Genomic DNA, 1,153,433 nt, shown 5'->3' on the forward strand with positions numbered 1-1,153,433 from the left:
ACTCAGAGTTGCCGCTTGCTGGTTAATTAAAATATTTGACAGGAATTGGGGAATTCAGTACAGTCCCTGCCTTCCAGTAGCCAGCTATCTAGTGGGAGAGGATGCTTTTAAAAGGGTGACTTTAGAGTCAATCAAGATTCAATGACTAGAACTTTCAAATATTGGTTGTGACCCCTTCACCTAACAGATTGCTTTCACTGTCTTGCCACATAGGGACTCTCATTTTGATCAAGAAACTAAGATATAGATATCTTATGTAACCAAAATGGTGATGACTATGAGTTCAGGATTGGAAATAACAAAGCTGCCTCCTTCCCTGTCCTTATGACAGGGCAGAATTGTTTTGGCTAGCAGTATACTCCTGAAGACAGACACTGTTTTACAGCAAAATATTTGCACATAATCTACATCATTGTCTTCTGATTACAATATGGATGGTTTCTGAAGACCTTTCCCATCTCATGGTTTATGTTTGAAAAAACAAACAAACAAGATTTCACGAGTGATTTGAGAAAGTCAAAGATGATTGGTCAAACCCTAACAGACCTTAAAGACATACCTAAAATAATAGTTCTTGCTTATAATAGCGTGCTTATATTTTCATTTAGTGTCTAGAAAGAACCCTGATCTTGAAATTCAAGTCTTAGTTATATGCTCTCCAGAAACCACATAATCTCTCACTGATCCCCAGTTTCTTCATCTGTCAAACAAGGACACTTTTAATCTTCAAGCTTATTGAGAGTCTGTAAAATGAGGGAATTAATTCTTGCCTGCAAGCTTACTGAGTTTTGTGAGGGTCTAATGAGATCATGCACATGTATGTGCTTTGAAAACAGTAAAATATATACAAATATATGCATACAACAAACACACATTCCACCTGAACTGTATGGCAAGCACTGTGCTAGGTGCTAGCCAAACAAAGATGAATAAGACATGGCCCTTTTTCTAGACAGTGCTCAGTACAAGTTGGGAGACAAATAATGAGCAGGCTGTGAGAATATGAGTAAGCTCTGAGCAAAAATGAGAGCAGTAAGTACTCTAAGCACCATGGAAAGGATATACTGGGAGAGAGAGAAGAAGCAACAATTCTGCCTGATTATCATTATTCACATCCCCTAAATTAAACAATAGAAAGAAGTTGAATTGTGGACAATAGCAACAGAGTATGTGGCAGGGCTTTGCACAAAATATCAAACCTCATTCAATCATTTAGGGTGAAAAGAATATACAGATCCTTTGACCACTTGAGTAGTTCTTAAAAACATATGGTATCATGAATATGTATTTGAGTGGCTTGATTCATAATTCTAAAAGCCATTTCAATGCAAATCCCAGACTGTGAAGTCCAAGAAAGTTGGCTTTTTGTCTTTTGGTTTCCTGATGTATTCTCAGCACCAAATATTTAATAGCATGTTTCTGGACTTAGGCTTTGAGCTCCCTAATTGAAAATTTATTCTACCATTCTCCCTCTGTGTTGACTCTGGAGAGTTCTTTTAAGAATTGAAAGAGAAAGTAAGAGGAAGAACAAATCACCATATATCTTTGCAAAGAGTTGGACATTTTAATTATTGTTTCTAGTAGTGGCAAATTCAATGCTTTTAGCTTATGTCTGCACAGGTGTAGAAAATGAATAGTAAATAATTTATTATCTGTTATGAAGGATGAGTAGCTACTGTCTTTCCAATAACATTTGTGAATTTCTATTTGAGATATGTATAAATGTAAAGTGAAAGTCACTCAGTCATGGAAGAAAAGCTATGACCAACCTAGACAACATATTAAAAAGCAGAGACATTACTTTGCCAACAAAGGTCCATCTAGTCAAAGCTGTGGTTTTTCCAGTAGTGAGAGTTGGATTATAAAGAAAGCTGAGCACCGAAGAATTGATGCTTTTGAACTGTGGTGTTGGAGGAGACTCTTGAGAATCCCTTAGACTGCAAGGAGATCCAACCAGTGTATCCTAAAGGAAATCAGTCCTGAATATTCATTGGAACGACTAATGCTGAAGTTGAAACTCCAATACTTTGGCCACCTGATGTGAAGAACTGACTCACTGGAAAAGACCCTGATGCTGGGAAAGATTGAAGGCAGGAGAAGGGGATGACAGAGGATAAAATGTTTTGAAGGCATCACCAACTCAATGGACATGAGTTTGAGCAAGCTCCAGGAGTTGGTGATGGACAGGTAAGCCTGGTATGCTGCAGACCATGGGATTGCAAAGAGTCGGACACGACTGAGCAACTGAACTGAACTGATTTGAGATATGTATAAACATTAAAAAAAAAGTCCTTAATCTCTTTTATTGCTTTGGTAGATAATTACCATTCTTGTGCTGTGTGCTGTGCTGTGCTTAGTCACTCAGTCGTGTCCAACTCTTTGCAAACCCATGGAATGTAGCCAGTCAGGCTCCTCTGTCCATGGGGATTCTCTAGGCAGGACTGCTGGAGTGGTTGCCATGCCCTCCTCCAGGGGATTTTCCCAACCCAGGGGTCAAACCCAGGTCTCCTGCATTGCAGGGGAATTCTTTACCGTCTGAGCCACCAGGGAAGCCATAGGTTCCTGAATAATCAGGTTGCTTGAATAACTGTCTGGATCACTCCTGTAGCAGCCACAGTGTTTCATCAAGGTCAGTACACTTGATCTAGTCAAGTATACTGAATATGCTTTGCTGATTGTGTATTAATTAGGAAATTATCAAAGACACCTGTGATTATACTTTTATCTTAGCTATTTGGTTACACAGTCAATGCACTTTTTCATTAAATTATATGTAGCATTTAATTATAAATAAATTATACATACAAATAAATTATATGTAGCATATATATACTTCTGTGGCATATTTATTTTCAATGAAATTCATTAATTCAGAAATACTTACGGAACACTTTCTGTGTGCCGGGCTTAGGGCTAGGTTGGTTTCTCTTTCCTTATCTTTTCAGCCTAGAGGATTAGGTATTATTATCCCATTTTATAGATAAATAAACTGAGACTCAGAAAGGCTAAGCAACTTGCTTAAAAATAGTGGCACCTGTATTCAAGAGCCCCTGTTTGTTCTACTGAAAAACACACTTCATCTTGCACTATTCAAGATTTAGTGATTTCAGCCTTGTATTTCGGAGTGTGTTCATATGTGTGTGTGTGTGTGTGTGTATCCTTTATCTTTTCATGTTATGCTTGAGATATACTCAAAGAGAGAAATGCATGGAGGAAATTTAGGTCAAACGAAAGAACTACAATACTGGTTCCGTTTTATATAAATACAGGTTAATATTAAAATGACTATCTGCTTTGAATATAAAATCTGTTCTTGTTAAAAAATTCATTCAAAGTTACGTTAAGGTCTGTTTCACTTATTTGAATCTTTGTGAATTATATGACAAAATCAAGAGAAGGTTTGCATAAAGCATTAGCATACTAAGAAAATGTGTTTAGTTAGACTATAAATGTAGTGTAATAAGCACAGTTTCATATGAAGAAAATAGCACCTTCAAACTGGAATTCTTTCAGCCTTGGGTGTTAGAAATTATTTTTGACTGATTCAAGATATCACGTTATCTTCTTTAATTCTCACAGCTTAGTCAAAATAGTGCTAGATTAAGATGAAGTGCCAACCTATACTTTGGAATATAAATGTTTGTGTGTGTTTTTTAAATAATCATTGAGAATCTTATTATATTTATTTTTCCTTAGACTTTTTTAAAACTGAGTGGCAAATATGTTCATGGCAAAATACCTGAATCTTAGACTTGTTTAATAACTATCATCTGTTTGTTCATTCAGTAAATACTCTACTTACTATGTCGCAGATGCTGTTCTAGGCACTGCTATATTGTAGCGAACACGAAAAGGCCCTGTTCTCACATGGCTTATATTCTATAAGGGAAGAAAGACGATAAACAAACTAAGAAACAAACAAGAAAGAGATTAATTAGTGACTATGTGTTGTGCAAAGAATGAATAAAGATTGAATTGAATCTAGAATAATGTCAGGATTACAAAAGACAGAGATAAGGGAAAGGGGCATTCTGAGAAACAGGAGAGAAAAGCCAGGGATGGAAAAGCGGACATGGTGTATGTTTGGGCAAAGCAGCCAGTTCAATTTGGAGCATAAGAAATGAGCCTAGAGAGGGCCATGGAGAGTCAGGTTGTGACAGATAATGTAATTAACAGAAATGTAATGAACCTTTCATGAATTGCTTTGTGCCCATCATACAATGAAACGTACAAAGACCATCTAGGCTAAGAAGGAAAGAATTGTGTTGTAGCATCTAGATTAAAAATTACTAACATCAGAATGAGTTACTAATTCAGTGTTGGATGTTAGAAAACTGAAGATGCAATAAAAATATAAAATGTCAATTTTAATTATTTTTCATTTCCTTCAAAAGAAATTTTTTAAAACTCTGAAAGAAATATGAAATCTGAATAATTAATCTTCACTTGAGAGTCTTATTTGCATTATTTTACATTATCTGTTATGCAAATAATGAATATAATAATGTTTGCTCTAATTCTGCCGTAGGCAATAGCACATATAATAAGTGCAAAGGCTTCCTGGTAATAAAATGTTTTACTTATGCCTGTTTAACTCATAAAATATAAAATGATGTTTTTGTTTCATTTTGAAATGAACATTTTTCTACTTTCACAGTTAGAACTTATGATTGATATTTTATAATGAATTTAAATTCAAAGCTTATCATTTTCTTCATTTTCTTTATGCATTCTATCCTCATATTTCCACCTTTGGGAAAGCCTAATAGACACAGAGAGGCAAGATAAAATGACTTTCAAAGGTGATACTGGACTCATCTCTTTCTCACATCTACTCAGGAGATATTTCTGAACTTTTAGAACCCACAAATTTTAATGGTTTTTTAAAAATATTTTTATTATCAATACATTAAAAAATTTTAGTATATTCAGTTTTGAGTCTATAGTTATGCTTTTATCCAGCAAATGTTTATGATGCACCTGGTAGATAACAGACACTGTTCTATGTTCAGTGGTAAACACAGGGAATGCCTTTCCTTACGGAGCTTAGTTTTTATGAAGGAAGCAGATAAAACATAAGTAAACAATAAATGAGATAATTTTAGGCAATGGTAAGAACCAGAAACAGTGGCATGCCTGTTTACACTGTTATGTGAGGCCCAGTTATTGTGCCTCTTGCCCCAATATCATTTTTTGTGATATCACATTCGTATCTTTAAGCTGGCCAAGGTAGGAGTATTTAGCTTGCTTTCTTTCTTCTGGAAATCTGGTTGTTAAATATTTACCAGCATACCATAAAGTCCACAAAGAAAATAAAATAGAAAGTTGTGATGAAATATGCAGCAGGAAACAGGCAACATTAGAATGATCAGAAAATAAGTCACATTGTGCTTGATAGAAAATTTTCAAAAATAACATATCCATCTAGTATTTGATGGAGTATTGACTAGGATGCTGGACCTGGGATGGAGTTAGAAGAAATAGGAGACATTCAGGTTATTTTTGAGGAATTACAAAATATTTGGAAAGAAAATAGAAGCATCAATGGAAAATCAAAGATTTAATTACACAATGATATATCAACAAGAATAAGTGGTAGTATAAATCTCTATGTGTTAAAGGCATACAGAATCAAAGGAAAGTCTAGATTCTTTGAATGCTTCCTGGAGGCACTTAACAAGCACTTTTAGAGGAAACTTGGAGGTATTTTCTCTCCTGTATGCAGATAATAAAATGTCACATCTTTGAGGAGAAAGCTACACTGTGCAACTTTGAATCAAAAGATTGCTAAACAAGTGGACCAGGATCTTCTACAGGATTTTCTGAGAACTAAAGAAAAGGAGGGACATGATTATTATAATTGAGTGTCTTTGTTGCTAGAGAATCTTACCATGGTGAGGGGAGAACTCTATTGCCTTGACCCTTAAAAGGACACTAAGGGTGGTTAAGGCTTAGTTGTTTCGGACTTTGGCTTTGTTTAAAATATGGTTTCGATGGCTTTTTCTTTCTAACTTAATTCCTGATTTTCGTTTTTTTTCTTAATCCTGCCCAACTTATTCATTTCTCTAATTCTGGTACTATGGAATTAGTTAGAAATAGTAGGAACAGATGAAAAGGGCATCTTCAAGTTCTTCCCAGATTGTGACAGTGTATAGTGATTGAGGCAGTAACAGAATTTACTGTAGGTGTGCTGAGGGCCATACTGCCAGGAATTAGCAAGCTTGAGAGCAAAATGCAACATTAGCATGGACAGCATGTTCAGGAGAGAGTTATAAATTCTTGTTTTTATCCTCCAATGCTCTAAGCAAAAATGACTACAACTTTAATTGGTTTAATATGATCTTTCTGGGGCTCAAACTGAAGCATAAAGATCAATTTCGTAAACTTCTCAGTAGGGTGAGATTATGCTTTTATTAAACTAAATGCCCAATCCTCTGCTTCTCTGTCTTCCCTACTTTCCTGGTCCTCAATTAACTCTCATCCCCTTGCTCGTGCAGGTGAATCTTTCTGTTGCCTGTAGTCTTATTGTGCCATTCCCCGAGTCCATGGTTATGCAAGGTAGATCCACTTACTGAAATGCCATCCCTGAGAAATTTCCTCTTCCAGAGATTTTTTAATTGTACTTCTTGCTCAAAGCATTGACTTGCATCAGTTCAGTTTAGTCACGCAGTTGTGTCAGACTTTGCAGACCCCATGGACTGCAGCACACCAGGCTTACCTGTCCATCACCAACTCCTGGAGCTTACTAAAATTCATGTCCATCAAGAGTCAGTGATGCCATCCAACCATCTTATCCTCTGTCGTCCCCTACTCCTCCCACCTTCAATCCTTCAGAGCATCAGGGTCTTTTCCAGTGAGTGAGTTCTTCGCATGAGGTGGCCAAAGTATTGGAGCTTCAGCTTCAGCATCAGTCCTTCCAATGAATATTCAGAACTGATTTCCTTTAGGATACACTGGTTGGATCTCCCTGCAGTCCAAGGGACTCTCAAGAGTCTTCTCCAACACCACAGTTCAAAAGCATCAATTCTTCGGCGCTCAGCCTTTTTCACGGTCCAACTCTCACATCCATACATGACCACAGGAAAAACCATAGCCTTGACGAGATGAACCTCTGTTGGCAAAGTAATGTCTCTGCTTTTTAATATGCTGCCTAGGTTGGTCATAGCATTCCTTCCAAGGAGCAAGCATCTTTTCATTTCATGGCTTAGTCTTCTGAATGTTGAGATTTAAGCCAACTTTTTCACTCTCCTCTTTCACTTTCATCAAGAGGCTCTTTAGTTCTTCTTCGCTTTCTGCCATAAGGGTGGTGTCATCTGCTTATCTGAGTTTATTGATATTTTCCCGGCAATCTTGATTCCTGCTTGTGCTTCATCCAGACTGGCATTCCACATGATGTACTCTGCATATAAGTCAAATAAACAGGGTGACAATATGCAGCCTTGAGAGGAGAGTGAAAAACTTGGCTTAAAGCTCAACATTCAAAACCCATCACTTCACGGCAAATAGATGGGGAAACAGAGGAAGCAGTGACAGATTTTATTTTGGGGGGCTCCAAAATCACTGCAGATGGTGACCACAGCCATGAAATTAAAAGACATTTGCTCCTTGGAAGGAAAGTTATGAGCAACCTAGACAGCATATTAAAAAGCAGAGACATTACTTTGTCAACAAAGGTCTGTTTAGTCAAGGCTATGGTTTTTCCAGTGGTCATGTATGGATGTGAGGATTGGACTACTGAGAAAACTGAGTGCCAAATAATTGATGCTTTTGAACTGTGGTGTTGGAGAAGACTCTTGAGAGTCCCTTCGACTGCAAGGAGATCCAACCAGTCCATCCTAAAGGAAATCAGTCCTGAATATTCATTGGAAGGACTGATGCTGAAGCTGAAACTCCAGTACTTTGGCCACCTGATGCGAAGATCTGGCTCATTTGAAAAGACCCCGATGCTGGGAAAGATTGAAGGCAGGAGGAGAAGGGGACAACAGAGGATGACACGGTTGGATGGCATCACCGACTCAATGGACATGAGTTTGAGTAAACTCCAGGAGTTGGTGATGGACAGGGAGGCCTGAAGTGCTGCAGTCCATGGGGTCGCAGAGAATCGGACACGACTGAGCAACTGAAATGAACTAACATACTCCTTTCCCGATTTGGAACCAGTCTGTTGTTCCACATCAAGTTCTAACTGTTACGTCTTGACCTGCATACATATCTCTCAGGAGGCACATCAGGTGGTCTGGTATGCCCATCTCTTGAAGAATTTCCCACAGTTAGTTGTGATCCACACAGTCAAAGGCTTTGGCATAGTCAATAAAACATGTTTTTCAAGAACTCTCCTGCCTTTTCAATGATCCAATATATGTTGGCAATTTGATCTTTGGTTCCTCTGCCTTTTCTAAATCCAGCTTGAACATCTGGAAGTTCACGGTTCATGTACTGTTGAAGCCTTGCTTGCAGAGTTTTGAGCATTGCTTTACTAGTGTGTGAGATGAGTGCAATTGTGCAGTAGTTTGAGCATTCTTTGTCATTGCCTTTCTTTGAGATTGGAATGAAAACTGACCTTTTCCAGCCCTGTGGCCACCTCTGAGTTTTCCAAATTTGCTGGCATATTGAGTGTAGCACTTACACAGCATCATCTTTTAGGATTTGAAATAGCTCAACTGGAATTCCATCACCTCCACTAGCTTTGTTCATAGTGATGCTTCCTAAGGCCCACTTGACTTCACATTCCAGAATGTCTGGCTCTAGGTGAGTGATCACACCATCATGGTTATCAGGGTCATGAAGATGTTTTTTGTATAGTTCTTCTGTATATTCTTGCCACCTCTTCTTACTATCTTTTGCTTCTGTTAGGTCCCTACCATTTCTGTCCTTTATTGTGCCCATCTTTGCATGAAATGTTCCCTTGGTATCTCTCATTTTCTTGAAGAGATCACTAGTCTTTCCCATTCTATTGTTTTCCTCTATTTCTTTGCACTGATGACTGAGGAAGGCTTTCTTATTTCTTCTTGCTCTTCTTTGGAACTCTGCATTCAGTTGAGTGTATCTTTCCTTTTCTCCTTTGCTCTTTGCTTCTCTTCTTTTCTCAGCTATTTGTAAGGGCTCCTCAGACAGCCATTTTGCTTTTTTGCATTTCTTTTCCATGGGGATGGTCTTGATCCCTGTCTCCCGTACAGTGTCATGAACCTCTGTCCATAGTTCTTCAGGCAATCTGTCTATCATATATAATCCTTTGAATCTATTTTTCACTTCCACTGTATAATCGTAAGGGATTTGATTTAGGTCATATCTGAATAGACTAGTGGTTTTCCCTACTTTCTTAAATTTAAGTCTGAATTTGGCAATAAGGAATTCATTATCTGAGCCACAGTCAGCTCCTGGTCTTGTTTTTGCTGACTGTATAGAGCTTCTCCATCTTTGGCTGCAAAGAATATAATCAATCTGATTTCGGTATTGACCATCTGGTGATGTCCATGTGTAGAATCTTCTCTTGTGTTATTGGAAGAGGGTGTTTGCTATGACCAGTGTGTTTTCTTGGCAAAACTCTATTATTAGCCTCTGCCCTGCTTCATTCTGTACTCCAAGGCCAAATTGGCCTGTTACTCCAGGTGTTTCTTGACTTCCTACTTCTACATTCCAGTCCCTTATAATGAAAAGGATATCTTTTTTGAGTGTTAGTTATAGAAGGTCTTCCCTGGTGGCTCAGATGGTAAAGCATCTGCCTAGAATGCTGGAGACCCGGGTTTGATCCCTGGGTCGGAAAGATTCCCCTGGAGAAGGAAATGGCAACCCACTCCAGTATTCTTGCCTGGAAAATTCCATGGATGGAGGAGAGTGGTTGGCTACTGTCCATGGGGTCACAAAGAGTTGGACACGACTGAGCGACTTCACTATCACTATAGAAGGTTTTATAGGTCTTCGTAGAACCATTCAGCTTCTTCAGCATTACTAGTCGGAGCATAGACTTTGATTACCATGGTATTGAATGGTTAGCCTTGGAGACGAATAGAGATCATTCTATCATTCTTGAGATTGCATCCAAGTACTGCATTTCAGACTCTTTTGTTGACTATGATGGCTACTCCATTTCTTCTCAGGGATTCTTGCCCACAGTAGTAGATATAATGGTCATCTGAGTTAAATTCACCCATTCCAGTTCATTTTAGTTTGCCGATTCCTAAAATGTTGACGTTCACTCTTGCCATCTCCTGTTTGACCACTTCCAATTTGCCTTGATTCATGGACCTAACATTCCAGGTTCCTATAAATATTGCTCTTTACAGCATCAGACCTTGCTTCTATCACCAGTCACATCCACAACTTGGTGTTGTTTTTGCTTTGGCTCCGTCTGTCCTGAGAAATGTAAGGCTTGATAAATGCCAGAACAGTAAGAGATGAACAAAGGATTTCATGGAACATGGTTGGCATCATGAAAGAGATGGCATTTATCCTGGGTCTTTAAAAACAAAAGGATTTCTTAAAAAATATTTGTGTATTTGGCAGCCTCAGGTCTTGGTTGTATGGGGGATATCTTAGCTGTGGCATGTAGCATCTTATTCCTTCACCACAGATTGAAATCAGGTCCCCTGCATTAGGAGTGCAGAGTCTTAGCCACTGGCCCACCAAGGAAATCCCAACAAAAGCATTTCTTAGGTGGAGGTAGAACTGAATAGACTTTCAGTTGAACTGAACAGAATGTAAAAATGTATGCGTCAGAAAGCAATGGCATGTACATTATTGAAACAGTATGAAGATGTGAAGGAAGTAGCAAAATAGTAAAATCAGGAAGAAGCTGGTAGGGAAAAGGAATGGCAGGTACCCTGGAGGGCTTGTGAAGTCACTCAAAAAAATTCAGAATTTATTCAGAAAGCCATTAAAGCTTTTGAAGCAGGCAGGTGGTATGAGGTTCTTCTTGAAATAGTATATTAAAATTTATTATAGAAAAATGATTATAAACGCTGAATAGTGATAGTGATAGTGAAGTCGCTCAGTTGTGTCCGACTCTTTGTGACCCCATGGACAGTAGCCAACCAAGCTCCTCCGTCCATGGGATTTTCCAGGCAAGAATACTGGAGTAGGTTGCCATTTCCTTCTCCAGGGGATCTTCCTGACCCAGGGATCGAACCCGGGTCTCCTGCATTGTAGGCAGATGCTTTACCGTCTGAGTCACCAGGGAAGGCTGAATAGAGTAGCAGAAAGTCAAAACTATCCATATCAACTGATGATGTTCTAGTCACATATAAAGAGAACAGATCCATTCTGAGGTCACACAGACAGGCCTTCACACAGAACTATAGCTTGGTGGAATGGTTGGAGAGCACTCAGTGCCATCTTTTTCATTGTCATCATTGCAGATCGGCAGCCCACTCTGGTATGCTTGCCTGGATAATCCTGTGGGCAGAGGAGCCTCATGGGCTACAGTCCACGCAGTCTCAAAAGAATTGGACATGACTGAGCAACTAAACAACAACAAAACATAGAAGTAATTCTGGTATACAAAGGAAAAGTGATCAGTGGCTTAAATTTGAAAATTTGAGGACTCAGGATTTCTTAACACTGCACATCTTTCCTAAAACATCACTGTTTATACCCCAAGTAACTCTCTGCTCTTTTGTGAACTTTGACTGTGCCAAAGCCTTTGACTGTGTGGATCACAATAAACTGTGGAAAATTCTGAATGAGATGGGAATACCAGACCACCTGATCTGCCTCTTGAGAAATTTGTATGCAGGTCAGGAAGCAACAGTTAGAACTGGACATAGAACAACAGACTGGTTCCAAATAGGAAAAGGAGTTCGTCAAGGCTGTATATTGTCACCCTGTTTATTTAACTTATATGCAGAGTACATCATGAGAAATGCTGGACTGGAAGAAACACAAGCTGGAATCAAGATTGCCAGGAGAAATCTCAATAACCTCAGATATGCAGATAACACCACCCTTATGGCAGAAAGTGAAGAGGAACTCCAAAGTGAAAGTGAAAGTGGAGAGTGGAAAAGTTGGCTTAAAGCTCAACATTCAGAAAATGAAGATCATGGCATCCAGTCCCATCACTTCATGGGAAATAGATGGGGAAACAGTGGAAACAGTGTCAGACTTTATTTTTCTGGGCTCCAAAATCACTACAGATGGTGACTGCAGCCATGAAATTAAAAGACGCTTACTCCTTGGAAGGAAAGTTCTGACCAACCTAGATAGCATATTGAAAAGCAGAGACCTTACTTTGCCAACAAAGGTTCGTCTAGTCAAGGCTGTGGTTTTTCCTGTGGTCATGTATGGATGTGAGAGTTGGACTGTGAAGAAGGCTGAGTGCCGAAGAATTGATGCTTTTGAACTGTGGTGTTGGAGAAGACTCTTGAGAGTCCCTTGGACTGCAGGGAGATCCAACCAGTCCATTCTGAAGGAGATCAGCCCCGGGATTTCTTTGGAAGGAATGATGCTAAAGCTGAAACTCCAGTACTTAGGCCACCTCATGTGAAGAGTTGACTCATTGGAAAAGACTCTGATGCTGGGAGGGATTGGGGGCAGGAGGAGAAGGGGACGGCAGAGGATGAGATGGCTGGATGGCATCACTGACTTGATGGACGTGAGTTTGAGTGAACTCCAGGAGTTGGTGATGGACAGGGAGGCCTGGTGTGCTGGGATTCATGGGGTCGCAAAGAGTCGGACACGACTGAGCAACTGATCTGATCTGACTAACTGACATAGCTTATCTTCAGGTAGTCTAAAAAGAACAATGAAGTAACAGGAAAAAATATGAGAGATTTTGTTATAGATAGAATGTGATGCAGGTACTGCTATTACATCAATAAGAAGATATTCATTAGGACAGATTTTAGGGACTAATTCAGGAAACTTGTTCATTCCAATATAAGTTTTGAAGTAATAATATGCTCATTCAGTTGAGATGTTTTGAAGAAATGAAGTAGATCAGGACAGGGAGTGGTTATAGAGATTTAAATGGTGGTGTCTATACTGGGTCATTTATGTCCATTGTAATTATTATTAACACCAGTTTTAAAATTAGAGACAAACCCTGAAGAAAAATATGGAATATGTCACTGAGCCTGTAGAAATTATAACATCAGGTGGGAGGTATCTTCCTTTCTTTACCCCAAGTCTTTTTGAACAACATTCCCACCCTTGATTTTCAGCATCATAATGTTAGTGTATAGTGACTGGCATTTTTATCCAGATTAGTTGTCATAGAAAATTAAGATTCATAGGTGTGTAAGACATATTTTAAGCATAGATATGAGATTTTTAATCTTCTATTTTCATATGCTGCTACTGCTGCTAAGTCGCTTCAGTCGTGTCCGACTCTGTGCGACCCCATAGACGGCAGCCCACCAGGCTCCACCGTCCCTGGGATTCTCCAGGCAAGAACATTGGAGTGGGTTGCCATTTCCTTCTCCAATGCATGAAAGTGAAAAGTGAAAGGGAAGTCGCTCAGTTGTGTCCGACTCCTAGCGACCCCATGGACTGCAGCCCACCAGGCCCCTCCATCCATGGGATTTTCCAGGCAAGAGTACTGGAGTGGGTTGCCATTGCCCTCTCCATTTTCATATGAGGTATATATAAATGTTATAACTCTTAAGACTTAAAGTATCTGTATTTTATATCAGTGGAACTTTTACAGTAGGAGATGAGATAAAATATTTAGGGAATAGGGGAGATGGTAAATGAGCAAGTTAACAATTTTGTGTTATGTGCAGCTCATAATTGTAGCTCTGTGACGAGCTCCCACTGAGTCAATGGGAGGTGTGGGTGGGGGTTAGAGCCAGGTTAATTGTTGCATTCAACATCATTCAGGAGAAAAAGTGGAGATAAAATTGCAGCATTTATATTTCTGCCCTTCAATTTTCCTTCATCTCTATACTTGTGTTTTCTTCACTCGTTATTATTTATTTCCCATGTCTGAAGTTTTTCCTCCCTTGACTCCTTTAGGTTATTGAAGAAATACAGTCCATAAAGTTGACTTTCAAGATGTTTTAAAAATAAAATGCCAGTCATCTATTCATTTTCAATACAGTGTTGGAAATATAGTTCCTCAGAAAATATTGCCAAGTAATCTGATTGAAAAGTAGATTTTGGGAGGAAAGAGGTATTTTCCTACATGCCTCTCTGGCAAGCGAGAGACTGCGGTGCGCCATCACTGGTAGGCCCGCAGGTATTTTAATTATAATCCGACAGGTCATTTTTCTTTTTTAGTAGTTTTCTAGTCCTTTGGGATCCACCTTCTCAATGACTATTAGTTTCTTCTATGTCAGGAAAGAACCTCTGACTCCAAATATGCAGCCTCAGGAACTCGGCCTCCGTATTCCCTGACTTCTCATCTTCACAGTGTGATTTAGATCTGGGTTATAGTACAATAATGTGTCAAGGATACTACTGCCTAATTATCACCAGCTCCAGGTAGCAATTCTTTTCACATTTGAGACTTTAAATTGTTATCAGTGTTCTTTCACTACTTTGTTAATGTAGAAAGTTAACATTTGTGTAGATTAAAGAATGCCTGTATTTTGTGTCTTGTCTTCTTGAGTATCATTTTATTCTTCTCACTCTTCAAATTTTCTACTTCTGTGTTTGCTTTTATTTTCACTCAGGTTATTTTACCAATATGAATACTGTCTTTTGAAAATTTTTTGAGATATTCCATTGCTAAATTTGGAAAACATTTATACAAGTCCTGAGAGAACTGAAGGTATCAGAAATATAAAACCTTTTATGGACTGTTAAGTTGTCATGCTTATTAAATGCAAAAAGTCCTCTTAAAGAGGAATAAACAAAACTTTATTTTGTGCCTTCACCTTTCAAAGAGAGCTCTGGAAAACAACTTTCCATCAAGTTACAAATTTTATTGCATAATTTAGTGAAACAATCACACAAACCAAGTTTGTTAGCTTTGAGCATTAAATGCAACATGTGTATAAATTTATCATTACCTTGCTTATCACACAATTTAAGTTTTTGACAGAAAAAGTCTATTTTGATTTTTAAAAAATCAATGAAAATTGTCTTTTAATTTTAACAAACCTGAATGTATTCTATTGTAAAAAGGGTTGTATTTGTGTCACTGGCTTACTGGTGACTTTCATTTTTCTTTTAACTTCATAGAATCCATAAGTCATACATTCGTTTTCCTGGATATACAACATATAAGCTCATTGTAAAATTTAAACAAATTAAATATGTTAAGATGTCTTTCTAAAACTTGGCAACACCTCCATTAAATGAGATCTTCTCAGATGGGCATTACTTTATGGCATTGAAGAACTGTAATTGTGTTTCCTCCAGAATGAGATGTAGGTTGAACTTCTTCATCTTATTGGTCTAGAATCTCCATCTCCTACAGAGTTTATTTAATAATATTCTAATGTTACTCATGTCCTAGAAGTTTTCACTTGTACATGGTAGCATTTGGGCATCAAACTTGTCTGATTTTATTTGTATCATTGGAACAGTTTAGAAGCTAAAATCCAGGAATTTTTATTAAGAAAATTTTAAATGTAGAAATATAAAAACAGAATATAGACAACTGAAACTAATTTCCCCAGCTTGATAAAAGATGGACATTTTTAGGGCTAAACACATTATTTCTACTATCTAGAATTAAAAGAAAATATTGTGATGACAAATACATTTACCAAATTCAAATAAGATTCTTATAATCCTTATCTTGTACCAGAATTTTACCCATTAGAGTTCTAAAATATTAATATGAAAGCATAATTCTATGCATTTAAAATTTTTCTGTGGTTTTTACCCATTAGAGTTCTAAAATATTAATATGAAAGCATAATCCTATGCATTTAAAATTTTTCTGTGGTTTTAGGCAAAAGATCCAGTTCCATTAATGAACACTGGGCATGTTTCTAAGAGTTAAGCCAATACTGAAAAATATGAAAGCTCCTTATTCTTTTAAAAGACATAAGTTGAACATGGACAAGACCACGTTTGAGTTTCATTTTCTTTTGTTTTAATTTGTCCGCATACCTAACATATAGTAGGGAATGAATAATAAATAGATAAAGGAAGGAAAAGAGGAAAGGGACAAATGAATGAACAAACAAATGAAGACTGATCAAAACTTGTCTGAAAAGGCAACACTGCTAATAAAAATATTTCTAAGTATTTATTTTATATCCTAAATATACACTAAGTGCAATACAGCAAGTAGACTGGTGTTACCTAAAAACGTCTGAGCCCCAATGAATAGATAAGTTATCTGTAATTGGCATATCCCAGCACCCTATTAGGGAGGACTGACTTCCACTTATGTTTCATTTTCTTCACAGGCTGGCAGTGATCTTGCAAATTACAGTGAGATTGCTTCTTTCTAGGGTTAAGTTCTAAAGTCAGCTACTAAGGCAAAAAATGCCCTTGAAAAATCCTTTCTATCATCTATAAAACTTGATTTGGGGTCTATATCCTTATATAGTGGGCTTCCCTGGTGGCTCAGAACAGTAAAGAATCTGCCTGCAATACAGGAGACCCGGGCCTGATTGCTGGGTCAGGAAGATCCCCTGAGAAAGGAATGGCTACCCACTCCAGTATTCTTGCCTATATAATTCCATGGACAGAGGAGCCTGGCAGGTTACAGTCCATGGGGTCAGACTCAACTGAGTGACTAACACACTTTCACCCTGATACTGTAATTCTTAAATGCATTAAAATTTTAGGAGTACTGGGCTAAACTCAAGTCAAAACAAAGTTGAAACCCTCAGGAGTGAACGACTTAGTGCTCAGTGAGAGGATGGCTTCAAGATTAAAAGTCTCTGCTTTGATACCAGCCTGCTGTGTGAATCCTAGGTCCAGTGATTAGAACCTGTGTGACCTTGGCTAAATGACAGTATGTCTTGCTCTGTCTCCACATCTGCAAAACTGGATTACCTAATAGGTTGTTATGAACCTAATAGGTTGTTATGAAGGTCAAGTGAGATAATCTGTGTAAACTGAAATAGTCTGGCATGCAGTAAGCGTGTTTGCTATTCTTCCTGACTTTATGACAACTATAAAATTCCTAATAGAGAACAAATGATGGATGAGAATTATAAAATGTTTTTGTTTGCCTGAAGGATTTACTCCATTCTGTTTTAATAAATCAGCCTCTGTAAACTTAATGAATGTAAATAAATGTGTCTTAGGAGGAAGTAACAAGATAAAGTGTCACTGGCACACAGTAGGCAATGCTCACGGGATTTTAACCAAAATTTTGCATGTGAGCGGTTGGACATGCATACCATTTTTGAAAAAGATAGGGCAAAGACCTTGACAGCTTACATCTGCCTTTCCAGACTGTCAGTACCTATTGAGGCCTCACTGAACAGGAATCAGTCTCATGTGCTTAGGCATTAAATGCAAATTAAATGAGGGTTAGGTTCTAAATCCCACTCAAAAGTTGTATTCCTATTAATATAATTCTCCTGCACTAAAAATGCACTTTTTTTTTTTTTTTTGGCTACTTGACCAAAGAGCCTCCTCTACCATTACACCTGGCCAAGTTTCAATCACATATGTAGCCCCAGCTAGAATTACAAAAAATGTTTTCTCTAGGTGTTCTGCCTTTAAAGTCTCTGGTTCCATTATCTACTCTGCACCTCCCTACCTAACACAGACACACACACGCAGACACACACACACACACACACACACACACCCTCTGTAACTGTGGTTCCTTAAGCTTCGGTCGTGTCAGACTGTTTGCAACCCTATGGCTGTGACCCTCCAGGCTGCTCTGTCCAGAAGATTCTCCAGGCAACAATATTGAAGTGGGTTGCCATGTCCTCCTTCAGGAGGTCTTCCCAGTCTGGGAATTGAACCCTCATCTCTTGAGTCTTCTGCACTTGCAGGCAGATTCTTTACCACTAGCGCCACCTGGGAAGCCCAAGCTTCTACCCCTTTGTCATATCACCTCCACTGAGCTTTTCCCTGAGTGCCTGCCTCTGCATGTGTATAAGGACAACCTGTATCTTTTCTTCCTGAAACGAGGTAGCAGATGTGTTCGTTGCATACCTAGTCCGAATATTTCATTCATTCAACCAGTGTTAAGTCAGTATGGCAGCACACCAGGGATGATACAGTACACTTAGGACACTGATAGGTGAAGAAGGTACACTGATCTCATGGCACCTTTGAGCTGGGAAGAAAGAATGAAAATTATATTAGTGACAATTTGCCATAATATATGTCATCAAAGCAAAGCTTTAGCTAACTTTCTTTTGTAGGATAGCAAGACTGGAATACATCCTGCATAATTATGAAATACTTGTGAGTATTCTGATATAGGCACTATTTGTATTTGAGTGGCAAGTGTAGTCATTTGAAAAATCAACATTTTTCTGTGTTCCACTTTTCATCTATGAAGAAGAGAAGGTCCAAAACAGTTTGAGTTTTTTCTCATTCTACCAGTTGTATATGATCTCATTTGGGGTGGCTATAGAACTGTACAAAAAAGATCTTCACGACCCAGATAATCACGATGGTGTGATCCCTGACTTAGAGCCAGACATCCTGGAATGTGAAGTCAAGTGCGCCTTAGAAAGCATCACTACGAACAAAGCTAGTGGAGGTGATGGAATTCCTGTTGAGCTATTCCAAACCCTGAAAGATGATGCTGTGAAAGTGCTGCACTCAATATGCCAGCAAATTTGGAAAACTCAGCAGTGGCCACAGGACTGGAAAAGGGCAGTTTTCATTCCAATCCCAAAGAAAGGCAATGCCAAAGAATGCTCAAACTACCGCACAGTTGCACTCATCTCACATGCTAGTAAAGTAATGCTCAAAATTCTCCAAGCCAGGCTTCAGCAATATGTGAACTGTGAACTTCCTGATGTTCAAGCTGGTTTTAGAAAAGGCAGAGGAACCAGAGATCAAATTGCCAACATCCGCTGGATCATCGAAAAAGCAAGAGAGTTCCAGAAAAACATCTATTTCTGCTTTATTGACTATGCCAAAGCCTTTGACTGTGTGGATCACAATAAACTGTGGAAAATTCTTCAACAGATGCGAATACCAGACCACCTGATCTGCCTCTTGAGAAATTTGTATGCAGGTCAGGAAGAAACAGTTAGAACTGGACATGGAACAGCAGACTGGTTCCAAATAGGAAAAGGAGTTCGTCTAGACTGTATATTGTCACCCTGCTTATTTAACTTACATGCAGAGTGCATCATAAGAAATGCTGGACTGGAAGAAACACAAGCTGGAATCAAGATTGCCGGGAGAAATATCAATAACCTCAGATATGCAGATGACACCACCCTTATGGCAGAAAGTGAAGAGGAACTAAAAAGCCTCTTGATGAAAGTGAAAGAGGAGAGTGAAAAAGTTGGCTTAAAGCTCAACATTCAGAAAACAAAGATAATGGCATCCGGTCCCATCACTTCATGGGAAATAGATGGGGAGACCGTGAAAACAGTATCAGACTTTATTTTTCTGGGCTCCAAAATCACTACAGATGGTGACTGCAGCCATGAAATTAAAAGACGCTTACTCCTTGGAAGGAAAGTTATGACCAACCTAGATAGCATATTCAAAAGCAGAGACATTAGTTTGCCAACAAAGGTTCATCTAGTCAAGGGTATGGTTTTTCCTGTGGTCATGTATGGATGGATGTGAGAGTTGGACTGTGAAGAAGGCTGAGCGCTGAAGAATTTGTGCTTTTGAACTGTGGTGTTGGAGAAGACTCTTGAGAGTCCCTTGAACTGCAGGGAGATCCAACCAGTCCATTCTGAAGGAGATCAGCCCTGGGATTTCTTTGGAAGGAATGATGCTAAAGCTGAAACTCCAGTACTTTGGCCACCTCATGCGAAGAGTTGACTCATTGGAAAAGACTCTGATGCTGGGAGGGATTGGGGGCAGGAGGAGAAGGGGACGACAGAGGATGAGATGGCTGGATGGCATCACTGACTCGATGGACGTGAGTCTGAGTGAACTCTGGGAGTTGGTGATGGACAGGGAGGCCTGGCGTGCTGCGATTCATGGGGTCGCAAAGAGTTGGACACGACTGAGCAACTGATCTGATCTGATCTGATTTCTTTTTTGTTTTGAAGGGGAAAATGAAGAAAACACTGTTTCATGGACACTGTACCTCTGGCATATTTGAATAGAGATATTATTTTTTCCTCACTTTTTCTCATGCAGGTAGGAGCCAAGTTTTTAGGATATGGAACTGTTGGCCAAAGCTGATCATGCTTTTTTATAAATATCTGGACATCTTATAACATCACAAAGTGTTTCTTTTTTAACAGATGCTTTTTAGTTATAAAGTAAGGTTCCAAAATAACAGATATAATGATAGTGATTGTGACTGCGGGCCCATTATGTGGCAGGGACACACAAATAGTAACTATTTTTCATCTAATCTTTGCTGAATCTCTACGAAGAAGATATAATTATTCTTTATTTATGGATAATAAAATCAATACCCAGAAAAGCTAAGGAAGATAACCAGGCTTTATCATGAGCCTAATTTCAAAGCTTACCTTTTCTCATTCTGCATTACCTGTCCCCCCTCCAAAAATGACATTTAAAGACTGGCTATGGACCATATCAACTTTTCACCACTATTCAAAAACTAATTTATCTATTGCCATCCCAGTCTGTTTCATGTTGATAGTTCTGATATTAATATTCAAGGTTGGCAACTGTTTAAATGCCAGCAGGTTGCCTGGCCAAGAGGCTCTGAATTGATATAAACACTTTTTTGAATAAGACTCTAATGTGGACAAAGCAGATAGAGACCCTGTAATTATATAACACAATGTGAATCAGTGAGGAGATTGATTTATTTGATGCTACAGTGTATTACTTGTGGAAAACTAACACTCTCAAAAGTGTTTTTCTTAGCTTTTGTTAAAGATGTACCTGGGCTTCCCTGGTTGGTAAAGAATCTACCTGCAATGCAGGAGACCTGAATTTGATCCCTGGGTCGGGAAGATCCTCTGGAAAGGAAATGACAGTCACTCCAATATTCTTGCCTGGGAAATCCCATGGACAGACGAGCCTGGGCTGCAATCCATGGACTCACAAGAGTTGGACATTACTTAGCGACTAAACAACCACCACCACCACCATCAAAGATGTATATAATTGGTCCTAAGAATTGCCTAGCGGTTTGAATGCACCACATACATGGAGGAAAATCTTGTTTCTTTTACATTTCTATCTCTTTACTCATTTAAACAGTATCCATCTTCTAGCTTCTGTTGCAAAACCTTCAAGAATTCTCAAAATGCAGAACCAATGCCTTAAAAATTATTTGCATTTTACATTCAGCTGTTTCAACTACTGTGAATGACTTCCTTTAGTTTTTGCTCTGTCTTTATGCTTTGTTCTGTTACCCAAATTGCTTTGAAAAGTTTAGCAAAGGACCAGATGCTTTAATTTTCTTAGCTGGCTCCTTCTATCTTAATATTTCTTGTCTGGATTCAAAGTAACTTTTGTCATATTTATGTTCTCTAACGTGATAGCTTTAAACCAGTATAAAGCAGGGACATAGATGTAATATCTCCAAGATGTTCTCTAAAACTATTTCCTCATAGAATCCCTTATTCATATCTCTCCTACCTTATTTTTTTTTTGCATTTAGATCAATTTTATTTGAAATCTTTACTGTCATATTCTTTTAAACACTGTACTCTGTAACTTCATTATTGTATGAATGCACTGAATGAATTCAATTCATGTGTTTAAATCTTAACCCCCAATATGATGGCATTTGGATATGGGGCCTTTGGGAAGTGATTAGGTCACGAGGATGGAGCCCTCATGAATGAGATCCGCACCATTATAAAGGAAATCCTAGAAAGCTCCCTCTTTCCCTCCACCATGTGAGGACACAGAGAGAACATGGCAATCTGAGAACAAGGAAGAGGGCCCTCACCACAGATAGAATCTGCTAGCACCTTGATCTTGGACTTACCAGACTCCAGGACTGTGAGAAATATGTTTCTATATATGTCACCCAGTCTCCGATATTCTATTACCAGTCTGAATGAACTAAGACAATTATGAAATTTTATGTATCAACATATCAAAAATAGTTAACAGAAAACTTTTTAACTTGCAGTCAAATTATCCGTCCTATAAATGCCATTCAAGTTTATAATTTCATCCTTTTTTTTGTATTTTTTTATTTCCTCAATGTGAAATTTTTTATAATAGTTTTATTGAGATATAATTCATATGCCTTAAAATTTACCCATTTAAAGTATTCAATTACACACATTCATAAAGTTGTACAGCCATCTCTACTATATAACTTTGGGCTTCCCTAATGGTTCAGATGGTAAAGAATCTGCCTGCAATGTGAGAGACCTGGGTTTGATCCCTAGGTTGGGAAGATCCCCTGGAGAAGAGAATGGCAACCCACTCCAGTATTCTTGCCTGGAGAATTCTTTGGACAGAGGAGCCTGGTGGGCTACAGTCCAAGGGGTCACAAAGAGTCGGACAGGACTGGGTGACTAGCACTTTCACTTTCACAATATAACTTTATAGAGTATGTTCATCACCACTGCCCATTCCCACCTTTCTAGCCCCTAGCAACCACTAAACTTCTACCTCTTTAAGTATACTAACCTGGACACGTAATATAAATGGAATCACACAATATATGCATTTTTATGTTTGGTTTTATTCACTTAACATGATGTTTCAAGGTTCATCCATGTTATAGCACAAGTACTTAATTCCTTTTTAATGACAAGCACTATCATATTTTTTAAATAAAATATAATATATTTTAATATATATATTATTTATATATATATTGCTGCCTGTGGGCTTTTTCTAGTTGCGGCAGACGGGTGCTACTCTTCATTGCAGTGTATGGCTTCTCACTGTGGTGGCTTCTTTTGCTGCTGAGCCCAGGCTCTAGGGCACCTGGGTTTCAGCAGTTGTGGTACATGGGCTCAGTAGTTGTGGTTCCCGGGTTCTAGAGCACAGGTTCAATACTTGTGGAGCACAGGCTTAGTTGCTCCGCAGCGTGTGGGATCTTCACAGACCAGGGATTGAACCCATGTCTCCTGCATTGGCAGGCAGACTTTACCACTGAGCTACCAGGGATGGCTTAGTCTTTACCTCGTAGCTAGGCAGAGCAACAGTATCAGCCAAAGGTGCAATATTAGGGCATTCCAAGGTCATTCCTGGGGATATGCACAGTCCTGCATATGAACATCACCTACATTTTCAGGAATTTTTGGACTCTTTCAAATCCCTCAATGAATATCTTATTCCCATTTTCTTTTTTGAGATTTCTGGTCAACCTCTTGTTAGCTCCAGATGGTATCACTGCCTCAGCTAGCTATAATATCAATTACTATTAAATATTTTCTACAAATATCCTGGACATAAGAGTCACACAGAGAGAGTTCTGGGTTAAGTCAAATAAAGGCAAGTTCTAAGAATGAAACTTTGCCTAGGAGCTGCTGCTGCTACTGCTAAGTCGCTTCAGTCATGTCCGACTCTGCGACCCCATAGACGGCAGCCCACCAGGCTTCCCCATCCCTGGGATTCTCCAGGCAAGAACACTGGAGTGGGCTGCCATTTCCTTCTCCAATGCGTGAAAGTGAAAAGTGAAAGTGAAGTCACTCAGTTGAGTCCGACTCTTAGCAACCTCGTGGACTGCAGCCTACCAGGCTCCTCCATCCATGGGATTCTCCAGGCAAGAGTACTGGAGTGGGGTGCCATTGCTTTCTCCTAGAAAGGCCAAATAATAACATTTCTCCAGAGATGAGATTTTAGGAAAATCCAAGCTGGATTTTCCTAAATTTTCTATCAAAATCCAGATTTAGGAAAATCTGTCCCTCCAGTGGCTGCTAGACTTCTGGTTGTTCCAGCTGTCTGGTTGTTAGTCTGCAAGTTTTCAGTTCTACAACAGAGCTGAAAAGGGGGTCATGGGAGCCAGACAACGTATAAAATGCCACAATGCTTATTCTTCTTACAGAGATCTAGTCATTTTTATTGAATAATAGCTTCTGTAATTGTTGCAAGCCTTTAGTTAATTTCAGAAGTCTTTAAAAAGTTGCCTTTGAGAATAATTGCTAATGTTCTTATTGTTTTTATAGGGAGCAGATTTTTGGAGATCTTCACTCTGTCATTCTGGAAGTTCTCCTTGGGTTATCCCTTCGTGTGTGTTTCAGTGGTATTTTAAAATAAACATCCTAAAATTGAATCATTAATTACACATCACATTTCCCCATATTTTAATAATCTTCTTTTATAGGTTGTCTTCAATACCCATGAGGCTGTACTAACCAGAAGTCTCTTTTATCTCCCGCCACCATATTCAATCCATCAGCAAGTCCAGTGTATATTATTTCCTAAATGGCTCTCAAATCTATCCATTTTTAGCAGTTCCAGTAGAAACATCATGCCTCCTCTTCTAAAAAACTGACTTCTAAGTGCTATAATAACCCTTTGAGCAATCTACTTGCATCCAGCCCAGCCTCATCTCACCATTTATCCACACATAGACTGCATGACATTTTTTAGATGCAAAAATAATTATGTAACTTTGAGTAAAACTCTTAAACATTTTCCCTGTCCTCTTAAAGACAAACATTTTTATCATGACCTTCAAAGCTTATCCATGGTCCAAATTCTTTCTGATTTTGTTTACAGTTGCATCCTTTGAGTTTTATCACAATAGCTAATGCAAATTTTGCCATCAATAAACATTTGCTAAATAAATGAATGTTAATAAGTGGTCTATTTTAAGGCTATAATGGAATAAGCAAAATTAATTCCTTTAAGCCAAGAAGTTAAACAACATAACTATCAAGAAATCAAAGGAATCAGTCTGTCTGTTTCACCTTTAATGCTTTACTCTTCATTGAAAGAAATATTAGTTGCTTTAAAAAAAAATGTTCAAACTGTGCACATCAAGCCACATGTGGACAAAACAAGCATATGTAGAACTTATATATTCAATTTGGAGTTAATCAGTAAAATTAGATTTTGAAAATTACTTTGATAATTAAGTTCATAATAGCACATTATATTGATTTTCTATGCTTAACTATTAGCATAGAGTACCAATAAACTAATAAATATTTTCTATTTAACAGATATTCTCTGATCTAGCATCACAAAATAGTTAACAGTTAAGTCGCTTGATTTGCTTGAAGGACTATCCATTTAAAAAATCTATTTTCTACACAATGGCAGGGTGGGTCTAGTTTCTTTTTCCTGTTATGTCAGAGGAAACCCTTGAAATCACTCATTGTGGTTAACTACATTCCTAATAATATGTCTTTTGAAAGGACTATCATAGGTCTTCTAAATGATTATATTGCTTATCTTCAGGTAGACTGAAAAGAGAGTTGCACCGTAAAGAAGGCTGAGTGCCAGAGAATTGATGCTTTTGAACTGTAGTGTTGGAGCAGGCTCTTGAGAGTCCTTGGACTGCAAGGAGATCCAACTAGCCAATCCTAAAGGAAATCAGTCCTAATTATTCACTGGAAGCACTGATGTTGAAGCTGAAGCTCCATACTTTGGCCACCTGCTGCAAAGAGCCAACTCATTAGAAAAGACCCTGATGCTGGGAAAGATTGAAGGCAGGAGGAGAAAGGGATGGCAAAGGATGAGATGGTTGGATGACATCACTGACTCAATGGACATGAGTTTGAGCAAGCTCCGGGAGATGGAGAAGGACAGGAAAGCCTGGTGTGCTGCAGTCCATGGGGTCACAAAGAATCAGACACGGCTGATCGACTGAACAAGATTGAAAAAGATATTTGCTGAGGGTTAAGTCAGGGTCTATCACTTTGCTTCTAGCATCAGAAGCCCAGGGTATCCGTGATACCTTATTCCAATTTGATGTGACATAGCCCTTGTGAAGTATCAGTTACTCTTTCAGTAAGATTGCCAGTATCACTTAATTTGGCTTCGAACCATCATTTTATAACTAAGCATGTTGTCACAGATTTAAAATGCTTCAGATGACAGCTTTGGATTTCTTTGCTTAAGTTTTTTAAAGTATTCAAACTTTAGCAATCTCTTCAATGAATTGCGTGTCAATTTTAGATGTATTCTTGACATAGAATTGCCCTTGCATTTCAAGCAGCACATTATAAGCTGCATATTTGCTACCTGGGAGATATTTATTTGGGAAATATGTTCATGATGTAGACTATTTTTTTCCTTTAAATGTGGAAAAACTTGTTTTCTTTCTTATTATGCTGATTTCCCACCCTGCAAATATACAAATGAACCACCATTCTATTGTAGCACTCACTCTGATTTCCCAGATGTTATGCTAACTCTCTTACAGCTTTTGGGTAGTTTCCAAAATACAATACTTGGATTAAATGTGTCCCCGGTAGATTTTACCCTTTAGCTGTGTCCTTCTCTCCTTTTTATACTGCTATTATATAGGACCTTTCAATGACTTTACTATATTTCAGTGTATGACTGCTATTTCCTGTTATTTTTGTCTTTTCTACTTGAGAAAGAATTTCTTATTTCTCTAGGATTTTTAGGATTGGAGACCATTAGTTATATATTCAAAAGGCACACATTTTTCATGTAAAACATGTTAGTATGGTATATGACTGTGAAAGAATAAACATATTTGGAATTCTGTCTTCATTTTATTCTGCTTTGTTTGATCTATATGGTGAAATAATTTCTGTATCAAAATGTATAATTTATGGTCATCAAAATATAATAACTTTTCAAGCATTCTGCCAAATATTAAAACATTTTGTTTTACATTAGTTTTAGATTTACAGAAAAATTACAAAATAGAGCTGAGTTCATGTATACCCCAAACCTAGTTTCCACTATTGTTAATAGCTTATATTAGTATTAAACACTTGTTACAATTAATATGGGAATAAAATCAAAACATTATCATTAACTAAAGTCTATAGCTAAAGATTTCCTTCAGTTCAGTTCAGTCACTCAATTGTGTCTGACTCTTTGTGACCCCATGAATTGCAGCATGCCAGGCCTCCCTGTCCATCACCAACTCCCAGAGTTTACCCAAACTCATGTCCATCAAGTCGATGATGCCATCCAACCATCTCATCCTCTGTCGTCCCCTTCTCCTCCTGCCCCCAATCCCTCCCAGCATCATGGTCTTTTCCAATGAGTCAACTCTTCACATGAGGTGGCCAAAGTATTGGAGTTTCAGCTTTAGCATCAGTCCTTCCAATGAACATCTAGGACTGATCTCCTTTAGGATGGACTAGTTGGATCTCCTTGCAGTCCAAGGGACTCTCAAGAGTCTTCTGCGACAACCACAGTTCAAAAGCATCAATATTCTTTTTCTGTTCCAGAATTCCATCCAGAAAAACACAACACATTTAGTAGTTATACCTTCTTAGCTTACTCGGCTGTGACACTTTCTCAGATTTTCCTTGTTTTTGATTACCTTGACAGTTTTGAGCCATATTAGTCAGATATTTTGCAAAATATCCCTCTAGGGGGATTTGTCTGATGTTTTTCTTATGACTAGACCTGGGTTATATATTTTGTGGAGAAAGACCAGAGAGGCAAAGTATCATTCTCATTATATCATATCAAAAGTACATTCACATCAATCTGACTTATTATTGATGATGCTGACCTTGATCATCTGGCTCAAAGAGTGTTCTTCAAGCTTCTCTAATGTTACTATTTGTTCTTTCCCTGTTCTCTGCTGTAACTCTCTGAAGGAAGTCACCAGGCACAGCCCACTTTGAGAAGTAGACAGTTACGTTTCGCTTCTCAAGAACAGAGTATCTACATAAAGTATTTGGAAGTTTTCCGTACTGTAGATTTTTCTATCACCCCCATTATTTATGTATTGAATCACTTATTGATATCAGTATGGATTCATGGAGATTTATTTTAGACTTTGAGTTATAACTGGATGAAATCTATTTATTTATTTACTCAAGTTGTTAGCTTTGGGAATTGTCTCATGTCTCCTGTGTCCTGTTGACACACTCCTGCTTTTGTCTGTTTAGTTTGTATTTTTTGCATTTATTTAATTTCTGGCACTACAAGATGCTCCAGGCTCATGCTATGTATTTCCTGCCTCAGCTCATAGAATCAGACATTTCTCCAAGGAGCTCTGGATCCTTTTATTAGAAAGCAAGATCTGGGAACTAGATGTTCTGTTGTATTATTTTTCTAGCTAAAAAAATGAGACTAAAATTTCTTGAGCTTCTACTATTATTTAAGCCAGAGATAAGCAAATATGTTCTGTAAAGGACCAGATAGTAAATATTTTAGCCTTTGAAACCTATCATCTCTCACAATGACTTTGTTGTGAAAACTGACTTTAATGAGGAAAAAAAAAGCCTTAGGCCACATGTAAACGGATGTGACTATTTTCTAACAAAGCTGTATTTACAAAAACAGGTGACAGGCTGAATTTGGCCTGTGGATCATAGTCACCTAACTTAAGATATAAGCTGTAGGTGTGGCCTGTGTGGTGTGAGAAGGAGGGGGATAGAGGGGAAAAGAGAAGCAGATAAACAAGATATGAATTCATCCTTAAAGAGTTAGGGACTGAGGTCAAATGGTCTGATTACAAAGAAAGCGTTATTTTTCTTTTGCCATACTGTCTTCTGGGCTCCCCCAGTGCCTGCCAGTGCAGGAGATGTAAGAGATACTGGCTCAATCCCTGGGTCAGGAAGATCCCTTGGAGGAGGACATGGCACTCAAGTAATCTGGCCTGGAGAATCCTATGGACAGAGGAAGCTGGTAGGCTATAGTCCATGGGGTCGCAAAGAGTCAGACATGACCAAAGCGACTTAGAACAGCATACATACTGTCTTCTAATCAATGATTCTTCAAATTATATCCCGGAAGTTCCTTGTATTTTGTTTTTCCAGCTTGCAGAAAGTCTCATGCATAGACTAATCAAGTGTCTCAAGTGGTATAACTATAGTAATGATGCTGGCTTACATGTCATAGCTGGATATCAATCTTATTTACTTTTAGTCACACGTTGTATAGTTACATACTCTAGGTTATTAATAAAGAGGTCAACATAGCCAAGCAAGCTGTTTGCTGAAATAAACTGTTGGAAAAACTTCATTCAAAGTAAAGACATCTTCCAACTGACATGGTTCCTGACCAGCTATATTGGGTAACTGTGTAATGAGGAGTCTCTTGCTTGCCAGCAAAAACCAGAGTAAAGAGATGACAGTAGTCTTCTCCAGAGACTAACAGAGAAAGACAATGAGAAAAGATGAGTATGGCTGTTTCAGAACAGAACTCTGTTTCAGAACAGTTCTGTTTCAGAACAGAACTCAACCCTTAAAGAAAAGGAAGAATTAAAATAAAGGAAAAACGTGAGCCAGATTGATCTCTTTACATTTCAAGGTAACCGTTGAGGTACTTTCCCTTTATATCAATTCTGTCCTTTACAGACCATTTTCCAAATCATTCCCCAGTTTTAAGCTCTCACGTGCACAAATTCTTCTATGAATTTATAATTCTGGATGTTAAATCCATTGATCATAGTTTCTCTTACCAAGGCATTTTCCCTCACTACATTAGCTTTAGCTGTGAAGCAAAGTTAGTTAACGGTATATGTTTCTCCTTCAAACTATTATAAGTCATGGGTAATCAATAAAGAGCTGGAGAAAGATAATGTATTAAAGGTTAATCACATAATATGCCTTATATAGGACATAAGAACTCTCCTGTTATTGATTATACATTTTTTTAATTGTTCATAGTCCATTCTCCAAAATAATATGATCTTTCTTAGACTAGTGTCTAAGAAATAAATCTCCCTACCTACTAGGTTATCGATCAGTGACAGATATACACCTATAGTGATGTATTTAAACAATAAACCAGTTCATATGATGATTGATCATTCACTCTATATGCTTCTGGCTCAAGGATGAAATCTGTAGAAAAAATGACTAGAGTGGTAGATTGGAAAAATTGGGTCAGTTCAGTTCAGTCGTTATATTTTTAGAATTTTGGTTCATAGATATTTCAGAGGATATTAATAATAACATCAATAGTATAATTGACATTAATAATGGAAATAATATAATATATATAATATAATGATGGACACAGTAGTGACTGTGTCCATCAGTCAGAAACACAAAAACCTCTCTAGATATTTCAAGTGTAAAGGGATTTAATGCACAGAATTAGTTACAAAAATATTGGAAAAGCTGGGTGAACCAAAGAGTTTAGTGCTCTATCCATTGATACAGAGCTGGTACCATTCCTGGGCTGAAGCCTCGCCATGCCACTACTCTGACAGAGGCTATGTCCCCATTGTTATTGCAGCTGAGTGGGAACCTGGGAGCCACATTCCCACTGCAGAGCCTGTGTGGCCCTAATGCCACTACTCCTGCTGAAGGCATCTCCAGAAGCAAAGAAAGACAGTATCTCTCTTCCTCTTGCTTTCCAACATTCTGTACCCAACTAAAAAGGGAAATGCATTTTCCAGGCTCCTACTTCTACAGTTCAAAAGTGAATGAAGGAAGGCAAAAATGGAATTATGCCAAGAGATTACCAAAATGCATACAATATGATGGGTACCATTTTAACTATTTTCAGATAGACAAATATTAATTTAGACCTCATAACAACCCTGCGTAGTAGATATGCTTTATACGTATTTCACTGATGAGGAAACTGAGGCATAAAGAAGCTAGATGGTATCATACAACTATTAAGAGGTAGAATTAGGATTTGAACCAGGAAATATAACTCTAGTTATATTTCCTATAATCATGGTACTACAATTTAACAAGCCAGGTGTTCTGGATCCTGTTTCATTTGTCCAAAGTAAAAGCTAATTTTTCCCAGGACCCCCATCCAAGTATTTCTGATATATACCTGCCCAAGTATCTCAGATACATGTCTGCCCAAGTATTTCAGATGACTGATTCGCTGCTGTTAGCCACATTTGATCAACATAGCACCTCTTTTTTGCATGACCAACAATTTCAATGGTGAGTAATTTCTCTTGCTAGTCATCCCCTTTAGCCACTGCTGCTATCACTATTCTGGCATCAACATGAAGAAAACCACTGCCCTTCCCCTTTTACTTCATGCCTTACATGGATACCTCACACAAACAGAAAAGAGACCCTGTCTAGTTCCCACAACACAGCTAAATACAAGGCTGAAATACCACTTGGCTGGATTTTATTGAAGGCTAGAGATAAAGGATTTGGAAATACAGAATGAATGATAATTACAGTATAACAAGGCTGCTCTTGGAGTGTGCCCATCCAGGCGCATCTCTGGAGAGTCCCAGTCCCAGGGACCCTACTGGTATTTTTTCAGTTCAGTCACTCAGTCGTGTCCGACTCTTTGCCACCCCATGAATTGCAGCACACCAGACCTCCCTGTCCATCACCAACTCCCGGAGTTCACTCAAACTCACATCCATCGAGTCAGTGATTCCATCCAGCCATCTCATCCTCTGTTGTCTCCTTTCCCTCCTGTCCCCAATCCCTCCCAGCATCAGAGTCTTTTCCAATGAGTCAACTCTTTGCATGAGGAAGCCAAAGTACTGGAGTTTCAGCTTTAGCATCATTCCCTCCAAAGAACACCCAGAAGGCTGATCTCCTTTAGAATGGACTGGTTGGATCTCCTTGCAGTCCAAAGGACTCTCAAGAGTCTTCTCCAACACCACAGTTCAAAAGCATCAATTCTTCAGTGCTCAGCTTTCTTCACAGTCCAACTCTCACATCCATACATGACCACAGGAAAAACCATAGCCTTGACCAGATGGACCTTTGTTGGCAAAGTAATGTCTCTGCTTTTCAATATGTTGTCTAGGTTGGTCATAACTTTCCTTTCAAGGAGTAAGCGTCTTTCAATTTCATGGCTGCAGTCACCATCTGCAGGGATTTTGGAGCCCCCCAAAATAAACTCTGACACTGTTTCCACTGTTTCCCCATCTATTTCCCATGAAGTGATAGGACCAGATGCATGATCTTCATTTTCTGAATGTTGAGCTTTAAGCCAACTTTTTCACTCTCTTCTTTCACTCTCATCAAGAGGCTTTTTAGTTCCTCTTCACTTTCTGCCATAAAGGTGGCATCATCTGCATATCTGAGGTTATTGATATTTCTCCCAGCAATCTTGATTCCAGCTTGTGTTTCTTCCAGCCCAGTGTTTTTCATGATGTACTCTGCATCTAAGTTAAATAAGCAGGGTGACAATACACAGCCTTGATATACTCCTTTTCCTATTTGGAACCCGTCTGTTGTTCCATGTCCAGTTCTAACTGTTGCTTCCTGACCTGCATATAGGTTTCTCAAGAGGCAGATCAAGTGGTCTGGTATTCCCATCTCTTTCAGAATTTTCCACAGTTTATTGTGATGCACACAGTCAAAGGCTTTGCCATAGTCAAGAAAGCAGAAATAGATGTTTTTCTGGAACTCTCTTGCTTTTTCCATGATCTAGCAGATGCTGGCAATTTGATCTCTCGTTCCTCTGCCTTTTCTAAAACCAGCTTGAACATCTGGAAGTTCACGGTTCACGTATTGCTGAAGCCTGGCTTGGAGAATTTTGAGCATTACTTTACTAGCGTGTGAGATGAATGCAATTGTGCGGTAGTTTGAGCATTCTTTGGCATTGCCTTTCTATGGGATTGGAATGAAAACTGACCTTTTCCAGTCCTGTGGCCACTGCTGAGTTTTCCAAATTTGCTGGCATGTTGAGTGCAACACTTTAACAGCATCATTTTCCAGGATTTGAAATAGCTCAACTGGAATGCCATCACCTCCACTAGCTTTGTTCGTAGTGATGCTTTCTAAAGCCCCCTTGACTTTACATTCCAGGATGTCTGGCTCTAGGTGAGTGATCACAGCATCGTGATTATCTGGGTCGTGAAGATCTTTTTTGTACAGTTCTTCTGTGTATTCTTGCCATCTCTTCTTAATATCTTCTGCTTCTATTAGGTCCATCCCATTTCTGTCCTTAATAGAGCCCATCTTTGCATGAAATGTTCCCTTGGTATCTCTCATTTTCTTGAAGATATCTCTAGTCTTTCCCATTCTGTTGTTTTCCTCTATTTCTTTGCATTGATCACTGAGGAAGGCTTTCTTATCTCTTCTTGCTATTCTTTGGAACTCTGCATTCAGATACTTATATCTTTCCTTTTCTCCTTTTATTTCTTTTTTTTGCTTCTCTTCTTTTCACAGCTATTTGTAAGGCCTCCCCAGACAGCCATTTTGCTCCTTTGCATTTCTTTTCCCTGGGGATGGTTTTGATCCCTGTCTCCTGTACAATGTCACGAACCTCCGTCCATAGTTCACCAGGCACTCTATCTATCTGATCTAGACTCTTAAATCTATTTCTCACTTCCACTGTATAATCATAAGGAATTTCTTTTAATTTTATTTTATTTTTAAACTTTACAATATTGTATTAGTTGTGCCGAATATCGAAATGAATCCACCACAGGTATACCTGTGTTCCCCATCCTGAACCTTCCTCACTCCTCCCTCCCCATACTCTCCCTCTGGGTCGTCCCAGTGCACCAGCCCCAAGCATCCAGTATCGTGCATCAAACCTGGACTGGCAACTCGTTTCATACATGATATTATACATGTTTCAATGCTATTCTCCCAAATCTCCCCACCCTCTCCCTCTCCCACAGAGTCCATAAGACTGATCTATACATCAGTGTCTCTTTTGCTGTCTCGTACACAGGGTTATTGTTACCATCTTTCTAAATTCCATATATATGTGTTAGTATACTGTATTGGTGTTTTTCTTTCTGGCTTACTTCACTCTGTATAATAGGTTCCAGTTTCATCCATCTCATTAGAACTGATTCAAATGTATTCTTTTTAATGGCTGAGTAATACTCCATTGTGTATATGTACCACAGCTTTCTTTATCCATTCATCTGCTGATGGGCATCTAGGTTGCTTCCATGTCCTGGCTATTATAAACAGTGCTGTGATGAACATTGGGGTACACGTGTCTCTTTCCCTTCTGGTTTCCTCAGTGTGTATGCCCAGCAGTGGGGTTGCTGGATCATAAGGCAGTTCTATTTCCAATTTTTTAAGGAATCTCCACACTGTTCTCCATAGTGGCTGTACTAGTTTGCATTCCCACCAACAGCGTAAGAGAGTTCCCTTTTCTCCACACCCTCTCCAGCATTTATTGCTTGTAGACTTTTGGATCGCAGCCATTCTGACTGGCGTGAAATGGTACCTCATAGTGGTTTTGATTTGCATTTCTCTGATAATGAGTGATGTTGAGCATCTTTTCATGTGTTTGTTAGCCATCTGTATGTCTTCTTTGGAGAAATGTCTATTTAGTTCTTTGGCCCATTTTTTGATTGGGTCATTTATTTTTCTGGAGTTGAGGTGTAGGAGTTGCTTGTATATTTTTGAGATTAGTTGTTTGCCCGTTGCTTCATTTGCTATTATTTTCTCCCATTCTGAAGGCTGCCTTTTCACCTTGCTAATAATTTCCTTTGTTGTGCAGAAGCTTTTAAGTTTAATTAGGTCCCATTTGTTTATTTTTGCTTTTATTTCCAATATTCTGGGAGGTGGGTCATAGAGGATCCTGCTGTGATGTATGTCGGAGAGTGTTTTGCCTATGTTCTCCTCTAGGAGTTTTATAGTTTCTGGTCTTACGTTTAGATCTTTAATCCATTTTGAGTTTATTTTTGTGTATGGTGTCAGAAAGTGTTCTAGTTTCATTCTTTTACAAGTGGTTGACCAGTTTTCCCAGCACCACTTGTTAAAGAGATTGTCTTTAATCCATTGTATATTCTTGCCTCCTTTGTCAAAGATAAGGTGTCCATATATGTGTGGATTTATCTCTGGGCTTTCTATTTTGTTCCGTTGATCAATATTTCTGTTTTTGTGCCAGTACCATACTGTCTTGATAACTGTGGCTTTGTAATAGAGCCTGAAGTCAGGTAGGTTGATTCCTCCAGTTCCATTCTTCTTTCTCAAGATAGCTTTGGCCATTCGAGGTTTTTTGTATTTGCATACAAATTGTGAAATTGTTTGTTCTAGCTCTGTGAAGAATACCGTTGGTAGCTTGATAGGGATTGTATTGAATCTATAAATCGCTTTGGGTAGTATACTCATTTTCACTATATTGATTCTTCCAATCCATGAACATGGTATATTTCTCCATCTATTAGTGTCCTCTTTGATTTCTTTCACCAGTGTTTTATAGTTTTCTCTATATAGGTCTTTAGTTTCTTTAGGTAGATATATTCCTAAGTATTTTATTCTTTTCGTTGCAATGGTGAATGAAATTGTTTCCTTAATTTCTCTTTCAGTTTTCTCATTATTAGTATATAGGAATGCAAGGGATTTCTGTGTGTTGATTTTATATCCTGCAACTTTACTATAATCATTGATTAGTTCTAGTGATTTTCTGGTGGAGTCTTTAGGGTTTTCTATGTAGAGGATCATGTCATCTGCAAACAGTGAGAGTTTTACTTCTTCTTTTCCAATTTGGATTCTTTTTATTTCTTTTTCTGCTCTGATTGCTGTGGCCAAAACTTCCAAAACTATGTTGAATAGTAATGGTGAAAGTGGGCACCCTTGTCTTGTTCCTGACTTTAGAGGAAATGCTTTCAATTTTTCACCATTGAGGATAATGTTTGCTGTGGGTTTGTCATATATAGCTTTTATTATGTTGAGGTATGTTCCTTCTATTCCTGCTTTCTGGAGAGTTCTTATCATAAAATGGATGTTGAATTTTGTCAAAGGCTTTCTCTTCCTCTATTGAGATAATCATATGGTTTTTATTTTTCAATTTGTTAATGTGGTGTATTACATTGATTGATTTGCGGATATTGAAGAATCCTTGCATCCCTGGGATACACCCACTTGGTCACTTGGTCATGGTGTATGATCTTTTTAATGTGTTGTTGGATTCTGATTGCTAGAATTTTGTTAAGGATTTTTGCATCTATGTTCATCAGTGACATTGGCCTGTAGTTTTCTTTTTTTGTGGGATCTTTGTCAGGTTTTGGTATTAGGGTGATGGTGGCCTCATAGAATGAGTTTGGAAGTTTACCTTCCTCTGCAATTTTCTGGAAGAGTTTGAGCAGGATAGGTGTTAGCTCTTCTCTAAATTTTTGGTAGAATTCAGCTGTGAAGCCGTCTGGACCTGGGCTTTTGTTTGCTGGAAGATTTTTGATTACAGTTTCAATTTCCGTGCTTGTGATGGGTCTGTTAAGATTTTCTATTTCTTCCTGGTCGAGTTTTGGAAAGTTGTACTTTTCTAAGAATTTGTCCATTTCTTCCTCGTTGTCCATTTTATTGGCATATAATTGTTGATAATAGTCTCTTATGATCCTTTGTATTTCTGTGTTGTCTGTTGTGATCTCTCCATTTTTGTTTCTAATTTTATTGATTTGATTTTTCTCCCTTTGTTTCTTGATGAGTCTGGCTAATGGTTTTTCAATTTTATTTATCCTTTCAAAGAACCAGCTTTTGGCTTTGTTGATTTTTGCTATGGTCTCTTTTGTTTCTTTTGCATTTATTTCTGCCCTAATTTTTAAGATTTCTTTCCTTCTACTAACCCTGGGGTTCTTCATTTCTTCCTTTTCTAGTTGCTTTAGGTGTAGGGTTAGGTTATTTATTTGATTTTTTTCTTGTTTCTTGAGGTATGCCTGTATTGCTATGAACTTCCCCCTTAGGACTGCTTTTAAAGTGTCCCACAGGTTTTGAGTTGTTGTGTTTTCATTTTCATTCGTTTCTATGCAAATTTTGATTTCTTTTTTTATTTCTTCTGTGATTTGTTGGTTATTCAGCAGCGTGTTGTTCATCCTCCATATGTTGGAATTTTTAATAGTTTTTCTCCTGTAATTGAGATCTAATCTTACTGCATTGTGGTCAGAAAAGATGCTTGGAATGATTTCTATTTTTTTGAATTTACCAAGGCTAGATTTATGGCCCAGGATGTGATCTATCCTGGAGAAGGTTCCATGTGCACTTGAGAAAAAGGTGAAATTCATTGTTTTGGGATGAAATGTCCTATAGATATCAATTAGGTCTAACTGGTCTATTCCATCGTTTAACGTTTGTGTTTCCTTGTTAATTTTCTGTTTAGTTGATCTATCCATAGGTGTGAGTGGGGTATTAAAGTCTCCCACTATTATTGTGTTATTGTTAATTTCTCCTTTCATACTTGTTAGCATTTGTCTTACATATTGCGGTGCTCCCATTTTAGGTGCATATATATTTATAATTGTTATATCTGCTTCTTGGATTGATCCTTTGATCATTATGTAGTGACCATCTTTGTCTCTTTTCACAGCCTTTGTTTTAAAGTCTATTTTATCTGATATAAGTATTGCTACTCCTGCTTTCTTTTGGTCCCTATTTGCATGGAAAATCTTTTTCCAGCCCTCCAGGAATTTGATTTAGGTCATACCTGAATGGTCTAGTGATTTGCCCTACTTTCTTCAATTGAAGTCTGAGTTTGGCAATAAGGAGTTCATGATCTGAGCCACAGTCAGCTCCCAGTCTTGTTTTTGCTGACTGTATAGAGCTTCTCCATCTTTGGCTGCAAAGAATATAATCAATCTGATTTTGGTGTTGACCATCTGGTGATGTCCATGTGTAGAGTCTTCTCTTGTGTTGTTGGAAAAGGGTGTTTGCTATGACCAGTATTGTCTCAGACCTGTCTCTAAATGGCTGGGTCCAGCTTCCTCGTACAATGTGGCATGTTTTTGTGTCTATCTCCATTCACAGAGTCCTGGCCCAGTTTCCAAGCTCCAGTTAGAGAAGTCCCTCTCAAGACTGAATTCCCAATGTTTGTTTCTTTTCCCTTACTAAGAAAAAGTATCCAAAACTTGGGATGCAATATCTAACAGGTCTGCCCAAGGCTTATCTAATTCTCTAAGAGGACTCAGATTTGTCTGATTAACTATTTACTATTGATAAAGTTCCACACTCTATGCAGTTAGAAGTTAACCTTTGAAGTTAAAGTGAAAGTGAAGTCACTTAGCCGTGTCCTACTCTTTACGATCCATGGACTGTAGCCCACCAGGCTCTTCCGTCCATGGGATTTTCCAGGCAAGAGTACTGGAGTGGGTTGCCATTGCCTTCTCCAGGGAATCTTCCTGACCCACAGATTGAATCTGGGTCTCCTGCATTGAAGGCAGATGCTTTACTGTCTGAGCCACCAGGGAAGCCCTTGTTAACCCTTAGAAGATTGTTAAATTGTTAATGATTTTTGTTCATTTGAGATACAAATGATTTCTAATTGAAAAAATAACCTAAAAGATTACATTTTATGGTCAGGGAAGCTATTAAACAGTTTTGCATTTCATTCAGCAATGTCATTTCAGCAGTTTGTTTCCTCTGACTGTAGTATATACTTTGTCCTTTCTTGTATTGCGTTGAGTCAGTTTAACATTTGGCTTAATCCCTCACTAATGTTTTTTATTTGAATTTACTTTTTGTTTCTGTGAGTTATATTTTTAACTTTTAGAAAATTATACTTTGATACTTTGATTAGCTTCTTCACAAGATTGGTAAAAATAGAAATGACTACTTCCTTCAGAGCAAATCGTCCTCAGATTTATACCTAATATTTGTGGGACTTGGAAAATATTACGAATGTAGGTCCATATACAGTAAGACTAAATGTTTAAAACATAAATTATGACTAGAGTCTATTAAATGAAATATATTCTTCTCTCCTCCTTTGACAAATGTCACTTCATAATGGGGCTTCCCTCGTGGCTCAGACAGTAAAGAATCTGTCTGCGATGCAAGAGACCTGGATTCAAACCATGGTTTGGGAAGATCCCCTGAAGAAAGGAATGACAACGCACTCTAGTATTCTTGCCTAAAGAATTTCACGGACAGAGGAGCCTAGCAGGCTAAAATCCTTGGGGTCACAAAGAGCCAGACATAACTGGATGAATAACACTTACTTACTTTATAATAAACACATTGAAAAATATCCATTAGGCTCTGGTAATTTTCATTACTGAAGGTCAGCAAAATACCAAAAATGAACAAGTTTAAATATTATGATCCATACTTGGTTAGTCCATTGAAAAGAGGAAGATATTTGGATGAATAATAAAGTAAAGCAAATTGCAAATTATATATTTATTTCATATAATTTAATATTTTAGCCCTCAGCAAAATTACTTATTACATTGTTATAATCAAGGTTTTCATATAATTTGTATTCTATTGACAGTAATGCCAAATTAGATCTTGGCTGAACATTATAGTTCTTAAATATGTTTATTTGCTTTAAAAACTTCAATTTGGAAAATTTTGTCTGAAATTGTTTATAAAGTTATAACGCAATACTTGAAATTAGTCTATAAAGTTTCATGTTTGAATAGTGTAATGGAGGTAACACTTGAAAAATTAATACTCCACAGAAACTATCATCATCTTATGTGACCCTGACTCATCTTTTTATTTCATAAGTAACTTTCCAAAGAAGAATACACCACATCTACAAAGCAAATACTTTGGCATTGCAGGGCATCTTGCTGTAGACATATTCAAACAAAAGAAAGAAAGACATTTGGACAAAAGAAAAATCAAGTAGAGCTTTGATTTAAAAGGTCCAAATAATTGTACCAGTTTCCCTCAAGAACAAAAAATAGGAGGCAGAGTGCTTACTTTATTTGTGTGTAACTGAATAGCCTAATGAGGTGTTTCCCTTCTCCAAGAAAGCCATCAATGTTTTAAAGGACTATTTGAATTCCATCACTTTGTCCAAAGTTCCTTTCCAAGCCTCTTTTTCTACTTTTATCTAATGACAGAATAAAAGAGTAACATTTTTTCCAAATTAAGATCTAAAATTGTCAATGAATGTTTTTATTCATTCATTCAAATATTTTATATTACATTAATTCTATCCCACAACTGCTCTAGTTTCTGGGGGTTAAACTTCACAATCCATGTTTTTAATCTTTTAAAGGATGTATGCCAGTGTCTAACTTATTTATTTGTCCAAGTGAAAATATTTCTGTAGGCAAGGTGCTTGGGGAACACAGAAGAAGGGTCTATTAGACAAGCAGGCATAACATCCATTCCCAGTGCTATTTCTCCAGAGTAATGAGAATTAAATTCAATTCCCTATATTAATCTGCATTCATTTGCTGACTGTTGATGACCTTGAAACCATGAATAGCCACTGGCAAGGGGGTTGAAGAGCACAGATGGGACTCTCCTTCAATAATATACTAAAGACATAGAAAGAAGAAATTCATCCTAGTAACAGCCACATTTTTACAGTCCCCATAATGGTTCCCATTGTACACAACTGCTTATTCTGTGAAAAGGATCAATGGATTATCTGTTGTTTCTGATAACTTACATCATTATTTCTATTTAGGAATAAAATGGTGGATTTAAAATAACACAATTAAGATTGACAATAACACAATGACTTTTAAAAATTAACTTGAAGAATATAATTTGTTAACTCTAGATAGCCACTGTCTTAACTGTTTATAGTTGTAACACAGGGTAGGAGGGTATGGGTGTGTTTCTGAATCTAGGCTCAACAGACCATAAAATGCACTAGTGAATGTTGGCCTGTGAGGACTTCCTAGGAGGATAAGAAACAATAAAGTCAGTAGGAAATTAACAGCATTTATTCTGAATCACCTGAATCAGGGGATGTTTTAAGTCACTGATTCTTTTACTGAAAAATGTTGAATATATTTATGAAATTTTCTTTAAAGTATAAAAATCTTATTAAATGCTCATTCTATAGCTCCTCAACAAAAATTAACATTAGCCACATTGTAATTTATATATTCTTTCAAATTTTCCCAAAAGTATGCTCATTCAAGTGTCCCAAAGCATGCTCACATATATTATTCCAGTTATCTTTATAGTAGCACCTAGGAGATACAGAGGGGTTATTATCATCACTTCCTTGGAAACAGGAAAGTGAGGGAACAATAGGTTAAATTAATAGAGGCAAGCATAAATTGATTCATAGCTTCAAAGCCCTGCAAAATAAAATCATGCTTAGTTTACAATTTATTTTTAGAAATTATAGTTTCCCAGGCATTTTAAAAGCAATATTTGTCACTTAGACTTTATCTGATAATTGTAAAATGTAGTGGCATTTCAATTTCCCTAGAGGCTTTTATTTTATTTCTGGAGACACACTGCACATAAGAAAATAATGCCAGAATGATGTATATCTTAATATTAACAAGATCTTGGTCAATAATTAACATAAGAAGATAATTCAACAATTTTTCCTTATGCATGAATACTTGAGTAATTAATTTATGGATAAATGTTAAAAATGCAATCCACATTTCCCAGTACAACTTTACTATTCTAAACATATCTCACACAATCATTTACTTTCAAAAGTGTCATATTGAGAGATTTCATGAGGATGTAAAATGGCTAATATACAATTCAGATCACTTTTATAACCTTGGTTCAAGTGAAAACATAGGAGAAAAAAAGTCCGTTATGCTATAGTTACAAAAAGAAACAACAAAAACCCAGATGATAAATAAGACAGTCTCTCAACCTTGCGTTAATAGACAGTCTGCTCTTGTGAGGCAACCCTTGGGGGATGGATTAATTCATGTCCTAGCCTAAGGGTGTACGCCTCAGAGGCTGTCAACCTGCGTTCCAGCGTCTGGTTCTTCCCTTCATCTCCTCCCAGTATTGACATTATCTTTTCATTGCTGATCTTACCTTATAAAATGCTTTTTTTAAAAAAATCAGAGGCAAGACAATAGAAACCTTTGCTTACTTTCTTTCTTGTCCTTTGTTTTCTATTTCTTTTATCAGAGATATTATGCATGTATAATTTGGATATGGTTACAACACAGAATTCTCCATCTCTTAAATACAGTCTCTATATTGATTCTGTAAATATGCACTTTTAATCTTTTATGAGTTTGTATTTACTTGTCTTATGGGAATATGCGCACTGCTCTCCTGAACTGATAAACTATAACTACAGCAATGGAGCCCCTGTTTATGTCCCAGTAAATGCTGCAGAATGACCAGAACACAACTGAGGAGTCTAGAAGGGCCAAGGTTGATACCCTGGTAAAATATTCCAATATTGGAAATGGAAGGGCACCTGGGATGAGTAGCCACCAGAAACACTAAATAAAACGTTATCTTTTCCTTCTTTCCTTCAGTCTGTAGGTGTCAGCTAAATGATTGTCCAGCTTTTGGAAAGTCATCCTCTGTATGAGCATGAGTGAGAAATTCAGAGGGGGATTTTTTAGCTTTCCACACACTGAGGCTCAATAACTGCCCTCCTAGATGTTAATGAAAGACTCAAATTGACTGTGAATTAAGTCTTTGTTGACCATGTAATCCACATGCTATTAGCTTTTCTAAAGGACTATTTCATTTACTGTCGACACAGAACAAAATATCTTTGGTATCCCCAAGGCACTTGAACGTTTTTCATTAACTTTTTAAAAAATTTGCTTTTGATTAGCTTAATTTGCCTTTTTATATCTGTCAATAAAAGCTCTGTGATGAAAGTGAGGGTCTTTAGTGAATATAATACTGTTGATATTTTCAGATCTGAAGTGAATTGGCTTTACATGTCTCCAGGCCTGGGGCACCACTCAGAGCCAAATGCAGGGTCAGAAGGCAGTATGCTTCACCACTTTCATAAACCCTGATCTTGTTCTGGTGGAAATTTGTGGCTGGATTTGGTTCAGGCCTGACTGTTGGAAGGGGGGCCTGGCGTGCATAGTAACACAGATTCTCTGGAGTCAATCTGGTCCTAGTTCTTCCTCAATTCACTAATATCTTGGAGGGTCGTTTTCTATCCACTACTATTTTTGTTTTGCTTCCAGGTGTGTACTCACCTGGATGAGCCCACAAATAAAGCAAGGAGTCTTTGCTGACCACCCAATCTAAAGTGACCACCTCCAGGCACTGCCTAGTCCAATAACAGTTCCATTTTATTTGTAACCCATATCACTACCTGACATTTTCTAGTTCCTCTGGTTTCTTGTATATTATTTATCTGTTATCTCCATGAGGGCAAGGCCACCAGGACTTAGAAAACCACCTGAACTACTATCATTACAGAGTAAATATTTATTTTAATAAATAAATAAATGAAGACTGCAAAGGGTTTTAAGGGTTTCCTCCATAGGAAAGTAATTATTGTTGTCAGACCGATGTGTTTAATTTAGTTTAGAACGGTTGGGTAATTACAATAGAAAAAAGGAATCCAAAATGGTGGTGGCTAAAAGACAAAGAAGGGAAAAGCCCATGAATACAGAACAAAGGAAGGTCTGAGGACCTGAGCGAGGACCTCAGGTAAAACAAACAGCCCTACTGGCTAGCCCAATTTACATAGGGCAGGCTCATGGGAAGGAGAAAAAACATATAGAAAGAGGAGCTAAAATTGAGCCAGGGGCTTCTCTTCTCTTCCTGTCTTTTGGGTCGGCCTGCCCTCATGCCTCAAGGATGTATTTTCCTTTGCTTGCCAATAAAACCGAGCTATAACACTGGCCCGTCTGTTGTGTTAAATTTTTGCTCCAGCGAGATAGAACTGAGGAAATTACAAACTCCCCCAACAGAACTATAGACACATCCCTGGGAAACAAGGAAACAGTTCTGCTCCTATTACACCCTTCATTTTCCTGCAGTGAGAAAAAGGAAACCAGAATGACCTAGCCTTCTACATTTCTTAAAATCTCTGAGTAACTACAGCTACTTTAAGTACTATGAAACAGAAACCAAAGGAATGCTGGGCTATATCAGATCATAGGAGCTAGGCTGGAACTGAATATAATTAGGAATGCAAGGAACCCAAAAAAAATGATTGATGGTAATTATTTTGAGAAGGTAGAATTTATTTGTAAGAAGGGTGCTGGATAGGAAAGTATTCTTTTAGTCATAAGGATTTGTCTTTATCAGGGTAAAAGTTAGAATATCAATAGAGAGAAATAGTGGCTATTTAACTTGTGGTAGCTGTCCATTGTAAGCCAAAGATTTTTCTATATTATTACTTTAATGGGGGCATGCAACTTTCCTTTTCACTCACAAATATCAACAAGGTTGATAAAAGAATTTCTGCCAAGACACTGAGAGATGGACCAATAATACTGTGAGGTCAGGCTTAAACTCAGTGTAGCTAATGACTTGTGTAGCCCAAGTGATCAACTTTACAAAAGATACATATGTCTAGGAAGTTTCAATAATGTTTACTCTTTATTTATATTACATATATGAATTTGGGTTAGCCAGAAAGCTGGGCATATCATGGTGACACAAGGATATGCTAGTTTACAAATTGCTCTCTTAACATGATGCTTCCACATTTGCCCTGGCAGGGAAGAGGCAATGAACATTTGCTCTCCATTTGGAAACGCTTCTATCCAAAAGAAGAAAAGAGACACTCATTACTGCTGCTCACACATAACGGACCTAAGTAAGTCACATGGACGTTCCTGATTTTAAGAGGACCTATTTACTTCTTGGGCGCAGGAGGGCTGAGAGGAGCTACTCCATGTTCAAGGTCAGGAGGGGCGGCGGTGAGGAGAACCCTTTGTCCAAGGTAAAGAGCAGACACACTGAAACCATAATCACAGAAAGCTAACCAATCTGATCACATGGACCACAGCCTTGTCTAACTCAATGAAACTAAGCCATGCCATGTGGGGCCACCCAAGACAGGCCGGTAATGGTGGAGAGATCTGACAGAATGTGGTCCACTGGAGAAGGGAATGGCAAACCACTTCAGTATTCTTGCCTTGAGAACCCCATAAACAGTATGAAAAGGCAAAACGATAGGATACTGAAAGAGGAACTCCCCGGGTCTGTTGGTGCCCAATATGCTACTGGAGATCAGTGGAGAAATAACTCCAGAAAGAATGAAGGGATGGAGCCAAAGCAAAAACAATACCCAGTTGTGGATATGACTCGTGATAGAAGCAAGGTCCCATGTTGTAAAGTGCAATATTGCATAGGAACCTGGAATGTTAGGTCCATGAATCAAGGCAAATTGAATGTAGTCAAACAGGAGATGGCAAGTGTGAACGTCGACATTCTAGGAATCAGCGAACTAAAATGGACTGGAATGGGATGACCATTATATCTACTACTGTGGGCAGGAATCCCTCAGAAGAAATGGAGTAGCCATCATGGTCAAAAAAAATAGTCCGAAATGCAGTACTTGGATGCAATCTCAAAAACGACAGAATGGTATCTGTTCATTTCCAAGGCAAACCATTCAGTATCACAGTAATCCAAGTCTATGCCCCAACCAGTAATGCTGAAACCTGAAGTTGAATGGTTCTATGAAGACCTACAAGACCGTTTAGGACTAACACCCAAAAAAGATGTCCTTTTCATTAAGGGGACTGGAATGCAAAAGTAGGAAGTCAAGAAACACCTGGGATAACAGGCAAATTTGGCCTTGGAATATGGAATGAAGCAGGGCAAAGACTAATAGAGTTTTGCCAAGAGAACCCACTGGTCATAGCAAACACCCTCTTCCAACAACACAAGAGAAGACTCTACACATGGACATCACCAGATGGTCAACACCAAAATCAGATTGATTATATTCTTTGCAGCCAAAGATGGAGAAGCTCTATACAGTCAGCAAAAACAAGACCGGGAGCTGACTGTGGCTCAGATCATGAACTCCTTATTGCCAAACTCAGACTTCAGTTGAAGAAAGTAGGGAAAACCACTAGACCATTCAGGTATGACCTAAATCAAATCCCTATGATTATACAGTTGAAGTGAGAAATAGATTTAAGGGACTAGATCTGATAGAATGCCTGATGAACTGTGGACAGAGGTTTGTGACATTGTACAGGAGACAGGGATCAAGATCATCCCCATGGAAAAGAAATGCAAAAAAGCAAAATGGTTGTCTGGGAAGGCCTTACAAATAGCTGTGAAAAGAAGAGGAGTGAAAAGCAAAGGAGAAAAGGAAAGATATAAGCATCTGAATGCAGAGTTCCAAGGAATAGCAAGGAGAGATAAGAAAGCCTTCCTCAGCGATCAATGCAAAGAAATAGAGGAAAACATCAGAATGGGAAAGACTAAAGATCTCTTCAAGAAATGAGAGATACCAAGGGAACATTTCATGTGAAGATGAGCTCAATAAAGGACAGAAATGGTATGGACCTAACAGAAGCAGAAGATATTAAGAAGAGGTGGCAAGAATACACAGAAGAACTATACAAAAAAGATCTTCACAACCAAGATAATCACAGTGATGTGATCACTCACCTAGGGCCAGACATCCTGGAATGTGAAGTCAAGGGGGCCTTAGAAAGCATCACTATGAACAAAGCTAGTGGAGGTGATGGCATTCCAGTTGAGCTATTTCAAATCCTGAAAGATGATGCTGTGAAAGTGTTGCACTCAATATGCCAGCAAATTTGGAAAACTCAGCAGTGGCCACAGGACTGGAGAAGGTCAGTTTTCAATCCAATCCCAAAGAAAGGCAATGCCAAACAATGTTCAAACTAACACACAATTGCACTCATCTCACATGCTAGTAAAGTAATGCTCAAAATTCTCCAAGCCAGGCTTCAGCAATACATGAACCATGAACTTCCAGATGTTCAAGCCGGTTTTAGAAAAAGCAGAGGAACCAGAGATCAAATTGCCAACATCTGCTGGATCATGGAAAAAGCAAGAGAGTTCCAGAAAAACATCTATTTCTGCTTTATTGACTATGCCAAGGCCTTTAACTGTGTGGATCACAATCAGTTCAGTTTAGTTCAGTTGCTCAGTAGTGTCTGACTCTTTGCGATCCCATGAATCGCAGCACTCCAGGCTTCCCTGTCCATCACCAACTCCCGGAGTTCACTCAAACTCACATCCATCGAGTCAGTGATGCCATCCAGCCATCTCATCCTCTGTCATCCCCTTCTTCTCCTGCCCCCAATCCCTCCCAGCATCAGAGTCTTTGCCAGTGAGTCAACTCTTTGCATGAAGTGGCCAATGTATTGGAGTTTCAGCTTTAGCATCATTCCTCCCGAAGAAATCCCAGGGCTGATCTCCTTCAGAATGGACTGGTTGGATCTCCTTGCAGTCCAAGGGACTCTCAAGAGTCTTCTCCAACACCATAGTTCAAAAGCATCAGTTCTTTGGTGCTCAGCTTTCTTCACAGTCCAACCCTCACATCCATACATGACCACACGAAAAACCATAGCCTTGACTAGATGGACCTTTGTTGGCAAAGTAATGTCTTTGCTTTTCAATATGCTATCAGGTTGGTCATTTCCTTCCAAGGATCACAATAAACTGTGGAAAATTCTGAAAGAGATGGGAATACCAGACCACCTGACCTGCCTCTTGAGAAACCTATATGCAGGTCAGGAAGCAACAGTTAGAACTGGACATGGAACAACAGACTGGTTCCAAATAGGAAAAGGAGTACGTCAAGGCTGTATACTGTCACCCTGCTTATTTAACTTAGATGTAGACTACATCATGAGAAACGCTGGGCTGGAAGAAGCACAAGCTGGAATCAAGATTGCTGGGAGAAATATCAATAACCTCAGGTATGCAGATGATACCACCCTTATGGCAGAAAGTGAAGAGGAACTAAAAAGCCTCTTGATGAAAGTGAAAGAGGAGAGTGAAAAAGTTGGCTTAAAGCTCAACATTCAGAAAACGAAGATAATGGCATCTGGTCCCATCACTTCCTGGGAAATAGATGGGGAAACAGTGGAAACAGTGTCAGACTTTATTTTTCTGGGCTCCAAAATCACTGCAGATGGTGATTGCAGCCATGAAATTAAAAGACGCTTACTCCTTGGAAGGAAAGTTATGACCAAATTAGATAGCATATTGAAAAGCAGAGACATTACTTTGCCAACAAAGGTCCATCTAGTCAAGGCTATGGTTTTTCCTGTGGTCATGTATGGATGTGAGAGTTGAACTGTGAAGAAAGCTGAGCGCCAAAGAATTGATGCTTATGAACTGTGGTGTTGGAGAAGACTCTTGAGAATCCCTTGGACTGCAAGGAGATCCAACCAGTCCATTCTGAAGGAGATCAGTCCTAGGTGTTCTTTGGAAGGACTGATGCTAAAGCTGAAACTCCAATACTTTGGCCACCTCATGAGAAGTGTTGACTCATTGGAAAAGACTGTTATGCTGGGAGGGATTAGGGGCAGGAGAAAAAGGGGACGACAGAGGATGAGATGGCTGGATGGCATCACCAACTCAATGGACATGAGTTTGCGTGAACTCCAGGAGTTTGTGATGGACAGGGAGGCTGGCGTACTGTGATTCTTGGGGTCGCAAAGAGTCAGACATGACTGACGACTGAACTGAACTGAACTGAACTGATTTTTTTCTTGTCTATCCAAGAAAGTTTTAGTTATGTCTGCCATAAGAGCTCTGAGTATAAAAGAATAGTTACAGTAGAAACTGGCTGTTGCAGGGTAGCATAATGTAAAAAGATGTGGAGGGGAAAAAAACACTCTTTAGCAAACAATCCAGAGATATAGGCAACAGGAAAGTGAAGATGGGCATGGTGAATTCAGTAAAAGTGAGAAATGTCACCTCCAACCATCTCCTCCTTTCTTTACATTGACTTTCCTTTTTCTTTATTTCCTCCTTCCTTTCCTTACTTTTCTTTCTTCGTTTCTTCCTTCTTTTTCTTTCCATTTCTCCCTCTACCTCTCTCTCTTTCCCCCCCTTTTTTCCTTTTATCTTTCACCCAATGTCTGATGTGGTACAAATATATTGCTAAGAATTATGGTTATAAAGGTTTTTTTTTAAGTGCGTTAGTGATGTCTAAGGATGTTACTCTGGTTATAGACCTGACTCCATGTCTGTGTCAAGTTCTATGCTTTAGTTAAATGATGAAACCTTTATAAGCATGTTGTCATGGCAGCCAACAGAGCAGGCAAGGAGCTTGTGTGGTTCCATTAAGCTGTTCCTGAAAGCAGCCTGGCACCACCACCTTTCAGATAGCTGAGCAATTGAAACTGTGTTTCTCCTCTGCCATGACCAGAGATACTCAGCTGGTTCACTTCAGCTCTTCCCAGTCCATCATGCAATTTAAATCAAAGCGACATGTACATCATCATAACAAACTGTCTTCAATAAGAGCCTAAGAGACTTCCCTGGGGGCCATCTTGCAAATGCAGGGAACATGGGTTCGATCCCTGGTCTGGGAACTAAGATCCCACATGCCGCAGGACAACTAAGCCTGTGCACCACAATAAAAGACCCTGAGTGATGCAACCGAGGTCCCACACGTCACAGCTAAGACTCGACGCTGCCAAATAAATAAACATTACAAAAACAGGGGCCTAAGAACTTTTTCAAAATTTTTCAAGTTGCCAAATTTGTCAACCAACTAGACAGTCTTTGGCAAGAGGTAACTATTAGCCATCAAGCCCTGCCTAGAATATTCCCAGGATTTTCTCTGGTCAGAAACACAAATACTATGTAAAAAGAATTTATAATATAAAAGGTAGAAAAATTAAAAAATGGAAAGCTGTAATAAGAACTAAAAATTTCAATGTGCTAATTTTATATTTTTGGGTAATGCTTAGTAATAAAAACAGAAAAATAATAACAAATATTTTGACGAGCATTTACTGTGTGCTAGGCATTCTGTTGAGTCTTTCACATGGATAATTAATTTCCACAGTGAACTTATGACCAAGGCATACTTTGCTTACACACATATGCAAGAAGCTATGGGAGCAGAGGAAAAGGTCTGTCCAAGTTTCCCTGAAGAAATCAAATCATAAGAACCTTCACAGAGAAGGTGCTCTTTGGAGGCAAGACATGAAGAATGATTAGGAGCTTGCCAGTCGTGTAAGAATTGCAAGACAGAGGGAAAACATGGTAGAATAAGATATAGTTTGGAGGAAGAAAAGGAAGCAAGACAGTAGGTTCTGGGGGTCAAATAACCAAGTGTGGTATGTATAGTATAGAATGAAATTTAAGCCATACTAAAGAGTGTAGGTGGTAGGGAACCTCTGAAAATTTATGAGCAAAGGGGACTATATTAGGTGCTTATGAAAAAAAGCATCCCATGGTAATGGAGGATGGATTGGAATAATATAGAAGGAAGGCATAAACTTCCTTAATAAAGGCATAAATATAGACTCAGTCCTCCCATAAGAAGTCAGAGAAGGTTCTATGTATCATCCATGAGGAAACATCTGATGAAAATGGAAAGAACATTCTAGGGGCTATGGCTTTTCAGGGGATAGGAAGCAAAACCCATTATGCAACAGGGACTAAAACACTGATCTCAGTAAGGCATATGAGTGGAAAAGTTTTGCTCTTTTGTAGATATTCCAGATGAAGCTACAGCAGTTTCAAAGCAAGGGAGATGGCAGCAAGAGAAAGAATCTAATGATAGTTAAGGCTTAAAAAAATCTTAAATGTGTGAGTATAATTTTGACTCATGGTACTTAAAAATATGTATGTGGCATATCTTCCAACATAAATATATCAGTTATACTTGCAAAATAAACACAAAAATTACTTTACATAATCTAAGAGGAAGAGATTTAATATAAAGAACTGGAAGCTTGGAAAACCATTGTCTATGTTAGAAGAGTAAAGGTAAGAAAAAGCTACCATAACTTGTAGATTCACTGCTAGCTTTCTGAGACTCAGGCCATTTAAGGAAATTGTAGGGATCTACTATGTAGGTTTACAGTTGCCTGAAGCTCCAAGGCAGATAATTTGCAGAAAAATTCTTAGAGGTTATTGCAAAATTTCACATCCACTGAAGCTCGAATATATCCCACTGTTGACCGGGAGCAATGCTTTTTGTTTCTCACATGAGAGCCTTTCTTGGTAAATCTAGGCCACAATCTCATTGGCAAGGGAAACAGACAGCGAATAGAATGATTCAGAAATGGTCCTAAGTTTCCAACTAACATAGATGAGGGAAAATGACATTTATACTAATCCAAGTAGGTACATGCTAAGTGAGATAAAGGCATTCACAAAGTTTTTAGCCTGGCCTTTTTAAAAAAAAAAAAAAAGAATGAAATTTACTTTTACTGATACACATATTTTCAGTTTTATTTATTTATACTGTTATGTTAAAAATATATATATATATTTCATAGATGAATAACAATCAAATATAAATGCTAATTGTAGGCATTAGCAATTAGGATAGTCTTTCCATGGAAAAACCCTAGGAAAACTGGATATGCATGCAAAACTACATGCAAAAGAATGAAATTGAACCCCTACCTCACATAATATACAAAAACTAACTCAAAATGGATCGGAAACCTAAATGTAATAGCTAAAACTATAAAGCTTTTAGAAGAAAACATAAGAGTAAATCTTCAATTTTAGATTAGGCAATGGTTTCTTAAACATGACACCAGTAGCATAAGCAGCAGGAGAAAAAAAATGGGTAAGTTCATTTTCATCAAAACAAAAATGCTTAGCTTCAAAAAAACAGCATCAATACAGTAAAAAGACCACCCAAAGAGGAGGAAAAAATATTTGCAGGAGGAAATAAAATTTGCAAATCATATATCTGATAAGGGAATTGTATCAAGAATATACAAAAGACTCTTACAACTCAACAATAAAAAGACAAATGATCTAATTCTTAAAAGGCAAAAAAAACTTTAATATAGATAAACCAATGAGAAAAAAAATACACATGAAGAGGCACAACACCGTCATTCATTCATTGTGTGTATGTGTTAGTCACTCAGTCGTGTCCAAATCTTTGTGATCCCCATGGCTGTAGCCCAACAGGCGCTTCTGTGCATGGAATTCTCCAGGCAAGAATACTAAAGTGGGTAGCCTTTCCCTTCTCCAAGTCTCCTGCACTGTAGACAGATTCTTTACCATCTGAGCCACCAGGGAAATGCCCACTCATTAGCTAAACGTAAATTAAAATTACAGTGAAGTACCACTTCACACACACTGCTACTAAGTCACTTCAGTCATGTCCGACTCTGTGCGAACCCACAGACGGCAGCTCACCAGGCTCCCCCATCCCTGGGATTCTCCAGGCAAGAACACTGGGGTGGGTTGCCATTTCCTTCTCCAATGCATGAAACTGAAAAGTGAAAGTGAAGTTGCTCAGTTGTGTCCGACCCTCAGCGACCCCATGGACTGCAGCGTTCCAGGCACCTCTGTCCATGGGACTTTCCAGGCAAGAGTACTGGAGTGGGGTGCCATTGCACACACACTAGGAGGGCTTAAACAAAACAGATAATACCAAATATCAGAGTGTGGAGGAACAGGAACCCTCATATACTATTGATGGGACTGTAAAATGCTACAACCACTTTGAAAAACTGCTTCACATTTTCTCAAAACGTTAAACATAGAGTTACAATATGATGTAGCATGTCCAGTCCTACCTATATATATACATACTCAAGACAATTGAAAACACAAGTCTACAGAAAAGCTTGCATATAAATACTTATAGCAGCATTATTCATGGTAGTCAAACTAGAAACAACCTAAATGTCAATCAACTGATGAATGGATAAACAAAACGTGGTATAATCCTATAGTCCTATTCATCCTAAAAAGAATAAAGTACTGATACATGCTAGAGCATGGATAAATCTGGAAAATATCATTGTAAGTGAGTGAAACTAGATACATGATTTGAAACCAGTCAATCCTAAAGGAAATCAACCCTGAATATTTATTGGAAGGACTGATGCTGAAGCTGAAGTTCCAATACTTTGGCCACCTGATACAAAGAACTGACTCATTAGAAAAGACCCTGATCCGGGGAGGGATTGGGGGCAGGAGGAGAAGGGGACGACAGAGGATGAGATGTGGATGGCATCACCGACTCGATGGACATGAGTTTGGGGTTAACTCTGGGAGTTGGTGATGGACAGGGAGGTCTGGTGTGGTACAGTCCATAGGGTTGCAAAGAGTCAGACCCGAATGAGTGACAGAACAACAACAACAAATACATGATTTCATTTACATGAAATATATTGAATAGAAAAATCCATGGAGACAAAAAATAGATAGTGATTTCTAGGGACTGAGGTAAAGGAGGAATGAGTAATGATTGCTACCAAGTTTCTTTTGGAAATAATCAAATGTTCTAAAATTAGATAGTGATGAATATGCCAAAAACTACTGAATTATACACTTTAAGTAACTGAATTTCATGGTATGTGAATTATATTTCAATATAATTGTAAGTTTTAAACTGGCAAAGCTGAAATCTGAAAATAAAAACAAAGAACAGAATGCTAGTCATTTAACCTTCTACTCTGACACTTAGAATTGTAAGCTATAAAACACAAAACAAACTATAAACAATGAAATGAGATTCTAAAATTTTATTTACTCATTTTATATAAAATGAGGAGGGATATGGAGTGGCTTATAAATTAGATTACATGCTACCAGATGAAAATGAGCACTTATGCTTTATATTATATTTAACGTGGTGTCAACTCTACAATATGGATGCCTAATACAAAGTTTTAATGATGCTTCTCTCTCAACTTCTTCCAGCACTGCAGTATTAAGAATGTGAACTTCTGAAACTTTTAGACTTAGTGAAATTAAATAATCTAGAAATATATTCTGATTTTTAATAAGTCTGTTATTTGCTCATTAACATAAAATAAAGGTATAAAATGTGAATTTTAAAAGAAACAAAATAATTATTAAATAGCATTAAACTGGAAGAAACTGGGGGGAAATATGCTTTTGTATTTATTATGTTAAAGCTGAACTAAAGAAATCTATTTTTAAAACTAGCAATATCTTTCTGATTTAAAACAGTAGCATGAAGGTGACTAACTTTACTAGGAGAGAATGACATTGAATTATTCAAGAGAAATATTTAAATTTTTTAGAACAATGGCAACTAAGAAAATGAAATAATGCATCAGCATATTTCAGTTTTAAATATCTACATAAAGATGAACACTGGGCACATTTAAATTTCAAATAAAACCTATGATTTTGCTGCATCAGCATTGTAGCAAAATATTATTTTTTTCTATACCAGTCATATTTGCTTTTAGCACCAGGGATATTTTCGCTTTCGTAGATACTAATTTAAAAAAAATAATTATAGTAGACAGAATAATTCATAAGTAGATTATCCCAGCATTCTTTATAATCATTGCTTTTTTCCCCTTGCCTTATCCGCACTTTTGCCTCATATTCATTCAGTTCAGTTCAGTTCAATTCAGTCACTCAGTCGTGTCCAACTCTGCAACCCCATGGACTGTAGCACACCAGGCTTCCCTGTCCATCACCAACTCCCAGAGCTTACTCAAACTCATGTCCTTCGAGTCATTGATGCCATCCAACCATCTTGATCTCTGTCATCTCTTTCTCCTCCTGCCTTCAATCTTTCCCAGCATCAGGGTCTTTTCTAATGAGTCAGCTCTTCACATCAGGTGGCCAAAGTATTGGAGCTTCAGCTTCAGCATCAGTCCTTCCAATGAATATTTAGGGTTGATTTCCTTTAGGATTGACTGGTTTGATCTTGCCTTCCAAGGGACTCTCAAAAGTCTTCTCCAAACTCATATTCATTATCTCTCTAAAATTCTATTTTAATTTCTAACTTCTATCCTATGATCCTATTTGTTAGCTCTTGCCATTTGACATGCTTATTTTTTATTTTTACATAATAGTTTTATCCTATTCTTAGATATCACTTTTATTCACTGGCTTTATTTTATAAATCTGCTTATTAGATATGAAAATATTTTTTCATCCAATTTTGAATCTTTCTAAAACAGTAATTCACATAAATTAAAACCCTGTAGTCTGTCTTTGAAGTTAAACTCATAAAAATTATTGCTGGTAGCAGTTTTTTTTTTTTCACCTACCAGGATTATTTTAATTTTCTACCACACCACAGGAATTCTGTATAGAAATCTTAATCATCTCTTCAACCCATAGTGTTTGGAGTTTACTAACTAATAACATCCTTTGAACATCTAGTTGGTTGATATACCAACAAATATCTCAGATGCCTTGGCATTACAATGTACCAGAAGCTGAGTAATAATTTCCAGGATTATTCCAGGGCTTGCTATCTTGGTGAATTTTCTAAAGTGTCATTGGCCTGTGTTATGGTGACACAGTCCTTCCAGAGTAAAAGACACATTGCTTCATCTTGCATCTCACCCCTTATCATTGAGAAAAAGGCCCCTCTAAACTTCACAGGCAACCTGCATTGCCACAACTCCCTCCACATGCTTTGTGACCTCATGGGAAGGTTCTTACAGCCAGTTGTATGAGAAAAGAAACTCTGAAGGATGGTTTACACAAGAAAACAGAACTCAGCCAGTCGGAATGACACAATATACCATAACAACTCCCCTCAGCTGGGGTCCTAGAAGACACAGCGAGACCTGCCTAGTGGGCAGCAGCTTGAGCTACACTACATTTAGTGTTTCACTTGGCTGGTAATGGAAATAACAAGATAAAATAACAAGATACATGGAAACACATCTTCCTTGACTTATAATGGGGTTGCTGCTGCTGCTAAGTCGCTTCAGTCATGTCCGACTCTGTGCGACCCCACAGACAGCAGCCTACCAGGCTCCCCCGTCCCTGGGATTCTCCAGGCAAGAACACTGGAGTGGGTTGCCATTTCCTTCTCCAATGCATCAAAGTGAAAAGTGAAAGTGAAGTCGCTCATTCGTGTCTGACTCTTTGCAACCCCATGGACTGCAGCATCATAATTTAACCTAGCCTATCTTAAACGTGCTCAGAACACGTATACAAGCCTACAGCTGGAAAAAAAAAATGATCTAACACAAAGTACATTTTATAATAGAGTGTTGGACATCTCAGATAATGTGTTGAATACTGTGGTGAAAGTGAAAAGCAAAATGGTTGTGCAGACAGGATGGCTGTAAAAGTGTCCATCGTTCATCTTCACTTGACTCGCCAGCATCGCTGGAGAGTATCAGATTGCATATCACTAGCCTGGGAAAAGATCAAAATTCAAAATCTGAAGTAGAGTCTTTACTGGATTGTGTATCACTTTTGCACCATCATGAAGCTGAAAAATCATAAGTCAAACCATCATAAGTCTGTATATACCAATTAATAGATGGTCTCAATGAATTTACTGAGTAATAATGAATATGGAAGGAATGTAATTGGAGCATAGGTAATAGGGAAGTCAGAGGAGGAAGAAAATGGGAAATCAACAGAAGAGAACCCTTTTAGGTAATTACTGAGTGAGAAGAAATTTGTATCCCATATATACCCTGTCTCATCAAAAGGCATACAGTGCCAAGATTCTCCATAATCAAGTAGATATGATGACATGACCTATAGATGTTAATCAGTCTCTCTCAACAGCCACCCCAGTGTTTGCTCAATGATTAAAGAACAGTGTCCAAGGCCATTCAGATGGAAGTACCAAAGTTAAGCCACATGGGCATACTTTCTCTAAGGGTTATCTGGCCAGTGAACACTTTGCTGAATATGCAGTCTGTCAAGACTTGAGATGAAAGCTGAGTCCCTAGTATGGCACCATTTCCCAGGACCAGCCACTCACCTGGTAACAAACTGACATGTTGAATTTTTATATCTTATTAAGGGTAGCAATTTGTGCTCTGTGGAACAGACACTTCAGTTTAGTTCAGGTCAGTTGCTCAGTCATGTTTGACTCTTTGTGACCCCATGGACTGCAGCACGCCAGGCATCCCTGCCAACTCCCAGAGTTTACTCAAACTCATGTCCATTAAGTCAGTGATGCCATCCAACCATCTCATCCTCTGTCATCCCTTTCTCCTTGCACCTTCAATCTTTCCCAGCATCAGGGTCTTTTCCAGTGAGTTCATTCTTTGCATCATGTGGCTAAAGTATTGGAGTTTCAGCTTCAGCATCAGTCCTTCCAATGAATATTCAGGACTGATCTCGTTTAGGATGGACTGGTCGGATCTCCTTGCAGTCCAAGGGACTCTCAAGAGTCTTCTCCAACACCACAGTTCAAAAGCATCAATTCTTCAGCACTCTGCTTTCGTCACAGTCCAACTCACATCCATACATGACCACTGGAAAAACCACAGCTTTGACTAGATGGACCTTTGTTGGCAAAATAATGTCTCTGCTTTTTAATATGCTGTCTAGGTTGCTCATTGCTTTTCTTCCAAGAAGCAAGTTTCTTTTAATTTTATGGCTGCAGTCACCATCTGCAGTAATTTTGGAGCCCGCAAAAATAGTCTGTCAGTGTATATGAATATTCCTTAGTTCTGTAATCCTTTCACAAAGTTTTGGGCCCCTGAATGTCTTATTCATTGTCATAGAATCTCAAACATTGTTTCTGACCAAGAAACTCATTTACTGTGCAGTGTGATGCAATAAAATAAACCCCTAGGATTTACTGACCTTACCGCTACTCAAACATCTAAAAGTACAATGAGAACATGTAGGTGTGCAACTAACAGAATAAGTGGGAATGATTCAAATCAGTACTATTGTTTCAATTCCTGTCCTAATAACTTCGGGCTCCCTGATACCTAAGGCAGAAATACTTCTACCCTGGAACAAAACACATTTCTATAAAACTAGAAGTTGAGATTGCCAATGAACCAACAGGCAAAGGAGAGGTTTACTGAATTGTCTTAGATGAAGGGTCCTGATAATTAAGGAAAAATAGGTCTTTGCTACACAGTGGAGTGGCCTGTGATATAGAAGGGATTCTCTGGGAAACTCTTATTGCTTCCATCTAGGGTGGAAGAACCCTGTTTATTTAACTTATGTGCAGAGTACCTCATGAAAAACGCTGGACTGGAAGAAACACAAGCTGGAATCAAGATTGCCGGGAGAAATATCAATAACCTCAGATATGCAAATGACACCACCCTTATGGCAGAAAGTGAAGAGGAACTCAAAAGCCTCTTGATGAAAGTGAACAAGGAGAGTGAAAAAGTTGGCTTAAAGTTCAACATTCAGAAAACGAAGATCATGGCATCCGGTCCCATCACTTCATGGGAAATAGATGGGGAAACAGTGGAAACAGTGTCAGACTTTATTTTGGGGGGCTCCAAAATCACTGCAGATGGTGACTGCAGCCATGAAATTAAAAGACGCTTACTCCTTGGAAGGAAAGTTATGACCAACCTAGATAGCATATTCAAAAGCAGAGACATTACTTTGCCAACAAAGGTCTGTCTAGTCAAGGCTATGGTTTTTCCTGTGGTCATGTATGGATGTGAGAGTTGGACTGTGAAGAAGGCTGAGCGCCGAAGAATTGATGCTTTTGAACTGTGGTGTTGGAGAAGACTCTTGAGAGTCCCTTGGACTGCAGGGAGATCCAACCAGTCCATTCTGAAGGAGATCAGCCCTGGGTGTTGTTCTTTGGAAGGACTGATGCTAAAGCTGAAACTCCAGTACTTTGGCCACCTCATGCGAAGAGTTGACTCATTGGAAAAGACTCTGATGCTGGGAGGGATTGGGGGCAGGAGGAGAAGGGGATGACAGAGGATGAGATGGCTGGATGGCATCACTGACTCGATGGACGTGAGTCTGAGTGAACTCCGGGAGTTGATGATGGATAGGGAGGCCTGGTGTGCTGCGATTCATGGGGTCGCAAAGAGTCGGACACGACTGAGCGACTGATCTCTGATCTCTCTGAGGGTGGAAGAAATGAATGGAGGATTACAGCTGCCAAATGAAGGTGGGGACCACAGAATTCTTTACCTGGCAGTCCACCAGATAAAAGCCAGAAGAGCAGCCAAGGGAGAAGGGGACAAAGAACAGCAATCAGAGAAAGGAAGTAACTAATATCAACTATTGATTCACATCCAGATGCAGAAATCACCATAGTGCCCAGGTATGGTATACTTTCTTGCTTAATTTGCTATGAATATATTTATGTATATTAACCTATGTCATTTTTTTGCTTTCTCCTATTTCAATTATTTTGGTGGGTGATTAATTTTATCACTTATTTTTTAAAGTTTGGGCTATTTATACCAAAAGAACTGTGGCCAAACTAGAAGGATAAGTATATCATCTGATTTGGATAAAGTAACTGATGGAATGTGGGGCCATACCTTTACAGGGAGAGAGCCAGCATATATTTATTTGAAGAAGAAATAATTATATTATGTTAGAGTTAATAATGTTATTTCAAAATTTGAATATAGGTAGAAGGTTCTCTATGAATGCTGAATAGCCAAAGCAATGACTGTGTTGTGTATTATTTTAGGGGAACCAACCAGCCTGAACTCTAATTTCTTTTCCTTGCTGGCCTTATGCCACAGTGGCTGGAAGCCTAGGAAATACATTTCCCAGAATCTCTTATCAGTAGGTTTCTAGTTTAGAGTCCACCAGGCAGAGGCCACAAAGTTTGAAATGCCAAGGGAAACAGAAATCATTGCTCTTCATCCAATCAGGAGACCTCCTGGGCTTCAACAAGAGATGCTTTGCAGCTCCACTGCATCCTCCTGGAAGTTATTCCTCTGGTGTAGCAGTGACCTGAGATCATCACTGGAAGTTGCCTGGGATCCTAGAAGTTCCTAATGCCCTTATGGCTGGGGACGCAATAGTGACTAATAATGAATGCTTTCTATGGTCGCTGCTTCTCCAGCCCTTCCAATGTATTTTTAAGCCACTAGTTCACTGTATTAAATGTCTTAGTATTACTCAGCCATTAAAAAGAATACATTTGAATCAGTTCTAATGAGGTGGATGAAACTGGAGCCTATTATACAGAGTGAAGTAAGCCAGAAAGAAAAACACCAATACAGTATACTAACGCATATATATGGAATTTAGAAAGATGGTAACAATAACCCTGTATACAAGACAGCAAAAGAGACACTGATGTATAGAACAGTCTTATGGACTCTGTGGGAGAGGGAGAGGGTGGGAAGATTTGGGAGAATGGCATTGAAACATGTAGAATATCATGTATGAAACGAGTTGCCAGTCCAGGTTCCATGCACAATACTGGATGCTTGGGGCTGGTGCACTGGGATGACCCAGAGGGATGGTATGAGGAGGGAAGAGGGAGGAGGGTTCAGGATGGGGAACACATGTATACCTGTGGTGGATTCATTACGATATTTGGCAAAACCAATACAATATTGTAAAGTTTAAAAATAAAATAAAATTAATAAGTTGCTCCCTGTGTCTACAGGCAAAAGCAGAACAGATTTCAACAGGAATAATGTAATAAAAGTGGCTTCTGCTTTAAAAAAATAAATAAATAAGTGTCTTCCTGCTTGCAATACCAGACTGGTTTCTTCATTTTTATGACTGAATTCTGACTGATACCACGCAATTGCTGAAATCAATTAAAAAATTTTGAGATTTGGCAATACTTCTTGTTTTGGCCTCAATTTTGAAATGAAAATTTTATAGATCAACTCTTACCACACTAAACAAAATCCTTAAACAGGCTTTGCAGGGTAAGAAATGAGATAACACTATTGATTCTTGGGGAAGAATATAAAAAATTTATGATACTTTATGATTATATTGAGTTAATATTACTGAATGCCTACTTTGTGTTGGACTGTTTTCTGAAAGCTTTACAATCCTCACAACAATCCTATGAGGCAGGCACTATTTTTACTCCTATTTAAGGATATAGTAACAGAGTCTCAGATACGTAATTTGCCTGACATTGTAGAATTTGAAAATGGTAAAGACTACATTTGTATTCAGGTATTGTGACTCCAGAGATATGACTTGTATTAAAATTTTTTACATTTATTATTATTATTATGTTGGTTTTAAAACAGATATTTATTGCTTCACAGTTCTGGAGGCTCGGAGTCTAAAGTCTCAAATTAAGGTGTCAAGAGGTTTGGCTCCTTCTGAGGGCTCTGACAGAAAGATCTGTTCCAAGTCTCTCTCCTTGACATCTTCTCCCTGTGTGTCTTCACATCATCTTCCCTCTCTTGACAGTTTCAGTGTCCAAATTCCCCTTTTTAAAAGACTCCCATCCTGTTGGATTGGGGAGCACCCTAGTGACCTTGTGCATGTGTGCTAAGTGGCTTCAATCATGTCTGACTCTTTGCGACCTCATGGGCTGTGGCCTGCCAGGCTCCTCTGTCCATGGGATTCTCCAGGCAAGAATAATGGAGTTGGTTGCCATGTCCTTCTTCAGAGGATCTTCCTGACCCAGGGATCAAACCCGAGCCTCTTATGTCTCCTGCAATGGCAGATGCATTCCTTACCACTAGTGCCACCTGGGAAACCCCTGTGCATGCTAAGTTGCTACTCTGCGATGCTATGGACTGTAGCTATGGACTGTAGCCAGGCTCCTCTGTCCATAGTTTTCTCCAGGCAAGAATACTGGAGTGGGTTGCTGTGTCCTCCTCCAGGGGATCTCCTGACCTAAGGATTAAACCCATGTCTCTTAACATCTCCTGTACTGGCATGTGGATTCTTTACCACTAGCACCACTTGGGAAACCCCCCAAAAAGGAAGGGGTTTGGGGAATCCCCCTAGTGACCTCATTTTAACTTTACTTCTGTAATGACCTTGTCTTCAAATAAATTCACACTTTGGGGTACTGGGATTAGGACTTCAGCATGTGAATTTGAGGGGCCACAATTCAACCCTTAATATTTCTCAAAGGAAAAGTCTCTAGCACTATAAAAACTCATAAGAAGGTGTTTGAGGTAGTTAGAGTGACTGAGGAAGGCTTCCTAAAAGAAGTAAAGCTCAGTGGAAACCTGAGGATGAATGGGCATTTACTAGCAAAAGCGGAAAGAGAAGGTTGCTAGCCACAGAAATCTTTTGGCGAGCGAGAGCACAGTGACTACAAGCAGCTGAAAGAAGGCTAGAAAAGTTGGAGTAAGGCAAAAGAGTGATGTGATGATTTAAAAATATTTTTTAGAAAATCTTGTTGCTGTGGTTCAGTTAAGTCATGTCTGACTCTGCGACCCCAAGAACTTCAGCACTCCACGTGTCCGTCACTCTCTTCCTGACTTTGCTCAAACTCATATCCATTGAGTTGGTGATGCCATCCAACCATCTCATCCTCTGTTGTCCCCTTCTCCTCCTGTCTTCAATCTTTCCCAGCATCAGGGTCTTTTCTAATGAATCATTCTTCCCATCAGGTGGCCAAAGTGTTGGAGCTTCAGCTTCAGCATAGTCCTTCCAATGAACATTCAGGACTGCCTTTAGGATAGACTGGTTTGATCTCCTTGCAATCCAAAGGACTCTCAAGAGTATTCTCTAGCACCAGTGTTCAAAAGCATCAATTCTTTGGCACTCAGCCTTCTTTATGGTTCAACTCTCACATCTATAGATGATTACTGGAAAAACCATAGCTTTAACTATATGCACCTTTATTGGCGAAGTGATGTCTCTGCTTTTTAATACACTGTCTAGGTTTGTCATAGCTATTCTTCCAAGGAGCAAGTGTCTTTTAATTTTGTGGCTACAGTCACTGTCCACATTGATTTTGGAGCCCAAGAAAATGAAATCTGACACCGTTTCCACTTTTTCCCCAACTATTTGCTATGAAGTGATGGGGCAAGATGCCATGACCTTCGTTTTTTTGAATGTTGAGTTTTAAGCCAGCTTTTCATTCTTCTCTTTCACTTTCATCAAGAGGCTCTTTAGTTCCTCTTCACTTTCTGCCATTAAAGTGGTGTCATCTGCATATGTGAGGTTGTTGATATTTCTCCTGCCAGTCTTGATTCCAGCTTGTGAGTCATCCAGCCCATAATTTTGCATTATTTCAAGTTAAATAAGCGGAGTGACAATATACAGCTTTGATGTACTCCTTTCCCAATTTTGAACCAGTCCCTTGTTCCATGTCCAGTTCTAACTGTTGCTTCTTGACCTGCATATAGGTTTCTCAGGAGGCAGGTAAGGTGGTCTGGGGTTCCCATCTCTTTAAGAATATTCCACAGTTTGTTGTGATCCACGCAGCCAAAGGCTTTAGCATAGTCAATGAAGCAGAAGTAGATTTTTAAAAAAAATTCCCTTCCTTTTTCTATGATCCAGCATATGTTGGCAATTTGATCTCTGGTTACTCTGCCTTTTCCAAATCCAGCTCAAACATCTGGAAGTTCTCAGTTCATGTACTGATAAAGCCTAGCTTGAAGGATTTTGAGCATAATATTGCTAGCATGTGAAATGAGTGCAACTGTGTGGTAATTTGAACATTCTTTGCCATTGTCTTTCTTTAGGATTGGAGTGAAAACTGATCTTTTCCAGTCCTGTGGCCACTGCTGAGGTTTCCAAATTTGCTGGTATAATAAGTGCAGCACTTTAGCAACATTATCTTTTAGGATTTGAAATCGCTCAACTGGAATTCCATCACCTCCACTGGCTTTGTTCATAGTAATACTTCCTAACGCCCATTTGACTTCACACTCCAGGAAGTCTGGCTCTAGGTGAGTGACCACACCATTGTGGTTATATGGGTCATTAAGACCTTTTTTTGTACAGTTCTTCTGTGCATTCTTGCAAAAGTAGTAAGTGAAGAGATATCTGGAATAACAGGCACATTTAGCCTTGGAGTACAAAATGAAGCAGGGCAAAGGCTAACAGTTTTGCCAAGAGTATACACTGGTCATAGCAAACACCCTCTGCCAACAATGCAAGAGATGACCCTACATATGGACATCACCAGATGGTCAGTACCAAAATCAGACTGATAATACTCTTTGTAGCCAAAGATGGAGAATTTCTATACAGTCAGCAAAAACAAGACTTGGAGCTCACTGTGGCTGAGATAATCAGTTTCTTACTGCAAAATTCAGGCTCAAATTGAAGAAAGTAGGGAAAACCACTAGGCCATTAAGGTCAGTTCAGTTCACTTCAGTTCAGTTGCTCAGTCATGTCTAACTCTTTGCGACCCCATGAATCGCAGCACACCATGCCTCCCTGTTCATCACCAACTCACAGAGTTCACTCAAACTCACATCCATTGAGTCAATGATGCCATCCAGCCATCTAATCCTCTGTCGTCCCCTTCTCCTCCTGCCCCCAATCCCTCCCAGCATCAGAGTCTTTTCCAATGAGACAACTCTTCGCATGAGGTGGACAAAGTATTAGAGTTTCAGCTTCAACATCATTCCTTCCAAAGAACAACATCCAGGGCTGATCTTCAAAATGGACTGGTTGGATCTCCTTGCAGTCTAAGGGACTCCCAAGAATTTTCAAAAGCATCAGTTCAAAAAGCATCAATTCTCAAGAGTCTTCAAAAGCACAGTTCAAAAGCATCAATTCTTCGGCGCTCAGCCTTCTTCACAGCCCAACTCTCACATCCATAACCACTGGAAAAACCATAGCCTTGACTAGACAGACCTTTGTTGGCAAAGTAATGTCTCTGCTTTTGCATATGCTATCTAGGTTGGTCATAACTTTTCTTCCAAGGAGTAAGCATCTTTTAATTTCATGGCTGCAGTCACCATCTGCAGTGATTTTGGAGCCCAAAAAAATAAAGTCTGACACCATTTCCACTGTTTCCCCATCTATTTCCCAGGAAGTGATGGGACCAGATGCCATGATCTTCGTTTTCTGAATGTTGAGCTTTAAGCCAACTTTTTCACTCTCCTCTTTCACTTTCATCAAAAGGCATTTTAGTTCCTCTTCCCTTTCTGCCATAAGGGTGGTGTCATCTGCATAGCTGGGGTTATTGATATTTCTCCTGGAAATCTTAATTCCAGCTTGTGCTTCCTCCAGCCCAGCGTTTCTCATGATGTACTCTGCATAGAAATTAAATAAGCAGGGTGACAATATACAGTCTTGACGTACTCCTTTTCCTCTTTGGAACCAGTCTGTTGTTCCATGTCCAGTTCTAACTGTTGCTTCCTGACCTGCATATAGGTTTCTCAAGAGGCAGGTCAGGTGGCCTGGTATTCCCATCTCTTTCAGAATTTTCCGCAGTTTATTGTGATCCACACAGTCAAAGGCTTTGCCATAGTCAAGAAAGCAGAAATAGATGTTTTTCTGGAACTCTCTTGCTTTTTCCATGATCCAGCAGATGTTGGCAATTTGATCTCTGGTTTCTCTGCCTTTTCTAAAACCAGCTTAAACATCTGGAAGTTCATGGTTCACATATTGCTGAAGCCTGGCTTGGAGAATTTTGAGCATTACTTTACTACCACTAAGGTATGACCTAAATCAAATCCCTTATGTTTATACAGTGGAGGTGACGAATAGATTCAAGGGACCATATCTGGTAGACAGCATGCCTGAGGAACCATGGATGGAGGTCTGTAACATTGTACAGGAGATGGTGACCAAAACGATCCCAAAGAAAAAGAAATGCAAGAAGACAAAGTGGTTCTCTGAGGAGGCCTTAAAATAGCTGAGAAAAGAGGAGAAAGGGAAAGATATAGCCAACTGAATGCAGAGTTCCAGAGAATAGCAAGGAGAGATAAGAAAGCCTTCTTAACTGAACAATGCAAAGAAATGTAGGAAAACAATAGAAAGGGAAAGACTAGAGATCTCTAAGAAAATTGGAGATACCAAAGGAAGTGAAGTGAAGTGGCTCAGTTGAATCCAACTCTTTGTGATCCTATGGACTACAGCCTGCCAGGCTCCTATGTCCATGGGATTTTTCAGTCAAGAATACTGGAGTGGGTTGCTATTTCCTTCTACAGGAGACTTCCTGACCCAGGGATCGAACCCTGGTCTCTTGCATTGTAGGCAGATGCTTTACCGTCTAGCCACCAGGGAAGTCAAAATAAACTTCAGATGGTAGCTAACTCTACAGTGAGTTGAGCCACAAGGGAAGCCCAAGAATACGGGAGTGGGTAGCCTATCCCTTTTCCAGGGGATCTTCCCGACGTGGGACTCAAACCAGGGTCTCCTGCATTGCAGGCAGATTCTTTACCAACTGAGCTATCTAGGAAGCCCTACCAAGGGAAAATTTCATGCAAAGATGGGCACAATAAAGGACAAAAACGCAAGGACCTAACAGAAAATCTTACCAAGACCTTACTTTTAAACATTGCAATGTGCTGCTTTTTGATACAAGCAATAAATAAAAAGTTAATCCAAAGAGGTATAGTCAATAAAAGTAGTTAAAATGTATAATGTAGGTGAGCATATTAAGTTAGAATGTTTTCAGAGGCTGTCTCTTGTAACATAATTATGCTCCTTTGCCTGTCTTTCTGCACCCCCCTTCTCTTGACTCCCACCATTTTTCTGGTATTGGCTATTTGTTAAAAGTAATGATGATGGCTATGTTAATAACTAATGTTTATTGAGCAGATATTGGCCAGGTACCATGCCAAGCATTTCAAAAATGTGTGTTATTCAACCTTATTACTGCTCTCATTTCACAGACTGGAAAAGTTGAGGCTTAGGTGATTGAGTGCTTTTTCCGTGTAGATGACAGCATCAATAATAACCCAGCCCACTCTCTCCAGAGCCTGGCACTTAATCAGGCTATCATGTTCAGAAAACTGTCACCATGAAGGAAATCCATACATTTATGTGCCTTAGAGAAAGCCCCAGCATCTTGAAGGCATTGGAGAAATTAAAGTGTAAACTTCTCTCTCTTTTCTTCTTCTCTTTATAAATACCTCTGCGAAAATAAACTCATGCCCAGGGCCTAAATTAAATGAAAGTGGCAAAGCAAATGAGGACAGGAGGCCTAAAAGAAAACCTACTTTCTGCTTTGTGGATAGTGGATTTTTATAGGACACTGCTTCTTAAGGAGAATTTTGGATTTATTTCGTGTAGGTGAGAACTTTTATCTGCTTAGTTTAAAGAAAGTGGAACTAACCAGAGGAGGCTGCAGAGATATAAGGCAGAGTTTTGCAGATATCTTGATGTTTGAAGCAGAAGGCATGCATTTGTCTTTCCATTCCTCTCCTTCTCAAGTGAAATGAACACCTGTTTGGGGCTGATGAGGGGAAGAAACCTGGATCTTAGCTCTTTGAGGTTTCAGGTTCCAGAACTCCAAGAGGAAGTGAGGATTAATACAGCATTTTGATGTCAGCAAACTGGCACACCACACATTACCCTGTGCCTCAGTTTGATCTGCATTTAGCATATCAGCGGGGCTTCCCTGGTGGCTCAGACGGTAAAGCGTCTGCCTGTAATGTGGGAGACCCAGGTTCGATCCCTGGATTGGGAATATCCCCTGGAGAAGGAAATGGCAACTCGCTCCAGTATTCTTGCCTAGAGAATTCCGTGGATTGAGAAGGCTGGTAGGCTACTGTCCACAGGGTCGCAAAGAGTCAGACACGACTGAGCGACTTCACTTCACTTTAACATACTAGCTGGAGAAGCCCTGTACCCGTCAGCTGCCAGCCTTAGAGTGATCCAGATTTCATCTTAGCATTCCCCGGAAACACACAATGCTTCTCGCAGAGGCAGTTATCTGCCTGCCAGGTGTCTGTCTCATTATGTGATCTCACAGCTCCCTGTTAAACTCTGTGGCACTTGCCACAGTTGTTCGATTTGTAAAATTATTCTCTTTGTATTTGTCTCCTCTTTGGCCTGGAGATTATGTTCTACTGTAGACTAAAGAAATTGATCTAGTTGTAACTGTTGTAAATTAACAAAGACAATAATCATATGGTTGAAAATAAACAGGAAAAAAACACTTTTTCAGGGGATAAACTAGTGAACGTAGGTTTATGTTTTAGAACTTTGGTGACTATATCACTGAGCAGGAAAGTGGAAAAAAACAAACAAACAAACAAACAACAACACCCAGATTTCGAGCAGGATTTATCAATAATTCTAATTCTATTGACACATTAGTATTTGGGAGCTGTCAAACCACTGGGTTAAAAATAAAAGCAGTTTGGAGATGCTACATGTAGACTCAGTTATGGTGTAAAGAATCAAGAATTTTAGGCTTGGGAGCAAGCCAAATGATGGTCATATCTTCTCATTTTACAAGTGAAGAAAGTAGGTGCTCAAAGTCACACATTATTTAGTTTCAAAGCTGAAATTAAAAGTAGAGGGGACTTCCCTGGTGGCTCAGTGGCTAAGGCTCTGAGCTCCCAATGCAGGGGGTCCAAGGTTCGATCTCTGGTCAGGGAACTAGGTCCCACATGCTGCGATTAGGAGTTCACATGATGCAGCTGAACATCCCGCACTCCACAGTGAAGATCGAAGATGCTGCCTGCTGCAACCAAGACCTGGTGCGGCCAAACCATTATTTTCTAAAATGATGACTGTATTGAAACAGAATGAAAGGCAGTTAAAAAAAAAAAGTTAAAAAAAAATAAAAGTAGGTGTATTCATATTAACACCAGTCCCTTTTCCAATCAATGAAAGACATGGATAGGTTCCACAGATCTGCATCAGCCAGTGAGTGACCTCTATTGTAAGCAATAGAAATGAACTCCAATTAACTTTAGCAGAAATGAAATTGGCAGAACAGTGTCAGGACCTGTGAAATAAAATCACCATGGACTTGTCTTCAGTTGGGCCAACCAAGAGGCAGACTTTGGCCAGAACTCAACCAACCATCTGACTGCAGTAAACTCTCATTCTCACTCTCTGTAGGGGCAGTCTGGGATACTGGGCATTAACGTGGCTCAGTTCAATTGGGTAACCAGTCATAAGTCATCTTAGGGGAGCAAATAAGTAGACCCATATGAGCAAATTGAGGTAACACACTGAATGAATCAGGACTCTCTGAGAAGCGTGCTCATAGTGAGCCCTTCAGCGCAGTTTCAAATTACATCGCTCCCTCTTTGGTGGAGCACCCTCTGTTTTCACACATTTACACACATAAATATCAAAGTTCTGAAGCTCTCTGAGTCTGTATGAAACATGCCGATACATGGCTCCAGTTGGAAGCCTGGATATCATGAGTATGATTGGGCCATTGGATATGAGGAAATTGATTTAATTGTCTACAGGATACTCTCGTGCAAGGTGATTAGCTGTTAAGCAAATGAAAAGGATTTTTAAAATCTGGTTAATAGGATTGGATAATGAGCGCATGTTTTCAAATCCTAATAATCTCACTTATATAACCATACCCACTGCATCTTTACTCTTTCTGAACCAGTGCCATAAATTTTGAGCCAGAAACGTGAGTTCTGCACCCTAATGTTCACCGCAGCACTATTTATAATAGCCAGGACAGGGAAGCAACCTAAATGTCTATCAACGGATGAATGGATAAAGAAGATGTGGTACATATACACAGTGCAAGATTACTCAGTGATAAAAAAAAAAAAAAAAGAATGAAATAATGTCATTTACAGCAACATGGAGGAACCTAGATTGTCATAGTGAGTGTTGTAAGTCAGACAGAGTGAGACAAATATATGACAGACACAGTGCCTGAAGAGCTATGGATAGGGGTTTGTAACATTTTACAGGTGTCAGTGAACAAAGCCATCCTCAAGAAAAAGAAATGTAAGAAGGTAAAGTGGTTATTTGAGGAGGCTTTACAAATAGCTGAGGAGAGAAGAGAAGCAAAAGGCAAGGGAGAAAGGGAAAGATACACTCAAGCAAATGCAGAGTTCCAGAGTTACAGAATAGTAAGGAGAGATAAGAAGGCCTTCTTAAATAAAAAACGCAATGAAATAAAGGAAAATAATAGAATGAGAAAGACCAGAGATCTCTTCAAGAATATTGGTTATACCAAGGGAATATTTCATGCAAGGATGGGCATGATAAAAAATAGAAACAATAAGGATCTAAAAGAAGCAGAAAAGATTAAGAAGAGGTGGCAAGAATACATGGAAGAACTATACAAAAAGGGTCTTAATGACCTGGATAACCACGATGGTGTGATCACTCATCTAGAGCCAGACATCCTGGAGTGTCAAGTCAAGCGAGTCTTAGGAAGCATTACCACAAACAAAGCTAGTGGAGGTGATGGAATTCTGGCTGAACGAAGTAAAATCCTAAAAGGTGATGCTGTTAAAGTGCAATATGCCAGCAAATTTGGAAAACTCAGCAATGGCCACAGGACCAGGAAATGTCAATTTTCATTCCAGGTCTCAAGAAAGACAATGCCAAAGAATGTTCAAACTACTGTACAGTTTTGCTCATTTCACATGCTATCAAAGTTATGCTCAAAATCCTTCAAGCTAAGCTTCAGCTATACTTGAACCAAGAACTTCCAGATGTATAAGCTAAGCTTCAGCTGTACTTGAACCAAGAACTTCCAGATGGAGATTTAGGAAAGGCAGAAGAACCAGAGATCAAATTGCCAACACTCGATGGATCATGGAGTAAGCAAGGAAATTCCAGAAAAACATCTACTTATGTTTCATTGACTACACTAAAGCCTTTGACTGTGTGGATCATAACAAACTGTGAAAAATCCTTAAAGAAATGGGAATACCAGACCACCTTACCTGTCTCCTGAGAAGCCTGTATGCAGGTCAAGAAGCAACTGTTAGAACCAGACATGGGACAACGTACTGGTTCAAAACTAGGAAAGGAGTACTACAAGGCTGTGTGTTGTTACCCTGCTTATTTAACTTATATGCAGAGTACATCATGAGGAATGCCCAGGGGGATGACTCACAAGGTGGAGTCAAGATTGCAGGGAGAAATATCAACAGCCTCAGATATGCAGATGATACCACTCTAATGGCAGAGAGTGAAGAGGAACTAAAGAGCCTCTTGATGAGGGTGAAAGCGGAGAGTGAAAACACTGGCTTAAAACTCAACATTCAAAAATATAAGATCATGGCATCCAGTCCCACCACTTCATGGTAAATAGAAGTGGAGAAAGTGGAAGTGGTGACATATATTATTTTCTTGGGCTCCAAAACCACTGCAGATGGTGACTGTAGCCATGAAATTAAAAAATATTTGCTCCTTGGAAGGAAAGCTATGACAAACCTAGACCACATATTAAAAAGCAGAGACATCACTTTGCTGACAAATAGTTCCATATAGTGGAAACTATAGTTTTTCCAGCAGACTTGGGTTCTATTCCTGGGTCAGGAAGATCCCCTGGAGTAGAAAATGCCAACCCACTCCAATATTTTTGCCTGGGAAATCCCATGGACATAGGAGCCTGGTGGGCTACAGCCCATGGGGTTGCAAAGAGTCAGACACGACTGAGTGACTAAACAGCAGCAGTAGCATGTTGTTAAATACTTTAAATTAAAAAAAATTATATTTCTGGTTTTAATAAAGTCAAATTTTAAAAAATCAGTCCTTCATAAGGTTGCCAATGTTAATAGTTAGGTAGGATTTTTTTTTTTTTTTTTTTATGTGCCAGGAGTAAAATTTTAGAGGCTCTCTGATTGAATTATTTTGAAGTGATTAAAAAGCCTTCATAAATTCTTTATCTTTGTAATTTTGATGTTTTAAGAATTTTAAAGTTGCTAAGAAAAAGATAATTTAGTTTTGGAAACAGCTTTAAAAAAGCTTTAAAAATCTTTTGTTATGATATAAAGGCAATGGTATTCAACAATTATTTGTAGTGCAAGAGGAAGATAGTCACAGAACTTACCATTTATATTAATTTCAGTGTCACTGTACTAGGATTTAAAATGCATTTTTATTGCCATTTGTCATGTCATCAGTTTCAAAGGTTAGAAAAATGATGTATATTATGCCCCAATCTTTCCCAAGTTTCGTTTTCTCCATGTAATGAAATGTAAAATGGTCAGGACAGTGAGCTCTGTGGGATCATGGGATCCCAATCACAACCTCATCACAACCAACTAACAAGCCTCTTAATCAAGGGAACTGTATGCGGGACATAGCACAGCTGAGGTGTGATTCAGGGGCTGGCAGACATAGCAGTGAAGAATCAGGGACATTTAAAAATGAGTTGTAATCCAGTTTTGATTGACTCTAAATGGAAAATGACACAAGGAAATTTCAGGTGCTGAGTGTTGGAAGTTGTAGCCTGTTCTGTCTCAGTACAGATTTTCGGGTAATCAAAAACATTCATTGATGCCTAACCGAGTTTACCATTAGGACAATACTGCAGAGTCACAATGTAAAGATAAGTCTAGCATTACCAAGAAATCAGTTATGATTTTATTCTATTTTTTTATTAAGTGCTTGCTATGAGTACATACCAAATACATAATGTTAAAACCACATACCGAGGTAGTTAATTCAACTTCCTTACAATGGTTTAAAATGCCAATTTGGTAAATGTGTCCCGGTTGATTACATTGGGAGTAATTTGATGTAATCAGTCAGCTAAGTGACTATTCTCCACCTGGCACATTGCTGCTTTCTTCATTCTGCTTCAGGTACTAGTGGCAAAATGAGCTATGATTTTAGCTGCTTTGGTAGTGATGTGCCTGCCTTCTCAGTTATAGAACAGTTTGCTTCATGAAACACTGAGAAACACCTTAAATAGTAGAGAAACCAACTATATCAAGGGTTTTTTATTCCCCGGAGTACCATCCATGCCAAAGACAGGAAAACAATCAGCCGGATCGGAGCTGTCTTGAATCTTTCAAGCAGAGTATTCTTTACAGTGAGAGTCAGGTCACAGTGAGGATGACTGAATGGGACCCAGCATCTGAAGGGAAACGGAGAAGCAACCTAGCACGAACATAACTGACTCAGTTTTCTGGCTCCTACTACATTCTCACCCCTTCATAACCCATGCTCAGATCATCATTTCACTACTGATTTAACATCTTTATTGTAAACATGAATCCAGATTGCTGAGACTCCATTCTTATTTTCTATCTCAAGATTATGCCAAACATTACTTTCTTTATAACACCCCTGACACTTTCTATGTATCTTTTTCTATAAGGTCCATATTATTCTGTTTTTTTTGTTGTTGTTATTGTTTGTTTGTTTATTCAACAAATATTTATTGAGCACCTACTGCATTCCAGAAACTATTCTGGCAGCAGAGACTGGAACATGGAGAGGGCACATATTATTCCTGACATCAGAAAACATAAATTCTAAAGAGGAAAGGCAGACAACAGATAAGTAAAACAGACAGTATCAGAGGATGATAAATGCTATGGAGCGGGCTTCCCTGGTGGCTCAATTGTAAAGAATCCACCTGCCAGTGCAAGAGACATGGGGGTTTGATCCCTCGTCTGGGAAGACCCCATGTGCCATGGAGCGACGAAGCCTGTGCACCGTAGCTGCTGAGCCTGTGCCCCCGAGCCTGGGAGCCGCAACCACCGAGTCCATGTGCTGCAAGTACTGAAGCCTGCATGCCCTAGAGCCTGAGATCTGCGACAAGAGGAGTCACGGCCGTGAAAAGTCCACACACTGCTATCAAGAGCAGCCCCTACTCCTCACAACTAGAGAAAGTCCTCACAGCAAGGAAGACCCATTAAGCCAAAAAAAAGTAAAGAAATAGAAAAAAATTTTTAAATGCTATGGAGCAAAATATTTCAGGTTAGAGGATACGGGACATTGGAGGTATATTTTTAAATAGGATGGCTAAGAAAGATGTTGCCAAGAAGATAACACTTGAGTTACGGCGTGAAAGAAAAGGATTGAACTTCGTAGATATCACAGTTACGTTATTAGTAAGAAAATGGGTTTGTGTGGTTGGTGTGAAATACATTAAAATGTATTAATGTAGAAATTATTCATGTAATTACCACAATGCTACTATAATACTTTTGACAGAAGGATCCAGTTTACTCTTAGCAGAGTCCATAGAACCTCTGCAAATTATTAATCAAGTTAACCATGGATGTGTATGCGTGTATGCTCAGTCAAGTCTGACTCTTCTGCGACCCCATGGATTATAGACCACCAGGTTCCTTTGTCCATGGGATTTTCCATGCAAGAATATTGGAGCAGGTTGCTATTTCCCACTCCAGGGATCTTCCCAACCCAGGGATTGAACCTTCCTCTCTTGAGTCTCCTGCATTGGCAGGTGGATTCTTTACTGCTCGTGCCACCTGGGAAGCCCCAGGCAAGTAACCATAAAAGGTATGAATTAAAATTGCAAAATAAGTGTAAAACAAAACATAATATGCTGTGTTCAAAACTATAACCAAGGACTTTCCTGCTGGTAGAGTGGATAGAAATCCGCCTGCCAATGCAGGGGACACTGTTAAGATTAACATCCCTGCACTGTTAAGATTCCATGTGCCTGGGGCAACTAAAGCCCTTGTGTCACAATTACTGAAATCTGTGCAGTCCTGTCCCAGGAGCCACAACTACTGAGCCTCTGCTCTGCAACTACTGAAGCTCTCCTGCCTAGAGTCTGGGCTCCACAACAAGAGAGGCTGTAATGAGAAGTCCGTGTATTGCAACCAAGAAGGGCCCCCAGTCATCACAAGTAGAGAAAGCCTGCATGCAGCAACGAAGATCGAGTGCAACCAAAAATAAATAAATTAATTAATTAAAGAAAAACTGAAACCAAAATAGTGTTGGAAATGAGGCAAGCAAAAGGTAGCAACTTTTAAAGGTAATCATATATGATAGTTTGAAATGTGCATGCAATTTAGTATTATGAGACAGGTTAGTGCTCATGAATATAAATCTACCACCAGAATTTTTAAAGACAATTTTGTTAGCTGGAAGAGAGACTATGCTATTGTGATGAATAATAAGCTTATATGTAGCAGGCTCATTTGTACCTTTGGTAAGAGTGGATCTTGTGTATGCTGCTACTGCTGCTAAGTCACTTCAGTCGTGTCCGACTCTGTGCGACCCCATAGATGGCAGCCCAACAGGCTCCCCGTCCCTGGGATTCTCCAGGCAAGAACACTGGAGTGGGTTGCCCTTTCCTTCTCCAATGCATGAAAGTGAAAAGTGAAAGTGAAGTCGCTCAGTTGTGTCCGACTCTTCGAGACCCCATGGATTGCAGCCTACCAGGCTCCTCCGTCCGTGGGATTTTCCAGGCAAGAGTATTGGAGTGGGGTGCCATCTCACTATTTATAGCCTGTAACTTAAAACTTGAAAATCAGGATCTCAATAATATTCTTCTAATGAAAGATATTTTTAAACTTACATTAATAAATATTAATACTTTCCTCTATGTAGAAATCTGAATGGACTTTCATTTTATATTTAAAAGCTCAAAGAGTCTAAAATATATGGTGATTTGATCATATCATACATACAAATTAATCAAATCAAACTCAGAAAAGAAGTCAAACAATAATACTCATTAAGTCATATAAATAACTGAGTCCATGATAAAAAATAGAACAGTCTTATGGACTCTATGGGAGAGGGAGAGGGTGGGAAGATTTGGGAGAATGGCATTGAAACATGTAAAATATCATGTATGAAACGAGATGCCAGTCCAGGTTCGATGCACGATACTGGATGCTTGGGGCTAGTGCACTGGGAGGACCCAGAGGGATGGTATGGGGAGGGAGGAGGGAGGAGGGTTCAGGATGGGGAACACATGTATACCTGTGGCAGATTCATTTTGATATTTGGCAAAACTAATACAATTATGTAAAGTTTAAAAATAAAATAAAATTTAAAAAAATAGATTGTTCTAGCCATTTACTTAGTTTTCTAAGTATTAAAAACATTCGGGCAAAATGCTTTATAATCTAGCTACCACTGTTGGTATAATTCCAATAATAGGTATAAAATCAATTTAGTTTTTAAAATGTTAATCATACATTCTCTGAACAGATACAGGATGCCTGAACATTAATTAAGGTTAGATTAGTTGATGAAAAAGTTTAATTTAAAATTAACTTTAGTAGTAATGAGACAGTATAAAAAGTATATTCATATATTCAATGAGCAGAGACTTTGGTGGAGAGAAAAGACTCTTTTTGCTGTAGCAGATTTATTAAGTTACTATAAATATTTTACAAATTCAGTCTCCAAAATATAGCAGCAACGGCTTAGTTATTTATCTTCTCATTGCTCTTCTAGAAACCATAGAGAGCATCAAGGAGAATGGAGAGGGGAAAAGGAGGAATTTGCAAACTATATTTTCTACAAAACTAGGAAGCATGGAGATTATGGAAACCACATGTACATATAAAGAAAGCATATGAGACCTGTGGAATCTAAAGAAGAAACTGCTGGGTGCAGGATGTCAGGGGAGAAAAGGAAGTTCTGACTGGCAAGTATTAAACATTGATAGGAAATAATCTCTCTCAGGAGAGAGCCCTTCAAAGGGTAAGAATTTAAAATTTTAATTTAAAAATTCCCAAAGCAACTATTTATTCAAATAGATAATAAAATCTGCATTAAAAAAATACTTAGATAAAAAGAAAAATGAGAACTTAGGGGATACAGCCAAATGTATACTCAGAAGTAAAATAACATGCTTCAAAGAGGGCATCATGTTTTAAAAAAGAAAACATTAATAAATTATGCAGATAAAGAATATAGAAGAGATGAAAATAGTTTATAGAAATATGAGAATGAAAATAAATGGGATCAAAGTAGAAAGATGAAAAATTTTTAAATATTAGAAGAGAAACAATTCATAAGTAAATCCAAAATTTGTGATTTCTATTGTACTTATCTTTGTTCTTACATGTTTGTGGGGAGTAGGGATAGAAAGAATGTGTAACACATAGAACATAAACTCTGTAACAAATGTGACAAAAGAAAAAATTAATTTTAAACATATAATAGGAGATAAAATCAGAGATAAGAAATTTGAGACCTTTCATAGACCCACTAATAAATTTGAAAATATTATTGCAAGTGGCAATTTTCTGAAAAATTACCAATATTCACTCCAGAGTAAAAAAAAAATTGAATAATAACCATGGAAAAATAAAAAAATACATTATTAAATTTATTAAAGAATTCTTTCCTTAATGGCTTAATTGTAGATGCAACTGATTCTATACAAACTACCACAGGTTAGAAACATAGAACGTTTCTCTGTCATTTTCGAAGTGAACATCCTCCTGAGCTCAGAATATAGGAAAATTCTCTCTCCCTCACTCACTGTAGGCAAACCTGCTTATGAATATGTAGAATAAAAAAAGCACCTTCGGGATTCACTAAAAAATCACAACACAAACAGATACAGACTCACAGAGAGTTGCCAAGGGGGACGAGAAGAGGGGAGGACCGAATTGGGAGTTTGGAACTAACAGATGCAAGCCATCATACAGAGAATAGAGGAACGACAAGGCCCTATTGCAGAGCACTGGGAATTATATTTAATATACTGTAATAAACTATAATGGAAAAAGAAAATGAATCACTTTGCTATACATCAGAAACTAACTCAACATTCTGCAGTGGCTCAGTGGTAAAGAATCTGCCCACCAAGGGAGACACAGGAGATCGGGATTCAATTCCAGATCAGAAGGCAATGGCACCCCACTCCAGTACTCTTGCCTGGAAAATCCCATGGATGGAGGGGCCTGGTGGGCTGCAGTCCATGGGGTCGCTAGGAGTCGGACACGACTGAGCGACTTCACTTTATTTTTTCACTTTCATGCATTGGAGAAGGAAATGGCAACCCACTGTAGTGTTCTTGCCTGGAGAGTCCCAGGGACAGGGGAGCCTGGTGGGCTGCCGTCTATGAGGTCGCACAGAGTCAGACACGACTGAAGCGACTTAGCAGCAGTAGCAGCAGCAAGTTCCCCTGGAGTAGAAAACGGCAACTTACTCCAGTATTTCCACCTGGATAATTCCATGGACAGAGGAGCCTGGCAGGCTAGAGTCTGTGGTGTTGCAAAGAGTCAGACACAACTGATCAACTGAGCACATGCTTCAGTAAAAAAATCATAACAAGCTAATAACCCTCTACAACCACATAGAGTTATCCATAGGAATTCAAGGATATATTAATATTGGGAAAGATATTGATATTACATCATCAATGTAGTACAGAAAAATCACCATCTCAATAAATTATCAAAACTATATAATAGAATTACACATCTAGAAGTTGATGAACCAGGAGGAAAATTAGGCAAATATGGCATTATAGAAATGTAGAGAAAAATGTTTCAGTAACGGGTTGGGTTTTAGTTCTAAAAGTTGAAATATTATGAAGATAGAAAGAAAGCAATTGCATTAAGATGGCAAGTACTGTGACCAAGATAAACAGAGTTTCAGTGGAATGCAGGGCATAAAAAAAGGGAGAGTAGAGTACAAACACAGAAAGGAAATATAGATAACTCTATGATATTGGCTATGAGGTCAAAAACATGCAAATAATCGGATTGTGTGGCAAACAATACAACTACTTTAATATCAAACTTTGGAATAACTAGAATTTAGAGGATTGTACACCCAACTAGAGATTCTATCATCTGTCATATTCATTCATTCTTTCATTCACCAATAGCTGAGCAGCTGCTAGGGAGAAAACACTGTAGCAAAGGATTCCAGATTATATTCTGTTCATGAGAAGTTTGTATTCCAGTTTTGGGAATTAAGATAATAAAAATACATAATAGAAGGTTCGCTGCTGCTGCTGCTAAGTCACTTCAGTCGTGTCCAACTCTGTGCAACCCCATAGACGGCAGCCCACCAGGCTCCCCCGTCCCTGGGATTCTCCAGGCAAGAACACTGGAGTGGGTTGCCATCGCCTTCTCCAATGCGTGAAAGTGAAGTTGCTCAGTCACGCCTGACTCCCAGCAACCCCATGGACTGCAGCCCACCAGGCTCCTCCGTTCATGGGATTTTCCAGGCTAGAGTACTGGAGTGGGTGCCATTGCCCTCTCCGAATAGGGGTATAATAAATTTTGTCCAGGCCAAACACATACACACACGCACATGCAGCAAAACGCTTTTCATAATTATTTCTCCCAGACCGTAGTTTAAAGCATATTCCAGAAAAATGCACACTAATACTTTTAAAATTATATTTTAGCTCAGAAAATAAAGGTACAGATATTTAAATATATTACACCATGATAAAGTGTAAGTAAACAAAAGGCAATTACTTGGATGCTTCAGGCATAAAGAATGATTAAATGAAGTCATGAATCTTTCAAGGAAAATGGTTGGTTGTTCAGAATTTGTTTGGCTATCACAAATCTCATTTTCTATTTAAACATTGACCTAACTTTAGTAGTTTTTTGAAGAATATAAGTAAATCAAAACCTAAAAATGCCAGGAAAAAAAAACTGGACTAGGAAAACAAAATTGTGGAAGTTGGAGAATGATAGGATCCATAGTGCAGATAACTAATCCGAAACTACTTTTTATTTGTTAATTAACTGCAAACATGGATTCTGAGAAGATTATTATTACCTGTGTCAGGTATTGTAACATGCAATAGGAAGAATCCTCAAAGGAAGAAAACCAGCCTGCCCAGCCACATTTTACAGTCTTCAGCATTTCCACGAGTGTAGATATCTGAAATGAATTCAGTTTCGGCTTATCTGAAAAACAGTGTTTTTTATTCTTACTGTTAAAAGAATAATTTTTATAATATCAAATTCTGATTTCGAAGATGCTATTGCATTTTCTTTGTTTGTTTTTTTTTTTCCTAATGAGAAACAAGTCCACTTAATTCATATAGCTATTCCTCCGATTGTAATGTATGTTTTCCCCCCTCTTGCTACTTAAGACACTTTCTTTGTTTTTGATACTCATTTGTAGTTTGATTAAGATGTCTCTCAGTGTATTTTCTTTGTATTTATCCTGTGTGGAGTTAGCTGAACTTCTTGTTGGTTTCCACGCTTGTGAAAAATTTCTCCAGTTAATCTGCCCTATTCTCCCTCTTATATTTCTAGAACTTCATTTGCATGTATGGCAGACCACGTAGCATTTATCACAGTTCAGTGATACTCTTTATTTATTTATTTTACATTTTTTTCTTCTATCTTCATATTGGAGAATTTCAGTTGACCTAAGTTCAATTTCATTGACATCTTTTTCTGTTGTCTCCAATCTGCTGTTAAGCCCACTGAACATATGTAAAACCCTTATCTGCTATTTTCAATACATCAGCCATCTTAGAGTTTTTTCCTACTGAATACTTAAAATTCTTTTTTCTTGACAATGAATCACTTTTCCCTGATTCTTTGAGGTTGAGTACGTTTTATTAAATGTTAGACATCTAACATCTTTATTACATGTTAGACAGTGTTAGACATTGTAGGGGAAAGATGTAAAAACTGAATTCTGTCATCTTCCTCTGAAAGTGTTTACTTTTGTTCTAACAGTTAAATTATTGTTCATTCACCTTGACTTTCTGGAGGCTTGGTTTAATACATTGCTACTTTGCTTTAAAATCTGAAACTTGTCATTTTAATGACTGATATTTCAGTAAATCTAAGTAAGATGTAGTTGAGAGCAATAACAATAACACTAGTGGATTACTTGACAATCACTTTTAAAAGGTATTCGAATAGAAAGAGAGAAAAGAAGAAAGAAAACAAGTTGGTTGCCTTCCCCTTGCCCCTGGGATAAATGCAATCACCCCAAATTGAGATATATCACTCTTTATAGTCCCATCTCAGAGCACCTTTCCAGTTTTCCAGTCTCTTCTGTCTTCTAACACCCAGCAGTAGAACCTAACTCTGTTCAAGACTTAAATTTTTGCAAATGCTGTGTTCTACATCAAGAATAGGCTTATAGCTAATATCTTTTCAATACTACTCACAAATTACTCAAAAAAACATGTCGTAATTCTATTAGACAAGGTTAGGTCCTGCATCCTGAGACCCTCAACAATACTTTTTTCATGTGTCTATAACAGATTTTATCTCATCATACCAGTTCTCTAGTGGAATTCTTGAACATTATTCATTTATTCAACAACAGCTATTCTGTACATAAGATGTAAGAGGTATTGGTATAGGTGCTCAGGATACCATGATGAAAACAATAGAAATGATTTTTTACCGCAGAATGTATTGGGTGTTGTGTTCAGATTTTGTCTTGAGAAGCAGTACCTAGTCAGTGGTTAAGGGAACAGATTTTGGAACTAGACTGCACTGTTTGAAGCCCATCTCTACTATTTACGAGCTAAATACCCTTAAAAAGTTACTTCTCTGTGCCTCATTTTCACCATTTGATAATTGTCAATAGTATTTCATAGTTTCCATGTGAGCTTAAAATACGTAAACCAGTAGAATGGAGCCTGGCATACAAGAACTCAATAAATATTTGATATTATTTTCCTCTCATGCTTAGATTATGATGTCCAAAATATTGTAGGTGCAGCCAACATATTGTTGAATGAATGAATACCTATGTTTCTGTATTAAAAGATACATATCACTTATTGAAGAAATTTTATATTGCTTCTCTGTTTTTTTCTTAACCAATAAGAAGCTATATAAGAAGTCAGAACTCAGGCTAAGAGATATTAAAAGTGCATTTGTTAATGCAACGATAGCATTTACTTCTTTTCTACTTGCTCATTCAACAAAATTTTTTTTTTGCTCTTCTTTATTAAAAACAAAAAATGTAACTATTCTTTTCTTTGGGAGTTTATAAGTTAGATGGGAAATTGATACATATTTAATTACATATAATAAAGTAAAATGTGGTATACAATGAGGATGTGACGGAATGAAGTAAATCACACATTTGAAAGCATACATGGACTGCTTGGCATATATTAATTTGAATTATATAAAACTACCAATATTTTAATGGTTTGTCTAGTCAAATGGCAATTTGATATGATTCAAAACAATAGCAGATAATAAATACATTCATGTATCAGAATAATATGTTATTCAGAAGAGGGGAAAACTTTCAAGGATTCCACTTTTCAGAATGACAAATAAAGCTTTAGAATAACAGGCAATTGGAAAAGATATGAAGAAAAAGTAGATAAAAGTCAAGTGATTCAGTGATTCTTGAAATGTGGTCCCACAATTTTAGACGAGCACAGGAAGTAGTGACCAAAATACAGCAAACCTGAAAGAACAGTGGTCAGATATTTTTAAAAAATATTTCTTTAATTTCATTTACTTTATTTTTGCCATAGTTTTCCATTTTCTGAAGTTGGAAGGGGAGGGGAAAATTGCTCAAGAAAGAGCCTTTCTAACTAATAAATGTTCTTACAATTAAATTTTGTAGATCTAGAAATTTTATAAATCTAATATTTTTATTTTTATGTTTTGGAAGCTCCACGCAGCTGGCGAGATTTTGGTTCCCCAACCAGATGTTGAACCCAGGCCCTCCAACAGTGTGAAGGAAGTGTGAAGTCCTAACTGCTAGATTGCCAGAAAGCACCCTATAAATCTGACAACTTTACACATCTATGTCTATGTACTTTATGATAATATTTCCTCCCAGTTATTCTTACTTAATATAACTTCTAAAATATAGTGCACTAAAATATTTTAGTGCTAAGTGTGTTAAGTCAGAAGAATTTAAGTTTATTTCTTGATCTACTTAGTCATTCACTTAGTAAAATGTAACAGCATGCATTTCAAGGAGTCAGTTCTTTGTTCAAAATCTTCGTTTAATGAATAGAAGGATACAGAGCTGCAGGACACTCAATACTTAAAGCTGCATAAAATTAAAAGCACCCAGTGAATTTAAACTAAGGATTTTTAGTAAAGTTTCATGCTTTAAAGTGCAAGTAATTTGAACTGTAATTAAAGACAGATGGTTTATTAATATGTCTCACTTGAATACTTGGATTTATGCTTTTTAAAATGGAAATTCCAAATGATATATGTGTTATGTATAAGTCCACTTAGCCAAGGGAGAATTTTGACTAGATTTTATATTAATTTATATGCATTTAATACTAATAATGTCATTTTAGCATCTTCACATGACATGAAAATAAATACTTAGTCTTTGAACAAAATATACACTAAAACATATGACCTTTGATACTAATAGCTAGCCAACACTGCTTTGTCTAAAGCACTTACTCAAAAATTACCCCAATATGCTAACTAATTTGAACATTATTGTCGTACAGATATTAGTTCCATCCCTGAAACAACTATAAATAAAAATAAATATGTAAGGGAGACAATGGCATTTGATGTTGTGGAATCACCTCTGAACTGGGATTTAGGAGATTGTTCGTCACTTGGGAAATGAGGGGTGTAAATTAGATTGTCTTTATCAGCTCTAAAGTTTCATGACGCTGATACTAGAATGCAAAGATTCTGAAACAAGGGCTTAATGGAAAATACAAAGGGTTTGCCAGAAGATAAGTTGTGTGTCTTATCTTTTTCTTTCCCATAGTTTAATCTCAGTCTGTATATATCTACTGTGTTTAGAAAAAAATCTTTTATGCACAAAGAAGAGGTATTTGTTTAACTGAAAATCTTTCAAATATAGCAGACAGGAGAAATAACTCTTCTCTTCATTTAAAATAACCCATATGAAAGGATTGAAAATATAATCTGCAACTTTTATCAAAGTGTCTTTTTCAGTTGATCCCACTTGCAAAATAAATGTATTTTGACAAAATCAACATAGGTAAAGATACGACAAATCTATAGGAAGACAGCTTTCTGCATCCCAAACATTTAATCTTCATGCTGGGCTCCTTCTTCCATTATCAATGTATTTTCTAACCTTGGCAATAAGGTTCTTTTGCCCACGGACTCTAGTTTTCAAATGATTGTTCTCTATAAGGCAAGTGTTCAACAGTGTAAGGTAGAGCCTACCCTGTGAAATATACGTGGATTTTAACAATGAGGACCAAAAGGGGATGGGTACTTAAGTGGTGGAATCTGAATACTATAGTATATTTAAGCAATGTTCTCATTCATCAGACCACCAAATAGATACTCCCAGAGAAAGCTGGTCATACATTTGCACCTCCGTATTAAACAGTTACAGATCTATTTCCTTGGGTTTCAGGCACCAACTCAGGTTTACCTTGGCAGAAGAAAATAAATGGTGTAAACCATTTAAGCATTAAAGATATAGGTAGTGAGGGACTGAGGTCTAGACAGAGGCCATCAAAGGAATGTTTGGCAGCAGGAAAGAGTAGTTAGCATGTCAGCTGAGTATCAGCCGGAAACTACTTAGGCAGTGAGAGGGGATAAAGCATTGAAGTGTACAGAAAGGACAGCCTTCTGTTGGACTTCAGAGCAAACACAGTATATGTAACTGGTGTGTGAAACACTGATCACGCTTATTACACAGCACAGAATATTTAACTCATACATGTCTTTGTCTGAGTATGCATACCCTCCATCTGATCCCTCGCTAACCCCTCCAATAGCTTTCTATATCCTTCCAAGTGTACCTGAAACAAGCAAGAGAGTGCAAACACCAATCAACCAATGAACAAAATCAGGCAATTTTTATTTGCCTGATTTTTGTTTTTTACTTTATACAGAACAGTATAAATTGAAACCTTGTTTCTTTATACTTTGTAAAAATAAGTATCTCTCTATTTGATTAGACAAGAGAATGATATAGTATTCTAAGATTAGTTTCAAACAAGTATAATTTTGGTACAATTATAAGTGTTCGTAATAAGTAAAAACTAAAAGAGATAATAAAGACTTAAAACTCAAAATTCCCAAATGTTTAGTCTAATACTGTCATTTCACAGATTCATGAAGTATTCCCAATCTTTAAAAAATATTAAAATAGTATTTACATAAGCATTAACTGTATGGTAAAAAGTGGCTTCCCTGGTGGCTCAGGCAGTAAAAAAATCTGCCTACAATGTGGAAGACCTGGATGTGATTCCCCAGATAGTAATTCTCTGGAGAAGGAAATGGCAACCCACGCCAGGATTCTTGCCTGGAGAATTCCATGGACAGAGGAGCCTGGAGGACTGCAGTCCTGCTGCTACTACTAAGTCACTTCAGTCATGTCCGACTCTGTGCGACCCCATAGACGGCAGCCCACCAGGCCCCACCGTCCCTGGGATTCTCCAGGCAAGAACACTGGAGTGGGTTGCCATTTTCTCCTCCAATGCATGAAAGTGAAAAGTGAAAGTGAAGTCGTTCAGTTGTGTCCGACTCTTAGCGACACCATGGACTGCAGCCTACCAGGCTCCCCCGTCCATGGGATTTTCCAGGCAAGAGTACTGGAGTGGGGTGCCATTGCTGCAAATAGTTGGACTGAGCAGCTAACACACACACACACACACACACACACGGTAACAAATTTCAGATTTCCCCAAATTCAAATGTGTTTGCTAAGGTGACTCCATGGTAAAGAATCTGACTGAAATGCAAGAGATGCAAAGACGTGAGTTCAATCTCTGGATGAGGAAGATTCCCTGGAACAGGAAACAGCAATTTACTCCAGTAATCTTGCCCATGGACAGAGGAGCCTGGTGTCACAAGGGAGTCAGATAAGACTCGGTGACTAAACAACAACATATGGTAACTAATTCCAGATTTCCCCAATTTTAGGTGTATTTCCTAATATTCTAGTACCCATGTACAAAAGTATCTCTAGAATACTTAAAAATATATATCCATATAATGAATGAACTAGTCAAAACATCATGTATTTTAGGTAGAAGCTATCAATATTCAAATGGTTATTCAGATTTTTCACTTTTTATTAGGATGTTTTGACATTATGAAGACATGAAAAAATTCATTTTTATTATAAGGTATATCCACATTAGGTGACTTATTGAGAGGATATTTATATGACTAATTCATGACAAACTGCAGTGGCTGGAGTAGCATGCAAAGAACAGCTTGAAGTCCTTTCAGACTTTTTAGCAGCTCTCTACTTTAGCTACTGAGATTTCACTTGCTGCTGCTGCTTCTGCATCGCTTCAGTCTTGTCTGACTCTGTGCGACCCCATAGATGGCAGCCCACCAGGCTCCCCGTCCCTGGGATTCTCCAGGCAAGAACACTGGAGTGGGTTGCCATTTCCTTCTCCAATACATGAAAGTGAAAAGTGAAAGTGAAGTCGCTCAGTTGTGTCTGACCCTCAGCAACCCCATGGACTGCAGCCTACCAGGCTCCTCCATCCATGGGATTTTCCAGGCAAGAGTACTGGAGTGGGGTGCCATTGCCTTCTCCAGAGATTTCACTTAGCAAAATTTATAGAAACCAAAATCTCTTTAAAAAAAAAAAAAAAGGATTTAAAAGACACTAAATATAAACATGGAACAACAGACTGGTTCCAAATAGGAAAAGGAGTACGTCAAGGCTGTATATTGTCACCCTGCTTATTTAACTTCTATGCAGAGTACATCATGAGAAACACTGGGCTAGAAGAAGCACAATCTGGAATCAAGATTGCCAGGAGAAATAACAATAACCTCAGATATGCAGATGACACCACCCTTATGGCAGAAAGTGAAGGGAAACTAAAAAGCCTCTTGATGAAAGTGAAAGAAGAGAGTGAAAAAGTTGGCTTAAAGCTCAACATTCAGAAAACAAAGATCATGGCATCCAGTTCCATCACTTCATGGGAAATAGATGGGGAAATAGTGTCAGACTTTATTTTTTGGGGGCTCCAAAATCACTGCAGATGGTGACTGCAGCCATGAAATTAAAAGACGCTTACTTCTTGGAAGGAAAGTTATGACCAACCTAGATACCATATTCAAAAGCAGAGACATTACTTTGCCAACAAAGGTTTGTCTAGTCAAGGCTATGGTGTTTCCAGTGGTCATGTATGGATGTGAAAGTTGGACTGTGAAGAAAGCTGAGCACCAAAGAATTGATGCTTTTGAACTATGGTGTTGGAGAAGACTCTTGAGAGTCCCTTGGACTGCAAGGAGATCCAACCAGTCCATTCTGAAGGAGATCAGCCCTGGGATTTCTTTGGAAGAAATGATGCTAAAGCTGAAACTCCAGTACTTTGGCCACCTCACGCGAAGAGTTGACTCATTGGAAAAGACTCTGATGCTGGGAGGGATTGGGGGCAGGAGGAGAAGGGGACGACAGAGGATGAGATGGCTGGATGGCATCACCGACTCAATGGGCAGGAGTTTGAGTGAACTCCGGGAGTTGGTGTTGGACAGGGAGGCCTGGCTTGCTGCAATTCATGGGGTCGCAAAGAGTCAGACACGACTATGCGACTGAACTGAACTGAAATATAAACAAAATTTACTTGATTATTGTTTATGGTCAATTAGTTATGAGACAGAAATGGAAAATTTTCAAATATATCAACCATTAATAGTAAGCTTACTTAACAGCTTCAAAAGAATTTGTGCCAATAATTAACTTACTCTCTATTGGTAGTTGAGTAGGGGTGGAGATTCTAGAAGCCTGGACTGAGACTAACACAGAAGGACGACAGGAAAAATTCCTTAACAAAGATAATTTACCAAAAATGACAAAATAAAAAACAGTTTCTGAACAGTTCTATATCTATGGAAGATACCGAATCTGTAAATTAACATTCACAAAAATGTAAATACCAGCCATTACTTGTGAGTCCCTCTAAATATACAAAAAACACATAGCAGTAATCAATGCAAAACCTTCCTTGGCATATAGAGAGAGGGACTACTTTCCAGTGTATTTTATGAAGTCAGAATAAATCTGATATGAAAATATAACAAGGACAATGTAACAAAGATATATTACAGGCCAGAATCTCTCATGACATGTAGGCAAAATCCTTAAATAAACATTAGCAAGTCAAATAAAGTAATATATAAAATATATGATGTGTTATCATGATGAATTGTGATTTGTTTCAGGAAAGCATGTTTGCATTAATATTAGAGGAGTTAATATAACTAACCACATTAAGAGAATGAAAAATAATAATTTAACTATATCAATAAATCAATAAATGCAGAAAAGCCATTTGACAATATTCAACATCAATGATGATTTAAAAAAAAAAAAAACTACAAATGGCAATGGAGGAAAACTTCCTAAATTTCATAAAGGATATTTATTTTAAAAATCCACAGCTATGATTACATTTAATGATGAAATATTTAACATTTTTTCTTTAGCTTGGAAAAGGCAAGAATGCCATTATTACCACTTCTATTAAGCTCTGAATTGTAGCCTCTGTCCAGGTCAAAAAGTATTGAAAAGGATAAAGGTGGAGAGGATAAAGGGAAACAGATGACATGATTGTGTATCTTTATAAAATCTAATAATATTTCCAGATAAGCTAGGAGAAATTACTGTATAAATTTATCAAGATTCAAAACTAATAATAATATACAAAGGTAAATTTTATTTCTATATGTTGAAGACAAAAAATAGAAAATAATACTGAAACTATCACAATATTTGTTAATTGGTTATACTGGAATACAAAATAAAAATTTTAATAAAAAAGGAAAATAACAATAAAATATCATTTATAACACCAGAAATCTAACTCCTAGAAATAAGTCTTCCAATGGATGTGCTAAAACTACAAAATATGGTTGAGACATGTTAAAAATAACAAAAATGAATAGAAAGAATGCCACATTCCTGCATTGGAACTCACTACTTTGCACCATGTAGAATTTTTTAAAGAGCCCCAATGATTTACACTACTGCATTACTTCCTCCTCTTGAAACAATGGGTGGGACTTTTAACTTGCTTTTAATCTATAGAAGATGTACGGATGTGAGAGTTAGACTATAAAGAAAGCTGAGCGCCAAAGAATTGATGCTTTTGGACTGCGGTGTTGGAGAAGACTATTGAGAGTCCCTTGGACTGCAACGAGATCCAACCAGTCCATTCTAAAGGAAATCAGTCCTGAATATTCATTGGAAGGACTGATGCTGAAGCTGAAATTCCAATATTTTGGTCACCAGATGCAAAGAAATGACTCATTTGAAAAGACCCTGAGGCTGGGAAAGATTGAAGGCGGGAGAAGACGGGAACGACAGAAGATGAGATGGTTGGATGGTATCACTGACTCAATGGACATGAGTTTGAATAAACTCTGGGAGTTGGTGATGGACAGGGAGGCCTGGCGTGCTGCAGTCCGTGGGGTCATAAACAGTTGGACATGACTGAGTGACTGAACGGAACTGAATTGATGGCAATGGTGAAGGGATTTTAGATATAATCAACATCTCTAATTATTTTTTTTAAAAGGGTCATTGTCCTGAGTGGGTCTGGCTATCACATGAACCATTTAAAAAGAATTTAGACAGCAAAGAAGGAAGAAGTCAAGAAACTCATTCCTCCTGGTCTTGACGAAACAAGCTGTCTTGATTTCTATATGGTGAAAGAACAGATACTGATTCCTGACCTCTGAGTGAGCCTGAGGCAGATCTAATATAGAAAGAGACCAAGGTCTCAAATTAATAAAGAGAAATCACATAACCAGTGAGCTGATAAGGCCCTTCATAACATTTACCATGTTTGATGCAGGGGTCAAGTAAGTATTTTTGCTCCCAATGATTCAGGTCACAATCAACTCCCAGACATACCCTACACTGACAGTCAGGAGATCCTAGAGCTCATTAAGAACTGTTTACTGTGTCCAGTTCCACATGTTGAATGCCTTTGACCCCTATTCATCATTCAATTTGATGACCTAGCTTTGGGCTACCAACTGCTCTATCAGATCATGCAATCCATATTCCTGTAGGTCAGTCTTAGCCCGTAACTACTACTGTAGTGACTACTGTAACACAGATGCTGTTGTTCAGCCACTCAGTCATGTCTGACTCTTTGCGATCCCATGGACTGCAGAATACCAGGCCTCCCTGTCCCTCACCATCTCCTGAAGTTTGCCCAAGTTCATGTTCATTGCATCAGTGATGCCATCCAGCCATCTCATCCTGATGCCCTCCTCTCCTTATGCCCTCAATCTTTCCCAGCATCAGGGATTTTTTTCAATGAGTTGCTATTTGCATCAGGTGATCAAAATACTGGAGCTTCTTCAGCTTCAGCATCAGTCTTTCCAAAGAGTATTCAGGGTTGATTTCCTTTAAGACTAACTGTTTTGATCTCCTTGCAGTCCAGGGACTCTCAGGTGTCTTCTCTAGCACCACAGTTCAAAGGCATCAATTCTTTGTCACTCTGCCTTCTTTACAGCCCAGCTCTCACAACCGTTCATGACCACTGGGAAGACCATAGCCTTGACTACACAAGCCTTTGTCAGAAGAGTAATGTCTCTGCTTTTCAACCCACTGTCTAGATTTGTCATAAATTTCCTGCCAAGCAGCAATCACCTTCTGATTTCATGGCTGCAGTCACTATCCACAGTGATTTTAGAGAGCAAGAAGAGGAAATCTGTCACTTCTTCCACCTTTTCCCCTTCTATTTGTCACAGCCGGATGCCATGATCTTAGTTTTTTTTTAATATTTAGTTTTAAGCCAGCTCTTTCACTCTCTTTCTCCACCCTCATCAAGAGGCTCTTTATTTCCTCTTTGTTTTCTGCCATTAGAGTGCTATCATCCATATATCTGAGGTTGTTGATACTTCTCCCATGTATCTTCCAGCTTGTAACTCATCCAGCCTGGCATTTCTCATGATGTGCTCCACATACGGGTTAAACAAACAGAGTGGCAGGAGGCAGCCCCGTCCTGCTCCTGAACCAATCAGCTCTTCCACACAGGGTTCTAAGTGTTGCTTCTTGACCTGCATAAAGGTTTTTTAGGATACAAATAAGATGGTCTGGTAATCCCATCTCTTTAAGAGCTTTCCACAGTTTGAAAAGTCAGACACGACTTAGCGACTTAACTACTACTACTACTACTACACAGTCAAAGGCTTTAGCATAGTTGATTAAACAGAGGTAGATGTTTTTCTGGAATTCCCTTGCCTTCTCTATGATCCAGTAAGTGTTGGCAATTTGATCTCTGGTTCCTCTGCCTTTTCTAAATCCAGCTTGAATGTCTGGAAGTTCCTGGTTCATGTAATGCTGAAGCTTAGCATGCAACATTTTAAGCATCACCTTACTAGCATGGGAGATGTGTGCAACTGTCCAATGGTTGGAACGTTCTTTAGCCCCACCCTTCTTGGGAATCAGGATGAGGACTGACCTTTTCCAGTTCTGTGGTCACTACTGGGTCTTCCAGATAGCTGACACTTATATGAGCCTCACCACGAGCGAGCATCTACCACTTCAACTTAGTCTACCTTCAGCCTTAGGGCTCCAGGAGTATCCAAGAAATAAACAATAAAATCACAGTCCAAGTCTATGAGACCCATGTGAAATTAATATTTGAGTTGATCCAGAGGATTGACATATGTTTGGGACCACTTTCACACATTCACAAACTGTGAGGTTGAAGAGCCAACTGGATTAGGGGTACCTGGCCTTGGGACAGGACTAACCTGAAAGGGAAAGCTTATGTTGATGAAACTGTTGGTCAAAACCTCATTGTAATACTTTGCCTACCTGCTTACTTCTAAACTCATCCAAGAACAAGATCAGGAGGTTTGGGAGGGCAGCAGGAACCTGTTTCTCCCTCCATCCGACTCCTCCACCCCTCAAGTTAGTAGCTTTCTGCCCTCCCACCCCCATCTTAGAGGGTATCCGGCTTCTTTACTTTATGCTGGTTATTTAACTACTCCACCTGCCATGTATGACTTACCAAATGCAGATTTGAAAAATTTGAACCAGCTTTTACCTGTTGAAAGTGTTTAATTCAGGGCACTCTTGGTGGGTGGCTTTCTCCAGGGCTTATACATTTCCTCTTGCTGCAAATCCCTTTCCTCTTTTGCACTCCTCTCTTCCTGGATTATTTAGTTGTCTCTTCATTTGTCTTTTCCCACTCCCCTTTCCATCCCCTATCTTCCAATTTATTTTACATCCGGAGCGAACTGTGATGCTACCTCAATTGTTACAACAATCAGTCAAATAAAGTGCTCTGTGCAGCAAAAATGGAAAACAAAGGTAGAAGAAATGAATACGTAAAAGAGGACCCTGAATTTAAGATCAGATCCCAGACTCTGCCAGCAATTTGACTGAAACCTTGTGAGCCCTTGCCCTGGGTAGAGCACCCATATAAATCAGGCCTAGACTTTGTACTATGGAACATGAGATAATTAGTGGGTGTCATTTTAATTCCCCAAATTTTTGGTAATTTGTTATGCAGTAATAGAAACCCAAACTAAAATTTCTAAATCACACCCAAATTAATCTATACATTTAACAAAATTCCAATAATAATCCTAGCAGCTTTTTAAAAAATTAAAATTAACAAGCTAATTCTAAAACTTTATTAAGAAAATGCAAAAAAAATGAGTCAAGTAAATCTTGAAAAAGAATAAAGCTGGATTACTTATATTCTTCGACATCAATACATAAATCTACAGAAATATTGGTGCAAGGATAGACATGCAAATTAAAAACACACAACAGAGAGTTCTCAGATTCACATGTGTGTGCTCATTGAAATCCCAGGTGGCTCAGCGGTAAAGGACACACCTACCAATGCAGGAGACTCAAGAGACATGGGTTCCATCCCTAGGTCAGGAAGATCCTCTGGAGAAGAAAATGGCAACCCAGTCCAGTATCTTTGCCTGGAAAATACCATGGAGAGAGGAGCCTGGTGGGTTGCAATGCATGGGGTCACAAAGAGTTGCATACGACTGAGGACTCATGCACGACTCAGTGTTCATGTTTGGTGATAAGAACGTCACTGAATTTTGTTGTACAAAAATAGTCTTTTCAATAAATGGTGCTGGGTCAACTGAATATTCGCAAATAACATGGATAAACCTTTACCCATAAAAATTTAATTTGAGATGGATCATAGATATAATTATAAAATGATCATAATAAACCTTTCAAGACAAAATATAGGCAGTCTTCAAGTGCTTGAGGTACTCAAAGATCCCTGAAACAGTTCACAAAAACCAAATGATGAAAGAAAAAAAAAATGATAAGTTGGTTTTGATGAAATTAAGAATACCTGTTCCACAAAGGACATCGTTTTGAGGGTGGAGAGCTAACCCACTGGTGGAACAAGATAACTGCCTCACATACATCCATCAGAAAACTTGTCTTCAGAATATGTATACCTCTTATTCAGTAGAAATCAATCAATAAGATTAAGAAAATCAATCAATAAGAAAACCACAGATCATGATTTTATAAATGGGGAAAAGGTAAAGGCTTACAAAGAGAGGAGATCCAAGTGACCAAAAACATGAAATCATGTTCAGTATCATTAGTCATCAGCAAAATGCAAATTAAAAATATAGTGAGGTATCACTGCACAGAAATTGGAATTGTTAAAATTAGAAGATTAATAATATCAAATGTTGCCTTCTTTAAAAAAACTTGGATATGAGATGAACTTCAGATTCTTGATTTGAGATTCAGTTTAAATTGCTAATTCAGGCTCTTTTAGGGTCTTATTAAAATTTATTTATTTTTAATTGGAGGATAACTGCTTTATAATATTATGTTGGTTTCTGCCGTACATCAACATCAATCAGCCATAGATATATGTATGTCCTCTCTCTCTTGAAACTTCCTCCCACCTGCCACCTAGGTTGTCACAGAGCACCAGATTTGAGCTCCCTGCATCATACAGTAAATTTCCACTGGGTATCTAATTTTATACATGTTAGAGTGTATATTTCAATGCTACTTTCTCAATTTGTCCCCCCCTCTGCTTCCCCAGCTGTGTTCGTAAGTCTGTTTTCTATGTCTAATGCAGGGTTTTATTCTTTCTTTTACTGCACACGTTAATATTCCCAGGGAACATTACAGTTACTAACTAGTAAGCTTTTTGGAAGAAAGTCTGTGGTTCTTCATGTTAACAAAGAAAACTATGGTATTCTTCAGTACAGTGGGGAGAAAGCACAAACAAGACAAGAAGAGAGGGGTTCATAGAAAGTTGCGAACAGAACTCAGTTATAGCATATATTACTCTCTATGAAATGATGTGAAGAAGCTTCTAGAGACATCATGTCCAGGGAACTGATTATTGCACTTCTGTGTTTTGTTTGCCTTTATAGTCTTTCCTCAATTCTTTTCTTGTAGAAATAACTAAAAAATAATAAGTATAATGGCAGAATACTTGCAGACAGCAATGTATCATTACTGCAGTGTTCTACAAATTTTGCTAATTATGTGATCTGCGCTAGTATAAGAATATTAACTATAATTTCTGATGGAAGTTTCTATTCCAATATAGGTTTATGACAATATTAGGATAGTTTCTTTGACTCAAATTATGAGAAACTGAATGAAAATGATTCAACTCACACTACAGTAATGATAGTAATGATAGGCCAAAGTTTTGGAGCTTCAGCTTCAGCATCAGTCCTTCCAATGAATATTCAGGACTGATTTCCTTTAGGATGGACTGGTTTGACCTCCTTGCTGCCAAGGGATTCTCAACAGTCTTCTCCAACACCACAGTTCAAAAGCATCAATTCTTCATGTGTACGTGAATCCAAAGTTGTAACTTCAGGAACTGCAGAGCTCCTGTGTATGGAGATCGATGCTAGTTAAAGAGCTCGAAACTTGGAATGAAGTAAGTCAGAAAGAGAAACACAAATAACACATATTAAAACATGTAAATGGAATCTAGAACAATGGTACAGACAAATCTATTTGCAGGGCAGGAATAGAGATGCAGACATAGAGAACAGACATTTGGGCACAAATGGGATGAATTGGGAGACTAGGACTGACATTTATACAGTACCATGTGTAAAAGAGATAGCTAGTGGGAACCTGCTGTATATCACAGGGAGCTCTGTGATGGCGTAGATGAGTGGGATGTGGAGGTGTAACGGAGGTCCAAGAGGGAGGGGGTGAATGTATTCATACAGCTTATTTAGTTGTTTGTTGTACAGCAGAAACTAACACAAGATCGTAAAGAAACTACCCCAATAAAAATAAATAAAGAGCTTGAGACTTACTACATAGACTAGATGTGTGCATGTGTGTCTGTGTTTGTGCTAGAGGATGACTATGAAAGCATTCTTTCTCATAGTACGTTATTCAAACTATAAAGATAACTTCGTAAAGCATACACTGTATTAAAAGACAGGCATACTCAAGGATTCACAAATAATGTGTACTACAGCATAAAGGACCATAAAAACCTTTCACAAGAAAGGTCACCATTTTGAGGCTTAAAGGAATTAATGCATATAAAAAAATTCAAACGGTCTGTGAGAAATAATAGGCACTCAATAAATTTTAGCTATTATCATCGTTATGAAAAACTGGATTTGGTGAATCTCTTATAAGCATAAGAAGGAAAGGGAAAGTGAAGAAGAAAAAAATGACATTTTCATCAGAACATGTGACAAATTTGCCCTGCAAGTTCATGACAGTGTGGTGGTCACAGTAGAAAATAAAACCACACAGCGGCTCAGCTCTGGAGTGGATAGCCATATAACTGTGAAATGAGGGTTTTCTTCCCTAAAGTTTTCTAAAGTGTGCTTTAAAAAAAATCCCCCATTTTCTTTTAATCCCTTTAAGTATTCAGCCAAAATTGATGCATTTGAAAGTGTATCATGAATACATGCAGTTTGAGAACCAACGGACTAGTTAATGAAATTACTGTGGTTTTTATTGGCAAAGCAACTGTTGCTGAAAGATTAATTTAATATATAAATATTTTTCATGGAAAAAAATGAAGGAGGATGTGAGAAAGGAATTGGTGAAATCAAGATATATGATTTGGTTCTCTTCTAAGACCAAATTCAACACATAAAGTTACAACAGTCTAATTTGGTTGTATAGAATTTTATCCTCACGGAGAAGGCAATGGCACACCACTCCAGTACTCTTGCCTGGAAAATCCCATGGACGGAGGAGCCTGGTAGGCTGCAGTCCATGGGGTCGCTAGAGTCAGACATGACTGAAAAACTTCACTTTCACTTTTCACTTTCATGCACTGGAGAAGGAAGTGGCAACCCACTCCAGTGTTCTTGCCTGGAGAATCCCAGGGACGGGGAAGCCTGGTGGGCTGCCTTCTATGGGGTCGCACAGAGTCGGACACGACTGAAGCGACTTAGCAGCAGCAGCAGAATTATACCCAGAACAATTATTTTTAAGATACTGTATCTAATCTTTCCTTCAATATTTTCATTTGCCTACTAATAAAATTATCAAATCAAATAAAAATAAAGTAAAAACAGTAGAAGGATATTATCTAACATTTATGTGTCTTTTACTGTGTATCGGAAGCTCTGCTTGGTGCATTACATACGTGATTTCTTTCAGTCTACAACTACCCTAATAAAGAGGCTGCACGGGACGCTGATTTTGGCATCCCCAGCCATCGTTTCTCTCCCGTCACTGTGAAGCTGCTATGTGGTCTGTTTAAGACTGAACGCAGCCCCAGATCAACACATTGCTCTAAACCTGTAAGAGCACTCTTTGCCATTTTTCCTCTGATAGAAATGATTTTAAAGGGTAGGCATGAGCCTCTGGATGATTAAATCCAGATGAAGTCTGAAGGGCTGGTGTTTGACGTTTGTGGGGAGAGTAGGGCTCTCTTACTCTGGAGGGAACACGGTGAAACAAGAGGATCTCAACGGCTAGACATTTGCCTAGTCCACAGCCAGCTAGCACTGGCACACAACCTCATAAAAATGGAGCCAGAGCTGTGAGCAAAGCATCCTTGAAACTTCTGAATTCTCAATTTCCAAGAGCTAATACATTTTGGCTATTCAAATTGGGGGGGGTAGTTTTTCGAAACTTATAATCAAGAATCCAAATTGAGTCAGAGATGTATTATTATCTCCATTACACACATGGGGAAAATTAAATTTGCTATGTCATTGCCTAAGAATGTAAGTTCTAAAAGTAGAATTTGGATTCTGGAAGTCAGAACTCTAGCGTTATAGTGTGCAACCATTACAATAGATGGTCTTCCTAAATGATGTTGGGAAACACAAAAGTTTAAAGAAGTATTTTTTATTATTTCTTCACCTAATTGAAAAAATGGTGATGGTGAGGTTGGTTTTTGTTTGGGGTTTTGAGTTTTTTGGTTTTGCTTTGTTTGGAACAATGTGAACTAAAGGATAGACATAATAATTTGGATGCTTTGGAATCCAAATAGTTGGACCACTCTGTATAAAAAAAGGAATTTTCAAAGTATGAACAGTCATAACACTTCTTCCATTTCTCTAACTTGGAATCATTGTTGGGGTTTTGCAAGTCCTCTCTATCTGATGTATTGAGCAATTGATTTGAAATAGTGGAAAGAGCATGAGTTTAGAGGAGTTTGGAGACCTTAGATTAAATTCTGATAAACCCCTGAAAGGCTCTATGATGTTGATTAGTCTTTGAACTTCAGTTTCTTCTATAAAGAGTGGTTAATAATACTTTTAATACTTTTTTCTTTTCTTCACTGGCGTGTTGAACAGATGAAATGTGATAAAAGGACTATAACTGGCAGAAAATGAGCCTTCAGTAAATGGTATCTAAATCATAAAAGATTTTTGTAAATTCTAGTAGGTTAAAAGTACCACAGTTGCTTTTGTGCCAAACTAATATATCACTCGGAGAAGGCAATGGCACCCCACTCCAGTACTCTTGCCTGGAAAATCCCATGGACGGAGGAGCCTGGTAGGCTGCAGTCCACGGGGTCGCTGAGGGTCGGACACGACTGAACCACTTCACTTTCACTTTTCACTTTCACGCATTGGAGAAGGAAATGGCAACCCACTCCAGGGTTCTTGCCTGGAGAATCCCAGGGAAGGGGGAGCCTGGTGGGCTTCGGTCTATGGGGTCACACAGAGTCGGACACGACTGAAGCGACTTAGCAGCAGCAGCAGCAATATATCACTATGTGAAATTGAAGTCGACTCTTTTGAGATCCCGTAGACTGTAGCCTACGAGGTTCCTCCATCCATAGAATTTTCCAGGCAAGAGTCCTGGAGTGGGTTGCCATTTCCTTCTCCAGGGGGTCTTCGCAGCCCAGGGATCAAACCCAGGTCTCCCGCATTGCAAGCAGAGGTTTTACTGTCTGGGCCACCTGTGTTCCTTATGTAAATGGTGTTGGCATACATTCATTCCTTCTCTACAATATTGAATAGCATTAAGAGCACACTTATGCTCTTAATGAACACATTTGCACATATTATCACCCTTAGTCAAAATTTCCTATTTACTTCTCCTTGTTGCATGGTGTTTTAGATAGGATAGGACACAGACTTTGTACTCATACAGACTAAATAGTTCAAATCTTGATTTTGATCCCAACTCTAATACCAACCATGCAAACAGAGGAATTGCTAACTTGTCTCAGGTCTTTTGTCAAAAAAAGAAGAATGCTTTTTTCTTCTTAATGAAATGAGTGGATTACAAGAGATATTACACAATGATAATATAAATATGTATAAAGTTCTCACCATAAGTTAGTCATTAATGTTCATTTCTATTTGTCTCTCTTGTCTGTCTCCTTCACCATCGTCACCCAAGCACCACATCAGAGTATTTTTTTAATGTGTGGAGGAATCAGCACTTTTCTCCTTTAATGAGTGAAAATTATTTTCTTTGAAATCTAAGGAAATTGGAAAATTTAGAGTTATCCATCTTAAAGGTACCCACTTAAAGTGTTCAAAGTGACCAAAACGAAATCAAGCACTATTTCTCCCTATGTTTAAGACAAATTAATGGATTTCTTCCAAATACCACTGGATAATATTGCTTCCAAAACTATCCTGGGTTTAAGAAATGCAGAGTTCTTTGAAAATCTTTTATTTACTGTAAAATTTAATATCAAATTTATCATGAGTATTAGAATATCAAGATTATAATTCCATATATTTTGCTGTGTATGCCCACACACATACACAAAAAGGAAACTATACATAAAATCATGTGTCTAAATTATAGAGGTCTAAAGTTTTTCTCTTTTTATTTATATGTATATCAGAATTTTTAATCTGAAAAGCATGAGTAATTACCTTAGTTCTCCATTTTTATGCATTTCATAGATCAACTTTAAATTTTACTCTTTGAAATTAACTTTGCTTGCTGTCCCAATAGACTAGTACTACCTAGCATATATTAAATATGTAAAACAGGTGCTTTATAATGCATTATCTTCACCAAAGTAAATTAAGGCTCTCTTCCAATGGAAAAGAATGTCTGTGTAGAATGCTAATAAGTTAAATGTTTGTTTTTATGGCAACCATTTCTATTACAAACAATAGTGGTTCTTTAAAAATAAAAAAGAAGAAGAAGAATGAAAAAAGCAGCAGAACAAAGCAGTAGTCTATAAAATAAAACCTGAGCAGGTGCAGAGAAATACAGTAACCTCTGTCTTTGGCTATTTGTCATCATTTATGTGCTTGGAATTAGTGTGGTGTCTGCAGGAGATTAATTTACATGAAGAAAGCCAGATTGGAAGTAAAGGCCTCTCTAAAGGAAATGTATACTATGTAGGGACTATCTATCATTTTGTGTTCTGAGATTGGTTCTAACAAGGGGCCGTATTAGTATGCAAGCCCTTGTGTTTTATTCCTTTTCTAGTTTTTGTTCCTGGAATGAGGTATTCCCATGAAGCTCATTAAACTTCCATTTCTACAGCTGGCACACCACTCAGGCATGAATAATCTAAGGGGTAAATAGAAAGTTGATATAAATAGGCAAACATTTTTGATAAAATATAAAATAATAGGTAGCTGAAAACTGGAAGTGACTCATTGGCACAAAAAAAGAACATTTTATCACTTTTCTTAAGATTTAAGATGAGAAATTCTGATCTGAGTTTTAAATTCTTGTCCAAATGAATGTTCAATTCAGTTCAGTTCAGTCGCTCAGTCGTGTCCGATTCTGCGACCCCATGAATCGCAGCGCACCAGGCCTCCCTGTCCATCACCAACTCCTGGAGTTCACTCAGACTCATGTCCATTGAGTCAGTGATTCCATCCGGCCATCTCTAGAAGTCTTTAAAATTGTCAAGTGCTGTGGACACAACAGGGGAAGGAGAGGGTGGGACATACTGAGAGAGTAGCATTGAAACATATAGGTTACCATTTGTGAAACAAGTAGTGGGAAGCTGATGTGTATCCCAGGGACTGCATCCCAGTGCTCTGGGACAACCTAGAGGGGTGGGTTGGGGTGGGTGGTGGCATCCAGGCTCAAGAGCGAAGGGCTATATGGATACTTATGACTGATCCACAATGTTGTATGGCAGAAACCTATACAACATTGTAAAGCAATCACCCTCCAATTAAATATTTTTTTGAAAAAATTGTCCAGTGCCCATACAGATATGTTATTAATAGTAGTATGAATATTTAAAGCATGGGCATGAGAAAATTCAAATAAATAATCAAATTCCTTTTCCTTGATCTGTAAAATAGTATCTTACATACAAGGTAACAATGCAGGGGAGGAATGCTTAATACCTTCTTTGGGATATTTGCTTATCACTCTGAAAGAAATAGACTAGGATTCACAAATCATACAACTTCAGAAAACAGACAGCCCACTTTGAATCTGAAGTAATTATATAGTTCAAGGAAACAAATTGAAAGAAAAAATCTTTGTAAAATGACTACTGATAAAGCAATTAGTATTTATCAGATGGGTTCAAATTAATGTCTGATGACACTCATAGGGAAGCAGAATTCACACTTCCTCGGTGATAATGTCAATTCAAAAATTCCATTAGGAGAATAATTTCTTAATAGCAGCTACTGAATTAAAAAAATGTGCATCCTTTTCATCCCAGCCCTCCAATTCTGTTGCTACTGCTGCTGCTGTCGCTTCAGTCGTGTCCGACTCTGTGCGACCCCATAGACGGAAGCCCACCAGGCTCCCCGTCCCTGGGATTCTCCAGGCAAGAACACTGGAGTGGGTTGCCATTTCCTTCTCCAATGCGTGAAAGTGAAAAGTGAAAGTGAAGTCGCTCAGTCGTGTCCGACTCTTAGGGACCCCACGGACTGCAGCCTACCAGGCTCCTCGGTCCATGGGATTTTCCAGGCAAGAGCACTGGAGTAGGGTGCCATTGCCTTCTCCGCCTCCATTTCTAGGTGCTCCCAAAAGGAAGCACAGCGGTACCAGCTGCAGCATTGTTTGTATTAGTGAAAATTGGTTTCAATGTGGTTATTGATCAGATCAGATCAGATCAGTCGCTCAGTCGTGTCTGACTCTTTGCAACCCCATGAATCACAGCACGCCAGGCCTCCCTGTCCATCACCAACTCCTGGAGTTCACTGAGACTCAGGTCCGTCGAGTCAGTGATGCCATCCAGCCATCTCATCCTCTGGCATCCCCTTCTCCTCCTGCCCCCAATCCCTCCCAGCATCAGAGTCTTTTCCAATGAGTCAACTCTTCACATCAGGTGGCCAAAGTACTGGAGTTTCAGCTTTAGCATCATTTCTTCCAAAGAAATCCCAGGGCTAATCTCCTTCAGAATGGACTGGTTGGATCTCCTTGCAGTCCAAGGGACTCTCAAGAGTCTTCTCCAACACCACAGTTCAAAAGCATCAATTCTTCGGCACTCAGCCTTCTTCACAGTCCAACTCTCACATCCATACATGACCACAGGAAAAACCATAGCCTTGACTAGACGAACCTTTGTTGGCAAAGTAATGTCTCTGCTTTTGAATATGCTATCTAGGTTGGGGTTATTGATATGAAAACAGAAATTATTAGAACCATTTCTTACATTATACCTAACATCTATTCCACATGGGTTAAAGACTCTAATGTAAAAGCAAAACTTAATAAAAATGTTCAAGAATTTAGAGGGCATTTATTTTGGTTACTGAGATAGAAGAGAAAAAGAGCACAAAACATTATACCACAAACCATGTATGAAAACTTACTGAAATATACACTATATTAAAATTACCAGGTTTATTTTGAGAAGAGATATTGTAAACTAAAATGACTTATCTTTTTTTTTAATTTTCTAATAAATTTTTTTTTGTTTTTTTTTTCTTTCTTTCTTTCTTTTTTACTTTACAATATCGTATTGGTTTTGCCATACATTGGCATGAATCCACCATGAGAGTACATGGGTTCCCCATGCTGAACCCCCCTCCCTCTTCCCTCCCCATCCCATCCCTCTGGGTCATCCCAGTGCACCAGCTCCGAGCACCCTGTGTGATGCACCGAACCTGGACTGGATAGATCTTTAGCTTAAAAAAATACTTAAAAATCTATATAACAGAATATACTGTTTTTCAGAATAAATAAAAGAATTATTATGAATCAATAAAGAAAACAGAACCAACACGGAAGAAAAATACAGGATGTGAGCAGATGACTCAGAAAAAGCTTGATAAAATTACATTAAAAATGCTCATTGGTAATCACAGAGATAAAACTTTAAATAATATTTTGATACTGTTTCACACCCAATAGATAGAAAAAACCATAACAGGCTGACAAAAGAGGTGGGTAATAAAACAGAACTATTGATTCTCCAAGATACTGATTGAATGTAAACTAGCACAACCATTTTAAATAGTAATTTGGGAATATTTGAAACAAATTTGAAGATGTTCACATACCTTGATAGAGCAATCTCACATCGAGGCACACGCCTCAGTAAAACTCTAGCACATGTGTTCCAAGTTAAAGGAACAAAATATTTATAAGAGCATTTAAAAAGTCAAACTGAGTTGTTTTAGTTCTGTCATATCATTGCTGAGAGTTTCTAATTCTGATTCCATGTTGCATCTTTATTAGTTTATTTATTATGTCTTTTTCTTGATATCTTCTAGCTCGCTCAGCATGGTTTTAATATTTATCTATTGTATGTCTTTTCTGGGGTCTTTGAATTGTGTAGATGTTCTTCCATTTCTTTTTTATTCTTTTTACTTATGAGATTCACGCATTATTTTTCTTACTCATTTTTTTCTGTGAAATTAATTTTCTTGAATTTTTAAAGGAAGCTTTGATTTGATTTGATTGGTTCTCCAATCTCACAGAGCTCACTCTTCTGTCATTTGCTGTAGCAACTTGCTTCCTGACATACCTGGCTCTCTTCTCTCCCCAACTATTACCTGAACACCCCTTTTCCTTCTTCTCTGTTATTTATGTCATGCTAAATTTGGGTTCAACTTCCAGAAGTTACTCCCTGGGGGCCCTGCCCTGGAAGCTAGCCTTGGCGGGTCAATTTCAAGCCTTCTTAGAGATAGAATGTCCCCTCTCCTTCAGACTTCCTTGCTACAAGCTCTTGCACTTACCAACATTTGGAGCATGCCCAAACTCCCCCACAGTGTCAGTTCTGGTTGTGACTATCTTGCAGGGTTTCTCCTTCTCATGCTCTGCCTGTGGCTCCACTGCTTGCTTCTACTTCCCCTCCACCGGCAGCCTCTTCATCCATACACAAACACACCCGTGCATGTGCATTTATTAATGTATTTCTTATTCTGTGTAGCTCCTTGTTTACCTTACATTCTCTCTCTGTCATACAGCCCTTGTTCTAGAAGAAGCAAGCTGCTATGTTATTGGCTTCCCTATAAAGAGGCCAATCTGGCAAAGAAGTAAAGAAAGCCTCTAGCCAGTAATCCATGAGGAACTGAAGCCCTCAGTCTAAAAGTCTTTAGGGAACTGAATCTTGACAACAACTGTGTGAATGAGCTGGAAAGCAGATCCTCCCCAAGCAGGCCTTCAAATGAAGACCCAGAACTGGCAGATCCAAATTTTTACAGTCTTGTGAGACTTACTGAGGCAGAAGACTCTAGATAAACTCTGCCTGTATTCTGGGTCCACAAAAAAATGTGAGATAATCAATGCTTATCAATTTTAAAATGCTAATTTATTATGTAATAATAAATAGCTGATATAACTCATACATGGAAGGCATGGTAACCCACTCCAGTATTCTTGCCTGGAGAATCCCATGGACAGAGGAGCCTGGTGGACTACAGTCCATAGCATCACACAGAGTTGGACATGACTGAAGTGATTTAGCACCCATCCATAACTCATATAGGAAAAATTATATATGTATGTTATATGTTGATGCATTATTTATAATTGCTAAAAAATAGAGTCAATCTAAATGTACATTAATAGAATAATAGTTAAATAAGTGGAGGTTCATTCAAAAATAAAACATGCTGCTACACCAAAAAAGGATAAGAAGGCTCTTAATGCGCTGATATGAAAAGATAATCAATAAGTTATTAAATGGAAGAGCAATGTACAAAATAATACATCACACGCTAACATGTATTTATGCCTATAAAACTGTTCTGGAAAGATACAGAAAAAACTAGTAACCATGGGTACCTATTTTGGGGGACTGAGGTGGGTGGAAACTGAGTGGCTGTAAGTACAGAAGTGGGAGGGAGACTTTCAACTCTATAGTTTTTTATGCTAATTGACTTTGGAATCTATGTGAATGAATTAGCTGCTTCACAAATTAATTAAATGTTTAAAGGCTTAAAGGGAAAAATAAGTAAAATATTTAACAGAAGTTCATTTTCTTTTTCTAAAACACAACATAAAATTGAATAAGAAAAAGAAAATTGCATTCTGTGTGGTGCATGTATATGTTTTTACAATAGGCAAACATTATATAACTTACTGACACTTGTTTATGTAATATATAAGTAACATTACTGGATGTATGTAAGGCTTATTACTCCTGTGCCCCCCTTCTCATTTTCCAATCCTCATTTCAGTCCTTTCTACTTACTGCCCAATCCTTTGATGCCACTCGCCAGCCCATCCTTCTCTGACTTCTCACTGTCCACTCCCGATTCTGCTCTTATTGTGTCCTCTCTCCTTGCCTAGATCAAGATCTAAAACAGAACTTGTTGCATCTTAAATAATAGCAGCAGTAAAATTAATAGTCCAAGCTAAGCTGGAATCAAGATTGCAGGGAGAAATATTAAAACCTTCAGCTATGCAGATGACACTACCCTAAAGGCAGAAAGTGAAGGAGAACTAAAGAGCCTGTTGATGAAGCTGAAAAAAGAGAGTGAAAAAGCTGGCTTATTTTTTTTTTTTAACTCAATATTCAAAACACTAAAATCATGGCATCAGATCCCATCACTTCATGGCAAATAGACGGGGAAAAAATGCAAACAGTGAGAGACTTTATTTTCTTGGGCTCCAAAATCACTGAGGACAGTGAGTGTAGCCATGAAATTAAAAGACGCTTAATCTTTGGAAGTAAAGCGGTGACAAAATTAGACAATGAATTAAAAAGCAGAGGCATCACTTTGTCAACAAAGACCCATATAGTCAAAGCTATGGTTTTTCTAGTAGTCACATATGAATGTGAGAGTTGGACCACAAAGAATTGATGCTTTCAAACTGTGGTGCTCTAGAAGACTCTTGCGAGTCCCTTGGACAGCAAGGAGAAAAAACCAGTAAATCCTAAAGAAAATCAATCCTGAATATCCATTGGACAGACTGATGCTGAAGCTGAAGCTCCAATACTAATGGCCCATCAGATGGGCCATCTGATACGAAGAGCAGACTCATTTGCAAAGACTCTGATCCTGGGAAAGACTGAAGGCAGGAGGAGAAGGGGCTACAGAGGATGCGATGGTTAGATGGCATCACTGACTCAATGGACATGAGTTTGAGGAAACTCAGAGAGATAGTGAAGGACAGGGAAGCCTGGTGTGCTGCAGTCCATGGGGTCACAAGGAGTTAGACAGGACTGAGTGACTGAACAACAACAATATATAACTCAAAATAATATGTAATCAATAATATGCAACTTGATACTTGCTTACATAATAATAATTTTTAATGCACGGGAATGATAAATTCCAAATTTAGGCTAACAGTTATTTCTGGAAAGAGAAAGATATGAATAAAATTGGAGAAGAAGCGAAGTGACTTCAACTGTATCTTTCACATTTTCATTTCAAATTAGGTCATACAGATTGAAAAAGTACAGAGAAGGATAGAAGTGTGGAAATACTTGATGCTTTTGGGTAAAGGAATTATTGTAGGAAAGCCACTTAAACATATTTTATATCTTGATGATGGAATTCTGTACAAATCAGCATGAAATTTAAACATAGCTATACTGTATAGTTATTGGACCTGTTTTGATGGAGTTCACATAAAAAACATAAAAGCTTATGTATCTGTTTTTGATATTAGGAACTATCAAAGTAAAAGCACATCATTCTGACATACTGGGTGAGAAGGTGAGCACTGAGCATCTTATGGGTAATTTTTTCGATAGCCAGTCCTTGAAGTTACAAATCTACACTTGATAGATTGAACTCAATCAAACAGCCATACCTAATTTATTGGGAAATGTAATTTAGTTGTGTGCACAGGGAAAGAAATGAGATTTAGTGAGCACAAAGCACTGTCTCTTCCACAAGAGATGACAGCTGCTCAGCATGTGGGAATGCTGACCTGTGATGCCAGACCTTTCTATTTTTTAAGAGCAGATAGAAATTCAGTTTTCTTTAAAATTTGATATCTCTGATTTTTATATGTTGGCAATTAAATCATTCTTTTAATGACCTTATATGAGTCAAACAAAATATGTGTCCAAGCTGGATCCAGTCTACAGGGTAATAGTCTACAAACTTTGATGGTACTAAATAAAATATCCTATAAATGAACACTGAGGGGGATCAGAGTTAAAGATCTCTTTTCCTGTGGGTTTTGGGTACACAGTTTTCCAAAATTACCACATTAGTTGGCACTTATAAGAAGAGTTGGGCAGTATGCCACAGAAGCCAAGGGGTAAGACAAGATTACACCCAGTAAATTAGGATGTGGACTCAAAGACCATTGGATCGATCCAGAAAATCAAAACCTAGGGCCAGCCACAACCCTGTAATAAAGTTATACTGCCTTGCTTCTTGAAAGTTGCAATGTTGTTGTAGAAAGGCCTCACAGACACAGAACCATCTACAATCCAATACAGCTCCGACTTGGAGGTAGAGACTGAACATCAAAATTAGAGAGCTATATCCTCATTTTGAGATGTGGTTGTTAGGAAAAACTTCGTGAAGTAGGGGAGATGTGAATTACAGTTTGAAGAATGTAACAAAAAAGAACCTTGAGTATATTCACACAGTAAGTGGAAATGTGAGAAAGAAAGAAAAGACAGGCCTTCTAACGAGCTGAATTAAATCTCAAGTTCTGCCTTCACCAGCTACCTGAGTACAGAGGCTTGTAATTATCTCCTGATTACTATTCTTATTTTATTCTCAATTTTTAGCTGGGCACAGAGCTTCCTTGCCTTTAGGTATGATCGTATGTCTAAGTATTAGCAAATGACTCTAAGGATAACAGGGTGTACAACTTCTAGAAAATGCTTTTAAAGAGGATCTTTTTATCCTTCTCTTTTTGCTGGTTAAAATAAGCACCTAAATTCTGAGACTCTAACAGTTATCAGGGACCTTGAGGTGGCCTTGGGAATGGGAGTCCTTTTTAGCATAGTAACAAGACAGGAGCCTAGGCTGGAAACCTCTGGGCTCTCTGGATGTGTGAAAGACTTGAACTTGTCTCATTTATGTTATTTTGCTTTAAAAAATACTCAAACTTGAACATATTATTTTGCCTCCCTGAGCTGGAATTTCCTTACAATGATGGAGGTAACTTTGTTAAGATAGCCCCATTGATATCTTCATACTTAACGTTCTGTATGATTTAGCAGGAAATTTAAAAAAAAATCTATTTGAGCAAGTGCACCGTGTCACACTTTACATCAACACATCTCACATAGAAGTAAAAAGTTCAATTACTCAGGTATTCTCAAATGTAGGGAAGTTTCTCTTTGAGAAAACACGATACCATACAAAATACCTAAATGGAATACAACATACAGGTATCTGCCTCTTTTCAAGTTTGCTTTATACCACTTTGCTTTTACAGAAGACCCACATTAACACTTGTTTTTGCTAACTGAAACAAATCTGAAGAGGGTTTTCCTTTTTAGGAAAAAAGGCGAAAACGGACATAAGTATTCAGTATTTGTTTTCCAGGGATCCAGTTGTAGAGGCAGCGCTTACCCCCCAGCAGCAAAAGGGCACTTCGAAACTCCTTTCCTGGGATTACGCTCAGCATCTCTGTGTCAGGCCGCCATAGCTTTGAACTGTCTGTGGGCATCTGTGCTTTATCTCTATTTATTTTTGTATGCTGTTAACAAGATGTGCCCTAGGGTAATTGCTGTTTTACTTTACTCTATTTCTGCTAACCAAAGTTTTCACAGAAACATTCTACTTTTAAACAGTGAAAGAAAATAGCAATAGAAGTTGGAATAGAAAATTATTTCAAGTGTGCTCATTCATTAACATCACACTGCAAGCAAAAAGATTACATCATAAATGATACTGTAGAAAACTTTTATAATTGATCCCTTAAAACTGATGATTAATATTACCTTCCTCCTGGTCAACTTTTCTCAAAGTATATTCATTTGAATAAAAATCTTGACAAGAAATCAACAAAATACATATACTGGGGTGAAGGAACTGTTTATACTCCTTCAATCCATATTTCCTTTTGAGAAATTCAGCAGACACATTAGAATAGAAGTCCTGAGCCATGGGGTCGCAAAGAGTCAGACACGACTGAGCGACTGAACTGAACCTGAGCCATCTCAAACAAGCAGATAAACAAAAATGTTTATCTGTGTTTAATCAGTTATTTCTACAATATATTTGACCATAATAATGTTTTTCTTTGGAAGAGTGGTTGGGAAACAGTTCTAGATGGTTTACTTTTCCAGGATTCTTTCTTTACATCCTGCTGCTTCTCCATTTAGGAAAGTAAACACAGCCCCACAGTAACAGATAAGTTAAATTCCATTTGCTATTTCACAGCACTTCCTGCAAGAAAACTGTCTGTAAACCACAGCTTGAGATTCTCAGAGGGAAAGAAGAATGATCAGTGAGCTCAGTTTAGACACTGTGCATTTAATTTTGTCTTCTGGGCTCTGTCTCTTGTAGCAAAGCTCAGCTTTAAATTAGAAGTACCATTATCATATTATGGGCTTTAGAAAGATACTTGACATTCACCCTGGACTTAAACGTCCTTGGAGAGAGATTTCAAGAAGAGAATTTTAGTGATTGATTTGAGACCTCTCCTTGTCTATAAACCTTACAGTTTACATAGGCAATAAATGTTTTTTGAAATCAGTACAAATGGAAGCAAGAGACTAACAAGTGAGAAAAGTACAATACAAAACAAGTAGTTAGTACATGGAAATGGCTCCTTTTTAGTATAGCATAATTTTTCTGCTGTTCTTTTAAATGTTTTGTCTACCAAGAGTACAGAAATCTTCTGACTAGAAGATGCCATCTGGTGACTTTATACAATATCAGTACTAAAAAAAACTCTATTTTCCCCAATTGTAATAGGTCTAAAAACTCATTCTTTTGAGATTTCAGTGATAGGGTCCAGAAAAACACATTTTTCTTTAATTCTTTTTTAGCATTAAACAAAATAAGCTAAAAGTTTATTTTCATTATTTAAAATACCTATATGATTCATAATATAAAGTAAGGAATGGAAATAAAAACTCATCAGATCAAGAAACATAAATTCATAAAACTGCTGGGAATCCAAAATAACTTGAGAAGTATAACAAAAATTATATTAATACATTCCCTCTGGAAATCATAGCTATCAAAAAGCTATATAAAAGGCCATGTTACAAATGTGTGGATTTTTAATCCATAGAACAGATGGCAGGTTTTCATTTTATTCAATTGCCTTACCAATGGATGAATCAAACATCCAGTAGAATTTTTATTTTTATTTCATTTGAACTTATAACTATAATTATATATAATGGAGTGCTAAGAACAGTTAGAATGTTTTTATAGGAACATAATAATAACAATGTAGGATTATTAATTCAAAGCTGCCATTTCTGGGAAAAGTCTAGAAATCAGTAGGTGGCAAGTAAAATAGAAACATTTTCTCAGAAACCTGTTGTCAGCTTTACATATCAAAATATATGGATGCTCATGCAGAGTTGTTTTTGTTAATGATTAGTACTGGTGCATGTCGTTAGGTTAAAACAATGGATATATTGTACAGGGAAGAAAGGACATCTATAGAAGATCAGATTGCCAATTTTGATTTTTAGCCAAATTCAATTTCACTGGGTTGTTAATAACTTGATTGGAGGTAACTTTGTTTATTTCGGGAACCTGTGTATTTTATATGGTCACAAAATGGGTTAATGCATATATAGCTCAGACTGAAAAGTACACGATGCTGCAAATCTGAGGGATATATTTTCCATCTTGATTTAAATGTTTGCTTGTACACAGCAGTATTTTATGAAGCCCCTGAACTTATGAACCCACGCCAGTCTACATGGTTGGTTTAACACGTGCCATGTTTGATTGTTCTTCTGAATGACCACTAATATTCTTTTGTGTTCATAATTCCCAATATTCTATTCTGAAATCCAGCATAACATTTCATTTCAATGTGCTGATTTAGTCCTCTAGAAAGGATAGAGACTATTAAATTTTCAAAGCTTCACAATGCTATTCCTGTATCTAATAGAAATAGCCAATTGAAAATAATCACTGTGGTTTCTCTAGGGAACCTAGCTGTGCTTTCTCTCACAGTGTCCATTTTCTGACACATAATTCAATCATCATTAATGTCAAGCTTATTAACTTTCTGTACCAGCCTTTAGGGGTGACTATTTTTATAAGAATACATTCTAAAAGTTCCTAAAGAAGCAGTGAGACACTGCCTCTTACTAACATCATACACCTGCTGCTGTTACGAATTACTTTGCTTCAATAAATGAACTTCAGATAACAAACTGTTTCTTTAAGTATAAAGAATAACCTTTTAAAATAATATGTATTTCAAGTTATGATTCTACTAACCTGAAAATACAATATTATTTTTTACTAAAATAAACACACTTACCTGCTTTTTTTAAGCAGAAAATATCAAGCATAATTTAGGTTTTCTTTTAACAATTAGAGTCATTTTTACAATCATCAGTTTTATGCTTGGCTTTAGTATGGTTGCTAGTTCATTTCTTACTATTATTTAGTTATTAAATAACAATTTAGTACATTTGAATCAGTTCTAATGAGGTGGATGAAACTGGAGCCTATTATACAGAGTGAAGTAAGCCAGAAGGAAAAACACCAATACAGTATACTAACGCATATATATGGAATTTAGAAAGATGGTAAGGATAACCCTGTATACGAGACAGCAAAAGAGACACTGATGTATAGAACAGGCTTATGGACTCTGTGGGAGAGGGAGAGGGTGGGAAGATTTGGGAGAATGGCATTGAAACATGTGAAATGTCATGTATGAAACGAGATGCCAGTCCAGGTTCAATGCACGATGCTGGATGCTTGGGGCTGGTGCACTGGGACGACCCAGAGGGATGGTATGGGGAGGGAGGAGGGAGGAGGGTTCAGGATGGGGAACACATGTTTTAAAATTATTAAATTTAAGAATAAAAAAAAAAAAAAAAAAATAAATAACAATTTAGTTTGTCAGTGAAGTGCTGAGCACATGAGAAGTTTTAAAAAAATATTTATGGAATTAACACACGAATTCTCAGATGAAGCTCTTACTAATGCAATGTGGACAGAGAAGTAAGATACCCAAGTGTTGAAAGTGTACATTCATTATATATCTAAGGTTGACTCAATGGTCTAGCCAGTAGACAAGTCACATGAATCTTTCAATACCAGGTATTTCAGTCGATCAGAACTTTATCCATTCACTGTCAAGTTCTCAGAGTTGTTAGATGTTGAATTTACCAAAGATTGATCACTGAATAAATCAGATGTTATTATCAATGAGAAATGACACGTGGAAATAATACGTAGTGCTCTTGGGGAATACTATTATTAACAAGCATATGAAAAGTGAAAGTGAAAGTCGCTCAGTCATGTTCAACTCTTTCTGACCCCATGGACAGTATAGTGAGTCCATGGAATTCTCCAGGCCAGAATACTGAAGTGGGTAGCCTTTCCCTTCTCCAGGGGATCTTCCCAACCCAGGGATCAAACCCAGGTCTCCCACATTGCAGGTGGATTCTTTACCAGCTGAGCCACAAGGGAAGCCCAAGAATACTGGAGTGGGTAGCCTAACCCTTCTCCAGCCGATCTTCCCGACCCAGGAATTGAACCTGGGTCTCCTGCATTGCAGGTGGATTCTTTACCGACTGAGTTATGCTTTGCCTTAAATGATTTTTATATTTAGTTATTGATTTAGCTATAAAGAAAACTCACACATCAGCTTTACAATTTGCTGTCTTTCTGTATGTGGGGCCAGAATCAGTTGTACTCAATGGTACCCTGAGAGGATAATGTGGTATATAAGTTGAAACCTGTGATTAGTGAGCATCCTTTGGGAACTCTCTGGGTTTCTTTATATATTCCCAAACTTTTTTTCATGTACTTGAAGACTATTCCCAGACGCTAGTGATGTAAACTTGATTAAGTGGGTGATAAATTAGAAAACAGTGACCAAAAACAAGTCAAAAAAAGCAATGTTTTAGATAATTATTTTTAGTAAGTATTTGTGTACTGAAGCAATATTCTTTTCATCTAGATTGTTGGAGTCCCTACAAAAATATAACTTAATTAGAACAATTATAGTTCTATATTTTTATTCATTCTCTTATAGTTTTGGTATATTTATTCTTTAATAAAGTTTTTAAAGAATCAATTGATACTGAAGTACTAAAAATTGTTCTGAATTTTAACCTACAATGTTGATTTTGATAATCTTAATTTTCCTCATGATTTTTCTTGAAATTTCTCAATAAAATGGCAGATTACTTAGAAATGGTCATATCTATTTTGATATTTTTAATGCATCTCCAGTGAAATTCATTTTATGAACAGTAGTATAGACTTATTCTGTGGAGAATGATATAATCTCTAGTTCATGACTGTCTTGGATTCAGATGGCATCAGTCTAAAAATTGGAAAGCATTCTGCTTATAGAACCTGAAGTTGGGATCTTCAGCCCACATGGATCTGAGGATGTATTCTGAGGTTTTTAACAATCATTTCACTGTTCAATTTTAAAAAAATTGAGCTGCATTCTGTGTATGTATGATGAGTAGCAATGTTCTTATTAAGTCCTAAATTCAACAGCAAAAAAATGAAGGTTGAGAAAAAAGCAGACTCAATTTTCTGCATTTTAAAGAATGTTGAAAATAACAGTGGCTTCAAGCTCTCTGATGGCTGGTTCCCACTACTCATCATTCCTGGTCTCTATCCCAACTCTAAACTGTTTTAAGCACAAGCCTGGCAAACAGGGAGAGCTGAAATGTATTTAAGTTGTGAATTATTGACCTAAAGAAGAAACTATGGATTTTCACTTCCTTGCCTTAAGAGTGAAGAAATGGTGTTTACCAAATCCATGAGAGAAGTCTCAAGAAATGCCACCACCAGAAATGAGAAGCCAACACTGGTATCTTCAACAACATTGCTATCTTACTACCCAGGTGAGTTGTTTTCTTATGCAGCATACTTGTTGATTTATGCATATCTGTTCAGAGGTAAGAGAACTAGATTATGGATATAAAGTGAATGTGATTTACTTAAAATTTCCTATAATTGTACACTTAACATGTATTTTTTCTGGAACCAGTTGGTTCAATATGATCTGTAATTCATCAAAACACAATAACTAAAAGTAAAATTTTATTAAAATATATAATAATTTCTTAGAAATGAGTCTCAGTGAGATTAAGTAATTTCAAAATATTAATGTATGCAGAGATGACTATGTCATATTTCTTAGTGTTAGAATATTTTTATATTAGCATTAGAATGCAACAAGTTCACATCAATTGTATTTCAAATTTTTATAGTTGTATGAATCAAAAATGGCTTTTATAAACATTTTGGTTGGAATGACATTATTTTTTAATATAAATATCTCTCAATTATTTGAATTCTTTTTATAAGTAAAAATAACATTATTATCAAAAACTGTTGTTAATAACCTATTTTCTCATAGCTCAATTAGGTCCTCCTTCGATTTTGTCAAAACCTAAACATTTGAAAAACACGGACCAAAAGGACTTATTACCTCATGGTCAAAATCATTTACTTTCTCCATTTCTGGGAAATATATTAGGAATACTAATTATATTCCTAACTATATCAGGAATCATATGAAATTGCTGTAATTATAGGTCAAAAGTGATTGAACACAGAAATTTCATACAATTTAACCTATATCTTAACCTTTCACTCCGCGTCACAGCCTTATGGATAGGTCCTGCTGATATTCCATTTTAAAGACAAAAACTGAAGTAAGGAGATGTTAAGTCATTTGCCTAATTTTTCTTGGATAAAAAGCAATAAATTCAGAATGTGAATTCAGGTCATCTTACTCTGGTTTGTTCTGTTATCAACTGAATTAAAAGTGCTCCTCAGTGTACTCAGAAATATTTGGAAAATAAAAGCATTCTCAATTTCAATACATACTTACCAATATAATATTTTTTGATAAAAGGTTTTTATCTTGCCATATGCTTTAAATAGACTTTAAAAAACTTTGGAGCTGCAGATTTAGCTAAACTTGATTACCAAGCAATTTAATTAGTAAAGTCAGTTCTCATTGTCAAAATAAAAAGCCACTATCGTGGAAAGCCTAACTTTATTTTTCTAGTCAAATAAGTATGTCAATACTTATTTTGAAAAGTATTTCAAAACCACTGAGAAATAGAGTGTAGAACATGTAAGATAGCATCCTCTTAAGATAAGATTAATTCATACAATTTTATAATTCATAAAATAAATTTATAAAGCAATATACTATTTCTTATTACTTATTTTTAATAATGCAATGTATTACATAGCTCAGATCATAAGTAATTTATTTACCTAGAAATATTTCCTTGTTAAATCTATGTATACATGTATCAAACTCTGATGCTTGGTCATTTGAATAAATAAAGAATGTGTAAAACCAGAAGGAACTCTATTAATTTTACTAGCTATCATGATCAAACAAACTTATCCTGTATCTAAATGGAGAAACTTCTCTATAGCCAAAACTAACAAGTCTGGCTAGCATTTACTTTTACTTTTTATTAATAGAAGGTAGAAAATATAGTCATTTCATAAGATGAAATAAGAGGAGAATTAAATAATTAAATATCTCACAATATGACTTGACTTGATAAAGTAGATTTTAACTACTTTGAATAATACATACCTAATCTGAAAGAAAGCATAAAGATTTTGCCCATGAGTTTTATCCAGTGTATCTTGAAAATTTTGGTAATCTCAAAAAATATTCCAATTATGTTAAACATATTCCAATTATGATCTACTTCATTAAGCTAGAGTGCTCCAACTCTTCAAAGTATTTTTTCTTTTTTTAGCTAATGATGTTTCCCAAGGATGAGTCTTAAGAACAGCTGAAAAGAACTGCTTATATTTAAATACATGGGGGGAAAAAGCTATTTTCTTTTTTTAATGTTTCTTAACTATGTTATTTGCTTTGCTCTTCTGGAACTACCTCAAAAATTGATGCTTTCTTTGACAATATGAAAAGTTGGAAGAAATGAAATCTTTAAACAGCAATTATCAATACCGATGCCTTTTATTTTTTTTAATTTTATTTTATTTTTAAACTTTAAAATATTGTATTAGTTTTGCCCAACATCGAAATGAATCCGCCACAGGTATACCCGTGCTCCCCATCCTGAACCCTCCTCCCTCCTCCCTCCCTGTACCATCCCTCTGGGTCGTCCCAGTGCACCAGTCCCAAGCATCCAGCATCGTGCATCGAACCTGGACTGGCGACTCGTCTCATACGTGATATTACACACGTTTCAATGCCATTCTCCCAAATCTCCCCACCCTCTCCCTCTGCCTTTTAAACACCAGTTTTTCACTTGTAACACATTATTGAGCTGAGGCATATTAATGTCGTAGGCATTAGTTTCTGCAAAAATTCCCCTGTCAGTAGTAACGTGTTAACAGAAATATCTGCAAGACCGAAAGAGACACACATCCTGAGGTGGTCTGTATTTCCTTGGCTATCCATTTATACTGATTTGTTCTCTTACACCAATATTTTGAAGTCACTTTCTTGGATGTCCAGAGAGATTTTTGAGAGGTGTGCCTTTCTTTTGTGAAGCAGGATAGAAGAGATAGGGAGAGGAAAGTGGAAGGGAGGAAACCGCCTCAAAGTCTTTTCTACAGTCACCCTCAGCTATATCTGTCTCAGGAAAGAATACATTATTGCTCCATTATTCCTTTTAAAGTCTTGGCATTATAGTGGTTTGCATACTGAGGTTTAAAAACTGCTCCATAGGTTATTGTTAAGCCAGTGATTTAAGAAAACTAAAGCTCTCTATTTGTACGCAATGAAGTCTAGAGTGTTCAATAACTGAAAAAATAGATAGATTTGCATGTATGTATACACACATTTTAGATCATCTGATTATTTTTTTTCATCTGATAGACTATTTTGTCATCATGCAATTGTTTTGTACTTTCCATGTAAATTTGTGTTTCTGGTTTTACTAGACCAAGATATTACCAAATGAGACATATGTGCTGAGTAGAAATTGTAAACATGTGTTTAATATTTAATTATAGTATTTCTCAATCTAGGGTCCACAGACTCTTTGGGATCCACAGAAACATTCTCAACAATCTGCAGGGCCTCAGGTCTGAGAAATTTTGGTTAATGCACTGTCATTAAGAGCTCAGACCATCAGAGTCAATCTCAGATTGCAGCTCTCCCCCTTACCAACTGTGGATCCTTGGGGAAGTTTCCTTTCTTCTCTGAATCTCAGTTTTCTCATCCGTAAAATGACAATGTAAAATGCTCATATCCTCTTAGGTTGAATTAATCAAGATAAATACTTCATTTACCCATAAAATCAATAAGTCAAAAATGCTATTTCAGAACAACAGAGACTTATTATTTGTGTTCTGTGTATAATTAAGTCAAAGTAGTGCACACTGCTTCAGAAATATCTGTACTATTTTTGTTAGCCTTCAGGACCAAATTTTTGGTGTACATTTAAAGAATAAGAAACTTTATATTGCTAAAAATTAATCAGTCTGATAGCTAGCATAAAATTGTGGTTTTCTAATAGAAAATATATTCATTTTATAAGTGCAGATAAGTTGAGGGTTAACTGTAATTGAAATGAGTTTTAACTATCAATACAGCTTTTCATTAAATCAGACTCCCCAGAATTCCAAATTGTGCTTTTTCTACTGATAGGAAATTGTCTTAGCATAAAATATGGAGCTTGTGGGAGAGGAAAACATCAGTAATCACTAACAAAATCATTTCAATGTTTTGTGGGACAAAGGGAATATTTTGGCCCTGTGGTAAGCACTGTATAATTATAATTTAGACTTACATTTCTTATTGCAGAAATGCTGGAAACAAGCAACAAATAGATTTCCTAGCAATATCCAAATCAAAGCTACTCTTATTTAGACCAATTGGTGCATAATTAATGATACTTTAATATGCAGCAAGGTTGAGGATGTTGAGAGGAAAACATGAGACACACTGAATCTTTGGGATTTCCCTCACATCCTCTGTATTATTCAGGTTAGACTACCTACCAAAACAGACTATCCCTAAATCTCAATGTCCTAACACAATAGAGGTTTATTTCTCACTCACGTTCCATCTAACCTAGGAAATGGTAGACTTCTAGGACATAGATTCCTGTCAGGCAGCTTTAGCATTTTCTAAGGTCTTAGAGTCTTCCACAGAACTTTTGCAGGCAGACAGCAGACGTAAGAAAAAATATCGAGAGTATCTCATCCAAGGGTTTGGGACCCACCTCAGATAGTATGCCTGCGTACATGCTAAGTCGCCTCAGTCGTGCCCAACTCTGCGACCCGAGGACTGTAGCCCACCAGGTTCCTCTGTCCATGGGATTCTGCAGGAAAGAATACTGGCGTGGGTTGCCGTGTACTCCTCCAGGGGATCTTCCTGACCCAGGGATCGAACCCCATCTAGTACATCTCCTGTACTGGCAGACAGGCTCTTTACTGCTGGCACTACATGGAAAGCCCTTGGATAGTATCAGTTCAGTTCAGTCGCTCAGTCGTGTCCGACTCTTTGCGACTCCATGAATCGCAGCACGCCAGGCCTCCCTGTCCATCACCAACTCCTGAAGTTCACTGAGACTCAGGTCCGTCGAGTTAGTGATGCCATCCAGTCATCTCATCCTCTGTCATCCCCTTCTCCTCCTGCCCCCAATCCCTCCCAGCATCAGAGTCTTTTCCAATGAGTCAACTCTTCACATGAGGTGGCCAAAGTACTGGAGTTTCAGCTTTAGCATCATTCCTTCCAAAGAAATCCCAGGGCTGATCTCCTTCAGAATGGACTGGTTGGATCTCCTTGCAGTCTATGGGACTTTCAAGAGTCTTCTCCAACACCACAGTTCAAAAGCATCAATTCTTTGGCACTCAGCCTTCTTCACAGTCCAACTCTCACATCCATACATGACCACTGGATAAACCATAGCCTTGACTAGACGGACCTTTGTTGGCAAAGTAATGTCTCTGCTTTTGAATATGCTATCTAGGTTGGTCATAACTTTCCTTCCAAGGAGTAAGCGTCTTTTAATTTCATGGCTGCAGTCACCATCTGCAGTGATTTTGGAGCCCCCCAAAATAAAATCTGACACTGTTTCCACTGTTTCCCCATCTATTTCCCATGAAGTGGTGGGACCGGATGCCATGATCTTCATTTTCTGAATGTTGAGCTTTAAGCCAACTTTTTCACTCTCCTCTTTCACTTTCATCAATGGCACCCCACTCCAGTACTCCTGCCTGGAGAATCCCATGGATGGAGGAGCCTGGTGGGCTGCAGTCCATGGGGTCGCTAGGAGTCGGACACGACTGAGTGACTTCACTTTCACTTTTCACTTTCATGCATTGGAGGAGGAAATGGCAACCCACTCCAGTGTTCTTGCCTGGAGAATCCCAGGGACGGGGGAGCCTGGTGGGTTGCCATCTATGGGGTTGCACAGAGTCGGACACGACTGAAGCGACTTAGCAACAGCAACAGAGGCTTTTGAGTTCCTCTTCACTTTCTGCCATAAGGGTGGTGTCATCTGCATATCTGAGGTTACTGATATTTCTCCCAGCAATCTTGATTCCAGCTTGTGCTTCCTCCAGTCCAGCATTTCTCATGATGTATCCTGCATATAAGTTAGATAAGCAGGGTGACAATATACAGCCTTGACATACTCCTTTTCCTATTTGGAACCAGTCTGCTGTTCCATGTCCAGTTCTAACTGTTGCTTCCTGACCTGCATACAGATTTCTCAAGAGAATAGTATACATCATTCAAAAAAAAGATGAGAACATTGATATTAGTCCCAACTGGATGGGCTCTGCTAATCCTCTATAGAAATTCAGGATTTGGTTTAAATTCAAAAATTCTTATTGATTTTTGTTTCTTTTACAGATGTTTCTGTTACATTCAGAAACTTTTTATTTAATCATAATTGATATTAATTCATTCATTTCTAACTCTGTGAGATTCTAAACAGCCTTGTATACATATGGACTTAATTCTATTGTAAAGAGATTACATCTGTTACAACAAGATCAGTTAAGTAATTGCCAGCTGGTTAAATATGAATGATTTAAAAATCTAATTTCCTAAAAAGAATCCACAAAGATTAAGTACAATTTTCCATAATACTCAAGTAAACAAGCATCAAAGCTCAAGGTTAATAATAAAAATGACAATCATAAAAGTAAAATCTCATAAGAGATCTTCTTGCAAATAAATTACTATATTTATGACAGAAATTTGACATATTATATTTGACATAAATATGACATACTATGTTTAAGACATAAATCTTATGATGACAGGATCTAACAAGAAAGGAACAATACCCAAACCTTGCTAAGTTAAAGGTGTTTGAAGTATAGATATTCTTCATCATCTATTGTACTACTATTTACCAGATGTTAAAGCCTGGCCCATTGATTTGCATTTGCAAAATATTTGTATCAAGAACTTTAAGTTTAACTTTAATTCTCTCAATATTCTAGTCACTCAAGTTTGGAGGTGCCATTTACATTTATTTTAATTAATGTACATTAAAAATGTTAGAGATATAGATTTTTTTAAATCTCCACTCCTAAAAATATGTTTACTCTGAGAAAAACTGGGCAAACGCTGTGGGTTAAAAATGGTGATATTTGTTTATCAGCAGATGTAGATTTGTTGTGGTGGTTCAGTTCCTAAGTCGTGTCAGACCATTTGTGACCCCATGGACTGCAGCACGCCAGGCTTCACTGTCCTTCAGTGTCTCCTGGAGTTCACTCAAACTCATGTCCATTGAGATGGTGATGATATCCAACCATCTAATCCTCTGTCACCCCCTTCTCCTCCTTCCCTCAATCTTTTCCAGCATCAGAGTCTTTGAGTCAGGTGGCCAAAGTATTGGAGCATCAGCTTCAACATCAGTCCATACAATGAATAGTTAGGGTTGATTTCCTTTAGGATTGACTGGTTTGATCTCCTTGAAGTCCAAATGACTCTCAAGAGTCTTTTCCAGCACCACATTTTGAAAGCATCAATTCTTTGGCACTCAGCATTTTTTATGGGCCAGCTTTCACATCCACACATGACTACTGGGAAAACCATAGCTTTGACTTTACAGACCATTGTCAACAAAGTGATGTCTCTGCTTTTTAATATGCTGTCTAGGTTTGTCATAGCTTTCCTTCCAAGGAGCAAGCGTCTTTTAATTTCATGGCTATAGTCACTGTCCAAAGTGATTTTGGAGCCCCCAAAAGTAAAATCTGTAACTGCTTCCACTTTCCCTCCTTCTATTTGGCTTCCCTTGTGGCTCAGTTGGTAAAGAATCAACCTGCAATGTGGGAGACCTGGATTTGATCCCTGGGTTTGGAAGATCCCCGGGAGAAGGGAATGGCTACCAGCTCCAGTATTCTGGTCTGGAGAATTCCATGGACTGTATAGTCCATGGGTCACAAAGAGATAAACATGAATGAGCAACTTTCATTATTTACCATGAAGTGATGGGACTGGATGCCATGATCTTAGTTTTTTTAGTGTTAAGTTTTAAGCTAGTTTCACTCTCCTCTTTCACCCACATCAAGGGGCTCTTTACTTCCTTTTCACTTTCTGCAATTAGAGTGGTATCATTTGCATATCTGAGGTTGTTGATATTTCACCCAGCCATCTTGATTCCAGATGGTAGTTCATCCAGCCTCTCATTTTTCATAATGTAATCTGCATAAAAGTTAAATAAGCAGGGTGACAATATACAGACAGACTCCTTTCCCAATTTTGAACAATCTGTTGTTCCCATGTTCAGTTCTAACTGTTGCTTTTCCAGATTTCTCAGGAGACAGGTAAGGTGGTCTGGTATTCCCATCTCTTTAAGCATTTTCCACAGTTTGTTGTCATCCACGTGGTCAAAGGCTTTAGCATGGTCAATAAAGCAGAAGCAGATTTTTTTTTTTCTGGAATTCCCTTGCTTTCTCTATGATCCAAAAAATGTTGCCAATTTGATCTCTGGGTCCTCTGCCTACACATGGTCCTGCAAGAGTTAGCTTATAGCTTCACTGATTTATGCAAACCCCTTTATCATGACAAAGCTGGGATCCAAGAAGGGGAGATGTAAGATATCTGGGGCTGAATTTCCAACTCTCAGCTTTCCCACAGTGAAATAACTCATGACCACGTGACTCACTGTATGCTTTGGATCGTGTGGTCCATGACCCACTGTTTGTTTGGGTAAAGCATTTACTCATCCAAATACTAGGTGGACTACAATACTTTTACCTACATATTTTCAAACTTTAAAAAATGCAATAATTTTATCATGTCCATAAAACTGTGGAAAACCAAACTTTATACTCACATCAAAGGTGATCATATTTATTTTACTTTAAATATCAATACATGTGAGTCTACTTAGTAATCGAAGTTCTACAGCACTTAACAATATTTTTGTATTTACATTTTACTCTCTAACTCAAAACCTTTTCATTTCTGATTTGATTCTAGTCCAAGCTCTTCATGGCAAATGGATGGGGAAACAATGAAAACAGTGACAGACTTTATTTTCTTGGGCTCCAAAATCACTACAGATGGTTACTGCAGCCATGAAATTAAAAGACACTCCTTGGAAGAAAAGTTATGACCAACCTAGACAGCATATTAAAAAGCAGAAATATTACTTTGCTGACAAAGGCCCGTCTAGTCAAAGCTATGGTTTTTCCAGTAGTCATGTATGGATGTGAGAGTTGGACTATAAAGAAAGCTGAATCCCAAAGAATTGGTGCTTTTGAACTGTGGTGTCAGAGAAGACTCTTGAGAGTCCCTTGCACTTCAAGGAGAACAACCAGTCAATCCTAAAGGAAATCAGTCCTGAATATTCATTGGAAGGACTGATGCTAAAGCTGAAACTCCAATACTTTGGTCACCTGACATGAAGAACTGACTCATTCGAAAAGACCCTGATGCTGGGAAAGATTGAAGGCAGGAGGAGAAAGGGATGACAGAGGTCAAGATGGTTGGATGGCATCACCGACTCAAAGGACATGAGTTTGAGCAAACTCTGGGAGTTGGTGATGGACAGGGAGGCCTGGCATCACAAAGAGTCAGACGTGACTGAGCAACTGAATTGACTGACTGACAAGCTCTTCTAATACTATGAGTTTAGTCTTTAGTAAGGTATTGATTTTTCAGATACCACTCTAATGGGAGAAGTTGAATAGGAAGTAAAGAGCCTTTTGATGAAGGTGAAAAAGCTGGCTTGAATATCAACATTCAAAAAACTAAAATCATGGCATCCAGTCCCATCATTTCATGGCAAATAGAAGTAGGAAAGGTGGAAGCAGTGACAGATTTTATTTTCTTGGGCTCCAAAATCACTTCAGATAGTGACTTCATCAATGAAATTAAAAGACACTTGCTCCTTGGAAGCAAAGCTATGACAAACCTAGACAGCATATTAAAAAGCAGAGACATCACTTTACCAGCAAAGGTCCAGATAGTCAAAGCTATGGTTTCCCCAGTAATTATGTATGGATGTGAGAGTTGGACTATAAAGAAGGCTGAGCACCAAACAATTGATGCTTTTGAATTGTGGTTCTGGAGAAGACTCTTGGGAATCCCTTGGACTTCAAGGAGATCAAGCCAGTCAATCCTAAAAGAAATCAACCCCAAATATTCATTGGATGGACTGATGCTGAAGCTGAAGCTCCAATACTTTGACCACCTGAAGAGCTAACTCGTTGGAAAAGACCCTGATGCTGAGAAAGACTGAAGGCAAAAGGAGAAAGAGGAGGCAAAGGATAAGATGGTTAGATAGCATCATCCACTCAATGGACATGAATTTGAGCAAACTCTGGGAGATAGGGAAAGGCAGAAAAGCCTGGTATGCTGCAGTCCACAGGGTTGCAAAGTGTTGGACTTGACTTAGGAACTGAACAACAACTATTTTTCTGAGGTTTAAATTCCTTGCCTATAAAATAGGGATAAACCTTTCATTTTAACAAGGTTTTGTAAAAAACTTAAATAAGATGAGTGGTAAACTCTTTGTAAACACTATGGGCAAAGCTCAAGAGTGTCTTGCTTTTTCTTTTTTATCCATGGTCTTGAAGTTTTTTTGTCATTTTGATTTTTGACTTTTTATGTGGGTTTTTTTGTTTGTTTGTTTTTTGCCTTATCAATTCACTCACCCATTAACTCAGTTGGCAAATCAGATATGTTCTCCAAAAACACTTACTAAATATCTACTATGTAACAGTACCATGCTACATATCATGGATATCAAGGTAAGCTTGATCCTTACCCTTACAAGATGGAGTTTATTCTGGCAGAGGGTGGAGTGTGATGAGTGCTAAGACAGTGGAAGCAGAGGCATCTCCTGTACTTAGGGCTTCTTGGAAGAGGCAATGTATAAGGAGAGATCTTAAGGCTATGGAGGAATTATCTCAGAAAAAAAAAATGTCAGGCAAAACAAAATACTGTGTATTAGCAGAGAAGTATGAGAACCAGTCTTAAAGAAACTAGAAGTCCAGGGAACCACTTGGAGATGTAGTAAGAGATAAGGAAGGGGACCTAAAGAGAGGCGAGGTCATGGAGGGCCTTGTAAGTTAGGTTGAATAATTTTTAGTCTATTTGGATTGCAATGTTGTTGTTCTTCAGTCACCCAGTCATGTCCAACTCTTTGTGACACTATGGACAGCAGCACGCCAGGCCTCCCTATGCCTCACCATCTCTCGAAGTTTGCCCAAGTTTATGTCCATTGCATCAGTGATGCCAGCCAACAGTCTTATCCTCTGACACCCTCTTTTCCTTCTGCCCTCAATCTTTCCCAGCATCAGGGACTTTTCCAATGAGTTGGCTGTATGCATCAAGTGACCAAAATACTGGAGCTTCAGCTTCAGCATCAGTCCTTACAATGAATATTCAGGGTTGATCTCCCTTAAGATTGACTGGTCTTATCTTCTTGATGTCCATCCAAGGAGTGGAATAGGAAAATCAAAGCATTTTTCCAGTTCCTCTTCTGTCTCTGACCTGCATATCTTGGGTCATAATTTAGCTTTCTCTGGTAGTTCAGACAGTAAAGAACCTGCCTGCAATGCAGGAGACCTAGTTTCGATCTCTGGGTCAGGAAGATCCCTTGGAGAAGGGAATAGCAACCCACTTCAGTATTCTTGCCTAGAGAATCCCACGGACAGAGGAGCCTGTTGGGCTACAGTCCACAGGGTCACAAAGAGTCGGCACACTGAGTGACTAACACTTTTGCTTTTGCTTTAGCATAAAGTCCTCTGTGAGTTTTCTCAGGATACAGTCATGTGTCTGTTGTCACTGCCATAGCATTCAAAAAACTAAGATCATGGCATCCGATCCCATCACATCATGGCAAATAGATGGGGAAACAATGAGAACAGTGACAGACTTTATTTTCTTCGGCTCTAAAAATCACTGCAGATGGTGACTTCAGCCATGAAATTAAAAGACTCTTGGTCCTAGGAAGAAAATCTATGACAAACTTAGACAGCATATTTAAAAGCAGAGACATCACTTTGCTGACAAATGTCCATATAGTCCAAGCTATAAATTTGAGCAAGCTCCAGGAGTTGGTGATGGCCAGGGAAGCCTGGCATGTGGCAGTCCATGGGGTAGCAGATCGGACGCAACTGAGCGACTGAACTGAACCGATTTATTCTGCACACTTAAACATTATATCCTGTTGGGTACAGTTTTCCTTCCTGATTCACGTTATTGGCCTCTTATCACAGCAGATACCATTTTCACATTGACCCTGGGGCTATCTGAAACTTAATGCTTTTACTTGAAGCTTCTGGACCATTCCACCTATCAGTCTCTTTTCTTAGCAGCCCAGGAACATCCATTTCTCCTTTCTTCAAGGTAATTAATAAAGTATAATGGGGAGTATAACCCTTCAGGAAACTACACTACCACACACACAGAGGTACATGCACACATATTTAACAAAATTTCAATTTCCTGTGATTTTATAGATAAATTCCATATAATTTTAAGTGGCTTAAAAGGCACTAATATTAGGTTGCTGCAAAAGTAATTGAAGTTTTTGCATTGTTGAACTTTGCCATTTGATACTAGAATACATGCTTAAGTGAATGTGGTTATGTTATTTTAATGTATATTTCTTGCTTTATTTTTTTTCCAAATCACTTATTTCTTGATGTTTATTTTATGTTTATTTTAAACTAGGGAAATGACGTTAGATAAAAAGCATATTTGAGCGATTTTCTTATTTGAGTTCAAAATGGGTCATAAAGCAGTGGAGGCAACTGGCAACATCAGCAACGCATTTGGCCCAGGAACTGCTAATGAACATACAGTGCAGTGGTCGTTCAAGAAGTTTTGCAAAGGAGATGAGAGCCTTGGAGATGAAGAGCATAGTGGCATGAAAAAGCTGGATAAGTGGGTGCCACATGAGCTGACCACAAATAAAATAACTCATTGTTTTGAAGTGTTGTCTTCTCTTACTCTACACAACAACAATGAGCCATTTCTTTATTGGGTTGTGATTTTGATGAAAAGTGTATTTTATATGACAACCAGTGATGACCAGGGTCAGTGGTTGGACTGAGAAGAAGCTCCAAGGCATTTCCCAGAGCCAAAGTTAGTCACTCAATTGTGTATGACTCTTTGTGTCTCCATGGACGATAGCCCACCAGGATCTTCTGTCCATGGGATTCTCCAGGCAAGAATACTGGAGGGGTTGCCATTTACTCCTCCAAGGCAATCTTCCCAACCCAAGGATCTAACCCAGGTCCCCTGCATTGCAGGCAGATTCTTTATCATCTGAGCCACCAGGAAAGCCCAAACTTGCACCAAATAAAGGTCATGATCACTGTTTGGTGGCCTGCTGCTGGTCTGATCCACTACAGCTTTCTGAATCCTGACAAAATAATTACATTTGAGAAGTATGCTCAGCAAATCAATGAGATGCATAGAAAATTGCAATGCCTGCAGCCGGTACTGGTCAACAGAAAGGGCCAAATTCTTCTCCACAACAACACCCTACAGTAAGTTGCACAACCAAAAGGTGAAGCAATTGGGCTAGGAAATTCCTAGCAACCCATATTCACTCATTCACATGACCTCTCACCAACGGACTACCGCTCCTTCAGGCATTTCAACAACTTTTGGCAGCGAAAAGTCTTCCACAATCAGCAGGATTCAGAAAGTACTTTCCAAGAGTTTGCTGAATCCTGAGGCATGGATTTTTATGCTACAGGAATAAACAGACTTATTTGTTGTTGGCAAAAATGTGTTGCTTTTACAACTCCTATTTGTTTAATAAAGATGCATTTGAGCCTAGTTATATTTTATGTCTTTTTTTTTTTTTTGGAGGCTAATTGCTTTACAATATTGCATTGGTTTTGCCATACATCAACATGAATCCACCACGGGTGTACACGTGTTCCCAATCCTGAACCCCCCTCCCACCTCCCTCCCCAGTTATGATGATTTAAAACTCATGGTCCAAAACTGCAATTACATTTGCACTGACCTAATACGATCTTACAAATCCTGGCCACATCTTCACTCGACAATTAGTAACAACCTCTGTGTTACAGCGAGTACACAGGGGGAAAGTACAACAAGGCTCAAGTGTGTTCCAGACAGAGATTACAACACACGAAAATGGCCAGAGGTGAAGATGAGAAAAGCATAGGCCTATCCGAGTCTCTGAAAAAATTACAGCCATTTTTATAAGCTTTTTCTTCTGTCTGGAACACTCTGGCACCTTATTTCCTGCTCAACCTGTCTGTCCCTGCATTTCTAGCTTAAAAATCATCTCGTTCAAGCAGACTTCTCTGGCTTACCTCCTTCCCCAACTTTTTTCATGAATTATCAAGTGCTTCCATACTCCCACAGCCCTTTTCTTGTAATTGATTATTTTAATTTATTCTTATTAAACTATAAATTCATGACAACAAGAATCTTGCTCCTGTGATATTCCAAGTAGCCAACAGAATGCCTGACATATAGCTGATAACTAAAAAATACATATATTGAATGAATGAATGAAAGAACTATCTGTTTAGTGCCAATTATGAATTAAGCATTTTACCAACTGCTTTATCTACACTCTTACTTAAGCTCCCCAGTATTGTTGCCATTTTACACATGAGGAAACTGAGTCTTAGAATAAGAAAGTGAAAGTTGCTCAATCATGTCCGACTCTCTCCAGGCCAGAATACTGGAATGGATAGCCATTCCGTTCTCCAGGGGATCTTCTCAACCCAGGGATCGAACCCAGGTTTCCCACATTGCAGGTGGATTCTTATTAGAATAAGAGACTTGTTTCAGATCATACAGCTAGTAAGCAACAGAGTAAGGACTGAAAGCAAGGACTATCTTACTCAAGAAACTGAACTTTCATCCACTCAATTATAACAGTTTTCCCCTTATTTCCTGTTATGTGTGCTTTGTGCTTCAGTCGCTTAGTTGTGTCCAACTCTTTGAGACACCATGGACTATAGCCTGCCAGGCTCCTCAATCCATGGAATTTTCAAGGCAAAAATCCTGGAGTGGGTAGCCATTCCCTTCTCCAGCGGATCTTCCGGACCAAGGGATCAAACCTGCATCACTTGCGTCTCCTGCATCAGCAAGCAGATTCTTTACCACTAGTGCTACCTATTAAGCTTCTCGGTTCTTTTTCTTAATAAGAGCACAGGTTACAGCTAAGTTTAGAGTTAAAAGAGTTATGCTCCTTTTCTCTTAATAAATCTGTTTTGACTGCATATCAATGGTATTATTGTTTTTAAATGTTTTTTAACCTATGTTCCATTTCCAAAGAGAAATCTGAAGTGGGTTGCGTTCTTTCCTTGGCATGCTTTTCTGATTGTTATCTTTCTAACTGGAACTGATTAAGCATATTTTTGTGAAACAGAGCAATATTGCCTGCAAATCCCAAATCTCTTAGATCTAGATCTGGCACAAAAATCCTGATCAAATTGCCAAAAGTAAAACTGCAGCAAGTTCAGTTAAATATTCACAGGATTATTTATTTTAAATTGATTTAAAAGTGTACTGCAATAAGTCACTTAAATGTTGCTTTCTAATAATATTTGTGGAGAAACGAGTCAACTTTGGGGTTATCATAACAATCACGAAAGTATTTGGTTACCATTCAGTTATATACACCATAACTAAAATCCCTAGGATAGATTTAATTTAGTTTTTACAGTAACCATCTTTACTCTGCTCTACATAGGTATTTTGATTTTCATAGAAATTTAAGAATTTTGTTACATATGTTAATTACAACTTGATTATAATTGTTTGGTCTATCTAATTACCACAAATGCACTTACAGTGTGAAGGCTCAAATTTGTTTTGCTTCTATAGAGTCTAATAGAGTGCTACTACACGTAGCATTGTTTGACTCAATGGGCACTGCCCATGAAGTAAGTAACAAACAATACAGAGCAAAAGTTAGTCACTTTTCTATTATTGCTTACCTAATTCTGAAAAGAAGAAATGTGTATGTTTAAGAAAACTGTGTTTTTTGAGTTAAACTTTTAATTCAAATATTGATTGTGGTCTAAGTGTCATTCAAAACAGTATTGTTCAATGACAAAATAAAGGTTTAGTTCAGTTCTTAGTGCATCTGATCTCTTAAATTATAAATTACAAAGGAGGCATCTACTTAACTGAGTTTCTGCCTCTTCTGTACTTGTTTATACAGAGTGACTCCTGTTTGTTTTCAGTGTTTTTTCATCACAGAGAACATACGTCAAAAAGCACGGTCTTGATAATGTTGTCTGTGATTGTGGTTTCAGTCTGTCTGCCCTCTGATGCCCTCTCTCAGTGCCTACCATCTTACTTGGGTTTCTCTTACCTTAGACGTGGGGTATCTCTTCTGACTTTATTTTTCTGGGCTCCAAAATCACTGCAGATGGTGATTGCAGCCATGAAATTAAAAGACGTTTACTCCTTGGAAGGAAAGTTATGACCAACCTAGATAGCATATTCAAAAGCAGAGACATTACTTTGCCAACAAAGGTCCATCTAGTCAAGGCTATGGTTTTCTCAGTGGTCATGTATCGATGTGAGAGTTGGACTGTGAAGAAAGCTAAACACCAAAGAATTGATGCTTTTGAACTGTGGTGTTGGAGAAGACTCTTGAGAGTCCCTTGGACTGCAAGGAGATCCAATCAGTCTATTTTAAAGGAGATCAGTCCTGGGTGTCCTTTGGAAGGACTGATGCTAAAGCTGAAATTCCAATACTTTGGCCACCAGATGTGAAGAGATGACTCATTTGAGAAGACCCTGATGCTGGGAAAGATTGAGGGCAGGAGGAGAAGGGGATGACAGAGGATGAGATGGTTGGATGGCATCACCAACTCAATGGACATGAGTTTGGGTGGACTCCAGAAGTTGGTGATGGATAGGGAGGCCAGGCGTGCTGCAATTCATGGGGTTGCAAAGAGTCAGACGCTACTGAGTGACTGAACTGAACTGAACTGATAATGTTGAGGAAAATGTTTTTGAGGAAAGAGGTGAGGAATATCTTTAAAATCACTGATCTTTTGTCTAGGTTAGTAGCCTAAGACTTTTGTTAAGCAGGCTGGATACCCTGGGTCTAGAATAGCCATTAAGTGTACTCCAATTTGGAAAATGACTGTCAGTTATGACAGTGAATGAATAAGGGGTAGGGGGCATTTGGCATTATTTAACACCATTAATATTATATACTTTGGGAGGGCGGTGCTAATGCACTCAACTTTTCTTGAGTCTCAGGAAGTCTAAAATGGAGTTTGAGATGTTGAAGGTTTGGGGGTTTGTTTGTTTAGGTTTTTAAATTTGTTTTTGCAGGTGAGGAGAATAAAATTTCTTTATAGCTCTCTAATATGGACAAGACAAGAGAATCAGCAAAGGTTGAGAATGGTTGAAGAATTAAGTGCCTGTCTATACAACAGGTAAAACTGGAATACAGAGTCTAGGAGAAAGAGCTTCCTAAAATTGAGTCAGGGTGGGACTCAGTATTAAAATTTTATGAAATACAAACATCATAGATAAAAGGAAACAGTATCCCACTAGCAAACCCCAAGCCACCTCTTTGAAGGCCTTTTGTCATAGACGTAAGGACCAGAATGTGTGTGTGTGCTCAGTCGTGTCCAGCTCTTCACGACCCCATGGACTGTAGCCTGAAAGGCTTCTCAGTCCATGGGATTTTCCAGGCAAGAATAGTGGAGTGGTTGCCTTCCCAGCATCTTCATGACCCAGGAATTTAACCCATGTCTCCTTCACTGGCAAGTGGATTCTTCACCACTGAGCCACCTGGGAAGCCCCAAGGACCAGAATAGGAGGCTCCAAATCCCAAAACTTTATAAGCATAAATCAGACACACTTCTATTTTTAAAATCCATCCAGCAGCTCTCAACCACATTCAGATTAAAAATCTAAATTCTTTTCTGTATTCTATAAGGTCCTTTATGATCTAACTCCTCCTGTCTCTAAACAGCATCTCTCCATCCTTTAACATGCTCCAACATCATCTGTTAACTTTCAAACTCCCATATTCATCAGGCTTGTTCCACCCATGGAGACCCTGCAGGAGTTCTTTCTTTTCTTCTATCTTCCCCCAGATAGTCATATTGGCAATTCCTCCCTATAGATCAGGTCTTCATTTAAATATCACCTCCTAAAAGAATTCACTCACTTGCCTTTTCAGTTCAGTTCAGTCTCAGTCGTGTCCGACTTTTTGCAACCCCATGAACCACAGCATGCCTGGCCTCCCTATCCATCACCAACTCCCAGAGTTCACCCAAACTCATGTCCATTGAGTTGGTGATGCCATCCAACCATCTCATCCTTTGTCGTCCCCTTCTCTGCTTGCCCTCAATCTTTCCCAGCATCATGGTGTTTTCAAATTAGTCAGCTCTTTGCATCAGGTGGCCAATGTATTGGAATTTCAGCTTCAACATCAGTCCCTCCAATGAACACCCAGGACTGATTTCTTTTAGGATGGACTGGTTGGATCTCCTTGCAATCCAAGGGACTCTCAAGAGTCTTCTCCAACACCACAGTTCAAAAGCATCAGTTCTTCGGCACTCAGCTTTCTTTATGGTCCAACTCTCATATCCATACATGACTACTGGAAAAACCATAGCCTTGACTAGACAGACCTTAGTTGACAAAGTAATATCTCTGCTTTTTAATATGCTATCTTGATTGGTCATAACTTTCCTTCCAAGGAGTAAGTGTCTTTTAATTTCATGGCTGCAGTCACCATCTGCAGTGATTTTTGAGCCCAAAAAATTAAAGTCTGACACTGTTTCCACTGTTTCCCCATCTATTTCCCATGAAGTGATGGGACCAGATGCCATGATCTTCGTTTTCTGAATGTTGAGCTTTAAGCCAACTTTTTCACTCTCCACTTTCACTTTCATCAAGAGGCTTTTTAGTTCCTCTTCACTTTCTGCCATAAGGGTGGTGTCATCTGCATATCTGAGGTTATTGATATTTCTCCTGGCAGTCTTGATTCCAGCTTGTGCTTCTTCCAGTCCAGCATTTCTCATGATGTACTCTGCATCTAAATTAAATAAGCACGGTGACAATATACAGCCTTGATGTACTCCTTTTCCTATTTGGAACCAGTCTGTTGTTCCATGTCCAGTTCTAGCTGTTGCTTCCTGACCTGCATATAGGTTTCTCAAGAGGCAGGTCAGGTGGTCTGGTATTCCCATCTCTTTCAGAATTTCCCACAGTTTATTGTGATCCACTGAGTCAAAGGCTTTGGCATAGTCAATAAAGCAGAAATAGATGTTTTTCTGGAACTCTCTTGTTTTTTCGATGATCCAGGGGATTTTTAAAAATCACAGCCCAAAAAATAAATAAAATAAAATAAAAAAATAAAAATCACAGTCCACATCTTTATCTCAAATAATATTTATGTATTGTGTTATAGTACATGCTAGGTTATTATTTTCTATATCTGATCACTAGAATGTAAACACTACGAGATCTAACAAAAAGTGTCTGTTTTCCATATACTCCTGACATAAATTCATATTCAATAGCTCTCTGCTAAAAGGACTGAAAGGTTATTGTTGAACCATGAAAGACCCTGGGATTCTTTGCCTCTGGAGGAGAAGAATTCAATCCAGTGCCAGTGATGAGGCTTGATTGCTCAGAGCTTTTGTGTCATAGAGTTTTATTAAAGTATAAAAGAGATAGAGAAAGCATCTGACATAGACATCAGAAGGGGACAGAAAGAGTGCCCCCCTGCTAGTCTTCAGCTGGATGTTGTAGAGCTACTAGCAAACTGTTAATTATGGAAAGGAGATGTCTCAAAACTCAGAGTGGCACCAGGCCCCTCACCCACAACATGCATTTTGAGATAACACTGGCACCAGGTGAGTCATTCCGGGCAATAAAACCATTGGCATGAATCTTGAAGAGAGGCAGGTTTCCAAGTAAATATATAGTTTCATTAACATAGATTAGGAGAACAATGATAGGAGTAAAACATACTGGTTTGTTGAGCCCTTATCAGTTCTAAGTCTTCAGTGGAAACAACCTGAAGAAAGACAGAGTCTAGGGTAAATATAAAGTTCATTAACATGGCTTAAGAAGAAAAATATTTCCATAAGAAAAACACATTGGTTAGCTCAAGGTTTGAGAAAAGTTAAGTTCAGGTGGAGTCAGGTGTCATCCTGGCAACACAGAATTTTAACCAAAACCTCTTTTTAAATTTTTATAGAGAAGGGGAAAAATCTAACACTTGTTTGTTTCCTCCTGCCACTTAAGAGAGAGATAAAAAATGTCTGACACTTGCAGCCTATTTCCTCCTTTTGGAGACCCCTGGCCTTCTTGTCTGTTTCCCTCTCAAGACTACCTGAATAAATGAGTTAGATAGTTAGAATAGGAAAAAGGAGTCCAAAATGGTTCTGGCTAAAAGACAAAGAAGGGAAAAGCCCACAAAAAAATAGAACAAAGGAAGGTCCAAGGACCAGAGTGAGGACCTAAGGACCTAAACAAACAGCCCTCCTGGCTAGCCCAATTTACATAGGGCAGGCCCAGAGGAGAGGAGACAAATGAATAAAAGGAGGAAGCCTAGAAGGATTGGGGGATTCTCTTCTGTTTGTGTCTTTTGGATCTACCTGCCATCATGCCTCTAGGATGTATTTTCCTTTACTTTCTAAATAAAACTGAGATGTAATATGGGGCTGTAACACTTGTCCGTCCGTCGCTTCAAATTTTTGCTGTGACGAGACAGAACTGAGGAAATTACAAACTCCCCTGACATCTATGATGCCATGACTTGGATTTAACTGGCTGAAACAACCTCAGCTTGGCCCCCATGGGGCAGAGGCCAAGCACAGTGGAAGCCCAACACAGTGAAAGCTCCCGCAGTAAAAGCAGAATGCAAAGAAAACCCAGCGCCGGGGAAGTGTCAAGAAGCCCAGCGTGCTGGAAGCCGGACAGCAAAAACAAACTTGGCAGAAAGCTCACATGGCTCAGTCTCAGATTCCAGAAGACCTCTGGTTAAGGTAGGAGGTCCTTGCTCTGATGGCTGGAAGGACATATGGCTAACAAAATCTTAATTCCTTTACAGCCTTGTGTCTCTTGTTTCCTCACAGAACCTGCCCCCCCACCCCCCACCATGAACAGGTGAGCAACAGTAAGTGCAATTGAGGGACTCTGGCAGGGGCTACTCCTCAGTGTGTCCCAAAGGCTCCACTATCTGGTGGGCCCCAGGAGCTGTTGCCCAAGAGGGTAGGGGCCCTTCTGTCCTTACTTTTCTTTATGCCAAGGATCAAGCCAATGAAAACTGTGAGCACAGGTCAGGTATATAGCAGATTTTCTGGCAGGTTATGAAGGGGATTCCTCGGCACGTTTTTCCCACTGTGTTTTTCCTCCCATCCTTCAGCTCCTCTCTCCTGGGACTTGAGCCCAACCAAAACCCACAGTGCCTGGCCTCAGGACTTAATGAAGCTCAGGCTCTGATGTCTCATCGCAAAATTTCAGTGAGAGACACAGCACAGGTAAGAGGTGGATTTGTTTGGATTCAGAGAGAAACACACCCCGCAGGATGTGGGCCATTGCAGGAGGAGAGGGCTTCAGTGTTGGAATGTGGTGTGATTTCCAAGCTGGGTGATCTCATATGCTAATGAGTGGGAGGATCATTCCAACAATAAGGGAACCACCCACTCCTTGGAACTGTCCTGTCACCTCTGGGTGTAGCTTGCAGATTGAGGATCAATGCTTAGTTGAATTTGACTTGTTATCTTGGACCCATTTGATTTTAATCCATTTACATTATGCACTTGTGCTATGTCATTCTTTCAAAAGTTGTGCCCTGCTCCCTTCCCTCCTGTTTCATGCTCTTTTCCTGAGCCGTGTCTGGGCCCACAATATTGCCTCTACAATCTTCTGGAGGAACAAACAGAAAATAGCTGGCCCTTGGGAGGAAAATACTGTATAATATCCAGTCTCTCTAGATATTCAGGCCTTCATCTTCCGTGTTTCCTACAACATATGCAACAACAGCATCTCTCATTGAACCCGCTAGGATGGGTGACAGGTACGCTTGTTAAAAGTCCATCTGTTGGCATCCCTTCAAGGGCAACTGGGCTTCCAGGGATAATGTTTGCCACTTTGGGAGTTAACCCTGCAGGCCATTTGGGCCCACTTACTACACTTCTCCTAAAAGTTACAAAAATACCCCTGGATCAAATCTCCACTCCACTTTTATGGAACATCTGGTCTGTTGCCTCTTATCAGTTTGTTCTTAAGCCACGTACTAACTCCTACAACTAGGACCCTGCCCACTTGTAGGCAACATCACTCCACCCCACTTATTATTATTAAAATACTCTTAATGCCCTTAACAGGACCAGATAGCCCACTCCTTTGTCATTACTTCTGTTATTACCTAGAGTGGGTCTTTGACAATGTTTACCATTGGAGACACCCTAACCTGCTCTTATGGAGGATTAGGGGAGGAAACTGGTGACTTACATTCCCTCAGAGCAATAAGAGGATAAGGCTTATGGCTATTTCTCCAGTTCCCAGTCTCAGGGACAGGCTTGGGTTGCTTTACATCATGGTATCTATTCCTATCCGTGGTGACAAGCCAGCAATAAATTAAGATTACAACCCCTTAATCCTACCCAGTACTAGTCACATTGGAGACTTCGGGGATGCCCAACTCCAGCCTGGGAATCCCAGGAGGTCGACCTGCCTTGACCTGCCTAGGGATCTGGTCCTCAAAAGGTTGTCATACCTCAACCTGCTCAGGGATCTGCCAGTCCAGGGGTCCCAGGAGGTCAACATGCTTCGACCTGCCTGGGGATTCAATCTCCAATAGGCTGTCATGCCTCAGTTTGCCTAGTGATCTGCACCCTGACCTGGGGATGCCTGGTTCTCAGGTTGTAACAGTACTGGGTAGGATAAGCTTCAAAAAGACTTACCCCTAAGGAAGTCGACCATGGAAATTGAAGGAGGCCTATTAGTTTTTTCTTTTCCTCCCTGTCATCACTGTCTTTCAGAGGGGAAATAACCAATCTACTTGTTGACAGATGGCCTTGAGATGCATCCTTAATAACTGGAAGCTGATTGATCCTCTGTCTCTAAGGGTGGTGGTGGTGGTTTACTCACTAAGTTGTGTCGAACTCTTGTGACCCCATGGGTGGTAGCCCATCAGGCTCCTCTGTCCATGGGATTTTCCATGCAAGAATACTGGAGTTGGTTGCCATTTCCTTCTCCAGGGGATCTTCCTGACCCAGGAATAGAACCCAGGTCTCCTGCATTGCAGGCAAATTCTAAGGAGATTCTATCTCTAAGGAGAAGTTCCTTAAAACTCTTTTGTGCCACTGAGTGGCCACGGTATCCTCTGGGGGACAAGGAACACTGGCCTGAGGATGGGAGCTTAAATTACAAAACCATCCTGTAGCTAGACTTATTCTGTAAAAGACAAGGGAAATGCACAGAGATCCCCTATGTCCAAATTTTCTTCCAACTAAGAGACATGGCGGCTTCCCTGGTAGCTCAGAGGGTAAAGTGTCTGCCTGCAATGCAGGAGACCCGGGTTCAATCCCTGGGTCGGGAAGATCCCCTGGAGAAGGAAATGGCAACCCACTCTAGTACTCTTGCTTGGAAAATTACATGGACAGAGGAGCCTTGTAAGCTACAGTCCATGGGGTTGCAAAGAGTCGGACACTACTGAGCAACTTCACTTCACTTCAAGAGACATGAAGGAACTCTGTCTTAACTTATGGGATTGTTGTATGCCCTAAAAGTGAGCATACTAGGCAAATGGTGTTAGACACAGACAACCAAGAGAAGGAGCTTATGCCCCCAAGTTACCTGGTGCTTCTTTCTTGTATCCAAACGTCCCCCCCATATCTGGGAGCACCCCCTCCACAAAAGCCAACTCGAGTATGTCCCTTAGTCGGAACTGGAGCAGAAATCAGACCAACCCGGGTCTGTAAGCCCTTCTCCCTCTTAGAACTAAGACAGATCAAACAAGACCTGGGAAGCTATACACATGACCCAGGCAAATATATAGATACATTCCAACACATTACCTTGGCCTTTGACTTGATGTGGAAGGACATCATGGTCATATTTAGTCAAACTTTATCTGACACTGAGCATGCTAGGATCTTAAAGGAAGCCCAAAGGTATGCTATGGGGCTTCACACATCAAGTGATAAATGCCCAGTAGGGGAATGTGGTCTCCTCCTCAGATGCTAATTGGAATTATAATGGCCCTGAGCACATCTGGGAAAGTGATCATTTTCTGATCTGTATAAAGGTAGGACTGAAAGCAGCCCAGCAAAAAGTAATCAGCTATGCCCAGGTCTCAGCAATAACTCAGGAGCCCAATGAGAACACCATTGCCTTTCTGGAAAGGCTAAAAGAAGCCCTCCAAAAGTTTACCAATCTGGACTTGGACTATTATGAGGAACAAGTGATTTTAAAGGACAAATTCCTGTCCCAATGTGCATCAGACATCAGGATAAAGCTACAACAGCTACAGCAGCAGAACCCTGCTGCCTCTTTAGATGAGATGGTCCAGACAGCCACCAATACCTTTTGTAACAGAGAACAGGAGAGGGAGGCCAAGGCCCAGGAAAGGGAGAAAAGGAAAGAGATAAGGCATGCCCAGACACTGGCTGCCCTCCAGGGAAGCCCTACGGCACAACCCTTGAAGGACAAGGCATGAGGCAAATGCCTAATCTGTAGACAGGCAGGACAATGGGCCAAAGAGTGTCCAAACCAAAACAAGTCTCCTAAAATGATGCTGCAAATGTCATCAGTTGGGACACTGGGCGGCATTGTGCCCTCAGGACCCAACAGCCTCAAGGTCAAGCGCCAAGACTTCCCTTGTGATGGTTCAACAAGACCTTGGCTAAAGCAGCCGCTCCAGCCAGCCTGCCTGGCACAGAGAACCATCATGGGGCTGGAGCCAAGGGTACAATTGCATGTGGCAGGTGGGTCTGAGAATTTCTTGGTTGACACAGGGGCTACCTACTGTGTCCTGACCTCCTACTCCGAAGGCTTCTCTTCCCAAACCTGTACTATTTTGGGTGCTACAGAAAAAAACAAAAAAAAAACAAAAAAAAAACAAAAATATTCACCTGAGCACTTCTTTGTTGCTGGTGTGGACAAATATTTTCCCACCAGTTTCTGGTGGTCCCTATTATTGGGTCCTATTATTGGTCCCTTATTGGGAAGAGATCTTTCCCTGCCTTCAAGTCTTGCAGATATTGCAGTCCTGATAGAAGATGCTTTAAAACTCTCTTTTGGGGGCAAACTGACTATTTTTCCCAGCCAGCAAGTGAAACAACTCCTGAATGGGAGAAGCCATTTATGGATGTCTGATCAAAGGACACTCAGATATGTAGTAGTCTCCAATTTTGAGACCATAGAGGCTAAACCTTTGCCACCAGGTACTTCAGCCCAATTAGCTGAGCTCATAGCCCTGACTCAAGCTTTAGAGCTGGGAAAAGGAAAAAAAACAGCCATTTATAATGACTCCAAGTATCCTTTCTGGTGCTACCTACACATGCCACTATTTAGAAAGAAAGAGGCCACCTGACCACCCGAGGGTCCCCAATCAAATATGGTGATTGAATCTTTAGGCTCTTGGAGGCAGTCCATCTACCCACTGAGGTCTCAGTCTCCCACTGTAAAGGACACCAAAAAGGGAACACAGAAGTGGCATAAGGGAACCAAGAAGCTGATCAGGCAGCTAAGAGAGCAACATTACAGAACAATGACCTAATAGGTGTTGCTACCTTAGTTTCACAGACTAATTTGCCAGAAACTCCTTCATATACTGAAGGTGAAACTCTTAAAGCTAGGAGTGAGGGCTTTCAAGAAGATCATATGGGGTGGTTCCAAAAGGAGGGACGCCGTTTTCTGTCTGGAAACCTCCAGTGGAAGTTGGTTAACTCCTTACATGCCACCACTCATTTAGGGGAAAAGGCCCTCCAAAGATTACTAGAAAGGTCCTTCAGAGGAACAGGCCTCCAAACCACTATAAGGCAAGTGGTCTACCCTTGTCCCACTTGCCAGTCAAACAAATGCCCAAGGAGCTCGAAGACCCCAGCTGGCCCAACCCGTACAACAGTGTGGGACCTACCCAGAAGAGGACTGGCGATGGACTTCACCCAGATGCCAGTTTCTCAAGGGTATAAATACCTATTAGTCATGACAGATACATTCACAGGATGGATTGAAGGCTTTTCCACCCAGACTGAGAAGGCTGAAGAAATGGTAAAAGAAAAAAAAAAAAAAAAAGCTGCTCCATGAAATCATTCTGAGATTTGGTCTGCCCAGGTCATTACAAAGTGACAATGGGACATCATTTATTTCTAAGGTCACCCAAGGGGTCTCTAAAGCACTGGGCATTACTTACTATCTCCATTGTGCCTGGAGGCCTCAGTCTTCAGGAAAAAAGTAGAAAGAGCCAACCAATTCTTAAAATCAGAGATAAAAAAATAACCCAGGAGATCTTGGGATGGAATGAGGCTTTACAAATAGCTCTCTTCCACACCCATATTGCCCCTAAGGAACAGGTTGATCTTAGTCCTTATGAGATGCTATATGGGAGACCTTTTATTTATGTCAATGACCTCTTCCTAGATCAGAGGCTCAGACCCTCCAGTCTTATACTATGACCACTAGGCAATTCCAACAGGATATACGCTTGCGGAATGTCAACCAGGACCCAAAAGATTCTAAAGAGCCAGCACTATACGCTCCATGGATTCAAATCCTAATTAAAGTCTGGAAAGATGGATCCCCAAAGGCTCAACTCCAGCCCCCATGGATGGGCCCATACCCTGTATATCTTTCTACCCCCACAGCAGTCACAGTTCCAGGACACAACTCCTGGATTCACTACTTATGAGTCAAACCATGGAAGAAAACAGAAGAGGACACTCAATCCACCTGTGAGCCCCTGGGAGGTCTCAGATACCTATTCAGAACTACAAATGAGTGTCATTCCAATGAACACCCCCAAAATCAAGTTTCTGGGGATAAGATTTCTCATGATAGAGCTAAAGAGCCAATGCAGCTTGGGAGGGGTTGTACTCCAAAATAGAGAGGAGATAGATCTCCTGATCCCTGAACAAGGAGGGACTTGAGCCATCTTGAATGAGACGTATTGTTTTTGGGTAAATATCTCCAGCTAAGTTAAAGAAAGTCTACAGTTCAGTTCAGTCACTCAATCATGTCTGACTCTGCCACCCCATGGACTGCAGCACGCCAGGCCTCCCTGTCCGTTGCCAACTCCCAGAGCTTACTCAAACTCATGTCCATCGAATCAGTGATGCCATCCAACTGTGTCATCCTCTGTTGTCCCCTTTTCCTCCTGCCTTCAATCTTTCCCAGCATCAAGGTCTTTTCAAATGAGTCAGTTCTTTGCATCAGGTGGCAAAATTGTTGGAGTTTCAGGCCTCAAGAAAAACATTATAGATCCTACAGTACCTCAAAGAATGAGCTGGAGAGTTCTTGGGGTGGCTACCATCTCTCTTTGGGGGATCCTCCTGGTGACGGGAAATTTGGAGTTGGCTAATGCCCATGAGATGGCTGGATGGCATCACTGACTCGATGGACATGAGTCTGAGTGAACTCCGGGAGTTGGTAATGGACAGGGAGGCCTGGCGTGCTGCGATTCATGGGGTTGCAAAGAGTTGGACACGACTGAGCAACCGAACTGAACTGAACTGAACTGAATGCCCCAATAGTCCCTGTCATCATGATATTGATGCTGCTTATGGTTGCTCCATGTATTATCAGTTGTCTAACCTGTTTTGTCTCTGCCCAGGTCAACAAGCTACAACATGCAGTGCCATTTCAAGGATATATAAAACTACACCTGACCACAGGAAATATCACTCACCCTTAGATGAACACCACTATAAGGACTCCGAGCTTTGAGACTAGCAAGAGAGGGAGGCCCAATGCCCCTCGCCATCCCAGTTCAGCAGGAAGTAGCCAGAGAGACCGTCACACCCCTATTCACAAAGAATTGGGCCTCCCATCTTTTGAGGGGGGAATGTTAGGTATTAGAATAGGAAAAAGGAGTCCAAAATGGTGGTGGCTAAAAGACAAAGAAGAGAAAAGCCCACAAAAATAGAACAAAAGAAGGTCTGAGGACCAGAGTGAGGACCTAAGGACCTAAACAAACAGCCCTCCTGGCTAGCCCAATTTACATAGGGCAGGCTCAGAGGGGAGGAAAGAAAGGTATAAAAGGAGGAAGCCTAGAAAGATTGGGGGCTTCTTTTCTCTTCAAGTCTTTTGGGTCGGCCTGCCGTTACGCCTCTAGGATGTATTTTCCTTTACTTTCTAAATAAAACTGAGCTGTAATATGGGGCTGTAACACTGGTCCATTCGTTGCTTGAAATTTTTGTTGTGATGAGACAGAACTGAGGAAATTACAAACTTCCCCAAAATGTTGAACCAGTCATATCTCTAAACTGAATATCGGAGGCATTTTGAAGCAGGTTAAGGTCCAGGAAGTCACTAACATGTGGAAAATTTGGCAGAAGTGTGTCAGGGTACATTCATGACTGGCAGGCTGAATCTTTCATAAAGAGAAATTCATGAAAATGGACAATTCTGGAATCCAGCACCAGGAGCAAAACTCCGAGCCCTAGTAGGATATTAAATTATTCCTAAATAGCACAGATGGCACCCCACTCCAGAACTCTTGCCTGGAAAATCCCATGGACAGAGGGCCTGGTGGGCTGTAGTCCATGGGGTCACTAAGAGTCGGACACGACTGAGCGACTTTGCTTCGCTTTCACTTTAAATAGCATAGATACTTTAGTTAATAAAATAATCCTCAGGTAAATGCATTTGGATATTACATTAGCTCTTTCAGAATAGAAAACTAAGTTTCATAGCTTCAGATTGCTCTTTCCCATAACCTGGCCCATTTGGTGCTTGTCATAACTCTTTTAGGATAATAACCTTTTGATCTATTACTGCAGATTCATTTTAATAAATTCAATTGGCTGTAGCACATTTAGAATTTGTATTAACTCTTTAAGCTTAACATTTAAACATCATTAAATGCACTGAAGCAGAATTATTCTTTCTTGATTTAGAGAGGATCTTAAATTCTTTAACATGAACATTTTCTGAAAAATAAGTATATTAATCAGGTAGTGCCTCCTAAAATTCATAGACATGTCTATGAAAATATAACTTTCAGCTATCCTTTTGGCAAAGATAGAAAACATTTATTTAAAAAATAGATTATGGGATATGAAGGCAAATTTGTATTTTAATAGGAAACAAATGGAACAAAGCAGAGTCTGGATTAAAACAGAGCAGATCGGCTGTTCCCAAGCTTTTGCATTCTGCAATTCTCTCTTAAGTGGCACCATCCTTGTATGCTCACATACACAAACACAGACAACATGCCACTAAGTTGGTTATTCATTTAACTAGCTTGTTGTATTAAGTGTTTTCCATGTGTGGCAACTGTGGAAGGCCTGGGGACACTGAGAGTAAACTTGTAACACACATTACTACAGGGGCTCACAATCTTCTGAAGGAGAAGGTAATAATTACAGCAGTGTAATAGATGATATAACAAATATATGGATAGGGCAGAGAATAGCAAGGGCTCATCTGCTTAATGCCATCAGGGACACATTCGCGAGATGAAGAGATTTGCATATATTAAACCCTAAAGAGGGAGTTGAAAGGGTTGCCAAGGTGAAGAAGGCACTGCAGCTGAAGGAAGATTTGTGGAAGTTGAAGGACTAGGATTTTATAGGGAACTGTAAGAAGCTAGGTACAAATAGAGCCAGGTGTGAATATGTAGGAAAAGATAGTGTACATAAGTGTAGAAGAGCTATTTGGCAACACTGTTGGCAGCTTGCTAGGGGGTCATAATTCCTGTACAAGATTTTACTATCCCTGGTCTTTGCCCGTGTTAATAAGTAAACTCCAGTAATTATGAAAAGCCAAAAGTGCTCTTACTTTTGGCAGCCAGCTGCCAAGATGGTCCCCAATCATTCAAACTCTTCCTACTCACACCCTTGTATAGTTTCCTTCCACACTGTACCAAAGTTTGTCTGTGTGACCTACACCATAAAGCAGAAGTGATAAATTGCCCTTCTGAGATGGGACTGGGAGTACAAGTACAAGACGGTGGAGTAGAAGGATATGCACTCATCTTTTCCTGCGAGAACTCCAAAATTACAACTTGCTGCTGAACAACCATTGACAGGAGAACGTTGGATGCCACCAAAAAAAGATACCCTACATAAAAGGGCAAAGGAGAAGCCCCAGCAAGATGGTAGTAGGGGTGAAATCATGTTTATAATTAAACCCCATACTCGCCATAGACACTTGGAAGGCTCAAACAAAACCTTGTGTGCACCAGGAAACCCCACAGAGACTGAGCCAGACCTCCCTCTGAGTGACTCCTGTGGAGGTACAGGTCAGCAGTGGACTGCTGCAGGGCAGGGGCTCTGGGTGCAGCAGACCTGGGTATGGCATTAGGTCTCTTGGAGGAGGTCACCATTAACCCCACCATAGAGCCACCAGAACTTACACAGGACTGGGGAAACAGACTCTTGGAGGGCACAAACAAAACCTTGTGCTCACCAGGACCCAGGAGAAAGGAGCAGTGACCCCACAAGAGACTGACCCAGACTTGCCCATGAATGTCCAGGAGTCTCCCGCGGAGGCATGGGTTGGCGGCACTGAGGTTGGCAGTGCATGCTGACCTCCTTATGAAAGAGGTCACCATTATCTTCATTACCTCCACAATAATTTGGCCTCAGGACAAACAACAGGGAGGGAACACTGCCCTGCCCATCAACAGAAAACTGGATTAAAGATTTACTGACCATGGCCCTGCACATTAGAACAAGACTCAGTTTCCTCCTGTCTCTACCATTAGGAAGCTTCCATAGCCTCTTACCCTTATCCACCAGAGGGAAGACAGAATGAAAACCACAACTACAGAAAACTAATCAAACTGATCACATGGACCACAGCCGTGTCTAACTCAATGAAACTATGAGGCATGCTGTGCACAGCCACCCAAGATGGACAGGTCATGGTGGAGAATTCAGACAAAATGTGGTCCACTGGAGAAGAAAATGGCAAACCACTTCAGTATTCTTGCCTTGAGAACCCCAACAACAGTATGAAAAGGCAAAAAGACAGTACACTGAGAGATGAACTTGCCAGGTGGGTAGGGGACCAATATGCTACTGGAGAACAGTGGAGAAATAACTCCAGAAAGAATGAACAGATGGAGCCAAAGCAAAAACAACACCCAGTTGTTGATGTGACTGGTGATGGAAGTAAAGTCCAAGGCTGTAAAGAACAATATTGCATAGGAACCTGAAATGTTAGGTCCGTGAATCAAGATAAATTGGAAATGGTCAAACAGGAGATGGCAAGAGTGAATATCAACATTTTAGGAATCAGTGAACTAAAATGGACTGGAATGGGTGAATTTAACTCAGATGACCATTGCATCTACTACTGTGGGCAACAATCACTTAGAAGAAATGGAGTAGCCATCATGGTCAACAAAAGAGTCTGAAATGCAGTAATTGGATGCAATCTCAAAAATGACAGAATGATATCTGTTCGTTTCCAAGGCAAACCATTCAATATCACAGTAATCTAAGGCTATGTCCCAAGAAAAAATGCTGAAGGACCTGAAGTTGAATGATTCTCTGAAGACATATAAGACCTTCTAGAACTAACACCCAAAAGAGATGTCCTTTTCATTATAGGGGACTGGAATGCAAAAGTAGTAAGTCAAGAGATACCTGAAGTAATAGGCAAATTTGGCCTTGGAATACAGAATGAAGCAGGCCAAAGGCTAACAGAGTTTTGCCAAGAGAATGCACTGATCATAGCAAACACTCTCTTCCAACAACACAAGAGAAGACTCTAGACATGGACATTACTAGATGGTCAATATATAATATATAATTAGATTGATTATATTTTTTGCAGCCAAAGATGGAGAAGCTCTATACAGTCAGCAAGAACAAGACTGGGAGCTGACTGTGGCTCAGGTCATGGACTCCTTAATGCAAATTCAGACTTAAATTGAAGAAAGTAGGGAAAACCATTAGACCATGCAGGTATGACCTAAATCAAATGCCTTATAATTATACAGTGGAAGTGACAAACAGACTCAAGGGGTTAGATCTGATAGACAGAATGCCTGAAGAACTATGGACAGAGGTTTGTGACACTGTACAGGAAGCAGTTATCAAGACCATCCCCAAGACAAAGAAACATAAAAAGGCAAAATGGTTGTTTGAAAAGGCCTTACAAATAGCTGTGAAAAGAAGAGAAGTAAAAAGCAAAGGAGAAAAGGAAAGATATACCCATTTGAATGCAGAGTTCCAAAGAATAGCAAGGAGTGATAAGAAAGCCTTCCTCAGTCATCAGTGCAAAGAAATAAAGGAAAACAATAGAATGGAAAAGACTAGATATATCTTCAAGAAAATGAGAGATACCAAGGGAACATTCCATGCAAAGATGGGCACAATAAAAGACAGAAACGGTATGGACCTAACAGAAGCAGAAGAGATTAAGAAGCGGTGGCAAGAATACACAGAAGAACTGTACAAAAAAGATCTTCATGACCCAGATAACCACGATGGTGTGATCACTCACCTAGAGCCAGACACCCTGAATGTGAAGTCAACTGGGCCTTAGGAAGCATCACTATGAACAAAGCTAGTGGAGGTGATGGAATTCCAGTTGAGCCATTTCAAATCCTGAAAGATGATGCTGTGAAAGTGCGGCACTCAATGTGCTAGCAAATTTGGAAAACTCAGCAGTGGCCACAGGACTGTGAAAGGTGAGTTTTCATTCCAATTCCAAAGAAAAGCAATGCCAAAATATGTTCAAACTGCCACACAATTGCACTCATCTCACACACTAGCAAAGTAATGCTCAAAATTCTCCAAGCCAAGCTTCAGCAATATGTGAACTGTGAATTTCCAGATGTCCACGCTGGATTTAGAAAAGTCAGAACCAGACATAAAATTGCCAACATCTGTTGGATCATCGAAAAAGAAAGAGAGCTCCCGAAAAACATCTATTTCTGCTTTATTGACTATGCCAAAGCCTTTGACTATCTGGATCACCACAACTGTGGAAAGTTCTTTAAAAGTTCTGGAAAACCAGACCACCTTACCTGCCTCCTGAGATATCTGTATGCAGGTCAAGAAGCAACAGTTAGAACTGGACATGGAACAGCAGACTGCTTCCAAATTGATAAAGGAGTACCTCAAGGTTGTATATTATTATCCTGCTTATTTAACTTATATACAGAGTTCAGTTCAGTTCAGTTCAATCACTCAGTAATGTCTGACTCTTTGTGACCCCATGAATCACAGCACGCCAGGCTTCCCTGTCCATCACCAACTCCTGGAGTTCACTCAACTCCTGTCCATTGAGTCGGTGATGCCATACAGCCATCCCATCCTCTGTTGTCCCCTTCTCCTCCTGCCCCCAGTCCCTCCCAGCATTAGGGTCTTTTCCAATGAGTCAACTCTTCCCATGAGGTGGCCAAAGTACTGGAGTTTCAGCTTCAGTATCAGTCCTTCCAATGAACACCCAGGACTGATCTCCTTTAGAATGGACTGGTTGGATCTCCTTGCAGTCCAAGGGACTCTCAAGAGCCTTCTCCAACACCACAGTTCAAAAGCATCAATTCTTCGGCACTCAGCTTTCTTCACAGTCCAACTCTCACATCCATACGTGACCACTGGAAACACCATAGCCTTGACTAGACGGACCTTTGTTGGCAAAGTAATGTCTCTGCTTTTTAACATGCTATCTACATTGGTCATAACTTTCCTTCCAAGGATAAGCATCTTTTAATTTCATGGCTGTAATACCCATCTGCAGTGATTTTGGAGCCCCCAAAAATAAAGTTTGACACTGTTTCCACTGTTTCCCCATCTATTTCCCATGAAGTGATGGAACCAGATGCCATGATCTTAGTTTTATGAATGTTGAGCTTTAAGTCAACTTTTTCACTCTCCACTTTCACTTTCATCAAGAGGCTTTTTAGTTCCTCTTCATTTTCTGCCATAAGGGTGGTGTTATCTGCATATCTGAGGTTATTGATATTTCTCCCGGCAATCTTGATTCCAGCTTGTGCTTCTTCCAGCCCAGCGTTTCTCATGATGTACTCTGCATATAAGTTAGATAAGCAGGGTGACAATATACAGCCTTGACGAACTCCTTTTCCTATTTGGAATCAGTCTATTGGTACATGTCCAGTTCTAACTGTTGCTTCCTGACCTGTATATAGGTTTCTCAAGAGGCAGGTCAGGTGGTCTGGTATTCCCATCTCTTTCAGAATTTTCCAGAGTTTATTGTGATCCACACAGTCAAAGGCTTTGGCATAGTCAATAAAGCAGAAATAGATGTTTTTCTGGGACTCTCTTGCTTTTTCCGTGATCCAGTGGATGTTGGCAATTTGATCTCTGGTTCCTCTGCCTTTTCTAAAACGAGCTTGAACATCTGGAAGTTCACGGTTCACATATTGCTGAAGCCTGGCTTGGAGAATTTTGAGCATTACTTTACTAGTGTGTGAGATGAGTGCAATTGTGCGGTAGTTTGAGCATTCTTGGACTTCCCTGGTGGTGCAGAGGGTAAAGCGTCTGTGTACAGTGCGGGAGACCTGGGTTTGATCCCTGGGTCAGGAAGATCCTCTGGAGAAGGAAATGGCAACCCACTCCAGTACTCTTGCCTGGAAAATCCCATGGATGGAGGAGTGTAGTAGGCTACAGTGCATGGGGTCGCAAAGAGTCGGACACGACTGAGCGACTTCACTTCACTTGAGCATTCTTTGGTATTGCCTTTCTTAGGGATTGGAATGAAAACTGACCTTTTCCAGTCCTGTGGACACTGCTGAGTTTTCCAAATTTGCTGGCATATTGAGTGCAGCACTTTCACAGCATCATCTTTCAGGATTTGAAATAGCTCAACTGGAATTCCACCACTTCCACTAACTTTGTTAGTAGTGATGCTTCCTAAGGCCCACTTGACTTCACATTCCAGGATGTGGTTACACCATCGTGAGTATCTTGGTCGTGAAGATCTTTTTTGTACAGTTCTTCTGTGTATTCTTGCCACCTCTTCTTGATATCTTCTGCTTCTGTTAGGTCCATACCATTTCTGTCCTTTATCGAGCCCATCTTTGCATGAAATGTTCCCTTGGTATCTCTAATTTTCTTGAAGAGATCTCTAATCTTTTCCATTCTATTGTTTTCCTCTATTTCTTTGCATTGATCGCTGAAGAAGTCTTTCTTATCTCTCCTTGATATTCTTTAGAACTCTGGATTCAGATGTTTATATCTTTCCTTTACTCCTTAGCTTTTTGCTTCTCTTCTTTTCACAGCTATTTGTAAGGCCTTGCCAGACAGCCATTTTGCATTTTTGCATTTCTTTTCCATGGGGATGATCTTGATCCCTGTCTCCTGTACAATGTCACGAACCTCTGTCTATAGTTCATCAGACACTCTATCTATCAGATCTAGTCTATTAAATCTATTAAATTAATAGATTTAATATTAAATCTATTTCTCACTTCCACTTAAAGGAATTTGATTTAGGTCATACCTGAGTGGTCTAGTGGTTTTCCCTACTGTCTACAATTTAAGTCTGAATTTGGCAATAAGGAGTTCGTGATCTGAGCCACAGTCAGCTCCTGGTCTTGGTTTTGCTGACTGTATAGAGCTTCTCCATCTTTGGCTGCAAAGAATATAATCAATATGATTTTGGTGTTGACCATCTGGTGATGTCCATGTGTAGAGTCTTTTCTTGTGTTGTTGGAAGAGGCCAAATTTGCCTGTTACCCCAGGTGTTTCTTGACTTCCTACTTTTGCATTCCAGTTCTCTATAATGAAAAGGACATCTTTTTTGGGTGTTAGTTCTAAAAGGTCTTATAGGTCTTCATAGAACCGTTCAACTTTAGCTTCTTTAGCATTACTGTTTGGAGCATAGGCTTGGATAATTGTGATATTGAATGGTTTGCCTTGGAAATGAACAGAGATCATTCTGTCATTTTTGAGATTGCATCCAAGTACTGCATTTCAGACTCTTCTATTGACCATCATGGCTACTCCATTTCTTCTAAGGGATTCCTGCTCACAGTAGTAGATATAATGGTCATCTGAGTTAAATTCACCCATTCCAGTCCATTTTAGTTCGCTGATTCCTAGAATGTCGACATTCACTCTTATCATCTCCTGTTTGACCACTTCCAATTTATCTTGATTCATGGACCTGACATTCCAGCTTCCTATGCAATTGCTCTTTACAGCATGGGACCCTGCTTCTATCACCAGTTACATCCACAAATGGGTATTGTTTTTGCTTTGGCTCCATCCCTTCATTCTTTCTGGAATTATTTCTCCACTCATCTCCAGTAGCATATTGGGCACCTACCAACCTGGGGAGTTCCTCTTTCAGTATCCTATCATTTTGCCTTTTCATACTGTTCATGGGGTTCTCAAGGCAAGAATACTGAAGTGGTTTGCCATTCCCCTCTCCAGTGGACCACATTCTGTCAGACCTCTCCACCATGACCCGCCAGTCTTGGGTGGCCCCACACGGCATGACTTAGTTTCATTGAGTTAGACAAGGCTGTGGTCCACGTGATCAGATTGGCTAGTTTTCTGTGATTATGGTTTAGTGTGTCTGCCCTCTGATGTCCTTTTGCAACAACTACCGTCTTACTTGGGTTTCTTTTACCTTGGACATGGGGTATCTCTTCATGCCTGCTACAGCAAAGCGCAGCCGCTGCTCCTTACCTTGGACGAGGGGTATTTCCTCATGGTCGCCCCTTCTGACCTTGAATGTGGAGTAGCTCCTCTCAGTCCTCCTGCACCCATGCAGCTGCTGCTCCTTGGACATGGGGTTGCTCTTCTCAGCTGCCGCCCCTGACCTCGGGCATGGGGTAACTCCTCTTGGCCACTGCCCCTGACCTCAGACCCCATGGACTGTAGCCTGCCAGGAATTCTCCATGGAATTCTCCAAGCAAGAATACTTGAGTGGGTTGACATTCCCTTCTCCAGGGGATCTTCCCAACCCAGCAATCAAACTCACGTCTCCTGTATTGCAGGCAGATTCTTTAGTGTCTGAGGTACCAGCTCATGGAATATATACAGAGTACATCATGAGAAATGCTGGGCTGGATGAAGCACAGCTGGATGTGTGCTGGATGAAGATTGCTGGGAGAAATATCAATAACCTGTTATATGCAGATCACACCACCCTTATGGCAGAAAGCAAGGAATAACTAAAGAGCCTCTTGATGAATGTGAAAGAAGAGAGTGAAAAAGCTGGCTTAAAACTCAGCATTCAGAAAACTAAGATCATGGCATCTGGTCCCATCACTTCATGGCAGATAGATGGGGAAACAGTGGAAACAGTGAGAGATTTTATTTTGGGGGGCTTCAAAATCACTGCAGATGGTGACTGTAGCTGTGAACTTAAAAGACGCTTGCTCCTTGGAAGAAAAGTTGTGACCAACCTAGACAGCATATTAAAAAGCAGAGACATTACTTTGTCAACAAAGGTCCATGTTGTCAAAGCTATGGTTTTTCCAGTACTCATGTATGGATGTGAGAGTCAGACTATAAAGAAAGCTGAGTGCTGAAGAATTGATGCTTTTGAACTGTGGTGTTGGAGAAGGCTCTTGAGAGTCCCTTGGACTGCAAGGAGATCCAACCAGTCCATTCTAAAGGAGATCAGTCCTGGGTGTTCATTGGAAGGATGATGCTGAAGCTGAAACTCCAATATTCTGGTCATCTGATGTGAAGAATTGACTCCTTGGAAAAGACCGTGATGCTGGGAAAGATTGAAGGTGGGAGGAGAAGGGGACGACAGAGGACGAGACGGTTGGATGGCATCACTGACTCAATGGACATGAGTTTGAGTAAGCTCCGGGAATTGGTGATGGACAGGGAAGCCTGGTGTGCTACAGTCCATGGGGTTGCAAAGAGTCGGACATGATTGGGCAATTGAACTGAACTGAACTGATGGGATGGGGGAGCCTGGTGGGCTGCAGTCTATGGGGTCGCACATAGTCGGACACGACTGAAGCGACTTAGCAGCAGCAGCAGCAGAACTAATGGGACTGGGTTATATAAAAGATTGTGGGGTCTGTCTTGCTCTCTCTCTCTCTCTCTCTTTCTCTCACACCCACACATAGCACATCACTCAATCAATCCATCACTCAGTCACTTGTCAGGGGGAAGTCAGTTGTCGTGTCTTCTGAACAGCCCCATGAACTGAAGCTTCCTGGCAGCAGCCATGCTAGTGAGCATGAAGCTGATCCTCCTGCCCATTGAGATGGTCTTAGTCCTGAGCAAGATACCTCCTGGCTATCACTTCATTAGAGCCAGAACCACCCAGCTAACTAACTCATCCTGATTCCTGATCCACAGACGCTCACATGAGAGAATAAATGTCTGTTGTTTTAAGCTGCTCAGTTAGGGAATAATTTATTAAACAGCAATAGATAATAATATACTACTCATTTTCAAATGACTTCTAAGGGGAGCAGAATAGATCCCAAGTGAAAATGACGGATCAATGCTAACAGCTTCAGACTCCTTACTATAGGTGGTGAGAAGCCATTGACAGATTTTAGGCAAGGGAATGATAAAATTGATTCATGTTTTAGGATGATTACTTTTGCCTTAGTCATAGGGTTTTTCCATTCCATTTTGGGGTCCTTCCTCCACTATTGCTTTTTCATCTGCCTCTGAAGAACCTAACAGTATATGACTCTTGCTGTGTTATTTTCCTGACTATACTATAAGCTACTCAGGATCAGAAATGGATCTATTAGTACCTCTTGGTCATTTATAAATAATTCTTGGTGCTCCTAGAACTCTGCTGAGCATTAGTAGGGAGAGGACTCAGTAAACACTTGCGAATTAATTGAGTGATAGGAGATGGTAGAGCCTGCAGAAAGGCAGTTGGGCTAGCAAGTGACTAGATTAGCTTGCTGAAGGAATGATGAAGGAATGGCCTTTAGAGATGTCAAAGGAGAAGAAAGGAGAAATCAGTCATTTCACACACAACACACACACACACTAATAGCTAGCTTTGCAGGTGCGATCACCTATTAAAAAGCTTAAATCTTTGTACTGTCTCTTGGTGTTGTCACAGCAGAGATCAAAGGAAGAGAATTCTGGTGGCTGGAATAGTCTGGCAGAACCCAGCAATATTATTTGTAGTTCGTAGATATAAAACAATGCTACCAAAAAGTGATGAAAAGTAAAAATAGCAACAACAGTTGTCTTACTCTTTCAAAGCTTATGAGTTGGTTTATACTAGGCTAATAAAAGTTTCAATGGGAAGAAGCAGTATAATGTTATAAAGAAATAAACCCTGTATCATATCTACAAAAGTAAACAGATATAAAGAGACAAATTTTATATTCACACCAAGTTATAGGAGTATCTGGATTAAGCAAAAAAGCAAGTGTAATCAAGTAACAAAGAGAAGTCCACTGAAATCCTTGCTATACACAAAATATCTTCATTGGAGATTGTGAACACACCCTAGAACTCTAAATATTCAGTTATTTACTTTTTTAAAAGGTAGGGATTTGAATCAACAGGTAACACATACTAGTATCACAAGAATCAGCTAAACTCTTCTCATTCAGAATAATGGCTGGAAAAAATGTCCAAATACTTTAAAACTGTCTTATGCATATAAATGAGATATCCGTTTTTACGATCTACTAAAAGTAATTTCTTTGTTTTCATATTTTCTTCCATTTTAAAATAGTACTTCATCTGAAATACTTGTGTTGTCTTTAAAACCTCAAAGTCATTACCCACTTCCTTGTTATGTAAGAGCAACTCTTGTTTTGGGCTTGTTTCATTTTCTGGTTTAACTTTGTATCTTCCAAATACACACACACACACACACACACACACGTGCACACACACACACACAAGTGCACACACATGCACACACAAACTGGGAACCTGAAGTAATGTTAGGCAATCAACTACATTTTACAAAAACTTTTATTATAAAGGATATTTCTTTTCCTTTTCATCATTTGTTCCCTGGTAATGAGATCCTTTCTTGTATAAAGTTTTATTATTAATACAAAAATTGAGTAACAAGCAGTGGTTTTAGTTTAAGACAATAAAGTAGAAGCAATACTTTCTAAGGAATTACCTCTGAAAAAGAATTAAAATGATCTTTCAAGGATTTGGGGGATCTGATTAAAATATTAACCATTTTTATTCACAGCTCCACTGATGAGATTTTTCTCCCCCCCAACTGTAAATTGTTATACAGAGAAAAACAAACACAAACAAAGCCCCCAAGAACTTGAAAAAAATGATTAGAAGTATTTGCCTAGGTTGTTCCTTTTCAGTTTTCTTCAAATAAAAGCAACTATATTTTTATTAACTTTTACTAACTAAAAATAAATTTTAAGATGTTTTATTGTTTACTTTAAAAAATCTTTAATTTTGTGTTGGGGTTAGCCGATTAACAAACAATATTGTGATAGTTAGTTTCAGGTGACCAGTGAAGGGACTCAGCCATATATATACATGTATCCATTCTCCCCCAGACTCCCCTCTCATCCAGGCTGCCCCACATAACATTGAACAGAGTTCCAAGTGCTATACAATAGACCCTTTTTGGTTATTTAAAAAGGATAATGTGGCACTAGTGGTAAAGAACCTGCTTGCCAACGCAGGAAACGTAAGAGATGGTGGTTTGGGTCGGAAAGATCCCTTGGAGGAGGACAAGGCAACCCACTTGGGTTTTCTTGCCTGAAGGAAGAATCCCCATGGACAGGAGAGTCTGGCAAGCTACAGTCCATGGGGTCTCAAAGAGTTGGACATGACTGAAGCAACTTAGCACTCATGCAACTGATAAGGAATGTCTTTAAAAAATAAAAATTAAGCTGGTTGATGAATCCCATACCTTATATTTGGTTGCTAGGATGAACTGAAGTTGTAGAGCTCTTCCCATCCACCGAAATATTATTTGTTTTAAAACAATTCTTTCATCTGCCTTTTCCTCCTTGACTTTACTGAAGTTACTGTGTGAGCAAAAAAGAAGAAAGTTTCAAAACAGGAGTCTATAATTACATTACTATTAGCTATTTCACTTCAGAAGTTTAAAAAATATTTACTGAGCTATGAAAACTAGCATATTTTCCAGAAATTCTTTACTAAATCAGAATTAATCTGCAGTGTTTCTGCAGGCTCAAATTTCAGCACAGTCTTTACCTGCTGCAGAAATAATTTATGCAAATACTTCCATGCCAAGTTTTCATAATATCCAGGAAATTTGATATATGAGGACATTCTTACTTTTGTCGGTAGTAAAAATCTTACTAGTTCCAATACACAAAGGTAGACATTTAACTCTAAACAAATTTATGTGAAAATTCTGTAGCCAGCAGAATACATGATCAGGGTAGTCTACACTTATTTTTAAACTGTGTACTTTTTCATTCCTTTTACTCTCTCTGTTAACAAAGGCCTGGATAGCCAAGGCTATTTTTTCCAATAGTCATGTATGAATATGAATATGAGAGTTGAACCATAAGGAAGGCTGAGCACAGAAGAATTGATGCTTTCGAACTGTGGTGCAGCAGGACTCTTGATAGTCCCTTGGACAGCAAGATTAAACCAGACAATCCTAAAGGAAATCAACCCTGAATATTCATTGGAAGGACTGATGCTGAAGCTGAAGCTCCAATACTTTGGCCCCCTAATGTGCAAAGCTGACTCATCAGAAGAGACCCTGATGCTGGGAAAGAGTGAAGGCAAAAGGGGACAGGGGAGGCAGAAAATGAGATGGTTATATAGAATCACAGACTCAATGGACATGGGTTTGAACAAACACCAAGAGATACTAGAGGGGAGGGAAGCCTGGTATGCTACAGTCCATGGGGTTCCAAAGAGTCGGACAAGACTTAGCGACTGAATAACAACTCTAAAAGTTTAGCCTGTACTAAGAATGACTGATCAGAGGCTGTTATAATCCTAGGAAAAAGTTGTAGGATCCTGTATCTTTTTCCTCTTTTAATTCTAATTCTACTCTGTCATCCTAACTTTCAGCATCTTTTTCTTAGGCAGTAAGTGTTCCAACTCCAGTTTCCTTCCTTTCTCTCATTCTTTCTCAAGCAGTCTTTCACACTTCTTTGATTCTCTATGCACTTTCCCTGCATGCCTCTTCATCATATGAAAGTTTCAGATAATCTTGATCTACTAATCTTTGCTCAAGGTGTTTAATATGTCATCTTGAATAGCATATTAAACATACCACTTATTGCCATACAATGAAATATTGTACTTATTACAAAAAGCTAGAATTTTAGAGGGCGTGAAAACCACGTTGCCCCCAAATTAGTTAAAAATATAATTTTGCTTTTTTTGAAGAAGTACAGAATGTACACGCATGCTTCAATTAAAATAATTTCTTACAAAAATTTCTGACTAAAATTTTAAGGGTGTTAGTGAAGTTGGAGATTTGAGGGATTTATTTTTTGGACTGAGTGTTGGTTTGCTAATGCCTAGGTGCTATGCAGTTTATACATATTTAAATTTTATAACAATCCTGTGAGATAAGGATTATCAGCCTCAAATAATGTTTGGTGTTAAAGGTGAAATGGTCTAACCTCAGGCAGATCTGCACACTACTTTCTAGCTTCCTCGGAGAAGGCAACGGCACCCTACTCCAGTACTCTTGCCTGGAAAATCCCATGGACGGAGCAGCCTGGTGGGCTGTAGTCCATGGGGTCGATAAGAGTCGGACACGACTGAGCGACTTCACTTTCGATTTTCACCTTCATGCATTGGAGAAGGAAATGGCAACCCACTCCAGTGTTCTTGCCTGGAGAATCCCAGGGACGGGGGAGCTTGGCTCAAGTTTCTAGTTTTATTGCTCACTCCAGTTCTCATCTCCACTACTCCTCCTGTGGACTGACCTTTACTTATGCTCTTCCCTTTTCTTGAAATGAAACTGGTAACCACAATCTATTTCAAAAAGTACTTAAACCAAAACAGCACAATGCAGGGTCCAGAAAAAACAGTTTAATCCAGCAGTGTGGGAGTCTAACTTTTCTTACACAATCTTTTAATCAGCCCTTTTGTTTTTCAGTCCTTAAACTTCATCCTGAACTTTCAGAGGAAGCCAGGGCCTCCTAATGCTGAAACATTTCAGGTTTCTGATAAGGAAATGCATTTTCTCCTTTCAGCTTCCCCCTGCCACCCTCCTGCCCCCTTAAATCATACACCATGAATTTAATTTCTTTCCATTGTCTCATTTGGCTTGTTGTCCTCTCCTGTTTTCTTCATTCTTACAGATTTTTACCACCACCATCACAGTCACCACCACAACCATCACCACTGTCCTTTCTTTTTTAGAAAGAAAAGGAAGATGAAGAAGAGGAATGGATGTGGGTAGTCACCTTGTTATATTTTGCTGGAAGTCTAAAATCTTTCTTCTTTTGAATCATTAGCCTGGTGTGAAAACTGTGGACTTTGGAGTCAGATTCCCCACCTTTTCCAAGTTGGGGCACAGAGAAAATGTATTTGCGTTGTATGCTGGGGTAAGTGGCAACACTAACACGATAGGTCAGTGCACCTTGAATCACAGGAGTGCCAAGGTATCCACCACACTGCCTCAAGGTGGTCAACATGGGGATTACAGTTCCTGTGTTGTAGCCACGCGTTCCGGGAAACAAGCTCACTCAGAAGGACAATGCAGATAGTGGAGTGCAGTTTATTACACCGGCGGGCCCAAGGCAGAGTCTCCTCTTAGCCAAGGACCCCAACCAGCATTTGTGAAAATCTTTTATACCCCATGTGTACGTATCTGAACCCACCACTCCAAATGCCTTGAGACTTACATAAGCCAAGGAAAATACAGTCCCAATAACCCCATCATTCATGTGCTATGTGCTCATGTGCTCAAACAGTCAAACAGTTAGCCAATAATCAATAAAGCCGAGGTTACACTCCAGTAGATACAGAAAAATTTATGGCCTGTCTGGAGGAAGGGGTGATTAGTGTATGGTTTCTCTTAGGCGATGAGTAAGCTAGATACGATCTTCAAGGTTCCCCTGTCTGGAGGGGGTCTTCTCCTTCTGTTGTTGTTTTCATAGGCACTAAACCCAGAGTTCAGAGTCCATTGGAAAGGTGGCTGAGCATGATCAGCATGAACAGGCCTAACATGGAGTTTCAGGCCCTATGAATTCTTTCTCACCTGCTTCTTAGTACTGGTTGGGAAATGCAGGAGCAAACATATCTGAAAGTGCCAGCACAATGTTGACACACAGTAGGAGCCAGCAGAGATCTCCTTGCTTCCTTTATATCCCCCTGAGTCAGTCTCAACTTACACAATGCAGGGGCCAACGTATTTGTTCATCAGACGACTAAGATGGACAGCACTGTAACACCACAGAGGATGATCTGGGGTCAGAGCATTCTGTAGACCAGAGAGCAGCATCCACAGCTGGGCAGAGGGCAGGAGGAGGCAGGAGGTTATCTGGCTTCCTGCCTCTGCACTGAAGGGCCTTTGCTTTTGGAAATCACTGGCCCTGAGGCCTTAGAAGAGTTGGCTGCAGGTGTTAAGGAAAAGTCTAGTGTCTTGTTTTTTAGATGAAAGGAAAGGGCTGAGGTGATTAAAGATATGTTCTTTGTTTTATTATATTTATCCCTGTTCTGTTTAACCTTTATTTTCACATTATTCTTTTCCTGCACACAAAAAAAATCTGTTTACAGCTTCTCAAGTTTACAATCTTCCTAGGGTCGGGGCATTCTTCATTTGTTATGTCGGATTTGGGCACACACATGTTTACAGTTAAAAGTGCAAATGCTGTCACACCAAACAGCATGTGGCATAATACAAGGCAAACGAGATAGACTCTGAATTTCACTAATGAGTTAGAAAAACAAAACCAAAAAAACCCAAACCCCAAACCAAACAGAATAGTGAGGAGTTTAAAGAATGTTAAGTCCACCAGACAGTAACTTACACCTCCTGCCTTTCTTTTTAAAGTTTCCTCAGCTTCCTCTTTTTTGATTCATCTTGACTTTGCTCTTCCTTTTGACTTAAATTTTTGTTTTGTTGGGTTTTTTTTGACTCATCAAAAAAACAACAAAAAACGGGCCAAAGAAACTCCGAAGAGGCAAATGGGAAGAGAGAGAAAGCAACAAGTCGTCCTGCTTTCTGCCGAGCTCGCGTGGGGGCTCTGAGCCGAAGGTCCCATCCCAAGGTTGGGGGTGGGGGGCTACCTTCCCTGCGGCCTGTCAGTCACCCCCACGAGGCTTTTTCCAATTCGGTTGGGCAACCTCCCTCTACTCCTCCTCTCTCAGCTGTCAGGAAATCCTGGAGCCGCCCTCGCCCCGGAGCCACTTGTTTTCTAAGTGGACAGGGATGGAGCTTTGTTTTCAAAAGAAGTAAATAAAAAAACCTGGGACTTCAGGGGCCCGAGGGCCGCAGAGTTCGGCTCGGCCGACGGCTCCCGCCCCCCCGGGGGGAGGCGGCTCTTCCCGCCGGTTCTCGGAGACCGACCCCGATCAGCTGCACACTACTTGTTTGCTGGAAAACAGGGGGGCCTGGGCCGGCGGTCCTCGCCTTAGGGGCTCTCCAGTGTCGGGGCGGGGGCGCCCCTCCCGGCGGGGTCGCGGGGCTGCGGACGCGCCGGGTTTCTCTCCAGGACGCGGGGACCCCACACCCCTCCCCGACTCCGCGCCCCCTCTCCAGCTTCCCCCCGCCGCTCCAGGTCGGTTTTTCCCGGCGACTCTGGTGGTGCCTTCCAAAGTCCCAGGGCCCTGGGCACACCTCGGGGTTTTCTCCCGCCCCCCGCCTGCTCTCCTTGGGGCCCCAGGAAGTCGCGAGCGCCCCACGGGTGGTGCGTTCAGGGCGGCGCGCGGCGGAGCCTGCAAGGAGTTGGGGAGGAAGGGGCGACCCCGCCGGCAGCTATGAAGCCGTCTTGGCTGCAGTGTCGCAAAGTCACCGGCGCGGGGGGCCTCGGCGGGTCCCTGCCCGCGTCCTCTCCCGCGCGCGGAGCCGGCCCGGCCCGCCGGGCGTACGTGGCCCCCGGCCCGCGGGGCGCTCTCGGGGGCCGGGGCTGCAGGGCGCTGTCCTCGGGCGGCGGCGAGTACAAGACCCACTTCGCGGCCTCGGTGACCGACCCCGAGAGGTTCTGGGGCAAAGCCGCGGAGCAGATCAGCTGGTACAAGCCCTGGACCAAGACGCTGGAGAACAGACATTCGCCTTCCACCAGTTGGTGAGTGACTTTGCGCCCACCCCCATCTCTTTTGGGCGTCCAGGCTCGACGTCCCCTGCATCGGAACCTGGAGTTCTTTTGGGAAAAGAGAGTGAGACTGGAGGTGTGATCACACCTTTTAAATCCGTGTTTAATTTCAACTTCATAAGTCAAGCTCTCTTGCCTTGTCTTGAGGGATTCGGTTACCTAGGGTGAGAGCCCTGGTTCCTGTAGACCAGAAATTTACCTGTATGGCCAGGCTCTGCTTAGCTGAGCAAGAGCCAGCCCCCGAGAGACACACAGTCTGGAAGGGTAAGCAACCACGGAAACAGGTGCAAGCAGAGTGATGAACTAAGGGTTTCTAAGTATCCTCAGGCTGTGGGGAGGAAGAGAGTTGGTGAAAGACTTCAGTAAGATCACACCTAAGTAGAGATTGGAAAAATGGATATATCCTCTCAAAGTTCACAAGGCTTCAGTTATTAAAGTCCAGGAGGTGGAACACAGGTTGAAATTTGACTGTTGATGTGGCTGCGAATAATTGTGTTGGTGGGAAAGGGGACTGGTGAGTCAGGGGTTGGTTTGGGAAAGGATTTATGCATCACGCCAAGTAGCTGGGATCGGGTCCACAGCCCTATCCTGTATATGAAGCTGCTAGAAATCATGGTAGGAATAAAGGTGCTTTTTTCTTTTTCTTTTAGAGTTATGATTGTAAGTAGTTATAAACATTGTTTTTGTGTTACAACAAACAAAAGATACATTTGTCGAATAAATGCCAAACTTGTCAGATTCTTAAGGGTGAATCACACAGGAGGACTCGAGTTATGGCTGCTCTTTGGGCCATGTGCCTAGCCCTTAAGAATGTGGTTGCTTTCCTCAGGCAGCCCCGAGGGAGAGATGTTTTCTCTAAAAAATTCTGCAAAGCACTGCAGTGAGGTTTCCCACTGCCATTTCCAAGTCCCCAGCAGTGAAATGGGAGAATGACATGGTCAGGTTTGCATTTGATAAATGTGTTCTTGTTGGGAGTAGGAATCTGGAAGGGAGAATGACCTCTCGACCAGAGACTGTTCTCTGTCACCAACATGCTGTGTCCCCTCATGATTGTTTGGAGCTATTTACATGGTTTTACCTTTAGAGTCTAGCACGTTTCCCCATCCAGTTCAAGTTTTCCAGTAGTGTTTGATTGATCCTCTCTTATGTACCCATCAGCGAATCAGGCATGTGGCATGCATGTGGCAAGGGGCACGGGGAGGTGTCATGATGGTTAACAGCCTGTTCTCTGGGGCCAGAATTTTGTTTTTGAGTTCTGGCTTTTATAGTTACTGGCTGTGTGTTCATAGGCAAGTTGCTTAATCGCTCTGTTCTTCAGTTTTGTCATATATAAATGTGTAACTAGTAAGATTAATTTAGTAAAGGATTAAGACCAAGTCTTAAAAGAAATAGACCCTATAAATGTTAGAGTAAGAATAGCTATCTTTGCACTCTCATTCCACAATTATTTAAGAGCAGGAAATCTCTAGATCTGAGAAGATCAAAACACCGAGATTATTGTCTCACCTGAGAATGTGTTCTCAAAGTTCTGTGTCCATATATCTGTCAAAAAGTATGGAACTGAAATTATTTATGTGACCACCGTCCCATAAAACTGTGCAGAAAACTCAAGAAATCACTGGGACACTCCAAATCAAAACCAATGAGGGCCAGACCTAAGGTAGTGGCAGTGGCACTACCTCTAGAACAGGTCTTTAGAGGATTAATTGAAGTTGGGGAGGGCTCAAGGGAGTACAGAGAATGTGGAACTCAAAATGTCCATCAAATCGACCTTTAAGATCTGGAGATTTTCCCTCTATGTTTTTCCTCTTCTTAATTTCTAGTTGCTTGCCTGAATTTTTAAAAATTGTAGGCATAAAATGTCTACTTTTAAAGAGGTTTTTGGCCAAAGGGTCTTTGTATGTATTTTATTTATTTTTTTAAATTTTATTTTATTTTTAAACTTTACATAATTGTATTAGTTTTGCCAAATATCAAAATGAATCCGCCACAGGTATACATGTGTTCCCCATCCTGAACCCTCCTCCCTCCTCCCTCCCCATACCATCCCTCTGGGTCGTCCCAGTGCACTAGCCCCAAGCATCCAGTATCAGTACATTGTAGGTCACGGTATTTGATAATATTGTATCCAAATTCTTCATCTTTGTACTCTTGGAATCACGTGGCTGTACCTGTTTTATAGCAGCCCAACAGATCAAAGTGAATAACAGATAAGTCTTTGAGTCTGTATTTGTTTTAGCAGTGTGATTCAATCTTACTGAGGAGTTTGGTTGGCAGAGCAGAGTTGGAGAGGCAGGTAGACATAGGAGACCATCCATCCAATCTGAAACTCCATTCAAAAAATGGTTTCAATCTGAATCCTATTTGGAGTTATTCTTCGTTGGTTAACATTTTTCTGCAAAGGTAAACTCAAGGTCAGGGCAAATGTTCACCCGCCCCCCTTTATACTCCTATATTCTAGGGCAGAACAGACATATGAATTTAAAAAGTGATAGGTAACAGGATACACGGACTTAATGATTTTTGATTCTGCATGTCTTGGGAGGTGGCAAGTGGATACAGGCACAATTTGATATGAAGGTGCTTTACTTACTTTTTGAAGCTGGGATCTGGGGAAGGGAGCTGTTGACCACCAATCCTTAAGTAAAATGAGGAAGGGCTGCGACAGCTAGCTGTTCTCTTCGCGGTGGAGCTGACAGAGGTGTGTAGTCAAGATTGCTGAAGCCCCATGGTTTCCCAGAAGTTGGATGGATTCTTCCTCATTATACGCTTATCTGTTTATTTTTTGTGGAAGCAAACTCCCCTCTGAATCTACAGGCCTACCAAAAGCCCCAACACATAAATAGTAATGCATATTAGGTTTCACAGTGACATAAACTACTCAATAGTAGTTTACACATGCAGTAGTATGAGCATGGAATCGAAGTCTTTGAGGGTGATACATTAGGGACCTTCCATTGTAGTGAATAGCCCTGTAGAATAGATTTCTGTATTCTCTGTAATCTCTGAGATCTTTGAAAAACAAATTCCATGTAGGTGCTTTAGGAACATGTGAAGAATTACCTTTCCTCATAGTTTGTTGGTTCATTCACATTGTTGACACCTAGCTTTGGGGAGAATAGAGTCTCTATTAGACTTCAGTGGAGAACTGACTATATGGTGAAGCAATTAGAACCCCTAGTAATTTCTGTAGTCCTGGGACCACAGAAAGGATGTTTTGGTTGTTTTCTCCTGATGAATTAGACATCCTGCTGCCTTTCCTGAAAGTGAAATCCAGCTACCCCTCTCAGAGGAATTAGGCAATTCACTTTTGCATTATGCATTGTGGTTAATTTTTGCGGTCTGGGTCATTAATTATCCCTTTGTCTGGAAACATTGCAGTCCTATTTTAGTTTGTTTATATTTAAACAACATTCAATAATCAGACTCTCACATACTGTTTGATTTATTTTTTTTGATTATTTAATTTAAATGTATTAACAGTGACCATAAGCTAACAAAGAAAAGTCTAAATGCAGATGATTAGAAAATGATTTCTGCTTGGTTAACATATCTACAATGGAAATCGTGTAGGTACTTTTTTTTAACATGCAGGATCTCAGTTTCTGACTGACTATGAGATAAAGGTTGTTTAAGTCTCCAAGTCTTAAAAGGGCTTATAAGTGTTAAAGATATCAATTATTCACTCATTGTGTGTATAGTATAAAGAAAATGATGAAAGAGATGGGAGACATACAGTAAATTATTACAAAACTATTTCTTTAGAGTTGTAGTAAATGCTATGAAATAATAAGGGGATTTGCCATAATCTTTTCTGGAAGGATTGTGGTAGGAGTCTTGAAGAAATGATGGTTAAACTGAGATCACAATGTGTAGGGATTAGACTCAGATGGAGGAGGGAACATTCCAGACAAAGAGAACAGCAGATGAAAAGGTCGTGAGGTATGAAGTAGCTCAATAAGTTCTAGGAACTGAAAGAAGGCTGACTTGGCAGGTAATAATTAAGAAACAGAAGGAGAAAGCCATATTGTGAATGGTCTGGTGAGTCATATTAAGGATTAAAATTTTTTTTCCTAGCACAAACAGGTCCCATAGTGGATGATCAAAACTTGAACTTCCTACTCTTCTTTCTGCACTGGAACAAGAAATGTTTGGGTTCAACCCTGGCTCTGCCACTTCCTTTGGATAGGCTTCAATATCCGTACTGGTAAAATAAGAGTAACGATAGGATCAATTTCTTAGGATTATAGAGGTGGGTGGGAGCATAAAATGCCTAGGACTGTACCTGGCACACAGACCTCGTTACTGATGTTTTTGAAATATGGAAGCGAGATTCCCAGAAGCTAGTGTGGACCAGAAAGTTTTCAGAGAAATGGTAGCATACGGACTCAATCTTAAAGTAGGATTTAGAGGAAGAAAAACACTTTTTGTGTGCAAAAGAAAAACTTTTGTGTCCAAACCAAACATGACGTAGGCATAGAGGAGAGAAAGAACCAAATATGCTTGTAGGTCAGAATGGATAGGAGATCAGTTGGCTTGTAGTGGTTATTGTGGAGTTACAGTTACTCCATAAGGTGGTTTCAGGATGGTTTTGGAAGGCTTGGAATAGCAAGCTAAGACATTTGCATTTGCTTTTTAGGCTGTACGTCACAACCTGTCTGTAAGTCTGCAGATAGGTTTTGTGTGACCTAGGTGCTGGGTTTTTTGTTTGTCTGTTTTTGAAGTAGTTGTCAGTATTTAAACATTGGAGGATTTCATCTAAAATTTAAATTTCCTTTAATGATTCAGTCTGGGGGGGTCTTCTTTTGAAAAAAAGCAGATTAACTGTCAGCGCTTGGTCAGCATTTTCACATGGCAACGCTTGGCTGGAACTGAGTAGCTGCTGTCCCAGGTGAGATTAGACACACCGATCACCAGGTGGGGTGTAGGGAAGTAAAGGAGCTATGATAAACCTGAGAATTTGACTCAGGTACCCAGGTGGAGGAATTGATTGTGAATTAAAGATACTGATTTGAAGACTTGGCATGAGCTTATAGGATTATAGGTTTGACTGACATTTGTAAAGACCTGAGAGCTAAAGCTTGGTGAATGTTGAGTTGGGGGGGAGAGAGAGCGCAATTTAGAGAGAGAGAGAATGAACAAAATACTAAAAACTGAACTGGGGAGATAAATGGAAGAGGGGGAAAAACCTGTGAGAGTGGATGAGGCTTGTTCAGAGAAGTAGGATAAGGAAGAGCAGAATATTTTGGTGCCATGGAGTAAGAGGGAGAGAAGAGATAAAAATAGGGAAGGTCGACAGTGGTCAAGGGCTCTAGAGAAGTTTTGAGTCTATTGAGGACTGAAAGATAACAGTCTTGACGCAGAAATCTTCAGTGATTTTTAATAATGTGATGTCAGTGGAGAAGTGAAGGCCAAAACCAGGATCCCGAAATACAGAGGGAACTGGTGGTAGGCAAAAACAGTCCAGGAATATATTGGACAATGACAGGAAGGGGAGGCGAGATGACAGCACGTGGAGGTGTCTGGGTTACCTGAAAAGAAGTTTCCTCATTATCTTTCCTTTCCCCACCTCCCCCTTTAAGAGCATCTCTTGTTTAAAGGAAGAAGTGAAGAAATCTGGGAAATAGGAATGAAGGGAATTTTGCTTATTTTGAAACCTGTTCCTCATTAATAGGACTCCTTGTTTTTACAAGTTGAACTTTGTGTGGTTTCTTATCTGTTGTTTTCTTTAGATGCCAGAAGTTCATGGAAAAAACAAAATGGAAAAGTCTAAAAGATGGAATAAAAAGCTACTTAATAGATTTACATGAGGTAGATAGCTAAGCATTTGATGATGAGTTTAACAGGGAAGATAAAGAGACAGTTAAAAAAAAAAGATGAAAGAACTAATATTTGTTGATTTGTTAAATTATTCTGGGGTTTCAGACCTGTCAGTAAGTGGTTCAGAGGGAAAAAAGTTCTTTATCTTTTACTTGCAACTTTTCTGAGTCTGACATTCTTTCAAAGGAAAACAAATAAGGAAAATATAATGTGGATTTTATATAACCAGAAAGTAATTTATTCCTCTATTGAATTTTGATTCTTTGGCAAACAATTAGCCACATTAAGCTGTCTTGGAAATTCAGCCTCCCTCCCTCTCTTTCTTTTCTCTAATAAAATTTCCTTCATATTTATCAGTGTATTTAGTTCTAGTTGAAAGGTGAGAGTTTTATCTTGGGATGAAAAAAATGTATCCCTTTCTGACAAACTCTAAATGAAATGAATTTATTCATAATATTGTGCACAGTACAGATACATTTAAATTTTAAATTATCATTTTTTAGAAATGAAAAAATATTTTATGAGGGTACATGGTGAGCATGAAAAATGGCCTGTTAGCAATACTCTCCCTCAGATAGACTCATCAAGAAAGACCAATTTAAAAAGATGGGCTTTATTTTATATTTTGAAGGTCAACAGCTTGGTGCTGTGCTGTATCTAATTTTCTCAGTCTGTCATGCTGCTGAAGGTTCAGGACAGAACAGAATGAACTACTGGAATGCTGCGATTACATAAGCAGGGATGGATTGCCTGACAAATGCACAGTCAGTGCACAATGGAAATTCAATCAGCTGTGACCAGTCTTCTACCAAGTGTGGGGTAAAGTCCACGCTCTTAGGACCTCCTGGAAGGTGGCTTACTTTTTCTTTTGTTCATGCCACATACTATTAGTTGAGAAAAAAATCCAGTAGTTGAAGTTATTTTTCTCTTCTTGTTCTCCTTTTCCCCCTCCAACTCCTCCTTTTTTTCATTTTCCCCTTCCCCCCACCTTCTTCCCTGCATCCTTCCTTGTTCTTCTCCTTCTTCTTTTTTTCTTAAAAGAATTTCCACTTAAGCAGTGACTCTGTGAAGGTGGCATTTCTTTCTATTGTGTGAAATTTGTGAGAGAAACATGTGGGAGGCTAATGAATATTTGTGATAATGTATCTGAATGTAATAACCTCTTTACAGTTTTAGGAAACACATCTGAAAAACTTATATTCTTTATGTAAACCATGTGGTTAGAGAACTTATAAAAAGTATGAATTATATGTACTTTTGCTGGCATTATGGCCAAATGAGGTAAGGGACAATGCATAGAAAGGAGAAGTATTATTCTTATCTAGGAAAATTGAAGTTTAAGAATTTCCAGTTTGAAATCGTCCAGCTGAAAGTCTTAGAATAGCTGAAAACAGATCAGGTAACTACGTTAGAGGAGAGTTCAATTTATAACTTTTAGGTAAGTAGTGAATTTTACTGATTTAAAATACTAGTTGCTCTAAGTGGGATAAAAGCATCTAAAGTCTGTAGGTCTTGACTTAAGAGATAACTCTAGGCAAGAGGAATACCTTCTCCAGGTTTTGATGTTAGAATAGCAACATTTCCCAAGTATAATTTTTGAGATGTCTCTCCCAAGTGACATTAGTTAAGTAAAAGAAATTTGGGAAGATTAAGGGAAAGGAAAGATTGCTCTGTAGACATGATCAATATAGATATCTGTGCAAAAAAAAAGTAGTACAATAAAATGATAAAAAATTTAAATAGCCCAAGGGATGTAAAATCATTATTATTGACTGTTTCCTAAAATAACCGTAAGTGAAAGCCCTGGAACTTAGAAAAGTCTACTTTTGCACTAATCTCTTTGCTTTCTCTCCACACTTTTTAAAATTTTCAGTTTCACTGATTCTCAGTTGTGAGTTAAGTGCTTTTCTAAGCCACAAATGCCGTGACATTGCCTTGCTCCCAACTCTCCCTGCTTAATCAAGGCTGAATGAAGTTTGCCAGTGTTACCGATGCAAATTTGTACCATATGCTATCATTTTCCCCTTGGGTAAAAATGTGGGTAGGGGAAAAAGTGTTGAGGATTGTTATTAATGGAGAAAAACAAATTGATTTCTGGGTTAAAACTTAGGTCCCCAGTCCTTGAGCAGTTTACTGTACCAAAATGTGGACCGTGGTGAGTACTGCTGTTCAGCAGTGTCTGTTCTCTGCTTTTGAGCCCGCAGGAGGGTCCAGCTTCCCCTCCCAGGGGTGGTTATGTGACTAGCTTTGGCTAAAGCAGCCAGAGAAAGGCGTGTCACTTCCTGTGAAACAATCAGTGGCTAGTGCTTCAATGCTTAGTCCTCCCTGTCAGTCAGAGCCATGGTGGAAGCATGTGTAGCCTGGGGATCCGAGCACATGCAGGGGATGGTTCTCTGGGGAGTCCATTTGAAGCCTCAGTAAGGGTGCATGAGTGAGGAATGAACATTGTTTCAAGTTACTGAGTATTTGCTATTGTTACTGTGTGATGGTTCTTTGGGGAGTCCACTTGAAGTCTCATTAAGGGTGCATGAGTGAGGAATGAACATTGTTTCAAGTTACTGAGTATTCGCTATTGTTACTGTGTGTAATCCAGCCTATTTTATTGATTGTGACATCATTAATGTATATATTAATAACATATAATAATAACATAGAACTTTTTGAATGAAAGTGTCCAGCATAAGGCATTGGCGAACCACTCCAGTACTCTTGCCTGGAAACTCCCATGGACGGAGGAGCCTGGTGGGCTGCAGTCCATGGGGTTGCTAAGAGTGGGACACGACTGAGTGACTTCACTTTCCCTTTTCACTTGCATGCATTGGAGAAGGAAATGGCAACCCACTCCAGTGTTCTTGCCTGGAGAATCCCAGGGACGGCGGAGCCTGGTGGGCTGCCATCTCTGGGGTTGCACAGAGTTGGACACGACTGAAGTGACTTAGCAGCAATTTAGCAGTCCAGCATATAGTGAAAACAGCTAGGCTTACGGTATCTGTGCTATGAGCCAGATAGAATACTAAGTACTTGAATTTATTTAATATTTCTAATAACCCTGTGAGGTAGGGGACCTTATACTCTTGTTTAGTGTGTATGGAAATGAACATACAGAGAGTTTAAGAAAACTTGCCTAAACATATAAAACTAATAAGTAGCAGATCTAGGATTTGAACCCAGGCAGTCTGAATTTGCACTTCCTAGGTGGCTCAGTGGTAAAGAATCTGCCTGCTAATGAAGGAGACTCAGATTCAGTCCCTGGGTTGGGGCAGATCCCTTGGAAAAGAAACTGGCAACCCACTGCAGTATGCTTGCCTGGGAAATCCCATGGACAGAGGAGCCTGACGGGCCATAGTCCATGGGTCTCAAAGAGCTGGATATGACTAAACACAGCAACATAGCACAGCATGGTACAGGTTGAATTTAGCATCTGTGCTCTAAATATACACTACATTATATTGTTTCCGTAATAATTGTCTTATTTAATTTTTGCTTTTTTTTTTTCTTACCCCTTCTCCACTGAAACTACTAAAAGTAACTTTAAAAATCTGGATTTATATCTCAGAAGCATTTGGAAAGTATCTCTATTTTATTTAGAATGATAGACTGATGTTCTTTGAAAAAAATAAACTGTATATTTGATGTAAAATATTTAAAATGTATACAACAGTCCCAAAAGTGGTGGGAGAGGGACTTTATATTAATTGTTACCTACTTTAGAAATGTTTCCTGAACAGTAGAAAGCGATATTAATCCCTTCTCTTAAGAATGCTATGTTGGTTTTCTGTCTTAAGGAAAATCTAATGACCACATTATTACTCATTGCTTGTAGTGTGCTTTAGCATTATTTTTATGAGAACACATGATAAATAGCCTAATTAATTCATCTAATTATGAGTACTTGAAAAATTTCCTTTCCTCCAACTTCTCAGGAAAAAATAATAGGACTTGTTACATGTTTGTAATTATGGAAGTTGTTTGTTTTGATTACTTTTTTTTAATGCATTCAAGTATAGTATTCTTTGCTGTTTTGCTTCCATTGCTTCTCATCTTGATCCTAATGCAGGTGGACAGACCTTGATACATAACATATGTTAAGTGCAGGGATGAGTTTTTTCCCCAAGGAATCATATTGCATCCATCTCTCTTGTTTCTAAGATGAATATCTTATTTTTGAAATCCAGTACAAGAACCATGAACTGTGGGCTCTCTCACTAACCTGTGTTATTCCATAGGTGTTGCCAAACTTTAGGGAACAAATAATCTGAAAATGTTAAACCTTCCTTTGAGTGTCTAAGGGATGAGCCACAGCAATATCTGAAGAGTCTGTAATAGATTGAGAAGAAAACACACGTGACTGTTCTCTAGCACATGACTGAGTTATTCATTCTTTTCTGTAAGACTGAGGAATGCATTTCAGTAATGATAATAACAGTAATAACAATCATGGCGATACAACAGAAATCACTGTGGAGCACTTGTGCTGAGTCAGACTCTATGCTAATACTATATGTGTACTTTGAATCCTTCTGACACCCTATGAGATACATATAATGCATTTTTATGACTGTGTAAACTGAAGGACAGAGTGATTAAATGACTTGTAATATAGTGGTAGACTTAATTTTTCACACCCGTTGGGTCACACTGTAAGAGCCCAATTTCTGTAATGAATTGTGACTACACTCTTTAAGACGTCTTTTGCCTGATTGTCATATGACTGTACCTGGCAAGTACAAAGGAATGAGAGCAATGATTGAATTAAAAAATTTTTTTAATCAGAGATGTAACTTCCCTTCTCTCATTTGTCACCGATGTTTCTATGTGTCTTCCATTTTCTTCTCTCATTTTAGTGGAATTTAAATCTTCACTATTTTCCCAGAGTCAACTTGTACCTGTCTTCTTGGTACATGGTTCTTTCCTAAAAAGCCTATCACCTTGAATCTTATTTCCCTTTAAACTAGTTTGGCAAAGAATGTTCAATTCCCATTTGCATTTGGTCACTTACATAAAGCTCATCCTCCACTGATACTTTTCTTTACCAGTAGCTTAAAAGATCACAGCTAGGTGACAGGGGGCAGGGGTCAGGTCTCAGTCATCTTCGCTGTCTCTACCGTGGAATGCACCTGACCTTGTATATGTCTGTCGAACTATTTCAGGTTTAAGAGTTGTATCCATGTCATTTTACCAGATTGTCATGTTTTAGTCACCTTATTTAGTAAACATATTAGCAGATAAGCAAAAGAAAACTCACTGTTTAAAAGTAGTAAAAGACAAATACCATATGATCTTACTTATGTTGTTTAGTCACTAAATCATGTCTGACTCTTTGAGACCCCATGAACTATAGCCCATCAGGCTCCTCTGCCCATGGGATTTCCCAGGCAAGAATATTTGAACTGGGTAGCCATTTCCTCCTCCAGGGGATCTTCCTGACCCAGGGATCAAACCCATGTCTCCTGCATTGCAGGTAGATTATTGACCACTAAGCCACCAGGGAAGCCCTGATCTTGCTGCTGCTGCTGCTGCTGCTAAGTCACTTTAGTCGTGTCCAACTCTGCGACCCCATAGACGGCAGCCCACCAGGCTCCCCCGTCCCTGGGATTCTCCAGGCAAGAACACTGGAGTGGGTTGCCATTTCCTTCTCCAATGCATGCAAGTGAAAAGGGAAAGTGAAGTCGCTCAGTCGTGTCCCACTCTTAGCGACCCCATGGACTGTAGCCCACCAGGCTCCTCCATTCATGGGATTTTCCAGGCAAGAGTACTGGAGTGGGGTGCCATTGCCTTCTCTGAAGCCCTGATCTTATATGTAAATTCTAAAAACCATAACAAACAACAAAACAAAACAAAAACCAGGCTCACAGATGCTGAGAACAGATTGGTGGTTGTCAGAGATGGAGTTGGGTGCAGGTGAAATGGGTGAGGGGCATCTTAAATACTTAAGTACTTGCTTGAGTGTGTTAAAGCATTACAGAACACAAATATATATTATTACAGTAAGAATAGCACCAGTAATATTCCTTACCATAGTTTTTTGGTGACATGTTTGCTGACCTGTTATAAAAGTGGAGTTTTTTTTGGTGCTGCTGCTGCTGCTAAGTCGCTTCAGTCGTGTCCGACTCTGTGTGACCCCATAGACGGCAGCTCACCAGGCTCCGCCGTCCCTGGGATTCTCCAGGGTGGGTTTCCATTGTCTTCTCCAATGCACAAAAGTGAAAAGTGAAAGTGAAGTCTCTCAGTCGTGTCGGACTCTGCGATCCCGTGGACTGCAGCCTACCAGGCTCCTCCGTCCTTGGGGTTTTCCAGGCAAGAGTACTGGAGTGGGGTGCCATTGCCTTCTCTGTTTTTTTTGGTTCTAGAACTTATTAATTCTTAATCTGTTTGTTCCTTCTTTTATTCTTCCTTTCTTTCTATTGTTCACTCATTAATGTTTACTGAATGGTCATCTAGGCCAGGCACTATTCCAGGTGCTGAATAAGAGTCCAAGTAGAGTATAACGTTGAGGAGTGATTTCATACATCAAAGGAAAAAAGTGTTTTTGCTTGTAATAAGATAGCTTTCATTTTCCTATTTAATAAAAGGAGAGTAATCATGAGTGATATGGACTATGGAGTTATTTTCTGAAAATACGGGTAATAAAATTTGCTTTATTTTGCAATCAAGTCTACTCTGAATTACCTTTGACCATTGAGGTGTGAGTAACTAGAATATACAGGCTCACATCATGATGATCCGTGGCCATTTTCTAACTAAGAAATCCTTTGATACATAAAATAATCAACCAATTTTAATTTTATCCCTTTGTGTAGCTTCTTATTTTCTGCCAGAAGTGCTAACACCCAGGAAAGTGAGGAAAAGACAAGTAACACAAAAAGAATAAAGAGAAATAATGGGCTTTGTTAGCATCAGCTAGATAATGAACTCTTGGATAATTGATCAGGCTGCACTGCATTCAAGTTTCAAATTAACGAAATGTGAATGGAAAATGTTTAATCTATGATATTATATGTAGACAGTGAGGGAATGGGCAAGGATAGAGCAAAGACAGTTTGTGACCTTGTTAGATTATTTTGAGGATAAGACTAGGGGAAAAGACAATAACAATTTTGTCTACTTTTCTTAATGTTTTAATTTACACTCAATGGTATCTGGTTGGTTAAGTTGGCTTTAGTTTCCGGCTGTGTGTTAAGGTTGTTTTGGCAAGAGTGAAGGTGGGAAATTGGAAGAGATTTAGTGGGGTTTAATTAAAAGAGCAGAGATTTTATCATCCAAAAGCCTTGGTTTGAGACATAGATTTTGAATAACTTTTCATTGACATTTCTTATTCAAAAGTAATTCTGACTGAAATTTAGGTTTATGCTTTTTTTTCCCCAGAAAGATGCAGTGTTACTTTAAATTTTAATTGTGTAAACTCAGGAAAGCCAGAATAGATGGAATATCAATTATAGTTCAATATCTAGTCTCATATATATCTTGGTATAGTTGGTATATTTCCCTTCAGTCTTTCATTTTCTTTTTAAGTTTTTATTTTGGAATAATTATAGACTCATAAGAAGTTGCAAAAATAGTACGAGGAGGTCGTTTATACCCACCACTTAGCTTCCTCCAATGGCAACACCTTACATGACTATAGTAAATTATCAAAACAAATTGACATTGGTTCAATACAATTAACTTGACCAACCAACTTACTCAGATTCACCAGGTTTTGTTTTGTGTATGTGTTGTGCTTTTAAAAAATCTAGTATCTATTTCTGTTTGTCAGTTTGTTTGACTCTCTACTGTTTTTCTTACAGAGAAATAGAATTATAAAAACATAGAACTTTAGAGTTATACTGTTATATTGTTTGATAGCTTATTTTCCCAGTTGGAGTAAGTTGTGGTTTTTTTCATACCTCTGTTCTTCTATTCCATGATTTTTATGTATGCAGAATATCTAAACATACTGGGTGAATGTAAAATTATTTTTTTCACAATCCCTTCCTGTTGATTTTGAGGTGGTTTCTCTTTACTTGCAAGAATACTTTCTTCTTTGGAGACAGCATTCTAAAGATCTCTGTGTCTCTGTGTCTGACTGTCTGTCTGTCTCTGTTTCTTTCCTTCCTTCTTGCAGATGAATTCTTAGATTTCTGAGTCAAAGAGGAATTATACGCTTTCTGATATATATTGTCAAAATTTTTCTCCAAAAATATTAGTAAATATTGTAAGGCTCCACAGCCTTTTTCCTTATGAGATATTTAGAGAATAAATAAAGATAATAATTTAGTGGACTGAACATTGGGTGTTTTAAGATCTTAATATTGTGTCACATTTGTTTCAGATCATTTTATTTTAAGAAATAAAATAAAATTGATGCTCCCTGTGTATCTCCCCCAATTATATAGTCTTTATAGAAACAATCTCAGAATAATTTAGAAGTCTCAATGGGAAGAAAAGTTCTTTTTAGACATTCTAAAATGATTGATTGTATTCTTCCTCTTTAATAAGAGCTTGTATAGACCATTTCTCTGTGGACATGAGCTAAGTGTGTAGAATGAGTTAATAAATGTGGTGTCTGCCTTCTGGGAGCCTCAACTGTAGAGGACAATTTCCTCAGAACATTGCAGTGTCATTCTGCCTGAGTTATAGCCTTAACGAGAAAGAAATGGATAGCTACGATGAAGACGTAATGTGAACGTAGAAAAAATACAGCCCTGAAGTCCTCAGGTTTAGAGCACATTAGTTGCAATCCTCTCTTTTCCCTCTCTCTTCTTCCCATTTCTCCCTGCTGCTGCTGCTGCTGCTGCTAAGTCGCTTCGGTTGTGTCCGACTCTATGCGACCCCATAGACTGGGCTGCCCCGTCCCTGGGATTCTCCAGGCAAGAACACTGGAGTGGGTTGCCAGTTCTTTCTCCAATGCATGAAAACCAGAGCAAAATAACACCGTGTCATCAAATTGGCTTTTTCTTCCCTTGGGTGCTGGGGTTGCTCTTTCTTTCTTTCTGTCCTTTCCTTTTTTTTATCACGTCATCACGTTCTTTCTTTATCACGTCATCACTATCATCAGGATTAAATGCTAAAAGGCATCTTCTCTTTCTTCCATCAGATACAGGTTGGCATTGGAGAGTGTGCACCCTCTTCGGCCCCCTCTGATTCTCTGGATGGTTTGGAGATTTCAGGGTTACCTGCTTAAGGTCTCCATGCGCATCCTGGTCTGTAGGTCTGGTTTTCCAGGAACCTGCTCTGATTTGGAGTTCTGTTCCTTATGAGCTCATCGTGATCTGTTTCTGAGTTGGTTGTCTGAGGACCACTGCTCCTGAGTGCCCTAAGTAGTTCTCTTGAAAAGGGCTGACTGATAAAGTTAACTTTCCTTTAGAATGTACTTTTAAATATATATTTATTGAGGATTATATTTAGATTTTAATAAATTTATGCTTTGAAATGTTAATGTCTTGATCTTAACGTTTACATTTGACCTTTAACTTTACTTAATTTTGATTTTAGCTTTTCCTTTTTTGAATTGAGTTGAATCCTACTCCCTTTTGCTTCAATTCTTCATTTTTCCTGCATTTCCTCTAGAATAAAAATAAAACAAGCAAGATAAAATTGTGTCCTCTTCTTCTGCTTTGAATTTAGCTGCCAGGCATGACTCACAACCTAGGGCTCTTTAGGATCACTCATTCATGCCTTTTCTGTCTATTGACAATGGATCCAGTTCAGATAACAGGTATTGATTTCTTGAAGGCCTTTCTTTTTACTCTTTTTCCTGTTGGCTGCATTTCTCACTACTGGCAGTTCTCTCTGTTTTAATCCGAGATGATCTGGCAAGGGTGTAGATCATTATTTCATGTCCTTTCATGCTGAGGTGGGACAGTTTGTGGCGAAAGCTGGTAGACTGGGGCCAGGTTCTGAGTGTATTTACTAGTGTGGACATTATCAATAGGGCTAAAGAGCACCTCTCACTTTATGTTAGGTTTCTCTGTTAAAATATTGTCCTATAGAGAGATGTGCTTTCCAGCTTCTTTTACAAACACAATATCCTTAGTGGTTAAATGAGCATGAGGTTATTATGCTGCCCCAAGTAAGCAATTACCCAATTTGGAGGGTTTCCTGGAACAGTCAGTTGATACTGTCCAAGGCCAAGTACCTGTAACTTAGATGAGATGTCACAGTGCGAGAAAAGCAATATGATGCCCTCTTAAAAATGCTTAAAGCCTTCTCTGTGTCCAATAGTAGTCTTTTGAGCTAGTCGTTGTTTTTGCTGAGCAGTTACCTCATGAAACCCTTATTCTTATTTGTGTTAATGTGTCAGAAGAGTGCTATTTCAATATACATTCATTCACACTTGCAGCATTAATTTAAAAATAATAATTGAGCATTTGCAATATGCCATTAATGTGGCTCAGAGGGTAAAGCATCTGTCTACAATGCGGGAGACCTGGGTTCAATCCATGGTTCGGGAAGATCCCCTGGAGAAGGAAATGGCAACCCACTCCAGTACTCTTGCCTGGAAAATCCCATGGACTGAGAAGCCTGGTAGACTACAGTCTATGGGCTCACAAAGAGTCGGACATGAATGAGTGACTTCACATTAATGAGCTAGCACATGGCCTATGCCCATAGGACGTGGTGTCTAGTGAAGGTATAAGAATTACTCAAATTAGCATACAGACATAGAAAACTGGAAATTCTTCACATTTTCCCTGGTGTCGGAAAGTATTGGGTTCTAATCTGCAATGTGTTAGTTTTATAATTCTGGGAAGCTTTTTGACCTCTTTAAGCCTCATTTCTCATCTGTAAGATAGATATAATATTGTCTTTCTCAAGGGATAGCACATGGATTAAATGCTTTACCAAACTCAGTTTAAATGACCAAACTCAGAACCTATGCTATTCCTTCTCTTACTTCAAAAAGTATTTATTTTTCTTTTTTATTTCAGGTCTCCCTTAAAGAGAACAGAAACCTGATACCCAGAGATGATAAGACCTCAGTTTTCTTTGATACACCCTTCTTCCTACTTTAAGCTCCTTTGATTTGTTTCTACACTTCACCACCTTATTTTCTTTTTTTCTTTACTTCCTGTGATTTTCTAGGCTAGTCAATAGATCCGAACTGATTATCTTTCCTTGTTTGCCTCCCACTGTGACCTGAAATCCCATTCTGAACAGGGCATTCCCTTTAAAAGGCCTCCCCTTCCTTGACAAGGTACTCCAGGCCTTTAAGGTAAGGCTTCCACGGGTCTTTCTTGCCTTAGCTCTTGTTATGCTCCCACCCCAAACACACATCTCTTCTTTCCACAGCACTGATGCACTTATAAAACAGAACCTGAACTTTGCCCTGTTTTTCACTTTCCCACTTGCCAGTGCCATTAAAAAACAAACAGCATTTCCACTGGTGTTCTGTCCTTCTCCCTTCAGCTACCTTCACGTTTTGCCCTTCTCTTTGAATACAATCCAGCTGAAAGATCGGCATAAATAAAGAGAAACTTGTCTTCACATCATAAAGTCTTGCCTTGTGGTCTGTTTTCCAAGTCCTCTTTTCCCTTACACTCCTGCGTCCACTGAAAGGTGGCCTCAGGCCTCGTCACTCGACCCAGATTCCTCTTCCAAATATTCATCAGTATCAATTTGTTGCTTAATTCTACGTATTGACTTCAAGTCCTTACCTTGTTTGATCTCTCTTTAGTATTTGACTCTGAGGACCATCTCTACCTCTGAAATTCCCCATGGCTCTGTTGTCCAGGATGGTAGCCTATAGCCACACGTGGTTACTGAAATTCGTTTAGTTAGAATTAAATAAAATTTAATTTACATAGCTAATATGGCTCTTGAGTATTTGAAAGGTGGTAAGTGTGACTGAGGAACTACATTTTAAATTTGTGTTTTAATTAGTTTAAATTTAGCCAGCCACTTGTGGCTAGTGGCTATTCTGTTGAGCAGTGGAGATATAGTACAGTTGCATCATCACAGAAATTTCTGTTGGACAGGGCTTCTCTGGAGTAAAGATTGGCAGAATTTTTCTTTAAGGGGCAAAATGGTAAATATTTGGCTTTTCACGCTAGATAGGCTTCATTGCAACCACTTAATTCTACTGTTGTCAAACAAAAGCAGCTACGGAAAATATATAAACAACTATGTGTGACTGTGTTTCAATAAAGCTTTATTTATACAAAGAAGTGGTGGGCCAGATCTGGCATGTGGCCAGAATTTGCTGACCCTTCTCGAGCCCTGGTTTCACTTCCTAAAACATTTTCTTTTCATTCTTCTGTATTTCTCAGATCTCTCCTTCCTTTCCATCTTTATCATCCCAGTACTTGATTACTGCAAAAAATCTCATTAGTCCCCTCTCCTGTTCCTGCTGCAGTTCATTGTACCCACTGGCACAGAACTGTTCTTTCATAATTCATCGAAGTCAGATCATCACTTGTCAATGTATGTAGTGATGGTAATCACCTCATAGGGTTATTGAAAGGGGTCAATGAAATGTGTATAAAATGGTACTCATGGTGGATTTAGATTTCTCTCACATTAACTTATCCACATAGAATAGTGTTTGTGACCCAGCGTGTGACATCCTGACATCCAGTTCCAGCTTGTCGGACTTCACTATGGACCAGACATAGGCCACATAAACTCTGTGTACCTCAGTTTCCTCATCTGTAAAATGGGGATATTAGTATACACATAACATTTTTGGGATAATTAAATTAATTTGTATTAAATGCTCATAGTATTATGTTGATATAGAGTAAGGGCGATGTAGTTGGTTTTCATTTTATTTTTCTAGTTTCATAGGTGATTGAAGAAAGACTTAGATATGTTAATATGTCTGCATTCATGCAACTTGTAAATGACATGTCTGAGATTTGAACTCTGGTCTTTTGACCTTAAAGCCCAGGCTTACTACATTCATTTCAACATCCACCACTCCTTACACATGTCCATGGTTGGAATTAATCTCTTTTTGCTGTGCTTTCATCATACTTGGTTTGTACTTCTGTCAGGAAATTTGCCACATTTTGCTTCTTATTATAGTTATTGCAAATTAGTCTGCCTTTCAGCGTAGAGAACATGTACCCAGTTATACTTTTTCCCCTTCCTTCACAGTCTCAGCTAATCAACAACAGATTATTTATTGTTAAAATTTTCGGATAGAAAAATGTTTTAAAAGTATTATTGACAGTTAATAGAGGAGACTGTAATCAGCTGTAGTCGTCTTAAAAAATAATGAATTATTATAAAAATTATATGTTTTTTATTATTTTAGTTTATAGATTCAGTATTTCCGTATACAGATAACTAAATGTATTCACCATCATCAAATTGTTTTCAGTATGTTGCTTCTGGTTTATTTAATTTTTGAAAAAGAGCTTGGAGTTTCTTTTTTTCCCCTGAAACTATGATGAAATGAAGACCCCCATAGGAGATCTTCAAAGAAGGAAATTATAATTTGATCCAAGGAAGAAAGCTCATATCAGAAGGTAAATTATAAGTTAGACTTTCCAGTTATTTAGTAATGAAAATTTACAGAGTAGAGAAATCAGTAGCTGAGTATATAGAGAGGGTTACAACATTGTCACCACTAAATATGGTTTTGCTGGAGGAAGCTTTCAATAGTTATTTCATGGAAACTGAAATATTGTAGTTTGTGAAAGAGTTTCATAGGCCACCCTGTTAAAAGCATTGCTTTATTAAATGTTATTCTTGGCATGGGAGGCAGTGGTAGAATTGAGAGGAACATTTTAGACTTTACTGATTTAACTTTTCATTGCTGGATAATCAGATTCACAGAATAAATTTCTATCAATTTCCCCTTCTGAAACAAGGATTATTATTTTTTTGAGTGTCAGAGTTTCTTTTTCCTTTTGTAATGTTTGAAGATTGACTTAATAAATACATCCTTAAAAAGGAAAGTTAGCCTTTAAACAAAGTGAAGGGTGGTGGTGATGAGAACTGATGGGAACAGAAGAATCATATACACATTTGCCACTAGCTCTTTCTGGCTTCAAGAGATCAAGACCATGAAACTTGTTAGGCTCCCTGCTTCTGAAAAAAATTTCAGACATCCATTCACAGTCAGCACCTTAGCTCACGGTGTGGGCCAAGTACACACTCCAGTCTAACTCATATGATGAAAAAGCTGAAGTCAAATACACCATTGGCTAGAATCAGCTATTAGGAACGACAGGGAAGACTCAGGGTAAGCTGAAGTGAAGAAACAGAAGAAGAATACAACTCAAGGCAGATTTTTTCTGAAGAGCTAAGTCTAAGATTTTATGCCAGATATAAGCTAGCAGGGGTTGATGAGAAAGAGGCAAAGAAAAGTAGTAAATTGTCTTCAGGAAATCTAGAAGGAATTTCAAGATGTTTCTTCTCTCCAGAGCCCCCCTTAGTCCTGCCTTTGTGAGCTCAGACACTGATAATAGCTCATCTCTGACTTCTTTTCAAGGAATCTAACATTACCGCTACAGAATTACACTAGCTGAGATTTCTCCCATTTCGTTTGTCCTAGAATTCATTCCATTGGCTCTTAAATTATAAAATAGGACAATTTTTAAAGCTAGTTTGCATTTGTGAAAGTGTCTAGATCTCAAGATTTGTATCAGGATAGATTAAGTCATCCTGCAGGAATAAACAGCCCTCAAATCTCTGTGTTTTAAAATAGCCCAGGTGTATCTCACTCATATTACAGGTTTATTTTGGGTTACCCAGGAGATTTGCTCCATGTCATCCATCCTAACTCAGGGATATAGGCTGATAGTGCAGTTCCATTTGGAGTATCCTTGTGGCAGGGAGGAGGAGAAGTTGTCAGCTTGCATTTGCTCTTGAAGACTCCGTATATTACCTCTCTTGCCATTTCATGGGCCACAGCAAGCCATGCAGTTATACTTCATTTCAAGTGGATATGAAAGTGCAGTCCTACAAGTGCTTGGAATGAGGACAGCCAAAATCATAGTGGACAGCAGGAATAATGACACAAATTTATGACAGATATCTTTATGTGATTTCAAGGTTCTATCTAGCTATTTATTATTGACTCTTCAGCTGCTTGAGGTTAATTCTGGTGAAAAAAAATAAAAAGAACAAAGTTTTTATGGCCCAAATTTTGGTTTCTTTTTTTTTTTTCATTTAAATATCTTTAAGAAATTTTATTAAACAATAATCAGATAATTTTTATTTTGTACTTGACTCTAAAATATTTAAGTCATTCAAATACAGCTATTAAATTCTTACAATCATTTTCCCAGCTGCTTTGTATTTTTCACTTCCTAAAGTTTAGCTGGAACTGGGGACGGTGAGATGGGAAGAGGAAACACATCTGTAATGGCTATTTAATAAGCTATGCTCTGTGGCTAAATAAATATACATATAGTTATAAAGACTCTCATTCTTTTAAAATTAAATAATATCAAAATTTGGTTTACCTACAGTATCCAGTAAGCACAGAAACATTTTATATTACCTGAATTCAGAAACACATGGCACCAAACAGGGGACCACAAATATTATGGAGGAACAGAATAATAAACTGAGTTTAGATGTTATCATATATGTAAGCAATGCTTCTTTTTTACCAGAAGAATATTTTAAAAAGATGTTTTTGTTATAAAAATTTTTTACTAATGGTAGCTATGCTGATTACAGAGTTGATGATTCAGTCAGATCAGGAGAAAAGCCATCTAGACAAATTATTTAAAGTTATTTAAATATATTTATTTTTTGGGGCTCCAAAATCACTGCAGATGATGACTGCATCCATGAAATTAAAAGGCGCTTACTCCTTAGAAGAAAAGTTATGACCAACCTAGATAGCATATTCAAAAGCAGAGACATTACTTTGCCAACAAAGGTTCGTCTAGTCAAGGCTATGGTTTTTCCTGTGGTCATATATGGATGTGAGAGTTGGACTGTGAAGAAGGCGGAGCGCCGAAGAATTGATGCTTTTGAACTGTGGTGTTGGAGAAGACTCTTGAGAGTCCCTTGGACTGCAAGGAGATCCAACCAGTCCATTCTGAAGGAGATCAGCCCTGGGATTTCTTTGGAAGGAATGATGGTAAAGCTGAAACTCCAGTACTTTGGCTACCTCATGCGAGGAATTGACTCATTGGAAAAGACTCTGATGCTGGGAGGGATTGGGGGCAGGAGGAGAAGGGGACGACAGAGGATGAGATGGCTGGATGGCATCACTGACTCGATGGACGTGAGTCTGAGTGAACTCTGGGAGTTGGCGATGAACAGGGAGGCCTGGCATGCTGCGATTCATGGGGTCACAAAGAGTCAGACACAACTGAGTGACTGAACTGACTGAAATATATTTAAATCATCTATTCAATATATAAATACATGCTCATGAAAATTAAATAACACAGGAAGTATTTATCATATAAAAATATAGACTATCCCTTCTCCATTCTGTCCCTCAACTTTCTCTTACGCAGAGTTTATCACTGTTAATATTTTCCTGTCCATTTTTCTAGACTTCTTGTGCTTTTATGCAACACAGAGATGAACATGTATGCAACTTGCTATGGCTATGTTAAAAGTACATTTTGTATGTGTGTGTGTGTCTGTATGCATATTCCTAAATTGCTGAACTAATTTACTTGGTCACCTACTTTATGTGAGAATGCCAGTTTCTCTTTACTATCACCAACAGTGTGTATACTATATTTTTTATACCAGTTGGCTCAGACGATAAAGCCTCTGCCCACAATGCTGGAGACCTGGGTTCAGTCCCTGGCTCGGGAAGATCCCCGGGAGAAGGAAATGGCACCCCACTCCAGGACTCTTGCCTGGAAAATTCCATGGATGGAGGACACTGGTGGGCTATAGTCCATGGGGTCGCAAAGAGTCGGCGTGACTGAGAGACTTCACTTTCACTTTCAGTGTAGAAAAATGACTTCTCATTATTGTTTTAATGTTCATTTTTCTGATGTTTGTAGGACTGAGTACCATTTTTATGCTTTTTAGCTATTATATTTTTCCTCTGTGGATAGTGTGCTGAAATTCTTTGTCTATTAGATTAAAAATTTTTTTTTTCTTATTGACTCGTAGGAGCACTTTGAATATTACTCAAGTTGCAAATGTACCTTTCCCCTTGTTAGTTAGGGCTTCCTAGGTAACTCAAATGGTAAAGAATCTGCTTGCAGTGCAAGAGACCTGAGTTTGATCCCTGGGTTGGGAAGATCCCCTGGAGAAGGGAATGGTTACCTACTCCAGTATTCTTGCCTGGAGAATTCCATGGAGAGAAGAGCCTGGCGGGTTACAGTCCATCAGGTCCCAAAGAGTTGGACACGACTGAGCAACTAACACATACTTACTTGTTAGTTATGTTGAGAATATGCCCTCCCCACCCTCCCCACACCTCGACTTTATCTTGTCTTCTATTTTATGCACACATAAACACATAATACACACACACACACACACACACACACACACGTACACCCAAACGTGCTCATCTGAGTGTGAGGTATAGCAGGTAGCTGAGTGGAGAACATTTCAAAATCCAAGTAAGGATCCATATTCACTCATCAGTGGATGCAGGTTTTGATTGCTACAGTCCTTCTTTCTATAATTTTTCAGGGAGAAGAGGGAATTGCCAGGTGGCAGTGGTATACAGAGTTTCTGGGCCTCTTGGAAGTTATGTAGAGCGTTGTTCCTATTTTACAGGTCTTAAATCTTCAGGACAATTATGCATGCAGAGATTATACTTGTTTCAGAAAGACTCTAGAAAGGTAAACTTTTGCATGATGCATGTGAGTGAGTGTGTTTGATTATTATTAATTTTCCATCTAAACACCAGTGACCCATTCTTTATTCCTACCTCCCTCTGATCTGGGAGTTATTTCAGAGCTTTATTAAAAGACAGGTTTTCTGATAAGTGTTTGTATTTCCTGCTTAGTATTTATAGGTTCCTTATGAATGTATTCTGTGGTAGGGCTGTATACATTTTTCTGCTCCTCCTTTTTTATTTTTTTATTTTAACTTAGCAGTATATAAAATGTCACAAATTCTATGGGTCTGCCATGTTTCTCATGATTTCTGGATTTACCAGTCATTGATCCTATCTGTTTTATAAATTAAAAATTTTTCCACTTTTCTGATCTAGTGGTAGCACCATTTTCTAGGGGTTCCATATTGATTTCAATTTTATTTTAGTTTTATATTTTCTCTCTTATTCAGGTAGATATGGCAATTTCAGATTGCTTCCAATTTTCTGCAGAAGAAATTCAGGGCAGGGGTTGGGTAGGATAAAGAATATGAAGTTTTTTCCTCTTTGCAGCAGGATTAAATCTGAGTTTAAAAAGAGAGCTATTCAAAGACTGTATTGGCAGAACATTCCAGAGGTTATGTCTAGGGGCTGTATATGCCTGATACAGATGCTGATGTCCATATATATATGTTCATACACACAAATATATGTGTGTTTCTGTGTGATACATGAAATACTAATAAATTTGGGAATATTGGAGCATCACAAATGAATGAAAACAGGATTAGTCAAAAAAAACGATGCTTGGCAATTTGTTGATGAATAAACAAATTTAACTGTACTGCCATATCAAAATATATATATATCTATATATATACACATATAACACATGTATCATAGTGCATGCCAAGTCATTTAAGCTGTGTCTGACTCTTTGTGACTCCATGGACTGGAGCCTGCCAGTCTTCTCTGTCCATGGGATTCTCCAGGCAAGACTACTGGAGTTGGTTGCCTTGCCCTCCTCCAGGGAATCTTCCTGACCCAGGGATCGATCCCAAGTCTATTGTGTCTCCTGTATTGGTAGGCAGGTTCTTTACCACTAGCACCACCTGGGAGGCTTATATATCATAATATAAGCATTAAAATATAATATATAACAGATTTTACACACAGATTATATATGTATATAAATATGTTAATAATACCTTTAAGACATCAGTATAAAAAAATTAAATCAGAAGAGAGTAATATGAATTATCTTAGAGGGGAAATTGTGATGGAAAATTGTGAATTTATTTGATGACATATGAATTTAAAATATTTTTCTGTTCAGATCAGAACAGTCGCTCAGTTGTGTCCGACTCTTTGCGACCCCATCAATCACAGCACGCCAGGTCTCCCTGTCCATCACCAATTCCTGGAGTTCACCCAGGTTCATGTTCATCGAGTCAGTGATGCCATCCAGCCATCTCATCCTCTGTCGTCCCCTTGTCCTCTTGCCCCCAATCCCTCCCAGCATCAGAGTCTTTTCCAATGAGTCAACTCTTCGCATGCGGTGGCCAAAGTACTGGAGTTTCAGCTTTAGCATCATTCCTTCCAAAGAAATCCCAGGGCTGATCTCCTTCAGAATGGACTGGTTGGATCTCCTTGCAGTCCAAGGGACTCTCAAGAGTCTTCTCCAACACCACAGTTCAAAAGCATCAATTCTTCAGTGCTCAGCTTTCTTCACAGTCCAACTCTCACATCCATACATGACCACAGGAAAAACCATAGCCTTGACTAGACGAACCTTTGTTGGCAAAGTAATGTCTCTGCTTTTGAATATGCTATCTAGGTTGGTCATAACTTTCCTTCTAAGGAGTAAGCGTCTTTTAATTTCATGGCTGCAATCACCATCTGCAGTGATTTTGGAGCCCAGAAAAATAAAGTCTGACACTGTTTCCACTGTTTCCCCATCTATTTCCCATGAAGTGATGGGACCGGATGCCATGATCTTCATTTTCTGAATGTTGAGCTTTAAGCCAACTTTTTCACTCTCCTCTTTCACTTTCATCAAGAGGCTTTTTAGTTCCTCTTCATTTTCTGCCGTAAGAGTGGTATCATCTGCATATCTGAGGTTATTGATATTTCTCCCGGCAATCTTGGTTCTAGCTTGTGTTTCTTCCAGTCCAGCATTTCTCATTATGTACTCTGCATATAAGTTAAATAAGCAGGGTGACAATATACAGCCTTGACGAACTCCTTTTCCTATTTGGAACCAGTCTGTTGTTCCATGTCCAGTTCTAACTGTTGCTTCCTGACCTGCATACAAATTTCTCAAGAGGCAGATCAGGTGGTCTGGTATTCCCATGTCTTTCAGAAGGAAATACCATAAATTAAAATTTGTGAATAAATTAAAATAATTTATAAATGTTAGACTTAAATTCAATATCCTATATAAAGAGCATTTAAAAATTGGCAAGGCATTGTGTTTAATACTAGTAGTCACATGAAGCAAAACTAAAACAGTTTTTTACTTCTAAAATTGAAGAAAATTGAGAACAATCTGTGTTTAGAGTAGTGTGATAAAATGAACTTCCAGGTAATGCTGATGGTAATATAAATTGATTCAACATGTCCAGAAAGCAATTTGGTCATTTGGTGTGTGAAAGTGTGTGTGTGTATGTGTGTGTGTGATTGTAGGAATCTTGTTGGCATACATAATAAAAAGCAATGTGACCAATGTTTCTGTAAAAGAAACATCATCCTGGGATCATTTAAAATAATGACAGCATTGTGAAAAGCAATTTGCCACAATGCAAGGGAACTTTGTGCTTAAATAGTGCTGCAGAAGCTATTTTTGAACAGCAATTGAATGGAATATAATGCCTTGATTAAGCATGTTTTGAGAATTTTTCAGGTCATTGGAAAAAACTTATAATGTGTTCTTAAACAGAGGCAAAATATTTACATGTAAAAAAAATAAAAGAAAATACTCCATAGTAGATTTTCTGGAATTTCTACAGTGAGCATTAGTGATTTTAATAATCTGGGCTGACAAACCATTTAAAATCTCATAAATTTTTAGAAGGGGTAGTGAAGAGACAGCACATAGAAGGCATCCAGTTGATCTTTACTGAAATGATTTGATTTGAAATGAAATAAAATCTTGTAATAGTAGAGTAATCAGATCTTTGAGCTGTGAGGCCTTTTGCAGGTCACTTGGTCCCGTTATCCGCAGTAATCCAGCCCTTAAGTTTAGCCAGTTTATAGCAGTATATTCATTACCTGTAACCACCTCTGGAGCCACGCCAACATGTCACTCCATTCAACAGTTCTTGCTTATTATTGCTTGCAGGCCTTTCCTTCTGTTTGAATTTCTTTCCTGTCTGTCCCAAAGGGTGCCTTAAAATTCTTTAAATTTCTCTAAGGGCATACTTAAAAAAGAAAATGCTAGTGTGCAAATAATTTACATTTTAAGCCACCCAAAATTTGAAAATAATTGGAGGAAAAAAAAAAAAACAAAGTTCTTTGAGTATAGGTGAATTTTGGGTGCCTTCTATATCTTGGCTATTGTAAATAATGATGAAGTGAACATAAGGGTGTATATATCTTTTTGAATTAATGCTTTTGTTTTCTTCTGGTAAATACCCAGAAATGGAATTGCTAGATTTTATGGTAGTTGTGTTTTTAATTTTTTGAGGTGCCTCCATACTGTTTTTCATAGTGGCAGAACAAATTTACATTCTGAGTAACAGTGCACAAGGGTCCCTAGGGTTGTTTTTTGATTAGATGACTTAATACACATGAAATATTGGTCTAGAGTAAGCTATTAATAAATATTACTTAGAGACTTTCATGACAAGGTGGACAAAATGTACTTTTTCCTATTCATTCCATTAAATATAGCTAAAAACATAGGACATTATGTATAAAACACACATAAGAAGACTCTGAAAGGAAAAGAGAAGAAACCAGATCAGCTCAGATTTGGGACCGGAGAAATGACATGACACTTGAATTCCCCAAGTTTTCTTTTTTGCTTATATTATCCTAGACTGAGCACTGGAGAAGGTGGCAATTCAGAAATGCCAATGGATGTAGAAAAAAAGTACCAGCAAATTTTCTCTTTGGATCCCTCCCCCCTACACCCAAAATAAAAAAGGGTAGGGAAGGGCAGCCTGCCAAGATGGGACATCTTTGGACAGTCACCACCCTAATCCAGTCAAACAGTACAGCAAACTGGGATCCCCATCCCATCCTCACCAGTGAAAAGATGGTGAGGAATCTAGGCTTCTACTTTGCCAGGGTGTGTCAAGGGTACCCTAAACATTGCCAGCTCCCCTAGCGGTATCAGAAAAGGTTTTATCAGGAATCGGAACTTTCATTACAGCTGAGATAAAGAGGTAAGGAGGCTGTTGGCCCTGGCAGTGTCAGTGGAGTCCATGTGGGGAGTCTTAGTGAGGTACCATTCCCCCTGGATGGCAGGATGATGTAATGGAAGCCTAGTGGGAGCCTGGATGCCATTCCCCCTGGGAGCCAGGATGATGTAATGGAAGCCTAGTGGGAGCCTGGATGCCATTCCCCCTGGGAGCCAGAATGATGTACTGGAAGCCTAGTGGGAGCCTGAACTTTGACCCTAGCTCAGTGGTAAGGAGGTCCTTCTTTGAGGCCTAATGAGGAGCTGGAACTTAAGCCTGAGTAAACGTTTTTTACTTTTCTCTTGATGTGTTAGTTAATTATGGCCATAATTATGCTTCATATCTCCACAAAAATCTGAGTCAGAAGATGCTTGCAAAGTCGCTTCAGTCGTGTCCGACTCTGCACAACCCCAGAGACGGCAGCCCACCAGACTCTGCCATCCCTGGGATTCTCCAGGCAAGAACACTGGAGTGGGTTTCCATTTCCTTCTCCAATGCATGAAAGTGAAAAGTGAAAGGGAAGTCGCTCATTCATCAGTTAATCTGTAGGTTGTCATGGGATCGGTATGACTGGAAATGTTGCTTTCAGATATCTATCTATCTGGCTGAGTTGGGCTCCTTGCTTCTTTCTGGGCTCTGCTTCCACCTGCAAATATTCATTCCGGGCTCCAGGCTGAAGAGGAGGCAGCAGGAATGCCTGGAGGCTCTCCTCCAGGAGAGGGTAGAGGTGCTGGAAAGCGAGCCTAATTATATCTGCTGTGTCAAGTGCTTTCAAGTAAGTGCATGCCTCTTGTCTGCTGATAGCCAAAGCTAGTCACATGGATGGCCCCAAAGTCAGGGGAAGTATTCTCCACTGATGAAAACGGAGGCAAGAGGAAGAGACAAAGTATTTTTAATAGAAGAGGCGAGGAGAAGAGACCGTGTTTTTGAACAAACGTGGAATCTGTTGCACTTGGCAATTCAGAATCATTGTGTTAATTACTCATTGTGCTGTACTGTAAGGTCATCATTTTCACCATCACTGATGCGTGCAGCCTCATTTGATGCTGATTAAATGATCCCTCCTCCTACTGCCTTCTGTATCTGTTATTTCTTATTGCTGCCACTGTATCTATAGGTGTATTACCTGCTTCCTTTCACACAGGGCTATTTGAATGAGTACCTGATGGTGACACTCAGTTTTATAAGGGGACTTTTTCTTGTTGCTTCAATATTTTCCTATTATTTTGCATTTTTATAATATTTGCTAGTCTGATGTTGGAACAAATGAACCATTACTGTACTTGTATTTTTTATCTAACATTCTCTTCCTAAAAAAGTGGAAAAATCAATTCTCAGGGAAATGAGTTATATTTTCTTAAAAATTATCTCCATCTATCTACATTATATCTGTGTTTTCCAAGGGATGCACTCAGCAATTAAGAGATAAGGTAGTGAATTGAGAAGTTTAAAAAATTTATTAACCATATGTACATGTTGATTGCTTATTCAAATTATGAAGCGTCTCAAAATTCTGAAAAGAACTTACCCTATACTTTGTGAAATTGGGGGTATTACATTTAATTGAAACAAATATATATCTTTCAAGGAATATAAATATTTCAAAGAAGAATTGATTTCTTTCCAGTAAGTCTGTCTTTTTATAGCAGAGACCCAGACTTCAGTCATGCGTCTACTATTTGCCCTCTCAACTTTGTGCATCTGTGCTGCGGTTGGTTACAATTCATTTCATGTAAAGTAGATTATTTTGGTGCTGTATACTCTGGTTTCATCCTAAGCAATAATATCCACAAAATTGTCACCTTGAAGTGAAGTGAGTGAAATGAAAGTCACTCAGTCGTGTCCGACTCTTTGTGACCCCATGGACTGTATAGTACATGGGATTCTCCAGGCCAGGATACAGGAGTGGGTAGCCATTCCTTCTCCAGGGGATCTTCCCAACCCAGGGACTGAACCCAGGTCTCCCACCTTGCAGGAGGATTCTTAACCGTCTGAGCCACAAGGGAAGCCCCCCTTGAAGTGCGAGGTATGTTTTCTTCTAGTGCACATGAAAATAAGCACATATTTATTAAAATCAAAATGTCACTTCTGTACCATCTTAAATAGTTTACAGCCATCATTACTTGGTATAACATGCCTGGGAAAACACTGTTTTAAGGGCAGCTCGCCAAACTAGAACTACAGAAACCTAGTTAAGCAACGTTTATGTTTCGAAAAGAGTCATTCACTTTGACTTTCCAATTATTTTTCAGGTTTGTGGAAGGGATGCTGAACATTTGTTACAATGCCATCGATCGTCATATTGAAAATGGTAAAGGAGATAAGATTGCTATCATTTATGACAGTCCTGTTACAAACACTAAAGCCACTATTACCTATCAAGAAGTCCTGGAACAGGTAATATTATTAACTTTCTATACATGTTCTTTGGAAATCATACAGAAATTAATTTAAACAGCATACATTCTCATTGCATAGCCTTAATTCTCTTAATTCATTGACATGTTATTGTACTTTTAGTGCACACTGTAAATAGATGTGTGTTTACTCACTTAAATTGTTTTTATTCTTTATATTTTACAATACTAAAAGATACTCATTTTATTATTTTTAAACATTTTTATTGCATTATAGTTGCTTTACAATGTTGTGTTAGCTTCTACTGCATACAAAATGAATCAGTCATATATATAGAAATATCCCCTCCCTTTTGGATTTCCCTCCCATTTAGCTCACCAGGCTACACTGTATGTTCCCATCAGTTGTTTATTTTATGTATAGTATCAATCATGTAGCATTTCCCAGGTCGCTCAGTGGTAAATGCCTTAGACATGGGTTCAATCCCTAGGTGAGGAGAAGGAAATGGCAACCCACTCCAGTATTCTTGCCTGGGAAATCCCATGGACAGAGGAGCCTGGCTGGCTGTAGTCCATGGAGTTGCAAAAGAGTTGGTTGGACTTGACTTAGCAACTCAATGACAGCAAACATCAAAAGGCTATATGTATCAGTTCCAAACTCCCTGTTCTTCTCACCCCACCCCTTTCCCTCTTGATATCCATATGTTTGTTCTCTACGTGTATGTCTCTGTTTCTGCTTTGCAAATGAGATTATCTATACCATTTTTCTAGATTCTACATATATGCATTAACATATGATATTTTTTTCTCTTTCTGACTTCCCTCACTGTGTATGACACTGTCTAGATCCATGGAATTGGACAGAAATCCCAGAGATAAACCCACGCACATGTGGTCACTTAATCTATGACAAAGAGGGCAAGAATATACAATGGAAAAAAGACAGCCTCTTCAATAAGTGGTGCTGGGAAAACTGGAAAACCATATGTAAAAGAATGAAAATAGAACACTCCCTAACATCATACACAGAAATAAACTGGAAATGGGACCTTATTTTAAAGGAAGAGGTCAACGAATCTCTAATAGTGTGCTTTTACTGTCTCTGGCCTTCATTTTCCGTCCATGCTGGCATCACCTGGCCACTCTCTCCAACTCTTGTGCTGTTGGAGCGGTCCCCTCGCCTTCTGACTCACACATTGCCACCAAGATGACACTAAGATTTTCTTCCTAAGAAACGACTTATTACTCTACCCCCATGTACAAACCTCTTCTTTAAAAACTACTGTTATTTAGAGAGCAGAATCTGGATTCCTGTGATGTATAAGACACTTTGGAATCTGATCCCAGCCTCCCTCCAAGCTTCATTCCCCAATGCTCTTGGCCATGAATACAACTCTTTTTCACCCTAGATATCCTTACACTCCCTCAGGCACTCCTGGCCCTTTAAAGGTCTTTGTACATGCTCATTCATTTCCCTTATTCGCTCTTTTTTAGGTTTTTTTTCCCCCCATCTGGGTGGTTCTCAGGTGAATCATGATATTGGCAGATAAGTTATGAGATTCTTTTCTTCCAATATTAGGGTAGAAATGAGATGTCCTAAGTAATTATAAAAGTATTTGGGTTGTTTCCATGTCCTGGATATTATAAACGGTGCCGCAGTGAACATTGGGGTACACATGTCTTTTTCAATTCTGGTTTCCTCAGTGTATATGCCCAGCAGTGGGATTGCTGGATCATAAGGCAGTTCTATTTCCAGTTTTTTAAGGAATCGCCACACTGTTCTCCATAGTGGCTGTACTAGTTTGCATTCCCATGGGAGAGGGAGAGGGTGGGATGATTTGGGAGAATGGCATTGACACATGTATAATATCATATATGAAACGAGTCGCCAGTCCAGGTTCGATGCACGATACTGGATGCTTGGGGCTGGTGCAGTGGGACGACTCAGAGGGATGGTATGGGTAGGGAGGAGGGAGGAGGGTTCAGGATGGGGAGCATGTGTATACCTGTGGTGGATTCATTTTGATATATGGCAAAACCAATACAATATTGTAAAGTTAAAAAATAAAATAAAAAAAAAAGTATTTGGGTATTGTGGACTGAAGGAGACTTATTCTTGCTCTGGGGGAGGGCTTTTATTTGTTAGTGATTTGAAGGGAGGTAGACTGGAGGGCAAGGTTTCCCGGCCTTGACACTGTTGACGTTTTAGGTCAGGTAGTTCTGTTGTGGGGAGCTGTCATGGACACTGTAGGGTTCTTAGCGGCATTTCTGCTCTCATTCATTACTTGCACCCCTTTCCCAGTCGTGATGACCAAAAATGTCTGCAGGTATTGCTGAAATCTCCCATGTAAATGCCTTTACTTTTATATGGAGGGTTTTTGAATCACATTCTTTTATTTTGCTTTTTTTTTTTCTAAACTCATGTAGAATTTCCATGCAAGTTTTAGAGTATTTGGTCAACTCCCCCTGGCTCTCTGAAATAATATCCTTTGGCACCATCTTTGTTTCTGTTTAGCCTTCTAAGGGATTTCAAACAAAGCAACTGAGAGAAAACTATTACTGCCCCAGTCCCGAGTTGCTGCAAGCAATAAAGGGAGGAAACAAGGAGGCTTTGCAGCCTGGCTACAGCAACAAATTCTACCTCCAGCTCACTGGAACATAAGAGGAATTTATGAAAAGTGAAGACCCCAAGGGAGAAGGGGTAGCAGTGAAGAGTTAAGGAGAAGCCACAAATTGCCTAAGAAGTAGAGCTGCTGACTTGACTTCTAGACTGCCAGAGAAAGCGCACTGGTTGGCTAACTAGGTTACACGCCTCCAGTCCCGGGCAGCTGGGAGGAACTGTCTTGTCTTTTCATTTCATAGCAGGAATAGGGCCTTGCCTCTTTCTGGGACTCATACTAGGGAAATTCCAGTCTAACAAGAGAGTTCAAATACTGGGCAGCTGACTACAGAAAAAAAAGAAAATAATGTTGCAAATACAGTGTTGGATACTTTTCGTGAGTCTGTAACGTGGGAACTGTGTATTTTCAGAATGAAGTATCTAGAGACAGAGTTTACAGTGGTATGAGGAGGAAAGGCAGTCTGTTATCAAACAATTTTGGTTTTCATCTGAGGCTGTGTTTTGTTTTAAAAGATAACATAAATCTGATAACCTGTTATATTCTGTGTTTTATTTTATGTTTGTGTTTTCAGCTTTTAGATAAGGTTTATAGCCTGTGTTCAAAACCTTAATCCTATGATTTGGGTATATGGTCATAGTCTCATTCATAATTAAGACGGGTTGATATTAAGATGGGCTTCTTAGGTGGCTCAGTGGTAAAGAATCCACCTATAATGCATGAGACATGGGTTCAATCCCTGGGTCAGGAAGATCCCCTGGGGAAGGTAGTGTCAACCCACTCCAGTCTTCTTGCCTGGAGAATCCCATGTACAGAGGAGCCTGGTGGGCTCTGAAAAGAGTCAGACACGACTTAGTGACTAAACAGTAACAACAACAATATTAAGATCCTGGTTAATCTTAATTGCTAACCTGATGAGGAAACTTACTTATGTATTTAACATATATGATCTATATCAGTATGTTGAATTTGATACATGACCAAACATCAGAGTCAGAGAACACACTTTGGAAACATACACTAGGAAGTGTTAAATACATTGTTCTTACTCTCATTTTCTGCTGTTTTGTTTTTAATTAGTAAGTGTATCTGATAAGTACACACACACAGTTTGCTTAGAGGCCATTCTGCTAACTCCTCTTGGTTTTCTCATATGGAGTCTGGACTCTTAGACCCTTTTGAGGTTTGTACTGGTTCATTGGTTTCAGATTGGCCTGACATCAAAGTACTTAAAAGGCCTGTTTCTCTCATCTGCTGACAGCTTCTGATTCCCCAGGGTTTTCTTCTCTAAAGTACTAAAGGAAGGACTGTTAGGAAAGAGGGGGGCATTGTGCTGTATTTTGATTACCTGCTCCTGGTTCCCTGTGGCTTTTACTTTATTAAGTAGAGAAGACAGACAAAGAAAGGTTTAATGGGTAAGGCCATTGAGAACAAACAAAAAGAAGAGCCTTTGTACTTTACTTGTTTTTATCTCTGCTGCCTCATTTCTTGGGAGTTTCTGTCTAGGTAAAACTAAAGTCCATACTTGTTAATTAGTGAACCAGAACATTTTAGGGTAAAGTGTTTCAGTGACATGAAGGATCTGAAGATTTTACAGAATGATTCAGAAGTAGAGCTTTTCTCAAACTGTCATCTCTTGGGGGGAGCTGATAATGAAAACGCTTGTTTAAGATATTTGTTAGAGATGGTTTGGTTCAAGATCCCTTGTTCATTCAACACATACTTAGTTTGCATGCCACACCTTCCTTGGAATAAGGAATAAAGGTAAATGAACTTATTCTCTATATTTAAAGAGCTAAAAAAAATCATGGAAACATAAGACTGGTTGTGTAGGGTAGTATAGTATTTTGTCAGAGAAGGCAATGGCACCCCACTCCAGTACTCTTGCCTGGAAAATCCCAGGGACTGAAGAGCCTGGTGGGCTGCAGTCCATGGGGTCGCTAAGAGTCAGACACGACTGAGCGACTTCACTTTCACTTTTCACTTTCATGCACTGGAGAAGGAAATGGGAACCCACTCCAGTGTTCTTGCCTGGAGAATCCCAAGGATGGCAGAGCCTGGTGGGCTGCTGTCTATGGGGTCGCACAGAGTCGGACACGACTGAAGCGACTTAGCAGCATAGTATTTTGTGGTAAGGCACCCAACTCAGCCAGAGGCAAATAGGGTTTAGGAAAGCTTTTGCAAGAGTCAGTGTCTTATATGAGTCCTGGGACTTCCTCCCCAACACCCCCTTGCACTACACTACACACCCCAGCAAGCACCCACTGCCCCCCACCTACTGCAGTCAACTCCCCAGGCTTGCTGCACACCCACCTTTGAGCCTTTCTACTTGCCTGCCTTCTGCTTCAGATGGTGTTTCTTCCAGATATCTTATGATTCATGGTACCTGAATATTACTCTCTCGGTGAGACTTTCCTTGGCCGTGTTAAATACAGAGGTTCCCATGCACCCTACTTCATGAGTCTTTTTACTGCTTTCCTTTTTTCCTTTTAAAATTTACCTATTTATTACTAAGTACCACTCTTGATATTTTATTTTATAAATAAAATAGGATGTCAGTTCCATGGAGGAAGGCATTTTTGTTTTGCTCACAGAATAGTGCCTGGCACATGGTAAACATTTTTTGACCGGTGAAGCAATGAAAGCTGAGCGCTGAAGAATTGATGGTTTTGAACTGTGGTGTTGGAGAAGACTCTTGAGAGTCCCTTGGACTGCAAGGAGATCCATCCAGTCCATTCTAAAGGAGATAAGTCCTGGGTGTTCTTTGGAAGGACTGATGCTAAAGCTGAAACTCCAATACTTTGGCCACCTCATGCGAAGAGTTGACTCATTGGAAAAAACATTGGAGGGATTGGGGGCAGGAGGAGAAGGGGACGACAGAGGATGAGATGGCTGGATGGCATCACCAACTCGATGGACAAGAGTTTGGGTGAACTCGGGGTGTTGGTGATGAACAGGGAGGCCTGGCGTGCTGCAATTCATGGAGTCGCAAAGAGTTGGACACGACTGAGCGACTGAACTGAACTGAAGCAATGAATGAATGAATGGGCTTCCCAGGTGGGCACTAGTGATTAAGAACCTTCCTGCAATGCAGCAGACATAAAAGATGCAGGTTCGATCCCGGAGTCAGGAAGACCTCCTGGAGGAGGGCGTGGCAACCCACCCTAGTACTCTTACCTAGAGAATCCCAGGGACAGAGGAGCTTGGCAGGCTCCAGTCTATAGGATCGTCACTTCAGGACATGACTGAAGTGACTTAGCATGAACGTGCAAAAAAAATTAATGAATGAACTACCATTTGGAATTTCTAAGTGACTGTAGCTTCCTTTATTGTGGGGATTTTTTATCTTTGAATTGTTCAGTTCAGTTCAGTCGCTCAGTCGTGTCCGACTCTTTGCAGCCCCATGAATTGCAGCACGCCAGGCCTCCCTGTCCATCACCAACTCCCGGAGTTCACCCAAACTCTTGTCCATCGAGTTGGTGATGCCATCCAGCCATCTCATCCTCTGTCGTCCCCTTTTCCTCCTGCCCCCAATCCCTCCCAGCATCAGAGTCTTTTCCAATGAGTCAACTCTTTGCATGAGGTGGCCAAAGTATTGGAGTTTCAGCTTTAGCATCAGTCCTTCCAAAGAACACCCAGGACTGATCTCCTTTAGAATGGACTGGTTTCCAGGTTCGATGCACGATACTGGATGCTTGGGGCTGGTGCACTGGGACGACCCAGAGGGATGGTATGGGGAGGGAGGAGGGAGGAGGGTTCAGGATGGGGAACACATGTATACCTGTGGCAGATTAACTTTGATATATGGCAAAACCAATACAATACTGTAAAGTTAAATAAAATAAAATTAAAAAAAAAAAGATAGAATGGACTGGTTGGATCTCCTTGCAGTCCAAGGGACTCTCAAGAGTCTTCTCCAACACCGCACTTCAAAAGCATCAATTCTTCGGCTCTCAGCTTTCTTCACAGTCCAACTCTCACATCCATACATGACCACTGGAAAAACCATAGCCTTGACTAGATGGACCTTTGTTGGCAAAGTAATGTCTCTGCTTTTGAATATGCTATCTAGGTTGGTCATAACGTTCCTTCCAAGGAGTAAGCGTCTTTTAATTTCATGGCTGCAGTCACCATCTGCAGTGACTTTGGAGCCCCCAAAATAAAGTCAGCCACTGTTTCCCCATCTATTTGCCACAAAGTGATGGGACCAGGTGCCATGATCTTAGTTTTCTGAATGTTCAGCTTTAAGCCAACTTTTTCACTCTCCTCTTTCACTTTCATCAAGAGGCTTTTTAGTTCCTCTTCACTTTCTGCCATAAGGGTGGTGTCATCTGCATATCTGAGGTGACTGATATTTCTCCCGGCAATCTTGATTCCAGCTTGTGCTTCCTCTAGCCCAGCGTTTCTCCTTCTCTTCGTTTTTTTCAAATTACTAGTTATAGCAAAGCTCATTGAAATAAAAGTGTGTGTGAGTTTATGTTGCATGTGTATGTGTATATTATATGTAGTTATTATTTTTAGAAATTCCTACTATGAGTTTATCTTCTCTGCATCTAATTACATTTTAAATTTACTTCTACATGTGTTAAGTTTGTGTTTTTTTGGTATTCATACAGTTGTAAATTTTTATGTGTGTATTCACTAAACAAAAATATGACCCCCTAAAGGGCATTTGAGAAATTTTCATAAATATATGTATGCAGGGAAAATGAAGCCCAGTGTGTACTACATTTTCCTGATTTAATTCAAACTGAAAGTGTCTATTATCTTTACTAAAGGTAGCTTTTGAAATATAATTACGGCAGGAGCTGTAGTTATAAAGGCTGAATAATTTAGAGGAGAAAATTACTCTGAAATCAAGGGCTATATCCCATGAGAAGGCCTCCTTCCAACCTCTGCCCCCTTTAGGAAGCTCTCTTCAAAATGTGAGTTTTGTCTTCTCAGAAACATGTCACGGTAAGATCATCTCATATTTCTTTGCTTGCCACATCATCAGTATTTCCAGAAGCAAACCCCTAAATCACCAAAACCGGAACACGCAGAAGTCCAGCCCTGCCAGAAGAGGTTGCCTTATTGAGGAGAAGATATACAGCAGTGGGTATACTTAGTTTTCTTTTCTTAAACTTCCTAAATAAACAATAAATACTTCAGTTGTGTTACAGTCTGCACCACTAAAAATTATATCTCTGTAAGACAGCTTATGTTTTCCATGGTTGGTAAATTGTGAACGAGGCTATTATGAGATTGAATTTAAAGCGGTTCATGTATTTTTCTAGCATGCAGGTTTTTAAACTTCTATTGAAATGTGATATACATTTAGAATAGTGTACAGGTCATAAGTATAAACTTGTTAGGTTTTTCACAAACAGAACACACTCATGTCACCAGATCAGAAAACAGAGTATTCCCAGCTCCCAGAAGCACTTATTATGCTTCCTTTTAGTCATTTCTCTCTCAACACGCATGTGATTGTTATCCAGACGTCTAAACACCATCTATGATGAGGTTGCCTTGCTTTCTCCAACTTTGTGGAAATGGAATAAATCAATATACTTTTTTTTTTTCCAACTTTTTGTTTATGAGACTCTTTCATTTAATTGTAAGAGGCTGTAGTTGGGTCACTTGATTAATGACTAGTTTGGGGCTGTTACAAATAATGCTGATATGAATATATTTGTGAGCAAAATTTGGTGACAATATGTGTGCATTAATTGGAGGGACAAGCTTAGGAGTAAGATGGCAGATTATGGAGCAGGCACATGCTTGGCTTGCATGCTGCTACTGCTAAGTCGCTTCAGTTGTGTCCGACTCTGTGCGATCCCATAGATGGCAGCCCACCAGGCTTGCCCGTCCCTGGGATTCTCCAGGCAAGAACACTGGAGTGGGTTGCCATTTCCTTCTCCAATGCATGAAAGTGAAGAGTGAAAGTGAAGTCGCTCAGTCCTGTCTGACTCTTAGTGACCCCGTGGACTGCAGCCTACCAGGCTCCTCCGTCCATGGGATTTTCCAGGCAAGAGTACTGGAGTGGGGTGCCATTGCCTTCTCCGCTTGGCTTGCATAGATAAGGTCAAACAATTTGCAGAGTGGTTGTACCAACTTAACATTTTGAATGTTGGTGGTAGGAGAATGCTAGTTGCCAAAACTTGATGTTGCCCATGCCAAGTCTTTTTAGTCTGGGCCTTTTGAGTAGCTGTGCACTGATACTGCCTTCTGGCAATAAATACATTTTAAATATTTATGATTTATTTGGCTGTGTCGGGTCTTAGTTGTGGTCTGAGTGAACTTCATTGCATCACGCGGGATCTTTGTTATGCTGCCCACACTCAGTGGTTGCAGCACGTGGGCTCAGCAGTTGTGGTGCACGGGCCTAGTTGCTCCACGGCATGTGGGATCTTAGTTCCCCCACCGGGGTTTGAACCCGCGTCCCCTGCATTGCAAGGCGGATTCTTAACACCGGACCCCTGGAGAAGTCTGGATTTAATTTCATCATCCCTAATGGCTAATGCAGTTAACTCCTTGTCCTGTGCTTTGGGGCCATTTATTGTTCTACTTTTCTGAAGAGCCCAGTCAGGTCTTTTGTGCATTTACTTCTCTTTTGGATCGTTTCCACGTCAGGAAGTTTTGGTGAGAGATTTTCTCACAATTGAAGAGAATAGCTTATCAATATCTGAAAACCTTAAGAATAAAAGATGAAGGTCCTTTAGTAAAAATGATGATTAAATAGTTTTAGAAATCTAAAGATGAGGACATTGTCGCCTGTTTTAAAAATAATTAATGTGAAAGTCTATGCTTTACTAATCTTGACTAACCTTTTTTTTTTTTTTGAAGAAAGTTTGGAAGCAAATTCCTTACAGTAGAAGCAGGAAGCATGAGCCCCAGTGTTAAGGCTGTAAATGATCTACTGAAGATGATGCTGTGTTAGTACTTTCATGGATGTTAAAAGGCTCTACTTACATTGATTTTTGAGTGGTCTGGCTTCATCTAATTTTCCCAGAAACCTTGTTATTTTTGTGAGCTAATTTGTGCAGTGCAAAGTTGTATAATGTGGTTTAGCAGAAACACTTATATTTCATTTGAAATTGAAGATGTTTACATATGAACTACTGATTTAAGTTTTTATCTAAATTATAGCTGGAACTTTATTTGAGTAACTTTTCAGCTTAATGAAATTTAAGTTAGATTCTGAGAGTACTCCACAGAAAGAAAATAGGTATTAGATCAATCTAATAGATAATATAGAAGGGAATAAATTAAATCAGAAAACAACATTTTGGTATTTCCTGGCTTCTTTTTTCCCTATTGTTAGAGCCATGCATTCAACACTAGAAATGTCTAAAGATAATTTTTACATCAACACAGAATAGCAACAATATGGGCAACCCTTTTGAATTGTCTCAGCCAGGTTTTTAAAGAAATTATATTTCTCTAATTTTCTGAAATCAATTTTCTGTCTGCAGTATAAACTCACTTCTTTTCCACTCCCCCTATGCCAGAAATCCTCACCATGCTTCGAAGTCCAGACCACTTTACTTGTACCTTTCTCTAAGCACTGGTTTCTTTTTGCTTTTTATTTTACTTAGCAGTGTACCTACACTATTGGTATACCTACGTATTTATTAATGTACCTCGTGACCATAGTAAAAGCTTCTTGAGAATAAGGGTTATATTTTATTTATCAATTTATTTTATTTATACAATGCTTTATCATTTATATTATATATAGATATTATATATAAGTATATATATATTATTATATATAAGTATATATATAATATATATATAATAGAATATATATTAATATATACTTTATATATACTCATATATATAATATATATATTCCAATATATATATCATTGGAAGGACTGATGATGAAGCTGAAACTCCAATACTTTGGCCACTTGATGCAAAGAACTGACTCACTGGAAAAGACCCTGATGCTGGGAAAGATTGAAGGCTGGAGGAGAAGGGGATGACAGACGATGAGATGCTTGGATGGCATCACTGACTCGATGGACATGAGTTTGAGCAAGCTCCAGAAGTTGGTGATAGACAGAGAAGCTTGGAGTGCTACAGTCCATGGGGTCGCAAAGAGTCGGACATGACTGAGTGACTGAACTGAATTGATTCAATGTTTAATATAGGCCTCATAGCATAAGCTCAAATTACATACTGAATGAATTCATGAATAGAATATTCAGTAACTTTCATTAAAAAGTAAAGAAAAATTGAACTATTGTCTAAGAGAAATAATCATTTCCAAAAATATCACTTGTCTCTTCCACATTGTAATTTTTTTTATATATTGGGAAATTTAAATTTTTTAATAGGGCAAAAATCTTCTTTATTTTAATATTTTGCTTGACTAAAAGTTTCTATCTGCATCTCAAAGCTCTGCTTAAAACATTTACCTAATTTGGTCATTTTGGAAATGTAGAAGTCTGGTCTCTAGTAGTTTTTATTCCTGCATTTGCTTAATGAATTTATTTTTATCATTCGTTGGTAGGTTCTTGTTAGATGATTTGTCTTATCTACAAGGTGGTTAAACTCTGACCTCTTTGAAAGTTAACTCGGTAAGGTCAGTGGATGATCTGCTTTCCATTTATTTTCTTGGACTGGAATGATGATGGAGCCAAGTTTATTTGTTCAAAATATACTTTTATAATACCTAATGTGTATTTGGCGCTTCTGTGGACACCATGCATTACAGTAGTGAATGATACAGTCTTTGCCTACAGGAAAATTGCATTCTAGTTGGGGAGATAGGTTATGAATAAAAAGATAATACAAGTGAAAAGATAACATGACATAAGGGAAGAAAAGCATAAGGCTAGAGTGACCTGGCCTCTCTTTTATATAGATTTGTCTGAGAAAACTGCTCATCACTGAAGAGATAACCCAGTGACATGGACTCAGATAAAGGCTGGAAGAAACCATGTCAACATTTGGAGGAAATGATATCGGGCAAAAGGCTTCCCAGGTGGCAGTAGTGGTAAAGAACCTGCCTGCCAGGTCGGGAGATGCAGGAGACACGGATTTGATCCCTGAGTCGGCAAAATCCCCTGGAGGAGGGCATGGCAGCCCACTCCAGTATTCTTGCCTGGAGAATCTCATGGACAGAGGAGCCTGGTGGGCTGCAGTCCATGGGGTCGCTAAGAGTCAGACACGACTGAGCGACTTCACTTTCACTTTTCACTTTCATGCATTGGAGAAGGAAATGGCAACCCACTCCAGTGTTCTTGCCTGGAGAATCCCAGGGACGGGGGAGCCTGGTGGGCTGCCCTCTATGAGGTTGCACAGAGTCGGACACGACTGAAGCGACTTAGCAGCAGCAGCAGCAGAGTAACTTAGCACGTGCACAACAAATCCCAGATTTTGATATATAAATATTTTAACCTGTTAATGTTATAATAGACATTTTGTTTGAACAGTAAATAATTCTTCAGGGAGACAAATAATAGCTGAAAACCAAGTCCCATAGGTGGCATACGAGAGATGGAGAAGGAAGACGTCTTCCGAGAAATGCATATTCAACCAGATATTGAATGCTTATTGTATGAGGCAGAGGGCTCAGAAAAAGGAATGTTTCCTACTCTCAAGGAACTCCTAGTTTGCCTGGTGAGAAGAACACAAAAGCAACTGTGTGTAATGTAACATTTATAGCACAGAGGAAGAAGGGACTAATCTGGCTCCAGTAGTTGAGAGAAGGCTTTGCTGTGAAAGTGAAGCATTAGTTGGATCATAAAAGAAAGAAAGAAATATGTGCCACCTGTCTTGGCTGTTGTAAATAGTGCTACAGTGAACATTGGGGTATATGTGTCTTTTTGAATTTTGATTTTCTCAGGGTGTAGGCCCAGTAGTGGGATTGCTGGATCATATGGTAGTTTTATTTTTAGATTTTTAAGGAGCCTTCATCCTGTTCTCCATAGTGGCTGTATCGATGTACATTCCCTGCAACGGTGCAAGAAGGTTCTCTTTTCTCCACATCCTCTCCAACATAGAAAAATACCATATATTAATGCATATATATAAAATCTAGAAAAATGGTTCTGATGAACCTGTTTTCAGGGCAGGAATGGAGATACAGATGGAGAGGAATCTGTGCCCCATACACAGATGGCCTCCCTACAGGTGTCCCTGGTCTGCAGCAGATTTGTGCCAGAGTTGGACCTGACATGGTTAATGATGGCGTGCACTGTGAAGGCAAGAATGGCTGTGTTTGCTGACCTAGGGGAGGCCAACAAGATGAATTACATGGGATCCCAAGTAGAAAGATGGCTGAAGAACACGAGAGAGACAGTTACTAAAGTCAAGAAGGTACTGAGTAGAAAGAGAAACTGTGCTCCTCCACGTGGAAGTGCGAGGAACTGGTAACAGTTATTCTTCTGTTGACCACTACCTGCACTCGCTGTACTGTCAGCGACTTTAGGACAGCTGAGCGTGTCATCAGCTTTCAGCTTCTGACCTTTAATAATAAATGTTTGAAGCTAAAAAATTATTTGACTTGATAGAATTTTCAAAGCAAGTTGAGGATAAAGCTAATTAATATAATGGAAGACATTGATTGGCTTAAGTGATGCAAATAGAGATATGAGGATAGAATCATATTTCAAGTGTGTGAAATATTTTGTTAGGCTTTTTGAAATCAGTAAAGATCTACACATGGGAAATGATGCTATTAACTTTAGTTTAATTCATTTGACAGTTTTATACTCATAGTTTTGACATTTGTACTAGTTAAGTAAAATAAATGTTAATAAATCAATGCATGTTGCATTCAGTAGAGTTATTGTGAAGACTGGAGATCGTGGGGGAATTGATTGTTCATTTTTTCATGCTATACTTGATTGAAGATAATTTTGTTTTCATTATAAAGCTGAATTATGTTAACTTTAGGTGATGGATAGGGAGGCCTGGCGTGCTACGATTCATGGGGTCTCAAAGAGTCGGACACAACTGAGCAACTGATCTGATCTGATCTGATATCATATATAGTTTTTATGGGAAATTTTATCTATGGGTATTTATGATATATTCTTGGCATTTGTGATGATCTACATTGCTTTATTAGCTACTCTGCATGCATGCTTGCTCAGTTGCATCTGACTCTTTGTGACCCCCTGAATTGTAGCCCACCTAGCTCCTCTGTCCGTAGAATTTTCCAGGTAAGAATACTGGAGTGGGTTGCTATTTCCTTCTTCAGGGGAACTTCCTGACTCAGGGGTTAAACCTGTGCCCTTGTGTCTCCTGCATTGGCAGGCAGATTCTTTAACACTGAGCCACTGGGAAGCCCTTATTACCTACTAGTGTGTGCATTATCTTTGTGAATTTTTCATTTTTTAAAAATAATGTGTGCCTCTTTTTGGTGAGTGATATTAATGCTATTGGGAACAGACCCAACTATTGCAATGATCTTGTGTCCTTGTACAACTCCTGGGATATTTAGCAACTTCTCTGTGAGCCATTTGTATATATTCATTGACTTCTAGATTGTACTGACCAATGAAATCATAAAGGTTAACAGGAACACAGGCAAATTCTGGAAAGTATGATTGGTGTACCCGGAGTAGTTGTCATGTTTATGTACTGTCTATAAAAATGCTGAGGGTGTTTGTTTAATTAAAGCTTTGATTAAATAATCAGTGTAGAATCGATCTAAATGATGCAAGGTTCCTGTTGACATCTCTTGCCATCTCTTGCTGCTTTTATATTTGTCTTTCTTTATGAGAAAAAAGATCAATGAAGCAATTTTTTTCCTCTTAAAAATGGAGACATATGAATACTTCATAAAGGAAAAGCATTCTTACATACTTTTTGTATTGACACAAATTGTTTTTTAATGTGCAATTAAAACTAGGTTTTAATGTCTTTTCTTTATAGCTCAATAGATACATAAAGCCATCTATGATTTATAAGCCAGGATAAAAACAAATCTACAAGTTCAACCAAGCTCAGATGGACAAAATTAATTTCATATAGTGAGTAATGTTGAGGTAGACCTGAACATCTAACTGCAAGGTGCTTATGGTTTGAGTGCTGCAGCCCTGGGTCCTTTGAGTTTTGGCAACCCGTTCTCTGTGATGCCTCAATTCTTCTGTCACGTGTGTGTGTGTGTGTGTGTGTGTGTGTGTGTGTGTGTTAGTTGCTTAGTCGTGTCTGACTCTTTGCAACCCCACAGACTGCAGCCCACCAGGCCCCCCTGTCCATGGGACTCTCCAGGCAAGAACACTGGAGTGGGCTGCCATTTCCTTCTCCAAAAGGAACTATAGAAAGAAAGAAAGTGAAGTCGCATAGTAGTGCTTAAACTTTCATAAAGCCTTTTATTTTACAGTTTTGTTATAAAAAATCATTACATCACCTGGCTTTTATTTAATATGCATTAATTATAAAAAAAATTACAAATAAATACAGTGAAACTGCATGAGTGCTCATAAATCCAGAATATGCTTTACATGATTAATTTTTAAAAAATTGTCATCAAAATCAAAACACCAGGTTTAAAAATTCTCATAGAGAATTCATGGATGACCATGAGAATGTCTCCACAGACCCCAGGTTGAGAAACACAACAGTAAACAATTTATTAGACTGAGAAAAAGGAATATAGTTTTAATTCACTTAGTGCTACTTAAAATATTTTCCATTGGTCTTTTAACATGGTGTTTATAGCAGTCACACTGTAATTTCTTTGTAAATATTGATTTCATTTTACATTTTGCTTGTTTACTACTATATACACAAATATGTAAGGCAGTGATTTTTTATCATGGTCTTTATGTTCATTGAAGAATATAGCCATATCCAGATGACTTATATGAGTTTATATTTAATTGAATGTTCTTTATTAATAGAGCATAGTAGATTCTGTACCTTTTAAACATATAATACATTTGGAAAAATGTGTACATTAACTACATTATACTGTAGTTTTTCTAGAATATCTTTGTAAAGCTATGAGAGTGCAAAATTATGAAGAATGACTTCTCCAATAGTTGAATTCTGTTTCATTGTAGTCCAGGTGGGTTATATTGTAAAAAAATGTAATAAAACTTGCTTTAGGACTTGGAATATTTCCCTTAGAAACGCTCTAGAAAGCATACAGAAAGTAATCAACTTTGACTTGAGCTATGGTTTAAAAATTCATTTGAGAAGTCTTTAATTGGAATCTGTATAATATTTCTCCATGTGTCTCTGAATGGTGCTTGGGTTCCAGGCTGGCTACCAAACTGTTTAACACATAATTTAGCTGGACATAATTTAGTGCATAATTTAGTACATTAGCAGTGACAAATAATACAGTCAATATGCTTGCAATACTTGTAATTCAGGGATTAAGGGAGGAAAATAAAATGAATGAGAATTTATTGGAAATATTGGTGCTAGAGAAAAAACACGTGCAATTAGAGAAGAGTGTAGAGATAGAGAACAATGAGTTAGTTCTGAGAAGTCTTTCTGGGCAGTTTAAAGAGTTACAGAGGTGGATGTTACTGTGAAGAAGACAAGTGGAGGTGGTCTGTAAGAAGGACGTTTGCCTAAGGTGGGATAAACTGAGAGGGTAAACAGTGGCAGGAAAGGGGACATGGTATGATGTCCCAGGGACAAAAGGAGGATGTTGTGAGGATCAGCTGGAAATGGATCCAGGAGGGGACCCTGGAGTTTGGCTTTTTGGTAGATGGAAGGTGGGGAAAGGGTCAAGATCACATGTAAATTGGGGTTTATAACTTTCATAGTGTCTGTTTTAAACCTCTGGTAGATAATGCAGCAAAACCACGTTTACACACAGTCTGCATTTTAGACAGAGTATCATTTTTTTCTTGTTGTTGGACAAAGAATATGACTTTATTTAAAAAGCTGGCTGACCGAGAAGATGGCAGACAAATGTCTCAAAGTTTTAATATCATAGTTTTAAATGGTTCTGTGTGTAGTCACCACCTAAGGGTTCTTCTGTTTTTCTTTCTCAGCTACCCTGCTTAGACTCTTTAACAACGCAGCCCTCTCGCTAATGTCCTCACCTGTCTACCCTGTTGTTGTTCCATCTCACCTCCATGATGGAACTGCAGACCTTGATTAGCCTAGTTTTTTGCCATCTCCATTTCTGTATCTTAATGTGTTGAATGCATGCTGTTGTGCTAAGTCACTTCAGTCGTGTCTGACTCTGTGCAACCCCATGGACTGTAGCCCGCCAGGCTCCTCTGTCCATGGGATTCTCCAGGCAGAATACTGGAGTGGGTAGCCATTCCCTTCTGCAGAGAATCTTCCTGACCCAGAGATTGAACCCACATCTCTTATGTCTCCTGCATTGGCAGGCAGGTTCTTTCCCACTGGCGCCACCTGGGAAGCCCACCTCACTTGAAAAATTGAAGAAAAATGTCCTAACTGCAAATAGGGGTTTACTACAAATCCATCATCCCCAGTATCCATTGGGATTTCAGTCCTGTATCTTTTTTCCTTTAGCATTTCTTTGATAAGTTTTGTCTTCTGCCCTCCAAAGCCTATTTTAAACCTTTGACTGTCCCATTTCTATGCCTCAAGCTTAACAGGGAACTTTGATTCAAGCCTGGCAACTGATTTTTGTGGATGAAAGCATTTGCCAACCAGTTCTTGGAACCCAAACCTGAACCCGTTCTTTCTTTCCTACCATTACTTCTTGCATCCTTCAACCATCATTTCCTATATGGTCTACACAAAGTATTTCTCAAATCATGTCATTTACTTTTATCACCGCTGTCACAGCCCTACATCTTGCAAAAATAATTGCATTGTAAGGATAAGGAAAGTGCCTACTTCTACAGAGATCTTAACCTGAATATAAATCTAACTTAACAAAGCTTAGCAAGGTTCTAAAAGATACATGGTACTGAATCTCTATATCTTTCCAAGTCATCTCACAACATTCTTCACCCTGAATTCTTGCTTGTCTATTCTGAACTGCTTTACTTTCTCAGACAAATGCCTAATCAAAATAGCAAATTTCCTGAGGATTAGGAATTTTGGCAGAAATTATCAAGTGAGTAAAAGCAGGAGGAAGTCATTATTACTCAACCATTAATGCCCTGAGTGAAAAGATGTTAAGATGGTAAAAAGTGGAAGCAATCCTTAATTATTCTTTTCTATATAGTTTCTTTCCTTTTAATTATACATACAGTAGTCATGTCATGAGTAAATGATAGGCGTCAATTACATTTTCTATTCTTTTAGACCTTGGACTTCTCCTTTATGGAGGATTATTTTCTCTGTCAACAATGGCCTGACTTAAATAGGAGTACTATTTTAAAATGAACAAGATGTCCTTTTTAAGATGTGATAAATTTTGATGATCTGCTTGTAAATCACAGCATATCAACATTAAAGAAATGGAGAACATATTCCTTATCAAGTCTCTGAGCAACATGCATAGAAAAGGGTAGGATTGAACTAATTTTCTGTGAAATACAGTCTGAAAATCACATTAGTCTTGAAAGTACACAGATTATTGAAATTGTGGTTATTTTGAGCCTGAACTAAATAGATTAAACAATTCTCCATTTCATTCTGCTTGCAAATACACAGCCTTAAAATGACCAAATAATGATTGAAACCCACTTGTGAAGAAAGTTGGGAATGAGAAAAATGATTACTCTCAGGAATGATATTAATTCCTTCATTTGGGGAAAACTATTTGGGAAGAAATGTGTTAGTATATATTTTCTAGTTCATTATCAGATAACTGTTTTGAACATAAGATACTACTTTATATTCTTTTCTAAAACTCAATAGAATTCCATTTTAAAATATGAACACATATTATTTGTTTTAGATAGTAATAATACATTTTACTCTTGAATATAAATGGTATAGTTTTATCTTTTGAGGAAAGGTTGATTTCTCTTTTAATTAACATCACATCACCTCTACCTTCTTTCTATTGAAAAGCATAGCTTACAATTGAATGGACTTAATATAGCATCATATTTAACAGAAAATTATCTCAATGTCATATCCAATAAGTAGTCACTGTCTTAAAAAGTTACATTTGTAGAAACTTCTTATGTTAGATGAAAATATTTGCATTCCTGAAAGGTTCTTTTCAAATAATTTTAGTATTATGTCACATCTTAAGCAGTTTTGATATAATTTATTCTTTTCACAGATACTTATTTACCTGGATGCATGGTTGGTGCATGACCAAAAGAAGAAACAATTCATTAGAGATAAATTTTTACCTTCTTGGTGGCTCTCTATGTATGTACAAGTAAAGAAAAAGCAAAACCATGTCTGTATGATGTGTGGGTACAAAATATGTGATTAATTTATATGTTTAAAAGTAAAATATAGGTACTTTAGGTACTTAACTCTTTCTATGGGAAATTAAGTATAGTCTGAAGAGCAGGTCATTCATATCCAACTTTAGTAAACTGTTTCCTCAGATATTATAATTAATTTTTTTTTGGTAAAGAGATGCTTTTTAAATAATACTTGTATGTATTCATTTGGTTGTGCGTGGTCTTTGTTGGTGCGTGGGCTTTTCTCTAGCTGAGACTTCTCCTGAGCTGTGGTCCACAGGCTTCCCTTGCAGTGGCTTCCCTTGCAGAGCACAGGCTCGGGGCACGCCGGCTTCGGTGGTTGCGGTCCCCGGGCTCTAGAGCACAGAATCAGTAGTTGGGGTGCACGGGCTTAGTTGCTCTGCAGCATGTTGGATCTTCCCAGATCAGGGTCGAACCCATGTCTCCTGTATTGGCAGGCAGATTCACCACTGAGCCACCAGGGAAGCCCCTATAATTTATTTTTAAGCTACTTCCATTTTCTGATATTGATTCAAGCAGGGTTTGCAGAGTAACATCATTGCTATTTAGAAATATGCTTTCTCTTGTCTTCTCTTTCATATAATTTTCTTTGACATGGCCCTAAGGTTGCCTCTGATTGTTATCTTTTTACTATAATTTGGACAACAATGCTCTCATTGTCTTACAAACAGTGATTTTCCTTAGATGGACACACTGGTGGTTTGCGAAGCAAGTGCTGTTTACTCTGTGGAACATAATCTTTGATCAGTTTTGACTAATGTTCATATTTGTGTTGAGGGAATATTTTTTAATGAAACATTCACAAATGCTTTCATATTAATAAATCCCATTTTTTATGAGCTAATATTTTATTTTTCATGAGTGTATTTATTAAAAGTCTTGAAACCTATTTCCCCATTCATTTTCAAATTTATAAAAAATATTAATTATATTTATTTTATAATTTACAAGTAACGGTGGGAAATTTTGCTGGAGTAACATTTAGTCCCAAAAAGTACTAAAAAAGGTATTTTCCCTATTGATCATATAAAACGTGGGTCTTCCTAGCGACTCAAGCGTGATTAGTATAGCATCTAAACAGAGGAGTAGCTGCCTGGAGGGAGGGTAACAAGGCCAAATGTGCACCATCTAGTGGTGACACAGACACAGTGCAGCTTAATTTGACGAGAGTCTTCCAGGGCCGTGGTTAACAACTCAGATGCCTGCAGAAGCCCGGCAGGTAGTATGGATGGGAGAAATGGATGGGAGAAAAATCAGTTATCCATCAGTTATCACATCTCTGTGGGCTTCTGTGGTGACCCAATGGTAAAGAATCTGCTTGCCACTGCAGGATACATGGGTACAATTCCTAGGTTGGGGAAGATCCCCTGGAGAAGGAAGTGACAACCCACTCCAGTATTCTTGCCTGGGAAATCCCATGGACGGAGGAGCCTGGCAGACTACAGTGCCCGGGGGTTGCAAAGCATCAGACATGCCTTAGTGACTAAGCAACAACAAAACTCACATCTCTTTAATTATGGAACTGTGGTGTAAGCACATGACAAAATAAACAGGATGCAGAAGAATATATTTTAAACTGAGAAGGAAAGAACAATGCAAGCTCTGTTATGAATAGCCCTAGGGAATGGCAAGTTCATGGCAAACCCAGCAGCTGATCTTTGGGTTCAGTTGATTGTTGTCATTCAAGAACACAAAGCCACTGTGACTAGACCTTCCAGTTTTTTAAGAGAACCTAGAAATCTGAATTTGCATATGAAATCTTCTGATTTTAATATGTTGGCTCTTTGTCTTTTTTAGGTGTGACATGACCTCACCTTAAATACATCTTGGGGCTACATTTAGCCATTGTGAGATCTTTTCTTCTTTTTTTTTTAAAGAGCTGAATTTAGTGATTTTCATTTCTTTAAGAGGACAGACAAATTTTAGACATCTTCCAGCAACATTGTGAAGTGAGACTGGATTTTAAAGTTACTGAATCACTGCTGGATTGGGTTTTGGTTGAAAATTCTTTTTATTCAACACTATTTAAGATGCCAAGACTATAGCTGTGAATAGGACAAACTCTTCTCGTTGGTCTCTCCCAGTGCTCCACCTTAAATGGAACACCCAGTAATGCAACCCCAGAGCGTGGCTACTTTCTGCAGAGTTTACAGTGAGATGTTTGGATATAACTTTTGGTGTTATCTTGGTTCTTAAACTCCATTAGGAATTTAAGTTCATGGTTGATGTTACTTTGATTTATTTTTCTTATAACTTCCTACTGGGCAACTTGGGGTTCTTAAAAAAATAGCACAAAATTAGAGTTTGCAATACAGGGCAGGATGAAACACTGAGATAGTTGTTGTTACTTTCTGTATTTCCCCAGAGCCCTTGACCTTGACCACATCTTTTGCCATCTGCACAGAGGAAGTGAATAGAGAGAAAAAGGAAGAATGATCAGGATTCTGAATCCTTTGAACTTGTTCAAAAAGTAGGAGAGGCAGAGTGAAATGAAAGGAACCACTAATAGCGGTGTGGCCTAATTCCTTCTCCCAGGCCTCCTCTGTTCACTCTTTTAAACATCACATTTAAAGGCAAGCATAGTCCTTCCATTTGCCCAGCGGATCCCTTCCACCCCTTAAGTGCTCTGACCTGATACGTGACTACTTTCTCATTTGATCTTTCTGTTCCACAGTCACATCACATATGATCCCATTTACACCACCGTACTGGTGTCCTGTCTGCCTGAAATAGTATACTCACAGACAGCTACTTATTCTTGACCTCCTGCGTGTTGTTGCTCAAGGGTTGCTTTCTTAGGTCTGTCCTGATGGTCCCGTTGAGAATTATATCCCCTGTATCCCAGTCCCCTCTGGTTTGCTCTACTCCCCCCATCAAATGGCACTCAGTACCTTTTAACGTAATATATGATTATTATGTTCATTTCATACCCTCTGTTAAAACAAGCATGAGTACTCTGGGGGTAGAGATCTCTGTCTTGTTTGTTTACTGATGTGTCAGAAAACAATGTGTGTGATGTATGGAAACTCAATATATATTTTTTAGATGAAAGAATGTTGAAGTTCTTGTTCACTTAAATCTGTGCATACTTCCTGCAGTCTGATGCAGTGGAAAGGTTTCTTGCAACAAACTATGTCATGTGTAGGCTTATGATCTATTTTATCTTTGAACTTGGACTTGCGTGTGTGCTCCGTCGTGTCCAACTCTTTGCGACCTCATGAACTTTAGCCTGCCAGCCACCTCTGTCCATGGAATTTTCCAGGCAAGAATTCAGGAGTGGGTTGCCATTTTCTTCTCCAGGGGATCTTCCCTACCCGGGGATCGAACCTGTGTCTCTTTGTGTTTCCTGCATTGGCTGATGGGCTCTTTACCAGCTGAGCCACCAGGAAAAACCCATTTTTGTCTTTATTACTAGAAATACATGTTAAGATGAAAAATATTTGTTTGATTCCTAAATGCATGTTAGAAGTAAAAAAAAAAGTTTGAATGTATGCTCTTAATATAGAGGGCAGTCACTTTATATAGATAATTAGTATTAAAAACAGCAAAGAAAAAATACTTGGTTTTAGGGCAACAGAAAGAACCAAGAATATGAGGTCAAAAGGCCTGTAATGGATCCTGGTTACACCTAAGGTTAGCTATTTATTATTTCTGAGTGTCAGTTGCCTTTTCTTTAAAATAGGAATGATAATAATAATAGAATCTGTCTTATTTACTTTGTAAATGTTTGATGATATGTTTTCCCTGTTAATCCATGCTTGTTTCCTTCAACAATTAGCCCAACATATATCTGAATTTGAGACTCGTTTATTTATCTGTTCACTTGACAGATTACCCTTTAACATACAAGCTCCACAGGGAAAAGCCTGTGTCTTTGTTTTTTTTGGTGTTGTTTTCCCAACCTTAAACACAATGGCATATGATAGTTTTTCAGTAAAAATATTGTTGAGTGAATAATTAAGCAAATTTAAGCCATGAAATTCACGTGGCATAATAATAGTAAATCGGCTTGTAGTCAAGTGAAGTAAAGTGAAAGTCGCTCAGCCGTGTCCGACTCTCTGACCCCATTGACTATACAGTCCATGGAATTCTCCAGGCCAGAATACTGGGGTGGGTAGTCATTGCCTTCTCCAGGGGATCGTCCCAACCCAGGGATCGAACCCAGGTACCCTGCATTGCAGGCAGATTCTTTACCAGCTGAGCCACAAGGGAAGCCCAAGAATACTGGAGTGGGTGGGATCTTCCTGACCCAGGAATCGAACTGGAGTCTCCTGCATGGCAGGCAGATTCTTTACCAACTGAACTATCAGGAAAGCCCTGTAGTCTATTACAATAGTCCAAATGTCTGTTATTGTCACCATCTAAACACTTATCATCATCATCAATATGTATTACTCAGGCTTCTATAATCCACTGCCAATGGGGTGAGGTAGGGTTACTCCTATACCTTACAAGTTTAGTGAATTAATACAGAGAACACTTTGCTGATCTGGTGATGCTGTTACAGGTCTCTAAGCTGGCTGGTGTTTTGGTCAAGCATGGTGTCAGGAAGGGTGACACCGTGGTTATCTACATGCCCATGATCCCACAGGCGATGTACGCCATGCTGGCGTGTGCCAGGATAGGAGCCATCCACAGTCTCATATTTGGGGGATTTGCATCCAAAGAACTAAGCACTCGCATTGATCATGCAAAGGTAAGTGCTTTGTTTGGAGAAATCAAGCAATAACCACATATAGTACAGCTGTGTTCATCTGCAAATGAACCATGCAAGAGTGATTGTGTTTACTAGATCCTCTTATCAAATGAGATAAAGTTGACTTTTTACTTGGCATACACTATTAACCAAAATTTTATTTGTGAGTAGGTCCTATGTGAAAGATATCACTCTAAATACTGTGAAGAGTATGACATGTAAGGTGCAAGTCTTTCAAATTAACTTGCCATTTACATTTGGATGTATAAGAACTTTAAGAAAGATAATAACTAATATACTCATTCAGCATGTATTTATTAAGCTTCCACTCTATGTCTGGTACTCTCCTTGGAACTGGTTAATAAATGATGCTTATCGCATGGATGGGGCACATGACTAGTTTTATAACCTGTATATTTCCACGAATGGTGGTATATAGCATAGTGGTTAAGAGGGAGTGTCAGGGACGGGTGAAGTTATACATTTAGATGGGGTACTGACATCACAAACTTGAAAGGCTGTTGTGAAATATCATTGAGATATTGAATTTAAAACACTTAACATAGTGTCTGGGATATAGTACCCATTAAAAAAAGATTAGCTGTTATTATTCTATGAATTTAGAGCAGGGATTAGCAAACTTTTTTCTGTAAGTTACCGGGTAGTAAGTATTTTAGGCATTGTGGGTCACATGTGAGCTTCTGTTGAAACTACGGAGCTGTGTTGTAGCACTTAAGCACTACAGAAGCGAAGGGCATGCAGTGTCCCAACAACACTTTACAGAATGTAATTTGGGCAGGATTGGGCTCTGAATCATAGTTTTCAGACCCCTGATTTAGAGACAGGAATGATATCTCTTGGTTGGGGTGGCTGAAGAAGGCTTCCTGAAAGAGGTGAGATTTGAGTTATATAATATCTTGGTTATGATTCAGCTAGTTGAAAAGAATGATGTAGTCGGATCCAAAAGGTGAGAAAAAGAATTAGAGGCTAGCACTAGAGGCAGGAAAGGGTAAAACCCTTTTGAAGGACAGCAAATAGATCAATGTGATTGAAGAGGAAGAGAAGGTGAGCTTGCAAAGGCAGTTTTTGTCTGAGTTGCATCCTGTAGATGCCGACCAGTCAAGTTTTTGAGCAGGTGACCCTCACGTTTTGAGCAATGTTAAGAGGAGGCAAGTCTGGCAATATGGTGTGAATGGGAGAAAGGCGGGAGTGAGAACCTTCGGTCGCTGGTCTCTTTGTGAATCAGTGGCCAGTGAGCGATGTGCAAGAGAGGAATAGCAGTGGGAAGGTTAAAGAAGGACTGTCATTATGGGAGTAGGAGATGATTGATCCAGAGAGTTTTGCAAGCCCAGGATGAGACATTCTTAACAAAAAGGGAACTAGTATATACTGAGGGTCCCCTGAGTGCTAGGCAGGGAGTGAGGTTTTACATATGTGACTTCATCTTGTAATAAATAGATTAGTTATTAGAACTAGGAAGCTGGTTTGCACACAAATTGGCTGGTTCTTTTTTTTCCCTCTCTCCTTTTAAAAACATGTTGAGTTAGTCCTTTGACTTCCCTGGTGGTGCAGATGGTAAGGCATCTGCCTACAATGTGGGAGACCCAGGTTCAATCCCTGGGTTGGGAAGATCCCCTGGAGAAGGAAATGGGAACCCACTCTAGTACTCTTGCCTGGGAAATCCCATGGATGGAGGATCTTGGTAGGCTACAGTCCATGGGGTCACAAAGAGTTGGACACAACTGAGCAAATTAACTTTCACTTCCTTTAGTCCTTTGAAGGGAAGTCTAGGGGGAAATGTGTCACTGATCTGCAAATCAGTGGGCAGTTGGAGACTTCTCTAGTTTTTTAGCTACAGAAATTCTTAAACAGCATTTGGGCATTTGGGTTGGAAAGATCTCCTGGAGAATGGAATGGCTACCCTTTCCAATATTCTTGCCTGGAGAATTCCATGGACAGAGGAGGCTGGCAGGTTACAGATCATGGGATCAAAAGAGTCAGACACAGCTGTGCAACTAACACATGAGACACATTGTTTTTTATAAAAAGCTTTTATATGACATGGGGAAAAAAACATATATACACACACACACATAATAAGAATTTGTAAAACTTATGCTGCATCACTGGCATTTTTCATTCATAACAACACACACACACATACGTACCCTAATCTTGTTAAGGAGTTTAGGCAATAAGTGTGTGTTCTTACGGGCAAGACTTTTGAGCAGGTCAAATTGATGATGAGAAGATGGAGACAGCAATACATACCTGAGATATTTGAAAATAGTTAATATTTGAAACCAGGAATGATTTTGATGTCATGATTTTCAACTAAATAGCTTGAGAAGAGTTTTATTTTAATAGATGAAGATGGGAAAAATGTATTCTGATTGAGATGGAATAAAACCTGCAATAAAAGGCTGTTAATAGAAATGCAAAAGAATGATTTTCTAGAGGAAGAATCTAATTTTGACTTTATTAACTTATTCAACTTTTGATATATTCTATACATGTTTTTAATTTGATGTGTAACTTTCATTTATTCAGAATTCTAATTGTAGGGAGTGTTATCTAGAGTTATTTTTGTACATATTACAGACGTTAATATGTGAATTATATTCAAACGTCTGACCTTTAAAAATATAATAAAAGGATACATGATTTACTTTTTAATTTTTTCTTTTTTTGCTTTTAAAAGGCAGCTTAAAATAGTGGAAAGAGAAATGTTTTGAAATCTGTCAGAACTGGCCCTCTTTCTGATTCCACCACTTAGAAGCTGGGGCTCACTATGCCGCGGGCACTGGGCCTCAGTTCCGCGAATATTGAATGATACTGAAAACTGGAAAGTGCTATATATGCATATATTTGGCACAATATAAACCTTCCCTAGAGGAAGCATATTGTAACCAGAAATCAAAATTCAGGAATGGATGCACCTTCTGGGATTGATTTTTCTGTCTCCTGAATAATTTATCTGTCTCCTTTGCTTTGGATTTCTCTGTGAAGAAGCAGTGTACTTAAAAGAACAAAGGCATGTTTGTTTTGTAAATTACTGAGAATTTTGGTTCCATGCCACAAGTATTTTGTTGAGAGCTTATGTTACGACAAGCGTTGTACCAGGCATAGGAGACAGGGAGGTACTGGGGCCCAGACTTGTCCGTGGAGAGCTCCCTGTGCAGAGATGGGAACGAAGGAGCACCTTGACTCTACATGGATATCTGAGGCCTGCTCAGAATCTACCAAGGAGGGAAGACTCACCTTGACTCTTTCGGCTACACCTGCACATATCTTGAAGAATGACTGGCCAATTGTCGGGCAAAGAAAGTGCCAAGTGTGTCTTAATGACAAAAGCAGACTCAGACTCTGTGGGACTTGAAACTTAAATCATTTGAAGGCCCTTTTAAGAAACACAGGACAAATTTGCAATATAATATTTTGTGAAAATGAGTATGCATTTGAAATGAGAAAGAATCATAAAAAAGTATTAGAGATTCCAGTCTCTTCCTTCTGAGGTCACTTTAGGTGTTTAAACAAAGACGCTTACATGAAAAACCTTAGAAATGCTTATTGATAGCAGTCAGGGTGGGTCTCTCCCCTCTAAGAAATGCTACAACTTCAGTAACAACCAGCTGTTATGTGGGCGTATGCAAGTGAGGGGACTCTAAGCTTCCATTTCACTGGTTCATGGCAAATTTACATCTACCTGGCTTAATGAATTCTTTGGGAAGTATTTTTTTAACAGCTCCTGTTTGTTGGCCAAAAGCATCATTGAATGTGGAATTCTGAACAGGTAAGGGAGATTTATGTGGAAGTGGTTAGGGCTATACCATTTAAAACTAGTTTCTTGGTTTTCAGGCCATTTATTCAAGAGAGAACAGAATCGTTCAAACATTTCTTTAGAAATGTTAAATTGTCAGCCTACATCTGAAATATTGTGATTACCTTAACTAGGATGGTTCAGCTTTGTCGTTTGTTTTTCATTGTAGCCCAAGCTGGTTATTACAGCATCATTTGGCATTGAACCTGGAAGGAAGGTAGAGTACGTACCACTCGTAGAAGAGGCACTGAGAATAGGACAACACAAGCCAGATAAAGTTCTCATCTATAATCGTCCACATACGGTAATCTGAGTACTGAATTTGGTTCTTACTTATGCTGGTGTGCTAAGGATGATTGTTGTTGACGATTTGACAGGAGCACTTGATTTATAAACTCTTAAGTATCCTTTATGAATGTCACTATTTGGGGCAAAAGACAATGATGTTTTCTGTCTTTATAAAAAACTAACTTAAAAAGATTGAAACATAGAAATATCTGTAATATTAATGAATTGGATCCAGTGAATAGTCTATTGTGGTGTCCTTTATTAATTTATACTATAACTTTAATAATAATACAGTTGACCCAATGCAGGGTTTAAGGACATCAGCCCCCAGACAGTTGAAAATTTGCTTATAACTTTTGGCTCTCCCATGAATTTAACTAATAGCCTGTTGTTGAAAGTAGGCTAGAGAAAGAACTGTATTTACCTGAATTACATTTATCCATATTGTAAGTTTATGTCTGTTTATAAGATGAATTGTCTATCAGTACCTGCATCAATATTGTCTTATATGATACAAAATACTGCAGATGTACTACATATTACAACACTAGACATCAAAAATGAAAAGATAATGTGAAAAAGAAATTCATATTTAGTTACAGATGTAATGATTCACACATTCATAGCAAAGAAGCAACAATACAATTGCTTCATGATAGCCTGGGCTATACACTAATGAATGAAATATACAGTTTTTATGGCATATGGCATGGCCTTATAGTCATATTCATACTATAATATTGGAAACATTGCTAACTTAAAAAAAAAATCACTTCCCTGTGATGATAGGCTGATACCCAGTTTCTCTAAGTACCAGAGAAAGAGGTATACTGTAAAGTAATGTAATTCTAAGTTAGGAAACAGTAGGGAAACTACCACATTATTAATTTTATATTAAATATCACTTACTTTATGCCTATATAAAGACAAACTAGTATCTCCACATATGTATTCATGACATCACTTTTTCTTAACTTTTTTGATATTTCTAAGTAGTATGGTTCATCTGCGAGTTTTTCAAATTGCTATAAATCTTCAAAAAATTTTCCAACATATTTACTGAAAAAAATCTACATGTAAGTGGACCCTTGTTGTTCAAACCTGTATTGTTCAAGGTTCAACTGTACCAGAAACATTTACTGACAGCTTACCGTATAATTTTTAAGACACTCCATTCATGGATAATTTTTTTAAAACTTCCTGATAACTTTATGAGCTTGGCATTACTCCTGTTTTAAAGAAGAGGAGTCCAGGAAAAAGAGAGATAAAGTAACTTGTCCAGCTAGCATCAGGGTCATGATCTGAATGCGTGCATTCTGACAGTATGCTTAATCTCTCAGCTACCTAGTCCTGTGGTGAGGTGTGATTAATTTCTTTTTAAAATGTCTTTTAAAAATGTTAGAAAAAGTAATCGGTCTGGAAATAAAAACTATGTTCAGGAAAACAAAATATGAATATTTTAAACAGATAAATTACTGTGATCCATGAAGGAAGAAAAAGCAGTATAATACATAAATGACTGTATTTTACAATGCTTTTTCCTAGTAAATTGGCCCAAATAATCAGCTTATTTCTACATCCCAAGCTAGGTCTCCAGCTATTTATAGTTAGACTGACTTGGGTTTCTAGCAGATTAAAATTTTTTGCAGAAGGAAAATTGCAAGTGTGCAAAGAATCATGCATAATTTGTAGAACTCTTGAGAGGTTATCTGTGGAAAATGCTTAAATGACAAGATGTAAGAACAGAGAGCATTAGAGCTCTCTCAGTTTGATTACCACCTAGGAAGTCCCATCACCACATTATGTTCCAGTGTAGTCTGAGTAGTCTGTGGTTCCTCAGGAAAGGCTGCACTCAGTGATTTTAATATTTTCAATGTCTTGAAGGAGAATTTTAAATTTCTTTCAGATGACCTCCAGCATGTTTTTAAAAAAGGCTTGTTGCTGTTGGGTCAGGGAGTGTAAAGTCAGTAATCCAGAAGGCTTTGAGTAAGAAAAGGCTAGGGGAAGGGTAGGAACACAATAACACAAGTGTTCAGTGTGTGTGTATGCTATTCACACATGTATGAATTCATGTAGAATTTCCAAAGAACTTAAGGCTAGACCCAAAGGATTTTCAGATATTCTTTATTCAATTCTTACATTCTTATAAACCAGTAAAGTAGATGTTATTACTGGCCCAATTTTACAGATGAAAATACAGTCATGGACAGGTCACACCACAGAGTCACAGCCACGAAGTGGTAGAGCCAGCATTTAAACTCAGTTTAATGACTTTTAACCAATGAGATATATGCTGTTTTCTTTTGCTTTATAAATGCTGTGGATATGGATATGTTTCCAATCAGATTTTTCTCAAGCAAATATAATCTTTTACCTTTTTTATTATTAATATTTGCATACATCTCTAACATTCACATCTTAATGCAATATTATGCATATTGTAGGCACTCAGAAGATTATTATTATTTTAATTTTTGAGATAATTTATTACATTAGGCTTCCCTGCTGCCTCAGATGGTAAAGCGTCTGCCTGCAATGAGGGAGACCCAGGTTCAATTCCTGTGTTGGGAAGATCCCCTGGAGAAGGAAATGGCAATCCATTCCAGCACTCTTGCCTGGAAAATCCCATGGACGGAGGAGCCTGATAGGCTACAGTCCATGGGGTCACAAAGAGTCAGACACGACTGAGCGACTTCACTTTCACTTTAATACATTAAGATAGATCATAAGAGTATATTTTGATGCATTTTCAAAATTGCATGCACCTGCATAACTCCATCCGAATCAAGATAGAGAATTTTTCCATATTTGTTCCTTTTTCCAGTCAACAATTCCCCATTCCTAGAGGCACATGCTTTCTGATTTGTACTGTCATAGATTTTTTGTTGTTGCTGCTTCATTCCCAAGCTTCAAATAGATGGAATCATACCATGCATAGACTTTTATGTCTCCCTTCTTTTGTTCAATATAATGTTCTGAAGATACACTTTTTGTGTGTCATGTATCAATAGTTCATTGTTTTTTACTTTTGAGTAGTATTTCCTAGCATGAATATATAAAAAATTGGTTTTCTATCCTTCTATTTATGGAAATTTGGGTTATTTCCACTTTGGAGCTATTATGACTAGAGCTGCTATGAACATTCTTAATCAGGGCTGTGTGTGGATCATGTGTTTCCATTTCTCTTAAGTAAATATATGGAGGTAGTATTGCTGATTCATATAGTAGATGTATATTTGACTTTACTAAGAACTTTGACACAATTTTACATAGTGGACATAATCATTTTATTATTCCAGCAGAAAATTATGAGTTCTAGTTGCTCATTTTCTTTATCGTTTGGTATTTTATAAAAATCTACTTTGATATATAACTATTTAATCTTGTACTTTCTGTTGCACGATGTAACGTTTTCCCATGTCTTTCTTTTTAACAGTAATGTGTTTGTATTTTTAAAAAAAACTCTCATAGATAATATTTTGGGATCTTAATTTTTTCATCCAGTCTGACCGTCTCTGCCTTTTAAATAAAGTATTAATATTAAATCCATGTACATTTGATTAAAAAGGATGATAGCCTTCTCTTTCCTCTTAATAGGTAGAGATCCACTGTCACTTTCCCCCCTCCCATAACTAGCTCCCTTTCTCCCTCTCCTTATTTTTCCTGAGACCTTTCCTCTGTTTTGACTCTCCTTTATTTCAGCTGGATGTCTCTTGTCCTTCATATCTGACCTTCTGTTGAGGCAGTAATTAAACCCAGTGGATTGGCTTTGCTTTGAGTTTAGAAAAGATACAAATTATGAGGCTCGCTGATGCATCTCCTAACTAGGATTGCTTTTTAGCCAGAGAAGATAAAAACCTGGCTGCCACTCCTAAGCCTCAGGGAGGCTGTGATGGCTCCATTGGCAGGTCACATCACTCATCTGTTGTGCTCCCCCAGGACTGCCTTTTAAGAGTGATAACAACTAGGAGGGATATGTCTATAGAAGTAAATGCATGTATGGAAAGGCTAACGTTGATTTTCCCCTGTCTTCCTTTCATTAGATCTTCTTTAAACATGCCTGCATTTCTTAGCCTGAAGAATAACCCTTCATTCAAATCCTCATTTTGTTTGAACTGCAGTTATTTTTGTGATTACTCAATTGACATTTTTTTTTTTGTTACACAGTGTGATGATTTTTTTATAGGTCTGTAACTGTGATGCCCTAGGCTTGATAGTTTGAATTGAGTTGTGTTTATCTGATGCATAAAAACAAATGGAAATGGAAAGTTTGATCACAGTTAATTATATTTATTTATCTAAATGGTGCCTCCAGGACACATCCACAGTAGGGCTGGAAAAATCAGTTGGGGCTAAAACTTCCCCTTCTTGAAGGTCAATTCAGATTATTGTCTATCATGTGCTTATTCATATAGGTATTATATTTGTGATACTATTAATATATTGAAGTAGCAGTTTGTAATTGTATCCATTTAAATATATGACCATTTTTTTTACAACCCCAATCAATAAATTAAGAAACCACAGAAGCGGAAATGACCTGGCTTTTAAAAATCTGTCAGTGTCTCTGAATTTAGTTGAGGGATTACCTGAATGAAGTGTGATAGTTACATACGCTCTCTAGGTGGTGAACTTATTTTCAGTGAGGACTGTGTAGTCTTGCCTTGTGCCTTTACTAACAGGTTCAGCAACTGTAAATTTGCTGTTTTGTCATCTTGTGATTAGTCAACATTTCAGAAAATAACTAGACATGTACTGGATCATAACTCTAAATAGCTATAACTCTCCACTATAATAATTTTTCCGTAAGCCACTTTTTTCTTCTTCACTGGCTTGTTTCATTGGCACCTTTTAAAGACACCTGTCTAACTTAAGACGTGTCTGTCCAATTCATGGCTCTATTATCATAAGTTTGCAACACAGAGCTTGGTTCTAGGAACACAAAAGAAAACACGCATTTCTACCATATTAGTATCGTTGGTGGAGAAAAACTTGGGTAGCTTTGTATCCATGTCTCATACTCGCATTAATTTCAGAACTGATTTTTGTCCTTAAAAAAGTGAAAGTAGATTAACCCTCCTCTCCTGAAAGTGATTTAATATTCTCCTGTTTGGAAAAATGACCACAGTATTACCCTTAAATGGCAGTATTACCCTTGTGTAAAGAGAAACTTTAGTAGGTTAGTTGAGGTTTCATTGTGAAGACAGTAGTTCTAAAGTAAAAAGAAATAGATTATGATAAATAGAAGTTAGTTTTTAAAGTCGATAGTCTACATACAGTTGTAGAATCATGAACCTCTGTTAGTTAAGCTCTTACTGTTGATGAAATCATGCCTGCATCACATTTAATTTCTTCAATATATCTCTAGGTTTAAATAAAACATTTTCTGCGATAAGTTCAGTTGAAGTCAACATCAAACTGTTGAATTTCTTATGAACATTTATCCAAACTCATGACCCGGAGATATTGACTTATTGGTCTGACATTTAGCTGTATAGGCCTAGATTTCAGTCAGACACTCAGACTAATGTAGATTTCGTTACTCTCCAGTGTTTTCCTGATGTAATCTCCTTTGTTCAGTGCATATTCCTGGGTTTTTGTTTTGTAGGACATGGTTCCCTTGGCTCCAGGTTGTTATCTTGATTGGGATGAAGAGCTCTCAAAAGCACAGTCACATGATTGTGTTCCCGTTCTTTCTGAACATCCGCTGTATATCCTTTACACATCTGGAACGACGGGGTTGCCAAAGGTATGCTCTCTCTTGTTGCGTTCTTCAGTCACTCAGTCGTGTCTGACCCTTTGTGACCCCATGGACTACAGCACGCCAGGTTTCTCTGTCCTTCACCATCTCCCGGAGTTTGCTCAAACTCATGTCCATTGAGTTGATGATGCCATCCAACCATCTCATCCTCTGTCGCCCCCTCCTCATCCTGCCCTCAGTCTTTCCCAGCATCAAGGTCTTTTCCAATGGGTCAGCTCTTCCCATCAGGTGGCCAAAATAGGCACTCTCTTAGGGACAGTTGTAGTGACAGATTTTTTTGCACGTAGAATATTTGATTACTGATTGAAAATGTTTGCAGACTTTATCTTGAGGTTTAGGCTTAAGTAGTTTATATCTTAAATCCTGTGTCTAAATATATAGAACTATTCATTATATTTAATGCCAAATGCTTTGTCTGTATTTCATTAAAAATCTTTACAATATCAGCAATATTCAATTGCTTTAGTAAGGTATTAACATATATTTGATTGAATATCAGTTGGCTTAATAAAATTTTATAAAATATATTTTAAGTGAAATATTTTTATTTTTTAAACTGAAGTATAACTTTCATACAGAAGTTGATTTTTTATTTAGAGGAATTTGATTTATCATTATAAATGCAGCTTGGAGAACTGGCCTAGACAGTTTGATCAACAGGTAATTTATCCAGAGTGTTGAGCTATTTGATTTGCAGCGCTGAAGATACTCAAGGATTTTTAAGTCTTTTTACCCTGAAAGGTGTTTTCACAAAGCAAAGTTAACAATGTCAATATTCTTGAACGTGTCAGATACCAAACCATTACCACTTTTGCCTGGTATCTCCAAATAACACTGTTTCTTTATACAACTTCATAAAGATTTATGCAATCATCTTTCATCTTTATTAGGGAGTTCAGTATTCATTGAATCACAGAATGTTAGTAGGCAAAGGGACTTTTCACAGTCACTCAAATCCTATATGACATTGGCCCACTATTAATATTGGAACTCTATAGCATCAGAATTCTGAACCATAACCTGTTAATATTCTCAAAATAGTGATTCTATTAGTTTAGATTTAAATAAAGGAAGGTCACGGAGAAGGCAATGGCACCCCACTCCAGTACTCTTGCCTGGAAAATCCCATGGATGGAGGAGCCTGGTAGGCTGCAGTTCATGGGGTCACTAGGAGTCAGACATGACTGAGCGACTTCCGTTTCGCTTTTCACTTTCATGCACTGGAGAAGGAAATGGCAACCCACTCCAGTGTTCTTGCCTGGAGAATCCCAGGGACGGTGGAGCCTGGTGGGCTGCCGTCTACGGGGTCGCACAGAGTTGGACACGACTGAAGCGACTTAGCAGCAGCAGCAGCAAAGGAAGATCAAGACTTAAAACATTTTATATGAAATTCACTTGCTTGTGAAAAAGAAAACATTTGGTAGAAGGGTATATTCTCTCTGACTACAGACACAATGTTTTGTTACATTTTGGTCTACCATCGTGTTCTGTATGTAGTTGGTACCCACACTTTTGTTGTGTGAATAAATAAATTAATGCATATACATAAAAATATTTGTGTCATTGTAGAATCAAAGCCCTGTGCTTTTTTAAGAACTCTGGTCATCTGAAAAATAAAATTTTCTTATATTGCAGATTTGTCTGTTTAAGCAGTCCAAATGATTACTGGATGCAGTCTGTCCCTTCCACTTTTTGCAGTTAAGCATTATGTACCAGCCACAATGAATCCAAATGAACATTTGGCTGCGAAATGAAAGGGACTCAGCAAGTTATAATCTAATATAAAAGTATCAACATGAGAGCCAACCACTGACCCTGAAAACATAGTAGAGCCTAACCAAAAAATAAAAATCACTTTAGCTCCTTAAAAGCCTGAAGGAATCTTACTAAAACTTTTGGTGCTACCTTGAGACTTTTAATCACTGAAATTCACTGTTGCCTGGATGGGGATCAATATGAGAGGGCAGAAGAATAGTTTGCCATCAGTTTAAAATTGACTCAGCTAGTGTAGTGGAAATAAAATAAAACTAATATATAGGGCATTCAGTCTGAAAAGTGATGATTCCAAATAAAGAAGAAACCTAGATGTCCCATATTTTCTTTGCATCAAGAACTACTTTCTGGAATTCTTAGATGCCCAAACTGAAGATTGTTTGATGTTTTTATCATCCTCATTTTTTTTTTGTTACATTAACAGTACCATCCCAAAGATTAATCTATTTCTATAGATTGGAGAAAGCTTTAATTGTTTGAAGATTTCTATTCACGCTGAATTTAGTTAATGGATGTTCATTAGGTGCTAAAAGAGATAAAAAATTAGTAAACCACAGTCCCTTCAGCATAGTGGGGTTGCAATATATATCAACACAGATAATGTAAGATAGACTGTGATCTTTCCCTAAGAGGAAAAAACCCTACTTTGGTCTCTTGAAGAAAAGATGAGTTTGAATGGCATCTGAAGGATTAAATTCCATTAGTTCAACAAATATTACTGAGCACCCAAATACATATCTGACCATCTTTTTAGAGTTCTGTGGCTGGATACAGGCACTGAACAAAGAGCTATGTAATAGGTGATGTGTTATGAGGAAAAATAAAACAGAGGAAGGGTGATGGGAGAGTGAGAGTGCTGTTCTATCAGGGAGATGTCAGGGAAAGCACTCGATGGTATGACATTTGAAGGACGAGTACAAATTTTACATCAGGTGACCTCATGGGGAGGAGGGCATTCCAGGTTGATTGGGTCAATATAAGTAAAGACAGGAGCGTGTAAGGCTCAAGGATGGCTACTGCAGTTGGTGCAAAAAAAGTAGAGAAATGGCCAGATTTATAGGCAGGGGCCAATTGTTTAAAATTTACCCAAGAAGTTTAGGTTATATACTGCCTGTAAGGAATGGAGAGCACTGATGTTTCTTAAGAAGGAGACAAAAATATGAAGGAAGGTAGCCCTTGCACCATTACACAATGGAAGCAAGGAGATTGGATTTCAAGCTGTGCTTAGTTTTGGACCATTTATTAGGGAGCAATCGGAGAAGGCAATGGCACCCCACTCCAGTACTCTTGCCTGGAAAATCCCATGGACGGAGGAGCCTGGTAGGCTGCAGTCCATGGGGTCGCTGAGGGTCGGACACGACTGGGCGACTTCACTTTCACTTTTCACTTTCCTGCATTGGAGAAGGAAATGGCAACCCACTCCAGCGTTCTTGCCTGGAGAATCCCAGGGACGGGGGAGCCTGGTGGGCTGCCGTCTATGGGGTCGCACAGAGTCGGACACGACTGAAGCGACTTAGCAGCAGCAGCAGCAGCAGCAGCAATCAAGGATAAGAGTAAAACAGAGGAAGAGTACAAGGCTTTGAACCTGAGAACATAGGAAAGTGGTTTTGTTTATTTACTAAACTAGAAACAAGAGAATGGTTTGGGGCTGGGAAAACTGGGAGGTTTTGTATATGCTGAGTATGATGTCTCTTTGGGACATTAACATGGAAATGCCCAGCCGGTAGTTGGAAATGAAGTTCTGGGTTCAAGAGTACATCTCGATTTGGAGCTAGACCCTTGGAATATCATCAGCTAGATGATGTAGAGGACTAGTGTTTAATTCATGGGATTGAGTAGGTTTTACAGAGCAGGGCATGCAGAATGGCAACACAAAGTAGTCAATTTTAAAGGTCTTTCAGAAATATTTCTCTTATCCCTTCAGTGCACTTTAGAATTTCAATTGCATTGAAAGCATATGTTGCCAACAAATACTTTTGCCACTTATTTTATTCTACTTTTGAAATATATTACTTTTCATTTACTTATCTTCATAACATTGCATGTTCTCTAAAAGTGTAGAATATATTTCATACACCTTTGAATATACTATGGCACTAACCTTAGAACTGGGCCATAGCAGATCCAAAATATTTAATAATCTACTTTTCCAGTTAGCTCCAGATTCCTCTAATTTTTTAAATTGAAATATAGTTGATTTATAATATTGTGTTAATTTCAGGTATACAGCAAAGTGATTCAATCATATATAAATATATATATGTTAAAATCAATTCATAATTTAATAATAACTACATGAACCAAAAATCCCATACATATATATAAATATATATTCTTTTTAAATATTATTTTCCATTATAGACTATCACAAAATACTGAGTATCCCGATGCCTCTTTATTCATAAGATTCTCAGTTCATTTTTGGCAGGTATAATCAGGATTAATAGGATCTGAATTTTTAATATTGAGATTCCAGGAATAGAAATACAGGAAAGATGAGCATACATGAATTTATGACATATTTAAATATAAATTTCATGTCATAATTTAGTTTGTTTTCTTGATCTTCATGAAGAAAAATAGTGTTGTGAACCCATAAAAATACTCTACTTAAAACTGCTCGTTTCCCATAGGTGCATATAAGACACATAATTCTTTCTCTTCTTTGGCTGTAATTTGCAGATATATTTAGGGCATATTTGCATTTCTGCATCTGCCAATTCTGGATTTGTCAGATTGTTGTATGACAGATTGATCTGCTAGCTGCTGCACATATTCTAGCATATTCTACAACTGAGCTGCTTTGCATACATTTCTGTATTGTCATGCGTGTTTATTCTGTTTGGTTTGGTTGACTGTATTCAAGGTACTTCAAGGAACTATACAGTAGAAGAATACCTCCTCTGGATTGGGTGTCATTCTGGGAATGGGAGATTTAGTGATGGTCATATTTACCTTCTTTCAGCTTGCTGTCATGGAGGTATGGTGATAACCAAAAAAATAAAAAGTGCCACAGGAGCACAGGGGAAATAATTAGGAAGAAGGCCATAATAGGAAGGTGGTAGGCAAGGCCTTTGTTCTGATGTGAGTTTTCTATAACTTACATCAACTTTTATTCCTATGTGTTAGGTGACTTATTTATATTCTAGACCATAGAGAAAGATAAGAGAAAGTTAAATAAAAAAACCTGTGAAAAAAATTTTTTAATCTGTAGTACAATTTTTGTGGCTTCCCTTGTGGCTCAGCTTGTCAAGAATCTGCCTACAATGCGGGAGACCTGGGTTTGATCCCTGGGTTGGGAAGATCCCCCTGGAGAAGGGTAAGACTACCCACTCCAGTATTCTGACCAGAGAATTCCATGAACTATATAGTCCATGGGGTTGCAAAGAGCTGGACACGACTGAGCGACTTTCACTTTCACAATTCTTGCAGCTAAAGGCTGAACTCACTATACCTTTGTCCCTGATCTCACAGTTGCTCAGATCCATAAAAAATTATACTGCTGCTGAAGTATCATCCATAGAGGTGGCTCCAGAGTCATCAGGAAGCCTGCAGCAAGAGATTTTATGTTTGAAGAAGTAAACCAAATGGAATCATTCCATTTCTACTAATATGGCATTAAGTTCTGTAAATTTCAAGGATTTCTCTTGAACAAAGAATAATATTTTTTTAATTATAGTTTTCATATATTGCTTATTCATTAAATTGTTCACTGTTTAAATCAGTTGACATATGTATTAATTGTCTATTCTATGCTGAAGATACAAAGGCGTTCTTATGGCGCTGAGAGTGGAGGAGGAGACTGAGCAGTGGGTGGATGTTGTTAGTGCCCAGAGGCTCAGCAAAGTGTGCAGGACTTGTGGCCATGAAAAAGCGGGGAGAGGCTTTTAACACAAGCAGTGGGTTTGGATGGCTTCCAGAAGAGGCAGCACTTTCACAATGCTGTTAGGTACTCCTGTGATGAAGCAGGAGGTTACCAGATGCAGAAAAGGGGTGAGGGTTCATTTTAGGAAGAGGGGATATCATCCGTAAAACTCTTATAAGAACAAGAATATTGTTGGTTGGTGGATTTTTTAAGTAAGCAGAGCAATACCTCATACTTTTCAACTCATTGACTCCAATGGTCCCATGGTGGTGGATTTCTTTTTTTCAGGTAATATTTTTGTTTCCCCTTTCTTCTTCTTTTGTTTCTACTTAATTTGCCAGACTGAATTGAAATGTATATATAAGCATGCATACATACAAAGCATATGCATGTGTGTGTACATGTAGACATATATGCATATGTATTTACATATGTATGTGTGAATGGATATATATTATATGTATGTATATTTGTGTGTTTGTCTTGTACAAGTCTTTATGACTTCCCTGATGGCTCAGCAGGTAAAGAATCTGCCTGCAATGCAGGAGACACAGGACATGTGGGTTCAATCCCTGGGTCGGGAATATCCTCTAAAGGAGGGCATGGAAACCCACTCCAGTATTCCTGCCTGGAAAATCTCATGGACGGAGGAGCCTGGCGGGCTACAGTCCACAGGGTCGCAAAGAGTCAGACACGACTGAGTGACTAAACTCATAGCACAGGTTAATAGCGGGGCTTAACTTGGGAAGAATGTTTTGTTGGTTACTCTATGTAGACTTCTCCTCCCTGAATATTTTGAGATTTTCCATTCAAATTTTAGATCTATTATAAAACATTTTTCAGATAAGACTCCCAAAGTCTTAATCTTACCACATATCTCAGTCTTCCTTACTTTTTGTACTACAACTGATGTTATTCCAGCTGCATTCTTCATAAATTGTAGTACCCAAACAGTGCACACTTGATATAAACAAGTTTTCTGTTTTACAGTAATTGACCCATTTATGATATTTTGTGGCTGTCTTTGTTCAAAGGCAGCTCATTAAACTGGAAACCGTAAAGAACCATCTGTGACTAACTGTTATTCCTGGGGGATAAATAATTAGCCTTTAGTTTCACTTGTGTGGATTGAATTTTTTTGAATATCTATATACATTAAAAGTGTTTTGTGTTGTTTAAAGAACACTTTCACATTGTCTACTTTTGTACTGAGATAGAATTCACTTCTGTGTCTTTATTTGGGGCACAGAGTTTTATTCCCACCTAAACGTCTTTAAGTTTTCCAGAAGAATTTAAGTATTATGCTAATCCTACAAAAACCAAAGCAGTGTATTGGGAGGCTATAGGGCTTTTCTGAAAATATATTAGGTCATCTAATGTCTTTACTTTTAAGGAAGGTAGGATATAAGTGCATAAAGTAACAGATTCAAAAGAATGAAATGCAGCATGCTTGTGTTGTAGGGGTAAGCACTGATGGTCACCAGTATTTTTACCTCATACTCAAATAGACTTCAGAATGCCAGTTTTTGTTTCTGGTTAATTATGCATACTGGAATATAATGATTTGTGGGGTTTTTTTTTTTGAGCACGGTTTATGTATTTTCAGAGGTTGAACAGAGTTTATCTGTTGCATTTTAATTATCATTACCTGGAAAAAATGACTAGAAACAAAAATGCTTTATCATATTAATTTTAACCACATGTTAATATTGAGTGAACTCTGGGAGTTGGTGATGGACAGGGAGGCCTGGCGTGCTGCATTCATAGAGTCGCAAAGAGTTGAACATGACTGAGCGACTGAACTGAACTGAATATTATAAGAAAGAAACTATCTTTTTAAAACTAATCTTTCAGTGTTTTTACTCTTGAACTTCTTATGAAAGATCTACATGGATATATACATATATATGGAATTTAGAAAGATGGTAACAATAACCCTGTGTACGAGACAGCAAAAGAGACACTGATGTATAGAACAGTCTTATGGACTCTGTGGGAGAGGGAGAGGGTGGGAGGATTTGGGAGAATGGCATTGAAACATGTAAAATATCATGTATGAAACGAGATGCCAGTCCAGGTTCGATGCACGATACTGGATGCTTGGGGCTAGTGCACTGGGACGACCCAGAGGGATGGTATGGGGAGGGAGGAGGGAGGAGGGTTCAGGATGGGGAACACATGTATACCTGTGGCGGATTCATTTTGATATTTGGCAAAACTAATACAATTATGTAAAGTTTAAAAATAAAAAAAAAAAGATCTACATGGAGAGTATGATATTATGCACTTTTTCCCTACACTGTACTAAATAACCAGAAAATTGAAAGCTGTCATCTGAATATGTTAGCGGCAAGACCAAATTTCATATTGAGAATATAGATCAATGAATAGAGAAATGATGCCAGATGAAAATTTTATACTCATTGTTAAAAAATTAAAAGTAAGTGGATGTTAATATCAGTGAAAAACAGACATGGCTTTTCTGTCTCTGTTAACTCTGTTTTCATTGTTTTTAATGAGAATCTCTGATAACAACCTCTAATTTTTTGACATTTCTGTCTTTTGTGTGGGGAAACATAAAAAAACAGTAATTGCTAGAATTAAGAAAATAATTTTGCTAGTAAGACATTAAATTATTGACTGTATAATTCTTAGTTTTTTCATGCAAATTTTCATTTTTAAGTCTAACTTTCTTGGGGTTAAATGAATTTAAGTAGCCACCATTATATAGACAAAGTAACACTGGTAAATAACCTTTAAAGAAGGGTTCACTTGAGAGGTAAGCGGAAATTTGACAACCTGTCCTTTAAATTATCTTCTAAGTTTTACAAATGAATTACTACTCATTCATGTTCTCCTTAGCCTTTTATTCCTTTCTATCACTTCCAGTTGATTACTCTTACTCTCTATCATTTAATATAAAAAATTTACCCTTTTGTAATGGTATTTAGAATTATTAATTAAACATGACCTCTAAATGCAGGGACAACAGACAGGTGAAGAGAAATTCTAAAACATCTTAAGTGAAATCATGCCTGACATTAAATTTCACAGAATATTGATAGCATATTGTCTATGAAAAAAACCTCCAATTTTATCCTTTACCAAATGAATAAAACTTTTTAGAAAAGAGTGTTTGCAAGTGGATTCGTTTCAAATTCATCAAGATTTTGAACTGTAGGAAAAGATCTTCTCAATAAGACAAAAAATTAGCAAAGTACATGGAAGACATGTATAGTATATAGCAATTGAAGATCTGCTCAGTTTACATGGGAAAATGCATGTGTGAAAATTATTGGTAGGAGCTTAGGATTTCTAACTCTCCCAAGATGATCAAAAGAGCCAGCTGCATGCTACCCATGTCATACAAGCTAGAAAGCATACCTGTCAAATGCCAGCAAAGCTTCCTGTGACATTTGCCAAGAGACCAGGTGTTGCTGCTGGTAGATAAAATGTATTCCACAGCTTGATACCTATGTTTTATTAGTGGTACCTGAGGAAAGTAGCAATTTTAGTAACAAACAGGAAGTCAGCTTCTTTTTCATTCTCCTGATGCATGCATGTGTGTTATAGTTACAGAGCTGTGCCAAAATAGTTCAACCAGTAGCACGTACATTAATTACAGCCATGTGTGGCCTTTCAGGTAAAATAATTATTTTCTTCACTGAGTGATTATAGTTGCTCTACTAAGAGATGTTTGAAAATACTTGTGAGTGAACTATAACATATTTCTTAGCAAGCATTCACTTTCTCGTTCTGAATATTCACATCATTAAGTCATTGTGAGCCAATAATGACTAATGTTTATAATGAAGCAATAAATGAAATTAGTTATTAAATTTGCTGTCAGTTCTTATCTGTGATGACTCTTGCACTTAGTTTTCAAATATTAATCTTGTATTAACATTGAATACATTCACTCTCAAGAATATCTGCTCACAAACTGATTCATGAACGCTATGGTGCTATGCTGTAACCATCAAATCTGTCAGCCTTAGATCTAACTCATCAGAAGTTAGATCTAAAGAACTGCTCAGCTCTACTACTATGATAGCATGGTCCTTCAGGTTAGCATTTTAATAAGACTCTAGTTAGAATATGACTGTTTCCTCTAGGCATCCTATTATTATTTAATACTATTAAGGAATAAATATCCTTATGGTGGTCTGTGTCTTAGGCACACAGCTATCTTTGATCTTTCTGTGGACTTAATTTTGAAGGTTTTCATTTTTGTTCTGGAAATATGTGTTAAAATGCAGTGTTGATAGTTGATGTTACCCCTGGAAATTTTTCTTTTTATTGCATGTGATTCTGTGAAATCATATTTTCTTTAGAAAGTCCAGAATGGTCTGTGAGAATGAATTCTACAAATGGACTGGTATGAACAAATTATTCTGTGTTTGTTATTGGAGGTGTCAAAGAAATGGTGATTCAGATACAATTATTAATACATGAAAGCCCAAGTTATTTATAGCTTTAGAATATGAAATACTTTAAACAGGTGCTTTTCTTAAGTGGATAGTATGAAGAAAGAGGATCTTTTAACACATTGTCTATTGATTTTAACTTCATCTCTTCTTTCCTTTAGGGTGTGGTGAGGCCCACTGGAGGATACGCTGTAATGCTTAACTGGTCGATGTCTTCCATATATGGACTTAAACCTGGAGAGGTAATCATGGTTTTAAGTTCATATTATATGACATTTATCTGATTACGATATATGCATTTTATTTTCTTCTTATTGTTTAGGTGTGGTGGGCAGCTTCTGACTTAGGCTGGGTTGTCGGACATTCCTATATCTGTTACGGACCTCTTCTACATGGAAATACTACAGTTTTATATGAGGTAATAAAATTCATACCACATATACATAGTGTTAATTTCACTGAAAGTTTCTGAGAAGTAGTCTAAGTAGGAACAAAAAAAATTGAATGGGGACAGGGAACATTTTTATGTCTTCTTCCAGTTTAAAAATATGATTTCATAAGACAGAGAAATACACAGAAAAAAATACACAGCTATTTAAATTGTGTTGAACAAAGCCATAAAATTATATTCTGAAAAATATACACTAAAAAACTTTATGTCTGTCCCTTTCTAGAAAATATCATTGGACTGATCCTGATTTAGAACCTTAGAAAACAGTCATCACAAAACAGAGATTCACCTTTTTGTGTTTTTAGAGAATTAATGGATTTCAACTGTATGGTTTCTTGATTTTAGCAGATATTTTTGGTAGTTTCTGATGATTGTTGTATGTATAATAGATGATGTATGCATAATTTCTGAATGTATAATAGATGATGTATGTATAATTTCTGATGATGTTGTATGTATATATGCTTCTAGACTGATCAGATTGAATCTTCATAGCTTTAAGATTCAGTTGCATGGATTAATGTTAACCAGGAATAATATTTTTGTGTGTATACTAGAAAATTCTGCTCTTATGCCTATTCTATTTAATTTTAGTAAGTGCCTTGTATAAATACTTAAAACACATGTCCATCAGATTTGTAGGATCTCGGAAGTTGAGAGGAACAGTAAAATGGTAGTTTGGTAAATCAGTACACAAAGTAATCTTGGACTTTTGGGATAAAATGTACAAGATGGGAGAATATGGAAATCCTTTTATAATTATATTAAAATATAATTGCAAAAATGAAGTCAGGGAAATTTGAGTTGGTTACAATTTATGTGGTTAAATCCCTGTGATTATAATTGTCTGTAGTTCAAACATCAGTGGTTGATATAATGACTTTAAAAAATAGTCACCATATGCAATAGTATAATCTTATTTTCCCTTCTTACGTTTGGAAATTTATGTTCAGTTTAATGAGGAGAAGAAAAAAATCATTAACTTATTAGAAAGCATTTGGATGAAAGGAAATAGAGTGAAAATGTCATACAAGAAAGCAATGAAGGAATTGTGAATGGTTTAGTCTGATAATAGTAATATATTTAGTGTGCATATTTGTTAAGAATCTTTTGACATTTAAAGAGTGGCCACATAGTAATGTAGTAATGTGGAATTCCAGAGACCTATCTTTTGGGCGTAATCAGAGAAAATTTAACTGTTCATTGGTAGAATAGGCAGCTTCTGAAATAGAAGGCTCTCTTTCACTTAAAGTCTTTCAACATCAAGAGAGGAATCTGAAGATTCCTCTCTTCAGATTATGTGAGGTGTGGATAATAGTATTAGATTATGTCAAAGTTCTTTAAAATCTTAGCATTCTGCAAGTCAATGATTCTGAAATAATCAAAGACTGTTCTTAATCTTTGTGGCAATCTCCTAGTCCCAGTCAACATTTAAAAGCATGATTATTCCTGCATTTTCAGCTGGCTGGTTTTCTGTATTGAAATGCTCAGAGATATTAAGGCAAACTTTGACACAAATATTACGCCATCTTGTACTACTCCTTGTCTTTTATACTATCCCTCTGTCCTTTGTAGACTTAATATGCCCTGTGGTATTTGTAATAATTAAAACATAAAATAATCTTGATAATTGTGTCCATACTGAAGTCCTTGCAATAGAATAAGTGTTTTTATTAAAATAATAATTCCCTCGGAAGTAAACAAAATAAGCCTTAACACTAATACTTATAATGAATTGTGGAATTGCTAATATAAAGTGACAAAGCCAAAGATGCCATTATATTGATAAGTATTTATTAAGTATTAGTTTGCCTTTAGGATTATAGTACATGTAATTTTTGTGCGTTTACCATTGGCCTTTTTTTATTTTTTAAGCTTATTTAAAACATAATTGTCACACCATTAAAAGGGCTGTGTTTGTCTTTATCTTGAAATGATGAGCTCAAGAACAGTCTAGATGCTGTATTAGTATTTGTTGTACAAAAGGGTGATTTTCTTTTTTTAACCTTTTAAATCTTATCTATGAACTCGGGTTTCTTTCCTACAACTTATAAACATCCTCGATTCTCTCTTATCATAAAACAAAGCCTTTTAGACTTCTGCACATTTCTAGCTATCCCATTTTTATATTCTTCTCCACTGAGTCCTTGGAAAAAATACCCTTCCTGTATTGTCTGAACTTTATATTCTTCCACTTATTCTCCAACCCAGTGAAGTCCAGTTTTTCTCCACATTGTTTCATAAAGCTACTATATCAGAGGTCAGTGGTGGCTTAGTAAGGAACAAAATCAAGGATTTTCTTCAGTTTGATTTTATTTTTTCTCTCAATGGCATCAACCCTGGTGCCTGTGTTTGGTGATGGTAATTCTCTCTGCCCTCTTGAGTCCCCTATATCCTTTTGCTATTGTTTAGGCTGTTTCTTTTGCCTTGCATGACTTTCCCTCTGTCCTTCCTTGTCTGGTTCATTCCATCTATTTTGTAGACTCTGATTAGATGTAATCATCGCTTGGAAAATTTCCTCAAAGTCTTTGACTGCTCAGTTCCCCTTTCTGTGGCTCCATTGCCCTTTGAACATATGTCTGTTAGTTAGCTGACCACACTATTCTGGAATTATATCTAGTCAAGTGTGAGGGCGTCACAAGCCAGTCTCAGCGTAGTAGACAATACACACTAAACATGTAGCAAGTGCTTATGGAACTAAATTGGATGCTACTTCTCTGTTCTCATTCTGCCTCTCTGACATCCTGTCTTCTGTTTCCTCTCTTGGTTTCTTTTACTTTGATCCTCAACATTGGGTGATAGTAGAGTCTTGTTCTTAGCCCTCTTTTCTCATTCTGTTTATATTTCCTGGATAATCTCCATGCAATTGGATTTGAGTATTATTATTTAAACCCAGGCTCCTAACTCCTCCTATCTATATCTAACCTTCCTGCTAAGCACCAGCTTATTATTAGGGATTTTCAGATGGCCCAGACATCCCTTATGGTCAAGGTGCTGTGAAATGAACTCACAGTCTCCACTTTTCCCTCCAAAGACATTTCTTTCTGTGTACTCTGCCCTGTTGTTAACGTTACAGTCAGCTAAACTAAGAATCAAGAAGTGATTCTAACTTCATTCTCCTTATGTATCATATTCTATTGCTCACTACAGCTTGTTGATTTACATTTTTTTTTTGTTCTCGTTGTTCATTTGCTCAGTCATGTCTGACTCTTTGCAACCCCATGGACTGCAGCACTCCAGGCTTCCCTGTCCTTCACTGTCTCCCGGAGTTTGCTCAGACTCATGTCCATTGAATCCATGGTGTCATCCAACCGTCTCATTTTCTGTCACCTCCTTCTCCCTCTTCCCTCAATCTTTCCTAGAATCAGTGTCTTTTCCAATGAGTCAGCTCTTCTCATCAGGTAGCCGAAGTATTGGAGTTTCAGTTTCAGTCCTTCCAATGAACATTCAGTTTATTTCCTTTAGGATTGACTGGTTTTATCTCCTTGCTGTCAGATGTGAAATGACAGGGTTAAACATATTTGAGGAACTTTCAATGAATCCTTGTGTTGGTCACAATAGCAAATAAGATGCTATTTGAGAGGAGTCCAGCTGCCTATAAGAAGTCTGGCCAGATTTTGGAGCCCAAGAAAATAAAGTCTGTTACTATTTCCATTTTTCCTCATCTTTTTTGCCATGAAGTAATGGGGCTGGATGCGATGATCTTCATTTTTTAAATGCTGAGCTTTAAGCCACCTTTTTCACTCTCCTCTTTCACTTTCATCAAGATTTCCTCTTTGCTTTCTGCCATTAGGATGGTGTCATCTGCATATCTGAGGTTATTGATATTTCTGCCGGCAGTCTTGATTCCAGCTTGTGATTCATCTAGCCAGGCATTTCACATGATGTATCCTTATGTAGTTAAGTAAGGGTGACAATATACAGCCCTGATGTACTCCTTTCCCAATTTTGAACCAGTCGGTTGTTCCATGAACAGTTCTAACTGTTGCTTCTTGACCTGCAAATTGATTTCTCAGGAGGCAGGTAAGGTGGTCTTATTCCCATATTTTAAGCTGGTCTGGTATTCCCATATTTTAGCACATGTCAAAAGTGTCCTCTTGTTTCCATGCCTCCTGCCGCATAGTCGAGGCTGTGACAATTTAGTAAGTGTGTTGTTGACTGGTGTGCATTCTGTGTTTGGCCTCTGATCTCACTTGTGCCTGTGCTTTCCAGTCGTATATTTCAGACAGCCAGTCTAAACCATGTTCTAATAAATACTGCCTTCAGATGTCTTTCCAGGCCATCTCTGCCAAAACTCTAATTTCTGAGCTCTCCTCACTGTCCATCTAAAATGCAGAGATGAAAGCAGAACTTCGCTGCTTAAATTTTTTCAAAGGGTTGAGTTCTGCCTCCAGGAAGTTAGAGATGGCATACTTTTCTCTATTCCTCCCACTAAGTAGAACTGAACATTTTAGGCATTATGTCTAAAACAAATGTAAGACTAAAAGATGGAGATAAAAAAAAAACCAAAAACAACAACAAAAAAAGATGGAGATAAGAAGGAAAACTGACTTTAGGGACCTTGAAATTTGAGAAATAACATAGTGAGGACACCTTGGCTTTATTTTTCCCTCTTAGATTTGTGTCTAAAGAAGCTGACAACCTATAAGTGCCAACAACTGCAGACAAAGCAAATCACAACAAAACTAAACCCTCTGAAAAGGAAAACAACAATAACAAAAACAACAAGCCTGACCTCTCAAGCCAAAGGTTTAGGAAGGAGCAGTCTAAGACATGAAACTTTTAGATGGCTGCACTCCAGACAGATGACACACACAGATCCATGGTCCCAACCCCACTGCCAACAGCAAAGGCTGAGTGGGAAGTTTAGACTTCCACAACTGTTAGGCTTTAAGGAGGAGCTTAATTCTAACCCTCTTCCCACAGGGTGGTGTCAGAGGAGTTTGAATAGGAAGCCAAGATTTTCCTTCCTGTTAGATTATAATGAGGACCCGTTGAACAAGCAATAACAGTAGAGACCAAATAAGGAGCCTGGGCTTATCCCCCTAACCTACCAGTAATGAGATACCCCTTCCATTCTCCATTGGGATAGAGTCAGTGGAAGCCTAGTAGAGAGTCAGGATTTTGGGGATTTTCAATAACAAGACCACCTGTCTCTTCCCTGTGATATCAGTGGAGGCCTTGTTGGGAGCAGTAACAGGGAGCTCTTACTTTATCCAGGCAGGGAGGTGCCTTTAGAAGCCTACAATTAGAACGGGAACCAACCCAGAGTCATGAAGAGCATTCTCCCAAGCTATTCTCTTCTCCAGGGGATCTTTCCCACCCAGGAATCAAACCCAGATTTCCTGCATTGCAGACAGATTCTTTACCATTTGAGCCACCAAGGTACCCAGTTGGGTATCAGTGGAGGTCAAATGAGGAACCTGGATTTTTACCCCTATGTCTTCCTTCTTTGCTGGAGTGAAATCTAAATAAGCCACCTGAAACAAGATTTAAATACGAGTCTGTCTCATAATGTAATACCAAGAAACTATCCAGGATTTGATGACCTCATACCAAGAACTAAAAACATCTCAAGCTGAATGAGAAAAGACAGTTGATAGGTACCAGAACTGAGATGACAGAGATGTTAGAATTATCTGACAAAGATTTTAAAGCAACTGTGGTAAAAATGCTTCAACAAGTGATGATGAACATTCTTTAAACATTCTATTTTTTTAAGGTCAACAAAATAGTTACAGTTAAGAAATAAAAAGTTCCAGCAAAGATGGAGAGGGTGTGGAGAAAAGGGAACCCTCTTACACTGTTGGTGGGAATGCAAACTAGTACAGCCACTATGGAGAACAGTGTGGAGATTCCTTAAAAAACTGGAAATAGAACTGCCTTATGATCCAGCAATCCCACTGCTGGGCATACACACTGAGGAAACCAGAATGGAAAGAGACACGTGTACCCCAGTGTTCATCACAGCACTGTTTACAATAGCCAGGACATGGAAGCAACCTAGATGTCCATCAGCAGATGAATGGATAAGAAAGCTGTGGTACATATACACAATGGAGTATTACTCAGCCATTAAAAAGAATACATTTGAATCAGTTCTAACGAGGTGGATGAAACTGAAGCCTATTATACAGAGTGAAGTAAGCCAGAAAGAAAAACACCAATACAGTATACTAATGCATATATATGGAATTTAGAAAGATGGTAACAATAACCCTGTATGCAAGACAGCAAAAGAGACACATATAGAACAGTCTTTTGGACTCTGTGGGAGAGGGAGAGGGAGAGGGAGGGATGATATGGGAGAATGGCATTGAAACATGCATAATATCATATGTGAAATGGATCTCCAGTCCAGGTTCGATGAATGAGACAGGGTGCTCAGGGCTGGTACACTGGGATGGCCTAGAGGGACAGTATGGGGAGGGAGGTGGGAGGGGGGTTCAGGATGGGGAACACAAGTACACCCGTGGCGGATTTATGTCGATGTATGGCAAAACCAGTACAATATTGTAAAGTAATTAGCCTCTGCTTTAAATAAATCTATGTTAAAAAATAATAAATAAATAAAAATACCTTAAAAAATAAGTTCTAGCAAAGATATAGATGCTATAAAGAATAATCATAGGGAAATTTTAGAGTTGAAAAACGTAATAGCAAAGGTAAAAACTCAATGGATGGGCTCAATACCAGAATGGAGGGGACAGAGGAAACAATTAATGAACTGGAAGAAGAAGCAATAGAAATTAAGCAATCTAAACAACAGAAAGAAAACAGACTGAAAACAAACAACTAACAGAGCCTCAGGGATATATGGAATGATAACAAAAAATATAGCATTTGTGATTTCAGTCGTGAAAGGCGAGGAGAAAGACAGCGGGCTTGAAAAAAATAATGGAAAACTTCTGAAAACTTCTCATCTTCTCAGACTTGGCCAATGATATATATATCTATTGGTTCAAGACCGAGTAAACCCTTAAACAACGTTACTATAAAGAAATCCACATACACCAAAAAACCTTAATCAAACTTCTGAAAATTGAAGGCAAAAAAAATTATCTTGAAAGTAGTGAGAGAGAAAAGATTTCTCATCTGTATGGGTAAATCCCTTTGAAAGATAGGATTTTTTAGAAACTAGGGAGGTCAAAGGAAAGTGACAGAATGTTTTTCAAGTGTGAGAAGAAAGGAACTGTCCATCAGAATTCTGTATTCATGCAAATATATTTTGAAGATAAAGGAGAAATAAAGACATTCTCAAGGGAAAGAAAAATTTGGAAAATGTGTTACCACTTTCTTATTGTTTAGTCATTAAATCGTGTCTGACCCTTTCACAACACTATGGAGTGTGAAGCCTGCCAGGCTCCTCTGTCCATGGGATTTCCCAGGCAAGAAGAGTGGTGTGGGGTGCAATTTCCTATGCCCGGGGATCTTCCTGACCCAGGGATCGAACCCGCGTCTCCTGCACTTTAGGTGGATTCTTTACTGCTGAGCCACTGGAGGAGCCATAAGCCTCTCTAAAAGGGACAGCTAATGGCCAGTAGTTAATAATGAAAGACGAAGTATTTCTTAGGTTTGAGAACAAAGCAAGGATGTCCACTCTCACCTCTTCATTCAATAAAGGTCCTAGTTAATTTGATAAGGCAATATATGAAAACAAAAAGAGAAACATATCAGAAAGGAAGAAATAAAATTGTCTCTATTTGCAAATGGCATGATTGTCTAGGAAATTATAAAACATATTTAAAAACCTGTAATTAATAAGTGAGTTCAGCCAGATCTCAGGATACAAGATAAACATGCAAACATCAGTGGTTTTCCTACATACTGCAGTAAACACCTTTGGCTACAAAAAGGCAACAACATCTCCTTGTAGAGAGGGAACTGTTCTTTATCTTGATTATATCGTGTCCTAACTGTGATAGTAAGCTATAGTTTTGCAAGATGTTACTGATTGGGAAAGCTGTTAAGGGTACATGACATATTTCTGTATTATTTCTTACAGTTCCCTGTAAATCTAAAATTATCTCATATAAAAAACTTAATTCAGTCAGTTCAGTTCAGTCGCTCAGTCGTGTCCGACTCTTTGCGACCCCATGAATTGCATGCCAGGCCTCCCTGTCCATCTCTAACTCCCAGCGTTCAGTCAAACTTATGTCCATCGAGTCAGTGATGCCATCCAGCCATCTCATCCTCTGTCGTCCCCTTCTCCTCCTGCCCCCAATCCCTCCCAGCATCAGAGTCTTTTCCAACGAGTCAACTCTTCGCATGAGGTGGCCGAAGTACTGGAGTTTCAGCTTTAGCATCTTTCCTTCCAGAGAACACCCAGGACTGATCTCCTTTAGAAAAGTTACTAAAAGAGATGTCAAAGAACAAAATTCAAACTTATTTGCATGATATGAATGATCTGTAGTCATCTGCTCTTTGCCCATCTTTAACATCTGTCTCTTGTTCTGACCCCTAATTCAGCTTCCTACTCAGCAATCCAGTCATTATTAGCACTTACATGAACAGAAAAAAGTGAAAGTGAAAGTCACTCAGTCATGTCCGACTCTTTGCCATCCATGGACTATACAGTCCATGAAATTCTGCAGGCCGGAATACTGGAGTGGGTAGTCTTTCCCTTCTCCAGGGGCTCTTCCCAACCCAGGATCGAACTGCCAGTGATTAAGTTGTCTCCTCTACTGAAATTCCACTTTTGTTCTGATCATGTAGCAGAGTGGTTCTTTTTCTTAAGGGATCAACTTGGATTTCATCTTCTCTCTGATGTTTCTGTGCTTTCCTCTGGCTGATCGAAGTTCTTTATAATTGCGTTCTACCGTCTAGATTCCTTTGGTCTTGTGAATACAGGCCTGTGATACTGTCAACTGAGGACAGGGATGTTTGTCATTTCTGTACGTTCAGTGTCCAGCACAGTGCCTTTCAGGAAACACAGAAAATTCATTGTGTAAATGAATTTCTAAGAGGATTAATTGACAACTGGAGCATGCAGAACACAGGGCGAAAACTTGCTTGATTAATTAAAGCAAAACTAAAGTATAACGGAGTCCTGACTCGTCACTAGGCCAGGAAATGAAAAAAGTCTTTATTAACTTCCACAAAATAATTGTCCCACTTGTGCCCCAATTTTAGTTGGATTGCTAACTTGGCATTGTTTTATTTTAGTGTTATTATTATTTTTAATTTAGGAAACAAAAATCTTCCATTACATAATATAAATGCCTTCTTTGAATAGTGAACAGAATAATTTAGTAGATCATTCATGTCTTCATAGGATTATCTTTTCTGAATAAAAATGAACTTGTAAATTTCATTGATCAAAGATTTATTTTTATTCTTAATGAATTATAGCATATTAAAACTATAGTATGAGGTAGACAGTGAATTGGTATCTGTGATGATATCTTTCCCTAGTGATGCATTTTAATTTAACAAAAATTGATGTTCTGAAGTATTAGGAGATTTGCAGCTTACTCTGTGCCAAATCATCTAGAGTACAAAAATCAGCTCATGAAACATTTCTCTTTTATTGAGTACAAATGGTTTATGATATTATGAATTAATAATTACATTAGCTGAAAAAAAATTAAAAATGGTTATAATTAAGTTGGATATTCAGTGAAACCTCCAAGTACAGAATAGTTACCCACTTGAAGCAATCTGTTTCACCATAAAACTTACAATGGATATTTAAATAAGATTTTCTTTTTTGCCACAGAGCATCAGTCCCCAACCTTTTTGACACGAGGTACCAGTTTCATGGAAGACAGTTTTTCCTCGGACTGGAGTTGGAGGATGGTTTAAAGTGATTCAAGCACATTATCCTTATTGTGCACTTTATTTTTTAGTATTATTATTATTATATCAGCTTCATCTCAGATGATCAGGCATTAGATCCTGGAAGCTGGGAACTCCTGCCATACAGGCCATGTAGGCCTACATGTTCCTGGTTGTCTGCTTTGATATTTAGCTTCCTGACAATTGCCAAATTTTCAACACATTCCTGTTTCTTTCAGTAAAACAAACAAACAGCAGCAAAAAAAAAAAAACCCCATAAATTGTTGATTCCCTGTCCCCATGCAGTTACAGCTTTCTTCATCTTGGAAGGCTCTTGCCTATACCCAATAGCTCCACTTTCTAACCTAGAACTTAACGCCACAATCCTCTCAAACTGACATCTGTCATCTTCATTTCATAATAACAGCTTTTGATAATTTCTTTAGTGACTGGAAAAGTCAGTTTTCATTCCAATCCCAAAGAAAGGCAGTACCAAAGAATGTTCAGATTACCATACAGTTGCACTCATTTCACATGCTAACAAGGTAATGCTCAAAATTCTCCAAGCCAGGCTTCAGCAGTACGTGAACCAACAACTTCAGATGTATAAACTGGATTTAGAAAAGGCAGAGGAACCAAAGATAAAATTGCCAACATCCTCTAGATCATAGAAAAAGCAAGGGAATTTCAGAAAGACATCTACTTCTGCTTCACTGACTGTGCCAAAGCTTTTGACTGTGTGGATCACAACAAACTGTAAAATTCTTAAAGAGGTGAGAATACCAGACCACCTTACCTGTCTCCTGAGAAACCTGAATGGAAGACAAGAAGCATCAGTTAGAACTGGACATGGAATGATGGACTGGTTCCAAATTGAGAAAGGAGTACATCAAGGCTCTGTATTGTCACCCTGCTTATTTAACTTATATGCAGAGTATATTATATGAAATGCTGGGCTGGATGACTCACAAGCTGGAATCAAGATTGCCAGGAGAAATATCAACAACCTCAAATATGCAGATGATACCATTTTAATGGCAGAAAGCAAAAAGGAACTAAAGAGCCTCTTGATAAAGGTGAAAGAGGAGAGGGGGAAAAGCTGGCTTAAAACTCAACATTCAAAAAACAAAGATGGTAGTATCTGGCCCCATCACTTTATGGCAAATAGATTGGGAAAAAGTGGAAACAGTGACAGATTTTATTTTCCTGGTCAAAATCACTGTGTATGGTGACTGCAGCCATGAAATTAATAGACGCTTTCTCCTTGGAAGAAAAGCTATGACAAACCTAGATAGTGTATTGAAAAGCAGAGCCATCACTGCCAACAAAGTTCTGTATAGTTAAAGCTATGATTTTTTCCAGTAGTCATGTACGGATGTGAGAGTTGGACCATAAAGAAGGCTGAGCGCTGAGGAATTGGTGCTTTCAAACTATGAGGCTGGAGAAGACTCTTGAGAGTTTCCTGGACTGCAAGGAGATCAAACCAGTCAATCCTAAAGGAAATCAGTCCTGAATATTCATTGGAAGGACTGATGCTGAAGCTGAAGCTCCAGTGCTTTGACCACCTGATGCAAAGAGCCAACTGTTCGGAAAAGACACTGATACTGGGAAAGATTAAGGGCAGGAGGAGAAGGGGAGACAGGATGAGATGGTTGGATGGATCACTGATGCAATGGACATGAGTCTGAGGAAACTCAGGGAGATAGTGAAGGACAGGGAAGCCTGGCATGCTGCAGTTCATGGGTCACAAGGAGTTAGACAGGACTTAGCGTCTAAACAACAACAGCAACTAGTAATTATATTTTGCATATGCCAGTGCACATTTTCAGTCCTCTTCATATTTGACTCTTCAATGTTTGGAAGTTTTGACTTTCGTCTATCTTAGTTACTTTCTTCCCTTCTGAGGAAAACATGCTTCTATTTTTCTGATGTTACTGTTATGCTCATATCTGCTACAGGAATCTTCTGACTCGTTGCCTGAAATATATACCTCTTATCCTTTACAGCGCAGCCAAGTGTCACCTCCCGAGAGAAGCCTTCCTTGACCTCTCTGACTAGGGCAAATCTACGTAGTTTTTCTTAAGTACCTGGGTTTTTTTCCTTCTTGGTTTATGTCACCATTGCCATTTCACTTTAATTTTTATGCTCCTCTGATTTATCTACCTCTCTCTGCTCCATACTCTGTGAGGGAAGGAATCATGTTAGTGTTTGCTCACCATCGAGTCTCAGCTTCTTGTCTTGTTCTGGACAGATTTTCAGTTCTCAATAAATATTTGTTAATAAATGCCTGAATGAAGATATCAGGAAAAAACAAACTTGATTTGTAAGTAAAGACTTTTTTCCCCCAAGAAAGGAAAAAGTAATTCTGATTTTCTCTTTAGTAGAGAACTTCATGAACAAATTAAGTAATCCATTGTATCTTTTTCAAGAAACAAAGATTTATTTTTGTTCACTGATGTGTACATATTTAATATATGCAATTCTGGAAGCCACATTGGCCTGCCCAATTAAAATATACAAACCAATTCTGAATAATTCAGCCCTTTATTTCTCATCTATAAATATTACTATTAATAGTACCTTTCTTACATGACATAAATTGGTTAATCCATTGAAATACCTTAGGATAGTTGCCAGAATATAATTGTGCCATAAATGCTAGATATTATAAGCTACTTTTATTCAAAGCTATGAATATTTTCTTTCCCAGAATAAAATTCTACAATATAAACACCAGGCATTCATTCCCATGCAGTCCAGCCATTGTAATGCTTGAATTTTCACATATTCCGCATTTCTTCTTTCAAAGTGTTTGTCCTCCCAACTCTGACGTGGTCATCAGCACATTAGAGTCCGCTCCTTTTGGACCCCATTCATTCTCTTCTGAGCACCAGTCAAAGGAATCAGCACACGGGCATGTGTTGATCCTGCTCCTACCATCTTTGAAGAATGGGCAGCAGATGTGGAAAATAACCCTGTGGTCTGTCCCCTCAAGAATCTGTCCTTTCAGAGTAGAACTTGTAATTGAAATGAGAGTGGCCTGGAAGTCTTTCATCTGCAAATAGTACAGAACATTTCATGGTTCATTATTATCCAAACATATATAACCTTTCACTTCTACTTTTTGATGGGCTTTATCAGTACAAGCTTTTAAACTGCCTGTATATCTTTGAAAACTTCAGGTCATTCAGCTTGATAGTCTCTTTTTGAATGTTCTTTTCCTGATTTCATGGGAGGAAGGAAAAGTTTAGATAGCCCTATTTTTTTTTTCTTTACAGTATGCTTAGTGTAGAAATGAACTCTGCACTCGCCTTTATTTGTGTAAAAGTTTAGTAAAATAATGTACGTGAAGTCAGTGTGAAAGCTTCAAAGAAATATTATGATATGGATATGTATCTATAAAATATATACAAAATATAGCATGTATAATATCAATTTATATGAAATAGTGACATTATCATCACCATATATACCTGGATCAAAACGTTAAAACATTTTGCAGTATGAAAGTCTCATGTTGCAGAATATTGAGGATACTTCTTTGAACTACTTTCAAGTTATTTTAGTATTGAACACTCTTGTTAGGTCATCCCCAGTGTTTCCTCCATGGCTGTCGTCTGCTCTGTTCGGCTTTGTGTTTGTAATCTCTGTGAAGACATCCTATGATGTATTTTCCACATGTGGATGTTCTGAATTCTCAGTGCCTCCCAGGCTTCATTTTAACAGTGTAATCGTTACTTGCATGTATAGAGTTATAATCCTTTTGCAAGACATTTGCACTTCCATCTATGTTAACCTGTTTTCTTTATTGATTATCCCCTTTTCAAGGACAGAGATTTGCTTCTTTCAAGTATGAAATCTGTTCCTTTTTTTTTTTTAACCACGAATTGCCATAATATTGTTAACTAATATACTCCATAGGCATACACCAAAGACTTTCTCTCTTTTTCCTCGTATAATGGAAATTTCTTTCTTTCTTTTAAGTATAGTATAACAACAATGTATTTTTTGTGTTTGTATGAAATAAGAAAAATGATGACTCAGTTATTACTTTGATTCAGGCTGTATAATTTTAGTATCTCAATTGGAACCGATTGTAAACCTGATGCTAGCATCTTTAAGGTTTCTTACAAGACTAGTTGTTGAAAGATTCCTTTTTTTGAGTATTTTTCTCTGTGTGTGCCTGTGTTTCATGATAGAACAGGCAAGTGCAACTATTGTCATAGCTCCAACAACAATATTTATTGGGTACCTGTTGTGAGCGTAGCATCTTGCTAGGATTGATAGAGAAACAGAGAAAGTATCAGATGCCCTCCTTGCAATAAAAGCACTGACAATATAGTCAAAGAATTAAGAGTAGTGTAAAGGATAGAAAGCAAAATTGAAGACACCACCTAAGAAATGTATTACAGTGTGTAGAAAATGTGAAAAAATTTCCAGAAGCTACATTGAACCATTAATACTCTACATTAGATACTTGCACCTGGTTTGGTGCAATTTTCTGATGACAGAACTAAATGAAGATCAAAGAAATTAAATAAGTTGCCTTAGGTCACATACCTTGTAAATGGATTATATCCTGGCTCAAAAATCTTTCTATTAGTCCCTTAAGAGAAGTTTAGGACTAGAGTAGACAGTAAAGGTTTGTGGATGATATAGTCCAAGTAATAACAGCAGCTTCTATGGATGAGTGTTGGGTGATAGGAACTCCTCTAAGCAGTTTATATGGTTTTAATTAATTCTATCTCCAAACTCATGGGATAAATATTTTGCCTACCTATTTACAGTTGTAGAAACTTAGTTTCGGAGACATTAAATAACTTTGCCAATAGCATAAGAGTGATGGAGCTGGGATTCGAAGCAAGGTTTTCTGGCTGCAAAGTCTCTGTCCTTGGGTTCATAATTTTGAGATGAACAGTTGGGAAACTTGAGTAGTGCAGACTAGTTTGCTCTACTATATGCCAGAACCAGAGTATCCGTGATCTGAACATAAAGGAGAAGGCAGGATGTTAGAGTGTCAGGTGGATATTGTAGGACAAAGGTAAAAAGGAAATTGAAAATAGTTGAGATGTCTTCAGCTAGGACAGCTGCTGTAGTGGCAGTTGTCAACTGAAATACTGTAGTAGGAGTGACGGCTATTGTGGAGGAGAGAACGGTACTTTTAGTTTTGGGAATGTTGAGTTTAAAGGAGCTACTCAGACATTTGTGTGGTGTTGGGAAGTGAGGTTTGAAACTCAGAAGAACTTTCAGAATTAGAAATGTGAAAGAGTTAATAATTCAGGTACCTAAAGTGATCAGGTTATGCAGCGAGGTGAAGTCTGAGAAAGGAAAGCAATATAAATTGAGGGTGAGAAAGTGAAAAGTGAAAAAGGAATCAGAAAGCCATTTCCTAAAAACCAGTGGAGGGGAGGTCTTCCAGAAGATGAGGAATCGGTGAGCTAAGTGCTATGGAGAGAGGGCTGGCAGAACAAGACTGAAGAGAGCTTTGGCAATTTGGGTGTATGAGGGCAGTCTCCTAGGAAAGTTTGTGTGTTCATTTTATTTTTAACATGGAGAAACAAGAGCATGCTGAAGTTTGTATTTGGTAAATTATGGAACGGTGTGGAAGAGTTAGACTTTGTACAGCCTCAGGTTGAATTGCAGTATACATATTGAATACACTTTATTTTGAATACACTTTGAATTGCAGTATACATACGGAATACACTTTATTTTCTGGGCGGGAACCTGTTGGTGTAATAATGCAAGAGGCCATTTAGTTTCTCTAACAGTGAATTCTCACTCCTTGCTATGAGTAAAGAGAGCCTGAATTTGTTCCTTCATTACAGGATATAGCAGAGTGATTGCTCATCCGCATGGAGGAATTCAGAGAGGAAAGCAGTCCTGCTTTTATCTAGCCTTGAACTACCAGCTATCCTAGTGATAAATATTCTCTGATTGCTGAGAACGGTACATATGTCAGAGTCCCTAATTAGCTCAGCACTGGGTCTGTGGAATTACCGATTACTGTGCTCTGCTTCATTTACTTGGCATTAATAACTTTTGAAAGTAAGCATCTTTTTAATAACGTTTATTACCTAGGTGAAAGAAATGGTTTATCCCATTGAGGGTAAGATCGTCAAAAGTGTCAGTATGGTCAACTCTCAGAGTTGGGAAAAGGCAGGGGAAGAAAACAAACCAAAACGGACAGACCTATTTTTGATTGTTTAAAACTCTATTGAGGTATAATTGGCGAATAAAATTTAGGCTGTCTGATACATGTGTGCATCATAAGGGCTTCCCAGGCGGCTCAGTGGTAGACTCCACCTGCCAGTGCAGGAGATGCAAGAGACGCAGGTTCCATCCCTGGGTCAGAAAGATTCCCCAGAGGAGGAAATGCTAACCCACTCCGGTATTCTTTCCTGGAGAATCCCATGCACAGAGAAGCCTAGCAGGTTACAGTCCATGGGGTCGCAGACAGTCAGACATGACAGCTGAGCGTGCATGCCTGCATGTACCTTATGAAGGGATTTCTCCCATTGGCTTAACTAAAATGTCTCACATATTAATCATTCTTTTCCTGTTGAGAATATTTAAATTCTACTCTTAACAAATTTCAGTGATATGGTATTGTCAACTGTTAGTCACTATATTATATATTAGATCCCCAGGTGCTATTCACCTTATGGCTGAAAGTTTGTACAAAAGGGACAGATCTAGATGAGGTTATAGATCAACATATGCAGCCTGAATGTAGGCATGGAGAAGTCTTACCTTTTCAGGCTGGAAGCTAGAGCCTATCCTTCCTAACCGAAGAAAGGCAAGGACTCAAACCTGAGGAACTGCAACTCTGTGGTGTCTACCACAGGAGATAGTGAAGAGGGATTGTCAAAATAGCAAATGTATTCAAAGCATTAATTTGAACCATATGAAACTTCTGATATTTGACTGGCTTTGATTTACAAAAATGGCAAATTCTTGTAATCAAAATAATAGGGGGATAAAGAAGACAGTGTGGTTGGGGACCTCAGACAGGACACTAAGTTTGGATTTTTGAGACTATTTGCAGCCCTTTGTAAAAGTGGATTAAGAGGGTAGCAATAGGGAGGCTTATCCACCCTGTTGGGGGGAAAATGAACTGAGTTATGATCATCTGCCCTCTAGCTTCATCAAGCTGTTTCTCAGAGTGAAACAAAATCTTAAAGAGATTTTACCTAGAAACCTAGGGATATATGTAGAAATCTTTTGGTTATGAAGGATTTCAGAAACTGATAAAAGCAATTGACTTCCTTCCCTAGGAAAAAGAGCATATACACATTAAAAAAAATCAGAATGAACCCCTCTGAAATTCAGATCAGAAACCCTTCATTTAAAGATAAAGGTATATTGCTTTCAAGCAGTAATAAAACCAAAGTAAAACCCCAAACTAAAACTTAATTTTCAGTGGTCTCTGGACAACACATTAACCTCTGCTGAGCAGGGGTTAATCGTTTCATCTTTGTGGATAAGGCAGTTTTACACAGGGTGCTAAGTCTACAAATCATGAAATATAGATATAGATATCGGTATCTCCAGTCTGGAATCTGATTTAGGGATCAAGGCATAAGTAATTGGGGGAATAAGGCATTTCTCTTCGATTGTTTTCTCAGTAAATGGCCTCCTATTATCAGATTTCACTTATATCAATATATTCTTTTTATCAATACTTAGATTGGCTCATTTACTGATAACAAATGGAAAAAAGCAGCAAAATTTAGTGTTAAATTCTAGGCTCATCTACTGGGATAACCAGGCATGTAGATAGCGAAAAAATAGCCTAGCCTTAGGTAATGTGTTCAATTGTTTCAGTCATGTCTGACTCTTTTGCAACCCCATGGACTGTACCCTGCCAGGCTCCTCTCTTCATGGGATTTTCCAGGCAAAAATACTGGAGTGGATTGCCATGTCCTCCTCCAGGGGATCTTCCTGACCCAGGGATCAAACCTGGGTCTCCTGCAACTCCTGTATTGGCAGGCGAATTCTTTACCACTGGGCCACCAGAGAAGCCTTAGGTAATGCTTAGTATAAGGACTAGGCATTGGTTTCTCAATCCTGGCTGTGGATTATATTAATAATTACTTTGAGGACACATAAAACATAACAATATCCAACCCCATATCAAGGCTGATTAGATCAGACTCTCAAGGAGTGGGGACCAGGCATTGGTACCTTTCAAAGGAATTCTGAGAAGTTCTAATGTATATTTAGTTGTGGCAATCACTGGTTTAGAATTGATTTAGATGGTGGTATGGATATAATGGGGGCTTCCCTGGTGGCTCAGCGGTAAAGAATCTTCCTGCAGTGCAGGAGACCCGGGTTCAGTCCCTTGGTCGGGAAGATCCCCTGAAGGAGGGCATGGCAACGCACTCTAACACTCTTAGAGAATCCCATGGACAGAGGAGCCTGGCAAGCTGCAGTCCTTAGGGTCACACAGAGTCGGACATGACTGGAGTGACTAAGAAGCAGCAGCAACATGGATACAATGAAGGAAAGCAAGATAAAAGCATATCCTCACAGGTGAAGCCCATGGACTGGTGAAAAATCTCTAGCAAATAGAGTCAGTCGATATAATTTTTTAGTTAGTAAATTGTCTTTATAGGTATATTTACTCCCTGGGTCAGGAAGATCCTCTGGAGAAGGAAATGGCAACCCACTCCAGTACTCCTGCTTGGAAAATCTCATGGACGGAGGAGCATAGTAGGCTACAGTCCATGGGGTCACAGAAATTGGACATGACTCAGCAACTAAACAAAAACAAAGCATATAGTCACTTGGCACATATTTCAGAGCTCACAAAAGGGTAAAGAGCATGCATCTCCCTGTTCTCTGTGCTCAGCTATCCAATTTCTCTTACTTGGAAGCAGTCAATCTCTTGTTTACAGTAGTTCATTCATGTATAAACCGCATCTTTTCTTTTTGTCTACAAACAGCCTTGTGCAAATGGTATGCACACTATTCTATGTTTGGCTTTTTCACTAAATAATATACCCTGGAGAATTGCTTATGTGTTGACAAGTCTCCAGTTTAGATGTTGCATGCCCAAATTCGTATCCCTTGATAAAGGCACCAGGCATGTCGTAGGAACTCAACAAATGCTATTACCAATTTCATCATTCTCCCAAAATAAATCAGCCTGCTGTGCTGCACCTGTCTCCTGAAATGAAATTCAGGAGTAGTCCATAAGGGGTTTTTGCTGTCTTCACTTTCAAACTGCAGTAAAAACATGCCTTCGATGACGTTCTCAGAAGTAGTGTTCAAAAAGAGACCAAGTGTATTTCAAATCTTGCCACAAAAAGAGGCAAAAACTGTAGTTGACTCAAAAATGTTATGTCAGAGTCTAAGAAATCATACATACTCTTGACCCCCAAGCCTTGAATAAAATGAAATCATAGGATTAGTAATTAAGTCAATTAAATTTTTTTTTGCTCAAAAATTTAATATTTAAGTATACCTTTGTTTTAAGTTGTTGTATTCCACAGTCTTCTGTGTTGAAAAATTAAGCTATTGGAAACTGTGTGAGAAGTCTAGATACTACCTTTTTCTGACTCTGAACTTACACTTGTGGTGCATTAATATTAACACCTGGAAGCAGTAAGGCCTAGATGGTTTGTAAGTGAAGCTTAATTTTATGATATTTGGTGTCTAAGAAAACTGTCACATTCTCCATGCTTTGTACCATTGCTAACCACAATGTGTAAATATAAGCAGTTGACATTTGATAAATCTCCGATGTTAAAAATTCATGATTTGTAACAGCTGAAAGCTCATAATCTCTGCTTTGCCATTTAGCGATTGCTTCCTGCCTTTGTTTTCTGGGTAGCAACCAAAACACTGTAGACTTCAGAGGAAGGAAATCAAAGCAAATGGTAATGACATTGACTGAATTTTAAAGAGATTTTCAGTTATTGCTACCTTTTAGCTGTATTACTGCTTTGGATGTGTGTGTTTGTTGAAAATTCCTATAATCTTAGACTCTTCTTGTTTTAAAATTGAATGGGTTTGGGACTATTGCCCCTTATTGAATATGCAAGTTCTGGAGTCAGTGTCTCCAAGCAACTAAGCATGCTTAGTGTATTAATGGTTAATTTTTAAAAGCATTGTAAAGGAGTTGTATTACTTATGTGTGCATGGATGTGTATATGTGCACGTGAGCCAATGATGTACAGGAGGGGAGGAGCGGAGAGTATTCCATCAAATCAATAAGCTGTTTGATTATTATTAAGTCATTTTCATTTAGAGTTTGTGGTTCAGGAGGCTTACTAGCTTTGCTTCAGTTTTCTGAAGCTACTAGTGTTGAAGATATACGGATCCTATGTTTGTCATGATGGTCTTTTCCATTTATTAGACACAAAATAGCTTACAGCACCTACTATGTAATTTTTAATAGGATTACTACATGAAATTGAAGATGTTAGTCACTCAGTCATGTCTGACTCTTTGCAGCCTCATGGACTGAAGCTTGCCAGCCTGTCCAGGCTCCTCTGTCTACTGAAGTGGGTAGCCATCCTCTTCTCCAGGGGATCTTCCCAACCCAGGGATTAAACCCATATGTCTTGCATGGCAGGTGGATTCCTTACCATCTGAGCCACCATGTCCTCCGTAACCCTCCATAATTACTAGAGTATAAGTTCCTTTAGAGCAGGACCTTTCCTGGCTTGTTCAAAAAATTATTCCTAGGACTTTTAAGAGTATCTAGCACATAGTAGATGACCAATAAATATTTATTAAATGAATGAATATGTTAGCACGGTCTAATGTATTATTATTGTATGCAACAATGGTTTCTGATGACAGATCTTATTTTGTGCTGTGTTGTATTTGCTGAGCTGTTATATCATCCAGAACTTAATGTTTATGTTAATCAGCAGGCTGTTTTGGGAAACAATAATTTCTTTGATATAACATATTTATATCAAGATTTGAGATTGAATAGAAGTTTTAAGAAAGTAAATAAATTCATAAATATTAAAGTAATTCTGAAATAAGGAATTCACGATCATGAACTCCTTATTGCAAAATTCAGACTTAAATTGAAGAAAGTAGGGAAAACCACTAGACCATTCAGGTACAATGGAATTGACAAATAGATTTAAGGGATTAGATCTGATAGACAGAGTGCCTAAAGAACTATGGACGGAGGTTCATGACATTGTACAGGAGGCAGGGATCAAGACCATCCCCAAGAGAAAGAAATGCAAAAAGGCAAAATGATTATCTGAGGAGTATAACCTTACAAATAGCTGAGAAAAAAGAGAAGCTAAAGGCAAAGCTGACTGCAGCCATGAAATAAAAAGACGCTTACTCCTTGGAAGAAAAGTTATGACCCACCTAGACAGCATATTACAAAGCAGAGACAATACTTTGCCAACAAGGTCCGTCTAATCAAGGCTATGGTTTTTCCAGTCATGTATGGATGTGAGAGTTGGACTATAAAGAAAGCTGAGTGCCGAAGAGCTGATGCTTTTGAACTGTGGTGTTGGAGAAGACTCTTGAGAGTTCCTTGGACTGCAAGGAGATCCAACCAGTCTATCCTAAAGGAAATCAGTCCTGGGTGTTCATTGGAAGGACTGATTTTGAAGCTGAGACTCCAATTATTGGCCACCTGATGTGAAGAGCTGATGCATTTGAAAAGACCCTGTTGCTGGGAAAGATTGAAGGTGGGAGGAGAAGGGGCTGACAGAGGATGAGAGGGTTAGATAGCATCACAGACTCAATGGACATGAGTTTGAGTAAACTCTGGGAGCTGGTGATGGACAGGGAAGCCTGGCGTGCTGCAGTCCATGGGGTCGCAGAGTCAGACACGACTGAGTGACTGAAGTGCTGTTGATACTGAAAGGCAAAGGAGAAAAGGAAAAGTACACCCATCTGAATGCAGAGTTCAAAAGAAGAGCAAGGAGAGAGATGAAAGCCTTCCTCAGTGATCAATGCAAAGAAACAAAGGAAAACAATAGAATGGGAAGGAGATCTCTAGATCTCTTCAAGAAAATGAGAGACACCAAGACACCATTTCATGCAAAGATGGGCACAGTAAAGGACAGAAATGGTATGGACCTAACAGAAGCAGAAGATAGTAAGGAGAGGTGGCAAGAATACACAGAAGAACTATACAAAAAACATCTTCATGACCCAGATAAACACAATGGTGTGATCACTCATCTAGTCTCTGGCATCCTGGAGTGTGAAGCCAAGGGGGCCTTAGGAAGCATCACTACGAACAAAGCTAGTGGAGGTGATAGAATTCCAGTTGAGCTATTTCAAATCCTGAAAGATGATGCTGTGAAAGTGCTGCACTCAATATTCCAGCAAATTTGGAAAACTCAACAGTGGCCACAGGACTGGAAAAGGTCAGTTTTCATTCCATTCCAATCCCAAAGAAAGGCAATGCCAAAGAATGCTCAAACTACTGAACAATTGCACTCATCTCACATGCTAGCAAAGTAATGCTCAAAATTCTCCAAGTCAGGCTTCAATAGTATATGAACCGTGAACTTTCAGATGTTCAAGCTGGTTTTAGAAAATGCAGAGGAACCAAAGATCAAGTTGCCAACATCCGCTGGATCTTCAAAAAAGCAAGAGAGTTCCAGAAAAACATCAACTTTATTGACTGCGCCAAAGCCTTTGACTGTGTGGATCACAACAAACTATGCAAAATTCTTAAAGAGATGGGAATACTAGACCACCTTGCCTGCCTCCTGAGAAATCTGTATGCAGATCAAGAAGCAACAGTTAGAACTGTACATGCAACAACAGACTGGTTTCAAATCTGGAAAGGAGTACATCAAGGCTGAATATTGTCACCCTGCTTATTTAGTTTATATGTAGAGTACATCATGCAAAATGCCGGGCTGGAAGAAGTACAAGCCGGAATCAAGATTGCTGGGAGAAATAGAAATAACATCAGATATGCAGATGACACCACCCTTATGGCAGAAAGCGAAGAAGAACTAAAGAGCCTCTTGATGAAAGTGAAAGAGAAGAGTGAAGAGGCTGGCTTAAAACTCAACATTCAGAAAACTAAGATCATGGCATCCAGTCCCATCTCTTCATGGCATATAGATGGGGAAACAATGGAAACAATAAGAGACTTTTTTCGGGGACAGTCTCCAAAATCACTGCAGATGTTGACTGCAGCTATGAAGTTAAAAGATGCTTGCTCCTTGGAAGAAAATCTATGACCAACCTCTACAGCATACTAAAAATCAGAGGCATTACTTTGCCAACAAAGGTCCATCTAGTCAAAGCTATGGTTTTTCCAGGAGTCATGTGTGGATGTGAGAGTTGGACTATAAAGAAAGCTGATTGCTAAAGAATTGATGCTTTTGAACTGTGGTGTTGGAGAAGACTCTTGAGAGTCCCTTGGACTGCAAGGAGATCCAACCAATCCATCGTAAAGGAAATCAGTCCTGAATATTCATTGAAAGGACTGATAATGAAGTTGAAACTCCAATACTTTGGCCACCTGATACAAAGAACTGACTCATTTTAAAAGACCCTGATGCTGGGAAAGATTGAAGGCGGGAGGAGAAGGGAATGACAGAGGATGAGATGGCTGGATGGCATCACCAACTCAGTGGACATGAGTTTGAGAAAGCTCCGGGAGTGAGTGATGAACAGGGAAACCTGACGTGTTGCAGTCCATGGGGTTGCAAAGAGTTGGACACAACTGAGCGGCTGAAAGAACTTGAATTCCATAATAAAAAAATATCACTCATTGCCTCATGTTCTTCTGAGGAATAGACAATCTAATGCAAGATAACTGAACCTTTCGTAGTTCAACTAACTTACAAAAAAGTGTGAGCTTTTATTCATCACTTCCATTAGTATCCTAATTGTAATGACATGTTATCATCATTTTTTATGCTTAATAAATATATTAATGGAATTTTGTTTGATGCAGGGTCAGAATTTATTATCTATAAAAATATGGTAGAGTTTTAACTATTATTTCTAATAAACTATTGTTTCATTATCCTTGGATATAATTAATTTGAAGGTGCTGTAAAATACAATAAATAGTGTCCCGTGTGTAGGTCGTCACTGTGGGGTAGCATTTTCTTGGTGACTAATGTCACTCTTCAGTGAGTATATTATCATTGTCTTGTGACACTGGCGCTGTACTAGAATTCAACTCAAATTGGCTATAAAATAACCTTCTTCAGTAGAGGTCAAACCACTTTAAAATATTATCTCAGTGCTTTTAGCTTATCAAAGACTTATTGGAAAAGCGATTTATTCTTATTTGGCAGACAAGAAAATGGCAGCATTGACAGGGCAAGCCAATTGTGTAAGGTCAGTTGAAAAATCATTTATATGGGGGTGAGGTGAAGTTTCCAAGGTTACAGTCTACCTCCCCCGGTGATCAGTGCCTAAGACAGACTGAAGAAGTAGAAGTCAAATCTTTACCTGCCTTGGTTAGAAATAATAAAGTTGGTGCTGATATGCTCATGCCTTCAAAATGTATAAGTCAAATTACATACATGAGTTGCCAGAATGTATTTGGCAGCTTTTTCTGCTACATCAATGTGTTGACCTGCGATGGTAATGAAATCCTACGATGGTAGTGAAATAAATTAAAATCAGGTTTTCAGGGTAGTTGTGATAATAAAAATGAATTTCTAATTGCAAGAAGTATCTTTGGTATTTAAAGAGCAAAAGGAGAAGTAACAATAAAATAAAGAGGTAATTAAAAAAAGGAAAGTATAACTATGTTAAAGAATATTGAGAATAACTTTAAAAAATATGTGAAAACTAAATAGTACCCTAGGAGAGATCCAATTAGAAGTGGATAGTGAATCAAAATTATTAAATGGCTATCATATCATACTTATGATAAATGTCATATCATTATCCACTTTTATTAGTTGTTTGGGGAGACCTCTAAGTTGGCTTCTAGCAAATTCTTCCCTTTCACTTTTCACTTTCATGCATTGGAGAAGGAAATGGCAACCCACTCCAGTGTTCTTGCCTGGAGAATCACAGGGACGGGGGAGCCTGGTGGGTTGCCGTCTGTGGGTCACACAGAGTCGAACACAACTGGGGTGACTTAGCAGCAGCAGCAAATTCTTTCCCTCCTCCCTCCCTCCCTCCTTCATTCTTTTTCTCTTCTTTTCTTTGCTTACCATAGCTCAGTGTTTCCCAAGTGTGTTTTCCAGGATATAAGGTCCAAAGGATGCTCATATGCTCTTCAGTCTTCAAGAAATGGCCCAAAATAGGAAACCTATTTATCTCAACCACTTCCAAAAGGATTTGATTGTGAAATATACATTATATACATATAAACATTCCAGGACCTGACTTCAGAAACAAAGGAAGAAGTACCAGTGATGAGAATGGATTGAGGAATGAAGGAATATAGTTGAACCAACGTAGATTTTATGGGATACTTTGATTTTTTACAGAATTACTGATTTATTTATGCCATGCTCATTTTCAGTTAAAAATGTTTTGTGTCCTTTTGAATTGCATAGTCCACAAAGATTGTTAAGTTTTTGTGAGTGGATTATTTGTTGAACATGCATAATGTCATTTTGAGGCTGTGGAAAACCTACATTTTGAGATATCTTATTAGATTTTTTTTAATTCTTAGAAATTGGTTTTCTTGAAGTGAGACATTTAATTGAAAAGGTCAGTGCTGAGAAATCACTGTAATTCCAGGTTTTTCTGTCTTCTCATATATTTTGAGACTTGCTATTGTCATTTTTAATGGAGATCATGAAAAATGTGTAATGTTAGAAATTCATAGCAACCACATTTCTCATTTAGTCTGCCAGACAAAACAATATATTTAATTGCTTGGAAAATAGAAGACTGTTTTATTGATTTAATTATATATATATATATATATATATATATATATATATATATATATTTCTAGTCCTTTATGTTTCAAAACTTAAGAAAGGAGAAGTTGCTATTTGAAAAGCTTTTAGGATACAGTATTGGAGCAAATCGCTTGTCTGATACCTGGGCATTTTGTTTATTTATGACAGAACATGGAAACATATTAAAACTAAGATACGGTGAGAACCCCATTTTATTAATATTGCTATGTTAAATGTGTAAGTATTGAACAGTCAATGAAGTAGGAGACATTTTATCTGGTGACGCTTTGAATGAATCTCGTTGTAGGGGAAGCCTGTGGGGACACCAGATGCTGGCGCCTATTTCCGTGTGCTCGCGGAGCATGGAGTGGCTGCCTTGTTTACAGCGCCGACTGCAATTAGAGCGATCCGTCAACAGGACCCTGGGGCAGCCTTGGGGAAGCAGTACTCGCTGACAAGGTGAACTTGGGATACACAGGGCAAATTACATTAAGAACTGCAATCACAGTGAATAACTGAACACTGTACATTTTTTCTAGCATGGCAGTACTGTTACGGAAAAAGTCAGAGGTTCTGAATGTTAAGAATGGCTGTTCTAAATGTATTTTTGAAAGAGTTGGAAATTTAGCTATACTGTGAATATTTTTAAATACCATGTCCTGTTTATTTCTGTTCAGATTTTCTCAAATTAGTTCTCTTTTTAAAACTGCTCTGCTTATATTTTCCTTAAAGCAGAAGGCTAACTGTGATTTATACATATATATACATGTATGTGTGTTTGTAATCTAGTTCTTTACCACTAGCGCCACCTGGGAAGCCCCACTCTCTCTGGTAGTAAAGAACCCACCTGTCAATGCAGGAAACATAAGAGACACAGGTTTGATCCCGGGGTCAGGAAGATCCCCTGGAGGAGGTCTTGGCAACCCACTCCAGTACTCTTGCCTGGAGAATCCCATGCACAGAGGAGCCTGGCAGGCTACAGTCGAAAAGGTCAGACAGACCGAAGCGACTTAGCCTGCACATGTACATATATATAAATGCATATATATAATATCTACCTTTTGAAAATAGACTAATAGTCTAAATAGAGGGAAAATACTTGATTTTACTTATAAAGATAAAATGTGCAAATTATAGTCCATATTACCTATGTTGAAAGAGTGAAGGAAATTATTTTCCTGTTGTTTTGTAATAATGTGCTCAGAATAGATACTTTTGTGCTGGTTTATTGCCATTCATTTTAGCTTAATGATATGTACATTCAGAGATAATTATAGCAATTTGTATCTTCAAGGCAGTTTCCAGCATCAGTTCTCATTGAACCTTTCTGAAATAGGTCACTGCTATCATAAACTAAAAGGATTTTGTAGTTTCTTCAAGTCAAAATTGGTTTTAAATTAAGTCAGTTTGAAATTTTTAAATTAAATTCCAGATGTTATGAATTTTATGCTGCTATGACCCAAAGAAGGGGTTAAAACAGATACCGTACAGCAATTGCAGATGTAAGCAAGAAGATTTCAATTTGGGCAGGGTCAGTGATTTGGTTCATTTGTTTCTTTTTTGGGAAAAAAAAAAGGGATCTGGATTTACATAAAATGTTCATAAAATGAGCATACAGTGTGTTCATGAAATACTCTTATATTTCTATTCACTTTATTTACTACATTGTGATTTAGTTTACTCCATTTCAGTAAAAGAAGAGAACATAGGTTTTGGTAAACACATCTGAGGCTGTGTATAGTCTCCATGTCTTAACACAAGACCAGGGATTTTGAAGAAATAGTGCCCTTATTCTTGCAGTGTCCCTTTCTGACAAATGCATTCTGATGACAGGGCATGGGGGTGTGACGACCAAGCTACGGTCTGTTGTGTGCTACGTCATCGTTTCCCATTTGGTACATGGGTTTCAGATGGTATCCTTTACTGGAAAGGCAAGAAACCATTTCTAATTTGCCTGAAGTATAAAGGGTCTGCTGCTAAGTCGCTTCAGTTGTGTCCGACTCTGTGTGACCCCATAGACGGCAGCCCACCAGGCTCCCCCATCCCTGGGATTCTCCAGGCAAGAACACTGGAGTGGGTTGCGGTTTCCTTCTCTAAGGCATGAAAGTGAAAAGTGAAAGGGAAGTCGCTCAGTCGTGTCCGACTCTTAGCAACCCCATGGACTGCAGCCCACCAGGCTCCTCCATCCGTGGGATTTTCCAGGCAAGAGTACTGGAGTGGGGTGCCATTGCCTTCTCAGTATAAAGGGTCAAATAATACCAAATGAATACCTATTAAATCACCAATAAATGAACACCTATTAAATATCAGATTTAATAGGTATTCATTTGGTATTGAATGAATTTCAATACCAAAATACCAACTCTTTCAAACTAATAGGTATAGACACAGAGTATGAAATTTTAGTCCATGAGATGTTAATGTAAGAGAAATTGCAATTAACTCCCCTGATCAAGCCCCTTTGTCTTTAGGCATTTAAGTTATTCATGATGATGTGAACCTATGTTTTAAGTATCTATTTAGGACTGCAGACTCTAAAACAGCCTCAATTATTCAAATGACTACTATTAATAAGTGCAAACACTTGTTGATCACCTACTATGTGCTAGGCATAAGCAGTCATAGTTTGTTGTCTCACTGGTTATCACAATAAGTAGGAATTATGATTACTCTCATCTTACAGGTAAGGGAGGTTAGGGCCAGAAGTTAAGTGACTTCTTAGCAAGAAACTAACTCAGGCGATCTAACTAGAGCCTACACTCCTAACTAAATACCATGAACATAACACTTTCTATATAAAGTAAGTTAGCAGACTAACTTGACCTAGGGATTTTTGTCACTCATGGGATAAATGCAGCTTTTCCTTTTCATATATTTATAGTCTATATGAATAGTACCTTCACTGATCTACTTTGATAGGTTCTGACTTGTAGACTAACAGAATGTTAGAAGAGACCTCCAAAATCCAATTATCTTACTGTAGGCAACCGGAGTTCAAAAAAAGTTAAGTTTGGATTAGAGACAGAATGAAAACCAGAACCCAAGTCTTCTCATACAACTATACCTTTAATTTTATATTTATGTTCAAGACAATTTCATGATGACTTACTGAATGGATGTTTCTTAGATATTATAATCGCAGCCTTGAGATTGATTTGCAGTTTGCTTCTCTCTCCTTTTGTAGAATGTTTTGTGATGGTATTTTCTTTTTAAATGTTACATAGCTCATCAAAGGTTATTTTAAAATAAATTTAAAGATTTCCCCTAAATTTAAGAGGGTACTCTGAAATAGGTAACTAACCAGAACTATGTTATTTTATCAGACAACTAGAGTTTGGAAAAATAGGTAAGACATCGTCTAGTGAAATCATTTCATTTCACAGTAGAGAAAACTTTGCCGCAAAGAGGTAAAATAACATTCCCAGGATTTCAAAGCTACTATAGGGCAAGAGCTGGGCTAGGCAGTACTGTATGGTAATTTGGATTCTGACTGTGGAGTTAGACTCCCTGGGTTCAAATCTACCATTTACTGACTGTGTGACCTTCAGAAAGTTATGTAGTCTCTCTGTTCTTTTTTGTGTGTGTGTGTGAGCTAGTGCAAGAATATAATGAAAATAGAAGGTACGTAATTCATGCGGAGCACTTGGAACTGTTCTTAACATAGACTGTCTTAGCTATTATTATCATCTGCTTTCTAATTCACCGCTCTTTTTCATACATCATAGTGATTTTTTTTTTCCCCATGATCTTCTAGTTCAATTTCAGTAAAGTTAGAAAAATAATCTCTGCTGGGATTTCCATTCAAGATAGCGCAGTACCTCATACTTTGATGTAGCCTTTCTTTTCCAATTACATAGCAATGAGAGTTAATATGAAAAAGAAGAAGCAGAGCGTCAGCACTGAGCTGAAAAATAAACTCTTCTGTGGACTAGAAATGGATTAGAGTGGCAAAATGGCAAGGGTGGCCGAAGCCAGAGGCTTGCTAGGTGTGCAGGCAGGTGTTGGCAGAGGTAATAGGGACCCAGTGTTGCCTTGTACTCCCTATGGAGTCAGAGTTTGCTCACTGATTGAGGGTGAGCTGGGGTGTTAACACACCACTCAGAAAAGGCGGCTGATAATAATGACTGTCAATTGTTTTCTGGGACTGTGACTTATAGCAGATGTTGGTCCAGGGGTCTGAATCAGACAAAGGACCATCCAGCAATCAGAGACTGAACAAAACTGCCCATCGTCATCCTGGAATAGGATCTGTGATATCCCAAGTATCACTGTGGATTAATAATTCTGAACCATCATTATGGCATTAGATGTCACAAACCTATTGAACAGAGAAGGTGAGCATAGGAGAGAGAGAGAAAGAGATACAAATGACAACAGAGAACTTCTATTTTGAAAAGATTGTGGGAAATAAAATTCTAAATACATGAAGAACTCTAATGCTATTTAAATCAACAGAACATGGATTCATTCCAATTGACCTTATTTTTGTAATATAGTCAAATCAAACTTGAAAATAAGTATTTTGAGGATAATCAGTCGTAAACTAACAACTTTTATGTAAAATTATTAAACTTGGATATGAAACAATAAAAAAGTACAGTGGATAGTGTAAACTAAATAAGTATATGGATACAATGAAAGGCTCTGTTAAAATGATAGCATATTACTGACGAAATTACTCAGAATGCAAAACAGACAAAATAAAAAGTCTGAAAGGACAGTTAAGAGACTTGGAGGGAAGAATCGGTTCTGTTTGAACAGAAGCCAAAATAACAGTAATAAAATGGTGGAGAGTTTTTTTCAAAAGGTTATTTGAATTTTCTAGTGGGGAGAAAACAGAATGAAGGAAAAAGATGGAGTTAACCACTGGGACATTGATGTAAAAAATGATGATGTTCTATTGTGTGAACTAGAAGTTGATAAGGCATTACTGAAATGATATGTTTTATTTAACCTATGTTGGCACAAGTAAAGAGTAGTTTTCTATTGTTTGGTAGTTTATGGACCTTCAAAGAAAATATTCATTTTAGTTTTCTTCTGCTTATACTTTATTACCAAAAATTCTTCACCATATTTTGGCTTTGGCTTTTTATCCATTACTATGCAGCTTCCTATGTATTTAGGAATAAAATTAATTTAACAACAATGCCATTTTACTGTTTCCCTTATTGCTTAATTTTCAACTTCATTTGAGTGTTGAATTGTGCTTGATTTTATATAAAAATGAGGAAAGATGTATAGGTCTCATTCCCATTCATCTCTCTCTCCATTTTTTCTGCTCTAGATACTGTATATTGTCATTTTGTTTATCCTTTTAGTGTTACACATTTGGAAGTAGGTTCATCTTTCCATGTGTTGCCATCATCTGAGTATCTCTCATATACTGAGTTACTCTACAATCTAGGGCAGTGCTATCCGGTAAAATTGATATCTACAGAACAGTAACTACTAGCAACATGTCACTACTGAACTCTTGACAAAGGGTTACTACTGTGAAGAAACTTATATTTTTAATTTTTTTCAATTTTAACTACATTTTAAATAGCCAGAGATAGTTAGTAGCTACCATATTGTACAGTGCAGAGACAGGATGTATATAATGAATATGAGTAAATTTTCTCTCCAGAGAGTCCAAATAACTGTGAAAAGATGGCTAATTTTCACTTTTATAAATTTTTAAATAAAAATACATTTTTGAATTTTTAAAATGGGGCATTCATCTGTTTGTGAAATTAATAAAATAGTGGCAATGTCATTAATGAGAAATTTCACTGTTGGAAAATGTTTCAACGCAAGGCCTCCCTGTCCATCACCAACTCCCGGAGTTCACTCAGACTCACGTCCATCGAGTCAGTGATGCCATCCAGCCATCTCATCCTCTGTCATCCCCTTCTCCTCCTGCCCCTAATCCCTTGCAGCATCAGAGTCTTTTCCAATGAGTCAACTCTTCGCATGAGGTGGCCAGAGTACTGGAGTTTCAGCTTTAGCATCATTCCCTCCAAAGAAATCCCAGGGCTGATCTCCTTCAGAATGGACTGGTTGGATCTCCTTGCAGTCCAAGGGACTTTCAAGAGTCTTTTCCAACAACACAGTTCAAAAGCATCAATTCTTCGGCGCTCAGCCTTCTTCACAGTCCAACTCTCACATCCATACATGACCACAGGAAAAACCATAGCCTTGACTAGACGAACCTTTGTTGGCAAACTAATGTCTCTACTTTTGAATATGCTATCTAGTTTGGTCATAACTTTCCTTCCAAGGAGTAAGCATCTTTAATTTCATGGCTGCAGTCACCATCTGTAGTGATTTTGGAGCCCAGAAAAATAAAGTCTGACACTGTTTCCACTGTTTCCCTATCTATTTGCCATGAAGTGATGGGACCAGATGCCATGATCTTTGTTTTCTGAATGCTGAATTTTAAGCCAACTTTTTCACTCTCCTCTTTCACTTTCATCAAGAGGCTTTTGAGTTCCTCTTCACTTTCTGCCATAAGAGTGGTGTCATCTGCATATCTGAGGTTATTGATATTTCTCCTGGCAATTTTGATTCCAGCTTGTGCTTCTTCCAGTCCAGCATTTCTCATGATGTACTCTGCATAGAAGTTAAATAAACAGGGTGACAATATACAGCCTTGACGTACTCCTTTTCCTATTTGGAACCAGTCTGTTGTTCCATGTCCAGTTCTAACTGTTGCTTCCTGACCTGCATATAGGTTTCTCAAGAGGCAGGTCAGGTGGTCTGGTATTCCCATCTCTTTCAGAATTTTCCACAGTTTATTGTGATCCACATAGTCAAAGGCTTTGACATAGTCATGATCAGGTATTTTAAAGTTTGGGTTTGGTGTTGTTTATGTATTGGTTTTTCTTCTTCCAACAACATACAAATATTTCTAAAAGGCTTTTCAAGGAAACAGGAGTTGTCAGTGGTGATAAGTCCTGTTGCTCAGACTTCTCAGATAATCCACCCACCTCTATCTTTTCCCCCTAGGGCTGCCTGGGTTTAGGTCTCACCACTTCTCTGTGATGGTAATAGCCTCCCAAACCCAGGGCCCTGGGATCCTGCCCTGACTATCTTCCATCCTCCCCACTCCTGCCAGTAGCGTCTTCCTAAACCTAAAATCTTACTGTGCCACTCTCCTGCTGAAAATCTTTCAGTTCAGTTCAGTCACTCAGTTGCGTCTGACTCTTTGCGACCTCATGAATCGCAGCACGCAAGGCCTCCCTGTCCATCACTAACTCCCGGAGTCCACTCAGACTCACGTCCATCGAGTCAGTGATGCCATCCAGCCATCTCATCCTCTGTCATCCCCTTCTCCTCCTGCCCCAAAACCCTCGCAGCATCAGAGTCTTTTCCAATGAGTCAACTCTTCGCATGAGGTGGCCAGAGTACTGGAGTTTCAGCTTTAGCATCATTCCCTCCAAAGAAATCCCAGGGCTGATCTCCTTCAGAATGGACTGGTTGGATCTCCTTGCAGTCCAAGGGACTTTCAAGAGTCTTTTCCAACAACACAGTTCAAAAGCATCAATTCTTCGGCGCTCAGCCTTCTTCACAGTCCAACTCTCACATCCATACATGACCACAGGAAAAACCATAGCCTTGACTAGACGAACCTTTGTTGGCAAACTAATGTCTCTGCTTTTGAATATGCTATCTAGTTTGGTCATAACTTTCCTTCCAAGGAGTAAGCATCTTTAATTTCATGGCTGCAGTCACCATCTGTAGTGATTTTGGAGCCCAGAAAAATAAAGTCTGACACTGTTTCCACTGTTTCCCTATCTATTTGCCATGAAGTGATGGGACCAGATGCCATGATCTTTGTTTTCTGAATGCTGAATTTTAAGCCAACTTTTTCACTCTCCTCTTTCACTTTCATCAAGAGGCTTTTGAGTTCCTCTTCACTTTCTGCCATAAGAGTGGTGTCATCTGCATATCTGAGGTTATTGATATTTCTCCTGGCAATTTTGATTCCAGCTTGTGCTTCTTCCAGTCCAGCATTTCTCATGATGTACTCTGCATAGAAGTTAAATAAACAGGGTGACAATATACAGCCTTGACGTACTCCTTTTCCTATTTGGAACCAGTCTGTTGTTCCATGTCCAGTTCTAACTGTTGCTTCCTGACCTGCATATAGGTTTCTCAAGAGGCAGGTCAGGTGGTCTGGTATTCCCATCTCTTTCAGAATTTTCCACAGTTTATTGTGATCCACATAGTCAAAGGCTTTGACATAGTCATGATCAGGTATTTTAAAGTTTGGGTTTGGTGTTGTTTATGTATTGGTTTTTCTTCTTCCAACAACATACAAATATTTCTAAAAGGCTTTTCAAGGAAACAGGAGTTGTCAGTGGTGATAAGTCCTGTTGCTCAGACTTCTCAGATAATCCACCCACCTCTATCTTTTCCCCCTAGGGCTGCCTGGGTTTAGGTCTCACCACTTCTCTGTGATGGTAATAGCCTCCCAAACCCAGGGCCCTGGGATCCTGCCCTGACTATCTTCCATCCTCCCCACTCCTGCCAGTAGCGTCTTCCTAAACCTAAAATCTTACTGTGCCACTCTCCTGCTGAAAATCTTTCAGTTCAGTTCAGTCACTCAGTTGCATCTGACTCTTTGCGACCTCATGAATCGCAGCACGCCAGGCCTCCCTGTCCATCCCTAACTCCCGGTGTCCACTCAAACTTATGTCCATCGATTCGATGATGCCATCCAGCCATCTCATCCTCTGTCGTCCCCTTCTCCTCCTGCCCCAAAACCCTCCCAGCAACAGGGTCTTTTCCAATGAGTCAACTCTTCGCATGAGGTGGCCAAAGTATTGGAGTTTCAGCTTTAGCATCATTCCTTCCAATGAACACCCAGGACTGGTCTCCTTTAGGATGGACTGGTTAGATCTCCTTGCAGTCCAAGGGACTTTCAAGAGTCTTCTCCAACACCACACTTCAAAAGCATCAATTCTTCAGCACTCAGCTTTCTTCACAGTCCAACTCTCACATCCATACATGACCACTGGAAAAACCATAGTCTTGACTAGACGAACCTTTGTTGGCAAACTAATGTCTCTGTTTTTGAATATGCTATCTAGGTTGGTCATAACTTTCCTTCCAAGGAGTAAGCGTCTTTAATTTCATGGCTGCAGTCACCATCTGTAGTGATTTGGGAGCCCCCAAAAATAAAATCTGACACTGTTTCCACTGTTTCCCCATCTATTTGCCATGAAGTGATGGGACCAGATGCCATGATCTTCGTTTTCTGAATGTTGAGCTTTAAGCCAACTTTTTCACTCACCTCTTTCACTTTCATCAAGAGGCTTTTGAGTTCCTCTTCACTTTCTGCCATAAGAGTGGTGTCATCTGCATATCTGAGGTTATTGATATTTCTCCTGGCAATTTTGATTCCAGCTTGTGCTTCTTCCAGTCCAGCATTTCTCATGATGTACTCTGCATAGAAGTTAAATAAACAGGGTGACAATATACAGCCTTGACGTACTCCTTTTCCTATTTGGAACCAGTCTGTTGTTCCATGTCCAGTTCTAACTGTTGCTTCCTGACCTGCATATAGGTTTCTCAAGAGGCAGGTCAGGTGGTCTGGTATTCCCATCTCTTTCAGAATTTTCCACAGTTTATTGTGATCCACAGAGTCAAAGGCTTTGACATAGTCATGATCAGGTATTTTAAAGTTTGGGTTTGGTGTTGTTTATGTATTGGTTTTTCTTCTTCCAACAACATACAAATATTTCTAAAAGGCTTTTCAAGGAAACAGGAGTTGTCAGTGGTGATAAGTCCTGTTGCTCAGACTTCTCAGATAATCCACCCACCTCTATCTTTTCCCCCTAGGGCTGCCTGGGTTTAGGTCTCACCACTTCTCTGTGATGGTAATAGCCTCCCAAACCCAGGGCCCTGGGATCCTGCCCTGACTATCTTCCATCCTCCCCACTCCTGCCAGTAGCGTCTTCCTAAACCTAAAATCTTACTGTGCCACTCTCCTGCTGAAAATCTTTCAGTTCAGTTCAGTCACTCAGTTGCATCTGACTCTTTGCGACCTCATGAATCGCAGCACGCCAGGCCTCCCTGTCCATCCCTAACTCCCGGTGTCCACTCAAACTTATGTCCATCGATTCGATGATGCCATCCAGCCATCTCATCCTCTGTCGTCCCCTTCTCCTCCTGCCCCAAAACCCTCCCAGCAACAGGGTCTTTTCCAATGAGTCAACTCTTCGCATGAGGTGGCCAAAGTATTGGAGTTTCAGCTTTAGCATCATTCCTTCCAATGAACACCCAGGACTGGTCTCCTTTAGGATGGACTGGTTAGATCTCCTTGCAGTCCAAGGGACTTTCAAGAGTCTTCTCCAACACCACACTTCAAAAGCATCAATTCTTCAGCACTCAGCTTTCTTCACAGTCCAACTCTCACATCCATACATGACCACTGGAAAAACCATAGTCTTGACTAGACGAACCTTTGTTGGCAAACTAATGTCTCTGTTTTTGAATATGCTATCTAGGTTGGTCATAACTTTCCTTCCAAGGAGTAAGCGTCTTTAATTTCATGGCTGCAGTCACCATCTGTAGTGATTTGGGAGCCCCCAAAAAGTAAAATCTGACACTGTTTCCACTGTTTCCCCATCTATTTGCCATGAAGTGATGGGACCAGATGCCATGATCTTCGTTTTCTGAATGTTGAGCTTTAAGCCAACTTTTTCACTCACCTCTTTCACTTTCATCAAGAGGCTTTTGAGTTCCTCTTCACTTTCTGCTATAAGGGTGGTGTCATCTGCATATCTGAGGTTATTGATATTTCTCCTGGCAATTTTGATTCCAGCTTGTGCTTCTTCCAGTCCAGCATTTCTCATGATGTACTCTGCATAGAAGTTAAATAAACAGGGTGACAATATACAGCCTTGACGTACTCCTTTTCCTATTTGGAACCAGTCTGTTGTTCCATGTCCAGTTCTAACTGTTGCTTCCTGACCTGCATATAGGTTTCTCAAGAGGCAGGTCAGGTGGTCTGGTATTCCCATCTCTTTCAGAATTTTCCACAGTTTATTGTGATCCACAGAGTCAAAGGCTTTGACATAGTCAATAAAGCAGAAATAGATGTTTTTCTGGAACTCTCTTGCTTTTTCTATGGTCCAGCGGATGTTGGCAATTTGATCTGTGGTTCCTCTGCCTTTTCTAAAACCAGCTTGACCATCTGGAAGTTCACGGTTCACATACTGCTGAAGCCTGGCTTGGAGAATTTTGAACATTACTTTACTAGCATGTGAGATGAGTGCAATTGTGCAGTAGTTTGAGCATTCTTTGGCATTGCCTTTCTTTGGGATTGGAATGAAAATTGACCTTTTCCAGTCCTGTGGCCACTGCTGAGTTTTCCAAATTTGCTGGCGTATTGAGTGCTGCAGTTTCACAACATCATCTCTCAGGATTTGAAACAGCTCAACTGGAATTCCATCACCTCCACTAGCCTTGTTTGTAGTGATGCTTTCTAAGGCCCACTTGTCTTCACATTCCAGGATGTCTGGCTCTAGGTGAGTCATCACACCTCTTACCACCTTCAGGATGAAATCCAAATTCTTTAGAAAGTTCTATAAGCTCCTTTGTGACAAGGCCCAGGACTGGCTCTCCAGATGGCTTCACTTGCTCCTCATTTACCCTAGAAATGTATAATATACTTAATCACGGAAGTTTAAAAAAGTAGTTTTGATAGTTTGAATAAGACACAATTAAAATATGTTCATGTTTTTCAGTCATAAGATTATCAACAGTGTGGCATTTATATCCTTATTTTGTCTTGTTTTTATATAGTATCTAAAATCATAGATATATCAACCTTATTTTAAACTTTACAACTTTAGTCTTTGTTATATTTTCGCCTACTTTAATAGCTTAATGTGTTACTATCTGTTTCACCCTGCTATAACATGTCTGCCTGATGAGGTCATAATTGATAATCCAGATTTTAATTTCAAGCAAGTTGTAAGTGAATACATATTTGATTACCTAAATTTTAGGTAATATTAGGTAATATATTTGCTTGAATTACAAATATATATGTAGTTTGCATAAAGTTTAAGTATCTAAAATTCTCAGATATTTTGATTGGTATTGATGTCATAAAGATGAATGATCCTAAGGAGCTGTGAGAAATAAGCAAGAAGCAAGTAATTATAGGATGAGATATATGTTTGTAACGGAGGCAGCATAGAGGCTCCATGGTTGTGGAGCATAGTGTGGGAATATTTGAATCTTCATGAGATTTTTATGAAATAAGTTAAGGGAATGAGAAATCTTCTGTGGCTGTACTACATTGTACAGGATGGGTAGGCAGGTTTTTACATTTGATTTGTATTTATTATGTTTTTATTTTAATGATAGTGAATTAGGTTTTCATACACACCTTCTTTTTTTTGACAGACAGGCCATTGAGAATGGAAGAAAAAAAATAGTTTTTCTCTCAATGAACCACCAATGGTGTCAAGCCAATTCTGTTTTTTTCTGTTTCATCCTTTATACACTGTGGCATAGTGTTCCCTGCAAAGGATTGTTCATCTCTTAGTAATCATTTATTCCTTTTGATAAGAGCCTTTTTATCCTGGAAGGCCACAATGCCATTTCTTTTTAAATCACCTACCTTTCCTATATGTCCTTGAAATAGGAGAAATATATGTTGAAATCAGAGTAATGTTTATTGAAGGAACTCATGAGAAGGAGCAAGTGTATCATATGTATGAGCACATTTGTTGCCTTAGCTGATACTCTAGAGTATATTTTTGTGCATGGACTTAAATAGCATACAGCAATCAAATTTGGAGCTAAAATTAGCTGAGGTAATGTCAAGGAGGAAAAGATTTTTCATTTTTTGATTATTAGATGAATATGACAGATATATTATGAAGATCAACTCAGTGGCTTTTCTCAAAACTGGAAAGCTATAGCTGTGAATTATGCTTCTGAAGCATTTCTCTCCAGTGCTGTGATATGTATTTAGTTATACTGGGGCCTTCCTGGCTGGCGCTAGTGATAAAGAGCCCACCTGCCAATGCAGGAGTCTTAAGAGACATGGGTTCAAGCCCTGGGTCGTAAAGATCCCCTGGAAGGAGTGCATGGCAACTCACTCCAGTATTCTTGCCTGGAGAATCCCGTGGACAGAGGAACCTGGCGGGCTACTGTCCATAGAGTTGCAAAGAGGCAGACACGACTGAAGTGAATTAGCCCTGCGTAGCGTGCTGGGTCCAAACAAGTGATGCCTGCTGTCTACAACCATTCTACAGTGTTTTCCTCCGAGAATTAATGTGATTAGATTCTACAGTGTTTAAAAGAAGGCAAAAACTGAAATTGTTTCAGTTTAGTTTCAATGAATAATTTCAATTCACTCTCCCTTTAACACTCAGGTTCAAAACACTGTTTGTGGCTGGAGAACGATGTGATGTGGAGACGCTGGAATGGTCCAAAAAGGTCTTCAGAGTGCCTGTGCTAGACCACTGGTGGCAAACTGGTGAGAGTTTCCCAAACATGTCCAAAAATATTGCAGAAATGCTGAGAGACACGTGGGGATGGGAGGGAATTCTGAACTGTGACCATCAGGCACAAACTCAGCCATCAGGCGGTTCTGGCTTCAGTAGAAGGAAGCAATTATTTGATTATCCTTTTGTTAAAAAATCTTCTTAAATTATATTGATACTATCGTTCTCTTGACCTTGGATATAAAGCCCTGAGACCTCGTTTGCTTTCTCATCCTCCTTGTTTCATATATCTGGTGAGTCACTAAATCTCAGGTTTTCCTTTGGATTCATCCCACCTTCAGTGCTCTGATTGCCTTTGAGCTGCAGCAGCCGCGCTGTCATCTACCCTTACTGAAATTATCGTCATCACTCATCTCTGTTCTCTCTGCTTTCCTGTAACCTAGCTTTCCTATAACTGCTCCAAGAGTACTTTTTAAAAGCTCTGTTTCTTTTATAGAATTTCCTGTGCTTCTCTAGTCCTTTCTTAGGATCAGATCTCTTCTGCTTAGCACTCGACAGACAAATGTATTTTTCTCCAACACACTTATCATTATATGTGTAATTTATTTATTTACTTATTTATTCTCTATTTTCCTCCCACCGAGTGATCCTTGGGAAACAACTTGTCATATTAAGTGGATAGAATAAAACTTTGGTAACTTCTTTTGAGGGATGATTATGTACATATGTGCAAGTAAGTAGTTCATCTGGAATTTCTTTTCCTTGTCACCGAAGGTAGTGATTTTGCTGGCTTTGCCATTTGGCTCACTGAAAATAGCTATGAGTTATGAGAGCCTTGTAGCCTTCATATGGATATATTTCAGTTCAATCCTACTTAGTTCAACTAATTAGATCAACAGTTGTATATGAGTGTTTTCAGAATTTACATCTTCTGAACATTTTAGGCAGGGCATCAAATTTGAATTAAAATAATAAAATTTCTTAGTAAAAGTTAGGTCTCATTTTAAAATGACTCAGTCTAGAAGATTGAGAGACTAAAACTGAAGTTTGGTGTTTAATATTTTGGAACTCTTTGATTCTGATAAATTATACTTTTTGTATTATCTTCTTGGATGTTGCTCTTTTGGAAAAAATGTGTTTTCTATATTCTTTGTAACTTGAAATATAAAATGAATGATCAGAGAAGAATACACGTTCTTTAAATAAGATGAAAATTAGAAAGAAAAGTTCTATTCTGTCTAATTTGATTTGCTAAGGAAGAAATTTCTTATCTAAATTCAAATTTGTAACTATTTGGGAAATAAAAAAGATAAGATTGAATGTGGAGAAAGCAATGCTCTGTGTAAAATACATATAGAAAACAAGTGAGGAATTACTGCTCTGTATGGAAGAGTGTCTATAGACTTGATACATCGCCTATTCATCAGGAGAATTCCAACAGTTATTTTCCTGGGCATAAAGAGGAAAATATTTGATTACCGTTAAGATTGCTTTCCATGATGGTTTTCCTTTCCTGGTCAACATACAGTTTGTTTCCAATATACAAGTGACCTTACACAAATACTTGCACAAGAGTTCTGTCCCCCACCCCTGGCTCCATTAAAGGTGACTATGCTGAAGATTGTTGAAGGAAATCAGTGCATTAATAAATAAAATTATGATTCCTTTACTTTTTCTTATTGATATTTGCACATAATAGCCTGTGCAGATGTGTGCAGTTAGTGAATCCAGGCTTACAGAAAAGCTCACTGAAGCCTGAGAAACAAGCATAAGAGGTCTCTGGTGAGTACTGAGTTCCATGTGAGTTTGCAGTTTTTCTTTAATGTATCGTTCAGAGGGAATTAATCACCACATTATGTCAGTGTGCAGTCACCTTAATCAGCTTTTAATGGCTGCTCATTACTGTGGAAAACAGTGAATTTCTACTAACAATAACTGATTCTTTCCATCCACCACATTTATTTTTACAGCATTTGATACTGTATCCATTTGAGTATGCAAATACATACATAGGGATAGGTATGTAGATGGGTAAGTATCTAGCTGCGCTTCCCTGGTGGTTTAGATGGTAGGTAAAGAATCTGCCTGCATTAGCCTCCAATTAAAATAAATAATTTTTTTAAAAAAAGACCAAGTTGGAAATGGTCCTAGAATAAAGTCTTATATATTTTGATTTTGAAAAAAAAAAAAAAAGAGAGAGAATCTGCCTGCAATGCAGAAGATCTGGGTTTAATCCCTTGGTCGGGAAGGTCCTCTGAAGAAGGGAATGGCAGCCCACTCCAATATTCTTGCCTGGAGAATTCCATGGACAGAGGAGCCTGGCGGGCTACAGTCCATGGGGTTGCAAAGAGTCAGACATGACTGAGCAACCTACACTTTCACTTTCTGCCTTCAGAGAACTAGCTATTTTAGTGGTTTTAATCATTATAAAGAAAAATTCATCCTACGTGGTGCAGGTGTCTGCAACTAACAGAAAATTTAGTTAGAATCTTTATTCATTGGCATAAAAGAAATTAATTCACTATTTTCAATGATATATGTTGTGGTAAATAATTGAAAAATGAAGTTTAATGTTTGCAACTGTTCACTTTTCTTAAGATATCAGATTACTAGGGGAAAAGGTAAACACTTTATGGGTTATTATTAACTCAGAAAGAAGAGAAGATTTGATATTTCTAGCTCGTTTATGAGTTTCCTAATATTTTGCATGTCAAATAGATGGTGTATGCCTCACCAAGAGGTATGTCAGTATAAACCTGATAACATTTCGAGGAAGGTTAATCTTTCACCAAAGGAATATTTTTCTTTATTTAAAATTTCAAATTTTCTACAAGGTTGTTCTTGTTATTGACTTAGAAATTGATATTATTTTATATAATCATACACTTTTATGAGCCTCAGATACAATGCATAATTTATGAATTTGCTCTCTGATTACATTAATATATGTATACAAATGAGCTGTTAAGAAACCGTGATGTATAATTTGGAATTAGTAAGGGATATGGTAAGTAACTAAAGCATATGAGTGAAAATTGATTAGTTCCTGTGACTTGGGTTCTAAGAAGGCATTCTGCAGTCAATCCATTTATGTTACGACATTGTTTTTGTTGGGCTTCTCAGGTGGCGCTAGTGGTAAAAAATCTGCCTGCCAGTGCAGGAGATGTAAGGGATGCAGGTTCGATCACTGGGTTGGGAAGTTCCCGTAGAGTAGGAAATAGCAACCCACTCCAGTATTGTTGCCTGGAAAAGTCCATGGACAGAGGAGCCTAGTGGGGTGCAGTCTGTGGAGTCAGAAAGAGTTGGACATGACTGAGCATCTCAGCAGCAGCAGCATTTTTTTTTTGTTACTCAAGTGATATTTTTATTAGCAACAACATTCTAGTGACTTTTTTGATCTGTTAATATCAACACTCTCTGATGTCTGATTTAAATAGCACCTAAGATTCTAAATTGCAAACTAATCTGTAAAAAAATCCAGGAACAGATCAACTCCTTGTAGGGGCATTTAATAAAGAATTGTCACCGTTCAACACCACTGAAGCATTAAACGCTTGTTTTGGATTGTAATAATGTAAACATGAAATGCTTTCATGAAGGAAATTGGTCTTGCTAGTTTATATAGGAGAGTTGTATCTACATGATTCATAATTCTGGGTAATAGATGAATGTCATTTACCCAGGTGCTTTATCTTCACAGTAATTTATCCATAAAATGATTGAAAGCATTTGGATTATTGACTGAACTTTTCTTTCTTTTTTTTTTTTTAACCTGGAGTTTGAGAAACAGAGGTGTCACAGTTGTAATCTGAGAAGGGTAAATTAAGAGAATTGATGATTCTTCCCTTAAGATATGATAATTTGTGCACAAAAATATAAACAGCCAGAACTTCATTATCCTCAGTTGTACAATCACTAATAAAACACTGTACTGTTGCAGATCATTTTTAGTCCTAACATGAGCTTTTCCAGTAATCAAACTGCACAAAGAAAGAACTCTCAGTGCAGTGCATTGTGTCTCTGGCAAGAATTTTTTTTTTTCCCTGACTTAAGATGACTGTGAAGGAAATGTTTTCCTTATGAGTGAATCGTCTAGTGTAAGCAAGTAACTGCTGCTGCTGCTGCTGCTAAGTCACTTCAGTCATGTCCAACTCTGTGCGACCCCAGAGATGGCAGCCCACAGGCTTCCCCGTCCCTGGGATTCTCCAGGCAAGAACACTGGAGTGGGTTGCCATTTCCTTCTCCAATGCATGAAAGTGAAAAGTGAAAGGGAAGTCGCTCAGTCGTGTCCGACTCCTAGCGACCCCATGGACTGCAGCCTTCCAGGCTCCTCCGTCCATGGGATTTTCCAGGCAAGAGGACTGGAGCAAGTAACTACTAAAACCCAAAACATAGTAGACCTTACTCCTTTTTGAAGTTTCCTCCTTCCTTTTCCCCTTGTTTCCTTCCTGCCTCCTCTTCTTGTCCCTCTTTCTTTCCTTCTTTCTCTCCTTCCTCCCTATTTACTGTAAGATGTGGCACAGTCATTTCCAGACCTGGCCATGCATGCTCAGTCACTTCGGTCATGGCAAAGATTTGGACATGACTGAGGTGCCTGAGCATGTGTGGCACTGGTTTGGAAATGATTGTAACAAAAAAGTTGGGCATCCTGCTTTGTTATGTTATTTAATTTTAAGTAGAAATACTGTATTCTTTCATTTGCTATCAGTCTGTTAAAGGTATTGACTGCAAAGGTAGAATACTTGAGTTCCACAGTTGCTTTTATAAGAGGCAACTTGGTGAAGGGCTTAGATCAAAAGAATCCATGATTCTTTCCACCTGCTAGCAGAACAGATCTCTGTGGTTTGCATCAGAAGATACAAAGCTTCTGTTGAAAGTGTTTTAAGTGATGCCCCAGTAGTGATGAAGTAATTGAAATGAGGTAATGACCACCAACTTGAGTAGCACTGGGTGATTTTGTTGTTTGTTTTGTTTCCATCACTTTAATGGAGGAGTAAATTTCTTCCTAGAATTTTTAAAGCCTCTAGGAGGGATTTCAATGAGAAAATGGTAGTCTCCTAATGGATTGAGACATTGGTGGCGATTGAAGTTATTGATCTTACTTTAGCTGCCTTGAGCCATCTTTGCTGAGTTCTTATATTTTAAAGTAATCACAGTGTTTCTCTCCCTGTTTGAACTGCTGCAGTTTTAATTGCAATTGCTACTTCTGAAGTAAATATATTCTATATATAGCCTAAATCCTCCTCCTTTGAGGAGGAATCTGATAATTCTAGATTTTATTAAAGTAGACCCACAGGCTCCAGCAAACTTTAATCAAGCTGGCTCTTAAATCAAAATCATTGATCCTAAAGGCACATACATCCTAATACCATATTATTAAAATATGTCAAGGCTGCCTGATCCAGTAATCCTTATTTATGTAGTATTCAGTAGGATATACTTCCTGAGGGCCACAAAGATTGGTTAGGTTGACCAGATTCAGTCGATATCATTAGGTGTATCTGGAGAATATCCATCAGCCTAGGATTTTTTAAAGGCTGCAATCCCTTTTATTTGCAAGAATCAAAACCACAAAATGGAATAGTTCGTTGTAGTTTAACAACAGTTATCCTAAACAGAGAGCTCTATGAGAAATGATAGACTCAAATGTAGTTCTGTCTCCTTCCTCCCGGGTAGACGCATTGTGACTTGATACTGGAGGCAGAATGTCAGTTTGTCGTGCTTTTTTTTTTTTCTTCTGACTCATCCTCTTCCTTTGTCACCTTTGTGTTTCACACATTCCACCTTCAGGCATCTGGATTGATGGACTTGTTGCAGAGGAATTTCTACCTGTCAGTGTGTAGTCCTGAGTTTAGTCCGTGATAGGGGATTTTGTTCATCCCTGGACGTCTCCATTGGGAATTTTATGAGTCTGGTTATTGTGCCTTTGAAAAAGCCATGTTACAACTACGTGCTGGATGTGTGACTTTCTTCCATCTTAATATACCTAGCTTGGCCCCATGCAAAATCCTGTATATTTTCCTGAAAAATGGCTTCCTAGGGCTAAGAGATAAAAAGCTCTGTATGGCTAACAGTACAGCGAGGAAAAGTATCTTCCTGGTAATTTGATCTTGATGACACTATCTTTAATTATTCAAAAATCTGTTTTCTGTGGTTTGGGTGCCTATAGTCTCTAGCAAACATTCCTTTTGTTGCAGATCTTGAAGTAAAAAATTTCTATATACAACCAAATGCTGCCTTCCTAGATTTTAATACTTGTAAACTGTCATCCCCTGCTTTCTGGGTTTTCCTTAATATTTTCTGAGCCCATCAAATTTGGGCTGTGGTTGTAGGGTTTGGTTAAAGTATAGGCCTACATTTTTAAAGACAATAGATTGCACTAGACTTTTGAAATATACATTATGGAACTCAGAGAGCTGGGTCAGACTGAACAGACAAGGCCACTGCCCCATGAACTGGTTTGTCCAGAATGTACCTTATGATTTAGAGTGTGAAGAGTCTTTAGTAATATGAATGAATCAGTACTGTCTGATGCATTTTTGTTTTTCTCAACATAACCATGGAAAATAAATTCATCTCTTTTTTTATTCATTCATGGGAAAGAAATTGTAGATAGTTTGGCATGAGAAGTTGTGATTGGGAAGAACCATCATATAGACACAGAGTCATCTCAGCAACATTCAGCTGGTGATGCTGTGATAGTGTTCATCTGGTGAGAGGGGAAAAATTTGTCTTGATGGTGTCTTTGTTGCCTGGCAACCGGATTTTTTTCTCATTTAGAGCAAGACTTCATTAGTCTAAAGTAGATAATGTTTACTGATAATTTGAGAACACGAGCTTAAAGGTAAGCTACATGAATTTGGTTTGTGGAAGGAATAATCTTTTGTCAAATGTTAGACAGGCATGATGAGGCTTTCTCTTTTTGAAATGAGTTAACTGTTTACAGATTGTTAATCCACCTGCTAATGAATATCCCAAGTCAAATAGCAGCCACTGAATCAGACATTTTCATCTCAATAGCATTATAATGTGGGAAGAACTCCATGTTGTTATTTTTTCAGGTATGATTACTATACATGAAGCTGTTCAGATATGTATACTTGCTTTTTAGAATCTCTATTTATGCCCATTATTATATCAGTGATAATCTTTTTGCATCATTTTTAAAGTCTTTGGTGAATTTGTTACAATATTGCTTCTGTGTTTTTTTGTTTGTTTGTTTGTTTTTTAATTTTGGCCATGAAGCATGTGGGGTATTAACTCCCTACAGGGAATCAAACCCATACTCCCCTTATTCAAAGTCTTAGCCACTAGACTGCCAGGGAAGTCCCTTAGTGACTAAACACTGAGAAATTAAGAATGTAAAATTGATTTGGTCTTAGAAATATCATCTATTTTAATTGTCCTACCCTTGGCAAGAATCACATTTAATCCATTCTAGAAGGGTGAAAATATGTAATGATTTTGTAGATCTTTATAAGGAAAAGAGTTCCAAAACCCTCCTTTGATAAACCTTATTGTCTGGAAATTTGATTTTCCCCTCCTGCATGTAATTCTCTGCACTGTGGGCCCATTGGCCCCATGAAGTAGTAGTTCCCGATTCCTCTTTTGTTGTCAGTTCTAATTAGGAAACAAAAAGTGGCTATTCTCTTTAACAAGCAACACGGGTAGTAAAAAGTGACACTGAATCCCAGTAAGACTTTAAATCCTGGTTTAGCCACTTATTGTGTAGCCACTGGCAAGTCCTTAATCTCTAGGGCACGTCTGTTTGCTCAAAGGTTTGTAGAAATCCTGAAATGAAGTGAAATATGTATGAACAATGCAGCGAGTTCTGGCTTTTACTAACACTCAATGAATGTTTTTCTTTTCCTTTCATTTCTATGAATAATAACCTTTCATGAATATAAAGGCCATCTTTTAGCATTCTGGTCTGTAGGTAGTTCAGACCCAAGAAAACTTAGAACATAAGAGCTTAATTCATAAAAGAAAATATTAATCATAGAGAATTTAATTTCTTAGAGTCAACTAGTTAAGATTAGGACCAGAGCCTCATTGTTCTGTGTTGATTAGAGCCCTTTCTTTGTATGTTTTATCTTATGCCTTCATTAATTCAGCATTTCTTATCTAATTCAGCTGCAGGTTATTTATGAAAGTCTCTAAGGTGAGAGGCAGCTTGCTGGTAAGAGAATAGGATAAGACCAGTGTCTCACAGCTTGAATTAATGATCTACTCCCAGTACCAAAAGTTAGACTGCTTTGAATTAAGTATTTTAAACTGTGATCGTCCTATCTCATGAACACAAAAGATTAAATTGATTTTCTTTCACTGCGGTACATCTCACTGTTTCTGCTTTCTTTCTGCTACCACCATTCAAGTTATTTATAGCTCACAGTATAGATTTAGAGGTGTAGAGAATGGTTTCTTTACAGATTGCTTCTGTGCCCATCATGATGCTGTGATTAATATGACTCAAGGGCCCTGGGCCACTGAATTGATTTATTTCCAGGACTTTAACTCTCTGCATGGGCCACCAACTTCTAAAATCCATATTGTTTTAATGTGTGTTTCTAGAGCCTCAGTGGGAGCACAGTGGCAACTTCCAGATATAGCAGGAGCTCTTATTTATAGATCTAAACCTGCATAACGTTCTTCCTCTTAGCCCTCACTCACATCTGCTCTTCTTTCTATGTTGTCTTTCATCTGTAAACCAAAACCCTGGAGCTTGTCCTAAATTTCTCCCTCTTTTCCTGTCTCTGTATCCAGACCATCAGCAAGGCCTTTTAATGCTGAGTGTCACTCCAAGTTGGTCTCGTCTTCTACTACCGCTGCCTCAGACCACCACCGTCTGATTGATTTCTTGCTCTGGGTTGGGATTCTCATTTTAATGCTCCAGTTTGCAATTGAAGAGATTTTTCTAAAATGCAGTTCTGAACAAATCCCTGAGTCCCCCAGTGTTCCCAGAATAATAGCCAAACTTCTTAACATGGCACAGAAGGCACTTAGTGGTCCTCCTTTTCCCCGTCTCATTTTGGTCCTTATTATCTCTCTTACTTTACCTCTTCTTCTCACACTCAACCCCCCACCCCTAACTCCCGCAAAGTTTGCTCTGCTAAACAGCTTGAAGTCAGTCCCTTGGTGGTTGATCTAACTTCTCAACTTTGCACATCCTTCTATTTCTGTTAGGCATGTATTTCCGCCTTTAACACTCCTTTTTCCCCAAAAGAAATGCGTTAAGTAACTCTCATATATTTAATAAATATTTATTGAAGGACTGACCTTTGAATATCATTCTTAGAATAAGAAAAAGATTGTAACAGAATCATAACAGTAATAAACAGCTTTTTTTTTTTTTTTCCTCGCTTACCTGAGTCTTCTCTTTGTCTTGCTCCCTTATCCATTTTGGGATTGCATTGTGTGATTTGCTGCTTATTTTTTTAAGAACCCTGATCTTAATATTGGGAGCCCGAGCCTAAATTATGTAAGTATGTATTTACAAGTCAGAAAACATTTCCCAAGCACAAAATGTCAGGGATTACACTTTGGTCCTCCTGATACAAATGATTCTTAAAGCATCCAATAAGCATCTGATTTCAGCTGCAGGCTAGGAGAGTGTTTTCATATAATTACGTGCACAATTCTTTTCTGAAAGATTTTGTCACATTTATAATGGCAAGTGTTCCAAGTATCTATTGTTGTGCAAAAAATACTTAAAACCTAATGGCTTATTACAGCCACCCTAATTCATGGTGTTTTGGAGCAAAGATATGAGTTGAGCTCAATTAGGGATTTTGTACGATTGATTGAGACAACCCAGAGAAAATTGTGTGATGAATGAGCTGGTCCAGAGGGTCCTAGATGGCATCCCACTCATGCCTGGGATAGGCTGGAAGGCTGGACTCAGATAGGACTGTTGTCTGGAAAGCTTGCAAGTGGCATTTTTAGCTTGGAGGTGTTGGAGTAGCGGACCGTCTTACATGGCATTTCACTCTTGAGACAGTATTCTGAATTTCTTAAGGTCTGTGCTTAGAAACTGACAAAGCATCACTTTCACTCTTTTCTGTTACTCAAAGCCATCAAAAGCCCAAAGTAAATTGCATCCACCTTTAATTCACCACCATGGAGAGATTTCAGAGTTGTAGATGTAGCCTCAGGACTCTTCAGTGTAATTTCCCCTTTGCTCATAATTCATAAGTGGTGTTCAGAGATTCTGTTAATACTTGAATGTGTACCTTGCCAAAATATATATTTTTCCCCAATGTATAATATTTATAAAAAACTTAAATCATAGTATTCATTGTTTTACAACTTTTATCTAAATAGTGGTTGGTAAGAATTATTTCCTATCACTAGACAATTTTCTATGGTATTTGAATGACTTTGCATTACTCCTTAATATGGAAAAATTCCTATTTTTTGGATAATCTTTTAAACTCTAATATAAACATTTACATGTGATAAACATCCTTGGTGCTTAATGTTTGTGAGCTCTTTCAAATATTTCCTTGTGTATATCCCATAAAGTGGAACAGCTGCGTGAAAGGCTATGATCAGTCTTTAAGAGTTTTTATAAGAATTGCCATTTTTAAGGCTTTTTATGAGAATTGCCATGTTGCCTTTCAGAAGTGCTGCATGGGCAGAGGAGCCTGGTGGGCTACAGTCCATGGGGTCGCAAAGAGTCAGACATGACTGAAGCGGCCTACCACGCACGCACCTATTGGTGACAGTGGGAGAGAATGTGCCTGCCAGTGAAGAAGATGCAGGAAATGTGGGCTCGATCTCCAGTCAGGAAGATTCCCTGGAGGAGGAAATGGCAACCCACTCCAGTATTCTTGCCTGGAAAATCCTGTGGCCAAGGAGTCTGGCAGGCTGCAGTCCATGAGGTCGCAGAGTTGGACATGACTGAGCATGCACACACGCACAACTCTTACATAACAAAAATGACCGTCTTTGGCTTGTCTGGGCAGTCTGTGTCCTGTCTGCCACCTAACCGGGCTCTAGTCTTTTTGTCAGTCTTTTGAATTGGTTCTTGATGTTCAGGAAGCCACAGGAATCTCTATCATTAACCAACCATCCTAAAACAGCTCCCATCTGTCCATTTTGTCCCATATATCCCTCTCAAAACCCCAGATAGAATAAACCTGATCATAGAACCCGTATGATGCTCAAATATTTACGTAAATTCTATTTGCATTGTTGTTGTTGTTCAGTTACTAAATCATGTCTGACTTTTTGCAACACATGGACTGTAGCCTGCCAGGCTCCTCTGTCCTCTACTATCTCCCAGAGTTTGCTTAAATTCATGTCCCTTGATTCGGTGATGCTATCTAACCATTTCATCCTCTGCCATCCTCTTCTCCTTTTGCCTTCAATCTTTCCCAGCTTGCATTGTTGTGATTCATTAACTTCTTTGTTTGAAAGTCTTCATTAGCTTGCAACATTGAGTTCAGTTCAGTCACATAGTCATGTCTGATTCTTTGTGACCCCATTGACTGGAGCTTGTCAGGCTTCCCTGTCCATCACCAACTCCCTGAGCTTACTCAAACACACGTCCATTGAGTAGGTGATGCCATCTAACCATCTCATCTTTTGTCATCCCCATCTCTTCTTGCCTTCAATCTTTCCCAGCATCAGGGTCCTTTCTAATGAGTTAGCTCTTCAATCAGGTGACCAAAGTCTTGGAGCTTCAGCTTCAGTATCAGTCCTTCTAATGAATATTCAGGACTGATTTCCTTTAGGATACACTGGTTGGATCTCCTTACAGTCCAAGGGACTCTCAAGAGTCTTCTCCAACACCACAGTTCAAAAGCATCATTTCTTCAGCGCTCAGCTTTCTTAATGGCCCAACTCTCACATCCATACATGACTGGAAAAACCATAGCTTTGGCTATATGGACATTTGTTGAAAAGTAATATCTCTGCTTTTTCATATGCTCTCTAGGTTGGTCATAGCTTTTCTTCCAAGGAGCAAATGTCTTTTAATTTCATGGCTGCAGCCACCATCTGCAGAGATTTTGGAGCCAAGAAAATAAAGTCTGTCACTGTTTCCATTGCTTTCCCATCTATTTGCTATAAAGTGATGGGACCAGATGCCATTATCTTAGTTTCTTGAATGTTGAGTTTTTAAGCCAGAGTTTTCACTCTCCTCTTTGACCTTCATCAAGAGTCTCTATACTTCCTCTTCACTTTTTGCCATAAGGGTGGTATCATCTGCATATCTGAGATGGCAACATTACTCAGACTAAAAATTTAAGGTCTCATGTTAGTTTTCTGTGATTGTGGTTTTCATTCTGTCTACCCTCTGATGGAGAAGGATAAAAGGCTTATGGAAGCTTCCTGATGGGAGAGACTGACTGAGGGGGAAGCTGGGTCTTGTTCTGATGGGCAGGGCCATGCTCACACTGCTGCCCTCAGTGCCCCTGACCCTGCCGGGGCCACCGTTGACCCACGCCTCCACTGGAGACTCCTGGACACTCAGGACAAGTCTGGGTCAGTCTCTTGTGGGGTCACTGCTCCTTTCTCCTGGGTCCTGGTGCACACAAGGTTCTATTTGTGCCCTCCAAGAGCCTGTTTCCCCAGTCCTGTGTAAGTTCTGGCAGTTCTATGGTGGGGTTAATGGCGACCTCCTCCAAGAGGGCTTATGCCATACCCAGGTCTGCTGCACCCAGAGCCCCTGCCCTGCAGCAGTCCACTGGTGACCCGTACCTCCTCAGGGGACACCCAAACACAGTTCTGGCTCAGTCTCTTGGGTCCCTGGGTCCTGGTATGCACAAGGTTTGTTTGAACCCTCTGAGCGTCTCTGGCGGGTAGGGGGTTTGATTCTAAATGCGATTTCACCCCTCCTACCATCTTGCTGGGGCTTCTCCTTTGCCCTTGGATGTGGGGTATCTCTTTTTGGTGAGATCCAACATTTTCCAGTTGACGGTTGATCAGCAGCAAGTTGTAGCTTTGGAGTTCTCATAGGAGATGAGTGCATGTCCTTCTACTCTGCCATCTTAACGCCACAAATTTTCCCTTGGTATCTCTAATTTTCTTGAAGAGATCTTTAGTCTTTCCCATTCTATTGTTTTCCTCTATTTCTTTGCATTGATCACTGAGGAAGGCTTTCTTATCTCTCCTTGCTATTCTTTGGAACTCTGCATTCAAATGGGTATATCTTTCCTTTTCTCCTTTGCCTTTAGCTTCTCTTCTTTTCTCAGCTGTTTGAACTGTGGTGTTGGAGAGGACTCTAGAGAGTCCCTTGGACTGCAAGGAGATACAACCAGTCAATCCTAAAGGAAATCAACTGTGAATATTCATTGGAAGGAATGATGTTGAAGGTGAAACTCCAATACTTTGGCTACCTGATGTGAAGAACTGACTCTTGAAAAGACCCTGATGCTGGGAAAGATTGAAGGCAGGAGCAGAAGGGGACAACAGAGGATGAGATGGTTAGATGGCATCACTGACTCAATGGACATGAGTTTGAGTAAGCTCTGGGAGTTGGTGATGAACAGGGAAGCCTGGAGTGCTGCAGTCCATGGGGTCACAAAGAGTCCAACATGACTGAGTGACTGAACTGAACTGATGAGAACTTTGAAGTAGTTTTGCTGCCTCTTCACTATCTCTCTTACCTTATTTCCTGTTAATACTTTCCTCATTTGTTCTGCTTCAGTCAAACTGGCTGCCTCACTGTTCCTCACATACTCTAGGAATACATCTACCTCTGGGACCTTTGCACTTGCAATTCCTTCTTCCTAACTCTTTGTCCCTGCTGCTGCTGCTAAGTCGCTTCAGTCGTGTCCAACTCTGTGCGACCCCAGAGACGGCAGCCCACCAGGCTCCCCGTCCCTGGGACTCTCCAGATAAGAACACTGGAGTGGGTTGCCATTTCCTTCTCCAATGCATGAGAGTGAAAGTGAAGTCGCTCAGTCGTGTCCCAACTCCCAGCGACCCCATGGACTGCAGCCCACCAGGCTCCTCTGTCCCTAGATCCAAGGCACATGTCCTCTCTTCTTTCAGGTCTTCACTCAAAGGTCACTTCTCTAGGAGTTTATTTTCTGGCTACCCGGTTTAAAATTGCAGTCTTTTCCCTTCACATCTCATCTCATATCCTGTCTATACTGTCTTTATTTTCTTAGTAATTATCTCTTTTTAACATGCTATATATTATACTTTTATCTGTTATTATTGTTTGTTTCCCCAAATAAACTATGAACTCCATAAAGATAGAGATTTTGATCACTTTTGTGTATTGCTCTATCCCCGGTTCTAATGACAGCACCTAGCTCATAATAGCTGCTCAATAAATATTTGCTAGTAAGTGATATGTACCCCCGTTACTTCCATTTGCAAATATGAGAGACTGGACTCACTCCCTGTCAGAAAGGTTTTTCTTCCTCTGCTGTTATGTAGTCTGGATGAGCTCTCTTTTCTTCTCATCATCTGCGTTCTACGTGAGAGCTTTCCAAGTAGTACACTTGTCTGTTCCATTCTGCTCTTTGAAAAGAACTATGTGGACTAGGGTAATGGTTTAAATTTTCTATGTTAGGCTTCAATACTTTAAATCTGTTAAAATGATATTTCCTTTTCTATCTGCTTATAGTTGAATTCAGTGCAATAATACAGGCAAAAAGCACTTACACATGGTACACAGCATAATTCATATTTGAGAAAATTATGTTTACTTGTTTTCTTTCCTCTTCCTACTTTAGAGGTTTTAAGGAAACTTCATGGGGATAATAGCTCACTGATGCAATAAGGTAGAGTGAGGCAGTAAAAATGCTGAAATAATAGTGAAGTGTCTGTATTAGCTTCTAAGACAGTATGGATATAAACACACTCAGGTGACTTATTCTTCACAACTTTCTATTTCCACTGATCTTCTTCCTGGTTGTCTCTTATCTAAAGAAATTGTGCTGGTGAGTTGCTGAGCATTGTACCTTTCTAAGGTTGGATGTCTTTGGAAAGTTCTCCAAATGAAATGTCCAATTGTTTACTTCAAAGAGAATGTTGTGGTTTCTTCATTGTAGCTATTTCCCAGTCCACATGTTACATCTGGATTTCCTGTCAGCTTAGATTACTGTGAGCCAGTTAATTACAGCCTGCGCAATATGAAGCAGATGTGTTTAGCACATCTTTGAAATGGGGCTTTGGGAGTCCTTTGGGGTTTAAGGACTGCAGCATTCCTGGGGGCTTTCCCCAGCTGGAAGCCTATTCTGTATACGGACCCACTGGGCAGCCAGGGTGGTTATACAATCAGTGGGTGTGCAGGAATGTGTGAGCACGCACCTGTGTGCCTCCAGTAATGATGGATCAGTTCTTGGGTCTCAGGACACTCAGAGGTATAAAGAGAAAAAGCAAAGTCTCTAACAACCAGTCTTGGGTCTTTCGCATCCCATTTTTGTCCTGACTGTGGCTCCTTATTAGACTTTGATTCCTAGGATCTGTCATTTTGTCTGTGCCCTTTGTATGTCACTACGAACAGTTCTTTTTAATCCCCAAAGTGAATATCCAAATAAAGTCAATGAGTGCTCTCTCTGGTAGCACATACACTAATATTATACAGAGTGAAGTAAGCCAGAAAGAAAAACACCAATACAGTATACTAACGCATATATATGGAAGTTAGAAAGATGGTAACAATAACCCTGTGTACGAGACAGCAAAAGAGACACTGATGTATAGATCAGTCTTATGGACTCTGTGGGAGAGGGAGAGGGTGGGCAGATTTGGGAGAATGGCATTGAAACATGTATAATGTCATGTATGAAATGAGTCGCCAGTCCAGGTTTGATGCAAGATACTGGATGCTTGGGGCTGGTGCACTGGGACGACCCAGAAGGAGGGTATGGGGAGGAGGAGGGGGGAGGGTTCAGGATGGGGAACACAGGTATACCTGTGGCGGATTCATTTCGATATTTGGCAAAACTAATATAATATTGTAAAGTTTAAAAATAAAATAAAATTTAAAATGTTTTATCATTTAAAAAAAAAAAAGAAAATCTAGAGAAGATGAGTGTGGCCCCTGCACAAAATAAAATCAACAAGGTAATGAAATTACTAATTTTCAACGTATAAACTTATATTATCTACTTGAAGTAACTGAATGCATAATCCTTTCCATTGCTCTTAAAAGTCAGTCAAAATGATCGTACAGAAGAAAAGAATATACTTTTAAAATTTTTATTTATTTTTTAATTGAAGGATAATTGCTTTACAGAATTTTGTTGTTTTCTGTCAAACCTCAACATGAGTCAGCCATAGGTATGCATGTGTCTCCTCCCTCTTGAACCTCCCTCCCACTTCTCTCCACATCCCACCCCTCTAGATTGTTATAGAGTCCCTATTTGAGTTCCCTGAGTCATACAGCACATGCCTATTGGCTATCTATTTTACATATGGTATTATTTTAAGTTTCTACTTTTCATAGTTGTTTTATACTCATAAACAAGACAGTTGAAGGTTGAAGATTATGAATACGTAATCACTATGAGAAGATGGTTAAGAATCTTGGGAAGGATGTATAATGTCAGCTTTGTTGCTGTTTAGTTGCTAAGTCCTGTCCGACTCTTTGTGACCCCATGGACTGTTGCCCCCAGGCTCCTCTGTCCATGGGATTTCCCAGGCAAGAATACTGGAATGGGTTGCCATTTCCTTCTGCAAGGAGTCTTCCCTACTCAGAGATCAAACCCGCATCTCCTGCTTGGCAGGCAGACTCTTTACCACTGAGCCACTTGGAAAGCCCCAGAGTGTCAGCTTCTGACAGTGCTCCGGTTTCTCAAGTCTTTGTTTCAGAGTAGGTTTCTTCTCACCTCCCCTTCCCATCCTCCCTACTCCCAGTATTATCAGAAGAACAGAGAGCCCGCGTCCTTTATAAAAATCCAAACTGAGATGAGATGAAGCAGGGTGCAGCTCAGAGTTTGGTTGTGGTAGTTTGTTTGCTTTTCTTGTAGGCAGCCGGTTCTAGAAGTGTCGATAGGCATTAGAGCCCCTGGAAGGTCCGTTTGTAGGTTCCGGAGCTGTCCACTGATAAGTTGCTGAGAGGCCTCATGGTGTTGAGAAGTGTGGAGAATTTGAACTTCAGATGACTGGAGTGGCCCTACTCATCAACTCAACTTGACAAGATATGCTTCAGAAATAGCAGATTGATTTCAGCAGCTGCTTCTCTCCAGGGTGAGAGGGAGCAGCAGCATCTCGAAGGGGACATCTTCTTTCCTACTGTGTCTTAGTAGCTTCTGTACCTCTTGTCACTTTGTTCGGAGTACCTTCCTTTAACCACCTCATTCTGCAGGGCTGCTTCCTGTCATCACCACGGCTCTTGTCTCACTGCTCTTCAAGGGCAGCTGAGATGAGATGAGTACTCAGATATTTTCCAAAAGGCAAAGGGAAAATGCTGCTAAATTTCCAAACCTGTGGATTTCCTCCCATGCTTTGATTGTGCTGCGGGGAGAATGCTCATAGCTGATAGAATGCCATGTCATAAAATACCTCCTGATTTTTTGTCATCATATGAAACTATTTGAGAATTCTTTGTTAAACATCAGCAATGTCTGCTCTGGGTACTCACTGCTTCTGCTCAGTGGTGACCATCTGGCTTAGCATCTTAAGCACTGGACTGTGACTCAGGAACTGGGTTTTGATGTTTCAGAGGTCTTCCTCTGTTACTGATGCCAGCTAAGCTGCCATCAGAATGTGAATAATAAACTGAACTACTCTAGAAGGTAAAGAACAGTAATAGATGTATTCTAAAGTGACACAAATATGTGACAAATCATGGTGAAAGAAACACATTCTGGGTCCTTAGGAAGATAGATGTTATTAATATTTTGGATTACTTTGTATCTCATTATTTTGACAGTCAATACCTTGCGTGTATGTAGATGTACATTTACGTATGTAAAGTAGTTCTGAAACTTTTTAGTATCAATACCCACTTGCCCCTCACAGAGACAAATCTCATATTCAGAATATTCTGGTAACTTCAAACTTGCATTTGCCAATAATAACAAATGCATTGCTTTATAAAAAATTATAAAAGTTTCAGAACTTAAGATTATCATGTATTAATAATAGCTGCTATTATTCTATTATAACTTGAGACAGAGAAGACAAATTTAAAAGTTTTCGATAATCAATGCAGGCTAATTGTAAGTCTCTGGTCTTGAGGAAATAATCAGCATAACATAAATATCTTCCTCCCTAGGTTTTGGGCCTTCAGAAGTCCAGGAGCAGCAGATTAAGAGGAATTTGATAAAACATTGATGAATTTCGTTTTCGAAGCAAGGTTTCTAGGCAAAAGTAGTTCTTAAAACATTAGAATATGATACTGCTCATATATATTTTTAAAAATCTTAGTGTTACCTATTCCAGAGACTAAGTTATAAATTACAGAAATATTTTTCCTATTGCTGTTACTTACCCTGATAAAATAACTTTAGGTGAATTAAAAGAAAGCATCTTTATTAGAGATTTTTCAGTTTTTACTGTGTTTTGTAAAACTGTTACAGTCACATAATTCTCCATTCTTCATGCCTGCTGATTCACAACTGAGAACACTAAAGAAGCCTTTCTTTAAAAGGAGCACTACTATGTATGTGATTCTAAATTTGTATGCTTAAGTTTTAAAAATGTCAATATGATATAAATTACTGGATTTGTTTCATTTTTAAAAATAGGCTTGCCCTATTTATTCCTCATGCAATGAAATTCTGTGGAGGGAGAAGTGTGGTGCAAGCACCGAAGAAACATTATGATCTCAAGTTGAAATATTAAATCATAAATATTACTTGTTTCTCCAGAGACTGGATCCCCAATTACAGCATCTTGCATTGGATTAGGTAATTCTAAAACACCTCCTCCAGGGCAAGCAGGAAAAAGTGTTCCAGGATACAATGGTGAGAAATTACCTTGATTACTTGAAATATTTAATGTTAATAAATTTGGTATTTTTCTGTATTTAGCATGAATCATATTGATTGAAACGTAGTAGGTGCTTAATAAGTATTTGATTGAGTTAATGCCTTGTATTAAAAACGTCTTCTTGTGATAACTTTTGTTATTAGCCAATCTTGTCAGAAGTGATATTGTAGACTTCTAAGGGCATGTTGTAAATGACTATCAAAATATAAGGCAAGTTAAGGACCTATGGGCTTCCCTGGTGGCACTTAAGAACCCCCTGCCAGTGCAGGAGACATAAGAGACACGGGTCCAATCCCTGGGTTGGGGAGATTCCCTGGAGGAGGGCATGGCAACGCACTCCAGTGTTCTTGCCTAGAGACTCCCTTGAACAGAAGCGCCTGGTGGGCTATAGTCCACCTGGTCGCAAAGAGTCGGACATGACTGAAGCGACTTAGCATGCGTACAAGAACCTATGTGAGAGATTAATTCCTATGGAATATATGCTAGGTGCTGAGTACTTTGCATACATTATTTCAATTAATCATGAGTTTATTTAATTTAGTGATATTCCCATTTTAGCAATAAGTTAGCTGGTGCCCAGAGAGACTAAATAACTTCACTAAAGTAATTCAGCTGGTTAGGTCCTGAAGACAGTGCAAACCATTGTGTTTTATTTTGTTTGTTTGTTTCTGGATTAAAAGCTGCAGTTGTTCCCATTATATATATTATCTTTATTTTAGGGGTGATAATAAAGTTTTTAAAACTTGTTGGCTAGAAGATGAATATGAAGAGTAAAGATTCTAAAAAGAAAATGGTTTCATCCTTGTTGGCAGTATGTGACAATGAGATACACTGTCTTTTCCATCTAAGTTTTTTAAAGTTATCAGTAGTGATTATAATAGTTCAATAATTTCCTCTGGATTTCACCTCTTAGTTGTATGTGTTACAAGTCAAACATTCCATTTCCTTATTTCTAAACAGGAATAATAATTCTGTATGCTTCGTAGGGTTGTTTTTTGTGATGGAACACAGTGAAGCACTGGCATAATGCCTGCTGGTAGGAAAACCGAACGAAGTCTTAGCTAGTAGGATCATTAGTATTTCAGAGAAGCCAGAGGGACTGACTTGTTTTAGATGTACACATTCATTTTACAGACAAGAAAAATGAGATACAGAAGTTACGCTATTTGCATAAGGTCACACATTTAGCTTAAACCCAGCATCTGGAAAGAGGATAATTCCTGCATGCAGTTTGTATTTGCATGAAAATTACAAAGTTTCGAGATTTGTCTTTTACTTCTCTAATATAAAAACATTATATTTTCTTTCTAGGACAATGACTGGTTAAGGATTATTTGGTTTAGCCTAGCAGATATATTTATAAAAAAGACAAAAGTGTATTTTTTTTTAAGTGTAAGAATAGATACTTTGTGAAGTCAGTGACTTCTCCAGGCATGGAAGGGTGAACCCAACTTCAGTGAAATCCTCCCTTTGAACAGTTCTGTCATCTCTACTCCTTTTATCAGAAAAAATGCTTTTGTGTTGGGCCATTTTTAGGGGCTGATGACTGTGGGAGATGTTGACTCCATTTCCCTTTCAGCATTTCAGTACCATTTTTATATCCAGTTATAAGAAAGAGTTAAAGCTTTGAGGCTTCATGGAATTTCAGTACAGACATTTCTCATTGTCTGAAAGTCATTGGCTTACAGACAGCACAGCTTAAGCACTAGAACTAAAGTATAACCAAGGAAATAAAGACTTTATGACTCATGATTTTTATGTTTTGTGGTTATTCAGAGATTCAAAAGTATAATGTAACATTTAATATTATAATGAAAAAAGCCATATCCTTTTGGGAAAGGAAAGAACACCATTTTGTGTAAAAAATATTCAATGTAATATAATACTTAATCTCTCATTCAATTAGTACGTTATGCAAGATTGTCACTGAGTTTTCTTTTCAAGTGATTACTGTACAACACTATGAGAAGGGAATTATTCCAGTTTTTAGATAGAGAAATTGGAGGGGTAATAGAATGAGAATATGTTCTGGGGCACATAGTAAATTGGCCACTGTGCTGAGATTTGGGGAAACAAAGATGAATTATCATGCATCATGGCCTCACCTTTAATGAGCTCACATTAGGGAGAGACAGATACTGACCCCGCTAATAACTGCCAGAATAGAATAGTGATCTGGGAACACAGAGATGGGAGCGACTAACTTTTTCTATAAGTAATGCTCTTCTTTTCTGATCGCTTTTTTGAGTAGCATAACTTGGATGGATGAAGCCACAAAAAGGATCTATTAAAGCTTAGAACATAATGATATGTCCTTATTTCTAGTTTGTACTAGGTTACTGCTATGGGTGCAAGCTTTGGTTTCCTAAAACCAAATGGGTATAAACATAGATTTTAATATTACCAGCATGTTTAAAATACTGTGTCCTTATTTAAGGAAGGCTCCGAAGAAAATGAATTATCTAATTAAAAATCAAAGACATGTACACTTTAAATTTTCTGTGAGACATTTTAGCTTATTTATATATGTTCATGACCTCACAGGAGTTAAAGGATGCCTTTTTTAAGCTAGAGTTGGGAGATTAAATATGAAAACTTTCATGCTTTAAGGTTATTTGTTTTTATTTATCTATATTTTACTTTGCAGTTATGATTTTGGATGACAACATGCAAAAACTGAAGGCTCGGTGTTTAGGAAACATCGTGGTAAAGTAAGCAACATTTGCCATCTATTATTTAAAAGAGCAAGAATTGATATATAAGATTAAGAAAAAGTAGAGTGGTTGCAGTGGTATTACTAGTGAAGAGGTTGCAGAAGAAGCTTGTGTATTGTTTGAGAATACTCATTGCCTGGTCTTGTAATTTAAACATGGAAGCCCCATGAAGTGGAACCAATTTAGATACGATTTTTAAAAAGATAAATCTTGCATCTTTTAAAAAATGTTTCTGATTATATGAGTAATGCACAGATGATAAAATTAATATGAATACCAAAAATATAAAGAAGTATATAGTTTTTATACTGTAGCCCTTCAGTAATACAGTGTTGATTTTGTAATATATAAATATACATGACATTTTTTTGACAAGGATTTTAGATTATTGAAATTAGTTTATTCTCATGTATTCCTGTTTTTACTTAATGCTATCTCACAGCATTTTAAATTTTATCTACCTCTTAAAAATGTTTATCCCTTTCTAGGCCTCTTAGTCTTTTTTGAATATTATGATTATCAATAATGCTGTATTGAATATCCTTTCTGTGTTGTCTTTTCTGATCATTACAATGGTACTGAATAAATTTCTAAATGTGTAATTAGTAGCGTGGGTCAAATAGTAGCATGACATGTAATTCCTGACTCTTCAGGTACCACAGTTCCTTGCTAACAGTTTTCATCATTGTTCATTTGACAGATAAAGTGTTAGAATTTATCATAAAAATATTCAAATTTACTTTGGTTGAATCAATACTTTGAAGTTATTAAGCTTGGAGCAGCTGAAATGGAAGTTAAGTTAGAGACACACAGTATGTGACATTTTAATAACTGATACAGGTAGCTTTAGTGCCTCTGATTAGCACAATGTTGGCATCTTTACTGACATGTGTTAAATAGTAGAATTTGCCAGAATGAGCTGTTGTAAGTAAAGAACATTGCATGTGTGTTTTAAAGTTTTATTTTCTATTTATTTAAAAGAACTCTTATTACTTGGCATTCTCAAATTGGTCTAAAATTTTTCTCAGGTTAATGAACATTTTAAATTCTTTAAAGACTAAATGATAGGTAGTAATTTTTAAAAGCATGTGTTTTTTCTCAAGGAGAGATGCTGTAACCTTACAAAAATCGATAGAGGAGATGCACCTTATGATACAGTTCTTCTCAGATTCCTGTTGTAATCAGTAAACACGAAAACACTTTATCATTATTTTAATTTAAATGTTAAGACGTGTCGGCAAATGGAAAATTAATTCTGAATATGCCATTTGCATTCATATTTTTTCTGAATAGGAATCCATATTAACATAGAATTGATTGAAATCTTTCTGTTGGTTGAAATAAGGGGAGGGCTTGCTAAATAATAAATCTGAACAAAATTGTGGGTGAATGTCTAGCTCGCTTAGGGAAGTACATGGTTTGTGAGAATTTTTAAAAGCACTCCAGCAGCTTACATTTTTATATCACCCTAACTCTAAGTGAGTCATCTGTTTCATAAAGCAGTGCTTGCAAGATCCCAGAGGTAGCGTTTTATGCCAGCGCAGTTTTAATCCCTCATGCATCCTGTGACTCTAATCACTGGTGGCTTCACCCCACAACCATTCCAAAATAATAAAGCAAATAAACTATAATTTTTTTTTCTCATACCCATTAGTGTTACTTCAAGTACTTGAAAATGACACAACTATTGTCTTAAAATATTCAGTGCTTTAGATTGTCTCCAATTCAGAATGATTTTTTTCCCCCTCTCTGTTCATAAACAGGGAATTTTATTGTACAGATTCAGGATTCTGAGATTTCATTATAAATTAGTTGATGATACAGAATATTATGACATGCAGTGGACTTGGATTCCTCCCTTAGGTTAATAGTGAAACTAGGTGTTTGTAAATATTTATATATATATATATATGTAGATAGATAGATAGTTATAGTTATAGTTATTTTCAAAAAGTAAGGTAGAAATAATGAAAAAAACAAAAAAAAAACCCAAAACAGTTACCACCAAGATCTCTCCTTTTTTTTAAAATCTCAGACTCTTGAAACCTTATTTCAGGAACTCATTTTTACCTGTGATAGTAAGGATTTCATTTTGAAACTCTCATCTGCAGTAGCCATTCCATTCTGACTCATTGACCTGAAAATTATTCACGTATCCCAATAGTTGCTTGCAGTATGCATAGGGTATTTCATATTTAATGTCTATCAAGGCTTGTGTGTATTCATCTAGAGCTATTCTGTGTGCCTTGAGGGGACGTATCATTCATCCAGAATGGAAAATGGCCAATGAATGCTTTTTAAGAGCACACAATAGATATATGTTTAAGTGAATTAAGGGAAAAGCACACCTTCTTTACTTAAAAACATTACCGTGGCTTAAAAAAACTGTGTAGTCTGAGAAGAGAATAATTTTCTAGGTAAACCGTATTCTAAAGTAGCTACCTGGGTCCCCAGAACCGCTTGGTGGCTGTGGGCTTCCCTGGTGGCTCAGATGGTAAAGAATCTGCCTGCAATACAGGATACCTGGGTTCAGTCCCTGGGTCGGGAAGATCCCCTGGGGAAGGGAATGGCAACCCACTCCAGTATTGTTGCCCAGAGGATTCTGTGGACAGAGGAACCTAGTGGGCTACAGCCAATGGGGCTGCAAAGACAGGACTGAAGTGACTCACACTTTCACTTTCAAAAGGTTTTTGGTTAAGGATTGTATATGATATTTAAGGTTCACAAAATATCTGAGCTTCTAATCTTTAAGAAATGTATTGACTCAATACATTGTATTTCTCAACTGTATTGAGAAATTAAAAATTTATAACACTTAACATCATAACAACTTCATTGTCAATATAGTCTTCATAAATGTTTCATTTTATTTGCAAACATGCAGGTTGTATTTTCTTCCCCTCATTGCTAAATCTGTACAGTGATCGTTAAGAAATAATAATGAATGGTAAACTATAGGTGTGTCTACTTGCTGTATGATTTCAAAAGCAAAAATATAACCTTTTCTTTTTCAGAAAATGTTCTAGTTTGTATGGTGTATTGCTATGTTTTATTATCTTTGCATGGATATAAAGTAAGGCCACCAATAATAAGAATGACTCAGTCCATGAGGGACTTAAAACTGATCTGGTTTTAAAAGCCATTGTGGGGGGTGACTGCCAGTCAGAGTTAGGTGTCATTCTTCTCTATTATTCCTACTTACACTTTTTGTTAGTACTTATATAATAATTAAGAGGAATATTCTTTAAAAGAACAAGATTCTGTAATGCTATTCATGTTCACTAATTATACTTGTAGTGATTAGAAAGAATAGAAAGAAAAATCTACATGGAATATTTGAGATGTATGGGGCTCAAACTACATTAAAGTAATTCAGTAAAAAAATATATATTATGTCTCACTGTTTTAATCCCAAATTTGTTTGCTTTTTGTAAATACAGCTGTAGCTTCTTGTTGCACTATAAAATCTGTTATGACTAGTGTAAATGATATTTGAAATTATCTTTCTCTGGCAGTTTCTTTAAAATCTGAAGCTATAATCATATGTCCAAGTTTTACAAGGTGCTAAGCTATGCTTAGCACCATTATATGATTCATTTTATCATGTTACGATGACTCATCCCCAAATCAGAAATAATAATATGTGGTAATTTTGAAAAAAAAACCCTCTTGATCCACTTTTGCTCTTTTAACTTCCTTTGTTAAGGCTTTCTGAAAATCTCTGCTTTTCTCTTGAGGATCCCTAACGAGAAGGTAGACATTTTACTGATTCCTAAACTCCTGTAGATCCTATGATGTAATAAACATGAATCTTACAGTTCTTGTAGATTTCTTGCTTTCAAAGAATTTATCTTTCTACAAGAAGAGAAAATGACATGCCTGCATGGAGGTAGAGAATTCTTTTGATTTTGAAACTTACTCCAGGCAGTTATTTTTGTGGGTAAGTTATGATATCTGAATTGCTATGAATACAGAATGTTCATGAATTTTAGAAGGTTTTTCTGTAATTGCATCCAGAGCTCCAAAGTATAGAAATAAAACTGTGAGTCAGTAATTTCCAGGCAACACCAAGCAGGGCATGAAAGAAAAGTTGAACTGCAGTTGCTTTCCTCGGTGCCACAGCGCTGACTGTTATTAAAGCCATAGGTCTCTGCCTCTTCCTGACTCGTGGACACGCATTTTTCTTTGACCAGACACAGTTGTTGCTCTTGGAAGCGCAGCTTGTCTGCCTCCTGCTGGGTGTCCCGCTGGCCTGTGCCCTGCAGGCAGTAATGGGGTGCCAGGAAGTTAGATGGCCTTGTCTGGGGGGCTTTTACTCTGATGCCTGCTGGTTTCTCAGCCTCCAGATATTGAACACGGTCCTTAATGACATCTGTTTGCATCTTTACAGTTTGGCAAGAGTGACTTGGTCACTCCCTGGGCTGCCGTCTCGGGAGAAGATCAGGATAGCTTTTGTTCACCAGTGTATCCTGTGACTAAACCAGGGGTGGCATGGGGTTGTTATCCCATTCCTTCCTCCATCTCCTATGCAGATTTTAGTATGATCTTTTTATTAACCTTAAAACAACACTGTGAGTTTGGCAGTGGGACATATATTATCTAATTTTTTATCTAAAACATCATTAAAATCTAAGCATCATTAGTAGTCATGCAGCCAGAACTCACATTTCTTACCCAGTTGTTTGTCAACCCAGAGAGAAAGAAATTGTGGCCTACTAATGTCAATAAAGACCTGAAAAAAAACTGACCTGAAAAGGTCAGTTTTCATTCCAATCCCAAAGAAAGGCAATGCCAAAGAATGCTCAAACTACCGCACAATTGCACTCATCTCACACGCTAGTAAAGTAATGCTCAAAATTCTCCAAGCCAGGCTTCAGCAATATGTGAACCATGAACTTCTAGGTGTTCAAGCTGGTTTTAGAAAAGGCAGAGGAGCCAGAGATCAAATTGCCAACATCCACTGGATCATCATGAAAGCAAGAGAGTTCCAGAAAAACATCTATTTCTGTTTTATTGACTATGCCAAAGCCTTTGACTGTGTGGATCACAAGAAACTGTGGAAAATTCTGAAAGAGATGGGAATACCAGACCACCTAACCTGCCTCTTGAGAAACCTATATGCAGGTCAGGAAGCAACAGTGAGAACTGGACATGGAACAACAGACTGGTTCCAAATAGGAAAAGGAGTTCATCAAGGCTGTATATTGTCACCCTGCTTATCTAACTTATATGCAGAGTACATCATGAGAAACACTGGGCTGGAAGAAGTACAAGCTGGAATCAAGATTGCCGGGAGAAATATCAATAACCTCAGATATGCAGATGACACCACCCTTATGGCAGAAAGTGAAGAGGAACTAAAAAGGCTCTTAATGAAAGTGAAAGAAGAGAGTGAAAAAGTTGGCTTAAAGCTCAACGTTCAGAAAACAAAGATCATGGCCTCCGGTCCCATCACTTCATGGCAAATAGATGGGGAAACAGTGGAAACAGTGTCAGACTTTATTTTTCTGGGCTCCCAAATCACTGCAGATCATAACTGCAGCCATGAAATTAAAAGATGCTTACTCCTTGGAAGAAAAGTTATAACCAACCTAGATAGCATATTGAAAAGCAGAGACATTACTTTGCCAACAAAGGTCCGTCTAGTCAAGGCTATGGTTTTTCCTGTGGTCATGTATGGATGTGAGAGTTGGACTGTGAAGAAAGCTGAGTACTAAAGAATTGATGCTTTTGAACTGTGGTGTTGGAGAAGACTCTTGAGAGTCCCTCGAACTGCAAGGATATCCAACCAGTCCATTCTAAAGGAGATTAGTTCTGGGTGTTCTTTGGAAGGAATGGTGCTAAAGCTGAAGCTCCAATACTTTGGCCACCTCATGCGAAGAGTTGACTCATTGGAAAAGACCCTGTTGCTGGGAGGGATTGGGGACAGGAGGAGAATTGGACGACAGAGGATGAGATGGCTGGATGGCATCACCGACTCGATGGACGTAAGTCTGGGTGAACTCTGGGAGTTGGTTATGGATAGGGAGGCCTGGCGTGCTGCGATTCATGGGGTCGCAAAGAGTCAGACACAACTGAGCAACTGAACTGACTGAAGTCACTTCTTGGGAGATGAAAAATAGCTTCATAGGAAAATCTCCGGTATAGCCTAAAGACCTCACAGGAAATTCTGAGAGTGCAAAGTTGGGATATGACTCTAGAATTCTCTAGGTAACAGGAGTTTTGTCTTCAATTTATTTCTGATACAAACGGGCATTCCTGACAGAGTATTGAATATAGACCATCCTTTGTGTGGGATTGGAAGGACCTAGGAATTTTATTTTTCAGATTGGTCAGGGATGTTTACCTTCTACAGTGATGGATCTTCTCTTCCTTTATTAGCTATTTAAGGATTTCCTTGAGAAGAATGGGCTTCCCTGGTGGCTCAGATGGTAAAGAATTTGCCTGCAATGCAGGGGCCCCGGGTTTGATTCCTGGGTCAGAAAGATCCCCTGGAGAAGGGAATGGCAACCCACTCCAGTATTCTTGCCTGGAGAATTCCATGGACAGAGGAACCTGGCAGGTTGAGCAACTAACACTTGGAAAAAATATTCTTTAAGAGGAACTCCACATTCTCAATTGGATGGGTTGTAATAGAACTCTCCTTTTCACTCTGGGAAGACTTAGGGAAGATATCACAGGCTGGTAGCATTTGACCTTATATTTGAAGGATGATAATCAACACCTTAGATCTGGTAGACAGAGTGCCTGAAACAGTATGGATGGAGATTTATAACATTGTGCAGAAGACTGTGACCAAAAACATCCCAAAGAAAAAGAAATGCAAGAAGGCAAAGTGGTTGTATGAAGAGGCCTTACAAATAGCTGAGAAAAGAGAAATAAAAGGCAAAGGAAAAGGGGAAAGATATACCCAACTGAATGCAGAGTTGCAGAGAATAGTAGGAAGAGAAAAAAAGCCTTCTTAAGTGAACAATGCAAAAAATAGAGGAAAGCAATAGAATGGGAAAGACTAGAGAGCTCTTTGAGAAAATTAGAGATCGCATGGGAACATTTCATGCAAAGATGGGCACATCAAGGACAGAAGAGGCAAAGAACCTAACAGAAACAGAAGATATTAAGAAGAGGTGGCAAGAATGCAAAGAACTGTACAAAAAATGTCTTAATGACCCAGATAAACACGATGGTGTGATCACTCACCCAGAGTCAGACATTCTGGAGTGTAAAATCAAGTGGGCCTTAGGAAGCATTACTATGAACAAAGTAGAGATGATGGAATTCCAGCTGAGCTATTTCAAATTCTAAAAGATGATGCTGTTAAAGTGCTGCCATAAATATGCCAACAAATTTGGAACACTCAGCAGTGGCCACAGGACTGGAAATGGTCAGTTTTCATTCTAATCCCAAAGAAGGGCAATGCCAAAGAATGTTTAAACTACCATACACTTGTGCTCATTTCTTATGCTAGCAAGGTAATGCTCAAAATCCTTCAAGCTATGTCAACAGTATGTGAACTGAGAGCTTCCTGATATAACAACTGGATTTAGAAAAGGCAGAGGAACCAGAGATCAAAGTGCCAACATCTGCTGGATCATAGAAAAAACAAGAGAACTCCAGAAAAATATCTACTTTTGCTTCGTTGACTAAAGCGTTTGTGGATCATAACAAACTGTGGAAAATTCCACCTTAAAGAGGTGGGAATTCCAGACCACCTTATGTGCCTGGTATGTATGTGGTCAAGAAGCAACAGTTAGAACTGGACATGGAACAACAGACTTGTTCCAAATTGGAAAAGGAATACATAAAGGCTGTATATTGTCACCCTGCTTATTTAACTTATATGTAGAGTACATCATGTGAAATATTGGCCTGGATGAATCACAACCTGGAATCAATATTTCCAAGAGAAACAGCAACAACCTCAGATATGCAGATGATACTAATGACACCACTCTAAGGAACTAAGAGCCTCTTGATGAGGGTTAAAGAGGACAATGAAAAAGCTGGCTTAAAACTCAACATTCAAAAAACAAAGATCATGGCATTCAGTCCCATCACTTCATGGCAAATAGAACAGGAAAAGAGGAAACAGTGACAGATTTTATTTCTTGGGCTCCAAAATCACTGAGGATGGTGATTGCATCCAGGAAAAGAAAAGAATCTTCCTCCTTAGAAGAAAAGCTGTGGCAAACCTAGGCAGTGTTTTAAGAAACAGAGTGATCACTTTGCTGACAAGGGTCTATACAGTCCCAGCTGTGGTTTTTCCAGTAGTTATGTGCAGATGTGAGAGTTGGACCATAAAGAAGGCTGAACACCAAAGAATTGATGCTTTTGAATTGTGGTGCTGGAGAAGACTCTTGAGAGTCCCTTGGATAGCAAGGAGATCAAACCAGTCAATCCTGAAGGAAAGTGAATTTTGCTTAGTCAAGTCTGACTCTTTGCAACCCCATGGACTATACAGTCCATGAAATTCTCCAGGCCAGAATACTGGAAGGGATAGCCTTTCCCTTCTCCGGAGGATCTTCCCAACCCAGGGAACTTCCCAACCCAATTGAAATCGAATCCAATTGCAGGTGGATTCTTTACCGGCTGAGTCACAAGCAAAGCCCATCTTGAAGGAAATCAACCCTAAATATTTATTGAATGGACTGATGATGAAGCTGAAGCTCCAATACTTGGCCGCCTGATGTGAAGAGCCAACTCATTGGAAAAGACTCTGATGCTGGGAAAGATTGAGGGCAGAAAGAGAAGGGGACGACAGAGGTTGAAATGGTTGAATGGACATGAGTTTGAGCAAACTCTGAGAGATAGTGAAGGACAGAGAGGCTGGGGTCCTGCAGTCCATGGGGTCACAAAGAGTCAGGACTTAGTGACTGAACTTGCAGACAACAAAGCATTAACCAGCATGTTTCTTAGTATTTTCAGAAAATTTCCTTCCGTCTACCTTTCCAATGAATTTTTATGTTATTGTAACTACAGAAAAAAAAAATATTCTTTTTCTAAGTAAAACCTGCATTTAATATAGAATAAGCATTAGGTTAGCAACAAGAAAAGTGTTACTTTTGAATACTGCAGAAAACAATTCTGCTCTAGTTCATATACACCTAACTTTTTTTCTGGAGACTATTGCTTCTCTTATAACATATTTTATACATATTCATGTACAAAATCACTGATACTTCCAATTCTGGAACTCCCTCTTCTTTCTTGCTTTGCATTAGGACCGTTAAGTGTTACCTTCCAAGGTTCCTTCTTTAGAGTCTCTTTTCAATATTCGATTAACATTTGAATTTTTCAATTCACCAGACTTTATTAGTGAAGAATCGGTAGCATTCTCTTACTTTATCCTACTAATTATCAACTGCAACTTCATATCTTGCTTTCCTGCCTGTTCCTCAGTTAGATTTGGGGATAATAAAGAAGTTTCCTAGGGGCATCTCAAAAATGACTCAGGACCAGACACATATGCCATTTGCCACAGATCCATACCTTGGCTGGTGATGAAAAAACTTCCCTTCCAAGAGTTCCTGATAGTATAGAGTTTAACCATCTGCTGTAAAACTTGCCTGACAAATTTTCTTGAATATAAAAATTCAAGATGTTTTGATGTTATGTCATTAATTTAATGGATTAGACATCATTCTTTACAGTCTTTCTCCCTACATGTATTCTGCTGCTAAGTCGCTTCAGTCATGTCCGACTCTGTGCGACCCCATAGATGGCAGCCCGCCGGGCTCCCCCATCCCTGGGATTCTCCAGGCAAGAACACTGGAGTGGGTTGCCATTTCCTTCTCCAACGCATGAAAGTGAAAAGTGAAAGTGAAGTCGCTCAGTTGTGTCCGACTCTTCACGACCCCATGGATTGTAGCCTACCAGGCTTCTTCGTCCATGGGATTTTCCAGGCAAGAGTACTGGAGTGGGTGCCATTGCCTTCTAAAAAAGTACTAAATTTCCTGTAATATACAATATGCCAGAATCTCTGTTCATCTTGGAAAATGGTTTATATATATTTACCATTCATGTCTAACACAGTGACTGAGGAATGCCAGACACTCCACAAATACGCGATTGAGTGCAGAAAACAAATGCATGAGTTAATGTGTGCATGAATGAATAAATTAATTAAATGGTCAAAGAATTCTTCTGGTGTTTTCTTCTTTAACTGTCAAATCTCCACCCTCTCTCCACTGGCTACTTCTGCTTAAGTATTTCACGTCTTAAATCTGCCTGTCTCTTCATTAAACCCCGATTTTCTTCTCTCCTTCTGGTCACCCACAAACTTTTAAAAAGTATAGTCTAACCTTACCGTCTGCACTTTCCTGATTACTCTCTGATCACTGCAGTCATTTCAGCTCCACTCTGCAGAAATGGCTGTCCTGAGGGAAATTCACAATATCTTGGTCACTGAGTTGCATGACCTCTGTTGAATCCACTTGGAAAATAATTTGCCCTTCACTTGACCTTGTTGAACACTCAGTATTACTAAAACTCTGCTTGGGAGGCTCTTCACATACGAGTGTCTCCTGGTTCTCATACAACTCTGATTTTCTTCTTTTTCTTCATGGTCTTTTTTTTTTTCTTTTTCTTGGTCCCTCTCTAAGACTCATATTTGACCTTGTATTTCTCCTTAATATTCTGTACTCCTCTCCATGGATCATACTCTTGCTGTGTTATACTTAATTCCCAGGGTCTATAGGTGTATCCAAACTTAGGCAAACCTTTCTCACAGATGATATAAAAATTCCTGCTGTCCCTATTCTTCAGAAAATTTGTGAAGATATTTAAAGTTTTGTGCAGTGGCTGAGAAAGCAAGTATCCTTAAAGCTTAATTTTTCTGAAGGAATTGCTATCTGTACTTGTAACCCTCTAGACTTTAATTAATTATAAGAATATAATCTATCTGTTAGGCTTCTCTGGTGGCTCACATGGTAAAGAATCTGCCTGCTATGCAGGAGACCCAGGTTGGATCTCTAGGTCAGGAAGATACCCTGGAGCAGGGAATGGCAACCCACTCCAGTATTCTTGCCTGGAGAATTCCATGGACAGAGTACCCTGGCAGGCCACAGTCCATGGAGATGCAGAGTCAGACATATCTGAGTGACTAACACATACAATCTATATGTTACTAATCGCTAGTATCAAACTTTTTCAGGAAGTAAGAGAAAACAGATCATCAGGATGTCTTCTTTTATGAATAGAGACTGCAAACTTAATCAACTTCTGGGAAGTGTAAGATTTCCTTTTCTCTCCAGGAACACTCTTACCAGAAAATGCTAAACTCCTGGTCCAATGTGCACACACTGAACTAGGTATATTGTAGGCCACTAGGAAACGCAGCCCATCCTAGAGGAAATCAGTCCAGAATATTCACTGGAAGGACTGATGCTGAAGCTGAAACTCCAATACTTTGGCCACCTGATGCCAAGAACTGACTCGTTGGAAAAGACCCTGATGCTGGGAAAGATTGAAGGTGGGAGGAGAAGGAGATGACAGAGGATGAGATGGTTGGATGGCGTCCCCGACTTGATGGACGAGAGTTTGAGTAAGCTCCAAGAGTTGGTGGACAGAGAAGCCTGGCATGCTGCAGTCCATGGGGTCGCAAAGAATCGGACATGACTGAGCTACTGAACTGGACTGAGGAAACGCAGCTCACGTTCTGTACATGAAGTACTAACTCATTTGGATTATTATTGCAGATCCTCAGAAGTCTCTGTTTACTGGGAAGAGGCCGTGCATGGATGTTGGAAATCTTACATTTGGGGTAGATACAATGGATGAAACACTTGAACAGCATGTCCTTCTGTACTCATTGCTCTTCGTATGGGCAATGTTACGTGTTTAAGAATTTGGATCAGCAGTTCTGTGTATCTCTGTATCAGGTGGAACTAAGTAAAAACTGCTCCCCCCTCTACCCAACGTGTACATTCAAATGTACCTCAGACCCCACCCAGCTCTGCTGTCTCCAGTACAGCCTAACAGAGAAAAGTCAGTTAAAGGACCTGAAGGGACTGTGTGCTTCAGCTTGCTGCCTTCCTGCAAATTAGCAATGAACAGTAATAGTAACAGCAGTAACGATACAGCAGCATCTCTGTGGTTTTTAATTTCTCAGGTTATAAAATGCTTTCCCGTGTGTTTTATGAAACGATACGAGGTCCAGAAACACTGGGGTCACAGTTTTCCTCCGTCTTAAAAAAGTACAAAAAGGAGACAGCAAGGAAGAGCTGTGGGCAGGCTAACATGGGGGAAAAGGATGGTCCTAGCTGGTGGCTGACCCCAACGGGAACAGCATTTTCTCCTGACAGAATGTGAGAATACAATTCAGTGTCTCGGAAGTCTAGGACTGGGGTTGGAAGCGGCTGATGTTGCCTCATGTTGGCAGTCTCCGCGTCTGCCTCCCTTTCCATTTCCCACCTCAGCACTGGGAAATCACTGCTTCACTTGGTGTCTTTTGTGAGTACCAGAGGGTAGGGTTTTGAAAATCTTTAAATTGACAGTATCTGAATTTACAAACTATAAAGCATCTCAAAAGTTTCTGTGTCCAGAAAGTACACTGAGCGGTTATTTTTGATAGGTGGTACTTCCTGCAGGGAACTGGTATGAGAATTTACGTATTTATTCATGTAAAGATAGGTAGCTAGGTATGGGCTTCGCAGGTAGTACAGTAGTAAAAAATCCGCCTGCCAATGCACGAGGCACAAGAGACGCAGTTTTGATCCCTGGATCTGGAACATCCTGTAGAGTGGGAAATGGCAGCCCACTCCAGTATTCTTGCCTGGAAAACTCCATGGACAGAGGAGCCCGGCGGGCTAAGCCCACAGGGTCACAAAGAATCGGACATGACTGAGCACACATGCGTGCAGATAGAGGTGAGCCCTTGTCATATGTGTGTGCTTAATTGCTCAGTCGTGTCTGGCTCTTTGGGACCCCATGGACTGGCTTCTCTGTCCATGGGGATTCTCCAGGCAAGAATATTGGAGTGGGTTGCCATGCCTTCCTGCAGGGCATCTTCCCAACCCAGGGATCGAACCCAGGTCTCCCACGTTGCAGGCAGATTCTTTACCATCTGAGCCATAAGGGATCTTCCCAACCCAGGAATCAAACTGGGGTCTCCCACATTGCAGGCGGATTCTTATGTATAATCCCTGTTTAATATTATGGGAAAAAAGAAGGAAATTGAAGAGGAAATTGATTACAAAGAACAGATATATGCTATCTTCTATTTTATATGCTCACATGTCTTCATGGGTTCATAGGGGTGAGAAATAACATAGGTCTGGATTGTCATGAAAAGGAAGAACAGGAGATGGAAGAGTGGGGAGACACATTGATTGTGAAGATAAGACTATGCATGGGATGTTTCATTGGATCATCTCACTGCACAACGAGACTGGCAAACGTGGCAGTTGGTACCTTGATACGTCAAAAATTTTTTTGATTTATTTGCCTATGGTGGAAGGAAATTTCCCTTAAAAAGTAATATAATGATGCATTTCTGGTTCCTTTTTGCAGATGTTATCCTTCTTACCAAAAGAGTGATTGATGCTAATCACTATCTGAATGCCAAGATGCCTTTGGTGCCCCTCTCAGAAACTACAGTTACCCTTCCGTGAATTTGCTATGTCTTGGTCAGCTGCTTCACCCTCAGTTAGACATGATCTATCTATCAGGTTTAGGGGTTACAATTCAATGTGGGACTTGAATTGTTCTTACTCATCATGGCGGAAAATGAGTACTTCTAATCAATCTGTCTTTACTACCACTTTCGTCCTAATTCCCATGCTCTGTTTTTATACAAGGTTGCCATTACCACCTGGAGCTTTTTCAGGACTCTGGAAGAATCAAGAGGCATTCAAGCATTTATACTTTGAAAAATTTCCTGTAAGAATTTTATTATTCTTTTTTTAAACTCACCTTACATACTTCTCTGTAGTTCTCGCCTATTACATTAGGGAGCTTACTCTTAGAATCATGGATCGCAAAACTACCCTTAAAGGTTATCTGGACCAGTTTCCATACCTCAGAGGGAAAGAATGCCCAAAGCTCAAATGTCTAAATAAGTCATTTTAATATTTTTTAAATCAGTTTCTGGACATAGAAATATCTCAGTTTCTCTTATTTTTTTTCTGAAAGTTAACAGCCTTTGATGGCACCCCACTCCAGTACTCTTGCCTGGAAAATCCCATGGACGGAGGAGCCTGGTAGGCTGCAGTCCATGGGGTCGCTGAGTCGGACACGACTGAGCGACTTCCCTTTGCTAAACTAAAACTTTTGGAGACTTTCTATATGATTTCTTGCATTGGATTTCTCCTCACAGACTGAGAACACTTGATCAGAACTGGACAGTTGTCATTAGAACCTCATTAATGGTAAAGAACCCACCTGCCAGTACAGGAGACATAAGAGACATGGGTTCGATCTGTGGCTTGGGGAAATCCCTTGGAAGACGAATGGCAACCCACTCCAGGATTCTTGCCTGGAGAATCTCATGGACAGAGGGGCCTGGCGGGCCACAGTCCCTAGGGTTGCAAAGAGTCGAACACGACTGAAGCAACTTAGCATGCATGCACAACTCCTCTGTATGAGCAAAATTTGAGGAACATTTGTTCTGCTTGCCAGAAATTGTATTTTTTTAATCCCTTTGCCTATTATTGGCATTCATTCCTGAGTGCCCTCTGAGTTCTTTATTTTGAAATACAAATACAGGATAAAGACAGTATACTCAACATCCAACTGTAGTGCTTTGGATAAGAAAAAGTATCTTTTGGCATTCTGTTTTATCATTTTCCTGTTACTCTGTGGTTTATGTTTATAATAGTATGTAATTGATAATACGCAAAAGGGCCCCACTCTCATCTTGCTGCTGTCTTTTCACCTCTATTTCTTTCCCTTAGAGAAATACCTGGTCCTCATTATGCACCGGGTAAAAAAAGAGTGAATGATTAGAATTGCATTAAAAAACAAAGGTGAGTCTAAGTACTTAGCATTCTATCCTTATTATTTGTGAGTGAAGGAAACCTAATCTAATCAACTAGACAAATGACAAGAATTAAAATAGCTTCCTTGAGAAAGACATCTCAGGGTTAAATGACCTCAGTAGCCAAGGTTAAACATGCCCCAAAGGACTGTGGCTGAGAAGATTTGTCTAGAATTGACGCCAATAAGCCCCATCTATCTGCCCGATGGGCCCCAGTCAAATCATCAGAGGACTGATGTGATTAATTACAGCCTGACAGTGACACAGGATATGCGCATGTGGTTTTCAACATGAGCACCTTTAACAAAATGGAAAGCTCCTTCAAAGCCCCATGGACCGTAGTTTATGATTAAACTAGATATAGTGAACCTATACTCTGTCTTGTTACCTCAGCCCTGTCAGCTGAACAGCTCAGAAGGGTTGAGTAACTTGCTCACTGTTTAGAGGAACAGAGCTGACTTTTGGACCTGTAATTTCTGGCTCCAGGGCCCACGTTCTTAACTGTATTCTAGACGGCCTTTCTTGTAGTAATTGCTGTAAGAGTTGCCAATTATTGAGGATTTATGATGTGCGTCAGTCTGCCCTCTTCATATGCTTCGTTCGTCTCATTTATGCTACTCATAGCCTTATAAGGCACGGTCCATTATCCTATTTAATAGATGAGCATACTGAGTTTTAGGAAGATTAAGAAGCACAAATAGTGACTTGCCTGGATTTATCTGGAAGCCCAAGCTCATAATACAGGTATTAACGCAATTCTGAAGCATTAGGGGGAGGAATATTTCTTTCTTTCTAATTTTATTCTTCTTGATTTTTCATTCTGTTGTAACATCTGGACCAGTGAAACTGTACTGCTACTCTGAGTTGACAGAAAATTAAGTTTTATACTTACTATTTAACTATAATTTCAGTGAAGCTCGAGTCCAATCCAAATCTATGTTAATAAATTAGTGGTCTATTTTGTAATTATTAATAGAGAGCTTTAACACCTTTAGAAATTAACACAAGAAATCTATCAAAGAACTACTTTTGCAATACCAAAGCCTACTGGAAATATTGAGCTATTACTTCTCCATTAAAAGAAGAAATTGGGTTCGTAAACTTTGGAACTTTCAGTCCAAATGCTTAGCTTCAACATATATAAGAACACTTTAATTTATTCCTGGATGTCAAGGGAGCAAACAGATTCTATTAATAGTAAGCTTTCAAAACCAGAAGTAATGGAATTCAATAGGCTAGTTGTGAGAAAGCCAAATGCAAACCTATTTTTATCCTATTTTATATTTTACCAAGATTAAAAATAATTACATTACCTAATACTAGATGCTAATCAGACATTCTTTATTCTTTATTTTCAGGGATACTATGACACCATGGATGCTGGGTACATGGATGAAGAAGGCTACGTTTATGTTATGTCTCGAGTTGATGACGTGATAAATGTTGCAGGTCACAGGATTTCTGCAGGTGCCCTTGAGGAGGTATTGATGAATATTGGTCTTTTATTCTAGATAGTATTTAGGGACAAATCTAAGTTAAAGTCAATACTGAGGTTGTCATTCGACCTGAAAATGATCAGGCCCTTCCTCTGAAGCATAGGCTTGGTGGTCACTCAGGTATTTCCCTCACCTTCCTTTCTCTCCTGTAGATTTTCCTCTTCTCCATATTCCTCTGATTTCTGCCTGCATAACAGAGAGGAATTTTAAGCACTTACATGTATTTGTAATTTATGGGAGACTCTGTATACATTTGCACCTCGATCTTTGCTACTTGATTGCTTCTAGCATCTTGATTTGCTCTTGTTTGATAACCAGGTTTGTATATAGTCTTTACTTGGTGTGATATTTAAACATTTTATTGTATTCTTAAATCCTGAGAATTTTCTTCCAATGTAAATTATACCAAGTCTCCAGAAGAGTGTTTTAAAATATTCTTTTTTTTTTGTTTGTTTACTCTAAAATGCTCCTTTTTATTGTGTAATGCTTGTGCTAAGTTGCTCAGTCCTGTCTGACCCTTTACAACCCCATGGACTGTAGCCCACCAGGCTCATCTGTCCATGGGATTCTCTAGGCAAGAATACTGGAGTGGATTGCTGTTCTTTTCTCCAGGGGATCTTCCTGACCCAGGGATCAGACCCATGACTCCTGTGTCTCTCCTGCATTGAAAGTGGATTCTTTACTGTGGAGCTACCTGGGAAGCCCTTATTGTGTAATACTATGAGCCACCATCCCTGGTGCTCAGATGGTAAAGCATCTGTCTACAATGTGAGAGACCTGGGTTCCATCCCTGGGTTGGGAGGATTCCCTCTAGAAGGAAATGGCAACCCACTCCAGTACTCTTTCCCTGAAAATCCCATGGATGGAGGAGCTTGGCGCAGGCTACTACCCAGATCAGATCAGATCAGATCAGTTTCTCAGTCGTGTCCGACTCTGCGACCCCGTGAATCGCAGCATGCCAGGCCTCGCTGTCCATCACCAACTCCCAGAGTTCACTCAGACTCACGTCCATCGAGTCAGAGATGCCATCCAGCCATCTCATCCTCTGTCATCTCCTTCTCCTCCTGCCCCCAATCCCTCACAACATCAGAGTCTTTTCCAATGAGTCAACTCTTCCCATGAGGTGGCCAAAGTACTGGAGTTTCAGCTTTAGCATCATTCCCTCCAAAGAAATCCCAGGGCTGATCTCCTTCAGAATGGACTGGTTGGATCTCCTTGCAGTCCAAGGGACTCTCAAGAGTCTTCTCCAACACCACAGTTCAAAAGCATCAATTCTTCGGCGCTCAGCCTTCTTCACAGTCCAACTCTCACATCCATACATGACCACAGGAAAAACCATAGCCTTGACTAGACGAACCTTTGTTGGCAAAGTAATGTCTCTGCTTTTGAATATGCTATCTAGGTTGGTCATAACTTTCCTTCCAAGGAGTAAGCGTCTTTTAATTTCATGGCTGCAGTCACCATCTGTAGTGATTTTGGAGCCTAGAAAAATGAAGTCTGACACTGTTTCCATTGTTTCCCCATCTATTTCCCATGAAGTGATGGGACCGGAGGCCATGATCTTAGTTTTCTGAATGTTGAGCTTTAAGCCAACTTTTTCACTCTCCACTTTCACTTGCATCAAGAGGCTTTTGAGTTCCTCTTCACTTTCTGCCATAAGGGTGGTGTCATCTGCATGTCTGAGGTTATTGATATTTCTCCTGGCAGTCTTGATTCCGGCTTGTGTTTCTTCCAGTCCAGCATTTCTCATGATGTACTCTGCATCTAAGTTAAATAAACAGGGTGACAATATACAGCCTTGACGAACTCCTTTTCCTATTTGGAACCAGTCTGTTGTTCCATGTCCACTTCTAACTGTTGCTTCCTGACCTGCATACAAATTTCTCAAGAGGCAGATCAGGTGGTCTGGTATTCCCATCTCTTTCAGAATTTTCCACAGTTTATTGTGATCTACACAGTCAAAGACTTTGGCATAGTCAATAAAGCAGAAATAGATGTTTTTCTGGAACTCTCTTGCTTTTTCCATGATCCAGCGGCTGTTGGCAATTTGATCTGTGGTTCCTCTGCCTTTTCTAAAACCAGCTTGAACATCAGGAAGTTCACGGTTCACATATTGCTAAAGCCTGGCTTGGAGAATTTTGAGCATTACTTTACTAGAGTGTGAGATGAGTGCAATTGTGCGGTAGTTTGAGCATTCTTTGGCATTGCCTTTCTTTGGGATTGGAATGAAAACTGACCTTTTCCAGTCCTGTGGCCACTGCTGAATTCTCCAAATTTGCTGGCATATTGAGTGCAGCACTTTCACAGCATCATCTTTCAGAATTTGGAATAGCTCAACTGGAATTCCATCACCTCCACTAGCTTTGTTTGTAGTGATGCTTTCTAAGGGCCACCTGACTTCACATTCCAGGATGTCTGGCTCTAGGTCAGTGATCACACCATCGTGATTATCTGGGTGGTGAAGATCTTTTTGTACAGTTCTTCTGTGTATTCTTGCCATCTCTTCTTAATATCTTCTGCTTCTGTTAGGTCCATACTATTTCTGTCCTTTATCGAGCTCATCTTTGCATGAAATGTTCCTTTGGTATCTCTGATTTTCTTGAAGAGATCCCTAGTCTTTCCCATTCTGTTGTTTTCCTCTATTTCTTTGCATTGATTGCAGAAGAAGGCTTTCTTATCTCTTCTTGCTATTCTTTGGAACTCTGCATTCAGATCCTTATATCTTTCCTTTTCTCCTTTGCTTTTCGCTTCTCTTCTTTTCACAGCTATTTGTAAGGCCTCCCCAGACAGCCATTTTGCTTTTTTGCATTTCTTTTCTATGGGAATGGTCTTGATCCCTGTCTCCTGTACAATGTCACGAACCTCATTCCATAGTTCATCAGGCACTCTGTCTATCAGATCTAGGCCCTTAAATCTATTTCTCACTTCCACTGTATAATCATAAGGGATTTGTTTAGGTCATACCTGAATGGTCTAGTGGTTTTCCCTACTTTCTTCAATTTAAGTCTGAATTTGGCAATAAGGAGTTCATGGTCTGAGCCACAGTCAGCTCCTGGTCTTGTTTTTGTTGACTGTATAGAGCTTCTCCATCTTTGGCTGCAAAGAATATAATCAATCTGATTTCGGTGTTGACCATCTGGTGATGTCCATGTATAGAGTCTTCTCTTGTGTTGTTGGAAGAGGATGTTTATTATGACCAGTGCATTTTCTTGGCAAAACTCTATTAGTCTTTGCCCTGCTTCATTCTGTATTCCAAGGCCAAATTTGCCTGTTACTCCAGGTGTTTCTTGACTTCCTACTTTACTACCCATGGAGTTGCAAAGATTCGGGTACGACTGAGCAACTTCACTTATGAGCTTTTTACTTGTATAGATTCTTGTAACTATCACAAACAAACAGGATAAAGAAAAATTTCAGTGCTGCCAAAGAGTTATTGTGACCCTTCCCATGCCTAACCCCTGGGAACCACTAATTTTTTTCTGTTCCTATGTTGTTTTTGCCTCCTCTAGAATGTTGTATAAATGGAATAATGCAGTATGTAACCTTTGGAGACTGGGTTATTTTACTTGAGATCCATTCAAGTTGTTGTGTGTATCGATAATTAGTCCTTTTATGTTTCTGTGCAGTATTTCATTGTGTAGATGTACTAACCCATTTGTGTGTCCTTCACCATTAAAGGGTTTTTTTTTTTTTTTAATGTTTCTCGGAGAAGGCAATGGCACCCCACTCCAGTACTCTTGCCTGGAAAATCCCATGGATGGAGGAACCTGGTAGGCTGCAGTCCATGAGGTTGCTAAGAGTCGGACACGACTGAGCGACAACTTCACTTTCCCTAAATGCTTCTAGTCTGAGGCAGTTGTAAATAATGCTGTTGTATACATTCAAGTTTTTGTGCAAAAATTAATTTTCATTTCTCTAGGTTAAATACTAATAGTGAGTTTGCTAGGTTACACTGGTAAGTGTATGTTTAAGCTTCTAAGAAATTGCCAGTTGGTTTTCTAGAGTGGTTGTGCCATTTTATATTCCCATACGTAGAGTCTGAGTGCTCCTGTTTCATCTCATCTTTATTAGTACTTGGAATTGTCATTATTCCTAATTTTAATCATTCTAATAGATATGTAAAGGTATCTCATTGTGCTTTAAATTTGCTTGCCTGTAATGACTAATGGGGCTTGCCTGGTAGCTCAGTGGTAAAGAATCCGCCTGCCAACACAGGAGATGTGGATTTTTATCCCTGGGTTGGGAAGATCCCTGGAGAAAAAAAGGCAACCCATTCCAGTATTCTTGCCTGGGAAATCCCATGGACAGAGGAGCCTGGTCCTGGATCACAAAGGAGTGAGACATGACTTAGTGACTAAATAACAGCAACAATGACTAGTGATGCTAGAAACCTTTTCCTGTGTTTATTTGCCATTCATATATCTTTGGTGAAATATCTGTTAAAATCTTCTGCCTATTTTTAAAAAATATATGAACTCCTGGGGATTATATGTATATGTGTATATGATGATGATCTAGTTGCTAAGTTGTATCCAACTCTTGCAACCCCATGGACTGTAGCCTGTCAGGCTCCTATATATATATAAACTCTCAAAACTGAGCAATAAGAAAAAAAAACAATTTTTAAAAAATAGGCAAAAGATTTTAACAGATATTTCACCAAAGAAGACACATATATGTGTGTGTGTGTATATATATATATATATGTATATATATATATATATATAATGTTCTGGATACAAGTCCTATATTTTCTAATCTGTGACTTGTGTCTTTATTCTCTTAAAAGTACTCTTAATAGTGCTTGCTCACTCAGTCATGTCCAACTCTTTTGCAATCCCATGGAATGTAGCCTGCCTGGTTTCTCTGTCCATGGAATTTTCTAGGCGAGAATACTGGAGTAGGTTGCCATTTCCTACTCCAGGGGATGTTCCTGACCCAAGGATCAAATGAACCTGCATCTACTTCATCTGCTGTATTGGCAGGTGAATTCTTTACTGCTTAATGAAGTGAAGTGAAAGTCGCTCAGTCGGGTCCTACTCTTTGTGACCCCATGGACTGTATAGTCCATGGAATTGCCCAGGCCAGAATACTGGAGTGGATAGCCTTTCCCTTCTCCAAGGGGTCTTCCCAACCCAGGGATCCAACCCAGGTCTCCTGCATTGCAGGTGGATTCTTTACCAGCTGAGCCACAAGGGAATCCCAAGAATACTGGAGTGGGCAGCCTATCCCTTCTCCAGCGGATCGTCCCGATCCAGGATTAAGCCATCTTAATAGAGAAAAGTCTAATTCACCATTTTTTTTTTCTTTTATGGATCATGGTGTTTATCTAAGAACTCTTTCCTAAACCAAGGTCATATTTTCTTTTTTGTTTTCACCTAAACATTTTGTAATTTTGTCGTTTACCCTTAGTTTTATTGTTTTACATTTTACATCAATTTACATTTACATTTTGAGCATTTTTTTTTAATATGGTGCAAGGTACAGGCTGAGGATTTTTTAAAATATGGATGTTAATTATTCCTTGTGTCATTTGTTGCAAAGGCTGGACTTTCTCCATTGAATTGCCTTTGCACCTTTGTAGAAAACTAGCTGACAGTATTTGAGTGGATCTTTTTCCAGAGTATCTTCTGTTGTTTTAATCTCTGTGTTTATCTTGTCACCAATACTTTTCTGTCTTGATACTATTGCATTGTATAATGTCTAAGAATTGAATAGTGTCCACAGTTTTCAAAATTGCCCCACTTTTTCAAAATTGTTGTGAATATTCTGTTCCTTTTCCATATATATTTTAGACTGAGCTTTTCTATAGTTAAAATTAATCCTGCATGGATGTTTAATTGCGATTATGTTAAATCTGTAGACAGATTTGAGAAAAATTGATATCTGGATTATAGTGAATTGTCTAATCCATGAATTTCGTACATCTCTCCATTTAGTCTATTTTTTTGATGTTTCATTAACATTTTATTTTTAAGTATGTAGAATATTTTCCTAATATATACCTTCAGTTCAGTTCAGTTGCTCAGTTGTGTCCGACTCTTTGTGACCCCATGGACTGCAGCACGCCAGGCCTCCTTGTCCATCACCAACTCCTGGAGTTCACTCAGACTCACGTCCATCAAGTCAGTGATGCCATCCAGCCATCTCATCCTCTGTCGTTCCCTTCTCCTCCTGCCCCCAACCCCTCCCAGCATCAGAGTCTTTTCCAATGAGTCAGCTCTTTGCATGAGGTGGCCAAAATACTGGCGTTTCAGCTTCAGCAGCATTCCCTCCAAAGAAATCCCAGGGCTGATCACTTTCAGAATGGACTGGTTGGATCTCCTTGCAGTCCAAGGGACTCTCAAGAGTCTTCTCCAACACCACAGTTCAAAAGCATCAATTCTTCAGCGCTCAGCCTTCTTCACGGTCCAACTCTCACATCCAGAGGAAAAACCATAGCCTTGACCAGACGGACCTTTGTTGGCAAAGTAATGTCTCTGCTTTTGAATATGCTGTCTAAATTAGTCATAACTTTCCTTCCAAGGAGTAAGCGTCTTTTAATTTCATGGCTGCAGTCACCATTTAGCTACTGTAAATAGAAGTTAAAAAAAAAAATTGGTTTCCAAATTTTCTTGGGCTTCCCTGGTAGCTCAGCTGGTAAAGAATCTGCCTTCAATGAAGGAGACCTAGGTTCATTCCCTAGGTTGGAAAGATCCCCTGGAGGAGGGGGTGGCAAGCCACTCCAGTATTCTTGCCTGGAGAATCCCCATAGACAGAGGAGCCTGGTGGGCTACAGTCCACAGGGTCACGAAACACAACTGAGGACTAAGGACAGCACAGCACAGTGGATATAAAAATACTGTTGACTTTTATGAACTGATATGTATCTTATGATCTTGTTAAATTTGCTTATTAATTCTAAAAATTGTGTGTGTGTGTATAGATTCCTTGGGATTTTTCTGTGTAGACAATCACGTTGTCTCTCATTAGAGACAGTATTATTGCTTTCTTTCCAACCTGAATGTGTTTTCTTTCTTTCTCTTGCTTTCTTGAACTGGCTCGAATCTCCAGTATACTATTGAGTAAGAGTGATGGTGGCAGTTACCCTTATCTTTTTGCTGATTTTAAACTGAAAGGGTTCAATCTCTTAGCATTACGAGTGATGTCATCTGTAGATGTTTCTAAAGATGAACTTTATCAAATCAGATTTCCTACTATTCCTGATTTGCTAGGTTTTTTCTTATTTGAATGAATGTTAAATCTTGTCAAATGCTTTTTCTACCTCTATTGCTTTGATTGTATGGGTTTTCTTTTTAAGCCTATTAATATGGTGAATCACATTGATTAATTTTTAACTGTTGAACAATCTTGCACTACTTGGGATAAGCTTTATTTGCAGTATATTATTGTTTTAATATATTGATGTTTTAAAAATTAGAGTAATTTTTCTTGATCTGAAGTCAACTACTGATAGTAAGCATTTTTTTAATAGTGTTAGTATTGTTTATCTTTTCCATTTTAATATATATGGATCATTATATTATATTTATCTTTTCCATTTTGATATATATGGATCATTATATTTCCCTTCTTGTAGATAACATATAGTTGGGCCTAGTTTTTATTTTAATCCAATTTTACAATTTATATCTCTTGACTAATGTTTTTTAAGACCATTTACATTTAAATCAAGTGTTGATATATTTATGTCTCCAGGTTTATTATTAGCTTCCTTTTTTCCTTTTCTCTTTTTATTTCCTTCATATTATATTTTCTCCCCCCTTTTTTTTTTTTGGTTAGTTATTTTTGGCTGCGCTGAGTCGTCATTGCAGCACGAGGGCATCCTCTAATCGTGGCAAGCAGGGGCCACTCCTTGTTGGGGTGCGTGGGCTTCTCATTGTGGTGGCTTCTCCTGTTGCAGAGCACAGGCTCTCGGCACACGGACTTAGGAGTCGTGGCACACACACGGCCTTGGTTACTCTGCAGCACGTGGAATCTTCCCCAGACCAGGGATCGAGCCCATGTGCCCTGCATCCCAGGCAGATTCTTAGCCACTGTACCACCAGGGAAATCCCTCTCCCTTCCTTTAAGTCGTTTGGTTGTTTTTTTGTAACTTCCATTTCTTTGCTGAGAACCTCTCCATTCATTCCAAGGGTGCTTGCCCATACCTTTGGGTCATGCTGCTGTGGGGTTTTTAATATTTATCTTTGTTAATTTTACCCTTAATGTGTAAATGTGATGTTCTGGGTCAAAAACAGATTTCTTAAGGCTAAGTGCTCTCTTACTCCAGGGCTTATCCCTATACCCAACAAGAGCCTATGGGAAATTTCCCTACATAAACACACCATAGATGAGAGACAAGGAAAATAACTTTTCTCTGCTTATAATCCCAGGGACAGGGGAGCCTGGTGGGCTGCTGTCTATGGGGCTGCACAGAGTCAGACACGACTGAATCGACTTAGCAGCAGCTGCTGATAAAGAGGCAGGAGGCACCTATGCTTCACTCTTCCTAAAGAGGTCTCCTTGGTAACAAAGAGCTGGAATCTAAACTCCAGCTCTTTGATATGTACATAACGTCTCTCCAGGAGGCAGATAGCCCTGTGTGTCTCTACCTTTATAACCTAGAAATGTTTCCAACTTCTAAAACCCTCTTTTTTGACATGTAAATACCGAGGAAGATAGTGAGCCAGTCTCCTCGGCACCTTCTGAGTTTAACCTAGGGATCTAGTTTGTGCTTGCATGCTAACTTGCTTCAGTCTTGTCCGACTCCTTGCGACCTTATGGACTATTTCCCACGAGGCTCCTCTGTCTGTGGGATTCTCCTGTCAAAAAAATATTGGAGTGAGTTGGCATTTCCTCCTCCAGGGGATCTTCCTGACCCAGGGATAAACCAGCATCTCTTAAGTCTCCTGCACTGGCAGATAGGTTCTTTACCACTAGTGCCACCTCAGAAGCCCCAGGGATCTCGTCAAGGCTGTAAGCATTTTGTAGCCCAGGAAAATTAGAAAATTTTATTATCCTGCCGTATCAGAGCAATTAACTAACCAACAGGTGTTGATCAAATTCTCAAGGTATTTGAAGAGTCTCAGAAGGCTAGGTTTTTTATAGGAGCAATGAGAAATCTGGAAAAGTTTTATTTCCCTGCACTGGAGGGGTCCCCAGCCTCCAGGATCTAATGCCTGATGATCTGAGGTGGAGCTGATATAATAATAATAGAAATAAAGTACACAATAAATTCAATGTGCTTGAATCATCCTGAAACCATCCCCCCTTTCCCCCCAACCCCTGTACCAATGAAAAATTGTCTTCCATGACACCGGTAACTGGTGCCAAATGGTTGGGGAATATTGCCCTACAGATATAATAGCTACATTAAAATTTTTATCTGGTATTTCTAATGGGTCATCTTGGGTTTGGCGTTTGTTGAGCATCTTTTTTAAAGAGGTGTTTCAGTTCAGTCGCTGAGTTGTGTCTGAGTCTTTGTGACCCCATGGACTGCAGAATGTCAGGCCACCCTGTCCATTATCAACTCCCGGAGTTTACTTAAACTTATGTCTATTGAGTTGGTGATGCCATCCAACCATCTCACCCTCTGTTGGCCCCATCTCCTCCTACCTTCAATCTTTCTCAGCATCAGGGTCTTTCCAAATGAGTCAGTTCTTTGCATCAGGTGGCCAAAGTAATGGAGTTTCAGCTTCAGCATCAGTCCTTCCAATGAATATTCAGGAACGATTTCCTTTTGGATGGACTGGTTGGATCTCCTTGCAGTCCAAGGGACTCTCAAGAGTCTTTTCTGACAACACAGTTCAAAAGCATTAATTCTTCAGTGCTCAGCTTTCTTTATAGTCCAGCTCTCACATCCATACATGACTACTGGAAAAACCATAGCCTTGACTAGATGGACCTTTTTTTGCAAAGTAACGTCTCTGCTTTTTAATACGCTGTCTAGGTTGGTCATGGCTTTTCTTCCAAGGAGCAAGTGTCTTTTAAGTTCATGGCTGCAGTCACCATCTGCAGTGATTTTGGAGCCCCCAAAAATAAAGTCTGATACTGTTTCCCCTGTTTTCCCATCTATTTGCCATGAAGTGATGGGACTGGATGCCATGATCTTAGTTTTCTGAATGCTGAGCTTTAAGCCAACTTTTTCACTCTCCTCTTTCACTTTCATCAAGAGGCTCTTTAGTTCTTCTTCACTTTCTGCCATAAGGGTGGTGTCATCTGCATATCTGAGGTTATTGCTATTTCTCCTGGCAGTCTTGATTTCAGCTTGTGCTTCCTCCAGCCCAGCGTTTCTCATGATGTACTCTGCATAGAAGTTAAATAAGCAGGGTGACAATATACAGCCTTGAAATGCTCCTTTCCCGAGGTGTTTAGGTTTTCTGAATTCTTTTACATTATGATTATACTTTTACATTATGATATTCTGGATCCTTTTAAAGTCATCTGGATTTACGTTCTTGTGATTGTTTCTTTTAGCAGATGGTCAGCCCAGTTAAGATCAGACCACATGTCCTTACTCACTTTCTGTGGATTGTGGTTCCAGTGTCAGTCTTGTTTTCAAAGCCTTTACAGTGCTATTCTGGTCCATCTCTCTGTGTCTTTCTCCCAGAGGCCAATCTGAAACTCAATGCTCAGAATTTTTGTGGTGCTGATTCTGGTGGGATTCATGCATGCACAATTTTGGGGGTAGGCTCAGGACATCATACTCGGATTTAAAGTATCCCTTTTTTAGCTCCTTTCTCTCTGCGATCTTCTCCTTTTGGTTCTCAGGGCTCTCCCTTACTGTTCTACTCAGTGTAAAGTCAGGGCTTCAGCCTCCTGGCAGCCCTCCCAGGGTTCCGTCCTGCACAGTCTCCCTGCACAGTGTCCCTGAGGGGAGGAAGGAACTCGTCTCTTTGCTAGCACTCGCCTCCCATAGGACAAAGGGAGTCAGTAGGGATTCACGCTCAGGGACTGGATGTTCACTAGTGGGCAGGGCAAGTGGCCCGGAATCTTCCCAGGCTCTATTGGTTTGGGATAGGGGAGTGGGCAGGGCTCCATCCCCAGGATCTGCTGCATAGTGATGGTGGAGAAGGGAAAGGACACAGCTTTGTGGCTGTGTTCACCTGGTGAAAGGTGTGGAGAGTCAACAAGGTCACTACATCTCTATAGGAAGGAAGAGGGGCACCGCTTCTTGGGTTGGAGTAGGGAGGATGAAACCAAAGGCTTCTGTTCCCCGGCTCCTTTGCTTCTTTTCCTGGGCCTCTGGGTAGACCCTGCGAGCATCTCTAGGGCTTTTTCTGTCCATATTTTGGACTGCAGTAGAACCCAAGCCAGAATACATAGGAGGCAAAACCAACAAACCATAACCACAACAAAACCCAGAAGCTTCTGAGCAAACAGAAAACAGGGGCCTCAACCACCGGGTTGCCTCTCAAGTTCTGATGGAGTCTTCTTATACAAATTATGGCCCAGAGTACTCCATCGCAAGTAGTGGAAGTGATAGGGTGGAATGTATCTACTCTGGTTTTTTGGAGCCAAACCCATAATAGTTTTTGGATGAAATGGGGAACACTGCCATATAGATAAAAGAAAATGCTTAAAATAGTATGATTGATAATGCAGTATGATCAGAGTATGCAGAAACATAGTTTAGTTCTCTCTACTTAGATGATGGTCACTTTCTCTAAAGGTTATACTTCAGCTCAGACTTACTGACTTAACACTACTTGTCATGAAGGCCTTCTTTTCCCTTAGTGATAGTCAGTGTGATATTATTTGAGTAAAAGGAAAGAATTTTATAAAATATTTTGGAACATGTGACTTTTACCTGCTATTATAATATTGCCTTGTTTTTAACCAACTGTGAATTTTGTGATAACCTGAAATTGAAATTTACGCTTCATGTATTTTGGCGCATTGACAAAAGGTGGTTGCAGGTGCATGAACTTTTAATTTCTTACTCATAGATTACCTCCAGCATTCACCTGCATTTCTGCCAGACTCGGCTGATCCAAATACAGAGCTTACATATGCATAACTCTTATCAGTTGAAATTCTTGGTTCTCTCTTTTATTTTTTAGAAGGAAATGCCAACTTATTCAAATATATATTGTGCTTTAATATGTTTCTACTGACATGCTTCTCACTGTATGTAACAGAAGAGTGGGGCAAGCAGAAGATAGGCAGTTAAAAATGGCAAAATTAAAAAAATAAAAGGACAGGACCTGTGGCATCTAATAAGAATTTTGCCATTGGGTCTTAAGAGTTCTTATAGCACGCAGCAGGACACCTCTCAGGGTTAAGCCTTCTTGAAGTGAATGTCTCCCTTCATATGAATGACAAGATTCTCTTTACTGCATATTTATGTCTAATAAGGAAATTATTAATCATATCTTAATTCATATCAAGTTTGTCTTCTCCATATTAGAATCTGTTAGGGGCTTGTGAACCAATATTTTTACTGGCTTTTTCCTGGCACCTAGAAAAATTGCTTAACAAATTGATAATATGTGTATGAGATGTTTATATTGATGACATTACCAGCTTTTACTACAGTGCCCCAAATTTTATCCTTAAATGCTTTTTCAGGATTCTCAGCAATGAATACTGGATTCTACTCTGATTTTTTTTGAAATAGGACTTGAGTGTCTTAATCCACTGGGAGTATTATTTGTGGAAATAAAAATACTGTTGTTTTTATATACAGTGAAAACATCTAACCTTTTAAAATTTCATTTGACAGTTTATTACCTTATATAAGACTAAATCAAAGAGAAATTCTACTAAAATGACATCAAAAATATATCAGGGAACTATTAATGTGAGGTTTTCTCTTCTCAACATTGTTGTCTAGTCGCTAAGTCGTGTCCTACTCTCCTGCGACTCCATGCACTGTAAGCCTGCCAGGCTCCTCGGTCCATGGGATCTCCTAGACAGGAATACTGGAGCGGGGTGCCATTTCCTCCAGGGGATCGTCCACACAGGGATCGAACCTGCGTCTCCCGTATTACAGGCGAACTTTTTACCACTGAGCCACCAGGGAAGCCCCACCGTAAGAAAACAGAATTCTAGGATGGCTTTTAGAAATTTAAGAGGGCATTATTCTTGCAGATCTTAACACATGCCTTCTATAAATATTAGGTAATAAGCAAATCTGCTTTGAACAGTTGATCTTTGAAAGCCTAGCATCTAGCTAGTTCAAGGTATTCTTAAAAAAGTTTTGTCCTGAATCTCCTAGTTCAGGTCTTGTGAGCCCAGATTACTAGGAGTCAGTGTGGTCCTTCTGCTTAGCTCTCTTTTACTTTTGATAACAGATCTTTTCATGCAAAGACATCTGCAGGGAGCAAATTGGGCTCCCTGATTTCATTTGTTTGTTTGTAACTTAAGTTTTAGTTTGCTAAAGAATCCTAGGAGTATCCTTGGGAACTTGGAAATCTGGTATTAAAATACTGTATTTAAAGCCTAGGGCTTCCCTAGTGGCTCAGATGGTAAAGAATCTGCCTGCCATTCAGGAGACCCAGGTTTGATCCTTGGGTCCAGAGGATCCCCTGTAGAAGGGAATACCTACCGACTCCAGTATTCTTGCCTGGAGAATCCCATGGGCAGAGGAGCCTGGTGGGCTATAGACCATGGAATCACAGAGTTGGACACAACCCAGCGACTAACACTCACTTTCAAAGCCTAGGGGAGCGTTCACATAAAATTTGCCCTTTTTTCTGACCAAACTGTCACTGTTTGTTTTTCCAAGTTAGCTATTTTGTTCGCTATTTTAGGAATGATTTCTTCTGGATTGGATACATTTCTATAAAGGATGCATTCAACAAAGATGCCATGCAATTTCATTTCTACCCAATATTAAACGAATATTGATTTAAATAGTTGTGAAATTGCTGAATATTTTTCTAGGCACTGATATGAATATTGATGAAGATGTGGAAGCTGACGGTTTTCTAGATCACTCCAGTATCAGAGCAAAGAAAACAATATTCCTCCTCTTCCTACTGCAGAGACAATCTTCCACGGCACAGTGGCTCCTTGCATCTTACCAGGGTGTTTGATTTAAATTAATTCTTCTAAAATTAAAATATTTAAAGCATAATTGAGAAACCTGTATAATTTAGCAAACTAAAACCCTAAAATTCATTAAAATTTACACAAAACTGGCAGTACCCCAGAAACAAAGGCAATTTGTTGCCATAGCATTTATGTGCTCGCTTTGGGTGAAACAATCACCTTTTAAGTTGTATCACATTTTGGGTACTTGAGTGCCAGTTCACTACAGATGCTTCATGGATTTTATATGGAGGGAATATATGAATGTGGCTTTTGATTCCCACCCTCCCCCACCCCGTAGGACATTTGGTTGGCTTCTGTCTCTTAAATGTTGCCAGGACATATTTTGATGCTTTTCTTTTTAACGAGTCAGTTGTTGAAATCATTATTTGGCATGTAAATACCATTTGTGGAGCCAACATAGAAAGCTGCCTCCTGCCTGTATGGCATCTTTTTAGCACTGATAGATTAATATAATGTTTTATCCACTATAATGAACTGTATTTACAGATGACGTGGAATTCTGGAAAACGACATGTTTTCCACAGATTTTTAAGACTTTGTCTTCAGTCTGCAAAAATGGGACGCTTTGATACTACAATTGTGTTATATATTACTTCTGATTTTAAAATGCTGTCTGCCCTTATGGAAAAACCAGTTAGCATTTTCCCATCCTATTCTAAAAACACTGCAACTGAGGATGGAAATTAAAATAACCAGGTGAAATAATAGCACATTAGAAGTTTTTGTTGTTCAATTCAATGAGAATCATAGTCATAGTGGTTAGATGACAAAATATCTGGATGTATGAATTTTTAAACAGTGATTTAAACTAAAACTTTAAAAACTCAGGTATAGAAGCAGCAGTGAACACTTCAGTATGTGTAAAACTCTGGCTAGCTAGGTTAAATTATTTTTCTCTATCCACAAAGGGAGTGTTAAATTGGGATGAAAGGATTGAATCTAGCAAGTCTGTGTCCTCCCTGCTGTCAAGAGGGTATTGTTTTCCATGATGGGCGACTGTCCATACCAACTGCCCGAACAAAACTCTCGCAGTAAAATGTGTCTCTACTCTTAGCATATGGACTGAAAAGTAAATAAGACCTTAACAAATGGCAAAGCTGTAGGAAACATTTTGAGAGTTCATGCTCAAGCAGTGAGAGAAAGTGGTATTTTGTCATCTGCATAGTGTGCTTGCAGAAGTTTTTGAGTCTGTACCAACTGAAGGAGAGGGTGTGGACACCTTTACCTCAGCAATGAAGTTAAGAAAACAATAGTATAAAAATCGTTTATTTAACTCATATTGTCCAAGAGCATTGTAGGAATCAAAAACTATATGGATGGCAAGCCTCACAAATGAACATCTCACGACTAATGCTGATGATAGGATATGGGAAATGCTGACTTGCATGCTTAATTAGGGGCAGTGTGTCCACTGCGTTTGTACCAAACATTCTAGCAGTTCATTGAGGCTTCTAGGAGTTTGGAGAAGAGAAAGCTCGTTTTCGGCTTGGACCCATTTTTAACTTTTTTCTGTGGAAAGTTAGGGACTTTTAGTGGCGTGTCAAATTTTGTTGGTTCTTCTCTTCCCTCTCTGAATGTAACTTTTTTTGTTGAGTTTTTCAGGTTTTCCTTCTTCATATGGTCATTAGATATCAGGATTCTTTAAGGCTTTTGCCCTTTCCTGCCCCCCACCCTACTGCTTTGTCCCCAAATAATTTCATCCATGTCCATAGCTTTCATGATCATTGCTGCTAAGTCACTTCAGTTGTGTCTGACTCTGTGCTACCCCATAGATGGCAGCCCACCAGGCTCCCCTGTCCCTGGGATTCTCCAGGCAAGAACACTGGAGTGGGTTGCTATTTCCTTCATGATCATTAATTGCATTCAAATACACATTTTAAGGTAAAGACTCTCTTCAGATCCAACTGCCTCAACTTGGATATCTTTAAAAGTACTTCAAATGGAATATTTCCAAGACTTAATACATGATTTTTCCTCCCAAGCTTAGCCCTCCACTAGCATTTTCTGGCTTAGAAAATGACACCAAGGAAAGAAATCTTAAAAATTAGGGCAGAAATAAATGCAAAAGAAACAAAAGAGATCATAGCAAAAATCAACAAAGCCAAAAGCTGGTTCTTTGAAAGGATAAATAAAATTGACAAACCATTAGCCAGACTCATCAAGAAACAAAGGGAGAAAAATCTAATCAATAAAATTAGAAATGAAAACAGAGAGATCACAACAGACAACACAGAAATACAAAGGATCATAAGAGACTACTATCAGCAATTATATGCCAATAAAATGGACAACGTGGAAGAAATGGACAAATTCTTAGAAAAGTACAACTTTCCAAAACTGAACCAGGAAGAAGTAGAAAATCTTAACAGACCCATCACAAGCACAGAAATTGAAACTGTAATCAAAAATCTTCCAGCAAACAAAAGCCCAGGTCCAGACGGCTTCACAGCTGAATTCTACCAAAAATTTAGAGAAGAGCTAACACCTATCCTGCTCAAACTCTTCCAGAAAATTGCAGAGGAAGGTAAACTTCCAAACTCATTCTATGAGGCCACCATCACCCTAATACCAAAACCTGACAAAGATCCCACAAAAAAAGAAAACTACAGGCCAATATCACTGATGAACATAGATGCAAAAATCCTTAACAAAATTCTAGCAATCAGAATCCAACAACACATTAAAAAGATCATACACCATGACCAAGTGGGCTTTATCCCAGGGATGCAAGGATTCTTCAATATCCACAAATCAATCAATGTAATACACCACATTAACAAACTGAAAAATAAAAACCATATGATTATCTCAATAGATGCAGAGAAAGCCTTTGACAAAATTCAACATCCATTTATGATAAAAACTCTCCAGAAAGCAGGAATAGAAGGAACATACCTCAACATAATAAAAGCTATATATGACAAACCCACAGCAAACATTATCCTCAATGGTGAAAAATTGAAAGCATTTCCTCTAAAGTCAGGAACAAGACAAGGGTGCCCACTTTCACCATTACTATTCAACATAGTTTTGGAAGTTTTGGCCATAGCAATCAGAGCAAAAAAAGAAATAAAAGGAATCCAAATTGGAAAAGAAGAAGTAAAACTCTCACTATTTGCAGTTGACATGATCCTCTACATAGAAAACCCTAAAGACTCCACCAGAAAATTACTAGAACTAATCAATGATTATAGTAAAGTTGCAGGATATAAAATCAACACACAGAAATCCCTTGCATTCCTATACACTAATAATGAGAAAACAGAGAAATTAAGGAAACAATTCCATTCACCATTGCAATGAAAAGAATAAAATACTTAGGAATATATCTACCTAAAGAAACTAAAGACCTATATATAGAAAACTATAAAACACTGGTGAAAGAAATCAAAGAGGACACTAATAGATGGAGAAATATACCATGTTCATGGATTGGAAGAATCAATATAGTGAAGATGAGTATACTACCCAAAGCAATTTATAGATTCAACGCAATCCCTATCAAGCTACCAACAGTATTCTTCACAGAGCTAGAACAAATAATTTCACAATTTGTATGGAAATACAAAAAACCTCGAATAGCCAAAGCGATCTTGAGAAAGAAGAATGGAACTGGAGGAATCAACTTACCTGACTTCAGGCTCTACTACAAAGCCACAGTTATCAAGACAGTATGGTACTGGCACAAAGACAGAAATATTGATCAATGGAATAAAATAGAAAGCCCAGAGATAAATCCACGCACATATGGACACCTTATCTTCGACAAAGGAGGCAAGAATATACAATGGATTAAAGACAATCTCTTTAACAAGTGGTGCTGGGAAATCTGGTCAACCACTTGTAAAAGAATGAAACTGGACCACTTTCTAACACCATACACAAAAATAAACTCAAAATGGATTAAAGATCTAAACGTAAGACCAGAAACTATAAAACTCCTAGAGGAGAACATAGGCAAAACACTCTCCGACATACATCACAGCAGGATCCTCTATGACCCACCTCCCAGAATATTGGAAATAAAAGCAAAAATAAACAAATGGGACCTAATTAACCTTAAAAGCTTCTGCACATCAAAGGAAACTATTAGCAAGGTGAAAAGACAGCCTTCAGAATGGGAGAAAATAATAGCAAATGAAGCAACCGACAAACAACTAATCTCAAAATATACAAGCAACTCCTACAGCTCAACTCCAGAAAAATAAACGACCCAATCAAAAAATGGGCCAAAGAACTAAATAGACATTTCTCCAAAAAAGACATACAGATGGCTAACAAACACATGAAAAGATGCTCAACATCACTCATTATCAGAGAAATGCAAATCAAAACCACTATGAGGTACCATTTCACACCAGTCAGAATGGCTGCGATCAAAAGTCTACAAATAATAAATGCTGGAGAGGGTGTGCAGAAAAGGGAACCCTCTTACACTGTTGGTGGGAATGCAAACTAGTACAGCCACTATGGAGAACAGTGTGGAGATTCCTTAAAAAACTGGAAATAGAACTGCCTTATGACCCAGCAATCCCACTGCTGGGCATACACACTGAGAAACCAGAAGGGAAAGAGACACGTGTACTCCAATGTTCATCGCAGCACTGTTTATAATAGCCAAGACGTGGAAGCAACCTAGATGTCCATCAGCAGATGAATGGATAAGAAAGTATGGTACATATACACAATGGAGTATTACTCAGCCATTAAAAAGAATACATTTGAATCAGTTCTAATGAGGTGGATGAAACTGGAGCCTATTATACAGAGTGAAGTAAGCCAGAAGGAAAACATAAATACAGTATACTAACGCATATATGGAATTTAGAAAGATGGTAACAATAACCCGTGTACGAGACAGCAAAAGAGACACTGATGTATAGAACAGTCTTATGGACTCTGTGGGAGAGGGAGAGGGTGGGAAGATGTGGGAGAATGGCAATGAAACATGTAAAATATCATGTAGGAAACGAGTTGCCAGTCCAGGTTCGATGCATGATGCTGGATGCTTGGGGCTGGTGCACTGGGACGGCCCAGAGGGATGGTATGGGGAGGGAGGAGGGAGGAGGGTTCGGGATGGGGAACACATGTATACCTGTGGCGGATTCATTTTGATATTTGGCAAAACTAATACAATTATGTAAAGTTTAAAAATAAAATAAAATTGGAAGAATAAAAAAAAATAAATAAATAAAATAATTTTAACTCACCTTTAAAAAAAAAAAAAAAAGATCTAAACGTAAGACCAGAAACTATAAAACTCCTAGAGAAGAACATAGGCAAAACACTCTCTGACATACATCACAGCAGAATCCTCTATGACCCACCTCCCGGAATATTGGAAATAAAAGCAAAAATAAACAAATTGGACCTAATTAACCTTAAAAGCTTCTGCACAACAAAGGAAACTATAAGCAAGGTGAAAAGACAGCCTTCAGAATGGGAGAAAATAATAGCAAATGAAGCAACTGACAAACAACTAATCTCAAAAATATACAAGCAACTCCTACAGCTCAATTCCAGAAAAATAAATGACCCAATCAAAAAATTGGCCAAAGAACTAAATAGACATTTCTCCAAAGAAGACATACAGATGGCTAACAAACACATAAAAAGATGCTCAACATCACTCATTATCAGAGAAATGCAAATCAAAACCACTATGAGGTACCATTTCACGCCAGTCAGAATGGCTTCGATCCAAAAGTCTACAAGCAATAAATGCTGGAGAGGATGTGGAGGAAAGGGAACCCTCTTACACTGTTGGTGGGAATGCAAACTAGTACAGCCACTATGGAGAACAGTGTGGAGATTCCTTAAAAAACTGGAAATAGAACTGCCTTATGATCCAGCAATCCCACTGCTGGGCATACACATGGAGGAAACCAGAATTGAAAGAGACACGTGTACCCCAATATTCATTGCAGCACTGTTTATAATAGCCAGAACATGGAAGCAACCTAGACGTCCATCAGCAGATGAATGGATAATAAAGCTGTGGTACATATACACAATGGAGTATTATTCAGCCATTAAAAAGAATACATTTGAATCAGTTCTAATGAGGTGGATGAAACTGGAGCCTATTATACAGAGTGAAGTAAGCCAGAAAGACAAACACCAATACAGTATACTAACGCATATATATGGAATTTAGAAAAATGGTAACAATAACCCTGTATACGAGACAGCAAAAGAGACACTGATGTATAGAACAGTCTTTTGGACTCTGTGGGAGAGGGAGAGGGTGAGATGATTTGGGAGAATGGCATTGAAATATGTATAATATCATATATGAAACGAATCGCCAGTCCAGGTTCGATGCACGATACTGGATGCTTGGGGCTGGTGCACTGGGACGACCCAGAGGGATGGTATGGGGAGGGAGGAGGGAGGAGGGTTCAGGATGGGGAACACGTGTATGCCTGTGGCAGATTCATTTCAATATATGGCAGGACCAATACAATATTGTAAAGTTTAAAAATAAAATAAAATTGAAAAACTGTAAAAAAAAAAAAAAGAAAAGAAAAATGACACCAGCTGTTCAGGCCAAAACCACAGAATCATTTTTAACCCCTTTGACTTCTTACTTCATATCCCATTTATCATCAAATTTTGTCCATTTTACCTCTAAAAACCTCTGGATCTTTGTATACCCCCTCCTATGACTTCAGTCTACTCTTATAGCCTCTCTAGGGTTTTCTCTGTGTAAATCATTGCACCCACATTCAACAACCCTTTGTTTATTCTTCACAATGAAACCAAAGTAAGTCTGTGTTTCTCAGAATCCACACTGAAGGGAAAGAAACCAATTGGTAACAGCTACATATTGTACAGTTCCAGGTGTATTAATGTTCTGGATAAGAACTTTGGAGACAGTCAAAAAGATCAGTGGTTGCCAGGAGTTATTGAGAAGTGAGGGATGAAGAGGCGGAACACAGAGGATTTTAGGGCAGTGAATGTACTCAGTAGAATACTGTAATCATGGCTATGTGGCATAAAACCCATAAAGTGTACACCAAGTCTGATGTCAGCTCTGGAGTGGGGTGATAGTGGTGTTCGTGGTGGCTCCCCCGCTGTAACGACTGCACTGCTCTGGTGAGGGATTTTGATGATGTGGAGGTTGTGTGTAAATGGGACAGGAGATACATGGGAACTCAGGACTTTCTGCTCAGTTTTGCTATGAATCTAAAACTATTCTGAAAAAAATAAAGTCTTAAAAAATCCATTCTGATCTTTCATAGCCTCCTTACCTCCTGAAAGTGCTTTACCATCTTCCAGTGCTACTAAAGGGAAACCCCAGTGGCTCAGGAAAGAATCCGGCTGCAGTGCAGGAGACTCAGGAGACAGGGGTTTGATCCCTAGGTCAGGAAGGTCCCCTGGAAGAGGGCATGGCAACCCACTCAGTATTCTTGCCTGGGCAATCCCATGGACAGAGGAGCTTGGAGGGCTACCGTCCCAGGGGTTGTAAAGAGAGGTGAATGAACACAGACAATGCTACTACAATAAGAAAATCCTTCACAGGCACAGCCCTTTTTCTGCCTCTGTAGCTTCATTTCCTCTTGCACCATTCTCACTTTTGCTCTAGGCTTTCCAGAGATCAAATTGTCAACATCTGTTGGATCATCAAAAAAGCTAGAGAATTCCAGAAAAACATCTGCTTTATTGACAATGCCAAAGCCTTTGACTGTGTGGATCACAACAAACTGTGGAAAATTCTTAAAAAGATGGGAATACCAGACCTCCTGACCTGCCTCTTGAGAAATCTGGATAAAGGTCAGGAAGCAACAGTTAGAACTGGACATGGAACAACAGACTGGTTCCAAAAAGGGAAAGGAATACGTCAAGGCTGTATATTGTCACCCTGCTTATTTAACTTAAATGCAGAGTACATCATGAGAAACGCTGGGCTGGATGAAGCACAAGCTGGAATCAAGATTGCTGGGAGAAATATCAATAACCTCAGATATGCAGATGACACCACCCTATGGCAGAAAGTGAAGAGGAACTAAAAAGTTTCTTGATGAAAGTGAAAGAGGAGAGTGAAAAAGTTGGCTTAAAGCTCAACATTCAGAAAACTAAGATCATGACATCTGGTCCCATTCACTTCATGGCAAATAGATGGGGAAAAAAATGGAAAGAGTGACAGACTTTATTTTTTTGGGCTCCAAAATCACTGCCGATGGTGACAGCAGCCATGAACTTGAAAGATATTTGCTCCTTGGAAGAAAAACTGTGACCAACCTAGACAGCATATTAAAAAGTAGAGACATTACTTTACCAGCAAAGGTCTAGTCAAAGCCTTGGTTTTTCCAGTAGTCATGTATGGATGTGAGAGCTGGACTATAAAGAAAGCTGAGCACTGAAGAATTAATGCTTTTGAACTGTGTTGTCAGAAAAGACTCTTGAGAGTCCCTTGGACTGCAAGGAGATCCAACCAGTCCAACCTAAAGGAAATCAGTCCTGAATATTCACTGGAAGGATTGATGCTGAAGCTGAAACTCCATTACTTTGGCTACCTGATGCAAAGAACTGACTCATTGGAAAAGACCCTGATGCTGGGAAAGATTGAGGGCAGGAGGAGAAGGGGACAACAGAGGATGAGATGGTTGGATGGCATCACCGACTCAGTGGACATTAGTTTGAGTAAACTCCGGGAGTTGGTGATGGACAGGGAGGCCTGGCATGCTGCAGTCTATGGGGTCACGAAGAGTCAGACACGACTGAGTAGCTGAACTGAACTTCCAGCCACACTGGTCTCCTTTTTATTTGAATGGAACATGCCCAGCCCTTTCCTTTGGCTTTGGCCCCGTCTTCCTCTTGGTCTAATCACTTCTCTGCCTGCTCAGTTGCTTGGTCTTGTCCAACTCTTTGTGATCCCATGGGCTGTAGCCCCAGGCTCCTCTGTCTATGGGATTCTCCACAAGAATACTGGAGTGGGTTGCCATTCCCTTCTCTAGGGGATCTTCCTGACCCAGGGATTGAACCCAGCTCCTCTCCTTCTTCTGCATTGGCATGGGGGGTTCTTTACCACTAGCGCCACCTGGGAAGCCTTTCTTTCTAAACTGCAAGTACCATTAAGACAGTACCCAGCCTATTTTTGTTCACCACTGAGCCTTCTGCAATATAGGGGGTTGGAGGTTAGGAGGTATTTGTAAATGTTTGCTGAAGAAAGAATGGGGACTGCCACACTAGCCCTTGGTTACAAGTTTGCTTACTGTTTTCTCCAGCCATTAAGGGTTTGGAGTCACTGAAATGTGTATCACACAAATGTATATCTCATCTAGGAGAGAAGCCCTCTAAATGTAGTGAGTGTGGGAAATCCTTCCTTGAAAACTCAGCCTTTGATAGGCACCAGCTTCCCACAGGGGAGAAGTCATAAGAAATGTATATTAATCTCATGGAAAAGAAATTTTTGAACATTCATTTTTAAAAGTCCCATCATAGCAGAATGTTTTGTTTTGTTTTGTTTTTTAATCCTAAGCTTCTCTATTTCATGTGATTACTCTGTGGGTTCTCATGATTCAGGATAGAAATTGCTTTGCTCTTTAAGGTATTTAGAGCCTGTGTTGTGCTGTGTTTTGTCGCTCAGTTGAGTCCGACTCTTTGCAACCCTATGGACTATAGCCCGCCAGGCTCCTCTTTACCACTGCATGGATTGTAGCCCACCAGGCTCTTATGTCCATGGGGATTCTTCAGGCAAGAATACTGGAGTGGGTTGCCATGCCCTCCTCCAGTGGATCTTCGCAACCCGGGGATCTAAGCCAGGTCTTCCCCACTGCAGGCAGATTCTTTACAGTCTGAGCCACCAGGGAAGCCCATTTTCTAGAGCTTAGGGTGAACAATATGAAAATGGGTGCTCAACAATGGTGATTGTCTGATGTCAGGGCTTTACTTTCTGTCCAACTTCTTTCTCTACTTCTTGGAAAATCCTCTCTGGATAGGTGGGCACTCAAGAAGAGAAATAAAATCACTGTTTATTCATGATTTGGGGTTCTTCTGGTAGCCAGCACTGAAGTCAAATCACCATGAGGCCATCTGTTTTCCAAGGCCCATTGCAATTTGTTCCCAAGTGGTATCCATTGCATAGTTTCCCTGACTTCATTAATAAACAACTGAGATGAAGAAGTCATTCCCTTACTTTCCAGGTAAGCTAAGCAATCTGTCTTAATTACTGCCAGTCTTTAGTGACTTTGGGATCTTAACCATTCACCTCAGTCATAAAGATATGAATAGTGAATTGATAGTCATTTTCACAGAGGCAGCTCTGGGTTTTTAAGTTCTCTGTCACGTACTGTTTTTCCGAGTTGAAATTATATATACTGCATATATATGTGTATAAACATCTAAATGAACGCTTTCTTAAATTACAGTCTATCCTTTCCCTTGGCATTGTGGCCGACTGTGCTGTTGTTGGGAAGGAAGATTCTTTGAAAGGTCATATCCCATTAGCCCTCTGCGTGTTGAAAAAAGGTAAGCTGTCTTTGTCTTCCCTGTTTGGGCCCTGAATGATTAAGGTTAATGCAGAGCTTACCATCTGAACTTTCTCCCTAGATATAAATACAACAGAGGAACAAGTTTTAGAAGAAATTGTGAAACACGTTAGACAGACCATTGGCCCTGTGGCTGCTTTTCGGAAAGCGGTGTTTGTCAAACAGTTACCCAAAACCAGATCTGGCAAAATTCCCCGCTCAACTCTGTCTGCCCTTGTCAATGGCAAGCCATATAAGGTAAATTATCAAGGCCGTTTAGTGCTTGGTTCTGAAATGTTCTCCCCCATTTCTTTGGTGTCAACAAAACTCTTTAAATGGTTCTCAATCATGAATTATATTCCTAAAAAATACATAATAGTACTTCTCTTTTTTTTAATGTTAAGGAGCAGATTGCATAGCCATTCTCTCTATAGGAATGAGGGTTTTGGAGGAAACATTAAGATCATATTCTTTGATTATAAGAACCAGTATGTGAAATATTTTATTTTTTAATTTAAAATTTTTTTATTTTTTAAATAAAAATATTTTAAATATCTTTATTATTTAATAAAGTATTAGTGAATATGTCAGTTAATTTCAAACAAATTGTGGAAACTCAGTCTTATTAAGGATAGATTTTGCTTCATTGCAGTCAATAGCGACTGTTAGTGAGAAAGTAAACACTTGAGACTGGCTATAAGATATTTTAACAGTTCTAATTTGATATATATGCTCATTATCTTTCCTGCTTTGAGTGAAAATTATTTTAGGGTATTTAAGTTGATTCAAACATATGCATTCTTTTAATTTGTGTGCATATTATATATGCATAGTTATACATTTTAATCATAAAAGTCTTGCAAAAAGTGATACAGCAATAAAGAGTGGTTGTGTGGGCAAAGCAAAACAAACAAAAATCTTTCTATGGAGGTTCATTCAAAGACCGATAAAAAAAGTACCATTTAGGACTGACAGGGCTGAGTGACTAAATGCTGCGCGTCTAGGACTGATCGTTTTGCTAACTGAACCATTTATTTTACTGTTAAAATGTTAATCGCTCAGTCATGTCGACTCTTTACCACTGCATGGATTGTAGCCCACCAGGCTCTTATGTCCATGGGATTCTCCAGGCAAGAATACTGGAGTGGGTTACCATTCCCTCCTTCAGGGGATCTTCCTGACCCAGGGATCGAACCCAGGTCTCCTGCTTTGCAGGCAGATTCTTTACTGTCTAAGCCACCAGGGAAGCCATATTAAAATATTAAGTTCAAGTTTGCTATTTTTGAACCTTTCCATATATATATGATAGTAGGGAATACAAAATTGCATTGAACTGCTAATACAGAGAGTGGAAGGGGTTCATGAAAGCACCTTCATCAGACTCTAATCTTCTTTCCAGGTGTCTCCTACAATTGAAGATCCTGGAATTTTTGAGCACATAGAAGACATGTTGAAGCAGGCATCATGACTTTTTTTCTTCTTTTTTGAGTCACTTTTCTAATTGGAGTAAGTTTTTAGAATTACTTCCCAGAAATAAATATCGAAATAATATGCAAACTGAAATGTAAATTGTAGGGCTTAGTCTAAAAGACTGTACTTGAAGACTAATAAGACCTGTGCCTTCTGTTTGATTAGCCCAATTAGCACTGTCACCAGTTGTCTGTATCATGCTCATTATTATATAGATTTTCCAGAACTTGCATTTAAGAAAAATATATCTAATGTGTGATTTTTATAAATTGTAACTCCTACCCCCACCAAAAAAATGACACTACTATCGAGCCACTTCCTTAAATTAGGACTCTGCAGCTTTGATCCAAGACCTAAAACTCAAGTTGAAGTCAGAAAACAGTTATTATTTTCTTATAGAAGTTCTGAATATCTTTGAATATTCTTGAGATGCTCACAGGGTTGGTTATTTTAAATGAAATGGGTGAAATGGGAAGTTTTAGATAATCACTGAGACATAATTTTCTAGGTAGGAGAATTTGTCTCCTCACACATCCTCAGGGAACACTGGGTACAAAGGTACAGCTCTCTCCAGTCCTGTGTCACTTGGTCAAGGGAGGTCACAGGCCAGGTAGAGAGCACAGAGGTCCATTCATCCAATCTCTTAGTCATGCAGATGAGGCCTCTTTGCAGCCCCTCTTACTGCTTCAGGTTCAGAGTTGACTAGATACTTTGTAATGATCTCAACTTCTTTTGGAAAAAAGGAAATGACATAGAAATGGGTAAACTGTCAAGGAAAGCTCTTAAGGAAGAAATGTAAAATTTTTTACATTTTACATATGCTAAAGACCAGGAGAAGTTTTAAGAGAAACCAAAATTCCAGATTTTATGTGAAATCTCTAATTTTAAAATAACTCACTGAAAAAAAGTTGTCACATCCAAAGCACATCTTTCTATTTAAACTTTTGTAAAATTATTGAGCATTAACAAAGAACTAGAAATGAGTCTTTGTGCCAGTTAACCAGAGTATATACAGATAATTAAACATTTGGTTTACTTAGGGTTCTACATGGTATCAGTTATTAAAGAATACATTCAAACTAAAAAAAAAAAAATGCCATACCTATTGAGTCTTTGATGGTTCTCAAAGTATTCCTCAATCTTTCAGTCCATCAGTAACGTTATTTTAAGAGCAATTGTCCTAACATAAAAGTCCGGTAACACGTGAAGAAGTATATATGAGAAATAATAGATGAGCTTTTTTACTTGTTTGTTCCATAAAAATTGCTTACAAATTGTATGAAGACATTCTGAAAATGTTAGGATTCTTTGGATCGTAGACTGTAAAACAAATGGCTTCTCAGAGTAAATTGTTATTTGCTAAAATTGACTTTTTGATTGTTACACCTGAAAAAATACATTCATCTAATTGTTCCCTTTATTTTAGAAGCCTGAGTTACACTGATTAGATAGATATTCAATTTATAATTTGAAGCTGTTAGGTTCCTTAAACTGTCTCTTCTCTTCCGTACATTTTATCTATTATCACAACTGTAATCTTAACAAATAATACACTTTTTAATGTCTTCGCGTTAGGATGTATTGCCGTGTTTTTCATATAAAATTCAGTTGATTTGAAACGGCACATTCGTTAGCTGTTCATTTGTGAGGTGTAAGCTCAGGCAGATCCAACAATTGCATACAGATTGTCTTTGATCCTCTTGCACATTTTTCCTGGAGAAGACACTTCAGCAAGCAGGCTTGAGCTATTTTCCAGTTGAGTGGGATTGGGAAACAGTGCACAAGACCAGGCAAGTAATGTTTTCTTGTATCTGGTTGAGGAAATTGATCTCCTTTGCAGGGTCAGAGAAAGTACTGTTATTCTCACAAGACTGAATGTGGGACCAGAAAAATACAGTCAAGCCAACAGATTGCTTAAATTTTGAAGGAAAAAAAGGAATTTTCTATCTTAATACTGACTATAAGGTACTTTCACTCGAAAGTATTTAAAATATTTTGAATTAAACATGTCTTTAAAAATAACACTAATAATGTTACTAAAAAATGTAATTTGCTGAAATAAATTCTGTATGATCTTCATTTGTCATTTCATAGAATTTTTTTACTGTAAGGTATTAGAAAAATTAAAATGTAAATATTTTAAAATCTATAGAAAAGTGTTTGCCAATTAATGAAGCTAGTTTGCTTTTTAAAATGTACTAAGTGTATATAAGTGAGAACTGTTTTACAAGAAGCAGTTTTATTTATAGGGAATTATACGTGTAAATTTCTGATTATTAAAAATATAAAAATTCATGATGATGGTGGTTAAAAGCAAGAAAACCAAGGTTCTAAGCTTAATCAGTTAATTGGGTTTTAGAATCTGACACAAATGATCTTATACACTGAAGAATATTTTATGGGTTTTGAGGTAAGTAACTGTATATCTCTGTATGTTTGAGTCTATTCTAAATGATTAATATGTCTTGCTAGGTGATCTCTAAAGGGGAAAAACTATTACACAATTAAGTCATGCATAACAGTAGATACAAATCTACTTTGTTATTATGATACCATAATTTCTATGTTATACTTCATTTCTGTAAGTCAAGATCCCCATATTCAGATGAACCTAAAAAGCTCTTTACCATTGTTTCCAATCAAGCAGCATTTTTAGAAAATTTAAAATCACTTTCACAAGCAAGTTTAGTGCACCCTCTTGTGGCAGCCTCACCTTTGTAGATAAATATTAGATTGAGAATCACTAAAAAGAATGATTTTCATTATAGTTTGAGTAAAATCTTTATATGTGACTAGAAAATAAAGCTTAAACAGAGAACTGGGAAGTATTTTTTTTTATTGACAATGGAGAGGTTTTCTGTTACCATTACCTTTTGACTGAGTCTGTTAAACAAAAAATCGACATCCAAACAATTGTAATGTACGTGCAAACACAGCAAATTAAATACAAAAAAAAAGAATTACTAATGACAGGTCTTGCTCTTAATAAGATCAAGCAGCAGAAAATCAGCAGTTAGATAAATGATATTATTAAATAGATTTTACTTTGAAATCTCCCATATAAACAAAGAATAAACAACAGTTAACACCACCAAATAAAGCCACAGGGAAGAGATTACTCTTCGATACTTTTATACACTATATATGTTCATCATTCTGTCTTTCAGTTATTTCCTCTGATAAGACTGACTTCAGGGAAGTCCCAACAAGGCCTTCTGGGCTAAAAGCTTAAAACATTAGACATGAGTCTGGCTAATGCCCTGTTACATTGACAGAAAGGAAGGGTTTCTGGGGATTTCTGTTTTTCCAGTGGAGATGACCTCAGACTCTGCAGTGGTTGAGTCACTGAACAGTGCTGCTGACGGCTGGCCGTGCAGGGTATTTGGATGAACATGGGGTTCTTAGTAAAGAGGTTTTTTGTTCCTTGGTCCACAGGTAACAAGAGAAGATAATGTTTTTTCTTTATAAATATTTTCTTTTTTTTAAATAATTGCTTTGACTCTTGTAAACAGTTTGGCTTTGTTTTGTATTGAAAAGGAGATCGAGCCATCACAGTGCTATTTCTAAAGATATAGGACATCCCTGATTGCCTTTAAAGGTCTGTTTTTGGCTCCAGTTCCAGGTTAAATCACTCTTTTTTACATGATCAGAGGCAGGTTTTCAGCTTTAAGGATTGACAGACTTGAAGGAGAACCATGTGGAAGCATGAAGCATGCTTCCAGGAAACATACCGATTTGACTGTTACAATTCAAAAACTGTAAAAATGGTGGAATGGTAAAATACAAACAGTACTTGGAATTGTCAAATGTTTGCACTCAGGACTCCATGAACCATATATTTTATTTTTAAAAAAATCATATTTATATCCATTTACATAAGACTTACACATTTAAAAAGAAATACATACACAGTAATACATAAAGGCCTAGTATATTACAATAAAACATGAAAAAACAAGTGGCTCCATTTCATAAAAGCATCTGTTGTACAGAATTTATGATGTGGATGATGCTTAGTATTCAAATGACTTGAGCATTTTCTTACAAGTGTAGTAAACTAATCAAACTTAATATCTGACTCCCCCAGAATCACATTTTCAGTCAGTGAAGCATTACTTGTGGTTATTTCCTTGGAATCCAGTCTTCACAAAGGTTTTCACTGCTTGTCTTCTTGGATGGTAGTGCACTTTAGGTAGAGTAGACTGAAAAGACGACATCTAAAATGTGTAATGGACAGCATTAGTTTACAGAAAGACACCAGACTGGAAACTCTCCCTCTGCTATTTTTGGTGCAGTTCCATGCATCTTGCCCACTTTTGTCCTAAGAGATAATGAGTAGGGGATTATCTTGGGGCCAACTAATAGCTGTATGTAATTAATATTTGCTCCTCTCTAATTTTGTGCAGGCAAGCTTCAAAAATAAGATTTGTTCAACTTCATGGAAAGTATGGCCGTAATACAAACAAAGGTATTCAGAGAAAATGTCAGCAGTCCTTTTTGAAAAATGTATGGCTTGCTCATTAATACACTGAGCTGACTTTTTCCATGGAATAGATCTGTATTCTAACTTCTATGTGCTCTTCAAAAGATACCGTTGTTTAATAGTGACAAAAACAGTGATAATCAGTAACATAAAGAATCTGGGTCATCACAGATTCTTTCCAGTCATAATAAGGAAAAGATCACAATTACTATCCCAACACAAGAAAAATATTAACATTGGATTGGCCAAAAAGTTCATTCAGGTTTTTCCATCCATAAGGTTTTATGGGGGCTTCTTGGGTGGCGCTAGTGATAAGGAACACTCCTGCCAATGCAGGAGACAGAGGAGATGTGGGCTTGATCCCTGGGTCACTAAAATTCCCCTGGAGGAGGGGAAAATGACAGCCTGCTCAGTATCCTTGCCTGGAAAATTCCATGGACAGACGAGCCTGGAAGGTTACAGTCTATGGGACCACAAAGAGTTGGACGTGACGGAGTGTGCGCAGACGTACATATATATACATAAGATCTTATGGAAAAAGCAGAATGAACTTTCTGGCCAGCCCAATATGTTCTGAATTACGTTAATGACAAACGTGCTAATAGTTCCTCAAAATAGAAATTGGTCGTCCCAGGTTAATTTACTGGAAATAAATACATTTATCCCATTTAATGGTAAAAGCTAGGAAGTATGAACTAGAATGCCATGCACAAAATACAGACTGCAAATAGTTAAAGAGTAGTTCTACCCATCAGTTAAGAGCTAAGAAGCAAGCAGTACTCAATATATTAAATAGTCATTTGTGAATTAGTGATGTATTCTGCTCCTGGTAAATTGTTATATTATGTGTAGAAACTATTAAAAATGGTATTTTGGAAAACCTCTCATTTAGCCAAATTATTAATTGGATACTGTCATTAAATTTTTAATGTTAGGGTTTTACATTCTGAAATTACATCTCTTATCTGAAAGCTTTTGTTTTATCATCAGCAGTTTCAAAATAGTGACCCAAATAAGGCAGCATACCAGCTCCTATATTAGGCCCCGAAGACCATCAGTAAACTGCGTGGAGCTTTTAGTTCAAGGCAATGAATAAACAGCACAAGATGAGCTGTTCCTCTCCCCATCCCTGTGCACACATTTGTTTCTAAATATTGCCCTAAAAAACATTTTTCCAAAATATCGATCCATTGTCCATGGTGGACTATTTTAGTAAAGTAGAGTTGTAGATTAAAAAAATGTCCTTGACATTTATACTCTAGGAAAACTTAGTTTTGCTAAAGACTGTTCTTTAATAAAACTTTGGAAGTAGGTTCCATCAACTAGTATTTCTCCAAGTACAAATACCTTATACCTTAATGATTATACAGCATGGTTTTCTATTCTGTCCACCATTGTTATAAAGTTATTTCACTTTGTTCCTATGCTGTACATCTGAGATACTTAAAATTACTATGTATTTCAACAGATATAAATCATATTGATGAAAAACAACATACCAGACGTTCAGTTTTTCTCAGTTATATTTTTGTTTTTTTTTTTAATATGAAATCACCTCCAAGTCATTTGCCTGTCTCTACTACTATTTTGACTCTGGACACCTACAAGAATAACTGTTTGCCTACTTCCGCTTCCCCTATATAAAGTACTCACTTAATAGTGTCTTATTCTATAAATGCCAGACTCTCATCATCAAATGCTATGTGCATCAATATAAAATGCTCCTAAAAAGTAGAAGCCAGGGTGGTAGCAATGCATTGATGTGAAATAAGAGAGTGACAGGCCTCCAACAGACAGGCCTTAAACCATAGCAGACAGACAGTGATAGAAAATCCTAGATGAAGAGTTACATTATGAAGAGGCCTTTTACTCTCTAGAAATTCAAAGGGGTTATTATTTTCACTTCTGTACTGCTAGGCCATACCAAAGAGTATCATGTATATATTTCCTAGTCTATGTAGGTTCCGTTTTTCTTTTTTTGGTGGTTTGTTTTTTGTCAGCCAACGAAAACTACTCACAGCAAGTCAGTGCTGCCTCCTTTGAGTGGCTTGTCAACATGAGTATGTACGAACAGTGGAGTTGTCTAACCTCTGCAGTCTTGATGAAGCAACTGCAAACGGAGAAAAGGGCTTTAGAGGGACTCAGGTGATGGAGTACAAAATTTCCGATGAGAAAGGTTTACTTTCCCTGCATAAAGGGATCTGGACATATTAATAGATCTTCTTTCTCTCAGACAGAAGCCACTCATATTCCTTTCCTTGAGACCAAGCTACTAATGAAAATGTATTCCAGTGTGAGTCAACTGAGCTTTCAAGTTGTATTCCTCCTAAGATGAAGTCTGTTAATAGCAACAGTTCCCTTGGGTGCTCCTGTTTTTGAAGCAAAGATTGCTCTTGGAGAATTCAGTACGATGGATTTTCTTCCCCTCCGACAGTGAAAAGCTTCTACACTCATTTTGATCATCTTAACTTCCTCATGAATTTTGATACTGTATCCATAATAGGAACACGTTAGAAGAAATGTAGACCAAACTCACGGCTTACACTAGAACTAATGTTAAGGGCCATGATAGCTCCCACCTTAAAAAGAAATAGTGATTTATAGGTGGTTTTCTCAGTAAAAGAGTGTGGGACTTTTTTGTTCAGTGCCTACCCAACAGACAAAACTTGGTAACTACAATTTCAGGGCTGTCTCTCTCCTCCAGAATGGCTGTTTTCCTTTGTGAAATATACAACACAAGTCTAATGTCCACAGAAGGAAATACTAATTGGGAAATTACTGTTGGTTTTGTGTTTGTTTAATTCTCTTCTCATGGTTGTGCTTGTTTATTTAAGGCCTTCTGCCTTGGTCAGAGATGAAAATATCTGATGAGTCCAAGTTTTTAAGATGAAATATAAAACTTTGCAATATTCAAGCATGTAGGGCAACAGTGGAGTTAATTTCCATTTATTAAGGACAGTTAGTCCAAATCCAAACTCTAAACAAATTATTTACTTGGTGAATAGAAGAGTAAAGAAACACAAATCATGCAGATGTTTTTCTTCCTAGATGTGGACATTAGCCAAAATTGTCCTTTTCAGGATTTAATTTTAAATTATTTTTTAAATGTGAATAAAGTGCTGTGAGTTCATGCATTAGCAATTTACAAAAGAGAATAGTCTGATGAAAGCAAAGCAAACTTCAAGCAAAGCAAACCAACTTAAGGAAAGAGTCAGTTTCAGAAAGCTGTGCAAGATCAGAGAATGATAGCATTTGCTAAACAAGCGTTTTACTTTGTAAGCACAAATGCAAAACTACTGTACCATCCGTTGTCATTTTCCTTGACTGCCCAGACGTTGTAGTTAACCTGAATCCAGCTGGCAGTGTTTCTGAGGACCCGGGCATCATGCTGATTCCATGTACTTCACGGGGAGGAAACTGCCTTCTCCAGGTTGACCCACGCCTGAAATTCTTGTCCTCACTCTGCCAGCACAGAGTTATAATTTGATGTAATGAAAACAAGTAAACTAGTCTAAGTGCTTAAAACTGTGTTCTTAGAAACATGTAACAAAGTTAATGAGAACGATAAGCAACAACATCACAGGAAAAGGTTTCCATGAGAGGATATTAAAGGATATGCTCTCTAATCTCAATTGAGGATATGCTCTCAGTGGCGTCTATAGAAGCCCATGAGATTATTTCACTGGGATATGAATAATCAGCTTCTCTCAGAAACAAGTCTGTTCTGGCTCTAGCTAAGTTGTTTAGATATTTTTGTTCACATTCAAAGAACAGAACCGAAATCAAGCACAGCAACAAACAAAACACTAAAACAAGAGACTAGAGGGTTTCAGTGATAAAGTCATGTGCTGCTCTTAAGAAAAAGAGGCAGCATATTTTAAAGGCAGATAGTTGTGTTCCATTTAGGCTTTTCAGCTTGTCCATTATTTTCAAGAAGCAACACTAGAACCCACAGAGACATGTACCTCAGCCTAGACCTCTGCTTCAGGTCAGTCTGTGTTTTAGAATCTAACACTATGACAGATCTTTAACAATTTTTATTAAAATTCCTTTTCTACCTTTTAAGTAAGGATAGTTGTATTTAAAAGTGTGTATGGGTTTATGTAGACTATCTTTCTGTTTCAACAATTAAGAATAAAGATTAAAAGCAGATGAAAACTATTTTGTACAAAATATATAAACAACAAGGTCCTAGCACAGGAAACTGTATAATAATAACATATCCTATAATAAACCATAATGGAAAATAATATGAAAAGAATAGATATAGAACTGAATCACTTTATTGTACACCAGAAACCACAACATTGTAGATTAGCTATACTTAAATAAATTTTTTAAAAAGGAATAAGGATTGAAATGATTAACAAATTATAAAATTAAGGTCAGTTAAATAACTGGTGGTTTTTTGTTTTTTTTTTTTGTATTTACAAGCATTTTTTTAATTTAAATTTATTTATTTTAATTGGAGGCTAATTACTTTACAATATTATATTGGTTTTTAAAAATAGTAAATATTATCCTAATCGCACAGGAGTAAGAATTTTAGGAAGCTAGTTGAGGTTCAGACCGTAGAACTTGTCTACCTCTAACCTCCTCCACAAAGGACAAGGTTGAGTTTTATAAAACCAAGATCATGTTCCCTGCCCATTTGAATGTGGTATTACTGTGCCATTTTAAGAATTGCTGGGTTCACTCACAAAGCTATTGTAATCAGCTTTTCTTGACAGCTTAGAAACACCTGGATTTTGCAACGCATAATTATGCATCTCTGTATTTTCCACCTCATACTCAGATTTTCCTCCCCATTTCTTCCAGAAAGATCTTTGAAAACCTCAAAAGGACTATTAAAATCCACAGTTCATCAGTGCACAGAGTGTGATAAAGTCCCTTGTATTCCTTCATTTCAGGAGGCTACTTACCTGTTTACTATTTTCAAATCATTTAAACATGCATATACGATGCATAGAATTTCTCATACTCAATATAGCTTTCAATTCCTATGACTGTTAAAATGTTACACATATGTTTTTAAGGAAAACACAATAACAATATCTAAAATAAAGCTTCCCATTTATTGAAAGCAAGTTTTCTGTTTCTTTAAATATCCTAAAATTTCCTGTGAAGATAAACTGGTATTTAGAAATAAGCACATGCCTTACTGAAAAGCTGAATTTACCAGGACTAGTGTTACCATTACTTATAATTTAAAAAATGTTGCTCAACAGTATTTTGCTTTAACAACTCATGAAAAATGGCTGATTCTGAATTATTTCTTACTGTATCTAACTGCTGATATGATAATACTTAGGAATTCATAAAGTTCTTTTCCAAATCAAATGAATAACAAATATCTAAGTGGAGGAAATTCTAGATTCCATCTATACAAGCATCTGGAACACTTGAGCAGTGGTCCTTGAAAGCCATTTTGCTTGCACTAAGGCCCCTTTTGAGTGACAGACAAGGACTTACTTCATCCAGGCGCCGTTCGGTTCCCAGAGCCAGGAGGTTATTGTACTCCCTTTCGAGAATCTGCCTTGCCTGTTGACATCCAATTACAGTTACCATCACGGAAGTCACAGTTTATTTGAAAAAAATCATAGCGATTATATTTACCTCCGAAAATATCCTAATACCCTGTTTTATTTATAAGGGTCTTATTTTTTTGTCCTCCATATATAAGCCATTGTAAATTTTAACTATAAACACAAGGAAGGACAATTTTCTTTAGTGTGGACAGCAGACATATAGCCTCGCCTAAATATCTGAGGTAAAGGGGTTTGACCTCACTTATTACTTTTTCTAATTGAGTCCTTGATGTAAACTTTGAAATATGTAAAAATGAATTGGAAAGTAAAGTTAGACTGCCATACTTTTATCAAATCTATGCAGACAGTTCTCAAATCTGACCAAGGATCAACATTCAGGGAAACTAGATAATTAGGATTTCTGTGTCCTCTCTCTTGATATCTGATTTCTTAGGCCTGTGATGTAGATTGCAAATTTTCTTTTAAATTTTTAAGGAGCTCCCGTGATTCAAATAATTACCCAGGCTTGGTAATCAATGGCAAAAAGCAAAGCTGCTTGTCTGTCTAATTCAGACATGTGAATAGAAATGACTGGCCCACAGAGAGGCAGAGACTAAAGGCCATCTGTCAGGGACATTGCTTGGGGGAATCTGGCATTCAGGTGGGAGGGTGGACCACATAACTTCTAAATCCTGTGCTGCTTCATTTTATGATTTTGTTTTGGCTAGAAATCCAGTAGCTTAAAATTAAAGCCCCAGTGACATATTTCAAAGGTTGAGCTAACGCCCATTAAGAATCATGAATACACAACTTTTTTTTTTTTTTCCCGAAAAGTTTACTTTGTCCTTATATACAGCTTCCGTGGTGGCTCAGCTGGTTAAGAATCCACCTGCAATGTCGGAGACTTGGGTTAGATCCCTGGGTTGGGAAGATCCCCTGGAGAAGGGAACAGCTACCCACTCCAGTATTCTGGCCTGGAGAGTTCCATGGACTGTACAGTCCATGGGGTCGGAAAGAGCTGGATATGGTGGAGTGACATTCACTCTCACTTATATAAGCTAGGACACAGCACAACCACAGCACAGAGGGGCTTGCCTGGGTGTTCTGTGTTGGAATCTGTAGTAATAAAGCTAAGCTGCTGTAGTCAAAGTTCTCATCCAGGGCTATCAGTGAGCCATGCACACCACTTTCAAGAATATTATTTGCATATTCTCGAAGTCCAATTGCTTGTATCCAGCGAATAACACGATCATTGCTCCACACCAACACATCTAGGAAAAGAGGTGCAATATTTTAGGCTTCGGTATTTTGCATAATAAATAAAAAACTGCTAACTAAAATAAGCCAAGAGTGTCTGGCCAGATCATCATTTATGCTGACTTCTTTATCTACTTCCTGAGGCACCTGGCACCCTTGTGTTACACATATTTACTGTCTGAAAAACTATACTTTTAGCCTAGAAAAATTCTGTCATTTTAAGAGTGCTTATTATCACTGAAATGAGAGCATTTCCATCACATGGAACATAATGTCTCAAAGCATTTCTTGTTTTCATTCTCTAGGGGTCTGTATGAAGTTCAGTGCTTTTACCACCAGATGGAGACATTTCTTGATCATCTGAGTTAAATTCGCCCATTCCAGTCCATTTTAGTTCTGCTGCTGCTACTGCTGCTGCTAAGTCGCTTCAGTCGTGTCCGACTCTGTGCGACCCCATAGACGGCAGCCCACCAGGCTCCCCTGTCCCTGGGATTCTCCAGGCAAGAACACTGGAGTGGGTTGCCATTTCCTTCTCCAAGGCATGAAAGTGAAAAGTGAAAGGGAAGTCGCTCAGTCGTGTCCAACTCTTAGCGACCCCATGGACTGCAGCCTACCAGGCTCCTCCGTCCATGGGATTTTCCAGGCAAAAGTACTAGAGTGGGGTGCCATTGCCATTTTAGTTCACTGATTCCTAAAATGTCGATGTTCACTCTTGCCATCTCCTGTTTGACAACTTCCAATTTACCTTGATTAATGGACATAACATTCCAAGTTCCTAGGCAATAGCAGTTACATCCACAACTGGGTGTTGTTTTTGCTTGGGCTCTGTCTCTTCATTCTTTCTGGATTTATTTCTCCACTGATCTCCAGTAGCATACTGGGCACCGACCGACCTGGAGAGTTCCTCTTTCAGTGTCCTATCTTTTTGTCTTTTCATGCTGTTCATGGGGTTCTCAAGGCAAGAATACTGAAGTGGTTTCCATTCCCTTCTCCAGTGGACCACGTTTTGTCAGAACTCTCCACCATGACCCATCTGTCTTGGGTGGCCCTACACGGCATGGCTCATAGTTTCATTGAGTTAGACAAGGCTGTGGTCCATGTGATCAGATTGGTTAGTTTTCTGTGATTGTGGTTTTCAGTATCTCTGCTCTCTGATGGAGAAGAATAAGAGGCTTATGGAAGCTTCCTGATGGGAGAGACTGACTGAGGGGGAAACTGGCTCTTATTCTGATGGGCATGGCCATGCTCAGTAAATCTTTAATCCAATTTTCTGTTGATGGGTGGAGCTGTGTTTCCTCCCTGTTGTTTGACCTGAGGCCAAACTATGATGGAGGTAGTGAAGATAATGGCCACCTCCTTCCAAAGGTCCCATACACACACTGCTACACTCATTATTAAGAAGAGGTGGCAAAAATACACAGAACTATACAAAAAAGACCTTCATGACCCAGATAACCATAACGGTGTGATCACTCACCTAGAGCCAAACATCCTGGATTGCAAAGTCAAGTGGGCCTTAGGAAACATCACTATGAACATAGCTAGTGGAGGTGATAGAATTCCAGTTGAGCTATTTCAAATCCTAAAAGATGAGTCTGTGAAAGTACTGCACTCAATATGCCAGCAAATTTGGAAAACTGAGCATTGACCACAAGACTGGGAAAGGTCAATTTTCATTCTAATCCCAAAGAAAGGCAATGCCAAAGAATGCTCAAACTACTGCACAATTGCACTCATCTCATACCCTAGCGAAGTAATGCTCAAAATTCTCCAAGTCAGACTTCAACAGCACGTGAACTGTGAACTTCCAGATGTTCAAGCTGGATTTAGAGAAGGCAGAGGAACCAGAAATCAAATTGCCAACATCCACTGGATCATCGAAAAAGCAAGAGAATTCCAGAAAAACATCTACTTCTGCTTTATTGACTATGCGAAAGACTTTGATTGTGTGGATCACAACAAACTGTGGACAATTCTTCAAGAGATTCTTCTTGAGAAATTTGTATGCAGGTCAGGAAGCAACAGTTAGAACTGGACATGGAACAACAGACTGGTTCCAAATGGGGAAAGAAGTACATCAAGGCTGCATATTGTCACTCTACTTATTTAACTTTTATGCAGAGTACATCATGAGAAATGCCAGGCTGGATGAACCACAAGCTGGGATCAAGATTGCCAGGAGAAATATCAATAACCTCAGATATGCAGATGACACCACCCTTATGGCAGAAAGTGAAATAGAACTAAAGAGCCTCTTGATGAAAGTGAAAGAGGAGAATGAAAAAGTTGGATTAAAACTCAACATTCAGAAAACAGATCATGGCATCTGGTCCCATCACTTCATGGCAAATAGATGGGAAACAATGGAAACAGTGACAGACTTTATTTTGGGGGGCTCCAAAATCACTGCAGATGGTGACTGCAGCCATGAACTTAAAAGACCCTTGCTCCTTGGAGGAAAAACTGTGACTGACCTAGACAGCATATTCAAAAGCAGAGACATTACTTTGCCAACAAAGGTCAAAAAAGTCAAAGCTATGGTTTTTCAAATAGTCATCTATAGATGTGAGAGTTGGACTATAAAGAAAGCTGAGCACCAAAAATTGATGCTTTTGAATTGTGGTGTTGGAGAAGACTCTTGAGAGTCCCTTGGACTGCAAGGAGATCCAGTCTATCCTAAAGGAAATCAGTCCTGAATATTCATTGGAAGGATTGATGCTAAAGCTGAAACTCCAATACTTTGGCCACCTGATGTGAAAACTGACTCACTAGAAAAGACCTTGATGCTGGGAAAGATTGAAGGCAGGAGGAGAAGTGGATGACAGAGGATGAGATGGTTGGATGGCATCACTGATTTGATGGACAAGAGTTTGAGTGAACTCCGGGAGTTGGTGATGGACAGGGAAGCCTGGCGTGCTGCAGTCTAGCGGTTCACAAAGAATCGGACACGACTGAATGACTGAATTTACTGAACTGGGGACATTTCTTATTTGTGTCGATATACAGCTCTTCTGTCAAGAGAGCAAGATGAGAGTTTAGTATGGTTCTTCATCAGAGTGGTTTTCAAACTACTACCTAATTATTACTTATGTACTAGAAGAAACTTTTTTCATCTGAAGCAATAAGTCAGAATAAGATAGAACAGACATTGAATAGTTTAATACTTACCCTACTATTTTGTCAACCCACTATTTCTCAATTACATATTAATCCAAAAATCAATGACTCTCAAGTCATAATTTTTTTTTTCCTTTCAGGTTGAAAAGCAGTATTTTACTGAGGTACAAATACTTTGAATTTTATTTTCTAAAACTAAAACCTTTAGAGAAAAATATTAGGTACACCTTTATTTGGACCAAAACACATCAAAGTATCAAAAATATCAAAACATATCAAAAGTTTTATCACTTTTTCCTCATTTTCTTTCATTATGAGTGACAGAAATACATCAAAATAGAAGTACCAGATTGTTTCATATTTTAAGAACTTAGGGGAAATGAGGGGGAAAAAAAAGTTTTTCTCAATCCTGTAGAAAGGGAAATGTAGTCCATAGTTTACTAGTACAGTAAAAATAAGTTTTCCTTACTTATATATTTTTTTCTTTCTGAGTGAAATTTATACCTTATCCACAAAAAGTATAAAGAATACATTGAGAAACATTCTTCAACTGCTTATTTCCCAAATTATCTGCAAAAATCTTAATATTATTTTCTTCTTAATGTGTGTGTGTAGTATTTATACATTAATTTCAAAAACATTATACTAATTGTATAATACATTAATTAATCACCAATTTAGGATTTCTTGTATAATATTGAAGCAGTTAAGTGATACCTCAGCACCAGGCCTTCATGTCCTTTCTAAGTCACGAGCCTCACTCCAACGGTAACCAATATTCTGACTATTCTCCCCACAGGTTAGATTTGTCTGATTTCTTAGCATTTTATAAATGAAATCATGCAACATGTATTTTTGTGTCTGTGTCTTTCACTCAATAGTCCTCCCATGCTATGGTTATTTTCATTGCTATTTAATATTCCATTGTATGATTATGCCACGATGGATCCACTCTACTGTGGATGGAAATGTGGATTCTACTGTGGGTTAAGAATAGTGCTGCCTTGAACACTCTTATTTGTGTATTTTGGTGTATATTGTGAATATATATACAGCTATTGAGTAGCCAATGATAGAATTGATGTCATGTTATATACATACAGTTAATGTTAGCAGATATTGCTAAATAAATACCCACTCTCACAATTTAAAACACCCAGTGCTACAGGCTTACCTCTCAACACATTTCTATTTTTCTCAAGATCATGGCCTCTCAAGGCTTGGGTGTTTCTTAGTTGCTTTCTGCTGCCTTCAAACAGCTATTTATTGATTGATCTAGTTTTTCTACTTGTTCTTGGTTGAAGATTGATCTGATTGAATGTATTCCATTTATAGTCAGAAGTAGAAATTCCTCAGATTAGTTTGTATTCTTTTTGTCTCTGCCAATCCACAGTGATGGTAAAGTATTTGCATATGAATCTGGAAGGCATATCTACTTCACATACCTCTACTTAACTTCAATTGTGGCTTGAACAATCTTCAAGCAAACAATCTTCAAAGCAAAGCCCCTAAGAGTCTCTTGGATTTGGTTTAATGAGAAACATCTGAGGAAAGACTCAAAATGCCCACTTTTCAGAATCACTTTACTATATCCTGCTCCAGCCTAGGCAGAATGAATTTCTTCAGGAAGTAGGATGTTTATTGTCTCAGAATTCTAGCTCTTTCTTTCCCCATGTCTTCAGCAAAGCAAAGGACTTCAGTAATAATCTTTACTATCTAAGGACATTTTATATTATGTATGTTCACTGGGTCTCCCTGGGTCAGTCCTAAAGTATATGTGTTCCTCTGTGTTCATTAACTTTTTCCATTGAGGTGTTAGACCTCAGAAAACAGGATGTAAGTTGGTGGTATTATATTTTGGTTACATTGGGTTCGATCCCTGGGTCGGGAAGATCCCCTGGAGAAGGCAATGGCACCCCACTCCAGTACTCTTGCCTGGAGAATCCCATGGAGGGAGGAGCCTGATAGGCTACAGTCCATGGAGTTGCAAAGAATCAGACATGACTGAGTGACTTCACTTTCACTAATCAGTTACTATAGTTCTATCTACTGATTATACCACACTGTATGTCAAAAGTTGGGTAGGTATGTATGGTTGGCAGTAACAGTTCTGTAATTATTTTTACTAATGGCACAACAGTTCAACAAAAATGTCGAGTTCTCTTTATGCTAAACAAATTTGTAAATAGAAAGCGTTCTTTTCTAGAGCTGGGTTTATGTTTTGTTACTCTATGACATATATAGTTACCATATTTCTATAAATATATGTCTATCAAAAATTCTATTAACATACTTGTAGCTGTTTATGAAATAATATAAAATAATTTATTTACAGGCTGAAGGTAAATAAGATACTAATCCCAACTGCTCTTCCTCAGAACATCATAGGTTTTTTTTTTTTTTTTTTTTTTTTTCATATTGTAAATTAGATCCCATTCTATAAATCTGTTTTGAAGCAAAACTTATGCTCTGACTTTAAAACTTTGTAAGGATCCTCTTGACCTAAACAATAAATGGCTAAAGATCAGTGTTGACAGTTTCCTAGCAACAAATTAAATGCTTGTAGATCCTTGATATGCACATGGTCTCTTCACTTCAGAAAGCTGTTTATTAAGGTCAAGGTTAATTAATACTTCAGATAATAACAGAGACCCCCTAGTCACAGTCAAGAGTTATTCCTGTAAATGGTATCAGATCAGTCATAGGAAATGGGCTATTTTTATGATCTCACTCAGAGCTATATCACAAATGGAGCTGCCTGTGTATAATCATGGTGAATCATGGCAGTTTTTCTCAGAGTTATGCTTACAGTTGCCAAGTACTAATATAATATTTGATGTAGTGCCAAAAACATCTATATCTGAAGCATTCTGTGGTGAAACCAAGCATAATAAAATCTAATTGGAAAACAGTACTTCAAAAAGAAAACCAGAAAGGCATGTCCCATGGTAAAGTCTATTTGTGTGCTAAAGCATCTTTTGTTAGGTTAAACACAGACTTCCTTCTGGGGTCTTTCTTGGCCAATTAATCCCCAAATTTCAATTCACCTGAACAGCAGTGGTCTAAAGATAGCTTGCAATTTCCTGGGTCCCCAAAACAAAGTGAAATCAAACAACTCAATTTTGATAATGGAAAAACACTTTCTTGCTCCTAAGCAGTGAGTCAAATGAAGTGTTACAAGAAATCCATTGTGTCTGTCTAGTCTCCAATGAACCATTTATCGAAACATATTTTTAATCAATCACCTTCACAGGCATTCAGACCCATTCTACTATAACTAATGTACTGTCCAAGAAATGCCAAAGGTAAAAGTAATTTCTGACAATGCTTATCACAAATGAAAACTATAGAAGTCTAACATCTTAAAGAATAAAACAGTGCTAAACTTTAATATGGGGAAGGTAGATAACATGTAATACATACTGTTTTCATATCTAAAGTAAGCCCTAAAGGCAGTGAAAATAACAACAAAGTCACGCCTAACTTTGAACAATTAATTACAAACACTTACTGAATTCAATGAAATGCTTCTAAACATAAACTCCCAGGAAATAGCAAACAAATAATAACTTATACGGAGTTCATTTTGAGCTTATACTCAAAATTTTTTTCAAAAACTTTGAGCCTTTTTTCCATTAAAAATAGACATAAAAGGACATGATTCCCCCCACAAAAGTCCTATAGATAACTTATGCTGCTGCTGCTGCTAAGTTGCTTCACTCGTGTCCGACTCTGTGCAACCCCATAGACGGCAGCCCACCAGGCTCCCCCGTCCCTGGGATTCTCCAGGCAAGAACACTGGAGTGGGTTGCCATTTCCTTCTCCAATGCATGAAAGTGGAAAGGGAAAGTGAAGTCGCTTAGTCGTGTCTGACTCTTAGCGACCCCATGGACTGCAGCCTACCAGGCTCCTCCGTCCATGGGATTTTTCAGGCAAGAGTACTGGAGTGGGGTGCCATTGCCTTCTCCATGATAACTTATATCTTACATCAAATCATTAAATTTTCCTTCAACAATAACAATAATAAAAATAAAGTGGTCTCTAACAAGTATAAGACCTAACATGTTGTTCTTTTTAAACAGTTCTTTCCTCTGTATACTAAGGTATATCTCAATGTTTAAAGGTCAATTACTAAATACAGTACTTTTCTAAAAAGTCTGTTACAGGGAATGTCTTTTCTTATAATTCAAATCAAATATTTTCATACAAATATTAGTTGCAGCAGCCAGTAATCTTTCTAAAATCATTTCTAGTTAAAATTATTAGTGAACTAGTCTCATAGGGGAAAAATTCCTCTCTAACTTCTATATAAAAATTCCTATATAATTTATATGTCTTACAGAAATAAAATCTCTGGGCACTGAAATAAAATCAAATGATACAAGTCAAAGATGAACTGCTATAAATAAATTATATACCATGTTTCTCTGAATCATAATGAGAAGGTTCTATTAAAAGTTTGACAAAAATAGCTATGTGGAGGCATCTGTAGGATAAACAGAATGTATAATTAATAGGTTCAGAGGAATAGACCTTAATTCAGAAAATCAACAATATGACCCCAATGGGATATCTATCTTATATAGTGATGATATCCTTTTCTGAGTTTTAATCAGAAAAGTTATGAAAAAGAAATAATGATGATACTTCTAGTCAAATATTTATGTTATTTAATGACAACAGTAATGCATACAACACTTTACGTTCATAAAAATGAAAACTAAAAATCCCCCCCCTCCAAAGAAAGACTTATGATTTGGTATGAAAGAAAGACATAGTACCTTTTATTTCATGTTGGCTTGCTTCTCGTCTTCTTTCTAGTTCTTTTCTGTCATAATTCAACCTTTTTAAGCACATAATTCCATATTGTAAACTTGTTCTGTTATTTTTTTAAAAAAGGAGAAAACACCGTGAGTTTACTCGGTAGATGATTAAGCATAGTCAACACTATGTCTTACTTCTTCGCCAATACGTTAATGTTTTATCTGTAATTAAATTACTTAGGATTATAGGGAAATAAAACTATAGTTATTTTAAGCACTCAGTGTTTCTAAAGAGTAAAGAAAGTATTTTTGAAATAAATTAAGCATAGTCTTAAAACAATCTTGGATTTTGTTGTTCATCTACATTTTTGTTTTCCATTAAGCTATTTTAGCATTGTTTGAAGACAAATGAACATCTTACTCATTTGAAAATAACTTAAAGAGAGTCACTATTATGGAGTCAAGAAGGAATTTATAGGAAATGGTTACCCTCCTTTTCATGATGAGAAAAATAATATAAAAATATGAGTAAGTAAAATATTAACATACAGAAGCAAATAAAATAAATAGCCACCAACTCTAAGTGACAGAGAAGTATGTGAAAGGAAAAAGTCAATAAACAACGGAACTCCCTATGGAAAAGATATTGTGGATGAACGAAAAACTGATCCTTAAAGATCAAGCAGAGAAAGATTACAGGGCACCATGACATAGAATTGCTGATGAAATGTTAAATATGTGGTGGTACTGAGACCCACTGTCCAGAGTTGAGAATCCATGTCAGGAAATAAGGAGGAATGTGACTTCACATGGAGAATGGGGTTACATTAAGAAAAGTGTGCATTCACAATAATGTGGGACATATCAAGATGACAGAAAATTACTGGACGATTTTCAAAGGAGAAAAGCATGAAAGGTTTTGATTTAAGAAAGAATGAATCTGATAGCAAAAGAGGAGTTGGGAGAAATAGGTAATTCTAGGTAACAGGGAAATGAGGAATCAGTGCTGTCAAAATAATGCTCACGATAAAGACAATGAAAAGCATGAAAAGAAAATCCAAAACCCAGGGATCTTTGAAGAGAAGAAAGAAGAATTAGTGATACTATATATAAAAGTTATGAAAGAGTATAATAGGTAGAAAGAATCTCTAGGCCTCAGGAATGAAGAACACTGATTATTAGTGATTTCTTAAATGTTTAGAATTACAGACAAAGACATACACTGGAAAAGGAAACGGCAACCCACTCTAGAATTCTTGCCTGGGAAATCCCATGGACAGCAGAGCCTGGTGGGCTGTAGTCCATGGGGTCACAAACAGTTGGACATGACTTAGTGACTTTCACCTGACTTCACTTAGACACAACACGCTGGCCAGGCTACTCTTACGTGCTGGATGCACTTCTAAGCCCTGCATTTTTCGTAAAACAATGCTGAGTTCAAATAGTTCAGAATCAGAGGAAAATGAAAAAAAAAAAAATCTACATTAATTGCTACTATTGGATGAATTGTATTCCCCTAAATTGTTGTGTTGAAGCCCTAACGCACCCTACTTCAGAATGTGACTGTAATTAGAGATCGGATCTTAAGAGAGGTAATTAAGATAAAATAAGGACATCAGGGTAGGCCTTGATCCAGTATGTCCAGTGTCCTTACAGAAGAGAAAATGTGGAACATGGAGAAAACTGGGAAGTATTCTGGCACGGGGAAGACCATGTGTGCGCACACTGAGAAAGCAGCCATCTGCAAGTCAAGCTGAAGAAACCTGCAATGCTGACACTTTGTTTTATAGATTCCAGAACTTTAAGAAAGTAAATTTCTGTTGTTTAAGCCACCCATCTGTGGTATTTGGTTATGTTAGCCCAATTAAACTAATTCAGTGGATGCCAGATAATACTGATGTGAAAACCTTCATAGACATTAGCCAGCTTGAGATTAAACCAGTGGCTCTTTGCCTAATTTCTGCCAAACTTTTATATGTAGTGTAAAATTGTGCTGTAAAGGGGATATATATATTGTTATAACAATGTCTGACAGGTGGCAAACTGAGCTATAAAGACAGTGGGCTGTCATATGCAGTCAAGTCCTACCTGCTTTAAGTCAGAGCTCAGGACAAACAAGAACTCTGCTATTTGAGGAATTTTGATTTCTTTGAAATATTTTTTAACACCCCAAACATTTTTGATTGGGCTATGGCTAATTAACAATGTTTATTTTTTTTTTTTAAACCTGATCACTGGATTAACCATATCTATTATAATAACTAAATTCGATCTACTGAAGAATACAAAACAGGCGTAAGTGTGTCATCAAAAATTCTAGTATTCAAAAGCCTATTGCAACTACACAAAATTTGAGGGCCTAAACATTCAATGACAGAGAACTCACTACCTCACAATGTACGCTATACAGCAATAGTGATACAAAGGTTTTTCTATTGGACATAAATCACTCACTCTATAATCTACACCTGTTTGAAATAGGAAAGTGTATGTTCAAGACAGCAAATATTATTCTTCTATCACATATGTTAAAACATAAGTAAATTTATCTGAACTCTTCCCTATCCAAGCTAAATTTGATTCCTTCTTTTCCCCTAGACTTCTACCACTCTATCGCAGTTTAATATCCATCAATGAACACAGTTTCTTATCGTCATCTCACCACGTTGTAGGACTCTTATTGCGCCTGCCAATAAACACAGTCTCAGTGCTGCTTAATGGCTTGACAGGTGTCACAGAAGTCAACTATAAATAACATATTTTTCACTTGAACTGCTTTTAAATAATGAATTCCCAATCCGGCATTTTAATGGTTTTTAAAAATGGTATTATATTTGTTTCTACTAAATTTAATCCAATAGTGTCAACAACTGTTAAGATTCAAAAGATTTTGATAAATTTGACTGAAGAATCTCAATTATTATCTCTTTCTCCTAACTGTATGTCATTAACATAAATGATTTTTATACGATTTTAATTTCAGTCATTAATTAAATGTTGGACAGGATGTGAGCAAATAGTTTGCCAAATTGTCTAGATTTATATTTAATAATTTACTATAATTAACTATACCTAAAATGATCATAATAGAACTGACAGTTTTGCAGATAACTTACAAGGAGATCAGGCTATAACATAACATCTATGACATGGTATTATAAGAAGTGTTTTTCTACCCCCTGGATAATAAACAACTTGAAAAAAGAATTTTCATATTTTTAATCACAGCAATTTACTGCTCTGTTTTCCTCCCACTGTCTCATGTCCTACTCAGTGGTTTTTTCCCTGAAAATTAATGCACGAATAAGCAAAAGCACTGAAAGATTTATATAAAAACAAAAATGTTTTTCAGCGGAGAATTCCTTCTCAAAATTTTTTTCTAGCATATCCCTAAGTTATTTAATTTATAACTACATATATCTATAGTTGAAACTGATGAATTTACTCTTAATAAATATTTTTCTACAATGAACACATAGATTCAAATTGCAAACATGAAATTTCCTAAATATACAGGGGGGAGAAAAGATCCACACTGTATGGAATTTAGTACTGTCTAATTCTGTAAATTTGGGGCATGTAATGTGCACCCAGCTCTACATTAGACACTCCCTGCAATTAATTGCATGAAGATATTTTTGCCAACTAGATGTACACAGATGTTTCAAAGAGCACATACTCTATATTTCTTAAATATCTCTTTATGTTCTAGTAATATATACATTAATTACTTTTTCACTTAAATTATTTCAGAAAAAACCTAAAACCTACCGATGGAAACTATCCACCATTTTTAAATGGACGCGGAGATCTTTTTTTGTTAGGTGATCTAGCATTCTTGCATCTACCAAGCATTCCATAAAATAACTTCTGTACTGAGGTAACCCCAGGCTGGGAAGCCATTCGTTTCCAATCCACTCATGGTTCATATCTCCATATGCCAGGGTCTGTAGAAAAACCGGACACTAGAATTGTTTTATAGCAGTCAAGTTTCTTAACCAATAAAATGAGATGGTAATTGGAGGATATGGGCTATCATTTTAATTGATATTTAACTCTTTTATATATTGAAATGAAGCAGAAATAATAGTTAGCCTCTAAATTTGATGTATTTTGTACAAAGTGGAAGTCTGTGTCCTTGCCTACAGGGTCCTTGCTTACAGCGAATGATTATGTTCACTTTGTTTTCTCAAAAGGAATTACATTTTATACAAAATACATTTTAAATTCAAAAGTTAAAATGAATGATATAAACAAATGCTGAGCTGAAAGATCCTTACTTTGTACAGATGGATTTATTTAATTCAACTTATTTTATCTTTATCTGTCAGCCAGTATGCCACCATTTCCCTCTCTTCAATGCTACTATTATATTGCTGTGGTGTAATGGCAAATCTTGTGAAAACAGAAGCCTCAGTAAATGAAGAGAGAAAGGAGCCACAAGGCTAGAAGGCAGAATGCTGACGCTTTATGTGGCCTTTGCCGTTACCTAGTGAAGCATGCAACCAGTACTCTATAAAAACTGATGCAATCTTTTATAGATATCAGTCCATACAGACTTTGTATTTAAAGAATCAGAGCAGGACCAAAATGGTAAAATATAATCTAATTATTTAGTATAACAATATAAACTGATCTTACCAAACACTGTTCGTAAAAGTCTAAAACCCAGATCAACCATCGCCACTAAAGCAATTTTTAAAAAGAATTATTACTCTCTATTAATTTGACAGTATTTTCCATTCAGGTCCTTATCAAAGTCACAGTTAGAACATGTATTTCTCATTAAAACTGAGGTGTTCCTCTTATTTTGTGTGTTCCTAAAAAATGGAATGCTTACCAAAATAAAAACCTAATGCAACCCTAATTTACGAAATGTAGGTCCTAGTAGTATCTGGGCTTCCCTGGTGGCTCAGAGGTGAAGAATGGGCCTGCGGTACAAGAGACACAGGAGACGCGGGTTCAATCCCTGGGTCAGGCAGATGCCCTAGAGAAGGAAATGGCAACCCGTTCCAATATTCTTGCCTGGGAAATGCCATGAACAGAGGAGCCTGGCCAGCTGCAGTCCATGAGGGTACAAAATGTTGGACATGACTGAGCAACTAAACAGCAACAGCAGCAAGGGCCTAGTAATAACTACCGGAATTTTACATACAGTCAAAGTTTGAATCGCATTACCTAAAACACATTAATTCTTTTACTTTAGTAGTATAGTGCGGAAATGTTGAAAAAGGAATAACTTCTCTACAAACATATATGTATGTTCACATTACAGATGTTTGGCTCATAACGCCATCTCAATAAATGGGAGTGACTTCTGATGTGCAGTTGCAAAGCTAACCCATGCCCCTCCAACTCCATTTCTCACACACTTTTCATTATAGTATAAAGCTTGTATGTGCTCAGTCATTCAGTCATGTCCTACTGTGTGTGACCCCATGGACCATAGCCTTCCAGGCTCCTCTTCCATGGGGTTTCTCAAGAATACTGGGGTGGGTTGCCATTTCCTCCTCGAAGGGATCTTCCTGACCCAGGGATTGAACCCATGTCTGTTGCGTCTCCTGCATTGGCAGGAGGATTCTTTACTACCAGTGCCACCTAAAGAATAGGTGATTCCAAACAATTTTTTTGAAATCTCTCCTCTTCCCCTTACATCCAACATAAATGATTCCTGATTAAATATATTCAGAGGGCGATTTCCAAGAAGTTTAATTTGTAGTTCTTTTAAAGGAGAAAGGAAATTTTCCTTTCAAAAGAGGCCAGGTGTAAAATGACAATCAGCTTCTTGATTGCAAAATATGGTGATTAAAAAGACTTATATAGTATTAAACATAATAAAGTTGAATACACGATTAAGCTAATCTTAAGCTAAGTGAAGATTTATAATATTATGACATACAGTTTTCTTACTTTATATATTCATAGCCTACTAAATGATACTGTTTTAAAGCATATGAATTTCCTACCTGGGCCCAGCTTCCTTCCTCAGATTCTTTCTGTGTTAGCAGCAGGAAATGATTAATAAAGCAGATAAATATAAATTAATCTCAAAATTGATACAGTAAGTTTTTTTCTAGTAGAAGTAAAATTGTTTTGCTAATAAAATGTTAATTAGGACACAGGCAAATAAATACACAATCCTTATTGAGATCACAGCAATCAACTGAGGAGTTCAAGGGTGACTACGAGGGCACCTATGTAATTTCTAATTTAGGCTAATTAAATACACACATGTGACATATGGAATTTTCATGATACATTTGATCTGGTCATTCTAAACCTTTTTGATTCTTAAAACTGTGGGATTTTTCATAATAAGTTATAATAAAAAATTTTGATTATATACATACAAATATACAATGCACAAATGCGTATATATACATATGATGGAGAAATCCGGTGCAAAGTAAATTAATGGAGTGGACAAAAGAACTGCATCCTTCCAACTAAGCTTTGTGGTAATGAAATGGGTCTCAACAACAAGCAGCAACAAACAAAACTCAATAAGAAAAGACCAAGTACAACAAGCTAAAGTAAAAATGTAATTAGTAAACAACATTGGCATTTTTATTCATCATAGGCTAAATAAATTCAAATGAATAAAATGAAAAGGACATTAAATTAAAAATAAGTTGCTCATAATAAAATGCATGGCATGCCCAACTTTGCAACTTTAAATGAGAAATGACTATACATAATATTGTATTTTTAAAAGCTGACAATTATGAGTCACCATGAATTTCTTTAAGCATGTACTTTTAATAATTTTAAAAACTGAACACTTTTCATGGGGATGATGGGGGGTGAAGCTCTGTATCTGAGATTGGAAAAGTACAAGAAGCTAAATCATTGCATTTAAAAAGGATATTCAGAGACAGCAAAAGAGACACTGATGTATAGAGCAGTCTTATGGACTCTGTGGGAGAGGGAGAGGGTGGGAAGATTTGGGAGAATGACATTGAAACATGTAAAATATCATGTAAGAAACGAGTTGCCAGTCCAGGTTCGATGCACAATACTGGATGCTTGGGGCTAGTGCACTGGGACGACCCAGAGGGATGGTATGGGGAGGGAGGAGGGAAGAGGGTTCAGGATGGGGAACACATGTATACCTGTGGCGGATTCATTTTGATATTTGGCAAAACTAATACAATTATGTAAAGTTTAAAAATAAAATAAAACTTAAAAAAAAAAAGAAAAAAAAATAAATCATAGATTTACAAAAAAAAATAAAAAGGATATTCAATCTATACATTCTATTACAAATTTAATTGGGTTTCGTAACATGCATTACCTGGGAATATGCTAAGTTTTAAGTGATATTTGCTATAAAACATTTCCAGTGTTGTGAAATAGATAAATATTATTAAATTCTTGATTACTTGTTTGCATGTTACAAACTCTTATATTAACCACATTATGACAATCTAGTACGGCTTTATTTAAAAATGTCTAAGTGCAGTGAAATTAGACCATAATCATTGCATATCACTGTGTAAACATACCCATTACTCTGATCCTATGGTATAAACCAAATAGCTTGTCCATCCAAATAGCAGCAAAATAATGGTTTTGCATGTTCAACAAAGCTGTAAAGACTAACCGTTTTTGCTGGAGCCGCAAGATTTTCCATTTCTTCATGGGTCACCCAGACGTTGCCTGAAGGCTGGTGAGGAGGCCCAGAGGGAAGCAGTGGGATCCACGGGAGGAAGCAGTGGTAAAGAAGAAAGGCAGCGCCATTGTGAGTTAACGGAACCACAGTAACGCACCGTGCTCTCGCTTCTACAGCATGTGCAAGAGACGGCATTGCTGGCTGCTCACAGCTCCCTTTTGCTTCTACTTCAAAAGATTAAATAGAAAGAGGCATGCTGTGAAGCTCACGTGGGATAGGTTTAAAATGATACTTGTGTAATTATTAATCAGGAAAAAGGCTTAATCAAAATTTGCATTTCAAAGGTACGAGGCTATTGGATCCATCTTTTTGTAATCATGGAGAACCGAATAAATTTGATCTGTAGAAGAATATTTTTTCTTCAGTAAACAAAGACACATGTGTTTTGTCATGTTATTGCCAATATTTCCTTCACAGAGTTTTGATTCTTCAATGTCCTTGGAAAGAGAAAATTGATTGTCAATACAAAGCTGAAAGTACTATCATAACCTGTCTGGAAATCGATATCAGTTTTTCCCAAATGACCTCTTCTTTTCATAGTTCAGTAAATATGTTGTTTTCCTATATTATTAAAAAAAAAGAAAGAAATGCTATTTTGGATGTAATAAAAGTTATTTTTTTCCAGTAAATATGGTCAGAAGTCACAAAACTTGGGTTATCTGGTTTTTCAGCAGTATCCTACACCATTATAGAGAAACGGAAAGTTTCCCTCTAGCAGGCACTATTCTATTATGAAGTCTCATTTTTCTTTTAATAAAAACAACCCATGATATTTCTTTTATATACCGAGTTACATACAATTTCTAAACCAAAGTCCATTTAGTAACACACAGATCACTGGGAACCACTTCCCATCAAATTCCACCATTTAACTGGGATATCATTATGAACATTTCAACGTTGTCTAAGTACAGCAATTCTATAGTTACAGTGGCATTTACATCCTATGTATTACTTGTTACTTATTTTGGAAGGGGTCTCATTTTAAAGAACTGGAGGTAGCAAAACTGACACCCCAATATGTCATTACCATAATTTTCTCTGGCCTTTTCTACCGATACAGTGCCATGTTAACTTAGCTTCTATTATAGATGATGGAATTTAATATTTTAAAAAATAACTGCATATAAACTAAACCGATGAGTATAATTCAACATATGGTAAATCTCCTGTATAAGAGAATTACTCATGGTTGAGCAAGGAAACAGTAAATATTCATTATTATAAGTAAATCATATAGGCATAAAGATCTCAAAGGATAAGTATCATTTATACATATAGAATTCTCATTTTCCTACCATTTTGGAATTCTGAGTATAAATGAACTTTTTTCTTAAAAGATAAAACTGCACAACTGTAATATATACTTGGAATACAGCAGCCATCCATGTCATTAAAAGCCCCTCCCTCTAGCCCCAGCTTCTAAAAATGGTGCTCATTATAAACAGAAAGTTGCATATGAATATATGATTATTAAATCACTTGGCAGAAACTGCTTTCACTGCCTTTTTGAGGAGTGTACTATGCTCAAAAAGTGTTTTTACACTTATCTGTCACATTCCCTTTACACTCAGTGATGACACTGCTTTGCCTGAACGGCTGTACTGTCTCTTCATCACAAGCTTCAGTGATGGTTACTTGAGAGGAAATTCATTTAAGCCAGACTGTTTTATAATGATGTCTATAGATTCCACCTTGTTTGTGAATCCAAGAAATGAAGATCGCCCTCCTTCTGTAAGAAATTTGACCAGTATTATTTCATACTGAAATGCAGACATGTATAATCTCTTTCCTTGTGGCTTGGTTAGTAAAGAATCTACCTGCAATGTGGGAGACCTGGGTTCAATCCCTTGGTGGGGAAGATCCTCTGGATCTTCTGGGAATGGCTACTCACTCCAGATTCTGGCCTGGAGAATTCCATGGACTGTACAGTCCATGGGGTCACAGAGTTGGACACGACTGAGTGATTTCACTTCACTTCACATAATCTCTTTCACAGGTTATTTAAAGTCTGTATCTGCCAGTCTATCACCATATTCTGGTGTAGGATTCAAGGAGCTATGACTTAATCTGTATTTTTGCATGCAAAATGAGTATATATCCAGGACAATTTATATACAAAATGAGTATATATCCAGGATAATTTCCTAAAGTATGGTTGGCAAACTTCCCGAAGTTGTAAGTTGGTTGTTCACTTGTGCTCTGCAGTTTTACTTGTGAGGAGCACTGCCTGCTCTAGAGTCTTGAAAAGTAACTCATAAAATGACTCCTATATGACCCAACCACTTGGGCATTAGTTGAGGTTTTCAACAAGTTTATTTTATAAGCACGCCTATGGGTAGTAAGTCAATTATTTAGATTTGTTTCTTTTTATCACCAGTTTCAAGGATGGAACTTTCATCTGGGTAAGTCATAAAAAGGGTGCTTTAGAGCATGAGCGTTTCAGCAAAGAGCACATTTTAGATTATAGCTAGAGTTGGGACGCTTCGAGAAGGAAAGGACACAGGACACTGGTGCCTTGAGTCCAGGGATAAAAACTGCAAAAAGTGGCCTGGAAAAGCATAAAGGACAAGCATCATATCATTTGGCTGTGGCTTTCTGAGAGCCACTGAAAATCATTTACTTACTGCCCTTGGTGTCAATGCTGCAAACCCTGATAAATGAACTGGAGAATGCAAACCAGTAAATGATTTTTTGTGTGTGTATGGCAAATACCATTTGAGCCCAGAAAATGACTTCTAAAATTTTAGTTATCTAGAAATTTACTAAATCAGAATCAAGAGGTTTGAGTTCTAGCAGCGCCACTTCTCAGTAACTAGGTCATTTCCCAAGCTTCTCTAGATTCTACATCTGTTAAGTAGGCTAAAACTACATACTCATACTGTAAAAGACCCTAATAATTTTAAATTATGATGCAATATATTCTGATCCAGGGCTGGGACTAGGATGAGGTAGGTGAGGTGTCAAGGGGGCTCTGTTTAAGGAAGCACTCACTCTCAGGGTCGTGGAAGTGCAAGGTCGGCACTGACAGTGAGACCGTCATTCAGTTTCGTTGGAGGTGCTTTGCTAGCCTGACCTTAGCCCAGATGCAGTAGAATATGCAGCTACTATTATCAATTGAAATCTAGAAGGAAAGTTGCTAAAGGAGGTTAAGAATTAAAGCACTTACCTAATTAAATCATTCAGGAGAGATTTATGATATAAAAATAAATATTAAAATGAGTTTAAGGGATAACTTATGAAAACTAATTGGGGGAAAATAATTCTCTTGCTGTCAGAAATACAAAATAAATAAAGCAGCCAGACCTCAGAACAACCCTGAACCTTATCTAGCTGTCACTGCTGTAATGACTTTCATCATTTTGAAGCACTTTTTACTTTATAACTGAATGTCAAAGTAAATTAATTTGAAATCTACCTTCCACATGGCTGTCTGGGGAAGCCTTACAAATAGCTGTGAAAAGAAGAGAAGCGAAAAGCAAAGGAGAAAAGGAAAGATGTAAACATCTGAATGCAGAGTTCCAAAGAATAGCAAGAAGAGATAAGAAAGCCTTCTTCAGCGATTAATGCAAAGAAATAGAGGAAAACAACAGAATGGGAAAGACTAGGGATCTCGTCAAGAAAATCAGAGATACCAAAGGAACATTTCATGCAAAGATGGGCTCGATAAAGGACAGAAATGGTATGGACTTAAAAGAAGCAGAAGGTATTAAGAAGAGGTGGCAAGAATACACAGAAGAACTGTACAAAAAAGATCTTCACGACCCAGATAATCACGATGGTGTGATCACTGACCTAGAGCCAGACATCCTGGAATGTGAAGTGAAGTGGCCCTTAGAAAGCATCACTATGAACAAAGCTAGTGGAGGTGATGGAATTCCAGTTGAGCTATTTCAAATCCTGAAAGATGATGTTGTGAAGTGCAGCACTCAATATGCCAGCAAATTTGGAAAACTCAACAGTGGCCACAGGACTGGAAACGGTCAGTTTTCATTGCAATCTCAAAGAGAGGCAATGCCAAAGAATGCTCAAACAACCGTACAATTGCACTCATCTCACACGCTAGTAAAGTAATGCTCAAAATTCTCCAAGCCAGGCTTCAGCAATACATGAACCATGAAATTCCTGATGTTCATGCTGGTTTTAGAAAAGGCAGAGGAACCAGAGATCAAATTGCCAACATCCACTGGATCATGGAAAAAGCAAGAGAGTTCCAGAAAAGCATCTGTTTCTGCTTTATTGACTATGCCAAAGCCTTTGACTGTGTGGATCACAGTAAACTGTGGAAAATTCTGAAAGAGATGGGAATACCAGACCACCTGATCTGCCTCTTGAGAAATCTGTATGCAGGTCAGGAAACAACAGTTAGAACTGGACATGGAACAACAGACTGGTTCCAAATAGGAAAAGGAGTTCGTCAAGGCTGTATACTGTCACCCTGTTTATTTAACTTATATGCAGAGTACATCATGAGAAATGCTGGACTGGAGGAAACACAAGCTGGAATCAAGATTGCCGGGAGAAATATCAATAACCTCAGATATGCAGATGACACCACCCTTATGGCAGAAAGTGAAGAGGAACTCAAAAGCCTCTTGATGAAGGTGAAAGTCGAGAGTGAAAAAGTTGGCTTAAAGCTCAACATTCAAAAAACGAAGATCATGGCATCCGGTCCCACCACTTCATGGGAAATAGATGGGGAAACAGTGTCAGACTTTATTTTTCTGGGCTCCAAAATCACTGCAAATGGTGACTGCAGCCATGAAATTAAAAGACGCTTACTCCTTGCAAGGAAAGTTATGACCAACCTAGATAGCATATTGAAAAGCAGAGACATTACTTTGCCAACAAAGGTTCGTCTAGTCAAGGCTATGGTTTTTCCTGTGGTCATGTATGGATGTGAGAGTTGGACTGTGAAGAAGGCTGAGCACTGAAGAATTGATGCTTTTGAACTGTGGTGTTGGAGAAGACTCTTGAGAGTCCCTTGGACTGCAAGGAGATCCAACCAGTCCATTCTGAAGGAGATCAGCCCTGGGATTTCTTTGGAAGGAATGATGTTAAAGCTGAAACTCCAGTACTTTGGCCACCTCATGTGAAGAGTTGACTCATTGGAAAAGACTCTGATGCTGAGAGGGATTGAGGGCAGGAGGAGAAGGGGACGACAGAGGATGAGATGACTGGATGGCATCACTGACTCGATGGACGTGAGTCTGAGTGAACTCTGGGAGTTGGTGATGGACAGGGAGGCCTGGCGTGCTGCGATTCATGGGGTCGCGAAGAGTCGGACACAACTGAGCGACTGATCTGATCTGATCTTCCACATTTAAAATGGCCTGTATCCACATTTCTCCCTAATCTGACTTGATGTTTCTCTACCATAAGGAAAAATATTTCTCATTATAGTAAGACTAGTTTAACACAACTGTATGTCACCTTATTTACTTAAAGGTTGACGTTTAGGAGGTTAATAATTATGTAAAGGGGAACCAAAGTAGACTGAAAGAATATTGTGAAAAAGAAGGAAAACTGGTAGAGTGCAGGAAGCAGGAAACTACACTTGTTACGAGCACAGACTACGGGCAAAACCACCTTAGGACAAGTCACTTAACCTCTCTGTTCATCAATTCCTCCCATTTGTGAAATAGGTATCATGAAAGTACCCATCTCATATCGTCCTCAGACTCAAATCAGTTACTGCATGTAGAACACCTAGACCAGGGCCTGACCTTAGTTCTCCTTTGATGTTGGCTGTTACTACAATTTTACTAGAATTCTCATAAACAATCTCTACCCAAGTAAAGCTTTAGTTTAATAAATGCTCTTTATTTCCCCTGTACATTTTGTTGAAACTTATCTTATGCCTTCCATGTCTGCTCAAAATTGCTAAATTATATGTTTACCAAAGATCACTTGTTTTTGTTTCCAAACCTTTTTACTTTCACAGCACTTAAAAAAAAAAATCAGGCAATTTAAGTAAATATTATATAGAGCCAAAAATTAAATGAACTTGGCTCATGTCTGAACATTAAGCTGAATTATTTGGAAAGACTAGATAAGGGTAAATATTAAAACACATTATCAATCAGAAATACAACTTCAGCAAAGTCTAGGGAAGAATCTGTAAATTTCCAAAAGGATTCTACATTCACATAGCTTTTCGAGTATCTTAGTTATCACTTTAAAAAGAAATTCAAACTAAAAAAGTTGAAAATGTTTAAAGGATGAAGGTATCAAATAAACATAATGTGAAACTCCAGGCACTGGAATTAGCTAAAAGAAAAGTCCTTAGGGTTTCATCTAAATTTGCAAGTGCCTGAATATTTACATATTTTTACTTAAGATGAAATATTTAAAGAATTTATGTATTCTTTATGATATACCTCTTAAACCAAATATTTCAATTATATGATATCTACATCTCTATTCTATTATATAGGAGGCCTTCTATAGTAACTATAGTAACAGCTTAGGAAAAAGAAACAGAAAGCTGGAAGATTAGGGCTGGCCCAGGGAAATAGTAAATGTAAATAATAATAATGAATTAAAACACTAGATTTTTCTATTCATCCATTTCATCTAAACACAAAAGGAGGCAGAGTTCTGTTCAGTTTTGTTTTTTTTTTTTTTAATCTAAGTATCTTGTTTTTTTCTCTTAAGAACTTGAGTGAATGAATAAGGTACATCTTTCTCAGGAACCCAAACCTAAACACACGGAATATCTTTTATGATCAGAACTGTTGGCAGTGTTCCAGAAGACATGATAACATTTCTTAAAAAAAAAAGTCAACTCCTTTTAAAATTTCAAAGAGTGAATCCTAGTATATAATTTTAGGTGATGAATTTAAAATGTTTTCATCTTCACTTTATGTAGTAGATTACTTACTAAAAATTCACATGTAATTTTTTTGCAAAGCAAATCATATTTGAAATATATTAAAAATAAGTAAATACTTTCATGTAGATAGAGTTAAAGAAGTATTTACAAAAAGCACTCAGTAGATTATTTTTAAAGCAAATAGAGACAACTTCTCTCTTGTGTAACCTGTATCAATATTTAGCTAAGGGCATATGTGTTCTGTGAATAAAGAGCTTTTACACATTAGCAAAAAGAAAAAAAAAAGAATATTCCTATAATCTGACAGAAAAATGAAAAAAGCTATGAATAGGAAATTCATTTAAATACTAAAATAAATAAGAATATGAAAACATTTTAACTTTACTAGTAACTTTTAAAATGTAAACTTAAGCAATGTAGTCATTAACTTTGACAAAGGGGGAGAAAAGACTACACAATACTATCTGGCAGTTAAGGTTCAAAAGTAATAAAAATATAAATGCCCTATATACAAATATTGGTATGGAAATAACCACAGTTAATGTAATAACATAACTACATTCATACTATTGTATTGTAAATACAATGAAAATTGCTAAATAAGCAAAATGTCCAATATTAGGGGGTTGGTTAAATAAATTAAAGGAGGTATGCAGCAATTAACAATGATACTACAATTACATATTTAATATTAATAAAATGGGGGAAACATTCATGTCATATTACTGAGTTTTAAAAGTACAAAATAATGTATTATGTGAAAATATTTTTATAAAATGAGAAAGAAAGTAGAATGAAAAGGTCTCTATCAAAGAGTTAATAGTGAAAATATGAATTATTTTAATAATTAGCAATATATTAGCTGTCTTTCAAATGTTAACTTCTCTTTGAGCCTTAATCAAAAGTGACTTTTCCCTCATTGGAATGCCAGAGCACTCTGCTTCCATGTCTTCCTTTTCTTAGCATGGTTGCCCTCTCTGTAATCAGGGCATACATATTTCATATCCTGTGTAGTGGTGGGTAGTACAACTTATAAAATCATCATTTTAAGGTGCATATTTATTGACTATTTACAATTTGCCAGGCACTGAGTTAAGGCCCAGGGACTATGGAAAACCTCATAATACACTTGCTCTAGTGTGGGATGAATCAAGGATAGAAAATTATGTAGTCCTTTCTTCTAAGTATACAGAGCGATGACTCGGGAAGGGAAGCAAGCCCAGACTTTGGAGTTTGGTGAAAACTTTTTAGAGGAAGGACATTCAGGGGTCATCACTGGAGGACAGTGACCCTGGAGTGGAAAGAATGTTCCAGGCAGAGAGAAGAATGACTGAAAAAGCTAATGATCAACCCAAATCATAAAAGTTTAGGAAACTGAAATCAGGTCTGTGTTCCTGGGATCCTGATCTGAGGAAATAAAGCCTTTGAGGGGAATTGAGAATAGATGATGAAGGGTCTCATAAGCTGTCTTTACATTTGACTGTTCTTTGAACAACCGAGTATGCTCTTACCTTTAACAGCTTGTGATTTAAGTTCCTTCAGTTTGCTTAGAGATTTTTAGGAAAACAGTGCTTAATTATTCAATTTTCCTTTAAGAAATAGGATGCTAAATATATAGAAATTATACTCTACTTTTCATATTTAAGTTGGGACTTCTATTGCTTTTATTTTTGCAAGATTAGAAATTTTAAACATTTTTGTTCAAATTTGCTCTTGGGAGGAGAATGTTAACATAAACCAGTCATGATACTTCTCTCTCAGTTGGAAGTTACGCAGGAAACTCATCATCAGATCTGAATTCTGTAGTAACTATTTTAATGGCCTTCTCAGCTTTTATTTTAAATATATTCTGAATTACTTTTTTAGCTTCAGTAATACTTCAGCTATAGTATATAACATTTATATACATTTTAATATGCTATCAGTTCAGTTCTGTTGCTCCATTGTGTCTGACTCTGTGCGGCCCCATGGACTGCAGCACACCAGGCCTCCCTGTCCATCACCAACTCCCGGAGTTTACTCAAGCTCGTGACCATTGAGTCAGTGATGCCGTCCAACCATCTCACCCTCTGTCGCCCCCTTCTCCTCCTGCCCCCAATCTTTCCCAGCATCAGGGTCTTTTCAGATAAGTCAGTTCTATACATCAGGTGGCCAAAGTATTGGAGTTTCAGCTTCAGTATCAATCCTTCCAATGAATATTCAGGACTGATTTCCTTTAGGATAGACTAGTTGGATATCCCTGCACTCCAAGGGAATCTCAAGTGTCTTCTCCAACACCACAATTCAAAAGCATCAATTCTTCAGCAATGCTGTAAAGAGTTGGACTATAAAGAGTTGTAAAGTCCAACTCTCACATCCATACATGACTACTGGAAAAACCATAGCATTGACTAGGCGGACCTTTGTTGGCAAAGTAATGTCTCTGCTTTTCAGTATGCTGTCTAGGTTGGTCATAACTTTTCTTCCAAGGAGCAAGCATCTTTTAATTTCATGGCTGCAGTCACCATCTGCAGTGATTTTGGAGCCCCAAAAATAAAGTCTGTCACTGTTTCCACTCTTTCTCCATCTATTTGCCATGAAGTGATGGGACCAGATGCCATGATCTTAGTTTTCTGAATGTTGAGTTTTTACTCAATGTTTACTCTCCTCTTTCACTTTCAACAAGTCATATATAAGAATTTGTTAAAGTATATATTTTCTCCTAAATATATCTTAGGAAAAAGTTAAAATGGAATTATATAAGAAAAATAAACAATTAAATTTTGACTTTGTGTTTCTAGCACTGGAATCTAATACACTGGGAAGGAATATAAGAAAATATATAATAAAATGAAGCCAATTCTCCAATTTACGGTGATGTTTAAGACCCATATGAAAAAAAGTTATACTCAAGTTAGCTGTGTGCCTGAAAACTGAAATAATTTTGCTTTCCTATCTTTTGCCCACTATTTGAACTTACCTCATTTTTCCTTTTTTTTTTTTTTGTATAAGACATGGGATCAGAAAAATCCAATTAACATCAGAAATCACATCCTTTGTCAGAAAATGATATAATTTGGAGAAGGACTAAGGAAGGAATGAATGTTATTTGCAAGTTTCTCTCAATGTTTGAATTTGTCATCTGGCATTCCTTTTTAAAATATTTTGTTCTTTTCTAATATTAAGACAGGGACAAAATTATGAGAGAAATAGGGATTTATAAATAAAAAGCAAAACAGGTTTTGAGGGCAGGTAATTCACATGGTATTTATAAAACATTAAATATCAGGTACTTTCATTTATGAAAACTGCTTAAGAGGTAGTGAGTTTAGCATTACATCTTCAAAAAGTACTTCTGCCCAGAGCTCATCTCTTGAGATGCTGGATTACATTAAAAAGGAAAAATCTCATGAAAGAATAAACTCTTGGTCTTGCTTGGGAGAAAAATCTAAACTTTAGAGGCTAGCTCAAAAGTCTATTTTGGTTGCAGCCTTCAAGTCTGATAGGAATCACAGCTCTTCAATTGAAAGCCTATTAAAAGTAGCAGCAAGGTTAATGAAGAGCAAGCTAGATCTCCTGAGAATAATGCATGCTGACATTGACATCCTTGCTGCCACAGTTCTGCTCTGTGGGCCTGGGGAGGCTGCTGTCCGCCCAGCCCTGGGAGAGGGAAGGAGCACAAAGGGACTCACAGTTCTGGATGTCGGAGGAGCTGAAGGACTGGTTAGGGAAACCATCTCCTGGATTGCTAATCGGAGCTTTAAGCGATGCAGAGGGTTGCTGATTCCAATCTCTCTCTGGATCTCAGTGTCCGATAAAGCAGACATAATGGCACCGCTCTTCACATTGGCTCTGCAGGCTGCCACATACCAAGCAGGCATTCCCAACCAGAGCTGTTGGATTGGGGGGAAAACGTACCCAGATTATAATCATAGTTAACCATTAACGCTATGTGCTAGATCGTATTCTAATTACCTGACCTGTATGAACTCATTTATTACCACAACCCCATGAAAGAGATGCAATTCTTATTTCCCCCAGGAGAGAGAGAGGCATAAAGACATTAAATAATTTATTCAAAGAACCAGTTAGGCAGTAATGGAAATAAAGATTGGAAAGGTAGCCTTCAGGGTGTGCAATTTAACAACGAATTTATGAGGGATAAATATAATAGCTGCACCTCACCAAACCTCCTCTAGAGTTTAAGGACAAGAATGGCTACAAGCTGCATTTGGTAAAGGCTCAATTAACACATTTGTTTAATAAATGACTTCAATTTAGAATTCTCCTTTGGAATTCTGAGTGCTTTTAATCAAAGGCTTTAATGTGGCTAAGCGACATTTCCAACCTACCTACCTATGCTATGTGCTAATTTGTATGTGCTCAATTAGATGCTAAATAGGAAAATACTTTTTGGAGAATGAAATGATGGGCTAATGGAAGAGGCTAACAGTATAAGCACCTGTAAAACATTAATTAAAGAGAGTTATGAAACGAATAATGCTCTAGAAATTACGGATTCTGATTTTTCAACTTTGCTGTGAGACTCTGGAAAGAGTTGAATTGGCAGTGCAATGAACACAACATAATGCCCAGCACGCATCTGAAGCCCAGGGTGGATGCGCTGAGTTGTAGCAGCAGAATTACACACACTATTTTAATAAGGAATATTCTTGCCATTCCTCTCCCCGCTCCCTTGTCGTTAGCTATGAAGAAGAAGCGGGGCACGTGCTGGTGAGTTTAAATTTTTAAAAAGCTAAAGTACTATTTTGGGGGGAGGGGTATTTTATTTGTTGGTATGAACAGACTGAGCAAAAGGAGAGTGAGAGCAAGTGAAGGAACAAGTGAAGAACAACCATAAATCAGCAATATATAGTGTCAAGAGCTCTAGACTAAGAATCAGAAGGCTCGGGCCTTCCCTGTCATCGGTGAGTTGTACAAGGCCTCTGTACCTCAGCCCTATTTCCCTCCTTTGTAAAATGGAAGGGATTTGGCTTTATTATTTCTAAGGCTTTGTTTTAGGCAGCTTCTAAGATGGTTCCAAATAATCTCACTTCCTGATATTCCTGCACGTGTATCACCCTCTTCCTCCAAGTTGCAGCTGGACCTGAAGACTTACTGTAATGAAAAGACTGTGTGATGAAAGTGACTGGTGCTGGTGGTGAAGAACCCACCTGCCAATGCAAGGGGTGCCAGAGATCCAGGTTTGATCCCTGGGAAGATCCCTTAAAGGAGGGCATGGTACCCCACTCCAGTATTCTTGCCTGGAGAATCCCACGGACAGAGGAGCCTGGCAGGCTACAGTCCATAGGATCGCACAGAGTCAGACACGACTGAAGTGACTTAGCACACATGCAAAATGATGGGATGTGACTTTCCAGGTTAGGTTACGAACAGACAGGCTTCATTCCAGCTGGTCCTCTCTGCCTCTATTCTCTGAGCTCTTGCTCTGGGGGAAGCCAGCTGTCGAGCTGCGAGCAGTCCTGTGAGATGCTCATGTGGAAAGGAACAGATGTCTCTGGCCAACAGCTAGCAAGGAATGGAGTCAGCTCAGAACTGTATTTTCCCCCAAGTCAAGTCTTGACACGACTGGGGCCCTGGGCTGACACTCTGCCTGCAGTCTTGTGAGAGACTCTGGAAAGAGGCCGTAGTAAACCATGTCTAGATTCCTGACCCACAGAAGTCATGAGGAAAAGAAATGCTACGTGTTGGGATAATTTGCTACATGATAGTAAATAACTAATACTGATTTTTTTTTAATTTTAAAAATTCTTTTATGTTAAGGGGTTGCTTGCTTCTGTAGAGGAATTAAAAAGTCAAATCATTCACACAACGTGGCCTGGACTGTGACGGAGAGAGAAAGGAGACAGGTGCAATGCATGACTGACGATAGCATCTCCTACATGTTAGGCACGGGAATTGACCTTGCCTTGACAGATAATGATTATATACGAGTAAAGACGGGATTTGAATTCATAGTTTGTAACCTGAAGTTCAAAATAACTAAACATCTAAATATACCTTCACTGGACCTGAATGATTTTCACTTCTTTTCACCTCCTCTATACTAAGATATTTGGACTTTCATACCAGTTAACATTACCAATACATGGTTGCCAATACCTAGTTACCAAGGTCATTCCTGATTGTTCTGTGTGCGAAGTCGTTTCAGTCATGTCCGACTCTGTGCGACCCTATGGACTATAGCCTGCCGTGCTCCTCCGTTCATGATATTCTCCAGGCAAGAACACTGGAGTGGGTCACCATGCCCTTCTCCAGGGGATCTTCCAGACCCAGAGATGGAACCCATGACTCTTAACATCTCCTGCACTGGCAGGCAGGTTCTTTACCACTAGTGCTACCCGGAAAGCCCCCATTCCTGATTAGACTTTCACAAAGTTCTTGGTGTCTATAAATGGTGTATGAAGCATCAGACTTATTTGTACCCATCACTCAGTGGGCTGTGCAATCAAGGAGGTACTAAAGGAGGTGAAAGTTAAGAGCTCTCATTCACTGGATCACACACCTCATTCATCATGTTTATTCCATTTTATAATTTCAGTCACTTTAGGGAACACACAAGGAGCAATTTCTGTGTGCTCAGGATAGTTTTAATTAGCAGAAACGTCACTGCCTGTCATTCCCTAGGCCCTTAATGTCAGTAAATCTTTTTTTTAATAAAGGATCTGTTCATCACTTGCCAAAATAGCAGCTAACTCTGTGAAACTGTAGCTCATTTCGCTGGAGAGGAACTGCACAATGAGTTGCTCTCAGTTTTGCAGTGGGTTTTCTTAAACATTTTGTCTTATAAATTGATTTTTTAAATATAGTAATTTTAAAGACATATTCGGAAGAACAGCTGTGATCACTAATAAGCTAAAAAATTTCCTGACTGATATGAAAGAATAAAGCAAGACACAGGCTTCTTTCACTCAGTCCAAGAAAAAAATGCAAAGCATGTTTTTATATTTATCTGTGTAAGATAATTTTTTAAAATTAAATGTTTTGTTGTCCCTCATTGATTAATTCGTTAGCTCTGGATTTGATATAATAATGAAGGTGAACAATTTTAGAATCCTGAACCTTTTAAAACAATGGTTTCTAATTGCCTCTGCCAAGCAACAAAAGTTCATACAGTCAGTCCCTTGGTGTTCTTGGGCTATTGGCTCCAGGACATCGCAGACCAAAATCTGCAGATGCTGGAGTCCCTGTTGGGCCTGACTATCCAGGGCTTATCATCCATGGATTTGTTTCAGATTGAACATGTTTGGTTGAATCCACGGGCGGGGAACCCATGGATACGGTGGACTGACTATACTCCCCTTCATCTTGACATCAGCATCTCCTAGCAGCTGCCAACAGCCCACATTAGAGAACTGAATGGAAGGGGTGGTGAAACTATTGATAAGTGGCATGAAAGGGCCCTTGTGGTCAAATATGTATTTCCTTCCCCATTCTCGTCTGCTTCTGCTGATCAGGTATTGATTCATTTATCCAGGCCTTTGTATTGTGCAGGATATGCTAAATGTAGTTCTCATTTCATTAAAAACATTCAGTCTAGACCCAGAAGGGAACAAGGGTTTGTGTATTCTGCAAAATTCCAAATGTCTAAATCTAGCTGGCTCCTTCATGTTCAGGAATTATACTACAAGCAAAGGAATGGCTGCAAATGTCTTGAATCACACAGAAGTGTTAAAAATATGGAGATGGCTCTTTTCTGTTAACCTGCTGATGAGGAAGGGCTCTGGACTAATGTACTGGACAGATGCTTCCTAGCAACAACACAGCGCAAGTGTTAGTCACTCAGTTGTGTCTGACTCTTTGTGATCCCATGGGCTGTAGCCCCCCAGGCTCCTCTGTCCATGGGAATCTCCAGGCAAGAGTACTGGAATAAGTTGCCATTCTCTTCTCCAGGGGATCTTCCTGACCCAGGGATCAAATCCGGGTCTCCTACATTGCAGGCAGATTCTTTACTGTCCGAGGAGTGTCACTCAAGAATTGCTTCTTGATTTACTCTAGATATAAAGAACACGGAATTTACTAAGAGTTTCTTTCATCTCACTGCCTGCTGCTTCTGCCACAGTCACAAGAAAGCATCAGAGTAAAATCACAGCTATGACTGTGGGTCCCTAGATAAAGCAAACATTCTCTTTATAAGCTATTCCAGACTATGGGAAAAATGAAGACGTCAGGAACCCAGCTTTACTTGTCTCTAAACATTGGATTGGATGAGAGTCTTCTGATTTAATTCTCTTACCTCTAGCCATGCGACTACAGTGGGCCCATCCCACTGGGCAAAAGGTAATCCCTTTCTCCGAGCTTCTTCTAGAAGTTCGTGCCTGAAGTATACAGCAAGGATTATTAGTCAGGTAATATGGGAAAAGATGGCTGTGATTATTTTTAATGACAATATTTTTTAAAAGCCCAATAATCTTTATAAGCTTTTAATGAGTTAATACAGAATAACAGAATTCTTTCTTTCTTTGAATAATACATGCAAATCATCCATTGATTTTATTAGAAATGAAACATTGATATCTAAACATAATCTAAACACTGATTCTCTGAAATTCAAACATTAAATGTTAATGGACTAAGAAACTGAATTATATTATCAGCAAATATCTTTATCCCTTAAACAAGAAAGTGGCCCACATATACATATTCCTGCATGCATTACAGGGTCTAAATGAAGTTTCTTCCATCTGTCTTGTCTGCTTCTCTTTATTATTTCAATAGTAAAAAAAAATGCCTGTTTATAGAGGCAGAAGATCAAGTCCATAATTTTAGCCCCATTTAAATGATACACTTGATTTTAGTATGCTTTCTGGGTCCAGGTGGCTATCTTAGGAGTTAGTTTTTTGTATAGACTACAACATTACTTCTCATTTGAAGGGAACTCTGAGGTACATTGACTTCCATCTTTAAAAACAATGTAAGGTATAAAATTCAATAGTACACTTATTTTCATTTACAATCACTACTGGTTTTAATAAAAGCAAAGCATCTCAATGACAACAAATGGTTGTTTCTGAAAACAAAAATATGTGAAGAGCCTAGACAAATGCATCTTTAATCACTATCCCTACTACTGACCCTTGACATCCATTTACAAAACCAATTTCAGCTTGTTAATGATTGAAATAACAAGTTTGTGTTTCTTTGGAACTCAAATTGATATATCCCTGGCCAGGACTATACTGGAAAATATATTCTCTATTCCTTAGATACATTGATCTTACACACACATTTTATACATATTGTTTTATTTTGAATGTGTGTCTTTCATGCTTAGGAACTCCAAAATGAAGCATTTGATTATTTCCTGCTATCAACTGATTAACTGCTTATTGAGGTGGACTATAACATGTTAGAATATATAATAAAGATGTCTTCTAACACAAAAGCTTTCCATGTCTGCGATAGATGCTACCACAAAATGCAGCGCAACAAAGAAATGAGGAGGCAAAACAAAGATTGAAGTTAATTGTAGCTGAAGAGACACATAAATCAACTGCTTTTTCACTTCACAGGGTAATAAAGAAAGCGTGCGTAAGCTATTCAGCACCTGGGAAGGGGGACAGCGACACTGGCGCCCTGACTCCAGAGTGAAACTAGAGCAGTTCTCGAACCTGACTTGCTCTCCTCTTACCCATCCCCTCAGGCTTTCCAATGACATTCCTGCACTGAGAACTGGGCTTTTTGAATAGCCTAGTCTCACTGTTATAGAATATATCAATATATTCAATATATTGAATATAAATGAGTTGAAGGGTTAAACGACAAACCATCAGGTAATTATCGAGCACCTATTGTGAGCTGAGACCTGAGACTCACACAGACAAGCACCCAGTTTTACAGGAGATCCCTGGTTAAACAGAAAAAGCAAATACAAGAAACTGTTTAACAATATAGTACAATTCACAAATAGATGCTAACCTCAATGAAGCACATTCTGAGTGGGATGTTTTGGAGAAGGGGTTAATATTCGTAGCAATGGAAATGAGCAGTGGAGACTTTAGAGCAACTGAACTGACTTTGAAGGGCTGGTGGAAAGGAGTTAGGGATGACATTCCAAGCATGACGAGCAGTAAGGGTGGAGGGGCAGAGGCAGGACTGAACACAAGACACATGCAAGAAAATTCAGAGTAGGTTTCCACAGAGCCCAGGAGCATTATCAAGAGTTGCAACGTTATATCCATTAGGGGGGGGAAAACACTTCAGTTATGTGACAGGTGAGTAGCATTAAAGGGGAAGAAACAAATACACATTTACAACTGGTTTTTGCTACATTTAGCAAAAAAAAAAAAAAAGGCAAGTCAATATGCACTCACCACCTAGAAAGCACATAACATTTTCACAAGGAAATGACATAAATCATACATAAGCCATTTTTGGAAAGTAGAACATTTCAATTGTGAAACTTCTAATGAGTTCCCTAATTTAAAAAGCACACCACAGGAACTGGAGTGATCCTGTTAAAAGCTGAGTCAGATAATGTAACTTCTCTGCTCATAACTTTCCAATTACTATTTGCCTCACTGAGAATAAAAGCTAAAGCAGCTGTTAGGATCCACTCTACCCTCTGTTCTCGGACTCAACTCCCATCTCAGCAAGCAACACTGGTTTCCTTGTTGTTCCGTGGACACAGTCCAGACTTTTTTCTGCCGCAGGACCTTTGCATATGCTGTTGCCTCATTTTGAATGCTTGTCTCCTCTATCTTCACATGCCTTACTCTTTGTATACTTTTAAATCTTTACTCAAATGTCACTTTCTCTCTGAATGTCTCTTCCCCTCTTTCCCATAATACCAAGCAGACATTCCTTATCCCCATTCCTTGCCTTACTTTTTCCCACATCACTTATCTTCTAACATAACGTATCATTTATGTCTCGACCTGTCATCTCATGAAAGAAAGTAAGCTCAAGGGGGACCAATGCTTCAAGTACATACTCTGTTCAGAGGTGCATCTGAAGCATCCAGAACAAAGCCAGGCACCAAAGAGGTGTTCGGTAAACAGTAGTGAATGTTGAACATGTCAGCCAGTATTTGTTTACATTTAGTTGCTTCTTGTTTCAATAAATTACATCTCATAACATATTTTTAGTATATTTTTTCCAGTCACTTTATGAGAACAGCACCCATGACAGATGATTCTAAGAGTTCAATCTGGTTTGAGACTCCTGGTAGGAATCTGATTAAGAGGCAATCCAATGAGCTCAAATAATCCTATTCTCCTTTTGAACAGAAATTTATCATACAGTTGTCTGAGAAATCATCGGACATTATATCCCATGGAAAATATTTCTTTGTGCTTTGTTATGTTTAAATCACAAACACTCATAGCACAGCAGCTTTAGTAAGAGTATGCAAATGTCATGGGGAGCGTGTAATTTCCTTCGTTCTGTCTCACCGTAAACATTTGAAACAGCAGACCAGTGTCACAGCTCGATTACAGCTCAGAATTTTATTTGGCAAGCAAAGGAACATACACCCTCAAGGCATGAAGGCAGGCTGACCTTAAAGGAAAAGTGAAGAGAAGAGAGGCCAGAGGCCCATTTTTGGCTCTTTTCAAATGTTTTTTCTCTTCCCCCTGAGCCTGCCCTATGTAAACTGGGTGAGCCAGGAGGGCTGTTTGTTTCACCTGAGGGTTTCACTCCAGTCCCCGGACCTACCTTTGTTCTATTTTCGAGGGCTTTTCCCTACTTTGTCTTTTAGCCACTGCCATTCTGGACTCCTTTTTCCTACTCTAACTACCTAACACAAAGATAATGAGGTAAGGGTCCAGGGGATTCTGCCTTTGGCCCTTGGCTGGCAGGGCTAAATCCCAAATAGAGGCCTCTGAACTGATACATTTGAAACTGTGAGAAACAGGCCAGACTGGAGTGGATGACTGTATGTTGCATGATATTAATCCAGATCTGCTTTTCCTTAACCCAAGGGCGGTATTAATTATGTAAAGCAATGCACTGAAATTCTCAAAGCAATATTTCATTTAATTTTTCTCTATTAAAAAAAATCTGCATCATATGGAAATTATTTAAGTGACATATATCTGGACACACTGGCTTGGGAGAGAGGCATGGTTAGGAAAATGAAGCAATATGGTTACTGCTGAAGTTCTTGGAAATCACTGAGTTTAATACATGGTGATCTCACGAGAGATTATTAAGAATGAGTATAGCATTAATTGCATGAAGGCATGTTTGTGGTCATCAGATATTTTGAAGATACTTTCAGAGAAATAGTGACCTGCAGTATTAGGAAATACTAAATTAAAAAAAAGTGACGGGATAAATAGGCATTTTGGATACACTGGTGTTCTCTGCTTTTGTCTTCCTTCCTTCCTTCCTTCTTCTCTTGCTCCCTCCCTTCCTTCTCTTTCTCTCTCTCTGTTCCTTTGTTTCTTGCTTTCTCCCTTCCTTCTTCCTTTCTCTCTTTTAGATAATCTAATATCTAGCCATCCTTTCCCCTCAAATCACCTACATCTACCCATCACTATACACATGGGCACTCATGAAGTGAAGTGAAGTGGCTCAGTCGTGCCCGACTCTTTGTGACCCCCATGGACTGTAGCCCACCAGGCTCCTCCGTCCATGGGATTCTCCAGGCAAGAGTACTGGAGTGGGTTGCTATTTCCTTCTCCAGGAGATATTTCCCACCCAGGGATCGAACCTGGGTCTTCTGCATTGTAGGCAGATGCTTTGCCGTCTGAGCCACCAGGGAATATTGGGCACCCACATTTGTTTTAAATTTTAGAACAGATTTTAGAGGACAGTCAGTAGCACTTCCTTGTACAGGAAGTTTCAGGTACAAGACTGTCATTTCCTGTGTGGAAACAAAGTACTGGTTGTAAAGGAAGGTCAGTTTTGAATCAGAAAAACTTCTGAGTTGCCGAGTCTTTTCAGCAAACACATTCTTGTCTGCAGGAAAGAATGCCATTGCTGCTGTTGCTGCTAAGTTGCTTCAGTCGTGTCCGACTCTGTGTGACCCCATAGATGGCAGCCCACCAGGCTCCCCCGTCCCTGGGATACTCCAGGCAAGAACACTGGAGTGGGTTGCCATTTCCTCCTCCAATGCATGAAAGTGAAAAGTGAAAGTGAAGTCGCTCAGTCATGTCCGACTCTTAGCGACCCCATGGACTGCAGCCTACCAGGCTCCTCCATCCATGGGATTTTCCAGGCAAGAGTACTGGAGTGGGGTGCCATTGCCTTCTCCAAGAATGCCATTAGATTTCCCCAAAGGCCTCAGACTCTCTTGAGAAGGGTGTCAGTGAGTTACTGTCAATGGAATGCGGTGCGTCGAGAAGCACATGGGGAACACTCAGGGGTGTGAATAATTGGCAAGTTCACAGGGAAACGTGCTGAGGGCAGCCTGCACTTGCTGCACCTGATCCGAAGACAGGAGCAAAGCGTGGGCACCCTTGTGATATCTACCACCAAGGACATCTAGATAAAGGGCTGGAAATGTCTAAAAAATGTAAATCCATCAAGGGCATTTTCTGGGCTTGTAGTTCCTAAATCCTAATCCAGACTAATTTAAGCAAGTATGGCTTTGCTTGAATGATTCCATCCAAATAGAAATGTCTGGTTCCTCCTTTCTAGGTTTTATATCTTCAACTGTTTCAGTTTTGACCTCACAAGTAGAGTATGTTTGCGTTTCTTAGCTTTGTGTCTTTCATACTGAATGATATCCATATGCTTTCCTGTCTTGTCTTCCCACTGTGTCTTGTTTTTCAAGACACAACAAAAACGCTTTCTCTCTGAAACCAGCCTACCCTGCACCTGGAGGCAATACTTAGTACTTATTTTTTTAGGCCCCTCAGTACCAAGCAATTTTCCCTAGAATATCTTTAACATTTTGCTGAGTCAGAAATTTTGTTAGTTTTATTTTGTTTTGAGGTCAAAAATTCAATGCATAGTAGGTCTATAAGAATCTACTGACTGCCTGCTGACCCTAGTCCCAGGGCGTCCACAGTCCCTGATCTCATGCTCTTATAGTTTGGGAGAACAACTTGTAAATCAACAAATTCACTAAGATGTTAAACGCTGAGAAATGAAATTCATTATTCAAAAATTCACAACCCTGGGGGCAGTGAAGTCTCCTTCTCCATATTTTTCCCAATGTGGATGGTTCGTTGGTGTCAGTGAAAAGAGAGTCACAAAGAGTCAGCTTCCTCATGTGTAAGATGAAGTTGATAACAGTACCTATCTCAGAGGGTTGGTATGAGAGTTAAATAAGAAAATATATTTAATGTGATGACAACTATAATGTGTACAAAAGAAACAGCCAATAAATATGAGCTATTTATTATTGAACTGTCCTCTGAAAATCATTCAATAGTTACTCAAATGCCTACAACACAATCATCAACTTGGATTACAAAGACTAAACCTTCCTTTCTAATAATCTTCCCTGACCTCTAATTAGACCTAGAAATTTACTTTGCCAAATAATTTGAACATGAATAATTCCATCTTTGCAAGTACCATTTTCTAGCAATAGTAAGTTGTTTCTTGTCTTTGATGATCAAAATCTCGAGTGCTAACTAAGTTGCTTCACTCATGTCTGACTCTTTGTGACTGTAGCCCGCCAGGCTCCTCTGTCCATGGGATTCTCCAGGCAAGAATATTGGAGTGGGTTGCCATTTCCTTCTCCAGGGGATCTTCCCGACCCAGGGATCGAACCCAGGTCTCATGCCTCAGAGGCAGATTCTCTACCATCTGAGCTATCAGAGAAGCTCTGGGACACCTAAATCATAAAACATCCTCTTATTTTTGATCATCCCAGATCCCACAATGACTCTTTTATCTTTCAAAATCTGGAAATTCATAGTGTGAGCGTCATTCATAAAGACTGTTTCCTTCTTGCCTGCGTGTGTGTTCAGTCATGTCCAACTCTTTGTGACCCCATGGACTCTAGCCTGGCAGGCCACTCTGTCCATGGAACTTCCCAGGCAAGAATACTGGAATGGGTTGCCATTTCCTACTCCAAGGGATCTTCCTGACACGGGGATTGAACTGCGTTTCTTGCGTCTCCTTCATCGACAGGCAGATTTTTTTTACCACTGTGCCACTTAGGAAGCCCATTAACGGCACCAAATGCATGAGGTTCATCTTCCTCCCAAGACTAACATTCAGAAGTAAGTATAGTCTACTGCACCATGCATCTTTGCTTGATCTAGCCAAGAACATCTTTTGAGAGATTGCTGTCTCGTAATCCATGAAATTCTCAGTGTTGACAACCATCCAGGATCCTTGGTCGAAGGTTGACTTTTAAGTATTCTATGTTTTTGTTAAGATCCAACTACTTATTACATCTTAATAAGAAGTAAGAATTTTGCTTATCAGTTACACAGATTGGCTGCAGAAAGAGATTAAAATGTCCTCTCTAAAATTAAATATGATATTTTGTAAATTGATTGGCTACTACCAAAGCTTTTGTTCAAACTCATTTGTAGATCATGGCAGTGAACTTACAGTCTGCCTCTCCGGTGGTATTCCCTACTTCTCATCCTTGTTCCACCTTCCAGAAAGACCTTTCTAAACACAAATATTTTTGGAAGCATTGCCTGCTTTAAAAACTTCAAAGGGGGAGGGAAGATTTTAAAGCAGGCAACTAAAAATAAACTTCCCAGGTGGCACAGTGGTAACGAATCCACCTGCCAATGCAGGAGATATGAGATGCAGGCTCGATCCCTGCATCAGGAAGATCCCCTGGAAGAGGAAATGACAACCCATGCCAGTATTCTTGCCAGGAGAATCCTATGGATAGAGGAGTCTGGTGGGCTACAGCCCATGGGGTCACTAAGAGCTGGGCATGACTGAGCACACACAGAGAACTGAAAATAAAGGTCATATATCTTGGCACAACTAAAAAGACCCTTGGTGAAATGGCCCTTGGATTTCTCCTAGCTTCTTTTGCTCAACCAATACTGCAGTGCTTGCTATGTCCCAAATACCTCATTCTATTTTTTTACCCTCCATGACTTTGTATATGCCTTTATCTTCTGCCTGGGACATCCTTCTTTGCATCATAATTGTGGAAAACTCACACTTATCTTTCTGACTCAGTTTAAACTTTATCCTTCCTGTCAAGATTCCAAGACCTGTCCCAGGCAGAATTCATTTTCTCTTCTACGAGAGAAAGAGACATTTGAATACATATTCTGTACATATAATACAAATACATATATTTGAAGAGAATACATATTCTCTTCAAATATTATAACTTGTATACATTCTAGTTATTGCACTTGCTGTATTTCTCATTTATGATTTAATATTGTATTTAAATGTAATTGAAATGTATTACAATTGACTACAGTGAGTAATTGAATCTATTGTACTTTCTTGTTTATATGAACCACTTCATATTCTGAGATAAAATATCATGGTTTGAAAAATTTATGTTTCTGTATGCAGACGAATTAGGCTTTGGATCTTGGATAATAATTGCTGATATGCATTTACCACTTACTCTGTGATACTGAGTGACAGTGTGAAGCACGATCCTTAGTGCCTTATACGTATAAGTCATGAACCTTCACAGCCATCCAACAAGATACATGCTGATACACATTTGCAGATGAGGACACTGAAGATGAGACCACTTGGAACACACAGTCAGTGAGCCAGAGCCAGAATCTGAGCACCACAACCTGGTTAGAGTCAGCCTCTTACCCCCCACATTATCCTTTAGCTAACTAAACTCTCTGAACTTTTCACAATCATGAAAGGAGGATGGGAGTAACCACATCTTTGTTAAAATGAAAGGCAATGATGCTCTCCCACCTTTATTTCTCCTCTCATTGTTCATTCACATGTAGACTCACATTAATTTGATTTCTGGTAATATAGATAGTCTTTACCACCTTCACCATCACACATCAGTTCCCAACACTATAAGATAAAAAAGGAACCTTCCTTTTCTTGCTGTTTCCTATTAAAAACAGGTTCTGAATCTTGGCCAGAGGAAGGAAGTTAGCCCCATTTATATAATCAGGATGGAAAAGCTGAATTTGTAATTTGTTTCAGTTTAATTTTGCATTATTGTAATACAAAGTAATTATCTGGTTGAAAAATTTATCTTTAGGGTTTATTTATTTACTGTGGCACACAGCAAGTACTTACTTATTAATATAACCAGGAGAAATAAATGACTTGATAAGAACCAAGAATGAAATGTAAGTCAAAATAATTTGACAGTTGAATCTACTTCTTAACAGTATAGTACAGAGAATAAATCTATACATAGTTCTAAAAGCAAATTTACATAACTTTGCACTATTATTAATTATAAAATGTATCCTATTCCTATAAACTTCAACAGTGAAGAGGGTAAATAAAACATGATCTCTTCGAATTTCAACCAGACAATGGGTTATAATGCCATTTTTCAGAAATCTATATCTATTGACCAATTCTGTGAGAATCAAAAGTACAAAAAACTGTTTCAAATTCTGGTCAGTAAATATGAAGGAAATATAGCAGCATATCAATTTTTTTAAACATATGTAAGTTGAAAATATATATATATTAATTAACATAATTATTCTGAACAGAAATATATTCCAAATCCCAATCAACTGCTTCAGACATTGATTACCTAAATATACACATTTAGCTCCATAAAATTAAGAGTTTCAAATCCAACATTAACAAGGTTGACTTGATCTGAAAGCGCAGCATGCTGTGATTCTGTATGTGGGTAAGTGCAAGTGTATGTGTAGGTATATCCTATTTGGCACATTTTCACATGTAGCACATATAAAAGTCCATTGCACATTTAAGTGGTGCTTTATTTAGATCCTCAGATGCATGCTACATTGCTTGAAACTGAAATTATTTGAATACATAAATCCTAAGTTCATTCATGTTGAAACCTTTTTTTTTTTTTCCTGCAAAAATGGAGGGCAGAGCCTCAGGAAAGAAATATATTTGTGAATTTGAGTTGGGATTTACATAATTTCACTCCTCATTTTATTTTGAATTTAATTACTTTCAAAACTGTTAAAAAGGTGTAAACACACACATGCATGCACAAATGTGATGGAGCAATGCAGTTACTCATGCTGTTGTTGACAGCTAGTGGGGCTTGTATTTCTTCCCGGTAAACAATTTCCCTTTTGCAGTACACTGTGGTCTGTCCTCCCCAGTCCCTTCCTGATTGTTAAATAGGAACTTACTGGAGAGACACTGGGAAGTTTGCAGGTTTATTTGGAGGCCATTTAGACTAGACTGCTTTGGTGCTTCATTAATTTTGAGTCCTCTTTAAATCAGATTTGAAGTTTATAGTTCTAAGCTTCTGAGATTATTTTTTTCCCATACTCTTGTGAGTATTAGGAAGTTGGCAGAAAGTACAGATAATATAAGTCATTCACTCAAAGGTATGCAGAAAACACATGGAGCTTAAAGTCTTGTCTTCTGTTCCTAATTCAATATTCTTTCCACCCAAATCTTCCCACGTCTATGCTATTTTCGTACTGTCTTCTCCTGACATTTAACTTCCCGAGCTTCCTTTAGTAATTGGACCAAGGAAATGATTTTGGGGTCTTAAAATGTTTAAATTCTAGGAGCATGTGCAAGATAAGAAATTAAATTTTAGAATTAAGGTAATTATATCAGTTTCTTAAAGTCCACAGACATTGATGTATTATGAATTTATTATTTTTCAATATTGCATTCAAAAAGAAAAGGGAGAATAAAGTTTTATTTCTTGGCATTATTTTTCTCATGAAACTTAAAATCATTAGAAAACAGAAGGCCACTATTACATGATGACATGTAAACAATTCTTTAAAATCCAGGGTCAGAGTATTGAATATTTTAAGAAAGTAAGGTCTTACAATTTGCATTTGGCCAATGTAGTTGAATAGTACTCCAATCACAGTTTGCCTTGCATTTTCAAGAACACTTCCTAGAGCTTTCCTTAATATAAATTATCCTAACTTAAGAAAATACTGCATTGTTAAATAATTAGTAGTAGTAATTATATCTTAGAGTAGGAAAAATGTAACAAATGTAAACCAAACTAATAAACAAAGCACATGACCTGTATTGGTGTATAAAATATCCATATTGCCCATTAGTGACACTTTCCATAGCTTCCTGAAAAATTGCATCTCACTAGAGCCGTTTTATTTGCTCCCTCAAAATGTTTTGCTTAAAGTGTAAAAATCAATACCTCTCTCCATCTAAAGTGTTTTATAGCTCATCATGTTGTCCATGTGGGCATTTATAGAAACGTAATACTTTATATTATGCATAAACTGAAGCCTACTTGGTTTTAGAAATACATAACATATTCTAAATTTAGTTCAAAAAGCAGGATTTGAAATTTGGAACAGTAATCTTAGTAATACACCTTTCAAAGCTTTAAGAATTAACTTGTAGTATAGGAAACAGGAGAAACAACACACGAGACCAAAGGGTTCAGCCAAAACCAAGGATTACATATAAGTTCTACTGGGGGAGATTCAACATTTAACCCTCTTCATCAAAGGGCAGTTCTGGTAACTGACAAATAAATTTATCTCTTGAATATAATGCTAGTGGAGAACCATGAAGCACTTTGAAACACACAGGCAGAGTCAGCCATGCAGCATAGTCAAAAATACCCAAGTGACCTGCAGCTATTACTTAAGCCTCACTGAATGTCATACTCACCCCTAGAGAGTGACTTAAGAACTAGGGAAAATGTCATCTGGATTGTATTTTGATGTGTGTCTAGTAGAACCGAAGAAATTGAAGTGCCTGAAAGGCCAACATGATTCATTTAAATGTGAACATTTCTCTGAACCAATGATTCCTTTTATGGTAAGAAAATGAATACACTTCACAATTTTCATTTTAGGTCAGAGGCCGTGCAGCTTGTGTTACAACTGAAAGGAGAAATACTAAAGACAAAAGAAAAAGAGGATGGTGCTGAAAATAAACATGTTCAGCAGCCATTGTGATTCAACTTACCCTGATGTGCTTTTCATGAGATGGAGGAGGACAGATGAAAAAGAAAAGCACACAAATGTTAATGGATACATTTCAATCCAAAGAAAGCCATGGAATAAAACAAGAGCATCATTTCAGATGTGCTAAAGCTCAGATACGAGAAAGACATGGTGTTCTGTTTTTGTTTTTTTTTTTTTTAATTTCACCATGACACAGATACTCACTGCATCCAAAAGCATAATCAGGCTGAAGGCAGTTCTAATAGTTGACCAGTAGTCTGTCTCTTGAAAATGAGCCACTCTGAAACATGCATGACCACATTTTCCCAGCCTATAGTAAACCCCGGGAGGAAGTCAGGCAGCTTGTTAAAGAAGAGTCTTCACCTCAGGCCACTCAGGTTATTTTACAAATAGAAGCAGTAACCTATTAAGTGATGCTTGGGATCTCAAACAGATTTATAAGCTTAGAGCTTAAGAAAAATACAGCAGACTTCTGGAAAGAAAGTGACTCGAAGAAAGCACTGGTTTGAGGGTGGGTCTATCTGGATTCTGGTTCACATACATGGTTTGATCAAAATCACTGGTAAGGTTCTGATGTTCAATCTCCCGAACTTAATTTGAGGCAAGAAGAAATTTTCACATCCTAGTTCCATAATTTTATTGTGACATTACACATGTGGTATAACAATAGTAATAATTATGTGCCAGTAATCAGGTCATGAAAAAGTCCTAAAAAATTCTATCAGTCTTCTCCCCTCTAGAAGAGTAATTCCTCCTCCTCTATTTAAGCTGGCAACTGGGTGTCTTTAAGTAGACACATTTATTTATTTCGACAGATGTTGGTAAACATTGCTCTGAGGGGGAAAATGAACTAGATTAGTTCACCAATGTTACCAGATGTCATCACAGAAAGGTTGATTTTGTTGTGGTGTTTGAAGTAGCCCACTTGTTCCCTGGGGAGAGTAGAGGCACTGGGAAAATATGGAATTTAAATAACCCAATAAAAAGCCATGAGAATATTATTTTAAATTTTTTTATAAAAGCATACTAGACCAATTCTTAGAAAAATAAAATTTTACTACATAAAATATAGTCAATGTAACAAAATATGAAGCAGAGATTCCTATCTAAGAAATGAAGCAAGTTAGAGAGCTCCCTTTTTTAATTACACAATCATTATAAAGAAAAGCTGGAAGTGCGATGAACACCCTGCACGTGCCTCCTCCAAATGCATTCATTCAGAGAAACTGTGTATTCTTTCACTAAATGTGCATTTTGGAGAAATGCAGTTCTTTGACCTTAGCTTCAGAACAGCTGGGACTAGTTTTTAAATTTTTCACATAAACAAAAACACAGCAGCCCATACACATTGGCATCTCAATGTCCTAAGAAACTTAAGGCATCTTTCTTGCATCATATATGCAACAGAAAGGAAATTAAGACCCAAAGAAATACATTCTAGGTGGTTAGAATGATTTTCCTGTCAACATACCTGTGAATTCTTTGATGAGTTATCAGAAAAAAGCAATTTCTGAGCTCTCCATGAAAACTATTTTTCATGAAGCATTTGGGGCCAGTTATTACCATGGACAAAATAATCTTCCTCAGCCTACAAGTTACCTAGGCATTGCTCTCTAATAAAGTTGAATAAATATGCACACAGTGGAATATTAATTTTTTTCACATATTTATCATTTTTAAAATAGGAAATCTGTACCTATAGAAATACCCTAAATATAAAACATGAGAAATTGTGAAAATAAACAGGAAATACAAACATATGACTCAAAAAGTATTGCTTAAAGTTCTAATATATTTATCAGTATGCATAAGTTATCTGACTTCTCATAGTTTTTACTAACTTTCTTCTCCTCCACAGGCAATTAATTTAAGAGAAATCTTGACTAGCTATTTCATTTTAGAATTAAGTATTTCAGCTCACAACTTTCAAAAAGACATGTTCTGCAACGGACAAAAAGCTGTAATTATAAATGACTCTTAAGAGAGTTTGTGATAATATATTATAAATTCATATCAGAGATAATACATATTTGTAGTGCTTTTGGTCTAGATAAAGACAGTTTTCTTCTTATAAAAATTGATATTCTTTTCTACATGCAATTATTTATAGGAACATATAACTTATTTTTTTCTTTCCACTCCAGATTGTCAAAATTATGAGAATACCAAGAGAGATTCTGTCAAAAATTAATCTTCTTCATTTAAAGACCACTGTAGTATATAATAGACAAATAATTTTTCACTGACCTAGAAAAAATAGGTTTTAAGTTACCCTCTAACCAATAAGAACAAGTCAGTTATTGGCACAATATTTTCCTTGGGAACATCAGCATACATCCAGGCAAAAACAAGAAGATATTATCAACTAACATATATCTTATATTTAAAAACAGGATTCTTAAATGTTTAATTGCCTCACTTTAATCTTCTAGATCTTCCACTGAATGAATGAGCTGTCTATTTATAAACTAGTTAACTTTGAAAGCAAAATTTCACATTAGAAATATTTATTAAATGAACTTCATATGTGGAATGTAGTTGCCTTTTGCTTCTTAAAGTTCAAGTTAATGACTCAGAAATTTAAAAAATCAATTGTTAACAATTGAGATTGAGGAGTGAACAGATAGTGACTGAAGTGAAAAAGTAGAATGAAGAAATGATTTCCTTTAATAGGTGAAACTTGAGCATGTTTAAATGCTGATGACCACAATCCAGAAGAGAGGAGAATTTGAAGAGAATTTGAAGTACAAGTGGGAAACTGGCACAACCAGACAGACAAAATAAGCAGGGATGGTCTTAAATGAGAAGAAATTAACCTAGTTTGCTGTGTTAAAGCAGGATGGGGGCAAGAGTTAGTGTGAATTCAGCAGCAAATAATTCAGAGGACTGAGGTGGTCTCTTTCTCTCTCCCTCTAGAGTAGAATGTGAATGCACCTGCAGAAGACACAGGTTTGAGGACAGTGGAGGTCTCTGACAAAAGCTGCAGAGAATAGAAAGAAGACCGGTGACAGAAAAATATTGGGAATACCTGGCAGTGTTGAATTCCCACATGAAGCTGATTCAAATTCCCTTGCATTAATTTTCTCTTGTAGCACTCAGGTAACCCAAACATAGCCATGGAGAAAGAAAAATTCATTGGTGACTCTAGTTATGATATGGACATAACCAAATGAAAAAAAATCATGGGTTTGGAATTTCTGAGCATGGTGAAATTATGGTCATAGAATCCAAGCGAAATAGGGAGATAGAAGAGGACCGAATGCAGCTGATACACTAAAAAGTGATAGAAGTTTTTAAAAAGATAATAGTAGAAGAAGTTGATAAAACCAAGCTGAAGGAAGGAGATAGGAAGGAATGATATGCATGAATTAGTAACTTCTGAGTAGGGGTGATCTGGGAGCAACGACAGGATTCAGAATATAACATAGGATGTGTCTGACTTGGAAGAGAGAATGACATTGGAAGTAATGAAGCCATGAACTTAAAGGTTAAGTTGCAAACAGCTGATTTATGTGGATATAAGAGCACCCAGGGATGATAGCAGAAATTGCTTTATATACAGTGATGGGATACAGATAAAAATAAATAGCCAAGCACATTTATAGTGATCCTTATAAATTAAAGAAAATGATTCAGAAGTGTTAAGTATGGTTTATTATACTTCTACAGAAATAATTTTTCTGGCTGAGAAATCTTTACTTTTTCAAGAATTTTGTTATTCTTTTGCCCGTGATTATATTCCAGTCAAGCCCCAATTAAAAAATTTAAGTATGTAGAATCTGAAATAAATACATTTAACTGTATGCTGTATATATATGTAATATATATATATATATATATATATATATATATATGTATCAATCAGTTCAGCCGCTCAGCCATGTCTGACTCTTTTTGGCCCCATAGACTGCAGCACGCCAGGCTTCCCTGCCCATCACCAGCTCCCAGAGCTTACTCAAACTCATGTCCATTCTGTTGGTGATGCCATCCAACCATCTGACCCTCTGTTGTTCCCTTCTCCTCCCACCTTCAATCTTTCCCAGCATCAGGGTCTTTTCCAAGGAGTCAGTTCTTCACATCAGGTGGCCAAAGTATTAGAGCTTCAGCTTCAGTCCTTCCAGTGAATATTCAGGACTGATTTTCTTTAGGATTGACTAGTTTGATCTCCTTGCAGTCCAAGGGACTCTCGAGTCTTCTCCAACACCACAGTTCAAAAGCATCAATTCTTCAGCACTCAGCTTTCTTTATAGTCCAATTCTCACACCCATACGTGACTACTGGAAAAACCATAGCCTTGACTAAATGGACCTTTGTTGGTAAAGTAATGTCTCTGCTTTTTTAATATGCTGCCTAGATATATATATCTGTGTGTGTGTTCAGTCGCTAAGTCATGTTCAACTCTTTGTGACCCCATCGACTGCAGCATGCCAGGCTTCCGCGTCCTTCACTATCTCCTGGAGTTTGCTCAAATTCATGTCCATTGAGTCAGTGATGCCATCCAATCATCTCATCCTCTGCCGGCCCCTTCTTCTGCCTTCAGCCCTTCCCGGCATCAGTTATATATATGTATACATGCATACATATATTTTTTGAATGAAAAGTCTCTTGTTATCTATTTTTTTTATAAAACCCTGTCAATAGGATATAGATAATCACTGACCTTAGAAATGTGGGAACAAGGTAGAGAAGCTTGCTTCTGAAAGGCTAACTTTAAATAACTATGGGCAAGAAGCACATCTTCAAAGACCTTATAAAAATACCATATAGAGCTAATATAAGCTTCTATATTATGGAAACAAATATAGAGAATACCTTTTAGATCAAGATGTCAGTCAGCATTATATTTGAATGTATCCTAATTAGTCACTTTTTTCTTTTCTTTTAATGAAAGAACTTAATCATCCTTACTGTTAGACACCGACTTTGAAAATTTTATTGGGACAAATAATGTTAGATTGATTCAAGCAGACATTTACATTTCTTACATAACTTATTAGTAATCATTACTATACTTATATCAAACTTTGGTGATAGTATGTGTGGCTAATTACATCAGAAAAAAATCAACTTTATAAAGTAACTACACTACTTTGAAATTACCTCCATTTTTCATTCTTAAATAAGTGTCTGATTTGAATACATTTGTTGCTAATTTGGAAGGATGGGATGGGGTCAGATAAGAAACTAATTATTCCCTATGGAAAAAACTATGCTTCTCTTTTCAGAGTATAAAGAGAGAGATTCTTTTTTGACTCCCCATGGAGACTATTTAAAATTAGATAGGAGACTTAAGATCCAGCTGAAAGTTTGGACTACATAATCTTTAAATTGCGGCCTTATCCTGAGATTCTAAATAGTTCAGAGAAAATAGGGCTCCAGAGGTCTGCACCTCTGTATACCACAGTGCTTGGAAAGCTGTGTTTTTTCATTGTGGAAGCAACAGCATTTCTACCTCAAAGGCTTTGTGAAAACTACAAGACAAAAATACGTGTAAATGTATAGAACAGTGCCTGGCATATTGCAACTACTCAATGTGGTTATTAAATACTTCTTACATATAAAGAAGATCATTATTATCATTACCGCAAAAAGGATGAGGAGGAACACAGAACAGGATATACACACACAAGGAGACAAGAGTAGTCATAAAAAAGACATAGATATTAAGTATATTAAGAACAGAATGTGCAGGATGGGAAGCAGAGACAAAGGAATAGATAGGAACCAGATCATGTGGGGATTTAGGGACTATATGAAGGCATTTGAGATTTATCCTAGGGATGCTAGGAAATGATTGAGGGATTTTAGGCAAGTTTAGACATAATGATTTAGATAGATTTCTTTAGCTGAAGTGTGAAGAATGAATTTGAGGAAGGCAAGACTAGAAGACACTGTTTTAGTATGATGGCCTGAGCAAGAAAGAAGAAAATCAGCAAGCTTGAGAGATTTTAAAGAGCTATTATCTAGATCACCTTGTGTGGAGGCGCACAGAGGGAAGAGCAAGGACGAGGCAGGATGAGGGCAGAGACGAAGCATTGGTTTCCAGTTCGGTTAGTTTGTGGAAGTCACTGCCCCAGTTCCTGTTCCATATTCTTGGGTTTTTGTTCTTCTTTTCCACCCAGATGCTATTTATGTATTCAGTTATGCAAAATGCATGTCTTGAGTATCTACACTGTGCCAGGCACTGCACTTGTTTAAAAAAGCAGAGGTTCTCTGAGTCCAGCTTTTTGAATTATGTAGAAAAACACAGAATCCGGGGCAGGGGCAATTTGAAGAGCATGTAATTCAATTTCTCAACTGAAATCTGAATCCCTCATATAATAATCTAGCCACATTCATACACTTGGTAGGTCTATGTTGGACTTAATCACGAGAAATAGCTCTCTTTCTAGGGGGTCAATTCTTTCTTCTCAGATCTGTGATTGTTAGCAGTCCTCACTTACACGCAGCTCACATTTATCTGTTAACAGCCTTTCACTTTGGGCCCAAGATCTTCTCATGCAGCCAAAAGAACACATTTGATTGCTCTTTTTTCTTCGAAGCATCTGGATCTTTGTTATCCGTACCCCACATATTCCTAATTGTTTGCAACACTCCTTGAAGGCGTTCAGTGTCATCTTGCTATGCTGATCATGTTCTTCCGAATATATGCTTGTTTGAATATATCTGCTTCAAGCATATTTCCCAGAAATTAATACAATATCCAGGTATGTTCTGGTCAGTACATAGAATTTTGGCCTTATCAACTGCTTTTTGGGTACTGAAAATCATTAATATCTTTATCAGGCATTGGCAATTTATCTTTTTTTGTAGAAACATTTTTCTCAGGAGTTGCAGTTAAATTATACATATCCCCCTATACATAAGCATTCAGCATATATGAAGTTGGATGCAGATTTATTAACGTATGAATGACCCTGTTAAACTTCATCTTCTTAGATTTGCATCTCTCTTCAAAGGTTTCCCTTAAACAAAATTCTTTATCTAAACTTAACTACGTCTTCTAGCTTCGTGCTTTCACAAATATCATATTCATATTTAAGTCAAATACTAAAGTGGTGAGTTTGCCAACTTCCATTTCACTCAGTCATCAGGAATTCACTTGTCCAGCCCCTGTGATTACAAGGACTCCACCAGTTATATTTTCATGGTTTTAGTCTCATTCCAATCTTATGTTCATTTAGAAAGTAATCAAAACACTTTGCTGAACTCAATGTGTGGTGTTTCTACAGCCTTTTTCTCATCTACATGTATAGAAAATGTCTGAAATGTTTAAGGACACAATTCATTCTTAAGGGATTCCATTTATTCTTGGTGATTGAAAATCCCTTTCTTACTGTTCAAAAATCACCTATTGGATGTTTTGTTTATTTTGAAAAGCTAACCAGTCTAAGCAGGGTGTCAACATACAGCCTTAACTTGGAGAACATCCTTTAAATAAGAACATTATGTGGTTTTAGTCATATGGCACTCTTCTCGTTCTGCTCAAAGGCCAGAAACTTAGAGAAAGGATCATGGGCACTGAAATACTAAAGTGCAATAATTTGTTTTCATGACTGTCTCTCTACAAGCTCTTTGAAAAGTAGGGCTGTATAATTCAAATATCAGTCGTTTCTCACACAGTTCCTGGAAAAAAATGGGCACTAAGTAAATGACTGAAAAGTTATCATTTGCATGTTTCATTAATCCAGGATTTACTTCAGTCAAGACAAACAATATGGATCTTTTTATAGAAGGAGGTCATTTTTCTGGTACATGTAACTATCTGAGTTTTCACTTATTATTATTCTTGTTGTTGTCGTTGTTTTGTTATTTATTTATTTATTACTTTACAATATTGTATTGGTTTTGCCATACATCAACATGAATCTGCCATGGGTGTATTCTTTTTATTTTTCATGGGCAGAAAATACAGAGGCTATACAGGGATTCTGATTCTATTGATACTTACTCTGTAATCTACTAACATTGCACCATAGGTTCATAACAATATCCCTATTTCTTCCATGTTTTTTTCCTTCCTCCAAGAGGGCACATTGGTTTTCCTTAGATTCATTTTTTTCCTAACAAATTTCAGTAGATTTTGGCCTTTAGCCTTTGTCTATTATTATTTTTTAGGTTCAGGGAAGTCTTAGAATTGTTCGCGGCAGGAGCTTGGCAGGACATGCATGATCAGATGGTAAGGCAATGATAGCTCTAACTCAGTGCAGGCAGAGAGGGCAAATTTCCGAAGTTCAAAGCTGGAAACGGAGATATATTTTCCCAGATAAATACTGAGAACACTGGGTTTAGATTCTGAAATATTCTACTTTATTAGATCTTTTTGAGTTGATTACCCACGAGTGTTCCCTTTAACCATGTCTGTACTAAAGGAACACTTGACTATAACTAATTGATTCAAGTACAAATATCTCTTCCATATTAGGCCAACCAGATTCTTTCACCCAGGAGCTTAAAAATGTGAAATGGAAAAGATAAGTTATTGACAATACTCTAGAGAAACATTTCATAATCTGTCATGGTTGAAGTTTTAGAGTGGTCCTGGCTCTGTTGTTTCTGCAATTTCTGAGACATTCTAATATCCTACAAGTGAATTCCTTTTTTTTCTTTTTTTGGCTTTGTTCAGCCAAATTTAGTTTCTATAACATTCTTCAAAACATATTTTTGTGGAGGGAAGCAAAGACATTTACCTTCCATGTATATGACCTTACTTGGATGGAAAAATGTATTCAAAGCTTATAATACATGTCTTACAGATTAACTTCTGGAATACAACTCTTTTACAAGTTTAACTTGGCACCCAGGTACTTAATAAATATTTGTTGAATGAAAGAATGTTGTGGAGATTCTGTGATACCTTTAGGTATGAATATTTTCAGTGACATTTATTTTGCTTAGAGATATGCAAGCTCTGAAACTTCCAAATGCTAAAGATTAAAAATGCCAAGTCTCAAAACACATTAATGTTTATGCACTGAAGGAGACCCTTAGGATTGCAATAGAAATAAATTAACTAAATCTATAGAGCTTCACTTTTATGTCTTTGATGTTCTAACATAAAGATTCATTGGTAGTGATTAACTGTGAGTGTTATGCTCCAAGGATAAAACTGCTTCTCTGGAGGATGCTGCTGATTGCCAAGTTGGAATGTTAATTTCATTTTAATGATGCTGAAAAATTGATTTCAAATACAGAATCCATATTCACTTCATAGTGGTATCCATTCAGGAGAGCATAACAAATCTAACATATAATAATATATTACCTATACTATAACTAAATATTAAAAATGATAAATTAGTATATTAATATTCATATAGTATCTTCCAATTTAGTCTCAAAATACCGATTTCAACATGTATATATGTTTTAATAAAAAATTACACCGTGTTAAAAATGCAGAAATAAAACATAAAAAAGCAGATAAAAAACATACAAAAATTTAGGATTTATATTTCTGGAGCTATTCACTGGGTAACTGTAGATTTTAATATGCTTACTGACTATCATGAACTGTCATGAGTGTTAGACAAGTGTATTACTACTGAAACAGACAACTGCTCTTTAATCTCATCAGTCTCTGTAAAAATAAGCTTCTTAGAATTGAAGTTAAGCTTAGAAATAAAAATCTTTTAAGTCAATATATGAAAGGCAGTCTAATCTAACAAGTCTTTAGGTTGAAAGTATAAAGTAGAAAAATGAAACATAGAAATTATTTGAATATAAATGTATTATGACATTTCTGAACCTCAGGATTAAGTGAGAAATCAAGCTTTCAGTGAAAGAGAAAGGAATGTTATACCAGGAAACAATGACAATCAACTGACATCAGACATAAGTGGCAGCCAAAAGAGTAGTATGTTTAAAGCTTTGAGGGGAAATTATTTTAAACTAATACTTTTATAATTTTCCATTAATTTAGGTATAAAATATATTTACAGATCTCTAAGCATATAAGAAGTTTGTCATAAACCTTACCAACACATTTATGGAGATGGTAATATGGGAAATTAGCAGCTAAATATGTTCCAGGAGGGAAAAAAAAAAAAGGGTAAGAAATCTGAAGAGGTATTAATACATATAATGGATACTTCTAAAGCTCTTTTTTAGGCAAAGATGCTAAGGACAAAATTTCTTTTCTTTTTTTGTGAGTTCATATTATTGATTCTAGAGTAACATATTTATGGAATCATAATGATGCAAATGCTATTTTTTAAGAAGAAAATCCCATGGACGGAGGTCCAAGGGGTCACAAAGAGTTGGACACGACTGAGCAACTTCACTGCACTACACATACCTTACACTTGTACATCCTGGAAACGTGTGACTAGCGTTTCTTTCTATGCCAAGTGACTTTAACTTGGCGGTTCAGTTTTAGGAACCTCCTTTTATTTCCATATACCTAAGCTGTGTTGTAACAGCTGCATCAGTAACAAAGCTGACATTTTTATCTCTTATTGTCTGACTCCTCTGTTTGGCAGCAAATAAATTCTAAACTTTGGCAAAGAACAGAGTTTCTATTCACTGGGTACTAAAATATTAATACCAACATCCAGATTCTAAGAGAAGTTCAGGGAGTTAGGGAGTCAAAGGATATTTACAAACTGAGGTTTTGGGTGAGCTAGGCCATGTACATTTTGGATCTTGCAGTAGCTTTTTAATAAGGTGCAGTTCTTTTATAGAGTTGTGTGGTTGACTAACTGGCCATCCTGAGAAAGAAGGTTTAGGGTTTAGTCTAAAACATTTGCTGGAGAGTTAAGATAGGGAAATAGGTTCTTGAAGATCAGGATGGAAGGTATAAAAGGGAAGAGGTGAAGTTCTCAGGTCTAGTCTTAGGAATAGCAAAGATAGCCAATTGATATTAATTAGAAAAGATGCTTGCCATCCGATGAAATCAAACAAAGGACGGTGGAAAAGACCTCACATAGTAGTGACACGTTAAGAGAACTCTGGAGAATCACAATTTTAATATGGAGACATATTGAAAATAATAAATGATGCAATCCTTTAGGATTTGGAGAACTATACCACAAGGCTACAGAAACACTGGCCCAATTTTAAAGAGGAAGACTAGACAAATTAATGTGAAGTACCCTGGCGGCTCAGAGGTTAAAGCATCTGCCTGCAATGCGGGATATCTGAGTTTGATCCCTGGGTGGCGAAGATCCCCTGGAGAAGGAAATGGCAACCCACTCCAGTATTCTTGCCTGGAGAATCCCACAGATGGAGGAGCCTGCTGGGCTACAGTCCATGGGGTCGCAAAGAGTCGGACACAACTGAGTGACTTCACTCACTTTTCACTTACCCTGAGTATTAACTGGAACGACTGATGCCGAAGCTAAGTTTCAATACTTTGGCCACCTGATGCAAAGAGCTGACTCATTGGAAAAGACCCTGATGCTAGGGAAGATTGAGGGCAGGAGGAAAAGGGGGCGACAAAGGATGAGATGGTTGGATGGCATCATGGATTCAACAGACATGAGTTTGAGCAAACTCTGGGAGATAGTGAAGGACAGGGAAGCCTGGCGTGCTGCAGTCCATGGGGTTGCAAAGAGTCAGACACATCTTAGCTACTAAACAACTACAGCTCAAAGAATTTCAAGATGAGTTTCAGTTTGACATAATTATCATAGGTATTAACTGTATTCCATATAAGCCTGCTGAAGAAATTTATGGAACTGCAGCTTTTAAGGAAAGTATAACAAAGATAAGATGTAATAAAAATGAACCAGGCAGAACAACAATAGGTTGACTTTAGACCTTCAGGTTAGATGCTGTTCTCAGGGAAGAATAGCACCTGTGTGATAATACACAACTCAGGAAGATAGTACTCAGCTTAAGAATTTTTAAAACAGTGGATGCTTTAACAGATCTGGTATTCTTAATTTCCTGTTTCTCATCATAGGACAGTAGCTAGAAATAGAAGAAAAACAAATGTCTGCACCGGGAAGCAAAGCAAAAGCAGAACAAAGTAGGAACACAGACCTAGTAAGATGTTTTCATCTATCTGTCTTTAGTTGCTGGATGGTAAGTGTACCTCAAATTAGACCTTTGTCTGGGACTGCCAACGTTGTAAATTTCTGAACTTTGCAAGCATTTGGAATATCTTGAATGTTGCTCTCTGATTTCTCTCCCATATGGTTTTTCAAAATGTGTCATAAGTAACTTATTTAAAGATTTCAATCAATTAAATTTAAACTCACAGATTGTCAATCAGAGATACCTGATATCTTAGTAAAGTTAAAAATAAGATTTTCCAGCTATGCTATTTCCACAGGGAGACTAATGAAATGAATCTCTGATATGAACTTTGGTACAGTGATCATAAGTATAAGTACTGGGTCCTGGACACATCACTTGGCTTAGTCATTGGATAGAATGTAGAAGAACTGGTGGGAAGCCATAGTCATTGTAACCACGTATGCACAAACTATAGTGTTTAAAGATTTGAAATTGTTTTCTCCATTTTTTTGTGTATTTTTTAAAAAAAATGTACTTGAATTTATTTTTCATCTTGAAAGTAGATATATGAAACTTGAACACAGAAAAGAGTATGATTCATTGAAGCACATTTAAAGAGGATATAGTGTCTTTTAAACATAGAACATGAGAATTGTTTAAATAAAAATTTAAATGCTTCAGAAAATTTGAGAACATGACCAATGTTTAATCATGTAATAAGAAATTTGATAGCAGTAAAGTTTGAAACTATATCATTTAACAATGATTTACCTTGCTTATCTGGTAAAACCCATTACATGAGTACACGTGACTTTTTAGTAACCCAGAAACCCAGACATGGTGCCATAGAAGGCACGGATGAGCATTAGCACTTCCTTATATGTCTTACAAATATAGGTTGAATATCTATGCTTATTGGTCTTTTGCTATGAGATGGTCAATAATAAGAGAGATGCTTCGGTCTTTTCACTAATTAGCAACAATTTGCCTTGTTGTATCCATTTTAACTCAGATAATATTATTCTATAGGAAATAGTTGTGCTAAGGAATGTTAGCCTTTGCTGTATTATGGCTTGTTCTTAATATTCTTCTTGATATTCAAGACAAGGACTCTATGTACTACATTTTAAAATTATATTTTGCCCAAATGTATTTCAAAATGAAGTAATCAAGTTAAGCACAGGAAGATCTTTAAACCAAGTCCAGAACTTAAAATCATTTTCTTACTGTGAGAATACTTAGGATTTAAGGAATAATTCCTTAAGATTAATATCAAATCAATCGAACAGTGTATAAAGTTAACAATTCCTAAACTTTAATTCTAAATTTATGATTTTGTTAAGTCATGGTATAATTGGAATTTTTAACTTCAGTAGCTGTTGAAATTGACATTTAACTTGGTCTTAAACAACAAACGAATTATGTGAGGCATTGCCTCCATACTGCCTTATATGTAAGATGAAAACTGGACAGATTGCCATTATTTTTAAATATTTCATTATGGGGAAAATGAGAATTAACTTTTAAGGGAAATAAACTAAGTGGATTAGCCAGGCTAGGGTTTGATTATTATTACTACTTTAGACTTAAAGCAATCTCAAATAAATACACTGAAAATCCTTTAGACTTCAAGTAAATTTAATATTTATATATATACTTTGAGTGACCAGTAAATAAAAAGGTAATATTTATTAGTATGGAATGTGATCGAGCATTTAATTGTATTCAAGAGAGAACGCTCCCAAGGTCACTTCTTTTTTCTGTATAGCATTTCCACTAAATTTGGATATATAATTAATTTTAGTAAGTAGAAAGTTAATGCAACAGTTATACCAGTGGATTCTTCTACAACTTTTCAATACATATTTTTTTCATTATTAGCAAACATCTGCAAAGCAAGTGAGAAGGGAAAATATGAAGTAAATTAATTAGCATAGTATAGCCACTTGCATGTCAATAATAATGATGACTAGAGCGATGAACATACTTTCATAGGAATGAAGATAAATAGGAAAACTACAAGCCTAACATAATAAATATTTGAGAGGGAAGAAAAGGAATAACCAACCAATAGATCCTGGAATAAAGAGAAATTCTTTGGATTTTAAAGAACATGGTCTAAAGGTGCTATTTCATCATTGAAAATGTTACTATGCATTTAAAAAATATGTTACATATAGACCCACTTGTGTCTAACAGCTGCTGAGACTCCAAAATTGCCAATTTTGCAAGTTCATTTAAATGTTCCATCTTATATGTGAATGAAAAAATATACTATCAGTTTCCTGACAGATGCAAAACAATCTGCTGTGATTCTAAAATAAGTTAACATTCAATCAGAGAAATGGTCTCCTTTTAAATACTCCATTTTAAGAGGAGGTTCTTTAATTGTCAAGAGAGGAAATACAAAGTTGGATGGTATAATCTCCATTTTATCATGCCAGTTCAGTACTGAATTCAACTTCAAATGGAATATTATATTATTTGTAAGGCTACATTTAAATATTTTAAATATTTTTGAGTTTTGAAATAAAAGCTTTGATCTCTTTAAAAAAAAAAAAACTGTTTCTTTATACTAGGGACTAAAATCTTTTAATAGTTGGATGATTATAACCGTTAACATTGAAGCACCAAATAGTTTCAGGGAATACCCGGATAACACTGGCCTCGGGCTATTGTTTTCTTTCCAATTACTCTGTTTTTAATTCCCCACAAACAATGATACAAAGTAAGTAAAGTTAGAAAGAGAAGGGAAAAAAAAAAATCTCCAAACCTACTTTTTCTTCAGTCTTCTGTCCTTCTCAGCTTGAGTTCCCAATTTACCTAACCCCAGGGACTCCTGAGCTGCAGCCTCGGTCTCCATAAAGCCTCCTGTGAAGAAGTAACCGTTCATGTTAGGTTGGATACATTGTGTCAATTCTGGAATTACATTTTTTAAAGTTTATTTGAGCAACTGTTTAGTATCACTTTTTCTTTTTTTTTCTTTTTTGGCTGGTCTTTGTATTTCCAACTCAATATGCATTCAATGGCATGGGTATACACACGGAGAGAATGGGGGTGGGTATACACATAAACACACACCGAGAGAATGGGGGAAAAAAGAACCTATAAAAAAAAGGTAGGCCATTCAATCACACCTAGTAGCAACTAACACATGTGACCTACACACTGAAAAACACTTAACTATATAGTCTGCAAGCTTTGAGGTTTGTTTTTCTACTTTTCTTACGAAAAATGAAAAAAATTTGTGCTGTGTGTGAGGTTTTTTCCACTGTTTGAAATATTTGAAATTTTTCATGTATGATGGAATAAATGATAGCCCAATGCACAGAAACTCAAGTGTATGTCTTCTCTTCCAAATTGAGAGAATGGAGAGATATTTGCTGAGTTAAAACTTTTTGCTCTAGAACCCTCCTCTGCTCACCTGGCTGACTCCTATATCCTTCAGTACAAACCTGACTTTCAGAGCTTACTACGTTCTGGAAGGCTTTGCTTTGTTTCGTAATTTTAATGAAATACCTGAAAAAAATTCTAAATCTTTTTTCAAAAGACCCTGGTAAGAATTGTTTTTACCAAGCAGTTCATAAACTATTTGATGTAGAGTCAGTTTCATTTGGCTTTGGGATATATATGATATATTTATATAACCTTGGAGTAAGAGGAGAATGTAAGTGTGTTGGGCGTTGAACAATTTTACAGAGCAATTATTTAGCATCTCTAACATATCATTGTTCATAAATTATCAGTTGTAATTGAAAAATGAAAACTTAAACCTGGGCTCTGTTTTCTCTCTGCTATTTACTGTGTGGAAAACATTAAGTCAATTTATCTTTAAGTACATTATGGTATACATATGCTTTTAATTAAAAGAGATTTAAATTCCATTTAAGCTCAAGATTAGGTAGAGAGATTTAAGCTAATCCTCTTACAAAGACTACACAAAAACATTCACCAATATATCAGTAGGTATGTACTATTAAAGATAATTTTGTTGTAATTGTTTTTCATAATTTATTTTAGAGAATAATTTAACTACTCAATACTATTAGTTCGGGAACACTGTCATAAATAAGTTAATCTCATAGCCCAGTTATTCTGTTACTGAACTGAATAATTACAAGAAAGTCATCTTCAACTGAAAACATATTGATTGCTATCTAGATCTTACTCAGGGATTCAGAGTTTGAGGAATGAAATTTACTTTATTCAATTATACACATAAGCAATTAAAACTTAAAGAATTTTATATTGTGAATGATTTTCATTATGGGTATTATCAGGGAAGTCACCTACTAGTTGACTAAAGTACTCAGGGAATATTTTTAAATGTGGAAATTTCCACTATGCAGAATGAGTGAATATTTTCATTTTATTTTTCTCATTGGTATCCCTGCCCTACTGTACATCTATAAATTACTATTCACCATATGCAATAACAATAAAATTGCTCTCTGGAAATATAAATGGAAATGAATAGCGATTCACTTAAAAGTCACAAAATTCTTCATCAGTCCAGATGGGGACACAGAGATTGATGAGTAGACCTATTTCATAAACAATGAGATATTCTCAACCACTATGTGGTTGGATAAACCAGGCTTTTTATTCTTCTGAGGAAAGAACATGTAAATTATGATTTAAATTTTTTACATTTTAATTAGAGAAAAGAACATTTTAAAAAGGTTAGTGCTCTGGAAGAGAAACAAAGAGAGCTCTAGAGGAATTTTGTGAGTCCAAACTAGATCCAGAAAAAAATAGTAGACTTTTCTTCTCACAAATACAGTTCTAAAAGTAGAAGGCATGAGGGGCTTGGAAATACTCTGATCACTTCAAAATCTAATATTCTTTAAAGAAATCTGATAAAGAATTGTTGCTACATCGTGTTTGAAAATGCCAATAGAAAATGACACATAAGCCACAGTAGGCAAAATTAGTTTCAAGTGGCATGGGCTGTACCCTTAAGCAGGAAAAAAATCTAATTATGTGCACTTTTAAGTCCAAATAAAACATTTATAGATGAGAAAAACATTCTTTCATAGCACTGATCCAGGAGTGAACTCCGGGAGTTGGTGATGGACAGGGAGGCCTGGCGTGTTGCAGTTCATGGGGTCGCAAAGAGTCGGACATGACTGAGCGACTGAACTGAACATGTTGAAATGATAATTTTTCTATATTGGTTTAAATAAAAACATTATTAAACTTAATCTCACCTGTCTGTTTTTACTAACCCTCTTAATATAGCTACTAGAAAATTGAAAATTACCTATGCGACTCATATTTGCGGCTTGCATTATATCTCCATTGTATTGGTTCTATACAGGAGACAATACCAGTTTTCAGAGGGAGTGTAAATATTTGCATATGTTGGTGGGGGAAAGGAGGCAAATTTTTATATGTCACAACGATTGCGAAGTGCAACAGATATACATTAGATAGGAGTCAAGAATTATAAACACCCTTCAGTAAGTAGAAAATCCTTTAGTTTACCCATTTTGAAATTGCAAGAGTTTGCCCAGTGAGAAACATTCATTCTCCAGGAGACCTCTTAGTAATACGGAGTGTGTACATACTAAGTCGCTTCAGTTGTGTCTGACTCTCTGTAATGCTATGGACTGTAGACGGCCAGGATCCTCTGTCCACGAGTTTTTCCAGGAAAGAATACCGGAGTGGGTTGCCATACCCTCCTCCAGGGGGATCTTCCTGGCCCAGGGATCAAATTCACACCTCTTATGTCTCCTACATGGCAGGTGGGTTCTCTACCACTAGCGCCACCAGGAGTGAATGTCGCTCAGTTGTTCCGACTCTGTGACCCCTCTGTACAGTCTATGGAATTCTCCAAGGCAGAATACTGGAGTGGGTAGCCTTTCCCTTCTCCAGAGGATCTTCCCAACCCAGGGACTGAACCCAGGTCTCCTGCATTGCAGGCAGATTCTTTACCATCTGAGCCACAGGGAAGCCCAGTGCCATCTGGGAAGCGCCTAGTGATACGGCGAGAGCATCATTACTATACCCCATCTCACAGCATAAGGTGTTTAGGCACGGAAGGCTTGAGTCCCATGATTCAGTGGATACTCAGGTAATATATTGCTTATCACCTTGTCAGTGGCCCCCTAGAGGTGGCACATGCAAAAGCCCAAGGCAAAAATCCATACCCTCTATGAAGTTCTCTGGGCCATCAGGCACTCCGCAGACTCTTTTGTGAGGTTTTCAAGGACTTCGAAGTGTTTGAGACAGGATCGCTTTTAGGGTGTGAGGGGCCTAGTCAAATATTTCTTCCAGACCCCTTTCTATACAAATATTTTGAGTAATCCAAAATTAGTGGAACAACAATCTATTGTGATCCAATCTCATATGACACCATTCTGTCAGCAGGAGTGATTCAATTATTAGGCCATCCTTCTGGAACCAAGGTCAGGCAACAAGGCCAGGTTGTTCTGGCCCAGAGCAACCCTACAGGTAAAGTCTCTAGGCTCCCCCAGGAATCCAGAGAATACCAGATACAGTTCAGAGAATTAGGGAGAAACAGGGACCCGGTGCACATGGTTTGGTTGTATTAGGCATCGTGCCCAGATGGCACTGCCTTCCTATCTGGTTCCATCTGAAAGGTAACAAAAAAATTGAATGCTTCTAGAGACTTGACCTGGGGCTTCCCTGGTGGCTCAGTGGTAAAGAATCTGCCTGGAATGCAGGAGACTCAGGTTCATCCCCTGGGTTGGGAAGATCCCCTGGAGGAGGGCATGGCAACCCACTCTAGTACCCTTGCCTAGAGAATCCCATGGACAGAGGAGCCTGGTGGGCTGTGGTTCATAGGGTCACGCAGAGTCGGACACAACTGAAGTGACTCGGCAGCAGCAGAGACTCGACCCACACAGTTACAGGTCTGGGAAAAGGGTGTGCTGCCAGGATAGCATTGCCAGTCCCAAGCTCTCCCAGGCACCAGAGGAAGGTCTTGGAGAAATTTCAGGAGAGGTGCTACAGCATAAGATCTCCTAAGATCCAGGCTGAGAAATTTACCAAAGGATGTGCAAAGGCCTAGATCTATGGATGGCTTTGTTACTGTTCAGTCGGTAAACTGTATCTGACTCTTTGCCACCCCATGAACTGTAGCCTGCCAGGCTCCTCTGTCCATGGGGTATTCCAGGCAAGAACACTGGAGAGGATTGACATTTTCTTCTCCAAGGGTACTAGATAGAGATATCTGTTCATTGGGATTGTGAAGGCAAATATCTCTATGTTGCCTGGCCTTAGACTCTACTGAGTATAATTTATTTCCTGTTGGCACTTGAGGTAAGAATCTGTAGGAAATTCAGGCCAAGACCCACATGGCAAGGGCTCTATATCTCCATTTGTCCAGCAGAGTTCCTTGCTATTGTATTCAAAAGAAAATCTAATCCCAGAGAGATTAAATCTATAATCTGCAGCTGATCAGTATTTCCATCTTTCATCTACTTGACCTCTCTTTGGAATGAATCCATACTACTCATTTTGATTTTAAACACACTTGAATTTATAAATGATGGCTTGTTTCATGATTCAGTCTATTAGTTCTCTGGAGGAGGCACCTAGGTACCATGCCTGGCTCCTAAATGGCATGTAATAAATGCATTCATAACTGAACCTAAACACTGCTTCCTTCAGAAGAAGACATTTTCATTATGTAGAGCATGACTCATCTCTAATTGATGCTTTGAGAATTTATATTGTATTTACTACTCCCATAACATCTAGGAACAATCTGAATTTTGAGGTAAAGGCTAGCACAGCAACCCAAATTTTATGTGTAGAAACATGCTTGCTAAACAATGTTGCTCTGATGTTGCTGTTGCTTCTGCCCATTATTTTCTTATGCTGATTATAATAAATAATGGAAATCAGACCATTATAATACAATCTGACAGACGACCATGAAGACAATTGCAATTTAGCAGGCATAAACGTGTCTTTGAAATGTATTGCTTCTCATATGCATTTAAGGGAAACTTGCAAGAGTAGTTTTTATTAATTTTTTTACTCAATAATATACACATTTTATGTATCTTTAATTAGGGATACTGCCTGTATGATTTATACGTATTTTCTGCTTTTAGCATTTTCCCACCTGCTTGGGTAATCACCTGTGCTCTGTTCATTTTTGTTTACGGTCATTATTATTAGGACTCTGAAGTCCTGGGTGGGTCTTCTACCTGGGTATTTCCCAGGTAGTAGATCTGTTAAAATCATGTGGAACAGATGACCCACCAGAGGTAATAAATGCATTTAGCATCACTACGTCTTGACCCTCTGTTGCCATCTTCCTCACTGGTTAACTGCCTCTGAAGCACAGCATGGTGTGCGATCGCTCCGACTCCTCACTCTCGCTTGTGCTCAGATACTTGATCCCGGGACCCAGACCATTTCCTTGGCGTGCTGTGCCTCCTTCAGGGGGCTGCCTCCTAGGCTATGCATTTCCAGTCTCTCCACAGCTGGGCAACTTGATCCTCAATCCTTATCACTTCTTTGGCTTGATAATTTGGTTTCACACTTCACACCCCAGCCTGGCATCCACTTCCTAACTAACCCTATAAAGACCCAGGTTCCTTTCCATCACATCTCCCATGGAGTTTACCTTTTCATGTGGCTTCAGTACTTTTTTTTGGAGAGATAAGCCTTATTTGAAACTCAAGGTTTATACCTTTTCAATTCTAAAGGAAAACTACACTTTGTTCCGAGTAGAGTCAAACATATCCAGGGAGGGAAAAAATTAATAATTTGAACACTTTACTGACCTTATGTCTATATATTCTATAAGAAAGTTTATAATATATTCTGTGATGCTTTTACTATTGCCTTGAATTGTTCTTTACTTTTTATGCATTTATGTGTAATACCCTCAAGAAGTTATAAACTTTTTGAAAAAAAAAAAGTTTAATTTCATTAAGTTTCCAAACATGTTCCATGAGACTATGAGCTCACTGAAGTTCTTTCTGATGGAAACAGTCCCAAGAGTATATTGTCCAGAGCATTCGCCGAGCAATGAGAGCTGGGAACCACTGCCAACCCTCCTACCAGAGGCTGCTTTGCCTGGATGATTGTTAAAATCATCTGTTTCTGTACAGTATAGAGCATGGGTCATTACATGGCCTTTAGATATCTTCTAACTTTAAAAGTCTGTAATTTGAAAAATCAAATGCATTTTCATAGTACAAAACTCATGTTACGTATTTTATAGAAAGGAGAGCTGCTGGGTCTAAGGCTTAAATGTTAGAGCTTCATAGATTCAGGACTACTAGGTTTGAAATAGGTCTTAAAGATCATCCTGTCCAACTGCCTTTCCAATTCTTGGACTCCTTTCTACAACAGTTCTTCCAACTATTTACCTAGCTTCTGCTTGATGATATCCAGTGACTAATAACTCGTTATTTCACAAGCCAGTTTGTTTGTATATAACTGACTCTGCAGTGTTCTCTTTCTTATTGAGATGAAGTTAGTCTTTTAACACTTTGGCTAGAGTTTTGTAGCCTTACTAAACAATGAAAAGGCCAAAGATTCTGCATATAACAAGCTTTTCAAATATTCATAATCAGCCATCCAGACAGGTCAGCAAAGGGAACAGCATGCCCTTCTACTTAGTTACTCCTCACATAATTTCAATTCTCCTTATTAGCTTAATATTTCCCTCCAAACTTACTTCAAAGTTATGATATGCCTCTGAAAGTGTAGTTATCAGAGATGGATTCTATTCCCTGGCTCATGTTTTACAATAGAAGAACAGGATGAAAAGGTCTTCTTTTATCTCAATACTGTATGTCTATTAATGTGTCCTAAATTCATTGACTTATTAACTTTAAAGTTACATGAATAACCAAATTTGTCTTGCAAAAAATGCTCCCAAGAGTTACACTTTTAAAAATAGGATATTTTGGGCCTTTCATGTCTCAGGTTTTCAAGGTAATCCTAAAGGAAGAACACTTATTTTTCTTCCATTTGTGATTTCTTTCCATATCACCAATCCATAAATCAGATCACTGTGCTATTGAAATATTCATGTTCAAGTGATTGGGGGATGTGTTGATCACAAACAGTGAATCCTCATCAAGCCATTAGAAACCTGGATTCAGGATGTCATCACTCTACTCATCATCACTATTAAAGGAGGATTATTCACCTGGTTGCAAATTCCACCTAATTTTTCCATCACTCAGGCTCCATTTTGTCATCTTGTGTACAGGGCTGCCCTGAATCCCAGCTCACCCAAATGCCTTTCCTGTTCTATTACTGAGTAACTTTGTCAGAGAAACAAACAGGCTTCATCTGACATGGCTGTTTTGAACACAATTTAATTTGCTTTGCTTCGAAACAGGTTGATGCCTTTGGATAAAATTACAAGTCAAGCCAGTCAACATTCTGATTACTGATGCATAATCGTGGATCTTGAGATTTAGAACCTCTGTTCCTGATTGTCTTGAGTTCAGACAATGTAGCAGGTAAAGCTCTTTTGGGCCAGAAACAGTACATTTCAGTATGAAGTGTTTGTTTTTTAAATGAAAGGTTGTCTATGCTTATATGCCATCCCCGTTGCTAAATTCAGTGTTCTTTGACGTCAGTGCCATGCTTTCACCATTTTCCTAAAGTCCACGGTCAGTACTCAGTACTTCACGGTGGCTCATCATATGCTATTTGTTCGAAATAGGAGTAGATAAATGACTTTGGATGATCAACATTCTACCTGTCCCCACCCATCAAAATATCAATTCTCTTGGGCTTCCATGTCCTCTTGTTAATGCCTCTTTTCTGGTTGAAGTTTTGCTTTTCAAGTAAGGAGATAGAGGCAAAAGTGTTTTGGAATAGTTGCACTTATTTGCATATTTTGTTCAAATACATTAAATCTTTGTTTTATTCATTTTCTTTAAACTTTCAAAAATAATAAACAAAAATAATAAAAAATAAGAATTTTATAATTCCCCTTTTGACCTGGGCAGTTTTTTCAATTATCACTTTATTTTGGTTGGTGCCTTTTTGGATACTGTTCTTACTTATCTATGACATTCAACTATATCTGTCATTCACATAGATACAACTTATGTAAAAAATATTTTAGAATTTGTTTTTAGGAAGAGGTCACCTATTTTAGATATACTGCTTAAGTTTACATCATCATAAATATAATTGTGAGTTTATTTCTTTGATAATATCTAGCTTTGATGTCCTAACCAGTCTTCCAGGTTGGTTAAGATTGAACTTGTGTCTAGAATTTTATGTGTGGAAGTCAGCATATGGTAGGTTGTAATGTGACTGACAGATGAGGAAGAAAAAACTCACTTAAGCTTGGATGATACGGGTAGGGAAAAATAAGTCAATATTTAGGGAAGATGGCAGGATCAAGTAATGACTTTTAAAATGAAGGTTAGATATGAGCATGTTTAAACATTTATGGAAACAACAGAGATGCATTGCATCTGGATGCATAAATCAGGGGGGCGAAACCATGGTCACTGGGCTGTTAAGTCTTTTACGACCTGCTATATAGCCCAGCAAACTCTACTCAATACTCTGTATTGATCTATATGGGAGAAGAATCTAAAACTGAGTGGATCTATGTATACATTTAACTGATTCTCTTTGCTGTAGAGCAGAAACTAACACAACATTATAAATCAACTATACCTCTAATAAAAGCTAATCTAAAAAAATGCATGTTATTACAGCCTGAATCTATTCTATATTCTAGGAAGTAAGCAGAGATATTTATTGGCCTGCTTTTTCCATGTCTCTCAATGAGATTATTAAACCTTTTTTTTTTTTTTCATCTTTTTTAGGGGTTTGTAATGTAGAAAGAAAGTGAGAGAAAATCAAAGAAGAAAAAAGAGAGAGAGAAACTAAAACCAGACCCCCAAGTCTGCTAAAACAATATTCCCTCTGTCAGGACACTCTCCCCAAATTCAACTGTGACCTTCAAGGAGACAAGGCTCATAAATATGGTTTATCGTTTTAAATCCTTTATCTGTAAAGTATTTTTAGCTTTATTCAAATGCTTTTCAATGTGTTGCTTCCTTTGAGTTTTGGAGTTTCCACATTTATACTGCCTCTGATAGCAACATATTCGTAAAAAATAGATGTGCTGCTGCTGCTGCCAAGTCGCTTCAGTCATGTCCGACTCTGTGCGACCCCATAGACAGCAGCCCACCAGGCTCTGCCGTCCCTGGGATTCTCCAGGCAAGAACACTGGAGTGGGTTGCCATTTCCTTCTTCAATAAAAAATAGATCTACGTATATTGAATTTGATGCTCCATGGTTAGCAGTTATCAATGCAGTCACATTGACTGATCCATCACATCTGATGTTCACTTTATTACCTTAGCTTTTCAGACTGTATATAACAATCTATAAGGTGAATAACATCCCCTTTACAAATACTCTATTCTGTGAATTACTATGAATTTCTCCTTTGTTGTTTGTCAAACTTGACAGAATTGAGTGAAGATTTTCATAGTTTTATTTAGAAAGTTTCCTTCCTCTGCACCACATTTCATTTAAATGTATCTAGCATAGCTATTGTCCAGAGAAGGCAATGGCGCCCCACTCCAGGACTCTTGCCTGGAAAACCCCATGGACTGAGGAGCCTGGTGGGCGGTAGTCCATGGGGTCGTGAAGAGTCAGGCATGACTGAGAGACTTCACTTTCATGCATCGGAGAAGGAAATGGCAACCCACTCCAGAGTTCTTGCCTGGAGAATCCCAGGGACGGGGGAGCCTGGTGGGCTGCCGTCTATGGGGTTGCACAGAATCGGACATGACTGACATGACATAGCAGCAGCAGCAGCAGCGTAGCTATTGTCAAGTTAACTTAGGTTTCTTTGCCTCTATGAGCTAAACTCTTCAACAGTTCTAAGACCTGGGACACAGTCCCAAATCTCAATTTTGATTCTTTGACACCATCAGCCCTCTACCATGTTACTTTCCATGGCATCATCTTCTATCTCCTATTTCTCTTTTCATTGATGAAAGAAAGAATATTGGCACAGTGCTCCCATGTCTGAATTTTCTAGATCAAGTTATTAAAATCATGATCCTTAGAGATGTTTCCCTAATTCCTTCTAATGTGTGCATCAGCAGCACCAGGTGGCAAGCCCTGGACTTGGTTACGCTTCCACGGTCTTCCCCTCACAACGCGGAAGCCCATTTTTCAGGACAGACGTGAACATGAGTCTGTATTCCTCAGCCAAAGCACTAGTGGTACCAGGTACCATTTCTTCAGGAAAAGAAAACAAAACACATCAAAACATGATGTACTGAAGCTTACGTGTGCCTGTGTTTCCTTATTTTCTCAAGTACTATATCCAACAAAGACCTTTATTTTTGGTTTCTGCAGGAACTTTGTTCCACCCACCATGTAGCTTTTCTACAGCTCCGGAAGTACAGATTTTTGTCTTTGTCTTCCTCATCAGCATTGTAGCTCTTACTCTGCTATTGTCACTAGCTTTGTTTATACTCTATTGTTCTACAGAGCAAAACAAAATTGCTCAGAACTCAGAAATCTTCTCAGGTCTACAATGTGATCTTGAAAAACTATTGCTATTTTCTGATTTGGATGGAGTTGATAAGAACATAATTGTAATTAATTCTCTTCTCATCTGTTCTAACATAGAGACACATGGTCACTGAAAATGAGTCAAAAGGCTAAGTTTCTAGAAGCTTTTATATTTTTGCAGGCTTGAAATTATATCCTTGATATCTTGATTCTGACAATAAATAGTTGTCAAGTGAAACAGATTTTAAAATAATGTCTTGGTGTGTTTTATATCCCCCAAATAACCACCTTCTTTTAGCATAAAAGGGTCCTTTCCTGAGAAAGAGAAGCCCAAGGAACATGTTCTTCTGTTGAGTAACAGTCACAGAGTTGACTGCCCATGTGTTACAGAGATGGGTTTCCTATGGCTTCTTACGTTTTTTATGGGTTTCACACTGTGGAACTTGGGGAAGGTATTTTTGAATAATACTACAGTTGTAAATCTGAAAATATGAACACTATTCTCAGAAATTCATGTAGTGCCAGGGCAGTAAACTAATTCTGGGGGATGGGACATTATTTGTGAATAATCATTCCTTTATTTGAGAACTCAGAATGAGTATTAAGGGAGTGCCGCATTCTGTTCATCACTTACCATCAGAAGCAGGAGCTAAATTTTTTCCTAAATCTTTTTCTCTGTAATTTGACTCTAGTTCTGAACTCAGCAGAATGAGAAGAGCAGGGAAAAATTAAAGGTAAGCATAAATAAGCAAGATGACGAAAAGGATTTCAGGATAAAAATTCAATACGTAAAATGACATCAAAGGAAAAAAAAAGCCAAGAGTATATATCATCATTTAGAAAATACAATTCACATATTCTTTTTGTTTCAGACTATATCTATTTATTTATCTACCTATCTATCCATCCATCTATCTGTTTATCAACCTATCTATATATGTATATATTTACCTAGGGTCATTTCAGATGTATTGATCCATATTTTGTTAATTAGTCACTGACAATAATTCTAATGAAACTCCTATTGCCCTTTCCTCTGTCTCCCCATTTATAGGCTATAGAGTTTGTTAATACAAAGTTGTAATACTTTAAAACAAATAAACCTTACCCTTTACATCTAGGTCCTTTAAATGCTTTATTTTGACCTAAAAAGAGTTACTTTGGATTTTTTTTGTAGGTTTCTTAATTTTTTCAACAGAAAAACTTTTAAAATACACACAGCTAGTTTTTATATACATCTATGTAGTATGCTCAATGGTTTCAAGCTGGTTTTGAAACGTGGCCTTGGACGAATATTTCAGTTTGGCTAATTATTAATACATTGCTTACTCATCAATAAACAAGGATGACACTAGTAACACCTGTCTTGAGAGTCCTTGTGTCTATCACAATGTTAAAATTACCTATATTCTAGTTCTTATTATTAACAGAGGAATCACAAGGATTGGAAATTTTATATCTTCCTTTGAAACTTTTACCAAGCATTATTCAGCTAAATCGGTTACAAGATGATTCAACTAGAAAGTTTATCAGGTAGGGGAAATAAGATGAAAGATAGATGGGTATTAAAAAGTAAGGAAAATGAGTGGCAGTGGAAAGTCAAACATGCATACTTACGGAGTTGCCCAAGACGAGCTTTTTCTTTTTTACCAAACAAACGTCCTATTGAAGACTTGATTCCTTTCTTCTTGGGGGCTTTGTGAAGAGAGTCTTGGCTGCTGTTGGCACTGCCAAGCCCAAGGCTTTCGGGCTCGAGGGAGGCAGATAAACTACTGCAAACATAAAAGAGGGAAAACTGCTTGCTTTGGTGCAACATTCAGCAGGCACACAAGACTGTACCTGTCACAAGACAATTCTGCAACATCCACAAGGGGCGTGCGTGCTAAGTCATTCAGTCGTGTCTGACTCTTTGCGAGCCCATGGACTGCAGCCCGCCAGGCTCCTCTGTCCATAGGCTTCTCCAGGCAAGAATACTGGAGTGGGGTGCCATGCCCTCCAGGGGATCTTCCACAGGGTACATAAGACCTAATTCCTTGATAAAGGCACCAAAGGAGGAACAAGTACACTTGAATGCTACTTTCTCCTTTGCCTCCCATGTTTCTTCTTAAGCACATTAAAGTATGATTTCCTCAGCCTTAGGACCCTCAGCCTCCAAATTTTCTCTAGAAAATATTTTTCCTAGTATTTTTCCTTATTTTTCATACAATATCAAACCAATCAATGAACATAGATTGGTTTATTAAGTTCATGTGAAGTGACCTTCTATAATTTAGTCCAGGACCCTTTACATATTTCTTTCTTGCAGTTTATTTTTTTAGATCTTTAACATAATGACCTATGACAAGAAATTTAAATATAACTAATGAAGTTTATGCTCATATTCTAGCCCATGGTTTAACTGGATTTTCCTCTTGGTATCTTTCTCAGTTTTTGTGCTTAATTTGTTGAATTTTAAATCATCTGGGTGAGATTTTGAAGTAACAAATCATATACCCTAGTGATCACTGTATATTTTCCTTATAGTTCTCAGGTCTTGTAGGTACATGATAAGCTGAAATGATTTCCAAGCAAGCTGATCTAGGTTCCATCCCTGGTCAATGTATTTAACACTTTTAATAGGATAGGTTCGATGATACTGTTATCATTTTTATAGCTGCTAATTTGACAGTATCATGATGAATTATTTAACTGTACTTATTCATCTTAATTAATCTGAGTTCAGTAAGACAGTAAGGAATCTGCCTGCAATGCAGGAGACCTCGGTTTAATCCCTGGGTCAGGAAGATCTACTGGAGAAGGGAACAGTAACCCATTCCAGTATTCTTTCCTGGAGAGTTCCATGGACAAAGGATCCTGGCAGGCTACTGTCCCTGGGATTGCAAAGAGTCAGACACGACCGAGTGCCTAACACACACAACACACTAAGTATAAATTTTGAACCTGGAATAACTTTCACATTAGGAAATAAAAATAAAACAAAGAAAAAATGCTTGATATCACAAAAAAGTCTTTTCAAAAATGTTTATTGTAAAACACATTAGTTAGACGATAGATTCTTACTTAAATCATTATATTCAGTTACATGTTCAGAGATGCTATAAATGATGACAGTGAAAGAACATACATTTAAGATGTAAATTGTATGCTTAGATGTATTTATTTATGGCATTAGTTATTATAGAAATCTGCTTCAATTTTTAGGCAGATGGAAAGGACAGTATGATGAGTTGCTATGACAAATAGGGTATTTTCCCATGTAAACTTATCTCTTCTTTTAATATTTCAGTTTTTTTTTTCCTTCTCTAAGGAGGAGCTTTAGAGCTGGCAGTAGCAGCACCCATAGGGTGATTTACATACCTGTCTGTTAAAAGTAGCTGGGGTTCCATCATGGACTTGAAGATCTTCATTATCTTTACACTAGAAGCCAAGCTTATAGTCTTGCCTTGGAATCTCTTTAGTTTTTGGTAACTAGTCCTGACCAGTACTTCCTATACTTTGACTCCATTTAGTAACAAGATTAAAAATATACAGTTAATTCTAAAAATGAAAATTTGATCTCAGAATGAAAATTCGGCTTTTTCACAAGTGATATTGTGAAGAGGGAGAAGGAGAATTACAGCTCAAATAAAAAACTTTATATACATTTTAAGCAGTCTGATAACACTAAAAGGAATACTTGGGGGAGGAGGACATACAGTGGCAGTGCGCTGGGAAGGTCATACCTTCGGGCATCATTATGGTAGGAAGAAGGGAGGGTGTGAGTCATCCTGATGGCTCTAGGGGTAGGGGGAGGAGAAGTTTCACATTTAATGGTTGCTTTATCCTCCCGACCATCTTCTTCTACCACTGCAATCTGGAAGCAAAAAAAAAATACACCAGATTCACTTTTTCTAAATTTTAACTGAAACTGATGAAAATAGAGACTCATTAAAGCAAGGCTATTTGAGTAATTATAATATAAAAGCAAAACAAGAAATTTAGGGCATATAAGTCTTACACATAAAAACTCACATTATTAAAGAGCAGGAATTTCATAACTATTTAAAAGTTAAGACACTCCAGTTAAAAGAGACATACACACACATAAATGGACTTACTACATAAAAATATTAGTTAACTGTAAATAAACACCATACATCAATATCTAGGGACTATGGAAAAGCTATCTTGGAATCCATTAAATATATCAGAATGTAAAAGCTTTACAAAGTTATTGAACACATATTTGAACTAATTCACTAAAAATATGCATAGTCATATTTTAAGTGGGAGACTTTTGAAGTGAGAATTTGACAAAATAAAATGTTATCAGATAGGGTGTTTTAAATCAGGCTAATTAAATGTGTTCCCAGATATTAAAAAAAAAAAGCTGCAGTTTATAAGAAAAAAACTTTCTTTTTAAAGTGAGAATAATAAAGGTAAGAATGGAATTTTCGCAAACTGTTTAATTTCACTACTTCTTATGGGAAAATTGAGAAAGACATACAGTTCACCATAAGCAGATGCGATGAAAGGGATTTCTTTAAAGAATTTAGTTCCAAGTCCAGAACAATTCATGATACCATAAATTTTGCCAGAGATGGATATACAGAACTGTATTAAAATAAGACTTTTCAACAACCAACTGAATTGTATGATAAAAATTTTTAAAAACAATGCTGCATTTTTCATAGTACCACTGTGCATTATATATATATATATAGAGAGAGAGAGAGAGATTGAAAGATTGTGGAAACCGTAGCTGAAAGATGTATGGTTCTAGAAGTTCTGATGAAGAAATGTCTCAATAGGGCTATAACAAAAGGTTTAAAACTATGTTCTCGTCTTCTGTCTATAAATGTCTCGCTAGTTTCTTTACATTAAGCTATTATACTTAAGTGTGTTTATATGTGATACTTCATGTATTGGAGAAACAATACAAGTGTCTGTCTGGGCTCTTGTCATTCAAACCTAGGTTACTTTTACCAGCACAGTGCATGTGTTCTCAGTCGCTTCAGTCTTTGCAACACCATGGGCTGTAGCCTGCCAGGCTCTTCCGTTCATGGTATTCTCCAGGCAAAAATACTGGAGTGGGTTGTCATCTGTTGTTCCAGGGGCTCTTCCTGACCTGGGATCAAACACTCATCTCCTTCTCCTGCACTGCAGGTGGATTCTTTACCACTGAGCCACCTGAGAAGCCCTTAACAGGATAGGACATCTTAATAAGATCTCTTTTCTCCATTTCAATGAATATAGTGCTATTAGAAGAATCTTTTTCAAGAACTGCTTTCAGCATAATGTTGATACTATGGAAAACCCTTTCTAAACTCACATCTCATCTAAACTTGTAAAGCGTATTTCAAAACTCTTCCTAATACATATTTATGTTTTCACAGTTCCATTATTTTACCAAGATTGTTTTCCACAATTGTTTCTGGGAAGCCTGATTATTTCTGTTTTCAGACTTTTCCTCTGAAACACCCTCTTATAAAACACCTTCTTCTCTCCAGATGGCAGGTCAAACTAGGCCAACTTTCAAAATATCAGCTCTTAAAAACATTAAACACAAACCCTTTCGCTGAATAATACTTAAATCTCATGCTATATGAGTAAAGTGGAAGAGAAAGACTTCAGATTCAGAGATGGATTTGAATCTTGACTTCTCTTCTTTATTGAGTGACATGTACTAATAACTTATCTACTCTAAGATTAAATTTTCTTATCAATAAAATAGAAGTGAATATACTCAGTTTAATTTCTTTTGAAGTGCAAATTAAATCACGCATATAACTCCTTACCCTGATATACAATAAATGTTAGTTTGTGGTTTTCTTTCTGTAACCTTTCTTTTTTCTTTCTTTCTTTTTTACAATTCCACAACTTGAATGACATGACATATGGAAGATGGCAAAAAAAAAAAAAAAAAATCACCTTGCCTTTTCAGCTCTTTGGAGAGATCTGGGGCAAAGGAATCAGAATTCAACAGTAGGATTTTCTCAGCTGAACTAAGGATAGAGAATAGACGGTAGGGAGTCAACTCCCTGGCTGACTGGTCTTTGGGGCAAATAAAGAAAATGCCTTCACAGCCAAAGGGAAAGGAGAACCTTCTTAGGTGGATGGACTTCAGGCTCTGCACTGATATTAACTTCATTTGGGATGTGGACATCTCCTCCAGGTCTCTGCTCTCGGACACTAAGTTGATTATGCTTCTTAAATACTGGATGAATTCCATCCTGATCTCTTCCGGGTAGTCCTCAAGATTCGAGTGCACCAGCTTCAGCTTGTTCAAGGGTGGTGCCAGAGCTGGGTTTTCTTTGTCACTTCTGGAGCCTGGTGTGTGGTGTGCAATTAACAGACACGGAGTATTCTGTAAGAACTGCTGCTGAACGAAATAGGAATACCACATCTCAATTTCCTTCAGGTGACTTAGGATGCTGGCATTGAAGACGATCACCACCCCATGAGAGTCCTTCATTAGGGCTGGCCAGTAAGACTCGAACTCTGGATCACCACCACAATCCCAGAGCTCAAATTCACACCCGCGCCTTCGTTGTTTGCTGGTAACACGTGGATTCTCAAATTCCAGGATCCTCACTCCTTGGGTTGGGTTGTATTCAGTGATATCAGAAGCTTGTGTCAGAAAGTAGGCCAAAATGGTTTTTCCACTCTCGCAGGGGCCCCCAAGGAGGACTCTGGCCTTCAGCAACTCAGTCCCGGGCCCACGCAGGCGCCGCTTGAGTCCGCGCTGCAGTCTGCGCGGAGCGGAAGTCATCGCACTATAACCTTCCTTTCTTACCAATCATCTTTCTATATTCCCTAAATTCCCTGAGGCTTTATTTCTGCACAAGATCTTCCTTTACATTTTTTCCCCCTCTTATGCACACTGAAATTATTTCACATATCATATACTCAGATTTCTTCCTGTATTTCCAGTATAATCCTTTTAAGTGGTGAAGGAAGTCAAAGACAAGTGGTAATAACATTATGCGTGATAAATTTGGCAGTTGAGAACTAACGGATAGCGTCAAGGAGAAGATACTAAAAGAAGATAGATGATGGACAATAAAAAGAAAATGCAATCAATTTAGGTCATGTAAGCATACTATGATTCCCTTAATTAAAAAAAAAAAAAGTTCCCTAGTTGCAGAAGTATTTGGGCATAAGCTGATTATCACATCTTGAAGATGCTGAAAAATAGATTTATTTATGTATTGGATAGTAGGTTGAATCTTTAAAATTTGTCCCATCTGATTTCCTGAATCTGAGCTCTTCCACTCTCAATTATCTAACACAATGTTATTTTGTGAATCTGAACTTTATTCCATTTTGTTTCTAACCCAGGGATCAAACCCAGGTCTCCTGCATTGTGGGCAGATTATTTACCAGCTGAGCCACAAGGGAAGCTTGTTTCCTATACCCAAGATTTATTCTCTTGACTTCATTCTAAACAGGAAAGTAGTATCTGGAGCCATGCTGAGAATGCCCCTCCCTGGGCTAGCTAATTCCTAGAGATAGCAAACTATGTTCCTGGAGTGTGCCTTCCATATGCACACCAAACACTCTAGATCAGTATCCCAAATCATCTTTTCTATCTGGCTCTTGCACTCTGATTGTGGTTCAGTCACTAAATTGTGTCTGACTCTTGCAAACCCCTGGACTGTAGCCCGCCAGGCTCCTCTGTCCATGGGATTTCTCAGGCAAGAATACTGGAGTGGGTTGCCATTCCCTTCTCCAGGGGATCTTCCTGACCCAGGGATAGAGCCTGGGTCTCCTGAACTGCAGGCAGATTCTTTACCAGCTGAGCTATTAGGGAAGTCCTTACCCTCTAGGAGGCACTATTCTTCTGCCTTAATCATCACAGGCTAGGTGTCAGACAACTAGAGATAGACCCGAGACCCTATGACCCACTGAAATGACTCAAACTAGTCAGTCCTAAGCCTGCTTACCTTCAGTTCAGTTCAGTTGCTCAGTCGTATCCGACTCTTTGCGACCCTATTTACCTTCACAATAAACATTCCTGCCCATGATTTCTCCTCACACTTTCTGAGTCTTGACCTGGTGCTTCCCCTTGGCCAGACATATCATGGCATGCCCGGGCTCTTGGGAAGTATGAGTAAGAAGCTATCTTTTATCTTTTATTTAAAAATAAAAGCTATCTTTTATTTACTAAAGATAGTAAAAGCTATCTTTTATCTTTTATTGGTAATTGTTTCTTGATTTGCTTGTCTTATGTAACTAAGTAAACTCTGGGAGACAGTGAAGGACAGCGAAGCCTGGTGTGCTGCAGTTCATGAGGTCACAAAGAATCAGACATAACTTAGTGACTGAACAACAACAATGTTAAAACCTACATTTTAAAACAAGCATCACTATTCTAGTATCAACAGTAAACTGTCTAATTATTCCAAAAGAGGTCTATAAATTCTGTGGAAAATCAGGATAATTTAGTCCCCACAGTCTAAACATTACCCTAGAAAGTATAAACAATTTTATCTTTAGACATTTGCTCTTATGATTGCATTTAAGCAATTCAAAAGCACTTAAATATTTTTAATATTTTTATGTTAATAAAATGCTTCAATTATCAGAAAGATAATTTTAAATCTTTCATAGAAAAAATAACATTCAATTAATAATCATATCAAAGAAATGTACAGTACCTTTCTCCGATGTTTCCTTAGATCACTTGGCTATGATTGGCAGTAATAAAAACAAGACAAAACAGAACCAGTTAATGATTATCATTTGGCCAGGTCACAAATTTAAATAGTAGTTATAATTTAACTTTCTTTTTTTAAACTTTCATTCCATTCTTTTCAAAATAAATGTATTTTAATCACTATAAAAGCATTCCTCCAGGGAGCTATTTTCAAGAGGAAACTTCCTAGATGGCAAGGTAGAGGGGCAGGTCTTCATGAAGGGATCATGTGTACGTGCCTGAAACATGAGCTGTGAGACACAGACCTTAGGGAATATGAAACATACATGAAGTGACTAGCCAGAAGTAAATATGGGACTATATCCTCCCAAGGAAATATAGATGGGAGTGAAGAAGACTATGTGTAAAGGGAGAGCCAATGCACACACAAGTAGTTTATAAACATTCCCTTTTATCTTGCCTATGCGGGCCTTGGACCTCCTTTGGGCAGTTATGCTATTCCTACGTGATCTCAAACTTTCTGACATCTGAAATACTGAAAGCTTCTGCTTTCTCAGATGCTATTACCCAAATACCGAAAACTCTGGCTTCAGTAAGTACAGCATATATCTGCGGCTTCTGTTTTCTTCATAGTGCTCTCTTACAGAATTAAACAAAATGAAAAAGTTATTTCTTTATGACCTCATAAAATTTATTCACTTAATATTTGTTAATTTTTCTTATGTAAGGAAAACACTTGTTAAACTATTTCAATACACTTTACATTTCTGTTGCCATGGAAAATTGGGTTGATTTACCTCATTCAATATTCTAAATAACTAGATATCACTAACGTTATTTATGCCTCTGGATTTGTGGTGAGGTAAAGGTAGATATCAATAGGTTTTACCACCAGGACAAATACCTATGTTTGCTAAATATGTAAATATAAACAATATGAGTGAATACAATGTCTTTTAAATCTCTGCTTGTCTGTCCCTAAAATTTCAAATTTTGCTTTGATTTCAAATTTATATTCAAACATGAATTACATCCAACAAAATTTTTTTTTTCTCCAGTATTTTCTACAGGTAAAGGAAAACCTGTCTTTCACCGTAACAAAATGAATTTGATGACAGAGTTCTACTAGGTGATAAGGACCTCCTGGATTTTATTTTTTGTTTTATTGAGTCAGATATTAAACATTTTAAATGTTTAATTTTTGTTTACTTTTTTCCTTTTTACCCTCAGGAAATTCTCTAAATAGCTTTTAAGTACTCTAATTATAGTATAGTAATGTTCATTTACCATTGTTTTATTTATAACTGCTCAAGAAAATGCATGAGAGCAGTGGCATCCTATTCATACACAACCAAACATTATGTCTAAATGGATACAAATATATTATTTTGTTATTATAAAAATAACAACACTGTCAAGGGTTATAATGCTAATATATAATGAAAATACTTAAAAGGTCAAAATAATAGGCTGAAAAAGTGTAGAAAATAATAGCAGTACAGAAATAATCAAAGTTCTCTTGGCTTGAATGCTAAGTAAATTATACCCTTGTGGGCCAATATTCTTACTACAGCTTTGATGACAAGTAGATCATCAATATACATAGCATAAATTGCACATGCAGAAACTAAGCCAAATACAATATCGTTTTTAATGACTCTAATCAGATGGATGGTTCCCAGATTTTAGAGGGGAGGGCATACCCCACGGCCTGTGGGATTTCAGTTCCCTGACTAAGGATCAAAACTGTGTTCCCTTTAGTGGACGTGTGGAGTCTTAACCACTGGACCACCAAGGAAGTTCAGTTCCTAGATTTCTAAAATAAGGAGATCATAATTTGGTCATAGATCAAAATGTAGCTCAGTATATTGGGTTAGTTTATCTTAGTACACTGGCTAAAAGGTTGTGCTGTATCTAGCTGGGATCCGCTTTGATTAGTTGGTCTTTATTTGGATTTTCCATCTGGAAATAAGCAAGGAATAGGACACGACTGAAGCGACTTAGCAGCAGCAGCAGCAGCAGGATACTCAATGGTTGAAGGAAGTATTTCCTTTTTAATTTTTTTTCATCATTTCTCTTTTATATAGATTTTATTGCCTGGAAGTTTCATAATTGTAAAGACTTTGGATATAGGAAATACTGCCTCATAAATAGCCTTCTGTTCCAATTTTCAGTGCAAAATTAAAGAAAAACATACCTAAACTGATATACATAGGAGAAATTTTATGAAGATAAAATCTAAAAATCATTTATTTACAAGGTAGTTTTCCCCTTGGGGTGAGAATATTATATATATATATATACACACACACACACACACACACAGACATACATATATGCACACATGTGTGCATTTATATATATTAATTCTAATGCCATTTTTTACCACAATACACATTATTGCAACATATTTTTTTAAAGATTTATTTAACGATCATTTAGAAATTGAATTAAACTTCATTGTTCATATATTATACACACGTACACAGATGCAGGCATTGTGACACTTTTTACAGAGGCTTCACAGCCTTCTGACCAGAAATACTATATACACTTATATTCATATTCTTCTGTCCTATTATTAATTTCTCCTCCATTTGTTATACTTGTACAAGATTTTTGCAGAATATCATCTATTATTTGATCTATTTATGTTTTAATTAATCTCCATCTCCAAACTTTTATTTTTAATTTAAATTTTATTGTTTTAATATAGTTCTAATATTCATGACAAAACATAGACTTTTCCCTCATAAAGAGTTCAGAATATTTACATCTTCACTATTGTTGTCCTTTCAACATATTTCCCAGGTAATCACAGAAAATATATTGAAATATGTTTCCCTCCTAATCACTGAAAACAACAAAGATAAAATAGTATATGCTTTTGACTTAGCAAATTTGAAGAAAAATTCAGCTCCTCTTTACTAGCTGTGTTGAACAAGGACACTTATCCATACCCTCAACATTTCAATTACTTATGGTCAAGATAATGCCCTTAGATTTTCAAATGTTATCATGAGAATAAAGTGACTAAACATCATGACAGTCAGCAGTCACTCTGCCTATATTATTTTTGGCAAGGGGTATTTTAATTTTTCTTTCATATGTTAAGAGTACTTCGTAATTTAGATTTCTGACTTTTAATCTCAAAGGAAGATACATGAAATAAAAGATTAAAGGATAAAGAAGGGTGAAACTTTTGACATGGAATTATAAGGCTCAGGAAATTGCTGCTATTGTTTTAGAATTTAAGCTCTTCTTTTAGAATTATAATTTTACATTATAAAATTATAACATTCTATGTTGGTGTATTGAAGCAATTATAATAAATATTTTTGAAACTGTGTTAAAAAAAAAACACCCAGTCTCAATGTACTTCATCAAGATGTCATCAGTAAAAATGAACTTAACGGTTTAAATTATTCAGATTTCTGATGTGATATTTAGATTTCTGCTCTTCCTTCCATTTACTAATTATGTGGCCTTGGGAAATTATAGCTGTGTAGGCTTCATTTCCTTATTTTACAGTTGGATTAATATTTGTACTTATCACATAGGTTTTTATTAGGCTTTGTTTCCTCATTTATGAAATGAGGAAATATTAATGTGAAATATTAATTTCATATTTATTAATATTTCATATTAATATGAAATAGTTGGATTAATATTTGTACTTATCACATAGGTTTGTTAAGAAAAAGAGAAAAATGATAAAACACACAGAAAGCTTTTAGATGAGAAGAAATATCCAATAAATTTTAGCTAATGCATCAGTAATTCTAATGGAAGCAAAGGTTCTCTGGACACATCATACCAGTGTCATGACTCCCATCCGATCCATTTCCCTGGCAGGACTTCGAGGTGTGAGCTTTGGTGTTGAGTGTCCACTAGGGGGAGACGAGCTGGCCAGCGAAGAAGCTGTGACCGAGGCAGTGATGGAGGTACCTGGGTGGACCCTTGCTAAATTCAGGCCTTCCAGACTCACACTAGCCACTCTGTTCTCAATTTCTTCAGCACGTAACTCTGTGGATTCTTTTTCTTCTTGAATTAGTCTGAAAGATATTAGTTTAATTTTGATACATTACATGTCGTTATAAAGTTATTAATATTTGGAATTCATCAAATAAATAAATGAATAAATAACTGAATATTTTTATATCAAATCTAACATTTTTATTTTTTCCCTAGACAATATAACTTTCAATAAATTCCAGAGACTTCTTGGCTGAGAACTAGAAAATCTTTTTTTTCAAATGACATATAATCCCTTGGGTTTACAGTTTGATACCCTTTCTATACTGCTGCTGCTGCTGCTGCTAAGTTGCTTCAGTCGTGTCCGATTCTGTGAGACCCCATAGACGGCAGCCCACCAGGCTCCCCGTCCCTGGGATTCTCCAGGCAAGAACACTGGAGTGGGTTGCCATTTCCTTCTCCAATGCATGAAAGTGAAAAGTGAAAGTGAAGTTGCTCAGTCATGTCCTACTCTTCACACGACCCCATGGACTGCAGCCTACCAGGCTCCTCCGTCCATGGGATTTTCCAGGCAAGAGTACTGGAGTGGGGTGCCATTGCCTTCTCCGTTTTCTATACTGCTACCTGTTAAAACTCTTTTAAAACTTTGAGTGTCTAGTTAATTACTGCCTCCAATCTTAATCTTACATTTGTACTTAGGAACTAATATGTGAGACTTTTAAGAACTCAAGTCTCAACAAGGTCATTGACTCTTACCTCCTATCCAGTGAAAAAGTATGATTGATAGACTCCTCAAAAAATGGTCATTCATAATTATAATTTGACCAAATAAAACCCTGACTTAGCCAACTTGCTTTTACATAAGCACTAAGCAATTTAAATAATGTATATATGCTAGATAGTTAAATGTTTTAAGAAAAACTATTGCTGTAAATGCTTTTGAGAAGACAAATCACTATTACTATTTTTCTTTATCAGGGAGAAATTTCAAGAATATACACAAATTATTTATTACAAAGACAAAGAATAAAGAACATTAGCGGGGTTGCTGCAAAGATCCTATTTAAGCTGAATCTATACACAATTTGCATATTGTTATAATAAAACTGTGTACCCATATAATTTATTTGAAAAATGGGGGTTAGAAACATCTCTCCTGAGATCAGTTTAGTTCAGTTCAGTCGCTCAGTCATTTTTGACTCTTTGCGACCCCATGATTCATAGCATGCCAGGCCTCCCTGTCCATCACCAACTGCCGGAGTGCACACAAACTCATGTGCATCGAGTTGGTGATGTCATCCAGCCATCTCATCCTCTGCCATCCCTTCTCCTCCTGCCCCCAATCCCTCCCAGCATCAGGGTCTTTTCCAATGAGTCAACTCTTTGCATGAGGTGGCCAAAGTACTGGAGTTTCAGCTTCAACATCAGTGCTTCCAATGAACACCCAGAACTGGTCTCTTAGGATGGACTGGTTAGATCTCCTTGCAGTCCAAGGGACTCTCAAGAGTCTTCTCCAACACCACAGTTCAAAAGCATCAATTATTTGGCACTCAGCTTTCTTCGCAGTCCAACTCTCACACCCATACATGACCACTGGAAAATCCATAGTCTTGACTAGACGTACCTTTTTTGGCAAAGTAATCTCTCTGCTTTTTAATATGCTGTCTAGGTTGGTCATAACTTTCCTTCCAAGGAGTAAGCATCTTTTAATTTCATGGCTGCAATCACCACCTGAAGTGATTTTGGAGCCCCCAAAATAGTCTGACACTATTTTCACTGTTTCCCCATCTATTTCCCATGAAGTGATGGGACCGGATGCCATGATCTTTGTTTTCTGAATGTTGAGCTTTAAGCCAACTTTTTCACTCTCCTCTTTCACTTTCATCAAGAGGTTCTTTAGTTCCTCTTCACTTTCTGCCATAAGGGTGGTGTCATCTGCATATCTGAGGTTATTGATATTTCTCCCAGCAATCTTGATTCCAGCTTGTGCTTCTTCCAGTCCAGCATTTCTCATGATGTACTCTGCATATAAGTTAAATCAGCAGGGGGACAATATACAGCCTTGACATACTCCTTTTCCTATTTGGAACTAGTCTGCTGTTCCATGTCCAGTTCTAACTGTTGCTTCCTGACCTGCATACAGATTTCTCAAGAGGCAGGTCAGGCGGTCTGGTATTCCCATCTCTTTCAGAATTTTCCATAGTTTCTTGTGATCCACACAGTCAAAGGCTTTGGCATAGTCAATAAAGCAGAAATAGATGTTTTTCTGGAACTCTCTTGCTTTTTCCATGATCCAGCAGATGTTGGCAATTTGATCCATCCTGAGATATCTTCCTCTTAAGTATAAATGGATTACTGTGATTTCCAATGATATATAATCTTTAATTTGAAGGTAATGATCACCACAAAGTTTTCTTTTTACATATTTACTTTGGAAAAGTTTGGCAATTTCTTACAAAACTAAACATACTCTTAATATATAATTCAATAATTGTGTTCCTTGATATTTACCCAAAGAATATGAGAGCTGAGGTCCACACAAAAACCTGCACATAGACGTTTAGAACAATTTTATCCATGATTGTCCAAACTTAGAAACAACTAAGATATCCTTCAGTAGGTGAATGGATACATAAATTGGTACATTTATACAATGGAATAACATTCAGTGCTAAAATGAAATGAGCTATCAAGCCATGAAGAGACATGGGGGAACAATAAATGCATATGATTAAACAAAATAAACCAATCTGAAGAGGCTACATATTGTATGAGTCCAAATATATGACACTCTGGAAAAGGCAACCATGGATACAAAAAAAAGATGAGGGATTTCCAGGGGTTGGGATGGGGAAAGGGATGAATAGAGAGAGCACAGTGAGTTTTTCGGTCAGTAAAAATATTCTGTCTGTATGATATCATGATATTGGGTATACATCATCATAAATTTTCCAGACAACCAACAGTGAACCAAAATGTGCAAATACTGTTTGATTCCTCTGATATGAGGTATTTAGAATAGTCAGGTTCATAGCATCAGAAAGTACATTGGTAGATGCCAGGAACCAGGACATGGGGTAGGGTGGGGAGGGTGAATGGGGAGTTAGTGTTTAATGGGGACAGAGTTTCAGTCCAGGAAGGTTAAAATTCAGAAGATGGGTGACGTTAAGAGTTGCAGAACAATGTGAATGTACTTCATGTTACTGAACTCTACAGATAAACATGGTTAAAATGTTGTTGTTCAATTGCTCAGTCATGCCTGACTCTTTGAGACCCCATGGCCTGAAACAAGCCTGGCTTCACTGTCCTTCTCCATCTCCTGGAGTTTGCTCAAACTCATGTTCACTGAGTCAGTGATGCCATCCAACCATCTCAGCCTCTGTCATCCTCTTCTCCTCCTGCCTTCAATCTTTTTCAGTATGAGTCTTTTCTAATGAGTTGGTTCTTCATATCAGCTGGCCAAAGTATGGGAGCTTCAGCTCCAGCATCTGTCCCTCCAATGAATATTCAGGACTGATTTTCTTTAGGATTGACTAGTTTGATCTGCTTGCAGTCCAAGGGACTCTCAACAGTCTTCTCCAACACCACAGTTCAAAAGTATCAATTCTTAGGTGCTCAGCCTTCTTTATGGTCCAACTCTCACACCCATACATGACTACTGGAAAAACCATAGCTTTGATTATATAGACCTTTGTGAGCAAAGTAATGTCTCTGCTTTTTAATATGCTATCTAGGTTGGTCATAACTTTTCTTCCAAGGAGCAAGTGTCCTTTAATTTAATGGCTGCAGTCACCATCCTCAGTGATTTTGGAACCCAAGAAAATAAAGTTACTGTTTCCACTGTTTCCCCATCTACTTCCCATGAAGTGATGGGACCAGATGCCATGATCTTTGTTTTTTGAATATTGAGTTTTAAGTCAGCTTTTTCACTCTCCTCTTTCACCTTCATCAAGAGACTCTTTAATTTCTCTTTGCTTTCTGACATAAGGATGGTGTCATCTGCATATCTGAGATTATTGATATTTCTCCTGGAAATCTTGATTCCAGCTTGTGCTTCATCCAGCCCAGCATTTCACACAATGTACTCCTCATATAAGTTAAATAAGCAGGGTGACAATATACAGCCTTGGCATACTCCTTTTCCAATTTGGAACAAATCCATTGTTTCATGTCTGATTCTACCTGCTGCTTATTGACCTACATACAGATTTCTCAGGAGGCAGGTTAGGTGATCTGGTATTCCCATCTCTTTCAGAAGTTTCCATACCACACAGTCAAAAGCTTTGGCATACTTCTTCAATAAAGAAGAAGTAGATGTTTTTCTGGAACTCTTTCTTTTTCGATGATCCAATGGATTTGGCAATTTGACCTCTGGTTCCTCTGCCTTTTCTAAATCCAGTTTGAACATCTGGAAGTTCTCAGTTCACATGCTGTTTTAGCCCAGCTTGAAGAATTTCAAGCATTACCTTGCTAGCATGTGAAATGAGTGCAATTGTGTGGTGGTTTGAACAGTCTTTGGCATTGCCTCCTTTGGGATTAGAATGAAAACTGACCTTTTCCAGTCCTGTGGCCACTGTTGAGTTTTCTGAGTTTGCTGGTATATTGAGTGCAGCACTTTAAAGCATCATCTCTTAGGATTTGAAATAGGTCAGATGGAATTCCATCACCTTCACTAGCTTTGTTCATAGTGACGTTTCCTAAGGCCCACTTGATTTCATAGTTCAGGATGTTTGGCTCTAGGTGAGTGATACACTATCACGGTTATCTGGGTCATTAAGATCTTTTTTGTATAGATCTTCTGTGTATTCTTGCCACCTCTTCTTAACATCTCCTGTTTCTCTTAGATCCATTCCATTTCTGTCCTTTATTGTGCCAGTTTTTGCATGAAATGGTTAAAATAGTATGTTCTATATTATGTGACTTTTACTACAATAGTGTTAGTCACTCAGTCATGTCCAACTCTTTGTGACCCCATGGACTATAGCCTCCCAGGCTCCTCTGTCTATGGAATTTCTCAGGCAAGAATACTAGAGTAGGTAGCCATTCTCTTCTTCAAGGGATCTTCCCAATTTACAGATCAAATCCAGGTCTCCTGGATTGCAGGAAGATCCTTTACTGTCTGAGCCACCAGGGAAGCCTCTTTACCACAATAAAATGACATTAAAAAAAAAAAGGTGAACCATAATGTAAATTATGGATTTGAAAAATATGCTGCATCAATGTAAGTTCATCAGTTGTAACAAAAACTACTCTTATTAAGGATGTTGACAATGGGGGAGGATATGCATGTTTGAGGCCAGGAGGTATATGGGAACTCACTCCACTTTTCTCTCAATTTTGCTCTGAATCTTAGACTTCTCTAAGAAATGACATTATTAAAAATTCTAATATAACTACTCTTAATTATAATATTTCACTTACACAAAGAATATGAATTCTGTTAGTCTGAAGTTTATTATCATGGTGCCTTTTAAATTCACCCAAAGCAAGGTCCGATGCTGTAAAGGGCAATATTGCATAGGAACCTGGAATGTCAGGTCCATGAATCAAGGCAAATTGGAAGTGGTCAAACAAGAGATGGCAAGAGTGAATGTCGACATTCTAGGAATCAGCGAACTGAAATGGACTGGAATGGGTGAATTTAACTCAGATGACCATTATATCTACTACTGCAGGCAGGAATCCCTCAGAAGAAATGGAGTGGCCATCATGGTCAACAAAAGAGTCCAAAATGCAGTACTTGGATGTAATCTCAAAAATGACAGAATGATCTCTGTTTTTTTCCAAGGCAAACCATTCAATATTACAGTAATCCAAGTCTATGCCCCAACCAGTAACGCTGAAGAAGCTGAAGTTGAACGGTTCTATGAAGACCTACAAGACCTTTTAGAACTAACACCCAAAAAAAGATGTGCTTTTCATTATAGGGGACTTGAATGCAAAAGTAGGAAGTCAAGAAACACCTGGAGTAACAGGCAAATTTGGCCTTGGAATATGGAATGAAGCAGGGCAAAGACTAATAGAGTTTTGCCAAGAAAATGCACTGGTCATAACAAACACCATCTTCCAACAACACAAGAGAAGACTCTACACATGGACATCACCAGATGGTCAACGTTGAAATCAGATTGATTATATTCTTTGCAGCCAAAGATGGAGAAGCTCTATACAGTCAGCAAAAACAAGACCAGGAGCTGACTGTGGCTCAGACCATGAACTCCTTATTGCCAAATTCAGACTTAAATTGAAGAAAGTAGGGAAAACCACTAGACCATTCAGATATGACCTAAATCAAATCCCTTCTGATTATACAGTGGAAGTGAGAAATAGATTTAAGGGCCTAGATCTGATAGATAGAGTGCCTGATGAACTATGGAATGAGGTTCTTGACACTGTACAGGAGACAGGGATCAAGACCATTCTCATAGAAAAGAAATGCAAAAAATCAAAATGGCTGTCTGGGGAGGCCTTACAAATAGCTGTGAAAAGAAGAGAAGTGAAAAGCAAAGGAGAAAAGGAAAGATATAAACATCTGAATGCAGAGTTCCAGAGAATAGCAAGAAGAGATAAGAAAGCCTTCTTCAGCGATCGATGCAAAGAAATAGAGGAAAACAACAGAATGGGAAAGACTAGGGATCTCTTCAAGAAAATCAGAGATACCAAAGGAACATTTCATGCAAAGATGGGCTCGATAAAGGACAGAAATGGTATGGACGTAACAGAAGCAGAAGACATTAAGAAGAGATGGCAAGAATACACAGAAGAACTGTACAAAAAAGATCTTCATGACCCAGATAATCACAATGGTGTGATCACTGACCTAGAGCCAGACATCCTGGAATGTGAAGTGAAGTGGCCCTTAGAAAGCATCACTAGGAACAAAGCTAGTGGAGGTGATGGAATTCCAGTGGAGCTATTTCAAATCCTGAAAGATGATGCTGTGAAAGTGCTGTACTCAATACGCCAGCAAATTTGGAGAACTCACCGTGGCCACAGGACTGGAAAAGGTCAGTTTTCATTCCAATCCCAAAGAAAGGCAATGCCAAAGAATGCTTAAACTACCGCACAATTGCACTCATCTCACACGCTAGAAAAGTAATGCTCAAAATAATCCAAGCCAGGCTTCAGCTATATGTGAACCATGAACTTCCTGATGTTCAAGCTGGTTTTAGAAAAGGCAGAGGAACCAGAGATCAAATTGCCAACAGCCGCTGGATCATAGAAAAAGCAAGAGAGTTCCAGAAAAACATCTATTTCTGCTTTATTGACTATGCCAAAGTCTTTGACTGTGTAGATCACAAGAAACTGTGGAAAATTCTGAAAGAGATGGGAATACCAGACCACCTGATCTGCCTCTTGAGAAATGTGTATGCAGGTCAGGAAGCAACAGTTAGAACTGGACATGGAACAACAGACTGGTTCCAAATAGGAAAAGGAGTTCGTCAAGGCTGTATATTGTCACCTTGTTTATTTAACTTATATGCAGAGAACATCATGAGAAATGCTGGACTGGAAGAAACACAAGCTGGAATCAAGATTGCTGGGAGAAATATCAATAATCTCAGATATGCAGATGACACCACCCTTATGGCAGAAAGTGAAGAGGAACTCAAAAGCCTCTTGATGCAAGTGAAAGTGGAGAGTGAAAAAGTTGGCTTAAAGCTCAACATTCAGAAAATGAAGATCATGGCATCTGGTCCCACCACTTCATGGGAAATAGATGGGGAAACAGTGGAAACAGTGTCAGACTTTATTTTTCTGGGCTTCAAAATCACTACAGATGGTGACTGCAGCCATGAAATTAAAAGACGCTTACTCCTTGGAAGGAAAGTTATGACCAACCTAGATAGCATATTCAAAAGCAGAGACATTACTTTGCCAACAAAGGTTTGTCTAGTCAAGGCTCTGGTTTTTCCTGTGGTCATGTATGGATATGAGAGTTGGACTGTGAAGAAAGCTGAGCGCCGAAGAATTGATGCTTTTGAACTGTGGTGTTGGAGAAGAGTCTTGAGAGTCCCGTGGACTGCAAGGAGATCCAACCAGTCCATTCTGAAGGAGATCAGCCCTGGGATTTCTTTGGAAGGAATGATGCTAAAGCTGAAACTCCAGTACTTTGGCCACCTCATGCAAAGAGTTGACTCATTGGAAAAGACTCTGATGCTGGGAGGAATTGGGGGCAGGAGGAGAAGGGGATGACAGAGGATGAGATGGCTGGATGGCATCACTGACTCGATGGACGTGAGTCTGAGTGAACTCCGGGAGTTGGTGATGGACAGGGAGGCCTGGCGTGCTGCGATTCATGGGGTCGCAAAGAGTCGGACACGACTGAGTGACTGATCTGATCTGATCTGAAAGATCAGAATCCCAGAGCAAGTTTTAATAATGTAACATAGTACAACATTCATAATGTTTAAACACATTCTAATGGAAAAACTGCCTCCTCTTCAAAAAAAAGAAATTTTGTACTTTAAAATGATTGGCCATACACGACTCCAGAAAAACCTGGTGAGAGGTGACATGGTTTTGCTAAATAAAAGAATACAGTTTTAAACTCTAGGCATTCTATTAATTGTAAAGGAAAATCAAATTAGAAGAAATAGTTGAGTAAGAGATAGGTTGAAGTTTAATCAAACTAAAGATCCAGTTCTACTCAGATATTCAATTCATTTGGAAAACTGATCCAAGATTTCACCTTTACCTCATTCATTTATATTGCTCTAATATTGACTGCAAGGAGATCCAACCAGTCCATTCTAAAGGAGATAAGTCCTGGGTGTTCTTTGGAAAGAATGCTGCTAAAGCTGAAACTCCAGTACTTTGGCAACCTCATGCGAAGAGTTGACTCATTGGAAAAGACTCTGATGCTGGGAGGGATTGGGGGCAGGAGGAGAAGGGGATGACAGAGGATGAGATGGCTGGATGGCATCACTGACTCGATGGATGTGAGTCTGAGTGAACTCCGGGAGTTGGTGATGGACAGGGAGGCCTGGCGTGCTGCAGTTCATGGGGTCGCAAAGAGTCGGACACGACTGAGTGACTGAACTGAACTGAACTGAACATCATTAATCTGCATTTTTCACATATGTTTCTTATAAAAGCTGTCCTAAGTTTATCCTGGGAAACTGTGAAACTGTACATTATGATTCCGTAGGCGCAGGGTGAGGTCTGAGTATCTGGATGCCAGTGCTCCTGATTTGATGAACACAATTTTAGAATCAAGGTCTACCAATCCCTTGAGACCATCAGAAATCATTGAACTCACCTGATTTCCTTGTTGATTGCATCCAGTTGTTCCTGAAGCATCATGGCCAGTGTCTGGGCATCAGAATGACCACTTGGAGAGAGAAGATCCATTGAGCTGAAAATTGTTTCTCTATCGTCATCATCAATGTCAGACATCTCTGTGTCACTTTCAAAAGGGTGGCTGCTTAGCACTCCAATTTGTTGAGTTCTATTCCACTCATGATCTCCAAGAGATTTCACCTGGAAGGTAAAGGAAAAATTACAGTATATTTCATCTTGCTCATTTTCAAAGCACTATTTTGAAAATAAAAACCAAAAACACACACGCTTTTATAGCTTCCTTGGCAAAAGCAGAATTGATTATTAACATTTTATTTATCATGTCAATAAGATAGTTCCTTGATACTTAAGTAATGGAAGGTACTAATTTCAGCATAAATATCAATATTTTAATAGGAATAAAAATGTTAAACTTCTGCATGATTTTTAGTTCAACCTCAATTCAAGGTAGTACTTATTTTAAAGCATCTATGTTTCCAATGTTTTCATGTTTTGTAAATGTAACAATCTCTATTTACTTGTACTTAAGCACTTCCATTTCTTATACTATTAATAATTAGCCTGAGGGAACACATATTATCACACAATAAATTACACAGGAATTCTTTCTCCTGTATTCTAACAAAGTAGCAAAAACATTGCAAAGATTTAATTTAATCTCCACTGCTCTGGTTGCTTAAATGCCTCATTGATTTTTTTAAGCCCAAGGCACATCAATTTACATGACTATGTTTTTAAAATTAATACAATAAATCCTCCATATGAGTAACAGTCTTAAGTAACCAAGAGACCAGTGCTTGAAATTTCAGGCTATGACCTGAAGGCAGGAGATGGCTGAACGAAAGAGAGCAGTCCTAGATTTCCTGCTATTTGCAAGTGGGTTTTCATTTTTGTGATGATGTAAAATGATTTTGGGGGGGACCACAAAAGTGATATTGCCCAAAAAGCCATTTTTGGCCACATGGCATAATTTGAAATCACTCAAATATAGATACAATTATCTTATCACTTGGCTGACTATGCAAGGTAGGACACATAAAATTCCTGGGCTTCAATTTTTTTCATATATGAAATTAGTATAAAATAGTACTCAATTTATAAGGTTACATGAATAAATACTTGACACATGCTTAGTTCAACTTTTGGTACCTAGAAGGTGTTTTATGTTGGACTTCCCAGATGGTGCTAGTGGTAAAGAACCTGCCTGTCAAAGCAGGAGATATAAGAGATGCACGTTCGATCCCTGGGTCGAGAAGATCCCCCAGAGAAGGGAATTCTTGCCTGGAGAGTCCCACGAACAGAAGAGCCTGGTGGGCTATAGTCCATAGGGTCATAAAGAGTCACATATGACTAAAATAACTTAGCACGTGCACAGGGGTTTTATGTTAGCTATAGTTAAAAAAAAAAATCTGTCATATATCACACTTGAAACTAACACAAATGAATGCTTTCAGTATAAAAATACTATCCAAAATGGAAGACTGTATTTACTTAAACCATCAAAGACTTGAAATCAAAAGCTTAACCTTTGTCTCGTCTCTCCGCACACCCATGCGGCCTCTCCTTGGTCTTCTTATCACTTTGGTTGTTCTGTAATCAGACTGGCTGTCCACTAGGGATCCAACAGAGTACCGCAGCTCGGCGGAGGTGTCTAGATGAGTTCTGGAAATGAGGAAAACTTATCAGCAAATCACCATCCACCACTTAATTCGCAACAAAACTCAAACGCTCAAGGGGGGAGAAAATATGTTATGAATCTTAGCGGTCTCTTCAGAGGCTTACGTCATACATTCCAGTCTCAGGTTCATTCTGAAGATCAGGTTCCTTTTAGAATATTAAAAAGCCTTTCTGTTTATTCATTATCATTTTCAAACTCCCTAGTCAATTGAAACATGTTAAGATTGACAACCAAAATCCACTGGCTTACATTCTGACAACTCTGTTTTATTTTGAGCTATTCAGTGGATAGTCCAATACATTTTATTTATCACTGTGTTTGTTTTAAATATTCTTCATTAACCTAAGAGAAAAATGAGTAAACTTTTTGAGTCACTGCATTATCTATTTTCTACTGTTTTATTTTTCAATTTAGGAAATTAACAAAATACTTAAAATCAGATTGACCTAAGGTTAATAATTTTTTTTTTTTTTTTTGGAAAATAAAATAGGATAGTCCATCAGAACAGTTTTTCAGGTTTGGATAAGACATTGTTTCAAAAATATTAAGGAAGAATCTTTTAATAAGCACATTCAATTCTGAAATCTGCTTAGAGATAAAACACTTTGAAAATTCTAATTGGAAAATATCATCAGACTAGTTTTCAATAAACATGAAAATAAAGTACATTGTAATTGAAGTGCACTAAAGGTTTCTCCAAGTATATTATTTATATATGGATTTATATAAAATTAAGTTTGCAGCTATAGTAATGATGATAATAACAAATGCAACATGCTGTCATATAAATGATCCATCATCAATAGGAAATACTCTTAAAGCTGTTTTCTCTTGAACCTGGGGCTTCTGTTGATCTACTCTGCTCTTACTCTCAGTTCTCTTTGCGGACAAAAACAAACATCTCCAAATACTTGGCAAGACTATAAAAGGTTAGGTGAGTTCTGGGTTTTTGAAGAAGTAGAAGACACTGACTTAATTGATGCAGGTTCTTGTTTAGCCCAATTGGATGTTAAAACAGACGAACTAAGGAATCATCCTCCAAACAGATGACAGCTATTGTTTTTATAGCAGCGAACTTGAGGCTTAATCAGGCAAAATGGCTTTATTGTGAATTAGTTATATATTACAAACTAGCCAATCAGGCCATAGCCATTAAATGGCACAACTGTCAGTCTTTATTTATAGCAGAGGATATAAATTTCATCAAGACAAAGATCAGATTTTAGTCACCACTGTGTGTTCAAGGAGATATTCCTAGAATATAATAAGAACTTGATAAATATCTGGTAAGACAAGAAATGAATGCAATTGATTATATTAATAATATAGTCCAGACTGTCCAGGTCAGCATATTCCCTGTTTAAGGACCTTTATTAGTCTGTGGCTGCTTAGGGTAATGTCTCTTTGGGCACTAGAGTTTCTAAAATTATAACTCATCATGCTAGGAGTATTGTTTTCATGTTGTTTTATCTCTCAATTCCAGGTCATCAATAAAAACACTAAACAAACACAGATCTGGTCCCATTGATGCCCTCCTCAAAACTCTTCATTGTTCTTACAAAGCCCTCTACCTGGGCTTCTACTTCCCAGTTTCATTTCCATTTACTCTCAAAGTCAAACTTTCTTTTGCTTCAAGCCTTTGAACATGCTATTCTTTCTGTCTCTTCACACATTTATATGATTACTATTTCTTGTTTCTATTTAAGCTGAGGCTTAAAAGTCTCAACGTCATATACTACTCTAGCTCCTGGTGAATGTATTCACATTCCCTGTATGAATGTGAATTCCCTGTGTGAATGTGAATGTGTTAGTCGCTCAGTTGCGTCCAACTCACAGAGAGTCCATGGACTGTAGCCTGCCAGGTTCCTCTGTTCATGACATTTTCCAGGTAAGAATACTGGAGTGGGTAGCCATTCCCTTCTCCAAGGGATCTTCCTGACCAGGTCTCCTGCATTGCAGGCAGACTCTTTATTGTCTGAGCCAACAGGGAAGCCCTGACTTCCTGAGGATTACAGGAAGCCCTGTAATCCTCAAATTCGTATTTGTGCATTTTCCATCTGGAACATGTATTCTTCACTACCATCACTTATCTCCAATGTTACAACATCTCACAAGTAGAAAGCACTTAAGTTATCTTGAAAGAACAAAAGACCTGAAGCAACACTAATTGTAGGAAAGCATTGCTATTATTTTATTGGAAGCAGTTACTCCTCACCTCTCTCCTTTTATTCAACTCTGATCTGTCAGAGGCAGTATTTCCCTATATTTCAATTTTTAAATTATTTTTGGTGTACAATATTTTGAGAGGCATTGGCAGATAGATGGAAGTTACAACACAGTCCCTGGTTCCCTTAAACAAGGAACCATGAGGTTTCCCCTCCAGGATCTCCTGGGACTCTTGAATACAATCTCATAAAGGAACTTGCACGGATAAGTAGATATGAATTTTCTTGGAGAAAACCTGTTGCTCATTTCTCTGCTTCCTGGGATGTCCTTTCTTGTCCTCTGCAATTATCCAGATCCTAACCTTTCTCCAGAGATGAGCCAAATGAGGCCTTTTTCCAGTCACTTTGGAACTCATTTTTCTTTCTTATCATCATTGTCACCATATATATCACTGAATTAATAACTTCAGTTCAGATATATAAATCATAATAAAACATTAGAAAAATGAACATTATTTTCAAAACACTATATTAGTAGAGGATATTGGTCACTGTCTTACTCACTCCAGCTCATCTCTTCCTACTTTCCCACCTGTAAGATCAAAAACTAGATGAAGTTCTCGTGTACTTTGTTTTCTTTATTTCTTTTTCAATTGTGTGCACTCAGAATATGATTGTTCAAGAAATAATTTGTTTAATAAAGTTTCAGTTGTCTCTTAACTTTTTATAAATTAGCTGTCTTAATAATTCCTATAATACTGTATATTTGTGAGTTGATTTACTGTTTACAAAACACCCTTTTCTCACTTGTCTCATCTTATCTGCAAAGTAAACTTGTCATAAAATGTTATTTTATATGTAATTAATGTAAATATATATATATATTTAATTTGAATTTATTAAGGAAAAAAGGGTTTTCCAAAATCAAACAGTTATTTTGTTATTATATGCCTAAGACCTAGGAATGTCGACTTAGTTGTTTTTAGTCTAGTGTTTCCTCTACAACCTGTTGTACCAAAGAATAGTTGTTCCCTATGTAGTTCCCAGGAGAAGGCGATGATGGCATCCCAGTCCAGCACTCTTGCCTGGAAAATCCCACGGACGGAGGAGCCTGGAGGGCTGCAGTCCATGGGGTCGCTAAGAGTCGGACACGACTGAGCGACTTCACTTTCACTTTCATGCACTGGAGAAGGAAATGGCAACCCACTCCAGTGTTCTTGCCTGGAGAATCCCAGGGACGGCGGAGCCTGGTGGGCTGCCGTCTATGGGGTCGCACAGAGTCCGACACGACTGAAGCGACTTAGCAGCAGCAGCAGCAGCATGTAGTTCCCAGGCTTCCCTGATGATTCTTCACTGTCAATAAATGTCACATTGTTCAGCTGCCATGATGACTCACTACAGTGATAAACTTTTAGATAGCACTTTTACAACTCTGTATTTCTGAGACTGAAGGTAAAAAAGACAATGAAATGGCCATTTGGTCCTAATAAAAATACATTTGTTGATTGAATAATGCTAGTTCTGTGTATTTACTCTGTTGGCGTTTTCTTTCATCTTTACCATTATCAGCATCATCATCACCATGTATATCACTGAATCAATAACAAGTTCAGATACACAAATCATAATAAAACATTAGAAAACTAAACATTATTTTCAAAATCAAAGATCTACATATCTAAAAGTTCCTTGGGTGTATTTACATCTGTAGAACTGATTCTTATATTAAACTGAATTCAAAATTCTGAAGAGAATATAAGTACTTTTAGGATTTTTTTTAATTTGGATTTTTCACTTGAATGCTTTTTACTGGATATGCATTTCTTCAACAATATCTATTGAGAGTCATATATATATATATACATATATATATATATTTGTGGGGTGCTGAAATTATAGTACTCAAAACAGGCAAAGAACTCCAACCCTTGTGGAGCTAACATTCTTAGGATAAGCTTAAGACCAAAAAAATGCACTTTTATAATAGAAGTCTGTGGTGGTCAAAAGTTTCAAATAGCTGATACTGTGTTGTTTAACAAATAAATGCTTGTTATTAACTTAGATATATATCTATCTACATAGTAAATAAGCATCTCTTTGCTTTTTTTTTTAAAGATGAGGTATTGACTCAAAGCAGCTGAGTACAAATAAATTTACTTGAAAAATTTTTAACATATTTCTCCTTTCCTCTTTTGCCTCGACAAAAACAGATCTTTACCAATGATGAGTAAATATAAGTCTTCATAACCAATGATGCTTCTTCAGTAACAGGAAACACTGAAAACATTTCTGCATATAGAGAAAATGACCGATGCCTCTTACTAGAAAAACATGTAATCTCTGTATCTATAGCTCCATGTCTTAATGTATGGTTTATAATATATAAGAAGACATATATTTCTATATATATTAAATGAAGAATACAAAAGATAATGATTTATATTTTATTGCATGTGTGAGGAAAGAATTACTAAATTAGAGAATTATTTTGGAGCATAGAAACTATAAATCAGTAAGGAATCAAAATAGGGCAATGCCTGCTGACCAAAAGAAGGCATTTAGTTATTGTATTTGAGGAGATACAAAACCCATAAGAAAATTCACATTGATTTTTGGTGAACTATAGATAAGCTTTTAATTTAATATTACCTTGGTATTGTGGGTTCAATTAAAGAGCCAGTTCTCATTTTCAACTGGTCAAGTTCGGATCTCAGCTTTTCAATTTCTTCTGCTAACCTTTCCTAAAAATCAAAGAGATGTTACTCGGATGATAGGCATATACCAATAATACCAACATTCAATTATGATAAACCAACTACTAAGCTTAATAACTTTCTAAAAATGGAAAAAGAATTAATATATTTTTATTAAGTATTGTTAGATATGACAGCAAAAAATGCTTGACTTTCCCCTTGAGATGAAAATGTGACAGAAGAAATTAATACAATTTTACCCACATTCTCTAGTACTCACTAATCCTAAATCTTTCTAAACATATGGGAAAACTAAGATCATGACTAGCTATATATACATCACTTCAAAATCAGAGTAGAAAGCATAGCTGTTTAAAAAATCAAGAAAAGGTTAAGAAAAGGATGATAAAAAGTCATCACCTGATACGAGCTAAAATTATTAGCTTGGTATTGGTACAATAACTTGTGCATCTGAGAATTTTCTAAGATTGGCATTATCAGTTTCAGTCTGTAAATTTATGAAGACAAGAGTGATCTTATAGCCCTTAATTAAATGCTCATGTAAGCACTCAATTTTGTTTTTGTGATTATAAATTTTATAGCCTTATAAATATTTAAATGTGTCCTTCTGTATTTTCCATGGCTGTTATTTTTCCCCCTCGCAGGGGCCAATGATGGCCATTTTATTGGACCCATACTTCTTTTCTCACCATGACCTTTTTTCAGTGTGGCCTTTGCAATGTTTATCGTATCTGTTCTTTTTATTCTTTCTACTGCCATCCTTTATTACACATGTTTTTACCTTTTTCCTGAATTATTTTACCAACTTCCACAGAGGCATCATTCCCTTCCATCTCTTGCCCACACATTCCTCTGCTAGCTGTATCATCTTTAAAGACATATATGATCAAATAAAACTCTTGCTTATAGTTATCTGATACATTCTTATTATATTTATTAATTCATTGATTCATTATTTCCACAAATATACAATGAGCACCTCTTGTGTGGTAGGCTTTAAGATACAGCATGCATGCTACAGCAATGAACTGTCAAATTTCCTGCCCTCATGTAATTTACAATCTAGCAGAAAAGACAGTAAACAATTTGGGTTTATAGGATGTTGGTAGGAAGTAGAAAATAGGAGAGTAAAGGAAGGCTCTGAATTAAGTGATACTTGATCAAAGATGGAGAGAAAGGGAGGGAGATAAAAAAAATACCTTCAGGAAAGGAATGGCAAGTAGGAGGAATGGTAGGTGCAAAGGCCTCTTTGGGGGACCACATTTGGTGAGGGAGAGGGCAAGGAGGCTTTTGTGTCTGGACTGGAAAAGTTAAGGAGAAAGGCAAGTGGTAATCGGTTTAGGAAATCATGCTAACAGGATTTGGTAAGGGTAGGCCTGAAAGCTCTGTAAACCATCTTAAAGTGTCTGGCTTTTACTCTGAGTGAGATAGGGAATGACTTGGGGATTTTTGAGTAGAGAAGTGACCTGATGATTTTGATGGCTGTGAGGTGAACTGATGAATGGGACTGGAAGGCAGGGAAGAAATGAAATTATTACTGCTCTTCCAAAAACAGGCCAAGAGGATTATGGCTTGGACAACCGTGGTGTCAGAAGAGAATGGCAAGGATATTGGTTGCATTCTGAAGATAGAACTGAGAGAATTTGCTATTGAACTGGCTAAGGGGTGTGGATCAAGAAAGAGGTCAAGAATAGCTCTAAGATTTTTAACCTGAATAATTAAGGGGAAGAAGTTGTGACCTATTGATATGACTGCTGGGTGTTGATTAGGTTAATTGGTAGTGGTGTTTTGGGAGTTGAGGGGATTACTTGTTAAGATGGAGATGCCCGTGAGTCCAAATAGAGATACTGAATTGGCTCTTGAATAAATGAACTCCTTCAGGAGCGAGGACCCAGTAGGTGATCTAAATTTGTAAGTACTCAATTTACAAATGGTATTTAAAATCTATGAGCTCACCAAGGACTGAACATACAGAATATATCCAAGGATGGTCCTAGGAACTTTAGAGATCAAGATAATGAAGAGAAACATGAAGAAAATAAGTTGAGTATATGAAGGATTTTACTCATAATGGACTTTGCTGCTGCTGCTAAGTCGCGTCAGTCGTGTCTGACTGTGTGCGACCCCATAGACGGCAGCCCACCAGGCTCCGTCGTCCCTGGGATTCTCCAGGCAAGAAAACTGGAGTGGGTTGCCATTTCCTCCTCCAATGCATGAAAGTGAAAAGTGAAAGTGAAGACGTTCAGTCGTGTCCAACTCTCAGTGACCCCATGGACTGCAGCCCACCAGGCTCCTCCGTCCATGGGATTTTCCAGGCAAAAGAGTAGTGGAGTGGGGTGCCATTGCTTTCTCCATAATGGACTTTGAGTTATAGATAATTGAGTGGAAATTTGAGAAGTTATAGATGTGGTTAGATTAGGAAATGTGTTCAGCTGTATGGAATGGCATTCAGAAATGATGTATGACCTGGGATTTGCTTCCTCTAGATACTGACATGAACAGGGATGTAAAGCATGGAATGATTTGTACTGCTGATTGCCTGGGCAGATTGTTGGAGTTATAAGGTTCAGGTAGGTGGTTGGGGAGTGGGTTCTGGGGATCTTGCCAGAAGCACACAGAGCTTTGAATAACATAACATTCCAGAATAGGATCGAGTCCAAAATTCACAATCTGGTAACACTCTAGTCCTTTAAACACATACCAGTCACAGCAAACTTCTGGTGATTCAGCAAATCAACCATCTTTGTTTTTTCTCCACACTACTGCATAGGTATGTCCTCTTCCCTACCCTTCTCTGTTGGTTAAGATCATATGTGCCTTCAAGAGCTGGATGAAACGTCATCTTCTTCATGGAGACATTCTGAACTACTCCAGAAAGAATTAGATGCTATCTTCTAGGCACCATACTGAATTGTTCTAATACATCTATCTTTCAGGGGATAAGAGTATGTGCATCCTGACTGTGGGACAAAATAGCTATTTTTAAATTAATATCATAATATGTAGCATTCAATACGGTTAGATGTACAATTGTTCCTTCTTCTCTTTATTCTCTCATCTTTTCCAATACCTTCCAAATGTCATATGTTGTCAGATCTTCCATCCCTTCCTTCTCCCTCTCCTTTTCTGCCTCTCTCCCTTCATTCCTTTCTTCCTTCCATCTGTTTCTTCCTTCCCTCTATTACTCCCTCTTTCCCTCCCTCCTGCCCATCTCTGTTTCCATTCCTTTCATCTTTTGTTGAGCACACTTATTAAGACAGTGATTAGGTATTATTTCATTTACCTATGCTGAACAAAATAAGACAAAATTGCTAACAAGAATTTTACACGCTAAGGAAGGAGGAAAAGACATTATCAATGACAGCTTTTAATGTTTCATAATCTGGTCCTTATCTGTCTAGTCTCTCATGTATTCTACAATAAGAATAACTGATTCCAGTAAAACTGCTAAGCCCATTATTATTTAAGATCTCAAACCTAACTACTCATCCTCTCCTCACTCTAAGCACCTGCAATCAGGGCACAGGTACTGTATTTGAAAGACCTGCACCACAGTCCTATCTTTCCTTAAAGTTTTCTGAAACCTTCTTCAGAGCATCAGTATATGGTGATCTCTCTTACCTGTAGTTCTTATCGTCTATTTCCCTCATTTGGCACTTGGCATCTGCTACTCTACAATTCATTGCCTTGTGCTTTTTCCCCTGAGACTTTTTCAGATACTTTAGAACTAAGATTTTGTTCGCAAAGATGTAACTTATCACAACTGTTATGCACAGTAGTTATTTAATACATTGCAGCTAAAATAATCTCAGACTAGACACAAATCAGTGCATACAATTTTATATAAAGTTCAAAAAAGTAAAAATAATTTTTATTTTTCTGTTAGCAGTCAAGATAGTGATTATCCTTTAGCATAAAAGTTGCAATTATAGGCTAACAATGGGGGGCTTCCAGGCTGTTGATTTTTAGTGTGTTGGCTTGTAAAAGTTTATCAGGCTCTCTTTCTATATGTACACTTTTCTGTATGTATTACATAAAATTTAAACTATTTTAAAAGATAATATCCTAAAATTATTATCAAATTTATTTTACAAAAAAACATTCACCATGGTGAAATAGAAAAGTGGACAAAATGTAAGGTTCCATAATACCTTATCATGTAAAGATTCTTCCAGATTCTTTCTGAAAGTTTCTGATTCTTGAATTAAAACATTCTACAGAAAAGGAAAGAAGAACAGATAAATAATTAATAAAGTAAAGAGAAAATCACTCAATGTGTAGATTAATTTTCTATGACTCAAGAATTTTCTTTGATTCCTTCCTTGGCACCATTTATTTTTTGGTTTCCATGGAAACTAAGTTTCAATGGAATCTTTAAACAAGACACTTGAACATTTTTAGAAATACATAATTAAAATGGGAAGTGTCATTTTGTAACAGTTGGATTGACATATAAGATAACTATTAACTTTTAAACTATTTTTGTCAACCTCTTCTTAGTCTTTTTAAAAAAAAATAAAATAAAATTTGAAATAATCAGTTTACTCTTTAAATGAGAAAAAGTGAATAAAAAGCAAAATATTAGCTAAAGCTGTCACAGAGAAGAATTCAGATGAACTCATTTTTATTACCTGAAGAAAGAAAAATTTAAGATCATATATTTTAAAGATTCAATTTCTGAACCTTTATTTCATATACAGAATGAACAATTTCTAATAATGATTAAATTATTAAATAAAAAGAAAATTTAGCTATTTAAAAATTAATGTTACATGACATGATATATAAATAACTTGCATGACAGATTAAAAAAAAATCCTTGCCATAAAAGTATTACTATTTTTAGAATCTTTATATTTTTCTTGTAGTATTACAAAGCATGATTTATAATAATGCATTCTTTTTAAATTCATAGAGTAAAAAAGTAAGAGTTTGGGAACTGGCATGCACTTGGAACTGAATAGGAAGAAGGTATGCCTTATGACTTGATGGGTAAACTGATCAAATTTCTTTAACATTTTCTTGAAACATTTTTCCTGTTTTGGTTTACTGTATGGAGCAGGGGGAAATGTCTAGTTTAAGTAGTGACTGGCATTCAGTCTAAATTTCCAAAATGATTTCTCCACCTGGGTTTTAATTCCTACCTTTTTTATACCATGGAACTGGCAATCAGCTGACAAAACTTTTGTTGATCTGGTAGTTGACAACTATTAATGAGACATATAAATTGTGAGTGAAATTGCAGATGGTACAAAAGCCTGTTTTTGGAAACAATATGGCTGAAAGTATTGCATTTCTAAATTCTGTGGTGAGATTGACACTGGTTTTATGGTGATATAAACTCACTCACATTTTGGCTTTTAGATTAGTAGCAGATTCAGATACTTGAAACATTTGAATGGTTCATATCCAAAATACTATTTTTTGTCTTAATCTTTTTTGCACACCAGGTGAGAAATAAATGAAACACTTTCATCACAAAACCATACCACATTTCAATACATTTGTCTATATGATCATGCTACATATATTATATAACATGTAACTTTTTTTATTCACTTAAAAATTGATCTTACATATTTTTATAGAAGCCATTTGTTCACTTTTAAGATGTATCAGGCTCCTTTCAAATTAAAGAAAGTAAATGGATCCTCTGACCAATACTATGATTGCAGCAGAGCAGAAAGCAAGCATGATCATAAGAATATAGCTAATAATCATGTGATTGGTCATTTTACCTTCTCTTCTAGAGCGGCCATCCGTTCCTTTAAATGTAGCTGTAAGCGTTCATTGGATTCTGTCAGAAGTCTGTCCACAGTATCAGATAATCTTTTGTTGTGCTCCTCATTCATTTTCTCTCTTTGCCTAGCCTTATATCCAAATAAATAAATTTAACATAAGAATCGTTTAAAAATTATTTGGGTTTGTTTTTATATTTTTTCTAGTTTAAATATTGGATTTAATTTTATGTCTGTTTTGATTAAATTGGCAGAAGCTCTGGCATATCCATATGATTTTTAAATATAACCCATAATCAAGAAAGGCATTCATTTCTTATGTAGAGTATAAATCCATAAACTGAGGCTTGAGAGGGATGGCTGTTAAAATACATACTCTTTGAAGTTCTTGATTTTTCTCTTCCAGTTGACCTTCAAGATGCCTCATCCGTTCTTCAATGTTTCCATGTCTTTCTTCAGCCTGTTAAGAAATATGAAGAATGCATCTGACACGTAAGATGTGGTTAAGACTTTTCCTCTAAATAAACTGAAATAAAATGTAAAGCAAGCTACTACCAACTGCAAATGTAGTTTTCAAAAAATAAACTTTCTTTCAACAGGCAGCTGAACAGCATTGCTTGAAATGTGTCAGCTACAAAGGCCTGTCACATCCAAGCATCAGCAAAACATTGGAGTTATTTATGAGCAATGAGATCAGCCAAATGTAACATGCAGACTGTGCATGGTTTGAACACAAACCTGCCATTGTCCAATCTTAAGCTCCTGAAGCACTCAACTGCACAGATGGTCGATTATCAATAAACAAAAAGTAACAAAATTTTTAGAAATGAAAAGAAAAAATTAGATGGATTCTATTTAGCGATAGAAAGTAAAGTCCAGTAGGACTACCTTCCTACGTATGGAGATCATTTCTTGTAGTTTAGCTTCCATAACATATTGATAATCATCAGATGAGGTAGAAGAGGTTGGATCAGACTAACAAGTCAAGGAAAAGGAGAGGGACAAAATTGAAAAATCAGAACTAAAGACACTGACACTGAACAGAACATAGCACAGAATGCTTAAAAGAAAAGTGTGACAGCAAATTTAATACTTTAATAGACAGAATTTTATGTGGAAAGAACTACACTGATATTTGGTGAACATGATGCAGTTGATGGTTGTAAGTGAAAAACAATGATATGCTCAAATAAAAAGCTACCAACCTAAGGTATGAAAGGTTAGTGATGGCTGGCGATGAACGATTACTACAGAACGAATTAAAGCAACTCTGAGAGTCATGTAATCGTTGGAATTATGGGAAACCAAACACTAGAATATGTTTCTGATACACTGTCATAAGTTTTGTGTTTTGGTTTGTTATATTACTTAAAAATCATGGAAACAGTGTACCTCAATGTTGAGGAGTAGGCCAAGGCAATGATCTCAGGTGAAATAAATTTGGAACAGTATTTATTATAAACCCAACTCTGTAGAAATCAGAGAAGAAGCTAAGCTATGGGGTTAATTAATAATTGGAGTATTCTCCAATTCAAGCAGGATTGAGTTTCCTCAGCAACAGTGGCAAACTTACAAAATGACTTCTGGTCTCTGAATACACACTATGGTTGTAGGTGTAAAACCTTAGCATCTACTCTTAGACATAGCCTTAATTTGACATTTTAAATGAAAACGATTAAAAGTCCTCAAATTACCAAAGGGATAGTAGTGCCGTGAGGACAAGAATACTTATGGTGAACTTTCCTGAAAGACACAAGGGGCCATTCCAAAACCGATTCTGCGTTGATTTGTTGCTATGGAAACTAAAGAGTGCCCTAAAGTGAAAAGGCGGGACAGTGCCTTTGTGAGGCACTTAATGTTTGCCCCGTCACAAGGTTAGTTACATGTCTTGGAGGTGAATGTCAGGTAACCACAGATGCAGAGTGTTCAACACATGACATTGCTGATAGCTGAATTGTATTAGTATGTTATGCACAGATTACATGTAAAGTTACATCAACATTTTAATCATAATTACAAGTTAAATGATCACAACAGCCAAAGTACCTTATATCAGTATAAACAATATTTAACTCCAGAGCATATTCTATTACATTTTATAAGTTCATTCTAAAACAGAGAAACTTACTTTATGCAAATATGAGACTATATATAAATATGTCATGCAGTACCTGAAAAGAAATAGTAACCTATTCATGTATTGGTTCATATGCATATGTACTATTTTATCCAACAAATTCCAACTTAATCTATAAAATGAACATTTAACATTTAACTAATTGGCTTATGTGAATTATAATTCAACATTTATATTTTATAAGATTTTCCTTCTGATATTTTTATTTCATAAATTGGCAAAGTAATGAAGAAAAAAGAAATAAACAATTTCTCTCCCCAAATCTCCAACCAGAAGCAATAAAGAATGCTACCATAGTCTTCAAATGCTACAAGACAATTTTATAATATTATTTAAAATTTATAATTCAATTATTAATACTGTATATAGGTCAAAATATTACTGAAATGATATACTTTAAATTCTTAAACAGATCTGTAATCTCTCAAAATTAAATTTTAACAAGTAATGTTATGACAATTAGTCAGGTGATTGATTCAAGGTAGTCAAAGCATGAACATTTCTATTTGCAAAACTGTTCACTCCAATATACAAGTAGAGTTAGTATATCTTTCCAAGGTCCTTAAAACTGCTACTGTTTACATCTTAACGACTGAAAACACACCAAACACTGTGAAACTCCACTTCAGAGATTAAACAAGAATTCTGTCACTATTTTGTTGATATTTTTAAGTCATTATTTTGTTCATATTTTTTATTGGTACTAAAAACGGATGAAATACCTTATGAAATTCAAGATGAATTATGTCCTTGCTGAGGGAATATGCATTTTAATTAAAAAAGTAAACATCATAAATCAAAAGATTGGGAGCCCAAAATGTTTATTAGTTGTGTATTCACTCACCGAAGCCAAATTTTTCATTTTATCCCTAGCCACCAGCATTCAAATCTTTTGACTTTCTGAAAGCCTTAACTGAGCTTTAGCTACCTATTTTTACACATAAGCCCACATACATACATACACACCACCAGCAGAAGAAAAGATTGTCTTATCAACCAAAAGGTAAATTCAGACATCATCTCTAAACAAGCACTGGATAAATGTGCAAGCACTACTGATTTATGTTCATCTGAACCCGAGGAAGACTGCAATTTAAGGAAATGATGTAAATGCTAGAGTCACGCAAAAACAGTCTGCAATTTTATGACTCCTTGATGGGATATAGGGCGTATAGTGGTTTCACTCTCTAATGTGACAAGACAATTTTCAAATAAGCTAAAGTTTTAGAAAAAATTACAGGAAAAAATGGTTTTGAGAAGAAGGGGAATATATTTGGAAATGGAGAAGGAATTAAAATTAAAGAGAGGAGGGCCAAAGAGAATAAAAAATACATAGCAGATAATAAAAGAAAAAATACATATAGACCAAATAAAATACATGAAAGGTTGTTAATAAAATCATTCAAAACATAGGATAGGGAGTCCAGATTTAAATTAAGCATACATCATAAATTAGTGAGAAGTCAAAAATATTATGAAGTAGAAAAAGACTACGGAGGTCAATAACAGTAAGGTTTTGAAAACAAACGGGTATGGAAACAATGAACTAAAGCTGGTTTTAGAGACAGTCCCTTTAGGTCTTGAGAACAGAAGATAAGAAAATGCTTAAAAATTATTTTAGCCATCAAACTTGGGAGAGCAAATGAAAGACTGAAAGACTGATCTTCAAATGTTATAAAAGGGTTACAAGCAGAGGGAGTAAATTGAAAACAAAATCTCAGGACCGGAGGAGCGTGAATAATGAATTAAATATGGCCATCTGAAAACTATATATCTGACATAATCTGTTGATACACAGCCAGTCAGTAGAGAAAACAGCAAAAAGGACAAGCAGAGTGAATTCTAGCAGCTTCACACATTTTAAGAGAGATAAAACTGCTCAAAAGGGAGGAAACCAAAAGGTCTAGATGAAGTAGAATTTTAGTAATGTATTATTGGAGAGGTTCTGGGTGAGGTCGCTCAGTCGTGTCTGACTCTTTGCAACCCCGTGGACTGTAGCCCACCAGGCTCCTCTATCCATGGGATTCTCCAGGCAAGAATACTGGAGTGGGTTGCCATTTCTTTCTCCAGGGGATCTTCCTGACTCAGGGATCGAACCCAGGTCTCCCGCATTGCAGGCAGATGCTTTAACCTCTGAGCCATCTGGGAAGCCCAAAGTATTATTAGGTAGGAGTAAACGGAGGAAATTTCCAGGCAATAGTACTGGAGTGGGTTGCCATTTCCTTCTTCAGCGGATCTTTCCGACCCAGGGATGGAACCCAGGTCTCCCGCATTGTAGACAGATGCTTTACCATCTGAGCCACCAGGGAAGTCCAATAAACTGAGGAAGTACTTTGGGTGCATAAATGAATACAGGTATCAAATAGGATCCCAATACAATTAAATGGAGGGCGAGACAGATGAGATACCTACTTTATTTTTAAATTCTAAATTAAGGATTCTTAGGGATATTTAATTAAAGCCTCATTTGTCAAGTATTATGTTTTAAATTATGCTTTATTCTCAATCAATCAGAGGTTAATTTGGGGCAAATTTGCTGAATTTTAAATTGTGATTTGGGGAGAGAGATTCCAGACGTTCTTATATTTTACTCACACAGTATTGATGACTATTTTATACTAAAATATCACAAAAGTTACTTTTATTATTTAACCACTTGCCTAACTCCTTCTAAAATATTTCAATTCAATAAGATAACTATAAAAATCCTTTATATTCCTCAGATGAAAAGCCTAAGTATGCATATCTTAATCCATATTACAGTAATTTAAAATGTGCTTCCAAAAAAATAGAATACTACTAATCTGTTGGTACTTTTTATATAATTTCAAGAATATTTCTCAAATTAAATAAGTTTATATTTATTTTATATGGCAAAACCAATACAATATTGTAAAGTTAAAAAATAAAATTAAATTAAATTAAAAAAATAAAATAAAAATAAACCATCAAAAAATAAATAAAATAAAATGTTAATTAAAAAAATAAAATAACAACAAGATAAAAAAAAAAAAAAGAAAGCATACATTTCTGAAACTGCCATAATGGTTTATGGTACTCTGATCTGTGACTATAGAAGGATCCACATTTTATCACCCTAATCAGACAAAAGTTCTATTCAGCTAGTTAGTCCAGTAACTCTACCGACACCCAACTCTTCCAATACTTTCTACTCTGTCAACTGTTTTCCTTTCTCTATCTGATTAACTACCCTATTTGAATGAACAGGCATCAGTTTACTGTTTCTTTCTAACCATGTGCTTCTTCTGAAAGCAACAATGTGTGCCTACTTTTACTTTGCTGCATCAGTTGTTTGGGATAACCCCTAACATCAGAGTTTATCATTTGCAGTTCATATATCTATCTGAGCCATTTATTACAATGGCGCGAAAAAAAGCTTCCATGACCTAGGAGCCTGGCAGGCTACAGTCCATGGGGTTGCAGAGTCAAGACATGACTGAGTGACTAACACTTTCACTTTTCACCAACAATGTTTAAACATCTAAAACGTGTGTACCTTTTTGAATTGATATTAATATTCAAACATGCTTTTAGTGACAAAATCTGGACCTTTATTCTAGTGACATGCATATACACTTTGAAGCAATTGCCATTTCCATTTAACCGTGAAAGGTAAGAGCAGTCATTTGGGCTTCCCTGGTGGCTCAGCTGGTAAAGAATCCACCTGCAATGCAGGAGACCTGGGTTCAATCCCAGGGTTGGGAAGATCCCCTGGAGAAGGGAAAGGCTACCCACTCCAGTATTCTGGCCTGGAGAATTCCATGGACTATTCCATGGGGTTGCAAAGAGTCAGACATGACAGAGCAACTTTCACTTTCACTTTACAACATTATAATGGTTGCTAAGTTCTAAAGTAAGCAAATTGCAGAATTTTATGTCCATAATGGAGCAGTTAATTCTGAACATTCTTCAGAATATTATCGATTTTATTGGTTCAGAAGAAATTTCAACTATTAAAATCACTTTCTCTATTTAATACCTTTAGATTTTATGGCTCTACAAATCTAATTTTCAACTTCTAACAAATTTTTTTCATACTGTAATCAGAAAGAAATCAACTGCTTATGATACTTCCTGCATTTTTAAAACTATACAATTTATATTAAGCTTACTAAATTATTATGTCTCATGTATATCCATGTTAAAATCATTATGTTTTTATATTTGTTGATTATTCTTATGTACAAATATTACCATGGAAAATTAGCTATAAGAACATGAAACTTTGTTTTTGCTAATGTTTAAATAGGCAAAGAAATAATCATATTCATTTATCAATCATTCATTTCAACATAAATAAGATATATGTAATATAAAAAGTCATCTCAACAACAGACCAATATAATATAAACTCCATAAAGCCTAAAGAACATCTTTATAGATTCCATCTCGATTACTAGTCATTTCTAAAAGTATTAATATATCTAGATTGACCAATTGTTTTATTGTAGTACCTTTGTCAGGGCTGCAATTCTCTGAGCCAATTCAGCCTCTACTTCAGGTAAGGTCTCAGCTTTTCTCATAGTTTGCTGCAACTTTTGCTCAGCCAGCTCAAGACGCTCTTGTAACTGTCTATTCTTCTCTTCCATCTGAACCAGGGATGAAGAAAGAGACACTTGAATTGTCACAGTTAGGACAGCAAACACCAGTCACTAGGGGCTGTGGGCTTCAGCCTTTATCCTAGAGTTAAAATCAGCTACTACTACCACTTGTTTTCATATATTGCTTATCAATATGCCTTAATAAATTTAGCACATAAAAAATGAAAACCTTTTACCAACAACAGCAAAAAGGAATGAAGTTAATAGTGAGAATTAACTTGGACAAATGAGACACAACTTAGTACTCAAACCTCAAATGCACCATAATATCAATTGACTGAAAATCTTAACAATAGCTAGAGTAGGAGAGGGAACGGATCACAGTGACTGCGAGTTCAGGCTCTAGAGATGAAGTTGGCTAACTTTTTCTGCTAAAGACCAGATAGTAAATACTCCAGGCTCTGTGTATCACAAAGTCTCTAATTCAACTATTCAATTCTACTATTGTAGCACAAAAGCAGTCAGAGATGATGATTAAATGAATGGGTATGGTCATGTTTTGATAAAACTATACTTGTAAAACAGAGCCATAGTTTTGGCATGTGGGCTATAGTTTGCCCATTCCTTCTCCAGAGCCGGATAGACCTAGGCTTCCATTATTGACTCTGCAATTACTGTACTTGTGACCCTGGGAAGGCAGTCATGTTCTCTGAACCTGAGTTTCCTCTGTATAATAAATGTACTTATTTTACTCTCAGTAAAATAATTGTATAATAATTATTATCCTTTACACTATAATAATTGTACTTACAGGTGGTGGTTGGATTTAAGTGAGGTTTTATATATATATATATACACACATATATATATATAGGTTACCACAGTTTCTGGTTCATGTCCAGATCCAAAGTAAATATTAATCATAATTTTTAAGACAAATTTCTAGATTATATACTGAAAATCACATCTATTTAGTTAGTTTGATTCTAAATTGCAGAGAATAATTTACTGCTAAGGAATACCATAGTTTACGTACTCCATGCTTTGTGAGCATGGTGAGAACACATACAGACCAGAACGAAACCAAGGTGGAGATACTGAACCTGCCGTAGGATGGCCTCTTTATTTGCTAATTCATTCTCTAGTTTGTCATTCATGTCATGTATGGAGGTAGATTCTCTCTGAGCACTGAGGTAACGCTTCTCAAGGGTCGTGATTCTTTCTTCCATGTCTTCCTTCTGAGCCATAGCCTAAAATGAAAATAATTTAAAAATCAAATCAGATTCTCAGTTTGTGTATTATCTTATTATCATTTAAATAAAATAGTAAGATATTAAAAAAAAAAAACTATTGCTTCCTTGAGGTAAATTTCATTCTTTTCTTTTCATAAAAGGGATGCAGGATCTCATATGTATTTTCTCAGCATATCTGTCAGAATTCTTGCATCTTGGGTTAGCAAAAAGCATTGTCTCTTTGAGAATGCAACAAAGTACATTTTAAATCTACCTACTGCACAACTGGTATTCTTAGAAAAGAAGCGGCAGAAAAATTAGCTCGTTATACAGTAGAGATAAGTACAAATATGGATAGAGTTACAAACCATAAAATTGGCACAATGGTACCTGCAGTTCCAAATTGCATAGGAATTTTCAAATGATGATAATAAATATCATCAGTATCCTTATCTTCATGTATAAGTAAGAATAACTCAGTGGTTAAAACAGGGCAAAAATGAAATAAAAAGTAAACTTGAGTCACACAAATGAATTGACAAATTTACTTTGGAACTTAACCATTTCCCTTGTTTAATTGGAATATGTTATTTTTCAATTGAAAAAGAATTTAGAGACTTCAACAAACACAGATCTCTAGGGGAAAAATCAACTATTGGTGCAAAAGGAGCAATAATTCTAAATATTTTATTATAAATATAATATTAAATATTACATTAAGCAATACTTTTAAACCATATAATTCACAGATAACACGGACATAATTTTATCTTCCAAAGAGCCTAGATGAGAATTTATTAATAGGCAGATAACCTACTTCTTTGAGCTATTGGGGAAAATCGGCTCCAGAAGTGAACACCTTGGGCTTGGTGTGGTTTTCTGATAATTCGGAAAACGCTTTTACATGTTGGTGGTTTAGCCTCTAAGTTGTGTCTGACCCTTGCGACCCTATGGACTGTAGCCTGTCAGGCTCCTCTGTCTATGGAATTCTCTAGGCAAGAAAGCTGGAGTGGGTTGCCATTTCCTTCTCCATTTTTGTATAAAAAGCCTAAACTGAGGAGATGGCGGTAGGTTCCATATATTACTATCAAGGTCTCTTTAATCACTTGTTCCTAACCAGTCTCTTTTACTCTCCTACAGGCAGAATCAATCCTGCCACACCACAGAAGAGATAAATTCTATTCCTATTTTCCAAGAGAAATAGAAGCCCTTAAATGGACAGCCTTTTAGCATCCTGAACTTCCCTCACCAGCATCTGGAAATTTAACCACATCCACACATCCTTAACTTCTACCTTTCACTTTAGAACAGCTGTTGTGCCTTCCCTCAAAGTTTACTCATTATATGTATTCTGGCTTTATGCTTTTTCTACTGTAGAGATCTTGATCACTTTTTTCTCTTGAATTTTCAAGCTGATAGTAGAGGTAAATCTCAAAACAATAGCTGAAAGAATGAGACAGGCTTATAAAAGTTTTGTATGTATAAAAGTTTTATACATTAAAGGTGGAGGGCAGAGGAAAAAGAGATGATTCAAAGAAAATAAAAATAAAAAAGATAAATCATTTGCTTTACCACTGTCCATAACTGAATTGAAACTATGAAACTGAACTGTTGGAGAGGATGGGAAGATTCACCATAGCTTTAAAATTAAGTAAGCAAATTAATTTATCAGGTAATTAATAAAATCCTAGAGAAACAGAAAGCTGTTCAAAAGAAAATATTATTGAAAACCACTCCTCGGATCATTTGTGGAAACTGTTTATATAGTCATAATAATGATGAACATAATAAAGAGTCACACATGACTGAGCACACACACACACATTCACACAATAACAACACTGAATGTAATTTTGAGATGAGTATAGTGGAAGGATGGATGGAAGAGAAAGGAAGTGAAAGAACAAAACAGATAAAATCCTCATATGATAGCAAGATATAGTCAAAGTGAAAGTTGGTCAGTCGTGCCGACTCTTTGTGACCCCATGAACTACAGAGTTCATGGAATTCTCCAGAGCAGAATACTGGAATGGATAGCCTTTCCCTTCCCCAGGGATCTTCCCAACTCAGGGTTCGAACCCAGGTCTTCCACATTGCAGGTGGATTCTTTACCAGCTGAGCCACAAGGGAAGCCCAAGAATACTGGAGTGGGTACTCTATCTCTTCTCCAGCGGATCTTCCCAACCCAGGAATCAAACCGGGGTCTCCTGCATTGCAGGCGGATTCTTTACCAACTGAGCTATGAGGGAAGCTCATACACATTTCTTAAATCATATCAATTTATACACAGAAAGGTTTTATTTTATTAACTAACAGTTTTAGTTTTATAATTAAAGTTGTTGAAAGGAATTGTTTTATTGTTACATATGCCAAACTGTTGGCATTTTTTTAAAAATAAATTAACACAAATGTAACCATGTGAATAATACTTCAACATCAGTTGCTATTTCTAAGTAACAAACATATTTTTAGAGAAATAAATTCATTGATATGGTGCTTCTTTTACAAGCATGCTTTCATGATATATAAAAACATGTTTTTTAATTTCATTTTCAATAAAATGTCTGTTCTTTTGGGAATTCTTTTAGTAATAGAAAAATCCTCAACCCTATCACCCACTAGTCCAAATAATTTTTAAGCTTATCAAAAAGCAATACAATTCTTTGCTAAAACTACCTATGTTAAAAATACCCTTAATATCCAAAGTCAAATTTATTTAAGCCAGCATCTCATATTGGAAAATTACACTTTATCACACTAAACTGGTATAAAGGAAGTTATAACTGACATAGGGCTTTTTAAGCTCACCAAAAAAAAAAAAAAAAGAAGTCAGTGAAAGTTTCCTTTCAGAAAGTTGGTTCTTTTTAAAGTAAAGAACTTTTAAATTGTAAGAACTGGTTTTATGATCATATTAAAACTGTTTTCTATACATGTTTTAAATTAATAGGATTTTCACCCACTCTAGTTTAGAAATTACATGCCTCAAATATAAAATATAGCTCTTTAGTACTGTCTTTAATAAATATCACTTAACGCAAGCAGTTATATAAGACTAGAAGCAGTTCTGGAGAAGGCAATGGCACCCCACTCCAGTACTCTTGCCTGGAGAATCCCATGGACAGAGGAGCCTGGTGGGCTGCAGTCCATGGGGTCGCTAAGAGTCGGACACAACTGAGCGACTTCACTTTCACTTTTCACTTTCATGCATTGGAGAAGGAAATGGCAACCCACTCCAGTGTTCTTGCCTGGAGTATCCCAGGGATGGTGGAGCCTGATGGGCTGCCGTCTGTGGGGTCACACAGAGTCGGACACGACTGAAGTGACTTAGCATAGCATAGAAGCAGTTCTAGAGGACAGTGGCACTCCTCTGAAAACTTGTCTGCCTGTGGAAGCTATAAAGCTGCAATAGAATCTCAGACCCCAACTTCACTCCTAGGGAATGTCCACACCCAGAACGGAGGAACTAAAGGTAAGCGATCACAACCATATCCAAAGCAGAAGCGCAACAGCATGTTTTCCTTCCTGTAGAATACGGCAAAATGATTTTTTCTTTTGTTTTCAAATCAAAAGGCACTTAAAGGTTTCTGTTAGATCTCCTTTCTTTCATTGCTGCTACTACTAGTAGTAATACTTCTTTTTTAAATGCAGCCTTTGAAGGGCATGAACCAGGTCTCAAAGTACTTTAAATACCTCTCACAGAAGCCTTTAAGACTTTACGACTTGTCAAACAACAATTAATATAAAGGTAACATTTTTTTGGCTCAGAAAGTCTCAGAGCATTTCAGTCTTTAAAACCACAGCTGATAATTTTCTTAGACATCTAGGTTGAGTTTAAATAAGAGAGAAATACCGAAAGTAATGGCTAAAAGGATTGAAATTAGGCTTTGTTGCCTTCTTTGACTACCTTAATCCTACTGAACTTCAAGACCAAATTAACACCTCTTTGGTTATTTATATTTATACTAATGTTCAAAAGTGTGAAAATTAATCCATCAATTTGTCAAAAATTATCCAAATTATTTTTTTCAACAGTATATACACTTCCCTAGATCATAGCCATCCAAACAGAAGCTACAATTTAAAAAACTTTTCCTTAAAATTTAGACTTACTCTATTTTCTATATTTTTTAGTCCAAAGATGGTAGGGTTTTCAGAGTATTCCTTCAGAGTGGCTACAATTATTAATCGTATTGTTATATATCATAGTGTTAATTTTGTTTTCATTCAGAACTCTGGGAATATTATGTCAATTTTGTAGCCCAAGAAAAAATTCTAAACCTAGTTTACATATATAAATGTCTTACAAAATTCAGTTAAAGGCATACATGTGCTTCTTCAGAATGTGACTATGAAGTAGCATATACTTGCTTTTAATCCTAGTTTTTGATACTTATTAGCTCTGCTTTAGGTACGCATTGCTTAATTTTTCTATGTGTCATCTTCTTTTTCTTAAAATTTGGACTTTGGTTGGGATATTAATACCTACTATGTAACACTGTCATGATATAATATTGTAAGTGCTTTGCATGATGTCCTGTATATAATACACACTCAGTAAATGCTAGCTTCTTTTTTATTATCATGTACAATACCAACTCAATAAATAATAGCTTTTTGTTATTATTTATGTATTATTTTTATTACTATTATACCTACAATTATTAATAGCTGATCTGACTATGACATATGTTATGTGTAAGAGTCATTGGATGGGACTTCGGTATTTCACTTTTAATTCAATGATTCATATAGGAGATTCAATTTATAACTACAGGCTGTGTTGCCAAAAATAAATTTTGAATTTACAAGTTGGAGAAATATCTTTTCCCTGTGAATTACTAAGAAATTCTAAGCGAGAAAGTTTTTCCTAGTTCCTAAAAGCTTCAGCCTAAAAAAGGGAGAAAACTGCATAATTAATTTTCTCTTGACTTGAAGGTTATAGACTATATTTTATTATAACAAATAAATGTAATTCTGCAATAACTTAGAGTTACTAAAGTGAAAAATAACTCCATGTTTCAGATAACAGAAAAGATTAAATTATATGTACTCATTCATACAATCACTTAGGGAACATTCAAAGAGCTCTTAAGAAGTTAGAGTGATGAGCTGTTTTTATTCACAAAATAAAATATAACTGAAATACTTCACAGAAAAATTTAACTCTTTACTTAGCAATATATTTAATGAGGTATTACTATTACTCATTACTACTAACTAGTAGCCTTTTTTAAAGAGTGGAGAGGTAATTCAGTCTCTGTCATGAGACTGACTATATTTTCTAGTGTGAGTCCTGTGCAAAGCTTCAACCAAGCCCCTACTCTAACAGGCCACAGTCAATTTAAGGAGCACTTAAGATGAAATTTAAAAATTAATTTTGAATAGATTTATTTCTTGACAAAGAATATTTGCTAAAATATAGTCGGAAACCATTAATGAAAGATAAGCACACAATTTGTTTCAGATATATTCGACTATGCATATGCACAGCAACTGCATTAAAGTTTTTAATTTTATGGTCAATTTTTCCTATTCTCTATTTTTTTTCTTAATTAGACAAATATTTATTGCATATATCATATATAAATGATACTGTGCTGGCAGCATTATAGAGATAGCAAGGAGGATCACCTTATTTTGTTTTCTACTTAGAAATCTTGCAAGCTAGTAGTCTTTGTAGCTTGCAAGCTAGTAGACAAGGATACAAAGCAAAGTCTGAAATTTTTAATGTTTATATGATACCTTTTGAAAGTACATGATTTTCATATTTTCTTGCTTATACAAAAGGTAAAAGGCTTGATAATATAGGAATTAGTTATAGTGAGCTGCATTCTTTTTGATGGCTGCTATCTCTGAGTAAATGATTGCATCTTGCTGATTTCAAAGCTACCCCTAATGGAAGAAGCACGGATTCTGAAGATGGAATAGTCTTGCATCCTTTATGGTGCTGGGAAGTGGGGAAGTGGTGTGTTGGGAGAACAGTGGGTAGGCCTTGGCCAAGTTATTTACATAACCTGAGAAAAATGGCACAATTAGAAGTATCTTCCGTATAGGACAGGAGAAATGAAAGAAATTAAACATAATCCATCTGGAATAGATTCCAAGGTCGCTTCTCAAGTGATTTCTAGCAGCAAACCAGAGCCCCAGGGCCTGTGACCTGGATGTTATGGGACATAATTTATTTGGCCTTCACAGTGTCCTTAATACACACACACACACACACACACACACACACACACACGACGCATCCAAAAGACAGGCAGAATATAGGTTCCTCGTCCAGATCTCATTAACCCTATCACTTCCTACTGTATGCATCTCCTCTTTACACAGTTATATTGTTTGCCTGAGCTCTGGAAGCATTTGTGTTTGCACCACTCTCCCTCAAATGTGAATGATGAGAAATATTCCTTTCTCATGAAACCTTTCTATATTATAACTACATAGAAATTATGAGCTGATAAGAATAGTTCTATTTTAAAAGAATTCCTTCTGAAAGCAGAACACACCTTAGCTATTGAAAGGAATTCCTAATTTGAACAAAAATATCCGGCATCAAATATGTGACTGATATTTTAAATCTGACTCAACTTTTTGTCACCTACATCCAAACTATTTAGAATCAAAGTTTTATTTTTACATAGATCATAAGAAACGGGTAGCTGGGGATACTGGGCTCTATCTGCGAGTGACACTGGATTCAGTTCAGTTCAGTCGCTCAGTCGTGTCTGACTCTTGACTGCAGCACGCCAAGCCTCCCTATCCATCACCAACTCCCGTAGTTCACCCAAACTCATGTCCATTGAGTCAGTGATGCCATCCAACCATCTCATCCTCTGTCGTCCCCTTCTCCTCCTGCCTTCAATCTTTCCCAGGATCAGGGTCTTTTCAAATAAATCAGCTCTTCGCATCAGGTGGCCAAGGCATTGGAGTTTCTGCTTCAACATCATTCCTTCCAATGAACACTCAGGACTGATTTCCTTTAGGATGGACTGGTTAGATCTCCTTGCAGTCCAAGGGACTCTCAAGGGTCTTCTCCAACACCGCAGTTCAAAAGCATCAATTCTTCAGCACTCAGCTTTCTTTATAGCCCAGCTCTCACATCCATGCATGACTACTGGAAAAACCATAGCCTTGACTAGACAGACCTCTGTTGACAAAGTAATGTCTCTGCCTTTTAATATGCTGTCTAAGTTGACACTGGATTAAACAAGTGTAAATAGAACAGGTGAGTGTTAAGTGAAAACAAAATAAAACAAAACACTGCTAATTCTGTGAGACTAAGAGATGAAGAAGTAGAAAATGATTAAAAGTTCAAGAATGGCCCTGGTGGTTTACTGCTCAAAAATTGTAGCATTTCATAACAGTAATACAGAAGAGAGGTTACACTTCACCTACTTTATAAATTATCTGAGTTTGAGTGCTGGAAGGAGTGAAGATGAGAGATGCATTTGTGAACTGTTAATTCATACAAAGGCGGGCATTCATGCTAAGTTGCTTCAGTCATGTCTTACTGTATGTGACCCCATGGACCATAGCCTGCCAGGCTCCTCTGTCCATGGGATTCTCCAGGCAAGAACACTGGAGTGGGTTGCCATTTCCTTCTCCAATATAAAGGCATAGAGAGCATTATCTAAGCAGTGGCAGATTGGTCTCTCACTTCATGGATCATCTATCTTACTCTGAGATAGTAGGCATTGTTTGCAGACATATCCTGGTTTCATCCATGCCTTTTGATGTTTACACCAAACACTCATAAATATCCATTCTTTCAACAAAGAGCTTTTGAGTGCCTATTATATACTCAATAGTTGTATATGTGATTAAAATAGAGCAATGAACAAAACTAGGCAAAACACAAAATCCCAGCTCTTATGAATATTTATGTACACTGGAGAGGGAGGCATATGACAAACAAGTAAATCAGTAAAGTATATGCTGCTGTCAGATGGCAGCAATTCTGTGAGATTTTTAAAAAATGAAAGGAGAGTGTCTATTTATAAACACTAGGTTTAGAGAGTGCTCCACTGAGAAGACATTTGAGTAAAAAGCAGAAGGAAAAGAAAATGCAACAGAATAGATCTGGCTTGTTTAAGAGGCCACAGTAACTGAATTGAATGGATTAAAGGGAAAGAGTAGAGTTCCAAGAGGTCAGAGGGTGGCAGTGAGATAGTATGATTGTAGACCCCCGCAAGGACCTTGCTTTTACTATAAGTAGAATAGGTAGTCATTGAAGAGCTTCAAGGAGAAAGTGACTTGAGCTGACTTACACGGTAACAGGTTACTCAGGCTGCAGTGCTGAGTATACACTATCATGATGCTCTAATGGCAGAAGATTGCTGTGTGGAGTAAGCAAGAGCCACAAAGACTGTGGCAAGAGGTCATGTGACAAACTCATTTTGAAGTTGGAAGTAATACGCTTTGTGGATGTATCAAATACAGTGTGAGTGAAAGAGAGGTACCAAGGACAGTTCCAAGGTTTTTGGTCTGAACACCAATAAGTAGTATTGCCATCAGCTGCGATAAGTAAGGCTGCAAATAAATCTGACTTCTTAGGGGGAATAGCAATAAACCGGTCTTGAGGATGTTAATTTTGAGACCCCCATTAGAGATCTAGATTCAGGCATCTGGAAATCAGGAGAGACAGATAAGCTGCAGATATAAATTGGGAATCATAAGGCCATGGGTGGTCTTTGGAGCTATGAAACAGCATGGGTTTACCAGGGGTGTTAAGGCTGACTGAAGAGGGAAGGCTTTCCACAGTTAGGGATGAGAAGCAGAGAACGTAAAGCAGCCTGAGACAGGGGTAGCAAGCAAAAATGAAGGAAAATCAGGAAGAGTGTAGTGTGCTAGTAGCAGGATGAAAAAGTACATCAGGAATCAGATCAAGTGCTTCAAAGGACTGAGAAGTGGCTCCTGGATTTAGCAACATGGAAGTTAAACTAAATAAGAACTGTTTTGACGGGACTGTGGAAGCAAAAGTATGACAGATAAAAGGGGCTCAAAGGAGAATGGGAAGAAAAGAATTGGATACACAGAATCAACTCCAATAATAGCTAATTAATGAAACACAAAAGATAAAAAAATTAAAAATGTGATTTAAAAGAACATGTAAAATGGAAAATGTGAAAATCATAAAAAGTTCATGAATGTAGATAATTTTTCTTTTTAATTAAATGGAGTGATAAAATGAAGATTCTAAACTTTGCACTTTAGTTGGTAAGATGATCCTGCAATGTCACAAATAAGACATCTCCTTGTAACTTTTGTCATAAAGTACTCTTTTTCAAATAGATGAAGTGATGTTACATTTAGGAAGAACTGAATATATAGAAAAAGAAAGGTTCCCACTGTCACACATGTACATTCACATTCATAGATACAAAACCAAAATAAGAGAGACATTTTTAAAGTAATGTCTGTGGGTATTCCCATCTGCTAAGAGTATAGCAATTCATTATTCATACCCAAATCTAGGGTTATTTAAAATTAACAGCTTAAACTTTTAAAAATTCATTAAAAAACTATAGCTTTCATTAATTCTGAGACTTGCTACCAACATTTTCTTTCTGTACATATTTAGAGAAGTGATGAAATAAACTATTTTTGCCTTAGTGAATAAGTTTCATAACTAACATAATGTATTCCAATTTATGATCTTTTGGGAAAATATATGAGCACATGCCATCAGTGGAAATTATGGAAAAATATCTCAGAGGCAGCATTTAGGAAGCAGAGACTGAAAGTGTTATGAATCACTTACCTCCCTAATGTCCCTCTGATACTTAGTGTTCATTTCTTCTGTTTTAATGAGATCCTTTCTTGCTGTCTCAGCTTCCTGTTCCACCTCTCCCACTCGGGAAGAAAGGGCTGCTAAACGTTCTTTCATTTGGGCCATTTCATAGTTTTGTTTTTCAAGCAATTCTTGTAGTTCGACTATTTGACTTGTTTCATCAGTTGAGTCTATAGAACCATTGGACAATCGCTGTGGGAAAAAAGAAAGAAATGACACTGAGAATTATCTACCTCTTTAATTTGAAATCCATGACCTTAAAGATCTAAGACTGATAAACATTTCGTACTGAACAGTAAGAACTCTAATAGAACTAACTTTGGAGGAAAACTAAGCTTCTGAGAAAACTCTTAATTGACATTAAAATATAAAAGTAGACCAGTAATTTTCAAGTAGGTTAAAAGGCGCATTTGAACTGGAAGCTACTATATACACATTATACACAGTTTAGCACAAAACACAGGTAAACCCTAAGCATTCAGTAAGTGGCAGCTATTTTTAATCAATTACATATGAAATTTATTATAAAATAATATTATATTTATGTAATACAGCCTATCATTAGTAAGAAACTATGTAATATTTTCTACTTTTATTCAAGATCCTTTATGAATTTGCAATTAATTTTCAATGACACTCAGTAAATGAGCTTACACAACATTTTTCTTTTAAATAAGATTATTCCTATTGTGAATCTGACCTTGTTGGAACAAAGGTATGGCATAGAAAAGTCTTGCTTTCTATGTTGCTATCAACATAAAAGTTATGAGTGTGCACAATCCACAGGAAAGAGGCTGAAAGAGTTTAAATAATTTGAGACTGATTTGTCCTCTTTTTGAAGGGGCTGCCTGGAAACCAGGGTGATCCATGTCTTCAGACTGATACCCTACAGCCAAGCTGCACTGGAGTTTTGTGGTGAAGACAGTGCAGGAACTGGGGAGAAATAAGTTCTAAAACAAAAGGATTACAATCAAGCAGAAATAGGAAAGAATGGAGAGAGAGCAAAGAAAGTATTATCAATTCTGCTAGAATGCCTGTTTGAGAAACGTGAATTTATTCTAGCATGATAAATACATTAAGGAACAAATTGAACATAATGTAATTTGTGTTTTCTCACGTGCAATCTCATTCTTGAGAATCACTGGCCAAACGCAGAAAAACAGACCTTGCTGAATCAATCAGTGTAGGAATATATTAATCAAAATGCCACACATGCTCATTTCTCAAGCATCAAACACCGAACTCACACTTCAGGGAGCAGTTCGGGTTAAACCATCCATATCTGTACGCCTGTCCGATTTTACTTACCCGCTCCTTCCACCACTTCACAACAGCTCACAGTTATACCCCTTCCGACACCCACTTTAATAAGCAAACTTCACATCTTTTTCAAGGTAAAGAGTTAAATTTATCATAGCTATGCAATTCTTAACCAAAATTTAACATGGGTAAAACTGTGCTACCAGTTTTACTAGTATTCTTTTTCTTTTCGAAGTCACTAAGCTGTGCTGCAAACCCCTTTCCCCCATGAGCTCTGTGTTTTTTATTTTGTGATTTTGCGTAACTCATGACACTTGGGAATGCAAATGTCACATTAGACAAAAGGTGGTACTAGTGGTAAAGAACCTGCCTGCAATGCAGGAGACAAAAGGGACTCAGCTTCAGTCCCTGGGTTGAGAAGATTCCCTGCATGAAGGCATGGCAATCCACTCCAGTATTCTTGCCTGGAGAATCCCATGACAGAGGAGCCTGGTGGGCTACAGTCCAAAGGGTGGCAAAGAGTCAGACACAACTGAAATGATTTAGCACATGTGTCCATAGGAGAAAAGGAGGGCTATCAACTGCATCACAGAAGATAAGTGAGAAAGATAAAACAGAGAGAATGGGAAAGCAAACAAATGGCAAGGCATGTTGATAAGTCCAGTTACCTAACATGTGGAGAAACAGCTGGACACATCAAAATTAAAAGGCCAGAGAAAGACAGTCTTAGACAGCATCTTAAGATACCAGCTGGATCTGCAGTTAGTACTTCAAAAATATTACTGAATGTCTGTAATGCAGGTGCCAAACTTCTAATTACTTAGTAAAATGGGTAAGAGGTGTTACAATTAGGTAGGGATTTTGAAGAGGAACCACAGATCAGTCGACCAGATGCTCCTTCAGTTTTGATTCCCTTAGCTGCTGGGACTGATGCTCACTGAGGGATCAGAGCTGAGAACATGCCCAGGAATTGCTGTTGGTGGAAGGGAACTGCCTTTCCAGAGTTAAAAGTCCTTCCTGGGGTATGCAGTACCACATACAACACAGACCAGTATTGTGTTTGTGCTCAGTCATTCAGTTGTGTCCAACTCTGTTTGCGATACTATGGACTGTAGCCCGCCAGGCTCCTCTGTCCATGAAATTTTTTTCCAGGCAAGAACACTAGACACGGATGTCATTTCCTACTCCAGGGGATCTTCTTGGCCCAGGTTGATCTTCTTCAACTTGCATCTGTTGTGTCTCCTGTACTGGCAGGTGAATTCTTGACCACATAGACCAGTAATATTGTGAAACTAATAAAAATCCAACATTCTAGACAGTTTTTAAGAACACAAAATGGAAAAACATTGATTGTGACCTTTATATATGACATTCATGGGCAAGTCTGGATCAGTCTCTTTTGGGGTCACTGCATGAGTGTCCAGGAGTCTTCGGCAGAGGTGTGGGTCAGCGGTGGTCTGCTGCAGGGTTGGGGGCACTCAGTGCAGCATGTTAAACAGCAGAAACATTACTTTGCCAACAAAAGTCTGTTTAGTCAAAGCTATGGTTTTTCCAGTGGTCATGTATAGATGTGAGAGTTGGACTGTAAAGAAACCTGAGTGCCGAAGAACTGATACTTTCGAACTGTGGTGCTGGAGAAGACTCTTGAGAGTCCCTTGGACTGCAAGGAGATCCAGTTAGTCCATCCTAAAGGAAATCAGTCCTGAATATTCACTGGAAGGACTGATGCTGAAGCTGAAACTCCATTACTTTGGTTACCTGATGCGAAGAACTGACCCTGATGCTGGGAAAGATTGAAGGTGGGAGGAGAAGGGGATGACAGAGGATGAGATGGTTGGATGGCATCACCAACTCAATGGACATGAGTTTGAGTAATCTCTGGGAGTTGGTGATGGATGGGGAAGCCCTGCATGCTGCAGTTCATGGGGTCACAAAGAGTCAGACACAACTGAGTGACTGAACTGGTCTAAAATATGACATAATTATCTATACGTTGAACTGGGAAGAGCCAATTTACATTCATTAGACAGCAACTGAGAACTGATTTAGGAAGAAAGGCTAGAGCCAATTGCCAGTCAGTTATGTCCAAATTTGGGATCACTGGGGTATTATATTACTGAATTTCTATAATAACAGCAAATTTTTTTTATCTCTATATACAACCTATAAGTAAGGAGGAAACCTTGAGCTTTAATAGAATTTCTACATCTTCACATTGAGAATTTTCTCTAGCCAACTAGAAAAAAGGAAAGTTTTAGAAACTATGAAAATTAGAAAATAAATTTTTTTATTTGAAAAATGTTTTATGTTATTGAAATATTACATTCAAGATTGAAGTCCTTAAGAACTTTGGAGAAACTGAGACTTAGGTAATTACACAAAGCTGACTTGAATTAAAATGCAAAACTTTGAATTCACAGTTCATTTCATCTATACTTTATTATTTTTAATTAGGACATATAATCTAAAGGATAAACAACACATGTTGGATGGTATTGACAAGTACCAAGAATACGGCTGTGTGTGTGTATATAGCTATATGAACATACATAAAACAGCACACACACACGTACACAACCACACACATATGTATATAAATTCTGCAAATATTTGTTCACTGCAACTGATTGATCTTAATTTTCTAATTAGAAAAACGATTATTCCAATTTTGTGCATCTGAAGTCCATTAAAATCTTATCTAAAAATTGCATCGTTTTAATGGGCTCAAGGCAAGAGAAATTTAAGTAAATATAAACAGTAATCAGACAACGAAAAAACACTTTCATAATGTTAACCTCCTCAATTCCTTTAAGTCCATTAAGTAACAGATGTGTCTTACAAAGTCTTTATGCTACTTTGGAATTTTGGACTATCCATGGAAATTTTTTGAACTCTCATTTTTATCTTCTGAAGTACATGAAAGTGAAAGTTGCTCAGTTATGTCTGACTCTTTGTGACACATGGACTGTAATTTTTGCCAGGCTCCTCTGTCCATGGAATTCTCCAGGCAAGAATACTATGGCATTATCTGTTTAAAAAAATATATATTTCATCTATTCAAATCATCTTAAATATATTCTGTGCTGAGTTTAATATATGCTTTCATAATTTCAGAGTAGAAAGGTCATTTTAAACCTGTGATTTATGTCTTGAAAAAAGAATATATAGCTTTTTTTCCAAATCATTATTCTCTTGATCTGATACCCTTGCAAGTATTTCCTTTTATTCCAAGAGATCATTGTACTCCTCATTTTACTTTAAATTTTCAAATTTGGATTTGCCTCCAAATCCAAACTAAGACTGCATTTTCATTAGAATGATGAAAATTATAGCTTCCAGGTATACATATATCCCCCTCCCTCCTGGCCTTCCATTCCAGCCGCACCTCCCCTCCCATCCCAACCATCTGGGTCACCACAGAACACAGTGCTGAGCTCCCAGTGCTCTACTGGAGGCCCCCCCTAGCTATCTGACTTACATATGGCAGTGCATATACATCAATCTCAATCTCCTAGTTTATCCCATACCTTATCCCTACCCCACTGTCCACAAATCCATTCTCTATGTCAACATCTCTATTCATGCCCTGAAGATATGTACATCTGTACCATTTTTCCAGATTCTACACACATGTTAATATACTTGTTTTTCTCTTTTTGACTGACTTTACTCTATAAGACAAACTCTAGGTCCATAACAACCTATTGGATACAGTAAAGGAAATCGAAGCACAGAGTGTAAATATTTTAGGGCCAAATTACTGAAACGTCGTAAGACTAAGATTTGAATGAAGGCATTCAAGTTTCTGATTCCTAGGAATCTACTCCTGTTACTCTTATTTCTTTTGTTGATTTTCTCTCTCTTTCTATGTCTTTGTTCATTCTCTTTTGTTCATTTATTATATCATTTAACCATTCATTAAACCTACTTGTTGTTTCATTTACTCATTCGTTCAATCACCAAGACTTTATTTCCTTTGCTTTGCTTCTACCATATGCCAGATACCAGGTTGGATGTGCTGTGAAACAGGAATATGAAGATTCCTGCCTAAATACAACATAATGTGGGGAAAAAGAATAAATCAAATAAAGCAACCAATTAAGAAATGACACCACCCTAATGACAGAAAGCAGAGAACTAAAGAGCCTCTTGATGAAGGTGAAAGAGGAGAGTGAAAAAGGTGGCTTAAAACTCAACATTTAAAAAATGAAGATCATAGCATCCAGTCCCATCACTTCATGGCAAACAGATGGGTAAAAATGGAAACAGTGATGGATTTTATTTTCTTGGCCTCCAAAATCACTGCGGATAGTGACTGCAACCAGGAAATTAAAAGACACTTGACTCTTGGAAGAAAGGCTATGATGCCCCTAGACAGTGTATTAAAAAGCAAAGATACCACTTTGCCGACAAAGGTCCATATATCCAAAGTTATGATTTTTCCAGCAGTTATATACGGATGTGAGAGTTGGACCATAAAGGAAGCTGAGAACCAAAGAATTGATTGATGCTTCTGAACTGTGGTGCTGGAGAAGACTCTTGAGTCCCCTGGACTGCAAGGGGATCAGTCAATCCTAAAAGAAATCAGTCCTGAATATTCATTGGAAGGACTGATGCTGAAACTAATGCTGAAGCTTCAATACCTTGGCGACCTGATGTAAAGAGCCAGCTAATTGGAAAAGTCACCTGATGCTGGGAAAGGTTGAGGGCAGGAGGAGAAGTGGGTGACAGATGATGAGGTGGCTGGATAGCATCATCGACTCAATGGACATGAGTTTGAGCAAACTGTAGGAGATAGTGAAGGACAGGGAAGCCTGGCAGGCTGCAATCCATGGGGTAGCAAACAGTCAGACACAACTGATTGACAACAAAATAAAATTCATAAGGACCAGATAGCATTTAAACAATGTGGATTCCTAATGCTTCAGGGTTATTGCTTTTGGGCATCTTAGCATGCCTAAACTGTTTTTTTTTTTTTTTTAAATCTCCAGCACACATATTGCTTTTTAGCCCTCAAAAAATCAGACTTGACCTCAGATTTCAAGTATTGTTCAACAAATAACATTTTGTCTTTGATTTGAAATTCTCCAGTACAGATTTCACAGCTGTTATTTTCAATTCCACAGTGACTCTTTAAACCTGTTTTACTATATATAAATCATCTATTTACAATCCCTTCAAACCTAGAGCCTAGAACAAAGCACTAATATTTGTACTACATATCAGTTATTCTCAACTATGACCACACATTAGAATCCTTGGAAGAACTGAATAAAAATATAGAATGGAAATCACTCTATATTCCATCCAATTGTGGGGTCCGGACATATAATTGTTTTTAAATCTTCCCAAGTAATTGCAATGTTTAGTTGAGGTTAAGAACCACAGACCTCTATTATGCAGGTACTTTACTAATAACTATATCCAATTTATTTATTAAACCTAAACAAACTCTCTGGCCCAAAGAGGAAAGCTTCAAAGTAATAAAATAAAAGGATAAGGATTGATGAAATGAATTTTAATAAAAGATCTGATAATAGACCCAAGAAATTAGTATTTTTTATCCTAATATAAACTAATTATTTTTAATGTACTATTTCAGATGGAATGACCTGACTTTATCTCTTATTCATGAAAGATGAGAAGAAAAACACCTCTATAATAGAGTTGGCTAAATGTTGCTCTTCTTGGAAGGTTTCTAGACCAGATGATTTCTTATATTAATAGTTAGTTCTCCATTAATAATTTTTTTGTTCAAAACTGAGATTTGCAAATTCATTATGATATATTTAATTCCTGATAATTTTATTCAATCCAAATGCCCAGCAAGAGGCCTTTGTCAGTTCTTAGTTTAATGTGAACAACAGTGTTTATTAATAAGTATAAAATAGATTCATTATTTTTACAGAAATTCTAAGCCATTTAAATTGCCACAAAATTTAAAAGAAGGATCGTTTCATCAGAGGAACCTCAGTTATTCTGAAGTTCCAGTGCTCTCATTATGTTTAAATTAGAATACAAATCACTCACTCTCTGATGTATGCGGCTTAATAGAAATACATTTCTTTTTTATACTCTTAAGTCTAAATAAAATATCAAGAAATTTCTAGTCAATGTTCCTATGATCAAGATTAACAACACTCATAAATGGGAAAAGTAGCTGTTTCCCATATTACAACATAAAATACAAATCTTAAAATATTAATATGGAAAAACATTCCTCTGTAAAATTCTTAAATAATCTATATAACTAGAAGATATAAGGAGATGAAGAGTACATAAAGATTTTTTGGTCTGATTTTGTTTTTTATTTTTGTTTTCAATTAAAAGTCTTCTTGTGTTTCTTTGTTCAGCTATAGAACAAACAAGTAAGAGTGACGAGGATCTTTCCAGCTACAAGAATTACTTAGCAGTCCGTTTAGATATATAAATATAAAAAGTATACACCCTGTGCTAGAGGAATAATATTTAGTAGAGCCTTTAGATATATAAATATAAAAAGTATACACCCTGTGCTAGAGGAATAATATTTAGTAGAGCCTCGATAAACTATTTCTTCCACTATATCTTGATGAGAGGAGGGGCATTTGCATAATTACAATGAAATCTCCAAAGGGAGAAGGCAAACCAGAGTTTCAATTACTCACCTTTTAATTGTGAAGTTTAATGTTATTCCAAATTCTCTTACAGACTAAGTCCATTGACTGGATGAGAAAAGTCTCTAAGGGTTAACAAGGAGACCCTGTCATGAGGGAAGTAAGAGTATAACCTTCCTGGCTCAGTCATCTCAATGCATTTGGGAACTTAAGTGTGAAACTAAGCCTCAATCTAGCATAACTTGTAAAGAGCAAAAGTTCTCTGAAGAACCACTCTGTTAGGGAATGATACTGCTGCTGGCAAAACTTTAAAACCAGGGCAGTAATTAGGATGGAATGGTTTCATTTAGCTTGTATGTCAGTGGGTTATTGCAATAGTACATGGATGGCATTTGATTTTGAGGGGCCACTGATTTTCAAAAGTGAAACTCTAAAGACTATAAAATTAAGCATGACACTCTGACCCATGCTATTCACACTGTATTGGACCAGTATATAAGAAGTAAAATGAAAATTGAGAAGGAAGAGAGTAAAACTCCTTATTTAATTAACTACTTAAAAGTTCAAAAGCACAGCCCTTAGAACTACTAACAGGTTAGCAAGTTTGCTGGATGTCATACTACTGTTTAGAAATCAACTGCACCTTTATATGCCTTTATTAATTTATTGGAAAAATTAAAAGGAACTAACAATCACAATAGCAACAAAACTGTAAGTTCAGTTCAGTTCACTCGCTCAGTTGTGTCTGATTCTTCAACCCCACGAATCGCAGCATGCCAGGCCTCCCTGTCCATCACCAACTCCTGGAGTTTACCCAAACCCATGACCATTGAGTAGGTGATGTGATCCAGCCATCTCATCCTCTGTCATCTCCTTCTCCTCCTGCCCCCAATCCCTCCAGCACCAGAGTCTTTTCCAATGAGTCAACTCTTTGCATGAGGTGGCCAAAGTATTGGAGTTTCAGTTTCAGCATCAGTCCTTACAATGAACACCCAGGACTGATCTCCTTTAGAATGGACTGGTTGGATCTCCTTGCAGTCCAAGGGACTCTCAAGAGTCTTCTCCAACACCACAGTTCAAAAGCATCAATTCTTCAGCGCATAGCTTTCTTCACAGTCCAACTCTCACATCCATACATGACCACTGGAAAAACCATAGCCTTGACTAGATGGACCTTTGTTGACAAAGTAATGTCTCTGCTTTTGAATATGCTACCTAGGTTGGTCATAACTTTCCTTCCAAGGAGTAAGTGTCTTTTAATTTCATGGCTTCAATCACCATCTGCAGTGATTTTTGAGCCCCCCAAAATAAAGTCTGACACACTTTCCACTGTTTCCCCATCTATATCCCATGAAGTGATGGGACAAGATGCCATGATCTTCATTTTCTGAATGTTGAGCTTTAAGCCAACTTTTTCACTCTCCTCTTCCACTTTCATTAAGAGGGTTTTTAGTTCCTCTTCACTTTCTGCCATAAGAGTGGTGTCATCTGCATATCTGAGGTTATTAATATTTCTCCTGGCAATCTTGATTCCAGCTTGTGCTTCATCCAGTCCAGTGTTTCTCATGATGTACTCTGCATAGAAGTTAAATAAGCAGGGGGACAATATACAGCCTTGACGTACTCCTTTTCCTATTTGGAACCAGTCTGTGGTTCCATGTCCAGTTCTAACTGCTGCTTCCTGACCTGCATACGGGTTTCTCAAGAGGCAGGTCAGGTGGTCTGGTATTCCCATCTCCTTCAGAATTTTCACAGTTTATGGTGATCCACACAGTCAAAGGCTTTGGCATAGTCAATAAAGCAGAAATAGATGCTTTTCTGGAACTCTCTTGCTTTTTCCATGATCCAGCGGATGTTGGCAATTTGATCTCTGGTTCCTCTGCCTTTTCTAAAACCAGCTTGAACATCTGGAAGTTCATGGTTCACGTATTGCTGAAGCCTGGCTTGGAGGATTTTGAGCATTACTTTACTAGTGCATGAGATGAGTGCAATTGTGCGGTAGTTTGAGCATTCTTTGGCATTGCCTTTCTTTGGGATTGGAATGAAAACTGACCTTTTCCATTGCTGAGTTTTCCAAATTTGCTGGCATATTGAGTGCAGCACTTTCACAGCATCATCTTTCAGGATTTGAAATAGCTCCACTGGAATTCCATCACCTCCACTAGCTTTGTTCATAGTGATGCTTTCTAAGGCCCACTTGACTTCACATTCCAGGATGTCTGGCTCTAGGTGAGTGATCATACCATCATGATTATCTGGGTGGTGAAGATCTTTTTTGTATAGTTCTTCTTTGTATTCTTAATATTCAAGAATATTAAGAAGATATTCTTAATATTCAAGAATATTAAGAAGATATTCTTAATATCTTCTGCTTCTGTTAGGTCCATACCATTTCTATCCTTTATTGAACCCATCTTTGCATGATATGTTCCCTTGGTATCTCTAATTTTCTTGAAGAGATCTCTAGTCTTTCCCATTCTGTTGTTTCCCTCTATTTCTTTGCATTGATTGCTGAGGAAGGCTTTCTTATCTCCTCTTGCTATTCTTTGGAACTCTGCATTCAGATGCTTATATCTTTCCTTTTCTCCTTTGCTTTTCACTTCTCTTCTTTTCATAGGTATTTGTAATTTGGAAGTGGTCAAACAGGAGATGGCAAGAGTGAACGTTGATATTCTAGGAATTCGCGAACTAAAATGGACGGAATGGGTGAATTTAACTCAGATGACCATTATATCTACTACTGTGGGCAGGAATCCCTTAGAAGAAATGGAGTAGCCATCATGATCAACAAAAGAGTTCAAAATGCAGTACTTGGATGCAATCTAAAAAATGACAGAATGATCTCTGTTTGTTTCCAAGGCAAACCATTCAATATCACAGTAATCCAAGTCAATGCCCCAACCAGTAACGCTGAAGAAGCTGAAGTTGAACAGTTCTATGAAGACCTACAAGACCTTTTAGAACTAACATCCCAAAACGATGTCCTTTTCATTACAGGGGACTGGAATGCAGAAGTAGGAAGTCAAGAAACACCTGGAGTAACAGGCAAATTTGGCCTTGGAATACGGAATGAAGCAGGGCAAAGACTAACAGAGTTTTGCCAAGAGAATGCACTGGTCATAGCAAACACCCTCTTCCAACAACACAAGAGAAGACTCTACACGTGGACATCACCAGATGGTCAACACCGAAATCAGATTGATTATATTCTTTGCAGCCAAAGATGGAAAAGCTCTATACAGTCAACAAAAACAAGACTTGGAGCTGACTGTAGCTCAGATCATGAACTCCTTATTGCCAAATTCAGACTTAAATTGAAGAAAGTAGGGAAAACCACTAGACCATTCAGGTATGACCTAAATCAAATCCCTTATGATTATACAGTGGAAGTGAGAAATAGATTTAAGGGACTAGATCTGATAGATAGAGTGCCTGATGAACTATGGACTGAGGTTCATGACATTGTACAGGAGACAGGGATCAAGACCATCCCCATGGTAAAAAAAAAAAAAAAAAATCAATGTATCATAGAGGTGACTATTCTCCCAAAATTCATTTATTTACTTAAGCAATTCCAATGGAAATATGATAGGGTTTTAAAATGGGACTTCAAAAACTGTTATTATAATTAAGCTCTAATAATCAGGATTTAGGTAATACTAGTTAAAATAGTGTGGCATTTAATTACCTAACATATTTTTATTGGTCTTCCTTGGTGGCTCAGATGGTAAAGAATCTGCCTGCAATGTAAGAGACCCAGGTTCCATCCCTAGGTCATGAAGACTCCCTGGAGAAGGGAATGGCTACCCACTCCAGCATTCTTGCCTGGAGAAGTCCATGGACAGAGGAATCTTGTGAGCTACAGTCTATGGGGTTGCAAAGAGTTGGACACAACTTAGGGACTAACACTTTCACACTTTCACTTTCAGAGCTTACCACGTGCCAGGAGCTGTTCTAGGTACTTAAGCCTGATCAGAAATAAAACAGAAACTTTAAACATCATGGAGTTTATTCTTAGCTAGAGCGACAGACTATAAATTATAGGTATTTAAATAAATGAATTATACTCTATATTAGAATACATTAATGGCACTTGAACAAAGGCTTGATGAAAGAGAGGGAAATAGCTACACAGATATCTGGGAGAAGGGCATTCTAGACAGAGGGGAGATCAAGTCATAAGTCAACAGGAAAATGGTACTGGTGAACCTATTTGTAGGGCAAGAATAGAGACTCACACATAGAGAACAGATCTGTGGACACAGTGGAGGAAGGAGAGGATGGGACGAATTGAGAGAGTAGCACTGAAACATACATTATCATATGTAAATGTCCATTGGAAGGACTGATGCTGAAGCTGAAACTCCAATACTTTGACCACCTGATGTGAAGAGCTGACTCATTTGAAAAGACCCTCATGCTGGGAATGATTGAAGGCAGGAGGAGACGGGGATGACAAGGATGAGAGGGCTGGATGGCATCACCGACTCGATGGACATGAGTTTGGGTAAACTCCGGGAGTTGGTGATGGACAGGGAGGCCTGGCGTGCTACAGTTCATGGGGTCACAAAGAATCAGATACGACTGAGTGACTGAACTGAACTGAACTGAACTGAAAATAGATAGCCAGTGGGAAACTGCTGTATAACAGAGGAAGCTCAACCTAGAGGGGTAGGATGTGGTGGGGGGATGGGAAGGAGGATCAGGAGAGAAGACATATGTATACTTAGGGATGATTCACAATGTGGTATGGCAGATATCAACTGCCATAAAGAAGTCAACAGGAGGCCAGTGTAGCTGGGGTGAGGGAAGAGATGAAGTCAGAAGATAAGGGAAGTCACATCATGTAGTGGGCATGCTTCGTTGCTCAGTCCATTTCTACTCTTTGCCATCCCATGGAGTGTAGCCTGCCAGGCTCCTCTGTCCATGGAATTCTCCAGGCAAGAATACTGGGGTGGGTTGCCATTTCCTACCCCAGGGATCTCCCCAAACCAGGGATTGAACCCACATCTCCCACAGCTCCTGTTACCACCGCACCACCTGGGAATCCCCATAAATCATGTAGAGTCTTGTGGTAAATAGGAAACATTTGCAGAGTTTTAAGCATATGATTGACATGTTCAGATTTAGGTTTTAAAAATCACTGATTCATGCTATGTTAAAAAATTGACAGTAAGAGCCCATGAGAGAAGCAGAGAGCCTTGGAAGGAGTCTGACTACAATAATCCAGCTGAGAGATGATAGTGGTTTAGAGCTGAGTGCTAACTGGAGGTGGTGAGAAGTGGCAGATTTTAGACATATTTTGAAAGTAGAACAAACAGAATTTCTTTACAGTTTGATGTGCGGTATGAGATATAGATGGCTCAGCTGGTAAAGAATCCGCCTGCAACGTGGGAGACCTGGGTTCGATCCCTGGGTTGGGAAGATCCCCTGGAGAAGGGAACGGCTACCCACTCCAGCATTCTGGCCTGGAGAATTCCACGGAAGTCCATGGAGTCACAAAGAGTCAGATACGACTGGGTGACTTTCACTTTCATGAGACATAGGGAAGACCTGAGAATAATTCCAAATTCTTTTGATTGAGCAACTGGAAAGCTGAGATTTGCACTATCTGAGATAGAGCAGATGCAGGGAATTTTGGAGGGGAATTTCAAAAGATAAGTTTTTTGACATTTTAAGGTTCAGTGTCTTTTAGATATATTAGTGGAGATAGATGTTCAATAGGCAGGTGAATATATATGCTTGGTTGTAGGGTCTGAACTAGAAGTAAAGATTTATAAGTTATTCACACACAGATAGCATTTATGATCAAAATCACTGAGAGAAAAGATGGAAGACTAAACCCTGGATTATCCCAACATTAAGAATTCAATAAGAAAACAGGAAGTAACTCTATTTAAATAGAGTATAATCTATTAAAAAACACTGAACTACTATGTTGTACATCTGAAACTAATATTAGTATAATATTTGCATCAACTATACTTCAATAAATAAATAAATATTAGAGCAAGTTCTGACCATGAGAATGTAATCTTTCTGGAAACTGAAGAAATCTTGGAAAGTATATAGGAGTTTTCATTTTATGGGAATAGGAGTTTAAAGCAAGTTTAATGCAACTCTCAGAATAAAATACTCTCATTGAACATGAATATCTAGATGCTTTAAAAAAAAATCAAGAAGAATATGATCCAGGAAAGGAGACTGAGACAGAATAACTGGTGGGGTAACAGAAAAACAGAGAGTATACTTTCCTATACTGCAAATGAAAAATAAAAATGAACCTAGAAGGAAAGAGTAAATTAAACAGCTCTGCATGCACGCATGTACGCTCAGTCGCTCAGTCATGTCCGACTCTTTGTGACTCCATGGACTGTAGCCCACCAGGGTGCTCTGTCCATGGGATAGTCCAGGTAAGAACACAGGAGTAGGTTGCCATTTCCTCCTCCAGGGGATCTACCCAAGGATCAAACCCTCATCTCCTATGTCTCCTGCATCACACAGGCATATTTTTTACCACTCAGCTACCTAGAAAGCCCTGAACAACTATGACGTTAACTCAAAAAGGGCTGAGCATTGGTCACTGTATTTAGTAATATAAAATCAGTGATGATGGTAACAGGAGATGTTCCTGTGCAGTGATGGAGCAAAGACCTTCCTGGGGTAGGTTCATAAAGAAAGCAATTGTGCACGGTGAGTAGACCACTATTTTGAAGAACTTTGCTACACAGGGGAGTAAAAAATGAAGCAATAGCTGATTGTATAAGTAGGACCAAAAAAGAATTTAAGCTGAAGAACTTAGTGTGTTACAATGGGATATATGAAGAAAAAAAAACTGAAGACAAAGGAAAGCACAGTAAGAATTGCTGGAGAAGGACATGTGACTAAGGGGACTTTGCTGATGGCTCAACAATAAAGAATCCACTTGCAGAGGAGGAGACACAAGAGAGGTGGGTTCAATCCCTTGTGGAAAGGAGCCGTTGGAGGAGAAAATGGCAACCCACTCCAGTACTCTTGTCTAAAAAAACCCCGTGGACAGAGGAGCCTGTCACATTGCAGGCCAAAGGGTCGCAAAGAGTTGGACACAGCTGAACATGAGCACGCACACCTGACCAGATGACTGGGAAACATTGACATGGTGTCACAAAGTTTCCTTTTTATGAGGTCTTTTTTTAAAAGTTCTTAAAGGCTTATGCTTCTGTCTAAAAAGCTCTTGCATGCTTCTAGGTACCCAGCCAGATTTCAGACTTCAGAAATGGTCATATATTTCAAAATTCATTAAATCATGTAGTTTTCAGTGATATCTTTTTCACCCATGTTCACTTTTACATTTATATACTTGTTACACTATTTATCTTGGCTCCTCCCTCTCACAAGCTATGTGACTTCAGAGCCAATAATCCTTGCTCTATAAATCTTACAGGGTTAGTACAGAGATCAAGTAAAACAACTATATAATAGCACTTTTGGAAACTGTAAAGGGCTTTACAGAAGTTATTTATCTTGTTCTCATTGGCATGTAGCCCTTTTGTTAATGAGGTTTACAGACAACTTTGAAGAACAGTCTGCCTGTCTTTATAAGTCTAGAGCCACCATTAGGGAATATTTTTCAGAATACTCATCTTGGCATGTGCAATTCTCCTGAGGATTAATAAGATTTTTGGTCACACAAATTTAGGAAACACTGAATAGTATTAACATGTAGTACTGGGGAATTTGAATAAATACTACAGTAAAGATAACAGTTCGAAATTGTATAGCATAATATATCTTAATATTCTCATCCCCAAGAAATCTTTTTTTGGGGAAATGGGTTCTATAAAACACCCATTAAATTTCTTGAGACTATTGCTTTATGAGACATATTAAGATGGATAAACCCTACCAAAATGAAAAATAAAATTAGGTCAATTGCAGAACATCTGAATGATAGACTTAAAAATTCTCCTGAATTGGCTTAAAGATGAGACAAAACAATGCCGAGGGAAGGAAAAGTACTTGTTCTTCTTTATATCCCTATATGAAAGCAGAGTCCTTGGCACAAAATAGACACTCAAATTATACCAATAGGACAGAGGTAGATGAACAAATTTTCTGTCAAACTCTTGTGAATCAGTCAGCCTTTTAAAGTCTGAAATTATCCTGCTTCAGCAAAGATGTGTTTATCCTGCTTCCTCTGGATCTGGGCTAATGATACAAATGATACTAAATTTGTTATTAAAGATAGAGGAGTCAATTTCACTTCCCATCTATTAAAAGTATAGTGAAATATAAAAACCCAGTCACTGGATTCAAAGGATTTATTTTGAACTTTTTAAGTTCTCATACAACATTAGAGGTCTTCCCTCATAGCTCAGTTGGTCAAGAATCCACCTGCGATGGAGGAGACCCTGGTTGGATTCCTGGGTTAGGAAGATCCAGGAGAAGGGACAGGCTCCCCACTCCAGTATTCTTGGGCTTCCCTTGTGGCTCAGCTGGTAAAGAATCCACCTGCAATGTGGGAGACCTGGATTCAATCCCTGGGTTGGGAAGATCCCCTGGAGAAGGGAAAGGCTACCCACTCCAGTATTCTGGCCTGGAGAATTCCATGGACTATGCTTCCCTTGTAGCTCAGTCAGTAAATAATCTGCCTGCAGGGCAGCAGACCTGGGTTGGATCCCTGGGTTGGGAAGATCCTCTGGAGAAGGAAGTGGCAACCCACTCCAGTATCCTTGCCTGGAAAACCTCATGGACACAGGAGCCTGGTGGGCTGCAGTCCATGGGATCGCAAAGAGTCCGCACGATTGAGCAACTAACACTTACTTACTTATGCAGTCCATAGAGTCTCAAAGAGTCGGACACAACTGAGTGATTTTCACTCACAACATTAGAAGATTTTTGCTTCTTATTTTTGCCATTGTTTATAAAAGATGGCTTTTGGTTATAATCTTCCTCTCCAACTCAGCTCCTATAAAGTTGATACGGGATAACTTCCTGTGCATATGGATGAACCATGAAACAGCCTAACCTTGTCTCTTCTGTGCCCTTTTCTAGCCAATCATAGACTTCTAGGCCACTCAAGCCTTATATATGTAAGGCCATACTTGGACCCTCTATTTCCTGGGAGGTGCACCAATCCCAAAATGGCAAATTCATAAATCTCATCCTTTTGTTTGGCTCCAATGCTTAAAAATTCAATTGATGGATAAAAGGGAACTGTATACTTTATTATAATGTTATTATGAGGAATTACATCACTGCATAGGGGATCAACACACGGAAGAAACTATTCTGTTAGGGCTGCACCTTTTCTGGCTCAGTCATGTCTGACTCTTTGTGACCCCATGGACTGTAGTCCACCAGGCTCCTCTGTCCATGGGATTTCCCAGCAAGAATACTGGAGTGGGTTGCCATTTCCTCCTCCAGGGAATCTTTCCTACCTAGGGATCAAATCCAGGTCTGGAGTCTCCTGCATCGGCAGCTGAATTCTTTACCACCGAGCCACCTGGGAAGCCTGATTAAGAGGTAAAAAAAAAATCCCAAGGATAATTACCTTTGAAACAGAGAAGAAACTTAACAATGAATAAAATAAGCCATAATTAAGAAAGAACTGAATTTTTTGATGAACAGTTACTGAAAGTAGTTGACACGGGGTGAGGAAAGCATATAAAAATTGGCAAAATACAATTAATTACTGGAGATATCCCTATGGATGAAGGATTTCGGCTGTAACATAGTAGTGATCTTTAAAAGAATGGCATTTGTGTTAATGGTCTTTTATAGTATTTTTAAAATAGATATGTAGTATATTCATAAGCCAAACTAGCTAATAGGTTTGTGTGAGACTATGTAGAATCTGCGTATTACAGTATTTTATAATCCAGTGCCATGGTATGAGGAAATAAAGCCCTTTTGTCACCAGTGAGGAGCACATTGCTCATGAAGCTATATTAACTTTTTCTAAGTGCCCATTTTTGTTATTGGTGGTTCAGTCTAAAACAGTCTTGCATCACTAAAAATCTATAAAACCCTTAATTTTGGTAAAGGCACATTCCATATTTCATCTTTTATAAAACTTCAGTGTCCTTTATGCACAGAATGCAACCATTAGACACTTAATTGCTAGATTTTTTGATCTGAGTATTATTCTTGTCACCGATCCTTCATTTCATTTTACATGTGTTTGGCCAAAGCTCTTCCGCCTTCCTGGCAGGAATTAAAAAACTGAAAAAAATGCAAACAAAAATCTGTTTCTGATTTTATATTGACTCAGCATGCACATTTACATTGACTGTTACCCAATTATTTTGTTGCATTGTATTAAAGAACAGTCACGAATTAATGTCAAATTCTAAGAGGAATGAATAATGAGAGCAGCGCTGTTGGAAAGGGAAGCACCAGCTTGGTTCACTAAGAGTACCTAAGTGCAAAGTGGGGTGACAAGCAGAGAAGCTTGAAAGGTGAGAAGAGGTCAGCCAGTTGGGAAAGGATCTCCTATGACGTGCCAAGGATGTGTTGTGTGATCACTTGAAAGATCGGCCACCCACTTCACCCTGAGCTCTGAGAAGAACCACAGTAATCTCTTAGTCACTAATGAACAACAAACATCAAAATGTATTGTGTCAAGTGTAACTACTGGTTTGTGAGACTTCAGTTTCATACACACACACACACACACACACACACACACACAGATATATATATACATACATACATACATACATACATACAAACATAAAAGTGCGTAGTAAAATGTTGCAACTGAATTACATTTTTTACAGTGGGGAGCAGACAGGTGGGTCCTTAGTGTTTGTGGATCCCAAGGCAAAAGAACAGAGAGGCTTACATGCCATAAATCCAAATATGACAGTCAAATAAAAAAATCATCCTACTATCTTCCTTGAAATACCTTTCACACTGACTTTTAGGCTAGATTTAATGAATAATTCTAATGAAGCTCCACAGCAGAGCTTAGTTACCCAGATATGCCCTAGACTGTAGCCTGCTTCTCTTCCCAGCCTCAGCTCCTTCCAGAATCCTGGTCTGCTTTATCTGCATAAACAGTGCTTCTAAAAATACGTGTCCCTTAGCTTCTTCTGAGGTCCACTGGAGTGTGGGCAGAGACAGACGTTGTTCCTAAGAAGAAACTCACAAAGGCTCTGGAGGGTAAGGTCTGTTTGATCTGAAAGTTTGGGCTGCTAGGAACTTGGCAGGTTGTCAAGAAGAGGTGCTGCTGTGACTCACACCTCTGCAACTTCTCCCTGTGCCCATCCTCAGAGAGGGGCACGAGGGGCCAGAGAAAGACCCCACTCAACTGTGGACCCCTCTTGCCTAGGTTTAAAAACCATATTCATAGCAATCAACATTTGTAAATGCCACTGTCTTCAAGCACCTGTTCAGAGTAAAAAGGAATATAACTGGGAGATTTGGGGGAAGAAAAAATGGAAGAAATTTTTTAAAAGCATACTCTTAAATAGACTAAAATAATTCTAGAAAAAAAAGGACATATGTATAATTATGAAAGACTAAAAGTTCAGAAAAAAATAATATTGGATTAGAATGACTTTCCAGAAACCAATATAACACCTAGAGAAAGCATCCTGGCATGAAGGAACATGAGAGCACAGAGGAGGTGAGAAGACCAAAGTTCTGGTCCTACTCTGGACAAATAAGTCACTCAATCTAAGCAGACCTCAATTTCATTGGCTATAAAATTAAGAAAAGGGAAAAAAATCTCTAACAGGTTCAGAAGTCTGATATGAGAAAAAATGATAAATGGATATAAAGATGTAGTACAAATGATTTGTTAAAAAATATCTAATCAAGATGCTTCCACGTTTAAAATCCTTCCCATTTCTCTGAAAATAAAACTGGACTTCTTATTACAGCCAACAAGACTGATCGTTAATGGTCTGGCACACACCCTGCCCCTGTGTGCCTTGTCCCCTGCTTCTCCCTCTCCTGACAACTAGGCTCCTTTTTTCCCAAGAATATGCCCAAGAAGTTCTTTCCCACTGTTGGAGCATGTGCACTTAGCGTTGCCTTTGTTTCAAGAACTCTTGACGCTTTTCCACAGACTCCCTGTGCTCTTTCAGGTTCCAGTTCAAACACCACCCCTTGAGAAACCATTCAGTGCCCTGCCTACTTAGCAACCTTCACATCGACCTTGCACCTGCCCCGTGATCACATTCATTTCCCTTTATGTGTACGTACTTATTTTACTTACCTCTGCCCTATTCATTAGCATTCCAACCACCCAGAACAGAACCTATTTCTGAGCACTTCAGTAAGTTCACCACTAAAAATTTACTGAAAAATCAATGACCATGAGAACCCGGTATTAATAAATATCATGACCGTAGTGCTTATCCATTGCTTGTTTTCCTAACAACGAAGTTACAAGCAAGGCATGACTGTTGCTGCTGCTGCGAAGTCGCTTCAGTCGTGTCCGACTCTGTGTGACCCCATAGACGGCAGCCCACCAGGCTCCCCCGTCCCTGGGATTCTCCAGGCAAGAACACTGGAGTCGGCTGCCATTTCCTTCTCCAATGCATGAAAGTGAAAAGTGAAAGTAAAGTCGATGAGTCGTGTCCGACTTTTAGTGACCCCATGGACTGCAGCCTACCAGGCTCCTCCATCCATGGGATTTTCCAGGCAAGAGTACTGGAGTGGGGTGCCATTGCCTTCTCCGAAGGCATGACTAGTTACTTATAACTGATGCTCAGGGAGGTTGTAGCATTAAGGACACCCAGCTACTATTTAAATGGCACAGACGGGATTTGAATCCGGGTTTATTGACTTCAACCAAATTACTATTCCATGCTGCCTCACTGACACCTCCTATCACAACTGATGCATCTCTCCTTTAAAATCTATTATCATTTTTGACATCACTTTATTCATCACGTTTTGCAACATTAATTTGGGCAGATTATTTTCACTCCTGCAAAATTTAGTGACTATGTCCTCTGAATCTCAATCACTGTCTAACATTCTACTTAGCAAACATTTTCAGCTGAAAAAAATAATTGCAAGTAGAGTTATAAGTCAGGAGCATTATTACCTCTTTTACCAGAGCAGTGTGTTTACTAAGTTTTTTCCACACATTAACTCCCCTGTAGAAAGCAACAGGAAGAAACTTATTGGTCCTAGTCTGAACTTTTAATGAGGCAAAATTTAGTGTTCTGAAAAATTGTTATTATCCTGTGGATATTTATGTTCTTCTAGAACAACCGATTAAATGTGTGGCATAAAGAAACAGACTTGTTTCAGTTAAACTTATTTTTTCTTTTCATTTTTATTTTTTACATGTTGGTAATAATTACACAACTTTTCTATGAGTCATAGGCCTGTTTCAGAGTGTGCTTTGTAAGACTATTTTTATCAACTATTTTGTCAACAGAGTGTTCAAGCCACTGACGTAAAACATCTCCTCTTGGCTAATAACCCACTCTGACCATGTAATTTAAATAACTTTACTGCCCTAAACAAAGAGTAATCCTTGTGACTAGGATTTACCAGCCACTTTCTGACAGTTCCACAGCATCTAGTAATAGTTTTGTGTTTTCCTTCCCAACAACCACTTTGCAATTTATACACGAATACTCCAGTCATCCTACACTGATAACCTTCATTACACAGACACCCCCCCAAATAATCTCTTTTCCTTTGCTTTAACATACTTTCTAAATACTCCTTATAGAAAAATTAAGTGTAAGGAATTAAATTACAACCTTATAACACTTGTTATTCAATGGTATTAACACACTTTAAATAATCCTGTTAGAAGGGATACTTTTGAAAAGATTTATAATGTTCATCTATATAATTTAAGTGTTTATATAAGGATGATAAAATAATACTTATTTTAGGATTATGTTTCAGGATAGGTACATGATATTTGGAAATACCCTAGTATATCACTACTCTGAGCATTTGGCAATCACTCTTCCTACAATTCAGGGAAATTGAAAAACAGAATACTGTTAATTACAATATTTAAAAATCTTTAATCCATTTACATCCATTCTTTACACCCTTTTAAAAAGAGTGAGTTAGCAATGGCACAGAGTTTCTCTTCTGCACTGGCTGAAAAGCCTTCACCCAGAACTAGAAGGCAAAGATCGTTAAAAACAAGTTCTTTGGGTTTTAAAATACTCAGAATCCTCCACATATACACCACTATCTTTTGAGTCCAACAGAGACAAACATCATTTATTTGTAGGTTCTCATTCTAATTCTGTAATTAGGTAATTAATCTGACATCAATTGTCTTACATTCTATAATGCCTGAATATTTAGGGTTTATATTTCAAAGAAATAAATTTGAAAACAAAATACATGTATGAGTACTGCTCACTCCCCAGAAGTATTAAAGAAATGCTTTAAGCACAAAATGGTTTGTTAGCAAATAGATACGGTCTTAAACTTTTTATACCTTTGAAAGCATATTTTTTTAATTTGACTTTGGATTAGCATAATGTGGCATCGTTATATTTTGAAGATTTCTAAGAAAAAGACTAAATGACCATAAAGTTCATTTTCACATTCAAAACAGTGTGATTATGTAATTCTCTGAGAAAAGATATATCACTGTATCACTGATGACATAATTAAACTGAAACAGTAATAGAAAAATGACATGCTAGTTTCCTAAACTGAATATTTCATGTAGATGCCTTATTCTTGAGAGCTTGGTGGTTTATTTACTGAGTTAATGTCAGTTAAGTTATCTAAAGAAAAGAGAAATAAGTTTTACTCAAATTTGAAATATAGTTCATGAAATCTGGCTGTCAGATTGTAGCTTATTTTTAATACCTAGCTTAAGATTTCTATAAAATACATGGATAAAGGCTAAAATACTAAGGCCTTTAATGAAGAGTTGTTTGCGTCTCAGCCATCAGAATTGATGGCCTTCCTGGGAAACTAGTTTGATTTACTTGACTTCTTTTGCTTTAACACTTAAAGGAGGAAACATAAGAAGCCCCTTCACTTGTTTCAACTGGACAAATGAGGAAATGTGCAATTTATTTTATGGTAAGAAGTCTAGGGCTTCCCTGGTGGCTCAGCAGTAAAGAATCCACCTGCAATGTAGGAGATGCAGAGATGCAAGCTTGATCCCTGGGTTGGGAAGATCCCTTGGAAAAGGATATGGCAACTCACTCCAGTATTCTTGCCTGGAAAATACCATGGACAGGAGCCTGGCGGGCTACAGTCCGTGAAGTCTCAATGAGTTGGACACGACCTAGTGACTGAACAACAAAGGTCTAGGACTATTTGTATTGTGGTCCAGTCACTTACTTCTTAATCTCTATGTTTCAAAACCTCTTGATATTCACAATGATACCAGTTTAGATACCTGCTTCATGAGCTCTTGATGATTAAGGAGCTCAGCCATCCAAAGCTATAACTTGCAAACACCCAGGAGATGGTCCAAGCCTCACGTGCAGGATGTACAAATACCCATATTTAATATTCATGTGATTCCAGATCTACCAGCATCTGACCTTCTTTCTCTTGGGCTGGGAACAAGTGGTTCAGCACAGAAGAGTGCAGAAAGGCGCCAGAAGAGACTGTTGGTTTCCTCGACCTTGGTCTATGCCCCACCCACAAGGAAAATCAATTCCTTCTAAAAAAATAGCAAAAGTTGGATGACTTCATATATCCTTTCATGTAATTTCTCATTAACAGAGGTACTGCTAGAGTACCTCTAGCATCAAACACATGGAAAATGAAAAGTCAAATAAGATATTATCAACATTTTTTGCAGTGATAGGCCACAGATAAGTCACCAATTATACATAGAACCAGTTATAAATCAAACTTATTTTACTTTAAACAGTCCTGTATATATATTACTAATATATATATATATACACAGACATATTTATTCAATTATAGATCTGTTCAGTCAGATATATAATTAAATTCTTCTTAAGAGAATCAAGTTAATAACAAGTATATTTGATTTATATTTATGCGCATAAATATATATATGTGCAAATCCACACACATAATATGTTTGAGAAAATCAGACTATGAGCAATTAATAAGGGAAATCATAAGGCACTTTTGACCAAGTCAAAACATAGTGTTTATTACAAGAATTACACAGATATTTCATATTCCTGTCAAACGGTATAGCAAGTACACATTTGCATGTAAGAGCATGTCATATGCGTGATACCTTTTCATGGACTTTCTGGCCAGGTTCCATCCCTTCAAGATGTTCAGATTCTGTGGACCCCTCACTTGATACCATTTTTCTTTGTATATGAACATTTTGTTCACGCAAGGCCACAATCTGCAAAATAAAACCATCGTGCCTTTAAAATCTAAAATACCAACATGAAGTATACAAAAATTGAGCTTACTTGAATGTGGTTAAGAACTAGTGAACACAAACAAATAACCATAAAATAACCGTTAAATTGTACTCATTATTTCATAAATATTTCTAAAATTTAGATTAGCATTTTTAAAAATATTTATAATATTTATGCATTGTAAAATTTACTTAAAATATTTTCTAGTTGGAAAATGTATCTATCAAGTTTGAAATGTTTCTAAAGTGATAGGATCCATGAGTTTTTAACTCTGAAATTACTTCTTAGTTTATGAAATGCAATAAAATTTGTTTTAGTCTGAATCCTTAAAGTATAAAAAAAAATAAGACTGAATACTGAAGACCAATTATGAGCACATTCATCTTCCCTAAGAGACAGTACATCTGCAGCTTTAAAACAAGCAAATAAGTAAGCTGGACTTAATTTTGTACCACTACCATAAGCACTTAGAGTTAAATTGGTCTCACTGTCATTATTTTAACAGTCATTATCTTAGTAGATCTAGTCCAAATATAGTTAATTTACAAAAAGAATTCTCAGAAGGCAATTAATTCTTGTAAAACCTTAGCTCAGTTTGATAACCATGATACTTTGAACTAAGAAACAGATTCTCAGATAGTTGCAGTTTAAGTGATCTTAATGTACAGAGTGGAAGATCATGTTCTAGCATTTTAAAATGGTGTTTTAAAATATATTTGCTATTTATGCATATTATTTCAAAAGTACTTTACATTATATCAATACCACAAATTAGTCATTTCTTAGCAAGTTTTATTATAATGTCAACTCAGATATTGAGTCAGTATTGGTTCTAGGGGAAATTAATGTCCATAGTATTCAGTACACGATAAATATGGAATCATATTAAACTTATATGTTGAAATTATAAGATGAACATGTCACATAGACAAATAATTATCCAATAAACAAAATACATCAAGAGACTGGTCATTTGTCCTACTGTCTGCCTCTGCTGCTTATATGCCAGCAGCGTATTCTTGAGAAAAAGTGATTGTGCATATGACCTCCAGCAGTTCAACACATTTCTTAAGGGCATATCAACATAATGAAGAACAACTCTGAAAAGGTGCATCTCTCTTGCAGTACTGTGATCACCAAATAATTGGTTCCCTAAAAATACCATTCTTGCCCACCTACAACCTATCCTCCACAAAGCAGCCAGAGTCATCTTCTAAATTTAAGCTATATTGTGTCTCTCTTTAGCTTTCCAAACAACCTCTCTATTTTTCCCTATTTAGTATAATTTTAAACTTCTTGACCTTCAGGATCCTTTTGACTACAATGGCTTCCTTTCAGTCCCTCAAATAGACTGGACTCTTTCTCACTCAGAACTGAGGGACTTGCTCATCTTCCCATCTGAAGCATTCTTCCCCAGCTCAGAGTACACCTGACACAATCATATTTCAAAACTCAGCAGAAAAACATGCTCCTCCAGGAAAGTGTACCTAACCATTATATGTTTTATAATATATCTGTGTTTATTTCAGTGTGCCTCTTACTCATTAAAATCTAATATTTTATTCCTTTATTTACTTACTCACTTTGCTTGTTTATTTAGCTAGCAGAAGTCCTAATGACATCTCATGGGAAAATACTTTTCAAAGGAATACCTTATTGAAAACAACATTTTCAAATGAAGGAGCACATCACATTAGTATGTGCAGGGATTCAATATAAATGTTGAATTAAAAAATGAATGGGTATGGAAAACCAAAGAATATAGATCTAACTTATTCAGAAATAACCATAGATAAAGATTTAGAGTGCTTGAGAATCTTCAGGGACATTCCTCTCATGTTGGCATAGAAATGAATTACATCAAAGGAAAAACAGGAGTGAAATAGTCTCTGAATATACCATTTTTATATTACATTCTTAACATCTTGTCTCTTGCAGAAAGCAATAATACTATAGTACTATCAGTACATAATAAAACTTTATTATGAATTTTAAAAATTAAAGAATTGTATATTGAAATCTCACTAAGACAACATCCAGCACCAGTGTTAGTTGCTCAGTCATGTCCAACTCTTTGCAACTCCATGGACTATAGACCACCAAGTTCCTCTGTCCATGGAATTCTCCAAGAAAGAATACTGGAGTGGGTAGCATTCCCTTGTCCAGGAATCGAACTAGAGTCTCCTGCATTGCAGGCAGATTATTTATCATCTAAGCTACCAGGGAATCCCAGATAACATTCATGACTTAACAAATAATGTTAAGGCAAAGGTAACAACTAATTTAAAAATTCTTTGCATTTTCTTCCATTATTTAATTTACTCAGAAGTGAAGAGAGACCTTTTAAATAAATTTCTCACTTTACAGAATAACTTACATTTGTATAGTAATTCAGATAAATATCAAATATACCCTAGTGCCTAAAATAAAGTGGTCATCTGTAAAGACTTACTGAAATGACTCAGTGAAAGGATTAATTAATGACCTTAACTAAAAAAGTCAAAATGTCAAATTCATATAGAAAACTTACGCCAATATGGTTGTGCCACTATGTTAAAAATTGCAAACTTCCAGTTTTTCATAACATATACCCATGATAATTCCAAGAAAGACAAACTTTTCAGCCATTAATGTGCAAACCCTGCTTTTTCTAAAATCATTCTCACAAATTAGATTTCTGAAACTGGAGAACTGATGCAAAATCCTCTATATTCTCTATCATTCTAATATGGTTATATTCTGTTCTATTTTTGCCCAACAACAAATTATCCTAAGTAGTTCTGAAAGCAAAGCTCCAGCCTCTGATTTAATTGTAGGTGTTAATAAGCTTGATTCTTCCTTTCACACTGGGGAAAGTGAGAGGTTCTCTCCTGTGAATACTGCTTTGGGGGTAGGGCTCGCTCTTCTGTGTGTGTTCAAAGGAGCAGAGAAGGTCACCTAGAAATCTGTAGCTGAAGGTAGCACAGGCCTCTTTAGGAAATTCTCCCGGCTGACTTCACAAACGAATGCAGAAGGTGGCTTGGGAAGTAGTTCACAAATAGCAAGTGGAATGAAAGCGACTGATTCTCTGGCTGTACTGACAGTGGATGCTCTTAAAGGGAGGGTGCAAGTGACTTGCCTGGAATACCAAAGAGGGACTGAATCCCTCATTGCTAAACTGCTAACCCTACTGCAAATAGGGTGGTGTGGTGGGCAAGAGGAGTCATTTCTGGGGAGTCTCTGTAGCTTACACAGTTGCTATGTAACTGCAAGAATGTACTGGGAACCCACCATGTTAAACTATTTTCATCTGCAAGTTAGGTCTTAAGACCCACATTTAGCAAGTGATTAAACTGAGACAAAGAGAACTTAATGAGAACTAAGGAATCAAATAAAAGTCCTTATCTTTAGGTTTTCTACTCTATCACATTGTCTTGCATGGCTTTGCATTTGGGCTCTGATAAGTCAGGGGAAGTTAACAGTGGGTGAGGGTGGGTAGGAAGCATTTCTTTTCCAAGTACTGTTGTCTGCCCACCCTGGGCTTCCCTGTACTTCATTGAAGTTATGGACCCCTCCCTGAAGAGAGGCACCTGTAGGCAGAACTCTGCACGCATTTTTATGCATATCAATCCACTGAAGGCCCACGACACTCTGGTCAAGAGTCTTTCCACAATCCTTTTAACTGATAAACCATGATTTGTCAAGTGTTTGTTGACATTTGTTTTTAAATGCCCGGAATTCATTCATATTTCTCTTGGTGAAGACATCTTACATTTTCCCTGGGGAATTTTCCTTCTCAGCTCTCATCCTGGACTTCCCAGGTGGTGCTAGAGGTAAAGAACCTGCCTATTGATACAGGAGATGTAAGAGATGCTGGTTTGATGCCTGGGTTGAGAAGATCCCCTGAAGGAGGGCCTGGCAACCCACTCCAGTATTCTTGCCTGGAGAATACCATGGACAGAGGTGTCTGGTAGGCTACAGTTCATAGGGCCACAAAGAGTTGGACTTGACTGAAGCAACTTAGCATGCACTTTAATCCTAGAGACACTAGGCAGCCAGAGCCCATGGAAGATGGGTGAGCACATGGTCTAAGTCAGCAGCTTCCTTGAGAGAAGCTTCTCACAGAACTATAGGGTAAGAGCCTCTTTCTAGTATGGAAAGTAGGCTAGTGGGATATAATCAGAGTACTGTTTACCATCAGTTTCTCCTCATAGAGAAGCAGGTAGAAATGATGGAGCCCTGATGAATGACTTCTACTGCTGGTTTTAGCCATTCTTATATCAACTCTATCCCTGACATCTCCATAAAATGAGCCCCAAATTTTGTCTTTGTGCTTAAACTTTGTATTGATTTTCTCTCAATTGCAACTAAAAGTGTCCTTGGAAATATAACAGGGAACATGGAAAGCAACACAACACACTCAATATCTACATGGGGATTTGGAAAAATGACTAAGAGTTTATGAGAGAGACAGTAGGAGACAACTTTTCAGTAGTCAGGAGAGCATGAGCTCTTTGTGTTCCGAGTACTGCAGGCTGTTTAATATTCCGGTGGGAAACATATCTGGAAGAAGATAAAAGAATGACAGGTGACTCAGGAAGCTAAAGTATTTCAACTAAAACTCAGGCATCTGTGTGATTGTTTCTCTTCAGCTTATTGGTTTGCCTTGACCCTTCTTTGGGTTTCTTGATAGCTTATTAAGCTTCTGACAGCCTGACTCTGCTTCTAGGCACTCCCAAACCCATTATATTTCCAAGGCAACTTTCCAAGTTTGTTTTTTTTTTTTTTCTTTTAACCTTTGCCTCTGTCAGGTTGCTTCTGGCCCTTATCAATCTCTGATAAGCTCTGATCTCACACAGTGGATTATGGCTGGTCTTGGTGGCCTGTCTTCCAGTCAGGAAAATTCCCCATTCCCCATTCCTTTATTTCTATCAGACTATTTCAAGGATCCTAGCATGCTTTACAACAGATTCTCTTCTATCTTCTTTCTTTGAAAAACAGTTTTCCTTGATGGTCTGGAGACATTCATGCACTTCACAAATATTCGTTGATATTTCACTGATGATGTATCAGGTGTTAGGGAAATTATTAGGGGGAAAAGGCAGAAACACTTTTAATTCATTCTTGTTGGCTGAGAGAAACTGTAAAAAAAATAAGTGGAATACATTTTTAAATGGTGATAATTGTAAAGGGAAAATTAAAGCAAGTGAAGTGAAGTCGCTCAGTCGTGTCTGAGTCTTTGTGACCCCATGGATTGTAGCCCATCAGGCTCCTCGGTCCATGGGATTCTCCAGGCATGAATACTAGAGTGGGTTGCCGTTTCCTTCTCCAGAGGCTCTTCCTGACCCAGGGATCAAACCTGGGTCTCCCGCATTGTAGGCAGACATTTTACTGTCTGAGCCACCAGGGAAGCCCAGTTAAAGCAAGGGAGGGATACAATTAGGAACTAGGTGCTTTCTGAGTATAAATCTGAATGAGACAGAGGAAGCAATGTGGATACCTGGGAGAAAACTTTTCAGGCAGAGGGTTCAGAAAATGAAAATCATTATTGAAAACAAAAGTCTGAGATTCATAAAAATGTTTTAGTGAGTTCTTCATATGATGTAAGATGTCTTCAAAAGATAGCTGAAAGTCGACATCTTGAAAACTGATTCCTTCAAAAGACCACTGAAAATTGATGTCTTGGAAACTTCAGGTGTCAAGAAGTGCACAGAAACATGTGATTCTTAAGAGAAAGGTGATTTGGAAGAAAATAATACAGTGTAGTTTGTATCTCTATATTCTCACATTTTGGGATTTCTCAAGTGTTGGAACTATATTAATTCATCCATTGAACAAATGTTCATTGATCATTGTTCTAAGCATGAGACACCACTGGGAGAAAAGCCCTTCCCTCAAGAAGCTTACATTCTAGCAAAGGAAAGGAACAGTAGGACAGCAGCAACAAACACCAACAATCTAATGAACTCTTAAAATGTGCCAAAATCTGGGCTTAACACATTATATAAATGTACTTCTTTACATCATCTTTTCATCTAGACTATCTTTTCTTTCCAAGTTCAAGATTTCTTGAAAGCAGACCCTCCCTAAGATGAATAATTGCACACAAGTAGTTTATTTAGGAGGTGATTCCCAGAAGCATAGCATTCTTAAATATTCCTAAAAGGCCTAGGAGGAATCCTGGCCCTTCTAGTTGTTACTGGTTTCTGACTCTATTTTTTTTTTTTCATTTTTAATTTACTTTTAATTGGGGGAAAAGGTTGTCTGACTTTGTAAAAGTTTCTTAACCTTAAGGTCATGTTCCTCTGCTATAAAATGAGGGATAATAATACCTATGTTTTAGTGTGTTTGTAAAGTTCTTAGTCAAATATGATGTACATTAAGTGTTTATTATGTCAATATTCATAATGTAATAATGAGGATCACCTTTATCTTCTTATTCATACTTCATGTTCTAGCTGATGAAGGATTTGCAGTCACACATACTCAAAATGCCACCTTGGCCGTATGCTTTTATATTCATTTGGAATGCTCACACATAGAGATCCTAAAACTCTTGTAAATTCCTCAGTGATAACAGTACTCATTCAGAGCATCTTTTCTTCTAATGGGGGATTCTGGGTGGGCTCCTGGATGGAGGCTCATCACCAGAAGGATCAAGTCATTATTACAAGCTTGGAACTTTTAGCTCCACCCACCATTCTCCAGTCAGGGAACAGGGAAATGAATCAGTGATTAATTACTCATTCAATAAATGATTGATCATACCTATGTAATGGAGCTTTCATAAAATTCCCAAAAGTACATGGATTGGGGAACTTCCAGGTTGGTGCACATATCCACATACTGGAAAGTGATACATCCCAACCCCACAGGGACAGAAGGTCCTGAACTCAGGACCCTCCCAGACCTTATTCATTATGTATCCTTCCATCTGGTTGTTAATCTGTATCCTTTATTACTATGTTGTTCAGTTGCTAAGTCGTGTCTGACTCTTTGCACCTCCATGGACTGCAGCACTCCAGGCTCTCCCATACTTGATTAACTCCCAGAGTTTGCTCAAATTCATGTCCACCGAATCAGTGATGCTATCTAACCATCTCATCCTCTGCTGCCCACTTCTCCTTTTACTTTCAATCTTTCCCAGCATTTAGGTCTTTTCCAATGAGCTGGTTCTTTGCATCAGGTGGCCATAAATGTAGGTAAATGTTTCCCTGAGTTCCATGAACTGCTCCAACAAATTAATCGAACCCAAGGAGGGGTTAGTGGGAGTCTCTGATTTGTACCCAATTAGCCAGAAGCACAAATGACAAATTGGACTTGCAAGTGGCATCTGAAGGAGGCTGGGCGTGCTCTAGTGGAACTGAGCCCTTGACCTGTAGGATCTGATGCTACCTCCAGTGTCAGAACTGTTGGCAGTGTCAGAACTGAGTTAAACTCTAGGACATCCTGCTGGTGTTGCAGTGAATTGCTTGGTAGGGGAAGTGTTGCTGTCAGAAGTGTTGGTAAGTATGAAAGTAGTGTGAGAGTAAAGGAGAATCATAGGAGGAAGAAGAGAGTTTTTCTTACATACCTTTTCTCCTTAACTGCCTCTCATCATCTTTTATGACTTAGCTATTATAGTCAACAAGAGAGTATAAAATGCAGTACTTGGATGCAATCTCAAAAATGACAGAATGATCTGTTTCCAAGGAAAACCATTCAATATCACGGTAATCCAAGCCTATGCCCTGACCAGTAATGCTGAAGAAGCTGAAGTTGAATGGTTCTGTGAAGACCTACAAGACCTTCTAGAACTAACACCCAAAAAAGATGTCCTTTTCATTATAGGGGACTGGAATGTAAAGGTAGGAAGTCAAGAAACACCTGGAGTAACAGGAAAATTTGGCCTTGGAGTACAGAATGAAGCAGGGCAAAGGCTACTAGAGTTTTGCCAAGAGAACGCACTGGTCATAGCAAACACCCTCTTCCAACAACACAAGAGAAGACTCTACACATGGACATCACCGGATGGTCAACACCGGAATCAGACTGATTATATTCTTTGCAGCCAAAGACGGAGAAGCTCTATACAGTCATCAAAAATAAGACCGGTAGCTGATTGTGGCTCAAATCATGAACCTCCTTACTGCCAAATTTAGACTTAAATTGAAGACAGTAGGGAAAACCCCTAGATCATTAGGCATGACCTAAATCAAATCCCTTATGATTATACAGTGGAAGTGAGAAATAGATTTAAGGGATTAGATCAGATAGACAGAGTGCCTGAAGAACTATGGATGGAGGTTCATGACACTGTACAGGAGACAGGGATCAAGACCATCCCCAAGAAAAAGAAATGCAAAAAAGCAAAATGGCTGTCTAAGGAGGCCTTACAAATAGCTGTGAAAAGAAGACAAGCTAAAGGCAAAGGAGAAAAGGAAAGATATACCCATTTGAATGAAGATTTCCAAAGAATACCAAGGAGAGATAGGAAAGCCTTCCTCACTAATCAATGCAAAAAATAAAGGAAAACAATAGAATGGGAAAGACTAGAGATCTCTTCAAGAAAATTAGAGATAACAAGGGAACTTTTCTAAGATGGGCACAATAAAGGACAGAAATGGTATGAACCTAACAGAAGCATAAGATATTAAGAAGAGGTGGCAAGAATACATAGAAGAACTGTACAAAACAGAACTTCACGACTCAGATAATCACAATGGTGTGATCACTCACCTAAAGCCAGACATTCTGGAATGTGAAGTCCAGTGGGCCTTAGGAAGCTTCACTACGAACAAAGCTACTGGAGGTGATGGAATTGCAGTCGAGCAATTTTAAATCCTGAAAGGTGATGCTGTGAAAGTGCTGCACTCCATATGCCAGCAAATTTGGAAAACTCAGCAGTGGCCATAGGACTAGAAAAGGTCAGTTTTCATTCAAATACCAAAGAAAGACATTCTGAAAGGCAAAGAATGCTCAAACTACTGAACAACTGCACTCATCTCAAATGCTAGCAAAGTAATGCTCAAAATTCTCCATGCCAGGCTTCAACAGTACTAGAACCATGAACTTCCAGGTGTTCAAGCTGGAGTTAGAAAAGGCAGAGTAACCAGAGATCAAATTGCCAACATCTGTTGGATCATTGAAAAAGCAAGAGAGTTCCAGAAAAATATTACTTCTGCTTTATTGACTATGCCAAAGCCTTTGACTATGTGGATCACAAAAAACTGTGGAAAATTCTTCAAGAGATGAGAATATCAGACCACGTGACCTGCCTTCTGAGAAATCTGCAGGTCAGGAAGCAACAGTTAGAATTGCATATGGAACAACAGACTGGTTCCAAATCAGGATAGGAGTACGTCAAGGCTGTACAATGTCACCCTTCTTATTTAACTTCTATGCAGAGTACATCATGCAAAATGCTGGGCTGGATAAAGCACAAGCTGGAATCAAGATTGCTGGGAGAAACATCAATAACTTCAGATATTCAAGGAACCTCAGTTCAAAGGGAGAGTGTCTTATGAGTCCTAGGTTTAAGGCAGATGACACCACCCTTATGGCAGAAAGCAAAGAAGAACTAAAGAGCCTCTTAATGAAAGTGAAAGAGGAGAGTGAAAAAGTTGGCTTAAAGTTCAACATTCAGAAAACTAAGAGCATGGCATTTGGTTCCATCACTTCATGGCAAACAGATGGGGAAACAATGGAAATAGTGACAGACTTTATTTTTGGGGCTCCAAAATCACTGCAGATGATGACTGCAGCCATGAAATTAAAAGACCCTTGCTTCTTGGAAGAAAAGTTATGACACACCTAGACAGCATATTAAAAAGCAGAGATATTACTTTGCCAACAAAAGCCCATCTAATCAAGGCTATGGTTTTTCCAGTAGTCATGTATGGATATGAGAGTTGGACTATAAAGTAAACTGAGCACCAAAGAATTGATCCTTTTGAACTGTGGTGTTGAAGAAGACTCTTGAGAGTCCTTTTGATTGCTAGGAGATCCAACCAGTCTATTCTAAAGGAAATCAGTCCTGAATATTCATTGGAAGGACTGATGCTGAAGCTGAAACCCCAATACTTTGGCTACTTGCTGTGAAGAGCTGAGTCATTTGAAAAGGCCCTGATGCTGGGAAAGATTGAAGGTGAGAGAAGAAAGGGATGACAGAGGATGAGATGGTTGGATGGCATCACCAACTCTATGGACATGAGTTTGGGTAAATTCTGGGAGTTGTTTAATGGATAGGGAGGCCTGGCATGCTGCAGTCCATGGGGTCGCAAAGAGTCAGACACAACTGAACTGAGCTGACTGAACTATTATGTCACTCACTTTGGGATGGGTGGCACCCCAGTGATTTAAGTTACAAAATTCCTTAGCATTCTCCAGTAACTCATATCATACAAATTATCACTCTTCAGCATGACTGACTGGCTGTTTTTTCTGTGACTGCCCATTTTGACACTGAGTTTCTTGAAATCAGAAACTATATCTGATTGATTATTCCCAGTTCTTAGTAACTTGTTGACAAGTAGAGAGCACTCTAGAAATATTTATGGAGTGTTGAATGACAGCAGACTGTATGAATGGAAAAGACCTATGGGGAGTTGGAAAAATACTCAAGAATGTATATATGGAGAAGAAAATTAGTTATCCACATTAAAGACCACATGAACTTGAAGTCTTTCCTAATGTTCATATTACATGATTCAAGGTTAAAAAAGGCACCCCGGGTGTGGAATAGCTCACTGGGTAAATAAAGAAAGAAAAGAACAAGAAATATTGCCATAGTCTTGTAGAGTATTCACAAGTCTCGGTGTGAGGAGGCAGACAAAGCAGACAGCACAGGCAACTGCACAGGAAGGTCAGAATAGGATCTCGGAAGGGCAGCTTAAGGAACGTCTATAAGAAATAGTACATAAATACAAAGTAATAGGAAATGTCGTTGTGTCTTAAAACATTAAAAAACATTCACAATTGTAACCTAGGTAATGTGATTCAGGTGCACTGAAGCAGCACTGTGCTTAAATGCTTTAGATTTAGAAGAGATTTACATTAGATGCAATGTGTAATTCCAAGGGTATCTAGGAATTTATTCATGCCAAAGAATTCTTAAACTGGACACAGAAAAGCAATGTAAATTAACTGTCACTTTCCCCCTTTTCCCTCATATTTTTGAAAATGTTAATGCACAGGATGTTTCTCTGAGGTTGAATGAGGAAGGAAGACAATAAGAAATAGGAGTTTAGAAATTAAATTTCTAATTAAGAAGAGCTAACAATAATACAGTTGCTGAATGTTGAAAATTAATCATATGCCACATATCCCTGGTGGCTCAGAAGGTAAAGCATCTGCCTGCAGTGCGGGAGACCTGAGTTTGATCCCTGGGTTGGGAAGATCCCCTGGAGAAGGAAATGGCAACCCACTCCAGTACTCTTGCCTGGAAAATCCCATGGATGGAGGAGCCTGGTAGGTTATAGTCATGGGGTTGCAAAGAGTTGGACACGACTGAGCAACTTCACTTTCACTTTTCATATGCAAAGCCATTCATATACTCTTACATTATTTCATTTAATCTTCCCAGTAACCTTATATATTTGGTATTATTTTTATTTTACAAATTAGGAAATTAACATAAGGGGAATAAGTAATATATTCAAAGTCTGTAGAAAAGGATATGATAGAGACAGGTTTTCAATCCAGGTTTGATACCTTTCAAAGGGATGGTTTTTAAGTATTATGTTATAATGCCTTTTGAAAAGTAATGAAGTCATTCACTGTATACACAATCCAAATATTTATCTAGGTCATGACTACAGTTCTGTGGTCTGATGGTAGGGGAATTTACCTGCCCTGATTTGGCAAACAATTTAGACACAAAATATGTCTTCAATTATTTTTTTGGAATAAAAATCATGCTGTTTACATTATTTATCACTTTTATTTATAACTCTTCTGTGGCACAGGTATGTCATTTTATGTTGAAAACTTTCCAAACTTTTAAAATAAATCATGTCTACCATCCTCATGCTAATTCTCTAGAGATTTTCATTCTGATGCTTTTAAATTCATATTCGCCTTTACCTATTCAACAACAACTTCCAGACAGTGCCCACATCTAATTAGCAAGATTCTTTTCATCTATTTTTACTCCAAACTCAATTAACAATTCCAAGAGTGAGACTTAGAGAAGTCTCACTACACCAACACATAATTTGGCTTCTGCACAAATAACTTATTCTAATTTAGTTGAATTCTCTGCTTAGATTATACTGATGTTGCAACAACAAAAAACAAAGACAGGAAACTAGTAGAGCATAGGGATTCATAATTTACATTTAAGCAACTCTCCAGACACAACAGTTTGGATTTGTGTTGGTATCTATTAATTGGGAAACCAAAAAGATTGAGACACTTATTCCAAAGAGAACTAAGGACACTAAGCCAATAGCAATTTCACTTTCCAACTCTGGCTTTTGGACATGAGACTTAAAAGCATCACTGAAGCATATTAAAGCCAGTGTAAAGTAACTTTATGTAGTTCAATGCAGTTTGATCAGTTCATATGCAATATTCATTTTCAATGTTTGTCCATAAGAATGGATGGACTAAAAACCTATATAGCAGAACTGGTCCATTGAATGATCAAATTGCTTTGAGATGAGACTCAGAGGTTTACATTGTGAGGATTCATCTCTTGTCAAGTTCAAAAAAATAGTTACTTAATAACTTAATGAGTGAATCCATTTTTTCTAATGAATGACTGAATAGCTTGGAAGGGGGAAGTATAGTTTAAGTTGGTGGTTGCTTAGAATTTTTACCACTGCTCTATCTCTGTTCAGTCAACAAATGTTTATTGAATGAATGAGAACACACTGCACATTTTTTTTTTAATTCCTCCATTTTGACTGACGAACCTCCCCAATTCCCATTAGATGAATTGACTAGGAACTATAATTTCGGTCAGTTGTGTCCGACTCTTCATTACCTCATGGACTATACAGTCCATGGAATTCTCTAGGCCAGAATACTGGACTGGGTAGCCTTTCCCTTCTCCATTAATTTATATGCACATCACCTTAAATTTCTGGTGATCTTTTGATGAAAAATATAGTATACGAACAGTACATGAATTTTGACTGCTTCCAAATTTTATATCTGAACTGATTTGGCTTATCTCTAAAAACAAGGATACTCTCTCTGACCGTGGAATCTAAGCTTATTTAGTTCTTAATGATGAAAAAAGTCTTTTAAAAATAATATTAAACATTTTAAGACTGATTCTTAAAATAACAGGCCTGGAAAACTATTATTTTTAGCTTTAAGTTTAAGACAACAGTAGCAATAGCAATAGAACTTCAGATGTTTGCTTAGATAGATTTGCTTTTATGGTGGATGATTATAATCTCTATCTCCAACATTAACTATAGCATTCAAAAAAGCTATGTTTTTAATATAGTGATTGATATATAATTCTAATATAAATCAACTCCCTATCAAATGAATCTCTATTCTGTTCATCTAATCGGTATTTGAGTCATTACATTTTTTGGATACTTGGTTACTCTTTATTTTTATTTATTTCCACTACTCAAATTGTTGTCTGATATTTAAAATGACAATAAAATCAAATGCCAGCATTTTCATTAGAAGCATATAAATGGCTTCAGAAAATATAAACCACTTAAATTGGACAGAATTAGTGGATATTGTTAAGGCACTATAAAGCTATTGTAGTAGATTAGCAGCTAAGAATGGGAAAAGATAAAAGAATAGGAATAAAAATGACTGAGGAAACTGCTAGTGTGATAAAGTACAAGAATTAGTCCAGAGAACAAAAGCAAAAATTAAGTCCTAAAAGAGTTTTCTAAAAGTATCAGTAAATAGGAAAACACACATTGGAAAAAAATATTTTTCACTGAAAGCAGGCAAGCCTCCTTTGAAAATATAAATAAGCAAATAAATAAATGAGGACAGGTGGAAAATATTCACTGAAGTACATGAAAGACACTGAGAAGTGCACCACCACACGTAAGAGGCAAAATTTGGTGTTGAGTGCTGAGAATGTTGGCAGCCACTTAGCTGAAGGTTTTGAATGTCATGGAAAAAATATATTACAATCTCTATCACCCAGGAAGATGCCATTGCTTACAACTTTCCCTGCCCAAAGAGGACAGCAGAATTCTATTTAAAAATAAACTGGTGTCTGTTTAATTAGAAAAGGAGACCAGTAAGTTGAGGTGGCTTTAATGCCAGGGTAACCTATAGAAGTAAACCAAAATTTAAGCCTGTAATGCCTCAAGGTTGCGAAATTGAAACGCGTAGGATAACCAACCATGGACAGCCAACCAGGCTTTATTTTTTAAGCTGTCATCAATTGAATACTGTAATTTCTCTTCTTTGTTTCTGCACTGTATCTGAGGTTCTCCCTTGGCTCCTGTGGTGGAGCACTCCTGATTATGCATTCCTGGTTTGACATTGCTTGATTTGAGTTGATTTGTTTTCAAATAAACTCTTACAAAATTTTGATTTGCCTCAGTTTATCTTTCAACTCTTGGGTCACAATGAAAAAAAGCAAATAGGACTTACTAAACGTGTTGATTATGATAAAGTATTAATACTTCTTGACAGAGAACAAGGCTTCCTTCTTCATACTCGCCACAATCACTTCCCCTAAGGACCATTATTCTGTAATGTCAGAAGTATCAAAAATGCTAATTTGGTTTGGGCTTCAGCCAAAAGCAGAGGAATGACTGAAGTAATTATCCTTCCTCCTCCAAAGAAATAAAAAAGAGGGCAAAGTAAGGAGACCAAGTTATGCTGAGAATAAGAAGGTCACAGGAACCTGAATAGTCCAATGATTCCCTGCTGCTGCTGCTGCTGCGTCGCTTCAGTCGTGTCCAACTCTGTGCAACCCCATAGACGGCAGCCCACCAGGCTCCCCGTCCCTGGGATTCTCCAGGCAAGAACACTGGAGTGAGTCCAGTGACTCCCTACATGATGTATTTATGCAGTGGCAAGTATACTCTGAGACTTATGAATCTCTGTCTTCAAAATCCTCAATATATTTTATGAATTATGCTGACATGAATAAAAGCTTCTTTAGTTATTTCATGTATATTAAGCAGTATTAAAATTCATCAAGCAAATACTGATTATTAAATTAATCAAGGTAAGTCTACATAATATTAATCACATCTCTGTCATCTGTTTATTCAAGTGCAGCCCATCCGCTGTTAGGAAATTTGGGGTGTTTTAGAATGAACATTATGTTTTAGTAATCCAAACATGCTGTATTTCCATCAACAAATATTTGAAAAGACTGCATTAAAATTCATCCCTGCCATCTGAGTACTAACCAGGCTTGGAATCTGCTTCAGAGATCAGACAAAATATTAGGACCTTCTGGCGTTTGGGGGTAGAGGGGAATGGGAGGTTGTTGCTTGATAGGTCTGAAGTTTCAGTTATGCAAGATGAATCCTTTCTAGAGATGCACTGCACTACATGGGGCTAGAGTCAACGCTATGATACTGTGCACTTTAAAATATGTTAGGTGTTGGAATAACTTCCTAGGTCCAACATGAAGCCACATCAGCACACCAGAACTTGGTAACTTTTGTGTCCTTGTAAATGCTTTGCTCGACCAGAAAAGCAGCATGTCTGGTCAGCCAATGCCAAATGCCAAGCCAACCCTGGGCCTTTTCACTCCTATCAAGGTGACAAATGCCGCCCCAGCCAATCAGATGTTTTCTATTATTTGTTCTTTACTCTTTATCTTATAAAACCTTCTTGCCTTCCATCTCATTTTGCAGTTCTCTGAAAAGAGACTATTTCATGGGGTGTTATATAAAGCTGGTCTGTATCAGCTTAATTGTTTCCTTCAAAATTTTTTTAATGGAGGATAGATCTCATCTAAGTGTCCTTATGACAAAAGCAAAAATAAAAACAAAACCAAACCAAAAAAAGAACCAAGGGGAATTTTTGGAGGTTGATATATAAGTTGAGTACCTTGATTGTGGTGATGCTATCATGAGTGTATGCGTATGTCCAAACTCATCAAGATGCATACTTTAAAGTGTACTTTTTATATATCAGCTATACCTCAATAATGCTTAAAAAATCAAAATGGCCAACAGGCATATGAAAAAAATAAAATAAATCTCTTTGGAGATGGACTATACTATCCTTTCAGTACCATGAGAAATGACCTTTTCACTTTTTTCAGCCAGGCAGGGCTAACACTGTAAGAACACAGTTGATTTTTTTCCCTTCAATCAGGGCAGAAGTGACAAAATTATAGGCTATGTCTTGCAACAATTGCTTTTAGCTCTGTTATGCTAAGGGAAAGAGTCTTGAGGCAAATAAAAGTATTTCAAGGTGCTTGAAAGTACTTGAAAAACTGTAGAAGGCAGAAACCATATCCATTAGTATTTCTTGCGTATAAAAAAGCAAGCCAGGGTAATAAAAAGGATTCATCCATTTAGTTCCTTCCTTGGACATCACAAAGGAAGTATACTAAACCCACTATTCTTAACAATCCCTTTTAAAACAATCCATTTAATTGGGTTCTAACAGTAATAATCTTGTGTTATATTCATTTGCATGCATTCTAATATTGTATTTATATGACTTTAAATTGTGTACATATTATAAAATGTCAAAATGGGAATTGTCCAGAACTTATGTAGTCTTTATACCTTTTGTTAATGGATGAAGAAAGTGATATTTACAGAGAGTAAACCATAAACCACGTCCCACACTCGATAACTGCCAGCTGGTCAGTCCTAGTGTGGACACACTCCACCTCTACAGATCTCCATTCAATCGTCTTATTAAACAGAGGTCCAACAGTATCATGGCTGAAAAGATCAATGTCAACATCAATAGCAATAAGATTTACTGAAAAATACTATGTGCCCAGCACAGTTTTAAGCACTCTATGTGTCACCCACAAATTGGCGCTTGCCATTGGCACTTGCAGTCTGCAAGCTATGAGCTCCAGAAGGTGTTGGCTTCAATATCTCCTGAAAAGAGTTCAGGGTGGGGATCAGGATTGAGGCACTCTGAAAAAAAACTGGCAGAACTGGTCTTCAGATGGTTAGATATTTTCCGGAGAAGATTTTATGAGCCCAATTCTCACATTTCCTCATATCTAGAAAAGCACTAAAATCCTTCATGACTAGCAATAACCTTCTGCAAAACATAAGTGCTGGATTGCATGGACTCCCCCTTCACAAAAATCACCTGTTTTCTGACTTTCCCCTTGACTCTTTGGAGCTGTTTCTCAGAGCTACCTGAAATGCTGTCTCCCAAACTATAGACTTCATTTTGCCCCAAATAAAACTTAACTCACAACTCTCACATTCTGTATTAATTTTCATTCCAAAATGTATTAACTCATTTAAACCTCTTGACAACCTGATGAGGGATATTCTATTAGAATTGAGGTACTGGGCTTCCCAGGCAGTGCTAGTGGTAAAGAATCCTCCTGCTAATGCAGGAGATATAAGAGATGCAGGTGGGCATGGCGACATACTCCACTATTCTTGCCTGGAGAATCCTATGGACAGAGGAGCCTGGCCAGCTATAGTCTGTATGGTCGCAAAGAGTTGGACACGACTGAAACGATTTAGCATGCATGCAATTGAGGGAAACAGGTTATAAGGAAATTGCCTGTAGTCAAGAGCTAGCAAAGAACAGAACTATTCAGGGGGAAAGTGAATTCCCCCGGGTGGAGATTACAGCTCCTGTTTAGAGTGTGCTCATTCTTGTCATTGACCAGGGCAGAATATATGCACAGCACTCAGCTGAATAATCTATATAGAAGGACGGTTGTGTACACCACTTGCTACTTTCTCTCCATTTGCCAATACTAACTTCTAACGGCTCTTTACTACTCACTTTTCATAGAACAGTTCATATTTTTGTCTCTTCTTTATTGTTATATATATCTCACTGTGTTGCAATCTGCAGTTTATAGGTTTTATGTCCTATATTTATGTTATGTTTAGATCAGGATTCTTAGCAGTTCAACATCATCGTCATGCTTCTTTAACCATTTTTCTAGATTCTACATATACAGCTTAGTATATGATATCTGAACTCTACTTAATGCACTGTGGTATCCTAAATGGGAGGGAAATGCAAAACGAAGGGGATGTATGTATATGTATGGCTGATTCATTTTGCCGTCCAGTAGAAGCTAACACAACGTTGTGAATAAAAATGAATTAATAAAAAATAAATAACTCACTGCAAAACAAATAAATGAATTAAATGCAGATCCCATTTTAATGAATCTGCATTTTTTAATATTCTTTCAGTGGGTTTTATTATTTTAATATTAATATAAAATTAACAAAATTAATATTTTAATATTCTAACAGGGGTGACTGTTATACACCCCTTTGTTTGAGGACCAATGCATATGAGGTCTTCGGGTACAGAGGGTTTCTTTCCTGTCTATTACTGTATGGCGGGCAGAGGCAGCAGCCCAGTGAAAGATCTCTGAAGGCTGTGACAGTAAGCCTCAGGACATGACCTGAGGGATCATGTATTGTGGGGGGGCCAACTACAGCCTTCAGGCTGCCTATTTTTGTCAGGCCCACAAGCTAAAAATGGTTTTCACATATTTGAATGGCTAAAAAGTATCAAAAGAAGGATAATACTTTGTGATACATGAAAATAAAAAGAAATTAAATTTCTACTATCCATAAATACATTTTTATTGGAACAGGGCCAAGCTTATTTATTTACATAATTGTCTGATTGCTTTTTCTCTGTAATGATAAAGAAGTTGTGATAAAGAGCTTCCAGCCCATAAAACCTAAAATATTTACAACCTGGTCCTTAAAGAGAAGTCTGCTAATCCTTGGTGTAGCAGCTCATGTCCATCTCTTTCTTTAAAAACTATTTAAGTGGACTTAGGGAAGATCAGAATTATAACTCTACTTCCTGATTTTTAGACTTACGCTTTCTATTCACTTTCACACATTATTTCTAATTTCATTTAAATCAGTAGAAACACAGAATAAATTATCCCTGAAAAGGAATTATTTGATGAAGTAGATTTTTTTCCCACATACTCTTTGCTAACTTGTGTCTAAATAGGAATATTTTAGATGACATTGGTTAACATTACAAATGTAAGAACTGAGAGAATGTATAAAAAAACTAAAAATAAGTGTAGATTATATTTGCAGTGCTTTCTATTCACAGCTCTGTGTAATTTGCTTTACAGAATCTTTCTCTACCTAAACTTAATTTTAGGTTTATACATTTCTAACATAAGCTCTTTGAGAGCAGGCAGTTAGTTACTTCTTACTTAGTCAGTGGTATGTCCTCAAGACACAAAACAGTACTTGATAGCTGTCCAGTAGATTCTGCAGAGCACTTATTAAGATCATGAACTGTGAAGCAGAATTCTGGTTCTACCACTTTCTCACAGTATGACCTTATTTACCTTCTCTGTGACTTTCTCCTTTTCTATTAAGTGATAATATTTGTAAAAGCCACATAGTTTTTTAATTGGCAGACTGAGTCAATTAGACAGACCTATGTCTGTCTGCTATAGTTTTTCTCTACTATGTCCCTACTCTAGTTCTTAAATTAGAATTAAACTATATAATTTTTAAATGCAGATAGTCAGGCTTCATGCTAACCGTGAATCAGAATTTCTAGATGTGGTTGTATTTTTCAAAAGCTCTACAGGTGAAGCTGGTGTTCAGTCAAGATTGAGAACTAGTGCCCCAGGGTGGACAAACTTTCTATTCTTCCTCTGTATGAGAGGCTTCTCTGTGTTAGAAAGAATATTTTTAAAAAGATATCAGTAGCTTTCTCTTTTTCTAATATTGAAATAGTAACTTATTTTCCTCACCTAGTCACTTTTGTTCTTGATACAACAAAAATATCAGCAAGGGTGCAAACCCATCCAATTCCTTGGATAGAAAATAGCTATTCCTTTGGGAATCAGTGGGAATTAATCACTACCTTACAAAACGTTTTAAAAGGCAGAGATGTGAAGAAATGAATAGACTCAAAGAAAGAACAGATGCTCAACTGTTTACTAGCTTTGTATTTCAGGTGAGTTACTTTATGCTTTAGAACCATGTCTTCTGCATCTTTAAAACTGTGACACCACATTTTGCCTTATACAGTGATGAGGCATTAGCAGGATCTCAATAACTTCTCACTGTTAATAGCAGCAATTATCTCATAATCTGGAGTTCCATAAAGGTGAGGAGGGCAAATCAGTGAAATTTCCTGGAAGTGTGTTAAAACGCAGCACTGAAGTGCTTGACCCCGTCCACTGCCCCAAATAGTAGACTCCCCTAAAATATTTCTGACACTATAACTGTATTGAAATTTCATCTTAAGAAAATTATATTTTCTTTCTCCTACTCCTTTCCAGGCTTTTCTCCCTCCCTCTCTCTCTTTTTCTCTCTCTGTCCCTCTCAGTTTCTTGTTAATTGGTTTTATAAAACTTTCTCAACACCTATTCTGATTCTACTTACAGAGTTTTTTCTCCCTCCTTATCTCCCAATCTCAGTATTTTCTGAGTAGAAAATAACATATTGGCTTTATGAGCATGTTATTAAATAAGGAGATATTATCAACACTAATCATTCATTTTAAAAATCTTCAGTTAGGATAGAGACAGTTAAGATGATCTCTAGCTGTGTAGTGAAGAATTTGGCTCTGCCTGAAGAGAGGTCAGGCCTCTGCCTATAGCTTTTGGAGGTAATCTGCATCAAATTTGATAGGAATGTCTTCATTTAGAATGAGGTCTAATTATCTAATTACAGAGGATCATAGGATGTGGTTGGTCACACTTAATAGTTTTATTTCAGGACTGATAATGTCAGAAAGACCAACCATATGGTTTAGGAGGGCTTGTGTCTTGACCTAAAGGCTGAGATCAACCACATGGACAATCAAACTATCAGTTATGTTTACATAATAAGTAAAATAAAACTCAATAAAAACTCTGGAGAGTCAAAGCTTGAGTGAATTTCCCAGCTTGGAGAATTATCTCACGTCAGTTCCAGGAGGGTAATATATCCTGGGGACAATGGAAATTCAGCATTTGAAACCCTCCCAGACTCTGCCCTATAGATTTCTTTCCTTGGTTAATTTTGAGCTGTATCATTTCCCTGTAATAAGCCATAATGGTAAATGTAATAGCATCCAGTGAGTTCTGTGAGTCTTTCTAGTGAATCCCGTAAACTTGGAGTTGGTGTCAAAAGTGAGGCCAGTCTTATGAATGACTGTGTCCCTGGAATTTGAAGTTTGGCTAAATGCTTGTAATGGTGTTAACGGATTGAAGACTTATGCGCCCTCCCTCCTCCCAAATCCATATCTTGAATCCAAACTCCCAATGTGATGGTTGTAGGAGGTGTAGCCTCTGGGAGATGATTAAACCATGAGGGTGGAGTCCACATTAGTGGGATTTAGTGCCCTTATGAAGGAGACTCTAGAGGTCTCTCTCATTCATTCTGCACACCATTGACTAACCAGGAAGCAAATTCTTATCAGACACCACATTTACCAGGTCTTGATCTTTGATGAGGTAGCGTGGAGAACTGTGAGAAGTAAACACTTGTTTAAGCCACCCAGCCTACAGTGGTTTGTTTCAGCAGCCCTAAAGGCCAAGAGTCGGTCATGACTAAAGCACCCCCACCAAAGGCTAAGACAAACAAATAGTATACGGCAAATGTAAGTTGATCACACTTGTGATGTTTTCTGCTACCAAGGTTTTAAAAAGTAAAATTATGAGCAGTCAAATTAATAGTTACACACACATTGACATACACACACAAAGCAGATTAAAGAAATCCATGCAAACTTTCTGTTCCATATATTTCTTTTTAGTATCACCGTAGCTCACCTTTTTGGAACTTCCAAATTTCTCAACATTTGAGATCCATTGCCCTTCCCTGCCAAAGTGAAATGGGAATAGAGAAGTGCTACAGAAATCCTCTGATTTTGTTTATTAAAAGTGAGGTTTCAGATTTTCTACACTGAAAATTTAGGGACCAATACAACACTCTCAAATTCAAATTCAAAGTAATGCTCAAAATTCTCCAAGCTAGGCTTCAGTAGTACAAGAACCAAGGACTTCCAGATGTTCAAGCTGGATTTAGAAAAGGCAGAGGAACCAGAGATCAAATTGCCAACATCTGTTGGATCATCGAAAAAGCAAGAGAGTTCCAGAAAAACATCTGCTTGATTGACTATGCTAAATTCTTTGACTTTGTGGATCACAACAAATTGTGGGAAATTCTTAAAGAGATGGAATACCAGACCACCTTACCTGCCTCCTGAGAAATCAAGAAGCAACAGTTAGAACTGGACATGGAACAATGGACTGGTTCCAAACTGGGAAATGAGTACGTCAAGGTGCATATTGTCAATTTATTTAACTTATATGCACAATACATCATGCGAAATGCTGGGCTGGATGAAGCACAAGCTGGAGTAAAGATTGCTGGGAGAAGTAACAATAACCTCAGATATGCAGATAACACCATCATTATGGCAGAAAGCCAAGAGGAATAAAGAAGCCTCTAGATGAAGGTGAAAGAGGAAAGTGAAAAACCTGGCTTAAAACTCAACATTCAAAAAATGAAGATCATGGCATCTGGTCCCATCACTTCATGGCAAATAGATGGGGAAAGAATGGAAACAATGACAGACTTTATTTTCTTGGGCTCCAAAATCACTGCCAATGCTGACTGCAGCCATGAAATTAGAAGACACTTGCTCCTTGGAAGAAAAGCTATGACCAACCCAGACAGTGCAGTAAAAAGCAGAGACACTACTTTGGCAACAAAAGTCCATCTAGTCGAAGACATGGTTTTTCCAGTAGTCATGTATGGATGTAAGAGATGGACCAGAAAGAAGGCTGAGTGCTGAAGAATTGATGGTTTTGGACTGTGGTGTTGGGGAAGACTCTTGAGAGTCCCTTGGACTGCAAGGAGATCAAACCAATCCATCCTAAAGGATATCAGTCCTGAATATTCATTGGAGGGACTGAGGCTAAGGCTGAAGCTCCAATACTTTGGCCACCTGATATGAAGAGCCAACTTACTGGAAAAAGACCCTGATGCTGGGAAAGATTGAAGGCAGGAGAAGAAGGGAAAGACAGAGGATGAGAGGTTGGATGGCATCACTGACTCAATGGAGTTTGAGCAAGCGCTGGGAAATGGTCAAGGACAGGGAAGCCTGGCATGCTTCAGTCCAGTTCAGCTCAGTTCAGTCGCTCAGTCACGTCTGACTCTTTGCGACCCTATGAAGCACAGCACATCAGGCCTCCCTGTCCATCACCAACTCCCGGAGTTCACCTAGACAGCTGCAGTCCAAGGGGTCACAAAGAATCGGACACAACTGAGTGACTGAAAACAACCATGATGCTCTCATGCTGTTTCCTTCAGGATTCCAGGCAGAGTTATACTGTAGTTTACACCAAGGGAAAACATTTAGATGCAAGGTTCAAAATCTAGTAATTAAATTTATCCAAATAATTACAAAAGCATCTAGATGTTTTAATGTGCTTTTTTTTCTATACAGTGAAATGTTTAATTTCAACACAATATAAGGCAGTTCAAATGCACGTTAATTTAACTAATTGATTTGTTTGTGTATGTGTGTTCAGTTGCTGAACATTAAACACTGTGTCTGACTCTTTGTGATCCCATGGACTACAGTCCTCTGAGCTCCTCTGTGCTTGGTATTTTCCAGGCAAGAATACTTGAATGGGTTGCCAATTCCTAGTTCTGGCAATCTTCTGGACCCATTGATCAAACCCGCATCTCTTGCACCTCCTGCATTGGCAGGTAGATTCTTTACCACTGTGCCACCCAGGAAAGCCCAATTGATTTAATGCATGTCATTAATTAATGCCTGTTGCATCTTTCTGTCAATATAATGAAGCCACGATCCTTGAAGTAATCCATAGAAACACAACAAATATAAAGATGTCATGATGAATTTAAATAACTACTACTAAGTAAACTGTTGATTTAGAAACAGTTTCCATATTTAAAGAAATTTTGTTATTAAGAGAAAGGCCAGGTAGTCTTGTGGCTACTGTTAAACACTAAAATCTGAAGTCTTCTGACATCCTGGCTTTGGATCCCTGCTGAGTAGTGACAACATGCTAAACAATTCACTTATTTCCTTGAAGTTTCAGTTTCAAAATGCAAGTAATAACTACACTTTCTCATAGGTTGTAATGACTAACTGAAAAATATGTCTGTGTGTGTGCATGTCTAATGGGGGGTAGCAACAGTGCCTAGCATAATGCCAGGCACAGAATAATCTCCCTCAGATTCGCAGGTGCTATTATTTTTACAAACTGCATAAATGAGTGAATTGAAAAGTCATATATAACATTTGTGTAGTGCTACAGAATCATCCTATGAATGAATATATTTTTTGTTTCTTTAATAAAAGGGGATTTTGTTCTGAGTTTAAATAAAGCACTGCTATTATATCATCAAGTTTGCACTGTCAACAGAAGAGAGTTTTCATCTATTTAACTAATTAGCTGATATTCACTTTTTAAACCTAATAAAAGTAATACAACTTAAGTACTTCAAGTTTACAAAGTGTTTCCTTGTATACTATTTTATCTAAAATCATGACTCCCTTGAAAGATAGGCTAGCCCAGATTTTATTTATTTATTTATTTTCCAAAATTTATTAATATTCCATTTCACAGATGAAAAAGCTGAGGTGCAGAGGTTAAATAAATTACCATGGGTTATAGAATCAATAAGTGATAGATATAGGAGTCAACTGAAACTGAAATCTTTTGACTTGAATTTAACATACTTTTTTAATTTTTATTTTGTACCTTGTCTCTTACTAAATTCAGTACTACACTTAAAAAGGATAAATAATCTTGCTCAACTTTTTAGTTTTAGAGTTAAAAATAATATGCTAATAAACACATGGGTAAAGTATGGGGAACACATGTATACCTGTGGCGGATTCATTTTGATATTTGGCAAAACTAATACAATTATGTAAAGTTTAAAAATAAAATTAAATTGTAAAGTAATACCCATCAATTATGATGTTTATGACCAAAGTATTAATACTAATATCAAGCATGATTTTGCTAATAGAAAAAAAAAAATTCATGATCTCCATATGCAAATATAAAACAACCAAGTCTGCTATTACAAGAAAAACAAACTTTATACTTTCATCAAAGACAAGATTCTAACCAAAACAGAGACTTTTAAAAGACTTGAAGACAGACTTCAAACGTCTCATAAACAACAGGAGACAATTTTAAACTATATTTTAAACAATTGCTTCACACCGGTCTTGAAAATAGTAAAAATAATGGAAGTAGCAAATAGCAGTTTCTTTAGCTCTCTTTTCACTGCTGAGATTTAACATACATTGTTGTAAGATGTCTTGATTCCTTTCTATTTGGGAAATATTCTTTGTACTAGAACAATACAATGATCAGCAACAAAGAAGACATTTTCTATTGATGATAATAATTTGGGTAATTTACAGTTTCTATACTTATGTTCAAAGTGGAGTACCATCACAAAGGAACATCTAGAGGTGTCATAGGGAAGTGTAAGCCTTTGTGAACAACTATAGGTTTGACAATGCTGAAACTTTGAGTTGATCAATATCAACCAAAAAAGGACATCCTTCACGATGATTAAACGCTACCATTAAATAAAATCAATTAACAATTACACAATTTTCTAACTCCAAATGATACAACTCCAATAGGAAGAGTAGGTTCCCAGTAAGTGGCTTTGTGGAAACTCATAACAGTTTGCAGGCAATCTAAAAAGACCATGTCAGAGGATTTTTTATTACCTTCAAGGGATCTAAGTTTGCAGCTGCAAGGATGGCATTATCTTATGCAAACACTGTTGTCATTTAAAAAGTTTTGCTGATGAACCTATTTGCAGAGAAGCAATGGAGACACAGACATGGAGAACAGACTTATGGACACGGCTGGCGGGGGTGGGCAAGGAGAGGGTGGGATGTATGGAGAGAGTAACATGGAAACATACATTAGCATATGTAAAATAGACAGCCAATGGGAATCTGCTGTATGACTCGGGGAACTCAAACCAGGGCTCCTAACAACCTAGGGGGGTGGGATGGGGAGGGAGGTGGGAGGAGGGTTCAAGTGGGAGGGAACATGGGAAAACCTATGGCTGATTCATGTTGATGGTAGACAAACACAATACTGTAATGCAATTATCCTTCAATTAAAAATAAATAAAAAAATAAAATCCAAATAAACATCTAGAAAAAAAAAAAAAAAAACTGAGCCATGATGACCCAAATGCTAATAAAACTGAGACATGATGACTCAAATGCTAATAAGACAAGAAACTTACATTAGACTTTCTGTTGGAATGAGAATTCAAGTTGATCAAGGAACTTACTGATAATGAAAAGTTTCACTTACTAATGATGAAAATAAACCAACCAGTTGAATTAGGATATGTTGTGTACATAAACATGTAGGAAATCAGAAAGCTGTTTTAAGATTAATCATTTTAATAAAGGCAGTGAGAGACATAAAATATTAAATCTGCTTTTATCTCATAGAACTGGGAAAGAGATAGAATGAAATGAACCCCAAAAATGAGTAATTGGCAAAAGGCCTATCAACATAAATAATTACCAATTTTAGGATTATGAAATAATTTAACTCAAGAACTTTTTCAGTGGTGTCCTTTTCTATATCTGGAGTTTTCCACTAACAGAAATGGCAGGTTTAATTTAAAGAGAAAAATTACTTGGTCATTTCATTAATTCTGCAAATAAGTGATCCTACAAATTTCTATAAGTTTTGCTATCAGCTCCCCCAAGGCAAATTTTTCTAATAAGCACTGCTCAACCACTTTTCCACTTTCCCCCTGGTTCTTCTGGTTTATCTTTAACAAATTTCTTTCTAATTATTTAAATATTGAGTTGCTCATGAATTTCAGAAGCTTCCTGAATTTTACTTCTATCAGGTTTTAGGGCAACATTTTACCTCTGAAGCAAAGTCACCTGAGACAACTTTAGTTTCATATTTGTATCTCATTCTTTCAAATTATGATGAATAACAGAACAGAACTTCATAGATTTAGATAAGGAAATACCATGACGAATCTATATTGTTTCAGTTCATAAGTGCTGCTGCTGCTGCTAAGTTGCTTCAGTCGTGTCCAACTCTGTGTGACCCCATAGACGGCAGCCCACCAGGCTCTGCCCTCCCTGGGATTCTCCAGGCAAGAACACTGGAGTGGGTTGCCATTTCCTTCTCCAATGCGTGAAAGTGAAAAGTGAAAGTGAAGTCGATCAGTCGTGCCGGACGAGTAGTGACCCCATGGGCTGCAGCCTACCAAGCTCCTCAGTTCATGAGATTTTCTAGGCAAGAGTACTGGAGTGGCTTGCCATTGCCTTCTCCGAAGTGCTGTGGAAACTGGCTTTATTTAATTTGCCAGGGTAACTTAATGAGAGCTTCCTCTGAGTCTACCACACCACCCCAAATTGTTCTTGCTTAGTCTTAATTGACTCTTTGCCATATTCTACATTATGGTATTCTCAAGCTTTTTAAACTCACAAAAGTAACTCTGTTTCCACCTCCCTTAGCAGATAATCCATTTCCTTGGGATGACCCTCTGATAAAATTCCTATGTCTTCTTTCCTCTCCAGATCAAAATCTTCATTCACGTCTCTACTACACATTCCATTTTCCTTCCCACAATTCTCAAAGGTAGGAGTGCTACTACTTTCCATTGATCTCCAAATCACTCTTATCCTCTTCCCTGTTGTCCATCAATAACCCCTTCTATCTCCTTTTTTGTAGTGGCTGTAAGCATCTTCAACAGGCTGTCCCTGAATACTGCCTACTTATTTAACTTTCACCCTCCTCTCTCCATTGCCAAACTTCTCAGATGAGTATTCCTCACTGTCTCCCATTTTTAGACTTCTAATTTACTCAAATTCTTTTCATCACAGCTATTCCATTATAGTGCCATTATAGTTTCCTTCCATTATAGTTTACTATAATGTCTTTGCAAACATTTTCAGAGACTTTCTAATTGCAAATCAAATAACCTCATATTAGACATGATCTCACAGTTTTCTATGAAACATTTGATGCTGCTGACACATCCAATCTCCATTTAAAACTCTTGTCTCTCTCTCCCTCTTTCTATCATTTTTTTAAATTTGATTTTATTTTTAAACTTTACAATATTGTATTAGTTTTGCCAAATATCAAAATGAATCTGCCCCAGGTATACCCGTGTTCCCCATCCTGAACCCTCCTCCCTCCTCCCTCCCCTACCCTCCCTCTGGGTCGTCCCAGTGCACCAGCCCCAAGCATCCAGTACCGTGCATCGAACCTGGACTGGCAACTCGTTTCATACATGATATTATACATGTTTCAATGCTATTCTCCCAAATCTCCCCATCCACTCCCTCTCGTACAGAGTCCATAAGACTGATCTATACATCGGTGTCTCTTTTGCTGTCTCTTACACAGGGTTATTGTTACCATCTTTCTAAATTCCATATATATGCATTAGTATACTGTATTGGTGCTTTTCTTTCTGGCTTACTTCACTCTGTATAATAGGTTCCAGTTTCATCCATCTCATTAGAACTGATTCAAATGTATTCTTTTTAATGGCTGAGTAATACTCCATTGTGTATATGTACCACAGCTTTCTTATCCATTCATCTGCTGATGGACATCTAGGTTGCTTCCATGTCCTGGCTATTATAAACAGTGCTGCGAGGAACATTGGGGTACACGTGTCTCTTTCCCTTCTGGTTTCCTCAGTGTGTATGCCCAGCAGTGGGATTGCTGGATCATAAGGCAGTTCTATTTCCAGTTTTTTAAGGAATCTCCACACTGTTCTCCATAGTGGCTGTACTAGTTTGCATTCCTACCAACAGTGTAAGAGGGTTCCCTTTTCTCCACACTCTCTCCAGCATTTATTGCTTGTAAACTTATGGATTGCAGCCATTCTGACTGGCGTGAAATGGTACCTCATAGTGGTTTTGATTTGCATTTCTCTGATAATGAGTGATGTTGAGCATCTTTTCATGTGTTTGTTAGCCATCTGTATGTCTTCTTTGGAGAAATGTCTATTTAGTTCTTTGGTCCATTTTTTGATTGGGTCATTTATTTTTCTGGAGTTGAGGTGTAGGAGTTGCTTGTATATTTTTGAGATTAGTTGTTTGTCCGTTGCTTCATTTGTTATTATTTTCTCCCATTCTGAAGGCTGTCTTTTCACCTTGCTAATAGTTTCCTTTGTTGTGCAGAAGCTTTTAAGTTTAATTAGGTCCCATTTGTTTATTTTTGCTTTTATTTCCAATATTCTGGGAGGTGGGTCATAGAGGATCCTGCTGTGATGTATGTCAGAGGGTGTTTTGCTTATGTTCTCCTCTAGGAGTTTTATAGTTTCTGGTCTTACATTGAGATCTTTAATCCATTTTGAGTTTATTTTTGTGTATGGTGTTAGAAAGTGTTCTAGTTTCATTCTTTTACAAGTGGTTGACCAGCTTTCCCAGCACCACTTGTTAAAGAGATTGTCTTTAATCCATTGTATATTTTTGCCTCCTTTGTCAAAGATAAGGTGTCCATATGTGCGTGGATTTACCTCTGGGCTTTCTATTTTGTTCCATTGATCAATATCATTTTTTTTTTTTTTTGCTTCGAGGACTCTTGACTACTTTTTGGTGTAGGTTTCACCTTTGCCTGTACCTATTTACCTTTTCCACATCCATGGATTCAATACAGTACTGGTTCTTAACTCAAAAGACTGTAGTGATGATTAAAAGTGCAATGTACTTAAAACAATGGCCATATTCCAAGGTTCCATAAACTCCTCAAATGTGAATTTGTTGTCTCTAGCCCCTCTCATGATCTTGATCCAGTATTCTGAATGTGAATGATACCTGGTTTGCCCATAAAGTTATTTAATTTTTCCTTAGGAAATAAGACTTTAGGAATAAGGCTGGTTGTAGATGAAGTAACATGAAATGCTAATTTCCTTAAGATAATTCTTATTGAAAGTTGAAAGATTCAGTGGCTGGAATAAAATGAAAACATAGAATAAAAGTAACATAAAAATACAGTCTACAACTAAATGTGCCAGTTCATTTTAGATATAATACAATCACATAGAAAAGCTTTTAAAATAAGTACAGCTGTGTACTCAGTGAAATTAGTCTGTCAATTGAACTTTTACTGTAGCTTCTGAATAATCCATTTTGTCTGGCTTAATTAAATAATTAAAAAAGCATATGGGCTTCTGCTAAAAGAGAACACATTGTTAGAATGTAATCTATTTATTCCTCTGTACTTCCCTTTATTGTACTTTTTTTTTTTTTTTGTAGTTTTCCAGTTTTAAGCAATAACAAAAGTACTCTTCAAGAAATAAAGACTTGATTGCATTTTCTCTGTCTAAAGAATCTGGACTCACTTTTTTAGGACAATGGCCTGGAAGATGTATTCAATGTTAACAATACAGTCTGCCCTTGTGGGGCTATTCAAAGAGGCATAAAATAACAGCAAATTTTCATTATGTATATGTATTTATTTACAATGTTGTTTTGATTCTTTCATTTATTAGTATTTTCCATTAGTAAAAGAACTTAAGAAATGCCAGATTGTTCAAGTTCTCTGTTTAACCTCTGTATTTTGCATCAGGAGTCCTCTTTCTTTCAAGAAGTAGTAGTGATTTTTATCTGAACTATAAACATAGAATATTGACTCAGACATATATTTTTTTAGTTGTAACTCTTGTACGCTAGTCTGCAACATTAAAAATCTGATTATATTTCTTCCCTTTAAAAAAGCTTGTTGCTGATTCACCATTGTCTACAGGATGAAGCCAGGCTCTAGGCATCCCAGACTCAGATTTGCCTTTCTCTGCAGCCTCATCCCCATCTATAATACTGCCTGCTTCTCTTTTCTTCCTCCAGCTTCATCTGACAAGCTCTTTGTAGTCACCCTCAAAATTCTAGGTAAATATTTTTCCCTAGGAATATTTAAATTTTTTTTCCAGCTTTATGGATATATAACTGATGAAAAACATTTATAAGTTTAAGGTATACAATGTGAATATTTGATATATGTATATATTATGAAAGATTACCACAATAAGGTTAACTAACTGGAGTGGGTAGCCCTTCCCCTCTTCAGGAGATCTTCCCAAACCAGGGACTGAAATCAGGTCTCCCACATTGCAGGCAGATTCTTTACCAGCTGAGCCACAAGGGAATTCCAAGAATACTAGAGTGGGTAGCCTATCCCTTCTCCTGTGGATCTTCTGGATCCAGGAATTGAACCAGGGTCTCCTGCATTGCAGGCAGATTCTTTATCAACTAAGCTATCAGGGAAGCCCTAACTAACATATCTAATACTTCACGTGTGTGTGTGTGTGTGTGTGTGTGTGTGTGTGTTGAGAACATTTATGACCTGCTCTTATTAAATTTCAGGTATACTACATAAAGATGTGGACATGACTAAGTGACTGAACTGAACTGATAAGTGTTGTGAACTATAGTCACCATTCTGTATATCAGATCTCCTAATCTTAATCATTGTATAAGAGAAAGTTTATATTCTTTGACAAACATCTCCCCTTTTTACCCAAACTCTAGCCTTTAGCAACACCAATCTAGTCTTTCTGTGTGTTTGACATTTTTAGAATCTGTATATAAATGAGATCACATAGTATTTGTCTTTCTTTGTCTAACTTCTTTCACTTAGCATAATGCCCTCAAAGTTCATCATTATCCATGTTGTTGTAAATGGCAGGATATCTCTAGGAAGTTTTTTGTAATACCATCTGCTTTTCCTTATTCATGTCCATACAATTAATTACTACTAAAGCTTGTGGTTTCATTTTCACTTTAGTATTATTGCATTATAATTACTTTTTATTGTGGTAAATAGTATATAGAATCTGCCATTTAAAACATTTTAGGTGTACAGCTAAGTGGCAATACATAGATTTACATTGTTATATAACCATCAACACCATTCAACTTCAAAAATTTTCTTATCTTCCCAAACTGAGATTCTGGACCCTTAAATAGTAACTCCTCATTATAGTTACTTTTTACTGTGTCTATTTTCCCTAACAGATTTGAAAAAAAAAACTGTTGCTTTATTAATATCTGAGTTTATCAATATATTTATACCCAGTACTTAATATAATGGCTGGTAAACAGAAAATGCTCAATAAATGTCTGTTGAATTGATGTATCATGCTCAAAATCACATTTTATTATGTCAGCTAGCCATATCAGATTGTCAACTTTCCAGCTCTACTGCACCCTAACCCCACAGTTTATAAAAGAGAAAAAGAGGACACATTTTCAGTGGATTTCACTTTACCAACACAAAAACAAAAACCAAAAATAAAACACTACAAAACAAATACAAAACTACACCTCAGTGCTTTTTAATTTCATAAAGAGTAAATGCCACATTCTGAGCATGACTTCAGGGTTTTCTAGAATCTGAGTCCTATTATCCTCTCTTCCCTCCTCTTCCACACTTTTTCATACTTAGATTCTTACCAATACAATATCATCCATTATTTCTGAAACAGGCAAATTCAGGTTTCCTTAATCATACTGTTTGCTCAGCTTAAAATGTTTCCCTACAGTTTTGAATCCAAATCATAATTTTCCTTCATGGGTGAAACTTTCTCTGATAATTTGATTCAAAACTCTTCATCTCTCTGCTCTTTTGTACTTTATTTGAGTCTCTGTTTTATTTTTATTTAGTTTTGTACTAAATTACATTTTACTTATGTTTATATGTTTGTCTTCATCACTGGAGGACAAATTATATAAACATTTTGTTGTTGCTTAGTCACTAAGTCATGTCCAACTCTTTGAGACCCCATGGACTGTAGCCTGCCAGGCTCCTCTGTCCATGGAATTTCCCAGGCAACAATCCTGGAGTGGGTTGCCATTTCCTTCTCCAGGAGATCTTTCCAATCCAGAGATTAAACCTGAGTCTCCTGCACTGGCAGGCTGATTCTTTACCTCTGAGCCACCAGGGAAGTCCATATAAACATCTGCATAATGCTTATTTATCCTTTCATTTTTTTCTATTTCTACCATCAGAGACTCACAGAATTTTCTGTACATAGTAGTTACTCAATAATTATATTTTGAAAAGACAAATACCCTTATTTTATAGACATGATCAATGTAGTGCTGTTTATTGAGCATGATGAAGGTTGTTCCAACTACTTAATTAAGGAAATACCCAAGGAACAATGTGAAAACACCAAATAGAAGGAACTCTATACAATGCAAGCTGACAAATATATATTGATCACAAAGTTGATATCACTGTACTGAGTGAAATAAGCACAAATAAGCAAGACGTAGCTCACTTTCTCAGGGAACTAACAACCTAGACTTAGGTATATAATAAACTCTAATACTTGTTTAACAGTCAAAACAAATGCTGAAGCAATGAGAGTAAGCAATTTAAACAAAGAAGCAATGATTATCGGATAGAAATCATAAAAGATTTCATTAGAAAGGTGATGTCTGAACTTGAGTTTAAATGGGGAAGTACGATTTCAATGGGTGAATAGGGGTTGTGGACACATTCCAAGAGAGACATTAACGTAAGTAAGATTTAGAGTCAGGAAAAATGCTGGCTGCTTTCAAAAACAATGAATACTATGATTTAACAAGATGTTAGAATAACTCAGAAAATTGGGCTAATGAGAGTTATTAGCCCTAGTAGTAGAGATCATTATGTTATTAACATTCATAAATATGTAAATTTTTGGAAAAGCAAGAGAGATCCAGAAAAAACATCTATTTCTGCATTATTGACTTTGCCAAAGCCTTTGACTGTGTGGATCACCACAAACTCTGGAAAATTCTGAAAGAGATGGTAATACCAGACCACCTGACCTGCCTCTTAAGAAATCTGTATGCACGTCAGGAAGTAACAGTTAGAACTGGACATGGAACAACAGACTGGTTCCAAATAGGGAAAGGAGTACATCAAGGCTGTATATTGTTACCCTGCTTTTTTAATTTATATGCAGAGTACTTCATGAGAAACGCTGGGCTGGAAGAAGCACAAGCTGGAATCAAGATTGCTGGGAGAAATATCAATAACCTCAGATATGCAAATGACACCACCCTTATGGCAGAAAGTGAAGAAAAACTAAAGAGCCTCTTGATAAAAGTGAAAGAGAAGAGTAAAAAAGTTGGCTTAAAGCTCCACATTCAGAAAACTAAGATCATGGCATCTGGTCCCATCACGTCATGGGAAATAGATGGGGAAACAGTGGAAACAGTGTCAGACTTTATTTTTGGGGGCTCCAAAATCACTGCAGATGGTGATTGCAGCCATGAAACTAAAAGACACTTACTCCTTGGAAGGAAAGTTATGACCAACCTAGACAGTATATTAAAAAGCAGAGACATTACTTTGCCAACAAAGGTCCATCCAGTAAAAGCTATGGTTTTTCTAGTAGTCATGTATGGATGTGAGAGTTGGACTATAAAGAAAGCTGAGTGCCGAAGAATTGACGCTTTTGAACTGTGGTGTTGAAGAAGACTCTTGAGAGTCCCTTGGACTGCAAGGAGATCCAACTGGTCCATCCTAAAGGAAATCAGTCCTGAATATTCATTGGAAGGACTGGTATTGAAGGTGAAACTCCAATACTTTGGCCACCTGATGTGAAGAACTGACTCATTTGAAGAGACCCTGATGCTGGGAAAGATTGAGGGCGGGAGGAGAAGGGGATGACAGAGGATGAGATGGTTGGTTGGCATCACTGACTCAATGGACTTGAGTTTGAGTAAACTCCAGGAGTTGGTGATGGACAGGGAGGCCTGGCATCCTGCAGTCCATGGGGTCACAAAGAGTCGGACACAACTTAGCAACTGAACTGAACTGAATATGTAAATTATATCATTATGTTAGTAACATATTAATATGGCATAGATTACATTATATATCAGAAAATATGATAATAATCAGTATGAATGGAGCTTTGCTTAGTGTATTTAACCTTGAAGAATTATACAGCAGAAACCCTACTGTAATATCCCAGTTGAGAATAAGGAAGATCTGAACTATGGTGGTTTTGATGTATATGGAAAAATGAGAACAAATTAGTGCAGGATAGAGTGTGGATAAGGTTAAATGTATGCATCGAAACTCCGTGAATGCATAGAGCTAAGATGAATTCAAAGACAATCACACTTTCAAGAGAGAATAGTGGTACATTAGGAGAAATAATCTCTCTGGGTTCACTTGTAAAATAATACTAGTAAGCCTGGCATGCTGCAGTCTATGGAGTCGCAAAGAGTCAGACACGACTAAGTGACTGAACTGAACTGAACTTCCAGTATTATTCTGCTGATATATGTGTACCTAGCGTAAAGCCTAGAGATTTAAAGCACTCAATAATATTAGCTATTGCTATTATTAACATACCAATAGAATAATCTAATATGGAAAATGGCATCTGACTCTAAAATGTTTATTTCATTTATTTATAAGTATAATGAAAAGTTATTTAAAAAATCAAAAACTATAGAAATATATAGTACATGTTTGCAAACACCAAAGACAACTAATGGTAACAATTTGGCTAGTTTTTTTTCTAGTCCTATAGTAATACATTATTTTCTTAATTAATTAATTTTTAAAAATTGCATTACTATTATTTGTAGTTGTGCAAAATTGGGAGCACTCTGTACAACCTCTTCCTTTTTCCATAGTAGAATGCTTTGGAGCTTTCAGAACAGAACATACAGTTATCTCATATTCTTTTTAATAAGACTGCTTATTTCACTTCATTAACATGCCACAGAGAATCTAAGGGGCACGAGGGAACCTAGGGAGGCCCATCAGCACACATGGTAACTTTTTGTTAACTAGAACAATGGGTGCCTATCAATGTTTACAGTCCCTTTAGTGCATGTCTTCATTATTAAATCCTAAAATGGTTTAATCCTTGATTCATGCTTGCTGGACACCTGTGGCAGAGAACAATCTATACAAACATTAGCAGAGCCCTTGAAGATTCCAAACCAATTTTTAAAACCTTTAGTGGAGCTCAGAAAAGAGCATGAACGCTGAGTTACAGATTTGGTTTCTTTTTTCACAGGAGTCATGGTTGAAATCTTGGATGAAGGAGATATGGATGAAGTCTCCGAAGAATAGATTACATAAAGAAAAGTGTTAAAGGGTGCTAACTCTAAAATCATCTGTGAGAATGGGAAATGCATTATTTCTGAAGTTTAAATTGTTAAACCTAGAACAAACAAAAGCCTATAGAAGCTTATTTCATTAGCCTAGCTAATTTTAAAAAAACAAGGGAGTTCGTACCAGACAAGAATTTTAGCATGGTTGTAAATATATACTTGTTTGTATGTGAAGTGTAAATGTATTATTTTGTTAAGAATCTCTTGGCAAACCTATAATTAGGGACACTGATCTCCCACTTGCTTAAGTATTTAAAAGTACGAAGATTTTGCTAAATTGTTTAGTAATAATAATACCTGTATTTACATTCCTGGAACAGACTTCTGAAAAAAGGTAGCCTTGTAAATAATTATCAGAGAAAAGGAGAGAGACAGAGCGAGATGGGGCTATTTTAGTGGCCTGAATACATTTAATTTGAGATCCATCTATCTATCTATCACTCATCTATATCTTATCCAATGACCCAAGTTCACTGGTAGACAAACAAGAAAATAAAATATTCTAAAGGAAAAACAACTCTGTAAATCTCATGGATGATTATGATTATAAAATACTTTCTTAACGTCATGAATGAGAGCAAAAGAGTGGATTCAATGATGCCACTAAACATGGGCACAATGCTTCATTTGTAACAATTTCCTAATTTAAGAGATATTTGACATGTGTTCCAGTTTTGGAGCTGTGTTTTACTTCTTAAAAGGACTGGCATTCTGACTGCAGTCTTTCTAAATCCCCATCTCAGTAGCTCTCATATCACTAGCTCTTGATAATTTTCCTTTCCTCTCTTAGTGACAGATCTGAATCACCAGAAATCAGAAAACATAATTCTGGCAGCTAGTTTGAACAGGCCTTGTTCAGTGGCATATACAGAATGTAATTTATTTTTTGTGACAGTTTTAATAAATGTGACGTGAAACACAAGGGATATAATGTTATCGATATTGCACCTCGAAAGAGGAGAAAGTTTGGTATGTTACCTCCTGATTAGCAGCAGCTAGTTCTTCTTCCAGTGCAGAGACTCTTTCTAAAGAAACCCTCAGTCGCTCCCTTACCTAGAAGAAAAACCAAAATATGTGCAGTAATGTACATCCCATACATATTGAACTGTGCTGAATCCATTAATATTACCAGAGACAGTCACATTTGGCAAACTATTACACTATTTATATCCCTAAGTGCTCAGGAATACTATGACTATGTTGTCACTTTACAATATGACTGTAACAAGGGATTTTTCTTGCAAACAAGTCCTTCTAGTGTTTCAGTTAAGATCAACTCCTCTTGTACTGAATTCTGATACAAAGTGGAGGCAAAGTTCAAAAGTTTATTATGAATTCATCTGAAAAACAGTCACTGATTAAGCATAAGATAAAGGCAAAAAATTTACTGCTTTAAAAAATAAGTTTTTTCCTTTGATGTTTAGTACAAAATAATTTGTCTAAAAGCAAAGGATTCTTAGAACCTGAAAATTGTTGCCCATTGCTCACAAAATTAATTTTGTATTAGTTAGAGGTCTACATCATAACTGAGGGATTGGAAAGTATGTAATTACTCTGGAATTCCTAACTACTTTTCAGATACCAAAGGTTAAACCATTATATTTTACAGAACCAAAGAATGCACATTCAGTTTGAAAGTAATGATTTCCAAATGTTTCATATACAAATGAAACTCAGAGAAAAGTTTCTTTGATCTTTGTTTTCTTAGAACTTCTAAAATTGTTTTAGTTATCTTATGTTCAGATTTATAGATATGCTTCATATTAAATGCATCAAAAGTAGAAAAGCTCAGAGAAAGAAGTTTGGCTAAACTAAAATAAATGACTACAGCAGTTTAATTTTCCTTAAAAACATCAAGAAAATTTATAAATTTAATTTAAAATAGAATGCATGGTGAGTTTTAGATTATTTATAATTAACATTGATTTTCCATGGGAATATAACAGTAAGCATTTTAATATGTAATTATATAAATAAATTACATAATAAAATTCAATTTTATTAATTTATTAATGGTATAGTTTAATTAATACTTTTTCTTTTTTAAAGTAAGATTTAACTGGGGATATAAGTTAAATACACAGAATATCTAGAAACCTATATACATAATAAATTTAAAATTGAAGTACATTTTCTAGTTAGCAGACATAAAAAACAAGTGATAGCTTATGAATCTAGACTCTAATCAGATTTTTTAAAAAATCTCAATTATTTTAATACAGCATAATGAAACTGAAATTATTCAGGTCACTGGGTGTACTTAACTCTTGAAATACATCTTAAATAAGAAAGAATTAATGCCTGAGTGGAGTTTTAATATTAATTTCATTGATATTTTCATTATATTTCATTATGTTTAACATCTGAAAATTAATAATACATGCATAAATGGATATGTGATATCAAATGTAATTACACAAGATCCTTCACGATATTTAAGTATGCCAGATTGGCTGCCAGGTACCAATGCTGTTAGACAAATATCCAACTGTTCATAAAAATGCATGAAACTTATGTTGATTAATAACCAAACAAGAGTGACTTAGAAGGAAATCTTTGATGATTTGACTTGGGAAATACTTTTTTCTGTGAGTGCTTGGAAAGATGCAAACAAAACAAGTATTCCATAGGCATGAAAATGAGGAGGACTGCTGATCCACTGAATGCAGATATCAACAGAAACCTTAGTAGAAGTTCTTGATATTTAACAGAGATGATTGTAAAGTTTTATGCACCATTTCCTAAAATACTAGATATAAAATATGGGTATTCTGATAAAAATCTAAGAATCTTGGTTGATGAGAAGAGCAATATGAAAGTCAAAATGTAAATTAATCTCAACATATGCAACACTAATCAGATCACATTTAGACTGAAATAAAGAGGTTAGAGTACTATGTTTAAAAGACATACATTTTTCATTTCCTCTAGCCCACAAAATTGGTACACATATTGGAGAACTATGTCAAAATCACTGCTGGTCTTAGCTAATTGGTGTGTATTCTACCCTACAGCTCAGTGAATATATAAATGAGGACATTAATAATGAAGACTGCCAGTCATTGCAATTGTCCAGAGCTATGCTGTCTTTGTATTTTATTTAGCTCTTGTGTTCTAAACCTTCTGTGGCAAAGTTTTTCATTACATCTTCTTCTGATCTTTCATATATGTTTTATGTTAATAACCATAGCACTTAAAATAGAATATTGTAAGTACTTGTTTATATGGGTCTCTCCTCACCTCTCCTGATCACCACAAGAAGCTGTTAGCTATTCTTAGTTAGGAAAATTGTTTATGAAGATGCTTAGGCACACGTCAACCCCTCAATAATTAAATGAAATGCTAATTTAAATAAGCATGTGAATCAACAGTGATACTAATATCTTTACGTAGTTTGTAATTTTTGTCAAGTGCTGAAATTTATCATTAACAATAACATTCATTAACATTTACTGAGCATTTGTCATTTACTAAGTACTGGCTAGGAGCTTTATATGTCAGACAACTCTACTGGGTAGGGTAGAGTTCTCTTCATTCAAAAGAAGAGAAAACAGCTTAGAGAACTTAAGACACTTGTCTAATTCAGTCTAACTCCAAAGTTCAAGCTCATAATACTTTTCCTTTAGGCTATTTGTTATTACTTAGTTGACAATCAGTTCAGTTGCCCCTGAACTTAGCAACATCCAGGGTACTTCTGGTGAGTTACTAAACCCTATTACAGTTCCTATGGTCACAGTATGAAATAGCTTATGCTAAGCTCACTGAACTTTAATATGTACTAAATTACTTTTAGATCCTAAGTTGTACAACAACCATTTCTTCTTAAATGTACTCATATTTGTATGAAGTGCTGTTTTATTTATTGCCTTCTATTCATTTTTTTCATAACAGCATCCCTCATTTAAGTGATGTGGGACATCTGGGGAACAGCCAAAACTATTCACTCTCTAGACCCTCACTCAAGTCACTCAAAACTGCTAGATTTTCTCTGAATAGGCCATGCTCTTTTCAACACTCTTGGTTAGTTCACAAATTGAGCATACTGCTTAGAGTATCTTTACTTCTCTGCCTAACAACCCTTACACATTTTAATACCCAGATCAAATGTCACCCCCCCCTGTGAAGACATTCTTGATGTTCTTATTACTTCTTCAAGCACAATTAGTTGCAACTCTTCCTGTGACTCCATATCACATTGTATATATCTTTGCGTCACATAGCCTGTTATTGACATGTGAACTCCAGCGCTATGAACTCCTTACTTGTAAAGAAAGTGTGCCAAATATATGCCAAGGAGTCTAACACATAAGAGCTATTGTATAAATGTACAGTCTTGCTAATTCTTATTAATGCAGTTTTATACTAAGAAAAGAAATAAAATAAGAAAGTAAACATTAAAGATATTAAATTACTATTTTATATTAGTTGATATTATATAGATAGGGATTTTTATATAATATCCATTTGTGTTTTATTCAAAATTATTTATAAACTAATTGCCTCTTATACTAAAATTAAAAATAAGATACAGTTCCTTATTAATAATCTTGAAGACAGAATTGTAGTTATCCTTATACATGCACAAAATCCCCTGCTCTAAGAACATCTGAAAGACTGATGTTAAAAATATGTATGGATATAAATATTAAATAGAGCAAAAGTATCTATATGCTCAAAATCTATATATAACTGAGTAATAATCCCTAGTTTGGATTTTAGTGCTCAGAACTTGTCAGATAATTTACAATGAAGTGCCCCAATTCCCACTGTAGAAAATCCTAAAGCCTTATTAATTTAAAAATTTTAATCTTTGAAATTTAACAAAATTGAAATCATGTCATAAGCCTTACTAATCTCCAAAGAATATTATCATCATATTGGCTTATTAATGTCCATAGAACTTATTTGAGTAACAGTTAAGAGAACTTACAGTTACTTTAAAAAAGACCTAAAGCAGATTTTGCTACTAATGCCTTATGCTGCCCCATGTGGAGACTCTTTAAAATGTGTGTTCAGTACTAAGCTATTAGAAATTCCCCAAATAAAACCCTAAACTTCTAATATGAATCTCTAAAGGTTAAAGTACATCCAATTTACATCTCAAGATGTTTTACTGTCAGCTAGGAGTCTTCTATATGGCGACACACTTCAGAGAGGCAGGGAGGAGAGAGACTGCGGGGTGGGGAGAGAATAAGAGAGAAAGGGAGAAAGAAAGAAAGGCTAAATGACAGTATTAAATTTCAAATGGCCATCTAGACTAGGACTATAGTGTGCCATAATAGGAGTCTTAATAAGCCATAGATTCAGTGGGATTAAACAAAAGAATGTGGTTATGAATATTAATAATATACATGAAATAGTCCAGTTGCATTTTTTGAGTGATTTTTTCCTGTAACTCAAATATGTTCCTCTGAACTACCTGACTACAGCAATCAACTGAGTCGTGGATGAAGACGAGGAGCTTGACGATGATGACAAAAGCAGAGTTAAGCTTGAAATCTTTTGGTAATACTATACCTTTTTTCCAGTAGTTTGATTTTTAATTTCAGCTTTATTGAAGTTATAATTGACATATCAAACTGTAATAATCCTTTCCCAGTACTATACCTTTTCATCCAAGGCCTTGTGGTGCTCAAATAAAGATTTCAGCGCCTTGAGAACCTCAACTTCGCTGGACACTCCCGAGGGTGACTGGGCTTGTCGCTTCACCACCGTCATTCTCAGTGACCTCTCGTGTCGTGACACAAGGCACTCCAAATGCTCCAGTAATAGCTATTGGGTTTAACAGAAAATGTAATTGCCTTATGAATACAGGTCACTAATGCACAGAGAGGACTTCTATTTTAGCAGACTGAAGATTTATATATTATCTAATGATAACATCAGATTATCCTACAGGTAGCATCAGTGAAACACAAACCTGAGTTCATAAACCAGGGTTCAAAAATATACTAAAAGTAAATTGCATTTCTATCACATAACAATTTATTAAATTTAAAATATAATGTGAATCATATGCATTCTTTTATAAGATTTAATAACTTCAGTTTAAGTTGAGGAGAACTAGAAAACACCATATGTGAAAATGAAAGTTGCTTAGTCGAGTCCGACTCTTTGCAAACCCACGGACTATACAGTCCATGGAATTCTCCAGGCCAGAATACTGGAATGGGTAGCCTTTCCCTTCTCCAGGGGATCTTCCCCACCTAGGGATTGAACCCAGATCTCCTGCTTTGAAGGTGGATTCTTTACCAGCTCAGCCACAGGGGAAGATCCAATAAATAGGATAACTATTGAAAAATGTTATACAATGATGACTTTATTAGAAAATAGAATTCAAAGTCAAAATTAATTTCACTTATATCTGATAATTTAAATTTTTTAAGTTGAAGGAAATGAGCATAAACTTCATGTTGCTTTAAACTTGATTATAATGACAATCACATGTTGCTATAGTAATTAATGTGGTAACACTAATGATTTTATTCACAATTAAATTCTTGGATTACATAACAGAAAAATATATGCAGCCAACTGGAATATAGTAATTGAGACCAGCAGTAGTCATTTTGGGGAAAGAGATTAAGGACATAATTATTAAACTGTCTGCTCTGGAATGTACATTCACCCAGAGAAGTCTTTGGTGCCACGACAGAGATTAGGGGCAAGTCCAGTGAACAATGTTTCATTCTGTCACAGACTTTATGCTCTGACTTTTCCCAAATAAATTTTGCTTTTAAATGTTTTGTGAATTGGAGTTTCACCTTTATTTTATAACGCAGTTCTGCAACTAAAAGCAAAGATATATGAAAAAAAGAAAAAGCTGTTATCAGTTATTAAAATTTTGCTAGTGAAGAATTGTGGTGTTGGAGAAGACTCAAGAGTCCCTTGAACTGTAAGGAGATCCAACAAGTCCATTCTAAAGGAAATCAGCCCTGAATATTCATAGGAAGGACTGATGCTGAAGCTGAAACTCCAATACTTTGTCCACCTGATGGGAAAAACAGACTCATTGGAAAAGACCCTGATGCTGGGAAAGATTGAAGGCAGGAGGAGAAGGGGACGACAGAGGATGAGATGGTTGGATGGCATCGCTGACTCAATGGGCATGATTTTGAGTAAACTCCGGGGGTTGGTGATGGAGAGGGAGGCCTGGCGTGCTACAGTCCATGGGGTCACTAAAAGTCAGACACAACTGAGCGACTGAACTGAACTGAACAACAAATGACTAGTAAGGAGAAAAGATTTTCAGAAGGCTAGTGAAAGCATAGGCTAACAAATGGTGTCTAGGCAAAACAAGCAGGATTACTGAAACAATATAGGAAAGATGTAAAGAAAAACTATTATCTTTCAAGAGTTTTCCTAAAGCTCATACTATAGTGAGAAATTTAGTTTTCCCACAAAACTACTATTAATTTCAGTGTCACATATTAGTGTCATGTTTCTCAGTTCTTAATATGTTATTTTTTCTGTATTCACTGTCATTAATTATGGTTCAGTATGTCAGAAAACTTTGCCTATTATTAACACAAAAAAACACAAATATCTGAGATACTAAATGTATATAGATAAGTCAGTAGGAATCATATTTAAGCATCAAAATAATATTTAAAGTTCTTCAGTATAAAGATGATATAATCATTATTTTCAAAGAGCTTTTATTTACCAACCTCTTATTATAATCATGGTATTCTACTCCCCTGAATTATATAGATTCTATAGACACATCTATAGATGTGTGCATTGCTTAAATCCAAGCTGTTTCACATAAGTTATAGAGCTCTGCCTATTTCTCCAACTTTATCTAATATTAGTTTTCCCTTCTCGGCATTTGTCTATATCTAATTCACCATTTATTGTACACATTCACCTTGTTTAAGTCTGTCTCTCAAAAAACAATGTAAGGTCCATGAGGAAAGAAAGTACTTTTATTTATTAATATTTTCCCTATTTTGTCCATTGCCATATCTCTTAGTGCCTAGAAGATTGGCACATAATAGACGTGTACAAATTTTTGTTAAATGAATAAATGAACCCTGATTAAAACAGGAGTTTGTAAGAGCTCTGTCTATAAGTAAGAACTCCTCAGACAAATGGGAATCTGGGATATCTGACCCAGATAGATTTGAAAAATCAATAATTAAATTAACATCAAAAGAAGGAACAGTATCTTCTATGATTCATGGATAGTTAAATGACCACCTGAGTTATTCTAAAATGAGGTGTCTCTGAAAGTAAGGCTTTGATGGACTGAGTCATAGGGACAATAGACCATTTTGAAGGGCAGGAGGAATATAAGGACAATGAGGTGAGCTGGCTGCTTTGAACTGCATTGAAGAGTTAAAAGAAATAAAATGACTAGCATAAGGTTTTAAGATTTAGGTCAAAGCTCAGAGAACCCAGAAGCTGCTGCGGCTGCTCAGAAGAGCCTCTTATTGAGGTCCCAAGACAAAACAGAAAAAAAGAGAAAGAGCCTGATCTAGGAGAGGTCATTGAATTACAATGTATGATGAATTCAGAGCCTTACCAGATATCTTATTCGGAAAACTTGGAACTACTTTGAAAATAAAAAGGCACCCCCAAGAATTAGAAAAAGTAAATTTAGAAAATACTCTTATCCCCCAAACTCCAATGAGCTGCCACACTTTACTGATAAGTTACATCTCATTTGTCTTGGTGACCACGCATGACTTCACTTAGAGCAGTTACCTTGCAAAACAAAGCCTATGTTCCCTCCTCTTGAATCTGTGGAGGCCTCTGACTGTTCTGACCAACCTGCGTTGTACAGTGAAGTTACAATTTGTGACTTTTGAGTCTAGGTCCTAAGAGGCAATGCGGTTTCCAGCTAATTCACTGGCACACTTGCTCTTAGGTCCTGGAGCCACTGCATAAAAACTCACTACTCTGAGACCACTGTGCCATAGAGCTCATATGGAGGTTCTTACATGTAAAGTCCCAATGAAACCTGTCTGTCTTTCAGTCATTCCAGCCTAGGTGCCAGACACAAGAGCAAAGAAGTCATCTCACAAGTAGACCTTTCAATCCCCAGATATTTGAGTCACCACCTGAAGACCATAGGCTAAAGTTGGCCCATACCATCTTATGGTAAAGGATAATTTTCAGAAATCTTGTGAGCTTGTGGTTAAACACAGTTAGGTAAAGCTTAAATTATGTAAGCTTATGACTCAATGGACATGAGTCTGAGCAAACTCCAGGAGATAGTGAAGGACAGGAAGGCCTAGCATGCTGCAGTTCATGGGGTCGTAAAGAATCAGGCATGACTTAGAGCCTGAACAACAACAAATAATTAAATATTTTTAAAAAATAGTAACCATTCAAAATATATCACTTCCTAATTATCTTACTATATTTTACTATTACCAATGTCCACGGCATTGTTTACTTTAATTTATTTGAATAATAGAAATACTATATAATGGTTCACTACTGTGCATTTTTTCCCAACTCTGCATTCGGTGACAGCATGTTGGTAGTTTGAAATCAGCAACAATGGGAGTATTTTCACCATGGAAAATGAGTAACACTATATATTTTTTTCTTTTTCAGATTAAAAGAAATAAATTGTTTACCAGTCACTGCATGTGCGCTCAATCGTGTCCAACTCCTAACAATCCCATGGGCTGTAGCCTGCCAGGCTTCTCTATCCATGGGGTTTCCTAGGTATGAATACCGGAGTGGGTTGTCATTTCCTTCTCCAGGGCATCTTTCAGATTCAGGGACTGAAACTGTGTCTCCTGCATCTCTCGCATCAGCTGGCAGATTCTCCACCACTGAGCCACCTGGGAAGCCCACTAGACCTCAAGTCATCCCAGCTGAGAGCCCAAAACTTACGGAGCAGAAAAGGGCTGTTGTACCCGTGCCCTTTCTGAATCTCTGACCCATAGAACTGTGATTGTAGTAAAATATTGCTTGTGTCATTACATTTTGGGATGGTCTGTTTTGAAGCAATAGATAATCAGGAAATCTTCCCTAAGGAAAAGAGAATGCAAACATTTCTTTGGATATTAGCTCTAAGCTAAAACTACATTTTTGGTGCTCACTGGTGTACAGATTTTCAATAATCTGGTAGACATAATGATTCATCCTGTGGATAAACTGGCCTATTTATTTGACCACCACAGCATTTTCTCAGTGGGCATAAAATAGTGACCATGGTTTCAGGGATAGGACTTATTCACTGGCCTGACAAAATGGGGTTCTCATCATCAAGGTTGATAGGATACTACTCAAGACCAATAGCCAAGTTATTTGCTGTAGCCATCAACCTTGAACTTCTGAATACAATATAATTGGAAACCAACTATTTATCTTGAAGCAAGCAGATTAAGTCAAATCCTCCCATCAAAAAAGCAGCTGTTTTTTGTTACTGTAATAAACCCTTTTTCTGAATATAGATTTGCCTTCTCTAATGGCTATGCTTCTACCAGTAACACCATCTTATTAGATTTTTGCTAACAATCCTGTTATCATACACAACACTACTTTAACACCACCTCCTTAAAAAAAAACAAAAACAAAAACAAAACAGTGAAAGAGCTAATGCAATGGCCTGATGCTCTCAGCCCTGGTTTTACCATGCCATCACATCTTCAGAAGCTGCTAATCCTAAAGAATGGTTAAGTCATCCAAGGAAGAAACTATGTTGATTTAAGCTGAGAGACAACACGTTGCTAGGCTGGGATGCTCCCTTTCTGTAAGTATACACTCAGAATTAGTGATGAAAGCAAGGTTCAATTTTTCTCAGGATATGTATGGGTCTATATACATAGGTCCAGGAATCAAGGTTTAGAATTGGAATTTATATTTGCTAATAGGGCTTTGTGACCAGTTGGAGAAAACAAGATCTTTCTACTTTATGGTATCATATACGTAGCATATATTAAATTATTTTCCCATTTTCTTGTTATGTTTTTACTTTTTATTCTATTTTACATTCATCAAAAAAGCAGGAGAGTTCCAGAAAAACATCTATTTCTGCTTTATTGACTATGCCAAAGCCTTTGACTGTGTGGATCATAATAAACTGTGGAAAATTCTGAAAGAGATGGGAATACCAGACCACCTGACCCACCTCTTGAGAAATCTGTATGCAGGTCAGGAAGCAACAGTTAGACTGGACATGGAACAGCAGACGGGTTCCAAATAGGCAAAGGAGTACGTCAAGGCTGTTTATTGTTACCCTGCTTATTTAACTTATATGCAGAGTACATCATGAGAAATGCTGGGCTGGATGAAGCATAAGCTGGAATCAAGATTGCCGGGAGAAATATCAATAACCTCAGATATGCAGATGACACCACCCTTACGGCAGAAAGCAAAGAAGAACTAAAGGGCCTCTTGATGAAAGTGAAAGAGAAAAGTGAAAAAGTTGGCTTAAAACTCAACATTCAGAAAACGAAGATCATGGCATCCGGTCCCATCACTTCATGGGAAATAGATGGGGAAACAGTGGAAACAGTGTCAGACTTTATTTTTTGGGCTCCAAAATCACTGCAGATGGTGACTGCAGCCATGAAATTAAAAGACGCTTACTCCTCGGAAGGAAAGTTATGACCAACCTAGACAGCATATTAAAAAGCAGAGACATTACTTTGCCAACAAAGGCCCATCTAGTCAAAGCTATCGTTTTTCCAATGGTCATGTATGGATGTGAGAGTTGGACTATAAAGAAAGCTGAGTGCAGAAGAATTGATGCTTTTGAACTGTGGTGTCAGAGAAGACTCTTGAGAGTCTCTTGGACTGCAAGGAGATCCAATCAGTCCATCCTAAAGGAAATTAGTCCTGAATATTCATTAGAAGGACTGATTTTGAAGCTGAAACTCTAATACTTTGGCCACCTGATGCAAAGAACTGACTCATTAGAAAAGACCCTGATGCTGGGAATGATTGACGGTGAGAGGAGAAGGGGACGACAGAGGATGAGATGGTTGGAGGGCATCATCGACTCAATGGATATGAGTTTGAGTAAACTCCAGGAGTTGGTGATGGACAGGGAAGCCTGGTGTGCTGCAGTCCATGGGGTCACAAAGAGTTGGACATAACTGAGCGACTGAACTGAACTGATGTTGATTCTGATGAATACCTATGTAGTCCATAGGTTACAAAATATTAGGATAATATTGATATTTAATGAGCATAACTGTGCACTGAAGAACCATATGCACGTGGCTGAATACAGTATCGAGATATTATGAATCTTTTTTTGTGAATAGGAGATTTTATTTTTGTCTAAGAAGTCTATTTGTATTGTTGGGTAGATACATATCAGTATTGCTGCTTTTTGGAATTTTAATACGAAAACAAGTATGATAAAATCTGGGTGGTAATGCAGACTAACATCTCAGGTTGCCCCCAATCTTTTGAATGTATCTTCCATGTTTGATAGGCCCCCACATTCTGAATGCCATCATTCCAATGGACAAGCCAAGAAACACTTCTCAGGCATGTTCACCACCAGGTGGCAGACGTGTGACTTAATAGCCGGCCCCCTGCACAGGAGAGATTTTGAGGGGAGTCAGGTGAGGACAGGAGCTGGGCAGGGGGCATCCCTCTTGCTGGTACAGGTATTAGCAGAGGCTGCGTGTCTCTGGGACATCGGATGGAAGAAAAACACAAAGCTAAGAAATGCTGTCCTAGAAATCATGCACGTAAGCTCAGTTTAGACATTTCTCATAGGCTTTAATTAAAGCCTTCTTGATTAAAACGGCAGACTGTACTGTTTTGTGCAATTGGGAACTCTCGTCCATGTAATAACAAAAACAGTTGTGTTTTTAGTGATATAAACCAGACTCTTTAAAGAGTTTGACAATTTAAATATTCTGAACACTCTTTGATGCCTAGAAAAATATTCTCTATAATAGAGGCTTAATAGTTGTTGAACTGAAGTAATAATGCTTGTAAATTATCTATCTTGGAGAATGTGGCCAGAAAATGTTCTAATCTAGAAGGTATCTATGGCTTTTAAGCTTTAAATGAAAACCTATTACAAATAAAAAGGAACTTACCTAAGATGCCACTAACAGTCTACTAATTTGTACACCTTTGCTAGAAACAAAACTTTGATGTTTAATGAATCTTGCAGAAGGCACCCTTTGGTATACACTCAAAGGACTGGAGGGACGATGTGAGTGGCCATTAATTTATGTTGGAATTCACTTTAAATGACCACAGCCTGGATATTTATACACATAAACGTATCAAATCCTATATCCATAGACACATATTGCCTCACTGAGAATTTTTAAACTAAATTTCTAAAACTATAAGTCTTTCTACAACATCACCTTGTGTGCAATTATCTTCAATCACATACAATATTCAAGTAGAAATGTATTCTGCCCTGTAAACTAATTTGGCCTCTGTAATACGGTCAAATAACACAATAGCAGCATCGGAAAATGAAAACAGTCAAATTGATTGCTTTCTTAATCAGTCCACTTAGTATCCTTTACTCTCAAACATGGCTTAGATACCCTACAGGATCTTGTTTTCTTTTCACATTAAGAAAAGAGTTCCTTGGAGAAGGAAATGGCAACCCACTCCAGTATTCTTGCCTGGGAAATCCCATGAACAGAGGAGTCCGGTGGGCTATGATCCATAAGGTTGCAAAAGGGCTGGACATGACCCATCGTTTGACAATGGGTTTTATGCACGTTTGAGTCCCACACTGAATAGCTGTAGGGAGAACATGTGTTGTACCTTACTCACTCTTGTGTTTGTCATAACCTATTGTAGCACTTCATAAAAAATATACATGAACCCAAACACACACATATTTTATCTGCTTTTAACTACCAGGGTCTTCCTTTTCTCAACTGGATTGTACTTTCTACTCCTCAAGGAAACAACTTTAGAGGGATTTTAACTTGTACAGACAGGCTGATCAAGAATGGGAAGCTTTTCTTTAGTGTCTGATTTTATTTGAACATTCATTTAATATAATTCTTTTGGCTCAAAACAAAAGTAAGGGCATAGTAAGGAATGTTTCAAACTCAGTCTTTAAACTAAGGATCATTGTTAATAAGTCATCTCTGAGCTCTTCAGGTACCAGAGCAGTTGAAACAACAAACAGCAAGAATGAAACAACAACAAAACTTTTCTACTCTTATATTAAGAAATAGTAACTATATAAATATTTATATTTTCCCCTCACCTTTTAATTCGAATAATTCTGGAAAAATATGGTAATTTTCAGTAGTTGATTTTAGTATGTTGAAAAATGGCAGGAATGCTGTTTTCTACAAATACAACTTGCATGGGTGTGGTTAGAGAAGTTTTAGGAATAACAAATTTTGTTTCATTATTTTTTTCTACATTCTTTTTAGTGTGGAAATATTAAACAATAAAGATTTTTGAATGTTTCTGTAAATATGCACTACAATTTTTGAAGTTTTTATTTTTGTACAATCATGAATAAGATTAACATGACTTTATTTGGATTTTCTCAATTTAATTACTTGAGGCAGTTGGGTTTAGGAGCAACTCTAGTGATTACTTTGATTTTTTTGTGTGTGTGTGTACACTTTTATTTTGGGGCCAAGGATCAGGTTTATCTGTAGTGACAAAATGATAAATGGCCACAGCTTTACCTGTGACATCAGAATAAATACCTAGCACATTACTTTCCACACAGCTGATAGAAAATAGATTACTAAACAGATTGGGGCTGAATTACAAGAAGTTGAACAAACTCTGCTCCTTCCTAGAGATAATCCCTTAGGTCACACATTACTTGTGAGTAACAGGAATATGCTTTTTAAAATATACAGCCATTGATGAAGCCACAGAGTGCACTCTCTGGGTGTGTCACTTACAAGCTGTGTGTCTTGGGGCAAGTTGCTGTGTTAGTTTTCTCATCAGTTAAATGGGGACAATAGGGTTGCTGTGAGGATAATGTGAGTGAAACACGTAAAACAGAGAGAGAGACATTTCACCTTTAATCAATATGTCACTATATTATTACCATTATTATTGTGCGATACACAAGATAAAATTTATTCATTCATCTTCCTCTGAAAATTCTATTTTCTATTTGAGAACAGATATAATTCACTCAAATATCCTACCTTTTGATCTATTGTTTTTGCTGATACTCAAAATGAACAACAAAACCTCCATCCACTTATGAGTTCTCTTTATGAACTGTGTTTTCTGTGTTATCTATTTTAGTTTGTAAGCATATGTTAACCTCTCAATGTTAAAAGAGAGAGTCACAAGCTTATCATGACCCTAGAAGTTGAGACACTCAATTCTACTCAAACTTTCCCACAATCTAATAAAAAATTCTTTTTGGGTGTGAGATCACATTACTTTGTTGCTTTCTCTCCATGACCAGTAAGTGGGTGTTTATAGCAAGAAGAAAAATACACCACACAGAAGGAGAAACTATTATGTAAATCCATTTAAAAATCTTATATTTAGTAACATTTAATAGGGTATTGAAACTCCAGTACTTTGGCCACCTGATGCGAAGAGCTGACTCATTGGAAAAGACTCTGATGCTGGGAGGGATTGGGGGCAGGAGGAGAAGGGGACGACAGAGGATGAGATGGCTGGATGGCATCACTGACTCGATGGATGTGAGTTTGAGTGAACTCCAGGAGCTGGTGATGGACAGGGAGGCCTGGCGTGCTGCGATTCATGGGGTCGCAAAGAGTCGGACATGACTGAGTGACTGAACTGAACTGAACAGAATAGGGCATTATAGGGGAAGAGTAAAGATTTTCTGATTTTCAGACCTGGATATTTCTGAGGTGGTGGGGGAGGTGATTATGTAACTAAGTTGTTACATATAAATCAATGGTTTGCACAAGGAAGGCTTCATAAATCTATTTCCCTTGATGTAATCAACAACAAAAATCCTCCACATCATTTAGAAAGGTAGAAAAAATGTTTTCTAGCTTTATTCATGTTTTGTCTTACAATATTCAGCTGTCATTTTTATGTTACTAAGACCAAGCATACAATGAGTACATAATTAACATACCTTACTCTCTCAGTATTAATCTGCCAGAACTCTTAACACTTCAAATATTTTCACTTACTTCATATTGAAATTGAACTACAGTCACACCAAAGTGGTTTTACTTTACATTATTTTACTAGAAAAACTTCTCTCATTGATAAGTAATATGACAGTTTACACAGTCTGAAATTTAGTAAATTTTTCTTCTGAACTAGAAAATAAGGTACCTCTGATGATAGCAAGTCATGTGATTAAACAAATACATGGGTTTTCAAGAGCAGACTACTGTAATTTCCATCAGGTTCATGAAATAAAAATATCATAACTGGAAGTCTCCTTCATGAGCTTCTAAAATAGAAAAGGTATGCCTCTTTTAATTAGGAGAGTCCTCTTTCAGTGATTTACATTTTTAACATCTTTTTTAAAAATTATTGTTTTTCTGAGGGTGAGGTGAGGATGAACGTCAGGCCATTCCCTCATAGTACCCAGAAGGCAAAATCATGCTCCCCTTTCAAACCTGTGACCCTACCATCTTACCCACTCCCAGTGTCTGAAGCATGACCCACCTACTCCATTGCAAAACAGTCTGGAACTCACAATGGAAATGCCAGTTTTCCTTTTAAAGTAAAAAAAACAAAGGTCAGAAGAAACACTAACAATTTTTAAGGCAACACCATGATTCAGTAGGCAAGGCTATAATTTAGGTTTCTGGTCTTCCTGTTCTGAGTTTTGTAGTATATTCTCTTTTACTCTAAGTAACAGACAATAAGTTGGTGTCTGCTTGAAGTCTTCCTGAAGTTTTTAAAGGCTTCTATTTTTATGAATGTATTAGAGATAAGACACTGAACTATGGAATTACTTCCAAGCAGAGGCAGTTTTATACTTACTCTTGTGTTGTTTCTTTCAGCTTTAAGTTCAGAAATTTCTTCTTCCTTTTCCAAAAGTTGTTCCCTGCAAGCATTTAATTCTTTTGTCAGAGCAGCAAATTCCTGAAAGGGGAATAAAAAAATTTTTTGAAGACATATACCAGATTTTTAAAAAATGTATTCTAGCAGGAAGGAAAAAAAAAACATCAAAATATAAACTTTTGAGTGTAAAGAATAGAAAGAAATGGCCTACTTGACTATACCTTGCTGTTATGTATACATACATTGCTGTCATTAAATCAACCTCATTCCAACCTTCAACAAATGCTAGTCCATGATACTTAACATACACATAATATTATAATACACTGTTCAGATGAGAGTATAAAATATATTTCAGAATGTATCAGATATAGCATATTGAATTTAACATTAGTATGATAACATATTGATAATATGGAATAATTTAAACTTTGCTAATTTTGTGAACAACTCTGAAGATCTTACACTCTCACTCCGTATCACAAAGTTTAGACTGGGTGTACTACATCATAAGGAAAAAACAGCTACCATCAACACCAAGCTAAAATTCTTAAATACACTATTTAGAGATTAAGAAGTGTACTTATTAAATAGGATGAAGAAAGAGAATACACCTGTGTCCTACAAAATAATAAATATAATATATTTATAATATATAATTATATATATAATATAATATAATATAATAATAAATGCATCTAATACTTGATATCATTATCTGAGAGTCTCCTATTAATTTATGTATTGCTCAGTTTTTCATTCTGAAAGGTAAGCTCCATGTGAACTGGGACTTTACTGACTTCACTGACTTCACTGCTAAAGTCCTAGTGTCTAAGACATAGTGGGTGCTCAACTAGTATTTATTTTCAATAAAAGAACACAGGTAATATATTCTGGAGGACTTCCCAGGTGACTGACTCAGTGGTAAAGAATCTGCCTGCCAAGCAGGAGATGGGGTTTCAGTCCCTGGATCAGGAACATGCCGGGGAGAAGGAAATGGCAACCCAAGCCAGTATTCTTGCCTGGGGAATCCCTAGACAGAGGAGTCTGGCAGGGTACAGTCCACAGGGTCACAAAAGAGTTGGACACGCCTTAGCAAGTAAACAACAACATATTCTGGAGTAATCCTTTCTCCATTACGAATGACACTTTGGAGTAATTGTCAATGGCTTCCTTCCCCAAAATGGGATCAGAGATTAAATAATGTGAGTATTTCTACCATTAGGTAGTGTGTTTAGACACAATAAAGAATGCTTAAAAAGAAGGCAGAAACACCTATTGAACTATTCTGTTACTCCAATTTACAAATAAATATTTTTAAGTAATTTTAACATATCCATATTATTATAAAATTCTTCACAGTGGTTCTTTAATAAAATTGATGGCTGTCAAATGTGTTAAGTATTTGGGAAAATTTGGGACTAGACTGGGAAAGAACTGTCAGAATATCAAAAAGAAAAAGCAAAAATGGAGAGATAGGTTTGGTTGACCTAACCCTCACAAAGGCAAATTTAGTAAAAAGTAAATGAATATGATGATTATGCAAAGCTGGGAAAGGTTTAGGGTTTATATTTTTGCCTGCTTCAACCACTTATTTTGCTGGTTCTCTGAGTGGCTTCAAACCAACTGGATACTTCAAAAACCTCGGAGCAGACATTTAGAGTTTAGAATCAAGATGAAAGAGTTCATTGTTTCATTTGGCTGGCATTACAGATAAATGATTTCTCCTCTGATTGCTGCCTGCTTAAATGTTCATATTCTGAGTATATTATTCAAGTGGAGAATGGAAATAAGCAACAAGTAGAAAAAAAAAACAACACTTGTATAGAAAACAAAATTTTCTTCATATAAACTGCATAGTTTTGATGGAGAAAAGAAGAGAGTAAGAAAGAACCTGCACTGCTTTTTAAAATTAATCCTATATTCACGAATAGGGCTTCCCAGATGGCACTAATGGTAAAGAACTCGCTGGCCAATACAGGAGAGAGAAGAGACGTGAGTTCAATCCCTGGGTCAGGAAGATTCCCTTGAGGAGGGCAAGGCAACCCACTCCAGTATTCTTGTCTGGAGAATCCCATGGACAGAGAAGCCTGGAGGGCTGTAGTCCACAGGGTTGCAAAGAGTCAGACATGACTGAAGGGACTTAGCATGAATACATGCAAACTTACACGAATATCATAAGACAAAATATTAATCAAATCTGTAGATTTAGTATCATATCATTTTTTTAAGTGAAACATATATCTGGATTATCTTTTTAGAGGTTTAACTTACTATCTTCAGAAAGAAAAAAGGTCAGAAGAAAATAATTTATAATTTTAACATTTCTTATCTCCAGATGGTAAAATTATAAGTGAATTTTGTTTTTTTGGCTTTATGCTATGTATTTTGCTATCAAAACTCTCTAGAATAAATATGCTTTTATGCCTAGTGAATAAAAGAAAATGCGAATCTATAAATTCACGGAAACAGTCATGTGTTCATAACCAATGACAGATATTAGTCAAGATGTTACTAGTGACAGACGACTTTGCATTTTTAATTTACTATCATGGCGCTGACTCTGAACAAGCTATTTAGTGACTCCATGTATTAAGATTAGTCTTACATTTATTAACTTTCTCTCAAACTCCGGGCACTATTTTCACATTCATTATCCTATTTTACTCTCTCAGTAACTAGTGGGGGAGTCTCATTTCCATTTCATGGCTGAGGAAACTGAATTACCAAGATAAAAGTTCAAGTTCACAAAGCTCATAACCCATAGTGAGGAGTATTGTGAATACAGCTCTCCAGACTGGACTTCCAGGGCTTTTCCACTACACCATTTTGACCTGGCATGTATGTATGGATCAGAGTTGGAGGACATTCAGCAATCTTCTTCTTTATCTGGAGATTTACATAACCATTACTTATAATTACCTGATATGATCCTTCTTAATTAGTCCAAAGGGAGTGTGGGGATCTAGGAAGTGGCGTATTTCTTCCATGCAGGGTTACAAGTGTGAGACAAGGACATCCTGAAAATCTAGGACTGAAGTAGATGCACCTGTCTTGTATGGAGTTAATCATCAAATGTTTTTACACTTTTTCTCTGACACTTCTCTATTCTGTACCAACTTCTCCATCCATACTGTCACACGAACTGAGTTTTTTAAATCAACTTTTCCTAGATAACATTAATAATAATAATAGAAGAGGTAATTAACATTGAGTGAGCCCTTACCATATGCCAGGTACTCTGCCAAGCAATTTATATTGATTATCTCATTAATCCTAATGAAATTCTGTAAGGTGATACTAAAATCTCGCTAAACAAAGCTAAATGCTTACCATACAATTCAGCAAATCTCACTCCATGGTATCTCATGCCAAAGAAATCACACTCCAATGAAGTTGAAAACTATGTCCACACAAAACCCTGCATACACCATTTATAGCAGTTCCATGCATAATCGCTAAGACCTGGAAGCAATCAAGATGCCTTTCAGTAGGTGAAGGGATAAATAAACAGTAGCACCCTTAGACAAGGGAGTGCTGCTGCTGCTGCTGCTAAGTCGCTTCAGTCGTGTCCGACTCTGTGCGACCCCGTAGACGGCAGCCACCAGGCTCCCCCGTCCCTGGGATTCTCCAGGCAAGAACACTGGAGTGGGGTGCCATTTCCTTCTCCAATGCATGAAAGTGAAAAGTGAAAGTGAAGTCACTCAGTCGTGTCCAACTCTTAGCAACCCCATGGACTGCGGCCCACCAGGCTCCTCCGTCCATGGGATTTTCCAGGCAAGAGTACTGGAGTGGGGTGCCATTGCCTTCTCCAAAGGGAGTATTATCTAGTGCTAAAAAGAAATGAGCTATCAAACCAGGAAAAAACATGGAGAGACCTTCAATGTATATTAGTAAATCAAAGAAGCCAATCTGAAATTGCTACTATTGTATGATTCCAACCATATAACATTCTTAAAAAAATAAAATTTGGGGACTGGTAAAAAGATGAATGGTTGCCACAGGGGTTGCAGGTGTGGAAGGGATGAACAGACAGAGGACAGAGGATTTTTAGGGAAATGAAAAAGCTTTGTGTGGTATTTGATGACTTATACATGTAATTAACAGAGAAGGCAGTGGCACCCCACTCCAGTACTCTTGCCTGGAAAATCCCATGGATGAAGGAGCCTGGTGGGCCACAGTCCATGGGGTCGCTAAGAGTCGGACACGACTGAGCGACTTTACTTTGACTTTTCACTTTCATGCATTGGAGAAGGAAATGGCAACCCACTCCAGTGTTCTTGCCTGGAGAATCCCAGGGACGGGGGAGCCTGGTGGGCTGCCGTCTACGGGGCCACACAGAGTCGGACACGACTGAAGCAACTTAGCAGCAGCGACATGTAATTAAACATTTGTCCAAACCTCTAAACATACAACATCCAAACTATGGACCAGTGGTAATAAAGATGTGTCAATGTCGTTTCATCAATTGTAGCAGATGTACCACTCTGATGTGTGATGTAATTAATGGTGGAGATCACTCATATGTGGGGGTAGAGGGTACATGGGAAACCTCTGCACCTTCCTTTAAATTGTGCTATGATCCTAAACTACTCTATGAATATAAAATCTTAAAAAAAAGACAACAACACTGAGGCCTAGATAAGTGAATAAAATTTGCAAAGTTGGACACTTAGTCATGGTATAGCTGGGTTCTGAAATCAGACAAGCTGGTTCACACTGGATGACTACAGTAGACTGTTTTTCTATTTTCCCCTCTCCTGACCACATTCTTTCCCCTTCTAATTTGCCCATTCTTAGTCTTTGAAAAGTTATACTTTCCTCAAGCTCACAAAAATTTTCAGAGCTTTCTACTTTTAAGCACATCAAATTTAAATATATTTTTAACTTTTAAAATCCAAACCATCCAAAACACGACCTTTCTCAATTAATTAGCTTCTTTTTCATCAAAAAACAGAAACTACCATTTTGAGCAAGAGCCACTTCATGCTGAACCTAGTATTTTATATGAATTACTTCATTTCTTTCCTATTTTTCAGATGAGAATATTGAAGCTTAGCATGGATGAATAATTTGCTCAAGGTCACACAGCTAAAAATAATTCACCTTGATTACAAAATTCTAATTTCTGCAACACTGCTTCTTCCTCACTGAAAATGGAAAATCATCAAATTTTTCAATAGTAACAATTGATATAAACATATCATCCCTCTAACTCTCCATCCACACATATAGCATTGTGCACCTAGACAAGAGAGTTCCAGAAAAGCATCTATTTCTGCTTTATTGACTATGCCAAAGCCTTTGACTGTGTGGATCACAAGAAACTGTGGAAAATTCTTCAAGAGATGGGCATACCAGACCACCTGACCTGCCTCTTGAGAAACCTGTATGCAGGTCAGGAAGCAACAGTTAGAACTGGACATGGAACAACAGACTGGTTCCAAATAGAAAAAGGAGTACGTCAAGCCTGTATATTGTCACCCTGCTTATTTAACTTCTATGCAGAGTACTTCATGAGAAACGCTGGGCTGGAAGAAGCACAAGCTGGAATCAAGATTGCCGGGAGAAATATCAATAACCTCAGATATACAGATGACACCACCCTTATGGCAGAAAGTGAAGAGGAACTAAAAAGCCTCTTGATGAAAGTGAAAGTGGAGAGTGAAAAAGTTGGCTTAAAGCTCAACATTCAGAAAATTAAGATCATGGTGTCTGGTCCCATGACTTCGTGGGAAATAGATGGGGAAACAGTGGAAACAGTGTCATACTTTATTTTGGGGGGGCTCCAGAATCACTGCAGATGGTGACTGCAGCCATGAAATTAAAAGACGCTTACTCCTTGGAAGGAAAGTTATGACCAACCTAGATAGCATATTGAAAAGCAGAGACATTACTTTGCCAACAAAGGTCTGTCTAGTCAAGGCTATGGTTTTTCCAGTGGTCATGTATGGATGTGAGAGTGGACTGTGAAGAAAACTGAGAGCTGAAGAATTGATGCTTTTGAACTGTGGTGTTGGAGAAGACTCTTGAGAGTTCCTTGGACTGCAAGGAGAGCCAACCTGTCAATCCTAAAGGAAATCAGTCTTGAATATTCATTGGAAGGACTGATACTGAAGCTGAAACTCTAATACTTTGGCCACCTGATGTGAAAAGCTGACTCATTTGAAAAGACCCTGATGCTGGGAAAGAATGAAGGCAGGAGAAGAAGGAGAGGACAGAGGATGAGATGGTTGGATGGGATCACTGAGTCAATGGACATGAGTTTGAGCAAGCTGCGGGAGTTGCTGATGGACAGTGAAGCCTGTCCCATGCTGCAGTCCATGGGGTCGCAAAGAGTTGGACATGACTGAGCGACTGAACTGAACTACACATACCAGGCCCTGTGTTAGGGGCTGAAGATGTGGAAATAACTTAGGCATAGTTGTTGCACTTGCCCTCATAGATCTTTTGGAATTCACATTTCATTCATATCAGGAGCTTTCATCACTGATAAGCACTGAAAACCCATCTCCAAAGTGCCACACAGAAGGTAATACTGGTTTATGTGCTTAGAGGCATTGTTGACTAACAGGTTAACTCTTGCTCTAGTACCTTCCTCTTAGCAGGTTTATCTTCTGCCTCTACCAAAGATTTATTCCTGTTTCTATCTCCATTTTTAGGTTTTCTCATCTCTCTTATTTTCTACTTCTTTCACATACTATTTCCTTTACCAAGAATGCTTTTCCCTATCCTTTCTGACTAACTGACATATGTGTAAAGTACCTGCTTGACTTGTTAATGATCTATTATAACTTGTTCAAGATCTAGCAATGCAGTTACTGTATTTTTCATAATAATTGAATTATTTGTTCATCTCCTCCAAATCAACAGCATGATCCTTTAAAACAGTGTTGTTACCTTGTTTATTTTTATAGCTTTAGAACTTAGCAGAGTTTTGGACAAATTGCAGATATTCTGTAAATCCTTGTAAGTGAATAGTTCATTTCCTAAATGCTTGCTTTTAATACTAAAAACACTTTTTTTAAAAGTGTAAATAATTAAGAGTCATTTCTTTTTTCTGAGATTGTTAGAACTTGATCATTTATAACATGCCACCTGATGTGAAGAACTGACTCATTTGAAAAGACCCTGATTCTGGGAAAGATTGGAGGCAGGAGGAAAAGGAGATGACAGAGGATGAGATGGTTGGATGGCATCACTGACTCAATGGACATGAGTTTGAGTAGGCTGCAGGAGTCGGTGATGGACAGGGAGGTCTGGCGTGCTGCAGTCCATGGGGTCGCAGAGAGTTGGACATGACTGAGAGACTGAACTGAACTGAACATGCCCAATATTCTTTTTGCTTCATTTCTGTTGTTTTCTCCAATATCTGAAACTTTATTGTTCTGCTGTTCTATATTCTACATAGCAATGGTTTTACTGTCTGCTATATTTTATTGCATGTATATGAAGTAATACTATTGTTCCTATCAAATCACACATTCATATTTATCATTTGTTCATTGGACATGCTATTTCAGTCTTATTCCTTCTAAAAATAAAAATGCATATTTAACTCATATGTTACTTCTCTAATCTAGAGTTTCTTAAACTATATTCCATAGAACAGTATTTCCACAAGTTTCCTAGCCAAAAGAAAAGGCCAAATAGATTTGAGAAATGATTTATGGTATATATTTTGCTCTTGAAAATGTACTATAGACATCAGCACATAAGAGATTATGACGAAAGCTGGTTTTGTGGCCAAGAAATGGAAACCATCTAGATTTCTATCTATAGGAAAATGGATGAATCAAATATAGTAAATGTACATGTGTAAAAGGCAGAACAAGTTGGCTAGAGCTTTATATAATATCACGTGAAGGTTTCAAAAATACAATCTTGCATGAAAAGAGGTAAGTTATACAGAACATAATGTGTAACACAGAGCACTGTCAGAAGCTAAAGGCAGCGAAGGATAAATTTTAGATGAAAACTTCATTTCTGCCTCCCCATCTAAAGTCAAAGGAGATTGCTTTGAATCACTGAGACAGAATTAGTAGGTCAGTTGCCAATCAGAAACCATATTCAACAACTTTTCAGACTAGTCATTTTGTTCCCCAAACATAGCCTGCCAAAATTCTTACTTTTCCCAAGAACCAAAATGACTTCCCCCAGTCTGCACTTTTTTCTTGGAATTATTTTAAGAGCGGTCAGGACACAGAGTGCCACAGAAATGCCCCTAGACAGAAGGGAGTGTCCTGTTTTTTTTTTAGCATGTATTCATGCACACCACACACATATATGTATGTGTGTACACACACACACACACACACACACACACACTTCACATGACCACTCCCTCTATGCCAGGGAGATGACAGTGAAAGAAGCAAGTTAAAGTCCCTACTCTCAAAATGTTTATACACTTTCAGGTACTTAGCACTCAAAATAATTTTATTCAGAGCAAATCATTTCTAGTTATGTCAATCCCCTCTTAATACGAATTCAACTCATGATATAGAGCATTAGTTCCTTTAGAGAGAGAGCAAAATAAAACACATTTCTTAAAAAAATTGAAGGTATAATTTCTTTTTGCCTTTTTTCCTTACTTTCCTTTTTTTAAATCAGATTATAGCTGATTTACAATATTGTGTTAGTTTCAGTTGTACAACAGAAGAAGGCATCGCTTCTTAGAAATCAGCACAAGTTATCTAATTTCTGCACCCTCCTAATTCTAAGTTACAAGTTTCAGAAATTGCATGAAATTTAGTTTCTTTATTGTCGATTTTTAACACTAACTTCTTGGTATTACTTCTTTTCTCTCCTGCCCACCTCATCCTTTTTTTAAGCTATTGTTTCTTGAGCACTTATTAAAGGTTAGAGATAGTGTTAGGATCCTTACATTTGTTACATCATTTATTCATGATGACAGCTTTATTCTTTCTGGATGAGAAAACCTGAATGAAAGAGACTAAATAGCTCTAGCAAGGCTCATGCTGATACACAACAATATCCATGCTGGTATCAACATCCCTCAAGCTTGTCAGCTCCCCAGAGAGAGCTAGCCTGCCTTTGTATCTTAACAGTGGTTTTGCTGGTGCGTGCTGGCAAGTGAGCCAAGGAGGGTCATCAGGATATCATGCCTGAGCTGCTAATACTTCAATTAATATCCCTTAGGTTCGTGGGGTGTTCTCAGTTTAGTGCAGAGAAACTTCTCCTGTTCTGGTCCCTCCATGTATATTTTCAAAGGAAAAGATACATCAGCAAAGTGTAGATTGACTCAGATCCTGTGCCTACTTACCCTCTATAGAGGGAATCTGGTCAGGTGAAAAGTGTATAGATTCAGAGCTTCCTCAGGCCATCCTTCCTCTTCTCTTCTCCTTATGTCTCTTTCTACCTTGTGAATCACCACAGATTACAGGCTGCCAGCTTCACACAGATACAGAACAGTATACATGTTCATCTTCAAATGCATTTTTTGATAGCTAATATTAAAGATGGAAGGATGGAAAGAGACTACTGACTTCTTTGCCTCAGTTCAGGATGGTGTGCTTAGTTGAGGAGATTTATTTGAAGAAAAAATGATATATTTTCTCACTAACTAAATGTCCAAAAGGTCTTGACTTAATAGATGAGTCCTCACCTCCTAAAAGCAGGTCAGGAGAAGCTTCATGACAGGAGGGGAATTCAGCCTTTTAATTTCATGTCATTGACACCTGGCAGCAGTCTCCAGAGTAATCTATGACAATCCGTTCATCATAATTACAATTTTAACACTCTTTATCTTTCAATTAAACCTGCATTCTGTGGGCCACTTAATTAATGAACTGACAATGGCCTTATTTCTGCAACCATATATGAGTAAGCACTGGCTGAAAAACCAGACAGAGAAGAAAAAACATAAAGGATGAGCTAAAATGCAGCTTTCCTACATACCACCAACACCCTCCCTAACCACAGAAAGCATTTTTAAAATTTATTCTCCAAGCATCTAACATTTATGCAATTCAAAAATAGCTCTGAGGAAAGCATATGGCATGAAAGCATGCTGACTTGACCATCTAGCATTTAAATTAGACAAATTAACTACTTCAACATGTTTTTATAATGACTTCCTTAGGCTGTGCCCCCAACTTAGTATATTTTGGTTTCTCCTCTTTTGAAAATTGAAAATTCTTCAAGCAATTCTATTTGTAATACTTGGTGGAAAGCTCTGGATTTTAACCCTACATTTAGCTGGATATAACTTGTCATAAGTTTACAGGTATAAAGATATACATCTTCTCCACACCACACATCCTGGAATTAATAACGGAAGTATTACACTAGAGAGGTGAAAACAAATCAGCTAAAATAATTGATATAGTCCCTAAATGTTATATGTGTACAAATCTCAGAATATTAGTTGCTATAAATTCACAAGAGTCTTTATAAATTTAGTTTGGAAACAAACAAACAAAAAAACACATTTATTTCCTAGGAATCCCCTCTCTTCTTCTCTACATATATTGTTTTCTATTTTATTATGTTATGTAATCAAATGTGGTGTTAATGACCTCTGGTCTTATAATTGCCTCCTAGACTTGCATGAGCCCAGGGAAAGCTGTCATCCAAAATTACTGTGAGAAACAGCCGCGTCTCACAGGCAGCCCTGGGCTAGACAGCTCGAAGGCAGAGTTGCCCGCGTAACTAATACAATTAGACAGGCACAACTGGACTTCCAGAGTCTTCACAGAAATTGTTGAGTAAGCCTGCTTAATTTAAAAGGAAAATTAGATTCAAACTTTATGCAAATACTATTTTGTATCCCTTTGATTTTTATGTATGCCTGTTTCTATAAGACACTGTTTTGTCTTTTTGCTAAAACTGCATTATAGAAGATTATGTTAATGTAAGAAGATTCTGTTAATAATGACCTGAGAGATGCAGGTGTCTTTAAAATCAAACATGCTTACAAATGACACTTCATAGTAGATGTGGACGTGGGTACTGGGTGATTTTATTTTCAAAAATCTTCCAATCAAGGTAATTGTCATTATCCAAAAGTGGATGTTTGTTGAGTCAGATACAGTGCTGTCAGGCTGCTTCAGGCTCTCTGACCATCAAGTCATGTTCCTATCATGCCTCACTTACTCACTCCCACTGAAATGTGCCTATCTTATATATTACCCCTGCTGGTTTTGCAGACTTTAACTTGTCAGTATGTGTATAGAGCTGCCCCGGGTATTGGGTGCTCTTTAACAGCATCATTTGACATGATTCAGCTTTGTTGTTGAATTCTCAAGAGCAGGCAATGTATTTATTGGAAACAACCAAAAATGTCCTTCAATAGGTACAAAGATAAACCAACTTTTAAAAAGAGAAATGGCACATCCATACAATGGAATATTATTCAGTACTAAAGAGAAATGAACTACCAAACTATAAAAGGACATAGAGAAACCTGAAATGCACTTTACAAGTGAAATAAGCCATCTAAAAAGACTACATACTGTATTAGTTCAACTATGTGACATTCTGAAAAAATTAAAACTGTGGAGACAGACACTTTTATCACCAGTGGTTACCAGGGTTTGAACTGGAGTGGGCTGTGATGAATAGACAAAGCACGGAGGATTTTTAGGGCAGTGAAAATCTCTGTTACGATACTGTGATGACTAATACATGTCTTTATACATTTTCAAAACCCCAGAATGTACAATATCAAAAGTAAACTATAAGGTAAGCTATAGACTTCTAAATGATAATGAGTCAAAGTATCAGCTGGTGGTGGCTATATGAATAATAGGGAGGCTATCCACATCGGGGGACAGGAGTATAAGGCAAGTCTATGTACTTTCCTCTCAATTTTGTTATGAATTTAATATCGCTCTAAAAAATAAAGTCTTAAGAATAAAAAAAATGAGACATTAGTGGAAATGTGAATAGCATAGGTCCTCGTTATAATAGATGTTCATAAGTGATATATACTAGTAGTTTTTGAGCTAAATGTAGTTATTTGACAGTTAATATTTTTCTTCCAAGAAAAAATTTTCCATGTTAGGATGGGACATTTCATTAGGTGCTTCAGGAAATTAAAGAAAATGCATGTTTTTTTTTTTTTTTTCTTTGTGGTAACTGAAATTACATGAATCTCGTTAATTATCTATCTCCTCTTTTTGAGGAAGATCCTGATATCACTCCTAATAATAAATCAGGGAGAGAAAGATTGTTCTCAAGAGTAACTATAAAGAAGAGAGGGTTCCACTCTATCATTAGTGGACTAGAATGATAAAAAATTATCCAAAGCAATGTGACACAGTAAACTCAGCACATTTTTGAAAGAGAAAGTGCTTATTTTACCCCTCTGTTCCTTTGCAATTGGTAAACTATTGCTGATCAATTAATGAGGTTATTATTATGCAACACACTGAGCAACACAGTATGTCCTCTTATTAAACTAAGCCGTAATGTTAACAGCTGTAAAGACAGAAACTACGAGGAAAGTCACTGAACATCACAAAATTGTTCTTTAAAGTTTCTTAGAAAATACGTCTCTGACCTTATCTGCTATTATTCTGTCCGCGTTTTTTTTTTTTTTGATTGTATCTATTACCATTACCCTGGGGTTTACACAACTCTCAAGATATTGTCTGGTGTAAGATGTGAAATGACAGAGTAAAACATATTTGAGGAGCTTTCAATGAATCCTTGTGTTGGCTTTGATAAGATCCTATTTCAGAGGAATGTGGCTGCCTATAAGTCTGGCCAGAATCCAGGGCTATAATGTAAAACCTTTTATAGATTTCCTGACCCAAGAGATGAGGACGAACGATGTTTAATGAAGAGCTCTCCTCCTTGGGCTCGGTCTCTAAGCTTGAGTAGCTTCTCTGACTTCCACATCCTGCCCTCTGCCTAGTATTACAAATTAGAACGAGAAAGACAAACCCAAAGGCCTAGAATCAAGATTAAAGTTACCCATTTCACAAATCCTTTCCCTTTAACCTCCTCCAGCTCCCAGTGTACTTTTTAGTCAAACAGAGAAAGCCCTTGGGCCTGATATTATTGCATCAGATGTATGGAAGTAGAGAGAGGGAGATCACCAGAGAGAAATCCTCACAGAGGAACCAAGGCTTCTAGTTCTATAACCCAGTTAATGATCTTGTCTTTGATTTAGACTCATCTTTATGGAAAGGGGGAAATAATATTTTATCTCCACCAATGTCCAAAATATATCTGCTTATTTGTGCTTGAAAAATCTGGACACTTATTAAAACTCAACATTCTGGATATATTAGTAAAATCACCTGGCCCAGCAAGCACTGTAGCTAAAGCATGTCAGGCTTAGTCACTGCCAGCCAAAAACCCTGTTGGCAGGAAAAGCCAATTTTCAACAGCTCTGACAGTGTAAAGCAGGAGGCATGTTTGACAAGATGCTGTGTATTAATTTAAAAGGCTTTAGCATCTGGTTAGGTAACACCTGCTGTGGCGAGCACCCCCAGGCACATAAAATAGCATTCAAGCTGAATATTTAAATCTCCCAACATAGCCCAACAAAGCTCTAACTCTAAATAAAACAAAACTAAATCATGTCTCTCTAGAAATCAACAAGAGTTATAATTATATAGCCAAAAATATTTGCTCTATGACATTGTTTGCATAGTGGTAAAGAATCTGCCTGCCATTGCAAGAGACGCAAGAGAGGTGGGTTTGATTCCTGGGTCGGGAAGATCCCTTGGAGTAGGAAATGGCAATCTACTCCAGTATTCTTGCCTGGAAAATTCCACGGACAGAGAAGCCTGGCAGGCCTCTGCCAGGACACATAAGAAGGACACATAAGAAGGACACAGACGAACGACTGAGCACGTGCACACACAAATTAAAATGCTGCAGGAGGTGTTATAGAAGTTATAAAATATATTAAAATGCACTGTTCTGTGTTGGAGACTTCTACTGTGTGCAGTGTTTATAAGAGGATCAAGGCCCAGAGAAAAACACTGTGTTCTATTATGTTGTATTAATATATAACTAAAGCAGAAATTGTCACTGAAATGGGGGAGATGATGGCATCAAATAGCAAAGAAACACAGGCCATAGGAGAGGAAGAGCTGGCAGGGCCCTTCTAGGTACTCTGTCTTTGAAAGGGAGTCAAATCTCAAGGATTAGAGTCATCAGGGAGAGGGGAGAGAGATGTGGAGTTCCATCTAGAAGTCTAGAACTGGCAGGACACACTACACAACTTAGTACCATTAAAATTTCAGTAACACACATATGCAGAGTACATCATGAGAAACGCTGGGCTGGAAGAAGCACAAGGTGGAATCGAGATTGCCGGGAGAAATATCAATAACCTCAGGTATGCAGATGACACCACCCTTATGGCAGAAAGTGAAGAGGAACTAAAAAGCCTCTTGATGAAAGTGAAAGAGGAGAGTGAAAAAGTTGGCTTAAAGCTCAACATTCAGAAAACCAAGATCATGGCATCCGGTCCCATCACTTCATGGCAAATAGATGGGGAAACAATGGAAACTGTGAGATACTTTATTTTTGGGGGCTCCAAAATCACTGCAGATGGTGACTGCAGCCATGAAATTAAAAGACGCTTGCTCCTTGGAAGGAAAGTTATGACCAACCTAGATCGCATATTAAAAAACAGAGACGTTACTTTGCCAACAAAGGTCCATCTAGTCAAAGCTAGGGTTTTTCCAGTAGTCACGTATGGATGTGAGAATTGGACTATAAAGAAAGCTGAGTGCCAAAGAATTGATGCTTTTGAACTGTGGTGTTGGAGAAGACTCTTGAGAGTCCCTTGAATTGCAATGAGATCCAACCAATCCATCCTAAAGGAAATCAGTCCTGAATATTCATTGGAAGGACTGATGCTGAAGCTGAAACTCTAATACTTTGGCCACCTGATGCAAAGAACAGATTCATTTGAAAAGACCCTGATGCTAGGAAAGATTGAAGGCAGGAGGAGAAGGGGATGACAGAGGATGAGATGGTTGGATGGCATCACTGAGTCAATGGACACGAGTCTGAGTAAACTCCAGGAGTTGATGATGGACAGGGAGGCCTGGCATGCTGCAGTTCATGGGGTTGCAAAGAGTCAGACATAACCAAGTGACTGAACTGAACTGAACATGTTCTGAGTCCATGGATACCAAGAAATATTCTTAGAATAATTGAATTTTTTGTGTAGTTTCCTACAGTGAAGAGATCTGTCAGCCCAGTTTGGATACCAGGTTATTTGACAATTCTTTCTCACTGTAAATGAATAAACTGATATTTTGAAAATTCTTTTATTAACTCCACAAAATATTATTGACTGCCCAATATGTAGGGGATTCTGCAATTTTTTTCAGATGTTGCAATGTGAACAAGGGTGAAAAAGACACAATAAACCAAGGTAAGTGAAGCAATTACAATATAATATGAGAAACACTACGGTGGAGCTATAACCAGGGTATTCAGCATGCACAGGCATGTTTCAACTAACCCCTGGAGTGGGTATGGGTATGGAGGGAGCATGTAACACAACGTGTGAAAAATAAGTAAGAGTTAGCCAGCTAAAGTATCTGTTGAGTAAAAATTTTTCCAGATCAAAGAAGCAGCACAAACAACACCCCCCATGCCAAAAAAACCCTTAAAACATTCAAATTATAACACTTTTTAAAAAGCCACAAGGGTAAATTAGAATCTTGGATTAGGCGATGGCTTCTTTGAGATGACACTGAAAGCTCAAGCAACACATGAAAAAATAGATAAATTGTACACCATCTGCTATGGCCTGAAATGTGTTCACCCAATTCACATGTTTAAGCCCCAACCCCCAGTGTGATGGTATTTGGAGATGGGGCCTTTGGGAGATGATTCAATTTAGATGAGGTCATGGCCGTGGGATTATTGGCCTTTGTAAGAAAGCAAAGAGGCAGTAAATCGAGATTTCTCTCTCTGCCATTTGAGGGAAAGTCAGAAAACAGCCATATGTAAGCCAGGAAGAAGACGTGGCCATGCTGTATCATGAACTCAGATTTTCAGTCCCTGGAACTGTGAAGAAATAAATGTTTAAGCCACCACGTCTATGGTATTTGGTTATGGCAGTCCAAATTGACTAATACACTATCAAAACTAATAAATTTTGCATTTCAAATGAAATCATCCGGAAAAGGCAACCCATACAATGAAAGATCATTTTTGAAAATCATGTACCTTATTATAAGTACTTGTTTCTAGAATGTATGAATAACTGTTACAATTCAAGAATAAACACACAAATAGCCCAATTTAAAAATGAGCAAAGAATCTGAATAGACAGTTCTCCAAAGATGTACAAATGGCCAATAAGCAAAAGAAAAGATGTTTAACATCTCAGAGAAACGCAAATCAAAACCATAATGAGATACCACTTCACATGTTCTAGAATGGATATAATCACAAAGATAAGTGATAAATGTTAGCAAAGATGTTAGCAAAGAGAAACTTCATACACTGCTGATGGAAGTGTAAAATGGCACAGCTGCTTTGAAAATCAGTCAGGTCATATCTCAAATGGTAAAAGAGATATCATACGATCCAACAATTCCACTACTAGGAATATACCCAAGAAAATGGCAAACACACATCCACACAGAAACTTGAACATGAATGTTCACAGTAGCATTATTCATGATAGCTAAAAAATGGAAACAAACTAAGTGTTCAACAATTAAAGGACTGATGAAAAGGGTAGTATATACATAAAATGGAAATTATGCAGAAATAAAAGAAACAAAAGTCCTAATATTTACTATATCATTCATGAACCTTAAAAATCTTGTGCTAAGCTAATGAAGCCAGTCACAAAGGATGGTATATTTTATAATTCGATTCATATTAAATGTCCAGAAGAGACAAATATATAGAAACAGGAAATTGGTGCTTGCTAATACTAGGGGAGAAGGGGAAGTTGGAAGAGGTGATATTTGGGAGTAATAAACTGTTCTAAAATTGACTGTGGTGATGAATGCACAGCACCATGATTCTACTGAAAGCCAATGGACTGCATTTTAAGTGGGTGAATTAGATGGCACGTGAATGATGTTTCAATAAAACTGTTTGAAAAAGACAGTTCAGTGTGGATTCAGTGTAGTGGGGATGTGTGCTCAGTTGTGTCTGACTCTTTGCGACTCCATGGACTATAGCCCCCAGGCTCCTCTGTCTTTGGAATTTTCCAGGCAAGAATACTGGAGTGGGTTGCCATTTCCTTCTCCAGGGGATCTTCCCAACCCAGGGTTCGAACTTGTGTCTCCTGCATCTCCTGAATTGGCAAGCGGATTCTTTACCACTGAGCCACCTGGGAAGCCCTTCAGTGTGATGTATGATATGCTAAATATTTCGAACTTTGGTAAAGGGCAATGGCAGCTATAGGAGAGATTTAAGCAGGAGAATGACATTATTAATTTTGTCTTCCTTCTTACGAGTTCAGCAACTACTCAGAGATACTAAAACAACGAAATTCTGGACTTGCCAAGCTAAAGGAAGGATTCTGGGTCTTATTAAAAGTATAAGGTAACAATATTCTGGCATATTCCTTTTAATAACCATTCAATCTTCTTACAGACATCCAATTCTTTTAATTTCAATAACATCCATTGATTGTTGTCATTAGAAATTTTTCCATTCCTGTTTTTTGGACCATCTTGATATCCTCTCTCCAGGAACAAAAGATGTTAGAACAACACTTTACATAAGAAATATACCACTTTAACTTCTCCTTCAAGGAAACATCCCCTAACATCTGAGTATCTTTCTTGTCAGTAGATGCAGGAAGAAACTCAGGAGGCTACTTTCTCGGGAAGTACTCTTCAAGACAAATTTTTCAAGAAGAAGATATGTGGAAAATATCTCACATATATTCTTAACCTCTTCAATTGCTCATAAGAAATCTACAAAGACTTAGCCAAAGCTAGGAAAAACTTTTGAGTTCCCTCTACCCTATAGATATTTATTTATAAGACAAATCTTATCAATACTGAATTGCCACACAAACATACATATGCATAAAATTACATATAGGGTATAATGTATAATGCTGTATATAATACATAGATTTTTTTACTATCTTATAAGGCCTTTCTACAACTTCATGAAATAAATCACATGTGCGTTGGCACCATATCTTCCCTTGCTTGAGACAACATGAAATAATCACTTATTTATTGAAGCAGTCTTGTAATAGTCCTTGATGTTGAAATTTAAGTAGCAACTACTTAGTTACCCAAACTGACAGAGGAGATGAACCCTATTTGCCATCCTGTTTTCTTACCTGGAGAATTCTATGGACAGAACGAGCCTGGCAGGCGGCGGTCCATGGGGTTGCAAAGAGTTGGACACAACTCAATGACTTTCATTTTACTTTTCATTTTTGAAAAGTGGACCAAAAAACTGTACATTTTTTTCATGTCTTCTTAAAAAAATAAAGTATTGCAAATAGTCCAAACCATTAACTTCTATAGACAATTTTTTCAACTGCGGAATCATATCTTAGATTATCTTTTGTGTGTAGACAAAAGATATTAGAATGATTCAAAAGAATTAGAATGATTGACTCTTGTCCACATTATGCAGATAAAGCAACGCTGGAAAGTCTCTTTATTTGACTGAAAGTCCATAGCACTCCTTATTTGTTTTTAATTTACTTAAGCTAATGTTTCTTGGGAGAATGGAAAATAGCTATGAGTCAAAGTAAATATTCAGATGTTCCTTTTTCCCAATTTTATTTCTCAATGTGGAAATGGTTTAATATTAGTTTGCTTAATTTGTTTAATATTAGCTTTCAGTGTGGAAATAGTTTAATATTCCTCAAAAAGAAGATTATATTTTATGAGTAAGAATTTTATACAGCGAAAAGTAAAAGGATATTATTTTTTTCAGGGAAGAAAACATTTTCCACACTTCCTTCATGCTGAGTTTTTACATTTTCATTTAACAGCACCACACTTGTGAATACATACTAGCACCCAGACTCACTATAATAGCATTAATTACTCTGAAATATATTACTGCCTTAGGCTTTACTGTGTTTTTAAAAAATCTTGTATTTATACTTCACAAGTAAGCAAAAATCAAATTAGCTGTTCTATTTATCTGCTTTTAATGCATTAAAGAAAATTTAGTCTTATTCGGCTTCTCCAATGCATGAAAGTGAAAAGTGAAAGTGAAGTCGCTCAGTCTTGTCTGACTCTTAGCGACCCCATGGACTATAGCCCACCAGGCTCCTCCATCCATGGGATTTTCCAGACAAGAGTACTGGAGTGGGGTGCCATTGCCTTCTCCACTTATTCAGCCACGAGTTTGCTCATTTTGAGAAAAATTACTCTTAGAATTATTTAAGTGGTGAAGTCAATGTTACAGGCAAAAGGAGGACCCAGATTGGTTGAAGACTCCTCAGAGATGTTAAATATAAATTGTTTAGAGCACAATGATACATATAACTTTAAAATGAAATGTTCTTTTAAAGTTAATGAGATTTTCTGTACGTGGCTTATCTCATTTAAATTAGTCATGCCACTCCTGCTTGAATTTTTGTTACTCAAGGGTAGTAAGTCTTCAGATCCCAGTAAGACAGCAGACTAGAAGTTTTCATTCTAATCCAATATAACAAATAACTCTGCATCTAGGTGGTAAATTCTGTGAGGGCCAGATCTAAGGCTTTCTTTCCTCTGTTATAGTGCCAATTCCTCACTCTGGATTTGTCAAAGAGATTATATTTGTTAAATAAAGACAGTGTTAAACTGTTCACATTTAGTAATGAAAACTTTAATGCAGATGAATTAGCAACAGAAAAAAACACAACTAAAATATTATTCTGATAAAGCTACTGCGGTATGAATTTTAAAACATACCACGTTCATTCTTTTAAAAGTGCTATTCCTTAAACATTTTGAATACATATTACATTTTTTATAATGCTAATATTTGACATCCTTGAGAATAGAAACTGTTTTATCTGATTTTTGCATAAGGCAACTTAGTTCTTGGGATTTAAAATAGTGATTGCAAGCTCATGTTTGGTTATTTTAATATGTGGGAATTCTGTGAGGTCTGGCTGAAAGAACTTCTTTCAGAGAGAATATATTTTTCCTTCTGGTAGGTACTGTGAAGCAGGGGCTAGTAACTTAAAATTCTAAGTTCAAAGAGAGCACTATGGAATCACTGTTTTTTCCTAGGCCTTAACTTAGGTTCATAGTGACAGTCTGAACATCTTTTTGCTGATGGTAGTCTTCTTCTAGGCTATCCTGACTTTGATAGCCCTTCAGTGGTTCTGGATTTATACAGGGGTTTTAATTATTTTTCTTCCTAGATTCAAGGCCCTGCTCCCAGCGTACTGCACTGACAATAAGCCCCAAATTTTTAGCTCCTGGGATCAGGAAAGGTCATCAGGATGCTTACGTCTTCAGAAAACACTGCATTAGTTTTTCAACAGCCTATCTGTTATTTTTTATCCAGGCTTTTGTACTATAAAGGTCCTTGAGGCTTTCCTATTTGCTACACTAGCAGAAAGTGGAAGTTGAACATGATAAAATATTCATAGATGCTTATTTTCCATACTGAATTAACATTAAACATAATTCAAGCCATCAGGGAATTATCATTGGGAATTTTTTTTTTTCTTTGCTGGTTACCTAGTTTGTGAGACATATGATCAAATGTGACATAAAGAATTAATGAGTTCATAAAAGAAAACACAAGGAATCTAGGTTTATATAACATAAAATATGATCTGTATTTAAAATAATTCAGTCAACTAAAATATTCATATTTCCTCACTGAAAGTGCTTTCTGTTAAGACGTTTGGTCTGAAGAAGAAAAACAAAACCTCAGGACTGAGAGAAGAGGGGATGGGAGCTACCTTCAATTATTTGAAAAAAATCAAAATGGAAAATGACTTTCATAGAAGACAGTTTCCCCAATTTTTGAAATCTATTATTTTCAATTCTATAGAATATAGTGAAAGTAGTGTTAGTCACTCAGTCATGTCACACTCTGTGACCCCATGGACTGAGGCCATGGGGCCTTTGAAGGGCCTTTGGGGTAGGGATCACTTTCAAAATGCCGTACTCCTTCATCTGCAGTCATATATTCTTAAAAGACACTGAAAAAAATTAAATGTTGGATTGCCTGGGCAAAGGCCATTTCCTTATTAAAAATCTCCATTATATTCTAATAATTTTAGTTTCATTTTACTACCCTATTAAGATCAAATAAATGGCTGAAAATGCCACCAGGGTAAGAATCAAATACTCTTTGAGGTAGGTATAAAGCACACATTAAAAAAAATTAGTCCACATTGTTTTATGCCTGACTCTCTGCTAGACATTTTTGAATAAGATGTAGTTTCAACCACATTGATTCTGATTATCTACTGGGAAAAACAAAGCAGATAGCTATATACTTGGGATAGGGCCTTCTGGTTAAATCTGTCATTGAGTCTATCATAAGTTCATTTACATGAGAGAGAAAGGTGACTTCTGGGAAGGTAAATTAGGAAATTGATTAAAATCTCCAACTCTGGAGGCAATCTTTTGTTAGAATCCCAGCCCCATCCCTTTAGCAGCTGCTTGGAAATTTACCTTTTATATTTCATACTGTATCATCTGTAAAATAGAGATGAATCACAGAACTAATCTCACATCTCTTTGGGTTGCTGTGAGAAATTACTACTTTATTCATGTAAAGTGCTTAGAAGTATAAGTACTTGCTGATTAACACTATTATTATTATTAATTGTTTTTATTATTACTAGAACAAACTCAGAGCCTGTATCTTTAAGGAGAGAAGCTCATGTCACAGGTGATTATAGGAGTAAACTTTATATTCCTAAGCCCCACCTATCAATAGGGTCTGATATTGTCACATTAATCACCAGCTTGCACGGACGATATTTCACATCCATGCTCTCAAGTCCCTCCTCAGAATTCTAGATAGTCAATTTCAATTAATTCTGTTATAGAGAGAAAAACGGTTGCACTTGGGTCAAATATCATAAAAATATGATGTTCGATGGTCAACCTGATGTTTAAAGGATCTGAACAGAACTGGACAAAAAAAAAATTAATATAAATGACCACAGATATAAAAGGTAAAAAATATATCATACTAACAAACAAGTTAGAATGCATGTGAGGATAATGAGTCTCATAATCTATTTTGATTAGCATTAGCATTTCCATTTAAACTTTTATTTATTTTCATATTTAAATTAGTGATTTAAAATATATTAACATTGTTAAATGCTTTATGAATACATTATTGCTGAGAATTCTAGCACTTATCCAAAGAAAAGTTCTTTTATGTAATAATACTACACAAAATAAATTACAGAGTTGATAGTTTCTCTTTTAAGCTTGTCTTTCAGTCTTTTCCTGTTATTTTATTATTCCAAGTTTTTTAAATATTTGCATTTGGAGAATAGGATGGGACAAATGTGAAACATTTGTCACATACAGAGGGTATGGCCATATTGAACCAGAATCCACTCCAATTTTCATGAGCAAATTAGTAAAAGGCACTACTTTGTCATCTGTTTCCTCCCACCAGCACTACTGATAATTTGCATCACCTGCCGTTATGACATTTCAGGATTTTTAAATTAAGGTATAATTAACAAATAACATTATATTAATTTCAGGTATACAACAAGATTCAATATTTGTATATATTGTGAAATAATCACCACAAGAAGTCTAGTCTGGTGTAACGTCTCAGCAACTCTCAAATATATGCAACAGAGTATTGCAAACTATTGTTACCATGCTGTACATGACACCCCCATGCATTTCTTTTATAACTGCAAGTTTGTACCTTTTCATCACCTGCATCCACTCGCCTATCCCTCACCCTGACTCCGGCCACCACCAATCTGTTCTCTGAATCTATAAGAGCCTTTCTTTTTTTTTCGGAGTCCCTCTAAAATTGAGATCTTACACTATTTGTCTTTCTCTGTCTGATATATTTTACTTAGCATAGTGAAAATCAGTTTCAAGTTCCATCTATGTTGTTACAAATGGCAAGATTTCCTTCTTTCTTTTGGCTGAATAATAGTCCATTGTGTATATATATATATATGTATCAGATCAGTCGCTCAGTCATGTCCGACTCTTTGCGACCCCATGAATCGCAGCACGCCAGGCCTATACATATATATGAAAGTGAAAAGTGTTAGTGGTTCAGTCATGCCTGAGTCTTTGCGACCCCATGGACTGTAGCCCTCCAGCTCCTCTGTCCATGGAATTCTCCAGGCAGGAATACTGAAATGGGTAGTCACTCCCTTCTCTAGGGGATCTTCCAGACCCAGGGATGGAGTCCAGGTCTGCTGCATCGCAGGCAGTTTCTTTAGTGTCTGAATCATTTGCTAGTTCAATTTTTAGCTTTTGGAGGCCCCTCTATAATCCTTTCCATACATAGTAACTGCACTAATTTACAATCCCACCAGCAATGTACAATAGTTCCCTTTTCTCCACATCCTCACTAACTTTTGTTCCTTTTAAACGTTTTTCATAACCATTTTGATAGGTATGATGTGGTATCTCATTGTGGGTTTTGCATTGCTCTGATGATGAGAGATGTTATACTTAGGTCTTTAATCCATGTTGAGTTTGTCTTAGTTTACAGGGTGAGGAAATCTTCTAACATCATTGTTCTCTATTTAGATGTTCAGTTTTCCTGGCACCACTTTTTTTTTTTTGGCTGTACCATGGGGTTTGTGGGATATTAGCTCCCCAGTAAGGGACTGAACCCAGGCTCAAGGCAACAAAGGTTCCGAGTCTGAACCACTGGACCACCAGGGAGCTTCCTAGCATCACTTACTGAAGAGACTGTCTTTCCTCAAAAATATATACTATTTCCTGCTTGGTTGTAGGTTAATCAATCATAAATAAGAACATGGGTTTATTTATGCATAATTTCCTTTTGATATAGTACCCATCTTTCAAGGCTTATTTTGTATTCTACCACTACAGAGAGGCCTACTCAAATATCCTCCTAGTTAGAAATAAGTGGTACTTATATTTCTCTTTCATTATTGCAGTCTTTCTTTTGTATATATGTCCAGTTTCCCCATACAAGATCTTTCCTGTTATAAGACTTAACATTCATTTTGGTATTACGATAAACAAACATTAGCAGTGTTGAGCATATGGTAGATGACTAAAAAATTCATATGGTAATTAAACTGATTAATTAGTTTGGAAATACAAATCTCAAACTTATGACATCTGCTGATTTATAGTTGCGTCTACCCAGGGAATTTTAGGAGCTGTAAGGTCACATTTCGGAAAATTCTGATTTTTTGTCTATGTTGTTAATTTTACCCTGGGCATATAGCTTTGTAGCGTATTTCTATCATAGAAAGGCAACCCACTGAAAATTGCAAATGCAAATATTAGAAACTCAGCATAAACATAAACACCTGCCTCAATGGAAGCTCATAATTGTCAAAGAGAGAAAAGTGTATCTGGGTATCAACATCTTTCTTTTCCATTGTTCTATCACCATTTTGCAACCAATAATGTTTCTAAATAAGCAACATACTCTTTCTTCTAAATTGGATGCTTATGTTTAAGAAAATGCAAAAACAAGAGAACTAAATACAATTAGAGGTTAAATTAAATTTGTGTATTTAGATACTATAGGAATTGTGTGTGTCATATTCATATCAGATAAAAGTAATTTTTGCTACATAGCTCTATGCAAGGGAAAAAGCAACAAAAATTTCTTCAGACTTCTTAGACTTCCAAACCCTCAGATTCTTTATCACAGAACTCTCCCTTACTTTTCAAATATGCATTTTCCTTCAGTCTCACTAGATTTTTCCTGCTTTCTTCTTTTGAAACTTAGGCATTTGCTTAAACATGTTCCATTGACTTCACTCACGTTCACCCTCAATTCATCCTTTCTTTGACATAAAGTCCTCTGCTAAGAATCTTTCAATGCAAGGAAACGACAGCCTAACTTGTCAACTGTAAGTGATTATTTGACTTCATTTTTTCAAGGCCTCTGACAATTTCTGGCCTCATCTGCTGCCATTTCTCACTCGGGCATAATGCTACTTTTACCCATTCCTCTGTTACATCAGACTCTTGCCTAAAGGTGGGCTTCCCATTTGCTTTTCTTTAAGCCTGAAATGCTCTTCTGTCTTCAATGCGATCTTCTGAGAGAGGGCTTCTTTTTCACCCACTCTAAGTTAAGTTTCTGCAACCTCTCCATAAGAGTTTCTCTCTATTCTTTCATGCTTTTGGAAAATTACCTTCTGATATTTTCTTTGAACTTAGCTTTTTTTTTTTTTTTTTGCTTTAGTCTCACTCTACTAAAATAATTGCCAATCTGGATTTTCTGCCTTCAATCTTTCTTATGTTTAATTCATCTTACAGTTAGAATGCACTGATCCCAACACTTGTTTAACCATCTCATTCCTCCACTCTCCTACTAAAATATAATAAATATTTGATACATACCCCATGCCTAGAGGATAAAAGTAAAAGTCCTTAGCCCTTTGTTCAAAGTCACCACGTGGAGCCTCTATCTATAGCCCTAAAGCATAACTTGCTGTTTAGTTGCTAAGTTATGTCCAACTCTTTTGCAACCCCATAAACTGTATCCTTCCCCAGGCTTCCCTTCCCATGAGATTTCCCAGGCAAGAATACTGGAGTGGGTTGCCCTTTTCTTCTCTAGGGAATCTTCCCAACCCAGGATTGAACCCAAGTCTCCTGCATTGGAGGCAGATTCTTTACCACTGAGCCACCAGGAAAACCTCAAACTACAACTTCTATTAGTCCTTTAAAAGGAATGCTCTGCCTCAGGGAATAAAAAATCATGTTAACATACATTCTTGCCTGTTCAGTTCAGTTTCACATCATTTCTATTGCCTCATTCACTCATCTACATATATAAATCTTTTTCTTTGTTTTACTAACACTTCAATGAACACTTCTCCAATTGTTCCAGAATTTAACGATCATTCCCTTTTTATTCATACCTACTCAGATCTAAGCAGAAAGATTTTTGTGTTCCTAAATATTAAGACAATTTAAAATAGTCATGAATTGTTGTATGAAAGGATCATTATGCTGTTTGTATTTGATAAAGTTGTAAAATAAAAAAAAAAAAACCTTTCAATTATCATTTTTTTAAAAAATTCATCACATTCACCCCAAAACACTGATAGGCTTCCTAGTTGAGGATCAAGCACTCTGTCAGAAAATGGAAATAGAGTCATATTCAGTCAAAACAGACAAAAATTGTTGCCCTTAGGGAGCTTCATTCTTGAAGAGATGGTGGTAGGGGCTAAGAGGACAGAGAGTAAAGAAGACAAATAGGCAAATATAGAGAACAGTAGACGGTGGTGAGTGCTAAGTGAAAGTCGCTCAGTCGTCTCTGACTCTTTGCAACCCCATGGATTATACAGTCCACAGAATTTTCCAAGCCAGAATACTGCAGTGGGTGGCCATGCCCTTCTCAAGGGGATCTTTGCCACCCGGTGATCAAACCCAGGTCTCCCACATTGCAGGCAGATTCTTTACCCTCTGAGTCACCAGGGAAGCCCTGGTGAGTGCTAAGGAGTATAACAAAACAGGGAGGGAGGGGGTTGCAACATAGATAAAAAGTGCAGAAAGCACTCAGGGAGAGTGTGACATTTGAGGAAAGGCCAGAGATGATGAGGGAGTTAGACATGAATATCTAAGGGGTGGGTGAAGTGCTTCTGGTATGATGGAAGGGCAAATATAAAGGATGGAGTATTCTGAGCAATACTGGTGGCTCAGCAGTAAAGAATCTGCCTGCAAGGCAGGAGCCAGAGGAGATGTGGGTTCTATCCCTGGTTTGGGAGATCCCTTGGAGGAGGGCATGACAACCCACTCCAGTATTGTTGCCTGGTCTCAGGTACAGAGGAGCCTGGCAGGCTACAGACTAATAGGGTTGCCAAGAGTTGAACAAAACTGAAGTAACTTAGCATGCATGCATATTTTGAGCAAAGGGAGCAAGGAAGAGAAGACAACCAAGTCCCAGAGCTAACCTGGGGCTCAAGCATGTAGAATTTTGTAGGCCAGTGTGAGGACTTGGCTTTAGGGAAGCATTTGGAAGTGACATGATGGGATTTCTGTGTTAATGGAATCCTTTGAGTAGCTGCTTGAGAGAGAGAGCAATTTAAGAGCAGCAAGAAAAGAAGTAGGGAGACCCGTGAAAGGGCTCTTGCAAAAATCCAGAGAAAGACAATGGTGACTTGGACCAGACTGAGGCAGCCAGTTTCAGGAACCAGGGTATAATATAAATATACTTTAAAGATAAAGCTAATAGGATATGTTGTAAAATTATATCTGGGTGTGAGATAAAGAGGAAAGTCAAGGATGATGGGTGACGGTTTGGGGAATTTGGGCCAAAGCATCTGAAAAACAGAATAGAGATCTGGAAAATTATGAGAAGTGCAGGTTTGGAGCAAGGGCAGGGAGTTAGGAGGTAAGTTTTTGATGTCTTAAATGCAGATGTCATTTAGAAAACTAAGGTGGATTTTTTTGAAGTCTGAAGTTTAGCAGAGGAATACACGTTGGCAACACTAATGTGAGAATCATTATATATAAAATGGTACTTAAATCTGTAATTTAGCCAAGATTATCAAACAGATGAGATAAAATGAATAAAATGTGAAGAGGTTCACAGACTGAGTCTGGGGCACGTCTCAGTGTTTGGATGGGGGAGATGAGAAAGGAGTCAATAAAAGAAACTAATAGAGTCTAAGAGGCAGCAGAAGGAAAAAAAAGAAATGTTATTACTAGAAGGCTGGAAGATGTTCCGAGGTGAGAGTAATCAAGTCTGCTGAATACCCCTGAAGACTAGAAACTCTAATCACTGGATTTGGCAACACTGAGATCACTAATGTTCTTAATATTATCAGTTTCACTGGAGAGCTGGTGACAAGAGCCTGAGAGAATTAAAAGAAATTGGAAACAATGAGCATTCACAATTTTCTGAGTCACTTTGCTGTACAGGAAATGAGAGAGACTGGGGTGGGGAGTAAGTAAAGCCACAATGGAGTCAAGAGAACTTGTACAAATGTGATTATTAATAATGGAAAGTAACAGAGTTTTGAACATTGATGGAAAAGAAAAGGAGAGAGAGAGAGGAAGAATACAGAAATTGTCTCTGAGTAGGCAAGAGGGGATTGGAGAAGGCAATAGCAGCCCACTCCAGTGCTCTTGCCTGGAAAATCCCATGGATGGAGGAGACTGGTGGGCTGCAGTCCATAGGGTTGGGAAGAGTCAGACACGACTAAGCGACGTCACTTTCACTTTTCACTTTCATGCATTGGAGAAGGAAATGGAAACCCACTCCAGTGTTCTTGCCTGGAGAATCCCAGGGACAGGGCAGCCTGGTGGGCTGCCGTCTATGGGGTCACACAGAGTCAGACATGACTGAAGTGACTTAGCAGCAGCAGGCAAGAGGGGATGGTGATTGCAACCATGAAATTAAAAGACGCTTACTCCTTGGGAGGAAAGTTATGACCAACCTAGATAGCATATTAAAAAGCAGTGACATTCCTTTGCCAACAAAGGTCCGTCTAGTCAAGGCTATGGTTTTTTCAGTAGTCATGTATGGATGTGACAGTTGACTATAAAGAAAGCTGAATGCCAAAGAATTGATGCTTTTGAATTGTGGTGTTGAAGAAGATTCTTGTGAGTCCCTTGGACTGCAAGGAGATCCAATCAGTCCATCCTAAAGGAAATCAGTCCTGAATATTCATTGGAAGGACTGATGTTGGAGGTGAAACTTCAATACTTTGGCCACCTCATGCGAACAGTTGATTCATTGGAAAAGACCCTGATGCTGGGAGGGATTGGGGGCAGGAGGAGAAGGGGACAACAGAGGATGAGATAGTTGGATGGCATCACCGACTCGATGGACATGAGTTTGAGTGAACTCTGGGAGTTGGTGATGGACAGGGAGGCCTGGCGTGCTGTGATTCATGGGATTGCAAAGAGTTGGACATGACTGAACTACTGAACTGAACTAAACTGATGCTAAGGTTTTTAGGGTTGGGTTGAGGCACAATGTAATTTGCCACTTAATTTATAATGTTTCAGATAAAAAGTCAGAGAAAGAAACAAGTGAAGCAAATGTGCAAAATATCATAAATGTAGGTGAAGGGAAAACTTGATAAGAATAAACTTTTGACTGTATGTTTTGTCAGCTTTAATACACATGGTCAGAGTTCAGTGTTTCTATTAACAGCACCCAACCTGCTGTATGCTGCTGCTGCTGCTAAGTCGCTTCAGTCGTGTCTGACTCTGTGCGACCCCATGGACTGCAGCCTACGAGGCTCCTCCATCCATGGGATTTTCCAGGCAAGAGTACTGGAGTGGGGTGCCATTGCCTTCTCCCAACCTGCTGTATAGTACGGGATAATTCAACACCCAGCAATGATACAGAAGGGATATGCCAAGTATTAATATATATGTATCATAGGATCTTGATGATGTTATGTTTATATGAGTAAGACTAGATGGATGGTTTAGTACAATAGAAAAGGAGATAGATTTGAGGCATAAAAATAAACTTGAGAAGCTAGTATATTATGCAAGGTACCACAACTTGCTCTTCTTGACTATAGCATGCCTCAGAGCAAATGGAGCTGCCTTAATATTAAAATGGCTTTAGTCCTACTGGCCCACTGTCTCCCTGGAGAGTAAGGGTACAGATTGTTTTCTAAAATGCAACAGTCAGTACTGAAAATCTGCCATAATGAATACTCCAAAATCATAAAGGTCAAAATATACGTTCTAACCCATGCTTAGTTTCTCATGCATATGAGCTGTTTGGCAGCAGCCCCACTTCCCTAGAGACAACCAAATGCTTTATTCACCAATGACAGTTGTGACTACAGAAATAATCCTCTTACAGATTGTTCTTTGTGATTAATAGCAATGAAAACAGAAACCATTGTGCTGAGGCCACATTTTCAGGTCATTTCATGATTATATTTGGTTCAACAATATTGAAAATTAAGGATTAAAAAAATGAGATGTCTTTGAATTCCTAAGATGAGACTGGTGACTTGAGATCTTTTCTTACTGAGATTATTTGTAAATCAATCTTTTTACTAGAACACAGGTTTCCCTATGTGTTTCTGGCATATGGGTTACGTAAGAAAATGTAATAGGGATGAATTATAAAAGGCCTCCTCTCTGCCCTCATAGCAGTCATGATGATCTTGTGTCTCAATAAGGCCCCATAACTCACAGTTAGGGTCCTTTTTGATCCTCTTAAGCACAAGCTTAAGTTCTAGATTTAAAGCGTTTCTTTCACATTTCATGGGTCATGCTCAATTTCTTTTTTCCATAATTTTGCTTTTCCCAGGCTCTTCAATAAAACTGATTTGGAGGAAGGGGACACAGTATTACAAATACTTATAAACAGAAAACCCTAATAGATGTTTCTCTCACAAATTTACATAAAGTTGGCTTGGCTGGTGAGGGCATACTGTGGTATACGCCATAGAGGACTTTTTTTTTTTTCTTCAAATGTTCAGTTCAGTTTAGTCGCTCAGTCGGGTCCAACTGTTTGTGACCCCATGAATTGCAGCACGCCAGGTCTCCCTGTCTATCACCAACTCCCAGAGTTCGCTCAGACTCATGTCCATCGAGTCAGTGATGCCATCCAGCCATCTCATCCTCTGTTGTCCCCTTCTCCTCCTGCCCCCAATCCCTCCCAGCACAGTCTTTTCCAATGAGTCAGCTCTTAGCATGAGGTGGCCAAAGTACTGGTGTTTCAGCCTCATCATCATTCCTTCCAATGAACACCCAGGACTGATCTCCTTTAGAATGGACTGATTGGATCTCCTTGCAGTCCAAGGGACTCTCAAGAGTCTTCTCCAACACCACAAATGGAGTGTGAGCTAATTCTAAATTTATAGAAGAGTTATAAATATGGCACAGAGAATTCCCATATATCCTGTACCCAAGCTCACCTACTGTTAACATCTTATATAAGCATGGAATATTTACCAAAGCTAAGAAATTAACGCTGGTACAAAATTGTCAACTAAACTCTTCATGTTTCCCACGTTTCTCCACTAATAATGTTAGTCTATTCCAGATCCAATCCTGAGACACCATGCTGTATTTAGTCATCGGGTCTTCTTAGCCTCCTCTAATCTGTGACAATTTCTCAGTCTTTCTGTGTCTTCCATGATCTTGACATTTATGAAAAGGACTGGCCACATATATTGTAGAATGACCTTCGACTTGGGTTTATCTGATATTTCCTCATGATTACATGGAGATGATGAATTTTTATGCCCCTCTTATTGCATCCTCAGGGCATGCAGTTATAGAGATTTAGAAATGCATGTTTCCCCTTGGGAAAGAAAAGCATAATGCATGAAGCAATGGAAGAAAAAAAGTTACTATGATACTCTTTCCCTGCTGGCATTTTTGGCCTGCTCCCATAAGGCAACACTAGAAGTCAGCATGCAGGGTGCTGAAAGGACTCGGGTACCTCTACCACATTCATCTTTGCAGGCCCTACTGCCCCTGCAGCGAATGCATGGAATGTTCTCTCTGCCAGGGCACACATCCTGAGTGGGCACCATGGCTCTGCAATGCCCCTTCAAAGGGTGCGCCATTACACAGCTGCTCTCCACCTTCTATTGTCAACAGTTATAACCATAAAGGGAGTCCCTGACTGTTATTTGTTGTGGTTGTTGTTGTTCAAGCTAAGAAAATTGCTGATAACTTCAAAAAATGGCTATTAACTTTTATTCTCTCTTTCATTTTCTCAATCGTCTCTTTTAATCTACATCAGAGCAGAGAGACACAGTCAAAAGCTGTGCCCCAGGGGAGTCCACACTCTTCCCTAAGTTAATTCTCACCTTGGAGATATTGGCTCAGCTAATACTAATTATATTGCTGAAGAACAACAAAAGGGGAGGAAGGGAAGATGAGTTATGATGGATGTACCATGCTCAGCACTTTCCATCAGATCCTATTTAAATCTGAGAACCTATGGGGTGAATATTATTTTGCCTGTTTTACAGATGAGGAGAGAAGAGTTCAGTAGGATTAAAAAAATTCTTCAAAGACAGTCAGGTAGTAAGGGGTAAAGCCAAAGGTTCCTCCTTTTCTCACCGGAGATATAGATCGTGCACACTGTCTGAGTTCAAGGTTAAAAGGCATACATTTTCATGCTTTCACCAATCAAATCCAATCCTGATACCATTCCCCTAGAGGGTGAGTACCCAGATAATCACCCTGAAATAATTGGCAAAGGCTATTTCTATGACTCTGATCCCTTTTAAAAGGAAGAGATGGATGTAAACAATAATATCCAAAGCACAAAGGGTTCCACAAAGTTCTTATTCAATTCTGTTTGATTGTATGTGGACTGGACCCTGTTAGAGGTCTGAGGGTTTTGTTCATCTCCCTAAGAGTTCAGTGCCTCTCCTTTCACATGGCTCGTCCTACTCTAATACAAAAAAGCACAAACAAAAATGGTTTTTCCCTGTTTCTGATGGCTCCCTGTGTCATATACAACTATAACTAAGAATTCCTTGTAGGAATGTGGCAAAATAAGAGACTAAAGACAAAGATTCTGACCTTAACTCTTGGCTTTACTTATCTGTAAAGATCTTAAATTTAAAGAACAAATTTCTTCATGCTCAAGGCCTTAAAGTGATAAAGTGAAAGTGTGAGTCACTCAGTCCTGTCCAACTCTTTGCGCCCCCAAGGACTGTAGCCTGCCAGGCTCTTCTGTCCAAGGAATTCTCCAGGCAAGAATACTGGAGTGGTTTGCCATTTCCTTCTCCAGGGGATCTTCCCTATCCAGGGATCAAATCTGGATCTCCTGCATAGCAGACAGATTCTTTACTACTCAAGGTTGTAGGGCTCCCTATTTCTCATGGCAGCATGGGCTGTCCAGCACTTTCAGAAAACTTAATTTCTTAAGAGATTCCATGTCTGGGTCTCTGATTATTCTTACGCCTAAATGCCTACGTTACAATCTCTCCATAACACTACCCTTGCAATATTATGCACTGCGATTTTGAGCCCTTACCAGGAAACTTCACTTACTGGACTTCACTAGTGGGTGGCTCAGCATAAAGAATCTGCCTGCAATCAATGCAGGAGATGCAGGCCAATCACTGGGCCAGGAAAATTCCCTGGAAAATAAATGAGATGGCAACCCAATCCAACATTCTTGCCTGGGAAATCCCATGGACAGAGGAGCCTGGAGGGCTGTAGTCCACGAGTCACAAGAGTTGGACACAACTTAGCGACTAAATCACCATCCCCAGGAAACCTTACATCTAAGGACATGATCCTCCTGATCTGACTTACTTCAGCCGGTGCAACTCTGATCAGCCCCTCAAGGAAGCCATCTGTGGATGTCTTTAGGGATGCTTACAAATGTCCCAGGTCTTGTTTTCTTTTCGGCACATAGCAACACACACTTCCCTTCCCTCTTTGAAGTTAGCTGTGGTTACCTTCAAATCCTAATTCTTCCCTTTGCTAGTAACCTGGACAGATAGTTAACATCCCCAAACCTTAGTTTCATCTGTGACATGAGGAACACATACTTGATTCATAGGTTTGTTGTAAGGGTTAAGAGAGTATGTAAAGCATCAAGAATGGATATTGCAGGATTTTCTTTTCATTTTCTTTTTCTCATTATTGCAAACAGATTCAAAGGTTACCTTATTGCCACTCCACTCTCAGGGCATATAACTTACAGGCAGATTTAGGAAACACATATTCACATAGTTTAACAGTTGATATTTTACAAGTTCTTTTTCTCATCATAGTGGAAAAGGGTGGAAAAAGATCATTTCTTATCAAGGTTTGCATTTTCAGTTCCAGTACAGTTTTAGGATATAGCATACACATGCTAGTGAGTTAGTTAAGTCGCTCAGTCGTGTCCGACTCCCTGCGACCCCATGAACTGTAGCCCATCAGGCTCATCCATCCATGGGATTCTCCAGGCAAGAATACTAGAGTGGGTTGCCATCTCCTTGCATGTTAATTAAATGACTGACAATGAATGAATGATGACCTCCACCTGGAAACTCAAATGCATTCTTCAAAATTCAGCTTATTGGCTCCCTCCTGACATCTTTCTTGATTCCGCCAGACACCTTTAAATAAACTTTCTTGCAATTACATTGAGCCATCTATCTCTATATACTACCCAATCTATTTTGTAACACATAACATTGTGAATTGCAGAGTTTGCTATCATAAAACTGGTAAACTCTTAAACTTAGACAAAAAGCAGCAACAGAGCAATTAGCACCATTAACTGAGTCGCTGTGATGTGCTGAACTCTTCAAGTACTTTATATAGTTATGTAATCTTCCATCAGCCCTATAAGACAAAGCCCCATTTACACTTGAGGAAACTGAGGTTTAGAAAGATTAAATTATTTACTCAGTGTGATAAAACCACCCAGTAGGCGTGCTGAAGTTCTAGTCTCTTTGGCTGAAAACCTGACTTCTGAACCAAAGACACTCTACCCTGTGCATGCTTGCAACACCCAGCCCTGCCCAGCCCCTTCTTGTAAGATCCTTTGAACACAATGAGCATTCCACCACTTTGAGAATTGCCATAAGCTTTCATTTTGAGTTCATTTTTTGGGTTCATTTTTCATTTCGAGTTCATTTATAATTTTACCCCAAATTTTAGTCACTTCAGGTTGGAAAGCTTCCAGATCAAAGAACACATTCCGTGTACAACACTACTTTTGGCAAACAGCATCCAACATCTTGTCATGATAAAAACCTGCTGCCCCTGATACACAGTAGAAGCTGCTCACTTTCTAGTTTCAAACAATACAGTAAATTATTTGTTTTAAAAATCTAACTTAACATAATTCACATATTTGTCTTACTTGGGTATCATGCTACATTAAATAGCATTAAAGACGCTATTTACTGAAAGTAGCATTTAGGGTGTCACATGGTCACTCATTCATTTGTGCTAATAATGTTCAAATCCTGACCTGCTATATGACCCATATCTTTGAACTGTGGGCTTTTCTGAATTTTATCTGTTAATCTGAGCCTGATTTCTCAAGTGCTGTTTCAGTTTGTCCATGGACTTAACTCTTGTACTCCTGATTTCTGCTACTCATAATCAGATTAATTCAGATAAAGCTGCATCAGGGAAGAGGTCAAAACCATTGCCAATAATAGTAGTTGCCCTACTTCAGTCTATTTTCAACACTAGCTGGGAGAGTCTGTTCACACCAAAGTGAGCTCAGCACCTCCACCCACTGCTCACCATCCTTGAGGGGCCTCTTTCTTCACTCACAGTAGAAGAAAGACAAAGTCACTGCTATTGCCTACAATGTCCTACATGATCTGCACACCTCTTCTCTGATTTTATCACTGATTACTTTTCCCCCTAATCTATTCTTTTATAGCAGAATTGTCCTTTTTTGCTCAAGCATTCCAGGAATGCTTTCACCACAAAGACTTTCCACTTGCTATTTCCGTTGCCTTTCCCAGAGAGTTTCTCCCTCACGTCATCAAGGCATTCTGTCACCTTACTAAAATTTCTAATATCTCTTCTTTGCTTTATTTGCAATAAGGATATTTATCACTATCCAACATACTGTATATTTGCTTAGATTGTTGTGTTCATTGTCTAGTCCCCCTGAACACTGTAAACTCCATGATAAAGGCACGTTTCTGTATTTTGACCACTGTTATATTATGGAGCCTAGAGAAATACCTGGCACCTAACAGATGCTTGAAACATATTTATCAAGTGACTGAATAAATGAATGGACATGTCATTATCAACTTTTGCAAATGTTTGTGGCTTGGATTATTTTTACTAAATAATATGAGCTAGTTCTTAGAAGCTGATATGTGGTCTTACTGTACTAAATCTTTATACTTAAAAATTAGTATTTTTATTTTTTAATGAAAATTTTAAAATAATATGCTAAAGGCAGTATTATTTCCAAGATGAAGATGGTCTCTTAAGTATATTTAGTGCTTCTAATACTCCTATTGTCAATTCACTGCTAAGGTAGATCAAAGAAGAACTGAAAGCCAAGGGTGCCCAGAGCTAGAGACATTAGTGTGGCTTTGAAGAGAGAGAGATCTGAGCACTGGCATGGAGAGGAAGTTAAATAATAAGGAACATTTTTCTCTCAGAAAAAGGGATGTGCATTTGGGGGGCACTTCTTTGTTTCCCAGTGGAATACCGTATTTTCGTGGAATCCATGCCTTGACCTGATTTATAATTTTAAGAAAATAGATAAAATTACCTTTTCTTATTATAAGCAAACCTTTCAGTCTTTCTTAGTTTCAGCCTTAGATAATTGGAACTCAAGCTAATCTACAGTTATTTTTCATCATTAATCTAAATAAGATCTAAGATTCATAAACGTAGGCCACTGTCTCTTATCTAATAACACTTACACTTTTCCTTTACTTGGTAAGTCCTCTCGGAAAAAGCCCAGCCTCCATCAGAAGCTACCTGCCATCAGAAACTTCAAAAGAGTAGAGACAGAGACAGGGAGAGGGAGACAGACAGACAGACAGAGAACATTTACTTTAAGAACAAACAAGAACACTTCAATCATTTTGAAACCCTGTGTGCGACTTTTATTCTCAGACTGAATGTCTCCATCTCCTATAACCACTTCTCTCTATTGCATCCTTTTCTCTCATTTTCTCCTCACTGCCACAGCCCTGGTCCAGATTGGTTCCTCTGGCAAGGGTTATGGTAACAGCCTTCTAACGAGTTTCCTTTCTAAAATCTTTGCATTCCAGATAACACTTCACATCTCCAAAAGATATCCCTGAAACTCAGATCTTTTCATCACACTGTTAAAAAAAAAAGAAGTCCAACAAATTCCCATTGTTCACATGATAAAGTTCAAAGATTAAGAGGTTTGGCATGATGTATAAAGTTTTCCATAACTTTGATCAAATTTTCTGGTGCAACTCTAGCTAGCCAAGTCTAGATATACAGAATTATTCACTCCTTTGTTGTTTTGTAAAAAGAAAACTTTTACTAACTGAAAAAACAAAACAAAAAGATGCAGATGTTTTCAATGCATTTTTGATAGCCTTTTGGTAAAATATGAACTGAAATCTCAATCTTTGTATAGAAATTTATTTTCCTGGGTCCCTGGTAAAGTTGAGAAGATTGTTCATTATTTCTTATGCGTCTTACATTTAAAAATTGACCTCAAAGACCAAGTAGTCATGCCAAAGCTCATGAATAAACATACAAAAAAGTTATTTTAATCTGAATCTACAATGTATAGAAAACTGAGTCAGACTTCTAAGTAATACTTGGTATAAAACTTGTTAAAAAGCAATAAAAACTCCATTTTTTTTTTGTTATAGCATGCCAAAGAACTGAAGAGATCCCATATATTTTTATAACTTTCATATACTTTGCTCCTGGGTGGCCTTCTCTTAGAATAATTTTTCTTTCTTGTCTTCCTAGCAAATTCCAAGGTGTTTTCTTTTGTTGCTATTGTTGTTGTTTTTTAACAGCTCAGGTCAAATGCCTACTCTGTATAGAACTTTCCCATTTCACCACCAGAACTAACTAACATTCGGATACCACTTAGCTTATAACTCTCCCTTAATATTGCCACATAGCATTATATTTTTATGTATATTTTCTCTATTTAGATATTAGTTGATTGACATTGACAACATGGACTGCAGCTCATTCTTTACTCCAAACAAAATACAGTACTGTTATATACTAAAGATACTATTTGTTGATAAATTGATATTAGGTTTACTATGCCTATACTGTTCTGTTCATTTTTATCTCAAAACTAATGTTTACTGATGTCTTTTGTGATAAATATGACATAATATTTAGATATTATATAACCATAAAGGTCTACAGTCGGTCTATTATTTTCATTGATCCAGACTATCAGTTGGATAGTAAAGGGCGAGATAGAAAATATTTTCAGATTTGCAGACCATACACTCTCTTTCCCACCACTTAACTCTACTATTGCAACACAAAAGCAGCATGGATATTATGTAAATGAATGGGTGTGGTTGTTCCAATAAACATTTATTTACAAAAACAGGGGACCAGACAGATGTGGCTCTCCTCTAGAGCAGTCTTCCTCAATCATATTACACACAAAATAAGGCATTTTAAAGAACAGAAACAAGACCACCTCACAGGGGTCTGAACGAAAGCAGAGCTATCTGTCCATTAATTTCCGGTGAAGTATGGATGTATAGATGGTGGAAATCTGGGTGGTGCCCCTCCACAGTGGTTCTCAGACTTCAGATATTACACAGAAATTGGAAAATAGTAAGGGAAAAAAAGATTTTTAACATTAGCCCTCCTGCTCATGAGAGAAGTCCTTCAAATTATATTACTAGTGCACCTGTTCCATCATCCTCTTCTCCTACCTTTGGTCTGAGATCGTACATCAAGGCCAAATCCAAAATACACTGCCAAGGTGAACAAGCTTTTACTTACAGTGATTTATATAAAGTCCTCTCTGTCCCAGGGATCTTGGGACTCTTGATGTGCCCCTGAACCATGTCCTCTTGCTTCAGGGAGCACTTCCAGGCCTTGCTGTCTAAACCTGCTTACTCTACCTAACCCCACATAAGGACCCTTCACTTCAAGTTTAGTTCTTGATTTTTTAAAAAATTTAAACATAATCTTGAACTTTTAATTTTGTATTCGGGTAAAGATGATTAACAATATTGTGATGACTTCAGGTGAACAGCAAAGGGACTCAGCCATACGTAGACATGGATCCATTTTTCTCTTTAAACCTGAAATTGTATAATGCCTTCTTGTGTGAAATTCAGTCTTTGGTTTCTCTCTGCCCTAAGTTCAAAGCTCTAGGTCACCTCTGCTCATTCCCCTATCAAATGTGGCTCCTTTCAATCCAGGACAGGTCAGGTTCTGAAAACGGAGCTTGAACAAAAGAGAAAGCCAGACACCACCTTGAAAGAAAATATTCTCCCTTTTTCTCTAACAACAAAGAACTCAAGATCTTTTCTGTGAGAACTCAACTTTGTGTTTCTTCATCAGAAGTAATGTGAACATTTTTAAAAGTTCAGAACCATTATTCTCTATCTATTAGATGTTAAGGAAGACTAGAAGAGGAAAAAAGAAAGGTACATATTCCACAAACATACAGCAACCTAACTATTCTAACTACCTGATTGCCTATGCCTTATAATTTGATTTCTTCACTTGGCACATTGCAAATTATCTTAACACATATTCTAAATCTCAGCTAAACCCCCTGAAGTTGAATATTTTTCAAACAGCTATTTTATATATATTCCCATAATAATATATATACAAATAGACACATAAGAGATGCATTTGTGTGTACGTGTACATATTATAAGCATAATAACTTTCCTCAGAAATATACCATTCTCAGGTAATTTGAACCTCAAATGTCTATATGTTAATTTTTCCAATTTTTACATATAAATTCACATTTGTCTTTAAGTTTGAATTTGATCCTTATGTAACTTTATCAGTACAGCCATAATAAAATCATTGACTACTAAAAAGAATTTTAAAAGAAAAATATAGAATCCTATATCTAACATGATTTACCACCTGTTAGATACAAAGTAGTATTCAAAGCTCTTTACAAATTTTAATGTGTTTAATTCTGAAAACAATGCTATAAGTTTCATTACACCAATTTTACACCAATTTCAGTGAAAACAAGGGAGGTACAGAAAGTTACAAATACGTATGGCAAGGCAGGGATTTAAACACAGGCTATGACCCAGAGTTTTCATTCGAAATTACTTCTGCTTTTATTTTTTTCCAAATCAATGTTATGGTACACTAATTTTGTACAGTTATCATAAAAGGAGAGTCTTCAAAGAAATTGCTATTGCAAACGAAATATTCATGACAAGGAAAAATAAAAAGAGCCAAGTCTGAACACATACCCACCCATGCAAAACTAACTGAGCTTCAGCTAGTGAAGTTTATGCACTTTTTAAAGTACTCTAATTAGATGTCTTCTGTTTTCCCTTTGTTTTCCATCTTTATTTCTTCCATAGTCTTCAGAAGGAAGCGGGATGGATGTATAGTTGTTAAATTCACAATAATAATTTACTAGTAAAAGGAAAAGCCACATACTGTAAGATTTTCATTGCAGAATATATGACAGATTTTCTGAAAGTAATAGCAATAGAAAATTCTGAAAAAAATTCAAATAAAAAGCAGAAAACTCTGGCATACAAAGAAGATTCTGTAAAATTCTAGTTCAGTTGTGTGACCACTTCTGACCCATCTTTGAATATTTCCCAACAATATGTCAAGAGAAAATATTCACATTTGAAAAACCATTTTACAAAAAACCCTCTAATCATTGCTACTGAACACTTTGTGGGAGGTGTTAACTGGTAACTACTGTTGCTGCTAAGTCGCTTCAATCGTGTACGACTCTGTGCGACCCCATAGACATCCTCCTACCAGGCTCCCCCGTCCCTGGGATTCTCCAGGCAAGAACACTGGAGTGGGTTGCCATTTCCTTCTCTAATGCATGAAAGTAAAAAGTGAAAGTGAAGTCACTCAGTCATGTCCATCTCTTACTGACCTCGTGGACTGCAGCCCACCAGGCTCCTCCATCCATGGGATTTTCCAGGCAAGAGTACTGGAGTGGGGTGCCATTGCCTTCTCCAGTTAACTGGTATAGCCTTCTGCAAAGTTAATTTTTTAAACAAATAATATACCCTAAAGGGAATCACCATAAGAATAATCAGAAATGCAAATCAAATTTTATGTATGAAGATATCTGTAAATAAAATTGACTAAAATACAACTTATAATCATTCAAATTTAAATGGTTTAGAAAAATATTCCTAAACAGTATTGTTTATAAAGCACTGGACAATAATATGTATATGTATATATAAAATTTTATTTCAAATACATAAAAATACACTGAAAGCTGCATAAAGCTCCCCTCTATACTGGAGAATCTTTGGGGAAAAAATTGTGCTGTTCACTTTCATGTCTCAGGCATGTAATTTACATAAGTAATGCTCAATGCAGAGTACATCATGAGAAATGCTGGCCTGGAGGAAGCAAAAGCCGGAATCAAGATTGCTGGGAGAAATATCAATAACCTTAGATATGCAGATAACAGCATCCTTATGGCAGAAAGCAAAGAAGAACTAAAGAGCCTCTTGATGAAAGTGAAAGAGGAGAGTGAAAAAGTTGGCTTAAAGCTCAACATTCAGAAAACTAAGATCATGGCATCCGGGTCATCACTTCATGGCAAACAGATGGGGAAACAGTGGCTGATTTTATTTTGGGGGGCTCCAAAATCACTGCAGATGGTGACTGCAACCATGAAATTTAAAGATGCTTACTCCTTGGAAGGAAAGTTATGACCAACCTAGACAGTGTATTAAAAAGCAGAGACATTATTTTGCCAACAAAGGTCAGTCTAGTCAAGGCTATGGTTTTTTCAGTAGTCATGTATGGATGTGAGAGTTGGACTATAAAGAAAGCTGAGCCCTGAAGAATTGATGCTTTTGAACTGTGGTGTTGGAGAAGACTCTTGAGAGTCCCTTGGACTGCAAGGAGATCCAACCAGTCCATCCTGAAGGAGATCAGTCTTGGGTGTTCATTGGAAGGACTGATGTTGCAGCTGAAGCTCCAATACTTTGGCCACCTCATGCGAAGAGCTGACTCATTTGAAAAGACCCTGATGCTGGGAAAGATTGAGGGCAGGAGGAGCAGAGGACGACAGACGATGAGATGGTTGGATGGGATCACTGACTCAATGGACAGGTTTGGGTAAACTCCGGCAGTTGATGATGGACAGGGAGGCCTGGCATGCTGCAGTTCATGGGGTTGCAAAGAGTCGGACACAACTGAGTGACTGAACTGAATGCTCAATGCAAAAAAATAAAATTAACAACCAAATGAATGTTTATAGTTGGATATCTGTAAGGGGGTTTCCCTCATAGCTCAGTTGGTAAGGATCTGCCTACAATTCAGGAGACCTGGGTTGGGTTCGATTCCTGGGTTGGGAAGATCCACTGCAGAAGGGATAGGCTACCCACTCTAGTATTCTTGGGCTTCCCTTGTGGCTCAGCTGATAAAGAATCTGCCTGCAATGTGGGAGACCAGGGAGACCTGGCTTCAATCCCTGGGTTGGGAAGATCCCCTGGAGAAGGGAAACGCTACCCACTCCAATATTCTGGCCTGGAGAATTCCATGGACTTTACAGTCCATTGGGTTGCAAAGAGTCAGATATGACTGAGCAACTTTCATTTCACTTCACTTCATTTCATCTGGTAAGAAGATCCTTTAAAGATCTTACCATTTCCAACTCCTGAACTGATTGTTTATCTCAAAAGACCAAGCACATCTACTCAAGCAGATATTCTTGCATTCTCTTTCAGCATTGCAAAATTAAGTTCCTGTTGTTTAGCTGCTAAATCCTGTCTCACTCTTTTGCAAAGTCAAGTAGTAAAGTGTTTTTATTTGCTCATGAAAAATAAAAGATAACAGCCTAGTTACAATCTATAGAATTTTTGTGCAGTTTAGACGACATAGGGCACGGAAAGCATTTTACACATAAAGATATAGCATGAAAGAAATAAGTGCTGCAGTTACTGTAGTACAGTTGTCTCTTGACATCTGAGGGGAATCCATTCCAGCACCCCACAGATATCAAAATCTGAGGATACTCAAGTCCCTCATATAAAACGGCATAGTATTTGAATATAACCTAGGCACATCCTCCCATACACTTAAAGCATTTCTAGATGATTTATAATACCTAACAACAAATAAATATTATGTAAATACAGTGTAAATCATTTCCAGCCTGTGGCAAATTCAAGTTTTACTTTACAGAACTTTCCTGATTTTTTTTTTTTTTAGTATTTTTGACCTGCCCTAAGTTGAATCCTGGGAGGCAGAACCTGGGGATACGAAGTGCTAACTGCAAATTGAAGCCCTTAGGGCCTACTGAGATGCAATGTTTTCTGCCTACTTTCAGCTGTATTTTCTATAGTGTCCATAAATGTCAGCATGTTAACTCACAGTGTGTTCAATACTTAGTTGACTTATCATCCTTCATTTAATATCACACAATATCTCCCCATTGTTTGTGTGACAAAGTCTCAACTCCTCGTGCTGACACAAGACACCCTGGACAGCCTGGCACCTCCCAACCAGTCCTATCCTATCTCCCAAAAGTAGGTGCCCTCAGCCAAACCACATTACTTATACTCCCTGGCTCTCTTCTGTGGACTTTGCCATGCTGTACCCCAGCTTAGAATACACTTTTCCCTTGGCCTGATTTCCAATCTTTCTTTAAAATTTAAAACTTGCCATCTTTTCTTTCAGCTGGACTTGTCTTTGTCGTCTTTCTTCCATATTTGCATGTTTACATGCTAAGTCACTTCAGTCTTGTCCGACTCTTTGTGACCCTATGGACCATAGACCGCTAGGCTCCTCTGTCCATGGGATTTTCCAAGCAAGAATACTGGATTGGCTTGTCACGCCCTTCTCCACGGGATCTTCCCAACCCAGGGATCAAACCAGTGTCTCTTAAATTTCCTGCACTGGCAGGTGGGTTCTTTACCACTAGCAAACCTGGGAAGCCCCTACGTGCCTCCAACATCACTGCAGCTTTCCTCGACTGTCCTCCCCCTAAACTGGCACACACTCAAAGTCAAGTACTGTGTTATACTCTCTTTTCCAGTGCCCAAAACAAAGCTTAGCCCCAGATAGAGATTTATGAAGTCATTTCATTGATGTGCTGCTACACTAAATTAGTTTAAAAATTACAGTATTTTCAGAACCAAAAAAGGCTTAAATTTTCAGAGAAATTTTAATTCTTTAAGGCAGGTTTACCAAAGAGACAAGTTAAACCTAACAGCACTCTCAACATGGATCTAGCTTTCCAAGGTACTTTGCAAATTAGAAACGAAATACTTATGTTCATGAGCATCTCATTGGCATGCCTCTTTTCCTAACACAGTACTTTATTGTTACAGGCTTTGATCATCTGCCTTTTTTCCATCATAAATATATGTGTAACCTTGTGTGTGATAAAGTCATTTATCATATTTCAAATACGATTAAGACTTCTTTCCTAAAATAGTCTAACAGCTAATGGGAAGGCCTTAATAGTTTCTAATAAAACTAAAAAAATTATATTTGAGAGTACATGTAACTTACTCCCTAATGTCTTCAAAGAGGAGACTTGGGAAAATATAAAATAAGGAAACCAAAAAGTTAATACTCTCGTTCATTTTTTTTATTGGGATGTATGAATAGTGTTAATATTTAGATAGATACATAAAACCCATCATAGAGTTATTGGCAAACAGTGTCAGTGGCTATCAGTGAAAAACAAGGGCTTGGTAAGATTAACAAAACAATAAAAATTTAGAGATGAATTTAAAAACATGAATACCTTGCATTTTTAAAAACGAAACCAAACTTGTTTTGTAAAATTGGGTAAAAGGCAGAAAAAGGCTTTGTCAAATAACACAACAGGTCAGTAAACAGAAAAAATAAATATCCATATGACTATATATACATTTTCCTCATTTATAAAAGGAAGCTAATGTTTCCTCATAGTATAGTTGTCACATATAAGATCATAAAAGTCACAAATATCATTGATCAGGTGATTTAGGCAGAAGAGGCACGCATTCAACTAGTGAAGCGTAAGTCACACATTTCTTTGGAAAAGAACTCAGTAATATTTAGCAAAGTTGAAAATGCAGGTACTCTTTGATTCTGCTTCTAAAAACTTATTGTACCATATAATTCTAAAAAAGAGGGCATGGCAACCCAATCCATTGTTCTTGCCAGGAAAATGGAAAGAGGAGACTGGCAGGCTATTGTCCATGGGTCTTAAAGAGTCAGACATGACTGAAGCGACTGAGCATGCACGCATATACTATTAAAAGTATTTAAAAGTATGTAAATGGAAGCTTACTGCACTACTTTTTCTGTCAGCAAAAAACTGGAAAGAACTCAACAGCCATCATTCATGTATGATTACATGCAGTACTATATATCCACACAATGGAATACTATACAGCCATTAAAAGAAGTAGATTGTGTGTTTTAGTTTTTACTGAGTTTTCTTTTATAACTTTAGTTTTTTTTTTTAAACAACATTTACTTTCTTAACAGTTTATTACAAAATACTTTTAGATTTATAGGAGACCTCTTTCCATCAACATGAAATATTCCTCCATTGATTTAGTTATTTGATTTCATTCATCAGTTTTGTATTTTGTGCTATATTGATCTTGTATATATTTTATTTCATTAATACCTAAGCATCTCATTTGCTGGGAGCTAATGTGAATGTTGTATTTTTAATCTCAATTTCACTTGTTCATCATTGGTATATAGGAAAGCAATTGACTTTAGTGTGTTAGCCTATCACCTTGTTTATTAGGCCCGAAGTTTTTGTCAGGATTCTTTTTGATTTTATCCAGAGACTATTATGTCATCTTTGAACAAAGACAGTTTATATTCTTTTCAAAGAGCTCTAAATATATAGTTCCCATATACTCTGTATCCTAATGTTCTTAATATCAACGTCTTACATAATGCTGATATATTTATCAAACTAAGAAATTAACACTTTAAAAAATTATTTATGTATTTTTAAAAAGCTACATCATTTGAAGTAGATCAATAACACATAATAAATGTAGACTAACCAAGCATAGATAGGTAGACTGGTCTCAAAATCAGTTTTCTAATAGCAATTGATCAGACAAATCTAGATTTACTTCTCATTTGTGACATTTAAATAGCAAGAAATTAGCAGCCCATCTTATATATGATTTTCCCTTCTGTGCCACAATTAAACCACACTGCTCTATAAAAATAAACAAATGAAACAATAAAAATAAAATAAGTGTGATATGCAAGAAATTGTGTTTCATCTTCTCATTTATTTATATGATTATTTCTTGAAGACCAGTACTGAACCAGTACTAAACCAGTACAAGACCTGAACCAGTACTACATGAGCAGACTGAGTTGGAATTGTGAGGATACACAGAAAATTTTTTTAAGTTCTGTTTCAACAGAATTCTTAGAAGGATCTAAGTAAAAACTATATTTGTTAATTGGTCTTGCCCTTTTTTGTCCCAGCCCAGATTCCTCCCCTGAACCCTTGGACACAAACTAAATACACAGAGTCAGTCTAATAAGCTGATCTGCTCAGAAAATTTCTTCTTTTCTTTAAGCCCTCCCACAGGTACAATCTTATTGATGCCATCATTCAGCACACATCACCTTCTTTTTACCCTGGGGGCAGACTAATTTACAAGCAAAACGAAGGCCTTGACTTTTACATCCTATGACAGTAATTACATACGGAATTGCTAAATAATAAAGGCCTGTAACCTATCTTTTGCAATCATCTGAGAAAATGAATTAATTGTAAGTCAGGATACTTTATTTTAACTCTTTTAGAAGTATCTTTTTAAATGAGCATTTTCACCCACACAAAGTTAGGATCTGTATGGAGACAGGTACTGTCTCATAGGGCTTTCCAGGTGGCACTTAGTGGTAAAGAACTCAACTGCCAATGCAGGAGAGGCAAGAGACCTCTGGGTTCAACCCCTAGGTTTGGAAGATCCCCTGGGAAATGGCAACTCACGGCAGTCTTCTTGCCTGGAGAATCCTCATGGACAGAAGAGCCTGGTGGGCTACAGTCCATGGAGTTGCAAAGAGTTGGACATGACTGAAGTGACTTAGGACGCACTCAGGCACTTTCTCATAATTTATTCACATATCAATAAACACTTTATTGAGGCCAGGAAATTAGGTGGAAAAACATCTTTAAGGAGGTATCATAGTATTCTGAAGCAACTAAACAATACATTATTGACAAAGTTGGAAATTCAAAATAATCACTTTTATACAATAACAATAAATTTGATTTCTATTGCTTATAGTAAACATACTAAACTATGCTGCATGGTTTATTTTTTTCCTTTCTGCAATCCTTTTCCTTTCCTTGATAACAGATTGTGGAAATAAATTAACTCATTTGTTATTCTATGTCATTCTAGTATTTAAGCTGTCACCAATGCTTTTATTATAAAGAAGAATCACTTGTGGACTCTGTGTTTTCCTTCTTACGTATTTTTTTGGCATTCCTTCAGTGTTCTTTCCTGCATTAACTTTAATCTGTGAGATGATACACATGGAAACTAAAAGGGATTCAATGAGAGAACAAGTATAATATGTTCCTATTATTGACATCTCCATGAATTTTATAACACTCATTTACTTTTAAGTATTTTTAAATCACTATAAAAGTGGACTGACAATTAATGCTATACTTTATGTGTAATGAGCAGTATCTGACACTTGGAAAATAACAGATAATGCTAACTCAACAGTAATGTAATCTACAACAAGGCTACTTGCCTCTTTCCTACCCCATTGATGTGCTGGATCATCAGCAAAGGGTAAATCAAAAGGCAACTTACATGGAGGACAAAACCTGTTGTTTCTTAGAAATCTGGAGTATCAACTTATGTGCATAAATACGCTTTAATGACTATAAATCATACACAAATCCAAAAGGATATTATTTATGTTGATCAACATACTTTGCTTACTTAATAAAAAAGGAAATGGCAAAACATTCTCAACACTGTGCCACTATTAGGTCAGCTTCATCATCTATTTTTCCGATTTCTGACTCATATATGGAATTGGCTGCTTTTCAACATTTACTCTGATGTTCAGTCCAGGCCTCCAAAGACTATCACCAGCTTCTTCCATCAGCTCAGATTCTCATATCTGAACTTAGTGCACATTGCCTGAATGTTTCAGTCCCCTCAAACTCAATGTCCTCAAAACTTACTTTCTCTGCATCTTCTCTTTTTGAATACAGTTTTATATATACATGAATGCTTTTATAACTGAGACAGAAAAGAAAGAAGGTGAAGTCATTCAGTCATGTCCAACTCTTTGCGACCCCCTGGACTGTAGCCTATCAAGCTCCTCCATCCATGGAATTTTCCAGGCAAGAGTACTGGAGTAGGTTGCCATTTCCTTCTCCAGGGGATCTCCCCGACCCATGGATGGAACGTGGGTCTCCCACATTGCAGGCAGATGCTTTACCATCTGGGCCACCAGAGAAGTTTGTGACTGAACTTTTTTCAAATCAGAAACTTGGGAGTCATTCAAAACCTTTTTTTTCTCATTGTTATACATCCAATAACTCATAAGACTTATAAACTTTACACCAGATACATCTATAGGATCTTATTCGTCTCTCCCTCCCCACAATCATCACCTCTTACAAAAACTATTACCAGAGTTTCCACACAGTAGCATCACATACCTGGAAGGACCTTAAATTCTCAGCATATCAAATTTTCTGTTCCTCATTCTTGAAACTTCCCTGCATGGACTTCCCTGGTGGCTCGGACAGTAAAGTGTCTGCCTACAATGTGGGAGACCCAGGTTCAGTTCCTGGGCTGGGAAGATCCTTTGGAGAAGGAAATGGCAACCCACTCCAGTACTCTTGCCTGGAAAATCTCATGGACGGAGGAGCCTGATAGTCTACAATCCATGGGGTCGCAAAGAGTCGGACACGACTGAGCAACTAAACTTAAATTCATGCTTGAAATAGTTCTCACAACATTATTTTTTCCCCGAATACTGTGAAAATCAAGGAAATATGCTTTCTACAATAGATTTATAATTCTTGTGTAGATTTATATTTGGGGAGAACAGTATAGAAGAGTAGAAAAGTGAACTGGAATTGTTTCAAATAGACTAATTTTAGAACTTTAGAGTTCAAATAGTTTTTTTTTTTTCTTGTTTAAATTTAGCTAAATAGTGCAAATACCCAGAATGTCAACATCCTATATAATCTTGGTACATTTATCAAATTAAGAAAGAATATCCTGACCGTCTAGTCATTAATAAAATAAGGATGATATTTTCTGACAGAGTTCTTATGGAGATTAGTGAATTAGATATACAATCTTGTCTCTTTATCAACTCTACTATACATTTCCTTTTCAGTTGTCAGACATTTACATTTTTACTAGGTTTTTGTTATGGGATGAATTGTGTTCCCCCGAAAGATACTAAAGTACTAAGACCTAGTACCTATAAATGTGGCCTTATTTGGAAATAAGATCTTTGCAGATGATCACACTAAGATAAGGTCATTTGGTTGGATCCTAATCCAATATGCTTGTGTCCTTATAAGTAGAGGGGAAATTTGGGTAGACGGACACTTACAGAGGAATGACAAGGTGAAGACACAGGGAAAACGTTATCTAAAGCCATGGAATCCCGGAGGCAATAAGAAGCATGGATCAGATTCTCCCATATAACTCTCAGAAGAAATTAATTCTGCCAATAGCTTGATTTCAGACTTTGAGCATCTAAAACTATTAGACAATAAATGTATACTGTCTAAGCCACCTGGTTTGTAATACCTTGTAAAAGAAAATCCAGCAAAGTAAAGCAGCAGTTTTGTTTCATGTAAATGTGTCCATTCTTGTGTTAACCATTTTAGAAGGTTAGGTAAGAAAAAAGACACACTTGAATATGTAGATCATGTGTCACTTAGTACACAGGTAACTAGATAATTCAAGACATTTATAATGCCACACATGAAATTCTATAAATCTCAGAGGGAAACATGTCAAAATAATTACATTTACATTCTACCAAGCCAAAGGGAAGCCCTCATGATCAAGAGAAGCTGAACAAAGTCATTCGTGTAACATTTTCCTTAACTCCTCTCTGTATGACTACCATTGAAATTCTGTGTAATTTCTCTAACTGCTGGATTATTGTACTATTAAAGAGGCTTCTATTTAATAGCTGGAGAAGGCAATGGCACACCACTCCAATACTCTTGCCTGGAAAATCCCATGTACGGAGGAGCCTGGTAGGCTGCAGTCCATGGGGTCGCTAGAGTTGGACACGACTGAGCGACTTCACTTTCACTTTTTACTCTCATGCATTGGAGAAGGAAATGGCAACCCACTCCAGTGTTCTTGCCTGGAGAATCCCAGGGATGGGGGAGCCTGGTGGGCTGCCATCTACGGGGTTGCACAGAGTTGGACATGACTAAAGCAACTTAGCAGCAAAGAGGCTTCTATTAGAAAGACCATAGTTTAAGTGAATCACTGAGAGGGCTAAATAAACAAACTTTAGATTAAACATTTAGTAACTAACCCTAAAGTAAACCCAGAGAACAGGGACCCAGGGGACCTGCTCTCTTTTCCCAATCAGGAAGTCTCCAGCTTTCAGACAACACACAGTGATCAGGAAAACAGCAGCGGCAGAAGCTCCAGAAGCCCAGTCTCCCTGCTAGAGCCGGCACCAGTGAGATCTGTGCCACATATCCTGCCTCTCAGCATCCACAAAGTGCCCAAAAGGATGCTGAGACCTTTGCTAACTCCGCCAGAGAAGTCCTACATTCCTCTCTGCTGTGCATTTCAGCTGACAGGACAGAAGCCAGAGAGATATGACATTGACAGCTGCTGCTGCTAAGTCGCTTCAGTCGTGTCCGACCCTGTGCGACCCCGTAGATGGCAGCCCACCAGGCTCCCCTGTTCCTGGGATTTTCCAGGCAAGAACACTGGAGTGGGTTGCCATTTCCTTCTCCAATGCACAAAAGTGAGAAGTGAAAGGGAAGTTGCTCAGTTGTGTTGGACTCTTAGCGACCCCATGGACTGCAGCCTACCAGGCTCCTCCATCCATGGGATTCTCCAGGCAAGAGTACTGGCATGGGGTGCCACTGCCTTCTCCGGACATTGACAGAACCTGAATAAAATCACTTTAGGAGCTCTGACTGCAAGAGAATCTTGAAAATGTAGGTTGTAGCTGTCTGCCTTCTGCTAGTCATGACGCCCCATTAGAAGTAGGATGGTGTTGAGCACCAACCTACCATACCACCAGATAAACTAGCAATGTTGATTTGATATGGATGCAACTTAGGCGCACGATGAAATCTCTTGTATAGCAGTTCTTACTCTTCATTGCTGCTTGCAGACTGTTTCCTTCCTAAAAGCCTCCAGTTTTGAAACTCAACTCTTATGCTGCACTGCCAGCCACACTTCTTTCTGTAGTAATTTAAAGATGTGATTTAATTACTTTCTTTCATATATTAAATATTTTAACACCTGGCTCAAAATCATTTTTTTTCCAATCAGAATTTTTGATGCATAGAAAAGAATCTTGACCTATTTTTTGATCCTCAATTGTACCTTAGTCACCCATTTTTGATCATAGAAAAAGTAATGGAATTCCAAAAAACATCTACTTCTGCTTCATTGACTACACCAACGCCTTTGACTGTGTGGATCACAACAAACTGTGGAATATACTTAAAGAGATGGGAACACCAGACCACCTTACCTGTCCTAAGAAACTTGTATGCAGGACAAGAAGCAACATTTAGAGCTGGACACAAAACAAATGACTGGTTCCAAATTGGGAGAGTAGTACGTCTAGGCTGTATATTGTCACCTTGCTTATTTAATTTATATGCAGAGTATATCATGCAAAATGCTGGGCTGCATGAAACACAAGCTGGAATCAGAATTGCCAGGCGAAATATCAATAACCTCAGATATGTAGAAGAACAACTTTAATGGCAGAAAGTGAAGAGGAATTAAAGAGCCTCCTGATGAAGGTGAAAGAGGAGAGTGAAAAAGTTGGCTTAAAGCTCAACATTCAGAAAACTAAGATCAGGGCATCTGGTCCCATCACTTCATGTCAAATAATAGATGAGGAAAAAATAGAAATAGTGACAGATTTCATTTTCTTGATCTCCAAATCATTGTAGACAGTGACTACAGCCATGAAATTGAAAGACATTTGCTCCCTAGAAGAAAACCTATGACAAACCTAGACAGCATATTAAAAAGCAGAGACATTATTTTGCAAGTGAAGGTCCATGTAGTCAAAGCTATGTTTTTTCCAGTAATCATGTATGGATGTGAGACTTGGACCATAAAGAAGGCTGAGCACCAAAGAACTGATGCTTTCAAACTGTGGTGCTGGAAAAGTCCCTTGGACTGCAAGCAGTTCAAACCAGTCCATCCTAAAGGAAATCAACCCTGAATATTCATTGTCAGGTCTGGTGATGAAACTGAAGCTTCAATACTTTGGCTACATGATGCGAAGAACTGAATCATTGGGAAAAAACCCTAATGCTAGGAAAGACTTAGGGCAAGAGGAGAAGGGGGCAACAGAGGATGAGATGGTTGAATGGCATCACTGACTCAATGGACATGAGTTTGAACAAACTCAGGGAGATAGTGAAGGACATGGAAGCCTGGTGTGCTGCAGTTCATGGGGTTGCAGAGTCGGACACGACTTAGCAACTAAACAACACTACCACCAGCTTTCAAGGTCATGCTTTGTCTTGCTAACATCAATAAGTGAGTGAAAGTCACTCAGGCATGTCCGACTCTTTGTGACCCCATGGACTGTCCTTGGAATTCTCCAAGCCAGAATACTGGAGTGGGTAGCCTTTCCCTTCTCCAGGGGATCTTCCCACCCAGAGATTGAAACTAGGTCTCCCACATTGCAGGCATATTCTTTAACAACTGAGCTATCAGGGAAGCCCACTGCTAACATCAATAGCTATACCCTAATATCATAATCTAAATTACAAATACCTCATTTCTATATACCATCCTCTAGATTTCTAACTATTCCCTTAAATACCGAAGAATCAGTAATTCTCCAAAGTGAGAAGGGCCTGAATCTACTACATATCATCTCTTCATTCTATCTCAAGTCCTTACATCCCTAACATCCATCTTAGATACTGTAATTCATAATTAAAATTGTGCAGACATCTACACCTTTCCAAGCATCTCCTTGTCTTCTCAAGTACTTTCTAAACCACTTTTCCTGATGTATAATTTCCCCTAACACCTGTGTAGCCATCTATCTTTTTTTTCTTTTTTCACTTGACTGCAATTGCCATGAGGCCAAAGACTGTTTTATTCACTGCTGCTGCTCCAGATTGTACAGTAATGTCTGGGATGTAATAAGAACTCAAATAATATTTTCTGAGTAAATAAATGACATAGTTATCTTATAATGATTCTTTAATTTAACTAGAACAGTGGCTGTCAGATAGTAGGTGCTCAAATACTTTTTTGAATAAATAAGTCATAAAGAACCGCAATTCTAAGATGAAGTAAGCCCTTACAATTGTATTTGGTATATCCATTAAAGGTAAGTGGAAAAGGCCATTTTGTAAAGTCAATAATACTTAAGAAATACAAAGTTATCTTGATGTTTTATTTATATTTTATGAAATTTAAAATTTCATATAAAACTAAAATTTTCAAAATATAAAATTTAAAAATTTTCCTCTTTTATTTTCCCTTATAAAATTTGCCACCTTTTTGATGATAATTACTTCAAATCAAGTAACAATGGGCTTGCCTGGTAGCTCAGCTGGTAAAGAATACACCTGTAATACAGAAGACCCTGGTTTGATTTCTGGGTTGGGAAGATCCACTGGAAAAGGGATAGGCTACCCATTCCAGTATTCATGGGCTTCCCTGGTGGCTCAGATGGTAAAGAATCTGCCTGCAATGCAGGAGACCTGGATTCAATCCCTGGATTGGGAAGATCCCCTGGAGGAAGGCATAGCAACCCACTTCAGTATTCTTGCCTGGAGAATCCCTATGGACTGAGAAGCCTGGTGGGCTACAGTCCATGGGGTCACAAAGAGTTGGGCACAACTGAGTGACTAAGCACACAAAGTAACAATATAATGTCTAAAGATTAAAAATATGTGAGATAACTAAATGAATGAATTCTCAGATTGGTCAATTAAAATAACTATAGATATATTAATGTTGTACTGAAACTCTTATTCTTTTCAAATTGATTCTACTCTCTTCAATTTGTCTTTAAGAAAGGAAATTAAATAGCTTGAAAATATTTAAAGATTCATTTTAATGATGCCTTTCAGCAGTCATAATGTAGTTCCCAAGCTATTAATTACATCAGGTAAGTCAACCATGACAATCTGTTAATAGGAAATGAAGAAGAAAATTAAATTAGAGGAAACTACTTAAACTGATTACCTAATTATAGAGGCTCATATTACATAAGCATGCAAAAGGAGAGCCTATATTTGTACACTTACATGCACCTAACTTTGATTGCTGACAGTGATGTTGCTTTCATTACTCTAGTGAACCTTCCAGAGATCTATAGTATGTCAAATTGCATGAGGTAGTCTATTAAGAAAAAAAAGTTTCAAGTCTTTTTGTAATTAACATGTTCCTAAAAGCTACACAGTCTTTAGCTGTAGAAGCATATCACAACAAAATGCTATTTAGAGATTATCATAATAACATTTATGATGGGTTATTTAAAGAATGGAATTATCTGATTTTGTGTATTTTGTAACCTCTCACAGTACAAAAGGCAACTGCTGCTTTCTTCCCCTTTTCCTTTCTGATTTCTTTCTTTCCTTCCTTCCACGAATATTTTTTGGTTACCTGCTACGTGCCAGGTACTTTGACAAGTTTGGCAGGATAACACATAGCAAGACAGAAAAAAGTGTCTGATTTCTGAAAGATAAGAAGCAGTCAATTAAGAGAATAGCTGTAAGAAAGGGGGTCAGCATGCTTTCCTGTTTCTTTGGTGGGAAAAGCAAAGCATATTCTAAGAGTTAGTGTGTTGGGACAGAAGGGATGACAGTGAGTGTATGAAAGGATGGGGATAGTAGGTGGTCAGCATTCACACCATGCAGTGTCTGGTGGCCCAGAGCAGGAATCTGCATTCTGTTGTGTGCACAATGAGAAGCCGGTATAGTGCTTTTGGGTCTTCCCCCTGTAGCAGTGGCTGAGTGGTAAAAGAATCCCCTGCAGTGTAGGAGACAGATGCAGGAGCTGCGAGTTCAATCCCTGGGTCAGGAAGATCCCTTGGAGGAGGACATGGCAACCCACTCCAGGATTCTTGCCTGGAAAATCCCATGAACAGAAAAACCTGGCAGGCTACCATTCATGGGGCCACAGAGAGTCAGGCAGGACTAAGGCGACCGAGCAGGGCTCACAGTGCCTTTCAGGAGGGAGCCCAGATGGGTTAGTGTCAAATTACCTAAGCATCATATAAAAGATAATAGCAGAAACTTCTTTTTATTATATAATGCCCTACTTTGTGTTTAATGTTAGAGAATGACATAAATCCAAAATCTACAGTATATATATTTTTTAAATAAGGACGGTGCTAAATATTCATAGATGGATTGCTAGAGTATAACTAAATGATTAGTTAATGGAAAACAATGTATTGTTGACCCTTACAAATTTAAGGAGTCACATGAAGGAAAATGTGGCTTAATGATCATTAACAAAAGATCAAAGTGAGTTTTGAGACTTCTGCACACCCTAGATAACAGTCCTTATTAAATACTGCTTAATGCAGTAACTCTGGTGAGTGGTAATTTGAGATATTAATCATCTAATTGAGTGAATGGAGGTTTATTTTAATCTTTACTAATCATGAATTCTTGGAAAAGAAGCAATATATTGCAAGCTTCTGCAAGAGCAATATATGTATCAGTAAGCACTCAATATGGCTAATTTATTAACTGAAGTATTTTAAGTAGTGATGAGACACCCAAATGAAAAAAATTTTAATGTTAATAGATGTTGTTAAAACTTCACATTTTATATATTTATCAATTTTTTATCTTCTGAAGAAGATAAATTATATCCAGGACTGCTTGACTTTGTAACATAAAATTTACACTATAGGTTGTTATCAATATGTAAAGAAAACAGCAAGAATTGATTTTTTCAGTGGTTCTCATTCCAACCAAACATAATCAGAGAATACACTTCCCTAAGCAAATAATTGTCATGCATTAAGGAAAACACCAAAAATATAGCTTCTTTCAGATATTTGATCCATCATGACTTTTGGAAAATATTAAATCTGTAGACTTGAATATATAAGCAATGTGAACTGGGCTGCAAGCATCCATTATTCAAGATATTTAAAGCTAGCTATTTCACTGACTCAAAATAATCTATTGCAGGTTATATTTTTCCTTTGATTCCACTGCCTACACCTCCCTCCAAAATGGACATGTATTCTCCTAGGTATACATTTAACTTCATCCAAGAAATATGCATTGACTCTCTACTGTGGATCCTATACATAAAACACAATATAGGCAACATTTGATGTAACTCTATGTGTCTTTATGTTCAGAAGGTATGATACATTAAAATTGACTTATCTCATGCCTGTTAAGTCGCTTTTTGTGTGTGTGTCTGACTCTTTGCGATGCTATGGACTGTGACTGCCAGGTTCCTCTGCCCATGGGATTCTCCAGGCAAGAATAGCCCAGTGAGTTGCTATTTCCTCCTGCAGGGGAGCTTCCCGACCCAGGAACTGAAACCACGTCTTTACCACTGAGCCACCTGGGAAGCCATCTGAAGATTAGCTCTCTCACATGTATACCTGTGGCGGATTCATTTTGATATTTGGCAAAACTAATACAATTATGTAAAGTTTAAAAATAAAATAAAATTAAAAAAAATTTTAAAAAAATGTTTTAACAATTCTCATACAGAAAACCTTAGATATAAAAACTTGAGTCAATCATTCTACATCTGTCTCAGCAGATGTAGAAATACATCTGTATTTCTATTTGTACAATGTCAGAAATACATAGAAATACATCTGTATTTCTATTTGTACAATGTCAGAAATACACAGAAGTATTTCTAACTCGGAAATCACACAAGCTTTCTTCCTCCAAGCTCCTGCTACTTCAGTAGTACAGTCTATCCTACATATTACTGTAAAAGCTACATTAGTTCTTTATTTCACCGCACTTTATTTCCCTCCCAACCAAATTTTTCCTTAGAAACCCTTTTCCACAATAATAACTCTCTTCTTTGCTTACCTTACAAAATACTTTTCCAATTGCCTGCCCTTACTGAAAGCAAGCTTTCTTTAGAAGGCATCACTCTCCTGTTCCCTTACTTGTGGGGATAGTATTCCTTATCAGTTAAGGGAATGGTAGCTTCTATAACAGTCAGTCAGTTCAGTCACTCAGTCGTGTCCGACTCTTTGTGACCCCATGGATGGCAGCACGCCAGACTTCCCTGTCCCTCACCAATTCCTGGAGCAGAGAAAGTCTTAAATCTCAATAGAAGCATTTTCTAATTAGTAGGCTGGGAACTTCGCTCCACGTCCTCTATCAAGGACCCAGGGTGATGGAGGTTCTGCAGTTTTTAATATGTTGCTTCTAGTACACTTGTGGAATCAACATCCACGGGTCAGAAGATGACATGGGATTTTATAGGCCAGAAATTGGTGTTTGCTTTTGTGGCCACTCATTCATGGGCCACAAATCTGTCAGTTGGATGCTCTTAAGAAGAAGGGAAGAAGGGACATATCCTATAGCCAAGTGCATGGAAGGAAAGGAAACCGGTTTCGCTAAATAACTAAGCAGTCTCTCAGTATTCTATGCTTCACGTACAACAGGCGCATGTTGCTGGCATTTTCTATTTATAAAACAGTTCTTTATTCATTGAGACTTGCATAGGAATCACATCTTAGAATTGACTACCTTCTATATTTTCATCAATGTGAGAAGTTTTAGTCTTTATGTGGTCGACCCATTCCAAAACCTAGCTTCCAGATTTTTTAAAAAATTTATTTCAACATAAGTAATTGTTCTTTACCTTTCATCTCTTCTGCCACCCATATTCACGTACACTAGTGTGAACTGCTTTACGCATTCTTGTCATTTGGACATTTGAATTATTGTAGTTCTTGAATTCTGCATCCTTTTTCTCATCGGCATCCCTCTTGCAACTGTTATTAAGCTCTATTTACAAGGGATTCTTTCCTGGCCTTTCCTTCTACTGTCTGAAGATGGATCTGTACTCTGTGTTATCTAAGAAACTAGAACTTAACTCTGTAATGTGAAGGATTTTGAAAAATAAAAAATTTATACTAACTTCAGCAAATTAGTCTGAATTTTCCCACCTAAATCTCTTGTCTTGCTAAACCCATATTAACCCATCAATAGCTGTTAAACCATGGCCCCAGTGATGCTCTCTCTATATCCAGTTTTAAGTTGCTATGCTTGTGGTAATGTATTATTCAACACCGAGGAACACTTAACATACTGTAAGTATGCCACATTCATGCCTTTCTTCATGGTGAGACTCTAAGTTCCTTGAAGGTGGGAAGCACATTTCATCTATAAAACTTAATAAATCAGTAAATATTTTCTTGCAGAATTAAATAACATACTTACATGTCTAAGAAATCTAGTCATTAGTAAATGAGATAAAATTTAAAAATCAAGACATTCTAATAAAATCTAGGTCTCAGTAGTGGACACTGCTGTGTCCTTTTCTTCTTTCTAAATATCTAGATTTTAGAACAGTTATTTCTCCCTCCTACATGCATCCCAGGTAGCCTGGGAAAAGCTAATTAATCTCCTAATTTCAGAGTACGTTTTTGACTTGAGAGAACCAGAATTTTCTTTTCTCTGTTCTCGGACACTAGCCTAGGGATGTACCCTTGATTGAATCTCTTACTTGGAATCCTGGAAACAGAATGTGTTTTGTCTTCTACTAGATGTGAATAAATATTCATGTGGTCCTACTCTCTAATGGAAGATAACTTTTGGCTCTGAGTTTTGCCTGTTTGGGGATGGTGATGACATTTCTGGAGGGCTGAGCAGAGAAACATGAAACTGTGTTCTTGATGACATAGTTGAAGCACTGTTCACCCAGTGCTGAATCCTACCTTATTTTTGGATGAGTTACTGGTAAATCTCTTCATGGTTTAAAATTAGTCTTAGATGAGATTTCGTTGCTTTAACATATTTACAGTTTCTTCAATGATATTCTTAGGACTTGATATAAACATTTAGTCATTTGACTAGTTGTTTATGGAATGTCAAATAAATGAACTGATAATTTTGACATGTTAATACAGTCCTTATATGATAATGTAAACAGAAAATAATGCATTTCTTACCTTCATGTTGCTATATAACTAGAATAATCAATATCAGATACTTTAAAACATTTAATATGCTTAATTTCTTGATAGTGTTTATCTCTAGCTCCTCATACTCAAGTGGTTCTGCATAAGTTTAGGCTACATATGATTTATATCTGTTTTAAATGATATAGTTATTCATATTTTTGAATTCCAATAATAAAATTATGCTTCTAGATGAGAGTATGACTTAATGGTTAAACTAAAGAATTTCCACGAGAATTTAAATTAGCCTTTGATTAAAACCAAGGCATTGATCTAACAGAAAAACTGATGGGAAATTCTGCTAGTTTTATAAGAAAATGCATGCAAATTATATAGTCAAAGTATTTGAGTCTTGATCTATTTTTTAACCATAATATAGGAACTGGGATAATCAATATTTAAACTTAATAGGTGTCAGTACTAGATGAAAACAGACTAATTACCCAGGATTATGCATCTAACGCATCATTACTTTCCTCTTTTCACTGGATAATTTCCATCCTGAAAGACACTTTATTTATCCTTCTGTCTCCTCCTACCTACTCCTACCATTTTTCTACTTTCCTTTAGAATAAAATTCTTTTAAAAAAGTGTCTCTACATATGGTATTTACCTACACTCGTGCTATTCCCTCTTAAATCCTCTTGACCAAAGCTTATTTTTGATAAGGTACACAGTGACACCACACACACACTCACTCTCAAATATCTGCACAGTCCCCTCCTCACCTCATTTGAGTTCACGTCCAAATGTAACATTCTTAGATTAGCCTTCCCTAGACCTCCAGAAGGAGAAGGAAATGGCAACCCACTCCAGTGTTCTTGCCTGGAGAATCCCATGGACGGAGAAGCCTGATAGGCTGCAGTCCATGGGGTCGCACAGAGTTGGACACGACTGAAGCGACTTAGCAGCAGCAAACCTCCAGCACCCTGCTTTACCATTCTCTTTAGTGCCTAATGATCATCTGATATTCTCTATATTTTATTTATATATTTGTCATCATCACCAGTCACTCTCACTAGAATGTAGGCTCCACAAAGGAGGCTTCTAGTGTTTTTTCATTGCAGTATCACAGGTCCTAGAACAATGCCTGGCCATTTGTAGACACACAATAATTTTTGTTGAATAAATGAGAGAGAACCATTGATCAAGTAAGCAAGAATTAAGGAAGCCACTATTGGTAGACAGAGGATGTCAGGATACAGTCTAAAACACACAGGCTGATTTAAAAGGATTAATAAGTCAAAAAATAGTATAGGTAACAGGAATTCAGATTCTACAAAAGACTAGGTAAAATGAAAGGACAGAACTAGATAAAACATCAGCTTTTATGTAATTTTCATACATACTTCATATATTCTAAAGCCAGAACTTATTTTAAACAGAGCTTTTTTTATAAGTGGAAGCAGGCAAATATAACTTCTGTGGGGTGAAATAAAAATGAGTTCCTGACAATGAGAGGGAATCTACATTCCATTCAAATTACTGGGTACTTATGTGTTCAGCCCTAAGCAGTAGTGACTTATAACTGTCTATGCCCACAAAATACAATTTAAGTTCACAAATTTGCAAATAAGTAAGCAGAAATATTATACAGCAACACAGCTACCAAAAGCATGATTAAAAGTACTTCCAGAGCAACATCAGAATAATTATCCTATAATCAGCAGCAGAGGAAATGCACTAAAGCCAAGTTTTATTTTTCTCAGATTCATGGGACTGTGGAGCTTACCCACACAACAGAATCAGTAGCATGAAATTATATTTTACACATAAATCAGCCATTGTGCACTCTAAAATCATATAGAAACCAGTGAGTGTAAAAAACATACTTTATAACAATAGCTTTGAAAAGAAACAATAGTGGTATTTTCAACATCAGGAAAATGGATCATATTCCAATTTTGTATTATTTCTAAAATTAAAGCATTGCATCAAGAGTTTCAGTTTTAAAAGAAGACATGCAAGAAATCATTTTCATTTATAACTCATTCGGGAAACTATTTTCTTCTCAGCACAAAGAACAACTCATCTGAAAATAAGAAAGGCACAGACTAGTAGAGTCAATGTGTCAGAGAAATTAAAAAAAAAAAACAACTGACCACCAAAATGAGAATTATTTTCATTTTAATGAACATCATTAACAAAGAAAACATTCCTGTATATTAAATAAAGATTTAAGAAACAAAATGTAAAAATGAGGTTGTTATAGATTTCTCCAGCTAGTCAAAGAAGACTTTTGAGCCTAATGCTAATATCTTATTTTCCTTTCCAGGATCAAGTGATGAGCTAACATCTTAATTTCTTCAAAATTATATTTTCCTATTTTCAATATAATATTCTTAATGTTTTATTTTACAATTCTAAAATAATGAGTAAGGCATTAAAAAACAAAATACAAAGGCGGGGGGGAAGGAGAGAAAAAAAAAGGAAGGTCAAATGAGAGTGCTGCTGCTGCTGCTGCTGCTGAGTCGCATCAGTCGTGTCCCACTCTGTGCGACCCCATAGACTGCGGCCCACCAGGCTCCCCCGTCCCTGGGATTCTCCAGGCAAGAACACTGGAGTGGGTTGCCATTCCCTTCTCCAATGCAGGAAAGTGAAAGTGAAAGTGAAGTCGCTCAGTCGTGTCCGACTCCTAGCGACCCCATGGACTGCAGCCCACCAGGCTCCTCTGTCCATGGGAGTTTCCAGGCAAGAGTACTGGAGTGGGGTGCAAATGAGAGTACTAAATCCCAATCCAACAGTCCACCAAGAAGGACTAACCTCTAGGAAGAATATAATCTGTATATTTACTCCAGTTATAGGTGTATAGATGGAGATGAGAGAGGAAGAGGGAGATAGAAATAGAAACAGAGAGACAGAGACAAATTATCTATGTAACAAGATTGTTCTAGTTACAATGGTGACCAAGGTTATTTCCAATTCTATGTCAGTTATAATTGTTATTTCAAGTAACATATTTGCTAAGTTTGCAATATTAAAATACTTAAGGAAATTTAGACTTCCATATATTATACTTCTAAAGTGTAATTTAAGCAATTTATAATATTATCTTTCAAGCAATTTAAACCATTAAAGGGAAATTAAGGTATGCACTGTACAAATGCAAACTGAAATATAAAAAGGTACTAAGTTTGTAAATGACAACATATAAATTTAACAAAGCTCTGCAAATGTTAAAATTTGCTAGTTATGAGCAGAAAAATATGACTGCCAATTAAAATTTAAGGTTTAAAAATGAGAGATATAACTTTAAACCAATGAATACTAATTCTTAATCATTTAATAAATATTTTCTACATGTCTCTCTAGATATTGTTGAAGGGTGGGAATGAAACAAAAAAAAAACAATAATCTTAATGCATATTATTTTACATAGCAATGTATATTAAAAGAAAGTGGATCACAGTATGATGAGAGAAACATGAATTGAACTCTTGACTAGGGAACCCAGTGGTAAGGAGGTGCCATTTAAGAGGAAGTCAAAAATCTGGGGGCAGAGCACTCCTACCATGCATGAGAATAGGAGGGGAGGACTATGTAGGCAAGAGTCAGGATGTGAAGAATTCTTTTTACCAGGTACACTGGAAAACCTTAGAGGGTTTAAGTATGGAAGACAGGAGACTTGATATGTATTTTAAGAGACCACCTTGGTTGCTATGGTGGGGAGATGAAATGGAAGCATGGAAGGCCTGCTGAATGGCTAGTCTATTTCATTGAAGAGGTGACACTGTCTTACACTGGAGGGAATTAGAGTATTTGGATGTATGACATCAGGGAAAGTTGACAGAATGTGCTGATTTTCACTGAGAATTGGCAGATGAGGTATACAAAAGCAAAAGGGTGAGATCAAGAATGAATCCTAAAAAGGAAAAAATGAATCCTAGAGTTTCGGGAGAATCTGAAAGAGACTATGTTATTTACTGAAATGGAGATGGCTAGAGGTACACAAGGCTTGAGGGAGGAAAATCCTCCTTTGAGGATGTCTGAGGTATGTATTTAGACATCTCAGTAGAGATGTGAAGTATGTGGCTGGATATACACGTTATGTACGGCTAGGAAGTCAGGGCAGCAGAGAAATATACTTGAGACTTATACCTGTTTATTTGGTTCTTTGTTTTAATATGCTTCAAATTCATTTGTATCAGTTTGGTCATAAGCCTAGAGTATAATTCTCAAACATAACTTTGATTTCAGTTCAGTTTAGTTCAGTCACTCAGTCGTGTCTGACCCTTTGTGACCCCATGGACTGCAACACGCCAGGCCTCCCCGTCCAGCACCAACTCCCGGAGTTTACTCAAACTCATGTCCATTGAGTCAGTGTTGCCATCCAACCATCTCATCCTCTGTCATCCCTTTTTCCTCCCACCTTCAATCTTTCCTAGCATCAGAGTCTTTTCAAATAAGTCAGTTCTTGGCATTAGGTGGCCAAAGTATTGGAGTTTCAGCTTCAACATCAGTCCTTCCAATGAATATTCAGGACTGATTTCCGTTAGGATGGACTGGTTGGGTCTCCTTGCAGTCCAGGGACTCTCAAGAGTCTTTTCCAGCACCAAACCTCAAAGGCATCAATTCTTTGGCGCTCAGCTTTCTTTATAGTCCAACCCTCACATCCATACATGACTACTGGAAAAACCATAGCTTGACTAGATGGACCTTTGTTGACAAAGTAATGTCTCTGCTTTTTAATATGCTGTCTAGGTTGGTCATAACTTTTCTTCCAAGGAGGAAGCGTCTTTTAATTTCATGGCTGCAATCACCATCTGCAGTAATTTTGGACCCCCTAAAAATAAAGCCTGTCACTGTTTTCACTGTTTCCCCATCTATTTGCCATAAGTGATGGGACCAGATGCCATGATCTTAGTTCTCTGAATGTTGAGTTTTAAGCCAACTTTTTCACTCTCCTCTTTCACTTTCATCAAGAGGCTTTATAGTTCTTCTTTGCTTTCTGCCATAAGGGTGGTGTCATCTGCATAACTGAGGTTTTTGATATTTCTCCCAGCAATCTTGATTCCAGCTTGTGCTTTATACAGCCCAGTGTTTCCCATGATGTACTCTGCATATAAGTTAAATACGCTTAAAAAAGTTATATATAAGTTACATAAGTTAGAAGAAATGAAGTAGCCATCAAGGTCAACAAAAGATTCCAAAATGCAGTACTTGGATGCAATCTCAAAAATGACAGAATGGTCTCTGTTCATTTCCAAGACAAACCATTCAATATTATGGTAATCCAAGTCTATGCCCCAACCAGTAATGCTGAGGAAGCTGAATGGCTCTATGAAGACCTACAAGACCTTCTAGAACTAACACCCCAAAAAGATGTCCTTTGCATTATAGGGGACTGGAATGCAAAAGTAGGAAGTCAAGAAATACCTGGAGTAACAGGAAAAATTTGGCCTTGGAGTACAGAATGAAGCGGGGTAAAGGCTAATAGTTTTTGCCAAGAGAACACACTGGTCATAGTAAACACTCTCTTCCAACAACACAAGAAAAGACTTTACACATGAACATCACCAGATGGTCAATATTGAAATCAGATTGATTATATTCTTTGCAGCCAAAGATGGAGAAGTTCTATACATTCAGAAAAAACAAGACCACGAGCTGACTGTGGCTCAGATCATGAACTCCTTACTGCCAAATTCAGACTTAAATTGAAGAAAGCAGGGAAAACCACTAGACCATTCAGGTATGACCTAAATCAAATCCCTTATGATTATACAGTGGAAATGAGAAATAGATTGAGGGGTTCAGATCTGATAGGCAGAGTGCCTGAAGAACTATGGACAGAGGTTTGTGACATTGTACAGGAGGCAGGGATCAAGACCATCCCCAAGAAAAAGAAATGCAAAATGGTTGCCTGAAGAGGTCTTACAAATAGCTGTGAAAAGAAGAGAAGCAAAAGGCAAAGGAAAAAAGGAAAGATATACCCATTTGAATGCAGAGTTCCAAAAAAAGCAAGGAGAGCTAAGAAAGCCTTCCTCAGTGATCAATGCAAAAAAATAGAGGAAAACAACAGAATGGGAAAGACTAGGAATCTCTTCAAGAAAATTAGAGATACCAAGGGAACTTTGATTTACCATAGCCATTATTGTGATTTAAAAAAAAAAAAAAAACACTGATGTTAGTACTAAACCCTAAAAAAGTAGTATTTTTCTATAATGGCAGTGTTTTAGTGTTGAAAACTTACTAGATATCATTGATTCCTTGTTCTTTATTTTATTGGTGAGAATTCTAAGGTGCAAAAAGTTATAATTCTTTGGAAATAAAAATATAAAATAGAATGTTATTATTCTACTCTATCATTCACCTTTCTCAAGAGAAAATTTTTATTTTTCTAATATCTAGGAAAAGGAAACCATGCCAGCAAATCACACTGGCATAAATAGTATTACAGCATTTATTCATTAAAAAATGCCCGTTGAGTAATTAAGTAATTATTTAATATGTGCCTGGGATGCAACAAGGCTCTCAGTTCGGTTCAGTTGCTCAGTTATGTCCAGCTCTTTGTGACCCCCATGGACTGCAGCAGGCCAGACTTCCCTGTCATCACTAACTCCCAGAACCTACTCAAACTCATGTCCATTGCATTGGTGATGCCATCCAACCATCTCATCCTCTATCATCCCCTTCTCCTCCTGTCTTCGATCTTTCCCAGCATCCAGGTCTTTTCCAATGAGTTAATTCTTTGCATCAGGTGGCCAAAGTATTGGAGTTTCAGCTTCAGCATCAGTCCTTCTAATGAATATCCGGGACTGATTTCCTTTAGGATGGACTGGTTGGATGTCCTTGCAGTCCAAGAGACTCTCAAGAGTCTTCTCCAATACCACAGTTCAAAAGCACCAATTCTTCAGCACTCAACATTCTTTATAGTCCAGCTCTCACAAAGATAAAAGATAATAAAACTAGAGAAAAAAATATGATGAAAGAGTAAGTAGAATATACCATGACATCACAGAAAAGGGGAAAAAATGCAACATCAAAGAATCAGAGACTTTCACAATGAGTTAATGTTTGGATGGAATTCTGAATAACGAGTTACGTAGGTTATGACTCGATCAGTCAAACTGCAAAAAAACAAAAACCAAAGAAATGATGAAGAAGATAATAATTGGCAACCAGCAAGTGATCAGATGATTGATATACTGGAATATGAGGATATGGGAAGATATGAGATAGGAAGGAAGAAGTTCTTCATTCCCACATATCTTTTAGGATGTGAAAGGGAAGATTTCTTCCCAAGGGTGCTGGGGAGTTTTGAAGGGCTTTTTTTTTTTTGGTTTTTGTTTTTTTTAAAGAGAATGACACAGGAGGAGTAAGACTGAAATGGACCAAGACTGGAGGCAAGGAGGTGATTTTAAGGGCTATGATAATAACTAATTTGGTAAGAAATAATGAGAACAACAAAATTGAAAATTAGAAACTCAGAGATCAACTCTCAGGTTTACGATATCACTTCTGGGAATAACAGATTTATGGATGTTAATTAAGAAAATAAACGTAATAGACATATTTCCTAGGAACTGTGTTTGCTCGGTTTTCGAAATGGTCAGCATTATCTTTAATGTCTCCCCAACCACAACCTTTGGTCACAGTTAATTGGATGAAAATAGTCTTCTGAAATAAATGCAGCCAGGACATTGGCTGGACAGACTTTATGACTTGGGTGGTCTGGCTTTAACAGATGAGTTAATCCAATCACATTAGAGTTGAGAGATTGTTACTAGTGAGCTGTAGACTTTATAGCTGGAAGAGTTTGTATCCTTAGGTTCTGGGGTGGATATATTCAGACTTGTGCAAACTGATGACTAAGCCAACTTGTAGAGAAAGGAGGATAGAGCAGACATAAAAAAGAAAGTGAAATAATATTCATGCAGTCCCAGAGAGACTGTTCATGCAGCTCAGCTCCCAGCCTGAACTGGCTCATTCTGCTGGTTCTGAGTCAGCTAATCCTTTCACTCCTATCCTTGGGTTTTGTGAGGTCCTTTAACACTTTATAATTAATATTCTCTGTTATTTGATCTAGTTCACATGCATTTGTTGCTTGCAACTAAAAGAACACTGGGTGGAAAATGTAAGAAATCAATAATCAAACACACTAGATGCTTTGCAGTTAGGATTTCCTTTTATTTTATGTACAAAAGAAAATCCAGCTTCTCTGTGAATATCTAGTTAATAGAAGTATATCTTTTTTGGATACACTATTTTATTTTTAGAATTTTTGGTATCAATTATTAGCAGTTTCTTGATATTATGATGAAATTATCAAAGCATGAACTATGCCTATTGCTTGCTTTTTTCCTCATCCCCAAACCTTCTATCTTTAGCAGTATGTCTTAGAAAGGTTTTAAGTTTGTTATCTGCATCTTCCTCTCTTTCAACATATTAATAGAAGTAGCTTCTCACTAAGAGGAGCAAAAGCCCCTTTATCTCTTTTAAGTTGTCTCCATTTATCAAATATCACTTAAGAATTTTCTATTAATAGTGTATGTCTCATGTATCTGATTTTGGCCAAAATGTAGCTGACATTTCAACTTTGTATCATAACATTGGTATGAAATGCTGTGAAGGGGCACTTAGCTTTCTGAGCAAAGTAGGGTTCAGTTTCATATTCAATGTCACCGATGCCTCAGCTGAAGAAAGGGATGAATGAAATGCAGTGGGTAACCAGATGGAAGGGTCACTGGTCAAAACGTTCAAAATGTTTATATGTATTCAATATGGTACTGTTATAAATAATGCTGCAACATTTGATGTAAAAGGATATTCTATAAAGGTACTAATCTCCTCCAAAGTTCATATATAAATCTAGGGTCTATCAAATGTATACATATACTCTTTAAATGGTGTGTGTCCCTTTTTATCCTATCCTTTAGGTACAGTTTATTTAAAAACACAAAATACAACTGAGCAGACCTCAAAATCCACAGCAATAAGGGCTTATAGATTATACTCAGTTACAGACTTTCCACAGTGATTTTCACTACTTTAAAATTTTTACTACTTTCACTACTTTTTAATTTTAAAATCTGTAAAAATTTTGAGTGGGAATGAAATTGGGTGTGAAAATTTTGACTTAGAATAGTACTATAGTGACAAATGTGTGAAATATAAACTACAACTTATCAATATTACAACAAAGATCCTCTTCAATTACAATGGTTCCTAAACTCACATTTCCTTGCTTCAAATCATTGTTCTATCCTACTGTCTTATCCTGGTTCTCAATGACCTTGAAAAATGTTATATTTATCTTTCAATCATCACTTCCTAGCTGGATATTTCACCAAATAAGAGTGCAACTAAGAAGGCCCAAAGTTTTGAAATATTTTCAATGCATTTTCCCTTCTTGGAAATTAAATTACTTTCTTGTTGCTTTTCATTCTTTAAGAATTATTTTAGGGAACAATGAGGGAACCTCTAGGACTAAACGTTCATTGCTGAACTTTGAACTTCAAACTGAACTACAAAAATCATAGCTAAGCAGACTTTCAAAAGATTAAACATTTTCTCTTCAAGCAATCAAAGGAGAATTTATATCTATCAAGAAACAAAGTTTAGATGATAGACCATGATGTCAGAACAAAGAGCAGATAAAGTAACTGACATACAAATAGATTTAGGTATATTGAATCAACTCAGGTTGATTAGAGAAACTGATCATCTTGGGGAAATTCCCTGCTTTCTCCTGTATAGTCTTGGCAAGCCACAATGCCCTCAGAGAAACCCCAGTGTTACGAGGTGCTTTGGTCCCCACAATACAACACCATAATTAATGACTGGAGAGGCTGTCTAGATGAATAAACATGAGAGCATCCTTAGCAGATCTGGCACAGTCCAGTCTGAAATACGACATATGTACTCAAAATTGGTGTCCAGGACAATGGACACCAATGGCTACATACACACACACACACACATTATTTGACATGGAACAACAGACTGGTTCCAAACAGAAAAAGGAATACGTCAAGGCTGTATATTGTCACCCTGCTTATTTAACTTAAGTGCAGAGTACATCATGAGAAACGCTGGGCTGGATGAAGCACAAGCTGGAATCAAGATTGCCAGGAGAAATATCAGTAACCTCAGATATGCAGATGACACCACCGTTATGGCAGAAAGTGAAGAGGAACTAAAAAGCCTCTTGATAAAAGTGAAAGAGGAGAGTGAAAAAGTTGGCTTAAAGCTCAACTTTCAGAAAATGAAGATCATGGCATCTAGTCCCATCACTTCATGGGAAATATATGGGGAAACAGTGGAAACAGTGTCAGACTTTATTTTTCTGGGCTCCAAAATCATTGCAGATGGTGACTGCAGCCATAAAATTAAAAGACGCTTACTCCTTGGAAGGAAAGTTATGACCAACCTAGATAGCATATTAAAAAGCACAGATATTACTTTGCCAACAAAGGTCCGTCTAGTCAAGGCTATGGTTTTTCCTGTGGTCATGTATGGATGTGAGAGTTGGACTGTGAAGAACGCTGAGCGCTGAAGAATTGATGCTTTTGAACTGTGATGTTGGAGAAGACTCCTGAGAGTCCCTTGGACTGCAAGGAGATCCAACCAGTCCATTCTGAAGGAGATCAGCCCTGGGATTTCTTTGGAAGGAATGATGCTAAAGCTGAAACTCTAGTACTTTGGCCACCTCATGCGAAGAGTTGACTCATTGGAAAAGACTCTGATGCTGGGAGGGATTGGGGGCAGGAGGAGAAGGGGACGACAGAGGATGAGATGGCTGGATGGCATCACCAACTCAGTGGACATGAGTTTGGGTGAACTCTGGGAGTTGGTGATGGACAGAGAGGTCTGGCGTCCTGTGATTCATGGGGTCGCAAAGAGTCGGACAAGACTGAGTGACTGAACTGAACTGAACTGAACTGAAGTTCTATTATAAGACTCATAACTTGAAAAACTCACTCACGTGTTCTTTGTTGTAACTCAGTACAAGTCTCTCTTTTATATATGAAACCAAAATAAAAATATAAGGTAAGAACTAGGAAAAAAAACATTAGCAAACTGTGCTGTTTAGTCACATCACTAAATTAGGCAAGTCATAAAAGACAAGCAAAGTCAGATTTTCAGATCTGTTCTCAAATTCATTTTCATACATCATTAAAGCTAACTCTTCAGTGAAAATATGAGTATTATAAATATAGTAGGCATTTTAGCATGTGTAGAATACACTATAAGAATCAAATGTCAAAGCACTTAAAATTCATCAATTATCATGACAAAGCTAACAGCTATTACTTATTTCCACATGAGATTAGCTGAAGAAAAACATGAAACAAGATAAATGTATCATCCATTCTGAATTATCTATCCAGCAATCCTCACTGACTCAGCATAACTTCTACATTTTAATCTAACATAGTCAGATATTTAATATTACACATAAACTATACTTTTAAAGCTCAGATTCTTATTGTACTTTACAAATAGAGTTCAATTGTATATTCCAAACTCTTCAAGTACCATATTAAAAATTACTTTTAGATATCAGCTAAAGACTTCTTGTATTCCCCTGAGTGACTTCATTAGAGAAAATTAAAAATAAATATTTTTAAAAGTCATGTATGGTTCCCTGCCAATGCCTGATAATTTTGTTTTTTTGTATCAGTAAATACTAATTTATCAATCATGCAGTATTTGTAAAATACAGGCCCTAAAACCTAGGTGGAAAGTAGAAGGATAAAGAATTAAAAATAAGGATCTTCCAATAAAGCACTTAAATATGTACATATGTACTTTATAGATGAAATACAAAGTTTAATCTGAAACAGTCATAGAGAAATCAGAGACAGAGAATAATTATTTGATGTGATATAAGGTTTAAAAAAAATCTCTGCTGGGACAATTAAGTCCTAGATGAGATTCAGCATCTAGACATTTGACTGATTTTTACCATTTTTTTCACAAATCCTTCCCACTGGCCATCCAGACACTATCTCTAAATCCTTTACTCCCTAACTTACAAGAAAAAAGATAAGTTAAAGAAGTAAAGGAGGAGAGGGAGGGAGAGAGAACAGTACAGAATGGCCCCAGCTAGAACTGAGGACATCTAAGAATATATCAGCTTTTCTCAGTCTGTCTCTTTGACCATGCAGAGCCCTGTAGCTAGATTCCCTCTCCTGCTTTCAACCAACATTTTCTGGATAATTTACTCACCTAACCCAGATCCCTGAGGTGGCTTCCTGTACCTCCTGGTAAATGTAGATGCCCTTGGTAGAAAATTTATTCTACTGTCAACACTCCTCTACTAGAGTGCAGATCACAAAGTATTTTAAGAATCCCATCTTCTTCTTAGTGAGTAAACTCTTTGTTTCACTAATGTTTTCCAAGGTCTGACACAGTGCATATATTAATGCTTTTACTTACTTTCATATTCCTTTTTCTCTCATTTTCCATTTCTATTAGGCATAATTGCTTGGAGCTAGTTTTATCTTCCCAAAGTTTTATTAACTTCAATGTCTTTCTATTTAATCTGATTAAAGCAACTGAAGTTAACTAAAGCTTTATTTAACCAGGGATAAGTAACATTCCAAAATAGGACCTCATTTACCCAAATGAATTCCCATAGTGGGAGGGAAGACAGAGGGCCAGAGAGGGGATGAGTGAACCAGTAGAGGTTTGGGTAAATGGCCGATTTTACACAGATTTTACACTTCTTGTCAGCTACCACTCCTGCCTTACCAAAGCAAACAAACCAAATAAAGTGGCAAATAGCAAGAGAATAAACACACAAATCAGGGAATAAATACCTGACAGACCTTTTGAAGTTCTCTCTAATGTTTAAGGAAGGTAGGATGATTTATTGTAAGAGTTAGCAAGTAAGGATGAAAAGAACTGTGTTGGATTCTAACTCAACGACTAATCTGTGGAAAGTGATTTATCGTCTCAGAACCTCCTCACGTTCAACAACAAATATGTATACAACTAGAAAGCCTTTCCTTCAAACCCACCATGAAGGCTGAGATGAATCTCTCATGTGACAAAACCTTTTTCAAGCTAGGAACTCAGTAAAGGTTGCTGCTGCTGCTGCTGCAAAGTCACGTCAGTCATGTCTGACTCTGTGCAAACCCATAGACAGCAGCCCACCAGGCTCCCCCATCCCTGGGATTCTCCAGGTAAGAACACTGGAGTGGGTTATTTCCTTCTCCAATGCATGAAAGTGAAAAGTTAGAGTGAAGTCGCTCAGTCGTGTCCGACTCTTAGCGACCTCATGGATTGCAGCCTACCAGGCTCCTCCGTCCATGGGATTTTCCAGGCAAGAGTACTGGAGTGGGGTGCCATTGCCTTCTCTGCAGTAAAGGTTAAGTTGCTATCAAAATAGATGGGAGAAATTATCTCTCATAAAAAAAGGAAACTTTGACATGGGGAATTTATCAATCATTTAATATTAAATAAATATAGCTCTTTACAGCTTTAAAAATATTTTTAAGAGTATAAAGCATATGTCTATGTATTTATTTGTGCTATTATTGACAAAAACAGGGAGTGTTCAAAACAAAAAGTTACACACTCAAATAAATATCCATATTTTAAAAATATTACATTTTAGAATTCTAAGACATTTTGTTCCATTTCAATGGAAGTAACAGACAGAAAAGCACAGAAATAATATGACAGACAACCCATACATATCAAGACTTTAGAAATGCTTCATATTTCCATATTAACTATAGATCTCTCCTTAGGAAAAAGATTACATGTCAGACATACAATTAAAGCCTGTACCCCCTCAGCTCAACCGCCTTTATCTCTTTTTCCAGGGATATCCACTATCCTGAAGATGGAGCATATTATTCCCACAATGATTCTTGCATATTATACAATTATACATGTATATATAAGTATTGTGTCCAAAATTTGCATAAATAACTTAGTTTTTTTACTTAACATTACATTTTTGAAATTTATCACTATGGATACATGTAGCTGTCGTCCATTTATTTTCATTGAGAAACAGTCTTCTACTACAAGAAAAAAACAGTTTATTCTTTCATAAAGAAATCAGGTCATTTCTTACTGTTTTTTCTTCTCGAATTGCAAACAGCTCATTGGCAAGTGTTTTCTCTTTTTAATGAGTGCAATTCAAATGGACTCAGCTGTAGGAAACTTTCCATGGCACAGTCAAATCTGACAATCCTGACCATAAGCCCCACCTCAACAGCTGTCCATACGAATGTAAGATAATTTTATGTATAAATTAATGTTTCTGTAAGAAGTTTCCATGAAAAAAGTTGTCTTCTGTGGTGGGAAATCAAGGGCCAAAGGAAAAACCATAATCTTTAAGAAGGAATATACAACACAGTGAATTTGTTTTGGTGGTTCTCCACATGATGTTTACAGTATCAATGACAATTTGAAAAAAGGCTTTATTTTGTGGAAAATGAAACAGACTTATGAAAAAAATGTTATTGCTCAACAAAATAGCTCCTTTTTTTAAAAATATTAATCAGATTGATTATGTCTTTAAAGTGATCAGTAAACGAAAGGATGGTATTTTCTTGAATATTTAGGATAACTATGATCAGGCTTCTGACAAAAAAGCACTTTTTCTTGAGTTGACTTGCTCCGGAATTGACATGTCCAGGCTCTAAACTTAACAGTTTTGAAACCACTGTAGACACATAATGGAATTGAACAATTAAGTAATGTTTGGCCAATGGGGGCAGCTAGGTTTCTCTCTTGGATTGATAGGTTATAGAGAAGCAAGGGAAGAAGACCAGAATGATCAATATGAAACTGAATTAGGGTTAGAGACATTAGTATGAATTCACGCTTAGTTTAATAGAGATAAAGAGGAACATTGTAGTGGAATACTTGCGTGTGTCCTAAGTCACTTCAGTCGTGTCTGACACTTTGAGACCCCAATGACTGCAGCCCACCAGGCTCCTCTGTCCATGGGATTCTCTAGGCAAGAATATTGGAGTGGGTAGCCATTTCCTTCTCCAGGGGACCCAGGGATTGAACCCGAGGCTCCTGCCACGTCTCCTGCATTGGCAGGCAGATTCTTTACTGCTGAGCCCCTGGGGAAGCCCTGAGTGGGATACTTAATGAACCCTAAAAGGATACATTTGTCCTAATCCTTGGAACCTATTAATATTATCTTAGTTGGCAAAAGATGTAATTAAGTTAAGAATCTAGTTGTGGTGTTTAGTGACTAAATTGTGTCCAACTCTTTTGCAATCCATGGACATAACCCACCAGGCTCCTCTGTTCATGGGATTTTCCAGGCAAGAATACTGGAGTGGAAAGCCATTTCCTTCTCAAGGAAAACTTCATGACCCAGGGATCCATCTCAAGGCTCCTTCCACGTCTCCTGCATTAGTAGGTGGATTCTTTACCACTGAGCCACCTGGCAAGCCCCTAGCTTATTCTAGTTTATCCTGGTGGCCCTAAAGGCAGTCACATGTATCTTTACAAGAGAAAGCAGAAGAAGTTTTGAGACAAAAGATGAGGAGGCAATGATTATGACAGAAGCAAAGACTGGAGTGATGTGGCCAAAAGTCAAGGAATACCTGAACCCACAAAAACTGGAAGAGGCAAGGAATGAATTCTCCTCTAGAGTCCTGGAATAGAGCATGGCTCTGCCTCAGGTTTGGGCTTCTAGCTTCCAGACTGTGAGAGAATATATTTCTGTTTTTTTTTTTTTTTTGCTATTCAGTTTATGACAATTTATTATAGCAGTCTCTGGAAATGAATATAGATCTATATATCTATATTATATATCTATCTAATTTATCTAGACAGATATCTAGATACACTTCTTTGTAGATAGACAGACATTAATAGATAGATTAGCATGCATGTATTTAATTACTCTTTCAATTGAAAGGGCCTAGAGGTAATGATACCCCGATAGCAAACGGAATACTGACCAGATCCTATTTTAAATGAAAACATTTTGGAAAGCCTAACTACCAGTGACTCAAGTCACCAATATAACATATTTCATCAGTCATATGCACAGAGATTCTATACATAACTAAACACACCTTAAACATTCATTAGGTCTGGACGTGCCTGAACATTTACATATTAAAATATGTGCTATATATTACTGCATTTATTTTCTTTTACATTTCTGGAGAAAGAAATGGCAACTCACTCCAGTATTCTTGCCTGGAAAATCCAATGGACAGAGGAACCTGGTGGGCTACAGTCCAAGGGATCGCAAGAGTTGGACATGACTTAGCAAATAAACCACTACATTTCTTTTATACTTCAATTAGAGTGTTACATTGACTTTTTAAAAATTTAGATGAATTATATTTTGTAAGAGTTTCACTTAAGGAGATAAAAAAGAGCATCACAATGGAAAACACTGGATTTATTATAAGTCAGGATTGTAGGGTCTAGGAAGTCTGAACACCACTGGTTCAGGAGCTTCTGGTCTTCTTTTTTCCTGCAGTATAGAGACAGCAGGCTGTGACTCCTCAGTGTCTCATCATGCCCTAAGCCTGGCAGTGATAAGTGTGGCAGATGCTGGGGGTGGGTGTTCTGGAAGGGAAAAGAAAATAATATTTTCCAGTATCTAGATTTTGGTGTTGGCAGTAAAATTATTTGTCCATGACAATCTGCATTTATCTTCTGTGGAAACTGTGTTCAATTTATGGAACTATGCTCACTTTAACTACAAACCTAAGTTATATTGTATAAGTTTCACTGGCATTTCATTTTATTACCAAAAAATGTATTGATCAATAATATATTTTGAATGATTTAAAATCCAGGTATCAAAAGTCTACTTCTGAGTCTCAGTCTAAAACAAAGTTACACACTCTTCACTTTATGGTAACTGTTAACTGGCTGACTATGAAATGGATGTGATGTATTTAATGAAAGAGACAACAAAATTATAGAAAGTATGAAGAGAATAGCAAATTTGAGCTATATTTCACCATAATTTGTTCTGGAACAAATTTAAAATTCTTTGACAAATGATGTAAATTCCATGTGACTAATATTTTAATATGGAAAACAGGGATAATAAGTGATCTTTAATTAAAAGTATCTAAGAACAATAAAAGTATCTAGGAAAATGTAATAAGGAAATGAAGTGGAACTCTGTTGTGTTTTACCAGCTAAGGATTATTATAACTTTTTAAAAAGTGAGAGAGAATTAGAATATTTACTTTCCTTTAAATAATAACAATATTACTTCATGACTCCTATAGCCTTAGTTAGGAATTATGAGGTCGGTCATTAAACTAATGTTACAATAGGTACTATGATTTATACACAAGAGACTGCAGGTGCTTTTCATACAACCATAACACATTTGCAAAGAAGATATTTCTGCCATTCCCAAGACTTAGTTGGTAAGCTTTTAATTAGCAAAAAATATAAGGAAGCTTAGTTTCTCACAAGAGAAATAAATAGCAAAATTCAATGTCTTTGAGCCATAGCTTGCCTCCACACAAGTAGTGAATCATGCTCTCCCATCTGTCCCAACCCGATTGCATCCTTTAGAAACACATGCCTCTTTGGAAAGAGCATTGTCACATATATTTATTATTCCTCTCATTTATATATAGTTCTAGCTTTGCCACTATATTCTGAGAGCCTTCTGTCCTTTAATGATGTTGAGTAAGCTTTGTTGGAAAGATGCCAGTCACTACCATTCATAAATGGAGATAATATTTGAATTGACAAGTGAAATATTAATATATTCTAAGAAAAAAAAACAACTTTTAAGATATCTGATGATATATGTTAGATGCTAGAGAAACAAGAGATTTTAGCTTCTACAAAAATATGACCTAGATGTCAACTGAGGCCTTTTAGATTTTGAGATTTAAGTAATATTGATGGTTACTCCCATATCATGTCCAGTGGGAAGTACAACACATTCCTTGATTTTTTTAAAAATATGGGCATGCTCATTCTCATAATAGCCTATTTCAAAATTCTTGTCTCACTGAATTCTTGAATTTGGCCCTTTCCCCCAAAGGGTCTCAAAGCATTATTTATATGACTCATTTGCATGTTTAATAATAGTAATAGGATAAATAATAGTTACACATAGTAACAACAGAAAAAATAGTAGTAATCTATGAGTATGAGGGAGTCTTATTTTGAAATGCTATTTTAGCCACTTCTTCCCACATCACTATGAATTTGTTGCTGCCAAGCTGACTGGTTTTCGGTTGGGAGGTCTATTATTTTCTCTCCGTATCCACAGATCCCAATTAACTTATTATGCAAAGCAATTAACTTGTCTCTGCCTATCCCAAATCAGCCTCAGATCATTTTATCTTAATTTAAGAAAATAAGTCATTAACATACATTCTGAAGCAGACAGTAGCTTTCTTTCTGAGATGAGTTTGTGAACTTCTTGGTAAAACAGATAATTTAGTACAAAAACATTTACAATTTTTAATACCAAATAAATGGACCATTATACAATTAGCACTAGACACAGGAGATATAAATTTTGCTTTTTCAGAATTCACAGTCTAGGGTTTCCCTGGTGGTCAAGAAAAAGCTTTACAATGGAGGGGACACCAGTTTGATCCCTAGTTCAGGAGGATAAACCCCCACATGCCTTGAGGCGACTAAGCCCACTGGCCACAGTAGCTGAAGCCCACACACCTAGAGTCAGTGCTCTGCAGAAACAGAAGCTCATGGACCACAGCTACAGAGTAGCCCCCTCTTGCTGCAACTAGAGAAAGACCATGAGCAGCAACGAAGACCCAGCACAGCCAAAAAGAAATAAAGTTTAAGTCCAGGTTCGATGAACGATACTGGATATTTGGGGCTGGTGCACTGGGATGACTCAGAGGGATGGTACGGGGAGGGAGGAGGGAGGAGGGTTCAGGATGGGGAACACGTGTAAACCTGTGGTGGATTCATGTTGATATATGGCAAAACCAATACAATATTGTAAAGTTAAAAAAAAATAAAATAAAAAAATTTTAAAAAAGAAATAAAGTTAAAAAAAAAAATCACAGTCTAGCCAGGTAGAGGGAAAAGTGAAAAGGGTTATATATAATTAATTAAATGCTGTAAGAGGGTTCTACGGGGTGTTTAAGAAGCTGGGAAAATCCAGAGATTATCAAGCTCATGGCCGAAGGGGAGGATTCATGTACAGAAAACATCTGATCTAAGTCTTCAGAGATGGATAAGAATGTGCTAGGCATTTGGGAAGTTAAGGCATTCCAGATCTAGGGAAAAGCATTTGTAAAATCATGAAAGTAATTTATCTGGAAAAAATAATAATGGAATATTTTTGATAGGGTATATATAAAATGATATGATGCAATTAGCCAGAAGGTAGTAGGTTAATATTTAGATGATCTCGGTAAGGCAGAGAGTGGAAATAACTAGTACTTACAGGATTTGGACATAAACAAACTTCCTATTCAGAATCTGGGTTCAGTGGACTAAGAGGATTCTGGCTGAGGTCTCCACAGAGCAGTGTAAAAGTAATGTTTAATGGTGTTTTGTATTTGCCATTTAAGTTGAACTAATATGCACACAGGATGATTCTTTAGTAGAAATAAACGTTAAAATAAACTCAAGATGCCTTTGCTATGTCATTAGAACATAAGGAGTGAAGGTAAATATGTGAGTAAAAATGTGAAGAAAGAAAATTTAAGTGAAAAGACTAGTAGATTAAGAAGTGAACTCTGGTGGAAATTGATAGTTAATGGCCAAAGAGATGAAGACTCAGAGATAGGAAGAAATTTGAGAAGGAAATCTCTTTAAGTATGATAACTATAACTAAAGAACACTGACACTAATTCTTTTTGTATCTTTCCCGAAAGGGATTGCACGTGTGCTAAGTCACTTCTGTTGTGTCGGACTCTTGGCCAACCCCATGGACTGTAGCCCACCAGGCTCCTCTGTCCATGAGGATTCCCCAGGCAAGAATACTGGAGTCAGTCGCCATGCCCTTCTCCAGGGGATCTACCTGACTCAGGGATCCAACCAGTGTCTCTTAAGTCTCCCACTTTGGCAGGAGGGATCTTTATCACCTGGGAAGCCCAAAAAGGGATTATGCCTCACTAATCTGAGATTCTTTGAATTGATAATGTAAATCTTAATAGGCATAATTTTCAAACAGTTACAGAATTAATGAAAGGATAAAACAGTCTTTAGTCATGGGTTTCTGTTATTTAATCTTTTTGCTGATACTTAGGCAAAACACAAATCATTATAATTAATTCCATAAAAGGGCAAAAATAATATTTAAGTGCAAATCAGCAAATCAGTAACTTGATAGAGTTGAGATAGTTTTCAAAATAAACAATAGAACTTTAATTGCAAATGAGAAACAAAAATATATCCAGAATCTCAATCCATGTCTGAAGAACACAAAACTTAAGGTTCAGGGATACTACAGTTACACTTCTGGGTGTTTAAATTTGACACTGATAAATATTGTAACAGAACACAGTCAAATTCAGTAGCTCCTATACATTGCTGCCTGTCAGGATACTTCAAATAATGTTTAGAAATAGAGACTTCCAGGGCTTAACCCTAAATTAAATAAACTGAATAACAAGTTGTTGGCATGGAACTAATAAACTCTTATATACACCACTCGTCTATGACTAGCCATGACATGAGGAATCACTAGATTGGAGATACCTAGTTCACTTTCCAATAGTTTCCAAATACTTTAAATAATATACATTATATTGGTATACTTTCTAGTTATCACGGCTTATTCATCATATTTAAAACTTTTGATTAGGCAAAATACTTTGAGGTGAAGATTGTCCAATAGAGAGCTGTCATAGCTCAGTCAGTAAAGAATCTGCCTGCAATGCAGGAGACCTGGGTTTAATCTCTGGGTGGGGAAGATCCCCTGGAGAAGGAAATGGCAATGCACTCGAGGATTTTTGCCTGGAAAATTCCATGGACAGAGGAGCCTGGTGGGCTACAGTCCATGGGGTCCCAAGAGTTGGACATGACTTTGTGACTAAAAAACCACCATAGTCCAATAATTATTCATTTATAAATGTGTCATGGTTATTTTACCAAAATTAACCCAAGGAATAAACAAAAATCTATGGCTATCAGATGAATAATGTATCTTACTATGCATAACAGAGTGGGTTTATTGACATTCTAACATTTTAAACAGGCTTCTTGTTGAACCTCATTCACTTTGGTTTTGTGATTATAGAATATTTTCACAAAAAAATAAATAGGATATATTTATTTTTTTTTAATTTTATTTTATTTTTAAACTTTACAATATTGTATTAGTTTTGCCAAATATCAAAATGAATCCACCACAGGTATACCTGTGTTCCCCATCCTGAACCCTCCTCCCTCCTCCCTCCCCATACCCTCCCTCTGGGTCATCCCAGTGCACCAACCCCAAGCATCCAGTATCGTGCATCGAACCTGGACTGGCGACTCGTTTCATACATGATATACATGTTTCAATTCCATTCTCCCAAATCTCCCCTCCCTCTCCCTCTCCCACAGAGTCCATAAGACTGATCTATACATCAGTGTCTCTTTTGCTGTCTCGTACACAGGGTTATTTTTATAACTTCATGCATTTTAAAAGATGCAAAATTCTGTACTGTTTTAAACAACTAAATGTAAAATATGTTGATTGGGTGTAATAGGTCATTCTATGAGTGAAAGCTTTTTACTTAAGGTGAGATTTGGTAGGCAGTGAAATGGAAATGGGGAAATTTGAGCAAGCTTTTCATGAATGTTAGGCTGTTTTGGGAGAAGGCGATGGCACCCCACTCCAGTACTCTTGCCTGGGAAATCCCATGGACGGAGGAGCCTGGTGGGCTGCAGTCCATGGGGTCACGAAGAGTTGGACACGACTGAGCGACTTCACTTTCACTTTTCACTGTCATGCACTGGAGAAGGAAATGGCAACCCACTCCAGTATTCTTGCCTGGAGAATCCCAGGGACGGGAGCCTGATGAGTTGCCGTCTATGGGGTCACACAGAGTTGGACACAACTGATGTGACTTAGCAGCAGCAGCAGCAGGCTGTTTTGATTCAGTTTATCTACCCCCTCCACTAACTTTTGAATCAAAAGGAATATAATTATGTTTACCTATGGAACCTTATCGTGTTCCCTCTACAAATGAAAGGAAGGACATTCTGACATATTTTTATAGAACTGAACTTTCTTCTGTGATCTACAGTTATATATTATTGTATTTAGACTGATTACTGTCTGCCAGCAGGACTGAAAGAAAGCTGCACAAATGAAGAGATCAGGCCTACTACCTTCATTCATCAGGATATTCCCAGATCAAGACAGTTTCTTGCATAGGAGAGACTCTCAAAACACCTAAATACCAAAACCTTAAAGGAATATTTAAAATATTTTCTGCTGCAGATATATAAAATCCCTTTGGTTAGAACTTTTGCATTTTTTTTTTCTGCTTACCTGAGCAGAGAAGGATCTTTAAAACTTATCAACTTTTAAAAGTTATATATTTGAGTTATGCTTTCTTATTCAAAGTTCTTATCACAAATGCTATCAATTATTCTGGGAAGCAGCATTATTTCAGCAATTTCTATTAGCTATCATTAAAGTTAGTCTTTGAATAGGTGAATGGCTACAATAATTTCCTTTCTCTATTATTAGAGCTAATTCCTGAAAATACAGAAAGTCTAGGCTATTACTCAGTTAAATAATTTCAGATCATAACTGAGCCTTCTCAAATTAAACAACATTCAGTTCACTAAGTGGGTAATTTACTTAAAAGTATTAATGGTTTGAGAAAATTAATACTTATGGTAAAATGCACTTATAAAGTTTCTGGCCATAAATTATGCCTCAAATATCATCAGAAGTTCAGGAAAGGAGTTCTAGAAAAGCCATGGTCTAATATGTATGAATATTTATATGAATAATTAATAAATGTACTAAGCCTCACACACTCATATGTGACTAACATGTTTCTCAAGAGCCAAATGAATTATCATAGAAAAAGTGATCAACAAAGTCCTTCAAGTATGGTGGGTTTCCAGCTATAAGTATGTGCTGGGAGTCAGTGGCCATGGTTCATAATTTTACAATTACACAACAATCCTTTTCTAATTGCATTTATTTGGTTCATATAATAAGTTTGGGCATAAAATATGGTGTTTTACTTCATCGGATAAGAAACATGTTAGTGATACTATTTAAAAATATGTTCAAATGATTCATTTATTTTAAGAATTTTGCATAACTAATACAAACAAAATGTAATGTTCATTGTGCTTTTCTATCTTATTAAGTAAAAAGTGGCAAAGAAATTTTCTGCCTTTACTTTCTAAAATCTGAAAGGTAGAAATATGGAATTGTACTGGGTCAAATTTTATGATAGCTGTTAACATAACTCCAAAGAATTTGTTACATTAATATATTCATATTGAATAATTCTTCTGGGCTCCAAAATCACTGCAGATGGTGACTGCAGCCATGAAATTAAAAGACGCTTACTCCTTGGAAGGAAAGTTATGACCAACCTAGATAGCATATTCAAAAGCAGAGACATTACTTTGCCAACACAGGTTCATCTAGTCAAGGCTATGGTTTTTCCTGTGGTCATGTATGGATGTGAGAGTTGGACTGTGAAAAAGGCTGAGCACCGAAGAATTGATGCTTTTGAACTGTGGTGTTGGAGAAGACTCTTGAGAGTCCCTTGGACTGCAAGGAGATCCAACCAGTCCATTCTGAAGGAGATCAGCCCTGGGATCTCTTTGGAAGGAATGATGCTAAAGCTGAAACTCCAGTACTTTGGCCACCCCATGTGAAGAGTTGACTCATTGGAAAAGACTCTGATGCTGGGAGGGATTGGGGGCAAGAGGAGAAGGGGACGACAGAGGATGAGATGGCTGGATGGCATCACTGACTCGATGGACGTGAGTCTGAGTGAACTCCGGGAGTTGGTGATGGACAGGGAGGCCTGGTGTGCTGCGATTCATGGGGTTGCAAAGAGTTGGACACGACTGAGCAACTGATCTGATCTGATTGAATAATTCAATTTTGTTACAGTGTTAACATGCAGAAGTATAATACCACACATTTCATTTATTTTGAATAACAATTAAATGATTTTTACTGGAGTAAGAAAATATACCAAATTTATCTAGATTTGCAAGTATTGGTATTATAATAAAAATTATATTGCACATTTTATTGACACTATCCAATACAGAATGCAAATAAGTAATATTTTAATATGAATCTATAATTCATTTTGAAAATAGTAGAGAATAAGATATACATTTTTAAAGATATATATTGCAGAATGCAGAGAAAAAGCTATAATTGGGGAAAAAATAGTTGTAAAAGCTAACTCACTCTCACTGACAAGAAATGTATATATTTTATTAAACTCAAGAATTTCTTAAATAAAAGTCATAGGATGGCACAACTATAGGGTTTCTCCTGGAACCAAGTGGTCTGGCTGAAATTTGCCAGTATCAGAGGAATAATAATAATAATGTTTAAAACATTTTTGAGTCATTATATTGTTATTCTTTTCATACTGTTCATGGGGCTTAGGAGATGGAATTCCAGTTGAGCTATTTCAAATCTTAAAAGATGATGCTATGAAAGTGCTACACTCAATATGGCAGCAAATTTGGAAAACTCAGCAGTGGCCACAGGACTGGAAAAGGTCAGTTTGTATTCCAGTCACAAAGAAAGGAAATGCCAAAGAATGCTCAAACACCCACAGAGTTGCACTTATCTCACAAACTAGCAAAGTAATACCCAAAATTCTCCAAGCCAGACTTCAACAGTAAATGAAGAGTGAAAATCCAGATGTTCAAGATGGATTTAGAAACGGCACAGGAACCAGAGGTCCAACTGCCAACATGCATTGGATCATCAGAAAAGCAAGAGAGTTCCAGAAAAACATCTACTTTTTTTGCTTTATTGACTATGCCAAAGCTTTTGATTGTGTGGATCATAACAAACTGGAAAGTTCTTAAGAGATGGGAATACCAGACCACCTTATCTGTCTCCTGAGAAAACTGTATGCAGGTCAAGAAACAACAGTTAGAACCGGACATGGAACAATGGACTGGTTCCAGATTGGGAAAGGAGTACATGAAGGCTGTATACTGTCACTCTGCTTATTTAACTTATATGCAGAATGTTAAATGTAAAATGCTGGGCTAGATGAAGTACAAGGTGGAATCAAGATTGCTGGGAGAAATACCAATAATGTCAGATATGCAGATGACACCACCCTTATGGCAGAAAGTGAAAAGAAACTAAAGAGCCTCTTGATGAAGGTGAAAGAGAAGAGTGAAAAAGCTGACTTAAAACTCAACATTTGAAAAACAAAGATCATGGCGTACAGTCCCATCAATTCATGACAAATAGCTGGGGAAACAATGCAAACAGTGACAGACTTTATTTTCATGGGTTCCAAAATCACTGCAGATGGTGACTGCAGCCATGAAATTAGAAGATGCTTGCTCCTTGGAAGAAAAGCTCTGATCAACCTAGACAGCATATTAAAAAGCAGAGACGTTACTTTGCCAACAAAGGTTCACACAGTCAAATCTATGGTTTTTCCAGTAGTCACCTAAGGATGTGAGTTGGACCATAAAGAAAGCTGAGCACCGAAGAATTGATGCTTTTGAACTGTGGTGTTGGAGAAGACTCTTGAATCACTTGGGCTGCAAGGAGATCAAACCAGTCAGTCCTAAAGGATATCAACCCTGAATATTCATTGGAAGGACTGATGCTGAAGTTTCAATACTTTGGCCACGTGATGTGAAGAACTGACTCATTGGTAAAGACCCTGATGCTGGGAAAGATTGAAGGTGGGAGGAGAAGGGGATGACAGAGGGTGAGATAGTTAGATGGCATCACAAACTCAATGGACATGAGTTAGAGCAAGCTCTGGGAGTTGGTGATGGACAGGGAAGTCTGGTGTGCTGCAGTCCATGGGGTTGCAAAGAGTCAGACACAACTGAGTGACTAGACTGATTGTTATTTAAAGATATCCTTTTGAACAAAATCACCCTAAAAGATAATATTCTACTGTGTTTATCAATAGGTTCTTGAGATCCCAGATGTTGGCTCATTCCTCAAAGGAAATATAGATGATTCACTCTATAATAAGTAAGAAATACTATTGTATCATGCCCGATTATTCACACAACTAAATTGAAATGTATAGAAAATTAAATTCATGATTTTCCAAATGTTCTCTATAATTCTCAATTTCTGGAGTTTGGATTTCAACCAGTATTTAGAACAAATGGAGGACTGATACATAGTTAATATGATCTATATTTCTTTACCCAAATGTGAGTATATTTTCTTATCATTTATAACATGAGATAAGCTCACTGAAAAAAGTCAGGAAAACTAGGCAAGTGAAATACATGAGAATGCTCTCTCTGGACCACCCAGAGAAAGCATCCCCATGTTTCTGCACAGAACATAGCATAGTCCTGGAATATTGGTGATAGTGGAGACAAGACCATCTGAGTATGATCACAGAGCTATCGAGCAATGCACATTATAGAAGCCAGGACAGCCAATGAAGGTAACAGTAGCTCATCGAATTTATTTAGAACTCCTGAGATGTCTCAGGAGACCTTTAAAATACTTAAAGATGTGGTTGGCCCTATGCTAAATATTTAAAGTCCTGCAATGGCATAGGAGAGCATAGCTAGTGAAATACATGTGTTAGTTGCTCAGTTGTGTCTGACTGATTGTGACCCCATGGACTGTATCCCCTCAGGCTCCTCTGTCCATGGGATTTCCCAGGCAAGAATATGGAGTGGGTTGCCATTTCCTTCTCCAGGGGATCTTCCCCGACCCAGGGATCAAACCCAGGTCTCCTGCATTGCAGGTAGATTCTTTACTGTTTGAGCCACTAGGGAAATATGGGTTACTACTTGCTAATTGGGGTTCCCATATGGCACTAGTGGTAAAGAACCCACCTGCCAATGCAGGAGATGTAAGAGATGCAAGTTTGATCCCTAGGTCAGGAAGATCCCCTGGAGGAGGGCATGGCAACGTACTGCAGTATTCTTGCCTGGAGAATCCCATGGACAGAGAAGCCTGGTAGGCTAGAGTCATGCACACACTTGTCAGTTTAAACTCTGGCTGGAGTTGCCCGGGGAAGCATGCACTGCAATGCCTGTTATGAACCATAAGCATGTTTCCATTCTATCTCACATCTATCTCAGGCATGTTTTCCATACTATCTCACATTCTATCTACCAGTCTATCTCTCACAATGGATTTAGCACCATTTCTAGATGAGAAGCTATGTATTAAAAAAAAGCTGAAATTTAGTCCTTTTTGCATTAGAAACAGCATAAAACTTGCTTTATAAGTTCTTGAATTTCAACAAAGGGCTATTTGGCTAGCTAAATCTCTTTTTAAAAACTTATCTCAGAATTAACACCCCTGAAAATTAAGAAATTTTGAACCTTTAAAAAATGCTACGTTTCATGAAACAGTTGAAAAACTTTTAAAACACAGGGAGAAAAGGTCATTTCCATTTCACTAAAGGAATCAAGAATTGCTTTATGATACTCTAAGTGGTACAAAACTCAGTAACAGCTCTATTTCAAAAATAAGTGTTAAAGAGCCTTGTTTTTCTTTTTTTAAAAATGGAAGGTGAGTGAGATGACAGCAGTGTGTGTATATATATGCGTGTGTCCATGCATGTGTGTGTGTGCACACATTTTAGGTAGTAGGACAATTAAAGGCCAAGAAAAGATGATCCAAGATTGGAATTTCACGTAGTTGAGTGGTATGGGATTCCATAGTTTTATTCATTTGAAAGGAAAATAATATTTATCCCAAAGTTAAACTATGGTTTTCCTGTTGCATGACCAAACATATGATTTCAAGCTAAAAAAATGTTATAAATATATGGAAAATTATACCCAAGATGCCATTAAAAGACTCTTTGTTTGGGGCTCAGTAATTCTAGACTTAAGAATAAATTCATGCGTTACTATATCAAAGAGTTCACAAGAACATCAAAAGAAAAGATTTTCTTATTTAAATAGGATGTTCTCTTTAAAATTGCCAAGTAAAAATATTTATTAAATGATTTTACATTTTTCTCTTATCCAATACTTTTTCCATAATGCTAAGTTCTTTTGTAGTCTTTTGGCTCATTTATTTCCCCAGAGTGATGTTGACATACATCTGCTCAAATTAATAAACAGTGTATCTCAGTAGACTCATTTAGCCTGAATAAAAAGTTCAAATGCTAATTTGTGGGCCAGTGTAGCTTCCTTCAACCAAAGTATAACACCTTATATGCTTACACCAACAGAGGCAGAAGACTTGTATACCTTCTTTCTTGTTTTCGTCTTTTTAAATGACATTTTGGCTTGGACCGTAAAGAATCTGCCCGCAATACAGGAAACCCAGGCTCAATCCCTGGGTTGGGAAGATCCTCTGGAGAAGGGAATGGCTACCCACTCCAGTATTCTTGCCTGGAAAACTCCACGGACAGAAGAGCTTGGCAGGCTACAGTCCATGAGCTGCAAAGAGTCAGACACGACTGAGGTGCCTATCACTTTCACTTATTGGACTATACTTGTAATCATGAGAAATACAGGTACCAGAGCCTGAAAAAGTACCGGCATCTCTCTCTTTTTTTAAGAAACATAACTGTGCATGTGTGAGAGACACAAACAGAGAGAGGAGAGAGAATTCTTTAGTATTGTATTAAGAATTATATGTGAAAAGCAATGTGTACTTATATATTAGTTACAAGTATTGCCATGACCTCAAAATTTGCTTGTTCTTATAAAATATGAGCAGAGAATCTTATGTATTTTGAAAAGAACTGGAGTTATTTATGCCTTAAATAAAAACTGAGCTGACTTATTTTTGTCAGGCAGAAAACTGGGCTGTCTCTCACAGAAGACTTTTCAGATCTTAAATGTATAGCTCTAAATATTTTAACTTGACTTAAAAGTGTCAACAATTTGCCTTTACTATTCCAAAACATCATATAACCTTATATTTGTAAGCAACAGAAAGCGTAGGATCGGCGAAGGCAGTCATATTTGGAATCACAGAGACCTAAGTTCAGTTTCATCTGAAACCTGTACTAGACAGGCGCCTCGGATTCTGTCATTATAAAAATGATTTTGTGGTGACTGTAGAGATCAAAGTTTATAAAAGCTAACACAATATTTCTGTCTAAAAACAGCTGATAAATTTAATTAATTGAGATTTCTGATCATGAAGAATATACATCCACAAATCATCTTTTATGCCAAAGACATTCTGCGCAAATTATAAAAAATGAGTTTTGATTCTAAAACTGAAAAGCTAATTGCTGATTTCTATTCACATTTTACAAACATACAACTAAACTCATAATTTATTAAAACTTTCATATGAGGCTTACGTCAGGTATGAGACTGTGTATAGGAAAGATACGGCTTTATAAAGTGTGGGTCAGGTGAAAATCAGTGTGTAGAGACATTGCTTCAGGCACTTCAGGGGTTCCTAAACCTATGTAGATAAAAGGTTTGGCTTCTATTGTTGATTAATTTTTGTATTCTCTGGAGAATTTACTGACATAGTTTCAAAAACCACTTTGTCCTAATTACAACAGAGTTCTGAGGGAATTAGCATCAGATGCAAGCCATTAATTTTTTCTAGGCTGTGTGTGTGTATATGTGTGTGTGTATGTGTTTCCTAGGCTGTGTGTGTATATATACACACACACATATATACATACATATACACACACATATATATATGAAACAGCACCTATTTTTGCATGGTTCGGTTAAAGTCGAAATGTCTGTCTTTAAATACTTATTTACTTCATCAAAGGGAGAGTTTGTATATACTGAGCACCGAATTATTATCTCAAAAGTTAACACAAACATGAAATTAGATGACATCTGTACAAGGATTGATATATTCTAGGTGCTTTGTCATTGTACAGATGTCATTTAATTTCATGTTTTCGTTAACTTTTGAGATGGTTATTAGGAGATAACACATGGAGTTCAAGGAAAAGAGAATAGTGTGGGAAGAAAATCAAGGATGATTCATGGAGGAAGTAAGACAAAACATATGTAGAGTTCATCTTACAGACGATGTAAGAGGGAACCAGGGGCTTCCTGATACGGAGAAGCAACCCACAGAGTTTGGAATAGGCACTCATTGTGTTGAAAAGCATCACATCATCGGTCTGAAAAAGTTCCAGGTGGGTACTTTAAAATAACTAAAAAGAATAAATACAGTCATACATTAAAGTTTAAAGAAAACCAATTGTAAAATATCTACTTTTCTTCCAATTGCATGCTTATAAGTTAAAAAGCAAGAACTTTGATAAAAATAATTGTAATAATAATTCAGGAATTGTGAGTATAGCTTAGCATCTTTTATAAAAAAAAAGATGTTATACATCTAGTGATAATAATTCAGGAATTTTGAGTTCAGTTCAACATCTTCTATAAAAAAACTAGCTGTTATATATCTACAATCAAGAGGATATGAAAAGCATGAATGCATTTTAACATTAACAATTATCCAATTTAAAACTCTGCTCTCAGTATTACTCTAAAATACATAGTTAAAAGTTCAGATAAATGTTTTGAAAAGCTTTTCAAGAAAAGGCCCCTAAAATCCAGAGAGTATTATAGTGTGAAGATTAATTGAAAAGTTTAATATACCACACCGATATATAAACAGTGGTTAATTTCAGATATTTTCTGATCATAAAATTATAACTTAAGAGATGATTGTCAGCATATAAAATGAAAATAATTCAAGAATTATGCACTTTTTAATGTCCATGGATAATTTTATTCTACAGATAATTGTAGAAACAATACTATTAGAGAAAAAAATTAAAACTCTTCCATAGTTAGGACTAAAAGTGATAGCTGAAAATAATTCATTGAGGAATATTTCAAAGTGAATAGCCATTTTAGGGGCTTCCCTGGTGGTTCAGTTGGTAAAGAATCTGCCTGCAATGCAGGAGACCTGGGTTCGATCCCTGGGTCAGGGAAGATCCCCTGGAGAAAGAAATGGCTGCCCACTCCAGCAGTCTTGCCTGGAGAATTCCATGGATAGAGGAGCCTGGTGGGCTACAGTCTGTGACTCCCGTGTCTGCAAAGAGTCGGACATGACTGAGCAACTAACACTTCACTTCATACTTTATAACCACTTCATAAGAGAGTTTGTGTTGACTGAACAAGAGCCACTTACTCTGGAGAATTCCAACATGCTAATATAAATTCAGAGTATCAGACAAGGAGAGAAATTTTTATAAGTCATTGTTCATTGCAATGGACAATGAATATTGTCTACACAGAGAAGTCATGGTCTCCATTTTTAGTCTTTTTTAGGTGTGAATATCTTTATCTTATCCTCTTTTCTATGCATGTATTCATTTTACTTTTAAAATTTCTTTAACAAAGAACCCAGTCATCTATTCCTTTCCACACATATCAATTGGCTTATGAGTTACTTTTATCTTCCTCTACCTCCTCTGAGGTGTCATACCTTGGGTACCTTCTTCTCCCAGGGTCTACACTGGATCCTTCTGCATGATGACCTTCAAATATTATATATCACTAAAAACGTCTTTAATATATTTACAACCTCTACTGCCTTAGATTTTTCCTTTTCATCTCTATGCTTAAGTAGTCTAACTTCACTGCTTCCACTTAGTTTAATTTGTTCATTGCAATCTGGCTTCATTTCTAATGAATTAAATCCAATTATCCTTTTAGTCTACTTCTAATAATCTGTTGTTGATACAGTTGATTACTCCTTTCTTTAAAACTGTCTCCACTCTTGCCTTTTATAATAACACATTCCTCAGTCACTATTCATTAATTCTTTCCACTTAACAGATATTAAACCATTATCATTCGGCAGACATTATTGCAGATGCCAAAGTATAAACTTCAGTAAGGTGTGGTCCTTGTAACTTTGAGGGAAAAAAGCACACAAATAATTGTCATAAAATGTGATAAATGCTGTAGTAGAGATATTTACATTACAATACAGTATCAGGGAAGAGGAATCATTTTTTAAAATTTTAATATAAATCACTGCTTCAATTCCACTGTATAAAATCAACAAAAGTTACTCAATACAAAGGTCATCCTTTAAATAGAAATAATGGCTTATAAAGAGTTCTGTGTGAATGACATAAAATTACTCATTCATTTTGTAAAATAGACTAGAGTATGAAAAATGATTATTTTGAATGATATTAGTTTTGATTAACATTGTAAACAGAAAAGATTCATCTTCATTGAAAACTTATGAAATTAATCATTATTCAAATGGCACTTTAGAGGTGGTATATTTGAACTGAAAAAAAAAACACACACACACACAAAAATATAGTCTTTTAAAGCTGAAGGGATCTTAGAGACCATTTAGCCCCAGCCTACTATTTTATAGGATTTCTCTGGTGACTCAGCGTTAATCTACCTGCAATGTGTTGCAGGTTTGATCCCTGGGTCAGAGAATATCCTGGGAAAGAGAAATGACAACTCACTTCAGTAGTCTTGCCTGGGAAATCCCATGGACAGAGGAGCCTAGTGGGGTCACAAAGAGTTAGACACAGCTTAGTGACTAATACACCACCATTATTTTATAAAGAAAGAACTGATCTCTGGAAGGTTCTTGCTCTACATTACAGATTTTAGGGGCATAATTGAATTAGAACTCAGGATGCTCTTTTCTAAATGATCTTTCTAAAATAGGAAAATTGAGCACAATAGTAACTCTACATCATGAAATGCACGCATCCCTTTTTGAAAGTATTTACAATAGTCTAAAGTAAAGATGATGCTGTGGAAGTGCTGCACTCAATATGCCAGCAAATTTGGAAAACTGGACTGGAAAAGGTCAGTTTTCATTCCAACCCCAAAGAAAGGCAATGCCAAAAAATGCTCAAACTACCGCACAATGGCACTCATCTCAGTTCAGTTCAGTCGCTGAGTCGTGTCTGACTCTTTGCAACCCCATGAATCTTAGCACGCCAGGCCTCCCTGTCCATCACCAACTCCCGGAGTTCACTCAAACTCACATCCATCGAGTCAGTGATGCCATCCAGCCATCTCATCCTCTGTCGTCCCCTTCTCCTCCTGCCCCCAATCCCTCCCAGCATCAGAGTCTTTTCCAATGAGTCAACTCTTCGCATCAGGTGGCCAAAGTACTGGAGTTTCAGCTTTAGCATCATTCCTTCCAAAGAAATCCCAGGGCTGATCTCCTTCAGAATGGACTGGTTGGATCTCCTTGCAGTCCAAGGGACTGTCAAGAGTCTTCTCCAGCACCACAGTTCAAAAGCATCAATTCTTTGGTGCTCAGCCTTCTTCACAGTCCAACTCTCACATCCATACATGACCATAGGAAAAACTATAGCCTTGACTAGATGGACCTTTGTTGGCAAAATAATGTCTCTGCTTTTGAATATGCTATCTAGGTTGGTCATAACTTTCCTTCCAAGGAGTAAGCGTCTTTTCATTTCATGGCACTCATCTCACACACTAGTAAAGTAATGCTCGAAATTCTCCAAACCAGGCTTCAGCAATACGTGAACTGCGAACTTGCAGATGTTCAAGCTGGTTTTAGAAAAAGCAGAGGACCACAGATCAAATTGCCAACATCCGCTGGATCATCGAAAAAGCAAGAGAGTTCCAGAAAAACATCTATTTCTGCTTTACTGTCTATGCCAAAGCCTTTGACTGTGTGGATCACAATAAACTCTGGAAAATTCTGAAAGAGATAGGAATACCAGACCACCTGACCTGCCTCTTGAGAAACCTGTATGCAGGTCAGGAAGCAACAGTTAGAACTGGACATGGAACAATAGACTGGTTCCAAATAGGAAAAGGAGTATGTCAAGGCTGTATATTGTCACCCTGCTTATTTAACTCATATGCAGAGTACATCATGAGAAACGCTGGGTTGGAGGAAGCACAAGCTGGAATCAAGACTGCAGGAAGAAATATCAATAATCTCAGATATGCAGATCACACCACTCTTATGGCATAAAGTGAAGAGGAACTAAAAAGCCTCTTGATGAAAGTGAAAGAGGAGAGTGAAAAAGTTGGCTTAAAGCTCAACATTCAGAAAACGAAGATCATGGCATCTGGTCCCATCACTTCATGGAAATAGATGGGGAAACAGTGGACACAGTGTCAGACTTTATTTTGGGGGGCTCCAAAATCACTGCAGATGGTGACTCCAGCCATGAAATTAAAAGACCGCTTACTCCTTGGAAGGAAAGTTATGAGCAACCTAGATAGCATATTCAAAAGCAGAGACATTACTTTGCCAACAAAGGTCCGTCTAGTCAAGGCTATGGTTTTTCCTGTGGTCATGTATGGATGTGAGAGTTGAACTGTGGTGTTGGAGAAGACTCTTGAGAGTGCCTTGGACTGCAAGGAGATCCAACCAGCCCATTCTAAAGGAGATCAGTCCTAGGTGTTCATTGGAAGGACTGATGGTGAAGCTGAAACTCCAATACTTTGGCCACCTCATGCGAAGAGTTGACTCATTGGAAAAGACTCTGATGCTGGGAGGGATTGGGGGCAGGAGGAGAAGGGGATGACAGAGGATGAGATGGCTGGATGGCATCACCGACTCCATGGATGTGAGTCTCAGTGAACTCCGCAAGATGGTGATGGACAGGGAGGCCTGGCGTGCTACGATTCATGGGGTCACAAAGAATCGGGTACAACTGAGCAACTGAACTGAACTGAACTGAAAGTAAAATATTTTAATTAGTATCACATGTGTTTTGAACCCCCTACCCCCACAATTATAAAATGATAAACCAACTCCTAAACACAGTGTTAAACTCCCAGGAATGATCAAATTGATGTTACTTAACATAACTGAAACTGTGTTGCCCTAAGAAACGAGAATGAGAAAATTAGATTCCTAAAAATGTCTTTCATATAAAAAATTATGACCTGTGTCTCAAAAACTGTCACAGGCAATGCAACAAATATTTATGTTACCTGTCATCTGGTCACTTTATTTTAGGACAAATCTGAAACTATTCCCTCTTTTTTTTTTTTTTAATTAGTTGCCTAAGGCTGACTTGTACATGGTGTCCTCAATCCTGTCATATATATATGTTTACAGGGAAATCATATCTTCTCTGGGGAGAGGGTTAGGATTTAGTGCACTGGGACGACCCAGAGGGATGGTATGGGGAGGGAGGAGGGAGGAGGGTTCAGGATGGGGAACACATGTATACCTGTGATGGATTCATTTTGATATTTGGCAAAACTAATACAATTATGTAAAGTTTAAAAATAAAATAAAATGAAAAAAAATGAAGAAAAAATAAAGTCAGTTCATAAGCAAAACTGAAGTGACTTAGCAGCAGCAGCAGCACAAGGCAAAAACCAATTTATTCAAAACCACTCTAGACAGTACCTCAGGGAAGCTTCACTCTGGAGATCAGCATGTACAATCCACTGAGTCCACCCCAGGCTGTTCCCCTCCCAACTTAGAACATATGACTCCCACTGGGGAAGAGCACCGGATGGATGAGCTGCCCTGCCTCGGGGTTTTGTGGAATGAAAAGTACAATGTGTACTTTTTGATGGATGAGAATTATCTTTTAAAACAGGGATTACATTCAGCTTCACAAGGTGCTCACACTATAAGAAGCACAGGAGCTACTATAGAAATTGTTTAGGTTCCCCATATCACAGTCACTTGGGGATATGCTCATTGCATAGCATCTTCTATAATATTTCCATCTTTATTTGTCTCCCTTTCGGCTGTTGCAGTACATGAATAGTTGAACTTACCTAAGGTACATGTCCAAATGGTGCCATCTCGCTTAATATACACTTTGTTCATATATATATGTGTACATACTCTGATATATATATTATACTGTGTATACCAGCTATGTATTACGTATATATATATACTATGTATATGCATGCCATTACTCAACTATACACATGTATATAGTAGAAAAAAATGTTTTAATGATTTGTTTCAGAAAGATGCTGAGTTTTGTTAAAATTCTAATAATAAAATTTCTAAAATATGTAACTATTACTTAATAACAAATTTGGTCTTTAGTCCCATCCTCCTAAGAGGAAGCTTCTAAAATTTTGGAATGTGCCCAGTGATGAGTCTCTTTATTATTCATGGTGGGTCCCAGGGAGCACCCCTGAGTTTATGCTAATGAGATGACTCAAGAGAGGCCCTCAGGTAGTTTCAGGGTCAGAGCAATCCAGAAAGATCAATCATGTGATTGATTAGAAGATTGGGGCTTTGAAGCAGGTGCTGTTAACCTGACCTCCAATGAGCAGATGAGACTGTAGATCAAGTTCACTCTGCCAATGATTCAATTAATCATACCTGTATTATAAAACCCCAATAAAAATTCTGGACGTCTGAAGCCTTAAGAACTTCCTGATTGGTGATACACATCAGTATGTTGAAAGGATCATGTATCCTCAGAACACAGAAGATTTACAGCTGGGAACCTCCCAGTTTCACCCTAGTGTCTCTACTTTTGGCTGGTCCTGATTTGTATCCTTTTCAGTGAAACTTAAATAGAAGTATAGTAGCTTCCTGAGTTCTTTGATGTGTTCTAGCAGATGGTGACTGCAGCCATGAAATTAAAAGATGCTTACTCCTTGGAAGGAAAGTTATGACGAACCTAGATAGCATATTCAAAAGCAGAGACATTACTTTGCCAACAAAGGTCCATCTAGTCAAGGCTATGGTTTTTCCTGTGGTCATGTATGGGAGAGTTGGACTGTGAAGAAAGCTGAGTGCCGAAGAATTTATGCTTTTGAACTGTGATGTTGGAGAAGACTCTTGACAGTCCCTTGGACTGCAAGGAGATCCAACCAGTCCATTCTGAAGGAGATCAGCCCTGGGATTTCTTTGGAAAGAATGATGCTAAAGCTGAAACTCCAGTACTTTGGCCACCTCATGTGAAGAGTTGACTCATTGGAAAAGACTCTGATGCTGGGAGGGATTGGGGGCAGGAAGAGAAGGGGATGACAGAGGATGAGATGGCTGGACGGCATCACCGACTCGATGGACGTGAGTCTGAGTGATCTCCGGGAGTTGGTGATGGACAGGGAGGCCTGGTGTGCTGTGATTCATGGGGTCGCAAAGAGCCGGACACGACTGAACTGAACTGAACTGAACTAAGTGAATTATTGAAACTGAGAGGGTAGAGGGGACCCTCAAATTTAGAGACAGTTGGTCTGATGTGTGGGAGGATTGGGAACCCCAGAGCTCGTCACTGGTGTCTGCAGTATGAGATTCTTATAGAGGTTTATGCCCTCAAATATGAGGTCTGCACTAATGCTGGGTATTTGGTGTCAGAATTGCACTACAGTAACTTTGCCATAAATGTGACCAGCACCATGTCTGAAGGTAGAGTGAGTTGTCTGTTTATTATGTAATTCATCTAATTTTCCTCAAGGAGCTACACATATTAGGTGATAGATAAGAAGTGAACTTAATGCTGTCTGATAATTTAAACTGTCTCTAGTTGAGGGAATTTCATCTCAGAGTAACTAATAAGAAGTCCATTATAGTCAAAACATCCCTCTGCCTTATAGGCCACTCTTTTACCTACCATATGTGGACTGCTCAATTCTTGTCTATCCTTCCTTTTATTTTCCCTCTTGTTAGACATGGTCAGGCTTTATCTCATTCTCTACATCATTACTCAGTGTCAGAGGTCAGAAGCTACCAACGAAACCATGGTTTGATGGGAAAATAACTTTTTTCAAAACATTATTTTCATTAAATAAGGATATAGATTTTTAATTATTTAAAATAATAAAATATGTGAAGCCAAAAATAGAGAACCACTGTTTATAGTAAAACTGAATTAGGTATTTTTATACTTTTCTTAATAATATATTCAAATAGAATTGTTTAAAACAAACCAATATTTGAAGTATTTACTTCGGTCACCAATACTCATTTATGTTGAATCATGCCTTTTCATTAATACTAGTGAAAATTAAAAAAAAAAAAAAGAAAATTTACTTACATGGTATCACAATTTGCATAAATGATGTCATCTTTCTATGCTTCAGTTCTTCAGGTTTATTCAGGTCAGAGCGAAACAATAAACAAGCTCACAGTAACATTATATAGACTAAAAGTAGGCACTGGTGACTATAGAGTTGTTATGTTCTTCTATCTTTAATAACCAAAACACATGATAAATACCTAGAAGGCTTCCTTGATTTGAAAGAACTTTGGACCTTATTTATTAACTATGTTGTTCAAGTGAAGAATTACAAGGATGTTTTAAGATTAGTACTGTATGCAAATTTTATCTCTCCTAGCAAAAAAGTGAACTACATTTACTCTGAAACAAATTAAAAGTATAAATAAGCAAAAATAAAATAAAAATTATCTAAAATTTTTTCAAATCTTACCAAAAAATTCTTTAGTATTTTGTGACATGTAAAATCACTGAAAACCTTAGTGATCTGGAAAGAAAGAAAACTGGTTGCAATATCTTTCAGGGCATACTTGCAGGATTTTTTAAATACAGTCACTCATAAAATTTAGAACAATAGGATTGCACTGTACATGGAACACTGTGCCCTACATGTTTAATTTAATATCAAATAATAAACATAAAATTACAATATTAAATAAGTTCAGAACACTTTCAAGAGTAATTAAATAACACCAAGCAGTAGCTTTCACTAGCCCTTAATGAAAATGACAATTGCACAAAAACTCTATATTTTATTTTACTTAATATGTAAACACTATATGAGCACTCTCATTGTTTCTTTTATTGATTTTTTTTAATAGGTTAGATGTGGTAAGTCAATTACTCAAGGTTACAGAATTGAAGTCAAGTCTACCTGCAGTCTAAACTGCAATTTTAAGTACAGTTCAGTTCAATCGCTCAGTTGTATCTGACTCTTTGGGACCCCATGGACTGCAGCACGCCAGGCCTCCCTGTCCATCAGCAACTCCCAGAGTTGACTCAACTCATGTCCACTGAGTCAGTGATGCCATCCAACCACCTTATTCTTTGTCGTCCCCTTCTTTCGCCTTCAGTCTTTTCCAGCATCAGGGTCTTTTCAAATGAGTCAGTTCTTTACTTCAGGTGGTCAAAGTATTGGAGTTTCAGTTTCAGAATCAGTCCTTTCAAAGAATATTCAGGACTGATTTCCTTTAGGATGGACTGGACAGATCTCCTTGCAGTCCAAGGGACTCTTAAGGGTCTTCTCCAACACTACAGTTCAAAAGCATCAATTCTTCTGCACTCAGCTTTCTATATAGTCTAATTCTCACATCCATACATGACTACTGGATAAACCATAGCCTTGACTAGATGGACCTTTGTTGGCAAAGTAATGTCTCTGCTTTTTAATATGCTGTCTAGGCTGGTCATAACTTTTATTCCAAGGAGCAAGCATCTTGGCTGCAGTCACCATCTGTGGTGATTTTAGAGCCCAAGAAAATAGGCTCTCTCACTGTTGCCATTATTTCCTCAACTATTTGCCATGAAGTGATGGGACCAGATGCCATGATCTTAGTTTTCTGAATGTTGAGTTTTAAGCCAACTTTTTCATTCTCCTCTTTCACTTTCATTAAGAAGCTCTTTAGTTCTTCACTTTCTGCCATAAGGGTGATGTCATCTGCATATCTGACATTATTGATACTTCTTCCAGAAATCTTGATTCCAGCTTGTGCTTCATCCAGCCTGGCATTTTACATGATATTCTCTGCATATAAGTTAAATAAGCAGGGTGACAGTATACAGCCTTGATGTACTCCTTTCTCAATTTGGAACCAGTCTGTTGTTCCATGTCATGTTCTAACTGTTGCTTCTTGACCTGCATACAGATTTCTCAGGAGGCAGATTAGGTGGTCTGGTATTCCCATCTCTTTCAGAATTTTCTACAGTTTGTTGTGATCCACACAGTCAAAGGTTTTGCCATTGTCAATAAAGGAGAAGTAGATGTTTTTCTGAAACTCTCTTGCTTCTTTGATGATCCAACAGATGTTGGCAATTTGATCTCTGGTTCCTCTGCTTTTTCTAAATCCAGCTTGAAAATCTGGAAGTTCACAGTTCATGTACTGTTGAAGCCTGGCTTGGAGAATTTTCAGCATTACTTTGCTAAGACCAATGCAACCAAATAAATAAATATTTTTAAAAACTCTATTGCATTTATATATTTTAATGACAAATTGTCAGAAAGACAAATTAAGAAAATAGTCCCATTTACAATTGCCTCAAAAAATAATAAAATATCTACTAATAAAATCAATGAAGGATCTGAAAGACTTGTACACTAAAAACTATAAGACATTGATAAAAGAAATTAAGGAAGGCAAAAATAAAGGAAACATATTCCTTGTTCATTAATTAGGAGAATTAATGTTACTAAAAGGCTTCCCAGGTGGCACTAGTGGTAAAGAATCCATCAGCCAATGCAGGAGACATAAGAAATGCGAGTTCCATCTCAGGGTTGGGAAGATTCCCTAGAGGAGGAAACGGCAACCTACTCCAGTATTCTTACTGGGAGAATACCATGGACAGAGGAGCCTGGCGGGCCACAGTCCATAGGGTTGCAAAGAGTCCTACACAATAAGGGTCTGAGCACACATGTACAATATTGCTAAAACTCAAGCAATCTATAGATTCAATGCAATAAAAATTCCAATAGCATACTTCACAAAACAAATTTCTAAAACTTTAATTTGAGACCACAAGAGATCTGAATTGCCAAAACAATTCTGTGAAAGAAGGACATAGCTAGAGGTATCACACTCTTTGATTAGCTTCATAAGTGACAAATAGATTCAAGGGATTAGATCTGATAGACAGTGTCTGAAGAACAAGAGACGGAGGTTCATGACACTTCACAGGAGGCAGTGATCCAAACCATCCCCACGAAAAAGAATTGCAAAATGGCAAAATGGCTGTGTAGAGATCCTATAAGTAGATGAGAAAAGAAAAGTGAAAGGCAAAGGAGAAAAAAAAAAAGATACATCCATCTGAATGCAGAGTTCCAAAGAATAGCAAGGAGATAGAAGAAAGCCTTGCTAAGTGAAAAATGCAAAGAAATAGAGGAAAACAATAGAATGGGAAACACTAGAGATCTCTTCAAGAAAATTAGAGATACCAAGGGAACATTTATGTATAGATGGGCACAATAAAAGGCAGAAATGGTATGAAGCAAACAGAAGCAGAAGATATTAAGCAGAGGTGGCTAGAATACACAGAGGAACCATAAAAAGGAAAATCATTATGACCCAGATACCACAGTGGTGTGATCACTCACCTAGAGCCAGACATCTTGGAGTGTGAAGTTAAGTGGGCCTTAGGAAGGATCACTATGAATTAAAGCTAGTTAAGGTGATGGAATTCCAGTTAAGCTATTTCAAATCCTGAAAGATGACGCTGTGAAAGTGCTGCACTCAATATGCCAGCAAATGTGGAAAACCCAGAAATGGCCACAGGACTGGAAAAGGTCAGTTTTCACTCCAATCCCAAAGAAAGGCAGTGCCAAAGAATGTTTGAAATACTGCACAGTTGCATTCATCTCACATGTTAGCAAACTTATGCACAAAATTCTCCAAGCTAGGCTTTAACAGTACATGAACCAAGAGCTTCTAGATGTTCAAGCTAGATTTAGAAAAGGCAGAGGAACCAGAGATCAAATTGCCAACATCCACCGGATCATACAAAAAGCAAGACAATTTCAGAAAAACATCTGTTTCTGCTTCATTGACTATGCTAAAGCCTTTGACTGTGTGGATTGCAACAAACTCTGGAAAATTATTAAAGAAATGGGAATATCAGACTTACCTGCCTCCTGAGAAACCTGTATGCAGGTCAAGAAGTAACAGTTAGAACCAGACATGGAACAATGGACTGGTTCCAAATTGGGAAAGCAATATATCGAGACTGTATATTGTCACCCTGCTTATTTAACTAATATGCAAAGTACATCATGCAAAAAGCTGGGCTGGATGAAGCACAAGCTGGAATCAAGATTTCTGGGAGAAATATCAATAACCTCAGATATACAGATGATACCGCCTTTATGGCAGAAAGTGAAGAGGAACTAGAAAACCTCTTGAAAGAGGAAATTGAAGAAGTGGGCTTAAAACTCAACATTTAAAAAATGACAATCATGGCATTCAGTCCTATCACTTCATGTCAAACAGGTGAGGAAATAATGGAAACAGTGACAGACTTTAATTTTCTTGGGCTCCAAAATCACTGCAGATGGTGACTGAAGTCATGAAAGTAAAAGACATTTACTCCTTGGAAGAAAAGCTATGACAAACCTAGATAGCACATTAAAAAGCAGAAATATTTCTTTGCTGACAAAGGTCCACACAATCAAAGCTATGGTTTTTCCAGCAGCCATGTATGGATGTGAGAACTGGACCATAAAGAAGGCTGAACTCCAAAGAATTGATGCTTTTGAACTGTGGTGTTGGAGAGAGTCCCGTGATATTCATTAGAAAGACTGTTGCTGAAGCTGAAGCTCCAACACTTTGATGCACAAAACTGACTCATTAGAAAAGGCCCTGATGCTGGGAAAGATTGAAGGCAGGAGGAGAAGGGGATGATAGAGGACGAGATGGTTGGCTGACATCACTGACTCAATGGACATGAGTTTAAGCAAGCTCTGGGAGATGTGGAAGGACAGGGAAGCCTGGCATGCTGCAATCCATGGGGTTGCAAAGAGTCAGACCCACTGAGCAACTAAACAATAATAACAATTACAAAGCTACAGTAGTCAAAACAATACGGTACTGGCACAAAAACAGACACACAGGAAAATGGAACAGAACTGAAGGTCCCCAAATAAATGCATACATATATGAACAAAAATTTATGACAAAGGATCAAAGAACATATAATGGAGAAAAGACAGTCTCTTCAATAAATGGTGTTGGGAAAACTGGACAACCACATGCAAAAGAACGAAACTAGACCGCTATGTTACACAATACACAAAAATTAACTCAAAATTAATTGAAGACCTGAATATAAACCTAAGCCATAAATTTCTTAGCATAAAATGTAGATACTGCTCACATTGACATTGGATTTAGTGATGTTTTGTGGATCTGATTCCAAATGAAAACAAATGAAAAAATAAACAAAGGGGACTACATCAGACTTAAAAGCTGCATACCTAGAAAACCATCATCAAAATGAAAAGGCAACTTACTGAATGGAAAAGATATTTTAAAATCATATATCCAAATTTTGTGAGGCAACTGAGTTGTCAACCTGCAATGCGGGATATCTGGGATTGATCCCTGGGTTGGGAAGATCCCTTGGAGAAGGGCAGGGCAACCTACTCCAGTATTCTTGCCTGGAGAATTCCCATGGACAGAGGAGCCACAGTTCATGGGGTTGCAAAGAGTTGTATAGCATTGAGCAACACAGCACAGGTGTAACTCCAGCTATATTGATTGTACTATGTCTAACATGATTCCTGTGCTATTTTACATGTGAGAAATTTCACCTATAAAATCTCTATCCATGTACACGTACAAAATAAGACAATTTCTATAGCATGGGTTCTTTAGTCTATTGGTAATTCAGACGAACTCTGTTATTAGGTGGAACTGTAGTTCATCCACAGTTCATAAGAGAAAGCCCTTCTTTACAGTGGTTTCCCAGCTAATAAATAGAAGAGAAAATACAAAGTTACTGTTTCATAACTGTCAAAGGAAAACAAGACACTTAAGGACCATGGATCCTTAATGCTAAAAAAGTTGGGTAACTGTTCTAGAGTAAAAGAGACTAAAAAGACAAAAATACAATGTGTCATACTTGATTCTTCTTCAAAAGACAAAGTCATAAAGGATATTTCTGGAACAGCTGGAAAAATGTGAAATATGAACTGTGTATCAGGCGATAGTGTTAATATTCTTACATGTGATGTGATGGTGGTTATAGAGGAGAATATTTACTCTTAGGAGCTCATGCTGAATTGCAATGAATGTATACAACTTACTTTGAGATTGTTCAGAAAAAGGAAAAATAGACATAATATGACCAAATATTGCATAAAGAAACAATATTGAATCAAGATATGGTAATTCAAATCTTCATTATACTATTCTTTCAATTTCACTGTATTTTGAAATTTTTCATAACAAAAAGTTGAAATATAAGCGCCAAAACTTGAATGGCCTAAAATGGGCATAATGACAATACATAACATAATATTTGGATTCAATTTTAAAATGTTAATGAAAACGAATTGCTTACCTTTGTGGAATACAACACCCCATTTGAGATTTCTCTATCTAGGCTCTAGTGGCGTTTTGGATAGCTTTGTTGTGAGCAATAGTCCTGTGCATTGTAGAACGTTTAAAAATATTGCAGCTTGTGTCCACTACATGCTTGGATACTGTCCTTTTACCCTTCACCCCCCAAAAAATCCCTCAAAATGTCTATAAAAATTGTCATATGTTCCCTGGGGGAGCAAAATTTTCTCTGGTTGGGAAGCACTGCTTTACATGTTGATTTTTTTTTAAAAAAATTTTGGCCATTCCTCCAAATTGCTACTTTTCAGATATTTAAAAAATAAAAATTAATTCATTTTTAGTATAAACTTTGTTAAAATCTAACTCTTCCCATTAAACACACTCAAAGTATATGTCTCTACTCTGATACTTGTGGATAAAAATGGTTGAATGGATTGCTAAAAAAGAGTATTTTTAAACATCCAGTTTTAAAATGCTTTTATGATAAAGCCTCTGGCAAATTTTTTAAAATAAAATCTTGCCTTTTTCCACACCATTATTCTGAATAAAGATCAAACAAAAATTTTTTGGCCTGGTAGCTTAAAGCTTGCTGCTTCTAGTAAGAGATATTACAATTATAATTTGATCCATGGCATATTTACTAGGAAAAAGATACAGGCATTTGGAACAAAAATTACCACCAGAACAGTGTATAAGAAGCTTTTAAAAGCTTGCATATCATTAATACATACAACTACTTGGATGAATCTCTATAGGTATTAGGTTGAATGAAAGCAGGTATTCTCACAAGGTTAAATTATGTATGCTTCCATTTATATGACATTCCTGAAGGATGAAAGTGAAACTATAATGATGGAGAGCAGAGCAAATTGCCAGGGGACAGAGACAGAGGGAGAGTAGGATGACTTAGTGAGAGCAAGAGGGGTGTCTTCCCGGTGATGGAACAGTTCTGTAGATGAACTGCAGCGGTGGTTACATGAATCTATATACATGTTAAAATTCACAGAACTGTGTACAAAAAGTCAGCTTTGCTGTTGTTAGTTTATAAAAATAATAAGATTTTTTTATAATCCTAATTATAAAATAAGAATTTGCTTATAATCCTAATTATAATCACATTAAAAATTCAATGCTTAATAAAGCATTTTCTTTTTCTAGAAAAGCCTTTTAGTTGCTTGATAATAAGGGTGAGTTATTAACACATTATATGTAAAGAAAGTACTTGAGGAAAATTAACAAAAATTCATAACCTAAATTCAAAAATACTTGTAAAATATATAATAGAAACTAATATAGCCTGGTTGATATCATAAGAAGGCATTGATAAGCTTGATTAACTAATTTATTAATTAAATTAATGATAAGTTTAATTGAATATCATACTCCAAATATCAAATATGAGTATCTTTAGATTATCAGATTGGGTTGCATATTGATGGAAAGAAACAACACAGATGTTCTAGTGTTCTAGTGCTAGTGTTAAGTTGCTTTCAGTCGTGTCTAACTCTCTGTGACCCCATGGACTGTACCCACCAGGCCCCTCTGTCCATGGAGTTCTCCAGGCAAGAATACTGGAGTGGGTTGCCATTGCCTTCTCCAGGGGATCTTCCTGACTCAGGGATCAAACCCGTATCTCATGTCTCCTGCAGGTTCTTTACCACTACTGCCATCTGGGAGGCCCATGCCTGGTCTGTAAGTTCCCAATTATATAAATGGTGAAAGTCACAGATCTTATGAAAAGAAGGGGTACCAGTCAAAGCAGTAGCATTATTTTGGTTTGTTTTTTCCTTATCAGTTGACTCCCTAAGGGATGGATACACAACTGCTATCACATTCTCTGTAATTGTGAGGAAATGGCAAATTTCTTTCTAATAAAAGGCAGAGGAACCAGAGATCAAATTGCCAACATCCGCTGGATCATGGAAAAAGCAAGAGAGTTCCAGAAAAACATCTATTTCCGCTTTATTGACTATGCCAAAGCCTTTGATTGTATGGATCACAATAAACTGTGGAAAATTCTGAAAGAAATGGGCATATCAGACCACCTGATCTGCCTCTTGAGAAATCTATATGCAGGTCAGGAAGCAACAGTTAGAACTGGACATGGAACAACAGACTGGTTCCAAATAGAAAAAGGAGTACGTCAGGCTGTATATTGTCACCCTGCTTATTTAACTTATATGCAGAGTACATCATGAGAAACGCTGGACTGGAAGAAACACAAGCTGGAATTAAGATTGCCAGGAGAAATATCAATAACCTCAGATATGCAGATGACACCACCCTTATGGCAGAAAGTGAAGAGGAACTAAAAAGCCTCTTGATGAAAGTGAAAGTGGAGAGTGAAAAAGCTGGCTTAAAGCTCAACATTCAGAAAATGAAGATCATGGCATCTGGTCCTGTCACTTCATGGGAAATAGATGAGGAAACAGTGGAAACAGTGTCTGGCTTTATTTTGGGGGGCTCCAAAATCACTGCAGATGGTGACTGCAGCCATGAAATGAAAAGACGCTTACTCCTTGGAAGGAAAGTTATGACCAACCTAGATAGCATATTGAAAAGCAGAGACATTACTTTGCCAACAAAGGTTCGTATAGTCAAGGCTATGGTTTCTCCTGTGGTCACGTATGGGTGTGAGAGTTGGACTGTGAAGAAAGCTGAGTGCAGAAGAATTGATGCTTTTGAACTGTGGTGTTGGAGAAGACTCTTGAGAGTCCCTTGGACTGCAAGGAGATCCAACCAGTCCATTCTGAAGGAGATCAGCCCTGGGATTTCTTTGGAAGGAATGATGCTAAAGCTGAAACTCCAGTACTTTGGCCACCTCATGTGAAGAGTTGACTCATTGGAAAAGACTCTGATGCTGGGAGGGATTGGGGGCAGGAGGAGAAAGGGACGACAGAGGATGAGATGGCTGGATGGCATCACTGATTCGATGGACATGAGTCTGGTTGAACTCCGGGAGTTGGTGATGGACAGGGAGGCCTGGCGTGCTGTGATTCATGGGGTCACAAAGAGTTGGACAGGACTGAGCGACTGAACTGAACTGAACAGTATAACAGTGTTCTATACTTAGACCTTATGTCATGGTTCTGGAATGCCAACAATTATGTGTGTGCGTTTAAAAGATGTTTACAGACTCCGATTCTTCTGATTTTTGACCCCCACTTGGCTTTAGCAAGACTATATCCTCAAAGGGGAAATAACACCGTTAATACTTAGATTTCACAAGTTGTGTCTACTTCTAGGCTCTTTTTGGTAAACTTGAATCCCCACATTCCATTCTGTCTCTAACATCAGAGCCTTAACCTGATGATTTTGATCCTGGGTTTCATCTGACAATCACAAACATTTTCTTCACTTTCCCAAGAATTTATAAGCCCCTTATGGAAGACAGAGAAAGAGTAGCATGCTTTCAATCACTGATGCTAGAAGGTTCTGAACTGTTCATTACAACGCTCCTATGGAATAGCAATTCATTATAGTCCTTAAATGTATTAAATTATTTTTAAAATGTATGGCTGTTAAAGAAGTTTTAGTTGACCCCAAGATCCTAGAATGGTCAATATTTCTTTCTAACTTAAAATACTCTAATATCTTAACTGAAAGAAAAACTAAATCCAATCTGTATACTGTTCTAGGCTGGAAGCATTCTCAGCAGGAATTGTACCTCTGACTTTCACCCTATCATTAGAGCTTTACTTAATTTGCCTGATCTGTGATCATGATTTTGGCTTGCAATTAGACAGATGGCATTCAATTGCACATTTAATGTTACATCTTCTAATACTGCAATACAAAAATAGTTATCATGGGCTGCATATCCATTTTCTGTAGACACCCAGGAAAAATAACTTTCACATTTCCTCTTTTATCATCTACTTCTGTGCAGCCAGAAGGTTGCATGTCACGCCTTACCATCTGTTGATGTATTGCTTATTAATATATTTTTGTTTTAAATCAGGGAAGTAATGGAAAATTCTAGACAATAAGATTCTATTTAATAGCAATTTATTATCTTTTTTAAGAAATTAAAATATATCTAAGACTAAAACTTCACGAAGTATTATTGACTCTTTTTTTTTGATGTTTCAGAAGGACCATCAGTATTTTAAGATTACTTGTATTAAAAAAATCTTAGAGAAATCCCACTAAGTAGAAAATGGTAAGAATTAGAGGAGGATGATTCTTATTTTTATGCCACTGTGTTCAGCTTCCCAGACATAAATGTTTACATCCTTCTATTGAATGCAATGATAATAATTTGCAATTATCAACCTACCAATTACCTTTTTAGTAATATGAGCCTTAGAATAGCCTTCAACTTTCCAGTTCCCATGAACAAAATACAGATTCATTTCTACCTGTGTAGTTACCATGACACCTCCATAGACTTTGTTGTTCTTGGGGGAAAAAACCTCTATTCCCCTGAGAAGGCTTACATTCATGTCCAATTACAGAAACAAAGTCCTAATTTAATTTATTCTTTTGTGCTTCACACTGCTCTTACATTTGCAAAGCTTAAATTGCTTTGGTAAGGCTTTGTGTTCCTGAGGTTAGATGACAGGAAACCCAGTTTCTTTTGATATTTTCTCCTGTTTTCACGGAACTGTATCAAAACTAATTTGAATGCTAAACAAACTAAAACCAAACTGTGGGGTCTTGGTTCTGAAAACTGACAGAATTCTCTTGAAGCAATGTGTGTATATATTTAAATTATCTTCAAAATATGTAGGAGGTTGAAGGATATCCTCTAGATTTAAGTATGCAATGTTTGTGAGATCACTGATTTTAAAATCTCCTTAAGATTGTTAAATTTCTCTCTTACTGTAGATTTGTGAACTTCCACTTAATAATTACTTTTTCTTTTTTTTATTTTTTTTTTTTTAAATTTTATTTTATTTTTAAACTTTACAATATTGTATTAGTTTTGCCAAATATCGAAATGAATCCGCCACAGGTATACCCGCGTTCCCCATCCTGAACCCTCCTCCCTCCTCCCTCCCCTACCCTCCCTCTGGGTCGTCCCAGTGCATCAGCCCCAAGCATCCAGTACCGTGCATTGAACCTGGACTGGTGACTCGTTTCATATATGATATTATACATGTTTCAATGCTATTCTCCCAAATCTCCCCACCCTCTCCCTCTCCCACAGAGTCCATAAGACTGATCTATACATTGGTGTCTCTTTTGCAGTCTCATACACAGGTTATTGTTACCATCTTTCTAAATTCCATATATATGTGTTAGTATACTGTATTGGTGTTTTTCTTTCTGGCTTACTTCACTCTGTATAATAGACTCCTAGAGGAGAACATAGGCAAAACACTCTCTGACATACATCACAGCAGGATCCTCTATGACCCACCTCCCAGAATATTGGAAATAAAAGCAAAAATAAACAAATGGGACCTAATTAAACTTAAAAGCTTCTGCACAACAAAGGAAACTATTAGCAAGGTGAAAAGGCAGCCTTCAGAATGGGAGAAAATAATAGCAAATGAAGCAACGGACAAACAACTAATCTCAAAAATATACAAGCAACTCCTACAGCTCAACTCCAGAAAAATAAATGACCCAATCAAAAAATGGGCCAAAGAATTAAATAGACATTTCTCCAAAGAAGACATACAGATGGCTAACAAACACATGAAAAGATGCTCAACATCACTCATTATCAGAGAAATGCAAATCAAAACCACAATGAGGTACCATTTCACACCAGTCAGAATGGCTGCGATCCAAAAGTCTACAAGCAATAAATGCTGGAGAGGGTGTGGAGAAAAGGGAACTCTCTTACACTGTTGGTGGGAATGCAAACTAGTACAGCCACGATGGAGAACAGTGTGGAGATTCCTTAAAAAACTGGAAATAGAACTGCCTTATGATCCAGCAATCCCACTGCTGGGCATACACACTGAGGAAACCAGAAGGGAAAGAGACACGTGTACCCCAATGTTCATCGCAGCACTGTTTATAATAGCCAGGACATGGAAGCAACCTAGATGCCCATCAGCAGATGAATGGATAAGAAAGCTGTGGTACATATACACAATGGAGTATTACTCAGCCATTAAAAAGAATACATTTGAATCAGTTCTAATGAGATGGATGAAACTGGAACCTATTATAGAAATTAAGGAAACAATTCCATTCACCATTGCAACAGAAAGAATAAAATACTTAGGAATATATCTACCTAAAGAAACTAAAGACCTATATATAGAAAACTATAAAACACTGGTGAAAGAAATCAAAGAGGACACTAATAGATGGAGAAATATACCATGTTCATGGATTGGAAGAATAAATATAGTGAAAATGAGTATACTACCCAAAGCAATTTATAGATTCAATGCAATCCCTATCAAGCTACCAATGGTATTCTTCATAGAGCTAGAACAAATAATTTCACAATTTGTATGGAAATACAAAAAACCTTGAATAGCCAAAGCTATCTTGAGAAAGAAGAATGGAACTGGAGGAATCAACCTGCCTGACTTCAGGCTCTATTACAAAGCCACAGTTATCAAGACAGTATGGTACTGGCACAAAGACAGAAATATTGATCAATGGAACAAAATAGAAAGCCCAGAGATAAATCCACGCACCTATGGACACCTTATCTTTGACAAAGGAGGCAAGAATATACAATGGATTAAAGACAATCTCTTTAACAAGTGGTGCTGGGAAAACTGGTCAACCACTTGTAAAAGAATGAAACTAGAACACTTTCTAACACCTTATACAAAAATAAACTCAAAATGGATTAAAGATCTAAACGTAAGATCAGAAACAATAATTACTTTTTCAATATTCCCATTTCCAAATGGAAATAGTTCATGAAACTAAAGATAAATGTAATTAAAAAAAGTGGAAACTGAGAACTTCATCAAAGTGATGAGGACACCAAAACAGAGAATATTTCACACTACTTTTCTCATTAACTAGGTCTTATGACAAAGCAGATAGTTATAAATCCACCACTACTGCTGGACAGGCAACCGGTACAAACATGAGAATCTATGAGAAATTTAAATTTCCACTTAAGCTTGTCAATCTCAGATCATACATACTAACCGTCCTTATAGAATAGATATTTATGAAATATTGAGTTTGTGGTCAGCATCAAGATAGGCTTCAGTTAAGAAAAGTGAGCAAAAACACACACTGGCTCTGTTCTCTGGATTTCAATTTAAAAAACCTAATACACATATGTGTATAATTATGTACTGAGAAAACTAGCATCAAAGAGTGTGGCACTTATAAAGCTGTAAAACAGAGGAACTTGACATTATCTAATGAGTTAGCAATAGCTGTTTTCCTAGTTAGGATCAGGTCCAGTTGACATAAAAATTACGAAAAAGGGACAGAAGCAAGAAAGAAGTTCACTGCTGTGTCATAAAAAAGACTGATTGATGTATGCGGTCCAAGGCTAATTGTGGAAGTTCCAATAAGATGGAGGCCCATATTCCTTCTCTTTTTTTTCTCTCAATCTGAGCATGGGCTTTTACCTCATCATCAAATATGGCTGCGTGAGCTCCAACAGTCAGCTTTGCATTCCAACTATCAATAAGGAGTAAAGTCGGGAATGGTGCCTTTCAACTCTTTAAAAGAGCTTCCTAGAAGTATTGCACAACTAGTCCTATTACATTAGTGGGTAAGAACTTGGTCATATAGTCATACCTAGCTTTGAGGAAGGATGATATAGTCACATAAGATATCACTAATTAAAAATTGAGCTACTTAAATAGAGAAGATAAAAATACATATTTGGAGGCAAGTAGCTGGAGAAGGAAATGGCAACCCCACTTATTGCCTGGAGAGTCCCAGGGACGGTGGAGCCTAGTGGGCTGCTGTCTATGGGGTCGCACAGAGTCAGACACGACTGAAGCAACTTAGCAGTAGCAGCAGCAGTATTTACCATAACTTGCTTGGGAAAATGACTTTGAAAATGAGGTTTGCAGAATGCATAAATGTTAAACAAGTGGTGGGAGGAAGGGGACAGTGAAGCGTATTCCCAGCTGATGCACAATCCACATGACTACATAGCCTCCAACGTGGCTGGACATAGACTACTTGTATTTAGTATCCTTTTAAGTAGGAGAGAAAAGAACTTCTCTCTTGTAGGCAATGCTATTTTGAGAATTTAGAGATATGCAATTCGGCTGAATCCTAACTGTATCTAAAATAACAGCCCTTGCTAACCCTTTAGACAAGTTCCAGGTTCTCTATTTTACTATTTTGAGCCCAGCACATCATTAGTGTTTTTTGCTTTTTCACTAATTACATTAGGTTTATTCTTATGAGTTTATATAAGCTTCGAACATTATTACAGATACATAAGGAAATAAATCTAGTCAAGATCACATAAATGTCATAAGAATGAGTACATATATATATATATATATATATATACACACACACACACACATATATATACATACACACACATACATAAACATTCTATAAGGGGATCTGCTTGAAATACTTTTTGTTGAGCTACAGCAAAAATTTTGAAAATGTTTATATAATAAAATCTCATATTTTAGGAAATATTTATCCAAAAACATATGCTAAAATAAGTCAGTTTAAGTGCATATGTTTTCTTCTGATATATACATTCTCCAAAAATATCCCCGCCAATATATTTTTTGAGGAGAGGGGATTAGAAATTTATCGAAAACAATTTCAAATACTTTTAAGCTAATCATTTGTTTGCTGACAAACCCAGAGTCGACAGTTATAGTTTTAAAGTACCACTGCCGATACTAAAATTTCACATAAACACTATCAAACCTCAAATATGAGAATTCATGCTATTCCAAATGTTGTTAGGATAATAAAACGCGTTACTAACCAGGCTATTTTAATCTGTATATTTACTTAATAGAGGTTCAATTTTTTCCAAGCAAAATGCTATTTTATTCAAGGAAAATAAACATAGTATATCTTATCCTTCATAAAATAATTAACTATCCAGATTACAAAAATAAACATGCCTCCGTTTAGGAAAAAAAAAAAAACCTATAAATTAATCAAAATATTCCACTGGGGGGAAAAAAATCCTATAGAAGGTTGCTTCTTTTTTCTTCCAAATTTCGTTTTTGGACTGGTTATCCACGGCCTGAAAAGCTTCTGTCCTATATGCATAATCTTAGCAAGCAAACATGATCTTCAATTGCATGACTTTTTTACTAAGAAAAGTCATTGGTAAGTACCAGAGAGCATATATATATTTATTTAACTTCCATAAAATGAGATTACACCAGATGAGCTGCCAGAAGAGTACAAAAAAGAGAAGTTAAGGTACTTGCTGATAAGCAGTGTATACATGTATTTTGTAAACATCTTAGAAAAGACTTTCTGAAAGAAAGGCCAATGAAATAGTTTTCATGTGAAAGATATTGACGCTGTAAGACTGAAGTATTTATGAAGTAAAACAGGGAGGTAAGTGAAAAGCAAAGATAAATTAAGTGGAGAAAGAGCAAGTTGGTTTGGGTAGGAAAGCTCTGTGAGGGGTGATGAGATATATATAGACAAAATTGCTTACTACGAACTTGCTTAGAGATGACAAGGTTGCCTTGGGGGTTGTGCTAATCATCTAGTACTAAATTGAATCCTAAAATTTAGCGTCTTAAAACAATAGTGATTATTTATTATTCATTATTTTGTGAGTCAGGAATTTGGGGATGGCTCAATTGGGAAGTTCTACGTTGGGGCATCTCAGAAGGTTGCAGTCAGAGACTGATTTGGGCAGCAGCCGTTTAAAGGCTTGACTGCAGTACCAGAGGGTCCACTGCCAAAGTATTTCAATTGCATGGCTGGCAAGTTAGTGCTAGCTCTTGGCTAGGGGCCTCAGTTCTGTGGGCATCGCTTCAGGGCTTCTGGAGCACCCTCACAGCATGGCAGCTGGCTTGTGAACAATTCCAAGAGAACAAGGTAGAAGCTGCAATGACTTCATAACCTCATTTCAGAAGGCATATACTTTTACTTAGGCCACATTTTATTCACATAAGGGCAGTTTTAATTTAATGAAGGAGAGGTCTACACAAAAGGCATGCATTTTAGGAGGTGAGAATCACTGGTGGTTATCCTCACAGTCAAAAACCAAATCAGGGATCAAAACATCGACCTCTGCTTTATTGATTATGCCAAAGCCTTTGACTGTGTAATCACAACAAACCGTGGAAAATTCTTCGAGAGATGGGAATACCAGACCACCTGACCTGCCTCCTGAGAAATCTGTATGAAGGTCAAGAAGCAACACTGACAGCATGACATGGAACAGCAGACTGGTTCCAAATTGGGAAAGGAGTACATTAAGGCTGTATACTGTCACCCTGCTTATGTAACTTATATGCTGAGTACATGATGAGAAATGCCTTCACTGGATGAAGCACAAGCTGGAATCAAGAGTGCTGGGAATAATATCAATAGCCTCAGATATGCAGATGACACCACCCTTATGGCAGAAAGTGAAGAGGAACTAAAAAGCCTCTTGATCAAAGTGAAAGAGGAGAGTGAAAAAGCTGGTTTAAAACTCAACACTCAAAAAATGAAGATCGTGGCATCTAGTCCCATCACTTCATGGGAAATAGATGGGGAAACAATGGAAACAGTAAGAGACTTTATTTTCTTGGAATCCAAAATCACTGCAGATGGTGACTGCAGCCAGGAAATTAAAAGACGCTTACTCCTTGGAAGAAAAGCTATGACCAACCTAGTAGAGACATTACTTTGCCAACAAAGGTCCATATAGTCCATATAGTCAAAGCTATGGTTTCCCAGCAGTTACGTATAGATGTGAGAGTTGGACTATAAAGAAACCTGAGTGCTGAAGAATTGATGTTTTTGAACTGTGGTGTTGGAGAAGACTCTTGAGAGTTCCTTGGACTGCAAGGAGATCCAACCAGTCCTTCCTAAAGGAGATCAGCCCTGGGTATTCATTGGAAGGACTGATGCTGAAGCTGAAACTCCAATATTTTGGCTACTTGATGCGAAGAGCTGACTCGTTGGAAAAGACCCTGATGCTGGGAAAGATTGAAGGCAGGAGGAGAAGGGGATGACGGAGGATGAGATGGTTGGATGGCATCACCGACTCGATGGATATGAGTTTGAGAAAGCTTTGGGAGTTGGTGATGGACAGGGAGGCCTGGCGTGCTACAGTCCATGGGGTCACAAAGAGTTGGACACGACTGAGCTACTGAACTGAACTGAACTCCATGCTTGGTAGTTTACCCATTTTTAATCTGCATAAAATCCCTGAGAGATAGCTTTTACTGTGTTCATTTTATAGTGAGAGGACTAAAATTGAGTAGTTGAATAACTTGCCCAAAATCACACAGGTAGTTAGTGGCAGGATATATGTTGATCTGATTTCTAATCTTACACTCCTTTATCCATGCCATGAAGTCTCAGAAAATATTGTCCATTCTAGGATGATTCTGCTGGATGAAAAAATGTCTGCATGGTGACTGCTGCACCTCTTAAATGCAGCGTAAAGTGCATGAGACAGAGACATTAATCACCACAAATAATTCAGGTATTTTTAAGGTATTTTGACTTGATGATGATACTTATTTTATAATATTAGAATAAGATTGCTATCTCTTCATTGAAGCTAAATTCAATATAATCTTGAGACAGCTATTAATAAACTTTAAGAACCAAAGATCAAATTGCCATCATTCACTGGATCATCGAAAAAGCAAGAGAGTTCCAGAAAAACATCTATTTCTGCTTTATTGACTATGTCAAAGCCTTTGATTGTGTGGATCACAATAAACTGGAAAATTCTGAAAGAGATGGGAATGCCACACCACCTTACCTGCCTCTTGAGAAAGCTCTATGCAGGTCAGAAAGCAACAGTTAGAACTGGACATGGAACAACAGACTGGTTCCAACTAGGAGAAGGAGTACATCAAGGCTGTATATTGTTGCCCTACTTATTTAACTTATATGCAGAGTACATCATGAAAAATGCTGGGCTGGAGGAAGCACAAGCTAGAATCAAGACTGCAGGAAGAAATATCAATAACCTCAGATATGCAGATGACTCATCTCACATGCTAGTAAAGTAATGCTCAAAATTCTTCAAGCCAGGCTTCAGCAATATGTGAACCGTGAACCTTCTGATGTTCAAGCTGGTTTTAGAAAAGGCAGAGGAACCAGAGATCAAATTGACAACATCCGCTGGATCATTAAAAAAGCAAGAGAGTTCCAGAAAAACATCTATTTCTGCTTTATTGACTATGCTAAAGCCTTTGACTGTGTGGATCACAATAAACTGTGGAAAATTCTTCAAGAGATGGGAATACCAGACCACCTGACCTGCCTCTTGAGAAATCTATATGCAGGTCAGGAGGCAACAGTTAGAACTGGACATGGAACAACAGACTGGTTTCAAATAGGAAAAGGAGTACGTCAAGGCTGTATATTGTCACCCTGCTTATTTAACTTATATGCAGAGTACATCATGAGAAACGCTGGACTGGAAGAAACACAAGCTGGAATCAAGATTTCCAGGAGAAATATCAATAACCTCAGATATTCAGATGACACCACCCTTATGGCAGAAAGTGAAGAAGAACAAAAGAGCCTCTTGATGAAAGTGAAAGAAGAGGGTGAAAAAGTTGGCTTAGCTCAACATTCAGAAAACTAAGATCATGGCATCTGGTCCCATCATTTCATGGCAAATAGCTGGGGAAACAGTGGAAATAGTGGCTGACTTTATTTTTCTGGCCTGCAAAATCACTGTTGATGGTGATTGCAGCCATTAAATTAAAAGATGCTTACTCCTTGGAAGGAAAGTTATGACCAACCTGGACAGCATATTAAAAAGCAGAGACATTACTTTGCCCACAAAGGTCTGTCTAGTCAAGGCTATGGTTTTTCCAGTGGTCATGTATGGATGTGAGAGTTGGACTGTGAAAAAAGCTGAGTGCCAAAGAATTGATGCTTTTGAACTGTGGTTTTGGAGAAGACTCTTGAGAGTCCCTTGGACTGCAAGGAGATCCAACCAGTCCGTCCTAAAGGAGATCAGTCCTGGGTGTTCATTGGAAGGACTGATGGTGAAGCTGAAACTCCAATACTTTGGCTGCCTGATGTAAAGAGCTGAGTCATTGGAAAAGACCCTGATGCTGGGAAAGATTGAGGGCAGGAGGAGAAGTGGATGACAGAGGATGAGATGGTTAGATGGCATCACTGACTCAATGGACATGGGTTTGGGTGGACTCCAGGAGTTGGTGATGGCCAGGGAGGCCTGAGGTTCATGGGGTCACAAAGAGTCGGGTACGACTGAGCGACTGAATTGAACTGAACTGAACTGAAACCAAACACAAAATAGGACTTTCTTCATGACAGTTTAACATAATTTCCCTACGAACTTGTAACTTTGAACTTGCAAATATATCTTAACATAAGGGCAGATATTTTATGAAAGCAAAGTGATACTTCATAGGCCTTATTACTGAAATTCCGCTGAGGGCATAATCATCAAACACACAAGGGCTGTGTTCTTGGTATTCAAGATTAGTTAGTCAATGAATAGCAATCATGTAATACCACCTTTCTAATGAACATTTATTACTTTAATCAAATTTGATTAAAAAAATTTTTAATAGAACTGATCACTTTTACTATGGTAGATAATTTAAAGGTTTTATTTCATTTTACACAGTTTCTGGGTTATAGATAAATCATTAACTACTAACAGATGAGTATCATTCTTGACACATCAATATATTAAGTCTGAGTTTGAAAAATTCCTTGACAAACACATGCCCTAAAGGAGAAGTAAGGTAAAGGTCATCATTACGGAGGGCCAGTCCTTGATATAATTAGTTTATTTTAATGAAAAAAAAAAAATGGTTTGGAATCTTCACAATTAGTACCTCAACTGAACTTATAAATTGGTCCAAGAAGAAATAACTAAATGGCTTTATCACAACCAATCAAAATCATGCCTTTATAAAACAGAAGAATAATTATTTATAACTAGAAAAAGGCCTTGTGGATATTTAACCTTCTACCCAGCAGTTGTCTTTCAAATAGAAAGTACCATTTATAGCGCTGAAAGAACTCTATCTCCTCCTGTCCACTGTTTCTCAATGTGTGACATTTCTGTACTGACATCAGCTGGAATTTTGTTTAAAAATTAAGATTCCTTGGCCCTTACCAGATTTTCTGAATCATCTCTGGGGGCGGATATATGGTAGCTTGAATTTCTGGATAATTACGTATTCTAAAGTTTGACAACCCATATAACAGCTCTAAGTATTTTTATTATGATCCACAACAGAAGAAGAATAAAATAAGCTGTTGTCAATAACATAAAATCTGAAAGCCCAGTTTCCATTCCCAGAGAGAATGTGCATTGACAGTATGAAGTAGCATAGCCTTGGAAAACAAAGTATTTCATTCAACTCTTTGATACTTTAATAAGAATAATACTAAAAATTATGCTATAAGTACTACTGTGTTGTATCTGTACTTGTTGAACCCCATGGTAAACAATTCACTTGACCTTAATGACAACCTTTGAGGACAATGTTCCAATTTCATTTACAGATGAAACAACTGAAGTTAGACTATGTCACCTGTTTAGTAGGTGGCAGAGAATGATTAATACTTAGGTCTATCTGACTTCAAACTGCTATAATATAGCACTATAACTGGAGTGGCTTGCCATTTCCAACAGTCAGTAAAGAATCTGCCTGCAGTGCAGGAGACCCAGGTTTGATTCCTGGGTCAGGAAGATCCCTTGGAGAAGGAAATGGCAACCCACTCCAGTATTCTTGCCTGGAGAATCCCATGGACAGAGGAGCCTGGCAGGCTACAGTCCATGGGGTTGCAAAAGTCAGACACGACTTAGCAACTAAACCACCACCACTACTACTCAAGCCTGATAACTTTAGGAAGATATTAGATATTCAAAGAAAATTGAAGCTGATGTACAGCATGGTAATATAGAATATCAAACAGATTGAAATGGAACATCTAAGTGTTACATGCAGTTCACATGAAGTGCATTGATCCTGACATCATTTAGTAGACATTAAATAAGAAAGAATATATTTATGTAAAATTTTGGAATGTTAAAAATTCTTTTTCCAAAATTTTTACAAAACTTATTTTGTTAATTATATCTTCTCTCCACCAAAAAAAGAAAACAACATCAAAAATAATATAAACATGTGCTCACATGCACATGTGCATACACAGACACTTAGGCAACATAATGGGGTTAATCACCTCTCTTCTCTTGGATAATTCATATTTTATAGTGACAATGTCAAGTTTAATTGACATAGTCTCAACAGAAAGCTTGGTATAAAAGGTAACTTGTAACTTCTGAGATAACGACATGTATCCTTTATATAGTCAGATACCTATTGCTACTGCTGCTAAGTCGCTTCAGTTGTGTCCAACTCTGTGTGACCCCATAGACGGCAGCCCACCAGGCTCCCTCGTCCCTGGGATTCTCCAGGCAAGAACACTGGAGTGGCTTGCCATTTCCTTCTCCAATGCATGAGAGTAAAAAGTGAAAGTGAAGTTGCTCAATCGTGTCCGACTCTTTGAGACCCCATGGACTGCAGCCCACCAGGCTCCTCCGTCCATGGGATTTTCCAGGCAAGAGTACTGGAGTGGGGTGCCATTGCTTTCTCCACTGATACCTGTTAAGCAGTCACAATTTGTTCACCTAACGAATATATATGGTGTCCTTAAGGAACTCATAGTATAATGGGGAAACTCTACACCTACTTAAATTTTGTGTGTGTATGTGCTCATTCTCTAAGTTGTGTCCAGCTCTTTGCAACTCCATGGACTGTACCCAACCAGGCTCCTATGTCCATCATATTTCCCAGGCAAGAATACTGGAGTGAGTTGCCATTTCCACCTCAGGGAATCTTCTCGACCCAAGGATCGAATTCGTGTCTCCTCATTTTCTATATTAGAAGTGGATTCTTTACCACTGAGCCACCTGGGAAGCCCCTACTTAAATTAGATTGGTGTTAAATAAGGAAGTGCAGCATTTTACAGGATCTCACCAAGGATGGTGGTGAACCTAACTGGGAATTGTGACATATTCATGAAAGACACATACTGTACTTGGTTTGAAAGAATGAGTGAGTTTGGAACAAAAAAGTAGAAAAGGGGGAAAGAAAGTTTTAGGACCTCTGAGGAATATAGAGATGCAATTGCTAATTTTTTTGACTTAAAGGAAGCCTAAAATCTGTTTGAGCATCACAGTCTTTCGAAAGTATACCTCATTATAAGTGAAGTCGCTCAGTCATGTCCGACTCTTTGCGACCCATGGACTGTAGCCTGCCAGGCCCCTCCATCCATGGGATTTGCCAGGCAAGAATACTGGAATGGGTTGCCATTTCCATCTCCAGGGGATCTTCCTGACCCAGGGATTGAACCCGGGTCTCCCTCACTGCAGGCAGACTCTTTACCATCTGAGCCATCAGGAAAGCCCATACCTCATTACAGTAAATAGAAAATTGCTGGGACCTAGGTTGAACAAGCCAGATAGAAGGTTAATACATACAGATGATGGCATGTTTATGATTAAGTGAGATCCAGGTTGGATAAAACAGACTTTATCTCTCTTGAATTAAAATCTTGGGAATGGAGAGAATACATGCAGAGTTAACCTATTTAGTGACAGCACTGTGAACAGAATACTCTTCAATTTATTCCAGTACAAAGATGCAAAGCTGTTCTGATTCATATGTTCTCTTCTTCAGAATGTCTTCTTTGTGCACTTGGATGCTTCCTATCTGCTTCCTATATTCTATATTTCTCCTTAACATTTATCAACATCTAACATATGATACAGGAGAAGGAAATGGCAACCCACTCCAGTACTCTTGCCTGGAAAATCCCATGGACGAAGGAGCCTGGTGGGCTGCAGTCCATGGGGTCGATAGGAGTCAGACACGACTGAGCGACTTCACTTTCACTTTTCACTTTCATACATTGGAGAAGGAAATGGCAACCCACTCCAGTGTTCTTGCCTGGAGAATCCCAGGGACGGGGGAGCCTGGTGGGCTGCCGTCTATGGGGTCGCACAGAGTCGGACACGACTGAAGCGACTTAGCAGCAGCAGCAACAGACTATACATTATCCTATTTATTTTACTGTTTCATCCAACTAGAATATAAACTTCATGTTTCACTTACTCACTGCTACTCATTATCCTATTTATAATCCATTTCCCCACCCCCCCCCCCACTGACTATAAGGTGGTTTTTCACTTGCTCACTAATTTATCCAATGCATAGAATAGAACCAAGCATTTAGTTGACTGCATGAGTCAATAAAAGTGTTTCCCATATCATTCAAATATTTCTCTTTTGAATAACATACTGCAGTTTTTGTTGCTTGAAAAGAGCCTTAGCTGAACTTTGTTTTTAAATGTACAAAATGCTTTCAAGTACATTTGCTCATATCAACCCTGCAAAATATATTTATTATTCTCATTACTTAAAGGTAAAGAAGTTGAATCTCAGTGAAGTTTAATAATTTTTGTATATGTACACATTTCAAGTTGCAGATATGAGACTACAAGAGTCTCACTTGCACCCTGCTTTTTGTACTCTGCCTCATCTTGAAAATCTCCAATACAAATGTTCCATTGAGATGTCAGTGACAACTGCCCACTTCTGTGTTTTATCACTCGAGCAGACTCATTTTCTATATTCAATTGAAACCTTTTCTGTTTTTATTCAGACTCACGTATTCCTGAAGTTTTCTTACCACATATGCTGAACAACTTCACTGTATTCAAACAGAAACAACATCTCTTTTGAGTGGCAATGAAAGTGAAAGTGAAGTCGCTCAGTGGTGTCCAACTCTTTGTGACCCTATGACTGTAGCCTGCCAGGCTCCTCCATCCAAGGGATTTCCCAGGCAAGAATGCTAGAGTGGGGGCCAGTTCCTTCTCCAGGGGATCTTCCTGACCTAGGCATTGAACTCAGGTCTCCCACATTGCAGGCGGACTCTTTACCATCTGAGCCACCAGGGAATCCTAGCAGCAGAGATGATGTCTTTTTTCCACATTTCTTTCCCTGACTACATAACATCCACAATTTTTTCCACCTTTTCTTCAAAGATCTGTTTTTCAATAATAAATTATGCTGGCAGCATTCTGTATTAAAGATTTATCTCTGTATTTAATTTAAAGTATTGTACCCTAACAGGCTATATATAATGAAATTACATTAATGTAATGTGAAAAGTAAGAGTAATTTTCTGGATAATCTAGTTTGGGGCATTCCATGTATATGATTGTAATGCTGATCTTTCCCCACAGAGGCACAAAGTCTCCTACATTTTCTTTAGCTTATAATAAGTTACTATTGTATCCTTATTACTTACAATGTTTTATTTGCTCCATTTAATCTTTAATATTACATACAGGCAAAATATTTAAATAAATATGAGAATTACCTAATAGTGCTAACTACACTAACTTTATTTCAGTTGTAATATTTCATGAGGTAAAAACCCCTTTAAATTTATACTATTAAAGAACATCTATTCATTCTACTTATATTTTTGGAGAGCTTACTAAGTACCAGGCATGATAGAATGCTCTGGGAATCACTGTTAAATAAAATATAATTTCTCAGAATTTATGTTTCTAACAGTATATTATAGAAACATTGAGTAAAGTGTAATTTTTCAGTGAGTTTTTTCTTTAAAAAATGAAATTTCAATCAATTACTTCCTATGTTCATTAAGACTGAAGACTGACCCACACTCAGTTCAACCTTAATCTCATTAGCACTCTGATTGCTTGATTTTTTTGCCACATTTGCCAGTATTTATTCCCATTCCAATTTCCATTTAGGGAGATTAACAAGAAACTCATTTATTAAGACTGATCCAAAACTAGCTTCCAATCCTGGCTCAATTCTCGTTCTACTTGATGTCTGTTATCTCGGGCTCAGCCATCTTCCTCTCTCTTGATCCATTTTCACTTTCTTCACCTTATTTCTCAGAAGATGAAGCTTTCTTCTTTCCAAGGCCAATGTTGCAGTTCTTCCTTTACCCTCACCCTTCTTGATTTCTCTAGTCTTCTCTACCCTCTGTGGATACATATGTACATGGTCAAAGGAAATACATAGTTTCTTTCTTGTTTTGCAAAATAGTTTTTGCTTTAAAAAAGAGTAAAAGTTGAATGTTTAGGATATAGTAAAACAACAGTCATTGCTCTTTTCAGAATACCATGCTAGCTCAGGAATGAGACTATTTGTGAAAGTCTCTTAGAGGAAGTATTTTTTTCTTCATGATCACCATCTTCATAAGGTTGTACTGAATAAGCATGAAATTACCTAAATTATAATAGTAATATCTATATAAACAACCTCAGATATGTAGGTAATACCACTATAATGGCAGAAAGTTAAGAGGAACTAGTCTCTTGAGGAAGGTGAAAGCGGAGAATAAAAAAGCTGACTTAAAACTTAACATTCAAAAAATGAAGATCATGGCATCCAGTCCTATCACGTCTGGCAAATAGATGGGGGAAAAGTGGAAACAGTAATAGATTTCATTTTCTTGGGCTCCAAAATCACTGCAGATGGTGACTTCAACCACTAAATTAAAAGACACTTGCTCCTTGGAAGAAAAGCTATGACAAACCTAGACAGTTTATTACAAAGCAGAGACATCACTTTCCTGACAAAGATCTGTATAGTCAAAGCTATGGTTTTTCCAGTAGTCATGTATGGATGTTCTTGAAAGTGAAAGTCACTCAGTTGTGTCTGACTCTTTGTGACACCAGTGAGAGTTGGACCATAAAGAAGTCTGAGTGCTGAAGAATTGATGCTTTTGAACTGTGGTACTCGAGAAGACTCTTGAGAGTTCCTTGGACTGCAAGGAGATCAAACCAGTCAATCCTAAAGGATATCAACCCTGAATGTTATTTGAAGGACTGGTGCTGAAGCTGAAGCTCCAATACTTTGGCTACCTGATGTGAAGAGCTAATTCACTGGAAAAGACCTTGAAGCTGGGAAAGATTGAGGGCAAGAGGAGAAGTGGGCAACAGAGGATGAGTGGTTCCATGGCATCTCCTACTCAATGGACATGGGTTTGAGTAAACTCTGGGAAACACTGAAGGTCAGGGAAGCCTGGTGTGCTGCAGTTCATGGGGTTGCAGTCGGACACAACTTAGTGACTGAACAACAACATATAAACCCTTAACGTCAAAGTATTTTCAGAGAAACAAACAATGTGCTATTATTTTTGGATAATTTTCCACAAGGCAACTCTAAGAGTTTTGAGCATAGAAATCTGGTGTTTTGCTCATTATCACTAAAGTCTGGCATAATGGGGATGTAGAACAAGGTGTATCAAATGATTTTACAAACTAATATAAGAGAATTAATTTTAGATACTCTTCAATTTACACACAAATTCATTCATTCAGAAAACACATACCATCTATACGACAAGCCTCAGGCTAGGTGTCAATAAACAAATATAAGTAGTTAAGTAAAATAAATTTTATGCTTTTCTGGAGTTTAGCAAAGACACACACAAAAAGGCAGGAGCCTCTAAATTAGATTCCGACGTGATATTCAAGGAGAGGTAATTAGGAAAAAGCTTTCAAACTGTATTTGCAAAATAAACCAAGCACACACACTCCAAATGACAGTAATTCTGGGAAGTCAGTAGGTTCAAGGATTTCATGCCCAGCCCCATCGTTCTACCCAATTCTCCTCATTCTTGGCCAAAGTCTTTTCATCCACTTCCAGTTTCCCCTAACCCTGTAAACAGACGACTCCCACATTTACGTCAACTCTTCAGACAGACCTCTCTCCTGAGAGCCAAACCCATATTTCCAACTGTCTACTCAGTCTGCCCACAACCAAACTCAATATATTGGTTTTCAAAACTACTCTTCCTCTATATTTCTCTCTCCCTCAATAGAAACTTCGGAGGTAATCTTGCCTTTTGTGGTCTTGTCTCCTATATTCAGTATGTTAATGAATTTTTAAAATCTCTCTCTTAATGACTTTTCCCTCACCCTTAACATCTCTTAGTTCATACCCTTGCCACCTCTAGTGTGTTTTGCAGACCCCCCTTTGGCTCCTGCTTCTGTTGTGACTGCAGCTTATTGACCTCTTACTAACTAGCAGGTACTATGCTCCCTGAATTAAATACTTTATCTTAGTGAAAGTGAAGTCGCTCAGTCGTGTCCAACTCTTAGCGACCCCATGGACTGCAGCCTACCAGGCTCCTCCATCCATGGAATTTTCCAGGCAAGAATACTAGAGTGGGTTGCCATTGCCTTCTCCCTCAGTAGAGTACATGTACACAAATAGAAACAGAGAAAATGAACCTAAATACATGTCTACCAAATAAAGAAGTCAAAAAGTGGAAAATGTGCTCCCAGCTAATTCTGTACTTTTCATGACCCACTAGTCGCCTTGATTTGGGCAATTCTGTCCTCCTATAAGTCAGGCATAGGAAACATGGTACCTTGGCATCAGTTCAGTCGCTCAGTTGAGTCCGATCTTTGCAACCCCATGAATTGCAGCATGCCAGGCCTCCCTGTCCATCACCAGCTCCTGGAAATCACCCAAACTCATGTCCATGGAGTCGGTGATGCCATCCAGCCATCTCATCCTCTGTTGTCCCCTTCTCCTCCTGCCCCCAATCCCTCCTAGTATCAGAGTCTTTTCCAATGAGTCAACTCTTCTTAGAAAGTAAAGTGAAGTCGCTCAGTTGTGTCCGACTCTTTGCTACCCCGTGGAGTATAGCCCACCAGGCTCCTCTGTCCATGGGATTTTCCAGGCAAGAATACTGGAGTGGGTTGCCATTTCCTGACTGAAGGGAAAGGAAATTGACAGTAGGGACATTAATTAGGGTGCTCAACTCTTAAGAGCACCCTAATTAAATGTCCCTACTGCCAATTTCCTTCTCCTTCAGTCAATACTTGAAAACTTAAGTTATTGTAGCTAAGTATATAAGTGAAATACATTTGTGGACCTCATGCTGGGAATTTTACCACCATTTATATATTCCTATGGGGAAGTCATTCTAGATGAGGATACATTCTTTTCAGTCTATAATTCAATTCAACACCTATTTACTAATTACAGTTTTGTGCTGCACAATCTCTTAGTGTTCGTGATTTAACAACGAAAGAAAAAAAAAAAAAGAGGACAGAAGGGCCTGTCCTCACAGAACAGATAGCGTAGCCAACATCTATTAAACAGAAACCTCTACAGATGGAAGAGATATGATCTCCTATGGGGAGCCCAGGAGCCACTCATTGTTTTCTATGGTTGGTCTCACTAATGTAAAGAGCATTCTTGTGTAAATAAAGGTGTGTATTAAGCAAACACTTCCCCCCTTGGTTTCCCTTTTTACCTTTCAGCACAATTTGATTGGCAATTTGATTACTATAAAAACATATTTCTAACTAAAAGAAAAGTGTCAATAAGGATTAAATGAGATGTAACTAAACAAGAATCTCAAGTTTAAAAACTCAGTGAGTCTGAAATACAATGTTTTGAAGAAGTAGAGCTAAATTTCTATAAGTTTTTGAATTAATAGATCAACAGAGGATTAGAAATTATATACCTCGAAATAATTTTGCTGATGTATTTAATCATCAACAATTTCAGCAGAAGAACATAGGGGAAAGAGTATGGAATTTTGGGTTCAGTAACTCTGGATTCAGACATATATCTTATATTATTAACAACTACTTTAAGTACATTTTTGAGCATCAGTTTTTTCTATCTCTAAAGCAGGGAAATCATAATTTCATAATTCCTCTAGGTTTTTTTTTTTTTTTTTTTACTTTGGAAAGCCACTGAATAGTTTTTGCTGTCCCATCAACCAGCCAAGGCATAATCCAGTATTCCAGCTAAATGGTAAATTGAAGCCTATCATTTCTCATTGAAAATCCTTGAATCCTAAGTTCAAGTTCCTGAGGATCTGGACTTGACATTCAAACCTACCTTTATGTTCTGGACTTTGGACACTGACTTTTAGCCATTTCCTGTCTCCAGTTTATGTTTTAGTTATATTAAAGTCTGCCTTTCCCACACACCAAGAAGTTGTCAGTCTACTTGCTTGAAAGACTTATTGCGTTGTCTCTACCATTTATAATCATAATCATGACTGCATATAACTGGGTGACAGAGAAAAAGCTTGGTTCTCTCACTGAGCTGGGGAAGTCTGCCAATGTTCCTCTATAACCCTAGAGCCAAAGGGTCTGTCTTATTTCTATTGGGCTACTTTGCTTTCATTTTCTATTAGATACAGAACATGTTCCAAGCATACTGATAAATATGTTCAGTGCATTTTTTAAAAATATCAACAGTAGGAAGTTAATATAATGTGCTTCAAATAATATGAGTAACAGTGGATTCCCAGGTATTAAAAAAAATGATAGAATATGAAAAAATCTGTTTTTTTCCTCTGAAAAGCCAGAATTACCTCAACCTCATATAATCACAAAGATATGGTACCCCACGCTAATTATCAGTAATATCTTTTGAGTGAAATTGTTCATGCAATTGAGATTTTCAATTTGCCTATTACTCTTCTACATATTTCAAGTAATAGTATCTGCTAAATTAAAAATTATACATTAAACAATTTTAAAGTTCTTTTGATAAAGTATAAAAAGCCTCAATTACTAAGGAATTATACATAGGTATAAAGAAAAAAATTTCAAAAATGTTTTGTCTAGCTGTAAAAGAAATCTATTACAAAAACAATGAAATTAAAACGTTTCTGAGAACCATAATGTAACTGTTATTTATTTTGAAGAACCCAATGATGGTACTCAAAGGCTTAGTTTTAAATACATTTACCTTTAAATATCTTTAGCTACTTCTCTAATAATATATATATATATCAACAAATGCTTATATAGTTTAAACAAAAAATTATAGTTTTTGTGTTGAATTTTCTAATTTTAATCATTTACTTTCCAACAAGCCCCACTTTTTATACAGGGATAATAACTATATCCATTTGCTAGGGATGTAGATGAATAAAATGTTCTCAGTGATTAAAACAAAGCATATTAAGTACTCCTGTAGTGATATAAACAAGCAAATGATCAAAGAAAATGTACTTAATACATCATGAATAAATCAGGTGAATGAGTGAAGGCTTCATGGGGAGGTAGCATTTAAAACAAGTCTTTAAATAAAAACAACTTTTCAATAGACAGGTTCAGTGAAGAGGCAAAGAACAGAAACATACAGACAATTTTCTGGGAAAGCAAGTCAAGAAAGCAGTATGTTGCATGAGCTCCAGATCAGGAAAAGCTTCTTTATAACAAACTAAAGAAATGAATTTTACTCTCTAAGGACAGGGGACACAAACTATTCTAAACATGGAAATGGCACATTAATATGTTTCCCTGCTTTGTGGCAAAGTGTCTTTCTCTTGTTTTCAGTGGGTGCCAGCGGGCAACAGAGTCAAACACTTTCACACATTCTTGGCAGTACATGTTATTAATGCCAGGATTAAATGGCAAAGAAATATATCCTAAGCAGAAATAATTGCTCTGTGGGTTCAATAAATCAAAACTGGTCCATCAGAAATTAACTCCTTTGGTTTGAGGAAGTGGTTTGCACACCACTTTTGCCTTGTTTTTGAAAGGAATATGCCATTTGTTACTTGCTGTGCCTGAAGGCTTGCATAGAGTTCCAATGAATAAAACAGGTAAGTGTAGAATGAGGAAGCATTAATAAGCTCAGAAGAATGTATTCCTCCTCCCTACTGTCTCTAGCAACTACTGACAAGCACCCCTCGAATCTTAGGATTCTGCAGACAGTATGAAACCTCTAGATGAAGATACTTAATTTCTAGGAAATGACGGGGTAGCTTGGTGGTCATCAATACTTCTGGGAGAATTTACACATTATGTCTTGGTTAGCTTATCTACAGGTTTAGTAAAATATAGTAAATAGTTTTACTTGCAGAAATAGAACTAAATATGAAATGATGTTAGGACATCATCTTTTATGGACATAAAATTAAAAATAATTTATTGCATTCATATATATACTTTAATTTTGTTTTAAAGTAGGTTTCCCATTTGTACATATTTGAAGACCATAGACTGACAGCTTTAATCCATTCAAATATTATAATTAATTTTAATTTTTGTCAATCAAAAATTATTCTAGACAACTATACTCTAGAACTTGAATTTTTGGAGGCAAGTTACTCACTAAATATATAGTGCAAATTGGGTGTTGGCATCATTCAGGGTACAGGGACCTCTGAATGAAAAATGCAGATTCAAGTATTTTCATAGTATATAGAACTGAGATCTCACTTATAAGGAAATTAATTTAAATTAAGTGTTAGTCTATACAAGATAGTATTTGCACATGTGAATAGAAGTGTAAATGTATGTGACTAAATTAAAATGCAATGAAAAATATAGGCTTGTAATTAGAATATCCTTCAGCTTCTTATTTGTCATCTTTTTACCTTTAAACAGTTCAGGTCAAATATGTTCTAAATCTTACTTTTAAAATTTGATATTATACAATTTCAGCAAAAAATGACAGGATAGTTTAAACATCTGATGAGAAGATGGAACTGAAACTCAATATTATTCATGCTAAGCTATCTTAAATATTTTTGCATATGTTAACTCTTGTGCTAGAATTAATTTAAGAAGGTAAGCATTAAAATCTCAGTTCCTTGATGCAGAATCATTTCAGAAATGCATTTATGCCATTTCATAATGAGAACCACTTTCAAAAATTTAACTAATCATTTCCACAAGATATACTTCTGACAAATGGTCTGTTATTTTACAGCATCTCATTTCTCATGACAGTACTACAATCAAAACTACGTCACCTTAAAATAGGCTAATGTATATATAAATAAGAAAGATAATCATGCATAATTCAGTCCCTTGAAGACAAAAGCAAAGAGTTAACTTTTATAAGCCAGTTTTCATGCTTTAAAAACCATCCTTCTCTTCCACCAAAAGCAAAAACAAACAATAGCAACAAAAAGTTAAACACACAACGCCTGTTACCACAAATGTCAGGATCAAATACCTTTTTGTGATTTTAAAAATGTAGCAAAATAGATCTCATATTTGTCAACATTTCTATTTTATCTGAAATCTTACTGCTTTTAACATGAATTGTTATAACATCAGCAAAAAAAAAAAGAGTGGTTAAAAATCATTCCAGTGTGTTTTCAAAGAAAATCACCTGTCAGGAAATGTGTCAGCAAGACCTGCTGAAAGAATTGTAAAACGCCTGTCATGACTGAACATATGGAATTTACTGACCCTTAAACTTTAAGAGACTGAAGCAGAATACCCAATGTCAAAAACTGCCCCTAAGAGGCAGCTACAGGATATTGTAAGGAGTGTTTATATCTCAGTGTACGGAGAAGAAAAAAGTAATAATTCTGTACAAGAGCCCCAGGGCAGTTGCATTTTGAATCACTTCCACAATAAGCTGATCGCCACTGGGAAGCAAAAATATTCTGTAACAGCACAGACTTGCACTATCAGTAGACATCAGTGTAAAGCAGGAGAGGCAACAGGATTAAAAATAGAAGTATAAGAAGGAGGAGAGAGAGAGAGTAATTATATCTACTGCTAGAGTGTGCAAAGGCAGGAGATTTTAATAAATCATATGTGCATTTATTCAGAGCTTCTTTTTACAAGAAATATTACCTCTACTACATTAATTCTCTAGGTTTTTGCACTTATTTTTTAGTACATTATAACTTTATAGCTAAAATAATTAAATGCTAGGCTGTTCATATTCCCAGAGTGTAAAATATACAGAGAAGAGTTTCATTCCCCCTTTTAATCTAATGATGATATGACTGAACTACAAAGTAAACCTTAGCACTGAAAAATGCAATTTGAGGATAAAAATGAGGTAGAATATGATTTACTTTAGACGTAACCATTTTCTAGACTGATGACTGATTTATTCAAAGGCAACTGAAAGTCAGTAACAGCTTTGTAACACACATTTACATTTATATTGTAAATCATTTTGACTTTTTGATAACACAGGAAATCTTCCATCTTAATGAGTTTCTACTTTACCTCAAATAGAAAGAACATACTAAACATGACACTTAAGCTACTGTATTATTGATTAATTTTATATTGCACTCATAAAAGTAAATAACAAGAGTCATGTTAAGCTATGTATAAGAAATACAAAATTTTTCTAAGCCTACAGAACATAGTTTGCAAAGTTCCATAAAATGTCTTTTAATTTTATCTTCTCTGTAATATATCAGGGAAGGAACTTAATAATTTTCACCATATTATATCCATAAAGAACAATTTCAGGAGACTATCTCATAAACCTTGTAAATATGATAATACAGCAGATTTAAAAATCCTTGTGAAAATTAGTTCACTATTATTTGGCTTGAATTCACAGAGAATCATAATGCTATCTAATTTCCATATCAAAAAACCTGGATTAACAGGACATGCACATTTTCTACATCTTACATCCTCTTTAATACTTTCCATTTTGCAGTTTTCCTTCCCTTATTTTTCTCTTTATTAAAAGTTGGACTATGGATTAACTCCCTAGGTAGTGAAGCCATTTAAAGCACACTTACTTGAAAAGTATAAAACCGGGTCCCATTAGGAGGATGCACTTTAGGGGAGCCAGAAACGGTGTTCATATCCGAGAAGATCATTTCTGATCAGAGAGACAATATAATCCACAAGGAGCTACAGATGCAGAGCAGAGAGCTTAGCACACAGATAAATCCGTGCATGCATTGAGGGAGGCTAGAGTGTAAAATGAAACCTGCTCCATCCTTCTTAGATACACAGTGATAGCATTTTGAATCTTTCTTCTACGTTTGAAATCTAAGCTGAAAGGTCATCAGCTACTGACCTTTTGTGCAGCTAGTTCTTTAGAACATACAGTGTTTAAAAAAAAAAAAAATTAAAACACCGAAGGAAAAAAGCAAGAACCAACAATAAATGGAGCTTGTGCAGAATCTGGCAGTGCTGTGGACCTGCCCATCTGTTCTCAGTGATAATCACCTCCCTCCACCACAGTCTAGCAGAGTGATTATGCTAAATATCCTGGTTAACCAATAACATACAGTTTCAATTCAGGGAAACATGCACGGTGTAATTCTGAGGACCTCTCCTGACTAACCTGAAGCGTGTTTCCTACACCATTTAAAGATATATCTAGTAACAAAACATAATTTCATCACGATTATTTCTGTACCTTTCTAAATCTCTTTGTTACTCATGTATTTTCAACATGATTTTAAATTTTAAAGCCTTTAAAAAAAAACAGTTCTTAAGAGACACTGATGTATAGAGCAGTCTTATGGACTCTGTGGGAGAGGGAGAGGGTGGGAAGATGTGGGAGAATGGCAATGAAACATGTAAAATATCATGTAGGAAACGAGTTGCCAGTCCAGGTTCGATGCATGATGCTGGATGCTTGGGGCTGGTGCACTGGGACGGCCCAGAGGGATGGTATGGGGAGGGAGGAGGGAGGAGGGTTCGGGATGGGGAACACATGTATACCTGTGGCGGATTCATTTTGATATTTGGCAAAACTAATACAATTATGTAAAGTTTAAAAATAAAATAAAATTGGAAGAATAAAAAAAAAAAAAAATAAAGAAAAAGAACAAATAGAAATGAAAAAAAAAAATAAATAAATTGTATAAATTGTATAGATCAAATCATATTGCAGCTGGCTAAAACTTTCTGGGGCAAGGCATATAATTCAGTAATGCTATATAACCTAGGCATATTATCAAATAAAATATATCAATTATTTTTAATTTCTGCTTTTAAATAACATCATGAATATGAATGTATCATTGCTTTCTTATTTCCCTCACCTTAATTAAAAAAATGATATCATAATAAATGCTTTACAAAGTACCATACATTTATTCTAAATAATTACAACTTTATCTCAAACATGTAGAAAATAATTAATAAAACATACTTTAGATACATGAAAATTTTGACCCAAACTCTCAAAATATTGATTATAAATATTTAGACTGTGTTGTGATGCATGTCCATTTTTCTATGTCTTTTTACACAAATTGTTCAGTCTGTCTAAAGGATCATATTCAGATGACTCTACACTTTTCAGAGGTAAAAATAAATGTTCCATTTACACATGGTTCAAAAGTGGAGACTTCAGGAGGACAGAGATTAAAAGGAACCAAAAAATGTGTCTTTGGGAATGTATCTAAGATGACATAGTTATTCACAACCAACCACCAGGAACTAACTGTTCTGAACTTGAAGACTATAAAAGTAATATGCTGGTGATGAGCTCTCAAAACTTAAATTACTATTCCTTTTTACTTTTGAATTTCTAGTTATGATTCTAATTCATAATATCAAATAGTAGAAAATAGAAAGAAATTCTTAATTCCTAGAATTCCTATATTCTGGCAAGTTATGTAAGTAGGTAACTGTTTACTTACCAAGCTACTAAACAAAGCAGAAGATAATGTGTTAAATTAATGCTTAATTGGGAGATAATTTTAGATTTATAGAAAAGTTGCAAATGTGTCCTTCACCCAATTTCTCTAATTGTTAACATCTTACATTACTATGGTACATTTTTTAAAACTAAGTAACCAATACAGAACATTACTATTAATGAAACTTCAGACTTCACTTGGATTTCACTAGTCTTTCCAATAGTGTCCCTTTTCTGATCTAGGTGCCAGTGGCGGGTACCACAGTTATTTTGTTTTTTGTTTTTTTCCATAGTTTCCTCTGGTCTGTGACAGCTTCTAAGCTTTTCCATATTTTTCAGGATCTTGAAGACTAGAAAGAATTTCTGGTCAAGTATCGTGTAGGGTATCTCCCAATGCTTGGTCTGATGTTTTCCTCAAGATTAGACTAGGTTGAAATGGCAACCCACTCCAGTGTTCTTGCCTGGAGAATCCCAGGGACGGGGGAGCCTGGTGGGCTGCCGGCTGTGGGGTCACACAGAGTCGGACACGACTGAAGCGACTTAGCATGGGTTTTGGAGAATACTAGAGGGGTGAAGTGTCTGTCTCATCACATCATATTAATATTAGTGAAGTGACCTCACCACATCATATTAGGCATGAATGATATCTACATTTTACTAGCGATGTTAACTTTAGTCATTTGGTTAAAGAAGTATTTGTCAGGTTTTTCAACTATAAAATTACTCTCTTTCTGTTTCCATACCCTATTCTTTGGAAGTTGTTCACTCTATTCTTTGGAAGTTGCACACTCTCAAAGAAGAAATATGGAGAGGTGAAATTAAGCTTTACCTCCCTGAGGGGAGACTATGTATGTATATTATATGGAATTCTTCTATACAGAAGCCTTGCATCTCTCCTTCGATTATTTTTTCAATTATTTATTTATGTAGGCATGAACTTAGGCATGTTTATTTCATACTTTGGATTATAATACAATTTATTTGATGCTTAAATTGTCCTAGCATTGGTCACTGGGAAATCCTTCAGGTTGGATCCTGTTTCCCTTCGATATGTTCCCATCTTTTTTTTTTTTTTTAGCCCAAATGATTATTTAAAAAAAATTTTTTTCTGGTATAAATATTATTTGCTAAGATTACTTTTAGTCTCCTTAACTATAACTCTAATTACTACTGCAAGTTTACTTGAAAAGTCATGTTTTCCTTTTCCATTTCTATGTTAAGTAGCCATATTATTTCATTCCTCAAATTAACTGCTTTTCCCCTTCTGATTTCTTAGCCCACGTGGGATTTGTTCCATTGATGCTCAAATAACTATACACACATACTAGTTGTGGTAATCAGTGGTGTATGTATATATATATATATATATATATATATATATATATTTTTTTTTTTTTTTTTTGGTTCTTCCCTTTTAAAGATAAATGTTGGGATCATATTTACTGTTAAGCATGGGGTCATGTAACTCCTGCTCCCCAAGAGTTCTGAGTGGGAAAATGTCTCAAAAGAGATGAAGAGAAGAATATATATGTGAAAAGGCACAAGATGGCATAGAAGTAGAGTGACTGGGAAAGCATGGCTGAAAATATTGCGGGGCATAAGAAGTGACCCTGCTAGGTGGTTTTTTTTTTTTTTTTTCATATAGAAACATTTGCTCATGTGAAATTAGTAAAGAGACTTAGTCAACACCCTTTTCCTATGAAATCCAGTGAAATTAGAACATACTTGCCTTTTAAAAATATAAGAAGTGTAGAGACATATTCTCTTACTTATAGTTAATTACTTTTCCAAATAGCTTTCCAGGATGATTGTGGCTTGTCAATAAATTCCATACTTAGCTTGACTGTTTTTGAATTAAATTAAGACTATGTTAAGTATTAACTCAAAAGTTTAAAGAGTACATTATTGTTCTGTAATATAAAATTTAACACACTGATGGTAGCAATCATCAGTTTCCAGGCAATATTAACCACAGGATGGGTAAATATGTCTGTTTCAATTACTACACACAGATCACTCCCTTAAATCTCTCGAGATCTATCTTCCACAAAGAGAAGTAAATTAACAATATTAACTCCAGACGGCTTAATGCCAGCAATCTCAAGCGCTTGAATTTTTACAGAAAAAAACAAACTGAAAATAAAAAAGGATAAATAAATTACATTTTTTTAAATGAGTAAAATAAAATTCTTCAAGCCAGACACTTGCTTTTAATAGACTTACGGAGATGATTCCCAGAAATCATATAATACATCTTTCTGCCTCTGGGAATAATTACCCTTAAGTCTTCTGAAATATAGGTTATCAGTTTGGTTTTATAAAAAGTTCGAGAATAGTTTAAAGCTACCATTTCATATCCTGTCAGGAAGTTTAAGCACAAACATTTTTACATCCCTCAACACATTTTTTTCCAACAAATAACATATCCTGCTTCAAGACAAGCAATTCAATATAACTTGTCTTTCATTCACTTATAGGCATTGGATAACACACTCAAACATTTGCTAAAATAAGAATTTGCAGAGTTAAAGGAGTACAATGAAAAGGGCTGTTCATTTGCTGTTAGTTTCCAATAAATGCCATACTGGATGAAGAATAGGAGAGAGAGAGCAGAAGAAGGAAGAGGAGTAAGATGAGGAGGAGGTGGAGGAGGAAAGGAGAGAGGAGAGATATCAATACAGTTTTCATCATAGCATTATAAGGTAACAAAGAATTTTGTAGCCAAGCATTCAGTTAGAAGTCATGCCAGATGGAGTGAAATTTACAGCCCAGATGGGAAATACATCCTAGTGAATCCATATGGATGGCATATGGAAGACAGTTAAGCATATATTGCTATCTATCTATCAAACATGTATTTATTTATCTAAATATATATTCATAATTATGCATCACTATCCATATCTGTATTGTCTTTATATCATGAGCTTTTCAGGATGCAGCAAAGATGACCCTATACATATAGCCAAAACTCTTAGATTACTTCACATCCTGCTTCTGAGTTTTCTATTTTCTGACACTCACAGTACATTGTTCATTCATTCACTTATTCATTAATTCAACAAATCTTTATTGAAGAGAGATGATGTGTCAGATACCCATTATAGTTATGACAGAAATGAAAGACAGGTGAACTGAGAGGAAATACTCATTTAGTAGCATGTCAAAGACATGATTGATCCAACAGGTGTCATCAAGTCTAGCAATGAGAACTTGATTAAAGTATTTCAATTAAAAAAAAAGTTTCTAATGTCTCAGAGACGTTTTGACAAGTTTAAGACTGTTTTTTAGCTAATTAATCATTCATTCATTGAAGTTGTCCCAAATAAATCAAGACAATCCTTGGTATCCTTCAAGATTTGTGACCATGTAGACCAAGAAAAAAAAATGGGCATATTGAAATAAAATTTTACAACCTTCCATTTATAACAAAACAAAAATATTAAATTTGGCTTTAATCCATATCTTGATAATAGTATGTTGCATTTTCTTACATTATCTCATAAAGTTTTATATATGTCTGTACATATATGTGCATGTATATGCATATATGTGAATTATATACATACACACATGTTCATGCACACATGTCATTGCATATATGCATATAGACACACATATATGCAAGTATATTGTCTTCAAAATTCAAATTAGAAAATTTTTAAATATTATCTTTTTATATTTTTTGTTCTTTCACTTTAGTTTCTCTTTAACTGAACCACATCTTCCACAAATGTTTACCTGTATTATGATGATAGACTATGAATACTTTAATTCTAAAATTACAAATATTAATTGTCTGAAATTCAGGATTCAATTTTGTTTTGTCTTAGAGAAAAATATTAGCTGATTAGAATTCTAAATTTTACAAGTCCGTAATTTCGTTACAATACGTTGCTTATATTCTGAAATATATATCATCAATTTGATTTTATAAAAATCACATAAAGTTTTATAACAGGATGTTATTTCCTAATCTACCACTCTGGATATCAGATGCTCAAATAGCTCAAGTTTTTATTATAGTACTTTAAAAGATTTCAGAGCTCTGACTTTATACACATAAAAACAGTTAGCTGAGAAGCTGTGGGTCCATTCTATGGCATGATAACCCATATATAGTATTATATGCTGAACCTGAAATTGGATATGCCCCACATGCTGTACTATATAGTACAGTTTTTGCACTAAATTTCACTTTTTCTTAAAAAATTGGTAAAATTCTTATCTACTCATGATCAGACAAATACTTTCACTCTGGACAAATTTGTGTTCTCTTCTTCACTGCCCAGTTTCCATATATGTTCTCAGATACTATACACTGAAGTTATTGCATCAAGATTCAGAGAATTCTCAGTTGCTCATAAAGGATCTGAATTTTAGTCTTTTTTAATCAGGAAATATAATGCCTTGTTAAAGTCTGAGATAAAAGAATCTTCCTTAGTGTGCAAAAGTTGTGACCTTTATGGAACTCATCTTCTAGTCTGTCCCTAACAAGAGCCAGCGCCATGCAGGCATAGAGTTGTTTAGCCACCAAGTCGTGTCCGACTCTGTGACCCCATGGACTGTAGCCCGCCAGGCTCCTCTGTTCACAGGATTTCCCTGGCAAGAATATTGGAGTGGGTTCTCATTTCCTTCTCCAGGGGACCTTCACAACCCAGAGATCAAACTCAGATCTCCTGCATTGACAGGTGGATTCTTTACACCACTGAGCCACCTGGGAAGCCCATGCCACAGAACAGGTATGCAATAAATACTTGGGTAATGACTGAAACATTCTCCTTTGATTGGTTTGCTTCTCTCTTTTCAAAGACTACATTTTAATATTATCTCATTTTGACTTGTTGACTAGTCTGGACCATTTAGAAATCTGTTTCCTCATTCTCAGATTCTTACAGCTAGTATGTGGTATGTTTAATGTTCCAACTTTGGGCTGAGTGCACTGTTTGGTATATAATAGGGAAGTCTTTGCTGAATGAATGAACAGAAATAAAAATGGACAAATATAGATATTCTATCAACTTATATTGTTTTTATTAAATAATGCTGTATAGTGGTTTAGAAAATATATTTAAAAATATATGTTGAGACACCTCACTTTATACACTTATATGAATGCACTCACCCAAATGTACACATAAATTCATCTCCATCCACATATTCACAGAGCTTTGAGAGAAATATCATATTAAAGAAAATAAACATATACTCCAAGCAAACAAGACAGATATTCTAATGCTTTTTTATGCAGTTCACTTTACATTTCAGTTCAGTTCAGTCATTCAGTCATGTCTGACTTTTTGGTTGTCTCTGGTGGACAACTCCCAGAGTCCACCCAAACCCATGTCCATCGAGTCGGTGATGCCATCCAACCATCTCATCCTCTGTCATCCCCTTCTCCTCCTTCCCTCAATCTTTCCCAGCATCAGGGTCTTTTCAATGAGTCAGTTCTTCACATCAGGTGGCCAAAGTATTGGAGTTTCAGCTTCAACATCAGTTCTTCCAATGAACACCCAGGACTGATCTCCTTTAGGATGGACTGGTTGGATCTCCTTGCAGTCCAAGGGACTCTCAAGAGTCTTCTCCAACACCACAGTTGAAAAGCATCAATTCTTCTGCACTCACCTTTGTTTATAGTCCAACTTTCACGTCCATATATGACCACTGGAAAAACCATAGCCTTGACTAGATGGACCTTTGTTGGCAAAATAATGTCTCTGCTTTTCAATATGCTATCTAGGTTGGTCATAACTTTCCTTCCAAGGAGTAAGCGTCTTTTAATTTCATGGCTGCAATCACCATCTGCAGTGATTTTGGAGCCCAGAAAAATAAAGTCAGCTACTGTTTCCACTCTTTCTCCATCTATTTGCCATGAAGTGATGGGACCAGATGCCACAATCTTAGTTTTCTGAATGTTGAGCTTTAAGCCAACTTTTTCACTCTCCTCTTTCACTTTCATCAAGAGGCTCTTTAGTTTCTTTTCACTTTCTGCCATAAGGGTGGTGTCATCTGCATATCTGAGGTTATTGATATTTCTCCCGGCAATCTTGATTCCAGCTTGTGCTTCACCCAGCCCAGCATTTCTCATGATGTACTCTGCATATAAGTTTACCTTATACTAAACATCTTGATTATATCATCCCAGGAGAAACAGATTTAACTGATAGGATTAGAGAAATCATGATGGTAACCAATTCTATACAAAGACCTTCATGATAGCATTATTACCATGGTTTGCTTGGAATAATGAGATGATTTAATTATTAATTTATATGGATGTACATGACATTCATAATCCCATGTTAAATTAGAAAGACTGCAAGATTACAGGAACAAGGGCATTATTATGCAAAACTCTGGAGTAGATTTCCAAAGTTTAGAATATCTTATTTCTAACTCTTTAAATTCTCTACTGCCACAGTTGCCAAGGTAGCAAGTACATTATTTTCTTCTTAATTTTATTTTTTCCAAGAATTTTCCTTGAAAGCTAAAGCCAATCACTGCATGGTTTTATTTTCTTTTAAGAGCAAGAACAATGGCTCAGTAGTTTCCATTTATTGAATGATATTATATGTCAGTCATAGTGTTGCCTTTTTCAAAACCTGTTAAAGGAAGTATTTTATTTCTCACTTATATATAAGGAATCTGAATCTTAGAAAAATTATAACTTGTCTAAGGTCACCCAGCAGGTATGTGAGAGAGTCACTTACTTTCAGGTTTATCTAATGGCAAAACCACACTACAACTCAAAATTATATGTTGGCATTGCTTATCCACCACTGATTTTAATTTATTACAGAAATATAAAAAAAGAAAAAAAAAACAAACCCTGATTGATTGAATGATTGATTTCATACATCTAAGAATCTCTAGATGATGGGCTATCTGATGAACTATTTATTTTAATATTATTAAAGTGCTCAGATTTTCCTAATGGATCAGTTGTGGGTTGTGAAAGAAAAGAATCCACAACTTCAAGTCTTTTGACCTGAGCAATTTCTCAAGTGTTTGGTCTGATCCATGGAAGGGCCTTCCCTGATGGTTCAGATGGTAATGAATCTGCCTGAAACACACGAGACACAGGTTCGATTCCTTGGTTGGGAAGATATTTGGAGAAAGGAATGGCTACCCACTCAAGTATTCTTGCCTAGAGAATTCCATGGACAGAGAAGCCTGGCAGGCTACAGTCCACGTGGTTGGAAAGAGTTGGACAACTGAGCAACTAACATTTTCTTTGTGTGTGCTTGGTTTTTTTTTTTTTTTTTTTGGTCTTATCCATGGAAGAATGAAATAGCTACCAACTGAGATGAAGAAGACTGCCAGAGAAGCAGGTTTGGGGACAATTCAGTTGTTCAGTTTTGCACATGGTGAGCTTGAGGTTTCTGCTAGGTATCTAAATAGGGATTTACAAGGCAGTTGAATATACAAATCTGGATACCAAATAAGCATACAGATGAAAACCAAAAGACTGGAATGAATGCAAATAGAAAAGAAAAGAGGTCAGAGCCAAAGCCCTAGTGCACTCTATTTATAAGCATCTTGGTAGACCAGCAAAGGAGAATGAGCAGAATTAATCAGCAAAGCAGAGGGAAGACCAAAACAATGATGTGTTTGAAAGACCACTGATCAACCTGAATCCAAGAAGTGAGAGTGGTCATCTGTATCAGATGCTGAGACCAAGTAAGGTGAAGATTGGCTCTTGGAGTTATTAATAACAAAGCAGAGGTTGGCTTCAGTGGAGGGTTGCAAGAAAAGCTGATTAAAGGAAGCTTAAGATAAAATGGGAGGAGAGAAATTGGAAACTGTGCAGCAAAACATATTGCTGCAAAGGGAATTAAAGAAATGGCACACTGGCTGGCAAAAAGAGAGAAAGGAGAGAAATAAGAACACATTTTGCGGAGGGAAAGGCTCTAGGCAGATGATAAAAAACTGATGATGTAGAATGAAAAGAGGCAAATTTCTGCAGTAGATGAGAGGAGACAGAATCTATTAGAAAAAAGACTAGCTTTAGAGAGGAAGAGGATCCCATCTTTGATAACACATGGAAGGCAGAGTACTGAATACCTATTTTGGTAACTGTGGTGGTGGGAGGTGGTGCAAGTTTCCAGGGACTTAAGAAGAAAGGTTATCAGCTGAGAGTAAATTGAGGAAGGGTGCTTTGAATGTTGGAGATGTAACAGAATGGTATAAATTAATCATGTAGGAGAGAGAGAATATTAAAATACATCCATATTAAAGAACACAGATTAGATATGTGAGCAAATTAGTTGACTTTACTTCTTTAAATTAAAGGCTTTGGCAATAGATGATTGGGCTGAGAGAAGCTACAAAGTTTTCAGCTTGGCAAAAGGCAGTTTAGAATGGAGCCTCACTGGAGGCAGGCGGTTCCAGAGACTAATGAAGGGAGGGAAGAATAAAACAAGACATGATTCTTGTTAATTCTCTCAGACTGCTTACCCAGGAAATCAGTTCGGCTTTGAAGAATACCAGTTAGGCCAGAAGTGAGAAGGGAAAGGCTACCCACTCCAGTATTTTGGCCTAGAGAATTCCATGGACTGTATAGTCCATGGGGTTGCAAAGAGTCAGACATGACTGAGCAACTTTCATTATCATTTCATTATTACAGTGGTGTCCCTGCCGCACAGGGGGCTTCCCTAGGGCTCAGCAGGAAAGAATCTGTGTGCAATGCAGGAGGCAGGGGTTAATCACTGGGTTGGGAAGATCCCCTGGAGAAGGAAATGACAATCCATGCTAGTATTCTTGCCTGGAGAGTCCCATGGACAGAGGAGCCTGGCTGGAGTCCAGGCTTTGTGACTCTCTGGGTCAAAAAGAGTCAGACACAACTTCGCAACAGAGCACACATGCACACGGGGACGCACAATGCCTCATAAACTAGAAGGGATTTCCCAGAACAAACATCCCTCATTTTCATTCTCATAATCTAACTTGTTGGTGTTCAGTCCCCAAGTCGTGTCCAACGCTTTGTGACCTGCATGAACTGCAGCACGCCAGGCTTCCCCGTCCTTCACTATCTCCCTGAGTTTGCTCAAACTCATGTCCATTGACTGCAAAGCCATCCAACCGTCTTGTCCTCTGTTGCTACTTTCTCCTCTTGCCCTCAATCCTTCCCAGCCTCACGGTCTTTTCCAATGAGTTGGCTCTTCGCATCAGGTGGCCAGAGCAGTGGAGCTTCAGCTTCAGGACCAGTCCTTTCAACGAATATTCAGGGTTCATTTCCTTTAGGATGGACTGGTTTGATCTCCTTGCTGTCCAAAGGGATCTCAAGAGTCTGCTCCAACACCACACAGTTCAAAAGCATCAATTCTTTGGCACTCAGCCTTCTTTATGGTCCAACTCTTACATCCATAGATGACTATTGGAAAAGCCATAGCTTGACTATATGGACTTTTGTTGGCAAAGTCAAGTCTCTACTTTTCTAATACACTGTCTAGGTTTGTCATAGCTTTTCTTCCAAGGAGCAGGCATCTTTTAATTTTCATGGCTGCAGTCACCATCTTCAGTGATTTCAGAGAACAAGAAAATGGAATATGTCACTATTTCCACTTTTCCCCCTTCTATTTGCCAAGAAGTGATGGAACCAGATGCCATGATCTTTGTTTTTGGAATGTTGAGTTTTAAGCCAGCTTTTTCACTCTCCTCTTTCACCTTCATCATGAGGCTCTTTAGCTCCTCTTCTGCCATTACAGTGGTATCATCAGCATATCTGAAGTTACTGATATTTCTCCCAGCAATCTTGATTCCAGCTTGTGCTTCATCCAGCCCAGATAATTCACATGATGTACTCTGCATATAAGTTAAATAAGCAGGGTGACAATATACAGCCTTGACATACTCCTTTCCCCATTTTGAACCAGTCTGTTGTTCCATGTCTGGTTCTAACTGTTCTTCTTGACCTGCATATAGGTTTCTAAGGAGGCAGGTAAGATGATATGGTATTCCCAACTCTTTAACAATATTCCACAGTTTGTTATGATTCACTGTATTTTTTCCTGGACATATTAAAAATAGGAATCATCTGGCCCAGTTTTTTCCTACTTTATAAGTTAACTTTTATTTCCATTCTGCCCATACCTAATCAGGAATCCATGATCTATTATATCTTCCATTCTCTTGCTATTCTCATCCTATTTTCCTAATACATTTTTATTTGATTCATTCAGTAAATATTTTTTAATCCAATTGTCCATTTTGTCTCCTACAGCCTGAGTGGATATGTACTGTTGGAGTACATCACACAACTGATGCATTTTCAAGCGGGCCATTCTCCACCTCAGCAGTGCTCCCTGTGCTGCCTGCCCCTCCTCATCTCCCACTTGTCTCCTTTCACAGCACTTCCACAAACTTTCCTCTAATCTGTTTAAGGTCTTTCTCCACTGCTTGCTCACTCACTCACAGAAGCTTTATACTGAAATCCCTTTCTTTGTACTCTTACCTACATTTGCACCCACGCTTATCTTTGTGTCTCACCTTATCTCAAAGTCTGAGACTGATCCTTCCACTCGATTTTGTCACAAGGAGAAAGGGAAGTTTCCTGGCCATTTCAAGTCTACAAGGGGATCTTCCTAAGTATCATTCTTCTATGGTATCTTTTATCCATATCTCTTTCCTTGATTGTCCCTTTAAAGCATCCATTATTCATTGGCCTCCAAACTTAGCTTCCTATAGACTATCTCCAAACAAAGTTTCAGATGGTTAGAGACACAAAGGGCCCTAGCAATCATCCAGCAGAGTAGAATCTTCCAACATTAGAATTCTCTAGGGTGCTTTAAAAAATACTAATATTTAGGCCTTACTTCTAGCCCTCTTGGTTTAATTAGTTTAAGGATGCCAAATTAGTATTTTTCTAAAGCTCCCCTGGTGTTTTTCAAAGTGCAGTCAACACTAAGGGATCATTGACATAGTACAATTCTTTTATTTTGCAATCAAGCTGAACATAAGAGAGATAAAAATGTCCTGCTCTTCTTGGTCATACCATGAATCATTCTGAGCTAACTAGGGCAGAGCATATCAACTAGTGTGCTGCAAATAGGTTACAAGCACGCTGCAACACCAGTCTCTCAGCTTCAGGGTGACTCCTCAAAGTCGCGACTTCCTAGGCTCCTGAGGTTGCTCAGTTCCAGGCTTGAGCATCCTCCCCTGCCTGCATTAGTGTGACAGAGAAATACCATGATTTTCTCCTTGTGTCATTATGTGAACAAGTTTGAGAAACTCTGATCTAGTACACCCTTATCCTCAAAATTTGCCGACTAATATTTCTTCTCTGAGAAGATTATCTTTCACCTTGTTCTCTATTAAATTCCATTTTTTTAATGTTGATCATTTTTAAATCCAGGTCATGTGACCAGTTTTGTGTTATTAGTACATTCTTCAGTCCAATAATTAAATAAGGAATGAATGGTTGACCACCACTAAGACAGGGAATGACCTCAGTAAAACTTTATTCTGAACATACTGACAGTGAATTATTATTCCAGAATACAATTTCTTAGCTGGAAATGTAGACAGATAACTGAATGACTGTGATCAAGTCACAGTTTGGTAGCTTGTTGATTAGGAAGCTGTATAAACACAGAATTAAGACTTTATTATTCCATGATAAATTGTGGGCATTTATTAATTCCTTCAATTTATCTGCTTTGTACTTGACATCCACCACACATAAATAAATGAAAGGAACATAAATATTAACACTTCATAACAGAGGCAGAAAATGGCACTCCACTCCAGTACTCTTGCCTGGAAAATTCCATGGATGGAGAGGCCTGCTAGGCTGCAGTCCATGGGGTCGCTAAGAGTCGGGCACGACTGAGCAACTTCACTTTCACTTTTCACTTTCATGCATTGGAGGAGGAAATGGCAACCCACTCCAGTGTTCTTGCCTGGAGAATCCCAGGGACGGGGAAGCCTGGTGGGCTGCTGTCCATGGGGTCGCACAGAGTCAGACATGACTGAAGTGACTTAGCAGCAGCAGCAGCAGCAGTTTGCTTTAATTATCAAAAGGGCACATAATCAGCAAAATAATTTTAGTGTCTTAGGCAGCACTGGCAACTCCAGTCATACAAAAAATGTTAATTTGACTGAACTGATTAAATTCAAGGAACTGGATATTTCTTGGAATTATATTATCATTAAATGATTGACTCAGTACAAGGGCTCTCGGTCAAACAGAGTGAGAGCAAGCTAAGTCGCTTCAGACATCTCTGACTCTTTCAGACCCTATGGACTGTAGCCCGCCAGGCTGCTCTGTCCATGGGGATTCTCCAGACAAGTATACTGGAGTGGGTTGCCATGCCTTCCTCCAGGGGATCTTCCCAACCCAGGAATGAAATCCATATCACTTATGTCTCCTGCATTGGCAGGCAAGTTTTTACCACTAGTGCCACCTGGGAAGACTGGTATCAAACAGACCCAATTTCAAATCCCCATGCTTCTATTTTCTTGACTGATAAAACTTTGAGTTAGCCTCTCTGAGCCTCAGTTTTCTTTCTCTCCGAAGTGAGGACTAAAACAGGTTTGAACAATCGGTGGTGTTGTAAAAATCAAGTAAGATTATGTAGGTAAAGTTCTAAGTATCATCACCACTCTCAATCAGAATCAAATCTACATTCTAAATTTCCTTTTTTAAACCAATAGATTGTATTGCACTTCTGCCTTTCTTGATTGCCTGCTATCACCCAGAATTCTCTTTTCACTGAAATTCAGGGGCCAACTCCAGTGTCCATTGCCTATGAAGTCTCACCAGTCCAGAAACTTTACTTCCACACCACTAGTCTGTACTTCAGTTGTAGCCCTTACCAAGGCCTGCTACGGGTGAGCAATTAGCATACTGGTGCACCTGTCCACTCCACTAGCTCCTAGAAAATATGACTTGCTTTCTTCATACAGAAGTCTATAATATCTGTAAATATGTGAATCAGACCATGCTGTTCTCTTACTCTCATCTCTTTAGTACGTTTCTATCACACTTCAGAGGAAATCCAAAGTCCTTTCCAAGCCTACAAAGCCATCAATATTTGATCCTGGCCCTGCCTGTCCACTGCACTCCACCATGCCCTTGCACACTATCCAGAGGCCCCACAGTCTCCTTCTCTGCCCCAGAATATAATATCAATGATACAGTGGAGATCTACTGATCAGAAGCTATGAGTCAGATGCCATTCTAGGCATCTGGGGAACATTGGTGAATACAATAAACAAATACCCATCTTTGTAGAGCTTTCACCTCAGTGGGAAGAAGCGTGGAGATCAGCAATATAAGTAAATTATATTGTCTTTCAAAAGGGATAAGTACAATAGAAAGAGGTGGAGCAGGGTAGAGGAAAAGGAGAAGAGCCAGGGAAGAAGGGATTAGTTGTGATTTCAAATCCATGCTAAGCATGTTCTCCCCCAGCACTGGCAACTGCTAATCCTTTTGCCTGGCTCTCCCCTTGCCAGCCCACCCAATATTCACATAGTTCCTTATATCAATTATTTAAGTGTCTCCCTAAATGTCAACATTTCTGAAAATCATTATCTGAAGAGGGTAAAATGTATGCTCCCGCTCCCACACTGCAGCTCTCTACTCCCCTAATTAGCTTTATTTTCTTCACTACATTATATATTTATTCATTTTACAATGAATATATATATATATATATATATATAAACTGTTTTATTTCTAGTGCTTAGGACAGTATTTGCCATAGTTATAATAGATATCTATTAAATAAATAAATGCAGGTAATAATTAGCTTCAGCTCATGGTTATTAAATGAAAAAGGTAAAGCCAAGAAAACTGAAATTTATTCAATAATATATTATTCCTTAATAATTGGGAAAATAATTTCTATTTTAAAATTCTGCCTTTTTTGTGCCCATGGTACTTTTTATAGAAAACAAGGACCTGCCAAACTTCTTTAAATGAGATCCCTCTTCATTAATTCAATAGTTGTTGAGTGCTCATAACATTCTAAACTTTGTACTAAGCACAGAATATACACACATTCAGAAGATGGATATAATTATTTTTAAAATGGCATCTTTAATTATTAACAGCCTTATGTATATATATATATATATATATATAACTATTTATATATATAATTATAAAAATCAAAACACAAAGATTGTGAACATCATCACACTACTTCTTTGGAGTTAAGTCCCCATTCAAAAATGATGGGTTGAGAACAAAAGCATGGAGGGAGGTAGTCAGAGTGGAACAAGGAAAACAGGCTAGAAGGCTGTTCAGGTGAACACTGATGGTGGCTCAGACCAAGGTGGTAGAGGGAAGCTGGTGAGACTTATCTACGCTCTAAAATATTCTGAAGGTAGGTTTGGATATGAGGAAAACAGGAGTACAAAAAAAAAAAAAACAAAACTGAAGAATTTTACCTACATAAAAGGGTAGAATAACCATAAACGGAGATGGGAAGACTATGGTTGGATCAGGTTTGGAAGGATGATCCAGAGTGCAGCTTTCAACAAGCTGTGTTTTAGATAACTATGAGACATTCACGGGGAGATGTCAAGTAGACAGTTAGATGTATGAACTTGGATTTCAGTAGAGTACTAGCAAGAACTATACATTTGGAAGGCTTCAGTGTATAGGAGTAAATTTAAGGCGAGAAGAGGAGAGTTCAACAACAGAATCTTCCACCCCGACATCACAGAATCCAGTGAAATGAGGAAGGGCTGAAAAAGTAGCTAAAGGGGCCTAAAAGGGGGTGTCAGCAATCACAGTGCTGGGATTAGGGTTCCATGGGCAGAGCAGTCTTCTCCTGAAGAAAGAGCCTCCTGTGTAGAGCAGACAGCCTTTTTGTCCAAGCTAAGAATTTGGACAAATAGCTAGGTGGACTGAAAAAGGAGGTTGCCTCTTTCCAGCCAACCAGGTCTGCCAAATCCACAGTAGTGACCAATGAAGTGACAAATTATCACGTGATTATTATCCTATTCTGACTTTAATGGCAGGCAGGATGGAAATACATCAGTAAACAATATGTGCTTGCAATCTGATATACAGAGTATGAATGCTAAGTAGCTTCAGTCGTGTTCAACTCCTTGCGACCCTATGAACCGTAGCCCAGCAGGTTCATCTGTCCAAGGGATTCCCCAGGCAAGAATACTGGAGTGGGTTGCCATGTCCCCTATCAGGGGATCTTCCCACCCCAGGGATCAAACCTGCATCTCTTATATTTCCTGCATCGGGAGATAGGTTCTTTCCCACTTGCACCTCCTGGGAAGCCCACAGAACTAAATACCAACACCAAAATAATCTGGAGGGCCAGATGTCAGTGCTGTGGGGTACATTACAGATTCTTTGATAAAATGTTGATATAGTCCAGTAACTAGTAATTTAGACTCTTTCCTAAACAGAATGTATGTTAAATAAAATTAAACGTGGAAACCCATGATATAGACATATAAAAGTGAGATGTCTTTGTTTGAAGCAGAGGTAGCAGAATCAGAGACATGCTTGTTCAGAGGTCCTACTGGACTGTTCTTGGGCATCTTGACATAGTCCTAGAGCCCTGGTAAACGTGGCTTAGGAACACTGGCAGAGACTTAAACATAAAGCAGGTTAGACATGAAAAAAATTGGCATTTGAAGCTCTCAGGAAAGGTCTGGGAAAACAGGACCAGATAGACAGATTGAGCCCAGGTTGTCAATGTTTTGGATTTTCCTGCCTCCAGAATTGTGATATCTCAGTTGTAAAACTTCCAAACTAAAGAAAACATCTTGGAGATGACCAGAATCATCTAGCAATAGTGTTAAATAAACCATAATTTTAAGGAAGAGATAAAATGTATAGTCCAGAATAAAACTAAACTTGATGTGAATAAGAATATACATGTTCAGTGAGTTTCATCCATTTCACAAATACATTGATTCTAAGGTAAAGGGGTTTAAAAAAATGCATTTAAAAGTTTTTAAAAGAGAAAGGAAAACAAGATAGTGAAAATGCTCTTCCACAACCACCTTGGGAAAGACAGAAGTTGTGATGGAGCACACTCGATAATGAACCTACAATTGCATCCAATATTGATCTATTTTAATCAAATGGGGAATTAGCCTTCCTGCCAGTACTAAGTGGAAGTGTGAATAAGAATGCAATCTTGCAGAGTCCCTCAAGAGGAATATTCCAACTTATTTAGAGATGTGAGACTGTTAGGAGGTATTCAAAATAGGGAAAATAGAGACAATCAGAAAGGCATGGACTATTTTAAAAGAGCAGATAAGATAAAATAAGAGTCATGAGACATACAAACCAGTATTTATAAATGCTCACTTAAGTGATGAGGAACTTTGGCAACTTAGCCTAAATGATACAACATTAACTTCGTCCATCTACTACATCGAATTGGGACATTATTTCTTCTAAGGCTGAAAGATGTATCACTAGTTTACAAAGGTGAGCAGTGAAATGACCTGCCAAAGATGTCATAGACTTTAGCCCACCAGGCTCCTCTGTTCATGGCATTCTCTGGGCAAGAATACTGGAGTGTGTAGTCATTCGCTTCTCTAGGGGATCTTCCCGACCCAGGGCTTGAAACTGGCCTTGCAGACAGATTCTTTACCATCCGAGTCACCAGGGAAGCCCTAAAGATGTCAGAGTAACTTACATTAACAATACAAGATATCAGAATAAATAGCCTGTGTTATTGCGATACATATAAGTTTAGAAAGCTTATACAAGAAATCTTAAACAAGTAGAATTCAAGTTAGATGAATCAGGATGCCAAGAAATTTGTGTGTGAAAATGGAAATTATTATGTGCTAGCTAAAGATATCATGTTTTGAGTTTGGAGTCTATTTTGAATAGAGAAGTGTTATCCACATCATTTTCCACCTAAGATGTGATGAAAGTAAGACTGTGATATTGGGGTTAAAAAAGGTAAATTTTACCTAGTACTCTTTTATCTCCTGTAAACAAGTCAGCTAAATTTTGGGCACTACTTAAATAACTACATAAAAAGGAAAAAGAACAGACACACAACCAAAAACAATATTCCCTATTTCCTTGATCAGAACATTATGCTAGTAATCCTTTATATAATCACATGTCATATTATTTTGTACTAATTGGTTATTGTGATCAATGTCTTCCTTTTGCCAAAGGAAAAGATTCCATGTGAAGCGGTACAGAGGAAGGAACAGGTTCAATGAAGACAGGCTGAAAAGAGGATCTTCATTTCCACAAGCACTAACGGTCAAAATACACTCTTCTTAGAGTAGTTGATAATCATATGTCAACTTGCAAATCCAAAAAATACACAGTAGATATGTGGCTGTTACTACTCTCTGTATACCCCAATTTTTAATTATTAATTTTCTTAAGTTCAGAACCAGGCCAATCCTATAATTCATACATTGCTTAGCACTTACCTCAGAACACACTTTTATACATAATATCTAATCATGATAAGGATAATGATGAGATATCTTAAAGGTTTACCCCTCAAAATCTACCATCAGTTCAGTTCAGTCACTCAGTCGTGTCCGACTCTTAGCAACCCCATGAATCACAGCACACCAGGCCTCCCTGTCCATCACCAACTCCCAGAGTTCACTCAAACTCACGTTCATCGAGTCGGTGATGCCATCCAGCCATCTCATCCTCTGTCGTCCCCTTCTCTTCCTGCCCCCAATCCCTCCCAGCATCAGGGTCTCTTCCAATGAGTCAACTCTTCGCATGAAGTGGGTAAAGTATTGGAGTTTCAGCTTTAGCATCATTCCTTCCAATGAATACCCAGGGCTGATCTCCTTCAGAATGGACTCGTTGGATCTCCTTGCAGTCCAAGGGACTCTCAAGAGTCTTCTCCAACACCACAGTTCAAAAGCATCAATTCTTCGGTGCTCAGCTTTCTTCACAGTCCAACTCTCACATCCATACATGACCACTGGAAAAACCATAGCCTTGACTAGACGAACCTTTGTTGGCAAAGGAATGTCTCTGCTTTTAAATATGCTATCTAGGTTGGTCATAACTTTCCTTCCAAGGAGTAAGCGTCTTTTAATTTCATGGCTGCAGTCACCATCTGCAATGATTTTGGAGCCCAAATCTACCATAGACAACAAGAATTAAGATAATGACATACACTTTACTGGTTTTGGCCTTACACAAAATTTTGATAGAAGTAATTACTTCCAAGTTACAGGTTGTATACATTTTTAAATCTTTCCATATGTTAAATATGATATCAACTTGCAAAAGTCAAGGAGGTTAGGCTATCTTGCAATGAACTACATTATTAGCAAAACACTGCAAAGTAACTTAATTAATTAGTCAGTTAAATGTGAATAACTGAGCAAATTTCATGTAGAATGACATCAACTCAGTTTGTTAAAGCATAGAGGTTAACGATGGAATGATGCTGCTCACATAAATTAATCACTCTCTGCAGTGGTACTGTCACTCCACGCTCACACTGTCTTATAAGCAGTTGTCCTGCGCCATAGAGAAACTTGGCTGAAAACTACCAAGTTCATTTAAATAAAAATTCATGACAGAATGGAACATGTCACTGTCATGTACTTACACACTTTAGGGTAACGGTTGGGGTCTAACCTTATCAATCTCTGTGACTGATATGTCAAGGTTGCCTGTGATATGTCTGATTTGTGTGGACATGCCCTAAGTAGTTGTTAGAGATGTGAATAAGGATTCAAAGCCTATGTTTACATCCTGAAACAAGAAATTTAACAAGAGAAATCATGCTTGTGCTCAGATTCATTACTGAAATGTGAACTCTCTTTGGAGGGCTCACCAACAAGGCAGGAAAACTCAGTGTGAAGGAAAGAGAGGAAGGCTGTGTATTAAAATCCACAGCTGGTATCACTGATATAGTAATGTCACGGCACGATCTTCTTTGGTTCCTTGGTCAGACTTAACAAAAATCTCTCAGCTTTAAAAAAAAAAAAAAAAAGAGCCTGAGCCAAAGGCCCAAAGAGCTTTCAAAATTCAGCCAAAGTTGACTGACATAGCTGTAATATCTGAGAGGAAGCCTTATCACGTTTGGGAGAGACATATGCACAGACCAGAAGGGATGACGGCACGAGCATAGAGCAGGGGTCAAGATGGACGGAACACAGGTGAGCAAGAGCATCTGTGTGGAGAAGGGCCACACAGATCCATTAGGCCCTGGGGCCTCTCAGATACAGAGCCCCAAATTCTCCATTTCCCGTTCTGGCAAACTTTTCCTCTTCTTTGCTCTTACTCCGTTTTTCCTCCTTTTATGTTCTTCCTCAATCTTTTCTATCAGGCCAGGAAACTTGCTGATCTCCAGTGTTCAGGTAATCTAGTGACTGTCATTAGAAACTTTCACAAGATGGAAAAAAAAAAAAGATCACCCAGCCTGGACTCAGACGGCATGAATCTTGGCTCTGCTACTTTGTATAGCAGCTATTTTGTGTCCCTGGGCAAGATTCGTGACTTGCTTTGTTTTGATTCTTGACTTTGAAAGTCATGGTTTCTAAGGCTGTAAACTGGCTACAATAACACATATCTGACAGAGTTCTTGAGCAGATTGTATTCGAACATCTTATTTGAAAATAATTATCATGATAAGTAGTAAACTCATTTCTGCTATTTCTATTATTCTCCTGTATTTTCTAAGTATTATTGCCATTTCCTGACTTTTTCTCTCTTGTTTTTACTCCCCATAATTATCTTGTGTGCTATGACTTAGCTGTTCGTGATAGAGAGAAATATGATTTGTAAGCCATAGAAAGAGGAGAGATCGATTCTCAACAGCAATCACTCTCAGATTTCATTAAAATCACTCTCTGAAGAGGCACTGTCACTCCACACTCACACTGTCTTACAGTTGTCCTGCGCCGTAGAGAAACTTGGCTCAAAACTACATTCATTTAAATAAATAGAGCCTTAATTGACAGATATCTCTAGATCCCATAGCAGAATATTTAAAGCTAGTTTTTGTTACTCCTTTTCTAAATTAGATTAGCAACCCATGCAGATAGCATTTACAGCAAGTTTGTAAATGTAATTTATATATCCTACCTATTTTAGGAATATTAAAGCCAGTGGAGAGGACTTATTCTAGGTCAAAAAAGACTCTAAAGTTGAAAGAATTCTTCTCTGTAAACTGAAAAGGAAGCTATTTTCAAGCTTTCTCCATTGCACATCAAAGGGATGTTTTTCTACTAATATAGCCTATTTCAACTTACAAAATCTTAAATCTAAGGCTATATATTATATGGTGTGAGGGACCATCAAAAATATAAATCCATAAACTATTTAATCTAGTATATTATTACATCCTCATTAAATTAAAAAATCATATCATCTTCAAAACTAAGGCATGTGATCAAATAGACACAACGTTGGACACAACTCGAGCTATTTGAATCACCCTGCAGTATGTCTGGTAGAATGGGCAGAGTACTACAAACAATAATGAAATTAATACAACAGGAATTGTGTTCTGAACATTATGTTCTTGGCAAGAATTAAGGTGATGCTATCATAAAGGACACCTGCTTCCAGAAATTCAATTGGGAAACGATTGCATTATTTCCCTGGGAACAAGGCAAACGCACATTTTGAATGATGTGCATTATTTTGGGGATTTGAGGTTAGCATGGACAGAGATTTTTGAAGTACTCAGTATATTAAATCTTTCTTTATCCTCTAAATACTTTTTCTTCTTTGCCCTAGAAAAAGCAATTATTTATGCTACATTACCTTAAGTTATGGGGATACAGACAATATTACGAATCAATCTCCTTTTAACTCTCAAAATAGATCTTAATTCATACAGGATCCTTTTTTTCATCTTGGTCTTAGATGATGTGCTTGAAAGCAGATAACTACATACATCAGCAGCGATCAGGCAAGGTCATCAATATCCATGACAGTCTTTAAAAATTAGAGTGATTTTGATCACTGAAAGACTTCCAGTCTCCTGGGAGAGTACTGGCTGTTCATTACAACTGTTTTTCCATGACATTGTTACAAAGAAGGATGTATTCTTATTCTCATATCATACATGGGATGATGTATCAATTGCATAATTGTGAATATCACAACCTAAAGGAAAAGATTGAGCTTAATTTGTCTTCATTTCCAAGATGAGTACTATGGAGCTTTATATTGTCAGAACTGACAATAATGTTAAATTCATGATCAAAGATAACTTATAACATCCTCACATTATATGCAGCTGAAATAATCCTTGGAATTTCAATTATTTTCTTCGATCGCCCTCTTGTGGCCATATATATGCTGCTACTAACAACAAAATGAAAATGCTATATATTTAGTTTTGTTCTAGCTAAAAGCCTTGAGGTTTTATTAACATCTGAAAATTCAATTTATAGTTAATGATAAATAACCATGCATATTCTTCAATTTAAATTATAAGCAAAATCTTGATTTCTAAAAATTCAGTATTGGCAGCAATAAAATTTTTCAAGAAATATAATCAGTAAAAGGTTTGCTTTGGTTATTTATTAGTTTCGAACCATGAACATGCATTGATCCATAAAACTAATATAATGATTTAATATCATAAAATAAGGCTTTAGTGCTATATATGATATAATTTTCAGGAAAAGGAAATTTTAGAATAGAATAGTAATATCTAAGATTAGTACTAAGTACTGATATTGGTGTTAGAATTTCTTCTTGGTTCTCTAACATATTTACTAAAGCATGTTTATTCTCAAAGACACCATAAAAATAATAACAATATACAATCAGGTACACCAGGCACATAAGCTGTTGAAATGTATTGATCCTGGGCTACTATTTAAGCTTTCTAGGCCTCGGTTTCCTCAGTGGTAAAATAAGAAATTTGAGCCAGGTGATCTTGATTAACACCTATTTTAGATTCATCTATTAATATATCCCATTCACAAGAACTAACTAGCAATCAACAGCTCTGTTCTCATTTCTCCTCTCTCCACCTGATTTCTAGAATGCAAGTCAAAACATCTACCAAGTTCTCATTTTTTTTTGAGGCTGCTGCCTCCGGTTCACGTGTGCAGGCTTCAGAGATGGTTCTTTGCAGAACAAAGGAACTCAGTGACACACCATGTTTACAGTCTCCTGTTGTTTTCAGTGCTGGTTGGCAAGATGTGGCTCACAGCCAAAAGAGTGAAGGAAAAGGACCACAGGCAGAGGGAGGCTGAGCAGGCCCCCGTGGGTAAATGAAGCTAGCTGACCTTTCTACCTCTTCCAGAAGGGATATATGCCAAGAAGAAAGGTAAAATAAGCTCTGTGCTAACACTGGAATAAAAAATGGACATAGATTAGATCACCTAAGCTTTGCAAATATTTATATAACAGATCTGAGAACAGGTACCTATCTATAATATATATGTTGATGTTACAATGTATTGATTATACCAATAAAATTTATATTGCATTGAATGAGCTTTGATAGTATGATTTAAGTAGACAGGAACACAAAACTTATGCATCATTAAAAAAACAATTTTTAGATGTAAAGACTTAAAAAAATCTAATTAATCTCTAACACTCCTGGAAGAGAACATAGGCAGAACACTCTTTGATGTAAATCATAGCAATAATTTTTTGTATCTATCTCCTAAGACAAAAGAAACAGTCAAAATAAACAAATGGGTCCTAATTAAACAAAAGGTTTTGCACAGAAAAGGAAACCATGGACAATACAAAAAGACAACCTATTGAATGGGAGAAAAATGTGCAAATATTATGACCCATAAGGGGTTAACATCCAAAATATATAAACAGCTCATACAATTCAACTGATATGGAAGCAACCGAGGTGTCCACCAACAGATGAACGGACTGGATAAAGAAGATGCAGTGTGTGCGGAATAATCCTCTACCTCACCTAACCCAAAGGTCTGACAGTGTGTTAAAGTGAAGGGAAAACAAAATGATAATGATAATGCTGCATGAAATTACAGAACTGTCATATAAAAATACAAACACAAAAGGCAAAACTCAGAATGGTCTTTCATTCTTTTTTAATATTTTCTGGTGATAAATATATAACACCTAACTCATGAATTGCTGAATTTTAATTTGGAAGATAATCATCTCAGTCAAGTTACAACATAATTACCACAATGTCTACTACTCAGTATTTATGTTTCCATAACACTGTCACGGAGGATGAGATGGTTGGATGGCATCACCAACTCAATGGACATGGGTGTGGGTGGACTCCGGGAGTTGGTGATGGACAGGGAGGCCTGGCATGCTGCGGTTCATGGGGTCACAAAGAGTCGGACACGACTGAGCGACTGAACTGAACACTGTCATCCCAATACTGCGTTACAATGGCTTCTAAACATTTAGGAAGTATAGAACTGTGTTCTACAGCAAAGACTGCATTCCTGACAGACCTGATACCCAGTTTTGGCTCTCACCTAGTTCCAACCGCCCGACAACCCTCTTCACCCGTAAAATGGTAGTCATCACAGTACTCACCTCATAAGTTAGAAACATGACTTAGTGACGTAAGGCCTTAGTGATTTGGTGCATTATCTAGTAGAGGATAACTACTCAGTACGTGTTAGTTATAAATACAGTAATGTTAAGCCAGGGATGAGTCAAATCTATATTGAGTGAATAACAGTTGTGTCCATTATTAGGGACATATACTATGTTTATTTAGTCCATATGTTTCTACTGTAGTAAACCATTAAAATAAAAAAGTAATAAGTGTTTTGTAATACATTGCATTTTTCTCTTAGAAATACTTTTAATATATGTTCCTTTACATAATACACTGCATGAACCACAATCTGGTGCGCACATTTTTCTTCAATGAAATAAGCAGGAAAACAATTCTAATACAATGTGATGCATGGTCACCTAGGAACTCAGCTAAGACATGGTTGTAGTCATGGTTAGGTTAGGATGGTTTTTCTTCTTCTTCATTTTTTTCTTTTTCTTGTAGGACAGCAAGAAAATACTTGCAAAGATTTCCCATAGGAAGTGACTTTTAAATTTGTTCTTGAAAGCTAAAACAGAATTGGTGAATAGAGAAGAATAGGCTTCCCTGGTGACTCAGTAAAGAATCTACCTGCAATGCGGGAGACCTGGGTTCAGTCCCTGGGTGGGGAAGAGCCCCTGGAGGAGGGCATGACAACCCATTCCAGTATTCTTGCCTGGAGAACCCCCATGGACAGAGGAGCCTGGTGGGTCACAGTCCATGGGGTCGCAAAAAGTCGGACATAATCGAGCGCTGAGCGACTAAGTGCAACATGGTAGATACAGTAATAAAGTATTCCAGGCAGGAGGAATTTTATGATCAAAGGAAAGAAGTCTAAATAAACTAAAGATCACAGATTTATACAAATAAAAACTGTATAAATAGAAGAAGATAATAAGACTAAATGAAAACTATTAAACAAGATGAAAAGAAAATGAAAGAAAGTCACTCAGTTGTGTCCAACTCTTTGGTACCCCATGGACTGTAGCCTACCAGGCTCTTCTGTCCATGGGATTTTTCAGGTAAGAATACTGGAGTGGGTTGCCATTTCCTTCTCCAGGGGATCTTCCCAACCCAGGGATTGAACCCCGGTCTCCCACATTGTAGGCAGATGCTTTACCATCTGAGCCACCAGGGAAGTCCATTAAACAAGATAGGAGAGTATAAAATGAGCCATAATCCCTTATTATGATGATATCTAAGGTGATTTTACTTTTATTTTGTGTGTGAGTGTTTGCGGGGGGTTATAGAGAGATTGTTTCTATTTTTATTAGGATCTCAGGAAAATTCATGCCAAAAATGAGAGAGAGTGAAAGTTGCTCAGTCATGTCTGACTCTTTGCGACCCCATGGACTGTATAGGCCAGAGTACTGGAGTAGGTTAGCCTTTCCTTTCTCCAGGGGATCTTCCCAACCCATGACTGAACCCAGGTCTCCTGTATTGCAGGCAGATGTTTTGACAGCTAAGCCACAAGGGAAGCCCCAAAATGAGAGAATCAAGTACTCAAAACTCTGCTGGACTCTTTGGCAAAGTTTGAAAGTCTACTTACAGGTACTCACTGTGGTAAGCTGGTATTCACTTTGGAATGACTTGGAATATACATAAAATATTACCATTTTTTGGTCAGTAAAGCAGTTTTTGTGCCCTTCCACACCAGGTATGAATGCAAATAGAAGTTGGAGCTTCTTTCACTTCTAGAAATGTCTGTAATCTTTTTAATAGGTTTTGATCTCATGAACTGCTGTACATAAATTGTTAGTTTGAAGGTTGGCATCTTTCTGTGGCTTGAAATATGAACTCTATAACTAAGGGTTAAAATTATGGATAAGGCAAGAAGTCTCCCTTCTTTTTTTGAATGTTCTTGCTGCAATTAACTAACCTTAATTTTCATAGCCAGAATGAATTTCTGTAAGCTTATTTTGTGGAAAACATTTAAGCTTTTATTTTGTATTCCTCATGGCAAAGGCAATATTTCTGCTCTTTAGGTGACGTGATGAAGTGATCCAATTCAACTGTAACTTTCCTGTTCCTCAAAGCAGGGAAGGCTGTTAATAACTTTCTGAAACTGAGTCATTTTATTGTCTTACACATTAATTCTCCACAGTTAAAACAAGTTCCTTTCCCCCAAGGCTCTTGCATTGCCCTCTTGTGGATAAAAGTGAAATATTTTTCCTTTAAGGAACATGCTGCACATTATGATACAATTTTCATAGATATTACCTGTCATCATAATTAGTTTTGAGAACCACATCAGAGTAATAATTTTTATTCCACATATCAAACATAATTTTGAATACTCAAGAGGAAAAGGAAAGTCTATATTTATGCCCCTTCCATGTTTTTAATTTTTTTTTCCTTATGTTCCAAGTTTTCTTCTTTTATTATTTCCTTTCTGTTTAAAGAATTTTCTTCAGACATTGTTTTTTAGAGGAAGCCTGTTGGTGCCAAATTTTCTTACTTTGCTCTCATCTGAGAATTTCTTGATTATCCCATGTTTTTAAAGGGCATTTTTATTGGATATAAGATTTTCTGTTGACAGATCTTTTATTTTCAGCATTTAAAAACATACCGCAGTACATTCTTAGACAGCTAAGGTTTTTGATGAAATTCCACTGTGATTTGAATTGGCTTTCCCCTATCTATAACATGTAATTTTTCTCTGGTTGCTTTCAAGATATCTTCTTTGTCTTGTTTTCAGAAATTTAGGTAGAAAGGGAAAATCGGAAAATGTCAGCTATTGTTTCTTAGAAGCCTTTTCCAGCCCACCCTCTTCTTCCTTTCTTTTTTGGATTGCATGGACATGAATGATAGAGATTTTGTTTCAGTTGCATATGTTCATGAGACTATTTATGTTGCTTTTCAGTTGATTTAGACTTTTCTTTTCAGATTAGGTGATATCTATTTCTTTTTTAATCTCCAGATTCAGTAATGCTTTCCTCTGCCTTCTCCATTCTGCTATTGAATCCAGCCACTCGAGTTTTTATTTTTGTTATTGTACTACTCAGTTCTAAAATTTCCATTTGGTTCCGTTTATATTCTCTATTGGAGAAGGAAATGGCAACCCACTCCAGTACTATTGCCTGGAAAATCCCATGGACGGAGGAGCCTGGTAGGCTACGGTCCTTGGGGTCACTACTGAGCGACTTCAATTTCACTTTTCACTTTCATGCATTGGAGAAGGAACTGGCAACCCACTCCAGTGCTCTTGCCTAGAGAATCCCAGGGATGGGGGAGCCTGGTGGGCTACCGTCTATGGGGTCGCACAGAGTTGGACACGACTGAAGCGACTTAGCAGCAGCAGCAGCATATTCTCTATTAGGGTTTCTCAGGTGGCTCAGTGGTAAAGAATCTGTCAAGCAGGAGATGTGGGTTAGACCCTGTGTGGGGGCAGATCCCCGGAGAAGGAAATGGCAACCCACTCCAGTATTTCTACATGGGCAATCCCATGGACAGAGGAGCATGGCAGGCTATAGTCCAAGGTGTTGCAGGAGAGTCGGACAAGACTTAGCGACTAAATAACAATATATTCTCTATTACTTTGCTGAAACTTCATTATTTCTTTGAGACACTTTACTTTTTGTTTCAAACATGTTTATAGTTGCTCACTGAAGCATTTTAGTGATGGCTGCTTTAAAAAGCTTTACAAATAATTCTAACAATTGTGATATCTCAAGATTGATGTCTGTTGATTGTTAATTTTCATCCAGTTTGAACTCTACCTGGTTCTTGCTATGCTAATAATTCCCTATTGAAACTTGGACATTTTGGGTATCATGGTATGAATTCCAAACATTATTTTAAAAATTTATATTTAGCAAACCTCCATGGTCTGCTCTCCAGTGGTGAAAAGGTTGCTGTCTCATTAATTCCAGGTAGGAGTAGAAGTCCAGGTTCTCCATCTATTCCTACCGCCATCTTTAATAGCTTAAAAAATGAAAGGAAAGTCATTCAAAAGCCTCCTTTTTTAGTTTAGTTTTCTCAGTCTCTTCGCCTCCATTAGTTTGCCAGACACCCATACTCATATGGCAATACTTGATCTTTCATCACCAGTGACGTCCTGACCTTCTAAAGCCCAGCTTGAGGAATCTATTTGACGACCATCTCCTGTGCTCTGACTCACTGCTTCCAGTATTCCATTGCAACTGTGCTGTGATCAGATTTACATTTCACGCAGCAACTTAGTATAGAAGTTTGAGAAAATTTCAGGGAATGAAGCTGTGTGTAGGGAGCCTAATGAGAAGGCTATTGCAGAGGTCCAGTTAGGAGACAGCAATGATTGAGGCTAGGTTTGTAACAGTGGAAGGGATGTTTGGGTTTGAGATTTAGTTTAAAGATTTAATTGATGAAGCTTGGAGAATACATTGATGCAAGTTGTGATGAAAGAGTAGTTCAGGAAAAAAAGATTCAAGAATATTTAAGTGCTTCAGTGAAACCACCCGACTTGGTGGTGGAACCATTTACTGAAATATAAAATCTAGGATCTTCCCCATGCATTAATCGAACCCCAGTCTCCTGCATCGCAGGCAGATTCTTTACTGTCTGAGCCACCAGAGAAGCCTAAGTAATAAATATTAAGTAATAACTAGCATATGTTGGGAGAAGGCAATGGCACCCCACTCAAGTACTTTTGCCTAGAAAATCCCATGGACGGAGGAGCCTGGTAGGCTGAAGTCCATGGGGTCGCTAAGAGTCCGACACGACTGAGTGACTTCACTTTCACTTTCCACCTTCATGCACTGGAGAAGAAAATGGCAACCCACTCCAGTGTTCTTGCCTGGAGAATCCCAGGGGATGGGGGAGCCTGGTGGGCTGCCATCTATGGGGTCACACAGAGTCGGACACGACTGAAGTGACTTAGCAGCAGCAGCAGCATATGTTGAGATAAATTTATCTTTATAATGATACATAATTTTAAAAACTATATTTGCAGTTACCGGTTTAGATGATTTATGGAGAGATGATAAGCAGAGATCTGAGGAAGGATCTTTGAGCAATATTTGTCTAATTGATTTCATCCACATGTGTTCTATCTAGGATGATTATCATTTATGAATGTGTGGAGTCTCTATTCAAAGATTTCTTAGAGCTCCAAATATGGCATGGTAAGATTAAAACTGCAATTTCAATTTTTTCTTTACTTGCCTTAAATTTTCTTCCTCACTCTGAAGTCTCCTTCCCACATTTTTTCTCTAGTTTCCTGTGGCTTTTCCCTTCTGTCCTTTGAAGGAAGTAATTGTTAGCAAGGGAACTGTCAAAGCCCTTCTTATGTCAAATAGGAAAGCCAACAATCTTGTTCATCACTATCCATCTCCTGAGGAACAAAATTACAGAAGCAGTCACAACTACCAGATGAGTAGTGTGGGAGGATGTTTGACTGGTATCAATTTTCCCCCTCTTTTTCTCTGAAAACATGTTCCTCTGGATCACATTTCCAAATACCACTTGCAACAAAAACAACATTCAGCAGATCTCTGACAAAAGAAAACAGGAACTACAATAGAACATTCACTCCCAAGCCTTGAAATATCCCCCAATATATCAACACACCACCTACAGCCTAGAAAAATAAAATACAACCACCCACAACACCCTCCCACAGCCAACATGACTCAGACACACACTTTTCTTTTAACCTCACTTACAGAGAATGTCTACTCAGTTGAATAATTAAATTTTCCTAAAGTCAGCAATAAAATATCATACATTATTCAGCCACAATAGGTTTTACCAATGCTGAAATATATTTTTGGATTTAAACTAAGAAAGTTAAAGTACACGTGTTTCACACAAAGGTTATAAATGTTTTCTTAATTGATGAGAACATCCTTCAAAGAATATAAGCTCAGTAAATGTCTATTAAATAGAACCAAAACTGTCATATTTCACTAAAGAGTTCACACTTGTAATAACCTATAATGGAAAAGAATATGAAAGAATATAAAAATAATATATATAATAGAAAAGAATCTGAAAATAATATATACATATAATACACATATGATTCAGTTTAAAATAACCGAATCACTTTGATGTAAAGACTTCAATTAAAAAAGAGCTCACACTAAGGTTGTGATAATTATATAGGAGTCCAAAACTGTTGACAAACTAGATATTGTCTAGTTCATTCAAAATGAATTAATGAATTCATTTTATTCATTAATAAAATGAATGTAAGGTTGTTTTTGAAAGAACCAGATGATTCCATGGTTTTCTATATCAATTCAGTTAGTTACTACCATTTGTATATGGTACTGTTAATTTTATACTCAATTATGGGAATTACTATTTGTTGTTTTTTTTAAATAAGTATTTGAGTTTTGAGTTTAGGGGAAGCTTAGCTATCTATGATTGATGTTCCTCAAATGTGAACATGATTATGTAAAAACATACACGGTTAGATATGTTTAGATTGAATGTTTATGCAATATGAAGGACAATCGTAACATTTTTGGAACTTTATTTATATTATGAACCTTGCATCTTCGCTTTTAAAATTAATTAAAATATTTCCTGAGCTATTGTTACTCACCTACACTATACTTCAGGCTGAGATCATTAAGCATGGAAAGTTGGGGATGTACGAAATGTCACCTGAAGGGAAAGGATTCTAGCAGTTGACAATTCCAATAACTAGAAACACGATGAGCAAAAATATAGTGCCAGAAAAGCAAACAACACAATACCATCTTATTCTATGTATTTCATCAAGCTTGCCAAATTAATCATGATCTAGTCTTCCAAAATCCGAAATATTTATTTTTGATTGTCTGCTCTTTTTCTTGTACAGATATTTGCTTTAAATTTACCTCACTGCCAAGGATTTTATGTTCATCTCCACATGGACACTTCTATCTGTGATTTCCATCTAAAATCCCAGTTTTAAACTTTCAATGCCCCAGCAATTATTTCCACTGACAATCCAATCAAGTCTTGTCCAACACAGATTACTTTCAACAGAGTTTTCTTTCTGACATGTGTTTTTGTTGTAATCAGAACACTATTCAGAATACTAAGGAAATTATTAATTCTATAAATAATATACTAATCGTATGTTCTGAGCACTTACTATATTAAGCATACAGTCATGCACTTGCATGATTTCTTTTAATCCAACCAATTACCTGATAAGGTAGCTATTATCATTTCCAGTTTTTTGCAAATAAACAAATTTGAACTTACAGAAAATAAATGACATGTCTAAGGTCAGTTTTTAGGAAAGGGAAGTCAGTGCTAAAATGAACAGACTTTTAATCCAGGGCAGTCTTACTGTAAATCTTTAAACACAAAAATTATTTTGCTTCTCATTAACAAAGCCACTTAGGTCAAATGATTTAACCTGACTTTTCTCACTTCTTCAATGTTTTCCTTGATATCAGGTACCATTGATTATTATCTCACAGGGTATATAATAATATTGTGAAATATATATATATATATATATATATATATATATATATATACATACATAGATACACAGACACATACATAGTCATTCAGATGACCAAAATATATTACCCACATACATTTGGTCTTTGTGTGGCTCTTGGCTCACATCTTCCAAAGTCCTTGTAATTTCCTAAGTGTGGAGAGTGATAAAGTTGTCTTTTGGTTAGCTCCTATGAAAGTGGAGCCAACCAAACAATTAGAGGATTTGAATTTTCAGTCCCACTCACTGACCTCTGTGGAGGGTGATGGACTGGACATTGAGTTCAGTCACCAATGGCCAAAAAGCTAAACAATCAAAGGACACAGTTTCAAGAGTTTCTGGATTGGTGAACAAGTGGAGATTCGGGGAAAGTGGTGCACCTGTGAAACCACACCTTTGCTTTATGTTTTGCCATATGCATCTCTTCTGTGTGGCTGTTCTTGAGTTAAAGCCTTTTATAAGAAATGGTTCAGTTCAGTCACTCTGTCGTGTCCAACTCTTTGTGACACCATGCACGCCAGGCCTCCCTGTCCATCACCAACTTCCAGAGCTTGCTCAAACTCATGTCCATCGAATAGGTGATGCACCTAACCAGCTCATCCTCTGTTGTCCCCTTCTCCTCTGGCCTTCAATCTTTCTCAGCATCAAGGTCCTTTCTAATGAGTCAGTTCTTTGCACCAGGTTGCCAAAGTATTGGAGTTTCAGCTTTGGCATCAGTCCTTCCAATGAATATTCTGGACTGATTTCCTTTAGGACTGACTGGTTTGATCTCCTTGCAGTCCAAGGGACTACCAAGAGTCTTTTCCAATATCATGGTTCAAAAGCATCTTCAGTGCTCAGCTTTCTTTAAGGTCCAACTCTCACATCCACAAGTGAATACTGGAAAAACCACAGCTTTGACTAGGCGGACCTTTTTTGGCAAAGTAATATCTCTGCTTTTTAATATACTGTCTAGACTTGTCATAAGAAATGGTAATCCAGTGAGTAAACAGGTTTGCTGAGCCACACTGGCAAATTTATCAAAATAAAGGAGTGGGCCATTGGAACCTCCAATTTGTAGCTTATTGGTCAAAGCCCAGGCAATGCTTAGGTTTACAACTGGCTGGTATCTGAGTGTGTGTGTATGGGGTGGAGGTTGGGGGAATCTTAAGAAAATGAACCCTCAACCTATGGAGTCTGATTTATCTCTGGATAGACAGTGTCAGATTTGAGCTAAATTATCAGACTGCCCCCAATCCCTCTTCCCACACACACACTGGAATTTGGTCCAGGAATACAAAAAAAGTACCAGTTCCATTTCCACTGCTACAAACCTGGTTGCAGTAGGTTACAAAAGCGGTCACAATTTTTTGCAGATATACCCACTAACAAGTGAAGTACAGTTTGCTGCTGCTGTTTTAGTTGCTAAGTTGTCTTCAACTCTTTTGAACCCCATGGACTGTAGCCTACCAGGTTCCTTTCTCCATGGGATTGCCAGGCAAGAATACTGGAGTGGGTTGCCATTTCCTTGTCCAGGGGATCCTCCCAAACCTGGGACCAAACGCACAGCTCCTGCATTGGCAGGTAGATTTTTTACCCACTGAGACACCAGGGAAGCTGGAGTACAGTTATCTACACCTTGAATCTGGGCTGGCATGTGATTTACTGAGGACCATAGAATGGTCCAGAAATGAGGTTGTATGAGTCCTGAATCAAAGTTTCAAGAGACTTCTCAAGCTCTGCTCTCCATCTTCAAACCTCTGCCACTGCTGGCTACTGAACACACCTGCCCTATCTAAAAACTAAAAGAAAAACATCAAAGACCTCTCAGCTACTAAAACGCCTTCACAGATTCCTGTCCTAAAGCTACCATGAATTACCCTATATAATGATGTCTGAAATCATGCAAAATCCAATAAATCTGTGACTAGTTCTTCAGACGGAGAAGGCAATGGCACGCCACTCCAGTACTCTTGCCTGGAAAATCCCATGAGTGGAGGAGCCTGGTGGGTCACAGTCCATGGGGTCACTAAGAGTCGGACACGACTGAGCAACTTCACTTTCACTTTTCACTTTCATGCATTGGAGAAGGAAATTGCAACCCACTCCAGTGTTCTTGCCTGGAGAATCCCAGGGACGGGGGAGCCTGGTGGGCTGCCATCTATGGGGTGGCACAGAGTCGGGCATGACTGAAGCGACTTAGCAGCAGCAGCAGCAGTTCTTCAGAATCATACTTTAATTAGACATAATGAATTATTAATGCAAGAAAAATGTTTATTTGAATTACAATTTGTTATAAGAAAAGAAAGATAAATATTGCTATAGTGCAATAATCCTGGTGGGTATGATTATCTGAATTGAGGTTTTTGGATAAAAGATAAGGCATGAATATGTGGCCTACAAGTCACCTGAATGTTGGTTCCCAGAATAAGACTCAAGTTTTTTTAACTGACCCATTAATAGTTTGCCATTGCTGTATATGAAGACAGAGAGGCACCTTTACAATTTATGTTTATCACTCAAAGTTATAGAAATAAGGAGCAAAGAACAGAAGCAAGACATATAAAGATTCTAACAAACTAGAAGGATGAAAGTCACATTGCTTAGACTCATTAGAAAAGTTGCCCAAGTCAAACATGTTAGAATAGTGGTGAGGAAAACCTGGCTTAAGAAAATTAGATGTTTAGGGGCTTTCCTGATAGCTCAGTCGGCAAAGAATCTGCCTTCAGTGCAGGAGATCCAGGTTTGATTCCTGGGTCAGGAAGATCCCCTGGAGAAGGAAATGGCAACCCACTCCAGTATTCTTGTCTGGAGAATCCCATGAACAGTGGAACCTGGCAGGCTTATAGTCCATAGGATTGCAAGAGTCAGACACGACTTAGCAACTAAACCACCAAACAATAAACCATTAAAATACAAAAACCAGAATGGATTTTATTCTTCTATAGTTTCAACACAGAGGAGTAATATGACTTATAAAACACTGTAAGGTAATTTGGAATCCCAAAACATGAGTACAATGTTTGAGTTTGCAAGATGATGAAACCCATGTTATTTTTATATTCATGAGGAGGAAATACTTTTCAGCTGTGGGCTCTCCATTGCAAGAGGAATAGCTTAAAACTTTAGTTCAACCTTCAAAGTATATTGAGATGAAATAATGTCATACATGGAACCTTAAAAGAATCAGCATCAATATAATACATAAAAATAGTAAAGCTTTTTCAAGTTAAATTCCAAGAAATACTAGATAAACTACTTGTTCTTAGAAAAACTGGGATAATGCACCAGAATCTAGAAAGACGCTAGAAAAGTAAGTATTATCTTCAAGTACACAATAGTATATGTGAGCATTGCTTTATTATTAAGATAACAAAATTCATTTTTGTTAAATAATCTAGTTCCCAGTAAAGGTCAATGAAGGATTCCCTAGTGCTGGTCAATGAACAATTCCCCAGTGCTGGTCAATGAACTATTACTATATTCTAATATCTGACAATTGATCAAAAGACGAGTCAGGCAGACAGGACTGATGTTTTCATGGCCATATTTAGCCCTCCATTGGTTATATGTAACTTGGTGAACACAATAAATTCACTCCCTCAATTTTGGTTTCCTTATTTTTAAAGTAAGGCTTTTTTTTGGATCAGGTCTTAATAGTTTTGTATAATTTATTATCTTATGCTAAATATTAGTTCTAAAATAATGTTCATATAAAAGGAATCATTAGTATTATAATTTTACAGATGATTTTCATTGATTCACTAAATGGAAAAAGTTGATGTACAATAAAATTATTTTATATGGTTAAAATAAAATTTTTCTAATTTTATCTTTCCATTTTTAAATTTTCCTTAGGAAAAAGCATGAGGTTTTATTTCTATGTTAATAACTTAGTATAGTACAAATTACAAGCACTGTTTTTTAAATGAACCATTATTAATATTCCTGTCTTCCAGTACATATAAGCATATATTCCCACAAGGTGGTGCTCTTTATTTAAAAATTCCAATGGGAAGCAGTTTTTCTGTATTTGCATAGTGCTCAGAGACATAATGCAGGCTTCACAGCATATTGTAAATGATCAAATGAGCAATCAAGTTGTGGTAGCAATTCAGTTATTGAAAGTTTAGAGGTTTTAAGAGTTAAGATCTGAATGGCAAAATGCATTCTATTCATAAGCAAAAACATGGCAGGAAAACACAGTAAGAATATAAGTTTGTATGCAACAAGTTCTTCTCTGGAAATAGAAGGAAGCTGGAGTACAACATGGAAACTGTCTAGAAAATCTCCATTATTAAGTACAAAGAAGTCATACAGTAAGCATATTTTATTAACTAGACTTCAGCTATTGGGGAAGAAGGGAGGAAAGCAAAGAGATTAGGAGAAAAAAAATAGAAAAAGTGAGAAAGAAGGAAAGAAAGAAGAAGTTGAATAATGACAGTGATTATTTTTATCCATCCATCTTGAATATGAGCTAAGAAGAGTGAATTTGCTATTTCTTCAGCGCAACTTAGTTCCCTCAAGCCTCTCAGAATATTGTTACATTTCACCTTTCTGAGGCTCAAAATAATATTCAAAATTGTATATTATTTGTTCACATCACTCATCAGTACAAGCCAGAGTTTATCCAGTAACCTCTACTTGATTCTTCCTCTCAAGGCCAGCTTCCAAGGTGATGATTCAAAATTGTGTTACTTTAATAGTGCTATTGAAGGCTACAAGAGGCTCAGAATCTTAATTAGTTACTAAAGGAACATGAAAAATCCTCACATAACAGTGAAATGTGGGTTTAATTTTACAGATGAGAAAACCGGTGCTCTGTGAGAATAAGTAGCTGGTCTAAAATCCAAACACTTATTAAAGTGATAAAATTTGGGATTAAACCCTAGGGTCATTTCTTAAGACTTTATTTCTATCTTATATAATCATGGTATTTAATAAATATTCCCTCTCCAAAAGAGAGAATATTTAGCTTCCCTCAATGAAACTAAAATCTAATACGGCATTTTAAAGGAAGCATCCCCTTGAGATTAATTTCAAAGAAGAGTTTCCAGTTACAGTTTTGATCAGACAAAAGAAAACCAGTGATCTTAGTTCCACTTCTGCCACTAACAAGACATGACCCCCATGGAAAGGTTGTCTTTCTGAATCCTGACACCCTTAATTGTAAAGTAAAGGTATACAGTCATACAGTCTGTGAGGTCAATTCTAGTTCTACAGTATATAAACATAAAAATTGACTGTAAAAGACCAGTTCTACCATATAGATGATCCAAAGTTTGGATTGGGTATAAGTTTATACCCACCTTTTTTTCATTTGGATTTCATATGTAAACATTTTAAAGTTTACTATTTGAACTGGTTATGAAATTAAGAATAGGATACTACTGAAATTTATTGCTCATAGAAGCTATCAAAAGCAATGTGAATTAGATTTGTGGATTTACAAAAATGTCATTGGCAGTTTGTTTCAGAATTCCTTATCCCATCTTAAATAGTAAAAAGTAGCATAAGGACTAAAAACACAGAAGTGGCAGAGACTACTCTGACTGTGTTACTGAGGAAAATTCTTGAGATGATAGGCAAACAGTCCTAAACGTTGAATCATTTGACTCATGAATCCCTTATTTATACACAAATAAATCTGCTATAGTCACTATAGCAGTGGGTAGAACTTAGTTCCCTACTTACCTCTATTTCTATAACATTCACAAACATTCATAAATTTTCCAGCAGGAAGCTTCTTATTTAAGGTCCTGTATTGCATATTTTGGGGTTTTCATGGTGACTTAGAGGGTAAAGAACTGGCTTGCAGTGCAGGAGACCTGGATTCCATCCCTGGGTCAGGAAGATCCCCTGGAGAAGGGAATGGCTACCCATTCCAGTATTCTTGCCTGGAGAATCCCATGGAGAGAAGAGCCTGGTGGGTTACAGTCCATTGGGTCCCAGAGAGTTGGACACAACTGAGCAACTAACACACACACACACAAATTGCATATTTTCCTCTAATTTTCTTCAGTTTTGGCTTGGATAAAACTTTCTACACTTTTGTGTTTTGGACAAAACTCTTTTTTGGACAAAACTTTTGACAAAAAGTTTTTGGACAAAACTCTCTCTACACTTTCTCCCTAAATGACCTTAGCTATTCACATGCCTTTCAATATTATTTACATACTGGAGTCCCTGAAATTTAAATCTCAATCCATACAAAAAAAAAAAAAAAACTCACCTATGTCAAGCTAAAAATCATCCTTCTTTCTCACTCCTCCCCAATTTATCTCCCTCATGCTCTCTGTTTTGGTAAATTTCATGAACATGTATCCATTAGCTCAGCTCAAATCTTAGGAAGACATTTCTAATTTTTACTCAACATGTACTTACAATCCATCAGTAAGTCATCAGTTCTAACTTCAAAATATATCTCAGCCTGCTTTACTTCTCAGTTGCCATGACTCCACACCAAACTCCCACCATCTCTAACCTGGACTTCCATGGTATCCTATCCCCTTACTAGGTTCTTCTTGCTTTAATTCTTATCCTGTTCTACTCAGTTTTAAAGAGCATCCACCATGTTATTTTAGCACATAAGTTTTAAGTAATTTTCTCTCTAAGAGTTGGACCATAAAGAAGACTGAGTGCCAAAGAACTAATGCTTTTGAACTGTGGTGTTGGAGAAGACTCTTGAGAGTCCATTGGGCTGCACCTTGACCTTTGGTCAATCCTAAAGGAAACCAGTCCTGAATATTCATTGGAAGGACTGATGCTGAAGCTGAAGCTCCAATACTTCGGTCACCGGATGTGAAAAGCTAACTCATTGGAAAAGAAGCCTGATGCTGGCAAAGACTGAAGCTAAGAGGAGAAGGGGATGACAGAGGATGAGATGGTTGGATGGCATCACCGACTCAATGGACCTGAGTTTGAGCAAACTCCAGGAGAAGATAAAGGACGGGGAAGCCTGGCATGCTGCAGTGCACTGGGTCACAAAGAGTAGGATACGACTGAGTGACTGACCAACACCGACTTCCTGTAGCACTTGAAATAAACTCCTGTTAAGACCCAACGTGACCATGCTATTGCCTCTTATTCCAATCAAATGCAACAACTCCAAGCAAATGTACTTTGTTGTTAACTTACTAAGCTTTTGTCACTCTTGATCCCTGTCTTAATTTCCCAAGGGTGCTATAATAAATGACCAAAAGCTTGGTAGCTTCAAATGACAGAAATGTATAGTTCTGGGTGCCGGAAGGCTGAAATCAAATTACTGGAAATTCTGAAGGAGAATCTATTCTAACTAGACTCTCTCCTAGTTGCTGGTGATTGTCAGCAATCCTTAGCAGTCTTTGATTTATAGGTGCCAAATTCCAAACCCTGTCCCCATTTTTACAAGGCATTTTCCTTTGTGTCTTTCTATGTGCTCTCCTCTTCTCATACAGACACTAACGACTGGATTTAGAGCCCACTTTATATCCAGGATGTTTTCATCTCAAAATTCTAAGCTCTATCTATAAAGACTATACTTCCAAATAAGGTCACATTCCAAGATGTTGCGTAAACATGAATTAGAAGGGGACATTATTTAACCCACTACACTCCTCAGGTTATTACATCTGCCCAAATATTCATCTACTACTCTTCTTTATTGAAGTCACTTCCTCAGAGAAAACATCCTTGTCTTGTCTTCCATTCTGTTGTTTCCTTCACAACACCAGCCAAACATCTATAATTTCAATACTATATTTAAATGTATCATATGAAATACATACGTATATATGGACATACATATATATATACACACACACACTAAATGTATAAATATAAGAGAAGACATAGAGTAACATGTATACATAAATGTGTACATAAATATTTAAAATTTGTCTTCCTGATATACCATGATGTCATACCTTATGCATTGCTTCATTTAACTAGCCAACATTTTAAGTTAATATATCATGTTTTGCTTCAAGTTTTTTTGGCCTTATATCACAGACAGATCCAAAGCTGCCTTCCATGTTCATTCCTTCCATAAAACCCTCTTTTTGAGCAACTGCAGGGGATTGACAAAAGGGATGAATATGAGGGCCACTGTTGAGCATTACAGGGCCTACAGTTTGCTTCTAGTTAAATAAAATACATATATATATGCATGTCTATATATGTGTATGCATATATACATACATGTACATATAATAATATCACTTAGCCCACAACTTGATTGCAACCAGTTAGAACCCTCAACAGAGGAGTCACCTAAGCTATTCTCAGACTCCTGACCCACAAACTGAGATAAGATGTGTGTTGTTTTGAGTCTATTGTGTGTGTTTAGTTGCTAAGTCGTGTCCAGCTCTTTTGCTACCCCATGGACTGTAGCTTGCCAGGCTCCTCTGTCCATAGAATTCTACAGGCCAGAACTCTGGAGGGGGCTGCCCTTTCTTCTCCAGGGGATCTTCCTGACAAGAGGGATAAAACCCACACTTCCTGCATTGCCAGGTGGATTCTTTACCACTGAGCCACCAGGGAAGCTCCTTTAATTCTATTAGATTGTATTAATCCGTTATATAGCAATAGGAAACTGATATACCTCATAAAACAACTTGAGAAGTGCTTCTTCTCTTAGAACTTTAATAGTACAATTCCTTTCTTAAATGGTCACATAATTCACAGGCGAAGCCAACTTGTCCTGGATTTCTCTTTGTGAGATTTTTTTTTTAAATTGAAGATTCCATTACTTTCATACAAAGTATTTGTACTATTTTATTTTGGGGGTTAACATTGTTAAGATGTGCTTGCTTAGGAATTTTCTCATTTCATCTACAGTTTTAAATGAACCAACATAAACTGTGTTCAAACTTCCATTATTTTAAATTTTACTAACCCACCAGGGAATAATCAGTTAATTCTTTAAAAAAAAAGTTTTGCTTTGCTTATAGTCTATATTAAATATTTCTACTTTATTAATTTTTGTTGCTAGCTTCATTTTTACCCCACTCCAGTACTCTTGCCTGGAAAATCCCATGGACGGAGGAGCCTGGTGGGCTGCAGTCCATGGGGTCGCTAAGAGTCAGACACGACTGAGCGACTTCCCTTTCACTTTTCACTTTCATGCATTGGAGAAGGAAATGGCAACCCACTCCAGTGTTCTTGCCTGAAGAATCCCAGGGACAGGGGAGCCTGGTGGGCTGCCGTGTATGGGATCGCACAGAGTCGGACACGACTGAAGCGACTTAGCAGCAGCAGCTTCATTTTTGCCTTCTTTCTCTAAACCCTAGGTTTTACTTGCTGTTTTACTTCTAGTTTCTTGAGATAATGCTTGGATCATTGATTTGGGGCCTTAATCTTTTCTAATCTATATTAATGATATAAATATGTCTTTAAGTGGCACTGCTGCTGCTAAGTCGCTTCAGTCCTATCCGACTCTGTGCGACCCCATAGACGGCAGCCCACCGGGCTCCCCGTCCCTGGGATTCTCCAGGCAAGAACACTGGAGTGGGTTGCCATTTCCTTCTCCAATGCACGAAAGTGAAAAGTGAAAGTGAAGTCGCTCAGTCCTGTCCGACTCTTATCGACCCCATGGACTGCAGCCTTCCAGACTCCTCCATCCATGGGATTTTCCAGGCAAGAGTACTGGAGTGGGGTGACACTAACTTCATCCTAAGATTTTTCAGTATGTAGTAGTCCAATATCACTGAATTCAACATTTTTTTCTTATTTTTACTTTGAATTTTCTGACCATGAGTTAATTAGAAATATAAAGCATACTTTCCAAAAACTTATGTACTTCCTATTTATCACTTTTAACTTCATTTTTATATTTCTAGTGTAATTCTGATAGTATAAAAGAACATACTTTGTATGATTTCATGTCTTCAAAATTTTTTGAACTTTCTGTAAGACCCATATTTGTTCAGTTTGGGGAAATAAAATGCAAAATTCTTTATACATTACTGAGGAAAAGTTTATCACATTGATCAAATTATCATTATCTTTACAGTTTTTATCTTCTTGTTCAGTCAGGTATTGAAAGAATTATTGAAATGTTCCACCATGACAGAGGACATTTTTATTCTCCTTTTATTTCTGCTAATTTTTGTTTTCTATATATTTTAAGTGTTTGTTATCATGTACATAAACATTTAAAATTTCTATCTTCCTGGTATACCATTTTTTATATTTAAGTTTCTCTTTTTATATTTAGTATTTCTTTATAAAAGACTACACTTTCTGGTATTCATGTAGTTATACCTGCTTTATTTTGTCACCTCATTTTCTATGGTATGCCTTTTCTATCATTTTGGTTTCAACCTTCATTTCTATATTTTAGAATTCTTTTACAAACTACATATACTTTAAAAACTTTTTTCTGACAATCTTTATTTCACATTGACTATTTTTCACTTATATTTAATGTAATTACTTACATACATTTACTTAAAAGTTAGAATAATGATCTTGTTTGCAATGTCAAAGTTTAATGAATTATCTGGGCTTTTAGAGAATGGTCATACGAATTTAATGAAACTTAGTGTTTCTAGATATGAATACTAAGATTTTAAATTCTCTTTTTTTTTTTTTTGCAAAAAGTGTTGTTCCTAGAAGAAAAAATAGTCAGTTGTGGATTACTCATTTTAATCTATGATGAAGAAAAGGAAAAACAGAAGAAAAATTAGCATTACCACAAAACTTTCCACCATACTCCAATAAGAATATAAAATATTCCTATGAGTAAAACAAAAGAATATCTGGAGAATGTATTATGTAGACAAAAGATAATTTTGCAAATTTCAGGGAAGCTTGATGAATGTTTTTGGACAAATATTAAATTTTTAATATTATAACTCTTCTATTTTTCCTATGAAGTGAAAGTGAAAGTTGCTTAGTTGTGTCCAACTCCTTGTGAATCCAAGGACTATAAAGTCCATGAAATTCTTCAGGCCAGAATACTGGAGTGGGTAGCCTTTCCCTTCCCCAGGGGATCTTCCCAACCCAGGGATGGAACCCAGGTCTCCCAAATTGTGGGCAGATTCTTTACCAGGTGAGCCACAAGGGAAGCCCAGAAATAGTGGAGTGGGTAACCTATCCCTTCTCCAGTGGACCTTCCTGACCCAGGAATCAAACTGGGGTCTCCTGCATTGCAGGAGGATTCTTTACCAGCTGAGCTATCAGGGAAGTCCATTTCCCCCCCATAATACTTATACCTTTATAATCATATACCAATAACTTCATATATCTTTACAAAAACAATTTAATAGCCTATCATACATCTCTGAGGCAGATTCCTATTATGTGGTGTTCTTAACACAACACAGATTTTATTTGAAAAGTAAGAATTCTGTATAATATTAACTTTATTATGAACATATAATCAGATTCCTTTTTAAAGTGCCTTTGGTGGTTGCAACTAATGTTAAGTGAAAAATAAGCATATGCATGTAATTTCAGCATTTACATTTTGCTTATTCATGTTTCCGTGAGTGTTCATTTGAAAAAGATAATCTTTACTGGGAAGTAGCTAGAGTAAGTTGCTTTCCTTCCGGATGAGTATTCTTTCACATAGAGGCACAAGTTCCTACACAGGACCAGAAGACAAGGAAGCTTTATGCTGCCTCCTCTGGAAGCCCAATAAGGAAAAAGGGGAGCCACGAGTTTGCAGTTTCTAACCCTGCTAAGTTTTGATGAATACTAATGGTAGAAATATTGTCACCCTGATTATTTAACTTATGTACAGAGTACATCATGAGAAAAGCTGGGCTGGAAGAAGCACAAGCTGGAATCAAGATTGCTGGGAGAAATATCAATAACCTCAGATATGCAGATGACACCACCCTTGTGGCAGAAAGTGAAGAGGAACCAAAGAGCTTCTTGATGAAAGTGAAAGAGGAGAGTGAAAAAGTTGGCTTAAAGCTCAACATTCAGAAAACGAAGATCATGGCATCTGGTCCCATCACTTCATGGGAAATAGATGGGGAAACAGTGGAAACAGTGGCAGACTTAATTTTTTTGGGGCTCCAAAATCACTGCAGATGGTGACTGCAGCCATGAAATTAAAAGATGCTTACTCCTTGGAAGGAAAGTTATGACCAACCTAGACACCATATTCAAAAGCAGAGACATTACTTTGCCAACAAAGGTCTGTCTAGTCAAGGCTATGGTTTTCCCGTGGTCATGTATAGATGTGAGACTTGGACTGTGAAGAAAGCTGAGCGCCAAAGAATTGATCCTTTTGAACTGTGGTGTTGGAGAAGACTCTTGAGAGTCCCTTGGACTGCAAGGAGATCCAACCAGTCCATTCTAAAGGAGACCAGTCCTGGGTGTTCTTTGGAAGGACTGATGCTAAAGCTGAAACTCCAATACTTTGCCCACCTAATGTGAAGGGTTGACTCATTGGAAAAGACTCTGATGCTGGGAGGGATTGGGGGCAGGAGGAGAAGGGGACGACAGAGGGTGAGATGGCTGGATGGCATCACCGACTCAATGGACATGAGTTTCAGTAAACTCTGGGAGTTGGAGATGGACAGGGAGGCCTGGCGTGCTGCGATTCATGGGGTCGCAAAGAGTTGGACACGACTGAGTGACTGTACTGAACTGAACTGAATGGTAGAAAAGGGAAAATCCTCAGAAAATGAGCTCATTTCTCATTTTCCCACAGGAGGTGGAGTATCACCTCATTGGGATCCCTGGGAGAGCAGCAGCAGCAGCCCTAAATCTGTGCAAATCCTATTGTCTCAGGTTATATGAAATGGCCCACCAGACCTCCTTTTAAGAAAGCCAGCTGTGTGCAGTCATGGGCTTCCCTGATAGCTCAGTTGGTAAAGAATCCACCTGTAATGCAGGAGACCCCAATTTGATTCCTGGGTTGGAAAGATCCCCTGGAGAAGGGAAAGGCTACCCTCTCAGTATTCTGGCCTGGAGAATTCCATGGACTACAGTCCATGAGGTCACAAAGAGTCAGACACGACCTAGTGACTTTCACTTTCACTGTTTGCAGTTATGACTCTTCTATTAGAGAAGAGCCAAACAACCCTTGGCCTGAAGCCTAATCTCATTGAGGCCGAACAGGTGTTTAGCCATTAAGCTGCACAGGCACATGGAGGGTGTCTGGGGTTTCCTAAAAAATAAAAACATATATAGTTAAAAAATACCCCAGACCCCTTAAATCTTATATTCTAAGCTTCAGTAATTACATTTAAACTGATATACTGTATATAGTCAGTTTTATGAGTTGCCGAAGTCTACAGAATTGAACTATTTTTGGATACAAGAGAAAGACAGACCCTTAATTCCTTCCATCCAAAATAAAGATTTTAATTAAATGCAAATTAGATCTTCAAGATTTGGTTCAACATTCACCTCTCAAAATAAGTCTTACAAAAAGTAAAAATAAAATCCCCCAAACACACTTACCATGGTTCTTTCCATTTAAAAGAAAAGCAATTATTTATCTATGTACCATTTTTACACTTATCAATCATGTTTTAAAAAGAAACAACTGCTAACCAGTTAAAGTACAAAAATCTATAGAGCTTAATTAGTATCTTTCATTTCTTCTCAAGTGCTGAGAATAGTATTGCACACACAATAGGCATTACAAATATGTTTCCTAAATAAAACTTTATTTTTATTTTATATGTTTCACATTTTAATGAGCAGTTACATGCATAAAGCTGTATTCATCCATCTGTCTTTTCAGATAAACATCCTAAATTATAAGCATCTTTGATCAAGAATAAAAATAGTTCCACTTTATTATGTTGGATAAGAACAGTCTAATTAGAAACCAGCCCCTTGTTTAGTCAAGAAACTAAAAAAAGATCCCATTTTTTGTAGGGTGAAATATATATTAAAATGTATATATATATAAATATGTATGTATATACACAGTTAAATGTGTGTATATATATATATAAATATACACATATATAAATAAATTCCTGTATAATAAAAATAAAGAGAAAGAGAAAAGCAACTAGGGAAATAACATAATACATGTACAATATCTATAATTGAAATTATATTACTATTTTTGACAGAATTATTATATAGCTTTTAAGGAACAAAGATAAGTAAATGAAAATGATTCATATTAAGCTTTATATGATCAGAAAACTGAGTATATATTAATATATAGTTCAATGTTTTATTATTAACAAAAATAATATATTTTGCAATAATGCAAGTTCCTAATTTATTTTACTATGTCCTTTTTCATTAACATGTTGCTTTTGCCTCATATATCACATTGCTCCCTTTTGCCTAAATTTCAAGTACTATATCTTTATTTTTATAGATTGATAAGAAATTAATAGTAAGTTACATGACCCTTATTTCTAATAAGTTGTTTTATTACTCTCAGCTTCTCATATAACTTCACCTGTAATAGAAAAACCATTTCTAAAATGTCTCTTATCCTATTAAAACACCAGTGAAGCAATATTCTGAGAGATCTCAAAAAAAAAAATGCCTCCACATTCAGTGTTATTCTAATGCAACCTTTGGATGTTAGTCTATAATTCATATCTTTTTTGCTCCCTTTCATATTTAAGATGATTCAAATCTTTGAATACAGGAAACCATGTTCAAAGGTACCCTCTAATTAATTAGTGTTGAAATACATATATTTAAATTGGTCTAATCAATAAAGCATTAATAAACAGGAAAATACCTAACATGTAAATCTTCTGGTATTATTTACACTGAGCATTACATTTCTCTCATGATAAAATCCCTGTATATGAACTTTCATTATTGTTGCTACATATTTATGACACTAATAGTTTAAGTACCTATTCTGACTAGCTAAAATATTAATAAATTAAATAGTTAAAATGAAGTTATTGACTTCTTCCTTTCCTATCCCTTATCCATATTTGCATAGAGGAAGCAAACATCTGATTCAGTTGTTATGTGTATCTCCAAACTCTAAGGGATACACATTAATTTTTTTCCCCCTTGCCTTATATCCCACGGAATTGCCTGCTGATGTAGCTGCTGAATAAATATCCAAAGAGAGATAGCACTGCTTTCTTCCACGAGTCATTGCTCTGGGTCCATTCTCATTTGGCTTAGGAGAAGCACACCCTTCTCTTTATCATGAGAGTTAAAACTCTGCACCAATTCTTACCAGCTGAAATTCTGCTAATAAGTCCTGTCTGGTCACCACTTAGAGAGGCTAAAGGTGGTGATTCACAGTGGCAGTACTGACACTACTGTAATTATTAATTAACAAGTCTATGGTGAGTATGGTCTTCCTTGGTGGCTCAGTGGTAAAGAAACTGCCTACAGTGCAGGAGGCCCAGGTTACATCCTTGGGTCAGGAAGATGTGGAGAAAGAAATGGCAACCTACTCCAGCATTCTTGCCTGGGAAATCCTATGGACAGAGGAGCCTGGTGGGCTACAGTCTATGGGGTCACGACTTAGTGACTGAGCACACACGCATGCTGAGTATGTCTAGCACTACTCCATACAATGTGGAGATACTTACCACCAATGATACTATGCTCTGAGGCCCTAAGTATAACTTTAAACCACCAATGAAAGTTCCATTTCTTTCCTTTTACTCTCTTATTTATTGAAAATTTTCAATACCTGATTCACATTAATTCTGTCTGAAGACCTACTAGATTCTTCTTCATTCATTTGTTCACTGAAGTGTATAGTTATAAACCAGACAGAATTTTCTGCTTTCAAAGGGATTATATTTAGTGATATTAAATGAGACAAATAAGATATTCAATATCCAAATATATCCTTATGTTTTGGCATTGCCATTATGTTTCCCAATGGTCAATATTCGAAGTTACCCTTGAGTCCTTAATCTTTTCCCACTGGAAGATTCTACTAATACTGCCTTTGTAAGGTTTTTATTCTCTACTATTTTAATTCCTGCTACCACTAACATATTGTGAAGTACACTCCTGTAATCTGATTCCAGAATTATTATAACAGGCTCAATCCCTTTCACCATGCAGTATTCTGCTAGAGTTATTACATTAAGCACACAAATATGATCATATATATCATGTGTCTGAGTTGTGTTCTTATTCATTCAGCAAATATACATTGATGGAGTCATATGACCGGTATTCTTCCAGATCTTTGCAATATAATAGTGAACAAATGAGACAGTCTCTAACTACACGGAGCTTTTATTATAATTCAGTTCAGTTCAACTCAGTTCAGTTGCTTGGTCGTGTCCGACTCTTTGCAACCCCATGAATCACAGCACGCCAGGCCTCCCTGTCCATCACCAACCCCCAGAGTTCACTGAGACTCACGTCCATGGAGTCGGTGATGCCATCCAGCCATCTCATCCTCTGTCGTCCCCTTCTCCTCCTGCCCCCAATCCTTCCCAGCATCAGAGTCTTTTCCAATGAGTCAACTCTTCGCATGAGGTGGCCAAAGTACTGGAGTTTCAGCTTTAGCATCATTCCTTCCAAAGAACACCCAGGACTGATCTCCTTTAGAATGGACTGGTTGGATCTCCTTGCAGTCCAAGGGACTCTCAAGAGTCTTCTCCAACACCACAGTTCAAAAGCATCAATTCTTCGGCGCTCAGCTTTCTTCACAGTCCAACTCTCGCATCCACACATGACCACAGGAAAAACCATAGCCTTGACTAGATGGACCTTTGTTGGCAAAGTAATGTCTCTGCTTTTCAATATGACATCTAGGTTGGTCATAACTTTCCTTCCAAGGAGTAAGCATCTTTTAATTTCATGGCTGCAGTCACCATCTTCAGTGATTTTGGAGCCCCCCAAAATAAAGTCTGATACTGTTTCCACTGTTTCCCCATCTATTTCCCATGAAGTGATGGGACCAGATGCCATGATCTTCGTTTTCTGAATGTTGAGCTTTAAGCCAACTTTTTCACTCTCCTCTTTCACTCTCATCAAGAGGCCCTTTAGTTCCTCTTCACTTTCTGCCATAAGGGTGGTGTCATCTGCGTATCTGAGGTTATTGATATTTCTCCCAGCAAGAAAACAAACAATAAGCACATAGGAGCAGAGAAAAGAATATTAGATGATCTCTCTGATAAAGTAGCTTTTGAACAGAGACCTAAAGAAAGTGAGGGAGTAGGCCTAGCAGGTATCTTTGGAAACATCACGGTAAGCAGAAGGAATAATGGCAACAGCATGCCCTTGTAAAGGGCTAGAAACTCGTTGGTGCCATCAGAGTGGAATGAACTATGGAAAGGAAGCTACGACTTGAGTTCCTAGAGACTTTGTAAGGAGAGAAGTCATGAAGGGTCTTAGAAACTACCCCACGGGCTTTGGGAATTTTATTCTGATGGGAAGCCAACAATGATTTAAGCCCTGATGTAACACGGGTGGACATATTCTAAGAAATTTATCTTGCTTCGTTCGCTGAGAAAGGATATATGAGAAAGTATGGTGATTCATACCAGGGCAGTAATTTTGTAGGGGTGGTGAAAATTGGTTAAATTATGAATAAATTATGAAGACAAAACCTACAGGATGACTCTAAGGTTTTGACTTTTGGAAACAGTGGTATGAAATAGACATTCATTTTTAGGGGTAAAATGCAGATTTGTGGAAACTGACAGAGAAGACCAGAAGCTCCAGTTTTTAATCCATTATGCTTTAAATTTCTATTGGATATAAAAATAGGTATGTCAAATATTTAGTTGGATTATACAAGTCTGAAGTTCAGGGAAGTGATCAGTCTAGAGCTGTAAATTATTCAATTATCAGTGTCTAGATGGCACTTAAACTGTAAAATAGGTTAGGATTATCAAGGGAGTAAATATGGGTAAAAAAGATTGCAGGGTCCACATAAATAATCCATCAAACTGGCTTCTCAGTTCCGTGATGTCATCAGTTCCAATGAACTTCATGCCCTCTATACTTCATCTATTTCCATGACCACAATCTGGATCTTACCAGCACCTGGGAATGTTTTGGTCTTATAGCGCTTAAATCAAGCATCCTACTCTCTTGTAACACCTTACCCTCACTGTACTGGTTTCTCAACTTATTGAGATCCTTTCCTATATTCACTGCAATTCTTACTCAGCTTAGACTTTATGATATTCTTGCTAATGCTTTCAATTACCTTGCTTCATTGGTCTTCCACAGTAATTGCCTGTCAGAACAACAATCTGAAATCAAAATGACTGCAGGCATTCCCCTGTCCCATACTTGAGCTACAGAGCACTGTTGAAGCAAAAGCAAACACAGCTTTACATATTTGTAACCAGTACAAATTCACTACCTACAACAAGCAGACCCTAACACTTTCCACTAATCCATCTATGGTTTGCATAGTTCTTCTGCAATCCACAAAGGCTAAATATATCTTCTCTATGTTCTTGAACTATCTTAACTCATCATCTCCCCACCACTGTCAGCTAATTAGCTCTTTTTTACAATGTGGGGAAAATAGAAGCCATTCAATGGAAACTATCTCAGCTTTATAAGAGCCACCCCCCCCCCGCCTCCCCCCCGCCAAAAAAAAATGTTTGCATCAGTTTCCATAATTTTTTCTACCCTTATTTCACATCTGAACTGATATTGCTCTTTCTATATAACATGCCCTGGAGTCCATCTTATTCTGCTTCATCCAGTGACCTATTAATTTCTCTTGTCTCAAAAACTCTTTTCCCTCTCTATGAGCTTTCTATGGGCTTCAACACACTCAAATTTTCTCTCCTTAAAACAATTTCTCAAGCTCATCTCTAATGTTGGCTATTATTTCTTTTCACTTCCTTCATAATTAAACTCTTTGCAATTATTTCCTTAACAGCAGAATCCAATTCTTATCTTCCTATTGTTCAATTCAGTTCACTCGATCAGTCGTGTCCAACTCGTTGGACCTCAAGAACTGCAGCACGCCAGGCCTCTGTCCATCACCAACTCCTGGAGTTCACCAAACTCATGTGCATTGAATCAGTGATGCCATCCAGCCATCCCCTGTCCTCCCCTTCTCCTCCTGCCCTCAATCTTTCCCAGCATCAGGGTCTTTTCAAATGAGTCAGCTCTTTGCATCAGAAGGCCAAAGTACTGGAGTTTAAGTTTCAACATCAGTCCTTCCAAAGAACACCCAGGGCTGATCTTCTTTAGAATGGACTGGTTGGATCCCCTAGCAGTCCAAGGGACTCTCAAGAGTCTTCTCCAACACCACAGTTTAAAAGCATCGATACTTTGGTGCTCAGCTTTCTTTATAGTCCAACTCTCACATTCATACATGACTACTGGAAAAACCATAGACTTGACTAGATGGACTTTTGTTGACAAAGTAATATCTCTGCTTTTTAATATGCTGTCTAGATTGGTCATAACTTTCAATCCAAGGGGTAAGCGTCTTTTAATTTCATGGCTGCAATCACCATCTGCAGTGACTCTGGAGCCCCCAAAATAAAGTCAGCCACTGTTTCCCCATCTATTTGCCATGAAGTGATGGGACTGGATGCCATAATCTTAGTTTTCTGAATGTTGAGCTTTAAGCCAACTTTTTCACTCTCCTCTTTCACTTTCATCAAGAGTCTCTTTAGTTCTTCTTCACTTTCTGCCATAAGGGTGGTGTCATCTGCATATATGAGGTTATTGATATTTCTCCCAGCAATCTTGATTCCAGCTTGTGCTTCTTCCAGCCCAGCATTTCTCATGATGTATTCTGCGTATAAGTTAAATAAGCAGGGTGACAATATACAGCCTTGATGTACTCCTTTTCCTATTTGGAACCAATCTGTTGTTCCATCGGAGAAGGCAATGGCACCCCACTTCAGTACTCTTGCCTGTTAAATCCCATGGATGGAGGAGCCTGGTAGGCTGCAGTCCATGAGGTCGCTAAGAGTCGGACACGACTGAGTGACTTCACTTTCACTTTTCACTTTCATGCATTGGAGAAGGAAATGGCAACCCACTCCAGTGTTCTTGCCTGGAGAATCCCAGGGACAGGGGAGCCTGGTAGGAGGCCATCTATGGGGTCGCACAGAGTTGGACACTACTGAGGCGACTTAGCAGCAGCAGCAGCAGCAGCAGCTATTGTTCCATGTCCAGTTCTTCTTCTTTTCTTTTTTTACTTTGCAATATTTTATTTGTTTTGCCATACATTAACATGAATCTGCCATGGTGTACATGTGTTCCCCATCCTGAACCCCCTTCCCACCTCCCTCCCGAAATCATCCCTCAGGGTCATCCCAGTGCGCCAGCCCCAAGCATCCTATATCATGCACCAAACCTGGCCATGTCCAGTTCTAACTGTTGCTTCCTGACCTGCATATAGGCTTCTTAAGAGGCAGGTCAGGTGGTCTGGTATTCCCATCTCTTTCAGAATTTTCCAGTTTATTGTGATCCACACAGTCAAAGGCTTTGGCATAGTCAATAAAGCAGAAATAGTTATTTTTCTGGAACTCTCTTGCTTTTTCAATTATCCAGCAGATGTTGCAATTTGATCTCTGGTTTCTCTGTCTTTTCTAAATCCAGCTTGAACATCTGGAAGTTCACAGTTCAGGTACTGTTGAAGCCTGGTTTGGAGAATTTTGAGCATTACTTTCTAGCGTGTGAGATGAGTGCAGTTGTTTGGTAGTTTGAGCATTCCTTGGCATTGCCTTTCTTTGGGATTGGAATGAAAACTGACCTTTTCCAGTCCTGTGGCAACTGCTGACTTACTGTCAGCCAAATTTGCTGGCATATTGAGTGTAGCATTTTCATAGCATCATCTTTTAGGATTTGAAACAGTCCAACTGGAATGCCATAACCTCCACTAGCTTTGTTCGTAGTGATGCTTTCTAAGGCCCACTTGACTTCACATCACAGGACGTCTGGCTCTAGGTGAGTGATCACACCATTGTGATTATCTGGGTCATGAAGATCTTTTTTGTACAGTTCTTCTGAGTATTCTTGCCACCTCTTCTTAATATCTTCTGCTTCTGTTAGGTCTGTACCATTTCTGTCCTTTATTGAGCCCATCTTTACATGAAATGTTCCTTTGGTATCTCTAATTTTCTTGAAAAGATCTCTAGTCTTTCCCAGTCTATTGTTTTCCTCTATTTCTTTGCACTGATCACTGAGGAAGGCTTTCTTATCTCTCTTTGCTATTCTTTGGAACTCTGCATTGAGATACTTATATCTTTCCTTTTCTCCTTTGCTTTCCAGTTCTGTTCTTTTCACAGCTATTTGTAAGGCCTCCTCAGACACCCATATTGCCTTTTTGCATTTCTTTTTCTTGGGGATGGTCTTGATCCCTGTCTCCCGTACAATGTCAGGAACCTCCATCCATAGTTCATCAGGCACTCTATCAGATCTAGTCCCTTAAAATCTATTTCTCACTTCCACTGTATAATCATAAGGGATTAGATTTAGGTCATACCTGAATGGTCTAGTGGTTTTCCCTACTTTCCTCAATTTAGGTCTGAATTTGGCAATAAGGAGTTCACGATCTGAGCCACAGTCAGCTCCCGGTCTTGTTTTTGCTGACTGTATAGAGCTTCTCTATCTTTGGCTGCAAAGAATATAATCAATCTGATTTTGGTGTTGACCATCTGGTGATGTCCATGTGTAGAGTCTTCTCTTGTGTTGTTGGAAGAGGGTATTTGCTATGACCAGTGCATTCTCTTGGCAAAACTCTATTAGCCTTTGCCCTGCTTCATTCTGTACTCCAAAGCCAAGTTTGCCTGTTCCTCCAGGTGTTTCTTGACTTCCTACTTTTGCATTCCAGTCCTCTATAATGCAAAGGACATCTTTTCTTGACTTCCTACTTTTGCATTCCAGTCCTCTATAATGCAAAGGACATCTTTTTTGTGTGTTAGTTCTATAAGGTCTTATAGGTCTTCATAGAACCATTCAACTTCAGCTTCTTCAGCGTTACTGGTCAGGGCATAGACTGGATTACCGTGATATTGAATGGTTTGCCTTGGAAATGAACTAGATCCTACTTGAGTTACTCCACTATAATTACTCTCACCTAGAACACTTTTTCGGAGAAGGCATTGGCAACCCACTCCAGTATTCTTGCCTGGAAAATCTTATAGATGGAGGAGCCTGGTAGGCTGCAGTCCATGGGGTTGTGAAGAGTTGGACACGACTGAGTGACTTCAGTTTCACTTTTCACTTTCATGCATTGGAGAAGGAAATGGCAACCCACTCCAGTGTTCTTGCCTGAAGAATCCCAGGGGCAGTGGAGCCTGGTGGGCTGCTGTCTATGGGGTCACACAGAGTCGGACACGAATGAAGCGACTTAGCAGTAGCAGCAGCAGCAGCAGCAGAACACCTTTCGGGCTCCCCTGGTGTCTCAGTAGTAAAGAATCCACCCACCGATGCAGGAGAAAGAGATTTGATTCCTGGGTCAGAAAGATCCCCTAGAAAAGGACATGGCAACCCAGTTTAGTATTCTTGCTTGGGAAATCCTATGGACAGGGGGGCCTAGTGGCTACAGTCTATGGGGTTAGACAAGAAGAGAAGAATAGTTGGACAAGATTTAGCAGCTAAATAGCAGACCACCCTTTATCCTCTTATTGCTAATTTTTAATGGGGCACTCTGTTTTTGAACTCTTTTTTTTTTTTTTTTCCAGAGAGGTTCTTTTATTTATTTATTTTTTAATTTTTAAATTTTATTTTTTAACTTTACAATATTGTATTGGTTTTGCCATATATCAACATGACTCCGCCACAGGTATACACGTGTTCCCCATCCTGTACCCTCTCAACATCATGAATCTGCTAAAAAGCCTTTTCGCCAGCCTCTTGTGACCTTGGCATGCATAACTGCACATTTTTCTGGTATTCTTTCCTTGTAATCATCTCTGTTTTTTCTTTTTTTCTTCCTCTTACCTTTACTTTTCCTCTGACCTCTAAATACTTTTCTTACTCAGGGCTTTATTCTGAATTCTCTTATCTTCTCTTTAAGAATACATTTTTTAAGTACTGATGAACCTATCTGCAAGGAAGCAATGATGATATAGATGTAGAGAACATACTTGTGGACACAGTAGGGGAAGGAGACGATTGGACTTGAGAAAGAAGTACACATATACACTACCATGTGGAAAACGGACAACTCTTGAGAAGGGGCTGGGCTACATAACACAGGGAGCCCAGCCTGATACTCTGTGATGACCTAGAGGAGTGGGTCAGGGGGAGGGGAGGGAGGCTCGAGATGGAGGGGATAAATATATTATTATGACTGATTTGAATTGCTGTATGCTAGAAACCAAAACACCATTGTAAAGCAATTTTCCTCCAATTAAAAATAAATTTTAAAAAGATGAATTTTGGTTATTAGTTCAAAAAAAAAAGAATACATTTTTTGGAGAGATTTCATCAGCTCCAATATTTTGTCAACTATTTCACATGTTCTATTCTATTCAACTATTCTAACTATTCTACATGTTCAAATCAGTGACTATAAATAATATCTGACCTTTAAATTCCAAAATCATTTATATATTCCCAACTCCGATACCTCAATTTAATGTATGAAAAACTGAACTCAGAATCCCCTCTCCAGAAATGCTCCACCCAGTAGGATTCTTGTCTCTATGTATGGTACCTTTATTCACTAAATTGCCAAATTAGAAAGTTCAAAATCTGCCTGAATGTTTCATTCTCATTCAGCCTGAAGTTTTATTCTCCTCCCTCCAACCAACCACCTATCCCTGTGTTCATCAAGTCCTTAATAGCTCATGAATCAGTTTATTCCTCTCCATTCTCACTGTCACTTGATAGACTCAAACTAAAAATTTAATGTTTTAACAAAATAAAATGTTGACTTTCCCCTGAGATAGTGCTTCAATTAGTTTTATAATGTACTGGGACAAGACCAAAAAAAAGTCACCATGATGATTTGTATCATCTGTCCTTGGGATGACAGTAAGAGCCTCTTTCAATGGCTTTCTTGCTTCAGCTTTTCTCTAAATCTCTCTTCAGTAGAGCCAGAAAATTGTTTCTAAAGGACAGAGCTGATTAAGTGACTCTCCTATTTAAAGACTTTCACGGGTCCTCATGTTCTTTAGTGCAGAGCTCAATGTTTTTCCATGGAATTGCTTCCTCTTGCCCTGAGTTATCTTTTACCTTCTATCTCATCACCACCTACCATCCTCCAGCTTATTTCATACGCTGCTGCTGCTGCTGCTAAGTCACTTCAGTCATGTCCGACTCTGTGCGACCCCATAGATGGCAGCCCACCAGGCTCCCCCGTCCCTGGGATTCTCCAGGCAAGAACACTGGAGTGGGTTGCCATTTCCTTCTCCAATGCATGAAAGTGAAAAGTTAAAGTGAAGTCGCTCAGTCGTGTCCCACTCTTCACGACCCCATGGACTGCAGCCTACCAGGCTCCTCCGTCCATGGGATTTGCCAGGAAAGAGTACTGGAGTGGGGTTCCATTGCCCTAGCCACTCTATTTTTTAATTTTTCACTTACACATATAGTATTTCCTTATTTAAAATTCCATGCTTGACTTTTTTCAGTTGGAAAACTTCAACTCATTCTACAATTAGACTTTGTTTTCTTTTATTTGCCTTCTTTGATCCTCCAGCCACCTCTTACTCTCAACTTGGATTACATGATCGTCTTACTTACTTTCATTTCAACCTGTGCTTACATTACATTGTAATTATTCTACCAAACTGTCTCTTTAACTATATTATAAGATGCTGAAAAAAGAAACTGTGAATTGCTTACCACAGTATTTCCAAAATCTAAGTAAACGTCTAGCACACAGCGTACACTCAAATATACACTGAACCGCTTCCAGTGGAAGGGTCTGGGGAAGGGGCGGCAGGCACCATGTCAGGCCGTGAAGGTGGCAAGAAGAAGCCCCTGAAGCAGCCCAAGAAGGAAGCCAAGGAGATGGACGAGGAAGATAAGGCATTCAAGCAGAAGCAGAAAGAGGAGCAGAAGAAACTTGAGGAGCTAAAAGCAAAGGCCGCGGGGAAAGGCCCCCTGGCCACCGGTGGAATTAAGAAATCTGGCAAAAAGTAAGCTGTTCCTTGTGCCTGAGGCAATGATGACCCTTAGTTCCATTTCTATTTAAACACCTGGATTCCCTGCCGTAATATCTGTTGCCACCTATAGCTAGAATGAAGTGTTGTCTTGGAACCTATTGTACATTTAAGAATAAACTTTTGTAAGAAAAAAAAAATATACACTGAAATCTGACTAAACAAATAGGACATGAAAGTAAGTAATAAAGCAATAGAATGTTCAAGGTGAAAGAAATTAAATTAGATCACAATTCAAACTCACATTTTGCATTGCCTTATCTTTTGAAGCAAGTGATTAGAACATTGGTATTTTTTGAATAATCAAAATAAAATCAGTTTGGAAACTTTAAAATTTTAATGCTATTTACAATCTGAAAAATATATAACCTGATCTAAACAGCACCCTCAGGAAAATGAATTGGTTTTAAGTCCTGTGGCGTGTTTACTCAAATTGCTAAGATCCATCAGGAAGACCATTAAAAAGAGAACAGAAAGTACAAAAATATGGAATGTACAATTCTGCTTCCACAGTGGGAAAAAAATTAATACAGATGGAGAATGTTCAGGACAGTGTGCATATCAAGCTAAGGATACAGATTAGATGGATAGTCACTTATTCACCATACTCTAGAAATAAAGAGAAGCAGTAGCATTTGAATAAAGGAAGCTTAGAAAAATTAAAACACTAAGTTGTGTAGGAAGCAAATGTATAGATCTTATTCCGCCAAGGTAACAAATAGAAAGAAACTAAGGGAGGAGCTGACTAGCCCCAGCAGCACTGCTGTTTAAGTCCTGGGTTAGGCAATGGCGTGGACTTAATTCAAACACTGATCATAGCACTCTGAACTATCAGGACACTTTGACATTTGACCAGTGTGCTCAGAAATTTGTTTCACATAGTCTGTCTAGGGTTTCTCTCACATTATTCTTTATTAGATTTTGTCCATATTAACTCTTAAAAATAATCAGAAACAATAAGAAAGTGAATAGCTGGTTTATATCAGCATATAAATAGTAAGAACATTTCTTAAACCAAACGACAAAGAGAAACTCCTCTCATTGTGTACACTAGTCTGCTTAGCTCTGTATCACTAAACTTAACTTTTGTGGCCAAAGCTTAGCTACTAAATCTCCCCTGCAGACTTAGACGTACCGAGCTTTTGGGCCAAGGGGTAGCCAAAACCTCTGCCTCGTTGGCTCATGGGCTCAAAACAAGACAGAGATCTGTCATACTGCTGATTCTACATGGCCCTGCATAGCCTCAGCTCTCCAGATACAAGGTTCAGCTGGTGTAGCAGGTGAACCGTTTATGCTTTGTACCTGATTTTCAGCATCAAAATCCCCTTGGCCATCAGAAACCGAGTTGTTTAGATCTTACCCTGACCTTCCTATCGGCTGGCTTGAGGGCCTGACAATTTGATAATGTGAGACATTCCTGACATCTAACATTTCACAAGTTTTTCGTTTTTAATATTTAAAATTTAAAACAATATGGTGAAATGGTGTATTTAAAAAGCACTATTTAATTTAATAATGACATTTTAATGATCTATTTGTCTTCCCTTTATTTTATATGGGTGTGTCACTCAGTCATGTCTGACTGGGAGGAGGAAATGGCAACCCACTCCAGTATTCTTGCCTGGAGAATCCCAGGGATGGAGGAGCCTGGTGGGCTGCTGTCCACGGGGTCGCACAGAGTCGGACACGACTGAAACAACTCAGCAGCAGCAGCAGCAGCAGCAGCACATCTGACTCTCTGCAACCCCATGTACTGTAGCCTGCCAGGCTCCTCTATCCATGGAAATCTCCAGGCAAGAATACTGGAGTGGGTTGCCATTCCCTTCTCCAGGGGATCTTCCTGACCGAGGGATTGAATTTGGGTCTCTTGCATTGCAGGCAGATTCTTTACCATCTGAGCTATAACAGAAGCCCCAAGAATCCAGGAGTGGGTAGTCATTCCCTTCTTCAGGGGATCTTCCCAACCCAGGGATCAAACCTGGCTCTCCCATGTTGCAGGCAGATTTTTTACTGTTAAGAAGTTTACTTATGTCTATATGTGAATATATGCAATGTGCTTACACTAGAGGTTAATCTGTGGTCTAATTTTTGTGAATGAAAAATATATGCAGAATATAAAATATCTGATACAATTTTTCAAAGATAATTTTAAGTTAACATAATAGGCAATATTTTTCTCAATGATAGAAGACATTTTGTCTAAGATAATTGTGTTGTTTAGAAAAATCTGTAAGTTCTATATGAAGCAACAATGGTTGTCCAGTTTATTTAAAAACATACTTCCCAAAATTCTTTTCAGAAGAAAACCATTATAAAACATCTTGACTTGTTCCCTGAAAATAATGAATGAGCCAGTTTCCCTTTCATTATTAGAATTACAACTGAGACTACTGAATTTTCAGAATACCTCCTTAACATTTGGAGTTAAAAATATCAATGCAAACTAAATTCCTAGAGTTACACAAATTTATTCTTACCAGATATGCAAATGTATAAACACATTTGCAAATTTGACAAAAATTTTTATATATGCTTTCTATATGAAAAAATGTAACATTCTCTTTTTTAATGCTTCAGAAATAATATTTATATCCATTCACAGAAAATTTTTCAAGCTTTAAATACACTCATACTTAAAGATGTATCTGGTATTTCTATTACACTGGTAAAGCTATTACTCCACAGCTATGCATTCCTGTGAGAGATCATTCATTCAACATTTTATATTACTCTGTTCAATGAGCAAAAATTATAAGACCTTGAATTTCTTACCAATGAAAATTTCAACACAGAATGGCTTTAGTAATACACGGTAAACATTTATTAAAAATACATAATTTTAGAAATGGATAATGAATAATAGTATTTAGAAAATCTATTATAAAGACCCTTTTTAAAGAAAGAAAAAAGTAATATGAAACTTCAAATGCACTTAGGTTATGTATGATTTAATCTGACTTTCGGTTTTCTACTCTGGGTGCAAAAACGGTATCTCAATTCAAGTCTTAAATGACTGAAGCAACTGTAGACATTATTATCATTTCACCTTCATATCTGGACTACTTTCATAAGCTATATAGAATATTAAAAAGTGATTTTATTACATAGCTCTTGGTAATATGCTTTGGATATCTCTTTAACAGTGGGAAACAGTAAATATATGTACACTGTTAACACCCTAGATTGTCTAAGCTCTTAAATACAATGACATTTGTGTGATGAATTTCCACTCTACAAAATGTTATAAAATAAACACATTTTCATGGTAGGAGATGCCAAGGAGACCCTCTATCCTCATGATTTTATAAATTATGTCCAAAGAAAAGACAAACACGTAGTATAAAACATAGACACATATTCACTTCACTTTAGCGCTTAGAAATGAAGTTGGTTAAGTTTGCCTTCAGGTCATCAACTTTCCTTTCTGTGACCTTTTGGCTACAGTGGCTTCTTTTAATAACGAGGCTTTAATGCTGGCTCAATCTTCCATGTTTTGTAATTTGCCGTCTTGAAAGGATGTGATTAACTTATTTTAACATGAAAATAGCAGGTAAGAGTTTTATGGCCACATGTAGAAGAGAGGTCTTTTGTTTATTTTTGAACAGGAGACAAATCCTCTTAAAACCAACTTATCTCTAATTGCAGAATTCTTTCAGGAATCAGTGAACAGTGAGGGGAGGTATTTTAAAGGGAATGGACTTATTCTTCTAATAAAAGGGGAATGCTATACACAAACATAATGCAAAGCAGCAGGGGGGAATTGCATCACAGAAGCAGGGACCTCCACTACTTGCTATGCTGCTGCTGCTGCTGCTAAGTTGCTTCAGTCGTGTCCAGACTCTGTGCGACCCCATAGACGGCAGCCCACCAGGCTCCCCTGTCCCTGGGATTCTCCAGGCAAGAACACTGGAGTGGGTTGCCATTTCCTTCTCCAATGCATGAAACTGAAAAGTGAAAGTGAAGTTGCTCAATCGTGTCCGACTCTTTGAGACCCCATGGACTGCAGCCCACCAGGCTCCTCCGTCCATGGGATTTTCCAGGCAAGAGTACTGGAGTGGGATGCCATTGCCTTCTCCAGAAAATGAGCAGCGAAGTAAACAATCAAATTGGAGGTGGATAGGACTGGCCAAAAATCCTGTCATAATATACTTGCTGGGCTGACTTACATTTCATCTTTTCTTATGCTTCAGTATAATAGGTTCAGGGACTAAATTTAAGCAGCTATCTGAAGAAAATACATTTTTCTTTCTGCATAAATTCAGACAATGAAACTAAAAGGACAGGAATGGACTAAAATACGTTGTGTAGCCTACTTTAGGAGGAATCTGATAAAGATTAGACAGCATCAGGAGATACATGAGAGTAAGACAGGAGAGAAAAAGCTACAATTAGCTTTCTTTAACACTTCAGTCATGTCTTAATTTAATTATGGACTTCAGGTAGATGCCTAGATGAAGTATAGCTGAAAATTGATAACACAGGATTGTGTTTCACATTAAACCTCACAGAGCTAAGAGAAAAGGAAGCAGTGATAAGAAAAAAAAAAAAATTATACATTGGCTATCTGTTGAAATACACTGAATTTTATCACTTGAGATAGTGCCATGAACTTGTTTGTGCCTGAAGCGTGAAATCACAGGAATGTTACTTTACTGAATGTTTTCTGAGATCAGACATCACAGAAAAGACTACAGTGTTCCAATACCAGACTATTAATCTCTTGTTATTGTCTAAAAATAATACTCTTCTAAAAATTTCATGCATTTCCTGGGTAAAGTAGGAAAGAAATGATATCAAGAATCAACACTGTGAAAAAAATGGCCTGAAAAAAATTGTGTTTTTTTCCATCAGTAACAAGAAAGTATATTGCAACCAAAATCATACACTTATTTGAAACAATAAACTCTCAAGTTCCAAAATGTTGTAACTGATGTTGTAGTGCATTAGTAGGATGCAAAGTGTTTATACGTTCTGATGAAGCTTTCATTCTTATTTTTAGAGTCAATATAGGGATGAATTTTATGAATTATTAAAACTTTTTAAAAGACCATATGACACCTCGAAGCAAGTTCACATTTTTATATTAGTTATTGCAATAGCTATAAAGTTTGTAAAGAACCTATTCGAAAAAGTTACCTGTACAACCACTTGTATACAAGTAATCCTGATGATCTGGTATGTACATAATTCAATTTGTCAATAGTTAAATTTAATGAAGAATCTAACTTACCGGTGGATCAGCCCCCTTAGAACCAGTCAGCCCTCCTGTTAGGGATTCGATATCCTGAAAAGGGGAGAGGTGTTGATTGTAAAATGCTACTGAACAGCAAGGAGAATTTCCCAGTCCCACAGTGCACTATATTTTTTAGCTACAAAATGAGGGCACTCAACTACATTTTTGTTTTGTCTTGAGATAATTTTGCTTATGGTAAAGCTATGCCAATTGTTGTTATCTAAAGATCTAGATATTTTCTGTACAATCTGTAAATAGAAAAAAAAAAATACAAACATTAATTATTCTTTAAATATGCAAAGAAAATGGCCCTAGGTTAGAAAGCAGATGTTTCATCCTCTAAGAAGCTGAAGTGAGGGTGGAACTGAATAATGAAAATTGAATGAAATCGCAATTTATCACATTATTTGCAAGAATATTGAACCTATGGAAAAATGCTCAAACTACAAAAAAATCGAATTATCTACAGTTCACTCAATTACTATACATGTTCAGTCACTAAGTTGTGCCTGACTCTTTGTGACCCCAAGGACTACAGCTCACCAGGCTCCTCTGTCCATGTGATTTTTCCAGGCAAGAATACTGGAGTGGGTGGCCATTTCCTTCTCCAATTACTACATATAGAAGATGAACATTTAAACAGATCTGGATAGATTAGCTATTCTTTCACAAGGACTGATTTCGAATCTTAAATTGGTAGACACAGTAGATCATGCCTAAGTAAAATTTACAATTGACAAAGATACCACAAATGAAGAAATGGGTGATGCTGTGACGGACTAGAAAGCAAGTGCCCTGTTTTAGGGACAACTGCAGCTCTTTCTTATCAGTTGTATGGCTTTGGTTCCAGGGTTACTAATCATGATCTTTTCAAAAGAAGCTAGAATTGTAGATTTTTAAGTAAAATCTCTCGGGATGTTAACGTTTGCAGCTTTTAATTTTTAAACCAGCCCCCTCTCCTCCCAAATAAAAAAAGAAAAAAGAAAACAAACAGTCTGCTCAGAGGTAGCAGAAAGAAGTTTAGGGTTACATAAGCAAATCGCACTTTTTGCTAAAATGTTTCTTTCTTGAGACCCTGGTCACTTCTTATCTGTTTGCCTCTAGTTGAATGCATAGGTTTGAGGAATCTGGGGAAGTAGTTGCAGCCAGAAATCGGAGATGAAAGAAAGGCAACTGAGTAAAGACAGAAGGCAAAGAAATTTAAATATCTATGATCAGAGAATCAGCCAAACACCTGGATGTCATTAAGAATGCTTCTAATTCTCACTGTCTTGAGAAAAATTAATCAACAAGAGAATTCTGAAGATGCATGGAAAAGGCATTGTTATTCAAGATTTTTAACATGCTGAATGAAAGCAAATTATGAATTCATGGCTCTAAAGAGAATACAGATGTATTCTTTTACTCTTCTAATTAAAAAACAATTTTTGAGCTTATATTCTACTTTGAGTGAAGTTGAGACAGTTTCCTACTTGCACAGAAACCCAAGTTAAACACAACTTACCCATCACTTGATGCCAAGAAAATTTTCAGTTGTGAACAAGAGAAGCATGTGTGAATGCATTTATCTTGTAAAATTAATAGATGAAATAAGCAAATCCCTTGAGAAACTCTGAAAATAGTTGAAAGGGAGTCAGTCTTTTAGATGGTTGTTGAATATTTCATCTGCCAAATATAACTTAAATCTTTTATAAATGTGTCTATTTTGTTTTTACATGTCTTCATAAACACATAACAAAAAGGGAGACACTAGAAAGTAAAAACATTAATTTTATAGATAATTTTAAAATTTGCTATTGCAATAATGCTATTTGATTAAAACATTCAAATCAAACTTTGATTTTTTTTAGGTTATGGAATTTAGATTTAATAGCTAATAAAATAATTACTACTTACTGAACATTTACTACATGCAGATACTCTTTAAATGCTTTGTATACATTATAAACAGTCTTTAAAATATCTCTCACCCTACTCTTGGCCTTTCTAGGGGTGTGGAAAGCTGACACAATGGTGACTGTTCATGCTGTATATGTAATGTACTCTTTCAGTCCCTTTGGACTCATTGTCTCCTCAGTCAAATCTACAGAAATGTGGAAAGCTAACCTGGCACCTGCCATGTGCTGCTCAGGGATGGCTTGCTGCTTAACATCAGCATGACATAGCCTCTTTTATATGGATTGTTATCTGCTATTGCTGCTGCTGCTAAGTCACTTCAGTCATATCTGATTCTGTGCAACCCCATAGACAGCAGCCCACCAGGCTCCTCTGTCCCTGGGATTCTCCAGGCAAGAACACTGGAGTGGGTTGCCATTTCCTTCTCCAATGCATGAAAGTGAAAAGTGAAATTGAAGTCGCTCAGTCGTGTCCGACCCTTAGAGACCCCATGGACTGCAGCCCACCAGGCTCCTCTGTCCATGGGATTTTCCAGGCAAGAGTACTGGAGTGCGGTGCCATCACCTTCTCTGGTTATCATCTACACAGAACCAAATAAACTAGGATTAATGAACTGCATGAATTATGTAATCAACTTTCTTAAAAGAAAATCCAGGTGATGAAAGTTTCACTTCCTTCTCCAAGGTGTCAAACACCTGAGTGAGGTTATTAGCCAGTATTTGACGCAAGCTATGTAGAGTCAGTCTCTTTTATATGGGAAAACCCTGCTCCTGAGATGGAAGGTTAGTAATTCAAGGCTGATCCATGAATCAGAAATTTTGGGAAGGCTGAACTGCAAGTGGGATGGAGCAATCAGTGTCAGAGCTCTGAACACAGTGAGACTTGAGGGCAGCCCTTTGAGGGCAGGTTTAAAATAAATTCCACTTTGTGCTACACTGATGCTCTTGGGTGCCTATCTGCACCCCCTTCCCATGATCAAAAAATTGATATATTTTTTTCCCTTTGACACATAATTTGGTTTTTCATGCAAATCATTAAGATCAGATGTTGAAAATACTGCTTCTTCTGTGTGGAGATGGGAAAAAGGAATACTTTAGGACTAGAGATTTTCCTCAGGGCAATTGATGGATCCTTATTTTTATCCCTGAAGAGTAAAATCAGCCAATTACGTTTAATGAGAAGATGATAAGGTAATCTGGGTATTAAATATGCTAAAATGAAGAAAATAAAGTTTTAAACAGTCAACTGAATCTAACATTGCACATATCATCAGATTCAGAACATCTTAGAACCTAATAGCTACATTTAAAGTTAATATCAAGTATTCAAGTATTATTCTTCTAGTTACTTTATATAATATGAAAATACCTAAAGCAATACAGTATTGTTACCAGCTATGGGTATGTTAAAATTTGATGTATGCATATTTTTAACTTGTAATTATTTTAGAAATTCTTTAGAGGAAAGTGACCATATTTCAATATAAAGTACATTTTTATGCACAAAATAATCTATGAAAAATGTATTAGTACAGTGAAATAAATATAAAATAGTAAAACATTAACTTATTTATTGAATGATTACATATAAAATTTGTTTCAAGGTCTTCAAAAATATGATGAGGTATCTTATGTTTGTAGAGAAGTTTACATGATTCATATACTAAAAAATATCAAAGTTCAGCATTTCTCTCATCTCTTTTATGGAAAACCCCCCAAATGTCCCTCATGTTCTATTTCCTCTCAATGCAGGCTTCTGTCCCCACTACATCATTGCTACCCCTCTTATCAAGGTTACTGCTGCTGCTGCTAAGTCGTTTCAGTAGTGTCTGACTCTGTGTGACCCCATAGACGCCAGCCAACCAGGCTCCCCCATCCCTGGGATTCTCCAGGCAAGAACACTGGAGTGGGTTGCCATTTCCTTCTCCAATGCATGAAAGTGAAAAGTCAAAGTAATGACATCTAATTGGGTGAATCAATGGTCAGTGTTCCATCATCATTTTTCTTGATCTGTAAGCCACATTTGACACAGCTAACCACTTTGAAATACTTTTTTTCCCCTTAGTTTATTCAGTACCATGGCTTTTATTCTCATAGATTTACACTACCTACTCCAATTTCTACTTGGGTATATTACAGTCATCTAACACTTAACACTGCAAAATCAAACTTGATTTTCACCTCAACGCCTCCCTCAAAGTAGGTTTCTGTTCCAGTACTGTCCATCTTGACATCACCATTTATCAAATTTGTCAGGTCCAAATCCATCAGCAAATCCTGCCAATTCTATGTTTAAAATATGGCTGCTGCTGCTGCTACTGCTAAGTCACTTCAGTTGTGTCCAACTCTGTGTGACCCCATAGATGGTAGCCCCCCAGGCTCCCTGATCCCTGGGATTCTCCAGGCAAGAACACTGGAGTGGGTTGCCATTTCCTTCTCCAATGCATGAAAGTGAAATGTGAAAGGGAAGTCGCTCAGTCGTGTCCAACTCTTAGCAACACCGTGGACTGTAGCCCACCAGACTTCTCCATCCATGGTATTTTCCAGGCAAGAGTACTGGAGTGGGGTGCCATTGCCTTCTCTGAAAATATGGCCGCTGCTGCTGCTAAATGGCTTCAGTCGTATCCGACTCTGTGCGACCCCAGAGACAGCGCCCCACCAGGCTCCCCCGTCCCTGGGATTCTCCAGGCAAGAACACTGGAGTGGGTTGCCATTTCCTTCTCCAATGCATGAAAGTGAAAAGAGAAAGTGAAGTCGCTCAGTCGTGTCCGACTCTTCGCGACCCCATGGACTGCAGCCAACCAGGCTCCTCTGTCCATGGGATTTTCCAGGCAAGAGTACTGGAGTGGGGTGTCTAGGAGTAGACTGTTTCTTATTACCTCCATTGCTGTTGTTGTTAAATCTCTAAGTCATGTCTGACTCTTTGCAACCCCATGGACTGTAGCCTGCCAGGCTCCTCTCTCCATGGAATTCTCCAGGCAAGAATACTGGAGTGAGTTACCATTTCCTTCTCCGGGGGATCTCTCCGAACAAGGTATTGAGCCCACATCTTCTGCATTGCAGGCAGATTCTAAAGAATCACTGAGCCACCGAGGAAGCCCCGCCATCTATGTTGCTACCATCCTAACCCCTTGGACCGTATCAACAATATCCTCCCTTGGGCTAAAGAATTATTTTCCTAACTGTTGTCCATTCATGGGTCCTTCTTTCTGCATATATTCTCCACACACAGTCAGAACTATCCATATAAAATGAAGGTTAGGTCAGATTACTCCCATGATCCAAACCCCTCCATGGTTTCCCATTAATCTTACAATAAAATTCAAACTTAGTACTATGGCATGCAAGCCCCTGATGATCTGGTTTTGGCTGTCCCACTGATCTTGTCTTTTGCCATCATCCCTGTCTCTCATGCCACCCAGCCACACTGGCTTCACTGCTGCTTGAAAAACAATCCAAATACAATTGACTGTCTGAATCAGTGAAGGTGCCACCCAAAAGCAACAGGCAAACTCAAAAGCAAGATGCTTAATCCGAGGGTATTTTACAGAGATATGGATGGTTTAATGGATCCAGTGCGATGGTGAAGCATGGAGACTGGCAGGAAGCTGTAACCACTCTAAGCCCAAAGGAGTTCGGTCAAAGAACAGAGTTGTCTGGAGTTCAGCAAGGGAGGATCACCACTTACCAGCCTCTAGAGCAGTTTGCCATACAGTGGGAGCTCAAGAAGTACTTTGTAGATGAATGACTGAACGGATAAATCAGGTAATATAATTTATACTTAAAAAAGGCAAGTCTCAGAGGATGTAATTGAAGTATTTCTCATTGTTGTATAAATGTATCACTTTGAAAGCATGGCTCAAGGCGATAGTGTCTGCATACCAAGTATTTTTAGTATGCCTGAATGAACAAATTAATGAATGACTTGTGCAAGAGCACACATCTGGTAAATGCTCCAAAGAACCTTTGAAATCCTGGGTGTTATAACTTCAAGCACAGTATACATTTTTTTTTCCATTATACATCACTAAAGAGATATCCTCCTTCAAAAAAGACACTCAACTCTATATTATCTTATCTTGAGGCAACACATTTCTCTATACCCATGGTTTCTAGTTCAAAGAAGGAAAATATACAAAATGATTTAATAGAAAATAAGAGTCGGACACAACTAAGCGACTCAACTGAACTGAAACATTAAATTCATCTTCTGATGAAATACTGCCAATACTTCAAATTAAAGACCTGATACCCTAATTATTGTACAATAAATAAATCAATGGTTGAAAACTTTATATAACATATGCACTGAACATTAATAAACAGTTTGAATACATTAAAGTAAAAATAAAAAATTCTCATTTTTATGTAACATTTCAGAGTGTAGGTACATAGTACTGGGTATGAGTAGAAGTCAGAAAACAAAATTTCCTTAAAAAAATCATTCATTTTTTTACATAAGACTTAATGGAAACAATCTTTCATCACAGAACACCAGCTCCTTGAGGCAAGCATCCAAATAATGAATCTGAGTTTATTAATGAGGCATCTTTCCTCTTTTACCAGACTTAAGCTGTTAGTCTTTCCTTGGCAACTTTACAGGGTAAATTTCCTGGGAGGCAGAGAAGCAACAAACACACAACCAATTTCATAAATCGTCTTCCTTAAGAAGGTCAGAGAGAGTTCTATTTAGTACTTCTTTAAAATTTTTAATAGAGGAAAATAGCTACAGTTTTGCTTTGAACATAGTCTGGCCCAAATATGAATTTTCTCTGAGCCACAGAATTAATTCCTTAAAATGAGAATGACTGAACACCTGTTATGACTGAGGCACTGGGCTGGATACAGAGAGCATGATGTTGAATAAGTCAAAGTCACAGCTCTCAAAGCGTCCAGAGTCTAGCTGGCCATCAGAAGGACAATGACAACTTAGTCAAAAACATATCACACACAAAATAAGCATAAGGCACCACACTGAATCTGATGGATGGAATCCAGAGGCTACGGCATCCTCTCTGACTTGAAGGATCTTTCAGTATATCGATCTGAAGAACAACATGAGGAAGAATTCAGAGAAATAAGGTGCTAAACTCACAACACATCGGGGTTATGGGGTAAATGTCACAGAAAGACAGTAAGTCTGAGTATTTCATGTTGCTGGAATTGTATTTATTTTTGAATGCCTACCAGGTAAGTCTGCCCTAAGATCTTGGTTGGGTGACACAATAATTAACATTTATTAAGCACCTATTGTACCAGATGCCATGCTGAGAGCTCTACTGTCTCATTTAACATCCCAGCTCATTTAGCTGTTAATATTTTCATCATTTTTCAGATGATGAAACAATCTTCAAGACTTTAAACGATTTGACAATGGTTACATAACTAATAAGTGTTCAAATCTAGACAGGCTAACTTTAGAGGCAATGATTTTTAACAACAAGGCTCTCTTGACTAACTGGAGGTGTGGAAAAACTATGGAGGATATCTTGGCACACCACACAGAGACTTAGGATAAAACATATTTGTTTAATATTTGTATAAGGAATGAATAAAATTTCAAGCAGAATTCTGCTGAAGTGAGGTGGATATTTTCTGATGGGACAAAAAACACCCTTGTTTGATCTACAGATAGGAGCGTTGACACCACTGGATTTAGCAAAAAAGTAAAATTCCAAAGATTTTTGCTCTATATTTCTAAATTCAAAGTATCCTCCTCAAATAATTTAAACCAGGACAGGAACTCTACATAATTTAAAAACCTAATTGTGTCAGCGTTGCATGGAATAGGGTTTTCTGAAGAAAGCACTGAAGAGATTTAAGGTTCTGCCTTTTCTATGGAGGGCCCTCTTGGAAGCACTTTCCACTATCGTGTGTGTGCGTGTATGTGTGTGTGTGTGTGTGTGTGTTACTTTTTTCCCTGTCTGCTCCCTTGCATATGGCTGAGGTGATAAAGGGAAACGTGCTAAATCTTGACTCAGACTCAGCTCTGGTTTTGCCAACGTTTGTTTACACACTGATGGGTCCTTGTTGTCTCACATTCAGTATAGCCAAATCAGACCTCCTCTCCTCTCCTCCTCTGTCATTACTCCGGCCAACTGCTTCCACCCAGTCTCTTCCCTCAGCATTTATCTCTGTTGGCATTTCCCAAAAAACAGCCTATCAAGATTTCTGGAGGTCAGTAGAGTATTCCCTCACTCTGGTATTCAAATAACAATGTCAGTCAATTTTTTCCTTCTGGGTTTCCGCTTAGTTCATTCTACTACCTCCTTTCATTATCCACTCCAGTCATTACCTTAGTTCAAAGCCTCAACTAATTTTCCCCATACTCCTAGCTTTCTCCAAAATAGTGTCTTTCTTGAGTTCTTTTTTATCTACTCTAATCCTTATATCAATATGGTCTTTTCTCCAGAGAAGTGCTTCTTGCAATGTGACCTGGAAACTAGGAGCATCAGTATCACCTGGAAACTTTAGAAATGCATTTTCTTGAGCTTTACTCTAGTCCTGCTGAATCAGAAACTCTGTGTTTAATGCTTGTTGAGCCCTCCGCTGAGTTTTGATGCAGGGTAAAGTTTAAGAATCTCTACTTCAGAATGATGTGTTTCAAATGCAAACATGTATATGTTAACTCCTATACTCTATCCTCGGAGAAGGCAATGGCAACTCACTCCAGTACGCTTGCCTGTTAAATCCCATGGATGGAGGAGCCTGGTAGGCTACAGTCCATGGGGTCACGAAGAGTTGGACACGACTGAATGACTTCACTTTCACTTTTCAATCTCAGGCATTGGAGAAGGAAATGGCGACCCACTCCAGTGTCCTTGCCTGGAGAATCCTAGGGATGGGGGAGCCTGGTGGGCTGCCGTCTATGGGGTCGCACAGAGTCAGACACGACTGAAGCGACTTAGCAGCAGCAGCAGCAGCATGCTCTATCCTTAATAATAAGATCTTATTCTTCTTAGAAACATATCAAGTATCTTTATGCATGGTTTTTCATTATATGGTTCTAGACTTCTTTTCCTATTTCACTTTTTACCGCCTCCTCAAAAGAAACCATATACTCCCTTCATAATGAATCCTGTACTTCCTTTTGTGACAAGTGTTTCTTACTTTTGTGCTTCTGTACCACAGATCCTTCTGCCTAGAAAGCCATCCTTCCCTCCTCTGGATAAATCTTACCCTTTGAAACTCCACCCAGGCACAACCTTTTCTCAGGAGACTTTCCTGAGTCCCAAGAGCTGGGGTAATGGTTCTGCTGCTACTTCCACAGCATCTTCCACTTAACTCACTCACAACTCTACCAAATCATTTTATAATTGTCATTCTCCTCATCTGTCTTTGCCATTCGAGGGATAAATTAGCTCAGTGAGGGACTTGCCTTCTGTGTATCTTCAATAGTTATTATGATGCATGACCAATAAATGTTAAAGGAATAAATCTATGTTGAATTTAGCCTCCCGTGAAGTCCTATAAGGAGAGGGAGAGCTAAATGGCTGACAGTAGTATTTGGGACCACTCTGAAATGTGCATTATCCTATATTAGAACGTTTTCATTATGGATATATATCTACCGGTTTCGTTAGTGTATACCAGCCATTGAGAAGCTGGTTATCTTTGAGTTTACTGCAAAATTTAAACTTCTAGATGACAAAACTGATGATCAGATATCTTTGTTAACACAACAGAGGACCATCCCAAGAGAACCTGGCTGAGTAGCCAGCAGCCCTTTATTTCTACCTCACGCCTACAAAATGCAATAGACATGCAAGTAGAAATATCTTAGTGATCAAGAGAACAGGTTCAAGCCTAGTTTTACTACTTACTAGCTATGTTACCGTGGCCAAATTGCTTTATATGTCTCATATAAGTCAACTTATGTCTTACTACTTTATCCTAGAAGGACCTTGGGTTATTAATTATAATAGTTCATAGAAAGTTATATTGATAAACTATATAGTAAATTATCAATTAAAAGTAGCTTTATTATGCATGCACAGGTATAGATTAGATTACACATGTATAAAATAAAGATGGGCTACGGGTACATTACATATTGATATACATTGAAACATAAGCATTAGCAGGCATGTAGATGAGATCCAGATCCAGATTAATTCTAGGTATGAATAAATTTATAGAATGTATTTTCCCTGAAAGGCAAGAGATGCTAAGTGTCATATTCTACCTCCTCACCTATCCCTATAATTTTACGCATTTCTACGGCTTCAGTTCTTACACATTTTTCACCAGTATCTTTTTTTAAAGGCATAATTTTTATTCTGTCTAAGTTTGAGCAATCTTTTTGCAGCAGAGTAACAATGATTTTTTTTTATAAAATTCATGAATGTATACACAATTTATTCCTCTTTCAGTGTTGAGTCATATGACATTATCACATATTTATATACCATAGTAAATAGCTTTAAGTCTGTTTGAAATGCACTATAGCAAGTGAGAGGAAGAATCCAACATTCAAAAGAGGGCATCAATGTTATGATCCTAGGTACACAAAATTCATGAAAATGTATCTTATTATCCTTCATTGGTTGAGACTCAATTTCTATGATCTTAATTTACAATTAAACCTCCAATTATATGATGCATCAGCTTTTCCTGTCGGATACAAACACAAGTAAATAACTAGAAAAAAATACAATACCCTACCTATCCTTTTTTAGATCAGGTTTTATTTTTAACTCAGTAAATAACTGCTTAAAACTTTTACTGGGTTAAAAAAAATCTGAATATTATCCTGAGGTGACTTTTTTAGAGAAAAGAGTAAAATATAACTCTTATCCAACTATTATCTGACTTAGTATCTCAAAGACATGTATCCTTTTGATTTACATCAGATATTTCTAACAAATATCTAACAATCTCTCTCTGAATTTTATGTATTAGGCCAACTAACAACTAGAGTTTTTAAGCTAATCTTGAGAAACTGGTGAGAATGCAGATAAAACATTTTAAATTCATTAAGTTCATGCTTCCAGAAGAGTCTGACACAGGATTTTCAGCTAACTATTAAGTATGTATAGATAATACCTTAATTTTGGAAATAATAATCATGAAAGAATCAGAGAGATGAAAAATAGATAAAATAGTAATAAGTAGCATTCAGTCAGTTCAGTTCAGTCACTCAGTCGTGTCTGACTCTTTGCGACCCCATGAATCGCAGCACACCAGGCCTCCCTGTCTATCACCAACTTCCGGAGTTCACTGAGACTCAGGTCCATCGAGACAGTGATGCCATCCAGCCATCTCATCCTCTGTCGTCCCCTTCTCCTCTTGCCCCCAACCCCTCCCAGCATCAGAGTCTTTTCCAATGAGTCAACTCTTCGCATGAGGTGGCCAAAGTACTGGAGTTTCAGCTTTAGCATCATTCCTTCCAAAGAAATCCCAGGGCTGATCTCCTTCAGAATGGACTGGTTGGATCTCCTTGCAGTCCAAGGGACTCTCAGGAGTCTTCTCCAACACCACAGTTCAAAAGCATCAATTCTTCAGCGCTCAGCTTTCTTCACAGTCCAACTCTCACATCCATAGATGACCACTGGAAAAACCATAGCCTTGACTAGACAGACCTTTGTTGGCAAAGTAATGTCTCTGCTTTTTCTTTTTTTTTTTTAAACTTTACAATATTGTATTGGTTCTGCCATATATTGAAATGAATCCACCACAGGCATACACGTGTTTTTGAATATGCTATCTAGGTTGGTCATAACTTTCCTTCCAAGGAGTAAGCGTCTTTTAATTTCATGGCTGAAGTCACCATCTGCAGTGATTTTGGAGCCCAAAAAAGTAAAGTCTGACACTGTTTCCACTGATTCCCCATCTATTTCCCATGAAGTGATGGGACCAGATGCCATGATCTTCGTTTTCTGAATGTTGAGCTTTAAGCCAACTTTTTCACTCTCCTCTTTCACATTCATCAAGAGGCTTTTCAGTTCCTCTTCACTTTGTGCCATAAGGGTGGTGTCATCTGCATATCTGAGGTTATTGATATTTCTCCCAGCAATCTTGATTCCAGCTTGTGCTTCTTCCAGCTCAGTGTTTCTCATGATGTACTCTGCATATGTTAAATAAGCAGGGTGACAATATACAGCCTTGACATACTCGTTTTCCTATTTGGAACAAGTCTGTTGTTCCATGTCCAGTTCTAACTGTTGCTTCCTGATCTGCATATAGGTTTCTCAAGAGGCAGGTCAGGTGGTCTGGTATTCCATCTCTTTCAGAATTTTCCACAGTTTATTGTGATCCACACAGTTAAAGACTTTGGCATAGTCAATAGAACAGAAACAGATGTTTTTCTGGAACTCTCTTGCTTTTATAATGATCCAACAGATGCTGCAATTTGATCTCGGGTTCCTCTGCCTTTTCTAAAACCAGCTTTAACATCTGGAAGTTCACAGTTCACATATTGCTGAAGCCTGGCTTGGAGAATTTTGAGCATTACTTTACTAGCATGTGAGATGAGTGCAATTGTGCGGTAGTTTGAGCATTCTTTGGCATTGCCTTTCCTTGGGATTGGAATGAAAACTGACCTTTTGCAGTCCTGTGGCCACTGCTGAGTTTTCCAAATTTGTTGGCATATTGAGTGCAGCACTTTCACAGCATCATCTTTCAGGATTTGAAATAGCTCAACTGGAATTCCATCACCTCTACTAGCTTTGTTCGTAGGGATACTTCCTAAGGCCCACTTGACTTCACATTCCAGGATGTCTGGCTCTAGGTTAGTGATCACACCATCGTGATTATCTGCATTGTGAAGATCTTTTTTGTACAGTTCTTCTGAGTATTCTTGCTACCTCTTCTTAATATCTTCTGCTTCTGTTAGGTCCATACCATTTCTGTCCTTTATTGAGCCCATCTTTGCATGAAATATTCCCTTGGTATCTCTAATTTCCTTGAAGAGATCTCTAGTCATTGCCATTCTGTTGTTTTCCTCTATTTCTTTTCATTAATCACTGAGGAAGGCTTTCTTATCTCTCCTTGCTATTCTTTGGAATTCTGCATTCAAATGGGAATATCTTTCCTTTTCTCCTTTGCTTTTAGCTTCTCTTCTTTTCACAGCTATTTTTAAGGCCTCCTCAGACAGCCATTTTGCTTTTTTGCATTTCTTTTCCATGGGGATGGTCTTGATCCCTGTCTCCTGTACAGTGTTACGAACCTCCATCCATTTTAGGTTGGCCCGAAGGCCAAGAACAGTGCTACGGTAACAGGCATCCCCACATCCTCAAGCAAGTAGCTGCATCAGGTCTTGATAAACTACTGTAAAGAAAAGTTCTGCCAGAATAAAAAAGCATCTTCTCTTAATGGGGGCATTATTCACATTATTGAAAGGAAAAAAAATAAATATATATATATATACATTTTACATACCTTAAGCACATTTAAAATGGGTTCTATCCTCTTACAATTTCAAGTGCACAGTGCAGCACTAGTAACTGTGGGCACGATGTTGCACAGATCTCGAGAACTTACTCATTTTGTATAATGGACATTTTATACTTGTTGGTTGGCAACTCCTCATTTCCTCATCTCCATAGCCCCTGGAAACCACTAATCTCTCCTTCTATGACTTGAACTATTTTAGGTATTTCGTATACATGGAATTATGCAGAGTTTGTTCTTCTAGGACTGGCTTATTTTACTGAGCATATCCTCAAGGTTTATTCATGTTCTTGCATTTAGCAGGATTTCCTTCTAAGTCTGGATAATATTCCATGTGCATGTATATGTGTAAGTCTCTGTGTATAAACACCACATTTTCTTTATCCATTCATCCATGTGGATCTTTTGCACATCTCAGCTGCTCTGAATAGTGTCACAGTGAAAAATATTTTTGAGATTATGATTTAAATACTTGTGTGTAAAGATCCAGAAATAAGATTTCTGGATCACATGGTACCTCATTTTTAATTTTTTGAGGAATCTCTACTGTTTTTCATAGTGGCTACACTATTTTGCATTCCCACCAACAGTGTACGAGGGTTCCAATTTCTCTATATCTTCACCAAAATTTGTTGCCTTTTTGTGTGTACAGTATGGTATCTTTGTTTTTCAGGACGTTTGACATCTTTAGACACGAGCACCAAAGCCTGTCTTTCTTTCTCACTCCCTAACCTCTAAGCACGCATGCACACACACGCACACATGTGTACACACACACTCATTCCGAAGACTAGCTGTTGGCTGCATAGGAAAGGTGCATCCTGAAATGTAGTAGACCCAAGAGGACTACCCAGAAGGACAGAGCAAACTAGCCCGGAGGTGGATAAAAAGAATGCCCAGGGGGAAGACGTTTATTAATTTTTCTATTGCTGCTTTAACAGATTACTACAAATTTGGTGACTTAAAACCAAACAAGTTTTTTTTCTTACAGTTTTGGAGACCAGAAACCTGAAAATCAAGGTGGTGGCAGGGCTGTGTTCCTTCTGGAGACCTCAGTGGAGAACCTACTTTCTTGTTTTATCCAGCTTATAAAGGACACCTACATTTCTTGATTCATAGTCCCATTCTCCAACTTCAAAGAACATCAGTTTGATTTCTGTTGCACCTTCACATCCCCTTTGTCCGACTCTAACCCTCTGGCCTCCCTCTGAGAAGGACTCTTAAGATAACACTGAACCACCCAAGTAACTTAGAACAATCTCCCCATCTCAAGATCCTTAGACATAATCTACAAAGTCCCATTTACCATGTTAGGTAACATATTTTCAAGTTCTGGGAATTATGATGTGGATGTCTTGGGATCCATTATTCAATCTACCAAAGGGGATATTAAAAATGCAAGCCAGAGTAGGCTTGGCCTGAATCACAGGATGTATGAGGACACTACAGATTCAGAACAAACAACATTTTCTTGACCAGCCCAGCCAGGAGTTTGTTAGGTTGTTTTTGTACCCTAAAATAAAAATGCCAAATACACTTTTCAAAAACTGCATCCACTGAATTTCTATTATATTTATGTATATATATATATGCCCTATATTATCATTCTATGTGCTTTCTTTCCATAGAAACTCGAACTCTCTTAGCAGAGATTTATCTACCTCTCTATGTTGTGTGGATTCTCAAAAATATATTGATTCAAAAAACCCCAAAGTCATGGAAGGAGGCTTGGAGTTAACAGCTGACTGTAGGGTTGTAGCAAAGCTTTCTTAAGGCCTCTGCCAAAAAGTAATCTCCTTCAGGCCCCAGCAACTTTATATTCTCCTATTATAAATTATTTTTCTATTCTAGGGCATTGAAAGATTACACATTATTGGAATTAGTCACTAACACTAAGTGAATCATTTCCACAGATTCTATCCAATCTCAAACATCTCAAGTGCAAACTCAATGGGAAGAAGTTGATCCTTTTTCACTGTCCACAATGCATTTGCCAAATGTCTTGCATATGAAACATTACTTCAACAAGTACCTACCGATGGATAATAGCTCAAAGCAAATTTTCATCAGTCATGGAAAGGAGATGCATCATTTCAGACCAGAGGTAACACTCAGGGAGAGAATTCCATAAAGGAGAAAATTATCAAAAAGGGAAAGGGGAGAAAGGATATATCTCACTTATTTTACAATATTGTTTAATATATCTTTAGAAATTGGGGTAGAGAGACTCTAAAACAAATCTCAATGATCCCATCTCCTAAATTCCATAGGTTTGTGTACTCGTCTCCCCTTGAATATGAATCGGATCTGTTGAAAACATAGTAAAAGTGACGAGATGTAAGTGACGAGATTCTAAGATTAGGCTGCAAAAATTGTGATCTCTCTCTGTGTCTCTGTCTTTCTCTCTCAACCCTTAGGGGAAGCTGCCCCTTACAAGTATCATTATGGGGACGTCCACATGGTAAGAAACTAATGTCTCATGTCAACAAGCAGCCAGGACATAAAGCTTGTGAGCTCATGTAAATGAACTCAGAAGCCACTGCTTCCCTGTGTGAGACTGAGATGGCTGCAGCCCTGGCGGATGCTTTGATTGCAGACTTATGAGAGACCTTGAGTCTGGGGAACCTGCTAAACCACCCCAAATCCCTACCAACAGGGGCCATAAGGTAACAAATATTGTTGTTTTAAGTCAGCTGGTTTTGAGTTTTATAAAACTGCGTAATTGTTTATGCAGGGATGGATAGCAGCTAAATAGGAATGGATAACTAATACAGCAACTAAACTCAATATACATTTGTAATACTTTCTGCCACATAAGGGCTCAATATAACATAGAAGTATTTCACAGAATTAAAATTTTTATACCAATGAGTCAATAAAAGAAATAACATTTTTCTTGTTCTGGTTTTTATGCATTTATACAACTCTATCTAAAAACAGTCTTTCCAAAAACATTCTAAAAGGAATGTTGGGGGTATAAACAGTAAGTGATCAACCAATTGCTTACATGGTTATTAACAACTCTCAGTATGAATCATAAAAGTATGCAAAACTCACAACACATCTTCTTCCATACACATTTCTGTTGTCTTAGCCATTTCTAAATATTTAAGAATTCTTAAATTTCTAAGAAAAACAATTTTTGCTGTGATTACTACTAGGTTGAATTTTGATACCTCAAAGCCACTTGTAACTATCAGCTATGACATGGAATTCTATTAAAAAAAAAAAAGCAATTTCTTTTCAACTGAGTATGAATGACTCAGTCACACTGACACAAAAGAATATTTAAATAGCATCGTGATTTTTAGATGCTGAATATACCATCATGGCTGATGACTCATATGTTATTTTTAACCAGAGATATTTTATAACATAGATTAAAAATATTCCTCATTCAGTATCTGATCACGAATTAAAAATATGAACATACGCATCCAATGTATTCCTATCTAGTGCTTGAGTCGGAGAAGGCAATAGCACCCCACTCCAGTACTCTTGCCTGGCAAATCCCATGGACAGAGGAGCCTGGTAGGCTGCAGTCCATGAGTTCGCTAAGAGTTGGACACGACTGAGCGACTTCACTTTGACTTCTCACTTTCATGCATTGGAGAAGGAAATGGCAACCCACTCCGGTGTTCTTGCCTGGAGAATCCCAGGGACAGGGAAGCCTGGTGGGCTGCCGTCTATGGGGTCACACAGAGTCGGACAAGACTGAAGTGACTTAGCAGCAGCAGCAGTGCTTGAGTAAAACGTAAGGTAATTAAAAAGCATCCTTTCAAGAAGGCACAAGGAAGTATATGACAATCTTAAAACTCCATGTATAGAATTCCCCCCTCCTCCATAGGAGCTTTTACAAATGGTCTAGCCTCACTCTGAACATACACATGCTAGTCAAAAAAAAAAAAAATGTTTCCCTTAGAAAAATATGTTATCCTCCAATGACCACCTCTACACTTCGACTGATTTCTGCTTCTTTTAAATGGTTTTGCATTTATATTCCTCAACTCTAATTTCCTTAGGCAGCTCCCTGACCTCATTCCTAATTCCTAGTGTTGTAACAGAATTGTCTGAACAAGCAGGACCCCCCAAAATGACAAAATTTATCCAGAATTTTGCAAGCAGAAATTCAACAAAGGTGATAATTTAATTTCAATATATTATGGTTTTGTCATGTAGTTCATGTTAGTGTTTTATTAATACATGGGTCTACACAGCTTTAGAGCCAGGATGAGTGAGTAAGTGAGTGAAGTCGCTCAGTCGTGTCTGACTCTTTGTGACCCCACGGACTGTAGCCTACCAGGCTCCTCCATCCATGGGATTCTTCAGGAAAGAATATTGAAGTGGGTTGCCATTTCCTTCTCCAGGGGATCTTCCCAACCCAGGGATCAAACCCGGGTCTCCCGCATTGGAGGCAGATTCTTTAACCTCTGAGCCACCAGGGAAGCCAGGATAGCTAGGTTCAAATCTTGACTTTGACACTGATTAGATATATAATCTTGGCTAGCTACTTTACCGGAGAAGGCAATGGCACCCCACTCCAGTACTCTTGCCTGGAAAATCCCATGGACAGAGGAGCCTGGTAGGTTGCAGTCCATGAGTTCGCTAAGAGTTGGACACGACTGAGCGATTTCACTTTCACTTTTCACTTTCATGCATTGGAGAAGGAAATGGCAACCCACTCTAGTGTTCTTGCCTGGAGAATCCCAGGGACGGGGGAGCCTGGTGGGCTGCCATCTATGGGATCGCACAGAGTCGGACACAACTGAAGCGACTTAGCAGCTACTTTACATTTCTGTGCTTTAGTGTCTCATATATGAAATTTATCTAATAAGAGTAACTGTCTCACATGATTGAAAGGGGAGTAAATGATTGCACATAGCAAGTACAAATAAGGTTTAGCTGGTAGTAGCATAAGTAGCCATTGTAGAAACAACAGTGGTCATTGATGTGCTTTTTTTTTGAATCACATATTGATTCTGTGCTGTGCTTAGTTGCTCAATTGTGTAGGACTCTTTGCGAACCCATGGACTGTAGCCTGCCAGGCTCCTCTGTCCATAGGGATTCTCCAGGCAGGAATACTGGAGGGGGTTTCCACGCCCTCCTCCAAGGGATCTTCCCAATCCAGGGATCAAATCCAGGTCTCCCCCATTGCAGGCAGGTTCTTTACCATCTGAGCCACCAGGGAAGCCCATGAATACTAGAGTGGGTAGCCTATCCCTCTCCAGGAGATTGTCCCAAAACAGGAAGGGTTCTTTACCAGCTGAGCTACCAGGGAAGCCCCTACATACCAGTAGGAGAGAAAAATCTGGTTTTTCCATTCTTCTACAGGTATATAGCCTATAGGTTCCCCATTCTCATAATCCAGTCATAAAGAATGTGGTATCATAATTTCATGGCATCTGGTCCCATCACTTCATGGGAAATAGATGGGGGAAACAGTGGAAACAGTGTCAGACTTTATTTTTCTGGGCTCCAAAATCACTACAGATGGTGACTGCAGCCATAAAATTAAAAGACGTTTACTCCTTAGAAGGAAAGTTATGACCAACCTAGATAGCATATTCAAAAGCAGAGACATTACTTTGCCAACAAAGGTTCGTTTAGTCAAGGCTATGGTTTTTCCTGTGGTCATGTATGGATGTGAGAGTTGGACTGTGGAGAAGGCTGAGCACCGAAGAATTGATGCTTTTGAACTGTGGTGTTGGAGAAGACTCTTGAGAGTCCCTTGGACTGTAAGGAGAGCCAACCAGTCCATTCTGAAAGAGATCAGCCCTGGGATTTCTTTGGAAGGAATGATGCTAAAGCTGAAACTCCAGTACTTTGGCCACCTCATGCAAAGTGTTGACTCATTGGAAAAGACTCTGGTGCTGGGAGGGGTTGGGGGCAGGAGGAGAAGGGGACGGCAGAGGATGAGATGGCTGGATGGCATCACTGACTTGATGGACGTGAGTCTGAGTGAACTCTGGGAGTTGGTGATGGACAGGGAGGCCTGGTGTGCTGTGATTCATGGGGTCGCAAAGAGTCAGACACGACTGAGCGACTGATCTGATCTGATTATAATTTCATCAGGATACATTGTGACTGAGTCAAGTTTAAGGAAAAAGACACAAAATGCATGTTTTTACATTTAAACCTTTTATATTTGACTTACAAAACTATGAAGAAACCAGGTTTATCTAAAGAAGCACAGACAAAAACCAAGGTGAGCAGATCTCATGATATTTTTGCAGATTTAATTGGGACTTATAATTAAGTATGGTCTCTTAAAGTCTTCTTGATATGTAATGGCTTCAGCAAAACTTTTTATCTATAATACATGTTACTGTATTTTCATTTCTTTGGAATTCATTATTGATCAAGAAATTTTTAAAGCCATATCATGAATTCTTCTCTCAGGAAAGGAATTAAAGATTTTTTTGGGCAGTTTTTTGAAAATACGCAATAAAAAAATTAACCTATTAAAATGGGATCCAATTAGTCCTGACCTATTTGATCCCCTGCTGTTTTTCTCCACTAGATGAAAAGACAGTCTTTCATCCTTAAACCTCATACACTTAAAAGTTCTGACTTTCGACCTTCATTTTTTCGCTTAAGAAATCAAAGACTTTTTTGCATGTGAAAGTAAATGCTTTTAATCTCAAATCTCGGTTTATTATGAATGTAGAATCATTTTTATTATTGAAATAAATCATAGATAGACATTACCTAATGGGAGAAGTGTCAGGCTTCCATACGAAATGTAGATTTTCCTCTGATTTCTAAATGTTATTTAATGAACATGTTTCTAATTGTGTAATGAATTAAACATAAAAAGGAAGATATCTTTCCTCCTCCCTCTCAATTGGGAGGTCTTACTGGAAAGTATATATTCCAAATGAGATAATTTATCAGTAAACAATTTTTAAGACCTTAAGGCTATGTTTGTTCACTAAATGCTGTAGTATATAATAATCTATTTAAAACCAACTTACAAAATATTATTATTTACTGTAGTTACAATTTTATTCCCTTACAACAACTCTCAGCTCAGACTTAGGGAGATATATCCAATTAGTTTGGGGAAGAAAAGGAAAAGAAAAACAGAGAAATTAAATGTTATATTTGTAATTATGAAGAGTTTTATAGGCCACTTCAGCTGAAAAATCTATATATAATTATATCACACTATTGGATTTAGATTTACATTATTCAGAAGAGGGCACTTTACACTTTCTAGCAATAACATTGACCTAGAAACTGCAAGAGAACATGGGTTTTCTTTAGTAAAATTAAAATCGATCAATAAAAACTTCTAAAATGTTACAAATGCTCTCAAGTTGTCTCTCCCCTTCACTATTCAGCATGTTTCCTCAAGGCAAAGACTTTGTTTTATTCACTGCTCAATTTCCAGAATCTGGATCAACGTGTACATAAGACAGGCCCTCAATGAATATGGCTGAGTGACTGGATGAATATACCATTTCAATTCAAGTCAGGCTAGAATAATCAATCAAGGAAATAACTGACATTAATTTTTTAAACAAATCTATATATAGTGTTTAAAAGTCTTCAATACAAGCAACTATAACCAATGTGATAAGAATAGCTCTATTCAGATAAGTTTACTGAGGGACATTCTAAAATAAGTCACAAAAAATATATATAAATTTCATCATGTATATTACTATTCCAGAAGAGAAACATGAAGATGACAAAAATACTGATGTCATGTCTTATTCAGAGACTTTCTGATTTAGTAGAGCAAGAGTTGAAAATATTTGTTTCTAAGAAAAGAGATTTGTTTATGTAGGACTGCTGTGGGTAAAGAGTCAGAAGAAGGAGCATGAAGATATAGGCCCCTGAGGATAAAACATACTTTTTATCTAATTTGAGGCAAATCCTTTAATTTGTGTAACTTTTGACCATTTCCTGCACCTATGGAGGAGTGGTGCTCAGAAAGTGTGGCTTAGAGTGGCTATTAATTTAACCTACCTTATCCTTTTCATATATATGCACACACTTACACACAGACAGACACACACAAACACCGTTATGGAAACAGATTGATTCCTTTTCTTCTTTAAAGCAGTGGTTTCAAGTAACCTGAATGCAAGTTATCTGTTTCATGTTCCATGATAATTACCATGTACTGTAATAAAATACATTGGCGCACAGGAGATTTTATAACAAATATTGTCAGAGCTAAGATATTTGTTGCTGCTGCTGTGTTGCTTCAGTCGTGTCTGACTCTGTGCGACCCCATAGACGGCAGCCCACCAGGCTCCCCTGTCCCTGGGATTCTCCAGGCAACAACACTGGAGTGGGTTGCCATTTCCTCCTCCAATGCATGAAAGTGAAAAGTGAAAGTGAAGTAGCTCAGTTGTGTCTGACTCTTAGCGACCGCATGGACTGCCCCACCAGGCTCCTCTGTCCATGGGATTTTCCAGGCAAGAGTACTGGAGTGGGGTGCCATTGCCTTCTCTGAAGATATTTGCTAGCTTTTAGTAACTGTGGAAAGAAAGTGAAGTCGCTCAGTCGTGTCTGACTCTTTGCGACCCCATGGACTGAAGCCTACCAGGTTCCACCGTCCATGGGATTTTCCAGGCAAGAATACTGGAGTGGGTTGCCATTTCCTTCTCCAAACTATGGAAAGCAGAGTTATTTTTTTCTAACTCAGAAAAGCCTTTAGATCAGATATTCTACCATCAAAGGATATGCAAAATCAAAACCTCAGAAATAAAACATTATAGGATTCAAGAAATTATAAAGTTACTAAAGGTGGTACATAGTGTTTAAACCTTTTTTAATGGGAAGATTTATCCTCAAAGATAAAACCAGATCAACTGACTACTGATTTGAATTTGATTTGTTTTCAACAGCAGTTTAAAAATGTGATATGGTTGCACTGACCCTATTCTGCTATATATTGCAAGCTTTTTAAAGAATAAATTTAATAATATTGTGTTGGCCAAAAAATTCGTTTGGGTTTTGCTGTATGATGTTATAGAAAAACACAAATGAATCTTTTGGTCAACTCAATACATAAAATTATTGAAAATTTTTTATGATGTTATAATTGGGTAAGTATGACTTTTTGCAGAGATATTTTCTTCTTGATTTAATTTTTTTCAGTTTATTGTGAATATTTGATGTAAAAAATTGTGTAGTGGTAAAATCACTTTATTCATATTAGCAATATAAGCTTTTGTTGAGAATATAGAAATTAAAAATTATGAAACATACTCTAAAACAAAAGTGAGTTTCTCCCTTGATTATTAATAGTTTAGGATAACTCTTACAGATTATAAGAGGTTAATTAAGTACAGTCATAATGAAAGGAAAGTAAATGATTGGATTCTGGATAGTTCTATAAATACAAAAGTTTGCTTTCAGTGGATTTTATCACCATGATAATTCTCCATCTTATAATATTGGAATAATATTAATTATTGTCTCTGAACATATGAATCGTCCCCAGGTATCTCCCTATCTCTCTTTCCAGTTCATCCTCTAGATGTAGTATAAATTTATATCTCTCCATATCTTAACTAATCATTCAATCCCAAACCTATTTCTGCCTCCACAATTGTACAGAATCTTATCTTGTCAAAGGCACAATGATCTCAAATGCTGCTAAATAAAATTCTTACTGGATGCCAGTACTACTATAACATGGGTGAATCTTTGCTCCTTAAAATTTTAATCCATGAAACTTTTCTTCCATAAAATATTTGACATCTACTCTTAACCCCATGATTACTTCTTTACCTGAGTGCCCCTGAAACTGGTATCCCACAGAATTCTATCCTTGACCGGTCTTTCTTGCACTGTGATTCCCTGGGATGATCTCATTCATTCATAGAGTCATAACCACTAGTAGTAATATATACTGATGGTTTCTAAAGTGTTACCTGTCCTGGTGCTTAATGTCATCAAGAAATCTCAAATACACTGTATCCAAACTGAAGTCTTCATCCTTTCAACTGTCCTTCATACCTCAGTTAATATCACCACTCATTACCTACAGCAAACTTTGAAGAACCCCTGGATTTAAGCAGCTCTATTGTATTTAATTTTGCTTTTTTGCATTTCTTTTGGAAAATTCAGCAGTGGCCACAGGACTGGAAAAGGTCAGTTTTCATTCCAATCCCAAAGAAAGGCAATCCCAAAGAATGCTCAAACTACCACACAATTGCACTCATCTCACACGCTAGTAAAGTAATGCTTAATTCTCCAAGTCAGGCTTCAGCGATATGTGAACCGTGAACTTCCTGATGTTCAAGCTGGTTTTAGAAAAGGCAGAGGAACCAGAGATCAAATTGCCAACATCCTCTGGATCATGGAAAAAGCAAGAGAGTTCCAGAAAAAATCTATTTCTGCTTTATTGACTATGCCAAAGCCTTTGACTGTGTAGATCACAATAAACTGTGGAAAATTCTGAAAGAGATGGGAATACCAGACCACCTGACCTGCCTCTTGAGAAATCTGTATGCAGGTCAGGAAGCAACAGTTAGAACTGGACATGGAACAACAGACTGGTTCCAAATAGGAAAAGGAGTAAGTCTAGGCTGTACATTGTCACCCTGCTTATTTAACTTATATGCAGAGTACATCATGAGAAATGCTGGACTGGAAGAAACACAAGCTGGAATCAAGATTGCTGGGAGAAATATCAATAACCTCAGATATGCAGATGACACCACCCTTATGGCAGAAAGTGAAGAGGAACTAAAATGGCTGTTGATGAAAGTGAAAGTGGAGAGTGAAAAACTTGGCTTAAAGCTCAACATTCAGAAAATGAAGATCATGGCATCCGGTCCCATCACTTCATGGGAAATAGATGGGGAAACAGTGGAAACAGTGTCAGACTTTATTTTTTTGGGCTCCAAAATCACTGCAGATGGTGACTGCAGCCATAAAATTAAAAGACGCTTACTCCTTGGAAGGAAAGTTATGACCAACCTAGATAGCATATTGAAAAGCAGAGACATTACTTTGCCAACAAAGGTTCGTCTAGTCAAGGCTATGGTTTTTCCTGTGGTCATGTATGGATGTGAGAGTTGGACTGTGAAGAAAGCTAAGTGCCGAAGAATCGATGCTTTTGAACTGTGGTGTTGGAGAAGACTCTTGAGAGTCCCTTGGACTGCAAGGAGATCCAACCAGTCCATTCTGAAGGAGATCAGCCCTGGGATTTCTTTGGAAGGAATGATGCTAAAGCTGAAACACCAGTACTTTGGCCACCTCATTCGAAGAGTTGACTCATTGGAAAAGACTCTGATGCTGGGAGGGATTGGGGGCAAGAGGAGAAGGGGACGACAGAGGATGAGATGGCTGGATGGCATCACTGACTCGATGGACATGAGTCTGAGTGAACTCTGGGAGTTGGTGATGGACAGGGAGGCCTGGCCTGCTGCAATTCATGGGGTCGCAAAGAGTCGGAAAGGACTGAGTGACTGATCTGATCTGATCATATTTAATTATTCAGTCCTGCTACTTTTATCTTGTAAGTGTCAAATTTCAGTGCACAGAGAGTAAGCTGATAAAAAGACATATCCCACACTTTCACCCAAAAGTTTGTGATCCAGAGGTTCTGGGGATGAAAATCTACATTTCTAGTACAGGAATTTTGTTTTTAGGATGGGCAAGATCTGAACAGGCTTACAGGCTGAAGATTGGCTGTGGATAAGGAGACACCAAAGAACAGAAGGAACTAATAATGTTGTTAGGCATGTAGGCACCCCTCTGTTGTGAAATCAGTCCTGTAACATTTGGTAATGCACAACACTTGGAAAGGAGTGAAGGTGTGGGGGATGTATTAAGGTACCTTGTCTTTTCTTAGCCGTATAAGCCAGTAAGATACCTTTTTCTGCTTCTTTTTCGAGTTTTATTCTTCTATTTTGTACTGTATTAGAAAAGACTATTCTTTATTTAAAACAAGAAGCCCAAAATGGAGTGGTTTATGCTAAGCACATCACCAAACAGCGCTTGGCTCTCCCAGAAACAGCATCAGAAACACCAGTCAGCAATCAGTCGCCAGATCAGAGCCAGTTAAATAATGTGCGTGACGACCCCTGCCATCCGTTAAAAGAAAATAACTGCTATAACCAACGCGCTTTTGGGCCTATTTTCCTTCTTCCTGCTCCCTTCTGCATTTTCAACTTGGATCCCCTTTCTATTTGTTAAGGTGGATGCTGCCCGACTGAATTGACTTTTGCTCCTATAAACTTTTAAATTTTTTAACACGCCTCAGTTTATCTTTTGAAAGCTCTTAGTGTGAGAACCGAAGCAGACGCCCAGGGCCCCAGGAGCCACTAGCGAGCAGCCGCGGTACCTGCAGAGTGCTGAGCGCGCATCCTTCCCGCCCCCTCGCCTCCGGAGGTGCTGGGTCCTTCCCTCTCAATGTCTCCCGGGCTTCAGACTGCGCGGAAATCTTCGGAAGTCGGACTGGGTCCAACATAGAAACAGGACCAAACTAGGGGTCTGACTGCGGTCCGACTCAGAAACGGACCGGGTTTGGGGCTGGACCTCGGACAAGTTAGAGACTGGGCTGGTTCCAGGTCAGTGTGGGTCCGCCTGAAGCTGGACTGGGCCCGGCGTGAAGCATCAGCTGAATCCTATTGTGTTTTGAGGCCGAAAAAGCAGGTTAACCTTATCCAGGATAATCCTGAGTTACAGCGGCCAACGCGAGAACTTTTAACCTGGATAAACTTTTCCATTTACGACGTGCCTTAGTGGAAAAAAAAAAAAAGGGCGAGGGGGGAGGGCTAAAACTCAATAACAAGAGTAGACTCAAAACTATTTTTCCGCCTCCTCATGAGCTCCTGGCGACCAGGAGAAAGCCAGCTGGGATATCCCACTCGCTCCAGAGTCTGCGGAATCCTGGGGCAAACTGGCAGAAGACAGCCAAGGGTAAGAATGCTTATCAAAGTCAGCTTTACTAGATTTCTATCAGCGGTGCTTGGTGGAGAGAGGAAAGTAAAATTTCAGGTGGTCCTTTCCTTCCCAAATTCATAGTGGCAGGCAGAAAACCCTAGTAAGATCTTTGAACTGACTTGTGAATTTGCCTTTGGAGGTCGATTGGTTGCTGATTCTTTTCCAGGAAAGCTATTGCCTTCTTGATTGTCTTGTTGGCTTCCTAACAGTCAGGCTGGCGCGGAGGGTGGGGGGGGGGTCCCCAAAACATGGCTGGACAGAAATGTGGGTTGCACTCTCCAGCTAATGTTCCTACTGACTGTTGGGAATTGTCTGAATCCTTTCTTGTTGTCTTTAGGAGTGGCACTGGATTTGGGAGGGTAGTATTTTTTGATTCTCTTTGGGGACACCTCTTGGATCCACAGGGTTGTTCCCTACTGTGAGCGATGTCCCTGAGTAAGGGCCAAAATGACACACACAAAAAAAGAAAAGTAGAATGTTCTATCTTTGCCATCTAGTTATTTCTGGGCTTGCTTGTTTATAACATTATCTGGCTCTCTGAGGCTACACTCGGCAGACCAAAACAGCCTTTGAAAAGCAAAGATAAACCTATGTAACTGTAAGAGTGATAACAAAGATCATTGTACTTGATGTGTGAATGAAAATGTTTTGAAACATTACAGTTGTTCATCAAAGGCAAAGTTTTACTATGTCTATAGCTTTCAAATTAAAAAAAAAAAAAAGGTTATAATTCCTGTTCTTAGGCTTTTTAAAGCTGTTTTCTTCTGCCGAGTATAAAACTTGTCATAGCTTATGAAAAAAACGATGAGCTTATTCTTATAAGGAATAAAGATTCTTATTCTTTATAGGAATAAAACATGGAACCTGAAAATTTCTCTGTCTAAAGTTTTGTTTTGTTTTATTCACATTCCAAAGCATATGGTTCTAGAACATGTGTTTCAAAACAGTTTTATATCACTATATAAAAGATTACTAGTTCCACTTCTGGCATTATGCATTATGTTTGAATTTACATTTCAAATGTATACAGTGTTGAGAATGATATAAAAAGTAAAGTGATGGCTAAAAATTACTACAGAAATATTTCACAGGACAATTACCAGTAAAGGCAGCAGGGAAGAAGAAAACAAAAAAACACAAAGTCCAAATAGTTGACTATTAAATTTGAGTAAAAGGAAGCATTTTGAATGGAAATAAGCTTCACTGAGAATGCTCAAAATATGGACTTTCTATATTTTGCTTTCATTAAAAATAAACAAAATGTCACCTGCAGATGGCTCCCAAATTGAGATTAAAAGGTTTAGAAAATAGAAATGGACTATGGAGAAATGGCTATACTCAGTAAGAATTTTGAACAAGTGAAAAGTATCCAAGGTTTTGAGACTGACAACCTAAACTGCAGAGGAATATTTAGTCCTCCTACACTTCGTGGCTAGGTTGTGCATTACTCAGCCGCTGTGAATCCCATTTCCCTCGTCTGTGAGATGAATATCAGCATGAGCCCTCTGCACAGCATTGTTGGGAAGATGAAATGAAAATGCCACAAGTAAAGTGGTTGGGATGTGCCTGACAGGCACCATTCAGAGGATAACTCTTAATTAAAAGCAGCTGCTGTAGCTGCTGCTATTACTACTGCTTATAAGTTTTAGACAGAGACATGGTTCTCTCCATTTGGCGCTTGGATCAAACTGATCCTTTCAGAGAGCACCATCTCTGAGGAACCACATGATTCTGAACTTTGCTTGGACCTGCATCCGTACCATGTAATGGTTCCTCATGTAGTAGAATTTAAGGGTTAAAGCTTAGGCTTTGTGTCAGATTACTTGAATGAACTCCTGGCTCCAAGACTTGCAAATGCATGATCTTAATTCATGTAACCTCTTTATCTATACAATGAGGATGAAAATAATGGCTGACCGAGTTATTGTGAAATTTAAATAACATTTCACATAAAGCACTTATACCAGCATATGAAATATAGTGCTCAATAGATAAATATCAATCACTGCCTAATCTACCATTTTCTCCTTCAAGTGTGTTGTAAAAATATTAATGAGGTTATCCATTAAAACTATTAAATAGAGGCTTATTACTTATGCATCATTACATCACAAAACTGTTCTGGTAAAGCCTGAACTGAACTTTTTCTGCTTTCAATTAACCTCATAAAAGTAAGCTGTATATATTCTGGGAAGGTAAAAAGAATGAAAAAGAAAGTGGCTGAAAGCTGAGATGTGTAAGAGTTGGATAAGTAAGGAATGAGAAAGAAACAGCAGACTGGTAACCAAAGAAAGTGAGAGAAAACATGTGATGTCAGCAGGAATTTCCTATCAGTTGCTCCTAGCAGCTGCCTGCTGGATAGGAACGAGAAATATAGTGCAGGTGGCAAATACCCGACTGCAGCTTCTCTTTCTGAGTCCCACTCCCACCACAAAGGCACTGCAGCTACTCTTCTCCAGGGACACACTGGAGCCCAGATTTTGCAAGCTGATGTTGCTCTGCATACACCCCACTTCCATATGGAAATTGCAAGAGCATGTCCCTGCTAAATGTATCTTTTCTCTGTCCATGTTCTTTCCCAGTAACTATGTTGCTCTCTTGCCTCTGACAGCCACAATTATAACCTTGTCTCCACTAGCTCCCTCCTCTGTAAGTATCACCCTTTCAGGCCAGTCTGGCTTCAAATACCTTCACTCTAGGGAAGCCAGTCTTATTGACATCACCAAATTATTTAAGTCCATTTTGCTACATTTCAGCAGCATTTCCTGGAGTTGTTCACATCGTTTTTCAAAACACTGGGATTTATACATCACAATAAGCCTTTTGATGTTTTATCCAAAGTGCATTACAAAACCACAGAAAGATTTTTGGGGCAGGAAGACTCCAATGACACTATTCTGTCTGGGCTTTATGCCTCCTTCTACAGTGCAGCCTCCTCAAACAAAACTCTAAACGCCAGTTGTTATCAACTAAATGTTTTCATCTCCCCAAAATTTACATGTTGAAGCCTAATCCCCAGAGCAATGGTATTAGGAGAGAGAGCTTTGGGGATGTGATTAGCTTAAGATGAGGTCTGGAGAGTGAAGGTCTCATGATGGGATTGCTATGCTATGCTAAGTCGCTTCAGTCGTGTTCGACTCTGTGCGACCCCAGAGACGGAAGCCCACCAGGCTCCCTGGTCCCTGGGAGTCTCCAGGCAAGAACACTGGAATGGGTTGCCATTTCCTTCTCCAATGCATGAAAGTGAAAAGTGAAAGTGAAGTCGCTCAGTCATGTCTGACTCCTAGCAACCCCATGGACTGCAGCCTACCAGGCTCCTCCGTCCATGGGATTTTCCAGGCAAGAGTACTGGAGTAGGGTGCCATTGCCTTCTCCCATGATGGGATTAGTGCCCTTATAAATAGAGGAGGAACACCAAAGCTCTCAGTCTCTCTTCCATTTGAGAACATAAAGAAAAGGCAGATGTCTGCAAGCCAGAGAGAAGGCACTCACCAAGAACCAAATCTGCTGGCAGCTTGATCTTGGACTTGCCAACTTCCAGAACTAAATGATGTTAAGTCACCCAGTCTATAGTATTTAATATGGCAGCCTGAACTCATATACAGATGTTCCCCAGGGTTCAGTCTGGAGACCCCCTCCTTCCTTCTCTAAACTTTTTCTCCAGAGGTTTTCATCCAGGTCCATGAGTTTTAAAGACTATCTACCTGTGTCAATGAATTCCAGATTTGTACTTTTGTCCTCCTAAATTTCCTCGAGCCCCAGATTTTTATAATAATGTGTTTATCCTGCATTTTATTGGGTCTCAAACAGATAACTCAAACTTAAGTTTCAAGTCTGTTTGTCTTACAGCCTCCTAAATTGTGTTTCTCTCTTAGTCTTGCCCATTAAAAAAAAAAAAAAGTTTTAACACACCCACAAGTTGCAAAGCAGAAGCGTGTTAGTCATTCTTGATTCTTTACTTGCCTTTAATCCTCCCGTACTATCCCTTAAGTCTTCTCCAAATCAATCCAAAATACGTTGTCTTCTTCTCTCTTTTCACCACTGCTGTGACTCTGCCCAAGTAACCGTCTTCTATCCTAGGAATTCCCAGAGTGTGCCCCTTACTCTTATTCTGTTTCCTCTCCTGCCCTCCTCCACTTGCTTCTGCAGATTTTTCTGTTAAATATTAATGACACCCTCATTACAAAATCTTTTAAGTAACAACCTATTGTTGCCTACAGATCTCAGCTTAATCCTGTGCATTGCCCAACCTTCTACCTTCATTTCAAGCAACTGAGTCTTAGCTGCAGTGGCCATCTCTGAAATCCCAGCAGGCACCATGCTCTGTCTTACTCATGCTGTTGGCTCTCCTGGGAATGCTGTCTCTCCTGATCTTCATATAGCAATTCTGTGTTAGTCCTTCAGATCCAGGTTCAGTTCAGTTCAGTCGCTCAGTCGTGTCCGACTCTTAGCAACCCCATGAATCGCAGCACGCCAGGCCTCCCTGTCCATCACCAGCTCCCGGAGTTCACCCAAACTCATGTCCATCAAGTCGGTGATGCCATCCAGCATCTCATCCTCTGTGGTCCCCTTCTCCTGCCCCCAATCCAGTTTAAATGTCCTTTACTCATGGAGGCCCTGCCCACTTCATCTATGTGGATTCCCCTTGGTATTCTTTCTCAATCATGTGTTCCTCATGAATTAAGAAAATTATCTGTATACATTTGTTACTTATTTGCTATCTGTATTTCTCACTACACTATAAAATGTAAAAGGGCAGGATCTTATTCCTTGTATTCATTAATGCACACTCAGTCTCCAGCACATTTGCTAGACCTGAAGCACTCAATGTGCTAAATGAATGAACTCAAGTATCAAATAGGCATACCACATGCACTTGAATAACCAAGTAGGGTTTATTATAAACTAGACAATATAAACATTTAACTATATTGCCAATTTCAGAGCAGATCAGATCAGTCGCTCAGTCGTGCCCAACTCTTTGGGACCCCATGAATCGCAGCACGCCAGGCCTCCCTGTCCATCACCAACTCCCGGAGTTCACTCAGACTCACGTCCATCAAGTCAGTGATGCCATCCAGCCATCTCATCCTCTGCTGTCCCCTTCTCCTCCTGCCCCCAATCCCTCCTGGCATCAGAGTCTTTTCCAATGAGTCAACTCTTCGCATGAGGTGGCCAAAGTACTGGAGTTTCAGCTTTAGCATCATTCCTTCCAGAGGATCAAATTGCCAACATCCGCTGGATCATGGAAAAAGCAAGAGAGTTCCAGAAAAACATCTATTTCTGCTTTATTGACTATGCCCTGACTATGGACTGGTTGGATCTCCTTGCAGTCCAAGGGACTCTCAAGAGTCTTCTCCAACACCACAGTTCAAAAGCATCAATTCTTCGGTGCTCAGCCTCCTTCGCAGTCCAACTCTCACGTCCATACATGACCACTGGAAAAACCATAGCCTTGACTAGACGAAACTTTGTTGGCAAAGTAATGTCTCTGCTTTTGAGTATGCTATATAGGTTGGTCATAACTTTCCTACCATGGAGTAAGCGTCTTTTAATTTCATGGCTGCAGTCACCATCTGCACTTGATTTTGGAGCCCCCCAAATAAAGTCTGACACTGTTTTCACTGTTTCCCCATCTATTTCCCATGAAGTGATGGGACCAGATGCCATGATCTTTGTTTTCTGAATGTTGAGCTTTAAGCCAACTTTTTCACTCTCCATTTTCACTTTCATCAAGAGCCGTTTTAGTTCCTCTTCACTTTCTGCCATAAAGGTGGTGTCATCTGCATATCTGAGGTTATTGATATTTCTCCCAGCAATCATGATTCCAGCTTGTGTTTCTTCCAGGCCAGCGTTTCTCATGATGTACTCTGCATATAAGTTAAATAAACAGGGTGACAATATACAGCCTTGACTTACTCCTTTTCCTATTTGGAACCAGTCTGTTGTTCCATGTCCAGTTCTAACTGTTGCTTCCTGACCTGCATACAGATTTCTCAAGAGGCAGATCAGGTGGTCTGGTATTCCCATCTCTTTCAGAATTTTCCAGAGTGTATTGTGATCCACACAGTCAAAGGCTTTGGCATAGTCAATAAAGCAGAAATAGATGTTTTTCTGGAACTCTCTTGCTTTTTCCATGATCCAGCGGATGTTGGCAATTTGATCTCTGGTTCCTCTGCCTTTTCTAAAACCAGCTTGAACATCAGGAAGTTCGTGGTTCACATATTGCTGAAGCCTGGCTTCGATAATTTTGAGCATTACTTTACTAGCGTGTGAGATGAGTGCAATTGTGTGGTAGTTTGAGCATTCTTTGGGATTGCCTTTCTTGGGATTGGAATGAAAACTGACCTTTTCCAGTCCTGTGGCCATTGCTGAGTTTTCCAAATTTGCTGGCATATTGAATGCAGCACTTTAACAGCATCATCTTTCAGGATTTGGAATAGCTCAACTGGAATTCCATCATCTCCACTAGCTTCGTTCGTAGTGATGCTTTCTAAGGCCCACTTCACTTCACATTCCAGGATGTCTGGCTCTAGGTCAGTGATCACACCGTCGTGATTATCTGGGTCATGAAGATCTTTTTTGTACAGTTCTTCTGTGTATTCTTGCCATCTCTTCTTAATATCTTCTGCTTCTGTTAGGTCCATACCATTTCTGTCCTTTATCGAGCCAATCTTTGCATAAAGTGTTCCTTTGGTATCTCTGATTTTCTTGAAGAGATCCCTAGTCTTTCCCATTCTGTTGTTTTCCTCTTATTTCTTTGCATTGATCGCTGAAGAAGGCTTTCTTATCTCTTCTTGCTATTCTTTGGAACTCTGCATTCAGATGTTTATATCTTTCCTTTTCTCCTTGGCTTTTCACTTCTCTTCTCTTCACAGCTATTTGTAAGGCCTCCCCAGACAGCCATTTGGTTTTTTGCCTTTCTTTTCCATGGGGATGGTCTTGATCCCTGATTCCTGTACAGTGTCACGAACTTCATTCCATAGTTCATCAGGCACTCTATCTATCAGATCTAGGCCCTTAAATCTATTTCTCACTTCCACTGTATAATCATAAGGGATTTGATTTAGGTCATATCTGAATGGTTTAGTGGTTTTCCCTACTTTCTACAGTTGAAGTCTGAATTTGGCAATAAGGAGTTCATGGTCTGAGCCACGGTCAGCTCCTGGTCTTGTTTGCTTTGGCTCCATCCCTTCATTCTTTCTGGAGTTATTTCTCCACTGATCTCCAGTAGCATATTGGGCACCTACTGACCTGTGGAGTTTCTCTTTCAGTATCCTATCATTTTGCCTTTTCATACTGTTCATGGGGTTCTCAAGGCAAGAATACTGAAGTGGTTTGCCATTTCCTTCTCCAGTGGACCACATTCTGTCAGATCTCTCCACCATGACCCGCCCATCTTGGGTTGCCCCACGGGCATGGCTTAGTTTAGTAATGTTTAAATATTATACATAAGTGTTATGGAGAAATATTTTGAGTTCACCAATACGTTTTTATTGAAACCAGTATCTACCTTATGCTTGTTTTTTGGTGTTACAGGGAGAGTTGAATAAAAATAAAGATAATCATTGCTCTTGAAAAGGGTTCCAATCTAGAGGAGCTAATATTTAAATACACAACATGGAAAAGATGCAGAAAATGATTTCCTACTGTGAAAAATAGCTGTAGAATATTTAAGGAAACTTAATGATAATGAATGGTCTTTTTGTTGAATAGTCATGGCCCTTCAAAAAGTGACCACCTATGAGAGGTCCCACTGAAGTTACAGAATCACATCACATATGTGTGTACACATGCAAAGTTAATGTGCCTTGGGAATTTTTAATACCTGCAGAAAAAAATTCAGAATTGTAGTTATCTGAAGAAGTCAAATAACATAATACTTCGGGGTGGCAAAATATAATATATAAACAATAGTAACCTATCTTGCATTATATTCTGACTGATGTCAGGCTGGCAAAAATGAATAACGTATACTACCTACTCACAGTGTCTCCATAGTGCAGTTGAGGGAAAGGGAAGTAAAATAATCATATAAATACCGAATCAACAGGTGGTATAGAAGGAAATGCACACACAGATCCTATGCAAGTGCCACAATGGAAGAGTCAACTAATTTGCTTGTGGGGTCTACAGTGAATTTACACAGAGTAAATGGCACCAATAGCCTTGCCTGAGGGTATGTCATTTGAACCAAGCCTTGAATATAAGTAGAGTTTTGACTGCGTGAAAAATGTGTGTGTATGTTAGTCTCTCAGTCATGTCCAACTCTTTGCAACCCCATGGACTGTAGCCCACCAGACTCCTCCGTCCATGGGGATTCTCCAGGCAAGAATACTGGAGTGGATTGCCATGCCGTCCTCCAGGGGATCTTCCCAAGCCAGGGATCAGATCCAGGTCTCCCACATTGCAGGCAGACTGTTTAGCATCTGAGCCACCAAGGAAGCCCTGGTGTTTTGACTGCTGGAAAAATGAGAGAAGCTTATTCCAGGTAGAAGGAATGACTCATTCAAAGTCAGTGACTCAGACGGCAAAGAATCTTCCTGCAACGTGGGAGACCTGGGTTTGATCCCTGGCTTGGGAAGATCCCCTGGAGGAGAGAATGGCTACAGTACTGAGAGAACTCCAGTATTCTGGCCTGGAGAATTCCATGGACAGAGGAGCCTGGCAGGCTACAGTCCAGGGTCACAAAGAGTCAGATACAACTGAGCAACTTTCACTTCACTTATTCCAGGTAGAAGAAATGGCTTGTTTAAAGTCATAGGCCGGAGAGGAAATGAGGTATCTGTGGAAAATGGAATGCAAAGAAGTCTTGGTGAATTAATACAGTAGGTTCTTGGAGCATACAAGACTTTGCCTACCCAAGCTAAAACATCCTAGTTAAAGGAAAAATGCAAAAACTCAAACCAAATACTGTGATACCGCTGGTTGTTTCACCACAATGTAAAACTGCCTAGTCAGTCATTTAATTTCTTTCTGCCTTGTTAACTATCTTTGTTAAATGAAAAATAGTTTACCTTTTGGAGAAACTATAGGAACTCTTTTAAAACATAGATCAGTGCATGTTCTAAAGCTTCACTGCCCAATTAGGAGCTGCAAGCCACAGGTGGCCACAGAGCACTGGAAACGTGGCTATTACCACACACTGAAATGAGAACATTTTGGATATATTGGTTTAAATAAAACATTATTAATATGATTTCCCTACAGGCATGCCTCAGTGATATTCCTAGTTTTGTTCCAGACCACAGCAATAAAGCAAATATCACAATAAAGTGAGTCACACAAATATTTTGGTTTCCCAATGCATATAAAAGTTATGCTTAGACTGAACTGTTCTTTTAAGTGTGCAATAGCATTATGTCTAAAAAACAAATAAACAATATACATACCATAATTCAAAAATACTGTGTTGCTAAAAAATGCTAACCATCATCTGAGCCTTCAGGGAGTCTTAGTCTTCTTGCTATATTAATAACAAAGATCACTGATCACAGATCACCACAATATAATAATAATGAAAAAGTTTGAAATATCAAAATGTGACAGAGTCACAGAGTGAGCAGAGCCTGTAGAAAATGGCACCCATAGGCTTGCTTGAGGTAGTGGTGGTTGCTCAGCCATGTCTGACTCTTTAGGCTGTAGCCCGCCAAGGTCCTCTATCCATTAAATTCTCCAGGCAAGAATACTGGAGTTGGCTGACATTTCCTCCTCCAGGGGATCTTCTCAATCAGGGATTGAACCCGGGTCTCCTGCATTGCAGGCATGTTCTTTACCTTCTGAGCCACCAGGGAAGCCCTGCTCAAGATAGGGTTTCCACAAACCTTCAATTTGTTTTTTTTTTTTTTAAATGATCCACAACATCTGCAAAGCACAAAAAGCAACGTGCAATAAAATGAGGTATGCCTGTATTTAATTTTCCTGTTTTAAATGACTTCTAGAAAATTTTAAACTACACGTGCAGCTATTTCTATTAAAGAGTACTGTTCTAAAAAAGGTTTATAAAACAAAATTAATAGTATTTCCTAGGAATGGACAACACCAATTTAGAAGATTAGGGATTGTTCAACACTGAGCACATAAAATCCTTTCTAAAATTTATGTGATTAGAATGAAAGCCGTAAAAGTTCAGTATTTTATGACACACAAGTATTCTCTTACACACGTGGGAAAACATTGAGCATTTTTTTAAAAGTGGTTTCACCTAGAGAAGCTGTATTTTGTAATTTTAATTAAACTTAGAAAGCGGAGAATTTCACGACCCCTTTAGTTTTTAAATTTCGGACACGACTGAGCGACCTCACTTCACTTTTAGTTTTTAAATGAGGCTATTTATTATGTTACTTTTGTTATTTCCACAACCATACAAAATTAACATACAAAAATGCTTTTCTGATCCATGTATGAAACCCTTCCTTTGACTCTGTTTATTTTTAAAAGCACTTCGTATATGTGAAAGGTAAAATTAAAAATAAGGTAGAAATGTAGTGCAATTATTTTTAGTGTGACTAGTTTTTTCTTTTAATTTTGAGAAATATAAAAGTAAAGAGGATAACATAATTTGGAATCAAATTGAAAATGGCTTAAAATGGTCAATATTTTTTGGTTAAAACTAGAGATTTGGGGGACCGTCTACCAATTATTATAAAATTAAGAAAATATACCTAGAAATTACTTGTCATAAACCTAAAATAAAAAAGGTTTCTGAGTTTGACAAAATTATTACTTATACAAAAATTACAACTAATATTTATTTAGCAGAGTTAGCATGAAGCAATAGTGGCATTCAGTAACATTTAACTAATTACATAGATCCACTAATTTCTGTGAAGTGCCTTAAAATAAAATGGATTGTTAGTATTTACTGTTTAGGGAATCTCTGCTAATATAAGAGACTCAGTCAGCTTCTTCAAATGATCAGGAATAACACAGCTTTTAAAATGCATGAGATTACACTGTAATGGCATCTTTTACCTAGTAACATTCAGGCCAGAAAAACCAGTACACATAATCACTGGGCCCTTAATGGAAGATTTCTGCTAATTTTGAAAGCTTTACAATTAGCTGCGATTCAGTGAACCTGATCCCCTGTTAAACTGTTGGGGAACACAAAACAGTGTTGTCTTAAGAGGGCAATGCTGAAGATTCTATGTGAATTTTTACTTGCCAAGGCAAGGGAATTTTAAAAATAAAATTGTTTCATTGTTTTTGTAACTATAAAAAATTCATAGACTGCACTAAGATTAAAGTACACTTTTTCTTTTAAATACTCGGGACCCAGTAGGGCCATTATACTGCCAGGATCTCAGACTTTCTCTCACACACTTCTCGGGGTGCAGGGACCCCTATTATGGAGGCCTTTTTTCTGCTGCAGCCCTCCCTGCAAGCTTATTCCAGTCTGAGAATCCTCGTCCTAGCTGTTCCTTCTTCCAAGAAGGCAGTGTTCCTCAGATCTCTCATAATTAGCTCTTTCTTTTCATTTAAATCTCCATTCAAACATTACTACCTGGAAGGCCTCTTTTCAGAGTTCCCTTATTAAAGTGCCATCATTTTCCCTAATGCAGGAATTATTCCTTTCTTTGCCTCAGAATAATCATCAAGTTAGAATTTATTTTGTTAATTTGTATGCAGCGTTTGTTGTTAGCCTTTCCTTTGCAGAACACACACTCCATGAAAGCAGAAACATTATTTGGGTTGTCCACCTCTGCTAACAAACTGATTATTAAAATGATGATATACATACATACAGGCTACACACATATATATTTATAAATATATGTATTGTCATATTGCTCCTGATATTTGGTAGCATATTTTTCTCTATTAAAAGTCTATTAGCTTTTCAAAGTTCGTAAGCGTATCTCTGCAGAATGTGTTTTAATGGTTACAGGGTGTTCCACCATTTCAATATACTAGAGTTTGTTCTCACATCTTCTATTGTTCGATATTTAGGTTCCTATCATTTTTTCACTGTTATAAACAATATTTTGAATCACAATGTTGTAGGTAGATATTTCAACACTTGCCTGATTACTTCCTCCAGATAAGTTCTCCTAAGATAAACTAAGTAAAAAAAAAAAACACACACACAAATTTTGACTCATATTACCATACTTTTCTACAAAAATATTTTACCCATTTCTACTTATATCAACATTGTATATAAATGACTATCTCTCCATAGTCTTGCCAATATGGAAATTATCAATACTTGTCAATTCAAAAGGGGAGGATATATCATTTCTCTTTGAATAAATTGTTCATGGCCTTTGGACCATTGGAAAGTTTATCTTTCTCAGTGGTTTCTAAGATCTATTTACATATTAAGATTATTTAACATATAGTCAAATAACTGTCAGTTACATATAAATTTTTCCAATTTTTAATATGTAGTCTATCTTTTTTATGTGTGTTTAGCAACCCCATGGACTGTAGTCCACCATCCTAACCCACAGATCAAACCCAGGTCTCCCACATTTCAGGAGGATTTGTTACTGTCTGAGACACCAGGGAAGCCCAGGAATGCTGGAGTGGGTGGCCTATCCCTTCTCCAGGGGATCTTCCCGACCCAGGAAGCAAACCAGGGTCTCCTGCAATGCAGGCAGATTCTTTGCCAGCTGAGCTACCAGAGAAGCCCATTCATGTATTAAGATTATTTAATATATAGTCAAATAACTCTCAGTTACATATAGTTTTTTCCAGCTGTTTTATAGTAAAATCTGTTTCCTTCAGGTTTTTTATTTTTACTATCAAGTTTTAAAAAGTGCCACTTTATCCCAAGATGATGAAAATCACACACACATATATAAAATGTGTATATATTGTAATGTGTCACACATATATATATACTATATATTTTCTTACTTGCATCTTTATTCAAAAAAATCTATAAGTATCAGAGAAATTACTTTGCAAGTTTGAAATATTAAGGCTTATATCAATGTATCATTCTAATAGTCTGATACAAAATGGTAAATATTTTCTATTGCTCTCAAAGAGAACCTCACAAATAATACTGTTTCTCTATAGGACAAAAATGCTAAAATCTCTTAATTGCAAATGTGTCTTTCCCAAATGACTTTAATTTTGGTTTATAGGGATATGCCTTAAAAGGGGCTGTCTAGACTTCAAAACTGGAGAAGGCAATGGCAGCCCACTCCAGCACTCTTGCCTGGAAAATCCCATGGATGGAGGAGCCTGGTGGGCTGCAGTCCATGGGGTCGCTAGGAGCCGGACACGACTGAGCGTCTTCACTTTCACTTTTCACTTTCATGCATTGGAGAAGGAAATGGCAACCCACTCCAGTGTTCTTGCCTGGAGAATCCCAGGGACGGGGGAGCCTGGTGGGCTGCCGTCTATGGGGTCGCACAGAGCCGGACATGACTAAAGTGACTTAGAAGCAGCAGACTTCAAAACAGACTTAGAGACTTACAGTAAGAGTTTAGTTATGAGTACCAGTTGTGGAGGTTGCACTCTGTACCACCTAATGTTTTCAGTTGTGACTAAGGAACAGCCCACTCTTAAATATATTCTGAAGGTAGATACAGTTTGAAACATCATGATTTAACAGGTGACTTAGTGAGTGACTCAGCTCCTTCACTCTGGCTGTAACAATAACATAAAGGGATTTTTAGAGGACATGATTGTTCTTTTTTTTGACACCAGCCACACGCAGAAATGACTGAGTTATACTTCCAATTATGCTGACTGTCTTTAACTTGGATAATGAAGCTACCATCCTGTCAGTGCCTAAGACTTCCTTAAACGTTGTGTTATTTTCAACCACATCTCCAAGAGAAGTGATAATGTGGCTGGAGTCCCACTGTGTAAGTAAAGTTTGCGTTTATCATAAACTCATTATTCAAGACAGAGGCTGGAGCCCAGCTTTGGAAGCTTGAAATACTGCATTTTTCATTTTCATAGTTAACATTTTTAATTTTCTTGCTCTTTTTAGGCATAATAGAAATTAATCATAAGACAAATTTTCACCTGTGTGATTCATAGCCATGATTAATATTTCTATGGTCCCCTTTAATATTTCAGTACAGATTTGCTAGAAAATACCATAAATAATAATAACAAAGTTGTTGTGAGGACTGACTATATACTAAGAGTTTTAAGTATATTAATTCATTTAATCATCATAGCAAATTTATAAGGTATAGTACTATTTTTGTTTCTATTTGACATGCAAGAAAACTGAACCACCAGAAAAGTAAAATACTTACCAAAGGTCACATAGCTAGGAGTTCCAGAGCTAAAACACTAAGGCAGGCAGACTGCTTCTACAGCACCTCCAAAGAGTACACTCCCCAACTGCTTCATACAGCTTACACTTTTCTCCAGCTTCCATACTCTGAAGTTATGATGGGGTTATAATGAAAGTGATCGACATTTCACTGATTGAGCAAGACTCTCAAGTTCTGCAGCAACCTAATTGCAGTTATTCCTAAGAAGCTCTGGAAATCCTAATGCATTAGAGTTGTAATATGGGCTCACCAATGTATTTAGTCTAAGGCATATTTCTCATGTCATTGCCATGAAGTTTTCTGCTATGTATACTAACTCCTGGGTCAGCCTGGTTCTATTCACCAGAATTTATTCAATACTTACTATGTATATGTTACTGTTCTAGCCGCTGGGAAAATAGGAAAGAATAAAATAAAATCCTTGTTCTTGTGAAGCTTATATTCTAGGTAACAGTGCTAAGTGATAAATAATTTGTGAGCAATAAGTGCTGTGGATGAAAAAAATCAAAGATGGGAGAAGTCATTTTATATGAGATGGTAAGGGTAGGCCTTAACAATAAGATGATATTTGATTAAAGACCTAAATGAAATAAAGGCATGATCCAGGTAGATTTCTGAGAGAAGACCTCTTCAGAAAGAATTCTGAAGAATATCCAATGTGATTGGAGGGAAAAAAAAATAGAGGAGAGTGGTATGATCAAAGGGGCTTCCCAGGTGGCGATAGAGGTAAAGAACCTTCCTGCCAATGCAGTAGACATAAAGAGATTCCGATTCGATCCCCAGGTCAGGAAGATCCCCTGGAGGAGGACCTCCAACTCACTCCAGTATTCTTGCCTGGAGAATCCCATGGACAGAGGAGCCTGGTAGGCTGCAGTCCATAGGGTCGTGTAGAGTTGGACACGATTGAAGCAACTCAGCATACACATAATATGGTCAAAGAGATAGAGGGGCATATGAAATGGGAAATGTGTGTGTGTGTACATACATATATGCAGACATGCACATATTTTTATGTATTTAAAGATTTAAAGTAGAGCTAGAAATATTAAATGCTGGTTAGCATTTAACCAAAGATGTTGAGGGCAAATAGGTGAGCAATTTAGGGTCAGGGTTTGGGGTGGAAGTTAGATGGCTGAGCGCCGAAGAATTGATGCTTTTGAACTGTGGTGTTGGAGAAGACTCTTGAGAGTCCCTTGGACTGCAAGGAGATCCAACCAGTCCATTCTGAAAGAGATCAGCCCTGGGATTTCTTTGGAAGGAATGATGTTAAAGCTGAAACTCCAGTACTTTGGCCACCTCATGCGAAGAGTTGACTCATTGGAAAAGACTCTGATGCTGGGAGGGATTGGGGGCAGGAGGAGAAGGGGACGACAGAGGATGAGGTGGCTGGATGGCATCACTGACTCAATGGACGTGAGTCTGGGTGAACTCCAGGAGTTGGTGATGGACAGGGAGGCCTGGTGTGCTGCGATTCATGGGGTCGCAAAGAGTCGGACACGACTGAGCGACTGATCTGATCTGATCTGATGGACATGTTAAATTTGAGATTCCTATTCAGTGTCAAAACAGAGCTATTGAATAACCAGTTGCAGTTGTAAATTCTTCTTGAGGAAGCAGTACTAGCTGGAGATGTAATCTGGGAGGTGTAACATTATGAACTGTATTCAATGCCATGAGACTGACTGAGCTTACCCTCAGAATCTGCGTAAAAGGAAAAGACAAAGGACCAACTTTGATGTCAGCTGACATTTAGAGGCTAGGAATATGATAGAGAAATTACATTGTTTAAATAAAGAGGAAGAATTAGAATATAAATTCTGGAAGAATAGGATCTGAATATCCTTCAGACAATATTCTATGACAATATGTGTATTATGTTTTGCAACTACACTTTCATAAAAGATTCATGGTAGAGTTCATGGAGATAATGAATTTGAATAAAGGAAAAGCCTTTGGCATTTCCAGTGAACTAAGAATATGAAGTTGATGTTATTTTATGAAAATAAAGGCAATAAACAGGGATACTTATGTTAATTCTTGGCATAGTATTGGACCAAGAGCATATGTCAACACTGAACATTTCCAAGAGGTAAAGATGGAGAATTTGTTATAAAAATCTTTAAATGGTCAACTGATATTAATGGAAAGGAAAGTCTGTTTACAAATTCCTCTGAGTCATTTTTCTCATTATTAATCTGGCAGGCAGTAGGAGGTAAAGTTGTGGAGAAATGAAAGTGCTCCTTGGCCCTGATCTCCCAAAATGGCACAAGAACCCTGGTACAGAATATTTCCTAATATACACAACAGACCATAGAGATAACACAATTTTTACATAGAGTTCTAGTTCTAAGAACACTTTCTGTACATTGATAAGACAGAATTTTTTTAATCTTCATTCACCTGTTTCTCTCTTTTACTTATATTAAGAGAATGTGCTACATTCATAGCTACATATTAATAGCAGAATCTGGTACATGTTCTTAAATTCATGCTTGTGCTGTAAGTTTTATATAAGAAACATTTTAAATTTTTAAAATAGGGGATAATAATTAAGGGTACATTTTTATCAGATGATTTTATGTTGAATGTTCAGGTGAAAAAAAGCTACTGGGGATAGGCAGATTAGATAATAATCAAATGTTATGTGCTTTTTTCTGTTTGGTTTTTTTTTTTTCCATAACATTAAGGCCATAACATTAATGAGAGGAATGCAGCATTTACTCTCAGATTTTATGAACATAAACTTCACTGCTAGGGTGAATAATGAAGACTCATTTGTAATTTAAATAGTGCTTTGCAAGCTGGATGTACAAAACTTAGGCAAAGACATCTAAATTATATAAATCAAATAAACAACTACTGGCAAAAGTATATGATTCACATGCATTTAAGAGAAGCTAGTAACTTATACATCCTTAATCTCATTTTACCTTGTATATTTTACCATTTAAAAATAAAGGGTAAAATTTTAGTTATAAACAAGTCATGGGGATATAATGCACAGCATGGGGACTATAATTAATAATATTGTATTGTATATTTGAAAGTTGCTAACAGAGTAGATTTTAAAAGTTCATCAAAAGAAAAAAAATTGTAACTATGGTGATGGATAGTAACTAGATTTATTGTGGTGATCATTTCACAATGTAATACATGAATATCAAATTGCTGTGTGGTAAACCCAAAATGAATGCAAAGTTATGTATGTCTATTATATCTCTATAAAAATAATTTAAAACAAAGTTAAGCATATCATTATCAACATAACTATATATCAATACTTAGGATTGACCTTATACATAATTTTTCCAGCCTTACTGAGATATAATTGACACATGACATTGTATAAGTTAAAGGTATACAAGGTGATGAGTTGATAATCATATATATTGTAAAATGATTACCTCAATAAGGTTAGATTAGTTAATACATTCATCTCCCCACATAATTACTTTTTATTGTTGTAGAAATTTTAAAATGTAATACAGTATTGGTAACTACAGTCACTATTTTGTATATTAGATCCCCAGAACTTATTCATGTTATGTGAATAAAGTTATAATAAAACACTAAAGACCATCAGAAACCTTTAGAACTAATAAATGAATTCAGTGAGTCTAAGGATAGCATCATCAACTCAAAGGACATGAGTTTGAGCAAACTCTGGGAGATAGTGAAGGACAAGGAAGGCTGGTGTGCTGCAGTCCATGGGGTCACAAAGAATTGGACACGACTGAGTGAATGAACAACACAAGTCTAAGGATACGAAGTCAACATATAGTAATCAATGGCATTTCTATACACTAATAGTGAACTATCTGAAAATAAACAATCCTGCTTACAATAGCATTGACAGCAATAAAATACATAGGAATAAATTTAACCAGGGTGGGGAAAGATCTCTACACTAAAAACTGTAGGACATTAATGAAATAAATTGAAAAGAACACAGAGAAATGGAAAGATAGACTTTGTCCGTGGATCAGAAAAGTTAGTATGGATAAAATGTCCATGTTACCTAAAATGATCTGCAGATACAATGAAATCTCTATCAAAATTCCAATAGTATTCACAGAAATAGAAAACATATCCTAAAATTTGCATGGAACCATAAGTTTTAAATTTCAACTCATAGTTCAGTTAAAAACTTTAGATATAACCAACGTAAATTTCTTTAATAAATTTTCTTTAATAAAGCATTATTGAGTAAATAAAATAATAACATTTAACACTGATATAGTTCTAAAAACATTTGGTTTAGTACTGCTTGTCATAGCCTTAATAATAAAGACTAATTGTTCACTTTTACCTTTGATTTTGTATTTATCAACATGTCATCTAGAATAACTTCATAAATATTAAATTAATCTTAAATATTAAATGTAATCTAAATTTCTTATATAAAATAAGATTTCTTCTAGAATATGATTACAAGATATGTAATTAGACTCTACCAATTTCATCCACTCTGTTGCCTTATTCTCATAAACAAAACGAACAAAGAGTACCACTCATCATCCCCCTCTACACAGGGTTAAGTCACAGCCCACTTCAGCCACCCAGTGCCAGTACTCCCTGAGGGGACTTTAGAATGAAAAAAGATAGGATGCATTCTGTGTTTTTGGATAAAGGGACCCATAGAGAAGATGCATATCTAGGGGCGAATTTCAGTGACCCCAGATTCTTGCATCTTCTAATTCATGGAAAAACACTAAAATCATTAACTTGAGATATCTTGCTTTATGGTTGACTATATGTACTTCCCAGATCCTCCCCGCCCAAAAAATCATATATATATACTTGCTGCTCCCCCACCTCTTCAGAACAGTTCCTTATATCTATCTGACAGTGTCTCCTCGGTTATAGTTCTCAGTAACACTGAAACTCACTGATCTTACATTGTGCTTTTTTCCTTCAATTGATATTTTCTATCTCATTAAAGAAATAGACCAGCAAAACATTTCACTCAATTCAAGTTATGTGACCAAAGAACAGAGAGCTAATTAGCTTAGAGAAAATTAGCTCATCCTTTTCAACTCATTAGAATCATGGTCTAACTACTGAGATAGTTAAAGCATAAAGCAGTTCCTAAAGTTGCCAAGACATTTAATTTTAATATAAAATGTAATCCATGGCTATTGTTTGAGATTCTATTTCTCACCCAACTGTTCTTCAACTAGATAATAAACTGCGTCTTAGAAAGCCAACACACACACACACGTGCACTTTTTCTTCTCTATACACTGTGTAGGAAGGAAAATACAGGTGATCTAAGAAATGCAAGTTAGAGGAGATGGAGATAAAATTAGTTTGGAATGAAGTATTATTTTGGAATGAAGTATTGTGGGACACACGCATGACAAGAATAAAGACTTCTTAGAAGAAAACTGCCACAGATGGAAATCCTCTGTCTTCTGTTCGTGTTCTATTTTTTTCTTGTTTCTGCTAGCAAGACTTGTGCTGGGGATGTTTTCCTGGGTGAGACACCAAATATATTTAGTTGTGAATGCTTTGGATAACTAGGAAGGAATTCTAGCTGAACAAGTAGCAGCTGCTAACAAGGAATAGAATGAAGCTTCTTCAAGGAAGAGCAGTTTGGCTTAAAGAAGTCAGAAAATGATGATATGACAAAATATGTCATAGGTCTTATTGAACTAAAGACATTTCATGATCCAAAATAATGCTTAGAAGACTCCAAGAGATAGTGAGACATCATGAGAGTCTAGGTCTGAAGAAGAAAACAATCAGCAAATGTTTTCTACAGTGAGACAGATAGTGAAATTTTAGGCTTTGTGGGCCATGTAACCTCTGCTACAATTACTAAAAACTCTGCCTTTGTATCATGAAAGTAGCAATAGACTATACATAAATAAATGGTTCTGGTTGTGTTTTGATGCAACTATGGGCACTGAAAATTGAATGTCATGCAATATCCATGTGTCACAAAATAGTATTCTCCTTCAATCTTTTTGAATCATTTAAAATGTAAAAAGCATTTTTTATCTTGTGGACAAAACAGGGCTGTATTTGACTCACAGGCTTAAGTTTGGCTTAAATTATCATAGAACTTCAGAAAATGCAATGTTAGTTGAAAATATTAGTAAAGATTTATGTTAATAAACTGTAATTGAATTGTAAGATGCTTGCAAGGTGGTAGGTGGACGTTTTGTTTGTTATTTAATTGTCTTCATTGTCTTAATTGTCTTCATCCAATGCAGAGTGCATGTTCTAACCACCTAGGGTGTTGCTCTACATAAAATAATGGGGGCCTTCAAGTCCAAAACAGTCATTCAAAATCACTTAAGCATTTATAGTGCCAGCCTGGGTGCTGAGGGTATGGCAGTGAATATAAGATACAAACTGTGTAACCTCTGAGAGCTTACATTCCAGAGGGATGCCTTGGATCAAGTTCTCCAGAAGCAAGAGCCTGAGGAAGAGGGTAATGGAGGAAGCAAGGCTTTGTAGGAAAGTAAAAACTAAGCAAGAATTACAGTTTTACCTAGATACTGGTTTCAGATCAATCCCATGGAAAAGATTTGAAGTAGGAATGCACAGTTGGCTGCACCTTGAGGGGAGGGAACTGGACTTCATTATTCCTGTCTGGGGGTGAGCATGGCTCACTGGATGGACAGCTCCTATTTAACCTGGGGGCAGTTCTCCTAAGATAAGGAGATAGGCACGTCAGCGAGAGGTCAGTAGAGGGATCCAGCCAGGGAACTACCCCCTTCCACTAAAAGGGAGAGAGGAACACTAAACACATAAATATTTAATATATCAGGTCATACATGGTTGTGTGGGTGAAGGAGGACAGATACTGAAGTTGGTGAAATGATTGCTTTCAGCTAGGGTGGTCAAGGAAGGCCTCTACAATAAGGTGAAATTTGAGAAGAAATATGAGGACATTAGAAATCATGGACATGTAGCTATCTGAAAGAAGGAAGACAATAAATGAAAATAGAACTAGCCTTGGAATGTTCTAGGAAGAGTGAGAAGGTGGATGTGGCCGAAGTAGTTAAGAATGGGTAGAGAGACAGGAGCTGAGGCTAGAGAGGAAAGAGGTGGTGACGGATTGTACAGAGCCTTGAAGATCACAGTAGGATATTAATCTCCTGCACTAAGAGAACAAATGCACCAAGTTCTATAACATACCTGCCTCATGGCTAAAAACAGAAGGGCCCTCAAAGCCATCTGGTCTGCCTCCTAAATTTTAGAGAGTTTCTACAGTGGAAAAATCTCATTGAAGCTAAAAGGCAAAAGCAGAAGTCTGAAGTGTATGAAAAGCAACTTCCCGTCTAATATATTTGAAGGAAATTCTGCTATAAATGTTGGAACAGTTTCTATATATAGGTTCCATTTGTTTAAGTCTTAAATCGTAATGTCATCTTATCCATGGCAAAACTGTTGATGATGAGAGCTAGCTGGCTGATATACAGAGAATGTATGTTCACAGTCTGACATTAGCTTGGCATTTATTCTAGCTGTAATTCCATCACTTTGGGGAAGAAAAATAGTGATAATGGTTTTAAGCAAGCAGGCCATATTTTCCGTATATGCAATGGTCAGCTACTGCCAGGATGATTATAGCTCCATAAATTGCAAGTTCCAGCAAGTCCAAAGTATTTTTTTATGTTCAAGTTGATGAATGGAGAACAGCAGACTACCCTTGAAGGATAATCAGTAACTAAAGTAATTTGAAAATAACACTGCATATGAATACCCAATAACACTAATGTATCCTGTCGCTTCTATTAGTTTGAGAGAAGTATTCCATTTCATTAGTATTAGCCTTCATAGAAATATTTCTTAACGGCTTCAGCTCTCTGATGTTGTTTTTGCTTAATAAAGAGTTACTATATCCAGTGCCTCTATTAAATCAAAACACGTTTATATGCTCCAGTGCAAAACCATACTTTGTTTTCTTGAAACACAATGTCTTTAAGTTTCTACACATTTATTATTTACTTTAAGTAGCCCACATCTTACTCTGATGTTAATTCTCTCCTAATACAAATTTCTGATCCTAATAGTGCTTCCTGATTATTTGCCATTAAAAACTTCTCAATGTGGTGATTAAGCCTTACTGAGGAGGTGTCCTTGGAAAAGAAGCCTAATTTTCATCTCTGTGTCACACTTCTTCTGCTTCTTTTTTTATAAACATGTTGAGATTCCAATGATATCAGAGAGAAACTTGGCACACTGATGCATTTGGAGGAGTTAAATTTTTTACCTGAATACCTGTGTCTATCTTAGTTTAATTAAGTCAATATTAAATCAACATTCAACCATACATCTTACAAGAGATATTGAATAAAAAATTCAGTACTTTCCTGCAACTGTATATATTTTAATATCTTGGTGGAACAAAGTCATTTCAAAATAGTGTGTGTGTCCACTGACTTCTAAAATAGGGTGTTTCTGATAACATCACGACATACTTAGCTTAATTTATTTAAATACCCTGTTTTAAATATAAAGAGTATTTAAGTGTGAAAGAGCATTATTTCCTTTCCTTACAGTTAAAGTATTTTTGTTTTATTAACAAATTGCAACCATTCTAATGTATTTAAAGTTAGTAAACCTCAAGAAAACTTAATGCAATTTAAACATAGTCTGGCATTCTCTTTTTAAGAAGTTAAATATGATTCCTGTGAACCAATCTGTGATTTAATTGGTGAGAAAGCATAGCCTACATATGCCCACATCTTAAATTTCAAATAGAATAAAATCCTAATTGTTACTCTCTTCTGTGAAGACAGTTGCTCTCAACAGGATTCTTTAATTAGGAAGAGAAATGGTTCTGGAAAAAGCTCTAACTGATTTTAAAATGTTTTTTGGAAGAAAAATGAGTTGAAATTACTGGCATTAAATACATTTGGGTCTGCATGTCAAATGCATATACACAATAAATTCTTTGGCTAAGAGCTATATACATATAAATGGAACTAAAATGAATAAATTTAAGACTACAACAGAAGTGTTATCTATGGATTTTCTAGCACAGCATTAATTCCCCTTGTCTGTTAATGAGACTTCAAATTCTTTGGAACACTACCCCCTCCAGTACAGACACTTGGACCTTGAATTAACCTACTGATCCCTTGTGGCCAGGATGTAAGCACGTGATTCAACTTGGCCTGCTTCAGTTCTTTCACTTGGGTGTGTGAATTTTGAACAGAATTTGCCAAATTCTTTTTGTATGAAAAGAATTGAAGGTGATAGAACTCATATGCAAACACCCCATTAACTGTTCTTTTGTTCCTGCTCACATCCATGGATTTTCCTTGGTTCCTATTCTTTCTGAGAACTATTGGGTTTCCTTTCTGAGACCTTGCATACATTGTATACATTGCCTTGCATACTTTCAATAAATTCTTTTTTGGCTCTAGTTAGCCAGAATCAACTTTTGTTACTTATAAGCAAAAATCTCTGGCCAATGAAAGCTCACAAAAATGATAAAATATTATATGTTAAGAAAAAAAATGTTACTGTATGGAAATAAAAATTGCCACATAAAATGTGCCATAGACCTTAAGTTGGAAAGAGAAACAGGAAGTTGATTAATGAATAAATGTTGACACCCTATCAAGAAAAACAAATTGACAGTTTTTATTGCTCAGCTGCTACTATTAGAAATTATCAGCAATAAAGAAAAAAGTGAAATAGGGATACAGGTGTAGATGAAGCCAAGTTTGGATATTCTTTCACATTGATCCCAGAGATTTCCTAGGAAAATTCCACTGATCCATTTTGCTGTCCCCTCAGCAGGGGGGACATGTTTTCCATGTGTTCTAAGCTCTTTTGCATTCTTTAATGCATTTTAAAGCTGAAATTGGACAGAGCTTTTGGTTACTAGGTTTTCTCTATCTAGTAGAGTGACTCTTGGAGAATTTTTATTCTATTAACACATGTTGACTTCATTCCTGTTAATAAGTACACACACACATATACACATTTAGTGACAGTTTGATTGCTAAGAGTGCCCTGAATGATTGGGTAACTGTGGTTGAGACACAATTTCAGAAGAATTGCGGGGTCTCACAAAGCATATTTTGCACCATTTTACCATTAGAAAAATATTATTTTACTACAAGTCTTTTCTAAAAGCAACTGTACCACTTTATTCATAATCTCATATGTAGCACTGGTACTGTACCATCCACAGAATTTTTTAGTTACATAAACTTCATATACTTAAGGATAGCACGGTGGAACTATAGAAGCTCTAATACTCTTCAATGCCAATCTATTTAAATTATTTATGACAAAATTTATGTCTGTTTAAATCCCAAGGCTTTTATACAATTACAGAAGAGATTCAGCACAGTAGTCAAAACATCCTATGAAGCTTTGACAGGCCTAAAAATAAATGCACACAAAAATTTAGTGAGCTATGAAGATTAAAATTCAATACCAGAGGGGGAAAATTACTAGTCACAAACATCATTCTGAATATCCTGGTGACCGAAACAAAGAGGAGAACATGATCGCTTTTACTGTTTAGAATCTCAGCCCCTGTGAGCGTAAGCAGTTGTGACAGCACTGCCAAAACGGGTCTAAAGGGCCATTTGGTGCTCCTCTCACATTTACTGGTTCCATGAAGAAATGCAGACTCTAGTCACCAGATTGCCCAATTTTTTAGAGACTTTTAATTTCAGACTTTATGTGAAATCTCCCAGATTTGAAGCTTGGAAATTAACCTATAATTAGCAGTTTAAAGTAAAAAAATTAGCTCTGGGATCAGACTGCTGGAGCTCATGACTGCTGGAGCTCATGACTGCTGGAGCTCATGCCTTGACTTCATCATTTACTATTGTTTTTCCGTGGGCAGGACAATCATTCTCTCTACACCTCATATGGAAGAACAATAATATCAGCTTCATAGAGGTTTTTAAAGGATTTCAGTGAGATAATAGGATATATGATATAAGAATTTAATAGATATTAGTTATTTTTACTATTTAAAATAATGTGTAGTAAAACAGAATATATCTGTAGTGTTAGATATAGGTCACTAGTTTAGATCTCTGCTTTGTAATTGTTCCTATTGTCCAGAAGGGGAAATACCCATTTTTCAGAGAAAGCTCTTTCTTACAGCATTTGTCTCTAAAATAATGTTTTTCTGCAGAACTTCATAGAGATAATGTAATGTATAGAGCAGGTATAACCCAGACAGAGTTCAGTGATGTGACACACCCTCACTCTTCTTCCCCAGCTCCTACTTCCCAGCAAAGTTTGATCTTAACCAAAAATCAAGTGGTATCTTGAACCTTGCATTCGAATTGAATTAGAATTCACTATACAATAATCAACAATAAGAACTTGATGTCATATATATCAACCCATTTCTAATATAGACTTTTCTCTAAACAGGATTCACTGTCCATCAACTCACATGGGAATTTTCACAGTGTACATATATCTTATTCCCAAATCTAAACTGGCTAGATCTGAGACTAAACTTTCTAGAATATTTTAAGATAAAAAGTAACAATGCTTCTGTAGTTTGCTTCAAAAAACATTTCTTTTAATTCCTTATTTATCAACAAAGGATTGTCTAACATCACAGAACCACATGAGAGAAAGACCACCCATTTCACTTTTTATGAAACTTCTGCTTCCCACAGCAAAATCTCTTAAGAAATAGTTACTATATTTTCTTCTCCTTGTCTCCCCAAAGACAAATCAGGATACCATCTCAGCAAGCTCTGGTTCTATGGAGGAATTTTTTAGTATTCAAAATGTTGGTCTTGATACAGATTTTCTAGATTGCTTCATTCCAACCCACATAAGGAAGATCTCTGTTCTAAAAACCTTGCCTACTTGATGCTTATCAAAATTGTTGCTGCTTTGCCATGACATGATTTATTTCCAGATTTCTCTTCTGATAGTTCACAGAGTGCTTCGTGTCAAACATAAAGGATACTAATTACCTCTTCAACTTGTCCAGTCTCCGAAACACATGAATCACATGTCTGTTGGCATTATGTAACACCGAACAACAGAATCTAGCCTGAGCACATAACCTTCTATCATCTGTGCCTAGCCTCAGTTAAAACCTTAGTTGCACATGTGTACAGGTTAAAGCATATAGGCAAACAGGTTCAGGAACACACAGGTTAGAAATATGCTGTGCCTTTCCTTGCCTGCCTCATATTTCACTGCACCACTAACTCCATGCAACCTCTTTGAAACCTATAATTAACACTTTGAAATACTAATTCACTGCACCCTTTCTGCCTACAGTTGAAAACACAAGGACATGCATTGTCAGTCCACAGAAAATACACAGGCAAGATTGCACATGCTGCCTCAGTTTATGGTGATGATTAATTGTAATAATATATGGCACACCTACAGTTCAGTTCAGTCACTCAGTCTTGTCTGACTCTCTGTGACCCAATGAACTGCAGCATGCCAGGCCTCCCTGTCCATCACCAACTCCTGGAGTTCACTCAAACTCACGTCCATCCAGTCGATGATGCCATCCAACCATCTCATCCTCTATCTCCCCTTCTCCTCCTGCTCCCAATCCCTCCCAGCATCAGAGTCTTTTCCAATGAGTCAGCTCTTCACATCCAGTGGCCAGGGTATTGGAGTTTCAGCTTCAACATCAGTCCTTCCAATGAACACCCAGGACTGATCTTCTTTAGAATGGACTGGTTGGATCTCCTTGCAGTCCAAGGGACTCTCAAGAGTCTTCTTCAACACCACAGTTCAAAAGCATCAATTCTTTGGTGCTCAGCTTTCTTCATAGTCCAACTCTCACATCCATACATGACCACTGGAAAAACCATAGCCTTGACTAGATGGACCTTTGTTGGCAAAGTAATGTCTCTGCTTTTCAATATATAAAGTTAAAGCGATGTTAATAAAATGTTAATAATTTGCTTTTTAGTTTCATGAAAACAGTGACCAAAGACTATCACTCTGTTGAAAGCTGTCCATATTGATGTACTTAGGAGAATCAATGAGACCCAGTCTTATCTATCAATACAATCACCTATTCTGTTGTTGGTATTTTAATTCTAACACAGTCTCCAGGTGTCCAAGAAAATAATTACTCTTCTTCATAAAAAAGATCATGTCATAGCTTAATAGAATACAGTTCTCTGTACACATTAAAGAGCTGCCAGTTGAGTGCATTGTTTTGCAAAAAACATCTATTATAATGCAAATTATGAAATATAAACACTCTCTAGAATTTCTGTCTATAAAGCAGCTCACTGAGAAAATTTTTCATAATACAATGGGATAATTCCTGCCACTTAAGGTGCTTTATATCTGAAAGCACAAATTAGAGGATAAAATTAAAGACATTTCTCAATGAGATGCATTATATACAATATTTTATGTTAATTTTATCTAAATTGTCAACTAAAATGTCTAAGATTGAAGCACATTTTAAGGAATTTCATATTATTATTGCTTTGCTTATTTTAAATAATGGGGTTATCTGCAAATATTAGAAAGAAAGAAAACTATAACTTATTTCATATGAGAGTATTTCCAATTATATTTTGGTTTGGCCACAACTGGTTATCTCTAAATTTGAATAATCTTAAAAATAATACTAAAGATTTGTACAGTATCTTCTTTTAAAAGATTGTGTTGGACATCGTTAATAGTGATTGTCAATCGTTGTACTTATTATGTTTCAAAATGACAGTTGGCTGATATACATGGCTGATAACTTGAAAGCTCTGTAGTTATTAAAAATGTCAAAATGTTATTAATTTTCTTTTATAATTAATTCAGCCTTTTTTCAATTCATATGAGGTCAACTGTACCAAAATTAAATAACAGTTTAGAAGAATTGCATAAAAAGGTAGGTCTACATAATATATACATTAATTTTACCTTGAAAATAACAGCATGAAGTTTTTTTTCACCCAAGTTGCTTTAGAAAGGTCACAAGTTTTACCATATAAGAATATTAAAAAGCCAATAATTTGAAAGTTGGCACTAGTAGAGACCACATTTTCTGATCAGAATATATTAAAAATAAAAATAGCAATAAAACTAGATAAAGTAGCCAAAACTATTTCATCTGAAAAGTTCAAAACTACTTACTCTATTATTTAATGTTTAAAAACTGCAGCATACTAATATTTTGGACACTACATATCAGAATCTATTGATGAGACACCATCCAATTCTCAGGGGAAAAAAATCCTTAGTTCTCAAAATAATGATGAGAAAAACTGAAAATAATTGACTTAAACATCCAACATATAAGTTAGAAAAAGAACAGATAATAAAGCTACAGGTGAGAGAATAAAGTATTTGAAAGTGATAAAAAATAAATTGATGAATAGGGAAACATAAATATTATAGAGCTAATAAGCCAAATAATGGAGAAGAAAGTCAAAACCCACTCCAATTATTCTTGCCTGGGAAATCCCGTGGACTGAGGAGCCGGGCAAGCTTCAGTCCATGTGGCCCAAAGACCGGGATATTACTGAGCGACAGAGTACAACACACAAGCCAAATAAACGTCAGCGAGGTGAAGAGAAAAAGCAACAACAACACAAAAAGATAACCTTTGGAGTACTCTAATCAGGAACAAAGGAAGGAGGAGAATGCATGAACAAAGAGAACAGCAGCAAAATAACAACAGGTACTATAATAAACTTTAAGAGGATCTTTAAATGCTTTTTTAGCAACCATACTCTACATTCAAATTCATTTTTCTTTTGTTCTCTTAGAAATGTATTTCACATCTATTCTTCTATCCTCAACTTATCACCCATGCTGCTGCTGCTGCTGCTAAGTCACTTCAGTCGTGTCCAACTCTGTGCGACCCCATAGACGGCAGCCCACCAGGCTCTGCCGTCCCTGGGATTCTCCAGGCAAGAACACTGGAGTGGGTTGCCATTTCCTTCTCCAATCATGAAGTGAAAAGTGAAAGGGAAGTCGCTCAGTCGTATCTGACTCTTAGCGACCCCATGGACTGCAGCCGACCAGGCTCCTCCATCCGTAGGATTTTCCAGGCAAGAGTACTGGAGTGGGGTGCCATTGCCTTCTCCCATATTCAGTCTTAATTGATTGCCTTGCTCTCTACTGGACTAAGAATACTGAAGCAATCAGCAGAGAACTTTTACAGGCTCTCTAGCATCTCTGCTGACATACTTTAACTTTTCATTTACTATCACAGGAAAACAAACAAACAAAAAACAACAACAACCATGTATTCATCTATGTAAAATGCTATATATTCTCCCATTCCCACAACTTTCTGAAAGATGTAACTCCAGGAAGGCCCCCCATCTTCACACATCACAAATTTTTGGAGGTTATTTCCATCATTACCAACAGTATAAAAAATCCTGTTATTCTATCTGTAAGAAAAGAAAATATTTATTTCTTTTGATTCCACTTTACCTATCAACTACCACCTGTTTGTATCTTCCTATTTATAGCAAAGTTTCTTGAAACATATCTTTGTACTTGAAATCTCTAATTCTATTAATTTTCTCTGAAACTCGGAGAAAGTGCCCTTTGCCCATGCTGCTTCACCAAAAATTTGCATGAAAATTATTAATACAATATGCTAGATACCCAAAGTTTAATTAGATACAGGCTTTGCTTCTGAGAAATTTCTAGTGTAAAACAGTTGTTACTTTCCCTGGGATTATAAATAATTAAGGTAAAAAAAAGATACCATTAACTAAAGCAAAATTTTTACAAGGCACAGTGAAATTGTTATACACGCAAACGGTATTCTTTAATGATAGCAAAAAAGAGCCAACAATCTCTGTAGCTCCAGACCTCCTGGATCTGCTAACTCTGACTGAAAGAACCACCATTTCCATTGACGAACATCACTGCCACCACTGCTACAAAGCTCAGCTAAATTCAGTTTTTGTCTTCAGAAGTCTTGCTTTGGATGCTAATCCAGTGGACTGGTGCTGACTGCTGCCTTCTCTTTCATTCCCCTTTCTGTTTTTCTTCTTTGAATTCAGCAGTTAAAAGAAAACTATCTCTGGTCTGTCTGGGAGAACTAAGAACTATGACAAAGTGAAATACTTGAATTTGGAGGCTCAGTCCTTTTTGCTGATTTTTCTTGGCTATGGAGGTGAACCTTAGTAACTATTAAAAAGTGAAAAATCTGCAGCACAGAGAGTTTCACTAGATTGATGTAACTAGAAATCTAAACTTCAAATTTCATAGGGAATGTTTTTTTTGTATATCACGGTCTAGAGTCTGTAGACCTCAGTGTCTCGGGTTTGCTAAAGGGCTTTATTTTGCTAATATCTTAACAGGAAAAACCTTAAACTTTCCTTTTCGGATAAGTTTGAATGTAGACTGATTGTCAGTGTGAGAGCTCAGAAATTAGACTTTGTTAGAAATGGAACCCTGACTTATACTACCTTTGCAACCTGAAAAAGGTGAATGAAACCTCCATGCCAATTTCCTCACCTGTAAAAGAGGAAGAATAATAGTACCTTTGGTCCATAGGGTAGTGGTTCCTATTGAATGTTGTATATGCAAAGTCCTTAGAACTGTCTCTGGAACGTAAGTTCTTAAACAATAACTATCATTTCTGTTTCTGATCCTAGTCACCACTCTGAAGAGTTGGTGGTCCAAGGCTGCATGAAGAGCAGTTATAAAAGATTTCAGAAAACATGATCAATAATGAAAATCAAATATTAAAACCTATGTCATAACATGATATGATGAATATATATGGAATTTTACCATATAAAAAGTCAAAAGAAACTGTTGAATATGTAAGGACTGAGAAAATATACCACCACTCAAATATCTTTTCACAGAAAAAGTTACTTAAGATTACATTCCATCTGGCCAAGAAATGAAAGGTAAAATTATAAAAAAATATATAAATGATGTATTCAGGAATGATACAAATATTCAAACATATTAAACATAAGTGGTATTTAATTAGCTGCTAAACACTTAATTGCAGCCGTGAATACAATTATACACAATATGTGTTGTTTTTCAGTCCCTAAACTGTGTCCAACTGTTTGCAACCCCTTGGGCTACAGCACACCAGATGCCTCTGTCCTCCACCATCTCTCAGAGTTTGCTCAGATTCATGTCCATTGAGTAAGTGATGCTATCTAACCACCTCATCCTCTGCTGACCCCTTCTGCTTGTGCCTTCACTCTTTCACAGAGTCAGGGCCTTTTCCAGTAAGTTGGTTCTTCACATCAGGTGGCCAGAGTATTGGATATTTAGCATCAGCAACCAATGAATATTCAGGGTTGGTTTCCTTTAGGATTGACTACTTTGATCTCCAAGGGACTCTCAAGGGTCTTCTCCAGCACCACAATTCAAAAGCATCAGTTCTTCAGCGCTCAGCCTTTTTTATGGTAGAACTCTCAAATAGATAAATGACTACCAGAAAATTCATAACTTCGATGATACAGACCTTTTCAGCAAAGTGATTCTCTGCTTGTTGTCTAGATTGTTCCTTCCAGGGAGCAAGCATCTTTTAATTTCATGGCTGCAGTCACCATCTAGAGTGGTTTTGGAGCCCAAGAATAGAAAATCTGTCACTGCTTCCACTCCCCCCTGCTTCTATTTACCATGAAGTCCTGCAGAGTTGGGGGCACTGAATGTAGCAGTGCATGTATGGGGCCCATTTGAAGGAGGTCACCATTATCTTCATTACCTCCACCACAGTTTGGCCTCAGGTCAAATAACAGGGAGGAAAGACAGCACTGCCCATCAACAGAAAATTGAATTAAGATTTACTGAGCATGGCCCTGCCCATAAGAACAAGACCCAGTTTCCCCCTCAGTCAGTGTTTCCCATTAGGAAGCTTCCATAAGCCTCTTATCCTTCTCCATCAGAGGACAGACAGAATGAAAACCACAATTATAGAAAACTAATCAATCTGATCACATGGACCACACCCTTGTCTAACTCAATGAAACTATGAGCCATGTCATGTAGGGCCACCCAAGATGGATGGGTCATGGTGGAGAGTTCTGACAAATTGTGGTCCACTGGAGAAGGGAATGGCAAACCACTTCAGTATTCTTGCTTTGAGAACCCCATGAACAGCATGAAAAGGCAAAGAGATAGGACACTGAAAGATGAACTCTGCAGGTTGGTAGGTGCCCAATGTGCTACTGGAGATCAGTGGAGAAATAACTCCAAAAGAATGAAGAGACGAAACCAAAGCAAAAACACCACCCAGTTGTGGATGTGACTGGTGATAGAAGCAAGGTCCGATGCTGTAAAGAGCAATATTGCATAGGAACCTGGAATGTTAGGTCCATGAATCAGGGCAACTTGGAAGTGGTCAAACAGGAGATGACAAGAGTGAATGTTGACATCTTTTAGGAATCAGAGAAATAAAATGGACTGGAATGGGCGAATTTAACTCAGATGACCATGATATCTACTACTGTAGGCAAGAATCCCTTAGAAGAAACGTCCATAGTCAACAAGAATCTGAAATGCAGTATTGGGTGCAAACTCAAAAACGACAGAATGACCTCTGTTCGTTTCCAAGGCAAGCCATTCAATATCACAGTAATCCAAGTCTATGCCCCAACCAGTAATGCTGGAGAAGCTGAAGTTGAACGGTTCTGCGAAGACCTACAAAACCTTCTAGAACTAACAACCAAAAAAGACGTCCTTTTCATTATAGGGGATTGGAATGCAAAAGTAGGAAGTCAAGAGATATCTGGAGTAACAGGCAAATTTGGCCTTGGAGTACAGAATGAAGCAGGGCAAAGGCTAACAGTCTTGCCAAGAGAACACACTAGTCATAGCAAACATCCTCTTCCAACAACACGAGAGAAGACTCTACATGTAGACATCACTATATGGTCAATACCGAAAAAGATGTCCTTTTCATTATAGGGGATTGGGATGTAAAATAGGAAGTCAAGAGATATCTGGAGTAACAGGCAAGTTTGGCTTTGGGTGAGCAGAATGAGCAGGGCAAAGGGTAACAGTTTTGTCAAGAGAATGCACTGGTCATAGCAAACACCCTCTTCTAACAACACAAGAGAAGACTCTACACGTGGACATCACTATATGGTCAATACCGAATTCAGATTGATTATATTATTTGCAACCAAAGATGGAGGAGCTCTATACAGTCAGAAAACACAAGACTGGGAGCTGGCTGTGGCTCAGATCATGAACTCCTTATTGGCAAATTCAGACTGAAATTTTAGAAAGTGGGGAAAACTACTAGACCATTCAGGTATGACCTAAATCAAGTCTGTTACTATTAAGCAGTGGAAGTAACAAATAGATTCAAGGAATTAGATCTGAGAGACAGTGTGCCTGAAGATCTATGAATGGATGTTTGTGACACTATGAATGGATGTTTGTACAGGAGGAAGGGATCAAGACCATCCTCAACAAAGTGAAATGCAAATGGGCAAAATGGTTTTCTGAGGAAGCCTGTGAAAAGAGAAGTGAAAGGCAAAGGAGAAAAGGAAAGATATAACCATTTGAATGCAGAGTTCCAAAGAATAGCAGATAGTCATGACCCAGATAGTCACAATGGTGTGATCACTCACCTAGAGCCAGACATCCTGGAATGTGAAGTCAAGTGGGCCTTAGGAAGCATCACTACGAACAAAGTTAGTGGAGGTGATGGAATTCCAGTTGAGCTATTTCAAACCCTAAAAGATGATGCTGTGAAAGTGCTGCACTCAATATGACAGCAAATTTGGAAAAGTCAGCAGTAGCCACAGGAATGGAAAAGGTCAGTTTTCATTCCAATCCCAAAGAAAGGCAATCCCAAAGAATGCTCAAACTACCGCACAATTGTACTCATCTCACATGCTAGTAAAGGAATGCTCAAAATTCTCCAAACCAGGCTTCAGCAATACGTGAACCATGAACTTTCAGATATTCAAACTGGTTTTAGAAAAGGCAGAGGAACCAGAGATCAAACTGCCAACATCCACTGGATCATTGCAAAAGCAAGAGAGTTCCAGAAAAACATCTATTTCTGCTTTATTGACTATGCCAAAGGCTTTGACTGTGTGGATCACAATAAACTGAAAAATTCTGAAAGAGATGGGCATACGAGACCACTTGACCTGCCTCTTGAGAAAACTGTATGCAGGTCAGGAAGCAACAGTTAGAACTGGACATGGAACAACAGACTGGTTCCAAATAGGAAAAGGAGTACATCAAGGCTGTACATTGTCACCCTGCTTATTTAACTTATATGCAGAGTATATCATGAGAAACACTGGGCTGGATGAAGCACAAGTTGGAATCAAGATTTCTGGGAGAAATATCAATAACCTCAGATATGCAGATGACACCACCCTTATGGCAGAAAGCGAAGAGGAACTAAAGAGCCTCTTGATGAAAGTGAAAGAGAGTTAAAACTGTTGGTTTAAAGCTCAGTATTCAGAAAACAAAGATCATGGCATCTGGTCCCAACACTTCATGGGAAATAGATGGGGAAACAGTGGAAACGGTGGCAGACTTTATTTTTTGGGGCTCCAAAATCACTGCAGATGGTGACTGCAGCCATGAAATTAAAAGATGGTTGCTCCTTGGAAGAAAAGTTATGACCAACCTAGACAGCATATTCAAAAGCAGAGACATTACTTTGCCAAAACTGTGCATCTAGTCAAACCTATGGTTATTCTAGTAGTCGTGTATGGATGTACGAGTTAGACTATAAACATAGCTGAGTGCTGAAGAATTGACGCTTTTGAACTGTGTTGTTGGAGAAGACTCTTGAGCATCCCTTGAACAGCAAGGACATCCAACCAGTCCCTCTGAAAAGAAATCAGTCCTGAATATTCATTGGAAAGACTGAGGCTGAAACTGAAACTCCAATACTCTGGCCACCTGATGCAAAGAGCTGATTCATTGGAAAAGACCCTGATGCTGGGAAGGATTGAAGGCAGGAGGAGAATGGGATGACAGAAGATGAGATGGTTGGATGGCATCACCAACTCAATGGACATGAGTTTGAGTAAACTCTGGGAGTTGGTGATGGCCAGGGAAGCCTGCTGTGCTTTAGTCCATGGGGTTGCATAGAGTCCGACATGATTGAGCGACTGAACTGAACAGAACTAATGGGAACAGATGCCATGATCTTAGTTTTTTGATCTTTGAGTTTCAAGCCAGCTTTTTCACTGTCTTCTTTCGCCCTCATCAAGAGGCTGGTTAGTTCCTCTTCACTTTCTTCCATAAGGGTGGTATCATCTGCATCTGGAGACTTCCCTGGTGGCTCAGACCTTAAAGTGTCCACCTATAATGTGGGAGACCCAGGTTCAATCCCTGGGTAAGGAAGATCTCCTGGAGAAGGAAATGGCAATCCACTGCAGTATTCTTGCCTGGAAAATCCCTTGGACGGAGGAACCTGGTAGGCTACAGTCCATGGGGTTGCAAAGAGTTGGACACACCTGATTGACTTCATTTTCCTTTCCTATCTGCATATTTGATATTGTTGTTGTTGTTCCCGGGAATCTTGATTCCAGCTTGTGCTTTATGCAGCCTGGCATTTCTCATGATATACTCTGCATATAGGTTAAATAAGCAAGGTGACAATATACAGTCTTGATGTACTCCTTACTCAATTTTTATTCAGCCCATTGTTCCATGTCTGATTCTAACTCTTGCTTCTTGATCCGCATACAGGCTTTTCAGAAGACGAGTAAAGTGATCTGGTACTCCCATCTCTTTAAGAAGTTTCCACAGTTTGTTCTGATCCACACAGTCAAAGATTTTAGCATAGTCAGTGAAGCAGAAAAAGATTTTTTTCTGAAACTCTCTTGCTTTCTCTGTGGTCCCATGAATGTTGGCAATTTCCCATGAACACTGGTTCCTCTGTCTCTTTGAAACACAGCTTGAACATCTGGAAGTTCTCAGTTCACATACTACTGTAGTCCACCTTTAAGGATTTTGAGCATAACTTTGCTAGCATGTGAAATGAGCAAAATTTTATGATAGTTGGAACATTCTTTGGCATTGATTTTCTTTGGAATTGGAATGAAAACAAATCTTGTCCTGTCCTGTGGCCACTGCTGAGTTTTCCAACTTTGTTGATGTGTTGAATGCAGCACTTTCACAGCATCATCTTTTAGGATTTAAAATAGCTCAGCTGAAATCCCATCACTTCCACTAGCTCCACTAGCTTTGTTCATAATAATGCTTCCTAAGGCAAGCTTGACTTGACAATCCAGGATGTCTGGCTCTAGATGTGTGACCACAGCATCATAGTTATCCAGGTCATTAAGACCTTTTTTGGATAGTTCTTCTGTGTATTCTTGCCACCGCTTCTTACTCTCTTCTGCTTCTGTTAGGTTTTTACCATTTCTGTACTTTATCATGCCCATCCTTGCATGAAATATTCCCTTGATGAATCTCCAGTTTCCTTGTAGAAATCTTTTGAAGAGTCATTCCTATTCTATTGTTTTCTTCTATTTCTTTGCATTATCCACTTAAGAAGGCCTTATTATCTCTCCTTGCTATTCTCTGGAACTCTTCATTCAGTTGGGTATATCTTTCCCTTTCTCCTTTGCCTTTCGCTACTCTTCTTTCCTCAGCTATTTCTAAAGCCTCCTCAGACAACCACTTTGCCTTCTTGTGTTTCTTTTTCTTTGGAATGGTTTTCATCACTGCTTCCTGTACACTTTTACAAATGTCCATGCATAGCTCTTCAGGCACTCTGTCTACCAGATCCAGTCCCTTGAATCTATTCATCACCTGCACTATATAATCATAAGGGATTTTATTTAGGTCATACCTGAATGGCCTATTGGTTTTCCACACTTTCTTCAATTTAAGTCTGAATTTCACAACAAGGAACTCATGATCTGAGACACATAGTCAGCTCCAGGTCTTGTTTTTACTGATTGTATAGTACTTCTCCATCTTTGACTACAAAGAACGTAGTCAGTCAAATTTCGGTATTGACTATCCAGAGATGTCCATGTGTGGAGTCTCTTGGATTGTTGGAAAAGGCATTCACTATGACCAGCAAGTTTTCTTGACAACACTCTGTCAGTCTTGGCCCTGCTTCATTTTGTACTCCAATGCCAAACGTGCCCGTTATTCTGGGTATCTCTTCACTTCCAGCTTTTACATTCCAATCCCCTGTTATGAAAAGGACATCTGTTTTAGGTATTAATTCTAGAAGGTGTCATTGGTATTCATAGAACTGGGCAACTTCAGCTTCTTTGGCATTTGTGGTTGGGGCAGAGACTTGGATTACTGTAATATTGAATAGTTTGCCTTGGAAACAAACTGAGACCATTTTGTCTTTTTTGAGGTTGCACTCAAGTACTGCATTTTGGACTCTGGTTGACTGTGAGGGTTATTCCATTTCCTCTAAGGAATTCTTTCCCACAGTAGTAGATATAATGGTCACTTGAATTAAATTTGCTCATTTCTGTCCACTTTAGATCACTGATTCCTAAGATGTTGGTGTTCAATCTTGCCATCTCCTGCTTGACTACATCCAGTTTACCTTGATTCATGGACCTAACATTCCCAGTTTTTATGTAATATTGTTCTTTATAGAATTGGATTTTACTTTTGCCACCAGATAAATGCACAGCTGAGCATCATTTCTGCCCGCCTGCTTCATTCTTACAGGAGCTACTAGTAATTGCCATCTACTCTTCCCCACTGGCATACTGAACACCTTCCAACCTGGGGGGCTCTTATTCAGGAATCCTATCTTTGTGCCTTTTCATACTCTCCATGGGGTTCTCCAGGGAAGGATACTGGAGTAGGTTGTTATTTCCTTCTCCAGTCGATCAGGATTTAGCAGAACTTTGCACTATGACCTATGCATTTTGGGTGGCCCCGCATGGCATGGCTCATAGATTCATTGAGTTATGGAAGCCCCTTCACCACAATAAGGCTGTGACCCAATAGACAATATACATTGAAGTATTGTATAAAAGTTTCTAATAATATGAATTTATGTTAACACAGATGGAGAAGTTTAGTACAGGAGAAGAGCAAGAATACAGAAACATTCAATTCTTCCACTTTATAAGTTGTGCAAAAATGATACAATTACAATAAAGAAATATAGGTGATTTTTTTCAGGAAAAACAGGATCCACTAGTTTGATTACAAATAATTTGTATTTGTCATGTATTGAAGAGTATAAACCAAAGAAACCCAGTTCAACAGCCAAAGCAAAAAAAAAAAAAAAAAAGGAAACATGAAAGAAAAAGGAAAGAAATTTTGAAGACAAGAAAAATTGCTCATAATAGTTTAATGAGAAAAGCAGCATATAAAATTACACATAGTATGATTCTGACTTTGAGAAAAGCGTCTCAACTGTGTGCTCATGCTTATGCTTCATTGCTGGGTCTTGCCTGACTGTGACGCCATGGACCATAGCCTGCCAGACTCCTCCATCTGTTGGATTTTCCAAGCAATAATACTAGAGTGGGTTGCCATTTCCTTCTCCAGGGCATCTTCCCAACCCAGGGATCAAACCCGGCTTTGATCTTCTGCATTGGCAGGAGGATTCTTTACCACTGAACCACCAGGAAAGCCCTTTAAACTAGTTTGAGAGATGACAAAGATCTATTTAAACTGAACTTTAAATAATTGTGGGTGTAGATAAGTGAACATTTTCAGCAAAGCATAAAAAAAGCAATATATAAGAAAGTAATTTCCAAGAACAGACCAAAATTGAACAAGGTTAGTATGTGACTCAAAATGGAAAAATCAGCAAAACATGTATCATAAACTGTGTTGATATTCAGCTCAGTTCAGTTCAGTTCAGTTGCTCAGTCGTGTCCGACTCTTTGCAACCCCATGAATCACAGCACGCCAGGCCTCCCTGTCCATCACCAACTCCCGGAGTTCACCCAGACTCACGTCCATCGAGTCAGTGATGCCATCCAGCCATCTCATCCTCTGTAGTCCCCTTCTCCTCCTGCCCCCAATCCCTCCCAGCATCAGAGTCTTTTCCAATGAGTCAACTCTTCACATGAGGTGGCCACAGTACTGGAGTTATCAGCTTTAGCATCATTCCTTCCAAAGAAATCCCAGGGCTGATCTCCTTCAGAATGGACTGGTTGGATCTCCTTGCAGTCCAAGGGACTCTCAAGAGTCTTCTCCAACACCACAGTTCAAAAGCATCAATTTTTCGGCGCTCAGCTTTCTTCACCGTCCAACTCTCACATCCATACATGACCACAGGAAAAACCATAGCCTTGACTAGACAGACCTTTGTTGGCAAAGTAATGTCTCTGCTTTTCAATATGCTATCTAGGTTGGTCATAACTTTCCTTCCAAGGAGTAAGCGTCTTTTAATTTCATTGCTGCAGTCACCATCTGCAGTGATTTTGGAGCCCCCCAAAATAAAGTCTGACACTGTTTCCACTGTTTCCCCATCTATTTCCCATGAAGTGATGGGACCAGATGCCATGATCCTAGTTTTCTGAATGTTGAGCTTTAAGCCAACTTTTTCACCCTCCACTTTCACTTTCATCAAGAGGCTTTTGAGTTCCTCTTCACTTTCTGCCATAAGGGTGGTGTCATCTGCATATTTGAGGTTATTGATATTCCTCCCGGCAATCTTGATTCCAGCTTGTGTTTCTTCCAGTCCAGCACTTCTCATGATGTACTCTGCATAGAAGTTAAATAAGCACGGTGACAATATACAGCCTTGATGTACACCTTTTCCTATTTGGAACCAGTCTGTTGTTCCACGTCCAGTTCTAACTGTTGCTTCCTGACCTACATACAGATTTCTCAAGAGGCAGATCAGGTGGTCTGGTATTCCCATCTCTTTCAGAATTTAACCACAGTTGATTGTGATCCACACAGTCAAAGGCTTTGGCATAGTCAATAAAGCAGAAATAGATGTTTTTCTGGAACACTCTTGCTTTTTCGCAATTTGATCTCTGGTTCCTTTGCCTTTTCGAAAACCAGCTTGAACATCTGGAAGTTCACGGATCACGTATTGCTGAAGCCTGGCTTGGAGAATTTTGAGCATTACCTTACTAGCATGTGAGATGAGTGCAATTGCGTGGTAGTTTGAGCATTCTTTGGCATTGCCTTTCTTAGGGATTGGAATGAAAACCGACCTTTTCCAGTCCTGTGGCCACTGCTGAGTTTTCCAAATTTGCTGGCATATTGAGTGCAGCACTTTCACAGCATCATCTTTCAGGATTTGGAATAGCTCAACTGGAATTCCATCACCTCCACTAGCTTTGTTCGTAGTGATGCTTTCTAAGGCCCACTTGACTTCACATTGCAGGATGTCTGGCTCTAGGTCAGTGACCACACCATCATGATATCAGGGTCAGGAAGATCTTTTTTGTACAGTTCTTCTGTGTATTGTTTCCACCTCTTCTTAATATCTTAATATCTTCTTGATATCTTAATATCTTCTGCTTTGTTATCTTCAGCTCAGAACATCCAAAAAAATTTCTCATAGTTATAGCTGATCTTGTATTTTTGACAAATCTCTTACTGAAGAGATGTTATAAATTAAGATAGCAATCCCTTTGAGGTCTCTATATAGTAGGATTATATAGAATATATTAAATTTATGATGATGATACAGATAAAATTATGGTTCTAAAGTATGTCAGCATTCTTAAGAATTTTTTTACTTAAAGTTTCCAGTTAAATAATTTTTCAAGAAAACTACTAGTAAGTACCAACTGTTCAGTATTGCTCTTGAGTATTTGCTGTGCTTAGTCGCTCAGTCATGTCCAACTCTTTGCGACCCCATGGACTGTAGCCCACCAGATTTCTCTGTCCATGGGGATTCTCCTGGAGTCGGTTGCTATGCCCTCCTGCAGGTATCTTCCCAACCCAGGGGTTGAACTAAGGTCTCCCGCATTACAGGCTCTCTACTATCTTTGACTCTAAATCTTAAGTGCTTTCAGAGAGATTGCATTTCAAAGATAAAATTGTAGAAAGTTTCAGTTGTGCAAAATGAATAAGTTCTAGAGATTTGCTCTACAACATTGTCCCTATAGTTAACAGTCCTGTATTGTGCACTTAAAAAAATTAACATCTTATACTGTGTCCTTAACATAATAAATAAAATTTTGTAATGAATAAATAAAATGATAAAACAATTAGGGAAACCTGTATTTAAACCCTGCTTCTAATATTTACCTGTAGTGTGAGAGAGAAAACATGTTTCTGAGATTTTATCTTACTATATATAAAATAAAAATAAAGTGATTACTTTCAGAACTCTCTTCTTTTTATGGGATTGTTTTAATCCAGATGTTTCTTTTATATTTCTTCCTGTCATATTATTTTTTATTTAAAAAATTTTTATTTTATATTAAACTCTTTGATAACAAAATAAAACATTTAAAGGAGTCAGCTAATATAATACATGATCAACATGCTTCCCTCCCACTATTCCACTACTCTGAGATTTTTGCCCTTGTTCATTATCTGCATACTTCCATCATTGTCAAACATCTATCATACATCATCATAAATATAGGTTTGATCACCAGTCACCTTAAATCAACTAGGCATTCCTTGAAGGGACAGATACTTTTCATTTACCTTTTTCATTTCTATAAAGGAAAGTACCCATAACTCCCCAGTATAACCTAAATATCTACCCTTTGTGCTCCATTACTACTAGTCACATGACTCTCTGTAACATGTACCTTTTATTATAATGTTCTGATTAGGAATCTGTATCTTCTGAAGATATGTAATATCATTAAGGGTAGGAATACAGTGTCTCCCAGCTTAAAAACAATCAGTACTGTCCTAGATAAAACCATGGTCTCATGTTATCACTGTTTTCTATTTAAGGTACATGTAGCACTCAGGGTTGGATGTCATCACCGACTTGACGAACATGAGTTTGAGCAAGCTCCGGGAGTTGGTGATAGATAGGGAGGCCTGGAATACTGCAGTCCATGCATAGCAATGAGTTGGACATGACTGAGTGACTGAACTGAACTGATAGCACTCAAATCTGAGAACCGTGTTGTAAAAATGACAGGTGCTCTCCCTGTGCTTGTGGTATTCACAGTTTGATTTTCTCTCTAACCCACGTGAACCTCTTCAAATATCTAACGATTATTAGATAAGGCAAGGCTTAGCACTGTGTTAGGAATTTGGGGAGATATGGAGATATAAGATAAAATCTCTATATTCTCAAGAGATTACACTGTATTTGGAGAAGAAAATAAATGAAATGACACTGAGCAAGACAGCATTAATAAGAAATTTAGACTTGTATTTTAAGTTATGAGGCAGTCAATAGAATATGAGGAGGAAGAAAGGCAGATTTGAGATCAGATTTTGAGATATAGTAAGAAGATTAATAATTTATTTTACCAGATTAGTGTTTTCAAATCTAATTATATGAGTTATCTAAGGTGATTATTAAAAATATGAACTCGAAATATCCAGAGATGAAGATGTCATTGGCAACAAGCATTGTGATTCTTATTTTCAATAAAGTTTCTAAGGACTGAGAGCCACACAAAGATATTTCTAGCACCTTCATTGAGGAATAATTTAAATACAACAAAATTAATCTGATTTAAGTATACACTGCCATGATTTTAATGGATAGAGTTATATAGTTATCAGTCAGTTCAGTCAGTTCAGTCGCTCAGTCGTGTCCAACTCTTCACAACCCCAAGAATAACAGCATGCCAGGCCTCCCTGTCCATCGCCAACGCAGACTCACGTCCATCGAGTCAGTGATGCCATCCAGCCATCTCATCCTCTGTCGTCCCCTTCTCCTCCTGCCCCCAATCCCTCCCAGCATCAGAGTCTTTTCCGAGTCAACTCTTCACATGAGGTGGCCAAACTACTGGAGTTTCAGCTTTAGCATCATTCCTTGCAAAGAAATCCCAGGGCTGATCTCCTTCAGAATGGACTGGTTGGATCTCCTTGCAGTCCAAGGGACTCTCAAGAGTCTTCTCCAACACCACAGTTCAAAAGCATCGATTCTTCAGCGCTCAGCCTTCTTCACAGTCCAACTCTCACATCCATACATGACCACAGGAAAAACCATAGCCTTGACTAGACGGACCTTTGTTGGCAAAGTAATGTCTCTGCTTTTCAATATGCTATCTAGGTTGGTCATAACTTTCCTTCCAAGGAGTAAGCGTCTTTTAATTTCATCGCTGCAATCACCATCTGCAGTGATTTTGGAGCCCAAAAAGATAAAGTCTGACACTGTTTCCACATCTATTTCCCATGAAGTAATGGGACCAGAAATCAACATAATACAATTTTAGAATATTCCCATTATCCTAAAAAAGACCCCTAGTGTTCACTTGGAGTCACTTCATTTTCTTACCTCTGTTCAATTCAGTCATCAGTCATGTCCAACTCTTTGTGACCTCATGCCCTGCAGCACGCCAGGCCTTCCAGTCCATGACCAACTCCCAGAGTTTACTCAAACTCGCGTCTATTGATTTGGTGATGCCATCCAACCATCTCATCCTCTGTTGTCCCCTTCTCCTCCCACCTTCAGTCTTTCCCAGCATCAGGGTTGTTTCAAGTGAGTCAGTTCTTCACATCAAGTGGCCAAAGTATTGGAGTTTCAGCTTCAACATCAGTCCTTCCAATTAATATTCAGGACTGATTTCCCCTAGGATGGGCTGATTTGATCTCCTTGCAGCCCAATGAATTCTCAAGACTCTTCTCCAACACCATAGTTCAAAAGCATCAATTCTTTGGCACTCAGCTTTCCTTATAGTACAACTCTCACATCCATACGTGACTACTGGAAAAATCATAGCTTTGACTATATGGACCTTTGTTGGCAAAGTAATGTCTCTGCTTTTTAATAAGCTGTTTAGGTTGGTCATAACTTTTCTTCCAAGGAGCAAGCATCTTTTAATTTCATGGATACAGTCACCATCGGTAGTGTTTTTGGAGCCCCCTAAAATAAAATCTGCCACTGTTTCCACTGTTTCCCCATCTATTTCCCATGATGTGATGGAGTCAGATGCCATGATCTTAGTTTTCTGAATGTTGAGTTTTAAGTCAGCTCTTTCACTTTCATCAAGAGGCTCTTTAGTTCTTTGCTTCCTGCCATAAGGGTGGTGTCATCTGCATATCTGAGATTATTGATATTTCTCCCAGCAATCTTGATTCCAGCTTGTGCTTCATCCAGCCCAGCATTTCTCATGATGTACTCTGCATATAAGTTAAATAAGCAGGGTGACAATATACACCCTTGACATACTCCTTTCTGATATGGAATCAGTCTGTTGTTCTTTGTCAAGTTCTATAACTGTTGCTTCTTGACCTGCATAGAGATTTCTCAGGAGGCAGGTCAGGTGTTGTGTTATTCCCATCTCTTGAAGAATTTTCCACAGTTTACTGTGATCCACACAGTCAAAGGCTTTGGCATAGTCAGTAAAGCAGAAGTAGATGTTTTTCTGGAACTCTTTTGCTTTTTCTAAGATGCAGTCGATGCTGGCAATTTGTTCTCTGGTTCCTCTGTCTTTTCTAAAGCCAGCTTGAACATCTGAAAGTTCACAGTTCACATTCTGTTGAAGCCTGGCTTGCAGAATTTTGAGCATTACTTTAATAGCGTGTGAGATGAATGCAATTGTGTGGTAGTTTGAGCATTCTTTGGCATTGCCTTTCTTTGGGATTGGAATGAAAACTGACCTTTTCCAGTCCTGTAGCCACTGCTGAGTTTTCCAAATTTGCTGGCATATTAAGCGCAGTACTTTCACAGCATCATCTTCCAGGATTTGAAATAGCTTAACTGGAATTCCATCACCTCCACTAGCTTTGTTCACAGTGATGCTTCCTAAGGCCCACCTGACTTTGGAGTACAGAATGAAACTCTGTAAGGCTAACAGAGTTTTGCCAAGCAAATGCACTGGTCATAGCAACCACCGTCTTCCAATCTCTGTCTCTAGGAAGCTATTAGTGTACTCTCCATCTCTATAGCTTTGCCTTTTCTAGATATTTCATATACATGGAATCATACAGTTTGCAATCTTTTGTGATTGGCTCCTTTCCCTTATCATGATCTTTTTAGTTTCATTTATACTGTAGTATCAGTAGTTCGCTATTGGTATTTCTGAGTAGCATTTCATTACATAGATATACAGTGTTTTGTCCATACATTTGCCAGTTGAGGGATATTTATGCCACTTCCATTTTTGGCTATTACGAATAATGCCTTTACCAACATATGTAAATAGGTTATATGTGGACATATGAGTTCATTTCTCCTGGTAGATTTCTAAATTGAACTTATGTTTATTTTTTTTAGGAAACTGCCAAAATGTTTTTGATAGTGGCTGTATTATATTAGATGCCAATCAGCAATTCATGGAAGTTTTAGGTTTTCTACAATATCATCAGCGCTTAGTATTGGCTCTGTTTTTGATTATAGGATTCTCTGGATGTGAACTGTAATCTCATTTTGGTTTAAATTTGGATTTCCAAATGACTAAAGGTACTGAGTATATTTACATGTGTTCATTGATAGCCACTTATCATTATTAGTGAAACATCTATTCAAATTGCCCACTTTTTTTAATGTTCCACTATCTTAATTTTTTCCAGATTTATTGAGATATAATTAGCATATAACATTGTGTCAGTTTAAAGTGTACAGCATGATGATTTGATACACTTATACATCATAAAATGATTACCACACTAGGATTAGTTAACACGTCCATCACCTCAAATAATTACTATTTCTTCCTTGTGCTGAGAGCAATTTTCAGTAATGTAATACACTGTTATTAACTATAGTCACCATGCTGTACCCTAGACCCTGAGAAATTATTCATCTTATAACTTGAACTTTGTACCCTGTGATCAACATCTCCCTAGTCTCTCTTCACATACTGCCCTCAATCTCTGGCAACCATCATTCTATTCATACAATCTATGATCATCTATTTCCTATGATTTCAACTCTTTTAGATTCCTCATATAAGTAAGATCACTTAGTGTTTTTCTGTCTCTATGTGACTCATTTCATTTAGCATAATGCCCTCAAAGTCCATCTGTGTTTTTACAGGACTGGATTTCCTTCTATCTCATGACAAACATAAGTCAATTGCTGGATTATATGATAGGTATATTTTCACTTTTTTGAGGGACCTCCATACTCTTTTCCATAGTGAAAGTACCAATTTTGTTGGTGCTGCAGCCTGTCTACTGGAATTTTGGATTTCCGCAAAGCCTCTCCTGATTATTGGTGATTGTCTAAGACAGTGTTCTCTAATGCCTTACGTACCACAGTCAAGAGGCATGAGTGCTTAGGCACTCAGTCATGTCTGACTCTTTGCGATCCTTTGGACTTTAGCCTGTAGGTTCCTCTGAGGATGGGATTTTTCAGGCAAGAAAGAATACTGGAGTGGGTTGTCATTTCCTCCTCCAGGGGATCTTCCCAACCCAGGGATTGAAAAGGTGTCACCTGTGTCTCCTACACTGCAGGCAGATTCTTTACCTGTTGAGCCATCGGGGAAGCCCACAGCCGAGAGGGGCTGGAGACGGTTCACGGACCACTGCATGATCTGCAGTTGGACGCAGGATCTATATGTCTATCACTCAATACACAATGGGAGAGACCCCTTTCAGGTCTCTTGGCATGTAGTGCTGAATCCCACAGCTTCCACAAAGGCATTTTAATGCATGAATTGGTGCCAAATTGTTGTTGTTGAGGGGGCAATATGAGTGACTACGTTTTTGATATCACTTTCTATTTGGGAATAATTTAAATATCTCATTATTGAATTGTGAGAGTTTTTATTATATTCTGAATACAAGTCCTTTATCAGGTAAACACTTTGGGAATATTTTCTCCTAGTTGTCTCTGTCTTTTCATTTTTCTTTATGGTCCTTTTAAAGTATGCATTTTAAAATTCTGTTGAAGTCCAATATATCAGTATTTTGTGAATTGTTTTTAGTACTATGTATCTGTGCCTAATCCAAGGCCTCAAACATTTTCTCCTAAAATGTGTACTGTTTTGCTCTAACGTTTACATCTTTGGGCCATTTGAGTTAATTTTTGTGTATGGTATGAGATAAAGGTCTAAAATAATGCTTTTATGTGGATATCCATTAACCCAGCATCATTTATTGAAAAGACTGTATTCTCCACATTAAACTGTCTCATTATTTGTTAAAAATCAATTGACTGTAAATTGAAGAATTTGTTTTGGATTCTCTCATCTTCCATGTTCTATCCTTATGTCTGTGCTTATTATATCTTAAGGACATGTTTATTCTTAAGCTAGCTTGATTATAGCACTTTTAGGATAAGTTGTGAAATTAGAAAGTCCTTCAGTTTGTCATGTTTCAGGACTGTTTGGCTATTTGAGGTTTTTCACCTTTCCATATAAATTTTAGAATCACTTTCTCCCTACCTGCAAAATGTCTGCAGACATTTTGATAGGAATTGTGCTCAATATGGAGCTTCCCTGGTGGCTCAGCAGTAAAGAGTCCACCTGCAATGCAGGAGACATGGGTTGGCAGGCAACCCACTCCAGTATTCTTGCCTAGAGAATCACATGGACCGAGGAGCCTGGAGGGCTATTGTCCATAGGGCTGCAGAGTTGGACATGACTGAAGCAACTAAGCATACACATGTGCTCAGTATATAGATCAATGTGTGCATATGTGTTTTCTTAATTTTGAGTCTTTGAAATATGGACATGGAATGTCTCTGTTTAAATCTTCTTTAATTTTTATTAGCAATATTTTATAACTTTTAATGTGTTTTTTCAGTGTTCATTTTCAGTACATACAAGCTATGTATTTTGCTAAATTTATTCTCAGTTATTTTATTTTGTTGTTATTGTGGATAGAATTGTTTTCTTTTATTACTTTTTCATACTAGGTAGGAACATAATCAATGTTTGTATATTCTTCTTTTATTCGGTAACCTTGCTGAACTAGTTTATTGGGTCTGATAGTTTGGGAGGTTTCTCACTGTCTTCTTTTGCACATGAAAGAATTTTAAGAAAGGGAGTAGTATAATCATATTTGAATTTTAAATAGATAAGTTTGCAGCTGTGAGGAGTATGTATTTGCAGGAGGAAATGCTGGAGCAAAAGAGATTATTTTTTCAACACTGTTGGAATAGTTACTGACAACCAGAATCCAGCAGGAACATGTAACAAGACTAGAAATACATCAGAAATGAATTAAGAAAGATAATTGCTTACTTTTTTTTCACAGAACCAGTTATGTTTATTTTAAGAAAATTGTCTTAAGCTGTCTTTTCAATTAATTACATTTTGAGCTCATTAAAGCTCGTAGACTTCTGCTTCCAATAATGGCAGACTGCAAATAAAATCAGCTTTGTTGATAAGGAAAACTACCAATGTTTCACATTAAAAAAAAAAAAAAGTTCACCTATAATCTAATATGACACAAAAGATAGTAAAGAATAGAGAGTATGGGATCAGGAGAAGGTTAGGTTTCTGACTTTTAGTTGCTTTTTCCCCTAATTTTAGAGGGACTGGATCAGCACATTTTGCAGCTTCATGAGGCTAGAGAGACAGATATTAGAGTCAATTCCTGACAAGGTAGAAAGGCCCTGGTGAGTCCTCCTCATTTGGAGTTGAGATTCTGAAGGCCTGTAATCTAGAAGGATCTTCCCAGAAATTATTTGAATGGAGGTAATTAAGGATTATGGAGAAGGCAATGGCACCCCACTCCAGTACTCTTGCCTGGAAAATCCCACAGACAGAGGAGCCTGGTAGGCTGCAGTCCATGGGGTCGCTAAGAGTCGGACACTACTGAGCGACTTCACTTTCACTTTTCACTTTTATGCATTGGAGAAGGAAATGGCAACCCACTCCAGTATTCTTGCCTGGAGAATCCCAGGGACAGAGGAGCCTAGTGGGCTTCCGTCTATGGGGTCACACAGAGTCGGACATGACTGAAGCGACTTAGCAGCAGCAATTAAGGATTGCTGTGTTTCCTAGGCACCTTGCCAAAATAAATCAATATTTCCTGTAGAGGAAGATAATATAATCCTAGAACTAAAATGACTTCCACTAACAATTTTAAAATAAATGACTGCCAGAGTCAAAAATAACCATGCACATGAAATGACAAGACAGTAGGAATGAGCAATAAGAAAAAATAGAAAATAACAGAAATAGGCATAGGAGGTACAGACATTGAAGACAAAATAACTATGCTTCCAGCACTCAGTGATAAAAGACAAGATGGTAAATTTTTATAGGAAACCGAAAATTTAAAAAGCAAAACAAATGGAAATTGTAGAACTAAAAGGAAAGTAAACACAATAAAGAACCAAATAAATGAACTCAACAACAGATTAGACACAGCAGAGAAAATTAGTGAATCAAAAGTTAGGTACAAATAAGATTTTTGACAAATCATAGACAAAGATGTAGATAATACAGACAGGCTATATGAGGCATAGAATACAAAATGAGAAGAATAAGCATATGGGAAGTAGAACTCAAGAATGAAAGGAAAAAAAGAAAAAAACTTTTCCCAAAATAATAAAAGGCACTAAGTTACAATGTCAATAATCCCTACGAACACAAAACAGGAAAAAAAAAAATACATTTCATTGTAAGGATCATCATTTTAAAACTCATTTAAGAAATCCCTTAAAGCAGCCAAAAAGAAAAACAAAAAGTACTATTTATCCTAGTGAAAGTCACTCAGTCTTGTCCAATTATTTGTGACCCCTGGGCTGTAGACTGCTAGGCTCCTCTGTCCATAGAATTCAAATCAGAATACTGGAGTGGGTAGCAGTTCCCATATCCAGGGGATCTTCCCAATCCAAGGACTGAACCCAGGTCTCCCACATTGCAGGCAGATTCTTTACCATCTGAGCCACCAGGGAAGCCCAAGAATACTGGAATGAGTAGCTTATCCCTTCTCTAGGGATCTTCCCAACCCAGGAATCAAACTGGGGTCTCCTGCATGGCAAGTGGATTCTTTACCAGTTGAACTACCAGGGAAGCCCATTTATCCTTAAGGGGGCCACAATTAAATTGGCAACTACCTTCTCGATAGCAATGATGAAGTTCAGAATGAAATGATATGTTGAGTCATCAAAAAAAAAAAAAAATACTGCTAATCTAAAAGTCTATATCCAGTGAAAAAGGTGAAATAGAGGCATTTTCAGAAAGTCCTAAGCTGAGAAATGAGTTATCTTTAGATCAACACTACAGGAAATATGGAAGGACTGCTCATCAAGTAGAATAAAAATGACCTCAAATGGAAGATCTAAGATTCAGAAAGAGTGATTAGTAACACAAATGGCAAATGTATAAAAAAAAAAATAAAGGAATAAAAATTGCCTATAGACAACTACAAAATAATATCTTCATATCATACACATGGAAATATAAAGCAGGAAAAGTACACGTTAACATTACATTTTGGTACACTGAAATAGATGTTGCAATCTATACATTAACTTTTAGAAGAATAGCAAAACAGTGTAAAACTGCCAGAGTAGTACAAGGTGAAAACTGAATGATTAAAAAAGCATTGTTAATCAATTCAAAAGGAGACATGAAATGTTAGTAACAGAAATGCAAAACATACAGAGAAAATGAAAAGCCTGTAGTAAGACAATAGATGAAGTACAAATATCCAGGTAAACACAGTAAATATAAAAAGACCAAATAATTTTAAAAGGAAAATTGACAAACTACATAAAAACAAAATCCAGAAATTAAATGCTGCTTGTGAGTGATACATGTGTAGATGCAGACACATTGAAAGTAAAAGGATAGAAAAAGATGTACAGTGCAAAAGCTAACCAAAAAGAAATCTGCTACAATACTATTACTCAGAGACAACAGAATTGATGAGAAAATTCCTGTCTAAGAAACTTCATGATGACATAAGATTAAATTGACCATGAAGAGAACAAGGACGCAGCTGAATACAACTAATAAAAACCTCAAAACATATGCAAAAAATTATAGAATTGTGAAGAGAAATGGGAACTTTAGACATAGTGGGGGGGCATTAAAGTTTGGATTTATACCAACATAGAACTTTAAACTTGGAATTGTAAAGTGAAGTTGAATTTTTAGAAGAAAAATTAAATTTACTTAACAATGTTCTGAAAAATAGGATTTTAGAGATCAAATATTTTCTAAGAAAAAGACATCAGTAGGTAAAATTTTTCTGCCTCTGGCGATGGAAACTGCAATGGAATATTTTGTATGGAATATATTGTATAGTTCATAAGACCATATTCTGATAACAGAATATATCAGGCAATAAAATGTTTAAATGGCATTTTTAATAGAACTGTTAAATAATGTTTCCCATATATAAAAATAACAATAGTCTTGTTATTCAGTTCAGTTCAGTCCCTCAGTCTTGTCCAACTCTTTGCGACCTCAGGGACTGCAGCACGCCAGGCCTTCCTGTCCATCACCAACTCTGGAGCTTGCCCAAACTCATGTCTATGGAGTCGATGATGCCATCCAACCATTCATCCTCTGTCATCCCCTTCTCCTCCCACCTTCAATCTTTCCCAGCATCAGGGTGTTTTCTAATGAGTCAGCCCTTCTCATCAGGTGGCCAAAGTACTGGAACTTCCCCTTCAGCATCAGTCCTTCAAATGAGTACTCCAAATTGATTTCCTTTAGGATTGACTGGTTTAATCTTCTAGCTGTCCAAGGGATTCTCAAGAGTCTTCCCCAACACTACAGGTAAAAAGCATTAATTCTTCAGTACTTAGCTTTCTTTATGGTCCAACTCTAACACCCATACATGACTACTGGAAGAACATAGCTATGACTATATGGACCTTTGTCAGCAAAATAATGTCTCTGCTTTTTAATATGCTGTCTAGGTTGGTCATAGCTTTTCATCCAAGGAGCAAGCATCTTGTAATTTCATGGCTGCAGTCACCATCTGCAGTGATTTTGGAACCCAAGAAAATAAAGTATCTCACTGTTTCCATTGCTTCCCCATCTGTATGCCATGAAGTGATGGCACCAGATGTCATGATCTTAGTTTTTTCAATGTTGAGTTTTAAACCCAACTGTTTTAACTCTCCTCTTTCACTTTCATCAAGAGGCTCTTTAGATCGTCTTTGTTTTCTGCCATAAGGGTAGTGTCGTCTGCATATCTGAGGTTATTGATATTTCTCCCAGCAATCTTGATTCCAGCTTGTGTTTCATTCAGCCTGGCATTTCTCATGATGTACTCTGCATATACGTTAAATAAGCAGGGTGATAATACACAGCCTTGACGTACTCCTCTTCCTATTTGGAACCAGTCTGTTGTTCCATGTCCAGTTCTAACTGTTGCTTCCTGACCTGCATACAAATTTCTCAAGGGGCAGGTCAGGTGGTCTGATATTCCCATCTCTTTCAGAATTTTCCACAGTTTATTGTGATCCACACAGTCAAAGGCTTTGGCATAGTCAGTAAAGCAGAAATAGATGGCAAATAGCAAAATTAACATGGGCTTACAGGCAAAGGAACACTTCAAAGCAGAAGTCTTCTGCCAAATACTCTAGGAATAACTGTCAGTCCTTATACCTGCTTTTGAAAGCAACCTGAAATCTCTTCAGCACCTTCTGAAAGAAGAGGGAGGAGGATATAAGAGCCAAGAGAGATGAGATTGACTTTGCTCCCATGGCACCCATTCCAAGTTCCAGGATAAGGGATCTCAGTACGGGAGGCAAAAATATTTAAAAATTTAATTTTGGGAGAAATCTATCCTAATTCATGGACCAAGAAAGAAATTAGCTATTATTCAGAATCTTAAGAGACACTTGGAGTAACAGGCAAATTTGGCCTTGGACTACAGGATGAAGCAGGGCAAAGGCTAATAGAGTTTTGCCAAGAGAATGCACTGGTCATAGCAAACACCCTCTTCCAACAACACAAGAGAAGGTTCTACACATGGACATCACCAGATGGTCAACACCTAAATCAGACTGATTATATTCTTTGCAGCCAAAGATGGAGAAGCTCTATACAGTCAGCAGAAACAAGACCGGGCTCAGATCTGACTGTGGCTCAGATCATGAACTCCTTATTGCCAAATTCAGACTTAAATTGAAGAAAGTGGGGAAAACCTCTAGACCATTCAGGTATGACCTAAATCAAATCCCTTATGATTTTACAATGGAAGTGAGAAATAGATTTAAGGGACTAGATCTGGTAGACAGAGTGCCTGATGAACTATGGGTAGAGGTTCGTGACATTGTACAGGACACAGAGATCAAGACCATCCCCAAGGAAAAAAAAATGCAAAAAAGCAAAGTGGCTGTCTGAGGAGGCCTTAAAAGTAGCTGTAAAAAGAAGAGAAGTGAAAAGCAAAAGAGAAAAGGAAAGATATACCCAATTGAATGCAGAGTTCCAAAGAATAGCAAGGAGAGATAAGAAAGCCTTCTTCAGCGATCAAGGCAAAGAAATAGAGGAAAATAATAGAATGGGAAAGACTAGAGATCTCTGCAAGAAAATTAGAGATGCCAAGGGAATATTTCATGCAACAATGGGCTCAATAAAGGCAGAAATGGTACGGACCTAACAGAAGCAGAAGATATTAAGAAGAGGTGGCAAGAACACAAAGAAGAACTGTACAAAAAAGATCTTTATGACCCAGATAATCATGATGGTGTGGTCATTCACCTAGAGCCAGACATCCTGGAATGTGAAGTCAAGTGGGCCTTAGAAAGCATCACTATGAACAAAGCAAGTGGAAGTGATGGAATTCCAGTTGAGCTACTTCAGATCCTAAAAGATGACATTGTGCAAGTGCTCCACTCAATATGCCAGCAAATTTGGAAAACTCAGCATTGGCCACAGGACTGGAAAAGGTCAGTTTTCATTCCAATCCCTAAGAAAGGCAATGCCAAAGAATGCTCAAACTACTACACAATTGCACTCATCTCACACACTAGTAAAGTAATGGTCAAAATTCTCCAAGCTAGGCTTCAGCAATACGTGATCCGTGAAATTCCAGATGTTCAAGCTGGATTTAGAAAAGGCAGAGGAACCAGAGATCAAATTGCCCACATCCACTGGATCATCGAAAAAGCAAGAGAGTTCCAGAAAAACATCTACTTCTGCTTTATTGCCTATGCCAAAGGCTTTGACTATGTGGATCACAATAAACTGTGGAAAATTCTGAAAGAGATGGGAATACCAGACCACCTGATCTGCCTCTTGAGAAAACTGTATGCAGGTCAGGAAGCAACAGTTAGAACTGGACATGGAACAACAGACTGGTTCCAAATAGGAAAATGAGTATGTCAAGGCTGTATATTGTCACCCTGCTTTTTAACTTATATGCAGAGTAGATAATGAGAAATGCTAGGCTGGCAGAAGCACAAGCTGAATCAAGATTGCTGGGAGAAATATCAATCACCTCAGATATGCAGATGACACCACCCTTATGGCAGAAAGTGAAGAAGAACAAAAGAGCCTCTTGATGCAAGTGAAAGTGGAGAGTGAAAAAGTTGGCTAAAGGCTCAACATTCAGAAAACGAAGATCATGGCATCTGGTCCTGTCATTTGATGGCAAATAGATGGGGGAACATTGGAAACAGTGGCTGATTTTTTTGGGGGGCTCCAAAATCACTGCAGATGGTGATTGCGGCCATGAAATTAAAAGACTTTCTCCTTGGAAAGAAAGTTATGACCAACCTAGATAGCATATTAAAAAGCAGAGACATTACTTTGTCAACAAAGGTCTGTTTGTCAAGGCTATGGTTTGTCCAGTAGTTGTGTATGGATGTGAGCGTTGGACTGTGAAGAAAGCTGAGCACAGAAGAATTGATGCTTTTGAACTGTGGTGTTGGAGAAGACTCTTGAGAGTCCCTTGAACTGCAAGGAGATCCAACCAGTCCATTCTAAAGGAGATCAGTCCTGGGTGTTCATTGTAAGTTCTGAGGCTGAAGCTGAAACTCCAGTACTTTGGCTACCTAATGCGAAGAGCTGACTCATTTGAAAAGACCTTGATTCTGGGAAAGATTGAGGGCAGGAGGAGAAGGGGACGACAGAGGATGAGATAGTTGGATGGCATTACCGACTCAATGGTCATGAGTTTGGGTGGACTTCGGGAGTTGGTGATAGACAGGGAGGCCTGGCATGCTGCGGTTCATGGGGTCGCAAAGAGTCGGACACGACTGAGCAACTGAACTGAACAGAATCTCATTTAATAAATTCTGTCATGTTTGGGAGAAATTAGTAGACTTTAATGTAAAAAAAAAATCACTAGGATCACAAATAAAACTTGGATTAGAATACAATGAGTAATTTAAAATTTGAGTCCTATGTACCTTTGACATGCTAATCTTCAATAAGATTAAATTGCATAATCTTTATGACTGTTAAATTGTTGGACAAGAAATAGTAAGGTTTTACTAAGGACCATACAGAATAAGTGAACAGAGCTGCTGCTGCTGCTAAGTCACTTCAGTCGTGTCCAACTCTGTGTCACCCCATAGAGGGCAGCCCACCAGGCTCCGCCATCCCTGGGATTCTCCAGGCAAGAACACTGGAGTGGGTTGCCATTTCCTTCTCCAATGCATGAAAGTGAAAAGTGAAACTGAAGTCGCTCAGTCGTGTCCGACTCTTCGCGACCCCATGGACTGCAGCCCACCAGGCTCCTCCATCCGTGGGATTTTCCAGGCAAGAGTACTGGAGTGGGGTGCCATCGCCTTCTGTGTAAATTAAATTTTAGAGATCAATACAAAGATGGATGATATAATTACTCAGGGTGTGATAGTTATGTTTTAGAAGAATTTCACTATAGTCTAAACTCTCTTTTCCCAAACTACAGCATTTTTGTTGTTGCTACCTAGCTTTGAGCCATAAGGCTCTGAAAATAAATATCCAGGACAAGTAAAATAGTGTGAATTTCAATATCTTTGTTATTGAATCTAGATTTTCTCTTCAAAGATGAACAAGAAACAAATGAATCACATGGATGCTAACATCAAGTATACTAAAGTAGACTATAAGATTTATTGGAAAATTCAGGTTAGAAATTCATCTTGAGAATATTAATGGCCTTTTTCTCTTAATATTTTCTTTTTTGAGAGAATGAGAGCGAGTGGAACAATAAACTGCTAAAAAAAAAAAAAAAACTAACCCAAACATTCTACTTTTCTTATTGTTTTCTCATAATGAAAGTCAGATATAGATACCAAACAGTGGTAGTAGTTTTATAACATCAAAAGCTATTTTTACCATTTCTTTTATGAAAGCTGACTTGATTTAGGAGCTAAACTCCTTAGTAAAAGAGTATTAAAATGCAAAAACAAATTTGAAGTCAGAAGAATTTATTCATATCTTCAAAGAAAGTTATTTACATTCTGATCTTCCATGCTCTGATTTGTAAAATATTCAAAATGCCACCACCTCTTGATATAAAACTCATTTCATTATGTGAGGGGGTTTGAGGTATAGTATTAACCCCAGCCTCATATATACTATAACTTTAGTGTTATAAACACTCTAGCCATAAGGCTTTATAAATTATATTTGTTCTTCTGTTTTATGAAGATACTTAATATATGCTATCTAACATGTTTATGACTATATGACTTGCCAAATAAGCATAGGATACAGAAAATGTGTTCAAAAAAGCAAAGAACTGGTTTTTGTGTTCATTTTATTATTTACTATTTTTGAACAACTAAATGCCAGATACTGCTGTAGGCAGAAAACACAGCTGTGAACCATTAAAAAAGAATCTCCTGGCTTCATAGAATAGAATATAGTGAGGGAGAATGAGATAATAAACAAGACAAAGAAATAAAATATGCACTATGATGGATGCTTATAATTGCTATAGAGTAAAACTAGAGAAGGACTGGGAGTATTAAGCAGGGGCTATTCCCAGGTGGTGGTGGTGGTAAAGAACTTACCTGCCAAGGCAGGAGACGTAAGAAACCTACAGCTTTGATCCCTTGGTTGGGAAATGCCCCAGAGCAGAGCATTACAACCCGCTCCAGTAATCTTGCCTGGAGAATTCCATGGATAGGGGAGCCTGGCGACCTACGGTCCATAGGGTCATAAAGAGTCAGACACAACTTAGCAGAAAGAGAGATTATAATTTTAAATAGGGTGATCAGGCAGGGTCTCACTGAGAATGTGATATCTGAGTAAAGCCCAGAATGAGCTGAGAGAGCATGTGTTTATGGAAAGGCAACTTTCCCAGGCTTTGGGAAGAGTCATGGCAAAGTCCGTAAGTCAGTTGAATGCCTGACATGTTGAAAAGAAAGAACATCACGATGGTAGGAGTACAGCTGAGTGAACTAGATAATAGCAGGAGATGATATCAGACAGATAAAGAGCAGGGGGCAGATGTTAGACCTTTGAACCAGGTTAAAGACCTGGCCTTTTACATTGAGATGGAAAAGCATTTCAGAGACTTGAACAGATGTGAAACAAAATCTGACCTACCTTTTATCAGAGTCCAGATCTCTCTTGCTGTTCTTTTTACAATAAACTGATACAGTACAGGGATATAAGCATGAAGACCAATTAGGAAAATCCAAGCATACTTGCATTAAGATGCAGCTGTAGAGGTGATTATAGTGGTCCAGTTCTACATATGCTTTGAAGCTAAAACTGAAATGTTTAACTGCTAAATTGAATACAAATGTGAAAGAAGAAAGACACCAATATTTTGGCCTAAGCCCACATAAGATTGGGCTTCCCAGGTGGCTTAGTGGTAAGGAACTTGCCTGCAATGCAGGAGACCTGGGTTTGATCCCTGGGTCAGGAAGATCCCTTGGAGGGAAATGACAACCCACTCCAGTATTCTTGCCTGGAAAATCTCATGGACAGAGGAGACTAGTGGGCTATAGTCCATAGGGTTGCAAAGAATTGGACACAACTGAGTGACTAAGCACACATACACACACACACACACACACAAGATTAGCATTGCTATTAATTGAGATACATGAGATTAATTGAAGATGACAAACTCAGTTTTGGACATTTTAAATTGCTACATTTTGACTATGAATCTGAAGGTCAGAGGAAATGTCTGGATTAGAAATGTAAATTCCAGTGTTATCAATATTTAGATGTTGTCTAAAACCAGGAGATGGAAGAAATAACCAGTGGTGTCAATAGAGATAAAAAGAGAAAAGGTACAGGTATTGAGCCCAGGGAGTAAAAAGTATTAATGAGTCAGGGGGATGAGAAGCAACTAACAGCAAAGACTGGGGAATAACCAATGAGGGTAGAAGGAAAACCAGGCAAGTGGGCTGACCTAGAGCCAAATGAAGAAAGTACAAGGAAAGTGTCTAATGATAAAAAAAAAAAAAAGAAAACTGAAAAGTTATCACTATATTTAGCAATACGGAAGTTATAAATAATATTTGCAAGAGTAGTTTAGATGAAGTTGTTGAGATGAACACCTGAGTGGTGTAGATTCAAGAGAAATAAGGAGAGAGAAATTAGAACAAGTATAGGGGAAAAAAAATGAACTTTTCCAGCAAATGGAAAGATAAATGTGGTGACAGCTTGGTATGGCAGGGTTGTTAATATATTTTTTAAATGGGAGAAATATAGGAATATTTAATGCTGTTGGTTATAATTCATTAGAGATGGACACATTATTGTTGATGTAGAAAAAAAGAGGGAAAATGTTTTGTCCTAGAATTGCAAGAGGGGAGGAGATTTAGAACACAAAAGAGGGAACTAGCCTATTATAGAAACATGGACAGTTCATCACAGTTGAGAATAAAAGGCAATAAAATAACTAGAAATGATAGTTTCAAAGAATTTACAAATAAATATAATATTCAGTGGATTATAGACATTAGATTCTTATTACCATAACAGATTCCTAGAAACCATAATTGGGTAAAGTCTTAAAGAAAAAAAAAAGTACGTATCAGCCACTCTATACTGTAAACACAGAACCTGACTCAGAGTAGGCCCTAAAATATTGTTGAATAAACCATAATTGGGTATTAAGTGGCTGTGAATAAATTAGTAAAGCTGAGGTGCATACTCTTTATAATCATTTGAAATTGGCAAATGTATACAACATATTAAATGGTATTAGAATTCCTTCTTTTATATGTAAGTAAACAGAAGCCTCAGAAGTTCAATGGTTTTCTATTGTCACAGGGTTTGGAAAAATTGAAACTAGAATCCAGGTATTGTAATTTCTAATTAAATACTTTTCCATAAAGCCTATACTGTCCTACTCATTAGATGGACCTGCTGCTGCTAAGTCGCTTCAGTAGCGTCCGACTCTGTGCGACCCCATAGACGGCAGCCCACCAGGCTCCCCGTCCCTGGGATTCTCCAGGCAAGAACACTGGAGTGGGTTGCCATTTCCTTCTCCAGTGCATGAAAATAAAAAGTGAAAGTGAAGTCACTTGGGCTATAAAAGTATGCTGAGTACATAAAAAGCAAATTCATGGTAACATAAATATGAAGATTTGGAGTCCTTGAATACTTATATTCAGTCTAATTATACCAGCTCTAATAATCATTTCACATTTCTTTAATGGCAACCCACTCCAATACTCTTGCCTGGAAAATACCATGGACAGAGGAGCCTGGTGGGCTACTGTTCATGGGGTTGCAAAGAGTCGGACAGGACTGAGCGACTTTACTTCCTTCCTTCCTTCCTTCCTTGTTAGAACTTAAGAGTATTTCTGATGAGTGCTTTCTGTGGCCCATGTCTCTTAAAGGTTTCTGTCCATGGGATTCTCCAGGCAAGATTACTAGAGGGTTGCCATTTCCTTCTCCAGGGTATTTGCCCAACCCAGGAATCAAACCCAGGTCTCCTGCCTTGCAGGCAGATTATTTACTGACTGAGCTAGGCTAAGGGAAGCCCTAAAGGTTTCTAGAGAAGTTAAATACTTCTTTATGAATATAATGAAATAAAGATGACTTAGAGTAAAACAAAATTAAGCCATGAATAGAACCCTGGTTGAACAGGTTACTTAACCTGTCTATGCTTCAGTTTTATCATCTGTAAAATGGGAATGATAACACCCTCATTGGAATGTTTTAAGGATTGATTCTGAAATTAATATTATCATATCTCTTCCTATTCCCTCAGGTAAAGAAATTAGCCCCAAATGAAATTTCACCAAATGTCTTAAGTTTTTTTGCTCATGCTTAGAAAACAAACTATCTTTCCTTTTGTTCTGAAATTGTGCAGTCTCACAATTCCATAGTGCTAGTTCAATAACATACTAGTTCTGAGCTCCGATCCCAATCTAAAGATGTGCTCTGTCCTTCCCTGCCCCTGCCATCCTTCCCATCCACCCACCACACATAGTTCAGGCTTGTTTCAAGCCTTGAAGCAGGTCTGCATTGGAGGATGAGGGTATGGTCTCTCTTTACCCTGACATCCCCTACTCATAGCAGTAGTTTCTGACCATTCTAAGAATCAGGGCCGTGGAAGGGGAAACTGGGGAGAAAGATCACAGTGGTATGGGCTGACCTACATGTCATCCAGGATCAGGGCTTTCTGAATGGCAAATAGATAATCAGTGGTCCTTCTTCCGAGGTGCATTTGTGGCTTCCTCAAAAAACCCCTCTGTAGATTCTTCTTTGGTTTTCATTGACTTGCTCTCAGTATCTTCTCTGAAGTCAGTATCCCAATTTGTCTCTCATTGCTTACCATTTAGAAACTCGGGGTTTTAACATTCTACTTTGTGGGTTTACACAGAAATTACCCTAAGTAATATCCCCTTTCGAGGGAACTTCTTGCTGTTCAAAAAACTAACCTTTGTGTTGATATTGGAGGAGTTGCAGTTTATCTGACAGGTGACTCTTCAACCTGCTGTAGAGAAAGGGGCATTTCCGGCCACACCTGTGGCTTCTAGACTTCAGCCTCTATATTCTTCAACTTGTGGAGGAAGCACATCAAGCTCTCTGAACATTGCTCTTGAAGCCCTTCTCACTTGACTAAGTTGAACAGAAATCACCCCATGCTTCATACGTGGTGTGGTAGATTATGCACAGCAGACCAGCTGCCATGCAAAACAGCTCTGTCTCTCTTCTAGCTTTACCAGCTTCTGTAGAGTCTTAAAATGGAGTTTAAGCTAATATTGGATTAATTAGTTGGATTATATCTTAGCACCTCCTGCGAATAAAGTCTTGCACCTCACTTATTTAGCCTCCCCTCAAACAGAAAGACAGCCTCCCATTTTAATATCTGGATGCTTAAATGAAACATTACCTGGCATAGATGGAGTGTTCAGAAATGTTAGATATTACTGTCAGTCATCTTCTATTTATTATTTAGTATTTTAAAAGTGGCTAAGTGAGGAATTGCTCACAGAAAAAAGTATTAGGAGAAAAAAGTTTGAAAGATTTAGGAATGAAGACAATGTGGTATCATGAAAGTTAAGAGTGAAATTTTTTTTGTTGTTCGTTTATTTTGGGAGGTATTTTTTGAGAAGGGAGTTAATCACAATGTTACATTTTGCAGTGAATTTTAATAAAACAAACCTCCTACATTCATCAGTTGGTAACTGGTAACATAATTTTTAGTAAGGTTTTAGAAGAAAAGCCCAACTGCAGATGCTCAGAAAGTGAATAGAAGATGAAGACACTGAGACAGTGAAAATAGACAAGTTGGGGAATAAAGGAAAAAAGAGATTTGTAGCTAAATGGAGACACGGTGTTAAGGAACCCTTTTGTTGTTATTGTACTTACCATCACTGTACTTGTAAGGAATAGACTTGAATATGTTACCAAAAAGCCAATTGAGAAGGAGAGGGAGAAATTGAAGATACAGGAGACAAAAAAAAAGTCAAAGGAAGAGATACAAAGGAGGGGATCGGGGATTTGGAGGGAAGGATTAAACAAGAAGGGTAGTGCTTAAGGTTGGAGAACATAGGTAAATAAAGATGAGTATGGATATAAATAAGTATATGAGAATATGTAGGAAAAGAGTGAGTACTAAAGAACACCACACCTTGTAGCCTCTGAGGAGAATGGTTATGAAGAATTAAGGACATGAGAATTTCAAGATGAGATAATTAATAGCACATTTTGGCACAAAGAGGCCATGAACATGAAGAATGAAAGAGGATCACTGGATTTGCAAAATGTGCACACATCGGTGGCACACAGGAGTGTGTTTTCAGGAGAATGGTGATGATAGAAGCCTGATTATAAGCACTAAAAAGGAAAAGAGAGGGACTTCCCTGGCAGTCTGATGGTTAGGACTCCACCTTTCGACTGCAGTGGGCATGGGTTCAGTCCCTGGTCAGGGAACTAAGATCCTGCATGCCTCACAGCACAGTCACACAAAAAAAGTTATAAATAAAGACAAATAAAAGGCCATAAATAACAGGCAATAAAGGCTGAGGGTAAATACCATTTCATTTGGCTGGGGGAAAAATAACTGGAAGAAAGAGAAACACATTTAAGATAGAATAACCATAATCAGAGATAGCAAAAGATAATAGTATCTTTATTTTTGACAGGAGTGAGGGGTAAAACCCTTTTGTATGTGGTGTGGTGGCATTAAGTCTCACTGAAAAGGAAGGAGCTCTCAATCCAGATGTGATCTTCTTAGCACAACAGGAAGGCTGTTGTTTGACTTAATCAAGAGACATGAGACTGGCCATCAAGGAAGTGAAGAAATTGGGAAAACAATTAAAGAAAATGCAGTTAAGATTTTTTTAAAATAAGATCAATCAAAAACTTACAAAATTTGATAATGATTGTGGAGAGTAGGGTTTTTAGTGCGTTCAATTTGTGCTGGTGTTCATTATTACCTAGGAAAATTGTGCCATTAAGATTGGCTAAGGATAATGATGGTAATGTCTATGGTAATAATAACATCAATAGCTACCTTTAACATTTATTGAGCATGTACTATCTGTGAGGTACGGAACTGATCATTTGACATGTTCCAGTTCATTTATGTCTCATAATGACCTTATGAGGCAGGTTCTATCATTATTTGAGCTAATTACTTTGACCAAGGTTATTAAGCTAGTAAGTAGCAAGCCAAAAATATACCTAGGTACAGTGTCTCTGGAATAAGAGTGACTTCTGTCACTTCCTGTAAGTTTCACTTAAATTTTTTTTTTTTTTTAATGTTAAAGTATAAATGTTTCCCACTTCTCCACAAGTAGCCTCTTTTAACTTAATTCCTCATCAGAGTAGATACTGGCACATCACAATTTATGAAAAATACCAGGTGACATTTAATAATGTTTAAGGTTTCTGAAGCACATACACACACCTCCTTTTAACCACTCATATGGTAGATATCATCCTCTCCTTCCAATTAAAAAAATAGAGTTTCAGAGAAGTCAGTCACTTACCCTTGACAGCTCAGCTAATAAGTGGAAGAATTCCAATTCAAATTCAGATCTTCTAACAAGTCCCAAATCACAGCTATTTAGTTCATATTCTGGCTATGTCCATTCTCTCTCCTCAGTATTCTCTACATTGACATGTCTTTCTTAGTTTCAAGGTTCACAGTCCTATTTCAAATTCCCACACCTCATCAGAATGATTACATTATCACAATAAGTTCTTCTAACATAATAATGACCCAGATGACTCTTTTAACACCTATTTATGGTAGATTAGTTACACTGATGGTAACTGTGTTGCATCCATCCTTGGAATTTTGCCATGTAATATTGCTTTCCACTCTGTCTCTTGGCTTGGCCAAGGAGTATTACCAAAAAAAAAAAAAATGACCCAAGCAGAAGCGTAAGAAGTATTTGCTTTTTTTTGCTTTGCCCTTACTCTTTTGCCATCACCATGAAAACATGCAAAGACTATCTTATTGAAGGATCAGATACAAACTTAGAGTTGAGGGGCCCAAGTAGGTCCAGCTAAGGCCATCCTAGATCAAACAATAGCCAGTTAACATACAGTTAACTGAGTCAACTTTCAGACAACAAGTGGCCTAGTAAGCCCAGCCAAGATTAACCAATCCAAGTCAAGGTCAGGCTCAGGCACTCAGTCTTGTCCGACTCTTTGCAACTCCATGGACTGTAGCCCACCAGGCTTCTCTGTAGATGGGATGCTCCTGGCCAAAATATTGAAGTAGGGTGTCATCCTCCTCCAGGGGATCTTCCCAACCTATGAGTCTAACCCATGTCTCTTACATCTTCTGCATTGGCAGGCAGATTCTTTACCATTAGCAGCACCTGGGAAGCCCAGTAAAGGTCAGCTGAATTCCTTAAACCTATTATATTGCATGATAATTAGGTTTTATGTTGTTTGTTACATAGCATTATTTTAGCCATAGATAACTGATACACAAGTATTATATAACCTATTCTGCATCAAAATGGCAGAACAATATCCCTTCATTATTGCCTTATCATGTCACTAGTTCACTCAAGCTCCTACTGATTACTCTGTATACAAATGTCCATCCTTCCCTTTCACCACACATATGAACAGGCTAGAATCCTCCACTGTCACTATACAAAAGATGCATTCCTACCCTACAGCCCTTCAACAACAAACTTCTCAGTCACTCTCCTTGCTGCTGCTGCTGCTGCTAAGTCACTTCAGTCGTGTCCGACTCTGTGCAACCCCATCGACGGCAGCCCACCAGGCTCCCCCGTCCCTGGGATTCTCCAGGCAAGAACACTGGAGTGGTTGCCATTTCCTTCTCCAATGCATGAAAGTGAAAAAATAAAGTGAAGTTGCTCAGTCGTGTCCAACTCCTAGCGACCCCATGGAAAATCCATGGGATTTTCCAGGCAAGAGTACTGGAGTGGGGTGCCATTGCCTTCTCCGAGTCACTCTCCTTATTTAATCCCTATTTATTCTTCTCTTTTTAATCAGGGATACTGCTAGCCCAGCTGGTTCCTTTATGGGAATTAGGAACACCTCACCTAGCCTGGAGCAGAGCACGGGCTGAATTTCAGTCCCCACATATCCTTCAGCAGGATCATCCCTGCATAACTGTACTGTCTGATACAAAATATCCTCTAGTCCCTTCTAACCTTCTCTTAAAAATATCTCTAATATCATCTTCCACATGAAACTTTATGTAGTTTATTACATATCAGTGTTGTGGTACAAATACTTTTAGTACCTCTGTAATCTTCTGGTACTATATTAATTTTGATCTTTTAATGTTATACCTATTTCCTAAGTTCTCTGGGGAAAAAAAAAACTATGTTTCTTTTTTTTTTTTTCTATCCCCTTTACAAACATATGTAATCATTCAGTAATACACAGAAGACCCTCAGTATATGCTAAATACGATGCTGGAAAAGGGCTTCCCTGATACCTCAGTTGGTAAAGAATCCACCTGCCATGCAGGAGACCCTGGTCTGACTTCTAGATCAGGAAGATCCACTGGAGAAGGGATAGACTACCCAGTCCAGTATTCTTGGGCTATTCTTGGGCAGTCAGCTATGAGGACTATCAAGTGTCTGGGTGAAGAGTTAGAGAATTTGGTTGAGTGAAAGGCAGATGATAGGAGAAGGCAATGGCACCCCACTCCATTACTGTTGCCCGGAAAATCCCATGGATGGAGGAGCCTGGTAGGCTGCAGTCCATGGGGTCGCTAAGAGTCAGATACGACTGAGCGACTTCACTTTCACTTTCCACTTTCATGCACTGGAGAAGGAAATGGAAACCCACTCCAGTATTCTTGCCTGGAGAATCCCAGGGACGGGGAGCCTGGTAGGCTGCAGTCCATGGGTGGCACAGAGTCGGACACGACTGAAGCGACTTAGCAGCAGCAGATGATAACTGAGTTTGAGCATCTTGAATCTCAGATTCTATGGCTCATTAAAATGGATCTGTGTATTAGACATTAGTGTATTGCTTAGAAACATCAGGCCTAAAATGTGGAATGATGTGGAATTATCAATTCTTGTTAAACACGGTTATCTTTAATTACATAATGAAAAAGAAAACAATATGACTACAAAATATTTTCATGGTTAGGAGTGTAAAAATCACCACTGCATTTGTTCCTAAAAAATGATAGGAGAGAAAATGACTAATTCAAAGCATGAAATCATCAACTAAAAAATATTGTATAGGCGATTGAAAACATAATATGTCATGAAATTTGACTCAGCTTTGAAATTCTATCCATTTCCTAAAACAAATTTCACTTTTACGTTATTGTAGTTTTTATTTTACATACTTTATTTCTGCCTAAAAACTCACAATACCAAGAGAACATTTCATGCAAAGATGGGCACAATAAAGGACAGAAATGCTATGGACCTAACAGAAGCTGAAGAGATTAGGAAGAGGTGGCAAGAACACACAGAACTGCACAAAAAAGAAATTCACGACCCAGATAATCATGATGGTGTGATCACTCACCTAGAGCCAGACCTCCTGGAATGTGAAGTCAAGCGGACCTTAGAAAGCATCACGATGAACAAAGCTAGTGGAGGTGATGGAATTCCAGTTGAGCTATTTCAAATCCTAAAAGATGAAGCTGTGAAAGTGCTCCACTCAATATGTCAGCAAATTTGGAAAACTCAGCAGTGGCCACAGGACTGGAAAAGGTCAGCTTTCATTCCAATTCCAAAGAAAGGCAATGCCAAAGAATGCTCAAACTACCACACAATTGCACTCATCTCACATACTAGCATGGAGAAGGCAATGGCAACCCACTCCAGTAATCTTGCCTGGAAAATCCCATGGATGGAGGAGTCTGGTAGGCTGCAGTCCATGAGGTCTCAAAGAGTCGGACACGACTGAGCGACTTCACTTTCACTTTTCACTTTCATGCATTGGAGGAGGAAATGGCAACCCACTCCAGTGTTCTTGCCTGGAGAATCCCAGGGACGGCAGAGCCTGGTGGACTGCTATCTATGGGGTCGCACAGAGTTGGACACGACTGAAGCGACTTAGCAGCAGCAGCACACACTAACAAAGTAATGCTGAAAATTCTCCAAGCCAGGCTTCAACAGTATGTGAACTATGAACTTCCATATATTCAAGCTGGATTTAGAAAAGGCAGAGGTAACCAGAGATCAAATTGCCAACGTTCATTGGATCATCAAAAAAGTGAGAGTTCCAGAAAAACATCTATTTCTGCTTTGTTGACTATGGCAAAGCCTTTGACTGTGTGGATCATAATAAACTTTGGAAAATTCTTAAACAGATGGGAATACCAGACCACCTGACCTGCCTCCTGAGAAATCTTTATGCAGGTTAGGAAGTAACAGTTAGAACTGGACATGGAACAACAGACTGGTTCCAGATCGGGAAAGGAGTATGTCAAGGCTGTTTATTGTCACCCTAATTATTTAATTTATATGCAGAGTACATCATGAGAAATGCTGACTGGATGAAGCACAAGCTGGAATCAAGATTGCTAGGAGAAATGTCAATAACTTCAGCTATGCAGATGACATCACCCTTATGGCAGAAAGCGAAGAAGAACTAAAGAGCCTCTTGATGAAAGCAAAAGAGGAGAGTGAAAAGGGTGGCTTAAAACTCAACATTTAGAAAACTAAGATTATGACATCTGGTCTCATCACTTTGTGGCAAAAAAATATGGAAACAGTGTCAGACTTTTATTTTTGGGGGCTCCAAAATCACTGCAGATGGTGACTGCAGCCATGAAATTAAAAGATGCGAAGAAAAGTTATGACCATCCTAGAGAGCATATTCAAAAGCAGAGACACTTTTTCAACAAAGGTCTGTCTAGTCAAAGCTATGGTTCTTCCAGTAGTCATGTATGGGTGTGAGAGTTGGACTATAAAGAAAGCTGAGTGCCAAAGAATTGATGCTTTTGAATTGTGGTGTTGGAGAAAACTCTTGAGAGTCCCTTGGACTGCAAGGAGATCCAACCAGTCCATTCTAAAGGAGTCAGTCCTGGGTGTTCATTGGAAGGACTGATGTTGAAGCTGAAACTCCAGTACTTTGGCCACCTGATGTGAAGAGCTGACTCATTTGAAAAGACCCTGATGCTGGGAAAGATTGAGGGCAGGAGGGGAAGGGGACGACAGAGGATGAGATGATTGGATGGCATCACTGACTTAACGGACAGGAGTTTGAGTAAACTCTGGGAGTTGGTGGTGGACAGGGAGGCCTGGCGTGCTGCAGTCCATGCGGTCGCAAAGAGTCAGACATGACTGAGTGACTGAACTGAACTGAAAAACTCACATTTGTGGGAGTCATTTTCTTCTCCCAAGCGAATGTCAAATGTAGTGCCACCAAACAGTTCAGGTACATTGCTTACAAAATAGTTTAAAAGGTTCAAGGATGCAAATTGAAGAATTTTGTATTCCTCTGTTACTTGCAGAAAACTTAAATCCCTGAAGTTGTAGATTAGGTTATTAAATATTTGCTTTAACAAATGACAGGACCATCACTATCTTTAATGACCTGTGGATTGCTAAGGGTACTAAATATTTCTAATAGTAAAATACAAATAAATATTGAAAACTGTGTCAAAGTGTTTATAAAAGAGACTAGAACTATACCGATTAAATGTATAGGCTCCTAATCCCTAATCTATAATTCCAAAACTCAAACACTCTGAAAACTGACATTTATTTGTAAGTATGAGGCCATTTATAGTCTTAATATTTTTCACACAGTAGGAATTTCTCATATTTCTTCAGAAATATGAAGTGTATAATTATATAGTGTTTCCTAGAATCTGGCTAGAGGAGATCATAGTTTAAGTTGTACAATACATGCATAATAAGGAAAATTCTGAACTTTCAAACACAATGGGTTTGAATAAGAGATTGTGTACCAGTATAATTAAAAGTCAAAAATTTTATTTTTATTTATTTATTTATTTATTATTTTTTTTTAAAGCAAAAATTTTAAATTTAGGTGTGGCTCAGACAGTAAAGAATCCACCTGTAATGTGGGAGACCTGGGTCCGATCCCTGGATTGGGAAGATCCCCTGGAGAAGGAAATGGCTACCCACTCCAGTATTCTGGCCTGGAGAATCCCATTAGCAAAAAGTCAGACACAACTGAGTGACTTTCACTTTCAAATTTTGATGATATTATACAGATTTTCAACATAACTGAATGCTATAATTAAAATATTTTCATTCCTATACCATTCAAAAGAGGTTTATCTACACAATATAGTTATGTACGAAACATTTTCAGTTTTCTCCTTTCCCTCCTGAATACCTTGTTCTAGCATTAATATTTTATTTTTACAACATCTTTATAAAAGATTCACCCATGTCTCTATCATATCACCATGATAGAGAAAAAAAAATGTAAGACCCAAATTATTCTTAGAATCATCTTAATAGTGTTAGGATCACAAATTGATAGCATCAAGCTTAAATAAAATATAAAATGATAACTTTAGGAGGGGTACCTGTATAGTCCTACACTTACAACCAAAGAGTCAACTTCTAAGAAGAGTGTGGGAAAAACACATGGCATTTTTGCAACTCAGTTATAAACTTCAGTTTTTTGCCATTCTAATACATAATAAAATTATGTTGAACTTGCCCCCCAAATAATAATATAATACAATTCTAGGATTCTTAATGAAACACTCTATCCAGAAAGAGAAATGATTGCCCTATTCTATGCTCATCACAGAAGGTAATGAATAGTGTGATTGGTTATAAGACCATATTTTAACAACAGCATTAACCAACTCAGATAATTTTAGAGGTGAGTAAGCATGATGATAATCATTCTAGAAATGACTGTATGAAGAACAGTTGTAAGCACTGAAATGTCTAGTTTGAAAAATATAATTTTTGGTGAAGGTGTGACAGTTGTCCTTTGAAATGAACCAATACAATGCATTCTGTGCAAACAAGTTAGTGTAAGTCAACAGGTTAGAGTTATTGGAAGTATTATTGCATTTCAACACAAAGCAGACTGAAAATGAAAAGAACTGGGACAGGAATTATGGAATTACCTAATGGGAATGTGACAGAGCAATCTAGGTGATCCTTTTTATTCTGAAAGTCATAAATATCTCAACATCATACTACACGTTTATTGTACGGCTGGTTTAGAATTTTATCAACATTGATTATGTAATTTTCAGTATTTATGAAAAGATATTACCTACAAGATATAAATTTATGGAGAAAGATCAACTCTTCAGCATTTGCTGTACTGTCTTTTAAGTGAAGGGCGAATCAAACTTGTTTTAAAAGAAAAATATCATTTATTGAGGGGTGATTATTAAAAACTTAGTTCATATTCTATGATGCTTCTCATACCTAAAATATGCAATTCTTAAGTAAGAGAACTGACTAATTATTAAATTTGTACATAAATTAGCTGAAAATCCTTAACATATCTTTTTCTGTAAAATAAGTATATGACAATAATATAGTAAAAATAAGTTATTTTATATTATTACATATAATAATATTATAATACATATAAATAATGCATATAACATGTTATTACATAAAATAATTATTTTCTAAATATTTACTTATAAATAAAATTGTTAAAATCTAACAGTTTTAAGTTTGTGAGAATAAAGCTGAACTTTTGCCTATTCTCCTATTTCCAAAATACTTTTCTTTTTTAAAGAAACTGGTTGAAATGTTTTTTCGAAGGGAGGGTAATACATCAATAAATTCAATACTTTTAAGCAGTATTAACCTTCTCTAAAGAAAGACAAAAACTATTGGAAAACAGACTTCCAAGCACTATCATATCCAAAGACAGACCACGAAACTGAAAATGTAAAATACATCTTTCCAAATGTCATCTGTGCTAAGTCGCTCAGTTGTGTCCAACTCTTTGTGACCCCATGGACTGTAGCCCCCAGGCTCCTCTGTCCATGGGGCTTCTCCAGGCAAGAATACTAGAGTGGGTTGCCATGACCACCTCCAAGGGAATCTTCCCAACCAGGGATCAAACCCAGGTCTCCCACGATCAGAGCCACCAGGGAAGCCCAAGAATATTGGAGTGGATAGCCTATCCCTTCTTCAGGGATCTTCCCAACCCAGGAATCAAACCAGGGTCTCCTGAATTGCAGGTGGATTTTTTTTTTTTTTTTTACCAGCTGAGCTAGGGAAGCCCAAATATCATAAAAGTATTTAAAAAGCAAGAAAGAGAAAACTATCTATTCTCACACTCTGGTAATTAAAAGCTGATCAACAGGTGATCTTCTACCTCCACCAAAAAACAGATAAAATTTCAAGAGAAACACCAGATGGGGACTCATGCTTCAAATCTCCCACCACCAAAGTGCCACTGTTTTGTTTGAGGCAAAGTTGCATGTGAACTAATGATCTATTCTTAAATTTTTCTCGCCAAAATTTGCATATCATCTCTACTAAGGGAAACAATAATTATCAGAATGGAAATAAAGCAAAGCATATTATATCTTATCACATTTTCAGCTGCAGTACGAAGGACAGAAGCTCCCAGGAGGCATACCTGTGGCAGGGCTGAATTGAGCTGTCTCTGGAGCGAATCTCTGTCATAGATGACATCCTGCAGTCTTTGCTGGGCAAGTGAGAGGCTTTCTTGGGTTTCCCGAAGGGTGTCTAGAAGACGATCCCTTTCATCCAGCATATTCACCATCAGCTGCTCAAAATGGGAGTCTGAGTCCGAGCCACTGCTTTGGGAACCCCTTTGGCTCATTGGGGTGTCCTCATTAATCGTGGGCATCACTTCACACATCATTGCTTAAAGAAATTAAAGGGGAGAGAAATCTTAGTAAAACAAGATTTCCAATAAACCCACTTGACTCTCAGCTCACCCAACTCTTTGCAGCTCATCAGCCTTTCTCCTCTCCTCAATGCCCCAAATCCTACCATACTAAAAATCTGACATCAGTGAAATATGATTCACTGACTTCCTCAAACATGCTCTCTCTTTGCATGACAATCTACATATCTCCTACCTACAAAAACACAGCTTGATTTCATTTACTTCTCAAAATTTGTTTTTTTTTTTTAAATGATTTACCCCACCTCATTCAATTTATAATAAGACGTCACACAACACTTATTAATTGATCACCTTTCTTCCCATTCAAATTTACAAATCACTTATAGCTAATACCTCCATCTTACCCTTATTTGTTATTACATTGTTAAAAGCAAGCATAGTGGCTGACATTTAACAGGTAGGAAGCAAATGATGTTTGTGTTACTTAAATAAATGAATGAATTGATGTTCATTCTTTCATTTAGAAGATCTGAAAATAATTGGGTATTCATTTATGTAAAAATCAGCTTTTACTTTTTAATTTTATCAAGTTTTTTTCATACAACTATTTTAAAGCTTCTTGACTTTACAACTCCCATTTTATTATTACAAGTTCTCTTCCTGAATTCCTACAATATTCTACACAGAGTAGATAAGTAATGCCGACTGAATTAGACACATGCTTTAGGATATAGACTGAAATGCATAAATTTGTTTAGATTATTATGCTACTAATTATTCTTATTCTTTTGTTTCCTGCAAATTACTTTGTCTGCTTTCCATCCAAACCATACAAACTAACACTCTTTCAAATATTCCACAAAACAGATGCCATAAATTACATTAGCTAATGTAGAAAGTTTACATCCTAACTGCTAATCAGTAGCAGCTAGTCATAAAATAATTGAACTCTTCAGAATATTTTTAAATTAATTTACTTAAAATTGAAAACACAGACATTAAGATGTAACATTGACCTGTTGTGTAGCATTTTAAAAATCAGAAATTATCTCATTTACTCTTTTCTTTTCTTTCTTATGTTTAAGAAAACATCAAATCCATCTCAGTTTCAGTTGCACTGAAGCCAGAAGCTATTAATTAGAGGGCTTGGTTTTGCAAAAGTCTGATGTGGAGAAAGGCTGGTTTGGCTGTTGATCCTGCAGCATTCTTTGGTTTTATAATACAAGGTCAATTTATTTTTCTGTCTACATATTCCTGTCCTTGGGGAAAATATTTCTGGTTATATTTTCAAATAAAATGTCAAGATTTAACAGTTCAATAGTTAATTACTTTTTATGTAATTCTTCATATAAATTGAGTTATTAAATAGAGAAATTCAATTATCTGTGCATTATTTGGTCAAGGCCCACTGAAAACTAGGAGATACTTTTAAAAAGATAAAAGGAAGTATTCTGTGACTGTCAGCCTATACAGAAGGATTAAGGCAGGGGTAAATTTTAGAACAATTCAAAGTAATGCTTTGAATTACTGCTCATCATTCAAAACACTGGGCTCCCTGAAGGCAAGAACTTGACTTGTTCAATTTCTTTTTCACCCTAAAGTAAGTGATTCAAATAGGACGTATGAATATTTAAAAACACACATGTACACACTCAATCACACTCATGCATTTGCTAATATTGTTAACCACTTAATGGTTGCAAATAAATTATTTTTTATTTTTCTCAACCTGAATTTCATTCAAACAATAGCACAAAGGTGGGAAAAATGAGACTCTTTTCTGTTATAAATTTCTTTACATTAATTAAAACGAAATTGGAAAACAAACCAAAAAAAGCTCTAATATATTTGAATATTTAAAGCAGTTGGTTCACATGCCATGCATAAAATCCACAACACTGAACAGCTGTGTCATTCTGAGGACTCATTATAAAGAGCCAATGTGTTTCTACTGACATTTAATGTTAAAACAAAATCCTGGGCGAGGAAATGGTTGTACAGTGACAATCAGTGCCGAAACACTTACAGGGTTTCAGTTTAAGGTTGGTTGGACATTTTCAAAGTTGTGTTCTAAATGTGTCCTTCCTGAAAGAAAGCTCTGAGCCAACCTCTACTCTAAGTCACTCACAATAACTTTAAATTATGAGGAAAAACTTAACTGCAGCAATCACCTCAGCTACAGCTTTCTTCTGAATACGCTACTCTAGTTCTGACAACCATCGTCATCAGGAGACATTAGACACTCAGAAACTTTAGGCTCTTTGATCAATAAATATAAAAGTTGGTCTTTGACATAGTTGGAAGATGCTATGATGAGAAGCAGCTAAGGGATTTAGAAAGTCCATTAAATTTACACTCAAAAGAACTTGATTCAATTCAATTCCCAAGGCATGTGAGCCAGAGCAGTTCACTCCATGTCTCCAAACTTCAGTTTTCTTTTCTGTAAAGTAGGAATAATAATGTAGGCATTTTTAAAAAACAAGCCCATAGTTCCAATAGGATACCTGACTGAAAACACATAGTAAAATTATAAAGAACTATTTATTCCTATTATAAAATGGCCAACATTAACCGTTGCAAAAAGAACATTTTACTTTTATGATTTATTCTGCTTCTATGCCTAAAGGTTTAATTCCAGTGGGTGCTCTAGACTTTTCAAATCCAATTCAAAAGTTACTTAGAAAATAAGATGAACACATGGTAGATGCTTTTTTTTCCCTCACAGTCAACCCGCATGAGTAAATCTAAAGTCTTTTCATCAAAATTAGAAGGAAAACATTTGTCTACAAAAAACAAGGCAACTTTCATGAGCTAGTTTGGCTTCTTGCAATAAAACTGATATTACGTCTAATATAAATTACAAAACAGTTGTATATTTTTTGAAATATACTATAACTTATTAAGTGTACATTTTAGGTGTTAAAAGCAATTAAAAATCTGTATTCAGTGTAACTTGCATAGTACAGAAGGCTATGATCATTCAACTTATCTTCTATTTCATCCTCGTATTGCCACTTTTAACTTTTAGAATCATTTTCAATATTGAAAACTTCATTGTATGACATAATTCCTAATAAACTAGAGAGAGCATACTAACAATTTGCTTTGATATTTGCCTTTTCATCATTCCCTTCCCAAAATCAACTGGTACATGAATTATGTTATACTCTTCCTAGGTGTTGATGCCCTGGTCATTTAATTACTGAAGGTTTCAAGGGCTAGTTAGAGACATTGTTTATTTTTTGTTGTTGTTGTTAAAAAAAAAAGAAAAATAGCTGTTTTAATTATCTCAGTGCTGAAATTTAGCTTGAAGAATTTTATACCAGGAAAACCAACTCCCTTATTCTTAGCACATAACCTTGACTGTCTTCTAAATCTCTGATTTCAAAATAAAACTTTTGAATGCCCACTGGAGTCATTACCCAAGGGCTTTCAAGATCCAGAGTGTTTCTTAGCAATATATGCTATTCCAACAGTATGTATCCAGATATGACAGTACTACAAAAGCTTTTTTTTTTTCTGTCAATGACTCACTTTATTCAAACAGATAATTAGGATTTAGAGCCTACTGGAGACAAAAATCTAATTATTCTCTGTAGTCAGTTTCTTCTGCAAAGATTTAGTCTTTAGAACCTACCTATCTCTGCCTCACTTAATCCACAAGGAATAATTCGGTGAAAGAAATCTTAGCCATTGTCTGATTACACTACATGAATATTCCTCCTCCTATTTAACTCTTTGAAGTCCCCTGTCCTCAGGAAATATTATTATATTTTTAATGCCAGCATTTTGCACTATCTTCACCCTAGTGCATTTACAGCTGGCCAAAGAGCCAGCTCACCCCCATAAGGCTGGCTGGACAGTTCTCTCTCAGCCACACCCCCCCACCACCCTGAAGAAGTTGACTTCATAATCTGCACACCAAAATTGTCCATCCTGCCCCACAAGAGACAGCCAAGGTAGAGGAAATAGGAGAAGGGAGAGGGTGGGGGTGGAAAGCAAAAGGTAAGGAACACTAATTGACAAGGAGGGAATTTGCATCTCATCTTCCCTGGGGGCGGGGTGGGGCCAGGGCTGGGGAGGGGGAAGGGGTAAAAAAATAAAGCAGATGGGAAACCAGGTAACTCAAACACAGTCTCTGTACCTAATGTCTTGTAATTTCGGGTCCCGCTTCTTCAATTGAGCAATGACAACCGCAGTCTCAGGCTTGACGAGAGGGGAGGCTCACAGCCGGCACTCCTGGACCATTTCCCTAGCAACGGGAGGAGAAAAGCAGCTTAGACACTCGGGTGCCCCGGCGTTCTCCCGGAACGTGCCCCGGCAGGCTGGCGTGGCAGCAGCTCGGCATCTTCCCGCGGCTCCGTCAGCAGCCAAAAGGAGAAGCGTCCATCGGAAAAATGGCATATTACAAATTTTGCTTTGGGAAGCAGAGCTCGGTTCAGACCATTGTCAAAGGGAGGAGAGGGGGAGGCGGCTCTTAAAGCAGCAGCGACCCGTTTGCCAGAGCAGCCGCAGCTCCTCGCGTGCAGCTGGAGACCCGGGGCGGGGAGTCGGCAAGTGGGGACTGGGTTTGACTTGTAGAAACTTAACCAAGCGGCGCTACTCCGCCACCGGGCCACCTGGAGGGTGTCACCCCCAAACGTGAGCTTTGGGAAGAGGTGTGAGGAGAACCTGGAAGGGAATTTCTCCAACCAGCCCCCGACCCGGAGCCCCTCTGGAGTTTATGTCTACCTCCAGGAGTTGAAAAGCTAAAGGGAAGCGAGTCCGCAGGGATGCGAGAAGCAGGGCAGATCCCCTCCTGGCCCTCTGCCTATTTCCAAGCTAAAGGTGTCTTGTTTCACTTAAAAGAGCTGCTGCTTCTCCAGAAGGGCAAGCAGTCAGAACCCCCACACCCAGCTTCGCCTCCCAGCCTCTTTGCTGGCATCGGTTGGCCGGGAGAACCAACCTGCTGGGCGCCGGTGCGGATGCTACAGCATCTTCTTACTTGCCTGTGCGGTTGCTGCTGCCGCTCCTCCTCCTCCGTCTGTCTCCCCCACCTCCACCCCCTTCCTCCTCCTTGGCAGCCGCCACCTCCTCTTCCTCTGAAACAAGGGCTTCCCCTGGAAGCTGGTGCAGTGGTTTCCACCGGCCCTTAAATAAATTCTGAAGTAATCACGTCTTTGCTCTCCTCCTCACGTACACGCACTCGCGGATACACACGACTCCCTCAAAGCTGCTGAGGCGTGCGCTGGTCCCAGTGCCCCCGGCAGAGGCAAGGGCTGGGGCTGGGCAGGTGTGACAAGGCGGGTGCGTTCCTCCTTGCCCTGGCTTCACGCACAATGGTCTCTACAAGAAGACGTGTGTTGCCCGTACTGGTAGGGACAGAACAGGCTTTAGCACCTTCTGGCTCTCTGGCCTTCCGTGCTTGTCATTTCTTTAACCGGCTTCCTTCTCTCAAGACCAAGGGCATGGTAGTTGCGGTAGTAGAGACCTGAGTCAATCTAGGGTGTGGCGGCATCTGTCACTTCTCATTACCTCTCCAGCTCTTTTCCATTCATAGCTTTGGAGATGAGAATTGTGTGTTAAGTACTCCCTGCCAGAGTAAATTTTAGCTTTGAGCGGTCTGCTCCCTGGATCTTTTCCAGTTCTCTCATACCTGAACAACCCGTAACATATTTTCCTTTCTTTCTGCCTCTTCTGTCCATTCATACAGACCCATCAGGGATAGAGAGGATGCAGAAGACAAAACTGGTACCTGCTCTAAACAAAAAGGAAAGGTTTCAGTAAGGGAAATTAAGATATCCTAGTTTTAGTATAAAGAAGAGGACATGCAAAAGAGAATTGGGAGAAGGGTTCAACATTGTGTATAATTTGGAAGTTAGTACAAATACTTTTATGATGTAGTGCAATAAATCCAAAAGATATGTTTCACTTTTGTGTTAGGCAAATAGTCCAAAGCTAACTATAGAAATACTATTCAAATAACTGCTCACTTACATTAAGTACAGTATTCAAGAAACATACCATTTTATGTTAGGCTGCTGCTGCTAAGTTGCTTCAGTCGTGGCCGACTCTGTGCGACCCCATAGACGGCAGCTCACCAGGATCCCCCATCCCTGGGATTCTCCAGGCAAGAACACTGGAGTGGGTTGCCCTTTAATTAAGTTGATGACCTCATAGTAGAATGTGAGCTCAAGCTCACATATTTACCCCCTTCTCTTCTAGACTGTTACTCAAATTCTGTATCACAACACAATCTTATTAGAATTAAGTATAAGAGAATTAAGTATTAGAATTAAGTATAAGTATTAGAATTAAGTATAATCTTAATGTAAGGATTCATTAGATGTCAACTGGAGCACTGTTTCTCAAACACAGCATATTTATTGCTGTTGTTTAGGTCACCAAGTCATGTCCAGCTCTTTTGGGACCCCATGGACTATAGCATACCATGCTCCTCTGTGCATGGGATTTCCCAGGCAAGTATAATGGTTGTCATTTCCTCCCCCAGGGGGTCTTCTCCAACCCAGGGATTGAACCCATTTCTCCTGCATTGGTATGCGGATTCTTTAGCACTGAACCATCGGGGAAGCCCCATAGATCACCCATAGATCTTGTTCTATTGTAGATTCTGACTCACTTGGACTGGGGTGGACCCTGAGATTCTGCATCTGTAACAACTCCTGGATGAAACTACACTTTGGGTAGCAAGGATCTAGATCACCCAGTCAACCTACTATGTGATGTTGACTTAAATATTCTTAATCACAGGAAAACTCACTAAGTCACAAAGCACCCCAGCCCATTTTCAGATAGATCTAATTTAATAACAGATTTTTCATACTGATCATATATCAGTACTCATAATTTTCATTCTCTGGAATTCCCCTGGAAGATATAAAATGTTCTTTATACCTCAGAAACGTTCTTATTTTTAGAGACAGTTGACATGTCTCTTTGTACAAGAATTTCTTCCTTCCTTCCTTACAATTTCCTTGGTAATCAACATTTGCCAAGTATAGCCACAAAGTTGTTATTAATAGTATTTCCAAGAAAAGTCTTGATTTGTCTGATTCCTATTCATATAAGAAGTACAGATATTAATTCTAAATATAATGCCCACATATAGTTGACACAACTGAGTTGAAGGCCAACTCAGAATTGATAGCACAAAAGAGAACATTTTGATAATGGATGGCAGGAAGCATATAGTAAAGACTATTTTACAGAGAATAAATTGTCTTTATGGTCATCCTCAGCTTAGAAACTATATGTTCTCACATTCTCACCCTTAAAACCACTGCAAAGGGCGTAAATAACATTTAGGTGATATAGTCAACCCTACACTAGTTGTACACTAGTTCTAATCTAGTGGCTCTCAAGTTTAGCATGCAAGAGAATCTCTAGAGGAATGGTTACAGAACAGATTTGGGGGCCCCATCCCTAAAGGTTCAGATGTGCCCAAAATGCTACTGGGGAAGAACACAGAAGTAGTTCCAGAAAGAATGAAGAGGCTAAGCCAAAGTGGAAACAGCCCCAGTTGTGGATGTGTCTGGTGGTGTAAGAACAATACTGCATGAGAACCTGGAATGTTAGGTTCATGAACCAAAGTGCACTGGAAGTGGTCAAACAGGAGATGGCAAGAGTGAACATCAACATTTTAGGAATCAAATGAACCAAAATGGACAGGAATGGGCAAATTTAATTCAGATGACCCCTGTATCTACTACTCTGAGGAAGACTCCCTTAGAAGAAATGGAGTAGCCCTCATAGTCAACAAAAGAGTCTGAAATGCAGTACTTGGCTGAAATCTCAAAAATGACAAAATGATCTCAGTTCATTTCCAAGGCAAGCCATTCAGCATCACAGTAATCCAAGTCTATGGATAAATAGGCAAATGAAACTGAATTTGACTGGTTCTATGAAGACTTATAAGACCTTCTAGAACTAACACCAAAAAAGATGTCCTTTTCATCATAGAGAATTGGAGTGCAAAAGTAGAACATGAAGAGATACTTGTATTAACAGGCAAGGTTGGTCTTGAAGTACAAAATGAAGCAGGGCAAAGGCTAACAGAGTTTTGCCAAGAGAATGTACTGGTCATAGCAAAAACCCTCTTTCAACAACTCAAGAGAGAACTCTACATATGGATATCATCAGATGGGCAATATCAAAATCAGATTGATTATATTCTTTGTAGCCAAAGATGGAGAAGCTCCACAGAGTCAGCAAAAACAAGACCTGGAGCTGACTGTGGCTCAGATCATGATGAGCTCCTTATTGTGAAATTCAGACATAAAGAAACTAGGGAAAACCACTAGGCCATTCAGGTATGACCTAAATCAAATCCCTTATGATTATACAGTGGAAGTGACAAATAGATTCACGAGGTTAGATCTGATAGACAGAGTGCCTGAAGAACTGTGGACAGAGGTTCATACCATTGTATAGGAGGCAGTAGCCAAAACCATCCCCAAGGGGGGGGAAATGCAAGAAGGCAAAGTGATTGTCTGAGGAGGCCTTACAAATAGCTGAGAAAAGAAATGAAAGGCAAAGAAGAAAGGGAAAGTTATAGCCAACTAAATGCAGAGTTCCAGAGAATTGCAAGGCAAGATAAGAAAGCCTTCCTCAGTGATCAATGCAAAGAAACAGAAAACAATAGAATGGGAAAGACTACAGATCTCATCAAGAAAATTAGATATACCAAGGAAATATTTCATGCAAAGATGGGCATAATAAAAGACAGAAACAGTAAGGACTTAACAGAAGCAAAAGAGATTTTAAAAAAAGTAGAATATACAGAAGAACTATACAAAAAAGATCTTAATGACCCAGATAACCACGATGGTGTGATCATTCACCTAGAACCAGACATCCTGGAGTGTGAAGTCAAGTGGGCCTTAGGAAGCATTACTACAAACAAAGCTAGTGGAGGTGATGGAATTCCAGCTGTTATTTCAGGTCCTAAAAGATGATGCTGTTAAAGTGCTGCATTCATTATGCCAGCAAACATGGAAAATTCAGCAATAGCCACAGGACTGGAAAAGGTCAGTTTTCAGTCTAGTCCCAAAGAAGGGTGATGCCAAAGAACATTTTAACTACTGTACAATTGAGCTCATTTCACATGCTAGGAAGCTAATGCTCAAAATCTTTTAAGCTAGGCTTCAACAGTATGTGAACCAAGAACTTCCAGATGTACATGCTAGATTTAGAAAAGGCAAAGGAATGAGAAATCAAAGTGCCAACATCTGTTGGATCATAGAAAAAGCAAATGAGTTCCAGAAAAACATCTACTTCTGCCTCATTGACTACACTAAAGCCTTTGACTGTGTGGATCACAGCAAACTGTGGAAAATTCTTCAAGAGATGGGAATATCAGACCATCTTACCTGCCTCCTGAGAAATCTGTATTCAGGTCAAGAAGCAACAGTTAGAACTGGACATGGAACAACTGACTTGTTCCCAATTGGGAAACGAATATGTCAAGGCTGTATATTGTCACCCTTACTTATTTAACTTATATGCAGGGTATATCATGGGAAATACCAGACTAGATGAATCACAAGCTGGAATCAAGATTGCTTGGAGAAATATCAATAACCTCAGAAATGCAGATCATACCACCCTAATGGCAGATAGTGAAGAGGAACTAAAAAGCATTTTGATGAAGATGAAAGAGGAGAGCGAAAAAGCTGGCTTAAAATTCAACACTCAAAAATGAAGATCATGGCATCCGGTCCCATCACTTCATGGCAAATAGATGGGGAAAGAGTGGAAACAGTGACAGACTTTATTTTCTTGGGATCCAAAATCACTGGGGACTGTGACTTCACTCACAAAATTAAAAGCCACTTAATCCTTAGAAGAAAAGCTCTGACAAACCTAGACAGCATATTTTAAAGCAGAGATATCACTTTGCCAACAAAGGTTCCTATAGTCAAAGCTATGGTTTTTCCAGTAGTCATGTATAGATATGAGAGTTGGACCATAAAGAAGGCTGAGCACCAAAGAATTAATGCTTTTGAACTGTGGTGTTGGAGTCCCTTAGACAGCAAGCATATCAAACCAGTCAATCCTAAAGGAAATCAACCCTGAATATTCACTGGAAGCACTGATACTAAAGCTGAAGCTCCAAAACTTTGGCCACCGGATCAGAAAAGCCAACTCACTGGAAAAGACCCTGATGCTGGGAAAGATTGAGAACAGGAGAAGAAGAGGGCAACAGAGGATGTGAGAGCTGGATAGTATCATTGACTCCATGGACGTGACTTTGAGCAAACTCTAGGAGGTGATGAAAGATGGAATCCTGGCTTGCTGTAAGTCCATTGGATCGCAAAGAATCTGACACAACTGAACTGCACAACAACCACAAATCTGTGGTTTGGCTAGAGAATTTGCATTTCTAGTAAGTTCCCAGGTAATAGAATACTGCTCGGTCAGGAATCCCACTCTGAGAACACTAAATAAATCTGAAGAAATTTGGGAACAGTATGATTACAGAACAAGAAAACAACTGATATATTTAAGGCAAAAAGTCTCCCACACAAATATAAAACTAATTATTATGCTGAGGTTATCTTCTACTCCTACTGGTGTTTGGAAGCCAAGGAACAATGGTTAAGATAAAATATGCTTATCTTCTAAGAAGTTAATTACATTTAGGCAGAAGTAGTGTAACCCACCTCTTTCATTAATTTTAGTGCCTACCTTCAATGAAAAAAAGTAATTCATAGAGGCATTCAGTGTCACTAACCACACTTATTAATTCTTATTCTGCATATTTTATTTCAAATACCATTTTTTTGTCTATATGTTCTTTCAAGGGGAGCATGTCATACAGCTACTCTCATATTTACTGTGGTGGCCAGCCCTTCCATCTCTTTGGATATTCCAAATATCACATGGTATATTAGTAACATAATAGCATAATAATAATAATGAGCACTTTGGTTTTGTATGTCAAGATAAAGTGTGCTAAGATCAGGCACCAAAGAAAATGAGTAATTAAGTACGGCTATGACAGTAGCAAAGATTGAGGAAGTTGCAGTAAGTTGTCTTTTAAATTCAAATATAATTTTGATGCAAAGTAAAGCAAATATTTACAGTTGTAATAGACATTTTAATTTCAGTGTCACATCATTTCAGCTATAGAGTTTACCATTTATGAAAATAGTTTGCCTATGTTCACAACACTTTATTAACTATTATGAATATTATTCATATTGTTATATATATTAATGCTAGCATTATTGAAAGAATTAAATTGCATTTTCTTATTATGCTTACTGTTGAATTTAAAATTTAACATGGCTTAGATTGATAATATAAATAACTTCCACCATACACTTTACCTACCTATAGTTTTGTGAGAACATGAATTTATTTCCATTAAACAATAAGACCACATAACATTATTATGCTGTATAATTTAGAGCGAGCAATAAAACAATCCCAAATAAATAATGGGTCACAAACTCAAGTGAACTTTATTTTTTACTCTTTCAATATTCCAAGGTAAGAATTGGTCAGTGGGCTACTCTCGTCCATACAATAATTTAGGGTCCTTGTCTGATATCTACCATTTCTTTGGGTTTTGAACCTACATGGTCCAAAAAATGGGAGAAATAAGCATACCACTTCTAAAACCCTTGGTCCAGAAGTGATACGTACTTTTTTCATTTGCCACTGGTGAGAATAACTCACATGGCAGCATTCAATTACAAAAGAGCCTGGGAAGACAGTCTATCCTTAAGGCTGGAAAAAGAATAAAGAGCCTTTTGGTAAAAACTTAGCCAGTTTCTCTCACATACTGTTTGTGAAAGTGACAGTGGAAATAAAAAGTATGTAACAATATGTTATGTTTAAACTTTCTGTTATGTATACATTAAAAAAATGCAATTAATTGGAATCAATGGTCATAACAGTCAGTACCCAATTCTCTCACAGTTAGCATTGTTTATTATAGAGGTTTCATGTATCTTGTGTTTATCCTACACATTTTTCTTTTAACCTGTCTAAAAGAGCAAACTGAAGAATATGAAAGTTATTTAAACACATAGTTGCTGACTCTTGTCCTTCCACACAAATATATGAGTATCAATTCTACCGAGATAAATTTTTTGTGAGGCTACATTAATCAGCCTTTATCTATGCATTTATATGAGATTATTACAATATATAGCAATTTGACAAATAGTCACAGGGATTTAAATTTATAACTAAGGAATCTTAGTGTTGTAGCAGAGCAAAAATTGTTATTTTTTGAAGTCAAAATATGATAAGAGAAGACAGGTTTCAGATAATTTTATTTTGCATCATTCAGTACTATGTAACATCAAATCGAAGAGCAACATAAGGGCACTGAAAACATAAATTAGAATAGTGATGCCTTATGAAGTAACATTTTCTCCTTTTTAAGGAAAAAATAACATTTCATGGGGAAAAATTATCTTACATTACTCTTTAGACTACTGTGAGGGAAAATATTAAAAGAAACATTCTAAATGCATTCAGTAGTTGTTTTATTATCTAGAAAGAAAAGATTTTAATTTTTGCTGCTACTCCAATTCAGGGAGCCTTGCTTTAGAATTGTAGAATCATGGAATTTTATGCTGAGAGTTCTGATATAACTCCATTCTTACAGATGCATATAGTAACACTAATTCCTGGGTTTTCTGGCTCAAGTACCTAAAGAAACTAAGCAGGCACTGGTTCAATTTTGATATCTACTTTTTGATGCCTCCTATTAAATATAAATCTTCCAGAACTTGACTCAGACTTATTCATGATTACCTACCTACTTGGATCATTGGTATCACTGATACTAATCCAGTTATTTCTTTGAATCAATTGGCAGCACAGATAAACTGCATGAAGTTGAGATCAGTGATCACTGCTATTCTTTGGATGAGAAATCATTGGAAAATAATAATCACCAATGTGAAAATGAGCTTTACCTTAATGCTCACTACTTCAGGACATGTGCAAGATTAAATGATGAAAATAACTGATATGGGTAATCCTCATTTTTGATGTAGTTTAAAGATTCACAAAATGAATACAAATGTAGGCTTGAGAAAGATATAGATACACAAGATACACATGAGAATTATCTTTCATGAAGTCTTTATTTGGCCACCCATTAGTGACTTCAGTTGTGACCCTTTATGTCATCTGCTCAAGTAACCATATAAAATCCCTAGCTATTCGTTAGGCTAATTGGAGAGCTAGAGCTATTGGCCAGGTGTATTCGTCCCTCCATCTCTCTAGTAGAACAAGTGTGTGTCATTTACCCAGAGCATCTTTTGGCATTTTGGCACCAGCTCAGACTTTATCTCTGGCCTTTATAACCACATCACCAGTCAGTGTAGTTGATACGGCAGAAGAAGGAAGAGGACATCTGAACATAGATAACCCAGCATTCCGGAGAAGGCAATGGCACCCCACTCCAGTACTCTTGCCTGGAAAATCCCATGGATGGAGGAGCCTGGTGGGCTGCCGTCTATGAGGTTGCACAGAGTCAGACATGACTGAAGCGACATAGCAGCAGCAGCAGCAGCAACCCAGCATTCAAATAGTGTGATCTTTCCCACTGCACCTTATCGTATGTGTGTTAACATATCTTATCTCTTTTTCCTTGCTTTGGTGTGTTTTTAATAGACTTGATAAAATGAATGATTTTGACTATTTTGTTTTGTGAGCTTTTCTATCCCGTGACCTCTGACATCATTTGCTGGTAATGTACTTGGAGGCTACCATTCCCTCAGGGTGATGTCTCATATGACACTTTGTCTTGGGAAGTGGGAAGGGAAATTTGGGGATCTTTATATTTTTCCAGTGTTAACTCTCTCGATTAGGCTCACAACAACAACAACAAACTAACTAAAAGCAGCAATAACAGCAGCAACAAAAATCCCTGATATTAACCAAGGGCCATCCTCCTGGATGCTCTCTGAAATCTCCTTCAGTCACAGAATGCAAAATCATCTCACAGAAACATATGTTGTGAAAGACAAGTATCATCAAACAGTGCCAAGCTGTAACTGGGCCCAACTTAGATTTACATAGGGAAACCATAAAGTGGACTCCAGCAAGCTGGGGTTACAGTGTTGCTAAGATCCCTTTGAGTAATCTTGAAATTATGCAAACTGGCATATTGTGTAACTCAATTTATTTCAGTAATCATTTCACCATGGTTAGTAAATAACTGTTGCTGCATACCTCAGTGTTTTATTTGCATTTGCTTTCCCAATGAATTTTAGAGTTTTGAAGTTGTAAAATGGGTCTTTGGTACTGAAACTTATGTTATAATATTATACATTTGTAAATGAAGGTTTCACTCATAATTTTAGGTGTCCATACATCATCTTGGAAGTGGCTGTGTAGGGAGTCAGGGGTCACACAATATGAAGAGATATAATGGAAGTGATGTAGGAGCATAGCAAGTAACCATCTAATCTACTTGTGGAAGACGAGAATGAGAAGTATTTTCTAAATAAATCTGTGAATGAATAGTGTGCAGATGTAACAGCAAGGGCAAGTAAGCAGAGGCAGATAATCTATAGATTGCATAGGAAACAGGGGAAAGTGCCAGTTTGGCTGCTGTATAGAGATAAGACAGGCTTAGACTGACAGAAGTGAATGGAAATCTAAGCAGGGACCATGTGTGAAAGAACATGTAAATCTTATTAAAGAGCTTAAAATGTATTGAGGGGAATGCAAAGTCTAGTAAAGTTTTAAATCAAGAAAAGTTAGAGCACATTTTGGAAGGAAAAGGGTAAAAATTGGCAACAAAACAAGCTATGGTTAAGATATGAAGTTGGAACCATCCTTCAAGGGGGTATGAAAGAGGCAGGAGTATTTTCAGTGAAAACAGAGTGAATTCACTTTTGATCATGTTGAATTTTGTTATCTGACTGTGAGCCGTCCAATTAGAGATACTAAAAAAGAGCTGAAAAAGATAATCTATCAAATGAGAAACCCGGGCCAATGATAAATGTTTGAGAATCATTGGTGACATTTGTGACAATGAAGAGTGTATAGAATTAGACAAGATGAGGGTCGAATCATAGAACCTCAATAAATACAAATATTTAAGAAATAATCCTAACAAGTTAGGCAGAGACAAGGGAGGAAATTAGGTGAGTATATGTTACAGATGGTGCTTCCCTTATGGCTCAGTGGTAAAGAATCTGCCTGCAATTCAGGAGACCCAGGTTAAATCCTTGGGTCAGGAAGATCCCTGGAGAAGGGAATAACAATCCACTCCAGTATTCTTGCCTAGAGAATACCATGAACAAAGGAGCCTGGCGGGCTGCATTCCCTGGGGTCGCAAAGAGTTGAACATGCCTGAATATAAGCGTGTGCACATACACACACACATGTCATGCATACCAGGGAAAGAGAGCAAACATTTGAAGGAAGGGCTGAGTGGTGACCAATGTCAGATATGACTGAGAAATCAAGTAAGGTAAAAACTTGAAAATGTTCTGTAGATTTAGCAACAGACATTACTAGAATATTTAACAAGGGGAGTTTTACTGAAGTGGAATTGCAGGGAAAAAATCACTATGGCTTAAGAAGATTACAGGTTGAAATAGTGGCCATCCAAGAAATGTAGCTACTAATGGTATGAAAGATTTGGAAGGAAGCTGAAAAGATATTATAAAAGTTCCTTTCTTTGGAGTCAATAGAGCTCTAGGTGGTGATTAATTGGGCATTAGAAAATTCCAGAATCTCAAAATTGTATCCAAAATTTGCATGTATATGAATCAAAGTGAAAGTCACTCAGTCATGTCTGACTCTTTGTGACCCCAGGGACGACAGCCTACCAGGCTCCTCTGTCCATGGAATTCTCCAGGCACGAATACTGAAGTGGGTAGCCATTCCCTTCTCCAGGGAATCTTCCCAACTTACGGATAAAACCCAGGTCTCCTGCAATGTAGCAGATTCTTTACCCTCTGAGCCACTAGGGTATATGCATAAGTGCATTTATTTGAGGTGAGTATTTATAATATGAGATTCTTGAGGCAATCAGAGATCAAAATATTAATTCAGTTCAGTTCAGTCATGTCTGACTCTTTGCGACCCCACGTACTGCAGCACGCCAGGCTTCTCTGTCCATCACCAACTCTCTGAGCTTGCTCAAACTATGTCCATTGAGTCCGTCATGCCATCCAATCATCTCATCCTCTGTTATCCCCTTCTCCTCCCACCTTCAGTCTTTTCCAGCATCAGGGTCTTTTCCAATGAGTCAGTTCTTCGTATAAAGTGGCCAAAGTATTGGAGTTTCAGCTTCTGCATCAGTCCTTCCAGTGAATATTTAGGACTGATTTCCTCTAGGGTGGACTGGTTGGATCTCCTTGCAGTCCAAGGGACTCTCAAAAGAGTCTCTTCTCCAGCACCACAGTTCAAAAGCATCAATTCTTTGGCACTCAGCTTTCTTTATAGTCCAACTCTCATTTTAATATTAGCATTAATACTAATATTAAAATATTAATAATCAGAGCTATATTTGTGTGTGTGCATGCTGTCACTTCAGTAGACTCTTTGTGACCTTATGGACCATAGCCCATCAGGCTCCTCTGTCCATGGGTTTCTCCAAGCAAGAATACTGGAGTGGCTTGCCAGGCCCTCCACCAGGGAATCTTTCCAACCCAGAATGGAACCCGCATCTCTTGTGTTTCCTGCATTGGCAGGTGGGTTCTTTATTACTAGCACCACTTGGGAAGCCCAATCAGAGTTGTGTATAGTATATTATTTAAATAAATAGCCATTAGTTTTATACACTATTTGTATAATCTTTATAACTTGAAGAGACTTGAGTTTATATATGATGACAATATTATTGAGACTTTTTTTTTTTTGGTTTGGGACAGGAAAACAAATCTTGTTACTTTACTATAAAACATATCATGGTATATTTTATTACTGTTTGCCATTATTCACAATATTCCCTGAAGAAGATTATAAATCAGTACCTGTTGCAATGCTCATTTTACTGCCCTTTGTGGAAGGAGTATGTATCCCTTCCATACTGACACGGACCTTTTCATGTTACTTCTTTCTGTTCATGGAATATGAGCAGAAGTGGCCATGTCAAGACCTAATAGAAATGTGAAAGATCATCACAACTTCCTATGCCTTTTTTCCCTCTGTCATATATCTGAAATAGTTGCTATTCTTTCAGCCCAACAAGAGAAGGAAATGGCAACCCACTCCAGTGTTCTTGCCTGGAGAATCCCATGGACGGAGAAGCCTGGTAGGCTGCAGTCCATGGGGCTGCACAGAGTTGGACACGACTGAAGCGACTTAGCAGCAGCAGCAGCCCAACTAGTACATAAACATACTCTTCAAAACTATACCTTTTCTAATGTGTTCACATCACTATTATTTGGATATTGTTGCCATTTTCAGGTGCTTTCCCCTTCCCCATTCTATATAAGTAATGAAAAGGAAGGACTACATCAAGAAATTTTTCACAGAACAAGTATATATTGAATGATGACATTATATTACTTAATATGAACAATGCAAAGAGAAAACTGGGGTGCCTCAGTCCTTGGCCCCTTAAGGGATAAATAAGACAAAATCACAAGGGATTTAAGCATGAAAAAGCAAAATTATAAGCCAATAAAAATTTATGCAGATCAAACTAGTAATGTCTCAAGTAAATATGAATTTGGTTTTAACTGTTCCTTATGAGTTACAGTAGAAACTCTAAGGGAAAGTATGAGTACATAACTTGAACAAATATACAGAATTTATTTGGGGCATGAGAGAAGCAGAGAAAAGGGTAAAATAATGAGAAAGATCATCTGACTGAGAGAATGACCTGGGCACAGAGGAGTGAGACATCTAAATGATCAGACATGAAACTATTAACTTATTCAAACATCACTAAAGCTTTAGTGATGAAAAAAAACCAAAAGACATTTGGTGTAAAGATCTTTTGACATTATATTAATTTTATATGAAAATAAATACAGGAGAGGAAGAACAAGAAATTAAGTTAGAAATCCAAAGTGTGACTTGATACTTGGTTGAGAATTAAGAAGATAGGGATTGGAGGACAGTGTTAATCCAAGTAGTCTGAAATATATTTTTGTGCTCAGATAATTTTCCCTGTTATTACCTTTTATTTATAAATTTAATTTCTTTCATCCCGTGTATGCTTTATTAAGCATCTATGATATTCCAGACAATGTTGTAGATGCTAAGAATGTAGCAATGAATAAGCAAAACAAGACAAAACAAGCTTGTGCTCATGGAGTTTACATTCTAATATTCATTCATCCCAAAATATTTATTACATATCTTTCATCAGATGATTCATCAGTAGTATGGGACTCAGTTACAAATATCATTATAAATATCAGTTTATAACTATAAATATTAACTATTATATGGTACTTTTCAAACCATAGACCCACAGTCTGTGTGTGTTTGTAGAGAGAGAGAGAAAAAAAAAAAATTGTTTTGACCCTAGAAACATATAACAAGTATCTTACTTTTAAAATGCAGAAGGCCTGAATAGGCATTTTTCTAAAGAAGACAGATGGCCAGTAGGCACATGGAATGATGTTCAACATCACTAATCACCAGGGAAATGAAAATCAAAGCCACAAGATGTCCCTTCGCATCTGTTTGAATGGCTATCATCAAAAATGCAACAAATAACAAGTGTTGGAAAGGATATGGAGAAAAGTGCAGTGTTGATGGGAATGTAAATTGTTGCAGCCATAACGAAAAGCATCATGGAACTTCCTCAAAGAATTAAAAATAGAGCTACCAGATAATCCAGCAACTCTTCTCTTGGGTTTACATCTGAGAAAACCAAAACACTAATTCAAAAAGATATATGAATCCCAGTGCTTATTGCAGCATTATTTATAATAACCAAGATACAGAAGCAACTGAAATGTCCCTCAGTTGACACTGAGAGTACCCCTCAAAGATGAATGGATAAGGAAGAAGCAAGATATATGCGTACACACACACACACACACACACACACATACTGAAACACTACTCAGTCATAAAAAGGAATGAAGTTTTGCCATTTGCAGCAACATGGATGGGCCTGGAGAGTATTATGATTAGTGAAATAAGTCAGACAAAGAAAGACAAATAATATATGTTTTCACTTATGTGTGGAATGTGAAAATAAAAATAAATAGAATATAACAAAATAGAAACAGACTCAGATACAGAGAACAAAAAGTGGTTAGCTTTGGAGGGAGCAAAGCAGCGAGGGGCAAGATAAGGGTAGGGGATTAAGAGATGTAAACTACTGTGAATAAAATAAATAAGAAACAATAATGTAATGTGAAGCACAAGGAATATAGTCAATATTTTATAACTTTACATGAAGTAGAATATATATTGAATTACTATGTTATTCAAGTGAAACTATTATAATATTGTAAGTCAACTACATTTAAAAAAAGCATTTCACTTCTATATTCCTATGAAGTTACAGAAAAGCTTAAATGCAAAATGAACTTCTTTTCAAAACTGTTATTTCTTTATTGCATTTGTTTATTTTCATATGTGATTTTAGGACTATTATGATATTTCCAGGTTATAGTAAAATTGACAAATTTGGAATAATATTTGAAAACTTTAAAAAGCACAAAATTATCCTAGTGTCTTTTAGACCCCTTCAGAATCTGAGGGCATTCAGTTTTAAAGCTATAGCAAAGAATATAATTCTCCTTTAATTAATTTCTGTTGAATTGGATTTCACTGTTTGAATTAAATAATTCAAAGAGAGAATGAGAAAAAGTCAAAGAAAACAAAAATTTTTTGCTCTATAAATATTAATGCATTAATTACCAGGAATAAATCTTAAAATACCTTCCTTCAAACCTCTCTTTCTTTATAATATAGAATTCTATATTAAGATATTTGCTATAACATCTAAGATACTTACTATGACATCTAAAAATTACCTGCAGTTAAGACCTAAGATCATTAGTCAGGAACTTTTAGACTGATTATTTATTCCACTTTAAAGTTATTAAAGTCACAAATAAAAATTATTAACAGTATTCTTAAATTTGACACTGAAAGTTTTTGAGATGAATTGAATATATCTGTAAAGCAGATTCTGCCTTAATGAGAGTATTTGATGTGTTTTTTAAAATTCATTATCAATTGAGTGTAGTAAAATGACGAGTAGATATCATCTATGCCTTTGTCTAATAATTACAATTAAATTTACAATGAAATTTCTGAATATTGTGTAGATTTTAGTGCAACTTACGAAGCTCCTACTTGATCTCTCTATGAAATATTTTAAAAAGTAAAAGAAAAAATCATGATATCTTGCAGAGTTATTGATAAACTTGTGAACATGGTCGTGTCAAGATACTCTGCACATATTTCTCCTTTTCCTCAAACTGAATGTAGCCAAAACCAAATTTCTTTCTTTCCTTTTTTTATTCCTAACTCCTCATGGTGTCCATTTTCTGAGTATGACACCTCCATCCTCCCAATAAGTAAGAATCATAATTTTGGAATCTCCATTTATTTCTAAATTTCGATCCAGTATCTAATGTAATACTTAGATTTGTTTGGCTTTAACTACAAAATATTTCTCAATTTTTCTTTCTGTTTTTACCATCATGACTCAATATTCACTCCACATTAGCTGCCGTCTGTGGGGTCGCACAGAGTCGGACACGACTGAAGCGACTTAGCAGCAGCAGCACCATGTAACTGAGTTGTTTTTAATAATCTTGAAGGAGTTCAGCAAGTGTAGGAGGAAGTCAGGATATAGAGAGAGTCTTGGGACTAAAATCAGACAGAGAGATATACCACTGAGGTGCAGTGATAAACTATACACAAATAATTCAGCAAGCAGAGCATCTGAGTCATCATGTCCATACATAATAGGTCACAATCCAGTATCAAGCAGGGCAAGTAGAATGCCTGGCAGCATGTGGGCTTTACTCCAAAATAGAAGCAGAATTTCAGTCCTTCAGAGGTTGAAAGAGCAAGGGAGAGCATCTGCCTGAGTAAGGAAATAAAATATAGTACTAAAAGCATCACCTAAACAGGGTGCCTGGTCTCACGTCTTCTCATAGGCCAGCTTACCTTAGGCAAATGATTTTCTGTATTTCCCATTATATTATGTGTAAAATTGGGATAAAAGAGTATCTGCATCATAGGATAAAGGAGATCATTTATATACACAGCTAAATAAATGCCAGCTATTCTTAGCACCAGTAATTCCAGATCTGAGAAATCAGGCAAAACCTAGTATTTGCAGCTGAGATAAAAAGTAGAGGTCACACACAATAGAGCAAATTTGTGTAAACAGATAAATGTCAGGGATGGTCTTGATAGATAAACATACTTTGCTTTACCCTCTCAGTTCTGAGATTTCATCTAGAAAATACCTAGCTAAATTACGTAGAATTTATGTTAGCATGTATGCCACCAACATACCATTTAGTTTATTAATGAATTTATAAAATGCTTTTTAATATAGTTGTCATTTCCATTTTATCAGAATGTAAGTACTTGAGCAGTATGAAGGTTCTTTAAAAGACTAAAAATAGGAGTACCATGTGATCCAGTAATGCCACTCCTGGATATAGATCCAGAAAGGATGAAAAATCTAACTTGAAAAGATACATGTGCCCCAGTGTTCAGAGCAGTGCTCTATACGTAGCCAAGACATGGATGTAAACTAAATGTCTATCAACAGATGAATGGATGAAGAAAACGTGGTATATACACTAAGTCCCCTACATATAGACATTCAAGTCGCAAGCATGCGTCTGGTTCCAGCAAGGAGCCCGAACCTGTGCCATCTTTGTGAGTCAGTGAGTAAAACTGCAGATTGCCCTCCATCTCCTCCAAAATGTAGGCTTCACAGTGTGTGAACTAGGAACTTTCAGAGGTACAAGCAGGATTTAGCAAAGGCAAAGGAACCAGAGATCTAATTGCCAACATTTATTGGATCATGGAGAAAGCAAAAGAATGCCAGAAAAGCATCTATTTCTGCTTTCAGGGACTATGCTAAAGCCTTTGACTGTGGATTACAACAAACTGTGGAAAATCCTTACAGTGATGGGAATAACAGACCATCTTACCTGCCTCCTGAGAAACCTATATGCAGGTCGAAAAGCAACAGTTACAACCGGACTTGGAACAACTGACTGGTTTAAAATTGGAGAAGGAGTACCTCAAGGCTGTGTAGTGTCACCTTGCTTATTTAACTTATATGCAGAGTGTATCATGCAAAATGCTGGGCTCGATGACTCACAAGCTGGAATCAAGAAATATCAACAACCTCAGATATGCAAGATGATACCACTCTAATGGCAGAAAGCAAAGAAGAAGTAAAGAGCCTCCTGATAAAGGTGAAAGAGGAGAGTGAAAAAACAGTTTAAAATGCAACATTCAAAAAACTAAGATCATGGTATTCAGTGCAATTACTTCATGGCTAATAGATGGGGGAGAAGTGGAAACAGTGACAGATTTTATTTTTGGGGGCTCCAAAATCACTGCAGATGGTGACTGCAGCAATGAAATTAAAAGATTCATGCTCCTTGGAAGAAAAGCTGTGACAAACCTAGACAGTGTATTAAAAAGCAGCGATATCACGTCTGTATAGTCAAAGCTATGGTTTTTCCATTAGTCATGTAGGGATGTGAGAGTTGGAACATTAAGAAGGCTGAGTGCCAAAGAATCGATGCTTTTGAACTGTGGTGCTGGAGAAGACTCTTGAGGGTCCCTTGGACTGCAAGGAGATCAAACCAGTCAATCCTAAAGGAAATCAATCCTGAATATTCATTGGAGGGCTGAGGCTGAGGCTGAAGGTCCAATACTTTGGCCACCTGATGCGAAGAGCCGACTCTTTGGAAAAGATCTTGACACTGGGAAAGTTTGAGGACAGGAGGAGAATGGGGTGACAGAGGGTGAGATGATTTGATGGCATCACAGATTCAGTGGACATGAATTTGCGCAAACTCCAGGAGATAATGCAGGATGGGGAAGCCTGGCGTGCTGCAGTCCATGGGGTTGCAAAGAGTCAGACACGACTGAGTGACTGAACAACAACAACTCCATCTCCTCTTGCTGACAGTCCTTCAGTTCTGCCATCTCCCATCTCCTCTCCCTCCTCCAATCAGTAGCTCTTTTTGCCTATTGACCCAATGCCAGCCTCTATATGCCAGATATTGTACTGTACTTCAGTACTTTTCAAGGTACTGTATTGTATGATTAAAAGTATTTTTTTGTGTGTGTTTTTATGTATTATTTCTGTGAAAAGTATTATAAACCTGTTACTGTAGAGTACCATATAGTTGACTGTGTTAGTTGGGTACCTAGGCTAACTTTTTTGGGCTTAGGAACAAATTGGACTTACGTGCTCTTGGAATGGAAGTCTTTCACATGTAGAGGAGTTACTGTATATGCAGTGGAATACCATGCTGTACTGTGTTTACGGTATGTAGCCCGCCAGGCCCCTCTGTTTTGCCTGGGGATTCTCCACGCAAGAATACTGGAGTGGGTAGCTGTTCCTTTCTCCAGGGGATCTTCCCAACCCAGGGATCAAACCCAGGTCTCCCATATTGCAGGCAGATCCTTTACCATCTGAGCCACGAGGGAAGCCCAAGAATACTGGAGTGGGTCTCCTATCCCTTTTCTAGGGGATCTTCATGACCCAGGAATCAAACCAGGGTCTCCTGCATTGCAGGTGGATTCTTTACCAGCTGAGCTACCAGGGAATCCCAGTGGAATGCTACTCAGCCATTCAAAAGAATGAAATAATGCTATTTGCACATCCTAGATGAACCTAGAGATTGTACTAAATGAAATGTTAGAGGAAAACAAATAGCATACTATATCTCTTATAAGTGAGATCTGAAAAAATGATACAAAGGAGCTTATTTACAAAACAGAAATAGACCAACAGACATAGAAAACACTGATGGTATCCAAAGGGGAAAGGGTGGAGAAGGAATAAATTAGGAGTTTGGAAATAGCAGATACATACTACTGTATATAAAATAGAGGAACAAGGACCTACTATATAGCACAGGAAGCTATATTGAATATCTTGTAATAAACTATAATGGAAAAGAATCTGAAAAAAATATGTGTATATAACATATGTAACTAAATCATATTGCTATATACCTGAAACTAATACTTCAATTTTTAAAAAGCAAACAGTATCTAATCAAATTATTATAAGGTATTATTTTTGCTTTAAAAAGGTATAAAGTTGTATGTGCTTAAATATCACTCTACTAATGCATAAAGTGGCTGACGAACTGAACTTACTCATGAAAAGAAAAAGTAATTACATTTTAGAATTGTAAATTGAAATATGCAAAGACAGTTTACTTGAATAACTTCAAAACTGCTTCACTGTCAGTCAGACTTGGTTGTATTTGTTAAAACTCAGTTTTATTTATTTGTTTACTCCTTCTTCTTCACCAAAATGTCACTTATTTGATGGAGCATGATAACAGTCTCAGGTTAATTTCTGATACCATCAAGGATAGCATTTATGAGAAAATATTTTCATCTCCAAATCTTGGGATTTTGCATTTTCTTAGAAGGAAACATTTTCAAAATTTTAAATAAAATATGGGCTACTAAAAGTAATTACTACACAGAAGCTACTGTTTCAAACAGAAGACAATTATAGGAAAATCTCTTAAGACTCTGAGATAATTTAAATATTTTGGTTTGTATTATCGAAAACTGAATATTAAAATTATATTGGGATTAAAACTGGGAGTTTGTTTTTCTAATATGGGAAAATGTAATTTAATTTAATTTCTCCATTAACTGTAAGAAAAGACTCTATTCCTATCAGTGTTAAAGAATATTATTATATCCTGTTATGTTTATTGCCATAAACATTATATTAAAAGAATTTAAATGTGTTGTTTATGTTTGGTTCATTTTAGAAAAGACATTACATTATACTTATATCCGGAGAAGGCAATGGCACCCCACTCCAGTACTCTTGCCTGGAAAATCCCATGGACAGAGGAGCCCGGTGGGCTGCAAACCATGGGATTGCTGGGAGTTGGACATGACTGAGCGACTTCACTTTCACTTTTCACTTTCATGCATTGGAGAAGGAAATGGCAACCCACTCCAGTGTTCTTGCCTGGGGAGTCCCAGGGACGGTAGAGCCTGGTGGGCCGCCGTTTCTGGGGTTGCACAGAGTCGGACACGACTGAAGCGACTTAGCAGCAGCAGCAGCAGCAGCATACTTATATCAAAAACTCTAATTTTAATGAATAGATTATAATATTCCATTTGAATATAATTTAAATAGAAATGAATAGAAATTAAATTAATTAGAATTAATTAGAATAGAATAGAATTAAATAGAAATAAATAGAGAATCCCAGGGATGGTGGAGCCTGGTGGGCTGCCGTCTATGGGGTCGCACAGAGTCGGACACGACTGAAGTGACTTAGCAGCAGCAGCAGCAGCATGCTCAGTCACTTCAGTCGTGTCTGACTCTGCGACTCCACGGACTGTAGCCCGCCAGGCTCTTTTGTCCATGGGATTCTCCAGGCAAGAATACTAGAGTGGGTCACCATGCCCTCCTCCACGGGATCTTCCTGACGCAGGGGTGGAACCTGTGGCTCTTATGTCTCTGGCATTGACAGGCGGGTTCTTTAGCACCACCTGGGAAGCCCATTTACGTTTATATCTTCCTTTATATTATCTTATAAACCCATGTTATACATTACATGAAGATTTTCTGAAATAATAGTTGTACTTATTTTCTTGTCTTTTACTGGAATGATGTATTTACCATGTAAATTGAAGGCTGCGTTTCAAGATATGCTTAAACTTATTCAAGTGGGAAAACTATTCAAGACTCCAGGGTTGCAATGATGTCATTTTCTTGAAAAACTTCAGAAAAATCTATACTTGATGAAGGAAGAACATCTTTTAGAAAGGAGCAACCACACTGGCCAATCTGGCCAAGATTAATAAAACACCAAAGGGCTTAATAGGCTGCATATGTTTATGGGGCAGGCACCAGGTGGACATCAACAAGAGTAATCCAATATTCCCTTCCTTTGTCATTTACCTATTATGGGACAAAGGAAATCTACAGATGGACAAGGTGATTTAGTTTAGACTAATTTACAATGATTGTTTTCTGATCAGTTAGACAATGGGTGTTAGATGAAGTAGTTTGTCCTTTAGAAATTAGATCAAGATATTGAGGATAACCTTCGGATGGTGACCTTTGTTCCTTTCAACTTTGGCTAATTATAGATCTTGGTTTCAAGGTTAATGATGTTATATCCATTACACTGTCAGTTTTCTAAGATAAATCAATTCCTAAGTGATATCACTGTAGTGCAAACTGTTCACATCAGGAGCTAATCTGGCCATGCACTTTACAATTTAATTATTGTAAAAGGAAAATGCATTAAAATGTAGTCATTATATGACAGCTTTAAACAGAGGGCTACAACTACACTTTCATTTAGATCTTTGAAAATGAGTAAAGGTACTTTAAAAAACTTTAACTTAAAAATGCGCAGAACACACAGAAGAAAAGCATTTGCTTATCTTTGTATCATACATTAAAAACATGTATTTAGATTTTCTATGTATGCACACACACATATGGGCTTCCCTGGTGGCTAAGCGGTAAAGAATTCTCCTGCAGTGCAGGAGACATGGGTTCAATCCCTGTGTGTGAAAGATCCCCTGGTGAAGGAAATGGCAACCCACTCTAGTATTCTTGCCTCGGAAATCCCATAAACAGAGGAGACTGGTGGGCTATAGTCCATGGAGTTGCAACGATTGGGACACAGCTTAGCGATTAAACATGCTTGTGTGCATGTGAAGTCCAACAACACACGTACATGTATATACACACAAATATAATAAAGCTAATTATACTGCATGTCTTCAAAGAATTTCAAGTATGATCAGATAAAATGTTAAGTAGTAGATATAGTATGGGAGGGCTTGAAATGCATTTGTAAATTTCTAACTCCTTCATGTGCAAATAATTTATTCACATGTAAGGAACTTGAGAAAAATATGATTTCCATAGTAAGACCAATTCTTGCCTACCACGACACATGACACCATTTCATTATCTTATTGTGAACTAAAAAAAAAAAAAATCCACTAGTCATTGATTAGTAATACTGACACAAATAATAATAAAACCTTCTGTTTAAGGTAGTCAGGCCATAAGTATTAAATTACTCTTTTCATTTTGCGCAGTGCTTTAGGATTAAAGCTAGAACTCAAATACAACGTTTACTCCTGTAATCTGCATCTCTGATTAGTTAAGAAATGTTTTCCAATACTAAACAATTTAAGAAATATATATGTAAAGCCTGTAGTAACTTTACAATATTGTATTGGTTTTGCCAAATATCGAAATGAATCCGCCACAGGTATACATGTGTTCCCCATCCCAAACCCTCCTCCCTCCTCCCTCCCCATACCATCCCTCTGGGTCATCCCAGTGCACCAGCCCCAAGCATCCAGTATCGTGCATCGAACCTGGACTGGCGACTCGTTTCATACATGATATTATACATGTTTCAATGCTATTCTCCCAAATCTTCCCACCCTCTCCCTCTCCCACAGTCCATAAGACTGTTCTACACATCAGTGTCTCTTTTGCTGTCTTGTATACAGGGTTATTGTTACCATCTTTCTAAATTCCATAAAAAAAAATGTCATGGGCATTTTAAAATGCCACACTGAGATATTTTTCAAGAAATTATTTAACCGAGTCGGTCATTAGATCATCATTATTATATCTCAGTTTAAAGAATTTTTTAAAAACTTGCCAAAACCTAACTAGGAACTCTGATACAGCATTCTAAAGGATAAGTTTGGAGGGTTTTGTTTATTTGGATACAATTTGATGAGGGTAAGAGCAACATTATCGAAAAAGAAGTATCCTTTTCTGTGTCCATCAATGTTTGATATGTCAAAGGGAACTTAATTTACTATCTTTGAAGGTTTTGCTCTGGGAGCTTTTAAATTTAAACTTCACATTATAGCTATTAATTCAATCAGCATGTCACAAATCTGTCCATCAATATAAATGATGTGTAATTTAACTTCATCATCACATAGTATTGTTCAATATTATTTACCAAAGAAGCTTGTGCTTTTTATTTTACATATTTTTAGAAGATTTACTCTCTTCCAATTAATGTGTGAAGCTGGTGTATGCCTAAAATTTCCCTGCCACTGAGTGAATGAAAAGCATAATCTGTAATTTGCATCTTCAATATTTTTCCCACAGGTTTGCCCTCTTTATTTTTTTATACAAAATAAACTAACAATGAAAATACCTACAACAGATACATAAATCACAAGTCTATTGATTGTTGCTATTTGTTGTATACCACATTTTAGGGACCGTATTATTTGAACAGTAAATTTGCCAGCAAATAATTCAAGCAAAATGGTCTCTACCCTCAAATAGAAACTATAATCACAACATTTAAGCATTAGTACTGACAGTTTGCCTTAATGTTTCATCATGAATTTCATTCTTCACAACAGATTGTAGTTCAAATTAGAGGCACTGCTTTGGCATAGGAATCCATATCACCTTTTAGAAATTAAGATGTATACTTAAATCCATACTCACATAAAGCTCAGCTACCTTCCTTTTGTATTTTATTCTGTCATTTTATATGCAAATTATCCTGGTATCAAAAAGTCCTGCAGTTTTGCCTTTCTCCATTAGAACAGAGAACTAACAATAGAAATTATGAAACCATGGTTACATTAGAAGAAGTTCTGCATTAGTCAGAGATTCTATTAATTTGTGTTATGTCCATCATTTGAGACATATTCCAGTATTTTTAAAGCAACTTCTATTCATGAGGGAGATACAATAAGAGATAGGGTTTTAAAAGATCAACTAACTATATTAAACAATATCAGAGGCTTCTAAATAAAACAGAAATGAACAAGGTATACTCTTTCATTTAATGTGTAAAATAGCATTCTGCAGATAAAAATTATAATCACATAAGTTTAGTGCTAGCACAAAACCAAAATGCCTCTCAGGTAGCTAGAAATATTCTTCATATCCATAGAAAACAACTTTATTTTCTCTGTTATATATTGTTAACACATATATTTAATTATTTTATTCAATGAAACGAGTTTTAAACTTTTGACTATTATTCATTGGCTACAAGAAAATATATATATGTTCTTTACATTAGGAACTGCAAGCAAAATAACCAAATGCATATGCTAATTTTTGTACATGTATAAAGAAATTGTCACATTTTAGTGTATATATGTATACATTTATAGATAGATACTAACATCCACATGTATAAAGGTAAAGAGTATACAGATATACACAGAGATACCTACATAATTTACTTTGAATTCATACAATTGTATTTTTATTTTTTTTATTTTTTAAATTTTATTTTATTTTTAAACTTTACAATATTGTATTGGTTTTGCCAAATATCGAAATGAATCCACCACAGGTATACATGTGTTCCCCATCCTGAACCCTCCTCCCTCCCCATACCATCCCTCTGGGTCGTCCCAGTGCACCAGTCCCAAGCATCCAGTATGGTGCATCGAACATGGACTGGTGACTCGTTTCATATATGATATTATACGTATTTCAATGCCATTCTCCCAAATCATCCCACCCTCTCCCTCTCCCACAGAGTCCAAAAGACTGTTCCATACATCAGTGTCTCTTTGGCTGTCTCGTATACAGGGTTATTGTTACCATCTTTCTAAATTCCATATATATGCGTTAGTATACTGTATTGGTGTTTTTCTTTCTGGCTTACTTCACTCTGTATAATAGGCTCCAGTTTCATCCACCTCATTAGAACTGATTCAAGTGTATTCATTTTAATGGCTGAGTAATACTCCATTGTGTATATGTACCACTGCTTTCTTATCCATTCATCTGCTGATGGACATCTAGGTTGCTTCCATGTCCTGGCTATTATAAACAGTGCTGCGATGAACATTGGGGTACACGTGTCTCTTTCAATTCTGGTTTCCTCAGTGTGTATGCCCAGCAGTAGGATTGCTGGGTCGTATGGCAGTTCTATTTCCAGTTTTTTAAGGAATCTCCACACTGTTCTCCATAGTGGCTGTACTAGTTTGCATTCCCACCAACAGTGTAAGAGAGTTCCCTTTTCTCCACACCCTCTCCAGCATTTATTGCTTGTAGACTTTTGGATCACAGCCATTCTGACTGGCATAAAATGGTACCTCATAGTGGTTTTGATTTGCATTTCTCTGATAATGAGTGATGTTGAGCATCTTTTCATGTGTTTGTTAGTCATCTGTATGTCTTCTTTGGAGAAATGTCTATTTAGTTCTTTGGCCCATTTTTTGATTGGGTCATTTATTTTTCTGGAGTTGAGCTGTAGGAGTTGCTTGTATATTTTTGAGATTAGTTGTTTGTCAGTTGCTTCATTTGCTATTATTTTCTCCCATTCTGAAGGCTGCCTTTTCAACTTGCTAATAGTTTCCTTTGTTGTGCAGAAGCTTTTAATTTGAATTAGGTCCCATTTGTTTATTTTTGCTTTTATTTCCAATATTCTGGGAGGTAGGTTATAGAGGATCCTGCTGTGATGTATGTCAGAGAGTGTTTTGCCTATGTTCTCCTCTAGGAGTTTTATAGTTTCTGGTCTTACGTTTAGATCTTTAATCCATTTTGAGTTTATTTTTGTGTATGGTGTTAGAAAGTGGTCTAGTTTCATTCTTTTACAAGTGGTTGACCAGTTTTCCCAGCACCACTTGTTAAAGAGATTGTCTTTAATCCATTGTATATTCTTTCCACCTTTGTCAAAGATGAGGTGTCCATAGGTGCATGGATTTATCTCTGGGCTTTCTATTTTATTCCATTGATCTATATTTCTGTCTTTGTGCCAGTACCATACTGTCTTGATGACTGTGGCTTTGTAGTAGAGCCTGAAGTCAGGTAGGTTGATTCCTCCAGTTCCATTCTTCTTTCTCAAGATAGCTTTGGCTATTTGAGCTTTTTTATATTTCCATACAAATTGTGAAATTATTTGTTCTAGCTCTGTGAAGAATACCATTGGTAGCTTGATAAGGATTGCATTGAATCTATAAATTGCTTTGGGTAGTATACTCATTTTCACTATATTGATTCTTCCAATCCATATGAATTCATACAATTGTATTTTTAAAATAATGGCTTGATGAATGGTCTTCCTTGACATAGTCTCTGAACATACACATTCACTTATACAGAAATCAAATACTTTAACAGTAACAATCATAGGTATTACTTAGTAAGTGCACATAAAATAAAGATTGTGTTCTAAAGTCCCACTTTCTAAATTCACAGTAAAGGTAAATTTCTTGCTGGATAAACTAACCTTCAGTATTTAAACTCTCAGTTCCCTCATCTTTAAGTTTAGGAAATTAAGATGACAGTGACAATAATATAAAACATCTATATAATATTGTCTACAATCTGAGCACTATATAGGATATAAATATATACATATCACCATATGTAGTGGTCTCCATTCATAAAGCTATTGAAGACTAAACAGTTAATACAGAGTTTCTAGAATATGTGGTACAGGTGAGCAATCGGTGAAGATTGCCTTTCATTACTAACAACCCAAGTCTTTCTGACTGGTATGTTACATTCATCCTCTCATTTAATTCTCATGATAACCCAGTGGAGCAGACAACACCTTCTTTATTTAGAGATGTGGAATTAAGACTGAAAGAAGTTAAGCCATTTTCCTGTAGCCCCTCTTTGTTAGTTGTACAGCTGGAACTCAAGTCAGACTCCAGAATCTCTTAAGTTCAACCATTATGATTTATTGCCTCCCATACTCAGCTTCCCAGGTGGAGTTAGTAGTAAAGAACTCATCTGCCAATGCAAGAGATGTAAGAGATGGGGGTTCCACCCCTTGGTTGGGAAGATCCCTTGGAGGAGGGCATGGCACCCCCTCCAGTATTCTTGCCTGGAGAATCCCATGGACCGAGGAGCCTGGTGGGCTGCAGTCCATGGGGTTGCTGGGAGTTGGACACGACTGAGTGACTTCACTTTCAATTTTCACTTTCATGCATTGGAGAAGGAAATGGCAACCCACTCCAGTGTTCTTGCCTAGAGAATCCCAGGGACAGGGGAGCCTGGTGGGCTGCCGTCTATGGGGTCGCACAGAGTCGGACAAGACTGAAGCGACTTAGCAGCAGCAGCAACTGCAAACCAAAATCAAAGTAGTCTATTGGTGACATTTTTACACAACCAGGGAGCACAAACTTAGTGGAGAGATGGAGAGTTGATCTGGAAGGGCAAAAATTCTTATATACCATATTCTTTTAAAATATTTCAGAATGTTACTTCTATTTTAAAGCCTTAATTTATTAATGCAGTCCCTTAAAAATAGTCATTAAGTTTTGCCTATTATAAAGAGTGACTATACATATATTATTCCAAACTTTTGCAAGTGGAATTTCTAGTTTTTTAAAAGAGTAATTTCAACATTCATTGTCTTATTAACAAAAGTGTTCAATCCAGTTATATTAACACCACCTGTTTGATAAATCTGTTTTACACAGCAGATGTAAACACTGCTGTTTATCAACTGTATATTTTTACAAATCAGTTTTTTATTAATACATCCATATAATCATATATGATGGCGTTTGGTATGTGATTTTCTTATATTTATTCATTATTGGTATATAATTTTATAAACTTCCATCTTCTTTTTATATTATAACCACATATTTTACAAATGTAGGATTATACTATATTGATATTCTTCAGTTTGTTATTTTCAAAATAATCTGTCCTATTTGTCTCCTCATATCTGGATATAGATGTTTTTCTTGTTCTTTCTCTGTGCTAAGTAATATTTCAGTTTGTGGGTGTACCAAAATATATTCAACCACATTTTTCTTGATCAGATCAGATCAGATCAGTCGCTCAGTCGTGTCCGACTCTTTGCGACCCCATGAATTGCAGCACACCAGGCCTCCCTGTCCATCACCAACTCCCAGAGTTCACTGAGACTCACGTTGATAGAATATAGAAAAATGTTTTTTAAAATTAGAAATGATCCCTTAATAATCACACTTCCACATACTTTGCAACTTTCCCAGGTTCTTCATCTTCCACTGGGCTGTTATCTTTCTCTTAACTAATTATGGATTGTTTTGCATATTCAGGAGACTGGCCCTCATCTGTTTAATGTATTGCTTACATTTTTATCTCTCATTATTTGTCTTCTGTCTTTTTTGATGTATTCTCAGCTATTTTGTAAAGAAATCCATTAACCTATTGCTTTTAGGGTTACTGTGTGTCATGTCATGCTTATAAACAACATCCCCATCCTTTAGGGCATTTCTTTCCCCAGTCTAGGTAGTCTTCTCATAGCCATGCACTGATCAGTATTGTCTTCAGTACTCAGGGAATCCACTGCAGAGCTCTGTGCAGGTTCCCCGCCCCGCCACCGCCCCCCCCCCCCCCCCCCGCAGGTGTTCTGATTTGCAGAATTCTTTCCACCTTTGTGGAAAGACCTCAGCTTTCCTGACCTCAGCTCCGACTACTTAACTCAGGGAGATGGTGGTCTCTACCTAGGTCCCCCCTCCCTGTGTACACAGCATGAGAACTCTCTTACGGCAAAAAGCTGGGAGAAGTCTCATCTCATTTTTGTCATATCTCTTAGGGATCACTGTCCTTCCTTGCTTTATGTCCAATGTTTTGAATATCTTTGATTTACAGATTTTGTCCATTTATTTTTTTCATTGTTTTTGGGTTAAATTGAATTTCTGTCACATCATCTTGGCCAGAAGCAGAAGTCCACACTTAGGTTTTTTATTATTATTCACTAGAGACCCGGGACTTCCCCAGTGGCTCAGTGGTAAAGAATCTGCCTGCGATGCAGGTGACATGGGTTCTATCCCTGACTGGGCAAGATCCTCTGGAGGAGGACATGGCAACCCACTCCAGTATTCTTGCCTGGAGAATCCCATGGATAAAAGAGTCTGGCTGGCTACAGTCCATGGGGTCACAAAGAGTCAGACAGGAGTGAGTAACTGCATGCCCTAGAGACTCAGCAATATTTTATTTTATCTTTTATTGAAGTATCATTGACTTACAGTGTTATGCCAGTCTCTGTTGTACAACAGAGTGACTCAGTTATATACATATACACATTCTTTTTTTAAAAATATCCTTTTCCACTATGGTTTATCACAGGATATTGAATATAGTTCCCTGTGCTATACGTAGGACCTTGTTGCTTATCCATCCTATACTTAATAGCGTACATAGTTTACAGCTGCCAAGTCCATACTCCCAGTCCTTTCCTCGTCTACCCTTCTCCCCTCTGGCAACCGCAGGTCTGAAGATCTACTGTAATTCCTCGGACAGCTCCAGTCCCCTCACAGGGTTGGAGTTCTCCCCTGAACCTCCGTGCATATAGCTCTCGGCGATACCCTGCCTAGTGCTCCTGATTCCCACCTCCTGCAAGTGGCTCTGCTGCCCAACTCCAGCTTCTCTTCATATGCTCCAGGAAGCTAGATGACCACTAGGACCTGGAAAACGACTCTTGCCTAGCATGAAACATTGCTATGGGCTAGGAATTCCCCTTGACAAGCTCTGGCCTTTGGCTACTATCACCATTCCCAATTACTTCTTACTCACAAGCACCCTTCATCCCTCATCCCCACTTTAGGATAAATGCCCTCCTCTACACAAATTAATTTCCCTGCATTTCTGGCTTCCAAATTCATTTGAAATAGAAATTTCCCCTAATGTGGTATAGTGTTGGAGAATTATTCCACTTTACATGCCATACTGAATTATCTTTCAAGTTATTTTTTCCCTTTACTTTTATATTATATGATTAAGTTCACAGTGAAGAACAAAAAGATGCTTTAAGGAAAGCTATTTTAGTAATATGGGAAAAATTTTAGTCAACTCTATGAAGCCACTGAAAGAATTATTTTGTAATTAGAGTTTTTCAAAACCTAATTAAATGCATGTAGCTTAAGAAATGATGAGCTACAGTTAATATATACTTTTATAGCATCTGTTAGTTGTTCAGTTGTGTCTAATTCTTTGTAACTCCATGGACTGTAGCCCACCGGGCTCCTCTGTCCATGGAATTTTCCAGGTAAGAATACTGGAGTGAGCTGTCATTCCCTTCTCCAGGGGGTCTTCCCAACCCAGGTATCAAACCTGGGTCTCCTGCACTGCAGGGAAATTCTTTAGCATCTTAGCAACCAGTGACCCCTCTGGTTTTATAGTACCTAGTCCATCACAAAAACAATAAAAACATCAAATTAGTTAATTAATAATGTATGAGTTAAATAATGAATACATAGAATATGCTACTTCAAAAGAGCTTGGAGTCAGGATATGTGGGTATGTAATTATCAAACTTTATGGCAAATTAAAATAAAATTTCACAGTTTCATAAAATCCATCCTAAATGTTTACTTTCCTGATATCACAAGTTTTGATAAAATTAATTTATTAATAACTGCCAGAATGCAAATATACTAAGAAAATCTTTGTATACAGCTTTACAGTTTATGAATAATCACTAAATCACATATGGATAATCACTAAAATAGAGTAAAACTAGTCAAAATGTATGTTTCTTTAGTTTATGTTGCTCTGCCTTTTCTTGGAATAATCTTAATAATCAGACTGAAGTCACACGTTAAAACATGTTTTATTTCAATTAAAAGACATTTAATTTTGAAATCTGTTATTCTCAAAGTGTCTGCAGATGTGGCATCTCTTATGTGTAGTCTTTCACTGCATTAAGAATGAGTTTCTTACCCACATTGTAACTTTTTCACCACTATAAATAAAAATCATTTAAATTATGTTGTCTCACTTTGACAGCAAGTGAAAACTATTTCATTAAAATTTTGAACACATTGGGTAAAATAACTTAGTAACACACTATATCATTGATAGTAATAGTATTGATAAAATGCCTTAGAGGATAGGATGGCTGTACCTTTGTAGAAAAGAAAACTCATTCAGTTTCACTTGCAGCAGTGAAATATCAAAAAGATAGACTGATTTTTGTACTGTTACTCAATGAGAAAGTCACATTCTTATATGATATAGGATTTCTCATTATTAGGTTTTTTACTAGAGTCACCATATCATGTACCTTAATAATGAAGAAACCTACTTTTTATCAGTGATAGCAGATAAACAGGTACTGATTTCTTTCTAGTACTGGCATAAATAATAAAAGAATGGAATGTCACAGCCTAATGTAGGCAATAAACTCAACCTTTATTGAGTTACACGGTTATGTGAGAAGTTGAAATAATGACTAAATTGAATCAAAGTTTTAAACAAATGAATTTTTCAATTATATCTCATTTGAACAGCAGTTTCACTGGTTTTCAACTCTTTAAAAGCATTTTTTTTTCAATTCTAGAAGTTTTAGAAGTTCTCATCCAGAAACTGTAAAAAACATAAAACAGATTTTAGTTTCTAGAAAAACATTTAGAGGTAAATTTTATTGGGATTTATTAGGATCCTAAAATTTATTAGGATGATAAATGAAAACTCATTATTTTGAGCCAGAATTATATTTATTTGAGTACTTTAATGATATTCTTGTTATAAGTTCCAGGGATATTTTGCATCTCTAAGGATGATCACTCATTTTCCACTTGAAAATTCTATCCTAATTATCACAGCATTTCATAAAACTTAAAACCCATTACTGCCAAGATCAATCTTCTTAATATTTTCTCATTTATTTAATGTATTTTATAAGGAAATTCATTTCAAACTGCTGAAGGCTTGTCTTCATAACTTATTATTTTATCCCTTCTTAATAAGAGTAATAAGAGTAATTTTTTCTGTTATTTCTGTTGGTTCTGATTCACTTTAGATTTGTTTCACACAAGTACAAATGAACTTTTTATAGAACGTTGAAAATTCATTTAAATAGGTTGAAAATATATTCCTGTGTTTTGGAGCTCTCTCTCTGTTTTGTTCTATTGATCTTCTTTCTCTCTTTCATTATCAACCTCTTACTTTCTTTTGACTCCTTATTATTTGAAATAAATAAACCTGCTCAAATCTCATCTATCTTTTAAATTCCCTTCAAGGACCCATCTCTTCTCCCAATTACTACTCTAGGTCTCTTCCTATTTACAACCAATCTCCTGACATATTCATCTATGATCTCTCCATTTTATTAGCTTCCATTCATTCTACAACCCACAGTGATATTCTCTACCTAAGATTAACTTTGAGCTTCATATTGCTAAATCAAATGGGCATTTGCAGTCTTTATATAATCAGAATGATGCGATTGCTTGGTTTGCTCTGGAGAGACTTGAATTATGGTTGCTGTTATGGTGTCATATTCTATGACTTAGTGACCAAACAACAACAATTGTGTCAAATGCAGTTCTATTTTTGCCTCAGACTTTTCATCTTTTGGTAAAATCTAACTATTAACTTTTGCATTAAGTATGGCAAGTTGTATTTGGTAAACTGCTCTTGCGAAATGTCCAGCTTCTGTGATCATCTCACCTAGCAGGTGAAAAACATGGGCAATGCACAGACTTCTCATGTTAATAATACTTAAACATTATTATTATGGTATTGTCATATTAATATATCCCTGGACAAGGTCTCATATAGGCTGTAGATTAAATTTATATTCACAACATATTTGAACAGACCAAAAGATAGAGAATACAGCACTTTCACAACATCATCTTTTAGGTTGTTTTTTTTTTTTAATATAAATTTATTTATTTTAATTGGAGGCTAATTACTTTACAATATTGTATTGGTTTTGCCATACATCATCATGAATCTGCCACGGGTGTACACGTGTTCCCCATCCTGAACCCTCCTCCCACCTCCCTCACCATACCATCCCTCTGGGTCATCCCAGTATACCAGCCCCAAGCATCCTGTATCCTGCATCGAACCTGGACTGGCAATTTGTTTCACATATGATATTACACATGTTTCAGTGCCATTCTGCCAAATCATCCCACCCTTGTCCTCTCCCACAGAGTCCAAAAGACTGTTCTATACATCTGTGTCTCTTTTGCTGTCTCACATACAGGGTTATCATTACCATCTTTCTAAATTCCATATATATGCGTTAGTGTTTTTCTTTCTGGCTTACTTCACTCTGTATAATAGGCTCCAGTTTCATCCACCTCATTAGAACTGATTCAAATGTATTCTTTTTAATGGATGAGATGGCTGGATGGCATCACTGACTCGATGGACGTGAGTCTTAGTGAACTCCGGGAGTTGGTGATGGACAGGGAGGCCTGGCATGCTGCGATTCATGGGGTCACAAAGAGTCGGACACGACTGAGCGACTGATCTGATCTGATCTGAATACTCCATTGTGTATACATATCACAGCTTTCTTATCCATTCATCTGCTGATGGACATCTAGGTTGCTTCCATGTCCTGGCTATTATAAACAGTACTGCGATGAACATTGGGGTACACGTGTCTCTTTCAATTCTGGTTTCCTCAGTGTGTATGCCCAGCAGTGGGATTGCTGGGTCGTATGGCAGTTCTATTTCCAGTTTTTTAAGGAATCTCCACACTGTTCTCCATAGTTGCTGTACTAGTTTGCATTCCCACCAACAGTGTAAGAGGGTTCCCTTTTCTCCACACCTTCTCCAGCATTTATTGCTTGTAGACTTTTGGATCGCAGCCATTCTGACTAGTGTGAAATGGTACCTCATTGTGGTTTTGATTTGCATTTCTCTGATAATGAGTGATGTTGAGCATCTTTTCATGTGTTTGTTAGCCACCTGTATGTCTTCTTTGGAAAAACGTCTGTTTAGTTCTTTGGCCCACTTTTTGATTGGGTCGTTTATTTTTCTGGAATTGAGCTGCAGGAATTGCTTTTTTTTTTTTTTTTTGAGATTAGTTGTTTGTCAGTTGCTTCATTTGCTATTATTTTCTCCCATTCTGAAGGCTGTCTTTTCACCTTGCTTATAGTTTCCTTTGTTGTGCAGAAGCTTTTAAGTTTAATTAGGTCCTATTTGTTTATTTTTGCTTTTATTTCCAATATTCTGGGAGGTGGGTCATAGAGGATCCTGCTGTGATTTGTGTCAGAGAGTGTTTTGCCTGTGTTCTTCTCTAGGAGTTTTATAGTTTCTGGTCTTACATTTAGATCTTTAATCCATTTTGAGTTTATTTTTGTGTATGGTGTTAGAAAGTGTTCTAGTTTCATTCTTCGACAAGTGGTTGACCAGCACCACTTGTTAAAGAGATTGTCTTTTCTCCATTGTATATTCTTGCCTACTTTGTCAAAGATAAGGTGTCCATAGGTGCGTGGATTTATTTCTGGCCTTTCTATTTTATTCCATTGATCTATATTTCTGTCTTTGTGCCAGTACCATACTGTCTTGATGACTGTGGCTTTGTAGTAGAGCCTGAAGTTAGGTTGATTCCTCCAGTTCCATTCTTCTTTCTCAAGATTGCTTTGTCTATTCGAGGTTTTTTTGTATTTCCATACAAATTGTGAAATTATTTGTTCTAGCTCTGTGAAAAATACTTTTGGTAGCTTGATAGGGATGGCATTGAATCTATAGGTTGCTTTGGGTAGTATACCCATTTTCACTATATTGATTCTTCCAATCCATGAACATGGTATATTTCTCCATCTATTAGTGTCCTCTTTGATTTCTTTCACCAGTGTTTTATAGTTTTCTATATATAGCTCTTTTGTTTCTTTAGGTAGATATATTCCTAAGTATTTTATTCTTTTCTTTGCAATGGTTCACAATTTTGCTAACAAAAGGCCCATCTAGTCAAGGCTATGGCTTTTCCAGTAGTCATGTGTGGATGTGAGAGTTAGACTATAAAGAAAGCTGTGTGCTGAAGAATTGATGCTTTTGAACTGTGGTGTTAAAGAAGACTCTTGAGAGTCCCTTGGACTGCAAGGAAATCCAACCAGTCCATCCTACAGAAAATCAGTCCTGAATATTCATTGAAAGGACTGATGTTGAAGCTGAAACTCCAAACTTTGGCCACCTGATGCGAAGAACTGACTCATTTGAAACGACCCTGAAGCTGGGAAAGATTGAAGGCTGGAGGAGAAGGGGACAACAGAGGATGAGGTGGTTGGATGGCATCACCAACTCAATGGTTATGACTTTGAGTATACTCCGGGAGTTGGTGATGGACAGGGAGGCCTGGCGTGCTGCGGTCCATGGGTTCAGAAATGGTCAGACACGATTGAGTAACTGAACTGAACTGACTGAAAAAATAGAGATAACATGATTAAGTCTTAATTATTTCTATACCTTCCCCAAATATGATTTTTAAACTCTTAGGAAATGTAGTATTAATGAAAATCTTGGACTCTTTGCTTTGAAAGTCACAATGCTTTACAGCACTTATGAAAGTCATTTTCAATTTTTTTTAACCTCAATTGTTCATCTGTACTAAGTGTCCCCCCTCCCCCGCCTTATACACAGAGAGAGAGCAAGAGAGGGTAAAAGACTCTCTATTTCACTTGTTCTTGGCTTCTTATGCTTTACCAGTGATATCCTGTAGTTGAAGAGCTGAATCTCCACTCATCCACTCAAGGCAATACTTCTTAAAAATACTCAATTTCTTGTTAGAAACGCTGGTAACTACATTGTGACTTGCATAGCTCATCTTTATTAGAGTTGATGATAAACAAGACATACTTGTTAACTTTGGCATTTGTCCTTGAGGATGCTGTATTTGAAACAGTTTTATTACTCAGAGAATATTTATTCTTCCCAGTGTTGGAGTTTACAGTCCTAGAAACTCCAATCTCTTTCTGTAAAGACTTATGAAACCAGAATAATGTTACACTGATGCACTAAGGAAGCTGAATTGAGATATAGGGGGAAATGTTACCATTTTCTCTCTTGCCCAGAATCTTTAAGGCCCCATTTCAAACACTTCAGTTTGATTTCTTAAACAAAATTCAGATCCTTCACACTTCTGTTGTCTTTCCTACCAAGAAACATAATTATTCTGACTTAACTTCTAAGTCTGACTTAACTTCATCTAATATCTCTAAAGTGATTTGAAAATAGTGACATCTTAAATGACCTTTTAAATTTAATTCTCAGAAAAAGCCTCCAATAATATGTGAATATTATATAGCCTTTGAAAAAATAAAATATTTTTGAAAAATATCCATAGGAACTTAGGAAAGAGACGATAACAACTCCTGAAATTGTATGTGACTGCACTTTGACAACGGCAAAGTACTAAGCAAATGGAGAATAATACAGTTACTGTATTACTCTACCAGACACTAGAATTAGTATTATCTTTTCAGCATCTGTATGTGGAAGGCCGAGAGTAAAGGGAGGACTAAGAATTTGTAGGAGAGCAAAAATGAGGCACATTCTGTGGATATTACATATCCTGGGGAAATGGTCTTGATAGAGCCCTGCATGGCCTCCCTCAGCTCTGCAGCTAAGCTTCATGCTTCAGTTGCTACAGTTTCTTTGGCCCCATTTTATTAAATTCAACACTAGCACCAGGGTGTGAAGTTGCTAGGGAAAAATTTTGGAAAGATACTTATTCATAGCCCCAGTTGGTTTTCTATGGATTAATAAGTAGCGCAATGCAATTTAATTCATTTTAAATCAATGATGCAACCCATCTCTCTGTGGAAGAAAATTACACTTATCTCTGTGTAACATTTGGTGAGCGAATTACCTATTTGTGCTGCTTGCCACCCTCAGTACTTAAATGTTAATTTTAACGTAAACAGAATTATCTTTCTGTACAATTCCGGCCTTTAACACCTTGTTAGATTTTTGCAGTAGCTTTCTGACTTTCCACAGCTGCAGCTGCTGTCTTGGGGCAACTGTTGTCAAGACAGCCTGCCTAAGACAAGAATTTCACTGTGGTGTTTTTGGCTCAGAAAAGGTCACTAGATTAAGAATGTCATTGAATCTTTTTCTTGGGCTTCTAAAATTCCCTAGTCACCATCCCTATCGATCATTTGGTGAAATTATGTACTGTATTCTAAAACTGATTGTGTGTATGCGTGGCGTATTTCCAGTTATATTCTAAGCTGCTTAAGGACAGAGAAATTAAATTTTACTTTTAACTCCTAGCTTTTTAACTTCTGGCATCATTTAAATCATGCCTGTAGTATTCTAAGAACATTGTATATCTCATATATCTAATTACACAGCACCTCCTGCTAGGTGTTGTTATCACCATTTTATATTAGGGAAACCAAGTCACAGAAAATATGTGACTTGACTAAGTCCATACTCCCAAGTAGATGATAAAGCCACTTTTAAACTGAAGACTCTTGGCCTCAAAACCCTCCCTCTTCATTCCACAACATACTGCATTTAGTAATTTGTTTTTGTTTTTAATGATATTTGGCCTCAAGAGAACAAAATTATCATCCGGATGATACATACTGGATGAAAGAAAAACCACTGAGACTGCTGATACCTTTCTGTTTGCTTATTGCTGCTGCTGCTGCTGCTGCTAAGTCGCTTCAGTCGTGTCCAACTCTGTGTGACCCCAGAGATGGCAGCCCACCAGGCTCCCCGCCCTGGGATTCTCCAGGCAAGAACACTGGAGTGGGTTGCCATTTCCTTCTCCAATAGCTAGCTAGCTAGCTAAGTCGCTTCAGTCGTGTCTGACTCTGTGCAACCCCATAGATGGCAGCCCACCAGGCTCCTGCATCCATGGGATTCTCCAGGCAAGAGTACTGGAGTGGGTTGCCATTGCCTTCTCCAGCCTTCTCCAATGCAGGAAAGTAAAAAGTGAAAGTGAAGTCGCTCAGTCGTGTCCAACTCTTACTGACCCCATGGAACACAGCCTACGAGGCTCCTCCATCCATGGGGTTTTCCAGGCAAGAGTACTGGAGTGGGGTGCCATTGCCTTCTCTGTTGTTTGCTTATTGGAGTCAGATAAAAGAAGCAAAGTGAAAAATCATGAAACAGATGGCTGAGCAAACATTCAGCAGGACTGGGGACACTCTACATTGATCTTGTATGACACAGTTCCCCTGAGTCAGTAAAATATACAGAAATAGTAATGTCTGCCTTATTTAAACACCAGTTTGTAAGGCAAACTGAAGAGAAAAAAAAAAAAAAGTATGGTGAGAATTGGCACCTGTTCATTAACATTCTTTCTAGACTAATGAAAAAAATAAAAGAATCTTTAGGCCACCTTCCTTGGGTGTTGAAATTCATGCAAAGTAACTTTTCCCACTGGTTGCTGGGAATTTTTGGTAGTCATGGTCTATAGACGTGTAGAAGGCAGTATATACAGCAACAGTAATTTCCTGAGACATATGTCCATACTCTAAACAGGAGGAGGCACTTCAGCAAATTCCCTTTGTGTCTATTGAATGTTTTCCATGATTTCACGTGCACTCCATTAAGAAAAAAAAAATTCTCTTCATCCCAGTGGCATAACAGTAGACATCTTTTTCATTCTGGAAAGTTGTGGATATGAATTCCTTAATTTAAAAAAGGAATTTTTTTTAGTACTCAGATTCTGTGCTATCTAATCAGCTCTTGACAGCAAGACAAAGACCAAAAATTAACTTATTTTGGTAGAAGATAACATAAAATGAGTTATCTGTCATTTTTTAAAATGTTGGAATTAACAGCATTTAAAGTTCATGACTTTGAAAATCTCCGCTGAAAACCTAAGCAATGTGTTCCATCAAGACTCTTGCTTTGACACCCAGGTTCTCAATGAAAATCATCTTCTGCTTTTTCACTTGGCAGCGTGTTGACATTCCCTCCCATTAACTCAGTTCTCCCCAACAATAATTTTAGCAGTAAGTGTATGTTCCTTTTGACTGTACATTACAAGGATTTTACGTGCATAGAAACCGGTAAACATCTTGAAATTCTTTTGGTAGTAATTTTAGGTGAAAGTCTTTCTTTGGTGAAAAGGAGGGCAGGAGTTATCTATGAGGGACAGTAGTTCAGTAAATTTTATCAGTTTCTAGACCTGTAGAAAAGAAAACATTAGAGAATCAAGGGAAGATTAGTGATACACCATGATGAAATACAATTTTAAAACATAAAAGTGTTGATAGTACCCTTCGAAGGTGCAGCATTCATTTTTCAAAAAGAAATGTCAATATAAAAGATAGGCAATTATTACTATTACTATTTAGTCCTATCAGTATTCTTTGCAGGACACAGTAAAACACACTGCCTCTGAAGTTAAATTATGTAAATTGAGAGGAAAAAACAAGGAGGTCAAATAAGACAAATTCTACTTGTAAATATTGATACAAAATAGCAAGTGACCTTCTATTTAAATGTGATTTAATAACAATATGAAAAGGATGTAGCAAAAAAGACTAATTATCGAAGGTAAGCCCAAATCAAATGTAATCTAGTATAATTCTCCCATGTCTACATTTTAGAGAAGTATAATAGACTGGAAATATGACATAATTTTATTTTTGTAATAAATACATTGCTGTAGAGCTATAAATCATTTTTTATTGTTTACTGAAAATGCAACTGAAAAATATTAATAGCGTATTTAACTGTGCAGATATTGTTAGAACTGCAAGTGCAATGTCGTTCCTGTGGTCGTCATCTCATTTATTTTTCCCATCCTGAGTAAGAACGTTTTGCATACCCTTCCCCAAAGTAGATACAATTCTAGAAAGCAATAATTGCAGTGTACATTTTACTGAAAATGGTAATTTATCACAACCACATAGCAGAACTCCAGAAAAATCTTTCTAAGCACCTTCTATTCCTTGTTCCCCTCGAACTTTCCGCACAGGCCTCTCCAGCCTCAGGACTAGGGCTTTTCAACCTCTGGAATCTGCCCTCGGAGTTTCCTTATTTCACAGCTCTTCTTCAGCAGAATGCAGTTACCCCTCAGCGTCTCAAGTCTTGCAATTTCCTCATTCTTATCACCCAGCTCAGCAAGCAACACATGTTCTTTATAAAGCTTTGGGGTCTTGAAATATTTTAATATTTTCCTGCCATGAATGTGTTTTTATTCACAAGTGAAATAGATATCTGAAAATAAAATATATTTAGGGATTGGAATAGGAGAATAAAAGGAATTTACAGCACAGATTTACAGGAACTTGTGGGCACAAATTGGTTAAACAGGCCATCAGAAAAGGAAAGGGGAGGAGAAAATACTGATGAATGAGACAAGAACAGTCCTATAGAAATTTTTATTAAGTTCTGCTGCATGGAAGCAATATCCCTCCAGTTGCAATACATTTTTTAAAAAACTTATTCATCAAAAGGAACTATATAAAGCCAATCTTCCTAGAGATGATGTTTGTAATACTTGTAACTAAAGAGACCTTTCATTCAGAATATTTCAAATTCAAAAATCCACCAATAAAGAAATAGATGACCCTTTCAGAATCAAAACAAAACAAAAAAATGATAGACAAATGATTTGATTAGGCTCTTCACAAAAGGGGAAACCCAAATTGCCTTTAAGTGTATAAAGGAGTGTTTCACATCCATAATCATCAGGGAAAAGTAAAATGAAAACCAATAATGAGATATGACCCTACACCCAAAAGATGACCTTAAAAAATAGTAGGTATAGCTGTCAGTGCTGTGTCCTTGAGGATAAGGAAAAATTTGAACTCTTATATACTGCTACTGGGGAATAAATTGGTACAATCTCCTTGGGAAACTGGTTTCTGGTTTCTAAAAAAACAGACTCTAATCATCTATTCAATTCCATCCCCAGGTAGATATAATACATGGCAGATACACAGTAGAATTGTAAACAGAACTACATAATATGAATACAGTGCTGTATATTCATAATAGCACCCTTCATAGTAACACTCAGCTGGAAAAAAAAAAAACAAACAACCATCAGCAATCAGATCAGATCAGATCAGATCAGTTGCTCAGTCATGTCCGACTCTTTGCGACCCCATGAATGGCAGCACGCCAGGCCTCCCTGTCCATCACCAACTCCCGGAGTTCACTCAGACTCACGTCCATCGAGTCAGTGATGCCATCCAGCCATCTCATCCTCTGTCGTCCCCTTCTCCTCCTGCACCCAATCCCTCCCAGCATCAGAGTCTTTTCCAATGAGTCAACTCTTCGCATGAGGTGGCCAAAGTACTGGAATTTCAGCTTTAGCATCATTCCCTCCAAAGAAATCCCAGGGCTGATCACCATCAGCAATAGAATAAGCAAATAGTGTTACATTCTTAAAGTGGATTATTACAGAGTAATTGAAAAAAAATCACTGTTACACACAACAGCATGGGTCATGTCAGATGTATTGTGTTGAACAAAATTAACCAAGCAAAAAACATAGACTTTATGATTCTACTCCTCCCGTAAAACACAAGTTCAGTTCAGTTCAGTCACTTAGAATGGAGTCACATTCTAAGTGTTTGACTCTTTGTGACTCCATGAACCACAACACGCCAGGCCTCCCTGTCCATTACCAATTCCCGGGGTTCACCCAAACTCATGTCCAGTAAGTCAGTGATGCCATCCAACCATCTCGTCCTCTGTCATCCCCTTTTCCTCCTGCCCTCAATCTTTCCCAGGATCAGGGTTCTTTCAAATGAGTCAGCTCTTCACATCAGGTGGCCAAAGTATTGGAGTTTTAGCTTCAACATCAGTCCTTCCAATGAACATCCGAGACTGATTTCCTTTACGATGGACTGGTTGAATCTCCTTGCAGTCCAAGGGACTCTCAAGAGTCTTCTCCAACACCACAGTTCAAAAGCATCAATTCTTTGGCACTCAGCTTTCTTCACAGTCCAACTCTCACATCCATACATGACCACTGGAAAAACCATCCCCTTGACTATATGGACCTTTGTTAACAAAATAATGTCTCTGCTTTTTAATATTCTGTCTAGATTGGTCATAACTTTCTTTCCAAGGAGTAAGCATCTTTTAATTTCATGGCTGAAGTTTTGGAGCCCCCCAAAATAAAGTCAGCCACTGTTTCCACTGTTTCCCCATCTATTTCCCATGAAGTGATGGGACTGGATGCCATGATCTTAGTTTTCTGAATGTTGAGCTTTAAGCCAACTTTTTCACTCTCCTCTTTCACTTTCATCAAGAGGCTCTTTAGTTCTTCACTTTCTGCATGAGGGTGGTATCATCTGCATATCTGTGTTTATTTATATTTCTCCAAGCAATCTTGATTCCTGCTTGTGCTTCTTCCAGTCCAGCATTTCTCATGATGTACTCTGCATATAAGTTAAATAAGCAGGGTGACAATATACAGCCTGACGTACTCCTTTTCCTATTTGGAACCAGTCTGTTGTTCCATGTCCAGTTCTAACTGTTGCTTCCTGACCTGCATACAGGTTTCTCAAGAGGCAGGTGAGGTGGTCTGATATTCCCATCTCTTTCAGAATTTTCCACAGTTTATTGTGATCCACACAGTCAAAGCCTTTGGCATAGGCAATAAAGCAGAAGTACATGTTTTTTTGGAACTCTCTTGCTTTTTTGATGATCCAGTGAATTTTGGCAATTTGATCTCTGGTTCCTCTGCCTTTTCTAAATCCAGCTTGAACATCTGGAAGTTCATGGTTCACGTATTGCTGAATCCTGGTTTGGAGAATTTTGAGCATTACTTTACTATCGTGTGAGATGAGTGTAATTGTGTGGTACTTTGAGCATTCTTTGTCATTGCCCTTCTTTGGGATTGGAATGAAAACTGACCTTTTCCAGTCCTGTGGCTACTGCTGTTTTCCAAATTTGCTGACATATTGAGTACAGCACTTCCACAGCATCATCTTTTAGGATTTGAAATAGCTCAACTGGAATTCTATCACCTCCACTAGCTTTGTTCGTAGTGATGCTTCCTAAGGCCTACTTGACTTCACATCGCAGGATGTCTAGCTTTAGGTGAGTGATCACACCATCATGATTATTTGGGTCATGAAGATCTTTTTTGTATAGTTCTTCTGTGTATCCTTGCCTCCTCTTCTTAAACACTAGAGATCTCTTCAAGAAAATTAGAGATACCAAGGGAATATTTCATGCAAAGATGGGCTTAATAAAGGACAGAAATAGTAAAATGCAAAAAAAGCAACAATGATAGTTTTTGGTGACTCAAGTCAGAATAGTGGTGATCTGTGGAGTGAACATTGGAGGGTGATGTGGAAGAATCTTTTCAAAGTGCAGGGTCTCTATTGTATTCTGGTATAGATGGTGGTTACCTAGGTGTGTTTATTTTACCACTTAGGCAATACAGTTTGATTTGTGTACTTTTATGTATGTACCATTTTATTCACTTCAATAGCATATTGCAAAGCAGAGATATTACTTTGCCAACAAAGGTCTGTCTAGTCAAGGCTATGGTTTTTCCAGTGGTCATGTATGGATGTGAGAGTTGGACTGTGAAGAAAGCTGAGCACCAAAGAATTGATGCTTTTGAACTGTGGGGTTGGAGAAGACTCTTGAGAGTCCCTTGGACTGCAAGGAGATCCAACCAGTCCATTCTGAAGGAGATCAGCCCTGGGTGTTCATTGGAAGTACTGATGCTGAAACTGAAACTCTAGTACTTTGGCCACTTCATGCGAAGAGTTGACTCATTGGAAAAGACCCTTCTGATGGGAGTGATTGTGGGCAGGAGCAGAAGGGGACGACAGAGGATGAGATGGTTGGATGGTATCATTGACTCGATGGACGTGAGTCTGAGTGAACTCCAGGAGTTGGTGATGGACAGGGAGGCCTGGCGTGCTGTGATTCATGAGGTCACAAAGAGTCAGACACAACTGAGTGACTGAACTGAACTGATGTATGTACCATATAGTTTGGTTGTAAAAGTTAAAAAAAATTAGTGAATTCAGTGACCTTTTGAATTTTTGTCCAATCTTGTCATTCCAACAAAAGCAAAGGTAAAATGTCTACTGCTTCAGTTTCTGTGTATTTGAGACATAAATGCTTAAATTTATTCACTTCTTGCTATTTGCTGTGTTGTACATATCCTAGGATCCATGTGAAATTCTAATTGTAAGGGAGAGATTACTTATATTGGTGCTTTCTTTTCCTAGAAGTATACGGAGCAGAGTAATTTGTAGAGGTTTGTCCAAGCAACAGAATAAAATGCTGCATCTTGAGGAACATTAAACATGAAATATTTTAAATCATGACTTAAACAGTGTACCCACAGAGACAATATGAAGGGTCATTTCTTTTTTTAGTCTTTGTGACTAATATGAAACTTTCATGATGAAGTCATCAAGAAATGATGATGTATCAAAACCCATTTTTTAACTGTAAATATTAGAATGTGTGAAGGGGAAGTCAGGAAAATCATGGACAGTTGATCCCCTGTTGGTCTCTTATTCTACAAAGTCATAGCTCTTCCCAACTAAGACTTGCCTTCATTGGGCCCACCATGTGGTACATTAAGCCTGTGTCCATGCTGGTGAAGGGAACAACATTATCAAAATTCTGAGAGGGAACAAATAGCATTGTCAAGGAAGTATGAGTTATTAAGTTTATTCAAAGTAGAGGCTTAAGGAAAGACATTGTGAGTCAACTGGGCTCAGATCCTGGAAGATCTGAATGTAATGGCCATGAAAGAAATTGGGCTTCCCAAGTGGTGCTAGTGGCAAAGAATCCACCTGCCAGTGCAGGAAACATAAGAGACATGGGTTTGATCCCTGTATTGGGAAGATCTCCTGGAGGAGAAAATGGCACCTCACTCCAGTATTCTTGCCTGGGAAGTTCCATGGACAGAGGAGTCTGGCGGGCCACAGTCTGTGAGGTAACAGAGAGTCAGACACAACTCTGTGACTACTGAACACTACTAAAGCAGCTTAGCATGCATGCGTGAAAGAAACTATACTTTTAAAATAGTTACCGTGATTGGAATAAAAAGGCAAGCCATTCCTATATTGCTTATTTTGCCAGAAAGGAGAAAAGGTTTCATTCTCTACCCACCTCTCTATACATACAAATGTTGTTTGAAAAGATATATTATAGGACTTTCAAAACAAATGTGCTAATAAATGCATAGTCACAACCTGAGAGTAATCATTCGATGGTAGAAGAATTAAATTGATGGTTTCTCTCTATATTATTTGGAAATCCAAAGTCTAATTTTAAGAAGATGGTATATAAATTTTAAAGAGCCTCTTAAGGGAGATGATTATTATCACAAATGTACTTAATTGTGGTTGAGGCTTATCTGAAGGACTCCATAAAGCTTTGGTCCCCACACAACCCCAAACAACCAAGATACTTTCAACTCTCATCATGGTGGAGAGCTCATTGTTTCATTACACCTTGAAGACTTACCAGCTTTTTACACTCCCCTATGAAAATCAAAAGGAAGTACTATATGTGTATATATATATGTGTGTGTGTGTATGTATATATTATTAACTAATATATAGTTAACATATTACATACACACATTCCTATGTATATGTATGTATATTTAGTATGGATGTATATATAATTAATTAAATATAATTATGCTATATTTAATTAGCTAAAATCTCCCTAACAGCAGAAGAGGAACAAGGATCCCAAAGTTTGTAGAGGTATATACTGAAGTGGTCATGCCAAAGACATTTCTTTGTATTATCAAGCTCTAACAAACCATATTTTTACTTTCTACCAGTCAGTACATCATATTTATGTTTATTTTAATGTGTACTATGGTTTTCTATATTGCTTAAAATTTGCTTCCCCAAAATTTAAAGCAAATATTTAAAATTGTGTAAAATTGATGCCATAAAAGAGGTATCCATGAGTTTTGGACTCGGATGTTGCCTACTCACTTGATTCTTCTGTCTTACATCACAACTCTGATGTTGTTTTTAATAGCAATATTTCAATAGAAACATTCACCACCCTAGAGCTTCTCCCAGTCAGAGGAGGCCGTGTGACCTATTTCAGTTTCATGTGCTATAAAGAGGTTCTGGAAAAGCTATTATTTTTCTGGAAAAAAAAAAATGAGGATAGAATCAGCTGTAATCAGCTTTTTGGCTCTTCCTCTTTCCTTTTTTCCTGCTTGCAGCGTTGACATGAGGCCTGAAGGTGAGGCGGTCACTTTGAACTGTGGAATCACGGATAGGTGACAATGAACCACCAGTCAGAATCTAGTAGGGGTCTGAGTGTCACCCGTGCTGTGACTGCCATTGATGTCCATTGGAAACTTCTGCTTTGTTAGGTGCTGTCCAGTACATTAGCCATTGTCCTCACGGAGTTACAGAGCATTTGAAATGCACCTAGTAAGACTGAGAAGGCGATGGCACCCCACTCCAGTACTCTAGCCTGGAAAATCCCGTGGATGGAGGAGCCTGGTGGGCAGCAGTCCATGGGGTCGCTGGGAGTCGGACACGACTGAGCGACTTCACTTTCACTTTTCAATGTCATGCATTGGAGAAGGAAATGGCAGCCCACTCCGATGCTCTTGCCTGGAGAATCCCAGGGATGGGGGAGCCTGGTGGGCTGCCGTCTATGGGGTTGCACAGAGTCGGACACGACTGAAGCGACTTAGCAGCAGCAGCAGCAAGACTGAAGAGTCAATTTTTAATCTAATGCATTTTAAAATTTAAATAAGAGCCACATATATCCAGTGGCCACTATATTAGATAGCACAACTAGACTATATCTCTATTTAGTTGAGTAGATAGGCAGGTTCTTTAACATGAAATTAACTTTCCTCCTAACTATGTTTATTCTGGAGCTTCAAAGTCTCTCTTTTACCTCTTGGTGCACACACATACATACATACATGTAGTCTGAAAATCTTTCACTTAAATTACTCTCGGATCAGCACCTTAGTGGGATTGACCTACAAATAACTGAGATTTTCTTTATAGTGAAGAAAAAAAAAATTGGAGATGTGGAATACTGAAAAGAGAGTGATCTACCACAAGCAAACTCCAATTCCTGAAGGAAACGTCCCTGATTCCAAATGTAATCAAGCTTCTTCATCTGTATTACTCAATGAAGACAACTAAATAACACAGAAGGATATGTGTTCCTTGCAGGTTAAGCCTTTCCTTCTCAAAGAAAATGGGCTCTGCCTCTCCTCAAGGGATGTCACCCCCTACATGTTATGTTGCTCTAGTTCATCTCACTTCATATTCAGACACGATACCTCTTCTGACGTGGGCTTGTTTCATATTAGGGCAGAAAAGGAAAATGAATAGACAGAATGCCCTGCCTGACGGCTAGCAGTACACATATGTTCCATTTCTTGTGTCTGAGTCATTCACACAGACCCAAGAATGAGTAGAGGTCAGCATGACACCCACCAGAAGGGACAGAAAGCCAGCTGTGGACAATTGAAAGGATTAGCCACTGCTGCCAGCCAGCAGGCAGGAAACAGTATATGAAAGGTCTTGTCTTTGAAGACTGTGAAAAACAGAAAGATCTGAGTCTTGGAATCCCAATCATAACCATAAATAAGACTTTCTGTGAACAGAAAGTATTAAGAGCATTGCTGTGGTTGTCATTTTCACCCTAGGTTACTAATGGAAATACAGCCTGATAGCGTTTCATACACAGAAATTGTTAGGCACCCTCTGTAAAAAATGTTTTTGGGAAATGAATTATTATACACTTTCATTTTAAACATTTGAAGATTTAGAAATTACCCTTACCCAGCTATGGCCTTAATGTGTATCTGGTACTAACTGAAGCCATGTTATCACACAGCAATTGCTTATTTTCAATCACAGAGCTTCATTTGATATACAAAGTATGTAAGAAATATTAGGGCATAAAAGCATTTTAAACATTTTTTTTTTCAAACAGAAACTATGACAAATGTTATAACTGGACTTGTGAGACTGTATTTCTTTCCATCAAACACAGTTCTGTTCCTGGCTGGTTCATTGCAGCATACAACTAAAGGAACTTAAATAAATGAAAAAAAAAAAAACACACCAAAAACCAGACTACTCTGACACATAAATTCTAAATCATTTGATAATATACCATTATTTCAATTATACTGGAAATGATAGTGGGTAAATATAATAAACCTAAGGCAAATATCAAAGCCCCAAAGTAAATCCAGAACAATTAAGTAATTTGCTTTAAAGGCTTCCTTAGCTATAGAGTGAATGCTTACTTGGCATCTGTTAGCCACTTAATAGATAATAATAGCACAGACTAATTGAGTACTTACTATGTGCCAGACCCTGTGCTAACCACTTATATTTATTGTCTCATTTACTCCCTTTAATCAGCTGTTATAAAATGTAATATAATCAAGGTGGTTATTTTATTAGCTTTATGAAGGATTCACATTATGTCATAGTTTATCAAAATATATTTCATATTAATTTGTGATCATTATCTTTAATATGAATGATAACCTCCAATGAGGTAATGACTATATTGGCAAGAATTTTAAACTGCAGATTCACAAGATTCACATCCTTACATCCACTTTGAGCTCTACTACTTATATATCAGTTATATGACTATGGGAAAGCCACTGAAAACACTGCTAACAATTGGCCTTATATTTTGAAAATTGTTTCAAAATAATAACTGAATGAGGAGGAGGAAACAAAATAGAAGATATTCTTAAATCACAAACTGTTGATCCAAGAGAATAGGTACAGGACTTCATCATGTGTGCCTTTTAAAGATAAGTGAAGTAGAAGGAATAGAAAATGATTTGGATGTTTTTTTAGGGCCCGTGTAACTTTTATCTCGGAGAAGGCAATGGCAGCCCACTCCAGTACTCTTGCCTGGAAAATCCCATGGATGGAGGAGCCTGGTAGGCTGAAGTCCAAGGGGTCGATGAGTCGGACACGACTGAGCGACTTCACTTTCACTTTTCACTTTCATGCACTGGAGAAGGAAATGGCAACCCACTCCAGTGTTCTTGCCTGGAGAATCCCAGGGATGGTGGAGCCTGGTGGGCTGCCGTCTATGGGGTTGCACAGAGTTGGACACGACTGACGTGACTTAGCAGCAGCAACTTTTATCTGCATTTATCTTCATAAATGAAGAAAAGCATAGTAACTAATTAGGAGTGCTTGGAAACTATAGAGCAAAATGGTAAGAGAGGGAAACTTGACTCTAACAAGTCAACCTACAACCACTGATTATGTCTCACAAAGACATGATAGTGCTGGGTTTCATGAAGAGAACTAGACAGGAAAAAGTACAAAGCCTGGGCAAGAAGTAGGCAGAACTTTTGCATTAGCTTGCCTGAAGTCATGAACTACAACAACAGTTCTCAGGGAAATGGATTGAATGGATGTGTCACAAGTTTGTAGCTCTTTGTAGTTTGTGTAATATTAGAACTCTTATACAAGTATGGCTTTTCTCTTGCGTTGGTGACTAACACTTCTCAATGATTGACTCATCCGCCTCCTCTACTTTCCCTTCAGATTACCCATGAAATCGCAAGTGTCCGAGTCACGATGCCTCTAGAAGGGAGAGTACTGATTCTGATTTGCCATATTCTGGGAGGCATTCCCTCTGCCACACAGCAGATATACGAGACTCTGCAAAGACTCAGAGCTGCTCTATATTTTGGTGGATGGAACAAACACCACCACACAGGGAAGTCATTAATTTGAAATTCAGGCCCAATCACATGAATGGTGGTGCCCTTGGAGCAACAGGATCTGCACCAAAGCTGAATCTGTTTTCTTTAGTGTTAGGTCATTACTAGACCTGTCTCTAAGCATTTGCCCTGGAGACTAAGTATCCATGATGTGGCTTGGCCAACTGAGAAATTTTCCTGACAGGGATTCGGTCCTGGGACCTGAATGGCATTGTATGTTGGGGCAGCCGTTCTGGGGCTAGCAAAACAAAGATCATTTATCTCAAAAATATCCAGGAGGGGAAATGCCATCATTCAGAGTTCGAAGAACAGGGAAAATGAGAAGAACAAGCCCATTCCTTAATCTTATAGGCCCACACTGGCTAAAGGCTGCCAAATATGGGAAATGCCTACATTGAACTGTCCTTGAGCTGAAGATCTGAGAGGAGTGTTCTAGCAGCATCCAGGTGGACCTGAAGAGCCCAAGGGGAAAATCCACATCTTGTCTGTGCTGAACAGCAAACTACTAAGACATAGCTTCATTATTCATGAAAAAGGAAACTGTAGGAAGTGTTGAGGGAAGGAAATTGCCTTAGGGTAATTAAAAGACTATTGCAGGGCATATTGGGGACATTGCCTTAAAAATGTAGAAGACAGTTGACTCTAAAAATGTAGTACCTCAATAAATGTGAGAAAATGTTAGACTGCACTTACTATGTGCTGTCACTAAAATATATGAACAATGCATGCTATCTGAAATAAGAAGGAAAGTAAAGGAAGGAAAATAAATGGAGACAGACAGGCATGATGATAGCTCCATGGCATTAGAGCTTGAAAATTTGCATTCAAATCCAGGTTTGGCCACATCAGTTATCAACTCTATGATTTTAGTTGATTATTTAGCTTTATTGAATTATAAGCATCCTTGCAGATAATAAAGGAAAATTAAAATGATACAAAAATTTAGAAAAATAGTACAAAAATATAAAACGAAAAGTAGAGGATAATGTCTGTAATATAGGTGTGATTAAAAGCTTTACTAAGAACTACTGAGAAGAAATCAATACATGACATATCTACAAAAATGTGAGAAAAAACTTGTATTCTAACCTCATACCATATAATAATGCCAAGCGGTTTGAAGAATATGTGTGAAACATACAACTGATCTTTGCAAGGCAACAGCGAGTGGACTTTACAGCTTCTACTGTGAAACCAGATCTGAATTCTCTGCCCAAGAACTGAACCTGGGTAGCCTGGATGAGAATCAGTAATCCCAGCCACCAGATCAGCAAGGGCTAGAGGCTAGAAGCTGTGTTTTCCTGGATCTTAGCGGCCAGTGAGAAATGCATTTATCACGGAGGCAGAAACTGCAAATGCAGGTACAGAGTTTAATTATTAGAGGCATCGCACAGCAACGAGTGCACGTAGAGAAATGGTTCGTTTAGTTAAGACAGAAGCAAGACAGAGATGCACAGCTGGAGAGAAAAGATGTGGGCATCCCCGCCTCGTGAATAAGAGCAAAATAAGAGCGATTAAATCATTTTAGTCAGTTCTTTCGGGTCTTCGTCTTCCTTCAGGCAAATTATCTGATTTCTTTTTCCACACCTGACCTACCCTGGGAACCTCCTGAGTGGGCATGCACCTCTCAGCCAAGATGGATCTCAAACTGAAGGTTTTTGGGAGGCACACAACTCTATGATCTGGTGTTATCCCTTGACTTTTGACCAACAGGGAGCCTTTCTGCACATGTGTAGTGCCTCCAGTGTCCTGAAAGTGGGGGGAGGAGAGATCCCTTAACCCTTTAGTCAAACAGGATTTTACCCCTCTTTGTCCTTGGCATGACTATTACCTTGACTCTCACCATGACTGTTACCTTAAAGTGTTTACAAGTGACAAACACTTGCTATTACCCTGTTTCTGCATCCATTTTGAAGGGCAGACAGGAGGCTGATTGTAAATGTCTTAACTAGAGCACAACTATCTCTTGTCCCAGAAAATGCTAACAGGTGTAAGTATCCAGCCTGAAACCCTCTTCTTCATGCCCCATGAAATGTAAACTAGAGGCCAGTTATAAATATCTAAGCTGAAGCCCATCTATTTCCTACACCACAACTACAAAGGAACAAATGAAATTATAGAGGAACATGTGTGTGTGTGATCTAGGGGAGAGAGACAATAAAGCTTCCTAAGCACAAAATCATGAAATAAATCATAAAGGAAAAAATTAATGTGAAAATATTATTAAATATAATTACCTTTTAAAACAAGAAGACCATCATAAAATTTAAGCAGATACAAGCTACCATATATAAACTAGATAAGCAACAAAGATTTACTGTATAGCATAGGGAATTTTAAATTGTGGTGCTAGAGAAGACTCTTGACAGTCCCTTGGACAGCAAAGAGATCAAACCAGTCAATCCTAAAGGAAATCAACCCTTAATATTCATTGGAAGGATTGTTGCTGAAGCTCTAATACTTTTGGCCACCTGATATGGAGAGCTGACTCACTGGGAAAAAAACCCTGATGCCAGGAAAGATTGAGGGCAAAAGGAGAAGTGGGTGGCAGAGGATAAGATGGTTAGATAGCATCACTGACTCAGTGAAGAAGAATTTGAGCAATCTCTGCTAGATAGTGGAGGATGGAGAAGTCTGGCATGCTTTACAGTCCATGGGGTCACAGAGTAGGACATGGCTTAGTGAATAAACAACAACAGTGAAGATATATATACATACATATATGATATATACATGATACACATATATATATTCACATATATATTCACTGCTAAGTCGCTTCAGCTGTGTCCGACCCTGTGTGACCCCATAGACGGCAGCCCACTAGGCTCCCCCGTCCTTGGGATTCTCCAGGCAAGAATACTGGAGTGGGTTGCCATTTCCTTCTCCAATGCATGAAAGTGAAAAGTGAAAGTGAAGTCGCTCAGTCGTGTCCGACTCTTAGTGACCTCATGGAGTGCAGCCTACCAGGTTCCTCCATTCATCGATTTTCCAGGCAAGAGTACCGGAGTGGGTTGCCATTGCCTTCTCCAGATATGTGTGTGTGTGTGTGTGTGTGTGTGTGTGTTATATATATATGTTATGTAGTTAGAATAAGGAAAAGGAGTCCAGAATGATGGTGGCTAAAAGACAATGCAGAAAAAAGCCCATGAAAATAGAACAAAGGAAGGTCTGAGTTATTGACATTTCTCCTGGCAATCTTGATTCCAGCTTGTGTTTCATCCAGCCCAGTGTTTCTCATGATGTATTCTGCATATGAGTTAAATAAACACGGTGACAGTATACAGCCTTGATGTATTCTTTTCCTGATTTGGAACCAGTCTGTTGTTCCATGTCCAGTTCTAACTGTTGCTTCCTGACCTGCATACAGATTTCTCAGGAGACAGGTATTTCCATTTCTTTCAGAATTTTCCACAGTTTGTTGTGATCCACACAGTCAAAGGCTTTGGCATAGTCAATAAAGCAGAAGTACATGTTTTTCTGGAACTCTCTTGCTTTTTTGATGATCCAGTGGATGTTGGCAGTTTGATCTCTGGTTCCTCTGGCTTTTCTAAATCCAGCTTGAACATCTGGAAGTTCACACTTCACATACTGTTGAAGCCTGGTTTGGAGAATTTTGAGCATTTCTTTGGTAGCATGTGAGATAAGTGCAATATGTAGTAGTTTGAACATTCTTTAGCATTGCTTTTATATATGTGTGTGTGTGTATAAAAGATATGAGTAGACAATTCATAGATGATATATGAAGGGCTAATAAACATACAAAAATTTTCATCCTCATCATGAATTGCTTAAATTAATGTTCTAAATTGCTTAAATTAATATTCTATTACCTGTCAAATTCACAAAGAGAAAAGAATAGTAGTGTAGGTGAAAGTTAAGTCGCTCAGTTGTGTCCGACTCTTTGCAACCCCGTGGACTGTAGCCCACCAGGCTCCTCTGTCCATGGGATTCTCCAGGCAAGAGTACTGGAGTGGATTGCCATTTCCTTCTGCAGGGGATCTTCCCAACTCAGGGATCAAACCCAGGTCTCCCGCATTAGAGGCAGATGCTTTAACCTCTGAGCCACCAGGGAAGCCCAGTGTGGGTGAAAGTGCACAAAATAAACACTCTAACACCTACTGCGAGTATGGCCCAGAACAACTTTTCTGAGAAACAATCTCATCTCATATATTTAAAAAAAAATCTTTAAAAATACTGCATACACTTTGACCTAGTGTGTTACTTTGTACTATTCTAACGAGAGGCAATAAAAATTCTGACAAAGATTAATATCCATGTGTATCATTGTGGCATTACTTTTAACTCTTAGCAAGATATTGGAAACAACCTACATGTTCAATGTTTGGAAAATGATTAAAAGCACATTGGCACAGCCTTCTGCTATTGGGAGATTAGGTAGGCATAGATTTAAATCCCGATTCTCTCCTTTATCTGTGCCTTTTTCTGAGTTACCTAGCTTATCTTCATCTTTGTTTCTTCAAATGCAAAATGGGGTTAATAATATCTATTCCAGGGTATCTTTTAGAGTAAATATGATGATGCATTCTAAGTGTTCTACACATATGCATATGTGACAGTGGAATGTCACACTTAAGAAAAGTAATCCAAATAGTGTTTATGAAATCAAATTATATGGACTGCTGTGAACATTGTTGAAAAAAAAAATCATCCATAAAATTCAGAATATTTGTTTGTTTCTTTCCAGCCATGACTCTGATATGCTCGTGTAGGGTGCTTTTTTCCCTCCCCATGCCGGACTGAATTAGGAGTCTGGATTCCATGTGAGCTGAGCTCCATTAGATATTTGCCTGAGAGTTATCATGGCAGATGGCATGATAACTTGGAGAAGGAAAACGGCAACTTCCTTGGAGCTGGAAGTTCCTTCCTTGGGAAAGGAAATGGCAACCCACTCCAATATTCTTGCCTGGACAATTCCATGGACAGAGGAGCTTGGCAGGCTGTATAATCCATGGGATTGCAAAGAGTTGGACAGGACTGAGTGACTGTCTCTCTATCAGGGCAAACAAGGTTCCTTTCCCAAAAGTAGAAACAAATTTACGCACAAGTGGCAGGCCTGAGGATGTTGCCCCCAGGGAAGCTTTCAGAATTGCAAAAACCTCTTTATTACCAAGCACTGTGTAGGTGGGTTGAGTAAAGGGGCCACCTATTAGGGGATTTTCCCCAGTGGTTTATGGGATCCAGGCAACACTGTTTGGAACACACAGTGTTGTGACAAAAATGATGTGACAGGCTGAAAGACACAGTAACATCACATCATTACTCAGGTTTTAGCCACTGCTAACTGAAACGGACGGCATCACTGACTCAACGGACATGAGTTTAAGTCAACTCCGGGAGCTGGTGATGGACAGGGAGGCCTGGTGTGCTGCAGCCCATGGGGTCGCAAGGAGTTGGACAGGACTGAGTGACTGAACTGAAAGGGAAATGTGCAACCTAATAGCTGCAATTTAAGTTGTATTCAGGGACCTAACTTAGAAGTATAGCCAGGAAACAGCTTCTCAGATAGCTCTGAGGCTACTCCAAAGAGGTAAAGGAGGAACCAAAATGTATATGAATTTTTTTTGCTGAAGAAAATAATGTAGTCCAACGTTATATGATTACTGCTAATCACAAAGAACAGACAAACTCAAGATAATGATTTTAGTGCTTTATTGTGTGTGGGAAGATGCAAGAATCTGGGTTCACTGAAATTGTTTTCTTTAGATATGCATCTTAACTATCTGGGCTTCCTTGGTGGCTCAGACAGAAAAGAATCTGCCTTGTAATACAGGAGACCTAGGTTTGATCTCTGAGTCAGGAAGATCTCCTGGAGAAAGAATTGGCTACCTGCTCCAGTGTTCTTGCCTGGAGAATACCACAGACACCATGGGTCTCAAAGAGTTGTAAACGATTGAGCAACTAACCCTTTTACTTTTTTTCAGTTCAGTTCAGTTGCTCAGTCGTGTCCAACTCTTTGCGATCCCACTCTTTGCACACCAGGCCTCCCTGTCCATCATCAGCTCCCGGAGTTTACTCAAACTCATGTACATCTCATCCTCTGTCGTCCCCTTCTCCTCCCACCTTCAGTCTTTCCCAGCATCAGGGTATTTTCGCATCAGTTGGCCAAACTATTGGAGTTTCAGCTTCAGCATCAGTACTTCCAATGAATATTTAGGGCTTTTTTACTTCACTTAATTATGTAGGGCCAGACTCCACAGCATAGAAGGCTTCCTGTTTTTCCTCCATCCTAAACTCCAGTACTTTGGCCACCTCATGCGAAGAGTTGACTCATTGGAAAAGACTCTGATGCTGAGAGAGATTGGGGGCAGGAGGAGAAGGGGACGACAGAGGATGAGATGGCTGGATGGCACCACTGACTCGATGGACGTGAGTTTGAGTGAACTCTGGGAGTTGGTGATGGACAGGGAGGCCTGCTGTGCTGCAATTCATGAGGTCGCAAAGAGTTGGACACGACTGAGCGACTGAACTGAACTGAAACTCCCCTCGGGGCACTGTCAGTGGATAATATTATCACTGCTAATAGGTTCAGGATTTCTTTTGGGGGCGGATAAAAACTGATTGTTGTGATGGTTACCTGACTCTGTAAATCTACTGAAAAAGACTGAACTGTAAACAAGTAACATGTAAATGGCCAATACCTTTTGATCCATGTAGAACTAGAACGGCAGCCATGTGGGTTTGTTTACAGTGTCCACATATACACAAAACTCTCCAGACAGAAAAGGTGAGAGGCTCAGATGTGGTAAGGTAGAAAATTTAAAGCAATTCTTCAATAAATAATATGGAGTATTAAAATTTACAAAGCCTCTAGGTGCTTTGCATGACTCTTTTTTTCAGTATCCCGTATTTTTAAATTAATTTTTATTGTAGTATAGTTACTTGACAATGTTGTGTTAGTTTCTACTTACAGCAAAATTAATCAGACATACATATTTGTAGACCCCCTCCCTTTGGACTTCCTTCCCATTCAGATCACCACAGTGCATTAAGTAGAACTCCCTGTACTATAGAGTATGTTCTCCTTAGTTGTCTGTTTTATACATAGATACCAAGGAGGAAAGGGAGGGAATGAGAGGAGTTAGGATATTGGGATTAATACATATACACTGTTGGTACTATTTTAAAATGTTCATGTCGAAAACTGGAACACTTGTACACTACTTGTAGAATATAATATGTTATATCAACTTTGGAAAATAGTCTGTTATTTCCTCAAAAGTTTAAACATATAGTATCATATGACCCAGTGATTCTGTTGCAGGAAGGGAGACCCCTTCCAGCGCCTGAAACTGGGCTCTTGTCTAACACTCAGAAATGAATTGTCCGAGGAGACACATGTGCTGACAAAGCAAGAGATTTTATTGGGAAAGGGCACCTGGGTGGAGAGCAGTAGGGTAAGGGAACCCAGGAGAACTGCTCTGCCGCGTGGCTCACCTCAGTCTCGGGTTTTATGGTGATGGGATTAGTTTCTGGGTGGTCTTTGGCCAATCATTCTAATTCAGAGTCTTTCCTGGTGGCGCACTGCATCGCTCAGCCAAGATGGATGCTAGTGAGTGGGATTCTGGGAAGTGGACGGACACGCGGTGTCTCCTTTCGACCTCTCCCAAACTCTTCCGGTTGGTGGTGGCTTATTAGTTCCGTATTCCTTATCAGGATCTCCTGTCATAAAACAACTCATGCAAATGGTTACTATGGTGCCTGGCCAGGGTGGGCGGTTTCAATCAGTGTGCTTCCCCTAACAACTCCCCCCTGAGAGACTTCATACTCAAGTTACTTCTTGGGAATTGGGGCAGAGGTCTCTTTCTTCTGTAACTTCTTCCTGCTGTGCATGGGCGTAGGCCTGCCTAGCAGAGCAGAAGTCTCTTTCTACCTGATCTAAGTTGGGGTGTTCCACATCTGAAACCAGCTTCCACCCTTGTAGTAACAGCAATTTAGTTTGAAACTGTTGGCTCCTCTCAGAGATGAAATAGACAGGGGCCAAACAGGTGACCTAACAGTGATGACCACATCACTGGTCCCCAGAAAGAGGAGGCAACATTTGGGGTGAGGGCTGCAGGGTTTGTGACTTTTTTTTTTTTTTTTTTTTTGATGGTTGGTGGTGAAGCAACAGAGCTATGCTCCAGGAATCTTGTGTTCAGTCTAAAGTTACCATCCTCCACCTGGATGGGGGCTCCAGTTCTATAGAAGAACTCAAAGACATTGTTTTATGCATATTTCTTTGAGTAGGAACCAGGACCCTATCTCAAGGCTGTACCACCATTTGGTTGTTTCTCCTCTGTTTCTGGATCCCCTCCCTTTCCTGATTAGCAACTGTTTGAATCCACCCTTTGGAACTCAGGGAAGGTCAAGGAGCCTGAACAAAGCATATATCCTACAGACAAGAAAGGGGAATATAGGACAGATCTCTACTCCACAGCCCCACAGAGTCCTGCTCAGTTTTAATTTAGGGAACTAGGCAACTATGACTGTGATAACTTCCTGTCAAAATGGAGCATCGGACTGCCTCAGCTTGGAGAACAGACACTGAATTGGAAGTATTCCTGAGTTCCAAGTCCTAGATCTGAGCCTTGTATGATTAAAATCTCAATCCCTTGGTCTGCCATTTTGGTGTAACAGACCCAATTAGAAGTAGCTGGAGGAGGGATAACTGGAATTTTAATAGACAAAATAAATCTCATTTCTTTTTAGAAGAATAGGTCGGAAACCCAGTCTGGACCTGCCACTTCGGGGAGACTTGTAGCCAGGTAGCCAGTTACCTAGCTTTATAAAAAGTAAGGTTGTGGTTACTAGCTTCTAGCAGACATTGTTTTGAGAATGGTGGCATCCAAGCCTGACACGACTCAGAAAACTCAAGTGTTAGCAACACAAGGTCTAATCTGAAAGTACACCCATAGCATCACCTAGTTATTTCCCAGGATGTCTGAACCATAGTTACTCTATTTTGACTTTTAATTGTAAACTTTTCCTTAATTGCCAAAGCAGATGTCACCATTAATGACGTCAGTGTTTTTCAAGGTATGAGAAGATGCAAGCATTGAAACTCGTAAAATCTTCTCCTGAAAAGATCTAACTATCTGAAGGCCTGTTCTGCCAGTTTTTCCCAGAGCACAGAATGCTTCATTCCTGATTTTCACCCTGAACTCCTTTCAGGGGTGTTGAAAGTCAGCAGTTGCAGTGGCCATGATTTAATCTTTGTAGATGTAGATGGCAAGTGTCAGTTTTCAGTTGGAAGAGCCCCTTTTTGCTCATAAACTTGACCATGATTTTGAGGGGGGCATTTCATGACCATTTTATCCCCTGGTGCTGAGAATGTCCATTCTCAGGTTTGGCAAAGATTTTGTTGACAGGCCACTCAGTGTGCTGTTACTGGACTAGGCCGTAAAACAGTATCCAAAGTTGTCTGGACCACCTGTCTTACTAGCCTCTTGGTCCAGGAAAATATTCCCTCTTGTTGCTTCTTCCCATATCTAGAGTTACACTGTTACCATTATCAATCTCATATGGGACTATATATTATTCTATTAGAGGCCTCAGACACACATTTGACAGTGTAAGAAACAGCAATTTTGTAAAACAAGTGAAATACAAATAACATAGCCAGCAGTACTAGTAAAGTCACAAGTAAGACTTAAGTTAAGAGCTTCCATTAGATGTAGCCCAGTATATCTCAGGTCATCTGACTTAGTCTGCTCTGTAGAATCTTTATCTTCCAGGGAAATTATATATTGGCACTACCGTCTATAAGGCACATAGCCCAGTTTTCTAGTGTTACTAGACTGATTATCCTTCAGTTCAGTTCAGTTCAATTGCTCAGTCGTGTCCAACTGTTTCTGACCCCATGAATCGCAGCATGCCAGGCCTCCCTGTCCATCACCAACTCCCGGAGTTCACTCAGACTCATGGCCATTGAGTCAGTGATGTCATCCAGCCATCTCATCCTCTGTCGTCCCCTTCTCCTCCTGCATGATTTAATTGTTTCCAACACAGAGGAGACCTTAAACCTAAATTACCATAGTCTGGTGTTATATATATAGATCCATCCCATAATTGTGGGAGATTTTTTTCCTCCTTTGCTGAAACTTTTCTTGTTGCTTTGATTGAGCTTGAGTAATAAAAAAACAGCTCAAATTTATGGCCAGAGTCTGAGCAGGCATTATTAATTGGCCCAGTGAGGGGATCCCATCTAGTAATATCACAGTGACCTGAATATGACTATAATTTTTTTTTAAGTAAATTTTCTCAGGGCCAACCAGTTAGAGCCTTGTAGTAATTTACCAAGGTAATCCAGAACTAGATACAGGTAATTGGCCACACATCCAACAATTGGATTGATTTCTAAAACTAGCATAGAATCAGGTCTATGATAGAAAAGCATTTGATTTATATGCAAAGGTCTAAGAAGTCAAGAAAACATAAATGATCATACGAATCAGGTCCAGCATCTTGGGCAAGCTGTCTACCTCTGATATCGTCATCTTCTCATCCTGGTGCAGTGTAGTTTCTCTTGCTTGAGTATCATTTTAAGGTGAGATGAGGTCAGCTGTCTTCTCTATAGACCAATCCAGTGTAGGGGACTTTGGAAGTAGGAATTAATCTAAGAGTTAATTTCCCTTCAGTTTCATTGTGCATGAGCCAGTTAAGAGTACCTGATAAAAAAAGTCCTTCCATCCAGGTTGGAGACAGTCCCTTAAATTATGTCTTTTTCCAGTCCTGGTTGCAGGTCATGAGGCATCTGATCTTCATCCAAAGATAGATTACTGAGATAAGCTTCAGAAACAAACTTAGGGTGTTCTTTAAGAATTCAATTAAATTTTACATTAATATCACACAACAGCAAAGAGCTATCCAAGAAATGAGTCTTATTATCTCCATTGGTAGACCTCCATTAACAAACTGGGATTTAACATTTATTAAAACATATTTTTCTCCCTAAAATTACCCGTATTTTTATCAAATATAACCAAATAAAGGCTAGCTTGTTTGTAAAATAGGTGTGTTCTCACTAATTTTGATCTGATGATTTATATAACCATAATTGATCATAGACTTTTTATTTTGCTGAAACATGTATAGAATCTCAGACTGAACTTTTAAAATAAAACAGGGCTGAGAAACACACACCAAAGGCTTATCACAGATTTTGCCTAACAAATCTAGGTGAATTCTTCCCTTTTTAAGGTCTCAAAAATTCCTTGAGATTTTTGTACCTGTTAGGGAGATAAACTTCCTAGCTCATTTGATAAACTTACTGGAAACCTAAGAGTTTCAAATTTCTGGAGGAGTCAGATAGAGAGAAAATATAATTGTTTTGTTTATAATGTATAATTTTACCAAATTACTTTCATAATTAGTTTGAGAGGAAGGTTTACCCTACTCCTGGAAAACACAAGATTCAAACCTGTAATTTTTCAGATAGAAACCATAAAAGTTATAAGCATATTCACTGTTTCATTCTGTCCTTTGTTAACTTTTGTGAAGTCATCAGGTTTTCCATTAGAATACCGGGACATATCAGAATGTTAAAACTCCATATAATTTCTAGGATATCTGTATTAGTAATTTTACCATACATTATAACATGAGTGGATTTATTACTCATTTGATAATCTTTTTCATGTAGTTTAACCAACCAAATAAACACAGTTTAATATCTCTCTTTGGGGCCCTCTGAAGCACCCCAAAGTTAGCTAGAGGTCAAAAGAACTTCAAAAGAATTCGACTTAGGAAGTTTTATGGAAAAGATCAATTAAAAGGGTTTAGAACATTTGGTCAGATTTAGTCAATGTTAATAAGTGTATCATTTAGCTTGTTGATAGGTCACAATAGGCCTAAATACCAAGGCTCAAGGTCTAGTGAAAGTCAGCCCTGCCATCTTGGTCCTGGTTGACTCTAACCAGTTTTCTTATGGCTGTGCCATTTCTAACAAAATCCATTAATCTAACTAATTGTAATCCAATTTTAGAAAATCCTGATCATGCATAATTCTTTTTAATACTTTTTCATACTTTTTTTTTTTTTAACTGAAAACACACTTCCTACTTTCCTTTAGCAACCAAGAACTAACTTTTATATTAGCATTTTGTAGATTGGTGAGCATAAGTACCAGTGATAATTTCTAAAACCCTTGGTTTCTTAAAACATTTTAGTATGGCACCAAACATTATCCATTTATAGTCCCAAACCTCTTTAGTTTCTCTGTAAAAGGAAATTAGTGTTTAGTAGTAAATGTTTCAAAATCTTGTTTTATTTGGAAATGACCTAACTTACTCAATAGACTTCCAACACTTAGCACAACCCTTAGAAATTCAAGTTATGCCAATCTGGAGAGACTATTTTAGACAGATTATTCCTAAAGAATAATTATTCTTAATAGAGTTTATATAAAACTCATATCAAAAAAAAAAGCTCATATCTCATTTACATTTTTTTAGAAGTTTCTTCACTCAAGGTAATTTCCTTGTCGACAAACTTGTAACAGATATAATATTTAACTTATATTAAACCTAGGTATAATATAAATATTCTATTTAATGTTAAGTACTCTAAGACATGTCTATATTACATAGATCAACAAACAAACATTAATATCAGGTATTTAATACTGAATATTTACCAGTTCACATGAACCTGGAATTTATTATTTAATTTAGAATTATTTGATTTGTAAGTGCTTACCTTTCTTTAAGCCAATTAAATAGAGCTCATTTACAAATTAACCTCAAAAATATTATCCAGAGATAAAGACATACTGAGACATATTTAGACAGACACAATGCAAGATCTAGCTTCATTTACTAAGTTTAGTCATGAATTAGACATTACAATATAAAATTTACTAGTTTATAAAAAAAACATTGGAATAAATAAAACTTTTAAAGGCACTTTCCCATTTTTCCTCAGTGTCAGGAGTTAGAGATGGTCTAGATAAGTATTCCTGAGAGCCCTGGTCTCAAGGCACAGGGAAAGAAAATCAAGTTCTAACAAAATGGCGGCAGGTCTAAACCAAATGGTGGCCAGACAAAGCAAAATGGCCATCAAAAACCACAACACAGAACACAGAGTTAAAACACACACATATAAACCTGGCAGTCCTCATCAGACACTCCCTTAAATACAAGAATACAGTCTCTCAGAAAACCTCCTATACAGACACAGAACTTCAGATCCAAGTGCGAACAGAGTAAAGGAAAATATCTCAGGTCTTCAAAGATTTCAAAGGGAGGAAAGGAAGCCAGGTTGAAAGATAAAGGGGGAGGAGACGGGAGAGGGGGGCAAAAGGGGTGGCCTTACAGACGTTTCCTGCCACCTGCAGGTACCCAGGCGTTATGGGACTTTACCCTGGGCCTCCAGAAAAGGGAGGACTGGAACTCAGCCCTACCAGAAATCAGACCAGACCACAACCAGAATTCGAGTTCTCTGCCAAGGGATGGTGATCAGTCTCCAATCCTCAGCTCAGGCTGAGGCCTTTCGACCAGATTCCTGCATTCAGGACTGGGGGACTAGAAAAATGGGGAAGGATAGGAAGGGTTAAGGAGAGGAGAGAGGGAAGGGGAGAGAGGTCAATAAAGTCTCTTGTTCCTTACCCGGTTGGGGCACTCTGGCCAGTTGTCTGCGTCAGAGGGGACTAGGGACAAAAGGGTCCCAGTTGCGGCCGCTGGATCTGGTCCATTGGCAGGCAAGCTGGCCCCTGAGTACCCCGAGTGGTCAGGATGTCAGTCTCAGTGAAGAAGAGTTCCACCAGAGTCACCATTTGTTGCAGGAAGGGGGACCCCTTCCAGGGCCCGAAACTGGACTCTTGTCTAACACTTGGAAATGAATTGTCCAAGGAGACACATGTGCTGACAAGGTAAGAGATTTTATTGGAAAAGGGCACGCAGGTGGAGAGCAGTAGGGTAAGGGAACCCAGGAGAACTGCTCTGCCGCATGGCTCGCAGTCTTGGGTTTTATGGTGATGAGATTAGTTTCCAGGTGGTCTTTGGCCAATCATTCTAATTCAGAGTCTTTCCTGGTGGCTCACACATCGCTTAGCCAAGATGGATGCTATCGAGAGGGATTCTGGGAAGTGGACGGACATGCGGTGTCTCCTTTCGACCTTTCCCGAGTTCTTCCGGTTGGTGGTAGCTTATTAGTTCTGTATTCCTTATCAGGATCTCCTGTCATAAAACAACTCATGCAAATGGTTACTATGGTGCCTGGCCAGAGTGGGCAGTTTCAATCAGTGTGCTTCCCCTAACAATTCCACTCCTAGATATATGCCCAAGAGAAATTAAAACACAATCCACACAAAAATGCTTATAGCAAGCAAGAGTAAGAACAAGTAAAATGTAAATCGACTGATGAATGGATAAATAAAATGTGGTATATCCATACAGTAGAATATTATTATATGACAATGAAGGAAATGAGGTAGTGATAAATGTTATTACATGGATGAACCTTGAAAGCGGTATGCTAAGTGAAAGAAGCCAATCACAAAGGACCACATATTGTATGATGATGCCATTTATGATGCCATTTTAGATACTCAAGAGTATGCAAATCCATAGAGATAGAACCTTGATTAATGATTGCCTAGGGCTAGAAAGAATGGTTTGAGGAAAGTGGTGAAAGACTGCTAATAGGTTCAGGGTCTTTTTGGGGGGGTTGTGGATAAAAATTGATTGTTGTGATGGTTGCATGACTCTGTAAATCTACTGAAAGTGATTGAATTGTATGCCCATGAATTGTAAATTATATGAATTATAGAAAAATGAAGCTCTTATAAAAATGTACTTGCCTAGACTTTCACTTATATCAAAGTCTACAATGGCAGTTAGTCCTTGACTATTTAGAATAAGAACCACTTAAATTTTAGGATAGAAAGAGACATTAAATATTTTATATTCCAGTCTCAGTTTATGTATCATAAAGTACAGTGTAGTCACTGTCTCTCTCCACATGTCAAAGCTAGATGTCCAAACTGTTTTTTTAAACTGAGGATTATTTTCTCCCACCTACTATTTATTTTATATGGTTAGCAGGCAGTTCCAACAACCTTGGTTTATGTACATTTTAGGAAGAAGAGCTCCCAAATCCTGTTGATACCTGGAAAAAAAAAAAATCTCATATAATTAAAAAAAAATGCTTCAGTTCCTTTCCTTCAGATCTTGGCTCAACCATCACTCACTCAAAGGCATTCTATGAATACTCAATAAAGTAGTTTAGTATAGACTATTACCAAACTCAGGTCCAGCTGCTTGCCACTCAGAAGCCAATACTCAAGAGAAACATGCTGTAGAAAGGAAAAGTTGCTTTATTCAGGAAGTCTGCAACCTGGGGGGAAAGCCAAGGTCCCCTGTCAATCAAGGGGAAGGAGTTTTTAAAAGGGAGTTTCGGGTTTATATCTGCAGACAGAGGAATCTACATGTATAACAGTGTAGTCAGCTCTGACAGTTATCTTGAAATTAGGTGGTGGTCTGATCAGCACTATCTTGATTTTTCTAAGTGCATTTAACCTTCACCACCAAGGATTGATTTTTGCCCCATTTCTTTGAGGCCAATTCTCAGAATTGTGGCAGTGTGTGTCATGGCTACAGTCTAGTCATTATGTAATTAATTTCTTCCACGTGGTGAGGGTTCCAGTCTCTACAATATACCTCCAAGGATATGGCTCAGAATATTATCTATAGCCCTTGAAGAGAAACTAAAGGTCCTTGAATTTTCTTTAATGACTAAACTATTATTTTGACCTGTTTTGATTGTTTTTCTTTTGATTCTGCATCTCCTCACTTCTATGACTAAATTTACTTTTTGCCTAAAGTTTTCCTAAAGACAAAATGTCAGCTGAGGATGTGCGGTGGGGCAAGGATCTGTCCTGGGAAGCTTCCATAAGTCTTGCACTGTTTCACTATATTTTGTCTATATCATTCATTTCTCTTAGAATGTAAGGTCCATAGGGTAAGGTATTTTTTGTTGTCATCCGACCTAAGTAGACTTGGTCATGCACAGTGTTTAAGTTTTTATTCTTTTAGTTTCACATTTGTAGATTACAGTACCTGGCAAAGAGGTCTTTGAAGTAGGTTAGCCTTCCTCCACAGTCTTCCTTTCCTTCTCTCAGCTCTCTGTCCTTTTAGGGACGGCAGCTACACATTGGACAAAGGGCTGATAAAAGAATGTTCTATCATAGTTATGGTCATCTTCAGGCAGCAAGCCAGCACCCTGCCTGAGGTTGATTGTAGGACACAAGATTCATGATTTGCTAGCCTTTAATGCTCCATTGTACAAAGGAGGGGAGTAGTTCTAAGACATTTTAACCTGTGGCTATTTCTTGAATATTGTTAGGTTTTCCGCTAATCCCCAAATGTAGTATTCACATAATAGCCAAGAGCCACACTTGTCACTAAAATAAATCCACTTCTGAGGTTCAGTATGTCAACTAGAAAAGCATTAGTTTTTCAACACACTGATATCTAGACCTTTTATTGTAGCCACTGCTAAAGTGCTGTTCCTCTACCACAGTGGAGATCCACCACCCTAGACTGTGATTCTTGATTACCCTAATAGCCCCTAAACTCAGGACGCATAGTAATATCATGTTCTGGAGGCTGAGCTCAAAGCATGGCTCAAAGATCTTGACATCGCTCTCCTTTGCTACTGTATTCTCGTCACTAGGTGTCTGTCACTGTACGGTCAGTTATTTCAGACAAATTTAAGATGCCATCTGACCCTTATCCTCAAACTTATCCTGTCACAGTTATCGTGCATAGTCCAGTATAATTCCTTTAACTGTAGCTGTAATAAAAATTTTACCTGTAGGAAATAAAGGAGCTACATATGACATTCTCCTGAGTAAGTTCATCCTCATTCATGACTTTTGCCTTTTCCTTTTTTAATTTTTGTGTTCCTTTGAATATGCTGACCAAAAGATTTTTTCACTGAGGCTCAGGTAGAATTTCAGCTGAAAATCAATTGCTTTTGTTTCCTGGGAAAAAATTAATATTGAGCACCTTAACTTTTTATTGTAACTGAAAATATTGTCAGCTTACTATGTTCTTGACTGAGAATTTTTGTCTCAGTCATGAAGAAAGTTTTGCCATGATAGGTCAGAATTATTTTTAATTGTACTAGATGATACATAGCATGTAAAATGGTACAGTCACTAGTTAATGTACTCTTTACCCCAAATCATGAACATTTGCTATAAATAAATCTTTATCATAGAAATGTAATTTGTAATTTCAAAGATCCTTTAAGTTTGAACTCATGCCAAAAAGACAGCCTTATACTAGTGTGGGCTACTGGCAGCTGGCTTACACTCATAGCTTACTGAAAACCTTTCTTCATCCCTTTACTGTGGACTAGGAAGCAAAACACTAATTACTCCAGTCTCTTTACAACTTCCTTACAGAGTTGGTCAGGATATAGAGTTTTGACCAGTAGAATGTAGAAGGATACCCCAGGATTTACCTCATGAATGAAATGTCAGAATCCCTTGAAAATAAGGCCTTTGCTTTTGACCCTCTTTTATCACCTTCCTCATCTCTAGAACTTGAAAATGATGACCAGAAGTTCAGCACTTTTCTTAAGGTCAGGGAAGAAAAGGTATGTGTTAGGGGCAGAAGAGAAGGATAGATGCATGGTTCCCTGAAGATATTCTTGAGTAGCTCTGCTGGACTTGGGCCCTGTAACCTCCAGATTTTTGATCTTGAAGAAAATTAACAAGTTCATTATCCCAATAGAGCAAATATCTAATATAAATAGTTGCAGTGATAGGAAAAAATAATTTTAAAAGTGATTTTCAAGACAGAATTCTTCCCTTTCTTCCTATCACAGAAAATATGACAAAAGCTAAGGGATGTTTTTATTATATTACTTTTAGGCATCAGAATAACAGAATTTTCTGTGGGATAAGTTGAGACTCTGTGTTACCATTTGATACTTTAACCTATACAGTTTATTTTTATTAAATATGTATTTAAAAGAAAATAAATCAGAGATGTGATTTGAGAGTTATGCTATAAGTTATGACGGAGTACTGATAATATTATTTTTATTCATATGCATAAAAGTTTCAATACTCTTATATAGGCATTGTTTCCTGGACTTTGCTCATGAAAGTTCTTTTATCCCAGGAAAATAAAATTCATAGTTTCAAAGGGTACTGACAATGGCTGGAGCAGAGATTTTCTTTTTTTAAAAACTATCAGTTTTATATTATATACTCTTAAAAAGTATCTCAGGATTTATTTTATCATTTTTCTGTTTCCATTCTGAAAAGGAGGGTTGGGTTATGAACAAGATAAATGAAAAAGAAAATCTGCTTAAAGACACAAGCTGTGTACCATGATTAATATTTTGCAAATGATGACCCACATGCATTTTAATTTCCCCCTTAAATCATGTTTGAGTTTTCCACCTCCCACCTCCAGAACTAAGTCAGGAAGTGTATAGAGAGGGTAGAATCTCCCTGTTTTTAGTAAGACATTGAACATGAAGAATGGGCTCTATGAAGAGGGAAAAAAAAAAAAAATGACCAGTCTGTTTCAGCTCCCATTTAACATTTTGAGGGCTTCCCAGGGGGCATGGTTGCTAAAGAATCCACCTGCCAATGCAGGAGATTCAAGACATGTGGCTTCGATTCCTGGGTCAGGAAGATCCCCTGGAGTAGGAAATGGCAACCCACTCCAGTATTCTTGCCTGGAAAATCCCACGGGCAGGGGAGCCTAGCAAGCCACAGTCCATGGGGTTGCAAAGAGTCAGACTCATCTGAACATGCAATAAAGTATATAGCCATAGCAAATAGAAGATGCCTCTTCCTCCTGTGACAACTAGGCTTGAAGGTTCTTTGTTCTTACTAGAAAGGAGTTAAGATATAGAGAATGGGAATAAGCCAGTCCTTCTCTGTCCCATGCAATTGTGGAAGCAGGGAGACAGAAGAAAGCAAAATTGCTAAAACTCCTCTTCTGATTTTTCTTTCTAGTCTTTGACATGGAATGTAGAGTCAGATAATGAAATAGAGAGCATGCCCTAATCCATTTCCTTTCAGATTAGTGTATAAAACTATCTCCCAGGTGTTTTCTCCCACATCAACCTTGGGTCCCAATATTGGAGTAGATGGTCATATCATATAAGGGAAGTGAAGTCGCTCAGTCGTGTCCGACTCTTTGCGACCCCGTGGACTATAGCCCACCAGGCTCCTCCGTCCATGGGGTTCTCCAGGCAAGAATACTGGAGTGGGTTGCCATTTCCTTCTCCAGGGGATCTTCCCGACCCAGGGATTGAACCCAGGTCTCCCACATTGCAGGCAGACGCTTTAACCTCTGAGTCAGACAATAATGGTAAGGTTTGATTTTTCAAAATTCTTGCATGAATTGAGGTGGGACCTGGAAGGTTGTGAGAGTGCTGACTGCTAGGTTTTGAGGATGGTATTGAGGTCACTGAGGCAGGTGAGTCACCCAAGTAGGAAGTCATAGAAAGTACTGAGATGAAACTAAGTCTATAAGGAAGGACCATCATGCTTTAACCAAACTGAAAGGAAATGGATTTTGTGTATTACTGGTCTCTGATTTCAGACCTAACTCTTGGTAGTATTGCTGCAGGTTTGTGCCCTACAAAACTGGAGTCCGATCAATTCTATGTCAATCATAGAATTGTTTGACATAGAATCTCATATATATTGAGAGAGAGACAGACAGACAAAGGCAGGCACAGAGAGTGGAGGGTGGACAAAGAGAGACAGAGAGAGGCTCCCTGGGCAATTTTATAATTTGATAATTGGAAGACATTTTTTAACAGATTAATTTCTGGCTCTGAACATTTAATACATTATAGATTTTTTCTCTTCCATCAATATCCACACACTTCTAATCTCTGCTGCCATCAGACATGTTCATATGATATTAAATCCTCTTGCCCTGCCATCTTCATGTCATGAAGTAGGCTGAGCTATCACAGTGGAGAGTAGTAGGAGTAATTCTGGGAAGCCATTGCTGCACTGATATAGCTAGCATAACAGAACTCTATATGATGTAAGGGTGATCTTCAAAAACATATCACTCTTAACCTAAAGCAAGGGAATTCCAAAGATACATCTACTTCTGCTTCATTGACTATGATAAAACCTTTGACTGTGTGGAAAGGCTTTCCACACCTAACTGGAAAATTCTTAAAGAGATTGGAATACCAGACTGTCTTCTTAGAAATTACCTAAGAAATCTGTGTGCAGAATAAGAAATGACAGTTAGAACCAGGCATGAAACAATGAACTGGTTCAAAATTGGGAAAGGAGTATGTCAAGGTTGCATATTGTCATCCTGCTTATCTAACTTATATGCAGAGTACATCATGTGAAATGCTGGGCTGAATGACTCACAAGCTGGAATCAAGATTGCTGGGAGAAATATCAATAACCTCAGATACGCAGATGATACCATGTTAAGGACAGAAAATGAAGAGGAACTAAAGAGCCTCTTAATGAAGGTGAAAGAGGAGAGTGAAAAAGCTGACTTAAAATTCAACATTCCAAAGATGAAGATCATGGCATCTGGTTCCATTGCTTCATGGCAAATAGAAGGGGAAACAATGGAAACAGTGACAGACTTTATTTTCTTGGGTTCCAAAATCACTGTGAATGGTGACTGCAGCCACAAAATTAAAAACAACAACAACAACAACAAACACTTGTTCCTTGAAAGAAAAGCTATGACAAATCTAGATAGTAAATTAAAAAGCAGAGACATCACTTTGCCAACAAAGGTCAATATAATGAAAGCTATGGTTTTTCCACTAGTCGTGTATGAATGTGAGAGTTGGACCATAAAGAAGGCTGAGTGTTTTCTTTTTTTTTTTTTTTTCTTTTAATGCTTTTGAACTGTGGTGTTGGAGAAGATCTTGAGAGTCCCTTGGACAGCAAGGAGATCAAATCAGTCAATCCCAAAGGAAATAAACCCTGAATATTCACTGGAAGGACTGATGCTGAAGCTGAAGCTCCAATACTTTGGCCCTCTGATGCAAAGAACCAACTCATTGGAAAAGACCCTGATGCTGGAAAACACTGAGGCCAAGAGAAGGGAGTGACAGAGGATGGTATGGTTGGATGGCATCACTGACTCAATAGACATGAGTTTGAACAAACTCAGGAAGATGGTGACGTACAGGGTAGCCTGGCATGCTGTAGTTCATGGGGTCACAAAGAGCTGACATGACTTAGCAACCAATCAATAACAACAACAGCATTTTCAGCGGAACCCCTAAATACCAGCAGCCACTCTCCTTTCACTCAAGATGAGGAAACTGTGATGGAAATATTGTTGGAGTGAAAAAATATAGCAGTCTTAACTAATTAGAATTGACTGAACAACAACACTGGAGAAGGCAATGGCACCCCACTGCAGTATTCTTGCCTGGAAAATCCCCTGGCCAGAGGAGCCTGGTCGGCTGCAGTCCATGGGGTCACTAAGAGTCGGACACGACTGAATGACTTCACTTTCACTTTTCATTTTCATGCATTGGAGAAGGAAATGGCAACCCACTCCAGTATTCTTGCCTGGAGAATCCCAGGAACGGCGGAGCCTGGTGGGCTTCTGTCTATGGGGTCACACAGAGTTGGACACGACTGAAGCGACTTAGCAGCAGCAGCAGCAGAACAACAACACCAATAGTACTACTCTTAAAATTCTAACAAAAAATCAACCATGTTAAAACATTGCAAATAGTTCACAGTAAATATTCTTCTGAATGAAAAAGTAAAAAATGTGAGAGACTGAGCATTGTGTTTTATTGTCTGTCTCTTGATTAAATTATCTTCATGGGAGAGGGTTGAAACTGAATAAAACTAAAATCTAAAATTTCTTCCACTGAATAGTGGCTTCAAGGTCAGTAATAAAGAGAAACAAATTTGTTATTTTAAAAAATCCATATTTAACATACATTCAAACTTTAATGTGATTTTCCCATATTCAGTATAAACACATTTTAAATTCCATACATCTTATCTTTCCCATATTCAGTATAAACACATTTTAAATTCCATACATCTTATCTCTATTGAAATCTTCCTCTTTCTTTAAGATCTGACATAACTGCCACCTCTGCTTTGAAGCCTTCCCTGGTCTCCAGGGAGAATAGAACTCACCCAAATAGGAATTGCAGTGGTACTTGGTTTGTGCTTATATCCTAATAGTTATTACTTACCACTTTATATTTTAGTTATTGGGTATGCATTATCTCTGGGGTGACCATATGATTTTTTGACATGGCAACACCACCTTTGAAAATAAATGCAGCATCTTGTTAATTAAGCCAGGAGCACAGGTAGAAATTCAGGCTGCCTTGAGGAAACAGGGAAGGATGATTATTCTTTATCTCTCTTATTTGAATGAAATTTTCTGAACACATAGATTGGAACTTTGATTTTTTTCCCTTTAGGGTTCTTAGTAATTTCATTAAAATCACTAGAGAGGAGTTTAATATAATTTGTTAGATGATTACTTTAGTTGATAATTTTAAAAACTTCCCTTTATTTACTTATAAACATTTACCTTTCTGGTTTATGGACAATCAAGTCATGACATAGACACAGTTCATATAAGCAAGAATGTCATAGGCAGTTTAAGTTAATAAAAATTACTCAATAGCTGGTTCAATAAATATACATTCTCATATATAAAGTGGGTAGACATACATCATTATATACAGAGATTACTCTGAATTATAGAACAGATATTCTGCTTTTTAATCTGATGGGTCACAATGCAAATTTGAAAGATGTGGATTTCCAAAATGGACTAAATCAACAAAGTTTATTGGACTACAAAGAGGAAGATCCAAGTTGTTCATTCCCCATTCTAGAAAATTGTGATTATTAATTTAAATGTCTGGGTCATGCATCATTTTAATTGATAGAGTTGACTAGAATAATCTCATGTTTTTGTTATTGATAATGATTACTTTTTTATCTTTTATATCTCTAAAAGATTATATAAACAAAATTTGAAAATTGTCAACAATTTTACATTATATTCATTTTCCTATTATTTTGAATTTAGCTTAGATGCTTAGATTTTACATAAGGTGTTTGGATCCTTTATGTATTATCTTTTGTAGTTTTTTTTTTTTTAAACTAGGCTTTGTTCATTCAATAAATATTGATTGTTTATTATAATTCATGAAAGTAGGTCATTCACTGTGCTATACCCTGGGGGAAGAAACAGTGAAGATGATACATTTAATCAGAAAATTCCCTGATAGCTCCATTGGTAAAGAATCTGCCTGCAATGCAGGAGACACTAGTTCAATTCCTGGGCCAGGAAGATCCCCTGGAGAAGCGCTCGGCTACCACGCCAGTATTCTGGCCTGGAGGATTCCATGAACTATAATCCATGGGGTCGAAAAGAGTTGGACATGACTGAGCAACGTTCACTTTCCTTTTCCTAAGAAAATAATCTTAATTATATTTTAAAAATATTTTAATTGACCTCTAGTTTTATATTTGGGGTTGTAAAATTTATAAATAGAATTGTTAGTTTTTATTTTTTTTTAGTTTTATTTTTAAACTTTACAATATTGTATTGGTTTTGCCAAATATTGAAATGAATCCGCCACAGGTATACATGTGTTCCCCATCCTGAACCCTCCTGCCTCCTCCCTCCCCATACCATCTCTCTGGGTCATCCCAGTGCACCAGCCCCAAGAATCCAGTATCGTGCATCGAACCTGGACTGGCGACTCGTTTCATACATGATATTATACATGTTTCAATGTCATTCTCCCAAATCTTCCCACCCTCTCCCTCTCCCACAGAGTCCATAAGATTGTTCGATACATCAGTGTCTCTTTTGCTGTCTCGTATACAGGGTTATAGTCACATACTGCTTCCCTGATAGCTCAGCTGGTAAAGAATCCGCCTGCAATGCAGGAGACCTGGGTTCGATCCCTGGGTTGGGAATATCCTCTGGAGAAGGGAAAGGCTACCCACTCCAGTATTCTGGCCTGGAGAATTCCATGGACTGTATAGTCTATGGTGTCAGAAAGAGTCGGACATGACTCTCACTCACTCACTTCAAGTCAAATACATTATACATTAAGACTCATTAAGCATGCAATGATTTATACCTGCATGTGAGTGGAAAAAATGCAAATATAGAGAATAGTTCAATTAAGATTATTGTCCATGAGTTGAATAGTATGTAAATTACCATGCAGTCTTCTGAAAACAAACTCGGTTTTCATATGTCTTACCCTGTTATTATTCAACTTATCATGTCAGATTGTGTTCTGTTTTTTACACACTACCAATTAATTTTATAGCTTTCAAGATTAAGATTACTTTCTTTGTCTCCTCCAGTTTAGCTTTAAATACCATGTTATCGGTGATATAACTAATATAAATATATTATCTTGCAATTAGGCTCATATAAACAGAAATATCAGTATATCAGAGTTAATGTATAAGTCAAGGTCTCAGCAGGATAAAGATGGTATATTCATTTGGGATAAATTGAAGAGGCTTATTAATGAGATTGTTTTAAGAGTTAGCAGTGTGAAAACCTTTGAAGACTTCCATAGGGGAGGAACTGGTACACTAAATACCCAGCATGTCTGTCTTCCTTCTCTCTGATCATCTGCCTGGGATTCTTTATTGGCAAAACTCAACTGGAAGAGGACAAGAGAGCCTTCAGAGATGGTCAATAACAGGTGTACTTTCCAGGAAGGAGAGTAGAGTGAAGAGCGAATCTAATAAGACAAGCAAGATATATGGCACCATTCATTCTTTTGTTTCTCAGTATACACTGTAGTCTTTGGCCTGAATGTGTTGCAAATACAAGAGACACTTAGAGACCCACAGCATGTTCAGTCAGTCAAACTCCTATCTGACATCTAAAATATTAACTGCAACCAGTTTTCATATAAGAAAGTAGGAGAAAAAGAGAGAGAAAAAAAGAGTTAAATAATATTAAATATGGCTAAGTCACCACTTCTTTAACTGATTAAAAGATCTAGGTTGATTATAAATGTCTTAATTCACAATATATTCCACATTCTCCTTACCCTCTGCTAGTAACTTTCTGGACAAAGTTCCTTAGAATGTTAATCCAAATCATTTTTCCTATAGAATCTGACACCTTGCATTGCCACAGTATTTCACTGATTAGGGCTACAGCATATTAAAAAGCAGAGACATTACTTTGCCAACAATGGCCCATCTAATCAAAGCTATGGTTTTTCTAGTAGTCATGTATGGATGTGAGAGTTGGACTATAAAGAAAGCTGAGTGCTGAAGAATTGATGCTTTTGAAATGTGGTGTTGGAAAAGACTCTTGAGAGTCCCTTGGACAGCAAGGAGTTTCAACCAGTCCATCCTAATGAAAAAGAGTCCTGAATATTCATTGGAAGGACTGATGTTAAAGCTGAAACTCCAATACTTTGGCCACCTGATGCAGAGAAATGACTCATTAGAAAAGACCCTGATGCTGGGAAAGATTGAAGGTGGGAGGAGAAAGGGATGACAGAGAATGATATGGTTGGATGGCATCACCGACTCAATGGACATGAGTTTGAGTAAACTCCGGGAGTTGGTGATGGACAGGAAGGCCTGGCATGCTGCAGTCCATGGGGTCGCAAAGAGTCAGAGACAACTGAGCCACCGAACTGAATTGAACTGAACTAATTCATGATATATTCCATATTCTCCTTACCCTGTGCCAGTAACTTTCTGGACAGAGTTCCTTAGCATGGTAATCCAAATCATCTTTCCTATAGAATCTGACGCCTTGTGTTGCCACAGTATTTCACTGGTCAGGGTTATGAACAAGCACATAGAAGTGTAAAGAGACACCCAGTGAACCCCTGGATTCCAATAACAGTCTTCTTTTTGTCCAGTACATCCCAACTAAAGGGATCAATGACCCCAGTTAGTTCTCTTCTATTGATTTAGGGACATGAGAACCCTCCCCCAATGGCCAGGAGAAAATTTAGCCTCCAATTTGTTGGAATCATGACTGTATTTTTTTTGAACTAACATTCCTTCTTTGAGCACTAGAGCCCCCACACCTACCAAGTTCAATGTTGCATTGCCAAAAATAAAAATTTCTCCAAATGTTACCATATGTAATATTGAGAGAGGCCACCTTCACTGTCATCTCTTTGTTCCCATATCTATGCATTCTGGGTATACATGAGCTGAGGTTTAAGGCATATATCACATATCCTGTAAGCCTACTATATCCTGTTCCCTCCCCCAAATTGAGGTCCTTGATGAAATGAATATAAGACCCTTAAACCCCATTAGGCTACTTATTCTTTTATCGCTTTTCCATTCATTCTCAATAGGGGTATCCCTAAGTGGGGGATGTTGAGTTTTGAGTGTAAAAAAAATCTGAAATATCAAAATAGCATTTGATGGAAGAAGGGCAGGATGTGGGGGTGGCACAATTAGAAAAAGCAATGTCTAAAAAAATTCTGTAGGAGAGAGATAATGAAGAAACATTGAGAGACATTGAGTTACTATATTTTGTTGTTGCTAAGTCGTGTCCAACTCTTTGTGACCTTGTGAACTGTAGCACGCCAGGATTCCCTATCCTTCACTATCTCCATGAGTTTGCTTGAGTTTATGTCCATTAAGTTAGTGATGCCATCCAACCATCTCATCCTCTGTTGCCCCTTTTCCCTCTTGCCCTCAATTTTTCCCAGCATCAGGGTATTTTCCAGAGTCAACTGTTCTTTTCAGGTGGACAAAATATTGGCGCTTCAGCTTTAGCACCAGTTTTTCCAGTGAATTTTCAGAGTTGGTTTCTTTTAGGATTGACTGGTTTGATCTCCTTGCTGTCCAAGGGACTCTCAAGAATCTTCTCCAGTACCACAATTGGAAAGCATCAATTCTTAAGCACTCAGCCTTTCTTATAGTTCAGCTCTCACATTCATACATGACTACTGGAAAAACCATCAGATCAGATCAGATCAGATCAGTCACTCAGTCGTGTCCAACTCTTTGCGACCCCATGAATCGCAGCACGCCAGGCCTCCCTGTCCATCATCAACTCCCGGAGTTCACTTAGACTCATGTCCATCGAGTCAGTGATGCCATCCAGCTATCTCATCCTCTGTTGTCCCCTTCTCCTCTTGCCCCCAGTCCCTCCCAGCATCCGAGTCTTTTCCAATGAGTCAACGCTTCGAATGAGGTGGCCAAAGTACTGGAGTTTCAGCTTTAGCATCATTCCTTCCAAAGAAATCCCAGGGCTGATCTCCTTCAAAATGGACTGGTTGGATCTCCTTGCAGTCCAAGGGACTCTCAAGAGTCTTCTCCAACACCACAGTTCAAAAGCATCAATTCTTCGGTGCTCAGCCTTCTTCACAGTCCAACTCTCACATCCATACATGACCACAGGAAAAACCATAGCCTTGACTAGACGAACTTTTGTTGGCAAAGTAATGTCTCTGCTTTTGAATATGCTCTCTAGGTTGGTCATAACTTTCCTTCCAAGGAGTAAGCATCTTTTAATTTCATGGCTGCAGTCACCATCTGCAGTGATTTTGGAGCCCCCCAAAATAAAGTCTGACACTGTTTCCACTGTTTCCCCATCTATTTCCCATGAAGTGATGGGACAGGATGCCATGATCCTAGCTTTCTGAATGTTGAGTTTTAAGCCAACTTTTTCACTCTCCACTTTCACTTTCATCAAGAGGCTTTTGAGTTCCTCTTCACTTTCTGCCATAAGGGTGGTGTCATCTGCATATCTGAGGTTACTGGTATTTCTCCCGGCAATCTTGATTCCAGCTTGTGTTTCTTCCAGTACAACATTTCTCACGATGTACTCTGCATATAAGTTAAATAAACAGGGTGACAATATGGACCTTTGTCAGCAAAGTGATGCCTCTCCTACACTGTCTAGGTTTAATACACTGTCTAGGTTTGTCATAGCTTTTCTTCCAATGAGGAAGCATCTTTTAATTTCATGGCTGTAGTTATACCACCCACTGCAATACTTTTATTTAAAATATTATTTACAACAGAAGCAGAAGGATATTGGAAAACCATAAAGGTTAATGTAATAACCTGAGGGTGAAAAGTGAAAGTGAATTTCGACCCCATGGACTGTAGCCTACCAGGCTCCTCCCTCCATGGGATTCTCCAGGCAAGAGTACTGGAGTGGGTTGCCATTTTCTTCTCCAGGGGATCTTCCTGACCCAGGGATCAAACCCAGGTCTCCTGAATTCCAGGCAGGCACTTTAACCTCAAAGGAGACAGAAAGGAGAAATAGTTTAAAGAACTTGTAAGCACATAATCATATTTAAAAGGCTGACAAGAAGAAATACAACTTTTGTTGAGAAAAACAGCCAGTTTAAAGAACCTCTTCAGGAAAGATTTCATGGCAACAAGTTTTCCAACATTATTTTCATATTTTGTTCTTATCTTTTGCCACAGTTCCCAATTTTTTGTCCCGCAAGCTATACAGAAATGGAACCCATTGATATAGGATATGCAGGTCAGTCTCTTAGGTCAGAAAACAGAGTGTAAAAAGGTGGATGGGGTAAACAGATGCTATTCAACACAATAGTGTTTAAGGGTAACCAACAAAGGGAAGATAGTTTCTAAAATTCGTTACTTTCTTGAAAGTGAAAATATATGGATGAATCATTATCTTTGAAATATGTTTCTAAGTAAAATCTTGTATTAATCTTAATCTAAATTAATATGGGAAGCGACTGATGAAAATATGGTGAGACAGTGGTATGATACTAGATAAAACTGTGAGAATTTGTAACAAGGTATTACAGAGCTAATACCCCCTGAGTTCAAGGTAATCTGCATTATCACTTTTATATAGTGCATATAGAAGTCTATGGATAAAGTCTATAGAGAAAACAAATTTTTTTCTAAAAATAAGCAATTAGTTTGTTTTTTAGCCTAATGGCAACCCACTCCAGTGTTATTGCCTGAAGAATCCCAGGGACGGGGGAACTTGGTGGGCTGCCGTCTATGGGGTTGCACAGAGTCGGACATGACTGAAGTGACTTAGCAGTATAAGGCATCAACATTGAGTAAATTAATCAATACTAAGTTAAAAAAAAAATCCTTATAAAACGCTCCCTCTGATGGTCTGAACACTTGATAGTCATACCCTTCTCAGTGTACTGCATGCCTGTCCAGTTACAAGGAACCAGGGACTATCAGGAGGAATCCCAAGTGGATCACCAGGGTTTCACATGTATTACTCCCTGCTCTCATATGTAGAACTGTCTTAAAGACTTCTGCTGATGAGGGTCATAGCCGGATGGTTCTTAAGGAGTAGCCTCATGTGGAGGGCTCAGCACTAGCTTCTGTTTTTTAACATTACACATTCAGAAGCAACTGTAGCTAGATATTCATTGGTGAAATACTTTGTAAAATTGGGCCCATAAATAGCCTCCATGTCTGCCATTTTGGCCACTTTTTTATTGTGCTTAACATCCCATTTTGGGGGTGGTTGCTGAAGAAAACTGGCTAAATCATTTTGTCTACTTCATTATTCAGTGCCTCTTCCATCATGGATGTTTTCTTGTGTAAGGTAAATACAAAATTTTACTTTACTTTGTGCCCTGCACCATATGTCCATTTGCACACCTCTGCTGGAGATTTTGTCTCTGACCTTTCAGGCTTTTTTCACCTAAGCTGCTGACCAGTTGACCAAGTCAATGATCAATAATACGGATCTATATAAATTCTTAACTCAGGTCACTTTTTGCTCACTGTGTCACATTGGCATTGTGTCCATCAATGTAGTTTGGTATCGTTTATATGGAATTTATCTATAGCCCAAATCTTTTTGACTTAAGTATGATACAAGGCAGTAGAGTTGACATAGTCCTGTGGAAAAAACTCTAAATTTTGTCCATCCCACATGAATGCAAACAGTTTCTGATTTATTTTATAATTGAAATATTAAAAAATGCACTTGTGAACTAAATAACCACATACCATGTGCCTGAAGTATTATTAATCTGCTCCAGCAGTGACACAACAGCTGCTATTGGAACTGCTAGTTGGTAGAGCCTGAAATAGTCTACGGGTAATTCTCTTAATTCTGCAATGACCACAACAGCAAATTAAATGCTAACCTTCATCATACTCCTCAGGAAAAACATATTGTTTTCTTGGATCGAGGTTAAGGGGGGTAGCTTCCAAGTATTCCATCTGACTTTCCAAATTTCATTAGCTCTTATGCCGTAGACTAGGGGGGGCTTCCCCAGTGGCTCAGTGGTAAAGAATCCACCTGCAATGCAGGAGATGCAGCAGATGCAGATTCAATACCTGGATCAGAAAGATCACCTGGAGAAGAGCGTGGCAACCCACTCTAGTATTCTTGCTGGGAAAATCCCATGGACAGAGGAACCTGGTAGATTACGGCCTGTAGGGTTGCAAAGAGTCGGACGACTGAAGCGACTGAGCATGCACATACGCATAGACCAGGGACTCAATGTGGAGTCACTCCTACAGCCAAGTACAGTAATTCCACTTAATGGTTAGGAATTGAGAAAATGAGTACTGACTGGGTGTGCAGACCCAGTAGACTCACTGCGGGGCAGACTTTCACCAAAACTCCACTTATTACCTGGCTCCCATAGGTCCCCATTTACTCAAGAGAGAAAGAAGGAGAGTAAGACAATACTTTGGGTCTCTGGGTATTGATGCCAACTCATATTCTGTTTGCCATAGTCCTTGAAATGTTTGTGTATAAAGAAATAGAGGGAACTATGGAAGGATGGAAAAGCTGTCAGACTGCGTTGAAAATGAGTGAAAGAGATGGAGAAGTTTGGATGGAGACAAGGCCATTTGTGACCTTGAACCAAAAGTGGTCAATAGAGTCCTGTATTTATTTCCTAGAAGCGACTGACCTTGGCATTCGTACACCCTTAGTCACTTAACAATCCTCACATCTTTTGTTTAGAGATTCAGTTTCTCTCCTCTATTACAATAGCCTTGAATAAAGTCTTCCTTGTTTCTTTAACTTGTGCAATTTTCTTTACATATAGGAAGCAACCATTAATTTATGTTTTATCTCTATTTATTGGCTATTCTGGACATTTCATATAAGTGGAATCATACAATACTGAAGTCACTGACTCACTTCTTTCCTTTGACTTAATGCTTTCAAGTTTGATGATGTTGTAGTATGTATCAATACTTAATTCCTTTTTGTGTGTACTTAGCCATTCAGCCTTGGGCGACATTTTGTGCCCACATAGACTGTAGCCTGCCAGGCTCCTCTGTCCATGGGGATTCTCCAGGCAAGAATACTAGAATGGGTTGCTAGAATGGTTGCAAGAATACTAGAATAGATCCTCCTTCAGGGGATCTTCCCGACCCAGGGATTGAACCCAGGTCCCACACTGCAGGTGCATTCTTTACTGTTTGAGCCACTAGGGAACCCCTAATTCTTTTTACTGCCAAATAGTATTTCATTTTTATGTCTATAGCATGTTTGTTTATCCATTCATCAGGTGATAGACATTTGAGTTCTTTCTGTTTTCTGTCTTTTATGAATGCCTGCTATAAGCATTCATGTTCAAGTTTTATGTGGATATATTTTCATTTACCTGGGATGTATACCAAAGAGTGAAGTTGCTGTATAGCTTCCTGTGTAATATTTGGAGTAACTGACAAACTGTTTCCCAAAGTGGCTGCACCATTCTGTCTTCTGAGCAAGAATGTATGAGGATTCAAATTTTACCTTAGCATTGCCACCACTTTTTATTATCTATTTTTTTTCCACAGCAAGTCTAGTGATTATAAAATGATATTTCATTGTGGTTTTTATTTGTATTTCCTAATAACTAATGAAATTGAGCATCTTTTAATGTGCTTATCATCTTTGGAGTAATATCTGTTCAAATCCTTCACATAGATCGAAATTTAAAATGGCCTTGTCTTAATATTTCAAGTTTAAAACGATTTTCAAAAGGACATTTCAGTTGTCCTATTTTTTGCTGTTATATATGATGTAAACAGCCAACTCATTGGGAAAGACCCTGATGCTGGGAAAGATTGAAGGCAGAAGGAGAAGAGGGAAACAGAGGATGAGATGGTTGGATGGCATCATTGATTCAATGGACATGAACTTGGGTAAACTCTGGGAGACGGTGAGGGACAGGGAGGCCTGGCATGCTGCAGTCCATGGAGTCACAAAGAGTCAGACACAACTTTGCAACTGGACAACAGCAACAAGTATTTACCAAAAAGCAACAAAAATTTTCATGTGGGTCATGAGGTAATAGAAGCTTTTATTTTCCTTTTTGGTCATGCTGTTTACTTTTTGAATCTCAACTAGTATAGACATTAAACCATGAAGTGTGTCTTCAAAGCTTGTGCTTGTTCCCTAAAATATACAGAGTTAAAAAGCAGGTATTCAAATTCTTGGTTATTGAATGTTATTTAATATTCCTTTTTATAAATCCAAGTATGCCCCTTCTAAAAAGTACTGGAATGAAAAAAGAGTCTACATTTATAAAACTAATAAATTAAGGTAAAATTACATATACACTATAAAATGTTATTTTGCTAAGACAAGTAAGAAAGAAATGATTAAAGGATCCTTTTAGAACATTTATCCATTGTTTAATCATCATCTGACTAATTATAGTGAGTTTATACAATATATTTATGAAATACTAAAGGATAAAAGCAAGTATATGAATAGTAATGTTCAAATAACAGCAGATGTGGGAATATATACAAGCCAATCTTCCTAGTATAATTAAATCAATTTAGGTAAATGTGTATTACTATTCCTCCTATAGCATAGTGGAAACAACACTGGAATTCGATTCAGAAGAATTGCATTTGTGGTGTAGATCTATAGCATAAGGGTTGCATGAACTTAGGCAAGAGAAGAGAAAATATTTCATAAACTTTAAAGTTTTATGCACACATAAGGCATTAATAGTTCTAAACTTGACAATTAAAAGTAATATATATGTACCACATCTTCTTTATCCATTCCCCTGTTGACGGACATTTAGGTACAGCAGGGACTAACACAACCTTGTAGAGCAACTATACTCCAATAAAAATCCAAAAACCAGGATATAAAGAAGATAGCAGGGAAGCTCATCTGACTAGAGGGGAGCACCTATGTATATCTGCATCTATATCTACCTATGTAGATATATAATTCTAACTCTAATTTGGTGATAAAAAGCTGCAATGACTTTAAAATACTTTTAAGTAGCTGATAATCAGTCATACAAGTAATGGTTCACAGTTATTTTCCTTCTTTACCACAGACAGAACAAGAGGTTTTATAATCTAGGAACATTAAAATAAAGACTTTTCTTAAAACTTCCAAGTATAACAACATTCTGTATCAAAGACTGTTTGCCTATAAAGTCAGAATACCTAGACTTGTATTGAAATAAACTTCTGTGAGATAACATTTTGAAAAGACTTTTAAAAACGCAATAACTTATGGTGACATAAGAGGACAATTTTACACTTACTTCTGGAAGGAATTCTATAGTAAGCAAATGTATAATAACAAAACTAACAGTAACCTTGAATCCCACCCAACAACTGATCTACAAAGTTTCTCTGGTCAAATTGCTTTCTTACTCTGTAGATTATTTGCAAACTTCTCCACTCTGTGCATCCTGTCCTCTGGGCCTTCCCTGTCATCAAGTGATCTCCCTTGCTATTTCACAGAAGAAAAGAAAGAAAAAGTCATTTAAGTTTCTTCCACCAATCTTGCAAACCATCTGTCCACATTGTCCTATCTATCCTTCCCATTTCAATGGAGCTGTCCCTCATCACATCCCAACCCAATTCTTCTATCTGTACTCTATCCTGCACCTTTCTGCCTTCTCAGGAACCTCAACTCACACCACAGGTTATCATTTCTCTTTCCTTTACATTCAAGTTTTCCCTTTTAAGTCTTTGCATTAAAGCATGATCAAGCCTATAATCCAGCAAATAAGAGCAAAACCTTCCTAAATCAAACACTTTTCTAGCTAACAAATTGTTTCCTTTTTTCTTTTGCTAAGAATATATGGAGGAATTTTAAAATTAAAAAAAAAGTTTTTGAATCTTAAATCTGCATAAAGATCTTTTCAAATTGCATTAAAACAAAATCACAACCCTCTTATAGTATTTTTCTAAAAGCTTCAACTGATGAACTAAAAATTTCCTAGATAATTCTTTGGAATTTTAACTCAATGATCTTTGTTTCAAAATGAGGTCAGATACACTGTGAATTTCTTATTCTTTCATATCTTTTGATGAGTCTAGATATTCTGGAAAATTTCAGTGGTACGTTAAAAAATTTATAATTGCCCATAATAAAAACTACATCTCACTGCTAATTTCTCCAGTTTTTCTATGGAAGAATTTCAGCTAATGGAAGAGCAAAAAAGTAATATTATAGGAAAATAACAAAGTCTTGCTTACTGTAATAAAGATGTACAGGCTGAAAGATGAACTGGTCTTTCTCTAACCTAATTAGAGTTCCCAAAGTTTATTGAAAAACCAAAGAAGTTTCAATATTGAAGACAATTTTTAGAAAGTAATTTTATAGAATTTACACCATCAGATTATAAGGATTACTATAAAGCTATAACAGTTCAGACAATGTGATGTTACCATAAGGCTAGTCAAATAAACCAATGACTAGAATAGACAGTCAAGAAGTAGACCTATACATACTGAGTCATTTTATTTATAAATAAATATGCCAGTGTCAGACAGTGGAGAATGAGTGGTCTTTTCAATAAATGGCACTAGAAAATATAAATAACAAAGAAAGATCTGCTCCTATGTTTACCATAATAAAGAAGAAATTCAATTACAACTATTGATACAAAAGAGAAGGGTAAAACAATAATACGGATAGAAGGAAACCAAGGAGTATATCTTTATGATCTTAGAGTAGGCAAACACTTCTTTAGTAGGCAAACACTTCTTTAGTAAGACACACGAAAAATTGACTAAAAATTTCTAACCTTACAACATTAAATTAAACTTATTGTTGGGGCCACCCAAGATGGACTGGTCATGGTGGAGAGGTCTGACAGAATGTGGTCCACTGGAGAAGGGAATGGCAAACCACTTCAGTATTCTTGCCTTGAGAACCCCATGAACAGTATGAAAAGGCAAAAAGATAGGACACTGAAAGATGAACTCCCCAGGTCAGTAGGTACCCAATATGCTACTGGAGATCAGTGGAGAAATAACTCCAGAAAGAATGAAGGGATGGAGCCAAAGCAAAAACAACACCCAGTTGTGAATGGGACTGGTGATAGAAGCAAGATTCGATGCTATAAAGCGCAATATTGCATAGGAACCTGAAATCTTAGGTACATGAATCAAGGCAAATTGGAAGTGGTCAAACAGAAGATGACAAGAGTGAACATTGACATTCAAGGAAATCAGTGAACTAAGATGGACTGGAATGGATGAATTTAACTCACATATCTACTACTGTGGGTAGGAATCCCTTAGAAGAAATGGAGTAGCCATCATGGTCAACAAGAGTCCGAAATGCAGTACTTCGATGCAATCTCAAAAACGACAGAATGATCTCTGTTCATTTCCAAGGCAAACCATTCAATACCATGGTAATTCAGGTCTATGCTCCGACCAGTAACGCCGAAGAAGCTGAAGTTGAACAGTTCTATGAAGACCTACAAGACCTTCTAGAATTAACACACCAAAAGATGTCCTTTTCATTATAGGGGACTGGAATGTAAAAGTAGGAAGTCAAGAAACACCTGGAAAACAGGCAAATTTGGCGTTGGAGTACAGAATGAAGCAGTGCAAAGTCTAACAGAGTTCTGCTAAGAGAACGCACTGGCCATAGCAAATACCCTCTTCCAACAACACAAGAGAAGATCCTACACATCTGCTAAGTCACTTCATACGTGTCTGACTCTGTGCGACCCCATAGACGGCAGCCCACCAGGCTCCCCCATCCCTGGGATTCTCCAGGCAAGAACACTGGAGTGGGTTGCCATTTCCTTCTCCAATGCAGGAAAGTGAAAGTGAAGTCACTCAGTCATGTCAGACTCTTAGCGACCCCATGGACTGCAGCCTACCAGGCTCCTCCATCCATGGATTTTCCAGGCAAGATTATTGGAGTGGGGTGCCATTGCCTTCTCCGGACTCTACACATGGACATCACCAGATGGTCAACACCGAAATCAGATTGATTATATTCTTTGCAGCCAAAGATGGAGAAGCTCTATACAGTCAACAAAAACAAGACCAGGAGCTGACTGTGGCTCGGATCATGAACTCCTTATTGCCAAATTCAGACTGAAATTGAAGAAAGTGGAAAAAAAACACTAGACAATTCAGGTATGACCTAAATCAAATCCCTTATGATTATACAGTGGAAGTGAGAAATAGATTTAATGGACTAGATTTGATAGAGTGCCTGATGAACTATGGATGGAGATTCATGACATTGTACAGGAGACAGGAATCAAGATAATTCCCAAGAAAAAGAAATGTGAAAAAGCAAAATGGCTGTCTGAGGAGGCCTTACAAATAGCTGTGAAAAGGTAGGAAGCAAAGGAGAAAAGGAAAGATATACCTATTTGAATGCAGAGTTCCAAACAATAGAAAGGAGAGATAAGAAACCCTTCCTCAGTGATCAATGCAAAGAAATAGAGGAAAACAATAGAATGGGAAAGCCTAGAGATCTCTTCAAGAAAATTAGAGATACCAAGGGAATATTTCATGCAAAGATGGGCTCAATAAAGGACAGAAATGGTAGGGACCTAATAGAAGCAGAAGATATTAATAGGTGGCAAGAATACACAGAAGAACTGTACAAAAAAGATCTTCACAACCCAGATTAATCATGATGGTGTGATCACTCAACTAGAGCTACACATCCTGGAATGTGAAGTCAAGTGGGCCTTAGGAATCATCATTACAAACAAAGCTAGTGGAGGTGATGGAATTCCAGCTGAGCTATTTCAAATCCTGAAAGATGATGCTGTCAAAGTGCTGCACTCAATATGCCAGAAAATCTGGAAAACTCAGCAGTGGCCACAGGACTGGAAAAGGTCAGTTTTCATTCCAATCCCTAAGAAAGACAATGCCAAAAATGCTCAAACTACCACACAATTGCACTCATCTCACACGCTAGGAAAGTAATGCTTAAAATTCTCCAAGCCAGGATTCAGCAATACATGAACCATGAACTTCCAAATGTTCAAGCTGGTTTTAGGAAAGGCAGAGGAACCAGAGGTCATATTGCCAAAATCTACTGGATCATGGAAAAAGCAAGAGAGTTCCAGAAAAACATTTATTTCTTCTTGATCAACTATGCCAAAGCCTTTGTGGATCACAATAAACTGTGGAAATTTCTGAAAGAGATGGGAATACCAGACCACCTGACCTGCCTCTTGAGAAACCTGTATGCAGGTCAGGAAGCAACAGTTAGAACTGGACATGGAACAACACAGTGGTTCCAAATAGGAAAAGGAGTATGTCAGGCTGTATATTGTCACAGTGCTTATTTAACTTCTACGCAGAGTACATCATGAGAAACACTGGGCTGAATGAAGCACAAGCTGGAATCAAGATTGCCGTGAGAAATATCAATAACCTCAGATATGCAGATGACACCACCCTTATGGCAGAAAGGGAAGAAGAACTAAAGAGCCTCTTGATGAAAGTGAAAGAGGAGAGTGAAAAAGTTGGCTTAAAGCTCAACATTCAGAAAACTAAGATCATGGCATCCGTTCACATCACTTCATGGCAGATAGATGGGGAACCAGTGGAAACAGTGAGATATTTTATTTTTCTGGGCTCCAAAATCACTGCAGATGGTGACTGCAGCCATGAAATTAAAAGATTCTTACTCCTTGGAAGAAGAGTTGGACCAACCTAGACAGCATATTAAAAAGCAGAGACATTACTATGTCAACAAATGTCCGTCTAGTCAAGGCTATCGTTTTTCCAGTGGTCATGTATGTTTGTGAGAGTTGGACTGTAAAGAAAGCTGAGTGCTGAAGAATTGATGCTTTTGAACTGTGGTGCTGGAGAAGACTCTTGAGAGTCCCTTGGACTGCAAGGAGATCCAACCAGTCCATCCTAAGGGTGATCAGTCCTGGGTGTTCATTGGGAGGATTGATGTTGAAGCTGAAACTCCAGTACTTTGGCCACCTGATGCGAAGAACTGACTCATTGGAAAAGACCCTGATGCTGGGAAAGATTGAGGGCAGGAGGAGAAGGGAACGAGAGAGGATGAGATGGCTTGATGGCATCATCGACTTGATGGACATAGGTTTGGGTGGACTCCGGGAGTTGGTGATGGACCGGGAGGCCTGGCATGCTGCGGTTCATGGGCTCGCAGAGTCAGACACGACTGAGCGACTGAACTGAACTGAACTGAATTGTTCATCAAAAATTATTTTGTTAATAAATAAGATATATTTAAGAAATTGTTCACTGTAAATATATTATACAAAGGACTCATACTGAGAATATAAAAAATTTACTAAGCAAATATTTTTAAAATCTCATTTTGAAAAAAAAGTTTCTATTTAATTGAAAGTGGCCAAAAGACTGACAAACATCTAACAAAAGAATATGTTCAAATTGTCAATAAGCATATGAGAAGTTTCAAATTATTAATCAAAGAAATGCAAGTTAAAACCATAGATCAACCAGCAGAGTGGCAAAAATTAAAATGAGAGTGTATCCCAAGTGTTAGGACAGAGGAGTAAGGAAAACCCACATATGTTGCTGAATATAGTGTAAATCAGTACACCTAGGTTGGCAAACTTTTAGGTAGTATTTAGGAAAATTAAACCTATATTTATCTTAGACCCATTACTTTTAAATATTTTGGTTTTCCCAAGACTGTGTATGTCTTATAAATGATTTATTTGTAGCAGCTTTATTTACAGTACCCAAGTATTTGAAAAAACTTAAATGGCTCTAAATAATAGAATGGGTATACAGATTGTGTATTATACATACATAGAGGAATAGTACACAGCAATAAAAAAGAACAAATTAGTGACAACCACACATCAATAGATCTCACAAACTGTTGATTAAAAGAACTCATGCACAGTGGACAACTCAATGTATATTAGCTTCAAGGATAGGTGAAACCAATGGTGATAGATATCAGAATATTGGTTAATTCTAGTAGAAGGACAGTGGGGTGAAACACAGAATGAGGGAACTTCTAGAATTTAATATCTTGATCTGGGTAGTTGTTAAATGAGTGCATTAATGTTAAAAATCATAGGGCAAAATTCATCCATCCATGCACTTAAAATAAGAACAATAAGCTGTATGGATGGAGACTTCAGTTTTAAAATAAACACACACACACACACACTCATGCTCACACAAGTATGATCAAATGCTCTGGAAATGTAGAGGAGAAAGTCATTACTTTTTCCTGTGACACATTCAACTGAAGAGATACCTAATCATCCTGTCACATGCCTCAAGCCCTAGTCTGGTTAAATTCTTTTATGCTGATACATAATGACTCCCTTCTATTTTCTTCATGCTTTGTGAGATTTGCTGACAACATCCAGAATCTTTTACAATGAATATCCTGACATGATGAATCATAAGAAAGCCTAGTCATTGATCAGTCATAAGAAATAGAGGAAAAAAATAGGATGGGAAAGACTAGAGATTTCTTCAAGAAAATTAGAGATACCAAGGGAACACTTCATGCAAAGATGGGCTCAATAAAGGACAGAAATGGTAGGGACCTAACAGAAGCAGAAGATATTAAGAAGAGGTGGCAAGAATACACAGAAGAACCGTACAAAAATGATCTTCATGACCCAGATAATCATGATAGTGTGATCACTCACCTAGAGCCAGACATCCTGGAATGTGAACTCAAGTGGGCCTTAGGAAGCATCACTATGAACGAAGCTAGTGGAGGTGATGGATTTCTAGTTGAGCTATTTCAAATCCTGAAAGATGATGCTGTGAAAGTGCTGCACTCAATATGCCAACAAATTTGGAAAGCTCAGCAGTGGCCACAGGACTGGAGAAGGTCAGTTTTCATTCCAATCCCAAAGAAAGGCAATGCCAAAGAATGCTCAAACTACTGCACAATTGCACTCATCTCACACGCTGGCAAAATAATGCTCAAAATTCTCCAAGCAAGGCTTCAACAGTACGTGAACCATTAACTTCCAAATGTTCAAGTTGGTTTTAGAAACGGCAGAGGAACCTGAGATCAAATTACCAACATCCATTGGATCATCAAAAGAGCAAGAGAGCTCCAGAAAAACATCTACTTTTGCATTATTGACTATGCCAAAGGCTTTGCCTGGGTGGATTACAACAAACTGCAAAACTCTTAAACAGATGGGAATACCAGAGCACCTGACCTGTCTCCTGAGACATCTGTATGCAGGTCAGGAAGCAACAGTTAGAACAGAAGATGGAACAACAGACTGCTTCCAAATCAGGAAAGGAGTATGTCAAAGCTGTATATTGTCACCCTGCTTATTTAACTTATATGCAGAGTACATCATGAGAAACACTGGGCTTGATGAAGGACAAGCTGGAATCAAGATTGCTGGGATAAATATCAATACATCGGATAAGCAGATGACACCACCCTTATTGCAGAAAGCGAAGAAGAGCTAAAGAGCCTCTTGATGAAAGTAAAAGAGAAGAGTGAAAAAAGTTGGCTTAAAACTAAACATTCAGAAAACTAAGATCATGACATCTGGTTTCATCACTTCATGGGAAATAGATGGGGAAGCAATGGAAACAGTGATAGACTTAATTTTGGGGGGCTCCAAAATCACTGCAGATGGTGACTTCAGCCATGAAATTAAAAGACGCTTGCTTCTTGGAAGAAAATTTATGACCAACCAAGACGGCATGTTAAAATGCAGAGACATTACTTTGCCAACGAAGGTCCATCTAGTCAAAGCCTTGGTTTTTCCAGTAGTCATGTATGGATATGAGAGTTGGACTATAAAGAAAGCTGAGCGCTGAATAATTGATGCTTTTGAACTGCTGGAGAAGACTCTTGAGAGTGCCTTGGACTGCAAGGAGATCCAAACAGTCCATCTTAAAGGAAATCAGTCCTGAATATTAATTGGAAGGACTGATGCTGAAGCCAAAACTCCAATACTTTGCCCACCTGATGTGAAGAGCTGACTCATTTGAAGAGACCCTGAACTCAGAAGGATTGAAGGCGGGAGGAGAAGGGGATGACAGAGAATGAGATGGTTTGATGGCATCACCGACTCAATGGACATGAGTTTGAGTAAACTCCAGGAATTGGTGATGGACAGGGAGGCCTGGCGTGCTGCAGTTCATGGGGTCACAAAGAGCTGGACACGTCTGAGTGACTGAATTGAACAGATGATGAATCAATTTTGAAGATGGAAGGATTTTTCAAAAAATATTTCTTTCTTTATAATGATTAGCAATTTTACCCCATAATAATAATATCCTTAAGTTGTTACTTCCTTTTTCCTTCAAAATATGAGACCCATAGTTAATCTGGGTATGCTTTTCAAATAGAATGTAGTGTAGAGCTTGCCTCTAGCAATTTGTAGTTTTCAGGATGCCTACCATTCTCCCATCTACTCTCATATTTTGATATCTCTTTAAAAATGCTTACATTAAGTTATTTTGTTGCATACTTAATTTTTTAGTACTGATAGGCTACTATTTATGTGATAAAAGTGAATTAATTGAACATATTTCATGTAATATGTATTAGTTGCTCAGTCATGTCCAACTCTATGCGACCCCTTGGCCTGTAGCCCACCAGGCTTCTCTGTCCTTGGGATTCCCCAGGTAAGAATACTTGAGTGGATTGCCATGCCCTCCTCTAGGGGATCTTCCTGACCCTGGGATCCCTGCATTGCAGGCTGACTGTTTACCATCTGAGCCACAAGGCACCAGTGTATTATTTCATGCAATACTTGATGTTAACCTCATGCGAAGAGTTGACTCATTGGAAAAGACCCTGATGCTCGGAGGGATTGGGGGCAGGAGGTGAAGGGGACAACAGAGGATGAAATGGCTGGATGGCATCACCGACTTGATGGACATGAGTTTCGGTAAACTCCAGGAGTTTGTGATGGACAGGGAGGCCTGGCGTGCTGCGGTTCATGGGGTAGCAAAGAGTCAGACACGACTGAGCAACTGAAATGAACTGAACTGAAAATTTGAATTGATGTACAAAATAGAAATAAAAGATAAAAGATAGTTTATTAACCTGATTACATTTTATTTATTTTTCTGAGTTGCACAAGAAAACCTTTTAAAATCATGAGTGTCAATTATCAAATAAAATATGTTGAATTTCTTAGACATGTAAAGCTATATGTTCTATCTCACATAAAATATTTGACTTAATAAAGCTTTTTCTTTGATACAATCAAAGCAAAAGGCTTTGCAGAATAAAACAATTTAAGGAAAATTATTAAAACTATAAACATAATTTAAAAGATAATTATTCTTTTCTTTTAAGATATAACTTCTATTTGGCCATAATATACATGAGGTGAGTTGAAAGTAAGCAATACCTTTTTAAATTGCAAGTTACTTCAAAAGTGATAAATTCTACTTGAAAACTAAATATGATCTGAATTTAGCAAAAATAATTAATCAACTTGAATATGATTTATTTTCAGATTTGTGAGTCAACATAAAAATTCACACATCTAAAATATCATTCAAGATTAAGTATTATCATTTTAAAATAATTTTCCTTACTATTTGTCCTACTTATCTCCTTACCTCTACAAACTGTTTTCTCTTCAGGATCTTGCCAAGAGATAGAAATTAGGTGAAATTGATTTGAGCAGCGACTTTTAAGGCTCTGGGTTTTGAAACATTGCCTACCACTATTGCATTCATACTCCATGGGTCCCTTTGGTTATGCCCCTGCATATAAGTAATTCCACCTCCCCTATACTGAGAATCCATTTCTTGATTCTTTCTCCTTTGATGTTCTTCTATATCTTGTTTTGATGAGTGTAAGTTTCATAATGGAGATTCAGGATTTTTTGCTTAAACTGGGAGAACAGGCAAAGAAGGAGATCTAAAATCAAAAGGTAGGTAAAATAGTAGACTGAACTTTTATACTGACCTTTAGCTCACTGTTTTTTCCTTAATTCAGTCTGTTCCCCTCAAATCATGTTTAATTGGAAATATGATTATGGTACTTGAAAGATCTTCAGTCTTTCTTTTGATCCAAGGATTGAATTAAAAATCTTAAACATGGCCTACATCATTTGGTACCTGCCTAACAAAGTCAGTGTTCTACAGGCTAAGTAGTTTTTTCCAGAAACATATACTCAGCTAATCACTTGAATGAAGCAAACTAATTGGAGTAAAATTCCCAATGCCTTCCATATTCCAAAAAATACTAAATAAAGTGCTTTAAAATAAGATATGATCCTGACCAACTCCTCCCTCTTTTTATGCAAATTTTATACCTAATCCTGCTGGGCTTATGGAATTAAAATGCATTTAGCATAGCAAGGGTGTTATGGCTATGGAAATCTCTTCAAAAACGGATGCAAAACAAATAAGGAAAATTTTTAAACCTGTTTTACAACAATATATATTTAAATAAATTAATAGCTCCATGATATTCTAAGATATTCCATTTCAACTAATAATTTATTTGAATGAAACACTAAGTAAATAAATATCAATATATGCATATATTTATTTAGTATATAATACTTATTACATATAATGTTTAAATAATTGTTTCTCAGGTATCCTTTCCTTGCAGGTGTTCATAGGTATATTCAGGACATAAGAGCTAAATATAGAACTAAATAATACTTGTTCATGTCAACCATCAGTAAATATCAATGACTTAAGTCCTTCAGAATTCAATAGAGACTTAGCAATCTGGTTTTTTTTTCCATTCCAGATATAGTCTAAAGTGTACCTTTAGCTATTCTCCTGTGACTAAAATTTTCAAATCTCTTTTTAGTGTTTGGTGATATAGACATATTTTCCAATAAGCCTCAAAATGCATTTCATGCATCAAAAACTTACTAAGGTTTTAATAAATGCTTATGAAATATATATGTGAAATATTAAATACCATACTAGGAAAGTTTGGGGTTAAATAAAATTAAATAGGTTTATGTACTGCAGGACTTTTTAGACACTTTAATAGTGTAACAGCTTGTGTGTGTCCTACACAATAGCTCAGCTGAGTCCTACTCACTCCTCTGTCCAGGGAATTTTCCAGCAAGAATACTGGAATGGGTTGCCATTTCCTACTCCAGGGGATCTTCTTGACCTAAGGATCAAACCTATGTTTCCTGAATTGGCAAGCAGATTCTTTACCACTCTGAGATTTAGTAATAGTAAAATAAAGTATGCTACAATTTCCAAAGTGATTTAATAAAAAAAATCTACTGAGAAAAAAAGAGCACTACTTCATGGAACTTTGAAAGGGCTGGCAGAAATGCACATTGATAGGTAATTTGCTTATTGTACACTTTGATAACTAAAATATTGTTTCTTCTTACCGATGATTTATTTAGTATATGAATAGAATTATCTTGTTAACATCTGTTCTCATTGAAATAACTTGGAAAATTGAAATCATCTTTCACTTGGAAGTTCTCATCTTAAACGTTATTTCATATGTAAGATGTATTACTCTCACCATACAGTAAGTACATAGTCTTCTCTCACAACACCATTTTAATTTCCTCATAACATATATTAAAATATTCTCCCATCTGTTTCCTCTCACTAGAGTTGTTATCTAACGTCGTTACTATAGTCCAGATACCTAGTCAGTGGTGGACACGAAGTAAGTTCTCAATTAATATTTATTAAATAAATGAAAGAATTTACTAGGGCTTTATGGCTTGTAGAAATTCAAACCAAATAGTTGTATACTTTGTGTTTAGCTGCTCAGTCATGTCTGAATCTTTTGTGACCCATGAACTGTAGCCCACCAGGCTCCACGCTCCTTGGGATTTGCCTGGAAAGAAACCTTAAGTGGGTTGCCATTGCTTTCTCCCAGAAATCTTCCTCTATCAGGGACTGAACCCACGTGTCTTACCTCTCCTGCATTTGCAGACAGGTTCTTTACCGCTGAGCCACCAGGGAAGCCCAGTTAAATACATAAAAGCAGTCTAAATCAGGATTAATGATCACACACCCTACTAAAGGATAGTATCATTTGATTTAGTTACACTTTTACCAATGGGCACGATATCAAAAGATGTGTTTCTGTGGAAAAAGTCAAGAATCTGTAGCAACCATAACAGGTTGTTGGATGGGAGCCTAAAGATGTGTTTCTGTGGAAAAAGTCAAGAATCTGTAGCAACCATAACAGGTTGTTGGACGGGAGCCTAATGCCTTCAGTGTCATAGTTCATCTTCCTTTGACAGTTCACCATTTCTTTTAAAGCCAATCAGCACTGTTTATAATAGCCAGGACATGGAAGCAACCTAGATGTCCATCAGCAGATGAATGGATAAGAAAGCTGTGGTACATATACACAATGGAGTATTACTCAGCCATTAAAAAGAATACATTTGAATCAGTTCTAATGAGGTGGATGAAACTGGAGCCTATTATACAGAGTGAAGTAAGCCAGAAGGAAAAACATAAATACAGTATACTAACGCATATATATGGAATTTAGAAAGATGGTAATGATAACCCTGTATACGAGACAGCAAAAGAGACACTGATGTATAGAACAGTCTTATGGACTCTGTGGGAGAGGGAGAGGGTGGGAAGATTTGGGAGAATGGCATTGAAACATGTGAAATGTCATGTATGAAACGAGATGCCAGTCCAGGTTCAGTGCACGATGCTGGATGCTTGGGGCTGGTGCGCTGGGACGGCCCAGGGGGATGGTATGGGGAGGAGGGAGGGAGGAGGGTTCAGGATGGGGAGCACGTGTATACCTGAAATTAAAAAAAAAAAAAATTAAAAAAAAAAAACTCTTATAACCAAAAAAAAAAATAAATAAAACATGACTTAAGCACTGGAAAAAAAAAATAAATAAAAAAATAAAGCCAATCAGTACTGAAAGCTATGAAGTAACTGGAGAATGCTGTATTTGCTATTTTTGGAACCCTTTGACAATAAACATTTAAAATACACATTTAAAATTTACAAACCCAGAGCACTTCACTTCATAGGAAGAAGCTTAAAACTTGGTTATTTATAATATATTTAGCTATATAATATTATCTCAAAAGATGTGTTTATTTACTAATAGGAAAGAAGGCTTTTAAATATAAAAAAAAGTAATTACAAAGGTTCTTAAGAATAGTTAGCCAAAAACCTCAAATAGGATTCTTTCATTCTATAATACTTCTATGTAAAGCATTTTTGAATGCTATGCAAAAGCAATAGCACTGTGTTAAATTATACTTGCACAGTAATATTTTAAGTATTAGTTTCAAGTATTAGTTTTAAGTAATTAAAGTAGTATTCAAGTAATTATTTCAAGTATTAGTTTTAAGTAATAGTTTCAAATATGGAAAGTTTTGGTATTCAAAATATTGAATTATGTTACTATTTCTTTTTCAATATTATTTGCCCATTAAATAAAAGAGATTTTAAAAAATGAATCATTTTAGTTTTTAAATCATTTTTTCTGCTTCTGATTACTCACATGAAATTGGATTTGGTTGCTATTTGAAAAAAAATTTTAGTAATGGCAAGGAACATTTTATGTTCTGTTAATGCTCCATTTTGAACTGTGTTCAACTTGAGTTACACTCAAAGAAAATTTTAAATTGCTGATATATTTTATTCACAGTAAATAATTGTTTCCTTTTACTTGGGGAACAAAAAGCACACCCAACAAAATAATCGTTTCTTGTTTGCAGGCTGATAAAGTAGAAAATGTTATTATTAGTGTGGTCATTTATTTTATTGTTGAACTGGGACAGTTTTGAGAAGATAAGAAGACCTAAAATTAAATCAGTATATAAATATTGACTTGCAAAATTCTTTATTATTTGTGGTGGATATATAAAATGATTAAACCATAACTACAATCATATGACCTTATGACTTCTACTTATATACTCAACACTAAGCCATTAATATATTTTCAAAAACATACATTAAAATATTCATAAAGTACTTTTATCCACTAGCCCAAATGAAAATTACCAAGATGTCCATCAAAATGAGAATGTATAAGTAAATTTAGTATATTCACATAATGGAAATCTACAGAGCAATAAGAATGAAATACCCACAAGTATAACTATTAGGGAATATGAAAAGATTATTATCAATATTTTTAGATAAGAAGCCAAATGAAGGCTACGTAGTATATGACTCCATTTATGTAAAATTTGAAAACTAACAAAACAAATGTATAGCTTAATAATAAGTAGTGAAGTCACTCAGTCGTGTCCGACTCTGCGACCCTGTGGACTGTAGCCTACCAGGCTCCTATGTCCATGGGATTCTCCAGGCAAGAGTACTGGAGTGGGTTGCCATTTCCTTCTCCAGGGGATCTTCCCAACCCAGGGATCGAACCCAGGTCTGCCGCACTGCAGGCAGATGCTTTACCCTCTGAGCCACCAGGGAAGCCCAATAACAAGTAGAGCAGGGCATAAATAGCGCTCATGTCTTTTGGTAGTGTTTTGTTTCTTGATTACATTATTGGGTTCAATTAGTGAAACTCTTTAGAGATGTACACATATTTGTAAACTTGTACACATATGCTTCAAATAACAGTTTCTTTAAAATCACTGGTATACTCCATAAGCAAAGTTATTCTTGCTGAGCGTGCATAATCTTTAATGTGATCCATAAATGTGTCTTATTCTGATGTCATGTCTGCTATTTTTCTGAAGAATAAGGGGTCTCTTTTAAAATTTTTCATAAAGTTGTCCTTTGGAATTATCTTCAAAATTGCATTTATGGTTAATACATTTGCTATGGTTGACATATTTAACTGAAGCTCTTCTAGAGACCATAATCTTCTTTGAGAAAATAATCTCCATATAGGCACTGAGGTAAAGGAAGCTCAGAGAAGATTCTAGTAAATGGAGGCTCTCCCTACTTTTTTTTTATATACCGAAATAGATAGTCATTTCAACCCACACATTTTCAAATGCCTCCACTCACAAAAATCTTTTCTTACAGTTTACAGCAAACAATAAATGGGCTTCCCTGGCGGCTCAGTGGTAACAAATCCACCTGCCGTGTAGCTCAGTCGGTAAAGAATCTGCCTGTAATACAGGAGACCTGCGTTCCATTCCTGGGTTGGGAAGATCCACCGGGGAAGGAAATGGCAACCCACTCCAGTATTCTTGCCTCGAGAATTCCATGGACAGAGGAGCCTAGCAGGCTACAGTCCATGGAGTCACAAGAGTTGGACACGACTTAGTGACTAAGCCACCACCAAAGCAGGAGACGTGGGTTCAGTTCCTCAGTCAGGAAGATCCCCTGCAGAAGGAAATGGCAACCCGCTCCAGGATTCTTGCCTGGAGAATCCTATGGACAGAGGAGCCTGGTGGGTTATAGCCCATGGGGTTGCAAAAGAGTCGGACATGACTTAGTGACTTAACAACAAACAATAAATAAATTCTATATTTACTTCTTTAAACATGTCACAAAATTTAGATGCTACAAAATCATTAGGCTTCTCCAGTTCATTCAGTTTTGGCATAGAATATAAGTGTATTCAGTTAAGTATACCAATTCCTTCAAAGAGCTTTAAGACAAATCAATATATAATAATAATGGCCCTATTTCAAAACTACATCTCATATACTCCTCATGTTGCTGCTGCTGTTAAGTTGCTTGAGTTGTGTCTGACTCTGTGCAACCCCATGGATGGCAGCCCACCAGGCTTCCCCGTCCCTGGGATTCTCCAGGCAAGAACACTGGAGTGGGTTGCCATTTGCTTCTCCAGGGCATGAAAGTGAAAAGTGAAAGTGAAGTGGCTCAGTTGTGTCCAACTTCCTTGCAACCCCATGGACCGCAGCCCACCGGGCTCCTCCATCCATGGATTGTCCAGGCAAGAGCACTGGAGTGGGGTGCCATTGCCTTCTCCTACCCCTTATGTTTCCATCATCTAATTTGTTCACTGCCTCCCTTGCTTTGATAGGAAACATCCATTCCTGTTTGCAGGTGTCAGTTTCAGTAACTGAAACTTATTAAAATCTCCAAAAGCTGTAGATTGTTATTGCATCATTTATTGGTTTTAGGCTTCTAAATAATTTTGGCCAAATTCAACCGATTTAAAACACAAATTCATAAAATAAGCTCATTATTATTCTAAGGCACTTAATTTACAAGGTAGTTTCATCAAAGGCTCAACATTTAAAAAATCCAGCTGGTGATGGGCAGCAAAGAAAGCAAGCACGTAATGCTGTGCTGAAGTATCAGTATTTAGCATCAGCTTCTGGCTCAGATGGTAGAGAATCTGTCTGCAATGCAGGAGACCTGGGTTTGATCCCTGGGTCACAAAGATCCCCTGGAGAAGGAAATAGCTACCCACTCCAATATTCTTGCCTGGAGAATTCCATGGACAGGGGAGGCTGGTGAGCTATAGTACATTGGGCCACAAAGAGTTGGACACGACTGAGCAATTAACACTTTCACTTGTCATTGTAAAATAGTTTAGGTAGTATAAATAGTGTATAAAAAATACTTGTGAATGTTGACAATTTTATTTCGATTAGTAGAATATCACAGCTTATTTCTATGCAATCATAAATTGGGGTGTTCCGTAATCAAAATCAAACCATATTACTCCTCGAAAGGGTTCTGAGTTTGATAAGAAAACAAGTTTTCCATGATTGTGCTCCATCAAAATTTAACTTCACTACAAAACCACTCATTTTATGTTTAATGTTGAATTTTAAACTGAAATATAGTAGTATTAATAACTATGTCAGGTATTTCACTTCGTACAAAATGAACTTCTAATATTTTACTTTGATTTCATGAAAACTGTAGATTAACTCAACAACTGATTTTCTCTCTGAAGCATCAGATAACACTGACAAAAAATTAATTGTTGGTATGAAACAATTATCCATCCTTTACCAGCTTCCAAAGTTCTGCTAATGAACAACACATTAACGGTTAGTGTTTCACTTCTGCATGTAAAAGAAATTTGGGGCAAAATAGGAAATTAATTTAGAAGAATACTTACTTGCTTTAAATAAAAAGTCATGGTTCAGAGTGAAATCTCATCTTGTGGAACACCATCTTCTTAAAATGAATACTTATATTTGATGTAGATGCTGATGCCTCTTAAGCAGATTTTATGACTTTTAATTTTCATGGGCCATTGATATCATCATGAGGCCCATGGCAGATGTTAAATGTAAGCAAACAAAATTTCAAAATGTTAACAAACATGAAATAAATTCATATTTTATACTATGCATTTATATCCAATAATAAATGGCAAAACTATAGAAGCAGGAACATTCATTATCTCTATGCTCTCTAAACCACAGGGCTGAGACTCTTTTTCTTGCTCATATTTCATATAGCTAACCTGTAATTTCCAATGGATAATGCTGTTTTCATAAAGCTTCACACATCTGACAGACTGCGAATGGGCCATGACAGAACTGATGGTCACTTCAGTGCCCAGCAGAGGCCCAGAATATCTTCATGTGTTGTTGTTTAATCACTGAGTCATGTCAGACTTTTCTGTGACTCCATAGACTATAGTCCGCCAGCATCCTCTGTCCATGGGGTTTCCCAAGTAAGAATACTGGCATGGGTTGCATTCTTTCTCTTAGGGATATTCCTGACCCAAGGGTGGAACCCATGTTTCCTTCATTGCACAAGGATTCTTTGCCACTGAACCACCTGGGAAGTGTTGTTCTTCATACTGCCCGTGAAGAGAGGGTTTATTCTCTTGTGCCTGGAAAAAGACAGTGGGAAAGAGGTAGATTGATACTGGTTGTTTTTCTATTTTGTGTGCACTTTAAAGTGAAAGCTCTGTGCTCTACACATGTATTTCAGACACTGCTAAAAAATATGATGGGAAAAAATGGGCAGGGTAGGGTCAACCAATTGCATGTCAGTTTATTTTAATGTACTGTTGGTAATAACTAAACAGCGAAAACTCTGGAACATATATTAAATCAGTTGAGATTCCAGGTCAACAGTCATAAACTGAGAAGAAATGTTTTGCTGACTGTGATCATGAAAGAATTCTTAGAAGAGGTAGCACTAAGTTTGGGATTTAAAAGGTGAAGAAGTGTTTAACAGGCAGAAATGGCAGTGAAGATACTACAGGCAGAGAGAATGGCTGTAGCAAAAATTCCTGACCTATTTTACTGTCTTTAAGTAAACCATTTTTTTCATTCTCTGTAGCAGTAACTCAAAAACTCAAGATGTAGTCAAATTCCCTTAGAAACACTGATGCTTTCCATACCAATACAATTTACAGTACATTTTTCTTGATACATCCCAACTGTGGATCATACCACTGGTGGTAAAAGATGATTTCATTTATGTGAACACTATGTTAAAAAATTAAATCAAATACTAAGACAAATATTCTCTTCAATATTTATAATTATTTCAAAAGGAAAATCTCACTTTACTGCTTGTCTTTAACACCTTTCTAGACTTGATATATATGTTTTTTAAGTAATAATTATCTGGAAAAAATTTGAATGTTTGTTAAATTTTTAATAAATTTTATTTTTATTGATTAAACTTTTTATTTACATTTATATTTTTTTCAAAAAATAATGCTTTTTTCTTTAAAGCATGATATAAAGTTTTCCTTTAAGTCTAAGTGAAAAAAAAAGTCAATTTAAATATATTTAGTAGACAATAGTTAATAGAGTTTGCAAAATGGTAAAAATTTCAAAAGTCATATGTAAGTGCCTCAATTTGGGGAAATAGCATATTCAAGATTTGAAAGCAATCTATAAAGAAACTTCTAAATTCAACCAGCACAGCGACCAGGCATTTCAATGTGTCAAAATAAGGACTGCTTAATTTGTCTTTTGCAAAGACATTACTTTTCCAGATGTCCTATGTAAAACTCAACATTTGTTTAATTCCAAGCTTTATCTCTATCTTTTCAACATGTAGTCAACCTATAAAGTTTTAGAATGGTTCATATAATTTTTTAATATTTCCATCAATTCTACAATTACAATATGATCATATTTTAATCTGACCTCTCTCTTCCAAAAGAACATACTCAACACATTTGCCCATTTAAGTCTAGATTTAAAGTATTCTACAGAAATTGAAAGGGAAACATTGTATTAATATAAAATATTTTAGAGACTATTCAGTAAGTTAACAATGTACTTACTGTGGCATATTTTTATTACTACCTGCATAATAAATTTTGTTCCTTTATTGGAAAAATGCTTCTGTTGTTTCTGAAAAAAATTACAAGTGTATAGTTATTATTCATTTAGTCAGAGCTTGATGCATTTTAAAAATAAGCTTAAGCATTCTATAGCAATCATTCCTTTATTTATCATACAGCATGAACAGCTTATTTAGAAAGAATCTTTCCAAATGATACCAAAAGAAAAAATTTTAGTTGTATTTTATGTCACATGCATCATATCTTTGGTAAATCAGAAATTGTGCTAATAATTCAACTTGGTACATTGTAATTTATTTCTGAAAATTTGCCAAGACACTTAACTCAGTGATTACTACCCTTCCTTTCTTATGTCAATTTCTACATCATACCCTATGTTTCTAAATTAGATTCAACATTAACCTGTAGTCAGATCTTCAGATAAAATTTATTGAACATTAATTATGAGTTGATCTCAGAACCACAAAGATATTAGAATGTTACAAAAATGGGAAGAAGCAAAGTCTCTGTTGTTAAATATAAATGCTAGCTAGGGAAATGCAAAATATAAACGTGAGAAAACTAAAGAAATTTAAAAAGCAACTTGCAATTAACTATAAATTAATTAAAATAGTAATTGAGAATTAAAGATATAGGAAACAAAAAGGCAACACGTTCTCAACAAAATCACTTATTAGCCATGTAATCTTGAGCAAGTTTCTTAACAATTGTATAACTCACTTTCCTCATCAGTAAAATGAGGATCACATTAACACATGCTAGGCAAGCAGGTTGGCTATTCAACTCTCTCTAATTCCATGTTAGTCAGGTTTTGCTGGGCAAGATTTGCCCAACTATAGACTCCATTTCTCAGTTACTGTTATAGCCAGCTGTGGCCATGTTATTAGTGTAGGTTTTACTGAAGCAATCTGGACAGAAGTAATCTTTGTCTCTTCTGAACCAAGATTATTAAAAAGAGAGTGTTTTTCTTGAATGCTTTCTCTCTGATTTCACTGGCTGTTGTCAGGTCAGTGTGTGGAGTATTGCTTTCCACCTACCATAATAATCTCCTTTGACTACTTAGCTAAGCCATTGGGATGAGCTATCTGTTAAAGTAGATTTTTTCTACTTTGTGTGTGTGTGCTTGATTGTGTCTGACTCTTTGCATCCCCATGAACTGTATGTAGCCTGCCAGGCTCCTCTGTCCGTGGGATTCTCCAGGCAAGAATACTGGAGTGAGTTGCTGTGTTTCCTACACCATGGGATCTTCCCAACCCAGGGATCAAAATTGTGTCTCCTGCATCTCCTGTATTGGCAGGCAGATTACCACTGAGCCACCTGGGAAGCCCCTAAAGTAGATTAGTGACAGTGATCTTGGTAGTGAAGTCGCTCAGTCATGTCCGACTCTGCGACCCCACGGATAGTAGCCAACCAAGCTCCTCTGTCCGTGGGATTTTCCAGGCAAGAATACTGGAGTGGGTTGCCATTTCCTTCTCCAGGGGATCTTCCCGACCCAGGGATGGAACCTGGGTCTCCCACATTGTAGGCAGACGCTTTACTGTCTGAGCCACTAGGGAAAGCCTGAAGTAGATTACCTACTCTAATACAAATGACGTAAGGTTGTTCTGAGGAACGATTTAACATATAGCCTCATCTGTAATAAAAGCACAATAAATGTTATAAATAGTGCTTTTACTGTGAAATATTTCTGAAATTTGCTTAGTTGTCTTATCAATCAGTTCTTTCTATAAGACAGCTGAAAAAATGTCAATCAACTCTAACTTGAGAGAATTAAATAATAAATCCAATTTTTTAGGTCCATGTTACCTGTATGCCATTTGACCCAAAAAGTATTTTGTGTTAGTCAAAGAAAACAAGCTATTCTGACAAAGGGGGATCTCCAGGGTTTTGCACAATGCTTTTTTATGTGGTTATTGTCATTATTTTATAAATGAACAAATGCATGATCCAGATTGATAATCATCTCCAAAGCTAGCATGTAGCAACTCTACTGATTAATTTCAGATAATGCGCTAAAAATGACTGGTTAGGGGGTTCAGCAATTGTTTTGCCAGCTTCATGTTTGTAGAAGAAAGTCAGTATCTAAAATAACCAACTGGTTACTTTGACAAAGTGGTAGCACTACATTTTTCTGGTTGCCCTTTCAATGGAGTCTAATCACATCTTCAGTAATTCATTTCATAATCAACAATCTATCAGTTTTGTTGGATGTATAAATCCTACCTAACACAGAAGTTGTTACCTGACAGCTTATATCAGACATGTTATTTCTTAGGAGTTCTCTTTGCCTGGGCTGTAACTTTCTTTGTCACTTCTGGAGTATCTGTCATCAGTTTCTTGTTTTCACAGTAGTACCCTTTTATGACAAACCATTATTCTCTAGCTCCTTACAATCATATAGGATTCCTGTCATCCACAAACCAGATATTTTCCACTGGCTCAGAGTATTTCACAACCAATTTATTAGCAAATGATCGTTACTTTTTTGTTTTAGTCTATAGGAAGGATTATAAATCCAAGCGAATGATACTGATTTTAAGTTCAAATTAAGCATCTGCTTTTGCACTGTAATGAACAACTTAAATGCACCATATTTGTCACTTTGATACTTTTTATAAATTAAAAAAAATCAAAACATTTCCCACAGATATACTCCTAGAAGACAATAGTCTGAAGAAGTATGGACTAAAAATATAAGCATTGAAAATTCTTTGTTCTGACTCAAAATTGGGAGTTGAAGAACTAACTGTTCTCTATCAATAATCAGGATGATTTCATCTATAGATTTCTCAGAAGTATCTGCTGATAGATGAATGTTTAGAATGGGATAACAATGATAAAAATACAAATATGTCAGCAGTTTCTCCAAAATCCTCCCATAATTGATTTATAAATGAAGAAATAATTATAAATACCTTGGTAACTTGTCATCCTGAAATAAATAATGAACTTTTACACAGACATATTCAAGAGTGATTATCTCCTGACCAATTATGTTTCTGCTACTGATGATGTTTCCTGAGAAATTTAAGTAAACTGTTTCATATTTATTATGATTGAATTCTCCATGCATAAATTAAACAACAAACTTGTGTTTCCCATAAAGAAAACAAGTGTTTTATTTCTTAAATTTTGCTTAATATCTTGAACATTAAAAAAAAGGAATCCCCAAATCCTATTTTATTATAAAATATAAGACATGAATACACGAAGTAGTGCAGCCCTCTGGTGTTCACCGTGAATGTAATACATATAATTTCATTTCAATTGTGAGTCTATTGAATCTGACGGTGATTTACCTAAGATAAATGAGTGAATGCTATTCTAAAACAAGAGGCCTAGAACACCTATATTAACTAAAGCACTATACTTCTAATCAGATTACCTCAGTCTTGCAGTTCTCACATGATTCAAAATCTAATTCCTTCCTCACATGAAAAAAAAAATGTATTACTCTATTCTTGACCAGATAATGTCTGAATGTTGTATTTTTTGAAAGTCTTTTGTTCAACATAACCTATTCCTACTGAAATCAAATGCCAGGAAAATCCACCAACAAAGTAAGCTTCATTTCAAAGGACTCCAGGTGGTCTGGGTGATTATTTGGCTTCCCATTTACACAGAAAAATCTGGTGAAAATTTGAACACAGCTAGATAGAAGAAGGTATCTGTGATAGGCCAGTGCTTCTGGATCCGCTGAATGCTGTCATTTTGCCTAGTTGAGCAGCTTTTGCTCGTCCATCCTTTCCTTTGGAACTAGAGAGTAAAGGCTAACATTTATTCACATGCATCAAATGCAGGTCCCCTTCTACGCACATGACATACAGCAAATGCTTTAAAAAAGCAACCTATAAAAGTAGATACTATGATTATCCTTTCTTACCATTTGACAAGGAATGCTGCCAAAGTTAAATATTGTCTGTAGTTATAGTTAGTATATAATTTGCTGTCTTTTTTCAGACACTTTGAGAATTAAAGCATAAATAATAAAGGTAAGACAGCAGACATAACCTAGGACAAGCCCAGATACATGAAAATATATGGTCATCCCCCTTATATTTCATAACGAATTTTAAAAAGTAGAAGTTATGCTACATGTTAGTCATTGTTTTTCCAGCATTTAAATATCTATAATTCTAATTTTTTTTTTATTTCACTAATTCCAAATCCTTGGGACTGACTGTATTGAGCCTACTTAGTAGCAACACTGAGAAACAGTTTTCAGCAATGTCTGTTTTATACTTCAAATAAGCAAGAAAATAACTTGGCAGAGGAGCGAGAGAGGAAACATATAGAGAGTTTTATGTTCCCTTTATATATACAGAAATGTCAAACTTTTAAGCAACATTGCTTGTCATTTCTTTAACAATGGTAATTGAAAAACAAAGCACTGCATGTACACCTAAATCCATTTGCAGAGGTTAATTGTTCATCTCAGAAATGTCAACATGAAACAATACTAAAAGATATTATCCTTTCCTTTCTACATCTGTTCAGGACACACATGGAAGCTAATATTTTAGACTTAGTCTAAATACTGCACTGTACATAATCTCAGTTATTTAGAGAATTTGATTTAACTGATATTTATGGACTACTTACTGTTTGCCAAGCAGATAGGGATGGTAGGAACTAAACAGTCAAATTCTATTCAGAGGTGTTTGGGGGAAAGAGAGAAAAAGACTAATAATTATAAATAATCACAGCATACCAGGTATTAATAGTCACTATAAAATACATTATTAATATAGTGATGGGAGGGTACTTTTGTTTGGGTTATTAAGGCATTCCTTTCTCAATAATAAACATTTGAGGTGAGTTTTTTTATGCTAGGAAGGAATCAATCACGAGAAGGCTGGGAGAAGTGTATAATACAGAGGAAAGAGCAGATTCACAGACCTGAGATCGGAAACAAGTTGGCAGGGGAAGAGGATGAAGAAAGCAGTGCTAGAGCTTAGGCACAGCAGGAAAGCAGAGTATCAGGTGAGTCTAGGGACGTCAACCCTGGCCAGAGCACCAATCTCGTGGGCCCTGGTACTTGCTGTGGGTTTAATCAGAGTGCAGTAAAATGCCTTTAGGGTTTTAATCAATGGCAACCATGAATTGGTATGGCTTTTAGACAGATCACTCTGGCTGCAAGGCAGAGAATAGATTTTAGGAAGGCAGAATGGAGACAGTGATATAAACTAAAAGGTCTTGTAGGTAGCCAAACAGTGGTTTAGGTCTGGGAGCGGGCTTTGGAAGGGAAAAAAGCGGATTGATTTGGAATTTATTTCAGAATTAGAACAAGTGAGATTTACTGGTAGACCTTCTGGTAAAGAAATTACAGCTTCTTTTTTTCTGCAGTAATTTTTACTTAATTAATGAGATTAGTTTTTGCTGCTTTGTTTTGCTTTTCACTTGTCACAGGATTTGGTGAGTCAATTATTAGATTTCAGGTTCTTAGTGAGCTGTCGAAAATTGTGCACAAAATAATCAAGTACATTTCTTAATATATACAGTTTTGAAGGGAAGTCAGTTAATTTGTTTTGTTGGGTGATAAGAGGCCCATGACCCAGAGCAAGAGAGGAAATATTGAGCTTATTTCCCTAAGTATTGTATGCATGCTCTTCCATGACCTGAATATCTATCTCCCTGCCTTCATCTCTTACTACCGCTGCCTGGTAGATTACATTATAATAATACCAAACTGCCTCTTCCATGACATTTTTTTCCTATAATATCTCTTCTCATGCTGTATTCTCTGACTCTGCGCATTTCTCATCCATCAAGATTTGGCTGAGATATAAGTCCCTCCAGAATATATTTTCTAAACTCTTAAACTCCAGTAACTTTTTTCCTGTATGTGCCCCAAATATATATATTTGTTCTTATTATCAGGATTATTTCATTACATAAGATCCACAGCACAGATATTATTAGATCAAAGGTTATTCACATGAAGATTTCTTTTAATAATTGCCTAATATATTTCTAATACAATTGTGTGATTACAGTGTCACCGTCAGTGAAGGATAAAACTATTTTGTATCCTATTCTCCTGAACGTTGTTGTTCTTATTCAGTCACTAAGTTGTATCCAACTCTGCGATCCCACGGACGGCACCACACCAGGCTACGCTGTCTTCCATTATCTTCCAGAGTTTGCTCAATTCATGCCCATCGTGTCAGTGATGCTATCTAACTATTTCATCCTCCACTGCCCGCTTCTCCTTTGCCTTCAATCTTTCCCAGCATCAGGATCTTTTCCAATATAGGCTCTTCACATCAGGTGGCCAAAGTATTGCAGCTTAATTTTACTTAAAGAGTATATAAGAATTGCTTTTTTATTTTGCATTCGTTTGATAATGACTGAGGCTGAATTTTTAAAAATAAACATTTAGTTGCTACTTATATTTCCTCTTTTGTTTGCCTACTTATATTATAATTATAATTTATTTTATCTTTTCTAATTAATTTGTAAGAATTATTTATAAAACAAGCAATTATTTCTGCCATATTTGCAACTTTGTTTTAAAACTAGTTAACACTTATTGAACACTAATTGAACTAGTTTATGTTATAACCACCATGCCTAGGGGTTTATATACGCTACCTTATTAAATTCTCAAAGTTAATTATGAGAAAGATGCTATTGTAGCTCTCATTTTAGAGATAGGAAACTTATGTATAAAATAGTTTAGTAGTAAATTCTAGTAAGGAAAACCAGAAATCAGATTAAAACAGACTCCAGAACTCTTACTACTTCCCTAGAAAAATCTAACCTATTCCAGTTGACATATTGCTTTTGGTCTGTCTTTGAACATATTTAAAGCCCTGACTATGTAAGCTTCCCTGGTGGCTCAGACAGTTAAGAATCTGCCTGCAATGCGGGAGACCTGGATTTGATCCCTGGGTTGGGAAGATCCCCTGGAGGAGGACATAGCAAAGCATTCCAGTATTCTTGCCTGGAGAATCCCCATGGACAGAGGAGTCTGGTGGGCTACAGTCCATGGGGTCACAAAGAGTCAGACATGACTGAATGACTAAGCACACATGTAAGATTCTATTATTTCTTAATTTGTATTTTAGTTCCTTGATTAGGAGAGGGTAAATACTAATCCCTGGTTATTTTCTGCTTAGTGAGATACATAGAAAAGGTATGGGTTACAGTGGTAGCTCTTTGAATCAAAAGTCTAAAATGTGCTGGAAGTACAAATACAGAAGTTGGATATTTATTTAATAGTGCTTCATCTCAGTTACACAGTCTGCAACATGAATAACGCCCACCAGATCTGTGTGTGTACGGCACCACAACTGTACATTGTTAACCCTGAGTTGCTCTAGTTAGATATACAACTACCAGCTTATAAGATCAGGTAAAAAAAATATTTAAACTTATCTGCTAGATATTTTTAGTTCTGTCTTTTGGAATATTGAACCTTTTACATATTCATGCTTCTAGATTGTGGGTCCAATGCTGTATGCCCATATAAACAGTTGTTATGTTTCTCTTGAAAATATTCCTTAAACCAAATAAGTGATGTACATATGAATTCCTCATCGTAAATAGTGCTTTAATAATGAGCATACAGGAAGTCAGCATCACAGGGGTGAAAAATCTCAGGCTCTGAATTAGAAAGACTGTAGAAATTCATGTTCTGTCATTTACTGTGGGACCTTGGGCAAGTGAATAAGCCTCACTTGCCTTACATTTAAAATAGGCATCATAATAGCATCAACCTCTGTCAGGTATATTTTGGTGATTAAATGTGATATTTAATGTACCAGAAAAACAAGTTAAAGTGATAATGTTAGCTATTGATATAAAATAAGATAAAAAATAAGTATTAATCTCAAAACAGTGCTATTAAATAGTATCTAGCAACTGTTAATATAGAGCTTTGTGAGTTTCATTCTTAGGGCTCTGCTTTCAGGCCCACTGAAGTCTCCTTCACTTCAGTGGATGTGCATAACAATAAATTAGGCCATTGTGAAAAATACACACTTGACCTGGTTGTCATTGAACTACAGCTTTTTTCAACTGGGAGAATGCTTGCTCCTTTCCCATTAACTGTTTTTCAGTTAAATCAAAATTGAAACATAATTATTTCAGTTTATTTTCCAGATTGTTGAAAGTGATGACTTCATTTATTATTAAGTGCAACATCTGGTAACATCTCAGAGCATGCAAATCAGTTAACCCCCTTTGATTTGGTTTTCTTCTCTCTTTTCAAGAGGGCTATAGCTTTGTTATTGGTTAAAATGGAATTATATTTAATACAAAGGAAATAATCAGCAGGTTGTTTATCAATATCAAACAGATTATGCTCTGTGAGTATATAGACAACTACTCACATATTAAAAGAACTCTAATGTACTTAATTTTATCATTAGAAAATACTTATTTAATGTGAAAATAATTTTAATGCTGCTTTGCTTATCATTGTCACCTGAATTAGTTATATTATAATAATGGTCAAGGCTAATTTTGGCTAACATCTCTAGGAAAACACAACAAATGAACCTGATTTATTTTGGGGCATTGCATGTGAAATATTATTATTTTTAAAAATTTTAAAATATAAACTGGCTTTAACTAGTGTTTTAAAATCAAGATGGAAAATTTTACATAAAGGTATCATACTTAATAAAATCACAAACCATTTCTTCATTAAAAATTTTTACTAAGTCTTTAGTGATGGCATTTATATTTTTATCACTAGAGACAGTTTTTCATGTTAATTTTATCTAGTCTTTTTGCAGTGTAAAGAACCAGGAAAGTGATAAACGTTATAACTTCTTATAGAAAGAATAAAATATTTCCTACTCAAAAAACTTGGCTTCCCTATTTGTCATCTACTCTTTGATTCCAAACACCAATACAGTATACTAACGCATATTTATGGAATTTAGAAAGATGGTAACAATAACCCTGTATACAAGACAGTAAAAGAGACACTGATGTATAGAACAGTCTTTTGTTCTATACGTGGGAGAGGGAGAGGGTGGGATGATTTGGGAGAATGGCATTGAAACATGTATAATATCACATATGAAATGAGTTGCCAGTCCAGGTTTGATGCACGATACTGGATGCTTGGGGCTGGTGCACTGGGACGACCCAGAGGGATGGTACAGGGAGGGAGGAGGAAGGAGGGTTCAGGATGGGGAGCACGGGTATACCTGTGGCGGATTCATGTTGATATATGGCAAAACCAATACAATATTGTAAAGTTAAAAAATAAAATTAAAAAAGGAAGAAAAAAAACAAAATAATTTTAATTGTTTCTACAGAATTTGCAGCATATTATTCATGTATTGCTAAGCATGTTTGGAAATACAAAACTCCTATCATTCTCTTGGAACTATTATAAATATTAGATATATATTTCATAAGACTGTTCCAGTAAGAAAAATATGACTAATTATAATGGCTAAAACTCTAGCTCTTTCCTAAATTATGTCAATTACTTGATCCAGATTTTATTTTTCATTTGATTTATATTGCAAGCACTCATGACATATTTTTAATTATTATTTTCAGAAAGTATCATGGATAAATAGTATATTATCTTCACCATCATCATCACATTTGCTATCTTATGTCTATTGGGTAAAATAAAATTCATAACCTAAGATATTGCTGAATTTTAAAATACACAGAAATATTTTAAAAGCAATAAAATGATTATCTGTATTGGGAGAGCCAAATGAGAGTTCTTAGTGGCCAAAACATCCTGAATTAAATTTGACAGTATTTCAAAGAAATTGGTTTTTAAATATTATTTCATCATATTTGTAGCTGTTTTCATTTTAATTCATCCATGTAGTTAATTACTCACATTTCTACTTTTTTTCATAAATTAGTTCAAAAACCAGAGAATCTGGTGTTATTAAAATTAAGCTACTTTTGCTTTTGACCAGTTTTAAAGAGAATATATTGTCAAACCAAATTCTCTTATCTACATGCTGAGAATACTTTTCTATTTTTGAAACCACATGAGTGGGGAGATGTTTTGAACTTCTGGTATTCTGGATCACGGAACTTCCCTGGTAGCTCAGCTGGTAAAGAATCCGCCTACAATGCAGGAGACCCCAGTCTGTTTCATGGGTTGGGAAGATTCCCTGGAGAAGGGATAAGCTACCCACTCTGGTATTCTTGAGCTTCCCTGGGGGCTTAGACGGTAAAGAAAATGCCTACAATGCGGGAGACCTTGGTTGGATCCCTGGGTTGGGAAGATCCCCTGGAGGAGGGCATAGCAACCCACTCCAGTATTCTTGCCTGGAGAATCCCCATGGCAGAGGACCCTGGCGGACCACAGTCCATGGGGTCACAGATACAGGTTTATTCAAATAGCTTATTGAGCATGCCTATATAAGAACTGAGACATTCACGACTTCCCTGGTGGTCCAGTAGTTAAGAAAGAATCTGCCTGCCAATGCAGGGGAGACACAGGTTGGCTTCCTGGTCTGGGAAGATTCCACATGCCTCAAGTGGAGCAACTAAGCCCCTGCACCAAAACTGCAGAGCCCCTGTGCTCTTCAGCCTGCAAGCTGCAACTGCTGAGCCCAAATGCTGTGACTACAGAAACCCGAGTGCCTAGAGCCTGTACTTCACACCAAGAGAAGCCCCCGCAAGGAGAAGCCCGTACACCACAACAAAGAGTAGCCTCTGCTCATCACAGATAGAGAAAGGCCGCGTGCAGCAATGAAGACCCAGTGCAACAAAATAAATAAATAAATAAAAATAAATAAGAAAAAAAAAAAGAAGAAGAAGAAGATCTGAGACATCCAGGGCAAGGAAGCAATAATTGCCCTGGAGAGTTGGAGGCCTTCTAATGAAAAGAGATTGAAAATTCAGTTGATGTACAACCAAGAGAAATATAAACAATTTTTCCCCACATTCCAAATAATATTATTCTTTTTCTCTGTTTGGAACTTAAGTGCAGAGAATTAGTTAAATAGCTTATTGTAAAATATTATGAAGCTCATGTTATAGTCTTCTGAGTTGTTTTCCTTCTTTATAAAAACAAATAGTACCAAAATGTAATACCAACTAAAAGCTATAGTTCAGTTCACTCAGTCGTGTCTGACTCTTTGTGACCCCATGAACCACAGCACACCAGGTCTCCCTGTCCACCAACTCCTGGAGTCCACCCAAACCCATGTCCATTGAGTCGGTGATGCCATCCAATCATCTCATCCTCTGTGGTTCCCTTCTCTTCCTGCCTCTGATCTTTCCCAGCATCAGGGTCTTTTCAAATGAGTCAGCTCTTCCCATCCTGTGACCAAAGATTTGCAGTTTCAGCTTCAACATCAGTCCTTCCAATGAACATCCAGGACTGATCTCCTTTAGGATGGACTGGTTGGATCTCCTTGCAGTCCAAGGGACTCTCAAGAGTCTTCTTCAACACCACAGTTCAAAAGCATCAATTTTTTGGCACTTAGCTTTCTTTATAGTCCAACTCTCACATCCATACATGACCACTGGAAAAACCATAGCCTTGGCTAGATGGACCTTTCTTGACAAAGTAATGTCTCTGTTTTTTAATATGCTATCTAGGTTGGTCATAACTTTCCTTCCAAGGAGTGTCTTTTAATTTCATGGCTGCAGTGATTTTGGAGCCCAGAAAAATAAAGTCAGCCACTGTTTCCACTATTCCCCATCTATTTGCCATGAAGTGATGGGACCAGATGCCATGATCTTTGTTTTCTGAATGTTGAGCTTTAAGCCAACTTTTTCACTCTCCTCTTTCACTTTCATCAAGAGGCTCTTTAGTTCCTCTTCACTTTCTGCCATAAGGGTGGTGTCATCTGCATATCTGAGGTTATTGATATTTCTCCCAATAATCTTGATTCTAGCTTGTGCTTCCTCCAGCCCAGCATTTCTGATGATGTATTCTGCATATAAGTTAAATAAGCAGGGTGACAATATACAGCCTTGACGTACTCCCTTTCCTATTTGGAACCAGTCTGTTGTTCCATGTCCAGTTCTAACTGTTGCTTCCTGACCTGCACACAGGTTTCTCAAGAGGCAGGTCAGGTGGTCTGGTATTTCCATCTCTTTCAGAATTTTCCAGAGTTTATTGTGATCTACACAGTCAAAGGCTTTAGCATAGTCAATGAAGCAGAAATAGCTATAACATTAATCTAATTTATATTTACTATTTATTCCTTTCCTAATCAAATTTGTATTCTGGGTTTTATATTTATTATCACCATACGTAGTCTATTTGAACCTGCATTTTTTGCTCAATATTGTTACTAAGATTCATTGCATATTTTCCTATACTTGACTATTTCTTACTATTACTATTTCTTGACTTTTTAAGATACCTTACATGCAATATTTTTCCTTCTGTGACTGGATTATTTCACTTAGCATAATGTCCTCCAAGTTAATCCATCTTGTTGCAGATCGCTTGTTTTCCTTCTTTTTATGGCTGAATAATATTACATTCATGCATGTACCATATTTTCTTTATCCAGTCATCTGTTAATAGATATTTGAGTTGTTTCCATATCTTGGCTACTGTAAATAGTAATGCAACGAACATGGGAGGGCAAATACGTCTTTGAGATCTTGAATCCAATTTTTCGGATATATACCCAGAGTGCTTCTACTGAGTTGTATGGTCATTCTGTTTTTAATTTTTTGAGGCGCCTCCATTTCGTTTTTCATAGTGGCTGTAGTATTGAACAGCCCCACCAATAATGTACAAAAGTTTCATTTCTCTACAATCTTGCCAACACTTGTAATATTTGTTTTTTGTTTTTTGGATAATAGCCTTCTTAAAAGATATGAGGTGATAACTCACTGTAGTTAGATTTGCATATGCTTGATAATTAATGATGTTGAACATCTTTTTATAATATTGGTCATTTGGATGACTTCTTTAGAGAAACAACTATTCACGTTCTTTGCCCATTTTAAAAACTGAGTTATTTTCTTATTTACTATTGAGTTGCAGGAGTCCCTTATATGTTTTGGATTGTATATATCTCCTAGTGTATGCCAACATTTCTTTTGGGTATGTGTAATCTGAAGTGAAACTGCTGGAGAGTATGTAAATGTTCTGTATCATAAAACAATGCCAAAGTGATTTGTGGAATGGTTTATTTATTCAAAAAGTTTTTTTTTTTTTTTAAATACTGTGAGAAGCATCATTTTGTACCCATGGTATATTAGTGAATGAAAATAAAGGATATTTCCTTCATCCGAGTTTACAGGTAGGTGTAGAATGCAAACGATTCATGTGACAAGTAAATTACAGAGTATGCTAGAAGGTGATAAGCATTATGGGGTGAAGTATAATAGGTTTAAGTGTAGTGAAAGGACTGTTGAGCAAGGACAGGGAAGAATTTAATTCCACTGAAAATTCATTCGAGCAAGAATTGAATACCCAGTTTCACTCTCCAAAAGAAATTCAAAGAGTATTTTTATTTTATGGAAAATCAGTGTGTACTAATGTATTTAGATCTTTCACAAAAGTGAAATGGACTAATGTAAAATTTCAGAAAGTGGAGGATATCTGCACTTGAAGGTTAAGCAGACAAGGATTTTCTAAAAAAATGTATATGATGTTTAATGATATATAAAAGTCAAATATAATCCCAGGACTTCTATCCTGAGTGACCGGAAGTTTGAGTTGCCATCTACTGAAATGATGTCTAACAAAAAAGTTTGTTGAAGAAAGCTCAGGAGCATAGTTTTGGGTATGTTCATACGAGTTTAAAATATCCATTTGGCACCCAGGTAAAGATGTCAAATATACAGGGTTTTCCATATTCTTTTCCATTATGATTTATTATGGGATATTGAATACAGTTCCTGGTGTTATATGAGAGGACCTGGCTGTTATCCTCTCTATATGTAATAGTTTGCATCTGCTAGTTCCAAGCTCCCAGCGCAACCCTTCCCCACCCCCTCTGCCCCTTGGCAGTCACAGGTCTGTTCTCTATATCTGCGTCTGTTTCTGTTTCGTAGTTCAGTTGTGTCCTATTTTAGACTTCACATTTAAGTGATATCATATAGTATTTGTCTTTCTCTTTCTGACTTATTTAGCTGAGTGTGATGATCTTTGGGTCCATCCATGTTGCTGTAAAAGGCACTAGTTCATTCTTTTGTGTAGGCAGGTAATATTCATCTTCCTATCCATTCATCTATCAATGGACATTTAGGTTGTTTCCATGCTTGGGCTATTGCAAATAGGGCTGTTTTGAAGATAGGGATGCATGTGTCTTTTTATAGTTTTGTCCAGATACATGCCCAGGAGTGGGATCGCTGAATCATGTGGCAACTACATTTAAGGTTTTTTGAGGAACTTTTATACTGTTTTCCACAGTGGCTGCACCAACCTACGTTTCCATCACCAGTACAGGAGGGTTCCCTTTTCTCCACACCTTCTCTGGAATTTGTTATTTGTAAACTTTTTTTTTAATTTTATTTTATTTAACTTTACAATATTGTATTGGTTTTGCCATATATCAAAATGAATCTGCCACAGGTTTACGTGTGTTCACCATCCTGAACCCTCCTCCCTCCTCCCTCCCCATACCATCCCTCTGGGTCGTCCCAGTGCACCAGCCCCAAGCATCCAGTATCGTGCATCGAACCTGGACTGGCAACTCATTTCATACATGATAGTATACATGTTTTAATGCCATTCTCCCAAATCTTCCCACCCTCTCCCTCTCCCACAGAGTCCAAAGACTGTTCTATACATCAGTGTCTCTTTTGATGTCTCGTATACAGGGTTATTGTTACCATCTTTCTAAATTCCATATATATGTGTTAGTATACTGTATTGGTGTTTTTCTTTCTGGCTTTTTAATGATGGTCATTATGACCAATGTGAGGTGGTACCTCCTTGTAATTTTGATTTGCACTTCTCTAATAATTAGCAATGAGCATTTTTTTTCATGTGCCTATTGGCCATGGGTATGTCTTCTTTGAAGAAATGTCTATTGAAGTCTTAAGCCCATTTTTTGACTGAGTTATTTTTTGGGTCATTTTTGTTATTGAGTTGTATGAGCTGCTGCTGCTGCTGCTAAGTCACTTCAGTCGTGTCCAACTCTGTGTGACCCCTTAGACAGCAGCCACCAGGCTCCCCTGTCCCTGGGATTCTCCAGGCAAGAACACTGGAGTGGGTTGCCATTTCCTTCTCCAATGCATGAAAGTGGAAAGTGAAAGCGAAGTCGTTCAGTCGTGTCGGACTCTTAGTGACCCCATGGACCTGCAGCCTACCAGGCTCCTCCATCCATGGGATTTTTCCAGGCAAAGTACTGGAGTGGGGTGCCATTGGATATCAAAGAAACAGCTTCATTCTCTATTTGAGAAAGGGGAGTTTGGAGTTAGAGAGTAAATTCTTAGCAGGCAATATAAATTTGGAAAAAGTTAGAATATCCTGAACAAAACCATAAGGACATGATTTTATATATAGAGAAGAAAATAGAAGGTCAAGAAGAGGAGGGACTGGTAAAAAGTAGCAATTATACAGGAAAGTAATCAAGAGTGTGGTGTCCAGAAAGCCAGAAACAAAAGTATATTAAGGAGTACACAGTGATCAATGTTGTTAAACACTGCTACGAGGTCACATAAAATGGGAACAGAATTAACCATAAGGATGTAGCAACATACAAAGCATCGGTGTCCTTCCCAAGAGCACTTCCACTGGAGTAGCATAACAGAAAATAGGAAGAAAGAAGTACCAGTTTATAACCCCAGCAATGATATATGAGATCCTACATCAGATCAGATCAGATCAGATCAGTCGCTCAGTCGTATCCGACTCTTTGCAACCCCATGAATTGCAGCATGCCAGGCCTACCTGTCCATCACCAACTCCCGCAGTTCACTCAGACTCACGTCCATCCAGTCAGTGATGCCATTCAGCCATCTCATCCTCTGTCGTCCCCTTCTCCTCTTGCCCCCAATCCCTCCCAGCATCAGAGTCTTTTCCAATGAGTCAACACTTCGCATGAGGTGGCCAAAGTACTGGAGTTTCAGCTTTAGCATCATTCCTTCCAAAGAAATCCCAGGGCTGATCACCTTCAGAATGGACTGGTTGGATCTCCTTACAGTCCAAGGGACTCTCAAGAGTCTTCTCCAACACCACAGTTCAAAAGCATCAGATCCTACGTAGAATGACAGAAATAGCCATATCATGTACCAGGTCTCACTCAATGATGACCGTTCTCTATTTATATTATCTTCCACATTTAGCCAGCAGCTCTTCTATTAATGTCATCTTCTGTGTTTTGTGACTCGTTTATAAATCTCTTCCCTGCACTCTGTACTCACTCACTTAGCTTATTGATACTGTTGAAATGCATCCTGTGGGCTTCCTGCCTCACCCCATCCAACCTCCAACACAATAACTATAGCTGTTCTAAACCAAATCTGACTTTATAGATTCTTTGGTCCCCTGCATACCACACACTCACAATTTTAAATGGAAATTTTTGTTTCCCCTCATCAACTTATTTAAGATTGAGCAACTTTAATTTATTTTGAAAATTGCCAGCAGCTTTAAAAAGAATAAATAACATTTATTGAACATCTCTAGGAATAAGTTGTGGAATTTCTGACTTTGACAAAAAAGTGTAAGAAAAATTGCATAATATGTTATACAGGATAGTAAAGTTCCTGAAACTTCTCAGAAGTGAGAACAACATACAAATCAAATCAAGATAAGATGTCAGGGGCATGCCAATTAGTACTTTTGATATACTAGAACAAAGAAAAAATAATGATAATGACAAAATGGGCTACGAATGGAGGCTGATCAATGTGTGAGAAGTCTGAAGGTATTATTGAGAAAAGACTAATATTGATACTCCTTATTTCCAGTATCATGTCCCATCAGGGATAAATATCTTTAACAGCAATCAGTAAACTGAAGTAGAAAGCCATTTGTTAATTTATTTTTTAATTAAACAATGAGATCTGAATGTGCTCCATACTGAAGTTTCAGAATCTCTTGATATATTGGGTTGCCATGACCTTGGGTTATTACTATTAGGGCAATCATGGAAATTTGACAATACCACTCTTTTGCTTAAAACCCTGATTATAGGATAAAGTCAAGTCATTACTCCTTTAGCAAAATGAAAATCCTTCACATACAGTAAGCTTCTTTTTCTTTTTAGTTACTATCTTGTGTATTCTGTGTCACCAGTGTCCATAAAGAAACAGTACATTGAATGGATAAGAAAGCTGTAGTACATATACACAATGGAGTATTATTCAGCCATTAGAAAGAATACTTTTGAATCAGTTCTAATGAGGTGGATGAAACTGGAGCCTATTATACAGAGTGAAGTAAGCCAGAAATAAAAACACCTATACAGTATAGTAAAGCATATATATGGAATTTAGAAAGATGGTAACGATAACCTTGTATGAGAGACAGCAAAAGAGACACAGATGTATAGAACAGTCTTTTGGACTCTGTGGGAGAGGGAGATGGGGAGGGTGGGATGATTTGGGAGAATGGCATTGAAACATGTATAATATCATATGTGAAACGAATCGTCAGTCCAGGTTCGATGCATGATACAGGATGCTTGGGGCTGGTGCACTGGGACGACCCAGAGGGATGGTACAGGGAGTGAGGTGGGAGGGGAGTTCAGGATGGGGAACATGTGTACACCCATGGCGGATTCATGTTGATATATGGCAAAACCAATACAATATTGTCAAGTAATTAACCTCAAGTAATTAAAATAAATTTATATTAAAAAAGGTATTATCCTCAAAGACAATATTAAAAGTCATGTCTTTTCTCAAAAAAAAAAAAAGTAGTACATTCACACAGGTAGTTATGGAGAATTTAATAAAAGTGTCAAATATATGTTAGGTATCATAGTGAGAATAATTCAATAAAATAATTACAAGAAATACTATAATAAAAACACTAATAAAAGTTTGTAGTTGGTTTATGAAGGATTTTATGTTTGAAAAAATTTTGCCCAATTGAGACACAAACCCAGTTCAGGGCAATTTATAAATAAGCAAATCAAATGCAAACAGTCAGAGTTGACAATGTACAGTGCAAATTAGAAATGAGTAATAGAAGTAATAAAATTATCCAGATGTATAAATTAATCTCAACATTTTAATAGCCATACTCCTGTCCTTGGCAATCTCCTTAATTTTACTGTATAATTGGTTCTATAGAAAAGTGTATCAGTTAATATTAGTAGACATAGCTTGTTTTGTTTTTGATAAAAGAAATAGGAATAAGACTGTTTATTTTGCCAACCAAGGTTGGCCTTGTAAAATCTGGGCCCTATAATTTAGTATCACTTGGTAAAGGACAGCTCCTGACTGATAGAAAGGAAGCAATACTTCTGTGGTAAAACAAAGGCTTTCATTCATATTATTGCACTAAATAGACCTTAGAGGTCAGCAGGACAGAGAATGTTATGATGCCTATTTCAGAGCTGAGAAATCATAGCGTCGGTGTTTCCAACCAGTTCAGTTTCCCACAGATTATTTATAGAAGACCTAGAATGTGAATTTAAGTCTCCTAAAATCAGACTCCAGAAGTCTTGAATGCAGTTCAGTTTAATCCAGTCAAGCAGCCGAGAGTACCAGGTACTGACTGATGTGCATTCAAAGTCAGATGGAAAGGAGTTCTGTCCTTTAGGAATTTATAACATGATTTGAGAAAAGAAACCTACACATTTGATGACAATGCAGAAACTCATTCTAAGACTAATAAATTTTTAAAATATAAATCCCTATATACAGAAACAATAAAATGTTGTGATTATTGTATACAGTGAGGGATTGTATGTGATAAATACTGTACAGTAAGCCCTTTCTAAACTGGTTTTCTCCAATTTATTGCCAAGTTTTTCCCCAAATAGTTTATAAAACACTGATTAAAACATTTGTCGGCCCTTCCTCTGATGTGTTAAAGTTATAAAGGTATGCATGAAATGGTTTTATACAAATTTAGTGTATAATTATTCCTGTTACTTGGTTGAAGTTACTGCACTTAATTGAAAATTAGATGGAATTCAGGAATATTCCTATAATGTGGTAAAATTACCTTTAATATTTTAATCCTTAAATATCTGTCATTATGCTTTTCAGGGCATTCTGTGGCATAGAGATACACTCCTGTGTCTTAAACATATATCCATTCAGAATGTGCAAGTATTTTAAATACTAAAGTACTCAAGGAAACTGTAGTCATTTTGTTCCCTCCTTCACCTTGCAAGGGCTTCCCTAGTGGGTCAGCTGGTAAAGAATCCACCGGCAATGCAGGAGACCTGGGTTTGATCCCTGGGTTGGGAAGACCCCCTGGAGAAGGGAATGGCTACCCACTCCAGTATTCTGGCCTGGAGAATTCCAGGGGCTCTACAGTCCATGCAGCTGGAAAGAGTCAGACAGGACTAACTTTCACTTTCACCTCACAGAATGCTGATTATTTGGTATATTATAGCATGCCTTGGAAAAAAGTATGAATGTTTGTTGTAATGTTTTTCTAATGGTCATGAAAACTTGAGGGAAATGCAGAAATGAAGTTAAAAATTGTATTTTTCCTGAAGCTTCACTGCTAGCTTTACCTTGATCAACAGTGCAACCATGCAAAGGAAATAAAAATATGAAGTAAATTTATGTTGGTTAGGTTGAATGAAACACTATATGCTGAAAAATAAATATAAGTGCAATGATAACATTTATTGATTGTTTGCCATCAACAACACAAAGTGTTTGCAAAAAGTGTCACACATACAATCTCATATTTTACTTTCAGTTGTTAACTGTTTTCTCCATTTTATAGTTGAGGAAACTGGGTTTTACATAAGTTAATAATATACCCAATATATGCAGTGGATATGAGATGAAAACTCATAAAATTTTCTAATTTTAGCACCTAATTTTTATGCTTTGATTTCACCACCTTAGTATCAGGGTAATTATCTTTAACACTAGAAAAAAAATTTAAAAAGATTTTTTTCTTTCCTTAAAATTCTAGAACTAATGTGAACTAATTGATGATACCCAAAATAATTTTTTCTTGCCATCTGGTTTTTGGATAATTTTTAGCTAGTAGACATCATTTTGGAGAAGGCAATGGCACCCCATCCAGTACTCTTGCCTGGAAAATCCCATGGATGGAGGAGTCTGGTAGGCTGCAGTCCATGGGGTTGCTAAGAGTAGGATACGACTGAGCGACTTCACTTTCACTTTTCACTTTCATGCATTGGAGAAGGAAATGGCAACCCACTCCAGCGTTCTTGCCTGGAGAATCCCAGGGATGGCAGAGCCTGGTGGGCTGCCATCTATGGGGTCACACAGTGTCAGACACGACTGAAGCGACTTAGCAGTAGCAGACATCATTTTATGTTGTTTTACTATTTTAAAAATAATACTAATATGTCCAGGGCTAGTTCAAAAATATTAGTTTCTTATGAATGCCTAGCAGTTTTTTCCTCTGACAGAATTTAATTTTTTCTTTTGATCATACCTTAAAGAAAAGATGTGTTACCCGTGAAGCATTGCTGAAACAAATGAGGAAAATAATTAATCAAAAAAATTATATTTAAAAATTAAGTTCCTTTTCCAAGTTATCATACTTTTTTTATGGATAAAATATGCTTATGTCTGTTTCATTACTTCATAAAAAAATTCCTGAAAACCTCACTGATAAATGACTAACCTTGAAAGACATTAAAATGTAAGGAGGATTTCAGCTAAAGTTTTCAAATTCTTTAAACATACAAATAAAACATTATAAAAGCAAAAATACACTTTTTTTTTTCTTTTACTAATCTAGGAAATGCAAAGACATAAAAGCAAAACAATATGGATGGGATTCTTAAATGAAAGTAATGAATCATGTCAGCACTAATAAGACAAAAGATCTCACAATATTTTTGCATCTTTTTATCGATGAAAGCAATTACTTTGCTTCGCCATGTGTGGTCGGCTCATTTTTTAAAATCTGTATGAGTTTTTTAACTCTTCCTTAGTTTCAAAATTATAGCTTCAAAGAAAGCACTGTTCTGTAAATTCCTATGGCAAAGTAGGATTTATGAAATCTTATGAAACTTGAAGATGGTCGGCAAAAGAAGGGAAACAAGGCTTATTGGCATTGTGCTCGAATCCTTAAAATCATTGATCAATTTGCGTTAGGCATTATTTTCACCATTCTGAAGATAAGGAAATGAAGGCCAGAGAAAGATCAACTAGAACAATTGAGCAACTAATCTTCTTCTTTAAAAGAAGAGAAAGCAGCATGGTGTTCACTAGTAGTAGGCACACTTGTAATTTCTGGAAATTGCTTTCAAGCCTTGAATAATATCCTTGAAACCATTGACTGGCATTCTTCTTAACTTTTAAACTTGGATTCTTAACCACAAGCTCCTAACTTAATTAAAAAAAGAATACCAGTCTCAGTTATTATTGGATAAATACAGACATGATTATGTATTAATTTTACTACACTAATTTTCAAACTATATTAGAAAGTATTGGGCTTCCCCAGTGGCTCAGTGGTAAAGAATCTGCCTGCAATGCAGGCGACTCAGGAGACACGGATTCAATCCCTGGATCAGGAAGACCTACTGGAGGAGAGCATGGCAACCCATTTCAGTTTTCTTGCCAGGAAAATCCCATAGACAGAGGAGCCTGGGGGGATACCCAAGAAGTTTCAAAGAGCTGGATATGATGGAAGTGACTGAGCACACACACATAGATTTTAATTGCATTCATTATATTGTGCAGAAACTAAATATTTAAACAGTTTTGCAGTTGGTCTTTTGTTTCTGGTGTCAGAAGGTGTGCAAAAAATATTCCTGCAGGAATTCTACCACAGGAGCTACATATTTCTAGAACGCAGGACTCTCTTATGTCACTCACTGTTCCCCTCAGTTAGCGACCCTTATGTTTCCGTGGCTTGCGTACTTTCATGGGAACAACAACAAAAAATACTTTTACTGGATGATTTGAACTTAACAAATGATCTGATGAGCAACAGGAAAGTGTCTTCTCTTTTGTAGAAGCTGTATTAAACATTTGTTTCCATCTTAACACATAAGATTTTGAAAGGTATCTCTATTTTCTCTTATTCTGTATACATTTTCTGCAGTTTCTCACACATGAAACATTCAACTAATTGTTAATGCAATTCAATTTAATATCAGTAACTAATGATCAGGATGCTTTGAAAATGATTTACCATTTTTAAAGATGTTTTTATGTTATTTTGAATAAATAGTGGCAGTTTTATTCATTACTATGGCAACCTGAAATTCTATTTAAAACTGTGACATTCCATTTTCTCAGAAGGCATTTTAATTAAAACATACTCAAGTGTTTACTGAAATGAATATCTAATCTCACCATCATAGCAGGAGAGCATATAATATTGCTATGACTGATAATATAAGGAGTACCTATCACTGAAAATGAATTTGGAAAAATGTCTTTTTCAACCTGATTAACTTTCTTGTTAATTAGGTTTGCTTAGTTTTACTACTGCAAGCAGTTTTACTACTGCTACCTATAGGTTAATACTCTTATGCTTTTGATTTACTGAATCTATTGAACTTGCTGTAACTTGAATACCAGATACTATTTCATATTTCTTCTCCTATACTCTGAGTCTTTCAAGTCCATAATGTAAACAAGCATCTTTTATTTTCAGCGCTCAACTCAGATGGCCTTCCTTAAAGTTTTTAAACCATTTTCCCCCTTTAGGAAAAATTGCCCATTCCTCTAAGTACCCCTAGTGTTTTCTATATAGGTCATGAATATGTTTTACATATATATTTAATTCTGTTTCTTCTTCACTGAGCTGGTGTGTCTCAAGGGCAGAGCTACATTTGTTTCCCAGCATCTAGTTCTAGCACTCAAAATAATGGACTCTCGATAATAGAATTAATGCCTAATATATAAGTGCATGCAAGAATGAATGAAAATCAACCGAATTACATATGGCACTAGTTTATAAAGGCACATATTTGAAAGATCTCTTGAAAAGATAAGAATAAATATGATACATATAAAGTTTTCACTGTGTCTCAACTAAACTATCCTCTTGAGTTGTCTCCTCATTGTAATTTTTTAAAAAATATTGTTCCTGTGCAGTTAGGAACATAGAGAAAAGACTAGTTACAGAACAGCATGTATATCATAATATTATATAATATGCTATATATGGAAACGGTGTGTGTATTTGTGTGTCTCTATTTAGAGATCTTGAAAGTGTTTATTAAAGTATTAGAGTGGTTACATAAGGGTGCTAAAATTTTGTGTCATTTTTTGTTTCAAATTTTAAAGTTTATTTGAACTGCTAGGTTGATCACATGAACTCATTTTGAAATATATTACCTAAAGGAAAATATGTTATTCATATTAAATGAAAAGATATTAGTAATAATGCCTATGTATGCTGGAACTGAATAATTCAAAATGATAATGGTATTTTGCCAATATCCATTGGATTATAAAAAAAGCAAGAGTATTCCAGAAAATCATTTACTTCTGCTTCATTGACTACATTAAAGCCTTTGACTGTGTGAATCACAACAAACTGGAAAATTCTTCTAGAGATGGGAATACCAGTGAGCCTTACCTATCTCCTGAGAAACCTGTATACCCATCAAGAAGCAACAGTTAGAACTGGACATGGAACAATGGACTGGTTCAAAATTGGGAAAGGAGTGTGTCAAGGCTGTATATTGTCAACCTATTTACATAATTTCTGTGCAGAGTACATCATGCAAAATGCTGGGCTGGATGTAGTACAAGCTGGAATCAAGACTGCTGGGAGAAACATCAACAACCTCATATATGCAAATGTACCACTCTAATGGCAGAAAGTGAAGAGGAGTTAAAGATCCTCTTGTTGCGGGTGAAAAAGCACAGTAAAAAAGCTGGCTTAAAACTCAACATTCAGAAAATTAAGATCATGGCATCTGGCCCCATCACTTCATGGGAAATAGATGGGGAAGCAATGGAAACAGTAACAGACTTTATTTTCTTGGGCTCCAAAATCACTGCAGATGGTGACTGTAGCTATGAAATTAAAAGATGCCTGCTCCTTGAAAGAAAAGCTATGACCAACCTAGACAGCATGTTAAAAAGCAGAGACATTACTTTGCTGACAAAGGTCCATATAGTCAAAGCTATGATTTTTTCCAGTAGTCATATATGGATGTGAGAGTTGAACCATAAAAGAGGCTGAGTGCTGAAGATTTGATGCTTTTGATCTATGGTGCTGGAGAAGATTCTTGCGAGTCCCTTGGACAGCAAGGAAATCAAGCCAGTCAATCCTAAAGGAAATCAGTCCTGAATATTCACTGGAAGGATTGATGCTGAAGCTGAAGCTTCAACACTTTGGCCACATGATGCGAAGAACCAACTCATTGGAAAAGACCTTAATGCTGGGAAAGATTGAGGGCAAGAGGTGAAGGGGGCAACAGAGAACGAGATATTTGGATTGCATCATTGACTCAATGGACATGAGTTTGAGGAAACTCTAGGAGATAGTGAAGGATAGGGAAGCCTGGCATGCTACAGTCTGTGGGGTCGCAGAGTCAGACATGATTATTGACTGAACAACAACAATTTTTCTATATGAGGGAATCACAGTTGTCATTTTTCCTCTTTTTAAAATATATAATTGCCCAAGTATACATTTTTTTTCAAAATGAGAAAATCATAAACTTTAATATTAACAACAAAAAACCCCAGACATAAAATATTTTACACTGTTTGAAAACTCTCTAATTGGTGACTTCCAAGGTTTTTTAAAAGGGAAAAGAGTAATATCAGTTAAAAAAGGAAGCATAACACACTAGTATTTCAGATTATTTTGTAGATTCTAACAATGAAAGCTCTAGGAGATAGTGATGACAAAGGCCTGTATATAGTTAATGTTACTTCTGCTTCACACATTATGTTTTTAAGTGACTAAGTGTACACTTGATGAGCCATTGTTACAACAGTCCAACTATGTCCTAAATAGAACACTCCCCAAAAGGCAGAGCTGGTTTCATAAGAGATAAGGATGTCTTTAATTATTTTCCTCATAGTAAAAGTTACATATGTATATGATCTGGTAATAGAACAGTATATGACTGTAAAAATGATTGTTCTGGGGACATCTTCCAGCAATAACACTGCTGAAAGATATTCATCCTTGGATGGAATGAAGTTGAGACACAAAGTCTATAATTCCCCACACTGACTATGATCATCAGGAGGCTAAAATTATCTCAGTGTGGATACTAGTAAATGTAGAAGTAAATTGTCTAAGAGAAAAGATTTCCCAATTTGTGGTATGCTTGATTCTCAATGGCTAAGATGAAGCCATAAAGTCTATTAAAGATCATCAAATGTGAAAGAAGTCGCTAAAAGTCAAAGTCAGATGAAACAATGAACAAAAATATGTTTAGATGTTCAACCACAAAGATATTGAATTTCAGATATTAGAGCATCTACTTATCAATTATTTTTAAATGGTTAATGTCTGCACAAAAATCCCTGAATATGAGATAATTTCTCTTTTTTTTTTGAATATGAATTCAAATATGTATAATTTATTAACCTTATGAGATACATAAAAACATATTCTCCTTCTATACCAGTGGCTATTAATATCAGATCATGAAGTACCATCCCTTGTTATCTATGTAACTTATATGTATTAGGTTATTGTTGTTACCATATTTTTCCACCTTCTAGTTTTAAGAGAATGACTTCAGCACCACAACACTCATTCTGCTCTTTCCCCAATCTCCAATTGTTTCTGAAGGTCACCAATGTGTATTTTATATGATTCCAAAGACATTCTCTCAAGTTCTTCTACTTATTTCCATCTGTATGTGAAGCTTTCTTGGACATTAATAATGTTTCAGTTCTCATGGTGTCAGAGCTGTAGAATGATCCTCACAGAAATCGAAGTAAGGCTTCTGATCACTCAACATAATACTTTGTCTCCTAAGCCGAGACAACACTGTATATTCCCTGTGTTCTAAAATCCCTTTGACAACATTTACCCTCGCTTGTAAATTATAGGACTCTTTTTAGAGATTTCAAAAGTAATAAGTGGAAGCGTTTGAGCATAAGCCATTTTGTGCTGTCCTTCTCCCCATCCAATTTTTCACTGCCTCCACTTTTCAAAAACCTTCCTTTCTCTCCCCTATATTAACTACTATCTTGTTCCTGATCATATTTCACTTTATTATTAAGCTTTAAACAATGATAAAGTTCAGTGTTTTTAGAAGTTCGTTTGTCAAAAGAAGTGCCTGAATAATCGGAACACCCAGTTGGTATGTCACACTGGCATATATTAGGACCAGCTGAATCATATAGCTACAGTATAAAGCTCTAGCAAGGTTAGGTTTCATCTTATGGTGGCTTGAGCAGGTTGCCAATACACTGCATGGTTTTCTTGTTGTTATTGTTGCTGATTCAATATCTACTCTCCAGTGTGATGTGAAAAAAATGAACTCAGAGGTTTTTGATACTTTGATGGTAAGTGAGTTATAGTCCTTGTAAAACTGTTACAGCTTTATAGTATCTGCAGAAGTGCAAGACTTTATTAGCTGGATCAAGTTTACAGTTTTATATATTCTGTAGAATCAAAAGGCTAACACTCAAAATGGCCACTAGCCTTTTATTCATGGCCAGCTATTGCGTGATAAAATTACTTTTCAATTCTGAGCATCATGGTGACTGATAAAGTTCTTTAATGACTGGACGTCAGCTGGCATGAGCAGTCTGACATGGGCTCTTGCCATAGTCACATTAATATATGTTATAAGCAATTGTGGAAAGTAGATATTTAAGATTCAAATATCATCCTAAACAGAGAAGAAGAGTAGAGAGACAATATATCCATGTCCTTTATTTCTAAGACAATTTCATCATATCTTTTTTGGACTAAAATCACATCATTTGCTACAAAGACAAAATTGCAAATGCCAAAGGCTTGTGTGTGTGTGGAGGGGGGGTGTGTACATGTATATAAACATACTTGCATACACTAAGAGTTTGAAACAGTCCTTGCGAACAAACACATTTCTGTATATATGCAAACTGATTGGGAGGAAGGCAGGAAATAGAAACAAGTTTCTCATATTTCAGCATTTCAAATGTCCTTATATAAGCTCAATTAGGATACCCACTTACCCTTGATGCCTTCATTTTTCTTCCTCTTTACTAAGCTAAATTAACTCCATCATCACCCAAATGTATCCAGTACCACAATTAGACAAGCATATAGAAAAAAGATGACATAACACGCTTTTCCATTTATACTTCTTGCTCATTTTTATCTCAGCAGCCAAAAATTGGCTTAAGCCTAGAAGCCAATGGAATATTTTAATACAAGGGTTAGGAAAATGAGTAAGAGAATGAACGGAAGAGATTGCAAATGGTAGCTGGAAAATGTTTGAATACATACAGTCCTACCACCTCTGCCATAATTTTCAAAGTATAAATTCTACTGGGACAGTAGAATATTCTTCTTTTTGCCATTGGGTAGAACATAATCTTTAAAAGAGGAATGGAAAATATCATCACCTCTGTTATTCAATTCCAAACCAACAGCAGTAAGACTTTTATTAAATTATGTCCTTTGCAAAATTCTGCTCATATCAAATATTACAGAACAAATTTATAACTTGATCCCTAATACACAGAGATTGGGCTACTTATATGCCATCAAGATCATGCACACTGAGTCCAGAAATTGAGAGACATTTGCACTGATTCAATCAGAGCATTTCATAATTGCTTTTGCAAATGACATTCTTTATAGCATTTTAAAATTTACAAGTGTATTAGTACATATTTAAATTCTTGAATTATCAGTAGGAGATAAATAAAAATACTTTTCTCTGTTGAACCAATTAAGAAAACAGGGATACAAAGACCTAAATAACTTGCAAATTGCATATAGGTAGTAAGTGGGAATTAAAATTCAGATTGTCTTAATTTCAAGTTGCATATTTTTTTCTGTATGAAGTATTATCTTATAATTACAGAATAGTTTTTAGCTATGAAGATAAAATGACTAACAGGGCCATATGAGCATTGAAACTAATTAATTCTAAGTGAGAAATTACAGGAAAAAAAAAAAAAAAAACAGACTAAGCTTAGAAGCTTAGTTCTTTCTCCCAAAGGATGCATTCCAAAAAAATAGAGGAAAGCTTAATGCAGATGGATATTAGAATATATTTATTATTATTAATTTTAAAATTAATGCACAGTACATTATTTATGGGAAAATATATGATTTATTGGATTTGTTTTAAAATGTTTATGCCAAAAAAGTATATGTCAGGAAAATAAATGAAATTAAACAGTAGAATGTTTATATACTTTAATTGATGTTGGCAAATGGATATAGGGAAATTTATTAATCTATTTGATGAATGTTTGGAAATTTTATATAATAAATGTCTTAAAACTCAAAGTAGTACAAATCTACTTTCTCAGTGAACTTGAAGACTTAGGTAATACAGGCAATTTTTCCTAGAACATATCTTATCAAACCTCACTTTTAAGAAATAAAAATCTCAACTGTTATATGACTATTAAAGAAATGGAATCAATCATTTAAAAACTGCACACATACGTACCTAAACCTACTGAGCTCAAGTATTTTTTCAGGTGAAGCCTATTTTCAAGAAACAAGATAATTTCACTTACATGTAAATTCTTTCAAAGCATCATAAGTGAGCATACTTTTGAATTCACTTTATGAAGTTAATACATCATTGATCCCCAAGTCAGAAAAGGAGAAATAGGAGAAAAGAAATTTATAGATTAATCTCATATATATCATAGATGAAAAATTCTCAATAAAATAGCAGCAAATCTTATTCAGCAAAGCCTTAATACAAGTGATTGAAAAGTTTAATATGAGAAATATCTCCATATGCTTTGCATTAGTCATAAGAGGAATATATAATAATTTTAATTTTAAAATGAAGAAAAATAATTAAACATGGTTAAATATGCACTGCAAGGAGATCCAACCAGTCCGTTTTAAAGGAGATCAGTCCTGGGTGTTCTTTGGAAGGAATGATGCTAAAGCTGAAACTCCAATACTTTGGCCACCTCATGCAAAGAGTTGACTCATTGGAAAAGACTCTGATGCTGGGAGGGATTGCGGGCAGGAGGAGAAGGGGACGACAGAGGATGAGATGGCTGGATGGCATCACTGACTTGATGGACGTGAGTCTGAGTGAACTCTGGGAGTTGGTGATGGACAGGGAGGCCTGGCATGCTGCGATTCAAGGGGACGCAAAGAGTCAGACATGACTGAGCAACTGAACTGAACTGAAATATACATTTATAATAAAATAAGAATAATAGTCATAATTATAATAATAAATCCTCAGGAAACTAGGAAAAGAAGACAATCCCTTAATCTGACAAATGTTTCAATACAAGCCCATAACAAATAATCACACCCAATGATAGCATATTCAAAAGCAGAGACATTACTTTGCCAACCAAGGTTCATCTAGTCAAGGCTATGGTTTTTCCTGTGGTCATGTATGGATGTGAGAGTTGGACTGTAAAGAAGGCTGAGCACTGAAGAATTGACGCTTTTGAACTGTGGTGTTGGAGAAGACTCTTGAGAGTCCCTTGGACTGCAAGGAGATCCAGCCAGTCCATTGTGAAGGAGATCAGCCCTGGGATTTCTTTGGAAGGAATGATGTTAAAGCTGAAACTCCAGTACTTTGGCCACTTCATGAGAGGAGTTGACTCATTGGAAAAGACTCTGATGCTGGGAGGGACTGGGGGCAAGAGGAGAAGGGGACGACAGAGGATGAGATGGCTGGATGGCATCACTGACTCGATGGACGTGAGTCTAAGTGAACTCCGGGAGTTGATGATGGACAGGGAGGCCTGGCGTGCTGCGATTCATGGGGTCGCAAAGAGTCGCACACAACTGAGCAACTGATCTGATCTGATCTGATCTGAATGGTGAAATATTAAGATGGTCCCTTTTATACAAAAAACAACAGTGTAAGACTTTCCTAGTGGTCCAGTGGTTGGGAATCCACCTGCCAATTCAGGGGACATGGGTTCAGTCCCTGCTCCAGGAAGATCCCACATGGTGAGGGATGACTAAGCCGGGGGCCACAACTCCTGAAGCCCACACACCCTAAAGCATGTGCTCTGCAACAAGAGAAGTCACCACAATTAAAAGCCTGTGCACTGCAACTAGAGAGTAGCCCGCATGCAGCAACAAAGACCCGATGCAGCCAAAGAATAAAATCAATTAATTAAAAAAACAGAAGTGTACATAACACACTTTTACTAAATATTTTTCTGGAAATCCTAAGCAAATACCATAGAAAAGGTGTCATTTTATGATCACTAGCAGGATAAGTACAAGTACTCCACATTCTAGACAGTATGATTGCCCAACTAGAGCATTCACACCAATCTACAAGTTATCACACTTCAGTTCAGTCGCTCAGTTGTGTCCGACTCTTTGTGATCCCAAGGAATGCAGCACACCAGGCTTAACAACAGAATTTAGAGTGCACTGCACAGGTGGAGAGGACAATGGCACCCTACTCCAGTACTCTTACCTGGGAAATCCCATGGACGGAGGAGCCTGGTGGGCTGTAGTCCATGGGGTCGCTGAGAGTCGGACATGACTGAGCGACTTCACTTTCACTTTTCACTTTCATGCATTGGAGAAGGAAATGACAACCCACTCCAGTGTTCTTGCCTGGAGAATCCCAGGGACGGAGGAGCCTGGTGGGCTGCCATCTATGGGGTCGCACGGAGTTGGACACGACTGAAGCGACTTAGCAGCAGCAGCACAGGCTTTGGAGATCAGTGATTATTGCTTCCCTGTACTGACACTTGGGCTTCACAGGTGGCGCTAGTGGTAAAGAACCCGCCTGCCAATGTATGTCTTAAGAGACACAGGTTTGATCCCTGAGTGGGGGCGGGGCGGGGGGGAAGATCCCCTGAAGGAGGAAATGGCAACCCACTGCAGTATTTCTGCCTGGAGAATCCCATGGACAGAGGAGCCTGGTGGGCTACAGTTCATGGGGTCGCAGAGTCAGACATTACTGAAGTGACTTGGCACGCATGCACAATTTAGTCAAACAATAGGCAAACTACACAGCCTGTAGAGAAAATCTATTTTGCTGCCTGTTTTTTTAAGAACTGTGAGATAAAAATGATTTAAAATGTAAAAAACTTCTTAGCTGTTTGTTGAGAATAATTGATGGGTTTTGCTCCTTGGTCTACAAAGTTAAAATATTTACTAACCAAACTTTTATAGAAAGAATTTGCTAATCCCTGACTTAGATCTCTAAACAAAATCTAATCACAGACACAAACAATTAGAAAATGTAATTTATAAGTGTCATTTCCAAAAGTTAATATATAGGATAAGGCGAATATATTGAAAATAATATTAAGACATTTGTAGAGAAAATTATAAAACTGTGTTTAAAGGCATTAAGATTAGCATGCAAAAAATGTAAAGAAATTTTACTGATCAGTTTTTAAATGTCAAATATAAAAATAGAAAAAGTAGACAAAAACACAGAAAATGTAAGTGTCCTATAAACTATGTATCAATAGTAATTAGGGAATTACATATTAAGACCATAAGGAGAAACCATTTCAGGTTGGTAAAATTTATGTTTGACACTGTCGAGTATTAAAGAGGATGTAGATCAAGTAAGATTCTAATATTTTGGTTCAATCTCTGTGGAGAAAAATTTGACACTTTCTACTGATGTTAAAGATATGTATAACAAATATCCCAGCAATTTCATCAGTGGAAATTTGCTCTAGATAAGCTCATGTTTGTTTGTAAAAGAGGATGGATTTGTACTAGAACATAAGCTTCAGGAGGACAGCAAATTCATTTTCCTCATATTTTTGATGCTTGATAACTATTTGTTTAATGAAGGATAAATGAATGAAATATAATCAGATATGAACTAAATATCCACCAACAGTACAATGGATTCTTTCTGATACACACATAAAAATCCATACAAAAGGAAAAATAAATGATCTAGAGCTACATGAACCAACAGAATGAGTCCCAAAGGCATAATATGGCAGAAAAATGTTATAGAAGGATACATACAGCATAAATATAAAATACAAAATGTATAAATGATATTATGTATTTTTAAAGATAGAAGCATTGTACAAATATAAAGACATTTATGAACCTGGCTTTCTCTGAGGGTTAAGAAAGAAGGTTAGATTAGGGAGGAGCACATAATGAATCATCTGAAGATATTTTTAATGCTTCATATTTTATTCTGGGTAATTAGTGTATAAGTATGCATCATATTATCTTTTAAGCTTTTTCCTACATCTAACATAGTTATTAAAAATAAAAACAATAGTAGTGAAGTATTATGGGAACAAAGAAGACAGTTTATTAAAAAATTGAACAACAATATTTGTTTAGCAGAAGGTGAAATGCAAACACAGATGGCCTTTTTTTCTTTTTTTGCTATGTGAGAATATGGAAATAAACTTTGGTTGTGAAATATGAGTTTGGGAAACTAAATATTAGTTTAATCATAAAGAGTCTTGAATGTCAAGTTTAAAAGTTTAAACCAATTTTTGAAAACACTACATTTTCTAGCAAGGTAATGACTTGCTCAGAAAAGCATTTCAGGGAGCAGCTAAGTTTACAATAAACAGGAAAACAATATGGAGACCATTAACATAGTCTAAATTCTGTGCTATGAAAATCTGAACATACACACAAAAAATAAAATGAAGAAAATAGAAAAGCTGAAAATGAGTTGAAGCTTTTGTATCAAATTGAAAGGGTTAAAAAATAAAATGACAGCATTCTTTGGATAGGGAGCAGTCTTCCTGAAGGGTTCACGCTGCATTTTTTTTTTTTTTTAATCATGAGTTGGTTATTTCAGTGCTAAGTTTTAGTTTACCTGGTTTATAGAAAACAGACTAGATCTGGGTAGCTGTCATAATTGGGGAGTATATCACAAAGAGCAACTGTACCTAGAGTTTTATTTTCATTTCAGTACATAGCTTAAAATGTTAGCTAATTATGTCAGAAAAATCCTTCCATAAGCTTTACATTTGATTCTCTCAAATGTCCTATGAGGTAGTAATATCAGCTTGTTGCTGCTGCTGCTAAGTCGCTTCAGTCGTGTCCGACTCTCTGCGACCCCATAGACAGCAGCCCACCAGGCTCCACCGTCCCTGGGATTCTCCAGGCAAGAACACTGGGTCGGGTTGCCATTTCCTTTTCCAATGCATGAAAGTGAAGTCACTCAATTGTGTCCGACTTGTAGCGACCCCATGGACTGCAGCCCACCAGTCTCCTTCATCCATGGGATTTTCCAGACAAGAGTACTGGAGTGGGGTGCCACTGACTTCTCCGATCAGTTTGTTAGGACTGCCTTAACAAAATACCAAACACTGGGTGATCTAAACAACAGAAATACATCGTCTCACAGTTCTGGAGGGTAGAAGTCTAGAGTCAAAATATCCCAGGTTTGGTTTCTTCTGATGGCTATAGGGAGAATCTGTCCCATGTCTGTCTCCTGGCTTCTGGGGTTTGTTGGCCCTCTCTACCATTCCTTGGCCTAAAGATCTGTGCCTCCATCTCGCTGTATCATTCTTCCTTTGTCCACATCTGTGTCTAAATTTCCCCTTTGATAAGAACACCAGTCACATTGGATTGGGAGCCCACTCTACTCCCAAATGACATCATTTAAATAATAATTAAATGATTATTACTTAATTATATGTTCAATGACAATTATATGTGCAATGATCCTATTTCCAAATAGGTGCTATTCTGAGATACTAGGGGTTATGACATCAATATTTAAATATTTGAGGGACACAATTCAAGCCATAACAGGTAAATTTAATTTGTTTTAAATTTTTACAGATGACTAAACTGAGAAAGAGCTGACTCATTTGAAAAGACCCTGATGCTGGGAAAGATTGAGGGCAGGAAGAGAAGGGGGACACAGAGGATGAGATGGCTGGATGGCATCACTGACTCAATGGACATGGGTTTGGGTAGACTCCAGGAGTTGGTGATGGACAGGGAGGCCTGGTATGCTGCAGTTCATGGGGTCACAAAGAGTTGGACATGACTGAGCAACTGAACTGAACTGAAACTGAGAAAGAGAAGGGTTAAGTTTATTGCCAAAGGTCACCCAGATAGAATATGGTGGAATATGGTGGAGGTAAAGTTTGCAGTCAAGCTGTCTGACTTCACATGCCATTTCTGAATTTAGAAGCTAGAATAAATAAAAAACTTTCCTTTGATAGGAGGTTGTCTTAGTATATATTAGATATACTAAGACTCACATTTTACATAAACATCATAAATTTGTCCTGAAAAGTGTAAATAAAATGTATGAACAGTAGATACCAAAGGGTGAGGAATGAAGAAATGGATACAAATGTAGAAACCTAGCTCTCTCTCCAGAAGACTCAGTTGTCAACCAACGACTTCCCCCAGGCTTCTGAGTCTACTGACTTCTTCACAAGTGATTAAAGTCAATGGGAATGTTGCAGATGGGGATATGAGAAATAGTTAACTCCTGAAAGAGTTAGAGACATTGGAAGCTGGTCTCTGTATAACTGAGTTTCCTTTAACTATAAAATCCTATCCTTGAATATCAAAATGTAGGTAATTCTAAAGGTCTGTTCCAAATTTCCATCCCTATTTCAGGTCCCTGTTGTTTCCCACTTAAAGATTCTTCCAAATTTTTGTTTCTAGAAAAGCCTGTGAGTCACATCATTGCTGCGGTGTCAGACTCTATCCACGTTGTTTTCTTAGAAAAAACTCCAGTACGTTAAATTGTTTGAGGCGTATGTAACTTCTGAGACTCTTGGACTATTTTGCAATTGTCCTCAATTTTCCTTCAACAAGGTCTCAGTATGAAATGAGCTATCTTGTTTCAATACCCTTTTACAGTCTTATCTTTCATCAAAGTTATTTTTCAATCATGAGTTTGTTTATTGGCTCCCTGAAACTACTTAATGTGCTTTTTCTATATCCCTGTGACATCTGATAATATCATAGTCTTCTAACTCCAATTCACAGTTATTATGTTTAGGGGGAAACTCTCTGATTCTCATAGCAATATTAATTTATCCATCCCCTGTGCTCCCTCTTGGAGAAGGAAATGGCAAAGCAGTTTAGTATTCTTGCCTTGAGAACCCCACAAACAGTATGAGAACCCAAAAAGATAGAACACTGAAAGATGAACTCCCCAGGTCAGTAGGTGCCCAATATGCTACTGGAGATCAGTCAAGAAATAACTCCAGAAAGAATGAAGAGATGGAGCCAAAGCAAAAATAACACCCAGTTGTGGATGTGACTGGTGATGGAAGTAAAGTCCGATGCTGTAAACAGCAGTATTGCAAAGGAAACTGGAATGTTGGGTCCATGAATCAAGGTAAATTGGAAGTGGTCGAACAGGAGATGGCAAGAGTGAACATCGACATTTTAGGAATCAGTGAACTAAAATGGACTGGAATGAGTGAATTTAACTCAGATGACCCTTATATCTACTACTGTGGGCAAGAATCCCTTAGAAGAAATGGAGTAGCCATCATAGTCAACAAAAGAGTCCAAAATGCAGTACTTGGATGCAATCTCAAAAGCAACAGAATGATCTCTGTTTGTTTCTAAGGCAAACCATTCAGTATCACAGTAATCCAAGTCTATGCCCTGACCAGTAATGCTGAAGAGGCTGAAGTTGAATGGTTCTATGAAGACTTACAAGACCTTCTAGAACTAACACTCAAAAAAAAAAAAAAAAAAAAGATGTCCTTTTCATTATAGGAGACTGGAATGCAAAAGTAGGAATTCAAGAAATACCTGGAGTAACCAGGCAAATTTGGCCTTGGAATACAGAATGAAGCAAGGCAAAGGCTAATAGAATTTTGCCAAGAGAATGCACTGGTCACAGCTAATAAGCTCTTCCAACAACACAAGAGAAGACTCTATACAAGGACATCACCAGATGGTCAATACAGAAATCAGATTGATTATATTCTTTGCAGCCAAAGATGGAGAAGCTCTGTACAGTCAGCAAAAACAAGACTGGGAGCTGACTGTGGCTCAGATCATGAACTCCTGTTGCCAAATTCAGACTGAAATTGAAGAAAGTAGGGAAAACCCCTAGACCATTCAGGTATGACCTAAATCAAATCCCTTACAATTATACAGTGGAAGTGAGAAATAGATTTAAGGGACTAGATCTGATAGACAGAGTGCCTGATGAACTATGGAATGAGGTTCATGACATCATACAGGAGGCAGGGATCAAGACCATCCCTGTGGAAAAGAAATGCAAAAAGGCAAAACAGTTGTTTGAGGAGGCCTTACGAACAGCAATGAAAAGAAGAGAAGCAAAAGGCAAAGGAGAAAAGAAAGGAAAGATATATCCACTTGAATGCAGAGTTCCAAAGAATAGCAAGGAAAGATAATAAAGCCTTCCTCAGTGATCAGTACAAAGAAATAGAGGAAAATAATAAAATGGGAAAGACTAGAGATCACTTCAAGGAAATTCGAGATACAAAGGGAACATTTCATGCAAAGATGGGCACAATAAAGGACAGAAATGGTATGGACCTACAGAAGCAGAAGATGTTAAGAAGAAGTGGCAAGAATACAGAGAAGGACTCTACAAGAAAGATCTTTACATCCCAGGTAATCATGATGATGTGATCACTCACCTAGAGCCAGACATCCTGGAATGTGAAGTCAAGTGGGCCTTAGGAAGCATCACTTTGTACAAAACTAGCAGAGGTGATGGAATTCCAGTTGAGCTATTTCAATCCTAAAATGATGCTGTGAAAGTGCTGCACTCAATATGTCCGCAAATCTGGAAAACTCAGCAGTGGCCACAGGACTGTAAAAGGTCAGTTTTCATTCCAATCCCAAAGAAAGGCAATGCCAAAGAATGTTGACAGACTACTGCACAATTGCACTCATCTCACATGCTAGCAAAGTAATGCTCAAAATTCTCCAAGCCGGGTTTCAACAGTATGTGAATCGTGAACTTTCACATGTTCCAACTAGATTTAGAAAAGGCAGAATGACCAGATATCAAATTACCAACATCCATCAGATCATCAAAAAAGCAAGAGAGTTCCAGAAAAACATCTACTTTTGCTTTATTATGCCAAAGCCTTTGACTGTGTGGATCACAACAAACTGTGGAAAATTCTTCAAGAGATGGGAATACCAGACCACCTTACCTGTCTCCTGAGAAATCTTTAGGCAGGTCAGGAAGCAACAGTTAGAACTTGACATGGAACAACAGACTGGTTCCAAATTGGGAAAGGAGTATGTCAAGGCTGTATATTGTCACCTTGCCTATTTAACTTACATGCAGAGTACATCATGAGAGATGCTGGGCTTGATGAAGCACAAGTTTGAATCAAGATTATTGGGAAAAATATCAATCACCTCAGATATGCAGATGACACCACCCTTATGACAGAAAGTGAAGAACTAAAGAGCCTCTTGATGAAAGTGAAAGAGGAGAATGAAAATGTTGGCTTAAAGCTCAACATTCAGAAAACGAAGATCATGGCATCTGGTCCCATCACTTCATGGGAAATAGATGGGGAAACAGTGGAAACAGTGTCAGACGTTATTTTTGGGGGCTCCAAAATCACTGCAAATGGTAACTATAGCAATGAAATTAAAAGATGCTTGCTCTTTGGAAGAAAAGTTATGACCAACCTAGACAGCTTATTAAAAAGCAGAGACATTGCCTGTCAACAAAGTTCCGTCTAGTCAAGGCTGTGGTTTTTCCAGTAGTCATGTATGGATGTTAGACTATAAAGTTGAGTGCCTAAGAATTGATCCTTTTGAACTGTGGTGTTGGAGAAGACTCTTGAGAGTTCCTTGGACTGCAAGGCGATCCAACCAGTCCATCCTAAAGAAAATCAATCCTGAATATTCATTGGAAGGACAGATGTGGAAGCTGAAACTCCAATACTTTGGCCACCTGATACGAAGAACTGACTCATTAGAAAAGACCCGATGCTGGAAAATATTGAAAGCAGGAGGAGAAGGGGATGATAGAGGATGAGATGGTTGAATGGCATCACCGATTCAATGGACATGAGTCTGAGTGAACTCTGGGAGTTGGTGATGGACAGGGAGGCCTGGCGTGCTGCAGTCCATGGAGTCATGAAGAGTCAAACACGACTGAGCAACTAAATGAACTGAAATGAACTGTGCTCCCTTTGTACTTGCCTGAAGATCGTTACAACTGTTATCAGGTTGTTCTAGTTAGCTGACTTTTTGCTTGGTTAAGGTGCTGGCTCCTTATGGATGGGAATAACAATATATATAACAATGATCACATATATATGTGTGTGTGTGTGTGTGTATATATATATATATATATTTAATCTTCTCAGCAAGGAGTAGTTTAAGTAATACATAATCAAGTAATCAGGTTTTGATAAATGTTTTTTAATGTGTAAAGAGAGCATATACTCTGTTTCCTCAATTAGACCTATATTCTCTGAGTCGTTTGTCATCATCTTTTACTGCAGCAAATGATTCTGATAATGGCTCACTGTGGTAAATCTCAGTTCCAAACTTACTTGAGACAAAGTTCAAAGAGTTGAATAGATTTACTGAAAGAACAACGTGGGAATTTTTAAAAATAGACTTAATTCACATTTTATTAATGGCTGTAGGAATGGTTTCATTACCATTTAATCATGTTTACTCAATGTAAAAAAAAAAAAACTAATTATTGTATCTTAAAGAGAAAATAACAGATTTCAATTTTTTTTCTATTGAAAAGCAAGGGAAACATGAGACTTAAAAAGCACTTCTGAGATCAATGGACCATAGAATATTAAACATATTATTGTATATTGTTAAATCATTTAACACTTTTGAAATATCTTGTAAGCCAAAGAAAACATGACTTCAAACAGGGTATGACAAGAAGGTACCTTGTTTGCAACCTCTGTGATACATAAGTTGTGTCAAAAATACAACCCCTTTGGGGCTAGAGGCTCTAACCCCTAAGCCAACATGCCTTTCAGGGTTCAGAAAAGTTCCAAGTGAAGCATTCAATTTGGGAATCCTCTGCAGATTCTTCTTTAAAAAAAAAGATGTATATTTAAGCACGTATTTAAAAAAATCGGCAATGTACTCAAAATAGTTCAAAAGCCAATGTAGCAGCTTTGTAATCTGCTCCTATTTGTGTTCATCTAGGTCAGGGAATTGTTACCCATTAACTTCAAAAGTAAATTAACTCTTGTATTTTTTGCGAACTGTTGTTTTAACTCTCTGCAGCCTGATCACTCACACTTTTATAGACATTTGGTACCTATTGCTTCTAAGTGCATCCCTTGTGAACACTCTCATATCGCCCTCTCTCAGATCTCTACTCACTACTCGGGCATTAATACACCACCTTTGTTAACATGAGGATGAAGTTATTAATCTTTTCCATGATACATATCTGCTCTCTGCCTGAAAATTCTGTAGTTTCATAAACCAAAAAATGTGTTTATTTATGGAAATTTGATGACATAGCAAGCACTTTGGGAAATCACTTTCTGTCAGGCAAGACTTTGGACATAGCTTAAAGAAGTGATCATTAATTCAAATTCTGTAAAGTAGTCTGGCAAGTAAGACACACGAGCAATGCAGATATTGTGCGGCAAACTTAAATGTGAAGCCCTCATCCTGGTAGCCCTGCAGTTGCTTTATTCCAGAAGATTTTCTGTCCTGCAGGATAGTAAGAATGGAGCCAAGAATCCCAAATTTCAGTTGCTAAGAAATGAAACATTTTTAAATTGTCATTGAAATACCATGTAAGCCAAAGAAAACATGACTTCAAGCAGGATGTGATAAGGGGGCATCCTGTTTGCAACCTCTGTGACATAAATTATATAAAAATATTGTGCCTTTGGGACTAGAGGCTCTAACTCCTAATACAACATGCCTTTTGCAGTTCAGAAAAGTTCCAAGTGAAGCATTCAAGTTGAGGACCCATTGTAGCTCCAGATCAGATTATCCATGAGTGAGTGACTGAGTGAGTGAAGTCGTTCAGTCGTGTCCGACTCATTGCGACCCCATGGACTGTAGCCTACCAGGCTCCTCCAACTATGGGCTTTTCCAGGCAAGAGTACTGGAGTGGGTTGCCATTTCCTTCTCCAGGGGATCTTCCCAACCCAGGGATCGAACCCGGGTCTCCCACATTCCAGGCAGATGCTTTAGCCTCTGAGCCACCAGGAGGGAAGCCCCAGATTATCCATAGCTATTCAGAAATAGGAAGTTTGAAACTTTTGGAAATGTTCAAAGTTTGTTGTAAATGGAAAAAATCCAAGAAAAAACGGCTTTTGTTTCAAAAATTTTAAAATAGTAGGTGAGAAACATTTTTCAAAAATATCAGTGAGGCATAGTTAGCATGATCAGCTTATCAATTCTCCCAACCCCTGCTTAAATTGTTATATACAATATTCACTTTTCCCATATGGCTATATTTTAATTTGAAGTAAAAGAAATTTAATGTGTTATGTAATATTCTTAGAAGTTCTTACCAGTTTAATCATCAGTGACATTATTTCTTTTCCTTTTGTAATGTAGTTGATTTTGCAATGCTGTATTTGTTTCTGCAAAGTGATTCAGCTTTATATATATATATATATATATATGTACACATTCTTGTTCCTATTCTTTTCATATAGTTTATCACAGGATATTGAATACAGATCCCTGTGCTATAGAGTACAACCTTGTTGTGTATCCATTATATATATGTGTGTGTATATATGTATATAGTTTGCATCTGCTAAACCTGAGCTCCCACTCTGTCCACCCCTCATCTCCCTCCCCCTTGGCAATCACAGGTCTGTTTTCTATGTCTGTGTGTCTGTTTCTGTTTCACAAATACGTTCATTTGTGTCATATTTTAGTTTCCATGGGACTTCCCTGGTGACTCAGACGGTAAAGAATTTGCCTGCAATGAAGGAAACCTGGGTTTGATCCCTGGGTTGGGAAATTCCCTGAAAGAGGACATGGCAACTGGCTCCAGTATTCTTGCCTGGAGAATTCCATGGACAGAGGAGCCTGGTGGACTGCAGTCCATGGGGTCATGAAGAGGTGGACATGACTAAGTGATGCACACTTTCACTTTCATTCACTCTCACTTTTAGATTCCACATATAAGTGATATCATATGGAATTTATATTTATCTTTTTGTCTTCACTTAGTATGATAATCTCTAAGCTCATCCATGTCACTGCAAATGGCATTATTTCATTCTTTTGTATGGTTGAGTAGTATTCCATTATATCGAGGTACTATATTTTTTTTCCATTTATCTGTTGTCAGAGATCAGATTGTTTCCATGAGTTGGCCATTGTCAATAGTGCCACTGTGAATATAGTGGTACATGCATCTTTTTGAATTACAGTTTTGTCCAGATATATGCTCAGGAATGGGATTGTTAGATCATATGGCAACTCTATTTTAAGTTTTTTGAAAACCTGTAAATTGTGTTTCATAGTGGCTGCACACAATTATAGTTCCAACAGTATAGGAGAGTTCCCTTTTCTCCACACTCTCTCTAGTATTTGTTATTTGTAAACTTTTTAATGATGTTCATTGTGACCAGTGTGAGGTGCTACCTCATTGTAGTTTTCATTTGCATTTCTCTAATCATTAGCAGAGACATTACTTTGCCAACAAAGGTCTGTATAGTCAAGGCTGTGGTTTTTCCACTGGTCATGTATGGATTTGAGAGTCGGACTGTGAAGAAAGCTGAGCGCTGAAAAATTGATGCTTTTGAACTGTGGTGTTGGAGAAGACTCTTGAGAGTCCCTTGGACTGCAAGGAGATCCAACCAGTCCATTCTAAAGGAGATCAGCCCTGGGATTTCTTTGGAAGGAATGATGCTACAGCTGAAAGTCCAGTACTTTGGCCACCTCATGCGAAGAGTTGACTCATTGGAAAAGACTCTGATGCTGGGAGGGATTGGGGGCAGGAGGAGAAGGGGACAACAGAGGATGAGATGGCTGAATGGCATCACCGACTGGATGGACATGAGTCTGAGTGAACTCTGGGAGTTGGTGATGGACAGGGAGGCCTGGCATGCTGCAATTCATGGAGTCGCAAAGAGTCAGACACGACTGAGCGACTGAACTAAACTGAACTGAATGATTAGCAGTGATGAGTAATTTTTTATGTGCCTGTTGGCCACCTGCATGCCTGAAGAAATGTCTATTTGAGTCTTCAGCCCATTTTTTGATTGGGTTGTTTTGTTGTTGTTCAATTGTATGAGCTGTTTTTATATTTTGGAAGTTAAACCCTGTCAGTCACATCATTTGAAAATATTTTCTCTCATTCCGTAGGTTGTCTTTTCATTCTGTTTATGGTTTCCGTTGCTGTACAAAAGCTTGTAAATTTCATTAGGTCCCACCTTTTTATTTTTGCTTTTATTTCTATTGCCTTGAGGAAGTGAACTAAGAAAATATAGGGAACACATGTATACCTGTGGTGGATTCATTTTGATATTTGGCAAAGCTAATACAATTATGTAAAGTTTAAAAATAAAATAAAATTAAAATTAAAAAAAGGAAGAAAAAAAATTTCAAAAAAAAAAAGAAAAGAAAATATTGATTTGAATTGACATTATTTCTTAACATTCCAATCCCAAAGAAAGGCAATGCCAAAGAATGCTAGAACTACTGCACAATTGCACTCATCTCACATGCTAGTAAAGTAATGCTCAAAATTCTCCAAGCCAGGCTTCAGCAATACATAAACTGTGAACTCCCAGATGTTCAAGCTGGCTTTAGAAAAGGAAGAGGAACCAGAGATCAAATTGCCAACATCCGCTGGATCATCGAAAAAGCAAGAGAGTTCCAGAGAAACATCTATTTCTGATTTATTGACTATACCAAAACATTTGACTGTGTGGATCACAATAAACTGTGGAAAATTCTGAAAGAGCTGGGAATATCAGACCATCTGACCTGTCTCTTAAGAAACCTGTATGCAGGTCAGGAAGCAACAGTTAGAACTGGACATGAAACAACAGACTTGTTCCAAATCAGAAAAGGAGTACATCAAGGCTGTATATTGTCACCCTGATTATTTAACTTCTATGCAGAGTACATCATGAGAAATGCTGGGCTGGAAGAAGCACAACTGGAATCAAGATTGCCAGGAGAAATATCAATAACCTCAAATATGCAGATGACACCACCCTTATGGCAGAAAGTGAAGAGGAACTAAAAAATCCTCTTGATGAAAGTGAAGGAGGAGAGTGAAAAAGTTGGCTTACAGCTCAACATTCAGAAAACTGAGATCATGGCATCTGGTCCCATCACTTCATGGGAAATAGATGGGGAAACAGTGTCAGACTTTATTTTTGGGGGCTCCAAAATCACTGCAGATGGTGACTACAGCCATGAAATTAAAATATGCTTTCTCCTTGGAAGGAAAGTTATGACCAACCTAGATAGCATATTCAAAAGCAGAGACATTACTTTGTCAACAAAGGTCCGTCTAGTCAAGGGTATGGTTTTTCCAGTGGTCATGTATGGGTGTGAGAGTTGGACTGTGAAGAAAGCTGAGTGCTGAAGAATTGATACTTTTGAACCATGGTGTTGCAGAAGACTCTTGAGAGTCCCTTGGATTGCAAGGAGATCCAACCAGTCCATCCTAGAGGAGATCAGTCCTGGGTGTTCATTTGAAGGACTGATGTTGAAGCTGAAACTCCAATACTTTGACTGCCTCATGCAAAGAGTTGACTCATTGAAAAAGACCCTAATGCTGGGAAGGACTGGGGGCAGGAGGAGAAGGGGATGACAGAGGATGAGATGGCTGGATGGCATCACTGACTCAATGGACATGAGTTCGAGTGAACTTTGGGAGTTGGTGATGGACAGGGAGGCCTGGCATGCTGTAATTCATGGGGTCGCAAAGAGTCGGACATGACTGAGCAACTGAACTGAACTGAACTGAATAAATATAGCCCTAACAAATACCCTTTTTCTTTTGCTGAATTTCATTTTTTCTGTTATAATAATGAGTAAAACCTCACTGCAGAAAATTTGGAAATAAAAAATTAATAAACAAAGTTTCAAAGTAATTATGAATACCCTACGCATAGTAACTTCCAGGTTGATTGTAGATATAACATGCAAATTTGGGCATTGTTTTGCTTAATAGGTTAATAAAGATGGATACACAGTTGACCCTTGAACAATGCGAGAGGAAGGGACATCAACACCCCATGCAGTTGAAAATTTGCATATAACTTTTGACTCCTTCAGAGCTTAACTACACTGGGAATAGACTCTGGTTTACCAGAAGTCTTACTGATAAGGTAAACAGTTGATTAGCACATATTTTGTATTGTATATGCATTATATGCTATTATGTGCTTTATTCTTACAATAAAGTAAGTCTGAGAAAAAATGTTATAAGAAAGTCATCAGGCAAAGAAAATACATTTACAGTCTTTTTTTTGATACTGTGTTTACATTCTCTGTTTTCAAAATGAATTATTTGTCAGTACCTACATCAATACTGTCTTATATGATCCAAAACACTGGAGTTGGTCTACATATTACTAGTACTAGACATCAGAAATGAAAAGATAATGAGAAAAGAAATTTATGTTTATTTACAAGTAAAATGATCCATACGTTGATAATGAAGAAGTAATATGATTGCTTTAAGATAGACTAGTATAATCAATACAATTGCTTCAAGATATCCTAGCCTATACACTAATGAATGGATTGTTGCATAATTTTTTGGCATACAGTACTACACTCAAATTCTTATTACAGTATTGGATACATTGTTATTTTGTTTAAAAAAGGTACCTACTGGTAATGTAGGCTGATGTAAATTACACAATTTCTCAATTATGATAGAGAGAGCCATACTATGTAGTAATGTAATCCTTTGAAAATAAAGTTATAAAACTGTAAGAACACTAATACATTATTAATTTTATATTACCACTCACTTTATACCTATGGGAGATAGACTGGTATGTACATATATTTTATGCATTCATGACATATCTGCTTTTTTGTTTTCCTCCAGTATTTCTAAGCTATGCAGTTCATCTATGATTTTTTTCAAAATGCTGCAAATCTCAAAAATTTTTTTCCAAAATATATATTGAAATAATCTGCATACAAGTGGACCCCTCCAGTTTAAATCCATGTTGTTCAGAGCTCTCAGTTCAGTCGCTCAGGTGTGTCTGACTCTGCAGCCCCATTGACTGCAGCACGTGAGGCTTCCCTGTCCAACACGAACTCCCAGAGCTTGCTCAAACTCATGTCCATCAAGTCCGTGATGCCATCCAAAAATCTCATCCTCTGTTGTCCCCTTCTCCTCCTGCCCTCAATCTCTCCCAGCATCAGGGTCTTTTCAAATGATCAGCTCTTCACAACAGGTGGCCAAAGTATTGGAGTTTCAGCTTCAACATCAGTGGATAGACTTGTTGGATTTCCTTGCAGTCCAAGGGACTCTCAAGAGTCTTCTCCAACACCACAGTTCAAAAGCATCAATTTTTTGGTGCTCAGCTTTCTTTATAGTTCAACTCTCACATCCATACATGACTACTGGAAAAACCATAGCTTTGACTAGAGGGAGCTTTGTCAGCAAAGTAATGTCTCCAGTTTTTAATATGCTGTCTACGTTTATCACAGCTTTTCTTCCAAGAAGCAAGCGTCTTTTAATTTCATGACTGAAGTCACCATCTGCAGTGACTTTGGAGCCCAAGAAAAATAAAGTCTGTCACTGTTTCCATTGCTTGCCCATCTATTTGCCATGAAGTGATAGGACCAGATGCCATGGTCTTAGTTTTTTCAATGTTGAGTTTTAAACCAGCTTTTTCACTCTCCTCTTTCACTTTTAGCAAGAGCCTCTTTAGTTCTTCTTCACTTTCTGCTTTAAGGATGGTGTCATCTGCATATCTGAGGTTATTGGTATTTCTCCCGGCAATCTTGATTCCAGCTTGTACTTCATCCAAATCGGCATTTCACATGATTTACTCTGCATATAAGTTAAATAAACAGGGTGACAATGTACAGCTTTGATATACTCCTTTCATGATTTGGAACCAGTCCACTGTTCCATGTCCCATTCCAACTTTTGCTTCTCAACCTGCATACAGATTTCTCAGGAAGCAGGTCAGGCGGTCTGGTATTCCTATCTTTTCAAGAATTTTCAACATTTTCTTGTGATTCACACAGTCATTGGCTTTAGCATAGTGCAATGAAGCAGAAGTAGATGTTTTTCTGGAACTCTCTTGCTTTTTCTGTGATCCAATGGATATTGGCAATTTGACTTCTGGTTCCTCTGCCTTTTCTAAGTCCAGCTTGAACATCTGGAAGTTCTTGTTTATGTACTGTTGAAGCCTAGCTTGGAGAATTTTGAGCATTACTTTCCTAGCATGTGAGATGAGTGTAGTTGTGTTCAGAGGTCTACTGTATATTATTTTTTGAGAAGGCAAAATATCTAGATGTACCCTTATTTGGGGGGCTCAGCATTAAAGAATTCACCTGCAGTGCAGGAGATGCATGTTAGTCCCTGGATCGGGAAGATCCCCTGGAGATGCGAATAGCAATTCACTCAATTATTCTTGCCTGGGAAATTCCATGGACTGAGGAGTCTGGTGGGCTACAGTCCATGGGGTTGCAGGAGAGTCAGACACAACGTAGTCACTAAACAACAATAACAACAACTCTTATTTTTAATCCGTATACTTTTAGAATGTATCCATATACTAATCCATAAACTTTTAGAAATTTTCTGACTTTCTTACTATTATATACAGTACCTCAATATGTATAAAGTGAAGAACTGAAGTGAAGTCACTCAGTCGTGTCCAACTCTTTGCGACCCCATGGACTGTAGCCTGCCAGGCTCCTCTGTCCATGGGATTTCCCAGGCAAGAACAATGGAGTGGATTGCCATTTTCTCATTCAGGGGATCTTCCCAACCCAGGGATCGAACCCAGGTGTCCCACATTGTAGACAGATGCTTTTACCTCTCAGCCACCAGGGAAGTCCCTATATGTATAAACATCTATTATAACATGTGAAAGATTTCAAATGTGGCAATTTAGAGTTTGAGAATAATCCAAGATAAACACAAGACTACAAGACCAAATCTTATCAGCACTACTAGTGCATTCACTAGTTGAGCATTTCTTTTTTTAATTATTTTTTCTATAAATTTTATTTAAAAAATTGAATATAATTGATTTACACTATGATATAAATTTCAGGTATATGAGTGGGACTTATAATTTTTAAAAGTTATACTTCACTTATAGTTAATATAAAATATATACCTCTTAATCCCCGTCCCCCCGCCCCCCCCCCCGATCTTGCCTCTCTCTCCTTCCCATTCTCCACTGGTAACCACTAGTTTATTTTCTATATTTATTTGTTTCTGTTTTGTTTTATTCACTAGTTTGTTTTATATTTTAGATTCCACATATAAGTGATAACATATAGTATTTGCCTTTCTCTATTTGACTTATTTCTCTCTATATAGTAACCTCCAAGTCCATCCGTGTTATTATATATGGCAAAATTTTATTATTTTTCACAGCTATATTGTATATATGTACCACATCTTCTTTATCCATTCATCTCTCTACGTATACTTAAATTGCTTCCTTGACTTGGCTATTGTAAATAGTGCTTCTGTGAACATCGGGGTGCCTATGTAACTTTTCAAATTAGTATGGAAAACTGCTGTTTAGATGGCATGGTCAAGGAGGTGCCTTTGGAAGAGTGACACTTGAGCAGACGCCTGAATGAAGCAAAAAATTAATGACATGAATCTCTTGGAAGGAAGCTTTCTAGCCATATGAGTGGCTCAAATAAGCATATTCATATTATGTATTCTCAGTTATAGAAAATATAAATTATACACATCTCTTAAAGATTGACACCACATCTGTGGTTTTGTGGTATCCAGTGAACCATAGCACTAACTAAAAAAACATTTTTATATGATAAAAACTAATTTCTCCCTTGTGTGTATTATGACCATGCCTAATGTTACACCCATGGATCTTAGAATATCTGGTTAGTTAGGTGGTCAGTACATCTGCAGATGTCTGCTTCCACTCGATTACAAGGTATTCGTTTACATTCTGATGTTGCTGGACTCAGAGCTGTTACAGGCTGATTGACAGACTGTTTACTAGTCTCAAACTTCTTACACTTCCCTGCAATTAAATCATGTATAAATCATCTTGAACTATGGGCTCAAATATATATAAACCTACATAATTTATATTTCCTATCTTTTGATAGCTTTAATATAAATATATGTGAATAAGGGAAGGACCATTCACTAGCAAATTACAAAACCCCTATTAAATGTCAAGTATTCAAAGACTCTTTACATGCTGTATTCCATTTGCTTAACAGCTCATGAAATATTATTAGCTCCATTTTGCAAATGAGAACCTAGGATCAGTTCATTTCCGTTCAGTTGCTCAGTTGTGTCCAACTCTTGTGACCCCATGAATCGCAGCACACCAGGCCTCCCTGTCCATCATCAACTCCTGGAGTTCACTCAGACTCATGTCCATCGAGTCCGTGATGCCATCAAGCCATCTCATCCTCTATAATCCCCTTCTCCTCCTGCCCCCAATCCCTCCCAGCATCAGAGTCCTTTCCAATGAGTCAACTCTTCGCATGAGGTGGCCTAAGTACTGGAGTTTCAGCTTTAGAATCATTCCTTCCAAAGAAATCCCAGGGCTGATCTCCTTCAGAATGGGCTGGTTGGATCTTCTTGCAGTCCAAGGGACTCTCAAGAGTCTTCTCCAACACCACAGTTCAAAAGCATCAATTCTTCAGCATTCAGCCTTCTTCAGAGTCCAACTCTCACATCCATACATGACCACAGGAAAGACCATAACCTTGACTAGATGGACCTTTGTTGACAAAGTAATGTCTGTGCTTTTGAATATGCTGTCTAGGTTGGTCATAACTTTCCTTCCAAGGAGTAAGCGTCTTTTAATTTCATGGCTGCAGTCACCATCTTCAGTGATTTTGGAGCCCCCCAAAATAAAGTCTGACAACTGTTTCCACTGTTTCCCCATCTATTTGCCATGAAGTGATGGGACCAGATGCCATGATCTTCGTTTTCTGAATGTTGAGCTTTTAGCCAATTTTTTCACTCTCCACTTTCACTTTCATCAAGAGGCTTTTGAGTTCCTCTTCACTTTCTGCCATAAGGGTGGTGTCATCTGCATAGCTGAGGTTATTGATATTTCTCCAAACAGTCTTGATTCCAGCTTGTGTTTCTTCCAGTCCAGCGTTTCTCATGATGTACTCTGCATAGAAGTTAAATAAGCAGGGTGACACTCTGTAGCCTTGACATACTCCTTTTCCTTTGGAACCAGTCTGTTGTTCCATGTCCAGTTCTAACTGTTCCTTCCTGACCTGCATACAGATTTCTCAAGAGGCAAGTCAGGTGGTCTGGTATTCCCATCTCTTTCAGAATTTACCACAGTTTATTGTGATCCACACAGTCAAAGGTTTTGGTATAGTCAATAAATCAGAAATAGATGTTTTTCTGGAACTCTCTTGCTTTTTTGATGATCCAGCAGATGTTGGCAATTTGATCTCTGGTTCCTCTGCCTTTGCTAAAACTAGCTTGAACATCAGGAAGTTCATGGTTCATGTATTGCTGAAGCGTGGCTTGGAGAATTTTGAGCATTACTTTATTAGCATGTGCAATGAGTGCAGTTGTGCGGTAGTTTGAGCATTCCCTGGCATTGCCTTTCTTTGGGATTGGAATGAAAACTGACCTTTTCCAGTCCTGTGGCCACTGCTGAGTTTTCCAAATTTGCTGGCATATTGAGTGCAGCACTTTCACAGCATCATCTTTCAGGATTTGAAAGAGCTCAACTGGAATTCCATCACCTCCACTAGCTTTGTTCGTAGTGATGCTTTCTAAGGCCCACTTGACTTCACATTCCAGGATGTCTGGCTCTACGTCAGTGATCACACCATCGTGATTATCTGGGTTGTGAAGATCTTTTTTGTACAGTTCTTCTGTGTATTCTTGCCGTCTCTTCTTAATATCTTCTGCTTCTGTTAGGTCCATAACATTTCTGTTTTTTATTGAGCCCATCTTTGCATGAAATGTTCCCTTGGTATCTCTAATTTTTTGAAGAGATCTCTAGTCTTTCCCATTCTGTTGTTTTCCTCTATTTCTTTGCATTGATCGCTAAAGAAGGCTTTCTTATCTCTTCTTGCTATTCTTTGGAACTCTGCATTCAGATGCTTACATCTTTCCTTTTCTCCTTTGTTTTTCGCTTCTCTTCTTTTCACAGCTATTTGTAAGGCCTCCTCAGACAGCCATTTTGCTTTTTTGCATTTCTTTTCCATGGGGATGGTTGATCCCTGTCTCCTGTACAATGTCACGAACCTCATTCCATAGTTCATCAGGCACTCTATCTATCAGATCTAGTCCCTTAAATCTATTTCTCACTTCCACTGTATAATCATAAGGGAATTGATTTAGGTCATACCTGAATGGTCTAGTGGTTTTCCCTACTTTCTTCAATTTAAGTCTGAATTTGGTAATAAGGAGTTCATGATCTGAGCCACAGTCAGCTCCTGGTCTTGTTTTTGTTGACTGTATAGAGCTTCTCCATCTTTGGCTGCAAAGAATATAATCAGTCTGATTTCGGTGTTGACCATCAGGTGATGTCCATGTGTAGAGTCTTCTCTTGTGTTGTTGGAAGAGGGTGTTTGCTATGACCAGTGCATTTTTTTGGCAAAACTCTATTAGCCTTTGCCCTGCTTCATTCTGTATTCCCAGGCCAAATTTACCTGTTACTCCAGGTATTTCTTGACTTCCTACTTTTGCATTCCTTTCCCCTATAATGAAAAGGACATCTTTTTTGGGTGTTAGTTCTAAAAGGTCTTGTAGGTCTTCATAGAACCATTCAACTTCAGCATCTTCAGCATTACTGGTTGGGGCATAGACTTGGATTACTGTGATATTGAATGGTTTGCCTTGATGGAGCTTAAGGAACTTGTACCAGACCATTCAGATTATGACAGATGGAAAGATAATATGAATCCACAGAAGACTGACTCTTAAATCCTATCTGCTTTCTAGCTTGTTCTCTTCATAAAACTGAGAGCTGCTTCCAAAGAAAGTAGTTTGCTTATGCTGCCTAGATGTTCAAGAATTTTGAATGTTTTTTCTACTCTCCATGGGACTAAAACTAGACTTGTTAATACATTTTACATACCTTCAGAAACTAGTCCTTCACCTGCCCTGCCATAGGCTTGCACTCTTCCTTCATGTGCCACATCCCCAAACATGAGGCACTTTGATTTCCCTCTGAAATGTCATGCACAGAAAAAGTATTTTTAAAATTACAGTTTATTTCTTTCCCTCTGCTTCATGTCTAGTCACTCAAAGCTCATATCCTCTCTTTATTTGACCTTTTGTATCCCCAGAGGATACAACAAAGTCAAATATTATATTAAATAAATAATCATGTATGAAGGAGATTATATTTTTTCTCAAAATTTTCCTAAGCTATGCATATTAGGGGAAACATGGTTATGCTGAGATGTAATTTTCAATATAGTTCTTGTACTTTATAAAATCATGGATGTAATGATTATAATTTTATGTATCAGCTTGGAGAGTAGTTTTGGTTGAAATTGATAATTAATTCAGTAAAGTGTAAATAAGCAGATTGCCCTCCATAGTGTGAGTGAGCCTTGTCTAATCAGTTACAGGCCTAATTAAAACAAAAAGAATGGCCTCCCCAAGCCAGCTCCGTATTCGCTCTCTATAGGTAGATAGATAGACAGATAGACATATTACATATATTCACACATCATATTGGTTCTGTTTCTCTACAAAACTCTCATATGATGGACTGTTAGCATTTTGAATTTCCCATGAGTGTGTCTTTTTCAACATTATCTTTTCATATTTTATCATTTTGTGATTATAGACTTTCACCAGAGAATCCAATAACAACAATAACAAATTTATGAAAAAAGAAAAAGTCACTAACTTTTTGAAAATATAGTCAAGAAAGAAAATATAAATCACAATATACTCAACAGTGAATAAAATTTAACATTTACATAGCCATGGTATTCTGAACACTGAATACTGATTTAACTAAAAATTATGAGTTTTTTTATTATGTGAAAGAAAGGGAATAGCAAGAATACAAGGAAACAAAATCTTTACCTGCAATAAAAGTAAACCAATATTTATTATACAAAGACACAAATTAATAAGTAATGATATTAACATGTTACCTAGAAATTTGTAGGTAAATATCATGAGACGACTGAATGAATGAGAAATGATTACTACTGTGGATTAGCAATGGAGACTGTGATTTGAAATATTATGTATTTTTAAGTTGCATTCCATATTACTTTGATAAATATCTTTATATGAAAGCAAAATTGGAGTAGTGAGTAGTCAGTGAAGAGAAAAATGTAACAGTCTATGAACTCCATAAAAAAAAAACCTTGGAAAGAAATGTTATAATATGCCTGATGCAGCAATTATCTCAAAACTTAATTTTATTATAATTGCTGAGGGTGTATGTAAAGAGCACTGTCTAGGCAGAAGCACAATTAAGTGAGTAATTTAGAGTATAATCTCAGGCCCCAGACTCTTCAAGCCAAAAGACACCATAGAGATCATCTGTACATTTCTCATTGCTCTTTCCAGTTCATCCGCTTTCCCCTTTACCTCACCATCAGGCATAAGCATGAGGTATTACAGTTTAGCAAAGGGATATGCCACAGCTGTTGCCTCTCTTGACTAGCTTCCAGTTGGTCAAGTGGGAGTGGCCAAAGTAGGGAATCGGAATTCCATGAGGAGAAAAGATCATATGGTCTGATTAACAAAGTATTGATAAAATTATTGAATTAATGCAGTTATTGAGTTAAAAACAATTATTGATCTTCTTATTGACTGCATTTGAAGCTACTTTAATATCAACAAATTTAAATTAACTCTAAGAATCTTCTGTAGATTTTCATTGAACTTAGACATTGTAGATCTTTAAAAATGCAGGTAGATTAGACAAATTAAGATGAACACTCACAACAATTAGCATTGTTTTTGTTGTTGAGTCCCTAAGTCATGTCCGACTCTTTGCAACCCAATGGATTGCAGTATGCCAGGCTTCCCTGTCCTTCACTATCTCTCAGGGTTTGTTTAAACTCATGTCCTTTAAGCCAGTGATGCTATCCAAGAGTCTCACCCTCTGTCACACCTTTATCCTCCTGCCTTCAGTCTTTCCCAGCATCAGGGTCTTTTCCAGTGAGTCAGCTCTTTGCATTAGGTGGCCAAAGTATTGGAGTTTCAGCTTCAGCATCAGTCAGTCCTTCCAATGAATACTCAGGATTAATTTACTTTGGGATTGACTAGTTTGATCTCCTTGCTGTCCAAGGGACTCTCAGGAGTCTTCTCCATCATACAATTCAAAAGCATCATTTCTTCATCACTCAGCTTTCTTTATGCTCTAGCTTTCACATTCATACATGACTACTGGGAACACCATAGCTTTAACTATATGGACCTTTGTCAGCAAACTAATGTCTCTGCTTTTTAATACACTGTCTAGTTTGGTCATAGCTTTTCTTCCAAGGACCAAGTGTCTTTTAATTTCATTGCTATAACCACTGTCCAAGTGATTTTGGAGTCCCCCAAAATAAAATTTGTTACTGCTTCCACTTTTTCCCCTTCTGTGTGCCATGAAATGATAGGACCCAAAGCCATGATCTTAGTTTTTTGAATACAGAGTTTCCAGCCAGCTCACTCTCCTCTTTCACCTACATCAAGAGATTCCTCTTCACTTTCTGCCATTAGAGTGGTGTCATCTGCGTATCTGAGGTTGTTGGTATTTTTCCTGGCAATCTTGATTCCAGCTTGTGATTCACCCAGCTCAGCATTTAACATGATGTATCCTGGGTTGGGAAGATCCCCTGGAGAAGGGAAACACTACCCACTCCAGTATTCTGGCCTGGAGAATTCCGTGGACTGTATAGTCCATGGGGTCGCAAAGAGTTGGACATGACTGAACAACTTTCATTTTCACTTTCATCCCGCATAAAAGTTAAATAGTTAGCATAGTAGTCTTTATTTTACTCTGGAGTGGGAAATGTTCAGAATTAAACTCCCTGAAGCATAAAGCGTTTCCTTATCTTAATCTGTGAACGAACTGGACTTGTGGCCATTTTTATCATTAGATTGGAGAACCGGAATGGCCTTTCATTCCCAGAAGCAACTTTTTGTGGTGTGATATCATGGGTACCCACATTTGTAGTGGTAGTCAGCCTTATTAATTCTATCATGACATTAGATGTGTACTTACCAAATGTTTTTGTAGGATTTTAAACTTGTTTATCTTGCCTATCAACAGAGAAATCCTACTTTCCACACTGCCCAACTCCAGGAGAATCCTAAGCAGACCCTACAATTGTGAAATGTGGCTATGGGTCTGCCCACATTCTTAAACAGTTAGCATAGGCAGAAATGAGACATCGGATGAAGACGGTCAAGGACATTGTATACTCCAGAGCTGAATGTCAGTGACAGTCAGAAAGTATGACATTGCTAGCTCCGAGATATAAGAATATAGAGAGAAAATTTCCAGACAGGGTGGGAAAAAAAAAAAGAGAAATATGTTGTTTGTTGAAGGTGCAAATCAATTTGGAGATTAGATGAATAGAATACAATTTTCAACAATTTTTGTGTATAGTGCATATTGAGATTTCCAAAGAAGTTTATTATTCATCATCATATTCCAAGGCATCAATGATTTTTTTTTGAGGTAAGATATTGTCACTGGGCCAAAAGAATTGGAAAGGATAAAAATTGTAAACAGCTGGTTGGTTTCTGTGTGCCAGGAGTGGAGAGATGCCTGACAAATTGCTTAGCTATAAATCTGGAAGACAAATGTAATAGGTAGTTGACACAGAAGAATTTGAATTAAAGGAATTTATGGAAAATAAGGGAATATGAATTTTTTTGCCTTTTGTAATCATAGTGAATAGGAATGACAGAAATATAGATTCCACATGGATTTATTTGGAATGTCTCAAGGGACACTTGGCCTTAAACAACATCAGATTTTTTGGAATCATGTATTTTGTACTGCTGATAAAAGTAGATGTCTAGACTAAATGACTAAAATTATTAATTATGTAGTTTAAAAATTATAATTATAGCATGAAATAAATTACATGATGTAGCTATAGAAGTGAAACTACAGAATTTTTTTTTTATCTTTACCAAAGACCCTTGTCTTCCCTCTTATGAATTTTATCTTCTTGACAGTGAAGAGCTTGCAAGATTCCCTGTAGTCATCAGCATAATTCTTATCTAAGCTCATTAAAGATCTTCTGGGGTTCCATGCAATGTCTTAGAGATTAAATTTTGCTCAGGTGTGAGCTCAAGGGGAATTCCATACAGAAGGCTGAAACTTTGATTTCTCCACTAGGGAGAATTTGTAGAAGTCATAAATATCGTGTAGATTTTACCTTCCATATATATATACATACACACCACAACGTTAAGTAGAAGAACACAGAATTTGAAACCTACCTTTAATCATTGAATTCCCCATAGCTTTATATTAAGCCATTTGGATTTTGTGGCTACTGTCTGAATTAAGTAGAAGTGAGTCGCTTTGCTATAGCAGTCTGAAACTCAGATTGCTCACATGTAATTGCTGGCTATTTTTAGAATCATTGTTCTATGATTTATCTTCTTCTTCTTGCATCATAAGTTGAGCTGTATTTGAACTATATTATTGTACACAGAGGAGTCATCCAGTTGACATAAGACAAAGTAAATATATTTTTGCCTCTCCAGCAGTTTTAAAGAATGCATTTTATAAAAGGACAGCAAATTAATCATTAAGACCTATGTCTTAATCAAGTTGTTACTATATTACGTTCTAGTTATTGATGACATATTTTAATCTGGGAAAGGGCAGATGGATTTAGTAAAATGCTATACTGCATGCTATAGTAAATTCTAAAATGTTATACTATATTCTATATGCTATACAGAATTTATTAAGATGCCAATATTGAGAATACATTTTGGCTTAATAATTAGTACCATTTATTGAGCATTAACAGTGTACTTAGAAATATACCATGCTTTAGACATCTAATTTTCCTAGAAATAGCTTTATTAACAGTTTTTTTTGGTCTTATTGTTGAATGCTTAGTTTATCAGTCAGCATACCTACAGAAAATAGATGGCATACTCTAGTGAATAACTGAAATTTGATGAAAGATAAATGACAAGGATGAAGAAACCAAAGAAACAGGGTGAAAACCTAGGAATTCAGAGACATGTTCCCTGAGAGGCAAGGACAGCTAGTAGTTACCTGATCCGGGGATGCTGCAACCTTTGGAAAGGTGTTATGGGACAGCTGTGGCCTTAGAGAGCACAGCCACTAGCTACTTGGGTACTTTAAAGGGAATAAACAGCCATCCTAATTTTCCTGTCTCCTCTGAATCTCTGAAAGTATTTCCCACTCACAAAATTCCACACGGGTAAAGCCAGAGGGCAAGGAAGTCCAGATTGGCAATCTGTAGAGGCCAGCCTCCCCTAGCACAGAACATTTAAGAGAAGAACTTGAAGCAGATCTGGTAAAGCAAATGGAGAATGTGTAGCACTATGTTTCTCTTTCAGGCTCTTTGTTATTATTAGTACACAGAGAAAATGTCTTCAGGCAGGAAGATTACATCCCACTGGGACAGTGCATAAAAGAAACAAAATAAGCAAAATATATAGTATACAAGATAATGGCTATGGAGGAAAACTAGGGCATTGAAAGAATAGAGGGAACAATAGGAAGTGTAGAAGTTGGGGTAAAAGTTTTAATTTTAAATAAGGTGGCCACTGAGGAAGTGGTATATGAGCAAAGACCTTAAAGAGGATTCTACATGGTCATTTAAGGAGAAGACATTTCAAGCAGAGGGACCAGCAAGCATATATCTCTAGGTGAGAACAGGATACAGGCAAGCCTCATTTTACTGTATTTCATAGATACTGCATTTTTTTGCAAATTGAAGGTTCATGGCAATCCTGAATTGAGCAAGTCTGTTGGCACCATTTTTTCAGCAGCATTTGCTCACTTTATGTCTTTGGGTCACATTTTGGTGATTTTCACAATATTTCAGAACTTTTCATTAATATTATGCCCGTTATGGTGATCTGTGACCAGTGGTCTTTGATGTTACTATTGTAATTGTTTGGGTACACCATAAATAATACCCATATAGGATAGCCAACGTAATTGATAAATGTGTGTGTTCTGACTGCTCCATTTACCAACTAGCAGATCCTTCATCTTTCTCCCTCTCCTCAGACTCCCTGTTCCCTGAGAGATAATGATTTTGAAATTAAGACAATTAGTAACCCTCAATGGCTTTTAAGTTTCTAAGTGAAAGGAAAAATTGCATATCTTCCACTTTAAATCAAAAGTTAGGAATGATTAAGCTTAATGACGGAGAAGGCGATGGCACCCCACTCCAAAACTCTTGCCTGGAAAATCCCATGGATGGAGGAGCCTGGTGGGCTGCAGTCCATGGGGTCTCGAAGAGTCGGACACGACTGAGCGACTTCACTTTCACTTTTCACTTTCACACATTGGAGAAGGAAATGGCAACCCACTCCAGTGTTCTTGCCTGGAGAATCCCAGGGACAGGGGAGCCTGGTGGGCTACCGTCCATGGGGTCGCACAGAGTCGGACACAACTGAAGTGACTTAGCAACAAAAGCTTAATGAGGAAAGAATTAATGTTGAAAGCTGAGATAGGCCATAAGCTAGGTCTATTGCACTAAACAATTAGCCAGGTTGTGAATGCAAAGGGAAAGTTTTGAAGGAAATTAAAAGTGCTACTCCAGTGAACACGCAAATGATAAGAAAGCTAGCTTGCATTCTTGATGATATGGAGACAGTTTCTGTGGTCAGGATAGAAGATCAAACCAGCCATAAGATTCTTTTAAGCTGAAGTCTAATCCATAGCAAGTCTTGAATTCCCTTCAATTCTATGAAGGCTGAGAGAGGTAAGGAATCGGCAGAAGAAAAGTCTGAAGCTAGCAGAGGTGGGCTCATGAGGTTTAAGGAGAGAAGCCATCTTAATATCAAAGTACAAGGTGAAACAGAACGGATGTAGAAGCTGCAGCAGCTTATCCAGAAGATCTAGCTAAGATCATTAATGACAGTGGCTACACTGAAAACCAGATTTTCATTGTAGATGAAATAGCCTTTGATTGAAAGAAGATGCCGTCTAGCACTTTCATAGCTAGAGAAGAGAAGTCAATGCCTGGTTTCAGAGCTCCAAAGGACAGGTTGATTAACTTTCTTGTTAGGAGCTAATGTAGCTGGTGATTTTAAGTTGAAGCCAATGCTCATCTACCATCCCCAAATAAGGCTGTTAACAATTTTGCTAAATCTGCTCTGCCTGTGCTCTCTAAATGGAACAGCAAATCCTGAGTGACAGCACACATGTTTACAACATGGTTTAATAAATATTTTCAGCACACTGCTGGGATCTGTTGCTCAGAAAAAGATTCTTTTCAAAATATGACTGCTCACTGACAATGCACCTGGTCGCCCAAGAGCTCTGATGTAGACGGATAATGAGATCAATGTTGTTTTCATGCTGCAAATACAGCATCCATCCTGAAGCCTGTGGATCAAGGAGTAATTTCAACTGTCAAGCCTTATTATTTAAGAAATGCATTTCTTAAGGCTATAGCTGCCATAGATATTGATTCCTGTGATGGATTTGGGCAAAGTAAATTGAAAACCTCTGGAAAGGATATACCATTCTAGATGCCATTAAGAACATTCATGATTCATGGGAAAAGAACAAAATATCAATGTTAATAGGAGTTTGGAAGAAGTGTATACCAGGCCTGACGGATGACTTTGAGGGGTTCAAGACTTCGATGGAGGAAGTAACTGCAAGTGTGGTGGATATAGTGAGAAAACTAGAATTAGAAGTGGAGTCTGAAGATGGGACTGAATTGCTGTGATAGTTCATAATAAAAATTGAATGGATGAGGAGTTGCTTCTTAGAGATGAGCAAAGGAAGTGGTTTCTTGAGATGGAAACTTCTCTTGGTGAAGACACTATGAATATTGTTGAAACCAACCACCAGGTTGGTCATAGCTTTTCTTCCAAGGAACAAGTGTCTTTTAATTTCATGGCTGCAATCACCATCTGCAGTGATTTTGGAGCCCAAGAAAATAAAGTCTGTCACTGTTTCCACTGTCTCCCCAGGTATTTGCCATGAAGTGATGGGACCAGAGGCCATGGTCTTAGTTATTTGAATGTTGAGTTTTAAACCAGCTTTTTGACTCTTCTCTTTCACTTTCATCAAGAGACTCTTTAGTTCCTCTTCACTTTCTGCCATAAGGGTGGTGTCATCTGCATATCTGAGGTTACTGATATTTCTCCCGACAATCTTGATTCCAGCTTGTGCTTCATCCAGCCTGGCATTTCACATGATGTCCTCTGCATATAAGTTAAATAAACAGGGTGACAATATATAGCCTTGATATACCCCTTTCCCAATTTGGAACCAGTTCATTGTTCCATGTCCAGTTCTAACTGTATTGTTTCTTGGCCTTCATACCGATTTCTCAGGAGGCAGGTAAGGTGATCTGGTATCCCCATCTGTTCAAAAATTTTCCACAGTTTGTTGTGATCCACACAGTCAAAGGCTTGGTGTAGTCAGTAAAGCAGAAGTAGACATTTTTCTGTAAAGATGTTCACAGCAAACTTAATTGTTGTTTTATTTTAAGGGATTGCCACTGCCACCCCAACCCTCAGCAACCACCGCCCTGGTCAGCCACCACCATCCACCCCGAGGCGAGACCCCCACTAGCACAAGAGGTTCAGGTGATGCTTAGCACTTTTTAGCAATAGAGTTGTTTTTTTTTTTTAAGTAAGGTATATACATTGTTTGCTTAGATATGATGTCATTGCACACTAAAATGTAGTGTAAACCTGACTTTTATAAGCATTCAGAAGGCAAAAAATCCATTTTATTGCAATATTCACTTTATTGCAATAGTCTGGAACCAAGTTTACGGTATGTATGATTATATGTAGTTTGTTAGTGAAATGGTAAAAAAAAGTAACATAAAGCCAATGTGGTTGCTGAGAAACAGCAAAGGAGAGAAAGGCTGGCAAGATAGGACTCTTGAAAGTCATAGAAATTAATTCTGTTTTATTTAAAAGCAAAGGGAAACCACTGAAAACTTGAAAGAAGAGGTAGATGTGGTTGTTAGCTCTACACTCCAGAAAATGTGCTCCAGCTGTAGTGAAAAGTGGCAAAAATGCTCTGGTGCAGAAGGTGATGAAAGGACAATGAGGAAAGATATGGATGTTCTGGGCAGTTACAGTTAGGTAGATGTCAATGATGCTAATTTGGATAAAGGTGGTGGCAGTACAAATGGACTTCCCTGGTGGCTCAGCTGCTAAAGAATCCACCTGCAATGTGGGAGAGCTGGGTTCGATCCCTGGGTTGGGAAAATCCCCTGGAGAAGGGAAAGGCTACCCACTCCAGTATTCTGGCCTGGACAATTCCATGGGTTCGCAAAGAGTTGGATATGACTGAGAAACTTTCACTTCCAGTATAAATGGAGAGAAGCATAAAGATTCAACAGATATTTAAAACAATGTAATCATCACAGTCATGGGAAAAGCACTGGATAAAGAGGGTAATGAGAAAAAGGGAAATGAGCAGGATGCTGCCTTTCACGGGATAGAGAGCAATGGCAAAGGATTGCATTGGTTTTAATTTAGCTTCAGATATGTTGAGGTGCTTTTCTGACACCCAGAAGAAGATGCCAGGCAGACTGTTGGTATTTGCTTTGAAGTTTAGAGTACAATCCTTGATCAGATATGCAAGTTGTGACTCATCCAGTCATCCTTCATGTGATTAAACAGACAAAAAGCCACAGTTATAGATGTAATTGATAGGGAGAGTTTTGGTACACTTTGCTTTGAATAGCTTCAAATTTAGCAACAGATAGAATGAGCTTGAAAAGGAAAAAAAAAGGAAAAAAATATATATATATTTTTAATGTGTAACCTGATTTTTAATGTGTAACCTTAATGTGAGCTATACTTTATGTTCTAATGATTAACTTAAGCATGAGCAGCTACATAACTCTAAATAATAAAAGGCTAAATAAAGTAGAGTTGTTCTAATATTAGTATTCAGTTTCTCATTGAGATATAGAGTGGACTTCAGCATTTTCAGAAAATGGCTTCTTTTCCCTACTTTTGCAATTTTTCATCATAATCCTTTGTTGACTTTTCCTTTCTTGTTTTTTTCCTTTTGCAAATGTACTTTCTATACCTAAATAGTCATTCTTTTGTTTTATATAAGCATATTTATCCAAATGCCTTTAATTGCAGCATTTTTGGTCATATCTAAGAGACGATAACCTTAGATTTGCCCTTTCTTCGGTCAAAAATACCACTTATTTTTCCCTTTTCCAAGAGATTTTATAGAATTATTCTCCCTTAAATACTCTAACAACATATTTCCTTATATACTTTCACCTAGCTTAAAAAAAGAGACAGCTCAAGAAGCAGAAGGTAAAAAGTTTTAAGCCAAAAGAAACTAGAGCCTTTTGAGATACTAATTGCATCTCAAACAGAAAAGAGAGAAGAAAACAATTATCTGATGGATTTTATTCACTGAATTGCCTGAAAGAATTTTTTTTGTCATGCAATGATTTTTTATGCTTTGATTTACAGTTTATGGTTATGCCAATCCTCCCACAAAGGAGCCCTGCTGTACAGAGTTCCTTTCTAGTTAACAGGCAAGCCTATTACGTTTTCAACAGTTGGGCTGCTCCTGGCCCCTCATTATCTATGACAACAATTTGGCTGCTTTTTCAGTCTGGAATAGAGTCCTCACATCCTTTGGCCTGTTATATGGAAGCCTTAGTTTTATGGAAGAATAGCTCTTTGAGGTAAAACAAAATGTCCAACTAACAAGATTCTTCCAAAGTTAAACATAAGATTAACTTTGAATAGTAATATATCCATAAATGCCTTGAAAAACATCAAATATGAAATACATTGTTTTATGGCACCCTCATCTCTATACAGAGAAGGCAATGGCACCCCACTCAAGTACTCTTGCCTAGAAAATACCATGGACAGAGGAGCCTGGTAGGCTCCAGTCCATAGGGTCGCTAAGAGTCGGACACGACTGAAGCGACTTAGCAGCAGCAGCAGCAGCATCTCCATCCAGTATTTAGAATATTGATATAGTTGACCAAGATGGATTTACCTTAATGTTTCCCTCAGCTTGTCCAAACATTAAGCATGCTTCCTCCTGAGTATATGCCCCTGAACTCCCTACTTAGAACATTTAATTTAGAAAACTTGCAATTCCGAATTCTTGACCCATAGAAGTTGTGAGATTAATAAATTTTGTTGTTTTAAGCTCTTAAAAAAAAAAAAAGAAAACTTGCAATTGTAAATTATTTTTCTGTCCTTTGTAAAGGACAGAAAAGTTTTCTGTAAATCTTCTACAGCCCAGGAATGTCTTTCTCAAGGACCTGGGATTCATTTTTATTTTTGAAATGTAATCATCAGAAAAGATTTCATTCCTGTCTCCCCGTGTCTGTGGGAGAGTAGTAACCTAACTTCTTTAAGTGTTAATTAGTAAGCACAGATGGCCCATTCACACTGACTGAGTCTCCCCTCCCACACCCCTGTGTCCTTCAGTACTTTCCACTTTTTCTTTCAGTGGAGTCGAGTTCAATATTTCCGCCCTGTTACAACTGTCTCTCTTTTCCATTGTGATTGTCTTGAAGAAAGTCTTCATTGCCTGTTTAACTGACCTGGTATAATTTGTCTTTTCCTAAAAACTATGTGAATATGTTGGAACAGGGCATGGCAACCCACTCCAGTGTTCTTGCCTGGGAAATCTCATGGACAGAGGAACCTGGTGGGCTACAGTTCATGGGGTTGCAAAGAGTTGGACACGACTGAGTGACTAACATGCATACGAATATAATGGGTCAAATGGACAAAGATTCAGTGCTGACTTGTACGTAGCTTTTATTCAGTCAGCTATATAGCCCATGCACAAAATCGAATGGGACTGTGATACTCAGAATCTCTTGACCAAAGTCATTCTTATCTTGCTAATTTGATACAGTTTTGAAATCAAAAGAAATAGCATGATATTGGTCCGTGTAGTGTTTGCCAATATAGTTTCCAACACAAGTCTTTTATTTAAATTCTCGTCATATTCATGTCACAGTTTTTAAAATTATTGTATGCTATTTTCTCAGGTATACCTTCATTATAGAGTTCTGTAAATTATCATTTGAATTAAAGATTAACAGTAATTTTAGCTTCGGGTTTCTTTCAAGTGTCCATAATTATTTAGACAAAGGTTAAAATGTATTATAATTAAGAAGTTTGGCAATAACGGAGAAAGTGTAACACTGAGAAAAAGGACATTTTAGTATACTCTAAAATAGCAGTGGCCACAGGACTGGAAAAGGTCAGTTTTCACTCCAATCCCAAAGAAAGGCAATGCCAAAGAATGCTAGAACTATCGCACAATTGCACTCATCTCACATGCTAGTAAAGTAATGCTCAAAATTCTCCAAGCCACGCTTCAGCAATATGTGAACTGTAAACTTCCAGATGTTCAAGCTGGTTTTAGGAAAAGCAGAGGAACCAGAGATCAAATTGCCAACATCCGATGGATCATTGAAAAAGCAAGAGAGTTCCAGAAAAACATCCATTTCTGCTTTATTGACTATGCCAAAGCCTTTGACTGTGTGGATCACAATAAACTGTGGAAAATTCTTAAAGAGATGGGAATACCAGACCACCTGACCTGCCTCTTGAGAAACCTATATGCAGGTCAGGAAGCAACAGTTAGAACTGGACATGGAACAATGAACTGGTTCCAAATCAGGAAAGGAGTATGTCAAGTCTGTATATTGTCACCCTGCTTATTTAACTTGTATGCAGAATACATCATGAGAAACGCTGGGCTGGATGAATCACAAGCTGGAATCAAGATCGCCGGGAGAAATATCAATAACCTCACATATGCAGATAACACCACCCTTATGGCAGAAAGTGAAGAGAAACTAAAAAGCCTCTTGATGAAAGTGAAAGAGGAGAGTGAAAAAGTTGGCTTAAAGCTCAACATTTAGGAAACTAAGATCATGGCATCTGGTCCATCACTTCATGGGCAATAGAAGGGGAAACAGTGTCAGACTTTATTTTTCTGGGCTCCAAAATCACTGCAGATGGTGACTGCAGCTATGAAATTAAAAGACGCTTACTCCTTGGAAGGAAAGTTATGACCAACCTAGACAGCATATACAAAAGCAGAGACATTACATTGCCAACAAAGTCCGTCTAGTCAAGGCTATGGTTTTTCCTGTGGTCATGTATGGATGTGAGAGTTGGACGGTGAAGAAAGCTGAGCGCCAAAGAATTGATATTTTTGAACTGTAGTGTTGGAGAAGACTCTTGAGAGTCCCTTGGACTGCAAGGAGATCCAACCAGTCCATTCTAAAGGAGACCAGTCCTGGGTGTTCTTTGGAAAGACTGATGCTGAGGCTGAAACTCCAGTACTTTGGGCACCTCATGTAAAGTGTTGACTCATTGGAAAAGACCCTGATGCTGGGAGGGATTGCGGGCAGAAGGAGAAGGGGACAACAGAGGATGAGATGGCTGGATAGCATCACCGACTCTATGCACATGAGTTTGGGTGAACTCCGGGAGTTGGTGATAGACAGGGAGGCCTGGCGTGCTGTGTGTGATTCATGGGGTCACAAAGAGTTGGACACTACTGAGTGACTGAACTGAACTGAACTGAAAATATAAATATAGTGATCAAATATTATTAAAATGTAACATGTTAGTAATTCCACATAAGGCAATGAATGATTTTTTAACATTTATTTAGATATGATTGACAAAACTGTAACATTTATAAAGTATAGATCATGATGATTAGATATATGTATACATGTGAAAGAATTCCTCCCCTCAAGTTAATTAACAGATGCATCATCTAACACATGTATCTTTTTTGGTGAGAACTTTTAAGTTCTATCCTCTTAGCAATTTAGATTATACAGTACCATGTTATCAATTGTAGTCACAGTGTTATTCAGTAGAACATCAGACCTTGCTCGTCTTTTCATTCAAAGCTTGAACCAATCTCTCCTTATTTACCCAACCTCCCAGTCCCTGGCAACTGCTTTTCTGCTTTATGTTTCTGTGAGTTTGACTTTTTATTTAGATTCCACATATGAGTAATACCGTGTAGTATTTGTCTTTCTCTTTCTGGCTTATTTCCCTTAGCATAATACCCTTAAGGTCCATCCATGTTGTCTCAGAAGAGCCAAGACATGGAAATAATGCACAACTTATGGATTACAAATGCACAAATTTGACAGGTATTACCCATACTATGACGCTTCTGAAAAACTTGTAAAATTTCACCTTAAGTTACCTGAACTTATTGCAAACCAAAGCCAGATTTTCAGTGGAATGAACACTTAGATTAATGCTTTTCCCCATTGCACTTTTCCTCACCTGCCTCATCCACCATCCGTTCTCTGCCCATGTCTGCCTTGCTCTGTGCTCCTGAAGCCTGCTTTCTGTGGCCTGCTGCCTCTGCTCTCTGCGGGGATGGAAAACACCAGCACTGGATAAAAAGATGACGCTTTGCCTGCACACACCTTGTTTCCATGGTGCTAGCTGCTTTCCTGTGGCCCATTTCCAGGGCTTCAGCTCTCTTAGATTCTGTTAACACTGTTCCATTCCCTGTTCTTGTTTTTTTTCAGGCCCATGATAATACTCACTTCCATAAATCTTTTCAGTTCAGTTCAGTTCAGTTCAGTAGGTCAGTCGTGTCCTACTCTTTGCGACCCCATGAACTGAAACACGCTAAGCCTCCCTGTCCATCGCCAGCTCCCGGAGTTTACTCAAACCCATGTCCATTGAGTCAGTGATGCCATCCAACCATCTCATCCTCTGTCATCTCCTTCTCCTCCTGTCTTCAACCTTTCCCAGCATCAGGGTCTTTTCAAATGAGTCGGTTCTTCGCATCAGGTGGCCAAAGTATTGGAGTTTCAGCTTCATCATCACTCCTTCCACCGAATATTCAGGACTGATTTCCTTTAGGATGGACTGGTTGGATCTCCTTGAAGTAAATAAAGTGAAGTGAAGTGAAGTCGCTCAGTTGTGTCCGACTCTTTGCGACCCCATGGACTGTAGCCTACCAGGATTCTCCATCCATAGTATTTTCCAGGCAAGAGTACTGGAGCTCTCTGCTGGATATAATATGTATCATATTGATGCTACATGTGAACTGAGTTCAAGTTCCTATCTAAGACAATTGAGAAAAGTAACATTACATTTTAAAATAAGGCCTGTTTTTAACTTTTCAAAGACAGTAGAATATAACTTCACAGGTATCTTCATTATCTCTTTATAAATTTACATTAATAAAATTCCAAACCTACACTATAGTACAGTAAAATAAACTCCTATGATTTCCATCACCCATTTCAAGAACTCTGTATATTTTACTGTATCAGTCTACCTTCCTTGTCCTTTTTTCAGGAAAAGAAGGGTGGTAAGAGAAGGGATAGGCCTGAAATGTTTTAAAGCTAATCCCAGATAGTGTATCATTTCACTCTGTTTTAGTACACATCAAAAGCAAAAAATCCATGTCATTATTACTATGAACAGTTAACAAAACTAACAATTTCTTATTATCAACTAGAATGCCTAGAATTGTCTCAAAAACATCTTTTAAATGTGCTGTTTTGAGCATTAGAATCTAATCCAAATGATCTATTTGAATTGTATTTCCTAAGTCATTCTCTTTCTGTCTTTCCCTTTTATGTTTTTTTTTTTTTTTTTTTTAATATAGATAAGTCTCCTCTCCTTCCACTCTATTTTTCTCGGCATTGCTTTTTTGAGGAAATTAGATTAGTTATCTTATAGATGATCCACTGTCTGGTTTGGGTGGTTATTTCCTATGGCATTTCACACTCTATTCTGTTAGACTGGATATAAGTCCTTAAAAACTTGATTTCATTCAAGTAATGTTTTTCCTTTCTTGCAAAAATGTTTTATAGATGATGCTATGATGCTTTGTACATCATATTGTATCACTTTGGAGGCACATATTCTCCAGTTGCCTCAATTCAGTGGTATTGATTGATATATAGTTTCAGATGGTTACAGCCTGATTCCTTCATTGCAAAATTCTCCATCTTTACTTAATAGTTTTAACATCCATTATTGACCATTGCCTAAATCAGTTCTTTTGTTAGTAGTAGCAAAACAGTGTTTTTTCTAATTGTGTTATTTGTTCTACATTTATTACCTGGAATAATTCTTTTATAAAGGGTAGTTTTCTTCACCTACTAGGGTCTTTTTGTTACATTGAATTACAGTTTATGTTGAAAAGGTAGAATAATTTATTAATTCTTTTTTAAGAAGTATCCTACTTTAAATCCAATTGGAATAATTTCTATGCTATTTCCTGTGGTATGGGGTGAATTTTGTTACTTTCTCTTATAAATACTGTGATAAAATTATGACCTTTTGTACTCACTCTGTTTTAAACAAATTTAGTCTTTTTTTTTTTTTGAGATTCATGCTGTCTCATCTTTGGTCAGTGATACTTCCTGTGAACTTTGATATCTCCCCATTTGTTTTCTATAACTTATTTTCTAGCAAAACCGGGATGTCCCAGGCCCTTCTTGTGCATTTCATGACACAGACTTAAAATCAATCATGTTTTCAAGAAGGCTCCCTTTTTAGTGTGAAAATATTTTATGTGAGAGCTAGAAGAGCTCGATATTAGTATGTGGTCATTGCCTCTGTGCTGTGCTTAGTCACTTAGTCATGTTGGACTCTTTGTGACCCCGTGGATTATAGCCAGTCAGGCTCCTCTGTCCATGAAATTCTCCAGGCAAGAATACTGGAGTGGGTTGCCATGCCCTCCTCCAGGGGATCTTTCTAACCCAGGGATTGAACCTAGGTCTCCCACACTGTGGGTAGATTCCTTACCATCTGAGCCACCAGGGAAGACCAAGAATATTGGAATGGTTAGCTTATCTCTTTTCCAGGGGATCTTCCCAACCCAGGAATTGAACTAATGTCTCCTGCATTGAAGGTGGATACTTTTCCAGTTGAGCCACAAGGGAAGCCCAGTCTTTGGCTCTAGGCCTTTTCAATTGAGGAATGTGTAAAGTTTTTTTTTTTTTAAATTTATTTATTTTAATTGGAGGTTAATTACTTTAAAATACGTGTAAAGTTTTAAAAAGGGAAAAACGAAAGTGGTCATATGGCTGTTTCCCATGAATTGCACAATTATAGGGTTTTTATTTGCTTGCTTTCTTTGATTTAATACCTGCAGCATGTTGCTTTAGGCTAGAAAGCTCAGTTAACAACAAATAGCATAAGTTACAAAGCACAGTATTGATTCACTCGATCCCTGGGTCAGGAAGATCCCCTGGAGGAGGAAATGGCTACCTACTCCAGTATTCTTGCCTGGAGAATTCCATGGACAGAAGAGCTTGGCAGGCTACAGTCCACGGGGTTGCAAAGAGTGGGAGATGATTGAGCGGCTGACGCATTTACAACATACAAAGGATGCCTATGACTTTAAAATTGACTCAATACATACATTTCAGGAAAGAAAAGAGGTCTTGGGAGAATAAAAAACAAATAAGAAACAATTTATCTATATCCAGCTACAATGGAGTAATTGATATTGGACCTATCCTCTATGTAAATAATTATAAAACTACATAGAGAATATAAGTCATGGTTTCCCTGAACTAAAGATCACAGATTGGAATTAAGGATGATGAAATGGATGCCAATTTCAACACTAAGGATCATGATCCAGAAACCTATGTGGGGGTTCCTTATTAGTCTTTGATCAATAGCTATGTTAATGCAAAGGGCAAGACCTAGTGTTGCATGATTGAATGATGGTCATACCATGATATTCCAGCTTGAAGAAAGTGAAGAGAACTTCCCTGTAAGGCCATTACTCAGGTAAAATTCTTAGAAGCCCAAATCTTAACAAAGGGAACTATGCATAGAGTAAAATGACACACCCTAGGAGTAAGCATAAAACTAAAATAAATTTCCCAAAGAATAAAACTTTATGGGGTCAAAAGGCTCTACTTAACTGCCTTCCAGAATGAAGCTCAATACTCTTTTCAAAAAGTCAACATAATCCAGGCTTTCTATAATGTACCATCCAGAATGTTCATCATAAAATAATTTGTCTAAATATTTCTAATTGTTATAATTTGTGTTTTGAAACATAATAGACTTGTCTCATACATCCCTACATATCATATAATACTTTTTCTGAAAATTTTCATTTTGAGCAGGCTTAATGTTTTTTCACATTTTCTAAGACCTGTTCTGTCTTGGTGACTTGTCTCCATCATTGAAAAGGATGAGGGGAGTGGAGTTACATATATTATTAGTTTGTTCCTTGTGTAGTTTGTTTTGACTGCCATGAAATTATTTTGCATTCTACTAACTTTGTATATAACAGAATCTCTTTTGGTGATGTACATGTTTCTGAGATTTTTTAAATATTAATAATAGCTACAGAAAGCAGAATAGAGGTTTCTTTTCTCCAAATTATAGATTTCTCAAGTCTTATTGAGTCTCCTATGTATGGATAGCATCAGATATTTATCTGCTAATGTTGTAAAATGTTTGTTAAAGTTAAGCTGTTGGTTTATAAATAACCGTAAACACTAATAAAATGGAAGAATACACAGTGTATTTTCCTAGTGTAGAAAAATGGAAAAGAATTACTTATATTCAGCAGCATCTGTACAGTTACTTTCTGACATTGCACTATTTTCAAAATGAGGATATTTTACCTGAAATTCAAGGCTTTGTGAAAATAGTAGTGGATTTTTTACATTAAATATATGGTGTGTTGTCAGTTTCAAAAATTATAAGTAATTATTGGGTATTAAACTATATAATACAATGGATGAATTAGCAAATTAAGGCATATTTTGAACTCTAAAAAATACAAACTAGTTTCTAAGTGCCCTCCCTTAGGAATTGCCTGTTAAGTACTTACAAGAGTGCCAATGTGATCTTATGTCCTTGAAAACTGAAAATAAAGAAAGATTATAATAATGTCCAACCACTATCATAAAATTTACACCCTAGGAAAGATGTATGGCAAAAACCACCACAGTATTGTAAAGTAATTATCCTCCAATTAAAATAAATATTAAAAAAATAAAATAAGTACTTAAAAAACATATTAGTGTTAATTTTTCATTATGAATTTAAATAGGTTTTCATGCATGTGGTTTTAAATTGTTTAAGCAATGATGAGTTATGGAAAGAACAGGGAGTCTAAAGTCAAATGAACTTTTGTGCTAAATATTGACTTTGTCGTTTCAACGTATCATGTTGGACAAAGAGCTTATTGTCTCTGTCTCTCAGTTTCTTCTCAACAGAATAGTCACACTAATGCCTTTATTTCAGGAGTTTTATGAGGATAAAATGTGACAACAAGAAAAATTTCTTTAGAGTATGTGGAATGTAGTAATATTCCATAAATGTTGGTATTTAAAAAAAAATGTCGGTATTCCTATTCTTTTTTTTATGTCTTAAATATACAAAATTTTTATTTGTCAATTATACGTTAATAGATCTGGCAGGGGCAGGATTAAGTAAGGTCCTAAAAATAATCAAGATGTACACCTTAAATCTATATAATTTTTGCCAATTGTATTTCAATAAATCTGTTAAAGAATAAACTTTATTTTTTTTCATTTATTTATTTATTTTTTAATTTAATTTTTTTAATTTTTTAATTTTTTTTTTTTTAAATTTCAGGTATACACGTGCTCCCCATCCTGAACCCTCCTCCCTCCCCCTTCCCCATACCATCCCCCTGGGCCGTCCCAGCGCACCAGCCCCAAGCATCCAGCATCGTGCACTGAACCTGGACTGGCATCTCGTTTCATACATGACATTTCACATGTTTCAATGCCATTCTCCCAAATCTTCCCACCCTCTCCCTCTCCCACAGAGTCCATAAGACTGTTCTATACATCAGTGTCTCTTTTGCTGTCTCGTATACAGGGTTATCATTACCATCTTTCTAAATTCCATATATATGCGTTAGTATACTGTATTTCTGTTTTTCCTTCTGGCTTACTTCACTCTGTATAATAGGCTCCAGTTTCATCCACCTCATTAGAACTCATTCAAATGTATTCTTTTTAATGGCTGAGTAATACTCCATTGTGTATATGTACCACAGCTTTCTTATCCATTCATCTGCTGATGGACATCTAGGTTGCTTCCATGTCCTGGCTATTATAAACAGTGCTGCAATGAACATTGGGGTACACGTGTCTCTTTCCCTTCTGGTTTCCTCAGTGTGTATGCCCAGCAGTGGGATTGCTGGATCATAAGGCAGTTCTATTTCCAGTTTTTTTAAGGAATCTCCACACTGTTCTCCATAGTGGTTGTACTAGTTTGCATTCCCACCAACAGTGTAAGAGGGTTCCCTTTTCTCCACACCCTCTCCAACATTTATTATTTGTAGATTTTTGGATCGCAGCCATTCTGACTGGTGTGAAATGGTACCTCATAGTGGTTTTGATTTGCATTTCTCTGATAACGAGTGATGTTGAGCATCTTTTCATGTGTTTGTTAGCCATCAGTATGTCTTCTTTGGAGAAATGTCTATTTAGATCTTTGGCCCATTTTTTGATTGGGTCATTTATTTTTCTGGAGTTGAGCTGTAGGAGTTGCTTGTATATTTTGAGATTAGTTGTTTGTCAGTTGCTTCATTTGCTATTATTTTCTCCCATTCTGAAGGCTGTCTTTTCACCTTGCTAATAGTTTCCTTTGATGCAGAAGCTTTTAAGTTTAATTAGGTCCCATTTGTTTATTTTTGCTTTTATTTCAATATTCTGGGAGGTGGGTCATAGAGGATCCTGCTGTGATGTATGTCAGAGAGTGTTTTGCCTATGTTCTCCTCCAGGAGTTTTATAGTTTCTGGTCTTACGTTGAGATCTTTAATCCATTTTGAGTTTATTTTTGTATATGGTGTTAGAAAGTGTTCTAGTTTCATTCTTTTACAAGTGGTTGACCAGATTTCCCAGCACCACTTGTTAAAGAGATTGTCTTTAATCCACTGTATATTCTTGCCTGCTTTGTCAAAGATAAGCTGTCCATATGTGCGTGGATTTATCTCTGGGCTTTCTATTTTGTTCCATTGATCTATATTTCTGTCTTTGTGCCAGTACCATACTGTCTTGATAACTGTGGCTTTGTAGTAGAGCCTGAAGTCAGGTAGGTTGATTCCTCCAGTTCCATTTTTCTTTCTCAAGATCGCTTTGGCTATTCGAGGTTTTTGTATTTCCATACAAATTGTGAAATTATTTGTTCTAGCTCTGTGAAGAATACCATTGGTAGCTTGATAGGGATTGCGTTGAATCTATAAATTGCTTTGGGTAGTATACTCATTTTCACTATATTGATTCTTCCAATCCATGAACATGGTATATTTCTCCATCTATTAGTGTCCTCTTTGATTTCTTTCACCAGTGTTTTATAGTTTTCTATATATAGGTCTTTAGTTTCTTTAGGTAGATATATTCCTAAGTATTTTATTCTTTTCGTTGCAATGGTGAATGGAATTGTTTCCTTAATTTCTCTTTCTGTTTTCTCATTATTAGTGTATAGAAATGCAAGGGATTTCTGTGTGTTGATTTTATATCCTGCAACTTTACTATAATCATTGATTAGTTCTAGTAATTTTCTGGTGGAGTCTTTAGGGTTTTCTATGTAGAGGATCATGTCATCTGCAAATAGTGCGAGTTTTACTTCTTCTTTTCCAATTTGGATTCCTTTTATTTCTTTTTCTGCTCTGATTGCTATAGCCAAAACTTCCAAAACGATGTTGAATAGTAATGGTGAAAGTGGGCACCCTTGTCTTGTTCCTGACTTTAGAGGAAATGCTTTCAATTTTTCACCATTGAGGATAATGTTTGCTGTGGGTTTGTCATATATAGCTTTTATTATGTTGAGGTATGTTCCTTCTATTCCTGCTTTCTGGAGAGTTTTTATCATAAATGGGTGTTGAATTTTGTCAAAGGCTTTCTCTGCATCTATTGAGATAATCATATGGTTTTTGTTTTCAATTTGTTAATGTGGTGTATTACATTGATTGATTAGCGGATATTGAAGAATCCTTGCATCCATGGGATAAAGCCCACTTGGTCATGGTGTATGATCTTTTTAATGTGTTGTTGGATTCTGATTGCTAGAATTTTGTTTAGGATTTTTGCATCTATGTTCATCAGTGATATTGGCCTGTAGTTTTCTTTTTTTGTGGGATCTTTGTCAGGTTTTGGTATTAGGGTGATGGTGGCCTCATAGAATGAGTTTGGAAGTTTACCTTCCTCTGCAATTTTCTGGAAGAGTTTGAGCAGGATAGGTGTTAGCTCTTCTCTAAATTTTGGTAGAATTCAGCTGTGAAGCCGTCTGACCTGGGCTTTTGTTTGCTGGAAGATTTTGATTACAGTTTCAATTTCCGTGCTTGTGATGGGTCTGTTAAGGTTTCTATTTCTTCCTGGTCGAGTTTGAAAGCTGTACTTTTCAAGAATTTGTCCATTTCTTCTCGTTGTCCATTTTATTGGCATATAATTGTTGATAATAGTCTCTTATGATCCTTTGTATTTCTATGTTGTCTGTTGTGATCTCTCCACTGTCATTTCTAATTTTATTGATTTGATTTTTCTCCTTTGTTTCTTGATGAGTCTGGCTAATGGTTTGTCAATTTAGAATAAACTTTAACATGATTCATGTTAAACAGAATATCACTTTTTTTAATTTAAAATTATTTATTTTAATTAGAGGCTAATTACTTTACAATATTGTATTGTTTTTGCCATACCTCAACATGAATCCACCATGGGTGTACACGTGTTCCCAATCTTGAACCCCCCTCCCACCTCCCTCCATGTACCATCCCTCTGGGTCATCCCAGTGCACCAGCCCCAAGCTTCCTGTATCCTGCATCAAACCTGGACTGGTGATCCATTTCTTATATGATATTATACATGTTTCAATGCCATTCTCCCAAATCATCCCACCCTCTCTCTCTCCCACAGAGTCCAAAAGACTGTTCTATACATCTGTGTCTCTTTTGGTGTCTCGCATACAGGGTTATCGTTACCATCTTTCTAAATTCCATATATATGCATTAGTGTTTTTCTTTCTGTCTTACTTCACTCTGTATAATAGGCTCCAGTTTCATCCACCTCATTAGAACTCATTCAAATGTATTCTTTTTAATGGCTGAGTAATACTCCATTGTGTATATGTACCACAGCTTTCTTATCCATTCATCTGCTGATGGACATCTAGGTTGCTTCCATGTCCTGGCTATTATAAACAGTGCTGCGATGAACATTGGGGTACACGTGTCTCTTTCCCTTCTGGTTTCCTCAGTGTGTATGCCCAGCAGTGGGATTGCTGGATCATAAGGCAGTTCTATTTCCAGTTTTTTAAGGAATCTCCACACTGTTCTCCATAGTGGCTGTACTAGTTTGCATTCCCACCAACAGTGTAAGAGGGTTCCCTTTTTTCCACATCCTCTCCAGCATTTATTGCTTGTAGACTTTTGGATCGCAGCCATTCTGACTGGCGTGAAATGGTACCTCATAGTGGTTTTGATTTGCATTTCTCTGATAATGAGTGATGTTGAGCATCTTTTCATGTGTTTGTTAGCCATCTGTATATCTTCTTTGGAGAAATGGTATTCTTATTCTTTGTCCATTTCTCTCCCATGAAATAAGAAAGCTCAAAAATCAGATCTTTTTTACAGAATTTTTAGAGAGTAGGAAGTAAAGTGATATATCCTAGTCTGTCAGAACATTCTCATTTTCTCACCATGGTATTCTTCAATCTACTGCACTAATACTTGTGTTCTCTACCTGACTTCCATCATAAGAAATGGACTACTTGCATTTTTATCACAGATTTTATCTGTCACTTAACAACTGCATTTTATGATTTTTCACAGTCTATTTTTGCTCCTCCCTTTCACTCCTATATTTCCCTTTTCTTCTGAATTATCTTTCTTAACATATAATCTTGCCCTTGGGTGTGTGCGTGCATGCTAAATCATTTCCGTTCAATTCAGTTCAGTCAGTCGTGTATGACTCTTTGTGACCCCATGGACTGCAGCACACCAGGCCTCCCTGTCCAGCACCAACTCAAGGAGTTTACTCAAACTCAGGTCTATGGAGTCGGTGATGCCGTCCAACCATCTCATCCTCTGTTGTCCCCTTTTCCTCCTGCCTTCAATCTTTCCCAGCATCAGGGTCTTTTCTAATGAGTCAGTTCTTCATATCGGTGGCCAAAGTATTGGAGTTTCAGCTTCAACATCAGTACTTCCAATGAACACTCAGGACTGATCTCCTTTAGGATGGACTGGTTGTATCTCCTTCCAGTCCAAGGGACTCTCAAGAGTCTTCTCCAGCACCACAGTTCAAAAGCATTAAATCTTTCATGTTCAGATTTCTTTATAGTCCAACTCTCACATCCATACATGACTACTGGAAAAACCATAGCTTTGACTAGACTCACCTTTGTTGACAAAGTAATGTCTCTGCTCTTTTAATAAGCTGTCTAGGTTGGTCATAACTTTTCTTCCAAGGAGCAAGTGTCTTTTAATTTCATGGCTGCAGTCACTATCTGCAGGGATTTTGGAGCCCCGAAAAATAAAATCTGTTACTGTTTCCACTGTTTCCCTATCTATTTCCCATGAAGTGATGGGACCAGATGCCATGATCTTAGTTTTCTGAATGTTCAGTTTTAAGCCAACTTTTTCAGTCTCCTCTTTCACTTTCTTCAAGAGGCTCTTTCATTCTTCACTTTCTGCCATAAGGGTAGTATCATCTGCATACCTGAGGTTATTGATATTTCTCCCAGCAATCTTGATTCCAGCTTGTGCTTCATCCAGCCCAGTGTCTCTCATGATGTACTCTGCATATAAGTTAAACAAGCTGGGTGACAATATACAGCCTTGACGTACTCCTTTCCCAATTTGGAACCAGTGTGTTGTTCCATGTCTAGTTCTAACTGTTGCTTCCTGACCTGCATACAGATTTCTGGTCAGGTGGTATGGTAGTCCTATCTCTAAGAATTTTCCAGTTTTTTGTGATCCACATAGTGAAAGGCTTTGGCATAATCAATAAAGCAGAAGTAGATGTTTTTCTGGAACTCTTTTTCTTTTTCAATGATCCAACAGATGTTGGCAATTTGATCTCCAGTTCCTTTTCTAAATCCAGCTTGAACATCTGGAAGTTTACAGTTCATGTACTGTTGAAGCCTGGCTTAGAGAATTTTAAGCATTATTTTGAACATTACTTTACTAGTGTGTGAGATGAATGCAATTGTGTGGTAGTTTGAGCATTATTTGACATTGCCTTTCTTAGGGGTTGGAATGAAAACTGACTGTTTCCAGTCCTGTGGCCACTACTGAGTTTCCCAAATTTGCTGGCATATTGAATGCAGCACTTTCACAGCATCATCTTTTAGGATTTGAAATAGCTCAACTGGAATTCCATCACCTCCACTAGCTTTGTTCATAGTGATGCTTCCTAAGGCCCACTTGACTTCACATTAAGTCACTTCAGTCATGTCCAACTTTTACAACCCCACAGACTGTAGCCTGCAAGGCTCCTCTGTCCATGAGATTCTCCAGGCAAGAATACTGGAGTGGGTTTCCATGCCATCCTCCAGGGGATATTCCCAACCTAGGGATCAAACCCGCATCTCTTACATCTCCTGCACTGCAGGCAAATTCCTTACCATTAGTGCCTGGGAAGCCCAATCATGCTCATAGAGGTTAACAAAAATTCTTCAGTGGCCCTAACAGTAAAGCCTGACCCCAAGCCCAGGTTCCTCCCACTATACTGTACTACTGCAATGTTCACTTATACTATGACAATCCAAGTCTCTTCTCCTTCAGATCTCTTACAAGGATGATATCCACAGATTCTTAATTTTACAGGTGTGCAGCTCTGAGTCCAATATACTTAATTACACACACACACACACACAAACAATATACATTCTAAAAGGTAACTATTTGTCCTCACATAAGATAGTGTAATAAGAAGGTAAATATTTACCTTGAATATTACCAAAGTTTACATGGAATTAAAACTCATAAGGATGCAAACTATTTGTACCAAACACTTAGATTCTCACTCTTGTTTCAAGTAGTTTTCCTTGGCCTTGCTGAGGATGAGAAATAAGCTGATTGCTGAACCTCATCCTTCATCAGGGCTACTCAAATATCAGCAGAAATTTCCAGTCAAAGCTGAAATGATTGTGCTGGTTCCACATCTTAGTGTCTGACCTACTTTCAGAGAGTAGGGCTCACTGAAGCCCTGGCAACCACGGTTTTGCTCCTGTCTTCATAGTTTTGAGTTTTCCAGAATGTTGTGTAGTTGGAGTCACACGGAATATAGCCTTTTTAGACTGGCTTCTTTCACTTAACAAAATATATCTAAGGGTTCTTTATGTCTTTCCTGGCTTAATAGTTCATTTCTTTTTATCACTGAATAATACCTCATTGCGTGGATGTACCACAGTTTGCTCATCCACTCATCTATTGATGGACATCTTTTTTTCCACTTTTATTAAGAATTGACATACATCGCTGTATAAATTTAAGATTTACAGCTGAAGGCCATATTGGTTGTTTCCAAGTTTTGGCGATCATGAGAAAACTGCCATAAATGTTCATGTTCAGTTTTTTGTGCGAACATAAGGTTTCATCTCCTTTTGGTATGTATATATTTAGGACCAGAATTAATGAATCATATGGAAAGACTATATTTAAGTAATTATCAAACTGTCTTCCAAAGAGGCTGTGCCATCTTGCATTCCCAGTAGAAATGAATGAGTTGCTATATATGCTCAGCAGAATTTCATATTGTCAGTGTCCTGTATTTTAGCCATTCTGATACATGTAGTGTGGTAAGATGGCATCACACGTGATTATAGGTATACACACACACACACACACCCATTCACACACATACACACACATATATCTTTGCTGCTTAAAGAGTTTTTCAATGTTATCGCCACTGTTTAGGTTCAAAAAACACGTCTCTGCCAGCTTTTTAAGACTGAGTTTCTGGGATATATAGTCCCGTTATTTCTTACTTGCAGAACTAGCAAATTCTTTTTTAAGCTCATTTCCTTCTGTGATTCCTGGGCAAATGTGATCAACAAAAACCAACATACACATTGGTATTCTGTTTTCTGACTTCTTCCCCTCAAGCTAAGTTCTGTGTGTACATGGTCTGCATATGCTACTGCTAAGTCGCTTCAGTCGTATCCGACTCTGTATGACCCCATAGATGGCAGCCCACCAGGCTCCCTGTCCCTGGGATTCTCCAGGCAAGAACACTGGAGTGGGTTGCCATTTCCTTCTCCAGTGCATGAAAGTGAAAAGTGAAAGTGAAGTCGCTCAGTCCTGTCTGACTCCTAGCGACCCCATGGACTGCAGCCTACCATGCCCCTCCATCCATGGGATTTTCCAGGCAAGAGTACTGGAGTGGGTTGCCATGTATATATATATATATATGGCTTTATATATAATAATGTATTAACTATGTAATAATTATTATAATAATTATATCATATATATATAAGAGATTTATTAAAGGCTAATTCAGACTGCTATGGAGGATTAAAAGTCCCACAATATGCCATCTATAAGCTGGAGAACAAGGAGAGCCGGTAGTGTAATTGAGTGTAAAGGACTGGGAACCAGCAGAGCAAATAGTATAATTCTTAGTCTGAGTCCATAAGTTTGAGTGCAGGTAGTGCCAGTGTCTGAGGGCAGCTCAAGAAGAGAGAAGAGAGAATTCGTCTTTCCTCTACCTTGCTTTTTCATTTTATTTAGACCCACAGAGAACTGATGATTCTCACCCTTACAGAGATGAGGAGAACTTTATTCAGTCTATTGTTTCGAATGCTAATCTCTTCCAGAAACACCCTCATAGAGCTAACTAGAAATAATGTTTTACCACCTACCTGGACATAACTTAGTTCATTCAAGTTGACACAAAATTAACCATAACTGGAAACTGTCCCTAACAGGTGCCCCACAGAAACTATATTACCACTATAACTTTGGTTTCTGCTCTATGCATGGAGGCCAAGTGCAATTAAAGTAACAAAATTACACTTCTTTTGATCCTCTCCCCTGTATACTAAAGGATCTCCAACCTTTTGCAATTTGAAAATAGATTTCTGAGCAGTTTACTTTTTTATTCATCAGAAAGGGTCTATCAAACAGATAGAATGTTCCAAGGATAGTTTCATAATGAGATAAAACCAAGCAATATGAAAAAGTTCAGGACCAATGTAACCTGTTGTTCAGTTGCTAAGTTGTGTCCAATTCTTTGCAACCCCATTAACCGCAGCCCGCCAGGTTTCTCTGTCCATCACTATCTCCCTGAGTTTGCTTAAACTCATGTCCATTGAGTCAGTGATACCATCCAACCATCTCATCCTCTGTCATCCCCTTCTCCTCCTGCCTTCAATCTTTCCCAGCATCAGGGTCTTTCCAACGTCAGCAATTCACATCAGGTGACCAAAGTACTAGAGCTTCAGCTTCAGCATTAGTCCTTCCAATGAATATTCAGGGTTGATTTCTTTTAGGATTGACTGATTTGATCTCCTTGCTGTCCAAGGGACTGTTAGACATACAATAAAAATAAAGCCCATTCTAAATAGTTGCTTCTTCCTGCCTTAGATTAAAATTCCAAGAGAATTAGGGAATATGATTTTGTTTCTGCCTGTTTTAAAGAACAAAGGTGCAGAAAGTGAACATTAGTATTTTAAAAGGATATGTATACATATTTTTCTAAAAAAAAAAAACCTAAAGGTTTTTTTCAAACCCAACCACATTTTAATTTTAGCAATGTAAATAAGCCACTTTATTTTCAAACACAAGATACATTGCTTTAATAGTCATGCTTAGTTTAAATCTTGCAACTGTTAAAATCATGATAACTTATTTTAATAATTCTGGTTGTTCCAAAATAAGAAAATTGTATCAAGCTACTTTAATTAATTCACTTGTAAATGAAAATTAGAAGTAAACATTGAAAGATATTCCCAATTATTATAATTCTTTATTCACAAGAACCTTATTCTGAGAATTTAAAAGAACATCAAATATCTATATCTGATTTTCTTTTTTCTTTGTAGTGTGTGAGGCAGAATCCCATATTGTCCCCTTCTTGCAGAATAGAAAGGTTTTAATGGAAATAAAATTTCCTCTTCCTGAAAATATATCCCTCTCCTTGTACTCTGGATCCTGGCCGCTGCCAAACCTGCATAAATCATCCACCTGTTCATTCATTTATTCATCCTTCCATGTATTCTGCAAAATTGTGTGGCAATCCAACTATGTGCTGAGCACTATGCTTGGCAATGAGGACACAATAACTCTAGAGAAAGTGCCTGAGAAAAGAGGAGAGACATGCAGTCCAGTGGATCCTGGCAGTAAGCTCCTGTCCTGCCTCCAGCTTCTCTTCTCAAACTAAAGCAGATCAGAACTTCTGAAGAGAAGTATACAGAAGGGGGTTGAAGTCAGGCAGGGAAACTGCAAGCCTTGCAGATTTTTATGCTTTCAGTATTTTTCAGTCCTGGTCTCAGAGGCAAAATGACTAGGAACATTGGAATTGCATGTGCTATCCTGGAAGTCACAGCCAGCTTCAGGCCCTCAAATCATCTTCATATATATTTAAACCAGAGTGGGGAGCAGCACTAAATGGTACTGAACAGCAGCCAGAACAAACTGGACTTGTACCTTGCGGACAGATCCCTGGAACTCAGGATGGTTGCTGTGCAGGCTTGGACTCCATTTCATTAGTCTTGCTATAAAGTGAGCCCCACATATTATGTTATTTAATTTGGGGTCTACTTATATTAGAGTGGGGTTAATTACCTGAGAGACACCTTTTTCCTTTGTGACACAGTACAAAGAAAAACAAAGGAAGGAACGAAGATGCTGATAGCTCCAGCGTTGGTAGCAAGGAGTTGAGGAATTTTCTACCTTGGTGGTGGTGTCTAGTCGCTAAGTCGTGTCCGACTCTTTGCAACCCCATGGACTGCAACATGCCTGGCTTCCCTGTCCTTCACTATATCCCAGAGTTTTCTCAGATTCACGTCCACTGAGTCAGTGATGCTATCTAACCATCTCATCCTCTGCCACCCCTTTGTCCTTCTCCTTTCAATCTTTCCCAGCATCAGATGTTTTCCAGTGACTTGGCTCTTTGCATCAGGTGGCCAGGTATTGGAGCTTCAGCTTCGGTATCAGTCCTTCCAATGAATATTCAGGGTTGATTTCCTTTAAGACTGACTGGTTTGATCTCCTTCCTGAGTTCTTTTTTTTTTTCTTTCTGTGGTTCAGGAATCAAGTTCATCTGGTGAGAATGGCGAGGCAAATACATTAAGACATTACAACTTCAAAACAAAACAAAACCTTTCCCAGTCTGTATGCTTTTTGCTCCTCAACCTTCTCCAACAGTTGCTTCTTTCCCTGCTGAGACCCTTTAAACTCTTTTACTTCCCGACTTGTTCCTGGCTTCATTTTTACTTAATTTGTTTTACTTGTTTGTCTTGAACCAGCCTGCATGTGTGGTATCTGTGTCTCTCAGTTCTAAATTTAAATTTATTGGAAAAAAGACCCTGACAGGGCCAGCTTGGCTCAACTGGATCCACTAAAGCGTTCAGCTGTGGTCAGGAGTCAAGTCATATAATCCTGGCGGCCATACCTGAGTATAGAGACTACTTCTGGATAAAGAGAAACTGCTGTAAATTAGTCAGAAAATGTATGGCACCTTCATCATTCCCATGGACCCCATGTTCCTAGTTTTCTTTATTTTCAGGAGAATCTTTCTCAGAATCTTTGCTTGACTATTTTCCCTCATCCTGAAATTTTGCTAGTGATTTCCAGGATTCTCTTCAAGGTCCTCTTCTCCTCTCTCTCTGGGACCTTCTCCTGGGTGATTTCATCCTTTTTCAAGGATATAATCAACATTGATCCAGTGATAATGCCTAAATTTATTCCTCTTTTACAGAACTTGTTCCTAAGTAACAGGCCAAGAACAGAGCTAAGAGAGGTAGAGAAAGTTTTGATGACATCAAAAATGTCAAAACCCTGGATTTAGCTGACCTGAAACTAAATCTGTCTCTGGGTTGTTTTGTAATAAGAATTCTTGCTTAAGCCATATTGAGCTGAGTTTCTCTTACTTACAAACAAATGCTTATTTGGCTGATTCAGGGATATTTTTTAGACTGCTTTCTTCCTCAATGTTTCCTCCTGCCATTCACCCTGGAGTTCCTGTCTTGGTCACTTCTTTATTTTTCTCCCAAGGTCAGACAAATAGCCTTTGCAGGTAATAGTCTTATGCTCTTCCAGAACCATTCTCACTTTCCTATTATCATGAACTTTTCCTAAGTCAACACATGCATGCATATACAGACATGATGAAACACACTCAAAATGCTAGTTATCATTTTGCTCTTATTTAATAAACAGTTCTTTTGAGAAAGTGTAGCTATTAAAGTTAATTTAAACACAGTTCTCTGTTTTCACTAGAGAAAGAGATAAGGTATAAACATCAGATCAGATCAGATCAGATCAGTCTCTCAGTCATGTCCAACTCTTTGCAACCCCATGAATTGCAGCACACCAGGCCTCCCTGTCCATCACCAACTCCTGGAGTTCACTCAGACTCATGTCCATCCAGTGATGCCATCCAGCTATCTCATCCTCTGTCGTCCCCTTCTCCTCCTGCCCCCAATCCTTCCCAGCATCAGAGTCTTTTCCAATGAGTCAACTCTTTGCATGAGGTGGCCAAAGTACTGGAGTTTCAGCTTTAGCATCATTCCTTCCAAAGAAATCCCAGGGCTGATCTCCTTCACAATGGACTGGTTGGATCTCCTTGCAGTCCAAGGGACTCTCAAGAGTCTTCTCCAACACCACAGTTCAAAAGCATCAATTCCTCGGCACTCAGCCTTCTTAACAGTCCAACTCTCACATCCATACATGACCACAGGAAAAACCATAGCCTTGACTAGACGAAACTTGGTTGGCAAAGTAATGTCTCTGCTTCTGAATATGCTATCTAGGTTGGTCATAACTTTCCTTCCAAGGAGTAAGCGTCTTTTAATTTCATGGCTGCAGTCACCATCTGCAGTGATTTTGGAGCCCAGAAAAATAAATTCTGACACTGTTTCCCCATCTATTTCCCATGAAGTGATGGGACCGGATGCCATGATCATGACAGGTAGTAAAATATAAACTCAAGAAACCTGGGACTCATCCCATCTATTTTGACAATAAAACTACCTGAGGAAACACATATTTTACAAAATTATTTCTACATTTTTATCTCTCCCCTAATAAAAATTATAATACCTACCCCTCATAGTGTTGTGTGTGTGCTTAGTCACTCAGTTGTGTAGGACTCTGTGAATCTTTGGACTGTAGCCTGCCAGGCTCCTCTGTCCATGGTTATTTTCCAGGCAAGAATACTGGAGTGGGTTGCCATTTCCCTCCTCCAGGGGATCTTCCTGACCCAGCAATCAAACCCGCATCTCTAGTGTCTCCTGCATTACAGGCAGATTCTTTACCTGCTGAGCCTTCAATGTTACAAAAGCCTAATTAGTAGGAGCTCTGAAATAATTGAACCATGTGAAATTGTTCTTTGACAATGACATCTCAAAAGAATTAGATACACATTTAAAAGTAAAAGAAAATTAGGAGACATTAAATGGACAAAATCTTAAAAGAAATACCTATATAAATACTTAAGGTAAGGTAAGCTAAGTCGCTTCAGTCGTGTCCGACTCTGTGTGACCCCATAGACAGCAGCCCACCAGGCTCCCCTGTCCCTAGGATTCTCCAGGCAAGAACACTGGAGTGGGTTGCCATTTCCTTCTCCAATGCATGAAAGTGAAACGTGAAAGGGAAGTCGCTCAGTCGTGTCCGACTCCTAGCGACCCCATGGACTGCAGCCCACCAGGCTGCTCCGTCCATGTTATTTTCCAGACTTACCTATATGTAATTTTTATCTTGAAATATACAACATTTGTATTCTTGTTCAAATAACCCTACTTTTGTAAATAAAACTGCAAGTTCTTTCATGTATTTACAAATATAGTAAACTGTATAGAATTCATATACATTATAGCACTTGAATGTGCATACAAAGGATTTAGTTTAAAAGGAAAGGAACTCAGCTATTGTTTAATACTATACAGACATATTTATATCTTGTCTGCATTAATAGTGATCTAGCCAGAACTGCAAAATAGACTGATCATAAATATACTTAGTTTCTATATATAGATTTATTTTATTTTAGATGCTAAGTGCAACGTAAGATGTCATAGGCAGATCCAGAGCAATGGTTTAGAATACTTCCAAGCAATTCTCAATGCATCAAGTAAAAATAAAATTCAATACAAATTAAAAATAGATAATACATTTTACTTCCAAGATGTATTTTCCCTATAGTATATATCCCCAAATAACCTCTTAATAAGACTTACAATCTTCATAGTAACATATATTAAATAGTAATTTCTCTTATTAATGTAAAATACCATGAAAAAGAATGCTTTTTGAAATTAGGACAAGATAGTAATTCTCTTTTATTTTTAAACAAATTCTTCTTAAAAATAATTTTGCTAAGCTAAATTGCTCACTCCTTTTAAAATGTATAGCTACCTTTATTTTTTTCTTTTTTTATTTTATTTTTTTATTTTATTTTTTTTAATTGGTACCATCCCCCCAAGGCCGGCGAGGCTAGAGACGCAGGGGGCGGAGCTGCCGTGCTCGCGTCATGCCACGGGGCCTTTTTTTTTTTTTTTAATGGGCAAAAGCATCCTCAGGATTTTTTTTTTCGAATTATTTTATTTTTTACATTTTATTTTATTTTTAAACTTTACAATATTGTATTGGTTTTGCCAAATATCAAAATGAATTCGCCACAGGTATACATGTGTTCCCCATCCTGAACCCTCCTCCCTCCTCCCTCCCCATACCATTCCTCTGGGTCGTCCCAGTGCACTATCCCCAAGCATCCAGTATCATGTATCAAACGTGGATGGGCAACTCGTTCCATATATGATATTATACGTATTTCAATGCCATTCTCCCAAATCATCCCACCCTCTCCCTCTCCCACAGAGTCCAAAAGACTGTTCTATACATCAGTGTCTCTTTGGCTGTCTTGTATACAGGGTTATTGTTACCATCTTTCTAAATTCCATATATTTGTGTTAGTATACTGTATTGGTGTTTTTCTTTCTGGCTTACTTCACTCTGTATAATAGGCTCCAGTTTCATCCACCTCATTAGAACTGATTCAAATGTATTATTTTTAATGGCTGAGTAATACTCCATTGTGTATATGTACCACAGCTTTCTTATCCATTCATCTGTTGATGGACATTTAGGTTGCTTCCATGTCCTGGCTATTATAAACAGTGCTGCGATGAACATTGGGGTACACGTGTCTCTTTCCCTTCTGGTTTCTTCAGTGTGTATGCCCAGCAGTGGGATTGCTGGATCATAAGGCAGTTCTATTTCCAGTTTTTTTAAGGAATCTCCACACTGTTCTCCATAGTGGTTGTACTAGTTTGCATTCCCACCAACAGTGTAAGAGGGTTTTCTTTTCTCCACACCCTCTCCAGCATTTATTGCTTGTAGACTTTTGGATCGCAGCCATTCTGACTGGTGTGAAATGGTACCTCATTGTGGTTTTGATTTGCATTTCTCTGATAATGAGTGATGTTGAGCATCTTTTCATGTGTTTGTTAGCCATCTGTATGTCTTCTTTGGAGAAATGTCTATTTAGTTCTTTGGCCCATTTTTTGATTGGGTCATTTATTTTTCTGGAATTGAGCTGTAGGAGTTGCTTGTATATTTTTGAGATTAGTTGTTTGTCAGTTGCTTCATTTGGTATTTTCTCCCATTCTGAAGGCTGTCTTTTCACCTTGCTTATAGTTTCCTTTGTTGTGCAGAAGCTTTTAATTTGAATTAGGTCCCATTTGTTTATTTTTGCTTTTATTTCCAATATTCTGGGAGGTGGGTCATAGAGGATCCTGCTGTGATGTATGTCGGAGAGTGTTTTGCCTATGTTCTCCACTAAGAGTTTTATAGATTCTGGTCTTACGTTTAGATCTTTAATCCATTTTGAGTTTATTTTTGTGTATGGTGTTAGAAAGTGTTCTAGTTTCATTCTTTTACAAGTGGTTGACCAGATTTCCCAGCACCACTTGTTAAAGAGATTGTCTTTAATCCATTGTATATTCTTGCCTCCTTTGTCAAAGATAAGGTGTCCATATGTGCGTGGATTTATCTCTGGGCTTTCTATTTTGTTTCATTGATCTATATTTCTGTCTTTGTGCCAGTACCATACTGTCTTGATGACTGTGGCTTTGTAGTAGAGCCTGAAGTCAGGTAGGTTGATTTCTCCAGTTCCATTCTTCTTTCTCAAGATCGCTTTGGCTATTCGAGGTTTTTTGTATTTCCATACAAATTGTTAAATTATTTGTTCTAGCTCTGTGAAGAATACCGTTGGTAGCATGATAGGGATTGCATTGAATCTATAAATTGCCTTGAGTAGTATACTCATTTTCACTATATTGATTCTTCCAATCCATGAACATGGTATATTTCTCCATCTATTAGTGTCCTCTTTGATTTCTTTCACCAGTGTTTTATAGTTTTCTATATATAGGTCTTTAGTTTCTTTAGGTAGATATATTCCTAAGTATTTTATTTAATTAATTTTACTTTACAACATTGTATTGGTTTTGCCACATATTGACTTAAATCTGCCATGAGTGTACATGTGTTCCCCATTCTGAACCACCCTCCCATCTCCCTCCCCATCCCATCCCTCTGGGTCATCCCAGTGCACCAGCCCCGAGCACCCTGTATCATGCATCCAACCTGGACTGGCGATCCGTTTCACATATGATAATATACATTTTACAATGCCATTCTCCCAAATCTTCCCACCCTCGCCCTCTCCCACAGAGTCCAAAAGACTGTTCAGTACATCTGTGTCTCTTTTGCTGTCTCTCATACAGGGTTATTGTTACCTTCTTTCTAAATTCTATATACATGTGTTAGTATACTGTATTGGTGTTTTTCTTTCTGGCTTACTTCACTCCGTATAATAGGCTCCATTTTCATCCACCTCATTAGAACTGATTCAAATGTATTCTTTTTAATGGCTGAGTAATATTCCATTGTGTATATGTACCACAATATAGCTACCTTTAAAACAATTTATAGTTTCGAGAAGGCAATGGCACCCCACTCCAGTACTCTTGCCTGGAAAACCCCATGGGCTGCGAAGCCTGGTAGGCTGCAGTCCATGGGGTCACTAGGAGTCGGATACAACTGAGCGACTTCACTTTCACTTTTTACTTTCATGCATTGGAGAAGGAAGTGGCAACCCACTCTAGTGTTCTTGCCTGGAGAATCCCAGGGACGGGGAAGCCTGGTGGGCTGCCGTCTACGGGGTCACACAGAGTCGGACGCGACTGAAGTGACTTAGCAGCAGCAGCATAGTTACTACGAAATCAGAAGGATGATACCAAAAGAATAATAAAGAATAAAAATATATATTGATGTAGTAGAAAGAATAGAAAGAGACTGATGTTTTAGTATCTAGTTTAGTTCTTGAATTAGATACCTTTGTTGACTGAAAAAAAAATACAACCTAAAATTTGAGAATTATGTTTTATTTGGTGGACTTATTGAGAACTTAAGCCCAGGAAACTGCCTCTCTGACAGCTGTGATGGACTGTTCCAAAGACGTAGCAGAGAAGCCAGGATATATAGTTTTTTATGAAAAAGTAATAAAACATCAAAAGATTACTGTTAATCACAAAAACACTCAAAGTTAATGATTTTAGTGCTTTTCTATGTATGGGAGAACTCAAGATGCCAGGCTCATGGAAATCACTCTCCTGATACGTACCTGCTTTTCTCCACACTGTCTTCCCTTCAGGGTGTACCCCCTGGGCAGTCACAGTGGGTGATGGCTTTATGGCCCTGACAGCCTTGTTTATGGAAGTGTCAGATGATATTCTTTGTCCGCAGCTGTATGACCTTGTCTCATGGGTTCTTTGGGCCTCAGTTTTCTCTCCTGAATAAAGAGAATGTCAGTTTTCATCAAGGATGCCTCTGCTCATCCTAGGTTGCATTTTAGTGCAATAAGGAGAGGAATTAATTAATACACAGTGAAAGCACATGCTCCATCTTAGGTAACATAACAAAGAAAAGCAAGAGATAAAATTTTTCTAGAAAGAATCCCCTCATCTTCTGAAATTATCAAGTGTATTTATGAAAGGATTAGCTCCAACTTACTCTTAAAATATGGGAAACTGTGGTTACTCATATATTGTGCATTATTTGTGATAATTCTGCTATGTTTTTCTTTACTAAATTGTGTGCCTTTTTCTTGCTCTTCCTCTGGTTAAGAATTTTAAAATTTGACCTATAGCTGGGAAATAGGGGAAATCCTTTGGTGACCTAAAATTGTTTAGAATGCATTTGTATTCCACTTTAACAAATACAGTAAATCAAAGAAGAGTAAGTAAAAGGTTGCCCAGGGCTGCTTTAACTGATGCATCAATGACACACACAGGATTCACACAGTGCTTTGTATGACTATCACTTTTCTTTTTCTATTGAAAAACAAATGAAGCAGGACGCACTTAAGCATTAGTCCTGTCAAATTGATGTTGGATTTCTCTTTCTTCCTGGAGGCACTTATACTAACAAAGTATCATTATTATTATTAAAGAAGCTGAGGCTGGCTTTGTGCTCAAAATGCCAAAATAATTTAGTCACTACCAAATGAATTGTTTGGCATCATACAAACATAGCTTTATTTGGAGTAGTCTGACTCATATGAAATTGTTTAGGAATAAAACATAAGGCACCAGTCAAAAAGAAATGAAGTCAGGCTTTAGTAAAAAAAAAAAAAAAAAAGGTTAGGACAGTAGTCTTTTGGGGATAGAGTAATACCAAGCTCACAACAAAGTTATTTCAATAACAAAGAAAGGCAATTTAGTCCTTTGAGTGGGGGAAACTCTAATGAGACTTTAATAATAGAAGAAATATACATCTCCAGGCTTACAAGGGATATTTCATCAAACTCCTGGCTATGAATTTGAAAGCTTCATTGCCTCCACACCTGCTATCCTGCCTCTGTCTATTCACATAGTAATTATGAAACATCTACTATATGCTAGATGTTTGCTGGTCTAATGGAGATGAAAATGTAGCATGGGATCTGTGGATTGATAATTGTTGTGACAGGCTTACGCATGCCATTAAAGGAGAGATGTTTGACTAATGATGGAACTTCAGAGAAGATGTCCTAGAGAAGGAAATTATTGACCTAAGCCTTAAAGGCAGGCAGAACCAGGCCAGGTAACGAAGGGATATCTGGCTACTCCAGGGGAAGGAGACATCTTTCAGTAAGTGATACAGAGAACTAGCAAATAGGTTACTTGTACCAAAAGAGTGATAGATGAAGTTTCAGAGCCAAGGGTTAGATCATGGAGCCACGAAGATTAAACTACTGCTAAGTCCCTTCAGTCGTGTCCGACTCTGTGCGACCCCATAGACAGCAGCCCACCAGGCTCCCCCATCCCTGGGATTCTGCAGGCAAGAACACTGGAGTGGGTTGCCATTTCCTTCTCCAGTGCATGGAAGTGAAAAGTGAAAGTGAAGCCGCTCAGTCGTGTCCGACCCTCAGCGACCCCATGGACTGCAGTCTTCCAGGCTCCTCTGTCCATGGGATTTTCCAGGCAAGAGTACTGGAGTGGGGTGCCGTTGCCTTCTCTGGAAAATTAAACTAAGAAACTTTAATTCTGAACACTTTGGGGAGCCATTGGAAGAATACAAAAAAGCAGAGTAACAAGATTTTGATTTTTTTTTCAAAATATTCTTTGTACCTAGAGTTTAATCTTCTCTTCATATATTCAACAAATATTTGTTGAGCATCTACTGTGAGAATGTAGTGTATCAAGAAATAAAAGTGCAACTATAAATTAGAAAGTCAGGCTCCCTGCCCTCATGGAGTTTATAGTTCCTCAACAGAGATAGATGGCCAACTGCTTATAATTTAATAAGTTATTTCAATAAATGTGGTGAGATGGAGGTCACAATTCAGTCAGTAGCAACAGGTACTGTTGAGAATGTAGAGAAGAAATAGTGCAAAATAGGAGTAGAAGTAACAGGATTTGGTTATTCTATTTTTTCCAGTATGTATGGATGTGAGAATTGGACCATAAGGAAGGCTGAGTGCCAAAGAATTGATGTTTTTGAATTATGGTGTTGTAGAAGACTCTTGATAGTACCTTGGACTGCAAGGAGATCAAACCAATCAATCCTAAGGGAAATCAACCCTGAATATTCACAGGAAGGATTGATGCTGGAACCTGAAACACCAATACTTTGGTCACCTGATGCAAAAAACTGACTCACTGGAAAAGACCCTGATGCTGGGAAAGCTTGAAGGCAGGAGGAGAAGGGGACGACAGAGGATGAGGTGGTTGGATGGCATTACCGACTCAATGGACATGAGTTTGAGCAAACTTGAAATAATGAAAGACAGGGAAATCTGGCGTGCTGCTGTCCATGGGGTCGCAAAGAGTCAGACAGGACTGAGTGACTGAACAACAAACACAGGTAAGTTTTTTTTTTTTTTAATTGAAGGATAATTGCTTTACAGAGTTTTGCTGTTTTCTGTCAAACCTCAACATGAATCAGCCACAGGTATACATATATCCCCTGCCTTCTGAACCTTCCCCCCATCTCCCTCCCCATTCTACCCCTCTAGGTTGATACAGAGCCCCTGTTTGAGTTTCCCGAGCCATACAGCAAATATATGTTGGCTATCTATTTTACATATGGTAATGTAAGGTTCCATGTTACTCTTTCCATACATCTCACCCCCTCCTCACCTCTCCCCATGTCCATAAGTCTATTCTCTATGTCTGTTTCTCCATTGCTGCCCTGTAAATACGTTCTTCAGAACCATTTTTCTAGATTCCGTATATTTTTAAACAATAGCTATGTAGCTGATAGGAGAAGGAAATGGCAACCCACCCCAGTATTCTTGCCTGGAGAATCCCAGGGACAGAAGAGCCTGGTGGGCTGCCGTCTATGGGGTCATACAGAGTCAGGCACGACTGAAGCGATGCAGCAGAAGCAGCAGCTTGTCGCTGATAAACAGGTACATCTGTTGAGTGGCTACTCTTTGTCAGACACTGAAACAAGCACTGTATTTTACTCAATGCTCATGAAAACTCTCAGGTATATATTATATGTTAATCTTATAACAATTAAGGATGTATAGATTTGAAAAATAGCTTCAATACTTTGCAGCTTCTCCCATTAAGAGATGAAGCCTTTTTTCCTCACAGGGCTTGGTCATGTAGCTTGCTTTGACCCCTGGAAGGCAATGGGAGTGATGTCATACCAGTTCAGAGTCTGGACTTCTGTCTTGCATGCCTTCCATCATCCATACATCCCTGTTCCAAAGCACACGTTAAAGATAATGGAATAAATGAACAACACCGGGAGTAGACCCCAACCACGAAGCTTTCCTAAATTTGTATTTGGGAGACTTACTTTCAGATTTCTCAGAAAAGACCCTACTCTGCACATATCTTTTATTTCACCTTTACTATCATACCATTCTATTCAGAAAATCCAGAGACCATTTAGATCAACTTACCTATGTGGATAAATCAAGATTTACTAGCAGTTTTTAGGATCCTGTGTCAGATTCTTGTGGTACAATCTCTCTCATTGTCAGTGAACTTCTGATGCTGTTTCATAGATATTTTAAAATGTAATTCTCTGGTTGTGTGATTGTTTATCATAATAACCATAAAGCAAGAATTATGCCACAGAATCATTCATAGAAGAGTAGGTCAGAGCTAGAAGGGTAACTAAAGAAAATGTATTTTAACATTTCATGGATGAGAAAACTATGATGAGTTTCAGAAAACAGATGAGGTTCAGAAATATTGTGGCCAGCCCAAAGTAATACCGTTCATTAGTTAGAGAGTTAGAACCAAATACAGGTCTTTTGAGGTTCTGTCCAGTGCTTTTCAACTATCAAAAGTACTACTTAGAATCAATGACTGGTTAATAAAAAAGGAAACCAAAATAGGCACTTTCATCTCCCTAGGAAATTTTCAAGTCCTACAACATAAAGTACAAGTGTTAGTCGCTCAGTTGTGTCCAACTCTATGTGACCCCATGGACTGTAGTCTGCCAGGCTCCTCTGCCATGGAAATCTCCAGGCAAGAATACTGGAGTGGGTAGCATTCACAAAAGTACAACCAAATGAAAAAAATTGAAACGCATGGGGAAGGAAACAAAATGAAACAGTCTTTCTGTAACAAGCTACCTTTCAACACTCTTCTTGAAAAGCAAAACTCAATTTGTACATAGTTCACTAGAGAAGTAAAACTCTGTGGCGACTATTTTTAAACAAAATTACATATCCAAGAGAGCAGTTAATATACACTTTAAATAATTTTTTTTGTATTCTCATATTTTTTTTAATTTTATTTTATTTTTAAATTTACATAATTGTATTAGTTTTGCCAAATATCAAAATGAATCCATTACAGGTATACATGTGCTCCCCATCCTGAACCCTCCTCCCTCCTCCCTCCCCATACCATCCCTCTGGGTCATCCCAGTGCACTAGCCCCAAGCATCCAGTATTGTGCATTGAACCTGGACTGGCATCTCGTTTCATACATGATATTTTACATGTTTCAATGCCATTCTCCCAAATCATCCCACCCTCTCCCTCTCCCACAGAGTCCATAAGACTGTTCCATACATTAGTGTCTCTTTTGCTGTCTCATACACAGGGTTATTGTTATCATCTTTCTAAATTCCATATATATGCGTTAGTATACTGTATTGGTGTTTTTCCTTCTGGCTTACTTCACTCTGTATAATAGGCTCCAGTTTCATCCACCTCATTAGAACTCATTCAAATGTATTCTTTTTAATGGCTGAGTAATACTCCATTGTGTATATGTACCACAGCTTTCTTATCCATTCATCTGCTGATGGACATCTAGGTTGCTTCCATGTCCTGGCTATTATAAACAGTGCTGCAATGAACATTGGGGTACACGTGTCTCTTTCCCTTCTGGTTTCCTCAGTGTGTATGCCCAGCAGTGGGATTGCTGGATCATAAGGCAGTTCTATTTCCAGTTTTTTTAAGGAATCTCCACACTGTTCTCCATAGTGGTTGTACTAGTTTGCATTCCCACCAACAGTGTAAGAGGGTTCCCTTTTCTCCACACCCTCTCCAACATTTATTATTTGTAGATTTTTGGATCGCAGCCATTCTGACTGGTGTGAAATGGTACCTCATAGTGGTCTTGATTTGTATTTCTCTGATAATGAGTGATGTGGAGCATCTTTTCATGTGTTTGTTAGCCATCTGTATGTCTTCTTTGGAGAAATGTCTATTTAGTTCTTTGGCCCATTTTTTGATTGGGTCATTTATTTTTCTGGAATTGAGCTGTAGGAGTTGCTTGTATATTTTTGAGATTAGTTGTTTGTCAGTTGCTTCATTTGGTATTTTCTCCCATTCTGAAGGCTGTCTTTTCACCTTGCTGATAGTTTCCTTTCATGTGCAGAAGCTTTTAAGGTTAATTAGGTCCCATTTGTTTATTTTTGCTTTTATTTCTGATATTCTGGGAGGTGGGTCATAGAGGATCCTGCTGTGATGTATGTCGGAGAGTGTTTTGCCTATGTTCTCCTCTAGGAGTTTTATAGTTTCTGGTCTTATGTTTAGATCTTTAGTCCATTTTGAGTTTATTTTTGTGTATAGTGTTAGAAAGTGTTCTAGTTTCATTCTTTTACAAGTGGTTGACCAGTTTTCCAAGCACCACTTGTTAAAGAGATTGTCTTTAATCCATTGTATATTCTTGCCCCCTTTGTCAAAGATAAGGTGTCCATATGTGCGTGGATTTATCTCTGGGCTTTCTATTTTGTTCCATTGATCAATATTTCTGTCTTTGTGCCAGTACCATACTGTCTTGATAACTGTGGCTTTGTAGTAGACCTGAAGTCAGGCAGGTTGATTCCTCCAGTTCCATTCTTCTTTCTCAAGATCGCTTTGGCTATTCGAGGTTTTTTGTATTTCCATACAAATTGTGAAATTATTTGTTCTAGCTCTGTGAAGAATACTGTTGGTAGCTTGATAGGAATTGCGTTGAATCTATAAATTGCTTTGGGTAGTATACTCATTTTCACTATATTGATTCTTCCAATCCATGAACATGGTATATTTCTCCATCTATTAGTGTCCTCTTTGATTTCTTTCACCAGTGTTTTATAGTTTTCTATATATAGGTCTTTAATTTCTTTAGGTAGATATATTCCTAAGTATTTTATTCTTTCCGTTGCAATGGTGAATGGAATTGTTTCCTTAATTTCTCTTTCTGTTTTCTCATTATTAGTATATAGGAATGCAAGGGAGTTCTGTGTGTTGATTTTATATCCTGCAACTTTACTATAGTCATTGATTAGTTCTAGTAATTTTCTGGTGGAGTCTTTAGGGTTTTCTATGTAGAGGATCATGTCATCTGCAAAGAGTGAGAGTTTTACTTCTTCTTTTCCAATTTGGATTCCTTTTATTTCTTTTTCTGCTCTGATTGCTGTGGCCAAAACTTCCAAAACGATGTTGAATAGTAATGGTGAAAGTGGGCACCCTTGTCTTGTTCCTGACTTTAGAGGAAATGCTTTCAATTTTTCACCATTGAGGATAATGTTTGCTGTGGGTTTGTCATATATAGCTTTTATTATGTTGAGGTATGTTCCTTCTATTCCTGCTTTCTGGAGAGTTTTTATCATAAATGGGTGTTGAATTTTGTCAAAGGCTTTCTCTGCATCTATTGAGATAATCATATGGTTTTTATTTTTCAATTTGTTACTGTGGTGTATTACATTGATTGATTTGCAGATATTGAAGAATCCTTGCATCCCTGGGATAAAGCCCACTTGGTCATGGTGTATGATCTTTTTAATGTGTTGTTGGATTCTGATTGCTAGAATTTTGTTAAGGATTTTTGCATCTATGTTCATCAGTGATATTGGCCTGTAGTTTTCTTTTTTTGTGGGATCTTTGTCAGGTTTTGGTATTAGGGTGATGGTGGCCTCATAGAATGAGTTTGGAAGTTTACCTTCCTCTGCAATTTTCTGGAAGAGTTTGAGCAGGATAGGTGTTAGCTCTAATTTTTAAAAAATAAGCATTCAGTTCAGTTCAATTCAGTTCAGTCGCTCAGTCGTGTCTGACTCTTTGTGACCCCATGAATCACAGCACGCCAGGCCTCCCTGTCCATCACCAACTCCCAGAGTTCATTCAGACTCATGTCCATCGAGTCAGTGATGCCATCCAGCCATCTGATCCTCTGTCGTCCCCTTCTCCTCCTGCCCCCAATCCCTCCCAGCATCAGAGTCTTTTCCAATGAGTCAACTCTTCGCATGAGGTGGCCAAAGTACTGGAGTTTCAGCTTCAGCGTCATTCCTTCCAAAGAAATCCCAGGGCCGATCTCCTTCAAAATGGACTGGTTGGATCTCCTTGCAATCCAAGGGACTCTCAAGAGCCTTCTCCAACACCACAGTTCAAAAGCATCAATTCTTTGGTGCTCAGCTTTCTTCACAGTCCAGCTCTCACATCCATACATGACCACTGGAAAAACCATAGCCTTGACTAGATGGACCTTTGTTGGCAAAGTAATGTCTCTGCTTTTGAATATGCTGTCTAGGTTGGTCATAACTTTTCTTCCAAGGAGTAAGTGTCTTTTAATTTCATGGCTGCAGTCACCATCTGCAGTGATTTTGGAGCCCCCAAAATAAAGTCTGACACTGTTTCCACTGTTTCCCCATCTATTTCCCATGAAGTGATGGGACCAGATGCCATGATCTATAAGCATTATAGAACAATAATTAGTACCTAAAAAAGAATCATTGTTGAAATACAATGATTGTGATTATTATCATTCCCAAGGTAGTATTACCTGCAGTAACAACATCTGAAGTTTAAACAACTGCTCCTATTTCATCCGAATTTTAATATATGCAATTGAACCATCTAAAACTACAATGAATTGGGCTTTTCCTCAGATTCTCAAAATGATAAATACAATTATTTCATTTATTTTTACAATGAGAATGTTTGTAATTTTGCAATTATGGGTTGAAAAGTTTCCATGGCTTTTTGAAATTTTATAGAAGACCTGGAATAAATATGGAAATAGAAAAAAAAAAAAAACCTAGTGATTCTATAAGTATACTATGGGATATCTTCCCAGCCGATAATTATCTGAGAAGCCTCCCCAGACCCAGGCTCTGATGAAGAGTTAAACTGCCCTCCTATGCACCTGTGACTTCCCTGCAAGCACTGCTAATGAGAACAAAAGTGGGCATAAATTCCAAAATAACCTAACCTTATTGTTTCTTTCAGAAGTTTATGTTTTCTGATTCAGGGGCTTACTTTGTTGGTATTGGTTCTTGGAGTTATAAGGTATTGTTCATTTCAATTAGTGTTTGAACCAGTGTTAACAGAAACCTAGAGTCACCATGAGCTGTGAAAAGACTCATTGACAAGACTGCCTATCTGAAGGGAAAGAATGAAGGCAATGTGCAGTATGCAGCCTGAGGCAAATAATTAGAAGAGAGAATTTGAGTGTAAGAAAGAGGACAAAAGATTAGAACAGAGGCTACTTATTAACCTTATACACATGAAACTATCTGTATTCTTTATGACTTGGTTCCTTGAGAGTACTCTGGTTCCTAAGTGCTTCACAGACATATCACGATGGTACAGAGCTAATTGTATAAGTTGTTTCCTTGTCTGAGGAAGTTTTACAAACAGCCAAGTGAAAAAAGAGAAGTGAAAGGCAAGGGAGAAAGGGAAAGATATACATAACTGATGGCAGAGTTCCAGAAAATAGCAAGGAGAGATTAGAAAGCCTTCTTAAATGAAAAAATGTAAATAGAGGAAAGCAATAGAATGGGAAAGACTAGAGATCTCTTCAAAAAAATTGGAGCTATCAAGGGAATATTTCATGCAAGGATGGGCACGATAAAGGACAGAAACAGTAAGGACCTAACAGAAGTAGAAGAGATTTAGAAGAGGTGGCAAGAATATACAGAAGATCTATACAAAAAAAGATCTTAATGACCCAGTTAACCATGATGGTGTGATCACTCACCTAGAGCCAGACATCCTGGAGTGTGAAGTCAAGTGGGCCTTAGGAAGCATCTCTATAAACAAAGCTAGTGGAGGTAATGGAATTCCAGCTGAGCTATTTCAAATCCTAAAATATGATGCTGTGAAAGTGCTGCACTCATTATTCCAGCAAATTTGGAAAACTCAGCAGTAGCCACAGGACTAAAGAAGATCAATGCCAAAGAATATTCAGACTATCATACAACTGTGCTCATTTAACATGCTAGTAGGGTAATGTTCAAAATCCTTCAAGCTAGGCTTCAGCAGTATGTGAAACAAGAAATTCCAGATGTACAAAAAATGGAAACAGTGGCAGATTTTCTTGGGCTCCAAAATCACTGCAGATGATGACTACAGCCATGAAATTAAAAGACACTCTGTCCTTAGAAGGAAAGCAATGACAAACATAGACAGTGTATTAAAAAGCAGAGACATCATTTGCCAACAAAGTTCCATACAATCAAAGCTATGGTTTTTCCAGTAGTCATGTATAGATGTGAGAGTTGGTACATAAAGGAGGCTGAGTGCTGAAGAACTGATGTTTTTGAACTGTCGTGCTGGAGAAGACTCTTGAGAGTCCCTTGGACAGCAAAGAGATCAAGCCAGTTAATCCAAAAGAAATCAACCCTGAATATTCATTGGAAAGACTGTTACTAAAGCTCCAATACTTTGGCCACCTGACATGAAGAGTTGACTCACTGGAAAGACTGTGATTTGGGGAAAGATTGAAGGCAAAAGGAGAAGTGGGCAGCAGAGTGTGCAATGGTTAGATAGCATCACTGACTCAATGGACATGAATGTGATCACACTTCAAGAGACAGGAGGACAGAGGAGTGTGGCGTGCTATAGTCTATGGGGTTTCAAAGAGTCTGACAGGACTTAGCAACTGAACAACAATGGAGCTCATCAATTAGGTCCCAGCTAGAACCATGGAGAGACAACCTTCGAAGCATAACAGAGACCAAATTGTTAGCTTTAATTAGTAATGAAATCTAAGAGAAGGGCAATCTAATAACTTACCCTAAATTTGTCAGATATATATACCCAGTTACAAACCTAAAAGGAATACTGTAGGTTTCACTCATGAGGTCCTGATCCTGAAGAAGGTGGTATAGCTAATACATTTCTCTGCACTCAAAGAAAAGAATGGGTAATCTACATACATTCAGTGTGTTCTCCAAAATTCACTAAATAATGCCATGCCTACTTGTCTGTGATGCTAGTTCTCATCAAAGATAGTCTTCTTTAATTAGCCTGGGTGTTAGCAAGACATTGATACTATCTAAAGTTCTCTGGGTGAATCTAATATACAGCCCATCCTGGAAACCTCCTTTCTAGGCAAGACTTGCTAGAGTAAGAAGCGGCCATTGTCAACCTCCCAGGACTTTTTTTTCTCTCAGCTGTAGGACTTGATCATCTGACTTATGACTTACCTAGGTGTGGTTTTCCCTCTCAGGTAAGCATATCAGCAATTTCATCAGGATTATCCCACTACTATACCCAAGAGGCTCCCACCAAAATACCAGTAACTCCTATTCAGACTATCTTTGATCTTATGCTTGGTAAGGTATATTCCAGAAAAAGCTGCACAATCCATCCTAAACCCATCCTAATACATCAATCAAATTAAGTTCAAGTGTTTCTCAATCCAAATTAATACCCTTTACTATTTCCCAACCCAAATTACATCAGTTCATGTCATTATAGCTCATCAGCTTCAGCAATAAGATTAAGTGACTTTAAGTATACTAGTAATAAAATAACAACTAAGATACGTGCCATATTTGAATATAAATCTCTTGCATTATTAATTCATAGGAAAATGTGAAAAAGCAGTCCAAAGAAATTTTATATTTAAAACTAAAATAATTTTTTCAGATGACTTTAAGGCCTAATTAATTTAAAGTTTTCCCCAATTTCATGAATCATTTAATCTCTGCAAGAAGAAGTCTCAACACTTGCAGCTAGAGTTTCAGTTTTTGTCTACTGAGTAAAGTATAAATCCCACAGCACCAATAAAGTTCAGCTTATCTCAGCCAAAGTCTCTTGTGTGCTTTATTAAAAAATTTTTATGTGTATCCACCATTACAGTATTATACAGAATGGTTTAACTGCCCTAAAAATCCCCTGGGTTCCTCCTATTCATCTCTTCTTCCCCCCACCCACCATCTAGAAACCACTGATTCTTCTACTGTCTCCATAGTTTTGCCTTTCCACATGAATACCCTGGTTGGAATCATATAGTGTGTTCACTTACCACTAAGCATTTGAGATTCTTCCATGTCTTTTTATGATTTGAGAGCTCATTTATTTATTGTTGAATAAAATTCCAACACAAAGATATATCACAGTTTATTTATCTATTGACCCATTGAAGGACATCTTGACCCAGGGTATTTTAATGTCCAGTCAGAGTTTAAAAAATCACTGCCATAGACCACAGCAGAAATTTAATTGGTTTTGAAGGAAGGAGAAGAAATTGGGAAACATTTATTTTAGCCATGGCTGAGTGTCAGACTACTCATTGTCAGTGTATATTTAAACACACTTGTGATAAACAAAATCAGGAGAAAGCTCCCATTGAGGGATTAATGTTTTTCACTAAGTGTTTTTCATTTGGCGCTGGGAAAGCCACCTACTCATGCTGTCTTTTCATGCAGAATTTGAGCTATTGTTGCGTTCTTATGAAGCCTAGAAATTTGCTGTCAGCTCCAGTCACCATATGCTGTCTTACTCCTTCCCTGTCTAGCCTTTAAATTTAATTCCATCCCTTCTAATCAATTTCTCTTTGGGGTTGTATGCTTTCACACTATTATGTAAGCAAGCATTTTAGCCTCCTACTTTAGGTCATTTAATAAGGGTAGATGCTTCTGAAATCTTTGGTGTAAGAAATGTTTTCTCTAGTCCTCTAGTGTTTTCAACTGGAGAATCACTGTCAGCATATTTTTAAGGTAAAGTTTACCTGTGATTTTTTTCCCCTCTTGTGGCTTGTAACCCCAGAGGCTTAGAATGGACCAGCTTCTGTCAGGTGGTCTTAAATACATTGTCTTGTACAGCTTTGCAAAGTCTCAGGCCTTGTATATCATAGCTCTTTTTGTTGTTTTTTTGTTTTCAAACAGCTTTATTGAGATATAATTAACATACTTATGTGTTATCCATTTAAAGTATACAATTCAACATTTTTCAGTATGTTCACTAAATTGTGCAGCCATTGTGAAAATCTTAGTTGGGAACATCTTCAATCTCCCTGGGAAAAAAACCTGTTCCCATAAACAATCAATCTCCATTCTCCCCATTAAACTCTAGCATTAAGCAACCACTAATTTACATTTCATTTCTATAAATTTTCTTATTCTTGCTACTTAATATGAATGAAATAGTCCAATATATGTTCTTTTGTGACTGACTTTAACTTAGCATAATATTTTCAATAGTCATCATGTTACAGCATATATCAGTACCTCAGTTTTTCCTGCTGAATAACATTCCACTAGTACTCTTGCCTGGAGAATCCCATGGACGGAGGAGCCTGGTAGGCTGCAGTCCATGGTGTCGTGAACAGTCGCACATGACTGAGCGACTTCACTTTCACTTTTCACTTTCATGCATTGGAGAAGGAAATGGCAACCCACTCCAGTGTTCTTGCCTGGAGAATCCCAGGGACAGGGGAGCCTGGTGGGCTGCCGTCTATGGGGTCGCACAGAGTCAGACACAACTGAAGTGACTTAGCAGCAGCAGCAGCAGCATATGGACATACCACATTTCATTTACCCATTTGTCAGTTGATGGTCTTTTGGGTTGTTTACACTCTTGAGCTATATACTGCTGTTATGAACATTCATATACAAGTTTTTGTGTGGACATATATTTTTATTTCATTTGAATGTATACCTAGGAATGGAATTTCAGGTCATATGATAATACTGTGTTTAACTTTTTGAAAAGCCACCATTCTGTTTTGCAAAATGGCTACACTTTATACTACCCCCAATGATGGTATGAGTTCCAGTTTTTCCACGTCCTCACCAAACTTGTTATTGTCTGTCTCTTTTATTATAGCCATTCTAGTGGGTGTAATGGAGAAGGCAATGGCACCCCACTCCAGTACTCTTGCCTGGAAAATCCCATGGACGGAGGAGCCTGGTGGGCTGCAAACCATGGGATTGCTGGGAGTTGGACATGACTGAGCAACTTCACTTTCACTTTTCACTTTCATGCATTGGAGAAGGAAATGGCAACCCACTCCAGTGTTCTTGCCTGGAGAATCCCAGGGACAGGGGAGCCTGGTGGGCTGCCATCTATGGGGTCGCACAGAGTCAGCCACAACTGAAGCGACTTAGCAGCAGCAGCAGTGGGTGTAAAGTAGTATGTCATAGTGTTTTTAATTTTCATTTATAATGTAGAACATCTTTATATGTGCTTGTTGATCATTAATATACCTTCCTTGGAAAAAATGTCTATTTAAATTGTTTGTCCATTTAAAATTTTCATTTTTTTTTTTTTATTATTGAAAAGTCCTTTTAAAATATCTGGATAAAAGTCCTTTATCAAATATATGATATGCCAGTGTATTTTCCCAGTATGTGAAGCTTATTTTATTTTCTTGATGGTATCATTTGAAGCACAAAAGTTTGAAATAATGTAGTCCATTTTTTTTTTCTTTCATCATTTGGGCTTTTTGTGTAGTACCAAAGAAACCATTGCCTAGCTTATGGTTGTTAAGATTTACTTCTGTGTTTTCTTCCAGGAGTTTTATATTTGTAGTCCTTACATTTAAGTCTATGATCAATTTTGAGTTATTTTCATTTTATCATATTGTGTTGTATTATATTATAATTTTTTGTATATGATTTGAGGTAAGGTCCCACTACATTCATTTGCATGTAGTCATCCAGTTGTCACAACAGCATTTGTTAAAATGTGTATTTTTTTCACCATTTAATTTTCTTTTCTTACTTTTCAAAAATAAATTGAGCATATGTTTATAATTATGTCAGTACTGCTGGAATAACAACTGTCTTGATTACTATAGTTTGCAGTAGGGTTGAAATCAGAAAGTTTAAGCCCTCCAACGTTGTTCTTCTTTGACTATTTCTTTTGGCGAGCACACACACACACACACACACACACACACACAAATACAAACAAACACCCGTCTACCCATTCATCTATCACTGGTCATTTGCACTGCTTCCATATCACAGGTATTATGAATAGTGCTGCAATTAATTTTGTATTCTGCAAGTTTACTGAATTCACTGGTGAGTTCTAAGAGTTTTTTGTGGCATCCTCAGGGTTTTCTATATGTAGTATCATGTCATCTACAAATAGTGACAGTTTTACTTCTTCCTTTCCAATTTTATTTTATTTTTTCATGATTGCTGTGATTAGGACTTCCAATACGATGTTGAATAAAAGTGGCGAGGTTGGGCACCTTTGTCTTCTCCTAGATCTTTGTCTTCTTCCTGAAAGGAAATGCTTTCAGCTTTTTACTACTGAATATGATATTAGCTATGGGCTTGTCATATATGGCCTTTCTTATGTTGAGTTATATTCCCACTGCTTTGTTGAATGGTTTTTATCATAAATAGATGCTGAATTTTATTAAAAGCTTTTCTGCACCTATTGAAATAATCATATGATTTTTACTTTTCAATTTGGAATATGGTGTATCACATTGATTAATTTGCAGATATTGAACCATCCTTAGTTGTAAGTTTTTTCTTTTCATCACTTTAAATATATTGTTTCAAAAAATAAATAAATAAATATATTGTTTCACTCCCTTCTGGTCTATAGAGTTTCCACTCAAAGTCAGCTGATAACCTTACGAGAGTTTCCTTATACATAACTAGTGGCTTTCCCCTGCTGCTTTTAAGATTCTCTCTTTACCTTTAATTTCCGCCATTTTAATTATACTGTATCTTGATGAGGCCCCTTTGTGGATCACTGCCTTGTCATGGCAAAGGGGTTTGCATCACTTGATGAAGCTATGAGCCGTGCTGTGTAAGGCTACCCAAGACGGACAGGTCGTAGTGGAGAGTTCTGACAAAACATGGTCCACTGGAGGAAGGAATGGCAAACCACGCCAATATACTTGATGTGAGAGCCACATGAACTGTGTAAAAGGACACAAAGATATGCCACTGAAATGTGAGTCCCCCAGGTCTGAAGGCGCCCAGTATACTCCTGGGGAAGAGTGGGGGAGAACTACTAGTAGCCCCAGAAGGAACGAAGCAATTGGGCCAAAGTGAAAACGACGCTAAGTTGTGGATATGTCTGGTGATGAAAGTAAAATCCAGGGCTGCAAAGAACAGTATTGCATACGAACCTGAAAAGTTAGGTCCGTGAATCAAGGTGAATTGGATGTGGTCAAGCAGATTGTAAGAATAAACATCAACATCTTAGGAATCAGTGAACTAAAATGGACTGGAAGGAACTAATTTAATCCAAATGACCATTATATCTACTACTGTGGACAAGAATCCCAAAGAAGAAATGGAGTAGCCCTCATAATCAGCAAAAGAGTCCAAAATGCAGTACTTGGGTGCGTCCTCAAAAATGACAGAATGATCTTGGTTCATTGCCAAGGCAAACCATTCATTCAACATCACATAATCCATATCTATGCCGCTACCACCAATGCCAAAGAAGCTGAAGTTGATTAGTTCTATGAAAACCTAGGAGACATCCTAGAACACCAAAAAAAAAAAAAAAAAAAAAAAATTATGTTCTGTTCATCATTGACAATTGGAATGCAAAAGTAGGAAGTTAAGAGATACCTGGAGTAACAGGCAAGTTTGGCCTAGGAGTACAAAATGAAGCAGGGCAAAGGCTAACTGAATTCTGCCAAGAGAATGCATTAATCATAGCAAATACTATTTTTCAACAACACAAGAGATGATTTTACATATGGACATCACCAAATAGCCAATACAGAAATCAAATTGATTACATTCTTTGTAGCCAAAAATGAAGAAGTTGTATACAGTCAGCAAAAACAAGATCTTGGAGCTGACTGTGGCTCAGATTATCAGCTTTTCATAGAAAAAAATCAGGCAGCAGGGAAAACCACAAGGCCAGCAAGTTACGACTTAAATCCCACATGAATATACAATGGAGGTAATGAATAGATTCAAGGGATTAGAACCTATAAACAGTGTGCTTGAAGAACTGTGGATGGAGGTCTGTAATATTGTACAAGAGGCAGCAAACAAAATCACCCCAAAGAAAAAGAAAGGCAAGAACGCAAAGTGGTTATGTGAGGAGGCCTTACAAATAGCTAAAGAAAGAAGAAAAGCAAAAAGTAAGGGAGAAAGGGAAAGGTGTATCCAACTAAATGCAGAATTCCAAAGAACAGCATGGAGAGAGAGGAAGGCCTTCTTCAATGAATAGAGTGTAAACCTAGAAGAATACAACAGAAGGGGAAAGACTAGAGATCTCTTTAGGAACATGGCAGATATCAAGGGAACATTTTGCCCAAAGATAGATACAATAAGGGACATAAATGATAGAGACCTAGTAGATGTTGAAGCGATCAAGAAGAGATGAAAAGAATACACTGAAGAATGGTACAAAAAGATCCAGATGAACAGGATGACTATGATGGTGTGGTCAGCCACCAGAGTGAGCCATTCTGGAGAGCGAAGTCAAGTGGGCCTTAAGAAGCACTGCTGTTAATAAAACTGGTGGATGTGATGGAATTCCAGCAGAACTTTTCAAAACCCTAAAGGATAATGACATCAAGGTTTTGCATTCAATATGTCAGCAAAGCTGGAAGACCCAGCAGTGGCCTACAGGACTAGAAAATGTCAATCCTCATCCCAATTCCCAAGAAGGATAGTACTAAAGAATGTGATAAACACTGGACAGTTGCACTCATCTCCCATGGTAGTAAGGTCATGCTTACAATCTTGCATGCTAGGCTTCAGCATTATGCGAACCAGGAAATTTGATATAATCAAGCGGGGCTTAGAAAAGGAAGAGGAACCAGAGATCAAATTGCTGACATTTGGTGGATCATAGAGGAAGCTAGGAAATTCCAGAAAAACATCTATCTTTGTTTCATCGACTACACCAAAGCCTCAGACTGTGTGGATCATAATAAACTGTGGAAAGCTCTTAGAGATGGGAATAGCAGACCATCTTACATATTGCCTGAGAAACCTGTATGCAGGTCAAGAAGCAACAGTTAGAACCCTATATGGAACAACTGATTGGGTCAAGATTGAGAAAGGAGTATGACAGCTGTCTGCTGTCACCCTGTTTGTCTAATCTATATGCTGAACATATCATGAGAAATGCCGGGCTGGATGAGTTACAAACTGGAATCAAGATAGGCCAGAGATATACCAACAACCTCAGATATGTGCATGATAGCACTCTAATGGCAGAAAGTGAAGAGGAACAAAGGAGCTTCTTGATAAGGGTGAAGGAGGAGAGTGAAAGAGCTGACTTAATTCTAAATATAAAAAAGCTAAGATCGTGGCAACTGGTTCCATTACTTCATGGCAAAAGAGGGGGGACATGTGGAAGTAGTGACAGATTTCCTCCTCTTGGGCTCTAAAATCACTGTGGACAGTGACTGTAGCCATGAAATCTGAAGACGATTGCTTCTTGGCAGAAAAGCTATGACAAACTTAGTGTGTTGAAAAGCAGAGGCGTTACTCTGCCAACAAAAGTCTGTGTAGTTAAAGCTATGGTCTTCCCAGTGGTCACAAACAGTTGTGAGAGCTGGACTGTAGAGAAGGTGGAACACTGAAGAACTGATGCCTTCGAAGTGTGGTGCTGGAGAAGACTCCTGAGAGTCCCTTGGACAGCAAGGGGATCAAACCAGTCAATCTTCAGGGAAATCAACCCTGAATACTCATCGGAAGGACTGAAGCTGAAACGAAACTCCAGTATTTTGGTCATCTGATGCAAACAGCTGACTCAGAAATGCCCCTGATGCTGGGAAAGATTGAGGGCAGAACGAGAAGAAGGAGTCAGAGAATGAGACGGCTAGATGGCATCACCAAAGCAATGGACATGAATGTGGGCAAACTTCGAGAGATGGTGTGGGACAGAAAGGCCTGGCATGCTGTAGTCCACGGGGTCATGAAGAGTCAGACATGACTGGGTAACTGAACAACAGTCTTGATGTGGATGTCTTTTGTTTAATCTTGTTGGGCTCCCTGTGCTTCCTGGACTCAAATACTTGTTTCTTCTCCTAGATTAGGAAAGTTTTGATTTTTATGTCTTCAAATATGTTCTTCATCCCTTTCTGTCTCTCTTCTCCTGGGACCTGTACAATATGAATGTAATACACTTGGTGTTTTCTCAGCAATCTGTTAAACTCTTCTAGTTTTTTTTTTAATGCTTTTGTTTGTTTGTTTTTCTGTTCAGCTTGGATGATTTCCACTACTCTGTCTTCTAATTTGTTGACCTGTTTCTCTGTATCATTTAATTTGCTGTTGCATTTAGTGCACTTTTTATTTCAGTTATTGCATTCTTCATCTCTGTTTGGTTCTTCTTTATATTTTCCAGGTTTTTGTTAAACTTGTCACTATCCATTCTTTTTTTTTTGAGTTAGTTGAGCATCTTTAAGATCATTGGGGGCTTCCCCGATATCTCAGTTGCTAAAGAATCTGCCTGCAATGCAGGAGACCCCGGTTTGATTCCTGGGTCGGGAAGATCCACTGGAGAAAGGATAGGCTACCCACTCCAGTATTTTTGGGCTTCCCTTGTGGCTCAGCTAGTAGAGAGTCTGCCTGCAATGTAGGAGACCTGAGTTGAATCCCTGGGTTGGCAAGATCCCCTGGAGAAGGGAAAGGCTGCCTGGAGAATTCCATGGACTGTATAGTCGATGGGGTTACAAAGAGTTGTACACGATTGAGTGACTTTCACTTTCACTTTCAAAGATCATTAACTTGAATTCTTTATTGGGTAGATTGCTTATTCATTTTGCTTGGCCCTTCTTCTGAAATATCTTGTTCTTTCTTTTTGAAAATGTTTCACTGTTGCTTAATTTTGCCTGATTCTCTATTTTTCTTTCTAAGTATCAGGTAGGTCATTTATTTTCTCAATCTTGAAGACATGTCCTGATGTAGAAAATGTCCTACGGGGTCCAGCACACACTCCCCTCTGTTCCTCAGAGCTTTATGCTCTAGAGGCACTCTTTATGTGGGTTGTGTTGGCCCTTCTGTTGTGGTGGGACCAACTTCTGTGGGTGCACTGGTAGGTATGGTTTGTCCCTGGTTCTGTTTGTTGTCTAATATATAGATTACCAGCCACTGGTGAGTGGAGCTGGTTCCTGGGGTGGCTGGATGCGGGGCTCAGGTCCTCCCAGAGCCAGCCCACTGGTAGATAGGGTCAGGTCCCAACTTGACTGGATGTATGGTCCTGAAGGATCCAGAGATAGTGCTGACCCATTGGTTTGTGTCACTAGGTGCCGGGTCATATGGTGGCCAGTGCTAAGTCCCAGGGTGGGCAGGGGTCTTGGTGGAGGTGGGGAGCTGTGGCAGCTGACACCCTACCAATGGGTGGGTTTGTGTCCCTGTGAGGCTGGCTGGAAAGTCCTGAGAGTTGTGTATACAGGCCACAGTTGGCACTGGATTCTGACACTAGTAAGCTAAAAGGAGAGCTCTAAAATGGCACTTGCTAGCACCAGTGTCTTCATGGTAGAATGAGCTTCCAAGAATGACTACTGCCAGCATCTGTGTCCCCAGCGTGAATCCAAATTATCTCCTGCCCTCTCCAAGAGGCTTTCTAAAATCAGCAACTGAGTCTCCTCCAGGCTCCTTTGAATTACCACTTCTGCCATAGATCTCAGAGCATGTGAGGTTTGTGTACACTGTAAGAGCAGAGTCTCCCTTTCCTACATCCTTTTGGTTCTCCAAAAAGCAAATCCCACTGGCTTTTGAAGCTAGATGTTGGCAGAGCTCATATTCCCAATGCACAATCCCTAGGCTAGGGAGCCTGATGTGGAGCTTAAACCCTTCAGCCCTTGAAGAGAACCTTAGAAATTGTAATTATCCTCCTGCTTGTGGGTTATCTACCAGGAAATGTGGATCTTGACTGTGCTGTGTCTCTCCCTCACATGTCTGTCTTGTTGTGGTTTCTTCTTTGTATTTTTAGTTGTAGACATCTTCTACTAGTTTTCAGGCTTTCTCATCAGTGATTGCTCTGTAAATAGTTGTAATTTTGGCATGTCCATAGTAGGACATGTACTGAGGGTCTTCCAACTCGCGTCTTGGTCTCTCCCTTATTGGCCTCTTTTATATTAAGCAGATTTTGTTTAGTGTAAATTTTAGTCACAAACAGATTTTAACTATATTTTGAGTAATTTGTATTAGATATTAGTTTCTCAAGGATTTATAATACACATCTTAACTTATAAGAGTCTACTTCACATTTATACTGATTTAATGTAATTCCAAGTAAGACAGTAGGCGCTGAGAGAGGGCATCAGAGGGCAGACAGACTGAAACCAGAAACAGAGAAAATGAGCCAATGTGATCACATGGACCACAGCCTTGTCTAACTCAGTGAAACTAAGCCATGCAATTTGGGGCCACTCAAGATGGGCGGGTCATGGTGGAGAGGTCTGACGGAATGTGGTCCACTGGAGAAGGGAATGGCAAACCACTTCAGTATTCTTGGCTTGAGAACCCCATGAACAGTATAAAAAGGCAAAAAGATAGGACACTGAAAGATGAACTCTCCAGGTCGGTATGATCCAGTATGCTACTGGAGATCTGTGGGGAAATAATTCCAGAAAGAATGAAGGGATGGAGCCAAAGCAAAAACAACACCCAGTTGTGGATGTGACTGGTGACAGACACAAGGTCCAATGCTGTAAAAAGCAATATTGCATAGGAACCTGGAATGTTAGGTCCATGAATCAAGGCAAATTGGAAGTGGTCAAACAGGAGATGACAAGAGTGAATGTCATCATTCTAGGAGTCAGCAAACTAAAATGGACTGGAATGGGTAAATTTAACTCAGATGACCATTGTATCTACTACTGTGGGCAGGAATCCCTTAGAAGAAATGGAGTAGCCATCATAGTCAACAAAAGAGTCCAAAATGCAGTACTTGGATGCAATATCAAAACAAAAAAACCCAGAATGATCTCTGTTCATTTCCAAGGCAAACCATTCACTATCACAGTAATCCAAATCTATGTCCTGACCAGAAATGCTGAAGAAGCTGAAGTTAAATGGTTCTATGAAGACCTACAAGACTTGTAAGAACTAATACCCAAAAAAGATGTCCTTTTCATTATAGGGGACTGGAATGCAAAAGTAGGAAGTCAAGAAACACCTGGAGTAACAGGCAAATTTGGCCTTGGAGTACAGAATGAAACAGGGCAGAGGCTAATAGAGTTTTGCCAAGAGAACGCACTGGTCATAGCAAACACCCTCTTTCAACAACACAGGAGAAGACTCTACACATGGACATCACCAGATGGCCAACGCTGAAATCAGATTGATTATATTCTTTGCAGCCAAAGATGGAGAAGCTCTATACAGTCAGCAAAAACAAGACCAGGAGCTGACTGTGGCTCAGATCATGAACTCCTTACTGCCAAATTCAGACTTAAATTGAAGAAAGTGGGGAAAACCCCTAGAACATTCAGGTGTGACCTAAGTCAAATCCTTTATGATTATACAGTGGAAGTGAGAAATAGATTTAAGGGACTAGATCTGATAAGGTGCCTGATGAACTATGGATGGAGGTTCATCCATCCATATGACAATGTAGAGGAGATAGGGATCAAGACCATCCCCAAGAGAAAGAAATGCAAAAAAGCAAAATGGTTGTCTGATGAAGCTTTACAAATAGCTGTGAAAAGAAGAGAAGCAAAAAGCAAAGGAGGAAAGGAAAGATATACCCATTTAACTACAGAGTTCCAAACAAAAGGAGAGATAAGAAAGCCTTCCTCAGCGATCAATGAAAAGAAACAGAGGAAAATAATAGAATGGGAAAGACTAGAGATCTCTTCAAGAAAATTAGAGATACCAAGAAAACATTTCATGCAATGATGGGCACAATAAAGGACAGAAATGGTATGGACCTAACAGAAGCAGAAGATATTGAGAAGAAGTGGCAAGAATACACAGAAGCACTATACAAGAAAGATCTTCATGACCCAGATTATCACGATGGTGTGACCACTCACCTAGAGCCAGACATCCGGGAATGCGAAGCCAAGTGGGCCTTAGGCACTACGAACAAAGCTAGTGGAGGTGATGGGATTCCAGTTGAGCTATTTCAAATCCTAAAATATGACACTGTGAAAGTCCTGTGCTCAATATGTTAGCAAATTTGGAAAACTCAGCAGTGGCCACAGGACTGGAAAAGGTCAATTTTCATTCCAATCCCAAAGAAAGGCAATGCCAAAGAATGCTCCAACTACTGCACATTTGCATTCATCTCACACACTAGTAAAGCAGTGCTCAAAATTCTCCAAGTCAGGCTTCAGCAATATGTAAACTGTGAACTTCCAGATGTTCAAGCTGGTTTTAGAAAAAGCAGAGGAACCAGAGACCAAATTGCCAACATCTGCTGGATCATCAAAAAAGCAATAGAGTTCCAGAAAAACATCTATTTCTGCTTTATTGACTATGCCAAAGTCTTTGACTGTGTGGATCACAATAAACTGTGGAAAATTCTGAAAGAGATGGGAATACGAGACTACCTGACCTGCCTCTTGAGAAATTTGTATGCAGGTCAGGAAGCAACAGTTAGAACTGGACATGGAAAAACAGACTGGTTCCAAATAGGAAAAGGAGTTCGTCAAGGCTGTATATTGTCACCCTGTTTATTTAACTTACATGCAGAGTACATCATGAGACACGCTGGGCTGAAAGAAGCACAAGCTGGAATCAAGATTGCCGGGAGAAATATCACTAATCTCAGATATGCAGATAACACCACCCTTATGGCAGAAAGTGAAGAGAAACTAAAAAGCCTCTTGATGAAGTTGAAAGAGGAGAGTGAAAAAGTTGGCTTAAAACTCAGCATTCAAAAAACAAAGATCATGGCATCTGGTCCCATCACTTCATGGGAAATAGATGGGGAAACAGTGGAAACAGTGTCAGATTTTATTTTGGGGGGCTCCAAAATCACTGCAGATGGTAACTGCAGCCATGAAATTAAAAGACGCTTACTCCTTGGAAGGAAAGTTATGACCAACCTAATAGCATATTGAAAAGCAGAGACATTACTTTGCCAACAAAGGTCCATCTAGTCAAGGCTATGGTTTTTCCAGTGGTCATGTATGGATGTGAGAGTTGGACTGTGAAGAAAGCTGAGCACCGAAGAATTGATGCTTTTGAACTGTGGTGTTGGAGAAGACTCTTGTGAGTCCCTTGGACTGCAAGGAGATCCAACCAGTCCATTCTGAAGGAGATCAGCCCTGGGATTTCTTTGGAAGGAATGATGCTAAAGCTGAAACTCCAGTACTTTGGCCACCTCATGTGAAGAGTTGACTCATTGGGAAAGACTCTGATGCTGGGAGGGATGGGGGCAGGAGGAGAAGGGGACGACAGAGGATGAGATGGCCGGATGGCATTACTGACTCGATGGACGTAGGTCTGAGTGAACTCCAAGAGTTGGTGATGGACAGGGAGGCCTGGCATGCTGCGATTCATGGGGTCGCAAAGAGTCAGACATGACTGAGCGACTGAACTGAACTGAAGTGAAGGAATATAGACAAAAAAGTTTGTCCTTTCCTCCTCCTTGAGAATTCCGAACCCCTCTCTCCTTGGGGACCCCCGGACTTCTTATCAACCTGTGTAGGAATTGACTCTCTCAATAACTACCTACAAAATTACTTTTAATGGCACTCTGTTTTTTCTTGTGGCTTTGAATTACTATCTTTCACTTGTTTTCAGTCTGCAGAACTTCTTTTAAAAATTTTTTAAGGTAGATCTACTTGCAACAGATTCTCTGTTTTTCCTTATCTGGGAATGGCTTTTTCTCGCTCTCAGTTTTGAAAAATAGTTTTGCTAGACATAACAGTCTATGTGCAACAATTTTTGCTTTTAGTGTGTTGAATATGTCATCCCACTGCCTTCAGGCTTCTGTTGTTTCTTATGAGCAGTCAGTTTGATGTTATGATTCCTTTTCTCTTGTTCCTTTCAAGATTTTCTCTTTGTTTTTCCACATTTTGTCTGTGATTGGTCTGGGTGTTTCACCCTTGGCATTTATTTTACCTATAGTTTAGTGAGGTTCTTGGCTGTAGTACATGCTTATTTTTCATCAGTTTTGGGGAGTTTTTAGCCTTTATTTCCTTAATTGTTAGTCTCTCTTGCTTTCCTCTCCTTGTGGTAGTCCTATTACATACATGTACACTGGTGTTTTTAATGGTCTTCCACATTTCTCTTGAGGATCTTGTAATTTTTTTTGTTGTTGTTCTTTTCATGTCTTTTTAAAACTATTAAAAAAATCAACTATTACTGAAGTATAGTTGATTTACAATGTTGTGTGTGTATATATATATATATATATATATATGCTGCTAAGTCACTTCAGTCGTGTCCAACTCTGTACGACCCCATAGACGGCAGCCCACCAGGATCCCCCGTCCCCGGGATTCTCCAGGCAAGAGTACAGGAGTGGGGTGCCATTGCCTTCTCCAATGCAGGAAAGTGAAAAGTGAAAGTGAAGTTGCTTAATTGTGTCCTACTCTCAGCGACCCCATGGACTGCAGCCTATCAGGCTCCTCCATCCATGGGGTTTTCCAGGCAAGAGTGCTGGAGTGGGGTGCCATTGCCTTCTCTGGTGTATATATATATATATTCCCTTTCATACTTTATTCCATTATGGTTTATTACAAGACATTGAATACAGTTCCTTGTTGTATACCGTAGGATCTTGTTGTTCATCCATGTTATATATAACAGTTTGCATCTGCCAGTTCCAAACTATCAATCAAACCCTCCTTCACTCCTCCCCCTGGGCAACCACAGGTCTGTTCTTTATATCTGTGAGTCTGTTTCCATTTCATAGATGAGTTCATTTGTGTCATATTTTAGATTCTAAATGTAAGTAATATCATATGATATTTGTCTTTGTTTTTCTTTTTCCTGATTTACTTCACTTAGTATGATAATCTCTAGGTCTATTTATGTTGCTGCAAGATGGCATTATGTTATTCTTTTGTATGGCTAAGTAATATCCTTTTATATACATAAATCACATTTCCTTTATCCATTCATCTTTTGATGAACATTTAGTCTGTTTCCATGTCTTGGCTGTTGCAAATAGTGCTGCTGTGAATATATGAAGCATGTGTCCTTTTGAATGATAGTTTTATCTGGGTATAGGCCCAGGAGTGGGATCACTGGATGATATGGCAACTCTAATTATAGTTTATTGAGGAGCCTACATACTGTTTTCCATAGTGGCTGTACCAAATTACATTCCCACCAAGTGTGTAGGAGGGTTTCCTTTTCTCCACACCCTCTCCTGCATTTGTTATTTGTAGACTTTTAAAAAATAATATATTTATTTATTTATTTTTGGCTGTTCTAGGTTTTCATGGCTGCGTGGGCTTCTCTCTAGTTGTGGTGAGCAGGAGGCTACTCTTTTACGTGGCGAGCAGACTTCTCACTGTGGGGACTTACCTTGCTGCTGAGGACAGGCTCCAGGGCCCACAGGCTTCGGTCGTTGTGGCACATGAGCTCAGTAGTTTTGGCCCCTGGTCTCTAGAGCACAGGCTCAATAGTTGTAGTGCACAGGTTGAGTTGCTCTGTGGCATGTGGGATTTTTCCAGCCCAGGAATCAGACCCATGTTTCTTGCATTGGAAGGCAGATTTTTTCTTTTTTTTTTTTAACCACTGAGCCACCAGGAAACCCCTTATTTGTAGACTTTTTAATAATGGCCATTCTAACTAGTGTGAAGTGGTACCTCATTGTAGTTTTGATTTGCCCTTCTTAATAATTAATGATGATGAGCAACTTTTCATGTGTCTATTGGCTCTGTATGTATTCCTTAGAGAAATGTCTATTTGGGTCTTCTGTCCATTTTTCAATTGGGTTTTTTGGGTTTTTCTTTTGTTGTTGTTGAGTTGTATAAGCTATTTGTATATTTTGGAAATTAAGTCCTTATAGGTCACATTGTTTGCAAATGTTTTCTCCCAGTCCATAGATTGTCTTTTCACCCTATTTATGACTTTCTTTGCTGTGCAGAACCTTGTAAGTTTGATTAGGTTCCATTTGTTTATTTTTGCTTTTATTTTTATTACCTTGGGAAATTGAACTAAGAAAACTTTGGTACTATTTATGTCAGAGAAAACTCTGTGTATGATGTGAAAGTGCATTATAACTTCATTGATTTGTGGCTCTCCAACTTTCCCAACATCACTTACTGGAGAGACTGTCTTTGCCCTGTTATATATTCTTGCCTGAAGTTGTTGATGTTTCTCCCACCAGTCTTGATTCCAGCTTGTAACTCATCCAGCCCAGCATTTCTCAAGATGTGCTCAGCCCATAGGTTAAATAAACAGTGTGACAGCAGACAGCCCTGCTGTACTCCTTTCTCAATACTGAACCAAACAGTTCCATACAGGGTTCTAACTGTTGCTTCTTGACCCACATACCAGTCTCTCAGGAGACACCTTACTTATAAGTAAGATGGTCTGCTTGTCAATAACTTCAGAGATGTGGATGATACCACTATAATGGCAGAAAGTGAATAGGAACTAGAGAACCTCTTGCTGAGGGTGAAGGAGGAGAGTGAAAAAGCCGGCTTAAAACTAAATATTAAAAAAGCTAAGATCATGGCATCTGGTCCCATTACTTCATGGGAAACAGAAGGGGAAAGGTGGAATTAGTGATATATTTCCTCTTCTTGGACTCTAAAATCACTACAGATGATGACTGTAGCCATGAAATCAGAAGACAGTTGATTCTTGACAGGAAAGCTGTAACAAACCTAGACAGTATGTTGAAAAGCAGAAATATCACTCTGCTGACAAAGCTCTGTATAGTCAAGGCTATGGTCTTCCTGCTGCTGCTACTGCTAAGTCGCTTCAGTCATGTCCAACTCTGTGCGACCCCATAGATGGCAGCCCACCAGGCTCCCCCGTCCCTGGGATTCTCCAGGCAAGAATACTGGAGTGAGTTGCCATTTCCTTCTCCAATGCATGAAAGTGAAAAGTGAAATTGAAGTCACTCAGTTGTGTCCGACTCTTAGGGACTGCATGGACTGCGGCCCACCAGGGCCCTCTGTCCATGGGATTTTCCAGGCAAGAGTACTGGAGTGGGGTGCCATTGCCTTCTCCCTGGTCTTCCTAGTGGTCACATATGGTTATGAGAGCTGGACTGTAAAGAAGGCAGAGTGCCAAAGAATTAATGCCTTCAAACTGTGGTACTGGAGAATACTCCTGAGAGTCCCTTGGATAGCAAGGAGATCAAAGCGGTCAATCTTAAGGGAAATCAACCCTGAATACTTGTTGGAAGGACTGGTGCTGAAGCTGAAGCTCCAGTATTTTGGTCATCTGATGCAAACAGCTGACTAATTTGAGAAGTCTCTCATGTTAAGACTGAGGGCAGAAGAATAAGAGAGCATCAGAGGATGAGATGGCTGGATAGCATCAGTGATGCAATGGAAATGAACTTGGGCAAGCTTCAGGAAATGGTGAAGGACAGGGAGGCCTGACATGCTGCAGTCCATGGTGTTACAAAGAGTTAGACACAACTGGATGACTGAACAACAATATTCATACGTCCTTTGTCAAAGATTGATTTACTATAGGTGTGTGGGTGTGTTTCTAGCCTCTCTATTCTGTTCCATTGATTAATATGTCTGTTTATGTGCCAATACCATGCTCTTTTGATTAGTATAGCTTTGTAGTATTGTCTGAAGTCTGGGAGGGTTATGTATCCTGCTTTGTTCTTTTTATTCAGCGTTACTTTGACAATTCTTGATCTTGTATGCTGCTAAGTCATGTCAGTTGTGTCTGACTCTGTGTGACCCCATAGACAGCAGCCCACCAGGCTCTGCCGTCCCTGGGATTCTCCAGGCAAGAATACTGGAGTGATCTTGTATGGTTCTATATGAATTTTAGGATTATTTGTTCTAGTTCTGTGAAAAATGTCATGGACAATTTGATAGGGCTTGCATCAAGTCAGTAGACTCTGTGTAGTATGGCCATTTTAACAATATTAATTCTTTCAATCCAACTGCATAGGATATATTTCCATTTCTTTGAATCATCTTTAATTAAACTCCCTAATCAACTGGCTTTAAATCGGGGAGATTATCCTAAGGGAGTCTGATCTGATCTGTAAGTCTTTTAGTAAAGTGAAGTGGTAGGATTTCCTTTCATTTTAAAGGCTAAAATAAAATTCTATTAATACATATACCAGATTTTCTTTATCCATTTTATCCATTCATCTTTTGACAGGCATTGAGGTGGTCTAAATGCCACCTGCCATTGGAGATATCAGGTAATGCCATTATGCTATAAATGCCATTATGGAGATAGCTGTTGTGAACAATGCTGCAGTGAACACAAAAGTGCAAGTATCTCTTCAACATCCTGATTTCAACTCTAGGACATATATTCAGAAATGGGATTGCTGGCTTATATGATACTGCCTTTTTTAACTTTTTTGAGGAACTTCCACATAGTTCTGCACCATTTTTCTTTTCAATGAATAGCATTTAAAAATCCCAGTTTCTTTATAGACTTACCAACACTTGTTTTTTTTTTTTTTTTTTTAATATGTAATAGCGATTCTAACTGGTTTGAGGTATTTTCACACCATGGTCTTAGTTTGCATTTCCCTGAAGACTAGTGAGTTTGGGCACCTTTCTGGTTATATGTATATCTTTCTTGAAGAGATATCTATTCAAGGCCTTAACCTACTTTTTAGTCTTTTTTTTTTTTTTTTTTTACTATTGAGTTGCAGGAGTTCCTTATATGTTTTGAAATTAACCCCTTATCAAGGATATGATTTGTGAATATTTTCCTTTCATTCTATAGGTTGCCTTTTCACTTTGTTGGTTGTTTTCTTTGTTGTGCAGAGTTTTATAGTTTGATGTAGTCCTAGTTGTCTATGTTTTCTTTTATTGTATTTTCATTTGGTGTTATATCCAAAAAACTCATTGTCATAAGGCTTTCCTCCTGTTTTCCTCTAGAGATTTAGAGTTTTAGATTTTATGTTTAAGTCTTTAATACATTTTAGCTGATATTGTGTGTGGTATCAAATAAGGGTTCAATTTCATTCTTGCATATGTGAATTTTCAGCATTCCCAGCACCATTCAGTAAATGGATGAAGCTAAAGGACATTATGCTAAGTGAAATAAGGCAGTCACGGAGGGATAAACACTGCCACTTGTATGGGCATCTAAAAAACTCAAGTTTAGAGAAACAGAGGTAGAATAGTATTTGCCGGAGGGGGCGGGGGGAAGGGGGAAATAGGGATTTGCCAGTCAACAGGTAAAAAGTTTCGATTATTCAAGGTGGATAAGTTGTAGATGTCAGCTATACAGCATTATGCCTGCCATTTATAATACTGTATTGTACACTTAAAAATCTGTCGAGTAGAACTTATGTTAAATATTCTTACCACAATAATAAATAATATGTAGATATATACGTAGATAACTAGACAGACAGCTGGATGAGTAAACACATAAATGCGTAGATAGATAGGCAGAGACACAGAATAAAATGAGGTATAAGAGAAAGATTCCCCTGGGTTGGTCTAAGAGAAAAACTGGAATATGTCATGAATTCTGCCAATGGATTTGGAAGAGGTCCTCAAACCTCAGATAAAAAATGCATCCCCTCCTTATACCTTATTGGAACAGTTGAAGACCTGAGCAAAAGATTCAGCCAGCACTTGCCTGGATTCCTGACCCTGGAAACAGCGAAATAGTACATTTGTATTGTTTTAAACTATTAAAATTGTGGAAATGTGTTGACACAGTCACATAATCTAATTTACTCTCTTTTTGTCTGTAACTGAATCCTTGCCTCTGTTGTGCCAGATTGCTAAAGGCAATACTGTCCTCCTGCATTTCCTAATGCTGCTACTATAGTCCTACTGATTTAAAGGTAGCCCCTTGCCTGCATAGAACTTGCTCACCTAAAATTGCCACAAGGCTGTGAATAAAGCCTTCCTAAAGTGTAGTGACCTGGCAAATTCATAAAATCATGTGGACAACCCTTACAAAAGGCTAAGATCAAGGCAAGCTCCCCAGGCTGGATGATAAAAAGTCAACTGCAAAACAGGAAACACTTGACTTCAGGAACCTCATAGGCTTCTGAACACTATTAAGGTCAAAACTACCACAACTCCCACATGCTAATCTAAGGCTTAAAACCTCAGTCAAGCCTTAACCAGAAGATGCTCAGACCTTGGGAAATGTACAAATCTTAGACCTAATAATGCAATTAAAAAAACAGATCCGTACAATTCTTAAAGACTGAGTTATCAGTTTTGTCCATTCTAAAGGAGATCAGCCCTGGGATTTCTTTGGAAGGAATGATGCTAAAGCTGAAACTCCAGTACTTTGGCCACCTCATGCGAAGAGTTGACTCATTGGAAAGGACTCTGATGCTGGGAGGGATTGGGGGCAGGAGGAGAAGGGGACAACAGAGGATGAGATGGCTGGATGGCATCACTGACTCGATGGACGTGAGTCTGAGTGAACTCCGGGAGCTGGTGATGGACAGGGAGGCCTGGCGTGCTGCGATTCACGGGGTCGCAAAGAGTCGGACACAACTGAGCGACGGATATGATCTGATCATCATATGTGTATGTATATATGCATGCATACATGTGTGTATCAGCAAATTTGTTTGGAAGGAAGTAAATCGGAGAAGGCAATGGCACCCCACTCCAGTACTCTTGCCTGGAAAATCCCATGAACGGAGGAGCCTGGTCGGCTGCAGTCCACGGGATCGCTAGGAGTCGGACACGACTGAGCGACTTCCCTTTCACTTTTCACTTTCATGCATTGGAGAAGGAAATGGCAACCCACTCCAGTGTTCTTGCCTGGAGAATCCCAAGGACGGGGGAGCCTGGTGGGCTGCCGTCTCTGGGGTCGCACAGAGTCGGACACGACTGAAGCGACTTAGCAGCAGCAGCAACCACTGAATATGTAATTAGGCAATAATTCCTAATCTTGCGATCAGATACTTGATTTACCATTCCGGAAGAGTATCCATGAGATTTTTAAATGATCTCTGAAGAATTCCATTTTACTCAGGTTACATATAAAAACATCATTTGGCAGATGAATCCTTTGAACATTCTTATAAGGTGAAAACATACACAGTTTATTTAGGAAAAAATAGTCCAATGGTAGTATTTAAAAATGTTGTCCATATATTATCAAGCTTAAGAAAAATTAAAATATATGAAACAAAATTCTATACTTCTTTAGAAATTTATGATAACCTCTTTTCCTTAATAATCTTGACATTGCTAATCACTAAGCTAGTATAACAAAGAAATCAAAAAATATAGAAACAAAGAAAGTGATTCATCTCTCATCTCTCTGAGATTAGAAGGCAATGTGTAGTCCTAAATACGTGACTTCCATCCTTGGGACAAAAGATGCTGTTTCAGTACTTACTGTCTGCCACAATGAGGAAATAAGGAGAAGGTAAGGGACCGTAAATATAATTCCTTTTATGGATGTGCCTATAAATGACATTCTTTATTTCCAGTTATGCCCTGTTGGCCAGAACTTAGTCACCCGGGTATGCCAACTGTGGAGAAAACTGGGAACATATCCTGTACATGATAACCATATGCTCTGCTAAAACTTAGGAGCTCTAAAATTAGAGAGATAATGAATAGATATTGGACTTCTAGTATTTGTCTTTAGCTCTTTCCTAATCTTTCTACATACAGTAACTTATTGTGTTGCCATCTCCTATTTTCAGGGGTAGTATTCCAAAATTACTCTTCAAAAATATACAAGCCATTTATTATTTCAAAAATAAATGAGTGCAAAGTTTAAAAATTCTGCTCTTCAAAGGAAACTATAATAAAGAATACAAACTACAGACTGAATGAAAATATGTATAAGTCATATATATGATAATTTACGTCAATAATATGTAAAGAATTCTCAAGATTTAATAAGAAAACAGAAAACCCAAATTTGTAAAAAGTGAGCAAAAATTTTAGCAGACATATTACAAGGGATACACAGATATCTATCATATACACACACAAAATTCTCAGCATCATTATTCATTAAAGAAAGGGAAATTTACCACAGTGATATACCACCACGCCTATTAAAATGGCTAAAATTAAAATGATTGACTATAATACTGATTAAGATGTGGAGAAACCGGGACACTCATACACTGCTACTACGAATGTAAATGGTATAACTATCACTTTGAAATGTTTAGAAATTTTTTTTAAAGCTAAACATATAGCAACCATATGATCTATATAGCAACCATATGATCCAATTATTCTGCTCCTGGATATTTACCCCAAAATAAATGAAAATGTATGTCCATACAAGTCATATACACAGATGTTCACAGTAGCTTTATTTTATATTAGTCAAATACTTGAAACAAGTGAAAGTTTATCAACAGTGAAAAGGATTAATAAACTATGGTATATTCATATAATAAAATATGAATGATACAGGGATAAAAAGTGATGATCTATTTATATTTATAACAAGATGAATAGATACCAAATTATTATTCAGTACAAAAAGCCAGACCTCACCTCTTGCCAAAATAGTATCTCCTCATTCCGTGATTTCATTTGTTTAAAATTTTAGAAAACTCAAACTAATCTTTAGTGATAGAAACCATGTCAGTTGCAGTCTGAAGATGGAAAAATACTATGAAGAAGTAGAAAGGGAATTATAAGGAATCACAGGGAAATTGTTGGAATTGATAGATATGTTTATTATACTGATTGTGATCATTTTATAGGTGTATCCATATAATGACATATTACATTGTATGCTTGAAGTACGCAAAGTTTATTGTATATCATTTATGCTCACAAGATTTTTTAATAAATGAACAGATTCAAGAATATTATTGGGTTTAGACATGACAGAGAAGGGTGCAAGCTACCATTTAGATATGGAATAGTCCATAATCCCGTGTACTCCTTTGAGTCGGTATTATGAATGTGAATGTCATCTGTCATTTGTGTCTCAGTTGGAAAAAACTGGAACTTCTGTTTGAGTTTTGTGCTTGGACTAAGGACTGTAGAGCAAGACATGGTCCCTGTGCTACAGAACTCTTACAAAAATTGCAGGCAATGCTACTCTTCTCAGTGTACATCTCAATTAAATTGTGAATTCCTCAAGTAACACAGTATTGTAGACTCATAAAATATTGGAAATAAGATCAATTTAGGTTTATGTAGTCCAGCTTATTTTCAGAAATGGAATTGAACTTACACAATAGCACACAGAAATATATTGGCATAGTTGGGATTAAACCTACCTCTCCTGGCTCCCTGCCCAAAGTTTTCTCCATTACATCATTTCTCTTACTGAACACTAGACTCTGAGCAAAGTCAGCGATCAATAAATTTGCTTAACAACTGCTGATCAAAATTGACAAAAAGCACAGAAGAGTCTCTTCACAGTTACATTCTTTTCTGAGGTTTAAGCGACGAATAGTTCACAAGAATAAGAAATAGGGGAAGATTCTGAATCTTCCTGTTTATTTCTTCTTTTCCTCTTTAAACGGAGATATATTTACATGAAAGTGCTGTAAAGTAAACAAAGAATAAACAATTAAGAGCCAGTACCTACAAACAATAAGAAAAAATAGTTGACACTGCGATGGGAAAAAATTTAGAAATGACTGCTAAAATGTCAATTTATGAATTAAGACTCTTAGTAGAGGTTAAATTAATCTGGTTCACAATCAGTGGGAGACCTTTGAGAGACTCCATGCTATTTATAGTAAAGACTCTGAAGCTATGCTGTTCATTTATATCAGGTAACAAAATTACTACTGCAACAGAAGCACTTTGTAGGATCTATGGCACTTGGCAGGAAAAGTATTGATTCCAAGCCAAGGAAATGACAGTACAGTGTAGCTGCTGCTGGATTGAAGAAGGAAAAATAAAAGAATAGATAATAACAGATGCATGTGGGCAGTGAGAAGAAATGCAATCAGTTCAGATTAATTATGAGCCCAATATGTGTGCAGAGACACATTTTGAAGAAATTCAAGATAAAAGAGAGTAAGCAGGTAGGATGGCTGTAGGGAATTGATATTCAGACAAAAAAGACTACATTCACATCAGTTAGGATAAAGGACCTGTCACAAGAAGGACATCATGAATGACTCTGTAAGCAGGAAGAGGTAATCACAGGCCCTGGCACATGGAGACACATTAAATCTGCTCAAGGGAGTAACTTCTAGTTCTTGTCATCATGTGATGTTCATTTTTCTTAAGCCATTTTGAGAAATGCATTATGGTAAACAGGAGTACTGATGACTTATTAAGGAAGCAAGTGCTGAAAAATATTAATAAAAACAAACTATAGTTTCTAATTGAGTCAACTGTCATATCCCAAAGTCACATATGTAATAAATTCACCATTATAGATTATAGTCCATAGTTACAAATACAAAGAAAACAAAACCAACAAAATTGCTTTGTCCTAAATGGATATCATAAAACCCATCCATTCTGATCATCTGAGACGCCCTCATCAGATTTTATTGCAACAAGTTTGTGTTCTCCAACAGCAAATATATAGTAGAAAGTTCAGAGGGAAGGAACTGCTATAAAAAGGTTATTAGATGAAAAATATTTGTAAAGCCATAAAGATAAGGGGGTTTCATAAAAATCATGAGACAAAATAAATCTTAATCAGGAGTCAATCTATGTAGAAACATACATTTCTGCACCTCGATTGATCATGATACCAACACATTCTATGATGTAAGATGATTTAAATTTAGAGTGATGCCTCAAAAATCGCTGGAAGAATGAAAAATCATCTTCAGTACACTCTACCACAAAGACATGAAAGTGAGAAATACAGTATGGAAATGCCTCCATGCAAAAGTATTAAAATGTAAAAAAATTGCTGCCTTGATTATAGAAGCAACCTGGAGAACTCCCTTCTATGAAACATTTCACTGGTCATGAGGCATTTTCTAGACAAGCCACCGTAAACTCCCTGGTAAAGGTAAGAGATATATATTTGGCATATGGCTTTTGCTTGGAAATGAGAGAAATCCAGCTAAAATGATTAAAGAATTTTTCAGTTAGTTTATGCATCTGAAAAGCCTAGTGTATTCAAATATAGCTGGATAGAGGTATATAAGGTGCCAGGAATCTATTGTTCTTTATCCCTTAATTCCATTTCTTTGTGTTTTTTTAACCATTTTATTTTGAAAATCTTATTAACTTACAGAAAATTCAGAAGACTATTACAAAGAGTTCACATATATCCTTTATTTAGCTTTCCCTAACATTAGTCATTTAGATAGCCATAATGCAATTGTCTAACTGGGAAATAAACAATGCTACCATGCATTAAGTTGTTTTGTCACTTCAGTCTCTTCCTACTGTAAAAATTCCATTTTTTCCTTGTTTTCATTACCTTGATACTTTTGATGAATACTGATCACTCACTTTTGTAGATAGGTCTCAATTTGAGTTTTTCTGGTATTCCTTATCTAATGATTAGGTTGAGGTTATGCAATGTTGGCAATAACACCATAGAAGTAATGACTTTTTTCTTCTACAAGTGCATCATATTGAAGGAAAACAATGCCAATATATCTTATTTCTGAAGATGTTCACCTTGATCGCCTGGTTAAGGTTTCCTCTGCCAGGTTTCCCCATTAGTTAATATTTCTCTCTTTGTAATTGATAAATAACTTGGAAGAGCCACTTTTGAGACTATGTAAACAACTTGTTTCTTCTCAAACTTTCACCCAATGATTTTATCACTTTTCGGTAGGTATTGTCTGGAAAAATCATTCTGTGATGTCTGCCACAGCTTGCTTCCTCATTAGCTTCAGTCTCAAAGGGACAGTGCTAAAGAAATAGGGACTACAAGTTGCTCTTGGTGACATCCAACCAGCTCAGCAGTCCCGATGAAAGAACCAGTTCCTCCAGTTGCAACAAAACACTGAGTGCCACGGGTAGTTTCCTTCGTTTAGATCATATATTCATTGCTGAACTGATACCTCAGATAGCCAAGGGGAGGCCCCTGTCACAGACCAGGCCGGGGTCATGCTCCCACACCTGCAGCTGGAGGATGGGTTCGGTTGTCCCACTATAACCACAGGAACTGAGAATAGAGGAGAGGAGGTTCCCCAAGATAAAAGCAGTATATTGTTACCAGAAGAGATGGTAGATGCTGCAGAGGCACCATCAGGATACCTGCCACACTAAGGGATAGCCAGTTATTCTTCATACGTTTTGAGATCCAAGTTTGTGAAAGACAGTTTCTAAACCCATAAATATAAAAGTGCTTAAAAATATAAGCACTTAAATGTATCTTGTTTATCACAATATAGAAGACTGCAAATTCTTGGTCATTGATTTCATTGCTGTAGTGTAAATTTCCTTCTCCTCTGTCCTTAATATAAATAGGAAAAATAACCATACTTCTACAGTTGAAATAGAGTACTTGACATAATACATGACACATAGGTAACTGCTCAAAAATATCATGGTTGTTATTATGATTATTACTATTATTACTCAACTTGACACATATTAATGTAGAGTCTGTTATATACAAGATACTACTAGGTTTAGGACGCAAAGATGAATAAGAAAGTGTTCTGTGTTAAGGAACACAGAGACTAGTGTGGAGGATAAAATATGCACAAAGCTCTACCAGGCAGGATGTTACAAGTTTTCCATAATAGGAATCAGTGCTATGCATATATTATATGTTTATGTTTTTATATATTAAGTCCCTACTTAATCTCTTCTTCAGGCAATACAAAAACAGAAAATAAAGGAATGCATTTTCAAACAGCTTTTTCTTAAAAGATTAGTCATTCTACACACTTAACCTTTCAGATATAAATTGGATGTCACATTAACCAGCAACTGAATAGAGTGAAGAACAATTGACTTTATTGTTACTAATATATTAGATAGAAAGACTTAAAGATCACAACAAGTAATCTAGTCAGAATGTTATTTTTCAGCATTTAATGTTATAGCTCTTCATGCATGACAAAAGACCTCTGCATTTTTTTCCCCTATACATGAAGAAAATCAGATTATTTGATTTGTTTGACAGAAAGCTTTGTGATTTAGAAACCACTTTTGAACTAAATGACCAGACTGTTGCTAAGCAACTGTGTAAAACACTTCTTAAGTACAAAAGACACAGCTAAAATACAGCATTGTAAGGTCTATAGTAGTATGTCTGACATTTTTGTACAATCAGTCTAATATTTTCAATATTCTCTTTCATAAATCAATTATATATGTGTGTGAGTGTGTGTATTCAGAGAAAGTAAATAGATTGAATGTGAAATTGAAAGCAAAATCTCAACCCAATTGTGTGAATTTACAATAATAATTTTTCAGGTCTGTTTGGCCCTGTTAGCCTGCCACGACATAAAATTTTTCTAAATATTTTTAGAAATTCTTGAAGCTTCTACACAGAGTATTATTCAGATGTTCTGGATCAATGACTGCTCTGCAAATAGATTTTACATTTCACAGATCTTATTTCTGGAAAAATACCAAAACAAGAAAGTATTACCTGACTTGACAACATATATTCCAATTTAGAAATAATTATATAATTAATGTAATTTTATTGTGAGAGTAGTTAGTAAAAATTCAGCAATTTATTACTTAGTAAATGTAGATTTTCATTACTAACACTACAGAGGCCAGAAATATACTTGTCACTTCTTAAACAGAAAGATAAGATACACTTTTCCTGTAAAGCTGTGACAAGTGGTAAGCCTGATCCTTTGAAACCAGAGAAATAAGCCCTTGGATTACTTTCCTATGAAAATACTGCTTTACTTTACAGAAGTAGCTCTATCATCAGGTAAACTTGGCAACTCATGAAGCCAACACTGTGAGGAGCTAAATTAACCACTTACCTCAAGATGCCTGCCCGCTGTGGTCCTAACTAGAGATTGTCAAACACTTAGCTATTACAAGTGACCCATTTCTGTTTCATTCACATAAGAACATTCCTTTCACAAAAGTCATATGGACAGAGCAAAAACAAGGACTTACCCTGGAAGACAAAGGTCTTTGAGTAATTTCTCTGCTAAGCTACAAAGCCTCTTGATGAAAGTGAAGGTGGAGAGTGAAAAGGTTGGCTTAAGGCTCAACATTCAGAAGACGAAGATCATGGCATCCAGTCCCATCACTTCATGGGAAATAGGTGCAGAAACAGTGGAAACAGTGTCAGAGTTTATTTTCTGGGGCTCCAGAATCACTGCAGATGATGACTGCAGCCATGAAATTAAAAGACGCTTACTCCTTGGAAGAAAAGTTATGACCAACCTAGATAGCATATTGAAAAGCAGAGACATTACTTTGCCAACGAAGGTCCATCTAGTCAAGGCTATGGTTTTTCCACTGGTCATGTATGGATGTGAGAGTTGGACTGTGAAGAAGGCTGAGCGCCGAAGAATTGATGCTTTTGAACTGTGGTCTTGGAGAAGACACTTGTGAGTCCCTTGGACTGCAAGGAGATCCAATCAGTCCATTCTGAAGGAGATCGGCCCTGGGATTTCTTTGGAAGGATTGATGCTAAAGCTGAAACTCCAGTACTTTGGCCACCTCATGCGAAGAATTGACTCACTGGATAAGACTCTGATGCTGGGAGGGATTGGGGGCAGGAGGAGAAAGGGACAACAGAGGATGAGATGCCTGGATGGCATCACTGACTCGATGGACATGAGTCTGAGTAAACTCCGGGAGTTGGTGATGGACAGGGAGGCTTGGCCTGCTGCAGTTCATGGGGTCGCAAAGAGTCAGACAGGACTGAGCGACTGAACTGAACTGAACTGAAGCTACTTTCTGTAAGACTGAGTCCTAGGGGATATTCACTTCAGTTCATTTCAGTTGCTCACTGATTCCAACTCTGTGTCCCCATGGACTACAGCAAGTCAGGCCTCCCTGCCCATCACCAACTACTGGAGTTTACTCAAACTGAGATCCATGCAGTCGGTAATGCCATACAACCATCTCATTCTCTGTCATCCCCTTCTCATCCTACCCTCAATATTTCCCAGCATCAGGGTCTTTTCCAATGAGTCACTTCTTTGCATCAGGTGGACAAAGTACTGGAAGTTGTTGAAGATGTTGAAGTTTCATCTTCAACATCAGTCCTTCCAATGAACATTCAGGACTGATCTCCTTTAGGATGCACTGCTTGGATCTCCTTGCAGTCCAAGGGACACTCAAGAGTCTTCTCCAACACCACAGTTCAAAATCATCAATTATTCGGTGCTCAACTTTCTTTAAAGTCTCACATCAATGTATGACTACTGGAAGAACCATAGCTTTGACTAGACAGACCCTTGTTGGCAAAGTAATGTCTCTGCTTTTTAATATGCTGTCTAGGTTGGTCATAACTTTTCTTCCAATGAGCAAGTGTCTTTTAATTTCGTGGCTACAGTCACCATCAGAAGTGACTTTGTAACCCAAAAAAATGAAGTCTGTCACTGTTTCCACTGTTTCCCCATCTATTTGCCATGAAGTGGTGGAACATGATGCCATGATCTTAGTTTCCTGAATGTTGAGTTTTAAGCCAAAATTTTCACTCTCCTCCTCATTTTCATCAAGAGGCTTTTTAGTTCTTCTTCACTTTCTGCCATAAGGGTGGTGTCATATGCATATCTGAGGTTAGTGATATTTCTCCCAGCAATCTTGATTCCAGCTTGTGCTTCATCAAGCCCAGCGTTTCTCATGATGTACTCTGCATACAAGTCTTGACGTACTCCTTTCCTGATTTGGAATCAGTCTGTTGTTCCAGGTCCACTTCTAACTGCTGCTTCTTTTCTTTTAAATTAATTAATTAATTTTTTTAAGTTTATTTTTTTATTTTATTTTTTATTTTACAATATTGTATTGGTTTTGCCATATATCAAAGTGAATCCACCACAGGTATACATGTGTTCCCCTTCCTGAACCCTCCTCCCTCCTCCCTCCCCAAACCATCCCTCTGGGTCATCCCAGATTTCACAGGAGGCAGGTCAGGTGGTCTGGTATTCCCATCTCTTTGAGAATTTTCCACAGTTTGTTGTGATCCACACAGTCAAAGGCTTTGGCATAGTCAATAAAGCAGAAATAGATGTTTTTCTGGAACTCTCTTGCTTTTTTGATGATCCAGCAGATGTTGACAATTTGATCTCTGGTTCCTCTGCCTTTTCTAAAACCAGCTTGAAAATCTGGAAGTTCGTGGTTCATGTACTGTTGAAGCCTGGATTGGAGAATTTTGAGCATTACTTTGCTAGCATGTGAGATGAGTGCAATTGTGTATAGTTTGAGCATTCCTTGGCATTGCCTTTCTTAAGGATTGAAATGAAAACTGACCTTTTCCAGTCCTGTGGCCACTGCTGAGTTTTCCAAATTTGCTGACATATTGAGTGCAGCACTTTAACAGCATCATCTTTTAGGATAGAAATAGCTCAACTGGAATTCCATCACCTCCACTAGCTTTGTTCATAGTCATGCTTCCTAAGGCCCACTTGACTTCACATTCCAGGATGTCTGGCTCTAGGTGAGTGATCACACCATCGTGATTATCTGGGTGGTGAAGATCTTTTTTATACAGTTCTTCTTTGTATTCTTGCTACCTCTTCTTAATATCTTCTGCTTCTGTTAGGTCCCTACCATTTATGTCCTTTATTGAGCCCATCTTTGCATGAAATGTTCCCTTGGTATCTCTAATTTTCTTGAGGAGATCTCTAGTCTTTCCCATTCTATTGTTTTCCTCTATTTCTTTGCACTGATCACTGAGGAAGGCTTTCTTATGTCTCCCTGCTATTCTTTGGAACTCTGCATTCAAATGGATATATCTTTCCTTTTCTCCTTTGCCTTTTGCTTCTCTTCTTTTCATAGCTGTTTGTAAGGCCTCCTCAGACACCCATACTGCCTTTTTGAATTTCTTTTTCTTGAGGATGGTCTTGATCATTGCCCCCTGTACAATGTCATGAACCTCTGTCCATAGTTCTTCAGACATTCTGTCTATCAGATCTAATCCCTAGAATCTATTTCTCAGTTCTACTGTATAGTCATAAGGGATTTGATTTAGGTCATACCTGAATGGTCTAGTGGTTTTCCCTACTTTTAATTTCAGTCTGAATTTGGCATTAAGGAGTTCATGATCTGATCCCCAGTCAGCTCCCGGTCTTGTTTTTGCTGACTGTATAGAGCTTCTCCATCTTTGGCTGCAAAGTATATAATCAATCTGATTTTGGTGTTGACCATCTGGTGATGTTCATGTGTAGAGTCTTCTCTTGTGTTGTTGGAAGAAACTCTTTGGTATGACCAGTGCATTCTTGGCAAAACTCTATTAGCCTTTGCCCTGCTTCATTCCATATTCCAAGGCCAAATTTGCCTGTTACTTCCAGGTATTTCTTGACTTCCTACTTTTACATTCCAGTCCCCTATAATGAGAAGGACATCTTTTTTAGGTGTTAGTTCTAGAAGGTCTTGTAGATCTTCATAGAACCATCACTGGAGATTATTTATTATCTTGTAAATATCTTTCCACATTAGAACATATTACAGAAATAGTCTATAGAATGTAACTTATGAGGATAATAAAACACTTTAACTTTTTTTTATCAAGGTCCCGTTTCTGTAGACTTTGAATTCAGTTTGAACTGGATTTGATTCATGTACACTGTTTCCTTTCTTTGTTCTTATGTTTTGGGCTTCCCTCATAGCTCAGTTGGTAAAGAATCCATCTACAATGTATGAGACCCCAGGTCGATTCCTGGGTCGGGAAGACCCACTGGAGAAGGGATAGGATACCCACTCCAGTATTCTTCAGCTTCCTTTGTTGCTCAACTGGTAAAGATTCTCCCTGAATGCAGGAGACCTGGGTTCAATCCCTGGGCTGGGAAGATCCCCTGGAGAAGGGATAGGCTACCCACTCCAGTATTCTGGTCTGGAGAATTCCATGGACTCTGTAGTCCATGGGGTCGCAAAGAGTCAGACACAGCTGAGTGACTTTCATTTTCACTTTTCTTTGTATTTCCAACTTAAGGCTGTGGTTTTTCCAGTGGTCATGTATGGATGTGAGGGTTGGACTGTGAAGAAAGCTGAGCACCAAGGAATTGATGCTTTTGAACTGTGGTGTTGGAGAAGACTCTTGAGAGTCCCTTGGACTGCAAGGAGATCCAACCAGTCCATCATGAAGGAGATCAGCCCTGGGATCTCTTTGGAAGGAATGATGCTAAAGCTGAAACTCCAGTACTTTGGCCACCTCATGTGAAGAGTTGACTCATTGGAAAAGACTCTGATGCTGGGAGGGATTGGGGGCAAGAGGAGAAGGGGACGACAGAGGATGAGATGGCTGGATGGCATCACCGACTCGATGGACGTGAGTTTGAGTGAACTCCGGGAGTTGGTGATGGACAGGGAGGCCTGGCGTACTGCAGTCCATGGGGTCGCAAAGAGTTGGACACGACTGAGCAACTAATCTGATCTGTTCTGATATTCACAGTGTGTTTCAACTGAATAAAATGACAGCTACTCTGGACAGTTTTTCCTCTCATTATGCTATTATTCTTGATGATGCAGATGGTAATGGAATTAGAGCAGATACACAGGCCTCAAAACACATCAAAAGGTGTAACAGATATTTAACCTTGACACCTACAGTGAAACTCTAATAAGGAATCCTTTAGTCTATAACCTTCTTAAGGGTGAAAAATGAAAGAAAGTGAAGTTGCTCAGTTGTGCCCGACTCTTTGCGACCCCATGGATAGTGCCTGCACCAAATTCCTCCATCCATGGGATTTTCAAAGCAAGGGTACTGCAGTGGGTTGCCATTTCCTTATCCAGGAATCTTCCCAACCCAGTGATCGAACCCAGGTCTCCCACATTGTAGACAGATGCTTTACCATCTGAGCAACCAGGAAAGTCCTAAGGGTGGAACTATCATCTATCTTTTTCATTGTTTTATCCCCACCATATACTAAACACATTGTAGGTGCAAAATAAAATTTAGGAACTTATCTACTGGCTCAGAGATGTCATGTCCAAATATGTAGAAAATTGTTTTCTTATGTATTCAAGATTTTAAAATATATCAGATTTATGTTTATTCACACTTGATCTTTAAAAAATGAATGACAAGAAAAGTTATTCAAACCATTCTACTTTCTAGTTTGGTCAATCTCAGCAAAATGTCTTTTTGAAGGCAAAAAGTACCTTCTTGCAGAAAGACTCAGGTACTATATTAATCATGTGTTATAGTATATTATGCCAGCAAATTTGGAAAAGTCAGCAGTGGCCACAGGACTGGAAAATGTCCATTTTCATTGCAATCCCAAAGAAAGGCAATGCCAAAGAAGGCTCAAACTACCACACAATTGCACTCATCTCACACGCTTGTGAAGTAATGCTCAAATTCTCCAAGCCAGGCTTCAGCAATACGTGAACTGTGAAATTCCAGATGTTCAAGCTGGTTTTAGAAAAGGCAGAGGAACCAGAGATCAAATTGCCAGCATCCGCTGGATCATGGAAAAAGCAAGAGAGTTCCAGAAAAACATCTATTTCTGCTTTATTGACTATGCCAAAGCCTTTGACTGTGTTCAGTTCAGTTCAGTTGCTCAGTCCTGTCCAACTCTTTGTGACCCCATGAATAACAGCACGCCAGCCCTCCCTGTCCATCACCAACTCCCAGAGTTCACTCAAACTCATGTCCATCGAGTTGGTGATGCCATCCAGCCATCTCATCCTCTGTCGTCCCCTTTTCCTCCTGCCCCCAATCCCTCCCAGCATCAGAGTCCTTTCCAATGAGTCAACTCTTCGCATGAGGTGGACAAGGTACTAGAGTTTCAGCTTCAGCATCATTCCTTCCAAAGAACACCTAGGGCTGTTCTCATTTAAAATGGACTGGTTGGATCTCCTTGCAGTCCAAGGGACTCTCAAGAGTCTTCTCCAACACCACAGTTCAAAAGCATCAATCCTTCGGCACTCAGCTTTCTTCACAGTCCAACTCTCACATCCATACATGACCACTGGAAAAACCATAGACTTGACTGCTACAGGTAAGTCAATTCAGTCGTGTCCAACTCTGTGCGACCCCAGAGACGGCAGCCCACCAGGCTCCCCCATCCCTGGGACTCTCCAGGCAAGAACACTGGATTGGGTTGCCATTTCCTTCTCCAATGCATGAAAGCGAAAAGTGAAAGGGAAGTCGCTCAGTCGTGTCCGACTCTTAGCGACCCCATGAACTGAAGCCTACCAGGCTCCTCCATCCATGGGATTTTCCAGGCACGAGTACTGGAGTGGGATGCCATTGCCATCTCTGTAGCCTTGACTAGATGGGCCTTTGTTGGCAAAGTAATGGCTCTGCTTTTGAATATGCTATCTAGGTTGGTCATAACTTTCCTTCCAAGGAGTAAGCATCTTTTAATTTCATGGCTGCAGTCACCATCTGCAGTGATTTGTGGATCACAATAAACTGTGGGAAATTCTGAAAGAGATGGGAATACCAGACCACCTGACCTGCCTTTTGAGAAACCTATATGCAGGTCAGGAAACAACAGTTAGAACTGGATGGAAAAAGAGACTGGTTCCAAATAGGAAAAGGAGTACGTCAAGACTGTATATTATCACACTGCTTATTTAACTTATATGCAGAGTACATCATGAGAAACGCTGGGCTGGAAGAAGCACGAGCTGGAATCAAGATTGCTGGGAGAAATATCACTAACCTCAGATATGCAGATAACACCACCCTTATGGCAGAAAGTGAAGAGAAACTAAAAAGCCTCTTGATGAAAGTGAAAGAGGAGAGTGAAAAAGTTGGCTTAAAGCTCAACATTCAGAAAACTAAGATCATGGCATCTGGTCCTATCACTTCATGGGAAATAGATGGGGAAACAGTGGAAACAGTGTCAGACTTTATTTTTGGGGTTCCAAAATCACTGCAGATGGTGACTATAGCCATGAAATTCAAAGATGCTTACTCCTTGGAAGGAAAGTTATGATCAGGCAATGGCACCCCACTCCAGTAGTCTTGCCTGGAAAATCCCATGGACAGAGGAGCCTGGTGGGCTGCAGTCAATGGGGTCGCTAGGAGTCGGACACGACTGAGCGATTTCACTTTCACTTTTCACTTTCATGCATTGGAGAAGGAAATGGCAACCCACTCCAGTGTTCTTGCCTGAAGAATCCCAGGGATGGGGAGCCTGGTGGGCTGCCGTTTATGGGGTTGCACAGAGTCGGACAAGACTGACGTGACTTAGCATAGACAGCTTATTAAAAAGCAGAGATATTACTTGGCAACAGAGGTCCATCTAGTCAAGGCTATGGTTTTTCCTGTGGTCATGTATGGATATGAGAGTTGGACTGTGAAGAAGGCTGAGCACCGAAGAATTGATGCTTTTGAACTGTAGTGTTGGAGAAGACTCTTGAGAGTCCCTTGGACTGCCAGGAGATCAACCAGTCCATCCTAGAGGAGATCAGTCCTGAGTGTTCATTGCAAGGACTGATGATGATGCTGAAACTCCAATACTTTGGCCACCTTATGTGAAGAGTTGACTCATTGGAAAAGACCCTGATGCTGAGAGGGTTTGGGGGCAGAAGGAGAAAGGGATGACAGAGGATGAGATGACTGGATGGAATCACCGACTCGATGGACATGAGTTTGGGTGAACTCTGGGAGTTGATGATAGACAGGGAGGCCTGGCGTGCCGAGATTCATGGGGTCACAAAGAGTCAGACACAACTGGTGACTGAACTGAACTGATAGTATATTCAATATTAAGTTATTTTTATCTTTTTGCTTTAATTTTTTTTTCCTTTTTATTTCTTTTCTTGCAATGTTAACTTAAATATCCAAGACTATTAATGAGAATGTGAATGGAAAATAATTTTTATTGGAATTGTATAGTTTCAGTTCAGTTCAGTCGCTTAGTCATGTCCAGCTGTTTGCAACCCATGGACTGCAGCAAGCCAGGCCTCACTGCCCATCACCAGCTACTGGAGTTTACTTAAACTCATGTCCATCAAGTCAGTGATGCGATCCAACAATCTCATCCTCTGTCATCCCCTTTTCCTCCTGCCTTCAATCTTTCCCAGCATCAGGGTCGTTTCCAGTGAATCAGTTCTTCACATCAGGTGGCCAAAGTATTGGAGTTTCAGCTTTAGCATCAGTCCTTCCAATAAATATTCAGGACTGATTTCCTTTACGATAGACTGGTTGGATCTCCTTGCAGTCCAAGGGACTCTCAGGAGTCTTCTCCAACACCACAGTTTAAAAGCATCAATTCTTTGGCGCTTCGCTTTCTTTACAGTCCAACTCTCACATCCATACATGACCACAGGAAAACCATAGCTTTGACTAGACCTTTCTTGGCAAAATAATGTCTCAGCTTTTTAATATGCTGTCTAAGTTGGAAATAACTTTTTTTCCAATGAGCAAGTGTCTTTTAATTTCATGGCTATTATCACGATCAGCAGTGATTTTGGAGCCCCCAAAATAAAGTCTGACACTGTTTCCAGTGTTTCCCCATCTATTTGCCATGAAGTGACGGGACCAGATGCCATGATCTTAGTTTTCTGAATGTTGAGTTTTAAGCCAACGTTCTCACTCTCCTCTTTCACTTTCATCAAGAGGCTCTTTAGTTCTTCTTCCCTTTCTGCCATAAGGGTGGTGTCATCTGCATATCTGAGGTTATCGATATTTCTCCTGGCAATTTTGATTTCGGCTTGTGCTTCATCTTCATCCAGCCCAGAGTTTCTCATGATGTACTCTACATATAAGTTAAATAAACAGGGTTACAATATACAGCCTTGAAGTACTCCTTTCCCTATTTGGAAACAGTCTGTTGTTCCATGTCCAGTTTTAACTGTTGTTTCCTGACCTGCATACAGATTTCTCAAGAGGCAGGTCTGGTGTCTGGTTTTCCCATCTGTTGAAGAATTTTCCACAGTGTGTTGTGGTCCACACAGTCAAAGGCTTTGGCATAGTCAATAAAGCAGAAATAGATGTTTTCTGGAACTCTCTTGCTTTTTCCATGATCCAGTAGATGTTGCCAATTTGATCTCTGGTTCCTCTGCCTTTTCTTAATCCAGCTTGAACATCTGGAAATTCATGGTTCATGTACTGTGAAGCCTGGCCTGGAGAATTTTGAGCATTACTTTACTAGCATATGAGATGAGTGAAATTATGCAGTAGTTTGAGCATTCTTTGGCATTGCTTTTGTTTGTGATTGAAATGAAAACTGACCTTTTCCAGTCCTGTGGCCACTGCTGAGTTTTCCAAATCTACTGGCATATTGAGTGCAGCACTTTCACAGCATCATCTTTTAGGACTGAAATAGCTCAACTGGAATTCCATCACCTCCACTAGCTTTGTTCGTAGTGATGCTTCTGAAGGCCCACTTAACTTCACATTCCAGGATGTCTGGCTCTGGGTGAGTGATCACACCGTCATGATTATCTGGGTTGTGAAGATCTTTTTTTGCATAGTTATTTTTGTTTTCTTGCCACCTCTTTATAGTTTACTCACATTTAAAACAATCTCAGCTGTTCCAGAGTTGCCTGCCTAATGAATAATATGATAATAAATGCAGAGTGGAAGACTTGATTCTGTCCCATTCTCTCAGAGCTGCTGTAGAGTCCACTGGACTCACACTTCCAGATGCTACCTCCCTGAATTTCCATCCTGTGGGCAGCAGTGTTAGTCTGCTCAGGTTGCCATAATATAACACCACAGACTGGGTGGCTTAAAAAACACAAATTTATTTTCTCACAGTTCTGGAGGCTAGAGTCCAAGATGAAGCTACCAGCTTGGTTCATTTCTGGTGAGATCTCTCTCCTGGGCTTGCAATTGACACCTTCTTGCTGTGTCCTCATATGGCCTTTTTCTGAGTTCTGGTTTTTCCATCTGCTTAAATAGATTGCAGTCCTGCATTAGGACCCCTCCCATAATGACCTCATGAGTGCCTGCTTAGTTGCTCACTCAGTGTGTCTGACTCTTTGCAACCCCATGGACTATAGCCCACCAAACTCCTCTGTCCATGTAATTTTCCTGGCAAGAATGCTGGGGTGGGTTGCCATTTGGTGACCTTAACAATGAACCATGCAGAGCATAATTGATGAACAGCTGCAGTTGCTATGTCTGTGATCTGCCATTGCACTGAAACTTTTAGAACTGCCTTACAGTTAAAACTCTTCCTACTCCATCCTCTTTCCTTCCTACGCTCCTTCCCTGGGATCAGGCCTGCATCATGATCTAAAGATTCCCCATCTTCTTCCCTTTGTCCTGGCACAGGCATTTCTTCCAGTAAATCTCTTGCATGTTTAGCCCCATTGGCATCTATTTCTAGGAAGACCTGAAACAACACATAAGGATATGTGGGCACAAAGCTTCTAATTATAAAGGGAAGACATGGTAACAGACTGGAAAAAAAGAAAGAATTGTTAGCGATTTAGAGATTATAGGAAATTTTTATAATTTTTTAAATGTATCTTTACTCTTTAAAAATTGTTCAGAATGGAAGAATATTTTCATAATCAGAGAAAGCAGAGAAAATTAAATAATACCATTTTTAGCAACATGGATAGGACCTAGAGACTGTCATACTGTGTGAAGTAAGTCAGAGAAAGACAAATATATGATATTGCTTATATGTGAAATCAAAAATTAGGGTACAAATTAATATATCTACAAAACAAAAATAGATTTATGGATATAGAAAATAAGCTTCAGTTACCAGGAGTTGAGGAGGGAAAAGGAGGGATTGGGAGACTGGGATTGGCATAAACACACTATTATATATAAAACAGATAACTAATAAGAATCTGCTGTGTTGCACAGGAAACTCTATTCAATACTCTGTCATGGCCTATGTGGGAAAAGAATCTAAAAAGAGTGGATGTATTTATGTGTATAACAGATTCACTTTGTCATACACCTGAAACTAACACAAAATTGTAAATCAACTATACTCCAATGAAAATGTTTTTATAAAAAGCCATCAAAAGAGGCCAGAAAACGATGCTCCAGCAGCTGGAGCCCTTTGAGTGCTTCCAGAATGGAGGACAGAGGAGTCTGCCTCCGCCTGATTGAAAGACAGCTCCTTCACTCAGCCCACAGTTTGCCCAGAAGGTAAAGTGAGCTCTTAACGCTCTGTGTGATCTGAGTTGTGAGTGGAAGGTCACAGGCCATGCCCTGTGCCCCCACACACTGCCCAGGAGGGTATGGGAAGCTTCCACCTCAACACATTCTGAGGCAGTTCATTCCTGCCTTGATGCCATTATTGATCCTCAAGTGACTGGCTGGTACTGCCTCCCCCACCTCCTTATCCAAATCTGAGTAAGTTTGTCTTTCAAGAAAGAAAGAAAGAAGGAAGGAAGAAAAATAAAACAAAATACAAATGTTTAAGGAAGGAATGAGCAACAGTAAGGGCAGGAGAATTCTGGGTAGAAGTGAAGGAAAATCCTGGGGAAGAACGAAGATTTCACAATCTGCCTAGACTGTGATCCCAGCAAATAGCAAGTAGGTGGTGATCCACAGACTCCTCTGTGGAGAGGGAAGAAAATGCTCGTCTTTTTCCCTTCTGAAAGTCACAAAGTCCATTGAACAGATTACTTTGACTGAAAGTCTAATTCCACACTATTTCTTCACTCTTTGCCTCCATCATCTCATTTGTAAAATAGAACTAGGAAGTTTGTTCTAGGATTAAATGAGATAATGCATCAATGTACTTAGAAAAGAAGGTCCTGGCACATGATATGAACTTAGTTAATATTACTTTATCATTGTGACTTTCTGCAACAGTATTTCATATACTTTGAACAAAATATGAGGTTACATCATGAAGTAGTCTTACCATCAAATATGTGGTTAAACAAGAATAAAGACTCTGTCGCATGGAATTTAGAAACCAATTTTATTCTAATGCTTTTCTGATTTATATAATCACATTGTGTGACTCCAGGTTTCAGGGTTTTGAGACTAACTTTAAAATAAAGCAGACAAGCAAAATATATATTATTTTCAATTAAGAGGCTCAAGTACAAAGTATACTTGAACTGCAAGTGAAACCATTGAGATTTGCCAAATTGAGAAGTAAATCTTACAGATTGCCCTTTCTGCCATGTATTTGAACCTTCTAAAACTGATGGAGATATTTCACAGATCCAGATATTTGCAGGTAGGAAAAAAAAACAACCTGTCACTGAGTGAAAAAAGGTTCAGCATGTCTAGTCCTCCTCCTTAGTCCAGCTGCTAGAGAACAGCGGGAGAAGACATGCCTAGGATATCTATTCACCAAGTCCGAAAGTACAGCTGAGGTTAATATCCAGCACAATATACACACAATGGTTTGTATAAGCCATTGTACTTTTTTATTTCATTCAGTAAAATAACAGTAAAAAGTGTTAATTGAGAGCCAACTAGATTTTGTCACAGAAAGGAGAAAAACAATCACTTAGACAAACTAGTTTACCCTCAAGGAGCTTACTGTCAACCAAAAGGAAAACAAACAGGAAGTAAGTAAACTAATAAAAAGAAAACAAACTAGTGTAATTTGTGTAGAGCAAACAATGGAATAATATGATGAGGTGATTGGGTGGAAACAAAAGGAAGTAGTCTATTACAGACTGCTGCTGCTGCTAAGTCTCTTCAGTCGTGTCCGACTCTGTGCAACCCCATAGACGGCAGCCCATCAGGCTCCCCCATCCCTGGGATTCTCCAGGCAAGAACACTGGAGTGGGTTGCCATTTCCTTCTCCAGTGCATGAAAGTGAAAAGTGAAAGTGAAGTCACTCAGTCGTGTTCGACTCTTCACTACCCCATGGACTGCAGCCTACCAGGCTCCTCCATCCATGGGATTTTCCAGGCAAGAGTACTGGAGTGGGGTACCTTTGCCTTCTCTGCTATTATAGACTATTATTTATTAAAGTCTTCTCTTTAGGTTTATTTATAAAGAAGAAGAACCAGCCATTTCAAGATTCTCAGGGACACTTCCATGAAAAGGGAGGAGTGAGTGCAAAAGCCTGAGAGAAAACCCCTGTTGGTCATTAGAGGAATAAAAAGATCTGTATTATTGGGCCCAGGAAATAAAAGGGAGAATGGTGGGTGGGGGAGGTCAGAGGAGTTAGGAAGACCTTAAATTAGGGGAGAATTAGATATCATGATATAGATTTTAGGTTCATTCCAAATTCAGTGGGGAGCTTTTGAAGGGTCCTAGGCAGTGGAGATGTGATATCCACCGTTTTGAAATAGAAAATTTTCATGGGGCCATTTAACCTATTAGGAGTCTAACTAAATGTAAGCTACGTGAATGGCATTTTAAGTGATAGCATGTGAAATAGCAGGAGTAATTTTATCCACATTGCAATAAAACAGCATAGAATTTGCAGGGAAAAAATACTGGAGAAATCAACAATTGTTATTTTACAAGCAAAACATAAATAAATAAAGACGCTATCAACTAAGGTCTGTGTTTTCTTATGAGAAGTTATTGATCTAAGAAAGAGTTGAAGCCTTAGAAATTTAGTGAAACCCTGGCCTGCTTATGATGTTCTTCTCTTTACCCCTATCTAGATGGAAGAGCAGCAAATTATTCTCTACTTTACAAATATTTAGGGTTAGAAGTTCAGATTAGTTCTGCAGGAAGTTTCATCTCACACAACTGACACCCGTGAGAACCAGGGATTGAAGAAGGTCAGCCTCTGCAGCCACACTTCACAAGATTTCCGCTGGCAAACATATCCGAAGTTCACTCGGTGCGTTCGTTCTGCAATGTGTTTTCAATAAATGTCACCATGTACTCAGAAGACAACTCTAAAATTAATCCTACCTGTGGTAATATGTCTTGCAATCAGACAGGCTAAAGGCTCTCATAAGATCTCACATGATATTTAAGCCTCAGATGTGGCCATTCAGGGTAATTAGGAACTTGTTAGTTGGAGGAGTGTTGACTTTATGTTCAATGTATTTGTATGTTGCTTTGGTTCAGAAAAGACTTAAGAGATACAGTGATTTTAGACATGATGCCATATAACAAGGTAAGATTAAATTCTACAATAAAACGAGAAGAGAAACAAGACAAAGAGAAACAAGCATGGGGAAGTAAAATGGACCAGCAAGAGCTTAACAGAACATAAATACTATTAACCTTTCTGAAGGGTTCGCAGATTGGCTCCAAGCTTTCCAGAAGAATGGCATTTATTCAGCTATGTTCTTAGTATGTTAAGATAAAAACAACTAATTTCTCAAGAAAAGCAATAATAACTCTTTGTGGTTCTGAGATCAGAGTGATATTTATCCCACAGACCCTCTCTGGTGGACTGAAGACCCTCTTTAATGCACTGAACAACATCTTCAATAACATTCTTATGGGACATGTAAGCTATGTGGAATTGTTTTTATAAGGAAATGGATGAATGAGACTTCTATATCTACACATGCTAAGATAATAATTCCTCTTTTTCAGCTTACACTGCTGTTAGCATTTTAACATTTAGCATTTTAGCAAGTAAATAGTTTAGATTGAGGTTGCTAGGGGTTGAAAATAATGTTTGCGAATAGACCTCAATCTCTCAAATGCTTTTTCTTTGGATGAACACTTAAGCAAAGAAAGGTGGAAGAATGCAATCATGTATTTATTGAGTGGGACTAATTCTAAAGGCGGAATGGTTCAGATATGGAGGAGTGTGCAGAAGAGAACATTTACCTCTCTAAATTTCTATTATTGGTAGATGAGGAAGTCAAGGCTTTGAAACAGAGAACACAAAAATGTGCCCCAAGGGTGCTTGGGGCCAACTACATTTCCTTCCAAGAAAGGGAGGCAGGGCGGGGGTTTAAGTCCGAAAAAAGAAAACACCAAAGAACACAAATTTTCATATTTATTTTCTGGGTCAAGGACTCCTTTACGATTCAGATAAAAACTATGTATTTTCTCACGGGTGCGGGGGGCAGGGGGGAGCGCGGGGCGGGAAACACATTTTAGTGTAGCAGACATGATGTCTCAACCTGTTCTAGCTTTAGAAAAATTTTGATGATGAGGATCTAAAGCAAGGGGGAAAAATTTGTCATTTTTATCATCTCCATTTGTACATCTGCATTAAGAAGAAAGCTGGCAAGCTACAGGTATGTACACATGGAAAGTATTTTGTCTAAAGCAAAGGGTGTAATAGTGTAAAACTAGCAAAAGAGTTTTAGAGTTGAAATGGTGACCGGTACACAATGGTGACAAATACGTCTGGGAAGGATATTGGCAAGGGCTAGAGAAAACTCAAAGCAGCGGATCAACAGAAACTTGTAGGGAAGGGTTGAAGGCATCCTTGGGAGTGGCTGTGACAGCACTACAGCACAGGGAGCAGAATGTGCTTCACTCGGTTATCTGTGTGCAGCACTGCCAGGAACTCAAACACTAAGAGGCACAGAGAAGAAAGAGTAGGTGATGAAGCTAGGGTTATCCCACCTCACATTTGGGAATGCAGAATGAGCTAGAGCGTTCTCCCTGTAGTCTGTAAATAGAAAAGAAGGTGAGAGGAATGAATCCTACTAGGATTAGTTAAATGGGGGAGTACAAACTTTGAGGTCTTTAAGCCAACATCAACCTACTGTTGCCATCTATTCTGATAGCCTAATAGGATTTTTTGAAATTAGTTTTCAGTGTGTAGAACTAATATCTATATAAATATATATAGATATTAATATCTACATTTCTGGCTTCTTAAAATAATATCAGATGATTTGACAATCAGATCAGATCAGTCACTCAGTCATGTCCGACTCTTTGTGACCCCATGAATTGCAGCACTCCAGGCCTCCCTGACCATCACCAACTCCTGGAGTTCAAGTCAGTGATGCCATCCAACCATCTCATCCTCTGTCGTCCCGTTCTCCTCCTGCCCCCAATCCCTCCCAGCATCAGAGTCCTTTCCAATGAGTCAACTCTTCGCATGAGGTGGCCAAAGTACTGGAGTTTCAGCTTTAGCATCATTCCTTCCAAAGAAATCCCAGGCCTGATCTCCTTCAAAAAGGACTGGTTGGATCTCCTTGCAGTCCAAGGGACTCTCAAGAGTCTTCTCCAACACCACAGTTCAAAAGCATCAATTCTTTGGTGCTCAGCTTTCTTCACAGTCCAACTCTCACATCCATACATGACCACTGGAAAAACCATAGCCTTGACTAGATGAACCTTTGTTGGCAAAGTAATGTCTCTGCTTTTGAATATGCTATCTGGGTTGGTCATAACTTTCCTTCCAATGAGTAAGTGTCTCTCAATTTCATGGCTGTAGTCACCATCTGCAGTGATTTTGGAGCCCAGAAAAGTAAAGTCTGACACTGTTTCCACTGTTTCCCCATCTATTTCCCAGGAAGTGATGGGACCAGATGCCATGATCTTCGTTTTTTGAATGTTGAGTTTTAAGCCAACTTTTTCACTCTCCACTTTCACTTTCATCAAGAGGCTTTTTAGTTCCTCTTCACTTTCTGCCATAAGGGTGGTGTCATCTGCATGTCTGAGGTTATTGATATTTCTCCCAGCAATCTTGATTCCAGCTTGTGTTTCTTCCAGCCCAGCATTTCTCATGATGTACTCTGCATATGTTAAATAAACAGGGTGACAATATACAGCCTTGACATACTCCTTTTCCTATTTGGAACCAGTCTGTTGTTCCATGTCCAGTTCTAACTGTTGCTTCCTGACCTACATACAAATTTCTCAAGAGGCAGATCAGGTGATCTGGGATTCCCATCTCTTTCAGAATTTTCCACAGTTAATTGTGATCCACACAGTCAAAGGCTTTGGCATAGTCAATCAACCAGAAATAGATGTTTTTCTGGAGCTCTCTTGCTTTTTTGATGATCCAGTGGATGTTGGCAATTTGATCTCTGGTTCCTCTGCCTTTTCTAAAACCAGCTTGAACATCAGGAAGTTCACAGTTCACATATTGCTGAAGCCCGACTTGGAGAATTTTGAGCATTATTTTACTAGTGTGTGAGGTGAGTGCAATTGTGTGGTAGTTTGAGCATTCTTTGGCATTGCCTTTCTTTGGGATTGGAATGAAAACTGACCTTTCCAGTCCTGTGGCCACTGCAGAGTTTTCCAAATTTGCTGACATATTGAGTGGAGCACTTTCACAGCATCATCCTTCAGGATTTGGAATAGCTCAACTGGAATTCTACCACCTCCACTAGCCTTGTTCATAGGGATACTTCCTAAGGCCCACTTGACTTCACAATCCAGGATGTCTGGCTCTAGGTCAGTGATCACACCATCATGATTATCTGCATCATGAAGATCTTTTTGTACAGTTCTTCCGTGTATTCTTGCCATCTCTTCTTAATGTCTTCTGCTTCTGTTAGGTCCATACCATTTCTGTCCTTTATCGAGCCCATCTTTGCATGAAATGTTCCTTTGGTATCTCTGATTTTCTTGAAGACATCTCTAGTCTTTCCCATTCTGTTGTTTTCCTCTATTTCTTTGCATTGATCGCTGAAGAAGACTTTCTTATCTCTTCTTGTTATTCTTTGGAACTCTGCATTCAGATGTTTATATCTTTCCTTTTCTCCTTTGCTTTTTGCTTCTCTTCTTTTCACAGCTATTTGTAAGGCCTCCCCAGACAGCCATGGTGAACTCCAATTTTTGCATGCAACAATCATTCCCTCACAACACCAAACTTTGTTTTTCCAACACTGAGACTAAGTTATCTTCAAGCTTGAGAAGTGTTTCCAGTAACCAAGCTGCCTGTTTTTTTAATTTGTATTACCTGCCTCACCTCTATAGCTTTGAGTTCATAATCCACTCCTCTCCACCCCGTGAACTACTATGTTGTATTTTATTCATCTATTATGGCAAGCATGAGGTTGCACGTACAAACCTCCAATTCTAGGGAGCTTAACTGGCCAAAGGTATCAAATGCTGCACTTTGAACCCACTACTATAACTTCACCAACACCGCACTCCTTATTTGCTGTTCCCAGTCAATGATTGAGTGCATCCTGAAATAGTTCCAGGACTCTCTAGTGACTTTGCCGAAGCTTCTAAAATTCCCTAGGCAGACTAATATGCTTTCCTTCAATCTTCCTTTACCCTGGGTCATACTTGCTTCTACCAGCTTTTTCCAGCTCCCTCTCATTTTCTGCCTTAACGGCATTTTCTGTACTAAAGTCCTTGCCTATTTTTAATGCTCCTCACTACCTGCTTGTTGATGAACCTGGACTATTATAAGTGATATCAGAAGTAGGGTGATTTGAGAAAGAGGGCAATAAGATGGGGATTTGGGGTTGGCTCACCCACTGCCCAAAAGGTGAAGAGAGTGTCACTGTGGTTGATAAATGAGACATGGATAGTCACTGGCACAAATTTCACCTGTAGTGACTTGAAAATTTAAAAAGTGAGAAAACAGTCCCAATGGAGATTTTAACCTGGCAGATGAAATAATGTAGGCCGTTGAAAAATTTGGGAGTGGGAGGATACCTACAAAGGCAGTGAAGTTAACTGAGTACAGCTAAATTATACTGATACTTTATGGAAAGATAATGAGAGACTTAAGGCTATCTTTTAAATTAATTTCTATTGGAACATAGCTAATTTACAATGTTGTGTTAGTGTCTGCTGTACAAAAAAGTGAGTCAGTTATACATATATATATATATATATCTCCACTCTTTTTTAGATTATATTCCTACACAGGTTATTACAGAATTTTGAGTAGAATTCCCTGTGCTATACAGTAGATTCTTTTAAGAGAGACTGAGGGCTATTCAAAAGCAGTTAATGGCCAAGTGGGACAGAGAGCCTTTGTGGTAGAGGTTATTACCTGAACAAGATGAACAGACATAGCACCTGGATGAATTGAAGGCACAAAACCCCAGAAATTCTTAAATGCTCAGTCAAGGCAAGTCTGTTTTACAAAGCTTAGGGCCTGGTAGAGAAACCCTGAGATGTTAAACTATGACATGGATACCTCTAGATGGAGACTCCTTGCCCACTCAGACTCTCTGGTCTAGCAGAGAGGTGATCCACCCTTCACTGGTAAGAGCTAACATGTCACTCTGCTGGAATAAGCTGCCAGAGCCTCTCCCTCTTATGAAGCACCAAGTGTTCTTCCACCTCCTCTCCTGGACACCAAGCTGATAATGAATGTTAAATCCCAACAAAATCCAGCTGAGGATATGCTCAGGCTGATAAGGGGGGATAGAAACAATATATAATAAGGAATTGCAAGATTTAGCAGGCATTTACCAAAAGGAGCCAGGGGATGCTCCTGGGATTGCATTTGAAGAGGGCTTGTTCAAGAGTGCCAGAACATAATACAGGATAAGGAAGAATTCATTGACTGAGGAGGCAAGGCATTTTCTCAGGGTGTGGATTTAATACTCTACTAAGAACATCATCAGATGGAGCAAAGTTCTTCCTGTAGTGGCTCTTAGATGCTAGGAAAGAATGATGGTTGAGTCTAAGTGAAGTAAAAATGCCTACGTTACCCTGGAAGATAACTGAGGAAGGAATTAAGAAGCTGAAAGAAGTGGGCATAGTGAAATAGCTATATTCTGTAAGGGCAAAAAATCCACCAGAAGATTACAATCCATGAGAAGATCCAAAGAACACGCCATTCAGCAAGTCACCAATGTTTAGTGAGAGGGGTATTATCACTAAGAAGTCCCTTGATGGATATCCTCTCTAGTCCAGGAAGGATGGTAAGAGAGGAGATTAGAAAGCTGGTGTTATTAATGTTCATGGAATGATGGGAACCTAGAAATAATAGATGCTAGAGGTAGTACTTAATGGGGCTTCCCAGGTGGGTCAGTGGTAAAGAATCCGACTGCAATGCAGGAGACATGCATTCAGTCACTGGGTTAGAAAGAATCCCACTCCAGTATTCTTGTCTGGGAAATCCTATGGACAGAAGAACCTGGGGGGCTATAGTCTATGGATTGCAAAAAGTCAGACATGATTTGAGCACACATGCACATGTGTGTGCTTGCTAAGTTGCTTCGGTCGTGTCTGACTCTTTGTGACCCCATGGACTGTAGCCCACCAGGCTCCTCTGTCCATGGAATTCTCCAGGCAGGAATACTGGAGTGGGTTGTCATGCCCTCCTCCAGGGGATCTTCCCGATGCAGGGATCAAACCTATATCTCTTATGTCTCCTGCATTGGCAAGTGTATTCTTTACCTCTAGAGCCATCTGGGAAGCACAAACTAGCACTTAATTGCCAGAAACCAAGAGGCAGCAATTACTGTAACTGTCAGTAAGGTCAGGCAGAATATTTGGCTACATCACCTGCCTTCCATCATGGAAAGGCCAGTTCTTTGTCCTCATAGCATGAGAAATTTTTATGGGTTGGGTTTGCTTTTCCTCCCTGGAGATCCTCAGGCAAACCTACTGTGAGGAGCTTCTGAAATGTCCAATTTATAGACATGAAATCCCACACAGCATAGCAACTGACCAGAGGACCCTCTTCATGGTGAAGGAGATATGAGATGATTCAGAGAATCATAGAATTCATGATCATAGAATCTATTGATCAAGTCTTGCACCATGCCATCCAGAACCAGCTAGTCTCATACAAAGCTGCAACCATCTTCTAAAGGTGTAACTGAAGAAAGTACTCTGAAAAGATGATGTGTTATCCCCTCGGGACATAGTGCATTCATTAAATCAGAGACCATTCTATAGCGTTATATTCTCAAATAGGAAAGATACATATGTCCTTCCAGAAAGCAGGAGTTCTCCTACATACCATCCCTTCCAAAGACTCACTGGAGGATTTTGTGCTTCCTGGCCCCATCACTCTGGGTTCATCAGTGTTGGAGGCTTCAGTGCCCAAAGGAGGCACACTCTTGTCAGGAGATGTTGGAAGGACCCACTGAATTTTAAGATATGGCTGCTGTCAGAGCTTTAGATTTCCAATATCAAAGGAGCAACTGGCAAAAAGAGATGTTCACCATCCTCCATGGGATACTGACTCCATTCAGTAGGAAGTCGAAATGCTTTCACACAATAAGGACAGTAAAGGATCTGTGTAGAAACCAAATGATACACCTGGGTGCCTTCTGGTGCTCTCTTGTCCCATTGCTTCTGTAAGCAGGCGCATACAGCAATCCTAAACTGAAAAGACTTGATCAAGAGCTCAAAACCTCCTCTCCCCTGAAGAAAAGCAAAATATGGTAATGCCCCCTATCACAGTGGAACTGATCTGTAGCCATATCCTGACCTCTATAACCCTCTGATTTTGTACTGATCATCACACTTAGCAAGCTTTTGCTGTATACCTGAAATACACTTTCCTAGGAAATTGACATTGTTTGCTCACCCCTTTTTGTGTTTTTTCAAATATCACCTTCTTAGTAGGAGGGCTGTGACTGCCCTATTTAAAACTTCATATTTGCTTCCTATTTATCTTTACTCCATTCCTGCCTTTTTTTTTTTCCCCCATGGCACTTACTAACACCTAAAATACAGCACAGTGCACTTTTATGTTCATATTCTTTATTGCCTCTCAGCCCAAATGTAAGCTTCAAAAAACTGGGATTTTTGTTCACTTTTTTACATTTAAAGTCACTCAGTTGTGTCCAATACAGTTCATGGAATTCTCCGGGGCAGAATACTGGAGTGGGTAGCCTTTCCCTTCTCCTAGGGATCTTCCCAACCCAGGGATCAAACTTAGGTCTCCCACATTGTGGGCAGATTCTTTACCAGCCAAGCCATCCGTTTAAATAATGCTTGGTGCATATTAGAATGTCTTATTAACGGATATGATGAATGGTTATCACTATAGGCAGCAGTTGTTATATATGTAAAGCAATGTAGGCAGAAGCTAGACTGCAAGGGTGTTGCCATGTAAATGGGCACTGGGAAAATAGCATCATCATCATTGACTTCATTATTATTCCAGCAACCAATGTTTATGAATGTTCATTATGTGCTATACACTTTGCAATCTGTTTTACATGCATTTTATTATTTAATCTTTCCAACTTTATGACATGGGTTCTAGTAGTATTATTTTCTCTACAGCTTAGAAACATTAAATATCTTAATCAAGATAGAACTAATTGGCAGAGATATTATTCTAACTGGATCTGACACTAAAGTTTTGATTCATAATTTTAGCTCTCTGGTGAACACAGAAATCACAGAGAACAGTTTTAGAACTTTGTAGTACACCAGAGAACTGGAGAAGGACAAAGAAGTATTAAAGTGACTCAACAATATGAAATGTAAATGTTTCTCATTTTTGAAGTGTAATTTAATAAAAATGTAGATAATGTTTTAAAGATGTCAGAAAAAATACAAAAAATTTAAAAGAGAAAGTTTTATGGCATATCTTAGACATACACCATTGTCTTTATTTTAAAAAGTAAACAATGACTTTATTCCTTCATCAGTCTTTATAATCAATTTTAATGGAAGTTCAATTAAAAGTTGTTCCCATAATAGAGCAGAGTAATCACAGAGATAGGCAGTAGCAATATTTTAAGTCTAGCAAAGAAAAATAAAGATTTTTATAAATTCCTAGGTAATAATATATGTTCTAGAATACTACAGTGAATTTTTAAGTCACTACCTTGAGCCCACTATTAAACACACACATTTGTGAACCAAATGAAAGTTTTTATGCTTTTTTGGGGGTGTCTTTTGAGGTGTATTTGAGACCCAGGTGCAGAATATCATAGAAAAGTCTTGAAAGGTTGTTGAATCACATGAAGACACCAGGATTCTTGGCCCCTGGGGGAGAAGAATTCAATCTGGGGCCAGAGACGAGCCTTGATCGCTCAGAGCTTTTGTGTAATAAAGTTTTATTAAAGTATAAAGGAGATAGAGAAAGCTTCTGACATAGGCATCAGAAGGGGGCAGAAAGAGTACCCGCTTGCTAGTGTTAACAATGAAGTTTTATACTCTCCAATGAATCCAAAGAATGTCTGGAGGTTGTAAAGACCTCACCAGACCTACTCCCATAATTTATATTTTAAGATAACAGAATTAGCCAGAAGGTTTAATCGAAAGACTGTCCTCAGGCAGGATACATCCTTGTAAAGACCAGGTCTACTCCCATAATTTACATTTTAAGATAACAGAAAATTTAATCCAGAGACTGTCCTTAATCCAGAGACTGTCCTCAGGCAGGATACATTATTGTTATATAATCCTAAGGAATGTAGAGAAAGAAAAAAAAGTTTGTCCTTTCTTCCTCCTTGAGGATTCCAGACCCCTCTCTCCTTGGGGACCCCTAGACTTCTTATCAACCTGCCTAGGAAATGACTCTCTCATTCTGTTATCTCAAAAACATAGGCTAAATAACTCAGTTATTTTAAAAACTTTGAGATTTCAAGGACAGTTCTGTTGCTTAAATGAAAAGCAGGTGAAAATTCTACAGAAAAGTAGCAAATCATAAAAGAATTGCAGATATGAAAGTCATTTGGGTCAAGGCTAAGAAACAATGGTAGATAACATGTACAGACTAATCTCAGCTAATACGGAAATAAAGGAAATGTTTCCTTTGAAAACTCTTGCTTCATTTTTGTGTATATCTATGCTTTCACATTTGTTGGAAGCAATCTTCACTATGTAAAAAATTATAGGAAACATTTGCCATGCTTTGATGTACACATATTCAAATTTTAATTTTACCACATGGCTAGCTTACTCATTCATTTGTTTCTACACACACACACATTAATCGAAAGTCCCTTGAATACTAGATACTGTTAGGTTTTGCTTAAACATGAATGAGAATTTTCTTTGTCCTGGAAGCCTACATAGACACTAAAATTTGCAATACAGTGTGAGAAGTGGTACTGATGTAGGTAGACTCAGGGTCCTGGATGAAAAACAGTTGGTTTTAAAGGAACGGATTATATCCCACATAAATTTTAGGGAGTGAGGGATATTAGAAGGTGGATGTTAGTCTTGAAAAATCTTGAGGGACTTGAAGGGCTCAGTGAGACATTTGTATGTCTGGAGCATGAGCTGCTGCAGTGAAGCCAAAGGTGGAAGATAGTACTGGAAAGTGAAATGTTTGCATCAAGAAAGAAATACAACTGGGGCTTCCCAGGCAGCCCAGCTGGTAAAGAATCTGCCTGCAATGCAGGAGACCCTGGTTTGATTCCTGGGTCGGGAAGATCCCCTGGAGAAGTGATAGGTTACCCACTCCAGTATTTTGGGGCTTCCCTGGTGGCTCAGATGGTAAAGAATCTGCCCGCAGTGTGGGAGACCTGGGTTCAATCGCTGAGTTGGGAAGATCCCCTGGAGGAGGGCATGGCAACCCACTCCAGTACTCTTGCCTGGAGAATTCCATGGACAGAGGAGCCTGGCAGGCTACAGTCCATGGGGTCACAAGTTGGACACAGCTGAGCAACTAAGCAGAACATGAGAAGGAAACTGAGGACATTTTCAACAGGAAATGATAATATCAGCTTGGTTATCCAGTAGAACAGTGTAGTGACATGCAGAGTATATTTGAGTTATTGGAGATGGAAGGCAGAGGCAATAGGTGCTACAAGTTAGACAAAAATGCAGACACAGTCTAAACCAAACTGTTAAAACTAGTCTTAACCAAGGTGTGATCTGTTTAGGCTGTTTGTTAATAGCAGCAGCGAAAATAGGTAGATGCCATGCATGGGATTCTTAAACACATTTATTGTCTATTACGCTACTCTCTTTACCCATTTATGTTAGCAGTTAATGTTAGTAGAGTTAGTATGTCAGTACAGTTCCCTCAGGCATTTATGCTTGTGAGACCTGGTCTAAATTTAGTATTAACAGAGAACTAGACAGAAGAGGTGGAGAAGGCAATGGCAGCCCACTCCAGTACTCTTGCCTGGCAAATCCCATGGACCGAGGAGCCTGGTAGGCTGCAGTCCATTGGGTCGCTAAGAGTCAGACATGACTGAGAGATTTCACTTTTACTTTTCACTTTCATGCATTGGAGAAGGAAATGGCAACCCACTCCAGTGTTCTTGCCTGGAGAATCCCAGGGACAGCGGAGCCTGATGGGCTGCCATCTATGGGGTTGCACAGAGTCGGACACGACTGAAGCGACTTAGCAGAGAGAAGAGGGCAGAAGTCTTTTCTTTGTCTTAGGTTAAGCTGATTTTCCAACAGCATATTTGAGATTTCCTCATTCATCATTAATATATATATATATCCATATTTTAGATAATATTTGAGCAATATTAGAATTATGAATGTCTGTGACTATAAGGCCATTTTTAATTATAAGGCTTTCATGGAATTTGCTAGTTGCAATGTTATTTATGTCATTAAGGTTTATCAGTATTTCATTATATACTAGGTGTTTTATTCTTGGGTCATCACAAATATCTCCCAATCCTATACAAACCATTAACATTTAATGTATAAGCCACATTGTCTGACAACCAATTACTAGAAGAAGCACACAGAGGTGAATCACAATCAATGAGGCAATTTCAGGTCAGGCACTTAAATCCAAAACTGAGAAATCAGTGAACAGTTTAAAGAAAACAATGGACAGACTGATGCAAGTTTATTTTACTATAGCTACTTTGTACTTCACAGTAAGAAATAGTTGAGAATTGTGAAGATTATCACTAAAGGTATAAAATTTCATTCATCATGCACACATTTTTAGAGATATTAATTTTGAAGGAAAAATTCCACAGCATATTTTGAATAAAGATTGTTTTGCTTATAAGTAAGATAGCTTACTCTATCAATTCAAGACATGGAGTGAAATGAAGTAAATGTTGTGTATGATCTCTAAATTGTTAAAACAATTGCCTAGTTATATTCTGCTGTCAGACCCTCTGTAATTGTAAATTCCAATAATGTTTTTCTGTTGTTAACTTTAAGTCTATTTTGCTCTTCTATTGGAAGAGAAAGTAGACCCATCTTTCCATTAATGTTATCACCTTTAGCAAATATTTACTTTGACAGTACTAAGGAGAGAGAGAATAAACATATTTTAGAAAAGGAAAAAAAATGTGTCTTTTCACCAAACACAAGATAAAAACATTATTCCAAACTAAATTAAGTTGAGAGTTCCAAAGAATAGCAAGGAGAGATAAGAAAGCCTTCCAAAGTGATCAGTACAAAGCAATAGAAGAAAACAATAGAATGGGAAAGACTAGAGATCTCTTCAAGAAAATTAGAGATACCAAGGGAATATTTCATGCAAAGATGGGCTCAATAAAGGACCTAACAGAAGCAGAAGATATTAAGAAAAGGTGGCAAGAATACACAGAAGAACTATACAAAAAAGATCTTCATGACCCAGATAATCACGATGGTGTGATCACTCACCTAGAGCCAGACATCCTGGAATGTGAAGTCAAGTGGGCCTTAGGAAGCATGACTATGAACAAAGCTAGTAGAGGTGATGGAATTCCAGTTGAGCTAATTCAAAGCCTAAAAGATGATGCTGTGAAAGTGTTGCACTCAATATATCAGCAAATTTGGAAAACTCAGCAGTGGGCACAGGATGGGAAAAGGTCAGTTTTCATTTCAATCCCAAACAAAGGCAATGCCAAAGAATGCTCAAACTACTGCACAATTGCACTCATCTCACATACTAGCAAAGTAATGCTCAAAACTCTCCAAGCCAGGCTTCAACAGTACATGAACCATGAACTTCCAGATGTTCAAGCTGGATTTAGAAAAGGTAGAGGAGCCAGAGATCAAACTTCCAACATCTGTTGGATCATTAAAAAAGCTAGAGAGTTCCAAAAAAATCATCTACTTCTGCTTTATTGACTATGCCAAAGGCTTTGACTGTGTAGATCACAATAAACTGTGGAAAATTCTGAAAGAGATGGGAATATCAGACCGCCTGACCTGCCTCTTGAGAAATCTGTATGCAGGTCAGGAAGCAACCGTTAGAACTGGACATGGAAAAGCAGACTGGTTCCAAATAGGGAAAGGCTGTATATTGTCACCCTGCTTGTTTAACTTATATGCAGAGTACATCATGAGAAATGCTGGGCTGGAAGAAGCACAAGCTGGAATCAAGATTGCTGGGAGAAATATCAATAACCTCAGATATGCAGATCACACCACCCTTATGGCAGAAAGCAAAGAACTAAAGAGCCCCTTGATGAAAGTGAAAGAGGAGAGCGAAAAAGCTGGCTTAAAACTCAACATTCAGAAAACTAAGATCATAGCATCTCGTCCCATCACTTCATGGGAAATAGATGGGGAAACAGTGGAAACAGTGGCTGACTTTATTTTTGGGGGCTCCAAAATCACTGCAGATGGTGACTGCAGCTATGAAATTAAAGTACGCTTTCTCCTTGGAAGGAAAGTTATGACCAACCTAGACAGCATATTGAAAAGCAGAGACATTAATTTGACAACAGAGGTCCATCTAGTCAAAGCTATGATTTTTCCAGTAGTCATGCATGGATGTGAGAGTTGGACTATAAAGAAAGCTGAGCACTGAATAATTGATGCTTTTGAACTGTGGTGTTGGAGAAGACTCTTGAGAGTCCCTTGGACTGTAAGGAGATCCAACCAGTCCATCCTAAAGGAATTCAGTCCTGAATACTCATTGGAGGTACTGATATTGAAGTTGAAACTTCAGTACTTTGGCCACCTGATGTGATGAGCTGACTTATTTGAAAAGACCCTGATCCTGGGAAAGATCGAAGGCAGGAGAAGAAGGGGACGACAGAGGATGAGGTGGTTGGATGGCATCACCGATCAATGACATGAGTTTGAGTAAACTCCTTGAGTTGGTGATGGACGGGGAGGCCTGGCGTGCTGCAGTCCATGGGGTTGCAAAGAGTTGGACACAACTAAGCGACTGAGCTCAACTGAATTTTATACATGCTTTGTTCTAATTATAAAATCTTTAATGTGAAGGAGACATGAAAAATATAATTTGGAAGAAAAGGATGAGGTAATTGGAAACCAAGACAATTTAGCATACAATATAACTATATCTGTGACATATATAAATACTTTAAAAGGAAGATTTAATGAGATTGACTCTTACAGTTGAAAAGTGAGTACTTATTCAATAGGTCATTAATATAAAACTAATCCTTACAATTTGTTCATGAACCTTGATTATAGATTGGATATTTTCTCTGTTCACCGAATAACTGACTACATTTCTACTTTGCTTTACATAGACATTACCCAAAATAATAGAAATCTACCATTTTAAGGCTAGAAAGGACTTAAATTTTACAAGTTGATAGGCCAACGTGTATTGAATGCTCTCCTGAATACTTTACCTTTACTGAAGGCTTTCTTTTTCAGCAGCATTTTACATATTCAGTCTCATTTAAACCTCAATCAACCTCTGATCAAGTACCCTTATTCTCCCCACTTTACATGGGGGGTAATTGAAGGTCAGAGAATTTAATTTACTAAAAGTCACAAAACTTAAAAGCGGCACATTTAACATTTGATATATATAGTTTAAATAAAAAGCCTAAATTCTTTTTTTAATGTGCCACTAAGGGATATTCTTTTTTAATGTGTTCATTTTTTTTTTTAATTTTATTGAGGTAATAACGTTGGCTTGTAACACTGTATGAATTTCATGTGTGCAGTATTATATTTGACTTCTGTGTACATTACAGGGTACTTACAGCCACAAGTTTAGTTTCCTTCCATTCATCGTCATATAACTGACCCTCTTTACCCATTTACCCTCCCCTCCCCTTCCCTGTGGTGACAGCTAATTTGTTCTCTGTATCTGCCTATTTGGTTTTATTTGGTTTGGTTTGTTCATTTATTTTATAAAGCCTAAAATAAATGGAATTCCATCATAGCTCAGTCAGTAAAGAATCTGCCTGTAATGCAGGAGACCCAGGTTCAATCCCTGGGTGGGAAAGATCCCCTAGAAAAGGAAATGGCAACCCACTCCAGTATTCTTGCCTAGAGAATCGCATGGACAAAGGAGCCTGGTTGGCTACACTCCAGGGTCTCAAGGGTCAGACACGACTTAGCAACTAAACCACCACCACCAAATTCTTAACTATTATATCATACTACCTCCCAGCTCACAGTGAAAATTACAAGAAACAGAATTCAGTAGCATGAGAAATGTAGTTTAAAAAGTTGATATTTGAAATTTCAGTAACAAAGAATTTTTCAATCCTTTATAATGTACTATTGAAAGACTTGTGAACGAATGCCAGAATTTTTACTTAAGATTAGTTAATAGTTAATCGTTCATTTAGTTATCCTATAAGCTACTTAAATAATTGGAATTTAGTTTTGTTCATGGCAAGTTCACTGTATAAAAAACAAATGCATTTTTAGTTTTATTCTTTTTATTCTACACTCAACCAACATTTTTATTGTTTACTTATGCCTTTTTAAAAAGTTTATGCTAATTTACATAGTTATATAAATACAAGATACAAAAATTTTAGAAATGACTACTCTTATGGAGACAAAAAAGAGAGAGAGAGAGAAAGTTAATGGAAGAATGTCATGGTATTGATTTTACTACAAAAGAGAGCCACAACTGATCTGATATCTTACTTAAATAGGTTTTCTAAACAAAGCCCGAAGCATATTGTGCAGTTGTCAGAAAAATATTGTCAAAAAAACTTCAGTATTGGTGCATTGGCTCAATAGAAATATTTTACTTTCTTTCTAGACAATGGAAATCAATAGATCATGCCTGTAGCTAATTCATGTCTTAAACCAATGGTAGGTTGAAAAGAACTGATGAAATGATACAACTGATGAGTGGATTCTAATTTCGATTACATTTATATTATAATGTCAGGTAATTCTTGCATGTGTGATTGTGTTCCATAATCATTTTTCCCCATTATTTCCTTAAGGCAATGTATAATACATATTAGTAGAACTTATATTCAATATATGAAATGAAACATTTTTTTTTTTACTATTTCAAGTTTTCTTTGTTCAAACTTATATGCAGCCCATAGTTACCATACTAAAATTTCAGAATGCTGTTTTGACTCAAAAAATATGAATATAATTTCAGCTATATTTCCATTATTTATTGGGGCTTCCCTGGTGACCCAGATGGTATAAGAATCTGCCTGCAGTGTAGGAGACCCAGGTTTGATTCCTCAGTTGGAAAGATGCCCTGGAGAAGAGAATGGCTACCCAGTCCAGTATTCTTTCCTGGAGAATTCCATGGACAGAGGAGCCTGGCTAGCTACAGTCTACTGAGCGACTAACAATATTACTATTACTTCATTATATATGAAGCCTAACAATGAGCTAATTATTTTATCCATAAATTTAGCTCCAAAATAATTTTGAGAAGGTGCTCTAAAATATTTTAAACATTACATACAGTCCCCGATGGTGATTATTTTGTAAGGGAAAGCTCACTTAATATAACTATAACTCCATTTTTAAGTCTCATGACCTCACCTTCTCACCTTGTCTGCTTCTTCAGAAAAAAAAAAAAAAATCAAGATCACAAGTAAAACTGTATGTGATTGTTGAAGAAGTCTGATAGTGTTTTCAATTAGTTGAATGTCATAAAATTTTGCTATGTATATACATATGTATGTAGATATTTATATATAGAGAGAGGGACTCCAGGCATAGTTTTCCTCATGCATATAAAAATGTAAAAACCAGTGAAATGGAGTGATTCACAATTCAGTTTCATCAGGCTAGTTCTTTTATTGCTCAAAAACTTGACTCTGAAACAATATCATAAAGGTGCTCAAAATATTTTACAAGTAGCAACTTTTACTTAAATATATAGGGAACAATTTATAATATCATAAATTATAATCTAATAAAATCTTATAATCTTAGAGCATTTTCTGAGTAAACAAGTATACCTCTGTTAACCAGAAGCAAGGATTAAGTGTGGTATTATTTTTGTAAATGAAATACTGTAAAGAGCTCATCTAAAATATGTCAAATATAATTCATAAAGAAAACCAGTTAAAAATTCAAATAAACTTTGCAATAATCTGCCATTAAAATTATGCAACTAGAATTGCCCATTTTGTTATTTTCTTACATTTTCCACTTTTAGTTTATGAGTTAGCAGGACTCTATTTTGAGCTAGCCAAAGATATCTGTGAATTATTTATAGACTAAGCAGGCATATGACTTAAATGAGATATTTCCTCTCTATAGAATAATGTGTACCATTTATAATACTCCTTAAGTTCAACTTCCTTTGCGTGTTTAGAAGAATTCTTAAACAAATACACAGATGAATCTGAAACACTTATAGCATTATGTCCTTTTTTTTTCTATAAAGGACTTGTGAGGACAGAAAAATACAATTGTAATAATACATGTTTATAGGATTTTGACAAATTCTTTGAAGAGTATATTTTCTATTGGGTTAGCTTGCAACATCAGGGATACCAATTATTTTATGGAATAGTATTTCATTTTTAATTATGAAATCAAGGTATAAAAATAGATTTTTCATAAGAAAACTGTAGACAACATGAAAAATGATTAGAAGCTAAAATATATAAATGTGTGGCTAAGTCTGGGATAGATCATATTCTACTCTAAAAAGAATTAATTTGAAATAGTGAATTTTCTCCCAGCTTTATTGAGATGTGATTGATAGGTAAAATTGTATATACTTAAAGTGTACAACTTGATGTTTTGATACATATCTACACTGTGAAATTATTACCACAATCAAGTTCATTAACACATCCATCACTTCACATGGATACTTTTGTGTATGATGGGAACACTTAAGATCTGCTCTGAGCAAATCTCAAGCATATAATACAGAATTATTAACTACAGTCACCATGCTGTACTGTGAGTTCCTCAGAACTTATTTATTTTATAACTGTGATTTTTACCCTTTGACTAACGTATTCCCATGTTCTCCATCCTCAGCCACTGGTAACCACTGCCATTCTCTGTTTCTATGAGTTTGACTTTTCTTAGCCTAGACTTCACATTTAGGTGATGGTGGTTTAGTTACTAAGTTGTGTCTGAGTCTTGCAATCCCCATAGACTATAGCCTGCCAAAGTCCTCTAACCATGGGATTCTCCAGACCAGAATACTGGAGTAGGTTGCCATTTCCTTCTCCAGAAGATCTTCTTGACCCAGGAATCAAACCTGGGTTTCCTGCATTGCAGGCAGATTCTTTACTGACTGAGCTATGAGGGAAGCCCACATACAGGTAATAACATACAGTATTTGTCTTTCCATATCTGGCTTATTTCACTTAGTATAATCCCCTCAAGGTTCATCCATGTTGTCAAAGATGGCAGTATTCCCTTCTCTTTTAAAATTGAATAATATCCCATTGGACATATATGCTACATTTTCTTTATCTATTCATCTGAAAATGCACTCAGATTGTGTCTATATCTTGGCTACTGTGAATGATGCTGCAGTGAAGATGGGAGTGCATGTCTTTTTGGGATAGTGATTTTGTTTCACTTCATTACTAGAAGTGGGATTGCTGGATCATACAGCAGTTCAATTTTAATTTTTTTCCATAATGGCTATACCAATTTCTGTTCCCATGTGCAAGTGCTCCTTTTCTCCACATCCTCACCAACATTTTGTATCTCTGGGTTTTTTTGATAATAATTATCATGACAGGTGTGAGGTGATTTCTCACTGTGGGTTTTACTTAACATTTTCCTGATGATCAATAATGTTAGGCACCTTTGCATATACCTATTGGTTATTTGTATATCTTCTTTGGAAAAACAACACTGAAATTAATGGGGAAAGAAATATGTTGAGACAGAAGAAGTAACAATATATTTGCAAACTAATCCACCAGCAAGTAAAAAGTTATCATATTGGAGAGGAGAGGATTTCTAGAACGATGGCATTGAGTAGGTGACAGAAGATGGCATCTAGTGTATAAACAGAGGAGTAGTCTTTCAATAGAAACACTTTGAATACTCACACAGCAGCAAGCAGGAAGACTGGAGTATGAGTGTGCTAATACTGGTAAATGGTTAGTAGTGGTTTTCATGTGAAAATTCCCTGATACTTGCTACAGTTCTCTCTGTGAACTAGGAATTGAGGTGAGGATGAAGAGGTATTGAGATTTTAAGGAGGAGAAGAAAATAAATAGTTATCTAAAAGAGAGGAAATATGAATAGGAATGCAGAGTAGGAGAGCTGGGCAGAATGAAGGATTCATCTGTGACTCAAAGTCATGAATATAAAGTGAGACAAGTTAGCATAGCTGTGCTTTTTCTCCCCAGCCTTATGTTGCACAGGTGGAAGCCTGGTATAGGAGAATAGTTTAATTAGACAAAACTTGTGTTTTCCTAAGGAAGTAAAATAAAGCAAGAATAACATAAAATAAAGGGAATAGAGAATATACACAAGGAATTACAATCAGAGATCACAATTTTAATCTTAGTGGAGAAAAGATATGTAGAGAGTGAAGAACAGTGAAATAAAGGTTATATGAATGCAGTGAGAGTACTGGTTAAACTGAAGGAGGCTTGAGGCCTGGGTATTCAAGGTAAACAATAAAAATAGAAGGATGTGGTTAGGGTGTAGAATACATGAAATTGAAATTTGGAGTGGTTGTAATTGTGGAAAGGACAGGGCCTTAGAGGTATTTCCATGGAAACTCATGCCTGAGGTAGGATAGAAGACAAGATAGATGGACAAGAGGTAAAATCCAGAGAGCATCAGTTGGTGGAGAGATTATCTATGGAAATATTTTTAAATGCTCCAAATTAAGTCACAAGAGAGTGACTGCAAAAGAAGAAATAAAATTCTCGAGAAATAAATGTCATATGTAACATTATTGGTTCTGATGATTGGTGTAAATTTTCTGTTCTTCAATATCCATCTTAATCTAAAGCTTTGTTGTTGGACTAAAAGGTAATTTAGTTAATTGCATTATTTCTGAACCTTATTGCTAAATGGTGTTAAACTACATGACTTTGTGAATCAACCCCCAAAAGAATTTATAGTCAGTGTTGCCAGTGAAAGTCTTCCCCATGTTATAAATGGAGGGAGGGAAAACTTCTTTTCCTAGTATGTGAGATCAGAGCAGCTTCTCAGAAGACTGATATATCCCTCTATTATAAGCAGTGGGATGAGTATGCATCAGGTGCACCAATTTATACAAGATTGTTTATTAATTTTAAGAATCAAACATATGGTCAGTGGAGGCGCTCCTTAATATTAACTGCCAAGGTTATATGAAAGCATGATGGCTAAGACAATAAAGTCAGAGAACATATGAGTATGATCTGAACAAGTGGTAGCATGGAGAATCAAGTATGAATTCTCTTAGAAGTTGAAACAAGAATGAGAATTATGAGGAATGTAATTTAATGACACAATACCATATGATGACTGGAATAACAAAACCAGTGTGTTCCAACAAGATATTTCTTAGAAATTTTAACAAATTATAAATCATTCAGCATCAGTTCAGTTCAGTCACTCAGTCATGTCCAACTCTTTGTGACCCCATGGACTGCAGCATGCCAGGCTTTCCTGTCCATCACCAACTCCCAGAGCTTGCTCAAACTCATGTCCCTAGAGTCGGTGATCCCATCCAACCATCTCATCCTCTGTGATCCCCTTCTCCTTCTGCCTTCAATCTTTTCCAGCATCTGAGTCTTTTCCAATGAGTCAGTTCTTCGTATAAAGTGGCCAAAGTATTGGAGTTTCAGCTTCAGCATCAGTCCTTCCAATGAATATTCAGGGTTGATTTCCTTTAGGACTGACTGGTTTGATCTCCTTGAAGTCCAGGGGACTGACTCTCAAGAGTCTTCTGCAACACCACAATTCAAAAGCCTCAATTCTTCAGCGCTCAGCTTTCTTTATGCTCCAACTCTCACATCCATGCATGACTACTGGAAAAACCATAGCTTTGACTATATGGACCTTTGTCAGAAAATTATTCAGCATACATGGAGATATATTTGAAAGACAGAAATCATGAATGTTAGGATAAGCCAAGGATAGCTAAGTTATGCTGCAGTATCAGATAATCCACAAGTCTCCATGGTTTGAGACAGTAAATGTTTCTCTCTCATGCTACATGTCCAATGTAGGTCATCAGAATGGCTGTTCACAGAGGTCACTCAAAAGACCCAGGTTGACAGAGTCTCCATCCTGCACTGGTATGGTAACAGGTGGTAGTTATGCATACTATATCTGGTCACAATTTCCCAACGTGCCAAAGGCAGAGAAGTGAAAGATTTGTGAATAGCCATAATGACCACAACAAAATTATAATGAAACTAATCCAGCCAAATAATGTTGCCAAAACTTGGCCTCTATTGACGGGTACCAAATATAAACACAGAGACAGAGTTTTGGGTGAATAGAAAGGTTTGGCTTTTATTGTTTTGCCAGGCAAAGAGGGGCAACAGGGGGCTAATGCCCTGAGGACCATGTAACCGACCTTGGAGTGGGTGGTGAGGAGTTATGTAGTGTTTAAGGAGCAGGGCATGATCAGCTCATGGTCAGTTCTTGGATTGGTTGGCATCAAGGTGAAGTTTCAAGCATCATCAACCTTCTGGTTTCAATCAGCCTAAGGTCTATATTTTTGTGGTCAGCAGTTTTCATCTGCAGGGGGTCTGCTTCCTGTAAAAACAACTTAGAAATGTGTGTCACGCCTTTATCTATATCTGTCAGAAAACTAGGAGCTCGGTGATTCTGCTATGCAGAAGAATTATAGTCTAAATTGTTATCAGTTCTCTAACCCAACAGCTATTTTTCGCTTCATCTTCATATTTCCCAATCATTAACTCTCGAGTTAACATTTTACGTCAAAAGACAAGGACACAGAGGCTTGTACATGGTTTCAATAGCACATTTTCTCAAAAATGGGCATATGTATACACACACACACACATACACACATATTTATAAGCAGTTAAACTAAGCAGTTAAAATCTCTAGTTCCTGACAAACCTATAAAACTATTTTACGACTTGCGCCCTATGAAAAACGTAGAAACTGACACCAAGCAGTCCTTCCCATCTGCTGCTGCTGCTAAATCACTTTAGTACGACCCTGTGCGACCCCATAGACGGCAGCCCACCAGGCTCCCCGTCCCTGGGATTCTCCAGGCAAGAACACTGGAGTGGGTTGCCATTTCCTTCTCCTATGCACGCATGCACGCTTAGTCGCTTCAGTTGCGTCCGACTCTGTGCAACGCTATGGACAGCAGCCCACCAGGCTCCTCTGTCCACGGGATTCTTCAGGCAAGAACACTGGAGTGGGTTGCCGTTTTCTTCTCCAGTCCTTCCCATCTAGCTCATCATTAAGTGATTAAAATTGCCCCTTGCATAAAATTGAATGTAAAATACCATATATAGGATCTCCCCCGTCAGGTGAGAAGGACTAAATCATGCTTCTAGACCTTTATTCTTCTTAGAATAATTTTAAGAACATCTTCCTGTGGCACCCTCCTTTTTCTTTCCATTTTCATTCAGGTGACTCAACTTCTGATTAGACATAATCCAAGGATTTAATAATTTAAGATATAGGGCTTAAAATAAATACCTAATTACAATGATAGGAACTGGATGTAATTTTCAAAGGAAGCTGAGATCTTCCCAAAAACTTTCAAATCTTAGTTATTTTTCTTTCCAGCAATATTGTTTAGCTTCTGCTATGTAAGGACAACTGGAAAGTGTATACAGAAGTATTTTGGTCAAGCACAGCTGCGTTCAGACACAGTTAGCAAAATGTTGCTATTGAGGAAGATAATGTGGGTCAACACTTCCAGAGCACTGATGAAGACTTTTTCTTTTTGTAAAATCACAGTTACTCTTCTAAAGAAAGGTTTGGTCCCAGAAGAGGTAACATATCACTAAAAGATCCTTGGTTTTGATGGGAGTGACAGGGAAGGTAGGAGAGAAGCCAGGAAGAAGAGCCCAATAGCTATCTAAATGTCACATAGCTGAGGCACACGATGCTGAAACAGACAGGATGTCAGTTTTCAGATGGATCTGCATGAGGCCAAAAGCTTGATGTTATAACTTAGATATACAAGATAAATCCAGCATTTTCTATGTAGCTGCCAAGACAGCCCCATAGAAACTTTTTTTCTGAGCATTCTACTGGAAAGAGTAAGGACTTAGAGGATTATCAATTGTGGAGAGTGATTCATGGAGTATATATTATGACAGAAAAAATAGAGCGATTTCTTGTCTTTTGTGTTTGAAAGACAGAGAAGGAAAAATAAAGGGAGTATTATGATGTAATAAAAATTTTCTTTAAAAGCTTTATGATATTTAGAATATTTTCAATTAAGAACAATAAAGTAGTTTTAATTAAATATTGATAACTAATATAACATGGTACATAAGAACATAAATCAGAGTATCTGGGTTAAAACTCAGCTTTTGCTATCTATATGCAGTGATTTTTCACAAGTTACTTATCTTTCTGTCATTCAGCTTCCTCATCTATAAAATGGAAAAAACTGTAGGCTTTTGTCATAATGATTAAATAAGCTAACGGGTGTAAATCACTTAGAAGAGGGTTTGCTACATAGTGAGCACTCAATGATTTAATATAAGCACTCACAGTAATTTATTCATTATTGTTATTATTCAAGTTAATAATACCCTATTTGAATAATGTATTCCTTATAGGAATCTTGTAGATTATTAACATAATTTATAGGTAATGTTGAATTATTGTCAGTAAATTGAATCTAGGGAGAACCAGCTACTGCCAGTAAAATATTTTAAATATATCCATTGGAAATATGTTCAATGGTTCTACTCATATGAATACTTATGTATGGCATATTAATTTAAAATGATTTCTCAAGGTATACCCTTATTTTACCTTTAAAAATATATCTTTCTATATTTGCAAACACATAGAATACTACTTCCGGAAAAAAAAACAAAAGTCTGTTCATGGTGATTTCCTCTGAGGATGGTGGTATTGTGGGCATGTAATGGAAAGAGCCTTAATTTTCATTATATTAGCCTTTGTGTCAGGGTTTTTTTAGTATGTGCTAGCAGCAGCAGCAGCAGCATATCAATCGGAGAAGGCAATGGCAACCCACTCCAGTATTCTTGCCTGGAAAATCCGGTGCACGGAGGAGCCTGGTAGGCTGCAGTCCATGGGGTCGCTAAGAGTCGGGCACGACTGAGCGACTTCACTTGCACTTTTCACTTTCATGCATTGGAGAAGGAAATGGCAACCCACTCCAGTGTTCTTGTCTGGAGAATCCCAGGGACCGGGGAGCCTGATGAGCTGCCATCTATGGGGTTGCACAGAATCGGACACAACTGAAGCGACTTAGCAGCAGCGGCAGCAGCAACATATCAATAAAAAATATATTGAAATATTTCGTTTCCTCGTACAGAGCAGTTTATTTGCCTCATTACATATATTTTTTTTCTGTTTCAGTGATTTTTTTTTTTCCTTTTGCTACAATAGGCACAGTCTAGGGAAATCAGAAGACACGAGTTGAATTATGCATGAATGTTAACGGATCTTTTCACTCTTACATTAGCAGCATGTCCTACTGGGATAGGGCAGGAAAACACCCTACTCATTGATGACCTACCAGAGCAAGACTGCATCCATGCACCCTGCCAAAAGGAGTATTCTCAGTTCTAGATTACTTTAAATATATATAGGAATCCCAACTAGAAAGCTATATTGGGATCCCATTACCATTTTTATCTCTGACATCAGTGAGTCAAAGAATGTTTGGTACAACTGTAAGTGACATATCACAAGGTTAAAATGGAAGACTGTGGTTCAAAAACATGGGGGATCCCTAAATTAAGAGTACACTTTTATCCTGAGAAGAAAGGAAACAAAAAATAGCACTTTTTCTCAATGCAGTTTCTAGGAAAGTTGTGAAACAACCTTCTTTTTATAAAGTGTTGAAACTGTTGACTATATATGTTAAAGGAACACATTCCCCCCCGTCTTTTATTTTTAACAACTTTGCATCAACTATTATCTAATTTTAAACTTGTCATGCAAAGTTTCATCAAGAATAGCTATTTTAAATCATTAGAGTTAGCTCTAATATTGTGGGATGTTTTTACTTTTACCTATGTCCTACAAAACATATCTTAAGGGACATAAATTGCTATCTTGAAGAATTTATTAGTCAAAACATTTGTGGAAACCATGTGCAAAATTAATTGTTTTACTTCCTTCAGAACAATCAAGCCATGTATGTTCATGAAATAATGAATGTAATTATTTCTGTAATTTTCTAATCATACTAATTCTGAAAAAAAAAGACATTTTTATGACTGTGTATAAAAGTAAAGGTCTAATTCAAATTTTTCTATATTTATAAGGAAACCAAATTTACTTTGAAATAGACCACATTTTAATAAGTACAACATAATGGTTGAACTGTAATAGATTTTTGTCTTCTTTTTGAAAGACTGTTTATTTAAGAGCATTTTTAGATTTATAGCAAAATCAAGAGGGTACAGAGATTTCCTGTATAACCCTTCCTCCACACAGACATAGCCTCTCCCATTATCAATATCCCCCACCAGGGTACTGCACTAGTTATAACTGATGAACCCACACTGGACACATCACAGTCACTCAAGTTCACATTTTGCTTTAAGGTTCATTCTGAGTGTGGATAAACATAATGACATGTATCCATCATGCAAAGTATCTTCACTGACCTAATGTAATATTTTGCCTCCTCTGAAAATCTGATCACAGAAAACTTACATCTGGCAATACTATTTGAAATACAAATTCCCAACTATTTTTTGTTTAATTAATATCTTTATCTAGCATACTAATACATAAAGTGAAAGTGAAAGTCGCTCAGTCGTGTCTGACTCTTTGTGATCCAATGGACTATAGCCCACCAGGCTTCTCTGTCCATGGTATTCTCTAGTCAAGAATACTGGAGTGGGTAACCATTCCCTTCTCCAGAGGGTCTTCCCAACCCAGGGATCAAACCCAGGTCTCCCACATTGCAGGTGGATTCTTTACCGTCTGAGCCACCAGGGAAGGCCTAGTAATATATATATAATTCCCTATACTATACAATAGCTCCTTCTTGCTTATCTGTTTTATATATAGTAGGGTGTATCTCCGGAGAAGGTTATGGCACCCCACTCCAGTACTCTTGCCTGGAAAATCCCATGGACAGAGGGGCTAAGAATCTGGCACGACTAAGCGACTTCACTTTCACTTTTCACTTTCATGCATTGGAGAAGGAAATGGCAACCCACTCCAGTGTTCTTGCCTGGAGAATCCCAGGGACCGGGGAGCCTGGTGGGCTGCCGTCTATGGGGTTACATAGAATCAGACACGACTGAAGCGACTTAGCAGCAGCGGCAGCAGCAGCAGTGTGTATCTCAGTTCAGTTCAGTTCAGTCGCTCAGTCATGTCCGACTCTGTGCTACCCCATGGACTGCAGTACACCAGGCCTTCCTGTCCGTCACCAACTCCCGGAGCTTGCTCAAACTCATGTCCATTGAGTCGGTGATCCCATCCAACCATCTCATCCTCTGTGATCCCCTTCTCCTCCTGCCTTCAGTCTTTCCCAGCATCAGAGTCTTTTCCAATGAGTCAGTTCTTCGTATAAAGTGGCCAAAGTATTGGAGTTTCAGCTTCAGCATCAGTCCTTCCAATGAATATTCAGGACTGATATCCTTTAGGATGGACTGGTTGGATCTCCTTCCAGTGTGTATCTATTAATCCCAAACTGCTAGTTAATTCTTCCTCCTTCCCCTTTTCCTTTGGTAAACATAAAGTTGTTTTCTATGTTTGTAACTCTATTTCTGTTTTGTAAATGAGTTCATTTGTATCATTTTTTAGATTCCACATATAAGTGATATCATATGATATTTATCTTTCTCTGACTTATTTCACTTAGTATGATAATCTCTAGTTTCATCTATGTTGTTTCAACTGGCATTATTTCATTCTAAGACAAAAAATCTTAGTATTCCATTCTATCCTGTAGGAGGGCATGGCAACCCACTCCAGTATTCTTGCCTGGAGAATCCCATGGACAGAGGAGCCTGTGGGTTACACTCCATGAGGTTGCAAAGAGTCCAACATGACTGAAGTGATCAGCGGCAGCAGATGCAGCAGCATTCCATTGTATGTATATGTACACCAATCTTTATCCATTTGTCTGTTGATGGACACAAGTTGCTTCCATGTCTTATCTATTGTAAAGAATGCTGCCATGAACACTGGGGTGCATGTATCTTTTCAAATTAGAGTTTTTGTCTTTTCCAGATACATGCACAAGAATGAGATTGCTGCAGTTCAGTTCAGTTAAATCACTCAGTTGTGTCTGACTATTTCTGACTCCATGAACTGCAGCACTCCAGGCCTCCCTGTCCATCACCAACTGCTGAAGTTGACTCAAACTGATGTCAATTGAGTCAGTGATGCCATCCAACCATCGCATCCTCTGTCGTCCCTTTCTCCTCCTGCCTTCAATATTTCCCAGCATCAGGGTCTTTTCAAATGAGTCAGCTCTTCCCATAAGGCAGCCAAAGTATTGGAGTTTCAGCTTCAACATCAGTCCTTCCAAAGAATATTCAGGACTGATATCCTCTAGGATGGACTGGTTGTATCTCCTTGCTGTCCAAGGGACTCTCAAGAGTTTTCTCCAACACCACAGATCAAAAGCATCAGTTCTTAGACCCTCATCCATACATAACTACTGGAAAAATCATAGCTTTGACTAGATGGAACTTTGTTGGCAAAGTAATGTCTCTGTTTTTTAATATGCTGTCTAGGTTGGGCATAACTTTTCTTTCAAGGAGTAAGCATCTTTTAATTTCATGGCTGCAGTCACCAAATGCAGTGATTTTGGAGCCCCCCAAAATACAGTCAACCACTGTTTCCATTGTTTCCCCATCTATTTGCCATGAAGTGATGGGACCAGATGCCATGATCTTAGCTCTCTGAATGTTGAGTTTTAAGCCAACTTTTTCATTCTCCTCTTTCACTTTCCTCAATACGCTCTTTAGTTCTTCTTTGCTTTCTGCCATATGGGTGTTGTCATCTGCATATCTGAGGTTATTGATATTTCTCCCAGCAATCTTGATTCCAGGTTGTGCTTCTTCCAGCCCAGCGTTTCTCATGATGTACTCTGTATAGAAGTTAAATAAGCAGGGTAACAATATACAGCCTTGGCGTACTCCTTTCCTGATTTGGAACCAGTCTGTTGTTCCATGTCCAGTTCTAACTGTTGCTTCATGACCTGCATACAGGTTTCTCAGGAGGCAGGTCAAGTGGTCTGGTATTCCCATCTCTTTAAGAATTTTCCACAGTGTATTGTGATCCACACAGTCAAAGGCTTTGGCATAGTCAATAAAGCAGAAACAGATGTTTTTCTGGAACTCTTGCTTTTTTGATGATCCAACAGTTATTGGCAATTTGATCTCTGGCTCCTCTACCAGTTCCTGGTTCATGTACTGTTGAAGCCTGGTTTGGAGAATTTTGAGCATTACTTTGCTAGCGTGTGAGATGAGTGCAATTGTGCTGTAGTTTGAGCATTCTTTGGCACTGCCTTTCTTTGGGATTGGAATGATTGCGGCATCGTATGGAAAATCTAATTTTTAAAGGAACCTCCATACTATTCTCCACAAGGTTGCACCAATTTATATTCTCTCCAACAGTTTAGAAGGGTTTCCTTTTCTCCTCACCCTCCCCGGCATTTGTTATTTATTAGTTGATTATTCTGATTGGTATGAGGTAATACCTCATTGTGGTTTTGACTTACATTTCTCTAATAATTAATGATGTTGAGCATCTTTTCAAGTATCTTTTGGTCATTGTGTATCTTCTTTGGAGAAATGTCTACTTAAGTCTTCTGCTCATTTTTTGACTGGGTTGTTTGTTTTTATATTAAGCCACGTGAACTGTTTGTAAATTTCAGAGACTAATCCCTTGCGGGTCACAGCATTTGCAAATATTTTCTCCCATTCTGTGGACCTTTTGGTTTGTTTATGGTTTCTTTTGCTGTATAAAACCTTTTGAGTTTAATTAGGCCTCATTTGTTTATTTTTTGGTTTTATTTCCATTACTATGGGAGATGAATCAAAAGACTTTGCTGTGATTTATGTCAGAGAGTGTTCTGCCTACGTTTTCCTTTAGCAGTTTTATAGTATCCAGTCTTACTTTTAGGTATTCAATTCATTTTGAGTTTGTCTTTATACATTATTTTATATATATTTAGAGAATGCTTAAATTTCATTCTTTCACATATAGCTGCCTAGTTTTCTGAGTACAACTTATTGAAGAGAATGTCCTTTCTCCATTGTATATTCTTGCCTCCTTTGTGGTATGTTAACTGACTGTAAGTGTGTGGGATTATTTCTGGGCATTCTATCCCATTTGATAGAATCGATATGATTCTATGTCTGTTTTGTGACACCATCATTGTTTTGATTAGTGTAGCTTTATAGTATAGTCTGAAGTCAGGGAGCATGATTCCTCCAGCTCCATTCACCTGTTTTTCTTGAGATTGCTTTGACTATTTGAGACCTTTTGTGTTTCCATACAAATTTTTAATTTTTTCCATTCTAGTTATGTGAAAAATGCTATTGGTAATTTGATAGGAATTGCATTGAATGTGCAGAGTACCTTAGGTAATATGGTCTTTTTTAACAACATGGACTATTCTAATCCAAGATCCATGTATATCTTTTCATCTTTTTGTGTCATATTCAACATATTTTATCAGTGTCTTATAGTTTTTGGGTTTTGCCTCCCTCAGTTCAGTCGCTCAGTTGTGTCCAACTCTTTGCGACCCCATGAACTGCAGCAGACCAGGCCTCCCTGTCCATCACCAACTCTCGGAGTTTACCCAAACTCATGTCCATTCAGTCGGCGATGCCATCCAACCCTCTCATCCTCTGTTGTCTCCTTCTCCTCCTGCTCTCAATCCTTCCCAGCATCAGGGTCTTTTCAAATGAGTCAGCTCTTCGCATCAGGTGGCCAAAGTATTGCAGTTTCAGCTTCAACATCAGTCCCTCCAATGAACACCCAGGACTGATCTCCTTTAGGATGGACTGGTTGATCTCCTTGCAGTCCAAGGGACACTCAAGAGTCTTCTCCAGCACCATAGTTCAAAGGCATCAACTCTTTGGCACTCAGCTTTCTTTACAGTCAAACTTTCACATCCATATATGACTACTGGAAAAACCATAGCCTTGACTAGACAGAACTTTGTTGACAAAGTAATGTCTCTGCTCTTTAACTTGCTATCTAGGTTGGTCATAATTTTCCTTCCAAGGAGTAAACGTCTTTTAATTTCATGGCTGCAGTCACCATCTGCAGTGATTTTGGAGCCCCCCAAAATGAAGTCTGTCACTTTTTTCACTGTTTCCCCATCTATTTGCCATGAAGTGAGGGGGCCAGATGCCTTGATCTTAGTTTTCTGAATGTTGAGTTTTAAGCCACCCTTTTCACTCTCCTCTTTTGCTTTCATCAAGGGGCTCTTTAGTTCTTCTTCACTTTCTGCCATAAGAGTGGTGTCATCTGCATATCTGAGGTTATTGATATTTCTCCCAGCAATCTTGATTCCAGCTTGTGCTTCATCTAGCCCAGCATTTCTCATGATGTACTCTGGATATAAGTTAAATAAGCAGGGTGACAATATACAGCCTTGATGTACTCCTTTTCCTATTTGGAACCAGTCTGTTGTTCTATGTCCAACTCTGACTGTTGCTTACTGACCTGCATACAGGTTTCTCAGGAGGCAGGTCAGGTGGTCTGGTATACCCATCTTTTTCAGAATTTTCCACGGTTTATTGTGATCCACACAGTCAAAGGCTTTGACATAGTCAATAAAGCAGAAATACATGTTTTTCTGCAACTCTCTTGCTTTTTCAATGATCCAGCTGATGCTGGAAATTTGATCTCTGGTTCCTCTGCCTTTTCTAAAACCAGCTTGAATATCTGGAAGTTCACAGTTCACATATTGCTGAAGCCTGACTTGGAGAATTTTGAGCATTACTTTACTAGCATGTGAGATAAGTGCAATTCTGCAGTGGTTTGAGCATTCTTTGGCATTGCAATGAAAACTGACCTTTTCCAGTCCTGTGGCCACTGCTGAATTTTCCAAACTTGCTGGCATTATGAGTGCAGCACTTTCACAGCATCATCTTTTAGGATTTGAAATAGCTCAACTGGAATTCCATCACCTCCTCTAGCTTTGTTCGTAGTGATGCTTCCTAAAGCCCACTTGGCTCGCATTCCAGGACATCTGGCTGTAGGTGAGTGATCACACCATCATGATTATCTGAGTCATGAAGATATTTTTGTATAGTTCTTCTGTGTATTCTTGCCACCTCTTAATATTTTCTGCTTCTATTAGGTCCATACCATTTCTGTCCTTTATTGAGCCCATCTTTGCATGAAATGGTCCCTTGGTATCTCTAATTTTCTTGAAGATATCTCTAGTCTTTCCCATTCTGTTGTTTTCCTCTATTTCTTTGCATTGATCACTGAGGAAGGCTTTCTTATCTCTCCTTGCTATTCTTTGGAACTCTGCATTCAAATGGGTATATCATTCCTTTTTTCCTTTGCTTTTTGCTTCTCTTCTGTTCACATCTATTTGTAAGGCCTCCTGAGACAGCCATTTTGCCTTTTTGCATTTCTTTTTCTTGGGGATGGTCTTGATTCCTGTTGCCTCCCTAAATAGGCTTATTTCTAGGTATTTGGTTACTTTTAATGGTAGGTAAATGTATTGTTTCCTTAATTTCTCTTGTTAATATTTCATTGTTCATATATAGAAATGCAACAGATTTCTGTATATTAATTTTGTGTCCTTTAACTTTATAGCAGTCATTTATAAAACTGTTACTGTTTGCAGACAACATAATACTATATATAGAAAATCCTAAATGTCATCAAAAAACTACTGGAGCATGGTAATAATATGATAATATCAAATGAAATGAAATGTTAAAATCTTTGGATGAACAAATTGCATCTGAATGAAAATCATTGGTGTTGCATGAGAAGCCCCACGTCACTGTCCAAACTAAGTCCGTGTTTAGTTCACAGTTGAAACGGAAAGTTACTCTTCCTTCCAATGGAGGTTTAAGTACTCTTTCAAATACCTTGGACAGCATAATACTAATCACTGAAGAGAAGACAATTATTAGGTCAGGGGTAAAAATCAGTTCCTAAGTGTATTTAAAAGAAAGATGCTAATATGTTTATTGTGTAGCCATTTGTGATAACAAGTAAAACAGGCCATTACTGTTTTTACATAGAGTCCTGGAGGCATGTCATACTTCTGTAACATCTGTGAACTTTGAGCATTTGCTGTAACAAAAATCAAATGTGTTAACTACAGAGGAATAACTCTATCATGATGTCCTTGTTACCTTGCACATATGAATTCCCTGGTGGCTCAGACGGTAAAGCATCTGTCTACAATGCGGGAGACCTGGGATCAATCCCTGCGTCAGGAAGATTCCCTGGAGAAGGAAATGGCAACCCACTCCAGTACTCTTGCCTAGAAAATCCCATGGATGGAGGAGCTCGGTGCAGGCTACTGTCCAAGGGGTCGCAAAGAGTCAGGCACAACTGAGCGGCTTCACTTTCACTTGAATCACAGCTTAGATCTGAGTCCTGGCAGGATGCTTTATGATTCTCTTAGAATACAAGAGGATGCGATGACTCTAAGGATCTGCTATGAGGCCATTTCCTACTCATCATTGTCCCCCTGGGAGGCAGTCTACAAAGCAGTTTCTCTTGGTCTCTGGGTTTTGATGAAGTTTGAGGCTTTCTACCCCATCCCCCTCAGTATACTGTCAGAATATAAACCCACATAGATAGTCTGTCTTTGGTTCCTCAGCAGTGGTGGTCCAACAGATCTTATTGCTATCTCCAGCTCCTTTGGTTTCATTATTGTCCTTCTTAGTGTGTGGAACATGAATCACTGGGAACTGGCACCTTTGGCCTAATCTTCTTTTCATTGCCTATGTTAGTAATAAATAGTCTAAATCTACAAGTGACTCATTGTATCTTCATGAAATGGATCAATCAAGCCTTGGGCTTGGCCTTGCCAATCTTTTCTGTTAGCTAAACAGTAACAGCATCTCAAAATTGAGTATGTGGCATTTAAAGATAGAACTTAAGATCTCACCAAGCATATGAAAAGTCCAGGTGAACTGACACAATGAGAAGATATTTGGGAGGGAGATCCTGTAGTAGTCATGTAATCTCTTCTAGCTGATTATAACCATCACTTTTTAAAAAAATTATTTTTTTATTTTAATTGGAGGCTAATTACTTTGCAATATTGTGGTTTTTGCCATACATTGACATGAATCAGCCATGGGTGTACATGTGTCCCCCTATCCCAAAGCCCCTTGCCACCTCCCACCTCCCTCGCCATTCCATCCCTCTGGGTTGTCCCAGTGCACCAGTTTTGAGTGCTCTATTTCATGCATCGAACTTGGACTGGTCATCCAAATTCACATATGGTAATATACATGTTTCAATGTGATTCTCTCAAATCATTCCACCCTCGCCTTCTCTCACAGTCTAAAAGTCTGTTCTTTACATCTGTGTCTCTTTTGCTGTCTTGCATATAGTGTCGTCATTACCATCTTTATAAATTCCATATACATGCATTAATACACTGCATTGGTATTTTTCTTTCTGACTTACTTCACTCTGTATAATAGGCTCCAGTTTCATGCACCTCATTAGAACTGACTCAAATGTGTTCTTTTAAATAGCTGAGTACTACTCCATTGTGTATATGTACCACAACTTTCTTATCCATTCATCTGCCAATGGACATCTAGGTTGCTTCCTTGTCCTAGCTATTGTAAACAGTGCTGTGATGAACATTGGGGTACACGTGTCTCTTTCAATTCTAATGCGTATGCCCAGCAGTGGAATTGCTGGGTCATATGGCAGTTCTATTTCCAATTTTTTAAGGAATCTCCACACTATTCTCCATTATGGCTGAACTAGTTTGCATTCCCACCAACAGTGTAAGAGGGTTCCCTTTTCTCCACACCATCTCCAGAACTTATTGTTTGTAGACTTTTTGATTGCAGCCATTTTGACTGGCGGGACATGGTACCTCATTGTGGTTTTGATTTGCAGGTCTCTGATAATGAGTGATGTTGAGCATCTTTTTATGTGTTTGTTCAGTACAGTTCAGTTGCTCACTCATGCTTGACTCTTTGCAACCCCATGGACTGCAGCATGCCAGATTTCCCTGTCCATCACCAGTTCCTGGAGCTTGCTCAAATTCATGTCCATCGAGTCAGTGATACCATCCAGCCATCTCATCCTCTGTCATCCCCTTCTCCTCCTTCTTTCAATCTTTCCCAGAATCAGGGTCTTTTCCTGAGTCAGTTCTTTGCATGAGGTGGCCAGAGTATTAGAGTTTCAACTTCAGCATCAGTCCTTCCAATGAACATTCAGGACTGATTTCCTTTAGGATGGACTGGTTGGATCTCCTTATAGTCCAAGGGACTCTCAAGAATCTTCTCCAACACCACAGTTCAAAAGCATCAACTCTTATACATTCAGCTTTCCTTATAGTTCAACTCTCACATCCATGCATGACTACTGGAAAAACCGTAGCTTTGACTAGACAGACCTTTGTTGGCAAAGTAATGTTGCTGCTTTTTAATATGCTGTCTAGTTTGGTCATAACTTTTCTTCCAAGATGCAAGTGTTTTTTAATTTCATGGTTGCAGTCACCAAATGCACTGATTTTGGAGCCCAAAACAATAAACTCTCTCACTGTATCTATTGTTCCCCCATCTATTTGCAATGAAGTGATGAGACCAGATGCCATGATCTTAGTTTTCTGAATGTTGAGTTTTAAGCCAAATTTTTTCAGTCTCTTTTTTCACTTTCATTAAGAGGCTCTTTAGTTATATTTGTTAGCCATCCATATGTCTTCTTTGGAGAAATGTTTATTTAGTTCTTTGGCCCATTTTTTGGGGGGTCATTAATTTTTCTGTCATTGAGCTGCATGAACTGCTTGTATATTTTTGAGATTAATTCTTTGTCAGTTGTTTCTTTTGCTATTATTCTCTCCCATTCTGATGGCTGTCTTTTCACCTTGCTTATAGTTTCCTTCGTTGTGCAAAAGCTTTTAAGTTTAATTAGGTCATATTTGTTTACTTTTGCTTTTATTTCCATTACTCTGGGAAGTGGGTCATAGAGGATCTTGATGTGATTTATGTCCGAGAGTGTTCTGCCTATGTTTTCCTCTAGGATTTTTATACTGTCTGGTCTTACATTTAGATTTTTAATTCATTTGAGTTTAGTTTTGTGTATGGTGTTAGAAAGTGTTCTGGTTTCATTCTTTTACAGGTGGTTGACCAGTTTTTCCAGAACCACTTGTTAAAGAGATTGTCTTTTCCCCATTGTATTTTTTTGCCTCCTTTGTCAAAGATAAGGTGTCCATAGGTACATGCATTCATCTCTGGGCTTTCTGTGTTGCTCCATTAATCTATATTTCTGTCTTTGTAACAGTATCATACTGTCTTGATGACAGTAGCTTTGTAGTATAGTCTGAAGTCAGGCAGATTGATTCCTCCAGTTCCATTCTTCTTTCTCAAGATTGCTTTGGCTATTTGAGGTTTTTTGTGTTTCCATACAAACTGTGAAATTATTTGTTCTATTTCTGTGAAAAATACCATTGGTAGCTTGATAGGGATTGCACTGAATCTATAGATTGCTTTAGGTAGTAAACTCATTTTCCCTACATTGATTCTTCTGATCCATGAACATGGTATATTTCTTCATCTGCTTGTGTCATCTTTGATTTCTTTCATCAATTTTTTATACTTTTCTATATATAGGTCTTTTGTTTCTTTAGGTAAATTTATTCCTAAGTATTTTATTCTTTTCATTGCAATGGTGAATAGGATTGTTTCCTTAATTTCTCTTTCTGTTTTTTCATTGTTAGTGTATAGGAATGCAAGGGATTTATGTGTATTAATTTTATATCCTGAAACTTTACTATATTCATTGATTAGCTCTCATCACTTTTAAATGATGGATAAATAGAAACAAAAAAAGAGGGAAAATAAAATTTTTATAGAACAATCAGAGTACATAGTATTCAATAAAGTTAAGCTAGCATGCAAAAACAGTTGTTATGTGAAACTTATGTTTCAGTTATTTATATAAATATTCTTCTATATCATTAACTATGGCTACAATAATTACACATTAAAAAAAATAAATCTCAGCACACAATAATGTTTTTTAGTTCACTAGTTGTGGGTTGTTATTGTTCACAAGTTGTGAGTTGGCTAGGGTCTGCTCTAGTCCAGGCTTCACTGAGTGCCTCTGCTGGTGTCAACTGGCTTATTCACTGGAAAAGGTGAGAGTTGACTGATCTGTGGTCAACCTGGCTTGGCTGGTTCTGCTCCGTGTATTTGTCATCCTCCTCCCAGGACAAGAGTACTGACATGGCATGTTCTTCCCATGACAGTGGAAAGGAGACACAATTACAAAGGTTTTCCATGCCTCTGTTTGCATTATATCTGCTAATATATGGTCAAAGCAAGTCACTTGCTAAACCCAGATAAGGGACAGGAGAAGGGAGTCTTCCCACAGTGGGAGGGACTGTAAAGTTGCCTGGTACAGGGTATGGATGTCTTATCCTGTTACTGGAGAGAGAGTGAGGAGCTGGAACAGAAATCCGTTTGGCCACATTCTCTCCAGTTCAAATTTCTCTATCTGAATATGTGCTTCCATGGAGTGCTGTCATGTAGAATCAATTTTCTATATCTAAATAAAAAATCTTTACAGTGAATATGTATTCATGTGTTAACAAAAAAGTAAATTGCTTGTGAATCTGAAAAGAGAATTAAAAATTAACTTATCCTATCTCAGCTTTTCTTCCAACAGGACTGTGTTTTTGCATTTCTGTCATTTAAATGTATTTTGGCTATTATCTCCCCCACATTATTAAGTTAAAAGATGTCTTCAAAAATGAGTTAAAAGGTTTTAATGGAAATAATTGAATTAAGAGCCCTAGAAGAGCTCATGTGCTAGTATAAAAAGTTACACTTAAAACTTAAGTTAAAATTAAAAGTTGTAAACTGTAGAGGAAAATATTTAAAGTTGAAACTTCGATCTACATATGATTAAGACAATTAACAAAAATGTTGGAAATATATTTGATTCTAGAAAGTTTTCCCAGAGTACAATATAATCTTTTTGCAATATCTAGGGAACATTGTGTGCTGTGTATTAATGACTACAATTAGCATAGAATAGCTTTGAGCCTCATGTACAGAGAACAGAATATGTTGAACAGACTAAAAAATCTGAGGAAGAAGAAAATGGAGGAGGGATTTGACTTAGTGAAGGAGTTGGGTTTCAAAGGAAAAACTGGATAAGTCAAATGATTTAAGAATTGTTATAAATGTGCATTTCATGAAGAAGCCTGTAGCTTACTTGCATCTGTATAGAATGATGATGACCTCACCTTTTTCTTATCTCCAATAATGTTTCCCCATGTTCCCTATACTTCAGACCACCCTACTTCCTAAGTTTATGTATATCCTGAACTCGTCTCTTTTGGGGAGGCCGATTTGAGACTTGTTCTTCATTAACTCACTTAGCTGCCTCATGAAAAACCCTTTCTCTGCTGCAAACCTCAGCATCTCAGCGTTTGACTTACTGAGTGTCTGGCAAACAACAGTGAAAGTGTTACCACTTTCTCATAGTGGTAACAGAGAGAAACATAGCCTCTTAGTGACCAGACTCAGGAGTTCCCTCACCTGCCATCAGCAGCACAAGGTCACTTTTTCCCCACTTGCTAATGCTTTCAAATCTTCCAACAACCTAATAAAGGGCATTTCTAAATATTTAAGTTCAGTTCAATTACTCGGTCATGTCCAACTCTTTGCAACCCCGTGGACCGCAGCATGCCAGGCCTCTCTGTCCATAACCAACTCCCAGAGTTTACTCAAACTCACGTCCATGGAGTCAGTGATGCCATCCAACCATCTCATCCTCTGTCGTCGCCTTCTCCTCCTGCCCTCAATCGTTCCCAGCATCAGGGTCTTCTCAAATGAGTCAGCTCTTCACAATAGGTGGCCAAAGTATTGGAGTTTCAGCTTCAACATCAGTCCTTCCAATGAACATTCAGGACTGATTTCCTTTAGGATGGACTAGTTGAATCTCCTTCCAGTCCAAGGGCCTCTCAAGAGTCTTCTCCAACACCACAGTTTAAAAGCATCAACTCTTCGGTGCTCAGCTTTCTTTATAGTCCAACTCACACATCCATACATGACCACTGTGAAAACCATAGCCTTGACTAGACGGATATTTGTTGGCAAAGTAATGTCTCTGCTTTTTAATATGCTGTCTAGGTTGGTCATAACTTTTCTTCCAAGGAGTACACGTCTTTTAATTTCATGGCTACAATCACCATCTGCAGTGATTTTGGAGCCCCCCAAAATAAAGTCAGCCACTGTTTCCTCTGTTTACCCATCTATTTGCCATGAAGTGATGGGACTGGATGCCGTGATCTTAGTTTTCTGAATGTTGAGCTTTAAGCCACCTTTTTCATTCTCCTCTTTCACTTTCATCAAGAGGCTCTTTCGTTCTTCATTTTCTGCCACAAAAGTGGTATCATCTGCATATCTGAGGTTATTGATATTTCTCCCAGCAATCTTGATTCCAGCTTGTGCTTCATCCAGCCCAGCATTTCTCATGATGTACTCTGCATATAAGTTAAATAAGCAGGGTGACAATATACAGCCTTGATGTACTCCTTTTCCTATTTGGAACCAGTCTGTTGTTCCATGTCCAGTTCTGTTGCTTCCTGACCTGCATACAGATTTCTAAAGACAGAGTAAATTCACTGGTACTTTTCAAGATATATTCTTTAAAAATTCCTTAATAATTACCAAGAATCTACTCAGGATGTAAAATTGAAGCTCCTTACCTAAGTTCAAAAATTTGGAATTTGTATGGTTTTTTCTTGAGGCTTGTTTTGTTTCAGTGATCTCATGCTCAGAAAGAAGAGTTATCAGTATCCTTTAAGCTTTCAGTCAGTTCCAATGGAATCTCAGCAGCAAGTAGCACTAATAACTGTTTCCAGAAATAAATAAGCAGTTTTTTTTTCCTTTCTCTCTCTCTCTGGCTATGAAAAGAAGTAAACTGGGAAAAAACACTACAAATGAAAATTGCAAGCATATTAAAATGTTCACATTCCCCAAGATAATTGCATTCAGAGTATTATAATTTCAGAGTATTGATCATTTACCTATGAGGATTTCTATTTATAGTCTATTAACTTGCTGCTGAGAATATTGCTTGCTCTATCAGCAATCATTTCATTCCCAGTAAATCCCTAATAAAATCACTATTTATAATTGAAAACATTATCTAAACTCACTCAAGACTCAAGTTTATATAATGGAGGAAGTTTTTTAATGTGATAAACTTAGATTTAATGTTTACATCCAATAGGTAAAAGATAGTTTTGACATCATTTTTTTTTTAAGACTACTTTTTAAGGACAAACCCAGTAAGTCCCATTCCTATTTCAAAAATAAGTTGCTCCCCAGACTACATGGAAGCCTGTTAGAAATATGTATTTGTTTTGCATATGTGTGTGTGAAAAGCTACTTAGAGTTCATCTCTCAAACCTTTGTGAAAGATAGGTTCTCTTTGAAGAGAGGTTACTTTAAATGTGGCATTTGGAATATTCCATTAGGTTCTGTGATATAGGGCAATGAGGTGTGCTGCATTGTTAGTTTGACTGAAGAAAGCTGTGCAAAATCTTACAAAGGGCAGAAGGCCATACTTGGGTTCTTACACGTATTGGATTTATTTAACTCTTTTCTTTAGTACCACAGTGGGGAGGAACCTGTACTCAAAGATGAGTTACTAATATAGACTATCACCTCCTTTCCTACCACTGGAATCTAGTGAAAACCAACTGAACTGTAATTTGATTCTTCACATTTTTTCACAGTGCATGGCATTTCTTTTGCACTTCTTTGCATATTTTCATTTTATTAAGCTTACATTCATAAATTCTTTACTGGAGATTATACTAATGCAACAAAAATGTAAATGAAAAGACATATCCCAGATGTATTGAAGTTACCTATATTTGGGACGAGAGCTTCTGTTCAACTCTACACCTGGAGTGGCACAGTGCTACCTGAACACACTTAATTAGCATTCAGCGAGTGTCAGTGGAATAGAAAATGAGCCATTATGATTATTCATTTTTTAAGCATAATGATGTAAGAAAGAAAATAGGATTTGCAGTCAGAACATCTAAGTTTGACTGCCAGCTCTGATATTTACCAGCTTGTATTGTCAGAAAAGTTACTTAACCTCACCAAATCTCAATTTTTCTTGATTAAAAACAATTTTCTAACAGAATTATTGGTAGAATCAAAAAAAAGGTAAAAAATATGAAAGTTTTCTCAAACGTGATATCCAAATATTTTCAAAGGTAGGTAGAGATAAATAAAACATTAAAAACAATTTTAACCCACCAATATGATGAAAAAATTCTAATTAGTGTTACTATACCAATGGTTTTTGCCTTCTATTGTACCACAAAATAAACATTACTTCAAGTGACAGTAACTTGAATTAAATAACTGAGTAATATTGGCACCACAGAGTGCACTGTAATTAAATAACATAAAAATATTCACAGATTAATTATTTGTCCTCTCATTGCAATTAGTTTATTCATTTTGCCTTTTCTTTATTGGTGATTTTTCTATGTAATTTCCTTTCATTCTTAGGACATTAGTGTATAATGAGAAAAAAGATTTCCATTCATTAGAGAATATGTATTGAGGTTTGATGAAATCATGTTTGATTATGTTTAATTTTAGTTTAATTTTCATCTTACACATTTCACCTATAGGGACAACAGAATAATCTGAGGGAAAATAGAAAATGTTAATGCAATAATTTGGAAAGATTCAAGGTTTAATAGCAGTGAGGAAATGAATACCAGATAAAAAAATGGATTTCTGTGTAGTACTAGGGTCTTGTAGCTGCAAGGACATATAATAACAATGAAATACATATTGCGTATAATAGCAACATATTTCTGAAATACATTGTCAAAAATAATGTTACTGTAGTAGTTAATGGAGAAGGCAATGGCAACCCATTCCAGCACTCTTGCCTGGAAAATCCCATGGACGGAGGGGCCTGATGGGCTGTAGTCCATGAGGTTGCTAAGAGTCGGGCATGACAGAGCAACTTCACTTTCACTTTTCACTTTCATTTTTCACTTTCATGCACTGGAGAAGGAAATGGCAACCCACTCCAGTGTTCTTGCCTGGAGAATCCCAGGGATGGGGGAACCTGGTGGGCTGCCATCTATGGGGTCGCACAGAGTCGGACATGACTGAAGTGACTTAGCAGCAGCAGCAGCAGTAGTTAATTAGGTTTGAACTAGCCAAAGCCACTGCATATAATGAAGAATCACTGTCTTCCTGAGTCGCTTTGACTAAGTAAATATTGTTTGTGAATTAAACCTGGAATGGAGCAAATTATGGCATTTCAGAAATCTCAAACAGCCTTTACATGTTGATCACATCTGAAGGCCATTTTATTTATTTATTTATTTATTTTTTCCTGAAGGCCATTTTAAAATACTGTTTATAAAATATTTCATTCCCACTATAGAACTTATCGAGAAGTAACACCTATAATTATAATCATCTTTGCATTTATTATGCCTTAATATTTTCTTCAAAAAATTGTAGCTTCAGGTTGCATGTGGCTGGTCTACTGTTAGTCTGCAATACTCCTGAATCTCTGCATTCAATCACAAAGTCCTGCTGGTTCCACCTCGAGTATCTTTTTAATTTGTCCATTTAACTAGGCTCTTTGCTTTTTGTCTTATCACCTTCCACTGCTCAATGCATCCTCCAAAGTGAAGCCAGAGTAAAATAATCTTTCTACCACCCAATTCTGAGTACCATACACCTCTTTGAAGTCTCCTGTCAGTTCGCTGACTTCACGACTTAGTCCAGACTTCTCAGAAGCTGTGTAACCATCCCCCTCCACACAACTCAGGTCTTGGGTCTCCCAATTTAGTGTCACATAATCCCAAGTCCCACTCCATACCAACACATATATTCTATTTTAGTAATTCTTTATGCTTCCCTAAATCACTGAACTTCTACACATACTTTTTCCATTGTTTAAAAAGCTCTTCCTCTGTTTCATCTCACCATCTGATCTCAGGTTAGATGTCACATGCTCCAGGAACACTGCAATCTAGAATCAGTTTCCTGCCTGTTTGGCCTCTTCTCACCCTCACTTATTTATAACCATGCCCTCATAAACACTGAGTAAACGAACAGTGAATGAAGTGAATATTTTAGACAAAATTAAGTATCACGTAGAGCCAATCAAACTGTGGCTCTCATGACCTTTTAAACTAGAACATTTATGAACTATTTGCTAAACTCACTATTTTTGTGGATTAACTAGTGATAAAATAGTAAAGTATGTACTGAAAAATTTTCAAGGTAAAAGAGAAGATTTTTTAAGGGAGTATTGGACCACAAAATTTGTTAAATATATAAAAGAATTGTTTATGACATTAAATAAGTACAGGCAACATGTTAACAGAATTTTGTTAACAAATGGGCATTGAGGAAATAAAATAATACACATGGCTCAATGGGAAGCTAAAAAGTGTGGCATCTAAGTTAGTGTTAATCTGAGTGAAGAGGAAATAAGTTGGAAAAAGTCTGAACCATAGAAGCCAAAAAGATAAAGGATCAAATTCTAATTCTACTAATTATTAATTGAATAACTTCAGAGGACAAAAATTCTTTGAGTCTCTGTTCTCTCATCAGTAAAATGAGAATGACATTCCATGCAAAATTTGAAAAATACACCTTCCAAATCTAAAGCACCTACTACATTATCTAGCACAAAGTGGAAATGCAGTGTTCGTTATATAGTTAATATTATGAAATATAATGGAATTAATGTGATCACTGTGAAGTATAGTCAATAAATAAGACCTCATGTAAGAAATTATTTTGATCTGGGCTTTGAAGATGGATGAACACTGAGATCAAAAAACACTGTGGATGGTAACTGCAGCCATGAAATCAGAAGATATTTGCTTCTTAGCAGAAGAACTATGACAAACCTAGACAGTGTGTTGAAAAGCAGAGACATTACTCTGCCAATGAAGTTCCATATAATCAATGCTATGGTCTTCCCAGTGGCCATGTAGGGTTGTGAGAGCTGACCGTAAAGAAAGTGGAGCACGGAAGAATCGATGCCTTTGAGCTGTGGTGCTGGAGAAGACTCCTGAAAGGCTCTTGGACAGCAAGGAGATCAAACCAGTCAATCTTAAAGTCCTGAGTACTCATTGGAAGGACTGATGCTGAAACTCCAGTATTTTGGTTATCTGATGTGAACAGCTGACTCACTGGAAAAGTCCCTGATGCTATTGAGTGCAGAAAGAGAAGAGGGGATCAGAGGATGAAATGGCTGGATGGCATCACAGATGCAATGGACATGAACTTGAGCAAACTTCAGGAGACGGTGAGGGACAGGAAGACCTGGTGTGCATGGGGTCGCAAAGAGTGGGACACGACTGGGTGACTGAACAACAACAAAATACTGAGGAAGTGATGGAGACAGGATGGGGGCAGGTTGCGTTTATAATTGAATCACATCTTTACTATGCCACATTTATTACAAATTAACTCGTGTCATTGTTACCTGTGTTAAATTTTCTCTTTACTACATTCCAAATTTCTCAAAGAAAGAAAGCATATTTTGCCCAACTCTGCTAAGTTCTTGGCAACTAACTTAGAGTACATTCAAAGTAATTTACTGCTGTTATTAATTTAAATAGCTGTGTGGGTGACTCTTAGGAATAGAGTCTGATTGATCACTGAGGCAGGGTTAAACAGTTTGAACGAAGTTCTATTATGGACAATCTTCAAAACCAGGAAAAAATATATATACTCAGTTTTACTAAGTGTCCTGAGTAACTGATGAGTTAGACAATAGAACTATCCAGGTTTCCTAAATTAATGTAAAAACAATCACATAGAAGAAGTATGCATGTATTGATAGTAATATTTTTAATGAAAAATCATGAAAGAAAGTATTGATATATACTGTTTATTAAAATTTGCCCTAAAGTAAATATAATCAAAACCACATGACACAGACAAATAGGTGGAAGATGGCTAAAGCCCAGGCACAGATCCAAAAGGGGGTTGCTTTAGCCACATTTTGAAAGACTCTGAAGGTCAGAAACTGAAGGAAATCTTTTCAGCTGGTGGAATATTGGCTGATATAACCTCATTGTCCACTTTGCTTGCAAAGATAGATGGCCTGAGGGAAGGAGCAGTACCAATTGTTATTGGGCTATGGCTAATGATTAGAGACTTGTAAGAAAGAAGATTAAAGACTTGTGGCCAAGAACATTAAGGAAGAAATACTCAACAAAAACATTTCCACAGTGAAGCCAACCATTAATAATCTGATGTACATATTCCCCTACTCTGAAGGTAGGTTAACCTCCTTCTGAGCAAACTGGAGCTTGCTCAGTGGGCGCATGAGGTGGGCAGCCATCGTGACGTGAACAAGAATACACATGGGCATAGCACCACAGGGTTGTCTTCCTGAAGACTGATCTGTATTCCACCGCTGTCACCCAGTTTCTTAGAAATGATGACTAACTCTAGGACCTCAGCATGCTATCATGCCCTAATAAAATCAGCCAGCTAGAAGGTGACAGATTGACTACACTGGATCTCTTCCATCATGAAGGAGGGAGTGAAAAAGCCTTTTTGAAAAAGGCACTTATTATGTTTTTGAATATCCTTTTCTTCCTCATCATACTTCTCTCAGAATCACCATCTGTGGACTTACTAATATATCGACATTTTGTCCCACACAACACTACTTCTAATCATCAGACTAATGGCAAAGACATAGGCAAAGGGCTAGTGTCCATGGGATTTGTTGGTCTTATCATCCGTAAAATGGTAGAAAGGCCTAGTGAAGATATGATTATGTCCTCAGCTAGAGGACATGATATCAAGATATTACTACCCAATAACTCTTAGTAATTACTCGCTCTATACTTCTAACAGAATTATATTCTTGTTAGAGGTCCCTTAGATAGGAGATTTCTTCAGGCCTAACTCCGACACTGAAACTGTATATACTTCTCAGTATAGAGCAAACCCTAAGAATGGTGGGAAAAAATGGAATAGCATCTACTGAGTACCTAGTATGCATTAGGCATAGTGCTAAGTCTATTTTGAAGGTGAGGAGATAGGCTGATGAAAGTTTAAATCACGAATATGATGTATACTTGAGTGTAGATAGGAACCTAGGTGTGTTTTATTCACAATTTTCTAGTGTGTAATGTTAGGAGAAGGCTAAATAATATCCTTGCTGCTGCTACTAAGTCGCTTCAGTTGTGTCCAACTCTATGTGACCCCACAGACGGCAGCCCACCAGGCTGCCCCATTCCTGGGATTCTCCAGGCAAGAACACTGGAGTGGGTTGCCATTTCCTTCTCCAATGAATGAAAGTGAAAAGTGAAAGTGAAGTCGCTCAGTAGTGTCCGACTCTTAGCAACCCCATGGACTGCAGCCCATCAGGCTCTTCCATATGTGGGATTTTCCAGGCAATAGTACTGGAGTGGGGTGCCATTGCCTTCTCCAATAATATCCTTACTAAAGAAATTTATATAAATTTGAAAAATACTGAAAAACAGTATATTTTTCATCTACTTCAAACAGTGTGTAGGGTCTCTCAGAGTTGAGAAATTTAAGGTGTTAATAAACACCTTTAATGAATGTATTCAGTTCAGTTCTGTCACTCAGTCATGTCAGACTATTTGCGACCCCATGTACTGCAGCAGACCAGACCTCCCTGTCCATCACCAACTCCCGACCATTACCCAAACTCATGACCATTGAGTCAGTGATGCCATCCAACCATCTCATCCTCTGTTGTCCCCTTCTCCTGCCTTCAATCTTTCCCAGCATCATGGTCTTTTCAAATGAGTTACCTCTTCACATCAGGTAGCCAAAGTATCGGAGTTTCAGCTTTAGCATCAGTCCTTCCAATGAACACCCAGGACTGATCTCCTCTAGGATGGATTGGTTGGATCTCCTTGCAGTCCAAGGGACTCTCAAGAGTCTTCTCCAACACCAGAGTTCAAAAGCATCAATTCTTCAGTGCTCAGTGTCCAACTCTCACATCCATATATGACTACTGGAAAAACCATAGCCTTGACTAGACAAAACTTTGTTGGCAAAGTAATGTCTCTGCTTTTTAATATGCTGTCTAGGTTGGTCATAACTTTCCTTCCAAGGAGCAAGCATCTTTTAATTTCATGGCTGCAATCACCATCTGCAGTGATTTTGGAGCCCCCAAAATAAAGTCAGCCACTGTGTTCACTGTTTCCCCATCTATTTGCCATGAAGTGATGGGACGGAATGCCATGATCTTCGTTTTCTGAATGTTGAGCTTTGAGCCAACTTTTTCACTCTCCTCTTTTGCTTTCATCAAGAGGCTCTTTAGTTCTTCATTTTCTGCCATAAGGTGGTGTCATCTACATATCTGAGGTTATTGATATTTCTCCCAGCAATCTTGATTCCAGCTTGTGCTTCATCTAGCCCAGCATTTCTCATGATGTACTCTGCATGTAAGTTAAATAAGCAGGGTGACAATATACAGCCTTGATGTACTCCTTTTCCTATTTGGAACCAGTCTGTTGTTCCATGTCCAGTTCTAACTGTTGCTTCCTGACCTGCGTACAGGTTTCTCAAGAGGCAGGTGAGGTGGTCTGGTATTTCCATCTCTTTCAGAATTTTCCACAGTTTATTGTGATCCACACAGTCAAAGGCTTTGGCATAGTCAATAAAGCAGAAATAGATGTTTTTCTGGAATTCTCTTGCTTTTTCAATAATCCAGCGGATGTTGGCAATTTGATCTCTGGTTCCTCTGCCTTTTCTAAAACCAACTTGAATATCTGGAAGTTCACGGTTCATGTATTGCTGAAGCCTGGCTTGGAGAATTTTGAGCATTACTTTACTGGTGTGTGAGATGCATGCAATTGTGTGGTAGTTTGAGCATTCTTTGGCATTGCCTTTCTTAGGGTTGGAATGAAAGCTGACCTTTTCCAGTCCTGTGGCCACTGCTGAGTTTTCCAAATTTGCTGACATATTGAGTGCAGTTTCACAGTGTCATCTTTCAGGATTTGAAATAACTCAACTGGAATTCCACCACCTCTACTAGCTTTGTTCGTAGTGATGCTTCCTAAGGTCCACTTGATTTCACATTCCAGGACATCTGGCTCTAGGTGAATGATCACAGCATCGTGATTATCTGGGTTGTGAAGATATTTTTTGTATAGGTCTTCTGTGTATTTTTGCCACCTCTTCTTAATATATTCTGCTTTTATTAGGTCCATACCATATCTGTCCTTACTGAGCCCATTTTGCATGAAATGTTCCCTTGGTATCTCTAATTTTTCTTGAAGAGATCTCTAGTCTTTCCCATTCTGTTGTTTTCCTGTATTTCTTTGCACTGATCCCTGAGGAAGGCTTTCTTATCTCTCCTTGCTATTCTTTGGAACTCTGCATTCAAATGGGTGTATCGTTCCTTTTCTCCTTTGCTTTTCGAATGAATGTATTCAGGTAAATACAATTCTTGTTTATTTCTTTGCCTGCTTAATCCCTATTTATCTTCTCTAAATGAAAATGCCATGAGAATAAATTCATGTCTCATACATTATTATAGTCCCACCTCCTCCCTCTGTGGCACTTGACAGATACTCCATATATACCTATTATGTGAATGAATGATGAATGAGACAAAACTTGAATGATTATCAGTCAACTGTCTCCCATTCTCCCACAGATTCCACCTTTCTACAAATTGAGTTTCAAAGAGTAACTACCTAGGGGCATCTTTGATGCATAATAGGCCAATATGACGTTGGGGTACAGTTGAAGGACTTCTTGTTTTGAGAAATGACTGCTGCTGCTCCTGCTAAGTCACTTCAGTCGTGTCAGACTCTGTGCGACCCCATAGATGGAAGCCCACCAGGCTCCCCCGTCCCTGGGATTCTCCAGGCAAGAACACTGGAGTGGGTTGCCATTTCCTTCTCCAATGCATGAAAGTGAAAAGTGAAAGTGAAGTTGCTCAGTCATGTCTGACTCTTTGCAACCCCATGGACTGAGATATTACAATATCCATTTAATTAGGAAAATGCATTTGGTATCATGAGCGAACACTGAATATTAGGAGTCTGTGATCCTGGTGCTGACTGTCCCTAATAAACCATGAGATCTCAAACAGGTAACTCAATGACCTGAGCTATGTATTTCTTTATCTTTGAAAGTAGATTTAAGGAATTGATCTCAAATGATATCTATAATCTAAAATTCAATGACTCTAAAAATTACATTGTCAATTGTTTTGTTTTTCATATGAGTGGGATATTTTTATTCAGCCTATAATCTAACATGTTAGCACCTTATGGAATAGGGCACATCTATTTGTATCTTAGTTTTTATTTGTAGTACATAAAAGTAAAAGTCTATCATAATGTAAATATAAAATTTGAAAATAGAAAACATGACATGCATTTAATTTCATTGACTACGATGATTAGCTTTTCTTTTTTCTGATTATATATATTTAGACATATATTTTTTAGTTCCTATTCAAAAATATTACTCTATAACAAAACTGCTTAAGACATTCAATTTCCCCTTAAAGATAAATTAAGTAATATTTATTGCATAGTATCAGGAAGCAAGCTCTTTTTACTGTATCTTAGGGAATCATATAGGACTTGCACTTCAACAGACAAAGAGCTTGATTACTGTTATTCATTACTAAATTGATAACATTTAAAGGTCCATGGCATTCAGTTTTTTTTTTTTAATGAATTAAAAATACATAGGAGATATTTTGTTTTTACTGACTTTACAAAAATCCCTGATTAACATGCCAGATGCTACAGCTCTTGCAGCTGATGAAGGATCCCGGAGTTATTGTCCTTTCCACAGTTGTTGTCAAAGAACTGAAGCAGATTGTGCAAGGCTGCATAATCATAGGATTTTCTTCCTATTGAGGAACTAGTAATGCAAGAAAACCCACTGTCTTCATGAAAAAAGTTTAAAATGATAAAATTCTGAATAATGAAAAATTTTAAATGCAAATCAGTAGTATGGTATTCTTTGACATTCTAATTCTGAAGCCTGTATTTCAGTTTCTTCTCATTGACATGAAAATCGTATATTTTATCATCATGAAACAAAAAGATTTATAGCAGCATGGCTGAAGAGAGAGATGCTTTAGTGGGTACAGGTTGTGTGGGTGGATGATATAAATGAAAATAAGAGATAAGGAAAACTAAATTGAGAAACTTTATTTTTTAATTTAATTTTCATATCCCTTTAGGTTGCATATTCATTAAGGCTATCACAGTGAAGCAGCCCATTTATACCTAAATACAGAGAGAGTCACAGAAACCTATTTCACTGTGCCACTTGGATCAAAATGACTAAATTTGGAAGATACTGTTCATTCTCCCTTCTTCTGTGGTAGCATCATGATTTTATTTAGGGAAGCAATGTGGTTCCCTAGTTATGAATCATGATACTAAATCATGACCATATTTTTCCCTGAGTTCCCAGCCTCCCCTCAAGGTAGGATGACTTTGGGATCTAGCTCTGGTCAAGAAGACTTAAAAGGAAGTCTGCTGAAGGAATTTCTGGGAAAGTGTTTCCTTTCATGGGAAAAAAGGAATATATGGACCTAGCAGAACCCTTTTCTCTTCAGCTATTATCCCACATCACATTGGTATTCAAAAGAAAACAAGCTGGAGATTTTCCTAAGAACTACAGAGATGCTGGTCCTTATATCACCAAGTTCTGAACCAACTTCAGCCACCATCTACTGTTAGGAGTTTGTTAAAATAATAAACTAGACATTTACCACTGCAAGACAGGTTTGCTACTACTTACAGCCAAACATTAGCATATTACTTTATTTATATTACTTTCTAACATGCCAACCATTCAGATTTGCATCCTAACTCTAGTGATTCTTACTAACAAACTAGCATCTCTTGCTTGGGTCAGCTAAGATTCAGTCTTATTGCCTCTAATTTAATTCATTTACTATCAGACGATCTTTCTATAATCTAAAACTGATGTGTTCATCTCCTCTTTAAGACTCTTCAGTGGTTCCCCAGGTCTGTTAGGATACTATTTAAAAGCCTTGTCTTAACCTGAATAACTGGTTCGTAGTTGCTTCTCCAACTTCATTAATCCATTTATTAATTTTTAGTTATTTTATTTTTAAATAAGTAAAAAAGTCTAAAAAATTTTCCTATGTTAAATGTATATAGTTATTAAGGATCTAATAAATATGGAGCCAACACAAGCCTGCTGCTATGTAGTTTCTTTTTTTTAATCACAATTTCCCATTCTTTGGCTATAAGTATGTACCCTGCCCCACAACCCATGTTAGAAGCCTTAACCAGCCAGCTGTGTGACCTCTAGTCTTAACACATTATGTGTAGGTACAAAATAAATTACTGGTCTTTTGTGTATGGAGCTCAAAATACTTTCAAAAAGAATTTAACAAACATTTCTGTATAGGAATACTGAGATATAATCTGTGGCTCTGAAAATTACAAAGCAATTGTTAAGAACCGGCCAAACTTCCATTTCCAGGTTTTTTCACTCGATTCTTCATTTCCCTATAATAAATCAATAGCTTACATGCAGCATTATTCAGTTGCTCCCTTATTTAACTAGCTATAACCACAAGTTAGTAATCTTTGTCAGTAAATATGGATGCTTTCAGAATTGACATTGTTTTTCAGTAAAAGTACAAATATGCCACCAAACATTCAGTTGAAAGGAACAATTTCAAATCTATTTTGATATTAGTCAAAACAAATCATTCCCAGAAATGCACATTGGTAATGCCTCAGCTAAAATTAAGCAGTCAGAAAATGATATACACATACAAAACCAAGTGGCAAAAATAAGGCAAACTAAAGTAATCAAAACTGACATTAAAACTTAGGTTTTCAGCAATTTAAAACTCTTTCATCAACACTCTTGTACTTCAGACAGTGTAGAATGAAGATTATTTTTATACTTGAAGATTATTTTTTCTCTCACAAATTTTGTATGTATAGAAATATTTTAAAAATAGACTCCCAAATGTAAGAAATAAGTATATATTGAATACATGTATACAAAAAATTAAAATCTATGCTGCCTTGTAGAAACATGTAGATTATCAAGCTAATATGTATTAAAAACTATGAACTCAGGACCTTCAGATTATGAGACTGACGTGCTGCCTACTGCGCTAAGGAGGCAACTCATTTTTTCATAGAAACTGTTAAAATTACTTCTACTCAGCAGTTTTTTTCATGAATAGATAATCCATCACAAAACCTACAAAACCCGTTGTCTTACATTGCCTTGTGCTTTGCAGTGGTAAAAGCTTTATTTGCATTTGCTTTCTCATTTTATCCTTAAATCTGTCCATACAGATATTTTCCCCCTTTTATAGTGGATTTCCCAAATATTTTAAATGAACTGGACAAAATGGCATTCATCTACTGTGGACTTAAGTCCTTAATGTTTTCACTTAACAGCCTTGTATAATTAAAATCAGTCATTGGACTCAAGCATACCTGTGCTTGAATTCTGGTTGTGAAATATTTTAGCTGCATGATGTTATCTAACTTTTCTGTGTAAAAAGGAAGTTGGCAAGATGAGTTGACATTGTTGACAAGATTATATAGGTTGTCTAGCACAAGGTCTGAAATATAGAAAGCCCTCAAGATAGCCCCCCTCCACAATCCCTCTTTCAAGTTCTCTCTCCTTCTTTTCCTTCCTTAAAGACATGTCCATGGGTTTAAGAAAAAGAAAGCTGAAAAAATAAGCATTTTCTACTTCATGGAAAACATGGCAAGTGTCTAAGTTTTCCTGAGTTTACCCTAAGAATAGATTTGAATTATTGAAAATTCATTATGCTGAACCTGTAGCCTAGTTGGGCTTCCCTGGTAGCTCAGATGGTAAAGGATCTGCCTGTAATGTGGGAGACCTGGGTTCAATCCCTGGATTAGGAAGATCCCCTGGAGAAGGGATTGGCTACTCACTCCAGTATTCTTGCCTGGAGAAACCCTAGTGGGCTAAAGTCCATGGGGTCACAAAGAGTCAGACATGACTGAACACACTTTCAAGTTTCATCAAACTGAGGGAAATATTGTGATCATCTTGATCAAGTATCACATTTGTAGGAAAATAAAACCACAAGACAAAAACAATTTACAGGTGTTTTAGTTATCTATTCAGTTCAGTCAGTTCAGTTCAGTCACTCAGTCGTGTCCGACTCTTTGCGACCCCGTGAATCACAGCACGCCAGGCCTCCCTGTCCATCACCAACTCCCGGAGTTCACCCAGACTCACGTCCATCGAGTCAGTGATGCCATCCAGCCATCTCATCCTCTGTCGTCCCCTTCTCCTCCTGCCCCCAATCCCTCCCAGCATCAGAGTCTTTTCCAATGAGTCAACTCTTCGCATGAGGTGGCCAAAGTACTGGAGTTTCAGTTTCAGCATCATTCCTTCCAAAGAAATCCCAGGGCTGATCTCCTTCAGAATGGACTGGTTTATCTATCTATTACTGTGTAACAAAAGCGAAAGTGAAATTGTTAGTCACTCAGTCTTGTCCAACTCTTTGCAGTGCCATGGACTGTAACCCGCCAGGGTCCTTTGTCTATGGAATTCTCCAGGCAAGAATACTGGGAGGGTAGCCATTCGCTTCTGCAGGGGATCTTCATGGCTCAGGGATCAAATCCCAGTCTCCTGCATTGCAGGCAGATTCTTGACCATCTCAGCCGCCAGGGAAGTCCGCTATGTAACAAAATACCCTTCAAATCATCAGCTTACTTTGACAACCATGTATTATCTCAGCATAATTTAAGAGGGTCAGGAATTCAAGCAGGGCTTGGCTGTGTGGTTTTGGCTTGAAATCTCTTAGGGCATTCCAGTCAAATAAACTAAAGCTGCTGTCCTCTTAAGGGGCTGAAAATCCATTTCCAAGTCCATTCATGTAATTTCTGATGGAAGTTTTAATTCTTTACCACCTGGGGCTCTCCATAGAGGCCTCTCCTGCTTACACAGCATTATGACTTTCCCTAAAGTGGCATTTGAGAGAGAGATTGAGAGAAGTCCTAGGAAGGATGCTCTTGTCTTTTACACCTAACCATATGACATACCATCACCTCTGCTAATCACTATTGATCACAGAGACAGTTCAGTTCAGTTCAGTTCAGTCACTCAGTCGTGTCCGACTCTTTGCAACCCCATGAAATGCAGCACGCCAGGCCTCCCTGTCCATCACCAACTCCCGGAGTTCACTCAAACTCACGTCCATCGAGTCGGTGATGCCATCCAGCCATCTCAACCCTGGTACAATTCATAAAGGTATGAATACAAAAAGGCAGGAATCATTAGGAACAATCTAGGAGGCTGGCTACCAAACTGCCATGATCCACCATGTAAGCTGAGCCCTACTTGTCCCAGTAGCCCAGACAATGTGTACTGAGCAAACAGGAAATTTTAGAGGCATAGGTTTTATTCTAACCTGAGTATAATGCAAAACCAGCAGAGAAATCTGAAAGCCTCGCTGTTGCAAAGTTGAGAGAGTGAAATAGCACAAAATGTCACTTTAGCACTCTGCTTCTCACACTGTTACCAAGCAAGTAAATATTTAAGCAAACTTTTTATACTGTCTCATATCCATTTAAGTCTAGATACTCTTGAGGGTTCTCCAGTTGAGTCATATTTATCCTCTGGAAGAAGCATCCTTTCTCCCTCGGCCCTTTAAATCTCTGAGCTACAGAATCCATCTCCATTGTACAGAAAGATTTCCAAACAACTATATAATTTTTACTTCAATGATATAACTTAATGACTCTAGTTGATATTTTTAATAATGTTATATTTATATTCTGACTCAAATAATTAAAAGTAATGAGCACAGAGTAATTTTCACATAGTAGGCATCATAAATTATTAATTAAAGATACCTTTCTACTGCCTTTTTATATAAAGTAACAAAAGAAAATATGTTTGGCTTTTTGTTAATATTGCAAAGGAAAGTGGACCTTCTTAAAAGAACTATAAATCAATAAATATCCATATGTAAATCTTAAAAAGCACACACACAGGACACAAATATTGCTATCAAATTAAAAACTTATATTTCCAAATACCTATAATTTGAAAAAGTAGAAGTTTTTTAATATATTTTAAAAGTCAGCATACATAAAAATAGTAACACAAACCTCTTTCCTTTATTACATAGCATATGTATCTAGTTTCAGTGAATTTTATATCAGGACTCAAAAGCTGAAATTACGGTAATTTAAAACCACTTCAAAGATGTTATGAACTACCTCTTTTTCAGGCCTGTTTCATAGATATTTCTATAGTATAATATATAATTCATGATTCTGGAAAGAAAATGTGAAAGTGACTGAGATATCATTTTAAAGGCAATTTTAAAGTGACAACTTGTTCAAAGATATGATTGAGGAATTTAAATATTCATAAATAATCTTTAGAATTTATTATTTTAAGTTATAATAACCTATACTTTAATGATAATCTGAGCTATTCAAACACAATGAATAAAAGGCTAAGAAGGTGAAACAGATTCTTAGGACTATTACTTCATAATTTTATTGCATTAAAAATGTAGAGTTGGATGGAGGTTTAAGAGAAATGTTGGTAGATGATGATTAAATAATGTTCTTCTAACTACTGAATATTTATTTTAAAAAGTAAAGCATTTTCTTTAGAAAATAATTTTAGGGACAGTTTAAGTGTGTAAAAAATGAATCAAAAACATCACTAGAGTCAGGAGACCAGAAGGGGGAGCTCTCACATCCTTTGACAATAGCCAAGCCCAACAGGAAGGAAAAATGGACACTCTTCTTTCTTGGCAAGGTCTCAGCCAATGAAAAGCTGTGGACTCTGTTACAACCATCCCAACTTCCTTTCCCCCTCTATGAAGTGTTCTCCTACCCTTGCCATAGGGTTATTGCACACAGCTGGCCATGGTTGTGTACCCTAAATTGCAATTTTCTGCTGATCCCAAATAAACCCATCTTTGGGGAAATATCTGGCAATCTATTTTAGGTCAACTATACCCAGAATAATTAAGTTTCTCAAATTAACATAACAAACAAGCAAACAAAAAGCCCAATTTCTTAAAATTATTTATTCATTTACTCTGCTTTCCCCCAATATATTCATTTTCATAGCCATTATCACCATCTAGCCTATTATATGGCTTTCCAGGTGACTCAGCAATCAAAAATCTGCCTTCCAAACAGGAGATGTGGATTTGATCCTTGGGTCAGGAAATTCCCCTGGAAAAGGAACTGGCAATCCACTACAGTATTCTTGCCCAGGAAATCCTATGGACAGAGGAGCCTGGCAAGCTACAGTCCATGGGGTCGCAAAGAGTCAGACACAGCTTTGCAACTACACAGCAGTAGCAGCAACCTGTTATATATTTATTGTTTTAATGATGTGCTGTGTATATCCACCCCCTAGAATATGAACTCTATAATAAGAGGACTCTTTCTGTAATATAAACAATGCTAAACCCAGATCATAGAAGAGTCCCAGGTTTATATTAGGTACTTTATAAATATTTACTGAGTGCATAAATAAATGATGATCGTGTGCCATGCACTGAACCAGGTGCCAAAGATGTAGTAATAAATGATATAGATATGATCCCTATCATGAAAGTGCTTAATTTTACTGATGGTAGAAACAACAGCAGTATGAACTCTGAAACTGGGAGAAGGCTTTCTGAAACCAAAACTCAGATGGAAAAATGTTTGGAGATTATCCAAGTGTTTTAAAGGCCATAAAAGAGAGAAAACTGTTCAACATGGGAGAACTCTGTGCACAATGACCCAGAAAAGAGAGAAGGAGTGACCTGAATGAAATTCCATACAATTCTATTGTACAGTTTAAATTAAAGGTAACAGGTATCAATTAAGATGCTTTCAGCATCAAGCAACAGAAAAATCACCTCTAAATCCTCAGTTCAGTGGCAGTCAATTAAACTAGGGTTCACTTCAGTCTTTCCTTTTCTTAAATCTGATACCACTGATTCACTCTTGGCAAGCTAACCCCTGCAGTGATAGTCCTAAAGTGACTAGTGGCAGCTCTCCAAATCTACTTTTGCTTCCTCTTTACACTCAGCATTGAAAAAAGGTGGGGGAAGGAGGGGAAAGTGACTACTGTTTACAAAAAAAATCCTGAGATTCACTTTTGTTGCGTCAATTTAGATCACATGGAAGCTAGGTATAGGCATGGACTGTTTTGTCTTTCCCAGGTCTCCTGCTCAATGCTTGGACCATGGATGGAATCAATATCCATAAAATCATAGGGAGCCAATAGAAACCAAGGATTCTTGGAAATGGTGAAAGGAAAACTGAATGCATGGGTTTGTTGTATTTAGCATGTAACATTAGATTGTATCCTAAAAGCAACTAAGAGACATTGAATTGAGCCAAGGAAGAAGTCACTCAGATTTTCATGTTAAAAATGTTACTCAGTGTGAAGAACAGAGTGAACAAAATCAAGACTAGAAACAAAGAGGCCAGTTAGCAGGTTGTTGTAAAGTGTTATTTGTAGGGATTGCTGTTGCTGTTCAGGTGCCCAGTCACGTCCAGTTCTTTGCAACTCCCTGGACTGCAGCACGCCAGGCCTCCCTGTCCCTCACCATCTCCTGAAGTTTGCCCAAGTTCATGTCCTTTTCATTAGTGATGCCTTCCAGCCATCTCATTCCCTGAAACCCTCTTCTCCTTCTGCCCTCAATCATTCTCACATCAGGGACTTTTCCAATGAGCCATCTGTTTGCATCCAATGACCAAAATACTGGAGCTTTAGCTTCAGCATCAGTCCTTCCAATGAGTATTCAGGGTTGATTTCCTTTAAGATTGACTGGTTTGATCTCCTTGCTGTCCAAGGGACTCTCAGTCTCTATCAGGAGGGATAGGCTGACAATAAAATATTCAGGATATATTCAACAGTTAGAATAAGCAGACATTGAAGATTTGGATTTAAGAAATGAAGGAAATAGAACAGTCAAGGATGAGCCATGTGTTGGTCAAGGGGACATGTATGATGGTACCATGGAAACCAAGGATGAAAAACAAGTTGTGGTAGGAAACGATAGGTTGATTTTTGGATATAAGTTTGACAGGTCTACAACCTTGAAGTTGTTTGAGTTCCCAGGGCCTTGCCATTTCAGGGGATGTTAAATGTGTTATATAATTCTATAATATAAGTAAAACTATAAAATTAGATATAACATTTGTTAATTATTAGCACAGAACCAATTTTCTTTTTGTGTTAAAGTTCTAGCTACATAATTGCTTAATTTTTTATGCTACTTGCCAAAGCCAATGGTTAGGAAATAAAATTGAGACTAGAATCATACAATAAGTCATTTGTGTTTATTCGAAGAAGAAACATGAATGCCTATCAAATACCACCTGCTACAATGGTGTGGAAATCAAGTAGAATATGAATTAGAAATATCCTAATTTAGTGCCCAGAAGGGCAAGCACTGAATTAGGTAACATCAAGGTCAAGTGGGTTTCCCAGATGACACTAGTGGTAAAGAACCCACCTGCCAAGGCAGGAGATGTAACAGACATGGGTTCAATCCCTGGGTCGGGAAGATTCCCTGGAGAAGGGCATGGCAAGCCACTCCAGTATTCTTGCCTGGAGAGTCCCATGGACGGAGGAGCCTGGCAGGCTACAGTCCATGGGGTGGCAAAGAGTTGGACGTGACTGAAGCGACTTAGCATGTGTGCACACACACACACACACAGGGTCAAGTAGTGACATACATGAAGAGTAAAGACATATACAAAAGTAAAGCAAGATTTTTTTAAAGTTAAGATGAAAAAAAAACGTTATTATCACAACACAGATGCCCTAGATGCTTTTAAAAGTTGGGGGTGGGTGGGGCGGGCGGGGAGGGACGGGCTTCTTTGTATGGGATAACATCTACCTGAAACATCGCTTGGAGGAAGAGGACGAGGCAGTAAGATTAGCAGCTGCAGCATGGAACTGATTCAGCAGCAGATGTGAAGCAAAACTCCTCGTTCCAAAATCTGCTAGAGGGATGTAACCTCATTAGGGAGGAAGCTGAATCTAGGTTATACAATAATGAAGTAGACAAAAGCCATAGCTAAACAGAACTTCATAATAAACCGATGAGAATTTCAGGGAGAAAGAACAGAAAAGAAAGAGGAAATAAGGAGGATCAGGGTGAGAAATAGGATTTTAAAAAAAGAAGATGAGGAAGGAAGAGAGTGAGACAGGGCATTGGTGAGGGGAATGGTGCAGAGAGGGGAGGGCAGAGGAGAGAGAGAAAGAGAATTAAAATGAAGTAACCAGAGGAGAACTTCCTTATGGGTAAAGGGGATGTTTTAGAGATTATAAGCAGTTTTCATTGAGTAGTATTAAATTTCATGTTTTCAGCAAAGTCTGCTACGCTGAAATGTTGCCATGTGGTAACATTGAGAAGAATAAGAACAGGAACAATAACAGGAAATGTGGTCATCCTCACAACGACCCCTTCTACCAGTTCTTGGATAGATGATCTCTGTCTTCTCAAGAGGAAGGATAGATAGGTGTTTTGGGTTCCATATGTCATGGCAGCTTCCCCTGAGGTTAGACATAGGTTTTATTCTAAATGAATTCAAAATGAAATTGTATTCACATAACATTATTCATTCATGTATTCAAAAATACAGCCAAGAGCAAACTGAATGACTGCACACAGCATAAATGAGTGTTTTGACAAAGAAGGTACAGTGTAGAGCTAAGACTGACTTTGATACAAATACACAAATTAGTAGGTGAATTAAGTATGTAATGGCATGTGAACCTAAATGAGGTAAGTCTAACATGGTTGTTACAGTAGAGTTCTGTTGTTCATTTGCTCAGAACTGTGTCCAACTCTTTGTGACCCCATGGATGGCAGCACGCCGGGCTTCCCTGTCCTTCATTATCTGCCAGAGTTTGCTCAAACTTATCTCCATTGAGTCAATGATGCCATTCAATGATCTCATCCTCTGTCACTCCCTTCTCCTCCTGCCCTCAATCTTTCCTAGCTTTGGAGTCTTTTCCAATGAGTCAGCTCTTTGCATCAGGTGGCCAAAGTACTGGAGCTTCAGTTTCAGCATCAGTCCTTCCAATGAATATTCAGTGTTGATTTCCTTTAGAATTGACTAGTTTGATCTCCTTTCTTTCCAAGGGACTCTCAAGAATACTGGAGTAGGTAGTGACTCTTCTCCAGGGGACTCTTCCTGACCCAGGGATCGAACTTGTCTCTTGCATTGCAGGCAGACTCTTTACTGTTTGAGCCACCAGGGAAGCCCCTATAGTAGAATAAATCTGTAAAAAGTACACAAAGTTTTAAGGACTATTTTTTCAACATCCATCAATAATTATATATTTTTAGCAACGTAGGATCAAGGTCCTAAACCTAACTCTGATGCTATGTGTGTGATTTTGACCAAAGCACAGGGTATATTCAGAGTTCAGTTTCCTTATTTTTATCTTGAGAGCATTGATTTGATCATTGTGCAGGTTCTTTCACAGCCCAAATAGACTACAGTTCTGATGCCAGTCAGTCTCACCTTTTTCTAATGTGTGGCATTTCAACTATAGTTGTTTTCTTAAAATGCTTCTACTGTCATCTTTTAAAATAAGACAAAATTAAATACGAGATGTGCCAATCCATGAATGCACCTTCTTTTTTTTTTCAAACGCAACTTTTACTAATGCAACATTTTTTCAGGGAAAAAAAGAAAGATAGTCCAAATATGACTTCTACTGAAAACAGTTATCTCTTCTGGTCAGTGTCATTTGCTATCATCATTCTTATTCATGGGATTTCTATCTCAAATATGACTACTCTGTTAGAAAAGTGAAAAATACACTTCTCTTAAATTGCCCTGACATGTCCCTATGTGATAAAGCTTCATTATAAAATCACTTTTAAGAAATTTATTAGGTGACTTATTCAAAAATAGTGTGTAATTATCAGGAATAAGAGATTATTTTAGCATGATGCAAAACATAATTCACTTTCACTGTTCAGGAGGCTCATAAATAAGATTTGAACATCAAAATCATAGAAGATATTTTACAAAAAAAAGTAGAACAGTGTAGAAAGAATGATAAGGTCTACTCTTGTTGAATCGTAACACATATAAATGAAACGAGAGTTGTTGTGGGTATCAAATAAGATAGTGTTTGCAGAGCATTTGGCACATGTAATTAATTAGTAAATTATTTCACTGTATCCTCTCCATGGAGCAAATACCCCAATTTTACAGATGAGGAAACTAAGGCTCCTATCATTAGGCTAGTGAATGATGGAGCTGATACTCAGACCCATCAATAGATTCCAGAGGTATAGACTTAACTCATGTACCATAACACCTTCCAAACATACTTTTACCATGCCCACAACTTTGAGCACATGGAAACAAAGAGTTTTATTGACAGCTTTCTATGGGATGAGGTATTGAGAAAACAGTAGAGCTGTTGAGTAGAGTATTGCTGAGTAGCTGGAGTAAACTAACAGCAAAGTTCTTTACAACAGATGATGAAGCTTGAGGGTTCATGCCTTATTCTAGTATGGAACGTCGGCACTGGAATGACCAAACCAGATGAGGAATTTGACACCAGTGGAGTGGGGCAAACCTATGACAAGCGGCAGTCAGAAACATAGTAGGGCTGGTGTAGTATTCAGAGTAACAGTTAGGTGGCAATTCGGGAAGGTAATACCTACATAAATGATAATAACAGATGTTATTATCAAGTATAGAAACAGAAGTAGGAATTCCAGTGTCAGGAAAAATGAAACTGTAATGAGGTAAAATATAACAAGTACAGTGAAACTGTACACCCTAATACCATATGTGAGATCCAAAACACATAACCTTTATAATGTGAAGTTACACTATTTGAAGTTAACGAAATGACTGGCCTAAGGCTGCTGCAGAGGATGGGAGGTGATTGCCAATCACATTTTTATCCACAATTGCATTGTTGCAGGATGCATTAATCTCAGGGTTTCACTGTGCCTACCACATACCAGAAAAACTAAATGCTTTACTTGGAGTACTTCATTTAATCAATAACAACTCTGTAGCTAATATTACCTACTCCTTCACACTGATGAGGAAACTGAAATGCTTAGTAACTTTCCCAAGATCAATCAAACAGTAAAGGGCAGGGCTATAATTAAAATTTGAGCTGCCCAGCCCAAGAGCCCACACTTAAAACTACCAGACAAGCCCGCCTCTGCAAAGTCAAGTATCAACCAGCTAAGGTCAGAGACTCTGGCAGAGGGTAACAAGTTTCATGTCACAAGGTTGCGATTTGAAGGGTGGGATCAGAGCTCCAGTCATTTTGACACATTAGAAGTGAAACAGTGAGAACAGTATCTGGCGTGTAAGACATACTCAATGAGTGTTAGCTATGAACATAATAAGAATCACTGTTGCTGTTGTGAAAAGGAGAAGAAAAGATGGGAATTGTCATAGGCTGAATTACAGCCACCTCCAAATTTATGTGTTGAAATCCTAACCCCAGGGCCTCAAAGTGTGACTTCATTTGGAGATAAGGTCTTTAAAGAGGTGACTGAGTTAAAATGAAGTTGTTTAATTCAGTTCAGTTGCAAAGGATCCACACCACTGGGCGACTGAACTGAACTGATAGAGTCTCAAGTTTGCTTCATTATAATACGTTCATCTCCTACTATGAGAACACCAAATTGCAGCTAGCTGCTGAACAACCATTGACAGGAGGATGTTCAGTTCAGTCCCGTTCAGTTGCTCAGTAGTGTCCAACTCTTTGACACCCCATGGACTGCAGCCCACCAGCCTTCCTGTCCATCACCAGCTCCCAGAGCTTGCTCAAACTCATGTCCATCGCATCTGTGATGCCATCCAACCATCTCATCCTCAATCATCCCCTTCTCCTCCCGGCTTCAATCTTTCCCAGCATCAGGGTCTTTTCCAATGAGTCAGTTCTTTGCATCATTGCGAAGTATTGGAGTTTCAGCTTTAGCATCAGTCCTTCTAATGAATATTCAGGGATAATTTCCTTTAGGATTGACTGATTTGATCTTCTTGCAGTCCAAGGGTCTCACAAGAGTCTTCTCCAACACCGCAGTTCAGTTCAGTTCAGTTCAGTTGCTCAGTCATGTCCAACTCTTTGTGACCCCATGAACCGCAGCACGCCAGGCCTCCCTGTCCCATCACCAACTCCCAGAGTCCACCCAAACCCATGTCCATTGAGTCAGTGATGCCATCCAACCATCTCATCCTCTGTCGTCTCCTTCTCCTCCTGCCCTCAATCTTTCCCAGCATCAGGGTCTTTTCCAATGAGTCAGATCTTTGCATCAGGTGGCCAAAGTATTGGAGTTTCAGCTTCAACATCAGTCCTTCCAATGAACACCTAGGACTGGTCTCCTTTTAGGATGGACTGGTTGGATCTTCCAGTCCAAGGGACTCTCAAGAGTCTTCTCCAACACCACAGTTCAAAAGCATCAATTCTTCGGCACCCAGCTTTCTTTATAGTCCAACTCTCACATCCATGCATGACGACTAGAAAAACCATAGCCTTGACTAGACGGACCTTTGTTGGCAAAGTAATGTCTCTGCTTTTTAATATGATGTCTAGGTTGGTCATAACTTTCCTTCCAAGGAGTAAGCATCTTTTAATTTCATGGCTGCAGTCACCATCTGCAGTGATTTTGGAGCCCAGAAAAATAAGGTCAGCCACTGTTTCCACTGTTTCCCCATGTATTTCTCATGAAGTGATGGGACCCAATGCCATGATCTTAGTTTTCTGACTGTTGAGCTTTAAGCCAACTTTTTCACTCTCATCTTTCACTTTCATCAAGAGGCTCTTGCAGTTAAAAAGCATCAATTTCTCATCGTTCAGCTTTCTTTATTATAAAGTAAAGATATAACTTAATTACAGCTCTTTGCATCAGGTGGCCAAAGTATTGGAGCTTCAGCTTTAGCATCAGTCCTTCCAATGAATATTCAGGACTTATTTCCTTTAGGATTGACTGGTTTGAAGTCAATCCAATATGACTGGTATCATTATAAGAGGAGAAAATTGCAGCCCCGGAACTTTGAGAAAACAATTATCTGTTGTTTAGGCCACCCAGTCTGTGGTGCTTTGTTATGGTGACCCCAGCAAATTAATACAGGTACCCCAAAGTGGGAAATGCAACATAACCATAAAATATAGGAGCTGTGTTAAATTCAATATGAAAGCTGTTGTGTTCAGTCACTAAGTGTATCTAACTCTTTTTGACCACATAGACTGTAGCTCAACAGGCTCCCCTGTCCTTCACCATCTCCTAGAGTTTGCTCAAATTCATGTCCGTTGAGTTAGTGATGCTATCTACTGTTATGAAAGAAATTGGTACAAAACTGTGGTAGAGACCCACTAAGAGAGATGGACTTCCGACAAAAGCTCAGATTGTAGGCTCTGAGGCAAAGCTTGTAGCATGGCTAATAGCAAAAGTAGTTAATTGCCAAGCTGATGTTTTAAAATTTCTTGAATATCCCTTGCTAAGAATGTTGAAGGAGCTTGGGGATGGGGCAATCTTAATTCTAATTTTTTTCCCAAATTAACATCAAACCTATGTTTCCAGTATGTGTTAAGCCTAAACTAGGTTACTACAGCTGCATTTTGTCTGTAATCTTGCTTATTTCAGTGGTGAATAGCCTAAAGTAATGGTGACATATTTTTCTAAAAATAAGATCTGGAAATCTGTCAGATATATAGGGAACATATACCTGCTTAGAACTTCCTTTTTATCTACTAATCTGCTTTAAATAGACACTAATTTCTGCTATTCACTTAGATGTTATTACTTTTTTGTAACTATCTACAGTATATCTTTAATGTTAGCCATATCTAGATGTGGATAATATGCATTGGGCTGAATTGATGAAATTATTCCAGAAGAATAGTATCAACAATAGTAGTTTTCTTTTCCTATTAGAACCCACAGGTACACACACATACTGCATTTATTAAAAAGCAAGATCGTTGCTTTGCATTCTTCATTAATAATTCATTTTGCATGCACACAATACCAAAATAGCTTAAATGAGCACAAGTGAACTAAAAGTAAATTAGTGATGTTGTAACCAGTTACAATTGCAAGAAAGAATAAAAAGCATACAGTGGGGAGCAATTGGCATTTGAAAATATTTTGAATGTTGTGGCTTTTCATTATCAAATGCAACAAGAAAATCAGCTAAATGTCACCCTCCTCCTCATTTTTGGAACATATTCTACCTTTACAGATGATTCTGTGTGTGGTATACTGATATATTTCACAGGTCTGATAGCGAGACTCAATAGAAACAAATGCCATTTCCCAGAAAGTGCTCTCCATCCCAGATTAATGAAACCTAAGTAATGATTGTAGTGCCAATCAGAAGCATACATGTCATTGTCTCTGTTTTAAGATTTCTAAGTAAGAAAATATTTAGGGAATTATTTTAAGCTATGTTCAAACAGTGATTTTAAATTAGTAGATGGACAATTGCTATGTCGATTAGTCATCCACAATCAAGGAACAATAGCTGTCATCCAGCTATGCATTCTTCATGGTGCAACTCATCTATTTATTTTCCATATTTCCTTCAGTTCAGCTCAGTTCAGTTCAGTCGCTCAATCGTGTCCGACTCTTTGCAACCCCATGAATTGCAGCAGGCCAGGCCTCCCTGTCCATCACCAACTCCGGGAGTTCACCCAGACTCACGTCCATCGAGTCAGTGATGCCATCCAGCCATCTCATCCTCTGTCGTCCCCTTCTCCTCCTGCCCCCAATCCCTCCCAGCATCAGAGTCTTTTCCAATGAGTCAACTCTTCGCATGAGGTGGCCAAAGTAGGAGAGTAAATAAACTCTCCAATGTCAACTATATATTATCAATTAGCATGATGCTAATGTTCAGGTTGAATCTCTGTGATAAAGAAAATCATGACATGCTCTGGGGAGGACAGTTGCACCATTATTGAAGTTGACCCCATATTCATGGGTTTCTGGGAATTCATGGGTATGTGGGACAACAGAGGAAAAGAGCAGCTTCCTCAATTTCTGTCAGACCATCCATCCTAACAGCTGCTGTCCTAGTGCAGCCCAATGTAAGGTGAGAAATGTTTTGAGACACCAGTTATGTGTTATTATGTACTAATGATGTTTTAAATACAAAATCATTAATATGATTTTTAAATTTAAAGGCATACATATTTTGATTATTTTAACCTTAAGTTCAAATAAAATCACATAGATTTCCTTTTATTCTCCTCCAGAACATGCCAAACCTCTGCAGAGATATTTCTAGCTTTTTAGCTACAAAGGAATTATACATTTTTCTCAGACAGTGGTTGTTATTTTAAGATAAAATATACCGGAGAGTGAGGGTTTTGTGTATGTACAAAAGAATAATCTTAGCCCTCAAAGACATTCCAAGGAAAAGTATGATATGAACAATTCTCAGCTTACTTTTTTGTTAATATGAGTTAGAGTCCTACAGATAAATTAAATATCCAACATTTTTCTGCTTGTTATACAGTATACATAACTTAAGAATAAAAGAAAAATTAGCATTTTCTACAGACTTCAGATTATTTAAGTTATGTTTTCTGTAATCTTTGAGCCTTTGAGTGTGCTATTTTTGAGATGAAAAAAAATGGAAATATTACAGGGAAATTAACCCTTCTAAGTTCACTTCCAGCTCTTCTAGTGGGAAGTCTCTAAACCTCAACCCGGATTTTTCTCAGAATCTTCAAGGCCTCTACACACATAGGGCAGATAAGAAAATCCTAGGAACTTATATACAGACCTTGGCTCCCTCAAGGCCAGAGTAACAGTAATGTAACCAATCAGTTTTATTTCAGTGAAAGCAACCAAGCTCTACAAAATTTATTAAGCCTCCACCGTATGTAGACACTAAGCTAGATACTGGTCCCAGAAACCTCAGAAGTTCTTTTCTTTAAAAAAGAAAAAATAAAAATAAGAAAAAAATAGTGGAGAGAAAGTCTACATATTCTCCAGCACCAACCAGGGCAAATCAGGGCCAGGACCTACCATTTCTAAAATTAATTTTTAAAATCATGTTAGAGTCAGAAGGTAGGAATATAATGACTAATTAGAGCTCCAGAAGCAGAAAAAATCTTTTTAAAAAGTTTTTCATTCATGGATTAATTTATTCACTTATATGTTCAACTAATATGTATTAATTATATATATATGTTCTGCCAGTCACTCTTCTAAGTAGTTTCATGAATTATCACAGTAATTAAAAAAAAAAAAAAGCTTATGAGGAAGGTATTATGATATATACTTTACATGTAAAGGGCTAGAACCCTAAGTCAAAATTTTGTCATGGTTCATTAATCCTTCATGTGTGTGGTAATTAAGTTCCAATCCATTCGTTCTTCAAATTATTTAACAAGTGTTTGGTATTGAGGAAACAGTGAAGAAAGCATTTCTTCCCTGGCCCTTTAGAGCTCACAGTGGAGACCAGTACCTCCTTTGGATCCAGGCAAGTGAAGCCCCTGCCCCAGGCTCTGCTCTTTAGGGAGCCCTAGATGTTGAAAGGTCTTTCTCAAAATTGGCAAAGTCCTCCTCCCAAGCCTGAAGCCTGCAGTGATATCCAGGTAGCAACTCTCAGGCGCAGGCTAGGTCTCCTACAGCCCCTATTCCTTGTGCCTCCCCTCCAGGCACTTTCCCAATTTCAGTCCTATGCATGCGTTCAACCAGAGGCCCCAAAGAGCTCCAGGACTCATGCCCAGGAGGTCACTTTAGGGTCCCCTGGGCTAGGCCTTATTTCCAAGAAGGTAACCTAGAGAGAGAACTGCTCCCTGCAAGCCAGTGTATTATCATTTCTTCCACATGATTATTTATGTAAGAATGAGCTTCCAGAATGGCGCGGACAAGCTGACTGTGTGTGATGCTCTTTGACATGGGGCATGTGGTGAACTCAGGGCTCTGGGCTGCCAATAGTACGCTGCTGACCAACCTTTGGCTTGAGTTCATGGATTGGATCTTACATTGGAATCATGTGTCATAGCTCACACGTCTGTGTTCTGGCCACTGTGCTGCCTCTGGTCTGTAGCATCAGAGGGCAATGACAAGCACACTACTTGGTGTGCTGCTCACTATGGCAGAGAATTACTGCCCTCCCCCATAAGCTCGATGTGATATATGAGGGAGTCCTTGGGGGTAGTTGCACCTCATGCAGTTTCCTCCTTTTCTAAGAATCATAACTTAGGTTTTTCATAATGTTTCTGCTCTCTGATTGTGGTGTTCACTGGGTGCATCTGTTCACGTGCTGAGAGCATCCAGGATCAAATATGACTGGCTTAAATAGCCTAGTATTGGAGAACTGAGAGCTAATAGCTCTATACAACACCAAAAAGAGTTTCCAGTCTCTCAAAACTATAATTATTCCTTCCTTAATTTCCTAGCTGTCTGAAGAGCAGGTCCTCTAGAATCCATTTTGTATGATATGAACATGCTTTCAGACCTTATGAATTGATCCAATATGCATTTTTTCCAATAATTCATAAGAAGAGAAAGAGAGAGAGACATATATCCAGACAGGTGAGTTAGGTATTATTTATCTACCAGTAACTGGACTCTATGATTTTCTGTAAGTCATCTGTCCCCACTAAACCCCTTTCCTGTGTAAGCTAGCTTGGATTCTTACGTTCATATCCAGATCACTAAATTCCTAACAAATAAAGCATTGTCCAATATAGAATAAATGATTCCCCCTAAAAATTCTCTAAGTTCTGCCATTATATAATTTCAGGGTTTGACTATATATATGTGTGTGTATATATATTCTATATGTGTATGTGTGTGTGTGTGTGTATATATATATATATATATATGTATCTCCTATATCCCACAGGGTGCCTATAGATAAATCTCCTATGAAAACAAGTATAATATATAAATTTCCATAATATAGGAAGAAACAGACATTGTCAGTGAGAGTCAGTGAAAGCAACATATATGGTAATTACTCTTATAAATTTCAGATAATGTAATTATTAGTTCAAAAATCATCAAATGGATACTTCTTTCTTTTTTTATTTTTAACTTTGCATTGGAGTATAGCTGATTAGCAAACAATGTTGTGATAGTTTCAGGTGAACAGCAGAGGGACCCAGCCATACATACACACGTACCCATTTTCTCCCAAGCTCCCCTCCCACCCAAGCTGCCATGTAACACTGAGCAGAGTTCCACGTGCTATACAGTAGGTCTTTGTTGGTCATCCATTTTAAATATAACAGTGTGTACAGATAACCATAAGTTCGTTCATTAAGTCTGTGAGTCTCTTTCTGTTTGTAAGTTCGTTTATATAATTTCTGTTTATATTCTACATATAAGGGATGTCATTCAATATTTCTCCTTCTCTGATGACTTACTGCACTCAGTATGACAATCTCTAGGTCCATCCATGGATGGCATTATTTCATTCATTTTAATGGCTGACTAATTGAGCCACCAGGGAAGCCCACAATATTCCATTGTGTATATGTACCACATCTTTATCCATCTCTCTGTTGATGGGCATTTAGGTTGCTTCCGTGTCTTGGCTATTCTAAATAGTGCTGCAATGAACATTGTGGGTACATGTATCCTTTTGGATAATGTTTTTCTCCAGATATATGCCCAGGAGTAGGATTGCAGGGTCATGAGGTAGCTCTATCAAATGTATCTTTTAAATAATTATACAGATAAAGTTAATAAAAGGGCTTCCCAGGTGGCACTAGTGGTAAAGAACCCACCTGCCAATGCAGGAGACCTAAGAGACACGGGTTCAATCCCTGGGTAAGGAAGATCCCCTGAAGGAGGGTACGGCACTCCAGTATTCTCGCATGGAGAATCCCATGGACAGAGGAGCCTGACGGACTACAGACTATAAAGTCACAAAGAGTTGGACACGACTGAAGTGACTTAGCACAGAAGCATGCACAGAGTTGAAAATATGAGAAATAAATCTATAGAAAGCAAAACCAGGCAACTTTGGAAAAGAAGCCAAGGAACTTACAGAAATTGAAAATATAGTCTGTGAAATAAAAATAAGCTTCAGTGGCTTCATCAAATAGTAGACCAATTGCGTAAGAGATAGTCATATAGAAATAACAAATCATTATGTTGTATAACAGGAGGAAAGATAGTGTTTCAGGTCAATTATAATTCAAAAATAAACTCATAGGAAAAGAGATTAGTCATTACCAGAGACATGGGATGAGAACGAAGGGGAATTGGGTCAAGGTAGTCAAAATGAATAAACTTCCAGCTAATGGGCTTCCCTGGTTGCTCAGTCTGTAAAGAGTCTGCCTGCATTGTGGGAGACCTGGGTTTAATCCCTGGGTCAGGAAGATCCTGTGGAGAAGGAAATGACAACCCACTACAGTGTTCTTGCCTAAAGAATTCCATGGACAGAGGAGCCTGGTGGCCACAGTCCATGGGGTCACCAAGAGTTGGACACGATTGAGCGACATTAACAGTTTCACTTTCATAAGATAAATAAGTACTAGGAATGTAGTGTACATCATGATAAATATAATTAACATTGCTCTATGTTATAATGATAGCTATTTACAGAGTGAACCCTAAAAGTTCTCATCACAGGGGAAAAACATTTTTTCCATTTCTTTAATTTTGTATCTATATGATAGAATGAATGTTTACTAAACTTATTGTGATAATCACTTCATAATGTATATAAAGCAAATCATGATGCTGTGTGCCTTAAACTTATATAGTACTGTATGTCCATTATACCTCAATAAAACCAGAAGGAAAAGAAAAAGAGATAATTAGCAAAATGGAAGTTAGAACTGAAGAAATTATCTGAAACAGGCAGGCAGAGTTAGAAATGTTTTCTAAAAAGAGAGATTAAAGACTCTAAAAGACAAATTGTAAACGTATACAATGTAAAAAGTAGAGAGAGTGGAGTAAAATCAAATTTTCAAGGAACAAAAATGGCTAAC

General features: G+C 37.8%; 4 protein-coding genes, 1 long non-coding RNA gene and 1 other non-coding gene across 21 annotated transcripts; 2 read left to right on the forward strand and 4 right to left on the reverse strand.

Annotated features, from left to right (window-relative positions):
* Nucleotides 1-116,379: 116,379 nt before the first annotated feature.
* LOC133247169 (uncharacterized) lies at nt 116,380-157,914 on the reverse strand. The gene is made up of 3 exons (XR_009736288.1): nt 157,345-157,914; nt 153,279-153,396; nt 116,380-117,192 (listed from the first exon to the last, which is right to left on the reverse strand). It is a non-coding gene; the product is annotated as an uncharacterized LOC133247169 (long non-coding RNA).
* Nucleotides 157,915-158,176: 262 nt separating this feature from the next.
* On the forward strand, nt 158,177-352,909 carry ACSS3 (acyl-CoA synthetase short chain family member 3). 3 transcript variants are annotated; one of them, XM_061415642.1, is made up of 17 exons: nt 158,178-158,601; nt 188,787-188,931; nt 212,297-212,485; nt 216,475-216,609; nt 222,202-222,342; nt 232,581-232,661; nt 232,742-232,837; nt 258,794-258,945; nt 271,866-271,969; nt 290,714-290,809; nt 293,482-293,545; nt 307,342-307,423; nt 309,878-310,000; nt 334,429-334,528; nt 334,610-334,785; nt 335,927-336,033; nt 347,571-352,909. In XM_061415642.1, exons 1-16 carry the CDS (start codon nt 158,294-158,296, stop codon nt 335,993-335,995), a joined length of 2,061 nt encoding a protein of 686 aa, XP_061271626.1. In that variant the 5' UTR covers nt 158,178-158,293; the 3' UTR covers nt 335,996-336,033; nt 347,571-352,909. The 3 variants fall into 3 exon arrangements, with proteins under 3 accessions (XP_061271628.1, XP_061271626.1, XP_061271629.1); XM_061415645.1 differs by lacking the exons at nt 158,178-158,601; nt 347,571-352,909 and adding an exon at nt 165,148-165,299 and having other exon boundaries at nt 335,927-337,091; XM_061415644.1 differs by lacking the exons at nt 212,297-212,485; nt 347,571-352,909 and having other exon boundaries at nt 158,177-158,601; nt 335,927-337,091.
* Nucleotides 338,819-840,371, reverse strand: PPFIA2 (PTPRF interacting protein alpha 2). 14 transcript variants are annotated; one of them, XM_061415630.1, is made up of 32 exons: nt 840,073-840,348; nt 835,692-835,942; nt 738,036-738,089; nt 544,252-544,353; nt 532,987-533,151; nt 528,358-528,432; nt 491,022-491,138; nt 466,971-467,192; nt 457,079-457,225; nt 455,889-456,023; nt 449,653-449,736; nt 449,277-449,408; nt 447,690-447,752; nt 443,474-443,565; nt 438,508-438,643; nt 436,941-437,161; nt 427,521-427,758; nt 423,705-423,734; nt 418,788-418,918; nt 416,683-416,837; nt 404,337-404,430; nt 377,889-377,970; nt 373,324-373,524; nt 362,749-362,811; nt 361,112-361,141; nt 358,917-359,092; nt 355,164-355,261; nt 347,104-347,279; nt 345,953-346,021; nt 343,783-343,942; nt 342,499-342,590; nt 338,819-340,214 (listed from the first exon to the last, which is right to left on the reverse strand). In XM_061415630.1, exons 2-31 carry the CDS (start codon nt 835,938-835,940, stop codon nt 342,532-342,534), a joined length of 3,756 nt encoding a protein of 1,251 aa, XP_061271614.1. In that variant the 5' UTR covers nt 835,941-835,942; nt 840,073-840,348; the 3' UTR covers nt 338,819-340,214; nt 342,499-342,531. The 14 variants fall into 14 exon arrangements, 13 of the variants coding, with proteins under 13 accessions (XP_061271614.1, XP_061271613.1, XP_061271624.1 ...); XM_061415629.1 differs by having other exon boundaries at nt 358,917-359,110; XM_061415640.1 differs by lacking the exon at nt 738,036-738,089.
* On the reverse strand, nt 382,287-382,358 carry TRNAC-ACA (transfer RNA cysteine (anticodon ACA)). Its single transcript has one exon. It is a non-coding gene; the product is annotated as a tRNA-Cys (tRNA).
* On the reverse strand, nt 419,859-422,900 carry LOC133247168 (intraflagellar transport protein 22 homolog). The gene has a single exon (XM_061415646.1). The coding sequence runs from the start codon at nt 421,814-421,816 to the stop codon at nt 420,911-420,913; it is 906 nt and encodes a 301-aa protein (XP_061271630.1). The 5' UTR covers nt 421,817-422,900; the 3' UTR covers nt 419,859-420,910.
* Nucleotides 732,576-732,947, forward strand: LOC133248801 (translation machinery-associated protein 7-like). Its single transcript, XM_061419105.1, has one exon. The coding sequence runs from the start codon at nt 732,591-732,593 to the stop codon at nt 732,783-732,785; it is 195 nt and encodes a 64-aa protein (XP_061275089.1). The 5' UTR covers nt 732,576-732,590; the 3' UTR covers nt 732,786-732,947.
* Nucleotides 840,372-1,153,433: the final 313,062 nt, after the last annotated feature.

Source organism: Bos javanicus, chromosome 5 (genome assembly GCF_032452875.1).
Source record: "Bos javanicus breed banteng chromosome 5, ARS-OSU_banteng_1.0, whole genome shotgun sequence".
NCBI lineage: Eukaryota > Metazoa > Chordata > Mammalia > Artiodactyla > Bovidae > Bos > Bos javanicus.

What these genes read in the sequence shown, in the direction of transcription:
- LOC133248801 (XM_061419105.1), top strand. Translation starts at nt 732,591, where the DNA reads ATGTCAGGCCGTGAAGGTGGCAAGAAGAAGCCCCTGAAGCAGCCCAAG.
- LOC133247168 (XM_061415646.1), bottom strand. Translation starts at nt 421,816, where the DNA reads ATGACTTCCGCTCCGCGCAGACTGCAGCGCGGACTCAAGCGGCGCCTG.
- PPFIA2 (XM_061415629.1), bottom strand. Translation starts at nt 835,940, where the DNA reads ATGATGTGTGAAGTGATGCCCACGATTAATGAGGACACCCCAATGAGC. An exon ending in CTGAAAGAAACAACACAAGA is followed by an intron (nt 533,152 to 544,251) that starts GTAAGTATAAAA and finishes TAAACCCAATAG; the next exon opens with CTATTACTGGAGCATTTGGA. An exon ending in TGCGGAGAGACGAGACAAAG is followed by an intron (nt 437,162 to 438,507) that starts GTTAAGCTTTTG and finishes TTTACCTTCCAG; the next exon opens with GTGAAATCTCTTGGAGATCA.
- ACSS3 (XM_061415642.1), top strand. Translation starts at nt 158,294, where the DNA reads ATGAAGCCGTCTTGGCTGCAGTGTCGCAAAGTCACCGGCGCGGGGGGC. An exon ending in GAACGACGGGGTTGCCAAAG is followed by an intron (nt 222,343 to 232,580) that starts GTATGCTCTCTC and finishes TCTTTCCTTTAG; the next exon opens with GGTGTGGTGAGGCCCACTGG. An exon ending in ATACTACAGTTTTATATGAG is followed by an intron (nt 232,838 to 258,793) that starts GTAATAAAATTC and finishes ATCTCGTTGTAG; the next exon opens with GGGAAGCCTGTGGGGACACC.